A 1,153,433-nucleotide genomic window follows, 5' to 3' on the forward strand; every position below is an offset into this window, starting at 1 on the left:
CCTGTCTCGAAAAAACTAACTAACTAACTAACTAACTAAATAACTAAATAAATAAATAAGTGCGGATTCTGGAACCAGACTCTCCGGGTTTGAGTCCTGCCTCCGACATAACAATCTCCTTACGATGGACATGAAGCTCTCAGAGCAGCACCAACAGGGGACAGAGCTAAAGAGATGTTGGCTGCTGTTGTTCCTTGTTACCTTTGGTATTTACACACAAAGAAGAATTTGCCTCAAGTTACATGAAAAATAAAGATAGAATGTAACATTTTTAAGACTTTATTTTTTAATCATGTATGTGTGTGTGTTGCTCCCAGAGACAGGAGGTGTTGTGTACCTAGAACTGGACTTCCAGGCGGCTGTGAGCTGGTTGGTATAGGTGCTAGGAGCCTAACTCAAGTCTTTACTGCTGAGTCATTCCTCTCTCCGACCCCTGGATATAATCTTGGTTCTCCCATGTTACTTTCTTTGGCAGAAATGTTGCATTCGTAGGGTATGTTACTTCCTCATAATTCCATAATGAATTTTATTTCCTTTCACCGCTAACCTTTTATTCTCTAGTACCAAATGGAAACCCTTTTCTCAAAACCCACCTTTGTAAAGATCTACTGCGAAACCTTCTAGATAGCCTCTTCTGTTAGGCCCTCAGTTATGCCAGGCATGCGCATTTGCATCTGTAAGCAGAGGATGTGAACTTTTATCTCCTCTTATTCTCTAAGCACACTAGAGACAAACCGCTTAAACGTTGGATTTCCTTTTAGTTTTTGTTGATTTAGCCAATAACAGGGTGGAACTAGATCTGCTATAGAAGATCTATAGAAGATCTGGACTCCTCCGGAGTAAATTACTGAGCAGTAGGCTTCCTCTTCTATCTTCTTCCCCCCCCTCCTTTCCTCTCTCCCTCCCTCCCTTTCTTCCTTCTGTCTTTCCTTTTTCATTCTTGGCTATTGGTTAACTATTCTGGTCCGGAGCCGTCAGACCCCGCACCTCTCAGGGTTACTAAAAATGGTCTAGTTAATTTCCGTCCTCTAAGTGTGAGGGTTTGGTTGTGAATTCTTTCATTGTAAGGAACTATAAACTAAGGTTCAGGTTCTTCTCTACCAGCTCCGGAGAGTGCTTTAAACCTGGAAAAGAAACAGGACCCTAGGCAGTGGGTGTGGAACGGGGAGGAGTCTTCAGAAGATAATTGCAGCAGAGAAGAAAAAGGTAGCGCGTCCCAAAGTGTCTTGTTTTTGTTCTGTTCTCTCAGGATGGTGGTGACAAATGATCAGACACAAAAGCTGGCAGTGCTCTGCCAAAAAGAGGATCAAAATGCCCCTCAACAGCATCACCGGGAGGACAGAGACCGGGAGAAGGGGTGTGCATAAGAGGAGGAGAGGACTACAGTGACAAGGCGCCAAGTGCTGCGGTTGCAGCTAGGTGCTCCTCCAAGGATCAGAGTTGGTGAGCCACCTCCCAAGAAGGGGTGGGGGTGGAAAGGGGAGGCTGAGGGGCGGGGCAGAAGGCCCGAGCCGGTAGCCTCTGATTGGCTCACATTCTCTCACAGCGTCCCCGGATTGGGCGGTTTGCAGCGGGAGATGTTGTGAGACGCAGCAGGGCGGAGCTAGCCGTTGGGGTCTGAGTGCTGGCCCGGGAGTGCAGTGTAGAGCAGCTGCTGCCGGCTGGGTCCCTGGGACGGGGACTATGGGGACGGCCCAGCCGCTGCCGCTGCTCGGTTCCGCTAGCCGCGCCTATTCGTTCTGCTGCTCCGCTGGCTAAAAAAGAATAGAAAAGAAAAAAAAGCAACCACAAAAAATCTGAACGACACGTAGACGCCACCACCGGGTCCCTGCTTACCGCAGGAAGCTACCTTGCAGTGGGGCGGGCAGGGACACTCCCTTATCTGGAAGCCCCACATCCCGTAGCCTCTAGCCCCACCCGCTGCAGAAAAGGGGCCGCCGGCGCCCAAGACCTGTGTCCCCGCGGTCCCGGGCCCTCGGTCCCGCAGGCAGCTGCAGGGCTGTGCCTGCTCTTGGAGCTGCGCTCGGGAAGCATCTGGGGTTGTGAGCCCGAATCGGGGCGCGGGGACGAGAGGGACCGCGCGCGTCCAAGTTTCGGGGGGCCTGGCGAGTATCACCCCGTCCTGGCCCATCTTCCTTCTCCAGCTTGACTTCCCGGGCCGGGTGACTGCAGACTGAAAACTCCTCGTTCCCGAGCGTCCCCCGGGAGGGGAGGGGAAGGAGGTGGGGTGGAAGGAGGTGGATCCAGAAGGAAGGCGCGAGCAGTCCGCCCCCGGGAAGCAGCTCGCGTGCCCGCCGGCCGGGACAGTCTCGCGCTCGGCGATCGCGGGAGCGGGGGCCCCGGCCGGCCCGGCCAGGCGAGGGGAGAGTCCGGCGGCCACCGCCCCGCCCCACGCCCTCCCGCGGCGCCGAGAGCCCGGGGCCGGCCGGGGCAGGTCGTGGCGCTGCCTGCGAGCGGACCCCCTCGCCCGCGTCCTCCGTTGCGTGGCCGTCTCTCTCACCGCCCGGGGCTCAAGCGCGGGCCCGCGGAGGCCGCGCCCGCGTGTGAGCAGCGAGCGAACGAGGCCGGGGCACAAAGGCGGGCGGCGGGCGCCGGGGTCCGGCGGGCCGCGGAGGAGGGGCGGCGCCTCATGAATATTAACCGAGCCGCGGCCTAGCGCGCCCAGCCGCGGGCCGAGCCGCCGAGCGGCCGAGCGGAGCCCTCGCTACCCGCACGCGCCCGGGCCGCGCTTCCCGGGAGCCCGCGCCGGCGACCCGCCTCAGGAAGGGGCGGAGGAAATAGTGGTAGGTGGGTGGTTTGCTTTGCGCTTTTCCCTCTTTTTCAGGTGGCCACCCGGTAGGGCGAGCCGGGGTCGGGGTGGGGGTGGGGGCGCAGCGGCGACCTACGAGTTGCCGGGGCCACGGCTCTCCCGAAGCATGCCCGGGAGCCCGAGCGGGAGCGGGAGCGGCGCCGCGTCTCAGCCGCGGCCGCACGCCTCCCCACCCAGCCCCGCCGCGGGCCAAGGAAAACAGCCGCCTCCTCGGGGGCGCGGGCCGGGGCGCAGGGCAGGCTGCCACGGGCGGCCCGAGTCACCCGCGGCCCCGGCGGCCGCCGCAGACGCCGCCGAGCCCACGCCCGCCCGGCTCGGAGCTGGCTTTTTGTTTGTTTGTTGGGGAGTTGGAGGGCGTCTGCGAGTCTAACCCGGTGCGGAGCAAACTTCGTTTAAGAGTAGGTATCCGGGTGCTGCAGAACGCTCACACTGCCTCGACACTGCCCAGGAAATGCAGCAATTAAAATACACTTGAACCGGGAATTTTTTTCTTTTTAATTCATGAAGGCTTCATAGCAGCCGGGTGTGCTTGACACAGCCACAAGGGCAGTTCTGAGGTCTCGCTCTCTCGTTCTCTTCCCGGTGTTCAGGCTTCTCTCTCTCTTTTTAATTTGTGGCATGCGAGAACTGTTTCTTTCCTTTGCGTGGTTCACCTTCGTGGACTGAGTAATCCATCGGATCCGGGAGATGGGGAACTTGGTCTGGACTTGTGGCAAGGCTAAAGATCGGCGCCTGGGGAAAGTTCACGTCCTTCATTAACTTCTCCCTGTTCTAGGAAGGATCCCCGAAAGCCGACGCCAGAGCAGCCCACTAGGATTTTTGTCTGCCTTCGAGTAGCACCGCTTGGAAGTAGACCTCTTCTCTCTGCCCTTGGCGTCCACCCGCCCTGCCAAGGAAACCTGTCGCCCCTGGACTCTGTCTGGAGCAATGAAGAGGGCGAATTCTCTTGAAGAGGGCGTTTGAAGGGGCTTCCTGCAAATCTTTCTTATCTCGTTCGTTGTTGGACCAGTCCCTTCCCTGCTTCGCCTCAGAAACCTGCTGTGGAATTGGTCCCCTTTTGGTGTGTGGTGGCTCCTCTTCAATGTGGACTCCAAAGGATTTGTCCTTTTACAGTTTGAAATGAAATGATGGCCACACATTGGACTGGTCTGCCTGAGGGAGATGGTGACAAACTCAAGGCCTGTGGGGCCGCCTCTGCCTGTGAGGTAAGCCAGCTAGCTGGGCGGTGGCTCGCCTGTGAGCGTCCTAAGAGAGTGGGGTCGCCTGCCGCTGGGCCTCCCGAGGGGGATTCTTGGGGGCGTTCAGCTGCTTGGTGCCAGTGTCCCAGTTGACCAGGAGGGACGTGAAACCTGGCCTATTTTTGTTTCTAGCGACTTCAGTGATTAATTAGCAGGAACGAGTCTCTGTTTTAAATGCCCACATCTTGGTTACCCATTGGGCCAGAGGCATTCTTCCATCCACGAAGGCTGAGAAGCCTGAGAACAGACGGTTCAGCATCCATGTTCCCTTCAGTGTTTGGAGATGGAACTCCTTGGGGACGGCTTTATGTAACTCTTGTGTGTGTGCTACAGCCCCAGCGGAGAGGGCAGCTGCTGGGCTTTGCTGCACCTGGAAGCCAATGTTTTTGACTGATGGGAGGGGATCCTGCCTGCTAGCGGTGGGTGGGAATCGAGTCTTCCCAGCGACAGTTTGAGCTCAGCCCTGGAAAACGCCTGTAGTGTTGAAATTCCAAGCTCCTGAAAAACCTGGCTTTGCTGTTGATTTGTTTCTGCTCTCTGAGCCCTTATACTGCTCCGTAGTTCTCAGGGCTGCTCCGGGTGTCAGGTGGCTTGACCTGAAGTTCAGAGAACAGCTGGCTGGGAAGCACTGACACCAGCTTTCCCAATTTTTCCTTTCTCTCTCTCTTTTCTTTTCTGTTTTTTCAGCCGGCCGCACAGAATTTGTAGGATATCTATTCATTTATGGCATCTGCATGACCTCCCGTCTTCACCTGCCTTTTCCTCCTTGTATTTGAGTTGGTGTATGTGGAGTTTATTTCTATCATGGCTCTATTGTGCTTCGTTTTGTATAGTTTCTGTAATTTGTTTGTTACTCTTTACACCTGATTTTTGAGGTGCCTGTGTCTTTATTGAGATGTCAGTGGTGACAATAGCAACGTCTGCAGTGATTCCTCACTGGCTCACTGTTTCTTTTGCCTCTATTGTCAGCTTCCACGTCTTGGTCTTCGGGATGCGACTCCTAAGCATTTAGTCAGTTGAATTTTGATTCAGAAAGCATGCAGAAGGCATGCTTCAAACACATTACTTCGTGTGGGAATAGAAAGTTTGTGCAAAGGGTACATTCTGTGTGTTAGCACGCAGTTTATTGGGCACAGTCTCAGGTTTACATCTAGAACAGGTATTCTGCTTTTTGATATCGGTAAACACCTGCTTGCAGGTTAAGCATGATTAAGTCCGACAACACAATCCTCTGATCGCAGTAAACCATAATGACACCTTTTGGAAGACCTACCTACAACCTGGTGATTGCTTAATGGGCATTGTAGTTACATAATGATATATGCTGTGGTCCTAAAGCCTTATTTGTCATTGTCTTGTGAACACTTGAATTAGCATGCTCTTGCATTGTGTTTTCTAGAACTAACGTTTATTTGATAATATACATATGTGTGTGTTGTTGTTATTGTTTAAGGGTTGCTCTCAAACCAAGAATTTAGACACACCTTGTACTTGTCTGTAAAGCAGTATGCACTTCAGTTAGTTGCATACTGGCTTTTATTGACAGTGGCAGTGTGTGTGTGTGTGTTTGTGTGTGTGTGTGTATATATGTATTTTTGAGGGCTGCAAAATTCGTTTTCATTTGGGCATTTTTTTGGTTGTGTGGCTATATTGTTTCTAACTGGGAATAATGACACAACATTGTCTGTATTTGCTCATTTAAAGAGTACTTGAATTTGGTATTAAATTAATTTATTTGGTTTTTTTAAGAATAGTCTTAGGTTCTTTGTGCTTCAGAAAGTGTTTTCAAACCGGCAGGTAGGAGGTGAGGGAAGTGTGGTTTTACTGCTGGCAGTTAGCTGGGTGTGGGTTTCTCTCAGATGCTGGTTACAGCTTGGGAATATTTCTGAATACTAGAAAGGGAGTTGTCATAGTTTGGTTTGATAAATATTCGTCATTGAACACTGCACTTAATACTTGTTTTTAGTTTTATTGGCAGTACTCTATTCTGTAATACCATAGTTCTTCAACTAAAAAGGAAAAAGAAGAAAAAGGAGAAACAGCAACTATATTCCTGAATGTGTTTGAATAGTAAATTGATGTATATTTTTAACTAATCAGGAAACAATGCATATGTCTTGGTAGTAATGCTGTTTGTTAAATTACCAAAATGTCTAACACTGTGAGACAGAAGAAACCAATTTGGTAATTTAATTGGCATTTCTTTCATGCCATATCTAATTATAATGTTCCATGTTCAGTGGATAAGGTCAGTTGCTTTGCATAAAACAGAGATTTCATGTTCCTGTTAAACAATATAATCCACTTGTGTTGATAAGTATATTAATTTAGGCACCCTTTCTCAAGAATATATTGGAAGACCAAAAAGCAGATAACCAATAGTTCCCATAACTTAAGGAATTCTGACAGTTCCAAAAGTGTCTTGGTGTTACAGTGAGGACCGTATAGATAGTGTTCTTTACCATCGTACACAAGCTTCCCCTTTGCCTCCCCTTCCCTCCCTTCTTATAGGCTCTGCCGTATAGATAGTGTTCTTTACCATCGTACACAAGCTTCCCCTTTGCCTCTCCTTCCCTCCCTTCTTATAGGCTCTGCCATGTAGCCCTGGCTGGTCTCAAACTCAAAGCAATCTTACATCAACTTTCCAAGCAATGGGATTATAGGCAAGAGCCAGCAGAATGGGCTTTAAAGATAAGTTTTTTAGTAATGGTTTTAATCAACTTGAACTATATGGTGTGTATGTGTATGTGTAAGTTTGGCTTGCTATTTTGTTTTATATAGACACCTTTAAATATTGTGATAAGATCATTCCCTTTTCAAATTACTTAGTTTTAGTCTTCAAGGTTTAGTTTGCTTTTTAGCCAGAAAACTGAAAAGTTGCATTGATTTTTTCCCCCTTTCCTCTATTTTAAACACTAATTTCACCTTTTAGTCTGTAATACCTAGTATTCTATAGTAATGAAAATTTTAGCAACTTCATTGTTAAAAACTTAATTGTTATTACTAATTTCATTAGTTCACACTGTGTTTTGCTTTTATTTTTTAAACCGGCTGAGATTTTCCTGTAACTGTAATGTATTTGTGGCTGATGAAAATTATTTGCTTGTTGATAATGCAGTAGTGTAAACACTATGATAGTGAGTTTTTTCTGAGTGGGAGATTGTGTGAAGTCTTGCTTTGGCTGTCTTTTATAGTAGTGCTTGTTTTGTTTTTATCCCAGGTTCCCTTGCTCCATCTTGGGTTCGTTATGTTTTTTCTTTTTCTTCCTCTTCCTCCTCCTCCTTTTTCCATAAGATCCTTTTACTCTTTGCCCATTTCATATTGGATTAAGCCCTAGCTAGTCGGTTTCTAGTCTTTTATCTTCTGCTTTCTTTCCCAGGCTTCATGTTTTCTTGTAGCTTTAATCTATATATAAGTGATTCCAGTATATAACCCCATTCCAGATTTTATGGTTGCCCTGGTTGCCCTGTAGACCTCCATAACCATTTTGTTGAGTTCTGAGCAGTGTTTCGGGAACTCCACAGGTTTAGCCTGGCCTCCCGCCTTGTGTCTGCCTGCTGCTTGCTCTCTTAGTCTATTTACTTGTCTCAGTTAAAAACTCTGTGGTTAGTCTTGATTATCTTCTCTAAAGTTCTGTCCAGTCTCCACTCTAGATAGCTACCGCCACTGGGGTCACTTTCTCTCTGAACCACAGAAACTGGTTTCTCCAGGAGTTCCCAGTATCCCAGCTGTTCCTTTCTTCCCCCAAAACTTAGCTTCAGCGACTTCAGTAGTCGAGGCCACCCCTCTCATTTCTCACCTCTTTCTGTAGTTCCTGTAATTGAACTTGTGGATCGTGGGGCAGGCAAGGCCTTTCCTTCAGGTCCTCACAGGTGTCTTTCACCTTGCCTGCTCCCCAAGGTTCGTCATTGCCACCTTTATCTGGTTTCCACTTAGCCCTTCAGGCTTTTATTTTACATGATTCCTAGGAACGTTTGCCCTGACTCTCCAAGACCGATTAGTTGCCCCTAGAGAATTAGTCCAAAACATGCTGTACTTTATTGGGAGCAAGTGCTTACCGCTCTGGCCATCTCTGTCTTCTTTGGACTGCAGCCTCCATAAGAGCACAGATCATGTTTATTTCCACAGTGTCTGGCACGTAATAAATGCTCAGTGTCTGTTGACTAGGTGAATGAATACATTGGAAGGGCTTTACATTTCATTGACTGTTCCTTGGGAGTCTAGTACACTGGTTATTATCTTGATTATTCTACCTCCTCTTTCCTTCCTCCACTGTCAATTTCCAGTTTTTCAATTTTCTTACCTATGTATCTCTCAGGACTCAGTTTGGCCCTCTTTTCCTCCTGTGTTTTATGGTTTTGACCCAGGGTAGTCTCAAACTGGATGTGGAGCTGAGAATGACCTTGGATTTATCATCTTCCTGATTCCACTTTCCAACTAGTGGGATTACAAGCACGTGCCAGGAAGCCTGCTTTTCTCTATTGTTTTTGTTTTTGAGACAAGATCTCACTATAGAGCCAGGATGGTCTTGACTTTACCATCTTCCTGCCCCCCCCCCCACGCCTCCCCAGTCTGGGATTACAGGTAGATGCTACCCCGTCAGGCTTCCCTTTATTTGAATTTGGATGCCCACATCCTACTGACCTGAGCACTTGGAATTCATCTGCTCTTGGAGAGTGAGTAATCAGGCAACTCCAGAGCCAAGCCAGAGATTCCCTGCCTTCTGCTGCCCACCTTCCCCATTTGCTCCTATGGGCATGCTCATCACAGGCAATAGCAGCCCTGCTCTGCAGACTCTGGAATGACTCTTTTAGTGCATGCATGGTATGTATATTTCTTGCTTGATTTTTTTGGCTTGCTGAGCTTCTGTTTCTCCCTGTTGTAAGCAGAGCAGACCATTTATAAATCAAATCATGTCATTCTTTCACTCATATTCCTTTAATGGCCTTTCGTTTCCTTAAAAATTAAAGGGCAGAGTTCTTTTGGTGACTGTCAGGGCTTTCCCCTTTGCCTTCCTGCCCTCACTTCCTGTTACTCTTCCCCTCATTATGTACTGGCTTTCGCAGACTTTTGCTCTTCTGCACACAGAGATGGAGCCTGGCGACCTCGAGCCTCCCGCTTGCTGTTCCCCCTTTTGCAATGCTCTTCCCCATCTCTTCAAGGCCTGCTCTCCTGTCTCCAGCTTGTGCTCAGAGGCCACCCTCTGAATGCAGCATTGCCACCCTCCCAGATGAGTGAACACGATCCTTCTCCTGCTCCCCTCCGCTTTACCTATGTCCAATGGACATGCTTAGATTATTTTACTTTTTTGGGGGACACAGATAATGTATATAGAATATAAATGTTCTAGCCGGGCGGTGGTGGCGCACGCCTTTAATCCCAGCACTCGGGAGGCAGAGGCAGGCAGATCTCTGTGAGTTTGAGACCAGCCTGGTCTACAAGAGCTAGTTCCAGGACAGGCTCCAAAACCACAGAGAAAAAAACAAAAAAAAAAAAAAAGAAAAAAAATAAAGAAAAAAAATATAAATGTTCTGAGTGCAGAATGTGACTGTTTTGTTTGTGTGCTCTTTGTGTCGTAATATATTTTTTAGATGGATGGAGACGAGAAATTTCACAGTGTTGTGCAGTTTGTTCTTAGGCGTGTAATATGTAAATACAGTGTGTTAGCCATGAAGTAGGAAGTGCTTGTTCTTCAGGAGGCCTCCTCACTCCTTCCCTTCCCTTCTCTTTCCCTTAAGGATTGCATTTTCATTAAGGATTGCAGCTGAGAGTTTGAGTCTTTTTTTTTTCTTTTTGTATCTTTCTTACCTTTGGGAAGTTGGTTACCAAGTTACAGTAACCAGGACAATATGTAGTGCAAATGAAGGAAATCATTTGCAGCACTGGGTTGGATGATAATCAGGGTGGTGGATGCTAAGAGCATATTGAAAGGTAATAGGCCAAGAGCTAGAGTGCTTTACCGGGCATGCATGGGGCTCTGAGTTTGAACCTAGCTCTTAAAAAAAGCAGTATGTCTATATTAACAATATTTCTTTAGTCAAATGATTGTCTATCATAGGACTGATACTTATTTTATATTTTTGTTTTTAATATAATGAGAAGGCAAATTTAACAGCTGTTAATTTTGATGAGAATATAGAAATAAGTTTTAATCCTTTTCAATTCTGAACTGCTATTTACTGATTTTATTTTAAATAAGTTACATGTTACCAGTCTTATAAAATTCTGATTTCTAGCAAACCCATACTCAAAGCAATACATGAGCAAGCTTTCAGAGGCATATGCTTTGTTCTGAGACGTCCTGGGGTTGATTCTAGCTAGTTATTGTACAAGACAGCACCATTCCTTCATCTTAAGTGTTCCTCCATATAAATAGATCCAAAGCCAGAATACCACTCTGCCAAACATCTCTATGTAGACTTAGGACTGAGAGTGAAGCCTGCCAGGACTGAGAATAGCGTAGTCGCCGAAGCGCCCGTCACTCGGGCATCATATGTGAGTCTGGAATTGAATGTGTTAAACAAGATCTTTCACTAGATAAGAGCCACCAACAAAGAAAATTTCTCCATAAATTATTAGTGTTCCTTAACATTCATTTCTCTTAACATATTTTGAAGTCGGTTGTGCTTTGATTTCATGTTTTAATTTGAGCAACTGCGGGTCAGGTAATGTACGAGAAAGGTAATACTCTCTTTTGTTCTTTACACTATGAGGAGCTTTGTCTTATTATATTAACAATATGCTTGCTGATTTAAGGATGGGCAGGGCTAGGGCTGTTAGATGCACAGATGCTGTTATTGAATGCAGCTATTTTCTGCCACAGAAGGACCATATGGTAGGCACTTGTTTTTCTTTCTGGTTGATGTGATTAGATTACTAAATGAAAGGTTACAGTATTTAAAGACTGTCCTAGTATTTATCTGCTTTTAATCGACCTTAAGGAATTAAATGTGTGAAATTAGTATAACCAGCCTTCTGAATAGCTTAGGAGGAGAAAGACTTTGTGTAAGCTACCTTTATGGTTTCTGTGACAAAGCACCTGACATGAAGTGGCCTCAGGAAAGACAGGTTTATTTTGGCTTAGAGCTCTCCAGGATATAGTCCATCGCGGGAGGGAAAGCGCTGTGCAGAGAGAGAAGGTGCTGGCCACATTGTGTCTGCAGTCAGGAACTGAGGCTGATGGCTGCCAGTGCTCAGCCTGTCTCAGTTCTGTCCTCTCTAGGACTCCAGCGCATGAAGTGGTAACACTCACAGTCTTCAGGTCTTCCTCAATTACAGTTTTCTGGGAACATCCTCATGAGCATACCTAGCGGTATGTTTCCATGGTGATTCTAAGTCCAGTCAAGTTGGCCATGGAGATGAACCGTTGTACACATCTTCATGCAGAAACTGCATTTTGGATTATTTTTATGAAAACAGTTTTTTTTTTTAATATTTATTTATTATGTATACAATATTCTGTCTGTGTGTATGTCCGCAGGCCAGAAGAGGGCACCAGACTTCATTACAGATGGTTGTGAGCCACCATGTGGTTGCTGGGAATTGAACTCAGGACCTTTGGAAGAGCAGGCAATGCTCTTAACCACTGAGCCATCTCTCCAGCCCTTTTTTTTTTTTTTTTTTGGTTTTTTTCGAGACAGGGTTTCTCTGTGGTTTTGGAGCCTGTCCTGGAACTAGCTCTTGTAGTCCAGGCTGGTCTCGAACTCACAGAGATCCGCCTGCCTCTGCCTCCCAAGTGCTGGGATTAAAGGGGTGCGCCACCACCGCCCGGAAAACAGTTTTTAAATTTGAAGTAGTCAAACTACAAACCATAGTCTCATCAAACCGAATAGTAGACAGAATAGTTTATTTCTTTAATAATGGAATAACGGAGGACAGCATTTTATGCTTTTAAAGTCATCTGAAAGTGGGCTTGAAAGATGTCTCTGGGGTACAGGCTCTTGCCGTGTAAGCCTGGCAGCCTGAACTCAAAGCCTGTAAGCCATGGTGGAAGGAGAGGACTGATTCTCCAGGGCTGTTCTCTCACCTCCATGTGTGCACCACTGCACGTGCACCCCCACCCCTCTCTCTCTCTCTCTATTCCACACACACACATTATAAATTTTTTAAAATCTGAAAGAGAAATGAATATACTGTACTATAGATTTAAAAACTTTACACGATAGATTTTTTTTTTTTTAGTTAATACAAAAAATTCCATTCTCATATTAGGATTAAAACAATATGTTTAAAACTTAAATGCGGTATTTCTTGAATATTTGCCTATTTAAGAGAACACGGTTAGACAGACCAGAGCAAACTGTAGTCCATTACTATAAAGAAGGCTATGTTAAAGACTTTGTTGACTTTCCCCAGTGTCTGGCTGCTCTCCGGCCTTCTGTTTGATATTGGGTATGTTTGGATTCTGACTGGGTTACTTGCTGCCTTTTGCCCTGTTGCTTATCTCAGCCCTGGATGGACATCTGGTGCAGCTGTGGGCCAGGCCAGGCATGCTCTGTCCTTCTCATAACCTAGTGAGCAATAGTGTCTTGGCTTCTGGCTCTCTTTTCACTGCCTTCCTCACTAGGATAGCTTAGAGGGGCTTACATTCTTAACAACATGCTGATTATCAGATAGCAGATGGGCTTAGTATGCTGGAAAGTTTCTTCTGGATATAGTTTCACTAGTATGCTCTTGGACTTTAAAAAGTGCCTTCAGGTCAGGTGTCTGGATACACCAGTGTCTTCTGCTCTCTCAGGGTTCTGTATTGGAGGAAATCCGTGTGAGCTTGGTCAGTGAGGCCTACTTTCTCTTCTGGCCTCTGAATATTGGCTTCTGGACATGGTCGGGATTGGTGTGTGAGGTGAGGGAAGGAAGTGCCTGGGGCACCCAGTTTTAAATGGGTCTTTATTAAAAAGCTTTTAGGAAATTGCGTTTGCTTCATTCATTCATTCCCTACACTCGTGCTTCTCAACAAGTTTGAAGACAAAGAGAAAAATAGAGACAGAATAAGGAAAAGCCTAGAATTGTCCCAGGTGCACACTTAACAAATTCTGGTGAGCACTGCTAAAGTTATGGGCTGAGCTCATGGCCTGGATTTCTTCCTTGACATTCCAGTTTGTTCGTTATTCCTTGACGTGAGAGAAACCCAGTACAGAAACAAAGGTAGGAACCACTGACGTGCTGGAGACTCATCTCCCAGAATGCTCTCTAGTCAAGTGCCAGCAGTTTCTTACAGGATTCTTTCCACTGTGGTGCATGGCCAGAATTTTAGTTTAGTGAAATGTAGAGGATCATGATTAGAAATTTGTTTTTACCTTTTTTAATTAAAAAAATTTATATTTGTACTGTATTTTTAAAAAAGTGACTTAATAATATATCATAGGCATACATCTTTGTCCATAGGTTTATGGATGGATCATACCCTATTGTATGTGGAGGACAAGAAACCTAAATAGGCTAGGCCAAAGGGAATCTCAAAGTCTGTAATATAGAACTAAGATTAGATTCATTTTCTATGTCTGTGAAGGTAAAACTAGGTAGATGGGCCTATTCTAATTAGAAGTTAACAGAAATTAAATTTGTTTTCTTAGCAGAGGTAGAGATGTTATAGTGGATACTTCTGCCTTGGTAGGATTTTCAGTCAGGTGTGTTGGGGTGATCTTTTTAGTAACTTTTTGAACTACAGATTTCTAGTAATGTAATGAATAGATAACCCTGGAATTCACCCCAAACCTTTAACTATTGAATGGGCTTGTGGTATCCCAGTGATCACCCAATTTTGAGAACAGCAGAACTCAAGATCATATTCACAGACCCTTCCAGGAAGTTGTAAACGGCCATAAACTTAATCTTCAAGATCGAAATTGTATTGGAGCCTCTTCTCTTGTAGTGAAGCATTATATCCACGTTGCTGATCTGCTGAAGTGATATCTTTTCAGACACAGAAAACTGACAGAGAATCAGACATGGTGGTGCACACCTCTAGCTGCAGCTAGCTCAGAAGTTGAGACATGAGTAGAAGTTGAACCAAGGGGTTCAAGGCAGCAGAACAAAACACACTTTAAAATCCAACAGGTGTAAGTGATAGCTAATGTGCTTTTGAAAGATGTTGGCTATCCCTTAGTCAAAAGTTAAAACATTTTAAAGTGATAGAATTCTCCTTTTTGGCTTAGTGCACATACAGCTGTTAGTTTCTTGCTTTATTACAAAACTAATATATTTGGTTTCATTTGCACAAGGTTGTATTTAAAAATTATTGCTAGGATAAATTGCAAGCAGTTGTTTTTACTATTTTTTTTTAGCAAGAACAGAAAAAGTTACAGTAGAAGAATATATGTGCACACCCACATGCACACATACACATGCATGCACGTGCACGCGGTTCTGTACCTTAATACACACTGAGTACACATTGTGAGGGACAGAAATCATTACAGCATAAATCTCCAACAATGAAGTGTTCATTAGTGAGATAATTTCTCTGTAAATCTGTCCCCATTTACCTCCAGCCCGCAGCTCTTCTGAGTCTGTCCTTTGAATCTGTCTGGTCTTTTAGGCTGACTCAGAGTGGCCGGCATTGGATAATACGATGCAAACACAATGCAAACTAATTGCAGTGTCCAGTTGCAATTCTGAAAAAGAAGTGGGGTTTCTCGAAGACAGTGAATGTGAAGGAGAAGGCGCACAGCCACTGACAAAGAGGATCTGGCAGAGTGAGACCCAGTTCCCAAATGAAGGAAATGTAATCAGGGTTGATAGGCATCTCAAAGGGGAACAGTGGAGAGCATGTTTAAGGATTAAGAGCTTTTGAGAAATTGATGTCTTTGACTGTGATTGCATCTGGGAGGGTGCAGTTCTTCTCAGAAGCAAAGTTTAACTTAGACCTAGTCTTTCAGCAGCTCTGTTTGCCGAGAGACAAGAAAAAGCAGGTATGAATGAATTGATGGATGGGTGGAAGTAGTGGACAAATTTCTCCTACTACTGAGCATTAGCAGAAAACCCTAGCTTTTCTGGTTGGCTTTTAAATGAATCTGTTTAAAAATAGCTCTCAGGGATAGCCTCATACAAGGTTGTAGTTCTTAGATGCCCAAGTAGTTCAGGATTGTGACGATTTTAGCTGCTACCGTTTATGACTCTCACAGGTCTTTGCTGTCTAGAGTACCATTGATGTCTTAGCCAAGAGTTCAGGTGATTAAAATCAAGACTGGTAGGCACAATTACATTGTACGTCTCATAAAAATCTTCCTTAGGATATGATTCAAATGATCTCTAGGTGATGATATTAACAGAATCATAGTTTGTGGCTGCCAGAAGTGTGTCTGCTCCAGCCATAGAGGAATACAGATTCTAATCCAGCTAAGGGAGAAACCAAGAATCGTTTGTTTCTGTTGGGCCTTTGCTGCTGTTACTCTTGACAGCCTTTGGCCTCTGTGATTATCATTTCTAATTTTGACGTTTAAGCAGATTATTCAAACAATATTTTTGGAGTAACAGGTATTTTGAGAAGAAGGTAGACAGTTATTTAATGGCTTAAAATATGTGTGTCCATTTGAAGAACACAATAATTCCTCCAAACACTGGGCTTAGAAAGGGCATGCCTCACACTGTGCTGAAGTGTTAGGTATTAATGACAGGAAAATGGTATGTCTTTCCTAGCTGACTCTTAATTGACCACAGACTAAATAGAACTCTTTCTTAGTCTCTTAATAGGATTTGAACTTTAGAAGTTATTTTGTATATTCACTAAGAGGGATAGAATACCAATATTATGAATAAAGTGGGGTCATTGGTCATAACCTATATATAGATAATAAAAAGGAGAATTTCATGGATTAATTTATGCCAGTGAACTTGGCAAATGAAATGGTCAAGTTCCTTAAGAGGGCAAATTACTGAAATGGACACAAGGAGAAATTAAGGAATCGTAACAGTGCCATGTGTTAAAGCATGTGAAACCACAAGCCTTTCCAAACAGAGGGTTTGAAACCCTTTTGATACACTGGTGTGTTTAAGGCATACATCTATCTAACTATATATCTTCTGTATTAAACACGGCACCTATTTAAGGAAGAAAAGATTCTATAAGCCAATTTTTTTACAAACTCAAAAAATAGAGGTAGAGAGAATTTTTCTGACCTCCAGTTTATGAGGCCATTTTAGGCCTGTCCAGATAAATACATAAGAAAAGGAATTCATATTAACAGTTGTCATGTTTAAATTCTACAAGGATATTAGCAAATCAGATCTAGCAATAAAGTGAAAAGGGTAATATGCCATAAGTAATTTTGAGTTATTTTAGAATTGAACGTTTATTATCAAAAACGAATTAGCAACAAAGCAAGGGAGTTCATATGATCATCTCAGTAGATGCAAAGTATTTGACACAGTGTAAGTCAGAAAGCTGGGAATATAATGACACTTGCTGAATTTGATGGGAGCACAGCTGTCAGACTTGGGGTCTGGTCCCTGCAGGCTTACAGTGTATGTCAGCAGAGGAGCTAGAAGGGAGGAAGAAGAGGAGTGAACCACTGCTCAGAATGCATTTTTACATGTAGAAAACCATAAGGGATGCACCCCAAATGCCTACTAGAACTAACTAGTAATAGTTTCAAACTTAGCGATGCAAGGTGGTTATGTAGTAAGCTTTGTATTTCTGTGTGCTGACAACAGCTAGCGAATGAGACTAAAAGTGAGCTTTCTTTTAATGTTTGAAGGGGAACTAAACGGAGAGTTAGCCACAAACTGCTCTGTTAGATTCAAGTCAGTTACAGTTAAACCTCTAGCAGGCGGGCTGGGCGGTGGTGGCGCACGCCTTTAATCCCAGCACTCGGGAGGCAGAGGCAGGCGGCTCTCTGTGAGTTCGAGACCAGCCTGGTCTACAAGAGCTAGTTCCAGGACAGGCTCCAAAACCACAGAGAAACCCTGTCTCGAAAAAACAAACAAACAAAAACCTCTAGCAGGCTTTTTGCTGTTGTTTGCTGGTTTTTTGTTTTTCTTTTTTTGCTTTTGTTTGTGAGACAAGGTCTCTATACGTGGCCCTCTCTGACTTAGCTCTGACTCTGGCTGGCCTCTAACTCACAGAGATCCACTTGCCTCTGCTGGGACTGTGTATTTTACCACACCCAGCTTTTAAGGAGAGAACTACCTAAATAAGGTGATTCTAAAAGGTATGTGGGTATGCAAAGGACAAACTGTGGCTAAAGCTGTACTGAAAAAATAGAATTTTGGAAGGCTTACAGTATCATACTGACTTAAAGCCATGGAAATCCAGACAGTACAGACTTAACATATAGATTAATATAATCTTGATGTCTGCAGGAATGAAGATGACTTGAGAGTGGGAGACCTGTTCATCCTTCCATCCTCCGTCCATTCAGATACACTGAGGAAAGGATAGTGTTCTCAACAAATGGAGATACATACAGAAAAGGAGCATCCTTTTTAATGTCTCATTGGACAGAAAAGCTAATACAACATTGATCACTGGTGTGAATATGCAAGCTGATTATAAAGCTCCAATAAAGCAGCAGAATGGGCAGAGGTTTCTGAGAAATGACCCAAAAATATTTGCTAGAAGAGAAAAACAATGATTATTTCTATTTTATCAAAATGAAAACTTCTATTTTTGCAAAATGCAACTATGTTTTCCGGCTGCACAAGGTGGTGCACGCCTTTAATCCCAGCACTCAGGAGGCAGAGGCTGGTGGATCTCTGTGATTTTGAGGCCAGCCTGGTCTACAAAGTGAGTTCCAGGAGAGCCAGGGCTACACAGAGAAATCCTGCCTTGAAAAACCAAAATAAATAAACAAACAAAGAAGAAAACAAATAAATAAATGCTTTTTGAAACCAGAGATGGGGAGGAGAGCTTCGCGGAATCTGTTTTGAATGAAGGGATTGCTTCTAGAATCTGTATGGAGAATTCTTAGGACACAACTGTGAGACAGTCTACTCTAAAAATGGGCAAAAACTGAAGCACAAGGCAAGATAAATGGAAAACACACGCAGACTTGTTCATCATCATTAGTAATGGGGACATTGGTTTGTAGCATTAGCTGTTTGTTCTCTGTCGCAGTGGAGTTTGCTGCTGTGATCTGCCTTCACTCAGTCAACTCTGAGAGAGCAGTTTGTGGGGACTTCTCTTTTTAGGTTTTCTCTGAAGCACTAAAATAATATTTCTGTTACTTTTTTATCTTTATTTTATGTTAATTGGTATTTTACCAGCATATATGTCTGTTGTGAGGGTGTCAGAAGCCCTGGAACTGGAATTACAGACAGTTGTGAGCTGCCTTGTGGGTGGGAATTGAACCCTTATCCTCTAGAAGAACGGCCAGTGTTCTTAACCACTGAGCCGTTTCTCCAGCCCTGTTGCTGTTACTTTTCAATTTCGTTTTCCAGTTATTCATTGCTACCACATAGGAAGGAAGGATTTTGTGTAGCAACTTTGCATACTGAAAATGTAAAAATTTCACTTTTTGGCTGCTACCCATTAGAATATCAGAATTATAAGTCAGAATACCAGGAATTGTTGGGGAGGAGTAACTGCCCATTAGAATATCAGATTCTAAGTCAGACTACCAAGTATTGTTTGGGGAGGAGCAATTGTCCATTAGAATATCAGAATTATGAGTCAGAATACCAAGTGTTGTTTGGGGAGGAGCAACTGCCCTTTCACATATTGTAGCTGACATGATGACACAACCATGGAGGAAGACCTTTTGCCACCTGTCAGAAATTCAGGCACTCATTCACTATGCAGCCCACTCTAGCTAATAATTTTTATTATTTTGAGACAGAGTCTTGCTGCGTAATAGCCCTGACTAGCCTATTGCTTGCTACATTGCCCAGAATAGCCTTGAACCTAAGAAAATCTTTCTGCCTCAGCTTCTCAAATTCTGAGTTTACAGGCATGTAGCATGTGTCTCTTTTTACCTGTTTATAGTCTTAATATCTAGCATCTTCAAATTTGAAACAGCCCATGTGTTTACCAACAGATGAACCAGAAAGTATTTAATGTATTATATAGTAGAGTACTACTCAGAGTTAGAATGAACTGATACTTGCAACCACATAGATGTATCTCACAAAGTAAGAGAAACTAGACGTGAAAGAGTGGATATATAGACACATATATGTGTACACACACACACATACACAGTTCCACTTATAGGAAATCCTAGAACTAGGGAAAATAATCTCTAGTGCTGTCGAGTGGACTATTGGTCACAAGGGGGAAGACTGACTGCAGAGGTCCAGAGGTACCTGGGGTAACCAGGTCTTGTGTGGTGCTGGTGTTTATGTGTGTACATACATTTGTGAAGATCAATTGTGCATTCAATGGGTGCATTTTGTTCTGTGAATTAGACTTCAGCAAAATGTATTTGAAAGGAAAAATGTTTGACAACATGAAAGTGTGGTAAGGTTGTGCAGTAGCAAGCCCTGCTACAGTGCCGAGTGCCGTCTACAGCAGCACACTTAGACCAAAGCCTTGGTGGCTTCCCATAAACGCCAGCAGATACCCACCTTATGAGCCACAATTTCTATCCCCAGAAAACAAATGTCCACAGGAGTGTTCAAAAGGGCTTGCTCCTGCCAGACTGGAAGCAACTCACCTGTCCGTCTGTAGGAAAACAGATAAAGTGTGTGGTGTGGTTGTACGGCAGCAGGATGTATGGATATGAAAATATCCTCAACAGAAGAAGTGGACAGAAAACAGGGCCCAGCACTATGATTGCAGAACTATTACATGGTGATAGAAAGGAGAACTGAGTTTGCTTTTTGTGTGAAGGCCAGGGCATCACTAGGAGGCACACAGGAAACTTGCAGGGTAATAGGAACATTTTGTATCTTCATGTATGTGTGAATGGCATAGGTGCATGAACTTGGAAAATCAAATAAATATGGGTTCAAGAACTGCGTGAAGCTGTATATACCCAAGTAAAAGACTAAATATTTGCCCGGGAGATGGGTCAGTGTGTAACGCACTTGCCATGCAAGTCTTAGGAGTATTAGGACAAGGTTTTGGACCCCTCCACACACACTCATGTAAATGCCGGATGGGCATACTGGCCTCTAACTGTATTCACAGTTCTCAGGAGGTGGCAGAGACTTGTGGTTCTGGGAGCAAGCTGACTAGCTAAACAAGCCCAAGGAGGTAGCTCTGAGACGAGAGACCCTGAATATCTCAAGTGTCTTAACTTCTGGCCCCCACATGCACAGACATAGGGGCACGAGCCCTCTTCCCATGCATTCACATAGATCTGAACACGTACATGCATGTACACATGTGCATGCACAAAAAGGAAAAAGCTGTGCTAAGTATGACAGTAAAATGCAAACTGGTGAAAAAGGAGGCTGTGCAGAAACTGAAGAATTCACCAGAACTGTTGTATAAGCACCAGGTTCCCACCTAGTACTTAACTGTGCCTCCTGGATATAAAAATAAATATTTTTAAAAGGGAGAAAATGTAAATAACTTAGTTTCTATTATTCTTAAGTTCTAAACTTAAGAAGTATTTTCTTTTTAGAGAAAGGATAGTTAAGGTAGTTACTGTAGCTCTCAGGAACCTGAAGCTAAACCTTACACTTAATTTGTATCTCCTACATATCAGCCAGCTTCTTATATACTAATAGTGTGACAAAATTTATCAAGTTTTGGTTTCTCTAGAACAAATATTTTTAAGAATTTCTTTTATTTTCTTAACTGCAGTCATTAAGAAATCATAATGAGCTGGTCGGTGGTGGCGCACACCTTTAATCCCAGCACTCAGGAAGCAGAGGCAGGCGGCTCTCTGTGAATTCGAGGCCAGCCTGGTCTACAAGAGCTAGTTCTAATTAGAACAGGCTCCAAAGCTACAGAGAAACCCTAACTAGAAAAACCAAAAAGAAAAAAAAAAAAAAAGGAAAGAAATCATAGTGAAACTATACGAAAATTGAAAAATTACATATACTGATACTTACATAAACTGATACTTGACATTGAGACTGGAGCTCCGCTGTCAGGCAGCTTATTTTGTATGAACCTTGACTGTTTTGGAGGTGGAAATAAGTAAGTAAACTCTGAATATCATTTTTAAAATGTGAGATTAAATTGTTAGCTATTCCACTTAAATGCTGTGAGTTAGATTCTTTGCAGGAAACTGTATTTTATAATGTTTTCTTTGGTTATACCCAATAATTGTTTTATCTTTTTAGTGGCTCAGGGACTTAAGATTTAAGATGTAATTTTTTTATTTTTAAAAATATTTAATATTCATACATACATATAATGTGCTTTGATCAAATGCATTCTTCTTTCCCTCCTTTTCAGTTTCTCTCATCCCCCACCCCCAACTCTGTCCGCTCGACTTCATGTGCAGCTTGGCTGGGGAAGGGGCTCATGAAGTCCCACTCCTGTCTGAGGGACTATTGCCAGTTGATGGCTGTTGATAGAAGAGTCAGTTTTCTTCAGGGTTGCTTGTAATAGGCGTCCTCCACGCATACATATATGCAGTACTAAATGGACTCAGTGGTATTCAGTTTAAAAATATCACACTTGAACTATTTTTAAGGGCATAACTTGGTACAGTATGTACATTCATAATTTTCTGTAATCATCCCTATTTCTGGGGTCTTCTCATCACACCAAAGTGAAACCCTAGCCTCTGGTCACTTCTGTTCTACTTCAGGGTTACCGATGTGCCAATCCTGGGTAGTCTGTGCTGTCAGCAGCATTTGTCCATTGCTGTGTGGCCACTTCCCTTAGCACAGCGCTTCTGTGCCTCACCCACACTGTGGGTGTTAGAATTCCATGTCCTTCTGTGGTGAGCGGCATCCTGCTGAGGAACATGCCATAGCTTTTATGCATTTGGTTGTTTATGGTTTCTTAGATGTGAATAACGCCATTGTGAACGTACCACACACATATCTGTTTGAATTCCTGTCTTCTTCCGAGAATAGAACTGGTGACAGTTGCGGGCGGGTAGGACAGTGTGGCAGAGGCAAGTGTGAGAGAATGGCTGAAGTTCAGAGCAAACCAAAGCGTATGGAGGAGAACGCTTGTTAAGTACACGGTAGCACAGAACTGAATTTCCAGATGAGGTTTTCATGTCATGTTGTCCAGTGATGATGCAGGGAACAGGCTCCAGTGTTTGAACAAGTCTTTGCTGCGTTCCATTCCAGCTCAGACCTGTTTTTGGCTCACGAGGGCACTGTGCAAGGAATCTCTGTTATAGTCTCCATCCAGTATCTGACTTTTTCAAAACCCTCAGCGTCTAGTAACAGGAAGCCAGTGGTGTTTGTTTTGTCAGCCTGGGTCATCTGTTAGTTCTCACAGAGAGAGCGTTTGAGGACGGAGAAAGTTTAATATTAATGATAGTATTTTTCAGTTCTTCCTTTCTAGTGAGTAAAATCAGAGTGTCTCCATTTTAATTATTTTAATAAATTTGGTTTTGTTGTCTTCTTTTACTTAACCTTTTTTCTTTCTTTTTTTTATTAATTAATTTATTTAATTATTAAAGACTTAACCTTTTTTCTACCTATCTCTTTTACTGCTAGTTTATAACCTACAATCCGCTGGGGACTTATGGGTGACTGTTTGACTTTTCTGTAAATGGGACAGGCACAGTCATTAAAAATAAATTTACTTCTGTTTGATTAGTTTTGTACAGTTTTAGACACTTGCTAGTCAAGTTACTTAAGCAGGATGGGATACTAGTTATATTGTTTTGTCTTCAGGTAAAAGTACAGACTATGAGAACAGATCTAAATAGTTGGGGTAATTACATTAAAGACTTTAAACAATCTGTGTGTATGCGTTCTCCACATGTGTGCAGGTGTTGAGAAAGCCAGAAGAGGGTGTTGGATCCCCTGGAGCTGGAGTTAGGCTGTTGTGAGCTGTCCACCACTGTTTCTTGTCCTCTGGAAGAGCAGGAAGAACTCTTAACCAATAAACTCTCTTTCCAGCGCCCAGGGAGTTAAGTCTTTGCAAAGGGTGATTTGAGCTGTTGTTAACTCGCCGTATAGCATATGCCTTGTGTTTGTTGTTGTTTGTTTGCCTCTAAATGTGGACATCAGAAAAACGTAACTGTTGGTCTGCTTTCTAGCATGGAACATGGAATTGCATCGGTTTTCAGTTTTATTTCACCACCTTTTAATACTCGTTCCTACTGTACTGTAGACGTGGGTGCTGTTGACATTCGTTAGCTGTAATGTTTGTTCAGTCTCAGAGCACTGGTTCGTTCTTTGTGAGTTCTAGACTGGAATAGCTGTTTCCTAGAAATATGCTACGAGACAAAGAGCATCTTAGACAGTTTTATAGCTCTGAAGAGAGCGTTAACACTCACAGCACTTAGCCCCACAGCATTCCGGGAAGGCATGTATGACTGTATGCATTTTCAAGGTGGAAACAGGTTCAGAGAGCGTAATTAACAAGGCCAAGGCCACTCAGATCTATAGCTATCTTATTCCCGCTCAGAGTGGTGAATTGCAAATGGTGTTTCCCCGAGGAAAGCCCATTTGAGTTTGAACCTAACCTTGGTGGGACTAAATGTCCTTAGAGCTCTCCACCTTGTTTTTGCAGCAGGCAGCATAGTGTGGTTCCTTGAACACAGAAGACGGCCAAAGTCCGTCATGTCTGTTCACGTTCACTGTGCTGAAACACCTTTCTCACGTCTCACATCCCTGTAAGTCCTACGTTTCCTTCAAGCCTGCGGCAGCGCACAATGCCTAAGAAGCTTTATTCTGACCTCACTGACCTCAGGTAGAAAACAGTGGATAGTCTTGCTTTTGGTGGCTTTTCTTCCTTGACTCTTTCTCTCTCTCTGGACTCCTACTGTCATTTTCCTTATTTTTAGTATTGAGTAGATCTGAAACTTAATTCTTTCAGAGTTCAGAAGGTCTTAGATCTTAGAAGTGGTGCAGATTCTGGCTGTGAACTGTGTTGTGCGAGTGTTTGCATTCATGGAATAAACACAGACTTAGAGCCTAAGGTCAGCTCAAGTCAGGCTTTGTTTACTACCAATGTGAAAAAAAATGTTTTCACTTTCAGGGCTGTTTGAAATTTAGGATAGTCAATATATAATTATAAATACAGACCGACTGCTATTTTAGAAAACCTATCTAGTAGTCACATGATAATTTATGACTTTTTTTTACCTTAGAGCTGATGTGAGTGTGTGGGTATTGACTGCCAGTTGATCCATCATTAACAGGTAGATGTGACCTTATCTTTCAAAGCTTTGATTTTTTGGTCACTGGTGACCTTTTCAGTTTTTTCCTAAATTCTTTAGACACAAACCCAATTATCACTCATGGTTTTCTTATTTTCTAGTTCAATTTTATGTGCTATTTTAGCCCAAGAGCTGGAATCAACCATTGTTTCAAGATGTTCTAGTATCTTTTACTAGACACAGTATTTCAAGACCTCACTTTCTCTTAGAGATAGATGTTCATTCCTAAAGAGTTGACGTTGAGGCTTTTTTCATAACCATACACACTTATGTTCTATAACCTTCTATACTTATCCAGACCAGGATAGCAGCAACAATTTTGCTGTAGTATTTATTCTTATTAAAGTATAGGCCCATTTGCCCCCTTTTGGGGGGGGGGTAATGAGACTATAAGTCACACTATTTCCTTTCAAATTCAGGGTTTTGAGAGTGTTGTTGTTTGAGACGAGGCCTCATTGTGTAACCCTGGCTGACTTGGAACTCACTATATAGATGAGGCTGGTCTAGAACTCAGAGAGATTCTCCTGCCTCTGCCTCTTGAGTGCTGGGATTAAAGGTGTGCATCACATCTGGTAGGCCTAGGCATTTTTGTTTAACCTCTTTGGTATTTCATTCCATTCCTCTTTACCCCCCAGAGAACTCATTTAATTTTATCCCAAACAGCATATATAACAATCTGGGGAAAAATAGTGCCTGATGAGTGTAATTACTGAGAAATTACATTTTTTCCAGTTCTTTCTCATTTTTAAATGTCCCTTCCCATTTTTTAAAGAAGTTGTATTGTATCTGCCTTGTCAAACTAACAGGGATTAGAGATCCACTTTCCCCTTTTAAACTGTCATTTAGTGTTGATTCTAAACTAGCTCAATGTTAAATATTCATCTCTGTTTCCCATGCCCTGCTTCTTCTTTTGTTTTGACACGGAATCCTTCTTGTAGTCAACACAGGCCTGTGATTTCCTTTGTAGCCCAGGCTGGCCAGGTTACTGAGTCACCATATCTAGTTGTTTTAGTCGTTTTGATTGTCTAGAGTTTGTTTTCTGATAGGTTCTGTGGGAAAGTCTAGGACACAGAATTCCTAGAGTTCTCACAAATTTGTGGATATTACAGTGGAAAGCTCTACCCTGGGCAGTTTCTGGATTCATTTTCTTTCTGGAAATGTCTTAAAACTGATGCTGCAGGTAGTTTTTGTTGTGGAAAAGTCAAATGGCTATTTAATTTTATTTCCATAAGCACTTTGCTCTTTCTGCCTCAGTTAGTTGGTTATTTTTTATTGCTGTGATGAAACACCGTGACCAAAAGTGACTTACGGAAGACTTTATCTCAGTTTCCGGTTCACAGCGGAGTCCATGATGGCGATGGAGGCGGAGTAGCAGACCGCCAGAGCCAGATGCCGACAATTTCATATTCCACTGTAAACCCTAACCAGAAAGCAAGCTGGAAGTGGTGCATGGGTTTAAACTTTCAAAGCTTCCCCCCAGTGATGCATTCTTCATCAAAGATCCAATGCAAAGGTTTTACTATCTCCCAAACAGCACCACCAGATGTGGCCCAAGAATTCAGATACAAGAGCTCATTCAGATCACCACAGTGGCTCCCATCTCATTAATGCAGTGATGGCATTCCTTTCAATTTCAAATGTTTTGTTTCAGGAAAGCATTTATGAATTGACTCCTGTACATACTCTTCTGCTTCTCTGGGATTCTTAACAGACTGTGCTGTATGCACATTGAAACTCCCCTCCTGTTTTCAGTGATTACCACATTCTCTTATGTCTCCTCTAGCTTACTGTTTACTTCTGATTTTCTTTTTATTCTTTTGAGTTTTATCATCTCATTTCTGAGTTTGTGTAGTTTGAAAGGAAGTTTATTTGACCAGCTGATAATTGGTGTAAACCAATTCTAATTCGCCTTCCTTGTCCTATAGAACTAGTGGGAACATACTTTGAGAAATGGTGCTGTATCCTGACAGAAAGCAACGGTTGGAAGTGATGTAGCCTGTGTAATCTATGTTTAACTTTGGTTTAAAATAATTCTTTTGTTAATCTTGTGGAGCAAGATTTCAGAAAGGTGTGACAGAATGGTTGAGAGACCAGCCTAGGAGAAAGTTTATGGGAGTCTAACTCAGCAGGAGGCAGTGGAATAAGAAGCGGACAGTATTTTAGAAGTGACAGATTTAGTAACTGGGCAGAGAGAGAAGGGACTCTAGGATGACTGTTTTCTGTTGTAACCAAGGGCTTGAATTGAGCTGTCGTTATGTAGATTTGGAGATTCTTGATGCTGGCAGTTGGGAGAGGGAAGATAATGAGCTCTGTTCAGGGCATGTAGTGCAAGGCATCTAGGTACCCAGGCTTAGCAAGGGCTCAGTCATGCAAATGGGGGCTTGGGAGAAAGAGTGGCATTGGAGAGGGTTGAAAGTAATTCATAGTCATGAGCCTGGAGGATGACATCATCTAGGGAGAGCATAAGAAAGGAGAAAGTGGGTCAAGGAGAGAATTCTAACTTAGATAAGAAGGGAAACCAGCCTTAGAATGATTAGGTGCTATTTAATCTTGTTGCGGTTGTTCATGCTAAAAGGTCCATGCAGGTGTTACTCATTTTACAAACGAATGATTTGGAGTTCAAAGGTTAAAGCATTTGCTCCTTGTACTTCTAGCAGTCTGTGTGGCTTGAACCCTTGCTTCTCACTTCTACCTGGCCTCTTGCTAGGCAAGGAGTTTCGGAAACATTGCACAAGTGGCGGTGTGCTGCCTAGGGTGAGAGATGTGGAAGGTGTTAGCAGTGTGGGGTCCTGCTGAGAGATAAGGAGGATTCTTGTTTTGGAGTTGGTTTGCTGTGGGGTGTAGCTAATATGGTTAGTTTATTGCACCGCTTTGTTATGCCGTGCTTTTATTACTAAGTAAATGCCAGCTCAGGATTCTCCAAAAGAAGAAAACAACAATTGTTAGAAAAACGAAGTGATGCTAAATTCAGACTAAGACTGTTATGAGACAGCCCTCCTGCATGATGTAATACAGCATTCTAGTGCTTCGGAGGGTGACGCAGCTCGGACAGGAAGGGAGGGGAACGCCTCTGAGCGCTCCACTGCAGAGGGAGCGCTGCTTGCTGACAAAAGCTGAGTCAGAGGATGGAGACTGCGCTATAGGCAGACATGGCCCAGTTCAGGCTGCTGGATTGCATGATCAACCACAACTGGAGTTTACTCTGCAACCTGTACTGTGCGTGGAGTGGCCAGGTTTGTCTGATGGGTACATACTTTTGCTTTTTAATTTGAGGTGGCTGTGGCTGTAGAGCAGAGTGGAAATGCTTGATATGAGAACATAGTCTTGTTACAGTCAGCTTTTGTTACTTTTGGATGAATTAGTTTTGTTCACATAGCATATGGTAAATCTGATGATCTGAATTACTCTAAAATTGGAGTTCACTGAAGGAAAACACAAATGATGCTGTTTGTAGAGCATTCCGTAGTGGGGGAGGGGAAGTGGCAATGAATTACTTAACACAAAACTAATAAATATGAAAACAATACGGTTGTAAAAGAAGGCAAGCATCACAGCTTTTCCAAGAAGTTTAGGATTGTGTTAATAAGGTGGTAGGAGTTCAGAATGAACTGCCTTTTATTAGCAAGCTTTTTATTTACAAAAAATATGGTTCTGGATTTCTTTCACAGTGCTATTGAATGAAGCTCCTTTCTGAACTTTTCATGTTATGAGCCAGACTTTTATGAAAACTATTGTTTTGCTTGGTGGGCATGTTTCTTGGAATAGCTTCCCGCTCTTGAGTGTTCTCTAGGAAGCAAACCGTTCTCAGTGCAGCCCCACCAGCACTCTTAGCAGGTAAAGACTGCTTTAGTAAGTCGTAAATCATGTTGTACACGCTCAGCCTAATGGCTTTTAAAACACAGAAGACCCAGCCACACCCCAGCCATGTCTCAGTTCTTCCACAGGCCAGACACAAACTTCCTAGGTTGGAAGATTTGAAATTAGTTCCAAGCAGGACATTTGGGTCTCAATCCTTTTCTGTGTATCTTATTTTTTCTGGCCTGGAAAATAGTTTCATAGTTTACCATAGACACAGTAGACCAATAAATAGATCAGAGAAATTAGAGATAGAGAAGGCCATTTAGTGTCTGTTTCTTTCAGGCTAAGATTGATCCCTCAATGCACTTTCTAGTACTTTTCCTAATGGATTTACATTACCATAAAAATATGGGTTTTTACATGGCTACTAAGAGAATAAACGAAGATAGATACTGCAATTATCTTAACATTTAAAATTCATGATATCAGGAGCCTAGAAGCTGAAACCGGAGCTCTGTGCTTTATACTTGCTCTATAACTATTACTAAGCCTGTAGTCTCACCAGCAAACTGTCTTGTTTGAAGTCTGAAGCTACTTGGTCCTAACTAACCCCAAAGGAGTTTTAACTGTACTATAGATGTCCTGGGAGGAGTTGATGCAGCTGCTGACCCCAAGTGCTTTGTGTGTGCCTTGGCCTGTGTGTTGTTGGAGTTGCTGTTGCCATAGTCGTGGCTTTGATCTGACGTTGGCCATTTAGCTAGAGTATCTCTCAGGGAGTTTGCAGAATGTAGCGTAAGGAAAATGGCACAGGGCACCCATCTCCTGTGAATATTGATGCCACTACTTAAAAATATTCTGTTTGTTTTCCAGACAGGGTTTCTTTTTGTAGCCTTGTTGTCCACGATCTCACTCTGTAGACCAGGCTGGCCTTGAACTCAGAGATCTGTCTGCCTCTGCCTCTGGAATGCTGGGATTTAAAGCGTGCACCACCACTGCCTGGCTACTTAAAAGTGGCACACTTTTTTTTTTTTTTTTTTTTTAATATTTATTTATTATGTGTACAGTATTCTGCTTGCAGCACCAGAAGAGGGCCCCAGATCTCACTACAAATGTTTGGGAGTGCCCATGTGGTTGCTGGGATTTGAACTCAGGACCTTTAGAAGAGCAGTCAGAGTGGCACACTTTTTTAAAAAAAAATATTTAAAGAAAGTCACAGATGCAGCATATTTATTTATTTATTTATTTATTTATTTATTTATTTGGTTTTTCAAGACAGGGTTTCTCTATAGCTTTGGAGCCTGTCCTGTAACTTGCTCTGTAGACCAAGCTGGTCTTGAACTCATAGAAATCTGCCTGCTGCTGCCTCCTGAGTGCTGGGATTAAAGGTACATGCCACCACCACCCGGCACTAATGTAGTACCTTTGAGACAGACAACTGAAGTATGAAAGGAGTCGAAAAAGAGTGAAGAGGCTGGTTGGGTGTGATCACTCAGCACTTGGGTGCAGAGGCAGGGGAGGATCAGGAGTTCAAGGCTATCCAGAGCTTAAAGGAGTGAAGAGACCCGCATAGAGGCAGGTATTAGAGACTGCAGATAACAGGAGAGCGAAAGCTCTCGGTCACAGCTCCGTGCTGGACCTGATGTTGCCAGATGCTGCCTGCATGTGTGTATGTGTATAACATACACAGCTGGTGCTGGCAGAGCTCAGAAGAGGGGATTGTGTAGCAGGCTGTCTTGGCTCACCAACCCCAAATCATTGCATGGAGACTCATTATTAATCATGAATGCCTGGCCTTAGTTTAGGCTTGTCCCACGAGCTCTTATAACTTATTTTAACCTGCTTCTCTTCATCTATGATTTGCCTCAGGGTTTTTTTTTTAAACCTTTCTTTTATTCTGTATTTCCCACTTTCCTGCTTTCTCTGTGTTTGTCTGGTAGCTGCCTCCCTGTCTGGCCTCAGGGGCTCTCTCTCTTTCTCCTTTGTCCTTCCTTCCTTCCTTCCTTCCTTCCTTCCTTCCTTCCTTCCTTCCTTCCTTCCTTCCTTCCTTCCTCCCTCCTTTCCCTCCCTCCCTCCCTCCCTCCCTCCCTCCCTCCCTCCCTCCCTCCCTCCCTCCCTCCCTCCCTCCCTCCCTCCCTCCCTTTCTCCTTAGTATTTTACTAACTTAGGAAGGTGTTTCATTATTACTGCTTTAGTCAGCTAGGGGCTCCCAGAGGGACTTTAGGCAAAGATCCTGAAGGTTTTGTTTCATAATGGACACAGTGCTATATATGGGCTGTACTCCTTAGCCTGACCTCCAGGACAGCCCGGTGTATTGCTGTGTGGATATGCATCTGGAGTCTTTTGTCTGCTGCTCACTTCCAAACAAAAGGTCTTTCCATGAGTAGTCAACATCAGCCGGAAGTGACATATGGAAAGCACACCAGTGAGTGGGACAGATATAGGATGAACACAGGTGAGAACAGGCGACATGGGGATGGGAGAGCAGAGTTTTCTTCCTCATGATTGAGAAGTCCAAGCTGAGCAACTATGTGTCTAAGCAGTAGTGTTTAAGGACTGTTGGCCTCAGTCTCAGAACTGAAGCTCTTACAACCATTGGTTTCAGGAGGAGGAGAAAACACTGTTCTGCCATTAGCTCTAAGATAAGCCCTGTATAGCAAACTTGCACAATGATGGAAAAGGCCATGAGGAATTTTTGTTCAGTATTTTCGGAGTGATTAAAAATAGATGCCAGGCATTTTAGATATTTAACCTCCTTGGTACTTCTGATAACCCCACAGTGTTGGTGCAGCCGTCACATGCCTGTCTTTGCATGTGAGGAAGCTAGTGCAGTGGGAGGGAGGCTTAGTCCCTGGTCCAGTTCCCAGCACTGGGGTGATGCAAAGCAGGGTACGCTGAGACTCATATGCAGCTGAGTGTTGCGGTTACAGGTTGTACCACCTGTTAAACTAATTTGGTAATTTCCAGGGCTTCTGAATTCTAATTCTAACAAAATAAGATATGATTTACATACTGCTGCATGTTTGAGAAATTTTAATTCTGCTTTGTTACCATGATTAATAGTTAAGTCATAATTGATGAGGTTGCTTCTCCCAGTGACCTTGGGTTCAGAGAATGAATGGGAAAGTTTTTAGAAAGAACTTCACTTGTTGCATTAAAGAACTCAGTTCCTGATTTTCCTGCCATTGTACAAACACAAGCAAATGTAGCAGCCAGGGACTCTATCACTTTACCGGCAAAAGACCTGAGAATGTTTCTGCCCAAGTGTAGTCCGGGTTCGTCTTATTCTGTGCTTCCTCCTAGTTGAAGAAAATTGGGCTCAACAACGCATTAGGCTTATGTTTAAAAACTGATGAACAGTTGGTGGAGTCTGAGCAAGGTTTGGCCTAGGTCAGTGATCAGAACAGGGGAAGATGGGACACAAAGGCATCTATCTGCTCATCCTCACTTCGCTCCATCTTCCTGCATGCTCCCTTTATTTCCCGTTCCTCACACCCACCCATCTCCCTGTGGCTGATCCCTCTAACCATCCCCGCTCACAGCCTTCCTTTCACTTAGATTTCCTCTCCTACGACATTTCCCCCATTCTTTGGAGGCAGGTGGCGCTAAGGTTGAGTCACGTTTAGGAACAATGTTCTATTACCCTTGTCTCGCATTTCTGACTCAGGCCCTTTGGTACCTTCTCACTGGGACACTCATTCCTGACTTTCGCCTTGTAATGAAGGTTAAAAGTTCTGCTGGGCCCCTGCTGTTTTCTGTGCTGTTGCCATCCCCTTTGCTCCATCACCAGACTGTATTCTCAGTGTTGACTTGAGAGCATGTAGCACCTCGCAGATTGGCACTGCCTTGGTAACTGGAGTGTCCTCTGCCCTCTGCAGATGCCTTGGCCTGGTCCTGAATGCCCGGTTCCTGAGCATCATGGTCAGCCACAGCAGCTCTAGTACCTCTGCTTAATATGCAGTCTCATTTTGTCCAAGCTTCGTAGGCCCTGCCCAGTGGTATGTGTGAGCCTCCCGTTTGCTCTGCAGTTCTCGGGGGAACAAGAACCCTTTCCCCTTCATCTTTGTTGGTCCTGTTTCTAACCTTTATTAGGTATGCTGATCCCTTTCAGTCATGAGCAGATTCGCCCTGATGGTAGGCAGTACTCTTAAGTATTTTACTTGGTGTACCATTGCTGACTGCATCTTCCCTCTCTCACTGGTGGGAACAGCTGTGTTCCTGGTCCTGTGTGCTTTTCAGGGGCTGGCTACCCATCCTTTTAAGAAGTCCTTCCTTCAGGCAGACTAACCCTGCTTGTTAGAACTGGGCCTCTGGGTCAGATCCGTCTGTTACTTAGCCCTCTGCCCTGTGAACTCAAGTCTTCCCTGCCTGGATTCCCTTTCCCTGTGCCGAGGTCTTACACACTGTGTGTATAAGCTTGGGTGGTCATAGGCCTCTCAGGGCTCACTGCTCTTTGTCATCCGCTGATCCCTGACTGTAAGCCGTTACTTCATAGACGCTATCTTGAGTTTGGGTTTTTTACCGGTAGAATGTCAGTTATCTGCTACTGAGTAGCAGATTACCCCTGCAACTTCATGGCTGGGAGAACACATCTCGGTTTCTTCTGGGGTAGAAGGAGAAGCATACTTTCTTAGAGTTGTCTGTAGCATTGGCCACAGCACATCCTGGCTCTTGGTTTGCCTGGGGAAGGATCCTGTTGATGGTTGACTTCAGTTCTTCAGGGGCTATGCAGCTGAGAGGGCATGAGTTCTTTCTTTTTTAAAAGAGGTGATTTCATTTTATTTAAGTACATCTTTTACAAAGAAATACATTTTCTTTTTAATGTGGATGTTTGCCTGCATGTATGTATGTGAATCTCATGCACGTCTGGTGCCCATGGAGCCTCCTGCGCACGCTTTGCTTTTTAAGCTGGCTGAGTGGATGGCACCTTCAATTTTGTGTTTTGTGCCAAGTGACCCTTTCCAGAGAGTGCGGTGTACAACCTGGCAACTTGTGTCATGAGAGGATGCAAGGGGAAGAGGCAGAGAGTGGACAAGACAATGGTTGCTGTGTTTTGGAATCTAACCTGGGAAGGGACATTCCATCACTTTTATGGAATCTCGTTCTTCAGGAGCTAATCACTAGCTCCAGCCCACACTCAAGGGAGGGGTTTGCACATGGACAGGAAGGTGGGGAGATTGATTAGAACCATTGCAGAGCTGGGGGATGTGTTGGTTTGTGAGGCAGCTCTGGTTTGTGAGGCAGCTCGCAGACCTGAGTCTGCAGTATCAGCTCCAGTAGCTATGTCACAGTGAAAGGACACAAAGCAAGTCAGCAGAGAAAAGGAAAAGGCAGCTGGGACAAAGGTCAGTGGAAACCACACAGGCTTCCATGAGTCCTCCCTTGGTGGAGTCACACAGGATGTGCTTAACTGCTTCAGCCACAGACTGTTAACACGCTTGTGAGAGTTTCTTTTTTTATTAAACTGCAGGCCAGTCACCTACCTAGAATATACCACAATTCTAGACTCTTAAGAAGAAAGCAAGTAAGTACTTAGGCGAAGTGAGCCTCTTTCATCAGCTAGGAATTGTTGGGAACATTCTTAAAACCTAAACACATGATGCCAGTCTGTGGACTCCTTACAGGCCGGTGTGCCAACTCTTCTGAATAAGTTGGAGTTGGAGTTTGTGTTTGTCTTACTACAAATCATAGTAACCAGTCAAAACATTGTATTAAAGCCAGGTGTGGCAGTGCATAGCTGTGATTCTAACATTCAAGAGACTGAACCAAGAAAATAGCCAGTCTGTGCCCTCCAGGACTATACAGTGAGATCATGGCTTAAAATAAATTACCTGATTTATTGGAATATGATGTTAAGTACTCCTATAGTGGAATAATATTATCTTTTCCTTCCTTTTAATAGTCTCTTTTTGAGTAAATAAAACAGGTTAATATGAAGTTTAAGGCTTTTTCAGCAGTTTATAAGAACTGAAGAATTAAACATCAACTAATATTAACTGTTTTCTACATAGACGATGTCTATTTTGGATATAAAGAGTTTTCAAGAGACTAGATCTTAAGTGTGAATTAGTATTGTAAAAAAATCAACTAGGGCTGGGAGCTGGATCATTTGGTAAAGTACCTGTTTTGCAAGCATGAAGACCTGGGTTTGATTTCCCAGAACTCATGTGAAAATGGGCATGGTGGTGGTGCACACTTGTACTGTGGAGGCAGGAACAGACAGACCTCCAAGGTTCACTGGCCAGACCCTCCCCAAAGAGGTACATAGAAGTTTTTTTTTAACAATGGCCTACACATACACATATATACATACACACACCTCAAATGAATGAAAATCAACTTTCAAAATATAAGATTAGTTATAGGTGAGTTGGTAGAATGCCAGTCTAACATGCTGGAGGCCCTGGTTTCAGCCCTAGTACTCTGAAACTGGGATGGTGGCACCCTGGCCTGTTATCCAGTACTCTAGAGGCAAAGCAGGAGGATCAGGAGTTCTAGGTCATTCTCAGTCCCAGCCTGTTCCTGGCCAACTTGGATTACATAATATCCTGTCTAAAATACAACAATAACAACAAAAAATACATTATAAGAAGACTCCTGTTCTTCTTTCACAAGAAGAAACATTTTTTAAAAAAATTATCTAAGCCCAGTTTATCTGTAGGTTACTCTTCTGAACACAAGTTCATTTTTATATCTAACTGCAAAGCCTCTCTACATGTACCTGACAAGTGCTTCAGGACTAGCATCTCCCTGTCTCCCAAACTTTGACAGGACTAGCATAGCAGCATCTACAAAAACCTTTCGTTTGGTTTTGCAGGTGCCCTGACTGACCAGTATTTCCAGCCATGGCCCATGACTTTGAGCACACCCAGGAGCATCTGCTCTGTTAGCAGAGTGGAGCGGTGCTGCCCATCCTTGTCTATTTATTTTGCATGATGCATGCTTCTTTTAGCTTCTGAATTTGTATACAGTAGAATTCTTCGTTTGCTGCATTTGTATTTTCATGAGTTTGACATACATTTTAAGACACCTGAAGATATTCATTGTATAGTATGTAACTTTCTTAAAAGGTTGTAGTTCGGTGTTGGAGCACTTGCTCAGCATGCACAAGGCCCCTAGTTTGGTTTTAACATCTTCACCTTATAGATGGTTTCTGAGTTTCCAGTTTCTATAGCTTTGCTTCTTGATAATTGTTGGGCTATTTCTGGGTTTTGGAAGTATTTTTCTTTGTAATCTATTGAAACAATCTGTTCTGTAATGTTGTTTCTATTGTATTGTAGATTTACTGAAATTCTTAAGTGCTTTCTAAAAGATTTACACCAATGTTCTCTTAAATATCAAGTATCTCCACAGTGCTCAAATGTGTTTAAAATACTTTTCGATATTTAATTATAGCTTTTCATGACCCAGCTGTAAAATAAATACCTCCTGCATTTGGAACGTTTTACTTGGCTGGGTTTTTAGCGAGTTTGACCCTAAACTTTTGAAAGTGCAGGAAGGAATCGTGTATTTCTACAGTGGAAGTGGGACAGCAGGAATCAGTGGCTGAGGCTCTCCTCACGAAGCATGAGGGCCAGGATTTATGTCCCTAGAGCACATCGAAAGCCAGGTGGAGCATAGCAGCCCATCTCTAACCCCAGTGCCCTAGAGGAGATAGGCAGATTGGTGATGGTCATGTTTAGATGAGACATCTTGCCTCAGTGTATGAAGGTGCAGAATAGTTGATGACATCATTTTTAGGCCTCCATACACATGTTCACACATGATACATACCTCCCTCACATGTGATATGAATGCACACACACACAAAGATGAAAGAAAGGAAGGAAGAGAAGGGAAGGAACAGAGAGAGGGGGAAAGAAGGAAGAAAGGGAAAGAAAGGAAGAAAGGGAACTGCAGCCTCCTGGAGCTCTGTCTGCAAGGTGTGTTTCCCCCAGGGAATCTTGTCTTCCTAGTTAACTGCTCCAAGGTCAACCCACTCTGCCAGTTTAGGGCACAACCCTGCTGTGACTAATCAGATTATAAAGCAGGTCCAGCCTACCTTGGTTAGGGCATTATCTCCTCTGTGAACCCAAAGGTCTGCTCTCTTTGGTGATAACCTCTGCGTACAGGGAGCTCTCTCCAGCCTCAGGGATTTTGTTTTGTTTTCTGCTACTAGGATTTAAGACCTTCCTGCCAAAGGGACTGCTTTCTGTGTCAGTGATGCCTCGTGCTTTCCTTTAAAGGGACTGTGCATTCTTTTCTGCTATTTATATTATCATTATTTATATCTAGGAAGAGTTTAAGGTGCTTAGCTTTGCTGATAATGAAAGAAACAAAGATTAAGTCAGCGAAAACCATTTTCATTTTATCATATTTGTAACTTAAGAAAATCCCAGCGCTAATTAGAACACAGCAATGTCCTGCTGTGGATGGGTTTTTCCCTTTATTTTATTCTTGATACTTTGAAACTTTGAAATGAAAAACAAATAAAATGTTAGTATATTAACAAGTCTGTTTTCAGGAATTTACCCTAATGTGATTCTCATGGTTTTTCATAGACACTGACCTACAAAGAGGCAGTAGTATGATAGTGAGAGAAGTTCACTGATAGTATAAAAGTGCCCAGGCTTGAGACATGGCTTACTACTCTTGCAGAGAACAGTATTCAATTCCCAGCACCCAAATAGGGCAGCTCCAGTTTGAGGGGATCCTCCACCCTCTTCTGAACTGTGCACATACCAGCACTAACATGTGCACAAAGTCACATACACAGACATACTCACACATACTCAGATACATATATATATATATATGTATATATATACTTAATTAAAACTAAAAAAAAAATCTTTAAAATGTTAGTGAATGTACCCCATTGTGGTGGTGTGTACATTTAACCCAACATTTGAGAAGTAGAGGCAGATTGCTCTCTGATTTTGAGGCCAGCCTGGTCTTCAGAGTAAGTTCTAGGACAGCCAGGGTGACACAGAAACTTGTCCCAAAAAGCTTAAAAAAAAAAAAAGATAGTGAACAGTTACATATACTTGATTTAAAAAGAAGTTGAAATGAACAAAGTGTGTTTTATTTATGTGATGAAATAATAAAGTTTTAAAGATAATGTAGACATATATGTTTATATGAAAAGAGACGTATAAGTAAAAAAAGTTAGAAGAGAAATTTCTTTAAAGTGTATATTTTTATATGAAAAATATTGGGGAGTATACATATATACCAAAATTTTGACTTAGTTTTCTCTAAAGAGGTTAGTTTTTCTTTAGTGTGAAAGAAACCTGTGAAGATAGAACCTCAAGTGAGGAATTGCCTCCATCAGATTGGCCTGTGGACATGTCTTTAGAATATTTTCTTACCAATTCTTGATTAATGATTGATATAGGAGGGCCCAGCTCACTGTGTGTGGTACCCTGGGCAGGTGATCCTAGGTTCTATAAGAAAGCACTATCAGCAAGCCATTAAGCAGCATTCGTTCATGGCTTCTGCTTCTGTTCCTGCCTCCTCCTGCCCTGAATTCCCACAGTGATGCATTGACCTGGCTGTTGTAAGATGAAATAAAGCCTTTCCTTTCCAAGTTGCTTTTAGTGCTAGTGTTTATCATAGCAACAGCAAACAAAACAGGATTAGAGAGAATGGGAGATAAATTTAGTTATTTTCCCTTTTGCTTATTTTTATCTTTAATGAACATTTATTATGTGTCTTGAAAGAAGAATGGTATTATGACCCATAAGCTGTCTCCTCATATTGTTGAGATATCTTGTTAATGATGTGGCTTACCGGGAAGGTTCCGTTCAGGAGACTGGAAACTTCAGCTACAGTTCAAGCTGTGCAGCTAGTTATGAGAGCATCAGCGAGTCTGAGCCCAGTCTCTGTGTGCAAAGTAAGTTGGTTTAAATAGGTCTCTGATTTTGAGGGTTTTAGCATCTGTGAAATTATATATAACCTTTACAGTATTAGTTAATGAGTCCACTGTTAAATTGATAATACAGTGTGAATGTATATTTTACTCTTTTTGCAGCAAGGTTTCTCTAGGTAGCCTTGGCTAGCCTGGAACTCATAGTATAGACCAGGCTGGCCTAGAATTCATAGAGCTCCACCTGCCTGTGCCTCCTGAGTACTGGGGCTAAAGGCACACACTGCCACACCCAGTTGATAATACAGTGTCTTAATACTATATTTGGGGTTAATTTATATTTTGGAAAACTTATGTAAACATTTATGAAAATGAGTCTTTGTTCTAGAGCAGCACGGTGCTTCCAGTAAAATAGGTAACTTTTGTAATGACTGTATCTACCATGTCTTTTCTAGCTTGTACATATATGTGTCCTTCTGTATATGTCTGCTCAGAGGGGACTGCATTATTTCTTTGGTAGCTATGATGAAATGAAAATTAAGCTTTGATTACCTAAAAGGTAAGGAGGTAACTGTTTTTAATCTGAAAAAAAAAAAATCTATTCTCAGCTTGAGAAGAGCCAACATTTTATACACAAAATAAGAACACATCGAAACTATCTAATAGTATTACTTCTTTAACAGAATATATGTAAAAATACACATATCTACATGTTTTGGTTTTTAGTTTTGGTCTTCTTTGTTGCATTTCATTCATGTTTGTGTGTATGCATTTGAGCACACATGTAGAGGTCAGAAGACAACATTTAGGAGTCTGTTCTCTCCTTCTGTCATATGGGTCTGGGGACCTGCATGTAGGCTGGCTGACTTTGTGACAGGTCCCTTCACTGGCTGAGGTGTTTCTTACGCCCAGTTGTTGTCTTCTTCATGTAATATGCTATCTGCACTCATCATTGGTCATGAGAAAAATAGGAACTATGTAAAGGGAGCAGTTCCCAGACAAAGTCTTAAAGTAGTTGGTTTTTTTACATCACCCTTGCTTTATGGAAACTTTAATTGAGCCATCTAACTTAATTCAGTTTTTCGACTGTAATTTTGTTTGGGGCATGGAATCTCTTGAGGGAGTGGTTCTGGCTGGCGGTGGCTTGTGGTACAGCGCTCTGCAGTGAAGAACTGGGGAGGTAGGAGTATTGGACTTTCCCACTGGAAATTTGTGGTGAGGATAGTCTTGAAAAAGGTTTCAAACCTGGTGCAACTTAGCTGGGATACACTGCGTGGCACTCCAGCCTGAGATGCGGTGCCAGGCTGTGCTCATGTCCATTTTCTAGAGCCATAAAGGCGTGTGTGTGTGTGTGTGCGCGTGTGTGTGCATGTGTGCGCGTGTGCGTGTGTGCGTGTGTGTGTGTGCGTGTGTGTGCGTGTGTGTGTGCGCGTGTGTGTGTGGGGGGTTAAGAATTATTTTTTTATATTGTGAAGTTTTATATCTTATTTTCTTTAGCATTTCATATTGGGCATCTTCCCATACCCTGAAAATGTTTCACAGTCATGACTTTAGTAGCTCGGTCATAATAATTCTCTTTTGTTGCAGTTGGACACGGGTTTGTTTGTTTGTTATTGTAAGGATAGAACTCAGGACTTGACCCTTGCTTGGAAAAGTGCTCCACTACTGAGTTGCACATCTATAGCTCCTGACAATTTCACTAGTTTCCAGTTTCAGTTTGTTATTGTGATTAGGATCAAGAAGAGATGGGGGATGTAGACCGATCGGGAGAGGGAAAGCTTTGCTTTTGAAGAACATTTTTGATAAGTGAGGATTAGCTGAACTTTACTGAGGTAACTTCTTCAGAAGTCCTTAGCAAAGTGATTAGCAGAGCGATACTTCAGACATTGAATGTTTTTTCTTTATAATTTGAAAGTCTTATAGAAAGATACTTTAGGAAGAGACTAACTTCCTAATGGAGAGGATAGTGTATCACAGTGTTGTAGTTAGAAAAGAATAGGGTTGTTGGTTGAACTACCCTTGTGGACAAAACTATTTCTGCAGAGAAACAACACAGCTTTATTCTCCTGATAGTGAACCCATGACAGACCAAAATCAGGATACCACCCATGTCCAACTTGGTGAACCAATGAGTTTTATTGAGGTTACTTACAGGAGAAGAAATGACTCAAAGGTAGCTGAATCACCAAGGCCCACCCCAGTATAGCGACAGCTCACAAAAGTTGGGAACTTGGAGCACAATGCACAGCCTGCAGGCAGCTCAACAGGTTGGAGTGTCCTTTCCAAGTGACTCTGGTCCAGGCAGCTGGGCTGATCTCAGAGTCTTTGCACCTTTTCTGAGAGTCTGCATTGCAGCTCAGCTTCTCTGGGTCTTCTTGGCAGCTTGGTTCCCATATGAGAGTCTTCTTTGCATCATAGCTTCCTTTAGTCAGAGAAGGACTCTCAGCTTTTATTACTCTGGCAAGGAGGGGCCTAGTAATCTGAACTGTTTCGCTGACTCCCTAAAGTTAGTTTGAACTGTATACTTTCCTGTTTAAAAAGCTTTCCTGCATGATAGAATGTTTCAATTTGTTATTACTTGACATTATTATGCTGTTATTGTATCTTATGTTTAGGAAATGATTAGGAAAGTTAGAATTAAATAAAGAATGAAAGTAAAATTATGCTGCCTAATTTTGGTAGCATGATTGATGGCGATGGACTATAAATGCTGAGTGTAGTTGGTGAGGCTTTGTCAAAAGGTAGGAAAGGAAAAGCAATAGAGCAGGAAAGCTAGTGCTGATTGATACAGTACCACATGATTTGTTGAGGAGGAAGTCCATGACTGCCTAAAATTGTGTTACCAGATTGTTTTTTCCTGTTTTAATCATGCATTAGATTTGGTCACTCTAGTTGGTGCTCCTTAACAGCTAAAGAAGTCTTTATTCATGATAAGCCTATTCCTAGTATACCTAGAGGATAACAGTCAAACCGATAGATTCTTAGAATTGAAAATAGTTTGTTCTATGACAATTTTGTACATGTATACAGCATATTTTAGTAACATTCTTGTTGCCAGCTCTTCTGCTCTTCCTCCTCCACCTCCTCCTCCTCCTCCTCCTTTTCTTCTTCCTCTTTTGTTTTTTCTTATAGCCCACTTGAATCCAGTTATTGATACTTGTATATATGTTGGACCTGGAACCAAAATTTCTAGAACATTTTTATTTCTGATATTTAGTTTGAAATTTTTGTTTCTTTTACTTGATCTTTTTTAAAAATAAAATACCTGAAGTATACATTTCAATGAAAATCATTTTTTTCAAATGTGCTAGCATGTCTTAACAATGCTCTAGTAATACAGTAATATAGGAGTTCATAGACCTTCTGTCTTAACAATGCTCTAGTAATACAGTAATATAGGAGTTCATAGACCTTCTCTTAACAATGCTCTAGTAATACAGTAATATAGGAGTTCATAGACCTTCTGTCTTAACAATGCTCTAGTAATACAGTAATATAGGAGTTCATAGACCTGGGCTCCCACGTCCTTGTGTTTCATCATGATTAATGTTTGATTTTTTTTATTGCAGTAACATGTCTTCAAGTAGAAGCACTTTGTCTTTTGTAAGTAGACTTAGGGCCTTTGGTTTCTTAGGAGACAGCCCCTTAGTAAGCTTACATTATTCAAATTACATTCTTTTGTTTTGTTAAAAGTTTAAGCCATAAACCATTATTAAAACAATAGCGGACAATTTCAACTTCTTCTCATGCAGTACTAAGGAGAGTTTGAGTAAATCTTTGAATAAATTTCTAAGCAAATCCCACACGTGTCCAGAGAGATGTGACATCTTCTCTTGGGGCTGTCTGGGCGGAAGGTGTCAGGACAGACCATGCTGTAGTAGCTCTTGGTGGCCGTGACCCACCTCACTTCATGTTAGTATTATACTGTGAAAACATTCTATACCAGCCAAATCCATTAAAAAGATATAAATACTATTAAGCATCTGTTAAGTATGTTAAAAAATTCATAAAAATACTGTGTAAATACCATGAAGAAACCACAGCACAGTGCATTTCCCTACAGACAGATGTTCTGAGGGACATGTAAAAATTTTGTTAGTGAAATAACTGGACACCCCCATCCCATTTACTGGAGAATGGATAAATACAATGTGGGGTTTTCACAGGGGAACAGTGCATACTGATAGAAGTTATAGAACGGTGTAGGCGTTGGTTGGCTAGCTGCCGATAAGACACCCCCCTCCCTTTTTGTGATGAGCACCGCAATCTCGTGTCCTTGCATTCTTACTTTAATGAGTATTTTTAATCATAGGAACAGTGCCAGAGGATATTAAAGAAGTGGTTGCAGACATATTTCAGATATGCTAAATAATGGCTGGTGTATCATACATAGTTCATCTTTGTTTCAAAACCTTTGAGATATTTTTCAGTTTATAAAAAATGAAACTGCTGTGAACAGTTCTGTGTAAGTTTTTATATTGACATAAAAACCTGAGTTTCCTATTGAGCAGTTATTTGTGTTTTGGAGAAGGAGGGAGAGAGGCCACCCCCCACCCCCGCCCACCCAACAGGGTTTCTCTGTGTAGTCCTGGCCTTGCTGGAACCCACTCTGTAGACCAGGCTGCCTCTAAGTCAGATATGCCTGCCTCTGCCTCTTAAGTGCTGGGATTAGAGGTGTGTGCCACCACTGCCTGGTGAGAAAAATTCTTTTAAATTATAAGAATAGTTATACAAATGCCAGAGGACAGGTGAACTTTGTTGTTTCAGGCACAATTTTGAAAACTTTATCTCTTTTATTTTGTAAATTTATGCACTTTTCATTATGTATTTGTAATTGAAGGAAGAAGGGGAGCACACATGCATATTGAGGTCAGAAGATGATTTTGTGGAGTTAGTTCTTTCTGTCTCCATTTACTTGGGTTTCTGGACTTGAACTCAGCGTACAGGGCTGTTGCATGATACCATGGGAGTCTGTTAAAGGATATCAAGAATTTATTTAGGTATAGGGTAGGGACCAGCACTCACTGATACAGACCCCATTAGATGCCACGGCTGATCCAGCTGCCTTCGTCCAGCCGTTCTGGCCAGGGGTGAAGAACACCAACCACAAGCCATCTCTCTGCTGCCTGCTCTGCTGGGCCACCAAGAGAGCGCTAGGGCAAGAGCTCTCTCGACCCTCTTTCTCAGCTTTTAAGCGGTATTGTAGGCAAACAAGACCATGTCTTAGGGCTTGCTGCCCCCAAAGTCCTTGGCTAACTGGATCAAAATCCCTCTACATATGACTTTTTTGGGAACAGTGCCTGCTGAGTGTCCAACTGAACTTTCTCTTTTAGAAAAGCATATCAAATTGTCCCTGTTATCATGAAGATATGTTTTGTTTGTCACAAGAACCAAGGAAGATAGAAACACATAATTGGAGTATGTCATTACTACTAGTAAAAGAACTCAGAGAATGTGTCTAGAAAATGGACTGTTTGTAGACATACTGGATGATGTGACACCTCCTTGTCATTCTGTGAGGTGGCAATGTTGCTATTGTATGTCTGTAAATTAATGAGATGATTCTCACCATCTGCTGGTATTCAGAGCTAACCTACTTGTGAAGCATTCCTGGATTTTCCGTAACCTTGCCGCAGTTTTGGTTTCTTTGGCTCTTATATAAATATGAAGTTTTAAAGTGGTGTTTTAAATATCTCTTTAAAAAATTGGGATCTAAAAACAGAGAAAGAGGGAGCAGGGACACACGGGGAAGGCGAGAGAAAGGGGAACCGCTTAGGTTATAAGTGCAGTAAAAAGCAGAAGCTGGATAGGCGGGCGGTGCGAGCGGGACAGCACCAGCGAGCAGAGCTGCGGGAATGGACGCAGAAATTCAGCTTCCCAGTGAGGCGCATGAGTGGTGTCAGTGCTAATCCTGAGATTCGCCCAGAAAAACCAGCTCTACCGTGTTGACCAAGTTAAGCAAGCTTTTTATTAAAATGTTAAATACTACCAAGGTGGGATTTGGTCAGGGTCATTCCTGGAAACTTTGTTGCTGAGTGGCCCTGAGGCACAAGTTGTTGGAGATTATATTAACAAAACCTGACCTATATGCCACCATACTTTCCCATGAGACTTTGTTGTAATTTTCAACTCAAGAACTACAACTCCCAGCATCACAGGAAGTTAACCTAGTCTTGGGGCAAGTGGGGCTTACAGGTTACCTTAGTGTCTAACATTACAAACAAATGTCTGGTGTCATGATAAACTGAAGATTAAGCTGTGTGTAAAAATACTGTCAGGGGTTTCCTTTGCTGTATCACGCATGGCAGTTACCTGAGTCTCCCAGCTATGAGTTCATTCTTTGGTTATATTAACTGTGTTGAGCTAGAGTCACAGCTTAGAACAATATGTGCAGATACAACAAGATACGCAGTGTCAAACAGCCTCTCTTGTTTTCAACATGGATTGGCAAAAATGTCTTTAGGGCCGGAGAAAGCTCCATGGTAAAGCGCAAGGATGAAGATCGGAGTTTGACCCCAGAACCCATGTGAAAAAGCAGCAGTGACCATCTATAATCCCAGCTCTGGGGAGGCAGAGACCGGTGGGGTCCCCTGGGATTCTCTGGCTAGCCTGCCTTGCCTAGTGAGTTCCAGACCAATGAAAGGATCCTGTCTCAAAAACAGTGGATGGCATCTAAAGAATGACACCCAAGGCTGTCCACTAACCTGACTCATCTCTGTGCCCGCTCTCTCCCTCCCTCTCCTTCTGCCTCTCCCTCCACCCCTCTCTCTGTCTCTCTGTCTCTGTCTCTGTCTCTCTCTCATAAACACATACGAAACTCTTTCTCCCCCCATATAAACTAATAATCAAACAAGAACGATTTTAAATTAGGAAAAAAAAAAGAATCTATCAGCAAGCCATGTGGTAAGACTTTCAAGGATACTTGGCATATGCAGATTATATTTAAGAACCTTTTAACTAACTTAGAATCTAAACCAATAGACCAAAAACAAACAAAAACTAAACTTCAATTCAAAACAGATTATTTCTCTGGCGTAACTCTGGAGAAATTAGTTTAGAGATGAAGCAATATCTAATTTATCAGCACTATTATTTTTCCATTTCTGCTAATGGTGTGTTTCAGAGAAAGTGGGTTAGCTCATTACTTAGTAGCTGTCTGGTTTTGAGAAATGACTCAATCACTGTAAATCCACTTCTCTGTTATGCTCCTGATATGCAGGATTTTGCCTGGCAGTGATTCAACCTTCGAGTGCTTGCCATGCCATACATGTTTGAAGCTGTGAGGATCAATCTCTAATACTGAAAAAAAAATCAATAAATGTTTAGAGATATTCAGGTTTTGTTCTTAGACAAAAACCAAGATTTTACACTTGATCTCAGTGTCTGAGCAGTGGTCCTTCAGTACATTTTTACAATAAGTTTTTTCTGTGTTTAGTGACACTTATAATTTTATTTTATGAAACATGTTTATTGTTTACTTTGCAAGGTGGTATTTTAAGTATTATGTACTTTTAACTCATTAAAAAATTAGGGATGGTAATAGTTGCCTATATAGTCTCAGGACTCAGGGGATCAGGAGTTTAAAGTCAGTCTTCAGGCACAGCAAATTCAAGGCCAGCTTGGGCTACTTGAGACTCTGTCTAAAAAAAAATAATATTTAAAAATATCTCTGGAATAATAGATAATAATGACACAAATAGCCATATGACGTAGTTGTTTATGTTGTTTGACTATTACTTATCCAGAATGCTTGGGCTAGAGTATATTTAGTTAATCTGTTTGTTTGTGAATGAGCTCTTACACTGTGTACACACACCTGGCACAGTGTCTTAAGTGTAGTGTTCTAGGCTCTCTCTGGTTTTCCTGAATCCTATGACGTGAAGTAGGGCATTTCCTACTTCTGCTGTCATAAAAGTACTCATAAAGTGTTAGGTAGTGGGAGACGTTGGGGTTTTGAATTAGTGCTGTAACTTCCATTATCATCCTCAGAGCCAAGGCACAGACATGCTTCAAGCAGTTTGCCAACCACAGCCTAAAGCTGTAACCCAAGGATCCTGTTCAAAGAGTTTAGTTCTGAGTGCATGTCCCCTGTGCCGTATGCTCGAAACATCAACAAAATAGCATTGAGCCAGATGAAAGGTGCAACCAGAAAGTTAATAGTTCAAGGACATAAAAAGAAGATCACTGTTTTGTGTTTTCTCAGCAAGTAAAATCACCAGAAGAGGTTGGATGGTCATGAAAAGATCTGGCTCTGTAAGCAGACACTGCCTTTAAGTCGCTGTGTGACCTGTGGTAAGGGTTACAAGAGGACAAGTCTTTGTCAGTAGGACTGGCTGTAGGCACACTGACCGACCGACTGTAGGCACGTTGACTGACTGTAGGCACGTTGACTGACTGTAGGCACACTGGCCGACCGACTGTAGGCACGTTGACTGACTTAGGTACACTGTAGGATTTCTGTGAGGGCCTTTCACGAAAAATAGAATACAGAATGGTTTCTCAGGAATGCATCCTAGGATGCACCAGGAAACTAACTTCATTATGTGTTAAGTGTAAATAACTATAAAAGGAGACGTCTGTATACTTGTTATGTATATAAACATTCTGTCCAGTTATATTCACCTGTAAGACAACCCTATCTCCTCTTCCTCCCACCTTTCCTTTTCTTCTCTCATTCATTCAGAGCTTTCCATGTTCTAGGCAAACACTTTACCCTAAGAAGTTACCACAGTGGTGGCGCACGCCTTTAATCCCAGCACTTGGGAGGCAGAGGCAGGCGGATGGATCTCTGTGAGTTCGAGGCCAGCCTGGTCTACAAAGGGAGTTCCAGGACAGGCTCCAAAGCTACAGAGAAACCCTGTCTCGAAAAACCAAAAAAAAAAAAGAAAGAAAGAAACTCACCCACTGTTAGTGTGCATTTCATTGATTTGTGGCAAATTTATTTGTGTAAAATGTTTACCACACTCCTTTAGAAATTTTACATTATTCTAGAAAGTTCCATCGTGCCATTACCTCCTTTTTTTTAAAACAATTACTTTTATATTTTTTTGATTGGTGTTTCCCCCTTATACTCTTATCTCAGCCTTCTTTTACTTTGCTTTGTCTAGTTATTCTAATTTTTATAGAAGTGTTTGTTACCTTTTAGTTTCTTTGAATGTTGAGGTATTGTTCAATCAAATGACCTTGTTATAAAGTCTCTTAAGGGAATGAGATGGCAGTTCTTAGTGGACAGAAATTTAGTCTCTGATATCCAGTCATTTCTTACCTTTGTTCACTCTCAGGTAGTTAGCAGTCAGTGGTGGTTGGGAAGTGAGATGTCCCGGGAGATGCCGACCAAAGTCTCTTAACTGGGGGGATCTGTGAGTGCTGACTTCTTTACTCACAGCCCACCGTTTGCCCTTGTTACTAAATCCGAAGATCAAAGGCACTGTGGGTATGTAGGAGTGAAAGAGGCACTCATGTATGTTTCTTTTTATCTCCTCTTTGTATACAGGCCAATGAAAATGTAACCTTCTCTTCTTTCCTACAGGGGAAAGGTCAGAGACTGAAAGGGCTTGGATGTGTTGTTCTGGGTTGATGGAATAATTGAGACAACTGAGCTATGTGCTGTTAAAAAAAAAACTAGTTCGTGGAGGGCAAAGTGAAATTGCTTACACTTATCCATCTTCTTTTATGGAAAGAATGTAGTAAATTAAGATATAACAAGGCCAGTCAGAGACTTGAGAGGAGGAACCATGATGTGTAGAGGTTCCTGTGTGATTGAAAAGAAAGCTTGAATATATCTGAGGTTGTGAGGCTATCAAAAGAATATTCTAGACATGAATTTAATGTACAGGTCAGTTTTAGAGTGTTAAAAAAAAACTGAGTCCAAAAGGATCTTTAAAAATCCCAATTTAGACTGAAAAACAAGATTCTGAGATTACAGGCTAGAAAAGATGAGACATGGACGCAGAACATACTCTAACTGGGACTCAGGAATCCATTGTTCGGTTGAAGATTTCGTGAGGTAAGGTCTTGCTGTATCCCAGGTTGGACTCAGACTTAGTGCAATTAATAGATACTTACATATACAGGAGTTCATTTCATTGCTAAGTAGTGATTGATGTATCATAGTTTATCTTTGTTTCAAAATCTTTGAAATATTTTTCAGTTTATAAAAGATGAAAACTGCTGTGAACAGTTCTGTGTAAGTTTTTATATTGACATAAAAAACTGAGCTTCCTCTTGAGCTGTGCCATACAAAAAACACATATTTAACTCTTTATGAATCCATATAGTTGTATAAAATATAAGTACCATTTTATTTTTTTTTTCAGTTTTGAATTTCAAGGAGTTTTTTTTATTCTTTTGTAATTAAAATTTCCACCTGCTCCCCGTTTCCCATTTCCCTCCCCTCCTCCCAAATATTGCCCCTCCCCCCACTTCCCTCCCCCTATCCCCACTCCTCTTCTCCTCCCCCCACTCCATTCCCCCTCCCTCTCAATACTGAAGAGCAGTCCAAATTCCCTGCCCTGCGGGAAGACCAAGGTCCTTCTATCTACGTCCAGAAAGGTGAGCGTCCAAACAGGCTAAGCTCCCACAAAGCCAGTTCATGTATTAGGATCGAAACCTAGTGCCATTGTCCTTGGCTTCTCATCAGCCTTCATTGACCGCCATGCTCAGAGAGTCCGGAATCAACCCATGCTTATTCAGTCCCAGACCAGCTGGCCTTGGTGGGCTCCCAATAGATCAGTTCCACTGTCACAGTGGGTGGGTGCATCCCTCGTGGTCCTGATTTTTTGCTCATGTTCTCCCTCCTTCTGCTCCTCATTTGGACCTTAAGAGCTCAGACCGTTGCTCCAAATTGAGACTCTGTCTCTACCTCGATCCATCGCCAGATGAAGGTTCTAAGGTGATATGCAAGATATTCATCAGTATAGGATAGGGTCATTTCAGGTTCCCTCTCCTTAGTTGCCCAAGGTACCAGCTGGGGACATATTCCTGGACACCTGCGAACCCCTCAAGAGTCAAGTCTCTTGCCAACCCTAAGATGGTTCCCTTAGATAGGATATATACTTCGCTGCTCCCGTATCCATCCTTCCTATATCCCAACCATCCCAGTCCCCCGAGCTCCTCCCATCCTCCCCTTCTCATGTTTCTCATCCCATTTCCCCTTTGCCCCATGCCACCTCACCCGCAAGTTCCCAGTTTTTGCCCTGCAATCTTGTCTACTTCCCCCTCTCCATGCTGATGACTATATGATTTTCTTTGGGTTCACTTTCTTATTTAAGTTCTATAGTATCACACATTATATGCTTAATGTCTTTTATTTATGGCTAGAAACCGATTATGAGTGAGTACATCCCATGTTCCTCTTTTTGGGTCTGGGATACCTCACTCAGGATAGTGTTTTCTATTTCCATCCATTTGCACGCAAAATTCGAGAAGTCATTGTTTTTTACTGCTGAGTAGTACTCTAATATGTATATATTCCACACTTTCTTCATCCATTCCTCCATTGAAGGGCATCTAGGTTGTTTCCAGGTTTTGGCTATTACAAACAATGCTGCTATGAACATAGTTGAACAGATACTTTTGTCATTTGATGTGGCATCTCTTGGGTATATTCCCAATAGTGGTATTACTGGATCTTGGGGTAGGTTGATCCCAAATTTCCTGAGAAATCGCCACACTGATTTCCAAAGTGGTTGCACAAGTTTGCATTCCCACCAGCAATGAATGAGTGTGCCTCTTTCTCCACAACCTCGCCAGCAAAGGCTATCATTGGTGTTTTTGATTTTAGCCATTCTGACAGGTGTAAGATGGTATCTCAAAGTTGTTTTAATTTGCATTTCCCTTATCGCTAAGGAGGTTGAGCATGACCTTAAGTGTCTTTTGGCCATTTGAATTTCTTCTGTTGAGAATCCTCTGTTCAGATCAGTGCCCCATTTTTTTATTGGGTTCATTAGCATTTTAAAGTTTAGTGTCTTGAGTTCTTTATATATTTTGGTGATCAGACCTTTGTCTGTTGCAGGGTTGGTGAAGATCTTCTCCCAGTCAGTGGGTTGCCTTTTTGTCTTAGTGACAGTGTCCTTTGCTTTACAGAAGCTACTCAGTTTCAGGAGGTCCCATTTATTCAATGTTGTCCTTAATGTCTGTGCTGCTGGGGATAAACATAGGAAGTGATCTCCTGTACCCATATGTTGTAGAGTACTTCCAACTTTTTCTTCTATCAGGTTCAGTGTGTTCAGACTAATATTGAGGTCTTTAATCCATTTGGACTTGAGTTTTGTGCATGGTGATAGATATGGATCTATTTTCATTCTTCTACAGGTTGACAACCAGTTCTGCCAGCACCATTTGTTGAAGATGCTCTCTTTTTTCCATTGAATACTTTTAGCTCCTTTATCAAAAATTAGGTGTTCATAAGTTTGTGGGTTAAAATCAGGGTCTTCTACTCGGTTCCATTGATCGACTTCTCTGTTTTTATGCCAATACCAAGCTGTTTTCAATACTGAGGCTCTGTAATAGAGTTTGAGGTCAGGGATGGTAATGCCTCCAGACGATCCTTTATTATATAAGATTGTTTTGGCTATCCTGGGTTTTTTGTTTCTCCATATAAAGTTTATTATTGTCCTCTCAAGATCTGTGAAGAATTTTGATGGGATTTTAATGGGGATTGCATTGAATCTATAAATTGCCCTTGGTAGAATTGCCATTTTTACTATGTTGATCCTCCCTATCCAAAAGCAAGGGAGATCCTTCCATTTTCTGGTATCCTCCTCAATTTCTTTCTTCATTGACTTAAAGTTCTTGTCAAATAGATCCTTTACTTCCTTGGTTAGGGTTACCCCAAGATATTTTATGCTATTTGTGGCTATCGTGAAGGGTGATGCTTCTCTGATTTCCATCTCTGCTTCCTTATCCTTTGTGTATAGGAGGGCAACTGATTTTTTGGAATTGATCTTGTATCCTGCAACGCTACTAAAGGTGTTTATCAGCTGAAGGAGTTCTTTGCTGGAGTTTTTGGGGTCGCTTATGTACACTATCATATCGTCTGCAAATAATGAAAGTTTAACTTCTTCCTTTCCGATTTGAATCCCTTTGATCCCCTTATGTTGTCTTATTGCTATTGCTAGAATTTCAAGCACTATATTAAAGAGGTATGGAGAGAGTGGACAACCTTGTCGTGTTCCTGATTTTAGTGGAATAGCTTTGAGTTTCTCTCCATTTAATTTGATGTTAGCTGACGGCTTGCTATAAATAGCTTTTATTATAGTTAGGAACGACCCTTGTATTCCTAATCTCTCCAAGACCTTTATCATAAAGGGATGTTGAATTTTGTCAAATGCTTTTTCAGCATCTAATGAAATGATCATATGGTTTTTTACTTTCAGTTTATTTATATGATGGATTACATTGATAGATTTTCGTATGTTGAACCAGCCCTGCATCTCTGGGATGAAGCCTACTTGATCATAATGGATAATTTTTCTAATGTGTTCTTGGATTCGGTTTGCCAGTATTTTATTGAGTATTTTTGCGTCGATGTTCATGAGTGAGATTGGCCTGTAGTTCTCTTTCTTGGTTGTGTCTTTCTGTGGTTTTGGTATCAGAGTAACTTCAGCTTCATAAAAGGAATTTGGCAATGACTTCTCTGTTTCAATATTGTGAAATACATTAAGGAGTATAGGTATTAGGTCTTCTTGGAAGTTCTGGTAGAATTCTGCATTGAAGCCGTCTGGACCTGGGCTTTTTTTGGTGGGGAGGTTTTTTATAACAACTTCTAATTCTTCGCGACTAACAGGTCTATTTAGATTGTTCACCTGGTCCTGGTTTAACTTTGGTATATGGTACTTATCTAAAAAAGTGTCCATTTCTTTTGCATTTTCCAATTTTGTGGCATACAGGTTTTTGTAGTAAGATCTAATGATTCTCTGAATTTCCTCTGAGTCTGTGGTTATGTCTCCCTTTTCGTTTCTGATTTTGTTAATTTGCGTATTCTCTCTCCGCCGTTTGATTAGTTTGGATAGGGGTTTATCAATCTTATTGATTTTCTCCATGAACCAGCTTTTTGTTTCATTGATTCTTTGGATTGTTTTCTGTGTTTCTATTTTGTTGATTTCAGCCCTCAATTTGATTATTTCCAGTCTTCTACTTCTCCTAGGTGAGTCTGCTTCTTTTTTTTCTAAAGCTTTCAGGTGGGCTATTAAGTCTCCAATGTGTGCTTTCTCCGTTTTCTTTAAGTGGGCACTTAATGCTATGAACTTTCCTCTTAGCACTGCTTTCATAGTGTCCCATAGGTTTGAGTATGTTGAGTCTTCGTTTTCATTGAATTCAAGAAAGACTTTAATTTCTTTCTTTATTTCTTCCTTGATCCAGGTGTGGTTCAGTAGTTGACTGTCCAGTTTCCATGATTTCATAGGCTTTCTGGGGATAGCATTGTTGTTGAATTCTAACTTTAATCCATGGTGATCTGATAAGACACAGGTGGTTACCGATATTTTTTTGTAACTGTGTAAGTTTGCTTTGTTACCGAGTATGTGGTCTATTTTCGAGAAGGTTCCATGAGCTGCAGAGAAGAAGGTATATTCTTTCCTATTTGGGTGGAATGTTCTATAGATGTCTGTTAAGTCCATTTGATTCATTACCTCCCTTAATCCTCTTATTTCTCTGTTAGGTTTCTGTCTGATTGACCTGTCCATTGGTGAGAGAGGAGTGTTGAAATCTCCTACTATTAGTGTGTGTGGTTTGATGACTGCCTTGAGTTTTAGTAACGTTTCTTTTACATAAGTGGGTGCTTTTATATTAGGGGCATATATATTCAGGATTGAGATTTCATCCTGGTGAATTGTTCCTGTTATGAGTAAAAAATGTCCATCTCCATCTCTTTTGATTGATTTTAGTTTGAAGTCAACTTTCTTAGAAATTAGTATGGCCACACCTGCTTGTTTCTTAGGTCCGTTTGCTTGATAAACCTTTTCCCAGCCCTTTACTCTGAGTAGATGTCTGTCTTTGTGGTTGAGGTGTGTTTCTTGTAAGCAGCAGAATGTTGGATCCAGTTTTCGTATCCAATCTCTTAGCCTGTGCCTCTTTATAGGTGAGTTGAGTCCATTGATATTAAGTGATATTAATGACCACTGGTTGTTAACTCCGGTCATTTTTCCTTTCTTTCTTTCTTTCCTTTGGTAGTAGAGTTTGTGTGTTTCCCTTCTTCAAGTTGTGCTGGTGAAGGGTCATTAGATGTCTGAGTTATTGTGGGCATTGTTGGACTCCTTGGTTTGTGATTTTCCTTCAATTACTTTCTGAAGGGCTGGATTTGTGGCTACGTATTGTTTAAATTTGTTTTTATCCTGGAAAACTTTGTTTTCTCCATTTATAGTGAACGAAAGCTTGGCTGGGTATAGTAGTCTGGGCTTGCATCCATGGTCTCGTAGTTTCTGCAGTATATCTATCCAGGACCTTCTGGCTTTCATGGTTTCCATAGAGAAATCAGGTGTAAGTCTGATAGGTTTACCTTTATAGGTAACTTGACCTTTTTCCTTTGCAGCTCTTAATATTCTTTCTTTATTCTGTATGTTTTGTGTTTTGATTATTATATGACGAGGAGATGTTTTTTTTTTGATCCAGTCGATTTGGTGTTCTGTATGCTTCTTGGACCTTCAAAGGAATATCTTTCTTAAGGTTGGGAAAGTTTTCTTCTATAATTTTATTAAATATATTTTCTGGACCATTGAGCTGTACTTCTTCTCCTTCTTCTATCCCTATTATTCTTAGGTTTGGTCTTTTTATTGTGTCCCAGATTTCCTGAATGTTTTGTGATGAGAATTTGTTGGTTATGCTGTTTTCTTTGATGAGAGTGTTTATTTTCTCTATGGTATCTTCAGTGTCTGAGATTCTTTCTTCTATCTCTTGTAATCTGTTGGTGGTACTTGTCTCTGTAGTTCCTGTTCGTTTATTCAAATTTTCCATCTCCATCCTTCCCTCGGTTTGTGTTTTCTTTATTACTTCCACTTCATTCTTCAAGTCTTGAACCGTTTCCCTTACCTGTTTGATTACTTTTTCTTGTTTCTCTTGGTTTTCTTGGGTATCTTTGAGATATTTATTCTTTTCCTCTACCTTTTTGTTTGTAATCTCTAATTGGTTGTGGCAGTTTTTCACCTCCTGTTTAAGGTCCTCTATTATTTTCATAAAATTCACTTTTGAGTCGAATTCTTCTAATTCTTCTGGATTAGGGTGTAGACTTCTCATTTCGGGATTCCTGGATCCTGGTGATGTCACGTTGCCTTTCAAGTTGTTGGGGGAATTCTTGCATTGGCGCCTGCCTATCTTTTCCTTCAAATGGAGCCAGGAGAGGCCTGATGTCTTGGAACAGTCTTTGCTGTGACTAACTCTCTAGGTGTATCTCCTCAGTGTAGGGGCAGGAACCATTCCCTTCCAGATGAACTCCTCAACACCAAAACAGGGATGCGTGGTATTCCAATGACCCGCGTAAAGAAGGCCGAATGCAAGGGGTCGGGCGGGGTCCAGTAGAACACAGGTGACACTGCAGTACAAGCTGGAGGTGCCTGCGCTCCCTTTCGGGGGTTGCTGAGGCCTGCCCGCTAGGCAGGCACTCACTGCTCTGGTTGGGTAGCCTTAGTGTAGGGGCATTTGTGCTCTCTACCGGGACCGTCCGCCCCAGGATAGTACACACTCACCCATCCCGATGAAACTTCTCGGCACCTACACAGGAACTCCTGGATGCCCCAATGAGCCAGGGACTAAGGGAAGTAGGGCGCAGGCAGAGCAGGTCCAGCAGATCACAGCAGAGACTGCAGCCCCAGCAGCGGGGGCCCGCTTTCCCTGGCGGGGTCCTTGAGGCCTGCCCTCTAGTCAGGGACTCACTGCTCTGGGTTGGTAGCTTTAGTGAAATGGCAGGAAACTGTTCCACAGCTAAGGACCTTGCAGACAAGGCAGGCTTGGGGGTGGGGGTGGGGGCGGGTGTGTAGGAGAGAAAGCCCTGCAGCAGGAGCTGGGGGAGGGGTGTTTGTGCTCTCTACCGGGACAGTCCGCCCCAGGATAGCACACACTCACCCATCCCGATGAAACTTCTCGGCACCTACACAGGAACTCCTGGATGCCCCAATGAGCCAGGGACTAAGGGAAGTAGGGCGCAGGCAGAGCAGGTCCAGCAGATCACAGCAGAGACTGCAGCCCCAGCAGCGGGGGCCCGCTTTCCCTGGCGGGGACCTTGAGGCCTGCCCTCTAGTCAGGGACTCCCTGCTCTGGGTTGGTAGCCTTAGTGAAATGGCCTATAAGTACCATTTTAGATTTGCAATAGCATTGTGTGAGAGGTCCAGGTGACTCATAGCCAACACGGGCTGGTCTTTACAGGAAATGGTCCAGTCACAATGTTGAGGTATACTTTGATATTCTGCTCATTTATTAATTATTGAATTTCTTTTTTTTAGATTTATTTATTTATTATGTATACAATATTCTGCCTTCATGTATGCCAGCAGGCCAGAAGAGGGCGCCAGATCTCATTACAGATGGTTGTGTGTTGTAATATGAGCGGCGGGGCTGCGTCCCCAGCACCCGGCCGCCCGCAAGGCTTATGCCCCAAAATAATTACACGGAAACTGTATTCTTTTGAACACTGCCTAGCCCATTAGTTCCAGCCTCTTATTGGCTAGCTCTTACATATTGATCTAACCCATGTCTAATATTCTGTGTAGCACCATGAGCTGGCTTACCAGGAAAGATCTTAGCCTGCGTCTATCTGGAGTGAGAGAATCATGGCGACTCCCTGACTCAGCTTCTTTCTCCCAGCATTCTGTTCTGTTTACTCCACCCACCTAAGGGTTGGCCTATCAAATGGGCCGAGGCAGTTTCTTTATTAATTAACCAATGAAAGCAACAGATTAATACAAGACCCACCTCCATCAGTTGTGAACCACCATGTGGTTGCTGGGAATTGAACTCATGACCTCTGGAAGAGCAGCCAGTGCTCTTAACCACTGAGCCATCTCTCCAGCCGCCAATCATTGAATTTCTAAAGTCATTTTTATGCTCCATACATTACTTTTTGATGAGATCCCATTTATAGAGATACAATTTTAACAAATTGTCCTTTCATTCTCACGTTTCAAATGACAGATTTTGATGAAATCTTTTTTTTAAAAAAAAAAATAGAAGATAAGTGTAGGAAATTTCTTCAGAGCATGATCCGGTGAACTTTAGAAACAGTATGTCTTCATACAAAAGTGTCCTGAGATCTTAATTGAAATTGCTTTGAATCAATATACAAATCTAAGTCTATAAATATATCTAGAGTTAATAGGGTAACATTGCCAAATCTCCTAAGAAGAATGTTCTTCACCTAGTAGATGGTCTGTCAGTGTCTCAGTAGTAATGTTTTAGACTTGTACCTTCAGTTTTAGGTCTTGGGAATGTTTTGTCATCTCAAAGCTCAGAGCCATTTTAGTTGATATGTCTTTTTTTTTTGTGCATATATGTTTGTGTGTGGGTGTATGCAAATGATCATACACCCTCTTTAGAGGTGTAGGATCCCCTGAGCTGGAATTATAGGCAGTTGTGAGCTGGCCAACATGGATGATGGAAACCAAATGCAGGTCTTCTGCGAGGTGCTCTTAACCACCAAGCCATCTCTCTAGCATGGTTGATACATCTTTTTAATTATCAAGTTGCAGTTGTTTATTGCCAATATGTAAACATACCATTTTATACATTACATATTACCGTCACATTCCGGTTACTTAGTTACATTGCCTTGCTGCTATCTTACCTTCTCACATTCTTATGAAACAAATTGTTGTGGAATAGACTTGTTAATAGAAGATAAAAGAAAAGGAGAGGCACCATTTGTAAGTATTTGCTATTTGATAAAGGTTACATTTTTTAAATTGCTGGAGTAAGCTTAGAGTTATAATCTAAAGCAAAATCTTATCAACAACTCAGACATATAAAGTTACCAATTGGATTGGAGGTATGCTCGAACAATAGATACCTATTTGGTATTGAGCACATGATACTAAATGAAGTTACCCAAAGAAAAGAGTTTAAAGAAGTCAATGGATTTACTGTGGGGGTGGGGTTGTTGGTACCTCAGCCTACAAGGAGTCTTCTGGGAGCGCTGCACTTTTCTGGGACATGAGCCTGTTGGTTGTCAGTTGTCCCTCACATGCTGCAGCCAACCTCTTCAGCCAGCCAGATCGCCCACATTCTTTCCCGGTGTCCGACCTGCTCTACACCAGGTTCCACTAGTTCAACCACTCCTGCCTGCACTGCAGCCAACCTCTAGTCTTCTTCCAGGACCCTTCCTGCCCGCCATCTACCCCTAGTCTCTCTGGCACCGCATTCTAAACTTTCAGTCCATCCACAATTCAGATCACCCAGTTCTTATACAGGGCCTAGCCTGGTCTTCCCCACAGAACCTCTCTTCCGCCACAACCTACTTTGTCTATATAAGATTTAGGACTAACAAAAGAAATCCACGTGCCCAGTTCTCATTGAAAAATGAAATATGAAAGATCAAACTGATATCTTCTTTCCAGAACTACCAGTCCAGTCCTAAAGAAGTGTTTGCCAATGAGAATCACCTAGAAAAATCCCAGGACACAAAATTTAAAAGAACAACCATAAACTTCTTCAAAGAATTCAAGGAATTTAAATATGGCAGAAAGAAGCAGCTCAATGAAATTAAGTAGAAAGAACTTAAGGAAAATAAATGTCCAAGTGATATCCAAGAAGACACAGACAAGGCTGATGGACATGATGAAGACAATCCAGGATCTGAGAACAAAATTCAAGAAGGAGATAAAAACACTGAAGAAGATTCAAACTGAAATGAAGGTGGAATTGAAAAACTCAATAACTCAACTAGAAAATTCAAAAGGAAAACCTTACAAGTCGAAAGAATCAAGCACAAGATAGATTAGCAGGACTCTTAGATAAAGTAAAGGATCTAAACCAAATAAACAAGGAATATGAAGCAAAAAATTTAAAAAAGGAAAATTAAAAAACACCATGAAGAAAACCAAACTTTTGAATTATAGGCAGAGATGAGGGATAAGAATCTGAAATGAATGGCATAGAGCAGATCTTCAATAAGATCATAGAAGAAAACTTTCCACCAATACAAATGCAAGAAGTACACAGAACATCAAGTAGACAAGACCAGAAAAGAAAATCCCCATGACATATCATAGTTAAAACAATAAGTATGTAGAACCAAGAAAGTATACTTAAAACTTCAAGAGAAACACACATAAATACACACACACACTCATTCCATTTAGGAAATTTGAAAGCCAGAAGAGCCTGGAACAATGCATTCTAAATCCTAAAAGACCACAACAGCTAGCCTGGACTAATAAACCTAGCAAAACTATCTTCCTTAATTAAAGGAGAAAGGAAACTTTCCATTGCATAAATAGCCTAAAAAGATTTTTATATTAAAAAAAAAAACAGTAAGAAAATACAGGAAGCATTATTTTGGGCTGGAAAGAGAAATGAGCATAGCAGAGACCGGGGAGAGAAGTACAAAGCTGTAATTACTCTAACACAAAGTACCAGTGAGAGCACAAACAGTCCCAAAAGTCAGCAACATGATGACCATGATGAACACACATTACAATCATAGCAGTTTTAAATATTAATGCCCTCAGTTCTCCAATCAAAAGACACAAACTGGATGAATCAAGAAGCAGAATTTAATTATCTGTTGTTTACAAGAAACATCTTGGTTTTTAAGATGGGCACCACCTTAGCAAAAGGATGGACAAAAATACTCCAATCAAATCTGGTAGGAAGCAAGCAAGTCTTCCTATCCTAATATCTGATAGACTAGACTTCAAACTTAAACTAAAACGTCATTCTAATGAAGGAAATTGTTACATTAAATATGTAATATAATTTGGTACATATGTACCAAACTCTTGTGCAATCAGTGTCGTTAAAAAACTGTACTACCGATTGAAAGACAAAGATTAGTATCAATCCATTAATAGTAGGTGATTTGAATACCTCAGTTTCTCTGAAATACAGGTCATATGGACAAAAAATAGAAGCATCAGGATTAGTTGACATCATATATCAAATGGATTTGTCAGACCCACAGAATATTCCACCCAAACATCAAAGAATACACATTCTACCCAGCCGTACATGGAAGCTTTTCTAAAATAGATCATATCCAGGGGCACAAAACAAATCTTTACAAAGTAAAAGACAAACAAAACTACTATATCCTGTCTGGTCAGGATATAGTGCAATAAAACTTAAGATCGACAGCAAACAAATCTCTAATAAATATACAAACTCATGGAGAGTAATCTAAATGATGGATGGGTCCAAGAAAGAAATAAAAATGAACTTGTAATTAAATGAAAAACAATAATATAACACAGCAAAACCTCTGGGACTCATTGATAACTGGGAGGAAAATTGATAACTTTTTAAGTACCTACATTAAAGAATCACAAATAAGCTACTTAGTGATGCAATTCAGAAATTTAGAAATCAAGAACAAACTACATCTAAACCTAGTCAGTGTCAAAAAAACAATAAAAGTCAGTGCAAGAATTCAATGAAATAGGAACAAAGAAAAAATATGCAAAGAATCAACCAGTCTAAGAGCTGGTTCTTTGAGAAGATAAGATTGACAGACCCTTGGCCCACTAAGAGAAAGAAAAAGGATCCAAATTAATAGAATCACAATTAATAAAAGGAAACATTACAGTAGGCACCAAAGAAATTGAGAATATTATAAGGGAAAAAGGAATATTATGAGAAAAGGAGAACTCAAAATCCTTCTGTGAAGCTTGCATCATCCTCATACCAAAACTAGGTAAAGATACAACAGAAAAAGAAAACAACAGGCCCATATCTCTGATGACTATAGACTGAAAAAATGCTCAATAGAATAGCTTACAAACAGAAAACAGACATATATCACAAAGGTTATACACTATGACCAAGTTGACTTTATTACTAAAATGTAGGGTTGGTTCAACATATTCAAGACAATAAATGTCATAAAGTACACAAATGGACTTAAAGACAATAATCTCATAGTCATCTCAATAGATGAAGAAACAGAATCCAACATGCTTTCATGATAGAAGTCTTAGAGAATGTAGGATATGGGGCCATTACAAAGCTATAAGGCATTAGGAGAACAGAGACTTCAGTCATTATCATTACGAGAGAGGACGGGAAAACATGGGGGAAGTGGGTAGGTAAATGCCAGGGGATTATGTTCTCTTTATAGCTCTGTTTTCTCACTGTGAGACCCTGGTAGGGTCATTGTCTTCCAGTGAGGGTGAGGGAGAAGGGATGAAATAGCCGCTTAGGATGAGGAGACAAGATGTCAGGTATCTCTGAGTGACAGCACTGCAGGGTCTGACATTAAAGTGAACGCCACCAGCTCGGCTTTGTTTCTCTCCACCTGTGTTCACCTGGAAAGGCTAAAGCTTCGAGCGGGCAATGCCGATTCCTCCTGGGCCACTCAGGTGACAGTGAGGAGTTCTGAAGAATCTAAGGTTAAGGGAGTAAGTAAATCGAAGCCTCTTTAAGAGAAGCGTGAAGACTTGTGGTTGGTGAGGCACAGTGTAAGAGTTCAGACTTAGGGAACAACAGGAATTAAGAGGTACTGAGTGAGGTTTTTGGTTTAATCTGTAAAGGATTTTTAGTCTTGGTCAGGAAAAGGCTGAAGAGCAGAGGTCAAGGGACCTCAAAAGCCAGAATCTTGGAAGGGTTGTGATCTCCGTGCATACGTGATTCTGGCTTAGAGCTGAGGGCTTTGCTAGTTTTCTAGTATTTGTTGCATTGGACCATATGGCTTACTCTCCTTCAGTGCTGAGAGTTCTGCCTCTCTTTCATTGTTTCTCCTTTGGCCCTTTTTGTGTTGTGGGATTTCCTTAGTGTCATTTTCCATGCTGTCTGTGACATTTTTAGTTTTACTTATTGTGCCAGTAATTTTCAGGAATTCTCTCTTGCTTATTAATTTTCCACAATTATTTTTTTTTTGTAGTTTTAGTTTGAGGGTGGTGGTGGAGAGATGGCTCAGAGGTAAGAGTGTTGCTGTTCAAGATAAAGAACCAGAGTTTAGGGCTGGAGAGATGGCTCAGTGGTTAAGAGCACTGCCTGCTCTTCCAGAGGTCCTGAGTTCAATTCCCAGCAACCACATGGTGGCTCACAACCATCTGTAATGAGATCTGGTGTCCTCCTCTGGCGTGTTGGCATACATGGAGGCAGAATGTTGTATACATAATAAATAAATAAATAAATAAATAAATAAATAAATAAATAAATCTAAAAAGAAAAAAAAAAAAAAAGAACCAGAGTTTAGGTCCCAGCACTCACTTGACAAGCTGGGAGAGGCTCTGCATGCACCTTTAACATCATCAATGAGCAGGACATCCCCTGTGAGGATACTGGGCATTGCTGCCTGCCATCCTAACCTTGCCGAACACTGTAAACTCCAGGTTCAACGAGAGACCCTGTCTCAAAGGATATATGGCAGAGAATGGTAGAGGACACAAGACACCCTCTGGCCCCAGCATGCATGTAGAGGTGCTCATCCATGTATATACATTATACGCATGCTCACACACGTGCACGTATGCACATCTTTGTGATTTTGGTGATTGTGATTCACTTAACTCTAGCAGCAAATATATGACCTCTCCATAAAGTTCATATTTATACTCAGGTATTGTGTTTGTACTTAAAATCTTTTCTAAATTAAGTATGTTGTCTTCTGTAGTTAAGTGTTACATATCTTTGCACTTTAGGTGTCAAAAAATAAAGATGGAAAAGAACAAAGTGAAACCGTGTCACCATCTGAAGATGAGCCGTTCTCCTGGCCAGGTCCAAAAACAGTTATGTTGAAGAGAACGTCGCAAGGGTTTGGCTTTACCTTGAGACACTTCATCGTTTATCCCCCAGAGTCTGCCATTCAGTTTTCATATAAGGTAAGAGAATCCCATCCCCTCTGGGCTCTTCCCCTTCTCACCTCCCCCTTCCCCTCTTTTCTATCTTAAAATGAGTGACATATTTGTATTTTAAAATCTTTTTAATGTATTTTTAAACCTATAACAAACTTTAATTTCTGAAATATACTGATTCTGAACTCTAGATCTATTTTTTGGTGACTTCTAAGCTTCATTTTTACTCTTCGTAATGTGTGACTTCCCTAGATCTAGAAAAATTCTGTAGGCTCTGGGCAGACTATGGCAATTGTTGGTTAAAATATGCTGGTGATTTCAGAAAATTAATAAGAATAGAAATTGCTAACTGTCCAATGGATCATATGATGGTAAGTCAGAATTTTGAAATACAGAGTAAGCCGCAAGAATATGCTTCAGTCGAGAGCACTCCTGTCTGAAAGCGTCAGCGTGTAATGATTTTAGCTGTAGTTGACGTGTTTGTGATCATTACTCTTCCCTACCATGACTAGTGCTAGCTTACAAGTATATTAGCCCCATGTCACAGACATGGGAACTGGATTAAGTCCTATAGGTAGAGTGGGTCTGGAATTTGAACTTGGCTAATGTATTGATTAAAGACATATAAAGATAATATCCAGTTGTATCTAGAGATCACACTGTTTTTCAGTTGTTCAGTTTTTGAGATGGAGCTCTGGCTAGCCTCAAACTCACAGGTCTCTGCCTCCTCCTGTCTACAGAGAGCGGGATTAAAGCTGAGCAAGCACACCTGGGCCCTCACTTCATTCCCTGAATACCTCTTTCCAAGAGAACGAATTACAGGATAGTCTTTTAAAGGCACTGAATATCTCAAAGGTTATGAATAATTACTGCCATTGGACTTAAAATTTATCAGTCATGTTTCCTAAAATGTCTGTACAGCGACTGTCTAGCTGCTTTAAGAAGTTATTGATCTTAAAAGCTCTAATAATATTACTTACATATTCACTAGATAGAGCTGTGTGATTTTTGTTTGTTTCATTTAGATCACAAGGAGCATATAGGTAATATAATTTTCATAAAATAATTAACACCGGTTAAAAATATATCTGATTGGAAAGTATTTGTGGAGTTGAAAGAATCTGGTCTGATCCCCATCTCTGTCCCACATGAGCTCTGTGACCTTGAGCATTGCACTTGTGAGATCCCAGCAATGCCTTGCTCACGGCGGGCATGGTGATGTTGCAGCATGAAACAATGGGAATGGAACTGGTAGACAGTAATGCTTGGTAGAGCCATGTAACGCTGGGGTTTGCTGCAGACATTCATGTACGTAGGTCTGTTTTTATATTCCTTCCCTGGGAAATATATATTAGAGTATTTTTCACTTTCATATTGAAATTTTACCAATTCACTCAAAGACTGTGTGCACGTGCATACGTATGTGTCTGTGTGTGTGCATGTGTGTCTGTGTGTGCACTTGTGCGTTTGTGTGTGCATGTGTGTGTGTCTGAGGAGGTAGACCTAGGGCCTTATACATGACACTTGCTAGGCGAGCAGTGTATCACTGAGTTATACTCCCAGCCTTAAAAGAATTTAAAATAATTTTTAGTGTTATATAGTTTTTAGAAAGTGTCTGTTTGATTAAAAAACAACGTCTCTATTATGTGACTTAGCTGGCAACCGATTAGTCTCAGAACAGAGCTTATAACAAGAAGAAGAAAAACAACATTTGGGCAGCCAAAATAAAGGTCAAGAGTTATGTAATAAATCGCTAGCCTTCAGCCAGAGCTCCACTTTCCTTTCTACAATGCATGATAGCTTTGATTCTGTCAAGGCTCAGCAAGTACTCGTCTTGATGTGTTTTTTTCATACGAGCTTTTTAAAGTTGCTTGCTAATTTCTTAGCTAGAAGGCAGCATGGCAGCAAGAGCCTAAAGACACCAAACAGATGAACTTTCAAATTGCGTACAGGAACTTAACCATGCAGTGGTTAGTTCCGTGTCCTCTTGTAGCCCATGAGTGCTCACTGAAGGTCCCTGTAGTACAGTAGCTTCTCATCTCTCCGACTGCTGTGTGATATTTCCGCCTGAGTGTCTCCGTGATGCACCCCGCCCCCACACATTTCAGAGCTAGTTGATTTTTTGCTCCTAACCTGGCTTCACCCACAGCCTTTTTTCTTGTGAAAACTCCAGTCTTCTGACAAAGGTGCTTAGTAAGATTCTAATTGGTATTAATTATATACCAATAATTTGCTTTAAGTTTGGCTGTGATCAGATAACAGTTCACTATTGGGTTCATATGTGTATTTGTTTTATTTTGTAGGATGAAGAGAATGGAAACAGAGGAGGTAAGCTGTAAAATCTTTACTTTTTCTCTAAATATACACGTTCCTCTGTGTATTCTTGCTGTTCTGGGGATGGTGTTAATTAAAGTGATTTCAAATGTAGGCTGGCTTTTAGGTGTGGGAATCATGGGAGTTGACTATCCTTTGCTCTCATTCCAGGGCTTTGTGAATTCAATCACTTGGTCGTTAGAATTTGAACACTTAACGCTTTCATTATTTATGCAGCACAATTCTAAGGATATTATGTAGGGTTTTTATTTTGGTCTGAGGACCTTTGTAAACTTAGTGGTCCTTTCAGGGCAGGAGGATCATGTTGTGTTTCATCAGAGTAGCTTCGGGTTCTTCTATTCTTACTCTTTTTTTTTTAAATATTTTATTTATTATGTATACAATATTCTGTCTGTGTGTCTGCCTGCAGGCCAGAAGAGGGCATCAGATCTCATTTGAGTTAAAGTTTACATACAATATAATAGATTCGTAAAAACTTTATTTTTGAGGCTGGAGAGATGGCTCCCCAGGTAAAAGTAGTTACTGCTCTTCTGGAGACCCTGAGTTCGATTCCCAGGACACACATCCAGTGGCTCAGAGCTGCACGTCTCTAACTCCATGGGACCTGAGGCTTGGACCAGAGGCTTGCTTCTTTTTTTTAAATATTTATTTATTATTTATACAATATTCTGTCTGTGTGTATGCCTGCAGGCCAGAAGAGGGCACCAGATCCCATTACAGATGGTTGTGAGCCACCATGTGGTTACTGGGAATTGAACTCAGGACCTTTGGAAGGCAGCTATGCTCACCACTATACCACCAACGCAGATACTCAGGACCTTTGGAAGAGCAGGCAGTGCTCTTAACCTCTGAGCCATCTCTCCAGCCCCGAGGCTTGCTTCTTAGAAGTATACATAACTGTGATACAGTGAGCATAACTAGGAAATTAACATTGATAAGTATTAGTATATTAGCTACAGGCGTTCAGTGTTGCTGAGTTTTCCACTGTCATGTTGGTTTAGTTTTTTGTTATTCTAGAATCCCACTTTGCATTCAGTTATGATCCTTCCTTAAAATCCCATAGTCTTTATTTCTCTCTTTTGTTCTTTTTGTAACTTGTGACCTCAACATTGTTGAGACTCTGCTAGCTTTTGTCTTGAAGGATGTTTATTCACTTGGTTTGTCTGTTTTCTTACCACCAGTTCAAGTTTAATGTGCTTTTTTACCAATAATACCACATTTGCACCAATATAAGTATATGTTGTATGAGAGTTAATAAATATATAACCCATGAACCTTCCTTTCCCATCAAGATATGACTTAAAAATATGCATTCCATCAGTTTGGAAAGTTTCTGTGTATTCTATGTATTTCTGTGTATTTGTAACTCGTTTGGTTTCTCGTCAATAGAGAATTTTGCATTTTCTGGAATTTCTTGTCAAGTAGAAAATACAGAATATTCTTTCTGTGTCTTTTGCCTGACTTTTTTTTTTAATGTATGGGTACTAACAGTGCTATCTCCCTTCCCCGCCAGCTGAGTAATTTCATTTGAATCTACTCCACATAGCCTTGTTGGATCTTCGTCATGTCTGTGTCTCAACAGCCTGCTTTGTCATGTTTAGGGTTAACATGGAAAGGAAATAATTTCTTTCATTATTGTCCAAAATAATCCGAGGGTGTAGGCCAGGTAACAGGAATCATAGATGTCACCTGTACAGGATGGGGCTCTCCTGTCACCATCTGTTATGCACTAGGGTTTAGGACGAGTTCCAAACGCTCCTGCTGTGACAGGGGCAGGGACAGTGGACGGAACAAGCACCGGTGCGAGCAAAGGGCATTTGAGTGCTCTGTCATCTTCCCACCACGTCCCAGGCCGATGTGCTGGGGCAGATATGGCAACATAGTGTCCTGCTTGTTACGGGGAAAATGCATGCCTAATAAGTCTAGAAAAATATAACCAGGAAGTCGTGTGTGGACGTTGATGGATCTGCTACAGCCTGTTGAGCTAATTGGATGTAGTTAGTGCTTTGAATGGGAAGAATTAATGGAAACACCTGCAGGGGCCAGGTCTCAGAGAAAGAAACTTGGAGAGGAATAGTAACATGTAGATAAAGGATAATCCACCCATTTTATACATACTCTTATTCAAAATGGAGTTGTCCACATACAGAAATACCATGTTGCCATTTAATCGTAAGAAATAAGTTAATTTAAAAAAAGGTACAGAGTTGGACGGGTGGGAAAAGGGGAGTGGCTGTGAGAAGAGTATGGGGAGGGGTGAATACGGCCCAAACACTTGAGATTCTCAAAGAAACTGATAGGTTTTGAGTAAAAACATTAATTTGATTGACAGGAGATTCAGTGTACATAAATATGTTCTGTGTGTCATTATTAAAAGAAAAGCTGAGTTTGATTTTAAGCTTCCTAACAGCCAAAGAATCTGTTAAAAACACTGTATTGTTTGCATTCAGTAGGAGGACATGGTATTGTATATGTCCCTGTTCTGGAAAACAGAGAATGCTTCAGCAGTGTTGCTCCACGTGGCTGTTTTTACAATGAATTTACATCCCTAGCATACAGTTCCTTTAAAGCAGTGGTTCTTAGTCTTCCTAATGCTGCACCTCCAGTACAGTTCTTCCTAATGTTACACCCCCCCAGTACAGTTCTTCCTAATGCTGCAACCCCCCCAGTACAGTTCTTCCTAATGCTGCACCCCCCCAGTACAGTTCTTCCTAATGCTGCACCCCCCCAGTACAGTTCTTCCTAATGCTGCACCCCCAGTACAGTTCTTCCTAATGCTGCACCCTCAGTACAGTTCTTCCTAATGCTGCACCCCTCAGTACAGTTCTTCCTAATGCTGCATCCCCAGTACAGTTCTTCCTAATGCTGCATCCCCAGTACAGTTCTTCCTAATGCTGCATCCCCAGTACAGTTCTTCCTAATGCTGCACCTCCAGTGCAGTTCTTCCTAATGCTGCATCCCCAGTACAGTTCTTCCTAATGCTGCACCTCCAGTGCAGTTCTTCCTAATGCTGCACCCCCCCAGTACAGTTCTTCCTAATGCTGCATCCCCAGTACAGTTCTTCCTAATGCTGCATCCCCAGTACAGTTCTTCCTAATGCTGCACCTCCAGTGCAGTTCTTCCTAATGCTGCACCCCCCAGTACAGTTCTTCCTAATGCTGCACCTCCAGTACAGTTCTTCCTAATGCTGCACCTCCAGTACAGTTCTTCCTAATGCTGCACTCCCCATTACAGTTCTTCCTAATGCTGCATCCCCAGTACAGTTCTTCCTAATGCTGCACCTCCAGTACAGTTCTTCCTAATGCTGCATCCCCAGTACAGTTCTTCCTAATGCTGCACCTCCAGTACAGTTCTTCCTAATGCTGCACCTCCAGTACAGTTCTTCCTAATGCTGCACCTCCAGTACAGTTCTTCCTAATGCTGCACTCCCCATTACAAGAAAAGACCCTATAAGTGGGGACTATTTTGGAGAGAATAGCTGTTTTGAACAATTGGTATCGTCTTGATGCCCCATTGTCCTTTCAAATTGTGGAGTAATACTCATAATCACATGAGAATAAGGTTGACTGTTGCTGTCATTTCCTTTTCTTAGTTCCATTGTATTTCCATTGTTCTAGCCTGTTAATAATAGTGTGGAGTACCTGGGAGTTGTGTGCATAGTATCAGTTGTGACATTTGTGATTTGATTTTTTTTCTTATGGAATAGCTCTATAGTATGTACTGGTGTGTTCCAACAGTGACAAGACCCAGGACAGGCAGGATGCAAAGGATGGTGTGCACTGGCCCTAGGCATGCCAGAGTGACGCAGCAGCAGCTGGGCAGTGCGACCCATGGAAGAGTCTGTCCGGGAAAGCTAGACTCTGTGTCCATGAGCTTATGCTCTGTGGCAGGTCCAGCCCTCGCCATGCCCTCTTTCTTGTGGCACTCCTAAATCTCCAGGGAGGGAACTGAAGCGGACCAGTCAGTCGTTGAGTCCAGAGCACCTCAGAGCTGGGTGTGGAAACAAGTGTGCTTCAATGAAACACAGTTTGAGTGATGAAAAGAGGCTTAGAAAGCTGAGAAAATGGGGTGTACTGTATGCTAGCATTTCTATTAACATGCTGAAAACACATTCTTTCAGAATAATGTAGCTAAAATATGGACCTGAAATTGTGTTGCAAGAGGTTTTTCTTTCTGGGCAGTCAGTAGCCAGAGATTTGGTGGTGAGTGTGAAAAATACATTTGCATTTCTTTTCAAATGCAGCTGTTCTGACTGAGCTCTGTGGAGTCCTTAGCTGAACCCTATAGGATACATGTTTAATTGAGTTGTTTTTAATTAACTTAACTGGATAGGTATTAATTAGTTGTATATTTTCTGTTAATTTTTAGTGCTCCTTAGTAGAATAGCTGTAGGCGTCTTAGTCTTATTTTAGGAAGTAGGAGAGAGAGATGGTCATGATGGTGGCCCCAGGGCTAGAGCAGGCAACAGTACTGATGACAACACAGTAGTTAATCCTTAGCAGCACAGCTTTGCAAGGGTGGATGCAGTTACTGCCTCTAGTTTTAGGTGATGTAATTGAAGCATGCCACTTAAGTAATTAGCAAGAGATAGAGAATCCGGATTCTGAAGTTCCTCTCAGTTTCTGCTATGGCCTCTCAGAGTTTAGCTTTTATGGAATTCAGGCTTGAAAGTGTAGAAGAAAGAAGACTATGTTCTCTGGATTGTACACACTGGTAACAGCGTGTTCTCTGGATTGTACACACTGGTAACAGCGTGTTCTCTGGATTGTACACATTGCTAACAGTGCGTGTTCTCTGGATTGTACACACTGCTAACAGCATGTTCTCTGGATTGTACACACTGCTAACAGCGTGTTCTCTGGATTGTACACACTGCTAACAGCGTGTGTTCTCTGGATTGTACACACTGCTAACAGCGTGTTCTCTGGATTGTACTCACTGGTAACAGCACGTGTTCTCTGGATTGTACACACTCCTAACAGCTTGTTCTCTGGATTGTACACACTGCTAACAGCGTGTTCTCTGGATTGTACTCACTGGTAACAGCGTGTTCTCTGGATTGTACATACTGCTAACAGTGTGTTCTCTGGATTGTACACCCTAGTAACAGCACGTGTTCTCTGGATTGTACACACTGCTAATAGCATGTTCTCTGGATTGTACTCACTGCTAACAGTGCGTGTTCTCTGGATTGTACACACTGCTAACAGCGTGTTCTCTGGATTGTACACACTGCTAACAGCGTGTTCTCTGGATTGTACTCACTGGTAACAGCGTGTTCTCTGGATTGTACACACTGGTAACAGCACGTGTTCTCTGGATTGTACACACTGCTAACAGTGTGTTCTCTGGATTGTACTCACTGGTAACAGCATGTGTTCTCTGGATTGTACACACTAGTAACAGCATGTGTTATCTGGATTGTACTCACTGGTAACAGCGTGTTCTCTGGATTGTATACACTGCTAACAGCGTGTTCTCTGGATTATACACACTGCTAACAGCGCGTGTTCTCTGGATTGTACACACTGCTAACAGCGTGTTCTCTGGATTGTACACAGTGCTAACAGCGTGTTCTCTGGATTGTACACACTGCTAACAGCGTGTACTCTGGATTGTACACACTGCTAACAGCACATGTTCTCTGGATTGTACACACTGCTAACAGCGTGTTCTCTGGATTGTACACACTGCTAACAGCATGTTCTCTGGATTAGTCACACTGCTAACAGCGTGTTCTCTGGATTAGTCACACTGCTAACAGCGTGTTCTCTGGATTAGTCACACTGCTAACAGTGTGTTTGGCTTCAGGTGCAGTTTTGACTAGCACAGCAGAGCATTTCACACATGTTCTCTATCTTTCCTCAATTTTACAAGCTCGCATGTTACTGGCTTTTTAAAAATTGAGCCTCAGCTTAACAAGGCGTATTTATTTTTTAAAATTTATTTGTTTTACATCCTGACTATAGTTTCCTCTCCCTTCTCACATCCCAGTCCTCCCTCCCCATATTTATTATCTTTTTTTTTAATTTTTCTTATTGTTTATTTACTTTATTTTATGTGCACTGGTGTGAAGGTGTCAGATCCCCTGGAACTGGATCTTCAGACAGTTGTGAGCTGCCATGTGGGTGCTGGGAACTGAACCCCGGTCCTCTGGAAGAGCAGTCAGTGCTCTTAACCGCTGAGCCATCTCTCCAGCCCCATATTTATTATCTTAATGTCTGAATTTGCTTTTCATTTCGGTTCAGTTATATTTTTGATATGTGGAATGCTCTTGTCATTTATTTTTATGAGATGATAAGAGAAATCCTAGGTTTGGACCTAAAATAAATTAAATGTTAGCAAAAAGTATTTCTATAGAAATATTTATAACTGTCCTTTCAAAATAAACACTAAATTTGACCAAAATAGTCATTAATGTATAAATAGGTAAATAATTGTGATATATAGTGGAATACACAGCGAAGTGGACGAATTTTGTAAACTTTTCTTTTTAAGCAATTCTCCTTATATAGCTTGAACGTATAGAACTTGCCTCTGCTTCCTGAGTGGTACAGTTAAAGGCATAAGCTACCACACCTCGCTTGAAAACATTTTTTGTCATGAATGACAATAAAATTTACCACTTTCAAGTTAACAACTAAGTGGCATATCTGTATCTTTCTCTCTCTCTACACACACACACACATGTGCGTGTGCAAACACACACATTTGCGCACGCACACACATGCACACATACACGCACACCACTGTTTATCCATTTACCTGTTGTTGGACAGTTAGACTTAATAGTCCTTATGGCTATTGTTTGTGCCACTGTGAACATATATGTGCTGATATTTGGGTCCACGTTCTCCGTTCTTTGGACGGATACCCAAGAGTGTGGTTGCTGGTCACACTCTTTCCCACAATGGCCTCACCATTTCCATACTCCCATGCACTGCAGGAGGTCTCCATTTCTCTGCATTCTCTCTGACAAGTTTCTGTTTCTATATTAGAGCCAACCTCATAGGTATGAAGTGAAATTTCTTTGTGGTTTTGATTTGCATTTAACTTATTAATACTTTTAGATAATATCTTTCTGTGTGTTTATTGGCCATTTGTGTAACCTACTTGTAGAAATATCTGTTGATGTCCATTGCTCATTATTTATTTTTAAAATTATTATTTTGTTATTGTATGTATATGGGTGTTTTGTCTGCATGTATGTCTTTGCCCCATGCTTGCTTCTTCCTGGCACTTGAGGAAGTCAGAACAGGGTGTTAGATTCCTGAACTAGAGCTACAGGTTGTGGGCCACCACACGGTGCTGGGAACCAAACTCAAGTCCATTTTAGTTACCGACTTGTAGGCGTTAGTATTTCAGTCGACGCTTTAGTTAGCCGCATTATGTTGTAGTTGGATGTCCATTGATCTTGCTTTTCAGATTCTTACTAATTCTAATACGTTTCTTATTTTAATACAGTCTGAATTGGTGTTACTTGTTTTTGACACTTTGAGTTCTCTTTGAGAACTTTGTATCCCTTGGACATGAAGATACTCACTGTGGTTTCCTAAGGTGCTGTTGTTTCACCATCCACGATCAGAACTTGTTTGCCCATCATTATTGCTTTGGTGTGTGGTTTGAGACCAAGAGAAGTTTTTTCTATAATTTTTATTTTCATTTCCACAGTGTTTAGTGTAAAGTCTGTACCTTCAATTACCGTGTAGCGAAAATTGCCTTGCTCATAAAGTTGTCCGTCTCGGCGTTGGTCTGTCCTGGACTTTGCTCTGGGAGTTGGCCGGTGGCTTGTTATTATGTAGTTTCCAAACCAGGAATTGTTTACAGACACACATCATTCGTGTTGTTCTGTTTCCCTGGTCATTTTATTTGCATCAGGACAGCACTGCTTTTGATTGTTGTGGCTTGAGAAGAGGCTTTATCCTGCAGCATATTCTTCCATTTGTTCACGATACCTTGCTTGGACTGAGGTGTAACTAACTTGGTGCTTTGTCACCAACTCAGGATTAAACCCACCAACAGGAAAAAAGAAAAAGAAAAAAATTCAGGCTATTTTCATTTATTATGTAGTATCATAAAAGTTTTAGAATTAGGCTTCAGTTGCTAGAATTTTTATTGTGTCTGCATTACTTAGAAAATGTAAATGAATATTTGCCTTCAGGAGGCAGAGGCAGGTGTATCTGAGTTGTTCTGGGACAGCCAGGAATACACAATGAGTCCCAGCCTCAAAAAAGAAAGCAAGCAAGCAAGTGCGTGCACGCATACACACACACACACACACACACACACACACACACACACCTAAAACCAAACAAAATCCTTGGCTTGTTGAAGAGTATAGATTAGTTGGTCTGCATTTTTTGCTTTTTCTCTGTCCATCTTTTGATATAGTGAATGTGTGTATATTGGTTGGATTTTTAGGTGTTAAACCAACTTTGTATTGCTGACCGAACCAAGCTTGTTCCTACTGTCATGCTTATTATCATCAACTTTGGCTTTTCTACTTGAAGATTCTGGCTTCTCTGCTCAGTGACTGTATTGAGATTAGCAGTCACCGAGCAGCAGCAGCTCCTGCAAGAGCATTGGTAGGGGAAACGATTATGATGGACAAATAATCCGATACAGATCTGGCCCTGAGGGAGAAAAGTGAAGGGACAGTTTATTAGGAGAAGCCTCAGACTTCAGTCTGCTTTTAAGGAAGGCGCGGCTAGGCCAGCAAGCGGTAGATAGGTTGGGAGCAATCTTCTTAAAGAACTCTGCTTTGGGCAGCAGTTAGGACATGCTGGCTCAGTTTGGACAGTGGATCTGATGGTTGGAGAACTCCTTCCTTCAGAAGGTTCTAGAGGGAAATGTGAGCATGGCATCTTCATGCTTGATAGCCTGGCCTTCTTCCTCCTCTCCATCCCAGCTGAAGGCATTTGATCCTTTCCAGGCTGGCCCTGCACACCTTGCTTCCCTCCCAGCCTTTGGAGACTGTGAGGCTCCTTGCCTTGTCTAGCTTTCCTGTGGTCCATGAGAGGAAGTTGACCATGAAGCCAGTTAGCAAGCTATATGTATTTAGAAACTTAGATACTGATAACTAATGAAAATTTTCATTTGTTTAATCTTTTACATTTATTTATGTATATATGTATTTATTTATTATGTGTATAAGTGTTTGTTTTGCCTGCATGTCTGTTTGTGCACTACTTTCATGCCTGATATCTTCAGAGGACAAAAGAGGTCATCAAATCACCTGAAACTAGAGTTACAGATGGTGTGATCTGCTGTGTAGTTGCTGAGAATCGAGCTCCTGTCCTCTCGAAGAACAGCCAGTGTTCTTAACCACTGAGCTCTCTCTCCAGCCCTTTGTTTAATCTTTGTTGTAAGAATCTGTTGATTCAGGCTTACTTATAAATTCCTTTTTGAGACTAAAAAAGCCATTTTTCCTTCATACTTTCTACTTGGTATGTTAAGTGATAAATTCTCATTCTTTTAATAGTTGGCTTGGTAACTCTACTTAGGCTCTCCTGCCTGCATATCATTGTTGTGCTGTATTGAAGTTCAGTTTTTATTTAATGGAATTCCTTTGTTTTGCCCCCATTTTTGCTTTGTACATCCTTCAGTAATCTTGGAGATGCAATTCTAGTCTTACTTGGCTTCTGCTGTTGCTAAGACATTGTAATTTGGTCATACCTTTTTGGAGGTAAACACACAGACATGCACACATACCACAGATATATGCACAAAACACAGACACACACACACAAAACACAGACACACATACACAAAACAGACACATGCACACAGAACACACAACACAGACACGCACACAAAACACACACACATGTACACACATAGCGTGCTTAAGTTTTTTCCTCTGTTCTTTTAATGCTCAGCCATTTCTAACAGTGTAGCAGAGGGAGGATCTGAGTCAGGTGGGGCCAGTGGAGCTTCTCGGAAGGACTGTGACGTCCTTTCTCCTCATATTCTGTCACTGTCTGCTTCTTTCCAAGGCCTCAGTTAAATATTTTCTTTTGTTTGTTTGCTTTGTTTTTGAGACAGGGTTTTTCTGTAGCTTTGGAGCCTGTCCTGGAACTAGCTCTTTTCCATCAGGCTGGTCTTGAACTCACAGAGATCCTCCTGCCTCTGCCTCCTGAGTGCTGGGATTAAAGGTGTGTGCCACCGCTGCCCAGCTATTTTCATTTTTTAAATATGACTAGATTTTCATGGTTTTGCTAGAAATAAGCTAATAGAAAAGTGATAGCCAGTTTCAATATTTTGAAGGTCTATTTTGTAGGAAATGTTTCACAATTAGTAGAAGATTGAAGATATGTTCATTAATAATACACTGGAAAAATCCCTGCTCATGGAGACAGCTGTTGATCGTTCGTGTTTGTGGTAAATTTGGTGAGAATCCCTGCCTCTTGGATTGCCCGTTCAGGCTGTGGCGCTAGCACAGGTTTGGTGCAAGTATGAAGCCAAGGCTGGTCATGAGATCGTGCAAAGGAGACACTTAGTTGTCCAGGGCTGCCTTCCCTCCTCTCCCCCTGTGCTGGTCTCCGTCCCTCTTTCCTCCCCTTCTTTCCTTGTGTAAAGAATCAGGATCTCTTTGTGTTGACTTGGCACTCTTGAACTCCCGGGCTCAAGTAATCTTCTTTCCTTAGCCTCCCAAGTCAGGGACAGATCCACTTTAAGATCCACTCCACTTAGCTATCAATGTATTTTTGAAATGATTCCTCTGTATTCTTCTCAGAGCAAAAGTTATAAAGGACAGGAAATGCCTCAGATGGCTGAATTTTCAGTGAGTAGGTCCCTGGCACATAGTAGGAGCTTATGTGCACCAGTGACCATTGAATAAAGGGAAGGATGGTGACAGCTGTGGTGATGGCTACTGTGGTGCTGTTCCTGAGTGACTGCTGTCCGCGCTGCAGGGCTTTGCTTGTTACTCTGTGTCTGCTCTGCGTGAGAAAACTAGTTCTGTCTCTCCTTCTTACTCCCCATAGTCTCTGCAACTCAAGGGTTGATTTAGAAACCACATTTTAAATAACTAAATGTGTGTATGAGAAAATAATGAAAATAGAACAATCTTGAACTTACATAGAAACTCAGACTCTGTAGGTGAGAAATTTAAAAGTAAGTCTTGATATTACTTAAAGGTAAAGAATGGTAATCTGTGATGAAGGGAATTCAGCTGGATTAAAGTAAATGTCAGAAATCTGCTTTTTAGGAGTAAACTTTTAAAAGTTGAAAAAACTAATACATGAAATTAACTTGGTGGTCAATAAATCAGATGTGATTTCAGAATATCTTTAAGAATTCTAAGCCCTTTTTTAAATATGAAAGAGCTTCAGAGAGCTAATCGGAGGCACTGGAGAGGGATATAGTTGTAAAAGGATGAGCAAAGTTCACACAGTCTGCCCAGTCTCTGCAGCATGACCGTCTGCTCTGCAGATATTCTCTCTCAGGACCGTCGCCTTGGGCAGCCCTGGAATTGGGGGGTGGGGGTTGAGCTGTGTTTTCCTAGCTGTTCGGTAACTTATGACCTGGCTCGCAGACACCACTCGGCTGGATTACCCTGCTCTTGTTTCAGATTACTTTCCAGCCAGCCTGTACAGAAAGTATGGGATTCCTAACTTCATAAAAGTTAATTGTGGAATTTACAGTCCCTGCTTTTGATGTTTAGCACATAATTTCTCATCATTGGCATGAAAACAAAACAGACGTGCGCAGCTAAAGCTGAGCACAATAAACTAAGAAATCCATTTCTTGTTTTTTCATTCACTTAGCAAACATCTGTTCAGTCTGTACCATGAGCCAGACACTAAACTGATTGCGTGGAAGGAAGCATTGTGGCCTCTAACCTCACTTCCCTCAGAGTGTTGATCAAATGCCACCTGATACAGTGGACTTCCTCAGCCATCAGTAAAAACAGCCCTGCCTTTCATGTTCTCTTTCCTTCTCCTCCTGTGTGGTGTTCTCCATAACATCACCTCACACTAATTTCTTCATACTTTCCCCCTCTCAGTTGAAATATAGGCCAAGGAGTTTTGGTTTTTCTTTTTTTGTTTTCTTCCTTCAAACTCAGAATAGTTTCTGCCATGCATTTATTGGAAATATACAGACCCACACATATGACACTCTGATTTCAAGAAACTTGTAATCTGTTGGAAGGTAGAAATATAAAATAACTCTTTTAAAGTACTGAAAGAAAGTGTACAGTTGTTATAGGATTGTGGTGGAATGAATTATTTTTACACCAGGGAAGAGTGCTTAGGAGAACGTTGGTTAGATTGTTGATGGACTTAATGCGGAGGAAGGAAAAACAGCACATGCTGAAGTAATATTTGCCCAGCTTTGGGGAAGAGCGGGGTGGGGTGGATTGTGTGTATTCGTTGTGGGTGACTGATACATGGAGAGTCATACTTAGCTTTTCTAGGTTGATAGGTTGACCGAATGGAAACTCCGTGAATCAAAGGATGCCAGAAGGAAGCATCTTCCTGTCCCCAGGGAGTGGGGTTCAGTTTGGGATCAGGAGCTTTTCTGATGATCACTAGGGCACAGAGTCTGGAGTTCTTGAGGAGGACCAGCCATTTACGAATGAGCAGTCGATATACTAGAGTTAGGTCCTGAACATAATGAAATCATCCAGAGAGCATGGGACCCAGAGTAAAGATGGGGCCAGGGAAGATAATGTCTAATGATGGTCAGAGCAAGAAAAATCAGAAAAAAGATGTAGTGACATTACAATTGCATTTTAATAAATAAAACTTGCCTGAAGTTCAGAAAAGTAAAACAGCCACCCACTGACTCTTATTTTTACCTTAGTCCAAAATGGCGATCCTGCTTCCAGGAATCTCAGAATGAGGCTGGGTCTGAGAGCTGTCTACACTCCTCTACAGTGCTGGGATTTAAGGGCGTGCGTGCTCCACTACTGCCTGGTTTCTGTGGCAAACTAGTGTGGCTACTGGGATTAAAGGTGTGTGTCACCACTGCCTGGTCTATAAGGCTGATCAATGCAGCTGTTTTGTCTCTGAACTTCAGGCAAGCTTTATTTATTAAAATACAAATGAAATATCATTACAGAAAGATCTGAGGACAACCAAAGTTGGCGCTTTGCTAATTAAGAGGTGGTAATTTTGAGGTGTCAGTGAAAAGCTTGTCATTGTGGCAGAAATGCATTAGGTCAGTGGCCAGAAGGATACTCTCTGACAAGTAGCACATTAGTGAAGTTGCAGAGGACAATGGAGTTGACAGAGGTTGAATTAGGATGTTTGTTAGAACATCAACCCGTGCCCAGACAGCAGTGTCACCTTGCTGAGTTTGTATGCCTGTCCTGGGGATGTTTGTTCATATCAGAAAACCCTGAAGTACAAGTGACTGGAGACGAGTGAGTGCATCAGCACTGGCAGAAACACAACACCAGGCACAGCCGCATGGGAAAAGTGTGCAGTAGGACAGAGGCACACAACACCAGTCACAGCCGCATGGACGAGAGAAAGGGCGCTTCGGGGAGATGATGTTGAGCTGATTGAAGTACATGCTCAAGAACTGGTACCTGTGGACCAAGACTCTGAAGAAGGCTGTGAGGGCTAAGTTCTTGCTTGAGAACAGGACACAGGAGAAATGAAAACTTAGCATTTAAAAAATAAAATGAGGCCAGAGCAGCAGAAGTGCAGGAAATAGGAGACAGATCCAGTGTGACGTGTGCTGCAGGGAGAGCAGGTTAAAATGGCAGAAGTTTGGAAGAGCAGCCTCGAGGGAACAGGAGTTGAACAGCAAGAGCCTTTCCTGAGCAGAAACCTGACTGTGTGGCTCAGCTTCATCAGCTGTATTGCGGGGCCGAGAACTGGAGGAACTGGAGGCAGAGCTGGTGTGTAGTTGGTCTTCTCTCTAGTCACATGGGCATACTGCATACTTTGAAAGGTCAGGGGAGAAGAGGTTGAAGTTGCTAAGTTTTGTTGAGATGTGCGTCATGTAGACAGACGATCTTAGAAAGATTCCTGAGGGAGGCTGGTAGTCTTGACCAGTAGAGAACACACAAAGGAAGTTGTTGACAAGACTGAGGAGAATTGAGAGATGGAAAGTTGTTGCTTATGATTAAGAGTGCTGTAACAATTTGGTTGGTCAGAGAAATCACAACCTATCATAGCAAAAAAAACCAAAAAAACAAAACGGGTCTGTGACTCTAGGCATGATACATGACTTTTGAAACTGCTAAAACTTAGAGAAAAATCTGACATCTTGTGAACTTGAAATACTCTGAAAGGTAATTGTGGGGCTATTTTGTTCATAATAAGAAAATCACTATGAAACGGTAAATTTTTGTTGGGTGATAACATGCTCCCTGTGTTTCTGCCTAGCTAGAACACTAACATTTTTTTGACTCATGCCTGACACCTAGTGGTGTTGTACTTACATTACTCTCATTGCCTGCCCTGGCTCTGAACTGACCAGGACAGGAGACAAAAGCTCTTTTACTGTGTCACATCTTCCAGTGTGACAATTGTTGCAGAGGGTGTTTATGGAGCATCTTACATGCCAGGTACCATTCTGTGCACTTGAGATATTCAAGTGACATGTTTTCTCTTCTATAAACTCAGAGAATTTGAAAATATAGCTGAGTAAATTGGCAATAAACTCACTGTATTTTAACATATAGCTGAGCAGGTCCACTGTACGCTCACAGAACTTGAATATATAGCTAAGCAGATCTACTATTAACTCAATCGATTTTGAATCTATAACTTAGCAGATCTACTATTACCCCATGAAATTGGAATATGTAACTGAGCAGATCCACAGGATGGGTAACTTGTTTATAAACTTAACATAGGTTGTCTTCTGATTTTCACATGTGAGACCTTTTTGTGTTTGTCTCATGGTTTTGGGGGCCGTGTCAGTCATTCATGTTCAGTAGCTGTTTAAGAAGATAAAACTTGGTTTGTGCTCAGTGTATGTGAGAAACCATGCAGAGTACTCCTTATCGTGGAGACTCCCTGCAGTGGTTCTCTGATTTGCCTGTACGTTAACACTGAACTTATCTTTCAGCTATCCTTGCCGAAGTATTTACAGTATTTATGAATGAATCAACATCTGGGGTATAATATAAAATGTTTTATAAGTGCATGAGTGTGCTTAAATGGAACAGGATTTTCATAGCTCTTTAGATAGGCTCCTGGGGTTCGTGGTATTAGCCTGTCTGGTTCTGAGTATATGACATACATTACCATGGCAAAAAGTCTTAAAGATCTGTATGTATCTGATTTGTAAGAGTTTCAACATAAGTAAGTTCAAATATAGTCTTCTTTTTAAGGTTTTAAAAGATTTTTTAACTCCATTATTTAAAGGTCAGGTTGTATAAAGGAAGTATGTATTTGATGAAGTATATGCAATTGTGATTGAAACATGACAGATCTCATCCCAGTTCCATTCCGACATAATTATAACTTGAGGTCAGGTTCTCTTAAATTGCAGACTGGGAGATAAAACTTGAATGTACTAGCTAGCATTCTGAAAATGAGCATGTCAAATAGAATTTGGAGAACACGTTGATTTAATAAATTACTTTTTCCCATTTGCTTTTGCCCTTACCACAAAAGAAGAAAAGGATAACAAATCAGCTGTAGCATTTTAGTGTTTGATTATATGATACATGCATTTTTAAACATGAAGTAGTGTGTTTATTTTAGGATATTAAGATGACTTTTATAACTGGATGTGGTGACTCGTGCCTGTAATCACAGCCTTGAGAGTCTGAGACAGAAGGGTTGCTGTGAGTTCAAGATCAGCCTGGTGACAAGAGCTACTGCCGGTGGTACGGTGGCGCGAAGTGTGGGCTGTATGGCCGGCAATGGGACTTCTGGGTCTTACGGATTTTTTCCCATTTATTTATTTGACAGTACTTTATACTGTTTTCCATAATGGTTGTTGTGTTGGTTAGTTTTATGTCAACTTGACATATGCTAGAATAGAGCCATTTGGCCATTTGGGAAGAGGGTCTTTTTGTTTTTTGTTTGTTTTTTGTCAATGTGATTTTTACTCATTGACTAATAGCCCACTACAATTTATTGGTCCCAGTTAATTTGCATTTATGTATATAATGGTTATTTATTATTTGTATTGATATTAGTTTTGAAAAACAACCTAATAAAGAAATTCATATTTCAGTGGATTTGGACAATGCCAAAGGCTCCACGGTTCCCTTGAAAGAACTACCAGTGAGCTCTTTTCCAAATCTCAGTGTTAAATGTTTTTGATAGTTAAAAGCCATGTGAAGAAAAATGAGTACATAAAAGGAATTTAGAAATATTTTACAGGTTAAACCTTACAAATATTTTTATTTTTTAAATTTTTTTGAGATTATACTATAATTGCAGCACTTTTTCCTTTCTCTTTTCCCCCTCCAGCTTCTCCTATATACCCACCTCCCTACTCTAAAATTCATGGGTTCTTTTCTTTGGTAGTTTTTACTATTTTTGATTTTGTGTGTGTGTGTGTATTTCTTCCTAAATCTACGAATACAACCTGTTCAGTCCGTACTACATTACTCGTGTATGTTTCCAAGACTGACCACTTGATATTGATTAACCAGCTGGGGCACTCTTTGTTGTGGAAAGCTGGTTCTCCCATTTTGAGCATTCCTTAGTGGCCTGGGAGTCTTCATCTATGATTGAGGACACATTAGTTTCCCCTCGGTGTCAGCATGTTTATTGGCATTGTCTTTGTTCAACTCATGTTTGGGCTTTTCTGCCAATGTGACTTCATGGGTATAGCTTCTCTGACATTTCTAGGAGACACAATTTTATAGCAAACATCCTGTTCTCTGGCTTTTACAATCTTTCTGCCCCTCTTTGGCAATGATCCCTGAGCTTTAGATGTAGGAGTAACTCTTTCATATGTACCTTTGGAGCTGAGCTTCACAGCTCTGCATTTTGATCAACTGTCATTTTATATAATGATCTCCATCTGTTGCAAAGAGAAGTTCCCTTGATGAAGGGAGAGGACTGCACTTAAATGTGGGTATGAAGATAAATATCTAATAGGTGGTTGGAGGTTATGCCAACTTAGGAAAGAAGCAATTACAGGTTCTGCAAGATCTATGACCTCACTAGCCCCAGGTAACTGGCTAGATTTCCAAGACCAGGCATTACTTTCCTCTTGTTGAGCAATTAGATTGCTGTTGGTTACTGCCAAGGTATGCATGCCACTATTGCACTCTTGGGGTTATCATGCCATGCTGATTGTTGTGGTTTGTAGGCATCATACATAGTTGGATAAAACTATTGGCTGCTTCCTCCCCTTTGGAGGCTTCTGTGACGTGTTTTGGTATCATGAGAGCTAGTTCTCAGGAAGGAGACATTCAGGTCAGGTCCAACTCAGATCCTCTGGGTAGAAAATGATCTGCCCATATATATTCAACTTCATGAATTAATAGCGGATCTACTCAACGTTGTATTCAGTTTCATGAGTTAATAGTGAATCAGTTCAGCCATATATTCAAACTTCATGAGTTAATTGCAGATCTGCTCAGCTATATATTCAAATTTAGTGCATGATGACTTAGCAATAGTGACTTAACTTCCACTTCTTGGAAGCAACCAGAGACTACAGCAGTATCCTACAATGTTCTGGGACTCTCTTTGACAACCTTGACCAATAAGAGGACTTCCCATGCCTGGTGTTATGGTGTTATGGTTTTTGCTAAATAGTCTATGGCTCTTGAGAGGAACCTTCTTAGCCCAGATGGGATAATTTCATTTAAACAGTGTATGTTTATGTATATTCAAACTTAGGTGTATTATATTTTTAGGTTAATAGATTACTAGTATGATTTCTCCCTTATGATATTTTTTCTGACATCCTCTTACCTCCTTCTGTATTTATCTCCCACCCTCCTTTGGTAATTAACACCTCCCCTAGTTTTCCACTCCCCTCTTTAGATCAGTCAATCAGTCCCTGCCAAGGTATGCATTCCACTATTGATCAATCAGTCAATCCCTGTTGCAAGAGGACTGTTCATTGAGAAAATGCCTCCATAATGTCAGTTCTGCCTGCATTTTCTTTAGTAATGATTGATGGAAGACCCAGCTCACTGTGGACCGTGACACCTTTGGACAGGGGGTCCTGAGTTGTGTATGGAAACAGCCATTGAAGCCATAGTGATCAAGCCAGTTAAATGGTGCTTCTTCTTGGCCTGTGCTCCAGTTCTTGCCTTGCCTTTCCTCAGTCAGAGGAGTACGACCTGTAAGAGAAATAAACCTTTTCCAGTCCCAAGTTGCTTTTGGCCATGGTGTTTTATCACAGCAGTAGAAACTCTTAAGACATCTGTACAACTTTAAGTTGCCACCAGTGAAAAGGGCTTCCCTTTTTCTGGTCCTTGCCAGCACTTGTTACTTTTGTCTTCTAGTGCACTGTGGTTTTGGCTTGTATTTTTTTGCTACTTAGTAATGTGGAACGCTTGCTTTCACTATGTGTTGACCACCTAATAATATGCCTGCTGAGAAGTGTCTGCTTACATCTGTTGCCTATTTTTTATCTGGTTGATTTTTTTTTTTTTGCTATTGAATTTTTGTAGTTTCTTAATATTTTGGTTATTGACTTTTCAGAGGTGTAATTTGCAGTATCTTATCTTATTCTGTGTGATATCTTTTGACTGTGATGATTATTTCTATTTCTATGCAGAATCATTTTAGTTTAATATAATCTCATTTATTTATCAGCTATTATTTGCTGTATTTCTGGGCAATGTGAATATAAGTGTGTATACATATTTGTGTACACATGACAATACTGTTTTTTCAGTCAATCATAGGTACGTTACTTTGTTCTAGAACTGTAGAATTCCATGGTTGTCATGATCTCTTTATGAATTTTTCAGGGTTGTTTTTGTAACTGGCCATCTTAGTTTGGGCTTCTGTTGCTGTGAAGAAACCCCATAACCACAGCAAGTCTTAAGAGGAAAACATTTAATTGGTATAGCTCGCTTACTGTTTCAGAGGTTCAGTTCATTATCATCATGGCAAGGGCACATGAGGTCTTGCAGGCAGGCATGGTGCTGGCTACATCTTATCAGAAGGCAATAGAAAGTGGACTCGTAAAAAAAAAAAAAAGAAAGAAAGTGAACTCGTGTGTGATACTAAGTGAAGCTTGAGCAAAGGAGACCTCAAAACCCACCCCCAGAGTGCCACACTTCTTCCAACAAAGCCACACCTACTTCAAGGCCATACCTCCTAATAGTGACACTCCCTTTGCCATTTTCTTTCAAACTACCACACTGGCATAGGTCAAAGATTGTTTCTTTACGATTTGTCTACTCTGTGTACCTTCGTACTAAAAATTTTCAGGTAAAATAAATGCTGCAGCTGATTTCAATTTGAGCATTCTCTAAAGAAGTTTGTTATAGATTGAAATTATCTCTCTTGACTTTAGAGATGTCATATTCAGTGTGAGCCACCAATCTTTTTGGAGTTGGGAATCTAGTTCACAACAGGGATATTGGAACATTTTGTGCTTGTACCTTTATGTCCTCTTCCCTTTCGTTTCTGTTTTCTTTGGACTGTGCTCTTCAGCTTCCTTCTAATATGACTGTTGAGTTTAATGGATAATTTCTCAGCCAGTGTTTTCTGATTACCTGCAGAAATACAAGGTTGATGTCTTCTCACAGGGCTTGTCTTCATCTGTGTAAACCTTGTCTGTGAACCTGGTTTAGAATAAAATGAGCATAGTCATATATATTTAATATCTTAACGTTAATGCTCACAACTTTGTCAGGTAGGCGTAACTACTGTTGTTACTGCATTGCAGATGAGCAAACTGGCACATGTAAGCAAGTCATGTAAAAAAATACTTGCCAGGTTAAAAAAGAGCTCTCAGTTAAATTTGACGCTCATATCAATAACTAATAATTAATTAGTGAGAACTTATATCAAATATTACAAATTTTGGTAGCTGGATTGGAAAGTAAATGGTAAAGGTGGGGTTTTAAACCATATGTCGTGGTATAGGGCCTAAGTTTTTCTGAAGTACTCCATTATCCTGGGCACAGAATATGACTTCCCTGGACATTCAGAATTGGATGGCTCCCCCTACCTGTATATTACTAATTCTTTTTACTTAAGCACAGCTGATCACATTATTGTAAAGTTTATGTGCTCTCTGATTTTAAATGTTGTCCTGAGCTTTCAGTCAGTTCATGTGTGCTTTCCATGCCAACTTAATCAAGCGTGGTCACTTCATTTAGCCTTTTGCACCCATGTAGACCCTTTGATTTGCTTATTTTCTGCAAAGATAAAGATTTAGTTAGTTATACAGATATGCTAGTATAAATACTTAGAGAAGGTCAATAAAAAGACACCAGAGTAAGATACTTGACCTTTTAAACATGTTCTGTGTCTTCAAAAAGTCAAGAAATGGAGAAAGAAGTAAAGGAAGGAAAATGGAAGAATCACCAAGGCAGCTGTCTGGAAACAGCAATAAGTCTCCCTGTTGGATTATTAAAACTCAGTATTGGGCTTTTCATTTTATATGTCCAGAAACTGATCTGCAAAACCTAATGACTGATGAGATTGAATGACACACATTTTATTTACTTACCCTGTTTTTGTTTGCTTGGTGTATATGTGGCATATACATGTTTGTACATGTGTGGATGTGGGTATACATACTTATGCAGAAATGCAAATAATTTTGGGTGTCATCTTCTATCACTTTCCACTCTGTGTTTTGAGTCATACTGCACTGAACCTGGAACTCATGGTTACAGCTGGCTGGCTGGCCAGTGCATCCCCGAAATCAGCCCGTGTAGGGCTGGTTATAACGGTGCGCTGCCATGGTTGCTTTTTATGTGGGTGCTGGAGATACAAACTCAGCAAGAAGCACTCTACCTGCTGAGCAGTCTCTTTAACATTCATTCTTTCGTTGGTTCGTTAGTTTGTCCATTCATCTAAGACAAGGCTTGCTCTCTAGCTAGGCTGGCCTCAAACTCATGATTCTAATACCTCCACCTTCTGAATGTTTAAATTATAGGGATGCACCGCATATGAGCTCAAGATGAAACAGAATTTCATCTCCCCTGCCCCGTCTGTGTGTGTGTGTACTGTTAAAATTAATGAGCCAAATGTCTTAACTCAAAATATAAAATCTGACTATAGAAATCGAAGACATAAATTTCTACTGAGGCTTGCTTATATTTAAGGGATATATGAAGAACAGTTTTCATTTTTTATAAGAGGGATTATATTAAACCCTGGTAGAATTTAGAAGAGAGTTCATTCTCAGCATATGTTATGGCTTATTGATATTGTTGACCTCTTTTTTAATCGATTCTACCTCCATAGGCATAGTGTGATGATAGACTTATCAATAGTAAATTGATTTGGCTTCACAAAAGAAGCCACTGCAAAAGTAGTATTTCTTTTGTAAACATTAGGCCCAAATTATTTTGGTCAGCTCTCCTCTGGATAAGTAAACTTCGCTACCAGAATTTTTAGATGTTAACACATTGCTACCCAACTAACTTTTTATTATTTTGTAGAATGTATCAATAATCATTTGTATTTAATAAATATTTGTAGCAAGCTCTTATTTTTATTTTAATATTTCATTATTTTATGTGTATGGGTGTTTGCCTGCATGTATGTCTGTGTACCACATGTGTGCCTGGTGCCCAAGGAGGCCAGAAGAAAGTATCAGATCTCCTGGAACTGGACTTGCAGATGGTTATGAGCTGCCATGTGGGTGCTGGGAATCGAACTTGGGTCCTCTGTAAGAGCAGCTGGGGCTCTTAACTTCTGAGCCATCTCTATAGCCTCTATGTTTTATATTTTTAAATGAGACAGATGAGAGACATCAATAGAAAACAAATGTCTTTTATTTTACAAACCTTCCTATGAAAGCAATGTCTTGATAAAACATTAAATCCTCAGATCTTTAGCCAAAAAGACAAGTGGTTTTCTTTTAATGTGAGCTGTTGTAATGTTGGGTTGGTCACAAAGGGATCTAGCCAGACTAGCTTCTTTCTGGATTAGAATTCAGTGTTTGCATTTTGAATGACTTAAATTGAAATACATTTTTTTTTTCATAGAAATTGCATCTCTGCATCGGCTAAAATGGCAGTACATTATGGGAAGATGTCCCTAGGTGATTTTTGTCACTGAGTTTGTGTTGTAGTGTCTGTTTGCACATATCTAGATGGGATGTAACTCATTGGCAAAGCTCTCACCTAAAGTGCAAGCCCTAGGTTCCATCCCAGCACTACAAAGAAAAACAGCTAGAAATGCAGATAGACAGCATGGCCTTTACACACCTAGTGCTGTTTGGTATAGCCACTGCTGTATATGCTAGGCTCATGACTGTAGTTGTAAGTGGGCTTGTATAAATAAAGCTGGACACCTGGATTAATGTCAGTTACTGAGATGCCATGTCATTCTGCCTCTGCCGAATGCTTCGTTTCTCATTCCTGCTCAGTCATGACAGTCACGATGCCTATCTCCAAAGCCTGAGAGAGTTAGACTAATGTGTTTATTCATCAACTCTGTAAGTGCTTGTTAGATGCCAGCTCTGTACCAACCATTCTTTAGGTGCTGTGGATGTCAGGAAGAATGATACATTTCCCACCATTAGCTTTATTAGCCACACATACAGCAAATAAAGAAGCAGATATACAGTTTTTGTAGTGATACTTTCAGTGAACACAAGTTAAGAACAGACATTTTCACGTGACAAAGGGGTCTGTGACCGTACCACCTGAATGCTCCCAGCCATGCCTACTGGCTTCTGAAACATAAGCAGTTGCTACTATAGTAAGATGGCGTAGGTGGTTGAGTTACTGCTTTAGAGGGCGTCTTTTGGATTACAAAGCTAGGTATGAACAGGAGTGACCGATTGATGGTCTGTTACTGAGAGATGTCTTTCGAGCCTCCTTTGTGCAGACATGAAGACAGTTTCATGTGGCTATAATGAAGCATTCTCATATGTGGCATCCTCTTCTCCCCAGTGCTGCTACTTAGTAAGTAGCATTAGATTACCATATGCATGCATATGCCTTGTTACTCAGTTACATTCTTCTTTAAAGGTCTGTGTCTTCTACTTCAGTGGTTCTCGCTAACCTCAGACTATCTGGAGCCAATCTACAGACCATCCTTTTTCTTTTTCTTTTTTTCTTTTCTTTTCTTTTCTTTCTTTCTTTTTTCTTTTCTTTTTTTTTTTTTTTTTTTTTTTTTTTTAAGACAGGGTTTCCTTGTGTAACAGTTCTAGCTGCTCTGGAACTAGCTCTTGTAGACCAGGCTGGCCTCGAACTCACAGGGATTCACCTGCCTCTGCCTCCCGAGTGCTGGGATTAAAGGCGTGCACCACCACCACCCAGCATTTTTAACTCAGCCCCAGGTGGTGCAGGCCACAATGGTCTTAACCTTGAAAACTGTGGGCTCATCATGGTGTTTATCGGTCAGCTGGCCTGTTCTCTCTTCTTTGACTCTTTCCTTGACATCTGTTTCTTGGAAACGTTCTTCTCACATTGTAGTATTAAGGTCGCATTGGAAACTTGTAAACAAAATGAAATTCTGTTTGAACCCTATGCAATTTATATTCCATAAATGCTGGGGTATTTATATATCTATAGGAGGGGCTGTGGACGACAGCTTGTGAAATACTGACTCCCTTAATTAGGCTTTTTTTATTGCTGTGAAGAGACACCATGGCCATGGCAACTGTTATAAGCAAATTGGCAGCTTACAGTTTCAGAGGTTCAGTTCATTATCATCATGTCAGGGAGCATGGCAACATGCAGGCAGACATGATGCTGAAGCTGAGAGTCCCACATCTTGCTGGCAGTTGGAAGTCAACTGTCACACTGGACAAAACTTGAGCAAAAGAGACCTCAAAGCCTGCCCCCAAAGTGCCACACTTCCTCTAAGTAGGCCGTACCTACATTAACAAGGCCACAGCTCTAGTAGTGCCTGTCCCTTTGGGGGCATTTTCTTTCAAACCACTACACTGGCTGTATTCATGTCGACCGTGTTCTTGCTGTCACCACTACATTCCGTATCTGTCTTTAACCAAGTTTTACACTGTCTTCTCCTATTTATGTCCTGTTTTCCCATCAGCTCTTAGAAGAAAGGAATGTCTTCAGTGTTAGCACAATTTAGTTTTAGAAAGCAGTACTCTGGGTGTTGCTGTGTAACAATTTTGGCATTTGTTAGCTCTGTGACCTTTGAAGATCTTTTACCCCTTCAAGACTTGGTCCTCTTTGTGCTCTAGTGGTCGTTATATTTATTAGCTATGGAAATTAGGAGCTGTACTGTAGGATATCATGGCATATAATTTAGTCATAAATATACAGAATATGCTCAATAAATGGAAACCATCAACTGTGTTATGGCAGAAGCAAATAAATGCTCATTTAAGGAAAATCCCTACAGTCTCGCATTAGCATCCAGATTCAGGTTGTGTTTAATACTCTGAAAAATCTCTACCCCTGTTTTAATTAACTCTCATTTTATGTTTGGGAGTTTTATTAAAACACTGTGAAGTAAAACCTTGACTTGGGATTTTTTTTCTTTCATAGGAAAGCAGAGAAACCGATTGGAGCCGATGGATACCATATTTGTTAAACAAGTGAAGGAAGGCGGGCCTGCCTCTGAGGCTGGATTATGCACAGGTACTAGTCATCAGTGTCTCATACATTCATTTCACTTTTCCTTACACATCTTTTCCTGTAGTTTTTTCCCTTTTCTATTCCTCTATGTATCTCTCTCTCTCTCTCTCTCTCTCTCTCTCTCTCTCTCTCTCTCTCCACATTTTTTGTTGTTGCTGAGATTGAGTTTTGTCTTTCTTGAAACTCAGTGGATGTAGCTGAACGGACAGAACAATGAAACTTGATAAAATCTGGGCACTTTTAGTTAAGACACAGACTTGCAGTCTCTTTGAAATCTATAGTTGAAGTTTGACAAAAGGATCTCTAAGTCCGGAAGTGCCTGATCAGGCAGGAAACCTACAGAATGACTTAGCTTCCCTGAATACCTGCAAGTTCCTTCATTTCCAAGTATCAGTGGGAGTGGTCTACTGAGGGAGATTTAATAGCTGCTTGATACTATATCTTTCTAATTTAATTTGAGACATTAATAAAATAACTCAAAATCAAAGCTTAGCAAATACTTTAGAATATTTTTGTTGTTTGTAATGCATAAAGCAATTCAAAATAGAAATTGACATCCTCTATATGCTTCTTTTAGTTCCCTTTGAATAAAGATATTTTCAGCTACAAAAAGTAGTGAGTACCACTACTGAGATTTATTAGACTGCATTGTAATTATCCTTATCATATTTAAAGTAACCCTTATATTAATATCATTAATATGTATAACATGCATATTAGTATCTACACATGCAGAATTTCACTAGTGTATCACCTGTCATTCCAGGTGTCACAGTTTTGAGACAGTAAGTAGGAGATAATGTGATAAGCACACAAAAATACTTTTTTTCTATTTCCCATTATTCTGTCCTTTGTTCCTTTTTTTGCCTTTTTATTCCTTTTTTTGAGTAATCTAATATTTTCTCCATTAAAATGAAGAGTAAATTAATAGATTCAAAGTACAAAAATTGCATATATTCGTATTTAAGTTTCTTAGCACATTTATCAGTTATCCAGATATGTAGATTGGAAGAACACTGTAAAAAATGAGGAGATAAAATCAGATGGCCCTGTTGAACCATTAGCATCATCTGAAGCCTGATGGGAAGGGGAGGAGTAGCTGGAGACAGGGCAACAGGACAGGAGCAGCACCTGGGGCCATTGCAGTTTAAGTTCATCAGTATCCAAATTCTTACCTGGACCATTGCTGTACTTCATGGGAAGTTGGAGGCATCAGCAGATAGATTTATTTTTGTAACAGGCACTTAAAAATATGCAAGTGTGTTTTAAAAATAAGGGCACATTGGGTGTGGGGTGTAGTTCAGGTAGCAAGCAATTTGACCCCAGCCCACTAGAACAGCAAAGAGATGGAGCAGTCTCGAGAGCTACTTTGCAGTTACCCAAAGCGAATTCTTTCCGGAGTTCCTAATGTGTTAGTTTGTTTATTTTTTTTCTTTCTATTTAATTATTCTTTGTAATTATTCTTTGAAGGTGACCGGATTATAAAAGTCAATGGAGAAAGTGTCATAGGAAAGACCTATTCCCAAGTAATTGCTCTCATTCAGAACAGGTAGGATTCTTGAAAACTGATTAATTTTGGTTAAAACCTTATAGAGCAAGTAGGTTTCATGCAGTGCTGTGCTCCTGTAAGGGACTGGGGTGACATGGAACTTTCTCCTTCAGTGGATAATGTGTCTGGTGTTTCCAGGCATTAGCCCACTCATTGCCTAGTGGGCTTGCCAATTTGTAATGTTCACAATGTAAAATCCTTTGGGGTTGGAGAGCACATAGTATAGATAATATAAGTTTTCCACTTTGATTTGAAAGGACAAATACGTAATTTGCTTAAAATAAATCTGAAAATAAATGGACACTTGGTTTTCTAAAAAAAAATCAGTGAGATGCATATTTTAATGTATTTTAATATTTACTAACAGTCTTATTGAATAAAATCATTAGCTTGTATTCCTTTATTTGTTTTAACAATCTCAACAAGCTATTCTTTTTACATTCACTTGCCTGTAATCTACAGAAGGATAGAATTTTGAACCTTAAAGGTAAATACATACTTACAGAATAAGTGTCTATAAGACCACAAAGACAATTTAGTCTTTCTTTCTCTCTCATACTTAAAAAATTTTAAATAACTTTTAAAAAAAAAAAATCCAAAGTCAAAGAGGTCATGATATTGAGTTTCTATCGAGCATTACCATGACTGGCTCTGACTTCCAGTCCGATCTCTTTTCTAAGAGGTTCTTCCCCAGTTCAAATCCATAACTTTTGGATTATTAAATGGTTCCTCTTTTCTTTCTTCACCTGTTTAAAGCTCAATTGAAATTCTTTATTTTCTAAAAGGTAAGATTGTGTGGGTATGTCTCAGTCAAAGACAACTTGAAGCATCTTCTTCTTCAGGAACACTGTCCACCCCGTTGAGACAGAGTCTCGTTCCTGGAGCTCAGCAGGCTCTTAGTGCCATATCTCCCCCATCCTCAGGTTTTTATCCAGGGTTCTAGCTGTGTCTACAGCAGTTTGTGCCATAGTTTGAATTATTTATACTAATGTCCTAATGCATTGTGTTGTTTTTACAATGAAATGATATGATCATGATTAATTGATCTCAGAGTATTCTATTTGATGTTTTAATATTTAATGAAATTCCTAGAGAAGCCAAGTCTTTAATGTAGAAATTGGAGGCAAAGCCTCTGCAGAGGCAGCAGGAGAGATGCACACATTCTTCCTTTCCAGTAACCAAGGTCATCACACCTACACCAGCATGCCAGTATATAACCTAATTTCTGGTTTCCCCAAATCCACATAATTCCTCTATTATTGGTACACATCTTTGAGAGTAACACGAGAATAGTAGTCTTAAAATTTCTGCCACAAGCAATTTGATACTGAGAGAAAAGCCTTTTATGATGTTAGTTTATTTCAGAAAGTTGCATAGCAGGGGTAGAGCAGCTGAAAGCTGCGGGGCTGCAGTGACTGTCGCTGCGGGGGACATCTGTGTACATTGTGTGTGTTCCCGACATCCTGAAATGCAGGGATGCAGGGGCTGTTAGATGTGTTTGCACCCGTGGCTCCGCTGCGGGGGACATCTGTGTACATTGTGTGTGTTCCCGACATCCTGAAATGCAGGGATGCAGGGGCTGTTAGATGTGTTTGCACCCGTGGCTCCGCTGCGGGGGACATCTCTGTACATTGTGTGTGTTTCCGACATCCTGAAATGCAGGGATGCAGGGGCTGTTAGATGTGTTTGCACCCGTGGCTCGTTGGTTTACCAACCTCCTGAAATTATCAGCCTGAACAGATACGGACAAAGTACTGAATTCTGAACTTTTTTCCATTTTCCGTTGGGATTATTTATTAGTCTTTGAGAGTATCAAAGGGAAGCTGTAATAATAGGTTGAGATAGTCCCACGATCCTTAATATATCTAAATATGAATGCGGGCCATGTCACAGGGCTCATTTCAGCTCCTCTTGAGTTCTCTTTCCTCCCCTTTTCTTTCCTGTGCTGCAGATCAAACCAGGCTCTGGCAAATGGTCTCCCACTGCCCTGTGCAAACTCAGGGAGCCGTCCCCAACAGAAACCTGCAATGCCAGCATGAAAACGCTTTAAGCTGTACCTAAGGTTCTGAGATTAAATCCTAGTGATAAAACAAATAGTTGAGGTGATGCTGAAAACTGAAATTATGTTCACCACGTCTGAGGCTAAGATGGAATTTTCAAAATTAGGAAGTTTAAATCTGCTTACAATGTTAAATTTGAGGGGCTGGGATATAGTTCAATCCCCAGAACTTAAAAGCATCATAAGCAATAAAGACTCATACTCTGATATTTTTACAAATTTTGTCCTAAAACTGTTTATTATGGAACACTTTATTTCTGAGTTAGCGGCATGTCATAAAGACGGCTCAGTTGATTATGAATTATGGAAACTTATGTGGGGTGCCCTCTTTTGTATGCCACCTACCTCTGTGCGAACAGCTTTTTTCATATGGTTTGTTTTGAAAGTGATGATTTAAAAGTGCTCCTAAACAAAGCGTTCTGAGTTAGAGTTCTTGTCAGCCTCCTGCCTCCTGACCGTGTTGTGCTCCTTTTCAGTGACACCACACTGGAGCTCAGTGTCATGCCAAAGGATGAAGATATCCTCCAAGTGGTAAGCTTTCTCCAAATAGGAATTGTTTCGTAGACATGAATATTAAGATGATTTTTAAAAGAAGGGGATTGCATCAAAAGAGGTTGCAGACCAAAACCACCCCCTGATTGACCCTCTCAGCAATGTGTGGCTGTGTGCTTTATAACAGAACGAGAGACTGTTGTCCATTATTGGAATTAAGTGTCTTCATGGGACTGTTTTATAATTCTTCAGTGAGCTCCCCTGAAGCTGAGGCCTGAACCCAGGGCCTTGGGCTTGCTAAGGAAGCTCTCTGCCTATGAACTAATCCCCCAGCCTCCAGTTTCACAGGAGACTATTAATGTTACCATTTAGGATGAAATTCCTGAACAGTCAAGCCAAGTTGTGTTGTGGGTGTCCTTTGACGCCAAGTGTGTATGCACATCCTTAGGAATTAGAATTTTTGTTTTTTGATGTGTAAATAAGAATTTTTAGAAAGTAGATGCTAACTTTTCTTATAACTGTTACTGTTTTGTTAGTCCTTTAGAAGAGTTCATTGTGAACGGACTCTGTAGCTTAGTGGGAAATGCGTTTGAGTAAGTGAAACAGTGTGGGCACGAAATGGGTGTGTAGTCTAAACACTTTCCTGAGTGCAAGAAGGGGTAGAGGATATCGGAAATAAAACTTTCGCTTGAAATGTTTTCAGTGGACTTGGCAAGTCATTAGCGTACAGAAAGTGGTGATGATCTCTTCTCAGTGACTTGTTTTTTACTCACAGCTAAATTCAATAAAACAGGGATGTAGCATGATTAATTAAAAACTCAGAGACAGATATTGGGGTTCAACCTGAAGGTCAGAAAAGCAAAACAGCCAGCCACTGGCTCTTAAGCCTCTGCCTTAGTCGGAAATGGCAATCCTGCGTTCAGGAGTCCTCAGAATGGGACTGTGTCTGAGAGCTGTCTCCTCCCATCTTGTATTCTTGTCTTGGACTGGGATTAAAGGTGTGCACCACTACCACTCGGTTTCAGTGTGGCTACTGGGATTAAAGGTGTGTGTCACCACTGCCTGGTCTGCATGGCTGACCAGTGGGACTGTTTTACTCTCTGATCTTCAGGCAAGCTTTATTTATTAAAACACAAATGAAATATCACTACAGAGGGGCAGTAGTTTGAATGTAACCCAATAAGATCCTAAACAGTTTTTTCTTAAGCAAAAGCATCAGTAAGAAGACCCTGAGGACTCATCTTATTTGCTGACATATAATAGATGAATTAGCTGATTCGTGGAGATGAACCCAAGTGTCCTCAAGGCATACTGGCTTTCTTTAGGAATGGCTCACTATTGGTCACAGAATATTCTTCCTAAGTATGTGGACTAGGGCTTGGGAGACTCAGCCAGAAAGGTGTAGGTACAAGTAGTGACAGAATAGCATTAGTAAGTGAGACTGATGCTTCCGGTAACTAGACTAGAGGTGGAGGACTTTTCTCTAATGCTCTGTTGGCTCCAGTGCCACAGGGTGCTCTGTGATTTCGGTAAACCTGCAGTCGGAAGACTTGAAGATAGACCACCTTCAAAGCTAAGTTGTCATGAGCTTTAGTTACTTTTCCTTGCCAACAGCAGGTACTGCTGGAACAGTGTGGCTAGTATTGTCCTAAATTTCTTTTTTTTTTTTTTTAAGTATTTATTTATTATGTATACAATATTCTGTCTGTGTGTATGCCTGCAGACCAGAAGAGGGCACCAGACCCCATTACAGATGGTTGTGAGCCACCATGTGGTTGCTGGGAATTGAACTCATGACCTTTGGAAGAGCAGGCAATGCTCTTAACCACTGAGCCATCTCTCCAGCCCCTGTCCTAAATTTCTAAGTTCGTAATTGAGTGCAGAATTCTGTGATGGATGAAGGATGGCAAACAACTTCATACAGCTGGCAAAATAGCTTCCTAATAAGATCAGGAAGTGGTGTGGTGGTGCACGCCTTTAATACCAGCATTTGGAGGCAGAGGCAGGTGGATCTCTGTAAGTTCCAGGCCCCCTTGGTCTACAGAGTGAGTTCCAGGACAGCCAGGACTGTTACACAGAGAAACCTTGTCTCAAACAAACAAACAAAAATACAAAGAAAAATCATTAGAAGAAAACTAGGTCATTTTGCTGTATAATTCTTTACAGCAAGTATACAATAAAGTATAGTGCAAAGCGTTATAAACATAGGGTGGCATGGCATACAGGTCTAGGCCCAGAACAAAGATTATGGTAGACTAAAAATCTAAAATTTACTCTTAAAAATATTTTATAAATTACTTCAATCATAAATTTAAAAACATGTACCCTCAATGATAAAATATCCACCTTTATTCTTAGTCTTAACTCTGATTTTAAATTGTTTAGAAATTAAAAGAGTGCGTATATAAAATATAATTGATGCATAATATGCATTGTTCTGTGAAGGACAATAGACTATGGCTACTTTTCTCAAGCATAATTTTTATGGGATTATAGACAAGCTTTGCCTTAGTTAGGGTTTCTATTGCCATGAAGACACTCACTCCATGACCATGGCAACACTATAAAGGAAAATATTTAATTGGGACTGCCTTACCGTTCAGAGGTTGGTTTAGTCCATTATGGCAGAAAGCATGGCAGCATGCAGGCAGTACTGGAGAAGTAGCTGAGAGTTCGACGTCTGGATCTAGGTGAGAGAGTGAAAAGGCAGGGGAAGAGAGAGTGACATTGGGCCTGACTTGGGCTTTTGAAACTGCAAAGCCCACCCCCGGTGACAAACTTCCTCCGGCAAGGGCACAACTCCTAATAGTGCAACTCCCGATGGGTCTGTGGTGGCCATTTTCATTCAGACCAAAACAAGCATCATTATTGGAGTTACCATACATATGCAAAGAGAATCAGAGGGTTTTGCTGTTGTTGTTGTTTGGTTGCTTGATTGGTTTTTAACCTTATATAGATCCTGGGGCTTAACTATTTCACAGGGGACCTTGAGGCCTTACATAGTACTTACATTGAATTTAAATTTGTTTTTAATTTTGAAGTATCCATTTGGGTTTAAAAAGAAAAACAACGTTAAGAGTAGCTACATAAGCAATTCTTAATGATACTGAAATAATATAATTTCAGGTAAATGGTTTCTTTTTCATACAGGATGACTTAATATTATCATAAAAGAATACAAATAGATACCATTGCATAAGGACATAATTGCTTTGTTTTGCTTACGGGGTATTTTGTGCCATTTAATTGGTGCCCATTGATAATTTAAAGGTTCCCTGATGGGTACGTAAAGCACTGGTGTGTTGGACCATGATTACTTGTTGAAAGAGTTGATGCTGTGTAACCAAGCACATGAGAGGAAGCACAACATCGTTACGGATGTGAGCAAGTTGGAATTATCAATTCTCTTCTCAGAACATAAAGTCATAACTTTATACTCAGTGTTCATTTGCCTTAAAAGATTGCATATTCTGATTCCATCCAAGTGACCTGTTCTTATGACTATATGTCTTTCTTTATGGAGCCTAGAGCAATCTTCAGATGTCATGGGAGAAAACGCATTTTGTAGTTGTGAGTTCTCTGTACCTAACTTGTTTCCCCGGTATTCCTTGGGACTAGTTTGGGCCATATATTTATGCTTTTTGGATTGCCATGTACAGCCCTGGGTTATTCTCCAGTACAACCTTAGGAATAAAATACTTGTTAATTCATCCATGGGTGGTTAACTGGTGAGACCATTTGTTCCCAAATTTAGTGTCCAGAATTTCTGTGTAGAAATTTTGGCTATATCTAAAGAAAATAAACATTTAAAGTATTTTATAGATAACGTTCCTCTTCAAATTTGACTAAATGAGTTACCTTTGAATTATTGCAGAATGACATTTTCAAGCATGTATAAAACCTGTGGGGGTAAAAATGGGCTTTTATGGGGAGTAAGTATGTGTATGTTCTCTTCAAGTACAATGTGTTCTATCTAGTGCAGGAGAGGTTTGCCAAAGCTTCCCAGCTTCCCTGACATTGCCGGCTGTAAGGACACAAACCCATTGCAGGAAATACTGCAAGAGTCCATGAAGCTCTCTTAGGTCATTTTGTGTGTGTGTGTGTGTGTGTGTGTGTGTGTGTGTGTGTGGCGTGCACATGTGTCACAGAAAAGCAGTGACATAGACTTAATGTGAAAAAACTAGGCTTGTTATGTCCAGGTCCATAGCCAAGATGCACTCTTCATGTTCACATTTACAGTGTTTATGCTATAAAAATATTACGGGGTGTGTGTGTGTGTTTATAAATTTAGCTTCGATTTCTCAACTGCACTCAAGACTGTGTTCTGTAATACTTATTAGCACTACAAGTTATACTCTGGAAGTGACTTTTTATGTCTAGTTGATAATTATTTAATAAATGAATAAAACACTATAAAAGACATTGTGTTGAAAGATCTTAAGTTTTGAATGAATAATCCATTTAAACCAAAGAGTTGTTTCCTCCCGTCATATGGTGACGTTGTCTGTAGTCAGCTGACAGCCTGTGGTTATGCTCTGATCTACCAGGAAGGAGGAGGGTGCACTATTTTAAATGCATAATAGAGGCATTCATTTAGTCTGGAAGCAGGGATGAAGGAGCTCAGGGGAAGAGAGAGGCAGCGATACTGCTTGTGTTGAAGGGAAGCTTGCACATTATCAGGTAGCTGTGAATATTGGAGAAAATGCCTGTCAGGTCTATGTATCACTAGATGTATTCTGCTTCCAAGAGTCGACGACAAATCCAATAAGAACCAGATAAGAGCTTGAGAATAAGATGTTCAGTGGATACTGAAGTTATTCTTACGCTCCACTGCCCTTTCTCTCTTGGTACCTTCCGGAGAAATCATTAGAGGTGTATGTTTAGCTTGCTGTTTCCAGCATCAATATGACAACATGACTGTCTTTATATCAGTAAGCAGCTTCTACTATGTTTTCCCATTTTCTGCTAGCTACAATTTACAAAGGATGTCACAGCACTGGTAAGAGATGCACAGTAGCCATTTCCTTGTTTTTTAAGTTATGTTCCATAGCAATTTGTCACAAGCCAATCTGTTACAATTGTAAGTTTGCTTACTCATACTAATTTGCAGAGCGTGTATGTAACACGTGGTTTTCCTTCCTCCTCCACCGTTATGTTTTGTTTGTACTTTATAACTAGTGTTAAAGCATATTTATCTGCATTTGTATTTTTTAAGTATCTCACCCTCTCCTTAATCCTTTGCCGTGATGTGGTAGCTGCACGTGAGCTTCGCAGGCTGTGTAGTGTGAGGGCGGATGTGCTGCCAGCCAGGAGTTACTCATTTGATCAGGGGTGACAGTCGCCACACCTACTGCCTAGCTGTGCATAACCCTGTGGGGTGTCCGTGAGCTCTGTTTGTGTAGAGCTTTTCTAATTAAATTTCAGTTCTTAAAATTTCGAAAGTATTGCTAGATAAATTTATAATAAAAAATCAGAGCTGCATGCATGCTTCTTAGTAATTGAAATGCATTGAGAAAGACCAGTTTATCAAGTAATGTTTGCTGAGCTTAAAATAAAAAGTTTATATTTAGAAAGATGAATTATCTTTTTCATATTTTTTGTTTTAATATATGCTATCTAATTTCTCAAATATACACATTCAGTGACTTTAAATATGAAAATATTTAGCATGACTGTTTAGGGACTTAATTTTCCAAGGTGATTTTTTAAAAAATTCTTTATAGTTAATTGACAAGCCATTTCAGTAAATGTTAAATTTGTTATAGTATTACCACCTTAAACAACAATGTATTTGGGTAAGACTTTTAATATTTTGACTTTCTTCCCTTGCAAACATTAAGAATCTTCTTTTGCTGGGATTTCTTAGACAGTCATTTAACCTGTTGACTGCTCAAAAATCTTAAAGCTTAAATGGAGAGATTCTAGAAATGGCGTGTTATCTCTGGTTGGTTAGGAGCAATATTATAGGTCTCATGAACCTCTCGGAATAATTAATGATTGCAGTTTGTATGTGTGGCATGTTCTACAGTTTATTCAGTTTCTTTAAGGATAATTTCTGAGGATGTGCAGTGCTGTGCTGTGCTTTGCATGCATGTCATAGTAAGCATCATTCAGGGTTAAGGTAGGGCTTACTTAGTCAAATAGTGAACTACAAACATGAAAATTATTCGTGATACTTTTCTCTGATTTCCATACAGGCATATTCTCAAGATGCCTACCTAAAAGGCAATGAAGCTTACAGTGGCAATGCCCGTAACATACCTGAACCTCCACCAGTTTGCTATCCCTGGTTGCCATCCACTCCTTTAGCCACGGCACAGCCAGTTGAAATATCTCCTCCAGACTCCTTATCGAACAAACAGCAGACCAGTACACCGGTCCTGACACAGCCTGGCCGGGCGTATAGAATGGAAATACAAGTGCCTCCATCACCAACGGATGTTGCAAAGTCAAACACAGCAGTGTGTGTTTGCAGTGAAAGTGTGAGGACTGTCATTGTGCCTTCTGAGAAGGTGGTAGACTTGTTATCCAATAGAAACAACCATTCAGGTCCTTCGCATAGAACTGAAGAAGTAAGGTATGGTGTAAGTGAGCAGACCTCTTCAAAAGCAGCATCAAGAACCACATCACCGTCATCAGTTCCCACTGCCCACCTGAGTCATCAGACCACAGGCTCCAGATCGTTGGAACCTTCTGGAATTTTACTTAAATCTGGAAATTACAGTGGACATTTAGAAGGAGTCTCAAGTAGTAGACCTCAAGCTGTGGATTCTCCTTCTGTGTCTGTCAATCACTATTCCCCAAACTCCCATCAGCACATAGACTGGAAAAATTATAAGACTTATAAAGAATACATTGATAATAGGAGATTGCACATGGGTTGTCGGACAATTCAAGAAAGGTTGGACAGCTTAAGAGCTGCATCTCAGAGTGCAGCGGACTATAACCAGGTGGTACCCACCCGCACTACTTTGCAGGTACGACGTCGAAGCACCTCTCATGATCGAGTGCCCCAGTCGGTTCAGATCCGGCAGCGCAGTGTGTCTCAGGAAAGACTGGAAGATTCTGTGCTGATGAAGTATTGCCCAAGGAGCGCGTCTCAAGGAGCGCTGACCGCGCCACCTGTTAGTTTTAGTAATCATAGAACTCGTTCATGGGATTACATCGAGGGGCAGGGTGAAGCCACAGCCAGCGTCAATTCTGAAAGTCAGGTGCCTGACTCAAATGGGGAACGAAAACAGACATATAAGTGGAGTGGATTCACCGAGCAAGATGATAGGCGAGGTATTTGTGAACGACCCAGGCAGCAAGAAACTCACAAACCTTTCCGAGGTTCAAATTTGACTGTGGCCCCTGTTGTTAACTCTGATAACAGGCGACTGAGTGGTAGAGGAGTGGGGCCTGTTTCACAGTTTAAAAAAATCCCACCAGACCTAAGACCACCACATTCCAACAGAACTTTTTCAGGTACGAGTGGGATATCACTGCCACGGGGTATTTCACAAGACAGGTCCCCACTCGTGAAAGTCCGAAGCAATTCTCTGAAAGCGCCTTCTGCACCTGTCTCAAAACCATCCTTCAGCCAGCACTCACTGGGGTCCACGAAAGACCAAAGGCCCGTCAATCATCTGCATCAGCATAGTCCCCTGAATCAGCAGACATGGTTCAGACCTGAAAACACTCTCGAGCACCAGCTGGGGACTGAGATATCCCCATGTTTACCTGGAACTTCTGCTAAGACAGGGCCTCAGCTCAGTGAAAACTTAGGAACTTCAGATTTAGAATTATCTACCAGTCCAAGGAATGGAGATTTAAACTTACAGGAGGCTGAAATTCAGCAGCCAGATGTGCTAGATAATAAAGAATCTGTCATCCTAAGAGAAAAACCTCCATCTGGTCGCCAGACGCCACAGCCTTTAAGACATCAGTCTTACATCTTGGCAGTGAATGATCAGGAAACGGGGTCAGACACCACCTGCTGGCTGCCAAACGATGCCCGCAGAGAGGTTCATATAAGAAGGATGGAGGAAAGGAAGGCTTCAAACACCAGTCCGCCTGGTGATTCCCTGGCTTCCATCCCATTTATAGGTGAGCTCATTCAGAGACACTCCATAGTGTTGACTATGTAAAAATGTTTTCAGAAAAGTGGGATTTATATTCCGTAAGCACAGACATTTTAAACTGTGCTTTCAAAGCATTTTAATGTTGTTTACTTGTTTGTTTTCAGTGCTGGGGATCAGACCCAGTGCCTTATGCGTACTAGGCAAGCACTTCCCCAATGAGCCACAGCACCCCTCTCTAAATATTAAGTTGTGCTTTGGTCAGAGCCGTTGCTTCTCCTCCTTAAAATTGTTTCCATTAGATATTTTCCTTTAGAAGTAAACTTGCATCTCATGTGTTTTTGGAGACAGGGTCTCAGTAGGTAGCCCAGGCTGGCTTTGAACATATGGTTCTGTCCCTCCACTGGCCAAGTGGGCTTACAGGTTCTCATAATCTCTTCTTAGTTTTCGTTAAATCAGTTTCTACCATCTGTAGTCAAGAGACTCAATGGCCAGTTATACCTAGTTGTCGATCCAGGCATGCCCTTCCCTGCTACATCAGTAGTAAACAGCTGCTGGGTCAGAAAGGTGGGTGCAGGATGGGACAGACTCCTGGGCAGGAGCTCCTGTGTTGTCGGCCTTTTATGATGCAGCTGCCTTTGAGTCACTCGTGCTTCTGTAGGTAACCCCCCGCCCATTTTCCTGTAAGTGAGCACTGGGGACTCTAGTAGTTCATTGAGGTCTAAAAAAAAAACAAAAAATAAGAGATAAGAAAGCTTTGAACATTAGTAATGAGCCCTGCATCCGAGCAGTGTGAAGCATGCTGTAAAGAGGGACCGTGCGTCGGTGTGTAGAGGCCTTGCTTTGACACCAAGGCTTGGTCTTACAAGTTTATGAAAGGCTCTCCGTAGCTTTGTAATGTAATATTTGTCAATTTCTTACATTTTTCTCTCTAGAGACACACTAAACTGTTGAACAATTGAACTGTCAGGTGGCAGTATCCAAATCAGCTTAAAAGAGTCAAGAATAGTGTCAAGTTTTTATAAATCGGTTATTTTCATTGTGAGGAGAGTTTCAGCCAAAATTATACCCACATTCGAGTTTGTATCCTTACTGCCAAGCCTGCTGAATAGTTCTTGTTGTACATAGAATATAATAGCTCGCGTACATGGGTAACTGAGGACTAATGGTTTGTATGTGTGTGTTCTACAACCTGAAGCTACATTTCTCAGGTCACTGAGACCCTACCAGAGTGACAGCATTACATTTTTTCCTGCATTGTGAGATGTTAGAATAAGATGACATGGAATATATTTAGTTTTTAAGTGCTGAGAGATAAAATGAGATCAACTGTTTATTAAAACGCTTCCATTAACTAAAATACAGAGTAGTTGTCTCTATAATTCTGTGTATACGCATATTAATGAGAACAGAGCGTCTTACTGGATTATTCAGTAAGAACAAAATGCTCAGGGCTGGAGTGGCGGGCGGTTCAGCAGCTAAAAGTGCTTCCTGCTTTCCCAGAGGACCTGAGTTCGGTTCCCAGTTCGCCCACACCAGATGGCACACAACTGCCTGTAACTGCAGCTTCAGGGATCCATCTGATGGCCTCCATGGTACCTGTACACATGATATATACTCACATGGATGCATATACAAAATAAAAATTAAGCCAGGTGTGGGCAGTGCAAGCCTTTAATCCCTCAGTTGAGGCCAGCCTTGTCTACAGAGTGAGTTCCAGGATAGCCAGGTCTACACAGAGAAACCCTGTCTTGAAAAACAAAAAACAAAACAACAAAATCAGACTTTGTAAAGAGAATAAAAGTGCTCACTGACTCTCTTCGTTGTTTTGAGTACTTACTGAAGCCTTTCTCCTAATTCCTACCGAATACATCTGCTTTAGCACTTCTAAAGTTACACAGTGTAACAGCCCTCTTAAAGCCTGCTCACATGTAGCCTGTGGTCATGTGTCACTAGTTACACAGCACCAGGAGTAGAGGCCGAGCGAGACCTAAGTAAGGTTCTTTGGCTGTTCTCCCACTGTGGAAAACTGTCCATCCCCTAATCAGCCTCCCAGAAGTTCCAAACCCTGAGGTAGGCAGCCCGGCACCTTCTGAGTTCTTACAGCATAGTCCAGCATTTACAATACTTCTGCTTTCAGTAAAGACACTGAAAGGAATATAATTTTAGTATTCATCTGATTTTTAGAAAATAAGCTTTCTTTTTACTTAACATATTTACCCTTTTTCTTTGATGCTTTCAGCTTTTTGATTAAAAAATCCATTCTTGAAACATTAGATTCCAAAGACCTTGTCATGTTAAGTAGAGACTGGAGAACTTTTATGTTCATTTTTTAATTCATAAAACCTCAGTGCTTATTACTGGGCTTTAAATTTTATCCTACATGTTTTTCATTACCCATTGGTTATATAAATACACATTCTAGGGGTAGTTAGGATAGATAACAAGATCCAAGTGGAGAGAAGAGAATGTATGCAACGCTCCCCAAAAAGCTTTTGGAGAACACAGATTCCATTAGACTGTGTTACTGAGAAACAATTCAGCAGCCAAAGAAAGCAAAAAATGTTAGCTTACATGGGAAAACAAGTTTTTGTCTTTTTATTGTAGCAGTCTCCAAGTTATATTTAATATATTACTAGATGCTGGGAATTTCCTAGGGTTAGTAGATCTTAAAAATATTTGGTAGTCCCCTCTGTATGCTATGAATATGTTTTATTAGCATTGGTTAATAAAGAAGCTGCTTTGGCCTAAAAAAAAAAATTTGGTAGTACATTCTTTTGTTTAGATTATCTAATGGGGTCAGTGTACTATAAGACAAATTTTGGTATATGTTGACCTGTTTTGTGGTACTTTATTCAAATGTTAAGTAACAAGGAAAAAAAATAAGGCTTGCTTTTGTGCCATCAAGCCTAGAGGTCCTGTTATTTTAATAGTGTTTTTTGTTACTTGAAAACATTATAGATTAATGTCCTCACATATCAAATGCCTTGTCTTTTCTCCCGAAATACCAATGTAGAGCCAGTTCACTTATTTAGCTGTCTGTCAGGCAGAAGGAAGGTCTTCAGCAGGGGTTTCAGCCTGTGCATCATGACCGCTTTCGGGGTCAAATGACCCTTTCACAGGGATCACGTATCAGATGTATTTACACTGATAACAGTAGCAGAATCACAGGTATGTAGCACCAATGAAGTAAACTGAAGATAATTTTATGGTTGGGTGACCACGACATGAGGAACTACCTTAAAGGGCCACAATGTGAGGAAGGCTGAGAACCACTGACTTATAGGAAGAAAATTCTCCATACATTTTATTACACATTTATTTAACTTGTAACATTAATCTTTTACTACACAATGTGGGAAAAAATGCCAACATTTAATTTTTATTTTATTTATTTATTTATTTATTTATTTATTTATTTATTTTTTGGTTTTTCGAGACAGGGTTTCTCTGTGGCTTTGGAGCCTGTCCTGGAACTAGCTCTGTAGACCAGGCTGGTCTCGAACTCACAGAGATCCGCCTGCCTCTGCCTCCCGAGTGCTGGGATTAAAGGCGTGCGCCACCATCGCCTGGCTTATTTATTTTTTTTAAAAAAGAAAACAATCTTTTTTCATTTTACATACCGAATCCAGTTCCCACTCCCTCCCCTCGTCCCATTCCTTCTACCTTCCCTCCCCCCACCTCCCATCCACTTCTCAGAGAGAGTAAGGCACATTGCTTTGAGGAAGGACCAAGGCCCTTCCTACTATATCTAGACTGAACAAGGTATCCATCCAAACAGAATAGGTTCCCTTAAAGCCAGTACAAACAATAGGGATAAATCCTGGTGCCACTGCCAGTGTCCCCACAGTCTGCCCCAGCCATACAACTGTTACCCACATTCAGACGGACTAGTTTGGACCTATGCTGTTTCCTTCCCTGTCCGGCTAGAGTTGGTGAGCTCCCATTAGCTCAGGTAGACTGTTTCAGTGGGTGTCCCCATCATGGTCTTGATCTCCTTGCTCATATCCTCACTCCTCCCACTCTTCAGCTGGACTTTGGGAGCTCAGTCCAGTGCTCCAATGCAGGTCTCAGCCTCTGTTTCCATCACTTGTTGGGTGAAGGTTCTATGATGACATTTAAGATATTCATCAATTTGACTCCAAGGCAAGGCCAGTTTGGGCACCCTCTCCTCTATGGCTTAGGGTCTTTGCTGAGGTCATCCTTGTGGATTCCTGGGAATTTCTCTAGTGTCAGATTTCTTGCTAACCTGTAATGGCTCCCCTCCATCAAAGTATCTCTTTCCTTGCTCTCATCTCTGTTCTTCCTCCATCTTGACTCTCCTGTTCCCTCAAGTTCTTCCCCTTCTGCCTTTCTCTACCCACCCCCATGCTCCCAATTTTGTCAGGTGATCTTGTCTCCTCCTTTCCAGGTGGATCTATATATGTTTTTCTTAGGATTCACCTTGTTACTTAGCTTCTCTAGGGTCGTGACTATAGGCTCCTTTGCTTTACAGCTGTATCCACTTATGAATGAGTACATACCATGTTCATCTTGGGCATAACCCAAAGTACGATCAATCATACTATATAGATATTTGTTCAGTTATCTTCATAGCAGCATTTTTTATAATAGCCAGAACCTGGAAACAACCTAGATACCCCTCAACTGAAGAGTGGATAAAGAAAATGTGGCACATTTACACATAAGAGTACTATTCAGTGGTAAAAAACAATGACATCTTGAAATTTGCATGCAAATGAATGGAAGTAGAAAAAACATCCTGAGTGAGATAACCCAGACCCAACATTTCCTTTTTAAATCAGAAACTCTGGACTGAGAGCGAGGAGAGCCTGCATAGGACCAAAAACTAGGCCCACTGAGTACAGGTGACAGTTGTGTGTCTTGGGCAGTCTGTGGGGCCACTGACAACTGGACCAGAATGTATCCCTTGCTTGAACTGGCGTCTTGGAACCCATTCTCTTTGGAGGGATACCTTGCTCAGCCTAGATATAGTGGGGAGGGCCTCAGTCCTGCCTCAAAAAGATATGACAGATTTTGTTGACTCCACATGGAAAGCCTTACGCTCTCTGAGAAGTAGTTGGGGGGGTGCTGGCAGGGAAGATAGGGAGAGCAGGAGGAGGGAAGGGAGTGGAAACTGGGATAGATATGTAAAATGAGGAAAATTGTTTTAAAAAATAAATTTAATAAAAATATTAGTTATTAGTATAGTTTGCAAGTCTGTTACACACATATATATATACTTTAAAAGGCTACATTAGTCTTGAGTAAATCTTTAGATTCTTCTATAGGCAAATAGAAAATACAAAGTGATTAACTGAGTAACCTGTAGCCTCAGGTATTCAGGAGACAGGATGGCTGCTTGAACCAAGAAGCGAAGGCCAGCCTGGGCAACACAGACCTCTCAGTAAAAATGAGAAATGGAGCTTTATATCGCTTCTTACCTCTGATGATTTAAATAAAAAGAACTGGTATTTGCCATATTTGAGTAGCTTTTTAAATGGCTGTGTCACAACTAGGTTTGTTTTAGGAGGCTGAAGGCCCACTGCCCCAACCACCCGTCCTACTGAAGCAGGTACTAAAAGGAGAGGTACATTTGCTAAGGATGTAGGAAACCTCCAATTCTTTACAATTTCATTTTTAAAAAACATTTATTACGTATATAGGTATTTTGCCTCCATGTGTGTCTGTGTAGCACATTTGTGCAGTGCCAGAAGCCAGAGAAAGGCATCAGAGGCTCTGGAACTGGTTGCAGATGGCTGTGATCTGCCGTGTGCTAGGAATGGAAACCGGTTCCATTTCACCTTTTCCCTCTTTCTTCCTCCCTCCCTCCTTCCTGTCTTTCTTTTCATTGGTTTTCGAGACAGGGTCTCACTAGGTAACCCTGACTGTCCTGGAACTTACTGTGTAGGCCAGGCTGGCCTCAGAATTACAACGTCCTTCTGCCTTTGTCTCCCAAGTTCTGGGATTGAATACTACATGTGCCATGATGCCCAGTTCCCTTGATTCATTGATAGTTGTAAATGCTTATGGGATATAAAGGTGATATTTGTTCATATACATTGCACAATGACCAGATGAGATAATTAGCATTTTCATCTCCTACATTTATTATTTCTTTATGGTATATGTATTCAAAAACCTCTAAGTATTAATTTTGAGTACATAATTTGTTGTTAATTAATGCTTTCTCAGTGATACTGTAAAGTTCCAGAATTTATTCCTCCTGTGTAACTCAAACTTTGTACCTGTTAGCCAACCTTTTAACCCTTTGCCTCTTCTCTATCCTCTGGGAATCACATGCATGCGATATCATACAGCAGTTGGCTTTCCCCTCCTGACGTACTTCACTTAGCAAAGCACCCCCCCACCCCACCCCAGATTTACTCATGTCACAAATGGTCTTTTTAAAAAATATATCATTGCATGATATTTTGATATATATATATATATATATATACATACATACACACACATACATACAGAATATATATATATATATTCATTCATTCATTCTACATTTCATTTTTATCTTGATCCCAACCGTGGACACTTCAGTTGATTCCATGTTGGCTTTTGTGAATAGCTCTGTGGTGTATCTGGGAATTCAGATGTCACTCTAACTTACTGATGTCACTTCTCTTGGATATAGACTGACACTGCTCATTGATTTGTTCCCGGCTGCGCAGATCCAAAATAATCACACAGAAACTATATTAATTAAAACATTGCTTGGCCTATAACTCAGGCTTCTTATTAACTAACTCTTACATCTTAAATTAACCCATTCCTATTATTTTATATTTTACCATGAGGCTCGTGGTTTACCAGTAGAGTTCTGGGGCATCTGTCTCCTTTGGCAGCTATATGCATCTTCTCAACTCCGCTTACTCTCTCTCTTCATCTCTGTTCAGATTTTCTGCCTGGCTTTACTCTGTTAAGCCATTGGCCAAAAGCAGCTTCTTTATTACCCAATGCCAATAAAACATACCATACAGAGGGGAGTCCCACATCACCTCCCCTTTTCTGCCTAATTAAAAAGAAAGGTCTTAACTTTAACAGTGTGCTGCCCACAAAGGCGGGTCTTCTTTCTTTAGTTATGCCTTCTGGAGATACCACCATAGACAAACCCAGAGAGTTTGTTTCCATGACGATTCCAAGTCTAATCAAGTTGACAGTGGAATATTAATCATCATAATAATCATGCTACCTGCATTTTAAAATTTTTAAAAAAATAAAAAAAAATTTTTTTTTTTTTTTTGGTTGTAATGGTGTTGTCATCTCTTAATTGGGCCTTCTCTTGTTTTCTTTAGTGTGACTAAAGGTTTGTCAATCTTGCTTATCTTTGCAGAGAATTAACCTTTTGTTTCATTGCCTCTTTGTATTTATTAAAGGATTTATTGCTTTTGGTTATATAATAGAAAAGTTACAGTTTTTCAAACATTAGTTCTTTTTGCTAAAATACTGATCATTAAAATGATAGAAGATTGTTAGAATTTGCTCAGAATTAGTGTTTAACCTTCTGAACCAAGTGATTAAAATTCTGTTTTATATCACTGTAGTTTATTTGTAAAGGATTCTATTATGGGACATCTAATCTTATGCCTTATAGTTCTGCCCTCCTATTAAATTTTGTTTAGCCTAAAATACTAGAATGTAAATCGTTGATGTCTTTACAAGAGTAAGAATTTAGAATGAAGTTATGGCTCACTAATTGGAAGACAGGTGCCAAGCAGGCAGGGCCAGTGAGCCTTGGTTTAGATGACACGATTGAATTCTGCTGTCTTGCTCTCTTAGTCTGTAAAATCATGTTTCAGGATCTCGTTTGTTTTACAGGAAGTAGGATATGTAAACCATTTGCACGTATTAGCACATAATAAGCACCATTAATGTTAGCTGTCATGCATGTATACAGATTTGTTTGACAGAAGGTGACAGACTTAGAGATGGTGAGAACTCACAGCAGAGTTTCCCATTTCTATAAGTCCATCTGCACACAGCTATGGGAAAATCATGACTGACACCTGTCCTGGAGAGAAGGGACCTTTTATGATTTACATAAAAATGCTAAATAGATTAGAATGTCCTCATATACTCCTTCTGGATGTTACATACTGGACTTCGTTATCTTGCTACAAAAGTTAAAGACTTTTGTTGGGGGGAGTTGACAGTCAGACTTGAAAAAATCAATTTTTACATATGGCTGATTATTTGCTTTGGTCCATTTAGGGTCTTATACCTACATGCTTTGCTGTGCTTGTTTTCATTATACATTGTTGGGGGAAATTATTCATTTTTATATTTTCAGAGTTATTGGCAGCACCACAGTAGTGGTTGTGTAAAGTGAATTTTAATAGAGAGCTGTGTCATTTTATTGGTGGTTTGATGACTGCTAAAACCTTCATTTGGCCTTTTTAGGCACAACAGTCGACTATGATGTTTTTAAGGTTCAGTAATTGTTTTCCTTCCTTACAGACGAGCCAACCAGCCCTAGCATTGATCATGATATCGCACATATCCCTGCATCTGCTGTAATCTCAGCCTCTCCCTCCCAGGTCCCCTCCATAGCAACCGTTCCTCCCAGCCTCACGACTTCTGCTCCTTTGATTCGACGTCAGCTCTCCCATGACCAAGGTACGTTTGAAGTGATTCTGCACTGTACCTCACAAATACCTGGCAAACGGATCTTTTTACCGTTGAAAGAATCTGAAAGATCACTTAAAAAGTATGAATGCTGGGTCTGAATTGCAGAATCTGTTGGACCTCCCAGCTTAGATGGCCAGCACAACTCAAAGACAGAAAGATCAAAATCCTATGATGAAGGGCTGGATGATTACAGAGAAGACGCAAAACTGTGAGTCTCAGATGTGTTGTTTCAAATGTTTTTATGTAAATAGTATTCATTATGAGTTTAGCTTTTAAGGTTGTCTTATTTTTAACTTTGACATTAGAAATACAAATTTGAATAGTATCAAAGTAGCATCCAATTTATTTTAGAAGTAATATTTTTATTTATTTATAGCAACATGCTTTTATATGTTATAAATATAAGATGCTATTCCTCCCCCAGACTTGTAGCTATTTATAGTGGTTTTCTATAATGAGGTAGGGCTATTACTCATCGTTATGATGTGTTCTTTCAAAATTCTGCTGATTATTTTTATTTTATTACTTGAACCTTCAAACATGATTTTCTAGTTCCTTTTCATGTGGATATTTTTATTGACACATTGTTTGGTTCATAGATTAGTTTAGGAAATGTTGACAGCGTTTATCAGTGAGCAATTCTTACGTCAGTTTGTTTAATGTCCTCTTACGCTTTTATCAGATTGTCATTGTATTCTAATACAATTAGTTCTTCTAGGGCTAGTCGCATAAGAGCGGTTCCTCTGAGATACGGCCAGGGCACAAGGTTCCAGCTCACTAGGAGTTTTCCTCATGATGCCAGGTTGGATATGTGAGCCATTGCCACGCAGTTCAGGCTTCTCTCTACACGGGCTGTGTACAGCTTTCTTCAAAGATGGCAGCACGGCAATATTAACTCCCCATTGCCTTCTCTTGTCTCCTCCATCTCCTGCTAAACTCCCTCTCAACTAGACTACACTCCACTGTCTATGTCCATGTGTCCCACTGAGTTCAGTTAGGGAAGCATGCCTCAGCATGTGTGGAGTTATTTACCATAGCACGAACAGCTTACCAGTGGCCACACTCATGAACAAAATGTGTTGTGTCCGTGTTCCCCCCTCCCTCCACCTGCTTGCAAATAGTGGCTCCTCCTTACTCCCCTCCCCTCACTGGTGCTAGGTGGTGACTCTGAGTTTGTCACAGCTCCACCTTGTGTCCCATGTGTGAATGGGAGGAGTGAGACCGTGAACTGCGATGTTATTTGAATTCCGCAGCTAATGGTGTGCTCTCTATTGGCCTTTAACTGCTCTTCTTCATTCACGGACATTTTTACCTTTTCTTGAGAGTAGTTAGTAATTCCAACGTCCAGCTTATGTCTGTGTCTGGTTTTATAATCTTCCATATCTTAAAACTGGGTTCCTTTTTCTTTTGAATTGTCTTTTTTTTTATTACCTTTTTTATTGAAAGCTAGATGCTACAGATAGACAAAAATTTGGGTTAATTTTACAGTATTTGTTCCCAGGGGTGGGCATAAACTGAGATAGGCTCTCTCCAGGAGACTAACCCTTTCTTTCTAGCCTATGGTAAACAGTTTCAGAGTCTCCTGGTACTTTTCAGGAAGGAGTTTGTATTCCTGTTTCTCATTGCCTTCTTGGTTGAGGTGTTTTTTGAGAGAACAATGATATATTTAGTCACATCTTAAAAGTTTAATTATTTTGAAGAATTAATACTGAGTTGTCTTCTGAAGCCTTTTCATTGACAGCATTTGTTTCTCCCATTCTTGAAAGCACTCAGAGTCTGGGTGGATGAGTGTATGCAATGGGGTGGGTTCAGAGAGGGGATGTCTCTGGCCTTCATGGGCCTGCAGAGAGTTGACCATAGGCAAGAAGTCTGGTTCACCATTAACTCAGTAGCCAGTATTGGTTCAAACTTTGGAGTCCGACTCTGAGTGGTTTATTTTAGACATGTTTAAGCAAAACACAGTTGAGTGAAAACTTCTGGTGATAAACAGCTCAATCCTGCATGCACAACAAAACATACATAAACCTTTTTAAAATGAAAATTGGGTGTAACTACATTGAAACTCTTCACTAAAGTTCAATGGGACACCTTCCATAAGGATAGCGTCTATAGATTGACTGAGAAAAACCAGTTTTCAGTGTTCTGTGGGTGGGGAGTCCATTGTCAGAAAGTCTCAGACTACGCAAAGAGTCACCAGGCTAAGAAGCACATCTGCTTCTGCCTTCTGGGCAGAAAACAGGTTTTGCATTCCCTCTCCAGGTCCCCCCCCCCCACCTGTGAATACCACGACCTGCCTCCTGCTGGTAGAGGGCGCAAGGTGTGGCTGGCACTATCTGACAGCTTGCTGACAGCTGCAGTCAAGGCCCAGGGTTTTCATTAGCTGCATAGGGCAGGTGAGCTGTAGTAGACTGCCCGCTGTAGGTAGCAAGCCCAGTGGTTAGCCCAGAGGTAGCTTTTCCTTTGATATAAAGAAATATGTTTTAAAAAGTTGCACACTTAAAGCAGAAAAGGCAAAAACAGCTGACCTGGCAAATTAAAGCTAAGAAAGCTGTTATCAAAGAATTGAAAATGTACATGTTTATAACTTAGCTTTTCTCACTTATATTGAACAATGAACATATCAATAGAATGATTAGGATGAAATGTCAAGTCATTAATTAATGAAAATTTAGTTGTAGTAGTCAGTTCTTACATAAAGAGTTTTTAATACTTACTACACTTATTTATATACTTCTCCAACAGATCCTTTAAGCACGTGTCTAGCCTGAAGGGAATCAAGGTCAGTATTTAATATTTTTAAGATACCAAGTAAATGATCAATGTTTTATTTACCTTAGTTTACTTTAGTCCATCAAAGAAAAGTATGAATTTTCTCTTTGGGGTATTTTGTATTTAAATTACATAACTTTTTAACCCATGTCCACTGGATTTGAAAGATATGTGAATAAGTGTTTTTAATTTCTAAACATTTTCATCAAGTATATAATGCCTTACAAACATTGGACTGATTTTTTTCATTAACAACTCAAGGCCCAAATCAAAATGCCAAGCAGCCCTTCTGCATTTTATTTTCTGTCCTCAAAATCTACCTGCTGCTTCTAACCACATCTGTACCGTCTTTACCCTTCCTCATCCTTCATTGAAACATTAGGAATGACTAGACAGGAAACTTTTAATTTGCTGCCCCTGGAGATGGCTGGGACTGCATAGTTATTTCCTTTCTTGCCCTTTCCTTAAAGTCTTTGTGCTTGGAACATGGTCTTGCTGAAAGCTAGCAAGCACCCAAACTTCTGTGGTACCCATCCACACTTGCTTCCCCAAGCCCCATCCTCTTCTGCAAGGGTAGTCTTCCCGGTCATTGTCTACCGCAGCCATCATCTACTGTCTCTGTTACACAGAAAACTCCTGGAATCTGTGTACCTCTCTACCACTCCCATTTTGTACTTTTTATATAAACCTTGAAAAACACGTACATGGTCTCTTCCCCTCAGTTCACATACGTGAGAATCATAAGTGTGCCAAGGTTGCCAGTGATGCTCAGCTTCACAGATGATGGTTACCTGGGTTTTTAACTTGATACAACTTGTCAAGAATAGTTCCACAATTCCATCTGCTGCTTCTACTTCGTCATCTCTTCCTTTGAGTTCTAAGAGTACATCTGAGTCTTCTTTGCTGGCTCTTCTGCACAGTTAAAATTTTGGAATGCCTAAAGCTAGTTTCAATCTGTTTCTGTACACTGATTTCCTTGTTGATTAATTCAGAGGCCTCACAGAATCTGTTTGCTACCTTGGCTTCCTCCCAGAACAGCAGCTCATGTAAGCCACTACGTAACCTGACGTCTTCATCCACATATTTAGTAAGCAGCTCCAGGTTTGCATAGCTCTTAATTACCCTTAGATGGTTTATCCCTTCTCTCCGTCTCATTAATTCCACTTTTATTCTCCCATTTGCTCAAGACAAACTGTTTCTTCTGTTTCCCTCCTTGATGTCAGACTTGTCTACTCTGTGTCTAAGCTGTAGCCTCAGTGGTTCATCCCTCCTCATCTTCTCTCCAGTCGCTCATCTCTGCGTGGTTGTCCCTTGAAGAGAAACTACTCTCTGTGCAACAAGATGGTCTTACTCTCAGGCTTCCTTCCCTTTCTACCACAGACAAAAGACCAGACCAACTTTTCGTTAGCTCTCTACATATTGAAGTGATAAGTATGTGTTCATCAGCCATGCATTCTTCCTGAACTTTCCATCTCTGGCCTGTTATGGTGCTGCTGTGGCCCCACCAGCTCAGTCATCCAGTTCCCAGTTCCTCCATGCCCATTCTCCAGAAGCACCGATCACGAATGGCTAATTTCCTCACTTCTGTCTCCAAGTTTTTGTGTCATTTTGTTTTAATGCAGGATCTCATTGTATAGAATAGGCTGGCTTTGAACTTACTTTGTACCTCAGGCTGGCCCCAAACTTTGTAGACTAGACATAGATTCGTTATTTGTACACCTTAAGCTCCTCCCATTGCGGCCTCTTGAGTGCTGAGATTACAGGTGTCCCACTAGAGTTGGCTTCTTGTTTGTCGCCAGTCTGTCTGTCCGTCTGTCTGTCTTTCTGTCCATCCGCCTTTGTGTGTGTGTGTGTGTGTGTGGTATGTCTAGCCCATTATCTTTTTCTGCCAAAATGTGACTCCATGAGACTAACGAAGTCACACTGTTCTGTAGATGGCTTTTAAAAAACAATGGAAGCCAATTCACCTTTTACAAAAAGGGCTAGAAGTGTTTCTGGTATGGTTTCTAACCCCAGAACTTTCCACAGTGTTTTACTTAGAACATTAAATATGACATTTTGCCAGCACAGTTTCTGTGTCTAACTATTTATATTTAGTGTTCTCTTTGCTCTCTCTGTAGATCACGGACAGCCAGAAGTCCTCAGAGGACTCTGGATCCAGGAAGGATTCTTCCTCTGAGGTCTTCAGTGATGCTGCCAAAGAAGGGTGGCTCCAATTCCGACCTCTCATCACCGATAAGGGCAAAGTAAGTGCACTTTCTTAGCTCCTGTGATATCGGAAATGAGACCTGATGAAACCTCTTACACATATGAGGTTGTGAGGCCCCCAGGCATTCCTAAAAAGGGAAATCTCATCAATGGGGTCGTTTTCTGCTTCTCATCTTGAGCACCAGCTCTATGTGGAGTATACTGCCTTGTAGTGTGCCAGTGTGAACAGGAAATCGGGGTCTAAGGAGGAACTCTCGTCTCTTTTACCAGGATGGGTTATCAGAGAGTCCTCTAAGTCACTAGATAGCAATTCTCCTTACTGGCATCTAAAAATATTTAGCCTAGTTCTTTTTAATTTTCATTTCATTTTATTTTATAAACACTGAATTATATGAATGTGTTTAGTGGTATCAACATGGTGCTTCAGTAAATAGAATCCAACCCAATAAAATCTTTGCATAAGAATTATTTTAGTGTTGTGAAAGAATTTAAATTTGCAAACATCCTTGGATATGGATGTTCCTGCTTTACCCTGCAAAGCTGATAATTTTGGTGATGTCATTTTTTGTCATTATGTGTTGTTTCAGGAACATTCCTTCTGGGGTGTTGATCATGCCCCTGTTTTAAAACTTGGGTTTTACTTGTATTATGGTTTTTGTTTTTCCTTTGTTTGTTTGTTTTTTTCTGGTCAGAGATACAGCTTAATGGTAGAGCACTTGAACACTGCTCTGGATTCAGTCCCCTAGCACCAAAAGGAAAAAAGTATGTTATTGGATTTCTTTCTTTTAGTCATGAAAATTTCTTTGCTACTTTTGTGTTCCTATAATCGTTATTAAAAAAATAAAAGCAAACAGTTAATGGCCACTTTTAATACATTTCTGTAGCATGTATTTGGGTTTAGTTGTTCATTTTGCCTTCCCATCTGAAGTTGATGCAAATATATTCCCTAATTGGTATATATGTGACATTTTAAAAAAGTGCTACCTTTTGTTTTTTAGCTTTTTATTGATTCTTTGTGGATTTCACATCATGTAGCCCATTCCCATTCATCTCCCTGTACCTTTGTGTCCACCCTCTACCCTGCTACTCTTCCTATCCCCCTCCACAAATAAATTTTAAAAAATAGGAAAGAAAAAGAAAAATCTCAGTGTGGAAGCTGTCATGTCACACAGCGAGTCACAGTTACCCCGTGGTCCAGACTTTACTTGGACGTGTTTGCTGCACAGTCATTGGTCAGGTTCAGGGCCTCTGGTTTCTGCTGCCCTATCGATACCGGGACTCCTCTTGGATACCCTGATGTTGTCCTGCTCCATGGAGATCCTGCAGCTTTGGATCTGCAGGTCCGCCCGGGTTAGTTCATAGATGAGGTGGATGTTGGGGTGAGCCAAGTCATACCTCTCATTCTGGGCCTGGGTGATACCTGGCTTGATCAGCTGCCAACTTTCCCTCAACATTACCCCTGGGGTGAGCTCCCCAGCACTGCCTTGGCCAGCTCACCTTGCGGCAGGCAACAAGGGAAGGGATCGGTTTTCCTACTCTCATGCCCTTGGGCCAACTCATGCACATCTGACCCACCACAGCCACCTCTACTGTTTTGAAAAAGTACTACGTTTAAAATTTTTATGTGTTTATTTAGATGGGATCTCACTGTATAGCTTGGAACCTGCTAAGTAGACTAGGCTGTCCTCACACTCAGAGTCTTTGGCTCCTGTGTGCTCAGACATGAGTCACCATGTCTAGCTACACTTTTATTGTATGTGTAAGTGTATCATGTGATTGTTCTTGTGCCATGGCAAGCATGTGAAGGTCAGAACACAGCGTGTGGGAGTCAAGTTCCCTTGGATGTGGGTCTCCGGATAGAACTCATATCAAGTTTAGTAGCAGGCAACTTTTCCCACTGAGCAATCTGACATTTTTTTTATCCTTCCTCTCTTCATTATGTCTTCAGTAAATGAGACATTGCTAACCCATGTACATAACCGCATCTGAAAGGCACTGCTTAGTCCCGATCCTGTCTCAGAGCTCTAGCCTTGTATTTATTGCATATTCATAGACATGGACCACTTGGCTATTTTCCAGCGTGTTGGTGGCAGCATTAGGCCTTGGAAACAGATGTATGTTGTACTTCGGGGCCATTCCCTTTACTTGTACAAAGACAGAAGAGAGCAGACAACGCCATCCGAAGAAGAACAGCCCATCAGTGTCAATGCTTGCCTGATAGACATCTCGTACAGTGAGACGAAGAGGAGGAACGTGTTCCGACTCACCACATCTGACTGTGAGTGCCTGTTCCAGGCTGAAGACAGAGACGACATGTTAGCGTGGATCAAGACTATCCAGGAAAGTAGCAACCTAAATGAAGAGGTATGATTTTCAAAGGATGTGGATGAAATTTGACACTTATTAAAGCATTGAATAGATTTTTTTTTTTTTTTTTTTTTTTGGTTTTTCGAGACAGGGTTTCTCTGTGGTTTTGGAGCCTGTCCTGGAACTAGCTCTTGTAGACCAGGCTGGTCTTGAACTCACAGAGATCCGCCTGCCTCTGCCTCCCGAGTGCTGGGATTAAAGGTGTGCGCCACCACCGCCCGGCTGAATAGATTATTTTTATAAAAAAATAAGATACACTATTTTCAGTTGTTAAAGCAGAAAATTCAAGTATACCTGCATTATTTGTATTTATTGAAAAAGTACTATTGCTAAACAAGAAAAATAGGATATTCATATTCTTCATATCTTTTCAGACACAGCAAACTGCAGGCAGGAGCCCCATGTCACCTTCTGATTAGTGTTGTCCCTGGTACCTGTGAGGGGGGTCAGGACACCTCCGTGGATACCAGTGTCTGTGGGTGCTGCAGCTTCTTACATGGCACAGAAACCTGCAGGAACCCTTTTGACCAAATTACTACCCACTTATCCTAGATGCTGAAATTAGTATGGTTGTGGGCTAGGCTACAGCAAAAACATTTACAAAGACAAGTTACTATGTAAAGGCAAAGAAATGATTTTTTAAAATGGAATTGTGTAGGTAAAAATATACTATATCCTGGTATGCTCATGGGTTTCTAAAGAAGCGTGTGTTATGGAAAATCATGCTATAAGGCATTTTTTTAAAATTAAGGAATAATGCCTTACATTTTTGAGAGTCTCTGGCTTATACCATCAAGGAGTTGCTTTTGCAGTAAGAATTTTAATAGTCAAAGTATTTTTCAATACAATGGAAGTCAAGCTTCTCCTTACCCCACCATATCGTCAGCACGGTTTTTTTTGCACATTCGTCATGCTCCTTGTGCCTGGTACTCAGTGCTCGTAGTCAGCCGCACATTCGATTTTCCTCTGTTCATTCCCATCGTTCAGCGCACATGAAAACTGAAAGGCTCGCACCGCGAGGACAGCCTCCCTGGGCTGCTGTGCCTCCTGCCTTGCCTTTGCTCTGTCGCTGCTCACTGCAGTCAGCTGAATTGTGTGTCAGGAAACTGAAGGGTAGATTTCAGCTTAAAACAGTTGCTTGAGCTTTTTAATCAGCCTGCACAGTATTAGGATACATTATGGCATTTTCTTCTTTTATTTTTGTCTGTGTTTTTTTGTTTTGTTTTGTTTTTTGAGACAGTATTTATCTGTATAGCCATGGTTGTCCTGGAACTCTCTCTGTAGACCAGGCTGGCCTTGAACTCAAAAGATCCCTCTGCCTCTGCCTTCTGAGTGATGGGATTAAAGGCGTGCGCCACCACTGCCCAACTACGTTGTGGCATTTTCATATAAACTCTTTGTTGTTCCCTCTCCCTCACCCCCTTTCCTTCTGGTCCCCTTCTTTCTTCAGGTAGCCTACATTCCACTTTCATGCCACGTAACATTTTGTTGCCTTTTTCTTTCTTTTTCCCTACTCATGGTCCTATTTGTAATTCCATGATCTGTACCCACCCTCATACATGCACACATATGAAAATGAAAGTCTAGTGTCTGCATAGGAAAGAAAACATGTGCAATTTGTCTTCCTAAGCCTAGGCAACATAATAGTGAAAAGCAGAGAAGAGAGTCATTCAGTATGGGTGTTGGCAAGAGGAACGAAGAGCTCTAGTGGCCTCCAGTCCATCCTTGAGAATCCTGCATGAGGGTTAGGTTTAGAGGGCAGAAAGGCATGCATAGCTAAGCAGTCCTGGTCAAGGTGTGGTCCTGTCCATCATCATTGCTCAGCCTTGACAAGTCACAAAATTGAGTGAAATCTCTTTCTGGGAGACAAGCCCCCTCTTACTGACATGGAGTATGATGTTAGCCTTTGCTTCATTTAGCATGAGAGCCCCGGGACATGGTTAACTTTTTAAGAACCATTGTTTCAATAATCTGATAGCCAAAAAGAGCGCAGTCTTTTCAAGAATCTTTTTTCCTGCCTATGTGCCTACATGTATTTCATGACATTCAAAATAAGAGGTATTTTAAAAAATGTTTGCAGACACGTGACAGTGTGTAACCACAGTAACTACAAATAGTTACTCCTGTTTGCTCACCTTTGAGCAGAAAATAGGACAAAGCAGGTTCTTGAAGACCTGCCCCTCTTGATGCCACTTAACTCTTAATTCACTATTCCTACAAGTTAAGCATTAATAAATTCTGGTGTATTTTTCCATTTTGACTCAGTAGTATTATTATTGAATGCTGATCATTCATTCTGGTATTAGAGATAAGCTGGCTTTGTGCTCCTCAATTATGCATTTTGCATAGCATATTAATTCAGTATCTACTGAATCAGTGTTACCTAAAAACTGTACTGATATTGCATATATACAGAAAATACACAGCAAACTCATTTGCAGGGGAGGAGGCACTTGAACCATTTGCCACATGGTGACAGCTCCACCGAGAATAAGTCATGGCATTTGTATTAATAAAGTGATGTCATAGCAAGCTTCAGACCCAGGAGTTACCCTCTGCCTCTAATAGTCTGCTAGCATACTTTCTAATGTTGCCTTCTGCTCATTCTGTAGGACACGGGAGTTACCAACAGAGATCTAATTAGTCGAAGAATCAAAGAATATAACAGTCTGATGAGGTGAGAATCCCAACATGCCTATGGTTAATTTAGATGTCAAATATGCAGTTGTTAAGAAATGTTCATTTCTTTCAGCAGCAAAACAGAACAGTTGCCGAAAACACCTCGCCAGAGTCTTAGCATCAGGCAGACTTTGCTTGGTGCTAAATCAGAGCCAAAAACTCAAAGCCCACATTCTCCAAAGGAGGAGTCAGAGCGGAAGCTTCTCAGCAGAGGTAACTAAGTGTAACCAGCTTAAGCTGGGTTGTGTGTGTATGCTCTCTCTTCACGGTGCTGTTTTTACAGCAGACCCAGGGTTAGCTAGCTCGAAACTCATGGTAAACATGGAACAAGCTTATTGGACTTTTTCCTTTAAGGTGAGGCCCAAGGCATCCTTCCCTGTAATCAAGAGAAAGGGAAGGAGAGCAGATAGTCACATCTTTACCGATGTGAATGGCCAGGCGTCACTGTCAGACAAAGGCAAGGACATGCCGGTTCTGGTTCTTTCTGAGAGGGTAAAGAAGTCGAGTGTGTCTGACAGTCAGGTGGGGGTGGAGGCATGACAGCGTCGGAGGAGAATTCTGTGCTAAGCGTAGACTGTTATAAGACTGCAGTCAATGCAAGCATCGGTGAAGTAGGCTTTTAAAGTGATTCAAAGAGTCTTGTTTCCATTTTTTATAATGTCAATTTATTTTCAATAACAATCAAAAGACGATACCAGTCCACCCAAAGACAAAGGCACTTGGAGAAGAGGCATTCCAAGCATTGTGAGGAAGACATTTGAGAAAAAGCCAGCCGCCACAGGGACCTTCGGAGTTAGACTGGATGACTGCCCGCCTGCCCACACCAACCGGGTAGGAGACCCCAACCATTCAGACCAGTCAGTGACCATCATAGCAGGGCCTGAGTTTACAGTTCTTTGGATAAAGGGGGTGCATGCTCATCTGGTCAGCGCTTTTCTCCCTTAGTATAACTGGGTTGGACAGTTTTTATCTTTAAGCTTTTTATCTTAACTCTGAACTAGAGTAGTAATTTAATCAGAAATGGTCAGTAGGAATTCATTTTCAAACTTTTGTACTGTGTTAAATAAAATGCTGGTTCCTTGTTTTGCAGTATATTCCATTGATTGTTGACATATGTTGCAAATTAGTTGAAGAAAGAGGTCTTGAATATACAGGTATTTACAGAGTTCCTGGGAACAACGCAGCCATTTCAAGCATGCAGGAAGAACTCAACAAGGGGATGACTGACATTGATATACAAGATGATGTAAGCTCATTTCTGTTTGAATAACTGATCCATTTTTTCTTCTATAATATTAACCACAAAAATGCTTTGTTTCTGTTTTGTATATCCAGAAATGGCGAGATCTGAATGTGATAAGCAGTTTACTAAAATCCTTCTTCCGAAAGCTGCCTGAGCCTCTCTTCACGAATGGTGAGTTAGTTCCCTCAGACCATGCCAGAGGAGAAGGCTCACCGTCTGCGGGAAACCAGGGCATAATAAATCTAACCAGGAAAGCAATATGAGGGATGAAGAAATGGCATTTATCTCAGGTCTAAATTTAATGAAAAGCATAATTGAGAACTGACTTTGTTCATTTGTAGTCTTGATAAATTTTGCTAAAAAATCATTTGCAAAAAGTTGATCCACTTCAGTAAAATGAGAATAAGATGTATATTCACCTATGTTTGTCATCAAGCTAAGTATGTCATTGTTTCAGTCCGACCCCATGCTAGATACTGGTGTGAGGTGGGGATAATGGACAGGTTGAATGGATGCTAGACAGTAGCTTTGAAGAACATTGAGAGAACTCTTCTCTGTTTTCTGGAAAGGCTTGGAGATCATTAAAAACCGTATCTAGCATGTAAATTTCAGAGATTTATATTTTAAAGATAGACAAGATCTTACACATTTTAAATTGTGGTTTAAAATTAAACTCTGAGAAAGGGGACTGCAGTTGACCTAAGCAGTTTAATTTGTTCTCTTGTTCCTACCACTGCCAGATAAATATGCTGACTTCATTGAGGCCAATCGTAAGGAAGACCCTCTAGATCGGCTGAGGACATTAAAAAGACTAGTAGGTATTTCTTTTTATTTGGGGAGGTGCAATTCAAATACAGCATTTAAATCCATTCTGAAAATAATATGTTTCAGATTCATGACCTGCCTGAACATCATTACGAAACACTCAAGTTTCTTTCGGCTCATCTGAAGACAGTGGCAGAAAATTCAGAAAAAAATAAGGTATGCAAGGTACAGCCTATGGAAATACACTCTCAGCAGCCTCAGTTAGAGGGTTGGCCTTCATCAATCACTCTGTGCTGAGAACTCAGAGGAAGCCTAAGAGGCATCAGACTGGACTGGCTGGGTCCTTCTGAAGATCGCGCAGAAGCAAAGGCCCCACGAACAGCCGCTGTCACTCTTGTGAAGAGCACTTCATTGGAGATGTGTCACTTGACATCCATCCAGCAAGAAAAATGGGAGAGTCAGAATTTTACTGTTTTCAGCTTTCAGTCACTACCTTAAATAGGTGCCATATGTGCGTGCTAAGCCAGCCAAAGGGCAGCAGATGATCCTCGCTGAAGAGTAGTGTTTTCTTTAGTTTCCAGTTAAACAGTATGAGGTTTTTTTTCCTTTAACACCGCGTCAAGCACACACCCACAGTTACCTAAGTATTCTCAGATATTCAGTTCATGTTCGGTTTTTCTCAAGCAGTTTTTTTTTTTTTTTAAATGTCTTTCCAGTTCTTTGTTTAAATAGCTGGGTAAGATCCACATTGTACTTCACTGATCCATTTTAGTCTTCATTTTTCATTTTTTTGCTTAATCAGTGAGTGATTGTTACCCAAGTCCATTATATCAGGAGGTTGCAAATGATTCTTCTTCTAACTTGGGTCATTATTTACAGTTTTGTGATGATCCTGTTGAGTTACGAAGGAAAAAAAGCGAATTCTAGCTGGAGTATTTTCTAGTTGATTATCCCTGACAGATGGCGTGGTCCAAATTTCAGTAGCCTTCCTATGTACCAGTGTCAGACATACTGAGGAAGAAATCGGGGAGCAGTTCCACTCACCATAGCCTCAGAACTGAATCAGTTAGCGGGTGTCTAGGCTGCACAATGCCTTTTTGCTGTTGCTGTTGTTCTGTTTGTTAGGTTTGTTAGGGTTTCTATGCAGTATAACTGTCCCGGAATTTGCTAGGTAAACTCAGGCTAGCCTCAAACTTAGAAATCCTATCTCTGCCTCCTTAGTGCTGGAATTAAAAGCATGAGCCTCCACACCTGGCTCAGGTTTGTTTTTTGTTTTGGGAGAAGGATCTCAGGTAGCTCAGGCTGACCTTGAACTCAGCTTTGGTGCCTCTCTGTCCTTATCCTCTTGCATCCTCCTGCCTCCACTGGAGCCATAGGCAAAGGCCACCACACTGGCTTCTTAAGAGTTTTTTTCTGGATTAATAGTGAATGTTGAAGACAATATGGTACTTTATTTCCTTGACATTTTCTTTTTTTTCTTTTTTTTCTTTTTTTTTTTGGATTTTTGAGACAGGGTTTCTCTGTAGTTCCTGTCCTGGAACTAGCTCTTGTAGACCAGGCTGGCCTCGAACTCCCAGAGACCCGCCTGCCTCTGCCTCCCGAGTGCTGGGATTAAAGGCATGCGCCACCACCGCCCGGCTCCTTGACATTTTCTTGACCTAATTTTTTGGATCTAAAGACTTAAATGAAGCCATAGGCAGGAATCTACTAAATGTCTGACATTAAGCATTTGATGTGGTAGATTTTTTTGGCTTTGGGCCATTCTTGCCGTACCAGCACAGGGGTTGGAACAAAATAACTGAATATTCCAAGAGGAGACACAAACATGGCCATGCCCAAATCCTTTCTAATAGTCCAGGAAAATCCTAAATCTAGTAAGAGTTTATTTTTTGTTTTTCTTCCATATGTTATGATAACACTGGTTAAAAGATGAGTGACATTTAGGCTCCTTGTCTGTAAATTACATACACATGTTGGTGCCTCCCAAATAATCTAGTAATATGGGATCCTGATGATTAATTTTTTTCATACCCTGATGAGTTCTAAGATTGGCTAAAGTTTTAACACTTTAATCAAACCTTAAGCTCAACATAATATAGACACAACAGAACTCGTGACCATCATGATTAAACAAATTGGGAAGAGTCTGTCAGTGAGTATGCAAACTGATAAGAATCTCAGGCTAAGAAGGCAGGGAGCCAAAGCCCAGAACTTGAGGAGATTTGGATGAGGTCAAAGTTCATCAGAAAAGATATTTCTGACTTGTTTTCCTTTGTTAAAGATTTTGATGTATGACACAAAAGAATCTGGAACCTTGCATTTATTCCCAAGTCCTTTGTCCCTTCCTTCCAATTCCTAAGAGGAATTCCTTATTCTATTTTTTCCATTCAAAAATTTACACTTCCTCCCCTACTCCCATTCATTCCCCTCTTGCTTCCCCACTCTCCCTCCTCTCTCCCCCTCCCTCCTTAAGAGAGGGCAGGGAACCCTGCCCTGTGGGAAGTCCAAGGTCCTCCCCCCTCTCCATCCAGGCCTAGGAAGCTTTGCATCCAAATAGACTAGGGTCCCAAAAAGCCAGTACGCGCAGTAGAAACAGTCCCAGTGCCTTTATCAATGGCTTCTCAGTCAACCCCCATTGTCAGCCACATTCAGATTCTTTAATTTCACTTTTTTCTTTTTTGTCCCCAACCAATCCAGATATCTGTTAACTAAAACCAGTTGATTTGGTTTCATACTAGTCAAAGATACCTTGGAGAAACACAAATAATCAATTACCATCATCCGTTATCATTTTAGGATTTGCTCAGAAAAACCCTAACTAGGAAGAATTTGTTTTTCTTTATCCATTCTTTGTGGTTTTCATAAAAAGAACTTTCCAGAAATAAATTTCAGCTACTCAGTGCCAGACCTGCAGTAGAGGTTTAATCTAATTTTTCACTTTCCTTTCCTTCAGATGGAACCAAGAAACCTAGCGATCGTTTTTGGTCCAACTCTAGTGAGAACGTCAGAAGACAACATGACCCACATGGTGACACACATGCCTGACCAGTACAGAATCGTAGAGACCCTCATCCAGCATGTGAGTTGGCACTGCCTCACTTCCATCGCAGCTGACGGCTGGTAGGACGAAGGCTGCACCTACTTTCCCCTCTGACATTTCCCTTATTCCTGTTCTGTTCCCCGAGATAGAAATACACTTAGAGGGTTATTTAATTATTCTCACTTTTTTATTTTAAATTTTAGCATGACTGGTTTTTCACAGAAGAGGGCGCTGAAGAACCTCTCGTAAGTATTGTCAGTGCGTGTGCTCTGCTCTTTTCCTGTGGGACACAGGCTCCTTCTTGATGCCACGACAGTCTTGATCTTCTGCCTTGTGTACTCTTGTCAGCCTTGTGCCCAGGAAGCAGGTCTCTAGTGCCCAGTCGCTGATCTGATGAGTGTGTAACTGGTACCTACTTCACCATTAGTGGTGTCTAACCAATGTGAAGTTAAGCCCCTGCTCCATATAGCAATGCGTATCTTCTACTAAGTGTTGTTTGGAGAGACGGTGAAGAGGTCTTTGTTTGTTAACCACAGACGACAGTGCAGGAGGAGAGCACAGTAGACTCCCAGCCAGTACCCAACATAGATCACTTACTCACCAACATCGGAAGGACAGGCGTGCTCCCCGGAGATGTACCAGGTAACTCTTGTGTGGGCAGTACTGACGTCTAGGTTATTTGACATTCCTGTAACATGAAACAGTGACTCAGCCATGAGTAACAATCCACTATGAGTTCTTTTCTTTCCCTTCCTCTATTTCCTTTCTACTAATAAAAGCTGCGATCTGCCTTTTCTGATTGACCTCACTTACCTTCCAGTGACTATAATGCCATTGACAGTGCATGGAGTTGTGATGTTTGTCAGAACGGGAAGATGAGAGCAATGAGCATGCAAACCACTGTTTTGTTTTGTTTTGTTTTTTTAATTCACAGTTTCCATGTAATAGTCATCACAAGGTAAAACAGATATATGCTGCTGGATATGTGGTTGCTGTGACGGCAGAAAGTATGGTTAGACTGAATGCATAGTTCTTGGTTGGGGCCAGTTCTGTGAGAGCAGCATGCTATATAGTCTGAGCTGCCCCTCGCAATCCAGTGTCATCTGTCACTAGAGACGTCGCAGTCTAAGTCGCTCTACTGACCTTGATTTTCTTCTTTCTCCTACTGCCACCCTAATGCTTGGTTAAGTATTAGAGTTTAATAGGCTCTTGATGGAAACGTCTCCTGCCAAACTGTTGCACTAATCTGGCATGCTATTTCACACAATGTTCTCCCTTTGTCTCTAGTTCTTGTTTTGGCTCTAAAGGGCTTTTTCAGCACTTACTGACACAGGCAAATCTATACTGATGTTGCACAGGCGAAGTGGGAGGAGTCTATCACACGGTAATGTCACTAGTGGATTCTGTGATGTCCCTGATGGACAGCTGGAACTGTAGGAAGAAGGAGGACTGCTGTCCACACTGTAGCTGCCTTGTCTGCAGAAACCCCCGGTTCTTGTAAATGCAAACATAGCTGATCTGTGGTGTAAAGTCTCTTAAGAATATTGTAAACAGATCACTGCTACTCTCTTAAAAGTTTTTCTGCTGTCTCTTGTTATTTCTGAAGCGGACCCTGAGGAGAAATAGCATGGTATGGTCCACCGGTTCTTAAAGTCATAAAGCATTTAGCCATGTGTTGAAAGGGGCGTGGCATGGGCCCAGCTCATTAATTTTGAAAATAATTTTCCCAATATTTCAAAGATAAAATTCTAAAATTGATATTTATTCTTCATCATGCTGGCCCCTTCCTACCCTCTTTATAATTGTATAATCTGAGTTTTTGCCAGACAGCAAAATTATGGTCTCCATTTTTCCATTTCCATAATAGCATTTGTTAATAGATACTTACAAACCTGGTAGCAATTTAACCAAACTAACCAAAAGGATCCCTGACTGCACAGATGTGAAACTGGGAGCGAGCACAAAAATAAGCATCATCTAATAAAACCAAAAGTGACCTGGGGGCAAGGCCACCCTGATGCCTCTGTCATGTCCATTCACATCTGGGTGTGTTTATACAAATTCCAGTCTGACAAAAATCAACATGCACACTGGTGTGAGTGTTTCTATTTGTAGCTAGGGCAGCCGGCAGTCTGGAAAGTCCTTCATTGTGTATTAGTTTCAGATGCAAGATGTGGGACATGATTTTAAGTGGTGTTCAAGCTTCCTCATTGCTAGATTCACTATTTAGAAAGATAGACACTAGTATTCCGTTTCTGTTTAGCACAGGGCTCCTTTGCCATTCCTCTCATTGAGCTGGTTCTGCCTACAATTCACAGCATCCTTTCATGGCGGTGGCTTTCTGTGGTGCAGCTTGCATCTTTGTGAGCTCTGACTATCCACTGTGCTCTGTTGTTTTGAGTTTTGCTTTCACATTTTGTTCTGTGCCTGTCCTCTTCATAAGTTTTGCATTGTTTGTTGAAAGTGGTGAGGCTTGGCTCCCACTAACTGCATTTTATTTACTTCCCACAGATTCAGCTACTAGTGACTCAACAAAATCTAAGGTGAGTTGTGTGTACAGTTTGAAAACACTTCATCGTGTCTTTGTATGAGAGCTTTTATCACTAACATACAATTGTAGATCAGACTGGAGCCAGAGTAGTGAAGTCCAGTGTGAGGAGAAGTTAATTTGGAATAGAAGAAGGCTGGAGAGTACAAGATCTTGAGCTGGAAGATTGCAGTTGTGGGAACAGTTTAGCATGATGCAGACAGCAGTGGCTTGTTTACACTGTCAAAAATATACTAACATGAAGTTGGGTGGGGGTGGTGCACGCCTTTAATCCCAGCACTCGGGAGGCAGAGGCAGGTGGATCTCTGTGACTTCGAGGCCAGCCTGGTCTGCAAGAGCTATTCCAGGACAGGCTCCAAAGCTGCAGTGAAAACACAGAGAATGGGATAAAGAATCTGCATAAACCAGGATGATGGCGCAGGTCCAAGGCAGGAAGATAACCCAGTCTAGCCTGGCGTTGCTATTATAGTGAGATTCTGTCTCAAAACACACACACACACATATATAAAAAGATCCTTCTAGCACAAATTGGACTCAATGGGTCGTTTAAAAAGAAAAAAGATAGTATGAAGTGAATCTGTGAGTCTACGAGGAATGAGGGATCAAAGTACCTATAAAAAAGGATTTCCATGCATGGAAAGGTGCTGGAATAATAGTTTTCAAGCATGTGTGCATGCATGCTCTAGTGCACGCATAGAGGTCAGAGGACAGTGAACTGAATCGGTTCTCTCAGCTTGGTGAGTCCAAGGGATTGGAGGCAGGTTGGCAGGTGATTTTACCCACCAAGTCACTTCTCATCTTTCTGTTGCTGTGACAGATACCGTGACCTAAAGCAGCTAAGGGGAAGTCAGGGCAGGAACATGAAGCAGAAACCACAGAGCATACTGCTTGCTGGCTTACTCAAGGGCTTATGCTTTTAGCTAGCTTTCTTGCCCAGCCAGGACCATGTGCCTAGAGATGGTGTTGCCCACAGTGTCAGAGCCATCGCAACTCAGTTAGCAATCAGAACAGTTCCCGCACATGCTTGCCCATAGTACAGTCTGACCTGCGCAACCCCTCAACTGAGACTGCCTTTTCAGGAGACTCCACAGTTGGCCGAGTTCACAGTTAAAGCTGATTAGCACATCCACTGGGGCTTTTGTTTGTTTAAACACATATTTACAATCCTTTTACCTTAGATTCATTGCTTGCTAAATTTGTGTGTGTGTGTGTGTGTGTGTGTGTGTGTGTGTGTGTGTGTGTATCACTCGGGCCACGGACACACAGACTTACTTAGCTAATTATAATATGGATGACACCAACCCTAAATAGTGCAGCCCTGTCTCCCACAAACCAGAACATTCTCCTACATAAGTCTGATCATCATTGGCTTGGCATGTAACACAAGCATGATACATCATTGTATAATGTATTTTTTATGCAACTTTTCCTGATGACCTGAATATTCTTTTAACCCCGTTCAGGAATAATCAGAAATCATCACTTACATTCGATTGTCATGTCCCTGGTCTCTCTAGAGCTAGAATACGTCCCAAACCTCTTTTGCCAAATTTCTATTTGGAACAGGGTCTCACAATATAGTCCAAACTAGCCTGGGCACATACTCTTCCAGCCTCAGCTTCCCAAGTGTTTCACTGTACCCAACTTCAGGCGATAAACTTTGAAATCAGAAAGACATGTTTGAAATCCCTACTCCCCCTCACTAGACATACACCTCTTTCCCTGTATGTTCATCTTGCATTGTTTTGTACTAAGCCTATAACATATTTGAATTTTCACTGTTTCCAACTTGTAAAAGTCTTTTTCCCCAACACACAGAATTAGAGAATTTAAAGATGATATAATCCAGGTGCTTCTTCTGTGACTGGTAAAATTGAGGTGTGAAAATGAATACATCCTTTGTGTCCTGCAGAGCAAGCTGGAGACAGGAGGCCAGTTCCCCCCTCAGCTCAGGTTCAGCCACGGTCCAGTGTTAAAGAGAACATGGAGGAAACAGGAGTGGCCCATAGTAAGGCACTGTGGCTGAGAAGTCCTTTACTGTGTAGAAAAGCACAAGCACAAGCCTACTGATCTGTGATTTGCCCTTTTTCATAGAGCAGCAGCCTTTCAAAAGACATCAGGATAGCAGGCTAGCTTGTTTTGTTTTGTTTTGTTTTGTTTTTGTACTAGGCATGTATTTTCTGATCCATTACTCTACATGCCTTCTGCTAGGCTCTCTTTGCTGAAGATTGTGTTCTAAAAAGAAGGGCTAATTTACCTGCCCACCAACCTCTTACTTGGCAGGCAGACATCCCAAACAAACTATTTAAATAGCTGTCATCAAGAACTTCTGATACGTAGCATGTGACTCTTACATTAGCAGTGCGCTGCAGTGTTTTGGGGTAAGAATTTACAACTTTTTGGGTAACTATGTCCTTTGAGTTTTTTACTTTGCTGTTACATGAGATGGATGAAGCTTTTAATAACTTGATTTACCCAAGGCAAATCCCTGAAGATCCAGTCTTGGGGAGCTAATGGGAACCAGACTCCCCTCAGCTGAATGAGTACCTTAGGTACAGTACCTGTACCATATACTGTCCACAGTTAGTCATGCAAACCTAATCATGTCTGGATAGTAAGTGTCAGAATGCTGTTTACCTGTTTCCCTTCTGGGTGTTTGAGACAGGATCCCACTCTGTAGTTGGGGCAACCTTGGGACTTGTCTTCTTTCTGGCAGCCTCCTGAGTGGTGTGATTACAGGTGTGCACCATCACACCTGGCAGAATACCTCTTAACTTCTCTACTTGTAGACCAGATAAAGGAAGTAGGACTATTTGAGTGTTATGGGTGGGAAAAACCAATGAGGAAATTAATAGGAATTGGGAAGCCTTAATATCCCTAAGCATGAACTAATTCCCTGAAAGAGAAATGTATCTATTATGATGTGATTAAATAAAAAAAAAACTAACATTGATACAAGTTTAAAAGTGAGTATTAAAAAATAAGCAGACTATGTTGTGGATGCATCTGGCGCTTTGGTAGACTTTAACTTTAAGCCAGCCCTGCCAAGACTCTGGACAGTGTTCATGATCTCATTTTTCTGCTTGCTTCGTAGGGCTCTTGGGGATCAGGGAAGGATCAGTACAGCAGGGAACTGCTTGTGTCCTCCATCTTCGCAGCTGCTAGTCGTAAGAGGAAAAAGCCCAAAGAGAAAGCCCAACCCAGCAGCTCTGAAGATGAGTTGGACAGTGTGTTTTTTAAGAAGGAGAATATGGAACAGAGTCACAATGAGATTAAAGAAGAGTCCAGAAAAGAAAATGAGGTATCAGGAAGAAAGCAGAGGGCTGTCATTGCCAAAGACAGTAATGCCAAGAAAGACACTGGTGTATCGAAGGAGGAGAAGAAAATGCCATCCGAAGAGCCCTCCCCACCACACAGCTCCAAACGCAACAGGTCACCAACTCTCAGCAGTCGCCTGGCCGTGCTGAAGGAGAGCCCCAGATCTCTTCTGACACAGAAGCCCCCCTGCGAAGAAACAGGGTCTGACTCGGGCACTCTGCTTAGCATGTCTTCCCAGGCTTCGCTGGCGAGGTCCTCCACCAAAAAATCAACCAGTCCAGAAACCAAGCACAGTGAGTTTTTGGCCAATGCCGGCACCATCACCTCAGATTATTCTACTACATCATCAGCTACCTACTTGACCAGCCTGGACTCCAGCCGCCTGAGCCCTGAGGTGCAGTCAGTGGCAGAGAGCAAAGGGGATGAGGCTGATGACGAAAGGAGCGAGCTGGTGAGTGAAGGGCGGCCGGTGGAGACAGACAGCGAGAGCGAGTTCCCCGTGTTCCCCACCGCGCTGACTTCGGACAGGCTATTCCGAGGGAAGCTACAGGAGGTTGCCAGGGTGAGCCGCAGGAACTCAGAAGGCAGCGAAGCCAGCTGCACCGAGGGAAGCCTTACACCAAGTTTAGACAGCCGTAGGCAGCAGTTCAGTTCCCACAGGCTGATCGAATGTGACACGCTGTCTAGGAAGAAGTCTGCTCGCTTCAAGTCAGATAGTGGGAGCCCTGGAGACACCAGGACCGAGAAAGAAACTCCTGCCCTGGCCAAAGTGTTTGACGTCATGAAGAAGGGCAAGTCGACAGGAAGCCTCCTGACACCCAGCAGAAGTGAATCCGAAAAGCAGGAGGCCACTTGGAAAACAAAAATAGCAGATCGCTTAAAACTGAGACCCAGGGCACCGGCCGATGACATGTTCGGAGTTGGGAATCAAAAACCTACTGCCGAGACAGCGAAAAGGAAAAACATCAAACGCAGACACACGCTCGGAGGCCACAGAGATGCTACTGAAATCAGCGTCCTGAGTTTCTGGAAAGCACACGAGCAGAATGCAGACAAAGAGTCCGAGCTTTCAGCTGTGAATCGGTTAAAACCCAAGTGCTCTGCCCAGGACCTCTCCATCTCAGACTGGCTCGCCAGGGAGCGCATCCGCACCAGCGCCTCCGACCTGAGCCGAGGAGAAGGCCGCGAGTCACAGGCCGAGAACTCCAGCATGCCGGGCACACCGGCCAACACCCAAGTACCCCTCTCTCAGCAGTCCGAAGCCAGGGGCGCTGCTAGCACCTTGACATCAGCTGGTGGGCCCCCTCTTTCCACACCACCACAGTCACCTGACCAAATAAATGGAGAAAGCTTCCAGAACATAAGCCAAAATGCTAGTTCTGCAGCCAACACCCACCCTCACAAACTGTCTGAAAGTCCCAGTACTAAGGTGGAATCTCCTCCCTGTCTTTAAGCTGGGTATGTCCACTCTAGAAAGAAAAAGCTACTGTTACACAGTTCGGTAACTCTGTAAATATTTTTATTGTACCAGAATTGTTATTATGCAGCCTTGGTTTGGGCTGGATTCACCATTTTGCACTGTGAAATAGCTTTACAGTGCATTACTGCAGCCAGAAGAACACACACACACATGTAAAGGTATATCAGATAGTTGTATACAAATAAGCAGGGTGTTTGTTGCAACTTACTACATAGTAGATTCCCCAAATTACTGAAGAAAAATTGCTGGCTCATGCCACAGAATTGTCCTTTTGGTTCCTCACTAACAAAAGTGCCTATGATAAAAGTACATTTGATTTTTAGGGTGCCATATTGTTGAAATTAGATAACTTACATTGAATAAATGAATGCGTTTTACCAGTAACAAATTTCATTACCTTTACCGGTTTTAACACAGGTGGACACAGAACCTCCATTCTTTAGTCATTCCATGTGGATCTCGTTTTATATCAAACTTTTAATACAGTTCTGAGTTTTGTGTGACTTGAATTTTTAATCTTTCTGTAAAATACGTAATAACTTAAATGAACATATTCTATGTGTATCTTTTCTTCAGATACCAGATTTGATATAAATGTTGTAACATAGATGTGTAGATAGTGGATCCTGGATGGAACTGGCTTCTTCCTGAGAAGAATATAATTCTGCATGAGGACTTAAATCCAAACCTGTGTCATGCCTGTGTGCATACCCAATTAAACACTGGAAATAAAAATTGTTTTGGTGAAGTTTGCCCTGTTGGGAGCTGTCTCTGTTTTAACTGTTGCCCACTTCTATACTATTTAACCCATTTTATCCTATCTAGCCCTATCTTTTAAAAGTTAGCCTCTGTGTTTGCACAGTCCTTCCTCCTCTCCTCTCTTGCCGCGGCTGGGAATGATCACTGAGGAACGCTATGGCGGCCTCACTTTTGTGGGTAATAGTGGTCCTTAGGGACTGGAGCTGCAGCACTGGGCGCTGCTCGCCTTTCCTGGAGAAGCATTGAGTAAAGGACTGTACTTCCCAGACATGTGGCAAGTTAGACTGTAACTTCTGAGTCCACCTGTATGAGCAGTGACAGAAATGTAGCGAGTTAGACTGTGTAACTTCTGAGTTCACCTGTATGAGCAGTGACAGAAATGTAGCGAGTTAGACTGTGAACTTCTGAGTTCACCTGTATGAACAGTGACAGAAACACTTCCCAGTGTAGCATAGTATAAATAATGCAGCCATAAAATCTAAACGTGTGAAGATTTGATGAGCACAGAAGTCACTGGAGCCAAAGATTCTCAAAAAACTTTTTATAAAAAGTTTCTAATTGTTCCATTTCACAAAATGAAATTGTGTATATGTATGTATGTATGTATTTGTGTATATATAAAATATGTCACAGGCCACATTCCCTTGTTATCGGGAAGGAAAGGAATCTGTAATAACGCACGCTCAGCTTGCAGTTACTTCGACACAGCTGCATTATAGAAATTGACATCAGCCATCAGGCACTGTTGCTGTAGCTGTGGGCACAGAAGGCACAGTGAAGGCTATGCCGTGTGTGGCTGCGCCAGCAGTAATGTGATTTTCTTTCTTATTTTAGACATGGTCTTATTGTGCAGCCCTGACTGCCCTAGAACTTGCTGTGTAAACCAGACTGACCGGGAACACAGATCCACCTGCCTCTGCCTTCCAAGTGCTGAGACTATAGGTATTTGTCACCGTGCCAGCTGGATGTGATTTTTCTTAAACAGATATGCTGTCAGTAAAGGTCTGAAGAAAATACACTTTTTGTGTAGTTTACACAACAAAAGTAAAAGTATATTATTGAAACTGTCAAAATCATCTTTTAGGCATTTTGAAAGGCTGGTTCAAGGCTCAAATGATTGTATTTCAATCTGCCCTTGAATTAATTATGTTTTTGGATTTAGTTGGTTGTGTATTTTTAAAATCCCTAATATTGTTGATTTTTTTCCCAAGATTTTGTTCTTTCATTTTCTAATATATGCATTTTAGGCCTTTGGACTCTATTTTTGTTATTAACTTAAAAATATTGGCGAGAAAGGTGGGGAGTGGGTAGGGTGTCTGCCCAAGCCCCACAACCTGAGTTCTATCCCTGAAACCTACATGGTAGAAGGAAAGGAATGAGCCCCACATGTGTGTGCACTTGTACACACAGTATAGTGTAAGAAAGAAAACCTTAAATGCTTCTTGGTTTCTCTCCTGGGTTTGTTTCTTCCAGGCCTGTGTGTTATTTCCATGTGGATCGGGTTTATTTCCAGACAGCTGAAGGCTTTGCTTACTGATTGCTGCCAGCCATTTGAATATTCACTAAGCTGAGCTCAGCTTCGAACCACTCAAGAATGAGACCTAAATTTTGAATTCATATATTGCTGCTTTAAAATGTAGTGTGTGTGTGTGTGTGTGTGTGTGTGTGTGTGTGTGTGTAAATATGCAGGCATGCAGATACCATGGCCCACATGCCACTGGTGCTCGTGGAGGTCAAAGGACAACACTCAGGAGTCACTCTTGCCTCCCTATAGGATCTAGGTTGAACTCAGGATATCAGGTCTATGTGCAAACATCTCTACCCTCCAAGCCATCCCATCAACCCTATTTTGTCATTTTCTTAAAAAATTCCTTTGCTACTTGGGAAGAATATTTATGTCATCACTGGGCTTTTATTGGACATATTAGGTCAACTTCATTACTTTTTTTTTTCTTTTTTGGTTTTTCAGGACAGGGTTTCACTTGTGTATCCCTGGCTGTCCTGGAACTCACTCTAGACCAGTCTGGCCTTGATTCAGCCTCTGTCTCCCTACTGGGATTAAAGATGCACGACCACACCTGACTCATTACTTTCTTTTTGGATCTACTTTCTGTCTGGTTATTCAGAACCTGGCTGGGAAGTGTTAAGAGTTTACGACTGCAGATCTGTGTCTATCAACTATATGTTCTGAGATTTGGTTACTAAATACATATAAGAACTGGTTTGTTGTGGAATAAGCTTTTCCTCCTAATAGAAAGTCCGATCTCTACCCAACTCTTTGCTTTCAATTATTTCCATTATATCAATATAGTTGCGTGTATCTAACACATCTTTTTCATCCCTTTGCTTCCAGTCTTTTTGGGTTTGGTGCTTATTATATCTTAGACTGGATAGTTCTTCAAGTGTAATCTGTAGTTGGAATATCCAACCTGGTTACATTTAGTGCAATTACTAGTGTAGAATGATTGAAGACCTGAATATGCCCATACACACACAAGTTTTTAGCCTTGGCTAGCCTGAATTTCCCATGTAGATCAGGCTAGTCTCCAACTCAGAGATCTGCCTCTCAAGTGCTAGGATTAAAGAAATATGACACTATGTTCAGCCATCAATTTTTTTGAAAGTGGAATCACTATATAATTTATTATCTATTGATATTATTTGTATTGCCACAGAAAAATGCCTGAGGCCAAATACTTAATAAAGATGTCTATTTAACTTAGAATTTGGAGGACTAAGAGCATGTTTCCAGCATACTAGGAAGGCTTACTCCACATGCTGTATTATGTCATGCCAGAGAAGTGGGAAGGACATTGACCATATGCAGAAGGGGCCAAGCATGAGGGCTGACCTTACTTTACAGCAAACAGCTTGAAGAAGTCACTCCTTAGACCCTCATTATTGTCTTCTGAGGGTGATGCCCCTTGACCTAGTTAACTTTCTATTAGATACGTCTGGTGCGTGTAATGGCACAGTGGGTAAAAACACTTGTTGAAAATATAGCTACTAGAACAATGCCACACCAAGGGCCATGCCTCCAAGGCATGAACACGGACAAGATTTTCAAACCACACCCTAACCATAGCACTGGCTATAACAAGGTTTTTCTCTCTAAATGTTTTAAAGGTTTATTTATTATTGTGTGAGCATGTGTACAAATGTACCATAGCACAGGTATAAGGTCAGCAGAAGGCACGTTCAGAAGTGTGGATGCAGAGAACAAACAGCTCAGGCCCTCAGGATTGGTCGCAGCAAGCCCCTTTCCTTGCTAAGCTGTGTTGCTGGCCCGTGACACATTTTCATTGGATTTTGATGTCAGTTGTATGTGTTTGAAGAACACATGATGGGACTGATGGTTTTTGTCCTGGGTGCAGTTTTCCCACTGATCTGCAGTGTCATCTTCTGCCTTCTGGCACTCCCAGATGCATGTGCAAGACTGTCTGGGGCTCAGTATCTTCTCTATCGCTCTGCTTGAGTCCCTGTTCATAATACATACTTTATAAATCTTGATGAAGAAGTTTTTCTTCCCATTGCTTCTAAGCCAGTCCACTGCAGCTGCTATAGACTTGCATGCGAGTTTTCTACTTCAATAGTTATCTTTAACTTGTTCCCTTCTATTGGAGGAATAGGTTTTGTTTTTTAATTTCTCAAGTTGGATGATTAAGTTCACTTATAGTCGTTTCAAATTTCAATAAAGTTTCTAATTTCCTTATGTTTATAAGCTGTATCAACTAAGTTTTAACTCCAGGTGTTTTTATAGTTTCATGATTTCTTTGACAGATGGGTTTAGAACTGCCTTTAAATGTCCAAATATGTGACATTTTTATAGTGTATCATTTTGAGAAATTTTTCTGAATTCATTATGGTAGTATACATAGTCTGCATGGTCCTAGTTCTTAGCATTCGGTTGGAGTCAGTTATAACAATGTTCTGTCTTCATTCACAGCAAGCATGCCACTCGGAGCAAGCCTGCTGTCATGATGGTTACGGTCTCCAGTTCTTTCTTTTCTAGAGGAGGCAATGAAGTCCTTTGTGACGGCATGAGCTGTTGACATTGGGTGCAGCCATGCCAAGGATGCTAATGTGTCGCACCTCATGGGGGTGGCAAAGCCTTCCCCAAGTCTGAGTGTGAATGTTAACTGTCTGGAAAATGTCTATTTGGCCCCGCCCCCCCAGTTGTTTCCAACCTGAAGACCATCCCTATAGAAACTAATCCTACTGAGATTAGCTAAACCTGCCTCTGTTCAGTTTTGTATAACCCCACCTCCTCATTCAGCTGTATGTAGCCCTGCCTCCCTATTCAGTTGTATATAACCCTGCCTCCTTGTTCAACTGCACATAATAGTGGCCTATATTATATCAGTTCCTGGAGCCATGCAGGACATGGCACTTTTCTTCTTGCTGTTTTTTTTATTTGTTTTTTATAAGTTTCAAATTGCTGTGGACCTTCTGTCTAGCTAAGGATAGTGGGGTTGCATGAGTAAACTCTAATCTTTTTCTACTGAGTTAAAGTCTATTTTGTACTTGTATTTGTTTAGTGAAATTAGCTTTTTTCTGTTTTGTATATTTTCCCATTTGAGTCTATTTCTCCATTCTTTAATCTTTAACCTTTCTCTATAGCTTTCTCTAATAGCTTTCTCTGTTATCCTTATAAATATAAAACCCCCATGTTCTGTTTTTTTAAGTAGTCAGATAAAATATCTTTCAACCTCAATGATAAGTCTTTATCTGTTGTACTTTCTGATTGTTCAATCATCTGTCTGCTGGCTCTTGGTTTTTATTATGTTTTCCTCACCTTTTATTTTACTTGGATTGAGATTTTCTCTTTCCATCCTTCTACTATTTCTGTCCTTTTAGTGAGTCTAGAAATTCAGTATTTGGAACTGGAGATATTGCTCGATGATTGTGTACTGCTCTTGCAAAGGACCTGGGTTTGGTTCTCAGCACTCAGTTCTGTAACTTCAGTTCCAGGGGGATCTGATGCCCTCCTCTGGTCTCTTTGGGCACTTACACTCACATGTACATCACACACTTAAAAATTATAAAGTAAATTTTAAAAGGAAAAAATGTAATATGCATACTACAAGAAATTTCTTTAATAGTTTATGTAGAGACTGCTTGTTTGTTTCCCAGACACCCAGACCCAAATAATCACACAGAAATTATATTATAACACTGTTTGGCCAGTGACTCAAGCATGTTTCTAGCTAGCTCTTACATCTTAAATTAACCCATTTCTGTTAATCTGTATTACCACAAGGCTGTGGCCTACCAGTAAGGTTCTGGCGTTCCAGAGTCTCCTTTGGCAGCTACATGGTGTCTCCTTGACTCTACCTATTCTGTCTGTATCTCTGTTCAAATTTCTACCTGGGTTTACTCTGCTAAGCTACTGGCTAAAACAGCTTTATTCATTATCCAATAAAAGCAACACATATTCAGAAGGACATCCCACATCATCTCCCCTTTTCTGCCTAATTAAAAAGGAAGGTTTAACTTTAACATAGTAAAATTACATATAACAAAATGTATCAAGCGAGAATTACACTTAAAATATTTAGTCTATTTGTATCTGGAAAGTTTCATATCTAATATCTTTTATCATAACTAAGGAAAACCATAACTATATCTGATTTCAACTCCATCAAAGATTCCAGAAGTATATATTACCTAAGTAAACAAGAAGTGCATTGTAAGGATCTTCCAGAACTCTAGAATTGATAGAGACGTTTTACTGCCTGGACAGTTACCCAAAGTACATTAACATTGGGGCATCTGTCTTCACCCTACAGGCCCATAGTACTTGGCAAACTTTTCAATGAAGCAGGAAATTTGAAAGGCTGTTTTGCCTGTATTGGCAGTTTGTCAGTCACTTTCTTCTATATCCTGCAGAATGTCTAACAGACTCACGAAGCAGGAACCCTGAAGGACTGCCTCACCTTCTTTAGGCAACTTCAGCAGTCATTTTTCTGTGGGTCCTGTATGTCTAGTTTATACAGCCAACCATCAAGCAGACCAGGCAAGAGCAGTTTCTTGCCTAAATGGCTAGCCTTCTCAATTGAAAGCAAATTCCATAATGTGTTTCTTCAATTCCCTTCAACCTCTCTGAAGTAATTGGTGCTGCCAGAAGCAGACATGTCTCACTGTCAATAAAATTTTTAAGTTCTTAAAACATTTTAAATGCCATATTCTGTAGGTCTTTGAAAGATTTGATGAATAACTATCCATCTTGGATTCTGAGGGCAGTAATAATTCCTCTCAGAGTTCATGTGTGTTGTTATCATTGACATAATTCAGCTGTAGTGCGTCTGGTTGTTTTATCTGACTCTTGCTGAGGGAGACCATTTTTCCTGAAGTACATACCCAGTTTCCACTTTTACTGTAATCAACATTTGTCATACAATATTGAGTTCAATGTACCCAAATGATGTTTGTCCTTTCCTATGTTTGAAGGTACCCAGAGGCTGCTTCTCAAGACCAACAGGAAGGAGGGTTTATGCAGGCATTTTAATGAACAATTTATCTTGTGACCGAGGAAGTCAGCACGAGGGTCACAGTATCTCAGAATCATACAGGAATCCCAGGAAAGATTTTTTTAAAGGAACATATACATTAAGAACCAAAGAGTTTATCAATAACTGCTGCTGGGAAGCCAGGCAACTTTAACATTGCCTTTTTTTGCAGTCGATTTGTTACAAGAAACTATAACCTTTGCTATAAATATCCGTATATTTAGGCTAAATATTGTTGCCTCCTCCAAAATCCAGCCTCTCTTTGGTCTCAAGAAGCCAGAGAGCACCTTAATTTATAAATTGTTCATTAGCTGTTCATTTTGGCCAAGATGTTTTGAAGCCTGCATTAAAATTTTCTTTAAGATATGTTGACATATTTACAACGTTCTAATTTATTATGCTCAATAACTCTTAGGAGAACTATCTCATCGTCTCCTCTCCATTTTCCATAAGGAATTTACTCTGAAGACCTAATGTAGCCCCAGAGGACGCTTTAGCTGCAGAATGATAAGGAAAGCCATGGCTTTGCTTACAGACCCCAGCGTCCTTCTGGGTTGATTATTTACTGGTAGACATTTCACAGCACCACTTTGGGGAAGTATCACTTAAAGGGATTTGTCCCCAGTCAAAGCAGAGATGAAGAAAGTAATCTTCATGCTGGTGGGTTTCATGAAATGAGTGGAGGAGTTTAGTAGTGAGAGGGGGGAGGGAAAAAACAAACAAACAAAAAAACCAGACTTTTCCTGTAAGCCAACCTCAGTGTAGTATGACTGTTGTTTTTGAGTCAGGATCTCACATAACCCAGGTTGGCCTCCAGCTCACTCAGTAGCTGAGGATAGTCGGCTGTCCTAGAACTTGGTCTGTACACCAGGCTAGTTTCAAACTCACAGAGATCTGTCCGCCTCTGCTTCCTGAGTACTGGGATTAAGTGTGAGACACCACCACCCAGCTTCTAGTATAGCTTCTAAACATTGGGAACCAGTAATCTTTCCATCCCTCTAGCACACTTTAGTAGACACTATGCAAACAAAACCTCTTAAGTCACAAAGTTTAGCCTATTTCCTTGCCTGGGCTCCCTGTCCAGCTGAGAGGGCAGCAGGCTGGGGACCACTCCAGGCCAGCCTTAGTAGGTCCCGCCCCGATGTCTTCCCCCCATAATGCTTTGCAGTCCTGCCTCCAGCCGCAGCTGATTGCTTTTCCAACCCAGTCCCAGTGTCATTATTTTCCATCTCGTGTGGTCTCAGCAGACTGCTCGCCTGTGGCCATAAGACAGTGTTCAGAGTGAAAAGAAAGATGTCGCATTAAAGTCAGCCCAAACTGTTCTGAGTCCCCACCCCTTAGAGAGCATGTATGTGCTTGCTTCCCGTTCACTCAGCCCCTCCAGCCTGTGCCTGGCTGTCACTGTTGCAACGATTGATCCCCAGAGCACCACCCTAAACCTTGGCTTGACTAAAATCTCTTCCAGTGGAGAGGGCCGACGACTTTTGGCCTCTCAGCCCCACACCACGTCTTTAAGGATAGATATGGGAGAAGTCCTATATTCTAAGGGGAGCTATAGGAAGGGCCAACCTGTGCTTCAGCAGCAGGTTCTCTCACTTTGGGAGAATCTTATTTCTAAGAAGTATAGCATTGAAAATCTTCAGGTGACTAGATTTTATTCAGACGACTAATACCTAGTCAATTTGACAAACTTTCATGCATGCCTCAGCCCCCGGAAAACTAGCTGTGGCCACAGACAGGGCTCTTGCTTGCTATTTACAGGAGGGGACCTTCCCACCAGTTCCTGGAAAAGCACCTTTCCCTTGGTATAGACTGACGACAGTCCAAGACTCTTGAACTTGAAGCTACCTCACAATGAAAGTCTCGCATAGTGGACCCCAAGTTCATGTGCCATGAACTGCCACTCAAAAATCCCTATTTCTCAACAGAATGTGCACAGGAGAGGAATAGATATCTCTCCTTTTCTGCCATTCCTACTTTAGGCCTCATCGTGTGCAGGTGCCCATAGTCCTGGGTGAGACATATGTATGGTGCTTTAGATGGGAAAAGGGTCAGTTGTTTTTCCAAGTCCATGTGACTTGAAACAAAAAAAACTCTGAACTTTAGAGCTTAGAAAATGTAGAAATACCTACCCCCTATAAGATATGCTAAGAGCACAAAGGAATATAGGAACATCGGCTTAGTATTAGCTGAACAAAATCTAGTCACTTGAGTATTTAAGACATATGTTCTTACTTAGAAATAAGATTCTTTTCCAAAATGAGAGAATTTACTAGAGAAAAAAACCTGAGAACATATAGAACTAAGATTATTTCAACACTTTTTCTTACTGTGTAATTTAACTCTGCTTTTAATTGCTGACTTGGGCCATTTTCATAAGCTGTCTCGGTTTCTCATAGGATAGTAGTCCTTAGAATAAGAGTTCAGAGATGCTAACCTCCCTCGGGGAAAAATGTGTTGATTTACACACAATTTCATTTTCTGGTAATTAAAGTCCTAGACATTTAAAACATACTTGTCAGGGTTTCTCCAAAACATAGTGTACACTTCGGTTCCTATCTGAAATTCAAACAATTGTTTGATTCATGCTAATTATTTTCTTAAAACAGTCAGTGAGGCAGCTCAATAGGTAGAGGTACTTGCTGACAAGCCTGACAACCTAAGTTCAATCCCTAGGGCTCACCTAGTCCCACAGGTTGTTTTCTGATCTTCATTCATGCTTGTGTACATGTGTGTGCGTGCACACGCACACCCGCGCGCACACACACACAATTCATTTTTCTGAATAGCAACCAAAAAATTGTGTGTTGATAAAAACGCCTAAGAGGAGCAACTTACATGAGGAAAGGTTTACTTTGGCTTGTGGTTCCAGGACTTTTCGTCTTGACTTGGCTCCATTTTTGCAGAAGCCTCTGGTGAGATGGTATAATATTATGGCAGAAGGGCACAGCAGAATAACTGCTCACTTCCGAGCAGAAAGCTCAGCCCTAGTGACCTTCCTGCAGCTAAACCCCACCTCCTTCTGATCCTTCCAGCTATGCCTTATCAATGGATCAATACACTGATAATGTCAGAAGTCTCCTGATCCAGTCACCTCTCAAAAGATCAGCTGATGACCAAGCCTTTAGCACAGGAATCTTTTCAGGCTACTTTTAGAGTCATCCTATAATTTCCCAGGTCTGTCAATAGCAGAAGGCTGTCCAGCAATAGCAGAAGGGTGTCCAGCAATAGCAGAAGGGTGTCCAGCAATAGCAGAAGGGTGTCCAGCAATAGCAGAAGGAAGGGTATTGCCACTTCCAGTGCTACCACTGAGTTGTTGCATCCTGGAACTCCCAACACTGGCTTTGTAGATGTGGGCTAGATTCCACTTAACCCAGCCTGGCAAGCATTTTTGGTGACTAAACATTTGTAAGCTTCTCACTGACATTAGTGACACCCTATTGTGACTCTCACAGTCGCTCAGCTTCTGTCCTCCACACTATTGTTAGGGTTGTAACTGCCGCTTCTCCAGTACCATTCGTTTCCCATTGTGAAGACATGAGGTGAGGCTGGGGTGAAGAAACACCTCTTCAAGGCAATGCTTGCTCTTTTCTATGCTAACTCATCAGCCGAAGATGGCCTAGCAGAAAGCCATTTTCATCCCATGGGCTTTGGAAGCCAATCCTGAAGCAAAATAACATGCGCACTGTGAGATCCAGAGTGACCTCATAAGGCACAGGCTCACTCATCAGCTGGACAACTCAGGTCTTTTCCCTGAGGTGACGGAGTTCTCAAAAGAAACTTTATGGGTGGCATTTCTTCCAAAACAGTGGTTCTCAACCTCCTAATGGTCTGACTCTTTAATACAGTTCCTCATATTGTAATGACCCCCAACCATAAAATTATTTCAATCCTACTTCATTGAAGGCGAAGGCGTAAGTCACAAACACCAGTTTGGAATTATGATTAATAAAATGGTTATTTATTTAAAAGGGAAAAAACTTACAGATCACCGTCACAGACAACAGCCCTCTGTGCAATCAGGAAGGGAATCTAGTTGCCGGAAGCAGAGCAGAAAGTAAGAGAGAACAAGGAGGGAAGTGGCCGCTTTTTTAAAGGGAGAGAGACCACGCCCCCAATGGGCTGGTATCTCAGTGGCTATTGGCTGGAGGAGCAGAAGGACCTCCCACAACACTTCATAACTGTAATTTTGCTTCTGTTATAAATTGTGGTGTAATTTCTGTGATATGCAGGCTCTCTGGTAAAAAGAAATCCCTTTGAAAGGGTTGTTTGATCACCAAAGGGGTCACGACCCACAGGTTGAGAAGCACTGCTCTAGTCGCTGACAAAGTAGGGTAGTCTAGTCTTGACAGAGTGGGGGACAAGGGAAGCCGAAGGTGAAAGCTGCTCAGAGGACAGGTGCATTTGTCAGATGTCTGACTTTGGTGTGACTGATGTTGAGATGGCCACTGAACTCATTTTTCAGAATCTTGATTTAAAAAAATAAAGAGGCTTGTGTCTGACATCCATAATGCCAGCACTCAGGAGGCTGAGAGTCATGGGGAAGTTTGAGTCTAGCTTGGGATATAGTGAGAGCCTCTCTCAAAACAAAACAGAAACTATCAGAAGTGTGAAGCCGAGCCTGTCACCTTTCCTCAATGGCTCTGCTTCCCCAGAGGCACCTGATAGTGGCCAGGATGCCGTGTGAGGGGTGAAACGCTTGTCCAGCATGTGGAAGAGCCTGGGCTCAAGCCCTAGCACCAGCAACAAAAGAGGAATGCAGTGTTCCAGGGGCAGAGGAGTGAGCTGGACACAGCCACGGGAAGGGTGCCTAATGTCACACAGACACTCCCTCTGCTGATGAGCCTCATGCATCAGCCGGCGGTGTACTTAGATTTTGCTCAAGGTGGTAGTGAAAACAATGGGCATAAAATGTGAGGCTGTGTGCGGGTGGAAGTACAGCCACTCCACACACTGGACCAAATCACAGATGGGACCACCTCTTCCTTTGCAACTTCGGCCCACCCGTAATTCAGACCTCTGACAGATTCAGGATTTCCTGAGCAAAGAGATTGACTAATCGGTTGCTTTATATGAAAAGCATTTATATTATTAGCTCCAACTACACCTTTCCTAAAATGCATCACCCTATACCAGTAGCTCTCAACCTTCCTAATACTGCAACTTTTTAATACAGTTCCTCATGTGTGGTGACCCCCAACTATAAAATTATTTCATTGCTACTTCATAACCATAATTTTGCTACTGTTATAAACCAAATTATGAATATCTAATATGCAGGATATTTGATATGCAACTCCTAAAAGGGTCGTGACCCACAGGTCTTTGACTTGCCTTGTTTTCCCGGTAGCTTTCCTAGGTCTCTCCTCTCTGATCCTGCCACTGAGGTGTAAGCATTCTGCCAGAATACTGAGCATGTGTCTAGATGCTGGTCAACCTTTCCTGCTGCCTTTAAAAGTCTTTTAGGGCAGGAATTGAGTTCCACAGCGGACTGTACACAATTGTTGAGCAGCAACAGAAATAACCCAATAAAAAATTCATGACCACAGCTTTTGAGAACTCTGCATAATCAAGAGGCAAAATCCAAGAATCTATGATGTAGAAGAAGAAGCTGAGATAAAAACCAAAATCTATTCAATGAAATTGTAACAGAAGCCAGGCCATGGTGGTCCATGCCTTTAATTCCAGCAATGGGAGGCAGAGAAAACTTCAAGACCAGCCTGGTCTACAGAGCAAGTTCCAGGACAGGCTCCAAAGCTACGGAGAAACCCTGTCTTGAAAAAACAAAAAACAAAACAGAAACAAAAAAAAAAAAAAAAAAAAAAAACAGAAACAAAAACAACAACAAAGAAAACTGTAACAGAACATTTAGTACAAGAAGCACTTAGAGCCCCAAATGGACATGACCAGAAAAGAACCTTCTCCAGTACACATTATAGTTCAAATGCTCGGGCTGCAAAGAAACAGGATTAAATTCTGTAAGAGAAAAGCTCCATTTCACTTACAGGAGCTACCCCACCAGAATATCTTAGCAAAGACCCTCAAAGCCGGGGAATCGTGTATAACATATTTTAAGACTTGAAAGTAGAAAAACTGCCAACTAAGATTACTATATCCAGCAAAATTATCTTTTAATATCCTTGGCAAAATAAAGACATTTCCAAACATGCATAAACTAAAGCAATTCATGACTTCTGAGCCAGCACACCAGAAGATGCTTAGAATTCTGTTCGTCTGCTTTCTGTTGCTGACATAAAACACTCTGACCAAAGCAGCTGTCACAGTTTATCTCTGAGGGAAGCCAAGCAGGAACTTTAGGCAGGAACCTAGAGCCAAGATCCATGGAAGAAACTTGCTGGCTGACTCTCAGGCTCAAACATACCTAGCCTTCTTATACAGTTCAAGACTTGCTTAGGGATGGTACCACCCACCGTGGATTGGGCTCTTCTGTATTAAATAACCAAGAAAATCTCCTATAGACATGCTCATAAGCCAATTTTACCTAGGCAATTCCTCAATCAAGATTTCCCTCTCAGGGGATGACTCTAGGCTGTGTCAAGTTGACAAAGCCAACTAGAATAAATCCTATAAAGAGAGAAGGGGCAGGGGGAACACACATAATCACATGATCATTTTGTATTGTTTGGCAGTATGGAGATTGAACCTAGGAATTCATGCATGAGAGGCAAGTGCTCTACTACTTTGATATAATTCAGTAGCTATTTATGAATGAGAAAGAAAAAAGACTATACTAGGAATTTAGTATTTTTTATAATAATGTAATTGTATGAAGATTATTTCATGAAATTTTGAACTTAATGTCAAAAGCTTGAGAAGGTTCACCAGTGATGACAGGAACAAAGAAGGAATCATTGGTAATACCAATTCTAATCAGGGAATAAAAATGAATCTATAAAAAATGAATCTGCAATGATTAATTATTAAAAGTAAGCAAGTTAGACTTGTTAGTCAGCTCAGCATGACCCTTCATGATCAAACCATCAATGAATTAATATCTTAATATAATAAGTGTACAACAGATCTACAGCCAATGTCATACTAAATGTGGGAAAGTGAAAGGTTTTCCCAAAGGAGCAAGACCAGAGGGTCTGTCTACTATTCCCTACTCTTCTTAATACAGTGCTTGAAGACTTAGCCAGAGCAGTCACAGAAATAATAGGGATAGGAAATAGGAAAGGAATAGCCAAATTAAATAAATTAATATCAGCACTCAGTTTAGTCTTCCCACCTAGTTATATTCTGTCCTGTCATAGGCCAAAAAAGCTTCTGTATTAACCAATGGTAATAAAACATATTCACAGCATACAGAGAGGAAGCCCATATTAAGAAACCAAACACAAACCACTGAAAACAGGCACTGGAGTGATGGCTCAGCAGTTAAAAGCACTGACTGCTCTTCTGGAAGACCCAGGTTCAACCCCAGCACCTACATGGTAGCTCACAACCATCTGTAACTCCAGTTCCAGGGGATCCAATGCCCTCTTCTGGCCTCTGCTGGTACCACACTCACATAGGGCATAGACGCACATGAAGCAAAATACCCATACACAGTAAAATAAATCAGAACTACTACATGACCCAGTTTTACCTATCCGGAGTGTGCGCAAGGGAATCAAACCAGCATATGAAAGAGATGACTCCATACTATGTTAATCATGGCATTGTTTATGATGTGTTAGAGATCTGGCCAGCCTAAGTGTCCTGTAATGGACAAACAGGTAAAACTATTGTATATACTCACAATGGAGTGTTATTCAGCCACAAAGAACAAAATCAACCAATTTTTTAAGAAAAGTGGTTGTAACCAAAGGCCACCTAACAGGAAATAAGCCAGACTCAGACAAATCCTGTGCCTTGTGTTCTCTCGTGAGAGAACTAGAAGAGGAAAAAAGATGGCTTGGAAGTAGCAGAGGGAGAGCTGGGAAAATACACAGGATGGAAGGGTGAGTGACAGTAAGACAGTGGAAGGGAGGGCAGATAGGACCAAGCATGACACTCAAGGTGCCATGGTTTGTTCTGTGCACTGTGCATCCATGGTTGCGGTAGGAAAGACCCCATGAAAGGTACAGTCAGGGAGCTGTGCTTTGCCGAGTCACTGAGTGCCCTTCGTGTCTAGAAAGGGGAGACAGCACTTTTTGAGTAAAATTTCTACATGCAGAAAAGATATATGGGCTGCAAATAAGCACACGAGAAATTCTATCTTCATTGGTAACTACTGACCTAGTTATTTTTCTGTCAATTTGACACAGGCTAGAATCATCTGGTAAGAGGAACTTCCATTGAGCAAAGGCATCAGACTGGCCTGTAAACAAGTCTGCGGGGTGTTTTATTGATTAATCATTTGTGGAGATATTTTGTTTATGATCTAACAAACATGGCTTGCCTGAAGACCAGAGTGCAGAACTAGCAACACTAGTTAGCCATAGAGGTCAGACAGTGGTGGCACACACTTTTTTTTTTAAAGATTTATTTATTTATTTATCTATTTATTTATTTATTTATTTATTACATATACAGTGTTCTGCTTGCGTGTATACTTTCAGGCCAGAAGAGGGCACCAGATCTCATTACAGATAGTTGTGAGCCGCCATGTGGTTGCTGGGAATTGAAGTCAGGACCTCTGAAAGAGCAGCCAGTGCTCTTAACCTCTGAGCCATCTCTCCAGCCCTAGTGGCACACACTTTTAATACCAGGAGACAGAGTCAGATGGATCTCTGTGAGTTCAAGGACACCGTAGGCTCCATGAAATTGATTCAGTCTGACACCCTAGGCTCCAGGAAATTGACTCAATCTAAAAGAGAGCTCACACAAAGATAATCCTAGCATTGGGGATCACACACCTTTAATCCTAGCATTAGGGAGGTGGAGACAAAAGTGATATGGCTGGGTGGAGAGAGGAATATAAGGCAGGAGGAGACAGGAGCTCAGTGCAGTCAGTCTGAGAATGTAGTCTAAGGACAGCATCACCTCTTTGGTCTGAGCATTGGTAGCGGTAAGAACTCTAGTGACTGGCCGCTCTGCTTCTCTGATCCTTCAACTTTCATCCTGATAGCTGACTCCGAGTATTTATTATTTAGAACAATTAGAATTCGTGTGACAGTCAGTGATCCCTGGTCAGGTGGTCCTGGGATGTTAAGAAAGGAAGCTGAGCAAGTCATGGAGGACAAGTCAGAATGCAGCACTCCTCCGTGGCCTCTGCTTCAGTTCCTGCCTCCAGCTCATGATGGATGACAACTGCAAGCTGTATAAACTTTCTTTCCAACTTGCTTTTGGTCGTGGTGTTTATTGCAGCAATAGAAAGCGAACTAAGACCCAAACAAAATGAAATGAAGTGAGATCCACCTCTCTCTATACTCAAAGCATGGCTAAATTTAGATGCTGGGTGGTGTGAACTATCGGTGAGGCTGTGGAGGGACAGGGGCGACAGTCCTCCTGGTGGGAACACAATGCACACTTTTGAAAAGATGTCTGGAACCTCCTCCAAATATTAAATATGCCATTCCTGAATGACACAGGCAGGGCACACCTCAGTATTTGTCCAGGAGGAATGAAAAGCTATGTCCGTGAAAAGACTTCTCTACACATGTCCACAGTAACCTTGTTTGTCAAACTCAAACCAGGAAGCATATTCCTGCAATGAGATACTGTTTGGTCATATGAAGAACTGAACTACTGATGGACTCAATAACAAGCTGAAGCCCAGAACAGTTAGAGGGAAAGAGGCCAGACTAGAAATCACAGTCTATAATTCCATTTCCTTGAAAAGTTGAGATGACTCAAAACTTAGTAGCAGTGACTTCAGAAGACTAGAGTTTGGAGAGGAAGGGGCGGGGAGGGGTGGGAAGGAAAGACAGTAAAACAGAGTCTTATAGTGGCGTAATTTAGAGTGACCCCCATAGCCCCCACATAATAGCATTCACTCCTCACTCCTGGAGAAATTTGTCAGTAAGCAACACACCACCTCAAGGGGATGGGGAGGATTTTGTCTCTATTAGACTAGGTAAGATTTTATCTTCTGTGATGCTAGCCCACACTATCCCTTGTGGATTGTTTTCTTCAGCTTTCTATTTTGGTGGGCTGGCGGTCAGTCCCAGAGATGGCAGTACATTGCACACATGCTCCAGTCCCAGGAACTGAAGTGTGCTACACACATGCTCGGCCACGTGGACATGTCCCTACTCTTGCTTGCTAGCTTTGATGAGGCCCTGGCTATGCTGGGAAGACCACGTGCCGAGGAAGTGAAGGCAGTCATGGCCCACAGCCTGCAAAGAACAGAATCCCGAAGCAACCAACTGAACTCAGAAGCAGAGCAGAATCCCCAGGTCCAGATTTTAGGACAGTTCTAGTCCAATTGATACCTTCAGTCCCCCAAATCCTGATCCAATGTCCCTGCTAAACCACACCTGGACTTCAGGTTCTTAAACGCTTTGTGGTTTTATTTTATTTTTTTAAGATTTATTTATCTATTTATTTTGTATACAACATTCTGCCTCCATGTATGCCCGCACGCCAGAAGAGGGCACCAGATCTCATTACAGATGGTTGTGAGCCACCATGTGGCTGCTGGGAATTGAACTCAGGACCTCTGGAAAAGCAGCCAGTGCTCTTAACCTCTGAACCATCTCTCCAGCCCCCGTTTTGTGGTTTTAAACCATAGTCTGTGACTATTTGTTTCACAGCCACAGATAACAAACACAAGACATACACACTAAAAAGAACAAACAAGTGAACTGTGTGCCTATGATGACGGGCACCACAGCCACCAGTGGGACCAAAGTTAAATACAGGAAATACTCAAGGCTCACATGCAGAGGAACTGGACCCTTCCATGCTGGAGTGTGAATTGGTACTGCCTCTTAGAAAATTCTATGGACAGACAATTCCCCTAACTTAGACCCCAAAACGTAGCCACATGTACACCAGAAGTATATGTGAAACATATACCTCGGTGTCCAAAGAGTCATGTCAACGTGACCAAGTGCCAGTCAACACGGTCAAGCTTTGGATTCCAACACAATGTTGACTTAACCTCAGAGCCACAACTGAGAGAAAAGCAGAACACAGATCCCGTTGTCTACAGAAAAAAAGAAGCAGGTCATCCTAACAGGATCACGTGTGGGGAACGGTGTGAAGGGACCTTGATGACTTCCTGTTTCTTCAGTTCTTCTGGGAGTCACTTCTGACTTTGCAGACAATGAACTTGGGCTTTGTATGCTCGTGTGTGTCACACTCGGGCTTTGTGTGCTCATGTGTGTCACACTCGGGCTTTGTGTGCTCATGTGTGTTACACTCAGGCTTTGTGTGCTCATGTATGTCACACTTGGGCTTTGTGTGCTTGTGTGTGTCACACTTGGGCTTTGTATGCTTGTGCATGTCACACTTGGGCCTTATGTGCTTGTTCATGTTACACTTGGGCCTTGTGTGCTCATGCATATATACACTTCCTAAATACTTGACTCAGAGCCTCATTTATGTCAAGTAGGGCCAGTTTTTTTTTTTTTTTTTTTTTTTTTTTTTTTTTTTTGTTTTTCGAGACAGGGTTTCTCTGTGGCTTTGGAGCCTGTCCTGGAACTAGCTCTTGTAGACCAGGCTGGTCTCGAACTCACAGAGATCGGCCTACCTCTGCCTCCCAAGTGCTGGGATTAAAGGCGTGCGCCACCACCGCCCAGCAAGTAGGGCCAGTTTTAAAGTCCCGACATCCTATGACCGCATGGATTTTGCCATGGCACTCTGTTGTCCTTGGCCACAGCGACTATTAAGATGAACGGCCGTAGACTGGGTGGCTTATAAACCGCACGAGTTCATTTTTCACAGTGTTGGATGGAGGAGGTTCTGGATAAAATTTTTGGCAAATTTAAGAGTGAGGGCTTGCTCACTTAATCTACACTGAGGTCATCTTGTTGGGAGTCTGTTGTATATGGGTGGTAATTCCACTCAGGAGAACTCTGTGTTCATGATCTAATCACTTTGTTTTGTACCATTTCATTGGGGTTATGTTTCCTTTTCTTAAGTTTTCTTATTTTTATTTGTCTTGTCTCTGTTTACAGGAATGCCAGTGCCGGCAGAGGCCAGAGGCTTCAGAGCCCCACCCCCAGCTCAAAGGACACGTGCTTGGGGGCCAACCCTGGTGAGGGCTGGGAGCCAAACTCAAGCCCTCCGCACAAGCAGAACCTGCTTTTAACAGCTATGCAGTCTCTCCGGCCCCCAGAATTAGGATTTTAAAACAGATTTTGGGTAGCAGGGAGAATGCAAAGACAAAAAGATAAAGATAAATAATTTTATCCCTGTTAAAAATTCATTTTAAGGCGCTGGAGAGATGGCTCAGTGGTTAAGAGCATTGCTTGCTCTTCCAAAGGCCCAGTGTTCAATTCCCAGCAACCACATGGTGGCTCACAACTATCTGTAATGAGATCTGGTGCCCTCTTCTGGCCTGTAGGCATACACACAGACAGAATACTGTATACAAAATAAATAAATATTTTTTAAAAATTCATTTTAAAAATTAAAAAAATAAGCAGTTTATTTCTATCCTTTGTTAAAAATAGGAACAAGAAGCTGTCCATGGTAATGCTCGCCTTTAATTCCTGTACTCAGGAGGCAGATGCAGGTGGATTTCTGTGAGTCTGAGGCCAGCCAAATCTGCATAGGAAGGTCCAGGGCAGCCAGGGCTATGGAGAAAGACACTGTATCAGCAAACAAACCAACACAAGGTACACGAGGAAATGGAGACAGGTGGACATTAAGAGATGGGAGGGGCCCTGGGATACAGTTAAGATGTTCTTTCTAGCCCAACATATAAAATACTGTGAAGACTGAAACTGAGCAGTGCAGAACCCGATCAAGTGCACAGGCATCGATTTTCAGAGTAAGACAGGCCGTTTGATAGCAATCCTGAACAGGTTCAGATGAGCAGTCTGCTTTGAAGTCAGTGGATGTTCAGGGCCAGCAAACTGTAGCAGTCTGTGGGGACAAAAGACTGCAGTCTAGCCTCAGCTATCATGTCTGTGGGAGCTTCTAGGGACACGAGAGGGGCACTGCTCTTCACTGCCCCCTAGGGACAGGGACACTCGGAAATCAACATCAAGGATTCTCAGTTTGTGAACACTTGGACAGACCTGGGGAGAACCATGTTCACATTCCTTCCAATGGATGTGCCAAGCCCAAGTGGCACTGATCCTGTTAAGAGGGGCCTTTCTCAGGCACCTGGTATAGCAGGTTAGGGGATGCACACTCTGATGGTCAGGACAGCTGCACACATCCAGCTGTTACTGACTGGCTCAGTTTCTAAAGTGCAGAGTTATTCTCACTCAGAGCCACTATTGAAAATCCTGCCTTTGCCATGCTCTTACCATTCTGAGCTGGCTGAGAGGCCAGACCTTATATGCCGTGACATCTGAATTTGTATATCTTTATTTCCTATCACAACCCAAAATGAAACAGGGCAACTCATATTGAGGAAAACAGGGCTGCCCCTCAGATAGATAGATAGATAGATGATAGATAGATAGATAGATAGATAGATAGATAGATAGATGATAGATAGATAGATAGATAGATGATAGATAGATAGATAGATAGATAGATGATAGATAGATAGATAGATAGATGGATGATAGATAGATAGATGATAGATAGATAGATAGATGATAGATAGATAGATAGATAGATGATAGATAGATAGATAGATAGATAGATAGATGATAGATAGATAGATAGATAGATAGATGGATGATAGATAGATAGATGATAGATAGATAGATAGATAGATGATAGATAGATAGATAGATAGATAGATAGATAGATAGATAGATAGATACCTAGTAGCCTCTAGGTACCATGCAGTAGTATCTTCTGTGGACCAGTATCAGTCATCCCTCCCCTCAAAACAACAACAACAAAACTAACAAACAAAACAAAAATGACAAGGTCTCTCAGAATCAGGTAGACATAATTGCCCAACACATTTTCAAGTAAATCATAACATCTCAGGGCCCCCCAATCCTCCCTCGTGACGCTACATCACATTCTGTGTCCTGAGTAGTGCAGGGTGTTCAGTAAATCAGAAAATCCTGCTAAGCAGAGGCAGCCAAAGGACCCACAGAGGCTCCAGGAATCATTAAATATCTCCTAGGGGGCTGGGCTGGTGAAACGGGAGGATTATCAGTCAGTGAAGACAATTTCTCTAGTTTTAGTAACATGCACCCTTTGTTACAGATGGCTTCTGGGGACAGTAAGGGCCACCCCCAAGCTATAACACTCAGAAGGCAATGTGCTGGAACAGTCAGAGTCAGAACAGAAGGGACAGACAGACAGCAAAGAGCAGCAAGCCTTAGTTTCCTGATGAGTTCATATTTACCACAAATGGCATGACCTGCTGAACCTGGCAGGTAGAGGTGTGACAGGGATACACTTAAACGTGTCCCCAGACCCCAAATACCAACTGCACAAATGCTATTAGAGAAGGACTTTTCACTGCATATCCAGGGAAATCTCAGGGCTTCTGAATGATCTGCCAGTCCGGGCGCCTCTCAGGATCTGATGTCATGATGCTGTGGTAAAGAAATGAAGGGTCCCCCAGAGGTTGTTTTGAACACTTGGATCCCATCTGGTGACACTGTTTTGGGAGGTTAGGGAGGCTTTAGGAGGCTTTAGGAGTTCAGATGTTCTCCCCAGATCTCTGTCTCTTCTTTCTTGCTGCCTCCTGACAGACCTCTGCATGCTCCTGCTGACAAGATGGTCTGTGTCATCTTGGACCAGAAGCAGAGGTGCCAGGGACCGTGAGACCTCTGATACTGTCAGCCCTTATTGTTATTCCCGTAGGTTATGTTAGGTGTGGATGGAAGCCACAGCAATCTAATAGACTCCAATGCTCAGGTGAAAACACAGTATTCAGGCTAAGTGAGTCAGCTGGGCTCTGCCGAGGCTTAGCTCCAAATGTAGATAAAATAAATAGGTAGTGATGTAATCTATTTCTGTATTTTTTCTAATTTTTTTATCTTGATTTTTTTTAAGACAGCATTCCTGTGTGTTTATCCCTGGCAGTCCTGGAATTCACTATACCAGACTGGTCTTGAACTTACAGAGATCCACCTGCTTCTGCTTCCCAAATGCTGGAATTAACGTGTGTTGCCACCACCTGGTTGACTGCTTATTGACTAGCTTTTCTGAGTAAAGTCATTGCTTGGCTTAGCTCTCCTGAGCCATGGCCTCTCAGTCCCTGTGGCGTATTTGCAGGTGTGTGCACTCCCACACGGATGGGTGTGCGTGTGTGATACTTAAGCTTAAGCCCAGGGCGTTGGCCATGCATGGCAAGTGCTCTGCTGCTGAGTTTTGTCTCTAACTTTTGTTATTGTTTTTAAACATAGGAGTTTACAATTTCTAGTTGTTCCCTGCAGCAGGCAGCAAGACGTCTGGAAAATTCAAGCGATGTGTAAAAGAGCAGCAAATTCATGAAGAAACAGGGTGGGCAGAGGTCCTGGGTCACGTTTCCTGCACAGTTCCTGCCCGTGAAGGAATTGCCTTTCATGGGGTTCCACCTTGCAGCTGACCCCTTAGGATGTCATTGTCAGGGACGTTGCCCTGTACGTGTGGCCTGCAGGGAGCATTTCTGTCCTACTTGACCTCACCCTCTCCACTAGGAATGATAGATGGCAGTGAGCGTCACCTGCCTCCCACTTTGGTCCAGCGTCCCGGCTGCATGAGCTGCTCAGTTAAACACTTTTGTAACTATATCAAAAGTTGCAAGTGAGAATCCAAACAGCAAGGTGCTCGAAGTTCCAGAGATGAGCACCAGGGGGCAGCAATAAGCAATCTTTGCCTAATAGTATAGCTTCTGAGCTTTGAATGGCAGGAAACAGGAAAGCTGACCAGCAGCAGAGCGTTATGGTGCCAAAGGATTTGCAGTAGGCTATGCGCTCGGCTCCTCTGCTGTCTGTTGCATGTAGACTTCCTTCCTGCACTTGGAAAATGTTTACTGACTATCTCATACATGCCTATCTGGCTGGTATGGAAGGGGGTGCTTCCAGCAGGGACCCAAATCCAAATTTCCTGGAGGGGGAAGCATCTGAGCCCAGGCCAGAGTGATCACTAGAACACAGAGGAGGGTCTAGATGAAGAGAACATTGCAGGCAGAGGAAGCTGCTTGTGGTGTGGGCTTGTCTTAGGAGAATGGTTGGCACAGAGACTGAAGGGTGAGCCAAAGCCAGATTGCATCCTTGGGGCAGGAAGTCCTAATCTGCATTAGAAGTGTCTCCTTTGAGGCATTTTAGACAAAGAGGGAAGTTAATGCCATCTCTCCTTGAGGTGTCTGTGACAGGGCATTCCTTATCCTTGCAGAACTGTAGGCCTGGTGATAACCTTCTCCTCTGGGCCTATTCAGTTGCCAAGACAAAGACAGTCTGATGACAACTATAGCAGATGATGTGTCTGTCCCAGAACCATGTCCTCCTTGCTCCCTGTCCAGGTAAGAGAAGGCCTTCTTGTGGTTTGGCTTCCTCAAGCTGACATCAGGTGCAACCATGGACTTTTCAGAAAGAGACAAGCCTGGAAGGAAGACTACCATCATGGAGAGAAGAGATGCTGGAGCCCCAGGACTAGCCTGGGTACCCATGTGAAAGGGTAGAAACCCCAGAAGGCATGCTGGCCAAGAGTGGAGACTGGCCTATCAAAAGTGCACTTTGCTTCTTTGTAGCTCTAAAAAAGCTTTTCGCTCTAATCCATCTGTCACAATTCAATCCAGTGCACACCCTTAGATCCAGTCTGTTGAAAAGACAGCACCGGATGGTGCTTTAAATGCTGGCTCAAAACAAAAATCAAAATCAAAACCAAGCAAATCCAAGCAAGAATAATCAACTAAGTAGATGGTACTCCCAAAAAATATACAGTGTCTTCTGCAGACAGATGGCATGCCCTGCGCTGAACCATTAGTATCTGTTGATCATGCAGCCATGTTCTGACTGCTAAGCCCGGAAGACTAAGGTTGCCACTCCTCTGTGTCAGTACAGAAAGGGCTTCTGTTCTGTTAAGTCCAGAACAGTCACTGGCAATGGCTTTACATGAAGCCAAAGACAGTGATGGAAGAAACAGAGACTTCTGTAACTTCTGAGGTAGCGGCGTCTGCAGAAGCCCGGTGAGTGTGGCTGAGGAGCTGGGGGTGGGGGCTGAGTGTGCAGACAGAATCCCAAGGAGAATGGAGGGCTGGAAAAATGGGCTGAAGCCACCAGGCCAAACATTGTTGGGCCCAGTCTGCATTAGGTGGTGTTAAAGAGGGGCTTGTGGAAAGAGCCAACCCCTTCTGAGCAAGGGACAGACTGAGGATTTGGCTTTTGGCCTTGTGTCACATACACTGATGTGACCTGGTGACCAGAGAAACAGTGTCATCCTCCTGACAGGAACCACACAGTTGCCGCTAAGACAGTTCCCCCAGCTTTCTCCCATAACCTGCACCACATCTGCCGGGGCCCCTCCCCATTGGGTTAGGACCATGTTATACAGAAGCAGGGAGGCACCCAGCGAGCCACATCATTATGATACTGCTGACCGCAAGTGAAGTCTTTGGTAGCAACACAGTTAAAGTGCCTCACTTAAGTAGTAGGAACATCTGGAGACCAAGAAAGACCCAGATCTGAGCTTTCATAAGGCCAGGTCTTAATTTCGCCGGCAAAGGCACCTGAATACTATGAACTGGCATCACAAAGAAAGCACCATGTATAGCCAAACCCAAGGCAATTCCCAAAGGCACCAAGAATATAACAGATAAGGTGGCTATAAATTGACTTTATAAAGCCAGGCAGGACATGGTGGCACTCCAGCTGCAACCGAAGCACTCTGGAGTCTGGAAGATAAAAGTTTGACAACAGCCTAGGCTATATATGGAATCCCTGCTTCTAAGTAAATAAGTGGGTAAAATAACAGCTGAGAAGCTGGAGGTGGGGTGCACACATTTACCCCCAATTGATGGCTGAACCAAGTTCTTCCTGTGGAAACCAGCATGGCAGCAGTGATATCTGTATTTGCCTCTGGCTTTTCTGGGAGGAGAGGGTACCTTCCAGTCCTGTTGTCCCGCTAAGAGTGACCTGGGAGGTTGAGAAAACACTTTCTCTTCATTCTTCTTGAGTGCCCAAGCCTTGGCACCTTCAGGTGGCACATTCCACAGCCCTCCAGGAGGGCAATGCCCTCAACTTCAAGAAGCTGCCCCCTGAGCCTCCAATACCTTATACCAGGCTTTCTTGGGTTCTGCCACTTCTGGGGTACCTCTCATTGTTCTCTGTCTTTTGCTATCCCGGCAACCTGGCAATGGTTCCAACTTGCCTTTCCTCAGCGTCTCAGCCCCCTCACAGGTGCCCAGAGGCTGGATTGCCTTGGCTAACAACTTTATCAGGCTTTATGAGAGATCATACAAGGATAAAGGATTAGGAAGAAGTAGAGGAGGGAAAGCAGGACTGGTCCACGGGGCAACCTGAAGGACCTGTGGAGAGTGTTTTCTCCTCAGCACTGAAGGTAAAAGTGGTATTTAGTGAGTCAGGGATGCTAGAAGCTTGCTTAAGGATGGTCCCTGCCTGGTAGGACTATGCTGCCATCTGCTGGGCATTTAAGAAATGAAAACCGTGTTTGTAATTACCAGATACCAGAGGCCAAATTCATGTCACCTTTAAGCAATCTAGTCTCCGGTGATAAGTGGAACCCGGGGGACTGGCATTTGTTTTGTTTGACCCTTCCAACAGTGGTCCACTCTTTGCAAAAAGTCACAGCTCATGGCATTCACAGCGTCTGAGTCTGGGGCCTGGTCTGAATGCGCTTTCACTTGAGGCTGAGTTCTGCGAGGATGCATGCCTGTGACAGCCATCAGGCCAGGTGAGGACTGTGCTACACTGGTGGATGGGTAGAAACGCCCTGAAGGATTTCTCCTCATACAAAACTGTTTACAAGGGGGACTTACATGCAACAAAACTAAGATTCCTTCTCTCATCTTAAAGACTCTCAGTGGGCCCCTTTACAAATTTATACCTGGCAAGTTTCAAAGCCAAGACACCAGAATCCCTTTCAGGAGGCACTTCCCAACAGCTCTTCACCAGATGAGCGCCATCAGCCCGAGGACTCCCATGTCGGATAGGGCCCGGAGATGTGGGCTATAGCAGGGAGAACCAGCCCTGGCAAGAGGTCCCCATCCAGCACCTTGGAATTTCAGATACCAACATGGGGCTTTGGGAGAATTGTGTTGTGAGCCCACATTTGTACCCAGCTCATTCCCCTCCCAACAATTAACAGCTGATGACAATGTCAGCCTGGTGAGCGGAGAATCTTGCTACCTGCCGTTCTTCTGAAGGGGAAGATGCCAGAATTTGAAGTCTAATAACCCCTACAGCGACTGCTTCTACAGCCTGCTTGTTTGTTTGATCAAGGAATGGAAAACGCCTGCCAACAGTACTGCCTTCCAAAGAGGCGCCATGAGAACTCCCACCCCCGTGCAAAACATTCAAGCTCTGCCCCACTCGGTCTGCCCCTTACAGGCCTCTGCCTGGGCACAGAGAGTTGGCGAGAGAGGACAGTGTGTGTTGGAGAATTCATGGCTAAGGTTGGAGAGGCAGTGGATCTAAGCCCCTGAAGCATCATGCCTGGCTCATAATAGACGACAGATGGCCATTACTCTGGCTATGTCCACAGACTCATGGTTTAAGGAATCCCTGAAAATCTCAGGCAATTAAACATGGAGCCTTTTGTGTGAATTTAAGGTATGCAGCATAGGGTCGCTGCCTTTTGGGGCAGACTCGATGGAACACATCTTAGCCCTCTTGATTTCAGGCTGTCGAGTGAGCCTCTGCTACTAAGCTGGGCAGCATGAACTGTTGTTGGGGCAGGACCTAAGAGTGTGGTCCAACACATAATTGTCAACTTACTCAAAGCCTTATGAGAGTTTTATGTATTTTTTACTCAATTGCACAGCTCTTGAATGTGTACGTTGTGGATGACAATGCCATACTTCGAAGTCAGTAGCTTGGATATCTGTCTTCTGTTCTGCAGGGCAGATTAGGGACTGGATGGTGGACCTGGCTCGAGGTCTTTCCCTGGCTGGTGTTACTGACACATGTACAGAAACTAGCTTCCATGCTATTAACTGATACTGTTTCCCCAATTTCTGTGTCCTCCCGAAGGTTGTGGGGCTGCTCCCGTGTATTAGCACTTCTGGAGCTCCAAGGAAGCTGTTTGTGCTATAAGGACATCCAGGATATGGTTGATTACCTACAAACCTGGTTCAAGGAAGAGTATGCAACTTTTGTTGATTCAGTCCATTCCTCCCGTCTTCATGCCTGTACTTGGTCTTGAACTCAGGGCATTAGGTTTTCAAGGCACCTTTACCAGATGAAGCATCTCGCTGGGCCCATTTAGCTTATTTAAGAATCTTTGTCAGATTGCAGAGACTTATTAGATTAATGGCAACCATAGATGATTCTTAAGCAAATATATATTTGTAATTTAACAAAACCTGAGAAGCCAGCTGTTTTTGCTGCCACTCCTCACCCAATTCAGATGTTAAAATAGCCCAGGTGCAGCTGTGAGCCTGATTGTATGCATTCTGTTTTCACTTTGAGATCTCTATACTGGAGCGTCCTTCAACCAAACAGCCCCTGTTGAGGATACCCTGTAGGTCTGGGTGATAGGCATATGCAATGCAGCAAGAACTTAAACACAAACTACAGCAAAGTTAAGCAATTTATTAAAGGATCTTTGAGTGCTGATGGGGGTGGGGCCAAGAGGATGGTGAGTAGGTACAGAACAAAGCTCAGGCAGCAGGTTGGTGGGAAGGACAAGAGGACCCAAGGGCCATGCCTTTATTAGGTCCTCATGCCTGCTTCCTGGCCTTCAGAGAGATTGGCTGGTGTAAAGAAGACTCATGTGAAGTAGAAAGCATTTGGTTTTGGGTGTTAACCATTAGGTTCGATTGTGGTTAGCAGCTGAAGGGTTTGTGGCCAGTGAGGTGAGGAACCAACTAAAAGCGGAGATCTTAACTCAGCTAAGGCTGACAGGGTAAAACCGGGTCTCAAGTTATGTCAGACTTAGAAATGAGTGTTGAGTCAACTCATTTCTGCCTGCTGCCATTTTGCTAAGTGTGGTTGTGGGCAGCCTGCTTATACCTGGGCTCTGTTCCTCACAGCAAGAGAGAAGGCACTGCGTCACCCCTCCCCCACCCGATGGAAGAGGCAGGCAGAGAGTTCTGGGTCAGTCCTGAGAGGTCTCTCTCTAGTCCAGGGAATCTGCTCCTGCCTGTCTGACACTGGCTCAAAGGGACCATGAGTCACAGGACTCTGCCAGAGCTCTGGGAAGTCTGATGTCAAACTGAACCCCAACCTGCTAGTTAGTGCTTTAGCAAAAATTCCCAGCATGGCCATAAACAGGAGCGAGCACACCAGCATGAATTAGGTAGCTACTAGTCACAGAGCACAGTTGTAATTCTAGGAGCGGGTAATGTCTATGAAGTCCCACTGAGACTGCGACACTGCTGGGCCGGATAGGAGTGCTGGAATCACGTACGCCGAAAACCTTCCCTAACTGCTACTGATCTTGTGGCTGCCACGACTGCTCTGAGCAGAGGTCTCTGAAGGTATTTCTTATGAAGGCATGATGTTCAGGAAACCTGAAGCTTGGGACACACAGCAGGGTGCTGTAAAGTGTGACAGTATTAGCTCTTTACATCTAACCAACAAGTTAAATTTTTTTTTTTTTGATTTTTTTTTTCCGAGACAGGGTTTCTCCACAGCTTTTGGTTCCTGTCCTAGAACTAGCTCTTGTAGACCAGGCTGGCCTCGAACTCACAGAGATCCACCTGCCTCTGCCTCCTGAGTGCTGGGATTAAAGGCGTGCGCCACCACCGCCCGGCATTAAATATTTTTTGATGTGAAAAATGATGAACAGGTCCCTAAGGTTGTTGTGGAATCTGGGAATTTTTATTATTAATAACTCTTTACCAGCTTGTGTGTGCATATCTGTCTATATTTATGTATGTGCATGCATGCATATCACAGCTGGAGGTTAGTCTCAGGTGCTGTTCCTCAGGGTATCTTACTGGCCTGGAACTGGCTAGGCTGGACTGGCTAGCCAGCCAGTCTCTGAGGATCTGCCTGTCTCGCCTCCAGAGCTGGAATATAAGGGCATGCCACTCTGCTCAGCTGTTTTTGTGGGTTCTGGGGACCAAACTCAGGATCCCCATGCTTACAGGGCAAGCACTTTCCTGACTGATCCCTCTCCTCCATCTTCTTTCCAGTCTTTGTAAATGAAAACGTGCTGTGTTGCGTGTCCATTTCCTTTAGATTCCTAGCACCCACATGGAGGCTTCCAACCAGATAGAACTCCAATTCCAGGGATCCGACACAACTCTTCTGACCACAGGCACCAAGAATGAATGTATGTCCATATACATAAAATAACAATTTAAAAAATTCAAAATTGGGAACTGAAGAAAAAACAACAAAAAAACTACACACACACACACAAACCCCGCTTGAACCAAGTGATAAAGGCATCTTCTTTTTACTTTTACTAGAAATTAAGAGAAAAAAAAAATCAAGAAAGCAGCAAAAAACCCCTCTGATGAATGAGTACACAAACTTGTGTCGAGGTTTATGGTCTGTTTGCCAAACCCCAAGCAGCCCTGGAGAAAAGTGAAGTTCAGACAACCACACTGTCAATTAGTTTATTAGGAACTCGTCCTTAGCTGCTCCGAGCTTTCGGAGAAGCACCACTGTATACGTGGACGTGGCTACATGTTACTCAGAATGCCCTCAAAGCCGAGACCCTGAGGCAATACTTACATGCACTTTGACTAGGAAGTAGTTAGTTACAATAACAAGGTACAAAAAATACTAAGCATGCAGCCCTTTATTTAGTTTTGCAAGGTCTCTGCTTACAGTTCTGTATGTTACATGGCTGTGTTATACAAATACAGTTATTTACAAAACCACTCGAGCTGTGCAAACTTGTAGCTTTTTAAAAATGGATGGGTAGTGCCATTTCCGCCCATCCCAACATAGACCCTCAAGCATGCATAAAAATTAACTTTGGTGTGGGAAAACTACTCCATGTGTGATCACATACAGTATTTTGATGTCTGTTTATATTTATATATTTACAAAATCTCCTCAGTGTACAGAACCGTACAGAAGTGTACGTTTTAAAATCCACAATGTAATAGTGTGGGTTACCAGGTCTAGGGAAACATAAAAGGGGTTAAGATACTGCAACAAAAAATACTAAAGAATAATAATATATTTTTTTTAAAGAAAAAAAGGAAGAAAAAAATAAAAATAAGGCAAAGGAAAAGAAAGCACACCTGCTTGGGCTAGCAAGCTGCCGTCCATCTTCCGATGGCAGTGCACGAGGTTGCTGACTGTCGTCCTACGGGCTGTGCAGAAGCGCACTGGCTTAGAGTCTAGCATGCTACTTTCAAATGTACAATGTTGTAGTATCAAAAATGTTTTTTGGCAAAAAAGATCTTGAAAGGAACCATGAAGCTTTCGACAAAAATAGAAATCTGTAATAAAGCTAAATGACACTAAAATAAAAGAAAATATCATAATATATGCTTTACAATTTATATAGTCACACTTGTGTATCTCTCTGTTCACTTCTAGTCTCCGTAATGAAAAATATTTTTATACAAAACATACTAAAACTCTGGAATCATACATGTTTTACATGCGTAGTACAGCTCGTCTCACGGTCTCCTGGCTCGCGCCGTACTCTCTTGGTTAATAGCACATGCTTTCTTCATCGAATAGGTACTGAATCTAGACAGTCGTCACTATGAAATTACAACAGCAACAGAGTGGAAAAGCAGGCTTGACTGCAACCTAGGAACTAACTTAGTGTTTAGCACACACTTTGCATGAAGCCTTGGACAGTACAGCAATATGGTACATTCTCCTGTGGAAACAGTTGTTCCAGACTGGCTAAAAATTAGAAACAAGGATGTGATTCCACCTCGTGCCTAATAGGATCTGGCCTTTAAGAAGTTTCCTTTGATGTGGACGGGGTGGCTTTGCTTGAACTTCCGTTCTGTGCTTTGTAGCTGGCGAGGCTAGGAGTATGGATGGTCCTGACGCCCCTGGCACCTTGATTCAGGGAGGTGGGGGAGGCAGGGGAGGGAGGGGATGAGGAGGAGGAAGTAGGGGCGGCTCGGCCATTTTGAGTCTGCAGTGCAAATGAAAGGTGATGGCCTTTACCTGCGTGAGGCGGGCTCTGAAACTTTAAGGAGCCATTAGAGACAGAGGGGATGAGGGAGGTGGAGTGAGTGGGCCGTCCTGCTTGGGGGCTGAGAGGGGTAGAAGCAATCGATGGTTTAGTAGCAGGTGCACTGGGGAGGTTAGAGCTGTCACCGCTAGCGGAGGGTAGAGAACTGCTTTTCCCAGAGCTGGGAGAAAGGGCTGGGATCTTAGAAGCAGGGAGGGAGGGGGAAGTAGGCTTACAATCCCCACCAGCTTTCTTAGCACTTCCATTAGCCTGCAAACAAAGATGGCAGGAGACACGCGGTCAGAAAGCTGGCAACACCATCAACACACAGGGCCTGGCAACACAGCCCTTCAGAGAACCATTCAGCACAAGAAAAACAAGGTTCAGTCACGGCCTGAGCTACGCTTTGTGCTTATCTGGACCTGGCAGAAACCACCCCATGCACAGAGCGGAGAAGTAATGGAAGCGGCAGAAAGGGAGACCACACGTCACGGTTTGGCCATGCATGGGGATTGGTATTGGGGTGGGGAGCATGAATGTGCTTTTAATGTGGGGGTGTTAATGTGACTTTAAAGCCGTCAACACAGATGTTAGTAGCAGTGACTTAAGAGCAGACCGATGACAGGCTGGTTTGTCTCTGCTTCCCAAGAGGTTTTGATAAGCACTACATTCACCAAAGAAACCGCCACTGGCCTGGCACCATGTGTTAACAGTTAAGGTCTGGAGTCACAAAGGAAAAGACATTTTATTGTAGGCATGCAAGAGTGTGGTGAAAAGTTTAACACAGTTCTTTTTAGATTTTTTTTTCCTCATGCCCCCAGACCCAGATCCAGAATGTCTACGTAAATGATATCTCACAAAGAAAACACGGTATTTGGTATAAACTAAGTCAGCGACTGGCTTCTTAATTGCAACAGCGTCCATCCAAAATTTGGTTTAAGGTAAAACTACCTGACGATATTGGCGGGGATCCTGCAGTTTGGACTGTTTGCTGGTTTTATCCAGGTTTCCGGGTCTGTTCTTAGAACTCATGGGTACTGGCATCCGGCTTGTCTGTGGGGTGGCACTGGAGCCCTGTGGAAGGACCGGTGAGGGAGGAGAGACAAAGAGAAGAAGGTGAGCAGATTGTTCCTGAGACTGCCCCTCTAGGTGCAGAGAAAATCAAGGGAAAAGCTAGCGCCCTACATGCAGGACAGACCCAGAAGACACCAACTGGGTTAATCAGAAGAATCAAACAGAATCAACAGCTCACTACCGATCAATTGGATTTTAATGTGAGTACCAACAGCACATGGCTGACCCAGCTTCCTGATACAGACCCACACCAATCAGCAACAGAGGCACAAACAGAATTGATTAGCTGTTAGACACCTAGTTGCCGGTTGTTTTTGGAAGGCGACGGAGAAGGGAGAAAAGACGGGTACATGACAAATAGACAAAAAAACGCGAGCCACCTGAAAGGAAGCGATTAAATCACAAGACACCGTTTGCTACTGTGATTATGACAGGCTTAAGAAGCAGCTGGAGTTTTCCACTTTCCACAGACCAATATACCTTACGTGAAGCTGAAGATATGGACGTGGGGGGTTCTGGGGCAGGGGGTACTTCATCCAGAACTAGCAAGGTCCGGGGAGAGACCTCTTGGGCTATGTGGGGCGAGCTTGCACCACAATCTCTGTTGGAAGAACATGGGGTATCAACTAGGGCCCTGGGGCTCATTTCGCTGATTGTGTTTTCAAGCTGCCTTATGGTCTGCTCCAGGCTGTCCAGCGTTCTGTACGTATTTTTCCTAATTTCATCCGTCCTTGAAGTCGGAGATGTGCCTTCAAAACTGAGCTGCTCTTGTCTCCTGGTCATGGTTTTCAGGGCATCTTCGGGCTGTGACCTGTTGATTTCAAACCTCTTGGCCTCTTTGTGCTGTTTCAAGGTACCATCCTCTTCCTCTTCCTCATAGACCACCACCTGCAGGGTCTTCTTTCCCGTCTTAGTTCCTGTGCGGATTGCCTGAGTAAGAGCAGCAAGCTGCTTTTTAGGGAATTTGAATTTAAATTTTTTCTTGGGGCTCTCGAACTGGTCATCAGTCACGTCACACTTGCGTCCCGAGTTTGGAGAATCTTCTGCGCTAAGTTTTCTCTGCTCAGCTTTATGAACTTCCTGCCCTCCTGGAGTCTGTGTCTCTGCTGCCGCGGAGTGGGGTTGTGATTGTGTCTCTGCCTTCTGTCCCCTCCTTCCACTTCCTGAGTCAATCTGCTCAGGAGACGTGTGGGAGGAAGGTGGGACTCCAATGTCTCCGTTTTCTTCCTCTTCTTCCTCCTCTATCTTTTCCTCTGTCATCATTCTCTCTAATTCCTCATCACATTCCTCAAAAATAGTGGAAAGTCTCTTATATGCAGATCGGATGTCCATGGGTTCATCAAAAATGATGATAACTGGCTTCTTGTCTAGGCACACGACTGGCTCTTCGCCTTCAGTCCCTTCTTGCTGAGAGGTAGCCTCTTTTCTTGCATCAATATTGACCGTCTGCACATCTTGTCCTTTTTGACTCACAATGTCATGGACCTCCCCACTGGACAGAACCTGGACAGCAGTTTTGGTGATCATGAAGGCGATGTTATCAGTGGTTGGGTGTTCCTCACTGGGAGAACTGGGAGTCGATTCTCCGTCTTCATTAGTGTTCGGATTAGTGTGCCTACCCACCTTGGATCTCAGGACAACTTGTCCAAGATCTGTCATGAGAACGTCATGATCTTGTGCTTTGACATCATGAATACTTAATTCTGTTGATCTAGTCAGTGGAGGAATGTGACCCTTATCTGTATTTTCCTGTCCTGGTTGGCCTGTCTCTTTTGCCTTTCCATAATTCGCCTTCTGATTCTCGGTGTCAGGAACAGCACACAGTAGTCCCGAGACCTTAGGCCCTTTGTGGATTTCACCTTCTAATGAATTCATGCCAGTGAAATTAAAATTGACCTTAGCCACATTTTTCTGGGAATACTCTCTACTGTCTCTGAATACATTCTTATTGGGTGTGTAATTTTCCTCCATGAAGGTGTCACCTCTACTTGCCGGTGTTTTCGATGTGTCGGGCATACTAGTTACCATTGCTCTTTCCCACTGGGAAGGGCCACTAGGTCTCAGAGCCCCTGCAGTAACCTGAGAGGCAAAGTGGAGAAAGGAAACCACACACATTAATCAGAAAAGGATCTGCAAGGGCAGGTAATTAAATTGCATGGCATGAGTTGGAACCCAGATGCGGCAAACTCACCTTTTGAGATTCCACTTGGGGGCCATTTTCACATTCAACATCAGATTTTCGTACATCTTCATGGAAAAATTCCAAATTCTGGTAGAATAGTGTAGGACATGTTACTCCACAAAACCACATGCGCCCACAGTGGACTATCACTATCCTTTAGTTACCTTTCCAAACATGCGTGTGGCCCAAGCACATGTGTTACACACCAACCCACACCCTACACTCTGTTTACCTGGGACTGCTTTGCTCTCCAACCTTCAAAACTGCCCTGTGCTCGCACAAGATCAAAGTCTCCATTAGTGGAACATTCCAGGGTTTCCAGTTTTGTGGGGGAGCAGGTAAGAGAATAAATGCAGCCATTACCAACTCTCTTTTTAACTCCTCACTGTCTGTGATCTTAGCAGAATCTAGTACCAGAATTGTATGAAGCACACTGGGGGGTATGGGCCAAGCAGAGACTAGGATTCTGAGATACAACTGCCTCTTAATGACGTGACTTTGGATACACCCTCTATTTCACGCCTCCATACTTCAGGTTTTGGTTTTGCTATACCTATAAACTGAGGAACAAGAGCAGAGTTTTAAAAATGTCCCTTCCAACTCTTTTATGGAAATCATCCCATAAGGAGTTCTGTTTGGGTTGGTTGTCATACTCTGGGATAAAAAAAAAAAAATTTTTTTCTTCCATGCTCCAGTGACAGATTGAAAATGTCTTTGTAGCTTATTAGTGTATTCAGATAACCTTCAAATTAATAACAGCCACCATGATTACATCTAAATTTGTAGTGCTAATACTCCACAGTTTGCAGCCATGTAGTCCTCAATGACAGGGACATGTCCTGACAATTGAGTCATGGAGTGATTATGTTGTGCAAACATTTTAGTGTATCCTTACACTCACCAGATGTGTAGGCTACCATTGTTTGTGGCCTCAGGATGCTCTTGACAGATTCAACAAACCAGCACATAAAGGTGCTGCCCATGGAGCACAGGTAATTGTGCTACGGTGACTTCTGGCTTTCACGTAACTAGAAGTCTACTCTGAGACACTGATAAAGAGTATAGAATATTACATACACCAGTGACAGCTTTTATTATCCTTATCCCATCAGGCAGCAGAGGCAACTGTCTCTTTCATACATCAGCATCAAGTAGACCTGTTTAGACCACCATAAACCACCTCAGCACAACTGTGTGATGCAGATGACCGACACCAGTTATGACTTCATTGGGTCACCACTGTAGACATGTCCATTGCTCGCCAAAATGTTATGCTACATGGTGCATGGCCATAATCAGGGAGAAAAAACTAGTGCAGGCATCTGAGGCCAAGATGGTAGCTGTGATATCACAGTCAGTTTTTATTCTCTGCATTTTATGATCTCCATTTGAAGATGTAAAGATGCTCATGGGGGTCTCAGTCCCACTAAGATTCAGGATTGAAGGACCCAACAGCGTGAGAGCCCAGGTAATCAGAGCATTTCATCTCAGGGCATTGTGTTCTTCTAGCCTGACTGGAAGAATAGCCCCAGACCCTGTGCATCCCTAATAGTAGGATCTGTTCTCCTCTCAGGGTGCTGCTGCTGGCCCTTCTAGTTGTAGAATACCAAGAGGCAGTGATGTCTGTCACAAGGTGAAATACAATCCCAGTGATGGCCATTTGTTTAAAGTGCTGACAATATCACAAAGCACAGTAACCCAGGCTGTGCCACAGTTAACACCACTGCTCTGGTTCCGAGAGGAAGGAACACACGCGTTCAAGGGATAGCATGAACAACACAAACAACAAAGTCAGCATTAACCACATGGAACACCATTAAAGACAAGGAACGAGGTGCACCCGCCGCCAGTCACCGCCAGTTTACGTGCCTGCTCCCCATGGGGGTCCCCAGACGGGGCATTACTGCTGCTGCAATAGAATGTATGTTTTTCTGTGGGATTTTAAATTCAGATTATAAAGCAACTAACATAGCACATAAAAGATTTTAAGAAGAATATTAAATGACGATCCAGCCCAACCTTTCAGTTCCAAACATGGAGTTAGTATATTTCACTAGCATCCAGGTAAAAGTTTACTCCCAATAGGACAGGACTAGGTGTGTGTAAGCTCAAATCCCCTGCCACGCCCATTTACTGGGGGTGGGAGAGGAGGGCAGAGGGGCGGGGCTGGCATCGGCCATGTCTACTGCTAAATATTTCCAGTCTCGCTCTGTAATGTGTATATTTGAATACAATTTACCAGTGGGACTACCCCAGCAGAAGGTAGCTAAGTTGAAGAGTAATTCAGATTTCACACAGATAATTGCGTTTTATTAATGGGCTAGAAAAAAAAGAATAGATTCATCAGAGCAAGCACATGGACTTCAGGGAAACTTGGTCACAGCTGTCCTGGAAACTGACAGTGACTTCTCAGGCATGGATGGTCACGATTTTGCATGAACGGCAACCACCCTCTTTAGTATTTGCTTATAAGCCCCAGGACTTGCACGGCAGGGATGGCTGGGGAAGCAAGCCCCACGTGTATGGATAATAAGCAGAAGAGAGACCCAGTCACAAGGAAGCCGTGTGAAGGACCAGGCTGGAGCTTCATGAGAGCGGGAGGAAAACAACGAAGACATTTAAGTTATGGAAGGGCAGGTGAGTGGGCCACAAAGAGGTTAATAATGACAGAAACTCTGGGGGGGGGGTACGAAGTGATTCACCTATTGAGTTTCATGATCCAAAATGAGTGTCTGACCTACAAACAAACCCAGTGTTGGGCACTCAACAGTGACCACTGGGGTTCCCATAGCAACTTGCTTCCAATCAGAGCTATCATCAGGTATGGACTTCAAACTTCAAGCAAGAACTGCAGGCAATATCAGAGCCAATTAGAAAAGTCTGCAATGACACTGTGGTTATCGGGGGACCTTTGGGAGGTATGAAGTTTCCAGTTAGTGTTCTAGAATGTTCACATTGGTCCAAACACAACATACCAGGCCCTGCCAGGGGCCTTCTACAAGTTAGTGGTAATAAAGCCAAATAGGAAAATTCCTCACACAGAATGAACAAGCAACCTATTTCTGGGGTGATATCATGAGTTTAGTTTTCTGTGTGAGACAGCTTTGCCTGTCATTGTCTAACAACCTCCAGGCATGTAAGACATCCTCTGCCTGCTGACGGTTTCATCTGTCTACTGGCAGATCACTTCACACTCGGGCTCTGTGACGGCGGCAGGCCAGAGCTGAGCAGGTTCCTTGAAGACTTAGATTTTCCCCTCTGTGGTCTGATACTTTACCTCACTGAGTCTGCCTACACAGGAACTAAGGAATCCATGTGGGGTAGGTAGTAGGCCACCTTGCAGCTTTTCTCTTACTATTGTTTCTCTTTATTGAGAATTAAGTGGTGTCCCTGGTTCCTGAAATATAAGTTTTCTGGTGGGAAATGTTAGGACTCGGGTTGGTTCAACTTTTTATCCTTAATTAACATGAGTCTCTGAACCCCCAAACCACAGGTGCTCTGGATTCAGCTTCACTGTAGCTCTGACCTCGATGCCACCAGTGTTCTCTTCAGCATGGATCATGCTTTGCTACACACCCTGGACATCTCTTCGAAGTCACTAGTATATTATTTTAGCATTAAAACTACACTTACTCATTTTTAAAAAATATACCTCAAAATTGGCCATAATTTGTAAGGATCCTGTTTGGCATTCTTCAGTGTGTATACAGGTATGCTTCTATGAGTCTAAACTTTCATGAGATAGGTTGAAAATGAGAAAAAAATTGCATTTACTTAGTTATTATTTCTGGTTTTTATTGTTGCTGTTGTTTCTAATGAGCTGGACCGAAGCACTTGGAAGGTTTACATTCTCTATTTGGGGACGCTATTGTCTTGCTTTTGCAAACACTACTGTGTGGTGCTCACAGGGAACAATTCTGACTTTGGAAACAAGTCAGATATTTCTAATCTCACTGTAAACCTGTTTCTCTGTTAGTTTCAAAAGACAAGGGAGAGAGCAAAACAGGAAGGCCACGTGCGAGAGGTCAAGGGCAAGAGTGCGTGTTAGTAGCAGAGCAGGGCAGGGCTGTCTGACTGTGTGGAAAGTCCACAGCTGCCTCACGTTACCTTCTTCTCCTTGGGTGGGACTGTGGCGCCTGGCCTAGTGTCTTTAAGGTGGCTGTCAGCTCGGGACTGCTCAGCATGACTGTTTGGATTTACATCCATAAAGGAACACTTCTGGAATGCCTAAGGAATTAAAATACTGAGGTTAACAGGGATCCAGGTGTATGGAGCAGAAAAGAGGCAGGAATCCAAAGACACGGGGTCCCCAACCCTGGTCCTGCATGCAGGTTCCTGCTAGGAGGTAGTATCCTGAAATCCTGTATTGCAGAAGTTCTCAAGTTGGCCCCTGGATGAGCTCTAAACAAAAAAAATTTCCTTATAAAGATGAAATGGACAGAGCCCTAGAAACTGTTAATACTCTTGGGCTGGAGGTGCGGCTCAGTGAGAGGTGCATGCTTGCAGGCATGAAACTCGGCTCAGGATCTCGCATCAAGGGGGGGAAAAGGCTCTCAGGTGCACTTGAGTTGACTTAGTGTTGCTTTTTGTCTTGACCTTTTTATGTTGGCAAATACATGAACAAATCAAGAAAAGATGAAAAGATCTTTATGGTCCTCATTTCTTATCAGTTTTATTGACATGATAGGAAGAAAACCTCACGAGACATTTTAAACTTAGAAAGAAAGAATGCACGCCTGTTCATCTCTGAAACAGTCGCAGATCCCATGCTCACTGTGGCTCCTTTCCAAGCAGCGAACGCCTTTAGCACCATGTGGTCCTGAATGGTCAAGGAGCTGCCAAGCTCTGGACATATGAGTGGGGCCTGCAGCTGGCTCATGTGAGCAGGGTCAGGGAGACTAGTTCATAGAGAGAGTGTAGGGATATAGCCCCACCCATTGGGGGCGTGTTCGCCTCGGGCTAATGTTTACGGATAAATCTGCCGGGCATGAGCCCAGCAGCCCTTTTTTTTCTTTTGCTCCGCTGTGCTCCGCGGGAACCTGTGGTCCTGTAAGTCTATTTCCTTATTAAAGCTGTATATATCTATATAATCTGTCTGCTTCATTTGCGCCGCCACATTTTGGCGCCCACTCCCCCTTTTGTCTAAATAAGATAGAACTAAACCAAATACAACTATATACAATAATAACAAATAATAAATATAACAAACAATATTGAGAACAAAACTTTTGCTAAACATTCTATCTCAAGGAGTCTAAATAACATAGAGAGTAACTACAATTATATAATCTTCAACTCCGTCAAAGATCTGAGAAGGGAATAAATATTACTTAACAATCGAGAGATATCCAAAATGTGCAACAATTGACAGAGACAACTGACTACCTGGGCAATCACCCAAAGTCTCGTTTGCAATGTTGAGTCAACCAACTTTGGCTAAGGCCTAACATAACTGGCATACCATGACACTCTGTTGTAATAAGAGCGGCGGACTAAGTTCCTAGCACCCGGCCGCCCACATGGCTAGCTTATGAACCAAAATAATTACACGGAAACTGTATTATTTTAATCACTGCCTGGCCCATTAGTTCCAGCCTCTTATTGGCTAGCTCTTACATATTGATCTAGCCCATTTCTAATATTCTGTGTAGTACCACGAGCTGGCTTACCAGGAAAGATCTTAACCTGCGTCTGTCTGGAGTGGGAGAATCATGGCGACTCCTGACTCGGCTTCTTTCTCCCAGTATTCTGTTCTGTCTACTCCGCCTACCTAATTTTCTGTCCTATTAAAGGGGCCAAGGCAGTTTCTTTATTACTTAACCAATGAAACAACAGATAGAAAGATGACCCACCTCCATCATTTCTCCTTTTTTTGTTTAAACAAAAAAAGGGCTGCTGGGCTCACGCCCGGCAGATTTATCCATAAACATTAGCCCGAGGCGAACACGCCCCCAATGGGTGGGGCTATATCCCTACAAGAGAGCAGAAGTACTGCTTCTCTCTGTCAGGTGACAGGGTTGGGGACATTGGGAGAGTCTCTTGGCATCGTGACTGTGGAGTTTACTGCTGCTTGGCCTGAGATAAGCATGGCTGTGCAGCAAGCAGCCAGCATAACTGAGCGCCAGTGCTGCCGGCTCACTCAAGAGAACTAGTAAATAAGAGTCTGGGTGTAGGGCATTCTCCACACAAATGCTGTAGTCATTCACAAGTGCAGTTTGCATGAAAAAGAACTTACTGAAGTGAATAATCTTAAATAATTGCCTAGTATTCTCTCTATGTCAAATGTTGACATCTGGAAACACCTCAGTAGGCAGAAAGAAGAATTTGTGACTCTGTCAAGTGAACATTCTAGCATCTGTCCTAACATCAGGACATAGCTGACTGACAACGAGGACCATCTTCTGCCTTCAATGCTTGATGTCTCTCTGTTTTGGTCATCTTTGCCCTCCATGCTGTCTGTTCCTTAGACAGTGAGTCCTGGTTTGTCTGAGATATGCCTGATTTATCTACAGGCTGCCAATTGAGACCGTGTCCTTTAAGCTGTTAGAAGTTATATTTCCAAGCCTGGATTTTCTTCTGATGCCGGGTCACCTGAACATAGGGCTCTATTTAATGGAAACTACCCTTAGAGGGGACTGAAGAGTCTCCTTGTCATGCCGGGGGTCTGACTCAAGAGCACACATGAGCAAACTAACTGGACCGACAGAGCTAGAGAATTTCAGTCTCTATTATTACTAGCCACTTACAGAGCAAGAAGCCAGATATCAGATACCCTACTCCTGGAAAGGGATTGGCACAGAAGACACTGAAGACATAGGACTCTAAATGTGGGGGAGGTCATCTCAAATGGTAGCTAGAAGTAGCTATGACAAATATATGATTTCTATTGGAGTGTTAACATTGGAACATTCAAAAGTCTAATGGTTACTAACTATAAATCTGTTTCCTGTCAGGAAGTTTCTGACCACTGTAAGAACTCATGGAGTCTGCTTGGTGGAGAGCTTGACAATCTGTGAGCTTGGGTGAGTAGTCAAAGGGTTCACCAGCCAATGGAACACTCTGGAGACATACTTTCCTTATAAGGAGCTCAATTTTGGCAGCTATTACCATGAATGTGATGAAAACCAGAGCAGACGCAGTATCACAAAACTGACCTGGTATAAAGTTTCCCCCATTCCACATGAAGGAGTTAGATTCCCTGGGCTGCACCAACCACATGGGTGGTAAGAAGATGACATGTTTTGGAGTCCCACACAGGATCCAGTCTCGCAGAAGCAAAAATGTCCGTAAAAAGTGCGAGTCAAAAAAAAATCCAGAATTTGGTCTAGGAATTATGTATGTATCTAATGAGGTGAGTTCCCAGGACATGTTTGTAGGGAAGAGTCACATTTATGACAGGGACATGGGGTGGCCTTGGGTATAGACCCTGCAATCTATTCTCAGTCCTGGCAGAGCGCTGTGCCAGTAAAAAAGAAAAGAAAAACAGAAACAAAACCAAAAACCCTAATAATATACTCCGAAAAGGCAAGGAAAATAGGAAAAAATAGAATATTCCTATCACTTAGAGCTAGGGAGGTCTGCAACTGATTTTTCTATGTAAACTTTACAGAATTGCTTTGAAAATGGTCTCTACCTACACATCTTCCAGGTGCTTAGAGAGGTGGCTGGCTCTCCGCTTGGAAAAACGGAGGCCAGGACTAAAAGACACAATTAGCATATGCTAGCTCCAACGCCCTTTACCAGCCCCGTCAGGTAACAAACCTGTGGGCTCCAAGGCTTGGGAAGCCCAGATGAGAACTCAGACAGACAATACCAGGAGTCGCCTCAGCTACATACCTGGAGTTCTGCCATGATTTTGTCTCCTTCTTCTTCTTCCTCCTCTTCATCCTTGGCGGAAGAGGTCGGGACTGGTGGTGGGGACGGGGCCCAGGCTGAGGCTGGCTCCTCTGGGGGACATTTTGTAGCTCTAGTCTGTGGGGCTGGCCCAGGGTCTTCACTGCTCACCTATAGGGGATTCAAACCACAGACCCTGGTGTAAGACCCTCAGGTCAGACTACGTGGAGTCTCAATGCCTCTTTAGCTCTGTCTCTTCCAGCCAAAAAGCTCTTTGATTTCCTTGCATTTATCTTGGGTTTGTTTACGTAAGTTGTCACATTGGTGAATGGTTTGAAGAATTATAAAATTGCAAATTCCCCATATTTATAAAAGGCCCTCCCCACATTGCATTTCCGATTGGAAATTGTCCTTTTTCATTTAATACAGGGGACAACGCTTTCCGAGTATAAGCTATGCTCGCTCACTCAACACCTTTCTATGCTGATACTGGCAGCTACGACGTCTGATCTGTTACCTAGGTAAGACTGTGTCTCTTCCCACCCCCACTTTAGGTTAATGATGCCCCACCAGGGAAAGTAGCTGGTGATATGCATTCATATTGTCCCACTAAAGTCACATAAGACTAGCACCCACGGTGCCCAGGCTTGGCCAATAGCACTGGCCGACAGTCTCCATCTGGGGCACTTTCTGGGGATCTAGGTGAGCTGAATCACTACTCATTGATTTTCAATGTTTGGCCAGCTAGAACTGTCTGCACCTAGAAACCAGTTTGCCAGGATTCGACCCATCAGACCTTAGACACGGTCTCCTTTCTGCTGGTGTACACCACATCGCCGGACCTTGTGGTGGTAAGTCCTGACCCAGGAAGGTAACTTCTTCGCGGGGGTGGGGGCGGAGGAGGGGGTGACTTTCCCCCTAGCTTGTCCAATTCCTGCTCCGAATTTGGAGAATCTTCTGGAAAAGAGTATGCCATTTCAAAGATAATCTCTTTTGAAGATGCATCTGGTGTATACAAACACAATAATAATAACTTAAAACTCTCTATTCTCATCATAGACCAGTGATTAAGGGGACAGCCTTCACAACAAACTGAAATGAACTCACAGAAAACCCCGGCATGTGTGACCTCCCTTTTTGCTAACTCAGTTCTCTCATCTCTTACATACTACATACAACATACTACTACAACAGACCTTCCATTGGGGTGTTCTGGGGGTGAAATGATATATAAACATGTATACAATCATTGGCTTATTGTGAATGCAATGCAAACTAGTAGATTTATTATTAAGTGAATTTCTTGGTACATATAAAAACTGATGGACACTGGAAAAGTGAAAAAATTGGAAAACTAAAGTTAAGTCCCAAACCCTTTGCCAGGCTTCCAAAGCCTCCAGGCCCAGCCTGAAACAGTAATAATAAGAATTCACATAGCTATGGGGACAGACCCTAGCTAAAGAGGGGAGAGGTACAGAGGAAATGGGGACAAAGAATAAAGACAAAGAAAACGTGGAACTTTGGGGAGAAGGGTCATGGTGAAGGGTTAGGAAAGATGCCTTCCCTTGCTGGCAATGTGGGGGACACAGTATTAGAAATCAGAGTTAACAGCACTGTTGGGGGACATGGATATCTCTCAGTTCTACCTCCTGTTCAGGAAAGCCATTTCTCACTCAAAGGTTAATTTAACAGCCTGGCTTCTGCCCTTTCTCTACCCGAGACCCACAGACTCACCAAACCAAAACCCGTAACTGGTTTCTGGAGTTTTCTCTTATTCTCTCTATGGACTTGGCTTGGACTCCAAGGGGCATATTTTGCTTTTATGGGAAACTGAGACTTGTTTTGAGGAGATTCTTCAGTTTCTACTTTGAGTTGTAATGAAAACCTGAGTAAGTCATGAGTCTTCCTAAAGGGGTGTGGCTTCAAGGCTGCCTTGACTTAGAGCATCCATCCAGAGTTTGCCAAGGCTGAAAATAGAGGTCTGTCTTCTCAGTGTCCTGAGGGTAGACTCCTTCCTTGACCAAATTAAAGTTTGGTCAAGTTCCTTTAGCCTCCTTGACTGGACCCTGGCCTGGCTACGGAGCCTAGCTTTAGCAGACAATCTTCCTGTCAGCGTAGCAAGGATCTCTCCAGGACTGATACTTCTCTCTCGTCTACTTCAAGAATAAAATTAAAATGAAATTTTTGCCCTGGCAATGTTGAAGCATGTGTGGGCAGCCCATATATGGCAATTGTGTTGAACTTGTCCATAGGTTTCATGGTTTAAGTTGATGAGGACAATTGACCAAGTCTCTTCCTCAAGAGGGCACCAGATCTCATTATAGATGGTTGAGAGCCACCATGTGGTTGCAGGGAATTGAACTCAGGACCTTTGGAAGAGTAGGCAGTAAGTGTTCTTAACCACTGAGCCATCTCTCCAGCCCAGTTTACTGCAAGACTCTTGAACAAATCTTTCCCTGTTATTTTAAAGAAACATCTACTGAATAATTTTTATTTAACAATGACTGTGGCTGTGGTGTTCAAATTTTCCATCAAATTTTTCCTATCTATCCGGTTACCTGTGTAGTTTAACAATACGCCCATGAAGGTTTTTATAAGACCTTATAATGGAAACTTTTGTTTCACTAGTATAAATGCATAAAAATCTCTCTCTCTCTCTCTCTCTCTCTCTCTCTCTCTCTCTCTCTCTCTCTCATACATAGATACACAGAGAGACAGACACACACATACACAGAGACACACACACAGACACACTCACACACACACTGAGAGAAATCAGCATTTACAGCTACAGGTGACTGCTACATATTCTGGGTGACCTGTGTATTAGTGAACTATTTCTGATATTTTTGTTTTGTTTTGTTTTCTTAAGTGGGAAATAGCAATGTACTGAATAATAATATTTATGCCGGTAACTGAATAATTTATGCAGGAATTTTACATATTTATTTACTTTTGGTTTCTGGAGACAGGGTTTCTCTGTGTAGCCCTGGCTATCCTCAAATCAGAGATTCACCTGCCTCTACCTCCCAAGTGCTGGGATTAAAGACATGCGCTATCACTGCCCACTGGGAATTTTTAATCTGAAGGTAAAAGGTGAAAATGAGACATATCTTTACAAAATGTTTGCTATATTTGTGGTGCATAAATAACAAAAATATGAGAATTATATGAGACACCAACAGACTGTGAAAAGATTAATAATAGGGAAGACAATTATATAAGGTAGAAATGTAATGAAATTCTCTCAGAAATTCTCTTCACGGACCTGAGGAGAAAAGCCAGCTTTGGAAAACCATGGCCCCTGCAGCATCTTGACCTCCTCCAGAAATTTCTTTTGTGGAGAGATTGCATTGTGCATGTGTGTGGTGGTGTTATCTGTGGCCTGCACATAGAGATCAGAAGACAGGAGCTCATTCTCCCTTCTCCTGCTACATGAACTCAGGTTGTCAGACTTGGTGGCAAGTGACCACCTGCTGAGCCATGGAGATTCTAGAAAGAGAGGCATGGTCCTGCCATTGCACAGGAGCTTATATGTGTGATAAACTCTGATCTGAGGCCAGGGAGCTCGCACATCTCTGCAAGGCCTGCTGTAGGCTGGTCCTTACCGGACAGCTCCTGCTTGTCACCAGCGGCGTCAGCCTTCAGCCCTGGGGTGGAAGCTGGAGGCATCTCCAGGTTAGGAATGGATTTCATGATGTTGGCTTGAGCTTCTTCCAGCAGCTTCTCAAACTCTTTCCCATTATATTGTTCAAGATTTTGCCTTTTTTCTTCCCATTTCCTTTCTGCTTTCTGCAGGAAAATAACAACTGCAGCTAGTTTAAAAACTAGAGAGAAGACTTAGGTTATAGATTTTATGCTGATGCATGTGCCAAAGGGGTTTCACACAGTTAAAGTGTTGATAATCCCTGGTCCATCTGAGGCTGCCTGCCATCTTATATCGCCACACTGCCCAGATCCATCGAGCTGCTTTAGTCCTTGTGACACTCACCCACAGAAAAGCTATCTTGGAAGCTCAAATCTACCTCTTGACAATCACTCGGCACTTACCACATACTCTGTCAATGCTAAATTAAAATGGGTAGGGATGTTGCTTCCAAAGGTGTTTTCTACTACTCAACTTTGTTTTCTAAATTCAACTTTCATTGCAAAAGGAATGTTTAAACAAATAGAAACCCAGACTCAAACACTCCCTAAGAACCACAGTAAGAACCGAAGTCCCGGTTTTACAGTGCACTCATGTATTGAAATATGATAAGGCACTCTATTCATACGTACAATTTTATGTTTTTATGCATTAGCTGCAAAAATAATTAAGGTTAAAAAAATCCTTTGCTGCAATTCTAATTCTGCTCAAGACACTATATGACTTCTGGGTCATCCTTTCTTTCTTATAAAATGGGAAGGGTGTTGTTTAGATTCTCTGCTAGCTTGTGGTCAAGTGTCATGGTGGAGATGCAGTCAAGTACTTTTAAACAAACAGAAGCCCTCCTGCTACCACTGTCAGTCTCCTGTGCTTTCCCTCCCCAGTGCCGAGCACCTGGCATGCACTGAGCCTGGCTCACTGCTGACCCAAAGGCTATGAGATAGGAAGGATCAGTGAAAGAATAAAGCTTGCCTGATTTGTCAATGGCCCAGGAGACAGAAAGGCCCTGGGCCTCCCTACCCATGTTCAGGGCGTTTTCAGACACAGCGCCTAAGGGTCCTTTTACATCATGAAATACACACATCTTACGGACAACTGTGTCTTCCAGGCTTTTAGTAGGTATTTATAAAATAAAAGTGTTGTCACAGTGACATCCTTTAAGTAAGGAAATGCACACACCCCCCACCCCTGCCCCCCGTGCTGGGGATAGAGCGAAACTCCACCCACAGCCTCCCATCCCTTCCTCCATAAGCAGTTTTTATATAGGTGACATGGATCTGGCACAGACATTGCATGTGGAATGGAAACTACCCCTGTCTAGAGGCCACGTGACTGTGGCTATGGAAGTTTTAAGAGGTCATCCCAACACCTGGAGTTATCAGCTGGTGACATGTAAGCCAGGTGAGGGTGGGTATGACCAGGTTGCTGGGGACACAGCTGGGGAAAGGCTCTGGGATTAGGGGAAAGTGAGAGCTGGGGAAGCAAAATGTATTTAAAATAATGTGTTTTTTTTTTTTTTTGTATGTCCTTTGTTTTTCCAGTGATGGGAACCCAGGAAGCAGCAGATGCTCAGCTTTGTTGTCCTGTCCCCAGCATCTTCCTGTGTAACCCAGGCTGCCCTCCAACTCCCAGCCTCCCTGCTTTAGCCTTTCCACCGCCACAGCACCGGTGCTGCCTGCCATGGCCACTGCTCTGTCTCCATCCTTAGACTACGAAAACTTCCCATTTGGCTCCTGCCATTCCAGACCCCTCTCATCAACTGACTCTGTATTGTCCCTGGATTTCCTGGAGATAGTATTTTGAAAACTCACTGCTGTCAGACCTTCTGTGTTCTCAAACATCTCTACATCGCACCCCAGGGAACTTGAACCGGCTTCCAACATACAGATCAACATTCCCAGATCAACATAGAACCAGCTAAACTGGTTTCACTCCCCGCCTTCCTTCTTTTTTAGGAATGCTCTAGCCCAGAATGCCTTCCTCCACATCTTGTCCTGGCTAGTTTTCTGTCAACATGATACAAGCTGGAGTTATCTGGGAAGAGGAACCTCAGTTGAGAAAGTGTCTCCATGCTCCATACAATGGCCTGTAGACAAGTCTGCAGACACTTGCTTGATGAACGATTGACGTGGAAAGGCTCAGCCCACTGGAGGGTCGGGGTATATAAGAAAGCAGATTGAGCAAACCACGGGGAACAAGCCAGTAAGCCGTGCTCCTCCACGGTGTCTGCTTCAGTTCCTGCTCTGGGTTTTGGCTTTGAGTTCCTTCCTTAGCTTCCCTCAGTGGATTGTGACCCAGGATATGTAAGTCAAATAAAACCTTCCCTAAACAAGTCACTTTTGGTCAAGGTGTTTATCACACCAGCAGAAAGCAAGCTAAGACAGTGCCTTTTGCTTACCCAGATTCTAGTGACTTCTCCAAAGCTCCGTTAGCATGGAGGCTCTGTGTGTATTGGCTCAGAAAACGCACAGGCCTCATTTCCCTAGAAGCTTGCACTTAGCCACGTCAAGTGGACATACCAGATCCTAGATCAGCTCCCATGGGAGCTGGCGGATGCTTCTTAGCCGGTCTTTCCCCATGAGAGCTCGCTGCTCACATTTACCAACATATCCCTGACCCATCTTTCTCCAAGTTAGGGGGCATCCTTACACCCGATGACCTTCTCTCAACCCTACTCCCAGAAAAATCTAAAAACAAGCAGCAACAACAAAACCCCTAAATATCTACAAAAACCTATTTTTAGTCACGTATATCTTTGATCCATATTATAATCATATGAATACAGTCCTATTCATATATGTGCATAGTACATATCCATACATTGGAATTTAAATATACAGCAGTCAGAATATAAACCCTCTGCCTGCAGGGAGGCCATGGGTGTGAGAAATGGAAATCAGACTCTACCTCAATGGACACTGCCCTGTTCTTGGCACTCACACTGTGGATTTCTTCAATGAACAAGCTCTGCATGGAGGAACCATTCATTGGGGTTTGAGGAGACTGGGGGGCTGGAGCTGACTGTGGTGCCGAGGTTGCTTCCTGTGTGATCGCTATGGAACTGGCTGTATGGGAGCCAGTCCCTCCAGACAAGTTCTGGGCCGCATTCAGCAAGGCTGAGGAGTGTTGGGAGGGCTGCATGACCACAGGGGAGCTCTGTACATGGTGAACCGTCATGGTGGACACGGGCACCACTTCTGACTTCACATCGCCGGGGCCTCCGATGCTGCTGTGGACGGACTGTCCCGGCACGTGGACTGTCTCCTCCTGATGCTTCAGGACCTCTGCAGCCGTGGCCTTCTCCATGGCAACGTACTGTGCAGCTTGGGCTGCATCTGTGCCTTTCAGGAGCCCATCAGTGACATGCCTAGAAGAGACCATGTACAGTAGTGTTAAATGGTGACCAGTGTCCCTCTGTGATCTCATGTCCCTCTGTGATGCCACGCATCAGTACCAGTTTAGGTGAAAATATTAAAGAACTCAACGGTGAAGGTTATCTTAGTAACGTTCCAAAGCCATATGGGCTTTTGCAGTTCTTTCTTCAAAAGACAGTTTCATGTGTGTGTGTCGTCATTGATGTGTGTGTGTTTGAGTGTCAATTCAGACACACACGAACCATCTTCACACAGAGAGCAGAGGATATAACCTGTGGAGTCTCAGTCCTTACTTTCCACCTTGTCCGAGGCTGGACTTCATTGCTGCCATTGATGCCAGTGTGGTCATCAATGCCAGCACAGCCTGTGAGCTTTTGAAGACTTGCCTGTCTCTGCCTCCCATCTGGTCATAGGTGTATTCATGCTACGGCACCGGGTACTACCTGGGTTCTAAGGATTTGAACACAGGTCCTCAGGCTTTGTGGCAAGTGCCCTTACCCATTGAGCCCTGCTATCAGCCCCAGGAGATAGTCTCTTCCTCTTATGGTAGCACTATTGTGCCCAGACTGTTTGGTGGTGATAAGTGAAAGTGAACACACATTTATTAATACTCACTCCTCCACCTGATTTTGGCCTGTGAAGCCCTTAAATACACTCAATTCTCAGACAGAAGCTCCTAGAAGCCTTCAAATTCTTGGACTGTGAGCCATGTTAGCCTGTGTCTTACCTTATTGCTGTCTTTACCTGTATTTGGACTCAACCAAGCCTTTGAAATTCAAGGCCTACTGTGACTGCGAACTGAGGTGTGTTTTGTTCCCCATCTTCCTGAACATGCTGTGCAAATGTTCTACAACTGATTTATATCCATGTGCTTGGGTTCTGAGACAAAGTCTATGTGTAGCTCAGGCTGACCTTGAACTTGTGATCATCCTGAGGGCTGGGATTATGAGCGTGTGCCACCTTCCCTGGTTCTTTGGGAGTCATTCAAAGTTCTATGTCTATTTTCACACAGGCTGCAGTTGAAAAGACAAGAATCTTTGGAAGCACACACATGTGTTTGAGTGTCAGTTCTCACATGTTCTAGAATGTCAGGGACATTGCCACTTTGAGTCTCAGGTACTTCTGTAGAATGTTAGGACGGCAATAAAGACAGTGCCTTCTTATAGCCAGGAGGTGATGGCACAGTGACTTTAATCCCAGCACTCACGAGGCAGAAGCAGGTGGATCTCTGAGTTTGAGGTCAGTCTGGTCTACAGAGTGACTTCCAGGACAGCCAGGGCTAAACAGAGAAATCCTGTCTTGAAAAATAAACAAACAAAGATAGTGCCTCCTATGAGGAGTGTGTGTGTTTGGGTTAATACTGTAAAGTTATGTACCGAGAACTGTAGCAAGTAAACAAGGGACTTGGTCCCCACGTTTTAATTAGTCTGGCATTCTCTTCTTACTAGAATGCTTTCTCTTTTCTCTGATTTGAACAAAAGACACTGGGTTCTATGACTTTCTTCTGCACATCTGTGCATCTTTTGCCTTTTACTTTACCTATTATAGGCTTCTTAAGTCTCCAAGTCACTAAGTATTCAAAGCACATGATCCCATCTTTTTCAAGACCTGTATTCTCTGGTGCTAAGACAAATACTCAGCTTAGTCACCCTGTGCTGGGTATAAGAACATTTTTAACTGGTTTCCAGAGAGAAGAGAGAAGGACACTGCTTCCTGCCAGCCACGGTTTTCATTTAATGGGGTTGGCTTAGTTTAGACTTCATGTCTGTCGCATTGGGTAACAGCTTACTGAAGATATAATTTAACTGATTTTTAGTGTAGTGGAGGAGAGAGTTCACTTGGTAAGAGGAAATGAATGTCTAACAGTACAGCTCCTTCCTGGACGGTCTATGTGGACTTAGAATTCCTTTGGCATCTGGCATTTCTGAAGTTGACTCTACCCTTGCTTTGGAGCATTATCTTGTTGAGGTTAGTTATTGTTAGAAAAATCGAATCTGCTTCTTATGACTAGTTATCCATCCTAAAGTTAACTGCATATCCAATATAATTTTCTTCTAAAGCTGATAGAGTGATTATAGTCAGGGAAGAAACTTTTTACAAAGTTTCTGACATTACTTCCACCTGGGAATTATTCTTTCTTTTTTCCTTCCTCATATATATATATAGTGTGTGTGTGTGTGGTGGTGTTCATGGCTGAACACATCCTAGGCAAGTGTTCTACCACTGAGTTACACTCCTGCCTCTGTAAGCACGTTTTCAATGGGTTTGATGATTCTAGAACTTTTTCATTCAGGCGGTGATTCCTCTGGATCTTTCTTCACAGTAGTGATCTTTGATGAGCAGGTCCACTCAAGCATGCATTTCTTTCCTTGGTGGTACCATCAGATTCCCAGATACTCTTTCAGTAGGTAAACACTTGGCTCGGTTTTTCTAACTGGAGTCTACTGCACCCCCCAAGGCGAAGGAAGCTAATAGAGTATTTTAATTTGTTCTTTGCCTACAAATTGTTACATTTAATTTTTGAAACTATTTGATTTTTGAAACTACTTACCTAATTTTATTTCTAAATTCATTAATTTCATAGTAGTGGGAATCAAGCCCAGCACATGACTAACAATTTAAAAGCCTATGATGGGTCCAGTGCAAAAGTCTGCACTGAAGGAATTATGCCCTCAAGCCATATTGTAACAGATGTTGAGATTGTGAGCTGGATGCCATAAATAAGGGGTGATGAGTCATGATGTTAGTAGAAGTAGGTCCCTGGAGAAGGGCAGGAACCTAGAGCCCATGAACTGTACGGCAGCCTTTGAGCCTCCTCCTCACCCACCCCAGTAGAGCCACGGCAGTCACCTCCGCAACATCGTCAGGACATCCGTCATGCTTCTCACTCGCTTCAGGAGGCTGTCCAGCTTGTGCGGTTCTTCCTTCAAGAACCTCACGGCCTCCACTTCTATGCGCAGGACGGCACGCATCTTATTTTGCAAGGTTGGAAATTCTCCTACAGGCCAAACCAGCAGTGAATTATGGGATAGGAAGGCAGAATAACCACACCCATCCCATGCCTAGGGTAGCACAGAGAAGTACCATGCCTACACGTCGGGAGACAGTGGCCAAGAGCACAGATGGTGACGTTGGACAAGGTCACAACCCCTCTAGATCCATCCCCTGTATATTATGGTTACGGTCAACTGAAAGTTAGGGTCGTTTTCAAGATTTGGTATGTTTGTCAGGTGCAGTAAAAGTGAACAGACATTGTTAATTGTTTACTCAGTTTCCATCTTGAGTTCCCTCTCGGAGAGTCCTCTAAGAAGTCCCAAATGAATCTTTCCCTATCTGAAAGATTATTTATTAAATATTTATTTGAAACAAGGTTTCACTATTTCCCTGTACTGTTCTCAATTAAGCGCAAGGTATCCTCCTGCCTCAACCTCCTGAATAGCTGGGATGACAGGCTCATATTTGAAGATTCTTACACATTCCAGGAAACACACTTCTAACCTCCCTTCCTGCAGAAGCCTCACCTTTGAGGGTGGCCACAGCTTCTCCCACTTGGCGCAGGAGGAACGCTCCGTCCTCCACATCTTTCAGCGTCACCACGCGGCCAGCGGATGAAGAGTCTTTCTTCAAGTCCTCAACGAAGTCCTCCAGTTCGCTGTGGGGGAGAGGGTCAGATAGCAGAGGAACTGAACATGGAGGGTCTCAGGAAGGACAGGTGAAGGAGCAGGGCATGCCCTGCCGTGTCCCAGCTCCACCTTGGGTTCCATGGAGGTGGTGGGAGCGCAGTAGATGGTACTTTGTTTTGGAACCGTGCATAGAGATGCAAGGCAGCTTCAGGAAGGTTCTCCTCTGCCTGTCATTTGAGGCCCAGTTTGGCCAGGGATGTGTGTGTGTGTGTGGGGGGGGGGGGGGAAGTGGCATGTGGCTTGTGGAAGATATTCTTAATTTTCAAGGGTATGAATGTCAGCCAAGGGAGCAATGAGTACACTTGGTGACAGGAAGGGAGGGAGAGAAAAACAGAGGGAAGAAAGTGGTGACAGACTAGAAATGGAAGCAGGCAGTGTGCAGGGGTGGCATGAGCCAGTTACTCCAACAGAAGGAAATCAGACAATCAGGTTTCTCAACTTTGACATTTTGGACCAGATAATTTCTTTTAGTGCAGGACTATCTTGTGCGCAAATGATGTTACACTGTGTTCCCGGCCTTTACCCACTGAGTGCTAATAACAAATGACCCCAAATTCCAGTCATTTTGGACACACGTGAATGTCCCTTGACATTGTCAAATGTCCTTTGGAGAAAGCAAAACTGACCTCAAAACTCCCTAATAGATAACCTCTGGTATGCCTGATAGTCCCACCAGTGATGATCGCCTCTCTTCTTATGGCTTAGCACGCACATAAGATCTGATTTCTGGGGTGTGTGTGTGTGTGTGTGTGTGTGTGTACACAGGTACTAACTCCAACAGAGCTAAGTTACGTTCTTCCACTTGAAGCAACAAAAACAATCTGTCCAGGCATCTTTACTCATTCCCCCATGTGTTTGTATCCTTTCAGTTTGCCTGCAAAATTAAGAAAAAGCTGTTTTTGTTTTTTTTTAAAAAAAAAAAAAAGATTAGTGAGGATAGAGTGCTGAGAAACACAGGACCACTAGGTGGCAGCAAGTGATTAGCGACTGTGCCTCCTGGTGCCTTTCCTAGTGGAGCAGGCAGAGGATGGTCATTGAGGAGGTGATAGGACTCCTTTCCTCTAGGTAAAGTGGAGGGAGCTAGGGTAGCTGCAGGAGGGAGTCCAGAGCTCAGAGTATACATTCATTAAGGATGAAGTCACACACAACCAATTTGACCTCTTCTGACTCTTACTAGAAGTCCATCAGAGGACACTTTGCTGGAGTGGCTTCTCTTGTTCTACTGTGGGTTTTACTTGTTATGCACAGCCCAGACAGACATGCAGCAAGTGTCCAGAGCAGGAGTATGGTCTATAGAAGGTACCGTGCAGATAGGAACGGCATGATTCAAACATGAGATGCCATTATCACCTTGTCCCCAATTCTCCTGCCAATCCCACCCCTCCTCTCTACATATGTCCCACACTTTCCTGGTCAAGAGACATGTTGCCATGGGGACAGTAGAGTTTCCCAGGCCTTGATAGAGGGACACTTGGAACCACAGATACCAGGCCCAGCAGATCTCTGATGTACACAGAGATAGAGAGGAGGACAGTACCAACTAAGAAGAGCACCCTGTAAACAGTTTTTCTTCCCAGGTGGCCAGCACTTACCGTAACTTTTTGACAATCCTCTCCTCTTCGTGGAGGTACTTCTGTCTCTCCTGCTCCACCAGGGTGCGCTGGCGTTGCACCGGGTCCTCCAATCTCTGCATTGTCTCCTTCACTTTGCTACTGATTTCCAGCTCAGCCTTCTTCATCATCGCCCTCAGAATCTCCTGGTTCTGCAGCTGCCGAACAAAAGAAATCAGCTTTCATTGGCTTTGCCTGTCTGCCATCATGAAGCCTGAATGCCTTGCAGTCTTCAGAAATGGGCTCAGAGAAAAACTACAGCTGAATCTTTATTTTGGTAAGAAAGACAAGAAAGCAAGGACTTGGCTACAGCATCGCTTCCTCGAGGAACCGTTGAGCTTCAGCAGGCAAATGACAGCTGAACTTCAATTTGTGTCTATAAAAAAGGTAGGATCTTTTCTACTCTTCCACTACTGTTACACACACACCACACACACACCACACACACCACACACACACACCACACACACACACACACCACACACACCACACACACACACCACACACACACACACCACACACACACACACCACACACACACACACCACACACACCACACACACACACACACCACACCACACACACACACACACACCACACACACCACACACACACACACACACACACCACACACACCACACACACACACACACACACACACACACACACCACACGGTGCAAACTCTGATGGACATGGTTTTATAGAGAGGTGCCAAGTAGACCAATCAACCCCAATCCTTAGCCCCCTAGAGACCAGGGCAGCCACCCAGACTTTCATGCCCTCTGTTTTACTTTTCTCTGATGATTTTGGATTTGCTTTTCTTGGCAGGATCACGTGAGGCTCTCGTGTATACTCAACAACCACTGGCTTGACAGGAATTTTTCAGAATGCGTTTTAAAAGTGAATCTGTACTCTCTGGTTTGTTTGGCTCCGTGTCTCAATACCATGAGTCATAGTTCCTTGCCATGTGGCTCTCAGTATTGATGGTGACAGTGATAATGAGTCCAGAGGAGACCAAGGCTCTTGGAAATTTACTAATTTCACTGGATTTGACAAAGACCGCATGTGATCTAAGCCCATAATTCCCATACAATTTTCAGAACTCACTGGTTTTTCATCTTATGGAGCAGACAGCATGTATGTTTGCAGTCAGATTTCATAAGACCCTTGTCATCACTTGCATCCTTGGGGCACAGTAACGAGTCTTTCATACGTCTGGGAAGTGAGCACCTTCCCTCAGCCTCAGCAGCCGTGATTCCATTATAGTCATTCCATTAACCCTAAGTCCCTCCAGAAACACCAGAGAGTCCTTCCATTGTTTGAATTGTTTTCTGGACCCTTCTCCACTACAAGCTATCACCTCACAGGGTGGGGATGCTGTTGTCATCGGCCCCATTATATCTTCACACTGAAGGGGAGGACAGTTCGACCATGGTACCATGGTACCATTTGTTCAGGGCCTCATTGTGGTCTCCATTACCCAAGTAAAGAATAAGCTGGGTCACAGGTATAGGCACCACTGGGTCCCAACGTCAGTGCAAGATTCTGTGTGGCATTTACTGGCTAAAGAGTCTATGGCTGTGGATGCTACAAGTTCCCATGACTGTTAGAAAGGAAGTGTGGTAACAGGACAGTGCCTTTGCTTGATTGTGGGGATTTAGTCAGACAATTTAAAAACATGTTTAGGGGAGACTCTGGTACAAACCTAACTCTGAGAACACACCAGCTATTGTTATCAGAGAGCAGGAGCCTGGGGTTGGAGCCTGTGGTCGTATCTGGGAGGGAGCCAGTAAAAGTGGGTCACTCTTGGTGACCTTTGTGACCCAGTCATGCTCACACAGCTTTGTTAGCTAACGTCCTTTCCGTGGGCTTCTGAAATCAGTCAGTGCACAGCAGTCATGAGCCTCCTTTGCTGTGTATAGCTCTGGCCCGTCCTTCCTTGAGACAGCCCTTCCCTAGTGTCTCGTCTCTTCTCAGGTCCTCACATCAACATCCTCTGGTCTTTCTGACTCACCAAGGTCCTTTCTGCCACAGTGACCTTGTACCTACATATCTCCACCTCTTGAAATGGTCTTCCCGCCTCCTAGTTAATTTCTGCTCTAGAAAGAGGATCTGATAAAATCTTTTAAACAAATGAACGTAAGCAGCCATCTTGATAACTAACAAAGAGCAGTGGAAAACCCAGAATGTTCTCTAAGTGGTTGAGTTAGGGAGTGACCCCGGCCAGCTCAGATGAGCCTTAGGCTCAGCCTGTGCTACAGACGCTGTGGTCAACACCGTATAGGTCAATGAAACATAAACAGTAACAGGGCCTTCTATGAAAAGCTTGGCTCAAATTTAGGGCTATGGCGCAAGCTCTGCAGAGCTCTGCCTGGGAGGGGGAGGCACAGTGAGTGGAGATGGCCGTGTAAGACACAAAGATGTACACTATTAAAGAGTTGTCAAGGTTATGAATGCCTGAAGGATTGTGAGAGAAGTGGCTAATTTAACTGGGATGCAAACTGAGCATTGGGAATTTTTTGACTACCTGAGTGACTGTGTTTTGCCACCAAGGACAGTGTCATGGTCTAAGAAAGGGGCTCATGAAAGAAGAGACAGTATCACTGTGTCATGAGCTAGGGTCCAGCCCTCTACCATTACCCTCCTGGCCACACCAGAAGAAACAAGCTCAAGTAACACCATAATCTCATTAGCAGCAGACATTAAAATGGCTATCAAAATAGGAATTATTGCTGGGAGGGCCTTCCCACTGAAATTGGAAGGTAGGAAATAGGTCCCTCACAGAGGTCACATGACTTGTTCAGGCTCATTTGTCGGTTATAGGCCCAATCAGGGTTAGAACCAGGTCATTTTATCCCGTCTCCCGAACTGCTCTTCTATCTAGACATGAGTCTTGTTCTAGGCACACACAGCATTTCTGACACACGATGGACACCCTGGAGGACACCCTGGAGGAAGACAATTCCGCATAACGCGTCAGTGAGTTCCCGAGCCACCAGAGCAGAGGAGGAACTGCTGTTCCTCAGTGCTGGGCTCTGTGAGTCTCCTTGCAGCAGGAGGCTCCCTGGGAGTCAGGGGAGAGAACAGACAGGGAGCTTATTACGACACTGTGTGTGTGTGGGGGGGGGCACTTCCTGAAGGGAGGAACGCCGAACTAGCTAGTTTCTCAGTCCACTTCCCTCCTCTGTCCTCCTCTCTCCTGCCTTGCTGCTGTCATCACCTCCTGGCCACAAAAATGCCCTGGTTCATTCCAGCAGAGAGCAAAAAGAAAAGCAGAGGGCAAGCTTTTGATCCACAGTTGTGCTCTTAGTCTTTCTCCATGCCAGAGAGCACGGTAAGGTTTGTAGGTTTTCCCTTCAGTAACGAAGGAGCATCAGTTCTGAGAAGGGACAGCATTCAAACAGTAAGAAATGTACTCTCGCACCAAGACAGCTCCTCAGGCTCACACATACGCCCACCAGGAAACACCACTAAAGAGAGAGACGTTTTGGGGTCACTCTAAAAGTCCCCTTCACAATCCCTCACATTTGCGACCTCTAGCTGGAGAAAACCACCCGCACTTCTGCTATCACAGAACAGCTTCCCCGTCCTGGAACATCATGCAAACGGAATCACATGTTGTCCATTGTAACTGGCTTCTTTCATCCAGATCTCCCAGCCCCAGTGCTGAGATGTGGGCCTTGCGTGTGCTAGGCAACTGATCTACCCATGAGTCACACCCCAGCCCAGAGCTGCCGAGGTTGCAGCAATGTTATTTCAGCCGTCTGTTCTCTTTACGGCCAAAGTGACATTCCCTTGTATAGACGCACTAAATGTTTTATAGTTTGACTTGATTCTGGTGATATTGTTCAAGTCACTTATTTCAAAAGGTACTCTTGTCACTCCCTTTCACGTGCAACTGTATCATCTGTGAGGAGAGACAAGTACACTTTGTGTTCTGCTGTCATATACCTGCATTTCCTTTGCTAGCCTTGTTCTGCTCGGTAAGATATTCAGTGCTAAACAGAGGAGAAAGGCGATTTCTGTCTACTTGGTTCTTGCGTTTTCCTAGGATCATGAGTGGGGTTTCACTAGCAATAGCGTTTCCTATGGGCTGAGGAAGGTTCTTTCTCTCTAGAGACTCCTGGGTGTTGGTGTCACTGACAGTGAGTTCCAGCATGCTTGTCTTGTATTTACTGAGAGGTTATGCATTTTTTATTCTGTTGATAGGGTTGAACACAATTTCTATCTCTATGCTAAAGAACTCTAGTATACTTGAGGTAATTATTTTTTAATACATTACTGAAATTCATTGCTACTATTTTGTTGAGGGTTTGATACCTTTGTCTTCGCAAGGGCCACTGGCCTGTGACTTTCCTACTGCTTTCAGGGCATGTGCTGGTTAGTTTTTGTGAGCTTGACACAAGGTAGAGTCATCTGGGAAGAGTGGAATTCAATGGAAGAGCTGCCTCCATTAGGTTGGCCTGTGGGCATGTCTTTGGGACTTTCTCTTGATTAATGATTGATGTTGGAGGTCCCAGCCCACTGTGAGCAACGTCACTACTGGGCTGGTGGTCCTTGATTTGTATAAGAAAGCAGGCTGAGCAAGCCATGGAGAGCAAGCCAATAAGCAGCACCCCTCCACTGCCTCTGCTTCAGTGCTGCCTTGACTTCCCTTCATGATGGACTGGGATTAAGACATGTAAGCCCTCTCCTCTCCCAGTTGTTGCTTTTAGACAGTGTTTATCACAACAGTAAAAAGCTAACTAGGACAGGGTAACACTGACTTCATAAGAGGAGTTGGGCACTAAATTTCCTTCCCTTTTGATTTTTTTCCCCTTTTGGGACTTTGAAGATGTCCTTAAACTTTCCTGTCTGTTCTTAGTTCTGATTAGAAGTGTCTATTAATCCTGATTTATGCTTCCATGTATGAAATGCTTATCCCCATTCTACCTGTCTTTTCTATTGATCCTTGTTTTCTAGCAAGCTGTTTACAGCATCCCTTGTTGTGGTTTTCCCTCCAATGACCAGTCTGGGTGTTTACTGGGCTCCTTAGTCTGTGGTTTCATAACCTTCGTCAAGTTTGGAAAAATTGCCCCCACTCTTTCTTCCCACATTGACCCTTGAATACTGCTCCACGGGTCACTAAATTTTAGTGTAATTTCTTCTTTACTCTTGGATGGTTTCTATTGCTGTTTTCTATTGCTTTCTTTGGCCAGTGCTTCATCATTTAAGTCTATCTAGATACTGTGTGTCTTTTCTTTAACTACCAAAAGCTCTATCTTTAAGTGCTTAAAGCATTGGTTCACATTTTCTTCTAAATCTGTGAGAATAATTTGAATAGCCTTTTGCAGTCTTTGTTACTGATGTAAGCGATCTTCATCACGTCTGGTTGGCTTCTATTGGCTGAGTTTTCATAGATCATTTTTTTTTTTATAACCATCATTCATTGTCTAGTAGCTACTGGTTGGATGTCAGGCATGGAGTATTCGTTTTTATTGTTTTCCTTAAAGATTTTGGGTATTCTCTGACAGGCCAGTTGTGTGTGGCTCATTTTGTTACTGAGAGGGTTATTTGTAATCTTTTGCAGGGAGAATCTAGGGTGATCTTTATGCTAGGGCTACTTTGGTTCAATGACTGGGATATAGCTTTTTTTCTAGTCTGTACTTAATTCTGAGGTATCCAATACGGCCTCTTCATTCTTTCTTGTGAAAACTTGAACGGCTCCAAGCCTGGGTGGTCTCTAGGGAGATTTTGACTTGCTGGTTTATCTAGTCTTTACTTGGTCCAGAGGTCTGGTCATTCTACACATACTTAGTTTATTACCCAATAGCTGGCCCACAGATTAACATAGTCCTTTCTATACAGAGGCTTCTTCTATTTGGCAGTCCATTTCATAAATGCAAGCTGCTTCAGCTTTCTGAACCTTGATTTTTATCTCCTTAGCTGAACAAGATGATCCCAAGACTGCTGGAGTTTCTGCATTCCATCTGAAAAAAATTGCTTCCAGGCAGATGCACGGTTCAACCATGGGATTGATTCATCTGCCTTGTCTCTATCCTTCTAAGCAACCCAGGCCCAAGATCTCTGTTGTCCAGTGTCTACAAGTCACGTTCAACAAGTTTCCAGTTCTCTAGATGTCAGCAATGGGATGGTGAGTGGGGCCGCAACTACTCCCTCTTAGCTGAAAACACAACTTATTAAAAATGCCTTTGATGGTTTTATAAGCACACTTAGCATGTTCTTGGCCACTAAATCTTTAATTAGTCCAAGTGAGTTATCCATGTCAGCTTCATGAATAATGTAGGAATGTAAAGTGCTTAAACCTAACTACCTCAAGATAGCCCTGTCCCTCCTAAGCTCACACGTGACAAGGTAGCCCTGCCTCTCCTAAGCTCACCCATGACAAGATAGCCCTGTACCTCCTAAGCTCATCCGTGACAAGATAGCCCTGTACCTCCTAAGCTCATCCGTGACAAGATAGCCCTGTACCTCCTAAGCTCACCCGTGACAAGATAGCCCTGTCCCTCCTAAGCTCATCCGTGACAAGGTAGGTGAAGCCAGCCTTGACAACATGGTCAGCTGACAGAAAGCACCAGATGCTGCAATCTCCTGGTGACACTAAGCAGTGGGTATGCCACAAACTCGGGGGTCTGGGACTAAAAACAAGACACCAGAATGACTCCTAACCACCTTCATAAAACAAGCAATGCCTAGTCACGAACACATGGTATCTGGATGTTGTCTCATCCTCTTAGATAGTCTCTTGTCTGTAGATCTGACTGGACCTTGGTAAATTGTTTAGTAACTTAACTGTCAACTTCTATATCGGTTCTATTTATCATTTCTGCCTGGGTGGAGAAACAGTCTGTCCTACAAGGGCCAAACTTTGGTGTACTTTCCTCTGGGATACACATTATCCTGACTATAATTCTGGACATCAGAAAATAAAAAACTCTAGCACAAGAGATACATTAAGATAACTGTTGAATTATGTCAGGCCAGATTCTAGGGCTCTGTGAACAGCAGTCTGTTCTTTAGTGTTGATCCTCCCTCACCAGAGGAAAACCCGCAGATTCCCAGAAACCTTAAACATGTAACACTAAGCTCAGAATAACACGATTTTTTTTTTAACTTATCAGAAAGCTGGATAAAGAGATGGACAGATAAGGAAAAAAAAGTGATGTGTGACTTGGAACTGTAGAATATATCCATTCTTTTGATTTCAGCAAAGTTCTGATTGTGGTCTCCACAGAACTTGTTTTCTTCCAGGAATACATTTCTCTCCTCATCTCAGAGAAGGGCAGGGATACAGTCACCTCTGTGGTCTGGAATTCTTGTGGAAAGAGAAAAGAAATCTACGCACTGGGACATTCTGCAGGGAAGGAATTATCTGCCATTAGAAAAAAGCGGGTTTTCATCTATAAATTATATCAGGAAAAGTAATGGATAAAGAGCATCCCCTGTTGAAGAGAATATTTGTTACCATCTTTGTGGACCCAGTGGTTACTTGGGAGGGAGATCACAGAGTGTAAACATGCCATGAGCTTGCGGCCTAGCAGATCTGATGAAGCCGAGGAGGCGCAGCTGATGAGCGTGGCTGGAGCGGTTAAGGTGCCATCTCCTTCTGGGCTTACAGAGTGGTACTCATCAGCATCCGCTCAGCATCTGTGAGAAGTGACTGATCCCAGCATGTCTACGAGGCCTCTCACTGGACTGAGCAGTCTTAATAACCTGAAAGCAGTAATTCTATCCCTGGAACATTCTAGAACCACTAGCCTACCTGCCAGCCCATACCAGTGAAGTAAGACTCCGGCAGGGTGACTCAATATATGCACTTTTGTGAAGGACCGGAGGTGACTCTAGTGGGCAGCATGGGTGGCACATGTCTTGTCCAGCTCGTATGACGTTGGAAGCCAACGCATCATACGCTGAGGGAGCTGGTTGTCTCAATGGCCTCACTGGCATCATTTTCTCCCATCTGATCACTCTGGTGTCTGCTTCATATTTTATTCCTGAGAAGAATCTATCACTTCTGGAAATGAAATGTTCACATGTGAGAATCTGCTACAGTCTAAGACATTCCAATGATTTAATTATCTAATTACTGGAGCAGGCTGCCAAACACGAGAGTTCATTCAGTTACACTATTTTATAACACAGCTCAAAGAACATTGGAATTTCTAATTCCATTTTTGTTCTTTTGAGACTCTTCTAGCAGGTTCTGCATGTCCCTAATGATAGCTCTGTACTGGACTCATAACCACACTGGGGTTGCACTCATATTAGGTGTAGGGTATTGCAGGTGCTGAAGGAGAATCGGGGCTACCACAGCTTATGACTCTCAATTGTTCTTGTGTTAAATACACTCCCTTGGCTGAAAAGACAGAAGTTCCTGGAGGAGGGAAGCCTGGGACACAGAGAATACAAAGATTGGGTGAAGATGAGGCGGTGAAGGCAGTCAGGTTACTAAACAAAGTACGTATCTTCCCCCTTGTGTCTGCTCTGGAAACTGCTAACACTTCTGTGCCCAACAGCACATTGCTTGTGTCCATTTGCTCCCAGAGAGAACCAATGAAGTGGAGCAGTTCTCCAGGGATAAAGAAACCCATAGGGCTAGGATAGTATTGCTAAAGCCTTGGTCAAGAACTTTCCTGTTGAGAAACCGACAGTTTTACACTGTGGGTTCGAGGGTAAACGGGGCGGTAGGTGGTAGGAGATCTCTTCCAACCGTCCCAGAACCAAATAATGCCATGTACCCAAGGTGTTAATATTAATACCCACAGTAACAACTGCATCTCAAATGCTTAGGAAATAGCTAAAACGTGTTGCTCTCATTGTTAATAAAAAGCTGATTGGCTGATAGCTAGTCAGGATTTAAGGGGCAGAGAGAATGTGGGAAGAAGGGCAGAGTCTGAGGAGTCTCAAGCCAGATGCAGAAGAAGCAACATGGGAAGTTCACAGGTAGGGTAGCACATAGATTAATAGAAATGAGTTAATTTAAGTTGTAAGACTGACCAGAGATAAGCCTAAGCTATCGGCTAAGCATTTAAAATTAATATTTTAAATAACTTGTGGTTATTTGGGAGCAACTGTCAGGACACAGGAAGTCTCTGCCTAAAGGAGCAGACTCCAGACAGACTGGTAAAGAAACAGGGAGGTGACAGGTATGTCTGACCTACAGACCTGTTCTGCCCTTTGGCCTTGGGAACACCAAACAACTGAGTCTTAATGACTCTCTAACACTTGAAAATGGAAGTGTTTTATATCAGACTTGAATTTGCAGATTTTCTGGGAGTACTGAAAACATTCAGAACAGGGAGTCTAAGTCCACAGGGTTAGGGATGGCTGGCATTGAAGGGCAACTGCTTTCTAAAGGGGCTGAGTCCTTTGTCCCTCCTTGCTTCCTTTGTCACTTCATTGTTAGGACACTGAGGACTGAAAACATTCTAGTTGCCATTCCAACCACCCACAGAAACACTTCATTTCATGGCGAAATCAAATCATTCTTATTATTCTCCCCTCCCCTACATTTCTGACCCCCCTTTCCCTTCTTTGCGGAGGGAGGGCTCAATGCATGAGAATACTTTCTGTATAAGCATGAGGACCTAAGCCGGAATCTCTGGCACTCAAAAACCAAGCATGGCTGCACTGGCCTGGGATCTCAGCCTGGAGGACAGGGACAGGGGGATCCTAAAGGTTAAATGGCTTCTGGTTCACTGAGAGACCTTGTCTCAAAGCAATAGGAAGAACTCCAAGGTCCTCTTTTGCCTTCTGCTTGCACAGGTGCATGGGCACACGCCTGCATACTCACATGCATACACCACATACACAGGTCTGCCCCTCCCCACATGTACATAAAATGAAAATAAATTTGCAAGGCAAAGAGAAGTTCATCTAAGATGGACTTTCACAGATGTAATGACTCAGAGGGGATTTAAATAAATACACAGCAAATGTCCCAGGTGTCTAGGACAGAGAGAAAGTGAGTGGCTGTCTGAGCACTAAGGAATTTGCTGTGTTTTGTCAACCCTCACCACGTACTCCGGGACTTCAGGTCTTCCAAACCAGCTGCCCTTATTTTACATTTTAATTTTAATTAAAATTAGAAGAGGTGATTTTGAGACAGGATCTCATTTTGCAGTATAGGCTGGCCTCGAACTCATGATCTTACTGCCTCAGCCTCCCAGTGCTGGGAATAGAGACTTGGGTATGACTCAGAGCCTGGTTCTAGCTGCCACTCCCCCTTTTCCACTGCTAGACACTGGTGGTGGGAACACACATTCTTAGCTTTAATTAGGTGGTGGAACATGTTGGGTTTATGGCACTGGGGTGCAGAAGAGCTTTCTTCCCTGAACCTCACCACTTGGGAATTGCTTCCACTAGCTGTAGAGGAGGCCCGCCCATGTGAGTGCCCCAGCTACTGGGTGAGTTCAACTCCAATAATATTTGGATTGTGAGCTTCTTAAAGGAGGTCAAAGAAATGTCTCCATAAAGCCCAAGCTAGGACTTTGTCCTCCACGTCCAAGTCCTTGCCAAAGACAGGGAGGGCGAGGCTGCACTGGAGGCAAACATGTGACCTCAGGCAGTGTTGTGCCACCCAACTCCTTAGGACTTGAGGCAGGAGCTGGAATAGCTTAGTTTATCAGGTTGACAGTGCTTGCTGGCTGAGATCTGGGATGGAAAGGGTTATTTTTGCCTTCACTTTGATTCCCTATAGCTCAGGGATGAGAAGGACACAGGAGACCTGGAACACAGCACCCGAACAAAACGCAGATGCTCTAGGCTCAACAAGTCACCCACTGGAGCTTTCCTCACCCTTACTAATTCATCTTCTGTGCTAAACTCACAGTGGTAAAGATGAGGAGGAGTCTATGCTGAACTCATATTTCTTGAGGAGCAGGGACGGGCTTCCACCACACTGAGAACTGGCAACCTTGACTGGTAGCATGCCCCATGGGGCAATTCTCCTCTCGCTCTCTTCTAAAAAAGCAAGTGCTGGAAGGTTCTTTTTCTCATGTAAAGCACTTACTGCCAAAGGAAGCTGTCATGCACTGGCTATAGTTACAGTGGAAGGTTCTAGACCAGGCTTACGGGTAAACAAGGGAGCTGTGTCATTATGATCATATGTGTGGGACCTTCAATTAGCTCCTAGAGAGAGTAGGTAAAGGGGCCCAGAGAAGTCGCAGCAGAGCTGGGGCTATGGGTGTGGGGGCAGAAAGTCAGATCCCAAGCCATTAAGACACAGGGACAGATCTGTGAGAGGTACCTGGAGCTGCCTCATCTGCTGGAGCTGGAGTCTGAGTTCAACCACGTTCCGCCTCATGTCAAGCAGACTCATGTGGATGGATGAGGTACCAGCAATCAGGGCTTGGCTGGGAGGCAGTGGGGCCTCCAATGTGCCCAGACTCTTCCCAGCTGAAACATGGACCGTTCCTGTGAGAGGGGAAAAAACCCAACAAAATCAAAAACCAGCAAAGGCCTTAGAATGCAGACAGCACCTGAGCTGTGAGGCCTATCTCCACACAGAGGACTAAAAAATTAATTAAGAAAAACACCAGGAAAACAACAGGTCACAGAAGGCTAATAGTTTCAGTGTGGAATCACCATGTTCTAGAAGCTTCGCTGTCGTGGGATGGCAGAACAGGTTACAGCATGAAGCCATGTCAAGGAGGCTAAGTATCTTGGCTGCTGCCAGCCCCTCTGTATCCATTTATTCCCCCTCCCTTTTTATCCCCTTATGCTGTGATTCCTCCACTTTCCCTTTTCTTTTTCTCTAAATGCACAGAGTTTCATAGAGAAAAGTTGAAAAGTATATAGGACAAAATATTAACAACATTTCTGGCTGCTGGTATTCCAATAATCTTATGACTAAATTTTAGATTTTTAAAATCTGTAATATATATATATATATATATATATATATATATATATATATTTCCAGAGTAGGGGAGGATTTAATTTCTGGGTCTTCATAGAGCATGCTGAGTGACCATCTCCTGCTGGTAGGTGGACACGGGACATGCTGGAGATAGAGACCGGAAAGTAATCAGCACAAGGTAAACTTGGCTGAGTCCTCACAGGCTTCTAAAACCTCTTTGGTTTTAGTAAGATTTCCGTGCATTATCACCCTCTGTAAGAAAACACGATTTTTCTTTAAAATTCTTTAGGAAAGAAATTAAAACCAAAGGCAATGGAAAGAGTCGTCTAGGCTGGGGCTAGGAGCACAGCTCAACGGTGGAGCATTCTGAGGGCCTGGGCCTGGGACGGGGGTAGGAGCACAGCTCAGCAGTGGAGCACTCTGAGGGCCTGGGCCTGGGCCGGGGGTAGGAGCACAGCTCAGCGGTGGAGCACTCTGAGGGCCTGGGCCTGGGCCGGGGGTAGGAGCACAGCTCAGCAGTGGAGTACTCTGAGGGCCTGGGCACAGCTCCTCACTTATTCCCTAGCTGCCACTTATTCTCCATCTTTGGTTCAATTTATGTACGACTCATACATTTTGTGAGCCCATTGGGGAGGGTCAGCAGATTTAAAGGAACTTTGCTAGATGGTTTGGCCTTTTAAAGAGAATGCAAAACTATGGAACAGGCCCTCAGAGTAAATGCTGAATGTGTATCACACACACACACACACGTACACACACATACTCACTCACACACAGACACATAAACGCAGAAACACACATAGATACTTATACACATGTACACAGACACACAGACACACACACATAGACAAACACACAGACACATACTCATGTACACACACAGCACTTCTGGCTATTCTTAGGGAACAGGTCCCCAGAGTAAATGCTGAATCTGTATCACACATACATAGACACACGCGCACACTCTCACACATACAGATACACACATAGACTGTACACACACAGATACATACACACCTATATACACACAGAAGTTTGGGCTATTCTTATGAACCTCAGTGGTCATTCACACTATCACCGGGCAGGTCTTGAGAAACTTTTACACGTATCCCTCACACACAGATCATCATCACCCTCAGACAAGTCAGTATCTGCCATCTGCGCAGCTGTTGAAAAGACTGCCTTCCACTGCGAGGACAAAGCAAGAGAACATCCAGTGACATCTCTTGCTCCAGCAGTGTGTCATAATTAACTCGGTGTCTTCCAAGGTCAGGTATCCTGACAGGGGACAACTACCAGCTCCAAGTTGTCGCTTTTGAATTAGACAGCCTGTGCCTTGTGTGTAGGCAAAGATACATGTGTACGGGCATGAGAACTCCCGATATCACACCATACGTTATCTGCAGAGTAAATGGAACCACCCTGGTTCCACTTCAGTAAAAATGACACTGTGAAAACCAATCTGTCCTGCCAGCTCCTCAGCCAAATGAAGGCCCATTCCTTCTGCATACCTTGTGATCCTAGCTTATGCTGGGGTACCAGTTTATCTCACCAATCTTATCTATCTATCTATCTATCTATCTATCTATCTATCTATCTATCTATTTAGTGTGTGTGTGTGTGGACATGTCTATTCCCACCTTCCAACTGTCAGTGGTTCTGGGATCACACTTGAGTTGCTAGGTTTGCACAACAAGCACCTTTACCCACAGAGCCAACTCATAAAGAGAACACACTCCAGCCTGCATATTTTTGTTATAGCTGAATGATTATATCAGGCTTCAAAAACATTTTCAAAAACCAGCTTCTTTATGGAATGCATATTATTTAAGAATACGTCTTTTTCAATAACAGCTAGTTCTACTGCATGTGGTTTTTGGTCCCACCAATTCCCTGAAATGGCTGCTCATAAAGTGGCCAGGATTGGCTCCTCTCCAGGGACCATGACTTCGTCCAGCACATCACTGGTCTTTGTTGTCTGTCAGTCACTTCTTTCCTTTGTTGTCACATTGAGATGTCTCTTCCCTGCCTTCTTCCCTCTCTGCTGCTCCATCTTCATCAGTCTCTTCTCTAAATCCTCCCTCCATTAACCTTTGAGACCCGGGCGTCTGCTGTCCTAGGTCCGCTCTTCTCTCTGGCCATGTTCTGAGGGACAAGTCCATCCTCTTCCACCACCTGTCCAGCTCACTGCCCCCCTCAGCCTACAGTTATCTTCAGAGTCACATACCAGTGGCTTCAAGTCACCCCCAGTCTTTCCTAAAGCAAATCCAATTCATTATTTCCTCTCACATCTCCACAAACTGCTTTCTGTGTCTATCTATTTGACTTCAGCTGAGGTCACTATTATCTACTTCAATATTTTGGCCAGAACCTGGAAGCTGTTCTCACTCTCCATTTTTCCATGTGTAAGCTTGAGCAAACAACTCTCAGTACTTGGTTTAATGGGTATTGGTGCTACCCTGTGGGCTAAGGAAGTCAACAGTTGTAACTGCTTAGCCCAATGTCTGACCAAGAGTGAACCTTACTGGCCTTGGCTGAATGGGAGAAGGGACCATTTTCTCTATCTCCGTCTAGAGTCTCAGCAAGTATGGAGCACTGGGGGTGACCCAATGGCTAGCAAGGACCTACAGCAAAGCCCTGAAATGCAGACTCAGGATGGAGAGGACCTAGTACTGGGGACTCCAAGTAAGCCCCACTCATGCTGGAATCACAAGACTTGGAGTTGGTATGCCACACCCACAGATGGGTAGTCATGTTCAGTTTCTTGCCAAGTCTAGTAAGAAGACACAACATACAGTTTGTCCCCAGAATCTTACTCCTAGGGGTAATTGGTCTTGGTTAGTATACATCTTAAAGTCATCATCGTCATCACTACCATCACTATCATCACTATCATCACTATCATCATCATCACCATCATCATCATCACCATCACCATCATCACCGTCATCATTACCATCATCATCACCATCATCACCGTCATCATCAATGTGGGGGGGAGTGATGTACATGACATAGCATGTAGTTGCAGGTCAGGGTACAACTCTGGAGTCCATTCTCCCCCACCTCTCTGTGGGTCCTGGGGATTGAGATCACCAGACTTGCACAGTGAGATGAGCCACGGAGACATCTCACTGGCCCTTGGTTAGTTAGGTACAAGTGTACATGTGATGTGAACTTAGTGTGCCTCGCTGTGACAGAACTAACACTGGAGCAGGTTTAGAAAGACTGCCACCAGCTGGGGGACGCAGAGCATCTTAACTTACTATGTGGGAGTCTGTTTCTCTCCGCAAGATACAGAAGGCAACACCTCCCTCACAGGTTAAGTGTGCTAACTGAGACAACAAACAACGTAATATACATGGTACGCCTCAGAAGGGCCTTCTGCTCCTTTGTGTCTACAGTAAATTACACATTTCTAATGTAACCAGGAAGTCTGGACTTCATTTGTGTTGACCTTTGATCAAATGAGTTCCTCGCCTTCTATATAAGTCTGTCATTTGTCCATACACAGGGATATGTATTATAGTCAACTGCTTATAGTTGACTTCCTAGGAGTATGGAAGAATTAATCCATTTTGGGCACTGTACTGGCTGCTATGGCAACTAAACCCCTGTGGGCAGTATGTAGCCTCGGTACATTCATTAGAAAGAGAAAGATCAAACTGGGCAGAGACACAGGAGGGAAAATCACTCGCACTGCCAATGGCATTGCCGATGCTTTGCATATACCACGTGACCACTATGACCATCTGTCCCCCACAGTTACTAATCAATAACACGTGATCACTATGACCGTCTGTCCCCCACAATAACTAATCACGCTTGGAAACATGGCCAAAGAAACTACACTCATTTCTTCTGCCTTGCCCAATAGAGACATTTACAAAAACTTCAGACTGAAGAAAGCAAACGACCTCCGTATCTTTCAAGGGACTTGTGCATCATAACATGAAAGGGTGAGATTAAATGGGAGGTATATGGACTGTGTGTCACATGTGCGGATGTGTGTTTCACTTCCTTATGTGGAACAAGAAAACACAAATGGTACCTAGCCCATGGGGACAGACATTAATGGGTTAATGCACGGACACACAGGAAGCACTCCCTCAATATTCCCTTATTATTACTCTACATAAGTTGAGAGGCATCGAAGCCTACAAGTCAGCTTGTACACATTGAGCAGAATGATGTTCAGGATGCTCGCCATTTCCAGAATGGGTTCCGGAGGCACCGAAGGCTTTAGCGATAGTAGTTTCATTCTATCCTCTGAGGCTCATAATAAATAAGAAAATGAGTGAATAAATATCCCCAGAGCCAACTGGCAAGTGTTCTGAAGTCAAGTTTAGTGATTTCCATGAAATAACTGTCTGGGTTCAGCTCAGGCCACTGACTGATTTCTAAGTTGAACGCGGGAGAAACCTCCCTCAGAACTGAGTGCTAGGCTCTGCTCCACGGGAGAGGAGCCAGGGGCAGGGGTGTTAACCTATGGCCCTAATCCTATTCACATTCCTATGCTGCATGAGACCAGAAGATGTGGTTTCCCCAAATTAGGGGCTCATTTCTGTAGAGCCTCGGCATGTGAGCGTGCTCCTGCTGTGATCTGTTTCTAACCCAGCAGGCAGGAAGACAGCACCTTGCGCAGGGAGGCCTGCCTGGGGACTGCAGGATCAGGCTGTCACCAAACAGATGTGGTGACATCAGGAAGTTATGCTGGCGACAGAGCCAGTCCTCCTTCAGGAAAGTCGGGAATCCCGCTCATTCCCTTCTCCTATCTAGACTTATGTAAGTGGTTACTTCAGACTTACCCATTCCCCTACTACACCCAGGCTAACATCCATCCTCAGTGGAATCTACCAATGGCTTCACTCTGTACTTAGGGGACTGCTGAGAACCTGGAAGGATCCTCTCCCCTTTCCCTTCCCTAAGTCCTAGGTCCACTATTGCCTTTCCAGGGAACACTTTCAATCCAGGCAAGCCTTTTGTGCAGCTTTATCCCGTAATTATTGATACTCAACCCACATATACTTTCAACTTTTCTGTGGATTTGAAGTTCTAGGCAGGCAGCAGCATGTTTTATACCAGTGCCTGGAACCAAGGTAAGGGCATACGAGTGACCGAGTGAATGAGCAATGAAGGCAGTAATTTCTGCACCGCAGGAAGTTATAGTAGTAATGGAGCTCTTTTGGACACTTCTGCATCGTAGCAACTGACTTGGAGAAACACTGAGTACATGTGAAGCCAGCCAGAGCTGACTGAAACTCACGGCCTTCCAGAGCTCCTGGGAACACTCACCTGCACCATCTGTTTGGTTCCTGCTGGCCGTGGCTTTCATCATTTTCTCACTGAATAAAACAAAAAAGAGAGTCAACTCTACAGTTTTCAAAGTCCCATCATCTTTCCCCGACACTTCCATTCCTAAGAATTAGCGGTGATGGATTAAGCAATGAAAGTGTTTGACATTGGCTCCATGCTGCCCGAGATGGAAAAGGCTTCCCAGGTGTGTGCTGACACAGGTGGATGCAGCTGGGCACACAGTGGTTCTCAGATGGTGGTGGATGTGGACACATGTGGATGGTAGGAACAGGCACTGCGAGGCAAGTGGTCCATGAAGCCACATGCACTGGGAAGCTCTCTGACCTTTCTTGGGCCAAAGTATTACCTTTGTCCAAGAATTCCTGGAAGAAACAAACAAACAAACAAAAAAACAAAAGAACAACCCCCACACCGTAATTTATAAAGATGTAAACATGTCAGCCCTAAAATGATCACAGAGAAACGAACTTCAGTGAATGAATGGCTGTAGTGGTTAAGGAGAAGCGAGCTGAATTATGTTTTGCGCTGCACGGCTGGCTTCTTTTTACCTAGACGTCTCTTTGCTACTACTCGTAATGGGCCCTTTAAAAAGTGCAGACTGAACAAGGCCAGTTAGACTGGCAATCTGCTTTTCCATGGCTTGCATCCTCTCTCTGCAAAACAAGAGAATTGTCTGTTAAAGCCGTTGACTTTAAGATGGGTTCTGCTAGGTGAAAGATCCACCTGCGGGCTATAAAAGGTACCAGCTAACAGGCTGCCAAAGTCTACCCAAACCTGAAGTACTGAAGATTCTTGACTGAGGCCAAGATTTATTGACAAGAATGGAGTGAGGAGACTGTGATCTCACAAAAAAGACAATGCCCAGGCCAGCAGAGGCCTCCCAGAAAACAGCATCTCCCTGGGGTGCTCACACAGCATGCGTTTTCCCGCCTTCTTGCCCTGTGAGAGGAGACCTCAATGGGACTGGCTATCCGCAGGGCCAGGCCCTGCATTTATACATGCCTCTAGGCTGCTCTTCCCAGCTGGGACGCTGCAGGCTGGTTTCAGTGTAAGAGATGGGGGTGTTTGTTGCATGTGTAGTTCTACTTGTTTTGTAGCCCAAGGGCAGACAAACAAGCGCCTCTTGTCAACACCGTGGAGAATACAACTGAAATCAATATGAGTTTGAGAGTAGATGATGCTCAGTTTAATGGTGTAGAAGACTTAGCCTGGAAGATTTTGCAGGATCAAGAAAGAAAAATATACTCAACAACTCAATCATGAATACACTACCACCACCCCCCCCCCCAGTTACTGCCTCTGGACAGGAGCTGTACCTTTCTCTTCAGGGCTCTGGAGTGCTCCAGTCAGGTATCTGAAACAGGCTCACCTGTCTACATGCTCCAATCAGGTATTTGAAACAGGCTCACCTGTCTACATGCTCCAATCAGGTATCTGAAACAGGCTCACCTGTCTACATGCTCCAATCAGGTATCTGAAACAGGCTCACCTGTCTACATCGCAAACAATGGATGTAAGATAGGACCACGTGTATAACAGACTTCCTAGTCTACAAACAGCACACTCATACACACGCTGTGGCTCTTCAGAGCAAGCCAACTTCTTTATCTGATACTCCATGGAGAGAGAGCAGCAGGGTGGCAATCCAGCCTTTCACTGCAGAAACAACTGGCGAGGCTGGGCCCACGGACAGACAGGGCCTGAACTTTGCGGCAATCAAGAGCATCCTTGAGCTTTGAGGCTTTGCGTCTTGCCTTTGGACTAAAATCTTGACCTCCTTATCAGTTCCTAAGTGTACCTTTGCAGTTACCAGCTTTCTGGCTTGATGAGTCCACATGCTTTCTTTAGTTGAAACAGACAGGGCAGTTATGACATGAGGTTTCTTTCTCGTATGTCATGTGGGGTGGTTAGCTAATGGTTGCAAAGGCAAGCAGCCCCAGCGAGTGATGTATGTCTGAACGGCATGATCTTTGTTCTACAAGGGTAGAGATAATCGCAAATGCCAAGGATGGACGCACATCTGCACGGACTGACTGTTGATATACCCAGGCACAGCAGAGGATGTGTCTCTGAACTGAGGCATTTGCAGGCACCCCTGTGTACTTGGCCTCCTCTTTCCCATAAAAGGATCAACAAGTCAAGGGAAAAAGTTAGTAAAAAAAATTCTAACAAGAGAGAAAATGCCAGTGCAGAGTGAACGGTATTTATTCCTATCATTCATTGCGCAGAAGATGGAGAAAAATGCAATGAATAGACAAGTGCATATCTACAAGGAATAACCAAGACTCTGCTTAGAGGAAAGAGCAAGAAGAAATCTTGGCATCATAACACTGGCTGTGAGGGCAGAATAGATCCACGGACTCTGTAACACTGGCTGTGGAGGCAGCGCAGGTCCACAGGCACTGCAGCACTGGCTATGGAGGCAGCACAGATCCACTGCCACTGCAGCACTGGCTATGGAAGCAGTGCAGGTCCACTGGCTCTGCAACACTCACTATGGAAGCAGTGCAGGTCCACTGGCTCTGCAACACTCACTATGGAGGCAGAGCAGATCCACTGGCTCTGTAACACTGGCTATGGAGGCAGTGCAGGTCCACTGGCTCTGCAACACTCACTATGGAGGCAGAGCAGATCCACTGGCTCTGTAACACTGGCTATGGAGGCAGGGCAGGTCCACTGGCTCTGTAACACTGGCTGTGGAGGCAGTGCAGAGGGGCCACAGGGTTTCCTACCATTTTCTTTCTCTCAGGGGAGATAGGCTTCTCCACTAAGCTTCCCCTCCATAGTTAGTGGTTTGGGGTGGCAGAGAGAAAATGATAATTCCTCACTTGCACCCCACTGCCTGATTCTTCAGGGCTCACAACAACACAAGTGTAGAACAACTTGAGATGGCAATTTAGATGTTTGGAGCAAAAGGCCTACATGTGATCCAGGTATCAACATGCTTGGTTCTGTACTTAGTAACCATGAGTTGGGGCATGAATACTCCCTGGGTGGCCTCTTCCTAGCTATGGCATCAACAGGGCCACCAAGGAGGAGACACCAAGTTAGATGCTCTTTGACATCCTCCCTGTGGTTTATAGACACTTGAACCAACTGTAGAGGGGCCACAGTTCTCTTCCACTCCCAGGTGGGGTCAGCGCACTGACCCCAAATGTGTGCGCCAATGTCTCAGCCAAAACCACTTCGTGAAAATACAATTCTTCTGACACATGGTAATAAGAAAACTTTCCTTCATATTTAATCATCGAAGTGTTTCTGGTTTCAGGATTCATTTGAGGGAGATTACCTGATTTATAAATTCATAAATAAGATTGTCTTTCCATTTCATGGTTGGTAATCTGGAAACAATTTTATGGTTTAACTAAATTACAGCAAGTGGAATGTGTGCAACCTTCTCCTGTGATGAAATGTTATGAGGAATGTTTAATACGAAAAGGGAAAAAATAGAAGAAACGCAGCGGAAGAAGAGAAATTAGGCACGACCCTGCCATTTACTGCAGTGGCAATTCTGTGTGATAACCGTCGGAATATTAAGGACACTTAGGCTAATTCTTACCAGTTTCACTTGGTTTAAGGTATTATGGGCTGGTATAATTACTGTAGAAAAGACAGCTCAAAAGTGATTTTATAAGCCATTTTATATCATTCCATAAACCATATTTATATGATTAGTAGCGGACGGTTAACTAGTCATTTAGTGCTGTAAATCAGCTGCTTGGCTGCACAAATCTTTTTTGAGGCCCAACAACATGAGTAAAAAATACAAGGCAAATTCAGGGAAGGTGTTATACCGAGCATCAACAGGCCCCTGATTCTGTTTGCATTCCTCCCTGCCCAGAATCTGTGTGTGCAGGTGAAGGGGAGACCATAGGGCTCGAGGGCCGCCCTTGCTGCCTCCCGAGCAGAGGGAAGAAAATGTTCTGTGCTCGAGGAAGTATTTTTAGCCAGTGGGTTTATTCACGTGACTTTTGATTCAAGTTTCACCTTTAATCACTTTTGATTATGGGTATGTCTGTGTTCTGAAGGAGGCCTCCTTGAGCCTGGATTAGTTTCTTATCTTTGACTTGTTAAGAAAATTAATACCAATTAGGAATCAAGTTGACACCATACTAAGTGAAGACCAGAAATTTTTAATGATGAATTCCAAAGGATGCGTGCAAGCATGCATGAGTGTGTACATGCAAACACGTGTGTGCGTGTATGTGGAAGCAGACACTGATGCTGAGTATCTTCTGGAGTCAATCCCCACCCTATATTTTGAGTCTCTCAATGACATAGGAGCTCATTCATTCAGTCAGGCTGGTGGCTGATGAGCTTCAAGCACCCACCTATCTCCATGTGCTGGGGATCTGAACTCAGGCCTGCACTCTATCTCCCCAGTCCACAAAGAATATGTTTCCAAAGATACAAGAAAGATACAAAGCAGCTGGCTGAAACCAGTCAAGCACACTAATGTGCGTTAGAAATTCAGCCCTCCTTAGTCAGTTCCCCCGTCACTAAAATTAGCTGCGTAAGGCAGTAAGTCACAACTACCGGAGCTGAGACCGCTATTCTAAGAGTACTAAGTGGTCCCTAAATTCACTTCTGACCATAATCTTTTATGACTTGTTGTTCTTCCTTCTTGCTACCATTGGGGAACTAATAATTTAACTTCCCATTTCTGGACTAAGTTATCCAATTGGGGGCTAAATAACCAAGAGACCATTCCCGACTCTCTGAACAATCTTCTCATTGAGGCATCTGGACTTATTGAGGGGATATGGATGGAATTAACAGCTGGAGTCTATTACCCATCTGCCCTCTGCTTCTGGAGTGAGCAGAAAGACTAGGCATGCTTTGTCCCCCCTACCGTGGCTTCAGTCATTGCAGTGTGCCCCCTGTTTCTGAATTTAGAATTATTTGGAAGGATCTGGAAGGCATTGGGAGAGGGACAACCATAATTGGAATACAGTTTATGAAAAAAAACATTTCAATTAAAAAAATAATAAAAAGAAAAAAAGTAAAATAAAAAGAATTACTTGTCTAAGTTGTCTTCCAAAGTCAGGAGCCCCTGCAATTTGTGGGTATTTGAGCACAGCAAGTTGCCTTCTGTTACACACTCATGTTAGTTTTCACACTGCTGTCACCTGACAAGAAGCAGTTTACAAGAGAGGTGATTTATTGTGTCTCATGACTTGAGAAGAACCTACAAGAGCTCATGGTGGCAGGAGCACATCTCTGGGACGCCACACCTATTGATAGACAGCGTGGAACAGACAGGAGGCCAACAAGCCAGGTTGCCTGGGATACAAGTCTTCATCCTTGGCAATCTGTTTCCTCCAGCCTGGTCTGGATATTCAAACATATGAAGGGGGAGGGGGGCTTCAATTCATATTAAAAACATAGCCTTATTCCAATCTGCCATCTTTTGAAGCATTAAGATCCATACCAACAACCCTTCTAGAAGCCTGATATTACAGATTCTTAAACACATCTGCTGTTACGTTCTGGCTTCAGGTTCCAACCTAGAACGTTTTTACTGTCTAGGCCTGAACTCCAAACTCCTCTTGAAGTCACACACTCTCACTGTCTTCAGTTCCCTTGTTCATAGACTAGCCCCTTCTCTGTATCCTGGCCTTGCCTTCTTTCTTCCAGCCATCAGTAGTGTCTAGACAGTCCCTGGGGGTTTTCTTGTTCCTTACATTTTCTAAAGTTCAGCCTGAAGACGCTGGCCCTGTTGCTCTGGCCTGCGGTGGGACAACATACCATGGTGGGACATGTGTGCTGGAGGAGCCCTCTTCAGTGGCATGATGGCCAGGAAGATGGGGTCAGGGCGAGGTGGAGAGGAAGGGGAGGGGCAAGGATCCTGATATTCCCTTCAAGGGTGTGCCAGGTCCTAAATAAGCTAACTTCTTTCCCTACGCCCCAACTCCTTAATGTTCCATCACTTCCAACAACACTACAAAACCAAATCTTCAACAATTGTCTTTAGGGAACTGTTTAGATCCAAACTATAATAATAGTGCCTAGCATAAGTACTACCACACTCCCCTCCCTGCATCCTGTCAAGACCCTCTTACTTCTAGGCTCTTTTCCAGCCTTCCAGATCCCATGTGAGCCTGGCTTTGCTTCCTGACTATCTGAGGAGGGCAACAAATGAGAAGAACTGGCCCCCGTGACACTTAATCTTATAACGACATCTTACAATACCATTTTCTGTTGGTTTCAAGGAGACTGGGTGAGGTATCACTTCACTAGGCAGCCATGTTTCCCTAAGCCAGATAAAACACAGCGGCCAAGCCAAAGGCGCTTACCTAAGACGCATTGCATTTGACATTATTACTAGTGTTGCCGTCACAGTGCTCAGATTGAACCCAGGGCCCGCATACTGTCTCCAGGTGCTCTACCATCAAGCTGCACGCGAACCCTGCACTTACACTGGGATTCACAAAAATACAAACATATGTCTGACTTGATAGCAAGCCTGGAGCCCACTCGTGGATGAGCGTAAAAGGCTGTTTGTACATGCGCTGAGGCCCCGAGAGAACAAAAGTCTACAGTGGGACGTGAGGAGGAAAAGCCAACGTTGGGCCATCCCCTTCAGTACTCAGCTCTTCACAGACTAGAAACCAAAGCAGCTTGTTTTCCTCGGCGCTATGGAAGATGGTTGATTATCAACTTTAAGTTCACCTTGGCCATGACTTTGGGTGTAGGCACCATGACAGGAAATGGGGAATCATGGCACATGAATGCTCTTCCCTTTGTCTCAGGCTTAAGAGGCCCTGAAGGTGACATGGGGTAGTTACACCCAAGCTAGGATTCCGTGGTGTGCATACGTCCTTGGCACCGTCCACCAAAAGCTCCCGGATAATCAGCCAGAAATGCAACCCTTCCTAAGAGCTGGCACATGAAGCAAAGGCGGAAGCTGGGAGGAGTGGGTGGGGCCCATAGACTAACAGCACCGATGTGGGTGCACAGCAAGTGCAGCAGCAGGGAGCCAACCAAAACAATCCCAGCGAAAGCGCGGACCAGGAGCTGGTTTGTGTTCTGACTGACAGTGGTGACTCCTCTACAAATTCAACCAGCACTTATTGTGCTAGGCAGTGTTCGAGGGACTGAAGACACAGAAGTAAGGCTTTACACATACACACACACAAAGAGAGAGAGAGAGAGACAGACAGACAGAGACAGAGAGACACACACAGAGAGAGAATGCCTGGCAGGACTGAGTAGTCAAGGAGCTACTGTGTCTACAGTAGTGAAGGAGGGAAGGGCAATAGGAACCAATGCAGGGTCCCACAGGGAAGGCAAAACCCATAATTTATTTGCAAACCAGTAACCTTTTCAGAATGAAAGGAAGTCACTGGTTACTATGGAAGGCCAGAGGTAAATCTGACTGGCCCCAGACTAGCTGCAAAGTGTGTCCTTCCAGATGTGGGCCATTTTTAAGGCCGTTGGCCAGACTGTGAATGTGATGGTAGCTGAGATGAGGACATTTGAGGACTCAAATTTTAACTGGATCCTATGACTTCTCTGCTGAAAACAGCCCGGAGTAGATGGACTTGGAGTGGGGAGCCAGCTTAGAAAACCACGTGAGAGTCAAGAACAGCCTCTCTTAGCTGATGACATTTGGGTAAAGCCCTGAGGTTGGAGAGGAGCCAGTCCGGCGGCTGTTCAGTGGCAGTAAGCACCAAGCAGGCACAACCACAATTGCACAGTCTTCAAAGCAGGCGAGTCCCTGCCAAGTTTAGACCCAGGGGCCGGCACACATGCATTGGCGTCCATGGGAGGGAATGCTGAAGGTCTGCGGGAGTTTGCATCTTCAATGTCTTCCAAAGGCTGATGTGTTAAAGGATTCGTCCCTAGCCTGTGGTACGACAGGGCAGTAGACATTCTGCAAAGTGGTTTCAATGGAAGGAGGCCAGGTCATAGCGGGTATGCACGCCTATGATGGGGATACATGACCTTGGTCCCTTTTGCTTCCTGGCTGTCATGAAATGCAGAGGGCTCTTCTGCCACACACTCCCACCTTGATAAAAGTGCAGCCACAGGTTCAAGGTGAGAGGGCCAAGTAAATGTGGACTGAAATCCTTGAACCATGATCTGTGAGCCCTTCCCCTTAGTAAGCTACATGTCTTGAGTGTTTTGTTACAGTGACGGAAAGGGCACAGAAAGCAGAACTCTCAACACCCAGTGGTCATAGAACCAAAAGGTTTGGCATTGTTAAGAGAGTTGCCCTTGGTCTCATCTACTACCTGCAAAGATCATATCTGAAATATAGCTGGAGTCAGGATCCTAGAATGAATGGTTTCCCAGGAGGAACTTATTCAGCCTTCATAATTCTCTCCATTCTGGTTCAGTGATCTTGACGTCAGGAGAGAGAGAGAAAATAGAAAGGTGTGTCAAATCAGACAAGTGGGTCAAAGCTCAGACACACCCTGGACAGGGCTCCCAAGGTGCACCGCTTCTGAAGCCCGATGGGTTCTTCCCAGAACAGTAAATGCGAACGGGAAGCACTCCCAGTAGTTAATCTATTTCAGTTTACTCTCTGTGAGGGCTGTATTAGTTGGGACCTGAAAATAGCCCCAGGCCAGTGACAAGACACATTTTTCTCTTGGATCTGGATGGGCATAGAACTAGATAGCTTCATGTTATTATGCTCATAAGACTCTTTCTTGATCAGACAACTTTCAGGTCTTTGCACCTCTTTTCATCAGAACTGAGGGGTGCGACCTTTCTAGATTACAGCAGGCACTGAGTTTCAGCAAGGGAGCCTTTCTCGTTCTTCAGGGAACGTGGCTAACTGCCCGGCAGAGTGCAGTAGCCACGGCTGTCCTGCAATGGTGACGCACAGCCTGGGGTCAAGTGTTTCATTTCCTGTTGGCTCTGTCAGTGACTCCAGCTACCACACCCCAGAGCCAGCCAACATGAAATCATCAATTTTGGATTTTCTTTCTCTTCCCTGAGGGTGCTCTTCAGTATTCATGCTCTGGAGTGGCTCCCCATTTTTTTTTTTAAATTCAGGTCCAAACTGGTAGGAACAGCTATTTATTTCTGTTACAGACTGTAACTTATTTCCAACTGACAGTGTTGGAAGCTAGGAAGGGCTGGTGCTGAGGTGGTTGTGAATATAAGGTCCACGGTTTCTGTAACAGAATCGTATGACATTGTCTACCTGGATCTCAACTCCTGATCTCCCACCCCCAGCCTCCTGAGATGCTGGGATTACAGGAGTGGCTCCCATGCCTACCTCCTGTTTACTTTAGCTGTAAAACCCTAGTGTGGACTCCAAACAAATACAATGACTCAGGACTGGGTCGAGGTGTCGCACATCTTTTATCCTAGCGCTTGGGAGGCAGAGGCAGGTGGATCTCTGAGATTGTGGCCAGCCTGGTCTACAGAGTAAGTACCAAGAGAGTCAGGGTTACACAGGAAAATCCATCTCTAAAACTCAAACAAAGACAAATGAAAAACAAAACAAAAACAATGACTCAGAAAAAGAAGAAAGATGTTTCCTATCCGTGCCATTTCTAATGTTCTTACTGATATATCATCTTTCCAGTCACTGGTGGGGGATGGAGGAGGAAGAGACCTACCACCTCTATTATAAGGCAAACAGTATGGAGGCAGTATGGTGCTGAGACCCCATTTTACTGGAATGGCTCTGGTTATCACACTCTGAACTGTGTCTCCTTATATCTTTTTTAAAGTCAGGCTACAGGGCAGAGGCCTCCAAATTCCCTTTAGCTCCAAGGTTGGACAAGGAGGACATGATTTGACTCACAGCAGTACAGTAAAAAAAAAAAAAAAAAAAAAAAAAAAAAAAAGTGTGGATTTTTAAAAAAGACCTACCATTTTTAGAACTTTGGAATTAATGATTATACTTAACTGTAGTTTTGAATCACAACATTCATGAAAAAATAAAGCCTAGAGTTCCAATAAGCATGAATGGTTATCTACTTGGCCATCAGTCGGGGAGCCAAAGAGTCACAGCGGAAGCCGAGATGCGGTGTGAGCATCACGAGAGCCTGAGCTGCTTAGATGAGCCTTGTTTTCAGGCTGGGGGCAGTCATGCTCATTTCTACACTTCAAGGAGGCTGGATCTGCCCCTAAGCCTTGATTCTGGGAAGGTTCTGGCTCACAAGGAAAAGGAACTAACTGACTGTCAAATTGTTTAGGCAACTCTGATTTCTTTCCATGTGTCAGAATCAAGACTTCTGATTGACAGCACCTCTTGAATATTCAAAAGAAATGCAGTCATGTTTTAATTGGGTCTAATTAGTGACAGGTGACGGCTTTTCCTTTGGAAAAGTTGGTTTGTTTAAAGTATCTCAGACTTCATGGCAGTCATTTTGTGCAGAGTATTTCTGGTGCAATTATGGGGAGGGCTATCTTCATAAATCAGTCAAGTGTGTTTGTTAGGTATCTGATGCCTGAGTTCAGTCTACTGTGTGGCTACCACATATTCCTTATCCATGGGGTTATATCCCAGGGAGTGAGTAACAATTCAACATATCAGCTCTTATTTGAGTTCTTAGACTGGCAAAACATCCTATCATGATGTCATTTTATAGGTACTGTAATGGTAGAAACATAGCCAGTTTTGGATAAAGACCAGTTGGCCTTCTTTTTATTTCATTATATGCAGGCCATAAATTCCAGACCATCTGAGGATTATCATGGAGCTCCCAGATGGGCCTGACCCAGGAAAGTGCTCCCGTTTCTGAATTCTTCGCAATTACAGTCTGTATCACTGCTTTAGAATTAATTATGTACAACCATTCCCCTCAATTATGGTAGGGTTGTAATTGAAAAGTTTACTTGTTCTTTCATTGTTTAGGACTTGGAATAAGTGGCGGTTGGATTTCCAGCTGGCCCCCAGAAGCTTCTTCATCTAAGCATATTATTAGTCCCATTGCTCCACAATGTTTTCAAGGAAAAACGTGTCCTAACTTCCCAGCTGGACTCTAAAGCACTGGAAAGAGATCTCCCCTGTGGAGCTCAGGACTCAGCACTGGGCTTGGCGTGTCTTCCCGCTCCCTACTTTGCTAGGAGACTCTCTCACTCTCAGGAAGACAAGAAAACATGTCCCAAGCATCCCCAAAGCCAAAATGAACCCCAAATCCCATGGCAGGTGTCCTTCCCAGATGGATGTTGAGTCGTTTTCGGAGTCAGAGCACTGCTGCCCTACCACAGCGTAGCTTAGATGTGTACATTAAGCTCCGAGCGTTTTATGATTGTCTTCAAAGTTTATGTGTGTGAGAACCACATCCAAGCTCCTCTCTGTGTCCGACAAAGCGTCAGTTCACAGCCAAAAACGTAAGAGGACCTCAATAAACACCTATTGATCCACAGTTAGAGCCCTGTGGGAAAGCAGACCAGACAAGTCCCCAGTTTGTCAGGTACCAGCAAGCGTCCCAGCAGATGGCAACACAGCCACACCAGTGGAGGGAGGGACCTCTGCCATCAAGGCCACTGCTCGGGTTCAGGGGACCCCTCAAAGGATGCCCTCAGCCTCCCTTGTCTTTCGCCCCCAGACTTGATGACTCCTGAAACAGACTTGCTAGTGGCCCTGCTACTCTGTACACTCCGAGTCGATTCCATTTGGGCTCACACTTGGTTTTACTGTCTCACCCCCTCATTCTACCTCATGATGTTTTGTGCTATTACATTAAAAAATATGTCTGCCTGCCCCTTTAAGCAGCTGCTCCTCTCTCCCCCTTTATTTCTCTACACCCCTCCCCACCCCTGCCCCGGGGCAGAGCGGTTTGCTCAGAGAAGAACTCTTAGAAACCTATATGGAGTTATTTTCTCCATTTTATAAATGAGCAAACGAGGGAGAGTAAGATTCCACGAAGTCATTTCAGTGAGCCAACTGAAATGTGGTTGGTAAGTGTGGGAATTAATCTGAACCCAGGCAGACTTTAAAGTATAGACTTTAATGCCTCACCATAAGCAGTCGGTGGGCAAAAACCGAAACCAAACAAACAGAACTTGAACGGATGGGAGTGCCCGCGAGTTCTGTTATAACGCCCATTAGCCAGCCACGGCAGCACAAGTTTATAAAGTTGGTATCTGGAAGCCTGCGGCAAGATGGTCTGGAATTCAAGACCAGTCTGGGTATAAAGAGAGATCCTGTTTTGGAAATGTATATCCCAAACCAAACCAACCGAATAAACTACAGTGTTGCTTTGCTCCTCTTAGTGAAGGTGAGGAAGGCACCTGGACAGTCGTCCTTATCAACTTAGACCGTGAAACCCAACATGGACAACTCCAGCAGAACCGCCATATATGGGCTGCCCAGGAAAGCTTCAGCACTGCCGGGGCAGAAATTTCAAAATTTTTCAATTTCAAGAGGTAAAGAGCAGAACTGAAGTGCTAATGGTTATAATCTGTATTTTATGTCTGTCACTTAGCTGTTGTCAGCTCCGGTAGGTTTCAGAAAAGGACTGTATTTTCCTGAGAGCAGAGGTCCTGATGGAGGCGGCTATCTTGGGGGTGGGGTGGCCACTCCACAGTGTTTGGAGACAGCTTGGCTGCCCTCACAGGGCAGCATTGGAGTGTACAGTTTCTGAGGTGGCTCACCTTGACTACCCCAGGGAGAAGGAAAAGAATAATCCTACATTTTTCTTTTTTAAAAAAGTCATGGTTCACTGTGCTCTGTCAGAAGATAGCACTATTTAGAGGCTCTTCAAAAGACTGTCAGTCAAATGGATACTTTTAAATGCCACCAATCCAGATTTAAACTTTCATCCTATCAGCTCCCAGGGCAACAAGCCATGCCATCCCTCAAAGCTAACAACAGACCAACATTTAGTCCTCATAGATTGAGAAAGTAATGAGAAGCCATTAGAAACAGACCCAGGCGATCAGCGAGCATGCAGGCTTCCTTTGGCACGCCTATCTGGCCAAAGACCAGGGTTTTTGTTCTTCAAGCCTAGGATGCCTAAAAAGTCCTAACCAGGTGCCATGTGGCTTCTCTTTCTCTAGACTCAGCTACAGTCAGGGCTAGACTTTGTTCCTCAGTGCGACTCTGAGGAGCTTACCTGCTCTGGCTGAAAAACTCTGTTAACATGGAATCTTAGCTCCAGTTTCCTGAGCATGAAGAATCATGTTCATTTTCAAGGATTCTGTTATGCATTTGGGGCGATGGCCATTAGTGACTCTGCAATGAGCACCTTTGAATTTTGAGTGTTATTTCTATAAAGATACTTTTCATTATCTGATCCAAGCTACAAACAGAAAATGGTAAAAACACAAACGCCCTCAAGCTTTACAGTTCTTCCGGTCAGGGGTAATGGCACTGTTTCATGGAGTGATTTTATAACCAAGGACAGGCAGAGCCCCTCGCTCTGTCTGTCCCACATAATCCGCTCTGTCTGTCCCACATAATCTCCTCACAAGTCTCTTACAGCTGCTCGAACCCATTTTTCCTTTTTGGAATCCCAGCAGAAGGGGTTGTCTGGGCACAGCCATCAAAATATGCAAGGTGATCCTTCTCCTAGGAGCTTGGACACAAGAAGGGTGTTAGGAGAAAACTTATTACCCATCAGATCCATGGAAGGAGAGCACCACAATGAGATACATTACACCGTTTATGCTGACCTTTCGCAGATATTCACCAAAGTGTCGTCAAAAAGCAAAGAGAAGCTGCCTCCCGGAGAACGAGGCACATGACCGAGCGTAAGCCTAAGGCTAAAGGACTCTGTTGGGTGCTTCATTTCCTTGTCAACAGAGCTGTATACGATCATGTTCCTTCAAACAAGCTGTCGGGGGACTCTCCATCAGACATGTGAAAGAAAGGATTCTTCTCTCTGATTTCCAGTGTCCTGCAGCTATTTGGACTATTACACTGGACTGCTCTTAGGAACCACACAGCAGCGACCAGGAGAAAGAGTGGCTTCCTGCAGCTCTGGCCCCTAGGTTTTGTCAGCTCACTTAGATGTAAAAATCTCACTTGGAGATTCTCAAAGAAAAAGCGCTCTCATTTATTTACCCTTAATATTATGAAATGGCAGCAGAAATTGGCTTGGCATTTTATACACCATGCTCATGATGTCAGACTTCAAGGGAGCTGCACATGCTTTAAAAATACTATCCAGATCAAATATTTCTAAAATAACGTCATGAGCTCAGTGAGCCGATAGCATGTAATTTTGTGCTTTGGTTATTGTTCCTGGTGTTTGTCTTTGGCATTTTTTTCCCCTTTGACATAGTACTCAGATGCATTTTTTTTTTTTAAAATAAATTCTACCAAGAATGTTCTCTCCTTTTCCCATTTCTATGTAATTGAGCTAATATACCAGCTAGGGCAGTTATACTTTAAATGGCATGCATATATTTAGCAGAATAATTATGCAAATTCTGCCGTGTTTATGATTGTGAATGTCCTTTGGGAGCAGTTACTTAGCATCCAGTCCTAAAATGATTTTTGAAGCATTCTGGTTGCAATATTCAGAACTCACTTCTGTCTACTCCTCCACTGTGGGAAGGTGGGTGACTTGATACCATTTACCCATGGCTGCTCTAGTAGACTATGCACCCCATGAATACAGGATTTCTTCCTTCGTCTTTCTTCCTCTTAGGATGTGGATGGAACCTAGAGCCTTGCACACGCTAAGCGAGGGCTTTACTGAGCTGTATCCTCATTATTTAAGATAGGGTTTCACTATGTAGACGGGGTCGGTCTTGAACTCGAATCCTCCTGTCTTAGACTCTCAGGTTACAGATGTTTGTCAACATGCCTGGCAAGAAGCACAGCCCCTTTACTAGACGGAGCCATTGCATAGCACTGGTGATTCTACAGAATCAACTTAGCACCCTGTTTCTCAGTTTCTGTATCTGTGAAATGGGATGGAGCAAAGTGCTTATCTGAGCAGTTGTTCTGACAGTTCTATCCCATGCTATCTGGAGGACTCTTATCTCAGTGATCACTTACAAAGGCCCTGGACAAGACAGATGTGGACAGGCTGCGTTTTAGCCGAGTCATCACTATCTATGGCTGTATTGTGTCCAGGCTCAATCAGTGAGGACTGGAAAACTGCCTTTCATTAGCGGAGGCTCCAAACATAGATGGAGCATGTGCCCTAGGTCTGTGGTGTGTGTGGTGTGTACACGCGCACCTGTGTGGTGTTTGTATAGTGTGGGTGTACATGCCTGCGCACTACCTGTGTGTGCTTATCAGTTCTGGGCTTGTCCCTGTTGTTTTTAAACTTGACCTGAGCCAGGGTCATCTGGGTAGAGAGGACTTCGATTGAGAAAATGTCTCCAGGGCAGCAGAGATAGCTCAGCCATTAAAGGCTAGGCTCACAACCAAAAATGTAAGAGAGAATGTCTCTATTATAGTGACCTGTATGCAAGCTTGTGGGACATTTTCTTGATTAGTGACTGGTGTGGGATGACTCAGCCCACTGGGGTCAGTAAGACCCCTGGACAGTTAGCTGTCTGCGCAGTGAGCACGCCAGAAGCAGCATTCCTCCATGGCCTCTGCTGTAGTTTCGCCTGCCTTGAGTTTCTGCTCTGACTTCCCTCAGTGACAGGCTGTGACCTGGGAGTGTAAGATGAAGAACCCTTTCCTCCCCAAGTTGCTTTTGGTCATGGTGCTTGTCACAGAAATAGAAAGTTAATTAGGGCAGGTACGAATGTATGTGTTCAGAGCACGTATGTCTGTGGTGTTTTCTGTGTGTCTGTCTGTGTGCGTGTTCAGAACACGCATGTCTGTGGTGTTTTCTGTGTGTCTGTGTCTGTATATGTTTATGCGGTATATGTGAACAGGCGCCGCCCCTGTGGGGTTCCTGTGTTTATATCTATCTCTGTTATATATGTATGGTTTATATTTATCTCTGTTACATATGTATATATGTCTGTAGTGTGCATAAGAGTGCATGTATGTATTTACAGGTCTGACAGGTATTATGTATGTATGTGCATAAAGTAAGATTTGTGGAAAAATGTGTGTGTGTGGTACTAACCCGTCCACAAACACATAAACACGCCAGCATAATTATCTGTGAAGACAAGTTACTTAACCAATCAGGATTCACCTAGGCAGGATATGCAAAGTAAAACTTTTCCTTTGTTATTTCACATCGGGCGAAGGGAGGGACGTGAAAATGTCAAATTACACCATCACAGTCATCTGTCAGAACACAGTGGTGACGATGATACTGTGTTCTAGGTGAGCACTTACTTTTTCTGACTAACTTTTTTAATATTTTCGATTCTAGATATAGCATAACTTAATTTTATAAAAATGTTTTATAACATGTAAAGAAGAAATCTATAGACTTTTTTTGAGATTTGAAGAAATGAAGTCACTGAGGCTGGCAAATCCGTCTACGTAAGGGAGTGAAAATCAGATAAGCGACACTGGCAAATGGAGTACGAATCTCCTTTAAGATGCTGGTGAGGAACCCACACATGGAACACTCTGCACATGCTCGAAGGCTGTGCTTTTGACTGTTGTTTGCTTGGTTGGATTTTTAATACAAGGTTTCATAGGCTGACTTTGACACTGCAGCCATGTCTCCCCCATTGTCATTCCTCTGTGTCTTGAGCACTGGGATTACAGAGTGCCCCAACATACCTATTACTAAGAGGCTCTGTGGGCTGGGTGCCTGTGGCATCTGCATCAATGACACCACACTAGGCGCTGGGAACAAAGATGTGGTGGTTTATGAGAAATGCCCTATGTATTTGAATATGGGTTTCCAGCTGGCAGCACTGTCTGAGGATGTTAGGGATCCTGTAGGAAGTGGAACGGGACGTGGAGGTGGAGGGACGGAATTTGAGAGTTTATAGACTCGCCCCACTTCTGGTTCTCACACTGCCTCCTGTGTGGGGTTAAGATGTGATCTTTCAGTCTCCTGCTCAAGATTCCTGCTACCACATCTCCCTAACATTAGGGACATCTAGCCCTCGTTAGCCATGAGCTAAAATAAGCTCTTTCTTTCATAAGTTGCTTTGCTTTCCGTCATGGTATTTTATCATAGCAACAGAAAAATAGCCAATATAGAGGTTGTCCCCAGAACCTAGCATGGGAACAATGTCATGTAATGCTGGTCCTCTGCTCCCCTCAAGGCACCCATGGAGTAGTGGTAGCATGGTGGAAAGAGAAAGGTAAGAGAGGGTGGATTCTGGTTCCCCATGACACACCTCCCCATGACCCACCATTTCCCAGCTGCACCTCACAGACCATTTCAGGGGACGCCTCTGTCACCATATCTGCTGAGAACTCAGCATTCGCATCAAGCTCTGCCTTTTTTCTTAGCTCGACATTCTCAAGTCAGTTAGCTAGTTGCTACTCTACCCATGGTGAGAGTTGGATTTTGTTCTTGCGTTAATGATCCCAAAACGTTCATGCTCATTCCTGTTCCACTCCCCTGAAATTTTTGTGCTGTGAGATTCCTTATGCCTGAACAAATAGGGACAGCCTCACATGGTAACGTTCTGCTAGAGGCGGCAGGGCTTGGGACTGATTTCAGTGTGAAAACAGTGAGTTAGGAAGACAGTTCACATTCCATTCACAAGCCTGGACTTCTCGTAAGGTTATGTAACCGTGTGCAATGGAACCATTTTTATTCAGAAGCAGTAGTTCTGAGCAGGTCCTGAGCAACTTAGTATCTGATTCTTGTATTTTATCCTTTCTGAACCTACATGAAACAGGTAAGTTGCCCTTTTTACTTTAAGTTATCTGCTAAATTGTATGATTATAATTAATTTATTCAGTTCAATTAATTCAGGCTGGGGAACTTTCTTCTATGAAATTTTGTTTTCAATTACTACTTTGCAGATTTTGGAGGATTTTCAAGATATAAATATGCATATGTGTATATATGTAAACTATGAACATTCAGAGTGTTTTATTCACTAGAAAACTACCCATTCCAGCTCCACTCCAGGATGAGTATTAAATTCAAACATTCCATGTTCATGCAGACTTGTTCTTTCCATTTTCCAAAGCAAGATGAGAAAATGACATTGCATTCTATGGATGTAACACAAATATCTGTGACCAACAGTTAGTTAAGCTTCTATTCATTTTCTATGACAGACAATTATTATGATCCCTCCATCTGTCATCTGCATGGTTTCTGTTAATTACCATTTTCCTCCCAGTTCTTCCAAATTACCTTTATTTAATGGCAATGCTGTGAGGACCAGTCACGGGACAAGAAGCCTAATGGTGGCTGTGGTACCTCTGTCTCCTTTCTCACGGTCACGGGTGGACCTCATTGACCTAACCCTACAGAGAAGGGTCACCTCCTTTGACGCTCAGAATCTTGTTCTCTACTTGTATCTAGAAAGTAGTTTCAGCAACACACAGGCACAGACCACCCTCGGCCACCCCTATGCCTTACCTGGTTTCTCTGTCTTTGGGGATCGTAGCAGTGCTGTAAGCAAAAACTTGCTTCTCGACTAGAGGAGGCCCCAGGTCTACAAGGCTGGATAATCCTGGAGTGTTTCGTGGCTTTTCGATATACACCAGGGTGCCGGGCTCCTTTTTGAAGGACTGACGACTGGGCGAGGCCCGGTCGTGCTGCAGAGTGTGAGGGGGCCCGTGTGCGTTAAGATGTGGGTGCATGTCTATCATTCTCAGGTCACCCACCCGGTGCGGAGAAGCTGGGGGCGTTTTGGAGCCCAAGGTAGGCAAATGGCTGTCGGGGTATTTCCTTGACTTCTGTCTGTATAATGACTGCTCCATATGCATTTCTGCTTGCAAGGAAGGGTTACAGTAAGCACTTGCTGACCGGATCGCAGTGCGGTGATACGCGATGACATGATCTGGGACATCCAATGGGTGGCCACCGTGGGACGAGGCTATGCTCATGCGTCCCTCGTGGTAGACGTAAGGGTCGGCATAGAAGCCCTCATTTCTGAACATAACCAGGTTTTTGTTGCTCATATCCTCGTCGGGCTTCACATCTCTTCTTTCCAAAATGGCGCTGGGGCTTGGGGAGATGGATCTAGAGACTGGCAGGCTGGAGAGTCTGTCCCTGGGGATGGTGGCATTGCCAGGAATAGCCATGGGACGGCTGCCCCCGTAAGGAATTCTTGATGGCGAGGGAGGCAAAGAATGGGGCACTGGAGTGGATGGTGGGGAGTTTGGAATTGCATGAGGTGGGTGAGCTGTGGATCCTGGTCTGGGGGCTACAAGGCCATCTCCTCTTGCATAAACAATTTCTCTCTGCATCTGGAAATAAAGCAAGGAATCAGAAAACATATGTAGATAACCATGGTGTGGGAGGAGCCCCAATGTGACAAGGTGAATTCCTTAATAGGGAAAACCTGGCCACTCACACCAGATGGATGGAACCTGAGCATTTTCCTTCTTACTGGCAACAAAGTCATGGATCCTGAGGTGGCAGACACTATCCAGGTTGACTCATTGCAATCACAAAGGATAAGCTGTCTACTTTGGAGGTGAGCGAGAGCCAAAAGCCAAGGACTGCAATGGCACAAGACAAGGAAATGGATTCTCCCTCAGCCCACCAACCAGTCTGGTACTGCCTACAGGTTGATAAACGCCCATGAAACTTATTTTACTCCACAATGGTTGGAGAGCTGGCTGAGAGGATTGGAGCGCCGCCCGAGGAGCCAGAGGTCGTCGGTTCGAGTCCCAGGTAAGGTAAGTCTGTCTATACTGTACTGTGCTGTCCTGTGTCAGAGTGTCTCTGTGCTCTGTCTACGTGAATGATGTCAGCATGCATAATTAATCAGAAAAAAAGAAACTTATTTTAGAGATCCAACCCAACCTCTATATAAGAATAAATTCATCTCATTTAAAGCCTAAAATATTTTGTTTGTTTTGTAATGTTGGAGTTCAAACCCAAAGCCTCATAGGCAAAGGCGCCCCACCCCACAGCTCCAAGTCTCTAATAATTTGTGGTAGCAACCTCAAAAAACATCTACCCAGTGACGACAACACAGTGCCGTGGTCTGAATATTGAGGCCATAGCTTCTTGCAGTCACTTAACAAATGTAAAGTTAATGTATACATAAGTCTAAAATTGTGTTTTCCAAAACCTGTGTTTGGGCACATTTTCCTACAGTTAGCCCTGGAAAATAACTAATAAGTACTTCTCCAGGCTAATGTTAGGTAGGACCACGACTAGAAAGACAAAATGTATCCTTGGGAGAAGTGTGGAAGGAGGTTGAAGTCACTCATCAGCTCTTGACTTGGGGCCTATGTGAAGACAGCACAACAGGCTAAGGGAAGTAAGGAGGTAACAGTGAGGTGATAGAAGTGAAAGAACCCGAAGCATGGTGTAGGCACCAAGGAAAGTCTTAATGACACAGCCTGTGGGGCCACAGGGTTGCGATGAGTGATGCCCCATCACTTAAGTGACAATGGGACTGGGGTAGCAGGCTACTATAAGCTGGAGCTTAGGGCCAGGTAGCTTAGGTATCCAGGCTGTGGCATTGCTTGGTCTAGGAGAGGTAAGGATGCCTGTGGCTCTGACAAATGCATCTTCAAAGAGAAGCAGTGACAGGAGAATAAAGCTAATGACGAAATGGGGAGGGGGAACTAAATTTGTGCTTTGCAACCACATTATTGTGTTATCAAGGACAGAATCAAAACAACAAATAAATCCAGGACATGATTATTTGATACACTGGTGCTCTGGTCAAGGCCCAGGAGGAAAATACCTATTGGGATTTTCCATGTCCCATGAGGGAGAGGAAACGGAAACCACAGTCCCTTATCCGGACTTCCGAGAGATGACAGAAGGGTGTCAAGGTTGGAGGGTAGCTGTGATAGGGTCATGGGAAAAAGGAGGTGGCTCAGACAGAGAAGAACCAGAATGCGCACCCAGAAAAGAAACTGATGCATTACCTCATAAATTTGTCTAGTGAACAACTTTTACCAAGACACTCCTAAGAGTCAGGCATTGGGGTATACCTCCAAACACTTTCTAGTTCCCACCACTGAGGAGGAAACAGCTTTCCCTCTGTGGGAATCCAGAGCAAGAGCCAATCGCTCTTTCACAGCTTCTTATCTTGTGCCTGGCACCCAACAATGCAGAATCCATAATAGGATCAGGGACTTTTAGGTATTATAATGGATTCTACATAAAATGTGAGCAATTAAAACTAAACTGAAACATAGTTACAAAGAGTCAACAACCAAATGGAACCCGTGGAGGGTGTTTCCTGAACTGGCCTCGATTCCCTATGGACCTGAGTGATGCTGGAGACCCAGAGGGAGCAGGCGCCTGACTAACAATCACAGTTTATCTCACTACCCTCTTTCCTCTCCAACACACACATGGAATTCATGCCTTCCCAGGGTGGTCGCTTCCCCCTTCTCCATAACTGACTGTGCTATCTTGAAACTGCCTTTTGTGTCCTTACTTTTATGTTCCATACTTAGTCCTGGATTCCAGGTATCCTAATATTCCTGTGCATATGACCGTTCTCTTCTCACCTGGCACATGTATGACTCAGGTGTGCAGTTCAGTAGACCGGAAGGGACCCACCCAAAGTCATGGTGGGGTAATATACCTGATTAGTTCTCCAGAATGGTTAGAACAATCAACCATGGAATGGAAGGTTTGAAAACCATCACAAATCCTTACAAATTCCTTTCCCACTGTCTTGTACAGTTCAGGGCTCGATAAAAACAAAGGTAGGCTCAGCGCATGGCTTTATAGATCATAAGACCTGAGAGGGTCTGGTTCAGCTGGCAGTGAGTATCTGACGAAATGCCGCCAACAATCATAACACACAATACAATAGCCACTCCCCCCAAAAAAACTCAAGATAAACTCATCACATGGCATTGATTCAACCAGGTCATTGCGTGAAGAGCATCACACATTGCCCAAGACAAATTATCACATAGAAAGTTTTGTTGCCATTACTGTTGAGAATTACATAGGTAAACAAGATGAAAAATGTCTAGAAGCCACTTGGGATCAGCAACTGCTTTAACCATCTCTGCTTTCCTTTCTTTCTTATCTCTAGATAGCATTTAGTCTTTGGAGATTCCAGCCCAGCTGGGCACAGTAGAAATATCTGTCTTTCTGTTTAGAGAGTAAAAAGAGAGAACAAGATTCTAAACAGTAGAGAACTGCTAAGATAATTAAGTAATATTAATGAAAAAAATGTAAAATTAACTTAATTAATAAAAATAAAGACATGCATCTTTTAACACAGCAGAGGTGTTTGAATAGGTATTTAAAAATGTTTCATGATATGAAAAGACATAGTTAAGAGTTATGAGTATCTTTTAAAATGAAATACCAAAAGATTCATTAGGAAAAAATTCTTTAGTTTCAAGTGACATCAATAGATACATCCTGAAAAAAAAATCAATTAAGAATAATTCTGACACACTGTACTGTGCATTCATGTGAGGAATGTGGGTGTCAGTCAAAATACCGAATAGCCTACCTCTCTCTTGGTCCAGGGGCCAATCAGCCCAGAACCTCCATGAGTGCGGATGGATCCTAGTTATAGCCATGAGCATCTTATTCTTGCTGACCATGTGGGTATCATCCCTGACCTTCCCATTTCAAAATAATCTTGCCATGGTCCAATGGGGTCACAGAATGAACCACTGAGTTAGCCACTGGGCATTCAATGTTAACAGAACAGCTAATCTGAGGTGAATATCTCCATCAATATCAGTGGCATAGCCAAAGCCTCTGCCAAAATGTTCATGTCGCTTTGCCAGGCTGTGTCTGCTTTTCCAAGACTGAACTTTAAAAAGCACCCTGATCATTTATTTCAACCCCTGCTCTAAATAGAGCCCCAGAAGAGGACATGATAATCCTATTAAACTGTGGGAAAACATGGCTTTCAGATCCAAGAGAAGAAACTCTTAACATGAGATGACTTCAGTCCATACAGTCAACGCCTGACAGCACCTCACCCAGGACCTGGTAGAAGGACTCGGAGATGAGGAAGGAACTTGATGCTGAGTTTTAAAACCTAGACTTTAGCTGGACAGTGGTGGCGCACACCGTTAATCCCAGCACTTGGGAGGCAGAGGCAGTCGGATCTCTGTGAGTTCGAGGCCAGCCTGGTCTAGAAGAGCTAGTTCCAGGACAGGAACCAAAAGCTACGGAGAAACCCTGTCTCGAAAATCCAAATAAATAAATAAATAAATCAATAAATAAATCAATAAATAAATAAATAAAAATAAAACCTAGACTTTATTGACTTCACAAGATACTTGTCTGACTGGCTGTGGGGCAGGTAAGTTTTACAGTTAGTCATTTACAATAACCTTTGGTGCTCAAGCTAGTGTCCTTATGACTGTAATGTCCTTGTTTCAGGTGTCTAACCCTTTACTTTGCTGTGGTGTTTAAAGTACCTTGCTGACAAAAAACCCAACATTAACTATGAATGAGCTTCTCTTATACTAACACCCATGATCGGGTCTAGGAGCAGATTAGCTGACTGGGCACGGTGAGATAAACAAGGCACATATGTACGCAGGACCGCAGCTGTCTCCCGCCCATCTCTGACTCTGCTGCACCTCACTCCTCTTGGCAAGTTAAAAGTAGCTGTGCCCATCACTGATGCTTTCTCTACAGGGAATTTCACGTTGAAGTCTGTATATAAACTGCAGAGTTTCGTTTTACAGAAATAAAAAGAGGGCCTACATATGTCTTTCTATGCCCTTCTCAGAATTCAAGTCAAGTATTTGGCTGCATAGTCTCCAGCAGAGAAATGGTCAAGCATTCAGCAATGTATGAACCAGGCTGTTCTTTCTCCGTCCTTTGCTCGGTATGGTGTTGCCTTTCTTTTCCTCTCCTCACTGCTACCCAAATCCCTACTGTGTGGTTGTTGGAGTCCTTCTGGCGGGGGTAAACAAGGAGGTGTTTTACACGGTCTCATCACCAAGGTGGCTCTGAGTAGCATGCTGCTATTTCCACTCACAACACCCAGTTCACTAACCCACCCATTCTTCCATCAACCAGGAAACACTGGGGACCGGTTCAAATTATGTTTGAGTTAGGCAGCTGTACATATAGCTGCATTTCATTTCCCCCAAGCATTCTAAGACAAGGCAAGAATCACTCAGTTGGGAGTTTGTCGAAAGTAAGACAAGAAGGAACATTTTAAAATGGTTTCTGGAAAAGAAAATCTAGCACGTGCAAACAACGTCTCACTTACCATCTTCTGCGGCAATGTTCCCAGAATCGTGTCTCTTTCCGATGCATTTACAGCAATACAGATACTCTTTGTGGGGAGGGCATAATATGCTCCGCTTACTCTGTTTCAAGCCCCACCCTTCCAAGTCTAGAATCTGTACGTGGCCTCCTCCATCAGACCACATAATAAAGTGCGGGGGAAAACAGAAATGCACCCTTAGAAATGTTTTCACCCTCAAAGAACAAAAGCCACTTACTGTTTGTCTGACGGAACCACCTGTGTAACTGACGCCCTGAAAAGGCCCATTGGCTCTGTGCCGGGTTACGGTGCTCCTTTGTTTGAGATCCTCATCCTAGTCCTCAGGCCCTCGCTTGGGTGATCCAGACAACTTCCCTTCAGCGTCCAAATCACCACAAGGGCGCTCGGATACTAAAATGCTCCCCAATGAAGACCGGCTTGTTTTGCCCGGTTTTCAGAGCGAAGCTGCCACAGGCATGGATAAAAAGTAGCTCGCCCCACGATAAGCCAATTTCTCCTCCCCTTGGAAATTAGTCACTGAATAACCTCAGCTCACATCCAACCACAGGCTACTGCGTGGGTGACTCAATCCTTCAACAATTGCTTACAGGGAAACCCATAGCAAGGAAGGCTCAGCGCTGAGAGCCCTTGGTAAACGGGTTAACAAGAAAAGCTATATTACCAAACAGAATCTACAGAAACAAAGATGATCCTTAAAGCCGACTAAGAGCCAGCCACCAAGAAGCAAAACCAACAGAGAAGCGGGTACGCTAATTATCCCTCAGGACCAATTCTCGCAGCAGCTTCCTGTTATGGGTGCTGAAAAAAAAATCTGGCCCAGCACCAAAACTTCCTGCTAGACTTTTGAAGTCTGGTTACTGGCAAGTAAAGGCAACCTATCTCTTCCCTAGGTTTGTGGTACCTGAGGGAAGACAAGAAGGAGGGAAAAGAGGCTGTCTACTAATTAACCAGCCCGTTTAACCAGGCTGAGTTCTCAGTCCTCTGTAGCACAGGGCTAGCAATGGTTATGGGACTAGAAAACCCAGTTGAGATGAGGGGAAAGAGAGGGCAAGCTGCAGCTGCAGAAAGAGGCGCTCTGAGAAAGGCAAGCAGCTCCTGGCAGCCCCACCCTAGGCAACAAGGAAGAGAGAAGCCAGGGGTTCTCCAGAGGCGTCCCCGGGGAAGGCGCTGTACAGCCTGCTCTTCCAGGGAGACGGGGACAAGGAGGGGCGTGCGTGTCTACCAGAAATGGCTCGCTGGCGGACAGGTGTCAGCACCTGGCTACAAAAGGTCAGTGAGGCAGAAGTTAAGGCGTCCCTTGGCTCCCAGAAGCACTCTGTTTAGCCACTCCCCTGTTCTCTGAGCCCTCGGGGACAGTACAACACCCAGCTGGGAAGCCTGCAACAGGGAACCTCAGACCTTGGGCTGGCTTTAAGCCACACCTCACTACCGCACTCATGGCTGCCTGAGCATTTCTAAAAACATTTTTAGGCTGTCAGAGGTTGTTCTTGCGACCAAAAGAATTTTGTGACGTCGCTGAAGTTCAAATGCAGTCAGCACTGCGAACTCACCAAAGGAACCGTTTCCTACCACCAAATCGCTTGCGGTTATTAAGGGAGGGGACGTTGGTGCCCACCACACCACCACCCTCCTAAGATGGCCCATTAGAAACAATATTTTGATGAAGTGGTTGTAACAGATGCCACCTAAGAGGTTGGGAAAGTGGAGAAGGGATCTGAAAACCTTTATTTTGATTTTTTAATCTAATCAGCAAGGATTTGTTATTTCTCACCGGGCTACGGGAAGCACTCGCTCTCGGCTCCCAGGCATCTGGCATACATTTGGCGGGTTTTGTTGGGTCACAGAGGGTTTTCCAGGAAGGGGAACGTAGAGGCTGACCTTCATTGTCTGTGGAAGCCACATCCAGGCCCACTGCACCCCCAATGTCTTTGTTTAATGGCATAGGACGCAACATGGCTCTTTGAATGATTTCCCCGGTGTCTTCCTGTGCAGGACCACTTGTTCTAAAGGGTTATATTTGGAATGACAGGGGCCATGCCCTTCACACCCCAAATCAGAAGCGACAGACCCCCAGTGCTCTTTTGCTGAGTGAATCATGGCATAATCAACATATTCTTTCATGACAGCCACCTTAAAGGGTGGTGGCTTCTGTTGACCCTGCTACCATGTGAGTCTGTGGTACCATGGGAGGCAGTCTGGCTTACCTCTCCCATCTCTTCCTTTCTGCTGCTTCAGAACCATATCCTTTCACTTTCGAAGTGCTCCAGGGCACTCTGCACAGTGCCCTGGCTTCATCCTTACACAGGTAGTAATTCACTGTCAGGGGTTTGAAAGGCAGCCCGATCCTGTGGTGAATTCGGATGAACTAAATGCTCTACAGTAAGCAGGGAGCTGATCCCAGAAAAGAGAGATGCTTTGCTATCCAAGACTTGGAAAGAAGAGGCTAATGAAGCATCCATTTCTGAAAAAAATGTCCTGGTGCTGAACATAGACCCACGGAGCGGCTCACACTCTACAGAGGACCCCTTAACCCTTTCCCACTGGTCCAAGTGCTGCCAGCTCCTGGCATCTCAAACTCTAGCTTGACCATCAGGTTGCTCTCAGTCTTGCCTACCTTTCTGTAAGGCTGCTACTCATTTCCCATCTTCTCTTGTTGGACTACGGCTGCAAGTGAAGTGGAAGCAATTCATCTCTTTCAGGTTAGCACTAAGAAAGGACTTGCCCGTAAATAGGCAGGGTTAGCTCAGTAGGACACAATGCTTATTCTCTGGGAAGACCGATGGCATCGTAAAATTTGTTCCTAATTCTTTCTCATTCATTATCAACTTTAGAAATACATACGTAAAAAGAAACTCCAATGTGCCTATAGACATAAACATGGCATCATAAAAGGAAATAATTATGCTGGAAATACTTCAAGCTCATCTTGTTTATAATGTTAAAATTGCAAGGATGGTCATTTGTAAGGTTTTATTAATCTATTAATATTTCATTTGCTCATAAATGGATCATCTCCCAGACATGAGACAGACAGATTGTTGCCAAAATTATTGGATTCTCAGTAAAGAGATGGTCCAGTCAGCGGTTAGCTTATGGCTATATTTAAGCATATATTCCCAGAAATAGTTTGACATGGAGAGTCTAGTTGGGTCCACAGCCAGTAGATCTGGTGGACCAGCCTGTGCCCAACAGTGACTAAGGATGCTTGGATTGGGGCAGAATAAAGAAAAAATATTAAGTACATTATCTAACTTCCAAGTCACAAACAGTGACAAGGCAGAGCTGCAGGGTAGATAAAAGAAAAACTCCCCTCTCCCATGGATACTTGTCTTCCACAGGGCTGGCTACTCCCTCTGTCATGGGCCAAGGACAACTCCTTCTGTTGTGTGGTCACAGTTAGTAAAATCATATCTTCTTACAAACATTTCCAACAAACGGAACAAACAGCTCCCTGTCTGCTCTTCGCGTCCACCCATGCTTCAGCAGGGACAAAGGTCTTTTGTGCTCGGATCCCTTTCAGAACTTCTAGATTTGCTGTTGGCATATTATCTAGGCGCTCAACTCAGTGGCTTACATGGTTCTCTTTGAGTAACAGCTATTGAAATGCCTACTTAATTATTAACATGTACCTTAAATGTATAATATATTGCATTATCAACTTATAATGTTTCTTACTGTGAAAGGAATTTTAAATGTACCCTCGAGCAAATACATATGATAATCACTTCATAGTTTTGTACTACACAAAGTGCTTCCAGTTATGATTTTATTTTATGGACTCCAGAAGTCAGTGAGATACATAGGGCAGGTACTACTGTCCTGAATGGCTAGGGCATGATATGTAGGAAGTTAAGAACCTCGCTTAGCATCATGCATCATGCAGCAAGTACATACATGTAGTAGCCTTAGTCATATTCATCTGTAGGAGATAAGTTCCAACACATAACTAGATGCCTGAAACTGCAGATAGCACAGAATATTTTATATATATATTTCCCCCTACACATATCCCAAAGAGATCAATAGCAATAATGCATTTGGGTTAATTATAATAGTAAAATTTAAAAAAATTGTAATAAAAGCTACTTAAAACTTATAAACTGGTTATTCTTGAATATCTATTGGTTAGTTTTAGATAAATCAAGATTGATCTTGGAGAGCTGAAATCATGGGAAGGGAAATTAAATACAAATATTATATATCATATATATACACACACACACAGATATCAATTATTTATGCACTAAAATGTCTGATGTATTTGATTAAAATCTCTCTCTGAGCATTATGATAGTGGTGTCATAATCTACCCCATTTATGCTCCTGGGGACCATAGCTCTCAAAGTTAACTCCTGCATATCTCTCAGGAACGCATTACCCAGTGACCCAGGCACAGGTCCCTTCTCTTGACCCTATGTCCAGCCTTTCTTTCAATACCGAAACTGACCGTGTTATGACTGAAGAAACTTAGATACCATAGCAAAGAGCTTTAGGATGACTGCAACAATGTGAGAATGAAGACGACTGCTTATTTTGGCTTGATGACATAGCAAGTCTAAACTTACCAAATGAGTTCATAAGGATTTATATAGAATTGTAATCACGACAACTGTAGATTAGTGACACAGAGTTTCAGGGCTCAGTAGAGAAAAACGATGGCGGATACCTGAATGAATGACAGAACTTGGAAAGCAAATGGTCACTTAGCATCCTCACCTCTTACCCTTGGGAGATGCATGAAGGTTCTATTACTGCTGAACAGAACAAACACAACACAAGACGAGCTGCCCAGCAGAGCCTATTTTAAACAGTCTGCTGCGGCTGGTGATAGGTGCTTTGCTGAGCCATCATTTTTATCCACAGCTAATGTGTCAAGAGAAGAAAGGATTGTAAAAGAAACAAGTCCCAGTGGATAACTCTGGAGGACATAATTTACAAACCCAAATTCTCGGCCAATAAATGTCAAACAACAGTGGGGTTTCAGAGCAAAACAGTCTTGTGGCAATTTACCTTTGATTCAAAAGGGTCTTCTGCTCTGCCCTTAAAAATAGCTTCCAGTGTCATTCACTTCCATGGGCATCCAAGAAAGGAGGATGCTTACGGGTAAGGCTGCCAATAGATGCTGTGGTACAGGGAAAAAGTGGCATCTGCTCAGTCCTTTCAAAGACACCCCAACTTTGTATTTGTAATGAAGACGCCCTTGAAACCCAATCTGTGTTCCTGGGCTTTAGTTGGAGCCTGAGACAAAGAATACAAAACCACTGGCGAGTATTTGGACCAGATTATTATTCCTGAATGACCTCCAAGGGTGTCTCTCAAAAATCAGTGCAGACAGACTGGCAAGATGTCTCAGTAGGTAGAAACACGTGACCCATAAGCCTGATAACCTGAGTTCAGTCCCCAGAACTCACGGTAGAAGGAGAGAACCAACTCTTAGAAGTTATCCTCCCATTGCCAGCCATGGGCCATGACATGTGAATGCCTATATGCAGGTGGACCCCACACACGTGCACAATACGCCAATAACAACAACAACAACAATAATAATAATTTTTAAAAATAAAAATATCCATGTAGAATGATGGATATTCCAACACCAGTCTGGAATGAATCACTGAAACTGCCTTCAAGTTCAGGAATTAACACGAGCATCTTAACCTTTAACTTCCTGTAATACCCACTCCAAGATGCTGCGAATTCATGGAGTGACTGAGTAGCTACCGTCTGTGGTAAATCTGGGGCTACAACTGATGAGGAAGAAGGGATCTGGTGAGACACAGTCCTTACCAGGCATAGTGGCACCAGTCTTTGGTCCCGGTACTCAGGAGCAGAATCAGGCAGATCGCTGAGTTCAAGGAGAGCCTGGCCTGCATACTGAATGAGCTCCAGGACAGACAGAGACAGAGTCACATAGTGAGGCCCTGCCTCAAAATAAACCAATAAATAAATAACCACACAATCCCCTACCTTTGAGGAAGGCACTTAAGCATGCACATATATATTCAAAATAGATCCAGAAAGAACCATTGAAATGAGTGCACTAGACAACACTCCTGGGACCGGAAGGGTGAGAGCATTCTGATATTATAAAAATCACAATTGCCTACGATTTTCCAGTAGTAAATACTTAAATCTGTTCAACTAAATTTGCCAGGAAAAGTTGGATATAGGAAAGGAAAGCAATGGTTCTAGAGATTTCCTATTTATCAATTGCTTTCTAGACTTAGCCCCTGGCTCCCTAATATTTCCTATCATGTAACTCTCACCTCCTTTTCCAGATGGACAAACTGACCAAGAACTTCAAGAGTCTCATCCAAGACAAAATCCAGACCCAGAATCTACAAGATGCCGGAGCAATCTTACAGTTCAGTATCTAGAGACCAGTGTTTGGGTCTGACCTTGGGAGGGTCTGAGGTTGAGTATTATTTTGGTACAAAATCAAGTGCAGAGATATCTGAACAAAGGCATCTCTGCTGCTTGTTCCAGAAGAGGGTCAAACAAACCAAACATATCCACATTCTCCAAAACTGCAGGAGAAAGTCTTTGAAACAGTGACTCTGGGATCCCTGAGAAAAGCGCCCCATTCCAAAGGAATACCTTTGTGTTTGCAGTTCAAATACCAAGTGAGACAGCCGGTGAGCGTGGCTTAGAAATCTGAGCCGGTCAGCAGAGCCACTGCCTTGCCTTATTTGGATAAATAACAGCCTCAAAGACAACCAGTTTGGGAGTCATACATGCCCTGTGGCTAAGCTTGGCAGCGTCTCTGCCCATGCCTTGCCCTGCCCTGCTCCAGCAGCAGATGGAGGAACGGAACCAACTATCACCATCCCTTTGCCACCAGGCTGATCCTGATACAAAATGTCTCCACCTCAGACACTAGACCTGCTTCTCCAAGTTTCAAGAACATACACCCAGAATCATGGGCATCCCCACTCTCAGGTGAAGCCCTGAATTCGAAAACCAAGTAGTCCTAAGAAACCAAATGCTTAGTTAGCAGCACAGAGACTTCCTGGAGAGACGTCATGTCCCATGTGACAAAATGAAAAACGCACACATCGTGGAAGGAGGCTGATACAATCTAGTTGTTCTTGCCAGTGCTGTCCCCTGAAAAGAGAATCCTTGTCCCACATGGCACAGTAAGAAAAAGTGCTGGGATCTGTGGAGCATTTTCAAAGACCCGAACTTGCACCTAGAGCTTTGTATTCACTTTAAAGACAAGCTCCAGCTTGAACAACTTTCTCCCACTGCTCAACGCAACATTCAGCCTTTCCTCCTTTTCAGTGTGTGTGTGTTCACTTAAATTTCTTCCCTTTTCTGAAAAACAACATGGGGTAAATTTCTCCCAGGAAGGCTAGAAAGATAAATGTCAACAAATAGATGGCCTGTCTTCTGGTCTATCGACATATATAATTAGCCCCTACCCCTTCCAAAGTTTGAAAGAATTTAATCAACCTCAGCAAGTGTTGCCCCTCCCCATCACGGTGCTAAAGGAAGGAAGCACAGTGTGGCACAAGCACACTGAGTTATAGCTAAACAGGCTTGACTTCTAGAAATCTCGTCTCCATCATGGATTCCCAAACATCACTGTGGCCCCGGCCATGAGTTTCACTGAGCTTCTAACTGCAGCTGTATTGTTCCAGAAATGCCTCCTGTGCTTGCCCTTCTCAGGCCATGAATAGTAAATGACTTAAATCATTGCTCCATTAGCTGAGATGTAGAAATGCATGAAAAACTTGCATTATTTTTAATATCACCAACAAATATTCATGGGCTCCTCACTGAGTTGTGAGGCAAAACAAAGTGTATAAAATGGATAATATTCACTTGAATATATTCACAGGAGGATGAAGAAAATAATACCTTCTGTTGGTAAAACAGAAGAACTCATGAATGAATGGCAATTCGGAATGTAGGCAATGTATACCTTGTTGTAATATTTCTCAAAGACTGCATCCCTGAGGAGAAAAGTCCGAGTATAAGGAGTATAAGGCATGGACTTACATTTAAGAAGATATAGGAAAATATTCTTGCTGATCCAGTAAGATGACTTATGAGGTAAAGGTGCCCACAGACAGGCCTGATAACCGGAGTTCAATCCTGGGGATCCATGAGGTAGAAAGAAAAGAAGCAACTGTTGTAGAACATTATTCTAAGGTGTGTTACGTTTGTTTATGGTGTGGAGCATTTGTTTAATGATGCAAAGATGTGTTGCATTCTTCAATATTACATTTGTTTAACTCTGTGAAGCTGTGTTACTTTACCTGACTAAAACACTGATTAGTCTAATAATGAGCTGACCAGCCAACAGCAAGGCAGGAAAAAGGGCAGGCGGGGCTGCCAGGCAGAGAGAAATAACTAGGAGAAATCTGGGAGGAGATCAAGGAACAAGAAAAAAGGGGATATCTGCCAAGCTACACAGCCAGTCATGGAGTAAGAAGGAAACACACATCTGGGTACCTTAAGACAGTCCATGGGGAAAAAAATTATATTTTACTCTTGTCCAAAATTGGACATTTCTTTTGAGACAGGGTTTTTCTGGGTATTCCTGACTGTCCTGGAACTAGCTCTGTAGACCAGGCTGGCCTCAAACTCACAGAGTTCTGCCTGCCTCTGCCTCCTGTACTGGGATTAAAGGCGTGCGCCACCACCTGGCAAGTGCATATTGTTCAATAAAAATTGTGACTCAAAGTTCCACCTTTGCCTTATTTTTATGCCTTAATCTCAAGGTGATACAGAATAGAAACTAACTAGCATTTTCCTAAGTTTCTTCAGATATTGCTATAAATAATAAAAATACAGAAACATTTTAGAACAACATATTTCAGTCTTAAAATGGCTACATTAACATAATTACAGCCTTGGATGCCAATACGGCCACATTTCTCATTTTTATGAGAATACAGAGGTTCTCTTAGATCACAAGCTAATAGGCCCCTTGGTCTAAATATACACAGAGAAATCTGCCACAGATTTCTGAAGTGATGAGGTCTGACCCTGTAGATATCGGGCTGGGTACATTAGTCTGCAGCAGGGAGGGTCCTTTCTCCTTTGTCTTCTGCCTTTAAACAGCTGCTAGCAAATATATTTTTAGATTCGCTTTTAAAGGAAAGCAAAAATGCAATCTACTTTTGGAGATGCATCTAGAATGTTCCTTCACTCACAACCACATGGTGCCAAGCATCTCCAGAAAGTTGTAATCAACATCTGTCCTTGGAGGTCAGCACAAAACACAGTCCTACACGTTCATCTTAAATGAAGTATCTGACTCTGATCATGTAGTGGAGAGCCTCCTGAGAAACACACAGCAGTGTGCAGGTTCACGAAGAAAATTTCCACTGTGGGTGTGCTTTGGTTTTTCTGCGGTGTACAGCTGTGTTCGGCAGTTCTTGCTACTCCATTAAGGGCGAATGAGAAGTGATGGGTTCAAAGGGGTGAAATGACAAGGTAAACCATGACCTTTGATGTTCCAGGAAAAGGAGAGAGAGAGAGAGAGAGAGAGAGAGAGAGAGAGAGAGAGAGAGAGAAGAAAAGGATGAAATCAGTGCATGTGTGAACCTGGACTAGCGAATGAGCCAAGCATAGTGTTCATGCTTCAGGAATGTGGCGTGGCTTGGTGCTGCCATACAATGGCTTAAGTTAAGTCCCGGATGTTCACACCTCTGATTAGGAGAGGCCTCGAGGAAATATATCTGCACAAAATGACTTCATGAATGCCGCCTCTTTTGTGGGGAATAACAAGACGCTGGAGTCCTGAGAACTCTTCAAGTGGAATTAGATGGGATTTTGACAACAAAATGATGCTTTCTTTTCAGTTATACACAATCCGTAATAATTACATCTTCCATGACCCCCAGCTTAGACTTCATCCTAAAGTTTCAATCCATGGGATTAACTCTTCATTCACAAGACAGGATTGCCATTTAGGCTCTAACCCTATTCTAGCTAAACTATATCACTCATTTAATAATTTTCTTTAAGTCAGTTTTAAACTGACTTTTAACTGCTTAACTGTGAGCAAAACAACAATACTCATTAGTTCCTAGGCCCTTGATCTCACAAATCTTTTTTAAAACCATTAAAGGCTATATTATACAATGACTAAAATTTAGGCCGGTGTAGTAGCATACACCTGTAATGCTAGCCATTCCGGCATGGGATACATAGTGAGACCCCCAGAAATAACAGAAATGAAAGGACGCAAAACTTCTTTTCCATGCATCACCTAAAAACCAGTGGTGCAAAGGGAGTTTGCAAACTACTTTGCAAGTAGTTTGGCCACAGCACATTAAACCTACACACAAAATGATGGCAGGCAAGACCTGCTGCAACGAAGAATCAGACAACTAAGGATCCTGCTGCAACACTGCGCGACTTCGTGGAAGCCAATAGTTTTTGATTTATTCAATGTATCACATAATTTGAAGCAGCTGCTATTTTTCAATTGACTTGATGACCTATTCCCTTTCCATAAAAATACAGGATAGTCTAAATTTGGTTAGTTCAACATCTATTTTTGGTGCCGGCCCATGCATTTCCAATTAATGAACCCTAGCTCTGACAGGCTCTCTGGTTCGTTTTTAGTAAGATAATCAAGAAGAGAGATGTGGGCTGCTTTCTGGAGAGTAAATGAAGCAAGCTGTACCAGCTACAGCCATGGAGGCTGGGAGGTGGATAGTCTTCCCAGACCTGCCAAGAAAACTGCTGGGAAGCTGGGCATGGAGGCTTAGTGTCCTCATGAAGACCTGTAAAGAATAAGCAAGTTGGAGGACAACCTTGGCTTCATAGTAACTTCAAGGCCAGCTTACTTTACACAGTGAGTCTGTGTCTCTTCTGTGTCTCTCTGCCTCTCTGTCTCTGACTGTCTCTCTGTCTCTGTCTCTCTCTCTCTCACACACACACACCACACACACACACACACACGCACAGATCCCAGATGAGACCCAGAGGAACGAGAACAGTAGCAAAGGTCCACACAGCATGGCAAGGGGTGAGGATAATGACTGGTCTGGGGCGGGCAGTTTGGGCTCCTTCACCATTTTTTATCCCTTCTTTGGTTTGTAAACCTGACTAAATCTCTCCCACCACGCTAAGCCTCTTGGATCTGAACTTCCAGGTGAATGGTTTACAAACGGGGATGCCTAAGTCCCTCTTTCTAGCTGTTGGGCCCGAAGGCTTCAAATTGGTCAGGCTTAGCCACTGCGGGAAGGAACACCAACTGCGCAGGTCGTGCGTGTTTCCTGAGTCATGAATCTAAAGGAGTATTTCCTCAAAAGCAGAGGAAACACTTCTCGCTCCTGCACATCACAGTCGAGCAAAGACGCTGCTAACCCCGTGGGGGAAGCACCCTGGAGAGAAATGTCACTGCGCATCGTTAACACATTACTCTCTCCACACTCAAATGTATATGAAAACAGCCCACTCACCTGAGATACTTTGGGAAAGGCACAAAAATGGTCAGCCTGCCTCGGAGCAGGACGCCAGACCTAGGAAGCCTGGGCTGATAAAGCCCGGAACAGTCTGGCAGAGTCTTGGCGGCCTTGGCGGAAATCCACAAGCAGTATGGAATAGTGAAAGTGCGGCCAGAGAACCTGAGAGGAGGTTCACAGCTGGGAGACAAGGAAGCAGGCTCCCAGTCAAAGGCCACTTCTGCTAACATCAAAGAAAGGGGGCGTGGCTTGCATAGGAGAGGCAGGGGGTGTGGCAAAACTTTCCCTGCACTGAGGCTTCGGATGGGTGGGGGCTGGGAGCATCAGAGGAGCGAAACTACTTCAAGTGATGTTTAGGTAGGTTGGTTGTGTGGCCAACCTTGGATTTCAGATCAACGACAGCATAGTCATTAGTGTATATTAATTTACAAAAGGAGTTTTGTTTTGAAATTTTTATAATTTGCTGTAATGGGATTGGAGGCAGGCGGCCTTGATCCTGAAACCCAATCCTGTGTGGTGCTAGCAGCTGCATCCCTGGTGAGAACTTTGCATAACAAACCACCAGGATGGACATTTTCTGCTGTCAGGCTGTTGTCTGGATCTTCAGGAGGTGCTAAGGAGAGCGGGGAAGGCTAAGCAAGCCTGCAGCCCTAACTCTAGAACCTCCCCCTAAAATATACTTCAGATTTTCTCTTGCCTCTTTCGGAAAGGGCAGTGGGGAGGCACCTGGAGCAGCCTCCCCTAAAGACTCTCAGGTCCATTTCTGAGCTCACAAACACACTCCCTGCTCTGTGCCACAAACCCAGTTCTTGATTGTTGTGCCCCTACTGCCCCCAGCAACTTAGCATTTGTGGAAAGGAAAAGGCAAAATCCTGCAGCAGAGACAGTCGTTCATGCCAGGGGTTTTCATTTTCTCCACTGCATCTGGTGCTGACTGCCTTCCCGTCACTTTGACTTGTAATCCCCATCCAGGGGCAAACATAAACATCAGCCAGTGTTAGGCTTTGAAAGGTCCCAATTTACAAAAACCAAACAAACAAGAGACTCCCAAACAACAACAAAACCCACTACAGTACAAAACAGTACCTTGACACTGAGTAAATATGACTTTTTAACTACTCCCAAGGTAAATTATCTGCATTGGCTCTAGGCCTGAAACTCAGCTCTTGACGGGGCTGTGAGTCTAAGACATAGACACAGAGGCTCTGGAGAGAAAGCCTGGGTTTCAGTCCCAACTCTGCTACTTACTAGTGTGTGATCTTGTTGCTTCATCACTCTCAGCCTCAGTTTTCCAATCTTAAAATGGGTACCACAGTACTTATGTCATAGGGTTACCATGACGACGATAGGAAATGATAATGGACTGCAGATCACATTGGCTAACAATGTCCTACATTTTAAAATCATCTACAAACAGGGATTTAAACACTACAGGTTGGATAAGCAGATCCATGCTTGTGTTCCTTTAACAGGAAGCTGACAGATTTAAAAGGGCATGCCCCTCATTAAATTCATTTAAATGTACTTTATAATGTGATTTTACACAGACCTATTGTGACAAATAACCAGGATTTCTTTCAAAGATGTTCAGGCAATCACTAAGTTTCACATAACAGGCTGTTTCAAAACTAGACCCTTGTTCAGCATTCCTTCCTCAAGGTTAAATTGATATCTTCCTAATTTTCTTTCTAAACTAAAATAATTGAACAATTTAAGAAGAATTTCACTGGAAAAAGAATTTAGTAACCTCCCAGAATACTACAAGCCACAGACAGTTTTCTCTTATTTCTCTTTAATTTTCTCTACTGATCTCAGAGCTGAATGAAAGATATCTTTATGAAGATACTGCCGATTGCCACAAACCCATAAATGAATGAGCCCCGTTTAGGCAAACTGTACTAACTTCCCAAAGCCTTTCCTAAGATACAAGGTTAAACAGAAACAGGCTCACGGCTCTGTAGTTCAGAGACAGCCCAGTGGAATCAAAGGGGGGACCTTTAAAAAACAGACTAATTCCAGCAACAACGGGATGGCTTTCAAAGCAGCATGCAAGGAGTTCAAACAAAACCTCCAACTCCAGCTCCTCACTGGAGAGAACACAGGAGATGTACAGCGAGGAAGGGAGGGTACAGCCCATGCTGGAGCCGGACAGAACAGTCTCGAGGGACTGCATTCTGTTTTAAAGGCAGATCTTACCTTTCATCTTCCGTGGCCCGTTCTTTTCTAGAGGAAACTTTCTGGACTCATGGGGACCTCAGGGCCACCCATCCATCTGTCGAATGCTTCCAGCCCCGTCTCTTCATGGTGACTAAATGCGCGGCTTTGCTTTCTTACAGAAGGAAGCTTTTAGTCAAAACATGTGGTTTAAAGGAGCAATATCCACCCTTGTTAAAACTATTTCACGGACATTCAGAGGTATGACTTCTACTCTGTGGAAGTTAAAGCTGCGCAGGCATGCGTTTCTCCTGTTCCGGAAATCAGCATAACGAAAACCAATGCTGAGCCAACGAGAAATGTTTCTTCCCTGTGTGCTGTCTGGCAGAAACTGCAGCCAGATCAAGGAAACACGTGATGTTTATAAATACAATATGGCTCATGTTGTCATAACCTCTCAATGACAAAAAGACGTGTAAGGGAAAACAAGCGGCCACGCAGCAGGAAAAAGGAGATTTGCATCCGTTGGAAGCAGGTTTGCTTCTGAGAAAGCGAAGACCTGAGAACACGGAGGGAAGGCGTGCCAGGCAGACTCCGCATTAAAATGCGCTGGCTGGTTAGTCACCACAGCAAGAGAAACTCATCACTGTGACACAGCCGTCCTAAAGACACAGGTGAAGGGGGCAGCTCGTTGCTCATAACCAGGACCCACAGTCTCAATGATGCTAACAATGAGAAGGGCAAGCTTCATACAGCTTGGAGCTGATAAGAAAAATGACAGATGTGGATATTGGCATTGATCATTGGCTATTCTGATTCCTCGTCAGTCAGATATTTGGAAGCAGGGGTTTCAACATCTGTCTTGTTTACTATTACAGCGTCAGGATCTGGAGGAAGCATGACTGGTAGCAAGAGCTGGCTCAGCAGGCTGCAGGGGGTGGGGGGATTTCTCTGGCATTTTGTAGTTATGGGGTGACGCTCACTATTGTAAAATCATAATGCTTAGTTTAGGCGTCTGAAGATATTTGAAATGATAACAACCCACTCCACCTAAAGGCAGTTTTTGTCGTCAGGAATTGTGCATACAGCAACACACGGTATCTTACTTAGGTTTTTTAACGGGAGAGCTAGATTTCTACTGCAGGTGAGTGCAATCCCTGGGGCTCACGGGAGTGCGGTGGGGGAGGCTGACAGATGTGCATTTCCCACAGTCACTGTATCTGAGAAAGCCAGGCTTTCCCCATCACTGTGATTCTCATCTGAATCTCCAGGGAAAACAACCACTGTCCTGTTGCAGAGATGGAAAGGAGAATACGGGAAGACAAGTAGGCATTCTTGTTCCTCACTGGGAATGGGCTGCAAACCACCAGCAACCTGTTTACAAACCGTTGTATTGACATTAGTAAATAAAGCTTTAAAAGTTCGATAGGAAAATGTTGACCTAAGTAATATTTTCCGTGACTGCATTTAGTCAGGGCTACTGAGAGAGTCACAGGGATTGTGAAGATGAGAGAAAAGGGGACATGCGGCTCAGAAGAGTGTATCTGTGACTACAAAGTAAGAAGAGAGAAGAACATACCAGGAGAATACAGGGGCTGAAGGGGTATGCATGGAAGTCCCGAAAAAAGACAGTGATGAAGAAAAGGTCTGATGAAGCCTGGCTCCTGCGTTAGGTCTTCAGGAAGTGGGAGCACCTAGGCGTGGGGGTGACCCATGGACACTGATGATGGAGACTAAGAAGATGGTATGACCACAAAAGTGATCATTACCATCTTACTGAGTTCTGCCGAGCTCTGCATCCAGTTCCACATCTCACTACATGTGTGGTACTAGATGGGTTGACTAACTCTGCTCAACCTCATCTCTTCCTTCTGAGGGAATCACAGGAATTCCTCTCATTGTGTTATGGAAATCGAATAAGAACTAATACAATAGTAATATTGAACAAGGTGCCAGGCATAGAGTAAGTGAATCATGAACATGGGTTTCTAATACCACTGCCACTGAACAGGTAGAGGGGCCTGGCTAAAACAGAGAGCACAAACAAGTGAACAAAGTCAGGGAGTGTTTTCTGATATTCCATCTCTGTGGTAGACTTCCATTCCTACAGTGTTATTTGGTTCCTCCCAAATCCAAAACTTTCATCTTAGCCAGAACGCAAGAGACACAAGAGTTCTGCAGCCTGGTCACCTCCTCCATCTCCCCCTCTTCCTCTTTGTGTAACTCCCTCTTCCCTTCCCTCCTTGTTTCTTTATGCTGTTGTTATCTTTTAGGTCGTCATCAAAAAACTGGATGGGACAAAGTAAAAGAAGAGGCCACCATAGAGTGGATATCCAACCGTGTCAAGAAACAGAGCAAACCATAAAGTAAATAAAAAAAAACTAGAATAAATAAAAAATATTTTGTACATTGTACTAGGAAGAGTAACTTCTTTTATATAACTTTTTATAAATTATAAAACATATATGTAAATATCAAGAGAGAAAAGCTGGGGCTGAATACAAAGAAGCTAAAAGAAGCGGGCTCCGATCTGGTGGGTAGGGGTTGTCAGCTGTGTGAGCTGAAGGGAGGCTTCTGAGCCTCAGTTTTATCATCTGGATTCAGCACACCTATTTTGCAGAGACTTTAATTTAGTTAAAATCTGAAGGGCTTTCCCAGGCTGCTTCCACCACAGACACAGGAGGGTCTATGATCTGACATCAGGAACAATGGCACACAGAAAATACTATTTATGTCTGGACAGATTCTGCAAAGAAACTAATACAGCTCACATGAATTATTATAATCCTGTAAGGAGAAAAATGAAAGCCAATAGGAATACATGACAAGAGGAAGAAGAAAAGCAAGGAAATTAAAGGGGGAGGCCAGGAACCAAGCCAACACACAAACTACAGCCTGCAAGTGCCTGCACTCTTGCTGTGGGTGGGCCACAAATCTAATTCTAAGCTTGAGAGTAGCAACACAAAGAAGGAAAATGATCACGTACAAGACTCCAAGTGTCCACATGATAAAAATAAACCAGGAGAAGGGAACTATTCTTGGGAGGGAGACTGGGGATATTTTTACAGCGGGTCCTCACTAGGAACATCACAACATCTGTAGCAACACAGTAACCATTGTTTTGGGCTGTGACCGCACCCCACATCTACCGCCCCACTGCACCCCACATCGACTGACCCACCGCACCCCACATCTACAACCCCTCGGGATACCACACTGGCTTCAGGGAGATGTGGAGGTGAACATAGTATGATCTGAACCTTTAAAGGGCACACCATCTTCGGGATAAGATGAGCAGGACTTAAGGGGTTAGAATAAGAGACAATGTGTGTTCTTGCTCCTCAGAGGGAAGCCGGGATTACACTGAACACTCAGAAGCCTTCTGCAGCAGGCCATCTTTCATGTAGGCCTGAAAAACAGTTTTTAATTTTAATTACTTTTTAAACATTTTACTGTGGAAATTTTAAAACATAAAAAAAATAGAGAAAAAAACAAGGAGCCCCTATTACCTTTCAATGTTTTGCAAAGTTGTTTCCTCTACTACTTTTTTTCCGTTGCTGGAGTATTTTAATTTTTTTTTTAAATATTTATTTATTATGTATACAATATTCTGTCTGTGTGTATGCCTGCAGGCCAGAAGAGGGCACCAGACCTCATTACAGATGGTTGTGAGCCACCATGTGGTTGCCGGGAATTGAACTCAGGACCTTTGGAAGAGCAGGCGGTGCTCTTAACCACTGAGCCATCTCTCCAGCCCCCTGCTGGAGTATTTTAAAGAAAACTTCATTCAGCATGTTGTTTAACGTGTAAATACTTTAGTATGTTTCATTTTTTAAAAAGTACCAACCTGTTATTCTAACCAATATAGCTCCAGTTATCCCTTAATATCTTCTGATGCCTAACACATGTTAAAACTTTCCAAAGAGTTTGAAAGCTGTCTTTTACAGTTGACCCATTCTCTTCAGGATCTACCGACAGCCCTGGAGCTCAGCCTTAGAGCGGGCAGCACGTCCTCCTGTGTTTTTATATGCTAGTAGTTTGTCGGAGAGAGGAATGAGATGACTGTCCGTTAGTATGTTAAAAGAGAAGACTTAGTCTGCTTTGTGTTGCTATAACAAAATATCCAAGGGGTTGGGCATTTTCGGTTGCTGTTGCGTCCCCCTCCCCCTTTCAGTTGGATAGGAAACCCAGATCCAGGTCCAGGTGAATAGTAAGGGCGAGTCTATTCAACAATACGGCAAAGGAATGGAAAGGAAAAAGGTCATGTGAGTAGCCTCCTTCACTTTGTGAGAACCAGGGCTGCCATAATCAAGTTTGGGGAACTAAATTAATCCCCTTTGAGTTGGTTCCCTCAGGACCTGATCACTTTTGGCTAGACCACTGAAAATGAACCTCTCACTACCATGACATTGCAGGCCACACGAGGGACACCTTGAGTGTTCCATATGTCCCTAGCAGGCTGAAATATGAGGAGACACAGGGCACTCTGGACACCAAGAACAAGAAGAAATTGGCATGGGAATAAGAAATGAGCAGGTGCAAAAGCGGCGAGCACTGTGGTTAAAGCAGTGGAGGTGAGCTGTGCACCTTGACCAGGAAGCAGCCTCCTTGGGTGCAGGCAGCCCCCTTAGCTAAGCAACTGCTTAACATAAACAAGTGCTCATCGCTTAAATATGCAAACCAACGTCTGCCTCAAAGCTTTGTCTTGGGGACTAAATACTTGCCAGTGCCTAATAAAAGCTCACGAGTTAGCCCTGGCGGAGTATTAGTACAGACACCAGAGAGCTGTCTGCGAGACACTTCATGAGAGACATGAACAAGGGCTGGAGAATGGTTGAATATTTTGAAGGACAGTTATCAGGGAGGTTAGTAACCTAATTTTAAAAATGTTTTTATTTTTAATTAGGTGTAGGTATGTATGTCTGTGTATGGATTTGTGTACCAGAGTGCAGAGCCTGAGGAGGCCAGAAGAGGGGGTCTGATCCCTAGGAGTTGGAGTTATATCTGGTTATAATCTACCAAATATGGGTTCTGGGGACTGAATTCACATCTTCTGTGAGAGCAGGACTTGCTCTAAACCACTGAACCCTTTCCTCTAGCCGCAAATTCAATGTTTTCAGATCTCTCCAGCTCCATTCCCTGGACATGTATGGGCGAGTGTGTGGTGTGAGGACACACAACACAGGCACTCCATCCTGCAGAGCGTGTGGTGTGAGGACACACAACACAGGCACTCCACCCTTCAGAGTGTGGTGTGAGGACACACAACACAGGCACTCCATCCTTCACAGTGTGTGGTGTGAGGACACACAACACAGGCACTACATCCTACAGAGGTAGAGAATCAAGGGAGTTCTTCAGTAGTAGAATTAGAAGTACTGGAAAAAAATTCAATGTGAAGGTAACAGCTTAGAGCAGTGGTTTGCAACCTGTGGGACTCAAGCTCTTTGGAGAGGGTCGGATGGCCCTCTCACAGGGTTGCATGTCAGATAGTTACATTATGACCTAAAACAATAGCAAAGAAGCGGTTATGAAGTAGCAACGAAAATAATTTTATGGCTGAGGGTCACCCCAACATGAAGAACTATATTAAAAGGTCACAGCTTTAGGAAGGGTGAGAACCACTGGCTTAGAGGTTACACACTTGGGTTTGGAATTAAAGAACGAGGACCTAGAAATACATTTCTGTGTTCATTCACAGAGTTATAGTTTTTAAACAGTAGCTAAAGCAGTGATAAGATGAAAAAAATCACAAGTCCAAGGTCAAACTAAAAAAAAAGAGGAGAGAGAGAGATAGAGAGAAGCTTTAAACTACATAAATCCTGACTGAACACACTGAAGCCATTGGGGGTGAGGGAAGGAAAGGTCTATGGAACAAAGGAAGCTGGCGTGTGCTGCAGGTAGGCAAAGAATTTAGCTGTGCTGTGGAATGGAAGCCATTGGCTTCTAAGTAGACCATTCCTCATCGTCAACGCAAGGCTCAAATAAAAAACAACCAGGAAGCAGCAGCTGACTTAGGTATTGGTAGTTAATTTAAGACGCAAGGTTAATTCTGGGGAGGGTGTCCTAAATGTAAATCCAGCGGTTGTCTGCATTCAAGTAAAAAATTAGAGACATATGAATAAGATCCACAGTAGGTTGAAAGCATTTCACAATGACAGCAGAGAATCTTGGGTAATAATATTAATTACACAAGAAATAGGGAAGCCCCAAAAGATCAGATAACAACCAGGTTTAGCGAACAGGAAGCCAAAAGTTCCCTTTGAGAGCCACAAAACAGAATTGATGACCTTCGAGGTATGTATAATTTGTGAATAAGCACACATAATGTATTCAGAAGGGCCTGCTCCATGTGGTGGTGCCAGTTCTCTGGGAATTGAATGATCAAACCTACCTGATGTAAGGAACAAAAGCCATGTGACTAAATTAGATTGGGGCGCTTTACACCCACGTGGAAAGCATCAGCAGACTCAGGAGTCCAGTTAGGTATGTTCAGTTCTAGCCAAGAACAAGTCTCATTAGACACAGAGGCCTCAGCAAGGCTCAGCTAGATGTTAAATGAAAAATTAGATGCCTGCTTCCCCACAAAAATTCCATGCACACTCAGAGGACCGTAACCTTGGAGTTAATACTTTGGTCTAACTTGCTTCCTGGGCCACACCATTCTTATCATAAAACCGCTCTGGGAGAACGGCCTGTAAATTGTAGATCCGCAGTCTCCCATTTCCTCTGACTCAAAGGCAAGGTATTAAAGTCCTTGTTTAAGGAAAATCTCAGAGGTCATTGCAGACTCTAGGCATTGCTGCTAAGGCTCCTCAGCTTGTTCCAATTCATGTCTTTTTCATATGCTTGTTTATTGGGAAGGAGTGGACGGCCCAAAGTTCTGGCCCAGGCTGTCTCTGGGAGGCTGGTGAGTGACGTCTAATGACATCAGGTGCAGGTGAAGGGTTGTCATGACATTCCTTCATGGCCATGCTCACAGTGCCCACACCCAGGAGGACGCAGTGTGCTCTGGCCCACCATGGAGCTTGGTTTAGTCTAAGTCTATGATAATAACTGTTCCGTTCTGTTCACACTAGCAGGGACGTTTTACAGCTGGACTGTATACAGGCAAGGCTTAGCAAAATTCCTTGCCTTTTCCCAGCAATACAGCTGTACTCACTGGGCGAGAGGAGACAGCTCCAATTCCCAGAGCCCAAACAGAGGCTGGAAGATTACCACATCTTAGTTTTTGGAATCTAGGGAAAGGTTCTAAGTTATGATGATCAGACACGATCATATGTAGATGGTTCTGACAGAGCTCTTTGTGTTTCTCATTTCTGAGTAATCTTTACTAAAATACAAGGACTTTTGACTAACTACATTATGAACAGTTGTTGTCCCTCATTTGAGGGCAATGACTGAGTTTCTCTCTCACACACACACGTAACTGTTATCTGAAGTGAGCTCTGAACAATCCAGAAAGGAAGCACTCATGTTTTACCCGAGCAAATGCTGAAGGGCTTTGCGGGAGTCCAGAGCAAAGTCTGTGCATCTTAATAGCTTACACACACATGGTTAATATTGGATGTTCCTGGTCCCCACCTCAAGTCCTGCCTGTGTAGGGACCACATGTGCTTGAGAGTTAAAACACGTGTCTTCCGCAGCCACATGCAGGGCTCCCAGAAACAACTGGGGGGCGCCTGTCTGAAGAAGGGCTCTGTGTAACAAAAACAGAGTATGGCAGAAGGGCAGATGGAAGGAAGGCACATCCGAACTAAAGATGCGCAAAGGGCAAAACTTAGGTGTTTCCCAGAAAGAGCACAGCAGACTCATGCCACCCAGGGTCTTGTAATGTCCACATAGGCTCCTTTAAAGGAATGGCCCATTGTCTTCACATGGTTCTGGATTGCAGTTACATTTAACTGACTAAGAACAAATGTTAAAATTCTAGATTTTTCTGAAGTAGCACTGCAGCCTTTTAGTTTGAATCACATAGTATTTTACACACGGGGAAAAGAAAAATAAAAAAGAAAAAGAAAAGCAGTTGAAGACATAATAGGCCTTGCCCTTTGAAACGGTGGGTCCTGGTCCCACTGGGCCTTGGCTCACAATGTGATCCAGAATTTCATGGACATACTTCTGGAGCCCTTAGCTGGATCTCCTGACCTTTCCTGCATTTAAATTCACACATTCCAGGAGGAAGGAAGAGCTCGGGTCCCCATAGATTCTGCAGCCTAATGTGCTGCACATGTGATGCTGGGTATAAGAGACAGGGACGTGAAGACTGCTGTGCAGCCTCCCTGAGAGCAGGGGGTCCCTCCAGACCATGAGCAGATCCACGGTAACGCCGAGTGTCTTAAAAGTGGACAACGAAAGATGGGAGATTTGCGGAGGGAAGCAGGGCCAAAGGATTGAAAATGGGGCTGTAAATTAACATAGGAGACTTCCAGAAAACACACACACCGACTCTCGAGCAAGAGTCTGGCTTGACTGGCCAGTCCTTATTTAGACTGTTAAGACTCTCTAGACACACAGGGCTGTAAATAGGTGTTGTTTTAGCACACCAAACTGGCCATCATTTGTTACAGCAGCAAGAAGATACACATGGACATCAGGAGGAAGCAGAGTACAGCTAACTCACGGAAAGACCTAGATTTCATTAACAATAAGAAGTATTTTTTTAAAGTTGAATTCCAGTGTCCTTGTAGGTGTTTGCATGCACTCTGTGTATGTGTTAGGGAAATGATGCCCTTCAAGAAATTGATTCGTTTTTTTTTTGGTTGTTTGTTTGTTTTGTTTTTTCGAGGTAGGGTTTTTCTGTGTAATAGCCCTAGCTACCCTGGAACTAGCTGTTGTAGACCAGGCTGGCCTCGAACTCACAGAGATCCACCTGCTTCTGCCTCCCGAGGGCTAGGATTAAGGGCGTGCGCCACCACCGCCCAACCGAGAAATTGACACTTTTATTCCCCACTTTTATTTACATTGGACACAGCCCCTCCCAGTGGACTTGTATTAATGTGATTCTCAGACTCTTCTCATACAGTTTTCCCGTATTTTTCCTTCCAGACATCCCTGAGTGTTATAAATATTGGGGCAATCTCCTAAAATGACCTAAATCTGGAGAGTTCAGCTTCTGAATCATGTAGGTATTTATGTTCTGCCCTCAGCATGGTTCAGAGAAGACGTGATGATGCTGACCATTAAGAGAAAACAGCCCCGAGTTAGCAGGTGAGCAATCACATGAGGATGCTGGGAGCAGCTATAGTGAGAAGAAGAACTGCTTTCCCATGCAGCTCATGCACTTTTTTTGTTTGTTTTTACTGAGTGGAAGCACTGCAACAGATACTCTAGTAAGCTAATGCGTTACGAACCAAGGATACTGAGACAGAAGGCTTTCGAAAAGCCGTTGATATCTTCAGAGTGAAGAGTTATCTAAACTCTGTGCTTGAGGTAGAGGATACAGAACAGCTCAGAGAAAGGGGGACCCTGCATTCCATCCTGAGTACCACTAAAATAAGTGACTAAATGAGTAAAGATGAGAACTGAGATCCATGCTAAGGGAACGAAGGTAGAGCCAACCCCATTATAATTTCCATCCTTCAAGTGACCAGGACATCTTATTGTTTTATCAGTAAATAAATGAGTTCCAGACAAGACAAGCAACACGATACCAGGAAATGTGGTAGTGGCAGTGGTTGGCTGTGAGAGGAAGGGACAGTGCAAGCTGGGAACACAGTCCGCACTACAACAGTGGTACTCACCCTCACGTCTCCGTTCACAGCTTTCGCCATGTGGTTAAATGCATGTGAAGGATCCTTGTTGTACACCTTGAGAAGGGATCTGTCTTGGATATTCCTGGAATCAAACACATCCATCACTATGGCAGAGGAAAGGAGCCTGATTCTGGCCATTTCCTCTCCCTGTCCTTAAGCATCAGGCAAAAGACAGAGACAGACACTCTGGCGGTTGTCTACCATGAACCAGACAAAAAGTCCTTTCACCATGAAATGGGCAAAGATAAATAAGGGCGAGAAGAAGAAAAATGACTCTGGCTTTTCTTCCCTCGTCTTGTTCCTAGGGAACGTGTTATTCTTGCAGTATAACGTCGACCCATAAATATCAGGTAACAAGAACTTGCTTTCAAGCTTCAGAGTGTGGAAAACTAACACTCCCGAAGGCAGTAAAATGCCAATATTTACAATACCTTCAAAGAACTTTGGTTAATATTTAAATATTTAATTGTTTACTTTGCCAAAACACCTGGTTTTCTTCTTATCTAATTAATGTACACATAACAATGATTTTTTTTTCTTTCTGACATGCTCAGCAAGGGAAACAAAACACATACAGAATGTAGAAAAAAATATCAAAAGAGATCAAATTCAGTATATTTAACAATGCATTTCTGTCCCCCCAGAGGGCATTTTTAGATACTTTTCTCCATACAAACTGAAGCACAAAGGGAAAACAGCAGAGTCTTCACTGCTTTTGATCCCAGTTGTAGAGCCAAGAACTCCAACCACTCCTGCACAGAGCCTACCTTCAAATCACACAGGGGTGGCCCTCCTTTCTCCTTATGTTGGTCTGTGGGCCTCTAGCCCATCTACACTGCGGCTCCATGCAATGCTGGCTGAAGCTAAGGGGCAGTGGGCAGGCAGATGGCATCTTTCTTGTATGTATACTTGCATTGAGTGGGTTGACCACAACCACTGGGATCTTTAGGTCTTGTTTGTGTTTCAAATGAAGTGGAGGACTCTAGGAGGAGTCTTGTTTCTCTCTAAATACCTGCCAGCTATTGCTTTGAAGCATCAACTAGTCCTAGCTTGCATGGCTGCTTCGTGTTTCAAGTAGCTCATTAGAAGTGAGTTTAGGGGAGCAGGCAGTTGTTATCAACAGGGGCTAGGTTAATGCAGAGAAGAGAGGCAGGAGTAAGGATGTGGCGGTTCATGAAAGGAACCCAGCCTCTGGCTAGCAGATGTCACATGTGACATGTGCTGAAACTGGAAATCTCACTAGCCATGAGAGAGGCTTACTGTGATTGTAAATGTATTTAAAATAGATGAGTTTGGTTTATGATTAATTTAGAAACTTATTCATCTGAGATGAGCCAACTGCAAAAGGTCAGACTGCATTGTGGAGACATTTACCGTACAGCATCCTGGCCTGACCTCTCTTCAGTATCTCCCTGAGGAAAATACGTAAAGCCAGCACAATAACAAACTAGTCAAATGGTTAGCAAATGGGCTCTGACATCTAGAACACCGAAAGAAATAAAATTATGACTTCAGAAGATTAAAGCCACTGTCTTTATTTACACCTACCTGTATTCTTTTTTTAATGTATTACATAATGTTTGTGGCAAAAATTTCCATCACTGAACTTAAAACATCTGTGTACAAAAGCTAAAAAGAGTAAATGGTATTACAGAGAGGATATACAACGGTCATTTCAGGTAAACATGGTATTTGCCAAATACAAGTATTTTATCCTGAACACTTTTAGGCCCATTTTTCACATTTAAATTAAAGAAACAAAAAGCAACTTAAGGAGAGAGAATGGTAGGCTAAGTGCCAACAAGTTATCATTATTGCACTAAGAAACAAAAAACTCAGTAATATATCTGAGAATTATTAGCTTGTGTGTATGCTTATGTGCACGTGTTCATATGTGCATGTGTGTCCATGTGCATCTGGAAGTGGGGCATGGACTAAAACCCAGGCCTTATCCCTGATAACTTGCGCTATATCCTCACATTACCAGTGTTTAAAAAGTGTCTCTGACAAGCATTGCTTTCAGTTGTTTTAGCGGATGGATTTCCACTGAGGAGGACCATGGTCTTTTTCTTCCTTGGCTCTTCCCAAGTCCCCTCCTGACATTTCCAAAGAATGCAAGACCAAGTCCAAGGAACCGTACCTTAGAACTTGGAGAGGCTTTAGAAAATGGCACCTCATGGCAATATGTAAATGTTTCAATAGGCTGAAAGTGAGAGGAGTCCCAGTGCTCCCAATCACCTCCTGACAGCTTTAGGGTCTGCAGTCTAGCACTTAGTCACTGCTATTGTCCCTCAGGCCCTCTCTACCCATGAGTGTGGAAATAGAAGGTGATCGCCGTGAAGTGGTCTGTCCATGGAAAAAATAACACATGGCTTTATATTATTAGAGATATATGTTTCAATATAACGCGATTACCTCCGGTTTAAGTTTATGTTTTGTAAATTAAAAAATGGTGCCAGCTTGATTAATAATTTATCTAAAAAATAAGCATGACTTTTCAGTTGTCATAAATATTTAAACCTGTTTTCCAAAAGCAGGATGTTGCACAACAGTTGTAGTACCACCTATAGCTTGGGGCATGTGTCAAGTTCTGCAAGCCCTAAATTACACCCTGCACCGCCTTAGTAGTCATCCGGGGTTGCTGCTAGATATGGATCAGCTTGCAATAATGCTCTGCGGGCACATTTTACAAAGTGCGACTTGCTATATCCATGATGAAGAAGCAGGGGAGCCTGCTCTTCCCAGAGTAGCGACCAAAACATCTGTCTTGTGCTCCTCATGATTTGGGCTGAACATTTGGACATCCTGGATGTGTGTGTGTGTGTTTGTGTGTGTGTGTTTGTGTGTGTCTTAATTGGCTGTGTGCTCTTGAATAAGCCCCTTAACTTTGATACACCTAATTTCCTGGTTCCATAAAATGCAAAGGCTAGATTAAGCATTTGACTTCTAAAATGTTTAGGGACTATACTAGCAACTGCTTGTTTATACGAATTTAAATCCTGTTTCTACAGCTGATTTGTGGGGACAGATCAGAAGAAGCCCTCATTCTATGGACACCACCACTGCAATTAATGGCAAGGCTTTTGTTTCCTGCTAATCTGTCCAACCACGCTTCCCAGAGAAAGTCCCTTCAGCAGGTGACACCCTTGGGTAAAGGATGACTTTTTTCAGAACCGGCATGTGGGACTGCTTCTCAGTGTAGTTGGCAGACACTGAGTTTAGTTTCATTTTGAACTTGTGAGGCACAAACGAAGACCCAGGAGGATCATTACTTAAAACATCTGTAAGTTCTGTCACGGGAAAAAGGGCAGTTTGTGAGGGAGTTTGAAATTTTCAGTCTAAAGTATGACTTTAGCTCTTGGCATTTTTTTTACCACCTCCCTGGGCTTTAGTTTCCTTGACCTTCAGATGAAATGCAGGGCTGGGTCTTTTCTTAAGCTCCTGTCAGCTATCACCAGGGCAGAGCTGGCTACACACACTTCAAAGGTCTACGTGGAAGATGTCCGTTCACATCATTGTACTCAACTGTAGGCAGCCAGAGGCTGGATCCCCTCCTGTCTGTGGCAGCAGTCAAATGGAATGACTGGGTTTTCTCAATCAGGCTGGGGGGAATATGGACTGAGTACAAACTCTAGACACCCAATGGGTGGTCAAAGACCCACAAAATAAAATAAACAAACACCCCCAAACTACTACCTACAACAACGCCCCCAAACTACTTACCTCACATCATTTAACTCGTAATAGACGTTTCTGCTTTCGTCTTTGATGTAGATGGCAACGCTGGGCGACTCCAGCATTTTCATGGTGAGCTGCTGTGGGAAGGCACTTACGAAGAGGGCACGGATCGTGTCCGCGCTTGTGATTTCATTCGGCATCCGCAGCTGTTTGGTTTCATCTCCATACTGGAGGTAGAGAACACCTGCACGCAAAAGTATATACAGTCATCAGCCCATGGATCAGGAACCGTGGGTGTGGAACATAAGCTGAGCCACTCCTACCACACCACAGTTACAGATGTCCAGAATAAACCTGGAGAGCAAGCAACGCGGGCTGCTCATTTGGAGCTTCCACAGAACACATTGTCTGGTTATCATGTAAGCACCCGGTTATACTCTTTGGGCAGGTGTTAACCAGGCCATTTGCCCCCCCGTTCTAGAATCAAAAGGACAAAGTTCTAACCTTGTTGCCTATAGCAAAAGGCAATACATACCATCCTCAGAAGGTATATTTAGGACTCTGACCTTGTAGGTTTATTTTTAGCATTAGTTCATTGACTGGAGACCTAATCATTATAGCAAGGCATGAGATAAGATTCAGAGCTTGTCTCAGAGGTTCATTCGGAAATACTTCAAGTGGAAACAGCATATCTCTGTGGTTTTACTATAGCTATTGAATGCTTACATCATATTAAACTCCCCTCAAGAGGCTGGCACCTTGACATTCCAAATAAAGATGGGACAAATTGGTTACCACAGATACCATCACTGAATGTCAGAGTTCCAAGCGGAGTGGCATATGTCTTATTTTGGCCAATGAGACATTAACCAATATGGCGCAAAGTGAAGACCAGACACCTGCTGGCACACTGGGTTTGCCTTCTTGATGAGCAAGGTTTGACAATGTTCCCTTTCAGAACCCAAATTTGAGGAGTCCAACCTAAGCCCCCAAAGAGGTCAAATATAGAAGAATGGCAGCTGCGTCTGACTGCTCCAGCAATACACCCTCATGCAGCGAGGAACACGGGATGAACATGAACTCGCTAGTCATGTGACAGAAAGGACATGTCCCCACCAAGTACTGCTCTGACTGGAGAGTCCTAGCCAGCAGACAGTAGGAGCAGTCTCAAGCTACGGCACTTGCTACTGTGGTTTGAGTATCAGTGTCCACAAGTTTGAACACTTGTTCCACAGCCAGGGGTAGTGTTTGGTTAAGTGAAACCTTTAGCAAATGGAGCCTTGCTGGAGGAAGCACACCACTGGAGACGGACTTTGAAGGTTTACAGCCGGGCCCCATCTACTCTTCTCTTCTGTTATGTGCAGATGAAATGTGATCTCCCAGCTTCCACTCTTGCTGTTGCGCCTTCCTTGCCTGCTGCCATGTTTTCTCCCACCACGCTGGACTCTATCCCTCTGGAACTGTGAGACAAATGAGCCATTTCTCCCCTAGTTGGTGTTGTTAGGCCAGGGTATTTCACCATAGAAATAGCAGAAAAGAAACGAACACATTTGCCTTCGCCTGCTATCTGGTCATGGATAACTGAAGTGTTAAATCAAAGATGCTGAGGTTTCATCTGAATCCTGGTGTTTGTGTATTTGTGAGAAACCATGGGAGTGGGGGCGTAGACTAGCACCACTAGGTAAATATTAATGAGAAGAGACTGAAAAGGGAAGAGATGGCTTTTAGTTAAATATGGCATCTCACCTAACAAACATAGCCTCCAGAAACACCACTGAAATGGCAAAGAGGAAAAAAAACACACATCAAAGAATTAGAAGAAGGAGAGAAGCTTAAGGACAGATGAGAGAAAGCTAACACTGAAATCTTCAAGGGGAGAATTCATTACAAACCAAAGAGACTCATAAGTGCCAGGCTCCTTTTGAGCATGCGCAAACAGAGCTGAAAGGGTGGAGCCTGGCTCAACCTCATGCTTCCCAGTTTAACCAAGGCTGGATTACAGCTGGTCAGGTTTACAGGCCTATGCTGGGGGATGGCATCCTACTGTAGAAACCAGAGGAACTTCCTTAGAGCTGAGTGACCTGAGGAAGGGACTCTCAGGTTCAGAGGAAGAGCAATGTCCGTCACTGTGTATGAACATCTGCCACCAGGACTGGGTGGCTGTACCTCCCCTTCTCATGCTAACAGACTTTCAAGTATTTCAGACACTTTATGAAAGCTTTTAACATGTAAGAAGAGAACATTTGAGACTTTTATCATGTATCTACCTTTCTAGAAAAAAAAATGGTTGGGTAAAAAAATGGCTGGGAAAAACAGTTTTATAAAAAATAGACCATAAGTTGTCTTTTTCCCAAACTAAGATTCACGAGACTCCAGAGTGAAAGGGGACATGACATTCCCAACATACTCAGACTAGTCATTGATACTTGGAAAACGACAGGCCCTGAAGGCTCCCGGAGGTGGGGACAGTCACAGAGGAAGGACCAGACATCAGAAAGAAGTTATCCTTTTCAATATCTACCAGGAACAGCACTTAAGAAACTCCGGTAGAATAAACTTCCCATATAGGTTTATGCCCCTCCACAACACCAGCCAGGTTTCCATTAAAGCTGTCTTCTCAGTGAGGGCTTCCCTGGATACTCCACCTAGAGTTCCAATACCCATGTCCCCCATTATTTTATATTCTACCCTTGTTTTCTTTCTGTTCTTTTTCTCACCCTGAGCTACACATTTGTATCTTAATGCTTGACCTCGGGTCTGGCTGGTGCAGCTGCCGACTGGGTACACATGTCCATGACACTCTCGAGAGGATGGGGATGGTGCCTTTGCAAACAGAGGGGATGGTGTTTTCATACTTGGTTCCAGAAAAGTATTTACCCTTAGCTTTTTAGCTAGAATAAATTTTAAGAGAAGAGATATGTTCTGCAGGGTGGTGGTAGCGCACACCTTTAATCCCAGCACTGGGGAGGCAGGTCGGTGGATCTCTGTGAGTTCGAGGCCAGCTTGGTCTACAAAGGGAGTCCCAGGACAGTTGGACTACATAGAGAGACCCTATCTTGAAAAACAGGAGAAAGAGATAGATAGATAGATAGATAGATAGATAGATAGATAGATAGATAGATAGACAGACAGACAGACAGATAGATAGATAGGAGGTCAAAAGAAGACACAGAGTACCTGGAACTGGAGATACCAGTGACTGTGAGCAGCCACAGGGTGAAGGGAACCGAAACCGAACCTGGGTCCTCTGGAAAAGCAGCAAGCTCCAAGAGGGAGGAGTTTTTAAAGTATTTTTTCCCTTGGTTCTTCCTATCTATCAAAGTCCCTGTCATAGGTCCTTTTCTTTTTCCACCTGTCCTGTGTGTATATGTGAGTGGTATGTGCATGTGTGTGTACAGATAGATGTGTATGTGGGTGTATGCATGTGGGAACCCAAGGCTGATGTGGGGAGTCATCCTTGGCTGCTCTTCTACCTTAGTAGGACCTCAGACTCACCCCAGAGCTCACTGATATGACTAGTCTTCATAGCCACCTTGCTCTATGGGTTTCCTGTCTCTCTTCTGGGGCACTCAACAATCAACTGCTGAGCCATCTCTATTGCAGGCTCTTAATAAACAGATACTGAATGAATTAATGCATATTCATTAGTCATCTAAAAGGGACTTTGGGGTAAGGGACTTATCTGAGCTGGGAATTTTTTTTCTAGATGATGTACTTAGCCTCATAGGATCTAGCTTATAAATTAATGTCCCCTTGCCCAAAGTCATCTTTGTGTGTTAGACACCAGCAGTTCCATTACTCCCGTCTGCCCATCCCATGTCAGATCCTCAGGGAGCGAGCTCTCCTGTGTGCCTATGAACTCACAAGCTCCTTAGACTGCAGAGAAAATCTTTCAGCCCTGTCTGGTCACAGACTGTGAAACGTTTCACTCCAAACGAGAATTTCGGTGACTGTCCCATGGGTTAGCTTATTATACTATATGAAAAGGCTACAACCATTCCTGAAGGCTGGGCCTGAAATAATCCCCAGGTGAGGCCTCTCCAGAACTGCCTGGCAGCAGTTCAATATCATAGCCTTGCCACCCGGACGGGCCTGGTTTTCATCCCCACATCTGTATTCTGTATATGTATGCGTGCTTGAAATAGAACTTAAAGACTCTGGGGTGGAAACAAATTGGGACTCCACTCCAATTACCTCAGGTCTGCTGGTGCAGCTGCCAGCTGGGCACACATGTCCAGGGAGAACGCGACAGTCCAGAGGGGATGGGAATGGTGCCTTTGCAAACAGAGGGGAATGGTGTTTTCACACATGATTCCGGAAAGGTTTTTAAAGATTCTTAAATTCAGAAGGAATTTTTCTTAATTTATGATGGCATTTTAACAGCACAGTGATAAACTAAAACCCACATGGCTTCAGCCAAGTCAGTGATGGTTGCTCCAGGCGCATGAGGGATGTCTGTGGGTTATAATCTCATTCTGCATGAAGATGAGAACAACCGAAACACATGTATGGGATGGCCACTGCATCCCAGACATGGGGCCAGGATTCCATCCTATCAGACAGCATCCTTGTCCAGGTGTATGGGATGGCCACTGCATCCCAGACACGGGGCCAGGATTCCATCCTGTTAGACAGCATCCTTGGAAACACATGTATGGGATGGCCACTGCATCCCAGACACGGGGCCAGGATTCCATCCTGTTAGACAGCATCCTCGTGCAGGTGTTACTATGACCCAATTTCAAGGTATGGAAATATTAATAGAAGCTCACAAGGTCCAAGTGACTTGCCTTGAAGTTACAGCCAATAGCAAAGACTCAGACACAATTCCATTCTGAAGACCGTGCAGTCTTTGAAGCATACTGCTTCTGAAATTCTGCACTCAGTCTGTTCATCCAGTCTTCCGTCATCCAGTGATTTCAGCTGGCATTACATTTTCCCAATGACATGCGGCTTGAAGATCAAGTTGAGGACAGTCAGGGAAGAAATTCCATCTTTAACCCAACTGAAGAGAATGAGGGCACATGGAAGGAAATTCCTCAAGTCAAGGCTGGCCTGAGAGGTTACAGGGAAGTAGGGAGCTCAGAAAGTCACCCCAGGGTTCGGAAATGAACCTCAGAACATTTGGAGTCCTTCTTAAAAAACAAACAAACAAGCAAACAAAAACACAAACCAAAACCGAGACAACTCAGATTGCTTCCACCTTAATGGCTTTGCGAAAGCATTGTAGATTTTATCTAAGAATCTTAGTCACAATGAAACAAAGGTATTTGGCAGGTCATTCCTGTGTTGTTACCACCTTCTAAATCTCTGTACTGATCCCAGAATAAGGGACCGGACCGCTTACATTTTCTTTATTGTAATAAAGTATCTTATTATACCGTGTAACCTTAGCCTCCAAGACCTACTCAAGTCATCCCACCTTCCCAGGCACTGGGACATATTGCCATACACCTTCAGTCCACTGGGCCACCAGCCTATTATGGCCTTCTTGCCCATAGTTTGCTACACACACACACACACACACACCACACACCTCCTTTGAACATGCTTCCTTCTCTATGTCAATCAGAATTGCTGCCATGGTAATAAATATCTGAGCAAAACAACTTAAGAGACGAAAAATCTATTTTGGTTCACAACTTCTGAGGTTTCAGACCATTGTAGTGAGAAAAGCATGAAGGAGCCAGCAGCTCACCTTGTGACAGTCCAGAAGCAGAGAGAATATGTGTGGCAGGCTCTTTCTTTCTTCCTTTTATTCCTGCCCCACCCCCAGTCTATGCACACAATAGCGTTTCTCACATTCATCAGTCCTCTGGAGACACCCTCTGAGACACAATGTGCTTTACTAGTCTCCCAGGCACCTTCAACCTAAGGAAACTGACCCTCAAGATCAATCACGACAGTTCCTAAGCATACCTCCAGAAACAGAGCTTGATCATGTGCTAAGGAATCAGCTTTCTTCACATGCAAGCTTACATCGTGTTTTCCTGAAATTGTAGGCATGGCTCTTACTTGTTTACTACAGTTGCTGGTATACAAACCAGCTTGTCTCACCAGATGGTATTACACAATACAGTGAGAAGTATAGATGCTCACATATATTTACTTTAAATGAATTCAGTTCTCCCTGTACAGTGCTTGTGTTGCTCTGATACATGCTTGCTTCCGGGAAGGACAACACAGTCCTCCAGGAAGGCATTCTCCACAGGCAGGTGACACAGCAATTTAAGTTGCCCAGTTTCTCCAAATCCACTTTGAGATTATGCAAACCACAATCATTATTGTGCATCGACACTGGCAAACGACCAATGTCTCTGAATATATGAAGAGCTGCGGTAGTAATTTCTGAAGGAAAAACATGCTTTCAAATCATGAAAGTTATTAAAAATAAAACCAGAAAGATCCATTTTTAACATCTATAAAATTGGCAAAGGGGTTTACAATAAAATCATCAGTACTGAGAAAAATTAGAAAGATATTCTCATCCATCTCTTGGAAAAGCTCTTTGTAAATATACATTCAAAATGCCCAAAATATACAGTTTCAATGAATAATTCCAACTCTGCACATTTAGGCACAAATACGTCTTTACCAGAGAATTCAAATGATCAGAACAATATGGACTAGGGAAATGTCCAACCATGGCGGGTTGATTAGATGGATTGACACAATCAATCAATCTACTCACAGGGACACTGATGATTCATGAGATTTCTAGCAGCATATGGCAATGAACAAGACATTATATTTTTGTTAAGTGACAGAGTATGAAACAAAATGAAATGGAATCTAATTTATAAAAAGTTAATTACCTTGACAAGGGAGTTGTACAAATTTTTAAACTTACAAAAATTGCGGGGGGGGGCTTCTTTAAGAGTAAAATCATAAAGTTAGCTATGAACGTCAACGTTCAGTTGGGGTTTCATTAGTTCTTGTTAAGTTTATCTATTTTATTGCTATATACCAAAATACTAGAAGTGCCTGAAGGGTCCACTCAAACTCTTTCATACTCTTCTGTCTATCCTTTATAAAACAAGGTTTGGTTTAATCATCTTTCAGGACAGCTTGCTCACATCCAAAGAGAATGACCAAGAGAATAACACCTTCTTGGTTAAGTGGTCATTTCTTAAGTCAGAAGAGATCGACCACGGTTGAACGATTATGTAAAGTCTCTCAGTAGAGTTGGTAAAATGCAAGGTGACATCAGCATGGGGGAAAAACTGGAATTTAATACAAGTGAGACTTAACTATAGTTAATATGTCTGAGCATCCTTAAGAAGTGCCTTATTATTACAAACTTACAAAAAACGTATGTACTTAGAGGGACATCATAGACACTGAGTTATCAGCTTTATTCACTAGATAAGCTCCTACCATATTCCAGGTCCCTTGTACAATACTGAGTATATGAAATAATACAACCCTAGTCATAATCATATTAGAAATAGATAAAGGCTAAGAGAAATAGAGTACACTCACAACTTTAAAAATAGTTTAATATTTAAGTTGATTTTCTTAAGTATATCTGCCAAAAAGAAACTTTCAAATAAGCTTAAAATGTGAAAAAATGATCTTTAAATTTGGGTTATTTTGTGTGTGTGATTTCTATAGTGGAAGCGCTACCTATAACAGTTAATGCAAGAAAAAGAAACCAAAATTCACAGTGCTGAAAGGGGCACCAAAGGGATGCAGGAGATGTTAGAGAGAGCCCGAAGGAGTGAGAATGAAGGAAGCATATTGCAGGAATTCATGAGGATTCCATGTGGATGAAGGAGGCTAGTTCAAAAACAAACAGCAACCCAGAGGCTTGGAAAATGGAGAATAAATATTGTTAAATAGAACTTGTCATTTATAATAACACTGGCAATTCTGAGGAACACTGATAAGCAGAAGGGCTCACTCCACCCCGCATCGTCACTATTAAAACACTGTGGTCTTTGGCACAGAACAAATAGGATTATGGAGCGAAGCAAAGCCTAGGGAGAGACAGGTTTTATGAAGGCCTGAAATATGATAGGCGTGGTTCTAAAATTCATGGAGGAATGTCGATTCAATAAATAGTCCCAGAAAAATTAGTTTTCCATACAGCAGAAGTAAAATATATCCCTTTCTTACGCCATAAGCAGAAAAGATTCCTGTTAGACTACTCGCGAGCAATATGTGAGGAAAAACCATGAAACTTTTAAAGGCCAGTAACATAGGGAGGTGTTATCCCATATTAAAATAAGTATTTCATACTGTAGAAGGCACTGTAAACAAAACAAACCACATCCCGAAAGATGATATTTATAAATCAAACAAGAAGATAGCAAAATAGAAAACAAATAGCAATAGACATCCAAAATGAAAATAAACAAGCAAGTCAATGAAGAAGAAATTCCCCAGTGAATAAACACGAAAATGCTTCCTATAATTGAAGGTGCGATTTGAACAGAAAACACTGACATACTATTTTATCCCCATCACGCAGGGAAAGCCAGGAAACCTAATGGCCTCAAGTGACAGCAAGAGTATGAGAAAATGACCAGAGAGAGCCAAATTTAAACCTTTAAAACTACATTGATGGGGCTGGAGCAGTGGCTCAACGGTATAGAGCACTGGTTGCTCTTCCAGAGGACCCAGCTTCAATTCCCAGCACCCACATGGTAGCTAACTACTGTCTGTAACTCTAGGATCTGACAGCCTCACACAGACACATGCAGGCAAAACACCAAGGTACACAAAACAAACCAACAGATTGAAGCTACCCTGTCAAAAGGTACATGTACACTACTCAGTGAGCATATTGGTGTCAGCACTAGGACCTGGGTGCTCAGAAATGTCAGCAGAGCTAAGAACAGCCAGGTCTTCACCTTCTGGCCAGCACGTAGCTGTGGACTTAGGCCATCAACAGTTCATTTTCAAGTGTTCCTGGTGGAGCCGGGTACCACAGCACATTCAGTGCCGTCTGATTGTATTTGGCTTTTGGGCTAGAAACAAAGGTGAACCCAATGACCTGGTAACAGTGCATCACCTCCTATATGTCACTGACTTTGTTACTATTTTATAATTTATTCCCCACGGCTCTTCTCTGGTAATCATTCCGTCACTTGTTCACTTGCTGACTCCCCTGGGCTTCTCTGGGGCTATTATTAAAGTTCCCAGCTGTCTTGTGGGCACTCCCAGCCAGACCCAGTCAGACTCCAGCCTGAAGTGGACAGGACAGTGACAGCGCTCTGGCCTCCAGAGCGGTCCATTCTGTTCCTGGCCCTCCACCCACCTCCCAACCTTGCGGTCCTGCCTGCTGCTCCCAGCATGGCTCCTCCTGTGTCCTCCAGCCACCAGAGGATCTGCTGGCAGCCTCCTCCGAGTCTTCTGTCTCTGCCCCATCCACACCCTGACCCAGCAGGAGAACGGGAATGTCCTCTTGGTCTTGGCCTGAAGAGCCAGGTGGCTTCAGAAGAGCTAATGCTAGGCTCATGGAGGCCTGGGACGGGCACCCGAGATCCTATTGTGAGGACCTGTGTGTGCCCCTCTTGCTCAAGAGCATGAGAGACGGGAAGGAGTCACTGCTACTGTGGTCCGGGTGAAAAAGGGTAAAACAGCCTCTCTCACAAACGACTAGCTTTTAGTACGTGGGGATTCTAAGGAAGGTTGGCTTGATAGAGCTTGTTCTTGTGACATAAACCTCCAGGACTGAGCTCAAGAAATCTCACTTCCAATCTGCTTTCTCAACACCCCACCTCATCCTGCCACCCAAGATTTTTGCCATTTTTTTTAACATTTTAAGCCTCCCCCCCACCCCATTGATACTTTCTAAGCGGCATTTAAGAGACCCACACATGACTATTTCTCCTCCGCGCCTCCCTTTGAAGCCTCACAATGCCTTTGAAGAGAAGCTTCTGATGTCAACCACAGGATCACAATAAAGAATGAGTATCTGAGGGCAGCTGAGTCATGTGGACCCCACTGGAGCAGCCCCAGAGGTGGTGGACCAGGAGGAGGACCCTGAGACTGACCAAACTTTAGGATTTCTGTCCTGAAGCCCTTCCTGATCTACCTGAAAAAACACACAACACTTGCTTCCGGATTCACTGTAAATCACCGTTCAGAAATACGAGTCCCTTTGAAATGCCTCAGTATCAAAGTGACCTTTGTGCACATTCCTCATTTAATGAAAGCTCTAAAAAGACAGATCAGGCCCATAGGCACCTCAGGCTGTTCTGCTGTCTAAGGAATTTATCAGGCGAAGTCACTGTATTGTGCTGTTCTGAACATAACATGCGTTCGACAAGTTGACTGCCCACCCTGGGCTCCAGCAAAAATGACTCCAAGCTTGTCACTTTTGGGCTCTGTGCATCCCCTAGTCTTATCACTTACCCTAGCCATTCTGCTCCGGCAAAAACACTCTGTTTATGTGACAGAACCAAAGGGAGAATAATAGCTTACGTCCGTGTTCCCCAGAACAGGGTAACTCAACTACACAGGGCACTGACATGATCGAAAACAACCAAAGGCAAGCTGGCTGAGCTACGCTTTTAGCTGTCCTTAAATAAATTCTTTAGCAATCGAGAATCGTGGATGAAACCCAGAGCTGCTTCTGATCTACGGAGTGGCACTGCATTTGTTTCACCCCAGTGTATGCCATCACAGATGGACTGAACTCATTCTAGGGAGACGGAGTGCCTACACTGCACACACAGTGTTCTCGGGGCTGGTAATAAAGTAGTCAGCTTGGAGATATGAACGTGTGCTGCCACACAAGAGATAATAAACTCATAAAGGAGTGCGGAGCGTGTCAACTAATAGGGAAAAAGTAAAATGGGTGTGGGGGGGAGGGAGAGGGAAGACAGCAGGCAGGGTGGGTGGATTGCTATTTTACTCACAGGAGGTGGATGTCCTACAGAGACGAAGATGTTTGGGGAAAGTGGGAGCAGGCTTCCAGGTATCTGGAGGACTAACAGTTCCGCGCCAAAGTACAGAAAGTCTTAAGGAGAAGCGTGTCTGATGAGTGCCAGGAGCAGCAGGGAGCTACAGTGTTTGGAGGCAGAGGAGAAACGGCGAGGACCCTGACATGAGGTCAGAAAAGCAACAGATTGCAGGATCATAGAGACTCTAGTACTGTGAATGAGCTGGGAGGCTGACGGGATTGTAGGGAGAGGATTGTGGGCCTGCTTACTAGAACTGCTTAGGTAAATGCTCACTTAGAGGGGTGAGGGCTAACAGTAAGGAACCGCAGGAAGCTAAAGCAAAAACCTAGAGAGAGATTAAGAAGGGTGAGAACATTTCTGGCTAGTCAGTGGTCTAGTAGTGTCATGAGAAGCAGTTCCAGGACCCCTTCCCCTAATGGATGCCAAAATATAGAGATGTTCAAATCCCTTATACAAAATAGTTCATGCGGGCTGGAGAGATGCCTCAGTGGTTAAGAGCACTGACTGCTCTTCCAGAGTTCCTGAGTTCAATTCCCAGCAACCACATGGTGGCTCACAGCCATCTGTAATGAGATCTGGTGCCCTCGTACATGGAAGGAATGATGTGTGCATAATAAATAAATAAACTCCAGGGCTATACAGAGAAACCCTGTCTCAAAAAACCAAAACCAACCAACCAACCAAACAAACAAACAAACAAAATAGTGCATACAATATTTGCCTATCACTTATGCATACCTTCCTGTATTCTGTAAGTCATCTTTAGACAACTTTTAATACATAATCTAGTAGCATTACTATGGAAGTAGTTGACATACTACATTGTTTAGGAAATAGTGACAAGAAGAGCTTATATGTGTTCAGTAAACATGCTGATTGAGCAGGGAGTGGTGGCAGCACTTGGGAGGCAGAGGCAGGGGGTTGCTGTGAGTTTGAGGCCAGCCTGGTCTATAAAGCAAGTTCCAGGACAGCCAGAACTGTTACAAAGAGAAACCCTGTCTCAAAAATACAAAACAACAAAAAAAAACCCCTGCTGATAAGCTATATCTTGAAGGTAGATTGAACAGAACTTCCTCTAGACTGAATAAAAATGAGATCAAAAGAGAATTCAAGAATAATAGTGAGCCGGGCGGTGGTGGCGCAGGCCTTTAATCCCAGCACTTGGGAGGCTGAGGCAGGCGGATCTCTGAATTCGAGGCTAGACTGGTCTACGAGAGCTAGTTCCAGGACAGGCTCCAAAGCTATACAGAAAGCCTGTCTTGAAAAATAAAATGGTGAAGGTTCTATATGAAAAATTGCAAAGGATAATACCATCTACCCAGTTCAGGGCAGATCCCATACCGAGAGGCATGGATTTGATGGATGGAATCAGAAGTTCATTTTGGATTTTTCAACTTTAAAACTCAAGTAAACGACTTCAAATACTAATCTCAGTCTCAAGGGAGATACACAGACCAGAGAGGGCTCTGTCGTATCTTTGGCACTTGGCCCCAAAGAGCTCGATCAGATCACATATGGCACTAGGAGGGAAAAGCCATGAAGTCTGGGCAGAAGCCATTTTCTGTGAGACTCTGAGAGGAAACTAGCACAGAGACTGACAAGGAACAGCCAGGGAATCATTAGGAAAGCGGGAGGTGACCAGAGTTAAGAGAAACACTTGTCTTAAGAGTGGGGCGTGGTCTTGTCTGTAAAGAGATGTTATGTCATAGCACCAGTTAACACATGAACGTCACCCAGGACCTTGACTGCAGCTGCGTCTGGACAATGGTGACAGGGAAAGTCTGAATGCCCATGTTTAAGGGGAAATGACAGGAGATCTGGAGCCAGTACCGTCACCTTCCGACCTGTCACCATGGCACAGGAGTTGGAAGGGGATGTGGTAAGTCACTTGGAGCCAAAGCTACAACCTTGGGTAATCCAGACTCAAAACAGTCACACATGATTCCTGAGGACAAAGGACTTAAATGTATCAGCAACAATCAAGAGATATTTTAGGTTACTCAGATTTCTTTCTCTCTCTGGAAGATATTTTTTGTGGAATTGGGACAATCAAACTGGGAAGTTATAGCCAACGTAACAGCTACACAGACTTTCGTCTTGGGATTATGCAGACACAAGTTTAGGCACAGTGTTGCATCTGGCCACGCAGCTACAGCGCTACAGCTTTTCCTGTACAGACTTGACAAACGCCCCCTTGGTGATGCCACTCTTGTTTTACCAAGCAAGTTACTTTGGTGAGCTTTGTGGTAAGTTTGACCTCAATCAAGTGTCCATTTCCTTGGGCAACTTCTGGCTAATAGTATGTAGCCTTCAAAATTCAAACAAAAACAAAAAGAACAAAATCAAACTAGTGTCCATAGTTAGAGTCAAAGTCACATGCTAGTGGTCATTTTATATATAATGAAATAATGAGAAAAGAAATCACACTGGGTCTTAGTTTCATGTTTTCTGTCTGCCCGAATAGGCTATACTTCCCATGGGGTATCAATTCCAGTAATCCTATGGATAATGAAATCCTTGGATGCTCAAATCCCTTTTGTAAAATGTTGAAATAATCTCCAATGGCTTGCATATCCTCCAGTATACATTAAATCATCTTGAGATTCACTGTGATGCCTCATACAATGTAAATACTACATAAATAGTTAATGACAAGAAAAGTCTATAGCATTTGTTCAATATGTTGGGTCTCAAACTCAGGATAAATACCTGAGATTCCATTAACATAGCAAAGGGGAAGCTGGCCACCAGGTTCTCTGGCATCCCTCAGTCCCTATCTGTTACAGGGTCTCCTGCCTAGCATGCCATGCTTCCTACCCTAAACTTCTTCAGCCTGAGGGCTGGTTGCCCCTCCTCTAGTTGCTCTTCCCTGTAGAACCCAACCATTTTGGTTGTGTACCCCACTTTGCTCTTTAGCCTCTTATTCTCTTGGCTACTGTTCCTGGTTCCCTTTTCCCCAATCCCTCCCCCCATATCCTGACAGGGTCCAGTTTAGTCCTTCATGTTTAGTCTAGACCCTTCCAGACGTCTCTGGCTATGCTCTCCCTCATATTTACAATAAACCTTGTCTTCCATCATACCTAGGAATAGTCATGTCTCCGCAATGTCTCTGCCTGTATTCTCCTTTATATCTACCATGGACCGTCTCCTCCACAAATTTTACTTTTAATTTCTTTTTTTTAAATTCACAATACAAACTTCATTATTTTTCTAAATAGTTGTGACTTTTGATTGAGTGAAATCATAGATGCAAAACCTATAGATACGGAGGAACAATTATGTGTGCATGTATATGTGTACATAGTGGTACACAGATTTGTAAACATAAACATAAATGTACACAAAAATTTGCACATACAATTTCTCATAATAGGTAACCTAGGAGTAATATCAATATTATAAAAGAATGTACTAAGGATATTCCTTTAATAGCAATTAGCATCAAAATTTAAGCACACTTAAATCCCAGTGATGAGTGAACATGCCAAAGAACTTGGGAACACATGTGCAACAGAGAGGAAGAGTTGTTGCCTTGAAAGTTAGAACATAAAGAGCTGTTTAATTAAAAAGGAGAGGTGTATGGGAGGGTTTAGAGGGAGGAAAGAGGGGTGAGAAATTATGAATTTACATTATAATCTCAAGAATAAAATTTAAAAATGACCTCAAGCATCTCAGAAAGTCCGTTTTTCATTGAGGGTGCATTTGTTTCATTTGATCTACCCAAGAATCGGCTGCCTCATTGAAATGCCTTGTGTCAACGACCATTAGGTAGATATCAGTACCACATGGCAACAGACTTTTTAAGGTTGCCACTTAATGGTAAAACAACTGGCTGAAGAATGGTTGTGTTATAAGGAACATGCATACTAAGTAAAGTGTGGCCTACTAAAAGGGTTGAGATTCCAGCCATAATCTGACATTCAGTTTACTATGACTCTTAGATGTATGAAATTCTGCTGATATGGGTTTAGTAGCCAGTGCCTCTTTTTCAAGGAGAATTGGGGGAGAGATTAACAATGAGTCCTATGCACCAGGAAGCACCTAGAAGGCCTCCCTCACAGGACAGAAAAGGGAAGATAGGCACAAAAATCTGTGAGAAAGAGATATTTTAGAAACTATAGGGGAGGGAAAGTTATAATCTGCCAGGAAAGAATGGGAGAAGTGGGGCTGACTGTGTGGAGGCTTTGTGGAAGAGTATCTACTAGGGTAAGGGAGCCCTGGGCTTGATCTCAAGCATAAGATAAAAAAGGAGAGAAAAAAGCAAGAAAGAACATCGTGCCTTTCATGCTGAAAGACAAAGGCCGGCTGTTCCGCTCTGGCTCCAAGCCAGAGCCGATGTTCTCAATGACCCTAGCCAAGATGTTTAATCCTCTCTGTGTGCACATCTAAACTTCTGTGCAGCAGTAATGCCGTTGCCATCCCACAGGTACACCTGATGACTTCTGTCTGCTTGGCTTTGATTTGAACCCAAGGAACCAATTTTAGAAAATGGGTCAGTACACTTCCCCACCACAAACACAGAGTTTCCCCTCCACACCAAGGATGCATAAATAAATGCTATCGCAAATGGGAAGTCATTAATGTTAAAAAAACCAAGTTTCATTAATCACCTAGCAGGCAATGGAGGAAATGGAAGGACACATCGGAAATAGCCAGTGTGACCGTGGGCAATTTATTTCCCTCTTTTTTTCTTTCAAAACAGCTTTATTGAGCAAAATAATACATATATATACATACATATATATATATAATAAATGAAATATACTTAAGAAGTAGGATTTGACAAGTTAATTTCATTGCTGTTGTTTGGTGGGAGGTTTTAATACGTGGCCTAGCTTGGCCTTGAACTCACAATCCTCCTGCCTCAGTCTCTCGAATGTTGAGATCACAGGTGTGTGACATCACATCTAACTTCAGTTTGGGAAGTTTGGACCTACTGATAAATCCATGAAACTATCCCCCCAAACAAAGGATGATCACCAGCCCTGTCCCCAAACGCCCCTCAGACCCTCTGCAATGCTGCTGTCAGCTCCCCGAGCAAACATTAGTTTCTTACTGTCTCCATGGACTTGGTCTCATTTCCTTGATTTACAAAGGAAATCATACAAGACATACTCCCAGTCTGGGATCTTTCACTAAACATAATACCATGCCAGGCAGTGGCAGTGTACGCCTTTAATCCCAGCATTCAGGAGGTAGAGACAGGCAGATCTCTGAGTTCAAGGCTAGCCTGGACTACAGAGTGAGTTCTAGGACAGCCAGGCCTACACAGAGAAACCCTGTCTCGAAAAACCAAAAGAGAAAGAAAAAGAAAAAAACTATCCTGAGATTTATCTGCATTGTTCCTCTTTTCACGCTGGAAAAGACTCAGCAGTTATGAGCATGGGCTGCTCTCCTAGGGGACCCAGGTTCAATTCCCAGCACCCACACTGTGACTCACAACTGTCTGTAACTCTAATTTCTGGGAATCCAGTGCACATGAGATGCACAGACATACACATAGAAAGAACACATTATGTAATTTTAAAGGACACATCATGTAAACAAGCATGGTGACATACATTTGCAATCTCAGCACTCAGAAGGCCGACAGGAGGGTAACTGGAAGTTTGAAGCTAGCCTGTTCTACATAGAAAGTTCCGGACAAGCCTGGGCTACATAGGAAGACTCTATTTAGAAATCAATTACTCAATCAACCAATCAATGAAAATTGAATACATGAAGCCGGCTATCATACCGAGCTTCCCTAGTCAACAGAGCAGTAACAGCGGACACAGGCATAAAAGCAGATGGGGTGGACTGGGCGGGACTGAGAGCTGTCCTCCTGGGGACGATAGAAGCAAGAGAATAAATGTCCTCCTGAGACTCTTACTCCCTGGAATTAATTAAGATAGGGCAGGCATATAAAGTCCAGTAGAAACCGCTCTACCACACACTGGAACTCATTAGTTTATGTAACACAATTTTTTGAGTGGGCACCCCACCCGGACCTCGTAAAACAGCACTGAGTAAAATAAGGTGGCTGTTCTCCTGGACTTCCCTGCTTGCCAGAGGGAAACGGCCATCGTGTTAACAGACAAATATGAGAGTGTGCCCGGCTCTCACCAGCGCTCAGTAGGTAAATCAGGCTGGTTAAGAGAAGTCTACCTGAGAGGGTATTTCCCAGAGTGCTCAGAGAAGCGTTCTTCCGATAAAATCACATGAATAAAGATCAGATGAGGAAAGCTGATCTTCTCTCCAGTGTTTCCAAGACTATCTCAGGTAAAGGAAACCAAGTTCAAAGTCCCCGAGACTGCTAGCAATAAGCTTGGGCTGGTGAGAGGACCGCGGAGACATCAAGGGCTGGGGCTGCGGGAGGGGCAGTGTTGTCACATTCCAAAGCCGTGTACAAGGCCTTGTACCCTGACCTGGCTGTAATGCCCTGATGATGGGCCGTTGCCATGTTTGGAGCAGAAGATTCCTGTGAAGTGACCTAGGAGTTCGAATATGCACCTTGGCCTCTTTCTGAAGATTCCTGGTACTGAGATAAGAAGCAAGGACTTGAGCTAGTAGATTACTGAATAGTCCTGGCCATGTGAGTGGAGAGAAGGAAAAAATACCAGGTTTAGGTGCAGTTTAATGCCATTCATCCATTGTGTCTCTCTGTGAGGCTCAATAATAAGATCACTCCCTTCCTGCAGCAGTTACTGTAGTTCAGACACTATACTGCAGAATAAATTCACTAATTTAATCCTTACAGTAGCACTGTGAAGTAAGTTCTACCTACACATTGCTTTACGGATGAGGAGTTAGGCAAGAATAGCTAGATAACAGGTGGGCAGGAACATACAGTGGGAGATTATGTGGGGAGGTGATGCTGGTAGCCTGACCTCAGAGTCTATGCTGTTAGTTCCACACATTATCGTTCCTTCAAGTTGATGTAGGGAAGAAATAATAAGTCAGGCATCATGGTACACACCCTGCAATCCCAATATTTGGGAGACTGAGGAAGACTGTAGCTCCAACGTTGGTCAAGTCAAAACTGAGGGAGAGAAGAAACACGACTAAAATATATTGTTTGAAAAAAATTTGAACAGAAAAGTGGAAAAAAAAACCTGAGGGGGGCGAGTATGAAAAGGAAAGGGAAAAAAAGGGTGGGGGCAGGCAAAAGGAGGAGAGCTGAGGGTATAACCACTTTGTTCAAAGTAAGTCTGTAAAACTGAGAAATGTGTCATATAGTGACAGTTCATTTAAAACTTTTGGGCCAAGCAAACTTGCAGAAACAATCTTGCTACCTCTTGTTATGAACACAATCAATCGCTTTTCAATGGAGCCACATTGATGGGTTTGCTGGGATAAAGCAGTGACTGATATCCACAGCCTAGATGTTCTAGTTTCCCTTCTGTGGCTGTAAAAACACTGCCACTAAAGGCAATCTGGGGAGGAGAGGATCTATTTGGTCACGATCCATCAGTGAGGAAAGTCAAGGCAGGACTCAAGCAGGAGCTGAAGCAGAAGCCTTTGGAGGAACATTGCTTACTGGCTTGCTCTCTTCTAAAGCTGAGGAAAACCTGCCTGGGATGGTACTGCCCATGATGAGCTGGGCTCTCTTACATCAGTTAGCAATGAAGATAATGTCTGCAGACATGCTCCAGGCCAGTCTGACAGAGCAATGCTTCAAAGGAGGCTTCCTTATCCCAGGTGGCTTTAGCTTGGGCCAGGTTGGCAAGAGAAACCAACCAATAGTCATGGCCATGTCAGTGGGGAGTTAAGGTGTTGAGGACAGTCCTTGTGTTACTTTCCTTGCTGCTGTGACAAAATACTTCACAGAAGTGACCTAAGTAAGAAGTTTACTTTGACTCATGGTTTAGAGAGCACAGTTTCCTATGGTGGGAGAAGGCACAGCAGGTAGGGCAGCTCCATGGTTGCAGTGACAGGACAGCCCTGCTCAGGAAACAGAGGGCTGAACAGGAAGTGGTGTGGAGTGCTACACAGGAAACAAAGGGCTGGACAGGAAGTGGTTTGGAGTGACAGGAAGTAGTGTGGAGTGACAGGAAGTGGTGTGGAGTGACAGGACAGCTTGCACAGGAAACAGAGGGCTGGACAGGAAGTGGTGTGGAGTGACAGGACAGCCCCTGCACAGGAAATAGCTGAACAGGAAGCAGAAGTTTGGTATAACCCCCTCAAAGACTAGTTCTTAATGGCCTTCACTTATGCTGCTTGTCTCAAAGGTTCCATAGATTTCCAGAAGAGAACTACCAGCTGGAGACCAAGTATTCAACCCAGGAGCCTGTGGCGAACACTTCAGACCCTGTAGACCAGTGGTTCTCAACCTGTGGGGCGCTATCCCTTTGGGGAGGGTCAAGCAACCCTTTCACAGGGATGGCGTATTAGATATCAAGCATACCAGATGTTTACATACAGCAATAACATTCCAGTTATGAAGTAGAAACAAAATAATTTCATGGTTGAGGGTCACCACAACATGGAGAACTGTGTTAAAGGGTCACAGCATAGGAAGACTGAGGACCGTTGCTGTAAAGCTAAATGTTCTTTATCCTGACACAAAATAAGCAGGCCCCGTGCTATCATCAGTATCCATAAAATATTGCTGGGAGACCCTGGGACTCATTGTCTTATCTATCAGGCCAAGATTCCTCTCAGACTCTCCTGGGCCGGAATTTTATGGATCATGAAACCGAAGATTAGCAAGGATGAGAGAGTTACCAAGGCTCTCTGACCAGCTTCTAAACAGCTTGGCAGAGCCAGGACCAGAACGTTCCTGATGTTTTTATAGCCGGCTGTGAGCTCATCCTGCAACAGGTGCTTTTGTTGTTTGAGGAGATGAAGCTATTGTGTAAGAACTGGGCAAACTCCCTCTTCAGGCTGCCGCAGAGGCTGGCAGCACTCAGTTGTTCTGAGGGTCCAGCTGCACTGGGTTTAATGCTGTTTGGACTTTAGCCTTGCCTGCCAGTGCTGAAATCTGGGCACATCCAGAGAAGTGAGGCTTTCAACAAAACACTTGATTTAGAACTCGAGCGTCCGAAAGTAACACAGCTTAAGTATTTTCCTAGTGCGTTCTCTACAGTCTTCGTAGGCACAACGGATGGGGCAGGCAATCTTTTATGAGTGTGGAAATAGAAGGTTTGGTTGCACAATGTTGCAGGCAGGACAAAGAGCTCTCTCTTCCCAATACTGTTCACAGTTTTAGCTGGTTAGCCTAGGCTAAATGATACTTGAGGCTGTATCTAAGCATGCACCTAGGCATAGTCAGGGCTCCAGGTCATCTTAACATCAAAAGAAACAAAAACAAGATTACAAATGGGGAATCAATAAACTGGTGGTTTTCTCTGATTTTCAAAAAGCACACCTCCACTGAGTACAGAATAAGATGCTTTTAAAATGTGATTTTGTGTTCATAACTATAGGCACACATAAAGTTTGCGTGTGGATGTCTATCAATTTCCCAGGTAAAACAGTAGCCAAAGGCTGGGCTCCTGGGATGAACAGCTTCATGACAGCTGTTTAGAGTGTTGTATTACAAGGCCAGGTATACAAGCTTTGCTTTGTGGTCCTTTGCTCACACTGTGGTCAGTGAAGTTCATTGAATGCAAAGGGAGATGTAGATGCTACAGGTTCTACCTGTACTTTAAAAAAGACTCCCATTGCAACCAGGTATGGTGGTACACGCCTTTAATCCTAGCACTTGGGAGGCAGAGACAGGTGGATCTCTGTGAGTTTGAGGCCAGTGCATGACTCTGACTTGTACTAATTCTCTGCTACTTATCCATGAGCAAAGGAAAAGCCTATGTCCTGGAAGAATTATGAAGGAACTGCGAGGACAGTAAGTTTCCATACCTGAACCAGTGCCCAGTAAATGACTTTGGCTGGTTTTAGTGTTCCTCTGTTTATTATAAAAACATTTCCTCAAGTGCATGGATGTCAATGTTGTTTATGATAGGCTCTCACGATGCAGCCCTGGCTGGCCTGGAATTCTGTATGTAGTCAAGGCTCTCCTCAAGCTTAGACTCCACCTACCTCTGCTTACTGAACTATGTGCTGAAGATGTGCGCCAGCACGCCTGGGAGGAGGGCTGTCATTGTGCTCTGCCCCTTAACTTCTCATTGCTCCTCTCAGACACATTTGTCTTACTCTTAACGTCAGCATATGATTTGTTGAAAGTCCATTCTCTTTTCAATTTTCCAGAAACATCTTGGCCATTCCATTCTCTCATCATCACTTCATTCATTCGAGTCCTTCCTTCCAGTTAGCTCTCTTCAGAATGAAGAATCTACTTTTCAATATTTTATTTTAAAATGTTCATAAGAAAAAAGTTGTGGGAGGGTACGGGGACCAATATCTTCTTTATTGTTGTTCTCTCAATTGTAAAATTATGGAAAAATAACCAAACCAATTTATTCTGGCTTGATCCACAGAGAATATTCAGATTTTTAGAGTTCCTATTCTGTGACTGTGTGTAATAATGAGCAAATCAAGATAATTAACTGCACCATCATAACGAGGCTCCTTCATGCCACCCTTTCAATTCAGATTCCCCTCTCTCACCCAATCCCTAACCGCTGGTCAGGAGTAAGGTTTCCTATCTCCTTGGTTTTTCTTTTTAGGTACAATGATTCCTCAAAGGGGTTACTAAGGGCTTTGGTTGATTCCTCCCCTGAAGACCAAGTATAACAACTAAATGACATGATGACTTCAGCGTGGTGCAGTCATCACTGAGCAAACAGTGAAGCTTAGCAAGGACCCTCAGCAATCCCTCCTGTCTCTCCTTCCAGCCTCAAAGGCTCATCTCCCGACAGCCAGCAACCTCCAGATCCTGGATGGCTCAACACATTCAATCCCAGCACATCCTCATCAGAGTTTTACCCTTTCTCCAGAATCTTGGCATAGTCTGCCTCACACTTTTCTTCTTGTGCCACTTTCCCTGGGCACGCACAGCATCCTTGCCCTTCCTGTTGCTCACCATTGTGTCAGTGGCACTGCTATTGCTGTGGAAAGGGCTTGAGCAAGGAAACTTAAACAAAGGAGGGAGGGAGAAGAAAGAAGAAGAAGGGAGAGGACAGACTGGGTTCATGAGTCCAGAGATTTCAGTACATCACGGTGAGAAGAACATGATGGAGAACAGCAGGGCTGCCATCACGGCAACCAGGAAGCGGTGGGGTCAGGCTTGCTCTTTCTACTTTTCTTCCATCAGAACCCCTAGCTCTTAGGATGGTGCTGCCCACATTCGAGCATGCTTTCCGCTATGGTTAATCCTTTCTGGAAATCTCTTCACAAGCACATGTCAGGTATGCATTGTGGGTTTAGACACGTGTTGATTCAGTCAAGTTAGCAATGAAGGTTAATCCGTATGGTCACTGAGATCAGCACTTGCCACACTTCTTGCAGATAATCCAGAGGATTTTAGGAACACTGGTACTTGTCATTTTTGTAAGAGGCCATCCACATGGAAAGGAACTCCTCTATGTAGTTTGCAGAAGGCTACATATAAATAAAATGGTGTAGCTGGCAATCTTTTGAGATTGGCTTTAATTCAAAAGGACAGATCTCTTGAGGCAAACCCAAGGTGTTACATAAATCAGTATTTCTCTATTGCTGAGTGGTATTGTGTGGTACAGGGGTAGCATCCTCCATCCATTCACCCACTGAGGGGCATGTGGGTAGGGAGCTTTTACCTTTCAGCTACTTCAAGCGAAGCTGGTCTACATATGCTTCCACGCAGGATTCTGGGTGAACGGCGGTCTCCCTTTTCTGAGATGAATGCTAAGGACTACAGTTAATGGGTCTACTTTCTGTTACTCTCTTTGTTTGTTTGTTTTGGTTTTGGTTTTTTTTCCCTCCAAGACAGGATAGCTCTGGCTGTCCTGGAACTCACTCTGTAGACCAGGCTGGCCTTAAACTCACAGTGATCTGTCTGCCTCTGCCTCCTGAGTGATGAGATTAAAGGCGTGTGCCATCACTGCCTGGCTTTTTGTTTGATTGTTTGTTTCTACTTTCAGCTTTAAAAGGAATTATAAAATTATTCACAGACTGGCTGTGTCATCTTACATTCCTATCAGCAATGGGTGAGTGAGTGGTTTCAGTTCTCTGCATCTTTACCATAATTTTTCAGCACCCGTATTTTTGATTTAACTGTTCAATAGTGACATCACATTGGATCTTAATTTGTATTTTCTAAAATCTAATGATACTGGCCATCACAGTGAAATTCTCTATATTTCATCCAGTTTCCTACTGGATTCTTTTAAGTAATAAGAGTATTCTTTTGTTTCTTGGGATTTTTGTTTGCCTATTTGTTTGTCTGTTTTGCGATGGGATCTTTTCTGTAGCCCAAACTAGCCTGGAACTCACTATATATTCCACTCTGGCCTCAGACTCAGGACAATTCTCCTGCCTCAGCTTTGTGAGCAGTAGGATTACAGGCATGTGCTAGTACCAAATTTTCAGAGTTCTTTATATAGTCTGACTGCTGGTCCTTTGTTATATATGCGGCTAACAAAAAACTCTCAGTCTGCAGCTTGTTTACTCATTTTTTAAGAGGGCTTTTAAAAAAAAAAATCACTAGATTTTCTTGTTATTGCTCCTATTGGTGTCACAGCTGAGAAACCTTAGTAATAGCAACATAGTGTATAACTCTGTAGTATAACAAAATGCTTAGGCAATTACCTTCAAGGGGAAAGTCTTACTTTAGCTCTCAGTGTTGGAGGTATCTATCTACCTATGGCTATCCCTAGGCCAGCAGCTCATCGCTCCTGGGCCTGTGGTGAAGCAGAACATTACAAACACAGTGGGAGCATGAGGCAGACGAAGAGCAAGAAACAGCAAGAGAAGACTAGGGTCCCTCAGTCCCCTTCCAAGGGTATTTGTTCCCTTTAAGAGCACAGCATCAATGCACAGGCACGGACTCTTTACATTTCCAGGATTTGCTGATAGCACATAGGTTTGGGGCTAAGCATTTAACATAAATATCTGATGTGTTCTGTGGCCTGCGGACAGGCCAGGTCAGATCCAAAGGACAGTAGAGGTGCACCAACATTCAGCTTAGGTTCTGAATAGTATCTACTGCTCCTCTTTTTCAGCATGTATATGCTATGTGTCTGTGTGAGCGCATCAGTATCTGTGTTTAGTGCACGTTCCTCTGCGTGTGCGTGGAGGCTGGAAGAAAGCATCGGGTTTCCTTCTCTGTCCTCTCCGCCTACTCCTTTGAGGCAGAGGCTCTCTCTGACCCTGAAGTACATGTTTTCTCAGCCAGGCTTGAGGTCTGCAAGCCCCGGTGTTCCTCTTGTTTCTGCCCCTGACAATGCTGGAATTACAGGCATGCACATGATGCCTGGCTTATTCTGTTAGTGCCAGGATCCGAATTCCAGTTAGTCCTCAATGCTTCGGGACATCTCTCCAGATCCTATCTACTACTTTTCTAAAGTGTTATAATTTTAACTGTTAAGTCTATGACCTCTTTTTACAGTTAGTTTAACATAAAAAGTAAGAGACCTAAGTTGGGACACTTTCTTTCAGAGCTATGGATACTCCATTGTTCTCCTACCATATGTTGGAAAAAATCTTTTTCCTCTCTTTGTTGAAATACCTTTGCAACTTTTAAAAATTTAGATGAACACCCTTCTGCCCTGTGCATGTGTGCATGCATGTGTGTGTGTGCATAAGTGTGTGTGCATGCATGAGTGTATGTATTTGACTACATGTGTTTATGTGTGCATGCATGAGTGTGTGTGTGTGTGCACATGAGGGTATGTGTTTGACTACATGTGTTTATGTGTGTGTACATGAGTGTGTGTGCATGAGTGTATGTGCTTATGTTTGTGTATATGAGTGTGTGTGTTTTTGTGTGTGTGCTCGAGTGTGAGTGTTGCCAGGTTCTCTGCTCTGTTTCGCCGATACCTATATATGCACCACCACCACCACCTAAGCTCTACAGAAAGGGTGATTCTTTCCACTTCATCCTTTATGACAATAGTCTCAGCTCGTGTATATCTACAGAGACCCTGACTGTGATTTTAATGGTAACTGTTTGAAGCCTGGAAAGCTTTATTTTGCTGAGTCTTCCAATTCATGAATAAAATGTTTTGTCAGTTATTACGTCTGCTCTCCTTCGCGCGCATCATTTTCAGCCTACAGATCCTGTGTGCCTTTTGAGTGTCTCTGCTTAAGCATCTCCTCTTCCTTCGGGAGATGGCAAATAGCGGTGGCTTCCATCTGGCCTCCTGTCGTTTGTTGTCAGCAGGCAGCGTGGCTGATTCTGGGTCTGCTCTGTTGACCGTACCTTCGGAACTCCCAAAACTCCTCCGAGGGTTTGGTTTGCCTTTGGCTTTTTTACATTCTTGGGAATTTTCTGGTAGACAATGTTTCTGAAACCAGAGACAGTTTTGTTTCTTCCTTTCTGAGCTACATGCCTTTATTCGATATATTGGCTAGCATGTTGAAATTACACTAACGAGAGGGAGGCCAGACATTGTTGGTGGGTCCCCTCACAGCAGTGACATTGGAACAGTTGACCTCAGGGGGCTTATATAAACTGTTGCTGGGGTTCACCTCCATTCCTACCGTGCTGGGAGCTTTTTGTTGCTAGTATTTGTTTGTTTATTTGAAAGCTTTCAGTGCTGAAGATCAAACCAAAGCCTTGTATATATGCTCAACAAGATTTTTTTTTTATGTCATAAAGTGGTATTGGATTTTTTTGTGGCCATTCATAGAATCACATGGTTTTCCTTGTTTGCCTGTTGAGATGAGAGATTACATAAATTGATTTACTATTGAACCAGCCTTCCGTTCCTGGACTAACTCCATCTGGTTTTACTGTGTTACTAGTTTAAAGCATTGATGTGTTTGGCTTGCTAATTTTTCATTAATGATTTCATGTAGCGTGCATGTTACTAGCTCCTCCAGCAAATCTATGGACACAAATACTCTGAACCTTTACCTGAAAGTGGCTTATGCTTCCACATTCAAAAGAAACAAAAAACCAAAACCCAGACTGGCTGATAGTGATTTTCCCTCTGAATGTTGAAGGTGTCACTGCACAGCTTCTGGCTTCACACCCTATCTATGTGGGCGCCCACCATTTCTCTCAACCTTTCATCTCTGATGCTCTTCCTTTTGTCCTTAGTGAACCTAGAGTGGATTCTCTCTCTCTCTGTCTCTCTCTCCCTCCCTCCCTCTCTTTAAAATCTTGCTTATGACTTTATGACTTTGTGTCCCTTTTCATCTTAATTCTTAAAAAAGAAATCCTCATCTATGTTCTTTTCCACTCCAGGTATCTCCACCCACCCCATCCAGAATTCTTACTAAACTTAAATGACCTTAATTATTTTATCCTGCCTTGGAACTATTCCTTCATTTCTTTCTCTTTCTCCTTGAATTGTAAGTTGTCCTTAAGTTTATATTCTTCTTGAATATATTTTTTCTCTCTAATTAAGTAATCTTGATAATATTTACATTGGTTTATAAGACTAGTGTAGTTGTCACTAGTATTGTTCATAAATATGCTAGAGCTTTATCCCTTTGAAGTTAGTGTGACATTGTGACTTCTTTAAACCTAAGTGTCACTGCTGCAGAAGGTTTAAAAGCTAGTCAAGTTTCACTGGGATTCCTTAGCTCATGTCACTGCTGTGTTGAGCTGGAGCTGTCGTCAGTACAGACCCCTGAGTGGCTATGACAGGCAAAAACTCCAGCCGATCTGCCTTGCACATGCAACTTGAACGGGAAATAAACATTAGCCATGGTAGGTGCCACTGAAGTCTGTGGGTTGTTACTGCAGCATTACCGAGTTTAGCCTGACTTATAATGTGGATAGCGTGAATTTAGGCTGCACCCCTCTGTGTATCTCCTACTATGTGGGGAGCAGATGAAGGCCTTAGTGAGCACACCTTGTTGAAATGGGCAGAGCCATATGCAGGACCTCAAGGCCTCAGACACAGAGAAGTAAAAGAGCCATTCCAGGCAGTGGGGCAGGGAGGTCTGCTGGAGAGCGTGGTGGTGAGGCTCAGCTCAGAGCTATGGCACAGTCTTCCTCTGGTCCAAATGTGAAATGTTGAACAATGTAGAAATGGTCCTCTACAGTTTCGTCCTGTGTGCTCTGCAGTGGGAGACTGCTCCACTACAGAGGCCTCCCGCTGAGATTAGCTAAGGCTGCCCCTTTGGTCAGCTGTGTACGACAAACCTGCCTCCTCTATTCGGATGTCTGACAGAAATGCACTGGGGTACTGGGGCACAGCTGGAGCCTCCACCAGAGTACGCAGAGCCCACCCGCCCCATTCCCTCATCACTGCACTTGGTCAGTCCATGAAGCTGAGCAGAGGACAGAGGACAGCGTAGCTAGAGGCGTCATTCCTCTCAGACAATTTTCTCTCTTTTGTCCCAGTGTTCAAGGCCTGGGCCTTTGCTGTCTCCGCAGCTGTGTCCACAGCCCGCCACTACTCCTACCCCATTCTATTAGATAATCAGCTCCTTTAGTTGATCTTTCTCTTCCTTTTCTTGCTGTTATGTAAGCATGAGTGTCCTGTCCAGGAAGCCCAGTATTCCTTTCTAAAATACTTATACCCAATAGTAATTCTCACCTTGGCATTCTTTTTTAAATTTTTTTTTATTATGTATACAACATTCTGTCTGCGTGTATCCCTGCAGGCCAGAAGAGGGCACCAGACCTCATTGCAGATGGTTGTGAGCATATGGTTGCTGGGAATTGAACTCAGGACCTTTGGAAGAGCAGGCAATGCTCTTAATCACTGAGCCATTACTCCAGGCCTCTTTTTCACTTCTAAAAGCTGGAAATTTTCTTTCCTTCCTTTTAAAACTGATGTGTTTTAACTTTTGCTTATTATATTTCGTCCTGTATTCCTACTTGTTTGTAGCAGCCAAAGGTATTATTTCTATAACTATATTTGTGGTAAAAATCACCTTAAGACCACTCTGCTCTGCCAGCATAACTGTACTTTCTGAAGCATCATCTATATTCAAATTGACATCAACTCTCTCCTTGCTGAAATATCTGAGTCATACTTTTCAAGCCGATAAATTTAAAAGACAGGGTAGCCCAGAAACCAAGAGAACACTGGCGTTCGGAGACGGAATCTAACACTCAAGGCGAGAAGAGCAATATGTGTTGGGAACTTGCAAAAACAATGTAGCCTACAACTTAGGGCTGTGCTTCTGGTGAGAGTAAAGACTGAAAAACCAACCAACATAAAATGTGAATTATCACAAAACAACTTAAATCTTTGTAAAGAAAATACAATGTGAAAGTCAAATGGCAGACCATGGATTTGGAAGGCAGAAAGGTACCCTATCCAACTTTGAAGGCAAAAGGAGTTAACAAGGCGGAAATCTTAAACAGTAATTGATGCAAAGTCAATGTTTCTAAATGGAATGTCTAAGGTCCTAGCTTAGAAAGCAGAATGCAATGGACACTGTGTCCTTCTGTATGACTTGGGTGACCAAGTAACCATCTACTGACAGATAAACTGCTCACTATGTACCTACTCTGGATTGAGACCATTACAAATAGGGACTCAACTGATCTTTACAACTTTACAATCTTTATGAGGTACGTTTTTATAAAAGCCCAGAGATAGAACAAGGTACGCAAGTGATGTGGGATGTCCTCTGTGTGCTGTGAATATGTTTTATTACCATTGGCTAATAAAGATGCCGCATTGGCCTATGGCAGGCCAGAATATAGGTAGGCAGAAAAGCCAAACTGAATACAGGGAGAAAAGAAGCAGAGTCAAGCGAGATGTCAGCAGCCGCTGGAGGAATAAAATGTCAGAACATTACTGGTAAGCCACGGGGCATGTGGTGATACACAGATTATTAGAAATGGGTTAATTTATATGTAAGACTAGCCAGTATAAAGCCTGAGCTATTGGCCAAGCAATTACAATCAATATTCAACCTTGGAATGATTTTTTGGGAACTGGCAGGTGGAAGAGAAACCTCTAGTTGTAGTGATATTTCATTTGTATTTTGATAAATAAAGCTCGCCTGAAGATCAGAGAGTAAAACAGTCCCACCGGTCAGTCTTACAGACCAGGCAGTGGTAACACACACCTTTAATCCACACTAGTTTGCCATAGAAACCAGACGGTATTGGTGCACGCCTTTAATCCCAGTCCTAGAGAGGAATATAAGATGGGAGGAGACAGCGCTCAGACACAATCTCATTCTGAGATTCCTGGAGGCAGGATCTCATTTCAGACTGAGGTAGAGGTAAGAGTCGGTGGCTGATTGCTTTGCTTTGCTGACCTTCAGGTTAAGCCCCAATATCTGTCTCTGCGTTTTTACTAGTCACGCCACATCTAGTTACACCCACCATCACACGCCAGGTAAATGCTGGAACCTGGAACAGCTGCCTTTGACATTCATTACACAGCCTGCTTCACTGACACTGTGCAGTATCTGTTGGGCCAGTAGAGAGGAAGCTGTGCTGCAGGGAGAAGGGCAGAGGACGGGGTTGAATAACCGCTGTAGACAGACATATCCTGGTGCATCCCAGCTCAGCTCTGGAACATCAAGTCATCCACCAGCAGGTGCCTATTCATGTATTGTTTAAGGCAGCTTTTCAGTACAGCTACTGTTCTAAAGAGACCCCACCCCTTTCAAACGATCAGATTCTATCGATTCCCGAAAGACTCAGACATAATGTTTCTTTTCATTAAAACTCTCTAAGTCATCCAAACTGGAATCTACCTTTTTTTTCTCTTTTGTGCTTTCCATACAATGACTAAGAGTGGGGCTTGTGCTGGCTGGACAGATGGCTCAGCATGTAAGGCGCTTGCCCTATCAATCCCCAGAACCCACAGGAAGGTGGAAGGAAAAATCAGCTCCACAGTTGTCCTCTAAATTCTACATGTGTGCCATGGCATGTTCATGCCCTGCTACATAATATAGACACACAATAATAATAATAATAATAATAATAAATAATAATAATAATAATAATAAAATAAGACATAAAATAAAGAGATGGGCAGTGGAGACTGAACACTTAGGTTGCCATCCCAGCATTCCTGTTGAACATATTAGACACCGCCAGCAGTGCCAGTGGTAAGTATTTGTCAATCACTAAGGTGCCATCTGCATGCATGTCTTGGGTTAGAACGTTTTACATATCTGTTATGTTCCAGCGCAAAGTCCTACATAGCAGGAACACATTTCAAAATGCATACATCATTCAACCTATTCTTCCCATTTCCACAGCTAACACCTTCATCTCTCTAGAGAATTCTGAGACTCCTTGTTCCCCCACCTTGTCTCCGTACTCTTCGGTCTATTACAAACCTAGTGGTTAGCCGGGTGGTGGTGGTGCACACCTTTAATCCCAGCACTTGGGAGGCAGAGGCAGGCGGATCTCTGTGAGTTCGAGACCAGCCTGGTCTATAAGAGCTAGTTCCAGGACAGGCTCCAAAACCACAGAGAAACCCTGTCTCGAAAATCAAAAAAAAAAAAAAAAAAAAAAAAAAAAAAAAACCACCAAGCAAACCTAGTGGTTAAAACAGCCTTGAAACTGAAGGGAAGAAAGTGATGTAGTCATTCTCCTGCCAGTGTGGCCAGTGTGGCTGTCTTGGCTGCCATCTGTTCTTTTGCTTCTCCTATCACATTCCCACCTCTCTTGTTCTTACTGTACACTCCAGCCAACGGTCCTCCACCGTTCCTTCCTGCTTAGGGCCTCGGCACTGTCTTCCCTCTACATGGAGCTTTCTCTCCAGGTCTCTGTGTGGCTTATATCTTCATATGCTCCATGTCATGAGTCAAACGGTGCTTTCCACCATCTCTCCAGCAGTCTCCGAAATGTTTACCTTCTATGTCTTTCACAGATTTACACATCTATTATTTATATATCCCCTGCTTAATCTAACAAAAGTTCCAGAAAATCAGATGGTTTGGGCTCTTATGTTGAGTGTTGCCAAAGGTACCTGGTACCTAGCCTTCTGAGTGCCACAGAATTACCTACCTCTCTAGAGCGCTGTGCATATCACAGGGACTTGGTGTGTGTGTGTGTAGTCATGTGTGATTTTGTGATGTGTGTGGAAGCCAGAGATCAAATGCAGGTATCTTAGTTCTCATCAGTTCTCAGATTCTATCCACCTTTGTGTGTGTGGGGTGGGGGGTGGGATTTGGCTCCTGCATTCCAGTGACTCCCATGAGGCAGGTGAAAGGAGGAGGAGGAGGAGGAAGTACTAAACCTTGAAGAGATTGTTTGTCACATCAAAGCATGGGCCCTTGTGCCACACAGATGGCTCACTTCACCTGCTTGTCTTCTGCCTCATCTATATCATGAATAGTAGCAGGGGCTAGGTGAGAAGTGACCAGAACTGGGCCAATCTAGGCTTTCCCTGGGGCAGAGCAAAGACAGGATACTGACATGGGAAATCCTTGAATTAAACTGGGTGGGTATGTGCAGCCCTAAGAGGAAGTCAGCCACCTAGGGTACAAAGAACTTATAGATGCTGAGTTGAGCAAACTTCTAAATCTATCTATCAGGAGGCTGAAAGTAGCAGAAAAAAGGTGGTTCTGAGGTCAGGCAGGGATCAAAAATAGGCACAGCAAAGAGAGACGGAGAGAGAGTCAAGCAGGATGTCTTCTAAACTCTAACAGGATACAGAGCCCTCAGCCTCACAAGGGCTACACTAGCCATGGGTGCTAGAGTTACTTCCAATCGTGATCCAAGCTGGGCCTTTGTATTCCTCCATAGCAGTCCTTACTATTGTCTCACTCAAGTAGAATAATAATTCCTCATCCTCCATAGGGACAGACCAATGGGCCCCCATGTGGGATTACGTTGTAAGAACAGTTTTCACAAGGGCATGCTCACGCCTTGGAGCTGTGTTGGGACCCTGGGCCAAGCAATGAACAAATACTCAGATTCAACAAGATCCCTGACTGGGTAACTAAGAAGAACCAGTCACAGTGGCGCACCCTTGTAGCACCATGACTTGGGGGGCTGAAGCAGGAGGATTTGTGAATTTAAGGGTGGCCCAAGGTAGACAGCAAGACCCTATTTCTAGGAAGGAAGGAGGAGGAAGGGAGGAAAGAAGGAAGGAAGGAAGGAAGGAAGGAAGGAAGGAAGGAAGGAAGGAAGGAAGGAAAAAGAAACAAAGGAAGAAAGAAAGGAAAGGATGGGAAAGAATTCCAGGAGACCAGGTCAAAAATCTGTTTTCACAACTGGCCTGCTGAAGTTGGGAGTGAGTGCTGTAAGCCCATCCCCAGAGCATGGCTACCTGGAGTGAGCTCTTTAGAGCAGGATAGGGTAAGGAAATGCTGAGGTGTGGGCTCTGATGACTAGAGGTCTGAATAGTCAGTCTGTTCAGGTCCACTGTTGATGGGAGTGGGGGAGGGACGGGGGGGTGGAGACGGGGACTCAGGCAGGCGTTGGCGGCCTGAGCAGCAGGGAGGCCCGTATGGCTGAGTGTAAGCAGAACATCATCCGCACAGTCTTTGCTCTGTGTATATTTTAAAGTAGGTCCTTACATGTGTCTTCAGTTATGCCAAACATTCTTTAAATACAAGAACCAGATTTCATATATATTTTTTTAAATAACTCACCATGGCACCTTTCACGGTGCCAGAAAGCAGGCAGACTCTTGATATAAAAGACACGAATTGAGAGGGAAAATTAAGAGTGGGCAGAACTCGGGAGGGACATGGAGAGAAAAGCGTGTTTTTGCTATTACTTTATATTACTGGAAGACACTTAGCCAGAGATGTCTTAAAGCCAATTAACACCTTCGGAAAGTCTGAAAATGAAAAAGTTGGAGGGAAAGTAATTTTAAATGACATTTTCAAACTATTGAGAACTCAAAACCTGACAGGATGAAAACAGGGGCTTGTCCTGATGGGATACAGTTGAGTCACGTGGATGCCAGTGTTTGTTTGCTGAACTTGAATGGAGCCTGGGAACTGCCAAAAGCAAAGAGGAAATGGAGGAGTCTGTAGCCGAGGTTTGTGCTTTTCTCTGGCGGAATTACAACACCAGGCCGAGACATTGTACAAGTGTAGAAGAAGCTGGTTGGAAACAAAGGGAATGCTTGAAAAACAATCTTAGCATCTGGAAGAAAGACACACTCTGCTTACGGCAACTCTGTGCTGTTGAGGAGAGAAGGAGGCAGGAGAGCTGTTCTGAGCCCCTTCTGCTCAAAATATCAAACTGTAGGGCTTGAATTGCAGAAATAAATCTTCTCATGATTCAAGGTCAGCTCAGGTTCCCTTTATTTTTGAATCGGAGATGGCTGCCTTCTAACTCTTTCTTCATATAACCTCACCTCTGCATCCTGTTTTGCTCTTCTTAGGCGGATGCCAGTCATACCGGAATAGGACCACCTTTATAACCTCATTCTAACCCATCCACCTCTTTATAGATCTTGACTCCAAAGACAGTTATATTTTGAAGTTCTGGGAAATAGGACTTAAATAAGCAACACTAAAAGGGAGAGATCTAATCCCACCTATAACAGCCCCTAAGAGTCTCAAGAAAGTAAAATTGCCACATGATGCCTGGGGGATCACCTGCTGCTGTGTTCAAAAGCAGCTGTGCTAGATGGAAATCTCACCCCCTAAAATCTCTAGGCGGGACCTTGGCTCCAGACCCAAGGCCTGCTTCATCTCAGTTCCACATCACGATGCTCACTGGAGAAATCTGAATGGAAAGTAGACCAGAGAGGCCTTTAGCAGATCCTTTGCTTACAGAGACACACACGGACCCCGTGGCCGTGCAGAATGCGTGCCTTCCTGTGTTCTTAGCACACCACCTGATATATGAGAACCTGCCAACACGCTGTTTCCTGATGCCACCTGGCAGCCTGCTGGATGCCTCTGCCAGGAGGAGAGCATCAGGAGGATCTGCGTGGGTGTGTGACATAAGGCGGGCTTGCACTGCAGTGCGAGTTCTGGTACTGCACAGAATAAATCGTCTTTAAGCGAGTGTGAAAACACACGTGGAAACTCTTACGGTGCCTGAAGAACATAAATGGTCCCATTTGAAAACCAGAAAACAAATTAGCTTGTAAAAGAACTTTCCATTAAAAGAAAAAATGTGTGCACTATTGATACCACCAGGGCCCAATGTATAGTTACAGTCTGACGGTCTCACACACAGCCTGGCTCTGGTTGAATTGAATGGATCACAAAACCAGATTAAAAATCATGAATCTGCGAAAGAGACTAGTATGGGGATGGGAGGATAGAGTAACCAGAGTGCATTAAATACGTGTGTGAAATTGACAAGGACAAACTAAGTTAATTCTTTAATGTAAAAAGGGGAGGTATAATTAGTCCTGCATTCATGAAGGTAACAAATGGTGAATGGATTTCAGATAGAGCTGCCCTGGTGAAGGAAAGTGAAGGGAACTAAAGAGCTTGCTCTTTCTCTGAGAGGAATTTAAGAACATTTGCTCACATATCCTGTTCTAGCAAAACCCTTGCGGAGCAGCCGAGAATGCTACATCTTTTGGGGGGAGAGTCAAGCAGGGTTTCTCTGTGCAGCCCTGGCTATCCCAGAACTCTCTCTATAGACCAGGCTGGCCTTGTCTATAGACATCCGGCTGCCTCTGCCTCCTGAGTGCTGGGATTAACGGCATGAACCGACGTGCCTTAATATAATAACATCTTAACCCAGATACTTCCAATGTCATTAGTGAAGAGAACTGAGGTTTGCATTGGTATTCTTAGAGCAAACTCAAGAGCCTGGAGAGATAGCTCTATGGTTAAGAGCACTGGTTGCTTTTCCAGAGAACTGGGCTTCAATTCCCAGCACCCACATAGTGGCTCACAGCCCTCTGTAACTGCTGTCCCATTAAACCCAACACCTTCTTCTGGTCTCCTAAGGCACCGTACATACATGGGGGCACAGATACACATGCAGGCAAATGCCATACACATTTAAAGACCAAAACGAAAAGAGATGTAGTCAGAATGTATGGTGGCACTAATCTCAGGACCTGCTATTCAAGGTTTTCTTTGATTGCCTAGTGAGTTCAGGTCAGACTGAGATACAGGAGACCCTGTCTCAACAAAACAGAACATGGGTATTTTGTCCCTACAGGAGAGGTTCCATTTTTCACTTTCTTTTGACACCCTGGAAATAAATGGGGACACATTCCTTTCCAACTACAATGTCTTTTTCTGAACAGCAATTCATACTGAGAATCATCTGAGGCATGGCTCTTCACAGATCAGGTCAGATCCCCAGAAGCCCACAGTCCTCAAGTTACCCCTTTGGACAGTGAGCGGTTTGAGGCATCTTGTCACTGGGTTTCCAACTTTCAGCATGAAGCCCCTTCTAAGAACAGCAAAGAAATCATTGACATGCAACTGCCTCGTACGGGGGTCAAGAGAACCAACCTACCATTGTTTTTATCACAGTGCTTTAGAACGCTTTTACCCTGATGAACTGGTATAAAACTTTTCTAAAATAATAAAGTCTGTTTAGCTCACCACATTTCTCCTTTTGTCTGCTTTTTATCTTGGTTGAAGTTACAGCAATTATCCTTATCTTAATTTCCTGGCACACACATGACATTCAACTGCTACTTGTAAAAATACTTGTTTAAATGGTTCTTATAATTTTATTAATTTTATTGTTTCTTATTAAGTCAAGCCAAATCTATTTTGGATATAGAAGTATAAATAACAAAAATTTTGCCTTGCTGGGCTTCCATGTTGTCTTTGAAACTTGAAATTTCTGTTTTAAGTGAATATTTTTCACATCAGGAAAAAAACCCAACATGGGCAGGAATCTGGGTTAGAATGGGGCTTCCTGGCTGTGATTCAGAGTAAGGGATATTTCACATTGACCTCCTGGAAGACTGATTTTTTTCCCCCCTAAAAAGCTTTGGCTATCTGTCACCTTTGATTTATTTCAATCCCATGCCTCCATCTTCAACACTGAAAAGTTTTATGTAAACCTGTTAAATGGTGACCTATAATCCAGGCTTACCAACACCTTGGCTGCAAAAGCAAAAAATAGCACAGGTGACCTGAGGCTTCCCCAGGAGCCTTTCCAATGCTCATGACTAACATGTCCCTCATTTGTGGCCCACCAACATGCCAAAGCAGGCTCGTACCCTTGGCATCAATCCCGCAGTCGCTACCTTTCCCAGCATGCCCTGCCTAAAAAGCTATCGTGGAAACCATGGTTTCTTTCTGTGGGTCTGATAAAATACCCAACAAAGGCGACTTCAGGGTGACGGTTTATAGTTCCTGGAGGACACCATCCATCCTGGTGGGAAGAGCATGGCCGCAGAGCAGAAGCAGGTCAGTCACACGAATTCACACACACACAGGAGGCAGTGTGTGTGTGTGTGTGTGTATGTGTGTGTGTGTGTATTAGAAAGCTGGTCAGTCACACAGATTCACACACACAGGAGGCAGTGTGTGTATGTGTGTGTGTGTGTCAGAAAGCTGGTCAGTCACACAGATTCACACACACAGGAGGCAGTGTGTGTGTGTGAGAAAGCTGGTCAGTCGCATGGAATCACAGACACAGGAGGCAGTGTGTGTGTGTGTGTGTGTGTGTGTATTAGAAAGCTGGTCGGTCACATGGAATCACACACACAGGAGACAGAATGCTGTGATGGGGCGGGACTACGAAGCTTCAGCTGTACCCGCAGGGACCCGCTTCTTCCACCAGTCTCCATCTCCCAAAGACTTCACACTTTTACTAATTAGCAGCAACGGCAGAGGGTCAGATGTTCAAACACAGGAGTTTCTGTGGGGATGTTTCCCATTCAAACTGCAAAAGGCACAGAACGAGGTCTGTGCCGACGGAATAATCGCCGTGACATCTGAGACATCAAGTCTAGAGTCACAGCCAAGACTTTTGACAGCACAAGACTCCTAATGATATCTAATTGTGTTTTCTTCCAGACAAAGCCTCACTGTGTAGCCATGACTGGCTTGGAACTCACAAAAGAGACACCTCTGCCTCCACCTCCCAGGGCTGGGATCACAGGTGCGCACCGCCATGGCTGGCTAACTGTTCAAGGACAGATGCAGTTTCTTATAAGCATTCCTAGAGCTGAGCTGGATGCCAGCGGGTCAGTTTGCAGCAACTTTCCCACGCTTCATTCACCTCATATGTAAAAAATATTAAGTCACGAGGCACAGACAGGGTGACCCTCTCGTATCATCATGGATGGGAGTTCTGAAGCAGTCCCGTTGGAAGTTAACTGCTGTCCCCAAATCCAACTTTTACTAAAGATCAACTCAGCTTATAAAAGCCTCTCAGGGTATTCATTTTACCAACTGTAAGAAAACCAAGAGTGAAGATAACATTTCTCTTTTATTTTATTTGAAATTCTTTCATACAATGTATTTTGATCATATTCTTTCCCCTCCCCCAACTTCTTCCAGGTTCTCTTCACCTAGCTAGTCACCCTTCATGTTTCTCTCTCTTTCTCCAAAACAAAAAATAAAAACCAACTAACCAAACAACATAAAACAATAAGACAAAACAAAAAACTCACAAAAAAAAAATCAGAGTTTATTTTGTGTTAGCCAACTGCTCCTGGGCATGGGACCTGCCCCAGAGTGTGGTTTATATGCCCAGTGACACTTGGAGAAAACCAATTTTCCCTTCCCCAGCAGTAAATCACAGAGATTCTTGGAGAGGGTGGGACTCTGTGACTATCTACCACCTCTCCTCTGTGCTGGAATTATGTCTAGACTGCACTTATGTAATCTTGGGCATGATGCTACAGTCTCTGCGTTCAAGTGGGCAGTAACTCTGCTGTGTCCAGAAGATGGTGCTTCCTTGGAGTCATCACCATGCCTGGTTCTTACAGTCTTTCTGCCTCCTCGTCTGCATAGATCCCTGGGTCACAAAGGGAAGGTTTTGATAAAGATAGCCCATTTAGGACTGGGTAGGAGCCCTATTTTTGTTTTTTTAAGAAAGCTTGCTTTACTGAGGAAATTTGTTTCTAACTTTATAAATTCTCTTCCTTTATCTTTGGTATGTATCTCAGTCTATTTGATGTGTGTAGAGTTTTACTTTATTTTGATTATTTTATTCATCATCAGCTCATTTCATGAAACTACTCTCAGAACACCCCTTAGTCAGACTGCTAGCGAATTCTCTTGCAGTTCACTAACCTGCCTCTAGATGGCATCAGTCTGTACCTTACAGGGCTTTCACCTTCCCGGCAACAAAGTTGCTATGGCAACACAATATGTAAATAGAGAAAAATCAGTCAGCATGCAAGTGCAAACAACTGAATCTGTTGCTAGTTAAGGTCAGTACAGCCGTATTAATGGCTTAGAGAAACACGGAATTGGATTTTCCCTGTAGGACCAGGCTACAGCACAATCTGCCCAACAACCTGTCACCCCAGGCAGGTGCTCAAGTCCTGGTTCTGTCAGGAACCGCAAGAGTGTCACAGTACCTGGGCACGCCAGATCCTCAGAGCTACAAAGATGGCAGCCCTCTACCTGGACTCTCGACCATGCCAGTATCATGTATGGGTGCTAACCTGAAACCATGCTCAGCTACTTTACCGGCTACCCACCAATCAGATCCGAGCATGCTCGGTGGGCTAGGACAGCCCATTTTCCAGCCTCAGTAACAGAGCAGGTGCACATTAGGAAGATGGGAATGTGTGACTCATACCCTCACCACAGCCACTGGCCAAGGACCCTGAACCTGACGCTGTAGGAAACACACCAACACTTGCTTTCACAGTACCCTAAAACAATTAACCTATTGATCTGCCGCATGACCATCTTTTTAAATTTTCTGTTTTTATAACATTACATTTCTTTTGAACTTTTATTATTTTTAATTACGTGAATTCATATGTTTCCGTGTGAGGGTATGCAAACAAGAACACGGGTGCCCATCCATGCTGGGAACTGAAGACAGTCTTCTGAAAAGAGCAGCGTGTTCTCTTGACTGCTGAGCCAGCATCTCTCCACCCCAGTACGACACTGCATGGCAAGCATGGGCAACACTTGGAAAAACAAATGTCAAAAACGTTTTAGCTATCAGGCTCCACGGTGACAGTTCAGCGGGCAAATCAGCCGTACAAGTATGAGGACCTAAATTCAAATCCCGGGGCTCATATAAAGGCTGTGGGCAGAGTATGCACCTCTAATTCCAGTGCTCTCACGGGGAAATGGGAAGCAGAGAAGAATCCCCCAAAGACTGAAGGCTAGCTGGCGTGATGTAGACAGCAGTGAGCAACGAAGAATGGACCCTGCGTCAAACAAAGCAGAAGACGAGAACCAACGCGAACCAATGGAGGAGCGCGTTTCTCCGCCCTCTGCTCTGCTATCACCTCCTACGCAGTGCAGTCGCAGATGCAGATTTGGTCCTCCATCCAGCCTTAACCCTTCTATGCCCTTTAACATTGCTTTTGCCTTTTTAGTCTATGTTTACAGGCACGGCAGACCCTCTGCTGGGTTGCTTAGCCAGGCTTGCTCTCTAAGGCTGTGCCTTTGGAGTATGGTCAGCCCTCCAAAGCATGGTTGCTTCAGAAGGAAGTCGCTGCTGCTGCTCTTGTTTTCATGAGTATCATTTGCAAATTCCTGAGGGCACACCGAGGGGTGGGGACAGCTTGTGGCTACCCTTCCCCGAAGGCCAACTAAGGAGCAGCCAGACACCAACCCTACAGATGGCTGCATTCCAGACAGGCCCCATGATTAAAGGACACTGCTCCATCATTAAGACTGCAGACCTAATATCAGTGGGCTGATTTTTCACGGAAATTATTTCAAAAACCAAACTCTACTGGAAAGTGGTTTTCTCATTGGGGGAGACTAGCTTTCTCTTAACCCTTTCTATTTCCACTGACAAGAGGGTGAAGGAGAAATGGCTTTAGTCGTGTCGGGAAGGTCCGTGAGTGTTTACTCAAATGGTAGGAGCGGGTCGGGAACACACTGACCGATGGAAGTGAAGCAGGCTGGGGTCTTTGGAACCCGGCTGTGCGATAAACCAGAGCTACCAAGTACATTTCTTTCCTGTTGCTGCCACTTTGCCAGCCTTCTGCATTAGAAAGGACCTGGCTTAGACATCATCTGACTGTGCCTCGCTCTCTCAAATGAGAAGTTCCCATCTTTCATTGCAGTAGCTGCCCCTCAGCATCCACAGGGGAGTATAGCCTGGATCTCACAAGACACCACAGTCTAGGACTGCTCAAGTACCTTATATATAATCTGATAAAATCTGTTTATAATGCACACACATCCCTTGACTTCCAAACATCTCCAGATTGGTCCGAATACCTAACACAACCTAAAATCTACCTAAATAATTATTGCATTGTTTAGAGACTGGTGCACAATTAGAATAGATACAATTTTTTTCAGAGGATCTTATTTTAAGAATGGGATTGAGCCTAGGGCCTTGGACATACTAGACAAGTACTATACTACAGAGCTATACCCACAGTCTCGGGAGAATTCTGGTCTGCAGATGGTTATATCAGAGGACTCAGAACTAGCGAATACAGAGAACAGCTTACATTTACGGCTATGTGAACACATGTAGTTAATACATACACATGCATTTTATGTCTTATTGCTTTCAATTCCTCTCCAAATACATGTGCTAGAAGCCCCTTGCAGAATGAATCATGCTTAGCCCCTCAAAATTCTTCCCACTCTAAAAAACAGAGAAGCAATAGAAACAATAGATTATTCACATAGAATAATTAAAAACCTGGAAGTCTTATCTCCAAGCAAATGTGTGAAGGTTTCTTCTTCTCCAGGGAGAAAGAAGTTTGAGGGCTATCAAGTTCAGACTCCACCATCATGGTGCCAAGCCTCCATATAGCCTAAGAAGGACTAGGATGACAACTTTGGCTACATATAGAAGTGTAAGCCAGAACAGGTTTCTCCACTTAGCCTGCTGAAGCTTGGAGGAAACCCTCAAGGGCGCCTGCATTTGATCACTTAGTCCCCAGTTGGTGTCTCCAGCTGTTGAGGGAGGTCGTGGAACTCCGAGAACTAGAGTGTGGAGCTTTGCTGAAGGAAGTGCGTGCCTGTGGGCAGGCTCTGGAAGTTTATAGTCTAGGCCACTTCCGGGTCACTCTCTGCTTCCTGTGTGCAGCCGAGAAGTGCGTGAGCTCGGATTCCCTGCCGCCACACCCCTCTGCCATTGTGGGCTCTCCCTCTGGAACACAAGCCAGAATAAACTCTTCCTTATATAAGCTGCTCTGGGTCATGGCGTTTTGTCACAGCAACAGGGAAGTAACCAGGACAGGGTCCCATTCCAGGCTCTGTGGCCAGAGTCAGGCAGCAATGGTAGCTCACACTGGGGGTGACACCGGGGGAGGTAATGGTATAAAATCCCTGAGGTACCGCCCCTAGTGCACAGGTCAAGGTCTCTACAAATACCTCAGCAATCACTAGAAGTGATACCTTGATCTAACGATAGAAACTCAAAGTTAATTCAGACTCCACAGTGGGAGCTGAAGAGATGGCTCAGCAGTTGAGAGAGCATCCTGCTTCCACAGAGAACCTGAATTTGGTTCCCAGTAACCACACTGGGTGACTCACAAGAGTATCCAACATCCTCTACTGGTTTTTGCAGGCAGCTGCGCTCATGTGCATGTGTGTGTACATACAGACATAAAAACAAATCTTGTAAGAGTTATCCCTGCCCCTTAAAGGTACCCACAACAAAATTGAATTAAAACAAAGCAATACAAAACAAAAACCTTCCCATATAATCCATAATCCCGCTATCTGGAATTTACTCAAAGAAACCGACACATAGATTTTTCTCAGCTGCTCTATTCATAACCATCCACACTTGAACTCAGCCAAGAGCTTTCCAGAGGATGGATGGATAAACTGGCAGACCTAGATGATGGGATATTATTCAGTGCTAAAAGGACATGAACTATCAGCCACAAGAAAACATGGAAGCTCACTTGAGGCCAGAAGTTAGTGGGAAGCAAAGGGGAAGTGGGCAGAATGCAGGAGATCTTTGGGCAAAGAAAATACTTTCTATTATAGCCGATGATTCCTTAGCCTTGCATGCCCAGCCCCGCAGCAGAATAAAAACAAGAAGCACGTCTCACACCCACTAGGGGCTGCGGGTGACAGCGATGCAGCAGGGTAAGCCTGTAGGTTGGGTCAGGAATCCTGGCCTAAAAGTTTTTGATTTTGAGGCAGGGCAGAAAGTCTTTGACGATCGAGGTAATTGGATACAACCAGAACCGTGTTTCTCAACCTCCCTAAGGCCGCGACCCTCAGCCATAAAATCATTCCGTTGCTACTCCATAACTGTAAGTTTGATACTTAGTGGCATCTCGGTTTCTAAGGCCATCGGAAATGCGTGTTTTCTGATGGCTGCAACTCACAGGTTGAAAACTACTCATCTATATGGTGATGATGTATTAAAATTCTCAATATGACAACACAGAGACACCCAAAGACACATGGCTTCTAGTGGGCTTACAAAGTCATGCCTCTGGGGCTTGGTGGGTTCACAGCTGCATGTCTAGCTGTTTGTGACATGGGGGAGGGGTGTCATGACTGCTTGCTGGGACTCTGGGGACCATTCCTCTGCCTGTCTGAATTAAATAAGACCAGGCACAAGGGGATTTCCTTAAAGGCAAGGCCAGGAAAGAGCCTTGAAAAGGAGATCGTGTTTTCAGATTCCTGGTGACTCACACTTCCCCCCTCATTTCACCGCCTTATCAACCTCAGGAAGCTCCCTGGACACCAGGTGAATCCCAGAGAAATTCCCAAGTTGGCCACAAGGAGGCATTCAAGGGCAGCAGTAACATTGCTGGCCCAATGCCCTCCTCGTTTTCTGAGGCCACAGGTAGCCTCCCTTTGGGCAAATTTTTCGTGTCTCTCATCTCCGGTCCTCTCCTCCCCCTGTGTCCCTTTGTTTCTCTCCGAAAGTTAAAAATTTCACAAGTTAAGTGCCCCTTATTGAAGTGACTGAACTGAACTTGAATATCGAATATCCCTAATTTGCTGTGACCATGTGTTTATAGGCACTTTACAGCAAGATTGGCTTTAAATTCAGGCTGAGCATTTTGCAGAAGCACAGCCAACCAGAAATGTCCCCTCAGTAATTTGGTGGGTATCACTGCTTCATAGCTCTTGTCTCTCTGCTGGAGGCCGGGTTCCTGTGCTGGGCAGGTATGCACCTGCAAGGCTAGCTGCTGTGGCCAGAGGAAATTCCTCCCTTGAAGACAAAGGGTCTATTATCGAGCAGGCTCAGGTTCCCAGGGATGGGGGAAGGCACACAGGAGCTTCTTATCTTTACTTTATTTGGCAAAGCAGGGGCAATCTTCACAGAGACCTGACCCCCCCACCCCGCCACCCCTCCCCTCCCCATTTCCGGCAAAGCACAAAGGAGAAATTCCACTGCCAGTCTCTTTTCTGCCTCAAGGGTGACTGTGGCTAAGAAAGCAGAAGGCTTTTTGATCCTGGTGGAAGCTGCAGCTTGGTGGCCACAGGAAGGTCTTGCCATCTCGCTAGCCTGAATTGTGTGCCTCCAAGTTGCATGCCAGCCCCTGGCGTCCTAGAGATGTCACTGTAAGATGGAGCTAATGGGATGTAGAACTTGGATTTCCTGACTCTGTGATTTAACTATCAGGCCATACACACACACACACACACACACACACACACAGTATTCCCTGCAATCTTGTCTTATCTGCCAAACAAGGACCCTTGTATATAAAAATAAAAGCAGAAAAAGAAAGTTTTTTTGTTCGTTTTTGAGGCAGTTTGAGCTGGCTTCAAATTCACTATGTAAGCCACACTCAAAGTGTGGAATTTACTCAAACTCTTCCTGCCTTAGCCTCCCAAGGACTGAGATTTCCGGTGTGCAGGATCACACCCAGCTTGAAGTGGAATGTTAACTGTGATACTGAGCACTTGCTGCAGCAGCACACACTCTAAGACTGGACCGATGTGGAAATCAGCAGGGCCTCTCACTAGCTTGGAGTGCAAAGTCGCCAACAGCCCGATCTCACAATAACAATTTTGTTTTATGAATAATAGGAAGGAAAGAACTCAAAAGCAAAAAACTGAAAATGGCGATAAGGAGACAATAGAAATATTAATTACCCTGACGCAATCAGGACCCATTGTGTACTGGTGACAAAGCATCACAGTGCACCCCCAAAGTACACAGAATTATCACATCTGGATTTAAGATTTAATTAGAGACAAAATGATAAAATGGTAGGTGTTGTTACTCGATCATAGCGCACCATTTCCATGTATGAGCACACTCCATACTGTGCTTTGTATATGTGAACAATTAAAATAAACAACAGAGGGCTAGAGAGATGACTCCGCAGGTAGAGAAAAGCACTTGACAGGGATCTGTAATCCCACCACCCCTCCAGACATTCATGAGCCTGCCAGCCCGGAGCAGCCAATTCAGCAAAAACAGTAGGAAAGACTCTGCCTTTAAAACAAGGTAGGGAGAGAGAATGGACTCGGGAAAGTTATCTTCTGATCTCCCCAATGCATGCCACAGCATGTGGCACCAGCACAGACACATATATCCTACACCCACAAACACGTAATACACAAACAACAACAACAATACAAATGACTGGGTGAAAGTAAAGAATATTAATATAAACTTTAATGTATCTTTTAAGGTAGCTAGGACAGTGACTGAAACCACACATTCACACTAGCCTTGTTTTGTTTTGCCTGTGATGGAATGGCTAGAATACCATCTGAATCCAGTTTCTCTGGCTGCTCTCTGCAACAAGGAAACAAAGTCAAGGTACTGACTTACACCTATCTTCTCCAATCTTCCTGCAACAATTTGCTAGGTTTTACGTGGCGGAACGCAGTTGTCTTATATATTGGCCCCTTTGCTGTCCCCTTTATCCGCAATTTCACATGCCTGAAACCCTTAAAGATGGCAGGTGAGACACATGGAATACCAGCGCAGTGAGCAAAGTAGTCTAAACCAATAACCCCGACACTGAATGGTGCTAAGAAGGGGCATAAAGGCAGAGGAAAATAAAAGTGAATTTCTAATCCGGGGGGAGAGGGGAGTTTACCAGTGGTAAAGGCATAAAGAGATCTTCTGCCTCTTGGGAAAATCTGTTAAAATGAGAGCGGCACACCTGAGAAGCCCTTGTCCTTGTCAAGAAACCAGGAGGGAAGAGCAGGCTGTATTTTCTGCTTTTAGTACTCCTCACACTGCCTGAGCCATGCTGAGAGTCTACATCAACCACTGTGCCCTCTGGTACTGCGGTGTGGTCTGGGAGGTGAGAAGAAGCTCACCTGGAAGTTCATCCCTTGGTGTTCCCTGGTCTAAGAACACTGGCAGGTACTAGTGATGTGGTGGCTAAAGCTGCTAATCCTAGACGATTCAGAATGCGCCCAGCCCGAGAAACAGTCTAGACTTCAGAGAGTTCCTCAGCACATGGATAACACTTGTGTTCGGGGTAGGTTACTGTTATGATTGTTCAAGCCACGCCCACTCCCTGCAGCCCCTCCCCTCGGTTCCCTCTGTTCCCTTTCCCACTACCCCCTTCTCTGTCCTCTTTTCTCTCTTCTCTCCTCTCTCTCTCTCTCTCTCTCTCTCTCTCTCTCTCTCTCTCTCTCTCTCTCTCTCTCCCCTCTTTTCCCTGCTTCCCTTTTTCTTCCCATTCCAATACTCAACTAATAATTATCCAATTCTATTCTGTACTATGTGTCTATCCAGGTGTCTCCCATCTGCTTGCCGCTGGGAACCTGCACCTTCCAGGGACTCACTGTCATCGGGACCAGCCCACCGCTGCATGGCTGGGCCCTTTTGGGACCCGCTGCCCTGCCCCCGCTGCTTGGGACCAGGCACCGGGACTCCGCTGCAAGCTGCTCGGGACCCGCAGGCAAAAATCATAGCAGTTACTATTGCTGTGATGAAATATGACCAAAAGCAATAGCCTGAACTTCAGCCAGTTCCTTAGCACATGGATAACACTTGTGTTCTAGTTAGGTTGCTATTGCTGTGTTGAAATATTATGACCAAAAGCCACTTGGGAAGGAAAAGGTTTATTTGGCTCACACATCCGCTGTTCATCAGTGAAGGAAGTCAGAACAGGAACTCAAACAGGGCAGGAACCTGGAGGCAGGAGCTGGTGCAGAGGCCATGGAGCAGTGCTACTTACTGGCTCGCTCCACAAGACTTTCTCAGCTTGCTTTCTTATAGAAACCAGGACCGCCAGGCCAGGGTTGGCACCACCCACAATGTCACTCTCCCACATCAACCACTAATTAAGAACATGTCCCACAGTCTTGCCTTCAACCTGATTTTATGGAGGCTTTTAAGTTTCTTAACTGCATCTTCCTCCTTACTGATCACTCAGGCTCTTGTTAGGTTGACAGAAAACAAATCAGCTCATCTTGAGGCTCACTTTGGTTTGGCTCTTCAATGTCCCCACAAAAGCTTATATATCAGCAAAGGACTTCTTCACCAGCCTGCAGCATTCCTAGGAGGTGATAACACCTCAAGACAGTGTGGCCAAGTAGAAGAATGAGCACTGGAGACCCTTGGCCCTTCATTTCCCTATCTGCACCCCAGCCATAGCTCTGTTCTACCCCACGTCCCACCAATGACGTCTGTTCTCCCCACAGGAATAAAGCAATAGACTAGGGCTATGCAGGCTTCCTTCTTGCTTCCTGGCAGCCATGAGGTAAGCAACTTTGCTGCTCTGTAAACACCGACGTCCCAAAGGCCCCAAAGCAAGCAACTGAGCCAGTCAAATGTGGACTAAAGCAATGGTTCTCAACGGTGGGTAACGACACTACTGGGGTAACATTTTAGATATCCTGCATATCAAATACTTACATTGTGATTCATAATAGCAAAATTACAGTTATGAAGTAGCAACAAAAATAATTTTATGGTTGGGGGTGACCACAACATGAGGAATTATATTAATGGGTCACAGCATTAGGAAGGTTGAGAACCATTGGACTCTCTAAAACAGTAAAACAAAATAAATCTTTCTTCTTTATGCACCAATTATCTCCAGAAATTATCATCGATGGGAAACTATCACAATAATCAACCAGCAAAGTTTCCCAGAGTCAGCGTTTGTATAACCGAGTCCAGGGGCAAATGGTCGGAAGTATAAAAACATTCACATGCAGCAAGAGCGGAACACTTGAAACTGTCTTTTGAAGCTTACCCAGGGATCGTTCTTTTGTTTGGTTGGTCGACCTCACCACAGGAAGACTCGCTCGAGTCCGACTTCCTCTAGCAAAAGGACTTGGGACATCTCCCTCAGACATGGCTTCCAAAGAGTCACCAGATGTCTCTGACAAATGCTCAACTGGATCTCCCAAACTGGGAGGCTGTGGACTGTGGGACAGCTTGGGGCTTTTTGTCTGCAAAAGACATTTTAAAGAAAGCGTTATTAGCATCATCATCGTCGTCGTCATCATCATCATCATCATCATTATTAATTTATTTATCATTGCCATGTATTTCCAATGCCAGCTGTGGCCAGGAAGAAAGCCATCAGAAGGATTACTCTGGGAGTCAGTGGTGTCAGTTCCCAGAAAACAAAATGTCCTCAAGGAGCTTACTAAGAACTGTGGTCACTGGACACCTACCCTATAAATGCCATTTCAAGCAGGTTGGGGACAAACCTGCACGGTGGGAAAGGATAATGGAGAACTGTTACCTTCGTCAAACAGATTCGCATTGTTATCGCACAAAAGTCGGGACTGTGCACAGTTCTAGGTGTCCAGTGTGGATATTAGACTCGCACCAGGGTAAACTGGACACAATCTGTTCTTCACGGTATTCTCTAAAGAACTCTCCAGGGGCTGGAGAGATGGCTCAAGGGTTAATAATCTTCACTGACTGCTATTCCAAAGGACCTAGGTTCAAGTCTCAGGATCCACACAGCAGCACACAACCACCTGTAACTCCAGTTTCAGGGGACTCCTCTTCTGGCCTCTACAAGTATCAGGTATGTAAATGGTGCATGCACAGACACACATGCAGGCACAGACTCACACACATGGATTGAATTAAATTAATCTTTCCTAGGCATGGTGATTTAATCCCAGCCCTCAGAAAGCAGAGGCAGGCAGAGCACTGAGTTTAAGGCAAGTCTGAGCAATGGAGTGTGTTCGACAACAGTTAGGACTACACAGAGAACCCCTGTCTTGAAAAATGAAAGAAATAAACAAACAAGCAAATCAAAACAATGAACAAAGCAAGCAAAAATGTGCTTAAAAATTCAGTAAGCTAGCACTGTGAGGACGGCGTTAATAACACTGTTGATTATTTCTCTTCTGAGGGAGGAGACTCTTAGTAAGTTGTCCAGCTTTTTTTTTTTTAATCTCCCTTGCTAATTCACAGTCGATACCCCCATCCACACACTGCCTAATTGAATTTCGCTGTGAATTACCTGTTTAGACTGCTATGCTAGGGAGTATGCAAAATATTCCCTGAACATAAAAGATGGGGGGAGTATTGTTCAGAGATCAGAAGAATGTCAGCACTAGGAGATGCCAAACAGCACCTGATTTAATTTGTGAAGTAAATAACCCAAGAGAATTATGATAGAAGTACACATATGAATCATGCGGTATATATTCATGCACAGTTCAGTGAATACCCATGAGACCCCCACTATGCTCCAGGCATTCCTGCTTGGGACAAAGGACAGAATGAGACAGCGGACAGACATGACTTCCTTCCTCATGGTGTTTATAACCCAGAAGGAAACATACACTAAGGAGAAGGGAGGAGGCTGCATGTTGTGGTACACGCCTTTAATCCCAGCACTTGGGAGACAGAGACAGTCAGATCTCTTGAGTTTGAGGCCAGCCTGGTCTATATAATGTGATCCAGGTCAGCCAGGATTACATAGAGGAACCCTGTCTTGAAAACACAACAGAGAAGGAGAAACAATAGGAGGAAGTATGCCATCAAGATTGGTGGTAGTAGCGGAGTCATGGGGGTCAAAGAAGGATAAAGATGCTTTTCTAGATCACTGTGGCTGCTGTGCAGATGGGGGATGATATAGACTGTAGGGCAGAAAAGAGGAGCTGGGAACTTGGGGAACTGTGAGAAGTGGGCACATGACCTCAACTTTCTCAGACCTCTGGCCAATGCTGACCTGCACCACATGACCCCAGGCACCTTCTGGAAAGCAAACTGATCTAGAAGAACCAGGCAGGTGCCTTTTCCCTAACTAAGATGCCAAAGGAGCTGGTGGGGTGGCAGAGTGGTATAGGCGGTCCCCAGAAGCCAGGCTTGTTGCTTTGTTCCATTCCTTGACTTCTTTTGGGCTGCCTAAGAATGTCAGTCTACTAGGCATTGATGTGCCCTAGGTGTGTGACCTGCGCAGCTTCTGGAACCCCACTATCCCATGATCTGCGCTTGTTTCATATTCTTCTTGTGAGAACTAGAAACTATTTTTTTAAATCAAGAGATAATTTATGTGTCTCTTTACTTCTCTTTAAAATCAAGAGAAAATTCCATGTCTTTCCCACTTTAATGATTTAGCTATGGATTCTTGAGTGATGTCACAACTGTGTGTGACACCACTAGGGTACCCTTGTAAAGACGGCACTCTCTCTCTCCTATTGCACTACCCAGACAGCTGCTCTTTCCAGTACCTCATGGAAGGCCACAGAGGGAAACACAAAGTCAGTTCTTCCCCTCCCGTGACCCCCAAGAATGTGTCTTCTAGAGATGCCTGCATATCCAAAATAAAACTCAGCCGCAAGAGAATGAGATTGTGAACCGAGATTCCAGCCAGAAACAACGCTATTAATAGGCAAATTACCCCCTTTAAGTTCATTTTATACGCAAGTTTCCAAAGCAGATTATTTCCCAATTTACATTTTATGAAGTTGGCTTCTACTAGGGGGAACTGATACTCTTCATGACAGATGGAGCATATTATTCAACTAAGGAAATAGGACTAAACCTCTCTTACCTACCTCACTAAGACATGGAGCAATGGCTATGGTCACCAATAGCAGAGCCTCCGTGTTACGCTAAGCAGAATCTCATGCTAGATGTGTCCTAACGGGAGAGGCAGGGAGGTGAAGAGGAGAGATCCACTTAGCCTAGCAAAATAGCAGAAACCGAGATTCCTTCAGGTGAAGCAGCTGCATTCATCACCTCTGCTGTGGCCATCCTAGCTGCTCGTGGCTGGCATGCCGAGTGCGTGTGATGGGTTGCTATTTCCCATTGCAATAGGCAATAATCCTTGAAGAAAATGAAACATCAAATCTCTATTTCTTGTTCAGGGTCATCACAGCAGTAAGTGAATATAAAAACAGAGATGAAAAGGCTGGTATTTTTTTTTCTAACTTCCTATATATAGACTATTTGGTTCTAAAGGGGTGCTTCTCTTGATGTTTATGTCATCAGGTTCTTGTTGAAAACCTTCCCTGCCCACTAGCAATCTCCTCGGACAATGCACCCTCCCCTCAGACACATGCTCACTGCTGAAAAGGCAATGGAAATTGTAATTGTTGGCACTGGTATTAGATACCCCATGATCTGATGTATTAAACACAATGTGCTTGAACTACTCAACCTGTGTCTAGCATACAGGGTATATCTTAGGGGCCAAGAACTGCATATCCAGAAGCTGGGGACAGGGCTTGCCTATAGCATACAAAGTTATGGGTCCATTCCCAACTCTGCATGAATTGGGCTTGGTCACATTACTTAGCACTTGAGGTGTGGAGTTAGAAGGCTCAGGAGTTCAAAGTCATCTTCAGCTACACAGTAAATTCAAGTGCAAGGCCAACATAGGCCTGTCTCAAAAACAAACAATCAAAAAGCATCACATACACGTAACACACAAGAAGAGCCACGTGGGCATACCACTGTGAGGGCAGGAGAGAACTGTGGCTTTAAGAGATGGCACTGTTTAGGACAGATCAGTGGGCTCGGGGATTTATCCCCAATACTGCAACATTAAAAAAAAAAATACAAACTAAAGTGGAGCTTGAGTATGTCAGGTGCTGGGTTGATGTGAGTTCTCTCTCCCAACTGGATCAATCATGACCAAACCGATCAAATTCTTTTCCTCAGAAGCCACCCTGGGTCAGAGAACTTCCCCTGAGGGTATGGAACAGACCAGGAAAATGATGCAGAAGGCACAGAGAGAAGACAACACAGCCTTGTGGTGGGGTCACAGATGAGAGGCTCAGGCCTAGGCAAGCAGCCCTGGGGCTTTCTGCTTCCACTCACCAGTGGGAGTGGGAGAGGGAGGCTTACAACTAGTTTGACCCTTAGTTCCAGTTTTATTCTTTCACGGTTTCCAGAAGAGTCTATGCCTCATTAGCAAACGAGTACTGCCCAACACCAATTCTAGTAGTCACCCCCACACCCTCCCCATTCAGGCTGCTGTGTTACTCAGACATGAGCAACAGCCACTTTCTCTCTGGAGACCAGCAAAGAGCATCAAGCAGCTAGAGGAGGTTAGAATACAGAGGGATGCTGCTTAGGTTTGCAAAGTCCGAGGCAATGAAAACAAGTCAAAAGAGCTTCTGGCCTATGGCTCAGCGTAGCACGCAACATCTAAACATAGTTTAAAGCCCAGAACTAAACAAAACAAACTCAAGCCCCATCCCTCCCATAATATCATACCTATAGGAAAGGAATAGGGAACGGGGAGATGGTTCAGGTGGAACGTGCTCACTGCACAAACACTTGGACCTGAGTCCAGTTTCCCAGAGTTCATGCGAAAGCTGGCACCATGGCTCACACCTTTCATCTTAGCACTGGAGAGGTAGACAGGGAGATCCTGGTGGCTTGCCTTACCAACTAGCTGGCAAGCTTCAGGTTCAATGAGAGACCTCATCTCAAGAAAAACCAAGGTAGAGCCGGGCGGTGGTGGCGCACGCCTTTAATCCCAGCACTCGGGAGGCAGAGGCAGGCGGATCTCTGTGAGTTCGAGACCAGCCTGGTCTACAAGAGCTAGTTACAGGACAGACTCCAAAACCACAGAGAAACCCTGTCTCGAAAAACCAAAAAAAAAAAAAAAAAAAAAAAAAAACCAAGGTAGACAGACACTGAAGAAAACACCTGATGCTGACATCTGACCTGATGCTGTATACGAACTCATGTGAACACTCATAAACAGGTACATGTACACTGTGTGTGTGTGTGTGTGTGTGTGTGTGTGTGGTTGGTTGGTTTATCAAGAAGGATTTCTTTGGATAACAATCCTAACTGTCTTAGAAATTGCTTTGTAGACAAGTCTGGCCTCAAACTTACAGAGACCTGCCTGCCTCTTCCTCCCAAATGCTGGAATTAAAGGTGTCACCTATCTCTTTTGTGTGTGTGTGTGTGTGTGTTTAATGTTCCCTAAAAGGGAAGCAGGCAACTCACAAGATTTCAGATTTTGGCCTCATTTTGCATAAGATGAAGCCTTTTCTGAACCCTGGGTGGCCCAGCATGTGCTCTGCAGCCTCTGTGGTAGAACTGAGAGCTAGGCTCAGCTGGAAAAGGAGCAGGGGATGATGGAGTACTCTTTGGGTCACTTGAGCAATGGTCAAGAGTCCCTAACCCTGGATTTCCCTTGTAATTCCATGGTGACCCAGGACAAAACTCTCCCTGCATGTCCATTTCAGTAAGACCTCTCTCTCTCTCTCTCTCTTTTTTTTTTCTTTTTTTTTTTTTTTTTTTTTTTTTGATTTTTCGAGACAGGGTTTCTCTGTAGCTTTTGGTTCCTGTCCTGGAACTAGCTCTTGTAGACCAGGCTGGCCTCGACTCACAGAGATCCGCCTGCCTCTGCCTCCTGAGTGCTGGGATTAAAGGCGTGCGCCACCACCGCCTGGCAGTAAGACCTCTCTTAAACGAGCTTCTGCCTGCTACCAGCAAACAGCAAGAAGCTGTGTTAAACTCTGTATTTTGTTATCTAGAATTCCTTTTCGACCTCTTATGTTTTTAAGTGGATTTAGTCGGCCACATTGGATGCCAATTGTTGCAGCTGCTTGTTCATCCCAGCCACCCAGAACCAAAATAACCACATAGAAACTATATTATTTAAATCACTGCTTGGCTCATTAGCTCTAGCTTCTTTTTGGCTAATTCTTATATCTTAATTTAAACTATTTATATTAATCTCTACATCACCACAAGGTTGTAGCCTACCAGCAAAGTTCCAGCACATCTATCTCTGGTGGTAGCTCCATAGCATCTCCTGTGTCCATCCTTCTTCCTCCCAGCATTCAGTCCAGTCCTCTCTGCCTACCTAAGTTCTGCTTTATCAACAGGGCCACTGCAGTTTTTTTTTTTTAATTCATTAATGGTAATCACAACACCAAGAAGGGACTCCCGCATCACTCCTCAGTTCACCAAGTGCCTCAACCATACAAACACAAATGAGAACAGGGTGGTCTGTGTAGCCAAGTCACCCAACCCACTCACCCTTTCTAAAGTGTTCTCTTCCTTAAAGAGAACTTGATCTCACTGAGCAGCGATGGTGTAAGAGGATCCATATGGCTCTCTCCCATGCTTTCTTTTTCTTTTTTTCTTTTTTTTTTTTTTTTTTTTTGGTTTTTCGAGACAGGGTTTCGCTGTGGTTTTGGAGCCTGTCCTGGACCTAGCTCTTGTAGACCAGGCTGGTCTCGAACTCACAGAGATCCGCCTGCCTCTGCCTCCCAAGTGCTGGGATTAAAGGCGTGCGCCACCACCGCCCGGCTCTCCCATGCTTTCATCTTAGACTAAATATCCAGGCATCTTCTCTTCCTAATGACAGGGAAGGAGGAAAGGAAAGAACTAACATTGCAGATTCCATCAGCCCTGGACCAGATGGCTCGTACCTGGTAATCTTTTTTAACCATCACTGTAGCTTTGTAACAGTGCTTGCCACTGAGGAACCAGTATCTGAACCATGCACACTGAACTGCTAGCAGTGGAAGGAACCCAGACTCAGTGTGTAGGTTTACAGATCTGAATCTCATTGTTGAGTTAATTAACCAGGACTCTAGAGATGCTGGATCCAGATCACCTTCTACCAAGAACTGGTCAACATATAACCTTCATTGGGCAACAGTTGGCTCATGTGTTGCTATTTAAAATCATTTTTCTGGCCAAAAAAGAAAAAAAAAAGTCATAACTGTAAGGTATACATACTACAAAGAAGAATCATATCACCCAGGGGGGAAAATTAGCTTACTGAGACATCCTATACACTGTTGACTCCACAGTACCTGCTCTATATAAACATGTTGCTAGGCCATGTGAAGATCTCCTTTCTGGCACAGCACTAACCCAGGAGACTGCTGTGCCTGCCTCCTGTCAGCATGAATGCACTTGAAACATCCGCCACCAGCAGCATGCTTTACTAGGATATCAGATTTGTGCTTAGTGTGCATGCGTATGTGTGTGTGTGCGTGTGTGTGTGTGTGTGTGTGTGTGAGAGAGAGAGAGAGAGAGAGAGAGAGCGAGCACATGTGCATGTGTGTGATGCTGCTGCATTTGAACACTCTAGTCAAAGAGGAAAGGCTATCAAAGATATAATTATCAATGTTTTTTCATTCTTATTTTCAGACTTTTTAAACTCTAAAGTGAAATGCTGAGGTCCAGAAAAATAAACCTGAAACAAAGCTTTATTTAACATGCTAATTGTCAGGAACAGTGGAATGTCTGGTGAGCCAAAGTATTCAGATCACAGTCTGTTTTGAAAAGAAAAATCAACACTGCCTTAATGAACTTTTCCTTCATCCTAATGGATGCCCAATTTGCCACAGAGAACTCGGAAACACGATGCGAATGTATTCAGAATGACTCATTCCTGGCCCTGGTTAATTGCCTCCTTTTTTTGAATCACGACACTTGAGAAACTTTCAACTCATGCTAGTCAAAATTCTCACTTGTACTGAAAAGAACCATCTAGTTGCTAGGAACAAAGTCAGAGATTATCACATAATGAATCAAGCATGAGCTTTAGTTTTTCTCTCCCATCCTTGCTCTAGCAATACTTCATCTTTGAAGAAAGTTCAGTTACTAGGGACAGCCTTTCCAAGACTCTGTGTTAGCTTAGAGTCCTTTCCATGGTCCACAGTATGCTCAGCTGCCTCTCACTCTCATCCTTTCTTCTCATTAAGACTTTGAGTGTCTGACTGGAGATGGGAAGGAAGACATGGAGCTCTGTGAAGCACACCAGACTTCCAGGGCTACTGTCCTTACAGATATCCACACTGGAGGCAGCATCCACTGAGGTCTTTGCCCTCTGGGCCAGGTACCTGCCACTCTCAGTTGAGTTCTGGGACCCAGAACTAGTTACCCTTTGAGAGCAGCCAGACCAGAATAACCAAAGCCTGGAGCACGAGGATCCCTCAGCACCATCGCTGTGATGATGGCCAAGGCAGGAAACGCACTGAACATGTCAATGGACGTGAGAACTGTAATATAAATGCAAGAAAGAAGTGAGGTTCTAGAACAATCTTGAAATTGTCAGATGGTCTCAGCTCTAAAGACTCAGAGAAATGGAGGTGGAGGCTAATGAACCAACTTTTGTTTCCATGACAAAAGATGGGCATAGGCACTAAAGAGCTGTGCTGTCAATCAAGAACAAGGCATAAACCCACTCCAGATGTGTTGTCTTCCTGGGTGTTTCATACTGGGAATGAGAACACACGACAGGTCTCAGCAATGCAGAACTTCCAGGCCCCGTAGAAAGACGGGAATTTAAGTTCAAGCCCTTATTTGATGCCAACTTTTAACTTTCCTGACATTCTTCAACTACCTTTACTTGAGCTTGGAAAATCAACATTTCCATTCTTTTGTTTGGACAAAGGTTAATGGTTTTCTTTCCACGATTTATTTTGATGAATTTTTCCTGATAAACTCTGCCCGTACCCTGTTTCTTCAAGGCTAGTATATCAATACTTTCCCCCCTCTTCTACCCAGAGTGCCCAGACATTATTCATGTGTTTCACCTGTGAAAACATCCATGTTTGGTCTGGAGTGAAATCCGACCATTCAGCAGTAGAGCAAAGTACAACAGCATCTTCTCTTTCAAGTCTCCCCTCTCGTGTGCACAATTTCATTGTTGGATCAGGGGGGGATATGTGGGCTGGAGTGCCCACTGCTCACTGCCAGAGCCACCACAGACATCTCTGTGTGCAACAAGTTGGCTATGGTCTTGAACAAGGGTGGGACCTTGTGCTCTGACCATGCAAGTTCCTGCCTGCAGAAGCCAGGAAGCAGATGACAAGGACAGCTCCAGCATAAAAAGAGGGATGCCCCTGTCCTTTAAACAGACATGTGCAATCTTTTGAAAATATACTATGACACTGTCATTTCTAAATGTGTTGAGTCGCCTACCTCCTGCAGCAGGGTTGACGGGGCCTATAAAGAACACCAGGCTACAACATGATCTCCACAGAGCATCCTTCGTAGGCTAGTTTCATCTTTTGAGAGGTCTGACAATGAGTCCGGGGAACATGGAAGTCACTAACAGGGTTTGAAAAGGAGAATGCGTGACCTTACAGGAACAATGAGAGAATGACAGTCAGGAGTCACTGATGGTGACACTGCTGTGTTCTTTAAACTGGGGAGACCTTGCTTGTATTTGCAAAAACGACTTCTGATTGGAAGACGGGTGTGTGGTATTCTCAGGCACTCAGTCTGGAAGCTTAGCAAATATGCCCCTTGTAGCTGTCTGCAATCACATGGTACAAAACCCTCATCCAGCTTTGACAGACTAACTGGGCTTCCAAGATTTCTTTATGATCCCAACCAAGGGCACAATGTTTCACCTGAATATCATGAGAATGTTTCTCAATAGGTGGAAGCCAAACCAAGATTAGCTTGATTTAGAAAGATTAAGAAAAATGTGGAGCCCGCAAGACGGCTTAGTGCGGTGGTTCAACCTTCCTAATACTGCAACCCCTCATGTCGTGGTGATGCCCAATCATAAAATTATTTGTGTTGCTACTTCATAACTGTAATTTTATTACTGTTATGAATCATAATGTAAATATCTGATATGAGGGGTATCTGATATTTGACCTCTAAAGGGGTCGCCACCCACAGTTGAGAACCACTGCCTTAGTAGGTGAAGGTACTTGATTGCCACAAATGATGACATGAGTCCAACCCTCAGGTGCTCGTGATGGAAAGGAACAGACTTCCGCAAGTTGTCCTCTGACCTTCATACATGAGTCAACATGTGCTTGAACACACAGACACACAAACATACACACACACGAAATAGTTGTCATTTTAAAAAGTTTTTTGTTGTTGTTTAAAGGAAGAAAATGTGGAATTGTGGGTACAGAAGTATACACATTCCAACCCTAACCGAATCAGTGAGTCTAGGAACAATTTACAAGGCGATTACCAAACTCCAATGTGTTCAGTCTGGAATACTAAGCATAACAGAGGTGTTTACAGGGAACATTTCTCGTACAGTGTAGGAAAGAGAAGTCACATACCTAAACATTAACATTGGTTTTCTTCCAATGTTGGCATTATGGGTAACATGCGTTCTCCATTTCTCCAAATCAGAATGATTGTGTTCATACATCAGAGGAATAACGAACCAGGAAGACAGGAGTGTAATGCGGGAAAGAGGAGACTTTCCTCGGGCATTGGGCATCCAGAAGGACTGGTGACCATCTGGGTCCTGCTCATACCCACTTCCCGCTTCCCCACCTGGATTTCAAACTGAGGTGGCTCCTAATGAAGGCACATTTCATGAGGGAAAGCACAGGAAGGGAAATACATTCTGATTTTCATGGCATGCAAAATTGGCAGGAACCAGAACAGCAATGGCTTTTCAACTCCAAACTAGATACAGCCAGGAGAGAGGAACCACAGCCAACAAGACAGACTTCCCAGGCTGTAGTTCTGATGTGGCTGCCTTAACTGGGCCTCTAAAACTGGACTCCAGGTAAATCAGAATTTTAGCAATGATTTTTTTTTTAAAAAAAAAATAGTTTCTGGACTATAAAACCATTTGCTGTGTATAGCTGCTGTTATTCTGGTTTTTGTTTGCTTTGTTTTTCCTTTAAGTGGTTCAGAGCTTCCTTGGTTGCTGCTCAAATTGACTGCACTGCAGACTGGACATAACACAGACCCCTCACCTGGAGAGAATGCCAGGTAGCTATCTCGCTGCCAGGACTAGACATCAACCTGTCTACTGCCCTTCTGTTTGCACACTTAGGCCAAGGCACAGACCCTTCACAGTTACCACAGAGCCACCCTGAGGTCGGAGCTACTTAAAGCTCCTAAGGCCCAGCCTTCTCCATCCTCACGAAGCATCAACCATCCGCCACGCAGGGAAGTAAGGTCATCAGCAAGTTCCACATCAGGATTCGCCAGTTCAGACCGCTGTTCTGTACTGCTGCCCTTCCCCTTTTATTTCAGATACAAAATAAAAGACCAGATGAACCAGGTTGTCTGATTGCTATGATATCCAACCCTGTCTGTTTTAGGACGAAGGGAAACAACACTGTTTCTTTTAGATTTTAAAACAAGAAAAACTCTTTTGCCTCCTAAAGCATGGGTTGGGGTATTTCCTTGTCATATAAGAAGAATTTTATAAAATACAACGTGTTAGGAAGGGAGCAGCTGAACTCCATTTCCAGACAATCACAGGGCGGACATTTGTGACTCTGCTTCCTCCTCTGGTGAGGCTTCCGTTATTGCATGGTGCCTGTAATCAATTACTGTTTCCCTTCCTCCCTTGAAGGGAAACAAACAAGCTAGGGCTGGAACAGGCCACCAGGCTCCAAGGTCCTCACTGGCTGATGCTGAAACACAGCAGCAGGTGCCACTGGAATTCAGGGACAGGAATGAGCTTTAAAAGGCTCTGAGATAAAAGGTGTCTGTGGGGATTGCTGTTACTGCTGAGATGAAAAGGAAGGGGCCCGCATGCAGCCTTTGAGATTCACCTTAGAAGCCTCCCAGCAAAGGCGTCTTTAGACACCCCCATCTCCCACCCAGCTGCCTAGGTACCCCCACCTCCCACCCTGCTGCCTAGGGGAGGGTGTGAGGCCCTAGGCCAGGGGTGCAATTCTGAACGACGAATTGTATTATTGTGGAGCCAACCAGGCTTTTTTTCCCTAGTAGCAATGGTCCAGCTGCAGTGAGGGCATACACAGTGACAGTGTCCTGGGAACTCTAACCTGCTCCTAACATCGCCCCAGTGGACATGGCCTCAGGGAGTTGCTGGAAGGCACCAAGCCATTAGCACTTGTGGCCAGATCCTCTTCAAATATCCCAGAAGAGCTTTGCTGTTCCTTATAAACTTCAACAGCACAGCCACCCACACTGAAGCCCACCCTCAGACTCTCCCATCCCTACCACCACCACCGTGACCACCACATGCTCAACTTCACTGCAGTGAGTTTCACTTAAGACAAAACTCCCCCAGGCGGTGGTGGCGCACGCCTTTAATCCCAGCACTCGGGAGGCAGAGGCAGGCGGATCTCTGTGAGTTCGAGACCAGCCTGATCTACAAGACCTAGTTCCAGGACAGGCTCCAAAACCACAGAGAAACCCTGTCTCGAAAAAACCAAAAAAACAAAAACAAACAAACAACAACAACAAAAACTCCCCCAAACAAAAAATATCTTAAAAAAAAAAAAAACAGAAACAAACAATCACTAAAATCACTTTCTGGGAGTTTCAACTACCTTTCTAGGATCCTGTTCCTTTTGTTTGTTTGTTCCTAGCTCCGTTATGTTATTAAATAGCAGGGTTTGGAGAACCAGGCAAAAGACAAGTTTAGGAATATGAAAGCCCTGTGTTTTGCTCGCACTGTTTTGCGGAACACAGACTAATTCCAGCAATGCTATACTTGTGAAACATCAGAAACCTTCCTGAGTATCAATTCTCAGTTAAGCGATGTCACTAGAGGAGCTGCCAGGGGTCTGTCCCGGTGGGGGAGGATTTTTTTTTTTGCATAGTGTGGATATGGCCTTGGATTCCATTCCCCAGACCACACAAAGTAAACAATTAATATAACCAGAATATTTACCTGATGTTGTTAGGGTAACTCACAGGACAGCATTTGTGAACTATGAACCCCACAAAGCATTGAGCTTCCCTTTCCTTGTACTGCTCTCTCAGTTTCAGGGAGGCTCAGCTCAGCTTCCTACCATGAGGGGTGACCCATAACTCATGGGATCCCACAGCGATTTGAAGGACACACCAATGACTCACTGTGCCCATGCTGCTAGACTGGAGAATGGATACTTCCAATTTCCAAACAGACTTTCTTGTCACAGAGGACCTGCACTGGTCACCAAAGAGAACAACTACCTTCCATTTTCAACCCTAATGCTCTTGCCACTCCAGTGGGGATTTTCCCAAACTCACTGCTGCAATTGGACCTTATCTAGAATGCAATGATTTGTTGATAAGCTTAGAAGAAAGAAAAGAGTTAGGGGTGGCATCTTTAATCCTAGCCGTGGGGAGGGGCCGGGAAGCTCAGAGACAAGTCGATGGATCTGTTTGAGTCTGAGGCTCACTGAGTCTACAAAGTAGGTTCCAAGTCAGCCAAGGCACAGAATAAGACTGTATCTGAAATAAAACAAACAACAGAGAGAGAGATAGAGAGAGATGAGAGAGAGAGAGAGAGAGAGAGAGAGAGAGAGAGAGAGAGAGAGAAGAGAGAGAAGAGAGAGAGAGGGAGAACAGAGGGTTTCTTTCTTTTAAACTTAAGATAAACAGAAAGAAAAACGGACACTGTACAGAGTTAGCAGGATCCTGGGCTCCCATCCCCACTCCCCTCTTCCCCAAAAAAGAATGGGATTCCAGAGTCTGCACTGTTTATGATGGGAGAAAAGAAATCCCACACTACAGCATCAAATCTAAATCCTGAAAATCTGAAACACAGTTCAGGGCAGTGTGCGAGCGGCAGGGAGGAGCTTGCTTTAGCATCTTTCCCCTTTGCGCTTCGACTCAGTGTGCAGCGCACATGCCAGGAAGTGGAAGAGGCCTCTCTTCTGCATGAATTATAAAATTCATTATGGAAATATAAAACAGTTAAGAACTCATGGGAAGAAATTAAGGATAAACACCTGTCAGAACTGGGCAACTGTGGGATATGGCAGTGGTGCTTTTTGGTCTGTGAAGCCCAAATTTAACTTTTTAAGGACAGGGTCTTACTGAGTACCTCAAAGATCTGGCTGGCCCCAAACTCACAGAAATCTACCTGCCTCTGCCCCTAGAGTGCTGGGATTAAAGGGTTGTGCCACGAGTCCTGGCCGGCCCCAAATTTAGTTTTTAAGTCTATCCATTGGAGCTGGAACATTCTAATTTGAGCTTGTTGTTCCCAACAGAAGATCAAAGGAGCCACTATCTAAAAAGGGAAGATGAAAAGGTCAGTGCTGTCCTTGACTCTAGACAAGAAGGAGACAGGCAGACAGTTAGACAGCCTGCTTCCAGAGTCTCTTTGCATTTGGGGCCTCACAGCAGAGGGCTGCGGTTCTGATGTGTGCACATTCAGGAGACAATGGGGAAATAAATAATCCCATGTTTGTGTGGGGGACAGAGAGGATGTGAATGGCTATGTGGCACAGCTTCAGTTGGCACCGCTACCCCACACTGAGCCAGATGACTGGGGATGTTCCCATCTCTGGGAGCCTGAATGATCCAAACTAAGACAGTCTGAAGTGGAGGGCCTTGATGTTTAAAGGCAACAGTAATAAGTCAAGGACTGATGGCTGGGGCTAGACAGCCTGGAGGCAAGCCACAGCCTTGCCACTAACTAGCAGCGTGGCCTCGCACAAATTATGTAATCTCTCTGTGCCTTGATTTCCTCATTTGCAAAACGGGGAATCCTTTTGGGGGACAGCATTTAGAACAGCACATGGACTCAGGAAGTTCTAGAACAGCAGCCGTGTTCTCATCATTGCTGTATGGAAACGTGGGCCAGTCAAGTGACCCAGATCCATTACTGAGGTACTCAATCTGAATCAAGTCAGTCGTGTGCATCCAGAACTTCAGAGGAGTGGAAGACTCTGGTTTACTTCCAAGAGGACTCTGACTTGTCTGTCAGCTGGGGGTGAGGGGTCTCCCTGGGGAAGATCATCATTTAACAACCATGCAAAGACTCCAGCCTTCTGCATCACCACTCATTCTACAAACCCACAAACCAATTTATAAAAAATACATTATTTTGAGGCAAGCATGCAGTTAATGCTCATTCTAACGATACCCGTTCCTAGCACTGCAAACAATGCGCATGGTTCCCAAGGCTGCAGGCACTTGGTCGCGGTAGTTGTGGATCAGTGGGGTAAACGGGAAAATACAGGCAATCTGGTTTAGTCGGTCACGGCAATCAGGGCACCACAAGCTGTTGCGTGGGAAGGGCACAAATGAGGGGCAGCTCAGTGCAGAGAAAGGGAAGGCAGAGTACTAACTCGCTGGGACGACTCGATTTTCATCAAGTACCTTTGAATGTCAAGTTCTGCCTGCAGAGACACCAGCATACACTGCAAAGCCTGTGACCAGGAGAAAAAGAAACAGTGAAACAGGAGGAGAAAAGGGGTAGGCTGCCCAAAGAGACCTGCTAATCCTTCATACTCTTCTTAATAATAATAATAATAGTGGAGCATAATTATCCCTCCCGAGGGAACGAAGTGGCAAATCCAGCCATTTATTTGTCAAAACAACGTTGAAAGCAAGTCCTAACTACCAGAGGTCTCCTCAGATCTCCTGACACAGGAGTGATTGACTCCACCTCACGCTACTTGAGAATGTGTCACACTGACCCACAGTCACGGGGTATGGAGGACTTGACAGAGCCAACCCAACCGATGGGACACCTTGCTGAGTCAGAGTGCAGGCTAGTGGGCAGCATGGAAGCTACCATGAAGATTAGCACTGGCCCCTGGGTATATAGCCTCTGGGGTGTCTTTATAACACAGTTCTGTGTGCAGTGTCCTCTGTCTGTACCCTGCCACCCAGGACGCTACAGTCACTGTGATGATCAGCAGGAAAAGATGATCAGCATCTAATCCAGAACCGGAGTGCTGATACTTGAACCCAGCGGCCATCGAGCAGGGTTTTGTGTGCCAGCACTTAATTCTCTTTGATAATACTGATCTACTTTTGGACTCCTTTGTTTTTTAAAAACCTGAACTAGAGGGATTGGAGGGATAGCTCAGCAGTAAGAGTGAGCGTTGCTCTCGCAGAGAACCTGAGTTCAGTTCCCAGTACAGATCACAACCTCCTGTCATGCTAGCCAGTCAGCTTCAGTATTCTCTTCTGGACTCCATGGGTACCTGCATTCGCATGTCACCTGCCCTCAATCCATGAGTGCACATGCACACACAAACACACACACACACGCACACACAAAGAAAACAAATCTTTATAAATGATCTAAGGTAGAAAATAATGGGTGTGTTTTTAAACAGGAAATCTGCATATTCCTAAAACAAGAATGATCATTTTTTGTACCTCACATCACCCATTGACATGCGCTCCGGGTGTATAGGACTGGTCATCAATTCAGACATATCCATGTAGACTACCAACAAACAAGGCCTCTAAAATCAATTGTAATCTGGTGTGGTGACGAACACCTATAATCCCAGCATATGCAAGTCTGAGGCAGGGGGACCATGAGTTCAAAGCTAGGCTGAGCTATACAAAGACCTTGTCTCAAAAATCAGAGGAATAAATAGCTTCTTAGAAATTCACTTTGGCTAAGATTGAGTGTGCTGACTACACACAGCTAGGAGGTAGCACACGTCTTTAATCCTAGCACTCGCGAGACAGAGACAGCCAGATTTCGGGAGGCCAGCCTGGTCTACAAAGAGAGTTCCAGGACAGTCAGGGATATACAGAGAAACAAACAAACAAACAAACAAAAAACAAAACAAAAGCAAAAGCAAACAAAACTAAACACATAACATTGTAATAAGTTTACACAATCTATATGATCCAAGTTACCTCTATACATACAATATGTGCATCACTATATATGTCTGAGTGCTTCTATGTTATTTAGGACCACACACATTAGCTATAGGTCATAAGAAGAAAAAGGGCCTTAGAATATAAACGTTAGTCTTAAAAGCTGAGACAAATCTCCTGATAATAATCGTGCTAAAATATTCTACCCAGAATGCTCTGAGGGGTTACAACCTGTAAAAGAACATTTTGGGGCCTTCACAGGAACAAAGCGACGCCATTTGAAGAAACTACCTGCTAGTCTGCCTTCATAAAAGCCCCCTTCCCAGTGGATATACTCTTCCCAGAACTAAGAAGGCTGCTGTGCCTTAGGCTCCCTGAATCTCTGCTGCAGAGTTTACAGGCTTCATCAACTGGGCAAGAAACACCTTGAGGCAGGCCACAAATAATAAAGCCCTAGATGGGCGAGGTAAAAACATGTGTGAGACAGAAATAGGTTGACAGGTCTGAAGAGCCTCTGGAGTTAGAAGGAGGCAAAAGGCTACATAAAATCGCAGGGTGCTTGCCACAGAGTGCGATGACTTGAATTTTAGTTCAGGAACCCACATGATGGAAGTAGAGAACCGACTCCTATAAGTTGTCCTCTGACCTCCAGACACAGCTATGCATGTGTGTGCCCTTTATTTACCCTGGCCCGCCGAGCCATCTTGGTGGCCTCAAAAGATGCTAGTTTGATTAAACTTCTTGAGTATCAAAGATCCATTCAACACTTCAAGGAAATAACTGGAGTGGCAAAACAATGCTGCTGTAAAATTAATCAGGAGTATAATTCTTTTTCAAACACTACTAACAAAAAATTGAACAGCTATCAGAATGAAATCGCAAAAACAGTCAATGGGTGTTTCTGTTGTACTGAAAGAGTCAGATTCCTGAGATCTTTTTCCAGAAATGAACAAAACAGAGTGGTGCCATTAGCACAAGCGATGGGTGATATGAAATCTTCTTCTTTAGCTCTCCCCATCTCTGATTTTTCAATAGGAAGTCTAAGTACCCTGTAGTGTGCGTGCAGCAGAAGCAACACACAGGTGTCTAGGGTAGCAGTGAGAAATGGCAGACGGTTAGAACTCAAAGGTTAACATTTAACTTAAAGGTTAAGTTCTTGATTTTCTTCAGAAGTTAAAGATTTTCTGATATGACTTGGGAGCTACCTAGCAAACTGTGGTTCAATAAAATGCATGCATTAAAAAAACCTGTTATGATCCAGGGAAGACCCAGCTGTGTTGAGTGCTCCATGAACACCGTCCCCATTGGCCAGAGCCTCGTGGAAGCTCTTACCAAGCGTATCTTACCGAGCGTAGATGGCAGAATCAGGTTCTCTCTTCCCCTCTCTGTGGCTCACATACTTGTTCTTGAATTTACAGTGGAAATTTTTACTACTGCTCCCCAACTAGTTTAGCTTTCAAAGAATGGAAAATGCTGTTTTCACTGCTTTCCTAAATGTCTCCCTGGCTTTGAAGACACAGAATAGCTATTTAATTTTCTCCCAACTTAACTTTCCTCATCTGCAAACTGGGAGCGCACAGACAGTGGTGGGTACTGAAAGGGTTAGAAGAGGCTGAGGCATATAAGACTCCACGCTCGCCGGGCGGAGGTGGCGCACACTTTTAATCCCAGCACTCGGGAGGCAGAGGCAGGCGGATCTCTGTGAGTTTGAGACCAGCCTGGTCTACAAGAGCTAGTTCCAGGACAGGCTCCAAAACCACAGAGAAACCCTGTCTCGAAAAAACCAAAAAAAAAAAAAAAAAAAAAAAAAGACTCCACGCTCAAGGGCTCGAGAGATGACTCAGCGGTTAAGAGCATTGCCTGCTCTTCCAAAGGTCCTGAGTTCAATTCCCAGCAACCACATGGCGTCTCACAACCATCTGTAATGAGGTCTGGTGCCCTCTTCTGGCCTTCAGGCATACACGCAGAAAGAATATTGTATACATAATAAGTAAATAAATATTTAAAAAAAAAAAAAAGACTCCACGCTCAATCCTCCCTCCTGTGACCCTAGCTCCAGGTTATCTCATGCCCTCCCTGGTCTCTGCGTGTAATCACATACAAATGGCAGTCACACACACAAATATATGACTATAAAATAAAAACAAATCTTTAAATAATGTATTGCCAACAGGCTGGAGAGATGGCTCAGGAGTTAAGAGGACTGATTGCTCTTCCAACACCTACATGGCCAACAACTGCCAGTACCTCCAGTTCCAGGGTATCTGACACTGTCTTCTAGCCACATCAGTCACGCAGACTTGTGGTGACAGATTTACGCTGGTGAAATACTCATACACACACAATAAAAATAGATAATTCAAATTATGTTATTGACAAATGATTTAATGACAGATGATGAATATTAGAAGTCTTAAAATCCAGCAAGTCTGTTTTCAGTGGTAAACTGTAAGGAAATAACCATAACCTCAGGGAGTCTGTACATTGTCCTGTGAACATGGGGGTACTCATGCTCGGGCCAAGGAAAACAGACGCCAACAAAGGTACTCACACACAGCTGGGCATGGCAACATATACCCATGAGCTCAGCACTCTGAAGCTGATGCAGGAGGATCACAGGTTCGAGGAAACTCAGTCTACACAGCAAATCTGTGTCTCCAGACAAAACAAGAAGTTTGCACATAAAATTGAGCAGAAAAAAACCATGCCAGAGAAAAAGACAACTCCTTTCAGCTCTGAATCTCTCTGCCTATCAAAGAAGAGCAGAGGACACGCCAAATGTTAACAGGGATATCCTGTGAGTTGTGGGACTATACTAACTCTTAACTTTATTCTTTATAGATTACACAATTACGACCGTGATTTAAAAAGACATTAATTTTAAATTTCTTGGGACTGGGCATCAAATTATTGTGCTTGTTTTTCTGATTTGTTTCTGCCCGCCCCCCCCCCAAATTCCTTAGCATTGAATATGATATTAATAGAAAAGAGAATAGAAATATTCTCCTTTAATAGAGAGAGAATATGAGGGTTCATTTGTTTGGGAGCTTTGAAGGAGGGGAAAACGGGAAGAACACAGTTAATTGTGCAGCCTTTCATGACCTCTAAGCTGCCTGCTGGCTTCTCTCATGGAACAAGGACCTTACACCACAAGGGGGTGCCCTGAGCTTGGCAAGTTCAGCAGCATCCAGCCTGATGGAAGGACACAGCTGACACCCCGGGCACTGGAGGAAACAGGACACCCTCGCCACTGGTGGCTCTGCGTCAAACTTTGTCCTCCCCAACATGCTTCAGAGTCTCCTGCTCACCCCCACTCTGGCTGTGTCTGGCCAGTTTGTGGGGACAGTGCAGTCAGCTGCGACAGGACGGAGCGAGGATGACTACGGGTCTCATCTCTGTTTAGCAGATCTGCCAAGGACGACGCGGTTTTGTCACCGTGACGCAAACTAAAGGGCACAACACAAGCAGATGCTGGGGAAATCACCTTAGAAACCAGTCTACCCCGAAGACACACAGACCATCCGTAATGGGTCATCAATGCCAATTCAGGTTCTTTGATGTTAAAAAAAAAATATTACTTCAAGGAAGAATCCAATCGTATAATAAAATCACCTTAAATGTTTAAAACAGTGAGAGTGGAACAAAATCATTTCCTCCATGGCATTCAATAAGTCAGGCTAATATTTATAATTGATGTCAAAATTGTTGTTTATCTCTAAAGGGCAAGTGGGGGCAGCGCCCAACAAAATGAAGAAGGCCATAGAGCAGAAGTCCTTAGAAACTGCTGTCCTGAGAATTTCTCCTTTCCCGAGGAACCAAGAGTGAAGTAATCCTACAGTGACCATGGATGGGCTGCATCTACCGTCTCCAGAAAGAGGCAGGAGCGGATCAGCTCAGGCCTCAGCTCCAGCACAAAGTTTAAGTACCGTGTGCACTGCGTGGGATGTCTTTCGTGTGCAGTTTTCTCACCAGAAGACACAGGGATGTATTTATGTTAGAGTGTTATACGATATGAGATCCCATCACTTATGAAAACCCCGGAGCACAGCACGTGAGGCTCAGTAGAAGCCTGACTGAGACCTGCAGGAAGACATGGCCGGGACCTCCGAACCAGGAGTCAAAGTAGGGAGCCCGCTTGGCTGTTTTCAAAACAAATGAATCCCATATATATCATCTGCATGGCAGTCTCCTCTGAACTGAAAGAGGAGACTCACGGGGTAAATAAAAGGTCACACTCTGGCAAAGCTGGAGCCTGGAAGATTCTGGAAGGCCCCTCCTGAGTTTTAGAGGAACAAGCATCTCTGAGAGCTCTTGGACCTGACCTGCTGTCTACAAATTGGGCAGAGAGCCCCAGAGATTCAGCTTTCCTGAGTCCTCATCCGTGCCAGGGAGGACTTTCTGGGATACAGCTTTTAAGTTATTGCTGTTTCTGTAAATAGCCGCTCCCTCACCCCTGTCAGTAACCCCAGTACAAACTCAGGGATTCACCAGGCTGGACTTTGGTCTGCCTGGGTTTCCTTAGAGGAGGTGCAGATGTGTGTTTGTGTCTCTGTGTGTGTTGTGCTGTCCTAGGAAAACGTTGTCCTAAAACAACGCCTTAGTTTATAATACATCGCTGGCTTGCCATGCAGTGGATTTGAAGGGTAATACAATGATTTCTATTAATTACTGTAGGTTGGAGGGGGAAAAGTTATTGTACCACAAAGTAAATACACAGAACATAGCCTAGAGCCAAGCCAGTTTTTGTGGTGTCCAACACACACACACACACACACACACAGAGACATGGACGGACACACACACAGCCATTGTTCTGATGGGCGGGCAGTGCTGCAGAAGTGGCTCAGAATTGTTCTGTTCACCCGCCACACACTTCCCATTCTGATTCCCAATGTACACTCTCTCCATCTAGAAGAATCAGACTATATTTAGGAGAGAACTGAAACAGTTAAGATTCTCATGCCAAGGAAAGACGACAGTATGAGGATCAACCAGTGCACCGTCAGAGGAACTCTTTCCTCAGTTCCCACATTCCCCACTCACAGCGGAGGAAGAGAAGCCGGCAGAGGTGGAAATGTTCTCGCCCAGTGTTTACCGTGTCTGGGAGACGGCTGCTCGGGTCATTTCTGCCAAGGAGACAGATATTCCTAGAACCGTACCCAAAGGAATGCCTCACACGGTTATAGCCTCTCGCCACGGGGTGTCCAGCTCAACCATTTCCTGTCACACATATAGAAGCTGTGGTTTGGGTGTGGACGGTCAGTGGAGGATCCATTGTGATTGAAAACTTGGTCATTAGGATGGTACCATGGGAGACGGTGGAACCAGTGGGAGGTGGCACCTCCTGGGAGATCAGGGTGACATTAGGAAGGTGCTTCCAAAAGGGAGACCTCTGGAAGGGAGTTCTCATGGGACACATGGGCGGTCCTCCCATGGAGACTGCTATGGAGGCCTGTTTCTGTCTATGGACAGACTCAAGATGTAACCACTTCTGTCAACACTGGCTCCCATCACCTGCTATGGGCCTACTCCAGCACTGAGCTGATATAGGCACCATTCCCTTGACCCTCCAAACCGAACAAATTCAATCTTTTCTCTTCATAGAGTAGCTTGTCTGAGACATTTTTTTTTCCAGTGTCACGGAGATGACTAGTGATATAATAAATGCATTTGTGTGCTTGCTTCCCTGTCTCCTCCCCAACTTTGCATTGTCTACACTGTGAGCATCACTAAGCAGAGTCATCTTCAGCACTTCCTTGTCACTTGCAGAACGAATGAATGCAAAGCCGGAAGGACGCAGTGGGCCTTAGGACTTGTGGTTAATGTAGTGCGGTGGTTTGACTAACCCCCCCCCATAGTGGCGCACACCTTTAATCCCAGCACTCCTAGAGACAGTTAGATGGATCTCTGTGAGTTCGAGGCCAGCCTGATCTACAAAGCAAGTTTTAGGACACCCAGGGCTATTACACAGAGAAACCCTGTCTCAAAAAAAAAAAAAAAAAAACCAACAAAACCAATCAAACAACAACAAAAAGCCCCCCATAGACTCATAGGAAGTGACCTTGTTAGAGTAGGTGTGACTTTGCTGGAAGAAGTGTGTCACTTATGGGTGAGCTTTGAGGTCTCGGAAGCTTAAACCAGGATTAGTGGCTCCCAGCTTTTTCTGGCTGCCTGCAGATCCAGATGTAGAACTCTCAGCTACCTTTCCAGTACCATGTTTGCCTGCAAGCCTCCATGTTTCCTGCCATGACGCTAATAGATTAAACCTCTGAACTGGAAGCCAGCCCCGGTGACATGTTTTCCTTTATAAGATTTGTGGTCATGGTGTCTCTTCACAGAAATAAAACCCTATGACATGTGGCTTGCTTGATTTAGAGGCCTACTTCTTGATAGTAGGCTACCTAGTAGGTCTTGGAACTTCCGATGTGTGTCTTGGGCAACAGTTCCCACAGCCCGAGCAGGACTACAAGATCCAGAGACCTGGACCCAGCACAACACTGCATGAACCTCGCCATTAATACTCCAAGAATGCTCTGATCTATCTCTTCCCCGCCTCTGCCAGTCTGCCAGTCTTTCACTGTCTTGGGTGCTCTTGTACCTTCTCAAAAGGAGGGAAATTCCATGTGATGGAATTTCTGCTTGGCAAGGCTCCTTTTCAGTTTTCACCAAAACCTCCTCCCACAGAACATGAAACTTAAATAAAAAGACTCAGAGCCCCTGAAGGGGGCAGGAAGTGGGAAAAGCTTCCAAACCCCTTTCATTATTTCAAAGGCTTTGGAGTACATTCCAGCTTTTGGTTCAATAGCAGCTATTTCTGAGGATGTAAGCATTGTAGAAGGGATGACAAGAGCTTGCACCAGCTGGGGCCATTTTCCCAGAAGGCTTTGCTTCAGGAACTGCCTCTCACACTGAATGCTTGGGTAAGGTGGCCTTTTAATAGGGAGGAGAGGTGGGCTAATACCTGGATTCTGATATCTCCTTTCTTCTCTTGGAAAACAGATCCAAACTCCAGAGCCTCGCAGATCCTCAGCAGGCTGTATGGAAATGTTAGGACCTCAGACAGAGCTACCAGCAGGAAAGCTGAGCTTCATCTGGGGTCTGCTGTGCAAACTCTCATTGGCTGGCATTTGTACACATGGGACTGAGGGACAGGCAAGGGCACAGCAGTCCATAGACCACCAGGGTAGGGATCAGAAACCCGGGCTTCCTGTGTCTCAAGCTTGGTTCTGGCTCCAGAGTTGTATTCTGATGAAGAGATGGATGAAATCTTTAAGGGAATTTTAGCTTTGCATTATTAGTTGTCTCCCAAAATGGGAGTTCCCGGGTGTTCCAGGAATCCCACATCACAACATCATCCTCAGAGGAGAAGGCCTGAGTTGGATCTGTTCTCAGCAAAACTCCATTTCCTGTATCCAGGAAGACTCTTGTGCTGATTGGCTTGGCCAACTCAGCATAAGCCTAGACATACCTGAGAAGAGGGAGTCTTAATTGAGAAAATACCTCCAGAAGACTGGCCTGTAGGCAGGTCTGTGGGGTAGTGTCTTGATTCGTGATTAATGTGGAGGACCAGCTCACAGTGGACTATGTGGTTCCTGGGCAGAAGTCCTGGGTTGTACAGGAAAGCAAGCTGAGCAAGCCATGAGGAAGTGCAGTATGCAACATTTTTTTCAACTTCTGTGCCAGTTCCTGCCTTGATTTACCTCCATGATGGAGTGTGACCAGAGAGTTGTAAGAAGAACCTTTTCCTTCCCATGCTGCTTTCGGTCATGGTGTCCTATCACAGTAATAATGTAAGACAAACCTGAACACAGGACATGAGTCCTCGCCCAGGCTCAGCATCATCAGCTTCTCACTTTGAACAAGTTATTCCATCCAACAATGGATTTTACACTAGGGCCATTAAAGCACCGGGGCTCACTTTGTAAACTGGCAAAGAAAACCACTGTCCTGTCTTCACAGGGTCAGCAAGAATCACAAGGGACATCAACTCTATGAAACTTCTTTACTGTAAAGCTCTTATGTGGGACGCTTGTGCGGCTCTTTAGAAGGCATGTCAGACACTCACAGAAAGAGTTCCCGAGAGGATGATTGTCTCTATAGCCCCACACCTCATCACGGTACCTGGCCCCAGTTCCTGAGTTAATACTCAATGTCTGAATGTTTCTTAAATTCCTGGTTTGAACCCCTGGTCTCCAATGTGATGGTATTTGAAGGCGGGACCTTTCACAAGTGACTTGTTAATATGGACAGAGTTTCTATGACAGGGTTAGTGTCCTAATAAAGACAATGGGAGAGACCAACCCCTGATGCTCATGGATACAGGAAGAAAAAGTTCCCTGTAAATCCACAAGATGCTGACACTTTGGCCTTGGGTTTATTTTACTTGAACAATGAAAAGATTTATTTCTATCATTTAAGTCATGTAGTCTACTTATTACAGAAGCTAAACTTTATCAAGATGACAAACCAGTGACAATCATAGTGGCAGATGTTGGCAGCTACATCATCCCCTGATATCACCTGCCCATGCGACTGCTCCCCTGATCCCATGTTTCATGGACTCAGTCCACCCAGCGTGCTCATCTTTGCCAGTCTGTGTCTCCTGAAATCTAGAGAACTCCATGTTGGACTCAGCCTACCTTTCTATATTCTGGCTTATTAAACTTCAGAGCCAGCTAAATGACTCTAGCAAAAAGTAGTTCTATGAAATCTATTAAATTTGGGTGAGGAAAAAAAATGCCTTCCTCTAAAACTGTGATTCTAGAAAGTTCCATATCACTGCTAATAGCAATGCAGGAAGAGCGACGGTTTCTTCTACCAACACGTGGGCTGGCTGCAAACTTCTAGTTTGGACCACCGAGCACCATTCCTGTTATAAACACCACACAACAGAGGCCAGAGTTATAAACTGCTATCGTCATTTTGCATGGAAGCCAGGGCTCTGTACATGGTAGGCAGGCAGTCTACACTGAACTACATCTGTAGCCCACGAGCTATTTTCTGAATGTTTGGGTGTGTACATGTGCGGGTAGGTGAGTGCACTCGTGTGTGCATGTGTGTGTGTGTGTTGTGTTTATATGGATTCTTGCATGTGGTGGTGTGGGTGCTGGGACAGAAGGTCAATCTAAAGAATCATTTCTTAAGAGCCTCACACTTCTCTTTGAGGCAGGATCTCTCATTGGCCTCCAGCCCATCAATCTGGCTAGACCGGCTAGCCATCAAGCCCTAGGGATGTCTAAGATGAGTCTAATTCTATCTCTCCAGTTCCGGGATTCCAAATGGGCAACACTTTGTCCTGCTTTTTAAAACACGAGTTCTGGGGATAGAACTCATGTCTTGTATTTTTTGAGAAAGGGTTTCTCTGTAGCTTTGGAGCTTGCCCTAGAATTCACTCTGTAGACCAGGCTGGCCTTGAACTCAAGGAGATCTGACTTTCTCTACTCCATCCCCCGTACCCTAAGTGCTAGGATTAAAGGTTTGTGCCACCACTCTACCAACTGAGCTAGCTTCCTAGTCCACAAATCATTTTCAACACTATATTTTAGAATGATAATATGAGCATGAAAAACAACAAAACAACTATAAAATTGGACATTGAAATCACAGCGTGGAATTAGTGTATTCTGCTAGCTATGTGAACTCCAGTCACTTACAGTACAGGGTTCAATCCTTTTCAATCAGAAGACTGGATTCTTGAAGAAGTTGAGAGCTTATCCTTCTAATTACAGGGCATTGCAGTGGAATGAGCCTCTATAACAGCTCAACTCTAAACATTCTTTGCTAATTGCTTGCAAAAACCAAGAGCAGAAGGGCCGAAAACCTTGTCTCTAAGTAGCCACAGCTTACCAGCGATGAGGAGGACACTGTGCAGGGCGAACAAAAGGCACTGAAAAAACGTTTAGGAAGATTACCAAGAAACCTTTCAGGAGAAGGGGAAAAGAAATTACAGAAAAACTTTGTGAACATCAAAAATCACAGAATCACAGAAACTGAAAACAGAAGAGAACAAACCTAGAGGGAAATGTATCTGAATGCGGTTATTCTACAGGCATGTCCGCCGGGCTTGGAGCAACAAGCAAGCAGGGTTCTGGAAGGTATAAGAGGGAAAGAGAAATGGTTCACAGTTTTGGGGTACAATGAGGCTGAGGGAAGACTAAGTTCAGAGGGCAAAGGAAGAGTCATGTCCAGATGAGTCCCCTGGATGGTGTGAACCCACCCTGGATAGTGTGAACCCACTCTGCACACAGATCCCTATCTCATTTTCTTATGCAAGTCCCAGGAGACAGGTATGGAGGGAGATGGAGTTACTTCAGGGATTTTGGGGGAGACCACAACACTCTTGTGATCCTCCAACATTGTCTTAGGGATCCCCTCAAGTACCTAGACAACTGCTGGCTATTAGTCCCCAAATTTCTACAAAGTCACATTCCCCACTTGGGTAGTACTGCCGGGCATGGGAGTGTAGGGCAAAGCTGAGGAGGTCACTCACAATCCTTGCTGCACAATAATTTAACTCTTAGAGGAGACATCTGGTGTGCAGGCTCTTTCCTTTTGGTGCCTGGTTTCTCTAATTTACCAAGTAGCATGATGACCTCCTACCTCTCTCCCTAAGCTAACAAATCGCCCTTGTATATTATCAGATAAAGCACAGCACAGTTCCTGTGTCTTTGGGAACGGTAACTCTCTCTTCTTTCAAGGCAAGACTGTTGAGCAAGAATAACCTTGACTTTATCCATTCCTAGTCTGACAAACTTTTTTATGCGAGATTGACCTTTAGATGCAAATGAAGAGCTTTGAAATCCAGAGTGGAGAGTAAGGTTTGAACCGGGCATTTGATTAGTGGACAGAAAAAAATAAAATAAAATGGCAGCACCCTATGCACTATAATCTATAATAGGCAAATCAGTATATTCATTTATAAAAAGGATAAGGAAAATGTTTTCAGGCTTACACTGAAAGTAAATATATGCCCTGAAATTAACTAATTTCATGTAGATGAAAGGATATTATGTAACCTATGATTCTTCCATGCAGAAAGCAGATGTTTGACGGGCAGCAGATGTCACAGCCTCGGACTTAGTGGCGGACCCTCATACATCTTTCTCAGTGCAGCCCTTTGTCAGCTAAAACAATCAATGGTGAACCTGTAATCCAATGTGGTTCTATTGTGGATTAATTCATTGACAGACTCTTACTTCCTATTCCTGGAGAGACAGGAATGTGACAGACAGAAAAGAAGGTCTCACCCAGGTGCAAGGACCAAGGCCAGTGTGGCCATTCAAGGATAGGGAGATAGGGATATAGGAGAACAATCTAGATGGGCAAGTAGCCCTTTATGAGAGCCTGTACGGAAGAGGCTAGGAACTGACCCCTGGCCAGTTCCCCATGGTGCTACCTAGCAGGCATGGTAGTGGCCCGTGAGTAAGCGCTAGGGAGGGAAGTCATCAGGACAAACACACTCTGTTACTCAGCAACCTGCGTGCCACACCTAGAGACTCTGTCATTGAAAGCTGGAGATGCATCTGGGCTGGAGAGCTCGGTGGATGGGTAGAATACGGGAGAGTCCGGGTTAGACAACCCCTCCCCAGTACCATACAAAATGTGAAAGACATGAAAGAGCACAGCACCCTGAGTAAGTGGATGCCACTCCTAACAAGTGTAGTGACAGTATCTTCTAAAGGAACATTAATAAGAAACAGAAAAAGAGTCTAGAAGAGAAATAACTGACAAAATGCAACAACTTCATTCCCCTGAGTTTTCTCCAGCCCCAGAGGGAGAGCAGACCTGTGCTCTCCCTGGCTCTCTAGCTCCACTTCCCCAAGATGTGAACTTCCTGACTCTACAGTGAATAGGAGGATCAGACTGGCCACACTCCACACACCACCTCACACTCACACCGTGGAGGCCAGTGTAGACACGCCTGCATGCCCACTTTGGACTGGCTGGAAAGGGTGTGGTCACAAAGATCAGCAGCTTCTCTGGAAATTAAAAACAGCCGATTGCAAGGAAGAAAATACACTTGGGAGTGTGGGTGTTTGTGTGTGGGGGGGTAGGGAAACCGATGGGAATTTTCTAGAATGTTAAATGCCAAAAGTCAATTTATAAATCACATAGTCATTCTCCCCAAAACTGAGTGTTAAGATGCAATGGCCTATTAGGTATGACCAACCATGAAGAGAACCTGCGTGATCAAGATGTGACCTCTTTTCTTCCCTGCCCCCACTTCACTTCTCAGCCCACCTGCTTTGAAGACACCTCCTACAGGTAGGAAGAGGATCATTGGGCCAGTCTGTTTAAAGCAAATGTCTTCGGTTCTGTCACTTAATCTCATGCTAGCAGGAACAATCCCCAAGGTTCTGAACTACAGGGAAAATACATTCTATTTCAAAGTCAACTACTGACACATAAAGAAGCTTGTTGCATCCTTCCAAGGACGTCTTCTCTAAAAGGATAGCTTTATACAATTATTTTTATGGTTTAAGTACTTTGAACTAATCATGAAGACACATTTCCCTTCCCCCACCCCAAAAAGACAAGGAACACAAGAGTTTTTTAAAGACTCAAACAGAAAAAGATAGAGCTCCTATAATATTGTCTAAGCGGGGAGAGGGCACTAAAAGCTATCTTATAGTAAAAGCCACAGCAGTCTACCCGCTTGGTTAGCTCAGTGTGAACCACCTCACTCTTCCCACTCCTCCCACTCTTCCCTCTCTGGACACTCATGGAACTGCATGACACAGATGGTGCCGTCCTTTGCTGCCCTCGTCAGTGCTCGGCAGCCAGGTCATCTGGGCCATAGAAACACAGTATTTTTTTTTTTTAAGATTTATTTATTTATTATGTATACAGTATTCTTAGTATTCTGTATGCATGTATGCCTGCAGGCCAGAAGAGGGCACCAGATCTCATTACAGATGGTTGTGAGACACCATGTGGTTGCTGGGAACTGAACTCAGGACCCGTGGAAGAGCAGGCAGTGCTCTTAACCACTGAGCCATCTCTCCAGGCCCGAAATGCATTATTTTTAGTTTGGGAGGTTCTGGGGCCTAACCTCAAAAGGTATCATCTTTTCTTTCTTTAAAAAAATTATTTAGGGTGCAGAGAATAAAACAAGCAATTTTAAGCACCTTTCCCAGGGGTGAAGAAGAGTCACACACCATGCCTGCTTTAACTCCTGCTTCCCCTCTGGACTGGATATTCTATTCATATCCCAAGCCTTTCTCCTCTCTTCTTTCTGCCCTTTGAGCTCTAGGCGTTCTGAGTACAGAGCATTTCCTTAGAGTTTGAATATCTTTTGTGAAGACCAGGGCTGCCCATGAACCCACCAGCCACTTCCACTTAGGAGACGTGCCTTCCTGGAAGATAAGCCACTCTGTCCCTTGATCCTCTACGATGTTCTCTTGGTGGACACCCAGCATGAGGTTGGCTTTCCTTACTGGCTGTTTGTTGTTGGCACACACACATCCCAGTGTCCAGCAGACCTCCACCATAACTGTGTACACGCTAAGACCTCTTTCCTCTATGAGAAGGAGGCCTGGCACAGGTATATTGGGAAGGGAAACACAGTTGTAAAAGTACGACCTGCCAAATACCTTAGCCTGCCTGAGCCTGGAGATCTTCTTATCTGCACAATGGGAGGCTGGCACTTAGTTTACCCCAAGCTGCTGTCTGGAAGGCATGGAATAAATGAGGGTGTGGCGCATGGTGAGCACTCAGCTCATTCCTCCACCTCCACTCAAATGTTTTCCCAGAGAACACGGGCTAAGAGGGGATGACAGCTGGAGGCGGAGGTTATATTTCATGCTGGCTACATCTGGCCTTCACAAGTTTTCCTCCAAACGATAAAGGTCATATGTTAACAGGAACACTAGGCTGCAATGCATGTATTATAATCAATGCAGCAGCTGAGAGACTTCAGCTCTTTCAGAATGCATGGGTCCACACTACAGGAGCAGTGACAAGCTCAGAGAGCACCAGCCACTTTTTGGTGGGACACCACATTTGTCCCCCAAGCCAGCAGGACTTTTTCCTGAAATCACCACTTGGAGAATGAGCGTGAAAATTGCTTCTTCTTGAGATCCACTCTGAACTTGGATTTCTGGTTTCCATTACCTAGGGGATTTCAGGAGACATGATTTCCTAATGTGTACAATGTATCTCCTAACATCTCGCAAAAAGCCCAAAACAAACAAAAACAAACAAACTAAAAACTAAAAAGATTTCTTAACCTGAGATAAGGTAAAAGGAACATAATGTCTGCTGTAGCTATATAACTGGAGCCAATGAATGGTGCCCACTTGCTACACTATGCTAGGCACGCTGAGTTAAAACTGTCTATATCTCCCAGTCATGACTATGGACACCTAGCTATATGTATGTATCTGGTTTCACATTGGGACTGCTCCTAAAAGAACACAGAAGTCAAGCAAGCTTTAATGGAATTATATTCTTCATTTCTTAATTAATCATGCTAGGCTTACACTGATGCTCTTATATTTGTTTCTAGTTAACCATCAACTAAATTTTTACCATCGAATGCACAGTTGTAAAACAGGTTGAGTCTATTGTGTGCATACCGAAATAAACTAGAGCGCTTTGTATTTCAGAAGCAAGTTTCCTGGTAGTCCTTTTAAGTTCCCCAGGCCAGTAATACTTTTCAGTAATTTTCAACAGTTTTCTTAAAGAAAGAAATGGTTTACAATGGCGTTTGGATGTGGATGCCATCTTGTTTCTTCAGGTCGAAACTCAAAGCATGGTCATGGTGAAAGTGAAGGATTTGTTAATAACTTGACTGTGGCAACCATTTCACATATTCGCATGTTGATTTGATATTTACATATCAAATCTCATGTTTTACACTCAGAATGTACTGCATACAGTTTTCACTTATCAATTATTTACTTCACTAAATCTGGAAAAGAACTTCCCAAAGCATTTCTTTAAAAAAAAAACAAAAACAAAAAACACAGCTGGGCTGTGCTGGTACACACCTTTAATTCTAGAAGAGGCGGGCAGATCCCTGTGAGTTTCAGGACAGCCAGGACTGTTACACAGAGAAACCGAGTCTCGAAAAATACACAGACAAAACTAAGCCTGACAAGGAAAGTGCCGTGTTTTCTAATGTATGTGTATTGTTTTAATTACGATTCTGAACTTTATCTTAGTATATTTTCTCATTCTATTCTCTAGGGCCAACAAAGCAATCCCTAAGTATGAAAATGAAATAATTTAAAAAGTTAAACCGGTGATGTGTTATGGGTACTCCCCCCATGGCAAAATCCCAGTTAAATGCTTATTTATCTATACACCCACATCTAAGCATGGGCAGAGCCAGCATTTGTAAAACAAATGCGCCAAGGTTTTATGGCCCCCCCCAATCCTCCTTGACCCTGAGAAATGTACTGTAGACGGAAAGTCCAGCAGGAGAAAGGGATGTCGGAAGTTTAAATGGCCCCTTCACTCCTATTTTCCAATCTCTGAGTGTTTTCTAGAAAAGCCCTTAAGCAGGGCTAGTGAGGGCGATGGCACCCTATGCTTAAAGAAACAAGCCCAGGGCTGGGGTTGGGGTAAGGGGCATCCTTCCCTCAGGAGGTCACTGCCACCTTGGTCCTTTGGCTTCCTTCACGGCTGCTGCACCTGTCTAAACTGAAGTGAGAAGGTGGAGGGGCTTGCCATCAATCACTGCGATGTACTTCGAAGACAATCGTTTACACTCCCGCTATGAGCCCTCAGCCTCAGTGAGCCAACTCTGTAGTTATTCATAGTCTGGGAAGTTCGTTGTCTAGTGGACAAAGACAGTGTCCAAATGCTCATAAAGATCAGTAAGCAAAATATTCATAAGCTGTGGTTTGCATCTGAAATGTCCCCAAGAGCTCATATTTTGAATGCTAGGTCCCCAGCTGTTGACCTATTTTGAGTGGTTGTGGAAAGACTGAGAAGTGGGGCTTCACTGGAGGAAGTGGGTTGCCGGTGGAGAGCTATCCCTGGCCCCTCCCACTGTGGCCTGCTTCCAGATGAATCACGAAGTGAAGGGATTTCCACCAATTCACCCCCAACCACGATGTTCTATCCAAGCACGTGAGGCCAAGAGACTATGGACTCAACCCACTTAAACCCTGAGCCAAAAATAAATCCTTTTTACTTGTTTCTGTCACACATTTTGTCACAGCAATGCAAAAGTAACTAGTACAACATACAGTGGAGAGTTATTGTGCCTTCAAAGGGAACGAATTTGATACGTTCCACGAAGCGGATGAGACTTAAGGGCACTGCGCTAAGAGAAAGTAACAGTCACACGCACAAAATCCAACACCTTATTATTTTTCTTACATGAATTGCCTAAAGTAGTCAAACACAGAGTTCATAGAAAATTAAATGTTGATTGACAGGTTTGGGGACAGGGCTATGATTAAATAGAGTTCCCATATTGCGGTGTTTTAAGGCTGGGGAGATGGTTCAGCTGGTAAAGTGCTTACTGTACAAGCAGGAGGATCTGAGTTCAAACCCCAAGTAGAAACCCAGGTGTGGTGGCTCACACCTGGAGCTTCAGTGATGGGGGCAGACACAGGCAGATCTGGGGCTCTAGGCCAGTCTAGCCAAAATGGTGAACCCTGGGCTCAATGAGAGACTTTGTCTTAAAATAAGACAGACAGTAACAGAAGGGGAGATCCTGACGTCAATCTCTAGCCCAGCATAAGAAAGTATGTGTCCCCCCATATACACATACACTCACACCACATGCACACATACACACAATGTGAGCATTATTAAAACCACGAAAGCATGAACTTTAAATACTTGAGATGGTAATTTTCATGCCATGTACTTTTTACCTCCATTGAAAAGCATTCTGCGGGCCACCAATAAGATGGCAGAGCAAAGGGAAAGGGCACAGAAGAGAACACACGCAGCTGGAGTTTCTCTACAAAGAATCTCAATAAATAGGAAGAGCTGGAAGGGAAAAATGTTCCCAGAATTTCTTTTGTGTGCAGGGGCAATTCCTCGCTTGCACAGTTAGACAACGCTAAGCCTTATGCTAACATCTCTCTCTAGAGAGGAACGACTTTGGGCTCGATCAAGTTTGAATAAAGATCCTCGGCACATTTCATTTAGCTGTGGTCCTCTGGTCCCTTCATTCTTCTTTGGGATACCCGTGCCCTTACCTTGAACACAGGTACAGTGCCCTTTGTGAGCCTGCAGTCCCGGTATCTCTTTCTATTGTAAACAGCACTTAGCCCAGACACGTGTTATCATATTGCTGTGAAGTGGTCGGTTCTTTGCCAGAATCTACAGCTGTCCCCAAGTGCCCTCTGCCACTCTCCTCATAACCATGCATCGTGGGATGGGAGAAAGACGTTCATTTTCAATATTAATTGTTCTGGTCACTACACTTGCTATCTCAAGTTAATAGGATTAAGCATTTTTCTTAAATATTTGACTAAGGTAATAGAATGTATGGTATATACCTTTCTAAAAAGATTGAATTTTAATTATGTATATGCATGTGTCTGCATATACAGATATGCTATGTGAGTACAGATGGATGTCATATGACTTTAGGTGTCTGCAGGGCCAAAAGAGGACATCGGATCCCCTGGAGCTGGAGTCATAGGTGGTCGTGAGCTACCTGATTTGGATGTTGGGGTCTGAACTCAGATCCTCTGAAAGAGCAGGAAATATTCGTAACCACTGGACAATCCCTCCAGTTCCCAGTATGCACCTTTTTGTTAACGATGCCACAGTGCTTCTCTGGGTGGAGTCTGAGACAGTTACCCATGCTGTTCGTTAAGTGAAAAGAAACAGGCATACTGCCCCATGAGTTGAGGGTAGTTTTGCCACCTCGATAGCTGATAGTGGATTCTTGCAGAGAGATTGCAGACTACTGAGATAAATCGGATGTGAATCGTACCAGCTCTCTGACTTCATACTCAGTTTAAAATTAGAAGCTAGGACAATCCTCCCATTAAACATATGGAAGGTGGAGAGGAATCTCATTTATTTTCTCTCCATATAAGCAGCAGAGCCTTCCTTTGCACTCTAGCATGTACAAATAAGGAGATTTCACAGCGGGGCTGTGCTCAGACCCTGTTGAAGTACAGATCTGTGTTAAATAAAAAGATACATTTCTGTTATTAAAAGCTCATCTTCTGTTGGAAAATGTCCAACAAGCTCAAGGAAGATCCTTTCACTTTTAATATTATTAGCTAAAGGAAGGTCTTATTTTCTACATTCTCCAACTAGGTCAGAATTGCCTCTTGGAATCTACTGCCAAACTTCAGCTTCCTGCTCAGCAAGATTTACCTCAGAGAATGACCAGGTGTCTAACTGCCACCAGACCTCAGCCGTTTCTATGAAATCAGCCAGACTGGAGCCAACCCAAACTCCATAATGAGCCATGAACTCCAAGGCAGAGCACAAGCAAATACTAACGTTTTCTGGTTGACTGCCTACAAATACGTGTGTCAAGAGACGCAGCGATGCCTTATTTATAGAACGTTACCACAGAAATGAGAGTTCAAGAGAAGACATTTAAAATATCATTCGAGATGATATTTTTAAGTCCTATTTATTTTTAGTTTTGTGCATACCCAATATAATGGGAAAAGTCGATTCTTTTTGGGTGATCATTGCCAGTAGTTGTGAGGTGAGAGGAGAAAATGGAAACAGATGTGCATTCATAAAGAGTTCCCACGGCGAAGCGAGCAGAAGTCGGTGCTTCTTCCCATCTTGCTCCACACCTAAAATCACAGCAGCACTGGCGTTGAGTGCTGCTGGGAGAAGGACGATGGGCAGCGTTCTTTGAGGATGTGACACATGGTAGAGGAACAGACTCTAATGGATAGACACATCCAAGAGCACGGAAACAGCTTGAAGCTGGATGGGTTGAAAAGAAAAAGAGGGAGCAAAGTTGACTGGTACAGAATGGAGAGGTGGGCCTGGGAGGAGTTGGGGGATGGGTGACTGATCAAAATCCAATGGATGAAATTCTCCAAGGATTACAAAAGTAGGTAACTTCGTTCTAAAACTTATCCTTGCGCCCGCAGTATGCACTGCTCCAATCTCCTCATCAATGCAGCTTCTTTTCACAACTGAAACAGTACAGAAAGCCCCAGCAGGCCACAATACAGAGACACATGGGCTACTGTGTGTGTGGACCCTAGCCCAGTGGGTACACCAACCACAGAACTCCTATACCTAGGCTCAGGAAATATCACAGAAGAGGGAGCAGGAAGACTGTAATGGCCAGAGGGCCAGCAAGTGGGCTGTGAGATTATGTCTCCTAGAAAAGACAGGAAAGCTCTAACACCCATGGCACTTCAACAATTCAGCTGCCTAACCCTGACCTGAGCAGACTTGCTAATGCGGAAGAAGGAAATCTCACAGGGTCCCAGCCCTAGACAAAGGGCTATAAGCAACTATTGAGAACTAATTGCTGAGAGAGGGAGAATTATCCTCTCCCCGGGAAGAGCTCCCTAACTGGTTATCCAATACATGTGGTCAGTCCTGACATCATATACACATAAACCATACTAAACTGTCTCATTGGGCTTCCGTACTTATGTAACAACAATAATAATCAAAAAAACGACATCAATTTGTAAGGGGATAAATGAGGAGATATGAGGGACAGGGAAAGGAGAAAAAATGTAATTACTTTTTAAGTAAATTCTTTGGTATATGAAATGGTTTTGTTATCAAATTAAAACTGGGCAAAAACACAAATGGAAACTTTCCACATCCACAAACTGACTACATGGACTAAGAGGCATGAAGGAAGCATGACTCAACGTCAATGACTTTAAACACGTAAGTGATAACAATGAGACAGTTTCTTCCTTCCTTAAGTGAGAAAAGCTGAAGATTTGGGGCTGGAGAGATGGCTCATCAGCTCAGAGCACTGGCTGCTATAGTAGAGGACCCCATCCACGTGGGGCTGATAACCACCCCTAACTCCAACTCCAGGAGAACCAGTGCCCTCTTCTGGCTTCTGTGTGTAACACACACACACACACACACACACACACACAGGTGAAACCCTCTACACATAAAATAAATCTTAAAAAACATACTACAACTTTGACAGCCCTGGGTAGGCAATAATGAGCTAACACCATATGGTATGCAGATGTCCATGCTGATACAACTGTCCTGGTGAATATCTTTAAACGTTCAATCGATTCTCCATTTAGCAATTTACCCTATACATAGACGAGCTGGGGAGAAGACCCACTGAGATACATAAACAGACCATCACATAAAGCACATTGCCTTTCTGAGAATAAAGACAGAATACAGGATCACAGGTTAAGAAAGGTAGGGATGAGAAAAGCGATCACTTATTTTGTAATCTACATATCGATAAACAATGCAGTCATTAAGAACTGTGTTTGTGTTAGTTGATATGGAATAACTTGAAGATTCAAAAGCAGAGCACAAAGTGCACATAATTTATATCAATCTATTCTATCTATTCAAATGTACATACACCATTTGGGGAGAAGCTAGCCAAAGAAAATATTAATCACAGCTAAGTTTATAAAAAACCGAGACCTGAGGTAAAAGCTTAACTTTGGAAGTGGATGTACACACAGTTTGTTTTCATGTATGAAGATGTTTTTCCCATGGATGGTATATTTAATTTAATTTTAAAACTTTAATGATTCCAGATTTGCTGACAGCTGCTGTTGTTTCTGCTGTCTTCTAGAAATTGGTCAGGCATGTGCGGCAAAGCCCTGTGACTAGGGTAATGCTTGGGTTTATTTATTTATTTATTTTTAGTTTTGTTTTGTTTTGTTTTGTTTTTGTTTTTGTTTTTCGAGATAGGGTTTCTCTGTAGCTTTGGTCTCTGTCCCAGAACTAGCTCTTGTAGACCAGGCTGGCCTCGAACTCCCAGAGATCCGCCTGCCTCTGCCTCCCGAGTGCTGGGATTAAAGGCATGCGCCACCACCGCCCGGCTAATGCTTGGGTTTAATGGCAACCATTTGGCTTTCAGTTAGCTTTCCCACCTTCGAGTGTGCTCTGAGCTAGGTGTGGAGGCATATGCCTCTAATCCCAGCACTCGGGAGGCAGAGACAGGTGGATCTATGTGAGTTTGAGGCCAGCCTGGTCTACAGAGTGAGTGCCAGGACAGCCAGAGATACACAGAGAAATCCAAACCCAAAACCAAACCCAAACGAAACAAATGAAAAACTCATGTGTCTGCTGTGTCATGTGATTGTGGCCCTGCGATATATTTGTACACAATGTTCACCAGCTACTACAGAATGAAGACAACTGTCCTCCAAATCAAGCTACCAGATGAAAAGGCCACAACATTCTGCCTTCTGGAGTAACTCCATGCTAGCAAGGACAATATGCTGGACTTTCCTAAGTCATAATCATTTGTTCAAGGTCTGTATATCAGCACTTCTTTCTAACAATTTGTGTAACGGATGGCACTCTAGGAACCAATAAAGATATTCCCAGTCTATACATCTGTTTCTTTCATTCAGTTCCACAACGTTGAAGCTAATGGAACTTGGAGATCACCCACTTCAACCCTCAACTCAAGTTTATGAAAATGGAATTAGGCAAGATTAAATGCCTTGTCTGAGACCACCAGTTTGCAGCCAGTAAAGCTAGTGGGAAATTACAGATTTCCTAAAAGTCATTTGCATGACTGAGACCGTGAACCACATTGAGGCAATTACACTACAAGCTCAATTCATGAAAATAAACATCAAAGGAACTATAGAACAGGATAGCCAGTATAAAAGGAGATGCATCCCCCAGACTTTATGAAACTTCCCAGGAAAGCACGCTCAGAAAGGAGAGATGTTTCCATATGGTCGAGTCCTCTATACCCACAGACGATCAGCAGATGGAAGATACTTGGAAAGGAAAAAGAATGACTTACTACAGACTGTATTCTTCCCACAGTTTGTAAACACTCCAATACAATGATTGCTTGCAAAATCTGCATTGAATGAGTTTCCTTAGCAATCCAGAGAGGATTTGAACTGTGCAGAAGGAAGTACAAAGGCAACTGGAAAGACCTGTGACAGCTTATATAAGGGACTTGTAAAAGTAATTAAACATTCTGACTCCATTGGAAGGAGAGTAGGAGATCTCGGTTTCAGATGGAGATGAACAGCACGTCTGACTTATCTGAAAAATTTACAGAGTTGTCTTTTGTTGCATGGCCAGGATGAGTGACGTTAACGTGACAGTTCTCCTGTGACCTCCTAGACAGCCACACCAAAGCTGGGCTTAATGCAGGGTAAGCACCTTTTCCTGAAATTCCTGGCCACAGAAATGTTTTGGATTTTTGAAAAATATTGGCATACACATGAGACTGCTTAGGAGTTCCATAAAATCTACTTAGCTTCATTTATGCCTTATATAGGAAACCTGCAGGTAACTCTTTTATTCGATTTGACTTTCATTTTGCTTGTGAACCACCATGAGATGAGGTGTGGAATTCCCCACCAGTGCTGTCATGTCAAGCATGCAAAAAGTCTCAGATTTCAGAGCATTTTAAATCTTGGATTGCTAGATTCTAGACGCTAGCCTGTACAGATCTTGCTGACATGCAGAGGCACGGGAAAGGGAATCCTATTACAGTCACCTGAGGAATGCTTCTCAGAAGACATTTTTAGAAAAAGTCCCTTGCAAGCTGGGGCATTGAGTCCCACTTCATCCTGGGAGAATGCATGTTTGGTTTTCCTTTTCTATAGTGATGACTATTTTGACAGGAGGCAGATAGGGATAAGTAGAGTTTAAATCCCCATGGACTTGACAGCTTATTGAGTATGATTCAATATTCCTGAGGAAGAAAGAGCAGAAAGAATGAAGGAATCAGAACAGTCAGGATGAGTTCTGCATGGCTTAGGACTGGAAGCACAGAGTTAACACACACGCCTTGCTCCCTCCCTCCTCTACCACTACCTACCCTCCCCCCAACAACCAAAGAATATTCTGATTCGCTAGAAAATTCCCTCAAACACCGGTGGATTTCTGTTCATCTGAAAACCATTTCCAGCTGAACTCAGTGGTTCCTTATGAGAAGGAAGCCACCACATCCCACTAAGTGTGACGTTGCTGGCGCCATAAAGGAGCCATCTAATAATTTTTTTTGTGGGGGGGGTGGTTCAGTGCAATGAAACAAACAGCAGTACATAAGTATGTGTGCTCTCTCTCTCTCTCTCACACACACACAGTCCTCTCTCTCTCTCTCTCTCTCTCTCTCTCTCTCTCTCTCTCACACACACACACACACACACAGAGTCCTCTCTCTCTCTCTCTCTCTCTCTCTCTCTCTCTCTCTCTCTCACACACACACACAGTCCTCTCTCTCTCTCTCTCTCTCTCACACACACACACACACACACACACATACAGTCCTCTCTCTCTCTCTGTCTCTCTCTCTCTCTCACACACACACACACACACACACACACAATCCTCTCAGCAGTGAGTATCACAGAGAATCACGTTGCTTGGCTCAGGGGAGCTTCTCTGACTTCAGCTCTGTAGTGGATGCTTCAGTGGCAGCTGGGAGGGCAGGAGGGTTGAGGTAGGAGAGGGAGAGGGAGTTTTAGCAGTACCACCTGGAACATAGAAATCATGGCAGCATCTGATTCAGTCTCTAAGGAAAAGGACCATATCAGATAGTTCTTCCAGCTGTCTCCTGCCTGATTTCAACGACATGGAGCCCAGAGTCACACAGATCTACCTTTTCTCCAGCACAGCACCACACAGCCTTGCCCGGCCTCACAGCAGTCCTTGGAATTAGGTGTAGCTATGACCAATCGCTAAGTCAGTGGTTCTCAGCTTTCCCAATGTTTCGACCATTTAATAGTTTCATGTTGTTGGGATCCCATTTATTTTCGTTGCTACTTCATAACTATAATTTTGCTATTGTTATGAATCATAATGTAAATATCTTTGTTTTCTGATGGTCTTAGGCTAACCCTGTAAAAAGGTCATTTGACTCCCCAAAAGGGGTCTTAACCCACAGGTTGAGTACCATTGCTCTAAGCAATGCACATATTGTTCTGATAAGCAAGGAAGAATATGAGCGAAGACATATTTGAGGAAAATAGGAGTACAGGCTGCAGTCTGGCTTATAAGGGGAACCAAAACTGCATATGTTGAAAGGCAGAATCTCAGTGATCACGGATCCTAAAGAAGTTAAAGAAAATACTAGAAGTCTCAGAAGGTCTGGGAGCAGCTGTGACTCTCAGCTCTCTCAGCTTGCCTCATTAAGTGACTTAACAAAGCTCTCCATTCGTGCTCACATCAAACCGTGACAGCTCTCTGATGGCGTCATCAAACAGGAGACTAAGGAACTGTAACCGCTCTCTGATGGCGTCATCAAAGAGGAGACTAAGGAACTGTAACCGCTCTCTGATGGCGTCATCAAAGAGGAGACTAAGGAACTGTAACCGCTCTCTGATGGCGTCATCAAAGAGGAGACTAAGGCTTGCAGAGGTCAGTTACGCAATTCACTGGTGCTTGTTGGCTTCCAGCCTCTTTGAAAAAACTAGAGCCCCAGGTTCAGGGAGACCCTTCCTCAAAGGAATGGTTGAGAATGACAGACGAAGATACCAGATGCCCCCTGGCTTCTGCACATGCATGAAAAGAATTTTTTTTCAAAAATGAAAATTAAATATGCCACATAAAACTGAGCACTTTAAGCATTTCTAAGCACACAATTCCATGGCCTTACCACATTCAGTCTGATGAATGGACACAACCAACCTTCTCCCTGCAGAACTTTTCATCCTGCAAACCCTAAATGCGGTGTCCACATCTCTCCCATTGCTGCTCCCTCTACCCTGGTAACTTGCATTCAACTTCCTGTGTCCTCAAATTATTTGAATACTTTAGGAACCTCATCGAAAATGAAATTATTAAGTATTAATCCTCTTGTTATTGGCTCATTTCACTTGTCGCATGTCCTTAAGGTTCATCCATACTGTATCACGTGTCAAAATCATCTTCCTTATTAAAGGCTGTCTAATATGCTATTATATGCATATATAACATTTTATTCCTTCATTTATTAGTTCGTGCTTGGGTTGCTTCTTCCTGGGAGCTATTGTGGTTGACTGGGCTATGTGTATAGACAGCTTTTCAAGCCTCTGGTTTGATTTCTTTTGAGTACACAGCAGGCATCATCTCTGTGTTTTCCACTGCAGCTGCAGTGCTTGACTTCCACGAGCCATGCGATCCCACAGTGATCAGCAGCACCCTTGTTCCTCACGTATCCACCCGCAGGGTGATGTCTCTGTGTCACTGGGGTGGTGTCAGGCTTTCATGAGCTTTGTGGTTGTTGGAATAGATTCGATAGAGAAAAGTCTATTCTCTATCTGTTGGCCCTTTACCAATTTTCTTTCTTTTTTTTTTTTTTAAGATTTATTTATTATGTATACAACAGTCTGCCTCCATGTATGCCCGCATGCCAGAAGAGGGCACCAGATCTCATTACAGATGGTTGTGAGTCACCATGTGGTTGCTGGGAATTGAATTTAGGACCTCTGGAAGAGCAGCCAGTACTCTTAACCACTGAGCCATCTCTCCAGCCCCCCCTTTACCAACTTTCAAATGTGCTTTTAAATTTATTATTGCAGGATTTGCAGTTCTGTATATACTTTTAGAAATCAATGATTTGGAAATACTTCCCCATTGCACAGGCTGCCTTCTCATTCTGCTGACCTTTGAAACAAGAGTCCTCTTGTCTCCACTGTGTGGTCTCCATCTTCACTGAAAAATTAATTTGAATATTTTTTAAACTTAAATTTAAAACCTCTTTTTTTTTTTTTTTTTTTAAGTAAGCCATCTCTGATGAGCTCATAACAGATAGTAGGCTCCCTTTCTGTAAAGACAATCTTCTGGACATGTGTGTCTAGATATAAATAGCTCAGTGCACATCTGTGGCCCTCACATAGACTGAGTATGGAGTAAGCCAACCAGACACTGGATTGAGCTCACAGCTCTCAGATTCACATTGTGAAGGGCAAGACTCCGAATCTACTCGGGACCTTGGCGTAGGAACTGTGCACTGGTCCAAGGAGAAAGAGCAAAGCTCTAAGAGGCTTCCTTTGTGGAAAGCGTGTTTGTCTTAAGCACCAGCAGACAAATGCAAAAACGGCAAGGAGAATTTTTTTTTTCAGATTTTATTATTTTTTAAAGATTTATTTATTAGGTATACAGTGTCTTGTCTGCTTGTATGCCTACAGGCCAGAAGAGGGCACCAGATTTCATTAGAGATGGTTGTGAGTCACCAAGTAGTTGCTGGGAATTGAACTCAGGACCTCTAGAAGAGCAGCCAGCACTCTTAACTCTGAGTCATCTCTCCAGCCGCTATGGTTTTGTTTTTTAGATTATGTATGTATGTATGTATGTATGTATGTATGTATGTATGTATCCCTCTGTGTGCATCACTGGTATGTGAGTGCAGTGCCTGCTGAGGCCAGAAGAGGGCATCTGACTCCCTGAAGCTGGAACTATAAGCAGCTATCAGCCACCCCGCCTGTGTGCTGGAAACCAAACTCGGGTCCTCTTCAAGAGCAGCGACTGTACTAAACCACCGAGCCATTTCTCCATCCTCAGCAGGAATAAGCTTGCAGTGTTTGAACTCCATACCCTTTGGTCTTTTTCTTGCTTGCCACTTAGCAGGTGCCTCAAGAGTGAAGCCATTTACAGCCCACAGTCCAACATTTTCAGTCTGGCCTGAGACCAAGCCATGTCGACAGTCTACTTTAGAGCATGTTTATCAAAACACAGTGAAACCACCTCCACCTGCGGTTACTCCTCCTTCCGCCTCACCTCTGCAGCCATTGGCAAAACCTGCTCTACTTCCTGTCTTTATGGATTTGCCTTCTCGGGACATATCGTGTGAATTAAAGTTTCAGTGAGGGGTCTGCTGTGACTGAACTGCTGTTTACAGCAGGGTTTTCAGAATTCGCCCATATGATGCACAGGATTCCACGCTCTGTTAATCAAACTCAGTATCTCTTTGGCATTTGTTTTTCTGTCGTGAAGCTGTCATGAGCACCCATAGCCAAGCTGTTGTGTGGACACCATTTGCATCTTAAAAGAACGTGGTTGAAGATGAAGTTTCTTGGTTCAAATTACACAGATTTCCAACAGTCATAAGACTTAGCTAACAAAGGCTGGGAAATACATCTTAGTGACATTGTAGCCTCCATGATCTCCATAAAATTATATTCTTCTAAGCCCGCAGTTTAACATCCGTCATTTATTCCCCAAATAATAAATCTCTGATTTGGGGTTCTAAAGTTACAGTGGAGAACAGGATCCATTTACAAAGTTTAGAGGCATCAAGGAGAGAGCTAATTAAGCAAAAACATAGAATGAAACCTACAAACACAAGCGTGAGGGAGACAAACAGTAATTAGAAGAGAGCTGAACACAGTCGCGGAGAAAGAGGAAACGCTTATTAAAACTGTCTTACAAAAGCCTACATCCCTCAAACAAATTTGGGTTCGTAGTATTACATACATGTTAACATGTGTATGAGTAGACATGTGTGTGTCAGATTGCTTGCACATATATGCACACCAGAGAACAGAGGTTGACATTGGGCAGCTTTCTTCACCAATCTTTACCTTGTGCTTTGAGACAGTCTTTCCCTGGAGCTCACTGATTCTGCTGGGATGGTCAACCAAAGAGTTCAAGAGGTCCACTGCCCTTTAGCACTGGGGTTACAGAGGCTTAGCGCTTTACCCAACTTATATGTAGGTGCTGTGGATTAGAATTCACGTCCTCCAACTGGGGCAAACAAGGGGCCACTGACAGTGACACTGGGATGTGTCTCTACTGGCATATACCGGCTTCATGGGATCCTATTCTTTTTGGATGTAAACCTTGCTCAGCCTAGAGGTAGTAGGGAGGGCCTTGGACTTTCCACAGGGTGGGGTGCATGGTACTCCTTTAGGGTTGGAGCGGTGGGGGGGAGGGTCTGTGGAGGGAGAGGGAGGGTACTGGGAGGAGGGGAGGGAGTGGGAAATTGGGATTGGTATTTTTTAAGTAATAAAAATAAAGGAAAAAAAAAGAACTCAGGTCCTCATGTTTGTGTGGCAGATCCTTAACATCTAAGTCATCCCCTAGGTTCGCATATTTTGATATATGGTTGCCAGGACTAAGAAGGCTCCTCCTCATTTTATGTTTGAGGGCAACTTCAGTCATTTGATAAATGTAGAATATGAATTTCTTCTATACACACAACTGGTCATAATTTCAAAGATTCTTGCAAGGAGGAACACTCGACCCCTGACTTATCTCAGTATTTAGTATCAGTTACACTATCATCTTTCCAATCTATTCCTCATTCCACTAAGCTCTGGCCCTCTTCATTTGTCATCAAAAGAAATACAGAGCAGCTGTGGCCAATATGCGTTCATTATTAACAATAATAACTTATCACTCAACATTTTTCCACACTGAGTTCAAGTTTTGCTTGGCCTGAAAGCCTTGTTTTTCCTAACTTTTAAACCACCTCACAGCCTTCTCCCATTCTCCTCTGCTTGCGGAGCTAAGGTGGGTTCTTACCCTCCTACGGCTAGAATAGGAACTCGGTACAGCGTTTCTTACTTGGCCTTTCTACTGACAAGGTCTACACTCAAGCACTGGAGCCAGTCCAAAAAGGACCAACTTGATAGGCTACAAAATTCACCCAGGACTGCATTTGGTGGTGGGGCATGGGGTGGAGATGGTGCTGGTATCCGCTAAACCCCAAATGTGTATCTCCTGAGCATGTGCTTGTCATTACTGCCCGCAGGAAGATGAGGAATTGCTGTCTTGGTGTCCCTACCCTCTGCTTCGGACATCATTTTCTACTTGGCTTTCAGTCCCATCTCTAAATGACCAGTTGTCGGACCTTGATCTAAAGATCCTCCCACTCTTGCCTCCAACAGAGGCATCTACCCTTCCACACCTTGCTGATCAGACATAATTAAACAAGTCTTCTGTCTAGTCGTGGTCCCTTCAGAACACTTACGAATATAACTCTTTTTACACACTCCACTGCGACTGCAGATCCCTAGTCAAACATGCTACCAGTGTGCTCCAATAGGGCGTGCTCCTCAGGGAGTTGCAGCGTGAAAGGTAATCATTCCTTCAAAGTCTGACGAGCAGCCCTCAAATCAAACTATTTGGCATTTTCACCATTTTTCACTCCCTTTCAGCCTATGGTCGCTATTCCATCATGCGGAGGCCGCATTAGTCAGGCAGGGTTTGCTCTCTCAGACCACCACCTGCCACCTCCCAGCCCGCGAGGTACTTCCAGATTAATTCTGTGCTGTCCACTGGATATCTGCCTCCCTTCCTCCACTACCATCAATTTTTCTTCCCGGCCATAAAATGTTTTGCTCTGAGCTGTGAAGGCCATCCTTCATTCATGTTCTATCCAAACGGCAAACTTCTCTCTTCTAGGCTGTACGTCCTCTCTGCAGCTTGTGCACTCTGAGGCCACCATTCAAAACCAGTATCCGCTTTCTGGTAGATACGCCATCCGTGTCTATGGATTCCAAGAAGAGTTCTTTAAAACACCCTTCAGCCAGCTCTTCCGACCATTTCTTTCACTCTTCCGGCACCCACTCAGGCTTATCAGACCCCTTTAAAACTAGAAATTTTGCCTTAGGGTTAAAAATAGACAATGTGACCTACTGACAGCATCTAAAAGCCAACCTCCTCCTCTACTCAACAGAGAAAGGAGATTTCCCCGGGCCACGTTGCTGATGTGTGCAGAGTGCTGGCCTTGATGTGTGCTGAAGACTGTTCTCATTGTCTGGTCGAGCTGCTGTGTAGTCCTACTTGACTTCCCGGCACTCCTCTGCCCTGCAGCACCCTTCTTGTTCCATGTAAGCTCTTTGTTCAGGCTGCTGCTGGCTTTCCTCCTACCTTCCCGTCCTTAATTAGAATCGCCTTTTCTTCTTTCCTGAGCTGGAATTTCATTAAGGTGCCCCCTGTACTGCTGGATCCCCATATCTTTTTCTATCCAGTTTCTGCATCGATGGCTTCCTCTTAAAACACTTACGAGCCACGTTCATCAGTTCACCTGGTGAATACTGCTGATGCGGAGGCTTCGGAGAGCCCAGGAAACACTAATACATCCCACAATAAAATACTCGCCCAACCGCTACCTTTCGAATATTGAATTTGGGACACGGCAACATCCTAGCTACTGTTTTTGTTTTCTCCTTTAAAAGGATTCTATTAGGGCAGGAGGTGTTGCTCAATGTGCAATATGCACATTTGCTCAGCATGCAAGAGGTCCTCAGTTCAATTCTCAGCACTAGAAATAAAAACTCCAAGGGTATCTGATTCTGTAAGGCATTAGAAGACACCAGGATCCCGACACCATCCGTCTTGACAGCTTGATCACATGCTCAAGAAGCCTGCTCAACAAACAGCGTCTCATAGATGAGCGATTGCTCAGAAGTCCTTGGAAAGCTTCCCTTTGCTTTATCTAAAATTTTATTCCGATACCTGCAAACTCTCTGCCTAGTGACTTCCTGGCATGTCCTCTGGAAGGAGAAAATAGACTGTAACGGAGGCTTTTGAAGTTTCTACCAGGCCAGAGCTGTCAATCTTTAGGTAAGCTCCGCATTGATAAGCCACAAATGAGACTTCTTAGCCCTCCTTTCACCCTTATTTACTGTAGACCAGGCGACACCCCAAACAGTGTTTTTCCTTATACCCTTCTCATTATGATCTATTTGCTAAACCTATTCTTGTTCCTTAGGACGACCTCTTCATATTCAATAGTAACTAACACCTATAGAGTGTCTATATTAGGAGGCTAGCACAATATCAGGAATAGAGATGATTTTATCTAAACATTAAACCTGGTAAGAGCCGGGCAGTGGTGGCGCACGCCTTTAATCCCAGCACTTGGGAGGCAGAGGCAGGCGGATCTCTGGGAGTTCGAGGCGTTCGAGGCCAGCCTGGTCTACAAGAGCTAGTTCCGGGAGAGGCACCAAAGCTACAGAGAAACCCTGTCTCGAAAAACCAAAAAAAAAAAAAAAAAAAAAAAAACTGGTAAGATATTTATTCTTATCCCTGCCCAACAGACAACAACATCCAGACTCAAGGCAGCTCCACAACATTGGGATTGCTAACTACTGGCCTTTCAATTTCCCAGGGGTACCACAGCCCCCTAGGTCTATAAAGGAAAAGCTGGTGAGAGATGCTAGCATGAAGGGCAACTTACTTTTCCCCTTTGGTTCTGGGGCAAAGGGAATTATGCTCACAGGAAAATATGATTTTTTAATTAAATATGTGTTAATAACTCATATTTTCCCCCAAGCACCAAGTGTAACAGGAAATACTTATTCATTATTCCTCACTCTCAATGGAGGGTTAAGTTTCCAGACCCACACACCCTGCAGGAACCAAAGACTGAGGATGCTCGAGTCCCTTGTAGCAAATGCTATAACTGCAAATGACTAGGAACTCCTCGTCCACACAAGCATGCATCCTGTCTTTATAGTAGTTAGTGCAATGTAAACGCCAAGTTACTAGCTACTGCTCTGTTTTATTTAGGGAATAATGACAAGGGGGGGGGCTGCATATTTTCAACACAATTTTTTTCTAAATTTTTAAAAATATTTATTTATTTATTATGTATACAATATTCTGTCTGTGTGTATGTCTGCAGGTCAGAAGAGGGCATCAGACCCCATTACAGATGGTTGTGAGCCACCATGTGGTTGCTGGGAATTGAACTCAGGAAGAGCAGGCAATGCTCTTAACCTCTGAGCCATCTCTCCAGCCCCTCTAAATATTTTTAATGAGTCTCAGGCTGGTTAAATGTACAGATCAGGGATTTATAGATATGGAAGATCAACTCTCTCTCTCTCTCCCATCTACTTATCTTTTCTCTAATGATGATTATGAAGATAGATAGATAAATATATAGATAGATATAAACAGATAACTGATAGATAATTGAAAGATTATGATGTAATACAGTATGGTATAATTAAGAAATCTACCAGTGGGATACATAAAATAACGACATCAGATTTGAAAACTAGAACAATACTTTCAGTTGAACAGGGATTCCTATCCCATGGAAGAAAACCAGTTAATAAATAGGGAATTCCAGCTAACATGGCAATACACTGGTACCCAGTTCAGTAGATAGAATCGCATGGGTCCTAAAAGATGCTATGAATAGGAAAAATAAGTGTGAGTTTCAAAAATTCTGAGATAAAGATTTACATGAGTTATATTTCTTGGAAGAGCACTCTAAGTCAGAAGGGAACACTGTTCAGATAATTTGAAAACTTTATATATCAGTGACTCATTTATTGGGGAATTGAAAAGCAAACACACCCATAACTTCAGTAGCGAACAGCCTGGATCCCAGTCTAGATGTCACATGGTCACACACAGAGCTTCTTTAGTCTCCTTCAACCTCTGAAAGAGGGAACTCATGATTGAAGGAGTGAGAAAGGACCACGTTCCCAGAAGGGCCATATTAAAGATCACACACTATCCTGGTTGGATTTTTGTCAATTTGACGTCAGCTTAGAGTCATCTTGGGAAAGGGGATCTTAATTGAGAAGACGCTGCCGTCAGATTGACTGTAGGCAAATCTGTGGGCCATTTTCCTGAGCAATAATTTATATGGGAAGAGACATGGGCTATGTGTCACACCTGGGGTGGTGGGCCTGGGTGCTATAAGAAAGTAGGCTGAAAGCTGAGTACATAGAGAAAGTCGGTCTTGAAAAACAAAACAAAACAAACAAACAAACAAAAACAAAAAAGAAAAACAAATAAAACAAAAACCAAACCAAACCAAACCAAGCAGCCTGAGCAATCCATGGACAAGTGAAGAAGCAGTGTTCATCAAAGGCCTCTGTTTCAGTTTCCACCTCAGGTCTTGTCTTGTGTTCCTGTCCTGAGCTGCTGTGGACTTTGCTGCAGAAGTGTAAGCTGAAATAAACCCTTTCCTCTCCAAGTGGCTCTTGGTCATGGTGTTTATCACAGCAATAGAAACTCTAAGATACATCTTCTCTAGATTCAGTCTGAGTCCAGGCTCTGCCATTTGTTACCTGCAGTCCTGGGCGAGTAATATAATCCTTCCTTCTCTATTCCCTTGATCATAAATGGAAGTAAAAACAAACTACATCTCTGTGAGTTTGAGACCAGCCTCGTCTGCAGAGCAAGTTCCAAGACAGCAGGACTACACAGAGATACTCTGTCTCAAAAATAGAAAAGAGTATTAAACAGGTATCACCAGTGTAAGCAGTAGGACTCAGTGAATTGCTCCCTTAAATGAACATCAAAAGAGTACTCTCAGACAATTAATGAAATAGCGAAACTTCATTAACATCTAATAGGGGACTGAAGTATAGCCCGGGAGTACAGTGCTTGCCTAGTATGTGTAAGCCCAAGGGTTCAAATCCTAAGAGTAATAATAATAATTATGAACAATAATAATAACTAACAATAGTAAAAGAAGAAAATGTAATCTGTGACAATGTTTGAATGAACACTGTCCTTCAAAACCCTAGGCACAGATAAAGCATGGCCGGTAGCACGGTGTCTAGGTGGTGTCTAGGGAACAGAGAGATGTGACCTGGATGATGGTTTGTAGACGATGCTCAATGATTCCAGCAGAGAAAGAAGACAAATTGTCACCTGTATTGGAAATGTTTTCTGCATTCCATTTTGGCTTTGCTCCCACTGAGTTATTGCTTCTTGGTGTTTCCAAATGACAGCATAAAACACTCAGTTTTGACTTCCTTTCTGGCTGACCAGCTGTGTTTGAGCCACTCTAGTCACTGTTTTGATGCTACAGGACAGACACCATGACAAAGGCAACTCATCACAAAAAAAAAAAAAAAGTCTAATGGGACTTTCTGTTTGTCATTGCAAGCAGAAGAAAGTGGCAAGCCTCTAGCAGATAGCCTGCTTAGAAAATATATTTCTGTTTGTGATAGATAGCACGATTGCAATGGCTGATCTTGGCTGTCAATTTGAAAACTGGGGAGACGGAACCTTGACTGAGGAATTATCTCATAAGAATGTTCTGTGGGCAGGTCTGTGGGATCTTTTTCTGATTGCTAATTGTTGTCCGAGGGCCCACCCCATGGACGACACCACCTCTAAGCGGGCGGTCTTGGCTAAAGCAGAAATCTATAATGCAGCTAGTCAGAAAGGACAAGTGACAATCAGTATATACTCTACTTTCCATCACCTCAAATCACCCTACGGACTCTAGATTTGAGCAGGAAGGACCCCAGGGCTAGTACAGTAGAATCCAATGCAAAGAACTCAAAATTAACAACAAAATGGCCCTGGGCAGAAAGAATATAAAACACTGAACCTGAATTTATGACAGAAACAGGCCAATGCAATTTCTTCGTTTTTGGCCCCGTCTGTCCTCTCTGACACAGACACAGCAACCCATCCATACACACTCCTGTGCAAAGTGCATGGCCTTGAAGGGCACTTGCTTAAAACTTTTCCAATGCATAGCCATCCCTCTGTTTTCTACAGCCTGCCCCCTGGAGCACAACATTCCCAAATAATACAACTAGACCAGACAATTCGTCCACGAAGTATAAGGTCAGCTGGCTGCTTTTCCTTAGGCGTGTATGAGACGTAGAGGAGATCCCACTCTATAAGGTGTCAAAAGGCAGCTGAGAGGAGACTAAAGCCTATCCACTCCTGTGAACTATCTGAAGGTGGGGAGAAAGGCCCAAGACACCTTCTGTTGAAGGAGTACATACTCAGGTAGAGACCATACACAAACACCTTTCTCATCTCTTGTTTCTCTAGATGAGTCTGAAGATAACTGTAACTGCCGTCACCGAGACAGCTGATTGTTGCGACTTGCCTCTGCTATCCTCCTTGAAATCAGAGCCAAGTTCCATACCTGCAAGGTCAAAGTAACCTCGAACACAAAACATTGCCACCGAAGGACTTGCAAAACATTGCCCCTGGTGCCTATGATGAAGAAGGATTAACTGAAGACAAGTCAGGATCCCTAGCTTCAATTTAAACTTCCTGCTTATTTCCAGGTAGCCTTGGTATTGTTCCTAAGTAGAAAGTTGAAGATGGTGAAACCAACCAATGTCCCCTGACAGCCACATGCTTAGACCTCTTCAGAGTCAGGTTCTGTACATGCAGTGTCTAAAAAGTCGGGTTCAAGAGCAACCCAAGGCAGCAAGGCTCTTCCAGAAGCACGTATAAACAGTGTTGTAAAAACATGACAGTCTTGGGCTCCTAGCCAAGAATCAAGCCAAGAGGAGTACAGATTTGCAAGACTTAACATGATGGCGTACAGCAAGTAGCAACACTGCCTTTCTAAAGGACAGGGTCCGTGAGACTGCAGAGAGATAACTGGAGAAGCAGGATCCCAAAGCCACTAATGAAGCGTACAGGAGATAAACATCTAAGCGTCCTTAATAAAGTTCCCACCCTAGGCTCAACTTTTATGCCCATCTCCTCTGTATATTTGCAGCCAGTTCTTAGTCTAAAATCTAACACTAACTACAGATTTTAATTGTGATAACTATTGTTGCTCCTTTAATATTTAGAAACCTTTGTTCATTATTTCAAGATTAACTAGAGTACACCAAGTTTCAGACACTCAAAGAAATACAAAAACTCTTTGAACTTAAACTATACTCACACACAACATCACAGCCGTGTCATTTCCTTCAAATTCCACCTGAGTTGAGGACAATATCAATGCTACACAAATTTTTCTTCCAAAGACAAACATTCTATCAATACCTTTTTCCTTCCCAGCCCAGCTGTTTATCACAGTGACATCCCAAAGCAGATGAGATGCTAGCAGCCAAAAGTCAGACAGCGGATTGGCTGTTTATGCTGTGCACTTCCCAGGTGAAGGACTGCTACCGAAGAGCAGAGGTCATTCAGACAGACTGCAGTCGGTAGCGGATGTGAGCAGGAATGCACTGAGTTCCCTGTGGATTCCCATCACCCTTGCCAATGGAGAACGGAGACCTGGGGAGATGACTCGGTGGGTAATGTCCTGAGGACCTGAGTCTGAATGTCCAAAACTCACACAAAACTGGGCGTGGTTGAGCAGCACCAATGCTCCGAGAGTTGAGAGGAGAGGTAGAGTCAGGAGAATTCCAAGGAACTGGCAGCCAGCTAGCCTGCCAAATACAGGACCAAAACCCAAGAAACTGTCTTGAACAAACTGGAAGGCCAGGGCCATCATCCAATGTCCTCTGTTGTTGTCCTATACATATGCCATGGCACTAGGAGGCCCATATTTATTTTATAGACATGAGTGTGTACACACACACACACACACACACACACACACAAAAGGAATGGTACCTTTGGGGGGATGGCTTATGGCATAAGAAGGTGTCTTCAAATATTATGAATTTTCCCTTTACCATGTGAGTTGCTGAGGTATGCAGCAAAACATCTATACAGAAGTATATGTTAGACTGGTATCTAGATAACTTTTTAGTTCATTGTTCAATAAGGGACCCTTGGACCAGCATAGCCAGGCCTTTGAAAACACAGGAGGGATGAAGACAAGTCCACATCTCCTCAGATTAAAAAGGGTAAAGTCCCTTAGGCACATCATTGCTGAACTGCTCCCCTCATCTTCCATTACATTCAGCCACGGAAGGATGGGCCATGGTCTCCCTGAGCCTGCCCCTATCTCCTCAGAACTGTAAGCAGATGGTATCTACTCCCCTTAGAATTCCTAGGAGCTGACTGTCAGGCAATACCTGGAAGGTATATGAGACGCCTGAGTACTTTGAAGGACAGCCAGCCAAAGGTGATTTGAGGACAGCTCTGGGCTGTGTGCTCCAGTCACTGATGATGTCTGAAATGTCTGTCTCCAGAACAATCACTTGGCCCTATTTGGCAGGGCCTGCTGCCTTGCTAGTGTCTGCAACACTGCTCTATGCATTGTCCTTCTCTACCCGGCACTCAGGTGCCCTCATGACCACTTGGGTCTAGTCAAACATCACACTCCATACTTGAGGCCAGAATTGGTCCAGCTTGGGCTGGGCTGCTAATCAACTGGAGTGGAACTTCTGTGATACAGTTCTTTCTTCTTCTGTAGTACTTAAAAAAAGAAAAAAAAAGCAGTAAAACATATAAACTATCAAATTTGCTGTGTCAACCATTTTTCAGTTCATCGCAATGTCACTCGGGACAGTCATGTTGCTATGTATGTGACATCAGCCACTAACACAGTCAGAACCTTTCATATCCCAAAATTGAAAGACTTCTCTGTCAAACAGCTCCTCATTTTGCTTCCTCAATGCCTTGCACCAGCCGCTTACTCCCAGTCTCTGTAGATCTATTACTGGCTCTAAATGGAACACTACACTGTCTTTTCCATGACTGACTTATTTCACTTAGCCTACTGTCCTCACAGCTGATCTGTGTTGAGCATATGCCAAGCTCCCCCTTCCACAGCTACTCATCCATTTTCACACCTGTGAACTCACATGTGGCTTCCAGCACTTGACTCTCTTGAATACTACTTCTCTGAACATGGGTATATGACCGTCTCTTCCAGTCCTGTTTGCGACTCTTGTATATTTATGCAAAGTGGAAAAGCAGAATCATGGGGTACAACTGTTTTTACTTTCTTCTGCTAGACTAGACGCTGTCTGTACTACTACAGGTGTTCCTAACCAATGAGACCAAGAAGGCAGAGAACCAGTGCTGGGGCTGGCAGGGCTCTTCATGTCAATACATGGTGACCAGTGCTCAAAGGTGCTGTGTCTCCCTCCCTATGGAAAAAATGACTATGCCCCTGCCACCATCAGGCAGAAATAGTGTCCAATAAAAGGGCAGGTGCTGTGGCACTAACAAGGCTGCCTTGAGATATTATTTACAGTTTAATATGCACCTCCTGAAGATAACAGTTTAGCCGAACAAGAATGGAATACTCAAGCCGGGATAGTGACTTTGGGTCACCCTTCAAAAACAGCCTAGCCAGTCTGAGATCTAAATTCTTAATTGTTCACAACAGACCTAAAAGAAAGCAATCAGCATCAAGCATACAATTTTTATGTGTGATTAGTCATTCTAGGACTGATTTGTGGCTGTGGGGTAGATAGGTAGCAATTTATTTTTCCTCTACAGATCTCCACGCATGAAGTGTAATTACAGATTTGTTTGCCTTTTCGGTGGTGTGGAATTAAAAACATAACCTTCCTGGAGACTTAAAGTAGCATGCTTTCCTTCTCTATTTTCAGCTCCCAAAAAAAGTGTTATAGGTGCCGAACAGTGTTTTGTATGAGATACAAGCTCGCTGATTCCAGCCACAGGATGTGCTGGGAATTGCTGCTTTTACCTGATGAAACCACCAGTTACAAGCTACAGGGTAATGGCAAACACCCTAGGGCTTGATAAGAGTGATTATGCCACCTCTGCAGTTTGCCACACGCTTGTATCATTAACCTGGGCTTCTCTTATCTCCTGGAAACACTCTATTCAAATGTTCGGGAAACAAAGCTGGATACGTGAATTTTCTTGCAGGAAAATTAATTTCAATAAGTGCCAAGAGATTTACAGTGCTTCGGCAAAGTCTCACAACCTTGATCTTGGCTTCTTGAAACTATGGTTCTGGCCACACACCACACAGGTCCCTTTTGTGTCCAGTTGCTGGATTGTTAAGGTACTAAGTTCACCTGTTCTTCAATGAGAGACCTCTACAGTTCTCATGCCTTCCACTAGGGTCCACTCCACTCCCTGAGTTTTTTCTATCCCTTGTTCTGGGCATATGTGGCCTTAGAATATTCTGCATCTTTCCTCAAATGGTCTATACAAACCTACTTTATGTTCCCCAACTCTAAAACAAGTTCTCCATGAAGCAAAGCAAGCAGGGCTTGGGAGACACTCAATGGCGAAATACACTTGCCACCAATCCTGATGACCAGAGCTGCAACCCAGAAACCCGCACGTGATTCCGCATTTCTGCAATCCCCGCACTCCTGTTCTGAAGATGTGAGGAGACAAGACAGTCGCTCAAGAGCTTGGGGGCCAGCTAGCTTGAAGTCCACAGTGCAGCAGAAACAAGAAAGACCATGACTTAACAGGGGAGAAGGAGAGAACCCCGTCCCACTCCTGAAAGTTGGCCTCAGACCTCCACACACATGTAGCAAGGGCGGGTAGATTTCCACAGAAACAAGCATGAGCTGCCTTGGCCTGGAGTCCACATTACCTACATAGCCGGGTCTGCGGATGGCTTCCAACACAATGTAACACTATATCCCAGAAGACAAAAATGAGAAGTATTAGGGAGAAACAACCCCAGTGTATATCTTTTCTGGGAAAATATGTGCTTGTTTTAGTCAAAGACATCACCACATCACTGTGAAAAACATCAATTTTGATGTAACTTTCTGAGTTTTGCTCCTTTCTCATAATTAAAGCTGGAAAGCTACTGGAAGCTATGGCTTCCATTACTTCATCGTTGTGAGCAGTGTCAGCTCTGCTGCCTAGAGACACTCTTCTGTGACATATAACGTTCAAGTAGCTGCACTCCTGAGACACCAAGGCGATGTGATTTTCCATTCTCAAGGAGGGGCCCTTTTCATTCAAAAAAACGTGGCTGGTCTGTCATTTCATCTAATTAAGTCCCCAGTCCCAGCCCAGTCCCCAGTCAGACATCCATGCATCAGAGGACAGGGTAGTCCCGAGGAAAATAGAAAATTTTATATAGAATTCTATAGAAAATATAAGGCAAACTGTGTGTACTGTCACACGCCTTTAATCCCGCACTTGGGAAGCAGAGGCAGGCACAGCTCTGTGCATTTGAGGACAGCCTGATCTGCATACTGAATTTCAGAACTATTAAGAGAGATCTTGCCTCAAAAACAAACAAAGAAACAAAAAATCAAGTCTAAAATATAAGTGAAATCTCAGCAGGGATAATCAGAATTTGGTTAGTACTAGAAGCTAGAAGGTACCAAAATTTGAGTGTGTTAACCAGAAAAGAATCTACACTATGATTTACAGTGAATGCCACAAAAGATGCATGAACTTATCAAAGGGGTGGGCGTGCTAGGACAGGCAAGAAATCTCACATCAAAACACATCTGATAAGAGAATAGCAGTTCAATGCATTTCTACTTCTTTGAGACACACTTTCCTAGCTTATTCTCCTCAGCCAATGTATATACTTTGGGCCAATGAACTAGCGAAAATCTGTAGGTCAGCTTACATATGGTAGCATTTCTGGCATATAAATTTCCCCAACCAGCAGGCATGTATAATAATTTATAAATCCACCATTTTCCAGACTACACAATCTCACTGGCCCCTTAGAAGCTCATAATAAACATAACCTGATTTTTCCAACACGTTTACTAAAAATAAAAGGACCACACAGTAAGTCTCTCTCTCTCTCTCTCTCTCTCTCTCTCTCTCTCTCTCTCTCTCTCTCTCTCTCACACACACACACACACACACACACACACACGACCCACTTGAGCAAACAGTTTTCTTTAGACTTTGTCCCTTCACAGGCTTTGGAGAATTAGAGATTCTCAACAGAAGACCACAGAATGCTGGAACAGAAAAGGATGTAGACCTCCAACCTTTGGCTTGGAAATATATTATTATTTTTAAGTTTTAGCTTGACGGAATTTCTTCTGTTGATAAAAACATTATGCCTCTTTGTCGAAGAAAAGGATAGGAGGCCCAGGATGGTCATGAGTAGAAAGTGTCCTATCATGTACCCCTGAAGCATTTCACCAAGTCCTAAACATCAAAGTGCAAGGCTGTTGACAGCAGACTGTGCTATTCTATCGCCATTTCTGTGTTTGTTCCTAGCAGGAGCATGCCAAGAGCTATCAAGGGCTGACAGTGTAGATGAATCATGGATGAGAGTTATTAGATAACAAGTCAATGTGTCTGGGAACAATCAATCAAAATGGGGACCGTTGAACATATTGAAATATAATACTGAATTGTATGGGCAGGCCCACAGTCCCATACAGGGTGACAGCTCACCCAGGTTTGCCAGGACTTTCCCAGCTTCAAAACAAAAAGACTCACCTCCTGTGACTTCCACCCCTCGCAGTGTCTGTATTAGGTACCTTTTGGTTGCTGTGATTAAAATACCAAGACTGAGGCAACCTAGAGAAGGAAGTTTATTAATGCTCATGGTTACCAAGAGGGGGAGTCCTTAATGGCAGGGGACTCCTGTCCTTGTTCCTGCCTGCATCTGTATGCAGGAAGCAAGAAGAGAAAACTGCTGCAAGTCAGGTGAGATTGCAAACTCTAAACACACACACACACACAGACACACACACACACATGCTTCTGTTGTAAACTGTTCATTTGGACCACATGATTGAGTAATGGATGACCAGCCTAGATTGTGGTGTGTCTGTTGTCTGTACGGGAACATTCATCACCTGAACCAGAGCATAGAATCCTGGTGCTTGCTGCTTGCTGCCCTGTCTACACACACACACACACACACACACACACACACACACACACACTAATGGAAAGCACTTTAGGCTGGGCTCCAACCAAATCATTTAGGTAGGCAGAAGAAAGGGTTTTTGACTCAATAATTAACAATATTCCTTATGATCTTCATTATATTAGATACCTTTTATATCTGATATATCAGATGCCTTTGATGTTCCATTATACATAACATTAAGATAAATATCTATTACGATAATACCCCAATTAAGTGATTTAAAGTTAACACTATCATATCTAAGAAAATTTTCTAGGTGTGAACTAATACATATTTTACTGTTCCTGAATTTTAGAAAAGATTTTTTTATTTTTATTTAATGTGTGGTTTTCTGGCCTGTATGTATGTGCGCCATATGTGTTCAGTGCAGAGGAGAGTGTCGGGTCATCTGGAACTGGTGTTACATGTGGTCAGAAGCTGCTACGTGGTTGCTGAGGACTGAACTCGGGTCCTCTGTAAGAGCAGCAACTGCACTTAACCACTGAACCATCTCTCCAGTCAGATTGTAAACTAGATGACTATTCTGGCAACAGGTCAAATGAGAATCCTTTCCATCAGCAGGTACAGCTTGTGGAAAAATCATAAAGCTACTGCCCATTGGCAGGTTTCCTGGCAGATGGATGGGGTAAAGCCAACTCCTCCTGGACAGGCTTCTTGGGCACAAGGGAGGCCTCCTAGACCAGGCAATAAACAAGCGCCGTTTGTATGAGACTTTTGCCTCTTTCCTTTCAGAGTTCCCAGGGTTCAACATCCTCCTCCGGAAAACAGAAAGCATCAGTTTTTCTGTCTGCTCTGAAGCAGGCCCTCTGGGAGCAGCAGGGAGGATTTTTATTTGTCACGGTATTAGTAGGAAACGGGCTTATTTTCACCTTAAAAAAAAAATCCCTCCAGCCCTCAAGGTGCACCTTCTCGTCTTCTCAATACCACAGCATTGATCTTCTATATTTGCATTGAGAATCGGCAGCAGAAGCAGTGGCGATGGTCTTGTGATATTTATTCTACCCTATTTCCTGACATTTCTGGATATTATTCCAGGACACAACACCTTCCCCACGCTCCTTCCACCCTCTGTTTCAGCCTTCTTGATATGCTGCTGGGAACTCTGAGTTCCATGGAAGACTTAAACCAACACAAGATAGAGAACCACCAAAGACATGGGTAGGCTCTTAGGTGAACAATGGTTTTAAGTTGGGTGTGGTGGTTTGAATGAAAATGGTCCCCATAGGCCCATGAGGAGTGGTGCTATCAGGAGTTGTGGCCTTATTGGGGTAGGTACAGCATCGTTGGAGAAGGTGTGTCACTGGGGGTTGGCTTTGAGGTTTTAGGAACTCAAGCCAGGTCCTTTGTCACTCTCTCTTCTGCTGCCTATGGATCCAGATGCAGAACTCTCAGCTACCTCTTCATCATCATGTCTACCTGGGTACCACCCTGCTTCCCACCATGATGATAATGGACCAAGACTCTGAACTGTAAGTCAGTCCCAATTAAATGTTTTCCTTTATAAGAAAGAGTTGCTGTGGTCATGGTGTCTTTAACAACAACAGAAATTCTAACTAAAACATTGGGATAGCAAGACCGTTAAGTTTCATATCTGGTCCTCCATCATCAACTACGGGCACTAACCAGAGCCACGGGGAGGCTTCTTACAGTACGCTGGGATGTGGCACACACACTTGTTTTGGGAACTATTAAAGCACCACCCCAGATGGACTACATAGCCTTGCTCAGGCAAATGGTCATTCTCCTGAGAAACTACCCTCAGCCCTCCTCAGTCTCTGTTGTCAAGATGCTCCAATCAGAGGCAGAAATGTTATCAAGGACTAATGAAGACATGGAATCGGTTCTGTTTTATAAAGACACACACACAGCAGCAACTGGGTGGAAGCTAAAGAAAAACAGCAAGAACTCATTTTCTAGATCTATTGATGTATGCGTGCGCACGCATGCACGTGCGTGCATGTATGTGAATCTTTTGAGTGCATGTATGTATATGCACCATGCCTGGTGCTTCTAGATGTCAGAAGAGGGCTTTGGACGTCCTATCTCTGGAGTTACCATGTTTGTGAGCCGCCATGTGGGTGTGGGGAACTGAACTCAGTTCAGTTTCTCTGCAAGAGCACCAAGTGCTATAAACCAGTGAGCTATATCTCCATCCCCAGAACTTGGTTTTTTAATTGTGGCAAAAATAATTTTTGAAGCTCTCTTGCCGAAGATTAAGTTGTCTTTTTCAGAACTAAATAAAGCTGGGTTCAGAAAGGACATCATCAAAAACCACAGCCATAGTTACAAACTAACAGCCGTAGTAACAAGCTAGTTAGCTCTTCTAACAAGGTCTATGACCTGTGACTGGGAGATAGTTAGTTGCAAGACTGACTTGCCTGAGGATCTAAGAATGGAATCCATCAAAAAAAACATCATTTCTTTCAAGGCAGCTCTGCAGGCTTTGTGCAGGCTATAAGCAGTCCAAATCAACACATTCATGCAGGTGGCATTCCAAAGCAGCAAAAAGTCTTTATCTGAAAGCACCCTCCTCTGTAGGAGGGCATCCCACAGGAAAACACACAAGGGCTTCAGAGCGGCTGCATCCCGAGAAGCCCCATTTGGCTCTAAACCCAGACAGCTTTAACACCACAGCCCACTGATATTTTCACAGCCGCACTCGCTCTCCTCCTAATTGGGATGTTGATGCGCCTCATGTTCAACATAATGGGCTCCTCTGATCACAGCCTCGCTGCTCACTCTGAAGTAAGAGCATTTAATCATCGGCCACTCTTCCCTGAGCCTGCCAGCGGGAGCATTTGTCAGGTGTTATGTCAATGTTCGCCAACAAATAAAAATACAGCTTCATCTTACCTCTGCTGACAACCAGGACTTCAGAGAGACATTGCGCAGTCTTCTTTCCCAGCTCCCTAAAGACACCAGAAAATCTACACAGCTTGCCCTACCTTCATGTGGATTTTCACCAAGAGGTTAAGCAGGAGAAGTGGTTAGAAGTCGTCTCTTCATGGTTATGATACCTAAGTATCTTTTATTAATTTTGACCCTACAGAATTATGTTTTTAACATTTTTTAAACTGTGAGTTGGATAAAGTGGTGTACACAGGGAGTCCTAGTTACTGAGGTGGAGGCAGGGGGATTACTTGAGCCTAGTAATTTGAAATCACCCTGGGCAATGTGAAAAGACCTGTGTTTTTAAAAAAGTGTGAGTTATAGTTCCCTATTAATCTTCCCACAGCAGAAAAACACATTCAGCCTTCCGGCCATTTCTATTTATATCTATTTTCCTGAATGACACTCAGCTGGACTCCTCTCCTTGCTTTTGGGCCTTGACTCAGAGAATGAGCAAGCATCTTGAGAGAACAATGTGCCCCTCTGGACAGCACCGTCCTTGCAGGAGGAGGAAGGGTGAGGGGAGAAGGACCAGGAAGAAATTAAGTACACTGTGGTGCAACTGCTTTTCTCCATCTCATCTCACGCCTCCAGACACTCACTCTGACATGAGGAAGAGAGTCGGGGTCAAGCTCAAGCAGAGTCCCGGGTCACCAGGCCTTGGTGATGCATATCTTTAATCCTAGCACTCAGAAGGCAGAGACAGGTGGATCTCTGTGAGTTCAAGTCCAGTCTCGTCTATAAAGTGAGTTCCAGGACATCCAAGGATACATTGTGAGAATCTTGTCTCATTAAAAACAAAACAAACAAAACAACAATAACTACAATAACAAAGAACCTGCAGGGTTGTGAGGTGTGTGTTTTTTGTTGTATGTGTGTATACATATTTTGAGGGGTACAAATGTGGGGGCCAGAAGTAAACAATGGTTGTCTTCCTCAATTTTTCTCCACCTCGTTTTTGAGATATGGTCACGCAGCAAACCTGGAGCTCATTGATGGTAGATAGGCTGGCTGGTTACCTCCAGAGACCCACTGTTCTCAGTGCCCCCTACCCCAGTACACTGGAGTTACACGTGATTGACATGGTACCTGACTGTTACATGGGTGCTGGGGGTCCAAACTCAGGCCCGCATGCTTGCATGGCAAGCACTTTACCAGCTGAGCCATCTGCCTGGCACCACGGGTTAGTGAATCTTAGAAACAAAACAAAACAAAAATGGCAACTCCACTCTTTCTTCTGTCTCCTTTCTAAACAAGGTTCAGGTGCCACCTGCCAAGTTCCAAGTTCTTCTAGTTAAGGGAAAGCGCCCAGTCATCCTGTCTGTGTTGCCTTTTCCACCTCAGAATAGAAGAGAGCTTCTTGTTTGTCCTACAGGAGTTCCTGCCAGATAAAAATACCCCGCTTCCATACCTGCAGGCAAGTACTTATGGAATACTGGAGCCCTTGAAATAAACAGAAAGTTAAGCACCCAGTACTGCCAAGAGGGGACCCACCATTGGGATATGAAGGCGATGGTACTAAGACAGAGAGAGTTACCATAGCTAAGACCATTGGCTAAGGAGATTCTGGATAGCATCATTGCCTCGCTCAGAGAGATCAGTTGTTCCAGCACCTGCCCCTCTGTATCACCGTATCCCTAGCAATTATCCTATTTAAAGTAAAAGTAACTGACATTTGAATATTTGTCAAATTCAGTTCTATGTACCCCTTTTTATCAAAGGGGTTGACTTTTTATTTAATTTTTTTTTAAATTAATATACAAGGCACTAGATACCATCCTGGAATTTTGATTTTGAACACTGTATGATTTAATAGAATCCCTATCTCTTCCACGCCCCATCATCCCTGGGCCCTCCTGTCGCTGCTTCTCCAGTCTTTCTTCCCCTTTCTGGTCACAGGTATCTTTTGGTCCATTCCCTGCCCTTCCTCATCTCCTGTGTTCACCCTCTCCTGGGGTATGTTTTACCCACATTTACACACACGTGTTACATTGCAAGCTAGGATTTGTATGTGGAGTAGAACATGTGGTTTTTGTCTCTCTGAGTTTGGGTCACTTTGCCTAATATTACACTTTTTAGTCCCACCCATTTTTCTCAAAATGTCACTTCCCTTCACAGCTTAGCAAAAAAAAAATTCTGGAAAAGCTTTTTGAGTGATGTCTCTGAAAGTGGAACTCTACCTGTTTCTGCTGATCTCCCTCCAAAACAAGGCAGCAGGAGAGGAGAGGGCTAACTGAAGAAATACAACTTTGCAACACATTCCTTTCAACCTCTGAAAACAGAGCAATGCTCACCTTAATTTGATAAGAAAATGGAAACATCAAGGTTCCCCACCAGGTGGCTTTCCTATGATCAGCTCATCCTCGCCCCTGTTTACTGGCACAAGCCTTGCAGCTGCATTATAACCACCTTGACTAGCCTAGGGCCTCAGACACCTCCCTCCTGACGCCTTTTATTCCTCATCTGCTAGTTGAGATAGCAGTACACACTACGATGGGCCTCTGTGTGGACTAAATGAGTAATACCTGGTATACAGGAAGAGCAGAATGAATCCTAGCAGCCATGATTCTGGATATACCATGCTGTTAGGCGGTCACTTGTCTGTTAAAGGACAAGTCACAGTTCGGATGTCAAATGACCTCCAGAGGTCCCCAGGATGATGCTACCGGGAAGCAAGCGAGGAGGCTGTGAGAGGTAGGCCTTAGCTGTAAGTCCTTCAGTCCCTGACGGCTTGCACCCTCCTTTCTCCTCTTTGCTCCATGGCTCAGGATACAAGCAGGTTTGCTCCATCACTCCTTACCACAGACCCAAACAACGGGGAGAGGAGTGTCACTAGACTGTACCTTCGCAACTCAGAGCCAAAACAGACTTTTTCCTATTAGAAAGTTAATCATCCCAGATATTTTGTTCCCGGGTATACTGTGAAAAGTTTAACTGACACACATTTCCTAAAAGACTTCACTCTGTTAATATCCAGTTTAGAAGAACCCAGGAGACTCAAGGAAAATGGAGAAACGACAGTGACAGAATATAAGAGGTAGTAGCATCGACAAATGAAAAAGCCTTTCTTCCTAGAAAAGAAAGTCCTGAAATAAGTTCTTTGTACTTGGTAAATGCCAGCTAATGTCCATGACTTCTTTGTCCCCTATATCTGACACAATGTCCAGCATGACACACATTTTGGATAAATTTTAGTGGTGTCAAGGAAACATGTGGTGGCATGTAAGGGGAATACTGAGTGCAATAGATTCTAGTTCTAAGAGAAAGGGGCGAGCATGGTCAAAAGTGGATTCCATAGACGTGTAGAGCATTGCAAATTATATGCATACAGACACACACATGCATGCACACACATGCTCCTGTGGTCTGGAAAATGCTGATCACTGGATGTGCCTGTGGGACCCATTCCAGGATGCAAATGTGTGCGCTCTCTGGCTTGCATTTCTTTTGAGGAAGCAGGGTGTTTGAATTTTAAAGATTAGTCAGTTTACAAGTGCAAATAAAAGGCGTCTTTGCTGACCAGGAACATTAGGGTCACAAGGTTGTGCCCTACAGAACCTCCCTTGTGGCAGGCAGTGTGGGGCTAACAAATGCAAAGAGAGAAGGTAAAGGGAGCAAAGAGGTGAAGCTCACCTGGTCCTGGCACAGAGAAATGGTTTACCTTCCTCATCCACTGTAAGCCCCACCTTTTGGAGATAACATTGTCCTCATCTTGCAGGCAAAGAAAGAAGGGATCAGAATCGTTCAATTGGAATCAGGATTTCACACTACATGACAAGCCATGATTCAGGCTCAGGTCACCTGTACTCAAGCATTTGATGACTGTAAATCTCTACTGGGGTTGCCACAAAGCTGTTCTGGAGCATATGGGATATAACTGGGTGCAATGTACAGTATTCTCCCATCAAAGACAGTGGAGAAATACAAGTCAGCAGCCTCATCTTCATGGTAGATCTTTGCAGAGACTTCAGTATGCAAACGTGTATTGTGGCTCTCACAGCCACACTGAGTGACTGCCATTTGCTAGATTGCAGAAACATGCACGTAATTTGCAATATTCTACCGCTTTTGAAATCCCCATGTTCGTACCATGGCACTTTTTCTTCACACTAGAATTTGCTACACTCAGTATTTGCTCTGCTCACTAACATCCCATGTTTCCCTGACACCACTGGAATTCATCCAAAGTGGATGTCACGCTGGACATTGTGTCAGATATAGGGGACAGAGAAGTGACGGAGTCATCGATATCAGCTGACGTTTACAGAAGGCAATGCAGAACTTATTTCAGAATCTTCTTTTCTAAGTAAAAAGGACAAAGTGGAAGGAAGAAGTGTGACTGTTGATGATAGTAAACCCAAGGTTTCCTGGCTGTGCCTTTCAGAAAACAGAAGACAAAGCTTGTTGAGATGATACTTCAGGAAAGTGAATGGCTCACTCTCCTCTCCAACCAACTGCAACTCATTCTTAACGGGCAGGGGATTGCTGGGGAGCTTGAACCTGGCCTCCATCCAGTTGTCCAGACTACCTATTACTGCTTAACTGTAGTCGAATCTAGTAGCTTCACAATTTCTTTGATTCTTTTCCAATCCAAATTCCCCTTACTGGGGTGACTTCTGATGGTCTAGCCAGTGTATTATCTCACGGCATATGGAATTTGGAATGGTATTTCCATATGACGGCCATACACATTCCTCTTCCAGGTTCCATTCAGAAACACATGTGCTCTCAGTTAGCAGAGCAGGCCGAGAAGGGGTCGGACTGGGAAAATGATGGGGAAGCTGAGCTCAGAGAATCAAAAGGAAAAAAAAGGAAGGCTCCTTATACTGCTTAGCAGTAAAGATCATGGAAGTCAAACAGTTTTTATATAAGAAAAATCAATGTATTGTATCTGGGCTCTGGGGCTTTATTTTCCATTTGAAATTTTATGTGTCAGATAAATGTGGCTTCAGAAATCACAAGCCTTCTACAGCTTAGGCAATGACATCATGACTCAGCCAGTGACTTAAGACCGCACTTTCCCCAGGGAACAAACTTTAGTGTTAGCTGCGCTCAGGAGTTTGCTCCCAAGTAGGCAGCCTGACAGCTCTTGCGTGCCGGCAGACGTGTTCCACTCCGTCTCAACAGAAGGAGGGGATCCTCAAGGCGAGGGCGGTTTCCACAGCCCTGCATTACTTCAGCACTCTGCCAGCTCTGTCAGTGGGAGGCTTGACGGGAAATAACACCAGCAGCAGCCACATCTTTCCGTAATTAATAACGCCCACCCTCGGGTTCTTCCCTGTTTATTAACACAAGCTTTGTAACAGAAAGTTCCCCGGAGAGGGGCTTAGTCTCACCTGTCATCCCAGCAACAATAGACAGCAAGAAGGCTGCTGCAAATTCAAAGTCAGCCCAGGCGACACAGTGAGTGTGTGTGGCTTGCCTGCTTACATGGTAGAACCTTGTCTCAAAACAATAAGGTTAAAACAATAGAGGAAGTGGAGGGTGAGGAGGCAAAGCAACAGCTCCACTTACGGCTGTAGTAAAAGGAGAAATTCCATTCAAGCTGATGAAGTTCCAACAGGAAATGCGTGAAGAACTTAAAAACCTGAAAGTTGACCCCAATATTATCGAGAAAATATGCCCATGATCAGAGCTTAAGACCCATGATGGGGGAACAAACACATGAAGATCTTTAAGAATGTTAATTGAGAATGAAAGTTGGTAGCTGGTAATTGAGTAAAGTCTAAAAACTGAGCAAACTGGGGAAATCAGCATTTGAGCATCACAGTGAGCTGTGACACTTTGGCTGTCCAAGTAAACAAAGGATATAAGGCATTTGAGAACACGTGATCATGCGGCAGGTGAGAACCCATGATCATGAGGCAGGGACCCTTGAAGCAAATGGCAAGGTGAAAGCAGACAGACACTAAATACTTAAATTGGCAAGAACAGAAACCTCACATTCCAATTCTGGAAGACAGGATGTCCCTTTGCAGAATACCAACAGAACAGGAAGTGAAAGGGGACACCTGGCTTCAGGGTTAGGGACTAAAGCCCAGTTATCTTTGTCACTTGGAAGACACTGCCACTGCAAGCACAATTTCCCATGCAGGTAGGACCTGCGCTCACAGCCTTGCCTGTGGCTTCAAAGAACGAACAGTTCCCATTAAAAGACTGTCACTGGGATACATTGAATGGCCAGAGAGGCAGCTTAGAAGGCTGCGCTGAAGGCCCTCAAAATTTAGAGAGTAAAATTTGTTAGTGTTCTGAGATATCAAAGGAAGAAAAGGCAGATATTTGGGTTTTAGATTGTGTGGTCTAGCTTTGGGATAAAATAGTATGTGAATTTATCTCTTAAAGATGCCCCAAGTCTCAAATGCCACTAGCTGTTGCTTGTTCAATGATGAAACAGGGGTGCCCAAAGTTGAAGTTACTTGTGATTTGAGGGAGTCAGAACACAGTCATCCTTCACCCTGAGTGACTTCAAAAGCTGGGTGTGGTATGTGTATGGAGAATGTGCACCTTGTTAGAATAGGTTCATGCACAGTTTGGTATCACCTAAAGAATGACCTAAAGAGGGCAGTTATCCTCTCTTCAATAATAAAATGTAATATTTACCTTTAGGACAGCCAAGAAATGTCAATAAGATCCTAAGTCAACCAGACCTGGACTTCTCTCTCTGCTTTTAATTCTAACGTTCCCAGTCAGGGCACTGGTACCAGAGGGTTGATCTTGCATCTTCCATGCTTTGTTTGTTGCTGCTTAGTTGGTTTGTTTTGTTTTGAGACAGGGTTTCATGTAGGCTGACCTCAAACTTGCTCTGAAGCTAAGCATGACTTTGAACTTCCGATCCCCGTTTCCACTGGTTTCTATCTTTGACCATTTTCCTTTCCTTGCTTTATTTCCTTTGGTGGATGACTCTTACATTCTCATCTAGACACTTATGAAGCCAAACTCTCTGCTAAGCCCGAGAGTCGTAATTCCAGCTGCCTAGGGATAACCCTCGGGCCCCACAAAGACGACGTGTGCAGGCAGAGCAGCGGCCCTGTTCCGACCTTCACCTCAGCACACCTGGCTCCTCTGCTGATGTCACCTCTCATCCAAGCAGATGTTGTAACTGTCCTGTAAGAGCCTTTCCAAGTTCACGGTCTCCTCCCTGTGGTAAAGGCTTCTCCTCACTCACTGACTTTTGTTTTAAACAGCCACACTACACTGAATGCATGCCAATCATTGCTCTAGGAACTTTACAAGACTGTCATCATGTTTTTTTGTCTGTAACATCAAAAATCTTGCCAACTTCCCATCCATTTTCCATATGATAGTTCAAAAACTCACTTTTCCTCCAAATCCAAGTATCTATAGCATTCCAAGGTCCTGAAATGTCAACGTTCCCCACATCTATTCTCCCTAGCTTACTGCACAAGGACGTTGATTTCTCCTTCTCAACCCTTTTCTACGGTGCCTTTGCTCCCTTCCCCTCTGCAGGAAGACAAGTTCCAGCAACACCAAACTACGCATTTGCCCCTTCGGAAGCTACAGGACTTCATTCTGCCAGGAGCCTTCATCTCACAGGCTGCATTACAGCAAATTCTTGGAGAAGCCTTCTTAAGTAGAACTGATGGGAGGACCTTCAAGGCCAATTGTTCCAGTCCCCGCTGGATCTCAAGCAAACTCAAGATGGAGGGGACTGCTGAGGCTTTTCTGCACCATCCGTGGGGTACACATGGGGAATGAGAAAGCAACGACAGAATGGAACGCCGTTTCCACAATAAAAGATGATTCAGGAGAAGTCCCAGAGCTGAAGCCACAGAAGCAGCTGCTCAGACAACCAAGTAAGGTGTGAGAGACACGGGAACTGAGGATGAGATTTATGCTAATTTGTTTATATATGGTCTGAACCTCCCATCAGCATCTTTTCTAAAACGCTCCGTACAACATTTCTTTCCAGTTATCGCTACTCGGCTTTAGAGATGGCATTATGACGACACAATTGAACATGTAGACCCCATCAGAAAACCCCACACAGTGAATCTGAATGCCATATACTCAAACCCTTGTGGGCCAGGCTCTCTGCAAACTAACGCGAGAGCATGGAGATGGTCAAGGCATGGCCTTAAGTCTAGGAGCTCACATTTAGCAAGAGCAACTTACAGCTTTGAATATCCAATAACAAATAACCAAAGCCAAAACCCAGTCGGAGTCTATCCCTCAACTTGGCTCATGCTCAACACCATCCCTCATCGCAGTAAAGAGCAAAGGGGAATCCTCCAGCAGCCAACAAGCAATGCTGACAGCCATTTTTACTTCTTATGGCCTGAATTTGAGGTTTCCCACAGGCTGCTAATCCGCATGCTTGTTCCTCAGCTGGTGGCACTGTTTTCAGAGGCCACTGTGTAGACCCATTAGCAGGAGGGCCTGGCTGACAAAGCAAGTCACTACTGATTATATCCCATCCTGGTTCCTGGCATCATTCCCTACTTCCTGGTCCTCTAGGACATAACAAGCCTCTCACTACACGCTCCCATAACCAGGAACTGGAATGCTGTGCTATGCCTTACACACTATGATGGATGGAAATTCCCAAAAATTTTTAGTAGAAATGAATCCTACTTCCCGTCAGCTGTCTTGGTCAGGCTTTGTGATCAAAATGTGCAAAAGCTAACTAATAAAACTTACTTTCTGCTGGCTGTGTTGTTACAGCACCTTTAATCTTAGCTCCTGGGAGGCAAAGGCAAGGGGGATCCTTGCGAGTTTGAGGTCCACCTGATCTACATAGTGCAGTCCAGCCCAGCTGGGGCTAATAGAGACCCATCTGGAACAAAACAAAACAAATAAAACAAAACACAAAATCCACCTAGATTCTTTCACAGGCCTGCTGCCATCCACCTGAATCCACAAAACTGCAAGCCAAAATTAACCTTGTCCCGTCTCAAGTTGATTATCTCCGGCGGCATTTGATCCAGGAACGGGAAGCTGCCTGGCACGCAGGAGCTGCAGGGTAAGTAAGGAATTTGGGTGTTTGGGTACGGCTAAAGAATAGAGAGAGCTGGAGAAACTTCTTTTCCCATCTTTTCTTCATAAAATTGTAGTTTTCAGTAAGTCAAAAGTGACTTTTGAGTGGAGAAAACCATAAATGTCTAAGGTACTTCAGTTGACCTGGGAAAGACAAAGATCAACTTAAGAAGCATTAGGATGCCAGTGTCCGTCAACGGAAGGGTCCCACACAGGCAAAACAAGACATCAGGGGATTTTAGCAAGTGGTTTGTACAAGAAATTCCATCTACAGGTGCTGTGAATGTCATCATTATCCACTAAATACAGGACTAGGGTCTAGTATGGTGGAAGAGGGATCCCCAGTACACCCGAGGCTCTGGGTTTGATTCCTAGCAAAAAAAGTGCTTGGTTTTGGGCCAGCAAGATGGCCCAAAGAGTACAGTTGCTTGCCAACTGTAATGATTGGAGGTAATGATTGGAGTTTGAATCTAAGCACAGTAGAAAAACAAAATCAATTCCTAGAAAATTTCCTCTGGCCTCTACTCATGCACTGTGGCCAGAACATGCCTATGACAACCATACACATCCCTCCCCTACATATCCCTACAGCCCCAAATACATGTGAAGATAAAAACAAGTGCCTAGATCCAGGAACCTACATCTAAAACCTCAAGGAAAACTCCACCAATGTCTGTAATAGCCAGTGAGATAGTGCCTTCATTTTTCATTTCCAAGGAGCTACACAACATTAGGTTATTATATAATTTTCGGTCTAGCATTTTTGCATCTCTATGCCTGGTGCTTCAGAAACTCCATCTCTAATATCCATTGATACCATGACAGGACACAGGGGTGAGAATCAGGACCCTTACGAAGCCCGCACGGTAGACAGTGGCTGGAGGAACACCTGACGCAGGTGTGTTGACCCCCAAGACCGAGCACCACCTGTTACTGTGACTTCCCTGGGCAGCCAGCTGCACCAAGCTTCCCTGTCATAGTACGTCTGTACACTGTGTGAAGGCGCACTGCTGTGAGTGTGCAATAGAACGCTGAACAGTCAACAGCTAATAGGAGTCACAGCCGGGACTTCCAGGCAGAGAGAGAAACCGGGAGAAGGAATCAAGGCACATGGGAGATGACAGGAGACACAGAGAGGAAACAGGAGAGGCACGTGATAGAACGTAGATCATATAAGTGGGTTAATCTAAGTTATAAGAGATAGTTAGGAACAAGTCTAAGCCATAGGCCAAGCGTCCATAATTAATAAGTCTCACTGTCATTATTTGGGAATGGGCTGAATAATGGAAAATTCAGCTATACTTCCCCCTCAGCTTCTTGCCGCACGGACTATGATTCCTCCTAATTCTTACATTCATTAAGCCGAAGTCTTTACCCCGTAGCTTTTGACAAGAACTAATGAGGCTGTCTAGACAGATCGCTCGCAAACCTTAGGCCCCGGTGCCTCTCTACGTCCTGAGACATAGTTAATTAAAAGAAAAATAAAATTGCCTCATCACACTTGAATGTTTAAAAAAAATCATATAATCCCCTGTTAAATAAAGAAGAAAACAGGCATATGGTAGCACCTGGAATCTTAGCACCCAGGAAGTGGGAGGCGGGATCAGGAGCTGAAGGTCACCCTTCTGAGTTTGAGAACCTGCCTCAAAATTAAGAAAAAATAAAAGCCAACAATTTATCCACACTCAGATATGTTTTAGTATGTAACTTCTCAGGTTTAAATGCATCATCCAAGAGAAGACACAAGAAGACAAGCTGATCTTGCGGCAAACACTCACATCTTAGCACCTGAGAGACAGGCCAGGGGTTCTTAAGTTTGAGGTCAGTCTGGGCTACATAAGTAAGTTTCCCCACCAGCCAACTCCATAGTAAGACCCTGTCTCAGAACAGACAAGGAGAAACATTTTCAGATGTCAGAGTCTTACACCTATAAATAGAATCAGTGTGAATTCTGTCGATACACATACAGACTGATATGAGCAGAGACATGTTTATTTTGAAATAAAAGTTAACATATGAAGTTAAAAAAAGACAAAACCCACAAACACACATGTTCTGAGGAAGTTCAGCAATATTTAACATGCTTTTTGCTTCATAAAGATATATTGAAGGTACACTAGGTCTCTTTGTCCCTTGTCACAATGTGAACATATTCATGCTTCCTTTTTGACTTTTCACTAGTATGTATCTATGTGTTTGTATACACACACACACACACACACACACACACACACACACACACACACACTCACTCATATTAATAATAGAGTTTTCTGTCTCCCAAATGCCTGGCCAAACACTCTGCAGTCAGGGCCTCATGGACAGTTCAGATCTTTTTTTTTTTTTTTTTTCTTCTTTTTCGAGACAGGGTTTCTCTGTGGTTTTGGAGCCTGTCCTGGACCTAGCACTTGTAGACCAGGCTGGTCTCGAACTCACAGAGATCTGCCTGTCTCTGCCTCCCGAGTGCTGGGATTAAAGGCGTGCGCCACCACCGCCCGGCTAGTTCAGATCTCTACAATGTGAATAACTACTCTATGTCTTGCAGAACCTTTTGTGTCTCTGACCTGCACACACAAATGTCACCAATACAATTACCGTTACAAGTAAAGTGACCCTACACATTCCCACAATGCAATGCAGTGGCTGGCACTTTCCTCCAGCATCATCTAGGCTGAGGCAGGTCACCTCTGTACATTCCGGACTCCTCCCGCTCCTGTTTCATTCCCAGACAGTTAAGAAGACTTCGCTGTCAAATCCTCTCCTGTTTTCAAAATCTCAGCATGCTCCACTGTCATCTCCTTCTGCGGTTATTAGCAAGGATGTGTGAGCTGGAAAACCCAGCTTTTGATATGCTGACAGAGAACATCCTCCTAACCTTTACACCTGCTTTGCCACTTAATCCCAAACACCACAGCTGAGATAGTAATACAATGAAACACACACGAGTGTTTACTCTCAGATGAGATGGGGGGGGGGAGACTAAGCTCATAATCTATAACTAGAAACAATTAACAGGTTTCTCTTTATACTTGTTCATGTCCAAAGGACTTGCATGAAAACACCTACGAATGCTAAAGGTGACCGGAAAGTAACAAGCCTATTAAAGGAAAAGAAGGAACTATGGTTTTTCTAAAACTGAAAATGGTCGCAGGAAAACGATCTGCTCTGGGAGACATTTTCTGTCTGAGTGATCATGAGATCTGAGATGTTCTAACTCAGAGAACAACCTCAATTCATTCTCTAGCAATTGATTACTCGTCATTGAGTAGACATTCAGAGCCCCTACTACACAGGAGGCCCGTGTGATGTGCACATACACTCCAGCTCCTATGAACTGCAATCACCTGGGAGCTCTGCGGAGCCTGAATTCTGCTCAGAGAGTCTCCCGCAGAGGCTGGGAGCATGCAGTTCTAATGCGGGAGCTCAGAGAAACGAGATCCCCCAACTTCAGCAAAGCCTTTCCTGTCGTCGGAACCGGAGATGTTCTGACCTGTTTCGACACAGGCAGGGTGGACCTCTCTCTGAAGTTCCCTTTTCCAGGAGTCCTCCAAAGGGAACACAGTGACCGTCACTCCCTTCCAGAGAATTTCATAGCAGTTAAGACTAAGTTCCCCTTAAGGAATGGAGATTAAGGGACACCACCGAACCCAGACAGACGTCATAGCCTGTTATTGTCTGTTTGTCAGGCCCACGTAATTTTGGCCCCTTTACAAGTTATATTGTCTACTCTTTGAGGGCTTATATTCAGCTTCTGAAAGATGTCCTTTATTAACATTTGAAATCACCTATAACCCCCCTCCACTCCCCGCTTCCCTGTGAAGAGGATATCAAGTTTCATATTTTGGAAAGATGTTCATTGCTCAAGGGCACATTACTTTGTTTCGACAGTTAATCTGCCTGCTGTTAGTGATGTCGGCAGACTAAACAGGGATCTCCCACCTTCGTGAAGCTCAGGTGACAGCATCTTGAATAACAAAAATACTTTAAGGAGCAAAATAAGTAAGCTTGGACCCTGATTTCATAGAACTTAGTAATTCATAATAAGGCAGTTCATTCCCTCCGAACCAAATAGAGGAGGTATAAGCTCGATTGTAGCCCCATAGAAAAGAGCTTGTTTAATGTGTGCAGGGCCCTGAGTTCAATCACCAGCACTGTAAAAATAATGAATACACACCAAAATATAGAATAATACCAGAGGGAAAATGCTATTACAGAACCAAAGAACTGTACAGCCAGGAGATGGTTATCTATCTGGGAAGATAGGGTGACAAAGGTGGCACCTAAGACTTCTTAGCCTCCAGGGTTAGGTATATAGCAAGACAGAGAGAAGGACAGAGGATGTACCTGGCAGAGGGATCAGTGACAAAGAACAGCTGGTACATTAATTAAAAGTTACCATGCTCTTGGAAGGCTCACCTGAAAGACACGCTTGGTTTTCTTTTCAGACACTCGAGATTTTATTTATTGTTGACATGTGTATGTACGAGTGTAAGCGTATACATGCCACGGAGTGCCACTGTTCCAGGACAAAACCCAGGTTACAAGGTTACCCGCTGAGCTCTCACAAGCCCCAGGCACTTAAAATTTTAGTTGCTCTTAATGAGTAAAGCCGACACAAATGGTGACCCTTCCTTCTTGGAAGAGATGGTCTTAGTGCGTTAACCTTCACTCCAGTCACAACAGCATACTTGGCTTGGTTCACTCCAGAGATACAGTTCCAGGCAAAAGAATCTGGCTTTGAAATACAGTGAGACGGAAACTGCAAAAAATTCGTTTACAGAAACAAGAACGCAACATTTGTGAGGTCCCTTCCCTCCTTCCATCCCTCGGGCTAGGATCTCTCAGCACCATCTGCCTGAAGCACACCTTAGTATCTTCCCTAATGCAAAGAGCAGTGCATTTCTGGGGTCACCACACTAACTATAAATGCAATTATGTGGTAAATTTAAAGTGTATCATAAATAACCCAAGCCAATTATGTCAGGCTTTAAAAAATGTATGTAATATTTTTATTAATTATTTCCGAATTCCATAATGCATTCAATATATTTTGGTCATATTAACCTCCCACTTTCCCCCCCTAACTCCTCCCAGGTCCAGCACGCTTTTAAAACTGTGTGAGGAAATCACATAGATGGAGTGTAGGGATGCCCACTTCCTCCCTCCCCTTTTTCCCCCCTGCTATGATTCCAGGGAATAAATCATTCTTCTGAGTAGGTTTCCTTTAGCTCTAGAACCACGAGCATCTTTAGGAAGGATCAAATGACCACTAACCAGGGTAACTGGATGGGCAGAGTGTGAGAACAGAGGAAAATAATGGTGATACTAAGTCTCGAGTTATGGGCTCAAACCAATCCACTTCAGTTCTGGGCTCATCTTTTAAAGCTGTCAACCATCAAAATAACTTCCACAGTGAACTGTAACGACAATTTAACTCTCACTCCAATGACATCAACTTTACATCAGCCCAATTTTATACCATCTTCACTACATTTTATTGCCTTAACCATGTCTCCTATAATAATATGGCAAACCTTTGCTGATTAGAAAACCCTGGGACAGGCCTGGTGGTGGTGGTGCAAGCCTTTAATCCCAGCACTCAGGAGGCAGAGGCAAGCAGATCTCTGTGAGGTCAAGGACAGCCTGGTCTACAGAGTGAGTTCCAGAACAGCCCAGGCTACACAGAGAAACCCTGTCTCGAGAAAAAGAAAAAAGCTGGAGAACTCGTGACTAGCGTTATTTAACTTTTGAATACTAAACGAAAACCTGCCTGTGTTAGTTCATTTTATTTGAGGGTCTAGTCTTTTCTTTGCATACTCAGGGTGTTCATATCAAACAATAGGTTTCTAAAATATCCTTTCCACTTAAACAAAGACTAATTTGTAAAGTGTTCAAGAGAAACTCATCGTTGAACCCTGTGGTGGGACATAGTAACAGAGCAGTCTGACCCAAACCAGTTCTGATGAAAGTCTTTAAGGACAATCCTAAATGTTACTGTTTTCAGAAGTAAATCGGTATATTTGACTCTCACTGACCACACTGCCTAGGGGTTTGCAGCAAGGCAATACATAGAGGTGAGGAGTTAGTAGCGGATCAAGAGACGCATCTCATTGTGGCAGGAAGAGAGTAGGAGGGCCCACTGTCGTGAGGACAGGTGTCTGCTGACCTAACTTCTTTCTTTTTGGCCATACCTCTTAGAGATTCCATTCACTCCCAAGAACTGGGAGTCAAGTCTTCAACTCATGGCCTTTGGAAGCCATCCAAGATCCAAATTACAGTGACCACATCTAGAACAGCTCAATTACAGGAGACAGATGGAAAGCTCTCTCCAGAACAAGAGGATAATTGGCCAACCCTATTAGACTTATCTTAATGACACCCACCTGAAAAGTCTTCAGAGGGATCTATTCATTTTAGACTTTGATAAAGTTGTTTCTAGTGTTGGAATTACTGTGGGAAGAAGACACTCAGAAGTGAAGCAGGGAAAAGTTCTTGGTTTAGAACCTGTAGGAACTCATCTGGAGATGGGTTCCAGGAATAATAGACCAAAAATTCTAAACTCTGCTGAAAGCAATTCTAATTAAAATCCGATTTTCAGAGTTCCTGGTAACGTTCTGGATGTGGCTAAGGAGCTTTCTTCTGTAAGGAGCAATCCCTTGCCCTAATCCTTACCCTTGTTCCAACAATGACCCTTTGTTCACTATTGATTTAGGATTCATATGACTTTCCGAGGGGATTTAATGCCCTTGAGACCTTTGTTTCTAGTTTCAGGCCTCCTCCCATACCCAGGGAGCCTTGGAACCGCTGCTCAGTGTCTGAGATTTTTTTACACCTGGCTTCTGACCTATCTAACCTTTCGGCTGTATCTTAGCCAGTCTTCACTCGGTCTCCTCCAGGTTACAGGTCTGTTATCTGCAAACCATTCAAAGTCCTTCTGACACTTTACCCTCCTGCCCTGCTCACTGGTCAGCTCTCCACCCCCATCAGGCCAGCGCTGTGCTGAGTGAGGACCAGTGCTTTGCTATACAGCACTTCTGCATACTCTCGTCCCTCCCGTCATCGGGACATAGGGTGCACATACGGTCCAGGTGACATCCCTTCCCTTCTTCTACAGTCACATTAGCTTTACTGTTCTCTTCCAGCCTTGCTCCTCACCAGCCCCTTCTGCCATTCCTAGTGAAAGATCTTCATTGGAAAATGCACAGACAGGCAAAGGCTTCTCTGGTTTCCTCGCCCTCCGTGAGCATCCTTACCCCAGGCTCCTGTCACTAATGGTGGAAACTGTGTTTCCATCCCACCTCCTCCTAGGTCTTGTCCTGACAGCAAATCCACCCACCAACTCTCTCCATTCCCCAAGGTCTTCCAATCTTCTAGAGTTAGCACCTTCCTTTCGCAGTGAAGTTTCCAGAAGGAGGATCCATAGTCTCGCTTGCCTTCCAGACCTGCAAATCAATCTCTGCCTCACTGCCCCTGCCCCTCCACTGAGCTGGGTTGCATGACCTCCTGGCTGTTGAACCCAACAGTGATGGCAATAAGTTCACTTTAAAGACTTAGCATTACTTTATTGACAGTACGTAAGTGAGAAGTAATGTCTAACTGCAGCTTACTCTGAACTAGATCACGGACCTTTCCCCTGGACTTGTCTAAAATGAAACCTGATCATGTCACCTTCCTGTTTGGAATATTTCAGTTGCTTCTTCTGAGGTTTAGATACAAAAGGTCCTTCTCAGAGATGCATGTATTGAACCCTCAGTCCCCAGATGATGGCACTATTTGGGGGAGGGTCTAGAAACTTTAGAATGCAGATCTAGCTAGAGGAAGCAGGCTGTTGGGGGAGGGCTTCTCAGAGTTGTGCATGAGGTTTGGCTCCCTCCTTGTTTGCTGTTTCCTGTCAACCATGAGGGACTGGAGTTCCTTTGTCATGCATCCCTATGATGTTCTGCCAAAGCACAAGGAGTCAAACAACCATGAAAGAAACCACCTAAAACCATGAGCTGAAAGAAACCCTTCTCTCCTTTAGGTAGCCTTTCTTAGGTATTTATTACACGGACAAGAAAACTAACTGCATCATTTGTGAATATCCATGGGATTAGGTTGAAATTTCCTAACCAGAGAAGTCCTGGCTCGCTGACTTCCCAGCATGCTGCTTCCAACAATACCACATACCTTAGTCTACAAATCTATCAAACTGGAATATGTTAGCCAGGCATGGTGGCATAGCCTTTAAGCCCAGCACTTGTGAGGCGGAGGCAAGCAGATCTTTGTGAATTAGAGGCCAGCCTGGTTTGCAAAGCAAGTTCTAGGATAGCCAGGGCTGTTACACAGAGAAACCCTGTCTCAACGCTCCCCATCTCCACGAAAAATAAAAAAAGTAATTACTTGATAAACTTTGATATTTTCAAATTAAAATAATATTCAGGAAGAAAGACAATTGTATTTTTAGCTCAACTCACATCATATTTTTTAAGAGAACAAGTTATCATTAAAAATGAGTAATTAGAGGAACTTATGAAATAGGATCCTAAGTATCATGTCTAACTATGTTATTAATTAATAATTTTTAAAACCACTTTACTTTTCAGTTGAAAATAAAATTTTCATGGTCCTGGCTGGTAATTTTAATTACTCAAGAGGAGTAATTAACTCAGGAAAATCTAAAGTTCAGATCTACCTGGACAACAGGCAGTGAGTTCAAGGCCCACCTGGGCAATTTAGTGAAACCCAACTTCAAAATAAAACATTAAAACAGGGCTGGGATAGAGCTGGTGCCTAGCATTCACGAGGCTCTGGGTTCAATCCCCAGCACTGAAAGAGTAGGAAAAACCAAGTACAGCTTGCTCAGTTTCAGCTGCGGGACCATGCTATGGCATCTCAAGTCTTCTGCAGACTTTTTAGGTTAGGACTGGCCTAAAATGTCCTTCCAAAACTACAGGTTTCCCATACCCCTATGGGGGTGGGGGAAAGATTTGAATAAACAATGTTTAAAAAGAAAAACAAAACCTTTTCGTCTCATTAAGTAACATTATTTTGTTCACTTGAGTTCAGAATATTTTGGAAAATTGAGTTACGACTTTATTTTATTAATCCCCAACTAGTAAAATTTAAGGAAAGTCATGGGTTGCAGATAGGTATGTATGGAATGGGATAAATCAGAGCTCAGTGATCCAGTCCAGTCAAATCACAAGCAAATATTAAGTTGCTTCTATTGGCAGGATACAGAAATCCTATTAACTAATTTCTTTGACTCCATGAAAATTGATTTTGATATTCACAGCAGGAAGTCATAGAGTCAGAATGAAAGAAAGTATGAAATAACATGGTATTTTTTATAAATGAACAAAGGCAATCTTCCTCCAACAGGAATAAGAAAAACACTTTTAATTGAATCTCCAAGTAGTTCGTGATTATTTCCTGTAATTAAAAACTTGAATTGTTGGTCTAAATCTTCTCACATATGAATGTGGCTGGTTTTGACTCACAAAAGTTCTGACTGACCTTAACATCCTAACACAAAAGAAATAAGCAAATCTCCTGAGAGTCCAGGGGAGGCTGCTTTAAACTCAGTTCCAGAAAGCACAGATCAGGGAGTTTCACATTATTTAGTTGAATTCAACTTAATTACAATCTCCATCTTGTAATTTGAAGTGAAATAAATAGGCTGACCAGGTGGCCTTTCCAATTACCGCCAGCCAGCAAAGGTGAGAGAGCACGGGTATTTTTGTTTGTCAAGTGTCTCTTCCTGAAAAGAACAGAAAGCTGTGGGGAACACGTAAAAAACGAAGTCTGAGCACCGAAGGTCTGGAGTAAAATGAAATTACGTAAAGCTAAGCTTTTGTACCTCTTTGGTAGAAAATGAAAAATTACAAGAAGTCTTGGGAAGACTCCAGTACTCAGGAAAGCCAGGGCCAGGGAAGAATGAAGATGTTAAGGGGATAAAGTCCTTGGAACTTTCTGCTTGGTTTTGTAAAATTAAATTGATGGCAGTACCTCCCCCTGGAGCTGCCTGACTTTGAAAAGTTGAGTGCTTGGCTAAAAGGAAAAAAATCTGTAAAATTAAGAAGACAACAACATTTAAGATCTTTTAAAATTTAAATTATTTTGGTTGTGAGAAAAGGGTGAGGTTCTAGAGAGAAGGTGTACGACAAAATAAGACAAACCCAGCTTTACAAATAAATGGCCAAGAGATGGAAAGTGACACCTCGGCAAAGGGTGCTGAAGACAGTGAACCTGGGTGGTGATCAGCACAGTTTGTCATTGAGCTCATCTGCAGTTTAAAAATGAGGTACCACAGGGCATTTACTGGAGTTGCTAAAACCTGAGCAGGCACGCGAAAGAAGAACTGACTGATGGCCAGAAACCCCATTCGTTGTTGCTGTGAAGGTCAGCTGGGACGGCAGCCGATCTGTCTGGTTCTTAGGAAACAACACAAAGATGAGCATAAGCAACTTTTCTAATAGGAATGCAACACTCCACTCCTTCAGTTGGTGTGGGCTATTCTCAACAGTGACACACCACGCTGACAACAGTGACACACCACATTAATTTTGTACCTTTAACATCATTGGGATGGATTTTTCTGGAGTCTTCTACCCTTAAAAAACATTAGTTCAGGTGGATGAAACAGTTCAGAGGGTTAAAGTGCTTGCTACATAAACCTGACAGCCTGAGGTGGGTCCCCAAACTCACTTCACAAAGAGAAAACCACCCCAAAGATGTCCTCTGATCTCCACATGTGTGCTGTGGCATGCCATCATTGGGCCATTGTCACACACATTACACACACACACACACACACACACACACTAATAAGAAGAAATAAAATTTAAATAAAACAAAACACGGACCCGTTTCAGATAGGGTACATTTTAATAGCATGTACCCAAATTGTCAAGACAATTGAAATGTCTGAGAAGCTACCACAACCAAGAGGAATGAATGTAAGGAGATAATGATGACCAAGCACAACACGGGAAAGGATATGGAATAGCTCCCTACAAGGTAAAAACGGTGGACTAAATGATTAGAACATGTCAACATTAGTTTACTAACTACAAGAAGGCTAATGTAAGATGTGACTGATAGAGAACATGTTACAGGTGTCCAGACCTTAATAGGCCCCCAGAACTTAGCACAACAGACGCCATGATGGAGTTCCATCCAGGCCAGCAACACCTGCCAAGTGAGAACAAAGACCTGATCCATCAAAGGTCATAGTGTTGGGAAAGTCCTTAAATCTACTAACCTAGCCTTCTGACTTCTGTAGTTCTGCTTCTGGCTAATTGTTCCTGCTAACTGGGGTGTGTCAATCCAGGATGTGACATTTTTGCTTAAAAGCACACTCTGAGAAGGTCTCAGGACTGCACTGGGGTCCTGAACACCCCATGTACTTTCCACTGGTTAATAAAGACTTTCTATTGGCTTGGACCCATGCCCAAGTCACCTTCTGTGGTGAATATCTCCCAACAAACAAAAACTTTAGTAGGCACAAGGGAATTCTAAATTATCTTCACAGTTTATCTGCAAATCTAAAGTTGCTCTAGTTCTTTTAAACATTTATGTCTTGAGACAGGTAGCTGACCCTCGCTTAAACCAGGTGACCTCAAATTGATCATGATTCTGCCTTTGGCCCCACAAGAACTAAGATTATAGTTGCCTACCACCATATCTAGCTAAAAAGTGTTTTTTAAGTGAAATCTTGAAAATCACATTATTTCCTACCATGAAGGCTAGAATGCCTTCTGGTATTCTAGCTCTCTCTTAAGTAAGGTTATCAGTACATTAACCAAAGGAATGCTAATTTTTACATATATTGAGGTTATATCATTTGAATATAAATCCAAAATATTCTAAGCATTTGATGATTTTATTTTTATACAGAAAAAAAAATACCTATCTTAAGTTGAAGAATTAAAAGTGGATGTACTGTTTCACTGAAATATTTTGTTTGCTTGTGGATAAGGCCCTTCCCCCACCTAATATCTAAGAAGAGTTTAAGTTAATGGAGACTGTTTACCTTATTTTAGAACACTTTTCCCTCTTCCTCACTGACATAATTCACCTTCCTGCAATGCCAGAAACCCCAAACAGCCCCAGAGGCAGCCATTATTTTGCTTTGCTTTTTTGCTGCAGTTCTGTCCAGCACTTGATGCTCAAGAAAATGATAAAGAGATCACAGTTCATCTTATTTCAAGGATACATGTTCAACAAACAAGCCCTCACTGAGTCCTGAATACTGTGATTTCACAAATATTTGAAAAGAAAAAGCACTGAAGATGGAGATTAAATGGCAAGAGATCTTAGAACATTTGGGCGAAGCCACAGATGGTCAGGGCATTCCCAGCATCTCTTGCCATTTTTATTCTGCTCACTAGCAATGGTATTTTCACTTTTAGAACAGCAAGAACACTCCTAGGATGCACTTTTCTCTGTTTGCCAATGTAAAAAGAAGAAAAAAAGTGTTAGCTTGAGTTAATTGGCAATTTTTTTTCTATTTTGTATTTACTACTTTTAGCTACAAAGGTTTCCACATAAATCACAGATTCTTAATGGTGTGTTTTAATTTCATTACTTTTTATAATTGTGATAAAATAAATATTTTAATTGCTGGTTATATTTAATATGCAGACTCCATCAACCTTTGGCTTATAATATCTTTCTCAGATGCTCACTTCAAAACAAAAATCCACAGGCCTTTTAATGAAAGCATTTTACTACACAAAGAAAATTTTCCATGTGGTCATTAATCAGTAACATGGGAATCTCTTCACGAGTGATACTGTAAATTTTACAGTAATATATTAAAGACAATTATGAGTGAGATGCCATTAGTGTTAGCCTTTGAAGTGAAGGATGCTACATGGTTCTACCATTGCCCCAAACCTATGTTTTCTTCTAGGGATCGAGTAACATGTACTAAATATATGACACATGACACCCACAGGAGAAAGCACAAATATAATAAATCCCTGCCCTGTTTTTCAGCGTCCCCACTAATTGAAGCAACTCAAAACACATTCATCTAACTGGGCTCTGCCTCAGTGGGGCCTTCACAGTTGGCAATATTCTACCAATTCCTATCTCAAAACAGGATATGGGTGGCCACTGATGGAGGGAACTTTTATGCACAGAACACTGTAAAGCAAGCTTTGTGGTAACAGTCAGATCACCTTGTAAGAAACACCTAGCTGATTGAACTAGTTGGCTGAAAAATCTTCATACTTTGAGTCAATCCTGGCTTTCCAGCACAAAGCTCTTAGTTTGAGCTAGACTCATGCCTTACAGTAGCCAACCAGCATGCGCTAAGCTAAGAACCGTCTTGTCTCCTGTTATGCCACAATCATATCTGAGGGAGTGAAACCAGGGGACCAGTTACCAGCAGTAGCAAAAACTTAAAAGGCAGAGATTACTTAACACAGAATTTCCATTGGCTAGAAGGTGCTCTAAAAATGAAGAGTTTAGTTAATGCTTTCTGGAATAAATGGACATAATCATTGCATGCTACCTAGCCAACTGGGACATTGTATAAATGGATAAAATAAATAATAGTGTCTAGCTGACCATAGCCTACTGCAACTGATGGCTCAGGTGCGAGAGTGTAGAATCATAAGGATTCCCAAAGGTGTTTTGAAAAGGTAAGTTGGCATTCACTGCTGAAGCCAGCCTCTGAGGTGGGGGCTTGTTGAGTAGCACTAAAGAAGAGGTGAGATACCACATACAACTCTATACCCAGCTACATCTTTCTCCGGGCCCTAACCAGGTAAATGAATAGAACTAGGAAAGATCATATTGAGTGAGGTGACTGAGACCCAGAAGAACAAATTGTGCAAATTCTTTCGAGGCTTTGAGCTACAAATCTTTGGATATGAGTACATATCCTCAAGTAAAACAGACCACGAAAGGAGGGTAGAATAACAAAGATGTCTGAAAAGTCATAAGGATTCACACCATTAACTATCTACCTAGAAATACCTGTAATATATACAAGCCAGTATGTAAATATACATATATAATTAAAATAATTTTCCCATCTTGGCTGACAATATTCCTTCCAAAAGTTAAAGACCAACTAAGAAAAACACTAACACCAGGTATGAAAAGCCCTCTTTTGAGCTATTGATCATGGTTATCCAAGAGACTCCCCAAACATTATAGACCATTGCTATTGCCTTGGTTGCCTCCAGAGTTGGAAGGTAAGACCCCATTGCTTCAGACACAAGCCCCAGGAGCCTGTGATCTAGAACTGACCCGAAAGCTTCTTCCCTGGGGATTAACTTTCATGGTACTAGACATGCAAGCTTCTGAAGGAAACAACCCAGTCTTACCCAGCTATGACTCTGATGAGCTACAACAGGGACCAGCATGGCATGATAATCCTAAGGGTACAGTAGTGACATGCATACCAACATTTCTCTAATTGGACACAATATCTTCTTAACAAGAAGGAACTCAGCCCTGGCACTGGAAATCTAGCACACTCCCCAGACCTAGTGACATCATGGATCTTGGAGGAGAACCTATAGTAGCCACTTTACTAAAGCAGCGCAGTGCTGTACTAGATTTTAAATGTTTGTTCTTATACTCACAGTAAGTGCAGTCCTCACCCCTCGTCAAAGAGACTTCTCTTTATAATAGATGGAGACCATTACAGAAAACCACAGCCAATTAAAATGCACCGTTGTGAAGCCCAGTCCCAAAGGATACATTTAAAAGACAATTCTCACACCTAAAGCTCAGGGGTCATTGCAGAAGAGGGAACAGAAAGATGGTTAAAGGCCAAAGAACTGGGGAATTTGTTGAGATTGTGCCTGCGAGGAATGTCAGAAGATACCCACATGAAATCTCACTAACATGGCTGCCTAAAAGGTACCCTAAACAATGCTAATGTGGACAGCGGAACACCCACGAGCCCTCACCAGTACATAAAGAACTACAGGCAACCAAGGAATCTCGAGAACAGGAGAAATAGTACTCTCTAAGAAGAAGACACCTATCGGCTACCCAATCACAAACGGTCAGTCCTACAAAACATATCCATGCAGGTGGCATTATACAAACTGAGCAGGGTGCAGCTACGTATTTAGGACATACATACTTTTGTATGTACGTGTGTAACAACAATTAGTGAAAAAAGAGGCTATGGATTTGAAAGAGGGCAAGAAAGGGCACCTAGGAGGGTCTGGAGGGAGGACAGAAAAGGAGGAGATTATATAACTATATTAGAATTTCAAAAATAATTTTTAAAAATAAAATAAATACATGGACCCTTAAAGGGGAGGGGGTGATGTGAATGGAGTTTGTGGTTCTAAAGGATATGAGTAAAGACAAAACTTCTATTACTTGATGACGTGAGAACATGTTCAGGAAATGCCGACAAACTCAAAACATTAGACTGTTCGCAGAGATGCTGGTTTCAAAATATCTACCCAGATAAAATACTGAAAACTGTAAAAAAAAAAATGTTCACATGGTTTATTTCTTGAAGATGACAAATTTTTCCAACTCTTTGACCCAGAATAAATAAAAACTTAAAAATAATTATTGAGAATACTTCATAAAACCTGACAATGTCAACTACAATGAAAGTGACTCTCGGAATCAGAACACATTCTTCTGAACCTCCAGTATTTCCCTCAAATAACATAACATAAAAGTTCCTCCTGCTAGTGACAAAAATAAATAATGAATATAATGACAAAAAGAATTTTTTTTTTCAGAAAATGCTAAGAAGCTTGCAGTTTCATTTAAGTGGGGATGAGGGAGTGACTGAGTCACTTAAAGTTAAAAAATTTGCACCTGGGGCTGGAGAGGTGACTTAATGGTTAGAAGCGCCTAACAAATTGCTCTTCCAGAGGACCAGAGTTCAGTTCCTAGCACCCAGGTCAGGCAGCTCACAACCGGCTGTAACTTCAGGTTCTCCAAAGTCTTTGGCTGCCTCAGGCACCTGTACTCCTGTGTACACACTCACTTACACAACCCACACACACACAAAAAAAAACACTTAAGTGAAAATAAAGTAACATTTAAAAGAAAGAAAGAAAGAGAAAGAGAGAGAAAGCAAGCAAACAAGAAAGCAAAGAAAGAAAGAAAGAAAGAGAGAGAGAGAGAGAGAGAGAGAGAAGGAAGGAAGGAAGGAAGGAAGGAAGGAAGGAAGAAAGAAAGAAAGAAAGAAAGAAAGAAAGAAAGAAAGAAAGAAAGAAAGAAAGAAAGAAAGAAAGAAAGAAAGAAAGTGGGCAGAGCCTTTCCAGTCCTGGAACTAATAAATGCAGCACTAGGCAATTCCTAGCTTCTTTATTAATCTCCAATACCACAGTCACAGCACTTGATATAAAATAGCAAGAATTTTAAGCCTATTTATGCTGACAGACCATGAACTTGACAGTTGAGGCACAGCTGGGACTTTGAGCTCCTGGTAAGGCAGGCCCTCCCAGCCTGACTTACCTTGCTTAGAAGTTACAGTGTGTTGGACCCGACGTTCAATTTCTATGCTTTCCATAAGATATAGACCATTAAGTCTGAACCAATTTCCTCTGCAGAAACTGCTTTAAATAAAGTGTCTCAAAGAGCAATGCAATTTAAAAATAATGAGTATATTTTTTGAAGACAGACTCTAGTTCCCCTGTGCATTTTAGATCATGTTTGTTCTGCCTTTCTGGATGTGGAGACTGGAGCACAGGTTAAACAAGCATCAGTAGAAGGCTCCTGGGCATATACAGAGGGCCTGTTCTCCCTGCATCTGTGGGGAAAGCACCAGCAAGATGGAGAGCTGGACACACTGCCAGGCTTTATAAATGTTAATTGTGATTGCTGCATGTTTTCTGATAACCCACAGGAGTTTAAATTAAAGTAACTTCTATGCCACTGAAGGGAACTGTTTGTTATTCAAGATGGCTGTATTCATCAGCAGAACAGAACTCTTCTTGTTCAACTGTAGAAAAGCAAGAGACGTATGAGACATGTCAAGGTCTCCAACCCTATAGCTTGAGAGACCAAGTTCAGATTCTCAGAGGAATGTCCCAGTGCATAGATGCTATAGGGGTACACCTTCCTTGTCCACATGGCGGATTCAGAATCACCTGGGAAACTGGGAAGACACATTCCTGGCTGTGCTTGTGAGCATGTATCCAGAGAGGACTGATTAAATACACATCAGGAATGTGGATGGCAAAAGGCTGGTAACTTTAACAGATTTATTTCTTTTAAAACAAGCACAACTCAAGCATCCTTTTTTGCCTTCTACCTTGAGGTGAACGGTTGAAGGAGCTGCGGGCTGCGTTCCCGCCACCCAGCTCCCGGCCGCCTGGCTAGCTTATGCCCCAAAATAACAACACACAAATTGTATTTATTTAAACACTGTTTGGCCCATTAGCTCTAGCCTTTTACTGGCTAATTCTTACATCTAGGTTAACCCATTTCTCTTAATGTGTGTAGTACCAGTCTTACCGGGAAGGGTTCAGCATGTCTGACCTGGCGGCTGGCTTCATCGCGTCTGCCCTGGAGAGTGGAGGCATGGCGTCTGCCTCATTTCCTCTTCCTCCCAGCATTCTGTTCTGTTTACTCCACCCGCCTATGTTCTAACCTATCAGGCCAAGCAGTTTCTTTATTGATTAACCAATGAAATCAACAGATTGATATGACACTCCCACATTAGTGAACCACCTCTTTTACCTCAGATTCTGGCCACCATGACACTCTGCCCAAGTGCCTGGGACCAATCAAGAACAGACTATACCTGTTCAAACAAAATAAATAAATGAAGCAAAATAAACCCCTCCTTTGTTTGCTCAGATATCTTGTCACAGCAATGAGGTAACTAAATGGTACAGGTCTCTCGAGCTTTAGTCACTTCTACTGGAGATCCATGACTTCTTCTCCTTCAAGTCTTTATGTATGCTTTGCTGTCTGTACGCCTCGTCTGTTGAACTAACGGGTCTGCCGTGACTCCGTGTAGACATTTCCTTCATGTGGAAAAGTTCCCTGGCCCCAGAGTGTGGCTCTGGAGCCACTTCTGTCTGTTCACATGTCCCAGGTTCTTCCTGTATCACAGAACTTCTGGCCTCTTTGAACAGCCTGTTTATTTGCAGTCCTCACTCGACCTGAAACTTCTCCTGCTCCTTTCATCCTCCCAACCCCACTGCCCAGCTTAATATCCAGAGCGTACTCCCCACATGTCCATGAATGCAGTAATGACAGTGACTCTAAGAGAGCCCCACTAGTCTGATGTCTGCTGAGTGGCTGCAACCTGCCAGATGCTTTGAACAGATCCCCTCTTATCCACACAACACTGCAAGCTGTGTGCTATTTTTGGACATTTCGCAGACAAAGGTCAGTGGGATTAAATAGCTTTCTCCAAGCCACCGAGCTCATAGTGAATTCAAGACCAGAGTTGTGTGACTTCAAAATTCCTGCTCATCACACTACAGTCTCTCCCTCTCCCTGGAGCAAGCTAGCACACACACACAAGAGAGCTGTGTGTTAGACTTTGGAGAGTACTCTTATTCATCTTCCAAAAAAAATGGAGACTTTCTGGAACACCTCAGTTAGCTTGACTTTTTGCATCTTTGCTCTCATGAAACACTCTTCTTCATGGAGGTTACAGTCCATCTCAGAGGCCTTATCAAAACTCTGCTTCTCCTCCTCACCATTCCTCCACAGAGGTTAAGAGACGGCATCGCTAATAGCCTGAAGCATCTTACCCAAGACAGTGTCTCAGAGCAGTGAGGACCACTCATCAACAGACTTACAGAACAAAAAGGATGCATTCACAGCGTCAACACACTGTAGTGTCCCAAGGAGAAGCCAGTGGGTCTGCTTTCTGATGCAAGAGGCAGACTTCCCTAGGCAGCTGCCAGAAGTTTTACTGGTGTCCTGTGGATGTGCCATTTGCCTCTGATGCTTGTTCAGGCAAATCAGAGAAGAGACATGGAAAGATCTGGCTGGCAGTTGGCCTGCCTTCCTTCTCACAAGTTCCCCAGGGCAGCATCTCCTGGACTGTATTTATGAGATTTCCCATTCAGAGGGCACCTGCCACCAACCCCCTGATTCCTAGAGCTGTGGCAGGGTCCACCCCAGAGACAAGAGTGAGCTGATCGGTGACACAGAAAATGCCTTTATCTGGACCGACATATTCAGGCTAAGAACTGACAGGGCTGCATCGCTGAAAAGGTACTATCTCTCCATCGGGTTAGAGTTAAGACCTAGTTGGAAAAAAGCAAGACTTTCACCTGCATGAGCTCCCATGGAAGCACATATCTATAATCCTAGGTAGAAGATCTCAGGTCGTATGCTAGGTCATATAGTAGGTTCAAGGTCAGCCTAAGCAACACAGTGAGAATTTACTTTTTTTTTTTTTAAATCAACCTACAAAGCTCGAGATGAGAGTCTAGAAGCATAGAACACTTTAATGTTATCTTAAAAGTTTGAGAGATGGGGCTGGGCTAGACAGATAGACAGGTAGCTTAGCACTGGCTGATCTTTCAGAGGAGCCAGATTTAACCCCCTAGCACCCATGTGGCAACTCACAACTGTCTGTAACCCAAAGGAGTTATGGCATCGTCTTTTGGGCCTTCATGGGTAACAGGAATGTACTTGGTGCACAGATATACATGCAGACAAAACACCATAAACATAAAGTAAAAATAAAAAAAAAAGTTAAAGTTATGGGAGCTAGGTAAATGGTTCTGCAAGTAAAAGCACAGACCTAACTACCTAAATTTGAATCCCACAACCCACATAAAAAAGCCTGATGCTGTGGCAAGCAGTTGTTATCCCAGCTTTCCTTTTCTGAGTTGGAGAGACAAGATGATCAACAGGAAGCTCTCAGGCCAATATACATCACAATGGCAAAAAGAAGAGAGACTTTGCCTCAAAACAACATGGAAGGAGAGAACCAACTTCCACAAAGCTGTCCTCTGATCTCCATATTTATGTAGAAACACACACACACACAAAATTGAAAACATAGTTTATGAAAACTCCAACTCAGATTACTTCAGGAATCCCTTTGGTAACTCTTGAAAGAGCAGAACAAGATAGGATGCTTTGTCTTTTGCATTTCTGAAAAGTCCCTCCTTTCATAAAGGAGAGTGAATCTTCGCCACCACCTAAGTCCTTCCTTGCTTCCTGGTTACATTCTACATCAATATAACAGCTGATCAGCAAGTACAGTAAAACCCCACTTGATTGATATTGATTCTAATGATCTTGTACCCCACTTCCACATACTTCTCTAGACAATAGCAAAACCAACAGCATCAAGCATTGAAATTTACAAATTAAATCGAACTCCTCTTCCATGTTCTGAGTGACTCTGGGCAGAAAGAGAAACGGCCAGACCTGGGCAGCAATAGGACCCTTAGCCATTACTCATCTCAACTCTGTAACAACAATGAGAGACCTGAATAAGAAGATTCTGCTTTAAAAGGATTTTTTTTTAAGCAGACAATGTAGCTGGATATGGTGGCACACACCTCTAATCTTAGTAATCAGGAGACAAAGGCAGATGGATCACTGAGTTGGAGCCAAACCAGGTCTATAGAGTGAATTATAGGCCAACCAGGACTACACCGTGAAACCCTGTCTCAAAACAATGACAAAAACCCAACTAAAAGCAGAAAAGTACCTGTAAGAACCCTACCATAGCCTACTCATAAAAAAAAAATGGTATTAATACTTGGAAATTTTCTGTCTTTAATAAAAGTGCAGACAGGATGGAAGTCAACACAACTAGGAGCATCAATCTCACCTGCAGAAATCTCATAAGAAAAAAAAAAGAGAGAGAGAAAACAGCCAGTTACTGTAGTTACAGATTCTCTAAGTTTCTCTACTTGCTAAACTGTATATGCAGTCCCTACATCAACATCCGTGGACCTGAACAGAACAGTGAACAATCTGGGTTACCCCACAAGCATGTCCGAGGTGAAGTTCAACTCAACAGCACTCTGCTTTCCCATTTCATTCTGAGCAAACATTCTTTTCACGGTCTGTTTAGTGCCTCCTGTTTGTCTTTTGTGTTTTCTTTTTGATGATGTTGCTGTTTACACTGGCCCTTGAGCAGAGTGTGGAAGGGCTGTCTATTGTTCTTAAGTGCAGGATACTGTGATGAGCCTTACAGAGAAAACATAAGTGTTGGATAAACGTCATTCAAGCACGAGTTACGGTAGAGTTGGTTGCTGAGCTCAGTACAGATGAATGGATGATATTTTTTACAGAAGGTGCCTTTAAATAAACACGCATGCACATGTCCAAAAGCAATGTTTTTGATAATTAGCTGGCAAGAATGCTGTGAGCAGAAATCTAATAGTGGAGAAAATTAATGCTTACTAAACATCAATATTCCCTAACTCAGCATGACGATTAATATTCCCAGCTTGAGAGGATCTAGAATCTGTTAGAAGTCAAACTCTAAGCATATGGTGGTGTTTCTAGACTAGAATGAATGTAGTGGGAAGACCCACTCTAAATGTGGACAGCATCCTCCCATGAGCATGAGCCCTAAATTCAATGAAAAAGAGAAGGCAAACAGCAGCCACATTCTTCTTTCTCTGCTTCTAGAGTCTGGACCACTCATGGTCCTGCCACCATGACCCCCTCCCCCACCATGATAGAGACTAAGTCCTTGAATCGTGAGCCAAACTAAAACTTTTATAACTTGCTATTGCCACGTATTTGATCACAGCAATGAGAAAAGTAATTGATATGTTATGCAAAATCAAATGTAACTGCTGCTTATAATGAGAATGGTCTATACTTCTACGTTATAATAAAGATGTATGAATATGTGAGACAGGATTAATACTTGAACAGCAGAGGATAGTTAATGTAGTCAGCTCATCTCTTCTTATGACTTTATAAAACCCAATAATTTGGGCTTATGCTGTAAGCACAGCCAGATAGAACTTCTGTGTTCTCTATAAACTGCCAATTTTCACTTGAGATTCTATAGACTGTATTAATTAGGGTTCTCTAGAGAAACAGAACTCGTAGAATAAATATATATAAATGGGATTTATTAAAGAAGCTTATAGGCTGTGGTCTAGCTGGTTCAACAATGGCTGTCTAACAAAGGAAGGTCAAGAATACAGCAGTTCTTTTTAGGTCACAAGGCTGGATGTCTCAGTTGATCTTCAGTATACACCGGAATCCAGAAGGAGTAGGCTCCAATGCCAGTGAAGGAATGCACCCACCGCGCTGTGGGATAATGCTCTTGTACACTATAGAGATTTGTCACTTGTAGTTTAATAAAATGCTGATTGGCCAGTACTCAGGCAGGAAGTATAGGTGGGGCAACCAGATTAGAAGAATTCTGGGAAGAGGAAAGGCAGAGAGAGCCAGTCACCAGCCAGAGGCAGAGGAAACAAGAAGAGAATGCCTTACTGCGAAAGGGTACCAAGACACATGGCTCATAGACAAGAGTTATGGGTTAATTTAAGTTGTAAGGGCTGGTTACTAATAAGCCTGAGTTAATAGGCCTAACAGTTGATAATTAATATAAGCCTCTGTGTGTTTATTAGGGACTGAATGGTTGCAGGACCGGGTAGCACAGAAACTTCGATCTACACTGCAGAAAAATGGGAGCAAGCAAGCAAAGAGTAGCTGTTTCACTCTTTCTTGTTCTTTATATGGCCTACTATGAGGTATGGGCCAGATTTAGGGTGAATAGTTCCACCTCAAGTGATCTGTGTTTAACGTGGATCTTCCTACCTCAGAGGGTTTGATTAACTAAAAATCCCTCACAAGTGTGTCAGTGAGTTGAGTTTTCAGTTAATTTCAGATATAGCCAAGTTGTCAACCAAAATAGCCACCATACAGACAAAATCATTATGTATTCTTTAAAAAAATTTCATTTCATCTTTTAAAAAAGAAATCATATATTTTTGTCATTTAAAAAATAGATTTTGATGACATGATGACTTCCCTGGGGACCATAACCACTGGAGTACTATATCCTCAAATTCAGACTTACCTACACACACCCTAAGATTCCAGGATACTCATACTGAAGATTGACCTTCACCTAAACTATATGAAATGTTAATCTTAATTAATTTTAGAAGCAAGACAGCTTTCCTGCCTGAGGCATAATTCTTCAAGTCCTATTTTTTAGAAAGGTAAAAGAGAAAGACAATAGAAAAGACACAAGAAAGTTAATAGAATTTAGAAATTCAGATTCAAGTTAAGACAAAAAAAATGAATAGTTCTTACTGACAAAAAACATTCATTGTTCTCTGAAGTTATCCAACAATACTGGGTCTATCTGAAAATATGCATCAGACAGTTTTCAAGTCATTCCTGTGTGTATACACTTAGTAATTAGCCTAGTAATATATAGAATGTGACTCATTAGCATATGGTTTACTGGGTTTGAGTTGTATTTGGGGTTGACAGATGTATTTCTAATTCATTGTGTAGGGCCAAGCCATGACAAGTTCAATAGAGGCCTGAGTTTCAGATTACCTATTCCAGAAAAGACCACAAACTTAGACCACCCAGACACCACCAAGGAATGGATCATCTAAGGGGAAAGTACATAACCTTCCAAAGGAAATTCCTAACACTCCAACCACTGTAGATAGGATCACCTGATATCCAGCATACAGCCATCCCCTTTCACCAAGACACACCTAGACAAATGTCAGCCAATCAGGGATCCTGAACCTTAGAAATCCCTCGCCCCAACCTCTAACATGATAAAAAAAAAAAAAAAAACTCCACCCCTACAGAGCTTGAGGCTCTCCAATTGTGCCAGTGCATTAGACAAATGGAGAGACCAAGTTCGAGCTTGAATAAAGGCTTTTTGCTTTTACATACAGGATTTGGTCTCTGTGGTGGTCTTTTGGAGGTCCCTGCAATTGGACATAACACATTGTTAGTGTGGTGGTTAATTCTGATGAGAACCTGATTGGATTAACAGATGCCTTAGAATAGTGGAATACATATCTGGATGTGTCCATTAAGATGTTTCCAGAGACCACAAGGGCTCTGACTTAATGAATTTATCTCTTGATGGCTCATAGTAATGTGACGTTAATAGGAGGTGGTTAAAGTCAAAAGCAATGAGGTGAAATATAGGATGTTGAGCCCAGCCGGAGGGGTGTGTTCTTGAGATTGTATCCTGCCCTATTCTCTCTCTGCATTGCCACTTCTCTTGACTTCCAGTCCAGTAAGAAGAAAAAAAGCCTGTTTCCCCACACTCTCCTGCCACCATGATGCTCTGCAACCCTGGCCTGATCCCTCTGAAACTATGATCCAGAACAATTTTTCCCCTTATTATTCTACCAGGTGATTTGGTCATTGCTATGTAAAAGTAACCAATACAGACACTAAACTGGAAAATTCATCACCCTAGACATCTGCCCTGGCTGGGTCCCAGATCTTACATTTCTATGCTTGGGAATCCTCTTCATGATCTCAAATTGAGATAGGCAATGGGATGTCCCAGTTCCTTTAATAATAAGCTGCACACAGAGCGTAGCAAAGAGCCTTGTCTATGGAAGCATCATCATTGGGCGGAGAAAAGAATAAGACAGGACAGATTCTGCTGTGTCTTCTGGCCCAGTACCCCATGAAGGAGGCCTGAAATGTCACAATGGAAGATCTATTTTACCTCTTAAAAGACTCCTTTAGTTGATGCTCTTTATTTAAAGATCCTTCGTACTCACACTCTGCAAATATTAATAAAGAATCTGGTTCCCTGAGTAGTCACAGGGAACTTGGTAAGTCTCTGAACAAATGCTTCCCCTTTGAGAGTCTACACCAAGTTGAACAAACACAAGAGGCATTTCATGTATAGAACTCCAGCTTCTCCTGCATAGACTTAGTGCTGTTAAAACAACTCCTAGAGCATTAATTAGTTCCTTAATATCTTTTTATTCTCCATGCCTGCTCTCCATAAATAGCCGGCGGGAAGAGTGTCTGTGGAGCATGAGGGCGTTGACTTTTATGCAGTGGAGTCCTTTGACATTGTGCTAACAGTCTTGAGTCTTCCTGCTCAGACAGCAGACACCAGAGAAAGAACAAGAAAGAACAGGGTGGATGCTGTCTTCATGTTTGCTCTTTTCATTAAGACTTTTCAAAGAACACTTTATTCTAGCCTGCATTTAGAAGAAAAAGGAAGAATCTTGCCTCCAGGCAAATAACTCGTAAGGGTGAAAAAGAACTCTGTGATATGACTTATTTTGTGGGGACCACTACTGTGTGTGACAGCGGCCCTCTGCAGACACTCAACAAGGGCTGCTAACACCATCTCAAAAAGCAATTTGTAATAGTTGACAGAAACAATCATTAAACAAACCTGCTGCTTTTGTTTGTTTATTTGTTTGTTTTTTAAAACAGGGTTTCTCTGTGTGGCCTGGATGCCCTGGAACTAGTTCTGTAGACCAGGCTGGCCTCGAACTCAGAGATCTCCCAGCCTCGGTCTCTTCAGGGCCACCACGGCCCAGCTTCAAACTCGCTACTTCTTAACAGCTTAGTTTGGTTGGAATGCATCTAGAATTGCAGTATCCATTTTGGATAAAATGTGATCTCCATATTTTATTCCCATCAGTGACAAGGTAGTTTGTTTGGTACAGTTACAGCTCCTTAGATGGTGTAGATAATAATACAATCAAGTATGTGTGCGTGTGTGTGTGCATGCATGTTTTGTCTGCATGTCTGTGCATGTCTGGTACTGAAGAGACCAGAAAGCATCAGATCCCCTGGAACTGAAGTTAAAGATAGTTGTGAGCCATCTAGGTTCCGGAATTGAACCCGGGTCCTCTGGAAGAGCAATCAGTGCTCTAGCTGCTAAGACACCTCTCCAGACCAGAACACATTGTTTTTACAACTGATTGCTTGGAAGGGACATTTTAGAGTCAAAAGGAAATTCAGACATTACTCAGGTACATATGCAATGTGAACGGTTCTGCAGTAGACCACAATGAGTTAGACGCTTCACCAGCCTAGTTCTAAGCTCTCCTGGCTCCTAGTCTGGGCACTGGCATTACTAAGTGCTTTTCCTGGTAATGACCCTCATCTGATTTCATTCTCTAAACACATTGCCATCTGCAGAAAAGGGATGCTGATCATGTGGAGGGAAGTGAGAGGAAGGAGACACCCTTCACTCCCGCAGTAAGATGGGTAGTAGGTCAGTTTGTCTAGGCAGCTCAGTGTGCTCTCTGTGACCAGCTTAAAATAGAGTAAGTGCATGTACCTCTCAATAGGGGCTAGTTCATCTTATAGAAGGCTGGGTCAGACCAGAATGAAACAATCTTCATTTGAACATGCTGAAACCCAAACAACACACTGAGCTAGAACAAATTGGGCACAGGGGAAGATATTATAAGACCCATGAGTGCAATCTCACCATTTCTGTTCTTCATTCTCTTAGTGAAAAGTGATAAGAACTGAAATTAGCACTCATGATTCAAAATCTCAAAATTCCCATAGTGTATTGGTTATATGGAGTGGTTTCCCTTGTATTTAAAACCACTAACCTTCACTTCTAGGTAAGTGATTACAAAACTAGTATTATTGTCTGTTATTTAAATATGTGTTGATATTTTCCCTTCTGGAATAATATACTTTGTGTCAATCAAAAGAGAGAATAATCCTAAAATTAAAGGCATTTAAAGAAATAATTTTGATTCCAAATTGGGAAAGAAAGCTTTGAGTGTGCTTTGAAAATGGAGCCAAAGTACCCATTAAAGGAAAAATTACAGGCAAATTAAGAATATGCCTTTTCTCAATGATATTGAATCTCAGTCATTTTCTCCATGATGATCTGAAAACCCTGTAATTCTCACAGAAATCTGGCAATCTCACCCATTTCCCTTCGGCAGAACAAACACAATGGCACAGGGTGTGGGGTGTATTACAAAGAAATATTGTCTTACACTTGGGTTTGGAACACACGCCAGGATTACTCTTGAGGATCATCAAAGGGAAGATGTATAAGCTACACTTCAAATATAAACTATGTGAAATGGCATAAGCCATCACATTTATTTTTCGTGCTTGTTAATTAGCCAAAAGTTGAAAATAAGATGTCATTATTTGTGCAGTTTAGTGATCTGTTTTAGTGGGATGTATTCAGAGAAATTGCCAGTAGAGGGATGGTATGTAAGTAAGTATTTGAGCTAATAGCCTACAAGATCAATGTTCTTGGGACCAGATAACAGGGTAAGTATTGGGAACCTATGTCAGAATTCATGTGACTGTCCTGTGTTCAATGGCTAAAACAGTTTCTTTACATCAACAACCTTGAGTTTTAGTCTTGAGTTCACAATGTGATTTATTAACCGGGAGATTATAAATCTGTACTCTATTGGACATCAAGGAATGTATTCAGAATTTTGAATCTCTAGCACCTTTACTTCATAGTCAGAGAAAAAAATCAGCCTGGTGACTTGGGTGGGCTTCCAACCAGAATCAGCATCCTGTCCTGAGTTCTGGTTCCACAACCCACTGCCCACTCTCATGATGTGGGAATGCTTTTCCATATTCATGTAAGCATTGATCTCCTACAGCTGATGGGATGAGGCAAAAGAGATGAAATATGAAGATCTTTCACTATCTTTTCTAAACACAGGCATGGAAGGTTAAAGGATTTTACATAGTACAATCCCCCATCTTCAGGCATGGAAAAGGCATGATACACGATACCAATTATCTGTGTGGTATCATGAACATGTGGACATACTGCAGCTCTCTTTTTCCTCCCTCCATTCTTTCTTAAAGGCAGAGCCCCGGTGTGCAGCCAAGGCTGATCTGGAACTCTGTGTTGCCTAAGCTAGCTGTGAACTTATAACACGCTTGCCTCTGACCCCCAGGGGCTGGATACATGCACCATTATACTCAAGCTTTCCTGAGAAAAATCCGAACTATTCTATCATAAAGTCTGCACGTAAGAGAGACCAAGGACACCTGGTCTCAGAGAAAAGCCAGCACTACCCTGCTCTCTGAGTGATAAGCCCTAAGCGAATGGGTGCTTGGATTCAAACATTAGCCTTCATGCCTCTGCCAAAGTATTCACTTGCTATATGCTTTTTAATGAATGTTTAAGGCAATCTATTTTAAAGCGGACAAACCTTAGCACGAGGTCAGCAAGTTAATTGGCTGGGAGAAAATAAAGCACAGCTCTATGCCCATCTCAAAGACTCATTTCGAATGCAACATAAAGTGCATGGGGAATCATTATTGTGCCCAGTATTTTGAAAATCCAACGTAAGTAAGTACGACTGTACTACCCAAATAAAACCTGGAGTGATGATTTACCCACAGTCCTTTCCTGCTCAACCACAATTTTCTTGTTCCTCGGGGTGGGGTGCTGCTGAGTGTCACAGCACCTGCCTAGCACGCAAAAGTCTTGGGTTTGATCCCTATCACTACAATCAATAAGTAGCAAGTCGTGAGGCAAGTGTGAGCCCGAGTGCCCAGATGATTAACTGACTGCAGTAGATGGGAGCTGTAGGGCAGGAACTCGGAGTTAAAGGCTTGGTTACCACTGTCAATTACAGGGTAACCAGAGAGCACATCATCTCTTTAATTAAACCTAAGGTAATAGGAAATGTCATTTATGAAAAATCCAGGGCTATGTACAGCATGGTGGCAGGCAGCCAGGCAGCAATGCATCCAGAATGGCAAGTCTCTTCTCAAGCAACAGCATGCCTGCATGAGAAGAGAGTATGCACACTTGAACAAACACCTTTTCTCTTCGAGAGAAGTGGCATGAGTCTTACTGGGCATCGACTACAAAAATAAAGAGACTCCTTAGGAAAGCCAGCACAGTGTTCTTAGCATCCTAACACTCTTTTAAGATCGATTCAAACACCCGCATTGCTCTAGAAGCCTTTGCACCTTGGGAGAACTCTGATCCTCTGGGTTCAGACAATGCTCACCGCATGTACCCTGCAGAACATTCATCTTACTGCTTCTGCGCGTGCCGGCAACTCTGGGTAAACTGGAGCTTGTTGAGAGCATAAATGGCCCTTATTAATCTGTACCCTCCCAACAGCTGCGTGACTGTCTGGCTCTTTGTGGGTTTTTAATAACAACCATTTAATTTTTCCAGAGAAGAGCAAAGGCCCAAAGTTATGAATAATTCAGCCCCGTATTACCAACCCTGACAAATTTCCACTCCAACTTGTTCACCTTTGATTACAGCTGGTAAGATGATCAAGATGCCATCCTGGCAGGTGTCTTTTGATTCCTGTCATCAACCTACAGAGAGAGTCGCTGGGGAGTCATAATCAAAACTAACGAGAAGATAGCAAAATGGACAAAAGATGAAGCATTTTGAAAAACAAAGAAAATGATCAGTCTTGGGGGAGGGGAATGAGTACGACCAAAATATACTGTGAAAAAAAATTGAACAAATTAAAACATGTCAGTCTTCACTGGGTAAGGTGGTGCATGCCTTCTATCCCAGCACTCGGAAAGCAGAAGCAGCAGGTTGGAAACTCTGAGGGTAACCTGGGATGTTTAGGGAGACTCTTTCTCAGAAACAAAGAAAACCATGTGAGGGCTTGGGCTGGCTGCCCAGTTTCTTACTCTACTAACTCAGAGCTGCCTTAGGGAAATAAAGAGTACTCTTTCAAGAACTTGTCTGGAATAAAGGCAAGATCTGAAAAAGGAAGCCATGGAAGCAACGGGATATCTCTACGGGCAACAGAGCATACCAATATCATGGGATTAAACAATGGGACCTAATATGAGGACGAGGGTCACAAGGTTGTCAGCTACAAAAGATGTGGTGGCACTCTTTAAAGGCCTAGACATGCACAGTGCCATCATCCATGGGATTCTCATTTCACCTGAAGTAAACATTAGTGCGCTTGAAGCCGAGTGTAAAGTCAATACAACCATCTCATATATTTCAAAGTATAAACCCCTCAAGTAAGGTCATGACCAATGGACTTGAAAACTATCATAACCAATATGGGAGTAAGTATCTGCCTAATTAATGCAAGAAAAGTGTTAATTGGGTCAGTGAGATGGCTGAGTGGGTAAAGGTGCTTGCTGACAAACCTGAAGACATGAGTTCAATCTGGCCTACACACACACACACACACACACACACACACACACACGGTAGATGGATGGATGGATGGATGGTTGGATGGATGGATGGATGGATGGATGGAAAGACAGATAGATGCAAAAAGAAAAAAGAAGCTGGGCAGTAGTGACACATGCCTTTAATGTCAGCACTCGGGAGGCAGAAGCAGTGGAAACTTGTTGAGTTTGAAGCCAGCCTGGTTTATAGAGTGAGTTCCAGGACAGCCAGGACTGTTTCTCAGAGAAACCCTATCTCAAAAAAAAAAAAAAAAAAAAAAAAAAAAAAAAAGTAAGAAAGGTAAAAAGAAAAGAAAAGAAAGAGAAAAAAAGAATATTGGTAGAATATTATTATCAGAGAAAGCTAGCCATCTTGAGGGGCTGAAGAAATGAATCAGTGGTTGGGGGAGTTTATTGTTCTTAGCGAGGACCCAGATTTAATTCCCAGCACCAACATTAAGGCTCACAACAGTGTAACTCTGGATTAAGGGAATCCTACATCCTCTTCTAGCCTTCTGCATGCAGGTAGTACACATAAACTCATACAGGCAAACACTGCACATAAAAAAAAGGAACATTTAAAAAATTGTTTCAGGTGGTTTGTGGGTGTTCATACTTTTAATTCCACCACTCGGAAGTGAGTTCCAGAGGCAGTGCTACATAGTGAGGGCCTGACTCAAGCGAGAAAAAAGTGTCTCAGGTCTTTCCTTTCCTGTTCTCTACTAATCTCCATGCTGTTTTTACAATCAGGTTCTACTGTAGCTATGCTCTGCAATGACCCTCAGAAGGAAACATGCCATCTCTTGCAGCTCAGTGGCTTCTTGGAATGTCTGTGACAGTCCCTTTGTGCATAAGCTTGGCTTTGTTTCTTTCCTTGCATAATTTTGTAAACGCTGAAGCTGGTCCTACCAGTTCGACAGATTTCACCATTCCTCTGTTTGCATAGCACTGTCAGCTGGTTCAATCTGAAGCTGTCCCCTGCTTCCTCTGCTCAACAATGGGTGTGCACTCATGATACATTATCACGAGATCCTCTACGCATTGCAGATACATTACAAAACTATGAAAAGGTCAGATTTTGAAGGTCTTGACTTTTACTGTATATACTCTGCTCTCAGACGCCTCAGAGCAGAGAAAGAAAGATGTCAGTGCACTTGCATGGATTTGGGGTTCGTAACTGACAAAGTACAGCAGGCCCTCTACAACCATGGGTTCTAAATCTGTGGGTTCCACACTCATGAATTTAACCAATGGCATGTCAGAAATACTTTTTTAAAAAAGTTTTGTGTCTGTACTGAACATGCAAAAACTAATTTTGTCTGATGATTAACTCAAATAAAACAGCAAAAGAATCCTATTTACACAGAATTTACCTTGCATAATGTATTGAGTAATTTGGAGATGAATCAAAGTAGATGAGATGGTGGGTGTTGGTCCCAAGCAAATGCTATACCTTTTAAAAATCAATGACTTGAGCATCTTCGTATTTCAGAATATATGGGGCCCTAGAACCAGACTCTCATGGATTCCAGGGAATAATTTTGTAATATCCAGTACCAAATCTATACCTGCCTTAACAAAGCTTAAATTTTCTTCCTAAACCATTAAAAATATTTTTGTTCACATGTATTTGTTTTCCATAATTAAAAATGTTAGAAGCTAGCCATAATATTGAAAGAAACTAAGTCCAGCTCCTGAGTGAGGCCCTTCTGTAACAGTAGCAGTAGCAGGAAAGCCTTCCAACTCCAACAACCAAAGTGCATCATTGGTTAACATCATAGCACACACCAGAGGCAAGCAGTCAGCTGAGCACTGAGAGGTTAAAGAAGGACAGAGGAGTAGTGATTTTAGGCACCCAAAAGACCACTGTCTCTTCTGGAAGACACTCAGGATACAGGCTCTCCTGTGGCAGGGTTAAACCCCAGGTAGATGAAAACCAAGTGGACTGGTGTAGAAAACAGTTCCCACATTGCTCACAACCATTGCGCCCAATGGTCTACAAAAGTACTCTTTCAAATCTGAGCCACCATCACAGACTGTTCTTTGTGAAGTCCGAAAACAGAGCTGCCGACTCACAATTGCCGAGGTACAATTAAGAAGTTCATGAGGAGATGCTAATCTCCTGAGTGTATTTATATCCACAAGCTCTAGGAAGCAGCCCAAGTCTGGAACAGAGAAGCAACAAGATTGCAGCGGATGATCTCAGAGGCAGCACAGAGTCGCATCTGAGACAGACACCAGATCTTCCTATTCGGGGTACTTTCTTAGGAGCATGGACCTTGTCTCTCTGCTGTGATAATGAAACGATGTATGCATTTTCTCAGGCCTGTAGTCTCCCACTTCATCTAGCCTATAAATTGGGACCCTGAAAACTTACCACTTGATTGGCAACACATGTCCATACCCATGTTTGATTACCCACACTCTCTTGAACACCTTGCTCCCTGTGTGGGTCCCAGTGGACAGGTGGAAAGATCTCTGAATGCTCAACACAACTGTAAACTTCTGCCCAACAAATCCAGACCCCAGTTTGTCTCTCTCTCTCTATTTCTTTCTTACTTGCTCTGTCTTCCTCCCCAAATCCTTTGTAAAGATGATGGGACTGAATACTGAGACACAGACATATTGGTGCTGTGTGTGTGTGTGTGTTCTTCATTGCATGTTTTGTAATTGGGTAATATAGCATAGTGGTAGAGGAAATTTCTTTTCCTCTATTCATAAGCATAGAGAAAGGTCTTTCTTCTTGCTTGTGCCAATAACTGGGTCCCAAAAGGCAAGCATTCTGTCATCATGTCTTGGCTCAGTTGCTGCAAAGAGTTGCTCGAGTATCTAAATTTAGTTTTCCCATGCTTAGCTCATGCAAATATCTTTTCCATGCAGCACCAGCTTTCCAGAGCTTTCTGTAGAGGATATCACCACCAAAGCATTACAGCCTGGGGAAAAGTACTCCACCAGTCCTAACTAAACCTAGAATTAGAATTCAGGGCCCACTTTTCATAAGAGCAATGGAAAAAATCAGTACAGTAGGTTAGTTCAATTACGCACTCAATGTGTGCTTGCCAGACAGCCAAGCTGGAAGGCTGATGTGAAATTCCACACGCCCATCCCAGAAGGCAAAGTGCCGATTCCTGTTAGGATAATGCATACTAGCACAGTGGTGCTGGCACATACAACATCTGTGGCCTCAGCATTCAGCGCCTCCTGCAACTATGAAACTAGCTCCCTCCGACAAAGAGGTCTTTGACCCTCCACCTCCAACACACTGTGAGTCCATCGTTATCCACCCCTGCCTCTTTGAGGTAAAGAACAGACATTTTCAATCACGAACAGAACAGGTACGCAGGGTCAGTAACTTAACATTCCAGAATTAGAACTTTTTGTCAAATGTACAAAGTCACTTACCATCCAGGTAAAGTTGCTAGACTATGTAATAGTTCAAGGCTGTCTTCTAGAATATGCTTTCTGAGGCATAACTACTCCACAATAGAAGCGCTGACTTCAGCACATTCTTGCTTTAACTAGTTAACAGAGTCCATTGGGTTTTCAGGGTCTCTGTCCCATCGCTCTGAGAGTCTTTCTAGGGAACAAGCCTGAGCCAGTCTGCCTGAAGCACCTGCTCATTTGTGTCCCCTTCTTAGTCCTTCAAAGAGATACAACTCCGGACTTGGTGTTCCTAGCTGTCAGTGCTCTCTCTGTCTCTCTGTCTGTCTCTGTCTCTCTGTCTCTGTCTCTCTCTGTCTCTGTCTCTCTCTCTCTCTCTCTCACACACACACACACACACAGGCTATGGATTTCACAGTGAGAACACTTCCATTTAAATTGTCTTTCTTTCCTCCTTACACCCTCACAACTGAAGACTAAGGCCTCCTGCTTTCTTTACAAGGTGAGAAAAGCAAACACAGGGGAGCCCACAGCAGGGAAAGCAGCAGGGCTGGAATTTTAAGCCATGGGAAAATCCTTAATGGAGACACTTGAGCCCTTTGGAGCATCTGAGCCAAAGCACAGTGGATGGCATGGTCTTGTTGTGTGTGTGCGTGTGCGTCCTGAAAGGAGGTGGTAACTTCTCCTTTATTCCCTCCCTTTCTCCATCTGAGAGCAGCAGGCCAGGGAAGGGCGCAGTCCTCCAACACCTTTGTCATCTTTAAGCCCATTCAGGCTCCCAGAGAGCGCATGTGGTGGAAACAGAGTTCAGTTCCAAGTTCTACATCAGCAGTTCTCAACCTTGCTAATGCTGCAAGTTGTGGTGACCCCAATCATAAAATTATTTTTGTTGGTAATTCATAACCGCATTTCTGCCACTGTTATAAACCATAATGTAAACATCTGATATACAGGATATCTGATATTTGACCCCTGTGAAAGGGTTGTTTGATGCCCCCAAAGGGGTCTCGACCCATAGGTTGAGAACCACTGCTCTAGAACCTTACAGAAAGGACCCCTGAGCAGAGCCCATAGTTGGTTACAAGTATTCTGAAGAAATTTCTGCCTGGGTAATTTCTAGTGATGTGGAACACCTCTAACAAGCCCTGAGAGTGTGACTTGGGGACACTCTACTCTGTACCTAGGAGAATTCTCTCACACAGACAGACACCTCTCTCTCCTCTCTCTCTCTCTTTCTCTCTCTCTCTTTCTCTCTCTCTCTCTCCCTCCTCTTCTCTCTCTCTCTCTTTAATTTCCTGGTCACTTTAAGCAAGTTTATCTGCGGCCCCAGTCTGTGAGCCCTGGGCTGGCAGTCAGGACAGCTTGCTGGGCAAAGGCATCAGGTGACACGGAGCTGATAGGCATCTTCAGTCCACTGACACAGTGACAGCTAAGTCAAGGAATGCCAGGAATTGCACCTCACTGTAACACAGGCGCCGTACACAGCTCCAGACACCTGGGCCCTGAGTCTCAGCCTGGAACTTTTACAAATTCGCCTTTTCAATCTCTTCTCTTACTTCATACTGCCGTTAGCCCCAGATTTCGAAAGCCAATCACAACTTCAAAGATCCTGTGTCACTCGGAGAGCATGAGCACGTGCCTCCAGCCCTTCATGGGCATCTCTGCTTTTAGGGTTTGGAGGCCACACTAACTAGTCAAATACAATACTATCTCTTTTACTGGATATGGTGAGGCATTCCTGTCGACTCAGCACCTGGGAGGCAGGAGGTCTGCATACTCAAGACCAGACTGTGCTATGGAGTAAAACCTTGTCTCAAAAGACCAAGGATGGGGTGAAGCTTGGGAAAATAATGTTTACCTAGCATATCCAAAGCCAGTGATTAAAATATGCAAATAAAGTTTTAATTGTTGAGCATTACTTTTCTGAGAATCTGTCTCTATGTAATACTTGCAGTAGATAACACTGTTCATCAGAGACCTTACATAGTGCATAGGGCCAGAGAGATGGCTCCCTCACGAAAATCATGGATTAGTGGCATAAGGTGTCCCTTGGAAGCCAGACCCCCAATTCTATATCTCTCACTTCTTCTGAGTCCCTGGAGAAGACCCTTGAGCTACTGGGCCTTAGGAACCTCATCTAGCCTTTGGGGCTGACTTGGTGTTGGTAATATTATTTTAAGGCTTGTTACTTCTGTTTAACTGCATTTATTTAACTCTGTGAAGTTGTGATACTTTGCCTGTCTCGAACACCTGATTGCGGGTTCAGAGAAGTAGCTGAGAAGGAGGAGGACATCAGGGGCCAGACATCCAGTTACACAGCAGTCCATGGAGGAAGAATAAGATTTACAGAAGTAAGAGACAGAGAAAAATCCCAGAGCCAAAAGGGTAGATGGGATAATATACCAAGCCAAGCCAGGCTGGACCGTCCTAACTAAGAATAAGACTCCATGAGTAATTCATTTGGGAGCTGGGTGGCAGGCTCCCAAAAGAGTCCAAAGAGCTTAACACCATACTACTACACCTGGCTAACCTTTAGATCACTGAGCGACCTGGCCTTAGGAATCCCCTCTAGTGTTCGCGGCTGACGTGGTTAACCTTTAGTCTCCCGAGTCCTGTGAGTCTCTGAGATATGTTTGACTTGAGTTGATAATCAGATTAAGACTCACAAGAATTAACTAGGTAGCACACAGGGTAAGAGAATTTGTTTTGGTTTATGTTCTTGAAGACGAAAAGAGTCAGAACAGGGCCAGGGAGGGCCTTGCGCTGCTCCGACACAGTGGAAGACAGAGGAGCAAGTGTGTACGTGTTAGGGGAAAGGAAGGGAGGGGAGAGACGGAGCTTCACAATGACCTGCTTCCCCAGTAACTACCCCAGGCCCAGGGTAAGCCCTCCTCACCACACAGTCACAAGGGAGTCAGATGGCAGCATAGCATGCACTTCAAGAAGGCAGGAGGTCCCGGTGCCATGACGACACTTCTTTACATCGCTCCGTCCATCCTAGTGCAAGCCATTCATTTATATGCTCTTAAATTCCGTGTGTTCCCCCCTCCCCACCGCCCAGGTTAAAAAAATATCTTTATAGCCTTTCCGAGTCCCTGGGTCTTTTGCCTCCTTTCCATACAAATAAGTAACTGCTACTTCCTTACTTAAGGTCACCTGTCTTGTTCAGTTCCTCTTCACAGACTCAACACTCTTCATTTTGTCCTACTTCCTTATGCTTGGGACCATCTTGGCCAAAAAATAAATAAATAAAATAAAAAAATGTCTGAACAAAGTATACTGGGCCAAGAAATTGACTTCAATACTGCCAGCATCAGCGTGTAGTCTGAACCGAACATTTGAGTGTTATAACGTGTACATATACATGAACCCAGCTTGTGGGAACTACAATTGGTCTGTTCCTTCAGAAAACATTTTCCCTCCTCGCTTTGTTTCCATATCAGCCCTGGCAACTCTCTCTATTTTATGATGTTTCTTCCCAGAGCATAATTCTGACAGGTCCATGAACTCAGACACACATCAGATGAGCCCCATCTTCGGGCTTTCTTGTTTCGTAGTTGTACTTTTCCCCTACGTGGGCTTTTACAAAGTCTCTCCCCTGCCTCCACTGTGTCAAAACATTTCCTCACAGGACAGCTGATCACCTTCCCCAGTACCGTGGAACCTTGTGGCTTTTCTTGCCCGGTCTCTCTGGATTGCAAAACTCCTGCCCAAATCAATGAGGGTTCTAAGTCAGGCAGGAACAAGACAGAACACGCTGCCATTTCATCTTCCCGTTGCAGAAGTGAGGCAAGCCTAGTTGAGAAGCAGCTGCGTAAGCTTTGAGAAACTCACAAGTTGGGGTGCAGCACAGTGGTAGAGCTCTTTGCCTTGCCCGCACGAGGCTGTGGGTTCCATCCTAACCCCTCCAAAAACAACAGAGCTGGCAGGCATACAGTCAGAACAGAACCAAGGCAAGAGGAGGAAGAGATGTGTATCTCTTGACTCCCAGAAAACTGGTTTGGCAGTGGGTTTTTGGGTTGTTTGTTTCTTTGTTTTTCATTTTTTTCTTTTTCAAGGCAGGGTCAGTCAGTATCGCAGGGAGGCCTTGAACTCTCTTGTCTCAGCCTAAACACCAGGATTTGTAGACAAGAGCTACCCAGAGTTAAGCACCCAGTGTCCAACTAGTACTTGGCATTTCTAAACCAGCTAGCTGCCTACAGACATGAATTTAGAGTTCATCAAGGTGAGCAGCAATAATTACACTTCAGTTAGAAGAAACACTTCAATATAATCAAGAGAAAGGCTTCCTACCTTTGCATAGAAAGTAAGTCTTTTTTCAGAATAAAGAAAAAGATAAGTTATCATTAAATAAGATTTAACAGCTGAGAAGAAGCAACGTGAGCCCGAGAATTACAATTTAGTTTAAAAGTGACCATGTGACCTCTGGCAATTCCTGGCTCACCCTCAGGACAGAGTGACCAGGAGTAAGAAACATGACACAGCAGTTTACAGACACCTGGGAAGGGAGACAACCCCTAGAACCCCGCGACTTCTGTACCTGTCTCTTGCCTGCTTCTCCATGGGGTCTCCGACAGCAGAAATAAGCAAGCCCTGTTTCCCTCCTTGGCCTCTCCGGTGGAGAGCAGGCTGAAGGCTCCATGTCCAGGTCCAGCTGTGGCCATCAGCCAGACTTTAGGGTTCTCTGAGCAGAAAGGGGCCTGGCCCATGAGTGACAAGTCCTGCCCTCTCCAAGTGCAGCTGGACTGTACTCTAGTCCATTCTTCCAGCCAGCTGGCCTGCCACAACTCACACACAGACAGACAGACGGACAGACTCAGGACTGGGAGGAGTGTGATTCACTCACAGAAAATCCTGGTTCTCTCACTGCTATGCAAATGCACGGTGGGTGGAGTTTTACTAAATGCGGATGTGGACACCAAAAATCCCAGCAAGAATGTGTCTCTCAACATACATTTCACTTGGCCGGATAAGCTCCACCCACATACCAGTCATTAAAGAAAACTGGAGCTAACTGCGTGGGAAGGAGCCATTTCTAGCTCCCCAGTAGATGCTGGGGCAGTTCATGCATGCAGGCTGTGGGACTGGAGGCAGAGCTTTGTATAGATCAGCATCAAATGACAGAGCCTGACTTGCCAACTGTTTCTGTGCTGGTGTTTAGGTCAACTGCCTCATCAATTCGGAGCTTCATATAAAGAGCTGATCAAACTCTGACATCCAACTGTTTGAAGACCACCCAGGGACTTCCCTATCCCAACGCTAGGCTTCTGATGGGAGGACATATATCATCCCCTCACCCAGCTACTGTCCTGGTCTCTGAAGAGCTGAATAAACCCACGTTCAGAGTCATCTCAGGCTCCTACAGGTAAGACTAATCCAGGCCGCATCACCTCTCCAAAGCCCACTTCCTTGCCTGTTAAGTGCAGGAATTGAATGCTACCTCATGAGCACAAACAAGTCTGAACTGAACAAGCCCCAGAGCTGAAGGTGTCAGTGGGACTTCACAGAGTTGACAGCCCAGGGCTAGGGGCAAAGCCAATGCTTAGCATGTTGAGGTCTAGCATTTGACGGCAGAACAAAACAAAAACAAATTAAAAAAAAAAAACCCAAACCAGTCTACACTCCAGTTTTTGTTGTTGCTCCTGTTTTCTTTTGTGTTTTTGCCAACCTTCCCAGAGTGCATGAGGTGCCTGGCCTGAGCCAGGTTGCAGGAGAAGCTTCAGCAAACTCTCTGAAATGTGTATTCTTGTTTCTCGTTTGCAGTTGAGAGCAGATGACAAGTCAAAGGCGACCCAAACCAGGAACCTAAGGGACATGTGTCTTGTTTCAGACATCATCACATCCTTGTGCACTTTGCATGCTGGGTACCTTGCTTTCCTGGGTACCTTGTTTTGTGATCAAAAGGAAATACTTTAGAAACCCCAGTGCACTTTCTGAATGTGTTTCAATGCAGGAAAAACAGAACAGAAATAACACTTGCCCTTTGGGGTTAAGGGCAGAATATGGAATTGTGCTTTTGAATATCAGGCATGGGACCCGGAGGCACCAATCACAGACAGAGCCCCAGAACTCTGTGAAGTGCTGGCTTAGGGGCTCTCCGGTATGTTTTAGACTTCTACAGTATTCCTTTGAGGATGGCTGCACTGATGGAGAAGGACATAAGGTCAATCAGTATTCCCTGCCTAGGCAACTCTCTATACAATAATGTTTGTACAAATGCTAAAAAGACTTTACGACTCTCACTCCCTGGCTATACCACTTTTGCGTTTCAGGAAGAAAACACTCCAAAGCCCTAAGTGCTGCTCAGGAACTGCAGCCACCTTGCCCAGATCACCTGAGTTATTCAACAGTGAAGTCCCTCTGTGCCTGGGGATTCTCTGCCCTGGATGTTCTTCCTCCTGAAGAATCCAAGCTTTGTAATTTTCTAGGATAGCTTTTTCCCATCTAGCTCCGTCTATTTCCTTCACGGCATTTATATAGATCTGAAATTCTCTACATAATAGACCCTCTTCTTTAAGTCACATGTTTCTGGTCCTCGGTGTGTGACCAGAGTGATGGACAGTACGCAAGCATGGCAAACGTGACTTTCTATGCGTGAGAATAGGCCACTGTGGTTAGCAAAAAGATGGCGAGGTAGTGCACACCTTTCATATCAGTGCTTGGGAGGCAAAAGCAGGCAGATCTCTATGAGTTCAAGACCAGCCTGGTCTACAGAGTGAGTTCCAGGTGAGCCAAGGTTACATAGTGAGACTCTGTTTCTAAAGCAGACAACAAAAAGAAAATACCTCACAACACCCAAACCAATTACCAAGACCCTTCTTTGTTGTTGGTGGTGGTTAAGAAAAAGCTACTGATTTTGGACCGACCTGCAAGAAACTGAACAATTTTGGACTGGTGAATTCCCCAAGCTTCAGGTTCCTTCTCCACGAAGCTAGGGCGAGTCCTATAGCAGCTCAAAGGCCCCTCCTACCCTGAACAACCTCAGAATAATTGAGACGTTGGGTAAAAAGCCATTGTCCTCATAAAATGTCATAGGATGTTTCCAGCAGAGCCACTGCCAGGTACCAAGTACCCACCACATGCCGGGTACTGGGCTAAGTCCTCCTAACACCTTGAATTTAGATGGTCTCGCCCAGCAGAAGAAAACGAAGCTCATGCAGAGCTTGACCTGCTCAAGACCAAGTGGTAGAACCAGAACTCAAACTAAGTCTGTCTGACAACAGGGTTGAGAGTCCTTCCAGCCCAGCACGGTGCCTCCAGGAAAAATGTGGCACAAATCTCTGTGACAGTCAGGGGTCAGGCAGGTGAGCAAGACAACTGTAGAGCATAAAGTGGAGTTCTGTGTGAACCCCAAAACCTGTCCCTTGTCTTAACGACTCCAGAACATTTTCCAAAGAAAAAGTTAAGTCCCAGCTTTCTTCATTATATATGTATATGTTTTTGGTTTGGTTTTTTTTTCTGTTGGTTTTGGGGGTTTTGTTGTTGTTGTTGTTGTTGATGATGATGATCTTTGAGGTATAAGAAATTTTATTTTTAGGTCAAAACCACCTTATTCTACAAAGTTTTAGTGATCTTAATTTTGACTTGTGTTTGTTTTCTGTTTCTCCAGGACCTCATGCCCGCAGGCTCCACGCTGTCCCTCCTTGCTCGGCCACTGTTCTACAGGCCCCACCAGGTTTTAGTATTTTATGAGCACTTGCAGAGATCATTGCATAGGCTTTCTTAGAGACCCTGTCCCAGGCCAGCCTGGTCCCATCCAGCCTGTTTTCTGGCCAGGAAAGCTGTCTAGTTCATCTTTCATTCCAGTGAGCACTTCTGAAATCCTACTGAAAGCAGGAAAGGTGAGTGGGGAAGGGGCACGGGGGCACTGAGTGAGGAGCAGCGCTCCTTGAGTTCTGAGGGCCTGTCCAGAGAGGACACGTAAGCTGGGAAGAAAGTTGCTTCATCTTTGCTTCTGACATTCCTCACAAGCCGTCCCCAGGCCTGACCTCAGGGCAGACGAGTGTCTCTTCCCACCCCTTCAGTTCTCCAGTCCTTGGTTGTTGAAATGGGAGAAGAAACAAAAAAAAACCCAGGGCTTGGGAGGCCAGAGGTCGATCTTTCTAGCTGACTACAGCATCTGAAATCTGACCTCCTCAACAAAACCACTTCTCATCACACAGGCCTTAGGGAACCCCAGAATGACGCCAAAGGCTGGAGTCAAAACTCAGGTTCAAATCCCCACTCCTGTCAGGTGCTGGCAGCGCACACCTTTAATCCCTGCGTTGGGAGGCAAAGGCAGCTGGATCTCTGCGAGTTTGAGGCAGCCTGGTCTACAAAGTGAGTTCCAGGACAACCAGAGCTGTTACACAGAGAAGCCCTGTCTTGAAAAATCAAGATCAATTCCTTTCCTTTAGAATCAAGACCCTCCCTTATTCTCAGTCTTGGTACCATTTTTACACATGTTCCTGTTTAAAATGTTTACTAATTTAGTTAATTGCGTGTGCTGCATGTAAGCATGTGTCTGGGGTAGGGCAAAGGGCTACAGTGCTCATGTGGAGGTCGGGACAACCGTCAGATTGTGCTCTCATTCGACCATATAGGTGCCGGGAGTGAGCTCAGGTCAGCAGGCCTGGTGGCAAGAGCCTCCATCTGCTCTGCCATCTCAAGGGCCCTATATGGATCTACTCACACACATGGATGTTTATTTAAAATAACAATTATAATAAACATAACTGAGTGATGTTGCTGAAATGCAGTGATGTGCTGCAGTGACCCCTAGACATTTACCAGGGAAAGTTTAATTGGATTGGATTAGACTGAATTGAAATGCATAAAGAAACTTGATTGCGGTGTGTCTCTGTGCGATATAAACACTGTGGTGGGATGGCGAAGTGACCCATCAAGCGACAGCGCTTGTGAACAAGACTGAAGACCCAAGTTCGATCTCTGGAATTTACATGGTGGAAGATAAACAACTCCCCAAAAGCTGTCCTTTGAATCCTATAAGTCCACCATGTCACATATGTGCCCACCTCCATAAAATAAAAGATTTTAAATTATTTTTACACTTAGGATATTTAATCCTAAATAAATAAAGGAAGAAAACAACATTATTTATCCCACAATATGGGAAGCTTGGCCCATCTTTCTAACGATTTATAAAAGCTGTATCTGTCTTAGAAATCACCTAACTCCTCCCAGGGCAACAGTAATTATATTCTCTTTAATGAAATTGCTTCAATTATGGCTTTCCCTTGATTTGCACATCACAGTCATGACCCTCCTCTTTTTCCTCTAAACTGAGCTATTTCTCATGATTCTTTCCGGGTTATCTGACTACAAGCCTGTGCACAATTGCCAAATACGGCATTGAGATGCGTTTGGACAATGGAGTTTCATGAATGGTTACTGAGAAGGGAGAAAGTGCAGAGTTACTGCGAAGACATCCTTTGTTTTGAAAACACTACTACACACAAATCAATCCCACTGAGGGCTGGACAGATTCTGCACAACTGGATTAAAAAGAGTTAGAGCTTCAAATCAGGTCCAAAGCTTTCTTCAGCGCGATGGGGCTACACAACATAGTGCCTCCTTTGAGTTTCTCTGAATAGGACACTCTCTGAGGACATGCCTTTTATCATTGGCTTCTCCTGCTCTCTGAATGGAAAATTCTAGTACAGTTTGCAAATTGCAATATGCATGTTTTAAGATGGAATTTCAGTCAGGTGGTGGTGGCACACGCCTTTAATCCCAGCACTCGAGAAGCAGAGGCAGGCGATGTCTGTGAGTTCAAGATCAGTCTGAGAACAGCTAAAGCTACATAGAGAAACCCTGTCTGAGAAAAAGTTTGGAGCTTCATTTAGGACCCTGAGTATTTGTTGCATAACTGTAGACTTCCTATGCAAACTTAAATAAAAACCAACCGGTTGTGGAGGGTGCACTCCTATAATCTCAGTACTTGGGAGGCTGTGACAGAAAGATCAACCATGAAATTCAAAGCTCGAACACCTTATCCACACAATGAGACCCACACACACCTCAAAACCAAACCCAAACAAGAAAACACCTACATTCTGTGTATCCATCTTGCTAAGGTACCGGAGTGGTAACGGAGCGAGCACCTTGTGTGAAGGCTGGAAGATGCTCCACTCTCCAAAGACACCTCGGCTGCTTTCGCTGAACAGTTCCGACAGCCTAAAACGGTGTCAGCCAAACACACCTGTTCCTCAGGACTCAAACTAGCATTTGTTGAAAAATGAGGGATCAAGACTGAGTAAATTTGACAGACTGCTCCTGAGGTAAAAAGTGATTGTTCCCACGAAGAAAAAAGCAAAAGAGCACTCCTTCCTTCCAATAGCAACAGGGGTTGCCTGGAGCCAAGACGAAGCCATCGTCTTAGCTCATCTGGTTTGCTGTCCTTCTTCATGAGACCACAGGCTGGAGTCCAGGACAACTATTCCTTTTTTCTGTTTTTCGAGACAGGGTTTCTCTGTGGTTTTGGAGCCTGTCCTGGAACTAGCTCTTGTAGACCAGGCTGGTCTCGAAATCACAGAGATCCGCCTGCCTCTGCCTCCTGAGTGCTGGGATTAAAGGCGTGCACCACCATCGCCCGGCGAGGACAACTATTCTTATTTTAAACTTGCTTTTGTCTTGTCTTTTAAAGTCAGTGTTGCCTGCATGTGACAAAAATCTAAATAGTAAAGAAATCAAAAAATAAAACTTCCATTTTTGCTATCCTGCTGGTCCCTCTTTTTGATTTGTTGGATATTAGTCTAGATATTTGTAGATGAGTACACAGAAATTGCACATGCTTTTTTGTTTTTTGAGACGGGGTTTCTCTTTGTTGCCCTGGCTGTCCTCAAACTTGTCTTGAACTCACAGAGATCCGCCTGGTTCTGCCTCCCAAGTGCTGGGATTAAAGGCATGCAAAACTACCACCTGGTTACATGCTTTTTCAATAAACATGTGGCCCACTCTTTCTAATATAATTCTAGCACTGTGTGCTGCTTATTTCTCCATGGGCTTGGCCATGCGTTCATATCTGCATGTAGGGTTTCTGTCATTTGCTATGGACCAGCACCTGGATCCTATGAAAGTGATGGAACATTTCCTGTCACATTCCTGTCCACAGTACCAACCAGTGTTTCTTAAGTGTCTTTCGGTGACATCCTTCAACACCAGCAATCTGATTTGACTCCCAGAAATTTGTCCTTTAGATGTGATGTTATATTTATAGATACGAGGAGGGTTACTGCAGTAGTTCTCACAACGGGGACACAAAAAGGCAGAAACCTAAACATGATTTTAAAAAGGCCACCTCAAGATATGGGACCACTCCCATAATTGCTGTTAAAACAGAATTGTTCTAAGACACTTTATGCTATACACCACATACATGTGTACTCACTCAATGCAACATACACATTCATGCATACACAGTCATTGACACATGGATACATACACGCAAACACACCTGGACACATACACACGCATGCACACACATACATGGACACACATACACTGCACAAAGAAGAGACTGAAAATTGTCTTTCATCAGGCAGTCAGCTGAGGCAGTTTCTTTTTTTTTTTTTTTTTTTTTTTTGGTTTTTCGAGACAGGGTTTCTCTGTGGCTTTGGAGCCTGCTGTCCTGGAACTAGCTCTGTAGACCAGGCTGGTCTCGAACTCACAGAGATCCACCTGCCTCTGCCTCCCAAGTGCTGGGATTGAGGCAGTTTCTTCAACAGTCATAAAACTTAATATAAGAAAGGAATTAAACACTAATGCCACCAGAGAAGGGAATCCATGCAACTTCCTTCATGCAAAATTCAAAGAGACAATTACACGACCAATTTTCTCCCATAGAATGGAAACCCAAACCACAGCTATGCCGAGTTTACTAACGACTAGACAGAAAATGGGATGTGATGGCCCTGAGTGTATTCACAACAGTTCAGCATCAAAAAGAAAAGAAGACCATGGTACTATCCCAGGCGGCTTTCTGGCTACTCCAGATTCAGCTAAGGAAGCAGCCTGTTTCACTGCTGAGCAGCAAGAGAATGGTCAAAGCGAGTCTTCTCTGAAGGATCCACAGTTCCACACGGATGCCCAGTACAGACATCCCCAATGAGATCTTTGCTTTTTCTATCCTGTGTGATCTAAGCAGGAAACGGCAGCGCCAAAAGTCTGGGGAGCAGTGCTCACAATCCTAAGGAAGCCTGTTGCTGTCAGCTTAATGGAGTCAATGTGACTACCTGCATTTGTTAACTTTAAAGGAACTGAGGGTGAGAGGTACAGTATCACATTGTCCCTTAATTAGGTCCAACCAGGAATGGGAGGTACAATAACTATGCAATGGTAAAGTCAGGCAGTGTGCCACCACGATGGGCATAGAAAAGAGTCTCAGATCCTAACAGCCGCTGGGCGCTGGGCTAACAGAACTCAAGGGTCCCGTAGACTGAGCGGATTTCTCTACGTGGTAACATTTTACATTTGTTTTTCCTGGTCAGACAGTCAGGAACATCATCTCTCATTCTCTTGTGTATTTAGTCTCTTTTCAGAAGCAAACACAGCAGAGATACCAGAAAAAAGCTGGTCCAGGATTCTTGCTTAGTTACTGCTAGGGCTGCCTTGATTTTATTCCCTACCACAGCCCACAGTTCCAAAGGTCTCCAGTTTTCTGAGGCCACAGTTGTCATAAACCAAAAAGAATTTATGCCACTAGTTATAAACATCAAGGGAAGAGATTAAATATTTCATAGCACTTGCCTGGGTAAACTTGCTTAGGATGTTTGAGGCCTAGGTCCCATCTACAGAATGCCCCCCCCCACAAAAAAAAAACAGGAAAAAGAGAAAGAGGGGAGCAGCAGAGGAGAAAAGAAGAAAAATACGCTTGCTTCAATTTTACATCTCTATCAAGGAGAAAAATGAAAATCCAGTCCTCCATATTTCCTCTCCTCCAATGTTATAGGTTAAATGTAAAAGTCAGGAGGTTTATGAAGAAGGCAGTTGATTTTGTAAAGACCTATGGGGAAATTCCCATTAAAACAAGAAGTGGTCCAAAATTCACAGGCCTTATGCTTAACAATGTACAATAACAATAGACCCCAACTTTGGTCCCCTCTGGAAGGTTTGCATCCTGTACAACAGTTGAAGAAACTAAGAGCAGTTTGGTGATGCTCTGGTGAGTACATCTTTCTACTTCCTCTACCCTGTCTGTATTGTCAGTGGCCACCCGCCAGATGAACAAGTCACAGCCAAGTCACCTGTCATGAGAGGGCTTTCTCGTGATGAGTGTCTCTGAAACAAAGAGGTTTTGGAGAAATCAGGCATGGTGCTATGTGCCTCTAATGCCAACATGTAAGAAGATCATGAGTGTGAGACCAGCCTGGACTACAGAGATGGACCCTGTCTCAAAAATAAACAAGACAGTTTTTAAACATTTAGAAATCACTCTTCAATAGCTTCAGAACACAGATGTTTGGGACTGGCTGGGCCGCACAGTGGTAGACAGCTTGCCCAGCACAAATGAGGCCCAGGGTCAACAGCAGACAATTGCGTGCACATGGGTGTGCACACCCACATGCTGTAAAGCGGGGTGCTTCTGATGAAGTTCAGCAGTAAATAACATCCGTAATCAGCATCTAGAATAGCTTTGTCCTCCCACACAGAACAGGCTCTTCCACCTCCTCCAGTCAGCTGCGAAGAACTCCCTGATACGCTTTTTTTTAGGACATTCTAGTACATTCCTTTTTAAATAAATAAACAAAAGATTTGTATGGCAATAATGCAATATGTAAGACTACTAACTCCTTTACTAAGAGGCTTAAAAAACTTAAGACCTCAGGCTGGAGACATCAGTCAGTGATGTGGGAGGGCGTGAGTTCCATCCATAAGATGGTAAAGGAAGGTGAAATTCAGTTGCTCTATCTGAATGCCCTCCAACCGAAAGCTTGTGCTACAGGTAAGTGACGGGGGGGGGGGGGGGGGGGCAGGATTTGGTCCCAAGTGCCTAGACTCTACCCTCTCTGACTTTGAACCTTCCACCGACTGCCACATTCCAGTCTGCAGTACGTAACCTCTGTTTACTTACCCAACACAACTTCAGTCTCAACAATAACAGAGAGCAGAGCGACTGTGAGGTTTGCCAGGTAAAAAGAAAACGGATATTCATTAGGGATTCTAAATCTAGCTGATGCTTTGGCTCCCTGTTGCTGGTAGATTTCATGCTAGGCGAACTCTCTACCCTGGGTGAAACCTCCCAGCTGGCATAACTCTCTTATGAAATGAAGATTTACTTTTGGACTTGTAGATTGTCTCTTGAGATAAAAAACCAGAGAGAGATTTTCCTCAGGTCCCCACATGGGACTGGAAGCTGGAGTCTGCCAGCAAGCAGTTTTCACCTGACCACTAGCATTACTCTACAGTGACTATTCAGGGCTGTAGCAGCTCAGGTGTCAAAGCCAGCGACTCTAGAATCAACTCTCAGAGCCCACCCAAGCTCCTGCTCAGAGCCTATCCCACAGCATCAGATCTCGGCAGCTCTGAAAACCGGGAACTTTGAAGGTGCTTAGGAAACCCAGAACTACCAGAGTTTTTCCCTGGACTACAGATGCTGTTGTTACTCAAGAGCCAGATGCTGCACACACCTGTAATCGTAGGTTCATGAGATGGAGACCAGCTAAGAAAGCTACGGGGGGAGGGGGGGGACACGGGACACGGGGACGGGACGGGGACTACGTGCAAGGTCGTGCCTCAAACAAACAACAACAAACAATAAAAAGTCCCACTGCTAAAAGTAACGCAATAAAAACCAGATTGTCTCTTGCACTCAAACAACGCAGAATAATTATGAGCTGCTCAGACATGTGGAATAGAGACAAGAGAGGGGGTGGCAGAGTCTAGAATAAAAAGCTAGCAAAGAGTCACTGCCTGGAACTCCTGGACCCTGTGGAACCCACAGTTACATAATAATTCTTGTGGGTCTGAAAAGTGTGAGGTGGATGCAATTTCAAAATACGAGTGTTTACAGTAACCTGAGCTCCAGTGAGCATGTTATCGGTAAAAAGTAAATTTGTATGACTGCAGTCAGTTCTCTACAAGTAGCACAAGCATTATTAATATATATATACATATATATATATCCTTGTTCCTTTGACAAACATGTTCTCTATATTTGTAACACAAGACCAATACTGGATCTACAGAAATGCATCATATTCTCTTCCTTCATTTCCTGAGTCATAGATCGCTCATCTACAAGTCTTTACTTGGCTGTTGTAATAACAAGAAGAGAAGTACAGAAAAGAGGAGGGAGAAACAACTTTGCAATCACACTCTTTGTAACCTCATGTCTCTAAGTAAAAACGACCCATCATGTGTGAGGCATCGAAGCTTGGAGTTGCTCCACAGCACCGTGACCGCCACCCTCGCCACCCTCACTGTATGAGGTGAAAATGGAGGCTTAAGGATATGAATTTACATTGCCCAAGTCAGAGAGCTAGCGAGTGAGGAAACCAGGACTCCTTTGTCACCGTCCGCACCAACTGAAAACAACATTTCACTGAATGCCATTCCGGTGCTAATCCACATTCTCAGACTGCAGGATTTCAGATTCCGGGCTTACATATTCCAAACATTTTAAAGCCTACTGCTAGCTTTTAAGTAGTTTTTGTCTCAAAAGTTTTAAGTTCCCATGTCCCAGGTAGCTTGAGCCCGGGCTTTGATCCATGCTTTACAGGAAAGAGACAAATGAGTTTTCTCTGTGTTCCCTTAAAGACACAAAACAGTTAACAAACACCCGGGGGAGAGCTGCTTTTGGTTGACTCCTGATTCTGACCACCTGAGGGGCTTACAGGCAAGGGCTTACGGGGCTGTCCACCTGCCCCCACCACCGAAGTGATGGCCCAGAAGCAAGCTTTTGAAGCCCCATCATTTCTCTCTTCTCCCACGGAGCCTTCATCTGTCCTTTTGCTGTTCACAACTATTTTCTTAAACGTCTACAAACTAAGAACTGCAGCATGGTTATGCTTTTCTAGTCCTAGAAAATGTGTTTATGAAAAATCATGCAGGCGCACCCGCAAACAAAACGGCCGTTTGTAAATGATTCCCGTAGTATTCTGGGGTGTTCCAAGAATTTTATTTTTCATATTTTACAAAATTAAAATCCGGAACTACGTGAGTCTTAGCTTGAGATGCACACACACGTGCACGCACGCCCCTGCCCCCCCCCACACACACAGGGCATCTGGAAATGGTCAACAAATGCACGTAATGTCTCCGTTCTCAGCCACCCTCCTCTAAGTCCTTACCTGTGGTTCTTACAGCATTGTGCATTGGTGCAATTAGCATAATGTATAATACATCACTTGTTTTTCAGCTCTATTCAAAAATCTCAGTTCATTCAATAACAACAACAAAAAGCCCTTAAAACAGGCCTGGAGCTGAAACACCCTGTGTGGGAAAGCCATACTATAGACTCCATTCTTCCTGCCAAGAGAACAATGCTTAGAGCAGACCACAGTGTTCCCAAATAATCTTTTAGTAATAACCGGGAGAAAGAACAAACAGAGAAAAAGCTATGCATTTACCTGTCCCAAGCACTCCACAGGTGAGGTGATAGGAAAAGAGGAATTCTAGCTCATCTTCTGGAACTTTCCGTTTCCAATGGACTGTCGGGTCATCCTCCTTCGGAGCTGCCAGGTAAGCCCCCCTCCATGTCTCTGCTGTTTTCTTTTGCAGTTTTTCCCAGTGAAACTCTCCTCATTTGCATAAAGCCTACTTGTAGCCTATAGGGCTTTCTGAGCAACTACTTGTTAAACTGGCTGTCTTGACATGCTCTTTCAAGCATGACATCATAAATCTCCATGGAAACCCTAACCCCACCTGCCTACATGCCAACGTTACCTGTCAAGTAAAGACTTAAACAATCATCCGAAATTGTTCATTAATGAAACCTTTTCAGAGGGGCTTGGGATCTTTGCACGCTGTAATTTGTGCTGTTGGCAGCAACCAAGCCGAGAATGGCGGCTTCATTTTCAAAGCCTGAGCTGTTTTGCAGAAAACAATGATCAAAATTATAGGCATTCGTTAATCTGCCCCTCCCTGTCTAACAATGCACTTAATCAGTAAAGGGGGGGGGGAGTCACAGTGGCACATGTGCCCCTCTCCCTTCCCTGCCGGGCAAAGTTACTTTGAAAACTCAGGCTCTTTAAAATCTTCAATCCACACTTCTAAGGCTTTCCCGGCTCGGCTCTCCCACCAACCCCCTACCTACTTTTAACCAGGAAAACTTGCAAAACAGGTTCCTTACCTGAGTGCCTGTGTCTGTGTGTGCCTGTGCAGCTGCCTGAATTTCCAGTGGCCTGTGGCTACAGAAGGGGTAGGAGGAGGTGCAGGGAAAAAGTTTAACCCTTTCCTGGCATGCACGCGCATGTCCCCCAGGTTTACGGAGGTAACCGGATTAGCGTTGAGCATCTATTTGGGGACTTGGAGGCACGCTCTGCTCTAAAAGACACACAGCTTTTATGCATCTCTGCAGTTTTCACTACCTCACACTTGAAAAAGATTTAAGTTATTTTTAATCTGTGTATAAGTTCTTTGCTAGCTTCTCTGCCTGTATGTGTCCCGTGTGTGTGGTCATAGCCTGCAGAAGCCAGAAACCAGCATCAGATCCCTTGGAACTGGAGATAAAGACAGCTGTGAGCCACCATGTTGGTGCTAGGAACTGGTGCTGGGTCCTAAGATCACAAAATGCTTCTGACCACTAAGACATCTCTCCACCATCTCAATTTCTTTAATGGAATCTTTTCCGACTACCAAAAGATTTGGACACATTTTTGGTCAATTTGTCCCCAAACCCTCTTTGTTATAATGCTGAATTCATCATTCTTTCTTCCCACTACCAAATGTGGTGCAGAAACCTTGTGCTTTCCAGTTTTAAAACTGGTGAGCTCTCGGAACTGGAGAGGTTTGCGTGGACTTGGTTCAAACCCACAGGAGTTCACGAACCATTGGCTGTCAGGAGCCACAGGTTAAAGGCCTTCCGTGAGACTGATGGGATCAGACACAATACCACGGTGCCGGATGCAGCAGTGCCTGCCCTAACTCCCTAGCATCCTGCGGCGAACTGCACCAGGCTCAGCAGCAGCTGCCCTCAGAGGCCAGAGAGCAAGCGTTAGCCTTTACAGCGGGCCACACTCATGCTGTCTTCTGCAGAGAGCAGAGCACTGGCTCCAAAAACTCAGTACGGCCCTTCCTGTTAGGGAACAGAAAGGGTTTTGGATCCCATCCACTGAAAATTCTGAGTTCTGCATTGCCCCAGTGCACAGTCAACAGATGGGACATTGCCTTTGAAGGGAACCACGGACTAGCCGGGTTTACTATGACAGCTTGGGTTGGAATACTCCTGGGAGGCAAGCCTATTGTCAGAGAGTCAATTACTGCCTCTGTGCGGTGAAAATGCATCCAGATGAAACCCACGCCTGTGCTTTACCCAATGGGGCACAAACACAACATGAGACAAACAAAATCAGGAAAGAACCAGATCTGGGTTTGATTTGGTGGAATCTACAGATGGAGTGGAGGCACTATTCAATTACAGTGATTCCTCGAGGTTCCATTAGAGAGGAACATGCGAACGGAGATTCAGCAGGCAGGGTGCCTATAATGGACCAACTCTTCCCTTTGGCTTATTTAGGAAATGACAGTATCTCAGCTTTTGCTTACTCATGTCAAGCTTGGAAAAGAGATTCAAAAAAAAAAATCAGCATGTGAAAGGCACAAGGGATAATTACAGAAATAAGTCGGAGGCAAAAGCCAGGATTAACCCATTCACAGGCAGGCAAGCAGAGGTAAATGCTAGAGATGACATCATTACTGGATGTGGGAACCTTGGCGGATTTAGTTTCATGCGCCAGCAATCTTAGCAATAAGGTCAACGCATGAAGGCTGGCACAGATGCCAAGACTTGATTAGAGGTAGCCCGACCAATAAGGACCTCTCTTAGAGTTCCCAGATGAGAGAAGCCCAGAGCTTCCTACCACTTTAAAAGTATCCTGATCTCACTAAACCAATAACCAAGTTTAGGCACACACACAAAAAAATAATATAAAGGTTTGTAGTAAAATGTCCCCTACAAGCTCGTGTGTCTGAATGGTTAGTCTCCAGCAGGTGGCGCTGTTTTGAGAGGCCCAGGCACCTTCAGGAGGTAGGGCCAAGCTGGGGGAAGTTGGTAACTGGTGGGGCCTGGAGATCCCCCGCCCTAAGGGCTGCTCTTCAGCCGCTCTCCGTACTCCTTACCCTTCCTTCCTCCTTGCTCGGCCAGAACACCAGGAAGCAGCCTCGAGTTTCTACACCATAGCTGCCCCAGCATGCATGCCTTCTCTGCCACGTTAAAGTTTGCTTCAAACCACGAACCCAAATAAATTTCTACGTGGGTTCTTATACCAGGTCCTCCGTTGTGATCAGAAGAAAAATAACTAATGCAATAGACTGTTTTGTTTCTAAATTTAGCGACAGCACAGTCATCTATAATTGATTCAGGAGAGCAAATCATACTCTTGAGTTTGTTTCAACAAGTCTATGCTGTAACCGAAGTGCTCTCAGAAATAAAGCCTCTGAAAAATCAGGGTGCGCGTGGCCTGCTACAAGAGGTTTCTTACCTACACCTTAGAAACTGTCACTCAGCAAAGGTACTTCAGTGGATACTCCCTCTGTTAAATAAAGTACCCTTACTTCCTGTAAGCTTCCCAGCTCCAGTGAGATGCAAGAACGACCATTCCCACTGTAAGTGTAGAAGGCTCAAAGGGATTGGGTTGGGTGGGTCTGCCCAGAAACAAGGTGTTGGAGTCTCAATATAAATCTGGGAGGGCCCCAGATTTGACCCCAGAATACCTGTGTTTAACTACAGGTAGCATTACCCTTAGCTTAGTAAGCTCACTCCAGACAGGGAATGTGAAAATCCTTAGTAAATTCACCCAGGCCAAGTGGGGTTCTTCCGTAGCTAACTTCAAAATCCTTATTAGAGTGCAAAGGGAAAACAGACTTATTGTGGATTCTCCTGATATCCCAAGTGAAGAGCTGCCTGGGGTTCTGGGATTGTCCGTCCATGGACAGTCTAAGATGGAAGTAGCATTGGCAACAGGGGCTGCTCAGAGGGAAGGCATCGCTCTAGCTCCGCGTTGTACGCAAGTCAGCAAGGACAGCAGAGCGCGTTGATACATCCTAACTCAGGGCTCAGCCCTCATAACCTCAGATACCCGGCAGATAGCAAGGATGAAGATGAGGTCTCAGGAAACAAACCCGCTCTCTCTAATGAAGATGAGGTCTCAGGAAACAAACCCGCTCTCTCTAGAAATCACTGCAACCTCATCCAAAGTACAACTGATGGCCACTGAAAGAGGCAAGGACATATTCTGTAGTTGGAAATCATACTTTGGTGTCATTAGAAGAAAACAGCATTTGAACTTCTGAGGGTGATGGTAGAGGCCAACCCTGGTAATCCGTCACCCCAGCTGACCACGATGCTCTGGTTGTGGCAGCATGCCGTTGATTTCTCTTCGAAATCACACATTCTCATTTTACTATTACTTAAAGGTACCGGGGAACAGTTAATTCTGTGTTGCCACTTGGCTAAGCGGAGGTGCCCAGGTGTTCCCTGAAACACCCGCCTCGGTTTTGCCGTGAAGGAATGTCTGAGATGGGACGCCCATCAGTCATTAGGGTGTGAAGAAAGCAGACTGCCCTCCATAATAAAATCAGCAGAAGGCTTAAAGTGCAATGGCAGAGCTCTCCCGACGAGAGAGCATTTTTCTATTTCTCCTCTGGCTCCGCAGAACCCTGGCTGACGAATCTGATAACTGCAGGCTGCATGTGTGCAGTCTGGTTTTCTGCGCATAGGATCCAGTTCCCACGGTCCTCTAGGCGTGTAAGTCATCTCACCTAGAGTCACTTGCTGCCGTGTCAAACACACTTGCCAACAGCACTAAACTCAAGTGCCTGTCAGGCTTTACCTAGCCTGAGCCATATGTGATCAGAGATGAGTAGACAGATCTGAGATAAGTTAAAATGAAGTGATGATGGTATGCTTAATGTTAACATGTAAACTTTACTGTGAAGATCCAGACTGACTCTGGGAATGGCAGGGCATGCCTGTCGTCTTAGCACGCAGCAGGCGGCAGCATAAGGATCGCTACAAGTTTGAGGTAAGCCTGGGCTACAAAGCAAATCCCAGGCTAGCCAGGGCTACACAGAAAAATACTAAATTTAAACTCATTTGGGGCTGGTGAGAAGGATCGGTGGGAAAAGGTGCCTGATGCCAAGACTGACCACCTGAGTTTGATCCAGAGGACACAAGGCAGAAGGAGAAAAACTGACTTGTGCAGTTTGCTTTCTGACTTCTGCATGTTACACCACAGTGCATGTACACATGCATATGATAAAAAAAATAAACAACTGAAAATTTCATTGAAAATTAAACTTGGGCCTGGGAAGATGGCTCAGTGGATAAGAGCATTTGTGGCTCGTGTAGAGGATCTGGAGTTCTGAGCACCCACATACTGGTTCACAACCACTTGTAGTTCCAGTTCCAGGGGATCCAATATCCTCTTCGTGTCTCCATTGGAACCGGGCAAACACATGTTCCAAATATATATATGCAGCAAAACCAGTCATATATGCGAAATTAAAGCTTTTTAAAAATTAAACTCATTTATTTATTTATTTATTTATTTTTTCTTTTATTTATTTATTTATTTTTTGGTTTTTCGAGACAGAGTTTCTCTGTAGCTTTGGAGCCTGTCCTGGAACTAGCTCTTGTAGACCAGGCTGGTCTCGAACTCACAGAGATCCGCCTGCCTCTGCCTCCCAAGTGCTGGGATTAAAGGCGTGCGCCACCACCGCGCGGCTAAAAATTAAACTCATTTAAAGAAATTATAAAAGACAAGATAATTTTTAAAACCTAGGAAAGGGTATTATTTAAGATAGAAGCTAAAAACAATGAGAAAGATTACCTGAAAAGAGAAATGCGAGCTGATTCTTGATAAAATAATGGGAAAAACAGACCCGAGAGAAACTACTTGCTCTCTACTAGCTTACAGGACATGAAAATGCTGTTACTAACAACAAGGAAACATGGATGTTTCGTGGAGTAGTGGGGGAAAGGACTGGGTCTTTAAACAGTAACGCTTCTCACACATTTTATATTTAGCGTGCTTTTGCACAGGGGAGAGTTCCGGTTCCATTGAAGAATCTGAAAACAGAAAAAGGAAGGAGCAAAGAAACAGAGTAGAAGAAAAACAAAGGGGACATAAAATACAGGCTTGCTCACCCCTCTCCCAGCATATTTGGGATATGGTTTCACTCCATTTCCTGTCCTTCCCACACCTGCTCAGCCTTCAGCATCTTGATGCCGGCTGAGCAGCATCGCTGACCTAGGAGCAATGCCAATAAAGGTTCAGGAAACCAAGCCATTGCACATGCCATTTGTGCAAAAATACTTCTTTGGAGTAAGAATTGGCAGGGCAATGCCTGCTATTTACCCCACACTCTCAAAAATCTGCCCTAGTTCAAAGGTCCATTCCATAGACCCAGAACAAGCAAGGCTCAGGTTTACCCTTCCACAAAGACATGCTTGTGGGTGCCCCTGGAAAACCACAGATAAGGGAACTGGGAGGACAGAGAAAGAGCAGCTCGGCTAAGCCAAAGACTCTGAGATGAGAATGCGAAGTGGGGTTGCAGTAAGGCTGTGGAAGTGCCAGCCTGAGAGGCTCCAAAGAGATGCTTCCAAACGCTATCCAACAGGCAGGCTCCAGACCCGATGCGTCCCCACCCAAGTCATCCCCATCAACAAGACCGCAAGCGCTGACACCATGGCGTCAGTTCTGTCCTCTCCTTATTACCACTAATGGTACTTTCACATTCCCCCTTTTCCCTTTCATTTTTATGAGTGTGACTGTGTGTGTAGTGTCTATGAATATGTTTGTGTGTGTATGTTGGGGGTGTGCACGTACATGTGTGTGTGTGTGCGCACACGCATGTGTGAAGGTAGGGGGTTGGTGTTGCGTATCTCCCCTCTATGTTGAGACACAGTCACTCACTGAGCTCACTGAATAGAATGACTGGATCTTCTGTCTCTGCCACTGCTCCCCACCTCCCCCTTGTTACAGACAATGCTTGGCTGTCTGTGTGTCTGCAGGGGATCCGAACTCAGGTCCTCATGCTTGCACAGCCAGTAGAGCATCACCAACTCAGCCATCTCCCAGCCCCTACTTCCCAACTCTCTAGTTTCTAAATGTTTCCAAGCACCATGGACTACTGGGTGACTTGCTGAAGGACCTTGCACAGGCTGAAAAATAGAATGAAACCTGAAACCAGGTCTTTTCGTTTCTTGAGTGGGTGGATGGATGGTGGAGGCAGGGGCCCTGTGTAGCCCTGCGTGTCCTGGAACTCATCATGTAGACCAGGCTAGCCTTGAGTTCACTGAGATCTGTCTGCCTCTGCCTCCCAAGTGCTGGGATTAAAGGTGTGTGCCACCATTCCAGCTTCTGAAATCAAGGTTTACATCTATTCCGCTGAACCTGTGACTGCCCTTCCTGTACCTTTGTTCTCCTCCAGTCTATTACTGTCCTCGTCTTCCTTCCTAATGACTTGTACGTCCGTATGTACTGCTGGTTAGGTTCCAGACCATAGCTGCCACCCTGGACCTTATCACTGCAGATCTGTCTGGACACCAAGGCTGCTACCAACCAGTTTCATCAACCCTCCCACATATCACTGAAAGCTGATTCTGAAACTTTGCCGTTAGTATGATTCCATACCATGACTCAGATCATGGATCCACACTTTCTGCTGGTGTTCAAGGTTCTGTTAGCACAACCTGGCTTCCCCCTCCTTATATCCATTGACGTTCTTCTTCTCCAAAGTCCACTTCCGCCTTTCCTAGGCTGCTCCATTCTTGTCTGGCATCGTCTCTCTGACCCTCCCTACTCCAGAAGGATGCCATCTATCAGGATCCCTGCCATAGGTGAGACATCGAGGACACGGAGGTTAACCAGGAAAACAGGGCTCCCTAGTCTTTCTGAGACTGCAGCAACTTCTGATCTCAGTGTGAAATTCTTCCCTGCTAACAGTTCCCTCCATGCACTGATCTTCGTGCTTTGAGGTACACGGAATCATTTCTTAACACAGCTCTCATAAAGCACGAGACCCTAACTGCTAAATGTGTGGTTCAAATCGACTTTGCAAACAACAAGTATTTCTTTTGTCTTTTCTTCTTTCTCATTTTTTGCACATTGCTAGTTATTAAATCTCATTCAGACTAGGAAACCACTGTCACTGAGAAACAACCCTGTCCCAACACTGAAAGCTTGTTCCAAAGCTACTTGCCTCAAATTTCCCACTTATGGTGGTTTGAATAAGAATAGCACTCAACTCATAGAATTGAGTGCTTGGTTACCAGAGAGTGGCATTATTTGAAAGGATTAGGAGCCATCGCTTTGGAGAAAGTGTGTCACTTTGTGGATTTCAAAAGCCCAAGTCAGGCCCTGTGGCTTTCTCTCTCCCTGCTGCCTGTGAATCCAGGTGTAGAACTCTCAGCTGTTCTCCAGTACCAAGCCTGCCTGTGTGCTGCCATCCTCCCCACCATGGTGACAATGGACTAAACCTCTGGAACCGCAAGCCAGCCCCAATTCAATGTTTTTCTTTATAAGAGTTGCTATCTCACTAAGCCATGACTGTGAAAAATAAGTCATCAGTGCCAAATTCCACAATTAGCCTATAGTGAAGGCTGCACTCCAACTCTACCTTCCACAGCCAGGCAACGGGGCCCCCTGTCTGATGGCCCTGGCCAATTAAAAAGCCCAAGAGGGCCTAGAGATGGCTCAGGGGGTCAAAGTGCAAGTGACTCCTGCAACCTACATAAAAAGTCTGACATGGTGACAAGTGTCTATAATCACAGGTCTCCGAGACAAGTAGGGACAGTGCTCAGAAGAAGATCTCAATGAGGTGGAGGTGGGAACCAGCTCCTCCAAGCTGTCCTGGTACCCTCACACATATGCTCGCTCACCCACAAACCTTCATACACATGTATGCACACATAAGAACAAAGTAGCTGAATAGCTGTTTGAAAAGACCTAAGAATGTGGAGGGAGACAGAAAGGTGCAGTCACTCTTCTGCAAATACGCATTATACTGCAAAAGTGGAGACGGGAATGGGTGAAGTCACTCTTCCGCAAATGTGCATTAGGCTGCAAAGTGCGCACCTGCGTAGTTTAAGGACTTGGATGGACCTTAAGGCAATCTCTCGGCTTTTCAAGAATTGAGAATCAAGAAAATGCATTCATAGTTTTAAAAACTCAAATGCGGGGCTGGAGAGATGGCTCAGTGGCTAAGAGCACTGACTGTTCTTCCAGAGGACCTGGGTTCAATTCTCAGCATCCACACGGTGGCTCACAACTGTCTGTAGCTCCAGTTCTTGGGAATGTGACAATCTCAAACAGACATACATGCCGGCAAAACACCAACACACATAAATAAATAAATAGGAAACTCAAATGCAGGGCCTAAACAAACAAACAAATAGGAAACCCAAATGCACAGCCTAAATAAATAAATAAATAAATAAATAAATAAATAAATAAATAAGAAGCTCAAATGCAGGGCCAAGGAGATGGCTCATACAAGCGTGGCAACCTACAAGCGTGGCAACCTACATTCTCTACAGGGAACCCAGAGAGAGGTCGTAGGAAATGACTAACTCTACAAAGTTAACCTCTGACCTCCATACTTGAGTGTGTACACAAAAACATGAGATAATAAATTTTTAAAAGTTAAACCGGAGTTTTAAATTCTCTACTAGGAATATTTCAGTACTTAAACTAAGATTCTGAAGCAGGGGCACATTCTTCTTTCCATTGTGTTTGATAGCAAGGAATCAGAAGATTCCTAGATTCCTACTACCAGGCTAGCATCTAAAATGCCAGATCCATCATTTTTTATTTCCCTCAACCATGCTGGGGAGGCAGCCAGGATTACAATCCACAAAGGAGTAGCTGGTATTTAGAGGCTCAGAGTCTGGAGATGGGCATCAGATGGTGTTATTTGACTTCCTCCACAGGAAAAGCTACAGTCAGAAGGTTTGTGGACACAGCGAGGCAGGAAGAGGACTCAGGGGCGGTGAGAGACAAGGAAAGAGAAGTCAGGAGAAACGTCCCAAGTCCCCCAAGGCTCCTCTGCTGTTGCGATGGACACACAGGACCTCAGCAGCAGGCGAGTGCACAGAGATGTGGCCTTCAAAGTCTCCCCCTTTTAGATAATCAGCACAGAACACAAAAAAGGTGGAGATGGGACTTGGCCTCTGTTCTCACCAGGAAAGAAGAGCTGCGAGGTCACCTCATAGCTCAGCGGAGGTGGAGGTGTTGTTGGGGACAGTAGGTCAGTGTCAGAGGCCACTAACCCAATTCCCTTCCCATTTAATATAGATTTTTATCTTTTCTACCCTTATCTCCATCCCCTTCATGTGTACTGTCCCTTGTGTCCCTTGTGTGTGACAAGATTTACTCTAAACTTACAAGCCCTGGGCCTGGCATGTGGCTCAGGAAACAGACAGATCCCTGTGAGTTCAGGACCATCCTGGTTAGATAAGGGGTTCCAGAATAGCCAGGACTGCATAGTGACACTCTGTCTAAGAAAGAAACGAACAAACAATAATAACAAAAAACAAACTTACAGGCCACGACGTATATCGTTTAGAGTAGTGGAATAAACAAACAAGGATTCCCAGTTCACACTTCTTTTCAAAGAGGAAAAAAAAAAAAAACACGTATCTTATTGCTCAAATGCACATCGGTGCTTCTGAGCCTCCTTCAAAGGAAAGGCAGCCCTCCTTCCTTACACGGGAGTGGGTTATCGGCCCATCTCTAGGTCAGTGAGGTTTCCCATTTCCTCTTCAGTCCACTGTCTGCCTTTTTGCAATACAAAGGAGAAGGAAATTGAATGTGAAAAAGAAAGTGCATTTCACAGATTTAGGAGTCTGATAGAGTCCTTAGAGAACGGTCCATTCAGGGAGAAATGGAACTAAGGACAAACTGTGGACTGAAATTGCACCAGATGATGCTCATACCGATCTCTATGAATAATCAAAAGCTGAATGACTTAGACAGAACTGTGGCATCTAACTGTCCAGACAGAAGACTAAAAACATTGAGCTTGCCTCAGCCCCTGGAAGCCTGTAATGCCCTCCCCCTACCTGCTCCCCTCCCACTGGAATACTGGTAGAGGGCTCTGGGTTTGCTCCCCTCCAGGCAGTCTCCAGCCCCAAAGGTCAATCTGATAAGAGGCCAGTGAGGGCCCCAGAGGAAGCCACACATCTCCTGTGACCCTAAACCCTTTCAGTCTGCTAAAAAGTAATTGCACGCAGCCCAGGAACAGTAAAACCCTGTGCCACGCAGCTGGGTGATATCTCTGTGGCTGTCAAGACAACCAGAGAAAACAGGTAGCTGAAGCATCTGTGATTTCTACCAAAGAAGTAAAAAGAACAGCAGCAAAACGTCTGACGTCAGCTTGAAGAGGCTCGTCACAAGTCTATTCGTAGATGCTCTATTTACCTTGACGTCCTCAGAGATTTCTGCCTTCGTTCGTTCGTTCGTTCGTTCGTTCGTTCGTTCGTTCATTCATTCGTTCGTTCACCAAGCACTTAAGTGTTGTCAGGATGGAGTGCAGCTGCACGATGTCTCACTCAGAAAACAAAATCCTTCGTGCCCCGTGCATTTGAAGCATTTGTGGTTGAAAAGAAAGCTCATTTTGGGAGAACTGCTTGGTATGTGAGCCTTCCTCTTGGGTCAGAAGACCCCTCTGTTCTCTTGATATGCTGCTTAGAAGGACAATAACTAAGACAGAAATCAGGAACAACTCCAGGACAGGAACACCAATCCACCTTCTCACTTTGAACCCCAAGGTCATCTTGCTAGTTAAAGAAATGAGCTGTGAGGGGCTGGAAAGAAGGCTCAAGGGCTAAGAACATTAGACAGCTCTTGTACAGGACCTGGGTTTGGTTCCCAGTACCCACACAGCAGCTCACAAGTGTTCTCTCTGGCCTCTGTAGGCACATACATGCAGGGAGTACACATAACCTCAGACACACACACAAGCACACAAATAAAAACATTAATAACATATCAGGCTGGGCATGGTGGTGCATGCCTTTAATCCCTGCTCTTGTGAGGCAGAGGCAGGCAGAACTCCGTAAGTTTTAGGTCAGCCTGACCTACGTAGAGAGTTCAAAGTCAGCTAGGACTTCAGAGTGAAACCCATCTCAAACAAAGAAAAATCATCATCATCATCATCATCATCATCATCATCATCATCATCATCAATAGTAGTAGTTATAATAATAATAGTACTAATAATGAACAAATCTCTTTTTAAGAAAACAATGAATGAGCTATGTAAGAATGCTTTCCTAACATAAGGCAAGGCCCTGGGTTCTAATTTCAACACTGCAACAGCAACAACAAAGCAGACTGAGTGAGCTGAAGGAATGGCTCAGTGTCTTGCCTGTAACCCCAGCTCCAAGGGGGGCACAGACTGGAAGATCACTTGGGCTTGCTGACTGCCAGTCTATGAGAAAATGTCAGCCCCAGGTTCAGCAGGAGACTGTTCCTGGAAATATGTGCAAAATGACAGCAGAGGGCACCTGAGAACACCTCCTAGTCTCCGTGCCCATGTGTAGGCTTGCATCTGCACATACGACTGAGCTGCATACCCTCACACAGACACTTATATGTACACACAGGTGAATAAGTGCTTCAAGTTTTAAAAATATTTTTAAATGAATGAGCAAGACCAGGATGACTGACAGTGTGTTCCTACCTGGTCCCTCAGCCTCTCCTGGTGACCCATGATTGCTGTGGCATGGTGGGGGTACTTCTGTTTCAGATGCTCCAGGAACGCCTCTCTCTTTCTATCCATTTCAGACGTTTGCATCCCCAGGATCTCTTTGGAACTTCGGGGACCACCTAGCGTGTGTCTCCTGGGGATATTTCGGGCAGGCTTGGAAACCTGAGCCCGGCTATGTCCATTAGACAGGCGTTCCTTGGGCCGGCGGCATGCTGCATCTTCCAGGGACGTTACATGAAGATTGCTTTTCCCTTGCTCTGTAAGAACAAAAGTACAATTCACAATTAAGGATTTCACAGGAGTCTCGGGTTTGTGGCAGTTGCTAATGAATCAATGTAACTTAACAGATTTTTTTTTTTTGCAAGATAGAAAAAAATTCTACAATCAGGAGTGATTTTAAAAATGTACTTCATATGCTGTAGCAAGTGTTTTTTTTTTTGTTTGTTTTGTTATTTATTTATGCCATTGAGTTTGTTACAAATGGGTAAGTGTGGCCTGACCAGGTGTTTGCCGGTAACTGCTCCTGTGTCTATAATCACAGCAGAGGTAACCCCAGGAATTCTGACTATTTGAACACTTTCCATTATAGTTTCAACCTACTAACAGGATTTTATAATTTTTATAATCTGAAGATGGTTCTGACACGTGTGGGTCAGCATCAAGAGGAAAGGAAGCTATATAATCTTCCGAAGATCACTGGCACCAGCGAAGAACTGGAGAGTTCCATTTCTCCATTATCATCAAAAGCCAGGCAAGGGGACTATCATGGAAGGTAATCAGGGAGCCATACAGTGAAGGTTCGGTCATATTTTCCCCCAAACGACTTCATCTGAAACACACGTAGAAAGAGAAGAGCCATGGATATGTTTTGATGGTTCTGACCTAAGTAGATGACTTCCAACATAGAGCTGGCCTTTCAGAGTCCTGTCAGCTTATCCTTAGAACAGATCAAAGAGGGCTTACGAGGTTAATGCTTAGGGTTCAAAGCAAATTAAAGATCCTTCTGACCCTGTTTTTCTTTGTTCTGTTGTTTTCGGTTTTTTAGGATGGGGATGAAAGTAACAAACATCGAGAAGCTGCAAGAATTCAAGAACACGGTTCTTCATAGTCTTTTATTTCTTTGATTTTGTTCTGTTTCCTTTTGAGAAGGGGTCTCACTATGTAACCTTGACTGGCCTGGAGCTTGTTATGTTGACCATGCTGTCCTTGAACTCAGAGATTCTCCTGCCTCAGCCTCCCAAGTACTGGGACTAAAAGTGTGTGTCACCATTACCCAGTTCTCACAGCCTTTCTAGAAAAAGTAGGCTCACTTGGTTAAGGAATTTCCCACTAAGACCAAAGGTGTGAGCTCAAGCCCAAGCGCCCACACAGTAGAATAAAAAAACTGACTTCTGCCTGCTGTCTCCTGACTGCTACAGGCACATGTGCATCCCCTCCAACATTATAATAATTTTTTTTTCAAAACAGGGTTTCTCTGTGTAGCCTTGGCATCCTGGAACTCACAGAGATCCACCTGTCTCTGCCTCCCAGGTGGAGGGTGGATATTAAAGGCGTATGCCACTACCACGAGGCTTTGTAATTTTTATTTATTTATTTATTTGGTTGGTTGGTTTAGCAATTTTTTTTTTAAAGCAACAGCTATCCATAGTTTAGACATAAACCAGTTCCCTAGAAGCAAGGGCACTGACACCTTAACACTGTTACCCTCTCTTTTTCTGGAGGCTTCTGCATATAGAAGATCTCCAAGTGCAGAGTCCAGCTAGCAGGAAATGGAAACTATTTCATCTCTGGCTAGTTTTCCTGTTCTAGTCTTCCCAAGCTCAATGTGCGCAAAGAACAATTCTTCTGCATGCACCCATTCTTCATTATTTTGCTCATTACAGCATCTCCATCAGACACTGAGGAAGAACAGCCCAATTAGTTACTATTAGCTTTTACTAGTTTCAGCAGTAAGCTTAGAGAGGGAGAAGGCAAATGTTTTGGTTAAGAAGGTATTCAGGGATTAGTATAATTTTATTTAGTTAGTAAGAATAATCTTTATTAAGTAATATCTTTAATTTTCTCTCTTTTTTTTAGCTTCTCTTCCCTAATAACTAGAAGTCATGGAGTCTATTACACAGAGCAGAACACAGGACAGAAGATGGAACTTAGAGGTGAAACTCTTGCCTGGGATATGCAAGGCTCTGGGTCAGAGCCACAAGACCACCCCAAAAAAACAAAGCTAAGAGCAGAAAGATCATATTTCAGGCCGAGAAAGGCATGTGCCACGAAGATGCTCAGCTTCTTCTTTTGTACGGTGTATGTTGCACATGTATTTTTGTATTAGCCAAAACCATCGCATGAGTGATAGAGCCCTGTGGCTTTTCAAGACTATTTTCGACAACATTAAAATAATCCACGTGAAAGTTATCCAAGACAGTTAGCTTAATAAACAAATCTGTATCTCTGGCAAGGCTATTTCTTCAGACATATGGATAAAGAGTCACACACGGGGCTGGAGAGATGGCTCAGTGGTTAAGAGCACTTCCTGCTCTTCCGAAGGTCCTGAGTTCAATTCCCAGCAACCACATGGTGGCTCACATCCACCTGTAATGAGATCTGATACCCTCTTCTGGCCTGCAGGCACACATGCAGGCAGAACACTGTACACTTAATAAATAAATATAAAAAAAAGAGTCACACATAACCAGTCAGACAGACAGGTGGAAGACACGTTGTTGAACTCATAGGCCTTCAGCAACACAGCTGCTCCATCCAGGGATCAGCAGGGTCAGCCGAGAGAACAAGAACAGTTAGCCCCACAGACTATGGAGTCTCCCACTTTTTTTCTTGAAGTAAACTGAGAGACCACATAGAAGTAGGGTCCTGAGGTCACTGTCAACCTACAGTGCACATTATCCTCTTCGCCATCCCACTGCCTGGACTTCAACCTCTCAGCCTTACCTGATGCTTGTCATGGGGGAAGTTGCATCAACTTTACACTGCTTTTCTATATCTTTCACATTCCTGTGGATTTCTAAATAATTTTCCAGTTGGCTAACAAGGTTGAACTTGTCTTGGATTAAAGGAGTGGAAACAGCACCCACAGTTAGCAAGAAAGAAGGCTTATGCAGGCTGCCTGGCGGACAGAGTCCACCTTTGTCTTATCACCCTCATCCATTGCTCCACCGGTCCCCTCTGCCTCTGTTCCAGCCACAGGAATCAGTGCCCGAACAAGCCAACACTGTCCATAGGAAACCACTTCACACTCCTCATCGTCACATAGGCCCTTTCCTCTGCTCTTGGAAGCTGCCAGACTCTTGAAGGAGAACTGGCATCTGGACCATTGTAGTCATGTGGGGAGAATGCGACCTTTTAGCTGAGTGTAACATCAGGCGGGGCATGATAACCAAGAGAAGGAACGGGCACAGTGCATTTTGTCCAGTTCCACAGTCACGGTGTCAGACTCAAGCGGGTCAATTCCTCATTATCCGTATGAATAAAGAAAAGCACAAGTGTGGGCTCTCAAGCTGCCAAACAGAAGGGCAGTTCTATTTCTTGTTTGGAAAGAACTTTAGTGCTAAGATGTAAATATGGGTGTGCCTGACTCTTTGCTATTCTGGGACTCCTTGTCTAACAAAGTAGTGAAGCTGTAGCCTGAAGACAAGGCCTGGGCAAAGCTGAAAGGCAGCCCTGTTTCCTCTTCCTGCCCCTCCCAAGCTCTTCCAGGGAGCCCACTTCCAGCAGGGCAAAGAGCAAGCAAGAGCTTCCAATGGAAAACCAGCCCTTAAAGATTCTCCAGTGCAGAAGTGGGGAGGAGGAGGGCAGGTGGACCAAAGAGCTGCTCCTCAGAGACCTGAGGACTCCAGCTGGGATGAATCCACTTCCTGGACATGAAAAGCAGAGAGGGTCTGGGGAGGCTGAATGCAAAAATGCGGAGGTTATAGGAAGGCGAGCATCCCAAAGGAGCCGTCCACATAGAAGCTCTGCAGACAGGCAACTGCCGGACTGCGGGAGCCAGTTTCTTTGCCATGCTCGGGTTACTCTGGCTGAGTCGGATGACACGGTGGGGGATTTGGGACTTTGCATCATTTGGCCACTCCACAACCTGCTGGGAACCAGCACAAGTGCAGCTATCTTCCTGGGATAATTATTTTGTTTTATCTTATTTGCTTTTAATTTTGTTTTTTTGTACTGAAGATTATACTTAGAGTCTTGTACATGCTAAATATGCACTCTACCATTGAATTAAATTTCTCTGAGAATTTCTTCCTCAGTCAAGGTCAGGGAGTCCAGTGGCTCACGCTTACCATTTCAGCGCTCAGAGGGCTGAGGTAGGGGTTTAAAGCTAGACTAGGTTACATAGTGAATTCCAGGTCAGCTGGGGCTGCTGTGTAATAGAGCATGAACTCTTGTCTTAGATCGTTATCTAAGACTCACACACACAAACACACACACACACACATCCTGCTATATATTCTGTAGTTCACATACTCCTTTGTGTGTGTGTGTGTTTGCATATGGTGTATGCACACTTGTATTTGTGAATGCTAGTGTCTGTACACACCTATGTGGAAGGCAGAGATGGAGGGTAGGTATTTTACTCTACCATGCCCCACCTTGTGTTTCGTGAGGTAGAAAAACAGGAGCTCATCAAATTCTGTTAGTCTGGCTGTCAGCAAACCTGGAGACCCTCTTGTCTCCAGCTCCAGGGCTGGGACCATGGGCAAGTGCCCCACACTTAGCTCTTTACACGAGTTCTGCAGATCCAAAGTCAGGTCCTTCTGCTTGTGAGTCAGGCACTTTGCCTACTACTTCACATCTCTAGCTCCTCCTTACTTCATAGCTGCAGTGCTGTGGTTGGTTTTTGTTTTGTTTCTTTAAAGACAGTCTCTGCAGCCCAGGTCAGACTCGCGCTTCCTAACCTCTGGAGTCAGCTGTCCAAATGCTAGGATTACAGCCAGTGGGTCTCACACTAGGAAAGACGGACCTTTCCAACCTTGCCAAAGAGCACTGGTCTTCAAGGGGAGGCTGCCTGGCTGTGAAGCCTTTGGGTGACAACTTACTGTGACAACCACTGCACTCTGTATTGGAATGGACACGTCCCCTGGGCTGCTCACACAGGCAGAGGCCACTTTCTGCACTCTCCGTCTATCTGGAACCCTGTACTAATTCCAGTGAGTGTAACGTGGGCAGATGTAACAAGAATCCCTTCGTTCCTGACCCCTGGGTCTCCTAAATAATTTTGCAGGGTATCTGTCTTTACTCTTTGGCCAGTTGAATGCGAAGGAGACACCTCCAAAGGGATAGTGTGCTGATGGGGCAGAGGGGCACCCAAGGGTTAGTTCAAGGGCAACACACTCTAGTATGTGGGACCAGGAAATTGACCCTGACCATATAAAGCCACCAAGAACACTGGGCCTGAATAATGGCCATGTTTACTGGACACCCAGTTCAGTGTCCCTTGGTTTTCCAGTCCTCTTGTCATTATTACGGAGATATCACCATATACAAACTTGTACAGGAATTACGGTTAAAACGAAGACACTGAATCCCTATAAAAGACCTTAAAAATTGAGGTCAGTGGGTTGGCAAGATGGCTCAAAAGAGGAGTGCTAGCAAGCCTGGCCACCTGAGTTCATTTCCTGGAAGCTGTAGAATGGTGGAAGGGGAAAACTAACTCCACAACGCAGTCCTCAGGCCTCTACACAGGGAGCAAGGCATATCTGCACTTGCATCACACATATTCATGATGATGATGATGATGATGATGATGATAATTGTGGGGGAGCTGAAGAGAGAGCTCAGGAGCTAAGAACATTGGCTGCTCTCCCAGAGGACCCAGGTTCAATTCCCAGCACCCACGTGGCAGCTCACAACTGTCTGTAACTCCAGTTCCAGGAGGTCCTTGCCCTCTTCTGGCATCTGTGGGCACCAGGTAGGCATGCAGTGCACAGACACACATGCAGACAAACACTCCTACACATAAATACATTTCTTAAAAAAATAATGTCAAGGGGACTGGAGAGATGGCTCAGTGGTTAAGAGCATTGCCTGCTCTTCCAAAGGTCCTGAGTTCAATTCCCAGCAAGCACATGGTGACTCACAACCATCTGTAATGAAGTCTGGTGCACTCTTCTGGCCTGCAGGCATACACTCAGAATATTGTATACATAGTAAATAAATAAATAGAAAATAATAATGTCAAGGATAAAATACAATTCCTGGTATAGATTTTATACAAAATAGGAACAGCTTGCTCCCTAATCCAGAAAAGCATTCTTGTGAGGATTCAAGTTAATTGACAGAGTGAACTGTTCATTCACACAAATATTGATGAAATGCCTGTTCCAAACGCTGAGGGAGTAGGAGGGTGGTGGAGCAGTGATCAAGATAGACTGTATCTCTCCCTGAATAGGAGCATCCATGTGATGATTAGAGAGACAGTCAGCAAGCAAACTAATATACGATCTGAGTGTCAGGCAGTGCTTTGAAGAGTGAAAGAAGATACGGGGTAGAGACTGGTTAAGCTATTTCAGAGCTCAGACTGAATGCTTCTCATTCCCTAGACTGGTACTCCACAGGAGGCTGCCAGTCACTGACCAGGAGGCAAGCAGGTGGATGGACTCCGGCATAGGGTTTTCAAAATGCTCTTACAAGCCAGAACAGGAACTCATGTTGTGGGAAACATCCTAAGGATCACACTAAGAGACCATGGCCTCCAAAGAAAACAAGACACAGATTCAAATTCCACCAACAGCCAGGCATGATGAAACACATCATACTCCAGTGCTTGACAGGAGGCAGGAAGATCAGGAGTTCAAGTCCAGCCTCACCCACATTTGTTCAAAGCCAGCCTGAGTTACATGAGACTCTATCTCAAACAAATGACACCAATAGCTACCAAATGCCTTCTCTGCCAAAAACACAGAGCTTTTTACACTCTGCACCTATTGTAATGGTCTGTCCTGTCCCTTTAAGAGATAATCCCTACCCACTCCCTTCCTCCCCCACCTTCATGTTTTCCTTTCCACCTCTAGTCTCTCTCCCAAAGAGGCAGCTTCTGCCTTTCTCCCTTCTCCCCACTCCTCCCCCTGGTTCTCTGCCTCTCTCTGCTCTTCCCCCTTCTCTCTTCTCCCCTTCCTTTCCGTAACCCACTAAATACATATCCAATCTCACTCTGCATGGCGTGCCTATCTGTCTCAGTCTCTCACGCGCCAAGTGGCTCCCTGCCTGGCTGTCTTCATGGCCAGCTGTAGCCTCGTGCCTGCTGCCCACTGCCGCCACTCAGGAATCTGCAGCATCTTATTTTTACCATAACATCTATGGGGGTCACAGAACTAAATATGGAGCTGTGAAAGAAGTTAGCAACAGTGAAGGGTTTTGAAGCCTACAACAAACAACAATTAATTCAGAATCATAGATGGATAATCAGGGGCTGAAGATAGAGCTTAGACGTTAAGAGCATTCACTTCTCACAGAGGCCAGATTTGATTCTCAGCACCCACATGGCTGCTCACAAATTTGTAACTCCAGTTCCAGGGGATTCCACACCCTGTTTTGACCTCCACAGGTAGCAGGCACACATGTGGTGCATAGACTCAGGCGCACGCGCGCACACACACACAAATAAATAAATAAATAAATAAATAAATAAATAAGCCAGCAACACACATAAAACCAGGTATGGTGGTATGTGCCTGTAATTATAGCATTTGGGGGGTAGAAGCAAGAGGATTAAGAGCTCAGGGTTATCCTCAGCCATGTACAGAGTTCAAGCTAGCCTGAGCTACGTGAGACTATCTTTAAAACAAAACAAACCAAGTTCTAATGAATCTGAGAGGTTTCTGGCAGCGCTTGCTCACATTGCATTCTCTTTCCTAGGATCCTGGGTTCTGAACACACACCATGCATGCTTAGTTCTGAACACACACCATGCATGCATGCTTGGTTCTGAACACACACCATGCATGCTTGGTTCTGAACACACACCATGCATGCTTCACACGGCATCTGCCACCATGCCACAACTTGCCAGCAAATGCTTCTGGAAACACTGTGGCTCAGATTCAATTACTGTATGTTTTGAATTTCAGTGCTTTCACTATTTATGCAAAGCTTTATGCTCTTATAGAAAAAGAATGGTTTAATTATAAAAAATAGGGACTTTAAATAGCTTCCTACTGTCATCCTTCAGCTTGTATCAAATTAGTGTGTCTTCAACATGTATTATCTTAGGATGTGTGATTTTTATCTTAGAATGTTTGGGATGCGAACTTGAGATTCATTTATTTAAAAAAAATCATTCAGCAAATATTGACTTGGAATTGGAACAGAATTTCCACAGTTTCTGAAATGGCTTTAAACATATTTTTGACATTGGTGCTACATGTTTGTATCATGATGCTCTCAGCACTATTATAAAATCAAACTATCAACACTGAAAAGTTTTAATGATGTTCTGTATCTTGCCGTATCAAATATTCAGCCAAGATTTAAATCCTTATATAAAAATAAACAAGCACATTCATGTTGGTGTGCAAATTTGTTTTCATCTTTAATAAATGATCATATTTTATATACCACACATAGACATGTGCGCACATACACACACACACACACAACCATGGTAGCACATACATTTAATCCCAGTTCCAACACTGAGGAGGCAGAGGCAAGAAGATTCCTGTGAGTTCTAGGCCAACTTGGTCAGTATAAGGAATTCCAACCTAGCCAGAGCTAACTAGTGACACTCTGTCTCAAAAAAAGAAAAATGGGGAGAGAGGGGGAAGAACTTTCTTTTACAGTTAATTGATGTTTATGATATCTATTTAAAGGTTTTATTTTTAATTATAACTGTGCATTTGTGCATATGAATACAGTTGCCAAGAGTCCAGAGGAAGACATTGGATTCCTTGGAGCAGGAGTTATGAGGGGTTGTAAGCTCCTCAGCATGGGACCTTGAGTCCTCTGGACAGCAGTGCATGCCCTTAACCACTGGGCTATCTCTCCAGTTCCAAAGGGGTGGTTTTAAAATAAGCTTCTTTATGATTTAGCTCCAGTAAATGTTTGATTTATATGCCTTTCTTACAATTGTATATATCCAGAGTCATACAAATCTTCCCAGATGAAAGACTCCAGAGGCAAAAAAAGTTTAGGAAGTCCGTAACCCACGGTGCTATCACTGTTCCCCAGATTCTTGAGATGACCATATGCCTGCCACCTTTCTTAAACAGCTCTGAGTTACACCTGTTGCCCAGCAAAATTATTTATAGAGTTCTCTTTTATTATCAAAGGTGTGAGTTACATGCTCACTCAAGGTTTCCCTGTGGACAGCTGCCTGATAACACAACGTCTCCGAGGTAGTGTCGTCGGCCTTCTGTCACTCCGTGAGACACAGTCCTGGCCCAGGAACCCCACACTGTAACCGCGGAAAACAATACACAGGCAGAGATACAGAGCAGAGCACGTGACAGATAAGCACATGCGGCGCAGGTGATGTTGGCCTCAGAGATGCTACTCCTTCAGCTCACCCTAAGAAAGCCGTGCACATCCCAATGGAGCACGCTCAGAGAAGCACTTGCTGTGAAGCACACTCAAGAGAAGCACACGCAGTGAAACACACTTGGTGAAGCACATACAGTGAAGCACACGTGGTGAAGCACACGCGGTGAAGCACATGCAGTGAAGCACACACGGTGAAGCACACTCAGAGAAGCACACAAGGTAAAGCACACTCAGAGAAGCACACAAGGTAAAGCACACTCAGAGAAGCATAGTCAGAGAAGCACACATGATGAAACACACTCGGTGAAGTACACGCAGTGAAACACACTCAGAAGTACACTCGGTGAGGCACACTCAGGAAAACACACTCGGTGAAGCACATGCAGTGAAGCACACACGGTAAAACACACTCGGTGAAACACACTCAGTGAAGCACACTTGAAGCACACTCGGTGAAGCACACTCAGAGAAGCACACACGACGACACACACGCAATGACGTACACGCAATGATGTACACACAATGAAGCTCGCGTGGAGCAGCCAGAATCAAACCTTGAGATTCTAACTGGGACTCTCTCTCCTCTTGCTGTTTTCCCACCCCCTTCCAATGTCCCTAACCTGTCATTTCTTGAAGGCCCAGGTGCAATCTTAGTTCTTGGGCGCCCGGGGCCATCAATCAGCACAGAGGTATTCAGGGCGAGAGCTCAGTCTCCAGTCCTCCTGGCAACCCACTGACCAACACCTGTACACTTTTCTTAGTCCTCACACACACTAAGGAAATGCTGTTCCCCTAAACCCCCAGCTATTTCTCTTAAATGCTTTCCCCCATAGGTAAATGCAGCTCCATCCTTCCAGCTACCTGGATCAAATATTTGAAGGTGTTTCTGACCTCTCTTTTCTACTCAACACTACATCTGATCTTAGCAAATTCCTTTGGCTTTGCATCCAGTGTACGTCAGGAATCTGCTTGCTTCTTATCGCCTGCTGCTTATCACCATCTAGCCTGAAGCAGCACGCATTTTCTTGCCTGCTTTACTTCAGGATCCTCCTTAACAGACCTTGCTGCCCCTCCCCCAATCCCCTTGTGTTAAGCTCCACACAACACCTCAGCCACTAAGTGCCTTGAGATGCCTGGTAGAGTTCTGGAGTTCTTACCTACGAGGCTTACGGCTCTAGGTTCTCTACCAGGGTTCCAAATTAATTAATTAAAATCAATTTCTTTAAATAAAAGGCAAGTCATATTTGCTAGAAGTGCCCCACCTCCCCACAGTTCCACAAGCCCTGGGCGACCTCTCAACCCCTTTCCCTCTTCTCCTCCTCCCAAGTTCCTGCTCTTCCCTCTTGTGCTGTGAATTTGGTTTATTGTCATCTCTGCTAGAGTGTCACCTCAGTGACATGCTCTCTGATAATCCTTGATTTTACCCCCACTTCCTTGCTCTTCCCTTATTTTTCCCTATAGCCTTATTTTTAGCCAACAGAATCACCAGATAAAACAAAGGATCTCCAGGAAAATAGGAAGCTTAGGAGCATAAAAAATATTTTTGGTCTAAGTCTATCCCACACAATCTTTAAGAAATACGTATGCTTTAAAATGACTCATTGTTTCTCCGCTTTATTTACTAAGTCCAGCAACCCAGCCATCTGACAGGCTCCTCATTTGGCTTATTTTTTTCATTGTTTGTTTCTGCCCCACCCTTAGGCCTTAGAACATCATCAGCCCAACGAAGGGGACTATTTTTCAGTCTGGGTTCTGCATCGCTGGATCCCCAGCGTCTGGTACAATAACTACTACACAACAGAAGTTCAATATTCATGGAGTGGACGAATAAGCGAAGCGAGGATCTGACCACCCCAACCTCGGAAACATCAATGAATTCCTCCGCTTGTTTAAGAATTGGTTCTTGAATTGGTCCTGGTTAATTGCCCCCTCTAGAATCGGGGTCTTTTCTTTCAGGACAGTCCCAGAGGTTGAATTCCTGTAGGAAGATCGGCCCTATCAAAAGAGTGGGGAGGAGGGCTTAGCCTGGATGCCACCAACCCCGGGACCCTCAAACCGAGCTTAAATGCTGGGACGTTCAGACGAGCGGACTGACTCCCCCAGGCTCAGGGATTCATTGAGCATTTAAGAGACAGGCTTCCTTTTCAGTTGGCTGGGGGATTTCTCTCTCTTGATTGTATTTTCTTCTGTCTGGCTCGGTTTTGCATTTTCAATGTGGATGAGTCATGCGCCACTTCCTTTTTATTTTAAAAAATACACCTTTTCCCTTGTGCATAATCCCCACTCCCACGCGCTGCCGTGCACAGCTCTACACTCCTGCACATCTTTGTGTTACTAACTGGCCCCTGCATGAACCTGGACCGGTAGGGAAGGGGCGGTTCAAGATTGTGTGGTAGGTGCCCCGACAACCTACTCAGTGAGAGGGGCCGATGGGCGCCAGCATCACTGCCTGCAGCTACCCACCCTCCCGGCAAGATTTATTTGGAACTATATAAGGTTCTGGAAATTCCCTACGGAAAAGACAAGTCTGTTATAAACACAATGTAAAAAAGAAACTGCCTGGAGAGAATACAGGAAAGCTGTTTTAAGAACTCCCAACTTTTACATTTAAACAGAAAGCCCCAGAGTTCTATCTATCATCCAGATGCTCAAGTACTCCCCTGCCGTTCGGATCTGCAAAATAAAAACATTCTTAAGCTCCAATTTAACTCTAAAGCACTGCAAAACTTTGTATCTTGCAAGAAGTCCGCCCCCCCCCCCCCATGAAAACTCCTAACCAATGAATGGAACCGCAGCGCCCTGAAGGTAGGCGCAAAATTGCCTTTCAGAGCCTCCTGAAGCACCGGGAAATTACCAAAACGCTGTCGGGTGATTCATTTGTCATTGCTTAGGGATCCCGCACAAATTGCTTGTTCACTGTTCAACCAATTTGACACCATGCACCGCCTCATCCCCGACATAGGAAGATCTCGCCACAAATAAAGTAGAGTCAAGAAACCATAGCTCTGGGCTTAGTTTGAAAGCGCACCCCCACTCCCAAACACCCACCCCTCCCCGCGCAACAAAATAGACTTTTCGTGGCCCCAGGCTCTGGGTCTCCAGTTCTAAGCAGCGTGCGTGTAACTCCATCTTTGAGGACTGTTACTTACGGGGCATCTGCCTGCTGTCTGCCGAGGGAGGCAGGTTCGGCTCACATTTCTGGCCTTCGCTTTCTTCCATTGTCCCTGCCGGCCGCCCAGGCTCCTCACTCTGGAAACTTCAGAGCGCAGTTCGGAAAGCTCGCAGAAAGCGCTTGGAAGGGGGCCCGGGGGTGGGGCGGACAAGACCGGCGAAACCCCACCCCAACTAGTCTCCACTCCGGTGCAAAGTCTCCCTCGCCAGGGAAGACCGCATTCCAGGGCCCGGCCTCTCTCGGCCCGGGTCCCAGAGCGTCCGCCACCCGCCTGCTGTCGCCAGGACTGGGGGTTGTGCCCTGGAGGCGGCCGCTGTCCCCGCCTCTGCCGCTCAACAGGTGACCGCTCTGCTGACCCAGGACGCAGCCTGCCGGCTTTCCCCGGACGAGGCAAACACTTCACTCAGGAGTAGGGACAGGAACTGCTGTTGCAAGTCAGGCCCAGCCCCCTTGAATCCCAGGAGCCCAATAGGCCCCCCAGATAGGCGAGTAATAAGCAGCGAACCGCTGAATCCTCCAAAGTTATGAGAAACCTCTTCAAAAGTTTTTTTTCTTTCTTTTTAAAGATAGGTATATGCTAAATGTTGTGAAATAAACACTAATTAGCATCTATGAAGAAGTATTGCAATTTTCTCTGGTCGGCTTCAATCACTTCCTTACCAGGACTTTAACCCCCGGATTTTAAACCCTTTGCTTTGGTTCTTTTCTCTCTCTCTCCCTCCCTCCCTTCCTTCTTTCTTTCCTCCCTTTCTCCCTTCCTTCCTCCCTTCTCTGTCTTTCTTTCTCACCTTCACTTTCTAAGACACCTTTCCTTCCCCCAACACAGACACACACCATACACACAAACACAACTCTTGATCACAAATCTGAAAAGCCACCTAGCAAATTGACCTTCCGAGTTGCTCAAGTTAATTACTTAAAAACATCTGAAAGGCAATTAAAATGCTTTCCTTTGGATGGGCAGGATTACATCCGACAGACTTGTTCTCCTTTTAAACCACCTACAAATATTTATTTTGTTCACTACCCAGTCCTTGGAAAGCTGGCGAATTTCCCAGAAAGTGAAAATAGGAGGCACAATGTCCACACAAAAAGGATGGGAAAATAATCCAAGCAACATTTGCCCCGGCTCTTATGAAGATTTGAAAAGAACCCAACAGCTAACAGGGAAGATGCGACCTTTTAATCCGCTGCCCCATATCATCTCAGAGGGAGAGGACAATGGTCATCCTGCCCGTCATACCTTCACCCAATTTACCGTCCTTTCAAGCAGGATTGGGCACTCATTTAGAACAGGAATGTGCACAGAACAATGGCTGGCCTCTGGACTGGGCTGTGGCCTTGAATTACCTGTGTGTCTTGGCAGCAGAAAGGACATAGTTTGGCCACTTCAAACATAAAAATGCAGAAGTCTGTAAAAGACAAAAGAGTGTGCCACCAGTTAAGGCATGGGTGACACCCACGCTGGGAGGAGAAGAGTCCCTCAATCCCAGCCAGGGTTTTTCTGGAAATCTAAGAGGATGTGGAGGTTTTGTAGAAAACTCAAGCAGTGCCCTAGCAGGGGGAATATAGACAGTGGAGTCATTTTATATTTAAAGATTTATTTTCATTTTATGTGTTTTGTGTACGCATACATGTGTGTATGTTTTTGGTGCAGTGCCCACAAAGGCCAGAAGAGGGCATTGGTCCTCTCTAACTGGTGTTAGATGGTTTTGAGCCACCATGTGGATGCTGAGAGCAAAATCTGGGTCCCCTGAAAGAGCTACAATACAAGTGCTCTTAACAGTTGAGCCATCTTTTGAGTGCCAAAGAGTGGGCTTATTCAGCAAATAGCTAGAAATCTCCAAGGCCTTGCAACAGCAGCATCCCATGATCTTACTTACTGGGAAATCATCAAGACAGCTGTTCCCATAATCATAAAGAAGGACTCTCCTGGTAATATAGGACTATAATCTCAGTTACTGAGGCAGGAGGATGGCAAATTGAAGGCTTGCCCAGGCTACAGAGTAAGTTTAAGGCCTTCCTGAATAGCTTAGTGAAACCTTGTTTTAAAGAGCATAACAAGTCTGAGGGTAGCTCAGTGGTGGAACATTCGCCCGCACTGTTCAAGGCCAGGGTTTGAGTGGCATCATCACCAAAAAAAGAAAGAAAGAAAGAAAGAAAGAAAGAAAGAAAGAAAGAAAGAAAGAAAGAAAGAAAAATGTTCATCAATTAGGAAGAGTCTCCTGCGTTCAGGCCTTGGGTGGTTCTGGTTGTCTTTCTGTGTGCATATATGTGCTTGGATATGTGAGTGTACAGGCCTGTGTGTTCCTGGAGGCCAGAAGAGGGCATTTGCTGTCTTTTCTATCACTTTCTCCTTAGTCCCAAGGTCTCTCTCTCCCTAAACCAAGAGCTCATGGTTTTGACTAGGCTGCCAGCCAACTGGCCCCGGGGAGCCTCCTGTGTCTGCCCTGCTGGAAGCTGGGCTTTCCAGACAAGCACAGGAGGCCCACCTTGGTATGTGGCGCTGGGACACAAGCTGCAGTCCTCATGGCTGTTCAGCAAGTACTCCTAAATGCTGAACCATCTCTCCATCCCTCAAGTCTTACATGACTGCTGTAAGATTTCAAGTTATCAGAGTCAATGGAGCAGGGGGCATTGAAATACGAGGCCAAGGGCTTTGATACCACCCAACCTGTTGCCCTGTGGGAACAGTCCACTCTCAGCGGCTCCTGCCTGTCGCTTGACACAGTACAGGAACACGCCTCCATAGTGAAGGAAATACAACAGAGCAATGTAGCCGGCAGCCAGCAGGAGCCTTCCCTTAATCCCATGCAGGTAGGAAAGGTGGATTTCTGGACAGGAGCGGCGCCATCCTGTGCAGCAGCAAACAAAGCAACGGAGCAGTGTTTGGGCCTCTGTGGGCACCCGGATAGGCCAGAGCATGCTCCTCCACCCTCTCTGCACCCTTGAGACTCTAAGCAGCCCATGTGCCGAAGTGGCTTTGACTTCTCCGTCATAGGAAAAGCAGGCTGCTGCTACCTCTGCAGATACTACAGATATGCTGTAGAATGCAGGAAACAAACAAGCAAACGAGAAAGTCAGTGGGCCTACATCATCAAGGACTGTGATCTACATACGTTCTGATGGTGAAATATTCTCTCCTCTGCATGATCAGAGTCTGGTAATTACAGACAGAGCCTCTGTGCATCACTGGACTTCAGTTCTTTAAGAACAGGAACTGAAAATATTTTGCCAAGACCCCGTTCGTGCCATTGTGCGAGCTATTCACATATCTCTCTCCAGGCACACTGACCTTATTAAGAACTCTCCACTTACTGTCAAGTTTCTCAGAAGAAACAGTAGCTGTATTCTGTAATCTACACAAACTTGGCACTCAAATATTTATGAAAAATACCGCTATTGCCACCCCAGGTACTAGAGAGATGTCCTTGGTTCTAGAAACATCTCTGAACTAGAAGTATACCATACTTTTAGAATTTGATTTCTCACTTTAAACTTTGCTATCATCATCTATCTGCCTGTTACTGTACTTCAAAAACTTGCTGGGAAAGCAAGAACTTAAATTTGATTTTCTTCCAGTCGACTAGACAGCCACAATAATGATTGTGGGGGTTCAACTTCCAGCTCCATTTCTGTACCCCAGCGAAGGTGCAAGCCTTTCTCATCTGTTGGGATTCAGACTTAAAATAAAGCTTCCATACACACAAAGAAGTGTCATTCTAAATGAAGTGTAGGAGGACAAAGGTGATTTTTCGGTCATAGCCAATCCATTGCAGAACTGGAATGTTGGCTTTCAAAACGGCGTCTGCATGAAGTCGGCTAAGATGCGGATCCATCACAAACAATTGTGGATGATTTGTTACAAGCCCATTTAATTACAGGGCAGTGGGAAAACACATCAACTTCTTTTATGCAAATTTCTCAAGAAAGAAATCATGGCCAGAGCCAGGCCTAAGTGGAGTTACCTTGATATATGTTTAGCTTTTTTTTTCCTTCTTTAACTCTTGCTAAAAGCAAGATAGTTTAAAGTAATTTCACATCTGGACACAAAAGAAATAATTAATGCTTGCTTAAAATCCTTAAATAGACCTTTTAGAAGCATTGATAACTGAGTCAAAACAAAGTGGAAAACCAATCAACAGAAATGTTTAAAAGGGAGTCTCCCTGTTGGGTAAGTGTCTAGCTTCCCAGTTCTGATGGCACGTGTCATCTGTATGTCATAGGGAACAGACATGTAACAACTGGGGAAACTTTCAAGTGATAATTGCAGCGTGTATGGTTTACAGCTTTTATCCCGGAGCAAGCCAAGCTGTGCACCACGTCCCTGAGTTTCTGGACTTGCAGGGCGGAATTCACCAGAACAGGTAAACTTGCACAGACCCAAGCAATCAGTGCTGCTATCAGCCTTACAGTGTCTGGAGGAAATGGCTTTTCCAGGTTCATTTTCTGCCCCTAATCCTCCCTAAAGGTCCTCACTCCAGATTGCCTTAGAAAGGGCAAGAACCAAGGGGAAACCCAGCACACAGCCATGACACGGAGTCACAGATGGTTCACGTCTCTGTTGCCGCAGCCTACCACTGGGCAAATAAGACTTAATAAATGCTGAGTCCGGCTCCCACTCTCCTCTCTTTGGGCTCTTACTCAACCACAGGTCTGGGCAGCATTGTCCTCCTTCTTATCCACCACTCCAAGTGGCCCCTCAGTTGCTCTAATTCTTTGTGCTACATCAACACGGAGAATAAAGTCATGAATGAAGTGCCAGAGAGCTTGCTCATCCATTGCTGGAAATAAAGGGAGCCAGCCTTCAGAAGAGGTGGGAGGGGCCCAGAAGAGGTCACACAGAGCAAAGAGCCCTTGAGCAGGCTGTGGGGACTCAGCTTTTGGGCAAGTGAGGCAGTTAATGCTGCAGAGAGGGGTTGCCTGATAAGATTGGAGTATCAGAGCAAAGGCTCTGGATGTTGCCCTGAAGTCCTGGTGAAGCCCAGAGACAAGTCCCTTATACCACCCTCAGCAACCTTTGTACTCCTCTGTCCCCACCTCAGGAATTCCAGCTCCTTCATTCCATTTCCTGCAAGGCGGGAGATCCAAGTGGTTTTGGGTGAATCACTTCCAGGCCGAGAAACTGAAACACACAAGTCTCCCTACTAGATCAACCCTTCCAGTCTCTGCATCAGCTTCAGGGAGTCATCTCTCTGGCTTGGTTCTTGAGGGGCTGGGCTAGAACTCAGCACAGGGTGCAAGTCTTGCTGCTTGGAGTCCTGTCAGGGGGGAACACTCTGCCCAACATTCTCCAACCTTAAGGGAGCCTTGGACTACAGAACATGAAAGAAGCCCCACAAAGGAATCAGCCTTTCCTCTTCAGCCCCTGATGTCTGGAGAAGTAGAGCTCTCATTAAGACAGCAAACAGGTTTTGCTGTCTACTGTTTCTTCTGAGATTAAAACATTCCATTCTGCAGGGAAGCTCCTTAAGCAGGAAGATGAACAATTCCAAAGAGCTTCAGGAAGTCCCTGAAGCTGACCAGATTCTCTAGACTCCCCACCCCCCTGCCCTGCCAGAGTAAGTTATGAAGGCTGAGAGTCCCTCTCAGAAGAGCAGAGTCAAGCTTCAAAGAAGACACTAGACAAGCCAAGCTACAAAGAGACTTTGGAATCAGAGCAGCTGCCTGGAAGAAGCAGAAACCAGGTGAGCTGAAGAGGTTTAGACCAACCGAGTCACCTGGAAAGGACATTCTCCAACCTTCTGGGCTACCTGCAGGCTGTGCAGTGTGCTCCAGCTTCCCAGCTTTTGTGAGCTGTCACCTATGCTGGGGTGGGCCTTGGTGATATAACTGCCTTTGAGTCATTTCTATTTCTGTAAGTAACCCCTCACCCATACTCCTGCAAATAACCCCAGTAAAACTCATAGTTTACCAAGCTGGACTTTAGAGTTTTCCATACCTTGGTCTGTCATGGGTTCCCTATTTAGGGTGAGTGTATGTGAGTGTTGTGTCTCCCCAGGAAATGTTTCTCACATAATGGGCCTGCAGCTGGGCTGAGCACTGAAGAGCTCATAGGCTTCTGTGCTCAAAGGGTTTGGGTGTTTGAGCACCTGGAGTCACCCAGGGCTCAGGAACTCAAACTCTGTATCCTCAAGGTCCTTAGACCTTGTGAAACAGTCATGTGTCTCAGAAGTTAGCATCGACAGTTACTAGCATTCAGCACAAGACACCCCAAGACCAAATGCTCACACAAAGGAGATTTACTTTCCCCAGAGGGACAAAGATCTGGTAATAAGAGACATAGACAAGAGATAGAGGACTGGGGAGAAGGGAAAAGGAACAAGGGAAAGGGGTCGGGGTCAGGGATATTTGTCCTGGAGAGACAAAAAACTGCCTCTGGATAGAGAGGAGCCAAACATGGTCATAGGCAAATGGAAGTTTATAAAGGTAAAAGGGGAAACCCTGAGTTAGGATAAGGTGTTTACTTTTAACTGGGCATGCTAATTTGGTGAGCCAAAAGGGACTTTTGATTGCTGAACTTCAATACCTTGGTAATCAGCCTCAGGAGGAGGTAGTCAAATAAGGGAATAGACTTTGCTGACCAGCTTTAGGAATGTAATCTCACGGGTTTTAGCAAGGCAGGAGGACTAGGGGAAGGACAAAGCCTTCCAGAGCCCTGTTTGCTCTGCTCAGGCTAGCTAGAGTCCCTTCAACTGTAATTTTAATATTTTCAGCATCTCAGCCCACAGCACCAAGAAGGAGTTCCACTGCCCAGAGAGAAACAGTCTTTGTTAGGAAGGACTTCTTTAACTCTTGTTAAAGAAGACAGGTAGGGCAGTATCCCCCATTGCATACAAATCTTGCAGCCACTCAGCTTTACAGATTTAGGACAAGGTGTTAAGGGAATTTATCAGAGTCACTGTATCTGGGGTAAGTATTAGATCGGACAATCACGTTTTAGAAGTCCTTTGACCTTGGGCTTGAATCCTGTGGAAAACAGTGCTTGTTCTGCTGAAGGGGCATCTTAGCTTTCCCACAACTTTGGTCACAGATGCCTCAGGCACACCTGAGGCTCTTGTGTTATTGTATATTGCAAACAATACATAATAAAGGATTGGAGTCCTGGGGGCATGAGATGCTCTCCTTTAGTAAGACTTATAAATTAGATTAAGGACCCTGGTTGAGGAAATAGTTTGTGTAATTTTCAGTAAGGACGCCTTTGTATGGTTGTTCAGGGTTCTGTCCAGCAGAAGAGGCTGGACCTTCCTGCTGCCACACAGGCCTGAAAATTTCATCTTGGACTGCCTTCTTTTTTCAACTGACTCGTGCTACATGGTGCAGCCTGACAGCAAGGTGAAGTTCAGGTTCCTATATGATGCTAGAACTTAAAATTCTTCATTTTCCTGCTTTTGCTGTTTTGTTTTTTAAATATGCCCCTCCAAACTTGATCAAGTTCCAGCTGCACCAAAATGAGTGGAATAAAATACTTAAATAGAGGGTGAGCCCCAGTGTGAATAACACTGTTGTAGGAGCTTCCATAACTCTGCAAGATTAAATTCCACAAGTGAAAAGAATGAAATGAGAAAAATCAAAGGTCAGGTGGTTAGGGTGGCTCAGTGAGTAATAACACTTGCTGTCAGGTTGGACCTGAGTTTACTCTCTGGAACCCATGGTGACAAGAGGCATTGTCCTTCATGAAGCAATAGCCTTTCCTGGTCCAATCAGCAGGGTTGCTATGCCAACCAACCCTGCCTGACCCTGGTCCTGCTCTTCCCCCTTCTCTCTTATAGAATCTGAACATGAATGTCAAGGGACAGGATGTAGACAGAGTAGTTGGTCCCCAACTCTGGAATTCTGAGTGTTTCCAGGATGTGAAGATTTCAGTACTAAGCTAGAAAAAGTCCCAATAAAGTAGACAGAATTGATGTCTCTTCCTCAGCCTTGAATCCCCAGAGGTAAAAAGACAGGTACATGTTACACAGAAGTAGGTCTGGAGGACCGAGAGATCAACAGAGCACTGCGTAGGAAGTTGCAGGTAGAGAGAGCTGGGATGGAGAAGTCAAACAGGACATGGAATTGCCTTGTGTCATTCAGAACTGCCAGCAGCCTCTGCAGCTACCCGAAAGCCACAGGCAGTGCATCTACTCAAGGCTTAGGAGGGCATTCCCTGTCTTTTTTTTTTTGCACACACACACACCACACACGCACATGCACACACATGCACACACACATACACAACCCCAGCTGTGGGCATATCTATCCCGTACTACCTAAACAGATCATATCTGAATAAAATGGGAAATTCAAGGGCAGACTTCATTGACTGCTTATAAAATATTTGCTTAGACACAAATACACACATACACACACACACACACATGCACACACACACACACACTATTCATTAACCTGACTGTAATGGTTTAAGTAAAATGCTGCAGGTCACTGAGTGGCAGCAGGCAGCGGGGCCTGAGATCATGGCAGGCCATGAAAGTAGCTGGGTCCCAGGCAGAAGACCGAGATGGATAGGCATGCCACGCAGAGGGAAGTTGGATATTTATTTAGTGGGTTATGGAAAGGAAGGGAAGAAAGGGGAAGAACAGAGAGAGGGACACACACACACACACACAGAGAGAGAGAGAGAGAGAGAGAGAGAGAGAGAAAGGGAAGAGCTTGGGCTGCAGGCAGGAAGGAAGATCTGCCTGCCTCTGCAGCAATGTGAGGGGAGGGTGTGGATGGGGCTTGTCTCTTAAAGGGACAGGACACTGACTACCCAAAGATTTGTATTAAGTAGCTTAAAGTTACATTTGAGGGTAGATTTTTAAGAGTCAAATAGCGACTTCAAGAAGCTTGCAAATGCTATAGGTAAGTGAATATATGCAGACTAAACTCAGGAAAAGAGCAAAGTTTAAATGAGAAAGAGTGAAAATTATTTTCCTAGGTTATTATTCCCCAAACTGCAGCCTACTGACTCCTCTCATCAGATTGCTGGCATTTAGATCATTAATGACCTTATATCAACTCACCAAAAACATTAAGGTTTTGTTTTAATACTGTCAAATTATGGTTATCAGATCACAATTAGATATTTTTACTCAGAATTGGAAAATATGTAAGTTTCTAAAAAGTAGCTGTGTGTGATGGCTCATACCTATAATCCTAGCCTTAGGAAGCTAAGGCAGGAAAACTGTCATGAGTTCAAGGACAGCCTAAACTACATACAGTGAATTCCAAGTCAGCCTGGGATACAGAACAAGATTGTCTCAAAAACAATTAATGAAACAATATTGAAAAATAATAAAAAATGTTGAGTTGGGGTGTAGCTCACTGGTAGAATATGAGATTGGTGTCAATGAGATCTGACATTTATTCCTCATAACAAAAAGGAAAGGAAAAAGTAAAACATTTTGTTCTATAATTCTTAAAATTGCTTAAGATATCACAATCTGGAATATATTGATTTAAGCCAAAGGTGAGCAACTTAACTGCTTTAGTTAGGGTTTCTATTGCTATTTACCATGACCATGGCAAGTCTTATAAAGCAAACATTTAGTTGTGGTGACTCACTTATAGTTCAGAGGTTCAGTATATTATCATCATGGTTAGAAGCAAGGCAGTACAGGCAGACATGGTGCAGGCAGACATGATGCTGAAGAAGGAGTTGAGAGTTTGTACATCTTGACTCACAGGCAGCAGAAAGTGATCTGCCTGACTGGGCATGGCTTGAGCATATATGAGCCTTCAGAGCTCACCTCCACAGCAACACACTTCCTCCAACAAGACCAAACCTACTCCAAGAAGGCCATACCTCTTAATAGTGCTGCTGTGGGCAATCCTGTTGTATGCTGTGAATATGTGTTGCTCTCATTGGTTAATAAAGAAACTGCTTTGGCCTATAGCAAGGCAGAATAAAGACAGGTGGGGAAGTCAAGCAGAGATACAAGGGGAAAGAACGGCCAAGTCAGGGAAAGATGGGAGTCATCTGTCCAAGAAGGAAGGTGCCAGAGGACCAGTAAAGCCATGGCAATATGATAATATATAGATTAATAGAAATTGGTTAATTTAAGTTATGAGAACTAGTTAGTAATGAGCCTGAAGTATAGGCCAATTATTCTGTAATTAATATTAAGCCTCTGAGTGATTATTAAGAAGTGATTGAGGGATGGGGCCAGACAGAGAAACCACCATTTACACAGTGCCACTCCCTCTGGGCACCATTTTCTTTCACACTCCTGCATTACCCTACTCATTCACACATACCTACTATCTTGGTCCCTTTTCTGTTTCTATAACAGTATATTCAAGACTGAGTCTTTATAAATAAAGAGGTTAATTTTTGCTCAGAGTTTTGCAAATCTAATAGAACAGGCATGACATCTGTTGAGCATGTGGGGAAGGCTGTGTGCTGCTCCATTCGGGGCAGAAGAGCAGATGGGACAGAGGATGTGTGGGCAAGAGAAGTCTGCTCGTGAGAGGGCAATGAGGGAGAGCCAAGGACACTGGGGAGAGTCAGCACCTCCCTCCCAGGAACATGCATCAGCGAATGCACGATGTCCCCATTTGTATATCCGAAGGCCTCCAAAGATTCCTACCACCTCTCAAAATCATGATCTTGGGAACCAAGCCGCAACAAGAGATTGGATGGGGACAAAACATTCAAGGCATGGCAGCTTCGGTGTTCAAAAGTGTAGTGAACACTAGTTAACCAGTGGTGGGTACGAAGATGTCAGTAGACAACATTGGTAAGGGAAGGTGTGGATTTGTGGATATTTTTCAAGCTTAGCTTGGTGAATGAATGTGTTTCTTAGGGCCATTTACAAGAGCATAGATGTCTCAAAGGCAGCTATATCACCAAAAAACCCACCCTAACCTCGATGACAGCTCATTGGAGTTGTGCCCCAGAACCTCCTGGCCAATCTGTATCTGGCTGTAGAGGAACACTGCTGCCCCTGCAGTTGGTACCGAGTTTACAACTTGGGGAGGAGACTTGTATGTCTTGTAACTTTCTGAGTTTCTGAGCCTTTGAAGTTTCATTGGCTTCTTAAGTTGTAGGAGCCTCCCTTAAGGAGTTAATGTTTCAGTGCATGCCAATAGTTGTGGTCAGAGCTGCGATTAAAGGTGGCTAAAGCTGTTACCTCATGTACACTTCAGAGCGCCACAAGAAAGGGTCAGATATAAGGAAGGAGCACATGGTGTGAGAAATATCCACTAGAGAGACCTTTTTATCTTTTCTAATGCTCTGAATGAAAGGACAATCCTGTCCTCAGACTTGGTCCTCTGGCTGACTGCTTCAGACTCCATCCTCAGACTGCATTTAGCTCCTGTCTCCTCCCATATTATATTCCTCTGTCTGCCCAGTCTGTCTCCACCTCCCTAGTGTCAAAATTAAAAGCAAGGGATCTCAAGTTCTGGGACCTTTGTGTGAGCTATGTTTCTTTTTTATACAGACCCAATCTTGAGTAGCCCAGGGTGGTCTTGAACTCACAGAGATCCCTCTGCCTCTGTCTCCAGGTCCTGGGATTTAAAAAGGTGTGTGCCACCACTCCCTGGCTTCTAGAGGCTTAGCTCTACACTCTTATCTTCAGGCAAGCTTTCAAACATAAACAAAATCATGGTTTCATGCTGATATTTTTCAGACAAGACTGGGCATGTTCAGGTGTGTGGTCACAGACCATCCTGTTTCATGACACATGTAACTGTTTTAGCCACACTCAACCCCGTCTCATCAACCTCTCTTGCTCCCATCCCCAGGTGGCTCTGGCCCCTCTCCACTCCTCAAAACAGTCCCCTTTCTACCTCCATGTTTTTGTTTTTATTTTAAATCTAGATTCTGCCTGTAAGAGAAGACCTACTCTATCTGTCCTGTGTATCTTTGTGTGTATGCTGGTACATGTGCTTGTGTGTGTGTGGGGGGGGGGGTAGAGGTCCACAATGAGTTTCTCCACCCTATATCACTTTAAGTTTTGAGACAGGGTCTCTCCTTGAACCTGGAGCTTGCTAATGTTCCTACAGTGGCTGGTGAGCAAGCCCCAACAAGTCCTCGGGTCTCGGGCTCCTCAGTGTTAGAATAATAGACATGTATTGCTATGTACCTCACATGGGTGTTTGGGATCAAACCCAGGTCCTCATTTGTGCGGCAAGTACTTCACCCACTGATCCTCTCCCCGGCCCTTCACTTGTCTTTCTGAATCGGACATATTTTATTCAAGAGTTCACTTATTTTCCAGTAAATGACATGCCTGTGTTCTCTATGGCTGGACAGTACTCCACGTGAACATATACCACATTTTCTTTAACAGTTCATCTGCTGGTGGCTGCTGGGCACATAGGTTAACTCCATGAGTTCTGTAGATACCTCTGTGGTATGCTGATTTCGGTCTTTAACGTATATATTTGGAGTTAAACTGGTTCCTGAGGTTCTGCAGATCTTAAGTGCAGCCTGCTCTGAGTGCTGAGGAGCCACACACTCAGCCATCATGAGCTGCTGTTTCTCCATAAGTGAACACATGCAAAGACTGATCATTTCAGAGCTCCTTCCCCAGTGGTAAGTCAGACCCTCCAGTTCTCCTGTCTCTAGAGCAGCAATAGCAGTCATGCCTAACTCAGAGGGTACTGTGAGGAGCAAAGTACAGCTGGGCCTGGCACAGTGCCATTGATGTGTGTGGAATGAATTAATAGAACAAGGCAAACTGACATGTCAGTCATGTGTGGCTGTAAGAAACGGACGTGATCATCCGAACGTGGGTCAAATCCTTAAGAAAGACCTGTGACTAAAGCTATTGTCAAGAGCCTGTGGCATGTATAGATGGACAGCAAGTCCCTAACATTCTTCTACACAATGCTGTGGGCAGCTCCTCCTTCTCTACTTCATTGGGAATCAACATTGGCTCTCTTCATTGTCAGAAGCTCTCTGAAAATAAAATGCGGTGACCTTGGTAATCTGAGCATAAGAGAAATATCCAGAATAGATCTGGATGAGGCATGCCTGGCCTCGTTATGTCAGTGAGGCCAGTTAGGACAGTTGGAATATTTACTTAGTCCTGGCATGGAAACATCTGCCTGCTAAGACAGACTGGAGATCCCCCACCCTTACCCCTTTAGTAATCTTTCCAAAGCTGGAACAATGGGCCTTTGTAACTAAGACATTTCTTTTCTGTGTTGAGGTCAAAGTTCAATTAAGTCAACCCTGAGCACCCAAGGAGAATTAGCCAGAGAAAGCTAAACAATTGAGAGATGGGGGAGGGAAGGGCAGGAAGACTCTGGCATCTGATAAACACATTATTCACTGGCTACAAGGTTGTTAAAACACGGTCAATGCTACCTGGTACACCAAGGGGAAACCTTACAAGGAATGAAGCAAAGGAGTGGATTTATGCATTCGAGTATTTATTTCATAACCCATAAAGCTATTCAGAGTACCTGCAAGATCCGGGGATTGGGGGTATGGGGAGGCGGAATGGTGGAAGGGGTGATGGGTGAAAAGATCCTTCAGTCAACCTGCAAAGACCCTGCCTGTCCTGTAAGCATGATGAAGTCAGAACCGGAAGCAAACAAAGGCAGTTGTGTGACCAAGTTAGTTTAGGGTGGCGTGTATGGAGACCGGATTGGAGGGATGCTGACAAGGTGACATGTGAGAACACAGCCTGAGCCACCATCTCCAGGAACGAAGGAAACTCAAGTTCCGAAAGTCAGAAAGATGGCCCGACTCCTCTGAACAGTGTCTGGTTGTGGGTCAGCATTCCACCTGAGCTCTGTGAATGCCTCCGGGCTTGCGATCAGATCACCAGTGTGTGAATATGGAGATTGCAGGTCACTCTCGGGGTCTTCCTTTATTGCTCTCTACCTTACTTGTTGGCGACAAGGTCTCTCATTGACCTGGAGCTCCCTGTTTTGGTAGACTCACTGGCTAGTCTGACCCCAGACCCGGCTTCTCTCTGCCCCCAGAACTGGGCTTATGGGCACAGCACTAACCCAGTCTTTTACAGGAGTGCTGGGGATTCAAACTTAGGTCTTTATGCTTGTAGAAGGTACTTTACCCAATGAGTTACCTGCCCAGTCTGCCATGTGAGGTTTTTATGTTTGTTTTGTTTGGCTTGGTTTGGTTTTTTGAGACAGTGTTTTTCTGTGTCACCCTGGCTGTCCTGTAACTCACTCTATAGACCAGGCTGGCCTCCTACTCACAAGTCTGTCCCTGCCTCCCAAGTGCTGGGATCAAAGGCATGTGTTACCACTGCCCAGTTCACCTTGTGAGTTTTGATGCGTTTAGTGTGGTTAGTCTCATCACACACAGGCATAGTTATTCTCCAAGAGCTTCATTGTTCTAATGTGTTTCTGCCGGTTCCCTCAAGATCAGCGACTCACCATCTCAAATACCAGAAAAAAAGTGGAAATTCAACATCTGCAATGAGTTGAATTGCATAAGTCAGGAATGGCTCTAAGCATATCATATAATATTAGCCTTGTAATGTATGCAGTTTTGAATGATTATTGTCAAGAAGTTCAATGGCATTTATCAAAAATATGCTAAAACCTTATATGGTCAAGTTATAAAGTAAGTACATGGCCAGGAAGTCAGCGCTCAACGGGAGGGGGGGGGAAGGGACGGTGGGACAGGGGGGGTAGTGGTGGTGGTGGTGGGGTGGCTTTCCATCCAATTGGTTCTAACAATTCTCATGTCTAGACATGGCTTCCATTTGCCTTTGGTGCAACCTTGATCTACCTCTCAGTCACAGGGAAGTGTCCTGCTTCCTGCACAGTGCCTGGCATGTTGTAGGCACTCCAGAAATACTTGCTGCATACATTGATAAAAACAAACCATGGGCAGATTTAATCCTCGGGGTCTCAAGCCTGAGCCCTCAGCTAAGTCCCAGAGTCTCATAAAGCAGCAGGAGGCAGGAGGGACTCAGTGCAGCAGTTACACCTCACTCCTGAACCTCCACACTCTTAGCCTTCTAGATTTAGGGTCGGCCTGCACCTCCACGTTTTGTATCCTTAATTACCTTCACTTATAGCAGTTACATCAATGGAGAGTCAAAGGCCACAAAGCTCTGTAAAGGAGCCGGCATTCAGATAGACGTATTGGCATTTGGCCGCTAGAGGGCGGGAGAGTCGGGAGCCGTTCTCTGGAACAAGGTAATAAATGCCCTTTTGGGTAGGAACTTGTGCTGGTGAGGAGGCCTCAGCTTCTTTTTATAAATAATTCACAATTCTTGTCAGGGAATGGGAGTATGATTTCTCCCTTGGGCAATCTGAAATACTCATGTTATAATTTAAAGCAAACCAGAGGATATTCAGAAGAATTCTCCAGATGCTGAACACTGCTGAGCAGCCTCCTGTAATACCAGGATGCTGTGAATTTCCAACTCCTGGTTTGGCATTTTGAGCAACACATGCATTCATTTATGCCCAGGTATTTTGACCATATATATGTACCCTGTGACCAGGCATTTTGACCAGATGCATGCACCCAGTGGCCAGGCATTTTGACTACATGTATGCACCCTGTGGCCAGGCATTTTGACCACATGCATGTACCCTGTGGCCAGGAATTTTGATCAGATGCATGCACCAGTGGCCAGGCATTTTGATCAGATGCATACACCTGTAGCCATGCATTTTGACCAGATGCATGCACCTGTAGCCATACATTTTGACCAGATACATGCACCCATGCCTAGGAATTTTAATCAGATGCATGCACCTGTGGCCAGGCAATTTTGATCATATGCATGCACTTGTGATCAGGCATTTTGATCAGCTGTATGCACATTTGTCGAGTAGGGTTGCCAGAGTTTAAAATTTAAGAGTTTAAGTAAAATTTTCAATAAAAATAGTAAATACATTTTAATATATAAATATACCAATTTGGGGACAATTTGTCTTTTGTTTGTTGGTCTAGCTTGGTTTCTTGAGACCCAGGCTGACTTGAGCTCCTTATGTATCAAAACTTTAGAGTCTCCTGCCTCCACCTCCGTGTTGTTGGGAATACAGGTAATGCCACTACACCCAGTCTGAAACTTATCATTTTTACTGTTGGTCTGAACATCTGACTGGCATGTGACACAAGGACACTTGCTCTTCAAGGGGACCACTCTTTTGCAGTGGCTTTCTCCATCTTCCCTGCCTGGGCTATTTTCTCTTTACCAATTATTCACTCAGTTCCCCTACTCATTATCTAAGGTCTGACTTGGGAGCTTCTTCCTTGCCAGTTCACTAATGTTCTCAGTGGTTGTGTGATATCGTATATGTCACAGCCATCTTGGCATTCCAGGGATGTATGTATGGGCTGTGAGGCTGCTGATTTCCCCCAGGAGCAGAAGGAAGGGGATTGTGGTGGCCTGAGTAAGAATGGCCCCTAGACTCAGATTTGAATGCTTTGGGAGCAGCCTTAGGAGGTGCGGTCTTGTTAGAGGAAGTATGTCACTGTGGTAGGCTTTGGGGTTTCAGATACTCAAGTGAGGCCCTGTGTCTCTCTCTTCCTGCTGCCCGTGAATCTGGATATAGAATTCTCAGTTACCTGTCTAACACCATGTTTCCCACCATGACAATAATGGAGACTAAACCTCTGAACCGTAAGCCAGCTCCAATTAGATGTTTTCCTTTATAAGAGTTTCTGTGGTCATAATGTCTCTTCACAGCAATGGAAAACCTAAGACAGGGATGGATGAGAAGCACTCATGAGAAGGGACCATTCTATGTGTCCAGACATACTGGGGAAAAATAAAGTTGAAAACTCTCATACTAGACCATGATGCCTAGGAAGACAGAACCTAGATTACTTTGTTAGCCCGACCGTGTTGTCTATACCTACACAGACATACATACACTCCTAGAAGAGATGCAACAGATGCAATACTATAACCAAGTTCTTTGGTCTGGGTTTGGGAGCAGAGTGCTGCGGCATTGTAGCTCTGGGTAGAGAACACGTATGCAGGAGGCCCTGAGTCCGTCAGCTCTTCTGGCTAAGGGCTCTTCTATGAGCACATTCTTCTTTTGCCTTCTGAGCTCTGCCATGTCTTCTGACCTGAATCTCCTTTCTGTTTTTGCCAATGTTCTGGAGGAAGGTACCCTGACAGACAGGCTTGATCTCAACTGTTAGCACCCAGAGAGCCCTAGGCAGGGCAGTTGTGCTTCTGCCTCATCCAGAAAAGCCTCAGGTTCTGGATTTCTTGGTGGTTCACGGGGGCAAAGGCATCCAAGAAGGAATTGGTATTGGGTTGGGGTTCCATGGAAGCAGGGTAATCCTCTTGAGCTGGCTACCTAATAGCTCCTGCAAGCAGAGTCCAGTGTAGCAAAACATGGTGCCTTTACCTGGTGACAGGGATTCTTTCGTCTCCCGAGCTTGTGGTAGAAAGAGGCAGGAGCACCCAGGTCAGCATGAGGAGAGAGATCTGGGAGAGGGGACCTGGCTTTCCCTAGGAAAGCTCAACCTACTCATGGGGTCTAGCAAGAGGTAGAACAGAGAGGAGAAGAACCATGCTTGTTCACTGTCTTTCAATTTAAGACCTATGCTTGCCCAGATATTGCTTAATTGAATGAATGGGACATTTACTGGTTTGGGGGATGGAGAAACATGGACCATGTGGGGAACAGAGCTAAGAAAGGCACATAAGTTGGTTGCCAGTTAATCTCTAGTTTTCCTAAGAGGCATCTAGTGTCTTCCTGTGCCTTCTGCAGTGGCTGAAAGTACTACAAAAAAAATAGTGTGATATCCATGATGTGTGAGATACAGCAGCTTAGGAGGGATCATCCCCCTGGGGAGAAAGGACAGGTATAAGAAACAGAGCAAACAGCATGGGCTGCCCATGCCAAGGACCCAGGGAGCAGAAAGAGACCTGGTTTGAAAGTGTGTGTGTGGGGGGGCTGGAGAGATGGCTCAGTGGTTAAGAGCATTGCCTGCTCTTCCAAAGGTCTTGAGTTCAATTCCCAGCAACCACATGGTGGCTCACAACTATCTATAATGAGGTCTGCTGCCCTCTTCTGGCCCGCAGGCATACACACAGACAGAATATTGTATATATAATAAATAAATATTTAGAAAAAAAAAAGAAACTGTAGAAGGCCAAGGCTGGGAAGGTATTCACAGGAGGTCTGAGAAATTATTTATCACCTCCTAAAGGTGATTTATTTTACTAATTTTGTTTATTATTATCTTTATGTGTGTGTGTGCGGGGTATACAAGCATGTAGAGGTCATAAGACCTACATTCAATTCTCTCTTTCTACCATGTGGGTTCCAGGGACTGAACTCAGGCCATCGGAGTGGTAGCAAATGCCTTTATCTACTGAGCCACCTTGCTCAGTAATCAGCCCATGGTGGTGGCTCATGTCTTTAATCTGAGTACTTGGGAGTCAGATACAGGTAAATCTCTAATGAGTTTGAGACCAGCCTGAGATACATAGTAAGTCCTTGTCTCCAAAACCAACCAAACAACCAACCCCCAAACAACAACAACAACAATGAAACATCAGAGCAGGGTTCCTTCCTAAGCCTTTGCTGAAGTCACACTGTGACCCACATCAAGTACACAGATATGAAATAGTCACAGTTTAATAATCATGAATTGATCCATCTCCTTGGCAGGAGCACATTTCCCCTTCCTTGACTTTCCAGAGGGACAGACTTCCTTCAGCCATCTGAATATTCTTTCCCACCCCTAGTCTTTCCTAGAGAACAACAGGACGTGCCCTTCCCCTTCACTCCTCTTCTATCCTCTTTGGGCACACAGGTTGGGAGGACTGTAGCGATCTAACTCTAATTGGAATTAATCGAGGTGGAGACCTAATTCTGGGAACACCCCTGCTAGGGATGTCCCTTACACATGCTACAGAGGCCCATGTGCTAAAGCCTTGATCAGCAACCCATGGTTCTGTTGGGAGGTGCGAGGATCTTTTGGATGAGCTTTTGGAGGAGCTTAGAAGGAGGTTAGGTGGTTGGTACATCCTGTGATGTTGGGGCCTTGGCCCCTTCCATTGTCCTCCCTCTTCCTTCCCTCTCTCTGTCTTTCTCACTTTCTCTCTACTGTGTATCTGCTGCAAGGTGAGCAGCTTGGTCCAATGTACCTTCTTTGTCATGGTATTTGCCTTCCATAGGCTCATAGTGACCTCTGAAAATGTGAACCGTAGTAAGACCTTTATTGGAGACAGGGTCTCACCACGTGATCCAGGCTGGCCTCTGCCTCCTTAAAAGGCACACCCAGCCAAACTGTCTTTTTAAGCTGATTTTTTTCATATATTATTTCATAGAGATGGAAAATTGATTCTTATAAACCCATGGCCGCCTTAACTCTAACAATGTTATCTGTGTCTCGTTCTGCTTTCCTCTCTCATTTGCATCTTGGGAAAGAAAAGCTGTGTTACAACTATGTGCTCTCTTGACCCACAGACTCCTCCATGGTATGTGCAGAACACTACACAGAAGTTCTCAGTCCTATGATAGCGCTATGAAGAAGACGCAAGTGTCATTATTCCTTCCTGAGAGAGGTCGCACAGGGAGGGAGACTAGGAGAAGGCTGGTCACAGACTCAGTGGGTAAAAGAGTTGTGCAAACCTGGTGACCTGAGTTCACCCTCGTGGATGTGCAATGAAAGGAGAGGAGCAACTTCTGGAAGTTGTCTTGTGACTACCACATATGTGCTGTGACACATGCATGCCTTCATGTGCATACACACATACATCACACACAATAATAAATAAAATATCAGCAAAATGGAAGCACAGGCGCTAGAGTAGAATCTAAATTCATAATCTGGCTGTGGAGCATAGAAACTACTGTCCTGACTATTTTAAATTGTCATTACTATTATTAATATTGCCATGCTGGGATAGAACCCAGAGGTTTTTGCATGCTTAGCAAACACTGTATCACTGAGCCACTGCTAGCTCTAAATTATTTTAAAATCAATAAAAAAGATATATGGTAGTGTTATTTTGTATTTTAAAAGGATACAAATGAAGATTAATCACTATAATATAATTATTTCATTATAATAATAAATATAAAAAAATTGAAAGGAAAAATATTCCTAGAAAACTAAGCTCTGAATCTGCCCCCACCTGTCAAATGTTCGGAGCTGAGAGTCTTGTGCCTGCCTTGCTGGGCACAGATAGAACTGTCTCGATGAGCACTGGGGGTTGCATATGGCAGCGTACTTCCTTCCCCAGGGAAAAGCATCTGAAGCTATCTCTCCTGTTCAGGTGAGATAGTGACAATTTTGAGGGTTCTTTCCTGCAGATAGAGGAAAATGAGCATTATCTGGTCTGACCACCAGGAAGATGCAGCAGCCACGGATGTTGTATTGATAAGGAGGCAAGACAGATGGCCACATCTACTACAGTGTGGGCCCTATTGTCTTCACGGTGCTCCAGCATTTACATCATGGAGTGATGCTCTGCCTAGTGGGTATTTAAGGTGGACATTTACATAAGACTTTTGCATTAGACACCTACGTCTTCGTGATATGTTGTTTCTCCAGCTGAGTCTGCAGTAGGCTTTGTTGGAGAGAGAATTTGCCACGGGTGCTTCTGCGTCATTCCCACTGAACATGTCCTGTAGTCACTCTAAACGTGACTCGGGTCATAAGCATGGAATGAGCCCACTGGCCTATTCTTGTCTCCAATCTCTTAGGGACTTTGCTACTCATCATCTGTATGTGACCTTTAGCTCAGGTTAGAAGGCTCTCCCTGTTCCCTGTTACCTATCGCAGATGTTCTCTTATAACCCTGCTCCTGAATGGACAGGAAGCATTACCCTGTGAGGACAATATTGGAAAGCCAATTCATAGAGATCATGTTAGGGTTCAAGACCTACTGCAAGTGTAGTCTTTGGCTCTGAGGACGAAGAAGAGGCAAGAAGGGAGCTCACCCTTCTCACACCTTTCTCTCATGAAACAAGACAGAATACCCTCATGTAAGAGATGCCTCCACAATTCCCAGAAACAAGGAATGCCCTTCAATCTGATGACACAGGGACAGAGAGAAGAAAGAAGAAACACCAGGACCCAAGTTCATTTCCATCAGACCAGATGCCATTTGTCTTCCACTCAGACTTCTGCCAACTTTAGGAGGATAAAGGTCCACCTAAAACATAAAATTCCACCAGGTCACCCCTGCCCTTAGGTCTTCATTTCTACAGGTGCCTGTATCTCATGAATTCTGTATTATATCAGTCTGTATGACACACTCTTTTTAATGTGTCTTTTGTTATGGGGCCCAGCCATGAGAAAAGGAAATCTTTTTCTTCTACAGTACTACCATCTCCATCGCTGATGCTCATCTGGATCTCTCTCTCTCTCTCTCCTTCAATTGTTTCTTGTCCTAAGGAAGTAACCAAGGGTTTCACACAGTGTTGTATGTCAATCTGTACCTCTGACCCTGCAAGTTTTCCAAACCCAGGGCCAGTTGAGATGGCTCATTTCAAAGAGTAGCCTGACAAACTGAATTCAACCCAAAAAGTTGTCTTCTGACTTCCACACATGCCACAGCACACACATATTCATGCTCGCACGCATCACATACCATGCAATAATAAATAAACGTTTAAAATACTTTCAAGAATTTAACCACCATAACTAATTCTCTGGAAAGTAGATCTTTTTCATTCTGCCCACGAATGTTTCTCCTCCTGACCAGATTAACAGGGTAAAATGCAGTTCTTTAAATCACAAGGTTCTGTGGCATGAGGTGATGGCATCTTGAGAGGACAGCATGTCAAGTCTGTGTCCTTGCTATCTCTATGTCTCCATGAAGTCATCTGCTCATCAGAGTACTTGGCTGTTGTATTCTTCACTGACTTCCTATAGAGTCTCTCCATATGGGGGCTAACCAGAACATTCTGGCTGGCATTTCCTGGAAAAGGTGCCAAAGGATAGAAGGGTGCTAAGAAAATAATTGGCCAGCAGCCTGTCTACCTCAGATGTGATATCTTCAATGGTGTGTTCTAATTCTGGAATTCCTAGATCGCTCTGGGCTCTCCCAGGACATATGGGGGAATATGTGGGCGGGCGAACCTTCTGGATGCCCTGTGTTTGCTGCTCTGTGAGTGAAAAAAAAAAAAAAAACCTTGCAGTTAGTATCTAAAGTCTAGTAAGTGTACAAAACTGTGTCTTACAGGACAGCTCCCAGCCCTGGAGGACCCAGGGTAGTTCCTCATGCATGTTAAACCATTCAGAGAAGTTCTTGGAGTAGATAGAAGTCAGGAGGAGAAATGGCTGCAATGTGGGAGCTTCAGCAAACTTGTCTCTGTATTCTGCTTTACTATTTGGGGGTGCTAAAACCCAGAACATGATACCCCCAAATATGGCTCCTTAAGAGATACAGATTATCCCTAGTCTTTCTGTGAGAGTTTGCCATAAAGAGTTCTCTGCCCTGCCTTTCTGGTAAGAGCCCAGAGATCTTCATGTGAGAAGAGTCTTGTCCTACACATAGGAGAAGAATGTTGTACAGAGAGCCAAGGAGAATCTGAACAGTCCAGTTTTACTGGTTTCCTTGCATGTTGCAATCAGATCACACACACTCTCTCCAGTCATGCTTCTACCCAACTGTTTACCTTTCATCAAACCCAAACTTTACAACACCCATTTTTCTCTGAGTCTCTGGGTTCCCATTTCTAAAAGCCCCATGTTATGTAGCAATTTCCTCTAAGGAATTTGTTATGCTTTATCCGTGCATAGAGCTATCAGCTAGGACTCTTGTAGTAGGTGAGGCAAAGAAACTGCTTTCTCTCCGCTATACAGGTGGGAGCATATGTGTGTATGGAGAAGGAGAGGGAGGAAGAAAATATTTTATTGTATTAATTATGGAAATTATGGGGCTTTATACCAATATAGCTAATTACTACCTAAATCAGTTACCCAGTCTCTGGGTTATATTTTCAAAGAATATTTACTTTTAAATATTGGCTTCTTAACTACATGTATGCAGTGTGTTTGTGTGTCTGGCACATATGTGTGGGTGCCCATGGAGGTCAGAAAAGGAAGCTGGATTCTTTGAAGCTGGAGTTTCAGGTGGTTGTGAGCCACTGATGTGGGTGCTGAAAACTGAACTCAGGCCTTCTACAGGAGGAACAGTAACCTTTAACCTCTTAGCCATCTCGTCAGCACCTGAAAGCATTTTTAAATAAATCATGTGGACTTGTTCTGAGCTTTCTCTACCCTTTCAGCCAACATTTTATTAGCAAGAACAGCTGTCCATTCCGGAGTGTGCCCTTTCTGGCAGGTGGCATGCTGAGTCTTTTCCTGGGTGGCATCATTGGCTTCCTCTGTTCCTCTCGACACACCATTAAGGTGGTTATTAGCATCTCCATGTGACAGAGGAGTCAATGAAACTGATTAAAGGTGGGTGCTATGACAATGCACCAGAGAATGCCACTTACAGAACTACCTCTTGATAAGGAGTAAACACTTGCTCCGTATACAGCTGGTCTTTCAGAGTCACGAGTTCTACTTCTTCCGCTTTCCTAGTTGTTGACTGAAAATATTCAGGGGGGAAAATATGCACAGACTTTAAAATTTGTCTTTAGTCCCTAAACCCCAAAGCATAATAGCTATTTACAAAGCGCTGAAATTGTATCGAGTGTGATAAGAAATCTACAGATGATTATGAAGGAACACAGAGGGTTTATGCAAATATTAGGCCATTTTAGATAAGGGACTGGAGCCTCTGTGGGTTTTAGAATCCACAGGAGTCTTGCAACCAAACAAACCCAGGGATATGGAGGGATGACTCTATGCGATTTGGTTTTTTATTTTTAAAATTTTTATTTTGTGAATTATATGTGAATGCATGATGTGTACATGAGTATGGGCATGCATGCAGAGGTCAGAGGACAGTTTGGTGGAGTGGGTCTTCTTGTTCTTCCTTTAGGTGGATTCTGGTGACTACACTCATTTGGCTGGCTTGCATAGTAAACAACTTGACCGCCTAGGCCATCTTGTTAGCCCTCTGTTAGAGTCTTTGAGGTCCAACCTGCATCTTTCTTCACGTACAGTGAACAATTCTGCAGTAGTTAGAATGGCACCAATATAAGATAAAATAAAAAGTGGCCTGTAGAACGCACGAAGAACGAAAGCTTACAACTTGGGTTACACTTAATTAGCACACAATCAGTTCATGCCAAGTATGCAATGACTGTGGTACCAGAGGCCAGAGATTCACAGATGCAAATGAGGGGCCCTTGGTAACTCAAGATTTATTCATGGCTCAGATCCCGATTCTCCTGAGGATCTCCAATGGCATGCTGGAGAGTACCAGAAACCCCCTTACTATTATTACTGCTCATCCTTTTGGGGCCTCAAATTTATTATGCAAAGATTAGAAGTGGAATGAAAGAATTGAGTAACTGAACAGCGAAGTTGTGTAAAGCACATTAAACATATTCAAAACAAATGTGTATGTTACATAATTGAATTAAAATATTGCCTCTTTTTTTTTTTAAGATAAAGTGTTGAACTTCAAACAAATTGCATACATGAGGTCAACTCCTTTGGGATTGTGTTCATGAATATGCAATTTTTTTCTTTTTTTCCCCTTGCAGAGCTATGGTAGTTTATAACTAGATGAAAATGGTTTATAAACACAGAGCTTATTAAATCCTGAAGGGAAGAGGAAAGAGAACCCAGGGAGCCTCCTGAAGCTAAACTCTACAGACTTAATGGCGTGATGACCTGGAAGTTAGGAATAAGGAGAAATCATGAGAAGACATCAGCTCAGTCAGCCGCAAGATGGGTGTGAGCAAATACCAAAAAGAAAAGGGTAAGTCGGAGTCTTGGGGAGCCTGTGATGAGGTAAAAAGTGAACCTCAAAACTCAGGTTAGGGAAACCAAATCAAATTCTGGACCCAGAATCAGGTTTCAGATATTTCTCATGAACAGATCCTAAGGATAATGGGTAGCCGACCAGGGAGATAAGGAGAATCTCAAAGGTCCTGAACAAAGCCTTTCTAAAAAGGGGAGACCCTGGAAGACCAGCAGAGCAGAAGCGATGATGCTGAGTACACAGACCAAGGCATGGGGTGCACAGGTGAGGAAGCGGACTGAAATGAGGGAGCCGGTTGAGATGATGCAGCAACCATTAAAGCACTTGGCATCGAGTCTGGGAACCTGAGCCGAGGTCTCCAGGACCCTCAGGAAGCCAGACATAGTGGCATACACCCATAGTTCCAGTACTCCTGCAGGAGATGGGAGGCAAAGCCAGGAGCATCTCTGGAAACTAGCAGGCCACCTGGCCTGGTGTATGCAACAGTGAACTACAAAGAATCTACATCTTAAGGTAGAGGATGAGAACTCACATCCGGTTGTCACACACACGCGTGCGCGCACACACACACACCCACCCACACACATAGAGAGAGAGAGAGAGAGAGAGAGAGAGAGAGAGAGAGAGAGAGATGGAGGGAGGGAGGAGGGAGGGAGAGAGAGGAGGAAGGGAGAGAGATATTATATTAACAAATAAACTGGGGTAAGAAGAATAATTAGCTGCAAATATTGGCAAAGAAAACAAGAGTGACCCAACATTTAAGCAGAGAAATCTCTGGAGAAAACGAAGTAAATTGAAGAGAATTATATGCAAAAATAATCCAAGAAGTTCCGAGAAGACTCAAATAAAAGACTCACATCTGTGCATCGGGATAGAGACGGAGAAGGACCGTGTGTGAAGCACACGGTCCCCAGTCTACTGAGATCCAGAAATGAGGAGATATTCTGGAGATAAGGCACGGAGGGGCTGTTGTGGGAGAACCCTTGAAGGGATGGTGGACCTTGACTCTTCAACGTCCTGTGGCCTCCTGGATTCTCTGAGATGACTAGCTTTCTCTGTCACGTGTCTTACCACAGCCCCCAAATAATGAGACCATGGACAAAAAGACTTTTGAAATTATGAGAGAAAAAATCTTTTAGAATGATAGGGTGGTATATCACTATAGTATCAGCACTTGGGAGGCTGAGACAGGAGTACCATAAATTCAAGGCCAGTAGCAATCCTTTTTTTTTTTAAAGATTTATTTATTTATTATGTACATAGTGTTCAGCCTCCATGCCTGCAGGCCAGAAGAGGGCACCAGACCTCATTACAGATGGTTGTGAGCCACCATGTGGTTGCTGGGAATTGAACTCAGGACCTCTGGAAGAGCAGCCCGTGCTCTTAACCTCTGAGCCATCTCTCCAGTCCCAGCTAGTAGCAATTTTTTAGGCTAACCTGAGCTATATAGAAAGAAACTTTCTCTTAAACAAATAAGAGGGTCTGGGAAGATGGTTCATCGGGTAAAAGTGTTAAAAAACTCTGAGTTCAATTCCTGGCACTCCGGATTGAAGGAAGGAACTGACTCCTGAAAGCCGTCCTCTGACTTCCACATGTGTGCTGTGGCTCACCCACCTGCATGTGCGTCCGTGCGCGTGCACACTTACATATAAAATAAAAATTAGATACCCGAAAATGCTTTTCCTCTTTTAAAATTGTTTAGTGTTTGCACAATGGTGGAGAGCTGAGTAACATAGATGGTTTGTTGCATTAAAAATAGTAAAATAATAGCTACAACAAAGGAAGGGTCTAAGGCCTGGTGAGGAGTACGCATGTGTGTGGGGAATGTCTTGAGTGCTGACTGAACCCTGATCAGCTGAGCACAAGACCTGAGTGGTGTGTCTCCATGTGCACTTACAACTCAGCTGAAATGCCTCAGTCTTGGGGCTAGTTGAGAGCAGTTCTCCTTGGAGAATCAGTATTATTCACATTTGGGGCAAGTTGCATTTGTCTGTGTTTCTACTGTTAGGTAAGTGTGGATTTTAAGAGTTCACCTTAAGGGCTGGAGAGATGGCTCAGAGGTTAAGAGCATTGCCTGTTCTTCCAAAGGTCCTGAGTTCAAATCCCAGCAACCACATGGTGGCTCACAACCATCTATAATGAGGTCTGAATAAATAAATAAATAAATATTAAATTTAAAAAAAAAAGAGTTCACCTTAAGCAAGGAGATCACAGACACACGAGGAAGAGGAGCTGGCACACAGAGCTTCATCCCCAGATGTTCTGCTTGATTTCAAGTTGAGATTTTACAAGTAATGCAACATAGATATTTTAGTCTAGCACGTCTTCCTCCTTAAGTACAGAAACTAGCCAGGTGTGGTGCACATCTGTGATCCCAGCACCGAGGAAACATAGGGTCTATGAGTGCAGTGTCAGCTCGGACAATATAGTGAATTCCAGTGGAAGTCCTTGGCTCCGTAGCGAGCCACTGCCATAACAAACAAACAACAAAACAACAGCCGAACATCAAAACTGCAAACATATTAGTGGCAGGTATTGCTATCATATCCTGTGGGTTGTATTCCACAACCAGGAGTGGGATTCACCAGCATGTTTGTGATGTCCTTGTGGTTTTAATGACTGTTTATAGGGCCAAAATGGAACAAAACAAAACAAAACAATCTTGCAATGAAGATAGAGAAAAATCCTAATCTTATGTGTTTGGTCATAATAACTCCAGGGACAGGACTAACTCTCCCACATCTCAGAGCCCCGCTCTGTGGACCAATGGCCTCTCCACCCTATCAGAAAGCCTGTTGCTGGACAGCAAGTGGTGGTGGGCATTTTTTGAGGTAGGATTTGAATTCATGAAAAGCCTTCCCCAACATGTGATAGAGGACCGTTGCCTTGGAAGGGCGCTTAGGCAATGTAGTCAGCCTGAAAGCAGTGTGAAAATGCTCATTCATTTGCATTAGAAAAGTGTTCTGGGCTTTCAGAACACCTTTTCATGTAAGGGATTTTGCTAAGTGCACTAAAAGATTTTTTTTAAAAAAAAAAAAAGAAAGAAAGAAAGAAGAAGAAGAAGAAGAAAAACCCCACGATATCATCTAAAGGGAACATCTGTTACAACAGCTGGTCCTAAAAGCAGATTAAGGTATTACTACCATATAATGAACAAAAAAGAGAAAAATTTTCCCATTTTATTTTATTCATACCCTTCTAGAATTGAAAACCCTTCCTATTTATTACCCCGCAATTTCACTGGGATTTAGCACACTTCAAGTTCCATACGTGGCGAACCAATTGCATTATAAACCTTACGTAAATACCCCACCTACCTAGGAATGACTCAGAGCCGTGACAGAACCCAAATCTTCAAGTCTACTCTCTCTGCTCTTTACTGAAAAGTAAGTGTTATTAAAACAACATGCAGGAGACCAGAGGCAGCTGTCCAGCACACACAGCACTGGTTAGAACTGGTCAGCACTGGTACCACTCAGTGAGGAATGTCTGCTCATGGGGGCCCAGAGGAGATGATGAAGTCTGCCCAAGACTATGGGGAATATTCAAACAACAGAGTCTAAGGCAGGGGTGTTAGAGATTTGAAGCTAGTCTGGACTACATAGAAAATTCAAGGCCAGCTTGGGCTACAATGTGAGACCTTGTCTTGAAGTAACATTAGAAAAAAAAAAGACACAGGGTGCTGGAGAGATGGTGCAGTTGTTAAGGTCACTGGCTGCTCTTCCAGAGGACCTTGGTTTGATTCCAAGCACCCAGTTCCAGGGGATCTGACACCCTCTTCTAGCCAGGCATAAACAGATACATACATACAAACAAAATACTCATATACATAAAATAAATAAGTAAAATTTTAAAAAGATACAGAATAATTTAATCTTACATAAAAAATGCATTGCTCTATTCTGAAGAGGAATGAGAAGCTGATGTTAAAGAGAAGGCGGGGAACGAGCTTCAGAGTCAGGGAAGTTGGTTGAGTCTCCCTGGTTTTCTATGATCCCCTCATTCTTGGAAGGGCGCTGTGAAGAGTAAACTTCGTACAACCAGCATAACAACTCATCAGAGACTGGCTGGGTCTCCAAAACCAACCACAAACCCCTCAGCAGACGCACATTTTACCAGGAATGCTGTAACACTAAAGATCCACCAAATGCTCTTGTCTTCTTGGCTTTCCTTTTCTCTTAAGGACCTTTGTGTGTATCTGAGCTCACCCACGCTTTACAGTGTAGTACATTAAAATGCAAGCTGTTTATAGAACACAGAACTACGAGCCTACAGTACACCCAAAGAGCAAACAGACATGTATGCAGAAGGGCCACACAGACCTGATCTGCTCAAACAAATCGAGAGCAAAGCTAAAGGAACCATCAGAACCTCCTTGTGGAACACAGACGGCTGTGAGGATGGATTAAAAAACAAGAAAACTGGGGTCTGAGAAGATGTCTCAGTTGGTAGAGTGCTTGTCTTGCAAGCATGAATACCTGAGTTTGATGCCTGGAACCCACCTAAAAGATGGGTTCCTGATGCACAGCTGGAGAGATGGCTCAGTGGTTAAGAGCATTTGTTGCTCTCACAGAGGACCTAGATTTGGTTCTCAGAACTCTTACGATGGCACAAAACTATATCTTAACTCCAGGTCCAGGTGATCCAGTTTTCTCTTCTGGCCTCTGAGGGTACCGGACACGCATGTAGTACACATGTTTACATGCAGGCAAGTTCACACAAGTTCTTTACACATGCACGCGTTTCAGGCCATCTTGGGGTACACTGTGAGGTCCCAATTTAAGATATAAACTAAAAACAAAGTAAACACACACATACACACACACACACACACACAGAGAGAGAGAGAGAGAGAGAGAGAGAGAGAGAGAGAGAGAGAGAGAGATGGTGACAGGGCAATCCTTGGGTTTCCTGTCCAGTTAGCAGATCCACATTGACAATCCCATGCTTCCCAAGTCCTAAATTCTGCTTCTTTCATGAGAAATACAAAAGATCACATGCCGTGTTCCACTTGGATGTTTCGTAGTACTTGAAAATCTGTGCATTAGAGGTTGAACTCCATTTTGTCTTTATACCATAATATATAGCAGTGATTCATGGCTCTGCCCACTGTCATCAAGACAGAAATCAAGGACTGATGACATCATTTAGTATGTAAAAGCACTGCCACACAAGTCTGATGATCAGAGTTTGTGTGGCGAAAGAGGACTGATTTCCCAAAGTTATCGTGCACATATGCCATGGCACCTTCACACCAGAGTATGCACACACCACACACACAATAATAATAATGATGATGACAAATACAATTAAAAACCAGCAATAGAAGACATCCTTCTCTCTCACCCTAACTTACGACAAAATCCCACACCTCTCTTCTCTTCCAAATACTACTCTACTCCAATCCATCCTGCCACCATTAACCTGGACCACACCATCCTTTTCTTCTTGGAAAGGCTTCAAAGCCTCCCAGGTAGTCAGTCTCTCTGGGTTCAGCTTCACTCTTGCTCCCTTCTGGGGCTGACATAATCTGACATACAAAACTGACCATGCTGTTCCCCAGGGATGGCTTCCTATCAACAATAGGAAGTTCCTTAATTCAGCCCTAAGGTCCGGCTTGATCAGGCTGTGAGTTCCCTGCTAGCTTCCTCCGGATCAGACTCCTTTCACCCTGTAGGCTGGAGTCATGAGGAACTGACTTGTTCTCTGTCCACTGTGAGTTGACTGTACACCCCACAGGCTCATATGCTGGGAACATAACTCCCAAGTTCTTATGTGGGAGGTATTTGAGGGTAGTTATTCTTAGATGAGATTGGGCCCCATGACTGCAATGGCAGTGCTATGAGAGACCCGAGTTAGCACATTTTCTGTCTAGCCATGTGATCCCCTCTTCCATACTCAGATGAGACAAGAAGGGCCTCACCAGATGGCGAGCAAATGCCAATGCTCTTGGACAACCCAGCTTCTAGAGCCAAATAACCAAATCTTTTCTTCTGCGATAATAATCTCACTGTTTAGCTGAGGCTGACCTCAAACTAATGATCCTTGTGCTCAGCTAGGGGATGGTGTTTCCTGCATGGGCTGGTACTACCATATCTGTCTTAAGCCACTATTCTTTTTAAATTATTTGGCTCAGGTATTTTGTTACAATAACAGCAAATAGACTTTAAGAAACATGGGGGCTGGGCCAGGAAATGACTCAGTGGGTAATGTACTTGCTGTACTTGCTGCATTTGAATACCCAGAATCCACACAAAGCAGACATCACAATCCATGTCTGCAATCGTAGTCTTCCTACTCTGGTATGTGAGGCAAAGACAGGTGAATCCCCAGAACCTGGAGAACCAGTTAGTCTGCAAGCAACAAGAGAGACCCTACTTCAGAGTGAAAGGCATGGACCAATGCTTGAGGATCTCCTTTGATCTTTACATGCATGCTGTGACATGTTCATGCCAGTGTGCACATGTACACACACATCATACATATACACATCATGTACATATATACATATACATATCACACACACACACATACCCTCTCTCATAAACACAGAGAAAGATTAAAACAAAACACTGAACAGGCCGCATTCTTTCCAACTTTAGAGTCTTTATGCCTTTTGCAGCCTCTCATTCCTTCCTCCTTCCCATCTCCTAGTCAGGATTTCCTCTTCCCTTGTGTCCTGTTTTAGTTTCTTTTTTATTTTTTTGAGACAGTGTATGTATAACCCTGGCTGTCCTGGAACTCATTGTTCAGACCAAGCTGGCCTCAAACTCAGAGATCCACCTGCCTCTGCCTCTCTGAGTGCTGGGATTAAACGTGTGCTCCACCATACCTGGCACACCTTAGTGTTGAGTTGATAGTATACTCTGAGAGAAGCAACTCAAGGGAGAAACAGCTTGTTTAGCTCACAGTTCAAGGTAAAGTCCATCATAGTGGGGAGGTCAAGGCAGCAGGATGTTGGTCACCTTATACCCACAATCAAGAAGCAGAGAGTGGTGATGGTGCAAGCCTTTAATCCCAGCTTTGGAAGGCAGAGGCAGGTGGATCTCTGTGAGTCTAAGACCAGCCTAGTCTACAAAGTGAGTTCCAGCACAGTCAGGGAGACATAGAGAAACCCTGTCTCAAAAATCAAATTTCTGAGCATACAAAACAGACTGTATGCTGCTGCTCAGTCCTTTCCATGATCTCACCCAGAGAAATGGCACCACTCATAGCAGACAGATCTTCCAACATCAGTGAACACAATGATGTTAACACCCCACAGATATGCCAAGGGTTCTATCTCTAAGAAGATTCTAGACTCTGTCAGGTTATTAACCATCACTGGTTCCGAATCCACATCTTCAGGAATGTTCTTACTCATGCAGGTCCTTAACACATGAGTTGTTCTCTGAGATATTCCCATGACTCTTCACTTTGTAATACACATCAGACTCCGAAGTGTACATTGTCCATTTTCAAACTGCATTAGGATTTCCAAGACATGAGGGGATGTTAGTTCTCTTGCACTATTCATGCTGCCGTGTGAATGAATGAATGAATGAATGAATGACCTATGCTACCTGTGTCACTGTCCACAACCATAACTGTGCACAGAGGTCACCGAGGAAGCCAAGTTAGCAGATCCATGGTCATAGGCATCTGCTTACCTTTTCAACTGCAACTCTGGGTGGGGTGATTGTACTTGCCTTGGGTTTTATGAGGCAATATTCCAGGATATAGAGGTAGATACAAGGAGAGAAGCAGAAAACAAGTTCAAGAGACAAAAGGGAGCAAGTTGTGAGGCATTAACCACCACAATAGCCCTGCAATGCTGTTAAAACAACTACAGAAAAATCTGAAGGGCAAAATGATAGGTTGTCAAGGGAATTTCTTGGTGAGAACCTGATCCATTTAGGAGGAGCTGTCAGAGGGAGCTGGAAGGGAAACGCTCAAACAGGAAAGTCAAGTTGGGCTGGTGTTAAAGGCTGGGCATTATTGGAAAGAAGATGAGAAGTGGGGAATAGACACAAAGACACATAGGAAGATGAGTTCACAGGAAGGGAAGAGGAGAGGAAGAAGGGAGCCCTGTGGAAAAGGCTCAGAATGCATTGCTTTGAGGATGAAGATGGAAAATCAGAAAAGGGTCTGGCTGCAGAGATCCTCAGAATTTCTGCAGAGAATCATAGACGCCACTCCCAAAGGGACAGAGATGCCACTCCCACAGGGACACTGTAGTGCAATGGCTATTTTGAGGTAAAGACAGAGAAATGGTAGATCCAGAAAAGTCTCCCCCGCCAAATGCAAGGTATGACCTTCCCTTTGTGCAAGTGCCCTTGTCTGTTCTCTCTCGCCAGGTGGAGGAGGTGGTGTCGGGTTGATGCTAACTTCAGTCTGTAGAGCATCCTTCCTAAACAACCCTGATCTCCCATTAGCTCCCTCCAGGTGTCAGTCATCTCACGCCTCAGAGCCCTCTGAAGCCCCAATCCCTTTACTTTGTCTTGACAAATGTTCAAAGAATTCATGCTCTTCAAGGCCTGGCTGCTTTTGAAGGTTTTTACTTCTTTTGAGAGCCATTCTACTTGCATAAGAAATAAATCTTTTCTCTTTTATCAGTTTAATTCACTCACCACAGATAATAGATGTAAGAGGGTAAAAGGAAAGATTCCCAGCCCTCTGCATTAAACAAAGAGGAATAAAGAGAGGAGACACTCAAACATAATACCTGAGTTGTGCTTTAAGTGTAGGCCTAAGATTTGGAATACTGAAAAGGAAACATCCTATCTTTCCTAGTATGTTCCATGTCTCCAAGACATAAAAAGATTTCTTCACAACACAACCTTCTTCTATGTTGGACTCTACCTTTTAAATTTCTTTATTATGTATACAGTATTCTGTCTGCAGGCCAGAAGAGGGAACCTGATCAAATTACTGATGGTTGTGAGCCACCATGTGGTTGCTGGGAATTGAACTGAGGATCTTTGGAAGAGTAAGCAGTGCTCTTAACCTCTGAGTCATCTCTCCAGCACCTATGTTGTAAACATAAAGGACAATAACGAAAGGGGGAAAAAAAAGAAAAAAATGAAAACTGATGCGTTTTGCAGATGTACTTAATTCTAAAATCATGAGTATTGAGAAACTTCAAACAAAACGGAGAAGTGAAATGGAAATCTGTTTTGAATTTAAATAACCCAAGAAGAGTGGGTCCCTTTCCCTCCTGCTGATTTCATGTATGTGTTGCTGAGCTGTGGGAAGGGATAAGCTCACTGAAGTGAGAAAAGCACAGCTTCATGGGAGTCAGACAGACAGTGAGAAGGTGTCTTTGGAGGCTGTGTTCCTGGTCCATACTGTCTTGATATCTGTTCATGGGCCACCATGGTGTGAACCACTCCACCCTGCCACGTGATCCCAGTTGACCAAATGGTTGAGATAGTGGCAAGGCCTTTCCTCCCTTCCAGATAGTTTCCTCTGGTATCTGGTCACAGTGGTGATACAATGAACACAAATGGTGTGGCATTATAAAAGAATCCCCAGACTTTCTCCTTATGGCTTCACATCACCCTTACATTTCTATTAAAGTCATCTGCAGGTAGCCAAGGGATAGAGCTGAGAAGTCCTGGCTTTGCGGCCTCATTCTGTTAAAGTCAGATGGGTTTTTCTCAACTCACTTGAGCCCTCTCCCCACCTCTCATTTTTTGGGCTGGTCAAAACCCAGGGGCTTTCACGTGGTAAGCAGGACTCTATCAATCACCGAGCTCCCCAGCCCCTTCTCCAGTCTTTATTTGTGAGATGGACTTAGGATTCCTTGTCATTTTTATAAGATTGTGAGATTCCAACGTGAAGGCATTTGTACCTGCAAGTGTCTTTAGAAATCCCCAGCACTATTAGATATTAGCAGTAGATAAAGAATATCTAGTTCTACAAAGCATTTTCCCCTCTCCTTAGGTGTTATCTAAGTAAACACTGGGCATAGAAGATAGAGACAGTCACACCGGCTAAGCAGTTTGTGATGATACAAAGACTCTAAAGTGTGCACACTCAATTTTCTTTACCCACCTTCACCTTTGTTTTTCTCAGAACAAATATCCTGCACTCCAGCAACACAACAGCATCCCCCTCTGAAGGCTAAAACTGCAGGAATCTTTATCTGGTACTTAGGAACCAAGCCAAACCTGGCAGTGTCTGTGCACACATCAGATAAAGGATTCAGCTAACAGATGCTCCTTCTTGTAATCAGCCAAGAACTTCTAATATTCTGACAACTTGTTAATCAACCAACATATGGTATCACTTTGGTAAACACAACTCTCAGATTTTGCTTTTTACAGAATATTTTCTGAGAGATATAATAGTCCTGACTCATCAGCACTATTCACTGGAAATCAAGGGGAGCCAGGCCCCCCCACCACTTCGAGTTTGTTTAATTACTAGGCAGAAAAGAAATATAGGCATTGATTTTCATTTGGGTATTTCTCTGAGTTAAGATTTTTTCAAATGCCATCTTTGTAGACATTTGTATATTTTTGAATACCTTCTTGCACAGACTTACATAAAGCACAGGTCAAAATATCTGCAGTCCCTACATTAATCTCTAAGAGCAGCTGTAACAACGCTTTATAAATTGGGCAGCTCGAAACAAGAGGGATTTATTATTCCACTGCTCCTGAGAAAAGTCAAGTCACACAGGGCTATCAGCCTTTGACATTTCCCTAGGACCTTGCCATCTACAAATGTCTCATTCATGGCTATCCTGAGATGCATGTGGCCTGTGGGCTTCATGTTGGATGTTCCTATGGTAGAACCAAGCTCGCTCTCAAGTGTCCATGTCTAGGAAAAGGATTTTCCCTTACTACTTCTAGCTTTCATGGCTTGTGGCCATATAACCCCACTCTTTGTCTCGTTTCCATGTAGCCATCTTTCCTCTGTGTTTATCTGTGTCAAATTTTCTTATTATACAAAACCAAACAACATTTGAGTAGAGTCCACCCTGGGCCAGTGTGACCTCACCTTAATCTTTGGAAGGTTGTATTGTGAATTCTAATTGGTCTTAGTAATAAAAACCCCAAGTCAGATATCAGTGTAAATGTTGAAAGATAGAGAGATAAAGGAGCAAGTCACAGCCAACTCTCACCTCACCGTCTCAGCCTAAAAAGGACCAAGCTCCTATCTCTGCCCTGCCTTATCACTTCTCTCTGCCCAGCCCCATCACCTCTGGTTCCTCCTCCCAGGTGCTGGGATTAAAGGTGTATGGCACCACGCCTGGTACTGTGGTTAGCTAGTGGCTAGCTCTACACTCTGATCTCCAGACAAGCTTTATTTGTTAGAGCACAAACAAAATATGGCCACAGGAGGCACCATCACAGAGCAGGTAAACTTGGGCTGTGTGAGTAAACTTAGAAGAAACAAGCTTGGCAGCATAATTCCTCCACAACTTCCTACTCAGTTTCCACCTAGAGGAAGGCTACTGCCTGGAGTTCCTGCCCTGACATCCCTAGATGATGAGCTGTCACACAGAAATGTAAAATGAAATGACCCTTTTCACCTCCAATATGCTTTTGGTTAGAGGACACAGACCAAGCTCTGGGATTTGGATACTCAGAAGGCAGCATGGGCTGGGGATGTGGCCCAGCAGGAGAATACTTGCCCAGCATGAGCTGGGGATGTAGCCCAACAGGAGAATACTTGCCCAGCATGGGTGTCCTCTCAGTGTGGCTTTCTTTCCTACAGTCTCTGACCAAAGAGACAGGAGAGCAGAGTATCGGGTCACTCAACTAAAATTGACACTGACATTAATGAATCAATGCTAATAACAAGTGGATATTTATTGTTTTCTATAGGTCAAGCAACATTCTGAATTTTTCAAATTCTAGAATTATCTAGAGAAAATTTCAGTTTGCATAACCAGTTGTCTGTTTTGAGTGCCCATAAAAGACTCCACTGTGGTCTAGTTGAACCATCCTCCAGATGGCAGATCGAACCAATTACCTGGGAGTCCTAGGTTGTTTTGGTAACCTTCAAATGGAAAGCTTCTGTCAATCACCTTGTGACTTTATTGAAACTCACTATTTGGGGCGTAGATCAAAGGAAAGAGCCACAGTTTAAGAAGGAGCCGGGAAGGCAATGGTGCTATCCATGGGATGTGATATTGTCAAAGGTAGGGAGGGAACAGAAGCAAATAAATAACGGCTGGGTTGGTTGGCCTTCTGTGCCTGGATAGCAAATACCAGAGACAGTCGATTTATTTGGGGAAAAGCTTTGTTTTGGCTCATGGCGCTGGGGCTTTCAATCTGTCACTGATTGGCCCCGTTGCTTCAGGGACAGAACTTCACAGTAGGAGTATGTAGCTGAACAAAGACCACCTCCTAGAGCCCAGTAAGTAAACGCAGAGGAAGGAAGGACACACACATTCATGGACACGTGGCCTGAGACCACTCTGTAGACGCTGTAGCTTAAAGCAGCTACCACCTCTCCATGGTGGCGTGCTGGGGTGGAGCCTTTAACGTGTAGATCACCTAAGTAAGATACAAACCATAGTAGATCCCAGACACCTAGAAGAATAAACTATCTACTTATTTTCATGGAATCATGAGTTTGGATATATGAACTGGCAAAGTCATGAGCAGCATGGGCCTCAGGTCTTAAATAAGGTCTATTTTCATGTAGGCGTTAGCACTAGACAACTACAGTAATATCTACTGTGTGCTGATCATATTTTAACCACAACCACTGGAAACTATGAACTCCTTTAATCTGCACAATGGCTCAGTAGAGGCCTGGAGAGGCGAATCCATCTCGCAAAGTCATCTACTCATATGCACAGGGGCATTCCATTTTAAAGACTTTCTCCTTGTTCACCACTTTAGGGCAGGATGGAAGAAACCATTAGATCACACTCACAGGATTGCTATCTTAGTGGACACTCGGGGTCTTGCCAAGTGTGGTGGCAGAAGCCTGTCATCCCAGCACCTAGGGCACTGAGGTGGAAGGATCACAAGCTAAGGTCAGCCTGTGTGAGGCAGTGAGGCACCATCTCAAAACAAATGAATGGACCAACACCCACCAAGGCTTTGAATTTATTCAGTTCTTTTCTCCAGAACCTTCTGTGAACTACCTGCTTCAAGCAGTCTGTGGTCTAGGGGTTTCCATTTTGGCTCTTCCAGCAAGCAATTTACTAACTCTCTGAGCCTCAGTTTCCTCCTTGGTAATATGGAGATAAATAATTATCCCCATCTTGGCAAGACAAACAAACAAAAAACACCAGCTGTAGAAGATATCATGGTATTGACCCTGAAATAATGCCGAGATCCACTCCACTGTTCCCAGCTTGTAGGAGGCTTTCAGAATGCTTAGCTCTGGGTCATTTTAATTATGATGCTGATTATCAGCAACATGGAAGGAAAATGGTATTTTACTTTAAATGTTTTCAGTAATTTGTTACCAAGCTCATTTTTGATATATGTTGAGAGCCTTTTTTTTTTTTTAACAAATATAACAATAAAAATTACTTGCTTAAAAAAAACTCATGAGGTCCTTGGGAGAAAGTAGAATATTGGTTTCCCTGATATCTTATGTATGACCCTGATTGTCAAATAATTTTGATAAAAGTATTTCCCGCATCTTTTCTGGCTATTGAGAAGTTACTTGATGTCAAAGTTCACTTCATGAATGACAGTGAAGGGGATGACGGTGATGAAAAGGATGGTGGAACTCTGGGAAATTCCTATTTGGCGTCTCTGAGTGTTCATGTGACTGATGTTTGTTTGCTCTTGGCAGACTGATCCAGCCAGTCTAAGCCAGTCTAAGCATTTAACTCTCCCGAATGAGTTGGTAAAGCCCAATTTTGCTGATGCCATTCAGAGAAAAAGGCTGTGTTTAGAAAGCTACCCTGCAGCCATTCTGTCCAGCAGGTGCCGGGGGCAGAACGATGCCCATCCGGGGCCTCTTCCAGGGGATTCCACAGTCAGCACAGCCAGCAGACACGGGCTCTCTTTACCTAGGAGTCAGTCCTGGGGACATCTGACAGCTACAAGGTATGCTGTTTTGTTGGTTTCCCACTTCCAATGCATGGCAAGTTTTTCTCAGGTTTATGGGGTATCTATCTGTTTAGTTATGTAAAACCCTCATCCACCAGGAACAGAGACAGATGACATTTGTTTATCACCAGTCAGAGAAGTGGTTCATGTAGAACCCTGAGCCTGGCACAATGGTACAAGCATGTGACCCCAGCACTCCAGAAGCAAAGGGTGGGGGAGGGCAACTTCCTGGACTCTGTAGTGACACTCTGTCTCAAGAGGACAGTCAACTATGAAAATGACTTTTGACCACCCTAGCCATTCACCACTGCTTTTGTTCTCTGAACATGGAACTTAGACTTATAGAAATGCCCAGGGTTTCCCTTGGGAGCAGTTCCAGGCAGCAGATTTCCGCAAAACCTACTGGCTCTGTTGTTCACAGACAACAATATAGTGCAGTCACCAAATGAGGCAAATTTTGCACAATCAACTTGGGGACAATTAGGAAGGGGTCTGCTTGTTTAACATGAGATTCAGAGATACCCCCTAAAAAAGATTCATTCCCTAAACACAAAGGCCCATTTCCTCCTGGAATGCCACTTTTTCTTCCTTTCAGGAGTTAGTCTGCTTGTTTATTTGTCCTCTGTGTTTGCAAGAAATGCTGCAAAATATTGACTAGAAGATTGAGTTTCTTGTATTGCTGTATTTTGGAAGAAAAAAGTCAGTGTTGGAAAATGTGATTCTTAATTTAGTCTAAATTTTTGCATAAAGCATAGGTAACCACACTCAAGCAATCACACCTGGCCACAATAAAAATCTACATTTCGACAGTTAGTAGAGAGATACATACACATTATATTCAAATATTGTTTTTAAATACAGCTTGTCCTAGAGAAATTCCTTACAGCTTTCTGAGTACTAACAATCTCCAAAAGGAGTAATTTAGAGAAGTTAGGTTTCTTTTGGTTTTTAGATCTATTTTATGATCATGTTAGTGGGTGCGTTCCTGTGTACAGATGCTCAGTGCCCACGGGCGTGCATGTGCAGACTTTCAGTCAGTACCACTTGTCTTCCACATCACTTTCCACAGCATTTTTTGAGGCTGGGGATCTCACTGAATCCAAAGACCAGCAGTTTAGATAGATTGACAAATCAGAAAACCTCTCATCCTAGGATCCACCTGTCTTTGCACCCCTAGTTCTGAGGTTACTGAAGCCTGGTGGTATACCCAACATTTTAAACATGGATTCCAGAAACCCAAACTGAGGTCCTTAAGCTTAAACAAGAGGCACTCTTCTCAGTGAGCTCTCTCCCCTGCTACATGAGACTTTAAAGTACTTAATTTCCTATAAATTCCTCACATTGAGAAGCAGCAGGAGTGCCATGGAAACAAAGTGGTGACCAAGATTAGACCAGACCCATCTATATCTTGGAAATGTTCTTTTTGGTCTCAGAAACCTAAGCTGCCTACTTGCCATGCAGATGCTACCACAGTGAATCAAGAACAGGTTGAACAGTGCAATCTGGCAGATGTGTTAAAGGAATCTGACCAGCTTTTCTGAACTTATAATTTATTCATTGATCATGATTGCTAGGGTTTTGCTATGTCCCTCTCCCAAAGTTGACATGTAAGAAAATTAAGGCATAATTAGATTAGATGTCATCATGAAGACGGATCCCTAAGAGGGCATTAATGGCTTTACAAGAAGAGGAAGAGGGGGCTTGAGCTAGCATCCAGCTCTGCCTCATCCTCCAATGTTCTCCATCATTTTATGATGCAGTGAAAAGCCCCTCCCCAGATGCTGGTACCATGGTTGTGGGCTTCCCAGATCCCAGCAGTGTGAGCTAAACAGATTTCTTACCCTTAAAAATTAACCCCCAACAGGTTTTTGTTATAATTATAGAAAGATGACTTTAGTACTGACGAACTCCTAGAAATTTTCAATGGTGCTAATTATCATTACAGCCTTCTGGTGGCATAGTAAACAATGAATTTCCAAGAGAAAGCCAAAGATAGATGAGGGCTAAAGAGTGAAGGCATACTACTTCAAATGTTGGGACGCATGGGGTAGTGGACAGGAACCTATGTGGAACTGCTCAGTCCCCAGTTTGACACTTTTAAGAGGAAGCGGGCTTAGTGGGAGATGGAGATTGTAAGTCACTTGTGTCTATCAGCAAAGGGGATTGTGGGGCTCTCTTGTTTTCTGTTCTCTACTTTCCTTCTGTGAAGTGAACAGCCTCCTCTGCTCTGCGCTTTCACCATTGTGTGTCGTCATAGGCCCAAAGAGACAGAGACAATTGATCAAGGACTCTGGTACCAGAGTCATCATAAACCTTTGCTCTTTTAAAGCTTTTTTTTTTTTTTAATCCCAGGTATCTGTTATGGTGACGAGAAGTAATCTAACACAAGCACGTTGTCCCTGGTGGTGTAACACTGATGATGTTCTGGGTCCCTCAGAGAGGTGTAACTACCGAAAGGAACATGTTCCAGGTTGAAGGAAGACTGTCTTGAAACCGAATGTGTTTGGGGAAAATGCAGGACTAGCCTAGGGAATAAGAGGACAGTAGTAGAGCTTCAGTTAGAAGGGCAAGCATCGGTCAAACTATGGTGATCTGGAAAATAGGTGGGCCAGTAATTATCACTACAAGTGATACATATTTTCTAAAGCTGAATCTCTAGTTTTGATGGACTTGGTAATGTCAACGCTAAAGCTAAATAGAAAAGAATACTTCAGAACTTAGAAATACAGTGTGCTGAAGGCTCTTGAAGATGTGGCTGTCTCTCTTCTTGGAGAAGTCAGCTCAGCTCACCAGAGCAGCCATCCTGACCAGAGCCCAGACTAAGCTGGCAGCCAGAACCAGAATTATTCATGCTTGTGAGCCATGCTGCCAACACTGGATCATGGACTGGCATCCCAGAGAGAATGTGCAGCACACCTTCAGAGGAACTGATAACCTGGACGAAAAATGGCCTCTTCAGGCTGTGGGGTCCTCCTTTTCCTAAAAGAAGGAAATAATTTCTCCAGGAACAGAGAGGTGAGTGATGAACACCAGCAACCACCAAGGTTAACTCATGTGAACATTGATAATCCAGCATCCCCCGAGGTTAACTCATGTGAACACTGATAATGTCAGCCCGTGGCCACTGAGGCCTGGTGTCTGTGAGTGGAGGAAACAGGGTAGTCCCTTTGTCTCTTTCAGGGAATGCCAGGAAATCCCATGATAAATTGGGTAGGTCACTTTTTCTTCCCTCCTCACTTTATCAGGCAGACACTGCAGTGTTTTCTTTCCTCACCAGCTGGGTCTTTGGACAACTTGGTGCTTTTCGTGAGACTCATTATTTTCATCTGAAAATTGATGTTTCCTTTCTTGGAAGTAAGCTCTAAGATTGGCCGGTGGTTCTCTATCTCTTCATGTTTCCCTGAGTCTGGAAGGCACTTAAGTTATGGCCTTGAATTTTATTATCATCATGAATAGTAATTCCAGGTGTATAATTTCACATGTCTATGTTATACAACCCTAGTAATACCAGGGTTCAAGTACAGCAGCAGTCTGAGAATGAAGTCTTCCAGAGTAGGAAATTTGACTACTAAGCATGTAAATAGGCAGCCAGCTGTTGTGTCAACACACAGCGACTGTGGGTTTCAGGACTTTGTTGATCCAGTCCTAACCACACTGCAACTTAGAATCCTCCGGACACAGGACCCTCCCACCCTCGGAGATAGCACTGAAGTCCTGTACTTGCTTTAAACAGTGGCAAGACATTATTACTAGGGAGGGAGGAAGGCAGTTCAGCAAGGGAAAGGCTCTGCTGTAGGCTAGTAACAGGGCCCCGTGAACTTCACATTTTGTTATATTGAAACTGGTGTGCACCCGCATATGCACACACTCTTATCTTTCTATTTTCTGTAAGTGGAATTTTTCTGTTCTTAATTACTCTTTATTGGCATGATATGAGAGACTGCAAGACCAAAAATAAAGATTCAGGGAGTGCATGCAAGACTATCCTTAGATAGATTAAAAAACAAAAATGGAAAATAAAATAAATGAAATTCTCTGCTTGTTTCCATCTTCTGTAGCTATTCAAGAAAGGTGTAAGGGCTGCAGAGATGGCTCAATGGTTAAAAGCACCTTCTGCTCTTCCAGAGGACCTGGGTTCAATTCCCAGCACCTATGTGGCCTACATGGCAGCTCACAGCTGTTTGTAACTCCAGCTCCAGGGTATGTAATGCCCTTTCTGGCCGCCTTGAGCATCAGGTATATTTACAGACATACATGGAAGCAAAGCACCCATATACATGAAGTAATTTTAAAAGAAATGTATACAAGCAGATTATTAGAAACCCAAAGTTCTGTGTGTACCTTACCCAGCCAGCATTAATTTCTAAGCATCTTCTATTTATCAACAACTAAAACGTCTTTCTTCTGACTGGGATTGTTATTTTCGTTCTTTTCTGAGTGTCAGACTCAAACCCAGGGTGTAGTATAGGTAGGCAAGGCCTCTATCACTAAAGCCACATTATCTGCTCAGCATAGATTTTAGTCAGAATTTCTCGGAACTTGCTTTGACAGTCATGGGAGATACCTTTCTGGGGCCAGGACATATACTTGCTGTGGGAAGTCAGGCAGAGGTTTTTCTGATGATCCTTGGTCAAGAAAAGAAAGAACGAGTAACAATATTTTTCTGTCTAGATAGTAAAAAGGTGTCTTTATTATTTTAAAAATGATTTGGTCTAAAAAGAGCCTTCAAAACTTTAGGAAAGTGATTTTACAAAAAAAAAAAAAAGTTAATAAGTTTTAGTTTTCTTCTTTCTGAACTCCTTGGGGGCAAGATAGGGATTGCCAGAGTAGCAATTGCTTGAAGGTTGGGACAAGGAGCCTTTGGTACTTTGAGTCTTGGATTTTTATAACTTGCTCTGTTAACATGCTCCTCACAAAACCAGCAGCAGTTGAATCCCCTCCCCCAACCCCAAATATCTGAGAACTCACTAACTACAAGTCTTCCAAACTGCCCGTCCAAGTTTTTAGATAGCTCCAACTTAGTGACAGAAAGAGGAAATGGGTATGGTTTTTGTGCCCAATATTGCTTTTATGTCCGCTCACATGGCTTTCTCCTGTCTCTTAATAACATGTGGACTTGACCTTACAAATTCTGGTTATCTTCATTTGTAAAAATTGCATGATGGCTTAAAACTTCAAACCCATGGAGCCAGGTAGGACACACCTGTAATCTCATCATGTAACACCTGGGGCAGGAAGAGACCAGGACACCAACTCACCAACCCACCCACTCAAACTTTAATCTAACTTCATCTCCTTGCCTCTCCTGGTACACATGGGCATGACTCAAGGGCTATGTTATGCGAATGGGCACCTCTCCTATGAGATCTGCCTTTTCCATGGTTTGGGACAGAGAGAAAGAATTAGCTATGTTTTCTCTGACTGATTTCCTAGGCATCGTATGCTAACTCAGATTAGCTCTTAGCATCTACTTTGTGACAGGAGACAAAATGTGGCTCTTGGAAGTTGACTCAGAGTTTTGTCTGACCGTGTACAGTCCATCCAATCCCCAGATGCTATAGTTTGAGTGTGTATCCCAAAGTTTATGTTTAGAATGTAAGCCACAGATTAGTATATTGATGGTATTTGAAGATGGTGAAATGGGAGGTAAGGTCATTTGAATGTATTGCCCCCCATCATCTCATAGCGAGTGGACTTATTAGGAAACATGACTTTATTGAAGTGGGTATGGCCCTGTTGGAGGAAATGTATTACTATGGGATGGGGGGCAGGTTTTGAGATTTCCTATGCTTAAGATACCATCCAGTGTATCAGTTGACTTCCTGTTCTTTGCAAGTCAAGATGTAGCCAGCACCATGTCTGCCTGCACACTGCCATGAACACTGCCATGATGATAAGAGGCGGAACCTCTGAAACTGTAAGCGAGCTACCCCAGTGAAATGCTTTTCCTTTATAAGAGTTGCTGTGGTTATGGTGACTTCACAGAAATAGAAACCCTAACTAAGACAGGAGGCAACAGAGATAGATGTGGTGATGAAGATGGGGTCTCCATGACAGCTTTGGTGGCTCTATCAGCTGACAGAGACTAGAGTTTGCAGTCCAGCCTTCTACTCTCTTATCATTCCACATTATAGGCAGCAAAAAAGCCCCCACCACCTGTAATCCTGTGGTCTTGGACTCCCAGTGAGAGAAACAGATTTCTTCTTTTTATAAATTATCCCAATTCAGGAGCACAAGTGGGCCAGACGACTGAGATCGAGACCAGGTACCTGCTCACCCTCCCCAGTTCCACACAGTCCACACTACAGGCAGTGGTTTCTCATACTCACATATGAATGCATGCATCTTCTCACTTTAGAGCCCTGTCTGCTGGTAGAGAACGCTCCAGAAGGCACTCGCCTGCCTATGGTCCAGCAGGAATCACTTCGTCTTTTCCACCCCATGCAGTAGTAGCACGTTTGACTTTAAAGACAGTTCTCTCTGCTTAGTTCTGCCATCCTTCTCCTATTTCCTTTACCCCAGGCTAATAGAACGGAGGACTAGTGCTGGGCTGCTCCCTAAGAAGACCTCCTGCTGGAGAGTGAGGCACTGCTCCCCCATTTGTCTTCTCTTCCTTAAAGGTGCCCCATCACAGTAAGCAGAGCAACATACAGTGGCTCCCAACATTCCAGAAAGGCCTCCTTGTCCTTTTCTTCCCATCCTGGGCACAGTTTTGGTTCTTGCAGCAGGATCTGTTCCTTTGACATCCCCAAGAGAAGGTCTGCTTCCAATTGCTGGTATTATATCCATTATGGGGAAAGACAGAGAGCCTCTTTGTTCTTGGACTTAGTCCCTAGTTGCTGATTCAAGGGAACAGGAAACAGGCCCATTTGATATCCCTTTATACTGCTACTCAGTGTCTCCTGAAACTCATCTCCATTAAACCATTTCCGGCTGATCATTCAGCCAGACATTCAATAGATATTAAGCGATCCCTCCACCTAGGGACTAATTCAGGTATTGGGAATGTGGCAGCAACCAGGATAGATAGGGCTTCCTTTCCCAGACAGCTTGCACTACCTAGAAGGTGAGCACTTTAAACAGGTATACTAGAAAGAGATTGCATGAGGGTGTGATAGAGACACCGTGTTTGTGTGTGTGTCTGTGTGTGTGTTTCAAGATTGGTAACTGGAAAAGACTTATTAGAAGGGGTGATCACTGGCTTGAATCTGAATGACGCCTTGGAAGGAAAGAGGCAAAGGCATGAGATGGGAGCCCATGTGACTTGCTGAAGAAACCAAACGGTAAATAAATGGATGGAGCCAGGCAGTGGTGGCGCACACCTTTAATCCCAGCATTTGGGAGGCAGTGGCAGGCGCATCTCAAGATTTGAGAACAGCCTGGTTTACAAATCAAGTTTCAGGACAACTAGGATTGTTACACAGAAAAACTCTGCCTTGAAATAAATAAAGAAATCATAAATAAATGGATGGTTTTTAATTTGCCATATTGCAGTAATTCATTTTTATTTTAATGAATAAACCTTGCCTGAAGATCAGAGAGTAAACAATTCCATTGGTCAGCCTTATAGACCAGGCAGTGGTGACACACAATTTAATTCTAGTAGCCACACTAGTTTGCCATAGAAACCAGGTGGTATTGGTGTACACCTTTAATCCCAGCCCTAGAGAGGAATATAAAACAGGAGGAGACAGCTCTCAGACGCAGTCTCATTCTGAGGATTCCTGGAGGCAGGATTGTTATTTTGGTCTGAGGTAGAGGAAAGAGCCAGTGGGTGACTGTTTTGCTTTTCTGACCTTCAGGTTGAACCTCAATATCTGTCTCTGAGTTTTTATTAATCATGTTACACTATATTAACCATTAAAACTTCCAGGATATCTCCTCATGTTCTCTTGCTCCCATGAATTAGAGCGCTTCGTTCTGTTGTGAGTCTACCCTCATTTGTTAGGCTGTTATAGCTACTTATTCAGGGTTAAGGCTTTAAAAAGCATTTCACTCATTTTTTTTGAGTCATGTGACAGGAAGAGTCTTTATCAGAAGGCTACCATATAGAAATCAGTCTCTAACAATGGGAGAACAGAGCCAGTTGGCTTCCCCTGTCAGGTACTTTCTTAATGAGGCTCATAGATGAATTCACTTGCACGTGCAAATTTGTTTATTACACCTTAAAGCATTAAACAAAAATATGTGTTATTTTCAGGCTTACTAGAATAAAGCACAGATAATGAAGAGAAATAAAATAAGGTTCGAGAACACTCTAGGGTACTATTTCTTTAGTTCGCATTACTTTGAAACGGGAAATGGCATTGGAAGATTACTTATTTTGTTAAACAAAATTGCTTTCATAACACTCACGCCTGAAATAACAATTTTCTTTGTGGCACAGCATTTCAGATCTCAATAATATCTGTGAGATCGTTTATATCCAAACTCTCATTTTACAGAGATAATGGATGTCAAAAAGGCAAGGCAACATTCTAGGTCATGGAGCATTCTCAATTGCCAGAGGTGAATTTGAATCTAAATGTCTTTGCTCTCAATCCATAGATTTTGCCAAGCTGTTGTGGTGCCTCTCAGTGAAGAACTGTTCTCTGGCATATATTATATCGCCCCACGCTGGCACTGTGGGACGGGAGATGCTGTGAGAGGGAGCACCAAGATGGCTGCAAAAACACTGTCTCCTCATATTCCAGTCTCACATGGTTGCTCTGTGTTATGGCTTTGGATCCTTGGTCCCCTGTTGGTGGTCCTGTTTTGGAAGGTTCTGGAGGGAGGCTGTAGGAAGAAAGTTACTGGAGCTAGATTCTTAGAAGTATGTTTTCTCTGCCCACTTCCAGTCTGTCTATGCTTCCTGGTCCTCAGCTACATGAATAGCTTTTTTTTTTCACATGCTTCTGTTGCCATGGTGATGTGCTTCATCATGCCCTCCCTGCCATGATAACAAAACCCCCTGAAACTATGGGACAAAATGTATCTTTTTCCTCTTTTGAATTGTTATGGTCGGTACTTTGTTATGCTAGTGAGAAGATAATATGGTCTGCATGAATATGATGGTATATTACAGGTTATGAATAACTGTGGGTACTGGGTACTGTCTTGATCTCCTTCTCTTAGACCATGCTTGCTGAGCAAACTCAGCTGCCATGTTGAGAGGTTATTTAAATAGACTATGGAAAGAGCTGAGGAGCAGAGATACTTAACCAGGAGCCAGCAAAATCTCAGGCTTGCCAACATTCATTCATATGTGAACTTGGAAGCAGATTCTGCTCTGTCTTGTAACCAGAATTCTAGCCAATAGAAACCCTACAGAAGACCCTGCCCTAACCACTCAGCTAAGTCACTGCAAAGATGCATTGTCCCAACGAACTTAGGAGATAATAAGCATTTATAGTTTAAAATATTGGTGGGGGGAAATATTTTGTATAGGAATAGAAAACAAATATGAGCATCACATTCCCTCCAAACAATGGTGAGTCCTATGTAACAGACAGTATCACTCATGGTAATTCCTTAAGTATTGGGCAAATAGATGCCTTGCCTGCTCAAGGACCTATTTAAGGACAGCCGTTGCCATAGAGATGAGGAATGTAGATGGTGACTCTGCCTGATGCTAATGTCTCCTTGTAACTTTCCCTGGGCATTAAGTATGGGTGTCAAGCTTCTGGATGAACCAAGACGAAAAGCATGGCAGTAGTGTGACATTCACAGAAAAAGAGTGAAAACAGGACATGACTCCAGGTGGTCTTCAGGCATGCACAACCTCTTGCTTCAATCTCGCATGCTTTTAGAAAACTAGAAATTACCTGAGGTTGCTTCCCCCACCTTGTTACAAGTGTGCTCTGGATTTGATAGAAAAGATTATTAGAGATGTCAGTGAATCTAAATTTAATATTTACTTAAGCCGGTTCTGGAGCTATGTGCACTCTGAAATGCTCAAGTTATGGTATGCCTTGTGTGTTAAGGAAATCCTAGCCCTGGAGATACTTTCTCTCCTAGATAATGTTTCTTTCCCTTCCCCCGCTCAGTTCCAGCTCACTGGCCTGACAAAGCCTGTCTGAAGTTACTGTTGGTTTAGTGTTTCCTCTTCCTCTGTCACGATTCACACAGTAGCAGAGCTGAGCCCCGTTCTGTGCTCTCTGTCTCTGTGGGTCTCCTTAGACCACAGCTTAGTCTCCGAGATGAGGAACCAACATTCAAGGTTGGGAACAGTGTGGGCTTAATAAATAATATTAAATATTATCCAATCATGCCCATGCCTGAGAGGATGACATGGGAGGAAGGGATTGAACAATGGTAACAATGTCAACCTAACCTGGACATGAACTTTCTGTTACTCACCCTGGCATGTTCTCTTCTGAACTAGCACTGTAGAGAACATTAAGACAGAATCCCATGTTTCACTGTTACCCAGTTGAGAACAGGAGCCAGAAAAGTCTTCTGTGGATCAGTGACATATTTCAGGAGCTGGAGGGCTCAGCCTACACACAGTCAGAGGTGAGGGTCAGAGCAGATCTAGGCATGATTGATGATGAGATTAAAGGGGGTGATGGGAGGCATTTTGCTCCTCTGTGTCTTTTCCTCCTACGACGCCTGAAATTCACTGTTAACGATCAATGTCTGCATTAGAGTTATGTTCTTCTGAAATGCAAACATTCTTAGCAGTCTTAATTTGTTCACTTAAAAACTGTCTTATGCCAGGGGAATTTACCAGAACAAGTTTCCTCAGGGCTCCTAGACAATAAGAGTTTTATAGAACACAGTGGGGTGTGACCCAGCTAAATTTAGACGAGGACACTTCTCCAGACAACAGCTACTTCTCTGGAAAGGCAGAAACACTCACTTACTGCTTATTAGAACTCCAGGTGGGGTGGTTTGCTCTCGGAAATGTTTGCCCATAGACAACTAAAAAAGCACTCCCGGAGAGAATAATGGCAGAGCTGGTTTTAAATAAGAATCTGTAGACTGGGGAAGGGGTTGATAACTAATGCTATTAAATCCAAACCTTTGGGGAATATCACTTTAACATTTCAGTTTTAGTCAGAGCAAAGAAAGGAAGTGCAGAAGTTGACTTCTCCTAATTTATTCCCATTACACATTCTCGCAGATTCCTTGTAAGCTGCAGAAATTTGTGTCTCTCATATGCCAGGTTTGCTGAGCTGTCCTGCAAAGGACAGAGCGGCTAGTTCCGAGAGCTGGAAATCCATTCTCAGCTTCATTACAGGACTGGGGACATTTGGTTTGAAAACTCATTTGTAGAGGTTCTTCAGAGAGATAGGGGCCAAAATAGATGAGGGGAAACTTGTTTCTGTGTTCTCAATGAAAATAGGGCACGCAAGTGAAAAGCAACAAGGTTTCTTCTGCAATTGAAAATTAGTGAAGAAAAGAATCCCATTTCAAGAATTTCAAACACCAGGGGTAGGAGGATGGCTCAGCCAGCAAAGTGCTTGACTTGCAAGTATGAGGACCCAAGTCAGCCAGAACCCATGAAGAAATTTTGGGTGTGGTGGGGGGCTCTAGCCACTCCAGTTGCTGGAGAGGCAGAGGCAGAGGCAGGTTGTCTACATCTGAGTGGGCAGCAGTGAGAGAGCACCTAAGGCACAACACCTAATGTTGACCTCTGGTCTCTACAAACCTATTAACATACGTATGTACACACTCGCACACAAGCACACACAAAAGAGTTTTTGAAACTCTTGAGGGTGTGCTTCATTTCTTACACAGGTGTACTGAAAACTTCAAAAGCTGCAGAAGGCTTAAAATTTCTAGAGCTATATAACAAGTTCTGAGGGTGGAAGAGTCCGTATTGATAAGATATCACCTTTCCCATCACGCTGCATCCCTGTCAGCATCCCACAAGGTGTCTCTGGAGAAAATGATGGTTTTTAATGGAGAGGACCTACAGAATCAAAACAGCTTTGACAGATAACAAGGCTGGGAATCAACACTACCTGATTCCACGACTTATTATAAATCAATAGTTACATAGATTTCTAGTTATATAGTTAACACAGTGTGGAATTAAGAGAAAAGCAAACAAATAGATCAATGGTATTGAAGGAGTCTAGAAAGAGATCCTATATTGAACTTTAACAAAAAACAAATGGTTCTGTAACAATTGGATATACACATGTGAAAAGGAAAAAAACGAATAAATTCCAATTTTTATTGTGTACCAGATTTAAAAACAATAAACAACCCTATAAGCATCATAGGCTAAGTATAAAATTTAATATCATAAAGCCTTCACCAGAAAACAGAGTAGAAAATTTTCATGACCCTGGGTCAGGCAAAGATATCTTTCTTAAATATGATGGGAAAACTAGATCTATAAGAGAACAAACTGACAAAATTGGCTATATTAAAAACAAAAATATTGGGTCTTGAGAGATGCCTCATTGGTTAAGAGCACATCTTGCTCTTGCAGAAGACCCGAGTTCTATTTCCAGCACCCAAGTCAGCCAGCTCACCACTGTAACCCTAGCTCCAGGGCACCTAATGCTTCTAGTTGCTTCTAGGACCTGTAGCCATGCACATATGCCACCAGCCCCTGACATATAAATGTTTAAAAAACTTACACTCTCCAAAAGACATTTTTAAAAAAATGTATTTTGTATAATGTTCTGTCTGTATGTTTGCCTACAGGTTAGAAGAGGGCATCAGATCTCATTACAGATGGTTGTGAGCCATCATGTGGTTTTTGGGAATTGAACTCATGACCTCTGGAAGAGCAACAAGAGCTCTTAACAGCTGAGTTATCTCTCCAATCCCTAAAAGACACTTTTAAGAGATCAAAAAGAATAGCTGTCATCTTTGCACTTGGGTGGCTACATCAGGAAGGTCAGGAGTTCAAAGTCAGCCTCAACCGCATAGTGAATTTGAGGATTTGGCTACAGGAGACATTGCCTAAAACAAATAGATGAAAACAACAATAAATAAAGTAAAAAACAATAAAAGGGAGAGGAAGAAAACAGAGAGAGACAGAGAGAGAGAGAGAGACCCAGAGACAGAGAGACCCAGAGAGAGAGAGCCAGACAGAGATAGAGACCCAGAGACAGAGAGATCCAGAGAGAGAGAGAGCCAGAGCCAGAGAGACCCAGAGAGAGAGAGAGACCCAGAGAGAGAGACCCAGAGAGAGAGAGACCCAGAGAGAGAGAGAGAGAGACCCAGAGAGAGAGAGACCCAGAGAGAGAGTCCCAGAGAGAGAGAGAGCCAGAGAGAGAGAGAGAGAGAGAACCAGAGAGAGAGAGAGCCAGAGAGACAGACCCAGAGACAGAGAGAGAGAAAGACCCAGAGAGAGAGAGACCCAGAGAGAGAGAGAGAGACCCACAGAGAGAGATAGAGAGCCAGAGAGAGAGAGAGCGAGCCAGAGAGAGAAAGAGAGAGAGTGAGCCAGAAACTGGAGCAAGAATTTTTGTAAACCATATGCCTGCTAACAGACATATTCAGAATAAATAAAAAAGTTCTCAATATTTAACAAGAAGAAAACCAACATCCCTGCTTTTCAGAAAATATGTAAACTATTTACACAGATATAAAAGAGAAGCAAGTATACAAAATTAAAACACAAAGACTGGAACGTAATTGTTTGTTAGGTGTATGCAGAGAGCACTACAACCGACCATAACCTAGAAGAGATGAATTTAAATGGATGGCAAACAGGCACAGTGCACTGGGTTCGGATCTGTTTTGACTGAGGCTGGAGATTCTGTAAGTGCTTTGGACAACAGTTTGGTAGTTTCTCAAAAACTTAAACATGATCCTACCATTTGATGCACCAATTGCAAGGCTAGGATTTGCCCAGAAAGAAGGAACATTTTAAAATGTTCTTGGAATTCATTTTAACCCCAAATGAAAGGCATGTAGATTCAGAATGACTACCACAAAAGAAGAAGTTTTATTAATGGTTTCCTGGCAACAGGAGGCACAGTACGCCATGTAGAAGGGTCATACGGAGAAGCATCAGGGACCATCAGATGACAAAGAAACAGAGAAGACGATGTGGTCAAGTGGCTTCTGGGAATAACAAGCAGGCTAAGCAGGCGTAGGGGTGGCTGATTCGGGTAGAATAATTGTATTCTGAGGTAGGGACTTGCCCACGGACGCCTGCTTTCCGGACCTGATTCAAGTTGGTGGATAAGGGAATCATAAGAGCCAGATAAAAGAAGCATTAGGAGGCTTAGGCTTGGTTAGCATTCTGCATGAAAACTCTGCTTGCAGAAGAGTCTCTTAATATATCTGAATACTGGCTAGCTTTGAGAGAAGCAGTCTCTTCAAGGATGATAAAACTGCAGTGTCATTTTGTTGGTATGGAAATCCCATGTCCATACAGAAACTTCGCATGGCGACCCATATAGAATTTATTTGTAAGAGACTATTGAAAACAACCCAAATACAAATCGACAGCAAGACAGATGACATAGAATGTGGTAAATTGTCCCTGATCTATGGGATATTGGTTCCCAGTTTCCAGCTGACACCCAAATTTTCAGATGCTCAAGCCCCTTATGGAAAATGGCATATTGTATTGGTCAGACCTTTGGTTGCTGAGACAAACACCAGAGAAAGTAGTTTAAAGTAGAGAAGACTTGATTTGGCTTACAGTTCCAGAGGCTGTTTTGTAACCAGACCCTGAAGTTACTTTATCAGAGTAGAGAAGTCCTACTGCTCAGGGTGCTGTGGATCTGCATGAGCAGCCTACCTCCTAGAGAGATGGATGAACTCTGATCAGTCTTTAATAACTGCCAAGGGCAAGAAGGTCGATGAGAAACAGAGGCCGAGTGGTTGGCAGAGCACTATGTATTGTGGTTTTATCATTATTAAAATAGTAAAATACATATATCAGAAAACTTACCATTGTAACCAGCATTTATTTATTTTTATTGAAAATAGTTTTTTTCCCATACAATATATTCTGATTATGGTTTCCCTTTCCCCTACTTCTCCCAGTTTCTCCCATCTCATTGCCCATGCAGATCCACAACCTTTCTGTCTCTCCTTAAAAAAAAAACAGACATCTAAGGAGTAACAATAAAACAGAATATAAAAAGATAAAACAAAACCAAACAACTTTGAATAGGACTAAACAAATGTAACAAAAAAAGAACCAAAGAAAAAGTTCAAGAGACACATACAGACACAGAGACATGCATGTTTGCACACATAGGAATCCCATAAAAACACATAACCAGAAGCCAATATATATATATATATATATATATATATATATATATATATATATATATATATATATATACACACACACAAATGGCTTGTAAGGTTTTAAAAAAAAAGGATGCCCTGACTTGACATTATGAGACAAAGAATCTCAAGAGATGCCCTTGAATTTGTTTTGTTTTGGCCGCCTATTTCCAAGCATGTGGTTCAGTGGCTCTGAATGCATTCCTGTTGTTGTGCATCTACCTTTGTCCTCCAGTGGCAGAGTCTTTCCCTGCCATATGAAATTGAAACTCCAGATATGTTAAACATGAACCTTCTACTCCATCCTCCCGAGCCCATGACCACCACCCTTCTGCTTTCTCTCTAGGAATCTGAGTACTTTAGGTACTTCTTGCAAATTCCATCATCGGGCAACATATTAAGCAATTTAACAGTATCTCATTTAATCCTGCCGGGAAGCCAGGAAGCAGGGAATATCTTCAGGGCAAAACTGATCCACCAAGCCCAAGCAGGAAGCATCACTCCATTATTAAAGGCACAACTGACACATAGCTTAGCTGCTTCCATAGCCTGGTCCTTCCGTTCCTGTGCGCAGACAGAAATGCATTTAATGAGAGATGGCTGAGGAGATATGTAGCTCAGTGTAGAGGGCTTCCTTACCATGCAGGGAGCCCTGGGCTTGATCCCTAGCACTGAAAACTTAAATAAATTGGGAGAAGTCAGAGGATTATATACAGGACAGTGTGGTCCATCCAACTCTTAACGTTCTTGATCATGTTATAAGGAGCCACTTAAACCTGAACCTCTGAGTCTCTATAAATTCTGTATGTGTGCACACATACATGTTGGATGACATGATTTTAGTCCTAAAACCAAGCTGAAATAAAACTGAGTTAGAGATAATGAGAAAACTCTAAGTATGGAATGGCGACCCATGGAAACATGAAATATGTTTTCATTGCTTCCAGTGTTTAGGGCTATGTGTATCTAGAAAAATGAGCAATGAGATTCTTGATACATAAGTTCCCTTGTTACCTCCAAATCATAAATGGCCTCCTTTCCAACTGCTGTTTCAGCTGTTGGTGGATCCTAGGGGGTAGGAATTTGCAACTCTCAATGTTGTATGAAGGGAAACTGGCTTCCAGAACAGCTGTAGCCAATCTACCCGAGTGAACCAGACAGCCCCACAGCCAGACTTCATGGTAGAAAGAATAAACGACCCTGGAGGGGCAGACTGACTTATGACTAACAGTTCACGAATCAACAGTAGGCCTTGAAGCTCGAGAACCATGGATTTATGCCCAGCAGATTCTTCCGAATAAGCCTGCTTTGTGGACATTCAAAGGGGTTTTCCCCCTTATTGCTGTTTTTTTTCTGTCACAACTGTCATTAGATTTATTCTAAACTCCAAAATGAGTGAATTTTGATCCCTTTCTCCATTAGTCACTTGAGATTTATTTATACATTATTAAAGAATTTTGCTAGCATTCCACAATTACTAAGAACAGTTTGCTTTTAATGAGAACTAAAATCTAAGACCTCCAAGTCACCTTCCCTTGTTAAAAGATTTAATGCTGGTTTGAAAATAAATCAATACCATCTTCCTTTACAAAGGGAACTTTGGATTTTTCTTAGGGAACATAAAGGACAAAACAGTAAAGTTTGCTTAGGTGTTGGACACTAGATGAAAGGGTACAACATGTTTGGCCTTAGAGAGGATCTGTGCAGGATGTAAAGGGGATTAGATATCTCACAACAGCGACAATCTTCACCACTCTTGAAGCTTTCTTTGCCTCTGTGAGCTTCATGCCGGACAGACAGAAAATGTTGTTTCATGAAAGACAGTGTTTTTTTGTAATTCATTAACCCAAATTGAACATATGGCAAATATTTTACATACAGATTCACATGGACACATTTTTACAAGGCTGAGTACTTAGACAGTAAATGAAGAGGAAAGGAAACAGGCTGGGATGGGCACCCGCTCCCTATCTGGATACTCACAATAAGGATGTCGTACTTTTATTGCACCCACTACTATTTTCAACCCAAACATTTATAGAAAGCATACACCAATTAAAGCAGAGCTTTAATACACGGCATCAGGATAAAACCATATACTAAACGCTTAGAAACAGACAGACAGACAGACAGATAGATAGACAGACAGGCAGATAGATATTATTGCTCACATTAAGAACCAAAAGGTTCTTGCAATGGTAGGAAACAAAGAGAGAGAGAGAGAGAGAGAGAGAGAGAGAGAGAGAGAGAGAGAGAAATGGAGAAAAAGGAAGACAATTTTTTTAACCAAAATGTTAAGTCTATGGCCATAAACAGTTGTTTTGGTAATAGTAAAGAATGTCTATTTAGACATTTGAACATGATTTAACCATTCAAGTTAGTATGGAATTAAGACGGGATTTGGAATTAGGTCAAATTCAAGTCTTAACATCGTCACTGTCAGTTGTATAACTGGGTTCACACACATCTCTTCTGGTCTGTTCTGTAACCTATACATTAGAGGAAAGGGTTAAATCCTTTTCCTGGATCTGTGTAGTTTTTCAACGGTATGTTTTTTTGTTTTTGACTTTGGTTTTTGATGTTGTTGTTTGGTAGATTAATACACAGAGCCGGGAATAAATAGCTTACACTCAGCACAACTGGTGAAGGAAGGCAGACATTTTTGGTCATTAGATAAAGACAGTCAGCCTCTCCTAAATCTCTCTAAATTCTTATGCATCAATTCACACACACACACACACACACACACACACACCCTTTGACTCTGTGCTACTCTATGTATGTCCTTTCAGTGTGTCCTTGGGACATGTTTCCAGCATCAGTCATGGGACATGACTGAAGAAGTATGCCTGGAACATACTAGCGACCCGATGTACTCGATGAAGAAACTCCACGAAAATGCCTTCTCTGAGTTTGAGTGTAGATGCTTTTTCCTTCCTCCCTTCTTTTCTTTCTCTCCTCCCCTTCCTTTAACCAGGGTCTCATTTTCTTCCAGCACAGATGGGCCTAGAACTTCCTATCTTCCTGCCTTCCTCCCAACTCTTCTCATCTTCAAGGCCCAGTCTTGTTATCCTTGATACAGATACAGTAGCTTCTAGTTCTAAGGTTTGATAGAAAGTCAGTGAATACCATTTAATTGCCTGGGGGAAGTACAGTTTCTTCATTCATTTATCACTGGACATCTTCATTGTTTACAAGTTTGAATCTTGACAAGAGCTCTGTGAACATTTGTACACAGGAATCTCCTCCTTTGAGTACACACCCAGGATCATGAGTCTTTAAACAAAATCTATGAAAAAGACCAATACCTGTTTGGCATTTTTACTAGCATCAACTGTTAGATCCTGCTGAGACACATTGTCACCAGCATTTGGTACTGGTACCCAACATTGACCTTATTAATTCATATCTAATTTTAATTAATCAATAGATTTTTGAGATAGAAATATTCTTTTTTACAAATTAATTTCTTTAGTCAGCCATTAACTATAACTTTTTGTTTTTTGTAGTTTTTCTTTTTTTTATTAATTAATTAATTTATTTAATTATTAAAGATTTCTGCCTCTTCCCCGCCACCACCTCCCATTCCCCCCTCCCCCAATCCTTCCTCCCTCCTCAGTCCAAAGGGCAAGCAGGTTTCCCTGCCCTGTGGGAGGTCCAAGGACCACCCACCTCCATCCAGGTCTATTAAGGTGAGCATCCAAACTACCTAGGCTCCCACAAAGCCATTACGTGCAATAGGATCAAGAACCCATTGCCATTGTTCTTCAGTTCTCAGTAGTCCTCATTGTCCGTTATGTTCAGCGAGACCGGTTTTGTCCCATGCTTTTTCAGACCCCGACCAGCTGGCCTTGGCGGGCAACTAAATGGTATTTAGTATTAAATGCAAGTTTAAAAAAGCTAAATAAATGGAAGATTATTTTGAGAAAAAAAAAAGAAATCCAGATTAAATCAAAACATGTTTTCCTTTATAAACTGTGCAAGGATAGGCACACTGTTGCCTTTAGTAATAAAAGGGTAGCTCACAGCTCATATGAAGTTGGTATCAGAGCTGCAGAACTACAGTCTGGTTCCTGCAATGTAACAGTGCTGGCATAAGATTTTTAACAACTTGCATTTGATCAGCTTCTAGATTAGTATAAGAAGATGATAAGAAAAGTACGAAATAAATTGTGCAAATATTTTCATAAAGAACTATTTGAATAAATGAGAATTTTAATGAAAATCCTCTAAACATGTAGAATATCAAGAACTAATGTGTTATGTATATTACCTAATGTGTATTTATCTATATATGTCTTGACAGGCATTTTGACTTATGTATCTAGTGCAGCAATAAACATATTTAAGGGGAAAAAAAAAGAAAAAAAAAGAAAGTCAGTGAAACAAAATATGTAAAACTCAACCAGTCCAGAGTGGCCAGGACTGCTGTGACATTATTGCCGTCTGTTTGGTGAGCTCCTCCTAACACCCTCTGCCACCATTTTTGGTAACCAACCAGTGACTCAGATGTACCTCCCTGTTTGGGTCATGGTCATCCTCTGTACTCAGCTCCTGACACATGTGCCTGCCCCCTTAGCCTTCTCTTCTTGCAGCCCAGGCTGAGCCCCTCGTCTCATTCCTTCTAAGTCTCAGCCTCAGGCTGATCTCACTTCTGGTTGCTTTGGAGAGCATAGCTTTTCAACTCAGGGATGAACTGGGATTTGCCAGGACTGCCTATTTCAGCTCTATCCAGTCATCCAGCAGCTGAGGATGAGATTACACAAATAGAAAGATACCTCGAGCCAGATGTGAAAGCAGAAAAACCTCCAGGACCCAATGAGTAGGGCCCCCTTCAGCCATGCCTGATACTGATATATACAACTGGCATTTTCTTGTGTAACTAATTGGTTGTCTTTAGCTCCACTTCCTGTAAGCTACTAATTTTTTTCCCAACCCTAGGAAGCTAGAGCCCAATACTGAAGGAGCAGAAGAAAGAGAGGAATAATTTCTAAAAGCAATGAGACTAAAAGATGACTTTGAAATAGTCTTTCCTCCTCCTGGCTCCCTGGGGTAACCAACTTTCTTCAGAACAACTAGAATATCACCAATCCCTGCAGATATGAAAGTAAGCCTGGACCACCCTTACACCAATCCTTCATGTTTGCGCTTTTCAAGAAAGAGATGCATTGAATAACAAAACCTTACTGCTGTCTACAAAATGCTTAGAGATATTTGAGAAAAATCCAGAGTTTCTTTTGCATCTATTAAAAAATAAAAATTTGCCCATAATTTTTCTGCTATCTTTAGATGCTCCGAATGAACTTCTAAATTCAGTACCTGCTTTCTAAACAAACTGCTTCAATTATCTGAAGTTAAAAAAACAAAACAAAACACCCTAGTGCTTTTGAGGAAGAACGATGCCCTTCCCAAGCTACCAGTGCCACCCTACATGCAAGCATTTCTGTAGATCCCAGCAAGCTCTAGCTATGATTCCACAGGGAAGAAGAGGCGAGACATTAAGAAGAGCCTGTGCAAAGCTCTGGGATTCTCACTTAATACAGGACTAAGTTATCTGTCTATAAAAACAAAAATCTTGCTGGAGTTTCTATTAAACTATTTTAAAATAGTTAAAGCTATTTTAAGATACTCAGAATGGAGTAAAGTCTGAAGGCCAGGAATTATTATGTTATGGAAATAAAGAAATCCAGATAAAAAATAGCTGATACTGTTTCTCAGAATGTCTAAATATAAGCAATTGAGAAAATACTTTTAACTTCCCCCCCTCTTTTTTTTTAGCTAAAACAACAAAAAAGCTAGCCTTTCTATTTGAATGCGAGGGCTCAGCAGCAGAGGCGGCATTTCTGCACAGCACTGCACATGTATTCTGTAAATCCTGGTTCAAACTTCTGTGAGGAAAAAAATGTGAAATCTATTCATAGGAATGAATGCTGTCATTAAGAATGCAAAATAGTTTTAGAAATTTAAAGCCAAGAAGCAAAAGAAAAATCTCCTTGAGGGATAAATATTCCATATATGGTTTTGATGCAAAGGCAACTTATTTTTAGTAAATATGGAAAAAATTCTTCAATTCTTCAGCTCTTTTGGAAAAGTGACTGCTAATATTTGAAATAATATAATATTCTTTATTGAGGCAGAGTTTCACTTTGTAGCCCAAATTATATATGTATGTATGTATGTGTGTATGGATTATCCTCCTCTCTTCTTTCCTTCTTTTTGAGACAGGGTCTCACTATGGAGAACTGTCATCTGAAACTTACTATGTAGACCAGGCTGACCTTGAACTCACAGGGATAAGTACTGGGATTAAAGGTATGTTCCACCACTTCTGGCCTACATATCTCTTTTTTGTGGCCTTTTACAGTGCTGGGGATAGAATTTAGAGTCTTGTATCTTCTGGTCTAGCCAGCACTCCACTGTTGCTGCAACATGTATTTTAAAACCAGAATTTGTCAGTCCACATATTAAGTTTAATAGCTTTAATTTTTTTTTGTTTTTGAAAATACACAATTGAAAAACTTAAGTACAGAGCAGAAAGCTCTTTTTCAAATGACTAAATAGTTTTGCTCACCACAGACCTCTGACATATTGATAGCCATTTTCCTGCTGTTTAGACACAGCCCATCTGCAGGACAATGTCATCAATAAAACTTAAACATATTAAATACAATGTTCCAAGAATTCCCAGGGTGCTTATTTCACAACTAGAAAATACTGTCTATGCACTGTCAGAACAATACAAAACATGTTTTGAGAAACAGTGACAATGTGCTCTTCAGCTTTCCTCAGCTTCAGGAAACTGCAAAAAGTATGAAAATTTCAAACTGTCAAAAGAAAGCAGGTGTGCTTCTCGGATCTCCGGTACAAAGGAGGAGCGTGTTCCACACTCATCAGCGGGAGAAGCTGCTGCCCCAGCCCAGAACTACACGGAGAGTAATGAACACTGAAAATCCTGGGGACTCACCAAGACCAAGTCACCCAAATTTTGATGGAACCAGAATTTCTGAGAGTGTCTATACATTTCTCTTTTCTTTTCTAAAATAAGCGCCCTTTGATTACAGGTGAGATGGTTGAGCAAGTAGAGGCTTACAGCATGCAAGTCTGGGCCCCAGGTCAAGGCTGAAGGAACTGACTCTGAGCTGTGCCCTGACTTCCAAGTGTGCACTGTTGTACATAGGCTCTTAGCATCATGAAGCAACAACAACAAATAGAAGCCGAAGTGGTTTTTAGATAAACTGAAATTAGCAAGCAATGGCATGTAATCTCAAGAAGATCTAGCCACATCTAGAGTATGAGATACACCAAACCTTCCTCTTTGGCGTATTTCATTCTGAAACGGGGTCTTACTATGTAGTAATGCTTGGTTTAGACCTCATCGAGATCCTCCTGCCTCTGCCTCTTGAGAGCCCAACTACATATTTGTTTTGAGATTTTTTTCCTTTCACTTTTGGCACCTGGAGTTGGGGCCATTTGGGAGGCAGAAAGTGGCTGATTGTGGACTATCCCCTCCCGCCAGTGTTCAGCAGGCAAAGGTTGAGCCTGTTGAGTTTTCCTTGCTGGGCGTGCTAATCAGGGGTTGAATAATGGTCAGATTGCATCTAGTTAGGAATTCAGTTCCCCAAGGACTGATGGTTCCTGGGGTGGGAAAAGGAGTCAAGTTATTGCTTTGTTTGTTTGTTTTTCAAGACGGTATTTCCCTGTGTAGCCCTGACTATCCTGGAATTCCATCTGTGGACAGTCTGTCCTTGAACTCAGAGATCTGCCTGCCTCTGCCTCCCAAGTGCTGAGATTAAAGGTGTGAACAGTCACACCTAGCTCATTTTTTTAAATGAAGACTTTAAGTCAGATTTTCTTTACAGACTTTTATGTAAATTATAGTTGGTTCATAAAAAAAAAATGGGAAACTTCCGGATTTTCTTTTAACTACCAAATATTTGGTGAGGGCCTGAAAAATACAGTCATTCTAACAGAGGCCCCAGCTTCTTGTCTCTTTCTGCTTTATGACCATTGGACAAGCCGTGAACCATCTGTAACTTGAAAGCAGGTCCTCTGTAGAAACCCACCATGCTGCCATCCCAACTTTGGACTCTGCACCCTCCAGAATTCTAGAACAAGAGAAAGAAACTCCTATTGCTTAAAAGCTAAAAATATAAATACAAATAAGTAAAAAGAAATAATATTACAGGGGTTATTGACTTAACCCCTGGACAGTACCTCTTTCCTAACTGAACACTTCAAGTGTGAGCCCTGGTAACCACTCCTTCCTGTGAGCAGACTCTCCTTTGATAGTGAAATGTTGGCAGGAAGCAAGCAAAGCCATATGCTTGATGCCTTAGTTAACAGCTAATTTTTTTATTTAGGTTTTGCTTTTCTCAGCTTGTTTTTGTGATTACACTTTTATTTTAACTTTTTACTTGTTGTTGTTTTGTGTTCTTCAACTTTTAACTTTTGTATCAATAGCACTATTTAGTCGGTTTCCCCTGACTTTGTACATGTATGTATGTATGTATACAAGATGTCAAGCAACCAATGGATTATGGGTAGATCACGCATCATAGTCTACTTTTGCTTTTTAAATCACTTTCTATTGATGAGGACTTTCTTGTTGCTGTTGCTTTTGAGATAAGCTGCCCTCCTGCATGCTATTAGCAAGGAATGACCTTGAATCAGTGAATCTCCTTCCTCCACGCCTCATCCTCATGAGAGAGATGTGTTTATGCTGTGGTAATACTTGTTACCAAATTCAGTAACAGACTTCATTCAGGCAGATGTCCCAGCATTAGCTTTACTTTGCAGCTAGACGGCAGAGACAAATAAGGGTGATTGCCTATAGGGGGCGCTCTCAAATGACTGGGTGATCATTTGACCTGAAGCCAGCTACATTCCAAAGTGTTGATTTTAATGTCTTATATGAAGATAACAAGAAACCACAGGCATTTTTTTTTCTAGCATGGCTAATTTTATCTGGTGATAAATATGTTAAACCACTAGTATTGTAATAAATAATAAAACACAAAACAGCTTTTATAGAAAACGAATGTTTCTTTTATAAAGACTGACTGCCAGACTAACTCTTATGAAAGAGATATGTGTGCTCACTTAATTGTATAATGTAAGCATCTGAATACAGTTACACATTCGGTGTCTGGATGAACAGGGTAAATCACAACGATGGACTAGAAAGATCACACCGCATTATCCTTGATCAAACTGCTTACACTTGTAATTCTAATTTCTGAGCAATCCAGACTTGTTGGTATAAACTGCTGCAGATGAATTGGAGGTGTAAGAAGCAGAAGGTTCAGCCAAAAGGTGGTGGAACATATCTTTAATTCCAGCACTTGGGAGGCAGGAGCAGGCATAACTCTGTGAGTTCAAGGCCAGCCTGGTCCACAGAGCAAGTTCCAGGATAATTGGGACTACACAGAAAAACCCTGTCTCCATCCCCACCCCCAAAGAAGAAGAAAAGAAACAGGAGGCATAGGCTCTTGGAATCAGATTGAGTATGTGTGGAGCCTTGCTCACCTTTCTCTGCGCAACTGCAAATGGAGCAATCTTTAGAAAGTTTCAGTCTCTGACTACATCAAATTCCAAGGCATCCTTTGATCTCTAATGAAAGCTCAAAGATGATAATCATTAACTCAAATAAAGTCCCCTGCTTCCAAACCCCCATTGCATCTGCTGGAAGTGACTCTGACTAGACTCTGAAAACTGGCAAGAGAAGCCGGACATAGAAATTACAAAGAATGTGAGAAAGGAAAGAGAGCTGTGGGGCTGACAGAAACAGCAGATGCACGGAGGACTTGGCCCCCTAAAAGGCAGGCTAGGAGAACCCCAGGAAGGAGCAATCATAAAGCACCTAAAAATAGGAGTGCCATAGGAAACTGTCCTGAAGATACTGGACCTGCTATTGTGTTCCAAATCCTGCATTTCAGCTGGCGTCTATAAAAAGGCATTGTTTTTAAAATACACCACGTCCTTCCTATCTGTTCACCAAGGGCACTGGTGAACATCCCGCTCTAAGCTGGTGGTCCTTCGCCAACATTTCTTCATTTCTTACTATAAAAAGCCGTACTTGCATCGCTTTCTCTGTGGGAATTTGCACCCACATGTTATGTTCATAACTATTGTTTCTGTTCTCTTTGCAGCCAATCATGGGAGCATGGTGGCAGAGTGGCTGTGTGCATTGTAAGCACATTAAAGTGGACACCCTAGCCTGGTGAGGTGGCTCAGCAGGTACTTGCTGGAAAGCCTAATGAGCTGAGTTTGGTCCCCGAAACCCACACGGTACAAGGAGACGACTGATTTCTACAAAGCTGTCCCCTGCCCGATTTCCGCATGTTTGCTGTGATACTTATGTGCCTTCACATATACACACGCGTGCACAATGTGTACCTATGTGTTTTCACGTATACACGCGCATGCACAATGAGCACCTATGTCTTCACATATACATGCTCACACAATGAACAAACTGCAAGAAAGGATTTTAAAACTAAAAGAAACACACACCCTTTTGCCTCTTAGTGGGACTCGTCCGTATTAATTTTTCCTTAGTATCTTTCGCTTTAAAAATATTAAGTAAATATTTTCTTGATCAGTTTTTCTAATATTAATCCATTGAAGTCTTCTGAATTACTAACTTGTCTTAGATGATTGGCAAAATGAGAATAAAGTTTGGAAAACTGAGTTGCTGACATTGAAAAAAACACTTCAAAACTGGAGTTGGATGAACACAAGCAAAAATCCTTTCAAAACTAATTTAATTCTATTTATCTTCTTTACTGCTGGGGCCATTTTATCCTCACACTTCTACCTGGATCATTTGGATTTTAAATCCAATTCCATGGCTAATGAACATGTGTTTAGTTTTCATAATGCCATGTGAACCTTAAATTGACTGAGAATCACTTGACTGGTAGAAGGCTTGTGCTTCCCAGCACTCTCCCTAAGACCAGCCATTCTCTAAATTAGATGTTTGGCAGCACAGGATCATGCTGTCCTCACAGAGACATTTTGTCAGGAGTAAGCTCCAGCCTGCACGATTTGGATTTGCTGCCAGCACCCCTAGCGGGCAGGCATATCAACAGGCCACCCTTCTCAGACGTGATGGCAAAGCCTGGTTCTTAGTGAGATGAAATTGGGGCACTTTGGGAAGGTTGGTGGATTACTATGTTAAGAGTTGCAGAGTTAGCAGAAACAGAAGGCAGCCAAGTCTCCCAAATGGTGAATCACAAGTCTGGGAGAAAAAGACAGGGGTTGGAGAGCTGGCAGATCCACAGCTTCCGGCAGCTGCATCCGGAAAGGCTCTGCTGCTCCGTGTGAGCGTGACTCCCAAGCTGCCACTGCTGTCCCCTCCTGTTGCTGGACTTCAAACTTCCTTCAGTGGGGCAGTTCTTCTCGGTGTCTACCAGAGGGAACTGGAGACTGCTCATCGCGAGTTGTTCTTTCTGACCTACTTCTTAATGGTTTAAGAAATCTAAGAAAACTGTCTCAGAACTATGAGGATTAATGTTTTCCCTGCTACGGATCACTGCAATTCTGGCCTTTGGCACCGCTGACAAATTTCTTTTCTCTTTCTGATATATATTATGGCTTTTTAGTATCTAGAACAGCGCTCAGACTTTTTGTTTTTAAAGTAACTGGTATAAAGTCCAAAGGACAACAGTGATATTCCTCAATAACAATCCTTGCTCGAAGGACAATGGTGATATTCCTCAGTAACAATCCTCGCTCAGAGGTCAATGGTGATATTCCTCAGTAACAATCCTTGCTCAGAGGAAAATGGTGATATTCCTCAGTAACAATTCTTGCCCAAGTATTGGTGATATTCCTCAGTAACAATTCTTGCCCAAGTATTCCTCAGTAACAATTCAGCCCTGGCACTCCAAGCTGGCTTCTTGTCAAATTCTCAAGTTTTAACATTGACAGTCCCTTTCTGCGCTGCGGTCTGTATGAGAACAGCCTTGCCTTTGTCCATTTCATTCCTTGTCTGGCTCTCCTGTGGGACCTCTCTTCCTGCTCTGTTTCTAGACTGGGTCACCCACATCTCAATACCACCCTAAGAACTCTATGTCATCTAGTTCCACCTAAAAAGTCACAGTAATAGTGACTTATGAAACGTCTCTTCTTATGAAACGTCTCCCAGTTTATAAACAAAGCTTAAAACTCCATACATCATTAACTCACTAAGGTAAAACTCTGTTAAATAAAGCTTTGCATAAAACAAGAAGTTTGGACTGGCCACCCAGCTCTGGACCCAACAGTTTGAAGTAATGAAGAGTTTAACCACTGACAGGGCACTTTCGTTGGCTGCTGCAGACTGTGTAGCCAATGACCTGATGAAGCTATAGTCAGCTCACTAGTTAAGAGTTGTTCTTCTGGCCCTACGTTGACTAGACTGGAGTCTGGTGGTTTTTCAAACTGTGTCCCTGTTTTCCTATTGATGTTGTCTGCTCTGAGGGTTGGTTGCATTTCTCAGAACTTAGTTTGGTTTGTGGACCTGCCCAGTTTTTAAGCTGTGGTTTTCGTTTTTTTGCTCTTAAATTTTCTTTGCTCAAATAAACTCTACTAAACGTAACTGATGTAAAGACTTTTCCCCTTTCTAATAACCTTTGGGTAGGCTCAGAACAGCTTGAGAATGTGCATTTAGCTTTCCAATTATCAATTTTATGACCTCTAAGTATATATTTAGTATCATTGCTGAAAACTTTAAAACAAAGTTTTCTTTTTAAAACAATTTTTTAAAAGCTTTAAAAAAGATTTAAAACATTCTAAATTTTTGTGTATAGGTGTTTTTCCTGCATATATATCTTTGTACAAGATGCATGCCTGATGCCCAGAGGCCAGAAGAGGGCATTACACTCTTTGGGGCTGTAGTTACCGACTGCCGTGAGCAACCATGTGGGTGCTGGGAATTGAACCTGAAACCTCTGGAAGAGCACCCAGTGCTTTTAACCATTGAGCCATCTCTCCAGCCCCCTTTTATTAATTATTTATGTGTATGTGTAGGTGCCTGCATGAGTTTACATATGCCACATGTATGCAGGAAACTAAAGAGGACAGAAGAAGGCATTAGGTAGCCTGGAACTAGAGTAACAGATGGTTGTGAGTGCAATATGGTGCTGGGAACTGAACTTAGGTCCTCTACAAGAGCAAAAAATACTCTTAACTGCTGAACCTTCTTTCCAAAGTCTCTTTGCTGAAAACTTAATGCTCAGATTGAACAGCCTGTAAGTATAAAGCAATTTTTAAAAGTGATTTCGAAACTTTAGTAAAAGGAAAGGAGAAGAGACTGTTTCTTTAACATTCTTTATGTTAATTACATGTGGTTGAGCTAATGTTTTTGGATAGTAGTGCCTGGTTTGTTTGGGATCAGGTGGCCTATAAAGAACTGGTTCCTTGTCCTTGGGAGACTAGAGTCTACTGGTGTTCAGTGATAGCTTGTTTCCCTGACTTATAGATGTCATCCTTTTGTTGGCTCCTTACACAGCAGAGGGACAAGGCAGATCTTGGGGATCTCTTGTATAAAGAGCACAAATCCCATCCATGAGGGTATTCTCATAACTTAATCATCCTGCAAAGGTCATATATCCCAATAATTTTATATTAGTGATTAAATTTTAAATCAAGTCATTCAGTCCAGAGCAACTGAGTCAAAGAAATGTTATTAAAATTAGTTTCAACTGTTTCTCCTTACATTTACTTTCATTTTATTTTTATTTACATGTCTATGTCTATATGCCACTTGGATGTAGGTACCCATAGATACCAGAAGAAGGTGTTGGATCCCCTGGAGCTGAAGCTACAGGCAGGTCTGAGCCATCTTATGTGGTTACTTTGAAATCCCGAAAGAGGTATTGTGTGTGTGTTTAAATCAAGTTCTGCTATACTAATATCTGTATATGGACAAAATGTGAAGTCTGCCTACTGGGTCCTCTCTCTAGCTCTCTGGCTGATGAGATATGTGCCTACTATTTTGCATATGAAGCTGTAATTCATTAGCAAATTTATTTGCATCGGTATAGAATGTAGGGGCTCCAGTTATTAGTGTGTCTTGTACAATGTGAAGAAGAATCCAATCAGTTCTCTTTATAAGTTGAATTTTCTTGCTTTTAGAATAATTGTTGTTAATCTCTCCCAAAAAATTAGCACAAACTCTTTGCCAGGGTTGACTTTCTTTCCATAATTTGTCAATTACATCATTATTAAAAGGTACTATAATTTCTGTTGGGTCTATTCCTGCTAATTGACAAAGTCTCAGTTTTCCTTTTAGAATTAACTCAGAGACATTTCCCACATAAATTTTTAATTTTTTACTTGGTTTATGTGGTAAAAAGATCCATTATAAGATAATATCTTCCCTCTGCATTAAAATTCCTGTAGAAAAATGTTTGGAGAGTAATATGACCAGAATGCAGTTAAGATTCAGATCTACATAATCCACATGTGCCTTCTGTAATTTCAGAGAGAGTCAATTCTCTCTCAAATTGAGCTGATAATTCCCTGGGATTATTTAAGTCCTTGTCACCATTTAAGATTTTGTTTAAATTAACCAGGTCATCAGGTTTTACCTAATAGTGCACCATAGATTGGAAATGTCTCCTCGCAATCTTTGGAAGACAGAGTCTGCAATCAGTTTCTCATAATTGCATCTTTTGGTGCCTAAATTTTTGTAAACCTATTTTATAACCTAAATAATTAATAGAATATCCTCTTTGTATTTTTTAGGAGCAATTTGTAATTGTCAAAAATTGTCAAAATTTTCTTTACTTCTTCAAACATTCTGTCTGAAGTGTCTACATTTGAATCAGATAGTAAAATGTCATCCATGTAACAGTAAATTATAGATTCAGGAAATTGCTTATGTATCATTTCCAATGGCTGACTTGCAAAATATTGGCACAGGGTGGGGCTATTTAGCATCCTCTGTGGGAGAATCTTCCATTCATATCTCTCAGCAGGCTGAGAATTATTATAAGTAGGCACTGTGAAGGCAATTTTTTTCTGTCCTTTTCTTGTAAAGGTATAGTGAAAAAACAACCTTTTAAATCAGTAACTATAAGAAGCCATCCTTTAGGCAATAAAAGACTATAAAGATCCCATTGACTAAATCACAGTATTAACAGTTAATCTGTTACCATTCTCTGTTTTCCATATTTCTTTTTAACAACAAATACAGAATTCCAAGAGTTGGTTGATTCTTCAGTATGCTAAGCATTTAGTTACTCCTATACCTGTTGTTCTAAAACCTGTAGTTTCTCTGTTGTTAAAGGCCATTATGTAACCCACACATGTTTGTCTGTTAACCATTTTAAACGTAGGGCTGTTGGTGCCTTAGAAATATTGACAGCTATTGTGCACTGTTCTTGATCAGTGACTGTGCTTTATAATATCTTATAATATGTTTCCCAGAAACATATGTTAACTTATGGTTCGTTTCTAAGTTTGGGAGAATGTTAATCTGAGTATTGCATTGCTATAACAAATCATGTCCCCACAAAATCATTGCTATGTTAGCCACATGTGGTTTTAATATTCCTTTCTATCCATCTGGCCCTATATATTCAACCCGTCTAGTGCTTTGCTTCACCTGATGTTGTAAGAGGTCGCAGTTCTTAACCACTGAGCTATCACTCTAGCTCCATATAAATAACTTCTGAGTCCTAGCTTTGTCTTCTGCAGTCTTTCTAAGCTTAGTACTAGAGTGGTTGTGTAGAATCTTTGGGATTTTCTTTGTCAATCATGTTGCCTGTGAATAGGGACATTTTTATTTCTATTTTTTGTAAAGTATCTGTTGTGTCTGTGTCCTTGTCTATGTTCGTGTGTATGTGTGTGTGTGTGTGTGTGTGTTTGTGTGTGTGCATGTGCATCTGTGAATGAGGGATTATGAATGTCTTGGTCATGTGTGGAAGTCAGTGGATGACTTTTGGAGTCAGTTCTTGTCTACTTTCTCTTGTTTCTGTGCAGGTACATATTCTGGGTGAGCCGACCTATGAGCTTCCAATCATTCTCCTGTCAGTTTCCCATGTCATCACTGAAGTGCTGGGATTAAAGATGAGCACCACAGCATCTGGTATTTTATGTGCATTCTGGGCATAGAACTCAAGTCATCAGGTTTGTGTGACAAGTGATCTACTGAGTTATCTCTTTGGCTCTGTTTCTTCATTTTCATTTGAGCTTCTGTAATTTCTTTTCTTAGCCTGTTGCACCACTCGGGACTCAGTATTATACAGAATGTAGGTGATGAGAGAGGACAACATTGTCTCATTTAGGATCCCAGGTGAAATGTCCAGTCATTCGTGATTAAGTTAGTTAAGGATGCTGGTAAATGCTGTTTACCAGTGTGAGGAGGTCTCCTCATATTCCTCAATTGTGAGGAATGAAAACTGAATTTTGTCAAAATTTTCTCTGTATTATGCTTTGTGACCATGTGATTTTCCTTTTATAGACTGCTATTGTAGAATAACCTGATTTTAAAACACTGATCAATACCGGAATTTCCAGGATAAAAATTACCATGTTGTATGGAATTTGTCTTTTAAAATACATTGCTATATTAGATTTGCTATTATTTTATTGATAATTCTGATGCCTGTGTTTATGAAAGATATCACTTTTTCTTTCATTAAACTATCTTTGTTTTTTAATGAATATTTATTTTTATTTTATGTATTTCTTTTAAAATTTTATTTATTTAATGTGTATATGCATTTTGTCTACAAGTATGTCTGTGTATCATATGTGTCTGGTGCCTGTGCTGGTCAAAGACAACATCAGATCATCTGGAACCTGAGATGACGGTGAGCCATTATGTAGACTCAAGCCTGGGTCCTCTGGAAGAGCAATCAGTGCTCTGAACCTCTAAGCCATCTCTCCAGTCTCCATAGTACTTTTTTAGTATCTATGATTCATGTTCTCTGGTGAGGCACTGTATAACTGGGTGCTTACAGGCACTGACTGAACGGTATGAATAGTTAGGAATAAACACATTGCCTTGTTGGGCCTCACAAAAGCTTTTGTTTCCACTGTATTGGTTCAGGTATATCTTTACTAATAATAGTATAATCATCTCAAATTTGGAAAAAGATCCCAAATGTATTAAACAGTAGCTTCACAAATTAGTGATCCATCAAAGAATAATGGCATGAGATCTACCTCCTCTCCAAATGGCCTACCTGTCTTTTGTAGCACTGCTACTTTATATGCTTCTTTTGCAGGCTACGTGTACTTATTCCTCTGACAGTATCAAGTCTTCTTCCTGTGGGGTCCAAAAGCTGGGAGCTAAAAAGTTTCATTGCATTTGGATAATCAGAAGATTGGACTAGCTTCAGGCTGAGGAGCAAACAGGCTTGGTGGAACCAATGACAGAGGCTGCTGCTAGATTTGTCTTCGATATCATCAATGGACACATTAGCATGTGTCACATCTTTCACATCAAAGGCAATCTATATTTTCTCTTCTGGAACTTTCAGTCAGTGGTTAAATATTTGCCTGTGAAAGGTTGGTTGTATGCCAGCAAACTGGCATACAAGTGTGTGCCACACTGTGGGAGACTGAGGCAAGGGGATTTTTTGTATGCATGCATGTGTTGTATGTGTGGGTAGGTGTGCCTGCACATTTGTGCTGAAGTCAAGAGAGGGTGAATTTCTTCTTTTGAGGCAGGGTCTCTCCATGAACCTGGAACCCATACTTTCTCAGGTAAGTTGGAAGCCAGCAGGCTCACCCCTTCCTTCTATTTACGTGTGTCTCTGAACTGAGGTTACAAATGCTCATAAGACAGTTGGCTTCTTATGTGAGTCCTGGGATCCAAACGCCAGACCTAAGACAGAGCAGCAAGTTAACTATGGAGCCATCCCTCCAGTTTGCTTTGTAGTTTCTTGAAGCAGAAAATTAGATTAGTAATTTGAGACCTTGTTTCCTTTTTTGGACATATGCATATCATGCCAAGAACTTTACTTTCCAGCATTCCTTTAAGTATACTATCAGAAATTTGAGGGGTTTCTTTTTTTTTTCAATTCAAAATATTTAAACATTCTCTTGAGTCTTCTTTGATTTTATAAACATTACATCCATGTTTGGAGATTTTTCCTCTTCTTACATTTCCATTTGTTTCAAGAACTTGAGCTTATGTGGGATATTTGCAAAATAAACTTAAATTCTCCCAATCTGTCCGCACAGTGTTATTGTTTGTTGATTGTCGTTTGCTGGTGAGTGAAGATTTTCTTAGTATTTTGTGTACCAAGTAACTCTGTACAGATTGGATTCGGATGTTTTGAATGTTGTTATGAGAACTTAGTCCTTTAAAACTGATGTTTGTTGTTTGTCAGGCAAAGGCCTGATTGGTTATAAGCTGTGCATCCTGACAAACCTTAGGGTTGTTAGTCTATTGCAATCTGAATTTTCTGAGACTTTACAGATCTAGGTCAATCTGTATTTCTTCTACCTCCAAATGTCTTCTATGGTCCTGTTGTGGTTATCTCTAATATAGTTCAATTTTTAATGGCTGGTGCATGTTATATATGGTCAGAACTCTGTACGTATATTAGGGAGTGATCCCAGAGTTCATGAACTCTGAGTGGTTATTTTTCTAAGTTCCTTTCTCTGCATCATCTCTGGGACATAGCACTTTTTAGTTCCCTAAGGTTTCCCAAGAAGTCTAGGATATTGTCCTGCTACAGAGTACTTTCTGAGATGATCATGTTTAGGGATAAGTAATGAGAAGACAGACAGAGTGAGGAAAACTGACAGACAGACAGGTGTCTGTGCCTGAGTTCTATAAGCATGGTTCTTTCCCCTAGGCAGAAGAATTCTGTCTTCAGTTTTAGACTCCTTTTGTCCCCATTGCTATTAATTTTACCATGAGATTATTTGGTGGTTTAAAATCCCAAAATACAAAGAGAAGGAAAGGAAAAGAGAATTGTTTCTCCTGAGCATTAAGAAACATTCAGTTTGGATATGGTGGAACAGGCCTGTGATTTCAATAAGTGGAAAGTTTTTAAAAAATGCAAAGGAATACTATGACTTATGGGCTAACCTGAGCTATGTGATAAGATTAAAATAAATAAATAAATCAATTAATTAAACAAACAAACACAGACTCAGCACTTCTCTTGTTGTTTGACCAGAAATAGGGGAATTCCGATGTCAGTAACCTTCGTGCATTAATGTTCACTCCCAATTACAAGTTATGCTGAGCTCCAACAAAGAGATGCTGGAGCTAACAAACTAAATAAACTCACTGCCATTTCGATGGGCACATTTGGATCCTGATGTTCCATTCCAGAGGGCCTTTTAGACTTTAAAAGTTGCTGTATTCATTCTGTCTGGGGGCTGTACATTATTATTATTTAAAGTTGTTTTAGAAGTTCTGATTTGTGCATAAGACATGCCATGGAAGTGAGATGTTATAGGAATGGAGACAATGTGATTGTCACTTGTGAGTTAGAAGAGCTTGCATTCATTAGCTACTTACTGGATGTCAAACATTATCCTTAGTGACTTGTATACACATCACTTTCTATGAACTTCTTACTAAACCTATAAGGCAAAAATAAATCATATAGGTTTCTCAAGATCCTATAGTCAGTCAATGAATAAGTCAATTTATTAGCTCAGGTAGCTTAGAGCCCATATGACCTGTGGTGAACATTTTTATGTGTGTGCTGGTGGCCGAACTCAGAAACCCACAGCAGGTATGCAAGGTAGGCGCTAGCAATTGGACTATAGCCCCAACCCCAAGGCCTATGCTCTTATATAAGATAACTATTGAAAAAAACATTGAAAGAGAATAAAGATGGAATGCTCAAATTGTAGTAAGGCATACTGTCAAGGTATAATAATTAAAATATTTCAGCATTGCTACAGAATGATACATAAATGAATATGACAGCAAAGAGAATTCCAAAATAGGATGTAAGATATGATAAATAATATATAATTAAGAAAATGTTGTGCTATAACAAGGACAAAACAGATTGCTTGGGGATAACTGCTTGACCCAAATTCCAAAGAAATGTCTGTTAAAAACAGAAGTAGTCACTGAACTTGACAAGTATAAGTAAACGATATAAATTGTTTATTCTACGGTCATTATTTCTCTTTTTGTTTTGTTTTCTTTTGAAAGAAGTTCTCTCTATATAGCTCTGACTGTCCTGGAACTCACTATGTAGACCAGGCTCACTGCCTGCTCCTGCCTCCTAATGCTAGAATTAAAGGCCTGTACCTTGTTACCTAGCTAATAATATGCGCTCTTTAAAGAAGAGATTTTTCCATGCAAAAGAGATGACTCAGTAGGTAAAGGTAGTAGCAGTGAAAGCCTGATGACTTGACTTCAATCCATGTGTCCCCTGTAAAAAGCTAAATATACTGGCAAACATCTGGAATTCCAGAAATGTTCATAGAATTATCAGGGGAGATGCACTTCTGAAGTCCAGCCCAGGAAGCTGGCTGAAGCGCGCGTGCGTGCACACACACACACACACACACACACACGTATGCACGCACACACGCATGCATGCACGCACGCATGCACACGCGTGCGCGCGTAAAAAACAAATGGGAGAATTTCCTAAGCTTAAAAGTGATCATTTGGTAGTAAAACACAGATAAATGAAGTGAAAACATAAGTAATATGTTGAAAATGTCTACCAATGGGACAAAGATGAGATAGTAGTGACAAAGTGGCCATACAGACTTTAGAGAAACATTTAGTCCTTGTGTAAATAAACAGATGAAGGACATAAACCAGTGTTTCCTTCCTCACGAGCAACTAAGGAAAAGTTGTTACTAACCACTTAGTAACAGTGTACATTCAAATCAGACCAGAATATTGCATATCGTCTTTAAAAGAATAAAAATATTATGGCATTGGGGCTTGTGGCATAAAACTACGACAGTTTAAAATACCTTTAGATTCTGAATTAATATGTGTAAAGTTTCTTAGAAATAGAATCCCACTTTAATTCACAACTATTCTAGAAATATATTCAAAGAACTATTTCCCAAATGTGGCAAGAGGGCAAAATGAACTGTGCTTTATGTAAATTGAAAAGATGTAGGAACCAGAGTCCTCTGTGGGGGACCTCCACGGGAGCAGGCTCAGGCCAGGGACAGCTACCAAAACAGGCCTGAGCCAGTGACCTCTGCAGGAGCAGATGTGAGACAGTGAACTCCACAGGAGCAGGTATAAGGGAGCTATCGCTGAGAGAGTAGGCCAGAGCCAGAGACCTCTGTGGGACCAGGCCCAAGCCAGGGACCTCTGCAAAAGCAAGTCCAGGCCAGTGGCATCTACAGAAACAGGCCTGAACCAGCAACCTCTGCTGGAGCAAGCCTGAGGCAGCAAACTCCACAGAAGCAGGTACAAGGAAGTGAGCACCGAGGGAGCAGGCCTGAGTAAGAGACCTCTGCAGGATCAGGTGCCAGTCAGGGGCCTCCAAGGGAACAGGCTCAAGCCAGGGACATCTGGGACAGGCCCAAAGCAATGAACTCCACAGGAGCAGGCTTGAGCCAGTGACACCCACCCCCCCACACACACACCATAGGAGCATTATAAGGGAGCCACTGCTGAGGTAGCAGGCCTGATCCAGCAACCTCGGACCTCAGCTGGAACAGGCCCAAGGCAGCAACCTCATCAGAAACAGCCCCAAGCAAGCAATTTCTGTGAGAGCAGGCCTGAATGACCCCTGGGAGTGCTGAGCGACCTTGAGGAACACAGAGTGACCAACAAGGTGACTGGAACCTTTGCACTGACTGCACCAGGAGGAGCAATCATCTGAGCCTTGGATCCACTGGCACCTAGAAGATTGATTACCAGAGTCACAGACAGCTCCAACTACATCAATCAGAGTAAAAGGTAAGTAGAAAAGTTAAGAACACATGCAACACAACAAAGAGCAACATGGCACCAATAAAAATTAGAGGCCCTACAACAGCAAGACTTGAACAACCAAATATAGATTAAACAGAAGAAAATAACCTAATAGATGTTATGACTCAAATGGACTGAACAGACATCTATAGAACATTCCATCCAAACATAAAAGAATATACCTTCTTCTCAGCACCTCATGGAACCTTCTCAAAAATTGAACACATACTAGGTAACAAAACAAACCTCAACAGATACAAAAAGATCTTATTGGATCACCATGGCTTAAAATTAAAATCCAATAGCAATACTAATTCCAAAAGCCCACAAACACATGGAAATTAAATAATGCTCACCTGAATCATCAATGGGTCAAGGAAGAAATAAAGGAAGAAATTAAAGACTTCCTAAAATTTAATAAAAATGACTACACAGCATATCCAAATTTATGGGACACAATGAAAGCAGTGTTAAGAGGAAAGTTCATAGCACTAAATGCCTACATAAAGAATCAGGAAAAATCCCACACTAGTGAATTATCAGAACAGTTGAAAACTCTAGAACAAAAAGAAGCAAACATCTAGGAGGACTAAATGGCAGAAAATAATCAAATTAAGAGCTAAAATCAACAAAATAGAAACAAGGAAAACAATACAAAGAATCAATGAGACAAAGAAGTAGTTCTTCAATAAAATCAACAAAATAGACAAACCTTTATCCAAACTAACCAAAAGGCAGAGAGAGGATATCCAAATTAACAAAATCAGAAAAGAAAGGGGGGACATCATAACAGACACAGAGGAATTCCAGAGAATCATTAGGTCATATTTTGAAAACCTATACTCCACAAAATTGGAAAACTTAAAGGAAATGGACAACTTTCTGGATAAATATCACTTACCAAAATTAAATCAAGACCAGACAAGCAAATTAAATAGATTAATAACTGCTAAAGAAGTAGAAACAGTCATCAAAACTCTCCCAACCCCCCCCCCAAAAAAACAAAAAAAAACCCCAGGACCAGATAGTTTCAGCTCAGAATTCTACAAGATTTTCAAAAAAGAACTAATACCAATACTCTGCAAATTGTTCCACACAATAGAAACAGGAGGAACATTGCCAAATTCTTTTTATGAGGTTACAATTACCCTGATACCCAAACCACATAAAGACATTACTAAGAAAGAGAATTACAGATCAGTCTCACTCATGAACATTGATGCAAAAATATTCAATAAAATACTGGCAAATCGAATTCAAGAACACATCAGAAAAATCATTCACTATGATCAAGTCAGCTTCATGACAGAGATGCAGGGATGATTCAATATACAAAAATCTGTCAATATAATCCATATTATAAACAAACTGTAAAATAAAAACCACATGATCATCTCATTAGATGCTGAAAAAGCCTTCAACAAAATACAACATCCCTTCATGATAAAGGTTTGGAGAAGCAGGGATACAAGGAACATACCTAAACATAATAAAGGCAGTATACAGCAAGCCAACAGCCAACATCAAACTAAATGGAGAGAAACTCACAGTGATCCCACTAAAATCAGGAACAAGACAAGGTTGTCCACTTTCTCCATATCTATTCAATATAGTTTTGAGGTTCTAACTAGAACAGTAAGACAACAAAAGGAGATCAAGGGGATACAAACCAGAAAAGAAGAAATCAAATTCTCACTATTTGCTGATAATATGATAGTTTAGATAAGCGACCTCAAAAATTCTACCAAGGAACTTCTACGACTCATAAACACTTTCAGTAATGTAACAGGATAAAAGATTAACTCAAAATTATTGGCCCTCCTTACACAGATAATAAATGGGCTGAGAAAAAAAAATCATAGAAATGTCACCCTTCACAATAGCTAGAAATAGCATAAAATAACTCGTAGTAACTAAGACCTGTATGACAAGAACTTTAAATCTTTGAAGAAAAAAAAAAAATTGAAGAAGACACCAGAAAACGGAAAGATCTCCCATGCTCTTGGGTAGGTAGAATTAACATAGTAAAAATGGCAATCTTACCAAAAGCAATCTACAGACTCAATGCAATGCCCATCAAAATTCCAGTAAAATTCTTCACAGACCTCAAAAGAACAGTACTCAACTCCATATGAAAAAGTAAAAAAGACAAGATAACCAAAACCATCCCGTACAATAAAGAAACTTCTGGAGGCACCACAATCCCTGACTTCAAACTCTACTACAGAGCTACAGTACTGAAAATAGCCTGATATTGGCATAAAAACAGACAAGAGGACCAATAGAACCAAATAGAAGACCCAGATATTAATTCACACACCTACAAACACCTGATTTTTGACAAAGAAGCAAAAAATATAAGATGGAAACAAGAAAGCATATTCAACAAATGGTGCTTGCATAACTGGATATCAACATGTAGAAGAATGAAAATAGATCCATATCTATCACCATACACAAAACTCAAGTCCAAATAGATCAAAGACCTTAAAATCAAGCCAACCACACTGATCCTCATAGAAGAGAAAGTGGGAAGTATACTTGGATGCATTGGCACAGGAGACCACTTCCTAAATATAGCCACAGTAGCACAGACACGGAGAGAAAAAAAAATTAATAAATGGGATCTCCTAAAACTGAGAAGATTCTGTAAAGCAAAGGACACGGTCAACAAGACAAAGTGACAGCCTACAGGATGGGAAAAGATCTTCACCAACCCCACATCAGGCAGAGGTCTTATCTCTAAAATATACAAAGAACTCAAGAAATTGGTCATCAAAACAACAAATAATCCAATTAAAAAAATGGAGTACAGACCTAAACAGAGAACTCTCAACAGAGGAATCTAAAATGGCTGAAAGACACTTAAGGAAATGTTCAACATCCTTAGTCATCAGAGAAATGCAAATCAAAACAACTCTGAGATTCCATCTTACATCTATAAGAATGGCCAAGATCAAAAACAATGATGACAATTTGTGCTGGATAGGATGTGGGGTAAAAGGAACATTCCTGCATTGCTGGTGGGAGTGCAAATTGGTACAGCTTCTTTGGATATCAGTGTGGCGATTTCTCAGAAAATTAGGAAACAACCTTCCTCAAGACCCAGCAATACCAGTTTTGGGTATATACCCAAAGGATGCTTAATTGTACCACAAGGACATGTGCCCAACTATGTTTATTGCAACATTATTTATCATAACCAGAATCTGGAAACAACCTAAATGTCCCTCTACTGAACAATGGATAGGGAAAATGTGGTACATTTACACAATGGAGTACTACACAGCAGAAAAAAATGACATCTTGAAATTTGCAGGAAAATGGATGGAGCTAGAAAACATCATATTGAGTGATGCAACCCAGACACAGAAAGACAAATATCCTACGTACTCACTTCTGAGTGACTTTTAGACATAAAGAAAAAAAAAACCAGTCTACAATTCACAATCCCAGAGAACCTAGACAACGAGGACCGTAAGAGAGACATACGTGAATGTGGATGTAATCTACATGAGAAGCAGAAAAAGACACGCTCTCCTGAGTAAATTGGGAGCACGGGGTCCATAGGAGAGGGAAGAAAAGACAGGGGAAGAGAGAAAAATGTATAGCTCAAGAAAATCAATAAAAAATTTTTCAAAAAAAATAAAAGATTGAAAAAATTAAAATGTTTATCTAATTTAAAGAATTTAATCTAAAAAAGAGATGTAATCATAAAACCATAGGAAATTAGTTTAGTAATTATAGAACACTCACTTTTATGGAAACCTATACAGCCACTAACATTGTGTCTATAAATAGTTTATAATAACATGAAGGTATTTCATTTAAAAAAGTAGTATGATAATATATACAGTACAAGTACGTTAGAGAAACAAGCCCTGGGGCATATGTGCTTATAACCTCAGCATGTGAGAGGTGAAGGTTAGAGGACCACAAATTTAGGGCCAGTCTGGGCTACACAATGAGTCGTTGTCTCAGAAAACTAAAGCGGAAAAGCAAAATACAAAGCAAACAGAGTGCAGCTAAAAGCAATGCATGACTGAGGGGGAGCCAAGGCTTTCTTCTATTTTCTATTTACAGCATCTGCCGGGTTCCTCTAAATTACTTTCTACTTTTCAATACATTTCTTTTTGTTTTTAATGGCTTTTCATTTATACTTTGAACATTTATATATTGTGTGTTACATATTTCATAATAACTTAAACCAAAAGCAACATCCCTCACCTTGACATTAATTCCAACCATCGGTTTTTAAGACTGTGTAGGAGAGGAAGGTTTTATAAAATGACATCAGTTGAAAAGAGAATGAGCAAATAATCAGGTCTTTTTGTTTGTTTGTTTGTTTTTCTGAGATTTTATATAGCAGTCCTGGCTATCCTGGAATTCACTCTGTAGATCAGGCTGGCCTCAAAGATAATCAGTTCCTAATACTTAGTGTTTAGGATGAATGGGATATTTCTGGTTCTGGAATCTTCCAAATACAACCTCATTTTTTACTGTCATCAAGTTTGGGCTTGGAATAATCTACTTGAGTTATAAATGGCTTGTAATGGTTTATTTAATAATACAATTTGGCTCCGCTTTTAAAATGCAGGCAAAAAGATAAACTCAGGTCACAACAGTTTAAAAACAAAGTTTGGGCAAGAATCTCTGGCTCTTTGCCCCCTTAATGAGGCCAGGAGTCTCAAGAAAAGTAGCATTGCTCAAATATTGTTGTTATCTTTCAGAGAAGATGCAGTGAGGCACAAGAAGATGCTGTTTGTAAAGTGTCAAGTCTCTGCTTAGAATCATCAGGGGAGATGGTCTCCTGTGGCCTGGCCCAGGCAGCTGGCGGTTTGCGGCCTGGGGATGCTCCGTCACAGCCCAGGCAGCTGGGGAGTTTTATACGAGTGAAAACACACAGACATGCAGGCATTTGGTCTCTGTGGAATTCAGTCATTGCCATGCCTGGGTGCCTGCAGCAGAGAGAGCTGTGTTTCCTGCTGGTATCAGTGAAGGCAGTCTGAGACTCTGCAGTCTGTAGGCACTTGGTACCTGCACTATAGTGGTGATGATGCCTGGGATATTTTTACTCTTGAAAATGAATTAATGATTATAAATGCTCTCACAAATGTGATTTCACACTGTGAGTGTTTAAAATAAATATGTCAAAATTTACATGTTATATAAATACTCTCCCCTTCAAAGAAATGTCTTTTTGCCGTTTTATTATTCTGTTTTATTTTCCTGGTTTAGTATTTTTGAGACAGCACCTTGCTATGTGGTTCGGGATGACCCCAAACTCGTGATGGTCCTACCTCTGCCTCTTGAGTATTGGGATTACAGGTGTGTATTACCATAGCCAATTTGGAGCTATCTTATTTTTAGTGTCTCCATCACTCAAGGTATGCTTGGTGTTCTACTTTGCACATTTATGTTAGAGATTACGGAACATGGGAAAATCTTTTTAGTGTTTCTGATGTTTTGACTTTTGTGGGTAGGCTTACTATTTTCATGGGTATCCAAAAAGAATAATCTTTGTGAACAATACAAGCAATTTAGCTACACTCTGACCCAGTTCCAAAGACCACACATTCATTTCATCCCTGATGTGATGTAGGGCTAGTTAAACTTTCAGCCACCGTTTGTGGGAGGACAGTATATGCTATTATTGGTGCTGGGAGTTTTCTTTGCAAACAATCAGATGAGACTGTACAGTAAGGAAGCTAATTCTTTGTATTATAATCACTACAAAGGCTACAAAGACCAGTAGTACTAGTAAAAAATACACTCTACAAAGGTGGGACAATCGGTGTGGTTTATAGTCTCCTAAGATGTCCATTCATTTTGTCCCAATTAGGGTTTCTATTGTTGCGACAAAACACCATGACCATAAAGCAAGTTGGAGAGGAAAGGGTTTATTAGGCTTACACTTCATCACTGTTGTCCATCACTGAAGGAAGTCAGGACAGCAACTGAAAACAGGGTGGGATCTCAGAAGCAGGAGCTGATGCAGAGGTTATGGAAGGGAGCTGCTTACTGCCTTGCTTCCTCTGGCTTGTTCAGTCCATCTACTTATAGAACTCAGGACCAGCAGTCCAGGGATGGTCTTACCCACTATGGACTGGGTCCTCCCCTATTCATCACTAAATGAGAAAATGCTTTCCAGCTGGATCTCTAAGAGGCGTTTCCTCCACTGAGGCTCCTTCCTCTGATGACTCTAGCTTGTGTCATATTGACACACAAAACCCCCAGTACACATTTGCTTATATTTTTGTTTATATGTTCCTTTGAAACATTCTTCATATTTTATAGTCCTGTTACTATAGTAAGAATACCGTTGTGGGATATTTCTACACTGTGTGAAGATGTGTCACTGGTGGATGGTGTAATAAAAAGCTGAACGACCAATAGCTAGGTGGGAGAGCATAGGCGGGACTTCCAGGCAGAAAGAGAACTCTGGGAAGTAGGAGAAAGGCAGAATCACCAGCAAGACCGAAAGGAAGCAGAATAGGCTGTATGGAGATGAGGTAACAAGCTTGGTGGAAGAATGTAGACTTAAAAATATGGGTTAATTTAAATTGTAAAAACTAGTTGGGAACAACCCTTAGCTAAGGCCATGCTTTTATAATTAATAATAAGTCTCTGTGTGGTTATTTGTGAGTTGGAGTCTGAAAAGTCAAACAACAGAATACTTTGACAGGCAAAAGGCACATAGGGAAATGAATGTTTATACGATAAATTCTCACATCCTTTGCTTGTCCCTGTTTAAAGGAGATTTAGTGTATGTGTGTTTGGATGTATGCTCCTTGGGCGTGTGTGCCCATGGAGATGAGAAGAGCACATCAGGTGCCTTGGAGCGAGAGCTACAGGTGACTGTAAGCCACCTCATGTGCGTGCTAAGAATCAAATTTGGGTTCTTTGGAAAAGAAGCAAGTGCTTCTGAGCCTTGAGTCATCTTTCCAGGCCCTCAACCCCCATTTTACAATGCAGTCCTGAACAGAACTTTCAAATGTTTGTCTCCCTGCCTCTTTTAAAATAAAGGCTTCTGGACAGAATTTATTCATGTCTTGATGACTCAGAACTGATCCTCCAAACATGAATTACTCATTGTGTTTTGAGACTTGAGCAACTACAACAAAAATAAAAAAAAAAAGACATGCTTGCTTTATTGCACACAAACTCATATTGCTATTTGGAAAAAAAAACTCTTTTCTTACATTTTACTCTTCTCTTGTAATGTGCTCTACACTCCTGTGTGTTCTTACACACATGTATGAATCTCATACTCTACCCCTCCTCCCTATTTGCAACTTCAGTTTCCTGGCAAGAGTTACCAACATGTCTCACGTACAATAATTGTGTCCAGAACAAATGCAGAAGCTACTGGATTTACACCGGGACTGTTGTGTTATGTTTTAGGAAGCCTAACAGAAACTACAAATATCTAATAGAAAAATCACCGAATTCCTCTAGTCTAGCAAGTAAGTCATCATGAAACAGTTGAATCTTAGCAGGGCAGTGCACTGCAGAATACGAATGGCTTCTCTCTGTGATCTCATTGCCGGTTGGGAGATGCAGTTCTCGGCCACTAACAATAACTAGCATTGAGACTGGTTCAGGTGGGACTGGAGTTGCAGTTCCATGGTGCAGCGGGCTGGGGTTTCCATTCTCAGTGCAAAAACTCCAACCAGAAAGCCAGCAGGACAGATTCTGCTGGGTGAGCATGGCTTTGCATCATCACGAGGTTGAGACATTCTAGGCCAGGGACTGTCTATGCAGCATGTGTAGGAAGCTGGAGAGGGTTACCACCTCATTTTTTTTACCACAAGGATGCTAAAATATCTCTGTACTGTTTGCTTGAAGACTGTACACACACACACACACACACACACAGACACACACACACAGAGGCACGCACACAGGCATGCACGCACGTACACACACATACACATATTTACATACACACTTTTGAATCTAGCTGAATTTTTAACAGATCACATCTTATTTATACATGAGGTGTCACTTGAAGCCCACTTGATGGATGGAGAGACTGGAGCATAGGAAAGGTCTCAGCAGAACTGGGAACGCAGCCTGCCTCCCGTCTCTTGGGATTCCTGCTGTTGTGCTGTCTAAGCTGTCACTATACGAGCTCTCCAACTGTGTGGCTGTGTGAGGCATTAGGTTTGTCCCCTCTTAGGGGCGCTGTTTTTTCCTTGAAGCTGGTGATTGCATTGGAAGGACATGGAAGTCTTGGGCTTGTACATCTCTTTCCTGCTTTCTGTTTGGTCTCTGCTTCCTGGATCTCTTTCCGTACAGTTGACCTGTGACCTGCAAACAACCCCATCCTGTCCCAGACTCAATCCTGCCAGGCCAGCACACTTAAATACCACACAGGGTGGATGTTTACTCCCAAAGCCTTCCCCTGGCTCCTACTGATGGCAGTCTAACAACCTCTGCTCCGTCTTCCCCACTTCCCTCTAGAATGCGTCCCTGAGACAGGGATCACAATTCAAGCTTCAGTCGCCATAGACTGTCCGTCTCTCATCCACCACAGTGGACTTCTCAGCTCTCTACACATTTGATTCCCAAACATTCTCCAGGCTAAACATGGCACCTGCAATTGTCCCCGCTGAGTTTGCCGTCAGCGGCCTCCTGCTCGCTACTCTCACTTTGTCACGCTCACCCCCTCCTTGGGTACCAACCTGCTCGAGATAAAAAGCAATGCCCCACACCTCACCAGGTACTGTAAAGCATTTACCCGCCTTCCATGAAGGTCAGCCGAGCTCCAAGAGTTTTATTCTTGCCCTGGTTATCTGTCGGCCCCTGACCCGGCCATAACTGCAGAAACCCTGCTGAGGTTTCAAGGGGTCCTTCTGTCACTTGCCCAAGCCGGAAGCCCACACTTTCCCACCTTGTTTTCCAGCATAGCTCTAAGTGTGGCTTCAGCCAGATGGAACTAATTGCTATTCTTTGTGCATATGCTGTGTTTTCTTAGCTCCTTGATGTTTGTTCTGTGAGAAATGCCTGGAACAGCACTCCATCCGCCACCTGTGCTCCCCAGCCCATCCACTGCAGATCTCTGCAGTTCAAGTCTCCTTATCCTTCAGGTTTTCACTTCTGCTTTCCTTGTGCCCTTCCCCGCTCCATTTTTCTTTACTTCTTTTTTTTTCTTTTTTTTTATCAATTAATTTATTTAATTATTAAAGATTTCTGCCTCTTCCCCGCCACCACCTCCCATTCCCTCCCCCTCCCCCAATCAAGTCTTCCTTCCTCCTCAGCCCAAAGAGCAAGCAGGTTTCTCTGCCCTGTGGGAGGTCCAAGGACCACCCACCTCCATCCAGGTCTATTAAGGTGAGCATCCAAACTACCTGGGCTCCCACAAAGCCATTACATGCAATAGGATCAAGAACCCATTGCCATTGTTCTTCAGTTCTCAGTAGTCCTCATTGTCCATTATGTTCAGCGATACCGGTTTTGTCCCATGCTTTTTCAGTCCCCGGCCAGCTGGCCTTGGTGAGTTCCCGATAGAACATCCCCATTGCCTCAGAGTGTGGGTGCACCCCTCGCAGTCCTGAGTTCCTTGCTCGTGCTCACTCTCCTTCTGCTCCTCCTTTGGATTGTGAGACTTCAGTCCAGTGCTCCAGTGTTGGTCTCTGTCTCTGTCTTCTTTCATCGCCTGATGAAGGTTAATATTCAGGAGGATGCTTATATGTTTTTCTTTGGGTTCACCTTCTTATTTAGCTTCTCTAGAATCACGAATTATAGTCTCAATGTCCTTTATTTATGGCTAGAAACCAAATATGAGTGAGTAAAGCATTTTATTTGTACTTTCTTCTGGGAGAACTTTGCCAGATTCAAATGTAAGCAGCACATCGAACAATGTTATAACATTATAATCAGTAATGTTAGATTATAATGGTAAAAGTTTTTTTTTACAGATTGACATCCAGTTTTGCCGGCACAATTTGTTGAAGATGGTCTCTTTTTTCCATTGTATACTTTTAGCTCCTTTATCGAAAATCAGGTGTTCATAGGTTTGTGGGTTAAAGTCCAGGCCTTCTATTAGATTCCATTGGGCGACTTCTCTGTTTTTATGCCAATACCAAGCTGTTTCAATACTGTAGCTCTGTAATAGAGTTTGAAGTCAGGGATGGTAATGCCTCCAGACAATCCTTTATTGTATAAGATTGTTTTGGCTATCCTGGGTTTTTTGTTTTTCCATATAAAGTTGATTACTTTCTTCTCCAGATCTGTGAAGAATTTTGATGGGATTTTGATGGGGATTGCATTGAATCTATAGATTGCTTTTGGTAGAATTGCCATTTTTACTATGTTGATCCTCCCAATCCAAGAGCAAGGGAGACCCTTCCATTTTCTGGTGTCTTCTTCAATTTCTTTCTTCAAAGACTTAAAATTCTTGTCAAATAGATCTTTCACTTCCTTGGTCAGAGTTACCCCAAGATATTTTATGCTATTTGTGGCTATCGTGAAAGGTGATGCTTCTCTGATTTCCCTCCCTGCTTCCTTATCCTTAGTGTATAGGAGGGCAACTGATTTTTTGGAGTTGATCTTGTATCCTGCCACATTACGAAAGGTGTTTATCAGCTGTAGGAGTTCATTGGTAGAGTTTTTGGGGTCGCTTATGTATACTATCATATCATCTGCAAATAACGAAAGCTTAACTTCTTCCTTTCCAATACGAACCCCCTTGATCCCCTTATATTGTCTTATTGCTATTGCTAGAATTTCAAGCACTATATTGAAGAGGTATGGAGAGAGTGGACATCCTTGTCTTGTTCCTGATTTTAGTGGGATGGCTTTGAGTTTTTCTCCATTTAATTTAATGTTAGCTGTCGGCTTGCTGTAAATAGCTTTTATTATATTTAGGTATGACCCTTGTATCCCTAATCTCTCCAAGACCTTTATCATAAAGGGGTGTTGAATTTTGTCGAATGCTTTTTCAGCATCTAATGAAATGATCATATGTTTTTTTTCTTTCATTTTATTTATATGGTGGATTACATAGATAGATTTGCGTATGTTGAACCATCCCTGCATCTCTGGGATGAAGCCTACTTGATCATAATGGATAATTTTTCTAATGTGTTCTTGGATTCGGTTTGCCAGTATTTTATTGGGAATTTTTGCATCGATGTTCATAAGTGATATAGGCCTGTAATTCTCTTTCTTGGTTGGGTCTTTGTGTGGTTTTGGTATCAAGGTAACTGTAGCTTCATAAAAGGAATTTGGGAATGACCCTTCTGTTTCTATATTTGAAATACATTAAGGAGTATAGGTATTAGCTCTTCTTGGAAGTTCTGGTAGAATTCTGCATTGAAACCATCTGGTCCTGGGGTTTTTTTGGAAGGGAGATTTTTGATAACAGTTTCTAACAGGCAGTTTGGATGCTCACCTTACTAGACCGGGATGGAGGTGGATGGTCCTTGGACTTCCCACAGGGCAGGGAACCCTGATTGCTCTTTGGGCTGATGATGGAGGGGGACTTGATTGGGGGAGGGGGAGGGAAATGGGAGGTGGTGGCGGGGAGGAGGCAGAAATCTTTAAAAATAAATAAATAAAAAAATAAAAGAAAAATCTAGTATAGCCACAAATGTTGTTTTAAAATTAACCTTGAAAATAAAAATATACCAAGGTTTCCAAAAAAAAAAGTTTTTTTTTTAAAAAGTAACTGTCACTGTCCCCCACTGTCCCTCTAAAGGTTCAGCTCTGCTTTTGCTCTGAATGGAAATCCAGGCAAAGTCATGATTTTTCTCATAGTTCCTAAGGAAAGTTCCTTATTCACACTAAGCTACGAAATAATCTCAGTCTAGAAATTAGTAGCTTGACCCAATCTTCATCACTCAAAGCTAACATGTCCCCACTATCTTCAGCAGGTGAGCGGATGACTTTGGTGTGACACCCTGCTTGGCTTCTATCTTTCATTCACTGACTGGGGCCTCTGGCCAACCTCCACTCCCAGGTTGTCAGGAAGAAAGAGTGGAAGGCCCAGGAGTCTTTTGAGGCTAACAGAATCCAAAATTTACAGCTCCCTCCCTCCCTCTGGAGCCCTTTCTGTAAATCCTTTGCAAGTTTTGCTCTTTTCACTTGGGAACTCAGTGGCACAGCTGGCTGCTCTTCTCTCATCGCCCAGTGACGGGGGCTACCGCCAGCCTTTCTCTGCTGGGGTGTCGTTAAGCCTCTGGGCATCTAGGTAGATGCACCTTCATCTTTGTGGGAACAAGCTGTTGAGGGGCAGGTTGAGTTGATATCAGCAACAATGCCCCTTCACTGTGGCTGTCTAGATGAATGGCTGGTCATTTCTACACTTCACATACTTAAACATCAGTCCACATCGTCCAAAACCAGGCTTGGTGTCCAGTTCTTCAAGGACTGCCGGCCTGCATCACGCTAGCTTTTAAAGGGGTTGGTAGGCAGGCTACCGGGCCCTCCTCCACAGGGATGACAACGGAGAACAGTACAGTAAAGAGGTAGAGATTCACACAAAGCTCTCTTGGTGCTCCCGTAGGGTCCTTTTATGCTTTCTTTGTGGCTGAGCAAGTTTTTAAGTTGATAGAACCCATTCTCCATTTTTCTTTGAAACTGGCACCTTGATCTGCATTGCCTCATTTTGGAATTTCCTATCTGTTAGAACTGAGAGACTCAGTTAAAAATTCCAGTTTAATACCTTGTTACCCAGCCACAGAGCGGTTATGAAAGAGCGTGCTCCTTTTGTAGACTGTATACTGCCTGAGGCTGCAGAGGGTGGTAGGCCCATCTCGCATTCCCCATAGCATCCAGAACTAGACATGCTTCCCAATAGGCAATACAGAGTTAGAGCTCCCTGTAATGGACCAACCATGGAGCTACTGCCTCACACTCTTTATTATCCTCCATTCAAAACTATGGACAATGTGATGGACCTCTCTATGCTTGTCATATCCTAGAGTCTAGGACCCAGGCTATGTGATGGACCTCTCTATGCTTGTCATATCCTAGAGTCTAGGACCCAGGCTATGTGATGGACCTCTCTATGCTTGTCATACGCTAGACTCTAGGACCTAGGCTACGTGATGGGCCTCTCTATGCTTGTCATATCCTAGACTCTAGGACCTAGGCTATGTGATGGACCTCTCTATGTCTGTCATATCCTAGACTCTAGGTCCTAGACTATGTGATGGACCTCTTTATGTCTGTCATATCCTAGACTCTAGGACCTAGGCTATATGATGGACCTCTCTATGTCTGTCATATCCTGGAATCTAGGACCTAGGTTATGTGATGGACCTGTCTATGTTTGTCATATCCTGGAGTCTAGGACCTAGGCTATGTGATGGACCTGTCTATGTTTGTCATATTCTAGAGTCTAGGACCTAGGCTATGTGATGGATCTCTGTCTATTCATTACATCCTCCTTCCTTTCTATTTTACAGGAAGCTAGATTTCATTTCCCAGCATCTCTTGGTGTTAGGTGGGACCATTACTTGAGTTCCAGTCCACAGATTGAGGGAAGAAGTTACTACACCAGTTCCAAATGTGATTCCGAGAGACGTCCTGGGGCATCCTCCATGGCTTTCCATGGATATGCAGAGGGGCGGTGGTCCTAAGAAATCACACTGTAATTGGATGAGCACTCATCCTCACACACTAGACTGTGCTGACAGTCATACATCTTTATAGTGAGAAGCCACTGTGACATAGATATTGTCATTACAGCGGTGTCTAGAAATACAGAGGGCTGGGGTCTGATAATGCACTTTTGAAAGCAAACCAAACAAATTTTTCATGATCCTTTTTTCAACTCCTATGGGAAAGCACCTGTGGTCTATGTTCTCAAGGCAAGAAATATGGTCTACTCTTTCCTGTGGTGGTTCACACGCTTGCTGAAAAGCTCAGGCACATCCCTTAGGTTAAGTGATTTTATTTTAGCTTAAAAAACAAAAAACATGCAGAAGTTTTTTCCCCTCAGCTCCATAAGCTCAAAATTCATTTTAATTAAAAAATATCATTGGCATGAAGATAGGGAGTGGGCACAGTTGTGGAATGCCAGTGCGGGGACTTGGCTGCTTTTCTGTAGGACTGTAGTTCCGGATGTTGTAGGCTGTATTTCTGGAGTAGGAGCAAGACGAGTTCATTCAACCATGCAAATTCAATTAGAAGCCTTGGACTTATTTCCTGTGAAAATGTGTTCTCTATACTATGCTTGCTCCGGCATTCTTTCCAGGTTTTCACCATGATAGTTCCATTTGCCCTTTAAATAATACATGATCAGTAAATGTCTCTGGTGAAGGAGATGGAATTTGCACATCTTTCTTTCAGTGTTCTAAAGATAAAAACATCTTTTTTAAAAAAAAGACCTGATGAGGTGATAAAAAACAGACAAACTGTCACTGGAGAATAGAAAATCCTAGGTTCATAGACCTTAAAACAGACTCCAAGTGCGTCTTGAACCTTGGATGTTAATCCTACTTTTAATAAAATATAAGAAAGCAATTTTATATTTTCTTCTTTTATCTGTTCCATTATTCAATAACACTGAACTATGTATAAGAAAAATAGCATTTTCCTTTATATTCAAACTGCATCGTTCATGCTGTTACTGAACACATATATTCTGTTCCTCCATGAACTATTATGGCGTCTCATCATTCTTGGCCATCTTTAACTTTTATCTTTTAGGCAAGGGAAGATGGAGGCTTTATCCCTAGATTAAAAGGTCATGTCCATCAATTGCTGTATTGATTTATGGTATCTTTTGGAATTTTGAGGTAACCACAAAACTGCTAGAGATTCTACACAGCTGCAGAAGTTGATGATGGTGATCAATCATGTGCGATTGAAAACATTTTCCAGCTATGTGAAGTTTGATACTATGGAGAATTTACTGGGTGCTAGTCCCCAGGTACAGGAGAAGGCGACTTTAAAAGATGCTGTTCTTATTTGCATAAACAGCTGGATGACTTATCTGTGATTGGTTGATTGCTCAGGTACTAATTTCTTCATAGTTTTCTGTTGTTAGGGACTCCAGAGTATTCTGCCAACTCTATGCGCCAGACCATTTTCTGGAACTTCATTTTATGTAGGGAAATTGGGTGCCACCACTTCCATTAACTGCTATGCAAATTAAAAATCTATGGATCTACATAAGATGTATAGGGCACAAAACCTCAACACTGACTCAAAATAGGCTCTAATTTGGTTTCAGGAAAATAATGAAACATTGCCTTTCTAGTATTCGGCAGTTACACGTTTTTATTTAGGAAATGAGAATTGGTCATATTTTTGAAGCTAAAAAGCTTCAAATCACCCCATAACTTAATTCAGTTAGTTTTCATGAAAAGGTTGACTTATAACTTATATACAGAGGAAGGGAGCAATGTGGTAAGAAAGATATGGCAGGAAAGAATGATTAACAAGCTCCTAACGCTCTGCAGAATCTGAAGATCATTGCTCTTAAGAAAGAGGAGGAGGGGGGAGTGGGAGGCACAGGGAAGATAAGACAGGACAGGTGGGCAGAGACACACAAGGCCTTTGATTCCAAGGGACGCATGACGCCCAAGATTGTGACTGTTCATCAGAATAAGAATGAGCCAATGAAAGGAGAAAGAATAAAGCTCATGGGACATTGAGTTCCGTGGCCCATCTAGGATGGGATGAGAGCAGTCCAAATTAACTTTCCAGGAATGGATAAAGGAAGTTGTTAAGACAATGAGAGAGATAAGAGCAACAAAATGTCAGGATGCAGGTGCACCCAGGACTGGATGGTAGAGTCACCAGTACATGCGGGGACAATTAAAATCAAGACTAACAATGCAAGTGAAGGAAAGCCTTGTGGACTCAGTTTCAGAATGAGAAACTGATCACATATGTTAAAGACATTTAAATTATTTTTACTAAAGACATATTCACACACCATTCAGAATTATGAAATCTATAAAGCACCAATGACTGTAGGGCCCTTTAAAACATTAATGCTAAAATCTTAGACCCTTCCCCCGAATCCCAGTAAGGTGCTGATTTCAATAACATTATTTAGCTAACAACCCTGACTAAATAAAGCATATAAGAAGCAAAGACTGCCAGTTCTTTGTCCTGTATCTCCTTTATTATCCCTACTTACTCCTTTGCCACACTGCAGCAAGGCCTCTAATTGAAAACATAAATTAAGCCCCAAACAAAAAACTCTCTGCGGAACTGTGTGCCTCAGCATTTTCTGTGTATGGAAGGAGCTGTGTGTTTCTCACCAGCTCACTATGGACCACCTCGAGCATTTACTTCATCCCCCATGACCTAGCGAACACCAGGATAGCTACCCCACAAAAAGAGGGAATGATTTCTCTGCTTGAAGAAAGAGACTGCACTTTAGTTAAAGCAGGGTTAACTGGGATTCTTGAGAAACAGTTGTCCTTTAGTAGTCAAGGTCAGTGGGGGTCTTGGTAATGGTGGCATAGTTGTCATCACTAACAATGGAGGATAAAACAGCTAGGAATTATTAGCATAGTTTATGAAGGTGAAAAATGAGACTGTTACTGTTCGCCTTGAGTCTCTGGCCTTGGCTTTTGGTCTAAGGGTGAACCCTTCAACCGTTATGCTTGCCGCTCATCAGAATGGGCAGTGGAAGCTCATGCCCTGTTTCTCCTAGGACTTCATGCTCATTAGTCAAAGTCACCAATTAAAAACTTTGTTAGAGAACTGAGGGCTGTGCTGCAGCACATGTAGAGGCCTGAAGCCACTTTCCAGTATCACGTGGATGAATGAGTCTCTAGGACATGCCAAACCACACATCAGTGGGCTGTGAACATCCAGACAGAAGCAACAAAAGCAGCCAGAGAAGTCTGAAGTCAGCACTCTTTGGAAGCCCCTCCTTTTCATTCCAAAGGATAAGGATTTGAACTTTTTCATTATCCTTGCTGATCCTGAGTATTTTAAATGACAAACATTATAATTATTTTTATAGCAAGTGACACAATCCAGGATGCAGCCCAGACTCGATAATTTTCTAGAAATGGTTACTGACCTATGTAGACCCCTCCTTGCAACGATGAGGGGTCAAGTTGAGGTTAACATTCTGGCAAACCACTTAGGATCTAGAGTAACAACTGTTTGGTGAGGGATTATTGCCATTGTAAACCACTGACAAGGGCTGGAAACGGTAATTCTTAATTAAGAAAATCACAAGATCAGCGTCTGGTCTCTCTTCATGCAGCTGACAACTGGCCCCACCTCAATTCCAACACACACAGAGGAATTCAGCAAAGGAATGGGTTTGTTTTTGTAATGATTTGTTTTAGATATTTAATCTAAAATAACAGGCTGGGACTTTGGAAATAACTTTGGATACTCTATGCGAAAAGAATATTTGTTATTTTTACATAGATCTTGTGTTTTGATTTCAATTGTGTCTCACAACTGACTTATTACTAACTTGTTCCTCCCAGAGAGATTTTTAGGAGATAGAGGCTTAAAATCTTGCATGTCCATTGGAGGTAATAAAACTTGTCATGGTGTACATTGTAAAACATATCATGTTTAGACAGTTTTCAATAACTTTTAAACCCAACAATTATTTTAATTAAAAACCATTTGACTATTTATGTGCATGCATGTTTTGCCTGCATAAATGTCTGTGCTCCACATGCATGCCTGATACCCGTGCAGACCAGAAGAAGGTATCAGATCCCCTAGAACTGGAGTTACAGGCAGTTGTGAGCTGCTATGTAGGTGTTGGGAATCGAACCCAGGTCTTCTGAAAAAACAGTCCCTCTCTAGCCCTGCAAATATTATTTTGTTTGCCTGTGACACACAAGTTGTATTTTACAGATTAAAAGATTTGAAATAAGCTGGGGAGGTAGCTCTGTTGATAGATAACTTGTCTAGACGCGCAAAACTCTGGGTTTAATCCCTGGTACCAACTAAGACAGAACATGATGGTATACACCTGTAACCCTAGCACTAGGGAGGTAAGGCAGGAGTTTCAGAAGTTTGAGGTCATTTTCAATTACATAGATAGTTTGAGGTAGCCTGGGATACATGAGATTCTATCTTTAAAACAAATGAATGAATCGAAAATTCAACATAATTGGTGATTAATAATTTTGAGATGTCATAAAAATTATATGCAGAATGTCAGATTAGAGACATATCAACAATAACCAAAGGTTGGGTACAGCTGTCTGGATTTCTTGGGAGCTATGATGAATGGGAAGGATGGAATGTATTAATGACAGACAGCCTTGTTGCTCAAGACTTGTCTTTAAACTGTACACAGTCTGGAAGATTTGTTAGTAAAATGTTTCAAGGTAGTAGAAAAATCATAAAATTCTAGCGCTAGAAAGAAATCTGGAGCTTTTGTTAAAACCCTTCAGTTTTGGGGTAGTGCTGAGAACTGAACTCAGGGACACGTGCAGACCAGCCAAGTACCTTACTGCTAAGCCAGCTTAACAGCCCCGTTAAGACTAGGTCAAGTCTTCTAAGGAAAAGCTAATGCCATTTGCCTTGTTTCAGAAAATATCACCTGTGTCTCTCCTATCCACTCCATGAAACTTTTCTCTTCGGAGGGCACAGCCCCTCCCTAAGCCCCACCCCACAATTCCCGGTGCAGCAGACTGTGTCGGGTTTATTGGAGAGGTTCAAAGGAATGCACCTCCTCGGAGCTTATATAGCAGCCCTTCAGGGTGATATTAGCGTGGTAATTTTCAAGCTGGTTTATGGAAAGTCTGCATTTCTACAGAAGTTAGCCAGAAAAGTGCACAGAAAATATGATTTGTGAAATTCTTAGATTCTTCAAAAACATTCATGTCAAAAATGTCAAAAGCTCAAGTTCTTGTTCTACATTTTTTCCCTCAAGAAAGCCTGAAAAATTTCCCACTATAAACACTTAGAAATAATGGATAAAAAAGACACTGTTCTTTCAAATCCATTGCTAAGCTTGCATCTCTGAGCAGGAGAGAGATCAGGTGTGAGACACAGAGATTAAAAAAGGAACAATGGGGCTTGGCGCTTATGAGCTCTTGCTCTTCTTCAGGAGGCATAGAATTGGTTCCAGCACCAGCATGGGGCAGCTCACAACTGTCTGTAACTCCAGCTCCAGGGAATCTGACATCCTCCTCTGGAATCTGTGGGTCTCTGCACTCATATGGCATAATACAAACACAAGAATAAAAATAAAATAAAGATAAATCTACATCAATTAAAAAACCAACAACATTGATTTGCAGTTAGGTACTTTAATCTGAATGTCACACAGGCTGAGTGTGGTGACTCATGCCTGTATCCCAGTCATTGGGAGGTTGAGGCACGAGGATGGCTGTGCGTTTGAGGCTAGGGCTACAGGGTGAGATCCTGTCTATGAAAGAAAAATGAAAAATGAAAACAAAAAAAGGGGAGGGGGGAGATTCAGGTCTGGGGACATGGCTTAGTTGGCAAAGTCCTGCCACTGATGCACAAGAACAGGAGTGAACCATGTAAAGAGTTAGGAATGGAAGCACACTTCTGATCCAGACACTGGGGAGGTGGACACAAGCAGACTCCTGGATCTGCTGGAGCCAGGCTAGTTGAATTAGGGAGACCCAGTGAGAGACACTGACTCAGAAAATGAAGGATGGCTCCTGCCGTAAACACCCGAGGTTGTTCTCCGCCTTCCACATGCGTGCACAGGCAAATGCACACACACACACACACGCGCGCACACACACACACACACACACACACACCCTTCTAATAAAAAATGGAAAAGAATTTCAGTAAATGGATATGCTAGCAGCACTCTTGTCTCTGTGAAGCTGCCTAGAGAAGAGAAAGAGTGTACTCAGAGTTATTGAACAGACTGTGTGTGGTCCAGGAAACACAAGTTAAAAAATAAACCAAGGGGGCTGGAGAGATGGCTCAGTGGTTAAGAGCATTGCCTGCTCTTCCAAAGGTCCTGAGTTCAATTCCCAGCAACCACATGGTGGCTCACAACCATCTGTAAAGAGGTCTGGCGCCCTCTTCTGGCCTTCAGGCATAAAGAAAGAATATTGTATACATAATAAATAAATATTTAAAAAAAATAACCCAAGGATTCATCATGATGTAAATAAAAAATTAAAAAAAGGAAGGAAACTATCTCTGAGGATCTGGCTGTACAGCCTATCTAGTTTTACACATGGTCCTGCTGAAGATGAGTTTAGAATCCCACATTGTTAATCACACGGAGAACACAATCAGACAGAAATAGTATATAGCACTTGAATCCTGAAAGATTACTTAGCCTACATTTAAGAAGACTAAGGCAAAAAAGAAAAATACAGTGTTAAAATAATATGTGGAAAGGCTAGAAATAGAAGGAGCAACTGAGTGAAGATGTTGATGGATAGAGGACACGGCTGTTAAGACAGAGCCAAAAAATAATTAATAGAATGCAAGGCGGAGTTAGGGAAATAACTGAAAAGCAGCTCAGTGAGGAAAGTGGACAAATGCATCTAAGAGTTGGGCCTGGTGGCACGTAGCCCCAGCACTCAGGGAACACAGGCAGGAAGATCCCAAGCTTTGAGGTGAGCCGCAGTACACAGTGATACGCTGGATTAACAGTCAAGTGATGATGTACGTGTACACACACACACACATACACACACACACGGAGGGGGGGAGGGAGAGGACACAGAAAGTATAAAGCAAACAAAAATTAGTGTCTAATACAAATTTCTGAGCAATAATTGAATTTTGAAGTGGAAATATTTTATATGCCTTAGAGTTGCTTAGTGATATAACCCTAGAGGTAGAAAGGGCAAATCCTCAAAGAGTTACATGGTAGTGACAGGGATGAAGAGCACAGATAACGTGCTCTGAAAAGCAAAAGAGACAAGAGGCAAGGACTCACAGAAGCAACAGACCATGCTACAGCCTTCAGAGGCAGTGCAAGTGACAAAAATAAGCGGGGTATCTTACGACATACAAGAAAATGCCTGCTGGTCGAGAACAACACACTCAGTTGAAAATCTGCTCATGTCGTGTGGGCATTTGCCACCCATTGATGGGCTTAGAGAAAACCAAGTCCTTCCAAAAGTAATAAAAACCAATAAGGTTCTTGTAAGACTGACTTCAAAAGAGAAAAGGGAAGCGGCACTATGTTGGTATGAAGAAAGGTGACAGGTATAGAGGAGAAAGGTTTTTAAAAGACGAATATCAAGAAAGCTTTGTGTCTTTGAAAAGTCCAGGCAAAATGATCAATTCACTGCAAAGATAATGTGCAATTATTCAAGAAGAAATAGAAAACTTGAACTGGCCAAGAGAAACGTGGGATCATTGGCTAAAATCCATTCAGACCCATAGATTGACCAGACCTGGAGCTTTCAGACAAGTTAATTCAGTTTTCAAAGTTAAGGTAATTCTAACTGTAAGAAAAAAAAATTCCACAGAGCAGAATGAACTGATTATATTTTCCAAATCACTTTCATGAGGTAAGAGAAATGATGCAAAATGAGCAATAAAAATTATATGCCAGTTTCATTTATGAATATAAAAAGTCTAAGGAAGATGCCAGGAAGCCAAATTTAGAATGAGCATTTTTAAAAAACTATAATTAAGTTAGAGTTATTGCAGAATAGAATGGTTTAGCTTGTAAAAATTTTATCAGTATAACTCACCAAAGAATCCACCAAGAGACAATCTATCTCAATAAATTAGAAGAAGGGATATGACAAAATTCAAAATAGCTCCTTGATAAAACATTTTAATGAGCAGGTAATATAAGGAAGCTTTCCTAACAAAGTAAGAATAAACCCCATGGAAATACCAATCCTGGCTGTGAAAAGCCAGGGGTACATTATATAAAACCTGGAATAAGACAGTACTGCTATCTAATGTTGGTTCAGAGGGTCTTGTCATAAAATGAGAAAAATAGAAAAACATAAATATTACAAAAGAATGAACAGAACTCACATTATCTATACATCAAGATTATTTATGTAAAATATTAAATAATCTACAAAGCAATAAGGAGTGAGCATATTTGGAAATGGGGCAGACCAGTGAATGAATTGTAGCGGGGCAACCGGCCACATGAAAGAGTATAAACACATCACACAATGCAGAAATATGGATTACAGGATCAACTTGATCAAAAAGTAATTGTATAACTTTTGAAAGAAAACATAGAATGGTAATTTATTAAATCACACACAGCATATACATATTAATATTTCCTGAATCACATATCATAAAAGGAAGGAGATACTGATTGGCTTCTTCCAAACCTTTAAAGTTCCATGTGACAAAAAAACATCACTAATAAACCAAAATGATGTCATTTATTAGGGGTAGATTTTTGCAAATCATATACTGGCTCCTTCAGAATTAACCTCTAGAATATTAAAAAGAACATCTACAAACAACACTGACACAATTTAAAATAAGTAAAACAGTACCACAATTATATGCATATATATATATATATATTTACAGTTTTTAAACATGGTTTCATCTATCCCAAAGCTGGCACTAAACTCTGATTCTTCTGCTTTACCTCCCACATGCTCGAGTTTGTCATCTTCTAAACACCTTTTGTGGCTTTTTGTCACCTCTGATATAAACTTAATGGAAGACTTGAGATGTTTCATAGCATTCTAAGAGCATTGGCTTACTAGTGATCAGAAAGCCCTTACATCTATGCGATTAGCAAAACGGAGTATCTGATAACACTCAGAAGCTGGGAGGAGAAATGGCAAACCAACTATACATTAGAACCACCTAAGAAACCTAAACAGTATTCTCAGGTTCCATCCCCAAAGATCATCAATTGGTCTGGGGCCAAACTCGAGCATTAGTGATTTTTATATTTGTCTTGCTTGGTTGATTCTTCTCTGCCATTAGGTTTTGGAGTTACTGCTCAACCTTGGTCATAGCTAATACACCATTACAGACCACAGGACAGTGTCCCTAGGAAGCTAAAGATGCATATTCTTTATACGTCAATCATTCCATCTCAGGAATAACTCAAGTGATTCTCTCAAGAGACTTTGGAACATGAAGATGTAGTCCAGTTGGCACATCTGTTTGTCCATCATACATGGAATCCTGCATCTGAATCATCAACACTAGATAAACCAAGCATGGAAGTACACACCTGTCGGCCCAGTACTCAGGAGGCAGCCGCAGGCTAACAGGTACTCAAAGCCATCCTGCCCTACATAGCAAGTCTGAGGGGAACCTAGGCTACATGAGACCCCGCCCCCAAACAGAACACAACAACAAGAAATTTCAGCACTTGCATAAAAAGATACACATACAGATCTTCACAGAAGAACTTTAGATCCAAACAGAGTCCTTTCAGGAGGAAAATGAATAAATCAACCCTGAGTTATTTACACAACATGATTTTATCCTGCTGTTATAATAAACAACTAGACACCTATGCATGAGCATGGATCATGCCTAACACAGTGCTGAGTTTGAAAAAGTTACAGGAGGATATGAATGATGTTTTTTTGTATTTTAAAATGTTAGCATGAAACAAGACTATAACCACAAATGGATCTCCCCTGTCTGCATCTAACACACACACACACACACACACACACACACACACACGTGCACACACAGCTATATCAGGGCAATAATGCATTAGGAGAGGGCAAAGAGAAAAGGGCAGTGCTTTAGCTGAACTTGTAATGAGCTTCATTTTAATTTATATGTGATATGAACTAGAGATGGAAAAATAAGTGTATTTAAACTGGATGGTTGATTTGTAAATAACTATGATATGATATTAGAAACATTAAAATATTTTTTGTCAAAAGATAAAGGACGAATGAGATTGGTATGATTATGGGACACATCCTCATTTTTTAAAATTCATTGCAAAAACAGTAATATTTCTAAAATATAAAAAGTAAAAATAATTCTTGTGCTTGCTTTAGCTCTGCAGCTAGTCCCTGATTTGTAAATCACTTTACTGTCCTGGTTTCAGTATTATCCTACACAAAGTAAGGCTGTGAGGGAAAGTATCCTGCTTCTAGATGCTGATGAATCTAAAGTTGAGAAAGGTTAGGATTTTTTGTGGTTATCCATTCTCTCTCCTTGGAGATCATCTGCCAAATTTGTACTTCACCCTGACATAGTAAATTTGTCCTCTGATGTAGTAATGAGCCAATTGGAAAGTAGTGCCCTATGGGTGGCCAGTAAGTCACCTTTGAAATGGCAACAGGAAATCCAGATCAGAAGAAAGCTGCCACCTCTGTCAGTGACGCTCGGTGAATGCCAGCTCCAAGTCCGTAAACTATTTCTTTATAATATGCTTGTTGGCTGCCTTTTTTCTTGAGTGCTTGCTCATCAGTATTTGTCATATGGCAATAAAATTTATATAAGTGATATTATAGTAAAATTTCCTTAATACATCTTACGAAAGAAAACATGAAAATCTGCCCCCCCCCATTAGTTTGAACAATTTCTTTCCATTCTCTAAACATCTTGTTTGCTCATAATGAAAACCCGGCCCAACACAAACAACTAAACACATTTGCTCACTAATGTGCTGTTTTCTTCCAAGAATTATGGTGCTTTTAGCCAACAAGGGCTAATTATCCACAGAACCCTGCAGAAAATGCAGCAGAGAAACACATGGCATAGGGTGAAGCCATACTTCCCATAAATACGGATGCGGGGCTGAGATGACTGAAACCCACTTCCTACACACGGGACAAAACTTCACCCAAGTCTCAATTCTCCTATCTCCACCCTATCCCTGGCTGGTACCTGTTCTATGATGCACATTTTATGAAATACTATCTGTGATCTGAAATAATACAGGAAGGAGAAGGGATAGTGTGCAGCCTTTGTGGCTAGACTGAATAGCAGGAACCACGGTCCCAAATGCAGAAAGAATGCAGGATAGTCAAGAGGAATATTCTAATATGATAGTTTGTTCTTCTTCTGTTGAGATAGGTAATGGAGGCTACCTCCATCATGACTGGGTGAAAGGCAGACGTGCCATGAGCATTGTTGAATATCAGCATTTCACCTGACAGCTGATGGCAGTCAGTCATCGCTTGGTGTGATCATTTCATTGTCTCCTGCGGCATAGGATACAGCTGCTTCACTGACTGTTTTCACAGGAGCTATTCAGAGCAAAGCACTTGCTTTATGAAGGCAAGTTGCATGGGATGGTTTAGTGTCTTTTGAAATCCGGCCATATAATTTTCACTGTATTCTATACATAATAGTATTCTCATTCAGCAAGTAGCTAACAGGATGCTGAGTGGAGGGGGAATATCTAGTGGGCAAAGGCTGGCGAGATGGGCTCAGAGGGCAGTGTTTTCGGGGTAAGACTGAGGATGAGTTTGCACCCCAAGCACTTAAGGTGAAAGCTGGGTGGGCTTGGGGTACTCAAATCCAAGGCTTGCCTGCCACTAATGCGGTCTTCATTTCCCATTTCTTTATCTCATTGGGATCCTGGCCCAGAGTCTGGGCACACCTTTCCTGACACCCTAGGCTAGGCTTTCTGACTTCTGTTCTGGAGCCCTTCCCCCATCCTTTGCCATGTAGCAACTTCCCGACTTCCAATTCAGAACATTTCCGCTTTCTCCGACTCTAAGAGAGGCACTCTTCCATGCAACTGCTGAGATCCACGAGTTGCCTGCTCTGGAGTTTTTCCTCTCAAAGTCAAATAAAGTTGTCTTTGACATTCCTTTTGAGGCCATTTTTTTAAAAATTCTTTTTCAGTGAGAGGTAACACCAACCCCAGATTCCCTGGTAAACATGATGGGGAAAAACCATCCAGTGAAGTTTTCCCCCCTGCTGACCAAGGAGCGCAGTAAGTAGAGAATAATTTATATTTTTTCTTGGGGCTGCTTGGACTGAGAGCGGTGGGCTGGCATATGCTAGACAACTGCTCTACACCTAAGCCACAGCCCCCTCCACCCTTCCACCCACGCTGCCCGGTCAATGCGCGCCTGACATCTGTAAGGAGGGGCTGCCGGCCATCGCTGCATCTCATAAAAGCCAGTGCAAACCCTTTAGCACGAGTAAACCAGGAAGCAGGTAATTTGTCTGAAAGTAGCAACCACCTGGCATGGCAAAGCGCACATTCGCTCTGTGTCACTTCTCAACAGCTCCTCTAAGCGTGGGTTTGTGGCCATCCACGATTGTACTGTTGGCACACAAAAGTGGGCCACAGGTGCCTATTGTTCACAGCAGGCCTTTGACCTGGACCACACGGAGCTGCTACCACACAAGGGAGCCGGCTGCTGTAAAATGGAAAGAACTACTGAGCAGAAACAGCAGATGGCCTGCCAGATAGTGATCTCTAGCTAAAGGGCTTAAACAGTAACCAGGCTGGTTTTGAGAGCATTTGGTTCAGAGGAAGCAGGAAGAATAGGAACTGTTTCTTAGAGGGGGAGGCAGAGGCCATTCAAATGCTGGCAGAGGGTGAAAGGGAGGGTAACAGGGAACTGTAGTTCGACTATCATGGCTTCCTTTTAAAAATGCTTTCTTCTTCTTGGGGCTGGAGAGATGGCTCAGTGGTTAAGAGCATTGTCTGCTCTTCCAAAGGTCCTGAGTTCAATTCCCAGCAACCACATGGTGGCTCACAATCATCTGTAATGATGTCTGGCGCCCTCTTCTGGCCTGCAGACATACACACAGACAGAATATTGTATACATAATAAATAAATAAATAAATAAATAAATAAATAAATAAATAAATAAATAATGCTTTCTTCTAAGCCAGTTGGTTTGTAAAAAAACGGGGGTGTTGATGAGGGCTTGGCGGTAGAAAAAGGAACATGGGAAGTAGGGGAAACAACAGCCCATCCCTTGCCCAGATATCCACCAGCTAGTACAAGCAGCCATCTCCTTCCCCAAAGGACACTGGGAAATTTGACAGCTGCACAGAGCAGAAGGATGGGGTGGGTGGTTAGAAGGCAGGAGTCTGGGAGGGAATAGGACATCTCAGCCATGCCTACATCCCACGATGGTCTATGCACCATCTCACCGCATCCAGCTAAAGGAGAGTCACAGCTCTAGATGTTTGAAGTCTCAAGAGGCTGCCTAGTTACCGTTAACCCCCCAAACACCCATACCCACCCGCCTCACACCCCCCCACACTTAATACTGTAAGCACAGGACAGTACGGAAGGCTGAAATCTTCCAATATTTCCATTTCCTGTTGCTTGTTATATGCTAGAGCGGCTTCCTCCAGCACCTGCCAAGTGACTGCATGGCATTTTCAAGAGGGGTTCACTCCCAGCTTCAGATGTCACTCCCTATCCTTCGCAAATCTGTCTAAATCTTCCAGGAAAATCAACAGTTCGATATGCTTGCTAGGGCAACAATGCAGTCTTCAGGAAAGTCCCCTCCCTACACCCACTTCCTTATTTTCTAATTTAAAATATATTTTATATTACTGGAGGAAATGAGCCAAAAGATATTCACTTACAACGTTAACGAAATTGGATAACTCCCGACATGAAAACACAAGCATGCCTATACACATTACCTGCTAAATGGGACCAAGAGTAGAAAATTCTGTGGTGAATCTTGTAATTAATTTATGGACTGGCAAATCGCTTTACTTATATTTATAGTTCAACTGATAGCTTCATTGAGATTACAATATGCAAAAGATGCTTCATATTAAGGGATTAGAGGAAGAGAAAGAAAAAAACAAAGTACTTACTTGCAGTGGTAATTTTAAAGTAATCTTGAATTTCAAATTAGGCTCTTTTGTTCATAAAGGAAGACTAAGCTAGCTATAATCCTTTGGGCCACAAGGTATACACTGGAAATCCACAGGACAAGTCTTTGAGAAATCTTCCTTTTGTATTTATTTCTCCAAACAGCCAAAACATTAGGAAGCAATAAAAAAATAAGAATGTCCTTGAGATGGAGGAATAGAAAAAATGAAAGGGAGCAAAATCAGAACGTAAGCCTGCAACAGAAGAATACTCCCTGTCTAAAACTCAGACTCGGGAGTGTAACTGCCCCGGCTGTCTGCGTTTGAAGTGTCCTCTTGTTCTGCTGGTGACACTCAGCCTTCTCAGTTACAGCAACACAAGGATGTTTGAGGAGAAATGAACTCATCGTCAGAAGTTCCTCTGGTAAAGGAAAACAGATGGAGGGTTTCCTGCTGAGGACTCCCTGCCGAGGCACAAATTCAGGGGGTGTGGAGTTGACTCGGGAAGCTCTTGTTTCCTGGGCTCAGCACCGAAACCACATGTGCCTCCTCACGCTAAAACCGAACCTTGCCTTCTGAGGTAACTCCCTCAACACTGATGGCATGCAGGAGCAGGTCAGCACTATGTGAACACCCTGCTTGCCAGTACCCCTGTTTCAGCTTCGTTTCTTCACTAGAACCAGATAAATGATGTAAGGGCTTTTGCTGGGAGAGTCCTCCCTTCCCGTGTCTGACCTCCCCACCTCTTCACCTTCACCTCCAGATTTCTTTCCTGGTATCAACGTCCAGGTACATGCAGGTTGAAATTATATTAGATGTCACCCAGTTTTCCTTTCTTCCTATGTAAGTAGATTCTAAAAGCAGCACATTTGAAAATGCGTTCTGAAGACAGTGGTTGGCCCTAGAGTATCCAATGAGAAGCAAGAATGGCGCTACTGCTCACAGCTCTGAGGTCCTGCCGCAGACTGGTGCTTGTTAGACTGAAAAACAAGACCAAGTTTACCTTAAAACCATTGCTTTTGGTTTCTTCCTTCTCCATTACCAAGAATAAGGACATCAGTGCCCATCACAGGAGGTCTTGCTTTGCTAAGTTAGCAAACCTTTTAACAAAGCATTGGCAATGTATCAATTTCCTTTCTTCCTTCCTTCCTTCCTTCCTTCCTTCCTTCCTTCCTTCCTTCCTTCCTTCCTTCCTTTCTTTCTTTCTTTCTTTTTAAAAGATTATATTTAGTTACAGACAGTTGTGAGCTGCCATGTGGGTGCTGGGAATTAAACTCAGGTCCTCTGGAACAGCAGCCAGTGCTCTTAACTGCGGAGCCATCTCTCCATCAATGTATTAATTTCAACTCTCCTAACCCTTAAATTCATACCTACCTTTTGTACTGAAAACCGTGTTAAAACGTCCTCTGGAAGTAAGTGTCATGGCCGGGGAAGGTGGGACAGTGGGTGAGAGTGATTGCCACGCAAGCCTGATGCCCTGAGCTTAAATCTCCACAATTTATGTAGAAGCCAGATGCTGTTGGATATTTCCGTAATCCTGGTTCTCCTACAGAGTCACATGGGAGGTAGAGACAGAATCCTGGGAGTAATTGGGCAAGACTGCGGGAGTATGCAGGACAGTGACAAACAATACAGCAATTCTGCCTCAAACAAAATGAAGGGTGAGGAACAATACTAGGTTCTCCTCCAGTGTTCACACACAGACAGACAATTTTGCAAAAGTTCTTTAAAAAGATATCAGTACTATGTGCTCTTTCTTTTCTGGCCAACATCTTTGTTGAGTAGTTTGTTGTTGTGAGGTCCAGTTTTCTAGTCTAGTTGATGTAAGAGGTGGAGATGGATGGGATGAAGGAAGGGTGTATGTTATCTGTACAATTATGGTCTATCTCCATGATGAGTTCAGTTCTACAGAAACCTTTTTTATTTTGTTTTTCTTTCAAAAGAAAGAAAACTCGTTTTCTTTGTTTTATGTTTAAAAACCATTTATGAGTGAATACATATCATAACTGTCTTTCTGGGTTTGGGTTAATGAAAAAATTGATCATCAAAAGCACACATAATCTAATAAAAAAATGGAGTACAGACCTAAACAGAGAACTCTCAAAAAAGGAATCTAAAATGGCTGAAAGACATTTAAGGAAATGTTCAACCTCCTTATTCATCAGAGAAATGCAAATCAAAACAACTCTGAGATTCCGTGTTATACCTGTAAGAATGGCCAAGATCAAAAACACTGATGACAACTTATGCTGGAGAGGTTGTGGGGAAAAGGGAACACTTCTGAATTGCTGGTGGGAATGCAAGCTGGTACAGCCCTGTTGGATGTCAGTGTGGCGATTTCTCAGAAAATTAGGATACAACCTTCCTCAAGACCCAGCAATACCACTTTTGGGTATATATCCAAAGAATGATCAATTGTACTACAAGGACGTGTGCTCAACTATGGAAACCTTTGTAGCCTGAATAAAGATTGTCTGGAAAGGCAGAGTTAGACGGCTCAGAAAGCAAAGTGTCTAAGAGACCTCTCTCTATTTCTCTCTCTCTCTCTCTCTCTCTCTCTCTCTCTCTCTCTCTCTCACACACACACACACACACACACACATGAGGAACAAAGATCATCTAGTAGAATGTTTTATATCAGACATTCACAAATGAAGATCCTAGACCACATGAGGCCCACTATGCTACATTTATAAATAAAGTTTTATTAGAACACATGCATACCCATTTCTTCTGTATTATCTTTAGCTGCTTTTTATACTACAGTAGCAGAGCTGTCTGGTTACATCAGAGACAGCATGATTCATACAGTCCCAATATTTTTCTGTCTCGTTCTATTCAGAAAAATCTTACAGATTTCTCCTTATGTCAGAGAGTCACTAGAAAACTATTGAAATAGTTGACATTTTTTTTTCTAAACTATATTTTCAGAAGTGTGGTATATTCCTATTTAATAACAATGGTGAGTTGGGAGTTGATTTCCGCTAGTCCCAGGTAAATGCTACAAGAGTGTTTTCTGGGACTTTGGTCAAAGGATTGCGGAATCTCAAATTCCCAGGAGATAAAATCTATTAGACCATGGGGTGGTGGTGTAGGCTGACAGAAGAATTCAGATGTCCTGGAGGGGAGCCAACGTAGCAGGGTTGAGAAAGGCATCAATGGAGGTAGTGTTAGGATGAGTACAAAATGAGTTCATGAACATGGAAGGGACCACTCAGTGGGAGACCTGGAATTAGAGTACTGGGAACCTTCTTTCAATGGCTCCATGGAAAGGTTACACTATTACCCTAATTGGACACTGAGTTCTCCTAATTGTGAAGCTAAGTAATAAGATGAACCATAACAAAAACATATATAGATCCACCTGGAAAATGGAAATAGACAAGATTGTCTCACAAAAGTGGGAGCAAAGAGAAGGTGGAAGAAGAGGAGAGGAGAAAGGGAGGGGTGACGAGAACTTGAGGGAATGGGATAGTCGAGAAAGACAGATATGAGAGCAAGGAAAGAGATATCTTCATTGAGGAAGCCATTATAGGGTTACCAAGAAACCTGGCTCTAGAGAAATTCCCAGGAATCCACAAGGATGACCCCACCTAGGATCCTAAGCAATAGAGGAGAGGGGGCCCGATCTTGACTTGTCCTGTAGTCAGACTGATGAACATCTTAAATATCACCATAGAACCTTCATTCAGCAACTGATGGAAACAGAGGCAGAGACCTGCATCAGAGCTCCCAAAGTCCAGTCCAAGAGTGGGATGAGTGAGAATATGAGCAAAGAGGTCAAGACCATGATGGGTACACCCACTGAAACAGTCTACCTGAGCTAATGGGAGCTCACCAACTCCAGCTGGACTGGGAAGGAGCAAGCATAGGATCAAACTAGTTACTCTGAATGTGGTTGACAGTTGCATGGCTGGGGCAGACTGATGGGGCCACTGGCCTTGGCACCAGGATTTATCCCTACTGCATGTCCTGGCTTTTTGGGAGCCTATTCTCTTTGAATAATACCTTGCTCAGCCTAGATATAGTAGGGAGGGCCTTGAACCTTTCCTAAAGCAATGTGCCTTACTGTCTCTGAGGAGTGGATGGGGGTGGGGTAGGAGGGTGTGTGGAGGGAACAGGAGGAGAGGAGGGACTGGGAACTTGGATTGGTATGTATAATGAAAAAAAGATAGTTTGTTTTCTTTTTTTAAAAATAAGTAAATAAAAGGGGGAAAAGCTCAAGACCCCACCTCTGGACAAACCTGAAGAGTCTAGGTGGTTGATCACTGCACCCCCACCTAAAGTCAGGCTGGAAGATGAACCGGAAGTCCAGTACCTTGTCAATACCCAGTCCCTTCATGCCTAGGACACTCAGAGAAAAAGCAGGGAGCCATCCCGGCACTACCAGGGCTGCTGGAGAAAGACAGGGTTACTGCTCTCAGCGATGTGGGCTCTGAGAACACACAGTATGTGGGCAGGAGGAGTGTGGCCCCAGAAGAACCGGAAAGCAAGCCTGGGGTTATCTGTGCAGCTGGACAGTGTCCGGCTTAACCTTTTCACCCGAAAGCCAGTTTGCATTTTTTCCAGTAGAGTTGACTTGCTTGATTTGATGACTGCCTTGAATTCTGTGCTTCAATTTCCCCAAACTTCACAGCTATCTAAACAGTGCTTAGTTTTCAATGATGAACGCTGACTTAACTTCCTGGACCCCATGAATGTAGCTGTCTTTGCCTCCATTGATCTATAGTGGATAGTTCATCAGTAAATATTTGAGATGCGACTACATGCTGGCACTGTACTGAACCTGGTGCAAAAGATCCAGTTAAATAGGCAAAATTTCTGACCTCTTGAGTACTAGAACATGGACATGTACAGAGAGTTTTAGACTGTGACAAGTCCCCGGAAGAAATAAGCCAACTGCTAAGAAGCAGAGAAGCTGGGCAGTGATGTGGGTGTTAGGTAGGGTTAGAAGATCACTCTTGAAGCAGTTTAGAAGAATTTTGGAGGCTGAAACAGAGCTGGCTGTGCAGTGAGCTAGGAGGTTCAGTTCAAAATCAAAGACAAAGAGCACCACAGCCCATTCCCCAAAGCAGGATCCTCTCGTGTGGCTCGGGTGTGTTTTCCTAAAGGGATTTCTCTAGTTCTGTTGTTGAGAATGGAATGTTGAGAGAGGGCATGAGATCAAATCCAGGGACGGGTGTTCGGAGGGACTTTATGGCTCTCAGGGGACAGAATGCTTGAGATAGACGTTGCAGAGATGGGAGCTGTGCCCACTGCAGTCTGCAGTGGTATAGGGACTGACCCCACCGTAGCATTGCTTTTGACAGGTTTTAGTTTCACCTATGTAAGGTAAATACAGAGGATGGGCCTTATCTTCCTTGCATCTTGCACATGCCTAGTGTAGACAAGAGATACATGATTCAAGGACTGACTGTATGTCAGGCGCAGTGACCACGTGGTTGTGGCAAGTCTTTGTATGAGGAGAGAACAGGTAGTTTGGGGGAAAAAACCCTCTTTTTTTTTTTTTGGATTTTTGAGACAGGGTTTCTCCGTAGCTTTTGGTTGCCTCTTTTTAAATGGAATTTGAATACTTTCATAGGTCCAGCTGATTATCTAAAAGGACACTTATAATCCCAGTACTTTGGAGGCTGAAACAGGAGGATTGCCATGAGTTCAAGGTCAGTCTGAGCTATACAGGGAGAAACCCTATTTTTTTTTAAAAGGTGCCTTAGGCAGTGTCCTTTTGCTATGGAGAGATACTATGACCATGATAACTCTTATAAAAGATAGCATTTAATTGGGGTTGGCTTACACTTCGGACGTGTATATTATCATGATGGGGAACATGGCAGCATGGAGACAGACCTGGTGCTGGGGAGTAGCTGTGAGTTCTACATCAGAATCCATAGGCTAAGAGACACACTGTGTCTGTCTTGGTTTCTGAAACCCCAGAGCCTACCTTCAGTGACACATTTTCTCCAATTAGGCCACACCTGCTTCAACAAGGCCATACCTCCTAATCCCTGTCAAGTAGTACCATCCCTAATGACCAAACATTTCAGTATATGAGCCTATAGGGGCCACCTGTATTCAAAACAACACAAAACTGAGCAAGAAAACATGGATTTGAGATGAAAGACAGATGTGTTGACCTTGCATCTGTCTGTACCCTGTCATCAGGACTCACCAAGCACAAGTCAGAGAGACTTAACAGTCACCCGACTCAGAGCTACGGTTTGTTTTCCATTCGGCCATCCTCTGTCATTCATGATATCATAACATACATGTGACATTTTAATCTTTTCCAAAGCTTTATTGTCCACAAGTCTTCAACTCACAGGAAAATATCCATAACTGACTCAGGTCAAACATCTTTTGGAAAAGCCTTCTCACTAAAAATGTGTCCCATAAACACACCAGTGAAGGACGCTTCTCTGTACAGACACAAAAAGCCAGGAAAAGTCCTTGAAACCAACACGCTTCGCTCATCCCTGCAGGATATTTTATGTTTCACAAATCAAAAAAATGATTTAAGCTCTTTTTAGTACATTTTTTTCATAGTTCAATAAGATCTGGTTTCTCAAATCTGAAGGAACAGGCATTTTTCTCCAAAACACGAATACTTCAAGTGACCCTACAAAATACAGCCTTAGGGCAGAGATCTTTGCTTGAGTAGAAGAGATTGCTGCATTTCACTAGATAAAAAGCCCCATTCCCAGAAATATTTTTATTTAATTTTACGTGTATATTTTGCCACAAGAAAATCCCAACGTTCAAATACTAGTCCCTTTTTTCACACTAATGATACTGTACACGATCAGCTGGGTTACCCATAGCCCATCTTTGGGAGATGTATACAGCAATACAGGGCGCTGTGCTCCAGCTCATATTTGGCTTTGGTGAGGTAATGAGACAGCAATAAAGTTTATGTTCTTATAACACACAGGAAGGGTATTTTGTACTCATCAGTGAACATCAAAAATAACTATCGGTAGAAACTATACAACACATTACTCTTGGTATGCGTTAATGTGTCACTGAAAATTAGAGCAAAGTCTACTGCAGATGGAATTTGAATATTTACGTTAAAGGAACTCACACAGAAATCATTACTAAAATGTATCATATCTGAAATGATGGTAAAATAGATATTGGTGGTTAGCTATTAGACCACTTAATTTTTAATCTGTGTGCAGAGAGGGATTACACCTCTGCATTTCTCCAACCAGAATTTTCCCCATCCAACTTAAAAATTCAAAATTATAATGAAGAAACAGTACTGCACAGTGGGCACTTAAAACTTATGCTATTTTTCTATTTGACAGTATTTCATATTTACTAATAAAATATTTCTCACAACACACCACAAGGACATATAATCCATTTGCTTTAGATATAAAGACTAAGACAAAAATATTTTGAAAAAAAATTTTGTAGGTACACAGAAAGAACAAGATCCATAGGTTTGCAGGAAAAGTTATTGGTAACGATGTGCATAAGAATATTTCCATCTATATATACTTTTCTTCTCTGGCCACATAATTGTAAAAATTTATTATACCATGAAAGGAATGTCAAGTAACTTAAACTGCTATGTTTTCATTGTTCAACTATAGTAGTTATTAATAGTTCACATAAACTCTTTTGAAAGATAGATTTAAAAAATTTTTGGCTTTGATCACCACCCAAAACACTAAATATAAAATCACAGGCCAGGGCTGAAGAGGCAGCTCAGAGGTTTTGAGTACATACTGTTCTTATAGAGGACCCAAGTTCAGTTCCCAGCCCCCATGTATGGATCAGCCTCCTGTAACTCCAGCTGCAGGCTTCTGGCCTCTGGGAGCTCTGTGCACAACATGCACCTACCCCCAAAATTAAAAAAAAAAAAATTAAAAAAACTCTGCCAAAAGGAAATTTAAGCAAAATAAAATTTTTAATATAGAAACTCAGAATTCTTTCTCTGAGCATCTGCAGCAATCATGGACAACAGAACAGCTGACATGTCAATATCACACAGCTGAGTTAGGATCCATAGCTTTATATAAACTGATAAAATCTGTCCCGAACGAGGCCCAGAGCTCATCGACCTAGGACTTGATGGCTATGTAAAAATTTGTGAATGAAAGCAGCCCACCCAAATCAAGACAAACTGACTGATCAGCAACATTCAAACAGAATTTTATTTCCACTTTCATCAATTCCAAATATTTCTCCAGCCAAGTCCTTTAGCCAGTATCTGGGATCACTTTGATGGTTGCTCAGTCCTTCCTGCACCTTTTATGTGACATGTTTTATTGTGTTTCTGGTGAGTTGTTTTGCTTTCTTTATTTATGGATCATTTTCCTTTGACCATCTTTCTTTCACACCTAAACGTTTTTTCCTCTTTTTCTTCTGAGAGCCCACCTGGGATTCCTGTTGGTCCCAGATCCCCACAGGTTCATTCATACCTCACTCTCCAGTTTCTATCTATTTGCCATGTCCTTTCTTTTTCTAGCACACGTAATCCATAGAGAATTATGGCAAACGGTGGGAACGATACAAAAACCACAAAGCAGAGGATAATGTAAACTTCTCATTAGTACATTTAGTGAAGTCAAATATACAAATGAAAATTGAGTCCTCAAGGCAACTGAAAAGTTAGTAAAGTCAATTAAACATATAGGACAAGATAATTATCCCAACTGAAGTTAGATAAAAGAGTTAATGACTTTCCGTCTGTGATAATAAATAATTAAAACACCATTATGGCAGTGTTGGGCTTGTTTTGGCTGTCACTCACTGTACTCTGCCGTCTCTTAGACTGTCAGTTAAAAGGGATGATGGCTCAGATGATAAAGTACTTGTCCTCATATATGAGGATGATCCTCATGACCAGGTATGTATGGCTGGCCCCTCACTAGGTACCAGAAGAACATCCCTAGGAAGAGCAGACAAGCCGGATTAACCATGTTGGGGAACTCTGGGTTCAAATGAGAGACACGACTTCAGCGAATACAGAGGAGCGTGATTGAGGAAGACACCTGATACCAGCCTCAAGCCTCCACATCATGTGCACTCACGTGCACACACACTTGCTTACACCCATGCACACCCCATGCCTAGGAGCAGGGAGTTAAATGCAACCTTTAGCCTCCCTCATCATTATTCTTAGACATTATCTAGGGCTCCATCTAACCTTTTATTCTAGGGGTCATATTTAGATAGAAGGAAGTTTGTATCAACTAAAACTTGGTAACATGGAAAAAATCGTTTCTGGAGAATTCAATATATCTATTTTGTTCTTTTTGTTCATTAACTTTATTATCCACAGAAAACAGGGGAGAGACTGCAGAGATAGTCCAGTTGGTAAGGTACTTGCCATGCAAGTGAGAGGACTTGAGCTCAAACCCCAGAGCCCATGAATAAAAGTTGGGCATAGTGATACTTGCTTGTAATCCTAGTGTTGGGGAGATAGAGAAAGATCCCAGCTAACAGCATGGCCTACTCGGTGAGCTCTAGGCCAGTAAGAGATCCTGTCCTCCCTCCCCCAAAAAAGGAAAACAAAACAAAAAACAAACAAACAATTACAAAAAAACAAAAAACCCACAGAAACCAAAGATAGGTGATGGAGAGATAGCTTTAGGAGTTAAAAAGGCATGCTGTACAAGCATGAGGACCATATCTGAGCATCATGTGCCCATCTGTAACCCTAGCAACCAAAGCTGACACTGGGCTTAGATAGCTCTGACCCTCCACAAGCCTTTTTGTCTGAAACCCAAGTTTTTCTCTTGGGCTGTTTCCACTCCCTATATGAAGGTCTCCTGGCAGATATCTCACGGCACTGGCAATTCTGGTATCTTTGTTTCACCTTTGCAATCAAGACTTCACTTTCCCGATCTGTACAAGGGTCTCTTTACCTCTCAGGGCCTGCTCACTGGCTGTAGCACAGTCCCACTTCGCCTGCCTCCGCAGCTCTCTGAAAAGGTGGGGGAAGAATCCATGGCCCCTTCATGCTTGCATCTTTCATGGATGCAAATGCTAAGTATGGCTGCCAGACTGGGATGGACACTGACCCTCCAGAATCATGTTGTTGTTGTTGTTTGGGGGACAGAAACCACCTTAGGCCTTTGTCTTTCACAGGTTGAAAGCTTAGCTGGTTGGAGTCTTTTCCTGAGAACACACATCCATTATTTCAGTATTTAATGGCACTAATCTTAACTATTTATCACAGCCTCTCTTCCAGCACATGCCTTGACTGTAAGCTTCCCAGTTCCTTTATCCTCTTCAAATTGTCCATTATATATGTATTTTTCCTCTCTGAACTTCCATTATATATGTATTTTTCCTCTCTGAACTGTCCATTATATATGTATTTTCTTCTCCAAACTGTACATTATATATATTTTTCCTCTACAAACTGTACATTATGTTTGTATTTTTTCCTCTCTGAACTGTACATTATGTATGTATTTTTTCTGCCCCATAAGCTTGCTTTCACTGTAAATCTGCAAAAGGAAAATCAGCAACAACCATGTTGCAGATTCAATGTTATGTTTTGGCATTTCCTCTACCAAAGAAATTAGTCTATTGTGTTTCAATTTAGCCTCAAAAAAAGTTCTCAGAACATTGACAAAATGTAGCCAGATTCTTTGCCAAAATATCCCACAAATAGCTTCTGGCCAGGCTGATGCTGAAGTTCCTGTTTGCCTCTGAGACCTAATGAGCCGCACACAGCTCCACAGTCTGCACCACTCTCAGTGCTACGCATCGCCAGCTTCTTACTAGAACAGCCCAGTAAGCTCTGATTATGGTACCTAACCTCCCAAGGAAAAATTCTAGGCTAAGCATCATGGGATTGTTCTAGACAAAATTGTTTAATAATGGCAGTGTTGCCATATGGTCTAGCATAACATTGGTACCAGATATTTGAATCACTAAACTTCTTCAGAATGTTTTTAAGACTATAGCTTTCAATTGAACTTATAAACAACTCCAAGTGTAGTAACCCCAATTGTAGAAACAAAGCGTGGATAAATGAAACTCAGAAAGATTTAAGAGGTCACATTCAAATTCTTGACTTAAACATTTAGCTAAGTAAAGATCTTCACAAGCAGGGGTGCTGTCCTGGATATTTTCTAAGCAGGTACAAACACCTTAAAACTAATTTTAAAAATTTAATTTACATTATTTAAGCTTGCTAATAATTTCATGAATAATTTATCGACATATTATAAGACCTCAGTAATAACCATTAAATAAAAAAAGAATCCATGTGCTTAAGCCAATGTCAGGTGCCCTCTCGTGATGTACCTTGTATTGGTAAGTAGTCATTCCTGCTTGAGCTCCCCGAGGCCTGTGTAAGCAGGGCTCCCTCCACCCAATTTTCTCAAAGTATCCTTTAAGGTCACCACTGGTCTGGGGATGGGCTGTTTCCAACTGTGACACAGAGGGAAGCGAATTGTAAACCAGCCCAAGAGTGAAAACACTGTGTCTTGAGAACAAGCAGAAAGTGAAGCATTTCCAAGAGATGTTAGCATTGCTTATTCCATGGTAGACCAGAGGCTACAGTGGGAATGGAGCCAGCAGTTTAGCCATTGGAAGTTCATTTACAAAGAGAGCTCAACCAGTCAGTCCAGCTGATTGCTCAACTTTCCCAGTCAGGTTCACAGGGATGACATCAGAGCCAGTGTGGTGATGTTATTTCTATCTGTGGCTACGTGTTCTCTTCTGTGGAGGTCTCTCCAGAAGGGTCGTTTTGCTCCACCTGCACATCTGTAGACACTCCAGCTGACTGCCTTCACGGGGCTTCTCCAGATGGTTTCTAATAGCTATCGATAAGCCTCCAATGTGATGCTATTACCTGCTTGGTGTTATTTATTCTTTTACTCGAAAGCTTCCCCCAGGAGGAAATTGCTCTGCCTGGGATTCTCGGTCCTAACCTCTGTTGATGCTACAGTGGGACTTACCCAGTGTATTCTTGCTGGACTTTCATGAGCACCCAGTTTGATGAAGCCTTTGCTATCTCTCTAACCACGCATGCATACATCCATCCCTTATTATTTATTGTTTCACTTGGCCTTGCGATGTAATTAATAAGCTCACTTGTTCACGACCACAAGCGTGCCTGTTGTAGATCGTAGTCAAGGCGACACAGAAGGAGCAGTCTTCACAAATGTCTCAGGTGGCCCCGCCTCTGGTGCTCTGCACAACGCTTGTGACCTCAGAGGCTGTTTCCACCAAGCCAGCACTGTAGTCCACCTGTGACTATTACTGTCATTTGGTTTGCTGGGACAAACCACACATCCTTATTTCAGTTTATTTAAGCAACAGTCACATGTAGAATATTACTATTAAAAGAAAAATGGGGCTGGTAGGACGGCTCAGGGAGTAGAGGGACTCCTTGTGCAAACCTGGTGACCTGAGTTCAAATTCAGAGTCTACAAAGGGGTAGAAAGAAAGAACAAATTCCACAGAATTGTCCTCTACCCATCACATGTGTGCCGTGGCATGCAATGCCCACCCTCTGCCATGTATACAGACTCAATAATAACAACTACTTTTAGTTAAACAAGAAAGGGAATCATAAAAAGCTTCAGGAATACTTGTGAATAAAAATTCACAAGTTTGTGAAGACTGCGCTTCTGTGTCGCCTTGAGGTTGATCTACAGCAGGCATGCTTGTGGTTGGTTGTGAATGAGTGAGCTTATCAAGTTACATAGCAAGCCCAAGTGAAATAATAAATAATAAGGGATGGATGGATGCATGCATGCATGGTTAGAGAGATAGGAAAGTATCGTCAAATTGGGTGCTCAGGAATAAAAAATCCAGTGAAGTGTCTGTGTTGTTCCCATTTCTGAGCATCCAATCTTGGGTTGCTTAAACCAGCCTGACCTTCACCTGCATCTAAAAGTCATTTAATGACTGGACTTATATCATTGAGCTTTTTAATTTTCATTTTTAGCCCATAATATGAGTAAATAGTAAAACAATAAAGTGCTTTCTCCTAAAACCAAGATGAAAGCCTGCAGAAGCAAAATATACATGGTAATTTAGAATCCAATAATAAAGATCCCATCAGTGCTGGAACCAGATCCTTTCTTATGAGAACTGATACCCTTGCAAAATGGCCAGGAAAGGGAAGAGTTACTCTTTCTTGCCTTGAAGGCAGCTCTCTAAACTGGGCCAGCACACAAAGTGAAATGACAACCTCGCTAAAAGCAATATGCACTTCGTGTATTAAGTGCCTGTCTTACATAAGGCAGCAGGGAGAAACTCAGCCCACTTATAGGGGTGATTGGGGGTCAGCAGACAGACCTGAGAGTCTTGTGATTCCAGAAATGATTGGTTGTGTTGATCTTGCCATTGTTCATAATAATGTCACCCCAAGTATATTTGTGGTCCCACAGACTGAGCTCTAAGAGTTAGGAGCGGCTTCTCTGGGTGCCACTAGAACATACACCCACGGGGCCTCCAAAGGCAGGGAAACCCTTTTCTTCTTCATCAGTGAAGCAGATGTGCAGCCTGCTGTGCTCAGAGCTATTGACTAAGTTAAATAACTCCAGGTTTGCTACCATTTTAACCATTCACAATAAACAGCCTCAGATCCCTGTTTCACGGAGAGGTGAAAGGAAAAAAATCCTGAAGGGTATAAAGATCACTGACACAAGAAAGGAAGACTTACAGGTTGAAAGCAGTTTTGATACCAGGAAAGGGAGACCAAGGAGATAAACGAAAGCGTTGCCTTAAGGCCACAGGGATCAGCAGCAGTTGTTGGCATACCCTTGGCAGGTAGCATGAAATGCCAGGCAAAGCACAGGAAAACCAAATCAAGACTCCTTCTGTGGGCAGATGATGGAGGTGGTGTTTGACACAATGGCTACACCATCCACCTCTGAGGGATGACGCAAGACCCGTTGCCTTCCTGCCGAGCAGTGGCTGGATTTACTTACCCCATCGTAAGCCTTGGGAGCAGGATTAGAGGGGGGCTTCCAGAGTCATTCTCAATACCAGGAGTGGGCTAAAGGGGTCACAGTCTCCCCTGGAGTTCTGTCTGACATGGAGCTGGCAAAGTCCAGTACCTCCCGTAGAAACCTCTTTCTCTCTCTTCCTTTTTTCTCTGCCTCCCTCCATTCTCCCTTCTCTCTCAGATGCGAATTGCAACTTATCTTTCCTATAGTCTAGTAGTACGGGTCTGGACAAAGAGCACCCTTTAAAACCACCCTGCATCTGCTCTCAGAGCGTGGAGAAACCACCATGCTGCCGGGGTAGCTGGGAAGTGGCTGGCAAAGGTCCTGCTGTGCAGTGTCTGGGCTTGGCTTTTGACGGCCCCATGTCTGTCTAGATAAAGCTGGACAGACCCTTCTGTATTCCCAGACCAGAAACAGTCTGTCTACAGTCTTACTGGCTCCTGCCATTAAATAGTCCTGGTGCATTCCCTATGCAGCTTTTGTTGTTATGTTGGTGGTGGTCTTTCAATGGTGCTGGTGGTGGTGGTACTGAGGATCAAACTGAGGGATTTATACATGGTAGGCAAGTGTTCTATCACTGTACTATATGCCCAGTTTCACTTTGCAAACCTCGTGTGGAGGTTTGAAGAAGTATGGCCCCCATGGACTCATGCGTTTGAAGGACTGGCCCATAGGGAGTGGCATTATTAGGAGTGTGTCACTGTCAAAGCGGGCTTTGAGGTCTCATGTATGCTCAAGCCGTACCTAGTGGGGCAGTTTACTTCCTGTTGCCTATGGATCAAGATGTAGAACTCTCAGCCCCTTCTCCAGCACCATGTCTGCCAATATGCCACCATACTCCCTGCCGTGATGATAACGGACTAAACCTCTGAAACTGTAAACTGCCCCCAATTAAATGTTTTCCTTTAGAAGAGTTGCTGTGGTCATGGTGTCTCTTCACAGCAGTAGAAACCCTAACACACCTCAGCTCTGTATTTCTAACATGTTTCACTCCTGTAATCTAAAACCATTTTTATTTCTCCTTTCAGATTATGAGATGTCAAGCACTTGTATCCCCTCTATGTGCTGGTTAAGTTTTTTTTTTTTTTTTGTGTGTGTGTGTGTGTGTACTTCTGTGTGTCTGTATGTGAGTATGTGCGTGTGAGAGCAGGTGCTCACGGAGGACAAAGGCAGCTGATGCCCTGGAGCTGGAGTTACAGGGAGTTTACCCAACATCGGCGCCTGAGGAGCACTACTGTTGAGCCCCCTACACGAGAGTCTTAGCTGCTAAGAAGCCACAGCTTTTGAATCTCTGTTCGAGTCCACCTTGTGAGGCGTCCCCAACCTGTGTGTTTCCACAGCAGCCCTGTGACTTATAAAGACATCTGCTCTTTCCTTTTACTTCAGAAACACAGGTGTGATCATGAAAACAATCTTGCCTTACAGTGTGAAGGCTAATTGTCCCCCTTCTTAGGTCACCTTGCCAAAGACTGGTGGCAATTGGGGGGAATGCAAGCAGAGGGGAGAGAGTGCCTCTCCTGGGGGGCAGGGGCCTGTAGCTTCCAGGTCCAGGCAGTTTCTGAAGTAGTCTGGGGAACCTCGCAGATGCAACATGATCGGGGCTGCATATAGACTGTAAGTCTGGCTTCAGCACAATTCTGCCTGAGAAAGAGGAGACCACCTGCAGGGCAAATGAGCCCCAGGAATCACCATCCCACCAGAGTTCTTGCAGATGGTCCTGATTTGGAAAAGGTATGCAGAAAATCTTTGAAAGACAGCTGCTGTTCTGTACAGCATTTGGAAGTCTGTGTGTGCCTCACCATCCTGTGCTGGTTTTGTTAAAGCAGCATCATTCGCTACCCTCAAAGTCCAGCTCTCCTTTCATTACTTCTCATTAAAACAATTATTAGATTCTAATTTCAGATTATTCATTTCCCTTTCATGCTTCTCAAGTACAGTTGGATATCAAGTCCTGGAATACCCTCTTTCCCTTTCTCGTGTTACTATTTAATGTAAACCTTATTGCTCCTTACATCATGTCTGATATATTACGTTATAATCCCTATATTTAATGGGTTCCTTGACGTCTACTGTGCATGAGTGCCGAGTCCATGCATGTCCCCTTTATTTGCACGCAGGTGCCTTTCCTGGCTCACCATGTTCTTCACCTGGTACCAAACTGCATAATTAACTCATTACCTTAATTTGTATTTCCTTCCATTAGAGATTAATTTAGTGTCTGTGGTGCACTGTGTATCATCCTTGGCTCAAGAGAGACAGAAACAAACACCAGACCTATTTTCTCCATGCCTTTTAGAGGAGAGTTAACGTTAGAGATCAATGTTCAGAAAGATCTATCTATAGAAGTGTGTTATAAATTGGGGTGAACGCGCAGTCAGTAAAGTGCATCGGATACAGAATGGTCCCACACTCTCGTAAAAGCCAGGCAAAGCAGAGTCCCAGCACTGTGAGGGCAGAGACACGACAGTTCCTGGGGATTGGTGGCCAGTCAGTCTAGTTGAGTCAGTGAGCTCTAGGCCCAGTGAGAGATCCTGCCTCAGAAAATAAGGTGGAGGATAAGGTGGTGGTGCACACCCTTAATCCCAGAACTTTGCAGGCAGAGTCAGGCTGATCTCTGTGAGTTTGAGACCAGCTTTGTCAGTCAGGGCTACATAGAGAAATCCTGTTTCACCACCCCCACAAAATAACAGAAAAAGAAAGAAAGAGAAAAGATGAGGTAAATTGAATAAGACACCTGACATTGACCTCTGGCTTCTTTCATGCACACACACACTTCGCATAAGAAACAAACTTAATGCCTAGGTTCCTAGGAGGGTTCCCCCCAAATACATTTCAGCTGAGATGACAAAGGAGTGTGAATAAAGGGGCTGCACCCTTAAGGAGCATGGTGTGGAAAAGATTCACACATAGCGGGGAAGAAGACTGACATGCCTGGATGCAGGGGGAGACGGTGAAGCACAGGAGAGGGGAAAGGCAGGAAGGTCACCGGGGCCAGACTGTGCTGAGTCTTGTAAGAAGTGCTGAGGAATTTGGGTTTTATTATAAAAGCAATGGGGAATCACAGCAGGTCTGGAGCACAGGAATGCAATAATCTATTATGTTTCAAAAACTGCAAAATGTGGGACTGAAGAAAAGCTCGCTGGGTGAAAAATAGGAGAGCTGTGTAGGTAAGAGCCAGTGGTGACTGTGACCATGGTGGGCTCCGTGACAGGGACAGAAAAGGAAAAGAGACCCAGATCCAAGAGAAGGGGGTTGAGGTTTAGAGGTCTTCACCAGAGGAGCGAGGCAGAGGGAAGGGGCACACAGGAGTATTCGGATGCCCAGGCTTGCATCACTAACAACAGGGGAGACTGATGTGGACTTCAGAAATCAAAGGACAGAAGAGGGACTGAAACTCAGAGCTTAGTGAGGATGCTGGGGTCTAACACAGCTCTTTCTGAGAGGGCGAAGTGAAGATGAGCAGTACAGCAGTTTTGTCTCATTCCTGTGAATTTGGAAGTCAGTGAGAAGGCTCTGAGCTCTGCTCTCTCTAGCCTGTCCATTGTGTGGTTTGTAACTTCACGTGGGCAAACTGACCAGTACCAAGAACAGCCCAAAGAAATAAGGTCCTTTGTTTTTGAGCTCTGCAGAACAGAAAAGCATCTCCTGACCAAGAGATTAGTGTCAAATACATAACATCTGGCCCACCTGCTGTGAGACAGCACCAGTTATTCTGGGAAAGGCCATTTTTGCCTCCCTTAAATTAATTCCTGGCAAGGTGGGCTTCTCATTGAGCTGGCTTTTGGGGTAAAGGTCCCTTGCTACAGAACCTTGTCACAAATTAGTTGGCCTGCTGTGTGACAAGCGGGCAGAGTTGGGTCCCACAACAACAGCACTTGTCCTGGAATTCCTGAGAGGTGCCAGTGTGAGGCATAAACGTGGCATTGACTGACCCATTTGGTAACTGAGACCATGGAGGTGGAGGTGGAGAAGGAAGAGACAGTGGTCATGGCCTGGGCCCGAGCCTCAAGGAACAGCAATGTGGAAAGTTGAGTAGAGAAGAAAGATCTCGCAGAGGAAAGGCCAACATGGTATTGAGAAAGCTAAGGGGAGAATGTGCACTAAGTAGGGCAGGATGGGTGAGTGGGGGCGGGGGATGGCCCTGCATTGGGTGAAGGAAGGCAAGCTGTGGATTATTGAATCACTGACGGCCATTATAATAATTTGTTATCTTAGGGTTACTATTGCTGTGATGAAACACCATGACCAAGAGCAACTTGGGGAGGAAAGGGTTTATTTCCCTCACAGTTCCATGTAATAGTTCATTGTCAAAAGCAGCAAGGGTAGTGACTCAAGCAGGGTAAGAACCTGGAGTCAGGAGCTTATGCATGGCCAGTGAGGGGTGATGTTTCTTAGCTTGCTCCTGATGGCTTGCTCAATCTGCTTTCTTAGAGACCGTGGGACGACCAGCCCAGGGATGGTACTGCCCACAATGTTCTGGGCCCTTCCCCACCAATCACTAATAAGAAAACACTCTACAGGCTTGTCTGCAGCCTGATCTTCTGGAGACATTTTCTCAGTTGAGGTTCCCACCTCCCAGATGACTTTAGCCTGTGTCAAGTTGACATGAAGCTAGCCAGCACATTCATCAGAAGTCTCTTAGTTGGTACTTTGTTCTGAGGCCTCCTCACATGCTGGCTTATTTTCATTTTGTAGTGCTGAGGGTTGACCCCAGGGCTTTCCACGCTAGGTAAGTACTCTAACAGCCTCAGCTGACATTTGAAGACATTGTATATAAATAGCTTCACTCTTCACTACAGAATATTCCAGGCTCTGACAAAGAGTCATACATTTTCTACTACATTCTATCACCCCAGATTTCTTCATGCTAGCCCACTGTAATTCTGTCTGGTGCTGTTTTCCACAGCTAGCACCCTTTACCTCCCCACTAAAATGTTATAATTTAAGTCACGCAGTATGTAACATCTTGGACCAGACTCTTCCACTTCAAGAAAAATATTTGAAAATCATTCTTGCTATTGCATAAGTCACCAGCTCATTGCCTTTTGTGATTGAGTGGTGTTTCATTGTGTGGTCATAGCCAAAATTTGTCCATCGGGAGACTGATGATCAAGTTGGCTATTATTTATTTCTGTTGATCATGAAGGGAACTATTTAGAAGATTTGCATGTAGGTTTAGCCTACATATAAGGTCCTTTCCCTTGGGGGTGGGAAGCAGCTTTTGGAATTCAATGGGTGAACCTTCCCAAGGCTGCATCTGACCTTCATTTGGCTTCTCCTGGTACAGGGGATCTTTCAGACTCCTTGGCTCCTCTAGACTGCCTCACGATGCTGTCATGCACAAACTGATTTTACATATCCAGTGATGGTGAGGCATCTGCTAGGAAGTAGTAAAACTGTACGTTTAGCAGCTTGTTCATTTTTATACCAGAAGGATGTTTTGCTTCATTTTCCACAAAAACACCCTTGTAATGTTCAAATTTGATCTTACGTGATACTCACCACTTGGGGCACCCAAGAGTCTCTAGGCCATAAGCTTGGTGGCCAGTGATGTGGTCATGAAAATTCCCTTAATATTGAGAATTTGGGGGATTTTTAAACTAGCTTGATAGCATAAACATGTTTCCTTGGTAGTGATCCTGACATTGACCCCTAATAATTAGAGGCACTTGTGAATTTCCTCTGACTTATTAATGAGTAAAACAGACTATTTTCTTTGTATATTAGAAAAATGTTTATGAAAATAGTGACATAAAATAAACCAGCATTTATCTTAATCATAATGATGAGGCTGTAAGTTGGTGGGCATCTTATTTAGGAAGTTATGTATGGTTTTAAGGCTTTCAGTAAAATACCTGAAATGACTGTAGGCAGTCATTCAGTTCCATAAAACCTCATACTGACACCTTGCAGAGCAATCTGTACCAGGACAGTTAGCTATGGGATTTCAGAGCTAGTACTGTAAAAATGTGTAGAACACATAAATGCTTCGTGGAATGGCTCTGTACAGAGGAGCATACTGCAGCAATCTTAGTACCCATACAAACACTAGGGATTTTAAGTCAGAAACATAATTTTTCAGTTTTGGAAAGGACTTTAAGAAGGTCTTAATCTGACAGAAAAAGAAAAGAATTCTGTAGGCAGAAACCTGGGCTGTGAATACTGAAATAGCCTAAAAGTTTTAATGACCTTTGCCTCTTATTCCCTCATTTGTGATGCATACAATAAGCCAGATGCCCCTTTGAGAAGGTCTTATTATCTCAAGGCCTAAGATTGTTGTCAGCAGGTCTGTGATTAGAAAGCTACTCCTGGATTTTGGCTTTGATCAACTTCTTCAGGGAAAGCACTCTACTAGGGCCTGGAATCCCCTGTGGACTGGACCAGTCCTCCCAGGCAACATGCTCATGACCTACCCCCACACATGTTGTTGGGAAGGAGCCTCAAAGAGAAAACTGAGCCACTGTCTTGTGAGTCATTGATAATCCAGGGAAGGGAAGGTTAGTCATTTGGAGAGTTGAATGATGTACATGGAAAAGCTTCTAAGCTCCCGGGCCCCAGCAAATGAGCGGCATCTCTCTAGGGAGGCAGAGGAGAGAGCAAGGTGAAGGTAGAGTGGTTGGGATGTGCTAAACTAAAGAAGTAGAGAAACGTGGGAGTGGAAATGGCTCCCAGAGAAGGACAGAAAGACAGCCCTACATGTACCAACATCACTGACTTTCTGGCCATCATCCTTGCTCTAGTTGGCTTCCTTTACTGTATCAAACACTTGAGATACTCATCTTACTCAGGGAAGATTTTGATTCCTATCTGTAGAAGTTTGGTTTGAATTCATGACTGGATAGTTCTGTTGCTTTGAGGGCTGCAGGAAGAAACTCTCACAGAAAAAAATCATTCAGTGACCATGATAAGGGACTCACTTCATGGCTTAGAAGTTGCCAGGCAAAAGTTGGGAGCATGTAGGTGGGGGTGGGGTGAGGGGAAGAGGAGAGGGGGAGAGAGAAGGAAGAAGGGGAGGATTGGGGAGAGCTGTGGGGAGTGGGATGGTTGAGATGGAGGAAGGACGGATATGGGAGCAGGAAAGAAGATATCTTAATTAAGGGAGCCATTTTGGGGTTGGCAAGAGGCTTGGCTCTAGAGGGGTTCTTAGATGTCCATGGGGATGTCCACAGCTAGGACCCTGGGCAGTGGAGGAGAGGGTGCCTGAACTGGCCTTGTCCTGTATCAGACCGATGACTATCTTGAATATCACCATAGAACCTTCATCCAGCGACAGATAGAGACAGAGACACATATCGGAACACTGGACTGAGCTCCCAAGGTCCAGTTGAAGAACAGAAGGAGGGAGAATATGAGCAAGGAAGTCAGGATTGCGAGGGGTTGGTCCACCCACTGAGACAGTGTGCCTGATCTAATGGGAGCTCACCAAAGCCAGCTGTACTGGAACTGGATGAGCATGGGATCAAACTGGACCCTCTGAATGTGGCTGACATTTGGGGCAGACTGAGAAGCCAATGATAATGGCACTAGGATTTGTCTCTGCTGCATGTGGCTTTTTGGGATCTAGTCTATTTGGATGCTCACCTTCCTAAGCCTTGATGGAGGGGAGAAGGCCTTGGACTTCCCACAGGGCAGGGTACCCTGCCCTCTCTTAGGAATGGAGGGGGACTTGGGGAACAGGAGGGAGATGGGAGGAAGAGAGGAAGTGGAAATTTTGAATGGTATTATTTATAAAGCAATAAACATTAAAAACAAAGAAGTGAAGGTGAACAGAGAAGAGGCTGGGCCTCCATGATCTCTTTAGTGGGCACAATTTTAGTGAGCTAAAATCTCCTACTGTTCCTAAAGATTCCACCACCTCCCAATAGTGACAAGCTGGGGACCTAGCCTTGAGCAAATGTGTTTGGATGAGAATAGTTCTCTCTTCAGGGAAAAGTCATACTTGACCCAATCTTTAGAGTTTATCCTATATAGTCTAGGGGCTGGGTTGCTGTACTATATGGCATGGGTGTGGACAAGTGACCAAGAGAAAGACTACTTTGAAATGATAAGACTTAGAACTACGTGTGGTATTAGGTGTCCACTCTGAGATGAACATTTGCACTGTGGATAGTGGATTACTGTCTTCACAACATACTCTTAATAATTATTCTGCATCCAAGAATAATATACAACACCGAACTTCATGATGTGAATGTGTAAATGGGAAAAGTGCAGAAATCTGTTACCATGAGCAAGAAGACTACTGTGACAGAATGAGCTCATGGATGACCTAGGTTATGCAAATACTTTCTGTAAATAAAATTCTATGAGTAAATGAATGTCAGGAATAAGGATTTGTATCTCCTATGGAATAAAGTAGGAGCAAATAATGGGAATGACTGTGGGAAATACACCTTTTGCTATACTATTCTGACACTAATTTAGATACTAAAATATTATATTTTCCAAGAACTGTTCATGCAGAGAAAACCTGGGGTAACCAAAGAGGATCATGATGCAAGAAGCTTATGAATTTGCATGCCTTTAGTTAAAAAAATTGGGAAGTATATAAAACTCAACCCAAATTCTTAGAGAGCCAATGAATGTAAAACTGTTTAGAAGAATCCTTACATTCTGTTGTTCTGATCAAATGCCTAAGAGAAAATTTTTTCTTTTATTGAAAATAGGTGTTTTTTCATACAATATATTCTGATTATTGTTTCCCCTTTCCCAACTCCTCTCCAGTCTTTGCTACCTCCACTTCTATCCAGATCCACATCCTTCATTCCCTCTCTTGCTAGAAAACAAATAGGCACCGAAAAATAGTAAAATAAAATAAAACAACATAAAAAAAAAAACTGGAACAGGACAAAACAAACAGAAGAAAAAGAGCCAAAGACTCAGAGATGGATTGTGACCTGAAAGTGTAAGTTAAATAAACCCTCCCCCCCCCCAAAAAAAAGCCAAAGAAAAAGCACAAAACCCACATACAGATGCACACACAGAAATACCATAAAAATCCAAATCCAGAAACCATAGTATATACACAAAAGACCTGTAGGAAAAAAAGCCTGGAAAAAGGATTATGAGACAAAGAACCTCCAAAAATGCCAGTGAGATAGGTTTTTGTTGACCATCTACTGCTGGGCATAGTGCTTGCCCTTAAGAGCTTTGAACACCCCGGGAGACAGTGCTGGAGAAGACTCATTTCTCACTTGGGAGTGGTTATCAGTTGGAGATCACTTCTGGGTCAGGATGGGAGCTTGTGTCCACCTCCCCTCTTAGCTCTTAGTGCTGGGCCCCAGCTTTGAAAGGTGAAAAGATTGGCTGCAGTTCATGGAATCAGAAGTTTAGGTTCGTGGACATCTGCTCCATTGCTCCAAAGCTGTGGTGAAGCAAGTGATGGAGCAAAGCTTCCGGGCTCACAAAGCTGACAGGTGGCAGAGCAAGAGAAGGGAGAAGGGTCTGAGGACAAGATGCAGCTCCCAAGTCCGTGTTTCCAAGGACCTACTCCCTTCAGCTAGGTTCCACCTACCACATTTTCATCACCATCAAATAGTGAACCCATGCCTGCAAAAATCCACGGACGAGCTCAGAGCTTACACTCCAATCACTTCCCTAAAATCCCACCTCTGTAGTCTGCTGCACCGGGGGACAAGCTTTCAACACACGAACTGTTGGGAGGACACTTCGTAAGCAAACTATACCAAGAAGCTTTGGCCAACTCTCGCTACTGGAGCAGCACAAGCAAATCTCCTAGAAACAGACCATTCTCATAGACGTGTCAAGAAAGATTCAGAAACAGCTTTCATCAGGCCAGTATGTAACATGATTTTCATACTAAAAGCTTTCAATGTCATGAAATTCTAATTTTCTTAGAAAAAATAGACTTATTTACTTTAATTTTATACATATAAATGTTTAGCCTGCATGTGTATGTATACCATGTGTATGCCTGGTGCTTCATGAGGCCCAAACACGATTTTGGGTCCCCAGGAATTGGAGTTACAGATGGTTGTGAGCCACCATGTGAGTGTAAGAACCAAACCCGGGTACCCAGTAAGAACAGCAAATGCTCTTGGCCACTGAGCTATCTATCTAGTCCCCAAAGTACATCTCATTACTGATTTAAGGTTTCCAACTCATTCAGACTCTTCCTTACACCCTGGCTGCTATTAAACCTTTCTTTCCCTGCAGGGGAAGTGTCACTTGAATAAATTTGCTGAATTTGGAAAACACAAATATCATACACAAGTCTTCAAGCTGGATGGAGGCATTTCCCCCAGTCTCACTGGACGATTAGGGCAATGAAGATGAATAAGGCAAGGAGCTGTTATACTGTCCTATACCAAGTCAACTCTCAGTGTCTCCTGGACAGATGATACCACAGTTTATACTGAAGCCACGAAGGAAGCCCAGGCTTGAGGAGTCGGAACTCTTGGGTCTTGTAACTCTTGGGCCTGTAAATCCATCCTGGGAAACTTGGAGCAAAGACAAAACTGCATTTTTAAAAATGTCTCTTTCTGTCTTCCTTCAGTCCTGCTGATAAAACTTCTATTTTTAGCACTAGTTGGTATATTTGAGCTTGCAAAGGCATTCCTAATTCTCTCTTCTTCCCTTCATTAACATTTGGCATATCTATTTTAAAAACATACACTCCCTAGTAAAGCCAATTACGACATGCACGAAAGATTAGTCAGAAAATATGAAATTTAGGATTTGTTCCAAGTTTACTTGGTCTACATCATTGATGAAATTCAGGACTCTTCTAAGAATGACAACAGAAATCAATCTAGAATTACTCCTTTGTTAAAATCTGCTGCACATGGCATTTTCCAAAAGGAATATAGGAAATAATTAGACCAACAGCGACTTAAAGGCCTTTGCTGACATGAAAATATTCAGGCTAATATCAGTCTGATAACGAATGCATGTCTGTATTCTCAAAACAGGGGGGAAGCTACCCAAGTTGAAACACTGTCAGAAGCAATAGGAATTGCTCAGTTTGTTCCACTGCCAAAGGCAGAGTCAGCCCTGATAAAAACTCCCCTTTGCTGAATCTCCTTTCAGGGCCACTCTACTGGGTTTTAGTGACTTGCATTAAGTACTTACTGCTACCAATCACCATTGTGGCTGCTGGGGATACAGAGGAAAATAAAATTGAACAAAATCCATGGGTGGTGGGGTATATATTGGAGTAAGGAGTACATTATAACAAAATGTATTATTACCAAAGTAAGTCAGGCAGTGGTGGTGCAAGCCTTTAATTCTAGCACTTGGGAGGCAGAGGCAGGGGGATCTCTGTGAGTTTCAGGCCAGACTAGTGTATAAAGTGAGTTCCAGGACAGCCAAGGCTGGGGAAACCCTGTCTCAATAAAAACCAAACCAAAACTAAAACAAGCAAACAAAAATCCAAAGTAAAAGCAACACACACTTAAGGTCAAATAATGCTATGTCCTGTAGAAGATCACAATGCAGAGGAAACAGACAGGAAGTGCGTGCGTAGAGACATTTGCTATTTAAGACCAGATGGCAAGGGAAGGTCGGCTGCAAAGATGACATCTTGGGCAAAGACCCAAAGGGCATGGGAAAAATAGTTAGAGATGTGTTCACATATCCCAACATGTAATTTGACAATTTTCTTTTGCAAAACAGCACTCTGTACATAAAAATAGATTAATTTTGTGATATAGAGATTGATACTCATTGCCAACTTATTAGCCTTAGAATCAGCTAGGAGATTGGTGAAGGTTCAGCAGTCTGGGTATGTTCAGTAGGGCATTTCTAGAGAGGATTACTGGGGAAGGAGACCGCACCCTGAGTGTGTGTGGCACTCCTAGGCAGGGGCCTTAGAGTAAAAGGGGGAAAAGAGAAAGCAAGGCAAGGGCATTAGGTCCTCTCTGCTTCTCCATCTGACACATGTCCCCACTGCTGGGATGCTCTTCCCAAGTGCATGGGGCAAACACCTGTGGGCTGAGTACTCTGAAACCGTGAGCCAGAATAAGCCCCCTTTCCTTAAGTTGTTCTGCAGGAAATTAACCATGGCAGTGAGAAAATAACACAATCGTTTTCCCAGGGTCTACGAACATTAACATCATTCAAAAGCTTAAGTCAGGACATGAACTAAAAATTATTAAGTGTTTTCTCTTGTTTTATTTAATTGTATTTTTTTTTCATAAAGTCAGGGCCTAGAGAGTTGAAGCAATCAGCCAGAAGTTAGAAAAATAGTGACTCATAAGGCTTGTATTTGAATTGGGTGCAAGGTGACGGTCAGGTCCAAGAGAAACTCAGGACGAATGGCTAACTGTATTGCCCATTAACAGACCAAAGCCCACACTGACTTCCAGGCTCACTCAGTACCTGTGGCTCCCCTCAACTCTTTTCACTCCACCCCTATTCTAAACTTCTCCAGCTTGTGGGCTTCCCTTCCCCCAACTTTTCATTTCTGTATAACCCTGCCATTTTGTTCAAGTGCTCTCTTGTGACTCTCTCTTGCTCTCTTCTCTCGTGGCTCCCTCTCTCTAGCCCCTCTCTCTCTCGGTCCTCCTCACCCCATGTCCCAGTTAAGTCTACTGGGTGCGCATAGTCCATCACTTTCTCTCCCTGCTCTGGACTCTTCCAGATCCTCTGGCTGTACTCTCCCTCATAGCTACAATAGAAACCCTCTACTCAACCACACCTCGGTGTGTCATGTCCTTACTTTAACCAGAGGTTGTGGTTGGAGTGAGGCTTACTATGGACATCTGTGGAGTTAGAATCACAGCAGTTAGACGAAGGCGGGGGTGGGGGGGAAGTGGGGGGTGGGGCTCTCTGCTCCTAACGCCCCTCTCTTCTACAGAACTTGGGCTTCTCATGTATCTTTTAATTCTGTGGAAGATGAAAAGTTACAAAAAGGCAGCAAAGATGCCAAACAAATAGCAGACACTAGAAGTTTCTGCAGCTCAAGGAGCATTAGTCCAAAGGCCCAGCTGGTGCCCGGAGCAAGCAGATTGAATTCCTTAGCAGTGAGGTTACCCACAGTTCCATTAGTCATCTGCACCAGAGTACGAAGGGCAAGTGGATTAAAGACCCATGGCCCTCAACAATAGAAACCTTCTTTTCATCTTCCTTTGTCAACTCTGGTCACCTGTGCCACATACTGGCTAGTATGTCTGCTGTATGCCAAAGCCAGGTCTACTGTAGACTTGACTTTGTGAAGTCAAAGTGTCCCCTGGAGCCAGTAGGGTGAGGTTTCAGTTTTCACAGGAAGCAAAAGTGAAAGTGAAGTATTTCCCACATGCTCCAAAAAACTTTCATGATTATAACTGAATGTACAAAAACATTCAAATGGCTAAGCTTAAATATGAGGGACGAGCTGGGTGTGGTGGTGCAAGCCTGTAATCCCAGTGTGTGGAGGCAGAGGCAAGAAGATTTCTGTGAGTATGAGGGCAACCTGGTCTACATGGCGAGTTACAGTCAGGGCTACATGACATTGTCAAAATCAATATATGAAAATAAAAGGCGGGGCTTTGCCATCTTTCCTCCAGCTGGGCTATAGCTCTCACCATGAATGAGGAGCTGTGTGGTTTCAGTGGGTACCAGGTCTACCCCAGACACAGGCTGCACTACGCCAGGACTGACGGGAAGGTTTTCCAGTTCCTTAATTTAAAATGCATGTTCACATTCCTTTCCAAAACGAAATTCTTGGCAGATAAACTAGACTATCCTCTACAGAAGAAAACACAAAAAAGGACAGTCAGAAGAAATTCAAAAGAAAAGAACCTGCCACCCTGTCATATTCCAGCCGGCCATCACTAGTGCATCTCTTGCTGATATAATGGCCAAGAGGAATGGGCAACCTGAAGTTAGGAAAGCCCAGCGAGAGCAGGCCATCAGAACCACCAAGGAAGCAAAAGGCTAAGCAGGCATCCAAGAAGACAGCAATGGCTTCTGCCAAGGTCCCTACAGAAGCAGCACCTAAACAAGTGGTTGTGAAGCCTGAGAAGGTCTCTGCTCCCCGAGCTGGTGGAAAACACTGACTTGGTATATTAGAGTTTGAATAAAGACTTATTTCTAACTCTTAAAAAAATTGGCATAAAGTGAAAGCACTGGTCTAGAGAAGCACAGGAAGTGAAAGCACTGGTCTACAGGAAGTGAAAGCACTGGTCTACAGGAAGTGAGAGCACTGGTCTACAGGAAGTGAGAGCACTGGTCTACAGGAAGTGAGAGCACTGGTCTACAGGAAGTGAGAGCACTGGTCTACAGGAAGTGAGAGCACTGGTCTACAGGAAGTGAGAGCACTGGTCTACAGAAGCACGGGAAAACACCAGGAAGGAGTTCCCTTAGGACGCAATGTCTGGCTGAGTCAGGCTGTCTCAAGGTTCTCAGAAGGAGCTAGCCCCAATGTTGTGCCTAGCCTCTCACCCCAGTTTTAATGTCTGTCTTTTACAGAACATGAACAAAATTTCTTTCTTGGTTGTTTACTGACACTCACATGCCACATCCTCATTAGACATTCTTACAAACCTGACATTACAGTAGCTGTCTAAGGTCTCTATTTAAAATACTAGCCTGGGCTCTCCATCCTTGTCCTTAGCCTTTATTAACAGCAAATAAATAATCAGGAGGGATGATCTGGGACTGAACATCCTGTCACAGTGTATTTGTTTTAACCGTTGTTTGCTTTTGAATTAAAAACATGGAATAAATTTCATAGCATTATCAAACATTCAGGAGAAATGTCAGCTCATTCATAACACAGTTATTTTCCCAGTCTCTTAAAAAATAGCTTCATATTCAGCTGAAAAATGAAACCCCAAGAAATATGTAGAAAACTGTAAGACAGAATTTTCTCCCTAATCACTGTCATATTGATCCCCAATACTATAATCTCTGTAATTCAGGCTCCACTTGCTAAAGAACAATGGACAGACCTTAAGATAAAGGCAACCACTGTGTTCTCCATGAGAAGAATGAATTTGCTAAGCTATTAGTGCCCTAAGATTGTAGGAATGTTTAGTTTGCTTGCCTCAAAGAACAAGCTGCTCCTTGAAGACCCTGTCCATATCCCAAATATACAGACCAGGCTAATGTGCTGTTTAGAAATAATTTTTATTTACACATCAAGTCAAATATCCTCAGCTTCATTGAAATCACTGTGCAAAGTTGAAGGAAGTTCAATTGTTTTTTCTTTTAGAATCTTAAATTTGAGATGAGCCTTTCTTCTTAATGGTAATTAGTGATGTTTCATTGAAATAATAAATCACAGGGGGTGTATCTAGTTTCATGGATGATTGAGGCAGATTCTAATCAGGACTGCTGACCTAATGTTTGAGAAAGGACTATTTCTGGGAGAATCCATTAATGACTTGTGAAAACAGATGTACCTCTAAACAATACTAGTCATGCAAGGACACTATGTCCTTTCTTTTCCTTCCATCCCTCAAATAAACCAAAGACAGGCATTGGCTTAGTGTTGCATAAATAAACAAAGTGAAGTGATTTTGGCATCACCGGGCTCTCTGATGACCTGCTCTTCTCCCTCATTTTACTGAGATTTCTCTAGACCAGACACACCTATTAGACACCATCCCCCACTCCCAAAAATGAGGAGGGAGGTCAGCAAGATGGCTCAGCGGATCAAAGCACCGATGACCAGAGGATGAGTCCCAGAACCCACACGAGAAAGCCAGATGCAGTAGCAAGCACCTGTGAACCCATCATTCTTAGAGTGGGAGTCAGACACTGGAGAACTGTCCGGAAGCCTTCAGGCTAGCTAGGCCAGACTATGCAGTACAGCAGCAGAAATGAGAGACTCTACTATATCTCAGCAAGACTGAAGGAGTAAACCCAGGAGTGGCCCTCTGACTTCCACAGGCACACCTGAGCATGCGTGGGCAAGCACACACAAATGCATTGCATAGCTAAGTAAATCAATATTGAAAAAAATGGCAGAGGGAAAATAAAGCCTTGGAAATCAGGACGTTTTGATTAGGAGTATTTTGTTAGGGACAGGAGCTCATCTGAAGTAGCTCAGATATGATCAGTCATGCACTTCGATAAACCTGGATACACAGAACATTCTGGCTGAAAGCCGTATGCACTCAGCTCCAAGTCCCAGTTTTCAGAGCGACTGTTGCTGTTTTAGTATTGCAGTTTACTTGGGCTTTGGCGTTAGGGATACAAATATTTCTACAGGAGCCATGGTTGCAAGTCACAGAGATTCAGACTAAGTCTGTGCCCTGATGCCAAACGCTATCTGTAACTATCATGAGGGCTGCCTCTCTCTATTTGCAATGGCCAATTTTCTAGATACATAAAAACGTTGTTTCATAAAATGGGTAATTTCTTAGCCAGGATTGACCAAAGAGCTTTTACAGGCCGCGTGCTTCAATATTTCAAAGGAATGAGAATAATCAGACCTTATTTATATTTAAATTGGCTTATTTTAGTGCCTTTTCCTGACACTATAATACCATTAAGGGATCTATAGCATCACACCACTTATTTTCTACAGTAAGTAGAGATTATTATTCTGCAGAGAGAGGAGAGAGAGAGAGAGAGAGAGAGAGAGAGAGAGAGAGAGAGAGAGAGAGAGAATGACAAGAAGTCGCTGTTGAATAAGCAGTGCATTATGGGAGGTTTGTGGTACGGACAGAATTTGGGTAAGGCCTTGGCTTTCCTGCATGCCAATTTCCTTGTGGTAAACCACTTGTCTGGTCATTTGAAAGAAAGAAATCTGTGCATATGGAAATGGATGTGATTCCTGGGATGTCCATGGGGCAGGCTCAGGGAGTATCAGGAAATACAGAGCCACCTACCATCACCTTGAGATCTTGAATTCCAAGCGCTAGAGAGATGGAAAAGAGCTAGCTGGGCTTCCAGGAACAACCCCAAGAGGAAGTAAATTTTCTTCATAGCTACCCACACAGAATGTAAGCTACACTCTCGGGGTCTGAGGTGGTTCTTACATCTTATGGTAGGTCACACCTTCTGGGGGACCCCCATCTCCCAAATGATTCCTTGTGGACAACTTTATCTGCTTTAAATCACAGGAAAAAAAAATTCAAGATTTCTTTTAAAGGTTAGACTATCTTTAGTAGTGACCTCTCAGAATTAAAACAAGCAAAACAAACTGGGGTTAGTTAACAAACATCATAATAAGAAAAGATGAAGTGATTTTAGATTTGAGAAAGAACCAACATTTTTTAGGCATTAGGAAAACCACAGAGGGAGGTTATCATAAACACCAAGTAATCAATCAATCCTCAATGTGCCACTGAGTGAAACGGAGAGGAGGAAAACACTGGGAACATAAACTAAAAATATACGCTGGAAATATTGGTAATATGTCTTTTTACCAGACGTGAAAATATTATAAGACAGACTACATTTGAACACCAGATGGGAAGTGCAGAGACCACTTGACAATCCTTGTATTCAACCCTTCCTCAGCTAGAGTGTGACATCTTAGTATCAACTCCCACTCAAAATACCTCTTAAAGAGTTGTAAAATTGACTCACACTGTTTAGAAAGCATCCTGATTTAGAATAATGTCCTCCAGGAGAGTTTGTTCTTACAGGGAGGTCTGCTATGATGCAGGGAATGAAGTGCCTCTGTTGGAATTTGGGACTGCACTGGACATACAAGGAAGATGTATGCATGTGTGTCTGTGAGTGCGAACGTGTGTGTGTGTCTGAGAGAGGATGATGCAGTGAATTTCCTGAACCCACACCAGAGTCAGAGAGGGAGGAAAAAACAGACAGGAAGGCTCAGGACACTGAGGGACAGATGAGGAATGAGACAAAAATCTAGACAGTAGAAGGAAAAGAAAAGGAAGCCATCGACTCTCAGAGAAATGTCATGTACCGTCCCCTGGCCTTTCTTTTTCTGTTTGATTTTTTTTTGGCATTTTTATGACAAAAAATAATTTTTCACCAATAGATTGTTATGGAGAAAACTGTATGGTCAGAAAAGGGAACTGTCTACAAGACAGAAAACAATTTTTAAGTTACGTTTTTAAAAACCTTCATATGGAGAGCCTGACGGAGAGACGTTAATGTGGATTACCTTCACTGGTGTTGGCGGTTTTGTCTGCTGTTTATAGTACGCACTTCATCCTCAACTTCAGAACAAAAACAAACAGTGGAATCTGCCAAAGTCAGCTTCTACCTAGAGCAGCCCCCTCGCTTACCTCGGGGTAGAAACCTTGCTGATTCCTACGGCAACTATGGCTTCCAGTTACTCACCAGAAAGCAATAATACCGTATTTATTTCTCCTTCTCTTATTAACTGGCCAGTCTTAGAAGTTGGGCATCTGTACAAATTGGGGCTCATCAAGACATTCTTCTCCCCTGAATACGATTTTCATTTTCAAAATAGGATATACACCTTTTTTTTTTTTTAAAAAAAAGATTTATTATTTATTATGTACGTAGTGTTCTGCTGCCTATATTCTGCCTGCAGGTCAGAAGAGGGCATCAGGTCTTATTACAGATGTGAGCCACCATGTGGTTGCTGGGAATTGAACTCAGGACCTCTGGAAGAGCAGCCAGTGCTCTTAACCTCTGAGCCATCTCTCCAGCCCTACACCTTTCTTTTTTGTTTTCAGTAAGAGTCATAAAAATAATTTTAATAGATTATTTCTTATTGAACAATTATATATTTTGAATTCTAAGGTTACAGTAAAATAAAAAAAATCAGTATTCTACTTTTCTTGTTATTTTCCAAATACATTTTAAAATTGTTCCCTCTCTTTCCCTTGGTGCTATGCTTCCTCAGTCCACCTGCAACACTGTCTTTCTTCTTGCTGCTGACAATGATGGGCAGTGGTGTCCTTTAGGGTCACCGCTGCAGTCACAGCTTGTGTTATTGTCATCTGGTCACTGATGACCACGTTAGCTTAGGTTTCCTCTTTGACTCACCAACTCACTGCCTGACTTAGGAGACTGCAGGAGAAAGGATGAGACTTTGCCGCAATGTGTTTCAGAACCAGCAGTCATTAGCACGGTGATGATTAACAAATACTCAGTTGGAAAGAATGAGCTAAATACCATTTCTTTCCTGATTGCAGGGAGAACAGCTGAGAACCAAGGTCAAGAAAAAGCCGGTGTCAAGTGCATTGACTGCGCAGTCTTCCTAGCGAAGGGCAAAAGAAAACACAACCAACTGTCCAAAGAAGGCTTGCCGTTGCAGTGCTTTCTCCATTTCTGGTTGTGCTCACAGAGAAGGATATCACATAACCATCTGTACAGTTTTAGGGTTTTAGCTACTTAAGTGGACAGGTAAAAATAAGCAGGCTTTACTTTCTTCCAGTAGTTGGGAATTATCTATAGGGGAGGATTTAATTCCCTTTAATTATTTAGTAATGAATAATGAAGCTGAAGTGTTTCCTTTAATTGGTATCATTAAGAATGCTAACAGATATGGTGATTTATTCAGTATATACACTTTTATGAATATTAAAAAATAATGAATATATAAACACCCTTAAAAATGTTAGCACAAATATGGTGTAATCCAAGAAACCTGAACACTCAGAATCCCAGTCAAAAGCTCTCAGCGATACACTCTGACTATAAAACAGGGGGTGTCCAGAACTCGTTTTTCTTTCGTCCATTTACATATTGTTCTGAGTGGTTTTACCCCTTTTCAACCTTTCTTTGAACTGACAGTAGGCTAAAGAAGTGATTTAAAGACACTTTTGCACAACTGATTGAATTAGCAATAATATTCCTTCCCTGAACCCACAATATAAAAATCAATCATAGCTATTCAAACTGGCTTTGAGAGTTTTTTATTTTTCTCCTTGAGAAAGTGTAGCACACTGTAGTCCATGCTACACACACAGCTCTTCTGTCTCATCCTCCTAAGAGCTGGGATTACAGACTGAATCACCATGTCTGGCTGTGAGTTTTGATTAGAAAAAAAAGCAAAACAAGAAAACTAAACTCTTCTCAGATATATTTGGGTCAATTATCACAGAATCAATAACTAACTTAAATATTAATGGATTATACATAGGGATGTCCAAAGGCAAAACAATTTATTAAAAATAACTAATAGTTAAAAAACTATTAACTATTGTTTGATAGCTCTTCATATTGACATAAAAATTAATCATATATTATCATTATATATTAAAGTATGGATTTTTTTATTCATTTTTTTAGTGTATCTTTCTTAGGAACTATTGAGTTTTCTACTATCTACAGGATTTTAATACCTTTTAAAAATCAATTCTGTAACACATTCATTATCTTTCAAATTATCTTTCATAGTTTCTGCATTGTCTCCTTTCTGACATCCAATTAGACATGTATTGGGCTTTTTTCCTTGGTCTTCTGCTGTGCACACCTTATTTATGAAGACTCAGAGAAGTGGTAGGTTTTCTGAATGTGCATACACTCTGGAGTCAAAAAAAAAAAAAGGAGACATGATCCAAACAAATGAACAATAAATATAAAACTCCAGAATCAACCCTAATAAAATGGGGCTGTATATATTGTCTGATATAGAATTCAAAGTAATCATCAAATGGTCAGTGACTAAATGTGGCAGTTTGAATGAGAATGGCCTCTATAGACTACTATATTTGAATGTTTGATTCCGAGTGGGTGGAGTTGTTTGGGAAGGATTACGAGTTATGGCTTTGATGGAAGAGGTGTGCCACTGGGTGTAGGTCTTGGGGTTTTAAAAGCCTATGATATCCATTCTCACTAAGCTGTTTCTCTCTCTGCCTCATGGTTGTTTTCTCAACATGTAGCTCTCAGCTGCTGCTCTAGCACCATGCTTGCTTATTTGCTTCCATGTTCCCTGTCATGAGGCCTTGGACTCACCGTCTGAAAATGTATATAAGCCCCAATCAAATGCTTTCTTTTGTAAATTGCCTTGGTCATGGTGTCTCTTCAGAGCAATAGAAAAGAAACTAAACAGACCTCAAGAGAGTAGTCCACATAGTGAGAATTTCAACAAAGACATTGGACGTTTAAGAGAGAATTAAAAACAAATTTTAGAACTAAGTGATGTAATGATGGGGCTGAAATATTTAAAAGAGCTGCCAACAGCAGATGAGAGTAAGCAAAAGAGAGCCAGGGGGCTCTAGTGAGAAATTCGAAATATTCTAGTCAAGAGGCTCATAATAGACATTATGGGCATGTTGCCATACAGAGAAGAAAACGTATGAGAAAGCCTACAAAGAACCAATGTCAAGATGCTTAAATTTGGGGAAGTAAATCATATCTGTATCCAGGAAATCCAAAGACTTAAAGTAATATAAACCTAAAGAAGTAGATAACAGGACACAGTATAGTCAAATGACCCAAAGTCAAGGGAAAAAGAATTTTGAAAGCAAGATAGGAAAATAGCTTTTCATATACATAACAACTTTCATAAGATTATCAGTGGAGTTTTAATAGAAACATCAGAAGCTAGTGAAAGGATTGGCATTGTATTCTGAAAGAATGACAGAGAAAACAATGATTAACCAAAGTTACTGTTCCTGACAAAAATAATTTTCTTTAAAACCTGGGAGAGGGGAAGACTTTGCAGGCTACTCAAGAGCTCAGAGAATTCAGTCCTAGATTTGCATGAAGAGAAATAGCAAAGTGCGGTCTTCAACTTGAAATGAAAGGACACCAAACAGCAGCATTACTACAAGAAAGGGGACTCATTTGTAAAGGTCGGATGGCACAGCACTTACAGCTGTCTGTCATATCATGTGCCGTTCATATCATGGGTTCTCAATGACCCACGAACTTAAAACAAAACAAACCCCGCTGATTTAAAATTTAAAATACTGATCATGCATACATTTTTGTAATTCCCTAATATACACATTGAATTCATAGAGATCCACCTACCTCTGCTTCCCAAGTGCTGGGATTTAAAGGTATGAGCCACCATGCCTGCCTTCAAAATATTTTTAATATGTCTGCTCTGATCGTGCATAAGTTTTTTTTTTTTTATTATTCCCTAAACAATGCAGTATAACTACTGTTTATACAGCATTCACATTGCATTTGGCCTTATAGGTAACCTGTAGAAAGTTTAACTTTTATCTACAAAGGCTATGTGATTTTACATAAAAGAAGAGAATCTACACATTTTGGTATCCTCAAGGAAAATTTGGAACTGATATTTTGTATACACAGAGGAATAACTATATCACTGTAACCTTAGTGCCTAAATCACTTTTATTCTGACTATTTTTATGTCAACTTGTCACAAGCTAGAGCTATCTGAAAGGAGAAAGCTACAATGGAGAAAATGTCTCTATAAGACCCAGGTATAAGATATTTTCTTAGTGATTAAGTAGAGGGCCCAGGCTATGGTGGCTGGTGTTATCCTTGGGCTGGTGGTCCTGGGCTCTATAAGAAAGTTGTCTGAGAAAGCCACGGGAAGCAAGCCAGTAAGGAGCACTCCTCCATGGTCTGTGAACAACTCCTTCCTCCAGGTTCCTGTCCTGCTTGAGTTCCTGTCCTCACTGCTTTTGATGATGAACTGTTACATACTATGAGTGAAACAAATCCCTTTCTTCTCAAATTGTTTCTGGCCATGTTATTTTATCACAGCAATAGTAACCTTAATTAAGACAACTTGGTACCAGAAGTGGGATGTTGCTGTGATAGACCTAACAGTGTTGTTTTGGGGAGGACTGTGGAAAAACTTTGGAATTTGGGGCTGGAAAAGCCATCAAGTGTTGAGAGCTCATTGAGCTATTGTGTGGGAGGTTAGAAAATAAGATTTTCATAGCACTGCAGACGATGGAGGCCTGGATTGTGACATTTCTGAGGGAAGTTTAAAGATTCTACCAGGTCTTTGAATCTTCAGGGTGTGGTCAGCTGGAAGTAAAGAATCGGCTGTGATTAACAAGATACTGGAACTCCTAAAGCAAAAGTACAAAGAGGGTCCATGCAGACAGGAGTAGTCAAAGATGATGAAAATGCTCAGAGACACAAAACAGATTTCAATAAAAAATGTCATTTGAGGGCCCAGAAGATGACTCAGCAGGAATAGAGCTTGCTGGCCAACTTGATTGAGTTTGATTCCCAGAACCCACTGAGTGCAAAGAGAAAACTGACTCCCATGTTCTGTCCTCTGATCTCCACATGTACATCATGGCGTATGTGCCCCTACTAAATAAAACATTAAAACATCAAACAAACACACCTCACTCAAGACAAACATTATATAATCACAAAAGAGGTAATTCCCCAGGACAACGTGACAATTTTAAGTATGGTATCTCGATTTTTGAGAGCAGTGACAAAGCTGAAGGAAGGGACCACTCATGTTCAATAATGGGTGGAACAGACCATCAGAAAATCAACAGGTAGAGTGCATTGAACAGCATTACAGGTCTCAAATGGCTCTACCACACACAGAGAACAAAGCCGAAAGACACAGATCATTCTCCATAAATTCAAGATGACCGAATCACATCAAATATCAAACACAATGAAATAAAAATAGATGTCAATAGTACAGGAAAAGCAACAAAAGTCACAAACACGTGGAAACTAAACTATATATTTTTGAACAACCAGGAGACCAAAGAAGTCAGAGGGGCATTAGAACATATGTTGCCAGGAGCACCATTTCCCCGACCCTGCAAGAGACCAATGTAACAAAGCTGGGAATATAGGACAGGCAGCAAGCACTAAGAGTGATGTTTATGGCATTAAGTTTCTAAACTAAAAAATGATATCTCAAATATATTCTAATTTTGTATTTCAAGGAACATAGAAATAATTAAAAACTAAGGCCAAAAATAACAGCATGAAAGAAATAATAAAGAACAAAGCAGGGATAAATGAAAGAGATAATAACAAATTGCTTGAAAAAGTCAGTGAAAGAGTTGATTTTTAAATAACTTTTACTGAATTCGTCCTCTGGCGATGTCATACATGTATGAAACCCTTATCCTCTGTAATCTTTCTTCCTCCTTCAGACCCTATCCCACCTACAAGTCCCTTCTCATCTTCATAAACACTTTGTTTGGGTTTTAAACAATGAAGCTGACAAACCATTAGTTAGACTAAGAAGAAGTCAGAAAATGAGGGGAACATGAAAGGAATTGGAGGGAGGAAAGGGAAGGGGAGATATGATATAATTATACTTTAATTTTAAAATAAACAAAATAAAGGAGGAAAAGTAAGTGATGTCATGGGAGAATAGGAAGGATAAAGACTATTATAAATAATTATAGGCCTGCCAGAAAACCAGGTAGGCTGCCCATAGACCTCTGTCTCTGTTTCCCCAGACCCAATCCCTCACTCTTGTCCCTAAAGCTCTAACAGAACAACAAACACAGCCTTCCTTCTCCACTGCCCACTCGCTTGTGGATTCCACAGACCAGTGGTTCTCAACCTTCTTAATGCTGTAATCCTCAACAGTTCCTCATGTTGTGATTACCCTGAACCAGAAAATTATTTTGGGCTACTACATAACTACTTTTACAACTGCTATAAATCATAATGTAAACATCTGATTTGGGACCCCCAAAGGGGTCATGACCCACATGCTGAGAGCCACCACCACAGACCATCCTCTCCTAATCTCCCTCCTGCCTTTGTTGCTTTTTCCCACACCCCAACTCCAGCTGGCATACCCTGTTAAGCCCCAGCCCATGTCTGCTTGAAAACCAGGTAGGTTGCCCACAGACCTTCTTTCTGTTCCCCCAGACCCACTCCTCCAGTCTCACCCCCAAATCTGTGGCACAACACCTGGGGCAGCCTTCCCTGCCCACTGCTCATATCTCCTGTGGATCTCACAGATCCTCTCTTTCTAACCTTCCTCCCCCCACTGTTGCTTTGTCTAGACCCCAACTCCAACAGGCACCCCTTGCTGAACCAAGGGCTGTTCCTCCCCGGTGAACAAATAGGCTGAAGGCAGCCCCATTCCTCTCCTTCTGCCTAAGACCCAATCCCCTCCCACTAACTGTGCTCTTACTTCCTGCTCTGTAGCAGGAAACCTGGGGTGGTTTCTCCTTCTCTGAGCCCATGTATGGGTCTCAAATATCTCCACCAATTCATCCTGTATCCCAGCTTCCAGCACCGGCAGGCATTCCCTGAGAGCATACCAGCTGAGCAGGCCAGGGAAAGAGGCAATACACAGCCATCCCACTCTCCAAAAATCCAGAGAAAAAACACAACCAAGTAACAAAACACCCATCCAGCAAGGACAAATCTGGAAATCAGCACCTATATAATCATATAGACTTTAGTGTAAAGACACCATCAATAACAGTCAGTGCGGCTGGGTGATGGTGACTCACGCCTTTAATTCCAGCACTCGGGAAACTGAGGCAGGTAGATCTCTTTGAGTTCGAGGCCAGCCTGGTCTACAAAGTGAGTTCCAGGATAGCCAAGGCTGTTACACAGAGAAACCCTATCTTGAAAAAGAAAAAAAAAAAAACCCAAACCAACCAACCAACCAGACAAAAACCCCTAAAACTAGAGCCTAACTATCCCAACATGGCAGGCCCTAAATATTCCAAAATAGCTGAAACACAGAAAAAGACCTTAAAACCAAGTGAATAAAGACAGTAGAAGTTCTTCAAAAAAAAATGAATAAATTCCTTTAAAAAAAATCTATTAAAAAAATACTGGAGAAAATGAAATCCAAGAAATCACAAAGAAACTGTTTGTTCATGACCTGATAATGGAACTAGAATCAATAAAGAAACACAACCTGAGGGATTTCTGGAAGTAAAAAATTTAGGAATGTGAACAGGGACTACAGAGGCAAGCTTCACCAACAGAATACAGGAGATGGAAGAGGGAATCTGAGGCTTTGAAGATATGATACAAGAAATGGATACATTAGTAAAAGAAAAGTTTAAGTCCAAAAAATTTCTGACACAAAATACCCAGGAAACTTGGGACACTATGAAAAGACCAAACCTAAGAATAGTGGAAGGAGAAGAAACCCAGCTCAAAAGCCAAGAAAAAGTCTTCAACAAAATCATAGAAGAAAATTTTCCTAATCTAACAAAAGAAATGCCTAAAACAGTACAAGAAGCATGCAGAAAATCAAACACATTATGACAGAAAAGAAAGACTCCTCATCACATAATATCCAAAACACTAAACATACAGAATGAAGAAAGAATAGGGTGATGGTGGCAAATGTCTTTAATCCCAGCACTCTGGAGGCAGAGACAGCTGGGTCTCTGTAAGTTCGAGGACTGCCTGGTCTACAGAAAATGTTCCAGAACAGCCAAGGCTGCAAAGAGAGACCCTGTGTATTAAAAACTGTAAAAGGAAAAGACCAAGTAACATAAAAGGCATATCTATTAGAGCTACACTTGACTTCTCAATGAAGATTCTAAAAGTCAGAAGAATGTGAACAGATTTGCTGTTGACTCTATGAGACTACAGATGCCAGCCTAGACTACTATATCCAGCAAAACTTTCAGTCACAATAGACTGAGAAAATAAGATATTATATGATAAATCAAATTCAAACAACATCTAGCTACAAATCCAGTCCTATGGAAGGTGCTAGAAGAAAAATGCCAACCTAAAGAGATTAACTACACTCACAAAAACATAGTGAATAGATAATCTCATACCAGCAAAACCAAATGAAGGGAAAAACGCAGTGCGCGTACACTTGCACGCGCGTGCGCACACACACACACAGTCACTCACATGCATCGCCACCACCATCAACCATAACAACAACAAAATAACAGAAATCAATAATCATTGGTCATTGATATTTCTCAATATCAATGGTCTCAATTCCCCAATACAAAGAAACAACCTTAACAGAATGGATGTGAAAGTAGGATCCATTCTCCTGCTGCATATAAGAAACATACCTCAACATCAAGGGTAGACATTACCTTAGGGTAAAGGGCTGAGAAGCATATTCCTAGTAAATGGACTTAAGAAGAAACTAGGTGTAGCCATTTTAACAGGTAAAAAAGTAGACTTCAAACCAAAACTAAATAAAAGAGATGGGGAAGGATATGATACACACCTAAGAGGAAAAATCCACCAAGATGAAATTTCAATTCTTAACATATATGTCCCAATACAAGGACACACAAGGTTGTAAAACAACAACAACAACAACACACACACACACACACACTAGCACTTTGGCTTAAACCACATATTGACCCTTACTCATGATACTGGGAGACTTCAACAATCCTCTCTCACCAACAGACAGGATATCTAGACAAAATCTAGATAGAGAAATTATAGTAGTAGAAGATAGATAGTAGTAGATAGAGCTAGTAGAAATTATAAACTAAATGGACCTAGCAGATATTTTCAGAACATTTTACCCAAACACAAAAGAATATATCTTCTTCTTGGCACCTTATGGAATTTTATCCACAACTGTCCACATACTCGGATGCAAAGCAAATCTCAACAGATACAAGCAAAGTAAAATAACTCCCTGTATCCTGTCAGACCACCACAGATTAAAGCTGGATATCATTAATACTAGAAACAAAACAAAGTTGTTAAACTCATGGAAACTGAACAACTCTCTACTGAATGAAAAATGGGTCAAGACAGAAATAAAAAAAGAAAAGTGGACACCGACTCTGCCACAAAACCTTTGACCTACAATCTGTGCTGCCTGCAAAGTGTGCTAGGGCAATGGTCGCACAGAACCTGTGAGATTGGCCAAACAATGTCTGATTTGACTTAAGACTCACTCCACAAAAAGGAATCCATATCCAACACTGCTTAGGTAACCAAGAACCAGAGACTGTATAGCCCAGGACCTATGTTAAAACCAAACACTACAGGTCTTAAAAAATCAATAAAATGATTCCTAATGATATTATGCTATAATTATAGATCAGTGCCTTATGCAGTCATCATCAGAGAGGTTTCTGAGCTCTGAGGGAAGAAATTTCACGGAACAGATGCAGAGGCCCATAACTAGACATCATACACACACAGAGAATCTAAGTTGGAATTTTCCATCAAATCCCTCAGAGCTCAGAGAATCCCTTGGAAAAGAAGGTGGACAGATTTTAAGAGCCAGAGGGGATGTAGGACACCAGGAGAACAAGGCTTCTGAATCAACTAAGCAAGGCACATAGGACCTCACAGAGGATGAAGCAGAAAGCACAGGGCCTAAAAGGGTCTAAGTCCTTGATTCATATATTTTTATGAGACTCCTTACTGTGAGAACAAGTGGAAAGTGGAAGTCTTTTTCCTACTTTTGGTTTGCCATGCCCAACTTCAATATGACAATTTTTGCTTCCTTGTATTATATTTCATTTTGTCATGTTTGGTTGTTATCTTTTAAAAGCCTGTTCTTTTCTAGCAAAAGACAGAAAGGGAGTGGATCCAGAAGGGAAAAGAGGTAGGGATATATTGTATGAGAAAAGCATCTATTTTCAATAAAAGAAAAAATAAAATTATTATATATAGAAATAAAAATAAATAAATAATTATATGTCAACAAATATAGATAATATAGAAGGAATGGATAAACTCCCAGAAGTACACAACCTACTAGGACTAGTGATACAGAGATGAAAGTATTTAAGTGTTTTGAATTGTAATCAAAATATTCCTGACATCATGACAAAGTGGCTTCATGGTAAATTAGATTGAATATTTAAAGAATTATCAATAACCACACAAACTCTTCTGAATAACAGGATGCTGGGGAAACTCCTTCAGTCAATGGCCTTTGAGATGTTGACCAGGTTGAACGTGGGTACCCAAAGTGTGCACTCTTGCGCTCTCTCTCTCTCTCTCTCTCTCTCTCTCTCTCTCTCTCTCTCCCTCCCTCTCTTGGCTTGTTCACTTGGGGCATGAGTCTACACCTACGGGGACCAGATAAAAAGGTCCATACATGCTTCCTCCCCAATCCCACACCCCCACCAGGAATGCTTTTTGCCCATGGCTGCAGCCTCTCTAGCTTACACCCTGATCATGTGGCCCATCCTGCACACAGCATGCTGCTGCAACTTCTCCAGCCAGCACTCAAGACACACTTTTCCCCCACCATGATCCCTACTATCTCATCTACTGTCTGCACCCAGGATCCATGCTGCCTCATTTACTGGCCACGCTCAGGCTCTGTTCATAGTTCACAACTGGTGGCAAGTTTTGGGCTCCTTGATATTCTGGCCAACTCAGTCCTACATATACAAATGCACTGCTCCTAATTAATTAATTAAGTCCCAAGTAATTCGGGTGTTGTAGCTTGTCTTGCCACTGCGGGTTTCTCATACCTGCAACTGTGACACGTGCTGGCTAATAAAGATCATTACACCTGCAACAATTTACCAAAGACTCATAACAAGGTACATTCATTTACATAAATAAATCAGTAAATTTGAAAGTTATATAATGACAGACAATATCACCACCCAGGAATTTCATAACCTTTCTGCTTATACTATGGATGATATTCTGGAAGGCTTGTGTGATTTTTCTGATACATCAATTTATTTGATCTTGGGACTTAGCTTTGTTTTTTAGGTTATATCCTTAAGAAAGTGGTTTGATAACAGAGCCAAGAATGAGGCACTTTGAGAAATAATGCAGTCTTTACAGACTAATAATGAACAACTAGCTGACAGGATTAATAGCATCAAAAATCAAAATTTAGCTGAAAAATTAATACAGTTGAAAGGAATAACATTAATTTGACAGACAAAATTCAATTCATGTCAAAGGGTGATGAGAAATTATCTGAAAGAATTCATACTGTTGAATTTAACCATCAAAATCTGTTTAAAAGTTATGATAAGTTAACAGATAGAGTACCTCTCCATGAAGGCAATCTACACACCATCCAAATAATATCCAAGGAAGATAAGTTATCATTAATGGAAAAACTTCATACCTTGGAAAATATGTGCAGAATAAGGACCAGAGGTTATATGAGTGGTGTAGGAGTTCCTTTTGTTTGTGTATTGCTTTCATTGGTTAATGAATAAAGAAATTGCCTTGGACTGGACTGAGCTCCCAAGGTCCAAATGAGGAGCAGAAGGATGGAGAACATGAGAAAGGAAGTCAGGACCGCGAGGGGTACATCCACCCACTGAGACAATGGTACTGATCTAATGGGAGCTCACCAAGGCCAGCTGGACTGGGACTGATGAAACATGTGATCAAAATGGACTCTCTAAATGTGGCTGACAATGAGGGCTGACTGAGAAGCCAAGGAAAATAGCACTGAGTTTTGATTCTACTGAATGGACTGGCCTTGTGGAAGACTAGTCTGTTTGGATGCTCACCTTTCTAGACCTGGATGGAGGGGGGGAGGACCTTGGACTTCCCACATGGCAGGAAAGCCTGACTGCTCTTTGGACTGGAGAGGGAGGGAGAGAGGGAGTGGGGGAGTGGGAGGAGGGGAGGAGGTGGAAATTTTTAAGAAAGAAAGAAAGAAAGAAAGAAAGAAAGAAAGAAAGAAAGAAAAAAGAAACTACCTTGGCTTAGTTGATAGGGCAGAACTTAGGTAGGCAGGAAAGACAGAACTGAATGCTGGGAGGAAGAAAGACAGAGAAAGAGAGGAACACCATGGAGCCGCTAGAGACAGAAATGCTGAATCTTTTATGGTAAGCCACTGCCATGTGGTGATACACAGATGAATAGAAATAGATTAAATTAAGATGTAAGAATTACCCAAGAAGAAACCAGAGGAAATGGGCCAAGCAGTGTTTTAATTAATACAGTTTCTGTGTGGTTATTTTGGGGCTAAGCTACCCAGGCAGCCAGGACAAACAAGCAGCTCCCTCCTCCAACATGTGAGTCAATGAAATTCTTAGAATTATAACAGGTCAAGAGATTCAGGCTTTACAAAAGGCATTGGTAAAAAGATTTGAAAGGATCGAGGTAGGGTTAGGATTAGCCGTTAGGGGTTAGGTTTTAGTTAGAGGTTAGGTTCGGGTTAAGTTTAAGACTAGAGATATGGTTGGGGTTAGATTTAGGGATAGAGTTTAGGGTTATGGTAGAAGCTAGGGGTTAAAGTTAGAGGTTAGGATTTAGGGTTGAAACAATTACTGAAGGTGGTAGAGTCAGACATTTTGTCACAGTCATGAGAAGAAACTAATAAACTATGTATCTGATAAAGAGTTAATTTTTAAATATATAGAGCTCCTATAATAACACTAGTAACCTAAACCAAAATAATCAATAATCCAAACCAAAAACCTGTCATCAATAACTTTAGTAGACATAATTCCAATGAAAATATACAAATGGCCAATAAATACGTAATATAATGCCTATTGTTACCAATTATTAAAAACATACAAATCAAAGTCCTATGGAATATGATCTTTAATATGTGATTACATAAGTAAACTTGCAAGACCCTGGGCTTAATAAGCCAAGCCAGTTATGAAATGCAAATATTGGCCGGGCGGTGGTGGCGCATGCCTTTAATCCCAGCACTTGGGAGGCAGAGGCAGGCGGATCTCTGTGAGTTTGAGACCAGCCTGGTCTACAAGAGCTAGTTCCAGGACAGGCTCCAAAACCACAGAGAAACCCTGTCTCGAAAAAACAAAACCAAAAATGCAAATATTAAATCATTCAACTTCTCTGAGTTGTCTAAAATGGTTAAACTTGGGGCTGGAGATATGTGTCAGTAGTTAAGAGCACTTGCTGCTCTTACAGAGAACTGGGTTAAGCTGACATCAATCGTAATGTGCTCACAACTGTCTGCAATTACAGTTCCAGGATCTGGCCTCTGTGGACACCAGGTATACACAGTATACACACACACATTCAGGCAAACAAACGTACATATGAAATAAAATAAAGAAGCTTTAAAATTATTCTATTCATAGGAACACAGAGTGGGATGGTAGCTGTCTTGGGTTGAATGGGGAGAGAAATGACAAATAGCTAAATAATAACTAAAACATTTCAGATATACAAGATTAAGAGATCTGAGAGCTGTGTGGTACAACATCTCATGTTCAACAATCTGCAGCACACACAGTTGTGGTCAGGCTTAGTCTCATATACACAGGTAGGCTTTGTGTTATATCACAATAGCAATAACAATTTTTAAAACAATAATTTACCAAATTTTTTTTATTATATTTGGTATGGCACTTAACAAATCTATGGAGTTTCTACTTTTAATTATTAATTATAGTTTTTTTCATTATTATAAAATACATATTAAAAACACAACAAGTCAACGTTGCTAGAATCTGTTACTTCAATGCATACCTCATATGCTCTAACATCACTAATGTATTCAGATCTGATAAAGGAGTGTTTCTCCCTTTCAGGGCCCTGCACATGGTCACTGATGTCTTTCTGTGCTTATCAAATGCTTCCTGTCTGTGCATGTCTACGGACTTCCATCTGTTGGAATTCTCAGATGCCACCTAAAGTAAATTATCTCAGAGATGATTTATATTTCTGCTTCTAAGCTATTTTGGACAGTGCCAACTGGGAGTGATTATGCAGAATTTTTGGCACTTGACTTTTGGTTTTTATCCACCCAACTTTTAATAATACAGTTTTAATCCCTGGGGCAGCACACATGGCCTGCTGTTTCATTATTGTGACAAAATACTTGATAAGGTGCAACTTAACAAGGGGAAGCATTTCTTTTGTCCGTAGTGTGCTCAGCTCATCATGACAGGGTCAGAGCAGCAGGCCTCACACTGCAGTCGGAGAGTAGAGAGAGGTGACTGCTGGAGCTGTTTGCCTTCCTTCCAGTTTTTATTTGTCTGTGTGCATTTTCACAGTTGTGTTCTGGTGCACACATGCGTGTCCTTCTGACGGCCAGAGTGAAACTCAGATGTCACTCCTTAGGGACCTGAGTTTGTGATTAGGACTCTCATTAGGACATGGGACTTCTGAATTAGGCTAGGCTGGCTGGCCAGTGAGTCCTGGGAATCTGTCTATCTCTGCCACCTAGATCTGGGATTGCAAGCATGTACCACCATGCCCGACTTCTTATGAAATTCTGGTGTCACTCAGAATCTTAGTCTTGAACAGCAACTACTTCACCCACTGAGTCATCTCTTTAGCCTCTCTTCTTTTTATTCAGTCTGGGACCATAGTCCCTGGAATGAATGACACCACATTCAGGGTGGATCATCCATCTTGAATCAAACCTCTCTGGAGGGGCTGGAGAGATGGCTCAGAGGCAATGAAATGGCTCATTGCCTGCTCTTCCAAAGGTCCTGAGTTCAATTCCCAGCAACCACATGGTGGCTCACAACCATCTGTAGTGAGGTCTGGTGCCCTCTTCTGGCCTGCAGGCATACACACAGACAGAATATTGTATACATAACAAATAAATAATTTTTTTTTGAAAAAAAAACCCTCTCTGGAAACACCCTCAGGACATACACAGAGGTATGTTTCCATGGGATATCAAATGGTTTTCCTGACCTTGAAGATGCCATCATGCTGTGAGGAAAAGCAGATGGTTGGCCATTTTCCATATATTCCCTTCTTTTACTCTTCTGAACTTAGAGCTGAGGTGAAATCAACATTTTCTTCAAAGTCTACCTCTGCAGGGCAGGTGTTTTATTCTTTCTCTGATTGTGCTACAGCTCCTGTTATGCCTCAGTAGATCATTCTTGTCCTCCAAATGTACCTATTAAAATTCCCCGGGCCTCAAGGCTTGACAGAGACCACTACCAAGGTGCGTAACAATTCTGGGTTTTGCTTAATATCCCCACATTGAAGTTTTCTTGGGTTTGCCTCAGAGGAATTTGTCTCTTTCCTGCCAGAACAAGCAGGCATCACAAAAGTATTTGTGGTATTTTTAAGAAATTTAGTGTTTTTAACTTTGTCCTCTGGGAAGGCATTCTCTATTATGTATAATTTCCATTATGATTTGTTGATGATTCTTCTGGTTATAGCTATTCAAAAAACCTTTGCAAAATAACTCTACTAAGTAGGGCATAAATAGAACAGAGATTTTCCTAGTGTAGCATCTTTAAATATTCACGATTCCTCTTCACAAATCACTACAATGTAAACAGAGGGCTCATCATAAAAAAAGATGGCATTGCATTGTGCTGGAAACTGAAATAGCAAATCAGTCCTCACCTTAGAAACAAGTTCAGAATCAAAATCAGAAACTCTTAGGAACAGATGAAGGTAAATAAGGACTAACAAATGAAAATATAATTATGTGGGGGCAATTAGGAAATCACAAAGGAGATTAGAAGGAAGAGAATGTTCCGTAATTCCTCTACTTTGCTGGGTCTCTGAGTGTAGAAAGGGTACCTCTGGCAATAAACAATGGTTTTTGTTGTTGTTGTTACCTGAAGCCATACTTTGACCATGGTAGGAGACATTTCAATTGTGATTAATTCAGTTAAAATTTTTCAAATTAAATTAAACAAAACGTCGTAGGCCAGATGACAAGACTGACACCACCTAAAATTAAAATATGTATATTGGGGCTGGAGAGATGGCTTAGCAGTTAAGAGTGAGAATTGCTCACCAGAGGACTCAGGTTCCGTTCCCAGCACCCATGTGGAGCAGCTCACAGCCACCTGCAACTCCAGTTCCAGGCTATCTGCCTCCCTCTTCTGGCTTCCATGAGCATTACAGGCAGGTGGCAGATATATAGAAACATGTAACATACACATAACATACACATAATTTGAATTTTTTTTCAAAGAAAATCCTCTGTGGGGCGTTTGTTTGCAACAACTGAGGGGTATGAATGCATCTACTTGTAATGGCCTTAGTTTTGAATGAAAATTCTTAGGTTTGTATACATGATGCTTCATATTTGAGTTTTATCTCTGCTTTGACCCTTTTATGGGAATACTCCGGAGTCTAAGGTCACTTAATCTTCTCAACCATGGGTCACATTCTTTTTTTTATGTTCTCTGTACCTCTAGATGTCCATCCAATTGCATAATTTAAGTGTGAACCATGTATTTCTCACCACAAACCCTGCTCTGATCTTTGGATTTCACCTCATATCTGACACTTCCTATGAACCCTTATGAGACACACCTCATGAAGTTTACAAACAGAATTTTTTTATCTCTTCAGTTCCCCTATCATTTTTTATCATTCAGTTTTTGTCGTTGAGCATGGCGGTGGGAGTTAATTTTCACGATCCACTTGACTGGATTTAGAGTTACCATGGAAACATGCCTCTGGGTGTGTCTATGAGGCTGAGTCCAGAAAAAAATGTAAACAAGGAGGAAGGATTCATCTTGAATATGGGCAGTATCATCCACGGGGCCAGCCCTTGGCTGAATAAAAAGACGATGAGCCGAGCACCACCGTTCATCTCCCTCTGATTCTTGACTGCTGATTTGACAGTTCCTTTATCCACTGTGCAGGCCACTTCCGGCCCCGGTAGGTTATATCCCTCCTTAAACTGTAAGTCCAAACAAACCCCTTCTTCCTTAAGGTGTTTCTTGTCAGGTCATGGCTATGCCCCGTGGGACCCCAGCCTCAATATGTTACGGCCTGCATCTTAAAGCCTAGAAGGGCCCGTGGTCCACAGAAGCGAGACAGTACATAGCCACTGATGCAGTGAAAGGCTCAACACAGATTCCATTCAGAAAATCCTGCCCTCCCTCCATTGTTCTTCACTTCACTTCCTTCCCTCTGGCTTCTGCCACCCTGGGGCCCTTTGCCCTTTCCAAAATGCAGCATCGTCTTTGATGATTGTTCCTCTCCTCCAACCTGGCAGATTCAACCTGGGAAAACAGTCTGCTCTACTTCTTTCCTACATTCATTATTTTGTACATCAATTATTGCAAGGTTTCATTTCAATATTTGGATAATTCGGGCATTGTTTGGACTCAATGTGAAATGCCCTATAGGCTCATGTATCGGTTCATGGTTAACTCCGTGTGGGAAAGCTTTTTTTTTTTTTTTTAAAAAAGATTTATTTATTTATTATGTGTACAGTGTTCTGCCTGCATGTATGGCTGCAGGCCAGAGGTGGGCACCAGATCTCATTGTAGATAGTTGTGAGTCACCATGTGGTTGCTGGGAATTGAACTCAGGTCCTCTAGAAGAGCAGCCTATGCTCTCAACCCCTGAGCCATCTCTCCAGCCCTGGGAAAGCTTTTTTTAAGGAGGCGTGTCCATGTGGTGTATGCACGTGGACAGTCCCACCACCACAGCTGAGAACTGCCAAACAGCCATGTTCTCCTTACCACGACCAACTGTAGCTCACCAAACCACAATACAAATAAACTTTCTTCCTGTGTTGCTTTTGTCAGGGATGCTGTCCCACCAAGGGGAAAAGCATCGAATCCAACCTTTCAGAGCAAAACAATGCTTTACTTTCTTTAAGCTTCCAGAATTCTGGATAATACCAGACATAAAGTAAATGATCAGTTGTGGATTTGATCTTGATTGGGTAAAGGCCTTACAGGGATCATATTTTTAAAAAGCAACTACTATTAAATATTTTTAAATTGGCTTGAGAAATGTCTAGCAAGTATGTGTCTAGCATATATTAAAATGGAAAAATTTAAGTATATTTCCATGCAATGGATATATCAAATACCATATGTCTGTATATTATTTATTCATAATGCATGTAAGCTATCCGTCAGTTACAAGCATCTTTATAATTTGAATGTCTCCATAATTCACTTCCTTTAAAATCTAACTTGTGCCGGGTGGTGGTGGCGCACGCCTTTAATCCCAGCACTCGGGAGGCAGAGGCAGGTGGATCTCTGGGAGTTCGAGGCCAGCCTGGTCTACAAGAGCTAGTTCCAGGACAGGCTCCAAAGCTACAGAGAAACCCTGTCTCGAAAAACCAAAAAAAAAAAAAAATCTAACTTGTTTACTATATTTGTAATATAAGTTATCAATAAATATAAAATGTAAATATATATATATTTCTAACATATACATTTAACCAAATTTCTTCCATAAGAGAATCCATGTTTATTTATAGTTACTTGTAATTCATTTTGCTAATATAAGTTTACATTTTGGAAACATGAAAAATTAAATAACCTGAACACCTGTGACACTTCTGTTGCCTTCTCATTAAAAAAGGGTAAGAGAACCCCACAGGTGGACCTCTGGCTAGATTTAAGACTAGAGATTATTAACTCAGGAAGCCCAATAGTTAGCCAGGAGGACCAGCATCACTAAGGAGAAAACTGTTGTTTTCCCCATCCTTGTATATTCCCAGACACTGCCTTTGCCCATACCTGGCAATGAGTTAAGACTGGCCTTGTGCAGTTCCAGAAAAGAGGGATCTGCTAGGCAGACAGACAGGCCAAGGCCCAATCATCTGCTCCTGAGTCACCAAGTGAGATAAAGTGTTTTCAAGAACACAGGCAGTGCTTGATGCTAGAAGGATATCATCTCTTCATTTAAGGAACTTTTATAAATATGTTCCCCAAAAGTGACAATATATTTTCTGTCCTTTAATTTATATTAATTCTGGTCATTTTTCAGCTATCCACATTGTAGTTGCTTAAATGAATAATAAAAGGAAAGTATTTTGAATGTAAAGTGGTCCATCAGAACTGAAGATGTAAGAGTGAATGAATATATAAAACATGCAGAGTTAAAACAGTACAAGGAATGAAGATGAAAATGTAGTTTGGGTAATAAAACATTTTATTAGAATTGAAAAAGAAATCTATTTATGTTCCTATACAGTCTCTTAAGGTCACATAGAGGAAAAATCACTAGACTACTAACCCCTGTTTTAGGGTTAGTGAATAATATAAACATTCAAAAATGTAATTTCTTACATGTGTATGGATGATTTGGCTGCGTGTGTATATATGAACCGCTTGTGTGCCTGGTGCTTGAGGAGGTCAGAAAAAGGTGTCAGATCCCCTGGAACTACAGATGATCTGAACCCTACTGGGCAATGAACCCAGATCCTCTGGAAGAACAGCCCATGCTTTGAACTGCTGAGCTCTCTTTCCAGCCCTCAATAATAAAGATTTTGGAAAAGAGTGTCTTTTAAGGTTTTTAGTTTCTTGCTTTTGTTCAAAATTTTAGTTAAAACAGAAACATAAAGTCATATTTCCTTTTTAGTTTTTTTTTTTAAGGGAGAAACACATTTATTTAGTCCCCTGGGAGTAACCAGGAACAAAGCTTTGTTTAAGAACCCAATAGGAGACACTGGTCGCAATTTTCCAGCATTAATTTGGTCAAGGATTGGCACAGTGATAATCTGATCAATACCCATTCTTCTTGGCCTTGAAATAAGCAAGTAAAGACAGAGAGCTAGTAAGTCACATAGCACAAGAAATAGTATATATCTATCCAAGGTCAAGTGGACTTCTCAGGAAAGAAGAGAAGATTTGTGAGTTAACCCGGAGGCATCTATCAGGTCTTGTCTTTCTCACTCAGGATGTATGGACAGATGGAAGTACTGACCTAAAAGACAAAAAGAAGTAACTCTAGCTTGTGTGTGTGTGTGTGTGCATGCGTTTGTGTTATTTCTAAAGGGAAAGATAAATTGTGAAGGTATTACACCTGTGAGTTATTGATCTCTGTACACAACGTAGACTAATCTACATTAAACAAAAGCAATCTCAGATTAACTTTAAGATGTGATATATATATATATCTCAGAACAAAACCACTCTTGCTTTTCACGGGTCCTAGAAGCATATGTATGGTTGGTTGAGGAAAATAAAGAGAACTCCAGATGTAAGAGTTATTTTAAATATTCACACAGTCATATCTCATGCTATATTTAGTTAGAGAAAAGTTGGCTTGAAGTAACCGGGAAGAAGCATTCAAAAGGTTGAATTTTCTTTTGTAAAACAGCCATGCAAAGGAAGTCATGCACATTTTAATAGGATAAAGGGGAATTTATTGGCCAGCACAGATGCTGGATGCAGGAATCTGAACTCACTGGCATTGATGATGAGCCAAAACTATGAATGAATGGGTTGGAGGGGGGTTACCAATGCTTTGCTGAATTAGAAACAGTCCTCTAGCTATCAGCTCTTCTCAAATATTGGGTGAAATTGATCCCAAAGGCAATCAGAGAAAGAAATGGACATGCTGCGTAGTAGCACAAATGTATCACTTCTAGACAATACTAGACCAAGTAACCAAGTACAGGGCCTACCAGCGGAAAAACTGCTTGCCGTTATTATTAGCGTGTTATCAGAAAACACAGTTCAGCCAGTACACCCAACTGAGGGTCTGCCTCCCTGAAGCAAAGACCCCCTTCTCCATTATTCCACTGTTCCTGGGTCTAACACCATCACAAACAGTAGTAGAATTCAGAATGAATTCGTACCCCCCCCTAGAGAAAATGAAGACATTTTTGTGCTCTGGTAATTAATATTTTTGACTAATAGAGGTAGACAACATTAGGCTCCAGGCTTCCACAGGCAATTAAAATCAGCAGGTTCTCTGGTAAACAAGAGCCTGTGAGGTTTCCTCTTGGTCATAAATAACAGTATAGGGCATGTGACCCGGGAATCATAATGGTGTTTTTCTGGCATGGTTACGTGCCTGATACTGTGAGAGTGTGAGCCTTTACCTTCTTCTGCATTCAGAGATAAACAGAGACCTCATTGTACTTGACTACAATCACTTATGTAGGGCATGGACTCTTGAAAACACCAGACACACATTAACTAAGCCATTAATCCACACCAATCCTTTTCCCAGAAACCACATATTATTATTCTTTAATGGCCAACCAAACTCAGTCAGAAAGGATAATTGCCTTGCTCAAGGCCACAGAGGGAGTCTTGTGTCAGAACAGAATTAGAGTTGAGTGATTTGGGGCCTACAGGCTTGCATTTGGCCCATTAGGTCATGTGTGATGGGAAAAGACTTTTTTTTTTTTTTGACTTGTTTGAGGAGAGAGAGAGAGAGAGGGAACTTGTGTGTTCCTCTGTAATCATGAATGTAGGCATTAATTAGGATAGTGGTATTCATGTATACAACAGCTTTTTCCATATTAGAATAGCATTCACAGACTGTGACACACTTAGTAACTCTGAAACTTGTTTGTTCATTTGCTGTTTCTTGGTTTTGTCTAAGAAAGAGACATGCTAGATAAGAAGCGAGAATGGCTCAGCTCAGAAGCCCATCTCCTTTCATTCCTACTTTTCTGTCTCCCAGGCTGACCCCAGAGTTACAGTTCTCCCTCCTTGGCCTCTGGCATAGATGTCTAAGGGGAGTGCACCTCCACTCCTGCCTCCAAAGGGCTTGTGTTGAGCTACAGAATGTCACCAAACGGTTTTCTTTTTCAGGGACCAGACCAAATAGTTGCTAAGTTTGGCTAGCGTTATTCATTTCTTCCATGAGCAGATGTTTGCTCTGTATAGAAAGGTGCCTTAGAATAGAGGTCGGCTGTAAAAGGTCAGGAGGTAAAACTTACGGAATTAGTTCCTACCCACATTCTGAGTACATATCCTTATGTCTACAGATGAATGCATCTCTCACCCTTCATTAAAAGGTCTTATCTTTGCTGTAGACAGACACCATCACCAAAAGTCACAACTGATCAAAATACAGAGGACAACTGGCTGTGACCAGGCCCCAGTTGATATGCCTACAAGACAACCTTCACACCAAAGGCTCAGGGAACAGTTCAGAAAAAGGGGGTAGAAACACTTTAAGAGCTAGAGGTCCATGAAGCCTGCTGGGAAATTATGTCATTTCTTCCTAGAAATCACAGGAAAGTTGTACCCATAACACCTCAACAATATAGCTGCCTAAACAAGACCTGAACAATGGCAGCACCAATAAACATGCTGTTGTATAAAAAAGAAATCTTATGGGGTCCCATCCCTAAATAAAGAACTATAGGCAACTAATGACTGATGAGAGAGGGAGAATTAGTCAGTCACAAGAGTGAGCCCCCTAATTGCTTATCCAAAACCAATGGGATTGACCTGAAATCATACATACACAAGCAACAGTAAATGAACTCAGCAGGTTCATTTACTAGTCATATATAGGTATAGGTATATGTCCATATCTAGTCATATATAGGTATATTTGTAACAATAACAACTAAAGAAAAGGGGGTCATGAATTTGAGGGTAGTGAAGGGTGATACATAGAAGAGTTGGAGGAAGGAGAGGGAGAGAAAAAGGTTGTAATTATATTTTAATTAAAAAAAATCATGGAATTAGATTTCTGGCTCTATGACTTCCTGGTTAATAGTCTGGGGGGACTGTCTCAGACTTTATGTTTCAATTTCTCAATCTGTGCAGGAATAAGTGCAGGAATAGCGTTAAGTCATAAGACTCCACAAGGCCGCTTCCGATTGCAATGACCACACTGGTAGAACTCAAGAGACTAAATGTCACCATGACCATCTTTTTTTTTGTTACAGCAAATGCATAAAAAGAGGGAGACTGTTTCTTCAAACACCTTGTTGGAAGCCATGTCAACTTTTAAGAATAAGTATCTTTATTTTAAGTAGCTTAAGGAAAAACAATTTTAAAAGTTAAGCGCTAAGCCTAATGAGATGACCCAATGGGCAAAGTGTTTGTTGCAGGAATCTGGTGACAATGAGTTTGATTCTTGGAACCCATGTAGAGGTTGATGGGAGAACTGGCTCCGCATTGTAGTCCTCTCACCTCCACACATGTGCCATAGCAAACATATTCATTAATAAATGGTTGTTATAATAAAATAATAAATCAAGGGTTGAAATGCAACTCAATGACAGAACACTTACTTAGCAGTATCTGGCCCTAGGCTCGAATGCAAGGACCATCCAAGTAAATAGGAATCAATTAATTAATGAAGCCAGAACAGTGCCATCATGTTGTAGGATGAGGGGCGGGCTGTGTCCCGCTACCCAGCTAGCTTAGCCCTAAAATAATTACACAGAAACTCTATTCATTTAAACACTGCCTGGCCCATTAGCTCTAGCCTTTATTGGCTAACTCTCACATCTTGATCTAATCCATTTCTAATAATCTGCGTAGGACCACGAGGTCATGGCTTACCGGGAATGATTCTAACCTATGTCTGTTCTGTCTCAGGCCGGAGCTTCATGGCGTTTGCCTGACTCTGCTCTTCTTCCCAGCATCCAGTTCTGTCTTTCCCACCTACCTAAGTTTCTGCCCTATCAAAAGGCCAAGGCAGTCTCTTTATTCAACCAATGAAAGCAGCACATCCTACACCACCATAAAGAGGAATATATCTGAGCAGAAGAAGGGAAGAGTCTCCACAGTCCTCCGATACTAACTCATACCCTGAACTGGAAAGACCTAGCCTGTATCAGAGCACACTAATACTAATCTTCCATTTGGTGGGTTCCCATCACGGCAGAAGCTCTTTAAGGGAGACAGTTATGAATGCTATGATCCGGATCACTGGCGGCCTGGATCTTATTTTCCGGGATCCACATGGATCACTGATTATTAATGAAAAGTGTAGCAGCATCCCAGCGATGAGGTTAATCATTTCACAGTACCCTCAAAGCAGCAGAGGCAATGATAACTATGTTAATTGACTACCTTGTACACATAAAGTAATGCCATGTATTGTGGTCTCAAAATTAGAGTGACAAACACTCTTGAGGCATTCACAGCACAACGATCATAATTATATAGTAGAGGGAGGAGTTGGAAAATAAAATTAAGAAGATCCAAAAGATAAAATGTGAATTAAAAATATAAGTAAAGATAAACATCACAGAACACCAGTCAACTACTAGAGGTTCATACATACAGACAGATAAGTCATCTAAGAATTATCAGGATAGTCTAGGCTAAGGGCACCCTTGGACTTGAAAGAGCCCATTAAAGATCCAGTCAAAGTGGACAAAAACCCCAGCACTTTCAAAGACTTGAGAGAAGTTCTGAAATATCAAAGATCAAGAGCAGATCATGAAAGCTTTGAAAGAAAGAGGAAAAACTTTACCTACAAAGAAAGCATGAATGCGCGAGTGGCCCAGGGCTACTGATTCAATCTAGAAAACCATATCCACTCAGAATACCATGAGGACTTTAACAGAGAAGAAAGGTATTTGGGACATGCAAACACGCAGAATGTCTTCTTCCCATTCGGCCTTATCTCTGTTTCTGGGGATTGTGATTTCAGCAAAATGGAGCAAAGAGTTTGTGTTCTAGAAACTGGGCAGGAAAAGCAGGCAATGTGGCCGAAGGGAACAGAAACACATTTGGGACGGAAAGGTGTTTCTTTCCTTGGAGAAATTGGAAATGCCCCACAGAGAAGAAGACTAAGATGTTAAAACCACTAGAGGCAATGACAACATTAGGTGTCTTGAGATGATGCAAGTCACAAAACAATCCCACACCAGTTCAGAATTATGAATATTAAAAGGGTTACTTATTTAAGGAGAAAACTTACAGATAACTGTCCTAGACAACAGTACTCTACGTGAACAGGAACAGAGTCTAGAAGGTGGAAGCCGGAACCCGGAAGCAAGAGAGTGGGTGTTCGGTTACCGGGCGCACAGTTACCGCTGCTTTTATAGCATAAGAGACCATGCCCCAAGTGGGCTGGTATCTTAAAAGCTATTGGCTGAAGGAGCAGAATATGCTCCCACAGCAGTCATGCATTAGCCATGAAAAATATTTATGAGGTCATCTTTGTTATGTGCTTTGCTAATTTTCAACGTTTAGAACTGGCCACCAGATAAACTATGAAAGACCTAGTTATGGTAACAGCACATGACATTAATATTTTAATGTGAAATAAAAACATAGATTATAACACTAAAGAGTAGAGGACGGGACCTTTGAAGCAGATGAAGGTGAAGTCTTGCTGTAATTTGTGAAATAGACTAGATGAGACTCAGACTTTAAACAAAATTAAAAATGCACTTGGGTAACAAGAAACCAGACATGTAACAAAGACCAAGGCACACTCATGGCACAAATGCAATTAACTCTCTAAACTGTAAAGCCAAGATCTCTGTGAGGACAACAAGGCCATAGTGCAACTCAAATGCAAACGCAATGGCATGTTTGATTGTTGAACTTGTCTGAACATTGGGATTGTTCTTTATTTTGAGAAAGGGTCTTGCTAGATTGCTTCAAAATTTCTACAATCCTTCTGCCTCCCAATACTGGAATCATAGGCATGGACCACTATGTCTGACTTGGGTTTGTTTGTTTGTTTGTTTGTTTGTTCTAGGGTCTCATATGCCAGGCCAGTGTTTAATCACTGAACCGTGTTTCCATCCCCAGGATTTCTTTTTCTTTTTTACATCTATCTATCTATCTATCTATCTATCTATCTATCTATCTATCTATCTATCTATCTATCTATCTATCTATCATCTATCTATCTATGTATCTATCATCTATCTATGTATCTATCATCTATCTATGTATCTATGTATCTATCTATGTATCTATGTATCTATGTATCTATCTATGTATCTATGTATCTATCTATCTATCTATCTATCTATCTATCTATCTATCTATCTATCATCTATTCATCCTCACATCCATTTATCTATTTATGGTGTGTGTGTGTGTGTGCATGCGTACGTGCACACATGTGTGTTGTGTATCGGGGCAGAAGTGGGGAGGTCAGAGGAAAGCTTGTGTGAGTTAGTTTTCTCTTTCTACCATGTGGGTCCTTGGCAGGGATTAGATAGAACTGAAGACAGTAGGCATGATATGAAGCAACTTTACCCATGAGTCATCTCTCTGGTTCTGGCCTTGGAGTCTTTCTATGTATTTAATTACTTATTATTCATCTTCTATCTATCTATCTATCTATCTATCTATCTATCTATCTATCTACCTACCTATCTATCTATCTATCATCTATCTATCTATCTATCTATCTATCTATCTATCTATCTATCTATCTATCTATCTACATTCTGACCAAAGTTTCCCTTTTCTCTTCCAGTACCTCCCAACCTCCTTTTTGCCTTGGATTTCTTAATCACATGACACCACTTCAATGAAACCCTAACATAATCCTGTTACAGAATTTCTATTGCTCTTCAACAACTAGACATTCCTATGGATACTATATGATATGAAGGTATGATGGCTAATTTTATATCAACATGATACAAGGTATAGTCAATGGAGAGAAGGGGGCCTCAACTGAGCAGATGCAAAGTCCCTAAACAACTGCTATCAAACATTATTTTCACCTACAAATTCTTTTCAGACGCATCCTCAAATTGGCCAGAAGAGGGTCAGCATGATCAATAATCTTTGGACTAAGAACTTGTTTAGACTCGTGTAAAGGTCCTCCTGATATATCAAATAGACACAGCTGTGTGCACTATAAACATGTGAACATCCTATAGGTGGGGAAAGGTTGACATTCTTTTTCATTGAATACTTATGGATATTACCATAGCACAATTTCCTTTTCAGGCAGCCAAAATTCAGTCTCTTCAACAACTTCTCTCAATACTTCTAAAGATTTTCCGTGTTTGTTTTATGCACGACTTTTTACAAAATCTTTTGGCTCCAGCTTCTATATACAAACACTTTATTGCTCAAATGGACAAAACAAAAACAAAGGTAATGAAGAAAAATTATTCCCAGAAAGATATTTGCATTTTTGAAATAGCATACAGCACAAGAATATACCATTATATATTTCTCTTAATAGTTTTTAAACAGAAGAGGCCAGGACTGAAATTACAAAATGAATTTGTTCTTCTGCATAAAATAAAAACTTTTTCTTCAGGACAAAGTTATTATATTGTTAGACAAGAGCTCAAAACGTATAAAATCAGCACTGTAAAAATACTTCTTAGAAATTTAATGTGGGAGAAATTGGTATTAGAATTTTAAAATACTATTTAATTGCCCTCTGTGATTATCTACACTAAAATAGAAGTTCTCAGTAGGTCAACATTTTTCAATTCCAGGTCAAATAGTTAACAGTACTCTTGCTGAGCGACACATCCTAACACACTTCGGAGAGACTTATCCAGGTAACAAGGTTAGCAGGAAGTTTTGCCTCACTTGGCAAAGAAATTCATTGTTAGATTAGCATTTCAGAGAAGCATCATTTTAAACAGAGACTGCCAATAATTAAACATGCAAGATTTTCTCCGCTAATTAATGACATGGCTTTAGGAGACTTTTCTATTTCTTTCCATGTAGATAAAGCAACGGTAAGAAACTTTATGCAGACATGATCAGATTATCAAAGGGTATAGAATGCAAACACAAACCCTCATCTGCAAGGAAACCACAACCCCCAGCTTTGCTCTCATCGTTCTTCAATTAAACCACCTACTCTTCCACAACTATAAAGACTGGTTATTTTACAGTGTACTGGGAAAGGGTGCATGGCCACGAATATAGCTGAGCACCGACGCTGGGTCCCTGCCGTACCTGTATCTATGCCAGTTACCGGTCAGGGTTAATAAGCAGAAAGTTTCTAGGCAGACTGGAGGCCAGTCGCTACCTGCAGACTTACCTTTGTGAGCCGCTGCCTTCCGCGGAGCTGGAGTCGCCACAGCCTGCACCTGCTTCTCCAAGTTTCCTTCACTTCCAGTCCTCTCCGTCTTCTCACCTAGGCTGGTTTTCTTCGACTTGCTGCTTAAATCATCCTTCTTTGAGGACGGCAGCTTAGAAGACGCGCTAGTAAAGAAGGATTTAGCCAAGCGGGAGGATTTGGACATTTTAAACGGCAGGGAAGACACCCCACCCCCGAATAAAAAGAAAACAAGAAAGATCAGCTCCAGAATGGTACCTATTGGGGCAGCAAATTCTAAAATTTATCCTACGAGTTACACTTCTCAACAACCAGTGACAGTGCGGAGTTTAGCTGGATAGAAAGTGCTGGGCTGGGCTGGGCTGTGCAGGGGGGGTGGGGGGGCACTTGTTTTTCGTTTGTTTTTGTTTTTTAAACAAAGGCATCCTGCTGCCCCATCGCCCATTCACTCCTGTGGAATGGAAAGGTGTTTCAAAGACAATGGTAAATGCTCTAACGCCAGGGACCTGCAGATTCTGGAACCAGGAATGTGAAATATGCATACAGGCAAGCTCACCCAGAGACGTCCCCAGCACGTTCAGACTAGATGCTGGAGGACTAGAAAAGGAAAACGAATGTAAATACAGCCCCATCCACTCAGGTACAGGACGTGAAAATAAGCCAGATGTGAGATTTACAGGACTATGGAGCTCGTGCCATGTAAGGCTTCCAGGCATTTGTACAAGCAAATATTTCCTTGCCTTAGCACATTCCTAGATTATAGTCTAAGATTGGCCCGTGCAATGAATGTCCACCTACAGAAACACTTCTACTGTTTACAGAACACAAATAGCACTGTGGAAAGAGAGAAAAGCCAGAAGACTGCATTTTCCATACCTCTTGGGGCTGCTGTGTGGCACCCAATAATAGATGAGCTCTATGCCTGTATAAGGGAGTGTGGGGTATATGTGTATGCGTGTTCCCTCTCTCCGTGTTTGTGTGTGTGTGTGTGCACGTGTGCGCATGCACGTACACGCATGCATGTACCTGTGTGTTGAGAATCTGGGATTGTGTTATTTTAACTTTAAAGGAGCCTGGCATTCCTTCTGAGTAGTTGTAATTACTCGGTGTTCTGAAAGGCTGACAGTAACATGTAAAACTCAGGTGTGTTCACGGGGCAGGTTTTCCTTAGGCTGAAAACAGTCCGTTAGCCAACTGAACACACAGGAGCCCACTAGAAGCATGCAGCCCCTTCTGCACTAAGGGTGACCCCTTTCCCTCTTCATTTCCCATGTCAGTGATTTTTACTACTTGGGGGTTAAGCTGTTTCCAACCTCAATTATTCTACGTTCCCTCAGGGAGAAACTGTACAAACACTCGAGGAACTAGAAAAGCGTTCTGGGAATCTGTGATCATATAATGGCCTTAGCACGCAAATGCCCTGATAAATGTGCAGCTACTTAGCCCTGCATCAAGAGAGAATGAGAGGCCAGGAAGAGTATAAATTTTGGAATCAACTGAACTATGCCTTCCCCAGAGGAAGAACCATTCCCGTCATTTAACTGATAAAGTTGGGATAATTTTGATCAACCAGAAGGCAATACAGACGGCCTCAGATAACACACCTGCCCTTCCCTTCATCTGGTAAATGGTAATTTCTCTCTCTCTCTCTCTCTCTCTCTCTCTCTCTCTCTCTCTCACACACACACACACACACACACAAACACCTACCTCCTCACCTCATCTGCCCCAAATTTCCCCGGCTTTAACACTACCTAGCAAACCTGGCACAGTCCTAAAAGCCACCAGAGTCGGCAGCTTAAGTCCTGACTTGGAACTGAAGGTCCCCAGTGGGATCCCACTTGTGGTTTTAGACCACTAAACCCCAGAGAACCTGGGAGTAACCCTTAATGAGAACAGGAACCTGTGGGGATGAGAGGCCAGTGCCTTCCCGAATTTCACTGCCTCATTGAACTAGAAAGCATGAAACTTAAGTGACCCCTTCACTCTTTAAAATCCTGTCCAAATCAGACATGCCAGGCGTCTGATGGAGAAGCATAAGGCTTCTCCATCTCATCCAAAGTCATGTCTCCTCAAGCTGCCCCAAGCTCCTTTCTCTCCGGAATCTTCCTTGCAGTCTCTTTCAGGAATAAGATTAACAAAAAAGCTAACTCTGGCTTCTTTGTAGACTGCCGAGCACAGTGTGTCAGAGCCTAGCAGCCCTGTAGCTGCTGAGTGAAGGCTCATCATCCAGGTTTCCCTATCGAAGAGATGGGCACCAGCAATACAGCCTGGTCCCAAGTGGGTACTGACACCATGGCTGCTGAGCCTGTGGCACTTGGCCATGCACTGGAGCCTGGCAAGCCAGGAAAGAAACGCCACTGAATCCTGAAGCTGTCTAGAGCAGGTGCTTTTCCTACCCAGTGGGTGAAGCATTTAGCAGGGATCACACTGTATATAGGTGTAGCATGCCTGTCTCTTCCAACAGGGCCTGGATAACCAGAGCAGCTTATGAAAGACAGAAAAAAATCAGCAATGATTGTGAAACAGGCTACGGGAAGAGGTGGAGCCTATACCAATGTCTTCCAGAGAAACAACCAATGAGAGACTTTTGTATTTATATAAATGTATGTGTGCGTATGTATATATGTATATATATTAGATACACACACAACTATGCATGTGCATACATATCTGTATACAGACTATGTCTGTGTCTATGAATGCACATATAAAATATATGTCACTTATATGCATTTATATACATGCATGTACAGAATATATTATGCAAGCCAATAATTAAGTATCCATAAGATATACATAATATGTTTAGTAATTATGTATTATGGATCCATATAGTCAACTATATAATATGCATTCATGTAGACTAAACAATACATATATGTACAGTTATATAAAATACATACAGGCCGGGTGGTGGTGGCGCACGCCTTTAATCCCAGCACTTGGGAGGCAGAGGTAGGCGGATCTCTGTGAGTTTGAGACCAGCCTGGTCTACAAGAGCTAGTTCCAGGACAGGCTCCAAAACCACAGAGAAACCCTGTCTCGAAAAAGCAAAAAAAATAAAAATAAAAATAAAAATAAAAAAAAAATAAAAAACAAAAAAACCCCCATACATACAATATATAAAACAGGAACTGAATGTTGGGATACCTGGGGTGGTTGTTGCTGGTACAACTGTCTCTAGGCTCTAAGAGATTATAGAGTTATATGGAAACCTCTCAAATGGAATGTTTCTGAGCTTTACCTTAGAGCAATGGCTCAAAATTTCAGGCAAGGCCAAAACTAGACCCTCACAAAAGCAATTTGCAGGCATATGTCTTACTCACTGGGCCCTGGGAGATGCTCTAGCCTGCATCCCAGTGTGAAGGTCCCTGGAGGACCACTCCTGCCCACTGCTGCTGTACCTTAGGTGCTCCATTTGTTTCTTCTGTTTTGCGGACATTATCTGCGCTTCACACGCTGTGTGGTGAATCTGTCTGAGAACATCAAACCCATGTCACTCATCACTTTGGCCATTTGTGTCTTGGCCATGCTTGGTTTGAGCTGTGATACTTGAGGTAAACACATTCCCCCGTCACTCCCAACACAGACTGGCTTGGCTGTGCTAACATTTGTTCATCTCTATGAAGGAAGCTGGATTATGTAAGGGGGAGGCCTGAAACACCATGTGGCTCGTTAATTGTCTTCTCCACTCACTGGAAGTTTCCTGAGACCCTTTGTCACTCAGTGCATAGCAAACCCTTAGGCCACATACAGCCAGAGTCCATGTGGTATGGGATATTTTTGTTTTAGATAGACAAAAGAGAGCTGACCTAGAAGCATTTGCTTGGACAGCTAGCACCAAATGTGCCTGGAACCATCACTCAGAAGAAAGACAGAATACAAGAGGTTTGACACACTTAAAAAAAAAAACAAAACAACTTTATTCCTAAAAGTACCTAAATTGGTTGGCAAAATAATACTCTGTTAGGATTAATTGTGTGAGGTTAAAATAAAAAATAATTAATAATAAGACCAGAGACAAAGGAGCTTATTTCTGAGTTTCCTAGCATTTGAACAAAAAGCAAAAGGGGGGTTTGCAGTGTCTGTGCTATTTTATCAGTAGCTTGAGTCTAAAGAAAACAAAGCTGCTGCCGCTGGATCCCAAAGAATCTCTTGGGTTGTGAGTGACCCATTAAGAAGAACACCTTTATAGGACAAACGTGGCCACATCCCAGGAGCCCCACACCCGTGTGAATATTTTCTGCAAACACTACTTTATTCCACATGGCCAATTTCTCTTCTGCGTCCAACAAGTAACCTGCCTTCTAGTCTGGATCCGAACCACCACAAGTGGTATCTGCTTCCCAGCCAACCAGGCGTAGACGCACCTTCCTTTCAACTCGCTGGCTTTCCTTTGCCCTGTGGTGGTATAGTATCTCCCCACAAGAGTCCAGTCTCACCGGCCTTTCCTTTAAGACTACGTCTAGTCTGCATGTGCTGGGCCAACCTCTGTCCTCCGGGGCTCTCTGATCTCCACATCTCACTGTCATGAGCTCTGCTCAGCAAAGTAGGAAAAGCAGGCAAAGGTTTCTCCTCTTTCGAAATGCCAAGTTTACCAAAACTCATCACTGCTACTTCTGCCGGCATGAAGACATTGTCCCAAGCTACTTTTGTCGTTGCTGCTATTGAAGTTTAGTTATTTGGAGACAGAGTCTTAATAATATAGCAAGCTGATATGAACTCCCAAGCTTCCTGCCTGCCACCTCTCCTGAGTTCAAGAATAACAGGTGTGTGCCACCATACCCAGCTCCTCCCGAATGGCTCATTGTGTTTCCTTCCCTCGCTCCTCCTCAGACCAATGTGCCCCCAGAGCCTTTTACAACTAGATGTCCAAACCTCACATACTAAAAGCTTGGGAATTTCAGTATTTTGATAGGATTCATAAAGAAAAGAGTGAACATGATATTCAAAACTGTCGCTTGAGTAAACCCGCTAACTGCTCCCCTAACTCTCTTCCTGGTCTCCTCTGACCTCTGACCTCTGTGACAGCTCCTGGATTTGGTCTGTAGAACACTGTACATGATGGCTTCTGGCATTTGGCTCTCAGGGGATCCTGTGTGTTTGGGCTCACTCAAGCCATGCTCAGAGCTGCTCTTTGCCTGTCTGGTCTTGTCTATTTCCTGACGGCACAAGTTGCTTTGTTTGTTTGTTTGTTTGGTTGGTTGGTTGGTTTGGTTGGTTCTGTGTGTTTACTGGCTTGTTTACCTCGCTAACTTAAACAGGCCAACTTTCTCATCTTCTAAACACGGAAGATCATTTATAAATGGATATTTCCTCTTATTTTTTCAAGGAAACAGCACATGACGAGGGTTCTCCAACTAGGCTTTTCCCCAGCCTTGCGACTGACTGAACAGGCTGAGAGCCACCTTTCCAGGATATTACCATGTTTCTCTAAAGCTGAGACCATCAGTATCTTCCAAGTTGTATGTGCTGTTCAGGTCTATGGTGTCAACTTTCCTGAATTCTACCTTCTTCCCTAGCCTGAAGAGGTCCTCTGGGTGAGAAATGGCAGGCAACAACTCATATCTACTCTTGGATGTGAGGACATCAGAATCCCTGTGCAAGTCCATAAAGGTGCCTCCCAGCATGCAAATGCCACCAGTCACGGTAGGTGTGGACAGTGGTGATCTCCAGTGCTGACACCAATGCTGTTCTATGTCATCCCTAGCCTGCGAGGTAGTACTATTATTAGACTCGTTTTATAGCTGAGTATATTGAAGCACTCAGAGGTCTAGAAACTCACAAAGAATTCACAGATAATACATGCTAGAACTGGTATTTGAACTCAGGCCATCTGGTCCAAGAACCCGACTTCTGTGTAAGACAAAATATCTGTCTTTAACTAATGTGTGTACCTGTTCAGTCACAGCAGTGACCTGGAAAGTGTCTTCCATTTTGAATCCTGTGTGACAGACCCCATAGATGAGTCCCCAGATAAGATAGGGGTTGTGACCAATGAACCCAGCAGTCCCTGTATTGAAGAAAACCTCCTGTGTACAGGAGCAGATGGCAGAACAGCCACATGGGAGGCAGCTTCCTATGATGGCTGCCACGCTACCCAAGCAGTACAAGAAATGCACATGGACCTCTCTGGAGCTTCCTGACCTTTGCCCTTCCCTGGCCTCCTGATCTTGTTTGCTGAGCAGCTGTCAAGAGAAACAAGTAGGCAGTGTGTGTCTAAGCTCACCCTGCCAGAAGAACATGCAGACTTGTCATTACAACCTTGAGAAATCATTTCAGCTCTCAGAGCTGGATCACCTAGAAGAAGGCTCCATAGTGTTTCCCCTCATGCATCACGGGATTGTTTCAACATTCAAATGAGATCATGAATATGAAGGCACCTTTATGATTATAAAATGTCAATTTTACAATGAATCAAAGGGCATAATTATAATGGTTATAAAATACCAATTTCCTATTTTGTCTTAGTTTAATATCAGTTTTTCCATTAGCAGAACATACTGTAGCAAGCTTCAGCAAATCTTTTCTATATAGGAACATAGAGTAGATATTTTAATCCTTCTGAGCAGAATGACCTCTTCTCAACAACTGAGTTTTGCTATTGGCACATGGAAATATTCACAGACAAAATGTAAACCAACAAGCAAGGCTGTGTGCCAGTAAAACTTTATTTACAAAACCATAGCTGGACAGATACATCTGTTGTTTGCTAAGGTCCAGTCTGTAAGTCATTTAAAACTATCTGTGAATTTCATTCAGATTCCTGCCTTTATGAACACCGTCTGCAATATGGATTCTTTGACCAACTCTTTGGATGTTTGAGTTCCGACTCCCAGGCTAGCTTTGAACAATTTCTCAAATTTATATCATCCTAAAATTTGAACATTGTATCATTCAATTGCTTGAGGTGAGACTCAGTTTCTCAAACAGCCAGTGCCAAGTCTAACTTAACTACATAAAATGGTGGCAATGAGGGCAGTCTGCAGCTCTTTGACTACCTGGATTACAACAGGCTTTGGTAATTTATTAATATACAATTATTTGGTTCTGTAGGGAGACCTTTTGGAGTGCTGTTTATCAATCTATGGGCTGAACTTACCTTGTAGCATTTCTTGTGTCTTAGCTAAAGGACAAAGGCTAGCAAGTTCAGATTCCTCAACTTCTAAGTTAAATGTGGCATGAAGATTTCTTGATTTAGCCAGTCCAATTTCTAAGGATTCTTTCAAAAACACTTTTAATGGTTTCAGGAAAAGTCGCTTTACACTACGATATCACCCATCTGTGCCTCTATATTGTAAAGGAATCTGAAAATGACTTGGGATTTGCTTCATTATGCTATAAAGTTGCCAATGCCAAGAAGGATTTTTTCTTCTTTTTATTGCAAAACCCTCCTACATATAGAAGGCTGACTTATCTGAACCAACAAGTAGAACTGCAAGCCATCTAGAAAGTTAAACACAAACGTGTCAGACGGCCAGGTTGTAATGGGGGCTGAAACTCTGTAATCACAGCCAGCTTCTGCTGTGTCACTTTAGGAATCCCGTTAGTTTGGAGCATAAAGAAAAATTCTATGCTTTCAGAGGAGGATCCTGAGGTACACTTTTTCTTCTTAGGCTGGCGTATACAGGTATAATTGACGGTATAAATTAAATACAGTCACCTGAAAACAATGCCTTGAGTCACCATTATTTCTTAGTAGTGATACTGTAGGGGTGACCTTTAAATAAATCTTTGAGCCTAACCAAGCAGTATGACCGTTTACCCATTTTAAAATGCAAAAGAGGCAAAGGTTCTGAAATTCTGCCCTTGCTTTAAATCCTCCTAATAAGAAATACAATGTGGGGATTTAAACCAAGTAAGTATCTCTCCAGCCCTCCAATGGCGAGCTTGCTTCTTCTCTCACTGTAGTGTAGAGAGGTGACAGTAACTTGCTTTTAACTATAATGCATCAAATACGTTGAAACTTCCAGGTCAGTAAGAACCAAATCTTAAAATAGAAGAGGCCGCTCCCTAACTCGCAGACACTTGTTGAAATGCGGGGTGACATTTAATTCAATGGCATGTCACAAGAGAGCAAATAATCTGCTGCTTTCTGTAGCTTCAGCAGGATTTCTTTCTGGTTCCCACAGGTTTTTAGATGCTCTAATTTAATGATGGTGGGAAGAACAGTAAATTAAGGAGTGAGTGAGGAAAATTGAATAAAACCGGGGACGTGCTAAGCTTTTGAGGCTAGCTTGTGTGGTTAACCACTGAGAGCATGGGAGAAGTGTGCCTGCCAAACACCCTGAAAGTTGTGTGCCTGTTCCGTCATCAAGCTCAGTGTGAGTGTTTGAAACAGGGCTAAGGGTCACACTTTCCCTGTGTCCCATGGACACTACACACACTGTATGTAAGTAAAGCCAAACACCCAGGGACAGTAGGGAACTAAGAAATGGCTCCATTCTTGGAATGTGAGATCATGAATTCTCACACTTGTTCAAGGCTCATAAACACATAAACAGTCACTCGGCATCATCATTAGTGAGGGACAGCAGCTTGGCATTGCCGTGAGTACCACTTCACACTCACCAGGATTGGTGGCTTGAGAAAACAAAAGCAATGAGATTTGGGAGGAAGTATAGAAACTGGAATCCTTGTATGTTGATGGGAGAAATGTGAAATGCACAGCCACCAAGAAAAGAAACGTGGCAGTTACCCAACTAATTAAGCAGAAACTGCTGTCATTTAGGAGTTCCATTTCTGGGTCTATGCTAAAGAAAAAGCAGGGACTAGAATACACAGTAATGTTATTAAAATAGCCAAAATGAATGTGGATTCCAAAAATTTAAAGAGAGATGATTCGATAAAGAGAATGTGAATGTATTATTGTATGTATATAATGAAATATTATTTGCCTTAAAGAGATAGCAGTTCTGACATATGTTAAAATTTGAATTATTTTGAGGGTATTATTTCAAATGGGATTATTTAGCCACCAAAAAAAAAAAAAAAAAAAAAACCAAACAAACCCAAATACTATGTGGTTCTATGTAATTTAAGGTAACGAAACCAGTCAGATTCACAGGGAAGACAGTACAGTGGGTCTCTAGGGACAGGAGGGGAAATATGGGGAGTTTTAGTTGAAGAAAATGAGACATTCTAGAGATAGATGGATGATAGAGGTTGTTGTCCAATCTAAAGTGATGTGGGAATCCTCTCTGTGTGTTACTTTTCTTGGTTAATGAATAAAGAAACTACCTTGGCCTGTTAATAGGGCAGAACTTAGGTAGGCAGGGAAGACAGAACTGAATGATGGGAGAAGGAAAGACTCAGAGAGATGCCATGGATCCACAGTCTGAGACAGATACTGGTTAGAATCTTTGCCAGTAAGCCACTGCCATGTGGTGATATACAAATTAATAGAAATGGGTTAAATTAATATGAGTTAGCCAATAAGAAGCTAATGCTAATGAGCCAAGCAGTGATTTAATTAATACAGTTTCTGTGTGGTTATTTTGGGGCTAAACTAGCTGGGTGGCCGGGACAAACAAGCAGCTTGGCTCTCCTTGAAACACTAAAAACGTAATGCCACAAAACTGTGTACTTTAGAATGAACAAAACAACGGGTTTAATATTATGTATATTTTATCACAATAAGAAGTTTGTGCAACGGCCGAAGAGATGGCTCTGTGGACAAAGGCTCATGTTGCCATACTTGATGATGTTGCTTTCATCCCTGGGACCCAGTTGATGGAAAGATAGAATGAACTCCTCCATGTTGTCTCCCAGCCATTCATATGTCTATGTGCACATATGTACACACAGATACAGGAGCAGACACAGATACACAGACACACATACATGAAGGGAAAGCATTTTCAGACCTGGAATATAGCTCAGTGGCAGAGCATTTGTGTAGTTAACTGTGGTTATTTTATTGGAATATCTATCCTTCCTCATGAGAGTTCTGGGGATTGAACTCAGATCACTGGGCTTGGCTACCAGAACCATATCACCACCACACCAGAACTTGTCTGTCACTCTGCTACCAGAGGTGTGATGTGGATCTCTCTCTTGCCTTGCAACAGCTGCTGGGACATCTCAGCATAGCTTCTTGTTTTGTCATCCTTACACAATGCTAACTGACTTCCTCTTCTCCCTAACTTTAACAAGCATCACACACACTAACCCTCTAATGGTCATAGGTTAGCTAAAGATCAAACAGCCTCATGAAGAATTTGAAAACAATTTTTTTGGGCCCGTGGCTTGACGTTATACTTAGGAATGTTCATTAATAGTCATATCCCCCTCTATGCCACAAGGGACAAAGCCCCTGAAATCATGATCCAAAATACATGTCTTCCTTTAAATTACTTCGATCACTTATTCTGTCTGCTGTGCTGGTCGTGGCCTTCTTGTGGGACATGGTTTCTGGGGGAGAGGTCTTAAGAAAGAAAGATTTATTTATGTTCACAGCTTCAGAGGTTTCTGTCCTTCATGTCAGGAAGCATGTGGTAGAGGAGGGTGGCTCACATGTGGAGGTCAAGAAATAAAGAGAGGCAAGTGTATAGTAATGAACTCTTTCCTTTTATCTGGACAGGTCCTCATCCTACAGGATGGTGCCACACTGCTTAGAGATGTCCTTCCTTTCTTAGTTATAACTCCTGGAAATAGCCTCACAGACACACCAGAAGCATGCTCTTGTGATCTTCCAGGTGGCTCCTAATTCAGTCAAGCTAGCTGTCAAAGTTACCACCATGCATACTCTATAGCTGAGCTGGGCTAAACCCCACCTTGAAAATGATTTTCCAGAACTCATTTCCTAGTCCCTTAATTTTCTGGCCCCGGCATGGCACTCTTTGGAGAAATCTGTCTCTTGGGAAATTGTCAGAGATAGCTTTGACAAGTATGCCATTTACCATGCTAGGGGCATGGGGATTAGAAAAGTTAGCAAAGAGAACCAAGACACAAGTAAAAATAATACAACAGAAACATAGGATAGTGCCGGGAGGAAGTTCCAGTGAATACTGAAAATCACATATGTTTAATTTTTCATACAATTTTATATTCAATATAAAGGGGAAAGCAAAAGACTGCATTAACATGATACAAAGGACAACTTGAACAGTTGCTTGTTCAATACTCGAGACACTAAGTCATTAATCTTGAGAAAAGCATTCCGTTGTGTAGGTAGTGAAGCCACTTTAGACCGAGTATCCTGAAGGCAGCCACTCCCTAGGTCAAACCTCCTGTTTCAAAAGAAGGAGTAGAAGCATACTTGAATTCTCTGACCTTTGGTTAGGGTGGAGTGGATCTACCAGGAAGAGGCATCTTAATGTCCAAAACACCAACTAACCACTCCCTAGGTCAGGGTGTGTAGCTACACTTGTCAACAATGTTGAATGAGCTCAAACTCTCTGACCTTTAGACAAGGTGGAAATACGCTCACATTTTTGGGCCTCCACAGTCTTTTTGAATCACCTCAGAATCCGTGGCAGCAGATCCTTCGGACTCCAAAATTTCTCCTAAATTTATGTTCTAGAAACTCCTGAACTGTGGTGTTTCGTTTTTCCTAATGGAGAAGATGAAGCTCCAATGAGTGTCCTGCACTTGTCTCTGTGAATGAAAACAAGTTCATTCCAGCTCTGAATGTTTCTCAGGGGCAATGGAAGAGTTCACCCCACATGCTAGTCTTATCTAACACAGACTTCTTATCTCTGCAGGCTCATGTTCACAAACAAGGTGATGCAGGTATTTATGTAAGGAACAATCTGTGCACACTTTTAGTTTGACATTCCCCTTCCTACACATTTATAAGCTGCAAACATAGCTGAGGACCTGAAGATCTTCCTATGAGAGGCCTGCATCTTTGGTCACAGGTGATATGATCTGGATGATTAGATTCTTTGTTTCCTTACAATAATTTACAGACCCAAACAAAAAGTGACCATTGAGAGCGGCTAGGAAAACTCCAAAGTAGAAGTTTACTCTCTATTATAGCTTCCATTTCCCACCCTCAGCTCCCTATGCCTTCCTGTTTCCTGGGCACATCTTTCTGTCCTCTGGAGACCCCTAATTCCCCAGAGACCAAAAGTATAACACAATTAATTAATAGTTCTGTTTTTTGAAATATTTCCTAGGTTCTCTTCATTTATCTATTTCTCTACCTGTACCGTATATCTTGTTATGTTAATAAGGTAGGGCAAATGAAGAAAAATGTAGCTAATATGTGTTCACACATATGAGATGCCAACTGTGTTAGTTACTTTGATCGTTACTGTGACATTGTATCTGACAGAAGCAACTTAAGGGGAAAAGGCATATTTGGCTCAGGGTTTCAGGGGATTACAGCCCATAACATAAAAGGAATGCCCTGGGGGGAGTGGGAACCTGTGGTGAGATTCCTCAGAAGACAGACTGTTCACACAACACAGAGTAAAAGACAGGAAGGAACAAGGGACACTGGCCTTCAAAAACTCATACCCTGTGAACAACCCTGCTCCTGAAGTTAGACGTTTCCAGGTTCCCCAAACACAGACACCAGCTGAGGACTAAATGTTCAAACACTTGAGCCTGTGGGGAGAGGGGACCATCTCACAGCCAGATCTGTGCCCCAGCCACTGTCCTGGGTACTTTTTACACAGTCGATCATTTCCTGTATGAAGTGAGCCCTGTTATACAGATAAGGAATCTGATCACAGAAATCAATATGACCAAGTAGCTGCTATTAGATACTCAGGTAACCAAGTCACAGAGATTTGACACATCACACTCCTGTAATGTGTGATGATATTTTGTGATACATCAAGGCTCATTCAGATGTGTATCAGGGGCCAGCATGATGGCTGAGTGGCTAAAATGACTTGTGACACAAGCCTTGGGGCTTGAGATCACTCCTCCAAACACATATAAATGTAGGAGAACAGACTCCAACTTGAGTCCTCTGACCCTTACACATGTGCCATGGAGTGTGTCCTACTCCAATAAAAATTTCTTTTTTTATATTTCTTTATAGTGAATATCCTTAGACCCTTACTGTCATAAGCAAATATTATACCTATTTTTAAGTTCTGTGAACAACCAACCATTAAAAATTTCATTAGATCTTCAAATAAATTTACATTATTGAGTTTCAAATCTATTAACATCATATTTTTTCCAGTTTTTATATTAAATGGTTTATTTTTTAAAATCATATTTTATGATATCCCTTTTACTGTACATCTTTTATAAAATATATTTATGGGTGTCTTATTTTACTTCCACTACAGAAAATGGCACATTTTAATGTTCTTTCTGCTCCTCGCTATTTGAGGCAACACAATTGACTTAGACAGTTCTCTTGCTTGCGGGCAATGGCTGTGTAAAAGGGAGGGCAATTACTCTTCCTTCTTATGTAACAGGAAAAGTATTTGAAACAATTGTCTTCAGACATTGTATGATATGCAGTACAATGATTGCTCGGAGGATAAAAAATATGAATTAAGCTCAATGATAGCTCCAGGTCACTGTTTGGAGTTTTCAGGTCACAGTGCAGGGGACACCACTGGAGCTTGGTGGCCACCTGGAAGTGAAAGAACAGAGTTCACAGTTCTAGGAGGCCAATATGAAACTTACAGGACAAAATGTCAAAAGGAACAACTGCCTAGAGAAAAAAAGACACATGGAGAATTTTCTCTGGTTAATGAAATTACATTAGAAATGGTAACAGAAAGACGCTTGAACAATGTACAAATATTTGAAAGTTAAGCAGCAATTGCCTAAGTACTACCCTTCCCAGCCCAGCCCTGGCAAAGGAGAAATGCACAAAATCAGGAACTGTTTTGAGTAAATGAATAATAAAAATACGGTATACAGAAATCAGACAGATGTTTCTGAAACTTAAGGGTAAGGGCCAGCAGGATGAAGTGGCATTTTATAAATCTCCAGTTTAGATAGCATATCGTAGGTCTCACATCATAATGTTTAAAAAGAATTAAGTCTGCATTATATGATGCCACATATGTTTAATTCCAACAACTTGAGGGACTGAGGCAAAAGGACTGAAAATCTGAGGTCCACCTAGGCTCAAAATAAAACAGGAAAGGGCTGAGGACTCAGTTCAGAGATAAAGTATTTGCTGGTCACATGCGAGGCCTGGGATTTGTTCCCCAGTGCTACAGGGAACAGTGGAAGCCCTGAGTGAGTGGAGACCTCAATGAGTGTGTGTTTTGAAATAGGCATGGCCTGTTGAGGATTCCAAGACTAATAGACTCATGGTAAGTTGGCAAAGCCATTAGCTGTATGGGCCAGGCTCAAGAGGGATGGCAAAGTTTTCCTTAGGAGTCCAAGGATGAGTGCTTATGGATAATTGACCAGTGTGTGCAAAGACTAGCAAGTGTGACTTTTTCCTCTCAGATGTTTACTTCCTGAGAGACAGCTCACCTACAGAGATCTCCTCCCCAGACTAACTAGCTGCACCTCTCCCAGCACATCCTTCGATGGACTTGTTAAAAATGCTGAGGTTCCAGGTTGTGAACGTGGTATGGGTTAGAGAACCTCACTCAATCCCAGCTTCATTGTATATGCGTATGTGTGTCTGTCTTTTCTTCATTTCCTTGCTGCCCCTAACTAGGGTTTTGGAACCTAGGCCATACAGGAATCTGTGCAGTACCAACAAACAAAGAAGTAAATAAACATAAAGTAATACAGAACAGACACCAATAAATTGATAAGAGAAATCATTGGGGAAAAACATCAGTGCAAGCTAAAGCTAGTTGCATGGAAGGATCAATAAAATGCACAAGACTCAAGTAAGATAACTGAGTAAAAAGAATAACAGCAGTTTACTAAAACTGGGGGTGAACAAAGATACCGCACAGGAAGGAACCATTATGAACAGCTGTATATTAATAATCCTAACAACACAGTAGAAATAAACAAATTGCTTAAAAATATAAACAGCCAACTTGCTATTGAAGGTACAGGCAATAGCTGGAAAATGAGCTGAGTCTTCTTTCTGACAGGGAGTGAGGCTGCATACCTGTGATCTTGGCACTTGTGAGGCAGATGCAGAAGAATCACAAGTTCCAAGCCAGCCTGAGCTACATCTTATGGAGGCAATAGCTTAAAAGTTCCCTCTTCCTAAGTGATTATGGGTTGTGTCAAGTTGACAATTGAAGCTGACCATAACACATGGTGAGAGAATATCTAAAAATAATAAAGTGGAAAGATTGAATTATAATGAAAAGCCTCCAGGCTGAAGTATCTCCATTGGTGAATCCATCTCCTGATCTCAATCTGGGAAATGACACACAAATCCTACCAATGTTCTTTCAGGACAGAAGGAGGGGGCCATTTTAACTCATTCTATGAAGTCAGATTATATAAGAATGAAACCCCATGAGTTGAGCAGCATGGAATCAGACAATATTATAGTTAGTGTAGTATGCAGGAAAAAAAGGTAAGTAAATAGTTGATTCCATGAAGTAGAAAGTAGGATAGGGCTCACTGGTATAAAAGGGCAGCTGAAAGCCAGAAGATATGCATCAGAATAACAAGAAGGAGTAAATTCCAGTGTGCCATAGCATAGCAGAGAGACTGTGGTACAATTACAAACCTATTTACATGAATTTTATTAGAACACAGGAGTTCAGTTTCTCAACAAAAACAAATGACAAATGGATAAGGGGATGCTAATTACCTCAATTTGATTATTACACACTGTGTATACATTTAAAATTGTAACATGGAACCCTATAAATGTAGAAGGAGACTGCTCATTTGTTTTACAGCTGCCCAGACCTGAATAATCATACAGAAACTATATTAATTACAACACTGTTTGGCAAATGGTGTAGTCGTGTTCCTAGCTAGCTCTTACATCTTAAATTAACCCATTTCTATTAATCTGTGTATCACCACGAGGTTGTAGCCTACCAGTAAGATTCTGGTATCTTTCTTCTTCAACAGTTAAATGGCGTCTCTTTGAATCTGCCTTCTTTCTCCCAGCATTCAGTTTAGTCTTCCCACCTAGCTCTATTCTGCCCTGTCTTAGGCCAAAGCAGCTTCTTTATTAACTACTAGTAATAAAACATATTCATAGTACACAGAGGGAAATCCCATATCATCTAAATATATGTTTTTTGGGGAAAAAAGAGAAACTGTTGTAGATTTAGTTCAGTTGGTAGCATGTTTGCCTCCCATGCATGTGCCCTGATTTGGATGGCCAGAACCACATAAGCTGGGCAGGGTGCAATATGCTTGTATTCCCAATACCCAGGAAATAGAGACAGGAGGATCAGAAGTTCCTTGGATATACAGTGAGTTTGAGGCTAGCCTGTGACATATGAGACCCTGGCAAAGAAAGAAAATGATATTGTCTTAGTAGGGGAAGATAAAAATTTTACTAAATTCAACACTCATTCACAATTAAATCTCCCAGTCATCTAGGAATAAAAGGGAACTTATAAATATGATAAAAGCCCTTGATTGCACAACCAAAACAACCACCTTCCAGCTACCACCTTAAGGACAGACTTAGTTTTTGGGCTGCAAAGAGACAGGGTTGCTTGCTTTTACTGTTCCTACTATTAGAACAGTAAGGCAAGAAAAAGAGACAAAAGATTCTCAAACAGAAAAGGGTAAAACCACTTTTACTTATGGACAACAGGATTATTCATGAAGAAATCCTGTAAAGAATCTATAATAGAGCATATGAGCCTAGGAAGAAAGCTTAACACGTTCACAGGAGAGGAAATCAAATCTGAAAACAATTACTTGTCATATTTTAAGAGAGGATACTTGAAAATAAAATTCAGAATTATTACCATAAAATCAAAAATGTAAAATATGTAGAGGTAAAACCCACAAAACACACCCAAGGCTTGCACAGCATGAAAACCTCACTTAGGGAAACTGAGGAAGACTCCAGTACATGAGTGCAGACTCGCATGCTCATAGTCTGGAAACACAACTGTTGGCTTTCTTTCAATATTCTTCAACTCTGGAGATTCACTGTGCTCCCAACTATAATACCACTCAGCTGTGTATAGAAACTAGAAAGAGAATTCTAAAATGTAAAACATCTAGAATGGTCAGTTGTTGCTTTTTGCCAGTCTCCATGGTTTTAAGTCTTACCATGGTGTTATTGCCATCTAGAAATGTGTTTGAATGAGAATAGTGAAAATGTGATAAATCACAGTACGGATTCCATATATTAGCCCGGACTCTTACCTGACAGCAAGCACAAATACCTGTTCAGAACAGTTTAAAAACAAGAAAGCAGCACCTGAAGCTTAAAACATCTGTGGGAAACTTCACAACTCGGGTTAAACCAGTATTTCTTAGGATATTCCAGGAATGGGGGCATGTGACTTCAGGTGGAGTTTTGTGAGTTTGAGGTCAGCCTGGTTTACATAATGAGTTCCAGTGCAGCTAGTGATATACGGAGAGACTCTGACTCAAAAAAAAATATTTCTTATGCTGTAAAATTATGAACCAAGATATTTTTAAAATTGTACTTCACTTAAAATGTATATTCTTTCTTCAAATGTCACAATTCTGAAAATGCATATATAAGGCACAGATTTAAACATATTTTCTAAAACATATAACTCATCATGGACTTAAACTACAATATATTGTGATATTTTTATTGCATTCTGACAATAAAGTTTGATTTGAATCAGAGGATAGAGCTAGCCACCAGTTGACCAAAATTAACCATAGAGGTTTTAGAGGACTGAGGACAGATAGAGAGACAGGAAGTTGTAAGGTGGATGGGGGAATGGAAGAGACAGGTGGTCACTGGTCTCCACTGCTTGTCTGTTCATGCAGGTTCTTATTCCATATCTGTAATTTCTGATTTTTTGTAGTGGAAGCGGCGGGCTGCGTTCCTGCCTCCCGGTCGCCTGGCTAGCTTATGCCCCGAAATAATTATACGGAAACTGTATTCTTTTAAACACTGCTTGGCCCATTAGTTTTAGCCTCTTATTGGCTAATTCTCACCTCTTGATTAACCCATTTCTAATAATCTGTGTTGTACCACAAGCTGGTGGCTTACCAAGGAGATTCTTAACCTGCATCTGTGTCGGATGGGAGAATCATGGCGACAATCTGACTCCGCTTCTTTTTCCCAGCATTTTGTTCTGTCTACTCCACCCACCTAATGGCTGGCCTATCAAATGGGCCAAGGCAGTTTCTTTATTAACCAATGAAATTAATACATAGACACATGACCCTCTTCCATCATTTCCCCTTTTTCTGTTTAAACAAAAAAAGAAAGGTTTTACTTTAACATAGTAAAATTACATATAACAAAACAGTTATAAAGCAAGAATTACAGTCACAATATTTATATCTAATTTATCTTTTATCATAACTAAGGAAAACTATAACTATCTATTTATTCTTTAGCTTTATCAAAAACTCCAGAAGTATATAATATTACCTAAGCAAACAAGAATAAGTAACTTCTAAAATTCTAGAAATGACAGAGACATATTGCTGCCTGTACAGCACCCAAAATTCTTTTGTACCGTTGGGGCATCCATCTTTAGCCTACAGGCCCATAGTATCCAGTAGACATTTTTATGAAGCAGGAAATTTTAAAGACAGTTTAGTCACTTTTTGTTGTGTCCTGCAGAATGTCTCACAGACTCTTTTATGAATCAGGAACCCTGAAAGACCATCTCACCTTTAGGCAAGTTTAGCAGTCCTTTCTTTGTGGGTTTTCTGTGTCCAGTTTATGCATCAGTCTAGGCAAGAACAGTTTCTTGCCCAAATGGCTAACCAACTCAATAAGGATCCTCTTTGATGCCCATCTTTCTCTCAAAGTAGATTGGTGCTGCCAGGAGCAGACGTGTCTCATTGTCATGAAAAGCCCTAAGTTATTAAAACATCTTAAACGTCATGTTCTGTAGTCTTTGAAAAATATGAAGAATGTCTATCTAATTGAAATATATCTCTATATATCTAGAAAATCTAACTAACATGACTAAAAGTTTGACTATTATTTATGATTATCCATCAACAAACTATATTTTTAATTATACATTACATTTTAAAAATGAACTACATAATCATAATACCTTAATCAAGATCAGAAATATGCATATACATAAAACAAAATTGACCTTAAAATCCATATTAATGTAAATTATTTATATCTATATCATATTCCCCTTTAAATGTAAAAGAACATTTATAAACAATATTTGGGAACATGGGTGCAGTTTTTTCTCTCCAAACTGCTTTCTACTGAATGGGGGCACTGTTATTTAGGTCTTTTATGGTATAACCTGTGTGCTAGTTTTATCTCAGTTGGCAGTTGAGTGAAGTAATTTTTTGAAGGTGTTCACAGCAACCTTTTAGGAGGGCGTGGTCTATCATACCATATTGGGATAGAAGCAATCCATAGGGTCTCATCCTCTGTGAAAACAAAAGAAGACCCTCTCCAAAGCATCATATCCTTAGACCCAAATTCTGAAATCATAATACCCTCGTGATATCCATTCTGGTTCCATTTGGCAGCCCATATAATGAAATATTTCTCTGTATTTAGCTCCGTTACAGTCAAAAATTTTAAAGAAAACACAATATTACAAAGAATCCAGACTCTCTGTGAATTTTTTATTTTTATGTGGTTTATTTTTACTCTATCAGTTTACTTTATTCTATCTCTTTAAAGACTTTACCCTTTTAAATATATATATATATATATATATATTTTTTTTTTTTTTCTTAAGCCTAAGTACAGTCATCCAACATTGTGATTTATTTAGTGGTCTTTTATGTCTGAATCTGTTTTATTGTGAATCTGTAATTTTTTTACTATTCAGGAGCATTTTTTAAAATTTTAAGCACTTCTTAAAAACTTAAGTTGCCTCAGGTCGAAGTAATACAGTACTGCCTGTTTACTGCCAGTCTAAACCTTAATTGTACTGTTATTATGGTAATTATGATCCTTTCTGCCTGAGGTCAGCACAGTTCAGCATGGAGCAGCTGCTCCTACCTTAGATCCATTTGGTGCCTCTGAGCTGCACACAGTTTCAGGCACACAGCAAGTCCACATTGGAGCCACAGTCAGCAGTTTAATTCTGAGACTGAGCATGCAGCACAGAAACTCTTTTCATCCAAGTTACAGCCAAATCTGACACACAGAGCATTGCACAGCCTGCAAACATCTCTCTGTATGGTGTCAGAAATCCACCATGCTTTCCCGCCTGCCTAAGCCTGATCTCACAGTCTGCCCAGGCTGGGAGCGCAGGCGTGGTCTCAGAGTACTCTTTCCGATCCCAAGCGGGTACACAAACATCCAGGCCCAAAAATGCACCATAGCCGGAGTTTGTACTGGTGACAGGGCCCAGGAAGCCGCGTTTTAAAACCAAGCGGGGCTTTTTCTTTTCTTTTAAATAAGGCTGCTGAGTCAGGAAATTCTCTCTGCGGCATGCCACCCATGAACAGCAAAAAGCTGCATTAAACTCTGTTTTTTTTTGTGTGTGTGTTTAAAATTAAGCTCTCTCGCTGGGCGGTGGTGGCGCACACCTTTAATCCCAGCACTTGGGAGGCAGAGGCAGGCGGATCTCTGTGAGTTTGAGGCCAGCCTGGTCTACAGAGCTAGTTCCAGGACAGGCTCCAAAGCCACAGAGAAACCCTGTCTCGAAAAACCAAAAAAAAAAAAAAATAAAAAAATAAAAAAATAAAAAAATTAAGCTCTCTCAGGTTTTATATGGATCCAGTTTAGCACGTTGGAGAGCCACTCTGTTGTAAGGAGCAGCGGGCTGTGTTTCTGCCACCCCAGCTCCTGGCCGCCTACCTAATTTTCTGCCCCACGTTGGGCGCCACTGTGTAGTGGGAGCAGCGGGCTGCGTTCCTGCCGCCTGGCTGCCTGGCTAGCTCATACCCCGAAATAATTATACGGAAACTGTATTCTTTTAAACACTGCTTGACCCATTAGTTCTAGCCTCTTATTGGCTAATTCTCACCTCTTGATTAACCCATTTCTAATAATCTGTGTTGCACCACGAGCTGGTGGCTTACCAGGGAGATTCTTAACCTGCATCTGTGTCGGATGGAAGAATCATGGCAACTGTCTGACTCTGCTTCTTTTTCCCAGCATTCTGTTCTGTCTACTCTACCCACCTAATGGCTGGCCTATCAAATGGGCCAAGGCAGTTTCTTTATTAACCAATGAAATTAATACATAGACACATGACCCTCTTCCATCAATTTTTTTATTGATAAAGAATAATTAGAAAATAAATCAATATATAAGTAATCCTTATGAAGCTTTATAAACAGGTAAAATATTTGACAGCCAATTCATTAAATGAGTCTTAGAAATTCAAATAAATATTGGCTATTCTACTCTCTCTTCATTAAGGGAATGCAAATTAAAGTCCCATGAGAATGGCTGAAGTTGAAAATGTAGTGCAAATAGATTGCTCATGTATTACTGATGAAAGGTGACATGACCACCTTGGAAGAACTGCCACATTCTCTTGTACAATTTTATGTAGTTACCTTAGGATGCAGCAATTTTACTTCTGAATTTTATTTAAGAGATTAAAAACTACCTCCTCATTCAGATGCACCCAAATATTCAGCTGTATTAATTCACTTTAGTTTATACGTGTTTAGTACATTCATTAGTAGACTTATATTCATACCTGTCATTATTTGTTTTTTAAATATTTGATGTTTTTCTATTTTTCTTTATGATCTTATTAAATATTAATAAATATATGTGTACCACTATTAGTTCCTTTATTATGTTTTAATCATTTCCTTACAGCTTATTCTGGGGCCTGAATTATTTGCTTTTTTGTTAATGCTGTTTTGATTGTTCCAGATAGGTTTTTGTTGTGTAGCCTTGGCTGCTCTGAAACCATCTCTGTAGACCAGGCTGGCCTTGAACTCACAGAGATCCATCTGCCTCTGCCTTTCAAGTACTGGGATTAAAGGTGCGCACCACTACCACTTGTCCCAGGGTTTGCACTATTAAACTTAGCTTTTTATTTTATTTTATTTTCCTCTTTTTATTTATTTATTTATTAAAAATTTCCACCTCTTCCCCTCCTCCCATTTCCCTCCCCCTCCCCCGTCTTCCTCCCTTTTCAGTCCTAAGAGAAAACAGGGTGCCCTGCTCTGTGGGAAGTCCAAGGCCCTCCCCCTTCCATCCAGGTCTAGGAAGGTGTGCATCCAAACAGACTAGGCTCCCACAAAGCCAGTACATGCAGTAGAATCAAAACCCAGTGCCATTGTCCTTGGCTTCTCAGTCAGCCCCCATTGTCAGCCACATTCAGAGTCTGGTCTGATCACATGCTCATTCAGTCCCATTCTAGCTGGCCTTGGTGAGCTCCCATTAGATCAGTCACACCGTCTCAGTGGGTGGAAGCATCCCTTGCAGTCCTGACTTCCTTGCTCATGTTCTCCCACCTTCTGCTCTTCATCAAGCTTTTTATACAATCTACTTAGTTTTAATACTGATTAAATTCCACTTTTACATCAATACATCTTTGTTTGCTCCTACTCTGTGTTAATATTCTTATATCTCTCCATAAAATATATCAAAGCATTTTATATAAACACACAAACATATACATATATGACAATATGTAAACAAATGTAGAAATATAAACAACACTATAATGTTCAATTAATATTTTCTGTATTTTTATAAAAATTAAGAAAAATTCTAAAGTCTTAAATTTCTGTATGTATTTGTGTTAAAATTTTTCTCTGGGCAGTAGTGATGCGTGCCTTTAATCCCAGTACTTGGGAGGCAGAGACTGGTGGATCTCTGTGAGTTCGAGGCCAGGCTGGTCTACAGAGCAGGTTTCAGGACAGGCTCCAAAGCTACAGAGAAACCCTGTCTCTGAAAAAAGAAAAAAGAACCCACAATAATAACAAAATAAAACCCAAACCCAAAACTTTTCATTTCCTCGTTTGAATGCACATTTCAGCTGATGCCAATTATTTTAGAACAAAATATTTTTTTTATTGATGTTAGTTACTTTCTTGACTTGGCACACAAAGTTTTCATTACAGCATTTTCATACATACTTTGTATGTTCATTTTCTCATCTTCCTTCCCCCATTCCCCTACCTCTTCCTGCTGGGTCTTTCTCTTCCTGCAACAGAACCTTCTGCTTTCATGTCATGTGTGTTCTTCTGCCGCTCCACATTCTGCTTTCAGAATGCTATCTGCTATCATGCCCACACATAAACATTAAAGTCTATAATCTGCATGAGAGACAGTACAATGTGCCATATCTGTCTCTCTGTGTCTGGCCTATTTTACTTAACATAATTACTTTCAGGTCTATCAGTGTTCCTACAGATGCCATTTCATATTTCTTTAACTCTGAACAAAATCCCACTGTGTATATCTAACACATTTTGTTTACCATTCTTCTGTTGATGGACATCTTAGGCTGGCTGATTCCATATCTTAGCTGTTCTGAATAGTGCAGGAAAAAAGTTATGGCCATGCAGCATTGTGTGGTCGGACACAATTCTCTGAGTACATTCTTAGGAGTAATGTATCTCCATCTTATATTAGGTTTACTTTTGGCTTAATGAGACATCTCCACAGTGATGCTTATAAGGGCCGCATCTGTTTACATCTCACCAGCAGTGACTATGTTTTCCTCTTGCTCGGCACCCTGGACAGTAGATGCGTCCTTTTTTTCTCTTGATGCTGTTCATTCTGACAGGTGACATGGAATCCCAAAGTAGTTATAATTTGCAATTTTATGATGGTTAAGGCTGTTGAACACTTTTCAACTATTTATTGGTCATTTGCTTTTTTCTTCCGAGAACCGTTTATTCAGTTCAATAGCCCATTTATTGATCAGAAGATCTGGAGTTTCTTTGTTGTGAGAGCTCTATTTGAATAGGTCTTTATTTACTCTAGATATTAGCTATCAAGCACAGCTGACAAAGGGTTTTTTTCTCCCATTCCATAGGCTTTCTCTTTATCATGCTGACAATTTCTTTTACCATGCAGAAGCTTTTCTGGTATTATTTTGTTTTTAATATCGTGTAATCTCATTTGTCAAATCTTGGAGTTATTTCCTGATCTGCTGGAGTCACTTTCAGAAAATTCTTACCTATGTCTGTATCTTCAAATATTTTTATTAACAGGTTCATCATTTTAGGCCTGATATTAAGGCCCCTTTAGAATTGATTTTTGTTCAAAGGTGAGAGTAAAGGATCGAATTTCAAACCTCTGAATGTAAAGATCCTGTTTTCCCAGTGTTTGTTTTTCAAACCCACAGTTGTCCATTCTCATTGCACCTGGGCTGCATTTGGAAACACCTTGGAAACAAGCCCCTCCCCCAAGGGGGGTGTCTGTGAGGGTGTTTCCAAAGGGGTCTAACTGAAGAGGATGACTTCCTTTGGATGTGGGCAGTACCAGCTCATGGGCTGGGCTCCCAGACTGAAAGGAAGGGCTCCTGATTCTGGACACAGTGTGGCACACGTGACCAGCTGCCTCATGCTTCTGTCGAGGATTCTCAGATAACATGGACTGTATTCTCAAACTGAGAACCAAAATAATTACTAATTTCTTAAAGTGCCCTTGTCAAGCATTTTGTTAAAGTTATGAGAGAAGTAACTAAGAAAACACCTGTTTTGAAAATGACGTGACTCTTGTTGTGGGGGTTTAGTTCCAGGCCCCCTGCTCCATTCCATTGTTCTGTATGTGTTTCCATGGCAACACCAAACTCTGTCACTACAGCCTCACGGTACAGTTGGAGGGCTACTGTGACCCCTTGAGCACTGTTCTTTCTGCTCAGGATTGCCTTGGCTATTCAAGGTCTTTTATGTTTTCACATGAATTTAGGGCTTGACTTTAGTTTTCATAAGAATTTTATTGGAACTTTGTGGGGATTACGTGGAAGGTGCAGACCACTCTCAGTAATATGTTGTTTTCCTTACATTTGGTCTTCTAATCAACTAGCAAGGAGTAGACCAGAATACTTTCTCCTATTGTTGTTTTCTATTTTCTAATTTGTGTTTTTTGTCTGCTTGTCTGTGTACCACAGGCACGCCTGGTTCCCATGGAGGCCTGAAGAGGGCATTATTGAATCCACTGGTACTGGAGTTACAGACAGTTGTGAATTGCGTGTTGGTGCTGGGAATCAAGCCTGGGCCCTCTACAAAAGTAGCCAGTGCTCTCAACTACTGAGCCGCCTTTCCAGTCCCACAAACACTTTCTTACTGCTTCTTACGAAAAGTATCTGTGAAAATATTTTAACAGAGTTTCCTTTTTAGAACAGTTTCTGGGTTAGAGAAAAACTGTGCCAAAAATGCAGACTTTCACATGTATCCTGTCCTTCCTCAAATGCCCTTCACATTAATATTGTGAGTTAGAATGACCTGCTTATTAAAATCCATGAACCAATACTGACACATGACTCTTAGTATCAGTTGAAACCCATAGTCCATGCCTAGGTTTACTCTCTGTGTTGTTCAGGTCTGTGCATTTTAACACTGCATAGTTATGGATCTACACCAGAGTGCAGAGCAAAACATCGTCACTGTTCTAAAAGCCTCCATGTCAGACCTACTCATTTTTCTCCCCCTTTCTCTTACCTGGAAACCACTGAACTTGTTAGCATGCTCCTGCTTTATACAGTATAGAGCGATATTTACTCTGTATGCTACATAGCCTTTTCACACTGTCTTCTTCTGCTGGGCATTGTAGCATATGCCTATAATTACAGCACTTGGGAGCCTGTAGCAGGAGGACTGCCATGAGTTCGAAGACAGCCTGGACTATAAAGTGAGATCCTGTCTCAAAGTAACTGAAACAAACCCAACACACACACTCACATGCACACACACATACTCACTCATATGCACACACACTCACATGCACACACATGCGTTCACATGCACACACACATGCACACACACACTCACTCACATGTACACACACTCACATGCACACACATTCATTCACATACACACACACATGCACACACACTCACTCACATGTACACACATTCACATGCACACACACTCACATGCACATACATGCATTCACATGCACACACTCACATGCACACACACTCACATGCACACACACTCACTCTCATGCACACACACACATTCACATACACACACATGCCTACAGACTCACATGCACACACACACCCTTACCCCTTTCATCTTTCACACTGCAATATGCACTTAGGTTTCCTTCATGTCTTTATATGTCTTGACAGTTATTTTTTTTTTAACTTTGAATAATATCTCAGTATATGGACACAATATATTTTTAAAATTGCTTTTATTGAGCTGTATATAAAATGTAGTTTAAAAAAATCTGTTTAACTATTGAAGGACATATTGCTTCTTCCTGGTTTTTGACAGCTTTGAAGAAAACTCTATAAACCCATAGGTTTTTATGTGGACACGCATCACCAGTCTGGTTGGGAAAGCACTGTGGAGTGTGAGTGCCACCCTGCACAGTGTTTAACATTGTGAAGAATAGCTGAGCCACCTTAAGAAGTGGCTTGCTCTTTGTGTTTCCTCCAACAGTGAATGAATTTCTGCCATATCCTCTTTCTGCTATCAATTATTCTTGTTAGTGCACTGGATCTGAGGCATTTTAGTAGGTCTAGAATAATTTCTCGTCTTGATCTGCAATTTCCTAATGAGAAATGTGAGCTTCATATGTTTATTTTACCATTCATGTATCCTCTTTGAAGAGGTGTTGGCTTAGATCTTTTTAACTCACTTTTGTGACAATTGGCTCAGTGGTCAACCAATGCCTGGGCAGAGTGTTTTCTCAAATACCTCAAGCAGCAGTGCTTCCGTCTTCTGTGTGCTTGCTGGGGAGCATGGCCAAGCCTTTTCATTCACAGCTTGGTTTGGAGTTTCCTACCCTAGGTCATTCTGGTACAGACAGACAGTTTTCTAGAAGTCTCTCCCTTCAAAGCTTTCTTCTTGTCCTTCTTGCTTGCCCAGTGCTTATGGAAACAGGACCCTGCCTCCAGCTGCAGAATAGCTTGCTTCCCTAGGCCCTTTTGTTGCTTTACTGACTCTTTGTGTGGTTTTCACCTCTCATCCCTCGTCAAGCTAGCTGCTCCTGACTGCTAAGCAGTTCCTTGAAACAGCTCCACTCTTGTGGGAAACGGTGGGAACCAAACTGCTGCTCACTGCAAGGCAATGGGATTAACCCCAGGGATGAAAGTGACGATCCCACGATCACACAGATGGCCCTAGTTAAACCCAGTGAGCAGACATGAGTTTGAGAATGGATTTCATAGGAGAGAAGTCAGCGACAGAAGGGATGTGGGAGTGGCTGGCAGGCAAGAGTGGCCAGTACCCATTATGTACATGTGGTGAAAGTGTCAACAGCAAATTTAATTAAAATAGTAAGAATTGATAGAGCATCCTGAGAAGTTCAAGCCTTTATCTTTGAAAATTAAAAAGGCATACAGTTTTTGTTTTTGTTTTTCCAAGCAAACAGGTAGAAAACATTTTCTAACACTCCACAATAGCGTGACTTCAGTGTAGGCTCTGGGCTGAAGATGGGAGTGGAAGTTGTGTTGCTGTTTTCAGACCACAAATGTCCCTGATTGCCATACAAGCTCTTCAGCCATGAAAACGACACAAGTCATAAGATTGAAAAAACTATAAAGAACCCCAAAGGACTGTCCAACCATGATCCAACTTTCATATCGGCAGTAAATTCCTCTTTCCTGTTCTACATTGGTTATTAGAGCAGTTAACTTTCATTCCTGACTAATGACAGGAAAGTCTAAGCAGACACCCTCACTTAGGAATACAGTTCGGAGAACCGAGAAAATTATACTCTCACCCCTAAAACGTTTCATTCTGTATCACTTTTTTGACTTTTACTTTGCTGGCTTTAAGAATTTCAAAACTGGGACTGGAGAGATGGCTTAGTGGTTAAGAGCACTGGCTGCTCATCCAGAGGACCTGCATCTGCTCTCCAGTATCCACATGGTGGCTCACAACTGTCTAAAAGTCCAGAAGAGCCGCTGACCTTTATTGGCTTCTGCAGGGGCTATATGTAGATGGTGCACAGATACACGTGCAGAAAATCACCCATAGAAAAAGAAATAAACCAGCAAACAACAAGAAGCTTCTAAGTATAAAATAAATGAAGATACTTGGTTCATTACGACTTTGATAAGTGCTAATATGTTGTAATAGGAGCGGCGGGCTAAGTTCCTGGCACCCGGCCATCCACACGGCTAGCTTTATACCCAAAATAATTACACTGAAACTGTATTCTTTTAAACACTGCCTGGCCCATTAGTTATAACCTCTTATTGGCTAGCTCTTGTATATTGATCTAACCCATTTCTAATATTTTGTGTAGCACCATGAGCTGGCTTACCAGGAAAGATTTTAACCTGCGTCTGTCTGAAGTGGGAGAATCATGGCTTCTCACTGACTCGGCTTCTTTCTCCCAGCATTTTGTTTTGTCTATGGGCCTAGGCAGTTTCTTTATTAATTATTAATTAATGAAAGCAACAGATTAGAAAGAAATCACTCCCACATCATTTCCCCCTTTTCTGTTTAAACAAAAAAGAAGGCTTTTATTTTAACATAGTAAAATTACATATAACAAAACAGTTATCAATCAAGAATTACAGTTACAATATTTATATCTATTTTATCTTTTATCATAACTAAGGAAAACTATAACTATGTATCCATTTTTTAACTCCATCAAAGACTCCAGAAGGATATAATATTACCTAAGCAAACAAGAAATCCAAAACTCTAGAAATGACAGAGACATCTCACTGCCTGGACAGTCACCCAAAGTTCTTTTGTACCATTGGGGCATCCACCTTTAGCCTACAGGCCCATAGTATCCAGCAGACATTTTCATCAAGCAGGAAATTCCAAAGACAGTTCAGTCACTATCTGCTGTGTCCTACAGAATGTCTCGCAGACTCTTTCATGAGTCAGGAACCCCGAAAGACCATCTCACCTTTAGGCAAGTTTAGCAGTCCACTTTTTGTGGGTTCTTTGTGTCCAGTTTATGCATCAGTCCAGCATGTGTGTGTGTATGTGTGTGTGTGCGTGCGCGCATGTGATTTTATATACATGATCTTCAACGGGAAACCCTTGCATGTACTTAGGTCAGTAGAATTTCCCAATTTATTTAGTATGCTATGCATAGGGAGATTTTTACTGGCCAATGTGTAGAGAATCTATGTGTTCTCATATTCATGCATAAAGTAATTTGCCTTATAGGTAGAAAATAGAATTTGAAGCTTGAAATAAACAAATCATTGCTTTAAACAGCATAGGGAAAAGGATGCAACTTCAGAAATGATTGCTCGTTTCTATGCAGTTGCTTATTGGAAACAATAACCTGAAAAGGAAGCTCCTCTGTCATTAGCCTGTGATGTGAGGAAATTAGAAAGGATAAACAGAGAATCCAAGCAGCGGGGAGAATTTCCCACAATGCCATGTGGACATGATAAATTGTACCATTTTGCCACTTAATGGTATATGAGATCAATATAGACTCTAACTCATGAGCTTCATTTAGAAACCTCAAATCTGGGGGAAAGTGTTTTTAGTATCTCAGGAAAGATTCTGAAAACTTTACAAAAATAAGTGTTTGTGAAATATGGCCAAGTTATCTCTTCACACGTGAAAAATGATCTGTATCCTCCTAGGAGTTAAATTCATTTTGTGAAGTCGAGATTTCTAAGAGCAACGTTAAAACCATGTTGAATCGCTGCTGAAAATTAACAACCTGTGCCACCTCGTGCGGGATTTTTAATTAAGCAAAAATAGTTATTTGGTGTTATTTTTAGCTACCTATGAAGGTGGCGCACAGGTGAGGGCACCTCCGGTGACGTAAGGAGAGTGGCAACCCCTGGAGCGATGTGGGCGCCCCAAACTGAACACTGGTCTCTGGAGGAGCAGCAAAGCCATTAACCACTGACTGCCCCCTCCAGCCCCACAAAATAAAGCACATATGGAGCATGAAACTAAAGTTCATAGACTGTATTAGTATTAGCTATTGTAATAATAATGCTGTTGCAATGAATAGTGACCCTGAAATAGCATATATTAGTTATGTGGGAGTGATTTTTTTTAATCTGTTGTTTTTATTGGTTAATTAATAAAGAAACTGTCTAGGCCCATTCAATAGTCCAACCCTTAGGTGGGTAGAGTAGACAAAACAAAATGTTGGGAGAAAGAAGCCGAGTCAGGGAGTCGCCATGATTCTCCCACTCCAGACAGACGTAGGTTAAAATCTTTCCTGGTAAGCCAGCTCGTGGTGCTACACAAAATATTAGAAATGGGTTAGATCAATATACAAGAGCTAGCCAATAAGAGGCTGGAACTAATGGACCAGGCAGTGTTTAAAAGAATACAGTTTCCGTGTAATTATTTTGGGTATAAAGCTAACCGTGCGGGCAGTTTACGTAGAAAGGATGCCACTCAACTCAGAGGAATATATTGTTATCTTTTCTGCCAGTTCTCTAGAAATCACAACTCCTGGTATTTTGTATTTATCAGTCAGTATCATATCCCATTGTCTCGACTCCTGACGTTGTTAACATAAACACTCATTTCCCTCCACTTCTGGCTTCCTTTCCCCAGCTTCTTCCCATGGCTCCATCTTCCATCCCACACGGCAGCTTCCCCAGAGTTTATGGTCAAGGGTCTTTCCTCTTTCTTCCTTCCAGGTCATCTTCCTTTCTCTGTCTTTTGTGTAAGACCCCTGTGATCCATATTCAGGCCACCTAAAATGTCATTATTTAAAACCTGGTCCTCTGCATATCAAATTGTTTTTGAGTTGCATGCCAGAGGATGGGTGGAAGCTACATATAATGTCCTCGAAAGAACCAGGCTGCACAGAGCTGTCGGACATGTGCAGTCCATTGTCATTAGCCCCACAGTTACATTTCCTAGCAGAGCAGGAAGACTGAGTCAGTGACTCTTGAATGCTTGCCTTCTGAGGAGATACACTTCCTAAAAGTTCTGGGTGATATGGTTGACGTTGTGTCCATTTCTTTTTAAAGATCCCTTACTTACCATGTGTAGTTGATTCGTTAACACTGAACTCAGAGCTGAAAGCACTGTAATTTATGCCTCAACCACCACATGCGTTTTCCCCACAGAACTTGTCACTGCTGGCTTTCACAGAGGCGCACCACTGAGGCCTGCTGAGCAGTGCTTCAGTGCTGAAATCGGGCTCCATTTTTATAACATGAAAATATAAAAAAGTAGAAAAATGCAGGAAAAGAACAAAAGAAAAATCATGGGACTACATGGACCGTATAAAGAACACGTGTTTATAGTGTGCTTTGTGTAATTCAAATTTATTGCAGTTCTGTGTTAGCTTTTGAATGTCTGCAGAAGCACCATTACCACTGACTTTGAGACTGAAAATATATTTTAATGAGAATGTGAATTTGTAAATGGAGAATCCAAAGATAATGAAGAACAATATTATTTAAATAATCAAAACATTATGAGGCCGGGCGGTGGTGGCGCACGCCTTTAATCCCAGCACTTGGGAGGCAGAGGCAGGCGGATCTCTGTGAGTTCGAGACCAGCCTGGTCTACAAGAGCTAGTTCCAGGACAGGCTCCAAAACCACAGAGAAACCCTGTCTCAAAAAACCAAAAAAAAAAAAAAACAAAAAAAAAACAAAAACAAAAAAAAAAACATTATGGGGTAAGGATGTAACTGGTAATCAAAAAATTTCTTCCATTTTTTTTAAAGCATGTTCCATCTTAATCCAGATGACATTGAACTTTTGTTAAAGCTCTGTTTAAAACTTTGACTTTTCTTGTCTCTTCAGGATGCTTCTGAATTCCAGTTTATCATAATAGGCATTATAGCCCAGCTTCCCTTGAAAGCCCTGGCTTTTCTTTAATCACTGGTCTCCAGGGCTGTAACTAAACTTAGGTCATCAGCATTACGTTCAGGGGAAATCCCTCATTGAAAAGCACAAGGGAGAGTTTAGCCCAGTAATCTCAGAGGAAGAGACTTCTATCTTACCATCAAACAGTGTGGTTTTCTGGGACTGGGGAATTCTTCCTGCCCCCACATCCCACACTCCCCCTTCCTGCCTCCCCTTTATTCTGTACCATAGTTTTCTGCAAAAAAAAAAAAAAAAAAAAAAAAAAAAAAAAAAAAAAAAAAAAAAAAAAAAAAGGAAGGCACTTGTTTGACATTTGCTTCTGGGATATTCTAGCAAGATCAGGGCAGGGCTTGTGGTTCACATGAACAGGATTGGAGATATGGATGTCAGGGGCCTCTGAAGGAACAACCTGGGATTTCAACTTGTGAGGTTTAACATGGAGCCACAATCTGAGGTTTAATTGGGCTTGTTTTTTTCTCTGGGCTTTGTATATATTGACGTGTGTGTGTGTGTGTGTGTGTGTGTGAGAGAGAGAGAGAGAGAGAGAGGGGTGGGGGGAGGAAGAGGTCCTCCATGATAGACACAACTCATTGACAAGGACTTGCGGCAGAGTATAAGCAGCACAGCTGTCTGTAGACACACCTTAGGTCTTTGTGAGATCATGAAACAGAAATCAACTTTCAAAGTGGTTTTCAGGTTGACTTTTGGTTCTGTTAAATGTTAAATCTTCCTTTTTTTTTTTTTTAAACAACAACAACAAAACAAACGAACAAACTTCTTGGACAAATTAAACTTCACCATCAAATCCCCGAGTGTCGAAATACACCGTCAGAAAGAGATGCTATTGGGTGGCTGGGTAGGGAATAATGGGTTAGAAAAGCTTTCGTTTTGTAGCTGAGTTACCATCGCTATTCTATCACGGCAGCTTTATTTACAATGAACAAAATGAACAAAATCATCCAAAACGGCGATCCAATGCAGCAGCCACACAGTAAGCACCAAAGAGCAGAGCTGCATCATCAGGAGGCAAAGAAGCCCACAGCATCCTGGATTGAGCTGAACACTCAATCCTCAGCTCAACACCAAGTTGAGTTGCATTTTCCCCACAATGTAATTGATTTCCTTTGCTTCAAGAGAGACCCATGCCTTATTGGAATCTTGTTTCCACAGCATCAATGTGGAGAAAACAGTACTTCCCAGCAGCCCATCCTTTTAGGACACTCGGTGACTCTATGCTTTGCTGAAGACAGTTTTCCACATGAGAACACCCTTCTAACATTCCAGACATCTCATATATTGCATGAAGATATATATGTATATATATGTATATATACACATATATAAATACATACATATATGAGCAACACTATAATTTCTGGCTCTATTATTCTTTTCTACATGGCTTCTTTGTCTTCATACCTTTGCCAAATAGCTTACTCTACTAGAGACCATGTCTCCACGCTTGCACACCAGTTTCTAATTGCATTGGAAATTACAGGCCTTCACGAAGCAAATGGAGCTATAACCTCTGGGCTTTACCTTTAAGAAGTGGTTGCTTAATGCTTCATTATTCCCGAATCACAATCCCGCCTCTTGGTCAGTTGGCACTTCCCATGCATCCATCCCCACTTGGAGTTGCTACCCCTGGGGGAGTTCTCATCCAAGGCCAGGAAAATCCTCCAGGCGCCAGAGAAGAGAAGAAGTTAGCAAAGTGCAACTGGTTTTGAGAGCTTCCTTGCTTTTCAGCAAACGTGTTTTCTTCCTGTCACGGAGCTGAGAACATATGCAGCACCTGGCAGATGATTTCTTCGAAGCTTAAAGTTAGGAGAGGGGAAGGCTGACTCACAGCTTCTTCCACTGCATGTGTTAAACCTTTTGAGAAAATTCAGAGGCGGAAGAGCCACAGGATTTTGATGATGATCTCTACTGCTATTTAATCAGCAGTAAAAGCAGAGAGAACCTCCTGCCTCTCGCCTTCTGTTCCTGATCTTTACAGACTTAAAAAGAAAGCAGCATGGATGGGTGTTAAGTGCCAAAAGAAGGTGGCAGTTTTAGGTAGCTGTGGTCTGATCACCTTAAACATCTGATCTCTTGGCGTCCTTTGGATTCACGTTTTATCTACAACAAGGACAAAGGTTCTGGGGGACCACACAGTCATCAATGGGATACTGACTCTAATCCCTGGGTTCCTTACACTATTCTTGTAGCTTTCTTTGAAAGTCTCATGCCATTCAGAATTTTTACTAAAATGGAGATACTGTAAGGAATGGGGAGCTAAAACGTGATACTCATTATCATAGTTTATTTCAGGAAATGGTTCTTTTGTCTGTCATTGCCAAGTATGTGAAGGTGTCACCCACAGACATTGGTTTCTAACCCCACGCAAAGAACACCAGATGAAGCACTTACTTATGTACTTTTCTGTACCGGATATGAGTGATTAGGTCTGACTGCCCAAGATGGTCACAGCAACAGGCCACCCACACAGACATACAGGTTCAGTGTTTTGAGAGTTCAGAGAAAGGATTTTACATGCTGCATAAAACTCCACAGTATCCCACAAGGGTTCTTTCAGATATAATAGTCTTATCAAATATTTACCTTAACATGCTTTCTTTTTTTATATTTAAAGTTTATTTTATGTGCATGAATGTTTGCCTTCATGTATGTCTGTGTACCATGTGCATACCTGGTGCCCATCGAAGCCAGAAGAGGGCATCAGATCCTCGAGGAACAGAGTAATAGATGGTTATGAGCTGCCATGTGGGTGCTAGGAACTGAACTTGAGCTTTCTGGAATAATAGCCAGTACTTTTAACCATGGAGTCTTCTCTCCAGCTTCTCTGTCGTGGTTTCTTTATCACAGAGTTTAGGACACATTTTCCACAGGAAAACCCACCTGCAGTATGATGCAGTTTTACCAGCCACGGCATGCCCAGATGAGCCAGTGCAGTGAGAAACCCACTGGCAGTATGATGCAGTTTTACCAGTCGCAGCATGCCCAGATGAGCCAGTGCAGTGAGAAACCAGGCACACTGGACTTGGGACCATCTAGTCCAGCCTGAACCATAGCAATCCCAGACTTCTGTAAAGCTCCCACACTCAGAAGGCAAAGAGCTCCATCAACTTCCACAACGCAGGCCAGAAACTGCAGCAGAAGCCGGAAGGACTAAACTAGGCTAAGCGACAGCCACATCCACTCCATTCCAGAGCTCTGTCCAGTACTGGACTTTCTACTAAATCACAGTGTGACCTTAAGTCAAGCATTTCCACTGTGTGGAGCCCATTATCCTATGTGTAAGGCAGGGCGACAAGGCCCCCTGTGCACAGCTGTGAGGACTAAAGATATTGTGTGTCTGCACCTCACGTGACACACAGCCAGACAGGGACTAGAGAGCAGCTGTTATCTTCTGTGTCGTGATTATTCATCATCCTGAGATTTGAAACATACTTTTTTTTTATACCCCAGCAAACAATTTCAAAGTCTTTTTTTCAAGTACATTATCTAGTTAGGGGTTAAAAATCCAAATCCCTGTATATGTTCCGCTCTGCTTATCAAAGGCTCTCTCTAATGCCTGCTCACCGATAAGTAAATTACATGGGTTATTCTTCTACGTCCGGTTAGTCTTGAACCACATTCCATGCGGTAATGGGTCAGTTTTTTTACTCTCTTCTCCCTCCTACCACATTCCATACCCCAAATGATTCCAGTTTTCACTTGCCTTGAAAGTGAATTTTCATCTGTATTTTACAAAAAGTCCTTTAGCTGTGGGTTCTTTGAGCACCCACCAGCCCCAACCGTCGGTAAGGAGAAGGTCTGCTGCCTTCGCCAGAATCCTCCCACAGAGAACAGTGGCTTTGCAATGAACAGCACATCCAGAAATGGTCGACTCTTTGATCTTTGATACTTGTACAGCTCTGAAGAAAAAGGCATTCCAGCCTCAACCACACACAGAGAGGGATACGGGTTATTTATGGAAGCCCCCTGACTCTGAGCTTAGCCTGGCTCTGTAAAGACTCAAATACACACATCACTTTGACTGGCCAAATTGCTCCAGCCCCTTGCAGTTGTGTCTAATAGGACGGGAGTGGGAGGTGGGGTGTGTGTGTGTGTCTGGTCTTTGGCTTCTCCCTGGGGTGAGAAAGGTAGCTTGGCAGAGGCAGTCACAACAATATTTATAAAGACAGGAGAAAATAGAGTCCATATGTGTACAAAGGGAAACCGGAGTAAATCACGGGGGTGAAGAAGCCTCTTGACTCCGTTTCTGAGGTCTGGCAGCTTCTGGTGGAGTGAAGGGAACCAGCCACTCTAGGCTTCAGTACGCAGAGGCCAATGTTCCCGTGTGGCCGCCTTCTAATCAAGTCAGCCAGCCCTGCAGCTTCTCAGACGAGCTGAAGCGGACTCTGTTTCCCTCGGTTCAGACACTGTTTTGTAAGTCTAACCACCCAGGGAACTTCCTATCCCAGAGCTGAAACTGACCTGGAAGCTGACATTTTGGCTCCTGCAGATGCTATAGGACATGTTAATAGCTTCCTCCCCGTGGTTCGCAAAACTTCATAGCTAGGTCCTGCCTACTATCAGGTGTGCTGGCTCTATGGTGTGTCTGACTTTTGATCAGGATTCAACATGGAACACCACAGGCTATTGTTTAGAATTCTTGGTTCCCCACAGGCAGTACTGTCTGGGGAGGTTTGGGAAGCCTTAGGAGGGGGGCTTGCCTAGGGAAATAGGTCACTGGGGCCAGGTTGCTGGGGAGTCTTGCTTGTCCCTGGCTCTTTGGCATTTTCCTGTTTCTGAGCACTGTGAAGTGAACACGTGCCTTCTGTCATGCATCCTGCTGCCATGCTGCTCTCTCTGCACAAGTCCACAAAGCTAAGCTGAGTGGCCAGGAAATAAACCTCGTGGAACTGTGACCCACCCAAAACTTCTCTCCCTTCAAGTTGCTCTTTTAGCGATTTGAGGTCATTATGCAAAAGTAACTAAGATAAACACTAAATCAAGAACAAAGTTAAATAAAAATGGTAGCATGGTAAGATCTAGTCTCTTTACTACCTTTCTCTGGGTCCAATATTTAGAACTGATAGATTTATAGTGAAAACAGGCTGAATAAATATGATGGGAATGTCGCTAGGGCAATTTCTTATCTAGATACCCAAGGCCATCCATGCAGATAACTTTGGACAAAGAAAGCATGTTTTTTGAGTATTTTCTTATTCTGTAGTGGTTATGATAGCTTCAAGGTAGAGTCTAAACAAGACAGACTTAGCAATGTCAGTGAACATGATACGCATCTTGGAAAACAGCACATCTGCTCCTACCACTGGGAACACAACCACTAAATAAGAGATGAAGCAGTATACAGCCGCATTTCAGAAGAAGTATGTATGGAAAAGCTGCATGGTTTATCACACAGGCTCAACATTGTGTTCCCTGGACTCAGGGAAGAACTCCGGAAGTAATATTCTACAAAAATAACTTTGTCTCATAATTAATTCAATCATGTCATGATTAAGTTAAAAAAACAACAAAAACAACAACACAGGACTTACCTAAGAAGAAAACAGGGTAGGGGAGGAGTCACCAGATGAGTAGTATAATCCTTTGAGGGCAACTTTTATGATCTCTGGGCTGTGGTCCCACTTTCGTCTCTGGGATACAGTATAGTCAGCTACACACTCAGGATTCCAGCATTTCCATCTGTTGAATACAAATAATAGTGTAATTGTTTACCCAATAACTGCTTCGTGAATTTTAGGGTCCCAGTGTGACAGAAAAAAGGAAGAACAAAGACTAGAAGAATGCTGATCTGTAGAGCAGGACACACTGACGTCACACAGACCTCCACACAGCTATTGAGACTTAGGGCTCTTAACTGGCAGTTTCCACCACTTGCTTTTTAACCAAAACATGAGTTAGATACCACAAGGCAAGGCAAATCCACTGAACTAGACCAACCAGGAAAACAACAGCACGCTTCTATAGTTGAGGGCAACAGAAACGGGGAAGGCTGACTGGGAGTCAGACAGTACAGAGAGAAGCCCATTCCCCCGTGCCTTAGTGCCATGCACTGTCCCTCAGGGAGCCCAGCACACAGAGATACTATATCCTGTGATCATCCTATCATCCAGGCTAAGTGGGAAATGACATGGGACTGTGGACAGATGCAGTGACTAGACCACTAGGGACATGACTTGCCCAGCACAAAGAATGCAGCCTAAACAGGCTTGCCCAGGTTCAAAAATTTAAAATTTATGGCCAAGGATGACAGGCACATTTGTGTAGGGAGGCTGCAGGATCATTGAGAAGCCCCAGAAACTGAAGCTGACGTTCTGTTCTTTCCCAACCATTGGTAAATTCCCAGCGACTAGAAGCTGTGGCGATTTGGCTGATGGCAGCAGGCTTGGTGCACACGGATCAGGCCGGTTGTTTAGAAGCCGTGTTTTCCCCATGGACATTTTCCTGCTATAAAATCCCTCTCAGGGCCCAGAAAAACACATTTCAAGTGGAAAGAAATGGTGAATGAGAATATGAAAGATGCCACTGATCGTAATTTAAAATATATTGCAAAATACCATTGCATTTTGACTCAAGTTTCTAAAACATGGAATTCAGATTAGTTATTGTACTGACTTCAACTAATTATTAAATTAAACATTAAATTAATATTTAGTTACTTTTAAAAAAGTATGACTTTGGAATCAAAATGGTCCTCTATATACTATGTCTAAACCAGGAGAGGTAAATGATCCAGGTGCCAGAAAGCCTGAGGTCTGTGTCTCTGAGCCACTAACCCCTAGTCATAGCTTCATTATCAATGAAATAAAGCACAGAGATGCTGGAGGGTCAGGAATAAATCCCTCAGCTTTGCCAGTCTACATTATGGCTTCTACTATGGCTTCTATGACCGCTTCATTTTGAGATTATGTGCAAATGCAAATTTTTGCTTGTTTTTTCTTTTTAAGATGTGTTAACTTAACCTTTACAACTTTCCTATGTGTAGACAATATATCTTGATCAAATCCACTCCTAACACATTGCTTTGCATATTCTTACCTAATTTGATTCTCTCTTTGGCTTGACTGAGACAGTTTCCTATTGGTGTGAGAAAATACCCGAGATAATCAGCTTACAAAGAGGAAAGGTTTATATGAGCTGATGGTTTTAGTTTGTGGCTGCTTGCTTTGGCCTTGTCGTAGCATTGTGTGGTATAGTGAAAGAGTACGGTAGAGGATGTCTCTTAACTTCATGGCAGCCAGAAAGTAAGAGAGAGAGATGGGAAAGAGCCGGGCTTGCAATATTTCCTTCAAGGAAACCCACTCCCATAAATATTTAACTTCCCACCACCTCCCAATAAGATCGTTGGGTGGGAACCAACCTTTAACATATGATCCTTTGGAGGACATGCCAGAACCAAGCGACACTAGAGTACCCAGATTCAACAAACTATGTTCTCAGTGAGACATGGACCTAGGTTATGAAGTTGATTTGGTTTCAAATTCTGGTGTCTTTGCATTTATATATCAGTGTAATCACTGATTATGTCAATGAGTGATGCTTAATAAAATATTTAAAATATACCTCTTTGTTTCAAGTTAGTATTGGAATAACACCAATCTATTTCTTGGGTATCTTTGTAGGAAAATTGGTGAGGTGAAATCTGGTGACTCCTGACTGACTCGGGGTGGGTGGGTAATTTAAAATTACTTATCAAGGTCTAGAGGGGTGGCTCAATGTGCAGGGCACTTGCTTTGCAATCACGAGGACCTGAGTTCGGATCCACAGACCCTACATAAATAAAGCACATCTCTAATCCTAGTGCTCCTATAATAAGACAGGAGTCAAGAGACAGAGGAATCTCTGGAGGCTTATGGGCCAATTCATCTGTAATATGCAGCAGTGAGCATTACAGACTGTCTCAGACAAGGGGAGGGCAAGGATGAACATCTGATGCCGTCTCATGACTTCCACATGTGCATCGCATCACACTCAAACACTTGGGTATTTATTCACAAATGAAAACACAGACATGTACACACATATAGACTTAACAGGAAAAACACACATCAATTATAAGATTTTCCAGTAAGTATATGATTTCCCAGGCCTTGCTTCCTACCCACTGCATTATACAATCCTGGATGTAGCCACCCTGGCTAAGCAATGTTAGGGCCACTTTGCAACTGAGCGCACGAAACTCATGAAGATTAAACATGTTGTTCAAAGTCACACGGTACATGCAGAGCCTGATCTCAAACCCACATCTCTCAGAAGCTACTGTGTGTCAGTGTTGGCAACAGTTAGAGAGTATATGCAAGTCTATTGCTTGAGACAAGTTATTCCTAAGCTGCTCCTATTTCTTTTTTCTTTCTTTCTTTTTTTTTTTCGTTCTCCCTCTGAAGCATTGTCATCAGCTTTGTTCACTCAGGCTCTAGATGTGCCAGTTCTACAGTTCACGGCTCTACCTGCACCCCCACTGACCCCATTTTGTTCCAAAGACTGGTGTAAGTGTCATTTGTTCTCCCTTGATGTTATATTCCCCTTTCCCTCGCTTGCTTAATACGAAATTGTAACAGGTGAGAAAGTAGATGAACTGCACACAGCAGGTACTGTGGAGCAGGACAGGGAAATACATGCTTTAATTATTTTCTTGTTACTGGGACTTATTGGAAAGTAATTAATAATAATAATCTATTGCTTAATTATATTTATAATACAATTCTGTAGGTTAATTCTGGAGAATTCAGACTCATTGGAGCACGGAATTGAAGAGCACAATTATTTCCCAATATTGTTTTTTCCTTTTACACAAATGGGTAACTTCAGTTAGGTTAATGAAAATGGCCAAGCAGAAGCCCACAAAAGGTTGTGTTATAATGAATGAATAAGAACATGTGCAGTCTACAGCTGAAAAAAAAAACTGAATTCATACAATGTACTTGGTTTAAATTGAAAAATCTTTTCTCTTAATAAAATTAAAGGGCTCTGAGGTAGTTTAGATACTGTTACTTAGCTTATAACACTGAGGAGGAGAATGTTTACTTGATACATATTAACAAGTCATCTGAACTCCAATTATTACTGACAAACCAAACAACCTTGAAACAAAAGGACTATGCAATGGCCAGGTATAAATGAGTGAATATTTTATTGCAATTTACTGTGTTGGCAGGATTATTGAAATATCCCGTGATTCAGAGTCACAAGCTGGCCCTCAGAGGGTTGTCCCATGACAGCAAAATCTTAACGGGATAAGCAATTGTAAAATTCACCTTCATAAAGACTGGATTAGTGTGTGTTAATTATATAACTAATGGGCTTCATAATATACTCATTCAAGCATCTGCATACTTCAGCCATCCATACCTCTTCTTTTTCCTCCTTCCTCTACTCCCTTCTCTTCTCAAAGATTCCCATTTCTACCTTCATGTCATACACTTACTTCCCTGATGGTCACCAGTTTTATCCTTTGTCTTGAAACTGACATAATTTCACTCGTCTGTACAGATGAATAAAATTCTATCATGAATGTCGGAAATATTTTCTGAATTCTATTCATCTATTGGTGGACATCTAAGTTCATCTATTTTAAAAATGTAATCTTTCCTGACCCATTGACTGTTGATGCAATTTTCTCCTTTGAGGAGTATAACTTTGTTCCACAAAATGGATAGAAATACAAGAACAAAACACAAGAGTTTTCTCAAGTGTGAAATAGTGAATAATATTCAGAGTAAAAGAAATGCTATTTAAGATTTGGATGTGGCAATAATCCCAAGATCTTCAAGATCATCCTCAACTACATAGCGAGTTTGAGGCCAGTCTTGAGCTCATGAGACACTATTTCAGAAAAACAAACCAACCAAATACCACCAACCACCCTAACTGTTTAAAGAGAATAAAAATGAGAGGATTTTAAAACATAGTTATACTAAATAAATCATTTTATGCTTTTGCTAGGCATTGTTGGTTTGATGGAGTCAAGGAAGGAGTTCAAAACTGGCAGTGTTGGAGGTCCCCATCTCTAGATAGATCATCAAGTTGGTCCACTAGGGAGGGCTGGAGCAGCAAGAACACTCAAACATGGCAGATGGGGAGGCTCTCTTCCTTGGTTGGATAGTATGCCTCCATGGTCAGGGGTGGTGCAGTCTAGAAAAGCATGTGACCTCAAGCTGATCTGTGCTGAGTTCCAGGGACAAGTGAGATTAAGAATGACGTGGTGAAAATGCGAGCAACGTTGGGACTGACTCAAAGTCACTGGGAGAGGCACCAAGGACCATAGTCAGAAGGGCTAAAATCCCGAATCTGCTCACCTCTGTGTCCTCCACCATGTAGAAATTAATCTCTACTCCCTTGAAAGGACTATTCAAACCCCCTTCATTTCCAGTTTTGGCTTGCTTAGCAGGCCCCTCATCTTCAATGTCTAGTGTCTGAAAAATCTCTATATAGCTTTGAGAGACTCGGAGCAGCAGGTTTTCCTCTGCAGAGCCTAACTAATTCCCCTTTGCTAAAGAACAGTGAATGTAGTGGCTATGCTGAGACAACCAGATCTGAATTCAGACATCATCTGTCTGGGCTAACTTTAGCTGTCAACTTGATACAGCACAGAGTCAACAAAGGGAGTCTCAACTGGGGAATTTCCCAAGTCATATTGGCCTGTGGCCATGCCTATAAGAGACTGTCTTGATTGATGATTGATGTGAGAGGTCCCAGCCCACTGTGGGCAGCAACATCTTTCCATACAGGACTCTAGGCTATGGAAGAAAGCTAACCGAGCATGAGTCAATGGGCAAGCCAGAAAGCAGGCAAGGAGGCAGCTATCCTTCATGGTTCTTGCTCAGACTTCCTCCAGTCATAGACTGTTGCCTAGAAACACAGGCTGAACTGAATACTTTCCTCCATGAAATTACTGTTGGTCAGAGTGGTTTATCACAGCAACAATGAAATTAGAACATCGTCCTGGCATCAATCAACTTGTATTTCTTCCATCTAGGAGCTCTGCTCCAGGACAAACAGCCTTCACCCTGTCCTTGGGATCCTTGTATTTAGACTACTGCTTTATCCAGGTCTGGGCAAGCCAGTTGACTGATCAAAGAATCAGTTTCATCATCTGCAACGTGGAACAGGTAATGAAGACCATGACAATGCACCCTGCCATTTAGTCGTCTTTCTCACTAAATAAATATTTGTGACCCACATGGTAAACTAAATGAGTCTAAACGACAGAATCTACTCATGTCACTTACAACATACCCTGCATTACCAAAGCACCCACTTCCTGCCTTCTCTACTAGAATATGAGCTCTTTTGGTGGGATCTGATTGTAGTTACTTTTTTTTTCCATACCAAAAGCAAAACTTGTTATATAGTTAAATCATCCATTCAACAAGACTTCATTGAATGACTTCTCTCTGACAGACGTTATTATGCTAAGCATACCAAACATATAAGTGAACAGGGGCTCAAGAAAATAAGAACAGTTTAAAAGGGTTGTAAGTAACTCCATTTTTTATACAGAGACGAATGGTAACAATTATATTCTATAAACAGACCTATATTACTTAAATTATAAATAAGGTAAGGTTTTAATTCAAATACTTTAGCAATGTCATACTCTAGTCTTCTGGTGTATGAGAGTTACCTGAGCCCCAGAATACCACATCGCATATGTATAACCATTCAGATTGGTTGTTATTGTCAACTAGACACAACCTAGAGTCACCTGCGAAGAAGGAACCTAAGTTGAGAAATTGCCCAGATAAGATTGGCCTGAGACCAACTCTGCGAGAGAGCGTCTTCACTGATAATTGACCTGGAAAGACCCAACCCACTGTAGGCAGCACCATTCCTAGATGGTACTGGGCTGAGCATGAGCCAGACACTAAGCCAGCAGGCAGTGTTCCTCTCAATAGCACCGTTCTTCAGTGATGGACTGTGACCAGGAAATGTAAGCCAAATAAACTCTGTTCTCTTCAAGTGGCTTTTGGTTAGAGAAGTGGTCCTCAACTAGTGGGGCATGACCCCCTTGGGGGTCAAATGATCCTTTCACGGGAGATATCCTGCATATCAGATATTTACATTATGATTTGTTTTTTTTTCTAATATTTTTTGTTACTTTATAAATAATACCATTCAAAATTTCCACTTCCTCCCCTCCTCCCACTTCCCTCCGGCTCTCCCATTCCCCTTCCCTACATTATGATTTGTAACAGTAACAATATTGCAGTTATGAAGTAGCAATGAAAATAATCTTATGGTTGGGGTCCCCACAGCATGAGGAACTGTGTTAAGGGTCGCAGCGTCCGGAAGGCTGAGAACCACTGGGTTAGAGTACTGTATCACAGCAGCAGAAAGTAAACTAGAACAGACTCCAACCTGCATGCTGCACCCCTTGACGCTTGCCATTAAATGTACAATGTAATAGTGCTAGTTGCCAACTAGACAGACCCTAGAATCAACTGGGAAAACTGCCTCTGAGCACTCCTGTGGGGGGTTTGTTGATTCTGTAATTAAGGTTGGGAGACCCCCCACTGTGGAAGGCACCATTCCTTGACTGGGTCCTGGAGTGTAAAGGAGAAAGTTAACTGGACGGCAGGCAGCATGCTTTTCTTGCTCCTTTCTTCTGACTGTGGCCAGAATGGGGCCAGCCACTTGAAGCTCTTGCTGCCCTGACTTGGCCTGCGTGGGGGACAGTGTCCTGAACTGTGAGCCAAGTAAACCCCTTCTCCGTGAAGTTCCTGAACTGTGAACCAAGTAAACCCCTTCTCCGTGAAGTTCCTGAACTGTGAACCAAGTAAACCCCTTCTCCATGAAGTTCTTTTCCTCGGATAATCTCATCACAGAGACAGGCAAAATGACTAGGACTTGCGCTTTTACTGAGCTGAGTTTTAAAAATGCAAAACACTAGAGATTATTAGAAGATATTAACCACGCTTACAGCAATGCTGTGAGCTCTGCAGTAATCTTAATAAGTCAACAGAGAGCACATGAATTTTCATTACAGGGTGTTCTAATATTTCCCCCTCTATAGTGAAGATGGGGGTGGATCCATCATTCAAAATTACTTTCCGTTAGTGGGAAATTCTCTCCGTGGTTAGAGAGAGACCTACAACAGCCTCCCCCAGTCAGAGGAAGCTGAGAGGGTGCAACCCTGTGTCCCTCCCTGTCCCAGACATGGCTCAGGGTGGGCAGCGTCCAGAGAGCTAACCTGGCTCTACTCTAAATACCAAGGGAATGATGCAAAGACTTGGGGACTGGAGGGGTGGCAATGATGTGAGAATGTCTTGTAGTGATGGGCAGCCGAGGAAAGTGCTCCGCCTGCCTTCTACCTGCTCCTTCACTGTCACAGTCAGTTCTGATGGTCACCGAGGTTAAGCTCAGTTATGGGCAGTCTGTGAGTCCACAGCCTCCTAGGCCAAAACAGCTTCTTTTTCTCAAAATTAGGAGCACTACCTGCAGCACGCACAGCCTTCACCCTGTTCTCTGCGTCTTCCCATAGAAATCAAAGCGTGGATTGCACGCTTTTACATCAATTACCATAAAGGACACGTGCCAGCAGGCATTCCACTCCTCCTGCACCCTCATTATAAGATGCGTTGCAGTATTTCTTTCTCAGTTGCTCAGCATTTGTGGGCAGGAGGGATAGATGGTTATTTTAGTGAGGGAGCTAGTCTCAGAAATATGAATCTAAACCTATCCTAAGGAAAGAAGAAGTTCAGTTTGGAATCTTAGAAAAAAAGTATCTAAATATACTGGTATACTGTGACTTCATCATCTTTTCCCTGTCTTCTTGGAAACATTTTCAGTGTTTAAACAAAGAACCGTAGCCAAACAGTAACTCTGGAACTCACATTCAGCTTCCAGTTGCTTAAAGAAAATGGTTAACCTTTCTTCCTCAGATCTTCCTAACCATCTTTCTATGCTTCTGTCTTTGCTCACATAATAAAAGTATATTTTCAATGCAACGCAAAGCTCTCTGCTTATAGCTAGCTCTTGGTTGGTTTGCATGTAGAAGGTGAAACCATCAGCAAGACGTGTTAACTAATTCTCCCTTGTAATTTGGAATGAAATCCTGAGCAGAGTCTTAGGAAGCTAATTGGGTAGCTACCGGATGGAGTTGGAGGTCCAGGAATGCGAGGAAATTCCTGCAGATTAACCCAAGGCACGGCTTCCTCTTTCTGAGGCCTCATACCTGTCTAGCATGCAGAGAATCATTCCAGGAACAAATAATACTGTCAGCCTCTACCAACCTTCCAAGTGTTTACATGGGTACTGGGCTCCAGGAAAAGGCAGGGAGGAAGGGGGCTCTCAAAACAGGTTCTTTGGAGAAAACACACATGGCCACAGACACTAAAAGTTTTAAAGGCTGGATAATTTCCTGGATTTCTTTTCCGTACCAACATTTGATTTTATTGAATTACATTTTGAGAAGTAAAGATAATTCAAGAATAGGGTCAGACCATAAGGTATATGAGAGCCAGATAGAACACAGGAGATAAAGAGTCCAGGTAAAGAATGTATTTGGAGACTCTGTTATACAGAACTCCTTCCTCTTTCTGGACTGTCCCTGCTTTCTTCTGAAATGTAAATGAATTTACTCATGTTTGAAAGAGAAAAAAGGAAAATGGAAGATAAACTAGAAATCATTAAAATCACCTTCCATGCTTCTGCCTCCTTCCTTCTTTGGGCACATAACACCACCTAGCTCAGCCTGTCTGGGCACTGGGGGCGAATCCTCAGGGCGGGCGGGAGTTACTTTGTTTCACTGGCCTGCCTGCAGCAAGCAAGGTGGGCGCTTTGTTTACGACACGGAGATCTGAGCTCCGTACCAGCAGAGACATCACTGGGGTGAGTTTGTGACGCAGCAGCAGCCCCAGACAGGGAACTCAGAAGTTCCTCACACCCCCACCCCCACCCCTCCCTGGCTCCCTGCAGAGACTCTACTCCCTGCAGACTGCCTCTCTGTTCCTATCCCACCCAGCTTGCATCCAGAACCCTTCTTCCTTCTGCCCCCTTCCCTTCTTTGGGCACATAACACCACCTAGCTCAGCCTGTCTGGGCGCTGGGGGCGAATCCTCAGGGCAAACAGGCAGACAGGAGTTCCTTTGTTTCACTGGCCTGCCTGCACCAAGCAAGGTAGGCACTTTGTTTACGAACTACCCAACCAGCAAGGAGAGCTGATCTTGGCACCAGGAGAGCCATCATTGGGCACGGAGATCTGATATTGTCACCAGGAGAGACATCACTGGAGCACCAGGAGAACCATCACTGGGAAGGTACAACAGTAGGCAAGGAGACCTGATCCTGTAAAAGAAGATCCATAGGAGAGCATTCGGAGGAAGAGATGGCCAGGCGCCAATGCAAGAATTCACCCAACAATCTGAAAAATAATATGAAACCACCAGAACCCAGCGACCTCACAACAGGAGGACATGAACACCTTAATCATGAAGAAGTAGAAAAAATTGACTTTATGAAAGTGATTGACGCCCTTAAACAGCATGTAAAAAATGCCCTTACAGAAATGGATGAGAAGTATAACAGAAAGTTTGAAGAATTGAGTAAATCAGTGAATGATACCCTAGGAAACCAAGGAAAAACAATCAAACAGATAATGGAAACAGTTCAAGTCTTGAAAACTGAATTGGAGGCAAAGAAGAAAACACAAACAGAAGGCTGGCTGGACATGGAAAATCTAGGTAAATGAATAGAGTCTACAGAAACAAGCATAACCAACAGAATACAAGAGATAGAAGAAAGAATCTCAGATTCTGAAGATACCATAGAGAAAATAAACACGCTGATCAAAGAAAACAAAGGCCAACAAACTCTCATCACAAAACATTCAGGAAATATGGGACACAATAAAAATACCAAACCTAAGAATAATAGGAGTAGAAGAAGGGGAAGAAGCACAGCTCAACAGTCCAGAAAATATACTTAATAAAATTATAGAAGAAAACTTTCCCAACCTAAAGAAAGATATACCTACGAAGGTTCAAGAAGCATACAGAACACCGAATAGTCTGGATCAAAAAAAAAACATCCCCTCGCCATATAATAATCAAAATACAAAACATACAGAACAAAGAAAGAATATTAAGAGCTGCAAAGGAAAAAGGCCAAGTTACTTATAAAGGTAAACCTATCAGACTTACACCTGACTTCTCTATGGAAACAATGAAAGCCAGAAGGTCCTGGATAGATGTACTGCAGAAACTAAGAGACTGTGGATGCAAGCCCAGACTACTATACCCAGCCAAACTTTCGTTCACTATAAATGGAGAAAACAAAATTTTCCAGGATAAAAACAAATTTAAACAATACGTAGCCACAAATCCAGCCTTACAGAAAGTAATAGAAGGAAAATCACTAACCAAGGAGTCCAACAATGACCACAATATCTCAGACAACTAGAGACCCTTCACCAGCACAACACAAAGAAGGGAAACACACAAAATTTACTACTAAAAAAAAATGACCGGAGTTAACAACCACTGGTCATTAATATCACTTAATGTCAATGGACTCAACTCACCTATAAAAAGGCACAGACTAAGAGATTGGATACGAAAACAGGATCCAACATTCTGCTGTTTACAAGAAACACACCTTAACTACAAAGACAGACACCTACTCAGAGTAAAGGGTTGGGATAAGGCGTATCAAGTTAACGGACATAAGAAACAAGCAGGTGTGGCCATACTAATTTCTAACAAAGTTGACTTCAAACTTAAATCAATCAGAAGAGATGGAGAGGGACATTTTCTACTCATAACAGGAACAATAAATCAGGATGAAGTCTCAATCCTGAATATCTATGCCCCTAATACAAAAGCACCCACGTACGTAAAATCACCTTCCATGGCTCTTGGCATGGACAGATTCCAGAAGAAATGGGAGAGGCTGGCTTTAGAAAAGAAAGTGATCTGTCCCCTTCTCTTCTGGCTTCAGGGAACAATAAACACCAGCAGCAAAGAGTCCCAACTGAGGGACCACTCCAGGTAGGAGCCTGCTGATGCTCTTCCCACACTCCTCCCTACTGGGAATATAGAACAAGGTTGGAAGAAAACCTGGGCCCCCAAATATAGCCCTTGGAGGAAGACATGGCTGTGAATGACCAAAGCTTTACCTCCTTCCATATGTAGAATGCCACCAAAACGCCATCAGCAAAGAACTTGAAACTGCTAAGTTTGTGTATCTGGAATTCACTGTATAAAGTATTTCTATCTGGATTGCACTGGGGAAAAGCGATGATATGGCAGAGGCGGTCTCAGTTAGAAGATGTCTCCCTGCAGCCAACCAGACTGTGCCTCTCCTTGTGACTACCTCCCACAAATGGTTTTTGCAATAAAAATAAACTCCCACAACAAATTAATTACATGGGAAAGCAATTTACATTTCACCCCAGATTTCACAGTTGTTATTTTTTTCATCAGATATGAGTTAGCCAAAGTAATTAGAAGAAATGATTAGTGACGTTCTGTATTGAATATGGGTCCAAACCAACAAACAAAGCGAGTGGAAACAGCTTTCATTCTCTGTTTCCTTCTGAGTGGTAATAGTTTTTGTTCTCACAATGGTTTCGGGGGGACTTATAGTAATTCTGGAGAATACACTTTCTGCAAAAATAGCCTTGGGCTCTTTTTGTTTTTGAAGTAGAACTTTATAATTCAGTAGGATCTTACAACATGGCTGCTTCATCCCGAAAAGACAAACTGCTAAAAATCCAGCATTGGATCATCTGTGGGCAAGTCTTGGGTCACCCCTGAAAAATTTAGCCCAGTAAGACCTCCTGCTTTTCATTTCTCGGGTGGCACTGTGCTTCCGAGGGGTAGCTGGGGCTTTTAGGCATTTGCATCAGTTCTTGCTGTCTTCACATTTTAAAACAACCTTCCAATGGATGGATACAGTGCATCCAATGGGAATGGCCTGTTCCCAATGTGAGCTACTTCCGTTAAGCTGACTGCCGTAGCTCACTTCCTTTACTGTCTGGATACTCAGGTGTGGGGAAAACCTGATGGCTAGACACAAATACCAAAGGTAAAATTCATGTTTACAGAGTCTCATTCTTAAAAAAATATATATTTTGTTGGCATGAGTGCACATGTGTGGTATCTGTGCATGGATGTGTGTCCATTTGCAAGTGTGTCAGCACATGCCTGTGTGTGGAAGTTGCCACTGGTGTCTCCTTAATTGCTCTGCACCTTACAGTGGAACCCAGAGCTTGCCAACTCATCCAGCCTTGCTAGACAGCTTGCTCTGGGGATCCCATTGCTACCTCCCACAGACTGGGACTCCAGGCAGGCTGCCAAACCCATCTGACATTTACATTGGTGCTGGGGAGTCAAACTGGTCCTCATGTCTGCGTGGTAGATGCTTTATCTGCTAATTCATTTCCCCAGTTCACAAGGGTTTGCTCAAACTTGCCTCAGACTGGTAATTCTCCTGCCTCTGTTTCTTCAGTTCATTCTACCATAATCAGCCCTACTCTTGAAGACATTAAAATGTTGCCATAAATTGAGATTTGAAATAAGTTAGTATCAATTTCTCTATTTAGGGGTTATTTTATGATACAACTTTATAGTAAATGTAGTCTTCAAGGACTATTGGTTTTATGATTAGCAGTTTCAAGCAAACCACCTGATACACCTCCACCATGATTCTAACAAATATTTGCTTTGTGGCCACTCTGCTAGGCACTATGACATTGTTAGCATGCATTACAAAGTAACTTAGCTGGCCAGGGTTGCTGGTGCATGACTTTAACGCCAGCACTTAGCAGAGAGGTAGATGTAGAGAGAGGCAGAGGCAGAGGCAGACAGGCAGAAGCAGGAGTATCTCCATGAATTCAAGACCAGCCTGGTCTTCATAGCAAACTCCAGACTGGCCAGGGCTACACAGCAAGAACTTATGTCAATAAATAAATGTACAAGCAGACTGATTTCTGTTTTCATGTTACAGTGACCACAGAGAAAGAGCGGTGACGGTGTTCTCCTTTACACCAGAACGCTGTCTTTTCCCTGTGCAATGAATCCAGGTTGCCCCTTTCTCCCTTAAACCAAAGCATCGACATTTCAATTCTAATCTGCATTTGTGAAATGCATTTCTATTTCTTTCATTCGTGACATTAATCACAGCATCCCAGGGAGACATTCCATTTTATGGTTTCTATTTTACTCAAGAGAACTAAAAAAGCAAGAGCTTCAACGACTTTCTCAAAGTCAATAGCAAACCAGGGATCAGGATTCCAAGTTTGCAAATGCCTACCTTGTGCCGACCTTCAACACATTTTTAACCTCTCCAACAACCTAAGGGCTCTATTTTTCTGTTTCACTAACTATAATAAATTAGAATAAAGACACACTAGCTGAGGAGGAAGCATCTGGTTTTTAACACAATATCATTACTGTATTGCTGCTTCAATCTAAGCACTTAACATTCTTCTAACCTATTCAACCTGTCTATTGGACAACCATCAATTGCTCTTTTGAGTTGGGTCTACCCTCATGTAACATCCATTTGTGAAATTACCTGGAGAAAATATTACTAAGAAATATTTTCTTAGTAATTCCAGCACAGGGGAAATGCTCTATTAATGACGGGTATCATTTACCGGAATTGCCCCACTGTGGTCATGTGCAGACAACATGCAAATATTGGCTGTGATGGAACTGACAAAGCAGAAAACTCCTGTGGAAGATTTACCCCAAATCCAGAGACCACAAGCACATCAGCTTCCTAGGGCTGTGCTTGCTCACAAAATTTTCTTTCCTATTTTTGAAACTGGGTAGGCATTTACTATGTGGGCCTTCAAGGGCCTGGCCACTGATCTCCCTCTTGTGACCTAGGGTCCCTGGAGGATTGTAAGCACAGGGAATTCCAGAGCTGTCTCTGTACCCCTGTTTCCAGGGGCAGGAACTGAGGGAAAGTCATGTGGATGTCACTTTGTCTCTCTTGCAGCCATTACTCTATGTGCTTTTAAAAATTAATAATACAGATTAGAGGCAAAATTCTGAAAGAAAATAAGTTTTTAAAAGCTTTACAGCTTAGGACAGGGACATTACGTAATTATGAATAATAATTATCATTTCAGATCTTGAGATCCCTGGGTTATAGCCATCCTAAGACAATAAATAAATGAATGAAAACGAACTTGGTAAAAAGGAACTTGGTCATGGTTGAGGAGGAAATCCAAGCTATAATGGAGAGTGTAGTGCTTCCAGGTTTTCTAGCTGGTTCTACGGCATGAAAGTGTAGATGGTGTCTCTGGACTTTAATAAGGCTCTTTTGCAAGACCAAAAGGGTCGTGAGGCTTGGATTTTACCTTGGTCAAAACTGAAATGATTAGTGGATACAGCTCCACACTGCCCCCTGGTGCTATCATGTTTAACCGTTCTTGGGAATGCCTCAACCTGAGTGTAAGCTTGGTTTATACTGTGGCTTGTGAATATAGAACTATGAAAACTTATTTTACTCAACATTCAAGTGTCCTATTGGTACCATTTCTCCAGGGCTTGACCTGAGTATCAGGGAAGAATGCAAATTACTTATAAAAGGGATGTCAAGGTTCTATTGTAGTTATCTCCACAAGGAGGTGGTGCTGGGCATGGAGTTGTCCTAGGAACAAATGTCAGTACAAGAAAAGTGCACAATGCACCAGATACCACTGACCCTCAGTCATCCAATCCCATCTCAAACTCACACATAGAGATCATATGAGAAGACAAAGGTCATTGAGGTCATGTTTAGCTTTAATGGCAATGAGCTTGTGGCTTAGATGTCAAGATATGACTTTAAGATGAAGGTTTTCCTCAGCTCTGACAGATCAGGAATGCAGTAGTCAGCGCCAGGTTCGACCAAGGGTAACTTACAGTGCCGATACCCTATTCTTTCCCTCACCAATGAACTGGAGCTTGGTGAGGCTCTCTGGAACCTTCCTGTGCACTGTGCACAGGCAGGGTGCACCACCGGACTGTGCCACAAATCAGACAGTCCTAGTCTATTTCCAGGAGCTGATAAAGAGCCCCTAGCTTCACCGTTGTAGGCAATGGTGATCTTGTATCACTGAAGGCTTTTCCTCCATATTTTGATAGCAAAGGGTCCCTTCATATCCGTGTTGGGTGTGTTTCCTCCTGCTGTGCCATGTAGACTTCCATCAACAAGGGGATTTGTGCTTGGCTTTGCATTATGCTAAACACATCCTGGTAGATTCTTAACCTTAGTCAGGATACAGCTGATGGAAAACCTTCAGTGACTTCGTCTGCTCACCCTCCCCTCACTTTCCTGTTTCTCTCAGGCCACATCTGTGAGCTTTCAAGGTGTATTCTATGAGACAGGTAGGATACCAGTCATGTGGCACATTTGTACACTGTCTGGAGGCTCAAACCTTGACATTTTTATTTTTCAGTGACTCTGTAAGGTTCATTTTCAGATCCTTCATCTAGACAGCATTTCCTTCCTTCCTTTACTGAGAGCACATTTCCTTTGTCAAGTCTATTTCTGAGTCCATATTTGCCAAAGCAATTTTCACAATGAGAGAAGAATAAAGGGAAAGCTTATAAATCACATGGGGACCAAAACTGTTTCTGTATTGCTGTTTAGAGTATACTTTTTCATACTGCAAAGTTAGGAAAGCAATGTAAGCTGGGCAGGGATCTTTGTAGTAACTTGACTCCATGTCATCTGAATGGGTCCAGAAGCAATATGTCTTCTCTACTTTCTGCCATGAAGAGTTTGCTTAGTCACAAGATGGTGTCTGAGTTACTTCTCTGTTGCCATGACCAAACACCGTGACTAAGGAAACTTATTAAAGAAAGCATTAAATTTAAGGTTCCTAGTACCAAAGGGCTAAAGTTCATGACCATCACAGTGGAGAACAAAGCAAGGGGCAGGCAGGCATGGTGCTGGAATAGTAGCTGAGAGCTTATATCTGATTCACAAGCACAAGGCAAAGAGAGAAGAGTAAGTGGCAGTAGTGTGGGCTTTTGAAACCTCAAAGCCCACACCCAGTGACATACCATTTTTAAAAAGGCCTCCTAATCCTTCCCAAACAGTTCTGCCAATTGGGAATCAAACATTCAAATATATGAGCCTATGGGGGCCTTTATCACTCAGACTACCACAGATGGTACCAGTTAGATTGTTCTAGTAAATGAGAAAGTATAAAGGGCTTAGCCTGGTATTTATCTACAGAAGGTCACCTAAAATATACCCAACCAGCCATTCCCTGCTGTGAATCCCCCTACTCTCAGCAGATTCTCTTCTTATCTGATGCTAGAGTGTGTGGAGGTTATCACCAATGTCAAGTGTATATGTATGCTATTCCCTTCCATAGAATGCAGCTTTCTCTCTCCTTTATATAGCTGTCATATTAGAATACTCCATATTAATAAGTATACACATATTCAGATACATATGAATCTACCCATATATTTAGAATCCACCACATTTTACACATATAACATATAGAAAATATGAAGACATGTCTAGGTTCTATATCAGACTTGCCTGTATATGACTCCCCATCTTTCCCATCTCTGAGATATGTGTCCCAACTATATGCAAGATCCTTAGAAGTCTTAGTTTTCACTTTTCTATTTCCCCTACACACTAGGCTCAGAGTTACGGAAATCTTTGATGCTTACTCAACAGATGACAGATGACTTAGTCCACAGATCATGGGCTCCATGAAAGAACAGAGAAGCGGGCACAGACCAGACTGTAGGGAGACAGGTTTCTCAGCACAAAACCGAGCGGCAATTATATTCAAAGCAGCCCACTGGCCCAAAGGAACAGGGTCTGGTCTTTACTTCCCTGTGGACACGAACTGGGTTTCCAAAGTACAGCTTTGGGGTAGAGATCAGAAAAACACAAGTCAGTGTGATGACCCACCCGACTGAGACGGAAGATCTGACAGTTTGGCTTCTCCACCCAAGTCAGCAGAGAAAGAGAAGGAAGTCATTTTACACTGGGCAATCTTCATTTTCCTGGGGCAAAATCCAGGGTTTGATTTTGTTTATTTGTCATTTTTCTCACCTGCCTGCTAATACCTCATTTATAAAATGAGATATTTGGAATGGTAGTGCTATGGGTTGTTTCACGAACAAACTCCATGTATTGAATACCTGGTTCCCAGCATTGCTGTAAACCTCAAGGAAGTTGGAGCTTAGTGAAAGGAAGTTAGATGTCCCTGGAAGGTGATTGAGACCCCAGTCTGTCCCCTCCCTCTGTGCTTCATCAATGCCATAAGGTAAACAGCATTCTTGTCATGTGTTCCCACAGCAATGTCCTATCTCATCAAAGACCCTAAGCATAAGGAAGAAAATGAGGGCTGAAGTCTCTGAAGCTGTAATCAAAATGAACTTTCCCTTAATGAGTTAATTCTCTCTTGTGTTTAGTTGCTGTAACAGATCCACATGATTAAATTATTCTCCAAGGTTCTTCTACGGTCTAAGTTGGGATTGCTATTATTTTGAGAAGACACCACAAGCAAGGAAGTTCTCATAGAAGAAAGCATTTAATTGAGTGCTTGTTTACAATTTTAGAGGGTTAGTCCATGATTATCATGGTAGGAAGCGGGCAGGTGAGGCACTGGAGCAGTAACTGAGAGATTTACATCATGATCAGAAGGCAGCAGACACACATGGAGAGACAGTAGGCCTGGCATGGCTTTTGAAACCTCAATGCCCACCCTCAGTGACATATCTCCTGCAAGACCACACCTTCCCATCCTTCCTAAACAGTTCCACTAACTGGAGCCTAAGCATTCAAATATATGAGCCTGTGAGGTTCATTATCATTCAAACCATTACGTATACCTCTAGCAGCCTATGCCTAAAAATAGACTCCTTCCTCTTGAACACTGACTTTCATTCTAAACATTAGTTTTTCACCCAACAACACACTCTACTAAGAGAAAAAGAAGACAGGTAATTTATTTGTTGATTAGGGCCTCTTATAAGAAACTCAGAGTGGTGATCTAAATATTATTAAAATATATTTGCTTATGTTTTTACTTAACTATAGCTCTGCCAGTCTTTCTATAGTAAATGGGCTTTAAAAGGAGTTGTATTCTAAACCAAAGCTCCTCCTTTGATTAAAAAAAAAATTTGGAAATTTTGAAGGGCTTGACATTCTACGTTTTAGGCAGTTTCTCTTGTTTTCAACATTAAATATGATTAAAATCAGAACATGGGAAAGGCACTCCAAGAAATTAAATGAGGAGAAGAAAGTGGATTTTTTCTGATCAAACATAAATCAAAACTTCATTCAAAATTATTAATTTTAATAATTTAATGGTAAAGGGTATTATGTTATTTACTGGGAAGAGAGAAAATGATGTTAAGGCTTCAGTGTGGGAAGAGGAGAAAGATGATGATTTAAACCAAAATGACAGGTAGAAAGGTAACCATGCAATCCCCTAGCTGGTGCTTCTTACAGCACTTGCTTGTTTTGAAATGTCCTTTGAGCATAGGAGACAATACATTTAATCAAATGATTTTCATTCTTTTCCCTACAGCTTCTAACTAATGAATTTATTTCAGTGAAAACACTTTCTCAGCATGCTCAGCCCCTGAGGGTTTTGGAAAGTCATTTTACACTCAACACAATAAAAGAGGAGACGCAATCTCCATTAAAATCCCATCAAAATTCTTCACAGATCTGGAGAAGACAATAATCAACTTTATATGGAAAAACAAAAAACCCAGGATAGCCAAAACAATCTTATACAATAAAGGATTGTCTGGAGGCATTACCATCTCTGACTTCAAACTCTATTACAGAGCTACAGTATTGAAAACAGCTTGGTATTGGCATAAAAACAGAGAAGTCGACCAATGGAATCGAATAGAAGACCCGGACTTTAACCCACAAACCTATGAACACCTGATTTTCGATAAAGGAGCTAAAAGTACACAATGAAAAAAAGAGAGCATCTTCAACAAATTGTGCTGGCAAAACTGGTTGTCAATCTGTAGAAGAATGAAAATAGATCCATATCTATCACCATGCACAAAACTCAAGTCCAAATGGATTAAAGACCTCAATATCAGTCCGAACACACTGAACCTGATAGAAGAGAAAGTGGGAAATACTCTACAACACATGGGCACAGGAGACCACTTCCTACGTATAACCCCAGCAGCACAGACATTAAGGGCATCATTGAATAAATGGGACCTCCTGAGACTGAGAAGCTTCTGTAAAGCAAAGGACACTGTCACTAAGACAAAAAGGGAACCCACTGACTGGGAGAAGATGTTCACCAACCCCGCAACAGACAAAGGTCTGATCTCCAAAATATATAAAGAACTCAAGAAACTAGACCATAAAAAGTTAATCAACCCAATTATAAAATGGGGCACTGAGCTGAACAGAGAATTCTCAACAGAAGAAGTTCAAATGGCCAAAAGACACTTAAGGTCATGCTCAACTTCCTTAGCGATCAGGGAAATGCAAATCAAGACAACTTTAAGATACCATCTTACATCTGTCAGAATGGCTAAAATAAAAAACACCAATGATAGCCTTTACTGGAGAGGTTGTGGAGAAAGGGGTATACTCATCCATTGCTGGTGGGAATGCAAACTTGTGCAACCACTTTGGAAATCAGTGTGGAGGTTTCTCAGGAAATTCGGGATCAACCTACCTCTGGACCCAGCAATACCACTCTTGGGAATATACCCAAGAGATGCCCTATCATACAACAAAAGTATATGCTCAACTATGTTCATAGCAGCATTGTTTGTAATAGCCAGAACCTGGAAACAACCTAGATGCCCTTCAATGGAAGAATGGATGAAGAAAGTATGGAATATATACATATTAGAGTACTACTCAGAAGTAAAAAACAGTAACTTCTTGAATTTTGCATGTAAATGGACGGAAATAGAAAACACTATCCTGAGTGAGGTAAGCCAGACCCAAAAAGAGGAACATGGGATGTACTCACTCTTATTTGGTTTCTAGCCATAAATAAAGGACATTGAGCCTATAATTCGTGATCCTAGAAAAGTTAAATAAGAAGGTGAACCCAAAGAAAAACATATAAGCATCCTCCTAAATATTAAACTTCATCAGGCAATGAAAGGAGACAGAGACCCACATTGGAGCACCGGACTGAAATCTCAAGGTCCAAATCAGGAGCAGAAGGAGAGAGAGCACAAGCAAGAAACTCAGGACCGCGAGGGGTGTACCCACACACTGAGACAATGGGGATGTTCTATCGGGAATTCACCAAGGCCAGCTGACCTGGGTCTGAAAAAGCATGGGATAAAACCGGACTTGCTGAACATAGCGGAGAATGAGGACTACTGAGAACTCAAGAACAATGGCAATGGGTTTTTGATCCTACTTCACGTACTGGTTTTGTGGGAGCCTAGGCAGTTTGGATGCTCACCTTACTAGACCTGAATGGAGGTGGGTGGTCCTTGGACTTCCCACAGGGCAGGGAACCCTGATTGCTCTTAGGGCTGACGATGGAGGGGGACTTGATTGGGGGAAGGGGAGGGAAATGGGAGGTGGTGGCGGGGAGGAGGCAGAAATCTTTAATAAAAAAAAGTTTTTTTTTTTTGGTTTTTCGAGACAGGGTTTCTCTGTGGTTTTGGAGCCTGTCCTGGAACTAGCTCTTGTAGACCAGGCTGGTCTCGAACTCACAGCGATCCGCCTGCCTCTGCCTCCCGAGTGCTAGGATTAAAGGCGTGCGCCACCACCGCCCGGCGTAAAAAAAAGTTTTAAAAAAAATAAAAGAGGAGACACAAGATCAACTTGTTCTCACAACTTTGTCCTCTGTCCTCTAGGTAGGTGTGTGGGAGAATTACCACTTTTACTATTCGCTTTGCCTCTCTATTGGCCAGTCAATAATGGGCCCTTGCTATCATCTTGGCAGGTAGATGTGAACACCCCTTTCCCTGACTAGGAAATAGAGCTTCAAGAAGGCTAAGCTACTTGTAGTAAGCTGATATGTTCACGAGAATTAGGTTTCGCCAAGTTCTAATTCAGTTTCCTCAGATCTGCAGAACAAAGGATATAAATGCTTAAGCAACTGACAGTGATTTGAAGGTAATTCTGACATCCAATTCTTGCCATTCTAGGATGGTGTTTGCCTGAGCTGCAACCTCTAGAGTTATGGGGCACAAGAAAGGCTACAGGACCTTTACCTACAGAAGAAAATCAAGAAAACTGCAGCTCTTCCAGATCTCTCTTAAAAACCCTCAAGAGGCAGGTGTCCTGCCCTATATACAAAAGGGATGAGTGTTGGAAAAATGTCAAGAAGTATCAGAATAGAGAATGCCCACCCCATCCCAATTCATAACTGGGTCCTTTCCCTTCTTTGTCTAGATACACTTCCACACAACTGCCCAATCTTCGTTAGATGTAACCATGGAATATTTACCCCCACCCTGAACTTTAGATGTACATTTCTGAAGACTACCTTGTCATGTAATACCCTACATTTGTTTTGTTTTTCTCTTCAGAAACTGTCCTGTGTTATAGAAGCATCATCACCCAAGAAATAGAATCCAAGGGAAGGATTTTATGTTTTCCTCTCCCACAAAAGTGTAAAAAGTACACCTTCAAATGGATTAATCTTTGCTCTGTCTCAGCTAAGATAGAAGGGTGAGTCTAGAGAGATGGGATGATCTGTAATCATCCCCTGGAAGGCAGTCTACTCTATAGTCAAGAAATGTCTGAAGGACTACTGTTTTTATGATACACGTTTCAGAAAGTTGAGCTCTGGAAATTTCACAGCTGGTGCATTTTCATTTCCACTAAGTGCTCAGGACCCCAGGTTATGACTGTATTGTGGGTGCAGCTCTTGGACAAACCACTAGTCCAGAGTTTGAAGTCTGCAAAATGAATGGACTCCTTTGACTTCAAAGATGTTTCTTATACAATTTCCTGTCTTGATTTGTGAAAAAAGATTTAAATTTAAGGGAAATCTCTCTCTCTCTCTCTCTCTCTCTCTCTCTCTCTCTCTCTCTCTCTCACACACACACACACACACACACACACCTTATTTTATATGATGAATGCAACACTGGTGTCTTCCCTACAAGTTTGGTAAGGTATTTTAATCATCATCACTGATGGTTATGTGTTTAGGTTACTCTATATCAAGATACCATGGCATATTAAACATTTTAAGCTGAAGGAATCTGAGAGCACAACAGAAGAACAAAGCCTGCTCTCACACTTTTTCCTTTGTCCACTGAGCAGTCACAGACTTGTCACTTGAAAGATTCCCTCCCCAAGGCGGTAGGGAAGGCCTTTCTTCCTGAAGACTCACAGAGAAAAGAATTGGAACAAAGGACCTTGTTGCTTCTCTCAGCTTAGCACCATCGAATCCCATCCCTTATCAATCATATTTCTCGATCACTGTCCCTTTCCTTATCAAATAGGACATGAAAATTAGATGAGCTTATCTCTTTCTTTGGGTCTTCGTTTTCTTATACAGTCTCCAGTGTCACATAACATTTATATCAAGTAAATTTGTTTGCTTCCTTCTTGCTATTGACAGGAGCCTTAGCTATGAACCTAGGAGGTATAAAGAAAAGACATATGATAACATAGTAAATAATGGTAAACACCATTCATTTACACAAAGCTGAGGCTTAACCTACTTTGCTGTTGTAGTCTAAGGGTTCTACTGCAACCCTAGAAATACCAAAGATTGTGATAACTTTTTTCCATACAAGTTAATGAAATACATAAAAGTTCAGAAATTAAAAATAAAACAATGAGGAATTTTCTTTTTATCAGACATATTGTTAAACCGGTATTTTATAGTCAAGAGAAGTATTATGCAATGAGTTACTAAGTCATGTTCCCAAGAATCTGCAAGACATTTCCATATGGTACCAGTCTGCAAAGCTTTATAGCACATTCACAAATCTCGGTGACAAGGAACTCATGTTAATTTCTTAAGAGTCAATGTCATTTTTCCAATACAATTTTATTTCCTTATACATTGTAATTTAAAAAACTACATTTCTTCTTAAAAAAACAAAGGTAACCACATAATCAATAAACACATGAACAAACTACGTATGTCTCATGTATTTAAGGTGTGTCTTGATATTACTAAATATAAAGCAAAGCCTACATTCTGAATGTATTCTATTATTTTATTTCTTTTGTGGTACTTACTATAGTTCATGTAGCTTGCATATATATTTGTTATTTTTTCCTTTGATTCTAATGTACAAAGAAAGTCATTTTCATCTTATTCCAATCAGAATGGCTAAGACCAAAAAAGTGAGTGATACCCAGGCCCAACAAATATATCTATACCACAACCCCCATACTTAAGGCTCAGAGATACTGAGGAAGAAGAGGTGGAAAGACTTTAAGAACCAGAAGAACAGGGAATTACTATGAGATTGTGTCTGTTATCAATGTCAGGAGCTATAACCATAGTTTTGCCCACATGACTTCCTAAACATGAGTTTAACAAGGACAAGAACAGATACACCAGTGTGGATGGGGGAAAGCCCATAAGGCTTCAACCCGACACAGGCCTACAGTCAGCTAAGAAGTGCCAAGAGCAGTAGAAAAAGGAAAGAGGTAAGAGCACACCAGTTGACGATCCAATACCAAATGGTCATACCTGAAACTATCCATAAAAGTGACATTATACAAACTAAGCAAGTTGTATTTGTGTATGTGGGAATATACATGTATGTACATTAACATAAATGTATGTAAGGGGAATTAATTAATAAAAGAGGCCATGAATTTGAAAGAGAGCAAGGAGAGGTGTATGGGAGGTTTTGGAAGGATGAAAGGGAAGAAGAAAATGATGTAACTTTAATAAAAAAATAAAATAAAAAAGCAAATGGCAACAAATGCTGGAGAGAATGTGGGGAAAGGAACACACTTATTCACCGCTGGTGAAAGTACAAACTGGTATAGGCACTCTGGAAATCAGTATGGAGGGTCCAGCTGTTCCACTTCTAGGCATATACCCAAAGGACTCTATATTCTATGACAGAGATACCTGCTTCTCTGTGTTCATTGCTGCTTTAGTCATAATAGCCAGGAAATAGAGAGAGCCTAGGTGTCCCTCAATGATGGATGAGCAATGACAATGGGGTTCTCACACACAATGGACTATTATGAAGCGGTAAAAAAATGGAATGTGAAGGTAAATGAAAGGAGTTGGAAATAATCATTGTGAGTAGGTAACCCATACCCGCAAAGACGAACACCGCATCTTCTCCCCTGTGTGAATGCTAGCTTTGAATCTCTAGATACATGGGATACAACAAGAGCTTGATATCTCCATTTTTCTCATTATAGTTTTAGAAAATCCATATTAGAAGAGATCTACCAGGTCATCACACCTTCCAACAGTCCAGCACAGCTTTATGAATCTGGCTTTTATACTTGAAAACATTTATCCCCGAGGGACATCAAATAGATGGTCCAGAGTGTTCACAGTGGCGGAATAATCCTTGAGTATCAGTTTTAAAGACTTCAGCGAAAAGAATAGATTCAGTGATCATGTGAACAATCCCTGTGAGGTACTTGACAGACTTTCTGATTTGTCCTAATTCTTTCTGGGGCAAACAAAATATTTCTATTTTTGAAATATAATTTATCCCCTCCCTTTTTTGTTTTCTCAAGACAGGGTTTCTCTGTAGCTTTGGAATCTATCCTGGAACCAGCTCTTGTAGACCAGGCTGGCCTCGAACTGACAGAGATCCACCTGCCTCTGCCTCTCAAATGTTGGAATTAAAAGCATGTGTCACCACTGCCCGGCCTATAATTTATTCTTAACAGACATAAATATGAGATTCTTTATATTGATAGGGCAGCAGGTGGTATTTTCATATATGCATGTATAGAATTTGCTTTTTTATTCTTTTACAATTTAATATACACATCTAAAAAGCATTTTCATCATTTTTATCTAAAATTTTCCTTTCTCTTTCTTCCAAGTAATGTGCACAGCTGTGGAAATGGGAGACTTGGTGCTGTAGGAACACCTTCAGCCAATAGCCTTTAAGGTACCAGCCCACTTGGGTGTGGTCTCTTTTGCTACAAATGCAGGCATAAAACATGTGCTCATTCTCTCTTTTGGCTGCTGGATTCGGTTCCTGTTCCACCGCTCAAGCAGAGGACTGTGATCTGTGAGTCTACCCTTAAATAAAGAACCCTTTATTATACTCAGTCTGGAGCTAGTGTGGGACTACTTTATCATGTTCATCGACAACTTGGCATCTTCCATGTGGCTTTCTGCCTGTCTGATCACCCCTTTGTGACCCTCCATGAGAACAAATATGACCTACACGTCACACTGATGCAAAGAGTTTGAGGAAACAGGAGAAATCTGAGTTCAGCTGAAAGCCCAGGTCAGCGCCAAATAGATCTAAAGCAGGGAAATGCTTCCACACTGAGCATTAGTGTGCTTTAGTCACTGAGAGTTAGATTCTGGTTGTTATGCATCCAGCATTGACTAATACAGAAACTGGTACTTGTAAGTAGAAGGCTTCTGTAATAGGGATTTCGTGAGAAGCACTGACCCTGAGATCACCTGGCAGGCAATAAGGAAGCCCTGGAGATGAAAGAAAAAACAAAACAAAACAGAGATCTACTCACATAATGGACAAGCCATTTGGCAATATTGTCCTCCGTGGGAACTCACAATACGGAAAATGTCAATAATAAATTGTGTTTGACAAGAAGTCTCTGAGACAAACTGTTGATAGAATGACGTGCTCCTCTGTGGACTCTTAAAAAAAAAAAGACCATTAAAAATGGTAGTGTGCAAGTGGAAGGAAGCCCAAAAACTTGGCAACTTGTAGGCCAGACAAATGAAACTGTTTAGTACCCAGTGAAAAATCTCACCACTGAGGGACAGCCTCAAACTCTTCATCCAGGGCCATCATTACAACACAGTCTCAAGACAAACACTACAACAAGACCGGAGTAGCCAGACCCTGTTGTGGGAGCTCCTTCCGCTCCTTCAGACAATAGAACCATTCTATTCATCATAATTCCAAACTGGCGTGGGATTGTTTGTGACTTACGCCTTCAAGACCCTGTGAGAGCCCAAATGTCCCAAGTGGGGAATTTTAGTTGGAGAAGTTTCTGCACAGGCTGTGGGTTTGGTTCCCAGGCGACCACTAGACTCTGAGGATTTCTCTCAGTCCTTGGAGTACCATGTTTAAAAGAGTGGTGGCTGGCATGTGGGCACACAGAATTGGTTCGAATCAAGTGCACGGAAAGCTTTCAGAAATTTTGAGATATTCGTCCTGGGACAAACACCGACAGTCTTATTTGAAAGAACTTTAAGGACTATTAACAGTCTTCAGAAAGATGAACAGCAGCCTTCATCTTCCTGGAAAGAGGTGCTCCCCAGAGCCCTCTCAGGTGGCTATGACAGAGAAGGAAGTGTGTCCTGGTGGGTGTAGGAAAGGACAATAAGAACAATGTGCTAGAGACTGCTCCCACAGAACACACCTGGGCTCAGCAGAAGAGCATGCCCTCATCTGTGACCCGGCAGCGCATGCAGTGTGGGATTGCAGACTCGCTGTGGACAAGTGATTGCTGTGTGCTTCCCACTCTTGAACTCCCTAAATTGCATTGCCTTCTGAGCTTAACTTCAGTTTATGTCAGGCCGGCAATGGGGTTGGGTACGTGGGAGATAGGAAGGCAGCATATGGGTTTTGTTGATAAGTTCCCATATCAGAAGGAAGCCTGAAGGTGACTGTTCTCACCTTCACTGTCTATGTAATTGGAATATGTAGTTTGTTCCCCTTGAGCTAGTTTAGCAGTATGGCATGCAATGGAAGGAGGGTGGAGGTGAGGGCTGCCTTAGGAGATATTCCCAGCCTGCTCTTGCTCCTCTTGTGTGCCTCTGATCACCCATGAATGGAAAAGGCTCCAGGTCACCACTTGTCCAAGGGGAATGAGGAGACTTGGGTAAGCTAGGACTCACAAGGTTCAGAAAGTCTCTAGAGATCTCACAGACCATTAATCACTATCTAGAGAAGTATCCTAGACTGCCTTTGGGAAACCTAACTGCTGAGTCCCCTACTTATTTTCAGCACTTAGATCCAGGGAATGTCACACCTTGTACCCAATTTCCTTCTTGTCCTCGACCTCTGAGAACCCATGGGGTTACTGAGAATGAAGGAAAGAAAGACAAGAGAAAGCAAAACTGTTTTAAGATGGTACTGTGCCGCATAGCTGGGGGGCACGGTTGTTATTATAGGTCTCTGTTAGCTTTCATGCAATATCCGTGTCAGATATTCAAGGACATGGCACACTCCCATTCCAGACAGGCAGTTAGACCCCTGCTCTAAGGGCTCCCTGTCTCTAGCATTCCTTCCAACAGTCATGCACCTTGAGAAGCAGGTGGCAACTAGTGTTCAGATGTCTGGATGGAGGATTAATCCTGTCCAGATAAGGTCTGCAGGACCATCAACTCTGAAAGCTGTTGCTAACTTTTGCTGAAGCACCTTGATGTTTCCCCTACACCTGTATTGTAGTGTGTAATCTCATCTGCTGTGGGTATGTAATCTCAGGACTGCATCTCAATCTTATGGGCACATGTATCTGTGGATGGTCAGGTAGGAGACTTTTCATTTAGCTGTGTAGTTCTGATATACAGAATATATATTAGGACATGCTTCATAACTGGATCTTTTTGTTCCACAAGGACTGTGGACATTTAAAAGCCTGTCTTCTTCTTTTGCTTACTGGATGACTTCCTCCACCCTGTGAGACTTCTAATAAGAGAATTTAGTCACATAGCCAGAAACCTTGGTGCCCATAGCCATGTTTCCATTCTGTTCCCTGAGATACATTAGAAGCTATTTCCCTGCGACTATCTTCTATTTGGCAGGACACCCAGTCAGGAAAGGAGTCTTTCATATAGATCACATTTGTGACCTTCAAAGATAAAGGGACGTCCAAGCTCAGGGAATTGCCTTTGTTTGTGTATGTATAAACTGGGAACTTTACAGAACAGAAGAACAGCGGGGGAAGAATAAAGAACATGATGCAGAAAGTACACAGTGGAGAGTTCATTTTGTCCTAAGATCCTTCTGTGCTGTGTTTGCTGTGATTCTTCTTCTGGACCCTGAGGGGACACTGAGGCTGGCACTCAGAGGTCCCCTATAATGCACCACTTCTCTCTTGGGTTTGGTTCTTGTATCATTTTATCTACCCTTGTTTCTTCAGGCTCAGCTGAACTCAGCAAATTGAATTTTCCTAGAGAAGATATAACTGATGATGTGGCTGCTATGTTTGTATTCTTAACTGAAATTTTCATGGTCAAACACAATGGTGACTATCTGAGAGCCAGGTACAACTCTCTGTAATGTTCTCTTCAGAGTAGATGATATTCACAAGCACGGATATGCTTCATTTGCCTAGAGGAAGGTACACAGGTCCAATGGGAAAACAAAAGAGCTTCAACATGAATAACAAGCTTGTTGTTCTGACTGTAGAAAATGAATGTCAAAGTTCTTATAGGGTAAAAAAAAATAAGAGTTTTAAACTTAATAAGTTATTATCTGTTCTGAAAAAATGGCCTCTGTGTCCTTAGAGCTGTGACAAAATCTTGCAGAATCAAAATTAATCTTTGATTTAAAGGTCACTGATAGCTTTTTTAATTTGCAGAAAAACACAAGGAGGTTTTATAATCTGTCTGTACTGAGCATGGCCAGGAGATAAAATTCTTCTAAGTTTAGAAGATTCTTTCTAAAAAAATAAGCTATGGTTCAAGATTGGATGAATTTATTATATCTTCAAAGAAACTCTTCCAGGAAATAGTCTCTAAAATGAAGATACTCTAAAAAATATAATTTTAGATTGGTGTTTGAATTGAACAAAACTCCTTGAAATTTTAAAAGGTGTCCAAGCAAATCTCACAGAGATAGGGTTGGTAAATGTCTTTGGTAGTTTAAAACTATTTCTATCTGAACATGCAGTTGTGTTTCTTTTCCCAGGCTCCCTGGACACATTACCTAAAGTTTCTCTCTACTTTGGTTTAAATATGGATTTATTTTTATAACACAAAAACTTTGAACAGTTGCCCTATAACTAAAGTTACTGGGTAGAGATACAGGCTACTAATGGGAGTGGAATTAACTGTATAGATGTCTCAGTCAAAAGAGACAACTGACCACACCCATTGTCTCAAGATAAAAGGTCTTTAGGGAGGCAGGCACACTCAGGAGGCTGAGGTAGAAGGACTCCCAGCTTGGGAAGGGGAGAGTGAGGAGAGAGAGTGAGAGAGAGGGTAGTGGGATATGAATGGGAAGAGAGGCCAGCAGAAGAAAAGTTTTAACTACCATTTGAAAACAAGCAAAGGAAAGGTGGACTGGTAGCGGATTGAGTGGCGCAGAGGTACAAACGCCTAACACGGGGTGTGTCAACCAGGTGTAGCCAGTTTCCGTGTAGATCCAATGATGCTGAGGTTCTTAGAAACAAGGTGTTGAGATGGTGGGAGAAAGCACAAAGAAAGAATAGTTACCTTTGGTGATGCCTTGCAAATGCCTCACCCCTGCATTGTACCTTTCGCACAGGAAACTAGAGGTGAACTCGTCGAGGGGCTCAAGACAATAAGCATGGAGAGGTATGCTCACAGAAGCTGGGCTCCACACAGGGAAGAAGACAAAACTTCAGGCATCAAACAGTGGTCTCTGTAGGCAATTTCCATACTCTTGCTTCCTGAATTCTGGAGACAGCTAAGTGGGATGATGCCGCTCTTGGGCACACTAACAGATGCCATTTGACCGTAGTCACCTGAGAGTGAAGTTTAATGGTTAGAGCTAATAGCGCCTCATGGTGATACACAGATGAAAAGAAATGCATTAATTTAAGATATAAGATCTAGCTAGAAAGATGCCTAAGCTATTGGCCAAACAGTTTCATAATTAATATATTACATATATAATAATATGTAATTAGTATAGTGTCTGTGTGATTATTCGGGATTGGGCAGCTAGGAACAACCAATTGGTCTTTGACTACCTTACCTGTTTTAAAGGGATATATATATTGCAATAGATTTATGTGTGTATTCATTCATCCTTTTATAAATCTGTTTACCTATGACTCTTCTATCTTTGCCTCCCACTGTCAAGTATAACTGACAGGCAAGGTCACTGCATACTACTGCCTAAAAGAGAAGGACCTTAGCACAAAACAGGAAGGACAGCATTACAGGGACAGTGGGCCTCTGTGAGGATCAGAGAACTTGGAATGTACATGCTACTGTCATCAGGGAGAAGAAGGAAGGTGGTAAAACCAGTAAGAAAAAGAGGATGCTAGAAAGAAGAAAAGACCAACAAATAAGAAAAGTTTTGGAAAACAAAACCAGTCAGACTTCTAAAAACTAAGGACTGTCTGAAGTTGGGAGCTTTTGTTGCTTTATCATTATGACCCAGGATTTCATGTAGCCCAGTCTAGTCTCAGACTTGTTATATAGCAAGACTGGATTCTAATTCCTGATCTTTATGCTTCAGCCTCTCAAGTGCTGGGATTAAAGGTGTGATTTACCGTAGTGTGTAGAAGTTGGAGGCTTTTGTGTAGCTGATCTAGGAACAGTGGAATGGGTAGAGCCTGGAGGGAGAAGTTGGGAAACTTAGATTCTATACTAAGGTCTCCTTTAGGACAAGGCAGGAGAAGCCTGGGGAGTGGCAGGGCAAAGATGACCCCTGAGGGATAGAAAAGGAAAGAGAACAAAATTCTTTCATGGTTTTATGTATCTATATTTTAGAATAAAATTATTGTGAAGTACATTAAAGCCAGACGTGGTGGACGAACCTATAATCCCAGCACATAAGTAGAGCCAGTACATTTGTGGGCCCATTTGAGTCTATACGCCCATCAGTTCTTCAGAATGTGATTGAAAAGCACATCCAGTATGCATTCCTTCCTGAGTGTCCAGGTGTCGATCTAAAGGGTAAGGGCTTGCTCAGTCTGAAGGCAGGAATCCTTGCAGAAGGGTACCAGATTCACACATTCAGCAGCAGCTAATGTTGCTTAAGCTTCTTGGTCTTTCGACGTTTCATTTCTTCTTCTTCACGTCTCATTTCCTCTAAGTCCTCTTGCATACCTAGTCTTAAACTCTTGGCTTCCTCCTTCTGCTGCTCCATCCAGCTGCTCTCCATGTAATGTAAGGCATAGTCACTTTCATCTTTATATTTTTTTCGGTCATAGCCACAACCTAGATGCCCTTCAATGGAAGAATGGATTAAGAAAGTATGGAATATATACATATTAGAGTACTACTCAGCAGTGAAAAACAGTGACTTCTTGAATTTTGCATGCAAAGTGGCGGAAATAGAAAACACTATCCTGAGTGAGGTAAGCCAGACCCAAAAGAGGAACATGGGATGTACTCACTCATAATTGGTTTCTAGCCATAAATAAAGGACATTGAGCCTATAATTCATGATCCTAGAGGAGTTAAATAAGAAGGTGAACCCAAAGAAAAACATATAGGCATCCTCCTGGATATTAACCTTCATCAGGCGATTAAAGGAGACAGAGACAGAGATCCACATCGGAGCAACGGACTGAAATCTCAAGGTCCAAATCAGGAGCAGAAGGAGAGAGAACACAAGCAAGGAACTCAGGACCGCGAGGGGTGCACCCACACACTGAGACAATGGGGATGATCTTTCAGGAACTCACCAAGGCCAGCTGGCCTGGGACTGAAAAAGCATGGGATAAAACCGGACTCACTGAACATAGCGGACAATGAGGGCTGCTGAGAAGTCAAGAACAATGGCACTGGGTTTTGATTCTACTGCACATACTGGCTTTGTGGGAGCCTAGGCAGTTTGGATGCTCACCTTACTAGACCTGGAAGGAGGTGGGAGGTCCTTGGACTTCCCACATGGCAGGGAACCCTGACTGCTCTTCGGGCTGATGAGGTAGGGGGACTTGATTGGGGGAGGGGGAGGGAAATGGGAGGTAGTGGCTGGGAGGAGGCAGAAATCTTTAATAAATAAATAAAAAATATCTAAGACAAAAATAAAATAATAAATACAAAAATTATATATAAAAAAAGAAAAGCACATCCAGTTATGTGCTGGCTGGTTTTATGTCAGTTTGGCACAAGCCAGAGCCATTTGGGAACAGAGAGTCTCACTTCAGAAACCAACTTCCTGAGAGTGGCCTGCAAGCCTGTGTGTGGGGTATTTACCATAGGAGGAGCCATGCCTAGGCATGTGGCCCTAGGTGGTACAAGAAAACAGGCAGAAGAAGCTTTGGAGAGCAAGTCAACAGGCTGTGTTCCTCCATGCTTTCTGCTTCAGGTCCTGTCTCCAGGTTCCTGCCCTGATTTTCCTGGATGATGAACTGCAAGCAGTAAGAGGAAAGAAAGCCTTTCCTCTCTGAGATGCTTTTGGTCATGGTGCTTTATCATGGCACTAGAAATCCTAACCAAAATAAGACAGTGGCAGGAAAGGCCTGTCAGGAACTCCACATGAAATAGTCCATGCACTGAGGAATTCCTCTTTAATGTAGGTCACTTATCAGAATGACCAAACCAGCATCATAAGGACACTGATTTCCTTTGTTTCCTGTTTGTTGAAATTACATCTCTAATTAGAAGAGTTAAAAAAAAATCACCCACGAACCCAGGATTCTGGAGGAGGTTTGTTGTGATTGAGGGAGGTCAGGCTGAGACTCTAAAACAGCATTTCTCAACCCATGGGCTGTGACCCCTGAGGGTTCAAACGACACGTTCCCAGGGGTTTCCTAAGACCACTGAAAAGCACACAGATATTTGCATTATTATTTATAACAGCAGCAAAATTGCAGTTATGTAATAGCAACAAAAATAATTTTATGTTTGGGGGTTACAGAACATGAGGAACTGTATTAAAAGGTCACAGAGTTAGGAAAGTTGAGAACCATCACTCTAGGAGGTGGTGGTGGGGTCAGCCTCATCTCTTGAATAATAAAGATGCCACTTGGAGAAGGGGTGAGATCTTGAGGTGGTCCCCAAATGCTAAGCTTTGTTATTAGATGAGAGAAGTTTCCATCCTCCCCAAATCATCACGATGATCACCACTGGGCTTTTACAAGCAGAATGTGCTGTCTATTTCCCACACAACAAACAGCCATGCTCACAGAAACTGTTTTGAAGAGTGGGCAATGGAGGAGAAACTCTGACAGGAGAATCTTAGCCTGCAATTATCAGGAGCGGTGAGATTTTCTGAAGGCTACGAAATTGGGGCTGTTATCTTAAACAGAAGTAGCTGGTGCACATCTAAATAACCCTAAGTGAGGCCACAATGCTTGTAACCATCCCCAAACCTCTCTTTTCAAATTACAGGTCTGCTGAATGAGCAGCCAGAGCTATCCCTCCTGGTCTGTTTGGCTTCTTCCAAATTGCCTGGCATCTGCATTCATTTAAAAAGGAAACATCATTGGGAACAGCTATTAATAGAGAAAGAAACATTACCTTTAAATTGTGGCCCCGGAGTGCTGGGCAATGAAATCTTTTACAGGTGTTCATTTATTTTTCATTTCATACAACACCGGTGAGAGCCTTAAAGCATAAAGACAAGCCGTCTCTTCTTGTCTGGTTTTAAAAGGCTGGGGTGTTCCACCGAGCACACATCCACACTTACTGTTTCCTTCATCTTTCCTTCCTTTGTCCTTTCTTCTCTCTAACTCGAGGACATTGCAGCATGGCAGAAAGAGCAGCCGATGAAGTCAGTGAGGATTTAGCCTCTCAGCTAACTCTGCCTTTTATTAGCTGCGCGACCTTCTGCAAGTTGCCCCGCCTCTCTGAAGCTGCGTCTCTTCATGTGTGACATGAAAGCAATGTTTGCCCTCTCTGGCTCTAAGTGTGGAGATGAAAGTGCTTTATAAACTTCACTGTTAAATAAATTTATAACATTCCAAAATCTCCAAGGACAGAGGCTGGCACTGGACTCATTAGAGAGTTTGACAAAGTTTGAAAGCATTTCCAGTAGGCTCTTCTTCCAACTACATTGAAGTCCTTGCCACATCTCAGCCCACAAGCCTTGCTTAGAAGACTAAGAAGGGGCTACATGTAAAAACAACATATTTTCCAAAAATACTCATTGCTCATATCCTTATAACACACAAATGAGAAGGATCTTCAGCAGAGAAAGGCTCATGGACTAAAAATTATAATTATTGTTGACTTTCAATAACTACTCTCCTGGGAGGAGAGCAGGTACTGTATGAGGCTTTATCATTCCTCTGACAGCAAATGACCTTACACCATATTCTTGTAGTGCAAATTAAATATGTATCCAAGAAATGAAAGTAGATATCATTTTGAGCCACCAGAAGACTTCCCTTAACCTCCTATGATGGCTAATCTTGACTGCCAGTCTGACTGGCTTGAGAAATGCCTTGGGGATTAGTAAAGCACACCTCAGTAGTTTCTAGAGACAATTTGATAATGCGGACTTTGACTTAATGAATGAATCCCTTGATGGATTCAGTGTGTGATGGTACAATTAGGAAAGGTGAAAGGTGGTGGTGGGGTCTAGTTGGAAGCAGTAGAAAACTGGGTTGTGTTTTGGGGGTTGTATCCTGTCATGCCCCCTTCCTGTAGTCTGTTTTCTCCCTGGAAAATTATGAGGTGAACAATCTCTTTTTCCTCCTCATGTTCTCACCACCATGATGCCCTGCCTTTGTATTCCTTGAAACACAGAGCCAAGTGGCCACAAATGGAGCTCCCTCAACTATGAACTAAAATACATCCCCCACCCTCTTTTAAGTTGTTTTTTTTAAATTGATTTATTCTTTCATTACTTCCCTTTTTCCTTTTAAATTTGTTATGTATGTATTTGTGTATGTTGCACGTGGATACATGTTTGCATGTGTGCTGGTGCATGGGTGTGCTCAGGAGTGTAGAGTTCAAAGACTGATATCTGGTGTTTTCCTTAGTTGCTCTCCATCTTATATATTGAGGAAGGGTCTCTAACACGTGATCAGAGATCACTGATTTGTCTAGTCAGGCCAGTCAGCTTGCTTCCTGGTTCTGTCTGTCTCCATCTCCTGAATGCGGGGATTATAGGACTGATGAGCATTTATATAGGTGCCTATTTATACAGATCCAAACTCTGTCTTTCATGCTTTTGGAACGAGTGTTGAATCCACTGAACCATCTCCCAGCCCCTCAAAGTATTTTAGCTAGTGATGCAAAGTCCAATCCATCTAGCTAGTGTGACACACTGTCTTTTGTAGGACTTTGCTTTTCCTTTGTTTTGTCTTGTTTTTTAGTGTTGCTGATAAAACCCATGACCTCATACAGGATACACTGATCTGTATCCCTAGGCCATCAGAAGAACTTAAGAGAAAATATCTACTTCTTTCTCCTGTCTCCTTATAATAACCATTGACTATTCAGGATCTAGACTGTTTTGGAATTCAGAAATTTGAGTTCCTTTCTATATTGGTGTTGTGATTACCCAGACCATAAATATGACAAAAGGAACATAAGGAAGCATAAGAATTTATTTTGGCTCACAGTTTTAGGGGAAACATTACCAGAGATGGGAAAACATAGCAGGAGAAAGCTGGCCTCATGTGTCTGTACCTAGGATGCTGGGGTTCTGTTTGTTTTCCATTTTCTTCTCTTTATTATCAGTCTAGGACTTCAATCTATAGAATGATATCACTTACATTCAGAGAGAGGGCTTTACTTAATTTTCCTGGAAATGTCCTAAAGTCACACTCAGAGGAGTGCCTCCTGTGTGATGAGAAATCCAGTCAAACCGACAGTGAACACTAACCATTCTGTTCTTCCAAATTCCCCCCATAGCTTCATTCTTTTAAATATGTATTAACAGTTTCTTATTTTTCTGATCTCTATTGCACCTACTAGAGCAATGAGCACACAGGAGGGACTCATTGCCATTTGCACTGATTGAGTATTTAGGATTTTTTTCTTGTATACAGAATATTATGAGAACTTGAGTCCCTAGGAAGAATGTTGGCATAGGTGTGGATTTGCCATCTGCCTAGAAATAGAACGTGTACATGTTGGCACAAATTATATTTTAATAAACCCAAATCACCTCTAACATGTTAATTTTTGCAACTCATTTGAGAATAGATCATTTCTAATCTTGTAAGAGAATGTCTGTGTCCAGTTAAGCTGCTGCTCAGTAAATTTCCATAGCTTAGCTATATGAAGAAGGGGCATCTGGAATGATGAAGAACTTTTCTAGCCCTGATTTTGCCATAGCTATTTGTAGATAACATGCTTTATCTCCCCAAGATTCATTTCAGTTTTTCATCTAAAAGTGAAATCAGTTGATTCATAGGACTCTGTTTAACTCTGATGGTTAACTGCAGTTGTTGTTGCTGCTGCTGCTGGTGATAGTGATGGTGATGATGGTGGGGTGATGGTGGTGATGGTGGTAGTGGTGGTGGTGGTGGTGGTGGTGATGGTGATGATGGTGGTGGTGGAGATGGTGGTGGTGGTGGTGGTGGTGGTGATGGTCTTGATGGTGATGATGGTGGTGATGGTAGTGAGGGTGATGGTGGTGATGATGGTGATGGTGGTGGGGGTGATGGTGGTGATGGTGGTGGGGGTGGTGATGGTGGTTGGGGGGTGATGGTGGTGATGGTGGTGGGGGTGATGGTGGTGATGGTGGTGATGGTGGTAGGGGTGATGGTGGTAGTGGTGATGATGGTGGTGGTGGTGATGGTGGTGGTGGTGGTAGTGATGGTAGTGGTAGTGATAGTAGTCATGGTGATGGTAGTGGTGGTGGGTTCTCAGCATTCATTATAGACTGGATAGATTGACTCCTTGACTTGGAGTGATTACTGAGGCAGCCTCTTCATGGATTGGTGAGTTCCTAGAGCTCACGAGGAGCAGTTAGCAGTTACCCCTGATAAATTTTGGGGAACATGGGTACAATGGGCCAAAGTGTCTTAGATCACAGACCCCATAGAAGCCTCCTCTCTCTTTCTCAGTGTTGGAGAGACTAGAAGACATTGTGTGGCGAAATGGAGGTGGACATGATTATAACACGTTGCACATATGTATGAAATTTTCCCCAAATTACAAAATCAAGCTGTGCATTTCCTGCAGTTCAGAGCTCTACCAGCTGTGGATACAGCAGAGACAGGCAAACACATGTTTTCCTTATATTTGGTGCTCGGGGAAAAGACTGATATTTTTGAGCTATGGACAGGCTCTCTACTTTCTGGGGAAATGTCACAAAAATAAGAGATTTCTCCGAAGATGCTCTCTTGTTCATGTAGTTTTGCTCTGACACACTCTCTTCCAATTTCAGGTCTCTTGCTCATGTTGTCCCCAGTGACTCTTACTTTAACTTATCATCACTCTTAGTGAAGCTCCTCTCCAGATTTTAAAAGGACACTTTTGCTTCACTGTTTAAAGTCATATTGTCTTGTCTTTGATACAATCCCCTCTCTACCCCTTCTAGTGTCTCTTTCACTCGATGACCTTAGCATGACCGCCATAGTTGGGAGTCTCTCTCTCATAATACAGCTAATTTTGGAAGGTAATTAGTCTCAGCTCCTTCTCCACGAACCAACTGAACCTGCATTTTTCTTTGGATACAACAAAGGGACTTTGGCATGAAAGTGGAACAATCACCATGGTCCTATTGCAATTACCTACTAATAATTCTCATCACTGGGGTTTGTTGTCATGCTTAAAGTAGAGGGAAAGCAGAAAGAATGACAGCTCCTTACTTAAAGAACCCAGATGTAGTGCAAGGTGTCTTGTTTACTGTCACTGTAGGGGTTTGTAGCTCTTAGTCTCAAGCTTATTCAGATAGCTTGGAAAAACTGACTTTCATATTTCCTTAGCCTAACAGCATCTGACCTAGGAAGTCCCTTCTATCCCTGAAAGCCATTTAAGCCATTCTTGTTGGGTTCCTTTTTACTCATACAAGGGAGTTTAAGATACACTGCCCTGTGCTCTTTAATCAGAGCTGAGAAGTGATTAATTTTTTTTACCTTTTATTTGCAGAGGAACTTCTGGTGTTTCTAATTTAATTTCAGAGTAGAAAGTAAAAATTGGAAGAAACGGGTGCTGGAACAGCAGGTTAACATCTTCATTTCAGATCCTTGCTTTTTATAAAATGCATACCGCTGCCAGCCTGCCAGCCAGCCAGCCAGCCAGCCAAGCATTTCCCTGAAACTAGATCTCACTTCCAGTCTGAGAGGAGTGTGGGGAGCCAGACATGAGGAGCTGGGATGCTGTAAAATCAGCTGGCAGAGAAAGTCTGAGGGGACAGTTTCTCCTGATAAAAACAGTCTCTTCTTCTGTTTTCCAAGATGTTTCTAAATTGAAACTGTACATTTTTTCAAGCAATGAGTCTGGAACTTGAGTTCTACTTCCTGACCATCAGAGTCAGTGTGCATCTGCTCTGGGAACCCCTGACCTAGGGGGAGGTGTACTGTCTGTGGTATGATTTGAGGAATGGGAGTCAAACTTCCATGTTAACTGCCAAGGGGAAGGAAATAACACAGTTGCACCAAAAGTCACAAAAATGAGTCAAAGGTTTTTCCCTGTTTATATTCTGGCTATCACAGATAGCTCCTCTCAACTTATAAAATGGGAGAAGAATGGAATGAATCCCCAGTTTATTTTTTTATGGCAGGAATTATATTACATGAGTTATTTAATATAGTGTCAGCAATAGTACTGGCAATAAAAATTTATATATGTATGTGTTTTCTTTAAAGTGGCTCACGTAGCAGTTAGCATGCAATAGAAGGCAGGTTCAATTTTGATAAACTTCCTACATGTGATTTTACTTAATACAAATGCTTTGTAGTAGGGCTAATTTGTTGAAGAAAAAGCTGAGGTTTAGAGAGATCAAATACCTGCTCAAAATGACAAAGCGAGGAGAGTTTGAAGCCTGGCATGAGAAATTCTGAAGCCCTTAGACCCCACATGACACTTCATATCTCCAACAGCATCTTCCTTTTAATGACAAGAAGATTGGCATTTGAAGTGTTGACTTTGCTCCGAGGCTGCATCTCAGGAGTTTTGGGCACTGGTCAAACCCAGTCCTTCTACACATGCCTTTGTGCCTCCACTGACAACAAAACCTCCACCATGCCACGTGCTTCTTAAAGGAATGCCTTAAATATAAGAGCTAGGTATTTCACCTTTTCATCAGTCGAGGAGACACACACACCACACAAAGTCAACACAATGCCTCTTCCATTGAGTGAAGGAATTAACCCACATTTTTACCGACACCAGTCAAGTTCACTGTCTTTCTTTTCAGTGCTTTAACCATTGTTCATGTACTTTGCAGGCTGACTGACATCTGATTTTAGGATTGGTCCAGATGGCTGAACAAATAACACAGGTGGGGCTGCAGCTGCAGCTCTTTCCAGAGGCAAAGCAAAGGGTTTCTTTTATTCCTCAAGTTATATTTCTGTCTTGGATCGGCAGTGGCCCTATAGGAAAGAGAATAGCTGCCTGAGACTTACGTGAAACCCACGACAGGACAGAAGCAAGCAGGCTCTCAGTGTGAGCCATGGTTTCCCACCATTACCTCTGATAGCCTGTGGTGACTGATCACAGCCTTGCAGAAGTGAGCAGGCTGCTGGTTTGAAGTACACCCAGCAAGCTAAGAATGTGCTAACCGGCTTCCCTTGATCTGAGGAAAATAATTGTTATCTATTTGCAAAATTACACACGCTTGTTTCCTTAATACATCATTTTACAGAATTCCACTATAACCCTCCTGTGACAAGGGAACTGTGTCAGTGCTGTAAGCTGTCCTTGGATGTTGCACACAGCTAGACCTGGCTTTGGATGCCACAGCTGCCATTGGCAAACAGCATGTGTTGGGGACATAACTAATCATTCTAGTCTCAGTTTTCTAATTGTGAAGATAGGTTGTTGTTAAGGATGGGATCATCTACACGGTGCAGAGCAAACACACCGTAAATGACAGTTACAGCTAAAACAATTGAGATATAAACTCTTCAACAATTCATTCCTTTCTCTCATGCTGTTTTTCTACCACACTTTGTTGCCAGTGTATCTAAATAATAAGTGTAGGGAAAAATGCTTTAATTTATTGACATCAGCTATCAAAATGACAACAAAATTTTAAAGGGAAAAGGGGTAAAACATATAGACTTCAAGTCGAACTTTTTTAATTCAAATAGAATCTTTCCCCCAGGATTACTAAGCTTTAATTAATAAAAGTTGAATAGTACTCCAGTATGTACCTGCGTGTGTGTGTGTGTGTGTATTTATGTGTGTGTGTATGTGTAATGTGAAATATATGCATTATGTGATATGGAAGAAACACACACATGTATATTTATATAGCATATAAATGGATCCAGACTTAGCAAAGCAAAGAAGACAACAGAGAAGTAAAGTCTGGTTAGTTTGGATCACATCTTTGCTACAACACCAAAAGCACAGAAAAAAAAGATAAGTAAAATTGGATTTCAACAAAATTGAAAACCTTTGTGCTGCAAATTAGTTCATTAAAAAAGTGAAAATGTAAACTTCCAGAATGAGAGAATATTTGAAAATTATGAATTTGAAAAGAGATATTTGCCTACCATATGCAAAACATTCGCACACTTCGATAGTAAGAAGATAAATAACCCATTTATTAAAAACAAGCTAAAGATCCAAAAGCAGCCAATAAACACCAAGCATGTGGAGATGCAAATTAGAACTGCAATGAGGTAACGCTGCACAGACGTGCTGAATGAAGGACAGATGCTCACTAATATTGGTGAGGGGTGGAGAAATCAAACCCTCGTGCACTGTGGTAGCTCTGTGAAATGCTTCAGCCACTTTAGAAAACACCTCAGCAACTACTCAAAAACACTGAGCTTATCATGTCCACCTAAAATTTCCACTCACAGATATGCACTTGAAAGAAATGGAAGGCAGATCCACCCAAAGGCATGCGCATAAATATTCACAACATCATGATAGTCAAAATGTCAAAAGATGAAATTTCCATGAACTAATATGCAAGTACATAAGATACGGTATACCCTCAACGATGGAATGTTATTTGGCAATATAAAAGAATAGTCTTGATGATACCTACTACATCTTGAGTGAACTTGAAAACATTACATTAAGCCAAAGAAACTAGTTGTAAAATATCTCATGTCGTATGATGTAATTTATAGGGATCAGGCAGAATATGGTAATTCGTAGAAACAAAAACTAGGATGGGAGGTAGGGTGATCATGAGAAACAACTGTTAATGGGTACAAGATTTATTTTGAGAAACAGAGATGAATTGTGGTGAGAGTTGCTGACTCTGAGAGGGTCTCAAAGCCCCTGAATCACACAGTTGACATGCATGAACTGTATGTACACTGAGTAAGCTGCACCTCAATGAAGCGGCTAAAAACAAGAATGAAGATGGTGTACTGTGCTTTGTATGAGTCAGATTACACCAAGCCCTCTACCTGTGCCAGCAAATGCAAAGGAAACGAGCCATTCCTCCCAGAGCGCCCTCCCTACTGAGCAGACCAACTCTGCACACAGGTAAACTTTGCTGTTATCACAACACTGTGTATTTAACTGTTGCTCTCATTAGACATTTGGACTGCTTTGAGCCTGCCATTTGATGTTGCAGAATTTTACACACACGCACGCACACATATACATGCACAAAACTGAACAAAACAAAATAAACAAAAAACATGTTATGCTTGGGTAGTCCTTTGGGACGATGACTACGGGGAATTACAGTGGCCCCACCATCCTTGAAAGTCATCTAACATCCCTAACCTTACTGCAGAAGGAAGCCTACCTTCCCGTATCTTTGACAATGCTCATTAGAATTCTGATAGTAAATTTAACATGTTTTATGCTTGAATAGTTTTTTTTTTTTTTTTTTTTTTTTTTTTTTTTTTTTTATGAAAACACTATCCTGAGTGAGGTAAGCCAGACCCAAAAAAGAGGAACATGGGATGTACTCACTCATATTTGGTTTCTAGCCATAAATAAAGGACATTGAGCCTATAATTCGTGATCCTAGAGGAGTTAAATAAGAAGGTGAACCCAAAGAAAAACATATAGGCATCCTCCTGGATATTAACCTTCATCAGGCGATTAAAGGAGAGACAGAGATCCACATCGGAGCAACGGACTGAAATCCCAAGGTCCAAATCAGGAGCAGAAGGAGAGAGAACACAAGCAAGGAACTCAGGACCGCGAGGGGTGCACCCACACACTGAGACAATGGGGATGATCTTTCAGGAACTCACCAAGGCCAGCTGGCCTGGGACTGAAAAAGCATGGGATAAAACCGGACTCACTGAACATAGCGGACAATGAGGGCTGCTGAGAAGTCAAGAACAATGGCAATGGGTTTTTCATCCTATTGCACGTACTGGCTTTGTGGGAGCCTAGGCAGTTTGGATGCTCACCTTACTAGACCTGAATGGAGGTGGGTGGTCCTTGGACTTCCCACAGGCAGGGAACCCTGATTGCTCTTAGGGCTGACGAGGGAGGGGGACTTAATTGGGGGAGGGGGAGGGAAATGGGAGTGGTGGCGGGAAGGAGGCAGAAATCTTTAATAAAGAAATAAAAAAATAAAAATAAAAAAACATAAAAAAACTTGTTACTGCATTTATATACTGGTCATTATATTTCTTTTTCTTTGGACTTCTTATATTTTAATTGATTTACCTAATGATATATATGTCACAAATGCATCTTTTGTTTTCCTTTAAGAAATGCTATTTAGCCAGTTCTGATGGTATATGCCTGGAATCGTAGTATTTGAGAGATGAGGGGCAAAGAGTTCAATACCACCTTGGTGACATATTGAGTTTGAATTTAGCCTAGGATACATGAGAACCTGTCTCAAAAAGTGTGTGTGTGTGTGTGTGTGTGTGTGTGTATCAACTCAAGGCCTTACATATTCTAGGCAAGTGCTATAGTACTGAACTCAAACTTCAGACCCTATATTTAAAACTTCATGTATGTGGACTTCCATTTTGGCTTTTCTTGCTATTTGCAGCCTAGGAATGGAACCCAGGACTTGCTGAGCAAGGATGCTATTACTAAGCTGCATCCCCAGGCCTGGAGTTCATATGGATTGACACACGGGACAAAAACTCATCTATATTTGTTTGTTAAAATGTGTCCCAACTGTGCCAGCATCTCTCTACTATTTGAAACTCCACTTGAAGCACACACAACCTTTCACAAATGCTATAAATTCAGATCAATTTCAGACTATTTTATTCTGCTGATCTATCATTTTGGTTTCATGTGTTTGAATTTACTATAATCTCAGAATGTCTTAATATTTAATAATTCTAATTACTCTTCTTTTCCAGAAATATTCTGGTCAAGATCATGTGTCTACTTATTTTGTTAAGGTAATAGAAATAAATATTTTCTGGTTGTGATATTTCAGAATTAGTATCTCAGTAATGACTTATCCTAAGTAGAAGACATTTTTCCTCCAGCAGACCTCTGACAGAGTTGGCAAGGTTCCCTTCACACAAGTCTGCAGGTTTCTTTTATTTGCTGCAAATATTCTTTGTCATGTAAGTGGCATCTCTTCACTTCTCCATTGTGTTTCTCCTCTTATGACCGTTCTGTAAAAATGATGATTATACTTTAAATGTTCAATTTCTAACCAGCCACTTTCTCAAGGTACCTTAGTGATGTTAGCATGTCTCACCTCTGTTCTGTGTAACTGAATTCTACCGTCATGTATTTACACATCTGGAAATACCTAAAATTATTCTCCTTCATCATAAATATTGCACATAGAAACATGTCTATACATTTCCCATTGGTTGTCTTGCCATTTTTCCATGATGAAGTTTAATGGAAGTGGAAAAAATGGGGCATCTCTAAAGCCATTCTGTCCCAACTGAAAATCCCACCCTATTCGTCAGTAGACACCGTCCTGGAGGATTTCTAGCTGGCTGCCATAGTGAGACTGGAAACCCACACCATTACTCCACAGAGAATTCTCTCTGCTTCTCACGTGAGGCATAATTTTCTTGTGAGAAATTATTCTTCCTCTCAGATCTTTGAGTTGGTGAGAGGCATATTTCTGAAGGTCTCATTTGCTTTTACAACTACTTGGAAGGTGCTTGTCATTTCCTTCGGGTAGATTTCTGGAGCCGTCTAACTTACATCTGTCATGCCATCCCAAGTAGTCTCTTAATTTTAGTAGATATCAATAGCCTTTGCATGAATGTGACAAAAAGGCAAACTGAATTTTGTTTTAATATTGAACCATACTAGTACTGCATGCCAACTCCACCGACCCATTCAGGGATCCACCTGAGTTTCATAATCAGCATCACCGCAAGTGCTCTTTCTCTTTAGATTTTACAGGGACAGTGTATGTGAGCTTTCCTGACAATCTGATGAGCAGATCCCACTAGGAAAGTGGCGCAGGGTTCAGTGAGAAGACACAGGCCACATATCCAGGAATTCTCTCTGCCACTGCCACCACCTCTAGAGATCCACTGACAACTCAGTGGTAAAATACACCATGATGACTGGTGGTTGGGATGAGAATGACCTCTACAGACTAATGTATTTAAATAACTGACTTCCAATTGTTGGAACCCTTTGGGAAGAATTAGGTATGACTGCGTTGGAGGAGGCATGTCACTCACGGTGAGAACTGAAGTTTCCAGAGCCCACACCATTCCCAGTCAGCTCCTTCTTTTTCCCTCCTGCTTGTTGATCAGATCTCAGCTATGGCTCTAGTGCCATGCCTGCCTGCTTGCAGCTACGCTCCCCACTATGATGGTCATGGGCTCATTCTTTGACACCTCAGCCTCCATTAAATGCTTTCTTTTATAAGTTGCCTTGGTCATAGCGTTTTGTTGACTGTACAAATAGCAACTAAGACAATGTTACAGACAGGACATCAGTGTCAAGTACGGGAGCACTGTTCCCCAAAGACATTGTCATGACAGGACGGCCAAATCTTCAGAGGCCCCATACACACTTCAGGGTGCTAGCTCCTAGGCATCCTTAGCTTCTATGGATAAAAATCACATCATCTATAACTTTAGGTCCCCTTGAAGGCAGCAACCACTCTGCACTAGAGATGTGTATATTGGGCTTTATGTATGCTGTTGCTTTTCACTACCCGCACCCCAACAGGTATAATCACCTCAAGATAGTGATACTGTGAGCTTTGGTTATAGGCCTAGGAAATAAGGCCATGTGGGATGTCCAGCCCCTGCCACACCTAGTTGTTAACTGGTACCCAAGTCAGAGCCTAGTTGTGGTACAGGACAATTCTCTATATTCTGTCAATTATGTTTTAAATAAACGCTGATTGGCCAGTAGCCAGGCAGGAAGTATAGGTGGGACAACCAGATAGGAAGTAGAGGTGGGTTAATGAGAACAGGAGAATTCTGGGAAGAAGGAAGCCCATGCCTCCCTAGTCCTTTCCAGACACCAAAGAAGCAAAATGTGACCTGTCCCGCTGAAAATGGTACCGAGCCATGTGGCTAACATAGATAAGAATAATGGATTAATATAAGTTATAAGAGTTAATAAGAAGCCTGAACTAATGAGCCAACCAGTTTATCATTAATATAGACCTCTGTGTGAATTTTTGGGAGCTAAATGGCTGTGGGACCTGGTAGGAGGACAGGAATCGGACAGGACAGAACCTCAGTCAACATAGGTGGAACACAGGGAAAGATATCCAAAATACAAAGAATATGTACAAGCACCATGCAACCCTGAATTCTGCTACCTGTGGCTGATCAAGGAGTTGAAGGATGGATGATAGCACCACATTTTAGTTACAAGATATTCAGTGGTAACGAACCCTCAGGATCTGTAGGTCACACTCATACCTAGACACATGCAGGAGGTATTTCCTGGACGGACATGGAGCTTTCTCAAGCAGATAGGCATGGATTGACATCTCTTTGAAAAATATTGTAAAATTATAAATATATATATATATTTTTTTTTTCATCACTGGTAATTCAGGCTGTACTGCTGTACTTGCTCTATGGTTTGTTCTAATCACAGATGTATTTACACAATATTTACATATCTCCATTTCACACAGACTCTGAAATAAGATTGATAAATTGTGACTTTATTTTCCCTTCAGTAAATGAGCAAAGGGGAAGCTTTTGTTCACCTACTGCCGGTAAAAATAAGCCCACTATACCTTGTTGTCAAGTTGGAATTCCTTCTTTCCTTTAGTTAAATTGAATAACAAGAGATTACTATTTTTATATTTCAATTAAGACTGAATGTTGTGAGATTCATTGCGGCTCAATCTAATACCTGAATGAAGTTTATTCGCTGTAACCTGAATGATTTTTTTCTTTCACTTTCAGATATTGTATATTTCCTGAGTTTTTTCCTATTAAAAATGATTAGTATAAATAAGCAAGCTCTAAGTCTCGGTACCTACCTATTCCTCTGCTCTCATGGTCACAGGAACCAGTGACTCGGCTGAGGGGGTACTGATCTGATTCCATTGCAAGAATAACAAAGTCTGCCCACTGGCCCGTCACTGTCGTGCAGAAGGGAACATCAGAGCGATTGTTATAGGCCTCAGACTAGATTCTCTAGTCTGATTAACTCATGACCCAATCATGGGCATGACAAACAAAATTTTAAGGCATACATGAAGTCAGATTAGTTATATTCCTTGGAGCTAGGAAGGAACCATCCCTCTGTCTCTAGTTTTCAATTATAATCAGGTCACAGGCTGTGTACATAGTACTTTCCATTGAGAGCTTCTTGAGGAGCACAAGCTCTATACAGTTGATAGTCTATATGCAAGTCTATGCTCTTAAGTTCTCTTAAGTTCTACCAGACAAGGATGAAGATTAGTCAGGAAGATATTGTATAGATCCTGAACTTGTGAAGAGATTTTTTTTCTTGTTCTTTTCTTTTCTTTTTTCTTTTTTTTTTTTTTTTTGGTTTTTCTCTATAGCTTTGGTGCCTGTCCCGGAGCTAGCTCTTGTAGACCAGGCTGGCCTCAAACTCCCAGAGATCCGCCTGCCTTTGCCTCCAGAGTGCTGGGATTAAAGGCGTGCACCACCACTGCCTGGCTTTTTGCTGTTATTTTCTAAGCAGCTAAAAGCAGCAACTATTTAAATAGCATTTATATCCTGTTACAAGTTATTCATTTAAAGATAACGTGTATAGATGGGTATGTACAACTTCTATGCAATACTATGATGTTTTGTGTAAGGGTCTTAAGTGTGTATGGATTTGGTATTCATAGGAGTCCTGGGATGACCCACTGTAGATAATAATGAGGGATGATGACGTGGAATCTGAGAAACAGAACTCATCTTATGTAACTACCATGAGTATAATAGGCATTATTATGGAAAGTTATGATGAAGCAAGCTAAAAATAATGTGTTTGTGTTTGAGTGTACATCTATTTTAGTGACTACAATTATCCATGGCACATATTATTTAAGCTTTAGATGCTTTAGGTTAACATATGTGGGCACTGACATTACATGAGGTAAATGTTAGCTTAAATCAGAAAAGTGTCAAAAGCAACACTCTAACCTCAGGGCCTTCCCTCTTCCCTCTTCCCAATGAGAGTTGTGTTTAAAAACAACCTCAATCAGTTACATCAACGTATTCATTATAGGTAAATTAGCTGCCCAAAATTCACGATTCTCCTAACTTCCAGTCTCTCAGAATATGACTTTGAAGACAAGATCTACAGTTAAAATGAGATCAGCAGGATTAACACTAACATAATTCACACAATAATAATAATAATAATAATTAAAAAAATACAATGTCATCTTTATAAAAGAGACATTTGAACACAGAAACAACTCGATATGGAGAGAAAACTGTTCAGAGGCAGACAGAGAAGACAGTGCTATAGTTTGAAACTATGGAGCCTATGTGGTGCTAAGAGACTGTGCGATCTTTGGGAGGTGAGGCCTTACCAGGAGTCTAGGTCATTGCGGATGTGTACTTGTGAGCTGTAGATTCCCTTTCTCCCTCTCTCTCTGCTTCCAGATTTGTGATGTAAATGTGTTTCTGTGGCACATTCCTCGTATGGTATGTTGTACCAAGGGTTCCAACACAGTGGGGACAAATGATCTTGAGCTTGAAACCACCATGAACTGTGAGCAGAAAGTTTGATAGATCGTTATGTTAATTATCTCCTAGATTTGTATAGTGACAGTATGGTGTAGGAGATCCTTCTGTTTTTGTGTTGCTTTCATTGGTTAATAAAGAAACTTCTTTGGGCCTATTGATAGGGCAGAACTTAGGTAGGCAGGGAAGACAGAACTGAATGCTTGAAGGAAGAAAGCAGAGTCAGGGAGAAGCCATGCATGCGCCAGAGACAGATGCTGGGAATTTTACCTGGTAAGCCACTTCCACGTGTCGATACACAGATTAGTAGAAATGGGCTAAATTAAGATGTAAGAGTTAGCCAATAAAAAATTAGAGCTAATGGGCCAAGCAGTGTTTTAATGGGTACAGTTTCTGTGTGGTTATTTTGGGGCTGAGATAGCCAGGAGGCCAGGATGAACAAGCATCCCCTCCTTACAACAACAGTAAACTGACCAACTACCTGCAAGCCAAAGACAGTGACTTGGAACATCTTTCTTCACAGCCTTCAGAAGGAAACAACCCTGCGACTTCAGCACTTGCCCTCCAGCCTCCTGTTAGCACACTCAATCCATTCTGTTGGTGATTCTCTGTCATGACAACTTTAGCCACCCCATACACCATCATCTGTCACTGATTACCAAGAACAGCTTTCCTACGCTTAATCACATCTGTTTAATTTTTTTTGTCACACAAAAAAAGTCCTGGAGGTCAGTCCAAAAATATTGTATAGGCATGAAAATACAGGAGAAACTAGACTTCTGTGGGCTAACAACATCGAGGTGTACCCAGGAGAGAAGCAGAAACAGAGACGGATATGGGTAACCACTGAGCAATCTGCCTGAAATTATAGAGGTTGTACATTCTTTTTATTTTAGGAATATCTGAAAGTCTACTTTGTTCTGCTCCCAACAAATGGCTGTGTTGGCTGAGAGCTTCATCAGCTTGTGACTTGGTGCCATTTCAAATATTATTTTTGGATTGTAGGGTTCTCAAAGGGGCAAATGAAATGCCACGGACCCACAGATCTGCATTTGGCTAAACCTACAACAGTAACATAAACAGTAAAGGGTAGTGTGATTGCTGCATTACAGCTGGAGGAAAAGCACAAAGATAAATAAGCTGGAAATGTATTAACACGATAGTTTATGGAAATTGAACTTTTATGGGGCTCTACAGAAGTCCTTAGTGACCCATAAAAATTTCTACCTTTGAAGTGTTTTATGGAATACACAAAATGTCTTCCAATACAAATTCTGAAATTCTCAGGAGGGTTTGTACATATCTTTCAATTCTTAATCCATAAAAATATAATTTGAACATTCTCAACACTGTAATTTCCTCTCTTACTGACTTTGATTTCTGAGAAATATCAAGATTCTAGTTGTAAGTATAATTTTTCAATTATTTGCTTTTAGATAAACTTCTTAAAGCCCCCGCTGCCAACTCTTATTTTGCCTTTATAAACAAAAGATATAATAACAATATGTACAATTTCATGAAATAAAAGATAAACTTCTAATCTTATTTATTTGTTTAAGCTTTATTTTATAAGATTGTGTTGAACTTATATGGGGAATTAAGCCTTAATGAATCAGCTACGGTGTGTCAAACTGGGTTAAATTTCTGAAACTTTAATAAATATTTGTTCACATTCTTCCAGTGGAATAATAGTTCTCATTGTCACCTTCTGATTGTCTAGAGCATTATTCAATAACAAAGCAAGGCAAATCCGAAAGAGACAGAAATACTGTATTTAGCTATTTCCATTTCTATACAGTAACCTCCAACTTCATTAAAGAAAGAATATGATCTTTTATTTAACCAAAGTCAAGATAGGGTATGAAAAAGAGGGGGGAGAGGGAGAGAATGAGGGGGTAGGATGGGGAGAGAGACCAACTTTATTACTTCAAATTATACATACAAGATACTGGAAAAGATGGTTTGGGTTATGATAAGAAGGGAATGCATGCCTGGAAGATATTTCTGAGTAGCTTGAAGGGGTTCAGGGTGGGTCATCCCCAGATAGGAGATCTTGATTTTGGAGAAAATAGCAGGGGTAGGAAGGTCCCCGTGACCTTCTCATCTCCCTCTTACCTGAAGCTGGATATTGAGAAAAATTGCTAACTTCCTGCTTGAACTGTCTCAAGGGAATGTGAACCCACAATGCCCCTCAGTTTATCCCCATTAGATCATCATGACCTGGTATGGGAACTCCTTCTGTCTATGTGTAACTTTTATTGGTTAATGAATAAAGAAGCTGCTTTCAGCCAATGGCTTAACAGAATATAGCCAGGCTGGAAAAAATAGAAAGAGAGTAGGTGGAGTCGGAGAGAAGCTATGTAGCCTCCGCAGGGGACAGACAAAATTTTGCCAGTAAACCACGACCTTGTTGTAATGCACAGATTAATGGAGATGGCTTAGTTTAGGATATAAGAGTAAGCCAGAAATATGCTGAAGCTATTGGACAAACAGTATTGCAAATAATATAGTTTCTGTGTGATTATTTTGGGTTTGAGTGGCCGGGAACAAACAAACAGTCTTTCCCCAACAATGTCCCTAATGTCCAGTCACATTTCACCCACTCCTCATTAAACTTAGCATAGAAACAGAAGTTTGAGTGTTTCTTGAGTCTTCATTTCTGAAGGCTCCGGTGCCATGTAAAACTTATGTTACTCAAAGAATGTATGTTCTTTTTCTTGTTGACCTGTCTCTTGCCATGAGCCCAGGGGAGGGATGTGTTCTCCCCTCATACTGTACTGGTCTAATGTTCTTAACTATACAGTAATGCTTAGCATTCTGTAGCTGAAGGTCTTCTATAGGAAATGGAAATTGCTAATTTGCTGCATCAATGCATTTTTCTTCCACAGCAGAACTCTTCCTTCTAGAGTGCCAGTCCATGGACAGCCGCGGGTCTTTGAGTGGCTGGGATAGAACCCTCTGTCAGATCTCAGCAGCTCCATAGGTTGGACAGCTCACCAGAGCAATTTCTTGGAGTTTGTTATATGAAACTCCAAATACTTTTCATATACATAAAGCGTTATTTCAGGTTGGGGTTTCAAGCCTAAACAAGCACTTTGTTATGTTTAATAGACATCTCAAATACGTAATCTGAGAATAAATTTTACACAATGCTGTTAGTAGTACATCTGTGTTTGACTGTTTGACACTCTTGCTGGGGGGATGCAAACAAATGCCTACTCACCCCAGAGAGGGAACTAACAACAGAACAAAGTAAGGGACCGCCAAATTTCTGAAGCAATATTACAAACCAATGAGTTTTTGGGAGTCACTTAGGAGAATACTGGTGACAGCCTACTTCCAGGAGCAGAACTGACTCAGAGACAGCTGTGTCACCAGAGCCCACTCCAGCATGAGCAACAGCTCACAAACACTGGAGATCTAAAGCACACTGTGCAGCCTGCAGACAGCTCAACAGGCTGGAGGGTGTCCTTCCAGATAGCTCATACACCAGAGCCTCTCCCAGGAGGCTCAGCAGGTCTCTGCTTCTCTCAAGCTTCTTGGCTACTCTGAGCCTCTTCTAGGCAGCTCAGCTAGAAAAGGGTCCCTCAGCAATCCTTATAACTTATATGTGCTTAGAGGTAGAGGCTTAGTGAATCTGGTCAGTTTTACTTCCTGGGTTGCTTACTTGCTGAGGTTCCCTTCAGGATGGAATATTTCCAGACTGGCTCTTCTACCAACTGACTTCCCCTGCAAAATTTTGTGTCTTAACAAGATGGAACAAGATAGAAGGTTTAGAAGAAACTGCTGGACCGCATGACCTGTCATATGAGTCAAGTGTAGAATGTGCTACTGGTATTGTCAAGTGAGTGTTCAAACATTCTGCGGCTTGGGAAGACCTAAATTTTCAGATTTTTAGATTTGAAATGTCCAGTCTGAAAGGGGGGAAGTACATGAAAGGAGCAGCAGGAAATGGGGGGCACCCAGCTACACTGCAGAGGAGAGACAGCAGGAAATGGGGGGCACCCAGCAGCACTGCAGAGAGACAGCAGGAAATGGGGGGCACCCAGCAGCACTGCAGAGAGACAGCAGGAAATGGGGGACACCCAGCAGCACTGCAGAGAGACAGCAGGAAATGGGGGGCACCCAGAAGCACTGCAGAGAGACAGCAGGAAATGGGGGGCACCCAGCTACACTGTAGAGGAGAGACAGCAGGAAATGGGGGGCACCCAGCTACACTGTAGAGGAGAGACAGCAGGAAATGGGGGGCACCCAGCAGCACTGCAGAGAGACAGCAGGAAATGGGGGGCACCCAGCAGCACTGCAGAGGAGAGATAGCAGGAAATGGGGGCATCCAGCAGCACTGCAGAGAGACAGCAGGAAATGGGGGTACCCAGCTACACTGTAGAGGAGAGACAACAGGAAATGGGGGGCACCCAGCTACACTGCAGAGGAGAGACAGCAGGAAATGGGGGGCACCCAGCTACACTGCAGAGGAGAGACAGCAGGAAATGGGGGGCACCCAGAAGCACTGCAGAGAGACAGCAGGAAATGGGGGGCACCCAGAAGCACCGCAGAGAGACAGCAGGAAATGGGGGCACCCAGCTGCACTGCAGAGAGACAGCAGGAAATGGGGGGGGGGGCACCCAGCAGCACTCCCAGTCTGGCCAGCGCACCATGGCTAGTAAATTCCTCATGCTGTCTGAACACGTCTTAACTCCTCACTAACAACTGAGTTAATTAAGGTTAGACTTTCTAGTTTTTTTTTTCTTATGCTTCCCCAAGAAATAAGAATAAGTTATTTCAAAAGGGGCCATGTCAGAGCTGCTCTTTTAAAGTTCTGTTAAATGTCTATTTGACCCAGCCTACATTCCACTGAGCCTGTATCCCACCCAGCCTACACTCCAGTGAGCCTGTATCCCACCCAGCCTACATCCCATCTTGGTCTTCTGGTCTGAGGTCAAGAGAACTGCAGTAAACAAATGTGGCACTGTCTTTTTTCTGTTTTCATCCTGTCTACATAGGAAAAGCTATTCGGTTCAACCAGGTGGCTATGATGTGGATGTGGGTATGTGGTAGAGTGCAGATCTGGGATGTGATGGTTAGGTGCAGTCCATTTTAAATGATGTCCAATGAGGCCTTTACATCCCACACACTCCCATGGGAAGCTTCTGTGTAGGCAAATGTACAGAGAATAGGGTTCTGAGATGCCAACTCCAGCACTTCCCCAATTTTAATGAGCTGCTCTACTCATCTGTCTGTGCAGTCTGATTTTAAATGGCCTTTTGTTGCAGGAAAAACCTCTTTTGTATTTTTGTTTTAATTAACTAATTTGGAGACAGGGTTTCACTTTGTAGCTGTGGCTGGCTTGGAACTCACTGTGTAAACTTGGCTGACCTTAAATTCACAGCGATCCTCCTGCCTCTGCAGCCAGTGCTGGCATAAAAGGCATCTGCCACAGTGCCTGGCTCCTGTTATATTTTTGAAGGTCAAGGATACTGATTAAAAAAGAGAACCTTTTTAAAAATGTTTTCACTTGTAAACAGTTTTACTGAGCTACTACTATACATAAAGCAACATCTTACACACGGTTGACCAACATTTGTCCCTGGGTCCTTCATGTTTTAAAGAGAAGGTCAATGCAAACTGAAATCATCAAGTATTAGATGACTACCTAGTCCATTTTTATCCATCAAAACATACTGAAAATTTTGTTTGGCTTGGGGAGTCCTCATGCCACTGTTTCTCTGGCTGAAGTACAGTAACTATTGTAGTTTGGATGAAAATGTCCCCCACAGGCCTAGATAACTGAACCCTTGGTTCCCAGTTGGTGGAGCTCTTTGGGGGGCTTGTGAGGCGGTGCAGCCATCCTGGAGGAAGCACATTCCTGAGCGTGGGCTTTGGGAGGTTCTAGCCTCGCACCATTCTTAACCCACTTTCTATTTCCTGCCTGCAGTTGAGGATGCAATTTCTTAGTTGTTCCTGCTACTCTGTCCAAACCTAAGACCAAATCAAGTCTGTTCTCTGTTACTTTTGGTCATGGTTTTGTTTGTTTGTTAGTTAGTTTGTTTGTAATCACAGCAACAGAAAAATAACTAATACAAAGAGCAATTCTGATTTTATGTTTTGGTTCCTAGGGTGCTCAGAATAATTGAAACAGGCAGGCTCAATGCATTAACATATGAAAATTCTTTATTATGCAGAAAACAAGCAAGCAGACAAAACACTTGTAGAAAATTTTAATGAAGAAGCAGCCTCATTATCTGCCCTGGCTCTTGAATCTGTTGTTTTCATTTCTTTTTTGGTTTTTCGAGACAGGGTTTCTCTGTAGCTTTGGAGCCTGTCCTGGGGCTAGCTCTTGTAGACCAGGCTGGTCTCGAACTTCATTTCTTACTATTAGTCCAGGTCAGGCTTTCAGCTTCTTTTACCTGTATTGTTCTCCCCTATCCATAAGATTCTGCTACAACCCTGTGTGACTGTGACATTCACTCTCACCAGGACATTGAACATTGCTTTTTTATCTGTAAGCAGGCTTCAACTTTTGGGGCTTTCTGAGATTTTTCCCAATTCTTCAGTCTCTCCATGGACTTGTCCAAGTGCGCACCTTTGATTGGGCAGGATTCCTCCTCCATTCTGCACCCCTTATGTAGTCCTACAATCTATGGGTATTTCCTTGCTTTTACTGCAGGAGCTAACAGCTCTCTTATCTGTGCACACAGTATTCTTTTTAATTAATTAATTTTACATCCCAGCCACAGTGGGCTCTCCCTCCTCTCCTCTCAGCCTTCCCTACCCTCTCTGTTCCCACTTTTCCAATTCAAACTTTCTCTGTTTCTATTAAAGAAATGGCAGGCATCCCAGTGATACCAACAAAACATGACATATCATGTTCCAGTAAGTCTAATGCACCCCACCTGTACATGTATTCAGGCTGGGCAAGGTGACCCAGAATACAAGAGATGGAAAAGAGAACCTCAGGTGTTGAAGATATGATAGAGGAAATAGATTTATCTGTCAAAGAAAATGTTAACTCTAAAAGAATTCCTAACACAAAACATCCAGGCGACTATGAAAAGAACAACCCCAAGAATAATAGGAACAGAAGAAGAATTCCAGCTCAAAAACCCAGAGAATATATTTAACCAAATCATAGAAGAAAAATTTCCCAACCTAAAGGAAGACAAACCTACAAAAGGGATAAGAAGTTTACAGAAGAATCTGTCAACAATGAAAAAATACAAAGACATAAAATATCATTTTTGCCCTTAATCCCTGCTTTTCATTTTGAAATCCAGTGTTAGGAAAGCAGATTAAGAGACCAGTTAGGTTAGTGAGAGTTCAAAAGTTGTAGCTCCTTCATGGATTCACCCAGCAAAAGGTTTTGGAGAGTTATACATCTTCCTCGAGTCTGTGCTTTTGCCTGGGGGCTTGAGAAATATTTCCATAAAAATTCACAATGTCTGGTCTTGGGGATCAAGGTAGTTCATAATCTTTTTTTTTTCTGTTCAGATAGCAAGCTGTTCTCTCTCTGTGTTTCCTCCCAATTCACCAGACTCTAGATCTAATCTAAGGACTCCAAGACTCTCACATGTCCTCTGATTGCTTCTGCTCATTTAGCTGCTCCTGGGAAAGCAGGACTTTCCCTCATCTCTTAGATTTCTGTGATAAAACAAGCTGAGAAATTATTCTTAATCACTTGGCCCAACAAAAGAAATAATGGCTAATCAATGTAAGAGGATTATGACTAAGCTCTCCATTAGCAAAGGCCAAGTACATAATAAAATCTGGAAGTAATTACACTATGCCCTCACTCACCATTTGATGGATGAATTCATTTGATGGAATTCTTCTTCTTCTTCTTACTAGGATGTCAGCTCTCCTGTGATACAAATATATTTTATTCCACGTCCAGATGAAGGCACATTTACAGAGTGAGATCTCAGCTCCTGTAACATGTCACTCACTGAATGAGACAGTAGTCTGATCTTTTCTCAAGCAACTCTAGTTTGCATTTGAAACCATCTGGAGTTTTCTTGCTGTAGTAACTCAATAGTTACTATAAGTAAGATAAAGCAGGTGCACCTGAAAGGCAGGGAAACCCTCAGCTCTGACCACTGATTCGAGACCTTCAGTGAAAGGGAGAGGAGACCAACTGATAAACGTGAGAGGATGTTTATTTTTTAGTCGTTGTTGGGAAAATCCTCAAAGCTTTCGATAAATGAGATTGGTTTTATGCTGAGGGACGTCCAAAGGGAATTATGGAGTGTTGTCATCATCCCCTAATGTAACTAGCTATCAGGCCAAGCTCTTAATCAACAACAAAGCAATATCACACAGCACTGACTATGCACTTATTCGGCACCAGAGAATACACTCATTGTTTCCTGTTCACTGTTTGAAATGTAAAATGCCCACATAGGGGAGAAACTTTTACTTTTTTTTATACACAAAGAAACTTAAGTTTGTGTATAAGTGATAGGTGGGGCCAGTGAGGCTCACGATCCTTATTGCTGCTCAGTAGCATACTGGCAACACAAGAAAGTGATACCACCGAGACACCGGAAGGATGCGAGTCACACTACACTGCTAGCCAGTAGAATGTGAGTGGGGTAGGAGTGCTACCTTGACATTCAAAAGCTGATGTGTGCCTTCTTCACACAAACGTTCCCCCTTGGGGTGACAAGTCTGACAGCCATATGCTGAGATATCAACAGCTCGGGAGAGAAGGCGGCTGGATTCCTGAGACACTGGATGAAAAGGAATTTATTGACCTGCATTAGTTTTCAGATAAAAGAGAAACTTAGATTGTGTTAGTTATCAAGGTGAATTGCTTCTGCAGCTCCAGCTGTTATAATTCCAACAAAAACTGTTTTAACTTTGGGTTGATGCCAATAGCTAAAACCCCTTTCCCTACTGATTTTCCTTCTGAATCACTTATACCTGTTAGTTTTAAATCATCAAATTAACCTTTGTGATATTTAAGACATCATTGGGTAGAAGGATAGACTATCTCCGCTGTCTTTACACGAACGAGAAAGGACGGTGCCAGGCTCCCTAGGTGAATTCTCTGTATGCCGTGCTGCTGCCATTCTGCACTCGCTCTTTCAAATAAGGACAGTCCTGAGGGTGTGAGAGTGTGGTTGATCTCAGTACCATGCTTCTATGTCATCTGCGATATGTCCTCATGCTCGCTTGAAGGACAGATAGGTAAAATGAAAACTCCCATATATAGCCCGATCTATGCTTAACAGCAGACCTACTTCCTTAAATGTATTATGCTTTGTAGCTCACAGGAGAGTCACACGTATTATGTATTTGTTCCTCATGATAATGAGGGCTGGTAATATGGCTCAGTGGCTCAATGAGCAAAGAACTTCCTGCACAAGCATGAAGACCTGAGCTTGGACCCTAGATCCCACATAAAAATTGGGTATAGTGGTACATGCCTGTAACCCCAGTGTTGGGGTGTGGAAACAGGCAGAATTTAGGGGTTTGCTGGCCGGTAAATCTAGAGGAAATGGTGAGCTCCAGGTTAATTGAAAGAGTTGTCTCAAAGTGATCAAGTAAAATACATGAGGTTGACGTCTGACTCCAAATGCGTGCACACACACACACATTTGCACGCATGCATACACACACACAAACAAATTATGAAATAGGCAGTTTCACTATTGTTATTTCTATTTCACACATTAGGAAACTAAGACTCAAAATGTCAAATGACTAAGGGCTTCTACATAGCATGGCCAAAGCTGGGCTCCAAATTCTCCAGATCCTGGTGCTTTGCTACTACACAAAGAGTTTACTGAAGACTCATGGTAATGTTACCATTGTAGAAAAGCATCATGAGGTCCCAGTTGATGGCAAGAATTTAAATTGTTTAATGAGACAATCTGTTAGAGGCCATTTCCTTGGCAATGGACGTTATTAGCTTGCAGAACAGATTGGGAGAGTGTTTCTCTTCTCCGCTGTGCAGACTGTTATGTCCCATTTATATGAGATACCTGCTGAGAACACAGAGGTGAAGGGCAGGCAGAAAAATCTAGAGCACAGGAAGATGTGATTAAATAAAAATGCTAAATAGAGAGGTGGAAAAACACCGACAACTTAGGCAATTATAGTTTGTTTAGCTGGAAAAGACACAGATGCAGTCTACACAAGATAGCCAAGGTGGCTAAGAGGTAAATGTAAGTTACATGCTATCTCAGTAGACAGTACTGGAGAGCCAGACGCTGATCCTCTGCCCCAGAATATTTGCAGATAATGGAGGGGAGTGCTTGGTATGCTGGGAGATTCTAGTCTGAGTCACATAGACAGCATGATAAAAAGGATGAGACATTTGAGGCCGTCAAATTTGAATTTCAATCTTGATTTTGTGTGTCCCTAGATCATACACTTTTCTGAGTTCCCATCTTCTTAAAACTAAATTGTAGATATTGCGAGTCTCCTCTGTGCTACCTGAGCCATTTATGCATCTTCTTCCCTTCCCTCTTGTCTTGCTTTCCTTCACCTGGAACATCCTCCCTACCTATCTAGCTATGCTATCTTTCTCAGGTATCCGTTGAGGTGTTCCTTCACCTTCCAGGGTGGACTGTCTGTGTAGCTCTGTGAAGATGGTAGCACCCCAAAGGCACTCCAACTTTCACACTAAGCGACTTTCTCTTTCCTTATTGTCTCATATACTAGATGGGCTGCATGATTGTGAAAAAAGAATGACAGTATCTTTTATTATCCACACATACCTGGAATAGCGTAATATATACAAAATATTTACTTCCTCATTGATTCATGTACCCAGCTAGGACTTATGCCCACTTAATATTAGGTCATTATCTAGAACCTAATGATGTAAGAGTAAAGAAAAAAAATTATCAGAATCTTCATGTAAATTTTATTTTAGGAAGGTAAAATAGGCCATAAACAAGTAAAACATTATCAAATGGGGATAAAACTATTCATAACAGTGGTTCTAAACATGTGGTTATGACCCCTTTGGGGTCACCTAAGACCATCACAAAACACAGATATTTACATCACAATTCATAGTGGCAGCAAAATTACAGTTATGAAGTAGTAACAAAATGTTATGGTTGAGGCTCACCACAACATGAGGAACTGTATTCAATGGTCTCACCGCTAGGAAGGTTGAGAAGCACTGATTTATTGTGTTGTTCCTCCTCATCTCCATCCCTGTCTCCATTTCTATCTTTATCCATCCCCATATTTATATCTATCCCTATTCCAATCTCATATCTATCTCAATCACCTTCTTCCATTCTCATGGCCACCTCTATCTTGATAGTAGTTACATTTGTTGATGTGATAAAGCGTTATGATCAAAGGCAGTCTAGGAATGAAAGCATTTATTTGGGATTCCAGTTCCAGAGGGGATAATCCATAAAGGTTGAGGAGGAATGGCAGCAGCCAGCCAGAGGAGAAACAAAGAGGTCATATCACAGCTGTGCAAGGGAAGCAGAGTGAGTGACCTGGAAGTGGGGCAAGGGGATAGACTCCCTAAGCTCTTCCCCATTGACATACCTCTTCCAGCAAGGCTCCACCTTCCCCCAAAGATTCCACAACCTCCCCAAACAGCATCATAAACTTGGGATCAAGTGTTTAAACAAATGAGCCCATGGTGGACGTCTTTCATTCAAAATGCCACAGTGGAGAACTAGAACTATCTCCATCTCTAGCCTTGTCCTCATTTTCATCCCCATCCCTTATCCATACTCATTTTCACCTCTGTTTTTATCTCTTTTGTTGTCACCCAAGTATCTTTATCCCCATCCCCTATGCCCATCTCCAGGCCTACTTCATTAGTACATATTAATCTCTAACTTAAAATCATCATTCTAGCTCCATCCCCAGTGAATAAATGATTAATACCAATGAATGAATGATTAATAAAATTGCTTAATTCCAGTAAAACTCAAGTGCTCAATAAATGCTTATCTTCCATTATGCCTTTTCTGATTTAGTCTTATCCTTTATACCTTTGTAGTCACAGAAGACCAGAAATGAGATGTGCTATTAACATTGATAATATGTAAGGAAAATACACCACCTTCAGCATTTGAACTGTGTCTATGGCTGTGTTTCTCATTAAGCATTTAGCGAATCTTCAAATCTTTCTAGTGTAATGGTCACCCCCACGCCAAAATAGCCTGGTTATGTTATGAATGAGAATTAGAACGAGTATCAGCCTGCACTTGCAAAGCTGTGGTTATATGAGGAAGGGAGTGTTCTGTCTGCCTGGCCACGCTAAGCTGAATGTGAATGGTAGAGATTAGATTGTGGTCAGCGTAGCTACTACTTGTCAGGTGGGTCAGCACAGTGTCCAAAGGGCAGTCAAGGCAGTTGCAGGTTCAAATCTCTTCATTGCCACTTACTGGCGTTGAAAACCACGATCCCTATGCATCTCTCCTTCAGTGGATTAGTCTGAGAGTGAGATAACAAAACCCACCTCATAACGAGATAGCGCCATATGGCCGGAGAAGAACTTCTGACAGAGGGGACGTGCACACCGTTAGCTGCTGTGATGGGATTCACAGATGTAATGCTACCCCACAGCATTCACTCACAGCACAGTGGAAGATGCTAAGCCAAACATTCAAGACTTCAATTCTGAAGAAGCTATGATTTCTTTCATCTCAATTTTTCTCAGTTACTTCATATGCATAAAACTGAATACATTTCTTTTTTTTAAAAAAATAAGGATTTCATTGCTAGCATTGAACTATCATCCGCATAAACGACTTCCAGCATGCCTGCTTTAACAACAGACAATATTTTCTTCAATATCATAAAGATTCAATATTTCAAAAAGGTAAAAAAAATGCTGCTGTCTGTCTTTTCCTCTGGCAGATGAAATTTATAGTTGTGATTTCTCTGGGTTATCTGAATTTAATGCATTTGTAATGTTAGTGTGTACAAAGCAAGAAACCATTGTCAAAGCTACAGTTCTCTGTATGCACATGTCCGCAGTCTTGTGTGTAGCCACAGATTAAATGTGTACATGTCTGCAGTCTCGTACACATCCACAGGTTAAATAACAGAAATAACTCTCAGAACTATCAATATGCACATGTCCACAGTCTTGTGTGCATCTACAGACTAAATGTGCACATGTCCGCAGTCTTGTGTGCACCCACGGATTAAATAACATAACTCTGAGAAGTGACAAAAGCTAGAAATGTAACTATACAGAAATTAACTGAAAATAATCAGTCTTGCGAAGTTTCTTCAGAATTTCTCAGAAAACAAGTCTCTCCATTGCTTTTTCTGTTCATAGATTATCTTGTTTTACCAGAACTCAATATGTATTTTCTATCATTGGCACATGTAACTTGTAAAATTGGACAAATATCTTAATTTGCAGAAGAGCTAGTCAAGAAAACTTTATGAGAAAATAGTAAGTATTCACAAACCTCAGAAAGAAACTTTCTCGGATGCACTCTTCCTAACTTACATTATTTATGTATGTTCCTCTTATATCTGCTCTATCAACTCTGAACATCCAGCAGACTATATGTACAGATTTGAAAAACTCTAAAATATATGATTAATAGATGAGCCACAGAGCCCTAGTGGGATGTTACTAAGCCAGGATTAAGATTGTCCCCCTGGACAATTTGTAGCCTTAACAAATCCCCTCATTCACTCACTCTCTTCATGTTTTACTCACTAACTCAACATGTGTAACATGGACCACATGGCAAGCACTGTCCAGCTACTTGGGATGCATCTGCAATACTGCACACCTGCAATTACAGCACTTTAAGGCTGAGACAGGAAGACACTGACTTTAAAGCTAATCTGGGTTACATAGGAAAACCCTGTCTCAAGAAAAGCAAATAGAAGCAAAGTAAAAGAACTGTAAAAATTTCTCAGCCAATAAAGTGTTCACTTCCTAAGTATGAAGACCTGGGCTCAGATCTGTGGAACACCTCTAAAAAGTCATGCAGAAGCCGGGCGTGGTGGTGCACGCCTTTAATCCCAGCACTCGGGAGGCAGAGGCAGGCGGATCTCTGTGAGTTCGAGACCAGCCTGGTCTACAAGAGCTAGTTCCAGGACAGGCTGCAAAACCACAGAGAAACCCTGTCTCAAAAATCAAAAAAAAAAAAAAAAAAAAAAAAAAAAAAAAAAAAAAAAAGTCATGCAGGCAATACTCACCTGTAATTCCAGCACCAGTGTGGGAACCCAAACATGTGAACTGATTCCACCTTGTCTGAAGGTAAGAGAGTTTGAGATTGTTTTTGCTTTTTCAAAGTTGTTAACAATAGGTGTGGCTACAAAATAAGATATCCTAACCTAGGGTGTGGTTACTTGGTGGTTTGGACATCAAGATGGCCCATACAGATAGATCTACTCCACCCTGACTAAAGGTTAGAGAATTCAAGCATGCTTCTGCTCCTTCTTTGGAAACAGGAGGTTTGACCTAGGGAGTGGCTGCCTGCTGGATGCTTATAGAGTGAGCTCACTGTCCCAGACATCAAAAACTTTTACTCAGGAATTAATGGCTTGTCTAAAGCATTGAAACAAGTAAATGTTCTGGTTGTCTTTTGAGTTGTGTTAAGGAGGTCTTTTATCTTCTTCCCCCCTTTTGTATTGGGGTGTAAAAGTGTATGAAAAACAAACACGGGCGAATGCAGAACTCAGGATTCAGCATTCAGGATCCACGGAGTTGCCCTCTCAGTACTATCCCACGTCTCTGTGCTTCTTTCTTATCTCTGTTCCTCCTACCTAACATTTCTAATCCTCATACCCCTACCTTGGAACGCACAAACCCGATCACGACAGAAGTCACTCTCAAAAGGTGACTCCTGACACATCAGGGAAGTACAATGGTTAACTAGTCATGACATCGATGTTAATCTCTAGCCTCCATATCTACCTGTTTACAGAAGCGTGCACATGTGTGTGCGCGTGGGCACACACATATATACACACACACACTCACTCAAAAATATAATGAAAAAAGAGAAAATAATTAAAAGGAAAAAGCAGGAAGAGGAAAAAAGATTATGAAATACACAGACGGTCTTTTGGCTGCTCTAACTGGGTGAAAGGCTTCGACACAGTGAGATAAACAGAACTGGCTGGAAGAGAAGCATGGACTGTTGTTCATCTGGGATGGTACCTAATGCGATGATGCCAATGGTAAGTCACAGAAACGAAGAACTGGTTAATGAGATTAATACTCATTGCTGGGGAATCATGGTCTCAATTTTCAGCTCTTCTGAAACACCTTAACTACATCTTTTTTCTAGGTATACATGAGATTCATTAGAGGAGAATAGCCTTAATCTTCATACTGTACACATTTAATCTTTAAATCCCATGGGGGAATAAATACAATGACCTTGCCAATGTTCTTCCTTTCAAACTAGAGTATTGTGAAAAAGATCTGTTTCTATTAGACCGAGTTTCATAGGTTTGTGAAGACCTGTACAGGCTGTTTAGGGAGATGGTCATATGGCTGTTTAGGGAGATGGTCATATGGATGTTTAGGGAGATGGTCATATGGATGTTTCATAAGTTTGGGAAGACCTGTACAGGCTGTTTAGGGAGATGGTCATATGGATGTTTAGGGAGATGGTCATATGGATGTTTAGGGAGTAGGTAACAGACTAACAAACAAGGGGGAAAGATTAAAATGCCCCAGGAAATGATCATTTCTATTTTTATTCATCTGGAAGGTGAAGATGTCATTTTATTTGTTAAAACTTTCTTGTATTGGACAGATGATTTTCAACTCAATAGCTCTGTGTGACATTTGGATGAGCAAATACATAATCACAGTGTCACAGTCCAAGACCCTGAAGAATAAGGGAACGCTAAACATATTTAAGTTGAGCTGCTTTTTTCTGTGTGATAGATTTTAATTATAACACACCAAATAGCTCCCATAAACTTTATTTTTGGTAAAATACACATCAGAGCCACACAGCATACAAACTATTTTTTTCCATTGTTATAAAGTTTTTATTGAAAGTTAACATGATGCAAGGTTGCTAATGGCTGTATATAATGATATGATAACATTGATAACTGAGTAGTACATGCATACCAAACCATCAGATTGAAGACTTTATTCACACAGCTTTAGCAAATGTAGTTTTCTAAGAGAAAGAACATTTTAATAATGAAGCACCCAAAGATATTGGTTTGAGAGGTAGAACTATAAAAGTGTATTGTACTAGATATAAAAATCTCAGCAAAATGGAAACTGCTTATCATTCACCTACATACAGAACAATGTACAGCCCTGTTAGAAAGGAGTGATCTCAGATTTTTCTCTTATACATGTGCATGTTTTCATACAAATTTGATCAAATTATTAATAAGACAAAAATATTGCTAGTTTGCAGAAGTGAAAATAACAATAATACTGTGTGTGATACATGCTTATTTTTTATTTTCCATAATTGTTATTACTAAATTTCATTCAAACAATGCTTGAAATAATTTTGATGAATTTCAATGACTTTTAAACATTTATAGTAATACTAAAAATATATTGGGACATTCATTATATATTTTTTTTTTTGGTAGAAGCCAGTTCATAAGGTTAGCAACCAAGTGTGGCCAACATATAGTCAGTGAGTGGTTGGGATCACTGTTACCCAGCAAACTGTAGAAACCAGTAGGCTGAACTCTATAGTAAGATGTTCCAGGAACTGAAATACTGGTTTGCAGGTTATTCAAGATCTGAAAATAGGTGCAGGGATTTATAGACTCAACATTCATTTGTAACTGGCCTTCATGAACCAAAATTATCTTTTCCTTGTGAATAGACCTCTCATTTTTCACGTGTTGAATCTTCTTTTGAAATACTAATTATAACCTATAATTGTGAGATCAGTACTGCCAAGGTCTACTAATACAATATCTATTTTATACTATGATATACCTGATTTTTCAAATTTCTTCTGAATAATAAAATGATTTATAGAATTCCTATACTTCTCCAAGATAAAATTTTGATCACACCAATCCTAGATATAAAATCTGTAGGGGGAGGTGTTGGTGCATGGGAGACAAGGGAAGGTGGAGGAGAAGAGAAGGGAAGGGGTGAGGAAAACAGGATGGCTGAGATGGAGAGCAAGGAAGGATATATCTTGATTGAGGGAGCCATAATGGGGCTAGTGAGAAACCTGACCTAGGGAAATTCCCAGGAATCCGCAAGGATGATCCCAGCTAAGACCCTAAGTAAGAAATAGCGGACAGTCAGATTGATGACTACCAATCGTCATCATAGAAGCTTCATCAGCAGCTGATGAAAGCAGATGCAGAGATCCACAGCTAGCACTGGGCTGAGCTCCCAGAGTCCAGTATAAGAGGGCAAGGAATGAAAGGATCAAGACCACAATGGTGATACCCACAGTAATAGCTGACCTGAGCTAGTGGGAGCTCACTGACTCTGGACTAACAGTGGGGGAACCTGCATAGGATCAAACTATACCCTTTGAATGTGGGAGACAGTTGTGTGGCTGGGGCAGTCTGTGGGATCACTGGCATTGGGACTGGTATCTATCCCTAGTGCTTGAACTGGACTTTTGGAGCCAGTTTTCTTTGAAGGGATACCTTGCTTAGCCTAGATACAATGGGAGGGCCTTGGTCCTGTCTCAAAGTGATGTGACAGGCTTTGTTGACTCCCCATGGGAAGCCTTACCCTCTCTGAGAAGCAGATGAAGGGTGGGGTGGGTATAAGGTGAGGGGAGTGAGAGGAGGGGAAGGAGAGCAAATTGGAATTAGTATGTAAAATGAGTAAAGATGATTTTAAAGAATAAACAAACCTCTGGAACTGTGCTACATTTACCCATCCCTGTAAGCATCTCTCAGCTGAAATGTACAAAATATCCGCCAAGATCAGACTCAATTCCCACCTCCTCCATAGGCAACTATTCCGGTTTCTGTCACTAACATTATGTTTAGCTGCCTGACTTTTATACTAATGGACAAATACTGTATTCTGTGTGTGTCCTGGCTTCTTTTTCTTAGTGGTTTACAAACCATGCATGTAACTTCTGGTATTAATATTTCATCTTTATTCCTGTATTTTCTGTCAATGACTATATCACAATTTGTTTATCCGTTTTAGGGACATGGTGGATAGAGTTCATGTGGACTCCCTCCTGCGGGTGATTTCTGTGGGTAAGTGTGTGTGTACTCTCATGTAGGTGGACATAGATATTGTGCCTCAGAGGAGCTGTGTGCTACTCTTTATGGAAACTCACAGTCTTTGCTAACATGCGTTGCTGCTTTCCTCACCAGCAGCAGGGTAGACAATGAACCCCTATTCTTACCAGGACTTGTCACCTCTCATTTTCTTTGCCACTCTAGTTGGCGTGAACGGGGGACTCTCTTCAGAATGACTCGGGTGTCTCCATGGTCTGTCCTGAAGAACACCTTTTAGACGTGTTTGCCAGCCATTTATGTGCTTTAGAGGAAGTATCTATTCAAATCTTTCCTCAGCTTTGCTTTTTCCTACAAGGCACACACACTCTTTGAGTCTCATTATAGGAGATTTTTATGGACGTTTCCATCGGAAGGAAGAGACTTGTATGAATAAGTTGACACACTTATAAACAGGCCAGGAACAAAGCGTCCCCTCGTTTATGGGATTACTAAAGATTCATCTGAACATTTTCTGTGCTTTGTTTTGTAACTGAATGATGGCCTGACATGGCGTTTCATTTCTTAGCGTCTATTACCTGCTGCTAGATAGAACTTGGATTTTAATTTATTCTCATTTGTAAGGATTCTTCTTTTGCTTTACACCTCTCATAGCCGTCCTTCCTGAGAACAAATCTTTGCCAGGGTTGGAAGGATGCTGACCTGTGTTTACTTACAGGTGCATTCAAGATTTAGCTTTGATTTTTAGCTCCATCTAATATTAATTTCTCATTATAACATGAAATGGGAACCAAAATTTAACTTTTCATTGTATAGCAAGATTTAGACCTTTGGTAAAGAATGAATATATATGTCTATCCATAAATAGATAAATATAAAATATTGACCTATTTCTGAATCATTCTGTTCTATTTTCTCTTTTATTTATTTTTACCTTTTAACATTAATTACTATTTTAGTAATTTTGTTTTTATGGAAGTCTTCATGTTAAGTGTAAATATCACAGCTTTGTTCTTCCAAGTGCTCTAAAGTAATTTTAGAGCCTTTGGCTTTTTTGAATATAAATTTTGAATCAATTTGTCAAGTTGTATTTTTTTTTAAAAAAATGTCTACCTATTATAGTTTTGCTCAGAATTGCACTGAATCTTTGGATAACTTTTGGAGAAACAATATACTTCAATGTTAATCACAATCATGGTATATTTCTTAATTTATTTGGATGTTCATATTTACATATTATATTAATTATCTCAGCAGTAGTCTACAATTTATAGTGTGCACACATTAATAACTTTTAATAAATTTATTCTTGCTGGGTGGTGATGACTTATATCTTTAATTTCAACACTCGGGAGACAGAAGCAGGTGGATGGATCTCTGTGAGTTTGGGGCTAGCCTGGTCTACATAGTGAGTTTCAGGACGGTCAAAGTTACACAGAGAAATCTTGTCTTTGGAATTCTTTTTCTTATGCATTCTAATCTAAAACGTTATGCTATAGTGTGTGCTGCCAGTGTTTAGATATATGACTGGTTTCCTATATTGTCTTTGCATCTTGAGGATATTGTTCTAAGAGCTATTTTATACATATCTTGGGATTTGGTAAACAACTGAGTAATCTGAAGATATATTTATGTTTAAGACCATTCCCTTTTCATGTTTTTCTTCTGTTAGCTTTGTAATATATATGGACTTAATTTCTTAGTTCTAACATACTACTTGGCTGTGGTCACTACTGTAGTATAGACAGGTATGGGGAAAGTTGGCAAGTGTGCTCTTACTGTTTGTATCTCATGTCTTCTCTTCCCTCAGATTCTCTCAGAATTCTATGTCTGATATTTAGCAGTGCAGCTATAAGGTACCAAAGTGTGTGTGTGTACTTGACTCATTAGAATTTAGTTTACTCAAACTTGTTTATTGTTGAGTTAATGTTCTTTCAAATGTGTTTTTGATTCTTCCTCTCTCTCTCTCATCTCAATTATCTATAACATGTAATTTTTGGCAACCTTAAATCAAATTTATAGATCCTATCTTGTCTTGAATCTACTGGGTTTCTTTTTTGTTTTTGTTTTTGTTTTTCGAGACAGGGTTTCTCTGTAGCTTTGGTGCTTGTCCCGGAACTAGCTCTTGTAGACCAGGCTGGCCTCGAACTCCCAGAGATCCGCCTGTCTCTGCCTCCCGAGTGCTGGGATTAAAGGCGTGCCACCACCACCCAGCCTTGAATCTACTGTTAAGACTAGTCAGTGGAGATAAAACTGTCAGCCATTCTCATTTATATGTCTAAATTTCTATGTAGTTTTTTTTGTTGTTTTGTTTTGTTTTGTTTTTGTTTTTGTTTTTTTTTTTGTGGAGAAGGTAGACTTTATTACAGACTGTAGTACAGAAAATAGGATTTCATAGAGTAGGGCATTCCTGAGATCGAATACTGCTCAGATTTACATTTTAAAAAAAGAACTTCAGCCAGGCAGTGGTGGCGCACGCCTTTAATCCCAGCACTCGGGAGGCAGAGGCAGGCGGATCTCTGGGAGTTCGAGACCAGCCTGGTCTACAAGAGCTAGTTCCAGGATAGGCTCCAAAACCACAGAGAAACCCTGTCTCGAAAAAAACCAAAAAAGAAAAAAGAAGAAAAAAAAAAAAAAAAGAACTTCATATGGGTCTTGAAATTTCTGGGGCAGTTTCCTGAGGGACTGTTTTTAAAGGTGATTGACAGGACTAGCTGCATTAATTCTTAAGGAAAGGAACAATGCACATTATACTTTAATGATAGGAGAAGATTGGAATTTTTCTTTTTTGAAGTTTTATTTCTCTTCTGATATTCCTTGTTTCTCAGTATCACTTTTCCTTTATATCACTAAATGCATGTACAGTAACTGTGTAAAAGCCTTTGTCTGTTAATTCCCAAATGTGTGACATCTCATTAATTATTTCTGTTGACTATATTTTACCTTAGTTTTTTCATAGGCCTTTACTTTGATTATACTTGACATTGTAAATGACATATTTAGAATGTGCCAGACTCTTTTCTGATATATGCCTTTATCTAACATCAATAGGTTTTGAATTTTGTACCTGTAAACAGTCAGATTATTGGCTGACTGTCTTAGTATCCTAGAAGAGGGTCTTTTATTGTGTTAGGACAGGTTTGTCACTTTTACACTTGTTTGTAGGATACATCCTTAGTCTTAGCTGCTAGAGTGATGGAATGCTTTGATTTATACTTTGTTCAGATACCTGTCATTGTCCTGGATATGATTGCAGCAACTTATTCTGTTTCAGCCCTTGTGCCCACAAGTTTTCTCTATAATAAGAACATCTTTCCCCTTTTGTCTTATTTGTATATTACTGAGCAATTAGAGACAGGCAAGTTAAACTTCTTTGAGATTTCAACCTCCTCAGTCAGAATGGTCAAGGTCAACAAACAAACAAACAAACACCCAGTTGACAAACAGTGTTGGAGAGGATGCGGGGAAAGGGGATCCCTTCTTAATTGTTGGGATTCACACTTCTTCATCCATTATTGAAATCAGAGAACTTCCCAAAAGCTAAAAGTAGATCTACCATATGACCCACCTGTACCACTCCTTGGCATATGTCCAGATGACTTGACAACCTACTCCACAGATACGTGCTCAGCCTTGTATATTACTGCTCTACTGACAATGGCTAGAAAATGGAAACAACCTAAATGTCCTTCAACTGATGACTAAATAACAAAAATATGCTAAACATATATAACATACTGTTTAGCTGTAAAGAAAAATGATATTAAGAAATCTGCAAATAATGAATGGGATTAGGGAATAATAGTGAGTGAGGTAGCCTAGATTCAGACAGACAAATTTTGCAAGTTCTTTCTTATTTGTGGATCCTGTCTCTGAATCTTTAGATATACATACATAACCTGGAGCAACTACAGAAATCAAGTTAAATCAAAAGAGACTCTGAGAGAAAGTACTCTAGAGGGGAGAGAGTAGGTCATAGATGCTTTAAGGGGGAAATAAGAATAAATAGGTGTGTAGGGCTTTTTCTGGAGAGAGACAGAAAGGGAATAGACATGGGGAGAGAGAAGAAGCAGGATAAATAATGATAAACATATTTGAAAAAACCATAGATAAATATTAATTTATGTTTACCTAAGATGTATGCATAATATGTTTATATATACATGCATGCATATACAATATAAATATATATGAATTATACATATATTTTAATGAAAGTACAGTACTTGGGGAAATAATGTTTCCCTCAAGAACTATAGACCATCTAAAAAAACCCCAGTGTCAGGCATGGGAAATCTCCCTCTGAGTTGTTGGGGAAAGGAGTCTGAGACTCCCAAACAATATATGCTACTGCTATTGCCCATGGTTTCCTTCCCAAACCTGGTCTGAAGGTAAGACCCTATTATTTAAGAAACCACATACTTGAAACACAGAACTTGGAGGAACTGAGCTGAAATTGACCCCAAAGTCTTCTCCCCAAGAAATAACTCTCATAGTAACCAACAATGCCATCCAAGCTATCTAGCAAGAAAGCAACTTATAGTCTTACCCTGATGTAAAGCTTAGGAAATGCAACAATGTCCCAGTGCTGTGGGACCATGGTCTTTTATCCTGTCACTTGTATTATTTTTAATAGAATGCTAATTGGCCAGTAGCCAGGCAGGAAGTATAAGTGGGGTGATGGCGACCAGGCAGGAAGTAGAGGCATGGCAACAAGAATTATGGGAAAAGGAATGTTTCAGTCTGTAGTCATCACCCAGATGCAGAGGATGCAATATGTGATTTCCTCACTGAAAAAAGGTACCAAGCCACGTGACTAACACAGATAAGAATTATGGGCTAATATAAATTATAAGAGTTAAGAAGCTTGAGCTAATAGGCCAATCAGTTTATAATTAATGTAGATCTCTGTGTATTTCTTTGGGACTGAACGACTACAGGACCTGGTGGGACAGAAACCCTGGTCAACATAACAGGTATACAAGAAATTCAGTAGTGGCTCTTTTATCTCAGACATAATCAAATGCTGTCTAATTGGACTTACTGGCTAGGAGGGAATTCATGCCTTCTACTGCAAGCCTAGTTGACTACAAGCAGCGGGTAAGGTCACAGACCCTTGAGGAGAGCCTACTATTGCCCCTTTCCCATACTAGTATAATTTCTAACTCCATTCTAAAAACTCATTTCTACAGCCACAGACAAGTGTAGCTTTCATACTTCATCAAGGAAACTTCTTTTTCCAGAAGATGGAGACTATTACAAAAACTCCTAAAATGCAGAGAACTGACCGTGGGATACCCAATGCCAGCAGATACATCTACTGTAAAACTTAGAGCTAAGGCCCAGGAAACACCATGGAAGAGGGGGTGGAAAGATTGTAATAGCCAGAAAACCAGGATATCTGTCGTGAGAAAATGTCTTTTATATATGATGTATAAGTAGTACTCATAAAATCAAAACAGTATGGTTACCTAAAAACTTCTGCACAATAACAACACCAGTTGACATGCAAGTGTGGATGGGGGAAATCTCACAAGGACCCATCCCTAGATAAAGAGCTACAGGAAAGGAATGACTGTTGAGAGAGGGAGAATCATTTAAATGTGAAATGGGCATGGAAGTCTATCTATAGTTGCAGTGTGTGGATGGTAAAGATAAGGGATCCCTGGAACAAGCTAACTGGACCATCTCAAATGGCAAGCTCTGGGTTCAAGTGAGAAGACTCTGCTTTTATATATCAGGCAGAAAGAAATGAGAAAGAAATAAAAAAATTGTTTGATCATGGTTTTACAGAATCGCTATTTTGATTGCTTTGTTTTGATTGGTACAGTCATAAAAACAGAAGAAGTTGGAATATTATGGGGATCAGAAAGAATTTATAAAACATATTCCTATACAAATGTGATCACTTCCTTTACTCACGAGTGCTCAGAAATGTGTTGTCTAATTTCCAAGCAGTTGGATGAGTTTTCACAGTCATTGCTGTAATTGATTTATACCTAATCAATGATTATTATAAAGCACAATGCACTGTATAATGGTGTAAACGAAGACTGCTTGTTTGTTTTCTGGCTGCCCAGACCTAAATAATCACACAAAACTATATTAATTACAACACTGTTTGGTAAATAGCTTATGTGTATTCCTATATCTTAAATGAACCCATTTCTATTAATCTATGTATTGTCACGAGGCTGTGGCTTACCAGTGTCTCTCTGCTTTGGCAACTACATGGTGTCTTCTTGACTCCGCCTACACTCTGTCTATATTTCTCTTCAGATTTTCCACCTAGCTATATCCTGCCCCACCACAGGCCAAAGCAGTTTCTTTATTAACCAATGGTAATAAAACATTCACAGTATGTGGAGGGGAAACCTATATCATAATGGGATCTTTAAAAATTTATCAAGACTTTTTAAAAAATGAAATGGGGGTCTTTATACAGAGTTTGGTGTGTGGCTTTAAACTCACAATCCTCCTGCCTCAGCATCCTTATAATATGGTGAACTCTTTTGTAATCTATTCCTCTACCTTGCAAGTCGCACACAAGCTATTTTTGTCTTTTTGAAAGCAGCATATGAACCTTGTGATACTGGGCTTGATGGAGCTCAGATTCTAGTTAACCACACTGAGGTGGCATTTTCTTATGTATAGGGTAACAATTGGAAGGACAAATAAAAGCCAGGCCCAGGGACCATACAGTTATGTAGCCTAGGGGTCTTTGAACACCATTTTTCAAGTCCTCTCTCATAACATCTACACCCCCATGGTTACATTGGATGGGATCTACATTGGGAGCTATGATTGCTTAAACCAGAAGATCTGATGGAAGGAATTCAACAGTGTGACAGTGGTGCTGGATGACATGTTTCATGTGTTAGTTTCCAAGGATTACTACAACAAATCACCAAGAATTGGGTTGTTTCAAACAACAGAAATATGTTCCTTTATAGTTTCAGAAGCTAGAGGCCTCAAATTTGACTGTCAGCAGGACCATGCTGCCCTTAAACCTCCCAGGGAAGAATCATCTCCTGCTTTTGGTAGGTCCCTGTGGTGGTTTCTGACACCCTCTATCTGGCTTACAGGTAGATTGCTGTATTTATGCCGATGATCATATAGCTCACTGACTGCATTTTTCATTTCTGTGCCTAGAATTACCCCTACTTACAAAGAGATGGTGAGTCAATGAACTTGGGGCCCACCACAATCTACCATGACTTCATTTTTACTTGCTTGCATTCATGAAGACGGTATTTCTAAATGAGGTCACATTTATAGCCACCATGGTTAGGGTTTACACAACTCCAGGGAGAAGCGAATTCAATCCATCCAGATTAGTGTACCTAATACCCGCCTCTGTCTCCATGCTGCATTCATTCCTATAGCTTCTAGTTGGATTCAGCAAATGTGGCGCCCTGGAGAAGGTGGGCAGGGCTGAGAAGGGAATAGTCAAGAGTTTATTTATCTGATACCTACTGCTTGATACCTTGTGCCTTGTCAGAAGGCCACATGGCTACCTGTTTTATTGTACCATCTTGTTCCTGATTCCAATAAACTTAATCCTACTGCCCTTTGGACAAAGGACTAGGGATATCATGGTCTCAGTTCTGCCCTAAAATCTATGCTACACACTCCCTTGTAAACAATTTCTTTACTAACCATCTAGTTCTGTTTTAATTTATATGTGTCACCTGTCTCCTGTTGGGACCCTGGCACTGACTGACCCTCAGTTGGGCTTCAGTTCTTCTAAACAATGAATGTTTAAAAACAAAAGTATCTATGTATGTCTCTCTTAGGGTCCTCATTGTTGTCTAAGTTCTCTGGAACTGTGAGTTGGTTTTCTTTGCTTTATGAGATCTAATCTACATGGGAAATAGAAAAAGAGAAGATCTCCTGAGTAAATTGGGAGCATGCGGACTTCGGAGGAGGGTTGAAGGGGAGGGGAGAGGCAGGGAGGGGAGCAGAGAAAAATGTAGAGCTTAATAAAAAATCAATTAAAAACCAAAAAACAAAAAACCCCAAAAGTTTGTCATTCACTTACAAAGTACCAAAACTTTAAGCAAAAATGAACCATTTGAAGAAAATTTTCAGATACAATATTATGTAATTCTCAAATACACAGTAGTATAAGTAACTTAATATACAATTAATAATATAGAACTATTATTATAAATATGATTTAAAAATTTCTTCTTCTTTTGCTTTATGTTACTCAGAAACATGTTCTGAAACCTGCTTTCCTTTGCTGTTACCATGTATATATCCAACTGATTTTCCCTGACACCCAGCTTGTTGCTAAGATCCTTTGTTCTAAGACCTAGAGCATGTGGTAAACTGTCCACGAAACCTGCAGGTTCATGTTAGAACACAGGATACACTGAGGAGTGCAGATGAACGGAAGAATATATCTTGGCAGATGTCCTCCAGCAATGCTTAAAGTGCTTACTTTTTTATCCCCCGGTGGTCTTAGGGTATATAATTCTGACATATAGATGTAAATTTATATTGACCTGAGTCAGTATAATAATTTGCAATAAACTCATGGAGTTTTTTTTTTTTTTAACAATTGTCAATCTTTTTCTCTTACCTTTAGAACTGGCCAAAAATTTCACATATGAAAAGTATCCTTGCTCTCTCTGCTCTTTCCCTCATTTCATTAAGAACTTACTTAGCTAAAAGTACTACCAAGAGGTGGAGGGGAACTAAGGTTACAGAGAGCTGGGATCATCGGCTCTGCCCTTGGTCAGTAGTTACATCAGACTTTAACATTAGAAACTAGAAGAACTGTATGCATTTGCTTTGACTGTCTTATCCCAGAGAACAAAGACTATACAATACTTTGATTAGCAGAAAATCATGGAAATTCAGAGCTGGAATAAAACCTGGTGAACATTAAAAACGAGAGCAATGATTTTCCAATGAAAATGAAGGCCTAGAGACGAGAGAACTTTGCCCTGTGTGCAGGTGTAGTCACTTAGCAGGACATATGCTGGGTCCACACAGAAGCCACTTTGGGTTCCTAGAAGCATAACCCAAAGCAGCACACTCACATCAGAAACTTATTCCCCCTTCCCACAGTGACAGGCTTGTCCTCCGAGGCTGTTCAAATGATACCCTTTAATATCCTGAAATTTGATCTATTTTTAGCATCGGCATCATTACACAGCTTGCCGGGAAAATGTGAAGATGGGATGTATGTAAACAGACGGGCTCTTCAGTGCTCAGCAGAGAATATGCTGATTCTATTACAAAAGAAGTGAAGTGGGCAACATAATGGTAATCATAAGCAATGCTGGAATACTAATGCAATGCCTGTGTGCTCATACATTAGAAGCACCCACAGCTCCAGCTAATCAGCTAACTAATTGCTTATAACAGGTTCTGAGGGTATTTAATTTGCCTATCATTATAACAACTCACAAACAAGGCCAGGACTTACAAATGGCTCTAATTTTACCTTCATATTTATTAATTTTTCTAAGCAATTTTATGTATTTATTTCTTTCTGCTTCATCATTATCTCAAGTATTAATTTAGGCCAAAACACTTTGGAGAAACACACATAGTTATGCAAACGCCACTTTTATGTCTTTAAAGCGAGAGATTATACAATCTAAAGAGGTTTTCTTTGTCCATGGAGGCCATATCCCAGCACTCCAGTGGGTGCCTCAACCTGCAGCTGGAACTCAGTCGTGTATGAACTCATAGGGCCCCCATGCATGCATACCACAGTAGAGCTTAATGTATCTGCCACGCACAGAGACGAAATTATAAAACTAGCCTGTAATGAACAATGAGGGAATCTTTTTCCTCTCTCTTTGTCAATCCCTCCCAGTCCTTGTGTGTTTAGTCTCTGTCTCTCAAAAGAGTTGTACCATAACCAATAATTTCCGATTTTAACCATGGTGAACTATGAGGATTGAAACCGAGGAACACAAAAGCATGAATAAAAGCATATACTTACTTGATTAAAGACAGGTGACAAAATACCTGAGGCAGATAAACTTAGAAGAGCTTTTAGTACGTATCAGAGTTTGAGAGACAGATCATTATTCCATGCTCATCTGTTTTGTGGTTTGAGACCCAAGAACATCGTGGCGAGAGGATGGGGGAAAGTTTTTCACCTCACTATGTCTTAGCAGAGGCACAGGGAATAAGAGGAAAGGAATAGTATCAGTGTATGTTCTTTCAAGGCACACCCTCAGTGACCTACTTCCTCACAAGACTCCACCTAACAGCTCATTATGCTAGAAGCTCTTTAATGGATCATCACACTGATGACATCAGCACCCTGATGAGTCAATCATTTCTCAGTAATACTATAAGCTGGGAACTGTGTTTTCAACACACGAGCTATTAGGGGTCTACTTCATTTCTAAGGCATAACAATATCTACTAACATTGGAACTAGATCATAAGAGGGAAAAGCAAATATGTTAATGGTATGAAGCAAAATGTTAAAAATGTCACAATCTGCATAAATACTATACAGATAATTTTTCATCCTAAGACTCAAAAGCCTTCAAAAAAGCTTTCTCTGTGTCAAGTTTTATTAACTACTCAATATTCTCCATGAATAAATTTCTTCGAAGATGTGAGCTTAGCCTCATGGCTTGACCGTATTGCTGCTGTCCTTTAAGAGTTAATGTCTCTAAGAGTTTGTAAAGTTGTACTTCTTTAAATACTTGGAGAATCTGGCTCAATTCATAGACTTTTCCTGGCACATCTGAGCCCTTCAACAGATACTTGATGAATGAATGAGAACTGCTTTGAGTAAGTGTGAGCTGTGCTATTTTCATCCATTACATTTTTTGAGTTACATAGGCTCCACTCTTGGCTTATCACACAAGCTGTGATGAATATCATCTGCTTCCTACTCCAGATGCCTTCTCCATCCTTCTCCACTTTGTATGTACCCAGGAGATGGAAGTTGTGTCAAGAAATCCATTTCCTGGTGACCTTCAACCAAGACCAGGTCCTACAGGGATGGAGAACACAAAAGCCAAGGTGCCTGTTCTGCTGCTTTCTCCCAGGTGGCTTTTGTGTTTTTGTTTTCTTTTGTTTTGTTTTTGTTTTTTGCCAGTGACCACAGCTCTTGCCAGCTGTTTTTCTTCATTCATGCATGCTCCAAAGTACAGTAGCTGACATTCCCAATTCCTCCAGGCCAAGGGTTGGAACAGCTCTTGCATCCAACAACCCTGGACCACTGTACTATCCCTTAATGGCCCCTATTTTACAAAAGCTGACTTTGGTAGCTGCTTCTCAAGTCCTCAGCTTAAGTGAACCATCTGCTTCCTGCTAGGACTTTGACTGATATATGAGAGCTCTAAGCAGTTGCATTTATGCATATGTGGAACATTTCTTATTTTATGTGAAAATAAAAATGAAGAAAAACCACCACTTCACAAATGGTTGTGTCATGTCATCCAGAAGACAAGAACTGAAGAAAACTATAAAAAATATTTAAATTGTCTGTTTCTGTGCCTAAGATAATCATGACTTTCTCACTAGATATAAGACATGCTATATGTCCTGTACTTTTACAAAAGACAATGAGCTAAATGTTCCAAAAATGGCTGGTTCGTTCAGCAGGAGGCACCCCCATGAGAAACGTAAGACTTCATGTCATGGCTATCTGTGGTAAGAAATGTACAAGATCTAGTATCCAGGAGCTAATTGAGCAAAAGGAAGAATATTCTCAGATGTCTAACACCTTGCCAAGGAAGCACACAACTGCATCAAAGCATCTATTTATTGACTCCAGTTCAGCGAAGATTATAAATAGACTTATTCTCATACTGCCCTTTCTCAGCAAGATGCAGAAACGAAGCGGTAACTTCTGAAAGTCCCTGGTATTTTTGGTAGAATGTACATGGACATTTTGATTGACAGGTGCAAACCAATTTCAGAAACACTGAAACAGGAGAAAGCCTTTATTGCAAGAGCAGGAGGCCAAATACAAAAGAAACGCAGGTGTTGCTGCTGTAAATCACCACTATCCCACACAAGGGCTTCTAGCCATCTTTGATTTAAAAACTTAGAGTGTAACTTCTAAGACGACATCGAAGATGCTTAAGATCCTGGGGTTGATTTCCAAATCATTTATTTTAGTGTATCCATTTTGTTTTCTGTTTTTATGGTACAAATATTATGAAGAATCATATAAACAAAGGATGACGAGACACTTCTGTATTTTACAATGCATTTTGGTTTTGAACAACAATATTAAAATTAGTGATAAATATTCAAACCCCAGTTCTGTTTTTCCAAAGTCATACTTGGCTTAACTTCACCTTGTACATTGTTCCTTCAGACAATACTTTCCTACCGGTCATGTTAGTACTTTGTTGTATTCTTAAGATAGTGTCTCACCACATAGCCCAGGTGGGCTTTGAACTTCTGATTGATCCTCTTGTCTTTGGAGTGAGCACTAAGATTATAGGTGTGTGCCCCCATGTCTGACTCCACATGGGTCTTCCTTGTTATTTTCATTTGTGCCTTGAAAACTTAGTCCTTAGTGTCCCTTTCATATTCTTTGTCTTTGCATGTTTGGTGTCTTCTTCTTGTCATTCAGACATAAACTGCAAGAAATCTCGGAAATCCTTTCCAAGACTCTTTCCTCTCCACTTAACTTCATCACTGAGTTTCTCTATCAACCCATAATACTCAAATCTTTAATGCGGAAGTTCATTATACAGCCACATTTCAAGTATTCAAGTTCTTCATGAATTGTGCAGCCACATTTCAAGAATTCAAGTTCTTCATGAATTGTGCGACTCCATGAGCTTCAAGCATCTCAGCTTCTCTTTGCAAACTTCACAGAGAACTACTCACCTCCCAGGGCTGTTAAGAACAGGACACGTGGTGAGACCGGTCCAAGTATATCTTGGTGATCTTTCATTCCTTTACTGCTTTGCTCATCCAAAGGCTTCAAGCTCCACAAGGACAAAGAGCTTGCTATTTTCTATTTAATATACAATCTTGAGTTCGAGTAATGTTTGTATAGCAGGTGTTCCGCAACTACTTATGAAGTGAATGGCTGCATGGACTTAAACAAACAAGCAACAAATGCAAGGCAATCAGAAAGGAGAAAGCGTTACCATAGTAGGAAAAACTAGAATTCACTGCTGTTCTGGGAAGCTACTTTCTCAAAAAGCTAGTCTTAAAAGCAATGTTTTCCACTAGATTATACTATTTGCTTACAACACGAAGAGCCAGAAATAATTTTCTCTTCAATGGTAGGTCTGGAATATAGCCTAACAAAACTTAAGCACCTCCCAGGGGTCCTCATCGGGCTTTACAGGAGCTCCAAATGTGGCTTGCTTATAAAACCAAAAGCACACGGTCTCAAAGAGGGACAGAATTGCTCGATGACAAGGAAAAAGTCAGCCAACACAAAGAAGTAGTTTAACCATTTTTATCCTTTAAGCAATGTTTTTAGCAAGAGAACAGATCCTGTGGCAGCAGCTCTCACTGGGGGTTTACTGCGAGGACAATGTGTCCCTTCTGACCTAGAGCTCGGAGGAACCACTCTGGAATGATGGCACTATGTGAGTTTACACTTCTCCATTGAGTCAACTGCTTTATATATGGATTTCCTCCCAAGTCTTATGTTCAATGTGACATTTGCTTCATCACACACTGTTCTTAGAACAAAGAGAAAGAATCTCACTGTCTCTGGAGGGCTGAACAGCACATCTGTTTATATATAAATCTGCTACAGAATGCCAATGCCCAAACCAGGTGGCAACCCTGAAAACAAGAAAAATTTTTGAAAACATTAATTTGGGGGAAAATATAGGGGACTTATAAAACTATCCTAAAGATATCTGGGCAATAGTCCAACGCATGATCATTTTACCTTCTTTATGATGTCATGAACTTTTACTTCCTATCACAATGAATGGATGATGGCACGATATCATCCTTCCTTAATAGTCTAATAAATTTTGATTTTGATTTTTTGAAATTATATCTCCAATTTACTGAGAGATTTACATAGCATTCTCAGATTATGTCATTTTACATCTTAAAAAGAATGTTTCGATAGTATTATAAAAGGAAATCATTTACAATCATTACACACACACACACACACACACTCCTTATTACCTGATAGAGGAATGACAGGTAAGACAAAGAGGTAGTATTTTGAGAATAGAAAGACATTTATAGCAAAAATATCTAGGTAATTAAAGTATATTAAGATAAATTGTTGCCTCTAAAAACACAGGGTGAGCTATAGGCATTGACGGAGAGAGAGGAAGAATTGAGAGGGGTTAACAAGTAGTAGCTAATGACTGGGGCTGTGTTTTGAAATGTAGGATTCTCTTCATACTCTTCATGTGGAATGAGGATTAACCCAATGACAAGGACGAGAAATCACTGTCAGACTTTCTTGCCTTCACTTCTGATGTTTCCTTCCATGGCAGGAAGAGCTTTGATGGTTACATTCTGCTACAGGGGGTTGGAAATACTTCCATGCTTGTCAGTTTTCATCATCTTGACACAAACCCAGACACACTATGGGAGACAGAATTTTAGCTAAAGAGCTGTCTCTGTTGGATTGACCTGTGGTCATATCTGTGGGCCATTTTCTTGATTAATGATTCACATGGAAGGGCTGGGCACTACCACCCCTGGAAACCTCCCAAAGTCCCAGGTGTTAAAGATTTAGTTACCAACTTCTAATGCTATTAGGGGACAGTAGGATGCTGGGAAGATGAGACCTAAAACAACAAGTTGGTGACATTGGAGACACGTCTTTGAAGAGGATTCGATCACTCTTTCTTTTTCTCTCCATCTCCCTACCCCCTTCCTCCCATCCTCCCTGTCTCTGCTTCTATGAGGTGCAAAGGCCTCTTCTTTGTGCTCTCACCATGATGTGTCGTGTCAGCAGAGACCCAAAGACTAGATACCAAACAGCTATGACCTTAACCCTTGGATTCGATGAGCTCAAAATTACCCTTTCCTCTTCATAAGCTGATTTATTTCAGGTATTTTAGTACAGCAGAGGAATATGACACAGGCTCCTTGTTCTTTCCAGATCTTCAACTCCAAGTTCCTCCTGAGGGGGAAATCACTCAATCTGAATACGGGGCAGAAAGGAGATAGTGGGATGTGTTGATTGGCTCCTTCTCTTTCCTAGGAATCCACATGCATGAGCTGATTTTGACCCTCTCTTCTCCATAAGAAGCTCCTCCTTAGTAGGGAGTTCACTCACAAGGACGGGGTGTGGGTATGCGTATCTAAGATTGACCATGGGAGAGTTTCTTGGTTGGCATGTGTACAGCATGCTTTCCTTTATCCGCAGCCCAGTTGTTCCTTTAACTATTCCTTTGACTACTATGTCTCAATTCTCAATTTAGTTAGGTGCTGCAGAAAAAGAGGTAGTGTTTTATTAGGTCCCCTTGAATCTCAAACATCAAGTTTACAGACAGTAACCTGTCCAAAGTAACATAGCAGAAAGAGATGAGAATGAATTTACTTTTCATCCTGAAACCTCCTGGAGTTACCTCAGGCTTTACAGGTTAATGGCACAACTCACAATACTGCCCCCACTTCAGTTCCTAACATTGGTTCCAAAGGCTGCCCACATTTGTTTCTGATTTGATTACAACATGCTGGTTCTGACAACTTCCGTCTAAGGCTTAGTATGTATAACATCTCACTGAATTCAGGCCAGGGCTCCTCTTGCTACCATTGGTTTATATAATACAAACTGTAAAGAGAACACAGATGAAGATTTGGGGTAGACTGCTCAGTAGGTAGAATGTTTGTTGCTCAAGCCTAAGGACCCAAGTTCAGATACCCAGAACACCTTTAAATGCTGGGTGGGGTATTGAGTGCCTATGATTCCAGTGTTGGTTACCAGAGAAGTAAATCCTGGGGTGGGGTGGTTTTTACTGTCCAGTCACTCTAGACAAAACTGTGAACTCCAGGCTCAGTGAGAGACCCTATCAAAAAATAAGTTGAAGAAGTGATTGAGGAAGATATCTGATGTGGGAAGTTCTTCTGTATATATGCTGCTTTATTGGTTGATGAAGAAAGCTTTTTGGTCAATGGCTTAGCAGAGTAAAGCCAGGTGGGAAATCCAAGTAGAGATAAAAAGATAGAGTAGGCGGAGACAGGGAGACGCCATGTAGCTGCTGAAGGAGAAGGACACTGGAAACTTACAGGTAACCCATAAGCCTCATGGTAAAATATAAATGAATAGAAATGGGTTAATTGAAGATGTAAGAGCTAACTAGAAATATGCCTGAGTCAACAGCCAAGTAGTGCTGTAATTAATACAGTTTTTGTGTGATCTTTCAGGTCTGGGTGACTGGGAAATGCAAGAGCAGTCTCCATTTACAGATATCTTGACAAACTTTGGCCTTTGCATACATCTAATGGGCAAGTATACTTCAACCCACACATATGTTCATGCAAGGCAAACCTGCATGCACATACGAAAAAAATAAATTCTAAAAAAGAATATTGATGAATAGTGACATGAAGGTACAATTGGAAGGCAGGAGGTGGTGCAGATCTTCCATCTCTCTCAGGGTGCTCTTCATCTCAACACTCCAGAGTTGTCACTATTTACGGTTTTTTTGGAGACCCTCTAACCTGAAATGATTGATGAAATCATTGGCCATTGGCAATTGAAGTCAATTTCCAACTCATCTTCCCTCCCCAGTGTTGGGTGTGTGTCAAAGTTCTAATAGTCTGGTCATCAGTTGATACTTTGGCAATCTCAAACTCCATCTTGAAGTTATCCAAGAAGACACCAGCCATCTTCCTCTGCATATGGAAGTCACCCATTGTAGTGAGGGGACTTGAAGGGTTTTACAAGCTCTTGTGCCAGGAAACAGAAGAGAAGGCTAAATATGTATTTATGTTTTCAAAAAAGATTTATTTATGTGTGTGAAAGAGTATGTATACTTGTATGGGTGCCTATAGAGGACAGAGAGGACATCAGATTCCTGAATTTGGAGTTTTCAGGCAGCTGTGGCCCCAAACAGCGGTTCTGGGAACAGAACTTCAGTAATCCAAAAGAACAAAAGGTATTAGCTACTTATGCATTCTCTAATCCTCCAAATATGTATTTCTTATTATGTTACTCAGAACCTGGCAAGTAGCAACATTCTGCTAATTACAAATCTGAAATACTGTTATGAGCCAAGCTCAGGGGTCTTGTGCTCTGAAGAGGCTGCGGGCATTTCATTGCAGTCTCAGGACCTATTTGGTACCCCTGCACACCCTTCTAGAAAAAAAAATCCCCGACTGCATAGGGAATAGCATGTTAAGTTATCATCTCCAGGTATAGCACTGCTCTACCTTAACAGCAGCCGTCTGAACCTTGGGAGACTGTATCCTTATTTTTCTTGCAAAGTTTAAGTGATATCTTTGCACTATCCATGAACCATCTATATAAGAGCAGAAAGGAAACACCTTCACCATGGTGTGAAAAGGGAGCAACTAAAGCTATCAAGCAGATGGATGCAGTGACATTGCTGATAGAATCTGCTCACTGGGCCACAGGAGGCTATACTGTCCACTTTAAACTCCAGTATTAGTGAAGGGGCCTTCTGTCCCAAAGCCTTAAAAAAACCTGTTTAATTCTTCTTGGATACAAGCATCCCAAATATACAAACTTCACCAAAAACAGATTTCCCAGCTGTTGAAATAGTCAAACATAAAGAACATGCTACTTTGGTTTGAAGGTAGAAGCAAGTTAACCATAACCTGAAACCTAGTTCACATTAAGATGAACGTTCTTTCGCTATGTTTGGTTGTTAGCTCCTAGAAGGCTGACATTTTTCAATGACAGACAAAAAGGGAGTAGATCTGGAGGGGAGGGCATGTGGGGAGGATCTGAGAAAAGTAGAGGGGGAGGAAACTATAATCCAGATACACTGTATGAGAAAAATAATTATTTTCAATGAAAGAAAAAATGAAAAATATTAAAAACCCTATGAGTCATCTAAAACATTTTAAAAAGCAAATAATGTAATAATAATTTTAAAAAGAAAAGGGTTCTCTGTCATTTTATTATCATTAGGCTGAGCCATTGTTGCAGTTTAAATATATTCCCCAAATTTGTGAATTGGAAACATTATGCTAAAATTATGTGTTAATGATATTTGAAGTTGGCCTTGAGGAGGTAATTAGCGCTTTAGGAGTCACAAGGGTGGACCCCATGTCAGCACTAGTAGCCTCCTAAGAAGAGTGTGAGAGGACTCTTGGGTCAAACTCATTTCTTCTCTCTAGACTCACGCTCATCTGGCTGCAGCCCATCTGCAGGAATGCCCCTCCCATGCTACTCTGCTTCCCTGGGACTCTGTCTCTTGGTGTAGACCCAGCTTAGTTCTTTCCCACTGACCTTCCCAGCCTTCCCTTCTAGCCCATCTCCATTTCTTTGTGTCAGCACTGATCCACAAGACTTTTCATCAGGGGTCCCCCATGACCACACTAGGCTGGGAAGGAGCTAGACAATTTTCCTTATTCTTTTTGTCTCTCATGATGCTCTCTCCAAACCCAATGCTTGTCCTGTAGCAGCCTGTCTGCAGGAGCTTTTCTTTATACCCCACTTCCACTCCCTGGGGACTCTGCCTCTTCATCAGAACTGATCCACTAGATGTTTCCCACAACTCCGTCAGCCTTCCCTCTAGGCCCATCTCCATTCCTCCATGCTATGCCCTGATGCACAGAAGCACTCACACTACCAGGGATCCTAGAGCTACCACATATGCATAAGATTCAGAACGGGCAACAGAAACCATGGAGCACAGCACCTACCCAACAAAGACAAGACCACATATCTACACTAAAAAACAACTCAAATAGCATAACTCCAGATGCCTAGATTACAGCACAAAAATACCAACATGAACAATCAGAGCAGTATGCCTCCTCGAGAAGTCAGTAAGTTAATTGTAATAGGACCTGAGAAATGCAAGTTAGTTAGCTGAATCACAAGACAGGGACTGCAAAATAGCAATAGCAATTATGAATGTGCTCAAGGACCTTAGGGAGGAAATGCCTTAATGAAGACAGTGAAAACACTAAATAAATAATAAAACAGTGAAATAAAAGAAAGAAAACTGTTCAAGACATGAAGTAGAAATAAAATCGTTCAAGAACACATGAACTGAATAAAACTGGAACTGAAAACTTTAGAATGTCAAACAATAACTTCATAGGGAGGCCTCACCAGTAAATTACAAGACATGGAAAAGAGAATCTCGGGTGTTTAAGATAAGGTAGAAGAAATGAATATCACAGTTAAAGAAACTTAACCTGAAAAAGGAGTCCAGGTACAAAAAACATCTAGGAAATCTGGGTTACAAAGAAAAGTCAAAATCTAAAATAATGGGGAGAAAGGAAAGGCAAACAACAACAACAGCAGCAAAATAGCAACAAAAGAAAACAGAAGAAGGTCCAGAAAATATTTCAACAAAATAGTAGAACATTTCCCCAATTTAAATATGGAGGGAGCTATCAAGGTGCAAGAAGCATGCAGAACACCAAACAGAGAGGAACATACAAGAAAATCTACATGACACAACATTGTAGCATGAGCAGGGGGGCTGGCTTGTTTGTTGTTGTTTTTGTCCTCCCACCAGGTACCCCACAACTGTTTAGCCCCAAAGAAAATCACACATAGGTCTCCATAAAGTATAAGCTGATTGGCCCATTAGCTCTAGTCTCTCACTGGCTAACTCTCACATCCTGATTAACCCATTTTTCTGATCTATGTTAGCCATGTGGCTCAGTACCTTTTTTCAGTGGGGCAGATCACATCCTGCTGCTTCAGTGGTCTGGGCAGGAGTGGGAGGAATCAACTTCCTCCTTCCCAGAATTCTCCTGTTCTCATTACATCATTTCTACTTCCTGTCTGGTTTTCCTGCCTGGCCAATTAGTGTTTATTTATAACATGATTGACAGAATACAGACAATTCTCCTGCACCACAAAATAGTCAAAACACTAAATGCATAGAACAAAGAAAGAATATTAAAAATTACAAGGAAAAAGTCCAAATCAAGTAAAAAGGCAAACACATTATAATAATGCCTGAGTTTTCAATAGAGATTGAAAGCCCGAAGGGCCTGGATACATTTTCTGCAAATTCGAAGAGACCAGAGATGCCAGCACAGACTATTATTCCAAGAAAAATGACCAATCATAATCAATGGAGAAAGAAAAACATTCCTCTGAAAAATCAAATTAAAGCAATTTCTATCTGCCAACCAACTCTACAGAAGACACCAGAAGGAAAACTTACATCTAAAGAGATTAACCAGACCCAAGAAAACACAAGTAATAAACAATCCCAAACCAGCAAGTCAGAAGAGGGGAAAAGCCCTACAACATAACAACAAAATAACATTAATTACTAAACATCTCTCATTGATAGTTCTTAATATTGATGGTCTCTGTTTCTTCATCAAAAACACACAGACTAACAGATTCGATTATAAAACAAGATCTATTTTCTCCTGCTACATCCAAGAAACACACATCAATAAATCAATGATAGACATCACCTCAGGGAAAAAGGATAGAAAAGGGTATTTTAAGCAAAGAGACAAAATAGCAAAAAGGTGTAGCTACTTAATATCTGACAAAAAAGATTTAAAATCAAAATTAATTAGAAGAGATAGGGAATGCGATTGTAACTCATTAAAGAAAAGAAAATCTACCAAGAGACATTGAAATTCTAAACTTTTATGCACCAAATACAATGGCTCCCAAGTTCAGAAAAGAAGCACTTTCCTTGAGAAAATCAACAAGATTGACAAATCCTTATCCAAATTCACTAAAAGATGGATAGAAGACTCAAATTAATAAAATTAGAGATGAAAGCATTACATTACAACAGGCATTACAACAGACACCTATAGAATTCACAGAATTATAAAAGCACTTTAAAAAAATCTGTACTCTACTGAACTGAAAAGTGTAAAAGAAATGGGTAAATTTTTTGATATATACAATTTACCAAAGTTTAAATTAATATCCAGATAACCAAACAGGTATAGTCACTTTGTAAATCAGTGTGGCAATTTCTTAGAAGGTTAGGAAACAACCTTCCTCAAGACCCAACAATACCACTTTTGGGTATTCCCAAAGGATGCTCAATAATGCCACAAGAACATGTGCTCAGCTATGTTGATAAAGGTATTGTCATAGTCAGTGACTGGAAACAACATAAATCCTCCTTGACTGAAGAATGGGTAAAGAAGATATGGTACACTCACACAATAGAGTACTACACAAGGCAAAAAAAATAATGAGATCTTGAAATTTGCGGACAAATGGATGGATCTGGAAAACATCATATTGAGTGAGTTAACCCAGACCCAGAAAACAAATATCATATTACTCACTCATAAGTGGCTTTTAGACATAAAGCAAAGAAAATCCAGCCTACAATTCACAATCTCAGAAACCTAGACAACAAAGAGGACCCTAAGAGAGACACACATGGATCTAATCTACATGGGAAGTAGAAAATGACAAGATCTCCTGAGTAAATTGAGAGCATGGGGATCATGGAAGAAGATAGAAGGAGAGAAGGAAGAAGGGAGGGGAGCAGAGAAAAATGTATAGCTTAATAAAAACAATAAAAAGACAAAAAACCAAAAGACAAACAAACAAAAAGCAAAAAGCAGACTGAGAAAGAAACCAGGGAGATAGAGGCTTTCATAATAACCTTCAAAACATAGCTTGAGATAAATGCTAACCAAGCAAGTAAAAGACTTGCATAATAAAAACTTTATGGTTCTGAAAAAATTGGATGAAGACATCAGTAGATGCAAAAGTTTCCTATGTTTATACATTAGTAAGTTTAAAAATTGTCATCCTACCAAAAGCAATCTATTGATTTATTGAAATTCCCATCAAAATCAAATACAATTCTTCACATAAATTGAAAAAAATTTTCAATTTCATATGAAAACATATATACAAAAAAACCTTAGTATAGCTAAAACAATTACGAATAATAAAAGAACTGCAGGAGATACCACCATCCCCGCCCTCAAACTGTACTACAGAGCTACAGCTATAAAAACAAAACGTTACTGATACAAACCCAAGCTGATCAATGGAACTGAATTTAAGATTCACACATAAATCCACGCTCCTAGGGACACCTGATTTTTGATAAAGAAGCCAGAAGTATACACTGGAGAAAGGACAACATTTTCAATAACTGGTGCTGGTCAAATTGGATTTCTGCATGTAGAAGAATGAAAACCCATCCATACCTATCATCTTGCACAAAATTCAACAGCAATTTTATCAAAGACCTCAACATAAAACCTGATTCCCTGAATCTGCTAGAAAAGAAAGTCAATGGCTTTGAACTCCTTGACACAGGGGAAGGCTTTCTGAACAAGACACTAGTAGTATAGACACCAAGACCAACAATTAATAGATGGGATCTCATAAAGATTAAACACTTCTGCATGGCACAGGACACCATTGTTTGGGCATTGTGAAAGCCTATGGAATGATAAGGGATTTTTACCAATTATACATCTGATAGAGGGTTAGTATCTAAAATATATAAAGAACTCAAAAAACAAAAACCAAAACCTGGATATAAAAAATCAGTAGTCCAATTAAAGAAGCAGTACAAAACTAAACAACACAAATGGCTTCAAAACATCTAAAGAAAAGTCCAACATCTTAGGCCATCAGAGATACACAAATCAAAACCACTTAGCGATTTTTATCTTACATCAGTCAGAATGGTCAAATGACAGCATATACTGGCAAGGATGCAGAGAAAGGGGACCACTTATTCTTTGCTAGTAGCAGCACAGTCACTATGGAAATCTGTGTGGTGGTTCTTCAGAAGATGGGTGACCCTAAGAAACAAGTGTTTTCCACACACAACACATGAATTCTTAGAGACTACAGCAACACACACAAACATAAATGAGTTTATGCCAGCAGGGTTCCATCACTAAGAGGAGAAAGGGACTTAGGGTTCTACCACTAAGAAGCTGTCTGTGATGGGCAAAGGGAAAATCAGTTTTCTTCAGTGAAATCTTCACCGGGCATAGCAACCATGTTTCAGGGCAGGTCCCATACCCAGGAGCAGCTGACCAACAGAAAATATACTCAGAGGTATTTCTGTTTCATTTTGTGTTTTGTTGGCATGTTCTGTCTTATTGGACTTTTTCTTGTTTATTTTCATTTTTATTTTTCCTGTGTTTTTTGTGTGTTTCTTGATATTTTTGTTTTGGAAATGGGGGACATAGCGTTGGGTGGATAGTGAGGTGGGGAGATCTGGTAACAACTGGGGAAGGTGAAAAACACGATCAGAACACATTGTGTGAAAAAAGCTTTTCAATTAAAAAAGACTGAGTGTCCTGAGCTAGCACGCCTCCTCTCACCCTGTAAGGCGGATACTGCCTACTAGGGAGATACCCTTTACCATGGGCAGCACCTGACTTCCAGAACTGGAGATGGATCACGAGCTGGCTAATAGAAAACAGAGTCAGCCATCTCCATCTTGAGTGAGGGAAGTCTGTGATCCTAGCGGCTGCAAAGGAGGACAGCCAGCTTTCCCTGTGACAGAGAGGCTGCAAGTGACAAAGAGGCAGATGAAAGAGTGGATAGCATCTTCGGGGACCCTTCACAGTTGATGCTCTTTTTTATGGTCTGCTCTGCGGTGGCCTGATGCCTCATCTTAATGACTCAACCTGAAAGACCTCCCGGGAAAACTTACTGTGGTCACCCCATAAGGCCAGGCTGCCTGAAAAATGAAATTTCATTATTTCAGAAATTAATTTCATGGTAACCAATTCAACCAGTCAGAAGTCTTCGCAAAGGAGATGACAGGTTGGAAAAGGTTGACCAAGATAAAAATAAAATATTAATTGCTTGTTTACACATGTCCATTCCCACAGCCAGTTCAAAATGGAACTCTGGAGAAGAGTGCCTAGCCCCTCCCTGAGCTGTGTGGTTGGAAAGGGTTGGGAGTCATTGCTCACACAAGTACTGGGAAGAGCAAGGGTTAAAATCAAGAGCATTCTGCCTAGAGTTGTTAGGTCTGGAATTTGGGGTTTAATGACATTTGTATCCACACGGCAAAGCCTCTTTCAGGACTCCTGTTTTTTACTATTCTTGAATTCTTGAATTTTTTTTTTTTTTTTTTTTTTTTTTTTTTTGTCTTTCAAGACAGGGTTTCTCTGGAGCCTGTCCTGTAACTTGTTCTTGTAGACCAAGCTGGCCTCGAACTCACAGAGATCCGCCTGCCTCTGCCTCCTGAGTGCTAGGATTAAAAGCATGAGCCGGTGCATTCCATATAACTTTCTTCTTCAGAGATAAGAGAAATCTAACCATCTAACCCTTTTTTCTATAGATACTATTTAGAAACAACATGACCAAGAAGAAGGTGGCATAACATAGAATTTTGAGAGCCCTTCTAGGCAAAAAGGCCCCCTTAAAGATTTATTTAGTTTTTATTTTTATTTTATTCTCTCTCTCTCTCTCTCTCTCTCTCTCTCTCTCTCTCTCTCTGTGTGTGTGTGTGTGTGTGTGTGTGTGTGTGTGTGTGTGTGTGTGTGCAGGTGCCATAGAGGACAGAAGAGGGCCTTGGGTGCCCTGGCATTGAAGTTATAGGTAGTTGTAAGCTGCCCAGTATGGGGTGCCAGGAACTGAGTCCAAATCTTCTGCAAGAACATTGTGTTCTTAATTACTGAACCATCTCTGCAGCTCCAAAGAGGATCCATTACATTCAGGATGATTGTCTTTAATTAATACCCCCAGGACAGAACTTAAACAAAGACTTGGGTTAATTAACACTGACATTTGTTCCCAGAGGCTACGAATGCTTGAGCAAATACTTCTTAAATGAGTGGCGGAATCAAGTATTCCACATAATCTATTAAGGGTTGAGTACAACATGACTATCAGCGATTTTCGTGGGGAGTAGCTGTAGTCAAGAGAAATAACTTTTACAAAGATCGTGACCTTAGCTTCCAATACTCATAGCTGACAAACAGTGTTGACTGTCACCTTCCTTGATAGGGGCTTCTGGATTCCTATTCAGTGAGATAACCCTTTTTCTCAACAGATTCCAACCAATAACAATAATCACTGATGCTTTTTTCCCCATTCTTTCGACACCACGGACTGGCAGTGGCAGGTGCATCTGTGCCTCATGCCTGTCATCTGGACCCTGATGTCATCTGTGTTTCCTTATCTGACTTCTCAGAAACCTGGTTCCCACATGGGGGCTTGAGAGCTTTGTGGATAGTTTCTCATCAGGCCCTGGGACACACAGCTCTACATATGCCACGACAATCATCCTATCATGTGCTTTCAGTAAACTTGCTTACTGGGAAGAGGAAAAGTCCTGTTACCCACATGGAGTACATGTTTTTCTTTAGTTGTTACAGGTGAAACACTGTCACTGCTCAAGAGACACAAAACCTTTGTCTTCTAGCTGGCACTGAGTGCAGGACGAACTGAGGTTTTTCTGAGCAGCATTATCAGCTTGGGATAGGTAACAAGTCTTCAACACAGCATGACCCTGTATCAGCCTTCCTGTTGAAGCAACCGTGGGAACAGGACATTTCCTACAGACCTCAGCCATGACCTAGCAGTGGCACAGAACTCACTGGGTCATAACCACTGAAAACAGCTTCCTGAAAGGACAGAGCATGGGTCAGCCATGTGACATTAATTAGAAAAGACCCATTATGACCAGATATTTTTCCTTATCTCATGGACATTTTTTATGTGCATGAGATAAGCTTACTTCTCATTAGTTTCATCTTTTCTCCAACTCTAAAACCTATGGGATGAAAACTGTGCTGTTTCGCACAATATGAGTCCTGTTTAAATGCATTTGAGACACAGATGACCTAGCTTAGGGCTGTATACATTATCACCAATCTGAAAGCAAAGAACTAGAGTGATGAAATCACTCCTGCAGCCAGCGAGAGTCACACCTAGAGTCAAGGAATGGAACTCATTCCTCTTCTTTCCTTGTTGGTGGGTCAGGACGTGGGATGTGGAGCAAGAGATCTGGATGCCACCTGTCAGCCACAGCTGTTTGTGCAGCTGGGGAGAGCTGTGCGTTCCTACCAGCTCCTTGGCTGTATCTCTTTCGCTGATCTTTCCTGTTGCCTGGGGTAGAAGAGCTCTGGCAAGCGGCATCTCCACACTCAAACTCCAGTCACCTTATCCTCACAGAGATTTTACTCCCCCCTCTTTCTCTGCAGTTTTCAAACATACCTGCTCATTTACAAACCCGACACCAGCCCAATCCTCCACCTCCAACTTCTACTACCCATTTTTACCAGGTGGTAGGCTGGCTGCCATCTAGTCATGGAATAAGCATGGTGAGAATTCCACCATGAGAATTTCCACCATGAGAAATAAGGAACAGAGGTCTTTGTTCTGGGTGCCCTGCTGTCCTGGCAGTTCACTGAGCAGAAGTAACAGCAGTCACGTTTTACATTACTAACTGTGTTTGGAAACTGTAATTCAGCCAGACTTCCGTTCAGCACGTGGAATTTACATCTGTATACAATGTTGTCTTTATCTGAGTTTTCTTTCTCCATTTTCTGCTTAGTTTGGGCAGGATAGCCAGTATACAGTTATCAACACAATGAAATAAATAACTAAAAACATAAAAAATTGGGCTCCAACTGGCATGTAAATATTCTGCAAGAAGAGAAAAACAATGAAGGTCTGCAGATGAGGCCAAGTGTCTCCGAACACAGCTCTCCTGGGTGCCAGATAGAGTTCAAGATACATAAGCAAGAAACTCTGATCATCACTTCTTTAAAACCTAAAAAATTCTTTCATATTAATAAAGTAAAAGGCAGACATGAAAAGAATACAAACAGGAAAGAGAGAAGTTGGATAACTCCCATTTACAGATAATATAATTTTATACTTATGAAACCCTAAATCTGTCATTAAATTCATGGAATTTATAAACACTTTCAGCAAAGTAGCAGAATATGAAATCCACATACAAAAATCAGTAGCTTTTCTATGTATCAACAAAGAACATGCTGAGAAAGAAATCAGGAAAACTATCCTGTTCAACACAGTCTCAGAAATACTTAGGTATATAATAGGTGTGTTTACATTTGAAAATTATTATGTATTTATTCTACTCTGACACCAATGCATTAAATAAACAAGAATTATACTGTAGTGCAATGAGATAAACATTGTGGTAAAAGGCAAAACACAGTCGTGTGTTAGCTTACCATAGAAGAAGGGATGCTGAGGAAGGCAGAGAAGGGACCAACTGTGTGTGGCTTGGAAAGATGAGAGAATTGCTCAGATGAAAAGGAAAAGGCAAGTCAACAATAAAGAAGAAAATCTATCCCTGACCATTGATTGCATATAAACAGCCACCTTGTCTCCTAAAACCCTAGCTGGCAGTCTCTCATGGTACCGTTCTTTCCCCACCATGATGGACTTCAACCTCTCACAAACCTTTCCCCCTCTTTAGAGCCTTGTCAAGGGATAAGAAGTTGTTTTGTTTTTGTTTTAATTGGTTCACAGAAGTACAGTAATTGCTGCCACAAACTTGACCATGTGGTTATCAGGCCATTGGGACTTGTTTGGGGAAGATGTGAGAGAGTTGGTACATGTGGACCGAAGAGACCCTGGGATCTATACAAAGCTTAACAGGCTGTTCTGTAGGGACTGTGAAAAGTCAGCACCACAATGAAAGTGCTGACAGTAAAGGCTGTGTTTAAGAGGCTTCAGGGGGAAGCAAGGACTTGGACTAGAAAGCAGCGAAGCTCTATTCTGTCCATGGCTTGAGATTTTCAGTGTGGCTGAATTTAAGTTTTGGACAGATTTTCTTGGAGAACACTGTAAGACAGCATAGCATCCAGGTGTGGTATGGGTGGTTATTGCATGCTGCTCTCCACCAGGTTTATTATAAGAGAACAGAAGGATATAAAAGTGCAGTTTGGTGATCTGGTATTGGAACACTTGATCCCCAGTTGGTGCAAGAGCTGTGGCCTTGCTGGAAGAAGTATGTTACCTGAGTCAGGCTTTGAACACTTGAAGTCTTCCAGTTCACACTCTGCTTTATCCTCATGGTTGAGGACGTGAGCTCTCAGTTTCCTGCTCCAGCCATGCCAGCTCTTTGTTGCCATAGCTCCCCATCACGATAGACTCTTGTAAGCCAAAAGCACCTCTTTCTGCTCTAAGCTGCTTTGTTCATGGTGTTCTATCACAGCAACAGAAAAGTTAGTACCACGAGGAAGGAAGGGGTCATGGACAACGTTAAGGATGCAAACAGTAGACAAAATGGGCAAGGCCAGAGCAGCTACAGTTGCTAAAGAAATTATCACAGTTAAGAGAAATCTATGTATTTTGTACTAGGTTGGTAAAAATGACAAACTAAGGGCAGTATTTCACCAACTGAAGTGTCTAGTCTCCTGGAAAATGATTTGAAAAATACTTATTTTGAAAGGACAGTAGTCTAGAAAACACTGGTTGAACAGAGCATGCCTTTTCAGGGATTCCTTGCTCACAGTCAACAACAAAACCCACCATGTGGCATAAAGGACTGTTTCCACAGGTTTGGCCATGCAGGACCTTGGATATACAGCCATGGTCCAGGAGACCAACTTGGTAGTACCATCCACATAGTATTGATTTGGTAAGTATACATAAACCCCATATAGGTCACGGAGGTTTTCATTAAAGTTCCAGAAAGACACAGAGGCCAGGCAATGTGTAACATGTCAGGGTACCTGTCAGGTGTTCCTCAAAGCTTTGCTTCAGGAAAGTATGGGAATTTGATAGATTATCTGTCAAATATTTGAGATCAGACAAGTAAAAGTTTAGTCACAGGGAACATTAGTCAATTCATCAGGATCGGCTTATCACCTTCTTCATTAGAATGGAGGAAGCAATCTGCCATTAACCTAGATGGTGGCATTTGCAAGCAGAGTCTGAATATTCTAAAGTGACAAGTAGAATATTGATAACAAGCTCACAAGAAAGTGCCTGAAAACTCATCTACGGTGCTCATGTATTCTACTCTGTTCTGTTATATACCAGGGCTCTTAAAAAGATTTGTACCCTTTAGATCTGCATTTCCCTTCTTCCCCATGTTAACCAATGGTTGCAGCCCCCCTCTTTGACAGACAAAGCAGAGGACATGGTGAGATAACGTTGAACTTCACACTAGTGTAAGTGCAAGGGCTCACTCTCTATCCAAGCCTTCCTGCAAGGTCAATAGCTTAGCCTTCCACGAGTCTCATTCTTCTCCTTTAAGAATTCCATTCTCACCCTATTAGATATCAAGACTGAGTAGAGAGCTCCCATGTGGCCGGAGCTCCTGGGGGCTGAGGAGAGGGAAACAAAGGAGCTACAGCATGGTCTAGTGACTATCCATGTGCGTATGTGTGACTTTGCCCTGCTCCCCCATGTAACCCTCTTCCTCCCCCTCCTACCACACCACAGCCATTTTTAGTATCAAAACCTTAAAGTTTTAAAATAGCCAATCAGATAAGATGTTACCAAGTACTGGAGACAGAGAAGTGAAGTGGCACAAATGATACCCTAGTTGTACTCAGGGTTTTGGATAATAATCCACAAAGACCAAGTGGCGTTGGAAGTCCTTCTGTATATGTGTTGCTTTTGTTGATTAATGAATAAATAAGCTGCCTTAACCTGTGATAGAGCAGAATAGAGCTAGGTGGGAAAATTAGACTGGATGCTGGGAGAAAGTAGGCAGAGTCTGAGAAGCCATGTAGCCGCTTGCAGGAGACAGATGGATTGGAAACTTGCTGGTAGGTCACGAACCTTGTAGTAAAATATAAAGTAATAGAAATGGATTAATTTAAGATGTAAGAGCTTGCTAGGAATATGCTAGAGTCATTGGTCAAGCAGTGTTGTAAATAATATAATTTCTGACTGATTATTTCGGGTCTGGACAGCCAGGAAGTAACAAGAAGCTCTCCCAACAACCAAGAAGTTGCACAACACACTGAGTCCTGGCAGAAAGAGCCATGGTATCATTTCTCTGTGCACGAATCCTGTAATCCTAGCAATTTAAGCTGTGTACATTATCAACAGACAAGACTAGCAGCGTGAAACTGGGAACTTAGAAACAGGCCCACTCACAGACCCAAGTGTTACTATATGTTAGAAGTAGATTCAAAGTCAGTAGTAGAAGAATGTACTTTTAAGTTTTAAAGTTTATTTGATGATTTTCTGCACATAGGTATTTTGTCTGCATGAATGTCTATGCAGCACATATGCTCAAGTGCCCACAGAAGTCACAAAAGGTATCAGATCTTCTGGAACTGGAGTGGCAGGTGCTTGTGCATGACTGTGAGGGTGGTCAGAATAGAATGTGGTTCTTGTGGAGTTGCAGTCAGAACTCTTTATCGCTGAGCCATCTCTCCAGCCCAGGAATGGACATTTTAAAAATGACTATTGATTTGCAAGGTGATAAAGTCAGATTCTTTAACATGTATCCCAGATAAAAATATGTTCTAGATGGTTTGACGACAAATCTGAAGGGGAAATTTTTGAAACAAAATTAACAAATTCATTCACCATCATGGGATAGAGGATTCAATTTTCAGAGAAAACCACAAACCTATAAGGACAATGTTGATACAATTTCTACATTAATATATTTCATATAAAAGTTACTGTGAAATAAACAAAATGTCAGATAAATTGGTATTTTTACATCAAAATAACTTTCAAAATAAAGCTTACACACTGTAAGAAAAAGGAGCAACAACAACAGCACCAAGCCCAAAGTCTCATACTTTTCTCGTGGATGTATATAGCATTACTTTGGAAGTAATTTTGGCACAAAGTCTACTGAAAATGAAGAGCATGTACTTCATAACCCAGAGGTTTTCTTTTGAGAAAAGGACCTAAGCATGAAGTCAAGTCCCAAGTGAATGTGTATTGTTTGACATAGGCAAGGTCGTGTTGAGGTCTAATGCCTCAGTCTTATGAGACCGGCAAAGCTTTCCTGGGCTGAGGTTCAGAGGGATGGATGTCAAAGGCTTCCTCTGATCCAAATGTGAATGCGGCGAGTGCATGCAGGATATTCCCATCACAGCTTACTCCCCCAGGATATTTGTGACCTGACTATTTTCCCACAGAGACAGTGCCTACGAGAGACCAACTAAACCTTCTTCAGCCCTGTATAATAACCTGGCCTCCACCAGGTGGTGGTGGCTCATGCCTTTAATCCCAGCCCTTGGGTGGCAGAGGCAGGCAGATCTCTGTGAGTTCAAGGCCAGCCTGGTCTGCCAGAGCTAGTACCAGGACAGGCTCCAAAGCTACAGGGAAACCCTGTCTCAAAAAAAAAAAAAACCCAAAAATAATTTGGTCTCTTTGTTTATCTGTATTCAATAACACCCTCTCCTTCTTCAGCTGTAAGCAACAATTCCATCTTCCCTGTCCAATAGTATATAAAAACATGCTGAACTTTCTGAGTACTGTAGCTCCTTCATCCAAAAGCCCACACAACTAAATCCCAGCTTTTCTGTGTTTGAATTTTTTTCATTCCCTACCACTTCTGTCAGTGAATCCCTGGAGTCATACAAAGATGTGGCAGACCTAGAAAACCTTGTGTACGCGTGTGTACACACACACAGACACACACACACACAGAGGAGAAGATGGGCACAATGCTGGTCTTATCAGCACTCAGAATGTTTAAAAAAATATAAACAGCTCACAAGGAGTTGGTCAACAGAGATGACCAAAGTTCCATGCAGAAACTCCGATGTACTGACCAGATCTGTGTATACCAATGGGACCACCAGCTACCAGGAGAGAGGCTGAAGAGAAGTTTCCCTCAAGAATGATCAGGGTGTATGGATATTTTCTTATGACTGTTTCCAAGTCTCTAGACTGAAGTCAGAAATGAGAGTCCTTATTGGCCAATGGTTAGTGTGAACTCTACCTTCACCAATATACTAAAGTACATCTGGGACTTATGGAGACTTATTGTTAGTCTCATTCAATCTCCAAAGCCTGGGACCTTCTCTTCAATCACATGTCTCACTGAAGAGTCAACAGGCAATTGAGACTCATATAGAGTGAATACTTGTGGTGACCGAGGCTGTTCTTCCAAGCGTGCTTAGACACTGGAGCCAGAGAGAGATAATGAAGCTTCATGAATGGGATCTTTGTTCTTAGGAGAATCAACAAAAAGATAGCATTTCTACAGTGTGTAAGGACACAATGAAAAGCCCCTTATAAATCAAGAAGAGGTCTTTCACCTAACCTGATCCAGCACCCTGATCATGAAGTTCTAGTCTTGAGAACTGTGAAAAATAAATGTTGCTGTTTATGGAAAAGTATCATCCTGTCCCTACAGGCATCTTCCTAAGAACCAATTTAAAAGGAATGCAGTTATTTTAGATTTCCAGAAAAATTGCAAAAATAGTACAGAGTAGTTCTCACTCGTTGTCACCCAGCTTCCAGGAGCAGCATTCTATACTGGGAACGAAGGTCCCCGAAAAGAAGCATCACCTCCTCCGAACCTCCCTCAAGGCTGGGTAGCCCAGCAGAAGTTCAATGATTATGGAAAGTTTGAAATGTTGCAAAGTCTAAAGCCAAGTACTCTCGAGCATCTTTAACTTTCTGAACGGCTGTTTACTACCCTCCTCTCTATGTAAGCTAATATCTCTGCGAATACTGACTAAGTCCTTCGGAATGTATAAACAGACAGCCCACTCTATAACCAAAGGGCTAAGAATAGCATCAGATGGTATCTGAGGCAGAGGTTTTCTCACTGTGCTCTAACAACCCTGCCTCTTGTTAATACCAATGTACTTGAAAAGTGCCTGGATTCGCAGCTTTCTTCATTGTGTTACTGTAAAAACTCCATCAAACTTCATCAATTTTGCTAAAGACCAGTCTGATAGTTAATGTTAATTGTTATCTTAAAAAGACTGGGGATGCCCTGGGAGAGGGGCCTCTGGGCACACCCACGGAACATTACCTTGACTTTGCTCAAGATGGGGAAGACCCATCTTAATTGTTGGTGGGACCATTCCCTGGACAGCAGACTTGGAATGTCACAGAGAAAATAGACTGAGCATTAATCTGCCTCTGTTCTTCAGAATGAAGGGTGAACAGCCTCCACATGCAGTGACTGCCTTAACTTCTTTATAGGAGCTAAAAGAAGCCCCTCCCTTATTATTTAGCTTCTCTAGGATCATGAACTATAGGCTCAATGTCCTTTGTTTATAGCTAGACTTCACTAATGAGTGAGTACATACCATATTCATATTTTTGGATCTTGGTTATCTCATTCAGGATAGTGTTTTCTACTTCCATCCATTTGCATATAAAATTCAAGATTTCTTTTTTTTTAAATGCTGAGTAGTACTCTAATATGTAGATATGCCACACTTTCTTTATCCATTCTTCCATTGAGGGACATCTAGGTTGTGTCCAGTTTCTGGCTATTACAAATAACGCTGCTATGAACATAGTTGAGCAAATTCTTCTGTAGTATCATTGGGCATCTTTTGCGTATATTCCCAAGAGTAGTATTGCTGGATCCTGAGGTAGGTTGATGCCCAATTTTCTGAGAAACCGCCAGACTGATTTCCAAGTGGTTGTACAAGTTTGCATTCCCACCAGCAATGGATGAGTGTTCCCCTTACTCCACATCTTCTCCAGCAAAGGCTATCATTGATGTTTTTGATTTTAGCTATTCTGACATGTGTAAGATGGTATCTCAAAGTTGTTTTGATTTGCATTTCCCTAATAGCTAAGGAAGTTGAACATGTCCTTAAGTATCTTTTGGCCATTTGAAATTCTTCTGTTGAGAATTCTCCGTTTAGTTCAGTACCCTATTTTTTAATTGGGTTAGTTAGAATTTTAATGTCTAGTTTCTTGAATTCTTTATATATTTTGGAGATCAGTCCTTTGTCTGATGTGGGGTTGGTGAAGATCTTTTCCCAGTCAGTAGTTTTCCTTTTTTGTCTTATTGACTGTGTCCTTTGCTTTTCAGAAGCTTCTTCTCAGTTTCAGGAGGTCCCATTTATTCATTGTTGCTCTTATTGTCTGTGCTACTGGGGTTATACATAGGAAGTGGTCTTAATGGGGGAGAGTCTTCTGTTTTGTGTTGATTTCATTGGTTAAATAAACAAACTGCCTTGGCCCTTTAATAGGACAGAAAATTAGGTAGGTGGAGTAAACAGAAAAGAATGCTGGGAGAAAGAAGCCGAGTCAGGCAGTCACCATGATTCTCCCACTCCAGACAGACGCAGGTTAAGATCTCCCTGGTAAGCTACCGCCTCATGGTGGTACACAGACTATTAGAAATGGGTTAGATCAATATGTAAGAGCTAGCCAATAAGAGGCTGGAACTAATGGGCCAGGCAGTGTTCAAAAGAATACAGTTTCCGTGTAATTATTCCGTGTAAATATTTTGGGGAAAGCTAGAAAGCTAACCGGGTGGCGGGAAGCGGCTCCGCCGCTCCCACTTCAACATGATCTCCTGTGCTCCTGTATTGCAGGCTACTTCCCACTTTCTCCTCTATCAGGTTCAGTGCGGTCGGATTTATATTGAGGTCTTTAATCCATTTGGACTTGAGTTTTGTGCATGGTGATAGATATGGATCTATTTTCATTCTTCTACAGGTTGACCTCCAGTTATACCAGCACCATTTATTGAAGGTGCTTCTTTTTTTTTAACCAAGATAAACAATTACTCCTGGGAATTGGAAGCAAACAAGATTGCCTGGCAAAAATTGGAAGCATGGGGTTAAGGAGTAGAGGGAAGGGGAGAGGTGGAGGGAGACGGGAGAAGGGGAGGGTTGGGAAGAGCTTGTGGGAGTAGGATGGTTGAGATGGAGGAAGGACAGATATGGGAGCAGGGAAGGAGATACCTTAATTGAGCTAGCCATTTTGGGGTTAGCAAGAGGCTTGGTTTTGGAGGGGTTCCCATGAGTCCATGGGGATGACCCCAGCTAGGACCCTGGGCAGTGGAGGAGAGGGTGCCTGAACTGAACTTGTTCAGTAGTCAAACTGATGACTATCTTGAATATCAGCACAGAACCTTCATCTGGTGATAGATGGAGACAAAAACAGAGACCCACATTGGAGCACTGGACTGAGCTCCCAAGGTCCAGTTGAAGAGCAGAAGAAGGGAGTATATGAGCAAGGAAGTCAGGACCACGAGGGGTTGGTCCACCCACTGAGACAGTGTGCGTGAGCTAGTGGGAGCTCACCAACTCCAACTGGAATTAGAATGAACGAGAATGGGATCAAACTGGTCCCTCTGAATGTGGTTGACAGTTGGGGCAGACTGAGGGGCCAATGATGATGGCACTGGGATTTGTCTCTACTGCATGCACTGGCTTTTTGGGATCCTATCTCTTTGGATGTAAACCTTGCTCGGCCTGGATGTAATACGGAGGACCTTGGACTTCCCATAGGGCAGGGTGCCTTGCCCTCTCTTAGGACTGGAGGGGAGTGGGGGAGGAGGGTGTAGAGGGAGTGGGAGGGAAGTGGGAGGAGGGGAGGAAGTGGGAATTTTGATTGGTATTATTATTAAAGCAATTTTTAAAAAGTAAAAAAAAAGAGAAGCCCCTCCCCTCTTGCTTTTGTTTGATTACTTGATCACAAAGCAGGAAAAGAAACCAAGGGATTCCATTTATTTCCAAGTCCATATAGCTCTCCTTTCTCCTTAGTGCCACCGCCTTCTTGAACACAGACCCTGCTGACTTCTGAGTAATCTCACAGCGAGGCATTCCAGCCTCCACTTCAGCTATTCCTTTTCCTTCGCTTTCAGTCTCCCGTTTTTCTCTTTTCTTTTTCTTATGAAATTCTCTTCCTGCCTCAAGTCTGATCAATTTTAAAAAACATTTATTATTTTTAATTATGGTTATAAGTATGTATCTGGTTCGGGGTGTGTGTGCATTGTTAAGGCAGATGCTCTCAGACTCTAAAAGAACCAGACTTTCAGGCAGTTGTGGGCTGCCCAGTATGGGTTCTGGGAACAGAACTTGGGTCCTCCGGAGGAGAAGGAAGTGCTCTTAGCTGCAGAGTCATATCTTCAGTCCCATGTTGTTGTTGCTGTGGTTGGTTTATTTGTTTGTTTTTGTCTTTGGGGGATTGTTTTGTTTGTCTTATTTTCTGAATTTTCTTGTTAAAAGATGTCACTTTTCAACTAGTAAGTGGAACAAATGACAATCCAACCTACATCCAGCCCTCAAATATCCCTGTAGAATCCATAGCCTCAGGCCATGTATGTGAGTACACCCTGGCCTGGATCATAGGCAGCTTGAGCCTGGCACTTCAACCCCCTCTTCCAGCTCCATTCCTGGCCCAAGAGCCTATCATCTATTACCTTGAGGACATTATTTCTGGACTGCACAGTACTGGCTTGGAAATTTGGACTGTTCCTAAATTGAAAATGTTGTAACTAACACTCATTTACCAGACGGGTAATGATTTTCTCCTTCTTTGAATGGATTTAAGGAGAAGAAGATTCACCACGTTTGTAAGCAGAAAGGATGGTGCAGCTATTTATGCCTCCAGATCTGGGGTATGGGCTGCGGTTGCTCTCGCCATAGCTTTCTCGTATGTGAACTTAAAAGCAGTGTTCTTAGCACCTACGAGGGTGGGACCTCCTTTCATGGAAGGGTGATATAGGTCCACGTGTCCTGGTCTAAGTGACCTTTTCCTTGGATAGACTTCACCTAAGCCTTCTTGCTAAGCTGCATCACATTTTCCCCAGTTTAGTATCATTGGGTTATCAGATAGTCCTGGCCCTCCAGGGCTGCAGGTCATGTGTCTGCATTGCTGGAGTATCCCCAGCACCCAGAAGTATCTGCTCCAAGGAGTGTCCGATAAACACCGGTTAAAGGGACAAAAGGACTTGTATGAAAAACTTCACAGGTGTAAGAAAAAAGGTCAAAAAAGAGAGAAACAGAATCTTTTCTCCAGATCTAGAGAGGCCTCCCTACGAGACTGTCTACCTTCCAATGGACAAACCCTATTAAAAATGGGAGTGAGGCCATGTTTTTATTACTCTAATAAAAGAGTCAGCTGATACTTTTTTTTCTCTCAGTGTGCTCACCAACCCAGAGTGCCAACACTATTTTAGCACCAGGAATTTCCCTGGCAGCCTGTCTATACTGCACCAGCCAGAAACTCTCCAGTTGCTCTGGGGGAGCCCCTCACTTATCCATCTCTTTCCAGCTCTCCCTTCCAATCCAATCAGTCTCACCACACTCTTTCGACTCTTCATCAAGTTTACCCCTAAAGAACCACAGACCCCAGAGAATATTGATATGACAGGTGGTGGGGCAGGATTGCCTAATAGCAGGGAAAAGGTTACCTTCCTTTGTTTGCCTTTTTTTTAAGGATCAGAAAGGTACTTGGCTACGAAAGCACAAACAATACTTGACAGCCTGTGATAGACTTCCTTGCCAATATAAACTCATGTGCTTCATAGGATGTCTTTTCCCTGACATTGATTCGGTACGACAACTTCTTTATTGCCAACCCAAGAAAATCTCTAAGAAATGCCAGTGCCCTGCAGTCGGGGAGGCTAATGCTCAGCCTTGGGGAATTCTTAACAGTACAAGGAAGGTCTGCATTAAGACTTTGGCTGGCTATCATAAGTCACTGTGAACTCACAGACTGTCAATTAAAGGACAGTGAAAGTGGTAGGGGTGGAGGGTTAGGGGGTGACCTTTCACCTAAAGATAAATGAATGAACACAGCCTTGTTTTAGTTTTCTATGGCTAGGAGTTCTATGCCAACAACACAGGAGAAAAACTAACATTCCAAAGAAAACATCCTTGGCACACAGGCTCAGACTGTGCCACTGTATTTACAGAGGACAGTGAAGTGGAACGAAGATGCTTGGCATCCCAGCTGGCATCGCTGCTGGGCTTGAATGACTGCGCTCTCTCCTTGCTACTCTTGGCATCATTATCATCCTTCCTGCTAGAACTGAATTCTCTCCTGCTAGAATAGAATTCTCTCTATTCTACCCTTGAGGTCTTGGGGTGGGAGAGTACCTCTTTAGCACACACAAGGCTCTGTACTGGAGTCCTGGCACTATAAAAACATTACCTTTGACCTTCATCTGTTTATTTTTATTTAAGATTTATTTTATGTGTGGGACTGGTTTGCTTGCGTGTATGTCTGTGCACCACTTACATGCCTGATGCCCGCAAAGGACAGAAGAGGTCACTGGATTCCCCGGAACTGGAGTTACATACAACATCTGTGAGCCAACATGTGGGTGCTGGGAATTGAACTCCAGTCTTCTACAAACGAAGCAGGTGTTCTTACCCATTGAGCCATCTCCCCAACCTTCTGATGTACCTATTCTTTCTGGCCCTTATACTTGGCCCTTATACTTGTTCTTCATTGGATGGTATCAAATGCTTCTTTAAATCTGAGTGAAGAAGTCAGACAGCATCTCTGAGAAGTTTAGAACCCTCAGCCTAAGCTGTGAGTCTTTCCAGGTGGATGTACTGTTTCCCCCACTGTACTGAACACTTTCCTCAGAGGGAAAAGCTTTAGGGCTTTGATGTTAAAGAAGAGGGCAGTGCTGTAGTTTGGCTGTGACATGTACTTCATAGATTCATTTGATTGAGCATCCGCAGGTGGCGGAGCTGTTTGGGAAGGTTCGGGAATCCTTAGGAGGTACAGTTTCCCTGAAGGAAGTGAGTCATTGAGATTGGGGTGGGAAAGGCTGAAGTTTTATAATCTAGCCCTGCTTCTTATTTACTCCTTGGTACCTGAGTGTGGATACCACCATGCTTTTGCTGCTGCTGCTATGCCTTCTATGCCTCTATGTACTGTACCCCTCTAGAACTGTAAGCCAGAAACTGTCTCCTGTAAGTTGCTTTTGTCCGATTATTTTAACATCAGAACAATGGCACAGAAACTAGGACAGACTACCATGGAGCAGGTGGGAAGAGGAAACGATGGGGAGGGAAGCTTGCCAAGGACCCATACCTCCTACCGGGTGAATGACTGCCCCAAGGAAACTGTGACAGGCCTGGGCTGAGGGTTTTCTTTGTGCTGTTCCTGCCTCTGATTCATTGTCACCTGAAGCAACTTCAGTGAGCATATCTCATCCTCCCTGTCCAGAGTCAGATAGATTACCGACAAGGACGTCATTATGCCACAGCTCCCAATAACACAGGCAACTCAACACAGAAGAGTGACATCTAGTGTCCTGAGCTGTTATCAACTGGACACTCCTACGGTGGAGAAGAGCCAGTCTCCATCAAATGCTTTGCTGTGACACTGGCTGATGTCTCTCTTTTCTATAAATAAATAGTTCCTCTCAGGCTTTTCATTTAGTGTCAGTTTGGGAGTCAGAAAAGCAAAATCTTTGTGTCCATGCGCACGCATGCATACATATGCATACTTGCTCAGGCATACATGCAGAACACACATCCTTTGCTTCCATGCCTGTTCCAATGTGCGGCAGTGACAGAAGGCAGGTCATTTGCATTTTGATGGCAGAAGCTGTAAAGCTGCTGCTGCTGCTGACTGAACACTTCCAATTTGAAGGATTCAGTGGGGCAATGGGGGGACCGAGGGTCTAGGTGGCATCTCTCATTTCAAACAGATGGAAAGTCTAGCAGCAGGAATGAACAAGGTCAGCTTCAGTCCTTTGGAGACAGTTAAAGGTCTAAAGAAATGAGGCAGGATAGAAAGACAGGAAATATTAAAGAGGCTTGAAAAAAGAAACGAGTCCCTCGTTCCTTAGGGTCTGGTTTATGTTTCCTGCTGGCAGGAAGTCAAGAATTTTGACTGGCCATTGAAAAGATGCCCACACAGTGGCCGTCCTCCCTTTCTGAGAGATAGCTCAAACAGGAGAGCTGAAACTGCTAATCAATTATGCCTCAGGCCGCAATTTATTCCTAAATCCTTGTGTCATTGATTTTAATCCTAGCAACACCTCTTCCTCGCCTGTCAGTTTCTATAATGTAACACAGAAAACACTTTCTAATCTCATTTACAAAAGAACATTCTTAAGGATTAAAGGAATGGGTTATTGAGTTCATGTATTTTCCTTGGTTCTTAAACTGTGCTTTATCTGTGAGCCGCTCTTGACTTGTGCCCTTTGACCATGGTTACTCCAGAAGACACATCACACACGCATCTCTACTGTTAAGGATCTCTCTCTCTCTCCATGCCTGGACTCCGACACCCTTGATTGTATTCTTTCTTTTCTTAATACCTCGCAAATTTGCTTCAGAATGAATTGTCCAGAAATACTTTTCTGTGTACGAGTGAAGATCGTCTCTACACCTGAAGGGAGACCCAACAGAACTCCTTCAGCAGCACAGCTAACAATGCACACTGACAGGAATACCTCTGAAGCCAGTGCTAGAAAATCTTGTTCCACATAGAAGACATGTGATCTTGAGATGGTCACTTCTAACTTAAATATTCTCACTTTTAAAACTGGTATTCATGGAGACAAAGTGATACACTGAAGTGCTTGATGGAACACCTAGCACATTGTAGCTACTAGGGTTGAGTAAGTGCTGTTTGACTATAAATTTGCCTTGGACCAGGGATAGTCAGCCATCTCCTTGTAGTTCCTGGTCCATTCCTTGTTTAAGTACTGAGAAGATACACATCAGTAATCTTTGGCAGATCTTTGATACCCATAGTTTTCAAATCTCCAAGCTTGATCATTTTCTGCTCAAAACTGAGCCAGGGATTGAATTATTTCTTCATGAGCTTCTCTGTGTTGCTCAGGGCCATAAGTCATCCTAGGATCCCAGCAACACTCAGGTCTGTGGAGACCACAGCACTGATGTGGATGAACTGGGCTATCCTTCTCCTTCTGAATGGAAACACTGTGGGCTGTTTGATATGTGTTATCACTTATCATACCTTCAGTTTGATTCTGTTTTCAAGCTAATTTCTTCCTTTTCAGTGAACAGTGTTCTGTTTTTAGGAGTGGCCTCCCCTTGTTTAGGGAACATCACTTTCCTTCACCTGGTAAATGTGACATTGTAGCAGGCTTGTACCTGGACCATTTGTCCATGTGTGCTCAGGGCTATATAGAGGTTTCATTGGAGGTCCTCCTCTTTTCACTTTCTGTATCAATTACTTTTGTTTTGTGTTTTTGTGATCATAGTATTGGACACAAATAACTGAAAAGGGAGATGATCCATTTTGGTTCATGGTTTCTGAGGGTTTCAGTTCGTCGTGACCAGGAAGGCATAACCAAGGAGCTTAGGTCATTGCAGGAGAAATGTGTGTCAGAGGCTCCACACATCACCAGGAGACCTGGAGAGAGTGAGATAGGGACTAGGGACTAGACTATAAACTTAATTTTCAGAAGCTTGCCCATGGATCCATTGCCTCCGGCTAGGACTCACCATCTGTGATGGTCAGTCTTGGCCGTCAAATTTATGAGATCTGGGATGAAGTAAGAGGCACACCTCTGAGTGAATCTGTGAGTATGTTTCCTAGAAGTCTTAACTGAGGGGAGAAGACTCACTCGGAATGGCCAGCACCTTCCAGTAATGGCCCAGAAGGTCTTCGGAGAAAGCAGTACTGCTTCTTAATTTACCCAGGTTTGCCTTTTGCTGGTATGTTCATATGTATTATTGCCGTCGCTGAAACTGCTACCCTTTGTTGACAGTAGAACCAAGAGCCTTTGTTTTCCTGGTGTGAATTGAAGACCAGGAACTCCAAGAATCCTCTAGGTCCTAGAGCGGTTCTCAACTTGTAGAGCACAACCCCTTTGGGAGTTGAAGGATCCTTTTACAGAGATCACATATTCCGCATATCAGTTATTTACATTACAATTCATAACAGTAGCAACACTACAGAAAGTAAATAGCAATGAAATAATTTTATGGTTGGAGTTCACCTCAACACAAGGAGTTGTATTATTAAAAGGTCACAGCATTAGAAGGTTGAGATCCACTGATCTAGGACTTCAATGCCAGATTGTGAGTGCTGAATCAGGCCGCCTTGTGGACTGAGGAGCCACTGGGTTCTCAGCCTCTCCTGTGTGTGGATAGTCAGTGTTGAACTACCCAGCTCATATCAATAAGCCAATCTAAAAATCCCCTTTACAGTAGATATTCAGTCAATAAGTTCTTTTTTCTATATTCATACATATAGTTGGTTAGTTATAAATGAATATATAGGGAGAAGGGAGGGAAAGTGGGGACAGATTAGTTCTGTTTAATTGGTTTAATTGGTTCATTTTCCCTATAAGACTGACACAGTCCAATAATTACTTGTTAAAGAAAAAAGGAAGGAGGAACAGAGGACAGAGATAAGACATAAAAAGGAAAATCTAGATGTAGTCTATTTGCTGAATAATTCCATCCAAGCTCCAGCCCAATGAAGGCCTTTAGAACTTTGCTTTAATACTCATAAAAGAATGGTAAACAATTTCCATGCCAATTGTGTGTAGATAGACATCTAAAGGGCTATAAATGGACTCAGACTGCTTCATGTAGACTAAAGCATACATGATACCACAGTGAATGAACACCTGTGAGATGGTTTTAATGGAAATGGTTCCTATAAACTCATAGGGAGTGGCACTATTAAGAGGTATAGCCCTGTTGGAGTAGGTGTGGTCTTATTGGAGGAAGTGTGTCACTGGGCGTGGGCTTTGAGGTTTCAGATGCTCAAGCCAGGACCAGTGTCATCCTCTCTTTCTGCTGCCTTCTGATCTGGATGTAGAACTCTCAGCCTCGTTTCCAGTACTGTGTCTTTCTGCATGTCAGCATACTTCCCATCATGATGATAATGGACTGAACCTCTGAACTGTAAGCCAGATCCAATTAAATGTTTTCCTTTATAAGAGTTGCTGTGGTCATAGTTGTCTCTTCACAGCAATAGAAACAACAATTAAAACCACTTGAGTCATTGAAAAAAGACATTTTTTTCATAAACAATCTAAGATAAGACTTTAGCCCAGTAAACTGCAAATAGCATCAAAAGCATTTAGAGAATGTCAGGGAATTGTATTCTAGTGGCCATTGTCAGTAAAAATCGTTTATTACAAACATATCTAGCCAGGATCAGTGGTGGGGAATGCCTTCTACATTAGACCTACAACATGACCTCCCTTCTCTGCTGTCCACAAGGTTGTGGGAGCTCCAGGGAGCACACCTGAAGTGAACTGTCTTGCATCATAAAAACAGATGCATTCTGTGGGCAGAGTCTTGCAGATTCTAGGCTTTCCAAAGTAGCACATGCAACCATTTTCCTAAAGACAATTCTATAAGAAGCTACAACATGGGGCTTTGTGAAATACTTTTGGTAATTGGAATTACCTTGTATAAACCAAAGTAAAAATTTGGCTTTATTCCAAGCAATGTGCTAGAAATCACATATAATAGCCCAAAATAAAGCTGGGTATAGTGGTTATCACCTATGATGCCAGCAGGTAGGAGGCTGAGGCAGGAGGACAGCTGTGAGCTCAAAGCCATCTCAGAGTACTTAGTGAATTCTAAGTCAACCTGAGGCAATGCAGGACTGGTGTCTCACAAGACAATATGTTCTTCTCTCAAGCCCCTAAAGATCTATAAAATAAACTTCTCACTTGTTGTTTAGGCAAGTTTCATTTCACACCTCATTAATTCAAACAAACATTGAATAATGGAGAGATTAGGAACATAGAATGATGAGTATATGTTTGATTATGTTTGGTATGAGTATGTGTATGATGTGGGATTTCCCTCTGTATTCTGTGATTACTATCAATGAATAAAGAAACTGATTTGGATCTATAGCAGGGCAGAATTTAGCTAGGCTGGGAAAACTAAGCTGAATGCTGGGATAAAGAAGGGTGGAGTCAGAGAGAAGCCATGGAGCTGCTGGAGACAAACGCTCGAACTTTAGCTGGTAAGCCACAGCCATGTGGCCATACACAGACTAATAGAAATGGGTTAAATTAATATGTAAGAGTTAGCCAATAAGAAGCTAGAGCTAATGGGGCAAGCAGTGATTTAATTAATACAGTTTCTGTGTGATTATTTTGGGGCTAAGAGGCCAGGAACCAACAAGAGGCTCTCTTCCTTCTACATGAGTATTCAAGTTCATTTAATATACTTTGAGAGTTCATGTTTCCTTTCAAAATACATATTGAAACTTAATTCTCAATGCAACAATAGTAGCATAACAGGTGGGACCTTTAAGAGGTCAGGCCATGAGGTCTTGAGAATACCATCTAGATGCTTTTCTCTTCTGCCTTCTGCTATAGGTTGCAGCAATATGGCGCTGCCATGAGTCACAGACATTACTGATGCTAGACTTTCCAACCTCCAGAGCTATGAGAAAGGATATCTCTGATAAATGAGGGCCCACTGTAGGTGGTATCATCTCTAGGAAGTAGTCTTGGGCTATATAAGAAACTAGCTAAGTATGAGAGTGGGTAAGTGATTGAATCAAGCAAGTCTTGTTCATCAGTGGTTTCGGATTCATGTTCATGTTTGAGTTCCTGCCCTGAGTTAAGGTGGACAAAGACCTGGGAATGGAAGCCAAATAAATTCTTTCCTCCACTAAGGTGCTTTTGACTAGAGTGTCTCGTAAGAGGCAAGTTTATAGTACTAAGTACCTACAATAAAAAAAGTTGTAGAGATCTCATATTAGCAACTTAACAGCACACCTGAAAGCTCTAGAACAATACAAAAAAAATCATACCCAAAAAGAGTACATGGCAAGAAATAATAAAACTCAGGACTGTTATCAATAAAGTATATATAAAACACAATAAAAATAAGAATCAATGAAACAAAAACATAGTTCTTTGTGAAAATCAGTTGGACTGACACACCCTAATCCAAATTAACTGGAGTGGACAGAGAATATCTAAATTAAAATTAGAGATGAAAGAAAAGATATAACAGCATATATTGAAGAAATTCGGAGAATACTAAGGACATACTTTAAAAACTTGTGCTCCACCAAATTGGAATATCTGAAAGAATTAGATAATTTTCTTGATAATATCACTTACCAAAGTTAAATCAAGATAATAAGCAATTTAAACAAATCTATAACTCCTAGTGAAATAGAGTGGTAACCAAAAGGCTACCAATAAAATCAACCAAATAAGAAAACAAACAAAAAAAATCCAGGCTCAGGTGGTTTTAGTTCATAGTTCTAGTAGACTTTCAAAGAAGAGTTAAGGCCAATACTCCTCAAATTATTCTACAAAAATAGAAACAAAAGGAAAATTGCCCCATTTGTTTTATGAGGCTACAATTACCCTGATACCCAAACCACATAAAGACAAGCAAAGAAAGAATATTACAGATAAATTTCCCTTATGAACATAGATGCAAACATTCTCAATGAAATTCTTGTGAACAAAACACAAGAGCACATCAAATATTTTACCTGTGCTCAAGTGGGTTTCATCCTAATGATGAAGGAATGGTTCTACATATGAAAATCAATAAACACAATACACTACAAAACAAACTGAGAGACAAAAACAACATGATCATCTTACTAGGTGGAGAAAAGGCCTTTGACAAAATCCAACACAATTTCATGATAAAAGTCCTGGAGGGATATAAGGGATGTACCTTAACATACAGTTTACAGTTCCATGTAGTTTACAGTAAGCCTCGAGATGGAAAGCCTAAATGGAGAGAAATTCAAAGCAATTTTACTAGAACCAAGAGCAAGACAAGGTTTTGCGCTCTCTCCATGCTATTCAACATGGTACTGGAAGTCTTAGCTAGAGCATAAGACAACTGGAGGAGTTCAAGGGAAGCAAATTAGAAAAGAAGAAGTCAAAGTATCTTTATTTGTAGATGATACGTTAGTGTATAAAAGTGATCCTAAAAAATCCACTGGGAAACCCCTACACCTGATAAACACTTTAAGCAAAGTAGCTGGATACAAAATTAACTCATAAAATCAGTTACCCTCTTATGTACAAATGACAAACAGATTAAGAAAAAAATTATTGAAATAGCACCTTTCACATTATCTTCAAATAATATAAAATATCTTGAGTTAACTCTAACCAAGCAAGTGAAAAATTTAAGACATTGAAGAAAGAACCTGAGAGGTCATCAGAAGATGGAAAGATTGCCCATGTGCATACATCAGTAGGATTAATACAATAAAAGTTGTCATCCTACCAAAAGCAATCTATGGATTCAACGTGACCGTTATCAAACTTCCAATACAGTTTTGACAGATTGTGAAATAACTATTTTTCAGTTTAACATGGAAGCACAAAGAACCCAGGTTAGCTAAAACAATCCTGAATAATAAGAGAACTGATGGAGGTATCACCATCCCCACCCTCAAAATATAATACAGAGCTACAGTAATAAAAATAATGGGATTGACACAAAAACATACAAGTTGATCAGTGGAATTGAATTCAAGACCCAAACATAAATCCACACATTTGGACATCTGATTTTTGATGAAGAAGCCAGAAATGCATGGTGGAAAAACTTCAGTATCTTTAACAACTGGTGCTAATCACACTGGACAGCGGCATATAGAAAAAAGTGTGTGAATAGATCCATGCTTATCACCCTGCAGAAAACTCAAGCCCAAATGGATCAAAGATCTCAACATAAAACTAGGCATACTGAACCTGATAGAAGTGAAAGTGGGGAATAGCCTTGAATTCATTGGCACACGAGAAGACTTTCTCAACAGAACACAGCATAGAAACTAAGATCAACAATTAATGAATGGAGCCTCATGAAATGGAAAAGCTTCTATAAGGTTGTAAGGCAAAGGACACTTTAATTCAGACAGAGTGAGAGCCTACAGAGTTGGAAAAGATTTTTTACCAACTCCACATCTCATAGAGGATTAGTATCCAAAATATATAAAGAACTCAAGAAACCGAATATCAATAAAACAAATAACACATTTTAAAATGGCATACAGATCTAAATAGAGAATTCTCAAAAGAGGAAACTGAAATGCCTGAGAAACACTGAAAGAAATGTTCAACATCCTTAGCCAACAGAGCAATGTAAATCAAAACTTATTTTGAGATTTTATCTCATACCCACTAGAAAGGCTAAGATCAATGAAACAAAAGACAGCTCATGCTGGCAAGGATGTGGAGTAAGGAGAACACTCACCCATTGCTAATGAGAATGCCAATGAGTACAGCCACTATGAAAATCACTGTGGAGGTTCCTAAAGAAGATGGGAATCTAACTCAAGACCTAGCTACATCACTCTTAGTCATATAAACAAAAGATGCTTCATCACACCACAGAAATACCTGCTTAGTCATGTTCATTGCTGCTCTATTCATAATAGCAAAAATAGAAACAACTCCAATTTCCTTCAACAGATGAATGGATAAAAAATGTAGTAGTACATTTATATAATGAAATATTACTCAGTGATTTAAAAAATGACATGAAATTTCAGGTAAATGGGTGGAACTAGAAAAAAAATTCATCCTGAGTAAGGCAACCCATATTGAGAAAGATATGTGTGATATGTGTTTACTTTAAAGTGGATATCAGCTGTAAAGTCAATGGTAACCAAGCTACAATCCATAGACCCACAGAGGTTAGATGAAGTAAGGGACTAGGGAGGAAGATAGATCTCATTAGAAAAGGCTGGGCGGTGGTGGCACACGCCTCTAATCCCAGCACTAGGAAGGCAGATCTCTATGAGTTCAAGGCCAACCTGGCCTACAAACACACACACACACACACACACACACACACACACACACACACACAGAGAGACAGAGAGAGAGAGAGACAAACAGACAGACAGACAGACAGAGGGAGGAAGGGGAGAAGTAGTAAGGAGAGGCATAAGTTGCCTCTTCGAAAGGAAGACAGTGTGCAAGCAGGAAGGAAGATCTGCCTGCCTCAGCAAAAAGGGGGAGAGAATAGGTGGGGCTTCAGATTATTACACCTGCCCCTTTCCTCTTTTCTCTCTCTCTGCCCTCCTCTCTCATTCTTCCCTCCATGCCCCCTTACCCTTATGCCCTCCCAATACCCACTGAATAAACTCTCTACACCCAAGCTCTCTTATGCATGGCATATCTATCTGCTGTCTCCCACCAGACGTGGGACCTGCCAGGGTCACCTACCCCATAAATCTTTCACCTAGCCCATGGCCTCATTACAGCCTTCTGGGCATAACTTTCTTGAGATTTCAGCTTAGAGTCATGCAGTCATTCTTGATCATCTGCATTAGAACGTGGGGATTTTTACAATAAAATCATGCTTTCTATAAGTTTCAAGTGTCACATAGATTTACTGTACTCTTAAAGGTAAAAATTAATTCTGTTAAAAGAAAAAAAATCATGTGACTATAAGAAGTAGAGAGCTATGACACCATCTTCCTAGAAACATGTGTTCATTTTTATTTTTAAAGTTAATTTACTTGTTTATTCGTGTGTGTGTGTGTGTGTGTGTGTGTGTATGTCAGGAGCCATTTCCCCCCCCCCCAAATTATTATAGGGATCATCGCCCTGAGGAGTTTGCAGAGGGCTCCACTTCCCAATTGTATTGAGAATTGTTTTATTGACAAAGCCTATCCCACACCCAAGTTAACTGTTAATAGAGAGCTATCTGTTAGTGAAACCTGCCTCACACTCTAATTATCCAGAGAACTAGGTGTGTCAACCTGTGAACTCCTGGCCAACGACCTCATGACTGACGTGGACCACGTGGCAAGATCCCGTGCCCCAGCCCCCCAAGCTCCTCATCCAGGGGCTATATAAGCTGCAACCATGACTCTAATAAATGGAGGCTTTGACAAGAACTCTGCTTGGCCTCCTTCTTCTCTCTTGCCCATGTTTTTCAGATAGTGCCTCTCCGGGACCCTGGAATAACTGACCAGCCAGGTGGGTTACAATCCCTAGACTAATGACTCACCAAGGTGGTCGACAGTTATTTTAATTAAAATATTAATCCCTCTTCACTTAAGAAGGGGGAAGATTGGGGTTTTGACTGTTGCTCAGAGACTGGAACTGGTGGTATTTGATAACAACAATGTCTGTCATTGTACTCTCACTGGAATTGACCTAATGATATTTGTAACTGCTTATAGATGTTGGAAAAAGTTTGACACATGCTGTAAAGTGTTTGAGTTTAATGCATATGTTACACTGCCCTAATTGTTGGCAGGCAGCACTCATAATCTTATTGTGGAGTAGGCATTTAGGAAGGAGGATATACCTTAGGCCAGACTAAAAGGTGAATACTGGGTTTGGAAAACGCCCTTTCTTCTTGTCTGGAAGATGGAGCTATTGGTGCCCAAATTATATCATTATACCTTTTATTTGAGGAGCTCCTCACAGTCTTTTCATTAATGATTCACACAGAGACCCAATGACGGGAGTATTGTGGAGTCCTCCCCTGAACAGCACATCATACAGAGGCTATACAGGCCGACTCAACATGGCATGATGCCAGGCGAGGATCGCCCTCCACATAGCCTGAGACAGGGAACCCTGTGGTCAAAGACCTGCTTACATTAGGTCTTGCTAGATACCTTTTATTTGAGGAGCTCCAAGGACGGGCGACTTGTGGCAGGACATCCCCCAACCTAAGACAGCGTCCTGGGAACCCGAGGACGGGTAAGGGGGAAAAAGACCATGTCCCCACTCGACCTAAGATTCATAAGGCACCCCTCTGTTCCCAGGAGAGGTAAATTGCTCCACCATTCAAGAGGAGGGTCCCTCCTTTTCCCAGTCCCTTCTCATTTAGATCTGACACCAGGGTTCGACTCTGACCTGGTGCCCTCCACTTGATAGATGCCTGCCTTTATAAAAGGAAGGGGGATATGTCAGGAGCCATTCCCCCCCCCCCCAAATTATTATAGGGATCATTGCTCTGAGGAGTTTGCAGAGGGCTCCACTTCCCAATTGTATTGAGAATTATTTTATTGACAAAGCCTATCCCACACCCAAATTAACTGTTAATAGAGAGCTATCTGTTAGCGGAACCCGCCTCACATTCCAAACTATCTAGAGAACTAGGTGTGTCAACTCGTGAACTCCTGGCAGAGGAATTGCCACCTGGCCGATCATGATCTCTTGGCCTATGTGACCGATGTGGACCACGCGGCAAGATCCCGTGTCCCAGCCCCCCAAGCTCCTCATCCAGGGGCTATATAAGCTGCAACCATGTTGCTAATAAAACGGAGGCTTTGACAAGAACTCTGCTTGGCCTCCTTCCTCTCTCTTACCCATGTTTTTCAGATAGTACCTCTCCGGGACCCTGGAATAACTGACCAGCCAGGCGGGTTACAAACCCTAGACTAATGACCCACCAAGGCGGTCGACATGTGTATGTGTAGGTCAGACAATAAAGCTGTGTGAGTTGGTTCTGTCCTTTTGATTATATGGGTCCTAAGGATTGAGCCCAGAATGTCAGGCTTGTGGGCAAGCACCTTTACCCACTGAGCCACCTCACTGGCACAAGGCACATATGTTCTTTTAAAATTGTGCAAAGGAGTTGAAAGGAGTTTTAGTTGATTTTGCCTCAGAATTAAAGTTCCACCATGCCTTAAGTTCGCTCTGGTCCTTAACAACCTCTAGTGGTCCCAAGGCTTCTCTTTCTTAGAGAGGTGATTCTATTTGTCCTCAGTAGGTCTGTTGCCCTCGCATTTGCCTCCTACAGCATGATCTAACCTATGTGCTACTTGTTCCTGATGACAGCTGAGCTTATAGACCCCTTTGGCAGACAACGGGGACCACTGAGTCACTGCACCCGGACTGCAGCTTTCCTAGGGTTTTCTCTTCTCTTGTCTTAGTCTTACTGTGCTGTAACCTGATGGAGCCCACAGACCAATAGGCAGATCCACAGGAAGTGTCTATGCACCTGTCCACATGGAACAACCCATTTTCTAGAGCTATGGGAGCACTTGTCTTTTGGAAAATTCACTGTTATATCTGTAAAAACCTTGTGAAGCCATGTTTTCCATTCAAAATGAGACTCATTCCCAGAACACCTCAGCAGTGTAACCTCTGCACAGGCAGTGGAATGACTTTGCTCCATTCCCCCAACACCAGAAGGCCTTGGAGCAATGGCATTCATTCTTTGTTCTGGCAGTCAAATTTACATAGAGTCAATACCACAAAATTACCTGCTAACAGACCACATAGAAATTTCTATACTAAACAAGCACCAAGCAATAAGGCAGCATGCTCTACCTTTGCTAACAAACAAATCTGGGCATCCCCAAAGCTGGTTATCACCAAAGAAATTAGAGGAGGAGAATGGGTGAATCCAGGATTCAGGGACGTTGAGTAACTTTATCTAGTGGTTTGGAATGTCAAATACTTCCCCTTGAACGCTGGCTCTTTCCTGGGTTGGGTCACCTGTTCCAGATTATTGCTTTGTCAGGTTCTACCTGCCCTTTTTGCGATTTTTGATATGCATATTGTCATTGTCCTTGACTATGGAATTTTCCAACTGTGTCTGTAAAAACTAAAACCTCAGGGAGATCAGCCCTTACTTATTCTTCTCTTTGCTATGTCTGCTTCTTCCCCTTGCTCTCCTTTCTTTTTCTTATTCTTTCCTTCCTCTTCTTATTTTTCCTCTCCTCTGCATCCTCTTCACTTCTTTTTTTCCCCTTGCATGAAAAGTAAAGATGCAGAGGTAACCTATTTGAGTTAATTTTTTACCCTAAGATCCTTGCCTGCCATAGACATCCAGTTCTGAGTCCTGGGGGGTACTGAGGCTGGTACTCAAGGCCCCCAATTGTAACACCCCAGCACATGCTGGCCCCAGCAAAATGAAACTGTAATAAGCACAATGTGATTTGCTGGTCTGGTTAGTGCTGCTTTGCAATGTGCACAGCCTTGCTACCATCTGATGCTATATTTAAAGTACTGCTCAGAACTGGCTATGGCACTCAGCATGGCATGACATCTACACTCTACTTCTTGCATATGCATAAGCTCATGATACATAAAGACTTTATCTCAAACAGGCAGCTTCATCTGGGCCCTCAGGAGGTGAGGTATATTGTGTGGTGTTTCCAGCAGTGGTGGAGGCTTGACAACCAGCCAGCTTCTTGCTCCTTCTCTGGGAAATTTCATGGCCACAGGTGAGGCTGTTGTTATCAACACACATGAGAGAGAGAGAAAAGAAGGGGGGTGAAAGACCCGGATAAATTCAGAAACCTCTAGCAGAAAGAGTAGAGCCAAAAAAAATCTAGCAAGGGGAGAAGAACCAAAAATCTAGGTTAGCAGGTTCAGTGACTATTCCAGGAACTAGCTGACCATAAAGTTAGATTATAATCTTGAGAAATAGGGAGCTACCCCCTTTGTGATTATTACTGGTATTTTCGGAATTTTTCAATGACACCCTCCCTACCCCCTTTGGATTACTAGGTTGTGGTTTCTTCCCTTAAATACCCCTTCTCTCAGCTACTCGGGGTCAAACTCTACACCTGCATGGGAAATGAGTTTTGGCCCCAGTGCACTGGTTCCTGTCCTGTCAATAAACCTTGTGTGGTTGCAGCAAGGATCTCTCATGAGTTCCTGGGGGGTCGTGTTATACCGAGACTTGAGTGAGAGTCTTCCCACTCCGGGGGTCTTTCGGGGGGGGGGAGAGAGAGAGAGAGAGAGAGAGAGCTGAGAAAAGTAATGCTAGCAGAGACCACACATCATTTGCCTCAAAACTTTATACATTTATCTAAAGTTGTATTTTCACGCTTGGTTTTGCCTTCTGGATTCTGAGGAAAAACACATCAGCTCCTTCATAACTCTGTGTAGTTGATTAACGGTAAGTCACTATTGGAGAAGGGAGATCCCTTAGAGATTCAGTCCTAAGAGGCAAATTAAATCTTGGATGTGGATGTCTCTGAACGTTGCAGCCTTTGTACACGAGTGTGTGCTTGAGCTCTCGGGCTTAGGCTTCAGCTCCCTTCACGTCAGTGTATTTTGTTGTCTAGACGAGAGCAGTGAAGATGTGTTAGACGTAAAGCCAGTCGAGTTGAACATGGTGGTGAAGAACTTTGGCCTGTTTATTGCGACATATAACACAGCAAAAACCATTAGGACAGAGGTGACAATGAAACTCAGCCCCAGCACTGCTTCCCTGCTTACTAACTATGGGATCTTGAACTGGCTACTCAGCATTTTTGCTCCTAAACATTATCAGTTGGAAGGTAATTATAACTGCTTTATAAATGTGTGGCAAATATCAATTGGAGGCAATAATCTGTGGGAAGCTTTTCTAGCCAATATGAAGTAAGTATTCAATCCTTTTAACAAAACAAAACATGATGGCCCAAAGCCAAGTGAACTATGATTTTTGAAAATAAACTTAACAATCGCCAAAGTAGTTTTGAAAATTTAAACACCTTCTATGTAATTCCCACAGAAACTTTGTGACTTTTTTTCTTTTTCCTCCTCATAGAAAGTGGTTATGTGCATAAATAACTTCTTTTGCCGCTGAGCAAATAGAATAGAAGAGCTCAGAACATATCAACACATGGTCTTTAGAACATATCAGCACATGGCCATTAGAACATACCAATTCATGGCCATTAGAGCATACCAATACATGGCCATTAGAACATATCAATACATGGCCATTAGACATAGCATCACTGAGATTTAAATCAAGCCCTGATCTAACCAGGGTCTTCATCCATAGTATCTCCCAGTCATGCCTTTCCACGAGGCTGCTGCCATCTAAAAAAAACACCAGAGTTTTCCTAAAGGCAAGGCATGGTCACTTAGAGAAGGGTGGCCATAAAAGCACAGGTCAAGTGCACACTGTCCATGAGAACTCAGTGAATCACACTTTTCTCCACCACCATTTCTAAGAGGGAGATGCAATTTCCATCTTTGATGGGCAGGTTTGGGGTTACAAGTATGTCTCCTTATCTCACTGTAGTGCTCTAAGCATGGTGGGGCAAGAGTCTTTTCACAGAGTGTTACAAACACACTTTTAAAGGGGAGTTCTCAGTGTTTGTTTCTCACCTACTTGAACATCCAGTTATCACTTGTGCCAATGCTCTGTGTTCTGTGATATGGCAAAGAATTCATTATTGACTGAAACTATGTTACATTTTATCCCTGGTTTGAGAGTAGTAAAATCCAGATGCTCCATTACCAATACCCCAAACAGTAGCAGGATGCAGTGCTTTTCCCTGGGGAGATTGTCACACTTCAGGAAACTCTTGCAAAGGTACATACATTATGAAGAAGACAGCATGAACAAGGTTGTTTCAGCAACATTACCAACGAGTTGCCCATGCCACAATGAAAAAAGTCCAGCCAGAAACCCGAATGGAGAGATAAGTTAGAGAATGACGATATAATGGAATGATTGGCAACAGCAAGAAATAATCAGCAATAGCTACACTCATTAGCCTGTTGTAGACCTCGAGCAGACCACTGACTCCATCAAAAGAAGGCTGCACACAGCCCACAATGAGAAGGCAGTATGACGTATGCTCTGACAGAGATTAGTCTGAGGACATGATGCTGTGCATAAAACAATGACAGAAAGGCAAATCTCCTGTGGTTCTAGTTGTACAAAGTATTTAGAGTAATAATGGATATGACATCATTTTGTAAGAAGGAAAAAAATACAATATTTGGAGAAGGGTGATGTAACAAGGCATATGTTTGATACTAAACATTAAAAAATATTTGAAATGGGAAATTATATCATGTGCATTTTGTTACAATTAAAAATATCTTAAATTAAAAATTATAGGAGAATTGACATGCATAATGAGATATTTATAAATCACAAGCATCTGCGATGTTCCATATGAAACACTTTTTTTTTTTTTTTTCCGAGACAGGGTTTCTCTGTAGCTTTGGTGCCCGTCCTGGAACTAGCTCTTGTAGACCAGGCTGGCCTCGAACTCCCAGAGATCCACCTGCCTCTGCCTCCCGAGTGCTGGGATTAAAGGCGTGCGCCACCACCGCCCGGCCATATGAAACATTAAAGAAACCAATGGGACAATGTGACAGTAGAAAAAGTGATGTCCGAGCCGCAGGGCATACATAGGGGTCTTCAGCTACGTTCTGACTATCAAATTGCTACAAAAACTGTCAACAATGTGGAACTGGACTTTTGGCACCTCTTGTTTGTTGGGAAACCCTCTGAGCATGCGGGGTTTGGAGAAAGACAGGAATGGGGCTTCCTGGACCATGCAGGGGTAAGCCAGAAGCCCCTGTTGAACACCTCTTACAACAGTGAGCATCAACAACCTCAGGAGATAATAGTTCAACATAGAGCCATCACCAGAGAGTGAGGCAGAGGCTAACCAAAGGGAAAACTGAAAGCAACATTTGGCAATGAGATTATTATTTTTTAAACTGGAAGCATATGTAGTGGTACACAGATGAAGGTCTGAGGACACCTCACAAGTGTCTAATATTGCTAGTCCAAGAGGGAAATTCAAATGATGACACCAAACAGGACTATCAGATAAAGAATAAATGGATTTCCATCTTGATTTACAACACAAAGTTATTACTAAAGACATTGATGGGGACCTCAAGATCACCTGCCTTACTTGGTGAGCTGCTAAAGCCTCTGCCAAACTTGTTTCTGTTGCTAGGGTGCAGCATCGGATCAGTACTCACCTCTACCAAGAGAGCAGTCCCAATACCCTCGGAGACGGATTTACCTGCATAAACATCTGGGAGCTTTGCAAGTTGGGCCTTTCAGAAGGATATTATTTACTTCAAAAGTATTATTAAGCAAATGTAGTAATATTTCTTTCTAGCATTTCACTTAGAGCTGTCTCCAAGCAGACCGAGGCCAGCCACCAGCTTAAATCTAAGAGTTCCAAAGTGTGTACTAAGAGCTTCTAATATCCAGAACTCAAGTGTGTGAATAAATCACCATTATCCTTAATTATATTATCGCCATAAAAGATCTCTTTTCACATGGCCCAACTTTTAAAATCAAACAAAAAGTAAATCTGGGAAAAATGTGTAGAATTTTAAAGTAACACTGATAAGAGAACATAGTTCAATCTTAAAAAAGTCAAAAACCACTGTAGTTGGTCACCCATGGATTCCATCAGACTCCAAAGAGAATCTTTTTCCTGAATCTCTTAGGAGTGAAATCTGAGTTGTAAAATTCTTCCTGTAATGTCCCCACTATGACAAATCCCCCAACGGTAACTTTTGCCACAGACATTAAGAAGTCAAAGTGAAATTTCAGCTATGACCCTAGAACAGTCAGAAGTAAGATCATCATCCACAGCCTGCAGCTAAGACACTGCAAGGTGATGACTCCACCGACGTGAGGCTAGAGGAAGAAAGGGGAGAAAAGAGCAGGAGGAATTCGGTACAGCAGCTAGAATGTGCTCTAATAGTCTCGGTGAGAGAAGATGGGCAAACTCTCTGCAGTTCACTTTACCAACTGGAGTAAAATCTAGAGATGTATCTAGTGCTGATTGAGCTTTGTGGGTAGTGATTATGAATGATCAGAAACCATAAAAGCCATTTGGAAAACAGATAAAAATGATCCTGTAGATGGAAGAGAGAAATATGAAGCCACTTGCAGCTGGCTCTTCTTTTACTTCTTCAAGAGTAACTTCAAGAGTAACTTGAAGAAGTTTACTTTAACTTTAACGCCATGCTATGTTTTCTGCTCTGTAAATCAGCCAGGAGGAAGAGGGAAGGCTATCATTTCATTTGTTACAAGTTCATGTTTTTTTAATGATGCCATAGTATATTGTAAGTTCTTTTTTCAATTCTATCAAGATTCTCAACCAAAACTTCATTTCTTTTATTTATTATAGAGAACAATGAGCCTCTCCAATGTGTGACTCTTCAATAAAATTTACAAGTAAGCTATGCTATGAAAAGCCATGCTATTTCCACAACAAATAAGGCACATTGTGCAAATTGTCTGTGAGATTTCTCTTCCCTGGAGGAAGCCATAGCTGATGCTAATGGCTGTCATTAATAACTCTTAATTCAAAGGCTGCTCCTGTCACTCGAGAGGCCAAAGTTAGTCAGCTTACTTACAAACATACACTGAGCATATTACAAAATACAACTCACTTGGTTATCAGAGACATCCCATAAACTCAACCAAAATGTTTTCTGGCACATGTCTCTGGGATCTAGACACAGCTCTCCAGCTTCCTGTAATAATTTCATTCCCATTAATTAGAAGAAAGAGGCTAAGGAAAGTCTCATGAAAGTATTGCTTGCTTAACTACTACCTGTGCTTTCACAAAAGGAACCTCTTCATATATTACCTGAAAGGCAACGGTTATCTAATTAAAGAACGTTTTAAATTAGATTTTCTTTAATTAGGATTTTCTCTTTAGAGTTTGATTAATAGTTCATTGAGGTGAATAAAATATACTTTCAAGACATTAAACACCAAAGGGCTAGAAAATATGTATAGTATAAAGTTTGGGGCTTAGCAGCCTTGGATGCCATTGAACATAGATGCTTCTTTTATGATTGTCTTTGGAATCCACCTCCTGTTTCCCAGGAAACACAAGAAAGGGAAACATCTCAACTGCCCCTTAGGATTTAAACTACTACATGAAGAGGTGGAGGTATCATAGCCTTGTTGAAGCACATTAAGGAAAGTTACCTCCTCCTGGTCAAAATAATTAAAACTGAGTACCACCTCTGGCCTGGGTAGAGACATGACATTCTGATCTGCTCCAATGATAAGAACATTATGTAGAATCGTTTTCTCACTTAAGAGTTAATCCAGCCATGGCTGTTATTCACCTGGTCAGGTGATTACACTTCAGGAAATTCAGTCACCTGAAAACACACCAAGGAGATGGGAGGGATAATTATTTCCATAATGAGACAATGCATTCATCCTGCCCAGAAGCCCCTCCTCCCAGCCTACCCACTTACAGCGCTGTCCATGCAGCACTGCTGAGACTGCCTATGTTTCCGAGTTATAAATCAGAATGTGTAATGCTTTTCCTCTTTCTTTCTCTTTTTCCAGACAGTAGCCAAAAGCTTTCCCTGGCAGACACAATGGGCTTTCCCAGAAGTGCCCCTATTTTCTCCATGCAGCTGCTAGCCAGCCTCTATTGCTGAACTTGCTTGACTTTCTTAGATCCTACCTCCAAAAGTCATGTTTTGTTCCTCTATCTCTTCCCCTTCTCCTCCTTCCCTTTCTCTCTCCCCCTCCCTCTTCTCCATCTCCATCCTCTTGGAAACTGCTGAGATTTACTCCTTCCTGTCTTGTTGTTCTTATCTCAAATCCTACCAAAATGATCCTAGAGTTTCCTTCTGAGTCTGTTCTTAAATTATTTTATCAATGAGACTGAGACTCAGAAAAGGGAACCTGTTTGTTTCCCTGAATGTAATAACATATAAAGCAATGGTATTTGTTATTTTTGTTTTTGTCATTAGAGGAATAAATTCATGAGTATACAACTATGTGAAGATTATATAAATTAATACTAATTATACATCTGAGATATATAGTTAGATAAAATTTTATAAATACTTCATATAAATGACTTAGAGTTTTATGAGCTGAAACACTGATGTTCTTAAAAACTTCACAAATATTTATCTTGACAAAACATACATTTTAAGTGGGTATTTTCTGTGGTTTTCATCTTTAAAGTGAAACAAAAATTCAGAGAGAAATACATTTTCTCATTCCTGAGCATAAAATTCAAGAGTCCTGAGAATTAAAAAAAATTAAAGTAACAAGAAGATGAATACATGAGAATTAATAAAATAAAAGGATTAAAGGAATATATGAAAATAAATTAGGGAACTTAACTGGACCTTGTAACATAGCAACTGGACAAAAAAAGGTGAGAAAATAATTTCTAGGAAATGGACAGCAGGAAGCGTAAGGTTGCAATGCTGGGGCTGGAGAGATGGCTCAGCAGCTGAGAGCATTGGGTGCTCTTTGAGAGGAAAGACGCTAATTCCCAGCACCCACAGGTGGCTTCTAACCAGCTGTCACTCCAGTACCAAGGTATTTAATGCCCCCCCCCGGTCTCTGTGGGCACTACACACCCATAGTACACAGACATACACACAGGTAAAACACAATAAAATACATTTTAAAGACAAACTTTACAGAAAAGAATGTGGTACTCAGAGAAGAGAATCTCAGAAGCTGAGACCCACAGTTCTCTGGGAATTCTGTCTAGAGACTGTGTCCTGACTCTGGCAAAGGGGTCACAATCCAAGCTAAGCCCAGCAGTTCTTCTGACCTAAGCAGACAAAGCAAACCAACAAATTTGAGGTAGCTGAAGCCTTGGGAACCTTAGTTGGATTGATCCTAGGGAGCAGAGAGTTGCCCGAGCCTGGGAAAGCAGTCAGAAGTTTAAGCACACGCTCCCTCCAAGATTTTTGCTCAGGCTCCCAGTGTGTGTGTGTGCAGAACAATACATAGGTGACCGAGGATAGGAGCATGCTGATTTCAGTCTCCGCATTCATTCTGGTTGTTACTGGTTAAAAACAAATCAGTTATGTTTATATCCCCTCTTCCCTGCAACTTAATATTTTATTAATTGTTTGGAAATTTTGTACAATTGTACTCCATCATATTCCCCCAAAACAAACAAACAAAATGAAATTTCCAAAGTCCAATTGGTATTGCTCATATATTCACTGGAGCAAGGTCAAACTTCCAGTGACTAGTCGCTTCAAGAAAACTGAGTACAGCCGGGCGGTGGTGGCACACGCCTTTAATCCCAGCACTCGGGAGGCAGAAGCAGGCAGAGCTCTGTGAGTTCGAGGCCAGCCTGGTCTACAAGAGCTAGTTCCAGGACAGGAACCAAAAGCTACGGAGAAACCCTGTCTGGAAAAATCAAAAAAAAAAAAAAAAAAAAAAAAAAAAAAAAAAAAAAAAAAAAGAAAGAAAGAAAACTGAGTACACCCCCGCCCCCTTCCAAAAGTATCCGTTGTGAAGAGCTGTATGTCAGCATCTTTATTATAGTTTTTTGTTTGTTTGTTTACTTGCTTGCTTGTTGTTTTGGTTTTTCAAGACAGGGTGTCTCTGTGTAGCCTTGGCTCTCCTAGAACTCACTCTGTAAGCCAAATGAACTCACAGGCACCCTCCAGCCTCTGTCTTTCTAGTGTTGAGATCAAAGGCATGTGCCACCACTGCCAAGCTTTGTCATGGTTTTTAAGGACTCTCTTCAACAGCTTCCTCTCTCTCTCTCTCTCTCTCTCTCTCTCTCTCTCTCTCTCTCTTTCTGTCTGTCTTCTCTCTCTCTTCCTTCATTCCTTTCTTTTTGTTTCTTTCTTCTATTTCTTTTTTTTTAGAGAAGGGGTATAAATTCTTAAAGCTTGTCCCAAGGTTCAATGTCAGGCAGCTAGGCAGCTGTCAGCCTTGGAAAATGCCTCAGAGTTTAGAGGAAGCTCCCTGTATCTAGCCTGGCTATCCCATAGGTGGAAATGTTTGGGAAGCTTCTCCAAACAATCGCAAACCTGGGTTACATTCTGGTTTTTTATCCTGTTTTATTTTCCTGATAAAAAAAATAGTATTTATGAATTGTTTTCCATATGCAGATAATGTTCCTTTTATGAAGAAAATTCCCCAAGTTGTACTAAAATTGTATAAAACTTGTATTAGTCACTTGTTTCTTGCTGGGATAAAACACTATGACCAAAAGTAACTTGCAGAAGACAGAATTTATTTTGGCTTATGGCTCCAGAGGGAGAGTCCATAACGCTGAGAGAGACATGGCAACAGGCAGCCTGAGAGGAAGCTCAGGCACAAACATAAAACAGTGCGAGGAAACTGAAAGTGGAATGCGGCTGCAAACCCTCAAAGGCCACGCTAGTGTCATGAGTCCTTCAGGCAAGCTGTGCCGCAAAGATCCATGACCACCCAAGTAGGGCCACCAAGTGAGACAGGGTTTAAATACCTTACCTTATGGAGGACATTTCACATGCGCGTCACCACAAAATCTGATGACATGAAATCACAGAGGAAACTATCAAGTAAGAAAGCGATAGCTCACCCTGGTCAATAACTGAGCATTTTTTTAAAATATGTTCTAAAGGTGAAATATGTCTAAGTCACAGACAATATTTCTTGGTTAGTTTTAGCTTCGGTTTCTTTCACAGGACAACTGAATCCAATGCCCCAAAGTTAGAGTTTTATTGGAAAAAAAAAAACCAAGCAAGAACAACTAAGAAAATAGAGGATCAAAAAGACAAATGCAGATAAATAGCATTTATAACCTGATTCTTGCCCATAAAAGCATTTCAGAATTGGTTTAGTATTCCCAGATGGACTTTAGCTTTTCTCCTCTGTGCCTGTGGGTCTGACTCCCCAGGACACACAGGGGAGCACTTACACTCAGTCCACACACATTCTAACTCACCCTAATGGTTGCCGGCAGCTGTGCCTATTTCTTTCCCTTGCTCCTGCCTCTTATATTTTTATAACTCTTTGCTGTAAAAACATCAGAATAGAACATTTTCCAAAGAGTGTGATTTAGAGATTAGAAACAAACGCCATGGCTCCTCTAGCATTTCTAGAACATATTTTCCTGCAGTTAGGTTTTGTCCTAAACATAAAACACTTATGGGATACTTTAAATCTTTTGGAAATACTTTGACATACTTTATTGCACGCATTCACCAAGAAAAACTGTCATATACTGTTATTATTTCAGTTTTTTTGCTTGTTTGTTTTTTTTTTTTTACAGTTACCCAAACTGAAGTTCAAGGGGTCAAGTTAAGAAAACCAGATAGCAGCAATTTCAAATATAAAATTTAGGGTTCCCAACTCAGTCAATATTCCTGCCCAATGCAGTTGATTCTTTTTATCTGCATGTTCTCTATCAGTGAATTATAACAACTACCAATCAAAAATACTTTAAAAACCACCTTGAGTCTGTACTGAACACATTAAGTTTTTTTTTTCTTGACTGTTTTCTAAACAGTGCTGTGCATTTGCATAGCATGTCTATTTGTACCAGGTAGTGTGGAGATCTGAGGATTCTTTCAGGGGATGGGGGTGGGGCGGGAATCAGTATGGAAATACTGGTGTATGTTATATAAGGGACTCTAACTGAGACTGCAGCTAAAAGTATTTATATTTTTTTAAATTATTTGTATGTGTGCGCATGTATGTCTTTGTGTGGATACACCCATATGAGTGCAGGTGGACTCAAAGGCCAGGAAAGACAGTTGGATTCCCCTGAGCTGGAGTTCCAGGTGGCTGTGAGCGGCCTGAAACGGGTATTGGAAGCTGAACTGGGCTCGCTGAAAGATTAGCATGTGTTCTTAACCACTGAGCTTTCCATGTAGATACTAGAAGCAATTTAATTTTAGTTCCTCAAATATTTTACTCTGTGACTAGATACACAAAATAAGGCTTGGGGAAAGGTATCCTCTACAGTTGTAATCACTGGAGAATTTGATTTCAAAGGTCAACATGACATAAATATTAGCTATACATCTTTTGAAGAATTTAAAACATTTAAAAAGATCCCAGTTCCTAGCACCTTAGTAACTACTGATATTTTATCAAGTCATATTTTTATGGACAAGAAATACAAAATAATCCATCTACACCACTCGTGTGTACGTATACTCATAGGAATCTAGTCAGCACACCACAGAGATGCAAAATGCTCATGCTGCCTGAAGCATACTACTCACAGCGATCAAGACGCAGAGTTAGCCTGGGTGCCTGATGACTGATTACAGCAGTAGCTAGCTGGATGCAGGATGTGTCTACGTATATTGTATATGCACAGTGGATCTTATTAGGCCACGAAGAAGAATGGATTTATAACAGTTTCAATGCAATGGCTGGAAACAGAGATTAGTATGCTGACTGAAATAACCCAGACATTTAGACAAGTATCACATATTTTGTGTAATATTTAGTGTGTATCTATTATCTAGTGTGTTTTACATATTAACATTGACAAAGGTCAATGCTGGAAAAGAGTTGGAGAAAAGAGCACTTGTTCCCTGGATTGCAGTCTCCAGAGACTCTCCCTAAATGGGTTCTCCCAACTTCAAACCCACTCTCTACCACTGGCCCCATGTGGAAGTTCTGCTTAGCTGCTGCCCTATGGGAGAGGGATTGGCCAAGGGTAATTTCAGGTAGTAGCAGAAATAGATTCTAGAGGGCGCAACACTGCTTGCTTGCTAGCTTCTGAGGCCAGGAACCGAGGAGCAAGGGAGCGACTTGTCTCAGTGGCTTGGAACTATGACTCAAACAGAGTTTTCCCGTGACTTTCTTCCCTCCTATCTCATCACACTGTTCTCTGATTCCTATCATTAATGATGCTCTACTGTATGTTGCTAGGAAAGTAGGACCAAAAGTGTTCTTATCACATGTGTACAGAGAGACTGTGAAGAGATGCAAGACCACAGTGGTTATCTCACTAAAAGTAGCAAGCTTAAATCTTCTACATCTTGAATTTTTGTTAAAAAAAAAAAAAGTGTACTGTGATCTATAAATCTCAAAGGACACTTAGTTTCTTTGATGGGAGTGATCATCAATGTTTCTTTCTAGAAAGAGCTATTGAAACCATGGCCAGGAGAGAACTGGGTGGAGTGGACAGGAGAGGAGAGCAGTTGTCCTGCCTATTACACATCCAGGCCAGGAGGTGAAACGTATGTACTTGTGATAATGACCAGCTGCAGAGAGAGACCAGCGACTGCTCTGTGAGTGGCATGAGCTGGGGAACCTGCCAGGCTGTGCCATTCCCAGAGCAGGATGCACATACTCCAGGCTTGAAGAACTGCCTGGATCCATAGTGAAGCGTGAGCCCACGAGGACAGCTACACTAATTCCACCATTGGCAATGCCTGTGACTGGATAATTAGTGAGACAATTCGAGAAACAAAAGATTATGTTTTACAGTGGCTGAATTTTGTTTTTCTTTGGATATTGGCTGGCTACTGGTAAGAAACAGGCCACCTTCAAAAATAATTGTGCTCTTGAGATTATTGATTTGACAGTAGATTATTGGCTAAGTTGGTTGAAAAAACAAGAAAGACATGAACTAAGTCTGTGACTTGCTGGCTTGCTGTGCTGAGAAAGGCCAAACAACAGTCACAAAACTAACAATAAACTTCTCATGACCATTGGGGGCATGCTTGAATCCCTTCAAGATGTACAAGATTTAAGATTGCTACTTTTAGTGAGATGACCACTGTGGTCATGCATCTGTTCACAGTCTCTCTGTACACATGTGATAAGAACACATTTGTGGGCTTCAGAATAATGTTCTGAAAGAGAGCTGGGTTTGCAAGAATGGGTAAAAGGAATACCAACCACATTACATTGGGAAACACAAATTAACCAAGGAGACAGCACCATACACCTGTAAGAGTAGACAAAGTCCAGGGTACAGGCAGCAATATTGCTAGCATCTGTGAAGACAGAGAGAATTAAGGACCGTTGCTCATGACTGGTGGGAGCTCAAAACAGCAGCCATTTTGGAAGACAACAGTCTGGTTGTTTATTACAAAAGTCAGTATACTCTCATCATGTGATCTAGGCTTCACACTCCTTGCTATGTAAAAAAGAGCTGAGAAACCATGGCCATATAAAAACCTGCATGAGGTGTTGATAATAGCCCTATTTATAACTGTCATCTCAGAAGCAACTAAGATGTCCATCAATGGGTAAATGGGCAAACTATGATACATTCAGACATGGAAATACTATTCTGCACTAAAAGGAAATTGCTATCCAGTTATAAAAAGACATGAGATGATTTGTTTGCTAAGTGATAACATCCAGTAATAAGACTGTATAATATCAGTGCTATGCATTCTAGAAAAGGCTAAAGTCAGTGGTCACCAGCAACTATTAGGGAGGGAGGGAAGGAGGGAGGGAGGGAGGGAGGGAGAGAGGGAGAAAAGAGCAGGTCAAGTATAAGACTTACATGGCATTAAAATTATTCTGTATGGAATGGCAATGATGGATGATGTAAGTACACACTCTTAAAACCCACAAAAAGAGTAATATTGAGAACAAACCTATGATGAACTGTGAACTCCAGGCTATGATGATGTACTAACACAGGTCATTGATGTTAAGATACCACTTTCATCAGGGATGCTAATAATTGAGAAAAATAAATGGATGTGGAGGCTAAAAGAATTTTAATCTACAAAAATGAGCTTTAGTCCATCAGAAAAGTCAATGGACATTTCTAATTTGCATACGTGAACCAACAATTAAGTGCAAGAGATTTTTTTAAATTAAACTTAATTTTCAAGGTATGTGGCAAAAATAAATCCCTTGCAGTCTATCTTTCGTGTAAAACAATGCAAACTTTGCAAGCTAGTAATCTGAGCAATTATCTAGTCTCATGCCCTCCCCTTAAGTTGTATGGTCTCAGACCAAGAATGTTTGGGACCCTGACTAGATCTAGAACTCAGCTCTTAAGCCTCTGAGCAATGTCTTAGCACAGTGTTTCCCCTGTCCCCAAAGACCGTAATTGAGTACACAGTCAAGCACTACTTACCAGTCAAGCTATATCCTGAGAGGTGGGTCATGAGTAGCATGTCACTGGCCAAAGATTCTAGAATATACTTCCACAATCATGATGTCTTAGGTCAAGCTACCAGACAGTTTCTTGACTGTATCAAGAGACTTTGTAAACATGCCATGTATAAGCTTGCTGCTGACGTATGTTCTGTTTTATCACAGTGAATACTTCAACAAGAGGGATACACTTACTGTAGATGCTGAACTTTGAAACTACAGGAGGCATGACATGTTTGTTTACACAAGCGTCATCAGACGCATGTGTAAAGCACTGCCCTGTGACGTTAAGCTGTCTGCTACATGCCTGGGAAATGGTGACTTTTCAGTACCCTTAGACTCCTGTAGACTACTGTCGTCCACCAGATCCATCATATATGGAAATGCCAGCTTGTGGTGCACGCTAGGATGATTTGGTTAGCTCTTGAAGCGATCATTCTTCAGGAAATGTATCCACACCTGACTTTGGTCCTTTTATTTGTGATTTTAAAGACTGGAATGTGAACTAAAGCAGCCAGTGCTGCAATGCAAGCCATTGGAAGGGAAAGGGACATAACTTATCCCTGGAGAAATCTGTTCTAAAAATATCAGCACTCCCAACACAGTGAACAGTCGCTCTGTCTCCTCGCTTCTGCCAAGGTTTCATGGAGTGTTTTCCAATTAATTGGAAAATTATGGCATTGGCCACATTTTCATCCTTTAATTTATTTACATATGGAGGGGAAGATATTTCCCATCCCTATGATGCTTCACAAAGAACAGGCTATATCAACATGCTTAAATTTGATGTGAGGTAACAGACATCCAAGCACTGAGATTTAGTAGATTTAGTCTTCAGAGCCTGGATGACTCTTTGGAGAAGGCCATTTGCTGCCTTGAGTGAGAATGCAGTTTTTCAAATTTTATTTTAAATTATCATGACAATTGATTTCTCAATTGATAATCAATCACTAGATGGGCATATGTCAATAAAATTGTTACAAACTAGGATGCCAAGAGGACATTAGGATCTTCACCTACATGAAACAGTAGATGCGAACATGTTAAAATGGCATTGTAGTTCATGATTACTTAATAGCAATACAGGGAGAATGAAGCTGTGATACTATGGATGAGGATGATGATGTCACATACATCACGCCTCTAGCCTACACTGAACACACATCAATACTAAGGTATTTAATAAGAAAAGAACAAAGTTGAGGGACACACCCCAAATGCTGAAACTTAATGAAAGGACCTTTGGGATTTAATTTTGTTCTCTGTAGAAATAGGAGCCTATTGTAATATATATTTGTTTTAATTTTCCCATGTTTGATTTTCATGTTTTCAGGAGTGCACTATATTGAAAATTGAGGATTGCTGGTAGCTCTGTTTCGCCATAGTTTGAACAGGAAACCACGCTGCTTAGCTGTTAGGATGCTCAGTTCCTAGGCCTGTCACTAAGCCCCAGAGCAGGACAGAAGGCAGGGGTTAAATGCAGTCTCTCTGGGATTAGCTTTGTAATTACACCCAGGCCAAAAGAAGGCTCCTTTGGGCTTGAGACTAATCACATCTGAAAGTAAAATAATTGGGCTCCTCTTGGCCTCAGAACTTTAGGAAGGAAAGTGAAGGCTTTTAATTTAATCTGAAACATGTGCTGGTCACACAGATGAGGAAATGGAGCTGCAAAAACACAGAAGCTGCAGATTTCTAACTGAGAACCAGACACAAACACAGACATTTTGCCCGGGGAATTAAGTCCACCTAAAAACCAGAGCCTTTTCAACTCTGCTTTCTTCTGTCTTGAAATTTATTCTAAAACTTAACCTCAATGGTGTTGCTAAAATGAAAGTTCCTTAGACAAATTACAATCAGTAGAATTTGTCTGAGCAAAAAAACCAACCAAAACAAACAGTGACTCCGATAGCCTCTGGAACTGCAGTAGACTCTGAGAACTTCAGTCAGTAATGCTATCAGACAGAATTTAGAGACAGGTAGACGCGAGGCACGGAGAACAGATTAATCAACTACAGTTTAATCAATTAGCCAGGCAGTTGCCTATGGCTCAGTTAACTGGCTACAAGGCCTTCTAAAGCCAGCCATGCAGTCACTATGACTAGACTCCTCACCGCTATGGTCTGTCGGTATCCAGTGTGCACTCATGACCTCCTACAACTATTGGTTAACTATGCCAAAAATAATGGGAAAATAGAGAAAAAAGATGAGCACAGAGGGAGGAAAACAAATGAAACATTCCCTCCCGCACACAAACTAAAGCTTAGCATGTCGGCATGGAAGGTCATTATGTCCGGTCCTGGGCAGCAACTCCCCGTTCACTTCTTGCAGGTCTGAGGCAGACTAGACAGAATTGTATCAGAGCCAAGTACTTTGTAGCTTTGGCGTCTGTCTTAGGTAATGTAATTTGATCAATTAGATTTTGAAAAGTTCCTTAACTGCAGCAAATCCCTTTCCAGCAATTCAGGGAAATGAAAGTGATTTCCAGGATAGGCAGCGATACGAATTATGTTGTCTGTCACTATTTCCTCAGATCACTGGGATGACAAAAAAGAGGGATGGTTTAATTCTGTCTCTCACCATTTATTACTTTAGATGAGAAGAAGGATTACTGAGATGTAGTCTAGCAATCACTAATTGTTTTTAGATTATTCACTAATATATTCATTTCATGATTGTAAGTGAAAGAATGCATAGCGATGCTCAAAGCTGTGGTCGTTTTGTACAGCTTAACTAATTTTAATGGGTGAAAACTTAATTAAATAGATTCAAAGTGTGATCAGCCTTTGGTAATGAATATGCTTACTTTTTATCCAGATAGACAGTTGTTCCATGCCACAAGGAAGACTAGAGCTGCAACCTCAGCATCATGGTCTTCTGCAGACCTCCTCTGAGTTAACACTGCCCCCTCTCACTATGCATGGTCCTCGCTCTCTCATTCCCCTTGGCTAACATCTCTGGTTAGGCTCATCACTAAAATGACTTGGTTGCCATTGCTTTTAGCTTCAGGTCTAGGGTTCACTTTTCTTCATTCTGTTTACTTGGCAGAAAAGTCACAAACCTGCGTCTGGCAATGCTTACTCTTCGGTTCTTCAGTTCTAGGAAAGCAGTCGAATGTAGCTGGCACACATTCGTAGGACTGCTGACCTCATGCCAGAGCTGTGACCTCTGACCTCTCAACTGTACAAACTTTCTATACCCATTTAATCTTTCATTTTTCTTCCTTGTGTGTATTAGTCAGTCATATTTCATTAATGTGAGAAACTCAAAGAACTGACTTACAAAAAGTGCTATTTACCTCATGACTGCAGAGATTCCAGTCTAAGGTCTGGTGGTTTTCAGGACTTTGGATCTCTGGTGAGCATACCAAGGGAAGTGAAGGGATGTGGGTCAAAGAAAACTGACCCATCGGAAAGCAGGAAGCAGAGAGAGAAATGGAGAGATCAGGATCCCATAGACACCATTTAAGGCACATGTCTTAAATGAACTAAGAACTTTTAATAAGTCCTACCCCCTAAAGATTCCACTGGGCTTTATTAGTACTGTTTAGAGACCATCCCTTTAACCTATAGGCTTCTGGAGGCCATTTACCATCCAGACAATAGCAGTGGGTTTCATACTTTGCTGATTAGCTACATTCCTACTTCATATCTCCTATTTTATCTGAAGATGTGCTTCCCAGAGACACTTTCCAGAGAAAATGGAAGGAGTTCCAAGACAGTGTCTTCTAGCTCCTCTATGCTGACATCTGCCTGCTTACAAATGGCCTATGTCAAGTCTTCACTACCTCATTCTCCCACCTAGAGTCACACCAGGTTCCTTTTTCTGCTCAGTACAATCATTAGCCAATTCTTCCTTCTTCCTCCGTCATTTATGCCCCTGCTGTACTGGATTACCTACAAAAGCATGCACATGTACCAGTGTTTCTCACCTTGAAAAATACAGCCTCTGGTCCTGGCCACAACTCCTGATAAACCTCTCTTCTCCATTTTCAGTGGTGTGGGACCATGGTCTGTATTCTATCAGTTATATTCTAAATAAATGCTGATTGGCCAGTAGCTAGGCAGGAAGTATAGGTGGGACAACCAGACAGGAAGTAGAGGTGGGTCAAGGAGAACAGGAGAATTCTGGGAAGGAGGAAGCCCATTCCTCGGCAGTCGTGACCAGCCACAGAAGGAGAAAGATGTGACTGCCTCGCTGAAAAAGGTATCAAGCCATGTGGCTAACATATACTGGAACAATGGGCTAATATAAGTTATAAGAGTTAATAAGAAGCCTGAGCTAATGGGTCAAACAGGTTATAGTTAATGTAGACCTCTGTGTGATTTCTTTGGGAGTTAACAATTGTGGAAACTGGGCAGGACAGAAAACTCAGTCAACATATTTCCTTTCACTGAGAACTTCACCAGATGAACTGAAACAACAGGGTTCCTACTGATCTCTCTTCTCCCATTCTTTCTTGAGTCTACCCCATCAAGCTGCCAGGTTATTAAAGCACTGATACTGCTATTGCAAATTCACAGTGGACATCACTTGACTAAGTAAAGTGGCAGATTCCCAGTTCCCATTGATAGGATCTGCTTGTGACATTTGATACAATTAATCACTTCATTGTCTCTAACAGGCTGCATCTAGATTTCAGAACTTTTACCCCCATTATTTTCTTCTTGCCTCATTGTAGCTTTTCCTCTCAACTGGTTCTCACTCATTCCTGTACCCCTTAGGATGCCCTGCCATCTGGCTTATGATTTCTGTTGTCTCCAGCCACATTCACTGTCTAAGGGAGAAGGTAGGCAGTAGAGAATTGCTGCCTTCTTGCTCTTACCTAGCCTCAGCTGTGAATGCTTCCCAAGAGCCTGCACCCTCCACTGTGTGTCTTCGTTAAAGACCCTCCCCCTGAGCACCCACCTCCTGATTGATTTCTGAATTTGGATGTCTAGTAAATATTTCCACCTTCATAGCTCTAGTACAGAACCCCTAGTTCTCCCCTCTCTACTCTTGGTCTTGAGGTCTTCTTTGTTTCAGTATGTGAGAACTCCTCTTGTCAGATGTGAGCTTCAAAGACTCTGGGATCATCTCCGCCATTTCCCCACTAATATCCCATTTTCAACATGAGAGAAATCCTCACTGCTTCTATCTCCAAAATAGTCCAAGTACCTCTTGCTGCTCCTCGCTTCTGCTAGATTCAAACCACATCACTTTCTCTGAGAGAGATGACCCTCTTGCTCTTAGTTTTGTATATCCACTGCCTGATACTGTACACCCAGTGAAATTTTCTCTGAATACCCTGCTCAAACAATTCCTTATCACTGTGGGACTTGTCCATGCTCTTGGATTTATTTGACTCTAATACATTTATCATCACTTGACACACTGTTCAGATTTTTGTTTGGAAGTGCTAGGCCCTGAGCCCATGCTAGGTAAGCACTCTATTACTGCTATAATATACCAGAACCACTTACATGTTCCTTGACTGTGTCCCTCCATTAGGATATATACTCAAGAGAGTCTCAATTCTGAAAGAGAACCCATCACATGAACTGAGTAGATGCTCACTCAAAATTTACTCATCCAATGATCCACTCTTGTATATGCTAGCCTACAATCCCTCTGGAAATAAAATTGTGAGCCAGGCAGTGGTGGTGCACGCCTTTAATCTCAGCACTCGGGAGGCAGAGGCAGGAGGATCTTTGTGAGTTCGAGGCCAGCCTGGTCTATAAGAGCTAGTTCCAGGACAGGCTCCAAAGCTACAGAGAAACCCTGTCTTAACACCCCCCCCCCAATAAATAAATAAAATAAAAAAAATAAAATTGTGGTTGCCGGGTGGTGGTGGCGCACACCTTTAATCCAAGCACTCAGGAGGCAGAGGCAGGCGGATCTCTGTGAGTTCGAGACCAGCCTGGTCTACAAGAGCTAGTTCCAGGACAGATTCCAAAACCACAGAGAAACACTGTCTCGAAAAACCAAAAAAATTGTGTAAATGAGCCTAGAAAAGTGGCCTGGCTGTTTTAAGCAAAAAGAAAGGACTGACCAAACCTGAAGTTGGAATACCTCTGTTTGATGCTATCCACTGCTTTGACAGTAGTCTAAATGGCATTATGGTGCCCAGGTAAACTTCCCTGCATGAAGGGCAGGGTGAAAAGCAGATCCGTTTGATACACTTCACTCTCTCTTGCCTTGGTGCACTTTAATGTCATGTGCTAAGTGGGTCTTTTTGTTTCAATTAGAGACTTCCTGTGAGAGTAGAAAAAGCACAGGGCATTGGCACACCTTCTCTGTGACAACGTGCATCTGTGCCACCTGGAGGCTTCTCTGTACCAGCTATTGGGCTGGTGAACTGTGTGCCTCAGGCAGTCTGGCTCCTGTGGTGCCTCTGTAGGAATTTGACAAGAAACAGCAGAAAACCAATGTCTTGATGTGGCTGAAAGTCAGGATTTTCTCTGTGTCCGCAAATGCTTCGCTGTGAGCATCCACATCACAGGATGAATCTTTTATGAACCTCAGTTTATTCCTCATATAACAAACCAGATGCCAGCCAACTAAGACAAGAGATCTGAAAAGCCTCTTTGATATTTGAGTGTCAGTTTGTATCTCATACAATTTGTATCTCTTACAGTCTATGACATGGTAGATTTATTCCAAAGCTATCAAAGAGAATTAACTTCTTGATTTAAAGAGACAATTGTGTAGATCTGACACAGCAAAAGAAATATGGCTTATTAAATCTATCAATACAATTATAAAAAACTTACAAGAAAATCTATCAAGGTCTCAAGGCAGATGCTCTGGTAATACAAGCATCTTCATTACCAAGTTGTTCACTTACCCCATAGTCAGTAGTCCGTGCTGGAGAAAGAGTTTTGCTCATGGATGGAAGAAGTCAAACCCAGGGCCGAAAGGAGGAAACCTAGAGAAATTAGAAATAATAAATGAATGCATAGTACCAGGACACAGAGAATAAGGTTTTTCCTGCCGATTGAAAAGCCTGCATGAGATTAAAGCCAACAGTGAGGTGGAGCATGGGTTCTAGGTACTTTGATCTAATCCTGCTGGGAGAGGGGCAGTGGGCACTCTGTCTTGCCAGTGAACACTCTCAAGGTCTCAGAAAGTAGAGTCTCACTTAAAGAGGAAAATGGGGCATCAGTTCTTTGTAAGCTGAAGAGAGCAGCCCGTGACACATGAGCTGAAAACAGCAGAAGCCGAGAGGCCACTGTACCATATTTCCTCGCTCGGTTTTTAAAATGGCAGTGAACTTTAAAGGTTAAGAGAAGCTGACAGGATCAAACCACTTGGCAGCAGTGTGACGCTTGTTTCCAGATTGAGGACCCAGAAACCAGTTCCTCGGCACTGGCTACCTCTCACCCCAAACCTACCCCATCATAAGTCATCCTTCATGACTGTTGTCAAATCAAGCCGGAGCATTTCATTGCATCTCTGTCTCAAGCCTGTGTTACTTTAAGTCACAATCTTTTCCTTTCCTTTGGAATAAAGGTAAAACTTTTAAAGTCAAAGCAAAAGACCTAACCTGTAGGTTTCAACTCCATGCTACAAGATGCTTTCTGAAGAAGCAGATTGCGGGAGACGAAGAGAAGATGAGCGTGATAGACTCTAGACAAAATTTCTAACAGATGTGTGTGCCCCAAGTTTCATAGAGAGCTCCACCGAGCAATACTGACTCCAAAGCAAACTTTTTAACTTTTCACTATGACATTGGAGGTACATTTTCAAGGCTGGATTTGTAGAAGAAATTGAAACACCTGTTCAACTGGAAAGCAACCAGCCTTTCTCTTTAGTAATATTGAATTCAACCAGCATAGCTTGGAAAGACAGCATCCTGTACTTTGCTTATAATAGTGTGTGTGTGTGTGTGTGCATGTCTGCATGCACATGTATGTGTGTGTGCATGTGTGTGTGATATGTATATGTGTGTGCACGCACACGTGTGTGTGTTTTTCTAGGGTTGGAACCCAGGGCTTAATGCATGCTCTCTTCCATTGAGCAATATTTCAATTCTCTTTTTTATTTTCAGTTTTGAGACATGGTCTCACTAGGCTACCCAGATTGACCTTGAACTAGCTTTGTAGCTCAGGAAGGATTTGAACTTGTGATCTTCAGGCCTGCTGATTTTCATAATGTGATAATGTGCTCTCAAAGCAATGCTGCCACTTTCCCTTTTGATTATTTACCTCTTACCAGGCCCTTGCCCTCTTGTTCCCTACAAAGATAGATGATAGATAGATAGATAGATAGATAGATAGATAGATAGATAGATGAATGAATAAATAATAAGTGTGTGTGTGTGTGTGTGTGTGTGTGTGTGATTTCACCATTTCTTCTGCTGGATTATTTGAAGTATCAACTGGTAGAGGCACCAAAACAAAATCCAAAAACCCGCGAAGAGAAATATTGCTTCCTTCTGGCTTCATACTGGAATCCGCTCCAGAGCATTTTAGAATCTGATATTTGTCCTCCACCCAAACTCTTACCAGGTTGTAGTTGGGTCCTAGTACCTGGTGTTTTAAAACAAAACATTTCAAATGCTTGCACACTAGGGATAAACGTAGAATGAGGGAAATTCCCAAGAAAAATGAATGGGCAAACTAAAGTTCTAGAGTAGGCTAACGGCAGAGACAGGCTTGAAGTGCTGTCCCCAGTCCCTGAGAGAGAATTTGAAATATAAGTAAATAAAATGATATCTTTGCTCTGAAAATATAAAATATTTAATAAGAAAAGGAAAATTCAAGGATGGATTATCAGACAAACCCGTGGTGGCTCATAGCAGAATGTGGTAGAAGGGAGGGCCTTAAGGCATCCAAGTCTATCAGGATGAGGCAGGGTCAGAGTGGAAGCACAGAAGGATCTGACTCGTGTCAACAGCATCCAGGACAACTGAACTATAGAAACTGCGCATGACGTATCGTGTAAGTTTTTACCATGTAAGCAAAGTGCATATTAGGTGCTTTACCTAGTACCATAAGTGCTTGGTCTAGACCAGTTCTACCAGTGATAGGAGCTCTCTCATTCTGCCATGATCATGATCAAAATCTAACCACAAGAAGGTGACTCTTTCATTTCTCCTCAAGTATGTAGATCTGTTTCTTATCCAGTTTCATCCTGGGCCCATTCATGTCCTCTCATCCGACCCCATGAGATTTTTGCTCTTTGTAAGGTTGCATAGTTCATTTTCCTATGCTCATTTTGTGCTTTCCAAGCCCCCACTCCCGTTACTCTTCTACTTCAATAGTTCATGACCACAGAAGCTTATAGTAATTCTTCCAAGTTGGGGAGTTGCATGCTTTGTTGATTTCCTCAAACAAGCAGATGCAACCTATGACAAGATTATCATTTGGTAATCTACCTATCTCAGGAAAGCTGAGTAAATCTGGAGAAGCTGCGCCCATATGGGTAAGAGGGAGGCTATTAGTACTGGGGACACCACTCAAGAGTCACTGTTTGTACGCCTGATACTTAGTACAGAGTCTGGGACACTGGTGATGCGTAGCACTTGCTATTTTCAACAGAAAATGTAAAACAACACACTGCTTATGCACTTCCCATTACTTAGTTCCTGGGGCTACTAGTAATGGCTACTAATTGCTGAGATTTCAAAGGAGTTGGTGAACCCTGAAACAGGCTGAGGCTATGGTTAAATCTTGAACAGTCCTATGGATGGAGTGGTGATTGGCATGCCAATCCCCACACTCAGAAAGCCATCAATGCATTAACTCCAGAGGTGGCAATAGAGAGGAAGATGTTTGACTTGTACCTAGCCAGTGACGAAGGATAAATGACAGTCCCAGTCCAAGGAGGGAAACTGACCTCTCCTAAGGGTTGTTCAGTGGTCAAAGAACAAAGTGGCAGTTCCGTCAGAGGCTTTGGTAGCAACCAAGCACTAGGGCAGGATTGCTGTCTTTTGCAGGACCATGGATGGGGCCGGAAGGGATCTGTAGCTTCATGAAGCTGCCTTAGGTTAGCAGTTTTGCTACTGCACAACTCACTTGAAAGGTGGGCAAAGAGACAGGCTCCCCTGTAAAGCTTGGTTCTGATTGGCTGCAGACTGAAGGGTCAGAGCCTGAGAGCTAGTGACCATTAGCTGAAAGGCCAAGGAAGCTAGACATGTATAGTCTCTTATTTGGAATATGTGTTCCAAACTGTAGAGCAAATGCACTATAGGTGTTCAAATCCTAGCACTGGAGGAAATAACCAAGATAGTAAGTGAAAAGATGAAAACACTTTGGTAGTTTCCATCAGATTCCCCCACTTTAAAGAAAATACTACGTGACAGAGTTAACTATGTGGTTCGATGGCCTGAAAGACCTAGGTTCAAATCCTTGAATCTTCACTGCACATTTTTGGTCAGACACTTCGTCTCATGGATTCTCAAATCTACCCCTGGGATAAAGAGAGTGGGTTCTAAGGTCAGTTTTGTGAAAATAACCACCACAAGCTCTTTTACCCAAAGGCATTGATGACATGGCAGAGGAGAGTGGTCAGGCCTTGCTGTAGAGCCAAGCTGCCCCAGTCTATGTCACCCAGTTGTCCCTGAGTTATTACATCTATCTGAGCTCAGGCATACTCACTTATAAAGTGTGGACATTAATGACATTAATCTTACCTCAGAGTATAATAAAAACTAAGTGAACAAACACGCATGAAATGGAGCCCTTGGGTGGTGCTCAGGAAGCAGTAAACAGGCCCTGCTTTTGTCAACTGCCTTGCTTGTTCACCACGGGTTTTCTTTAAGTGGGTCTGTTTGGTGGTATCACCAGGAGGCCATCCTTTAAGGTATAACTCAATATTTTGTACCTTATTTTGTACCTTTGTTAATGTATTTTGAAGCTGGGACAATTTAGACTATAAAATCATAAAATTTGAAATTCAGTCCCCAATCCTCAGGAGATTGCAATCTCCACACAAAGCAGGGAGCAGCAAAATCAGAATGAGAAGAGCAGGAACATTCTGGAGATGCCTCTACCTCCAGACACCCTTTTATCCCGAGATGTAGTCATTAACTGTCTCCTTGTCCACCTCTCCCTGCTTGTAAGAGGGAGCAGAGAAGGTAGAGGGCCACAGGGAATAGGAGGGAGAGATCAGGCCAAGAATAATTCCTTAAACTTGAGACCAGGTGTCAATAAAATATCATCAAATATTTGCGGACTAGTCAAACAAACTGTCAGAACCTCACTAGAGACAGCACCTCTGAAAATATTTCATGGGCATTTAAATAATGCAATCATCCATTGGAGATTCTTGGTGTCAGCAGCATGTCCTGTTCATAGAGCATTAACTGTGACCCTCAGGGTTATCTTTTTGTACATACTAATTATTATTTGATGTTGCAACCATAACTCACACTTTTTTCCTTCCTCTGTAAAAGTTGGCCTCAGAAGGTGAGCTGGTATAAATGGCCTCTCAGGGTGAAGTTTCCCCGTGTTGCAGCCATGGCTCATTTACAAACATCGGACTTCATTTCTTGTAGCAGTAAGGATTTCCCTCTCAGCCAAGTGCGACACACCAATGTGAATGATGCTAGAGTTTAGAACTTCTGTCTAGTATGGTTCCTTCCTTTAGTGGTCAATCAAAGTGAAGCTCAGAGAGTATAAATAAATTGGTGGGAGACACATATCCAACAAGAGCCATTGGGGTCATCCACTCAAAACCATATCAGTTGACTGGAATCTAAAGAGCCCATCTTACAGGATACATCATCCTTCTCCTCGTGCAGGCCTAATGTTATTCAAGTGAATAACAATTTAGTGCCAAATGTGACTCAACTTTTCAACCAAGACATATGCTACCTTCCCACAGGGAAGAGTCATCTAATCCCCATTTAGCTACTGGACCGCTTTTAACAGGTAGGTGGCTGCACTGCATTTTCAAAATATCTAAGACTCATCCTAAAACCAACATTCACGATCACACATTATACTGACAATGTATGTATCAGGGACTGGAAATACATCTATAAAAATAAAAACCAAACCAAAACAAAGAAAGAAACAAATAAAACAAAAAAGTCAACTCAGACTACCATTGTTTAGATACATTTGTGAATACATTTGTGATTTTATGAAATTATTTATTACAGCGGAGAATATTTAATTCTAATGACAAGAGTGCCTGCAGCGCTTTTTGTCAGGCAGAAAATTGACATTAGAACAAGGCTATTTTTATAAAAGATAGTCTCATTTTTCTACGGGGACAATAATTTTTCAAATATTATTTTAAAATACATGCAGAAAGTATAGCCTCAACATAGGGTATTAAATGATAATTTATTAACTTTTTTCCAAATTAACCATTATATTCAATGAAGAACTTTTGCAAGCGCTCTGGTAGTACAGCGGGCATGGGAGCTGGGAGACTGCCAGTGAGACAGATTGGCAACTTTTATGAGAGAGGTCATAATAGAAATGAGAAATACTCTTCTTGAATGAATTGACATCTATTCATTTGCTCAGTAGCTAGACTACAGATATTAGAATGTGCCAACCTTTAAATGGAACAAGGAACTCACTGCTGCTTCTTGACCCAGGCTGACTGCCAGGAGAGTCTTGGTTTGGTAACAGATGGAGAAAATTAAAAAAAAAAAACTATACAGATAAGCCAGAGATTCAGGCAAATCCATTTCTTGCTCATTCTTTCTATAGCCCCAGGCCCAGTGCCAACACGAATGGAGGGTCACCATGTCCTTGGAGCAAGACAAGATTTTCAGAGGTTCTGTTCAGCCTGTTTTCAGTTGCTCTTCCAGTCCATCATGCCAAACCTGGTCTAACCAAGTAGCCACACATTTGGGCTGTTTCCCAGCCACAGAAAAAAGCATGTGGCCAGGAGATATGGCCAGAAAGGGTAACAGCAGCACATGGGCCAGAGCCAGAAGGAAAGATGTGGAAATGTGTCTTGGGATTGTGCCAGGGACAAGAATGTGTAGTAGCACAAGGCTTTTTGGATATGCAGAATTCAAGGGCCTGAAAATAGTTCTCCTGGGCCAAGAATACCAGATGAGTAGGCAAACAAAGGAGAGAGGCATTAGAGAACTCCAAGTTACCTTTATTCCAAATCCAAGAAGACTGCAAAGTAAGGTTAAACCAGTGCCAAAGGTCCTTAGAAGACAAGAAAGTCTCAAGGGTAAATGGCACTCTTGATCCTCTGGGCTTGCATGAAGGCAGGAAGTTCTCACTCTCTCAAATAACAGGATACAACAAACAGGCTTTAAGTCCAACTAGATAGCTCTTGATTATCCCTAAGATATGCGTCCCTACTACTGTGATGTGAAATGCAGAAACACTTTATAAGTAACTGTGCAGAATTCTAGCCAAGCCTAGTATAGAAATAATAGGAAACTTTATAAAGCATTAAAGTCTCAATGTTGAATCAGTTTCATTTTAACTCTGGAGTTAATTTCTTTGGGCACCATTTGGGCTAGTTTCTGTGTAAGTGTAAATACTACAAAACTTATTTATATTGTTCCTATTTGTTATATTCATAGATTTATATGACATCTGGCTAAAAGCAAATTATTGAAAAACTAACCAAACCACTATACTTTTTTATATACTGTATGAAAAAAAGAATAAAATGTTTATATTTAGTTCTGACAAAAATTAAAGGAGCTAGTACTAATAAAGGAATATCATGACTTAGAAAAAAAGATATGCATCCCCATTTGAACCTCTAGGCGTATCTTTCTGTGATGGTCATTGTTTTGCGGTCATCACAGTGGATAGATATGTTGATTCTTTTCTCCCATATGCACCCTTTCTGGCCCTATGAGAGCTAATTCTCAAGGAAGAGGCTTCTAGGTCAGTTCCTGCTCAATTCTTCCAAGGTCTCTGCCCATTCATTAGTTGGAGAACATTTAAATTGCACTTCTACATTGGGGATAACCAACAGTTAGACTTAAGGCCCACTTAGTAGCGGGGAATTTATGCCAAGTGCTGTAAACCTAGCTAACTCCCACAACTAGGGAGACCATAGGACCTAAAAGAGATCTCCCTACTGCCTCTTTCTTAAACCATCTCAAGTCCTAACAGTGTTCTAAATACTGATACTTGTGCCTGCGAAGGTAGTACAGCTCTCACCCCTGATCTACAGTTTAGCAGATGGAGACCATGCAGAAAGCTACAAACTGGTCAAAATGCAGAGAACCCAACTCCAGCTGGTACTTCTATAATATAACCCGACATCTGCATTTCAGAGAACAGCATGGAACAAGGGTTTGGAAGATTATAAGAGCCAGAGGACCAGGAAATCTGCTGTGAGACTGTGGCTTCTATGGGGAAGCTACACTCAGGAAATCTCAATAATTTGGTCTCCTAGATAAGACCTGAACAATGACACCACTGACTGACATGCCAGTGTGGATGGGGGAAACCTCACAAAGTCCGGCCTTTAGAATGACTGCTCAGAAAGGGAGAACCAGTTTTCTCTAGGGACGATGTCCTTAATTGGTTATTTAATACCAAGTGGTCAGCCCTAAAAAGATACATATGAACTGCAATAAACCAACTTGGCAGATTACATTTCTATTTATATGTACATATAGATGTAACAATCATAATTAGAGAAAAGTGGAAAAAGCAGGGGGTGGGGGTAAAGAGATAGGGGGTAGATCTGGGAAGAGTTAGGAGGAGGTACTGAATAGGGGATTAAATATGATCTAAAATACATTTTGTGAAAAGTCTCAAAGAATTAATAAAAAAACATTGAAAAGAAAAAAGGTACAATGAGAAGCAATTTGTTTACCTACAAAAGAAAATTTTACTATAATATCAAAATTACTAAATTTTCACTAACTTTTTTCATTAGTTTTTAATCAATGTGCTGAAATTACCCATATCAAACAGGCTTGATGAACTTGAAACACGTAGGCACATAATGACATTTGTTTAGCAAATAAGCAATTTCTATTACGATGAGAAGATCCAATATCAAGAAAGCACAGCAATGTGTCTCCCCTAAATAACAAAGAAATTTAACAGGGGAAGCGACTGGTAAGCATTGTAGTCCACAAAGCTCACAACATTTCCTTAATCAGGCCAGCCAGCTGATTAAGATAAACAAGATAAACAGAGGACCCAGACAACAGCCTAAGTACTACAGTGACCTGCAAGATCAAGAGAGAATCCAGGTAACAGCCTAAGTACTACAGCGACCTGCAAGATCAAGAGAGAATCCAGATAACAGCCTAAGTACTACAGCGACCTGGCAAGTGACGAAGTAGTGCAATTTATAGGATGATGGATGGCTTAGTCTTTTCTAAATTAAAATTTGATAAAGTTTAATAAACTTTTCTGCCACCAGTGAGGAAAAAAATGGTCCTCATCTCCTGCATCAAATACAAGAATAAATTCTAAATGAATTAAAGATTTAAATGTTTAAGAAATTAAAAACAAACTAAACAAGAGTCCTTAAGCAAAACAGGAAGCTCTGAAGATATGCAGGAGAAAGCATTTTTTACTAGAAAATGTAGTTTAAGAAAAATTTAGAGTGCTAAATAATTCTAAAATAAGGACAAAAGACAAATGACAGAACAAAAAAAGTACAAACCACATGCGAGACTGAGAGTTAAATCCCATAATTTATAAATCATGGAACAAAAGCCAAAGGAGTGTTTTTGATTGGGTGGGGAGTATAATTCAGTGCTTAAGATGTAATTCACAAAAGACAGTTCTATAGGTAAAACAGATGAAGAGATGCTCAAATTCACAAGTATGTAAATTCACGAAATATAAATTAAGGTATAAAATGTCCTATCTCGGCCGTCGGATCAGTAGTAATTAGAAAGGGCTCTAACAGAGTATAAAGTGGGCTGCTTCTCTCGCACACTGCTAGCAGACAGCAAGGAGGATGTTGAGGTTCTGACGTGGTCAAGGGATACCCAGTGAACAGTGAAGCTGTGGCATCATTAATGGAACTCTGACCCCCACAAAGAGTACTGGTGAAGTATCTGAATACTCATAAAGACTGATTAAGTTACAGGATGTGGTGTTATGTAAACTAGGAAATAGACAGCTTTTAAGAATGAGTTTTATTAGCCAGTTGTGGTGGTATATGCCTTTAATCCCAGCACTTGAGAGGCAGAGGCAGGTGGATCTCTGTGAGTCTGTGGCCAGTTTAGTCTAAAAATCAACTTCTAGGACAGTCAGGGCTGTTACACAGAGAAGCTTCCATCCCCAAAAACAAACTAACAAATGGGAGAATGAGCTGTGTTTGTAGCCATTGATATATATGAACACCAAGAGTACCTTCTATTATTTGTTTTCTTTTGTCTCTATACAAGGTCTCCCTATATAACCTAGTTCCAGATCCTTCTGCCTCAGGCTCCAGAGTGTGGGGATTATAGGCCTGTGTCAACATGGCCAACTTCCTACATTATTTATATCCTCTGAGTTCCAACTGTCATATTTAGAAAGTAATACCTACTTCAGGTTCTTCGAGATCATATGGGAAGCACTTATGCTTCCCCTATGCTGGTGTAGAGCAGACATTTGTATTTATCACTAGTGTTTCTGTGCTATAGAGACCAGAGACAAGTGAGATTCTCAAAGGACAGTTAAAAGGCTCTATGAAAAATGTGCGAAAAGCCATTTGTGGCTGGTTGAGGACTTTAGCACAGAGTGTGAGTGAAGGACAGTCCCAAGTGAACTGCTGTGCCCACGCTTCAGGGGAAGAAGGATGGGCAGGAGGAGCAAAATGGGGGAGGTTCAGAGAAGAAAGTTTGAAATTTCCTTTTCACGGCTGACTCTGGTACTGTAGGCTACAGTGTCTCAGTACTTCTGTGAAGCAGTCACAGAATCGGAGCTGTGAGTAATTCATAGACTTCTTTATGGTCCTTAAGCCATTAGCATCCTCATATGTCTTGTGTCTTCTGCTTCAAATTCCCAAATTCCTCTACTACTGCTTCTTGTGTTCTAGCTGTGGAAGGCTGGGGACTTGCTTAGTATGGGTGAGGACTTAGATTCAATCTTCAGTGCTGTAAAAAATGAATAGTCATAATTGAAGATACATAGCTTTAATAATACCTATTAAATTGTGTTTTCCATATAATATACTTAATTCCAGTGATTAAGGCATGAACACCCTTGAGAGTCCATATCTACCTCACTGCTTAGAGATTAAAAAATAGCACCAGAAAACAGTAGCTTCTATGTTTCATTATTTAATCCAAGTGGAAAGTTTCCAAAGTCTAACTTTGTTCTTCCAGGTGTTATGACTGTGTTATTAAACCAGATGTGTTATACCATGATGTTTGATGACCTAGATTTCTTGTGGCACACAGGGTCAGTGCACTTTCCCATATGAAAAAGTACAAAAGAACATTTTAAAAATGCAATATTTTGGCCGGGTGGTGGTGGTGTATGCCTTTAATCCCTGCAATCGGAAGGCAGAGGAAGGTGAATCCCTGTGAGTTCAAGGCCAGCCTGGTCTACAGTAGCTAGTTCCAGAACAGCTAGGACTGTTACACAGGGAAACTCTGTCTCAAAAACCAAAGCAAAACAAAAAATATTTCTAGATGTATATTTTTTCCAAAGAAAATTGAAAGCAAACTGTAATAATACCTAACTTTTTCTGTTTCTATAAAAATTCCTTATTATGAATATTGAAGAAATGTACAGTTTCAAAGAGTAGATGCTTAAGTTATCTGCCAATCAAGGATTAAAGGAAATATGTAGCATAACCATCCTTAACTCCAAAGCTCTATTTGATTGACCTATTTATTCCTGTTTGGTCTTCTTGCAAGTACTCTGGTAATGTTTCATGCTGCCATTACATGATGTGCTTTTTGCAAATGACAGGGGAGTCCTTTGCAAACTTCTCGGGGAGTTAGAGTGTGGAAGTCAGATTAAAGGGGGCAGACAAAAGTCACGTGGAGTGGCTTCTATGTAGGTTGGAGACAAGAAGCAATGACTTTAAATTATCACCTAGGAAATCAGAGGTATAATTTAAAAGATATTTCATCACCAAGGTCAGTTAGAGCTTAGTACTAAGATTCAGAAGAATTCCTTTACCTTGGAGACATTAAGGAAGTGACCGAGAACAGAGCGAATAGAGCAGCAGGCAAGGCAGGGCCTGCTGGTTTCCAGAGTGCAGAGGAGGCCAAGGAAGAGGCCAGTTCATGGGGGAAGTAAGACTGCTGGGGCACATCCATCCTGCTCACCCTGCCACACACAAGTGACAACATGCATATGGCTGCAAATGCCCTTCTCCATTGAGTACAGACTGCAAATACATATGTCTTTGAAGGTCTGTGTGATTTCCTAACTCACAAGAGAAGGCCTACTAAGTTTGATTCTTGGGAGATGCTTTTGTCACCAACTGTTAAGTTACAAACAGTTCCAGTCAAGTTATTTTAGACACTTCAGGATAAACACAGTGATATGTCCACAAGCCTAATCAATCTGTCTCTGTAAAAATTTTGTATAGTCAGAAATACTGTGGGAAGCACAGAACCTTTCCATGTGTCGACTTTGACTTGTTCTTTTATTAAATGCATCATAACACGATGGACTACAAACTGAGGTGAAGTTCAGATCTGAACTTGAACAACTGTTTGCATGTGGAAAACCCCATGTTGCTGCTGCCACAGTGTCACGGCTGTCCTCCAGCCAGTGACCCTATGGCACATGGTTGGTGGAAGGTGACAGCGCTATTATTTCTCCAGATACAACACCAACTATTGGTGCGGGAGAATTGTATGTATTCTGTCAATCATGTATTTTAATAAAACGCTGATTGGCTAGGCAGGAAGTATAGGCAGGTTAACCAGACAGGATGTAGAGGTGGTGTGATAAGAACAGGAGAATGCTAGGAAGGAGGAAGCCCATTCCTCCCAGTCCAGCCCAGACCACGGAAGAAGCAACATGTCAGCTGCCATGCTGGAAAAGATACTGATCCATGTGGCTAACATAGATAAGAATAATGGATTAATATAAGCTACAAGAGCTAATAAGTAGACTGAGCTAATGGGCCAATCAGTTTTATAACTTATGGAGATCTCTGTGTGATTTTCTTTGGGGCTTGCAGGCTGTGGGGTACTGGGCGGGGCAGAAACCCCAACAAAGCCGGCCTCTCATGTTACAAACTATGTTCATTTCACTCTGGGTTAGAGAAATAGTCAACCTACAATGACAATTCCATTTAGAGGTGCTCTTCTTAATTGTCTGTAAGCTCTAGAGAGTTCTGGAACTATTGTTGGAAGACAGAGTTTGCAGCAGCTATCTTTCAAGACCAATGGCAAAGACATAGCAGTACCATAAACACTTAACGTTAGGATGGGGAAGAGCACAGAGTACCTGTAGTCTGGGCACACCTACCCACAGATGCCAGGCTGCTGTTCTAACAAAGGGGTTGTGAACCTGGGATACAGTCAGCCTTGGTGCTTTATGCTCTTCCCTTTCTGTCTCCTTGTTCAGAATGCGCAACCAAGAGGTGCCAAGATTAAGTCACAGCTGGGACAGAAGCCAGGGCTCAGCCAAAAGAAGACAAGAAACTGGCCTTGGAAAGAAGATGCCTGTTCCCCATACGTCTGGATCCAATCCTACTGTCCACATGTGCCATCTCCCTCATGAGTTCCCCCAACTTCATTTAACAAGATAGAAATACTTAAGTTAGCTAGCCTTTCCTTTAGACTGGTTTCCAATCATACCTCCAGCTTTCTGTGTAAATACAGGCACACACATCATTTGTGATGATCTAGCGAAAAAGTCCTTATACCTTCCTCATGGTAGAGAGCAGTCCTACTAAATGTTACCAGAAACAGCCTAGTTTATAGTCAGCTATGCACCAGAAACATAAATTATAGGTTTCTAGGTCTTGGTCCTGAATTCTTATCTATGTGTTTGTATTTAAGTGGTGCTGGGGTTTGAACCCAAAACATCATGCATGCTAGACAAGCGCTCTATTATTGAACAGCAGCCCGAACACTAGTTTTAGTCTCTTTAATGTAGACTTCATATTCTCCAGGAAATGCAAGTGTTAAGACAGGCCAAGGGACCTCTGCTCTGAGGTACAAGGCAAGAAAAAAAATCCATAAACCCTTTTAATTACAGCTAAACATCATCATTATTAATGATAGAATCCTTCTTTTATCAAGTGCTCTGTTAATTGGCCATTTGATTCCCAATCCTGTCTATCTCTGGCTTCCTACTCGGTCTCATCTTCTTCCACTAATAAACAAAGTGACCTGATGAACTCTATTAGACGGGGTGATCAGAAGAGGGACGAGGGAGATTTTGCTCTCCTGAGAAATACAAGTGACTGACCTCTGAAATCCATTCTCAGTTAAAGCATGGGGCTATCTGAGCTGATAATTTATTAATAGAAAGTATTGTCCAGACTCAGGGAAGGCGGCCACGTGGCCTGAGACTGAGCCCATGAAGGGTATATAAACTACGTCTTCTTTCAAGAGATTGCAGTTGAGTAGCAAGGAGGAAAATTATCCTCTCCCTATTTACGTTTCTGCTTCTGGCTTTCCCCCTGTGGTGGCATTGTCAGCTGTCATTTTTTGGAAATTCATATTAAAATGACAGCATTAGAAAGAAATAAAAGAATTGAAGCCATGATTACTCTTTCCAACACTGTTCTGGGAGACTTAAAGAAATGAAACTGAGGAACTCCTAGCATTTTCAAACAAAATTGCCTGAGCCTCTAATGGCCAGCCCGCTCTTGTGCTAGGGTTAATTTTGTCTAGAGGATGTTAAGCATGGAGAGAACTATTTTGTTTCCTCCAAAGGCTGCTGAATGATCCAGCATGCTTGAACAATGAGGCACCTGTGGGTTGTTCTTTTTAATTAAAAACTCCTTAATGGGATGGACTTTCAGGCACTTATTTGTTGTAAATGCTAGAATTCGGTCCACCTCATTTTCCAAAGTCCAATTTGAAAATTATGTCTAAAAATAGCCTCCTGGTTTGAGAACACAATGAAACAGTCACAGCAATTTGTGAAGGATGGATTTATAGGTTGTTCACATTCGAGAGGAAGCAAGATTGCAATTTATCTGTCCTGCACATGATGTCTGTAAGCAGCTGGAGTTTAGAGAGAAATTCTGGGAAGGCAGAGGATGGTCAAACAAGGACTTTCATATCAGGAGACCTTTGGTTATCAGAGCTGAGAGTGAGTTAGAACAGAAAGACTCAGCTACGCAGGGGTGAGAGGAGAAGCAGCCAGGGAGGTGGACAGGAAAATGCAGCAACAGCGGCTGTTGATTAGTTAGTCAGGTGTGAAGCTCAGCTGTGGGATTTTGTGTGTTTGTTGTTTTAATTTTCATTTTTGTTTTTTGAGACTTTGAGCCTGCTACATTTCCAGAATGTTTCTTATGGGGCTAAACAAGGACTATGGAAGATTTTTAGCACACATGCCTCACATTCCCATCAACACAGATACAGGGTCTGGTGAACAGAGACCACGTCACCGGAAAGAGCTGCTATCCACTGAAGCATCCTCCACACCAGAATTTGCTGGTGTGTTTGCTACATCTGTGTCCCTGTGGGAAAAACAACCTAAGGGACAAAGGTTTATTTTGGCCCATGGTTCCAGAAACTCACTCAATTAAGGTTGAGGGAAGACACAGTGGGAATCCTGGCAGGGAGTATGCAGTAATGGATGCTTGCATGGTATAGAACAGTGAGTGGAAAATGCATGCTGGAACCAGGTGCAGGCACAATATGGTATTCAAAGTCCTGCTCCTAATAATATTCTTTCTCCAGCCAGGCCCTGCCTCAAAACATGAGCCAGTGGAATTAGATTGAAATCACAACATGGTAACATGTGCAAACAAGAGTAAAGATTGGTTCATAGAAAATACAACATCTACGTCATTTCCAATAGTAGTCACTATTACTACATTAAAGATGGTCTCATTTAGTTTCCTGTTGCTGTGATAAAATAACAAGACTAAAAGCAACTTGGAGAGGAAAGGGTTTATTTTATAGTTTGCAATCCGTTGTCCAGGTACATCAGATCAGGAACTCAAGGCAGGAACCAGAGTCCAGAACTGATACAGAGTCCATGGAGGAACATCGCTCACTGGCTTGCTCCTTATGGCTTGCTCAGCCTGTCTTCTTGTACCACCCAAGACCACCTGCCCAGGGCTGGCAATACCTATACTAAAATGGAGCCTTCTCATATCAATCATCAACCAAGAAAATGCAACTCTGGTTTGCCCAAGGGCACTCTAGTGGAGGCCTTTTCTCAGTTGAGTTTCCCTCCTCCAAGGTGCTAACATGTCAAATTGATACAGAAATAGCCATCATAAAGATGTGTGTGCATCTTCGACTTACAAAAATTTTACCAACTATATATAAAAAAGTGTCATTTACTCAATTATTCTACCATTATTTAAGCTATGAACGACTATAATCAATAATAATCAATTTACATTGTCTGCTTCATTTATTCATTCAACACATTTAATTTTAAGATTTTATTTTTAAAAATGTACACATTGTGTGTGTGTATCTGTCTGTCTGTCTGTCAGTCTGTCTATCTGTGTGCATGTATAAGCATAGGTGTCTGTGAAGCCCAAAAGAGAGCACCAGCTCCCTTGGAGCAGGGATTACATGTGGGTGTGCTGCACCTTCCCTGGGTTCTGGGAGCCTAACTTAAGTCCTTTACAAAAAGAGGAAATCCTTTTAACAGTTGAGCTATCTTTCTAGGCCTCCATCCAACATATAATTTTCTATTTTATTTCATTTATTATGTGTGGGGTTAAGAACGCTTGCACACCACGCTGTATGTACAGAAGTCAGAGGTCAATTTGCCAAAGGTGACTCTCTTCTTCTACCAGATGGGTCTTGGGTATTGAGCTTAGTTCATCAGACTTAGTACCAGGTGCATTTTTCACCATGCCATCCCTCTGACCCCATTCCACATGTTTAAAAAACATAAATTAGTTTCTATTCCTAAAATACTGTTGGATTATAAGGATACAGAAAAGGAAAACAATTTCTGTATTAATGGTACTAATAATTTAGTGATGGAAGATGACATTAAGTTAATAACAAAGAGAAATAAGTAATTTCAAATTATGACATTAGTCAGGATGAGCTAAATTATGCTATGACTACAATCTCAATATCTCATTGCTTTGTGACAGCGATATAGTACACAAGGTATAGTCATCTGACTCTCCAGGGAAGACAGTAATTGCTTTCCTAATGGCAACTCTATGTGTACATATTGGAAGGTCAAAGAAAAAGAAAACTAAGCGTTTGGTTCCATGTGGTAAAGAAGAGGGTGATTTAACAAGGTGAATAGAAGACGATCCATTCATTCAAATATGAAGTGGTATTTTGGGCAGATGGGATGTTATGGGTGTTACAGAAGAGTCTAGATCAGTTTTTAGAAGCATTGATTTTTGAGGTTTATTTAAGGCTGGTGAGTACACGATACACACACATGTCCATGTGGGTGACCCAGGCTAAAAAAAAAAATCAAGTAAACCAAAAATAAAACAAAAGACATGATAGTTGGAAGAGGACTTGCTGGGAGGAGCAGAGGCGGCTGTGGAGGTGTGGAGGGAGTAAGAGGATGAGAGGTGACAGAGACCGGAACATACTACAGGTGTGTGTGAGTATAGTGACAGACAGAGCTATGTATCGTGAGCGTGCTGAAGCAGAGTAACAGACTGTTATTTAAAGCTGGCAAATCAGTGTGGGGAAAGCGGTACAGAGGGTGAGAATGCTTTCTGTGCAAACCTGAAGACCTGAGCTTGATTGCCCAGAACCTATATTAAAAAGCGGAAAATGGTCCTGTGAGTGCCTGTAATTCCATGTTGTGGGGAGAGGAGGATTGATGCGGCTTGCTGGCTGCCAGCCTAGCCCCAGGTCAGGAAGAAACCCTTTCTCGAGAGAATGAGGTGGGGTGTGGCAGAGCAGCATGAGTGACAACTCCAATGGCTCCACGTGTGTCCAACCTACCTCCACTCTTTTTCTTGAACTAATGAGGTGATCCAAGGTGAGACTTGACTGAAGCTCAGTCAGTTAGGACTGCCACTGTGAATCCGCAGAGCAGTCCAGCAGTCTGCAGAACAGACATGACCCTGGGTGCTGTTAGCAGGTGTCCTTACTCCTGCCAAGTAGAATGCGTGAAATCTGGTCTACAGCAAGAGGGAGTAAATTGGTTATATGGAGAAGAGTAAAGAGGATTCCTAAACCATGGGTTAGATAGAAACACATTCTTGTCTTTTATGGAATATGCCATTAAAAAATAACATCCAAGCATTAACTTTTCATTAATTAAGGCTGCTTTCTGCTTTCTGCAATTAATCATAATACTGACTGGTACAAAATAAATGCAAGTTACTGTGTTTTGAGAAAGTGAATACACGGAGAGGTTGAGTTCCAAGGCACACAGATTGAGAGAGTTACTGCTGGACCTGACACGTGAGTACAGGCCATCTGAAGGCAGAGCATACGCCCTTGGACATCAGTCTACAATGTTATGGTTTGAATCTAGAAGATCCTCCATAGACACAGGTCTTGAATGCTCAAGCCCCAGTTTATGGCATGAATTTCAAGGCCATGGAACTTTCAGGAAGTGAACCTTGGCTGGCGGAAGTGCATCCCTAGAGGAGACCCTCTGAAGCTTATGTCTGATGGGGATCGGCTGCTCTGTTTCTCATGTGTTTCAATGATTGCTGCCCAAAGCTCCAGGGACCACAACTGAACTGTTCTTTAGACCCCTGTGGACTGAAACACCCTAAAGCAATGGATCTCAAACTGAAGGTGGTGACCCCTTTGGGGGTCACATGACCCTTTCACAGGGGTCACATATCAAATATCCTGCATATCAATTATTTACATCATGATCCATGACAGTAGCAAAATTATAACTATGAAGTAGCAATGAAAATAATTTTATGGTTTGGGGTCACCACAAGATGAGGAACTGTACTAAAGGGTTGCAGTATTAGGAAGGATGGGAAATCACGAAGCAACAGAGGTTGCCCCCTGCCCCCCATCAGGTATTCTGTCACAGCCACGCAGGGATAACTTATACAGAATCCTACCTATTCAAATGGAATCGGGAAAAAGTGTAGTCACCAGCTGGGTGATAGGAAGAATCAGCCTGTCAGTTCTATTTACTCTCTCTTGCACAGATACCCCGTATATTTTATAGTATCTTAATGATGATATCTGCTTCTATCTATTTTTAAAGATTGTAGGTGATCTATAACCATCAGACATTAGAGAGAGAATGACTCATACTAAATAATTCTTCATGATCTAAAATGCATTATAAAGAGATCAACAGTGCTGCTTCTTATATGAAAAACATTTCTTTATTCAATATTTTTTTCACTTGGCCAACATCATCACTTTTTAAACTATATTCCACTACAGAGAAAGCTACTGCTCTTGTGATTTGGAATAAAATGTCCCTTTAGACTCATGCACTGAAGCCCTGGTCCTCACTTGTGGTTCATTCCCCAGGTAAGAACCTTATCAATGAACCAATATGAAGAGTCTCTACACTGAATGGTCTCTTAGAAGCTGGAGACGGTTGGAGGAATTAGGTCACAGGTTATATTTTCAAAGGTATACCATGTCCCTGCCCTTCTTTTCCCTCCCTCTATCCTTCTGTCCATCTCTCACTCTCCCTATTTCTTGCCCACCATGAGGTGAGCCATTTTGCACTCACGCTGTCTGTCCAGAAGCAATGGAATCAATCAACCACCTCAGGTTTAGCCATATCAGGCTTCGTCACCTCAGGCTTAGGGATTTTCATTTGTCAAAATGGGGAAAGGCACCAATTAACGTGAGACTTGTATTTGCAGCAGCTGAGGTCCCTTCTTGCTCATTTGTATCAATAAAAAGTATGTTTTTCTTTTTAAATTCCCACTTGGACAGGTATGTTTTCAATAAAACTAGGCTGGAAGACAGATTTGTAATGTGGGATTGATCCTATATCTAATTTTCTCATTAAACTCAAATAAAAAGAAGGAGAAGGAAAACATGAAGGAGGAGGAGATAGTGGTGGAAGAGGAGGAGGAGGAGGAGGAGGAAGAGGAGGAGGAGGAGGAGGAGGAGGAGGAGGAGGAGGAGGAGGAGGAGGAAAGAAGAAAAAGAAAAGAGTCACGAGAGCCATACCCATCAGGGAGGCGATAACTTTGCTTTCACTATTTCTAGAAAGGGATGATCTATGGAGATTCTTCGGGGACTCTAAGAATAAATTCTTCCTCACATATAGATGATGGCAGAGCATAAGCTTCTTCCTCAATGCAGGTACCAGACTCAGAAAGAAGAGAAGGGTCTCTATGAAGTAGCCTGAGCTCTTGTGAAAGAGAGCAGTTAGAACTGTAGCCAAGAGGATCCTGAGAGACCACAAAGATAATTCAAGGTTAATGCATTGCTAGACTTGGTCTTCTAACATTAGTCTTAGCTTATTGGTGGTCATCTCACTGATTGTCACATGACTGAATTCTGTGTCTGTGTTCTAACTTCTTCCTTTTCTAAGGACACTAGCTAGATAGGACTCGGGGTAACCTAATGTCCTCATTAAATTGCCTTCTTTAAAACATCCTGTTTCCACATACTGAGGTCCTGGGTTGCATATCTAAGGAGTTTCAGCACATGAATTTTGGAGAGGCTTGACCCAGACTATAACAGAGGGTTACTGTGTTGGTTAACTTTTGTCAATTGGACACAAGCTGGAGGGAATCTTAACTGAGGGATTGCTTCCATCATGCTGGCCTGTAGGCTTGTCTATGTAGCACTTTCTTGCTTAATAATTGGTGTAGAATAACTCATCCCATCGTGGGGGGTGGCATTCCTGAGCTAGAGGTCCTGGGTTACAAATGAAAGCAGGCTGAGCAAGCCATGTGGAGCAAGTCAGTAAGTACTCCTCTGTGGTCTCTGCTTCAGTTCCTGCCCCCAGGTTCCTGCCTTGGCTTCCTTCAATGATAGACTATGAGCTGCAAGATGATTTCTTCCCAAGCTACCTTTTGGTGATGATGTTATCACAGCAACACAAAGCAAACTAAGACAGTGACCAAGGATGTGACATGTGACAAAACAGAAATATAGTGGAGGCACACCAAGTAAGATGATTACAAACAAAGGAAAGATGACTTTTTGTGAAAGGCCGATAGGCTGAGAGAGAACTGCACCACCCCCCTCAGCTGCATTTCGAGTTGGATAGAAGAGGGCTCACCATCGAGAATGTCACCACAAAAGCCACAACCTTGGAGTTTCATCATGGTAAGCCAGGGAAGGCCAGAGGATAAAAGAAGCATTTATTGAAGAAGATAAAGTTGTAGAAGAAAGAAATTTCAGTCAGACAGATAGAGCACATTCATACTCTCTCACTGCTAATACCAATGTAATCAAGCAAAAAAGAGGGGGAAAGTCTCTTTGGGATTTTAAAGAAATGAATATCACTTTGGGTCAGTAAAGTGAAGAAACACCAATGTCTAAGGCCACAGCCCTACTGGGTGCTAATGCAGCTACTGGTAGGTGGTGGAGTGATCATCTCCTGGGAGCAAATACATTCTAAATCATGGGAGATGCTCCCCATTCTCAAGGAACCTTAAGAAAACCCACTCAGTTTTAATGATGGTGACCAAGGACCATCATTATGTGTGATTCGTTATTTTCATAGCCATCTTTTTTAGCGTTAATATCTACTCTGGTTTACTTTTCTCCCCTCTTGAAATGCTTTCTTTGGTCAACTTTTTGGATGCCATTCCATTCTCTTTGTTCACTGACATCTGTTTCTCTGTCATTTCTGGTTCCTTTCCATATTTCTCATCACTGAGAAAAGTCAGGGCAGGAGCTCAAACGACAGGAATGTGGAGGCAGGAACTAAAACAGAGGCCATGGAGGAATGTTGCTGATTGGCTTGCTCTCATTGCTTGCTCTTCATATTTTCTTCTAGCACCAGGATCACCAGCTCAGGTGTAGAAACTCCTACAGTGACCTGGGCTCACTTATCTCCATCATTAAACAAGAAAATCCCCCACAGGTTTGTCCACAAGCCAATCTGGTGGGGGAATTTTCTCAACTGAGGTTCCCTCCTCTCGAATATGACTCTAGCTTGTATCAAGTAGACATAAAACTAGTCAGGGCGCCAGACTTTTAAAAAAGAGCTTGTTTGTATCTCCCCATGTCCCCCACTTAAATTATCATTAAAGAAAGAATTCAAAATACATAGTCAAAAATTAGAAAGCTAAAGAAAGGCAAACAAAGCCCAGGCCACTAGTATGGCAGGAGTGATCGAGGTCCAGTCTCTTCTGATCATGGGGATCTTGATATTGAGAGTGGGACCATGCTCTGGGCATGGTTTTCTATGATAGGATTTAATTCCTAAATCTTTCATCTAAAATTATGTCTTCTTTCCTGATGATTGACATTCTGGACCTTGAAATACAGCCCTTGTGCTTCAACCAGCTGCAATGATTCTGTAGATGAGCTCAATGATTTTATGGGGATAAAATTCAGGCATCAGGATGGACTTTTGAAATACTTAAGTAGCTTGGGAAAGATTCACTGCAGATTCTAAGAAAGTCAATTTCCATCCACTCCGTCCCGAATTCTAAAGCTCAAACTGTGCTTAAGAAACAATTTTTAATGTCCAAGGTATTGTACAAGTATTCTGGCATATTCCACATACAAATCACTGTGCTTTCCAGTGGTGTAGAGAGATTTGCTACTTAAGAATATTCTTCATTTCCTTCCTCCCTCCTTCCTTAGCCCATTCTTTCCTCCCATTCTATCTGCCTTCAAGTATTTTTTTCTTTCTTTTTTCTTTTGAGCAAGGGTCTTTGTGTACCTTAGGCTGTCCCTGAATTCAAAATACTCATGCCTCAGCCTCATCGGTGGTGGGTTAAGAACATAGGTGTGCATATGAATGACCCTACCAATTCTGTTTTGCTTTGGTCGAACTTAGTGTGTGTTCATCATCTATCAGTTGTTTGTGAGGATGTTTATTCTATATGAATATTGTTTCATGTTTATGTGGGAAATTGTAGCTAAGCATTTCATTGTCTCCAGTCTGCGAAAGAAGCACAATTCTATTGCTTTGTCTTGCTTATAGCCATTAAGTAATTACTTTTACATATATTGCTGTTACTTCTGTTTTCTTTAAAGATTCAGTAAATGATGTTTTATGAAGCCACAAAATACATATATTTTTATTTTGACAAAAAAAAGAACATAGGTGTGCACTATAATACCCTGCTTTTGTTTGTGTTTCAATCGAATGGTTTGGACCAAAACTGTTTTAATTCTCCTTTTATCATGGTGACAGCAGAGTTTGATTCATTGCAGCAATATCTACTGACATTTTCTAATAACAACACTTCTGCTACTAGAATTTAAAAACATATTTTAGTAGTTTATATACAGTTGAATTCTTGTAAGTGTCCAATGTCTCCAAACTTTTTGTTCTATATACCCACAGGCAAGGTATGTATGGGTTCCCTGGGGCCTGGTTTAAGAGCAGCTTTCCAAACACACACCCAACTTCTCTCTGCCCCTGGTAGTTCTTAGGAAACCCATGCTTACTTCTCATTATGACTACAAATAGTAATTAGGAATATATTTCAACTCTTGACAATATGACGTTCGACTTAATACAACCTCACTTGTTTCTTTCTAGCACCGAGGTCTGTTTGCAATGCTATGAACGATTGCGAAGCTTACACACAGCAGAAACTCAGTGACTAAAACATTGGCTCAGCAGTTAAGTGCAATGGTTGTTCTAGAAGATCCAGGTTCAGTTCCCAGCACCCACACTGTGGCTTATAACCACCTGTAATTCCAGTTCTAGGGGATCCATTACTTTCCTCTAACCTCTGTGGACATCAGGCACATATGTCACACAAACATCCATGCATATAAAATAAAAGCAAATACATTTTTAAAACAAAAGAGAAACCACTTCTGAACAGTTCTGGATGCTGGCTGTGACGTTCAAGCTCAAGGGAATACACAGATATTCTTGTTTTGTGGACAGTACCTTGTTGCTGTGCCCGATCATAGTGGATGGAGTGAAGGATTCCTTCAGTGACCTTGCCTTCAGTTTTTGGCAGACCCAGGCCTTTGCACATTCTAGGCAAGTCTTCTGCTACTAATTTGTATCTCCAACCCTCTTGTGTTTACAGGGTGCCTGATGTTATGACCTGCTCCACTATGGCCCCACCTCCTGGTCCTACTATTTAACGCTCAGGATTTCAGTACAGCCTTGAGGAGACATGGACACCAAGACCATAACAGTCAGAATTTACAAGGTGCAATTTTAAGTTATAATCATTTGTATCTTTAAAATATTATTTCAAAAATTAAGCTTGTATACTCCAGGAAATGTTTTCAGAAAGATAGTTTTTTAAAATTAATGGCTATAAATCATTTTTACATCTTTATTATGACATTTCTAAAACTGCTGGCTACATTGAAGCATTCATTTATCTTGACTTCCACGAAGTGATAAAGAAAGCAGTGTGTATATTGACTTCAGAGTTGTAAAGTCGATGGAAATAATGTGCCCTATCATATAAAATACATATCTGTAAGTTAATACAGAAAATGACTGAGTACATCTCCCAGTTTCTCATTCCACTCAGAAAAGAACATTTTAACATAACATTTACCTTTGCTGTCAGGGAAGCTGAGCCTCGTACAAAGAGAAGTGGCCTGCCACAGAACACTTTCTTCTCAAAATGCCTTTCACGGCCTTCTTACAGCTTGATATGATTGACAAACTGTTACTTACACTTCGCTGTGTAATAAAATGTTCTAAGGTGTTACAACAAATTTTCTTCCATGGAATTTTTAAAGTTCACTTAGAGATGAGCTCTCCAGTTCTGGCAAGCTGATAGCTACACTGGGTGAGGGAGAAGGTGAGGTGACAGCTCTGTGGGAATTCAGTCCTTCCCCCAGGCCTCCAGATTGTAAGGTTGGTGCCCCTGCAAAGTTTCTTAATCAGAAAAGCCATCCTCCAACCTGCTGTGGTCTCACAGGGGGAAGTTGGGCACCAAATCAGCAGCTAAGTCAATGGAAAGCACACCCTGTGCCAGGGTTAAACACTTTGAATGGTCTCATTTAATCCTCATAGCAACCTCATAAAACAGGTATGAAAATTATCCCAATTTTTCAATATACTGAAGAACCTATGCTTGCCTATGCTTGATAAGATAGACATACTTGAGTATATTAGTAAAATGTGTGTGTATGTGTGTGTGTGTGTGTATGTATACATGAGAAAGACAAAGATTGACAGACAGACATATGGGGGATATATGTGTGAGTGTGTGTGTGTGTGTGTCTGTGTATGCATGCGAGAGAGAAAAAGAGACAGAGAGAGATGTGTGTGTGTGTATGAGAGAGAGACAGAAAGAGAGACAGAGTGGGGAAATACTAGTGTGAGTGTGTCTGTACAGTTATTGCTCTGGCTTCTGCTCCTGGTTCACCCCACATAGCTCCTGGAACTCCCGCAATTGCTGGATGAACAAACCTCTTTTGCAAGCTAATGAGGCCTGGCAGCTGGTGGTCTCTGGATTTCTTCTGAGTGAGGGTTCTATTAAAAGGAAGACCTAGGCAAGGAGCAGAGCTTTAATATTGCCAGGAGTCCTCTCCAATCTCCAGGAAGGTCAGAGTATCACCAGTGGCCAACAATGAAACCATCACACCTATGATATGATAACTGCCCCCTCACACAAGCACAGGGTTTCAGAGATCATGCAGACTGGGCAACTATTGAAGATGCTGGGAGCACCCCCTACTCCATACCTTGATTCCATCACCTCTTAATCTGACTGTCCACTGAGATTCTTGGTAAAATCTTAAAAAAAAAAATAACAGATGTTAGCAAAAAATTCCCTTTGTTTTGTGTACTTTCCTGAAAACTAAAAGAGCACCAGAGGAGGGCACAATGACTATCATGGCTTTTGGGAAATAAATCCTTATCTCGAGCAAGTTCATGGAGATTCTCCATGAAATTTTCTTCTAGTAGCTTTACGCTTTCAATTTTAAAGTTTTAAATCCATTTTAAGCTTACGTTCACATCTGGAGACAAAGGTTCCATTTCTGCTGCTTAGGAGAAGTAACAAATCATCAAAAATCAGTCAAGAAAACAACTTCTAGAAACAGGTTAGCTTATCACATAGCTTTAGAGGTTCCTAGCCCCTCTTTACCCCCTCTTTATCTCCTCCATCAACTAGACACATTCCATGCCACGGACAGTTGAAGATGCTGTGAACGAGCCTGCACACCTGTCTGCGCTACTATCCGCCCCTCTTTAACCTATCACCTCTCCATTCATGAGTCACCTTGTCACCAGTTTCTAACTTCATACTTCATATGCCTGTGCAGGGGGAGATGTGACCACTGAAGTCAGGGGCTAGAGGCTGAGGCAGGTGATTCAAGTGGAGAAAGTTTTACAAAGAGCAGTCCTGGACTTGTTATCACTGCAGCAGGCAAGTATCCAGGCTGTTAGAAAGCTGAGTCCACCATGTTTTTCTGCGGCTGGATCATTTCGATTATTGCAACTTTAAGCACTCATGGAATTGTCGTGTGCTGCAACTCCCTCTAGAGAGAGTTGTCAATGAGAAGTGCATTTGTGCTCCAGCCCAGGGCTTGCTCGGCGAAATGTTGTACCCCCAAATGCACTGGAGTGTAGAGAACTCTTCTTTTTAAGGGAGCAAAGACACCTGCTGCTCTAAGATCTATAAATCGACAGTCTACCATACAAAGTCACCAAACAAGGGTGGGACATAGGAGATGGTGACTATTGAATCACTCTGTTGTTAAATCAATTACTGCATCTGATTAGCTTTTCAGTAACATTTGGGATAGAGATAATGTTGTTGGCAAAATAGTAAAAATCTGGCAGCCCTGAGAATTAAACATTAGCAGCCATTCAGAAACAGACAGAGGCAACTTAGTACAACAGAGAATTCTTTGATCTAATTGCTTCCGCTAGCAAACGCTACCATTTTTCTTCCCACTGATTTATTTAGCCCCACAGCATGAGCTCAATTAATTTCCTTTTACTAAGAGGTCATGTAATTCTGAGCCTTCGCTATAAATACACAGAAATGCCCAACGACTGTGCAATATTTTCTTAACCCCTTCGTATCTGAAAGTACCACATACAAAAGAACACAACGACAGCACCTAGTATACAAAGGACACGCAGCCCAGTCGTATTCAGATATGAAATGACTAAGTCACACCAAATGTACAAAAAATGGCTGAGGTTAGACATGAAATCAATCAGATGCTGAGCGAGCAAGCTTAAGACATCTGGGTTTTACATCAGGTCATGCACCAAGTTGTGAGAGCACAAATAGATATGTTGAATAAAAAGGAGAGAATATCCAATAACTAGTTATTAGTGGGATTCCAAATCACCGCTTCCACAGTTCTGCCTCTCTTACAGTGAGCTCACTCGTCACAAGAGTCTCTGTGTTGCTCTAAGGAGTTGACACCTGCAAATAGAATTCACAGAGCTGACAGGTCCCTGTCCCTCCAGGTTTGAGACTCCATTAAATGACTAGGTGCAGATGTGGACCAAACTCTGATAATAACCTAAGTGCCAGGAGAGGTTAGGTGATAAAAGAATCAATTCAGTGAGTCATAATTCATGTTTTCATAACTCAGTTGAATTCTTGTTCACCTTCCCAACTTTGTTTTAGAGTCAGCTTAGAGCCACCGGTCACATTTTGAGACAACTCTTCTGGGAGCAGAATAAGCAACAGTCAAGCCCAGTGCCTGCCAACTTGAATACTTTTTCACTTTCTTATGCCTGTATCTGAATTCTTGTGCCAAAAATGTTCATGTTTTATTCTTGGTATTTTATTTATTTTAAAAATGTTGTTTTTCTTCAACTCCTTCACAAAGCTCCAGGAGAAGCTGTGAGATGGACGTGTAAAGTGAGGACAGACAAAGGTATCAGTTTCCTTCCCCGAGCAGACTGGCATGGGTACCATACGCTCCATTCCTATAGCTACACACACCTTAGATCAGATCCCAACTCTGTCATCTACCAGCTCATGATCCATAAAAAGATGCGGTCATGTTGCCTATCTGAGGGGCAGGTGAGAGAGCAAATGAGTCATGAGAAGCAGAGTGAAGTTAGGCGCATGAGAGGCCAGGTCCCACTAAGCAGTAAGTAGTTATTCTCTCTCAAACAATTTTTATTTCGGTATATAGTTTATACTTTTCCTTAGACAAAAATCAGCATTCCTGGTTTCCTTCCTCACAAAAGGCGTAGGTAGGTTTATAGTATACTAACCGGTCATCAGCTAAATAAGACTAAGACCAGTGGCTGTGACGTGCTGGAGTATCACAGTCTCTTACAACCCCATCTTCGCAAACCCAGCTGTCTCCTTCTGAAGCTACCAGGGTCTTGAAACAGGATGTTCCCACCCTGCCTGCCAAGGCTGTGTCAAGGGATGTGCTTGTGATTCCTCAGCTGGATCACTGTGCCTTTTTCATGCAGGTGTGTAAATTGGGTGCGAAACAAGAAGGCCACTTTGTTCTTAGGAAACTTGTAGAGCTTGGCATCACTGCTGGAAAAAAAAAAAAAAAGTGCTCAGAGCCAGGCTCAGGAACATCTCGTTCCTTAGCAGTCCATCACCCTCTTTAAAAAAAATGAATCAAAGTTAGTGAGCTTAAAATTACCAAAGGTCGTTCACAAGCTGGCCTCAATTCTCTATCCCTGTGCTGTGGCATTGAGTCTTCGTTTTGCTTGATATGCTCTCTGCTTGCTCTCTCCTTGTGAGCAAATGATCATGGCTTATTATCTCCAGGGCTTTGTGCTCCCAGAACACCTCCTGGTTTCCCCGGGAAACAACTTTTCCAAAATGGCTCCCACCACGATTTCCTCCCGGCTCCACCCTGCCACTGTGGCTCTGTGTACTTTCACTTGTGGTTACAGACTTTATAGTCACAGCTGTCATCTAGGAGAAGTCGGACGACCAGAGAGCCTGGTAAGATGCTCTCCAGCACCCCCCTGCTTCTGGTGGAGGGAATACCGCAGTGACGGGGACACCGCGCAGACATGGCCTACCTCCTGCTCCAATCGCACTGCTCAGCTGGTGCTCAGTAGTATCGTTTTCACAATTCCAAGAGAAAAGATGCAGTTTGGATGAAAAAAAATCTTTTTTTAAAAGATGTATTATTTTTTTTATGTATATGAGTGCTCTATCTTCATGTACACCTTTATGCCAGAAGGGGGCATCAGATCCCCTTGTAGATGGTTGTGAACCACCCTGTGGTTGCTGGGAATTGGACTCAGAACCTCTGGAAGAGCAGCCTGTGCTCTTAACTGCTGAGCCATCTCTCCAGCCCCCCCCCCCCCAACTTACAACATGGGTACCACTGCAGGAATGTGAATCTCAATTACCCTGACAGAAACTCTAACCCACAATGTTACACATTACAGTCTTAAAAATGGTGTATAAAATAATAACCAGGCCCTTGGATTTGGAGTCATAGACCTGTAACCCTACCCACAGAGGCAGTTGAGGTGCCAGCATCAAAAGTACAGAGCCTGTCTGAGCTTGAGAGCAGGTTCAAGACCAGCTTAGTCAGTTTAGAGAGAATTTTTCTGATGCTTTATTTTAAAAAGCTAGAGAATGTAGTTCAGTAGTAGAGTGTCTGTCTAGCATGCTCAAAAACCTAAAATATACTTTTAGTAATGCATGGTGTGTGTGTGTGTGTGTGTGCGCGCACAGCACCACCTCATCACCACCACTGAACAACCCAAAGTAACCAGGAACATGATTACTTGTGGGGCAATTGGCAAGCCCAAGGTCTTTAAAAGCACTGCAGACTGAACAGAAGAACATCTACAAATAATAATAATAATAATAATAATAATAATAATAATATTCTTATGTACCCTGAATGAGGAATTGTTTTCCTCATATAACATATCCTGATTACAATTTCCCCTCTCTCTCTACTCATCCCAGTTCTTTCCCCACCTTTTCTCCAATCTGTATCCACCCAACATTTCTGTCTCTCATCAGAAAATAAACAGGCTTCTAAGGGATAATTATAAGATAAAATATAGTAAGATAAAATAAAAACCAAAACATCAGAAAAGGACAAAGCAAACAAACAGAAGGAAAAGAGCCCAAGAAAGGGCACAAGAAACAGGTACAGTTTTAGAGACCCACTCCTTTGCACACAGCACTAGTAGCCAGCGCCTTGGCCTGATTGTCAGCACCATGGACAAAAGCCTGGGGATGAGCCAGAAACCAGGCAGCAGGGATGCTTGAGAGTCTGCTCACCAATGCCAATCAAGGTGGGGAGCAAGGTGGTATTAAGACTTTATTGCAGGTTGAAGGGGGAGGGGAGAGGCAGAGAGGGGAGCAGAGAAAAATGTAGAGCTCAATAAAAAATCAATTTAAAAAAAGGGAGAAAAAATACTTTATTTAAGAAAAAAAGTAATATGAAAAAGATTTTACTGCCTTAAAGAGCAGTGACCAATGCCAAATTCTTCATGGTAAGAATTTTGAACTTGAAGATTTAGTATCAAAATGCCAATGTAACAGGGCTATTGTTTCTAGGTCTGTCATAAAATATAAAGTTTCTCATCTTTTAAGAAAGTATTTCATGTTATTGCTTTGGAAAACGATTGTATGAAATACTTAAATTTCCCTTAGTGAAGCTTATTACACCTGAAGGTATAATAGAAAAAATTTCAACTCTAATTAGAATGATTCAAGAGGATGTTAAATTTAGGCAAATTCCTCCAGCACAGAATGATATTTGAGGTTAAGGTTGGGTGAGGGGCAGAAGTGACATACTGACTGACATTTCCACACGGAAAGGCAATAACTCCATTTGCGACTCTGGGTACCAGAATGTCTGGTAGGTATTTCTCATTAAATCACACTTCCATCATCTTTGGGCTGCTAATAGTTTCATAGTTTTGTTCATAAAGAATCTAGTCATTAGAAAAAAAATGAGTATTTTCTGGGGTCACATGGCACCTCAGAACAAAGTTGGAGTTAAATCACAGTCTGCCTGACTGTGAAGGTGACATTTTCACCTCTCTGCCATGCCATTAGACCACAGGGCTACAGGCCATTTTTATCTCTGATAAATTGGTTAGCAACCTAGTTCACAATGTCCTAAATGCATTGTGGTCCAGAATAACACAAGCACTGTTTATTAATTATCTGTAGGGCACGAAAATTAGTTTTACTGAAACCAAAATTGAAAATATCTTATAATGAAATAAATATCCCTGCTGATATTATAGCTGTGACTCAAGTGCTTTATATGGAGCTGAATAACTTCAAGCCCAGATACACAGTTATTCAAAGCCAGAGGGAACCTTGTGTGAGTCAAGTGGTCTTTCGTTTATCAGGACTGCTTCTATATGTGCCCACCCATACGGAGTAATTAGCATGCAAATACAGATGAAATTTCTAAGAATCCAAGTATTTAAAGAGGGCCCAAATGACAAGGAAAAGCTGACGCTTCAATGTCGAAAACCCCAGAGCACATATTTTGAGCTAACACCTAGGAGATAAAGGGTTTTCATTTCCCTCCCTCTAAAAGCAAAGTGTCACATTTCAAATTATGTGTTATGTGATGATATATTAAGAATGGAGAAAGAAAGTTGTTTTAAAAAATAAACACAGGCATTTTCCAGTTCCACTAACAGAGCTTACAAACTGTGAATGTCAGAGATAAATAGAAACACGAGACAGATTCAGGAATTAGAAGCTTGATTTAGAGACCCAGGTCCATCCCTAATGAAGTTCACACATTTTGCAGGATTCTGAGACCAACTCATGAGGATTCGTACGTTCCTGACTACAGCTTAAATGTGAAAAAAAGCAGATAGTTAATCTACCTTCCAAACAGAATCCCATAAATGGAGGATTTGCCGTGTAATACGTTGTCCAAATCAAGATACTGATAATAACTTTGTTGGGCCAATTAGAATACAAGAGACAATTCTTAGACAAATTAGGAAATATGTCAGTGTAATAGCTGATATTCATCATAGATGTTCAGGGGGCATCAATCAACCTTCACTCCTGGGACTTTATTTGTATACCTGTTTTGTCTCTTTATACTATGTATATTATATTATATAATCTTTGTGACCCGTAGATAACCCCCATTCTTGTTTGTCTCCCTTCTTTCTCCCTAGTTCCTTCTCTCCTAGCTTGTGTATCACTTCCATCTCATCAAGTCCACGCCAGCTGCCACTTACTGGAAATTACATATTTATCTGTTTATTTTGTTTTCTTAAGGTTATTTTGTTGATGCAATAGTTTTGCCTTGTAATAGAATGTCAGAGTTTTACATTTGTTGTATTTTGACTTCAAAAAAGGTTAATCAAGGGTTTTGTATTTTATTTTTCTACAAAGTATTTTCATAGTCAGAAGGGCATAGAAAACATGGCTATGTCTTAGTCCATAAGACAAGAGTTTTTAAGATCACACAGTAAAAACACTCTGAGATGTGGTTTGTAAGAGGGTTTCCCTCTGTTAGCTCTGTGGGCCTACTCTACTTTCTTGAGCCCTTAAAAATGAAGAGATTTCTCTAGCCAAAGGCAGAAGAGAAGGTCAAAGAGATTATAAGGATTTGAACTTTTTCTGGCTCGGAGCTAGACAGGATTATGTGACCGAGAGGCTTTGGACAGAACTAGAGCGCATCAGGGAGCTGACGAGGGCTCCAGCCCAAGCCTGGAAAGGACTTGGACCTCGGCACAGCAACCTAAAGGAGCCGAATTCGAGGAAGAATCTCACAGATCCTGGGAGAGAAATCCTCTGAGAGTCCCTAGGAAGGAGCCCAGTCCTGTTAGCACCTAGATTTTAGTCTCCCAAGATTGTCAACAAAGGACCTGCATGAGACATGTAGTATTTAAAACTTTTGAACCACAAACTGAGAGAGGATAATGTTGTTAATCTGTCTGTCTGTGGTAATTTGTTACAGCAGTATATGTGTTATTCCTTTCAGTACCGTGACAAAGTGTTAGACCTAAATAATCATTAGAAGAAAATATGTATCTGGATTTCCATGTTTGGAAACTGCAGCCCATGGTCACTTGGCCCCGTGAATCTGGCTGAATATTTCTGCAACAGAACAAGCACACAGTGGAGATTCTTCATCTTACTGAAGACAAACATCAGAGAGAGGAAGACAGGAAGCGGTCAGAAAGCCTCAAGCCCTGTTTATAGCAACTCAACTCGTCTAAATAGGCCCCAACTCCTCCAGCTTCCAGAGCCTCCCAAGACAGGGGCAGCAGCAAGGATCTTGGTGCTAATACACTAGTTTGTGTGGGTGTTTTATATTTAAATCCTAACAAAGAACAGTGGAAAAATGATATAACTATTGATTCTATTTAATCTTGCTTAAATTTAGGGGACTATGAGTTTGAAGCTCCTTAAATCTCAAAGGAGAGGTCATCTTTCACCTTTTGGCTAATTGTCTACACATGGTATTTATGCTGATTTTTAAAACATGTTTTCAGATGAAAGAGTACATTTAGCAGTTCACATGGACTTGCGCCCAGGCACGTCCTTCCATTGTCAGCAGTTAGTTCATCCTCAGTCTTGGAAAACTAAGGCATCCAACGTCTTCATTTGGTTTTAAATATTACAGTTGCCTCCTGGGTATTCTCAAAGTGTCATGTGTTAAAACCTGGTCCCTAGCCAAGTGAAGGTGGCAAGGACTTTAAGAGTGAGGTGCTTCGGGAGGAAGTTAGGTTGTTGGGGGTATACTTGTGAGTGGGTTGTGGTATCTTGACACCTTCCAGTCTTCCTTTGCATCCTGGTCATGAGGTGCACGGTTTTGCTCTGCCATCCATCTCTGCCACATGTTGCCTGGCAACAGGTCAAATGGAAACTTCCATAACTGTGACACAAAAGATTTTTCTCTTCATTATCTATTGCCTCAGATATTTATTATAGTGGAAGAAAACTGTCCAACACACCCTCTGATCTTCTTGGACACTTGAGAGATAAATTTTGCATTTTCCAGCAATCAGAGGTTATACTGCTCTCTGCCTCGTTATCAAAATAGGACAAAAGTTAATGAAACTGTCAGTGGAACATGAAGTTGGTATGTCTGTGATTGAGAGAGAAGTTGATTCTGTCTATTGACTCAACTTATCAGTTGAATGGACCTGAAGAAAAGTGTCAGACCTTGTAACACAAAATGACAGCATCAACACAATTAAAAGACCCAAACATACAAGTAATCTTGAACAAACAGCAATGTGTTGGAAGTGTAACAATACCTGATCTCAAATGACACGACAGAGCCATAGTGATCAAAATAGTATGGTGCTATCATAAAATAGCACCAGCGAAGTAGAATAGAGGACCCAGAAACAAAAGCACAGAGCTGTGGTAATCAGCTTACTATTATTAATGATCATATCATTTGACAAAAATATCAAAATACATATTAAGAAAAATGCATCCCTTTTAACAAATGGTGCTAGGAATATTGGATGTCTGTATGCAGAACATTGAAATGAAGTAGATATCTTTCACTTATGCTGTAGAAAAGATAGTTTTTAAAAAATAATTAATTGACTAATTAATTAAAAAACTTTCCCAAGATATTGATATCAATTTCAGAAGATATTTGCTTATGTCAGTATTTTGAAGTGTTTTCCTTGGCAGTTTCAGTATTTCAGATCTCATATGAAGGCTTCGAACCATTTTGAATTGACTTTTAGGCAGAGTGAGAGATATCTATTTCATTTCAACGTTCTGCATACAGGGTCTGAAAAAGCATGGGATAAAACCAGACTCGCTGAACATAGCAGACAATGAGGGCTGCTGAGAAGTCAAGAACAATGGCACTGGGTTTTGATCCTACTGCATGTACTGGCTTTGTGGGAGCCCAGGCTGTTTGGATGCTCACCTTACTAGACCTGGAAGGAGGTGGGAGATCCTGATTGCTCTTCGGGCTGCTGAGGGAGGGGGAGTTGATTGGGGGAGGGGGGAAAATGGGAGGCGGTGGCGGGGAGGAGGCAGAAATCTTTATTAAATAAATAAACAAATAAATAAATTTAATAAAAAAACTATCTTTTCTCACTTTACATCCCAAATCCAGTTCCCACTTCCTCTCCTCCTCCTGCTCCCCTCCACCATCCTCTCCACCACCGCATCCACTCCTCAGAGAGGACAAGGCTCGCCAGAGGAATCAGCAAAGTCTAGCATATTGCTTTGAAACAGGACCGAGGCCCTCCCCACTAAATCTAGGCTGAGCAAGGTATCCCTCCAAAGAGAATGGGTTCCAAAAAGCCAGAACAAGCAGTAGGGATTATCTTGGGAAAGTTAACCACAAGAATTGAGAAATAGGATTATGCTAACTTAAAAGGCTTTGGCACAGGAAAAGAAACAATCAGCAGAGAAAAGAGACAGTCCACAGAGCAGGAAAAAACCTTTACCAACTATGCAAGAGACAGAGAACTAAACTAATAATATATAAATAAGGGGAAGTTTAAACACCCAAATCCAAAATCATCTAATCAATACATGGGCTACTGATGTGTATAGACAGTTCTCAAAAGAAAAAAATGCAAATGGCCAGTGAATTAGAGAACACATCCAATATCCTTAGTCGTTGGTGACATGCCAATCAAACTGCTTTGGGATGCCAGCTCACTCCGATCAGAAATCAAGAAATCAACTGACAACAAGTGCTGGCAGGGAGGCAGGGGAGATAGCAGCCTGTTTTTGTAGCTGGTAGGAATACAAAGCGGTGTAGGCCCCAAGTTAATAACTGTGGAAGTCACTAAAAAAATAAGTAAGATAGAACTGCATATGATCCATTTATACAACTCTTGGGTACATAGCCAAAGGACTCTGCCAGGGGGCTACCTGCACATCCATGTCTAACGCTGCACTATTCACCTTAGCCAGGACATGGAACCAGCCCCCATATCCATCAAAACATAAACTGATAAAGAAAATGTGACTCATGCACACAATAGAATTTTGTAGAACCATAAAGAACACTGAAATCCTGACATTTGCAGGAAAATGGATAGGACTGGAAATCATTATGTTAAATGAAACAAATTAGGCTCAGGAGGCATGTTTTTATCATACGAAAAACCTGAATTTAAATTTGTGATGTGTGAACATGTGTATGCACCATGAGTAGAAGTCTTAAGATAAGGGGTGGTTAGCGGAATACTTGTGGCATGGAAGCCGAATGGGGTCTGTGTGACAGGGAGCAAAGGGACGGTCATCAGCAGAGTGGCAGGGACACATGAGAAAGGAATGGGGCAGAGGATCAATAAGAACAAAGTACATAAGAAATACAGTGAAACTCATTTTTTGTATGCTTGTTTCAAAATACCAAAATAAGAGAACCCTTTACCTTGAAGTGAATTAAATATTAATAATAAATAAAAATAAAAATTTAAAATTTGACAATTTTCTACTGATCAAAAATTTACATTTGTTCCTATATCCACAAATTTCTCCATCTTCATTTTAATGCAGTTTCAAGATACTCTATTTAAATACAAATTCGTGTCTTTTATTCTGCAGTAGGAATGAGATAAAATGAGGAAAGCAGAGTTCTAATTTTCCCAGATAGCACTTTTGAAGGTCTGAGTTTCTCAGAAATTTTAGGTTAGTTTTTCAAAAATTTTAGTTTTTTAAAATTTTTTAAAAAAGAAAACAAATAATCTTTTTTCACTTTACATACCAATCCCAGTTCCCTCTCCCTCCCCTCCTCCCATTCTCTCCATCTTCTCCCTTATCCCAACCCCCATCCACTCCTCAGAGAGGGTAAGGCCCATTGCTTTGAGGAAGGACCAAGGCCCTCCTTACTACAACTATGCTGAGCAAGGTATCCATCAAAAGAGAATGGGTTCCAAAAAATCAGTACAAGCTGTAGGGATAAATACTGGTCTCACTGTCAGTGGCCCTTCAGTCTGCCCCAGCCATACACTTGTCACCCACATTCAGAGGGTCTAGTTTCAACCTATGCTGGTTTCTTTTCTGTCTGGCTGGACTGGTGAGCTCCCATTAGCTCAGGTAAACTGTGTCAGTGGTGTACCCATCATGGTCTTGACCTCTTTGCTCATATTCTCACTCCTCCCACTCTTTGACTGGACTTTGGGTGCTTAGCCCAGTTCTCCCCTGTGGGTCTCTGCCTCTGTTTCTATCAGCTGTTGGTTGAAGGTTCTATGGTGACATTTAAGATAGTCATCAATCTGACCACAGGACAAGGCCAGTTTGGGCACCCTCTCCACTATTGCTTAGGGCCTTAACTGGGGTCATCCTTGTGGATTCCTGGGAATTTCTCTAGTGTTAGTGTTTTTTTGCCAGTCTCATAATGACTCCCTCAATCAAAATGTCTCTTTTCCTTGCTCTCATCTCTGTTCTTCCTCCATCTCGACTATCCTGTTCCCTCAAGTTCTCCACCCATTTCCCCTTCTCCTCTCCTCTTTCCCTTTCACCATCCCTTCTTCCCCCACTCACATGCTCCCAATTTTGTCAGGAGATCTTGTCTATTTTCCCTTCCAGGGGGATCTATATATGTTTGTCTTAGGGTTCACCTTCTTACTTAGTCTCTCTATGGCCATGAACTATAGGCTTGTTATCCTTTGCTTTACAGCTAGTACCCACTTATACTCACCTGTCTGGGTCTGTGTTATCTCACTCAGGATTTTTTTTTCTAGTTCCATCCATTTTCATGCAAATAAAAATTGTAGGTTTTAGAATCAAAAAAGGGAAATGTCCAAAAACCTGAAAACTGTTTCCACTGAAGCTTTGAAGTCTTGTGACAAAGAGTGAATGTCCCTTTCTAGGCTAGAGAAGAGTAGTGTCCACAAATAAGTGATCTGAGAGTTGAGTGCTAAGTTCATTGAGCTACAAACCCTGTCCCCAACCGCTATTTATTGTCTAGGATATCTGATGGATGATCACAAATTCTGGAGCCTGAAGAGAAGCAGGAGTCTCAGGAGATGTGAAGAATGACATCCGTGTCACATTGATGACAGCAGGAGAAGGTCATGCTGCCATGGAAGAGTTACAAGGGTTTAAATAATCCCCAACTCAGCAGTAGCAACAATGACTTATAAAACTGAAGTTCTGTTCTCAAATTTTCTGAAGAGCAGAACAGCATGGGCCTTGGGGCTCTCTTAAGGTGAGGGGACATTCAGCAATGATTGATATGTATATCATAGGCTATACCTCACTAAAAGAAGTTAAAGCTGAACCCTGATAAACATCATAACATAAAGCATTGTGATGGTTTTGCATATGACTGCTGCAAAGCAAATCCATGCCAATTGCATGTATACATGTGGGTGGAGAGATGAAAGGGAGCAGATGAAAGAAATACAAGAAGTTAGCTCTTTAGAAGAGGTCCGGGGAACCTCTACTTCCTTCTACTTCTCAAGATACGCTCTGGAATTTCTTTTGTGCATGTTAACCCTGCATAGATAGTACACATTCATCAGCCACGCCCAAGATGTCAGAGCACCTGGGAGATGGCCCAGAAAGAAGACTGCACACCTCCTCCTGAAAGCAGCATAGCCTACTAGTAAATCTAATTTGTAGTTTGAAAATAGCCTTCTATATTTGTGGTTTTCTATAGATGCTTCAATCAAAACATATGGCTGTGTGTTTTGTTACTGTGACAACCTCCAAACTGGTTGTTAGGGACTACCCTGAGTCTGCAAGTGTGTGCTGTGTAAGTTGGAACTGGAGCTGATACTTAAAATATATTGACTTCTCCCCACTTCTCCCATGTCTGATCATTTTAGTGATGATCCACTCAGGTAAACACACTGCTTGCAGCAGATCAACTGCTTATTTATCTTCTTCCCAGGAACTCACATGTGTGCATGCATATGTGCACACAGACACAGCAGAAGGAAAATTAAACCCATGAAGATGTTTTATTAGTGGGAAGTCACAGCTGACTTAACTTTGAAGAGTCAGGCAATTCTAAGTTCCTCCTGCAACTTTATCTCACCCACACCATATAAATACACAATGAAGCATGAAACCCAAATATGCAAACGGAAATATCTCTTGCACAAAAAGGCATATTCTTGCAGTGATAATTCTGCTGTGCCTGCTCTGTATCTTTAAGATTACTTCCCCCAGAGTTATATTCTTATCCATCTCTTTTCTACATAACATCCTCTCATGCCTAACAAACACTGGTCTTAAGGGGACTGTTTCATATCAAGAAGTAAGTCACGGAGAAAATCAAATGGCAGGAAAGCGCTGGGGTTCCACCGCCTTCCAGCCCTACCGTTACAGTTTGAATATGATGAAGCACCTCAAAGAGTTTCTTTGTTGAAGACTTGGTTCCCAGATAGTGATGCTACTGAGGGGTGACTGGCTCATACAATGCTAATCTCATCAACAGATTAACCGTGGGTGTGTTCATACTGAATGGGCTACCAGAGGGTGTCTATCTGAAGGAAGTGTGTCACTTGGGAGTGTGTCTTGTAGCATATAACTTGTCCCTGGACCTTTTACTCACTGCTATCCAGCTACCATAGCATGATTACCTTTGTTTCCAGCATCTGTTCCTCCACAATGCCTCAGCCATGACACTGCCCACCATGGACTGAAATGTCTGAAATTTGAGCCAAAATAACATTTCCTTCTTTTTTTCAGAGATACTTTATTATAGCTGTTCACAAACGAATACACCCACATTCAACCCATTTCTAACACCCGCTCCTTGCTGCTTTGTGACTTGGTACCCAGTCCAGAGTCTTTGCAGACACCGATTTCCCCTTTAAGATACCCTCTGTATACTCATTTAGCTCCTTAAAGACACCCTGCCAAACTCTCTGACAACCAACTTTTATTGTCTTCTTAAATTTCTAAATCAAAAATCAGCCCCTCCAGAAAACCCTCTTCTGATTTAATTGTCCTGTAAACTCTTTCAGCACACAGGCATTCAGTAGACAGCAGTATCTGCTCTCCTGATATGTAGCCTTAAAAGAGAGATGGAGCTCAGTTAATGGGAGAGAAAGGATGCCTGGTTATTATAGCCAACAGATTAATCTAGGACGGAGAATAAAATGGGGTAGAACTGTATTTCATGGCATTAAATACAAATCATCGGAATTGAAAAAAAAAAGAGCTCTTACTGCAAGCCACAGAGCTAGCAGTCCTCTGTAACATTTAACCTGCAGCGCTCTAGGAGGGGAAGAACATCAAGTACAACAGACATGGTGAACCCAAGTGGGAGGCCACAGGTCGTTCAAAATTCTATGACTCAATGTTTGAACAATTTTTTACACAATTAAAATGTAGATTCCTTAAAAATGAGCTTAGTGGCCCTCAGCTCAGCAATATATGCATAGCCTATGTAATGCAATGCTGGACAATTGCCTACATACATCAAGCAACTGATAAGTGTCTGGGTATCTGAGAATGATTGGTTACATGATTGGTTTCCTCCTACTTCTAACAATACTCAGCTCCTTTATATAAAATGGGAGCAGCTTTGTATCTAACCTGTACACACACTCTTGACACTCTAAATCATCTCTAGACTACTTACTTACACCAAACAAAATGTAAACGTTGTTAAGGGAGTGATGACAAGAAAATAGCCGGCACATGTTCCGTGCAGATGCGGCTTTAAGAGAACTGCACTCAGTTGACTCTACAGATGCTCTATCCACGGATATGGAGAGCCAACTATATTTGCATAAGCCAGTAGGACCCAGAACCAGTTTTCAGAGGAAGCAGCCTTCAGTGCTTGCAAAATTACAGAGACTATTTAGCTCAGAATTCATATTTTACAGAGGAAGAAACACAGATTGGAATGCTAATAGGAGAACATCATACCAACTGAATGAGTCTGGTGGCACAGAATTCAGGCTTCTGAACTTCTTGTCCAGTATTCTTTTCAAGCCTCTAAACACTTTCTAAGGAGAAACTGATTCTATGAGTTTAATATAATGCCACAAAATCATTCTAAGTACTATGTATGGTGCATCAGAAAGGTACTTAGTAATGGTTATCTATTGGCAAGATTTATCGATTGAATTTCCTACATAGGTTGTGTTTTGAATATTGTTTATAGATGTCTTATTTATGGTTGTATTTAGAATGTATCTAGAAATTTAAAGGTAATAGTGACCTTTAAAAAAGACATTTATTTTCCTGTGACTAAAGATAACAGTACATAATGGGGTCTAGGGATGGCGTGGGGCATCCTGATGTCAACAGCCCATAGCCCTTCACACTTTGTCCCATCCCTTTCCCATATTACATAGGAATTCAAGTTGATCCTATAGCTTTATCTATCCCCTCTGAATCCAGCCAGCAAAAACAAGAGGCAAGGAAAGGCTACATCTCCTTTTGTTAGTGTTCTTAAGTCCCAGACAAAGGTTCTGATTGCATCACTCTCACCCGAATCCAGTCTGGTAGCTCCACCATGCTACAAAGGACCTGGACGTGCTGACTTTCATTATGGTGGTCACATACCTGGCTGCAGCAGGCTTCTGCTGCTGGGATAAGAGAGAATGGGGGTGAAATGCAACCAGCATTTGTTCTCACAGAATAGTTGTCCAATTGCTCTCCAATTGCTTTTTTTTTTTTTTAGTAAATTTAAAGATCTTTAATATTATGCAAGTAGTCCAAATTTTTAAGGAACTAGAATGATTCATATGAATAAGGTGACATACAGCAGTGCAATGATAAGGATTTAAAAGATTTTGTATATAAGTAATATTGTATTATGTCAGCATTTTAAGCTCACATCTGTTAGTGATATCCATGGTAGCAAGGCTATTCCAGGGCATTAGAAAATTCCTTACAAGCCGAGAAAAAAGTCACTAGATCATAACACTTGCCAATAGGGCCTATAGAATCACCAAATTCTTTGAGTATGACCAGTTTTCTAGCCATGTTTCCATATGCCAAATGCCAAGCCATTGCCAAGGCAACCGAGGCCATGCTCCTGAGCTCAATCAGATGCCCGGGCTGTGAGAAAACAAGGTCAAAGAAGCAGGAAGATTCTGTGGATGAAACAGATGGTATAACCAGTGCCAATGATACCCTTTCTCTTGGCAACTTGTCCCTTCTGTTCCTTCCACGCCCCAAGTCCTGTCTGTCACTTTCAAAGACTTCTGCAGGCTCCTTTTATTGATCTCTACAATTAAGTAAGTGACTGTGATCTTTTCGCTTTGTGGAGACGCTTTTTATCTCTGGTTTACTCGAGACATCTAAGTGCTCTGGATCTTTTATCTCATTTGAAAAGTAAGTGTTCTGGAAGAGACAATCCCTCCAGTACAACCGGCTCCAAATACCCCACGATTCTGTGATGGAACTACTGTGTGGCAATGTCACATCATCCAGCAAAGGCTTTAAACTTCTCTGGCAATGTTTCAATAAGAGCTACAACCATTTGAAAATAATTTGACAATTCTTCTGGATGAATTCTTCTGGAGAAGAAATCATTTGTATACATCATCCTGTCTTATCATGCCTTTACAGCTGCCGACAGGAAGCAATTCACGGTGCCATTTGAGCGAGCTGGTGAAATGAAAAGTGAGGTAGCCTCTCAGCTAAGTGCCAATTAAAACCATTCCAACTCATTTCAAATGACTGGTACTCAACAGCCTCCGAGCGGGGCTTTTGGAAGAATGAACTAGCCACTTTTGAAATTTTGCTTTTCCATTATGCAGGAGTGTCTGAAGAACAAGAGTTTTGCTATATGCATTCCTTGGAGCTCGTTCTTATGTTGAGTTCATGAATAGCCGTGGACGCTGTGGGCTGAGAATGACAAAGTCATCCAGGATTTCCAACTCCTTTTCCTTTGCTTCTTTTCTGGGGGTCTCTGTCTACCCTGTTTTGTTGCATAAAAATGTTCCTTGGGGCTCACTTTTACTGCTCTGCCTAGGTCTCCCCAGTAAGTGCTGAACACGACTCCAGTCTCCCAACCACCTAGCCATTTGCCCTTCAAATTGAAGCAGAGAAGCAGGTCTCTTTATAGAGCTCTTTACACTAATTTAGACAATTAGGACTGCTCAGTCACTCTAGGACTTCCTATTAAGATTAGATAAATAATTACGTTTTGGGGCTGCATTCAAAATATTATTCAAAACTTTACAGGGGCTGAAGATGCACCTTAGTGGGAGAAAGCTTACCTAGCATGTTCATGGCCCTTAATTTGATGGCAGTCACCCACAAGACACCCTGTATGCACACAGATATACACACACACACACACATGCACACACACACATACACACATCCATATAAGACCTATACAGCTCAAAGAAATGTGAATACTGGTGGCGAAGAAATAGCTTTCTTACAGTTTTGCTTAAGGAATGTAATTTAACTCCAAATATGGCTTTACACAGGAAAAAAAAAGCTCCTGATAGTCTTCATTAACTTTTATTAATTTCAGTGTAAATTAGCTTCTTGGGGAGACAGCACATTTTTTGTAAACAGTCACCCAAAGAAAAGGGACTCGGTGGTAAATTTAGAGCATGCTCATGGACTCAGGGTCTAAACTGTACCCTGCTTATGCAGCAAAACATTTCCAAAACAGCAAGATGATCAATTTCATTAAAGACTTTATAACTGAAACTTAGTTCAGATTTTACATACTCGCCTTTGGACAAGAACATTTAAAATGCAATCAAGGAATGGCTGCTTGGGTTAAAAATGCTGACGGAGAGTCTGGCAACCAAAGTTTTACCATGATGGAAGGAGAGAACTGATCCCTGAATGTTGTCCTCTGACCTACACACACGTGCCTTGGCATATGTCCATCTATACTGCTCTCTCTGTCTCATACATGCACACATACACACACAAAACAATAACAATAATATGTAATAAATAGCGATAACACACTCCATCTCACTATATGTGAAATACACAAGTACAGGTTTACATTTGCTTTGTTTTGAAGGTAATTAATACAATCTTTAATACTAAAGGGCTAATTTGGGGCATCTACAGTTTGTAACCTGAGCAACAGAATTTTCTTTTAATATAAGATGATTTGGATGAAGTGCCTTTATTCTTTTTTTCACATATGAAAGTGAGGAATTCAAAACACAAAACTCCTCAAAGAATAGTCTGTCTTACTTTAATACCTTATAAGAGGGGAACTGATATAAAATTGTGTCTCAGTGTTAGCCACTTTATGTCTAATTATGCTGATATAACCCAAATAATAATAATAATAATAGTAATAATAATAATGTCTTGAAATTATTCCCGGGGCATTTTCCAACCTATTATCTCATCTACTCACTATGATGACAAAGTTGGGGAGACTGGAGGAGTCTTCACTCCAGGTGCCTGCTGTCATGAACTCTGCCAAGCCTTCTCACTGAAACAGACTGGAACCGTGAGCCAACATCCACTTCTCCTCAAACTGTTATCTGGTCACACCAGTGAAGAGAGTGTCTGATGCAAACAGCAGCCGTAAATAACTTACATCTATGGAGGCCCCAACATGTGCTTAGCTGTGCTCAGTGTTTAGTGTACAACTGAGATAGAGCTGAGAGGTCTGCCTAAGATGAGAAAGCACCTAGGTTCCAACACTGAGCACTGAGCACGGAGAACTGTGCTTTCCACACTCCCCAGCAGAAGAATGAACTCAGGCGCTGCCCACAAGGAAGGCACCCCAGTAGAGAACAGGATGATGCATTCTTTCTGCCTCTGCTTTTGCAACTACTCCCATCTCACCCTAAAATAAAGCACCATTAGCTCAGAAGTCATGTCGGCGAGAGATTTTATTTTTGAGCTTCATTTGAAGAGTCTGGGAATGAGCCGGTCATTGTTTTATGACCTTTAAAGTGAAGTATGAAGTCACTGAGAAATCATAGAAAGGTGACAGCTTTTGGTGAATTTATGGCTTCCTAGGAGTCTGGAGCATCCTGAATCAGCAGCTGCTGATGGAATTGTCTGTGTACACAGAGAAGATGCAAGTATTCTCAAGTCCCTGCCTCCATGATGGACTAGGCCCCAGAATCTTTAGGTAGAATAAGCACGTTCTTCTTTAAGTTTCTCCTAAGTATCTCAACAGAGCAACATGAAAAGACACTGAGACAGGAAAAGAGTGTGAATTGAAACAACCTTATGGATAACAGTTTACATGAAGTCTAGAATGAAAGCCAAAGTTATTTGAACCACTTGTTTACCTCTTAACTAGCATCAGTTCTAGAGAAAGAGTGGATGTGTTGATATAAATGCTTGCCAGCCCTTACTAGTAATATCACAATACTGAAAACAGTTTATAAGCATGCAAGAATATGAAAAGGGACAAGTACATTATTGCACATGCTACATAAAGAGGTCCTACAGCCATTTTATATCATCATCTCCAAATATTTTTAAGGATGTGGGAGATATTCATTATAAACTTTCAAGTGAGAAAAACAGTAAAAGTCATTATTTTACTAGGATTTTACTGTTTTATTTTTTACTTTTAGACTTCTTTATATATTTTTAATGTGTATGAGTGTTTTGCTTGCATGTGTGTCTGTGTACCAGGTATATACAGTGACTGTATGGGCTAGGAAAGGATGTAAGATCCCCCAGAGCTGAGGCCACAGGCACTTGTAGGCCTCTTAACATGAGTGCTAGGAGCAATATCCACTCTTAACCCCTGAGTCAATGATGGTCTTATTTAGGTAATTAGAGGAAGGGAAAGAGACAGGACAAGTCTGTGTATGTATATAAGTATGTGTTATATGTGTGTATATACACACATATATGCATGTCTATATGTATGTATACATACATAGGTGTATATATATATATATAAATATGTATGTATCATGTATAGATGTACCCATTTATCTACATCTACTATCTAGTCAATTATCTATCTATCTATCTATCTATCTATCTATCTATCTATCTATCTATCTATCATCTATCTCTATCTATCTATCATCTATCTCTCTCTCTCCCTCTCTCCCTCTCTATCTATCTATCTATCTATCTATCTATCTATCTATCTATCATCTATCTATCTATCTATCTATCTATCTATCTATCTATCTATCTACCTGTCATCTATTCATCTACCCATCTATCTACCTAAAATAGGGAGTATAGCAAAAAACCCCACAGAAGATAGCAAAGCAGCAAATTTTAAAACAACTTTTCTTAAAATCAAGGAAGTGTTTTGTGATGGCACCTGTCTGCCATCATAGGACTTGGTAGACAGAGGCAAATGGGCCATAGAATCAAAGCTAGCTTGGTTTACAGAGTGAAACACTTTCTCAAATGGAGGACTAGAAAGAAAGAAAGAGAGAGGAAAGGAAAGGGAATGAAGGGAAAGAAAAAGTAAGCCCAGAAGGAAGGGAGGGATGGAGAGAATAAGGAAAGAAAGAAAGAAAGAAAGAAAGAAAGAAAGAAAGAAAGAAAGAAAGAAAGAAAGGAGGAGAAAAAGAAAACAAGAAAGGCAAATAAAACCCTCAAGGAGTATGATCCTGAATTTGGCAATTAAGTTTTTAAAACGATCATCATCGTCATCGTTGTCAACGTCATCATCATCATCATCAACAACAACAATAAAAAAAAAAGAGTTTCGTAACAACTTTGTGCTTTACAGGAAAGGAAAAGGAAACCAAGTAGGAAGGCATTGGTGCGAATCCTGAGAGGGTTGTGTAGCGATCAGGTAAAGGATCAATACAATCTAATAAGAAAACAAATGACCAAGTTATTTTAAATAGGTGAAGGAACTAATTGTCATTGAACGGAGATGCACAAATGTCCAAATACACAGAGAAGGATTCTTGATGTGGTAAGATACAGGCAAGATGCAAGCCCAAACCACAATGTGAAACCATATCTCTCACACACTCTGCTAAATTCAGAAAGTCAGAAAATAGCACACGTTGAACAGGACACAGAGAACCGGGAACCTTCTTATGCAGCAAAGTAAAATAGTATGGCCACTTTAGGAAACAACTCGGAAGCTGTTCACATTGCTTAACACAAAGTTACCATATGACCAGCAATTCCACGCCTATGTATATCCTCAAGGGAATTGAAAACATATGTCCACACAATGACTTACACATGAATATTCACAACAATACTATTTATAATATTTCCAAAGTAGGAACAACTCACCCATCAAAGACTGAATATATATACTAATATATATATATATAATACATTAATATACAAGCTGCAAAATGCATAATAACATTGTAACTTATACCATAGGACATTTTTGACACGAGAGAAATGAAGTATTGATGCATACCACGCAGTGGACAGACCTTGAATAGATTATGACAAGAGAAAGAAGCCAGATGCAAATACCCTCATTCTATGTAACTCTACCCAAAGTAACAAGAACTAGCAAGTATACAGAGATAGCAAGCCAATTATTTAATTACTGATGGGGTATATGGTTGATGGGGATAGTATTAGAGGTACCAGTGGACCTGGAACTTCTTTAGGGGTTAATGAAAATATCCTAAGATTTATTGTGGTGGTCAACTGAGTATATTTTTGAAATAAGTAAATTGTGTACTATAAGTGAATTGTATGGAATGTGAATCTCCTCTCATTAAAGTTGATGCATTAAAAATCCAGGATCAAAAATGAGTTTTTATGAGTTCATATATTAACTTTACACAAGCTCTTACTGTGGCCTGTGATATATATATATATATATATATATAATCAACTTTTTATATATTGTAATTGATTTAACTCTTAATGAGTATTTGGATTATTCCCATCTTGGAGATGAGGTATATGGTTTGTCAAATAAATATTATTACATATACCTTTTGATGCATATACACAATACACACATATATTTCTGAACTTGTATGTCACTAAGAATATACCATGCAGCACCAGCAGACACTTGGGGTTTCTACCTTTTCCCCTCAACCAGTAACATGTGAGATTGCCAGACATTCAACATTGCCTAGAGTAACTGTCAATCGCTTCTTTAAAAAGCAGTTCTGAAGGGCATCTCTCTCTTTAGCTTTCATTCTATTTCTTTGATGAATAATGTTGAGCAAGACTTTGAACACTAATTTGTCATATCGATCCTTGTTTTTGAAGTGCCCACTCAAGTCTTTTGACTGTTATTGGGTGGCCTCCTTTTTTTTTTTTTTTTTTTTTTTGGTTTTTCAAGACAGGTTTTCGAGCCTGTCCTGGAACTAGCTCTTGTAGACCAGGCTGGTCTGGAACTCACAGAGATTCGCCTGCCTCTGCCTCCCAAGTGCTGGGATTAAAGGCGTGCGCCACCACCGCCCAGCGGGTTGCCTTTGTCTTAGCTCGAATTTCTGTATAAATTTTATGTTACATATTGTATTACTTACTCTTCTCATTGCCATGCCAACGAGTGTTTTCATATCGCTTTGGCTTACAGTTTGAAGGTAAAGTCTATTATGATGGAGAGGTCATGGCAGTGGAAGTATGAGACTGGTGATCACACTGTGGTACAGTCAGACACAAAGAGAGATGAAGGCTGGTGTACAATTCATTTCCTACTTCTGGCTCAGTCTATGGGATGGTGCATTCACATTTAGGGTTGGTTTTCCTATCTCAGTTAACTGACTTTAGAAACTCCCTCACTGACATGCCCAGAAGTTGATCAACTAGATCAATATCAACCACCCTAAGTCCACCTCTTATCAATTTGTCACCCAAACACAGCACTTTAAAGCCATAACTTTCCACATCTTGTCTTTATAGGTTCACGGATATCTTATAAAAAATGTATTCTGTTTAACTTCAAAGTTTCCCATTATCACTAACAGTTTCTTTACTATTAAAAAAATCCAAAGTTCAAATTTTCTAAAAACAAAGCAATCTTGTAGCTATGAACTCTCACAAAATTAAAAAAGTTACATATAAAATAACATAGAATAAACATTCCTGTTCCAAACTGAAGGAATGTGGAAACAGAACTACAGATGAGACCAAACCTTCATCAGAGAGAACACAAAATCCATTCAGTTCCATATCTAGCTTTGAGCTTCGTGATGGAATAGTAGTCTCCAAAGGACTTGGGTAACCATGCCCTCTTGCCTCTCTGGCTGCATCACACATAACTTCTCTCTTGACCCAAATCTGCTATGTGCCCAAGGCTTTGCTTAAATGACTCCACATGGTCCTGACATCTCCTACATCCTGAAGTCTCCAGTCTTCCCAGGTGTCACCTTCCTAGCTCCATGCAATGACCTCAAAGGGTTTCCTTGCAGAAAATCTGTTTCTATCACACATTGCCCTACTGCAGCAGTTTTAAGATACCTAGGTGCAAGCCTCCTTGACTCACTCACCCTTGAACATTTTATGCTGTAAAACCAGTAACAATTGGATGGTGTCAACAAATTCAACCATCAGTTTGAGATGCAGCCTGTCAAGCCTGGACCACAGCTGCAGCAGCCTCTATGTGCTGACCTTGGGAAAACTTATCCCTAGATGGTTGTTCTGATCAAAGTATCCCTTCGGAGCCATTCTCAGTTTAGGAGCTCCCCTTCCAAATAGATGTGAAACCTCAAAACTTGGAGTGGTCAATGGATGGGGGTCTTTTCCTGAGAGCAGTTTTCTGTCTTCCTAGGCCACCACAGGATGTTCAGTTTTAAGGGTGCTAATTGTGTCTTGAGCAATTCAATTGCTTGCTTGGCATTCTTGTCTGAAACTTTAGCTTTGCTTACACTCTCTTCCCTGCCAAACTTCACATTTTTTGTGTCTTTCAACTTTATTTTTTTCTTTTATTGGAAACAGATTTTTTTCATACAATATATTCTGATTACAGTTTCCCCTCCCCATCCTCCTTCCAGGTCCTCCCTACCTCCCTCTCATCAGGATTCATATATTTTTCTGTATCTTCTTAGAAATAATAAAATAAGATAATATAATTAAAAAAAAAACAGAATATGTCAAAGTAACCAAAGAAGAAAAATGTTCTCCTCCTAAAGAGCATGAAAAGCACAACAGTCACAAAAATAGACAAATCTGTACACTCAGGAATCCTATGATATTATATACACAAAGGACTTATAAGCCAGAAAACGAAAACAAATAAACAAAACCCCCACATGTCCCAATTTAACATTAAGAGACAAAGAACCTCCAAAGATGCCATTGAATTTGCTTTGTATTGTTCGTCTACTGTTGGGCAGGCAGCTCACCCTTACTCACAGCCCCAGTGAGACTCCCTTAGAGAAAACTAATTTTTTATTTGCATGTGGCTATTAATCGAAGGTAGCTTCTGGGTTAGTGACGGGGACATGAATCCACTTCTCCTTTCAGCTCTAGGTCCCCATCTGAGACAGACTTGTGTAGCCCCATGGATGATACCATAGTGTCTATGAGTCCTGAGGGAAGGGATTTGATGGAGACATCTCTTTTAGGGCTGAATGTTCTGAGATATCTCACCCTTTGCATATTGTCTGGTGTGGGTCTCTATATTTTTTCCCTTCTGCTGCAGGAAGAAGCTTCTCTGCGGATGACTGAGCAAGACTGACTTATAAGTGCAGAAGAATGCTGTTGGGAGTCATTTATTGCTATATCCCTTTAGCAGAACAGTCGCCTTTGGTTTTCTCCAAGGTCCTTGCCCTATTTGGTCTTAGGCTCTTAGGTACTCAAGCAGCACTGGATATGGTTTACACTTTACAGAGTGAGCCTTAATTTAAATCACATATTGGTTGGCTACTCCCACAAGCTTTGCACCATGATTGCACCAGTGTTTCTTGCAGGCAGGCCATTATTGTAGATCAGAGGCTTTGGAACTGAGTTGGTATTTACCTTTCTTCTTCAGTTGGGTGGGGAGTACCTTCAGGCACCATGAACACTAGTGGTCAGGGATAAAACTTCTTGGTAGCCACCAGTTCAGCTCTCCGTGTTCAATGAGTTGTGTTGATGTTATCTTCAGCAATAGGCCCTTATTGACTGTGGAGAGCCACCAACGGTCTTAGCAATAGCCTGGGTTGTTATAGGGTTCCCCTGGAACCCCTTTGACCAAAACTCAATTAGATGTAGCCCATTTCTAGTTTTGAAAGCTTCATTTGGTGATGAGAGATGTCCGGTTAGGATTTCACCCTCCCTGTTATTTGGCATTTTATTTAGATTGCCTTCATATATGTATATATCTGAGGAAGTTTCTATAGTACCCCTCAAATGGCCCTTAGTCTTAGCTGTACCCTTCAATATTCCCTCCCTTATTCGTCCCTTTCCTCCCCCTCTCTATTTTATACTCTCATTATAGCCACTGCTACCCCCATTCATCCATAACTTTCTATTCTATTTCCCCTTCCTAGAGAGATTCCTCTTTAGCCCCGGTCCTTTATTCTCTACCTAACCTGTGTTGTTACGTAGATTGTAGAGTGCTTATCAACAACTTAACAGCTAATATTCACATATAAGCAAATACATACTGTATTTGCCTTTCTGGATCAGAGCTACCTCATTCAGGAAGACTATTTTTCTAGTTTCATCCGTTTTCCTGTGAATTTCATGATTTATTTATTTTATGTCTGAATAATATCCCGTTGAATAAATATACCACTCTTCTTTATCCCTTTAGTCCATTGAAAGACATCAAGATTATTTCCAACTTCTGGCTGTTATGAATAGAGCAACAATGAACATGATTGAGCAACTGTCCTTTGGGTATATACCCAAGAGTGGTATAGTTGGGTTATGAGATGGATCTATTTCCATCTCTCTGATTAACTTCCATGGGTACCAAATAGAGGCAAGAAGTGACATGAAGAACTTGACTACTATCGTGCCTTAACATTTTTTTTTCCAAACAAATTAACCCATTGCTTCTGAACTGGCTCTCAATTCAGTTCACTAGCAGGATGAAGCTAGATTCTTTGCCAGACTAAAACTCAAATATTTGGCCTGTAACCCAGTTTCAAATAGAGTCCTTGTTCCCCTCTGAAATCTAATGATGTAGGCCTTGGCTCTTTGCATTTCTTTCTAGGCATTTTGATGTAAATTTCCATGAGAATGGTGCATTAAGCTCTGCTCATGCAGCTGCTAGTTAGTTGAAAAATACAATGAATAACATGATCGGGTTTATCACAGCCACACCTCAGTTCCTAGTACCTGTTTCTTATATTAATTACTTTTCTCAACACTGATAAAATACTTGAAAAAAAAGTGACTTCAGGAAGGAAGGGTTCATTTTGGGTCATGAGTTTGGGGTACAGTCCATGGTGTCTAGGAAGTCACGGTAGCAGGAGAGTGAGCTCTTTGATCATGTTGCATTCATTATCAGGAAGCAGAGAGATAAAACCTGGGTGCCCCAATTACTTTCTTTCTGTCTTTTCTCCCTTGCAGTTACTTTGGGACCCCAGAATGTAGGGTGGACTGTACCATTTAAATGAACTTACCATTTAAATTAACTCAATCTAGAAACTCTTTTTCATACATACCCAGAAAGCTATCTGTCACCCAGGTAATTCTAGATCCAGTCAAGTTGACAGTAATAACTTTTGTACACATTCAAGGGATATATGTGTATAAGAATTTCACATTAATTGACTTACTCTCCCTAATGGTGAATGGGGGGTCTTAATTAATTTTAAGTATGTATAATCAATCAACCTTCTCTGAGAGCTTTAAAATGACTTTTGAAAGTTTCATTCATTTGTATATATTTGCATAGTTTCCTCCCTCCTTCTACCCCTTCTGTCTCTTCTTTTGCCTACTGACTCTCTCTCAAAGTCATGACCTCTTGTAAATATATACATGCATGCATATATTTATAAATGTGTATGTGTGTGCACATATGTGTATGTCATGGAATACCCCTTTACACTGTGTGAAAATGTGTTACTGTGATTGGTTTAATAAAAAACTAAGTGGTTAATAGGTAGGCAGGAGGTATAGGCAGGACTTCTGGACAGAGGCAGCTCTAGGAGGAAGAAAGGCAGAGTTGCCAGACAGATGTGAACTAACCAGGATGGTGAAAATGGAGATGAGGTAAGGAGTGCATGGAAGAATGTAGAATCAAAAATATGGGCTAATATAAGAGTTAATTAGAAACATGCCCAAGCTAGGCCTTGGTTTCATAATTAATAATTAGTCTCTGTGTAATTTTTTGTGAGCTTGTGGCCCCAAAAGAAAAGTCTGTCTACACACACACACACACACACACACACACATGTGCATATATATGTATGTGTATACATGTATGTGTCTGTGTGTTTGTGTGTATGTACATATACATATGTACCCTACTAAGTCCATTTAGTTTTGTTGACATGTATAGTGTTTAGGACTGAACACTTGGCATGGAATAACCAATCAGGAGCTTATCCATGGAGAAAACTGACAGCTTTTTCTGTTGTACTTCATATTGTTTAAGAATTTTTTGCATATATCATGTAGAAGATCCCTTCTATTGCTTTCAAGATTCTTCAAACTGAGTTTGATGAAACACACCTAGAATTGTTAAATGTGTCGGTCAAGGCAAGTAGATTGTGAGCTCAAGACCAGCCTGGACTGCAGAGCAAGGATCTATCTTTAAAAGAAACAAATATATATTTTGGTTATGCCATCTGGCCATTTGGGTGTATCAATGGATCAGAAATTATTTTGGTATACAGTAGGGTAGACGTTCATGTTTATTTTCTCAAAAAATGAAGTATGTCTTCCATGCACTTGATTGCAGAGGCACCTTTGTTCAAACCAGGCCATTGGCTGTGTAGAATCTGATTCTGAATTAGCCACTTTGCTCCTGTCTGTTTGTGCCTTCAGTGACCTGCCCCATATGATAACTATTGGAAAAATTTCCATCTTACAGGGCCTAAACTTGGCTGCTCTTCCTAACACTATCTCAGATATCCTTGTCTACTTCTGTTTTATTTGAGTGTGGGATTTAGTTTGTTAATCTCCCTAAAAGCACATGATGGGGTAACTATTTGGGATTTCATTGACTCCAGAGATATTATGGACAGATCTTATTTTTTTAAATAAAATTGAGTCTTCAAAATCACATTTTTGATACATCCTTTAGTTTAACTAGTTCTTTAATTTTTGCAAGTGACATTTAGCATTTTTTTCTGTGTAAATGTCTAGTATAAATCCTTACTAAAGTTAGTTCTTAGAACTCTAGTTTTGGTGCCATTTTAAATTGAATGTTTCATATTTATTTCCAAATATTTATATTACACAGAATATAAGTACAATCAGCTTTTGTATATCAAACTCTGATTTTGCAAACGTTTTGTTAAATTATTTCTAATTTATAGATCCCCGAGTAAGGTTCTGCCTTTCCAAGCACGTGTTTGAACTGTTTACAGTTCCTGTGATAATTTACCTCTCTAGGCTACTGCTGCTATGCTATTTGTTTTGAATTAGCCTTGATTTTTTTTTGGCTTCTTTTTATTGTGTTCAATTAATTTACTCCAACTTTTAAAAAAAATTCTAGGCTATGTTTGCTAAATTTTGCATTTTATTTATTTTCTTACAATGCATACCCTGACAAACTTTGTATGTGAGTTGAATTTTAGTAAGTGTAGACTTCATTGGTACTTCCAATTCTCCTGACAACAACAGAACTCAATTTTCCCTCCTTCTCTTGCCCGCATCCCATATTAATAGTGTTCAGTGTTTCCCTTTAGTTTTCGAAGACCCATCTCTGGTCATGCCTCCCTTGGCCTTTGTTGAGGCATGCTCTTGCAATGTATCCCAGCCTGGCCTAAGCCATGGTCCTCCTTCAGCCTTCTAAGAGCTGGAGTTTCAGATGCACGATACTATGCCTGGCTAGACATGCTTGAATGGTACGTTCACTTACCTGCCTTTGTACAAAATTCTTCATTCACCATTCTTGTCTGCACTGGTTTCCTTCTTTCTGGCGGACATCTTTCATCTGTGCAGTCAATGTAGTAAATGTTTGCCTTTGTGTCAGTCACAAATCATCTCCGTCCTTTATCTTACTCTGGCATATTGTTCTAGAATGGCAATTTCCCATCTGCACTTGGAAGCTGTTATTTCATCTTTCTCTGCCATGTCTCACTGCAGATTTAAAGAGTATTGTTGTCTAACTGTCCTTCTTTGATGTTTTCACTTGCTTTCCCCTCTGTAAGCATATAAAGTTTTCCTTATGCTGATGCAGTTCCACATCTCCATGGCTATGCGTTTTGAGCAGGTTTAAGGTTCCATCATCTGTTTACATTCGAAACCCACTATGCCCCCAACTCAAAGTCTCGAATTTTCTTACCACTATTCCTTTGAATATCACTTCTTTCTCCTTCTATTTTGTCACCCGAAACTTGCATTAAATATATATTGATTTCCTTTGACCAGCTGGCATTTCCCCGAAGTTTTCATATACTTTTCCTCTCTAGTTTTATATAATGAATTTACCATCAATTCCTCAGATTAATATTGTAATTATTGACTTGTCCCTTGGGGCTAGTGCTCAACCCATTTTCCTTGTTACTTAAATGATCTCGGTTGTGATTTTAGACAGTCTGTTGCTGACTTTCATCTAGTTTTATACTTTCCCAGGTTCCTTCTCGGCTTTAGCTCAGAGACCACCTTTGGAAAGCCCATATGGATGTTTGTGACTTTCTTTCATTTCTGGCTTTTACGACCCACACTACTGTTTGCTGAATCCTCTATTTCCAGCTCACTTGGTTTGCATGTCTCCACCTTGAGCTCATTTTCAGGAGAGGTAATTTTCCAATGTTTCTTAGAATATCAACATGATGGTTAGAAATGCCTCTGTGTGTGCAGTATCCCAATTTCAATGGCAATTTTTCAATATTGGTGTAAGGAAATCCAGACGTCACATTGGCTATGGTAAGAGCTTGGCAAGTTAACTTCTTTTTGGTGATACTATTCCCATTGGGCACAAAGATATGGAAAGTTTCATCTCAATTCTCTGAGCGTATTCCCTTCTTAATGGGCAAGCCAGTGTTTCTGAAATCCTGGTTCAAAGCAGGTTTATCTGAGAGGATAGTACAAACTGCCTCCCATGGGCTTTTTCGTCCCATTGCCTGCAGCTAAAACCTACATCTGCACTGCTTTCGTGGTCTATTTGAGCATCATTTCCTCTTTACTCTCCTGGTTTTGAGTTTCCTCTTCATTTTGGAGAGCTAAGGGTTTCCATTTCTTGCCTTTGAACTTAAAGTTTTCATTTTCATATTTTTGAATATTTCTATACATTGAAATGAAAGTCAAGGAAGTTGCTGCACACCAGTTATATTCATCCTATTTCCCTTTTCTTTTCTTTACCCATCCACCCATCCATTCATTCGTCCTTCCTTCCCCCATCTCTCCTTTCTTTCCGCCCTTTTTGATAAGGTACCATGTAGAACAGGCTGGCTTCAAACTCACTCAAATAGCCAAGGCTGACTTTGAACTTCTGCTCCCTCTGCTCTACTTTCTCAAGGTTGGAATCACCAAGATTAGAAACACGTGTTGTCATGTGTTTATGCAGTACTGTGGATCGAATGTAGGACTTTGTTCATGCTTCCTAAGCAGTCTATAAGATGAGTTACATCCCAGCCCCCCCCCATCCTCTTTTTCTAAATACAAATTTGATCACATTGTCTTCAAAAGGGTCCCACTGGTTTGAGGAATAAAACCAATGTTCTTATCCAGCCACTTTATAAACTTCATAATGAGGTGTAATTCTGGCTCCCCAAAGTCTCCTGGAGTCATGTCCCAAATTCCAGATGCCATATTAGACTAACAGTGGCACAAGTCTTCTGCCTCAAATGTTCCATGCCTATTCTCATCATTATTTTAATTTTAATAAACTTCAATTAGAGGCAGCTTCTAGATCATATTTCTATTTCTAATAATACTACTCTTTGACCTTCATCTAAGCTGTGAGCCCTTCAAAATCTGTAAGTTATAAATTTTTAAAAAATAAGTTTTTAAACACAGGTCACTTCATAATCCAGGCCACAAATCCATTAAATTAAACAGAAGTTAATAGGAAAATGAAAATTTCTATCCATCTAAGATGCCAAAAGGGTACCATGCAGACAGAAGTCACCGACCCGCCGCTAAGCTATCGAGCTTTATCGTAGCGACAGTCCTGTGCAGGCCAGTTCGTGACCTGGTTTCTGCTCAACTCCGCTCCAGGCACCATTTTTCGGGCCTCTTTAGGGAGAGTAGCCTTCTGTGGAGATAGCTGTTATAGTTTGGGTGCTTCATCAGAGCAAGGAAATACAGTTTGCTGTGCCTACACAAATCCTAGGTGCCAAGAGCCTGTGAATGCAAAGTTAGAATTGTAACGCCAGAGAACTGGAAGGATAAAGAGCAGCTCCGGGAGCAAAGGAATTGCACTCCGAAGTCTCATTTACAGGTACATTCCCAGTAAATCAATAACTCAGAGATGTACAGTGAAGGGCAAAAATGAGTTGATTGTAATCTTCAAAGAGTCGGCAAAAAGGAAAAGTAGTAGTGAAAATTAAACTCATTCAAAAGAGCAAAGACACTTGGCTCAAACTTGAGAAGATTCAACAAGGCTGGCAAAAGAATTTGTTATTTCCAAAGAGATGACAGAGGGAAGTAATAGCCTCTGAAATCTGGACATGAAAACTCTACCCAGATGTTTGTCTTCAGACCTTTTCCCCACTGGCTCGTTCTTGAGAATGCAGAGCTGTATCCTAAGGTAGGTTTATGAATAAACAAACAGGAGGCCCTCAGCCTCCAGTGGTTGAAAACAGTGAGAAAGTGCTGTCTGAATCCCTAGCTAGGCTACTATCCTCAAACAAATCCAATTTAAGGCAAAAATGTCATTCACATTTTAACATTCATTTCTTATCTATTATTCAATTTGAACACACTGCTTTTAATATACATCCATTCTGTCCCTGTAAATACTGGCACAGAACAACGCGATCAACTCAGCAAGGACAAAACCCTTTTAAAACAATTCTGTCCTTTCTAGTCATACATGGACGGACACACACATCACAACCAATTCTCAAACATCCCTGCCAGGGTTCAGTAGCTAAAAAATTCCCAAGACATAGCTCTAGGTGATTAGATGATCAAAGATATTTAAAAATATTTGCCTATACCGCCCTCTTGCAGGGACTTAAGTCTGGAGGTCAAATTGAGATTTCATTCACAATAAGATAACTGGATCAGCAGGCAAAAAGACTGGTTTACTATGAGAAGGTACATGGCCACGTAAGATGGCCATCTCATTAATATAATCCATAATACATACAGGTCATATATACCATACATGTGATATATCACATATATGTGTGTGTAGTCTATGTTCCATATGTATGACTGATATCTATGAAAATGAAGTGGTAACTTGAAAATGTGAAACAAATGTAGTCTATATTACATGTAGAGGAATTTGATTATATTTCATGTATGCACAGATAGAGGAAAGATGGATGATAGGTAGACAGAAGGACGGACTGACAGACAAACAGATGAATGATATAGGAAAAGCTTCAACCCTCTAATGAATAACTTGTATCAATATTCAGACTGTTAACGGCATTAAGCACAGACACATATTTATATTATCCATGTGCAACAATCTGTTTTGAACAAGCAGAAAAGTTTGCCCAAGTAAAAAGTCCTACATCTACTCACATATTTCAAAAGCCTGGCTGTTAGGCGTGATGTGAACAGAATGTAAAACACCTGAGTAAGTGGTTTCTCTTACCTCACTCACACAGAGAACAAAGGTTCAAAGGGATCTGTCATCCAACTCCCTATCATACCCTCCATAAAGAGCAAGCAAAATGACAGCTCAGAAAGATTCACTCAGTGCCCTGCAGGATTTTGCAGTGAATCTGCGGCATATAATTAGAACCTTCCCTGAAGAATCCCAGCGGTTGCTGTGAGCCTCACTCCAATGATTTCACTTTGCCTGTCCTAAAATAAAGGGGAGGGACTAGCGACAGAGAGTAAAGGAGGCATTGGTTCCCACAGAAGAGCTAAAATCCACATCTGTGTCCATGCTGTGTTCAGTCTTCCTTCCCATACTGATTATATTTTCATATTTAAAAGATGTCTTTGTTTAATTAATATTTTCTATGTTTAATCACTACCTTTATTAATCTATATATATAATCATTTTTATTTGATATAATCATATACATTCCTCCAGATCTATGCTATTGTATGGTCACTGCCTGTGTTGTGTGCCTACACAAACCCACTGCACAACAACAAAGCATGTTCATAGTTTTATTGACATAATTTAAGGTATTTCCCTCATACAGAGAAATAAGGAAAAACAAAGACAAATCTAAACATTAAGAGGCAATTTTAGACCTTCTTCATGAAGTAAGGACAGTCTTCTACTGACTGAAAACTGGAATGAAAACAGGTATCATGATCAGGTTCCTTGACAAGTAGACTCTATGGTAAAACATGTCTGTGTGATACTCTCTGTCTCAGGAGCAAGTCCCTGTGTAACACCTTTTATCTCAGTCCCCTGTGAGGGCAGTGCAATAGCAATAAGGCAGATACTGGCTGATTCTCAGACAATTTGTGAAATGCTGGAATCAGGTGGTCTTTGGAGACGGCCTAGACTGACAAGGGGGCTGTGTCCTTATACCCTTGCCTTGATCATTCATGGTTTGTGGGCTGCCTCTGCGAGTAAGCAACCTCAGCAGGGAATCTACTTTCATGAGGGCAGTGTCTCAGTCAGGGTGTGAAATCAACTTATCCATTGGATATTCCAACAGTTCAGAAAATACAGGCCCCAAGCTTATAAAGGAATCTGGTTCGTGCTAGGAAATCACTACCTGGGTTTTCTGAGTCCATCTCATGTTTTATGAGAACCATAGGTACCTCCAATTATGAACCCACTCTTCTGATAAGCATCTCTTGTAACCTCGGTGATTATTCCTTCATGCCCTCTGACTTCTTAGGTCAGTGACTTAACCATAGTCCATCTTACTATGCAAGAAGCACTCTAATTACTTGGTAGAGACTTTTGGAATAAAATGTGTGAAAAGAGAATGGACTCCTCTCTCTACAAAGTGAGAATGATAATATCACTGACCTCATGGGGTATGCAGTATAACTTATATGTGCAAAGATCGTCAAACTGCGTCTGCCACACCGTTAAGTTTTTACCAGTGTTATTACTTTTGGAAAATACTAGGGGTTCAGTACTCATTCATGGTTACTGTTGCTTATTCAGAATTTGCTTCAAAAACCAGATCAGTAGCTTGCCTTGTGTTCTAACATTTTCGAGTATTGTGATGGGTTTCCAACCAACATCGTTTCATTTGAGCCATACCCTCACACTGCCATTTGATTGACTTTCAGGCCATTAAGAAATTAATTTTTTTGTGTGAGCTTGTTTTCATTGTGAGAAGATTTCTAGATATTTTTGTTGTCATTATTTGTAATAGTTTATATTTTGTGTGTCTTGAGACAAAGTCTCATTTTATACTTTGGGCTGGCCTTAAGATTGTGTGCTGGGATTGAAGTTGTGCACACCCACCATGTCTACTTAGAATACAGGATTTAAATAGACAGCATTGCTTTTGAGAAGAGCAGAAATGGCACCTAAGGACAGTGTCCGTCGGAACCACCAGAGCTGTCAATTGTCTCTCAGCAATTAGTGACTTTGTGAATCAACTGGGCTCAGCATGGCAATCTAATCAGATATCCAGATTATGACTTGCCAAATTTGTGTCCCCAGAAAACTGGTTACCAACTATGTGAGTGTATTGTTTCAACATTACAATCCCACCACTCAGGAGGGTGAAGTGGAAGATCGGGAGTTCTCGGTCACTCTAGGCTACATAGTGAGACCTTGTCTCAAACAAACATAATATCTAACATAGATAACATTACGGCTGGGCATTAATGTTGTTGTGTAGGTCTAGAATAATATTTCTTGAGTAAGTGACTGTAGGTAAAAGCAAAGCTAAACAACAACGAAAACCAGGGCCCTCATCACTCATTTATATTTTGGAGCAGGAACAGAAATTTCTACAGACATTTGACTTGACTACTCCACAGTATGAGTATCGAGTGACCTCTACATTGTGAGAGCATCCTTAGGTTTCCTGAGAAGACACTAACCTTCCTTGAATGGTACGCAGGCTCATGGAATGTCTGTCATTACCTGCATCCTTCCAAGTCTATATCCAATCATCTGCTTTAAGCTAGGGCCTGTGGATTTCTTCTTCTTACAAAACCCTCCGGAGAGAACTATATCCAAAAAGTGTTTGAGTGACGTTGGCGTCTTCAGTCCTCACAGCTGGTGCTCTTCATTTATTAGGAAGAACTTCAGGGAATATGTGAACACTGTAATATTAGCAAGTGCATGTGGTGTTATGCCTGATTGCCTGTTTTTCTTGAGACACAGTTTAATAATTTTGTTAAGATTACTGAAGAGCTTTAACATGGGCAGGTCTTTAAGGTGGTTCAGGCCAATCCAAAGTTAGATTGTTAGAGCTACCACTTACTAACTGAGTGACCTTACTTATTTTCAGAAGCCTTAAGCTCTGGATTTGTAAATAGTATTAACAAGAGTCCCTACTTCTGCAGCTTTTTAATCAGATTGAATGCCACTGACCTTTATCAAGGGTTGATACAAAGTCCAACCACATGGGGAAGTGATGACAACATCTGTAATCATATATTGTCCTCTTTAGGGATTTCTATTGGAGAAATCTTAGCAGGTAAGGACTCAGAGAACATACCAGAGTGTCTCACAGAGACAGGGTGTCTCAGAAAGGATGTAGGCCCTGAGAAGTTCAGCACTGTATGATGATCAGCTTCAGCATCTCAAAATCTTCACCTGTCCCTTGTGTGATAATGTTGTCAGGTATGTTTTCTCCTTGCTGCTGTGTCTTTTTGTTTATTTAATCTTGATGTAATTTGTGATCTTTTGTGGAACACCTTGAATCCACTGAAGAATAAATTCATTTCATACATAAACAGAAGAACAAATCCATACAGTACGGATTAGTGTCCTGTTGCCTATTATGGTACTTGGTCTGTTTTACGGATGCTCTCCCCGTTGTTTAAATGAGTTTAGATCCTCTATTGTTGAGAAGATGTGAGCGAGTAGGGTGGGGATTTTCATGTGCCATAAATAGATAATGAAGCAATCAAGACATTTTGAAGAAGCCTGATGGTGATCTCAACACAAACAAAATTGCAGTCAAAAATACACTAAACAAAGAGAAAGAAATTACTTTAGAACCTGTCCTGTTTATATCCTAGGAAGCATTTCTTGGAGGGCTAACATATGCATAAAACTCTTCTGTAGTTTAAATCTGAGTTTTCAGAAAGGGTGGAGGGTCCTCAAATTCCCTGAAGCAAAATTCCAGCTGTGAGGAGTCTTTCAACAGATCCTTTCTCCTTCTTATGTTCACCCACTGGCCTTTTAAACACAACTGTGAGTCTTCATAAGTTGTAAGAATTCTACAGAAATTCCCTATGAAAATCAGAACCACAGTAGTTGGTCCTGAATCATAAAGGATCTGCTAAAGGTAGCCAGGATTTTTTTCTTTCCTCATAATCTGGTGATGGCAGAAACATTTAATATCTCTATGCTTCCTATGGCCATCAACCCGATCTGCAATACTCTCAGAGCAGAGGAATCCTGGAACAGACTGAGCCGTGATAAAATGCCTAGCAATAACAATAGGAACAGCTTCCATCTGTGTTGTCCTTCACAGTTTGTGATGTGTTTTCATAAATATTATTTTGCACGATCCTAATAAAAATCCCGATTTCAAAGCCTACACTCTATTGCTGGTTTATAAAGTTGTTGGGGATGAAATATTTTCTCTCAAAATCTTAAAAGTTGAAAGCTAACTGCCAGTACTTCAGAATTTGACATTGTTTAGAGATATGTCTTTAGAGGTAGTTGAGTTCAAATGAGGTCATTCAGGTGGACCCCAATCTAACAACTAGCACTCTTACAGAAGAAGAGTTAAACAGGGGCACAGGAAAACAACTGTAGGACTATGAAGGAAAACTAGAATGATCAAAGATGGTCAGAATACCAGAAGCTAAGAGAGACAATGGTACCCTGAGAGGCCATCTTGACTGTGTACCTATGAGAACTATGAGACAGTATGTCTCTACTCTCTACCCTACAGTGTGGTATATTATTAAATCAGTCCTAGGAAACTAATACAAAAGACCTTTGTGGTCTGGTACTCCTTCCTCTGGCATCTTCTCTTATTCCTCCTTCCAAGGGACTACACACTCCAGCCAAAAAGTACACAGGAGATTGTCTACTAAGAGTTTCTTGTTAGCTGTTGGGGTATAAAGAAATACAAAGGAGAGGCTTCTGTGACAATGTTCTTTGCACATTTCTGAGTCCAAAGGAGTCAAATGTTTTCACAAGATACCTAAGGCCTCTAGGTAGCCTTCACTAATGCCGCTTTCAAGATTTTTTATTTGGTTCCTAGAAGAAAAAAAGGTTGAAATAAAGTGGGATTTAATGTCTTTAGATCTATGTTTTTAGGACATATGTCTTGTTCCTTTCATTTTGTAAAGGAGAGGGGAAGTGAGAGAGAGGGAGATGGAGATAGGAGCATTTGGACACACATGTACTACATGTGGAGATCAGAAGAGAGTCGCTGGGAGCCACCTCTCCTGTGACTGTGTGGTTTCCTGTGACAGAATTCAAGTCTCCAGGCTTGCCTGAAAAGCACATTTACCTGCTCAACTATCACTATGTCTTGAATTGTCTTTAAAAATACCCTGAAGGATTATAGGCTCTAAGGGTTGATAGCTCCTTCCCCAATCAAATCTTATGGGTGATGAGAACAGGTGATGCTGGATAAGCACTCAGCACATGGCTGCTGTGATGTTTCCCCTGCCTTTATTTGTGTGTGTGTTTGTTTTCTTTTTTAAGTACTGTACCCCCTATAGGACTAGAAGCTAAAGGTTCTGTGCTATACTTCCCGCACAGCAGAGGTCTGTGATCTCCCTTGGTTTTGGCAGATGTTATTATCACCTGACATAAAGAATGTGGAATGCTGGTTCTCAGGCCTTAGGGGTCAAGCTCCTTCTCCTATTCAAATTCTGATTCCTTTCTTTGGTGAATTGTCTTTCATATCATACAGAGACCATTATTATAAGAAAAAGATCAAGCAGTTAATAAAGGAATCAATTGAAGAGCATCCTGTTTAACCTGTGGCTATAGGACTGAATTAAACTCTCAGAATTCTGCAAATAGCAGAAACTCTAAGGATCCTCTATCAGGTCACATTTGAGTCTGAATCTCCTTCAGCAATTCATGAGGCCAAGGACACATGATGTTCAAGCTTTTGTGTAATCTACACTTGTTTTCTGTCTCAGAAAACCAGAGACTAAATTTTGAAGTAAAGCATTCTTTGAAATTAGACAGATTAGCTATATGTATTTGAACAAGTTGTTTATTCTCTTAAAAGTGCAGCATTCTATTCTCTACATTAGCAATATCTTTAGGTGGCTGTAGTTAGATAATGGACAATAAAATAGTGTCCAGGGTGAATGAGGCATATCAGTTTTCAACAGAGACAGCTATAACATCATACCGAGGCACAGGTCCAATACCTCTATGACTGAATGCAATGGACTCGCCTCTTGGTGACCACAAAGCCAAAGTAAGCACAACCAGTAAGTAAGAATAGAGAAACTAGTGTTACCTGCAATAGGTGTGAGCTGTTTCCAAGGAAACCTAAGCATGTCCTTATATGAAAGTACTTTAGCAGTCTATTTCTGAGAATGTTCAGTTGAGGACATGGTTCAAGAAGAAAGATGATAGATGCATTTCAGGGCATGGAACACAGGGTAAAGTTAAGTGCTGAACCGGGTTGCCTCTGAACATGCTCAGTCTGTACCATGACGCTTTAACTGAAGAAAATAAAAGACACGTTGAAGTTTGTTAATGGGTGGAGATTGTCCAGGGTCTTCTGGAAAGGGCAGGATCCCTGTATTCATAAACTCATGCTAGCTGTGGTTGCCTGAGCAAGTTCCACAAAAGATCAAGTTAGCCAACATTCTAGCATGGAAGAGAAAAGAATTCATGAACCCCCCGCCCCCTCAGCTGAGGAGCTGTTGATAGTTGATGACTTCTGAAAGAGAGAGAGTCAGGTTTGTTTGTTTGTTTGTTTTTATGGGAGTACCCCTGGTACATGGACCACACTTCAATATATGGCTCTACAACCATGACACACTCCAGTACACAGGCAGCACAAAGTGGACTTGATGGGTTATTTAAAAACAGTTGAAAATAAAATAAAAACTATTAATAAATGAAGATAGAATTGGGATGTGTAGGTGGGGTTAGATCTTGAAGCAGTTGGGGGGAGAGTTGAAGGTAAATATTATCAAAATACATTTATGAAAATCTCAAGGAATTAGTAAATATTTTAAAAGTGAACAGAAATGAACAAGCAAAAAACCTAACCAAACAAAATATAAGTGTTTGTCTATAGAGATGCCTACCTAGCTTAGTGGTTAATATCTCATGCCTAAAATCCACTACCATGTCTGCTTGAATCCCTTAACAGCAAGGTGATATAGCCAGCCATTTCCCTAACATACAGAATGGAGTTGCTTCAGGAAACCTAAAATTTTGTTCTGAAATGTGACCAAATAAAACCCAAAGCTTGTATCCCACATGAAATTGGATGCAGGATTTCCCTTTGTATCCTGTGAATATGTTTTATTACCATTAGTTAATAAAGAAGCTATTTTGGCCTATGGCAGGGCAGAATAGAGCTAGGCGGGAAAATTAAATCAAATGCAGGAAGAAAGAGGCGGAGTCAGGTAGACGCTATGTAACTGCCGAAGGAGAAAGATGCTAGAAACTCTGGTAAGCCACACCCTTATGGCAATACACAGATTAATAGAACTGGGTTAATTTAAGAGATAAGAGCTAGGAGGGAATACACCTAAGCCATTGGCCAAGGTGTGTTGTAATTAACACAGAACAGTCTTCATTTACATGAAATGCTCACAGCTGTTAACAAATATAAAGTCTCTGAAAACGGATTATTGCAGTTTTGTCAGCTAAATGAAACCACAAGCAAACAGTGTTTTCTGCTTTTATAAGCAAAGGCCTGAGGACTGTTCTTCCTTAGTGAACATGAATGGTTTTAGAAGTCTTTGCTCTTAGAAGTAGGTGGAACGTTAAACAGCTGTATTGGCTTCCCTCCTAACCAACCCAGCTTATCAGTCCAGTCATTGCACCATGATTCTTAGACCCAAAGTAAACATACTCCATAAGCATAAAGGTATTTCCCCAAACACTGAATTCCTCTGAGCAGTGACAATGAAGTAAGCAATCACAATCAGCTCAGAAGGACAGCGGACAGATGAACACTTCAAGGAGGAATCTGGCAAGAGTTGAGGAGTTACAGCCTTGTTCTTGGCACTATTCTCTCTAAATGAACAGATTAAAAGCAACTTAGGAGTGAACTTTCAGAAGATCTAAAATGTCTGCTCTTTCGCTGTGTGAGGGTTCAGATTCAAGAGGACTTGAAAATCCACTCATATCATCTTACCCAGCTGTTACATACTTTGAAAAGCAATGATTTCAAAACAATAGTCAAAATACCCTTGGTGAATGACTATTAAAAATTCATTTCCCTTCATTTGAGCTATGGGATGGAAGGTCCAAACAAAACCATCTTCTCTGCTCTTAAAGTGCTTTTCCCAAGAGAAGCCTAAATTACCCCTGTTGGATTTGCATCAGCAACTCAAGGTACGGCTTGGTGTTGTCTGTTCCCTGCTTGGGAGGCAGGTCAAGGAGAGAAAACTGCAGTGGTGACCACAGCAGCACTGCACAGACAGTTTATGTGCAACACTGTACACAGTTAGCAACTTTCAGCATGTTTCACGCAGTAGAGTGATGGTCAAGGCATTGTTGCTAAGAACATGGTCAGTATGCCTGAATGTAGCTGATGGTTTCTTGTGTTTCCATACTGAAAACTATCCAGGAAGAATAAATGTCATAAATGGAAAAAAAGGAGGATGGAAAGATGAAGGAAGACACACACAGAAATATCGTTTCTGGGATCACATAGACACCCTTGGCCATTAAGTGTTGGAGTCATGGACATGGTGAGCCATAGGCAAATGTACCAGGCATGTTTGCTGCTACTTGGGGTCGCCTAACAATGCCATCTGCGAGCTGCTTGGGCATGAGTGGAACTGGGGTCTCCAGGTTCTCCTGACTTTGGTGCTGTTCTCCTGTGGCCACAGTGACCATGAGAATGAAGGAAATAAAGCACACAGCCAATAACTATAAGAAACTCTCCACACCTCTGCACTCACTCCTTCTATGAGATCAGGGGTATAACTGACCTTTCCTAGTCAATATTATCCTTCCTCCCACACAGGAAGTCAGACTTCCTGTAAAATAACTAAACCTAGACACAACTGTAAGTCCATATGAAAACCAGAATGACCCATGTCTCAGACACAAGACAAGTCACTCTCGAGAAAGGATTCTGTAGATCAAGAGTATGGTTACAAAGAGGAAAATAGGGCAATATTTTATTAATAATTGGCTAAATCTATTTATTGTTATAAGAATATATCCTTCACAGTGCAAAAGAACTCCCTATAAATCTGTTTCTTTTCTTTTTCTGGTATGTTTTGATTGTGAGCCTAGTCATTTTTCCAGTCCTCATTCTTCTCTCTCTCTCTCTCTCTCTCTCTCTCTCTCTCTCTCTCTCTCTCTCTCTCTCTCTCCTCACTGTGTAATTAGGTTGGCCTTGAACTCACAATCCTCTTGCCTCACCCTCCTGAGTACTGGATTAGAGTCCTGCATCAGCATGCTGAGGCACCACTGTAGTTTTAAATAGCAGTTTTCTGTAGGCATCTAAGGCACAGCTTAGTTATGGAAGCATGATGGACATGCAGTCGTTCTAGAACTGCTGCAGCCGAGAGTGAAAAGGTTCGTCCTTTTCCTGACCCCACTGGACAGTTCAGTGTTTGTTTGGTCCACCAGTGTCCTGCTTTGCAAAGATAAAACATATCATAAAATGATCACTTAAAGACAGACTCCATTTAATTAGTTTCTATGGCATTCATCCCTTTTAGAGAGGAAGGTAGTGAAGTCTTCCACAGACATCGATATTTTTCCCAGATAGAATGTGGTTTAGGTGAGGCTCAAATTACAAATCAAAGGAAAGTCTTGTAGCAGGCTTTCTCTATACAAGATTGGAAACATAAATTACCCTGCATTAGGTCAGTCTCTGGATAGCAAAAGTGAGAAATCAGCTTTGATTGTGTGAAAGAACAATACAGCATTGCTGAAGTTGGCCACTATAATTCTAATCCTCATTATGATATTCACCTTTGATAACACCATTGACATCTTGATATAACCATCAATCACCTTGTAAAACTCAACAACAAAAGATGTATTTTCCCATATTTCTGGTGATGTAGTTTTACATTTTGGCGGACAATTCCCAGAAATTCCTAGAGCACCCCATGGCAAAACTCTCTTTTACTCAAAAGTGGTGCTCACACTGTGAACCAGTGTTCACAAACCTGGAGGCCTCACTGGATAAACCGATGGCTAGGAATTTAACTCTTTATGGTTATGATAATGTTGGGTTTTGTTAGCATCAACTCCCGCCCCCATTTTTTAAAATTCTCTACATAATTCAGGACATCTGTAATTTGTTGCAAAAGAATAGAATGTAATACGACCAGAGGGAATTGGTAGAATTTGAAGGCAGGCCATATATTGTTGGTTGTCAAGGCTAAGAGATATGTATGTGGGGGATTATTATATTCTCTCCATTTTGTGTAGCATTGAGCTTTCTTCTACTTACTTCTTTCTTCATTTAAAAATATTCTAAGTTTCATCTTATTGTTTTCATACATGAGCTCATCATCACTCCTACCCTTTCCTCCTCCAAGTTCTCCTATCTCCAACTCCTCCCTCCCAAATCAGGATCTCCTTCTTCAAAGATGATGATAGAAAGTCAAAAGTTGTGGGTTGACAGGGTAGCTGAGTGGGCAGAGTGCTTGCCTAGCATGCACGAATGCTGAGAATGATTCCCTAAAACTGCATATACTGAATGTGGCAATCCACACGTGAAATTCCAGCACTTGAGAGGTAGAGAAGGGGGATCAGAAATTTAAGGTCCTCCTTGGCTACGTGGTGATTTCAAGGTCAGCACGGGACACATGAGATCCTGTCAGAAAGAAAATCAAAAGTTGCCAGTGCTGTAAGAACTAGCAGCCTCAGCTAATAACAACTAGTCATGCTCAGGCAAGCAACACTAATTAAATTCAGTGAGACATAAGAAAAGACATGAATGTAGGGGGGACCTCGGTTGGTGGGCAGGGAGAAAAGATAAGAGATAATAATGGGAAGATTATCATCAAAGTTCACTTAATATGTGCATGAAAATTGTGAGAGAATAAATAAATATTAAAGAAAAATAATCACAACCCTCTAATATTCATGACGTACCTTGGCCCATTGCGATAAGCATATAGAAACTAAAATAACCCACTCTCTTCTGCATGTGTTTAACAATCAGAGGAAAAGAGATAAGGAAAAAATTCCCATTTGTCCTCAAAGTTCTATTTAGAATCATAGAGGTGTGAAGAGGGATTTGCCTTACATTGATAATTGGGAGTACAGTGACCCTTTCACACAGCAGAGCGACTTATAAAAATGGTCCTTTGTGACCTGCAGCTCATCTTTGAAGGTCACTGAGCCCTAAGACCATCTGAAGCCTCAAATAAAATCTTGAGAATAGAAATAATCAGATAGCTATATCTAAAATGTGTCATTGAGAATTTTAATCATGAGAGGGCAAAATACGGGTGTTTTACCTTATGTCCTTTTGGGTTTCTCCATGGCCCTGTAGAAGCCCCACTCAACAGAGTTTGCTGACATGCACTGGCTGTAGCAAGCAGTCTGCAAATGAGCACTGTCAGGAAGCTGCTTTCCCAGAAATGTGCACACCTAATCACTCTCAATAACACATACCAAAATCCATCAGAGGGCAAATCGTCTGTCACAATCTATCACATGACCCTTCATTAATTAGCTGAAAGTTTTATATCAGGGAGGAGGGGAAGCAAAGGAGAATGTCACTGTGGACGCTGGCCTAAAGACATGCGGAGCCCTGCAGAGTTTCCCTTGGAAATGTAGGCCTGAACTAGGGAAGTGGATGGGGTTTAGAACTCAGACAGCAATGCTTCTCTTATCTCAACAGGCTGGGTGACCTTGCGGAGGGCACGGCCCCCACCAGGAACCGGTCAGTTTCTTTAGCAGTCCCAGGCTTGTCAGTTCTGGGGAGGGGGGCTCTTCAACAACACAGAAATCCTATGCTTCTCCCTTTGGACTTCCTACAAGTGGTAAGAAAGTGATCTTAATATTTTTCAAATAAAAAATATTTTAAAAGAAAAATTACTGGGGACAAAATGATAAACATTTAATAGCTGACACATAAACATCTGTCCTGAAGGGTGCCCTACCAAATGGATTACAATAGTTTAATGTCTTGACAATTATTTGTTTAAGCAATCAATTTAGAGAAGCAATGTCAGACAGGGAGGGCCAATAGCCACACACTATGCAAATGCAACCATGGATTTGGCACTTGGGTCATGTGAGAGATTTCTGCTAATCATGTCTCCTCACAGACACAAGTCCCCTTACAGTGCAGCTGGTAATCCTGGTGCCTTTCATCTGTGAGCCTCTTCACTCTTTCCTCCCAAGCATCACCCTTCACTCTCAAGTGTGGGTAAGAACTAGTCTGCATCACTCTATTTACTTGCATGGCCTGTCATTGTGAGGTCCTGCTTGGTCCTCCTGGCTGTCAGAATACTTATATGTTTTACGTCTCTAATGCACAGCCTAGTTTCAGACATAGATGATAACTCATATTTATTTAAAACCGCATGACACTAATCTTTTAGGATTTTATATCCCTCTATTTCAAAAAATGTCTTTCCTCTTATCAAACTCTATGTAGATAGTCTCTGATTTAAAATCACTCAACTTGAAACCTCGCAGTTTTATTACAGCACAGATGTAATATTCATCCAGTAAAAAACCCACTCTGATGTCTACATTTTGATAGTTTTTTCTTAGTAATGTGTAATGTGGTACCATGTTGTAATGCCTAACTGAAAATTTAAAGTAGCCTAGGTCAAGGTATGATTTCTGATATTTTAAATATACCGAATGATTTTATTTATTTAAGAGATTATGTTTATTTGTGTATAATGGGGGAGAAGGCATCATATGTGCTGCCCTACATTGGTGCTGGGAACCAAACTCAGAGCCTCTGGAAGAACAGACAGGTTCTTAGCCACTCTCCATCTCTCCAGTCTCGAATAAACTGTAGACTTATAATTTTTCACCTTATAATGCATTTATCAGGCTGTCACCCTAACCCCCACTTAAGTCAAGAGACACCTTCCTTTACATCACCCCAGAGAATAAAGGAGATTGGCAAGCACTCAGAATTATGAGATAATATATAAGGGGGAGAAAATATTGTCTCTCTACTGTGTTAGAAAAGTCATTCTATTTGAATTTCTGCAGGATTGCTTATGATGCAAAAACTGATTTGAGTATCTAATTAGAAAAATTAAATGCTACCTAAAGGAAAAGATCATGGTATTAAACTTTCACATTTGTAAATGCCTATAAAACAGAAAACATGGCTTCTGTTTCCCATCGCCACCTTCACCCTTCTCTGGAGAGGACCTGTGAGGCACACAGGGTGATTGCTGTCATGCTCGGTAAAGGTTAAGTTTTGATGACTGGAAAATACTCTTTCTCTACAGGAAATGAGCACTTGGAGATTCTCTTGTGAAACACAGCATCAGCCTGTGTCCTGTTGGGGTTTCAGAACGTGAAAGAGTCTGCTGATCGCAGCACTCCCTGCGGTCTCTGACCGAGCACGGTGAACAGTTTCTCAGTCCTTTACTGGGCTCTGTGAGCTCTCTGGCCAGACCTGCCTCCACTCCCATCTCCGCGTTAAATGGATAAAGCTGCAGTTATGAGAGTTAAATGTCACTGTTCTAACTAATATTGTCTTGAGTACTATGGAATACAACTTGGAAAAGTAGAAATGGTTATTTGGTGGTTGTCGAAACTGTGAGACAGGTAAGATAAACACAGTAAAATTAAAATAACATATGTCTAAATAATTGAAGTTTAAACTGACAGAGTCACGACAGTCCTCAGAGTGAGCTATCCAAACTGAATTGTTTACTTAATCAGCTTTGGGTTTTATTCTTTGATTTACATCCTTCCTCTATCTGGAATGTTCTTGTCTCCAACCTCCCTTCCTTCTAATCTTATGTTCTTTACCTATATTATATAAATTTTCCATTTCCTCAAGGCCTGTGGCAAGCATGGTTGATATTATTTTAGAATTGTACAGCTGCAGTAAACTTACTTCTTCCCATAACCCTAATAAGAAATTAACATAGTAAAAATGGCAATCTTACCAAAAGCAATCTACAGACTCAGTGCAATGCCCCTCAAAATCCCAGCAAAGTTTTTCAAAGACCGCAAAAGAACAGTACTCAGCTTCATATGAAAAAAGCAAAAAACCCAGGATAGCCAAAACAATCCTGTACAGTAAAAGAACTTCTGAAGGCATCACAATACCTGACTTCAAATTCTACTCTAGAGCCATTGTACTGAAAACAGGCTGGTATTGGCATAAGAACAGACAGGAGGACCAATAGAACCGAATAGAAGACCCCGATATTAATCCGCACTCCTTCGAACACCTGATTTTTGACAAAGAAGCAAAAAATATCAAATGGAAAAAAGAAAGCATATTTAACAAATGGTGTTGCCACAACTGGATATCAACATGTAGAAGAATGAAATAGACCCATATCTATCACCATTCACAAAACTGAAGTCCAAATGGATCAAAGACTTCAACATAAAGCCATCCACACTGAACCTTATAAAAGAGAAAGTGGGTAGTACATTTGAACGCATTGGCACAGGTGACCACTTCCTAAATATAACCCCAGCAGCACAGACACTGAGAGGAACAATTAATTAAAAAGACCAAAAGCTTCTATAAAGTGTAGGACATGTTCAACAGGACAAAATGACAGCCTACAGAATGGGAAAAGATCTTCACTAACCCCACGTCCGACAGAGGTCTGTTCTCCAAAATATACAAAGAACTCAAGAAATTGGTCATCAAAAGAACACATAATCTAATTTAAAAAAAATAGAGTGCAGACCTAAACAGAGAACTCTCAACAGAGGAATGTAAAATGGCTGAAAGACACTTAAAGATATGTTCAACATCCTTAGTCATCAGAGAAATGCGAATCAAAACAACTCTGAGATTCCATCTTACACCTGCAAGAATGACCAAGATCAAAAACACTGATGACAACTTATGCTGGAGAGGTTGTGGGGAAAGGGGAACACTTCTGCATTGCTGGTGGGAATGCAAGCTGGTACAACCCCTTTGGATGTCAGTGTGGCGATTTCTCAGAAAATTAGGAAACAACCTTCCTTAAGACCTAGTAATTCTACTTTTGGCTGTATATACAAAGGATGCTCAAGGACATGGACATGTGCTCAGCTATGTTCATAACAACATTGTTTGTCATTGCCAGAACCTGGAAATAACCTAAATGTCCCTTGACCAAAGAATGGATAAGGCAAGTGTGGTACATGTACACAATGGAGTACTACACAGAAAAACAAAACAAAAACAAAAACACCTGACATCTTGAATTTTGCAGGAAAATGGATAAAGCTAAAAACCATTATTTTGAGTGAGGTAACCCAGACACAGAAAGACAATTATCACATGTACTCACTCATAGGTGATTTTTAAACATAAAGCAAAGAAAACCAACCTACAAACCACATGTCCCAGAGAATATAGACAATGAGGATACTAAGAGAGAATTAAATAGATCTAATCTACATGGGAAGTAGAAAAAGACAAGATCTCCTGAGTAAATTGGGATGATTTCTGACTGGTTCAACTTCTGTGGTCCTATGTACCTCACCTTTGAACCCTGGGCAAGAACATTTTTGAGTTCCTGAAGGAGAACAACTTCCAGCCTTACCCCCTACCACAAGTCTGGCAACATGACCTACCAGCTCTGCCATGCCCTTCAATTTCTACATGAGAACCAGCTGACACACATGGACTTGAAGCCAGAGAACATCTTGTTTGTGAATTCTGAGTTTGAAGCCCTTGCAAAGAGCACAAGAGCTGTGAGGAGAAGTCAGTAAAGAACACCAGCATCTGAGTGGCAGACATTGGCAGTGCCACATTTGACTGTGAAAAGCACACCCCCATTGTGGATACCCATCGCTATTCCCTACGGAGGTGATCCTTGAGCTGGGTTGGGCACAGCCCTGTGATGTCTGGCTGCATTCTCTTCGAGTACCTACCAAGGCCAAGGCCTTACACTGTTCCAGACCCATGAAACCAGAGAGCGCTTGGTTATGATGAAGATCCTAGGGCCCATCCCATCACACATGATCCACCGTACCAGGAAGCAGAACTATTTCTACAAAGGGGGCCTGGTTTGGGATGAGAACAGCTCTAGTGGGTGGTGGGGATGTGAAGGAGAACTGCAAACCTCAGAAAAGTTACATGATCCAGGACTCCCTAAAGCATGTGCAGCTGTTTGACCTGATGAGGAGGATGTTAGAATTCGACCATGCTTAGTGCATCCCTTCTTTGCTGACCTGACCCCTGAGGAGCTGTTCTCCACAGCAGCTGTAACCCCATCAGATGGCAAGTGAAGACCAGCAAACAAGGAGTTGGAGAGCTGGACTGGGCTGCTGACCCCTTTTCTCCAGCCTCTTCCACTGGAGTCTGAGCTGGAGGCACTGATGAACAGTGCAATGTGAAGGAAGACAAGGAGCTTGCAAGGGATGGGGGAGGTGTGGTGCCCAGCTGCCAGAAAGCACAGATTGGACCCAAGTTATTTATATGTTGTAAAGTTATAATAAAGTGTTTTCTTACTGTTTGTAAAAAAAAAAGAAGAAATTTGACTTATATTTCTATTTGCTCATTTATTTACTCATTAAAAACACTTTAGAGAGACCTATGAACACTACCAATTCTTACTAGTTTCTTTGCAGTTTCATATAAATTTACTGTAATCTCTTTTGCAAGAAAGAAAATCTTTTCAAGGCAATTTTTGTGTCTGATTGATTTTTGCATTCCACAAAAAAATGTTTTTGGTATAATTATTGTTAGTTGTCTGCCTGACTTCAGTTTCCCTTTTTTCTTTTTTACTGATGGAATTTCAGTTTGGAATAGGCACTGTTTCCCTATGCAGATCTTTAACATATGAAGCACACATTAATGAATTTTAAAGGAGAAGTGAATAAACTGGGAGCATGGGGACCTTGGGGAATGGTTGAAGGTGGAAAAGGAGAGGCAGGGAGGGGAGCAGAGAAAAACGTAGAGCTCAATAAAAAATCAATAAAAAAGAAAGGAGAAGTGGCAAAATCATAATAGTGGGGACTTCAGTACCCCACTCTCAACAACAGGAAGCTTATTCAGATAGAAAGTTGAGAAGGAAACTTTGGACTTAATGGATACTTAACAAAATGAACCTAACAGAGATTGTGAGAACCTTCTATTCAATACCACAGATACCCATTCTTCTGGAGAACCACCTTCAGCTTTCATCATGTTTTAAGACAGAGTGTGCTTAACAAATTTAAATCTTAGCAAGTTCCTGATTTAACCACAATGGCATTAAACTAGAAATTGATCATAAGAGGAAAATTTACAGATTTGTATACAGCATGCTCCAAATAACCAACGAGTCAAAGAAATAATGAAACTAGAAACTATCTTTATATGTGCAAAACTGAAAGCATAATGACTCAAATAGAAGAAGAAGAACAAGTAGTTTTAAGAGCTTAAGAGACAAATTTATACTAACAGAAATCCCACTAAGGGAAAAAAACTTTCAAACCCATATTATACCTAAAAAAAAAAAACTATCAAGAGAAACACTAATTAAATCCAAATTAAAAGAAATAAAGTAATGACAGTCATAATAGAAATGAGTCAAACAGTTTCTGGAAAAATTATAAGAAACGATTAAGAAAAAGATCAATAGAAGAAAGAATTGTTCTTTTTTTTTTTTAAACAAATGTTTGTCTAGACTTAGTCTTCCATATCTATGTTGTAGTTGAATAGCTTGGTATTCTTGTGAGACTCCTAACAGTGGGAGCAAGGTTGTCATTGATTCTTCTGCCTGCTCTTAGGACCCCTTTCCTCCTAAATGGTTAACCTTGTGCAGCCCTGATATGAGGGTCTGTGCCTAGTGTTATTGTAGCTTGTTCAGTTGACATTTCTGGGAATCCTGTTCCTTATTGAAGAAAAATGGAGGAGGAGTGGATTTGGGAAAGAGGAGAAGCGGGGGGAAAGGACTGGGAGGAGTGGAGGGATGGAAAACTGCACTTGGGATGCAATATATGAGAAAAGAATATATAAATAAATAGACAGATAGAAAGCTCCAATAGAAATGTTATGCATATTGCTAAACCCCATGTGTAGACTATTATTATTCAAATTCAAAGTTAATTGAAACCCAACAATTAGAAAAGAAAAAATTAGAACAAACATACAAATAAATAAAATCAGAAATAAAAAGGAGACATTGCAACAGATGCTACAAAAATATAGAAGACCTCATTAGTAATTATAGGACCACAATTACTAATGAGAGAGAGTGCCAGGGAAAACAACAAAATTCATAGAAATGCACAGCCACCCAGGACTCATTAAGTCAGAAGCAGAAAGCCAGAGTGGACCTGGAACCATGAAGAGATCTAAACAACAACAATGATAATAATAGTAACAAACACTTCCAAAGATAAAACTAGTATCGGATAGCTTCATGACTGAATTCTACCCAATACTTAAAGTATTAATAGCAATCCTTCTTACTCATTTCCAAAAAAGAACTAAAGAGATTATTACAAAAGACATTTTTTATGAGTCTAGGGTCATTCTATAACAAAACTAGACAATGACAATCTCAAAAAGGAAAGCCAATGTCTCAAATACTGGATACAAATGACCAAATGGAAAGAAATGGGTTAGAAAACCCAGTAATGTTCAAAAACCAATAGGATCCAGAGCTGTGAACACATACATTGCAATCCCTATCACAATTCCCATGTCACCTTCACAGAGATAAAAATAGAAATCCTAAAATTGAAGTGGAACCACCAACACAAATAGCCACAAAAATGCAGACAGAAAAAAATTGAAGTTTTACTGATTATAATTAAACTGAAAAGCTTCAGCAATTAAAACAACTATGCATGATTTTGATGAAGGTGCTGAGTGGAGAAAGGATCATCTCTTCCAGGAGTGGTTCTACGAAAACTAGACATCTATATATATATGGTGAAATTTGGCTCATAGTGTACTCTAAGCACTGAACTGGGTTCTCTAGAAGATCAGTAAGCACATTTAGCCACTGAGCCATCTCTCCCACCTTTGATCACGATTTTTAAAGAACAACCATTTTAAAAAATCGACAATGGAGATTATGTTAAACTGAAAATATTTTGCACAGTAAAGAAGATAAACAAATGTAGAGCTGCCTTATCGATTGGGAGGAAACCTGTGAGAATCACGGTCTATCAGAAGAGCGAAGGTTCTGTCCTGCCTGCTCCCACAGCAATTCAGTCCCAAAGAAACACACATAGGCCTACATTAATTATAAACTGGTTGCCCTATTAACTCAGGCTTCTTAATAACTAATTCTTACATCTTAAATCAACCCATAATTATTTTCTGTTTTAGCCACGTGACTTGGTACCTTTTATCAGTGGGGCATTCTCATCTTGCTTCCTTTTGGTCTGGGTGATGACTGCAGACTGAGCCTTTCCTCTTCCCAGAATTCTCCTGTTCTAGTCTCCCACCTATACTTCCTGCCTAGCTATTGGCCAATCAGCATTTTATTAAACAATACAAGTGACAAATCTTTACAGGGCACAAGACCATTGACACTGAGAAAGGGATTTATAGGTGAGAGGGGGAGTTCACAGGGGTGGGTGGGAGAGAGCAAAAACACTTTAACCCATGACCTGTAGTGAACTTCACAAAAAAACTAATCTCTTTATCTCCTGTGTATGTTCTAAGAAGCCAGCCCACCTGAAACCAAATCTTCACAAAGACCTATCATTGTACCAAGGGCAGATCCAGAATTCAGAACCTCTGCAACAATCAGGCCCAAATAGCCAGGATTTAATTATTTAAACTGAGAACTTGCTTGTCTGTGCTTCCAGAGGAAGCCAATGTGATGTCTGCTTTGCTTCCCTTCTGTTTCCTAGTCCATGCTCCCCAAGCAGACATACTTCATCAGCAAAGGGGACAAAGCTGGACTGTGAGCTCCATTTTTACATTTTCCTTGCCTTCTTTTACTTGTGATAAGTATATGAGCACTCATATATATGGTCTTCATGAGACATATTGGGGTCTTGTAACTCATGTCCTCAAACACTCATTTCCTTTGTGTGTCTAAAATAAAGGTAACCATTTTCCAAATACAGGAATAATATGCTCATTGAAGAGTCTTCAAAAATAAATGCTATCTATAAAAAATACAAAGACTAAAAGTCATCCATTCAATATACTCATTCCACTGCATTTTTCTAGTAACTTTATCTATAAAATATATTTTTAAATTGTATCACTTTATTATGAATAATTTATTGATGTACAGTACCAGGTAATATGTATAGCCAATTATAGCTCTTACAGCATATACATTTGTCATCTCAAAAAAGAGCTTAACGTGAGGGAATTTTATGAAAACATGGAATGGATATGTGAACAAAACAGCAATGAATCAGGTATAGCAACATTACAACTGATAAAAATTCAAATAAATGCATTCTCAATTTTTTCCCAAAGTTCACTTACTTAGCATTGGCAAGTTCCTCAAGAAGAAATAAAATTAGAGATGCATTGTTAGCGTGTCCTATGGGGGAGCATTCAGGGCATGAGACTCACCCTTGCGCTGTCAGGAACACAATCTCGAGAGATCTGATTTGAGTTAATCTTTGAGGAAGATTGTTCAGTGTCACCAACAGTCTCATTAGAACTGGGACAGGGATCCAACATAATCTCTACGCTTAGTATTTGATTCTTTTCTGAACATGACCTGCCCTATAATTTAATAAATCATTTAGAAGAAAGAAACCATTAGAGCTCTTTATATGACTCAGTGAAAGTCATTTTGATTCAATGTTGCTTTCATAACATTATCTGACAAGCCTGTGGGATAATTATGCTTTATGGTTATAGAAGTTAACAAAGCTTCAACCTGAAATGGCTTAAATTAGGAATATATAAAACCCAGAGTGAAGGCACTGACCAGCAGAGGAGAATGTCTGTGATGGAAATGCCTGGCTGTACAAAAGAGCTACATCAAAGGATGAACATGTAGATTTATCCCATGTTTAATGTGATGCTTTCAGATGATGAATCTAATCACCCTGAAGCCTTGTTTAATGTGAGACCTTAAAAATCTTGAATGGAGAGTCTGGGATAAATTGCTTCAATTCTTGAATTAACATAATTATTTAGTCCATTTAGTTCAAGGGGTAATTACTGTTAATCATTGTTCTGGTTAGTTTTTATTCTCAACTTGATACAAGCTAGAATCCATATGGGCAGAGGAAACCTCAGTTGAAGAACTGCCTGGATTAGATTGGCCTGTTGGCATTTCTGTAGATCATAATTTATGCAGGAGAGCCCAGCCCACTGAGGGCAGTGCAATCCCTAGGCAAGTGGGTCAAGTCTGAATAAAACAGCAAGCCAGAAGCAAAGTATGCAGCCCTCTTCCATGGCTTCTACTTCCATTCCTGACTTGCCTTCCCTCACGATGGATAGTAGCCTGGAATTGTGAGCCAAACAAACCCTTTCCTCCAAAGCTGCTTTTGGTCATGGTGTCTGTCACAGCAGCAGAAAGAAAACCAGGGTAGCCACTCATTTTGTGTGCAATGGTAACCAGCATTCACATGCTTCAGTGCATGTGTACTTTGGGGAATCGGGGTGTGTGTGGAGGTTAGGGTACAGCTCTGGCTTCTTTTTCCATTTTCCACTGTGTACCTACGCCTGGATGTCCAAGTGACACCTTCAGCCTAGGGTACTGTAAACTGAACACTTCAGCTCTCTCCAAAGCCACTCTTTACCTTTCAGCCTGCATCAAAAGCATCATCGATACAACATGCCCTTCTCAAGTCCTCTGATGAATCCTGATTTTCTAACTCCTCATTTTCAAAGCTGTCATTCCACATATTAATGTTCCGTTATGGGTTGACTACGCAGGTCTCCTCTAAGGGCATATGTGTTGAAGACTTGGTCTTTACATTTATTGAGAGGTGCTCTTGAAAGGATGCTAATTTTATCAACAGGTTAATCCATGCATGGCTTTGTAGGTGAATAAGCCTTCTACCCAGAGTACTGCATTCCTAAAGTTATAAGATGGAAACCAAATGGTGCCTTCCCATCTGACTCCTGTCAAAATAGTTTAAGAGCTCACAGTAATACAATCCAAAATATAATAAAAGGGTCAGTACAAACCAAGTGCCTACACCAATGTCTGGCACTCTAAACAGCTGGTCTTTACTCCCAATGATTCTTGGTGGTTCCCCTGTTGCTGGTGTTGGCTTCTGAAGCATTGTCACCTGAGAGCACTCTTCAAGAACACCCAAGAGCATTGTTTATACTGAGGAAAGGAAACTAGGTGGCCGCGAAGACTAAGTCTGTAGCACATCACTCTGCAACTCACCAGAAGACATGTTTATATCCGGAAAGAATGCTGTGCTTCATGTCATTCAGACCAAGAATAAAGTCTAAGCTCAGAGGGTAAAGGCACGAATGCTTTAACAATCGCTTTCATAGTCTTCTTTGGAAGTATACAATTTAGATTATGTTTAAATCTGGAATATTTTATTTTTAATTTTTTTACACAACAACTGAGATCTACTAATATTTACCAACATTTAAGCCACACCTTTAAAAATACATCTGTGATTTAAAATTCACAGAACATGATGGAATGCAAACTTTCATATTCTTTCTTAAAGTTCCCACATTGAGCTCCACTGGCAAGCTTTACATCCAGAGGTTTAAAAAGAAAAGACAGTTTCAAAAAGGAACAGAGAGAATGTAAAAAAAAGAGAGAGAGAAAACAGATGCAGAAAAGGTGAGTTAGTGAAGAGCAGAACCTTATTCTCTTCTGTATGAGCACACTGTCTCAGTGCCCTGGCGTGTGGCTGATTTTGGTTGTAAGTGTGAGTCACTGCCACAGTTGACCTGTAAATTTGTGCAACACTTTACACCCTTTATCCATTTGTAGCATTCATGGAAAATTTGTCTCAAAAGTGGCAAAGTTGTGGGGTAAAAGAAACCAGTGCTGGGATGATTAACTACCTTTAGACGGTACCACCAGCTGATCAGGAACAAAGGTTGTATAAGAAACAAACTCCCAAAGTGCTCTGCCCTTGAGCTTTTCTATTGTGCCTGCTGTGCGGCAGCCAGACAGATTATCTAATATAAACTTTCCGAGATGTCACCCAGAGCACTACCATACTTCATGCCCAAATTAATACTTATATCAAAATAATAGGTCCTGGAGGACTGGGCATCAAAATTCTGTCTTATGCTAATATTTAAATTTTACTCGCTTTCCACAAATTAAACCATACAGTTCAGTATAGTGGAGAAGTGGTTCAGGAACAATGTATGAGATGTAACAACTGAGTTCTAGTATTCATTGCAGAAACTCTAATAATTGAGTAATTTATATTAGGAGACAGCCTTTCTCAATCTTATGGAAGCATTTTCTCAACTGAGGCTTTGTCCTCTAGGATAACTCTACCTCGTGCCATGTTGACATTAAATAAGCCAGCACACACATCTAAACAGGGTCCAGCTCCAGAGAAAAGCAGAGCCCAGTCCTCTGAGGCTAGAGGCTTCAGTGCCTGCCTTCCATCAGCCATGTCTAGCTGAGCAGGGAAAGGACAGCAGTCTGCTTCCATTTCCAGGCTTAACCCCTGAACCCTGTGCTCCCTTGGGTGCTATAGCTGCTTACTCAGTGATTTCTAAAGAAGTATTAACATCTCAATTGACTCCCTTACTTTTTTACTTTATTTTTCAAGAACACATATGAAATTATGGAGGGAAAAGCAAAGTAAAATCCTTCCCCTGACCCCAATGTCTACTCAAGGATTGTCACCCAACACACACACACACACACACACACACACACACACACCTGACCATTTGAATTCTCCTCTTCTCTTCCTTCCCTTACCCACACCCAATTACCTTGTCATTCAAAAGCTTCGCTAGTTAAATTTGAATGTTTGCTCCCCATTTCCCTATCCTTAGTTGGGGATCCAGCATAGTTTACATGGAATACTACTTCAGCTGCCTTCATCCAAACTAGACAGCCTCTAACCGTACCTCTGTATTGATGTCTACATTAGACCTGGGTGGATCATTTTTTTGCTCAAAATCCTTTCTTGATCATGCCAAAGTTTTCCAAGCAAATGCCCTCTGAGCCTTCCCGTCTCACACCCTCACACCACCAGCTGTAATGCTCGAAGGCATCTATAGTGGTTTAAGGAAAAATGTCCCCATAGGTGCCTATGAAACACTTGGTTTCCAGGTGGTGGTGCTGTTTGGAAATGTTTAGGAGGTGCAGCCTCACCTTCGGTTTGTTCTATCCACTTCAAGTGTGCTGCTAAAGATGTAAGGTCTCAGCTTCCTGCTCCCTCACCCTCACCACCAGGGTGCAAGCACGTAGTAGATTTGCTGAAGGAGGCAGGAACAGGAAGATGATGAGTTTGAGGCCAGTCAAGAGCCTACTTTTAAGACAGATGTATTTGATTATCCTGATTTAACACTTGTGAGAGAAAACAGATTTGGCAACGCTGTATATAAGACTTTTGACAATTTATGGAAAAAATCAGGAAAATAATGATGTTGATTGGTTACTCTTAGTATCTCTGATAAATTGGAAAAGGAAAAGAATGATCTGTATGATAAAATTAACCAACTTTTGGTATTTCAGAATATGGTGAAGTGATAAAACTGACCATCTCTAGATGCTTGTAAACAGTCTAAAAGTTTCTAAGTGTGCCCTGGAAGAGAGTCTTTTCTCCAGCATCTACAGAACTCCATTGTGGAAAATCAAACCTGAGTCATCATTATAAGATTGGCTGAATTACTGCAAAAAAAAAAAAATTCCAGCCTTAGGGGTTGTCAGCTGATAAAGTAAGGGCATTGATTGGTAAAGAATGGGATCTTTTAACTTGGAATGGAGATATGTGGGAGGACCCTATTGAAGTTGAGGACAAAGAGCCCTCAGAACCTCAAGTGTTTATCTAACCGGAAGAATTAGTCTTAGTGGAAACTAAACATTTAATAATGGGTCATCAAGTTACCATGTGACCTGAAGTACCATAGCATCATGAGTTTGGGTAATACTTGACCCACCAAGTAATGAAATAGGACATGCACAGCAACAGCAATCATTCACTGAATAGAAGATTATATATGTATATATAATTAATATATTAATAAATTTATATTCAACTGAGGGCACAAACAAGTTACATTAAGAATCTGCTCAAATGCATATAGTTTCTGCTCCCATGTCATCTGCTCCAGTCATGCACCTGTAGCCTCATGGGGTGTATGACATGATCAGTTGACTGAGGAAGAGAAGACTAAGGCATTCTTTATTGACGATTCTGCACACTGTGCAGGCACCACTAAGAGGTGCACAACTACAGCATTACACCACCTTTCCGGGAAAATCCTGAAAAACACAGGTAAAGAAAAATCTTCACAGTGGGCAGAACTTTGAGCAACACATGGTCATACATTTTGTTTGGAAGGAGAAATGACCAGATGTGTGACTGTTCATTGATTCCTGACTGTGTTGCATGGTCAGGGACTTAGAAAGAGCATAACTTGGAAATTTGTGAGAAAAACATCTGGGGAAGGTGTGGCTAGATCCCTCCAAATGGGAGAAAGTATGAAAGTACCTATGTCCGATGTAAATGCTCATCAAAGGATGACATCAATAGAGGAGTTCAATAATCAAGAAGATGGGGTGACCAAGTCAGCCTCTTTTCCCAGCCATCCCTGTAATTGCCCAATGGGCCCATGAACAAAGTGGCCATCATGGCAGAGATGGGGGTTATATATGAGCTTGACAATATGGACCCACACTCATCAAGGCTGGTCTGGCTACAGATCTGTCAACAGCAGAGACAAACACTGAGTTACAGGTATGGCACCATTCCCTCAGGTGACCAGATAGTCATCTGGTGGCAGGCTACCGATATCGGACAAATTCCTCCATGGAAAGGACCACCTCTTCGTCATTACTGGAGTAGATACTTATTCTGGTTGTGCATTTCCCTTTCCCTTATATAACACTTCTGCCAAAACCACCATTCATGGACTTACACAATGCCAGATTCATTGTCATGGTATTCTACACAGTGTTGCTTCTGACCTAGGAATTCATAATAAAGCCAGAGAATGTAACAGTCGGCCACAGTCATGGAGTCAACTGATCTTGCCTAGTTCCCCACCACCTTGAACAGATGGCTTGATAGAAAGATAAAATGGTCTTTTGAAGACACAGTTACAACACCAATTATGTGGCAGCAACCCGAAGGACTGTATTGCGGTTCTTCACAAAGTGAAGAATGCTTTGAATTAGTGTCCAATATATGGTACAGTTTCTCCCATAGCTGGGATCCATGGATTCAGCAACCAAAGGGTGGAAAAGGGAATGGTTACATTCACTATCACCCCTAGTGATCCACTAGGAACCTTTTTTACTTCCTGTTCTGCTGACCTTGAAGTTTGGGTTCCAGAATGAGGAGCATTCCTGGCAGGAGACACAAGAGACAGCTCATTGAATTGGAAGCTCAGACTTCCTCCTGGTCACTTTGGGCTTCTGATGCCCTTATGTCAATAGTCTAAGAAAGGAATGAGAGTGTAGGGAAATGTGATTGATTCAGATTACCAAAGGGAAACTATGTCTGCAGTGCAGGAGATTCTTTAGGGCATCTCTTGATGCTCCTGTGTCCTATAATTAAAGTAAATGGGAACCTACAACAGCCTAATCCAGGCAGAATGATAAAGGGCACAGACCCTTCAGGAATGAAGGTATGGCTCACTCCTCCAGAAAAAGAGTCAAGATCTGCTGAGGATGGAGGAAATACAGAATGGGTAGTAAAGGAAGGTAGTTATAAACACCACCTGTGGTAGTTTGAATGTAACTGGACCCCATAACCTTATAGGGAGTGACACTATTAGAGATGTGCCTTTGTTTGGTAGGTGTGGCATTGCTGGAGGAAGTGTGTCACCATGGGAGCAGACTTTGAGGTTCCCTATGTTTAAGATACCATCCAGTGTCTCAGTCAATTTCCTGTTCCCTACAATCCAAGATGTAGCTAGGACCACTTATGCCTGCATGATACTCCCCACCATGATGATAATGGACTGAACCCCTGAAACTGTAAGTGAGTCACCACAATTAAATGTTTTCATTTGTAAGAGTTGTCATGTTCATAGTGTCTCTCTTCACAGCAATAAAAACTCTAACTAAGACACGAGCTAAGGCTATGTGACCAAAAGCAAATATGAAGATTATGAATGTTTCTTTTATAGTTTGTTAAGAATGTGTTTGTACAGATATTTGTTTTCTTTCCTTAATTTCTTTATCATGTAATGCAATATCAATTAAGAGATTTTATCAGTGATTTTTTAATTTTAGTTTGCAATGCTAAAAGAATGTCCTTGTACTGGATAGTTTTATGTAAACTTGACATAAGCTAAAGTCATCTGAGAGGAGGGAACCTCAAATAAAAATATGTCTCCATAAGATTGGGCTGTAGACAAGCCAATAGGACATTTTCTTACTTCGTAATTGATGAGGGAGGCATCAGTCAATTGGGGGTGGTGCCATTTTTGAACTGCTGGTCCTGGTTCTATAAGAAAGCAGGTTGAACAAGCAATGAAGAACAAACTGATAAGAAGCATCCCTCCATGGCCGCTGCATCAGCTCCTGCTATCAGATTCCTTCCCTGCTTAATGTTTAAGTTCCTGTCCTGACTTTCTTCAATGATGAACAATGATATGGAAGTAAACCCCACGCCCCACTTTAAAAAAATTCCCTTTCCTCTCCAATTTTCTTTTGGTCATTGTGTTTCCTTATAACAATACTAACTAACTAAATCAGTCCCTTAAGGGACATTTTCACCTAATCTAAAATTTGTAACGTGTCTGGGGTTGTACAAGCGATGGTTATATCACATTAGGTGTAATTATTATGTGGTTATTGTTTTGATTTGGAAATTAAGCATGATATAAGAAGATACAATTGTGTGTCCCGCTGACAAAGGGTGCGGGTGATTTGCGATGGCTATTCTTGGTCATTAACTTGACTACATCTGGAATTGACTAAAACCCCAGTGGTTGGATACACCTGTGAGGGATTATTTTCTTAATATAACCATTTAGAGTAGGAAGATCTGATTTTAATCCAGATCTTTTGAGGTGGGAAGATCCATTTTTAATCTCAGCCACACTTTCTACTGTCTGTCTATATAAGAACATGGAAAAGGGAATCTTGCTCTAGCCTGCTTGTGGGCAAGTTCATTCTTTCACTAAAAATAGAGCCTGCTTCTTCTTGATTCTTCTGTATACTGGAGATTAGCTGAGGTGTGTGTTCATTCTATAAGTTCTCTTCTCTTAGAGAACACAGACTAGTATACCAACTTTAAATTATCCATTACTTGGATTATTTGAAAAAAATAAAATTATTGAGTAACTGACAAGACTTGGAAATTTGACAGCAGCAAATAATAGGTAGCACAGCTAGTAAGGGCATTGAAGTCGGTGTTTCACACCCACTTTGGGTGGCAAAGGGAAGAGAGGAACAGAAAGGAAGAGAAACAACTTTCTATTTCAGAGGCAAATATTTATCTTATCTGACATTGCAATATAGTCACAAGAAAGTATTATTAATGACTTTCCAATTAATCTTTGGAATCACCATTTAATATTTAATGGTTGAAGTTGAGATTAAGTCATCCTTGAAAGTGAAATTTTCCTTTAAATTAATTGGTAAACTGTCTCAACAGAAATATATGCTGAGATGTGATGTTGCTACTGTAATCTTTTTACTCATATTTCCCCTCTCCTTATGTTGTTACCTGCTTCACTGTTAGTATCATCTTTTACCATTCTCCATACTGCTAGCAGAAGATTAAAAAGGAATACAGAAGCACTACTGTGACTGGTATAACTCAGTCCCTTCCTCTTCCCATAGCTAAGCTCCTCCTGCTTCATCCCTCCCTGAGCTTTTCTCACCTATGTTTCTTTAACATAAGAAGTCATAAATCCCTTATTTGGTTGACCTTCTATCTATTTGAATGGTCTGGGAAACTAGAGCCTGCCTGAACCAAACTGGCATTGGGATAAAGGAGATGTTCTAATTTTACCCTGTTGCTATGATAAATACCATAACCAAAAGCAACTCACAAAAGGAATAGGTTTATTTCAGCTTATAGATTACAGTCCTTCATTGAAGAAAGTCAGGACATGAACTCAATCAGGAATTTGAAGGCAGGCCTACTTGCTATTTCACACAGTATTATGTCTGAACTAAGAACACAATCACAGTCAAGGAAGTCCAGCGGAAACCATGGAGAAACTCTGCTTGCTGGTACATGCAGTTTCATGCATAGTTGTCTTTCTTAAGAAGCCCAAGACCATCTCCTCCAGGGAATGATGCCACCCATAGTGGATTGTGTCTCTCTCCATCAATTAACAATTAAGATAGTTTCCCCAGAGTTCAATCTTAATGAATGATTCTTCCATTAAGAGTATCCTCTCTCATGACTCCAGGGCTGTCTCAAGTTGATTGTCAAACTAACTAGGACAGAGGACAGCTTCCATTGTTACATATGTGCACTACAGCAATCATTCTAGCAAGTTTTCTTGACCTCATATCCTTGATACCTACTTGAAAGGGAACCTGACCCACAAAGAACCAAACAATTCATAAAGTCACATAGAGTGTGTGGTACAGCACAACAATCTCTATCTTAAGTCAAGGAGCAAAAAAAGAAGAGACTAGGTCCCATAGTCTGTAACAAAGGCACAATCCCAGTCATCTAAGAACTTCCCAATAGGCACCAAGTTCTGAAGGATACCACCGCCCAAGGCCACCACCATGGAATCAAACTTTAATACAAGGCCTCGATGGCCACTCAAGATCCAAATTCTAGCAACAAGTATTGCATAACCACATAGAGTTAAATAAAACCAATTTTAAGGGGTTGCAATGGGAAGGGACAAACTCACAAATACAGAGAAAAGGCCCAAGCCACCAATGATCCCATGCTGTCTTCCTGCATCCTGTGTCTCGCCTCACACTAAGCAAGAGCCAGAGCAAGAGAGGGATCACACTTCTTGCAGCTTATAGTGCATACGTAGCCCCTCAGACCATGCCCAAAAGGCTGGTATTCCAAAAGCTAATTGACTGAATGAATTCCCACAACAAACAAGTTCATGCAAAACTTCAGTTTCTCACCCCTGTGGTTTGATCTGCAGATGCCTACCTCCTATTGGACACACATGAGAGTCTAGACAGTGAATTAAAATGTCTTTAATCCTGAAAAGAAAACAGTGCTCAGAATAAATCAAACTAGCTCATCCTCTATAAACTACACCCACGGAATATGGGACAAATAAAAGAAATAAACTAAATGAGTTCTGCCAAATCAGAAAAATGATTTCTGCTTCCTTTTTCCAAGAGGCACCGGAAAGTCATATTCTCTTCACATTTAGAACATGGTGTGAAGAGAGAAGCATCCTGCAGCTTTTAAAGCATATACAAATGCCACTTTTGAGGGCTTTTCTAGAGCCAGTCACAGACACTGGGCATTTTGTTTAAAGTCATCCGAAACCCCAGAAACAGAAGAGCTGTGAACGCGCTCAGTGAGTCGACAGCACTCTCACACTCTCACTCTCAGGTATAAAAAGTGCAGTCTTCATATATTGAGGTTCGCCAAAACAAATAGACACATGACAAACATGCAGCGAACATCATGCATTATGACGCAAGATGGGAAGCCTTTCCTCTATGTCGGGAAGAAGGCATCAAGGCCAACTTCACAGCTTCTCATCAGTACCACATCTGAGATCTTCCTCTGACTAGGTGGGCAAGAAAGGAAGTAAAAGCACCAAAATCAGAAGCAGAGAAGTAGAACGATCTGTGTTTAAATTTAATATTGTAGGTTGCTTCACACAAAAAATGTCAGGATACAGGAACTCCACAAATTCACAAGATACAAACGAAGCACACAATGTTAGCAGTATTTCTGCATGTTAAGAATGAACAACCCAAAAAGAAAATCAAGATGCAAATTCTACTTATAGTAGTATCAACAGGAACAAAGTAAGAAATTAAATTAACTAAAGAGGAATTATGCTTATACCATGAAAACTACAAAAATACAAAATACTTCTGAAAGCAATTGGAGCTGTGTAAATAAATTAAAAGACACTCATATTCACAGACTTGAAAACATAGTGTTAAATACCAACACTACCAAAGGTGATCTATAGATTTAATGTAATATTTATTAAAATATCAATGACATTTTCCAGAAATTTACCCTAAAATGTATGTGGAACCTCAAAAGAACCCAATTTGCCAAAATAATTTTTAAGAGAACTAAGCTAGAGGACTCATACTTCTGACTCCCAAAATTATAGGTACAGTAATCACAATAACACAATAGTAGGAAAATGTACAAGAAGAGAATTCAGAGATAAGCTCTTGCCAAGAGATCAAGAAGCAGCAGGTGGAAATGTCAGTTTCCCCAAGCAATGCTGATGGGAAACTGGAAAATATTGTTTTCCTTTCTGTGCAAATGAAGAAAACTGAAAATGTTACCCAGCACACACACACACACACACACACACACACACACGCACACACACAAAATGGCTCCGAGTAAGGAACGACCAAACAATAAAAGCTAAAACTATGAAAGTCTTAGAAAAAAGCATGAGGAAACGGATTTGTTAATGATTTCTTATACACATACCAGTAAAAGAAAGGAAATAGACAAATTGGATTTTATAAAAGTTTATAAATATGTACATCAAAAGATACCATCAACAGAGAAAAGGGCAACCCACAGAATGGGAGTAAATACTTGCAAATTGTGTTTCTCTTGAAGTAATTAGAATCCAGAAAAGATAGGAGAGAACTTTTTATACCACCAACAAAACCCTGCAACCAGACTCAGAAGTGGATAAAGGATTTGAATAGATACTTCTCTATACAAAGGGCTAACAAGATGTAAAGACACTTGGCATGGCTAACCATTGTGGGCATGCCAATCAAAACTAGAACGAGCAGTCACTGGGATGACTGCTATGATATTTTAATTTAAAAGTGTTGCCAAGGACCCGAAGAAGTTGAAATGTTTATGCAGTGTCTGTGAACTGCAAATTACAGCAGGCACCTTGGAAACCAGGATAGTGATTCCTCAAAGTACTATCACTAGATCAACAACTTGAAAGGATTTCCCACATCTTGAGATCAGCTTTTGTTAAATTGGTCTATGGCTCTGTCAGCCCAAGTGGTGTAACTTTATTAACTTCAGTTAAGACGTGTGTGTGTGAGTGTGTGTGTGTGTGTGCTTGTGTGTATGTGCATACATTTATATGTACTACATGTAAATTTATGCATATATAGAAAAATATGATTCCTTATGATTTTTCCAAGTTGCCTTAGCATTATTTGTTCCTCTCCCTCCCACTCCTTCTGTATTAACCTCTCTTTCTCCATCTCAGTTAAAGGCACTCCCTCCCCCATATCATCTGTACCCTGCTATTTACTTCTTTTGCACTCCCTCCTCCCTCACTCCAATGTGACCCATTTTTACTTTCCTGAATTCATAGGGTAACTCTAGAGATTAGACTCACATCTGAAAATTTGGAGCTGGTAACCACAGATAAGATAGAATATGCATGTTTGTCTTTCTGGGTCTAGGTTACCTCTCTTCATATATCAGGAGATTTCAAGAGACTTACAAAACCAAAGAGGTTTTTAATGTTGCCTTTGGTTACCTCCCAGTGGTTAAAGGTAAGTCCCTATTTTTTTTTTATTTTTTATTGAAAAAAAAAATTCCCCCCCTCCTCCCCTTCCTCTCCCCTCCACCCACTCCTTTCCCCCTCCCTCTCCAGTCCGAAGAGCAATCAGGGTTCCCTGCCCTGTGGAAAGTCCAAGGTCCTCCCCCCTCCATCCAGGTCTAGGAAGGTGAGCATCCAAACTGGCTAGGCTCCCACAAAGCCAGAACATGAAGTAGGATCAAAACCCAGTGCCATTGTCCTTGGCTTCTCAGCAGCCCTCATTGTCTGCCATGTTCAGAGAGTCCAGTTTTATCCCATGATTTTTTCAGTCCCAGTCCAGCTGGCCTTGGTGAGCTCCCAATAGATCAGTTCCACTGTCTCTGTGGGTGGGTGCACCCCTCGTGATCCTGACTTCGTTGCTCATGTTCTCCCTCCTTCTGCTCCTCATTTGGACCTTGGGAGCTCATAAGTCCCTAATTTTGAAGACACCATATACTTTAGACTTAGGACTCTAAAGATTCAAGCTCAATCTGACCTGAAAGTCTCCTTCCTGGTGACTAGTGTTCCTAGAACTGGAAGATGCTATGCAAGCTGCCAAGAAAAGAAAGAAATCAATAATCATACTTAGCTATGATACCTACAAACCACAACAATGACTAGCATGGCAAGATGTGCCTAAAGCTGCAGTTGTGACAATCGTATCTCAGTAGTAAGCAATAGCTATCTAATTTATAAGCACTTAAGCATTGAACAGGAAGGAAGTCATGTCTGGTACTGGAAGCCTAGACAACTATTTAGCTAGTGAGGTCATGGCTTAGGAGAGAACCCACTACTATCACTTCACCAGACCAGCGTATTTCCTAACTTCATTCTAAACATGTATTCTTATGCCCACATGTCTCATGCTTCATCAATGAAGCTTCTCCTTGCAGCAGATGGAGACCATTATGAAAAGTCACCACTGGTCAAAATGCAGCGAACAATTAGTCATGTGTTGCCCAGCCCCACAGGATAAATCTACAACATAATCCCTACATATAAAGTGCAGGTAACTTTGTAGAAGAGAGAGGGGAAAGTTTGTAAGACCGAGAAAACCTCCTGCTCCACCTTCTATGAGATGCATCTCCTAGAACTGACAAGAAAGCTACACCTATGATATCCCTCAACAATATGGCGGCCTAAACAAGATCTGAAAAATGGCAGTACTAGCAGATATGATAACATAGAAGGAGGAATCCCTATAGGGCCCCCACCCCTAGACAAAGAATTATAGGAAATTAAAGAATTATGAGAGAGGGAGAATTAGTCCTCCCCAGAGATGTGTCCCTAATTCACTATCTACTATCAAATAGTCAGCCCTGAAGTCATATACATAGAAGAAAAATGGACTCATAAGGTTTTATTTATATAGTTATGCTGTGTGTTTAACAACAATAATTAAAAAGAGACCATGCGTTTGTAAAGGGGTAGGGGTGTGTGGGAGGATTTGGAGGGAGAATAATTTTATTTTAATTAAAATATTAAAAGTAGAACTCCAAGGAGATATTTCTAAGGCCACATTACAGCAGCAGTAGTCACAATAATTAAAATCTAGAAGCCTCCCTCATCCATCAAGAGATGAAGTGATATGCAAAATGAAGCCTATGCACACACTGAAATGACATTCAGTTTTGAAATGGAAAAACCTCCTGACATAGTCTACAACAAAGATGAATCCAGAAAATGTTCTACTAAGTGTCACAGGACAGTCAAAAGATGAGAGATGCCATGTAATTATATTTATACAGGTATTTAGGGTCAACAGCAACACAGAGCACTTCCGATAGTCAGGAAGCAGAAATTAAGGCATTTGAAACAAAATATACCACCCTAGGGCATACTCCAGTCAGCTGCTTCCTCTATTAGACCCCACCTCTTAGTTTCTGCCACCTGCCAGTAATATAACAAATTCTGAAGCCATTAACCATATTGATCCATATATGAAGTCAAAGCCCTCATGATTCATTCCCCCAAAGTCCTGTCTCTGCACTTGAAACATTAGGAACCAAACCCTTAATAAATGACTCATTTTGGAGGATACTCCATTTCCAATGACTTTAACATATGACTCATTTTGGAGGGTACTTAATGCCTTCATGATCCACTCCCCCCAAATCCTACCTCTGAACTTGATGTCTTGGTACATAAAGGTACCAAGCCTTTGATAAAAGTCATTGGAAGAGTACTCAATTTCCAAACTGTAACCTTTACTATAATAAAACTTTAAAAATATGTGAAAGTGAGTATTAGTAATTTCAAGTGTCTACCAACACTTCAATAAACAAACACCAAGAGTACCAGGCACTTTTATACCAAATATGTCTTCAGTGTTCTTAATATTATTTCTAAAATGTTAGCATACATTAATTCCTATGTGTCAGTTTGCAAATCTTATATACTTCTTTAGAGAAACCTTGGAATCACAAAATGACCCAAGGTAATATAAACACACTAGAAATAAAAATGAAATGTCAGTTGGATGATGAACTGACTTGGAGCTGTGACCATTAGTCAGAAGGTTGCTTGGGTCTTACTGGGATCTTCCTTGTAATTCTGAGCGCAGGGTCTGCCCATAACCCTCTCAGGGTTACACAGCACAGTCGGAGTCCTTATTTTGAACATCGGCTTTTCTATTTCTTCTTACTACTCCTACAGTAACCTATTAATCTCCCTGTAGGCTTATTATTTTCTGTTTTGCTTCTTTTTCCTGTCTTCATTTTTGGGAGCTGATGCCTCGGTATTCACGTAATTACACACATTTTATCCTCCCTCAGATTCATGGGGAAAATTGCCTACATTCATCTCTAGAATGGACTTTTAGAACCTCTTATCAACAGGAGTTGAATTTTAGCGCTACTGTGGTTTTTATGATTACTAGAGATACCACAAGTTAAGAGATTTGGACAAGAGCTGGAGAAATGGCTCTGTGATTTAGAGTGAGCACTGGTCTTCCAGTGGACTGAAGTTCATTTCCTAGCATCCATGTCAGGTAGCTGATAGCTGACTGTAACTCCAGCTCCAGGAGATCTGATGCATTCTTTTGACTTCTGTATACATCTACACTCATGTGCACATAGCCCTTGACACTCATACATAGACACAAAATTTAAACAACAACATCAAAAGCACACAAAAAAAGAGATGGACAAAATTATGACCACTTGATGACTGAATTAGGACTAAACTATTTCCTTTAACTCCCTGTTTATGGCAAAAAAGGACTTGCCAAGCTCTCTCTCTCTCTCTCTCTCTCTCTCTCTCTCTCTCTCTCTCTCTCTCTCTCTTGTGTGTGTGTGTGTGTGTGTGTGTGTGTGAGAGAGAGAGAGAGAGAGAGAGAGAATTAGCTTCTCTCTCTACATATAGATTTGAGTTCTTAGGATACCTCTGGGATTTCAATTTTTCTTCCCAATGTTATCTAGTCTTCTACTTGTGCAAAACTTTCTCTATATCTCTGGAAGGAATCTGGGTCATGGCTAGAGGCAGCTGGGTGGGAGAAGAGTCTGCGTGGGGACCACAGCTGCAGATCTCTGGATCATGATGTCAGCCTTGATGACACCACAGTCTGTCATTTGTCTGTGTAGTTTTATAGAGATGATAAAGTTCACTTTGTATTTAATTATTGTTTTGATAATTTTGTGGTTTTAATCATTTTCCAATGGTATTTTAAAATTTCTTTTCCTTTGATTTCAACTGTCCTCTTAATGCAGCAATTAAATACAACTGATTAAAGCTTGTAAATGGAAAGAATTAGCAATAACCACAATAAAAAAGTACTTCAGCAAACTATGCAATGAACCTCTCAGTTCCTTCACTCAGAAGATGCCTGGAGATGAAATATTAATGATAAAGGAAGAAAAGAGCCCTTATAAATGCAACACGTTGAGTGCCAGCAGGCATCAGGCTACACACTGTGTCAAAAAATTAAAATTAAAATAATGCTGAGAGGTGGGATTAGGAGACTAGTCTGGAATCCCAAGGGTGTGAAGGGTGTAAGGGGTAGGAGATGGAGAAAGGCAGGAGACTTATGCATGAACAGCCTTGACACTCAGTACTTCTTGGCTTGCATTACACCCTGCTAAAGGCTGTAGGAGCAAAGTATCAAATAGGACTTCTTTGTCAATCACAAGAAGGAAGACCAAGCTGTCTACCTGCCAGACTGTATGGAAGAATGCCAGAGTGATGCCCAGGGAGAACAAGTTGGGCTTTGGGTTCTAGTAAAACTTCAGCACAAAGAGACTTTTTCTGTGGGGACACAATGCTAGGAAGGTCACTGTGGATACCCACTGTATTTCCTTTCACAACACAAATAATCACCAGTAAGATGCCTTTCTTTGGGGCACAGCTACCTGTGTGCAAACATGCTTTGCATATGCTGTTATATATGCATGTCTTTAATAAGTCTTGGGTGTCTCTTAAAGGCCACATATTATATTAGACCTCCATGATTCTGAGTTGAAAGACTGACAGCTTCTGCGCTCACAGGTAGAGATGATACATAGAACCCATCATTAGTAATGTATAGGAGATAATATGGAGGATTTAGGTCTAATGAGGACATGAAAGAGGGGACATTAGAAAGTAGTGGGGAACTCAGAGACAAGTCATTTTGGGGCTGAGTCATGCAGACAAATGGAATTTGTCAGAAAGACTTGGAAGGGGTTAGGGTTGTCGGGCTCCAAGGATAGAGTTAAAAGTAAGAATCTAAGCAGGTTAAACTTGTGGTTTCCTCTGTGTTCTAAAAATAGACACGTTTAGACATGGTAGATGTACTATTGCTATAACAGCTCTTAATTATTTTTGCTGATTAACTTTTCAGATTAGTTCAGATTTTGGACACAAGACATTCTCAATCTTTTAATGCTGCTGGAGGCCATGTGGATATCTGTGGTCCATGCTGCCACCAAAAACCAGTTGGAAGTTCAAGATCCATATTTCCACAGGCTGTATGGCAAGGAAGCTACTTTTGCAGTGGTACTGATGACTGCAGACTCATAATAGGGAATGCGAGACATTGAAAACTTCAATAGGAATATTATGTTGGGGAAAATAAAGACAAAATAATAAAATGATGAATTTCATATCTTTAAATAGTTGCCTATTCTGCTCTCCAGTACTCATCTAGAAGGTTGAAGCCTGGATAATTCTTGCTCAAAAATAGTGAGGGTACTGTTTGTAGATATTCAGTCCACCAAAAAACATAGGATGCAAAGCCCCAAAACATACTGCCTTGTTCACGTGCTTTGTTACTAAAACTGATGCTTTTATCAACCAAGAAGAAGATTGTTGAAGTGTGAGCAGCGGGGCTGCGTCCCCGGAACCCGGCCGCCTGCATTGCTAGCTTATGCCCCGAAATAATTACACAGAAACTGTATTCTTTTAATCACTGCCTGGCCCATTAGCTCCAGCCTCTTATTGGCTAGCTCTTACATATTGATCTAACCCATTTCTAATATTCTGTGTAGTACCACGAGCTGGCTTACCAGGAAAGATCTTAACCTGCGTCTGTCTGGAGTGGGAGAATCATGGCGACTCCTGACTCGGCTTCTTTCTCCCAGCATCCTGTTCTGTCTACTCCGCCTACCTAATTTTCTGTCCTATTAAAGGGGCCAAGGCAGTTTCTTTATTACTTAACCAATGAAACAACAGATAGAAAGATGACCCACCTCCATCAGAAGATAGACAGCTTTCAGTTTTCAATTGTATTAACAAGAAAATATTTGGATAAATTTGACCAAACAGATATGTGCAACATGTCATCGTGGGAAGCTCTCTGCTTATTTCTGTTACCAGCTAGCTTAGTAATTAGGAGATTCTTGAGATATAAAGAGTCCCCTGATGCATATCTGAGCTTGCTCCCACCTCTTCTTGTTCTTTTGTAGTACTGGGGAGTGAACCTAGGGCCTTATACTTGCCCACCACTGAGCTATTTGTCCTGAATCTAAAAAACAAAAAAACAAAAAAAACAACTTTCTGTTTTTGAGATTCTCAGGCTGTAACTTATGATGTTTCTGTCTCTTGAATAGCTAGAATTATAGGCCGAGAACAGCAGGCCCAGCAGGATGGTATCTTTCTGCACAGTTACTAGGTGATGACAAAGGACATTCTATTCTAACCAGGCCCACTGTAGTTCCTCTGTTTGAGTTTGGCACCTCTGTTGACACTATTCTTTAACAAATCTGCAATCCTTTCTTAAAGAGACACAGAACACTTCTTATACTAAGATTTGATCTCCCATTGAAAATAAGTGTCATTAATCAGGAGATTAGAATCCGGAGGAGTCCATAGAGATGCCACTGAAGCAGCAAGAGCTGCTGGACTCTCGGGGGTTCTGTGCCTTGTGAAGCAAGAATACATAGAGCAAGTGATCGCCAGAAAGCTGAGAAGGGAAATGTTCGTAATCACATGAATGGGACAGGTTGTCATCTTTCATCTTTGATTGTCTCTAATATATGAAATAATTATTGCTCTGTGCACAGAATACCACGCTAACATTATTTTAAACTTCAGTTCTTTCACTGATATTCTGATTGTTTCCATATAAATACAGTTTGAAACTAAAATAACAAACCCCAGAGAATCAAAGCCCAGAGCACCTGCTACTGATCTCAAAAGACTGAGATCCCAAACCTAGTAACTACTACTTTCATGGCCTTTCAGGTGCAGATTCAGCTGCTTTGGACCTTAGCTCCTCTCTAGGTAAACCAGGGATGAGAATTTTCCACTGATCTCTTGGTACTCAAATGAGATTACCCATATACAGCATGTAGCTCAGCACAGGACTGACTCTCAGAAGGCACTTGGTCAAGAGTCATTTACTTGGGCTTGTAATTAAATTATTTATAAAAAATTAATCTGAAGGTACTAAAAAATCCAACATGTTTAGGAATTGATAGTGTATCTCCTTTATGTTTATATTTACTAGTAACATATCATAACTAATGTTTTTATACAAGAGAAAATATTATTTCAAAATAAGCATATCAAAACACAACACCTAAGGGAAATTGAGAAAATCCAATATTTTATGATACCAGAAAATTATAACATGCTTCTTAACTCACACCTAATGGAAATAAAAAGAAATGTCACATGTGGTTATTTTAATTGAAGGATATGTTAATGTGTTTAAGAATAGTCAATGTTTCAGATATAATTATTCAATATCCAATTTTGTACACTTCAAAGTACAGGTTTTTTCATGCGATTTGAAGGAAAAAATTAACGTACCTTGGGATCTAACAAATACTTTATTTGTGACTTGTGCTCTAAAAAAAGTTATATTTAGAAAATATGTTGGCATTGCTAAGACATATTTTGTCATTGCTTTTGGTTGCCCACCAGAACTTCAGTGGTAAGACTCTATTGCTGAAGATGCCACATACGCTTTCACAGAATCTGAAGAGATCAAGTTGGTAGTGACCAGGAGGCTTCCTCTCTCCTGGTTAGATTTCATGGTATTAGGAGGTGTTAGCTGAGCTACTGGGGGCAGGGGGAATGTCAACAGTCTCACTCCGCTGTGAACTTCGTGAACTGCAATAATGCCTGGTGTGTTAACATATACCCCCAAATACAATTATGGCACAAATGTTGTGGGGTAAGAAATCACTTACTGATTAGACTTAAGACCAACTTTATGAAGGAACCACGTGAATGATTGTAAATATTGCCATGGTTAAAAAAAAGCACAGGCTCCCAGGGGTGATATTACTACTATTATGTTCTGCTAAATGAACATAACATCAGATTGCCTTATAAATTCATATTTCTATATCTGAAGTCTAATGTAGCTCTCAGACCTCATCAAAGAAGTTTTTTGTATAATGGATGGTGGTTAATGCAAAAACTCACAGATGGTTCCAATACAGAGAGTGTCAGCAGAGTGTTCAGCCACAAATGAGATATACCCACCCCAAACCTCAAATACCATTGCAGAAGAGAAGTCAGAAAGATTGCGAGAGTCAGAGGTCAGGGAAGACCACTGTAAAACAGTATCTTCTGGATATGACAGGACTGAGGTACTTACTCATGAACTCGTGGGAACTGCATGACATCTGGACAAGCTCAAACCAGTTACCACTAGCATGGGGGCAGAAATCATTCAGGAGCTCCCACAGATAACCCGAGGAGCTTTGAGCAGTTAACATTCTAGCATGGGGGCAGAAATCATTCATGAGCTCCCACAGATAACCCGAGGAGCTTTGAACAGTTAACATTCTAGTATGGGATGAGAAATCATTCATGAGCTCCCACAGATAACCCGAGGAGCTTTGAACAGTTAACATTCTAGCATGGGATCAGAAATCATTCATGAGCTCCCACAGATAACTGAGGAGCTTTGAGCAGTTAACATTCTAGCATGGGGTCAGAAATCATTCATGAGCTCCCACAGATAACCAAGGAACTTTGAACAGTTGATGACCTCTGAGGGAGGGGGAGTCAGCTTTCTTCAATAGTGTGGTTCTATTAGATGGCCACATGCCTCCAGATATAAGGGCAACACAAATTGAACTCCTTAAAAATGACAAAGCTGGGGGTGGGGAGTAGAGAGGTGGGCCTTAGAGGATTTAGGAGAAGGAGTTGGAGTGAATATGTTCAAAATCCATTGCATCAAATTCTTGAGGCATTCATAAAAAACAGTTTCTAAATTAAGAAAAATGAAAGTATAAGAGAGATTATTTGGAAAGAGGAAAGGACAAAGTGGGACGAGGGTGAGGAAGGAAACAGAGAATGAAAGGAGGGTGAATATGGTAAAAGTACATTGTAGACACGTGTGGAACTGCTATAATGAAACTCATTGCTTTGTATATTAATAAAGTCTAAAACACTTAAAGGGAGATAAAACAGAATCCAAAGAATAATGAAAATAAAATAAATAAATATATATATAAATAAATATAAAATCATAGGAAGCAAAATAAAGACAAAGATAATAGTATTTCAATTGAATACTCTTTCCATATAACAATAGTATTTCCAACTTACTAATAATGCTCTAGGATTCCTGGACTCAATGGAAATGTTTACAGTGAATTTACTTTGCTTTTTTATGAAACCTACTTTGGACTTGACATAAACCGTGAACCACAGGATAATTGAGCCAGTGTGAAAATTTACTCCCTGTACCAAGAGCTCACAAATGACCACACACTGCCCCAGTAAAGTATCTAGCCTGAGAAATGGATGGTTCCAGAGGGAGACATAGAATCCATTCTCAACAGGAACACAAAAAGCTGAGATGATATCTCAGTTGATAACCTGTTTGGTACTCAAGTATTAAGACCAAAAATTATACATTGAAAAAACAAAAGCATCTTCAGCAAATGGTGTGGGCATAACTGGATGTCAACATGTAGAAGATTGAAAATAAATTCATATCTATTGCCATGCACAAAACTCAAGTCCAAATGGATTAAAGACCATAGTATAAATCCGACCACACTGAACCTGATAGACGAGAAAGTGAGAAGTAGTCTTAAATGCATGGGTACAGGAAACCACTTCCTAAATATAACTCCAGTAGCACAGACACTGAGAGCAACAATAAATAAATGAGACCTCCTGAAACTGAGAAGCTTCTTTAAAGCAAAAAACACAGACAATAAGAAAAAAAAGGCAACATACTGAATAGGAGAAGATCTTTACCAACCCCACAACAGACAAAGGACTGATTTCCAAAATATATAAAGAATTCAAGAAACTAGACATTAAAATTCTCAACAGAAGAATCTCTTTTTTTATATATATTTATTTATTTATTATGTATACAATATTCTGTCTGCGTGTATGCCTGAAGGCCAGAAGAGGGCACCAGACCTCATTACAGATGGTTGTGAGCCACCATGTGGTTGCTGGGAATTGAACTCAGGACCTTTGGAAGAGCAGGCAATGCTCTTAACCTCTGAGCCATCTCTCCAGCCCCCAGAAGAATCTCAAATGGCCAAAAGATACTTAAGGAAATGTTCAGCATCCTTACCTATCAGGGAAATGCAAATCAAAATAACTCTGAGATACCATCTTATACCTATCAAAATGGCTAACCAAAAACACTAATGATAGCTCATGCTGGAGAGGATGTGGAATAAGGGAAAGACTCATCCATTGCTGGTGAGAATGCAAACTTGTACAACCACTTTGGAAATCAAAATGGCAGTTTCTCAGAAAATTGGGAATCAACTTACCTCAGGATCCACTCTTGGGCATATACCCAAAAGATGCTCAATCATACTACAAAAGTATTTGTTCAACTATGTTCATAGCAGCATTATTTGTAATAGCTAGAACCTAGAAGCAACCTAGATGCCCCTCAACTGAAGAATGGATAAAGAAAATGTAACACATTTACACATTAGAGTACTACTCAACAGTAAAAAAGCAATGACATCTTGAATTTTGCATGCGAATGGATGGAGTTAGAAAACATTATCCAAACCCGGATCAAAAAAAGATGAGTACGGTATGTGCTCACTCATAAGTGGATACTAGCTATAAACAAAGAAGATTGAGCCTAGAGAAGCTAAGTAATAAGGTGAACCCAAAGAAAAATATATAGAGACCCACCTGGAAATTTGAAACGGACAGGATTGACTGGCAGAGTAGGGAGCATGGGGATCGGGGGAGAAGGGAGCGTAGGAGGAGAAGAGGAGGGTAGATGGGGAGGAGAGAGGAGAACTTGAGGAAATGGGAAGGCTGAGATGGAGGAAGGACAGAGATGAGAGCAAGGAGAGAGATCTCTTGATTGAGGGAGCCATTATAGGGTTAGCAGAAACCTGGCTCTAAAGAATTTCCCAAGAACCCAAAAGAATGACTCCACTTAGGACCCTGGGCAATAGAGGAGAGGGTGCCCCGTAATCAGACCTAAATATTACCGTAGAACTTTCATCCAGCAACTGATGGAGGCAGAGACCCATATTGGAGCACTGGACTGGGCTCCCAAAGTCCAGATGAATAATAAAAGGAATGAGAATATGAGCAAGGAGGTCAAGACCATGATGAATTCACCCACTGAAATGGTTTGCCTGAGTTAATGGGAGTTCACCAACTCTAGCCGGACTGGGAAGGAACAAGAATAGGACCAAACTATTTCCTCTGAATGTGGTTGGCAGTTGCATGGCTGGGGCAGACTGGGGAGCCACTGACAGTGGTACCAGGATTTATCCCTACTGCATGTACTGACGTTCTGGGATTCTATTCTCTTTGGATGTATACCTTGCTCAGCCTAGATAAAATAGGGAGAGCCTTGGACCTTCCACAGGCAATGTGTCTTACCCTCTCTGAGGATTAAATGGGGCTGGGGTGGGAGGGTGTGGGGAAAGAATGGGAGGAGGTGAGGGAATGGGAACTTGGATTGGTATTTTTTTTTAAAAAAAAATCTAATAAATTAAAAAAAAAAGCCCAATGCTGAGGCTATAAAGCCAAGTGGATCCCTGAGGCTCACTAACTAGCTAAAGTAGCCGAATCAGCAAACCCTAAATTAATGTGGATGGTTCCTAAGGAACAACACTGGAGGTTGATCTATGACCTCATATACTACACACGCACACACACACACACACACCACAAAAAAAAAATAAATGGTAAGATAGCAGGCCTATAAGAAAAACTTTCCCCCAAATATTTTAAACCAATACATAGTCAATACATAATAAAAGATGTCTGACAGTGTCCCCTCATCTCAACCTTTTCCAGATTTGAACTTGAACAGTCTCTTTTCCAGGTCACATTACTCATAATTAGTCAGAGAAATCTTTAAGTCAGGTAACCCGACAAGAAGCCTCTGGGGATGTCTCAATATAGTTATAGACGCCAGCAGGATAAATTTATATCTTCACAGGTTCCTGCAACAAGACTTGCTGAACCACAGAAATTTTGATTTTCAAGACCACTTGCTACCATCTCAAATTAACCCCTTCACTCATGATCAAATAGTATAAAATTCAAGTATTTTTCATTCCAAGTTGAAGCTCAAGAGGCAGCAGAAGCAATCATTTCTTTGAAGCAAGAGAGAGAGAGAGCTCCTGAATGGACTTCATGCATCACAGGCAGGAAAGTCAAACTTCAGAAGATACATCCTCCGCCTACATTTTAAACTCACAATTGTGTACTATTCCCACTGTTATAAATTATAAATTGTGTATTGAATAAACATCCCAAACCATGTATCTGTTCTGGTGCATAAGATAACATGCACAGTATTACCGAGAAGACTTTATGGCCAACATAGCTTAAGAAAGAAGGGCCAGGGGCATGCCTGCTCATGAACTTTGCATTTCTTTGAGCTAAGAAAGCATTTGACCCCATCAAAGATAATACAAAGCAAGATAAACAGTCACATTTTTGATAAGATGCTACTAATTAAATACACCTATATTTGTGTTCAGTCAGTCACAACCTCTGTCAAGCCTTAGTTAGGCATTCATTAACTCAATGAGTATATTCTAAGCCAGGTAAGTTAAAGGTGAGCATAGAGAGGTGTAGTAAGAGTTGGAACAGAGAAGGTAAGCCTGAGATATGTGTCAAAGGATTCCATGTTCCAAGTCAATGAGTTTAGAATTGATTAACACACTGTAGAGAAATAGGATTTAAACAAAGAATTCTTTGATTAGATTTTCATTTTAAAAAGAAAACATTTGGGTTATTGAATTGGGTGGAAAGTGGGAGTAGATGCCTGGAAAACAACTCAATAAAAGATTCCCAGAACCCAGGAAATTAATGTTGCTAGCCAGAGTGTATCTGAAGGGTGGAAATGGAAAGAAGGAGGCCAAAGCAAGACAAAAGTTTTAAAGAAAGAAAGAAAATCAAACAAACAAACAAAAAAGATCACATGAGGAAAAGCATTTCCGGAGAAGAGGTTAGGATGTGATGGATTGAGTAAATACCATGTTGAGTGCAGGTCAGGGTGAGCTTTCGGGGAAACCCATGCATAGTAGGGAAATATCTGTCCAGCCCTCACAAAACTGACCAAAGCGAATCTCCATTAGAATGACATCTCTTTGCAGACGATTAATGAAGTTGTGAGAATACAAAGCAAAAACACAGATGGGAAGAAGAGCACCGAGAAAAGAGAAGAACTAAATACTGAGGGACACTAAGAGTTAAGAAGTACGCACCAGAGCAAGAGAACTGAGAGATGGAGAAGGGTGAGAGAGTAAGGACAAGGATGAAGAATTCAAGGTGCCAGTGGCCAAAACTGGCAAATAGTGCCAACTTATTACAGATATCAAGTCCAAAGGAATAAAGAAAGAAGTTCACAAAGGGGGGATGGCAGAAGAACTGGACTCCCATCACTTGATTGAGTTGAATTAGGATGTGCCTCTGAGATGAAGAACTGGAGAGAAGCTGTGAAGAACATTGCTACAAACACTAATTCTCCACTGCCTTAAATGCATCCTAACAGAAGTAGCAGTGTTAGAGGTGAGACCATGCCAAGAAGGGACAGGCATTTTGGTACAAGTGAATGGCTGTAGGAAGGGATAGTATAACTCACTGCAAGGGATCTAAAGCCCACAAAGCTTGGGTGCTTGACAGATCACCTTTCTGGATATGGAAGCCTGTCAAGATTTTGAGTAGAAGGGTGACAAAAATCAGAGATAGCAGCTCTATTGGCATGAAGAACAGAGGAGTCTGACATCTGCTGATAGTACTGCAGTAGTGATAATAAGACTCAGAGGGGCATCAGGAAGAGGAAAAGGAGTAGACATTATCTACAACATGCAAAGTACAAACAAAGAGCCCAAACACAACTCCAGACTCTGGGACCATGGGCAAATTAGTAAATTCTCCATCCATCCATCCATCCATCCATCCATCCATCCATCCATCCATTCAAAAACTGTTCTTTCAGTATCTGCTGGAGCTGCGCTAGCTACTGGAAAAAAATCTTTGAAATATTCACTTTTTTTTTTGCTAAAAAGTGAAAAGTCATGAATTTGGCAGGTAAGAGAGCCTTTACAGAAGAAAATAGCAAGAGTATAAATCTGAATTTACTAGAGAGTAGTCTTCAAAAGTCATATGCTGAGATTTTAGAGAGAGGACTTGGGTGGAGTCTGAATCAAAGGGAAGGAAGCTCAGGGTGTGCCTGGCTGCAGAAGGAAGCTACCACACTTTGGAGGGGTTTTCATGTTGAGAAGCAACTAAGAATGGCAAAGGTGCGCTGCATGTAGAAACTGGTTAAAGTGGCTTGGAGTTCTCAATGGAATTTACCTTAGCCATGATTAATTGGGTTCATTGGGGAATCAAGATATACAACAGGCATAACAATTACTCCTAAAGGAGGTGTCTCTCCTTGCAATACCAGCATAAGAGGGCTATTCTGGAGATATACCTTGCCTAGCATATACCAGACTCTGAGGTCAATCCCCATTACCTCAAAAAGAAGGGGAAATGAGTCTTTGTCTAGTTATACTGCAATGCAAGGAATGAGAGTGAAGAACAGCATGAGGCACGAGGGCAGACTGACCACATGCTAGTGGACCCAGCTATTAAAACGAGCCCTGGATGCTGAGAGACAGGACACAGCTATTGAAAAAGAGCTTAACAATTCTGTATTAAACTTTTGGGGAAATCCACTGGAGACTTAATGTTCCCCATGCTTTTGTAAGCTTCATACCTCCTTTGAATACACATACACCTTAGTTTTCCCCACTACTTGTGAGTAATCCTCTGAGATCTAGTCTCAGTTCCCTGACAAGGAGGAATGTGTTCTCCTAACTCCCGTCTCCATGGCCAGGATGATGAGCCCCATCCTGGCATATCTGGTCCTATCACAGATGTTTCTTTGCAACCATGTTGTCATGATATTCCCTTGAGCTGTTCTGTATTGACTGAACTTGTATTACTGGCCCCCATCTTTATCTTCAGCCTGAAATCCCCAGTCACCCTAGAACACATCAGGGAATAAAGACTGTTTTGCCATTCTTATCCAAATTCTAGAATAAAGCACCTGTGATCCTTCCATATTCATTACCTTCCTTGGTCTAGTATTCCTTAGGGCCAGTATCTAAAGTCTTGCTTCTAGCTACTTTTCTCTCCGAGATGCAGATGCTATTTTCTTGCCAACTCTACAGATGACATTCTGACCTGAGGAAATGAGAGTTCCACATGCTTTCGAGTGTTTTTCAAGTGAGATATTCTTAGGAGTCAAGATGGTCCTTGGGGCCCTGTACTGTTTCCATTTCCATGCTGTATTTTCAAAGCTTTCTGGCAACCTTCCAGATTGTTTCATCTTGCCCCACAGTCTTTCACTTTCTCTGCTCCAAATGAGCAGATTTTCCCTTAGCACACATTGATTTGCTTCCCCGTCATCGTATTCACAGCTCCAGTCCGACAGCAGCTGGGTGCAAACGATTCCCAACAGGCGTATGATGCAGCTGCATCAGGTAGAACAAGCACACATGGGGCTGGAGGGATGACAGACGGGGTAAAGGTCTTGCCCGGGCAAGTGTGAAGACCAGAGTTCGGATTTCCAGGGTATTTATAAACGCTCAGTGGGCATTGTGGCTGTCCTATAGGCTTCAGCTTCTGCTGTCAAGCTGACACAGACCATAGTCATCTAAGAGAGCCTTGACCGACCGAAGAACTGCTCAGATTAGGTTGGTCTGTGGTCATGTCTATAAAAGGTTGCCTTGATTGATGATTTATGTAAGAAGGCTCAGCCCGCAGGGCGGTGGTGGCGCACGCCTTTAATCCCAGCACTTGGGAGGCAGAGGCAGGCGGATCTCTGTGAGTTCAAGACCAGCCTGGTCTACAAGAGCTAGTTCTAGGACAGGCTCCAAAAAACCACAGAGAAACCCTGTCTCGAAAAACAAAAAAAAAAAAAAAAAAAAAAACAAAAAAAACAAAAAAAACAAAAAAAAAAACAAAAAAACAAAAAAAAAAAAAAAAAAGAAGGCTCAGCCCACCATAGACAGCACCATTCCTAGGCAGAGGGGGAGGGGAAATTATAAAACAGTTGGGCATGAGCCCATGGGTGAGTCAAAGAGCAGAGTGATCCAGCAAGCAAATTCCTTCATGGTTCTCTCCTTGACTTTCCTCGTTGATGTATTGTAACCTGGAAGTGTAAGACAAAAAGACCCTTTCCTTCCCTAAGCTGCTTTTCGGTCAGTGTATATCACAGCAACAGAAATTAAACTAGACCAATGTCTACCCCTAATTCCTATAAATTCAGCACTTAGGAGGGGAAAACATTCTCATTGCAAGATGGCTAGCCATGTTATCCAAATTGTCACGCTTTGAGTTCAAGGTAAAAACCCTGTCTCAATGTAGAAGGTAGAAGTCAAGAAAAGCAGAATCAAGAAAGATAACCTGTATCAACCTCTGTCTGCCATACATACACATATGCACATGAACATAACCCACATTTACATGGACCCATATACATGTGAACACGCATACACACATTCTCATAAAAGTAAATAAAAATTAAAAGTAATAAAAGTAAGGCACAGTGTGAACCCCAGAATTCTGCCTGGATTGCAGGTTGAAGGAAGACAAAGAAAACAGTGAATGGTGATCAGTGTGGTCCTTCATCAACATTCACACTCATACAAATAGTGAGAGGCCTAAGCAAAACACAAACTCAAGTGTGGCCTGGCTTGCCCTGCCATGCCTTACAGACAAAGTTAGAAGCAGACCTTCCTATCATTGCCCTGGGTATTCCTACCCACAGCCTGACAAGCATCCTCCCCTGCTTACCTCCCTGTGGCTGGTCATCTAGTTATAAGGATGCATTTTATCTCTTTTTTTAAACCACCGTGGGCTCCATGAGTACTCCAACACTTGCCACACTTGTCAATCTTGTTTTCCAGGACCACAAATTACCTGGAGGCCAGGTAGAGTTATGAATAACTCCACAAGCTTTGCCAGTCAGGAAAATATAGCATCTCCCTTTCTCTGAAAGTGCCTTAAATATACAAGGAGCAAGAAGAAGCTGAAATTTCTCAGATTGTTTACAAAGTCAGGAGTACCTCAATGGTCCATGGGAAACCACCATTCACTGAAGTTCACTGCCCCTGTCTCCATGGCAATCAGCAATCTGAAAACGTTATGGCCAATTTCTGAATCTGTCTAATTTCTGCCTGGGATGGTGCAGGGACTCGAGTTAGACATGCTGAGCAGCTCAATATGAGATTATGTTAGCACAAACCTCCTGGCTAAGATGGAAATACCTAGAGTGACAGATAATACACACTCAAGCAGTTGGCTTCATGTATTTACTATATCACTCCTTCATTTGCATAATTCTTCTTAAGTACCTGTTACTTATGCTCCTACCAGTAACAGTAGGTACTAACAATGCTAAAATATGGAGAAAATAATTAAAGTACTATGTTTTCCCCAGTTCAGTCTTTGGGGGTTGTAATGGTTAATTTTATGTGTCAAATGAGCTGTATGATGATGCAAGGATATTTGATCAGGCATTAGTCTAGAAATTTCTGTGAGAGTTTTTTTTTAATTTTTTAAATTAATTTATTTATTGTGTGAGACAATGGTTGGTACGAGTATGTGGGTCTGTGTGCAGAGACGTGAGAATAGCTTGCTGAAGTGAGTCTCTCAAGGATGTTTTCCGAATGATAGTAACATTTAAATCAATGACATTGAATAAAACACACAGCTTTCCACAAAGTGAATAAACCTCACATACTGAGTAGTTGCTGTAGGATAATGTTCTTGTGCACTGTAAAGATGTGTTGCTCATATTGGTTTAGTGAAACATTGATTGGCCAGTAGTCAGGCGGGGAAACCAGACCAGGAGAACTCTGGAAAGGGGAAAGGCAGAGATGCAGTCACAATCCAGAAGCAGAGGAAGAAAGATGATAACGCCTTACTGAGAAAAGGTATCAACCCACATGGATAAACATAGATAAGAATTATGGGTTATTTGAATTGTAAGAGGTAGTTAGTAATAAGACTGAGCAATAGACCAAACAATTTATAATTAATATAAAGTTAATTTGAATTGTACGAGGTAGTTAGTAATAAGACTGAGCAATAGGCCAAACAATTTATAATTAATATAAAATTTTGTGTGTTTCTTTGGGACTGAATGGTTGCGGGACCAGACAGGACAGAAACTTCTGCCCACAAATAGTAGCCCTTATTCCACAAAAGTCTGACTTTCCACAAGCAAGAATTTTCATGGCAGACAGTCTCTTCCTTCTGCTATAGGCTGGTGTCCAATGACAAAGCATTTGGATTGTTCTGCTTCTGTAATCATAGAACCCCAGTGGTTCTATATATTTGGAGAATTCTGAGCAATATAAGGTAAATTCTTAATAGTGGTTATTGATGGAAAATTACACAATACCACCACAGGCATCCATAATTACTTCTATCATAGCACTCGTCCCATATTTCTCATGCAATGGAGGAAAGGTGTTACATCTTCCTTTTTCTGAGACATTGTGGCTGTGACTCCATCTCAGTTAACAGTGAGCAAGGAAACCTTGTCTTTGAAAGTTCCATCTTCGCCACCTAACACTAGCACCCCCTTGACTTTCCTGGCCATAGGATGCCACTTTAAGAATCCCCTACTTCAATATATCCTATCTAAGGGAGCCATCTTAGGGTTGGCAAGAGACTTGACTCTTGAGGGGTTCGCAGGTGTCCAGGAATATGTCCCCAGCTGGTACCTTGGGCAACTAAGGAGAGGGAACCTGAAATGACCCTATCCTATACTGATGAATATCTTGCATATCACCTTAGAACCTTCATCTGGCGATGGATCGAGGTAGAGACAGAGTCTCAATTTGGAGCAACGGTCTGAGCTCTTAAGGTCCAAATGAGGAGCAGAAGGAGGGAGAACATGAGCAAAAAATCAGGACCACGAGGGATGCACCCACCCACTGTGACAGTGGAACTGATTTATTGGGAGCCCACCAAGGCCAGCTGGTCTGGGACTGAATAAGCATGGGTTGATTCCGGACTCTCTGAGCATGGCGGTCAATGAAGACTGATGAGAAGCCAAGGACAATGGCACTAGGTTTCGATCCTAATACATGAACTGGCTTTGTGGGAGCTTAGCCTGTTTGGACGCTCACCTTTCTGGACGTAGATAGAAGGACCTTGGTCTTCCCGCAGGGCAGGGAATTTGGACTGCTCTTCAGTATCGAGAGGGAGGGGGAATGGAGTGGGGGGAGGAGAAGAGGAGTGGGGATAGGGGGAGGGAAGTGGGGGGAGGGCAATATTTGGGAGGAGGGGAGGGAAATGGGAAATGGGGAGCAGGTGGAAATTTTAATTAAAAAAGAATAAAAATAAATAAATAAGTAAAAAAAAATAAAATATATAAAGAACTCAAAAAAAAAAAAAAAAAAAAGAATCCCCTACTTCAGTTCATCTTAAGATCACTTACGTATTGAACTCTAGTCCTGAGTGAACCCAGTGTGAGTATTCCCTTGAAGTTATGCAAACACTAAAAGCAACATGAAAGAACCACCATAGAAATAGCATCCAATTCTGCCTCAGGAGAGCTGGCCATTGGCAATCCATGTGCTTAGTAGTGGGAACCACTGACACACAGGCTTTCTGTCTTCAAAGCCCTAAATGCCAAGGCTGACATCTTCCAGTTTGGCCATGGCCTCCTCTGTAAGCATGCCAGGCATATCTACTTGACCTTGTTCTTGCCCACACATTTTCTTCTTCCAGATTCTTTGCTCCTATTTTTTTTTAAACAGAAAATAATCCATCCTCTGCCCTTATCTCAAATACTACCTCTTTTCCCCTGAAGTGTTTCTTGACATCTGCCAGGAAAAGGAAATAACTGTCTTAAGTAAGTTACCATTGACATTTTTATTTCTTCTGAGAATAAAATAAATTTACAAAACAAAGTTATACCAACAAAATATTCAAATATCATCCCAATGAAAATTGTCCTTAGAACACCAGCCTAAATATGAGAGATGGGAATTTTACTACTGATATTTATTTGGATGTCAGTATTGGCATTTACAAATATAGTTTTTCAAGCCGGGCGATGGTGGCGCACGCCTTTAATCCCAGCACTCGGGAGGCAGAGGCAGGCGGATCTCTGTGAGTTCGAGACCAGCCTGGTCTACAGAGCTAGTTCCAGGACAGGCTCCAAAGCCACAGAGAAACCCTGTCTCGAAAAACCAAAAAAAAAAACAAATATAGTTTTTCAACAGATGTTCACAACCATGGATAACTTAGAGAGATAATCTGAAATGTAGTAATTCTAAAGTATACCAACTATTTTATGGTGGTCGAGGTGACTACTGACCATGGCTCTCCACAAGGTAGTGTGTGCTCCGTGATCACAGTCTTTGAACTCTAGTCTCTGCTCTTTGTTCCTTCATTTCTAACAGCAAATGTAACTGGTTGGCATCTGACAGACTCAGCTCACCACAAGAGTGTCACAATGAAACACCCCTTTGCTCTGGGAATTTCTAGGCCTCACCATGTCAGACTCAAATGCCACAGAACTCTCTCCTTCAGATTGGTTTTCTCACATCCTGCGTGCTCTGCTTAGGGGCGGTCTACGAAAGAAGAAAGAAAACTGAGCTAATTGTGGAAACCGATGTTAGGTGGTTCTGAACCAGGGGGTGGTAAGTGCTACCATAAACATGATTTCCTCAAAGTTTATCTGTCAACTGGGACCCATGAGGAGATAGTTTCAATTTTGGACTTAACTCAACTTTCAGTCTTGTGCTGGTCGTAATGAACCACAGCATGAAGGTGATGCCAAATGGAACTCACTGGAAACTCCCAGCAATCTGTGCCTCTTTCCCGTGCCCTCCCCACAGTTTCAGGACTGCTAGTGTAGCCTTCTGTGAAAGACCATTTAGCTCCTCCTTTAACACTGCTGCAGAGGAGGGGATGGGTTGGGGCAGTTGCTCATTCTGCACCTTTAGTGACTGGCATGTTGTAGGAACAACTGACCAAGAGTGAGCCCTTCTTCAGAATGCCAGCCTGGAAGTCATTGCTGACAAGAGTCCCTGCTGCTCCCTCTGGCTCCTGGCTGCCCCCACAGTGCTTACATAGCTGATCCCCTGCTCCTGAAATTCCTGTGGCATGAGGTCACAAGCTGCTATATATGTTTCTAGAATTCTGCTTCCACTCTCCTGCTTAGCCCCTCTTAATGTCTCCTCCAGCTTTTCCTACACCCTGCCCTCCTTCTCATCTATAATCCTGGAACTTCTTCATACTGTTGCTTCCTCAACTCCTTCCCTAGACCATCTGAGATTCAGTACTGTCTTCATTTTTGTGTTATGTGAAAGTCACCCCTTATAGTGGCCTATCCTGCCTATAACAGAGCCCTAGACAATTCCACTGTATGCTGTACTTTGTATTATTAGTATTTAAGCATCCTCTTGTTCTTTTTCATTAGACTTTGACCCCCAAAGGGGTTGTGACCCACGGGTTGAGAATCACTGCTTTATGCTGTCAGGTGTGGCTGGATCTACTTGAGTCCCTAAAGAATGCTATTAGAATAAAATGCTGTCTCACTCTGGCCTTACTTTTCTGGTTTAGGAATTCTGAACCCTCTCTCCTCTTGCAATATGCTTCCTGTATGCAACAATGGAATGGTTACTGCCAATTCTAGGATTATAGTAATTAGTTGTTCTAATTGATAAAGGGTTTCTTGTCCAAGAAGCCTTGTATTAATCACAGGAATGACTCAGCTGACTTGGTCTGTCCCTTATGACCACGACTGAGCCAATTCTCAGGCAGCCAGATGGAAGAAAGCAGGTAGATCCATAACTAATTGAGCAAACTAGAACTTGATGGATGTCTCCGTTATCCAAATCCACAAAATGAGGTGGGTTTTGTCTCACTTGCACGTAATCTCTGGGCTCAAACAGCTTTGAGATTAAGACAGCATTGAGGTGGGGCTCCTCCATTTACCCTGTGGCCCTGTTCCAGACTAGTTAGACCTTCGCCATTTAAAAACAAAATACCCAATATGTGTCAATATCCACATATCCACGTGAGAAAGATCTAACATCGGTCTCACAACACATTTGGGGAGAATCAGGCTCAAATAAGACTCAGAGCCAAGTGAACTGGTGGAAAGAACAACATAGATAGGTATTCCTTTCTCTCCTTTTCCTCACCTGATGTCACCTCGAGCCATGGTATTTAAGGTCATTTATGTGCTGGTGTCTCTCAATTCACCCTCCATCTTATGGTAGCTGTTTATCCCATTGTTTAAACATTGGCTTTTCTGACATGATTCAGACACTTCTCTGGTCTGAGGTATAGTAATGGAACCTCTCATCTTCTCCAAATACAATTCCTTCTATAATCAGAAAGTGGCCACCTCATTTCAGTCTCAGGTAATAAACCTTGAAATTCTCCTCAACCACTTGCTCTCTTATCTGGCTTTCAGTGCTTCACTGAATTCATCAGTTCCAGATGATCCCTTGGCTCTTCAGGGAACCACTATCCTGTGGTACCAGCACCCTTTTATATGGATCACTGTGGCAGCCCCCGATGGGTCTCCTGATTTCACTGTGCCATTATTTTTTCTTTTTATCGCATCTGTATTTACTCTTCAAAGCAGAATGTGATTGGGCACTGTATTTCCATTCATAAGCTTTGCGAGTCGCAAGACCTAGGGAGGTTTGGGGTTTCAATCTCAGTACTTTAGAAACAAGCCACATGAGGAATTCCTTGTCAAACTGTTTCAACTTGTGTTCATACTGCTAAGACAGGCAGAATTACCTGAAGGGATGACATTTTCTTTAAGATAAAATTTAAACTATCTTAATTTTTTCATTTTAAGCATGAAGATATATCTCAGAATACCTCAGTGTCAAATGATTTGGTCTACTAAGGAATATAGCTTGATAGCTAAACACTTCAGTCCACGAAGTTAACAGGTTATTTATGTCTTACAATAAACATTCCACCAACCTGCTAAATCAAACCTATAGCATTACAGTATCACAAGCAGAAAGAAATGTTATCTTCTCCTTAGTTTTCATGTGATGCAGATGTTTTAAATGGTAACAAAAATAAACAAAAATCCTGGAAAATACAGAGAATGAAGGTAAGAGAGAGAATGAAGGTAGCATTGACCATGTGGTTCTCCTGAGGAAGCTTCGTCTACTTCCTCCGTAATGAGGAGTCATCATCCTCTTCTAGGGGTGGCATTTCTTCAGCTGCAGCAGCACTGGAATCATCCATAGTAGGGTCGCCCTCGTCAATATCTAGGACAAGCCTGATCACCCTGTAGATCCTGTTAGCACATGTATGGAGATTATCCAGCCTGAAGCCAGAAGCCAGGAGAGTATTGCATTCTTGTCAGCCTTTGCCTTTCGCTCTGAGGTTTCAGTACTGGAGTGATCAGGGTTTATCTCCAGGAGTCCTTTGCTGCCGTCGAGCTGTCTCTGAAGGCTTGGGCTTTCATAGTTTTCTCTGTGTTTGATGTCCATCCATATACACTGTCGCACACAATACTCATCAATGGGCTCAGTCATGTAGATCACTTAAAGCCACACACAAAGGCTGAGTTAGTGACTTGGTCCTTAGTCTCAGGTGTGATAAAATGGATGTGTCGTTTATTTTCTTCATTCTGAAACTGCAGTCCTTGAGAGAAACCATCTCACCCACAGAAGCTGTTGTGTAGTCTTGCAATGGCTTTGAAAGCTTCTTCCAGTTTTGAGAGTCTTCATGAATTCTGACCACTATATTTTTTGAGAACTGCTCATAAAAATTTTTGTAGTTCTCTTTATTTTCTGCCAGTTCAGTAAATAGCTCTAAGTATTTCTTGACTAAATTCTTTCTGATAACTTTCAAAATTTTGCTTTATTACAACATTTTATGGGAAATATTTAGAGGGAGATCCTCAGAACCCAGCACCCCTCTAATGAACTTCAGATACTCAGGGATTAACTCTTTACGGTTCTCCATATGTACAACTTGATGTTGTTCTTTTTCATTCTGCTTTTCAAAAGGATCAAAGGGAGCACAACTTGAGACAAAAAAGAAAGGCCCAGCATTCCAATTTTCTTCAACAGAAAAATGCTTTACTGCCTAATATTCTTCCCAAATGTTGGATAAACTACATCCCCGTACAATATGTTCTCCTTTCCCCTACTTCATCTTTCTCTTGAGTATATCACTTCATCTCATGCACAAATGTTATTTGTGTGTATATCCTATATTCCCAATACAATGAAACACCCTTGAGAGTAGAGGTGCTTTTGCCTATATTATTTGTTGCTGTACCTCTACTGCCAGAAATAGTTCTCAGTTCCCAGAAGATGCTCTGGTCAGCAGCATGTGTTGAAATAACCAACCATGTGTTTATACATTCCTTCTGCTCAAAATCCAAAATCAAAATATAATGCTTTTAAAATCTCCAATTGCTTCATTGCCGCTTTCCTCTTAGATTTAAAGAAATAGAAGAAAATTAATTGCTGTCATTTTTGAGCCCAATATGGTGAATTATTAGACAGGAAGTGGTTGAAATACAGGGTGATATAAGACAATTAAACATGTAGTGATTGGAATAAAATCAGCAGGCATGCAGAACATTTATAATAGTAGGCAATGAACTTGAGGAGTGTTCCTAAGACTAAGGTCAAAAGCATTATGTAAAATATGCACAAGGCTTTGAGGTATTTGGATGACAAAGCCAAAAAGAAAACACACCAATAAAATTACAAATGCACGGATGATAAGGCAATAATCAGAAATATAATGGAATGAAACATTCCAGACCTTATAAAATAAATGAGATCATAAATTAATAGGTTAATGTCTTCCAAGAAATTTAATGAACAGAAATAAATGTCCAATAGAGGTTCATAAAATTTTAAATCTAAAGAGTTTTTTAAATGAGTCCCAAAATTATCCACTAGAATAGTGATCACCCAAAGAACAAGAGAAGGCTGAGGATATATATATATATACAGATGTAGTTCAGTGGGAGAGCACATGCTGAGCACACACAGTGCCATGGAGTCTAGTCGCCACCAAAGTGGGGGTGGGGTGGAGACAACATTGGTGAGGGTAAAAAGAAAGGGAAACCTTAACTCAGAGCTTGTGGGAATACAGGCTGATGATACGGCAATTATGGAAAACAGCATATCAACTCCATACATACACATGCACAAAATGACTTTATCACTTCATAAATATGTCATCACAACCCATGTTCCATATAGTATTGCCTTTGTTAGGGTTTTATTGATATGAAGAGACATCATGACTACAGCAACTCTTATAAAATAAAACATTTGATTGGGGCTAGCTTACAGTTCTGAAGTTAGTTCATTATTGTCATAATTGGAAGCAGGGTGGCATGTAGGCTGGAGAGTTCTACATCTGGATCCACAGGCGGTAGAAGAGACAGTCAGCCACTAGCCCTGATCTGAGCATTTGAAATCTCAGAGCCCAACCCCAAGTGACATACTTTCTCCAACATGGCCACACTTCCTAGTAGTGCCACTCCCTATAGGCCTGTGGGTGCCATTTTTATTCAGACCACCACAAGAATTACTTACAATTGTCAAAATATAGACACACCTATACATTCATTAATGGATAAATGAAGAACTATTATCCAGGACATAAAATTAAATAAGGTAGGCAGGAAAGAGAAAAGGAGCACTTAAATACAGGATGTTTTATATGTCAAATATATAGAGATAGAGAATGAAACGATGATTACCAAGATTGGGGTATAGGGAGGAAATGAGCAGATGAGGGCCAAAGGATTTTAAGAAGCAAATATGTACAAACCATAATTGAAGAATGATGCATAAGATTACAGGTAATAATGGTGTGTGGTTTTGAGATTTTTTTTTGCTAAATGAAAAGCAAATGGAGTTTTAAAAACTACTATGGTGATAATCTGCTAAGCAAGATTTGTCCACTGGTGCAATAGTGGCAGGGCTGTGGGGTCTCTTGATTGAATTTAAGATCTTTTATTCAGATGGGAATTCATGCCAGGTATTGTAAACATGGTCAAAACAAGTGACTGCAGAAATAATTAGGGCAGAAACTATTGATGTTGCTTTGCTAAATGGCCGTGTTAGCAAACTTTCTTCTAAATATTTATCTTTATATCCATGGATATGCGATGCTCTCAGCCTTGGTCAAAGAAGCTTCTTATTTCAACCGGTAATGAATAATGAAAAGATCCTGACTGTCCAGAGTGCTGAGAATAAGTGACTGAGTTCTCAAACACAGATGGAACATCCATGTTGATCACTACTCCACAAGGCCCAGGGGGTTAGAAACAATGTAAGGGCTGGAGGACAGCGAGGACTGCTGGGAAGGGTGGCCTCTGGACAGGAGTGTTGCACACATCAGCCTCTGGACATGACTGTTGAACACATCGGGGCAGAGCTTCTGTGGCTATCTGTACAAGTCAGTTAAAAATTCCATCACAGAGGTGGGCTCTCAGGGCCCGGTCTCTACTGAAGGGCTATTGACAGTTGGTGGGAGGGTCACTTTTCTCTTGAAAGAGGGCACTGTTATGCTGGCCATGCCCTGCTGGATGGCCCTACCCTTCCACATATGGGCAGAGCGTCATTAGCTTTTTAAGGAGGACATAATGTTCAGAGAAAAATGTGTGGGAAAATGTTTTAGAAGGATTAGAAAGGAGGGAGTAGGAGAAAGATATGACCAAAATATATTGTATACATGTATGAAATTTTCAAAGAATTTTTTTATTTGTAGTATAGTATTTTTTATTGATTTTATTGAGCTATACAATTTTCTCTATCCCCCTACCTTCGTCTCCCCTCCCCTTCTACCCTCTCCCAAGGTCCCCATGCTCCCAATTTACTCAGGAGATCTTGTCTTTTTTCTACTTCCCATGTACATTAGATCCATGTATGTCTTGCTTAGGGTCCTCATTGTTGTCTAAGTTCTCTGGGATTGTGATTTGTACGTTGTTTTTTCTTTGCTTTATGTTTAAAAACCACTTATGAGTGAGTACATATGATATTTGTCTTTCTGGGTTTGGGTTACCTCACTCAAAATGATGTTTTCTAGCTCCATCCATTTGCCTGCAAATTTCAAGACATCATTACGTTTTTCTGCTGTGTAATACTCCATTGTGTAAATGTACCACATTTTCCTTATCCGTTCTTCAGTCGAGGGGCATTTAGGTTATTTCCAGGTTCTGGCTATGACAAACAGTGCTGCTATGAACATAGTTGAGCACATGTCCTTGTGGCACAATTGAGCATCCTTTGGATACATACCCAAAAGTGGTATTACTGGGTCTTGAGGAAGGTTGTTTCCTAAATTTCTGAGAAATCGCCGTACTGATATCCAAAAACACTGTACCAAATATATATGTATAGTCTTAAATTCTACTCTGGATCGAAGAAGCCACTCTTTGCAGTGAACAGTGATAAATGCAGGTGCTTATCTGACAAGGCATTGAGAATAAGTGATGACTAAATTCTCAACCCCAAACAAGACATTCCTACCACCTGAAACACAGGAAACTCTTCAAACTGAACTGTTATCTACTGATTGATCCTTGGGAGGGGCAATCATTGTCTTCTATTGTGTACCCATGAAGAATCCACCAGGTTCCAATGAATTGTTCCAGACTCATGGTCACACAGATGATCCTGTTAAATTTAGGTTGTCATAAACAAAGCAAAGTCATGAGGGAGAGGATAAGATTTGAGGGGGGTGGTTAACATGAATGTGTGGGAGGTAAGAGAGGGTGGGGCAAGAAGAATCAGGATGCATTCTGTACATGTATGAAATTATCAAAGGAAAAAATGCAAATTTAGAAAGTTTAATAGACTTTTAAAATCCCTAGTCTTGCCACTGAAGGAAAAATTGGTGACTTCGAGATGATGTATATATTAATCGCTTCTGCTATATTATCTATTTTACTCTGTCTTTTCACATTACCTTAAACATACACACATAAACATTAAAATTTAAATTTTAAATTAATAAGTAAAATTAAGCAAACTGGGATAAAAACAGTTTTTATCTTCTAGTATATTTTCTGTATTGGTAATTAATGATAAGGCAGTTCATAGTACTCTTGAGGACACAATTTATAATTCAAACAGTTTGCAAATATTTCTGAGCCATTCATCATATGCCGGGACAGCATATGTTAAATGACTATACCTGTAAAGTAGTAATATTATAAAAGTATAACTAGAAGATTAAAAAGGCTTATAAACATACCCAGTAGGGGTGTGTGTGTGTGTGTGTGTGTGTGTGTGTGTGTGCGTGTGTGCGTGTGTGTGTGTAATTTCACTCATTGTATATTCCAGGAAACCAAGAAATTGATAGAGCCCTGATTTCAGAATTTTGGAGAACTTCAGTAGACAACAGCTATCAGTAGATGCTGAGGCTATACAGCTACTTAGAAATAACACAATAAACACATTAATCATCGTGAGAAAAATAGTATTCTCACAAACAGTAGTAATTTTAATTTTTACAATTATAGAAACTAGAAAAGGATAAAATGTGCATGTATTAAAAGAAAGGGCATTTGTTTCAAAGTAATTGCAAAATTTCAGATTAAAACTATCAGAAGAATGATCAGCAGGGACAGGAGAGGCAGGAGAAGCAAGAAAACAAAAGACTAAATTCCTTTTAAATGCTAATGTAGCACTGGTAGAATTTTAAACACTATTTGCCTTCCATGCATAAAATCTAGTAATTAACATATCAAATTATATGCAAGACAAGTGTGGAAAATTGTAAAACTCATTGGGTCCACATCTAAGATTTAAATAAAGAGAAAAATGTCATGCTGGTGGGTCAGAATACTCAATTTTATAAAGATTTTCTCATAATAATCCTTGAATTCAAGAGAATTCATTGAAAATCTCAGAAGTACTTCTTACTGACCAGGACAAGCTGAATCTAAAGTGTATATGGAAAGATAAAGACTGAAAAAATGATGAAAACTAGAGGGGCCTTGCAGTGGCTAAACCATGGGGTGAGCAGAAGGCAGGAGCAGATACTGAGCAGGGCTCAGTGGGCTTTGGAGACAAGGAAGGGACTCTCTGATAGATGGTGCTGGGACAGTCGTGCGCATGGCAAAGAATTGAATTTGTATTTTCATCGTAATCACCAACCACATACTGCAAACGATAAGGAAGGATCAGAACCTAAAATATGGTGTCAGGAAGGAAGAAGTTTTCCATTTATTTTATTTTATAATAAATGGAAGTGGTAACAATATATGGCTAACACATTTGAGAACTTCAGTGCTTGTTTTTTAAAAGGGAGATGAAATTGGTGGGGGCACCAAGGAGAAGTTGGAGGGTAAAGACTGGGGGGTGGACTTGACAAAACACACTGTCTATATGTATGAAATTCTCAAGATATCAGTCCAAACACACTGAACCTGATAGAAGAGAAAGTGGGAAGTACTCTACAAAAAAGTTCTTTCTAAAAATAAATAAAATAAGTCTAGCAAAATATTGCTTAAGAATCGAATATATATGGGTTTGTTCTGAAGCTTGGTAGAGCATTTGCTTAACTCACATGAGGTTCTCTACTCAGTACCCAGTACTGAAGAAAAAGAAAAGTAGATGAATATGACAAAACTTTAAAACTAAATCAAATGTCAATGGTAAGTCCCAGAAAATAATGCTGCCAATGAAGGAAGGATGGGAGAACTCACAGATCATGGACTGGCTGAGTAAGACTTTTTTCTCAGTAAACTGAGATTGCAATAATGTTGATTTATCTTATTACTTATATGTCTATTTAAATATCTTTAAGTGCTACATGATAAAAGTATTTGAACCAAAGGCTATGTATACTTAGCATGACAAGCAGTGGTCAATAATATGCATAGCTGTGTGCTAAAAGTATTAGACACACTGGAGAGAAATTGTCCTCACAAACATTCACAGAAGAAAACGGCAGCCCATAGAGTGCCCGTGCCAGGCACTTGCCACTGCACATCTCTAAATCTGCACATCACACACACACAGAGTGAAAGCCAGCATGAGATACTGGACTCTTAGTGACAGTGTTGTGACAATGTGACTTCATCAGCTGTGGCCAGTCCACCGTTCTGGCCAGAGATACTGAGAACTGAGAGGCTGGGCATGCATCCTCACAAGAGGACACATGGGAAATCTGTACCTGCTCCTCCAATTTGCTGTAAGCCTAATAGTGCTATAAAATATAAAATACAAAACACAAATATAAGATAGAAAACACAAACGTATTCAAAGATGGATGTATATCATGATAACATCACATTCTTAAACCTCAAAACCATAACATGACTAATTCTTTCCTTGAATTTTCAGCATTTTATTTGCAATTACATTTCTTTTATGATTTAATACAGTGAATTAAAATGAAAAGAATAATGCTAAAATATTAGGTATGCCAGTTAAGGTGCTACATACCTGTAATCTCAGTGCTGGGAAGGCAGAATCAGGTGGATCATGAGTTTGATGCCATCTTGAACTATGTATCATTTGAATAAGAACAGCCCATATTTTCCTATGCTTGGTCCTCGCTTGGTGGAACTGTTTGGGAAGGATTAGGGAGAATGGTCTTGTTGAAGGAGGTATGTCACTGGGGGTAGGATTTGAGGTTTCAGAAGCCCAGATGTTCCCTCTTAGCTCTCTCTGCCCTATGCTTGTGGACCAAGATGTAAGCTCTCTGATATTGATCTAGCACCATACCTGTCAGCTTGCTGCCATGTCCCTTCCTTGATGGTGATGTACTCACCCTCTGAAACTGTTCAGGCACAAGAAAAATTTCTTTCTGCTGTAAGTTGCGTTGGTCATGGCATCTTGTCAATAGAAAAGTGTTGTGGAATATTAACTTAAGATGTGGTAATTTATTTATACTGTGGAATAATTGTTTAATGATGCAAAGATGTGTTACATTTGTTTGATTTAAATAAAATTAACCTGGGTCAGGAGGCTGAATCAGCAGCTAGCTGGCAGGAAGTGGTAGAGAGGAACCAAATGTAGCTAGGGTTCTTAAATGGGGGCTAAGCAGAATGATGCCCAATTTTTCGGGAGATACAAGATAGCATCCTGAGAAGGTTAGTTACTTGCTATTCAGCCTCTCTGAGTGAGCAGAATTTCACCTTAACCTTTGAATCCTGAGTTCTATAGAGGGTTAGAGATCTGGATAAAGTTTCCTTTAGCAGCCTTAATAGAACCATTTCCTGAGGGAGCAGAATTCCTGCCTGGTTATGGCCAGTGAAGCCATACCAGTTACTGGTAGCTGCAGAGTTGAAGTTGCTGATTAGGACAGCAGTTGCTTAAGAGACAGCTACTGAGTTTAAAGAAAAACATCAGAAAAGTAGCCAAGGAAGGTTATGTAGTAAGATCTTATTGCCAAAACAAACAAGCAAAAATTAAATAAAGTATCTGGGTGAGGGGGTACTGCATATCTTCAATCTCAATGCTTGGAAGCTAAAAGGGGGTACTGCATACCTGCAGTCTCAATGCTTAGGAGGTAAAAGGGGGCGCTGCATACCTGCAGTCTCAGTGCTTAGGAGGTAAAAGGGGGTGCTGCACACCTGCAGTCTCTGTGCTTAGGAACTAAAAGAGGGTGCTGCCTGCCTTCAATCTTATTGCTTAGACGGTAAAAGCAGGATGACTCAGAGCTCAAAACCAGGCTTGGTTACATAGTGAGTTGAGAATAAGCCTGGGCTACATGTGTTCCCAAATGCCTCTGTTCCTCTCTCTCTCTCTCTCTCTCTCTCTCTCTCTCTCTCTCTCTCTCTCTCTCTCGTGTGTGTGTATGTTAGGCTCATTTTTTACAAACAAATTAGTCTCATTGATCCCCAAACTCCTGGAAACTTTTCTCAAGTTGGTACTGAAGAACCGCAAACATCCAGAAAGATTTTCAACTGAAAGCTATGCTGTAGTGGGGAGACTGATACGGGGACACACACTGCAAAGGGGGAAATGTCCCACCACCCCATTCTTCCCAAGCCTAGAGGCTCATCTCTTCACTGGAGGAAGAGAGAACACAAAGGCCCGAAGCATAATTTTCCAGTTAAGAAGTGAACAGGACATGGCATCTGGGAGAAGCTGGGAAAGGCAGTGAATATAATAAAAAACATTGTATGAAATCCTCAAAGAACTAATTTTTTTAAAAAGTTTGCATCAATTTGAACCTTCTGTTTGAGGAAAGGCAACATTAGAAGCAGCAGGAAAGATAGGAGGGGAACCAGTGAATGGGTAAGGGGGAGCTGGTGCATGGGGAGGTGGGGAGCTGGTGCATGGGGAGGTGGGGATCTGGCGAGTAGACCCGTTAGCACATAGCTGCTTGTAATTTGAGTTTAAAGCTTGAGAATTATTTTTGGCAAAACCAATAGCATTCAATTTATAACAGATGTAACCAAGTATTTTTAACTTTAAAATGCTAAGTCAAAAGTTCAGTGAGTAAAGAAGCCATGAATGTAAGAAAAATAAGATTCACTGCTATGAGACAAAGAAACCACCCTGATCACTGGTGGACATTAATTATTCTATATCAATAGGTTTTGTGCTGTTTGTAAGGGTGGAAACACTAGCTTAATTGCTATGTTATATTTAATTATGACTTCACATAAATATGATGCATGAATGCAACCATAAACTAGGGAAATTACATATGAACCAACATTCACCCCCATAATCATCTTTAAATAAGGAGAAATAAATGTATGATTGAAGCATAGCCAAAGCAGTCCTTCAATAATAACGTCAAACCACCCAAGTGTTATTGCTTGCATTATTGCAGCTGGTATCCCTGCGCCTTCTTCCAGAGCAAGTACTTAGGACTATTCTGAACCAGTCACACCAGATGCATGGAACGGGGTGGGCAGCAGTGCAGGGTGCTACACGTAGGATAGCGAGAGTCCACATGGACAGAAGTTACCGTAAACAGACAAGTGGTTTTAAAAGAAGACAGGAGGAGGAATAAGCGTTTAAGCAAACATGGCATGTCCTCATAGTATATCAGTCAACTCAAAGACAAGCAATTATGTCATATCTTGTAAATTATAGACATCATACAATACATAATTTGCACTGATTTTTAAGGTGAAAACACAGGGGTTCAAAGAAATTTTGCTGATTTCTTTTAGAATTATTTGGAATTAATATCCTCAAATTAGGAGATTAAGCCTTCATTCTTTTCCACCTTTCCAGATAGTGAGGGGTAAAACTAGAGAGAACTGGAGAGACCCTGCAAAGTTATCTGGCTGCACACAAAATTTTGCCTGTTTATCTCCCACTGTTGATAAAACTAATACTATTGTCAAAATACCTTAGACAATATTTTTTTAAGAAAAGAAAAAAGGGGGCCTAAAAAGATGGCTCAACATTTAAGAGCAATACTGCAGCTGTAGAAGATTTCAGTTTAGTTCCTGGTACCTGAATCCGATGGTTCTCAACTGCCTGTTATTTCAGTTCACGGGTCTCTGACACACTCTTATATTCTCTTAAGGCAATTGTACTCAGGTGTACACACTCACACAGAGACACACATACATAATACACATATTTAAAAACAAAATATTTGAAAAAGACAAGAGTAGAGGGTGGATTATTTGAAAGTTAAGCATAGAAAATTCAGAAAATTTTTTGCTCATTAAATATAAGTAAACTATTCCATGAGGAAAAGTAAAAAGTCATAAAACCAGAACTGTATACAAGAAAAGCATAGCAAAGTTCAACATTTAAATAAGAGATTTTTCCTTTTTTAAAAGCACATAGGAATTTTCAATTTTTATATAAAATTTAATAGTCATCAAAGCTTAAGCTTGCCAATCTACTCATTTTGCATTTGAATTTGAATATTTTTTAAAGTTAGCAAACTGCAAAGCTGGCATATCTAAGAATAAGAATTTCTTAGCAAGGATCTCTTAAAAAAGCAATGTGAAAAACTCAAATTTAAATTCATAATAGCATCGAAATGCACAGATGCAGTGTATATTATTTTGCATAACTTCAAATATAACTAGAAGTGACTCATTCTAGACTTGCAGAAATTTGAGAATGAACCAATAAATGCGCAACAACAAAGGAGAGCAGTGCAGAGTGGAGCCGCCAGCTGCACACATTAGGACTCGGGATGCTCTTCTTCGTGGGACAGACCAATGCGCCATTACTATTAGACTAATTTTAATATTTCATGGGAGTCTCTAATAAGATAATGTTTTCCATGTTCCTAAGGCCCCCAAACTAACCAACAGATAATTAAATAATCGGAGAAGCAATGAATACACTGCTGACGGGAAGCACAGTAATAAAAACTGGAAAAAGCCGTTCACAGTGATGGCAAGAGCAGGACAATGGAGAAGCACGATGGCACAGGGCTACTGGGGGCAGAAACAGCTCAGTGCCTTGGGGCTTGGCACGCTTGGGGATAAGCATCCAGGAAGGCATGGTGAGCAGGGTGGACCCATTTTATTTCCAAGTGACCCCCAATAATAACTCAAGGTTAGCACCACATTGGTCAGAGACTACGTTAAGAATGGATGTATGAATTAGTCCTGACCATGTAGGTGCATGATGCCTGCTGGCTTTGAGAATTTCTCTTTCTTATTCTATAGCCAGGCTGAGGATGAGGCCTACACACAGAGCAGAATCAAGGGAGAAGGGAAAAGCTAGATTTAAGACTCAGGATTGGACATTCTGAAACCATTTGCTTCAAATTGTTATGTGTGGAAGCAAGTGTGTGCAGTGCATGCTGTGGAAATGAGCACTATCAGGAAAAAGGTATGGTGGAGTATGCTTGAACACTGATATCTCACTGGTGTTTCCACAGAGCAGGGACAGGAGGAGTACACATTTAGCCACAGAGACACATGGCTTCCCTGCATAGAGGAACACAACCACATTCTCATTCAGTGGGAGAAGCGATCCACACAGCTCAGGCGAAATTCCAGTCACTATTGAAGGATCACTTAGAGCAGAGCAGTTGCTAGTGGACTGGCAGCATGGTAGCCAAGATTCTTGCCATCATGTCAGAGGCTGCAAGATGCTGCAGTGGGTTCAGAGTCAGACTCTCACCAGCAACATCTGGATGCCTCTCTCAGGATGCAGCTGGACACCTGGAACCACCTGGGTACCAGATGACAGTGTCCATCTCTCTAGAATAACCTCAGGTTGATTCCTGAGAACTGTTTGTTTATTTGGGGTTCAATTGGAGTTCCCTCAGCCCATAATAAGACTGATCTCCCCTGAGAAATGAGAATGCCCTGTGAAGTTTTCCTCTGCTTATTGCTACCTCATAACTGTAATTTTGCTACTGGAATCATAATGCATATATCTGTGTTTTCTGGTTGTCTTAGGAAAGAATTGAAGCCAGAGCCTACTTTCATGAACTAAAATATATAGAGTACACTATCTCCTTGTGGAAGCTATATGAATCAAACATATAAAAGAAACTATCCAAGACTTGAAAACTGAAATAGAGACAATAAAGGAAACAGCAAGCCAAGGGAATTATAGAAACAGAAATCATGAGAAATAATCAGGAACCACAAACACAAGCTTGAACAGTAGAACATAACAAATGGAAGAGAGAATCTCAAGCACTAAAGATGCAATAGAGGAAATAGACTCATCAGTCAAAGAAAACATTAAATCTAACAAAAGCTTAACCCAAAATATTAAGGAAATATAGGACACCATGAAAAGACCAAATCTAAAAATAATAGGTATAGAAAAAGAAGAGGTTTAACTCAAAAGCATAGAAAATATATTTAACAAAATAATAGAAGAAAAATTTCCCAACCTAAAGAAAGATATGCCTATGAAGATACAGGAAGCTTACAGAACACCAAACAGACTGGATCAAAAAAAAGTCCCCTTGCCACATAATTATCAAAACACTAAACATACAGAATAAAGAAAGAATATTAAGAGCTACAAAGAAAGAAGGCCAAGTGACATATAAAGGTAGACCTATCAGAATTACACCTGACTTTTCATTGGAGACAATGAAAGCCAGAAGGTCATGGTCAAGCGTTATGCAGACATTAATAGACCACGGATGCCAACCCAGACTACTATACCCAGCAAAACTTTCAATCACCATAGAAGGACAAAGCAAGATAGTCCATGACAAAACCAGATTTAACCAATACCTAGCCACAAACCCAGCTCTATACAAAATACTAGAAGGAAAACTCCAACCCAAGGAAGTTGGCTACATCAACAAAAACACAAACAAGTGATGGTCTCATAGCAGCAAATCTCAAAGAAAGGAAAAAAGTACAAATTAACATCACCAACAATGAAAACTAAATTAACAGGAGATAGCAACCACTCGTAATTAATATCCCTTAATGTAAATGAACTCAACTCACCTATGAAAAGGCACAGGCTAACAGATTAGATACAAAAAGAGAATCCATCCTTCTTCTGCATACAAGAAACACACCTCAACCTCAAAGACAGACATCATCTCAGAGTAAAGGATTGGGAAAAAAATATTCCAATCAAATGGACCTAAGAAACAAGCTGGTGTAGCTATCCTAATATCTAACAACATAGACTTCAAACTAAAATCAATCAAAAGAGACAAAGAAGAACATTTCATATTAGTCACAGGAAAAGTCCATCAAGAGGAAACCTCAATACTGAACATCTATGTCCTAAATACAAGGGCACCCTCATATGTAAAAGAAACACTTCTAAAATTTAAATCGCACATTAAACGCCACACACTAATAGTAGGAGACTTCAGCTCTCCCCTCTCACCACTGGACAGGTCAGTCAGACAAAAAATAAACAGAAAAATAAGGGAACTAACAGATGTTATGATTCTTTCTTATTTATTAAGACAGAGTTACATACCACAGCATTGAAGACCAGGGGACTACTTACAGGAGTCAGTTTTTCTTTCTCATTGTGGGGGTTTCAGGGATCAAAATCAAGTCACCAGACACGAAAGCAAGTATATTTCCTAACTGAGTCATCTTGCAAGCCCTAATCTGAATTTCTCTTCTGTATTATCCAAGGCTTCTTGTTACAAAGAGTAAGCTCAAATCCTGGCTTTCACTCAATGAGACTAAGAGAAAAGCATTTAAATTCTTTGGTCCCTAGTTTTCTTTTTTTTTTTTTTTTTTTTTTTTTTTTTTACTTATTTGTTTATTTTTATTCTTTTTTAATTAAAATTTCCACCTGCTCCCCATTTCCCATTTCCCTCCCCTCCTCCCAAATATTGCCCTCCCCCCACTTCCCTCCCCCTATCCCCACTCCTCTTCTCCTCCCCCCACTCCATTCCCCCTCCCTCTCGATACTGAAGAGCAGTCCAAATTCCCTGCCCTGCGGGAAGACCAAGGTCCTTCTATCTACGTCCAGAAAGGTGAGCGTCCAAACAGGCTAAGCTCCCACAAAGCCAGTTCATGTATTAGGATCGAAACCTAGTGCCATTGTCCTTGGCTTCTCATCAGTCTTCATTGACCGCCATGCTCAGAGAGTCCGGAATCAACCCATGCTTATTCAGTCCCAGACCAGCTGGCCTTGGTGGGCTCCCAATAAATCAGTTCCACTGTCACAGTGGGTGGGTGCATCCCTCGTGGTCCTGATTTTTTGCTCATGTTCTCCCTCCTTCTGCTCCTCATTTGGACCTTAAGAGCTCAGACCGTTGCTCCAAATTGAGACTCTGTCTCTACCTCGATCCATCGCCAGATGAAGGTTCTAAGGTGATATGCAAGATATTCATCAGTATAGGATAGGGTCATTTCAGGTTCCCTCTCCTTAGTTGCCCAAGGTACCAGCTGGGGACATATTCCTGGACACCTGCGAACCCCTCAAGAGTCAAGTCTCTTGCCAACCCTATCCTGAGTGAGGTATCCCAGACTCAAAAAGAGGAACATGGGATGTACTCACTCATAATAGGTTTCTAGCCATAAAATAAAAGACATTAAGCATATAATGTGTGATCCTATAGAAGCTAAATAAGAAAGTGAACCCAAAGAAAATCATATAGTCATCCGCATGGAGAGGGGGAAGTAGACAAGATTCCAGGGCAAAAACTGGGAACTTGCGGGTGAGGTGGCATGGGGCAAAGGGGAAATGGGATGAGAAATATGAGAAGGGGAGGATGGGAGGAGCTCGGAGGATTGGGATGGTTGGGATATAGGAAGGATGGATACGGGAGCAGCGAAGTATATATCCTATCTAAGGGAGCCATCTTAGGGTTGGCAAGAGACTTGTCCCTAGTTTTCTTGTTTGTAAAGGTTTTTCATCATTGATGATTGCGAGACTTTAATTCACTACCACATTGTATCACATGTGGCCTATAACTCCAAAAGCTGACACATCCTTAAAATCAAGACTGTGAAGAGATTGTATTTAAATCACTAAATGCTTTTGGAAATATTTTTATCCAAATATTTGAATTTAAAAATAACAGCAAGCTTTCATGACACCAGATAGGGATCCTTCCTTTCTCTTCTCTAGAGGGCTGAAGATTGACTCTCCTTCCTCTGGACCCTGCAAATGCCGCCCTCAGAGAAGACTCTCTTTTCAGTGAAGAATGCATACTGACTCGTGGCTGCACAAGGGGTTGAAACTAAGTGACAGGTGAGTGTTCAGCCTGAAACCAAACATATATACCACCCTCTTTAAGGATCAAGAAACATTTTAGATGAGGGGACAGAAAAATGCAACAGCCAGAAGAAAAGAAAATGAGCTGCAAAGTGCCATCTCTGGGAAAAACCATGGCAATCATGAACTCATAGCAGACCCCAGCACTGGGTCTGCACAAGGATGTTCTGATTAACAGTCACATAGGAATGGGATTTGGGGAAGCCCTACCACATACTGCTGAACTGCTTGTATCTAATAGAGGAGAATTAAAAATTTCTACACACATTGAGTTTTGACATTTTAAATTTGGCAAAATCCACATTACATAAAAGGTGTCATGATGGTGCCTGTAAATGTTCAGTTCAGTAGCATCACATACATTTGGATCATCTTGTCAACACCATCAGCGTTTGTTACATCATTCACCCAGAAACTCTGTACCCATTGCCATAGCCACCCGATTTCCTCTCCCACAGGCCCTGGAGTCATTCTCCTACCTGCATCTATGAATCTAGTAGTTACCTCATAGAAGCGGGATCATGCAACATGTTATTTTGTGTCTGGTTTATTTCACTTAGCGTAGTGTTTTCAAGGTTTACCCATGCTGAAGCATATGTCCAAATACTATTCTTTTAAAAGTCTTAATAGTATTTATTGTGCAAATTCTCTTTGTCCATTCATTACCAATGGACACTTTAACTGGAATGGCAAAATACTTTTAGAAGCAAAAAATTAAGATGCCTCATTCTTATTCATATCATTGCATTGTTAACTCAGCCTGGTTCCAATCAACAAATGATAAAGAAAATGTACCACAGTCACATATTCTTTATTGCATTTTCATCCATAAAGAGAAATGAAGTCATTTCATTTTCAGTAAAATGGATGGAGCTGGAGACCATGATGTTAAAAAAATCAGCCAAATTGTGAAAATGGTACCATGAAGATTCTCTCACATGTGGACTCCAGAGGAGAAAGATGTATGAAGAGAAGGAGAGATGACAGAGGAAGGGGTCAGAGGCAGGAGTCAAAGAGTGGATGATGAAGAGGAAAATACGATCAAAGTACCATTTACAGGGGTGCATACAATTGTCTAACAAATTTACTTATATTTATATAAAATCTGTAAGTATATAGAAATTCCACATATGTAATTTAATGGATAGATACATTTTTAAACTTAGAAATTCCTATGTTAATGTATCATATTAATTTCTTTTTCCTTATTGTCTCAGAAGCAAAACAATGATTCCTAAGTGAAAGGAAACTTTCAGAATTTATTTGCTTTGAAGAGCAATATACACAGAGAACATTTTGAATTACTTTTATTGGTTTCATTTATGTATTCAATATGACAGTCACAAAAATATAAACCAAAAATATTTAATTTTTTATTCACATCTTAATAAGCACTGAAAAAGAATATATATGTATATATATTAACATATAAAATAGTATATCACAAAAGCAGTAGCAGATGCCAATGTGCCATAACTGAAGAAATGAAAGCTGTTCCTTTTAATTGTGGTCCTGACTTCAAAGGATGTGGTACTTTGATTAATGCTTTGCTCAAGTGCTATTCGAAGTTTGGGGTCTATCAGAGGAGCTCTGGGATGTTGACTTACAGTGATCGTGGGAGCAGAAAGCTCTAACCTGTCTCCCGTTTGGCCCAATGCTTATCTTTGTTGGACAGAGGCAAGCAGGCTGGGAAGTCAATGGTAAGTGGAAATTCCCAGAGTCACTTTGGGAACAGCACCTGACTTTTCAAGGACAGGAGCTCAGGGAAACTGGCTAATTTCCCAGATGTTTCACAAAGTCCTCAGATATCATATTCTAAAAATGATTTTAATGGGCATTAAAATATAGGACTTAGAGGCTATAAAAGCTTCTACAGAATCAGGTGGGCAGACACTTTTATTAACGTCACTAATGCAAAGGTATTCTTAGGGTCTTTGATGAGTTGAAAAGCTGCCAGTGGGATGCATACCTTTTCATTTTAATTTTGTCTAAGACAAACTTAAAATCACAGAATTTTTATCCCTTAGAGAACATGACCCATTTCCACATGGTTGACCTATGAATGTTACTGAATAGTTCAAAGTTAAAAGTAGTTAATGTGCTCAAAACTGGAATTTTGTCCAAGAGACTTAGGAGGATTTTCCTGCCCCAAGACAGATTCTTTTTGTAATCCTTTGTATGTCATGGGACCTTTTTCTTTTCTTTTTTTATTGATTTTTATTGAGTTCTATATTTTGCTCTGCTCCCCTTCCTGTCTCTCCCCTCCACTTCAACCCTCTCCCATGGTCCCATGCTTCCAATTTACTCAGGAGATCTTGTCTTTTTCTACATCCCATGTAGATTAGATCTATGTATGTCTCTCTTAGGGTCATCTTTGTTGTCTAGGTTCTCTGGGATTGTGATTTGTAGCCTGATTTTCTTTGCTTTCTGTTTAAAAACAACTTATGAGTGAGTACATGTGATAATTGTCTTTCTGAGTCTGGGTTATTTCACTCAAAATGATGTTTTCTAGCTCCATCCATTTTCCTGAAAAATTGAAGATGTTGTTAATTTTTTTCTGCTGTGTAGTACTCCATTATGTAAATGTACCACATTTGCCTTATCCATTCTTTGGCCTAGGGGTATTTAGGTTGTTTCCAGGTTCTGTCTATGGTAAACAATGCTGCTATGAACATAGTTGAGCACATGTCCTTATGACACAATTGAGCATCGTTTGGATATATACCCAAAAGTGGTATTCCGGGGTCTTTTTTTTTATTAATTAATTAATTTAATTATTAAAGATTTCTGCCTCTTCCCCGCCACCACCTCCCATTCCCTCCCCCTCCCCCAATCAAGTCTTCCTTCCTCCTCAGCCCAAAGAGCAAGCAGGTTTCTCTGCCCTGTGGGAGGTCCAAGGACCACCCACCTCCATCCAGGTCTATTAAGGTGAGCATCCAAACTACCTGGGCTCCCACAAAGCCATTACATGCAATAGGATCAAGAACCCATTGCCATTGTTCTTCAGTTCTCAGTAGTCCTCATTGTCCATTATGTTCAGCGAGACCGGTTTTGTCCCATGCTTTTTCAGACCCCGGCCAGCTGGCCTTGGTGAGTTCCCGATAGATCATCCCCATTGCCTCAGTGTGTGGGTGCACCCCTCGCCGTCCTGAGTTCCTTGCTCGTGCTCACTCTCCTTCTGCTCATCCATTGCTGGTGGGAATGCAAACTTGTGCAACCACTTTGGAAAGCAGTGTGGCGGTTTCTCAGGAAAATCGGGTTCAACCTACCTCTTGACCCAGCAATACCACTATTGGGAATATACCCAAGAGATGCCCAAACATACAACAAAAGTATATGTTCAACTATGTTCATAGCAGCATTGTTTGTAATTGCCAGAACCTGGAAACAACCTAGATGTCCTTCAATGGAAGAATGGATGAAGAAAGTATGGAATATATACATATTAGAGTACTACTCAGCAGTAAAAAACAATGACTTCTTGAATTTTGCATACAAATGGACGGAAATTGAAAACACTATCCTGAGTGAGGTAAGCCAGACCCAAAAAGAGGAACATGGGATGTACTCACTCTTATTTGGTTTCTAGCCATAAATAAAGGACATTGAGACTATAATTCCGGGGTCTTGAGGAGGGTTGTTTCCAAATTTTTTGAGAAATTGCCACATTGACATCCAAATGGGCTGTACCAGCTTGCATTCCCACTAGCAATGGAGGAGTGATCCCTTTACCCCACAACCTCTCCAGCATAAGTTGTCATCAGTGTTTTGAAACTTAGCCATTGTTACAGGTGTAAAATGGAATCTGAGTTGTTTTGATTCGCATTTCTCTGATGACTAAGGATGTTGAATATTTCCTTAAGTATCTTTCAACCATTTTAGATTCCTGTTGAGAGTTCTCTGTTTAGGTCTGTACTCCATTTTTTATTGGATTATTTGTTCTTTTGATGACCAATTTCATGTATATTTTGAAGTTCTTTGTATATTTTGAAGATAAGACCTCTGTCTGATGTGGGATTGGTGAAGATCTTTTCCCATCCTGTAGGCTGTCATTTGTCTTGACATGTATTAATTGTTCCTCTCAATGTCTGTGCTACTGGGGTTATATTTAGGAAGTAGTCTTTTGTGCCAATGTGTTCATGTTCAAGTGTACTTCCCACTTTCTCTTCTATGAAGTTCAGTGTGGCTTTTTTTTTGAGGTTTTTGATCCATTTGGACTTGAGTTTTGTGTATGGTGATATATATATATATATATTTGGTTTTTCAAGACAGGGTCTCTCTGTAGCTTTAGTGCCTATCCCGGAACTAGCTCTTGTAGACCAGGCTGGCCTCGAACTCCCAGAGATCCACCTGCCTCTGCCTCCCGAGTGCTGGGATTAAAGGCATGCGCCACCACTGCCCAGCTTGAGGTTTTTGATCCATTTGGACTTGAATTTTGTGTATGGTGATAGATATATTTTCATTCTTCTACATGTTGATATCCAGTTATGCCAGCACCATTTGTTAAATATGCTTTATTTTTTCCATTTAATACTTTTTGCTTCTTTGTCAAAAATCAGGTGTTTAAAGGTATGTGGATTAATAGCTGGGTCTTCAGTTAATTTCCATTGGTTCTCCTATCTGCTTTTATGCCAGTACCAGGCTGTTTTCAGTACTGTACCTCTATAGTAGAGTTTGAAGTCAGGGATCATGATGCCTCCAGAAAGTTCTTTTATTATACAGGATTGTTTTGGATATCCTGAGTTTTTTTGCTTTTCCATATGAAGTTGAGTACTGTTCTTTCGAGGTCTATAAAGAATTTTGCTTGGCATTGCCATTTTACTTTGTTAATTTTACCTAGCCAAGAGCATGGGAAATCTTTCCACTTTCTGGTGTCTTCTTCAATTTCTTTCTTCAAAGATTTAAAGTTCTTTTTATACAAGTCTTCCACTTGTTTGGTTAGAGTTACTCCACGATATTTTATGCCATTTGTGGCTATTGTGAAGGATGATGTTTCTCTGATTTCTTTCTCAGCCAATTTATCATCTGTGTACAAGCGGGCTACTAATTTTTTTGAGTTAATCTTATATCCTGCTACATTACTGAGAGTGTTTATGAGTTGTAGAAGATCCTTGGTAGAATTTTTGGGGTCACTAATATAAACTATCATATCATCAGCAAATAGTTTGATTTCTTCTTTTCCAATTTGTATCTCATTGATATCCTTTTGGTGTCTTATTGTTCTAGCTAGAACCTCAAGAACTATATTGAATAGATATGGAGAGAGTGGACAACCTTGTCTTGTTCCTGATTTCAGTGGGATTGCTGTGAGTTTCTCTCCATTTAGTTTGATATTGGGTGTTGGCTTGCTGTATATTGCCTTTATTATGTTTATGTATGTTCCTTGCATCCCTGCTCTCTCTAAGACCTTTATCATGAAGGGTTGTTGTATTTTGTCAAAAGCTTTTTCAGCATCTAGTGAGATGATCATGTGGTTTTTATTTTTCACTTTGTTTATATGGTGGATGAAATTGACAGATTTTCGCATATTGAACCATTCCTGCATCTCTGGGGTGAAGTGGACTTAATCATGGTGGATGATAGTTCTAATGTGTTCTTGGATTCAATTTGCCAGTTTTATTGAATATTTTTATATCAATGTTCATGAGTGAGACTGGTCTGTAATTCTCATTCTCAGTAATGTCTTTCTGTGGTTTGGGAATCAGGGTAATTGTAGCCTCATAAAAAGAGTTTGGCAATTTCTTTCTGTATCTATTTTGTGGAATAATTTGAGGAATATTGGTATTAGTTCTTGTTTAAAAATATTGCAGAATTCTAAGATGAACCCATCTTGTCCTGAGCTTTTTTTGGTTGGGAAAATTTTGATGACTGTATTTCTTCAGCAGTTATAGGTCTGTTTAATTTGCTTATTTGGTCTTGATTTAATTTGGTAAGTGATATTTATCCAAAAAGTTGTCCATTTCCTTTAAGTTTTCCAATCTTGTGGAGTACAGGTTGTTGAAAACTGACGTGATAATGATTCTCTGTATTTCCTCCATGTCTGTTGTTTATGTCCCCTTTTCATATCTGATTTTGTTAATTTAGATATTCTCTCTCTGTCTTTTTTTTTTTTTTTGGTTAGTTTGGATAAAGATTTGTCAATTTTGTTGATTTTCTCAAAGAACCAACTCTTTGTCCCATTGATTCTTTGTATTGTTTTCTTTGTTTCTAGTTTGTTGATTTCTTCTCTTAGTTTGATTATTTCCTGCCGTTCTTGGGTGAGTTTGCTTCTTTTTGTTGTAAAGTTTCCAAATGTTCTATTAATTCACTTGTGTGAAATTTTTCCAGCTTCTTTATGTAGGCATTTATTGCTATGAACTTTCCTCTTAACGCTGCTTTCATTGTGTCCCATAAATTTGTTGTGTGGTTATTTTCATTGAATTTTAGGAAGGCTTTAATTTCTCCCTTTATTTCTTTTTTAATCCATAAATGATTCAGGTGAGCATTGTTTAATTTTCATGTATTTGTGGACTTTCTGGAATTAGTATTGCTGTTGAATTCTAGTTTTAATCATGGTGATCCAATAAGGTTCATGGTATTATTCCAATTCTTTTGTATTTGTTGAGATTTATTTTGTTACCGAGTATGAGGTCAGCTTTTGAGAAGGTTCCATGAGGTGCTGAGAACAAGGTATATTCTTTTCTGTTTGGATAGAATATTCTATAGATGTCTGACAGGTCCATTTGAGTCATAACTTCTGTTAGTTCCTTTATTTCTTTGTTCATTTCTTTGTTTGACTGACCTGCCCAGTGGTGAGAGTGGAGTATTGAAGTCTCCCACTATTAGTGTGTGGGTTTAATGTATTATTTAAGCTTTAGAAGTGTTTCTTCTACATATGAGGGTGGCCTTGTATTTGGGGCATGGATGTTCAGTATTGAGATTTCCTCTTGATGGATTTTTCCCGTGACTAATATGAAATGTCCTTCTTTGTCTCTTTTGATTGATTTTAGTTTAAAGTCTAAGGTGTTAGATATTAGGATAACTACACCTGCTTGTTTCTTAGGTCCATTTGATTGGAATATTTTTTTCCCAATCCTTTACTCTGAGATGATGTCTGTCTTTGAGGTTGAGGTATATTTCTTGTGTGCAGAAGGATGGGTTCTGTTTTTGCATCCAATCTGTTAGTCTGTGCCTTTTCGTAGGTGAGTTGAGTCCATTTACATTAAGGGATATTAATGACGAGTGATTGCTATCTCCTCTTAATTTAGTTTTCATTGTGGGTGAGGTTAATTTGTGTGTTTTTCCTGCCTTTGGGATTTGCTGCTATGAGACCATCAATTGTCTGTGGTTTTTTTTTTTTTTGTTTGTTTTTTTGTTTGTTTTTTTTTTTTTTTTTGATGTAGCCAACTTCCTTGGGTTGGAATTTTCCTTCTAGTATTTTGTGTAGGGCTGGGTTTGTGGCTAGGTATTGGTTAAATCTGGTTTTGTCATGGACTATCTTGCTTTGTCCTTCTATGGTGATTGAAAGTTTTGCTGGGTATAGTAGTCTGGGCTGGCATCTGTGGTCTCTTAATGTCTTCATAATGCTTGACCATGACCTTCTGGCTTTCATTGTCTCCAATGAAAAGTCAGGTGTAATTCTGGTAGGACTACCTTTATATGTTACTTGGCCTTCTTCCTTTGCAGCTCTTAAGATTCTTTCTTTGCTCTGTATGCTTAGTGTTTTGATTATTAGTATTTGATTATTTTTTGATTCAGTCAGTTTGGTGTTCTGTAAGCTTCTTGTATCTTCATAGGCATATCTTTCTTTAGGTTGGGAAAGTTTTCTTCTATTATTTTGTTAAATATATTTTCTGTGCTTGTGAGTTGAACTTCTCCTTCTTCTATACCTATTATTCTTAGATTTGGCCTTTTCATGGTGTCCCATATTTCCTGGATGTTTTGGGTTAAGATTTTGTTAGATTTAATGTTTTCTTTGACTGATGAATCTATTTCCTCTATTGTCTATTCAGTGCTTGAGATTATCTCCTCCATTTCTTGTATTCTGCTGTTCAAGCTTGCGTTTGTGGTTCCTGATCATTTTCTCATGATTTTTGTTTCTATAATTTCCTCAGCTTGTGTTTTCTTTATTGTCTCTATTTTACTTATCAAGTCTTGAATATTTTCTTTCACATGTTTGATTGCTTTTTCTTGGTTTTCTCTAAGGGATTTGTTGATGTCTTCCAATTTTTTGTTTGTTTTTTTCCTTCATTTCTTTGAGGGAATTTCTCATTTCCTCTTTAAGAGTTTCAAACCTTCTCCTGAGGTTATTTTTTTAGGTCTTTCTTCTGCTTCATCTATATTTGGTTGTTAAAGTCTTGCTATTTTAGGGGCTTTAGGTTTTACGGGTGTCATGTTGCTCTTTGTGGTGTTGTGTGTGTTCTTACCTTTTCTACTCATCTTTTCCTCTAATAGGTGTGGTTGGGAAGGTCTGTGATTCTGCTGATTAATCTATTAGGTGCCAGTAAATCCAAGGCTCAGATGGTTGTTCCTCATGGTACAGTCAGTGTCACTGTTTTAGTTCCCTTGTTAGTCACTCCATGTTCCTGAAGGTCACTCAGCATTCCCAGGCTTTGTTCTGCTCCCTTGGAATTTGCTGCCTCAGGCCTGCTTTAGCCTAGATTATCAGCTCAGACCTGTTTCTGTAAATGTCCCTGTTCTGAATCAGTTCCTGCAGAGGTCCCTGGCTTGAGGTTGGTCCTGTAAAGGTCTCGCTCTGATCTACTCCCTCGAAGGTCCCAGGCTTGGGTTCGCCCAGACCTGTAGAGGGCCTGGCTCAGGCTTACTCCCTCAGATGTCCCAGACTCATACTCAGACTGGCAGAGGTTTCTGGTTCCTGCCTACTCCCTTTGATGTCCCAGACTGAAGCCTGGACCCACAGAGGTCCTGGCTCAGGCCTACTTCCTCAGAGGTCCCAGATTCATGCCTGGACCCACAGATATCTCTGGTTCCTGCAAACTCCCTCAGAGGTCCCAGATTCTTGCCCAGACTCACAGAAGTCCTGGCTCAGGCATAGTTCCTCGGAGGTCCTAGACTCACACCCAGACCCACAGGGGTCCTGGCTTAGGTCTACTCCCTTGAAGGTCCAAGATTCATGTCTGGACCTGCAGAAGTCTCTCTCTCTAGCCCACTCGCTCAGCACTTGCTCCCCTATACCTTCTCCTGTAGAGTTTGCTGTCTCAGGTCTGTTATGGTCTGGGTTGCTGGCTCAGTCCTGCATCCACAAATGTCCCTGGTCTGGATCTACTCCCCACTCCCATGGAGCTCACTTTCTCAGGCCTTCTCCAGCCTAGGTAGCAGGTTCAATCGGGACCTATTTCCTTAATCATGCATAATATTTAAGACCTGGGAGGGGGTAGCTTATGAATAGCACACTTGCTGTAAGGCACTTAATTCTAGCCCCCCCTGAACTCTCCCAACTCCCACAGAACAAAAGAAAAGAAAAGTAATGTGTTTGAAGAATATAAGAAAAAAACTGGGGTGGGGCCCACTAACTTTTGAAATCCTGCTACATCACTTTTGTCTCTGATGAAGCCTGTGACACAGCCCTTTGGTATTTGTGCACATTCTGGGTCACTCTATTGTCTATCAGCCCTAGATTCGAATGGTCTGTTCAACTTGGTCTCAAAAGTCTAACTTAACACTGAATTATTTGTTTTATTATAGGAAAAGAGATTTTGTTATACTCTAATGTTCTAGTGTTTTATTCAGTGTTCATCTAGGATGTATAGTTTTATTGTCATTTATCATACATTATTATAAAAGACTAGTAAGCTAGCATTTAATATTCTTAGATAATTTTGATCTATCAAATAATGCACTTATCTTTCTAAGTTAAATGCTATTTCAAGGTTTAAAATGAAAATATTATCCACTCTTTTACCTCAGTTACTCCTCAAACTTCTGTTCTGAAGAAATACAAATTTGAATCTTTAAGTTGCTTAATTGGGCATTTATGTGTTTATGTAACATAAAAGTGGTCACTCTTGCAATGCTATACAACTGCCAATCTATCTATTTGTAAATTGCCCCCATTATTCCTTGACAAACCTCTCCCCATTAAGCCTTTTCTCCTCCTTCTCATCTCCAGTGATCACAACTCTCTGTAGTGTTTATGAAATTATCAATTCTGAATTATTTCCATAAGCTCCTTTTAACAACACTTCAGCTATCCTTGAGTTTTGAGTGTCATCAGGGCACAGTATGCATCAGTACTTCATTCTGATTCATGACCTAATAAAATTCTATTATTTTAATGTATCATATTTGTCTAGCCATTCATTCTGAGGGACACTTAAGGGGTTTCTATCCTCTGGCCATTGTTACGAGTTCTGCTTTGGATTTGTGTACGTGTTTCTGTTGGGACAGATATGTTGAATTACTCTTTGAGGATTTATCCAGGAATGGAACATGGCGATTCTAAACTTAACTCATCAAAGACACAAATACTTGTCTTCTGTGTGCATTTTAAAAAGTGGAATGATAAATTTCCTGAAAGGATGCCCTTGCCTTTCAGTTTGCCTTTTGCTGGCTTTCAGTTCTTCTCTTGTTCTCTTTCCCAGCCATGTGACTTCTCATATGCTTCTGTGGATTGTCCAGAGCTATGCATTAGTTACTTACCTGCATGAATATTGAGGTTGCCATAAGAAAACCTTGTGAACATAGTCCATTTGAATAAAGAAAACCCTTACCATTTGTCTTATTTCACTAAACATATCCCTGGAGATTTTTTTTCACCTTGCTTTCTATCTCTATAATTTTTTTTATCTGGATGATCATAATATCTTTCAACTTGTATCCCCCTCTCTGCTGATAAAGGCTCTATCAGTTAATAAAAAAGAGGACAATTGTAAAACTGTTTCAAGTTTGTGGCATATAACAAAGAAAGTCAAGATAATTATTATTTGACCATGGAAAAGCAAATTGGTAAATCCCAAATAAGGTATTTCCTCTTAACAAAACTTTCTTATAAACAAATAGTTCCTGTGAATATTTCTGTTAACCTTATGGGCCACAGCTGGATGTTTTCAGAAGGAAAACTAAGGACAAAACTGTTCTCAGAAACACTGAGATGAAGGACTATGTAAAAAACCCTTGTTTTGATTGTCATGCCGACATTTTTTTTGTTGAAGACTTAAAGCCAAGAAGAAGAAAACAAACACCCTACATTTATTCTGTACCTGCTGAATCATTGACCAATAAGCAGATGATAATGGAAGTCAAGAAGACATGGGCTAACAAAAAGTAAAGTGTGATTATAATACTATTGACATTAAAACACAATCCCCCAAATAAAACACTAATGTGGAAATATTTTGAAAGGAGGTACACACTTCAGTGGCCATGGCAGGGAGTCATTTGTGATGACTGCTATGGGGCTCTGGGTCACCTTAGCCAGATCAGCTAACTTTCCTTAAACCAATGTTTGTTTTCAGATTTTAGACAAGTTGAATTATGACCTTGACAACATGGTGTTGTCGTCATGATGATGCTTCATATTTTCACCAGCTGTTAGTTGAGCTCAAGTCCAAATAACCAAAGTAAAGGACTGCTAGCATAGTGTTACATACTTATTAAAATTATTTTTGTGTGTGTATACATAGGTATATGCAAATGTTCATTTGTGTGTCTGTGTGTGAAAGTCAGTGGTCAACCTTGGATATCGTTCCTCACAAAATATCCACCATGGATGACAAATGTAATCTCATCTTAAGAAGGAGGCCAAAATGTAATAAAAACAGAAAATGGGACCTAAAATAGATAGTGACAAAGAAAAAAAAAACTATGTAGTAAATTGAATTCTACTCAATAAACTTATCATTCCAATTTCTTTTTATTTTAAGATGCCTTTAAATAATAAAGCTGCACAAGTGTGTCTTTGTTGGGTTTTGCACAAATTAAAAGTGTCATCTTTTAATATAAATCATGGATGCAGATCCAAGAGCCCGTCTAGTATACTGGCTCAACCTTCCTGCTGATGTTCAGAAGTTCAAGCAGCCCTCTATGAGTTCAGTTCTGAATGGAATTGGCAGAAGAGGAAGTTCCCAGATGGAGAAACCAGATATAAATATAATACTTAGTAATTCTAACAATCTTAATCTTATGTAGGAAACAGAGAAGTAGTTTATCCTACAAGTACAGGTAGAGTAAACATGTATAATGAACTTCTTAGTTGATTGGTATATTGAGCTCAATTTTTAAAACTTATTACATTTTCTTTTTATGAGAGACACCTAGGAAATATCTACTTTTTAATGACAGATATCTACTTAAAATTGCTACAAAATGTATGCATGAGAAATCAATGCAAAGAGAATTCAATGGTCTGAAAACTAAGGCCTGTATTGTAAAGTTAGGCTTCATTTTTGATGGATTTAAATGGAGGCATTGTTCATTTATTTCACAGAGAGAAACTTTCCAAATGCCCTGAGCATAGTTTCATTTCATTTTCTGTGCACCAAGTTTATTATGTTCATATATTTTAATGACATGTTCTCATCTAATGGAAGTGTGAGTATAAAATTCTTGTGTACAACATTAGTCAGAATGTTACCCGCAAAGCTTATTTAAGGAATAGAAGAATAAAAACACCCTTCAAGACTGATGCACAGTGTTTCTATCATTTGTACCTCAAAGTCTGCTTCATTATCACTGGGGAGGAAACTTTAGCCATCAGTTTACAATTGGAGCAAAATGTTCCCCTTGAAACTGAAGCCATCTTTTAAGAACCATGGCTTTTTGCCATTCATTTGATAAATGAAAAAAGACATCTATTTCAAATCAATGCAGTCAAAATTAAGGTATTTTCAACTTTGCTTTTCTTTCAAGGACAAGTTTGACTTTAAAATTTAGAACAACAATAATCACTTCCTTTAGATTCAATACTACCTCATTTTTTAAAGAATATATTTGTAGATGTGAGAAAAATGAATGTATTTTAACCACAAAATTATCAAGTTTGACATGTTAGTCATTGGCTTAATTCTCCTATTTAGTCTCTCTGTGATGCGTCTGCAACCACATGGTGAGTCATAAAATAATTGTAAAATCTTACAACCACATCAAAGAGATAGTAAAGTTGACACAACAGTTACCCTCTTGGTCGTATAACATTCAACAATAAGGAGGTGATGAACCAAGGCAACACTGGTTTAGAGCAGATATTCGAATGGTCTCTCAAGCTCCTCATACAGTATTTAGGACAACAATACAAGCAAACTCTGTGCTTCTAGAATCTGTTTTTACTACTGTTAACTGTCTCAATAAATACTGGATCAAGCCGGGCGGTGGTGGCGCACACCTTTAATCCCAGCACTCGGGAGGCAGAGGCAGGCGGATCTTTGGGAGTTCGAGGCCAGCCTGGTCTACAAGAGCTAGTTCCAGGACAGGCTCCAAAGCTACAGAGAAACCCTGTCTCGAAAAAACCAATAAATAAATAAATAAATAAATAAATACTGGATCAAACACCAAAGACATAAAAAGGAAAAGAGTCATTCTCGTTGCTCCACCATTGTGAGAAAAGGCAGTCACATCAACAGATGCAATGCAGTAAGGGATGTTACAGCAGGAGTTTGTGCACTTTGCTGTGGCGGCAGAAGAGAAACTACTCTCCTTAAAGCCTTTTTAGAGTTGCTGAAAAGTCATCACAAAGGGAGAGCTGGAATGGACCTTGTCTTCTTTCACCAAGAAGTCAAGAGAAGAGGAAAGAGGAGGGAAGGAGTACTTCCAACCAAGGCTCATTTGGGGGAAAGGTTACAGAGTCTTGAGAAAGCACACACAGCATGTGCAGGAAAGTGAACCTCTCTCTCTGTGTCATGTGTGTGTGTGCCTGAGTATGTTTATGTAAGAAGGATTCTATTAAATTCACAATAGAACCCCACCTGCAGGATAGATTTGAAGTACCCTTCTGCAGAAGCTTGCCTGAGTTCTCAAACTTTCTATCTTTCCTTGACCTACTTTCCTCATTCCTATTGAGTTTCCTCCAAGAAAAATTCCTTAATAAAATATTTGTACCCAAGTCCTTCTAGAGTCTCCTGAGAAGAGGCTGCTTTCAGGTGGCAGTTAGTAAGAAAACTATCATTGTAATACCTTCAGAGTAACCCTCACAAAACTGAAAGTATGTGTGTGGGAGGTTTTTCTTTCTATGCATTGCTTTTATTGGTTAATGAATAAAGAAACTGCTTTGGTCTATAGCAAGGCAGAACTTACTGAATGTTGGGAGAAAGAAGGTGGAGACAGATTCCAGAACTTTACCTGGTAAGCCACAGCCTCATGGTGAACACAGATTACTAGAAATGGTTAAATTAAGATATAAGAGTTAGCCAATAAGAAGCTATAGATAATGGGCCAAGTAGTGGTTTGATTAATATAGTTTCTGTGAGGTTATTTTGGGGCTGAGCAGCCAGAAACAAACAAGTGGCCTCTTACTACAAATTGGCATGCTAATATGGTCAACTAAAATCCACTTAAAACCTGAGAGAGTTTTGGAAGGAATTCCAACCCCCCCCCCCAACCAAAAAGTTAAGCATAATGCCATGGCTCCTTTAAGAGGAGTTTTCCTGATTCAGTGTTAGCAGAAAAAAATCTGCCCTGTTTTGAAATGGCAGTTTCCTGGGCTGTGCTACCAGTGTGAATTCTGGCTCTTTCAGGAGGCGAAGCATTTAAATGAAGTTTGTGGGCAGCATGCTGCAAGTTAGTTGGTGTCAATATGGGCCAACTGATTATCAGAGTTGAGACAGTGGGGATGGCTCCCACCCAGCAATCTCAGAGGCAGTGAATGGGCTTCTGCCATGATGGACTTGGTAGAGCCAAAAGGTAAAGTAGCCTTAGCCTTAGCTAAGCTGCTTTAGCATTTTAAGAAACTGCTCTTTCCTGGACTGCTTGATGGTATGTTGTATGAACTAGACATGGAGGACCCACAGAGAGATGACTGCCAAAGTTGCCTAAAGATGAGATGGTCCTTTGGGGTTCCTGCTTCATAAAAGACACTGCTAGACATTCTGCAGAACACAGAAGAAAGTGACTGACAAGCTATCATTATAGGTGGAACTGTCTTTGAAATTTTCTGCTTTGTGGAAAAGTCTGTTGGACACTATGGGCCTGTGGGCTGAAGATGGATGCTCCAGTGTCACAGGCAGCAAGATGTCTCTGTCAATTCTAGAGTTTTATAAGTTGCTGACAATGCACTTCCTGTTTATATCCTGTTTATATTATGTCCTTCTGGATTCTTTGATGGAGTTAAAGAACAGATAGTTATAATTATAGTTTTCCTTAGTTATGATAAAAGATAAAGTAGATATAAATATTATAATTCTTGCTTGATACTTGCCTTGTTATATATAATTTTACTATGTTAAAGTCAAAACCTTCCTTTTTATTTAAACAGAAAAGGGAAAATGTAGAAGGTCCTTCTTTCTGTATGTCACTTTTATTGGTTAATGAATAAAGAAACTACTTAGGCCTATAGCAAGGCAGAACTTAAGTAGGTGGAGAAAACTAAGCTGAATGATGAAAGAAAGAAGGCCAAGTCAAAAAGCCATGTACCCCTGCCAGAGACAGGCACCAGAACTTTACCCAGTAAGCCACAGCCTCATGGCAAACACAGATTACTAGAAATGAGTTAAATTAAGATGTAAGAGTTAGCCAATAAGAAGCTATAGCCAAGTAGTGACTTGATTAATACAGTTTCTGTGTGGTTATTTCGGGGCTGAGCAGTCAGAAACAAACAAGTGGCCTCTTACTACAGGTATGCAATTTAGAAAAAAAATAGCCAGGAAAGGAGAGGTGAATATACATTTAATAACAATTGATGGAAATGGAGAAAAATAGTAGAAATAAAAATCTGTAATAATTTCACATAACAGACAGCTAGATAGCATCTCTCTCCCATCCAGAAAACACAGAAGGTAAAGAGCAGGTCTGGAGGAGTGAGGGAATGTGGCAGAGTTAGGGAAGGGGACGTGATTCTGGACTTACAGACATAACGCATGAAGTCACTATGGAACATCTGCTCTGTATAGAGCATCTACTTCTATATGTAGATGAGCAAATGATAAGCTTTATTTCCCAATAGCACAAGAATTTGTGATAGTATTGACGTTGATAGGTTTGATAGGGAGTTGATTTATTCTGTGTTTATAGTTTTGGGGATGAAATCCAAGTCTTCCATGTACTAAGCAGGCACTGCTAGAGAGCTTGACTCTATTTTAGAACGCTTGACTTCTAGAGTCACAGCACATATTGCAGTATAAATTAAAGTTGAACTCCATTAGAGATACCAAAATATTTTAATGGATTATCAATTTGAGATAGCCTAGCATAGCTAGTAATGATATTCAAGTCAATACAGGCTCCTAGACACAGAACTTAAGCAGAATCCTTAAAGATTGGGTGACATGGAGACAGAATTTCCATACTAACTGAACACAGTACATGTAAAATGGTCACTGCTATAAAAATCATCATTCCTATGAGACTAGTGAATATGAAAAGGACAGTGGATATGCTCACTGATATGTGGTTTAGAGAAGAAACAAATTTGGGCCTCCCTCCTGGACCAGGTTAGTCAGCCTGGTCAGGAACTAGACTAATTCATTAGAGAGGTATATACAAAATCTCTTGTAGTTAAACTCAAATGGGTAGCAACTGGGAACCTAACCTAATAGCTATTGATTTTGGCATATGGTCTACAAAACATAAAAGCTCTGCACTAATTCTGAATGGTGCCGAGGCAAACGGGTGTGTAGGTGACTCCAAAGTAAGCTAGCTTTTGTTATTTGAGGTGTATACTAAAAAAACAACTAGCTGAATACATGTGGTAGAGCTATCTTTTTGAGACCTCCATACTGATTTCCATTGGGGCTGAATTAATTTACATCTCCATCAATAGTGGACAAGAGTTTGTTTTTTTTCCCAGCAGCCTCAGCAGCAGCATTCAGGCTAAATGCCTACTGACCTACTGCCTTCCTGTCATTATCTTTGGCGGTCCCTAACTCTGTTCTCAGAGGTCACATATTGACTGCAAGCTTCATTCCATACCAACTAACTCTCTCCCTTGGCTGATTTGAACAGAGAAAAGGAATTCTATGTTCTTATTGTAAAAGGCAGTTCCAATTTGAATTAATGGGTAATACATAATCTTCGGAAAATACTTTGTTGAGAACAATGAGAAAGTTGGCACAGTGGATTTATTCTTGTTCTGTTTAATTAGATGGTATTAACAGCTATAAATCACCAAGCAATGATGACTTGCATGCCTGATGTTTTAAAATGTAGACACAATAGCATAGCTGAGATTTTTCACAGTTGACACAGTAGTTCAAAGGCTCTGTAAAAAATAAAACCCAACAGTTCCTGATATTTGTAGTGAATATTAATTTGGCTTAAATTATTTGTTAAAAACTTTAAAGAAAAGTGTCCATGACATAGGTTGAACATTGATAGCTAGTGTGTTCTATGTAGACTGCCAACCAAGCACTTTAAACCCATCCACTAATATCCAGTTTCATATCTACCTGCTGTCTGTTCTGGACTGAGTTAATTATAGCACTCTGCAGGAACATAAGTAGTTCCCTAAGATGCACACAAATTAGGCAAGCAGTAGTGGGTGAGCCACTGTAAAGTCCTCATAAGTCCAGACAGCTCAGGGCCAAGGATAGCATAGCATAGAGAACAGCAATTCTCAACCTGGCATTCTCAACCCCTTTGCGGGCTGAACGAACCTTTCACAGGGGTTGAGCATCAGAAGTCCTGCTTATCAGATATTTACATTAGGATCCTTAACACTAGCAAAGTTAGAGTTGTAAAGTAGCAATGAAATAATTTTATGGTTGAGGTCACCAGAATATGAGAAACTCTATTAAAGGGTTGCAGCATTAGACAGTTGGGAACCACTGGCATAGAGGGATGGTTATGTTCCTTTGTCCACCTTCTCTCAAACTCTCTAGATAAAGAAGCAAACATCTGCCCAATACTGTGCCTGATACTGTCAGTACCCAATACTGTTTGCCCTTGACCTTCCAAGGGAGGATAGCCTACACACTCTTCCTTGATGATGAGGTTCCCCACTTGAGTCTGCCAAGAAATCCTCTCATCAGACATGATGAGAATAGAAGCTCTCCATGGCACCTGTAGACTTGTGTGTGTCAGTAGATGACAGAAACAAAGCTTGAAGAGTGGATTTTAGCACTCTAGGGCTCATCTAGTGAGCTACTCAAGATGGTCATAAACTTTGTCTTACTGGGATAGCTCACTGAACTTGTTCTCCTTGCTCACTCCATCCTAGGATTGGTTTGCTCTGTTGAAGCAAGGCATAAGTTGGGCCATGTTTTGTTGTTGGTTGTTTTTTTTTTTTAAACTCTTCTAGTCTTTTGGCTCTTTGCTCTTAAAGGGGCCCACCATCCAGTTCACAGATAAATCACACAGAGGCTTATTCTTTCCTATGAATGCTCAACCTTAGCTCTGGCTTGTTTCTTGCCAGCTTTTCTTAATTTAAACAAGCCCATCTATCTTTTGCCTCTGGGCTCTTATGTTACTCCTGTATACCTTTCTTTACTTCTTACTCTGTGGCTTGCTGTGTAGCTGTGTGCTGGTCCCTGGAGTCCTTATCCTACTCCTTGATCTTCTTCTTTCAGATTTCCCCTCCTATTTATTCACTCTGCTGCCAGCTCCATCTATTCTTTCTCCTGATTTGCTATTGGCTCTTCAGCTCTTCATTAGATCAATCAAATGTTTTAGACAGGCAAAGAAAGTAACACAGTTTCATAGAGTTAAACAAATGCAACATAAAAGAATACATCATTAAACAAATGTTTCAAGTCATAAACAAATACAACACATCTTAAAATAACATTCTACAAAATGTTTTCCAAAAGGCGCTGCTTCTCCTTTGCCCTTCTGTGTTCAGATTTTGAGGACTTTCCTTTGTTTCTTATTGTCTATACTAAGCACATGTGTTGGGGTCCTCAGGCCTTCTGTGTTTATTTTCTTTCAAAGCTACGACAAATTACCATTAACTTGGTAACAACACTTATGCATAGCTAGTGTTCATTTTTGTGTTGCTATGGCAAAATACATGAGTAACTTAAGGGAGGGGAGTTTATTTGGACTTCATAACTTTAGAGGGCTCGATCTATGATCACTAGTGATCACCATATGTGTAGAGAGAATATCACAGGTGTGGAAGAGGATGCTGTTCACCTCATTGCACAAGAAGGAGGCAGAGGAACAAGATAATTCCAAGAACCCAACCCAAGTGACCTCCCTCCACCCAGTAGGCCAACCTCCTAACATTCTGAGGGCCTCTGAACAAAGCACTGCCAATTGTGGACCTTGAGGCTTGTAGAGAATGTTTCATATTCAAACTAGAGCAGTTCTTAAAGTTAGAAGTCTCACTGGCCAAAAACCAAGGTTTCAGTAGTCTTGCCCTTCTTCTAAAGACTCAAAAGAGAATCTACTGCCTTATCTGTCTATCTTCGGGTATACTTCACATCCCTTGACTCATGGCTTTGGGTCACCTTGAACTCAGCTTCTATCTCCTGTTGGGATTATTTTGCCTCTCTCTTACATGGGCTCTCAGGTTTATACTGGGCTCAATTGCATCCTAAAGGCTAACCTTTCTGCCTCAGAACCCTTAATCTCACATACAAAGGTCTTTTTCTTCAGAAGGTAAACTCCCAGCTTTTAGGAGTTAGGCTACGAACATCTGCAGAGAACATTCATCCACCGACCATGTTTGCCTCTGAAACCAGCTTGCCAGTCTCATTTATATTCAAGCAAATGGTTAGGGATAGCGCTAAATATCTGCTTTTTCCTTCTTGTTCTATAGACACATCTGAGCTGTGAGGCTCACATATAGGTAAATAGCAGAAGTAAGAGTCCTACTTTGGATGGAGATTAAAGCAGATATTCTAATGTAGCTTTGACAAAGCTCTGTGCTGAAGATTATAGCAAACACACAAATCAGTGTATTTTCTCTCTTGTCAGCAATTCTGCCCGGTTTGTTTTCTTTACTGATCAGACAGCAGTAAAAGAAAAAGGCAACAGCGACCAAGTCCTTATTCCCACTTCATTAGACATGTGGCAAACCACTTAGAGATTAGTATGTGATAAAATATTTCGTTAGTTATCTGTTCTAAACTCAGATCTTGAGAAGACAGTTTTTCCCAAGTCGAGACACATCTGTATAAATCTGCATTTAAGTTCAAGTAGCTTGAACTATCTGCAAAAATATAATGAACTTCCAAAAATATTTTCACCATTTGACACTACAGTGCCGTAAAATCTCAGCTCCCGGTTGTTCTCAACACTCTATCAGCACTGGGCCAGAAACCTTGTGAGTGCTGATCAGCGAGTCTCTGTATTGATTCTCTTCAGCTAACAAGTGTGTGCTGTATTGTTCAAACTGTCACATGTCTGCAGCCAATAGAATCCTCATTAGCCATAAAGAGTTGTCTTCATGACATTCATAACTGAATATTTAAATCAATAAGCGCTGCAGAAATGTCCTGGGTGACAGCAGAGCAACTGTGTTAAAGAAGAAAATACTTGCCAGTGCGGGAGCTTCCTCATCTGTTTGACTGAGGACAGCATTATTCGATTAGAACACGCCAAAGGATTAATGGAAATTTTTAAATAATGTGATGGTTAAGCCTGAAATTACATTGGCCTGAATCGTGAAGCAGCTCAGGGATTCCATGGCCTAGAAATAGTGCAGCTTGCAGATGGTAACAGAAGGCCCCAGCCCACTCCTGCCATGTTCCTTTCTTAAGCCTTCCTCCCGCTCATTCATTTATTCTCTCATTCTGCATCTGTCATGTACCCAGCCGTGGGGATGTGAATGTAAGCAACACAACTGAAAGGGGAAGTCGGTAAATTTTCCCAGATAGCCCCTGGCTAAAGCCAACAGTGTAGCACCAAGCCTTTGCTTTGTGAAGCCAGGGAGCCTCTTTGTCCCCTTGAGTAAATTATTTTACCTGTCTATGGCTCATCTCTCTGGGTGTTAAGTAAGGATAATGATAACATGTAATGCATAGTATAGATGACTCAGGCACCCTAAAAATGCACTTTCCCAGTGTCCATGCCCGCCCCACCTCCTATTGGCTCTTGCTCAGACTCCCGTCTCTGCTCTGTCCTATTGTGTACACCCACCTCCACCTCCTTCAGGTTCAGACACTCATCTCTGCTCTGCCCCATCTCCTGCAGGCTCATGCTCAGACACCTCATTTTTGCCCTGATCTCAGTTAGTCCATCTCTGCTGGGCAGTAAGATCTGTCTTCTTTACATATGAATCATTCCACATTTCTCCCTCCTGAAAAACAAACCCTTCCTGTTGCCCTGGGACCCACTCCTTACCAACCTATAGGAAACATGTGCTTCTGACTTCTCACTCTGCCTTCTGAGCACTCAGTGTTCTGCAGCTGGACTCTAGGTGACCAGCTGTGGCTGCGGAGCACTTGCCTGCTCTGGCCTCCACTGCATAACCTGCTTGAAACCTTCCCTTCCCTTTTCTCAAGTGGGAGAGCACAGCCTGAGAAAGAGGGAGGAAGGGAGGGGTGTGTTTCAGCTTTGCACCTAAGGCATGACCAGGATGTCCCCTACCATTTCCGAATTTTGATATGTTGCCTATAAAATTATAGGACTGAACCAAATGTGCACTTGGGTTCCTTCTCACTCCTACCCTTCCTTTTCTATTGCCAAACAAAGCTGCTTTCCTTCCTGAATTCTTTCCAAGATCCCCCTAGAAGTATTTTTACATAACTTAATTTCCTTACATCTCCCTCCTGGCTCCATTTTGGGTCCTATAAAGGTAAAAATTAAAATAGAAAGAGAACTAGTGAGCGATATTTCCTTCTTTAAGGAAAACTTAAAACAAAATTGAGATGAATAAATCCATACAAAGAAATCTGGGAGAGAGAGAGCAGTGGTCTGAAGAGAACGATCCAGACCCTTACCCAGACATCCAGCCCAGCTGCTCTGGCTCTTCTTTCCCATCATTCCTCTCACTCCTGTCCTTTGTGCTCCACTGGCAGGGTTAACCCCTCTTCCCACAGCCTGATCTTTGAGAATGCTGCTCCGCCCACCAAAGCACATGACCAGATCGCCAAACTGCAAGCTCACAAAAGCAAGAGACTTCTCTCTACCCTACAGATCGCAGTTGTTATGTTAGTAACTGCAATTATTCTACTGCCATTGCCTATTCCTTCTTCGGTGATGTTCTTAAAGCAGGCATTTTCTTAATTTAAACATTTCAGTAATCAATGTACATAAATGTACTTCTTCCTAAACATTCTTAAATTTCTGAATAAATACATATATAAAACAAGCTGGATAGAACACACTCTTTACAGAGTCTACCTCAGTAATGGGCCCATGACTATGTGGCCAGGAGTCTTGTGTCTTCTATGGAAGGTCTTTGGGGTTTGCTCTCTTTTCACGCTGCTGTGAAGGATTCGGCAGGAATACTTTACTCCCCGCTCTCCAATCCCCCGTATAACTGTGCTAGTCTCTAAAGTGGCTGGAAAAGCAGTGCTTAGAATGAAGACTAGGAGAGAGGTCACCATCACCCTGGTACTCAAGTGTTGTGGTCCTGTATCCCCTGGGCATGACATGGCAGTAGCCTTGAAATCAGAGCAGCTGTGATGACCCATGAGATGGTCACAGATTATATGTATTGACACTCCCATAGATGAAAGGAGGGCCATCCGACCCTCACCCCCTTCTTCAGCCTCTTGCTCTATCAGCTCCCCTAGCCCACCCCAACAGCAAGCAGTCCTGCTCCAGGTATGCACTCTCTTGTAGAAATACAAAGGAGGCAGAAGGCTAAGTGAAGGTAAGGCTCCAGCTATGGAGCTTTAGGGAGCATGGACCCTATGCTGGGGTCTTTATGGCCACCCATACTCTTCTAAGTCTTCATTCATGCTCTTGTAAGTAACCCCCAACTACACTCCTTGCTTTGCCAACCTGGACTTGGAGAGAATTATTTCTTTAGCCCATCTTTGTGGCCCTATATGGGGTAGAGACATTTGTTCGCATGTCTTCAGGCAGAGCAATGCAACCCTGAGGCAGAAAATAAATTTGAAGAGCATTATCCTTCTGTGGATATCGACACAAACACCCTCAACAAATGCTAGCAAATTAAAGCCAGCAATATACATAAAGGATTGCAAACATACCCAAGTGAAATTTATACAGAGAACAGAAGTTTGATTTAACATCAGGAAATCAATTAATGTAATAAACTATATTAAAAAGATAAGGAACAAAGTCCATATGATCATCTCAATAAACACAGAAAATCATTGCACAAATTCCATTACCATTTTATGCTAAAACTACTGAACAAATCAGGAAGAGAAAAAAGTCCATTAAACTCAGGTTGGAGACCAGATGCTTTGTTCCATTAGAGACAAGAACAAGACAGGATGTCCTCTCTTGACATTTATATTTATTATAGCCCAGTTGTGGTTGGAGCAAATAGGCAAAAGAAGGAAAGAGAGGAATGAAAGATGGGAAGGAGAGAGGAAGGAAGGAAAAAGTAAAAGAAAAGAAAGAGAAAAAAGAACAGAGGAAGTGCTCAACACATAATCAATATGGTCTTGCATAGGAAATACCCATTAAAATCTAAAAAAAGCCATTAAAATTAAAAAAATTGTTTGGCAAAGTATAAGATCAATACATGTAAAATAATTATACATTTATATATTAGTGGTGGACAATTGAAAAGCAAAATTGAAAAATAATTAAATTTACAATGAAAATGTTAAAATACTTAAAATTAATGTAAGATTTACATTGTTATTATGAATATAATGTGGGAAAAATTAAAGAACATCATGATGAATGGAAGGTAATTTCTGTGCATTTTGGAAGAACTGGCTGTTAAAATTGCATGACTGCCTAATAGATTACTTTTTACAAAATAACACAAAGAGTTGTTCAGGTTGAGAGTGGGGTGGTTCTTTGAGGAATTAAGTAGAGCAGCTGGAGGTGAATATGGTAAGAATACATTGTATGAGATTCTCAAAGAATTAATAAAAATGGAAGTAAATAATTATATTAGTAGGATAGATCCCTACAGTAACTCATGAGGTCTTAAATCACCTCATTTCTGAAAGCCCATGAAGCTGGCACGCGTCTCTTCACGTAGTCACTGCCTTTTCTGGCTTATAGAAATAAGCCAGAAGGAAAGCTCTTTTTACACCTTTTCCTGTCTTTTTATCCAGAGACATGGATGTAATTTCCTACTTCTCTTCACTACCCTTCAATAAATATAATGATCTCTCCCAACACATACACACACACAAATGGCATGATTTTCAAAATTAATTTACAAATTCAACAACCAAAACCTTTGCTATTTTTCCAGGAATTGATAAACAGATTCTAAAATGTATACTCAAGATAGATTGTAGACCTAAATGAAGCAAGAGCTAAAATTACAAAACTCCTAGAAGAAAACATGGGAGTAAAACTTAACCAAATTGGATTTCTTGCACATACAAGAAAAGTAAAAATAGATATACTGTACTTCATTGAAATGTCAAAATTTCAGAGTTTCAAATTAAACCATCAGCAAAGACAAGGCAAAAGAGAGGAATAGATTATTTATGATTGATGAGGTATTCGTATGGGCAAAAGATAAAGAACACAACTAAAAAATAAAGTGGTTACCCAACTTAAAACTGAACAATGAATAAATAGTTCTCCAAAAACTTAAGCAAATATCCAATAAACATGAAAATATGTTTTACATTATTATCCATGTGTATTAAAACCACATGACACTACTTCACACCCTTTAAAATACCTATGATTAAAAATATAGAAAGAAGCATTGGCTGGGACATGGAGAAAATGAAACCTGAGCAGCTGTTTCAGAAAGCAATTTGGCAGCTCATCACAGCACCAAATATAGATTTGATATTATCCAAAACTCTAAGAAGTATGGAGTACTCAGAGAAACGAAAACATGCAGCCACGTGAAGGCTTGCATGTGCTTCATTGTAGCATTATTTAGTAGAGTCTTAACTGGAAACAACACAGAACACTAACTGAGCAATGGATAAATAAATTCTTCTATACACATACAAAACGCTACTACATGGTAATAAAATGAAACATAGTCATTCATACTATATTATTAATAAGTCTTTGCCACATATTATAAGACTTGAGTTATAAGCGTTGTCCTAAATAGGTTCATTTACGTACACAAAAATTGTATTACCAGGGACTAGAAAGCCGGATAACAAGGAAGTAGCAATTGGCTGCTAATGGGTGACTGATGGCTAATGGTGGTGGGAGTTTCTTCTCCGGGAGATGAAGTGGGATAGTTGTACAATGCTATGGGAACATCTAAATAATTAGGCTTCATCTTGGCATGGATGGAGTTTACGCTGTGTGAATAATATCCCCAGTAAACCCTTAAGAAGAGAAGTGAAAGAGAAGTTTAATGTGCTCATGTTCTTCACTAACTTGCCCTCTCTGCATCCTCCTTTCTTCCACAACAGCCCTCGCTCACACAGGCAGACCAAAGCTCTGCCAACGCTCAGGGTCATCGCGTTTGGTCTGGATATTCTCTCTGAATCATGTGCTCTCCTACACACACATGCACACACACACACCACATATGGACATACACAGACACACCACACACACAAAATGTAGATACACACAGACATACAGACACACCGCGCACCCAGAGACATACATACCCAGACACATCACATACAAACATACAGACACAGAGAGAAATATTCCCCCTCTCTCTTTCTATTCCTCTGAATCCTCTGGTATTCAGACTTTCCCTCTGCCAAACTATCCCATAAGTCAACAGATCCAGACCTACAGGTCATATGTCAGACTCAACCCAGGCTTTCTTGTTTGTCTTTGTACTGTTCTCTAGCTAAGAGGAACAGCTACATTCGCAAAGACTGAATTAGAGAAAAATAATGTGTGCCAGAGCCAAATGAGGGCTGCAAAGTCTAATGTGCTCACTTGCTCTCCAGCCTTCTACAGAACAAGCTTGTTGACTTGCCAGTCCGTCTCAGAGAAAGCTCCAGGGCAGGAGTCAGGCCAGGGGAAAGCCTCAGCCTCTCTTTCAAATCACCGTTAACAACAAAAACAGCAAAACCTCGGAGCCAGTTTGTGTAACTTTACAGGAATTACATTTTTAAGAGTTTTACAAGTCAACTAAAACCTCTATGACTTGTTGGGATTGGTTACCAGAGAAATCTCCACCCAGAAACCTACAAATGCTACAAAACAGGCCTTTTCTACTGTACTCAACACATTGCTAAAGACAGTCATGGAAATTTCGCCTTTGCACTTCCTGGAAACCAGAAGGCAGATTTGGGGATTTGCAGGTGGAATGGTGTGGGGCAAAGCTGAGATGCTTCCAGAGAGACGGGGGGTGGGGGGAGGATATGAAGTTTCCTGATCTAGCAGGACACAGGCGTTGGTCCCAGTCTCTCTGGTAGTTCTTCACCTTCATCGAGGACCTGGACCTTCTCTCTTGGACCATCCATCTTTATGAACATGAGTGCTGACCAGAAGACTCTACAATCCGCAGGAACTGATCCTTGCAGAGCCAGCGGGGAGCCGGATGGGGTGGAGATGGACAGGACACTGCCGCCAAGGCATGGAGGGAAAGCCTTAAAGCTTCAAGATCACCACTAGGGGGAAGACTGGTCACGCTTAGAAGGAAGGCATTCAGGGATCCAAAGGAATGAGGGTAGAAGGGAAGAGCAGCCATAAAGATGACAGGGAAGATGAAAGAAGAGGGAAGAAAAAGGAAATGGCTGGCTGTTATTTTCTCTCTTCTGCAAAGGGATATTAGACGCTGAGGAGACTGAGACTGGGATCAAAACTCTCAGCAGCTTTCCAGTAAGCTCAGCACTTGGTTCTGTTTCGTACAGAAGGGCATTCTGAGGCTAATATAAGGCACCACACTCCCTCTGCAAATCCCAGGGCACACTGATGGACATATATGGGGAGGCCTCGGCTTGCTTGGTTATTTTCTCCTCTCCTGTCTTCTCCCCTTCTCTTCTTCCTCCTCCTCTTCTTCCTCTCCTCTTCTTCCTCTCTCTTTCTCTCTCTCTCTCCCTTTCCCCTTCTCTCTCTTTTCCAGCTCACTTTACCCCTCTGTGTCAGCAAGGTTAGTCACAAATTCTTGATCATCCTGCCTTAGCATCCAAGTTGTGAGTTTACAGGCATTCACTACCCTGTCTGTCATCTTTTCAAGAATTCTAATTCTCAATTATGTCTAAATCTTTAATGTTCAATATATTTTATATTTATTTGCACTCTTAAAATATTGTTTGCTTGTTTTTAAGAGACGGCAAGTAAAGGTTATTCAAAGTGTCTGTCTATTAGAATACATGTATTTCAATTTATTTATGTGTATGTGTACTTGAATATGTATATGTTCTCCTGTGCTATTGAATTAATCAACAAGGAGACAATCAAGAGTCATAAAAATTCCAGCTGAAAGCTGGAGGATAGCTTACTGGTCAAACTATTTGTTGCACAAGAATAAGGGCCAGAGTCTAGACCTCCAGAACCCACGTGAGGTGGGCGTGGTGACCTATCTACAATTCCAGGGAAGGGTGAAACAGGCAATCCCCAGAACCAACAGGCTAAGGAAACTAGTCATGTTGGTGAACTCTGGGTTTTATTAAGAGACCCCGACTCATTGAATAAGGAGGAAAATGATTGAGGAAGATGTAGGACAGAAATCTCAGGTTTCACATGCAATTTTCACACACACGCACACAAGCCCCCCCCCCCAGGCCTGTATGCATACATACATGGGAAGAGAAAAAATGTCAATCTAGACATTAATGGAATAACATGGAGGGAAAGGGGGATTTTATTAAGTAAATATTAAGCTTATTTTCCCTATGATAAAATAAACTATGCTATTATAATGCCTAGCCGTGAATTGAATGGGCTTTTCTTAGGGCAACTGGGAACCTAAATTTCACATGGAATAGTGTTTTCATGAGGGACAAAAATCTAAACAACTCTTCATATGGAATGTTCAGAAAAAATGTTTTTACAAACTGGACAGAAGAAGTTGAATGGACCAGCTGTTTGGAAAGTTGTTACCCCTGCTTTTGTTTCCACGAAAATTTGTGTTTCCACCATAGAGTTATCCCTGCCTGTGACTGTGTCTTTGTCTCTGTCTGTCTCTGCCTCTGTTTCTATCACATCTAAATCTCCTCATCTTTTCTCTCCTTTCTTCCCTACTTTCTCTTTCCATCTCTACATCTCTCTTGCTCCCTCCTTTCTCTATTCCCCATGAAGACCTATTTCTTTCACAGTTGAACAATGAATTTCTAGTGAATATAGTTCAAGGTTGTTGTTGTAATTTGGCTGCTGTGGTAACGTTTTCTGGCTCCAGAAAAAGTGATGCTAAACTAATGCAAACTGGACACGGCCACAGAGCTTGCTAAGAACAGAACTGGCAACCTACACGTTCTACACCCAAGACTCTCATTCTATTTCTAGAATAAAAAACGGGCACAACAGAACATTTTTCTTTAATAAACAAACCCACCATAAATCTACATAGTTAAATCTGTTATGTCCATTTCTAATGTGGGACTGCCTGGAGCTAGTAGAAATAGGTTGTATATTTTGGTATGGTAATTTATATGGAAATGTACATGGTACCAAAATTTAACACATAAGGAAAATAAATACTGTTTGTAATATTCTGGCAGAACTATTAAAATGTTCTATCACCTGCATTTACACAGCTGGGGAATAGTACTTTACAATCAACAAGTTTTTCTTTAATTTTGCCTTTAAAATGGATTTTTATGGGTCATTTATTTTATTTTTATTTTTACATACTGTTCATTGCTTAGTTAATATTGCCTTATAACTATTAGTTAAAATTTGCCAGCATGTGGTGGTAATCATATTTTTAAAAAGGCAAAAATCTGGCCCAAAAGCAAGAGACAGGAAAATTATGTAAAACAAACTCATGTAGCCACCCAATTTATTTAAGAGCTCTCTCTCTCTCCCTCCCTTCTACCCTTCCTCCCTCCTTTTTCCATCATGTGCGTTCTTAGTCCAGACAACTACAACTTATGCTGCAGAAGTCACTTTGTCTACGACCCTCACCTCCAGCCTCCAGGAGACCAGTGCCATAGCCTTCCATTTCCACTGCTGTTAAAAACTAGGTTGTGAGCCGGGTGATGGTGGCTCACACCTTTAATCTCTGCACTCCGAAAACAGAGACAGGCAGATCTCTGTGAGTTCAAGGCCAGCCTGATCTACAAGAGCTAGTTCCAGTACAGGCTCCAATGCTACAGAGAAACCCTGTCTTGAAAAACAAAACACAAACAAAACAAAAAGAACTAGGTTGTGATTCTTAGGAGAAGAAAACCCTTGTTCTGCCCAAGGAGTACATGCATGGATATCGCAACAGAAGGTGATAGTTTCAATCCAGGGACAAAATATAGCTTCAACCTTCTTGAGACTTTACTAAACATTCTACATGCATTGTTTCATTTACTCTTAACAATACCTCATGACAGAGCTGCCATCGTATTCATGTTGATTACAGAAATATCTTCTGATCATCTGTTATTTATGCCACATCTAGGGATCAGAGATACATAATGGAACAAAATGGATTCATAACTTTACTTTCATAGAACATATGCTTTGCTAGAGGAGAGAAATGGAAATAAGTGAATAAAATACAGTTACAATAACTGAGAGACATGTGGGGGAAGTGTAAAAACTTAGAAGATGGAATTTTACGTAGAGAAGTCAAGAAAAACCTCACTGAGAAGTGTAACTGGAGAAAAGGTTGGAAGGGGTGAGACAAAAAGATATCTGGGGAAGAGCATGCCAGACAAAAATATCAAGTTCAAATTGCTAGCTAGGAGCTAGCTTTGCTATAGGAGCAGGATGAACGCCAGCGTAGGAGAGGTACAGCACTTGAAGCAGAAGTAGAAGTTGCAGGCATTGAAGGAAGTAAGGTGTAGAACCTGGAGTTCATGGGGAAGCTTGTTTTTTTCTTTTTCTGCAAGAACAAAATTGAATCAAAGAAGCCACCTGGCCTCTGTGTTGGTGGTGTTGTTCTGGCTATGAGACACCTAACTGGGAAGCAGTGAAAGGTTGGAGCAGAAAGAGAAGTGAGGGAGTAGCGCGGTAATGAGAACTGGCGGAAGCCTGAACCAGCCCGTTGACAAGGGGAGTGGGGACAATTGTTCAGGTTTGTGATGTATCGTGAAGGTTCGGATGAGGGATACATCAATAGATTGAAAGCTAGCCCAAAACAAAGGCAGAAGCAGGATGATTCCAGGAGTTTGGGGTGCAGGAGACCAGAACTAAAGGGAATACTGCTTACTGAGAGGGCTCAGTCAGAAACGTGAGTTTGAGGAAGAGGCCTTCTACTTTCTTGTCTATCCATAAAGTGATGGTGACAAAGTAAAGAGCAGAATTTCAGATTTGGAATTTGCATAAGTGTGTGGCTGTTGTGATCAGATTCCTTTTCTACCTAAGTGATGTCTCCTTATTCTTTAATCCATCCATCCAGTCATTCAAATGTTCTAGTGTCTATTATTGTCAAGCAGAATCTTGAGTAAACTGAGTAAGATGTTTGATTCCTTCCCTTGTAATTCATGATCTGGACTCTAGAGGGAGAAGAGTAAATAGCTGCTTTACAAATCATATCTGTATGGATATATTAATAACCTGCAAAAGTAAAGCAGACAATAACATACAGAAACAGGGGTGTTCGGAACTTAAGCAGCTTTCCCATGATTGCATAGCTAGGGAAAGAGGTTCTTACCATGAACAAGGTTGCCTCTACCAGAGGCCACAGGCCGGCATTATGTGAGAATTGAATGTCAGCTCCATTCTTCCCTGGGAATTCTATGTCTGCTCACAGAAAGACTGGCAGGAAGCCTTTTCTAGTCTTGGAGTTTCTGTCAGATGAAGGGTTTGGCCAGATGATTCAGAAAGTTTGGTGACTTGGATTCTTTAATATAGAAAAGATCTGTGGAAGCCCAACCCAAACATGATCCATGGTTCTCCAAACTGGGCTTGTGTTGAGACTTGGAGCCATAGAACTCTCACCAAGTCCTCTGTTACTTTAAAGAACTTGACGATGCAGTAGAAGCTTTGAGTGCGGGGCTGGAAGGTACCAGCCTTCGACTGGGGAGTCTGATCCGGAAAGAATGATGGAGAAATCCAAGAGTAGAAAAGCCTTTAGATGTTCCCTGAACCTAGATGTCCCTTGGGCCTGATATTTTCCTATACCTACAGTGGACAAAAAAAGGAACTCATGCATCAGAGTGTGAGCTGGGAGAGTGTAGATCCTCTTTCAAATTAGGCTTTAACCTTGGTAATCCACCATCCCATGAGAGTAGAAGCCTTCTTGCTCCAAATTAAATTTTCAAAATGCACTTCTTTTTCCCCAGAGCACAAACCTTGCCAAAACCGTAAAACATGCTTAAGTGGTCATTCTCTCTACAAACCAAGCTCCCAAGACAATGCATACTGGGTGCCCATGGCAGAAGGAACAGCTTAGGTTTGGCCAAAGAACCCAAATTTCAGCTACCATTTTTATCTACTTTCTTACATTTACTTTGAAAATATAACTTTTTGCATAAAATTCTTTAAACTCCCATAAATCATTCACAACCACAGTGTTCTCTCTGGAACTCTGATAATGGCATAAAATGCCTGCAAAATACTCAATAATGGAAAATACAGAGTGCTTTTCTGTTCACTAATTAAATTCTTTTCAGTGTTGGCACACTAAGTTGATAACATTACGTACCAAATATTAGGTACCAAAGTAAGAGGACTTCACATTGATATTCTAATTTTCAATGTCTGATTTAATCATAGATATAAAAACACTTCATTTTGTAATCATAGGACCTGAGTTCAGTTCCCAGCATCCACATCAGAAGCCTCATAAACATCTGTAATCCCAATCCCATAAAATCTGATGCCCTCTTCTGACCTCTGAGGTCAGATGCACTCATGTGTGCATACCCCCCCACACACATAATTAAAAATAAATTTTTAAAGCAAAAAAATACAGATTTAGTTGTCTGATAGAAATAATATAATTGAGGGTGTACTCACTGCTCACCTTGGAATTTACATTTCAGCAATAATAAATATGGGTTGAATTAATTAAATTGAAGAAAATCTTGTACATGCATGTTTATTTTTCATGCATAAAATTTTCATGGGCATAAATCTTGTAATCAAATTTAAATGAAACATGCTTAAAATACAAGCAATAGAAATGTGCATATTAAGTAGCCACATATTATTAGATACACAATGGAATTATTTTGATGATTGTACTCTCTCATAAATCTATCTCACTGCTCTAAGAACACCCAAATCATATTAGCAGCATAATCTATAAGTCTGGCCTTATGACCTCCACATGGTGACACCTTGCACTAAGAATGTTGTTTATAATTGACATATCCTCAGTGTTCAGCAAAGAGAGAGAGAGAGAGAGAGAGAGAGAGAGAGAGAGAGAGAGAGAGAAGTGAGCTGGATGCTGGTGATTTCCATTGGAAAAAAATGAAAAGCAAAACTTGTTTGTCAAGAAATGCACATGCATCTTGGACTGTGGAGATGGTTCAGTGAGTGGAAGTGCTTGCTCTGCAAACATGGGGACCTGAGTTCAAATCCTCCAAATCCACATAAAAAATCCAATAGCTGTGTGTTCCTGTAACTCAGCATTAGGGGGCAGAGATAAATAAACCCGGAGAGCTGGCTGGCCTGCTTCTGTGAGAGATCATGTCTTAAGGTAGGAAGGCAAAAAGTAAGAGAGGAAGGCATCCAGTATCCGGCCCCAGCCTCTGTATACATCTTCACACTTACCTGTACCTGTGCATTCACATGTACGCCCTCCGCCCACCCCCATGTGTGTATGCGTTAGTTATCTTCAAATGTTTAGTACCCCGCCTTCCTTTCCCCCTCCTCTCCTCTCCAGATGCCTTTTCTCTTTCCCCCCTCTGGCTCATTATCTTTCCTCTTCTTGTGTTGCCCAGTAAGTATTTCTCCTTTAGGATGCTTCTAACTACGAAGGGTCTATCCACGAATGCATTCATTTGTAGTACTTATTGATGACCCAATATGTCATTAGCCTTTGGGTATCAAAGATGATTGATTGATAGTGTCCCAGACGTCAAGAAGGAGACAATCCAGCTGACACTGGGCCACACTGCCAGTAAGCATGGTTGTCAGTCACTAGAGTTAAAATTCAGCACCTGCCCCTTACTATGAAAAATCTATTTTCCCCCAAGTTTTTCCTTTATCGCTTGTAAGCTGGGACCATAATCAATCGTGTCTGTTGCCCAGCATTCAAAGCAACGCAAAGAAAAGAATTGGTTCTGTAATGTGTTTTAGGTTAATGGATGGGTAGATGAGATTGTGCGCCTTAACAAATTAAAAAAAGAAAAAGAAAAGAAAAAGATCTCACTTAGATGAGATTTTCACTACCCTATTTCCCCTGAAAGGATCGTTCTCAATATCAAATCCAAGTGTGATTTTGGTTTCCTAGATAAAGATAGTCGTGTTCTTAGAGAACATGACTTCCTGAAATCATTTGGTCATATTTAATGTAATAGTCCCTCAGAAGAGGTGGGCAAACTCCCCTGCGCACGCCCCCTGCAGGCCTCTGATCGTTCTGAACTTTTTTTTTTTTTAACCCTTTGGAAGTTTGGTCTGTTAAAGAATTAAAACATCTTTGAGAGAATTCGGTCAGAGAAAAGAGCGCCAAAGGGAGATGATCCCTCTAGAAAGCAAGTGAGCAAAATGCCGAGGGTCTCTGTTTTTGAGCAAACCATGTAACATCCAGGTCTGTAGCAGCTCAGAACACTAGGGCAGAGGAACCAAGAACCTTGCAAAGAGCCTAAAGGGTTTGGAGTGAAGCCCAGAGGCATGCTGCTCCTGCGTATCAACCTCAGAGAAGCTGCCCAATTTCAGAATCTAGCAACTGCGTCTCCAGAAGCACTTATCATCAACTGTAGCGTCACACCCTGTTCCTCCTTCCATTTATGTTGCCTCGGTGGTGGCAGGAACGCCTCAGATGGCCCCAACCACACAGTTCGATCTAATAATCTCCGAGGTCCTGAATCTGGGCGTCCCATCCCTCTAACTGTTGTTTGGGGACCAGCTTTTCCTCTCTCAGTCCTCCAGGTATCACAGATTGCGTGCCCTTCAGCGCAGCCCGAGTGGAAAGCCAGGCAGACTCCTAGTCTGGGGCTTTCCAGGCTCCACTAATCCCTTGGCTCCGCACTCCAGGGGTGCACACCAAGGTCACTAGCATAGGTGTGACTGCATCCACCCTCCCTCTCCTGAAACCCTTCCCTTTCTGAGGTCTCCGGAGTCCAGCTCGTCTCTGCTAATTCACTCCGCCTACTTAGGGGTCTTCTTCCTTAACACCCAGCATCTGAACTCCATCCTGCTTTTGCCTTGCTGGTGCTTGCCCCCTATGCAAAGGATCGTTTTCCCATTCAGGGGCTCCTGGAAAGTCTCCCTTTGGGTTTCCGGGAGCCAGAGGGAGGAGACAAGCCTCCCACTCGCTCAGGGGGAGCGGCAAGGGAACCGACGCAAACTTCTGCTGCACTTACTTCGGGCCGAGGCTGCCGCCCCCGTGCCTCTGCTCGCTCTCCCACCAGCAGCTGCTTCTGGGCGACAGGGAGTCACCACCGTGCTCTCATTCCCCACGCCAGCGGCGGCTGCAAAATGCGCAAGAGGAGAAAACTGGTCTCTCAGTGACAAGCGTGCCCAAGGTCTGGGTCCAGAGCGGAGTTCTGGCTGCAAGCTTGAGTCTCAGCCACCTTCAGCAGCCCCGGGATGCTGTTTTGGGCACCGTATGCCCTACTCCTCGGCTGGGCTGTTTCTGTCCAAACTTGCAGTTTTAGTGCATGCCAGGACTGCAGCACTCTCTCCGTCCTCCCGGGGAGACGACTTTCAATTCACCTGGAGGCTGGCGAGGTTCCCTCGCGGGCGCGCATCGTGACCACGGGTGCAGAGGAGAGGGAGGTGCACGGGAGCCTTGGCTGCCCGAGTGCGCCTCCAGCATCCTCGGCGACGAGGAGCGCACAGCCGTCTCTAGCTGCTCTCCTCGGGACTGCAGTCCTGACGTCACCTGCCCTCCCTCCCGCCCCACAGAGGAGCGGCAGCGGCGGAGGGTGGGGTGCCGCGAGCGAGGACGAGGGAGTGTGAGTGTGCGTGTGTACACGCGAGCGTGTGCCCGGCAGGGCTGGGGACCGATAGGAACCGCAGCTGGATCCGAAATTCGAGCTCTAGGCAAAGCGGTGCCGAGGGGCCACTGTGAACAGCTGGGGGCGCTCGCTTCCCGGTTGGGGTTGAGTTTGGGTGAGACCAGGAGAAAGAGATTAAGGTAGCAGCGGTTAAGGCGGTGGGAGAGATGGGAGTTTAAAAGGATGCGCCCGAAGTTGGACCGTGCACAGGGCGCCTTTTTAAAAAGCTGCGCTGGAGGCAGAGAGGGTAAACATGGTGGGACAGTAGGTGCTTACTCCACTAAAAGTAACAGAATCTGGGTAGAGTTGGGAGCTCGCAGCCTTGTCTATCTCTGGCTGCTAGTTCACTCCAGGCTTAGGGTAGCTAGTTAATCCGTGCAGCTGTGTTCCTCAACTAATTTCCTTCTTTTTTTGTGAGCCTGGGGAAACTGTGGTTAGAAACCGGGAAAAAGTACCCTTGAGTGAAAAGGGTCAAGGGCAAAGAGTAAGCGAAGTCCATTCTCTGGGTCCTGTATCAAAGGCCACCGAGATGAGAATTCTGAGCCAGAATCCCGTGCATCATCAGGATGAAAATAGTTTGTCTTTGCAATCTACAAGACTTTACTCTCCAAGGGTAGTTCCCTAGTCACCTAACTTTCCTCCTTGTCTGAAATTGCCTTGGTGTTGGGATGGACAGAGATTATTCCCGGAGCATTTGCCCCCTTAGTGCTACCTTTGCAAGCCTGTCATGGACTCTGCACTCCTCTGGGCTGCAATGACCAACCAGGAGATGTCTGCTGACTGCCCGAGGACTCCCGGTGGGAGTGAAATGTGCAATGCGCTCCAGCTCAGGCCAGATCTGATTCCAGTATCTTGGCATCCAGCGCAGGAACGTTCTGCAGTGACTGCTCACGCAGCCAGCAATTTTGCCCTGGTGAGAGGCAGTGAATTTTAACTTCAAGCGTCTTCTTTCCTGAATTACACACCTTTTAATCTCTGCTGTGCTCATATTCATTAAAATAGTTTCAATAGAGAAGGTGGGAAGAGGAAATTAAAAGAGAGAAAAATGTCTTAGTTCAAAAGTATTTTTTAAATATTCGACTTTCTAAGGATTCTGAAGTAGAATCAGACGTCAACAAAACTGCTCCAATCCCAATCCTCCAATGGAAGTTTAATAAACAGAAGCAAGTCTAGTAACCTTGGCTATTGTGCTATGCTTAATAATTTTTAAAACTCGCACATTGAAACATTGGAAATGTAGCTAGTCAGGTAAAATTAAGGATATCCTTAATAACTGCAGGTTGAAGTCCACAAACAAGCAGCGTAATTAAAGTGGAAAGATACAGTACACTCCTAATGAGAACAAGGGAACTGCAGGAAAGGACACAGGGCCATCAGCCTCCAGGTTCTTCTGCAACTGCCCTATTTTTTAAGGTGTAATTTTGAAAGTACGCTGACACCGTGAAGGACTTATATAACCAGATCCCAGCTATGTTCATTTCAAAAGCATAATTTCTCAGTAGGAGTCACTGTTCCCTGAAAATGCTAATTCAGATTAATAGTGTGGGAATAAGCTAGCCACTGACAAATTAGTGATCTGAAAACAAATTTGAGAAGTGACAGCTGTGAACCTTCTAAGATGGGTTGTGACTTTTGTTTGCATGTATTCAATGCAGGAAGTTAGCGATGCTCTGTCGTCTACTATGACAGCCTGGTTGATATATCCCCCCAGTGAATTGTGGCCATCGGACACGAAGGACACAAACAGTTCCTTCCCTTATTTTCCTTGCATCCTGGGCACACCTTGAGGACAACCATCTGTGTACATTGATGCGATTGGTTCTTTGCATGTTCAGTTTCCTTCAAAGCTTACAAATCCCTCCCCTGTGGGCACTGGTTTGCTTTCCTTAGGATCTAGCGTGCTGTCTAGTAAAGTTTCTCTGGGTTGTTTTTAAAGAGCATAAAGTAGCTATGCTGAAGAATCTGTCTTTCAAACAGAAAGACAAGTGGAACAAAACCAAGGACCAGAAAGGAATCCGAACACAGATCATCAATTCGTGCTCCATAAACGCAGCAAGAGGACTGGCAAGAATTAGAATCAATAAATAGTTCATGGACCCTTAACACAACATACAACTGGATAAGGGCGGAAAGAAGATTTAAGGTGAGGACTGAAGCCCCAAGAAACATAGGGAAATGGGGCTACTTGATGTTGGCCATGATCAAGGATATGTTTTTTTCTGAATATCATACTGAAAACTTGAGTTTCAAGAGCAAAGATCAATAAATGTAATGATACCAGAATAAAAAGCTTCTGCACAATTAAAGAAGCATCATCAACAGAAATGATAACATACTGACTGGGGGAATATTTCCATATTGAATATGGCTTACTACCCAAGTTATGAAGAGCCTTTATAATTCAGCAGCAGATGAGCAAATGGCCCAATTTCAAAAACGGGCAAAGGACCTAAACAGACATTTCTCCTCCAAAGGAAACATGCTTTAAAGGGCCAGAAGGTATGTTGGAGAGATACCTCACAGCTAAGAATGTTCTGCTCTTCCAGAGGCTGAGAGTTGGGTTCCCAGCAACCACATTGTGCTACTTACAATGAAATGTAAGCCTAGCTGGAAGGGATTCAGCACCCTCTTCTGTCACCCATGGGTACCTGCACACATGGGGCATGCTTATACACCATACATATGATTAAAAAAATTAACAATAAATCTAAAATCAAGGCCAGAGAGTATGGGTCAAGATGCTTAATACTATTAGTTATCAATGAAATGCAAATTAACACTACTACAAGATAACACTTGATGTTTGTTAAGATGGCTATGATCGAAAAGATAGACAATAAGAACTGTAGGCAGGGATGTAGGAAAAGGAGACCGTTTTCCATGTTTGCAGGAATGTATTAGTGAAGCTATTATGAAAAACATTTTAAAAGTTAATAACAATACTACCATATAACCCACCAATTCATCCTCCTGTAAATAGCTGAAGGAGATGAACTCAGCATCTCATAAAGATGCCTGTATCTCCTCCATGCTCACTGCAGCATTTTTTTTTACACCAGGCATGGTTTAGAAATAACTTAAATGTGTGTTGAAAGATTAATGAGTAAAAAAATAATGGCATGTATATATTGGTATACAATTTAACCTTAAAAGGGAAATCCTATTACTTTCCACACTATGACTGTACCATGTAGGTGCATTACAGACATTTTTCATTGTGTTGCAGCATTTCCATTCAGCGGGATGTAGCTACTGCTGATGAGTCAGAAGACAAGGTCGGCTCAGCTTACCCTGAGCTTCTCCCTAACCAGTGTGAGAGGAACCACAGTCCAAGTCCAGCAGACCACAGTCTAGTGACTATGACTGTGTGCCCAGCACAGAGCACCTACATTCAAGCAGTTCAAGCATCAAGCACATTACAGGAACTGAATATGGAATGAATGCCCTAACCCAGACAAACACATGCAGCTATACTTATAAAGAAGCACGAATACTTAGAGAGTCAGAACTGGAGAAGCCTGGGTAGGAAATACAGCTTGAACCCACTGTCTTTCCATGGAATGTTCCACACTCATTAATGTTCCCGAACCAAACTGACAAATGCATACGGGAAAATCTATGCAGAATGTTGATCCTATTTTTCTAGAACCTGTCTCCTGGGAAGACTAAAATACTCTCCCTTGGTCTCTGATAAAGTTTCTCACCTTCCACAACAACAAAGAAAAGAAGAAGAAAAGGAAGGAGGAGAAAAGGCAAGAATGAAAAGAAATCTAGTCCTGGTGATACATGCCTACAATCCCAGCATTCAGGAGGTGGGAGAGGAAAAGCTCCCCCAAGTCAACACCAAGTTTTTAAGAGGAAGAAAAAGGTAGAATAAATATTTAGCTTGCAGTAATTCTCCTGAAACACAGTTAACCTGTAGTTTGTGCATATTGTTAACAGATGTGTTTGTGTAGAATATCTTAATATGTGTATGTACTTTCTATCTTAATAGGTAAAATACACCATATAGATTATAATCAAAATGATATAAACCCATCCAAGTAAAGCAGTTACATGAGTTTATGAGAAAAATCTGTTAAAATTTTTCTTTTTAGAACATAATGTATCAGACACAAAACACTAGCCTCATGAAATTTCTCTGAGGACTCTGGTTTGCCCTTAATATTTAGTTCCTTATGGTATATTAATAGCTTTATATTTGAACTACTTGTGTATGTGCCTCTAATCCTGACAGAGTTAACCTCTGAGAAAAACAGCTAAGAGACCATTTTTCATTTTAAGAAATGAAAGTCCTGCATCAGACAAAGGTCTGATCTCCAAAATATATAAAGAACTCAAGAAACTAGATTTTAAAATGCTAATTAATCCAATTAAAAAATGGGGCACTGAACTGAACAGAGAATTCTCAACAGAAAAAGTTCAAAAGGCCAAAAGACACTTAAGGTCATGCTCAACCTCCTTAGCAATCAGGGAAATGCAAATCAAAACAACTTTGAGATACCATCTTACACCTGTCAGAATGGCTAAAATCAAAAACACCAATGATAGCATTTGCTCGAAAGGATGTGGAGTAAGGGGAACACTCATCCTTTGCTGGTGGGAATGCAAACTTGTGCAACCACTTTGGAAATCAGTGTGGTGGTTTCTCAGGAAATTCGGGATCAACTTACCCCAGGATCCAGCAGTACCACTCTTGGGAATATACCCAAGAGATGCCCTATCATACTACAAAAGCATTTGTTCAACTATGTTCATAGAAACATTATTTGTAATAGCTGGAACCTGGAAACAACCTAGATGCTCCTCAATGGAAGAATGGATAAAGAAAGTGTGGAATATATACGCATTAGAGTACTACTCAGCAGTAAAAAACAATGACTTCTTGAATTTTGCATGCAAATGGATGGAAATAGAAAACACTATCCTGAGTGAAGTAACCCAGACCCAAAAAGATGAATATGGTATGTACTCACTCATAAGTGGATTCTAGCCATAAATAAAGGACATTGAGCCTATAATTCGGAATCCTAGAGAAGCTAAATAAGAAGATGAACCCAAAGAAAAACATATAGTTATCCTACTGGATATTGGAAGTAGACAAGATTGCCAGGCAAAAATTTGGAGCTTGGGGGTGGGGGTGGTTTGGGGGTAAGAGAAGACGGGGAGAGAGAAGAGAGAAAGGGAGGATGGGGAGAGCTTTTGGGAATGGGATGGTTGGGATGGAGGAAGGGTGGATATGGGAGCAGGGAAGTAGATATCTTAAGGGAGCCATTTTAGGGTTGGCAAGAGACTTGACTGTAGAGGGGTTCCCAGGTGTCCAAGGAGATGTCCCTAGCTTGTTCCTTGGGCAGCTGAGGAGAGGGCGCCTTAACTGGCCCTATCCCATAGCCACACTGATGAATATCTTGCATATCACCATAGAACCTTTATTTGGCGATGAATGGAGATAGAGACAGAGACCCACATTGGAGCACTAGACTGAGCTCCCAAGGTCCAAATGAGGAGCAGTATGAGGGAGAACATGAGCAAGGAAGTCAGGAACGCGAGGGGTGCACCCACCTACTGAGACGGTGGGGCTGATCTAATGGGAGCTCACCAAGGCCAGCTGGATTGGGACAGATAGAGCATGGGATCAAACTGGACTCTCTGAATGTGGCTGACAATGAGGGCTGACTGAGAAGTCAAGGACAGTGGCACTGGGTTTTGATCCTACTGGCTTTGTAGGAGCCTAGTCTGTTTGGATGCTCACCTTCCTAGACCTGGAGGGAGGGGGGAGGACCTTGGACTTCACACAGGACAGGGAACCCTAACTGCTCTTTGGATTGGAGAGGGAGGGAAAGGGGGGAGGGGAAGGAAAATGGGGGGAGAGGAGGAGGTGAAAATTTTTAATAAAAATAAAAAGAAAAAAGAAATGAAAGTACTAATTGAGGTATTGAAATTCCAAAGATATAATAACTTAAGCCAAAACTAAAAATTGGCATAATAACCCAATACATTTGAAGTAATTCAGTGAAATTTTATATTAAAATGGTAATTGTAGAGCTAAGGAGCTACAGTGAGCAAAAGTGCCTGCTGTGCAAGCTGGGGACTCAGTTTGACTCTGCAGTCCCACCTGATGCCAGCTGTGGGCAGAGCATAGCAGGGCTCGCCGTTAATCCCAGCACTTGAGAGGTAAAAGTAGGAGGATCTCTGTAAGTTTGAGGCTACCCTGGTCTACATGGTGAGTTCCAGGACAGTCAGAGCCTGTCTCACAAACAAGCAAAATGCCAGGCATGGACGCTCACTATAACTCCAGTGTTGTGGGCTGGAGACTGGTCAATCCCAGGACCTGAATATACAGCCAACCTAGATGAAATGGTGAGCTTCCAGATCAGTGAGAGACCCTGTCTCAATGGAATGAGGTGGAGAGTGACAAAGGAAGACACCTATGTCCTCCATGTGTGCAGGCACCTACACACACACATGCATATACGACATACATGAACATTCAAAGAGAGAGACAGGGAAAGAGTAACTAGGAGACAAATAGATAACCAGTACTCTATGTGTAATCACAGCCTGGCAATCAGTTTGGGATTAAAGTTGTATTTATCTGTACTGTTACAGTAAAAATCACAGCACTTTACATACACACTTGCTAACCAGTCTCTGGACCTGCCCTCTGTGACTTGTATGCCAGCCAACTTCAATAGACCACATTTGCAGTATGCATTCGGCAAGTAATATCTTTGCCACGTCATAAAATCTGAAGAACAACAGTAAAGAGACAACCACTGTTTTCTGCTGGACTCTGGCAGGGTTTCTTTAAAGGGAAAGTGGTTTTTTATAACATGTGCTCCATGGATAGATTTACCTATGTGTGAAGAAAATGCTGCAACCATAAAGCTTTTGCTTTTCCCATAAATTGGATGAAGACAAAAAGGTTCTAGCACATCGCTCAGTTCTTGCCTGAAAGAATGGACTAGTACCCTTTCCCTCCCTTCCCTATGAGTTATATCAAAACACAGTAGTCCTCCTGAGTAAGGTAGGGAGAGCAAAATTCATAGGAAGAAGGTAGAATTTCTTAGAAACTTTCAGGAAGTAGTTGAGTAGTGGTTTAGTTACACTGATTTGGTTCTTTTTACTTAGTACAAATCAACTTCAATCTAGATCTAAAGGAACGCTTTCTGGAAGCCAACCATGGGAACACATGCTTGCAATCCCAGCCCTTGGATGAGAGGTTTCAATGTCAAGCCAGCTTGGTCTACATAGGTCAACCTGAACTATTTAGCAAAACCCTGTCACCACCACTACCACCACCAAAAAGGAATGGGGGTAGAGGAAGAAAGATAGGAAGTCAGTAGCTTTCGCTTCTGTCCACCACTCATTTCCAAACACTTATTTCTTGAGCCCTCTTTGCAGGTAATGCCTTCCACTTCTGTACAGAGTAGGTGGGGCTTTTCCATTTCCATAGTCTAAATCATATGATTAGAGCCTGGGTACCTCCAGGCACAGCAGCTTCTCTGCCTACATGTTTATAAAGTATATATACACTTGCTGAACTCTATAAATAATAATAACAGTAATCACCCTCTATAGAAAATTAGAATGCTAGCATATTCGACCAGTTTAGTACGCTGATTTGCTTTAGTGCTTCATAATTATCTCATGAAACCTATGGTATAATGGGCACTACATTATACAGTCTTCCAAAAATATGCCACTGTAGATCCCGGCAAAGAGGAACACCTGCAGCTTCCCTCCACCCACCTCTGTAATACAGAAATGGCAGGGTGCTACTTAAGTTGTATTCACTGACAACTATTCTAAGCAGTCATCTTTCCAGTCTCTTCCACCCCAAACTCCTTCGTTAAGGGTCTTTAAAAATCTACGTGTCCACAAGGAGCAACTTGAGCAAGAAAGTGGAAATGTATAATTTCCCCTACATCCAGTACACTTTGTAGATTGCACACTGCCACTCAGTCCTACAGGAGACGCAGGGTGAAAGGCAGCAACCCAAGGCGTACCCAGTGGTAATTACCAATGGTCGCTGGTTCTAAGCAATCAAAAAATTAACCTTGTTTAGTTTTTTCAGACTGGATCTCACTGTGTAATCCAGGTGATCTCACCCCCCCAGTTCACTGGCCACCATGCTCCCAGCACGGAGCTGACAGGCCCACACCCTCACAGCCACTCCAGTCTTGGCTTCGCGGGAAAGGCAGTAGCCTCTCTCTCTCTCAGTGATTTGTCTTCCCAACTCAGAGAAAAGAACAAAGACATCACTGAAGACGCAGTGAATAAATGCATTCTGCTTTTCCCTGTGCAAGGCTGATCTCTCCCTGCAGTGAACTTGCCAGGTTGAGGTAATTAAGTTTGTGCTACAGCTTAGATCATTGAGGAGACAGGTGACATGGCCAAAATTCTCATGCCATTTGAAACCACGTGATGGAAAGCCGTGTACTACATAAAACAGAAACCCTCACACCCTCTGAGAAGAGGGAACTCCTAGCCTTCCCTGCTTTTTGCCTCAGGATTTTCTTCAATGCAGTCATGTTATTTTAATGTGCCAGAGTGCAAACGCTGGCCAGAGATTTCTGCAGTCAGAATTCCACTGTCTCAAGCAATGTGTTCGGTCTTCTGGGCTAATTGGAGAGAGCACCGGGTAATACAATTCTTTTGACATTGCTGCAGAAATACCTGAGGGAGTGCCCCGGAGGAATTGCTGCCCACAAAGGCAAACTCTGCCAAAGGAGGAGTCTGCACTCAGCAGCTTCCATCATGGTTCTCTCCAGCAGAGCAAGACCCATCCATTTTCACAGCTCACAGCTCACCTTGGAGGGTGCTATCCTCTGAAACATTGTCCAATCCACCGAAATAACCACCGTGTCTCTCTTCACCAGCAGCTACTTCTAAAGAAAAGCAGCTATCTTGAACTCATCCTCAGATTTGCATGTAAAAGGCATGGCAAATGAGAAGTGTGAGAACTTCCAGGAAGCACCCATTGAAAGGACGAAAGATGCTGGTCTTGGCAGTGCATGCTGGTATTTCAGCCTTGGGTTGGCGCAAGGCTAAGGCAGGAACATAGTGAGTTCAAGGTCAGCTTAAGCTATGTAGGGAGACCCTGTATCATTTACAATAAACAGGGCTAGGGAAATGGGTGAGAGTGTTTGCTCCACAAGTATGATGGTCTGAGTTCAAATCCTCACTGCCTACATAAAAATCCAGGTGTGGATAACCTCAGCCCAATGGGAGGTGGAGACAAGGCGCTCACTGGGTTTGTTGCTGTCAGCCTAGCTGTGGCTTCCTTGGGAGACCCTGTCTTATGGGAGTACAGTGGAGACTGATGGTGCAGAAACTTGAACCATTCTCTGGACTCTGCACATGACCGTGTATATTCACCCACATATGTGTGTGTGCCTGCATCACACACAGGCCATACACACTCACCCATACAAAACAGGAAAATGTTCAATAAGCATAAAATGATTTTTAAAGTATATAGTCAGTAACAACTTCTGAAGTTCTTAAACTGTTGGAAGACATATTCTGTTCATGGCTGATTAGGGAAAAGACAGAGCGGAGGAGAAACGTGTTTATAAGAAGTGGTGAGCCGGGCAGTGGTGGCGCACGCCTTTAATCCCAGCACTCGGGAGGCAGAGACAGGCGGATCTTTGTGAGTTCGAGGCCAGCCTGGTCTACAAGAGCTAGTTCCGGGATAGGCACCAAAGCTACAGAGAAACCCTGTCTCGAAAAACCAAAAAAAAAAAAAAAAAAAAAAAAAAAAAGAAGTGGTGAGGGTGGGGTTGTTTCTGGATACAATGTAGATTTGTTGCTTTCTCAAGATCTGCTGGCATGGTGGTCAGTCAGTCAAGGATCAGTAAAGAAACAGGATTCCCTCTATTTTAGGAATCAAGTGATTAAACGTCCATAATTAGATGCTTGTGAATCATTGGGAAAATTAAAGTGTTCTTAGCTAAGCTCCCAGTAAACAGAGAGCAGAACTCGCTGTTGAGGCTACCCTGGCAGCTTCAAGTTCAAGATCACCTTCCACTGTGGCTGAGCAGTTGCTACTGCTTCTCCAGGCCTGAGGGGCAGGATGGGGAGCTGATGCCTGGCAAGCTGGAGTTCTGGAGTTCGCTGACTTCCCCTGCAGCAGAGACAGCCGGGGGGTTGGCTGGAAGATGGCTGCTATCACAGTTCTGCCATACAAAGTGTGTGCGTGTACGTGTGTGTGTGTGTGTGTGGAGTGTTTAGTGAATCTTGCCCTGATTTTAGGTACAATGTGTAACATGAGGGGCTGGCCTGCTTGTTTTTTGTTTTTTTTTTTTCTTGTCCTGCCCAGTTTCCCACAGCGGGTTTGCCCCAAAGAAAATCACACATAGGTCTCCATAAATTATAAGCTGATTGGTCCATTAGCTCTAGCCTCTCACTGGCTAACTCTCACATCACGATTAACCCATTTTTCTGATCTATGTTAGCCATGTGGCTCAGTACCTTTTTTCAGTGGGGCAGATCACATCCTGCTGCTTCGGTGGTCTGGGCAGGAGTGGGAGGAGTCAACTTCCTCCTTCCCAGAATTCTCCTGTTCTCATTACATCATTTCTACTTCCTGTCTGGTTTTCCCACCTATATTTCCTGCTTGGCCAATCAGCGTTTATTTATAACATGATTGACAGAATACAGACAATTCTCCTGCAACAAGGCTCTTGGGAGATTGTCTTAACCCTTCTAAGGTCTCAAGAAGAGGCTGAGTAACCAATGAAGAGGACCAACCCCAAGTGGCCCCAAAAATATATTCACTCCATTCCCCCAAATCAGGGAGACTAAACTGTACCAAGAAATGGATGATTTTGAGAATAAATGTCTGTCATGGTAATAACCTTCTCAGCCTGCTTGCCTTGTGTCAGAATCCAGAAGAAGAAAGAGTCTAGGCAAAGCCAAGAGATCCATTTCATGGTCCCTAGCCTTGCTATTGTCTTTACTGGTGATAACTGTACATGGAGCAGGGAATTCCCTTCCATGAACACACAGGGAAACCAGACTAGGAAGACCTTCTGGGAAGTGCAGCCTTGGCAATGTCTGAGAGGGCCAGTGATGGATCTGGTGGGAGGGGCCTAAAAGGAGGATCACATGCTCTGGAGAGAGAGCATGGCCAGCAGCCAGTGATGTTAGGAAGGAACTTCCCATCCAGGTCCTCCAGGCCACAGAGGAAACCATAGAGTGAGAAAACGTGAGTTCCAGAAGGTAGCTGAGAACTCACGGGAGAAACTCTCACACACACTTCAAAAGACACTCAAGTATGTGGAAGATGAGCAGTACTGGCGGCCATTCAGGACAGGGAGTCAAAGCATAGCAAGCAAGGCTTTGAACAGGTTGAAGGCAGGGGGCAGGGGCAGGGGCAGGGAAATCAGCAGACTGGGGAAGAACCATACTGCCAAGGAACCTGGAGCAATGAGCTCCTTCTACCTCTCTATGAATCTGTGAACTAGAAGGAAGAAGAGGGAGGTGAGAAAGGGCTAGGGGAGGATGGTTCTGAATGCAGTGAAGTCCAGGATCTGAGTGGAGGCCACCTGCCTCCACAGAAAAACCGCTGTATGGCTTCCAAGATTCTTCAAGAGCAACTGCAATGTACTAAGATTCTAATATGTGCCCCCCCCAAAAAAATATCAGGTTGAAATTTAATCCTCTACATAATAGTGTTAACCCTGAAACCTTTAGTTCAGGATGGCTCTGGGGTAACCAATGGGATTGTGCATTTATGGAAGGCTTGAAGAACCTGTTAGATTCCTTTTGCCCTGTAGCACAGGAAGAAATCAGCAAGGTGTATCTTTGAAGGAAAGAGAAGCCCTCGACAGTCACGTGTCTAAAAAAGTTTTATTTTTTCTAAGTCGTTCACCAAGGGTGTTCTGTTTTACCAGCAGAAACAGACTAAGACAAATGCTCTGGAGGTGGAGGACTAAGTCCCTGAATAGAACATGGTGTAGTGTCATAAAACCACCAAGTACTGCTGGGTGTGGGGCCACAAGCCTTTACTCCTGCTACTCTGAAGGCAGAGACAGGAGGATCTCTGAGTTCAAAGTCACCCTGCTCTACAAAGGAAGTTTTAGGTCAATTAGGTTTATATGGTGAGACCCTGTCTAAAAAAAATGGAAATGCGCATGTTCACGTTGCTCAGGTACATGTGCATGAGACAGAAGGAAAGAAGCGGGGAGAGAGGGAGGTAGAGAGAGAGAGAGAGAGAGAGAGAGAGAGAGAATGATTTCTAAATCCCTGCTTTGTGGTAGCTTGGAGGAACTGGTTGCATATTTTTAGACTATATATCCACATAAAGCTACATGAAAGAAACATTCTTTTCAAAGCTCCAGGCACCTATGAAGAAATGTGCTGTTCCCATAAAACTTCCTTGCTCATTTGCTCCACAAGACCGCCTTCAATTATAGCAGCCGTGTTAACAATGCTGTTGGCGTCTGAATTTTCTCCCAGTACTCTGAAATCTTAAGAAATATACATTTAAAAAGAAAAGAATATTTCCGAGGAAAAGCCCCAAATGCAAGTACTAACTTCTTGAAAGACTTCCAAGGAGGGATCCTGCTGTCTGTGTTAGCCTTGGGTAGTCCGTGCTCCCTTTCTCTGTGACTCCCCAGGAACTCATGCCGGCAGGGCAAAGGGAAGTAAGTAATTTCTCTGTAGATGTTGAATGGAGGTTTTTCTTTTTTTATTTCTTAGGCTATCTGTTGGTTTGTTTGGTTCTAGTTTTCACATTTGCCTCCACAATTTTGAGTTGCATACACATTTCTAAAATGATTTTGCAAGAGAATCTGAAAGAAATGGAAATAGACATACAACGTGGATCAAAACACAGGACTTTCTTCTCTTGAGGAATGAGGAAAGAACCGCTATACCAGGATTTAGACAATTCTTTTAGCATGCAGGCTAAGTCTTACTGTTTCCATCAAAGATTTTTAACATTTGGCTTCTACAGGATGCATGTCATAATTTCTTGCTGCCCAGAATTTTGAATGTCATTTCATTTTTAGTAAGTTCCAGGTTTTCTTGCTTTTTATTTTTTTTAAAGAAAAAAATCTATTACTTACTCAGATTTGAGTCAGGTCCTTGTATATCATAGGCACATAGCTTACCAAGGAGCTAATTCTCATCCCTCATCCCTTTTTTTTTTGTTGTTCTTGTTGTTTTGAGATAGGGTCTTGATAGGAAAACCTGGCTGGCCTCACACTCAGGATTCTAATGCTTCCACCTCCTCAGGGCTGCAACAACCGGCATGCGCCCCCACATCCAGCCTCTGGACTCCTTCTGCAGCAGAGTACAGACAGGTAAATAAGAAATATATTCTCTTGTGGGGTATTTATATTACCGATGAATATGCTGTTTTTTTTTTTTTTTTTTTTTTTTTTTTGTCAACTTGACACAAACTGGAGTCACCTGGGGAGAGGGACCCTCAGTTGAGAAATTACCTCCATCAGATTTTCCTGCAGGTCTATTTTTCTAAGATTTACTTGCTTAATTATTGATACAAGAGAACCCAGCCCATGTGGGTAGCACCATCCCTAGGTAGGTGGACCTGGATTGTCTAAGAAAAGTAGCTGTGCAAGCCAGGAGAGGCCCCAGCTAGCGGTGTTCATCTGTGGTTTCGCTTCAAGTTCCTGCGTCGACGTTTTGCCTTGACTTTGACCTCAGTGATGAATCCTGATCATCATGGCATCCATCACAGCAACAGGGAAACAAACTAGGGCCACGGGAAAGACTTGATGCCTCTAAGAAAAGCTGTGATCGCCAGCAGTTTTCACAAATGGCAACAGTGCTGGCGACAGGAAGCAGCAGGAACAGCTGGAGGCAGGTTGAAGAGATGGCAGCTTTGCAAAGTCAAGCACCCAGCAACATCAAAAGAGGCACGCAGTGTGGAGACGACCATAGCTGTAAATCCTCCTCAATCAATTTCCTGCATGGTTTAGACGCATTAGAGGAATGTTAGCCTTGGGCTTATTTTTCCAACTGAAACTATGTTGAATATATAAATGGAGCTGGAGAGAAATGCTATCTTAATAACTTTGAGTCTTCTGACCATGAGCACAATGCGTCTGGAGAGAAATGCTATCATCTTAATAACTTTGAGTCTTCTGATCATGAGCACAATGCGTCTGGAGAGAAATGCTATCATCTTAATAACTTTGAGTCTTCTGACCATGAGCACAATGCGTCTCTTGTTCGATTTTAGACCTCTTCAAATGTTCCCACCATAGTTTTTGGCTTTTGAGTGTGTGGATATGGCAGGTTACAGCTTGGTTCTTGGCTTTTGAGTGTGTGGATATGGCAGGTTACAGCTTGGTTCTATCTCAGATATTTCATAATTTTTTTGCATTGTAAATGACATGAATTGTAATTTAGACTTTAGAACATCTGGCCTCTGTGAAGATAGTCTAAAAGATGATGCCTCATTGTTATATCAAAACACATTGACTTTTATACTTTGACGTTTTTATCTTGTGACATCTATAAACTTATTTATTAGTTTCAATGACTTTTTATAGTCCATCTGATATTGCTCTATGACAAATCTGTGAACAGAATTAGTTCTTAATGCTTTTTGACCCTGATGTTTTTTATTTCTCTCCCATGTCTGGTTGTATAGAAAAGAAATTACATATTTTGAGCAATAGATTTGGTAAGAATAGTTGACTCCGTCTATTCCTTATCTTGGAAGGATATGTTCAGTTTGCCACTAAGTGTGGTGTCATATATAGATGCTATGGATAGGTCATCTAGCAAACAGAAAAGAAAATCAGGAATGAATTTGGGTTTTTAAATACTCTTTTCTATACCTCCTAAATATATTCCAATGGGTTTTTAATAAGATGAACTGTGCTGATAAAGCTTCAAGTATTAAGTCAAAACAGCATCCATGACATCAACATCAATTGATCATACAATTTGCCTTTTTTAAAAAAAGAAAAATGTTTCAAGTAAGCTGTCATTAATACACAGTCAGGAACATAGACAAACAAGTGTGTATCCCCACAATGCCAGAATTTATTAAATAAAAATAAATTCACAAGGTATGTCAGTATCTCTAGCATCAACTTCTTGGTTAGTCCTAGTTTACTTGATAGTTAACTGAGGAAGATTTCTTTTTCTAATTCCAGTCTTAAGTACCAAGACACTCTCACACCACATATCCCACATTCTACAGTAAATCTGCCTAATATCTCTATGTACACCTAGATGTAGGCTGCAGAACAGCTACAAAGGGTTAGAGACGCCAGAGTAGAGTTCAAAGAGTTCCAAAGATTATGGAGAGAAGCAGAAATGCAAAGCTGACAAGAATGTCACAAAAGCTTCTGTGGGAATAAGAGAGCAAATTCTGATATTGTAGAGTCCGGTTGCTACTGGGTTTGAGCTGAGCCAAAGGTTGAATGAGGTACAAAAGTAAGGGGAGGAACTTGAGAGATCATTGAGTCAAATGGCAGGACAAATAAATGGCTGGAGAGCTAAACAGACTAATGGACAGCAATTCAAGCAGGGCTGCATCAAGAGTAGAGACAGCGCCAACTGAAGCCTCTAAGACATTCGGGAGTCCTCCGCCTGCAGGTCTCTCAATGCACATAGCGCACTGGGTACTCAGAAGACAATAGTTGAGTTAAGGTGCTCTCAGGTGAGCGTGTGGCCCCCATCCCACAGTCTTGTCTACCTGATAAGTTCCTGGGCCTGGTTTTGCTGGTATGATTTTAATATGCCCACATGCTTCTATCGCCCCAGTTTACTCTGACAAACATATAGGGTAATACCCTTCCTATTTTTAGCCATAGGTTATTTATCAGCCAATGCCTTGTGGGTGGTGCTGGACAGATGGCACTGTTTATGTGCCCACTGAGATGCAGAGTCATCCTCCATCCTCAAACTGGAGTCGAAAATTGCTTGTAAAATGGAGTCTCTTGGGGCAAAGCACAGCCTGTAAAACCACTGTGTTGCACACTCCAGTAACTTTGGGTAGGCCGTGGCCTGATCTCAGAAGAGGGCAGACTAGGAGCTGTCTTCATGTGAGCCGGTAAAGGAGAAGAGTCGGGATAAAAGAAATTGACTGGCCGGGCAGTGATGGCGCACGCCTTTAATCCCAGCACTCGGGAGGCAGAGGCAGGTGGATCTCTGGGAGTTCGAGGTCAGCTTGGTCTACAAGAGCTAGTTCCAGGACAGGAACCGAAAAGCTAAGGAGAAACCCTGTCTCGAAAATCAAAAAAAAAAAAAAAAAAAAAAAGGAAGGAAAGAAAGAAATTGACTCTATCTTTTTTTTTTTTTAACAGTTACAAAGGAATACCATTTATTTTAGTTTAAATAATAATGGAACCCATTGCTTATAAATTTGATAATTGGTGTGGTAATTTGAAAGAAAATGACCCCCATAGGCCCATAAGGAGTGGCACTATTAGGAGGCATGGCCCCCTTGGGGGAAGTGTGTCACTGTGGGGGCGTGCATCGAAGTTTCCTCTGCTCAAGCTACACCCAGTGTAGCCAGACTCCTGCTGCTGCCTGGGGATCAGGATGTAGAACTCTCACGTCCATCTCTAGCACTTTGTCTACGTGCGTGCTGCCATGCTTCCTGCCATTATAGCGATGATCCAAACCTCTGACACTGTAAGTCAGTCCCAATTAAATGTTTTCCTTTCGAAAAGTTGCTGTGGCCATGGTGTCTCTTCACAGCAATAAACAAGTGGTCTCTAGCTAGTGGAACTATTTGGGGATGATTTGGAGGTTTGGCCTTGTTAGAAGTAGACTCTATTCTGAAAAGATAGAAAAGAACAGGAACATTTGAGGATCATAAAGGTAGGGACAAGGTCCCTGAAAAGCAGAGGGAAAGACAGACAACAAACTGCAGAGAAATAAGGCAAGCCAAAAGCCACTCCAACTCTACCACTCCCCAGTGTGTGTGTGTGTGTGTGTGTGTGTGTGTGTGTGTGTGTGTGCGTGCGGGGGGGGGATGTGGTTCCCATTACATGGGATTAATCTTTTAGGATTTATTTTTATTATCTTAAAAATACATGTATGTGTGTATGGGTATTTGCATGTGAATGCAAGTGCCCCCTGAAGCTGGAGTTAGAGGTAGTTGTGAGCTATGTAACACATGTACTGGGAACCAAATTTGTTCCTTCTGCAAGAACAGTGTATGCTCTTAACCACTGAGTCATCTCTTCAGTCCCTGGAATGATGTGTTGTAAGCCCTGAAAGTATATAACTGCCAACACAGATTTCTATATACAGCACAACTATCTTTTGCATTGGACATACAAATAAGAACATTTCAAGATAAATTCAAACCAATGGAATTCAAGACCATCAAGCTGATACCGTAGAAGGCACTAAATGGCACTCTCTATTCTAAGAAAGAAAACAATACACTTGGATAAAAATTCAAATTCACAATCATGAGAGCACAGGAAAGAATAAATTTTTTGAAATGAATAGATAAACAAAGAAGATAAAAGGGAATCAATAATGTCCAGCAATGTAAACCATCAACCCCCAATATTAATGGGGAGAGGTAAAAAACAAACACTACAGCAATCTAACAACTAACAAACTTTCAGGAATCAGTAAAGATCTTTCTATAGTAACCCTAAGCATAAATGGCCTTGACTCACTAATAAAGAGGCAAAAACTGGATGATTGGATTAAATAACTAGACCAAAGTTATTGGTTGAATCCCCAGAACACAGCTCACTAGTAAAGACTCAGAATGAGAATCCAAGGGTAGAAAGTAATCTGCAAGGTGAGTAGAAGCCGAAAATAAGCCAGCGTGGCCAATATTGCTTTACCAATTTAGGGCATGGTTCATATTCCATTGTTTACTCCCATGATCATGTGGCTTCTAGGAACTGAAGCCTGTCATGGCTGCTACCCAGCATTACATCAAAGAATGTCATCAACTCAGAGTCAGGTTCTCTGGAGCTGGAATTACAGGTGGTTAGGAGCTACTCAGTCTTGGTTCTGGAAACTGAACTCAGGTTCCCTGCAGGAACAGGAAGTGCTCTGAATTGCTGAGCCATCTCTCTAACCTCACATGTATGGCTTTCACACTATTGTAAAATGGAAAAAGTGTGAGAGGGATGAAATCGGATAATTATTCTTATATTATTAGATCTGATATGCTCAAGTCTGCATGCAAATTTTACATGTACATTCATAAGGGATGTTGCAACCATTTTTCTTGTATACTATATTTGTTTATTTTAGTATAAGATTAATGTCCATATCAAACAAGTTTCAGTTTTCTGGAAGAGTTTATGAAAAATTGGTATTACTTCATTATAAACTGTCATTATAGACTTATCAATGAAATCACATGGTCTTGGGGTGCTCTTGGGAGAAGATTTGACTACATATTCAATTACTGCAACAGACAGACTATTTCTTGAGCAAGTGCTAGCATTTTGAGCTGTCAAGTCATTTATTCATTTTCCTCAGGATGCTTATTATACTGCCTTAAGTTGTTCATAACAGGACTCTGTCATTCATTTAGCATCTATAGAACTTGTACCTGCGTTGCCTGTTGTATACCTGATATTGGTCATTTGTGTCTTCCATTTTTGTTTCTGATAAATATGTGCAGAAGTTTATTAATTTTATTAGTATTTTCAAAGGAACAGACTCTGGGTCACTTATTATTCTTTCAGCTGTTTGTTTACCAACCTTTTACTGGTTTTCTGTCTACTCAGGATTTAATTGGCTCCAGTTTTATTAGTTTCTGAAGGTAGAATCTGAGGTCAAAAGTTTATAACCAATTTTATAATTTAATATTAATGCAGATATTCAGTGCTATATTTTTTTTCAGTTTTTGCAGTTAGAACTTTAATAGCATCCCACAACTTTTTATATCCTATTTTTTTCTTTTAGGAAAAATATTTTATAATTACTTTTTGATCTTTAAGTTGATCCAAAGCTTCTTTTTTTACTTTAAAATTTTAACTTTATTGAAATAATAAATAATTTTAATATGTAACTTGAATTTTTGTATAAATTTTATTTTTGAGATTCCAATATAATTGCCGCATTTCCTCCCTTTCCTTTCTTCCCTCCAGTCTCTTCCATGTAATCACCCTTGTTATCTTTCAAATGCATGGCCTCTTTTTCTTTATTGTTTGTGTGAATTCTTAAAACATAAAACACAAACAGCTCAGTCTGTGTAATGTTAATTGTTTGCATTTCTTATGGGTGGGTTCTGACCATTTGGTATTGTACAACCTATTGGTGAGCTCCTCCCAGGAAAGATTGTTTCTCCCTCTGTGAGCATTCCTTAGTGCCCAGAGTTCTTTGTGTAGGGTTGAGGCCTGCTGAGTTAGCCACCTTCCATGTTAGCATGTCTGTTAATGCGTTCCTTATTCAGGTCACATTTAGGCGTCATGTTGGTGAGACTTCACAGATGTAGCTTCTCTGATGTTTCTAGGAGACAGTATCTCATAACAAACTTCCTGTTTTCTTGTTCTTACTATCTCTCTGCACCCTTTTCCACAATGATTCCAAAACCTTCAGTACAAGAGTTGCTTTGTAGATGTATTAGTTGTAACTAGGCTCCACCACTCTATTTTAATCAGTTGTGGTTGTCTGTAAGGGTCTCCATATGCTGCAAAGAGAAGTTTCCTTGATGAGGGGTGAGAACTACACCACGTACCTGTGGTTATAAGGACAAATACTTACAATATAGTTAAGAATGATCGTGGAACTAATAATCATATCTGATGAATAATTTCATGTAATATTTTATCTTCATTTTAAAAAATATGGAGATTTCATTTATTCATTGTTGCTCTTACAGCATTTTGTGAACATCTGAGACATTGTTATAAAACTCTTTGTGCATAAAAACAGAGCAGTCGACCAATGGAATCGTATAGAAGACCCGGATTTTAACCCACAAACCTATGAACAACTAATTTTCGATAAAGGAGCTAAAAGTATACAATGGAAGAAAGAAAGCATCTTCAACAAATGGTGCTGGCACAAGTGGATGTCAACCTGTAGAAGAATGAAAATAGACCCATATCTATCACCATGCACAAAACTCAAGTCCAAATGGATCAAAGACCTCAATATCAATCTGAACACACTGAACCTGATAGAAGAGAAAATGGGAAGTACCCTACAACATATGGGCACAGGAGATCGCTTCCTATGTATAACCCCAGCAGCACAGACATTAAGGGCAACATTGAATAAATGGGACCTCCTGAAACTGAGAAGCTTCTGTAAAGCAAAGGACACTGTCATTAAGACAAAAAGGCAGCCTACTGACTGGGAGAAGATCTTCACCAACCCCGCTACAGACAAAGGTCTGATCTCCAAAATATATAAAGAACTCAAGAAACTAGACTTTAAAAAGATAATTAACCCAATTAAAAAATGGGGCACTGAGCTGAACAGAGAATTCTCATCAGAAGAAGTTAAAATGGCCAAAAGATACTTAAGGTCATGCTCAACCTCCTTAGCGATCAGAGAAATGCAAATCAAAACAACTCTGAGATATCATTTTACACCTGTCAGAATGGCTAAAATCAAAAACACCAAGGATAGCCTTTGCTGGAGAGGTTGTGGAGAAAGGGGTACCCTCATCCATTGCTGGTGGGACTGCAAACTTGGAAATCAGTGTGGCAGTTTCTCAGAAAAATTGGGATCAACCTACCCCTGGACCCAGCAATAGCACTCTTGGGAATATACCCAAGAGATGCCCTAGCATATGACAAAAGCATTTGTCCAACTATGTTCATAGCAGCATTATTTGTAATAGCCAGAACCTGGAAGCAACCTAGATGCCCTTCAATAGAAGAATGGATGAAGAAAGTGTGGAATATATATACATTAGAGTACTACTCTGCGGTAAAAAACAATGACTTCTCGAATTTTGCATGCAAATGGATGGAAATAGAAAATACGATCCTGAGTGAGGTAACCCAGACCCAAAAAGAAGATCATGGGATGTACTCACTCATAATTGGTTTCTAGCCATGGATAGGGGCCACTGAGTCTATAATTTGTGATCCTAAAGAAGCTAAACAAGAGGGTAAACCCAAGGAAAAACATATAGATATCCTCCCAGCTATGGGAAATAGACAAGATTGATGGGCAAAAAATGGGAATCTTGGGGGGTGGGGTGGGATGGGGATGAGGGGAGATGGGGAGAGAAAAGTGTGAAGGAGAGGATGAGGGGAACTGGGGGAATCGGGGTGATTGGGGGTAAAGGAAGGTTGGATGGGGGAGCAGGGAAACTCATACCTTAGTTAAGGGAGCCACCTAAGGGTTGGCAAGAGACTTGAACCTGGAATGGCTACCAGAAGCCCAGGGCAATGTCCCCAGTTAGTTCATTGGGGCACCTGAGGATAGGGAACCTGAAATGAACCTATCCTATAATCATACTGATGAATATCTTGCATATCGCCATAGAACCTTCATCTAGCGATGGATGGAGATAGAGACAGAGACCCACACTGGAGCACCGGACTGAGCTCCCAAGGTTATAATGAGGAGCAGAAGGAGAGAGAACATGAACAAGGAAGTCAGGACCATGAGGGGTGCACCCAACCACTGAGACAGGGGGGCCGATCTATTGGGAGCTCACCAAGGCCAGCTGGACTGCTACTGAAAAAAACATGGGATAAAACCGGACTCTCTTAATGTGGTGGACAATGAGAGCTGACGAGAGGCCAAGGAGAATGGCACAGGAACTTTCATCTGGCGATGGATCGAGAGAGAGACAGAGACCCAATTTGGATCAACCGTCTGAGCTCTTAAGGTCCAAATGAGGAGCAGAAGGAGGGAGAACATGAGCAAGGAAATCAGGACCACGAGGGGTGCACCCACCCACTGTGACAGTGGAACTGATCTATTGGGAGCTCTCCAAGGCCAGCTGGACTGGGACTGAATAAGCATGGGTTGAAACTGGACTCTCTGAACATGGCGGACAATGAAGGCTGATGAGAAGCCAAGGACAATGGCACTAGGTTTCGATCCTAATACATGAACTGGCTTTGTGGGAGCGTAGCCTGTTTGGATGCTCACCTTCCTGGACCTAGATAGAAGTGGGAGGACCTTGGTCTTCATGTAGAGCAGGGAATTTGGTCTGCTCTTCAGTATCGAGAGGGAGGGGGAGTGGACTAGGGGGAGGAGAAGTGGAGTGGGGATAGGGGGAGGGGAGCGGGGGGAGGGGGCAATATGTGGGAGGAGGGGGAGGGAAATGGGAAACGGGGAGCAGTTGGAAATTTTAAGTAAAAAAGAATAAAAAAAAAACTCTTTGTGTCTTCCTCGGCTAATTCCAACATCTGTTATAGTTCATGGTCCAATGTGATTGAATTTATAGCCTTATTATATAAGCATTTTACTTAATATAAGTAATATTTTGACTGGTGTCAGTAAGTACTCTTCGTGCTAATCTGTTCAAGTAGATTTTTTTTTCAGTTGTCTCAGTTTTCTTGGATGCATATGTGGTCCAGTACTCTGCAGAAAACTAAAAAATACTGCCAAGAGATTTCCAGTGTTCTGTTTGAGTGGGGTTCTCCTCTGGTGTTCTGTTCTTCACAGTCCAGATTGTCAGCTCCCTCACTCAATTCAGAAAAGCTTACAGCCCATCTCAAAGTTACTTTAGAGAAAGAAAAGCCCAACTAAGCGGCCTTTCTGAATTGCTGCCACATTGCCAAAATGGAAAATGTACTTTGGTAGTACCAGATAAAGAGTCTGCAATCCTTACATAAGGAGTGAAGACTACTATCCTTACCTGGAGATGTTCTGTTCCTTGAGATGATTGTGGTTTATGACTCTTTGCATTTGTGAGAATTCACAAAGCTATACACCAAGGAGGGTGCCCTACCATATGTAAATCCAAAACTAAAACAAAAACTAAAATTAAAATTTGAAACCTATGTACTAAATATTAAAACACCTACCCCTTTTCATGACTCAGTCCCATGGAAGCAAACAAGCAGTCATATTCCTTAGGCCAAAGAAATACTCTCTTGAGATATACAAGACCCCATGGAGGATGGAGAGGATTACATCCACTGACATTTGGGACAATTGTTCTGAAACAGCTGGACTTTGACTCTGAATCTAGCATGATGCCCATGCTCTTATGACCTGCGAGCCCATACACATCCAAGGTCCCGTCCTAGTTTCAAGTAAGAAGTCATACACTTTTAAGGAAAACACCACTCATGAAACATGAAGAGCAATAGAAACACTGAGAGGATTAAAATTCAATAACAATATGAGGGACTGTAGAAAGTTGAAGAAAACTTAAAAGACATTTATCTGATATTCTCAAAGGGCTGCAAGGATATATTAATTCCATTTTTTAAAATGCAATAAGGAATAAACAGGAAGGAATTAAGAACATCTGGAAATTAAATATAGCAAGGATGAAATAAAACATATCAGAAGGGCTAGAAGATAAAGTGAGGCTTATTATCTGGAAAGTAGAACTGAAGGCAAAAATAAAGAAAAATTCTAAAAAGTTGCATAATTCAAAACCCTACAACCAAATAAAGAATGCAACAGAAATCAAAAAAAAAGTAGAGAGATTCAGACTATAGAAGTACAAAGTAATTTCTAGAACTGAAATTATTTACCCAGAAAAAAAAATAAATGAGAAAGACTCAACAAATGTATCATTATGGGTAATTAAAATACCAGGGGTTGGGCCACCAAGATGGCTCAGTAAGGAAAGGAAATTGCCTCACAAACCTCATGACCTGAGTTCGAACTCTGGAACCTCCAGTGGAGGGGAAAAAACTGGTTTTGTCAAGCGAGTTTCCTCTGACCATTATATGCACACTGTGGCATAAGTGCACACACAAACACACACACACACACACATGCATGTACTTACACACACAATAATAAAAATAAAATATAACAGGAAATTAATTAAAGCCATAAGCTTTCAAAAAGAAAAGACTGTCTATTTAAATAATGAGAATGTCATCAAATGAAAGGCATTAGAAACCATAAGATGTTGTGGCATATTACTTTAGGTAAAGATGTGCTGCCTTTGTTCAATTATGTATAGATGTGTTAAATGTATTTGCTGTAGCCTTTAAGATACCAGTCCACTTGGGCGTGGCCTCTTGTACTATAAATACTGACAAAAGCAAGCACTTGCTCTCTCTCCTTGCTTCTGGATTCAGTTCCTGTCCCCCATTTGTGCAGAAGACTGTGATCTGTGAGTCTACCCCTAAATAAAAAACCCTTTATTATACTCAAATATGAGCTACTGTGGGATTATTTTATAGCTTCTGTCTTTTTTGTTTATGCTGCATTTGTTTAATGATGTAAAGATGTGTTCTTTTGCCTGCCTAAGGCAAAAGATTGATCTAATAAAGAGCTGAATGACCAATAGTTAGACAGTAGAGGGATAGGTAGGACTAGTGAGCAGAGAGAATAAATAGGAGGAGAAATCTAGGCTTGAGAGGAAAGGAGAAAATGAAAGAGGAGAGAACAAGGGAGAAAATGAGGGAGTTGCCCAGGGCCAGTCAGCCAGTCAGTTGCCAGCCAGCTAGACATGGAGTAGGATGTAGAGAATAAAAGAAAGGTAAAAGGCCCCAAAGCAAAACATAAAGAGAAACAGTTTAAGTCATAAAAACTATCAAGCAATGAGTGCTAACTTAAACCAAACATACATAACTAATATTAAGTCTCTGTGCCATAATTTAAGACCTGGTTGGTGGCCTAAGAGAAAGCCTGATACATTTGGTGTTCCAATAAGGGGCACAAAAATGGAAAATGGATATGGCTCCTTTAACTGACTCTCCTGTATAACAAACACTGGAGCAGCTGACACCCTAAATAGAAACAGTGTGCTAAGTAAAAATGTCTGCCACAGTGCAGGCACCAACTTCCTAAAGCTGAGGCAGTTGAATGCAGCACCCAGTTAAATGTAGCTCCCAGTTGAACACAGCTTTTGGCCAGGCCCATGGGGCTCTAACTGACCAGAGCAGGGTGGAGACAGTCACCAGAAAAAAGCCATGTATCAGTTTAAAGTTTGGCTCAAGCAGTCAGAGGGCACTACAGTGCACAGTAAAGTAGGTCCAGACCAAAAGAATATCTAAACAGGTTTTTAAAAATGTACATAAGTGCTTAAGAAAGAAAAAATGGGTTTCGACAGTAATAGGAAAAACAGTTTAAAAATAATAAAGTCTTTAAAGAAAGAATAAACTAATATAAAGGGGGAAAGCCATGCAAAGATGAGAAATACACAGGGAATCTGGATCCTGTATGGTTTTGTGTTAATTTTGAATGTTTTTGAAAGCTGATGAGTGACTGACAGCTGCTAGAAGAAATGGGGTTGTAAAAGGAGCTGCTGAACTAAATCAACTTTGATACTTTAGAGCCGTCTTAACTTTAAAATGGAAGTCAGAAAGTGTATTATGTTGGGGAAGGAATGGAAACAAAAGACTGCAGGTTCCTTCAAGGTTAATAAAGATCAGGTTTGATCAAGGGAAACCTCCTAAAATCTTGACTATAAACATAAAGAAACTAAGAAAAACTACAATACAGGTGATGTTTTTACTGATTCCTCTGCATGGGAACAGTTCTGAGCCTGGACAACAAATGTTACAACTAGTTTTCCCAGGACTTGTCAATTGTCTCAATTTTCTCAGGGTCTCCTAAAGATACTGTTGCCCTCAGACAACAGGAAGCAGTCTAGATAACAAAAATGTCCACATTCCCAAGTGGCTTTTGCTCATTTGGTAGGTAATGGATGTTTGCCATTGTTTCATGGAGATATATGGAGAAATATAAGATAAAAAGACAACTATTTAATTTCAAATACTTTACATTGGTGGACTTTGGTATATTGATAGAAATTTAAAGTTACTTTAGTTATACTGTATGCATGTTTCCACTCCTGTTTAGGATATTGCACTTATGCAGATCGTTTAAAAACATAATGTATAATTAAGAAATGCAGGTTAGTAGTTATATATAGTAAACAAACTTGTAGCAATATTAGGTATGTTTTTAAGGTTAAATGGATATATTTTAGATATGTAGGTAATATAACCTTCAAAAACCTACAAAATATTGCATTTAAAATGCTTTTTTAACCTAAGACTTTTCATGACAGTGAGACACATTTGCTTCTGGCAACACCAATATACTTCATAAAAGGACGATGGACATTGAAGAACCTCCATATGGAGTTTGCTTTTAATGTGACAAATCTAGTCATTTGAGCAAGAAACTGTCCTTGCCTTGACTTCTGACAGTATACTATTCAAACTGGACACACAAGACACAAAGGAAAATAACTGCCAAACTTTGCCTAAACAAGACAGGATAGTCCTTCAAGATTCCTGCTTCATGAAAATGTCTGCCAGGTATTTCAGGCCTGTAGGCCAAAAATGGATCCTCAACATCGTAGTTACATTTTCCTTAGTTATGATAAAAGGCAAATTAGACTCAAATCGTTATACTCACCAAGAAAGAATAAATAATGGAGTAATTTCTCTGAATTTGCCAAATGCAAATGGACTTGATATTGCAATGTAATCCTTACTTGATCATTTTTCTTGTTGTATATAGTCTTACTATGGTTAAGTAAAACCTTGTTTTATTTAGACGAAAGGGGAAAATCTTGTGGGATATTACCTTAACTAGGTAAAGATGTGTTACATTTGTTGATGCTGCTTTTGTTAATGTTATAAAGATGAGCTACTTTGCCTGCCTAAGACACCTGATTGGTCTAATAAAAAGCTGAACAAGCAATAGCTAGTCAGTAGAGGGATAAGTGGGACTAATAAGCAGAGAAAATAAATAGGAAGAGGAATCTAGGCTCAAGAGGAATGAACAAGCAACAGAGAAAGAGGGGAAGATGCCCAGGGCCAGCCAACCAGGCAGTTCCTAACTAACCAGACGTGGAACAAGCAGTAGAAATAACACATATAGAAGGAAGGGAAGATAAAAAGCCCCAAGGCAAAACATAGATGAAGAAAAACAAATTAAGTTGTAAGTGTAAGCTTAGACTGAGCGTTCATAACTAATGATAAGTCTCCATGTCTTTGTTTAGGAGCTGGTTGGTGGCTCAAAAGGTAGGATAATATCTGAAAACTGTGGGGACAAGTTCAAGCCATACTCAGAGAATCCATCAAAGCATACATGCATGAAAACATGGTTTTCAGCATTTGGGGTCTCAGAAGTGTTGCAAATTTCCAGTCACTACGTCTTGGGAAGCAACTATGCACCATCACACCAAGGAAAATGAACTGGAAGAAGCTGATTATCTGCTGTTTTGCAAGCAGAAAATGGCATAGTCCTGCAGGTTCTAGAGTTCTTGTGGAAAGACTGAGAAGAGTTCACGATGGGAACGTTTTTAAAAGAAGCAAATAAAAGCAAAACAAATACCAACCACAGGAAAATGTTTCTTTTAAGAAGAAAACTATAAATATGATTTTGCTCAGCAATAAGTAGCCAAAACCCTAACATTGCTCAATGAGTTTATCAAAAATTGTAAGTATATACAAAACTGTAACCCAAACTAATAATTGTATTGACATTTATACATACATTTGGAGGGTGGATGAAGGTGAACATTGAGAAGTGAGGCATTCTTAGGGGAATTTCACATGTTCATTTTTCATATCAGAAATTCAACCTTGTCTAAAACTGAGAAAACAATCAATATTTATACTGATGGAGGCACTTATCTCAAGGGGTTGCTGAAGGAAGAGTAGAAGCTGCCTCTGACAGGCCCAACATGGCGATGGGGCACAGAGAGCTGCTTCTCAGATGTCATAATTAAAGAAAAAGTTTTGTACAAGCTTTACTCTGATAAAAATATAATTAAAAATTTAATTGTTACGGGTGCTGTAAGAATGCCACTTTGACCCTAGAGCATGGATTGGTTTTTTAGAGCTCATTCCCTATGGAGGGAGACTTTGCTCAACTTAGATACAGGCCTTGGTGCTGCCTCAAGTGATGTGACAGACTTTGTTGACTCCCCATGGGAGGCCTCACCCTTTCTGAGGAGTGGATGGGGTGGGGTGTCGGGAAAGTGGCAGAAGAGGAGAGAGAGGGAACTGGGATTGGTATGTAAAATAAAAAAGATTTTTTTTAAAAAAAAATTAATTTAACAAAAGAATGCCACTGTGAATAGAAAGGTAAAGAACAACATGAAAAACCAAAACAAAACAAAGTCTTGTCTGTTTTTCACAGCTGCTAGACAAGAGAGCCAGCCCTGTTAGCACCCAGAGGAGGAGGAATATGCTGCAGGGCTCTGGAGCTCCGGGTAACTTCTAATATTCTCCTGGAAAGAAGACCGATATAAAAATGCCCAGAATTTGCTGTTTTCTTTTCATTTATTTTTTGTGGGTTTTTTAAAAGAAAATAGTCACATTAATGGGTGTAAACTTGTTTCTATAAACAGTTGAGTCTCAGCCTGTATCAGAAGGTTGGTTGTGACATTTTGAAATTGCTGAGTAAATGTCACCAACGACAGGGAGCTATGGAATCTGATTTCTGCAAAGTCATCTCCTTAGATGCTCTAATAAAGAGTGCAGTCCTTTGAAAAGGTCCCAGAATGGTACCCCATGGCCACAGCCCTAGGCAAAAGTTCATGATGCTCCATCCTTGAAATGCTTCATACGAGTGATTAGTGGGAAGTGACTTTTACAGGTCCTAGAGCTAGATTCTTAAGATCCTTGCAGGCAGAATATTTCTGACTTTCTAATGTCTGTTGCTTCATTCCAGCCTATGGTTTTATTGAATTCAGGCCTATTAAGTGCACAGGACTACGAGCTTGATTATGGTAGTTTAGTACATGTATGCCAAACGAAAAGAGGAGCCATAAAAGAACTGCGAAGACTGTGTAGAGGGATTCAAACGAACAACAGAGTTTTGGACCAGAAGATAAGGACATTGCCACCAATCCTGAGGACCCAAGGTCAACTCCCAGGACCCAAATGATGGAAGGTGAGGACTAAGCCTTACAAGTTCCTCTGACCTCCACACATGCGCGATGCAAACACACACACACACACATGAATTAATGAATCAAAACACTATTTTAAAAATTATTATTTTCCTATATTTTGGAATATTCATCATGAATTCACACTTACATATATTCCATTTTAATCTTTTATCCAATTCCTTTTTCTTCCTTATCTTTTGAATTTATATTTTCATCCGATTGTTCTCACTTATGCTGATTCAGAAGATAAATTTCAAAAATGCATTTCTAGTCTTTGACTGGTGACAGGTGTCCTGATGTCCTTCCCATATTCACACTAAGAATTTCAATATTAACCAAGGACATTGCCAGCCTGCTGAACAATATAAGGGCACAAGATGCTGTGACCCAACCTCTCGTTTCCTAGATCACGTGTTATCGCCACCCAGCCTTTCCATCATGACCTCCTTTTTGGTGCTTTATTTGTTCTGTTTCTTCCACACATAACTTTAAAATGTCAACCTTCCCAAATAAGCGTTAGAATAACCTATTACAGTTCTGCTGTACTTTTGTGTGACTTCTTTACCCATTTTGTCATATATGCATGCTTTATCCTCAGATATAGCTGTCATCCCAACTTTTATGCTAATCACCTTTTAAATCCATTTAAAATTTTGCTTTTCTCTGTAGTGAGGTGTATGTCTCTCCATGTGAGTATGTGTATGTGACTGTAAGTATCTGTGAAGGCAAGAGGCATCAGATACTCCTGGATCTGCAGTCACACATGGTTGTGAACTGCCTGGCTTTACTGCTCAGGATGAACTCAATCCTTAGCAAGAACAATATGAGTTTGTATGGCTTGAATGAGAATGGCCCCTGTAGGTTCATATACTTGAATATTTGGTTCCAGCTGGTGGACTATTCAGGAAGCTGTAACCTTGTTGGAGGAGGAACGCCAGTGGGGGTAGGCTTTGGGGTTTTAAAAGCCCAAACTAGGCCCCATCTCTCTCTCTCTCTCTCTCTCTCTCTCTCTCTCTCTCTCTCTCTCTCTCTCTCTCCACTTCCTACCTGAGTATCAGAATGTACCTCTCTGCCACGACTCCAGCAGCAGAGTTGCCTACCTGCCATTCCTCCCTCCACCATGATGATCATAGACTAATCCTCTGAAACTGTCAGCAAGTCCTTAATCAAATGCTTTCTTTTATAAGCAGCCTTGGTCATAGAATCTCTTCACGGCAATAAAACATTGACTTAGACAGTCACTGTTTAGCTGCTGAGTCATCTCTCCAGGACCTTATTTCCATGTGACAGAAAGGTTTATCACATATATATGTGTGCCTAAAATTATGTAACATCTACTTTTGTGTACTGTTGATATTATAAAAAATTTACTAGGAAGCATTCTGGAACTAGTTAACTTCATTCCTTTCATCCTTCCTTTCTTCCTTCCTTCCTTTCTTTCTTTCTTTCTTTCTTTCTTTCTTTCTTTCTTTCTTTCTTCCTTTTTTTTCTCCTTTCTTTCTTTCTTTCTTTCTTTCCTTTTGGTCATTGAGTCATCATTATGTTCTTGATTGCTTTTTGATAGTCTGCAGCACAGCATGGAATATAAAATACCCCACAGTTTGTTTTTCTAGTCTCCATTAACAAGACTAGACAAATGATTTGAGGCAGCCATAGAGGCACAGCATTCAGATCTCCCTTATGAGAGAACTTGCTGCAAGGAGTGAGGCTAGCCGGCATCTTTAGTATATGAAGATCATTACAGGATTTACACAGATGCCAGGCCTGCACTGCTTCAATCCAGTGATTGAACAGACAAGGGCATCTGAGCCTTGGAGAAACTGAACAGCCACACAGGCCTGACAAGGCCCATATCTCTCATACCTCTAGTGAACTAGTCCCTGGAGCTTTCATGGCCCTCTGTGTTTGACAGCAGAGAATAGTAGCAGCAGCAGGAAGAGGCAGCAACAGGTGGCCTCTTAATGTTAAAGCCCTTGTTCGGGATACAAATACCAGGGACACTTAGCTTTGTGGTAGCAAGTCTTACAGCTCTTGTGTAAGCCCTTTGCTCTAACTTCTGGGCCCTGACAGGGGCCAGTTTTACAGCTCTCAAGCATAGAGTATCTGAGATCCTTGGTTCTGAAGACAGGACAGCTCTCTGGAACTCTTCCAAGTGTATGTCCTCTGGCCTTATGCAGTCCCCCAAGCAGAACTCCCTCATCTCTTTCTTGCACTGCCATCCCTCGTCTTCCTGCTCTGGTCACTCTCACAAGCTGTCCTGCTGCATCTTGTTGTCATGGTGATTGTTACAGCCTCAGGAGGCAGCTACTAAATTTTTGCTGCTGCTTCAGCTGCTGTTGGTGTCTTGTCTGTTCATTCTACCTCTTCTGCAACTGTCAGAGCAGCTACTTCAGTGACCTGGCCTGATGTTAACTCCATCATCACCACCACTGCCATTCTGCAGCCTACATTGCAAAAGCAAATGATTGATGGATAGATAGATAGATAGATAGATAGATAGATAGATAGAGGTAGGTAGATGATAGATAGGTAGATAGATAGATAGATAGATAGATAGATAGATAGATAGATAGATAGACAGACAGAGGTAGGTAGATGATAGATAGATAGAGATGAGAGAGAGAGAGAGAGAGAGAGAGAGAGAGAGAGAGAGAGAGAGAGAGAGAAAGGAATGCCCAGCTCAGACAAGTATTGTATTGAATCTAAGGTTCACAGAGGGAGGTGGCAAAGAAGGGCGTCTCTTAGTTCAGTGCATGAGCTGCACAGCCTGCTTACGCAGCCAGAAAACAGTTCCTTGCAGGAATCACAGCAAACCTTCCTTTGCTGTGCACACTAGTCCTGGTATTTTTCCTTTAGTACCTGTCATAATACCTGGCTGCTAGGCCACCAGGGGGCATGTCCCATCTTGCCTAGGTAGACATGGTTGCAGGGAACATCAGGTACAATCTTCTTAAAACCCTATGGCTGGAACTGCACCCTCGGGAGCTGGAATAAAGCAGTTGTGGCAGGGGCCATATTCCTCTGGGAGCTGGAACAAACAATTCTAATCATTATGCAGCTTTCCAAGAGTACACATGCCATGTTCAAAACAGTGGATGTTGGCAAAAGAATGATTCAGCTGGCTGCTTGACTGACAGTCCTTATTTTAAATTTCTTATTATTTTATTTATTATTATTATGGCATTGTGTGTAATATGTGGGTGAGTATGCATGCATGCCTGTAAAGGGCAGAGGACAATTTTGCACAGCTGTTTCTTTCCTTCCTATATGGGTTTTGGAGATCAAACTTAGGTTGCCAGGCTGGGTAACCCAAGTGTCTTTACCTGCTGAGCCATCTTCGCTGGACCTTGTTGGTCATTTTGCTTAAGACAGCCAGGGCATCAAGAGAACATTCAAAGGCTTCCAATTAAGGAGTCAAAATGGAAGAGATGTGGACCAAAGTAGAGGAAGAGGTCAGATGGGGGTTACTGGAAGGAGTGGAGGGAAGAGGAACTATGATCAGGATGTACTAAAACAAAAAAATAAATAAAATCAAAAACTAAGAGAAAAATAAAAAGAAAATTAGCATTAGAAAGTGTGCTTCCAATAATAATGTACTAATATTAATATTGATTTTAATAGTATTGGACAGCATGTTTACCAGTGCTTAACTCTTGCCTAGTATACCAGGGAAAGGTGAGTTCCCTTTAGCTCTCTCCCTGGAAGTGATGGGTGCCCTACTGCTGATGTAGCCACTAAGAACAAGAAGTCACTTGATTGGAACTTATTGCTTTGGGCCATGCTCACAACAGGACTCACGGCTGCTTTGGCTCCTGCAGATACACCTGATGACACTTGCCTCAGAATGCTGGGAGCAAATCAAAAAGAGCCAGAGCCTGTGAAGTCGAATGTAAAAAGGTCTTGATAAATGCCATCCTCTGATGACATCTTTTCTGTGTTTGATTGCTGTGTTCTCAGTCTGACCTAATTCCAAGGGAAGGCAAATGTAACTGTAAAAAAAAAAAAATGTGATAAGGCTTGCCCAGAGCTGTTATCATCTGGCATGGACCCTCCCATCGGCATCAGGGTCTCATGCATTCAATAGGCAAGTTCCAGACAGATATGTATAGTGGCAGTATTTTGGCAGATCTGAGGATTTTCTAGGTCAAACAGAAAGATGTAAACTATTGGCAAGCAGAGCAGTTCTAAGGCCCAATTATGGGTAAAACACCTGTGCCAACATCTGTGGGTAGGGAGATGACATTTAAAAGAGTTCTGGCTGCTCTTTTGTCAACTTGACACAAGCTCGAGTCATCTGAAAGGAGGGACCTCAACCGAGAAAATGCCCCCATAAGACCCAGCTGTAAGGCATTTTATTAATTAGTGATTGGCGGGGGCTGGTCCAGCCCATGGGTGGGTGGTGCTATGCTTGGACTGATGGTCCTAGGTTCTATGAGAAGAAGCTTGAGCAAGCCAGTAAGCAGCACCCCCCCAAGGCCTCTGCATCCACTCTTGCCTCCTGGTTCCTACTGTGTTTGAGTTCCTATCCTGACATCCTTCAATAATGAATAGAAATATGGAAGTGTAAGCCAAATAAACCCTCTCCTCCCCAACTTGATTTTTTGGCTATGGTGTTTCATCACAGCAATAGAAATGAAGACAGCATCTGATCAGGATCAAATAGCAAGAAGGGGGTACAGGACTAAGGCCAGCTCCTGGAGAGGTTCATGCCAACTGAAGGTTTGGAGTAATAGGTGCTTCAGACAGGGACTTTAGGATTTTCTGTCAGTGCTTCTCCTAGGGCTTTTTTTTTTTTAATGTGGTCCTGGAGATAAGAGTGGGATCTAGTATCTCATAAAGGACTCTATCCATTCTATCTGAAGTTTTTGTTCTTGGATCATATAATGATCTTGTCTCTTTGAGATGAGAAGGGAATACAGGAAGAAGGTTGAAGCATGTGCCAAGTCCATCAGGGGCTGCCTCTGGACCCCCTAGGGAAGTTCCTCAGCTTCCCTTTTTCCTCTGGTGTTTACATAGATGATACTTATGACTAGGCATCTACCAAATCATCAACTGACTCAAGCCTTAGAGAAGACAGGTGGGAGAAAGTCACTCAACAAAGTCATCTGTGGTGTGTGTGTGTGTGTGTGTGTGTGTGTGTATGTGTGTGTGTGTGTGTTTGGTTTTTCAAGACAGAATTTCTCTGTAGCATTCGATCCTGTCCAGGAACTAGCTCTTATAGACCAGGCTGGGGTCTTGTACTCACAGAGATCTGCCTGCCCCTACCTCCTAGGTGCACCATCACTTTTTTTTTTTGAGGTCAAAGAGGATTCTGAAAATATTTTCTGAGTTGATGAGTTGGAAGTCAAGCACTAGATTCTCCAACTACATATTAAGTAAGATTCAGTTCCTTCTGGTGGGAAGACAAGGCTAGTCTTTCTAGCCACAAAAGTCAAAGCACTAGAAGCAAAAGTATGATGATAATATACAATGACATTGAAGCAGGGTGAGACCCCTCAAATACCCAGTCTCCCTTTACACCACATCTAACACAGAAAAATGAGCATTTCTCAAGACTTTGTGAAAAATCTAGAATCAGACTAAGTCAGGTGGGCAAAAAGAACTAAATTCATTGCTTAGCTGAAAAGTAGGAAAGATTAACATAGCCAGGTTGAGCCAGGGCGACCTTATGAAGCAGAAAGCCATGAATACTGGTTCACTGGGGCTAAAACAAAACTAGAACCCTTATTGGTTTAACATACTCAGAGCAGGAAGTAAAATTCCATAGGAAACCATAGTCAGCTGCTATTGGCTATGAACTTTTTGGCCAGTAGTATGAACCACATTTGGTAATGGAGAGCAATTAGTGGGGGTCATGGGTTTTAAATGCTGCTGACACAGGCATGGAGAGTATCAATTTAATGTGGAGGTTTGAAAGATAAAGACTAAATGCATACTTCCCATAAGCTTTTCAAAGACTCTGCCCAAAGCACTGACTGGCTACAAGACCAGAGCTTTGCGAAGAGTCCTGGCAGCCACCGAGCTTTCCTGCCAAGCCCCTGCCGAGATGATTGTCCCAAATGCCTGAAAGGTTCTTGGTAGACTTCTGGGAGGGCTCCCACCGAGGTCACCTAGGACTCTGATTTATAGTTGGAGTGTGTGTGTGTGTGTGTGTGTGTGTGTGTAACATGTATATGTGTACACTCCATGGGCATGTATATAGAGGTCATAGAGTGATATCACGTATATTCCTGCCGTAGGAAGCCGCTTGTTGGTTCACAGCTGCCCAGACTACAAAATAATCACTCAGAAACAATATTATTTAAACCACTCCTAGACCAATCACTTAAGCGTATTGCTAGCTATCTCTTATATCTTTGGTTAACCCATTTCTATTCTTTGATATTTTACCACGAGGTTTGTGGCCTACTGACAAGGCTGGTGGCTCACGTCTTCCTCCTCTGGTGGCTCCATGGTGTCCCTCTGATTCCACTTTCTTTCTCCCAGCATTCAGTTTAGTTTTCCCGGCCTACCTCTGTTCTTCCCTGTGCAGGCCCAAGACAGTTTCTTTATTAACTAATGGTATTCACAGCATACAGAGGGGAATCCCACATCATATTCCTCTATCACTCTAAGCTTTATTCTCTTGAGACAAGGTCTCACTAAACCTGAAGTTCATTGTGTGGGCTTGATTAGCTGTTGGGCATGCTCTTGGGATCTGCCTAACTACGAGCTCTCTCCTCAGTGTTGAGGGTACCAGCATGTGTGACCAGCCCAAATTTTATATTGGTGCTGGGGATTTGAATTCAGGTCTTCGTGGTTGCACAGCAAGCACTCTTCCTACCGAGCCATCTCTCCAGTCCCATTCTTTCTGAACTTTAAAGATGCCACTCCAGCTTTATGGTCTTTGTTCTCTCTCTTTCTCTCTCTCTCTCTCTCTCTCTCTCTCTCTCTCTCTCTCTCTCTCTCTCTTTCTCTCTCTCTCTCTCCTGAGATTTCTCCTTACTGACATCAAAACTCATACATATAATAAATACCTTCATGGAGAATTTATCAGTGTTTCTGAGGAAAATAGAAGATTAGAGTATCATTAACATGTGTTATTTGTATGGGTTCTGAGAATTTTATGTCTTCATGGTCAGGAAGCCTGGGCCATAGGCATACCTCTTAACTACTATTGAATTTCAGAAAACCCTGTCAAGAAGCTTCTGTGACATGGAGAGATCTTGGTCATATCTAGTAGATGACACCCACTATGGTGCCAGTTAAAAGAGCTTTCCCATGATCTCTTGACCTACAGTTCTTTACCATGAAATGTCTAAGAAATATCAAGATTTTTCTAGATTTTGTTTTACATCTATACAATAAACCTGAACTGAATTGTAAGATCCTCTTCTTACAAAAATAAACTGTCATGAATGAGGCAGAAGTTCCTGAAATATCCACAGGAATTTCAGAAAGAATAAGTGAAGATGTGGCAACTTGATTTGGTGATATTATTCTTACTTGGAGCCAGCATCTTCCTGATAAGCCCATAAGAGCATGCTGATTTCTATCTGGACAATGCTCTGATAGCTTCCTAATGTGCAGAATCACACAGCACTCACAGAAGCAGGATTAGCTGTACCCAAACCTGCTAAGAATTCCTTTTCACTTGGAGAATGAAAGACTACTTGAGTTACAGTGCTAGAAATAGAGGCAACTGATTCTCAATGGGTTTCTCATTTTAAGTAAGATAATGTGTTTCTAAACAGTTGGGTAAAAGAAGAAACTGCTGTAAAGACCGAAGAGTCTGAAAGTACAGAAGACAAGTCAAAATTACACAGTTAGAATTATGTCTTTCATTTCCTGGATTTGGATAACTCCACGGGACTTTCACTGGGCCTTTCTCTGCCCTAGATCAGAATATGTTTAATATATCAAAAAGACACAGTTACTGAAATACCCGCCTGACAAATTATCCCCACTTACAAGTACAGTGATCATATATCTTAGATTTTTCTGAGCCAATCCCATTTTAAATTTATTCCATCCTACTCTATGAAGGCAGTACAGTCGATGATTAATCAAGCACAATTCTCTATTATTCAATTTAGAAATTAGAAAACTTATGGCTGGACTACGTTCTCTGATTTAAGGTTTATAAAATATGTTACTCTGAATTCTCACAAAATGTTGTAATGACAGCCTGCCATGTTTATAATGCATGAGAATCTGAGCTGATTTAGCTTAGATTCACAGAAGCACTGAAATGTAAAAGGAGTTGTAAGACAGGGTAATTTATCCTCCTCTCTTAGGTAGACAGTCCCAGCTGATGAGAATTTATCCTGCTTCTAAAGATGGTCCAAAAAGCAGACCACAAACCTCTTTGAATAGTCATTTCTAAATGAGAAATATTTTCAGATCCAGTCACTCCACACTAGGGATACTTAACCCATCTAACTTGTAAGAGGGCCAAAAGGTCCAAACCTGGCTCCTTACTTAAGCCATTCCTAATGTCGCCAAAATGACTACACATTACATAAGTGAACTTGTCACCGTATAAAATCCCTGTTTGTGTTCCCACTTGGTCTTTTCTCTCTCTTGACTCTTACCCCCATAGCCATTTTCATTGCTGTATAATTTAGAGGATTTTGAATCTCAAACTCTATGGAAGAGCTCTGTGATATCATTAATGTTGTCACTGAATACCCCTTCCATATCCTTCCACTAACTTTGCAAGGCACTGCTTCTACACTGATCCACATATTATTACATGGTGAATCTCCCTCCAGTGTTATTCGGGATAAGAAGGTAGAGCTGACATTATTTCTGTCAAACCAACAAAACCACTACCAACAACAACAGAAACACTTCTGAGATCTAGACAGACAGATCACTAGGTAAAAGCACTTGCTGCACAAGCATGAGGATCTGAGTTCAAATCCTCTGCACCCACATTAAGAAGCAGGGCTTGACTACATGTGTACCACAACCCTAGTGCTGTGGAAGGGGGTTGGGCAGAGACAAGAAGATCTCTGGAGCTCATCAGCTTACCTCTAGCTTCAATGAGAGGTCATATCTCAAGGGAATAAAGCAAGGAACAATAGAAAGGACACCCAATAGCCTCCTCTGATATGTGTGTGTATACCATATACATATACCACACAAATACAACCACCCCAACACACAAACACACAAGTGTTCGTTTTAATATTTGTGCCTACTTACTATAACGCTCTTTCCTCTTCTTCGCCTTCCCTTTGAGATCCTCCTTGTTCCTTCCATTCATTGATAACATCTGGCTCATGGACCTGCTCCCTTTCCTAAATCTTGCCATCGTTCTTGTCATGAATATAGATGTTTTCTACAGTACCTTATTCTCATGACCATATGTTTGTTTATTTATTTGTTTATTTGTTTGTTTTTACCATGGTCTCTCTCTGGGTCTTGGGGTCACTTTTGTGCCTTTGGGGTCTTCAACTCCAGTTTATTCTATTCGTGAACATAATTTACTTCTCTGAGTCTTTGACTGAAGTTCATTGATTACCTGAGCTTCTCCCACACCAGTTCCCTGTTGACTTGGACCAGGCATTTATTGTGACTGCTTCGGACCCCCTCTCTGAACTTGCTAGGATTCACCTTCTCTGAAATTCACCTTTCATACTTAGACAAAGAAATTTCTAGATCTGTAGTTTAGCTCCTTTCCAGAGCCACAGCCTCCAATCCCAGCTCTAGTCTAAGTCTTGCCACTGTATTGGTCAGTCCCTAGACTGTCATTCCAAACCAATTCCACTCTCCTTTCCCATCTACCAAGCACCCTGCCTATCGTTCATTCTTTCTATTTGGTAGATACTCCATAAATTGCTACTTGAAGAAAATTAAAGCTGCCTGATATGGCATTTCTAAAATATCCATTCCCTTTATAAATGAATATTTATTTCACACGCATTCTGACCTCCTTCTCTTTAACCCCAGTCCAAGGCACCAGCTGTGTTTCTAACCTTTCCAGTGTCACCGCAGGACCTTAAGCCTTCTCCCATCCATTCTTTGTTTGCAGGCAGACAGTCTGTACTCTTTATTATGGCTGATTGCAACCTCACCTCTGTACAATGGTTCACGGTGTCATGTTCTAACAGGAACTTCCGACTTGTGACCCAGGGATAACAGGAACTTGCCACATTTGTAGATGACAAGGTCATATAGTAATGTCAAAAGTTTGGACCTTCCTGTGAGCTGTATACATCAATAAAAGATTGAGTCCTTGTGGAATTTTAACTCAAATTTGTGAAGATGAAAATCCAGTTAGTACTAGCCACTCTCCAGGCATCCTGTAGCAAAAACGTCTTCTGGATTGCATTTGCAGATGTCAAAGCAGTCCTGGTGATGAGAGAAATTCTCTTGGACAGTACTCCCCACTCTATGGAGTAAAGTATCTCTTTAAAAGACCAAAGTTCCTCATGTCTCTGGCTCCCAGCACAATGTGATTGTTTCTGCATGTCAGCACCAACTCTGGCCTCCTATGCCTATTAGTGTGTATGTGGAAATTTGTTCCCAGGCCCAGCTTTTGGTTTTGCTACAAACAAGCACAAAAGTCTTTAACACCAATATTTATCTTTATGTGGTAATTAGTGTACCAGTAAGGTACTGTTGTCATTTTCCTATGTAAGTACAATAGATGAACGTGGAGAGATACAGGTAAGGAAATGGGATAATAGACCTTCAAGAAAATGTTTTTACTTTCAACATCCTAATCATTCCAAACATAATACATAATACAAAATGATTTATCTTTTTTGGGGGGGTGGGTTTTGAGACAGGGTTTCTCCGTAGCTTTTGGTTCCTGTCCTGGAACTAGCTCTTGTAGACTAGTCTGGCCTCGAACTCACAGAGATCCGCCTGCCTCTGCCTCCCGAGTGCTGGGATTAAAGGCGTGCGCCACCATCGCCTGGCTACAAAATGATTTATCTTGCTTTCAATATTATTATAGATTCCAATTCTGTGTGTATTTGAATGTTTGTATATGTGTATGTATACATGTTTTGGATGCATATACATGTGTGTGGAGACTCAGGTGTTCTTCTTCAAGTGCTGCTCATCTTGGTTTTTTTTTTTGTTGTTGTTGTTTTGAGACAAAAATTCCCCTAGGTGTGGAGTTTATTAAATAGGTTGGACTTGTTGGCTCCAGGGATCCTGGTCCTACTCCTCCAGTACCAGGATAGGTATGGACCACCACACCTGGCTTTTTGCCATTAGGACAAAGGTCCTAATGCTTGTTACGAATTGAGCCATCTCCCCAGCCATTGTTTTTCAGAGAAACTATAGTAAACTATTTTGTTTATTTTTTTTTAAAAAAAGAAAGCAAACTATCTTTATTTTCATTGTACATACCAATTCAAGTTCCCACTCCCTCCCCTCCTCCCATTTCCTCCACATACCCCCCAACCCTCATCCAATCCTCAGAGAGGGTAAGACACATTGCTTTGGGGAAGGTTGAAGGCCCTCTTTACTATATATAGGCTGAGCAAGGTATCCGTCCAAAGAGAATAGGATCCCAAAAAGCCAGTACATGCAGCAGGGATAAATCCTGATGCCATTGCCAATGGCCCCTCAGTCTGCCTCATCCACGCAACTGTCAACCATAGTCAGAAGGACTAATTTGGTTCTATGCTTGTTCCTTCCAAGTCTGGCTGGAGTTTGTAAGCTCCCATTAGCTCAGGCAGACTGTTTCAGTGGGTGTACCCATCATAGTCTTGACCTCTTTGCTCATATTTTCATTCCTCCTACACTTCAACTAGAATTTGGGAGCTCAGTTCAGTGCTCCAATGTGGATCTCTGCCTCTGTTTCCATCAGTTGCCTCTCCCCTTCTTCCCTCTTCTTCTCTTCCACCCTCTCTTCTCAGCCTACCCCTATGCTCCCAATTTTGTCAGGCAATCTTATCTGTTTTGACTTTCCAGGTAGATCTATATATGTTTTTCTTAGGGTTCACCTTATTACTTAACTTCTCTAGGATCATGAACTATAGGCTCAATGTCCTTTGTTTATAACTAGTATCCACTTATGAGTGAGTACATACCATATTCATCCTTTTGGGTCTGGGTTACCTCACTCAGGATAGTGTCTTCTAATCCATCTACTTGCATGCAAAATTCAAGATGTCATTGGTTTTTTTTATTGCAATAATACTCTAATGTGTAAATGTGCCACATTTTCTTTATCTATTGTTTGGTTGAGTGGCATCTAGGTTGTTTCCAGGTTCTGGCTATTTCAAATAATGCTGCTATGAACATAGTTGAACAAATGCTTTTGTAGTATGATTGAGCATCTTTTGGGTATATTCCCAAGAATGGTTTGTTGGACCCTGAAGTAGGTTGATTCCCAATTTTCTGAGAAACTGCCATACTGATTTCCAAAGTGGTTGTACAAGTTTGCATTCCCATCAACAATGGATGAATGTTCCTTTTACTCCCCATCCTCTCCAGCATAAGCTATCATTGGTGTTTTTGACCTTAGTCATTTTAGTATTAAGATGGTATCTCAGAGTTGTTTTGATTTACATTTCTCTGTTCGCTAAAGAAGTTGAACATTTCCTTAAGTATCTTTTTGCCATTTGATATTCTTCTGTTGAGAATTCTCTGTTTAGTTCTGTACCCCATTTTTAATTGGGTTATTTAGAATTTTGATGTCAAATTTCTTGAGTTTTTATATATTTTGGAGATCAGTCCTTTGTCTGATGTGGGGTTGGTGAAGACACTAACCAAAAAAAAAATGAAAGACCTATTTGACATAAACTTTAAGTCTTTGAAGAAAGAAATTGAAGAAGATACCAGAAAATGGAAAGATCTCCCATGCTCTTGGATAGGTAGGATCAACATAGTAAAAATGGCAACTCTACCAAAACAATATATAGATTCAATGCAATCCCCATCAAAATCCCAACACAATTCTTCACAGACCTTTAAAGAAAAATATTCAGCTTCATATGGAAATACAAAAAACCAGAATAGCCAAAACAATCGTGTACAATAAAGCAACTTCTGGAGAGATCACCATTCCTGAAATCAAGCTCTATTACAGAGCTACAGTAATGAAAACAGCTTGGTAATGGCATAAAAACAGAGAAGTTGACCAATGAAATCAAATCAAAGACCCGGATATCAATCCACACACCTATGAACACCTGATTTTTGACAAAGAAGCTGAAATTATACAATGGTAAAAAAGTATCTTCAACAAATGGTGCTAGCATAAGTGGGTATCAACATGTAGAAGAATGAAAATAGATCCTTATCTATCCCCATGCACCAAACTCAAGTCCAAATGGATTAAAGACCTCAATATAAATCTGACCACACTGAACGTGATAGAAGAGAAAGTGGGAAGTAGAATTCAGTGCATGAGCACAGGAGACCACTTCCTAAATATGACCCCAGCAGCACAGACACTGCGAGCAACCATGAATAAATAGTACCTCCTGAAGCTGAGAAGTTTCTGTAAAGCAAAGGACACAGTCAATAAGACAAAAAGGCAGCCTATAGTAAACTCTTAAATGTTTTTGATGAAACATTTTTTTGTACCCAGAGAATCAGATTAGTATACAGTAGAGTAAACACTTGGATGTTTGACCTTACACTATTTTATAATATGTTACTGGGAAAAGCAAGAAAGCATTTTAAAAAGTGAATATATTCAACTCTACTCAAGTTTACGCTAGTTAAGACCTTTGCTATGTGACTTAATTGTTTTGTTCAAAGTGAATCCTTAGGAGGCCTGGAATGTGACTCTTAAATATAAATGTTTAGAAAGCATGTTCCAAACTCATGTATCATGTTTATGATCATTACTGATCATTTGGAATACACTTCATTAATGTCAGGGTTAAAGGAAGAGAGACTGGAGACTCTAGCCATGCCGTTGACTGACTGTGAGCCTGGGCACTTTGCTTAGCTCAGGAGCCTCTGTCTCTCCGGGGTCCCACCAGATCATCAGAACACATTCTCTCAGACTCTCTTTGTGCTCTAAGAACAATGCAGTGTGGGCCTTGGGGTAGAAGAAAGGAATTTTCTGACATCATCAATTATTCTATTTCGTGTTAAGAGTAAAATATTTCCAGCCACGAGTTTTCCACCTCTATAAAATGTCTACACTTTCACTCTTTATGCATAGATTTCTGGAATCTCCATCACTTAGAATTCAATAAATAAATATACGGATTCAGCCCATCTGCAGGAGTAATGTATGAATATGGAAGTGAAGGGATGTAGGAGGAACAGTCTGCAGGGAAGGATCCACAGGCTCCTTTGATCTCATGAAAACCAGTGGTGTCACCTACTGTCTGTAAGTGTGGTCCTTTAGTATCAAGCTTGTCTTGCCATTCACCTGACTTTACTGTTCTATTTACCTGTTTATATCCTGTTTATATGCAGACATGAATACATGACACCCTTTTACATTATTACAAATATGCAAACATTATTTGTAGGTGTAATCTTAAAAGCACTTATGTTAATTCAGTGTTCCCTTCTAAGAGCTGGACCCCAGGCACAAGAGCCTGCATATACTCCTAAGCTGCATCTTGGATGTCTAAGGCAAGCAGGTTAGATGTAAAATGCTGTCTGGCTTACTATTTTTCAGTATTAGGGTGATCAGTGAGTGTAGAAAAGGGCACAGTTCAAGGTGGAGGAAAGAGTATTTTTCTCTTGTAATATGAAATTTTTAATTATTTTAAATGTGTGACTTGGTGAGCTTGCAGCCAATCTACCTCCAAGTGAAATAAAAATAAATGAAAATTGATGATGCAATGGTTCAGTGACTAAGAAACTTAGACCTACTGCAAACTGAGTAAGTCCCTCTAGCCTCAACAGTGCAGCTTCTAGGGTGTGTGTGTGTGTGTGTGTGTGTGTGAGAGAGAGAGAGAGAGAGAGAGAGAGAGAGAGAGAGAAATGTGTGTGTGATGTGTGTGTGTGAGAGAGAGAATGTGTGTGAGAATGTGTGTGTGTGTGAGAGAGAGAGCAAAACTACACCCATGAACACTTTACGCTTCCACTTCCATTCCCTCCTCTAAATAAATAAATAAAATAAAAATCATTTTTAAAACAATTCAGCACTAATATGTGAAAGTGATTCTATTTTCCAACTCAGTTAGACACATAGATGTCCAATGCTCACATTAAGGGAACTCTCTGTTTTGCTTGCCTCTTGTGGATGAAGCTAAATCCTGCTGAATATCAAGGATCTGGAACTTCATCACTATTCCAAAGATGAGGATGATCTGACTGGAATAACTGAGCCAATGAATTGTTAAAGAAAAGGGGATAGTTGTTTTTTTCAATTCTTTTCCAATTGTCATAAAAATAGCCAACAAAAGCAATTCAGGAGAGAAAGGGTTTGTTTCCGTTCACAGTACAGCAGTATAGTCCATTATGGCCAGGAAATTAAGGCAGTAGGAGCTTGAAACTGTTGGCCACAATGTATACACCCTAAGGAGGGATGGGAAGAAGGAAGTAGTGAGGGAGGTGAGAGAAAGAGTGAGGGAGAAAAGAGGGAGAGAGAGGGGAGAGAGAGAAAGAGAGAGAGAGAGAGAGAGAAAGAGAGAGAGAGAGAGAGAGAGAGAGAGAGAGAGAGAGAGAGAGAGAGAGAGAGAGAGAGAGAGAGGAGAGAGAAACACCAGGCACTGGTGTACTCCTTTAGTTCTAGTACTTAAAAGGCAGAAAAAGGAGCATTTCTGTGATTTGAAACCAGCCTGGTTTATATAGCAAATTCTGAGTCAGTCAGGGCTGCATAAGACGACCCTGTTCTTCCGTTTCTAACCCCAAAAGAAGTAAGCAGAGGAAGACAAGTGCTGGTGTTCATCAGTTTTCTCCACTTTAAATAGGCCAGGATCTCCACTCAGGGAATGGTACTATACACTGTTAAGACTAATTCCCCCATCAATTAGACTAATCAAGAGATTCCTGGGGCTGTAGGGATGGCTCAACCATTAAAGGCTGGGCTTCTATCCGAAAGAACAAGAGAACTCCTCATAGACATTGTCAAAAGCTGACGTTAATCTAGAAATTCCCTCAAGGGTGCTTTTAGGGGCTCATCTCCTAGGTAATTCTAGATCCCATCAGGGCAAGAAACACAAACCATCACAAGTGTACATTAATGCCCCTATTAGTGCAAACACTAACAAAACACTATTGCAGAGAATATAGACCTGTGCACACGTGTGTGTGTGTCTGCTTTTGATGCAAAATGGGTCTGATGTTTGTTGCTGGAGGAGAAAGTGGGAACAATCACTTCATGTGCATTTTGTGTCTGCTTTTGTCATAATTCCTACTGCTGGGACAAAACACCTGAAAGGACAATTTAAAAGAGGGAGGGATTTAACTCAGCTCATGTTTTCAGAGGTCTACACCATGATCAGCCTGCAAAATATCACATCAGTGTGTGGAGTGAAGGCTCGGATCACTGCAACAGCAGAAGTCTGAGCATTTATTAGCTACTAAACAGGTCAGGCACCTTCTGGAACAAATAAAACATTATTGGACCTTCGAGATTTTCATTGCTTGGGGTCCAGCCTCCAGCAACACAGGCCTCTAAGGGAATCAGCAGGTCGGTGACCCTTCTGTCTCTCTTGATGTTTTCCTTCTAACTGTCATTCTTGATGTTTTTCTCCTAACTCATTCTTGATGTTTTCCTTCTAACTAATTCTTGATGTGTTCCTTCTAACTCATTTTAACTCTATCTTGATTCTTTCCCTTAAAACTTATACATCCCAGCAAAATCTTTCAGGCAGTATAAAAATTACGATGTGATCACACTGTGTTTTCCAAGTGAATGATTACAATAAATACAAGCAAAAACAAACTTTTACCTATATCCCTTAACAAATTTAAATATTTTATGTATTACAAGTGAAAACCATATTATCCCAAGAACCCATATACATTTATACCCAAACAACTTGTTACAGATTAACAGCGTATAAGTAAGCAAGGTATTCTTTTATTGGCAAGCTGGGTTTTGCAGTTACAAAGAAAGGACCATGTGAATACAATACTTAAGATAAAAGATGGCAACCCCTTTGTCCAAAAAGAAGGCAAGTCTGGTGTTCTTGAATAAAACTTTAGTTTTAGTTAACCATCTTTGATAAAATGTTTAAATATTTTTTAAATTTTAAATGCTTTTAGCAAAAGTCTTGATTTTTATTCATCTATTTTTAACATTTACAAAGAAAAAACTAAATTAGATTGATGTTATTCATGTTGTTGTTTAGCATTCTTGAGTCATACCTGCCCCTTCCCATGAAGTCTTTAGAAGTAAGAGCACCAACTTGGCACCTAGGGCATTACTGCCTTCTTTAGATTCTTAAAATACATTTTGTATATTCTTCTGGATCTCCAAAGTATTAAACTTAAAAATAATTTGTTAGTGGATTAAATAAAAATGAAAAACCTAATTGTCTTATTATCCATAAAAAGTTCTGAATATACGGAAATACTGATTGAATGCATAAAACAAGCAATTGTATCAAGGTTTATTTTAAGATGTGCTTGACTCTAAATTTCTTTTCCTGTAAAATTGATATCACATTTCATTTTCTTTTGAATAATCCACAAACTTGATTGATTCTTGTAACAAAAATATATAATATTGAAATTTTCACATATTGATGGAGGAAGGTCATTGGTTAATTAATAAAAAAACTGCTTGGCCTCATAGGTTAGAACATAGGTGGGTGGAGTAAACAGAACAGAATGCTGGGAGGAAGAGGAATTGAGCTCAGATGCAGGGCAGCTCCTCTTAGAGCCAGATGCGATGCAGCCAGCCGCCAGGTCAGACATGCTGAATCTTTCCCGGTAAGCGCACCTAGTGGTGCTTCACAGATTATTAGAAATGGGCTAAATTAATACATGAGAATTAGCCTATAAGAGGCTAGATATAATGGGCCAGACAGTGTTTAAAAGAATACAGTTTGTGTGTTGTTATTAGGGGCATAAGCTAGCCAGGCGGCTGGGAGCTGGGTGGCAGGAATGCAGCCCGCAGCTCCCCACAACAGAATGGCGCCCAGACATGGATGACTGCACTCCATGTAAAGCCTGAGAAAGCTTGGGAAAGAATAGAGTAAAGCATGTTTTCTTGGTAGCAGCAATTTCTCGGGTCTGCTCTGCTTGCTAGAGGCAAGCAAGCACTCTCAGCTAAGAGAGGCTTCCTGATTCAGCTTTAGCTGCAAAACCCTGCAGCTCTTAAAAGGTCCTGCCATGAAACACTTAAATGGTGTTGAGAAAAGCTGACTGCATGCTTGTTTGTTTTCAGCCATAGCAGGAAAAAAGTTGTGCTGTTTTATTTAAAATGTTGGCTTTCTGGGCCATCCTGCCAGGGCAAACTCTGATTCTTTGAGGCAGGAGGGCCAGCTACAGAGAGAGGACTTGAGTGTTGTCTGTGGATATACTGTTGCAGCTTGTTTGCTGGCAAGGACTTTGAAATGCCATAGAGTTGTGGCAATAAAAATGGCTACAGCCGGTACCTCCGCCATGAGGCTGGAAAGCTAAGGAATGGGCTAGATCTAGCTGGCAAAGCCACGGCTTTAATCCTACCCATATTGCTCAGTAATTTAAAGGCTCGTGTGGTCAGAAAAAGAGAGATATACAGTAAAGAGAGATTCAAAGACAAAGAAAACTTTTAAATGATTTACAGTGTGTTTAAAAATATATGCAGGCTAAAAGTTAAAGTTCTTAAAAGTAAAAAAAAAAGGAAGAAAGAAAGTAATTGGGTGTGGTAGTACACACATTTAATCCCAACACTTAGGAGGCAGAGGGAGATTGACCTCTGTGACTTCAAGGTGTGGCAGTACATGGCTTTAATCCTGATGCTTGGGAGGCAGAGACAGAGGGATCTCTGAGAGTTCAAGGACAGCCTGGTCTACAGAGTTATTCTAGGACAAAGATATACAGAGCATATAAAATAAAAGTAAAAATAAATGAAATAGAGGTTAAAATAAAGCCACACAAAGATGGAAAATACACAGAGAATCTTGATACTGTATGCTATTATGCTCTCTTTGAATTGTTTGAATGCTGAGGAAGGAGCAACAGCTGCTAAAAGATATTTATTTATAAATGCTGCTGAACTAATACAAGACAGATATTTTGAAAATACCTTGACTTCATAATTGGGATCTAAGGATATGATACTTTGGAAAAGAGATTCTTTTGTTTTCACAGAGGATGAGACCCTATGGATTACGTCTATCCCAATATGGTATGATAGACCACGCCCTCCTGAAAGGTTGCAGTGAACACCTTCAGAAAATTACTTCACTCAACTGCCAACTGAGATGAACCTAGCACACAGGTTATACCATGAAAGACCTAAATAATAGCACCCCGATACTGCAGGAAGCAGTTTGGAGAGAAAAATCTGCGCCCATGTTCCCAAATATTGTTTATAAATGTTCTTTTACATTTAAAGGGGGATATGATATAGATATGAATAATTTGCATCAGTATGGATATGACTTTATTGATATAAATTTAAGGTCAATTTTGTTATATGTATATATATTTCTGATATTGACTATTGATATTGATATTGTGATTGTGTAGTTCATGTAAAAATGTAATGTATATATGTTGTTAATGGATAATCATTAATAATAGTCAAGTTTGTAGTCATGTTAGATTTTCTAGATGTACATAGATATATTTTAGGTAGGCATTCTTCATATCTTTCAAAGATTATAGAATATGGCATTTTAAATGTTTTAATAACTTAGGGTTTTTCATGACATTGAGACACTCTGCTCCTGGAAGCATCAATCTACTTCAAGAAGAAGATGGGCATTGAAGAGGATCCTTATGGAGTTTGATAGCCATTTGGGCAAGAAACTGTTCTTGCCTGGACTATTGCATAAACTGGACACAGAGAACCCTCAGAGAGAGGACTGCTGAAATTGCCTAAAGGTGAGATGACCTTTTGGGGTTCCTGATTTATGAAGGAGTCTGCAAGACATTCTGCAGGACACAGCAGATAGTGACTGAACTGACTTTGAAATTTCCTGCTTCATGGAAATGTCTCTGGATACTATGGGCCTGTAGGCCAAAGATGGATGCCCCAATGGTACAGAGGAACTTTGGGTGACTGTCCAGGCAGCGAGATGTCTCTGTCATTTCTAGAGTTTTAGAAGTTGCTTATTTCTTGTTTACTTAGGTAGTATTATATCCTTCTGGAGTTTCTGGTGGAGTTGAAGAATAGATAGATATTTATAGTTATAGTTTTCCTTTGTTATGATAAAGGATAAAATAAATATAAATATTGTATCTGTAATTCTTACTTGATAACTGTTTTGTTATATGTAATTTTGCTATGTTAAAGTGCATGCCTTTCCTTTTTGTTTAAACAGAAAAAGGGGAAATGATGGAGGAAGGTCATTGGTTAATTAATAAAAAAACTGCTTGGCCTCATAGGTTAGAACATAGGTGGGTGGAGCAAACAGAACAGAATGCTGAGAGGAAGAGGAATTGAGCTCAGATGCAGGGAAGCTCCTCTCAGAGCCAGATGCGATGTAGCCAGCCGCCAAGTCAGACATGCTGAATCTTTCCCGATAAGCGCATCTAGTGGTGCTATGCAGATTATTAGAAATGGGCTAAATTAATACTTGAGAATTAGCCTAGAAGAGGCTAGATATAATGGGCCAGGCAGTGTTTAAAAGAATTCAGTTTGTGTATTGTTATTTCAGGCCATAAGCTAGCCAGGTGGCCGGGAGCTGGGTGGCAGGAATGCAGCCTGCAGCTCCCCACAACAACATATTCTCAAATTTGTATAAAATCAAGAAAATCCATGAGCCAGGTGTGGTGGCACACACTTTAATCCCAGTATTTGGGAGGCAGAGGCAGGTGGATCTCTATGAGTTGGAGGCCAACCAGGTCTACAGAGTGAGTTCTAGGATAGCCAGCGCTGTTACACAGAGAAAAACCTGTCTAGGAAAAAAAGAATTTAAAAACTTCATTTTAATTTACTTTTTATAGTTTTTACTGGGTCATTGTTTGTTACTTTCAGGCTTAAAATCTTAAGGCTAATATGTATTTTCATTGCTGGTTTTCATGTTATGTGAACTGTTCCACTTAAAGCCCAAAAGGAAAAGACTAGTTCTCTAAAATTATAAGGACTAACAGAAATAGTTAATATACTTATATATTGATTACAGTGAAGTCCAATAGCTCGCAAGTTCAGAATCAGAGGCAGTGGGAAGGTCTGAATGAGCGGTTAAGTGAGAATGGCAACTGGGAGTTAAATAAATGACTACCACATCTGCCACTGCAGATCTGCAGCCTTGACTGAAAAGTGGCAGGTGCGGCAGTCATTGATTTAATTCTATTTTGCTAAATGTGATACACAAAATCCCCAAAGTCTGTACTTCAACCATACAAGGTTGGAAATATTAACTCAAGCTACATACTGTTCATTTATTTTGTCATGTGTTTATTTGTATATTTGTTTAAAGCTCTATGTGTTTAAATAAAGTTAAGAATCATTTAAAAAAAAACAAAGAAAGGACCAATCACTTTATTACTTATCTCAAAATGTAACCTTATAAGAAATCTTAAAAGAATCATAAATCTAAACTTTTATATATGAAAACAATGAGTCAGCTCTACTTTAAATCTTTAGGGTGCATACCCACTCATCAATAGTTTTTCGTATCAGGGATTGAGGGCAAAAATGAGAAAAAGGAATTAATCATCACTTTTGATCATCAACTAGTCCTAGCAAGAAAAGCACCTCAGCTAATGATAACTGGGCTGCTTTGTTCTTGTTCCCTGATTTTAACGAGTTCCTCACTCAACCATGCTCCTTGGTGGAAACTCATGTGTTCTAGCTGTGTGACACTTCCTTGCTTATATACTTATAAATATCAAACATCATTATTATCATCATCATCATTATTATTAAACTAACATCATCATTATTATCATCAGTTTAAGAAAAAATCATCTTCATAATAATCCACAGGCAAAAATGTCCAGTAGAATGTGTAGATGGAGCAGCGGGCTGCGTTCCCGCCCAGCTCCCCCATGGCTAGCTTAGCCCCAGAAATAATAACACACAAATTGTATTCTTTTAAACACTGCCTGGCCCATAAACTCTAGCCTCTTACTGGCTAACTCTCACATCTTGCTTAACCCATTTCTATTAATGTGTGTAGCACCATAAGGTCGTGGCTTACTGGGAAGCATTCTAGCCTGCTTCCATCTCAGAGAGGAGAGCTGTGGTGACTGACCTCACTGCCTTCTTCCCAGCATCCTGTTCTGGTTACTCTGCCTACCTAATTTTCTGTCCTATTAAATGGCCAAGGTAGTTTCTTTATTTAACCAATGAAATCAACACAAAACAGAAGACTCTCCCATATCAAGAATGGGATAGCCGGGGGCGGTGGTGGTGCACGCCTTTAATCTCAGCACTTGGGAGGCAGAGGCAGGTGGATCTCTGTGAGTTCGAGACCAGCCTGGTCTACAAGAGCTAGTTCCAGGACAGACTCCAAAACCACAGAGAAACCCTGTCTTGAAAAACCAAAAAAAAAAAAAAAAAAAAAAAAAGAATGGGATATTTCCATGAGGTAAACATACTATATTACAGGCAGTGGGGATCTCCCCACACCCATTTACACCGTGCCAGATACCAGAGAAAGATGGCAGCAGCAAAACATGTAGAAGCAAAATACATTCTTAGCCTTGCCTATCCAAGAATGATCCATCAGGGATTCACCTCCTAGTGGATTGATACCCTGAAGTCAATTGCCATCAATTGCTCCTCTAACATAGTCACCAGCACAAGGTGCCCTTGCCTTGATTTTCTGCTAAAACTTTAGGATGTAAACTAAATATATCCTGAGGAATTCCTGTCTGTCATTTTAACCTTTTAAATATGAGCTCATGATTTTGAGGTAAGCATGTCCCCAGATATGTCTATTATCTTTTCTTCTTAAATTGACTTTAAACTGAGTGGGCTCACAAGTGTACTCCTTAACCTAGTACACTCAGGAATGGAGTGACTCCTATAGAAATACGTATAATCTCCCAGAATAAAATCCTTATGCTTTCCTTGTTTGAGCAGAATCTTGCTCTGGAAATAACTTCCATGCTGTCTTTACCTGCTGCAGATAATGAATCTTCATACTCTCTTTTTTTTTATTTCAGGTGAATTTTAATTTATTCTTTTAATTTATTTTTTAATTTCATTTTATATTGTATCCACAGTTCTTCCCCCAGCCCTTCTCCAACCCTCCCTGCCTCCCCACCCCTACACACTCCCCATTCACTCCTCCCAATGGGTAAGGGCTCCCATGGGAAGTCAACAAAGTCTGGCACATTGACTTGGAACAGACTGAAACCTTAGCCCCTTGTATTAAGGCTGAGCATGACATCCACCATAGGGAACGAGCTCCAAAGCTCCGCTCCCTTATGTCTCTGCTGTGCTTCCTTAGACGTTGCTTTTACCAAGATGTGAATCCATTGTGCTCAGCCACACAATGAATTGGGGAAAATGATTCACAAGACTGATGATGTGTAAAGGGAACTATGGTTTTATAGTCTTTAACAAGAGTAGGATTATGGTAGCAGCTACATTTATTTTTAAGCTCTACTTGGACATATTTGAATGGATGAATTTTCTCTTTCAAATTTCATTGTTTATATAAGGTGGCAGTTGTTTTATGTTATTTTACTTTTAGAGTTACAGGACATCAAGATAAGCTTGCAGCTAGATTAGAAAAGGAGTGAGTCTTGGCAGGTGTGGACACAGCATTTGAAGGGACTTAGGGCTTTTCTTTGGGAGATATTGGGGATGTTGCATAGCTTAGGTGGAAGTAAGTTGTTGCCTTGATTTTTTAGGAGGTTTTGTGTGCACAAAAGCGGGGCCGTGTACACTGAGTCCAGAAAGGTATTCTTTGATAGGTAATCTGACTCCCTGAACTTCAAGTTATTTATCTCCTTGAAAATATTAGGAAGTTAAAACTCCATTTCTCAGACTTTCTTGCTGCGAGGTGTCTGGACATAAATTTGGCTTTACAAAGTAGTTATTTTCACATGGCTTTTTCCGAAGGTGGAAAGGAAGATCACACCTCCCTTTGCAACAGTCCAGGAAAACGAGAAGCTTTCACCAGACAGGAAGTTTACAGGAGCCAAACATTGCTATGCACCATCCAGTCACCCGACCTCTAGAGAGGGGTAGTGGTATAGGCTGTAACTTTTCCAGCAGAGATTGTAGCAGCCACTCGCTCCTGGGTTAAAATAGAAGATGAAATTCCAGCAGAACATTCTGGCTTCCACATATCCAACACTTTTTATTTTATAAAAGTTTTATTTCTTTATTAAATTCTTTTATGTTTATAAAGCATATGCTACTAAATATACACTGAAATAAAGATATATAGCTAATATAGAGCCCAAAGAAACACTTGCCTGTGTACAAGAAAAGGGACATGAAATGTTTGTAATATTTTCAACAGTGATGACTTGCATGCATAAAAATAAGAACTTATTGAATAACTTATGATATATTTATACTATGGTATACATCTATTTAAAAGGATGAAGGCCAATTTATATTGCCATTAAAGTACTGTAACACATTAAAATTGGTCAGTCCCTTAAAGGGAAGTTATGTAATAATTTGTGCCAAACTCATATTAGTAATAGCCTCTTCAGAAGACATTAGGATGACAACTGATGATGACAAGAGAGGGCTTCAGTTTTATGTGTAACAATTAAACATTTATGATCAGAGTAATATTCCATATTACTGGATGACATCAAAGACAGTGAATCTTAACATAATGATTTATTCTGGCTGTAAAGAATAAAACAGTTATATACCCCGAGAAATGAGAAATAAGTAAAGAGAATTTCAAAAGTACTGGAGCTGCTAAAGACCACAGTTGCAAACTCCCATAAAAATCAGCTAAAGGAACAGGAGGAAAATGCTCCTTTTTTTCTTGAAAATGAAACAGATATTTAAGTTTAAACTGTTCGCTAAGGTAAAGAAAATCATCGATAAAAATGGAAATTGACTATGTAACTTTCAAATCACTAGAGAAAAAGATGAAATAAATGTGATTCATTAAACAAATCTACGAAGCAGAAGAAACAGTGCAAAGTAGAAAGTGTTTCTACCCCGTCTGAGTCCTGCTGGAGCTTGTGAAGGTGCTGGTCCTGCGTAAAATCAGTGTAAAAACACCACAATTGACTCGGAGGCCCAACAACTGCATTGTGATAAACAATTTAACAAGAAATAAACTAAATTACTAACAACAGTCACAAGGGAAAGAGAAAAGCTGTATATTTACATAGTCTGAAACAAAATCTCTCTCTAGTCGTAGAAGGTTTGAAAATTCACCCATTGCCTGTGTACTGAGAAAAGAAGGGACAATTAAAATGTACTCTAGTTAATTTAAAATTTTTATTGCTTTATTTATTAATTTTAATAAGTTAAAGTTAAGAACAAGAAGTACACTTGAACAAATAAAGAACTAATATTGCTCATAACTACAACTGTAAACTCCCTTATAAAAATTTATGCTAAACCCAATGTCACATCAATCCAAACTTCACTTCTTTCCAATATGAGTGAGGCTAACTTACAAATTCACTTACATAATTAACTATTCAGCTGTACTTAGTAAGAAAAACTCAAATGTATGGATGACCGCCACACTTTATTTGATAAAATTCAACATCCACACTTTACCACCACCAACAACATAAAATATCTCAGTAAACTAAGGAATAGGAAGTTATACTCTTGCTGTAATATAAAGAATCTAATAAAAAGAATAAAAACTGGCCAGCGAGAGACAAGTTCAGCTTTCCCAGGGCAGTGAAGGGTGCAACTGGCTCAATATAGCCTTCTAATTTCATCTCACATAATTCCTGAGGCCTCCTGAGGTGACACTCTCCACCCACAGATATCAATACAGACCCCATCTGCAGCTGAACCATGGACCCAGACTTGGACCTTGGCAAGGAGACATCCTGGCTCTGGGTGGAAGAACCACCATTCAGGTGGGAATGGTTCTGGCAGCCATGTGGTCCCAGGACAACACCAAGGCCTCAGGACAGACCCCCCAGACATGATAGCACCACGAACCCCAACATGGTCCTTAGCAGCTATTGGGTCTAGATGTCACCACTGCCCCCAGCAGCGGTCTGGCCCTGAGACACCAATTTGACCCTTGATCTTAATTGTCTTTGTGGTCTTTGATGGTAGCAAGGGCATCGGACATCAGCTCAGACCCTGGCTGCAGTAGGGCCAAGGACACTGACATGGACCTCAGCGGCACCTTGGGACCAGATGTCACCATGTCTGTAGCCACTACAGCACTTGTTGGCCACTACAGCAAGAGAGCTGGACCCTGCACTTGCGAGAGAGGACCCTCACCCCTCACCACAAGTGAGGATGAACCTACCCTGATGGCATGCATGTAGGGAAGCTGACTCTGCCACAGCACCCAAGGTGGGTAGTTCCAGCGGCTCGATCTGACCTGCCTGGCTAAACTGACTTTGGGTTGATCCATCTGGTAGCTTGAGCTTGTGAAGGGACTGCACAACAATACGTGCAAGATTTCCAAGACATAGGATACTCCAGTGAGGATGGTGTACCAAAAACCAGAGACCTTGAACCAGACCAATGACATTGCAATGAACAGTTGCCAGTCAAACTGATGGATAAAAGGGTACACTATATGACACACCAAACCCTCCAGAGTCATCAGGACTGATGAAGAGGTGATCAAGAGGCAAAAGAGGAGAAAGAGATTTTTCCGTTTCAGATGTTGTTTTGTTCTGTTTTGGTTTATTAGGTTTTTATTGTTGTTCTTGCTTTTGTTTGTTTGTTTGCTTGCTTGCATGCTTAGTTTTGTTTTCTTTCATGGGAGGATGCAACAGAAATGAGGGAACATATGGGGGGACTGGGAGGTGAACAGAATTGGGGTGCATGGTATGAAACCCCAAAAGATTCAATAAAAAAGGGTTTTTTAAAGAATAGAAACTAATATAGTCAACAAAAAGACATCAATGATAGCTTCCCTGGAATTCTCCACAAAGATTAAAACAATGATAAGCCTTTATGTTACATTATTCTGAAATTACCCCCCCCAAAAAAAATAGGCCAAAAAAGGTGGGAGGGGAGATAAAGGAAAATACAAAGGAAACATAAGACAGAGAATCAAAGGTAAGAGGTCGGCTGAATGCCAGAGACACAAGATGAACATATGCCTGTCCTGGCCTCTGCAGGCATTTGTACGCATATGACACAGATTCACACACACACACACACACACATGCACATATGCCATATACATATATATATATGCATATATATATATTTGGCATATAAATAATGAGACAGTTAAATAGTGGTTATTTTGTTTAAAAAGTATTAATTAGCATTCTGAATTATGACTTGCACAGAAATTAAAATATGAAAATCATAAAGTAATCCTGATGAATATTAAAATTTTGGACTCAGAAATTGTCTTATTGGTAATAAGACAATTTTATATAACAAAAGGAAAAAGTTGACGGTGTGTTTCTAAATTACACTTCTACAAAATAAAGAGACTTTTTCATGTGGAAAATGAGGCATTTTGGAGAAATCTTTAGGCTCTGTGACCATTGTTCCATATGTTCTCCGCATGCTTCTACTTGAGCTGTGTTCCAACTTTCACAGAACACAAGCCCTTTGAAAGCACAGCTTTTATTTCACTTTCATGAGCTTTTTATAAAGTTGTGCAAGCTATGTCCATTGTCTGTTCCATTATAATATATCCCCAAAACCATATCTATGCTTACCCTGGGCGCTGTGGAAAGTGTGAATGTGAGACAAGAAAATGACACCTGTGGGGACAGCTGAGCGACCAAGAGGCCACTCTGAATCGGGGGGACTGTGAGCAAAATGGCAACCCTCCCTCTAAGGAAAGAAGGATCTGAAACCAGAAGTCCTTGGGGAGGAGGAGTTCACATGAAGGCAGGACAGAGATGGGGGTGATGAGTGTGTAAGGCAAGAAAGGTGGCAAGGAAGGCTTCCTCCCACAGCCCGCAGGGGTGACACGGAACTGGGGACAGTTAGCATGCTTCTGTCTTTGGAGCTATGAGAGAGTGAATTTCTGTTTTACAACACACAATTTCTGGTACTTTATTATAGAAACACTAGGAAATGAATACAGTTATTTAAGTAGGTTATGCCATTGCTCCTTGTACTAGCACGTATAGCTACATACATGGGGCACTTCTATTCATCCATTAATATTTTGAGAAATGAAACTCAACCATTTCCTATTTTCAAGAACACTCTCCAAACTTTCGAATTTGATAGGCAGAGCTCCCTTCCTTTGAATTACAAAACAAACTCATTATCAGTCTTGTGCTATTTCCCAGTGTGTGTGTGTGTGTGTGTGTATGTGTGTGTGTATACATGCATCCGTGAATGCACATGTGGAAGCCAGAGGTTGAGACTGGGCATTTTTCTCAATAATTCTCCACGTTATTTTTGAGACAAGGTCTCTCACTGAACCTGGAGCTCACCAATTTGGCTAGACAGACTGACCATGAGCCCCAGAGACCTGCCTTCCCTGTTCCCCAGCACAGTGGTTAGAGGCGTACACCACCATGCCCAGATTTTACATGGTTTCTAGGGATACAAACTCAGGTCCTTATGTTTGCACAGCGAGCACTTTAACCACTGAGCCACGTTCCATGTTTTGCCTCATCTTTTAGGGCACATCTTCCTCAGCACCTACAACATTTACCCAACTGTATCCTTCCCCACCTTACTCCTAGCTGAATGCTGGAGTCAGAAGGTCCCCTCTATAGCTGTCCTGGAAATGGGGTCCTGCATAACTGTTTTCATTTAACAAATTGTACACGCTCATCATCCCCACAACATGCTGTAGAAAAGGTCTAATAGATTCAGTTTCTAAACCAAAAAGAAGTGGGATTCAGCTGTGTTCAGGGACTACACATTCACAAACTTCTCAGAGTCAGAGCCACTGGATCTGTCTATTCTCTAAGGCTCTTTCTGTGTGTTATTATCTTAAACATGTTTTATTATTCCTTGTTATTCATTATTCTACTTTCCAATAAGCATCTAAAGATGCATCATATTTTACTATCATTTTTCACAGAATAAAGACTACTAAATCCTCCACAAAAGACTAACTCTCAGACAAATGATTGCCTCTTAATTGAATGTCACCCTTACTGAACTAAAATTCTTACTATTGAATTAAATATATTGTTAGTGTGGCTAAGTAGCTAATAACAATGACATTTTGGGTGAGAATTCAAATCTGGAGACTGTTATACTTAATTAGAGACAAAAGAACAAGGAGAATATCACACATAGCCTGTAAAGTGGTGTGCAGGAGCGGGGGGAGGGAGGGAGACAGTCTGCAAAGGTTTGTTCATACGCTATGTACTGTTCAAACAAATTTGAAATAGGTGTAAGATCTAACCGAGATCAACACTTCTTTCTTTGTTTTGGAGGAAAAGCAGAAAAACTGTCTAGCTGTTCTGGACATACATTCTTTATGGCAGCAACTGGCTAGAGTGTGGTAAGAGCGGCTGCCCTTACAACAGTTCTTTCTCTTCATAGTCCCCACCATTCCCTAGCGTGACCCAGTACACTTTACCACTTCACTCCCCCAAAGTCCCTACCGGGTTATAGTGGGATCCAGTACACTTTACCAGTTCATTTCCCCAAAGTCCCTACCAGTTCATAGTGGGTCACACTTTACCAGTTCACTGCCCCAAAGTCCCTACCAGGTCATAGTGGGGTCCAGTACACTTTACCAGTTCACTGCCTCAAAGTCCCTACTGGGTCATAGTGGGGTCCAGTACACTTCATTCATTCCTTTCCCACAGTCTCCACCATTTCCTTGTGTAGACTAGGATTCTAAATTTACTCATACAACTGCCTCGCTGTTATAGACACCAGAGTGTTAAACTGTATGGCAGATTATGCAATGGTGTTCTCCATAAAACATCTTTAGACATCATGTTTAGTTTGTTAAACTGTTTCTGTAATCTCAAGGAAGAAAGAAATGGAGAGAAGTTAAGATGCAGTGGGAGAGTGCACAGTGCTGACTCTTCTCAGGAAGAACCCATTTTCCTGAATAAATTGGGAGAATGGGGACCATGGCAGAGGGTTGAAGGGGAGGGAAGAGGAAGGGATGAGAGCAGAAAAAAAAATGTGTGGTTCGATAAAATCAATTTAAAAAGAACCCACTTTGATTTTCTCCGTGATCGTATCTATGAGAGAAGAGGAAAGGGCAGATTTCTCCAGCCTCTTTCCAACTGAGGGATAGGTCATTTGCCTTGGCTATCAGTGCTAGCTGTCTGGCACTGCTCAGCTCTGAATTTATTAAGGATTCTGGCTTCTTTAGAATGATGGACTAGAGCAAAGACGTTAAATAACCCTCCTACTGACAACATCCAAAAACTGTCAATAAAATAAATGTTATATTAACAGCAGCTATGTGCAAGGTCTACAATTCTTCGTGAAAAGATTCTTACAGGTTAAAAGAGTGACGCAGCTTATGCTGGAGAGGATGTGGGGTAGAGGGAACACTCCTTCATTGCTGGTGGGGGGAGAGGATGTGGGGTAGGGGGAACACTCTTGCACTGCTGGTGGGGGGAGAGGATGTGGGGTAAAGGAAACACTCCTGCATTGCTGGTGGGGGGAGAGGATGTGGGGGTAGAGGGAACACTCCTTCATTGCTGGTGTGGAGAGAGGATGTGGGGGTAGAGGGAACACTCCTGCACTGCTGGTGGGGGGAGAGGATGTGGGGGTAGAGGGAACACTCCTGCATTACTTGTGGGACTGTAAACTTATACAGCTTCTTTGGAAATCAGTATGGTTATTTCTCAGAAAATTAGGAAACAATCTACCTCAAGACTAACAATACCACTTTTGGGTATATACCCAAAGGATGCTCAATCATACCACAAGGGCATGTGCCCAATTATGTTCATAGCAGCATTGTTTGTCATAGCCTGAATCCTCAACTGAAGAACAGACAAATAAAATGTGGTACATTTACACAATGGAATACCACACAGCATAAAATAATGACATCTTGAAATTTGCAGGAAACATCATATTGAGTGAGGTAACCCAGACCCAGAAAGACAAATATAACATGTACTCACTCATAAATTGGCTTTTAGACAAAAAACAAAGAAAAAACAGCCTACAATTCACAACCCCGGAGAACCTAGACAACAAAGAACCCTAAGAGACACACATGGATCTAATCTACATAGGAAGTAGAAAAAGACAGGATCTCCTGAGTAAGTTGGGAGCATGGTGATCATGGGAGAGGATAGAAGATGACGGGGGAGGAAAAGAGGGGAGTGGAGAAAAATATATAGCCCAATAAAAAAGGAAACAAATTAGATACACAACTTTGGACTCACCAAGATAGGATAGATAATTTGAGTATTTTCTCTGAATTTGCCAAATACAGATGGACTGAATGTTGTAAATGTAGTTCTTACTTGATAATTACTCTAATTGTATATAGTCTTACTATTTAAACTAAAACCTTTCTCTTCATTTAGACAAAAAGAGGGAAGCTCACAAACCATTTGTTTAACTATGCAAAGATATGTTGCATCTGTTCAATTATGTAAAGATATGTTGCTGTTTTACCTTGCCTGCCTAAGGCACCTGGATGGTTTAATTAAAAGCTCAACAGCCAATAGTGAGGTAGGAGGTATAGGAATTTGGGTTCCAGAGGAAAGATAAAGAGATGACAGAGGGATGCCAGGGCCAGCCAATACGACACAGAAAAAGCAGGAAAGTAGGACATACAGAATGAAAGGTAAAAAGTCCTGAGGCAAAAGAGCTAATGGGATAAGCCTAAGCGAAGGCTAAGCATTCCTCCTTTAAAAGAAAAAAAAAGTGAAGCACCAAGAAGGAGCATGACTCAGTTGTGAACCAGAGTCAGCACTTACACTCAGGAGATTCATTTGACCTTTAATTGTACCACGTCTCCTTAACTCAAAAATATAAAGCATGTACACGAGGCATAGCATCCTTACTGCATTGTATATGTCAGCATTCACCTAACACACCCTTTCTTCAGCCCTGTCACACATATTGGACTCCTACGGACAGAGCAGTCAAGGAGTCTGGGTTACTTTAACACACTGAGGTGCAGCATCCACACTTTCCAGTCTCTTACAGTATTCTAATCAGGAAGGCTGACACACATATCCCGTCATGCAGGTGGTGATTTTTCCAGGGCAAACACGTATACACCAGCTTCAGTGTTTATCTGCACTCCTTTTCTGCAGGCTTACATCAACCCACACCTGGTGTTAACTCTACCCACAAGTATATTGTCAATGTGTCAAACTCTGCTGTGAGCATTAATCTTGATTGTCAACTTGATTAGACTGAGCATTGCCTGAGAGATGAGCAAAATACCCCTGCAGAAATGTTGGGGATTTCCAAAGAATTTTAGATTACAGAGGCTTTGACCCAGGGAATGAACTAGTATTTGGTAACATGAGGTATCACTAGGAGGCGTTAAAGGCAAAGATTTCTTTGGGTAAAGTAAGTTGCTGGGGACATATACTTTGGGGAAAAGTAAGTCACTGTGTTCTTGCCCTGGGTGTTTTGTGTAACCCTCTTCACTGCACTTCCTGAACACCATAATGTTAACTACTGTGCTTCCTTATTCTCTCCCCACAGTGATGAGCTAAGTCCTCTGAACCCAAGAGTTCCTCCTTTAAGATGATCTTCTAGGGATTTCAATCACAGTGATGCAAAATTAACCACTACACATGGTTCTTGTCATTTTTATTTTCTAAGAAGACAAAACTGAGCTGTGGGTAAAGCTCAATAGATTTATGAGCACTTAACTTCCAAAGCTGTCATCTGGAGAAGGCAAGGAAGGAAAAGGAAGTATTTGGATAAAGCAGTCCAAGATTGGGCATGATGGTGCACGTCTTTAATACCAGTACTTGGGAGACAGAGGTGGGTGGATCTCTATGAGCTGAAGACCAGTTGGGGCTACACCATGAGAACCTAACTGTGTGGTGGTTGGGGGGAGAATTGAACAAAGAAAAAAATGAAACCTAATATAGAAGGGGTAAATAAAATGCTGTATATTAAAAAGCCTTAATGTGGGGTACTAGCTACACTTAAAGATAAACACTAGTCTAACCAAACTTTAGTGGAATTATACATATAAAGCAGGTATGACGGTCATGTCTGTAATCTCAGCAGTTAGGAGGACGCTAACGCAGGAGACTCAAGAATTTAAGATCAGCCTGGGCTTTGTAGCAAAAAAGAAAAAAAGATAAGAAAAAAAGGAAGGAAGGAAAAGAAAAGGAAATATAATAATTAAAAGTAAAAAGAAATCTGAATCTCTTCCCTTTTTTCCTGTATTCTTCCATTCTGCTTCCCTCTTTTCCAGAAAGGCACCCCACAGAGTGAAACAGAAAGAGGAGAGGGTAAAGGTGGATGTGGAGTCCTCCCAGGAGGACTCTGGGGAAGAGGTCATCAAAACCAATGTGCTATCTTTACAACTCTTTTGCAAATTTGAAATTGTCTTTCACACTCAATAAAGGGATAGGCCAATGAAGAAAATGAGTATTATTACATCAATATGAGCAATAAAACAACCATAGGATTCATGAGCATTACTTTGATGGAGGAATACTTGAGTGCAGCATACCAGCAGTACTTGAGTTCAAGTGAGAATTGGGGAACTCTAAGTATAAATTAATAAACCCATCATCACAGTGTCAGGTTCCAAGTATCTCTCAATCATACAGAGATCTGGCAAATGAACAACAATGAAGGATAAAAATATCAAAGCTCACATTTAACAAGCATGATCTCATGGACAAAGCACTACCTGCAAGAGTTATATAATTAATACTAGCTTTAAGCTCAGACAAATATTAATGAATAAAGACTGGTCACACTGATCCATAGACACATATACAACAGACTTATGCAAATAGATTCCACATGGACCATACTTTTAGACCCAAATGCAATTTAGTAAAAATTAATAATAAAATGATAGCTAGGCAAGCTGAAAATTAGAGAAGTCACAATTCAACATGAAATATGGTTTCCATAAGTGACCATAATGAGGTTTCATGAATATTTAGAATTGGATGATCATGAACTAATTTAATGATATTTTCTTGCATGGCTCCAGAGCAAACACAGGCTAGCAACATGTGATGGTCAGTTTTGTCAATTGAATACAAACTAGGAAGTTACATGGGAAGAAACCTCAACTGAGGAACTACCTCCTTTGGATTCGCTTGTGAGTATGTCTGAGTGGCATTTTCTTCATTGCTACTTGATTTAGGAGGGTCCAAACCCACTCTGAGGGGTACCATCCCAGGCAAGTGGGCCTGGGCTATGTCTTACAAAGGTAGCTGAGCAAGCAAGAGAAACCAAACCAGAAAGAAAAGTCCCTCTGTGGCCTCTGTTTCAGTTCTTTTCACCATGTTCCTATCAGGAGTTTCTGCCTTGTCTGCCCTTGTGAGTCAAATGAATTCTTTCCTTCTTAAGTTGGTTGTGGCCAGGTTTTTTTTGTTTGTTTGTTTTGTTTTGTTTTGTTTGGGTCAGTGTTTTATCAGAGCTTTCATTGCAAACTTGGATGTTTCCCATCAGCCTTTACTACTACTACCATCTCAATGTTAATACCCAGTCTTTTAACCAATATTTTTTTTCAAATTTTAGACATATGTCTATAGTAGATTAATCTTAAATATTTATCTTGAGAACCTTTTAAATATATTCACATTTCATAACTGAACTCAAGAGCATGAATATACTATATATATATTTTTTCCATTCTGTTGGTGGGAATAAGTTTTGAGTCTTGTTCTTACTGTTATTATTGAACCTATAATGATTATTTTTGCACACATAACTCATTCCTGTTGGATATATACTTTGGAGTGAAACTGCTGGATCTTGAGGCAAGAAACATTTTGGCTTTAGGATACATTGCTAACTTTTCTTCTGAGTGTCTGTACCATGTTACACTCCCACCAACCTCATATGAGTTGGTTCATGAAGTTACCGAAGTGGGTATTGTCAATCTTGTTAATTTTAGCCATCCTGGTGGGTGTATGGTGGTTTTCATTTTCTCATGACTAATGGCATACAGCATGTTTTCATAAGTGTATTGCCATTTATATGTGCTCTTTCATAAAGCACTTATGAAACTTTTTGCCCATTTCTTTTTTGAAGCACAGCTTTGTTGAGATATAACTCATGCACTGTAAACATCACCCCACTAAGGTGTAGATATGTTGGGTTTTAGTGTATTAGATGATGCATCTTTACCATTACCTAATTTCAGAATAGAAACCATGGTCAACAAATGGTGCCAACGTGGACAAATATATCCACATAAAATCTGAGAGAGTTTGGAAGAAATTCTAGATGTAAAAGTACAGAGTTAAGTACAACTTCTTGGTAGCAGCATTTTCTCAAGTGGGCTCTGTTTGCTAGAGACAAGCATGTCTCATTTAAGAGAGGCTTCCTGATTCATCTTTATCTGTGAAAACCTTGCAGCTCTTGGAAGAAGTAGCACCACCAAACACTTAAATGGTGTTTATGAATAGCCAATAACATGCTTCTTGGTCACTACCAGGAACCTTGAAACTTCATAGAGTTGTGGCTATAAACATGGCTCCAGCTGGTACCTCCACCATGAAGCTAGATTCTCAGAAAGCTAAGGAATGGCTGGATCCAGCCATCAACGCCACAGATTTAATCCTAGCCACATCACTTAGCAAATTAAAGATTCATGTGATCAGAAAAATAAAGAAATATACAGTAAAGATAGATTCAAAGATGAGGAAAACCTCTAAATGGTTTTCAGTGTGTTTAAAAATATATGTAGTCTTGAAAGAGAAAAGGAAAATGGCAAAGTCCTTAAAATAAAAAAGAAAGAAAGTAGTCGGGTGTGGTGGCACACACCTTTAATACCAAAACTTGGGAGGGAGAGGCAGGTAGATCTACAGAATGAGTTCTGGGACAGACAAAGATACACAGAGAAGCCTTGTCTCAAAAACAAATTAAAAATAAAAATAAAAAATAGAGTTTAAAATAAAGCCGCATAAAGATGGAAAACATACAGAGAGCCTGGGTACTGTATATTATTGTGTTGTCTTTGAATTATATGACTGCTGAGGAAGGAGCAACAGCTGCTAAAAGACATTTGATTACAAATGTTGCTGGAATAATACAACATATATATTTTAAAGATGCTTTGACTGCAAAATTTAAGTCAAAAGAAATGTTACATTAAAGAAGAGATTTTGCTTTTGTTTCTACAGGAAATGAGAGGCTGTAGAGTCATTCTGGATTAAGAAAAATCAGGTTAGATCAAGGAAGACTCCCTGAGACATCTCTGATAGGAGTAAATGATCCAGATGTCTCAGTTCTACATCCAGAACAGATTCAAGACTGCTTCCTGAGATAACCAAGCTTCACAGGATACTTCAGTCAACACTTGATCATAATTCTAAATTTTCTTTTGGTTCCCATAAGATTATCAGCACTCTCAATCAGCAGGAAGAAGCTTAGAAAACTATGCCCACATTCTCAAAAAATTGACCATGGATATTTTTCTTTGTTTAGAGTATTGATTACAAGTTGTTATGGAAAATGGTCAGGAAGAAAGCTAAACAAAAGAGATTAGATTCAGAAATCTTGTTTTAAAAAGGAGGGGAGGTACTGTGAGACAATGGTCTTGTACTTTGTAAAGATTTGTCGCTTGTATTTTAATAAAATTCTGATTGGCCAGTAGCCAGGCAGAAAGTATAGATAGGCAAGGTGGCCGGGCAAGAAGTAGAGGCAGGGCAATGAAAACAGTAAGTTTCTGGGAAGAAGAAAGCTCAATCTGCAATTGTCACCTAGATGCAGAGGAAATAAGATCAGAATGCCTCACTGATAAAAATACCAATCTACACAGCAAACATAGACAAGAATAATGGGCCAATTTAAGGTGTAAGAATTAGTTAAAAAGAAGCCTGAGCTAATAGGCCAACCAGTTTATAATTAATGTAGACTTCTGTGTGTTTCTTTGGGATTGAATGGCTGCAGGACTGGGAGGCAAAGAAATCTCAGTCAACAATTAGTATCTCATTCTTTTTATTAATGAATAGTATTCTATTATGAGGACATACTGCAGTCTTCTTTATTCATTATTGTGGCCATTTATGTTATTTTCTCTTTTGTGCATTCTCTACATTTGTACATAAGCTTTTTATGAACATGTTTCAGCTCCTTTGGGTGTTATGTACCTAGTAGAAAAATTGTTAGGTTATATGACAACTCTAGCTTATTATTATTGCTTTAATTTTGTTATTATTTTAGGGTTGTCTCTAAATATTGCAATTGATACCTTAAAAACTAGTTTTTATTGATATTAACTTATTTGAAAAGGACAAGAAAACCCAGCCGACACAGCTCCACTGCCTCACCTTTCATGTGACTGTCACGAAACAAATTGTGTTTCTATATATTGTAAGTCCATCAAAATGGACTTTGTTTGTTTTTTAGATATATTTCATCCTAGCTCTTTCCAACATCCTTCTGAGGCTGTATTGTATCTCATCCAAGCCTTGGTATGTCAATGTTTAGTTAGTACCTGTTAATTTGAGTTCATTCTGTTCTCTTCTTTTCATAAGACTGGATGATTCCAGTTGATTTGATTTTTGGCTCATTGATTTTCAGTTCATTTGAAAGCTCAGATTTTTCTGATGACCCAATCCACTGAATTATTAATTTTTTTTTACTTTTCAGTTCCAGACTTTCTATTATTAATTATAGTTTCTATCTAGTGATCTTATATATTTGCTATAATATCATTCTCATTCATTCCTTAAATTCTCCTCTTTCTTCTTCTTCTTTAATTGTTATACAGTAATTGCTCTAACCCAAGACCCTTGCCATGCTAGGCAAGTGTGATCTACCATGTAGCCACACCTGAGCCATTGGATTTTAGCTCTGTGAAAAGAACTCTGTATGTGACCCAGGCTGGTCTTAGACTTACTATATAGCCTGTTAGCCTCAAAGTTGTCATCCTCCTGCTTCTGCTTCTGAGTGCAGAAGGTTTGTGTGAGCATATTTAGCTCATTAAATTCTTTAGGCATGATTTCCTTTAATCTTGCGAACATATTTAATAGATGACTTTAAATTTTGCATATTATATATAACATCTGGGCTTTCTTAGCTACTGTCTTAGTTGGGATTTCTATTGCTGTGATAAAATGTCATGACCAAAAGCAATTTGGAGAGGAAAGGGTTTATTTCATCTTTCACATCCAGCTAGCCATCTATCACTCTTGGAAGTCAGGGTAGAAACTCAAACAGGGAAAGAATCTGAAAGTGGGAACTGAAGATGAAACCTTGGAGGAATGCTGCTTACTAGCTTGCTCCCCATAGATTGCTCAGCCTGCTTTCTTATAACACCTATAAACACCAGTCCATGGCACTACCCAAAGTGAGTTGAACCCTCCCATATCAATTATAAATGTAGAATATGCTTTACAGACTTACATATAGGTCAGTTTTATGGAGACATTTTCCTGATCGAGTTCCCTTCTTCCCAGATGACTCTAGCTTGAGGCAAGTTGACAAATAAACTATACAACAGTGTCCATTACTATTTTTTGCTCTTGTCCTCATGTACATAAGCCATACTTTTTTGTTTCTGTTTTCATTTATAGTTATTGCTGAAAATCTGATGCTTCAAACAATGTCATGGGACCATTCAGAAAAGCAAACCACCCCATCCCACACAGCTTGTACCTGTGCTATTGGTAACTGTTTACTTAGCAGCTTTGGGGCCTGGTTCTGTAAGGCTTGTGTATGTTATGATGCCATCACTAATGCCTGTGCTGAGTGTCCTAATGAGGGGATGGATATCTTAAGTAGTGGACCAACAAACCTCCCAGCCTTGCTGCAATGTATCTCCAGAACTTCAGAAGGGTATGCTGTGTCTTAGACCTCACTTCTCATTTGCACAGGGTCTCAGGGTAAATCAGAGGTGGTGGTATGAGATCTTCTCTGGTCTTCACTGAGCATTGCACAACTATGCTATACACACATGGCCTTCTGGGTGCTTGAGAATATATATAAGAGGTTTCCAAGCTGCCTGTGAGTTAATCTTGTGAATTTCCTTGAAGTCTTTTAACCAGCCTTCTGTGTGCTTCAACTTGTGTACCCACTCCAGGTAGCAACAGTGTTAAGCAAGTTCAACTGATCATTGTTGACAAACACCCTTGAGACAAGCTGAACACATGGAGCAGACTCCGAGTCAGGTCAAATAGAGACAATCCCTGAGAATGGAGCTTGGGCATGAGCGGTCAGACAGGTCAAATTATCTTGATTCCCTGGGGACAGAGGTTTGGGAGCTGCTCCAGCTTGGTTCTGCACCCTGTCTGGTAGATGCCAGGCTGCTGGTTCTCAGTTACCATGGTTACAAGACTGTTAGTTTTCAAGGCTACTGTGAAGCTGGGGTGAAGGGGTGGGGTAAGTTAAAATGTCACAAAGCTCACTGTTGTTTCCAAAACGCAGCTGCTTTTTGTGGGGAGATGGTTCCTTAGAGCCATAGAAACCGCTGGTGGATTTCCAGAGCTCTGAAAATGTTCAGTTTTGACAACACTTGTGGTTTCTTCTGAGAACTGGGTTGCACAGTCCTCTCCCTTCCCAGATGTGTTTCTGCTCTTTGTTTTGTGTTTCATTTTCTGACTTATTTTTTTATGAGTTTCTTATTTACCTTTTTGATACACTGCAGATACAAGTCTGCAGTGAAATTCGTGCTTGGTGAGCATCTTCTCCAGGCGGCCTCTGCCATTCCTCTCTGGGGTTTCCTGTACACCAGGGCTCAGCTGAACAGTATAACTGCAGAGGATGATGCTTGTCACTTCACCTCCCAGGTAGTCAGCAGTATTTTACTGACTAAAGTTAGAGAGGAGGAGGTGTCAGTCCATGGCCATTTGGGACTATTATGTGCTGTGGAATAACCCTCTGTACACTGTGAAGATTTGTCACTTGAATTGGTTTAATAAAGCGCTAATTGGTTAGTAGCCAGGCAGGAAGTATAGGCAGGCAACTAAACTAAGGATGACAGGAAGGAGACGGGTGGAAAAGCAAAACAGCCACTGAACAAGCAGGGCATGTAAAAAATGAGGTAACAAGCCATGAGCCACATAGCAAACATAACTATAAACATGAGTTAATTTAAGTGTAAGAGTTAGCTGATAACAAGCCTGAACTACCAGCTGAGCACTTATAATTTATTTTCAACCTCTCAGTCAGTTATTTGGTCCAGGAAGCATCTGATTACAATTATGTACAACTGAGATGCTCTATTCTGTGTGAGTTTATACAATAGGATAATGTGAGTTCATGCTCTTTGTAAAAAGTGAAATAAAATAAAAATGCTTTTAGAAAGTACCAGATCTCTTCTCTCATCTACTTATGACAGCCTCTATTGGCTATGCTTTTTGAATCCTGTAAATTCTTTCCTGTGAGTTTACATCTGTGTATGCACATAGCTATTTACATACATTTATGTGCGGAGAGGCTTACAAATGGAGTATTTTAGCTATGGGTTTTGTGGCTATGTGGTTTTCTATCACTGTTATTTTCAAGGCTACATTTTGTTGAAGATTTGCCTCACTTCCTCTTTCTGTGCTATGAAATATTGCTGGGATGGTTGGTTGTCGTTGTTGATGTGACACAATCTAGATATACCTGGAGACATGCCTTGATTAGGTTAACTGATGTGTGAAGATCCAGCCGAAAAGCAGGATGCACCAATCCCTGGGTTTGCATTCTGAAGCATCATCGTGGAGAAAGCATGCATGGGGCTAATCCACTGCTCTCTGCTCTTGACTATAGATGTGATGTGACCAGGTTTTCAAGCTCCACGGTGACTTCAGACTCATTCCATGCAAAAGCATGGAAAATTGCCCAGAAAACACTTACTTAATTGTGTATTCTTCGCCTCCAACAAGAAAGACCACCTATAGCAAATGCAGATTCCACTGTGAGAGGCAATGGCTGCAGGACTCCTTGAGTTTCATGGGCTCTTCTGTGCCAACATCACCTCCTTTTATTAGTATTTTATTGTAAACTCAATGTGTGTTTCTCTTCTTCTCTTCTTTCTCATGAATGTTTATACCATTATTGTTTATCTTCTATGCTCTTTCTAGCTAAAGTTCTGGTAGAAATTTTTATTAAGGTAGTAAAATTTTGCTTACAATAGTCTTAAAATGATCAATAAACTTGAGTTAAATTTAACATCTTAATCATATTGAATATGCCCATCCAGAGACACAGAAAACAGCACGCGCACACACACACACACGTACCTTAATATGTAGAGGGCTGATTCTTTTTTCTTAACCTTTTAAAAAATCTTTGTGTCTTTCACTCCATGCATTTCAATCCCATTCATTTCCTGTCCCTAAGTATCCACCCTCTGCCCTTGTAGCCCTGCCCAACAAAATTTAGGAGAGGAAAGAAAGAGAGAGAGAGAGAGAGAGAGAGAGAGAGAGAGAGAGAGAGAGAGAGAAGGGAGGGAGGGAGGGAGGGAGGGAGGGAGGGAGAGAAGGAAGGAAGGAAGGAAGGAAGGAAGGAAGGAAGGAAGGAAGGAAGGAAGGAAGGAAGGAGAAAATAAAACAATGTGAGGAGGGAGAATCTTGTTATGGAAGCTGTAGTGTGACACAGTGAGACACACAGTAAACCTTTTGTCCTATATCTGTACTTGAATGTGTTCATAATTTAAATGAAAGTGTTCAGTTCAGAGTCCTTGGTCTGGTTTGAGGCCTCTGATTTCTGCTACACTGTTAATGCTGGGCCTTCACTGGAACCCCTCTTGGTTATCCTGATGTTGCTCTGTGTTATGGAGATCCTGCAAGTTTGAGTCTGCAGTACCAGTTCCTTCACACGCTCCAGCGGATCACAGATGGGGTGGACCAACATATACCCCTGGTTCTGAGTCTGGGTAGTTGCAGGGTTGGTCAGCCCACAAGCTCTCCCTTGTCCTGCGTTGCCCTGGTGAGTTCACCCTTTGCAGGGATGAGCAAGGGTGGGGCCAGTTCTCCTGTTTTCACATCCTCAGGTCGGATCTCCCACAGGTACACATTCAGGGCCAGCTCTATTGTGTTGCCAGGGTGCTGTGGGCGTCGTGGTGTAGGGGCCACTCTCCTGAATGCTGCAGCAGATGAGGGACAGGACCAGCTCTCCCACTCTTACAACCTCAGGACCAGCTCTCCCACCTGCCTCAGGCATCGATGAAGCAGGGGGTCATCTCTCACTCACCCATGCCATCACATGACAAGTGAGTAATGCGGGAAGCTCTTCCATGCTCACAATATCAGAGCTGGCTCACCCACACCTCTGCCAATGGGCTTGACTCTATTGCGCTGCCCAGGAGAGGTACAGTGCCTGCTCTCCCAAGTGTTCCAGCTAGTGGCAGGCAGAAGTAGCTCTCCCACCTGCCTCAGTGATTCTAAGACCAAAATCTGTAGATGCTCAAGTCTATTAGATAATATTATCTATGCACATTATCACATCTACTGTAAATATACTTTAGATTATTTAAAATACCCACTACTACATAAATGTTACTTATATCACTATTTTGTATTGCTAGAAAACAAAGTGTGTATATATTCAGTATAAAGGTGGTTCTCTAAAAAAAATATTCTCAACCCACAGTTAGCTTAACCTATCTTAAATATGGCACCCACAGTTAAGGATAACTGATTGTATGTACACCCCAATCTCCCTCTCTCTCTCTCTCTCTCTCTCTCTCTCTCTCTCTCTCTCTCTCTCTCTCTCACACACACACACACACTCAGAGTCACACATGCATACATGTACACCACACACGCACATGCCTACTACCTACACACACCTTGATTTACATCCTGTAATCTTTTTAGTTTATCCATTATTCATTTAATATTAGTGTTTAAAGCATAGTTGCTAATTTCAAATAATGCCTTTTAATCTGCTTCCTCTCTAACTGGTAACCGTGATTGCTATCTGTTCTAAGTGATCAGGGACCCCATGACAGTTGTTAATTCCCTTGCAAGTTCTAATAGTTTTTCTGGTTATTTATGCAATGGTTTCTTGATTTGTTCCAATACTTTGAGCCATTTCCTAGTGACAGTGAGACGTCCTTCTTGCCTTTTGAGTAGTGACATTGGAAATGGTTTGATTGTCTCACATTCTCACAGATTGACTGGGAGGTTTCGAGTCAGTTCTCCTCTATTCTGGGTCTATAAAGAGTGTTTTAATGATTATGATGGAAGATTCAGCTTGATCTATCTTCTCATTTGTTAATGCAGTAAATTCCATCAATAAGAAGCAAAATGCCAAATCACCTTTCAGTTCATAAGATAAAGCTGATTTGCTTACCATGTATTTTTAATATATGACTAGGATTGATTTATTAATATTTTATTTATGTATTTGCATCTATACTTTCTAATAGAATTATAATTTTTCTTTCTTGCCATACCTATATTTAGGGTTCTCCTAGCTACATAAAGTAAATGAAAGAGTTCTATTTGGTTTAAATTCTCTTCAGTAACAGTAATCATCTACTACTAAGGGTTTTGCAGAACTTATCAGCCAGGCCTATTGCCTTGAGAAATGCTTGAATTTTACTCCTTTCACTATCAATTACTGATATTGTGCAAAAATAATTTAAAAAAAACTTTAACCCGATTGTTCTTAGGTTATCATTTATTTCATGTGAGTTTCTAAATTTGAGTCCTTTCAAATAGAATTGAATTGGTTTAGACCAAACAAACAAATATTAAAAATCCCAAATTTGTCCCTTACAATGAAAAAAGTCCCAGAAAAGATAAATGCTTAGAGTAGATGCTTCTGGCTTCCTGTTACTCTAACAAATACCTGAGAGAGTCAGCTCATGAAGGGATGGGCCATGGTTTATCTGGAGCATCAGCTCATGGAGGGATGGGCCATGGTTTATCTGGAGCATCAACTCCTGGAGGGATGGGTCATGGTTTATCTGGAGCATCAGCTCCTGAAGGGATGGGCCATGGTTTATCTGGAGCATCAGCTCACGGAGGGATGGGTCATGGTTCATCTGAAGGCATCAGCTCATGGAGGGATGAACCATGGTTTATTCGGGAGCATCAATTCGTGGAGGGGTGGGTCAGTCTATGGAAAGATGGGTCCTGACTTTGGAGGGTTCAGTCCTTGGCTGGTCAGCTCTATCACCTTGGCCTATGGAAAAATAGCACATCATGGTGGAGAATGTATGAAGCAGTCAAGTTGCTCACCTATGGCAGCTAAGATGTGAACAGAAAGAAGAAGAAAGCAAATAGACTCCCATAAGCCCCCATTGTGGTGCACCCCAGTGACATAAGATCTCCCATGAGGCCTCCACCTCGTAAAGGTTCTATCATTGTGCAATGGCATCTGAAGCTGAAGAGCAACCTTTAGCACACAGACTTGGGGAACACCTACCCCAAACCATAGCAAGAACTGTGATTTCAGTCAGCTTCTCTGCTGAGGACCTTTCAAACAAAAATTCCATTCTACGATGTGTCTTGCTCAATACTGAATTTTATTCAGATTATCATCTCATAAACCTGTATCCAATGATCCTCATCAAGGTCCTTGAATACTAGATTGAAAATTAAAACCTTCTCCCATGGTAAAGCAATAAAATGTGTTTACAAATAAGCACAGATATTGTTCTAGAAGCACGAGGGGCATTCCTTCACAGTTGCAGACATGCCAGTGAAGCCACAGGCTCCCTGAGTGTGGAGCTGGTCCTGTGGTTAACAGCACTGATCCTGGAGCTACTACAAGACAACCAGAGGAAACCTGGTCTGCAAATAAATGAGGGGTATGAGTCTTCTGATTCTGATGTGTGTTGACCTGCTTAGCCGTACCTCAGAGCCACATGGGAAACACATAAGCACACAAACCAGAATATACCCAAGTACATTGATATAAGTCCCTGAGTTGATACCTACCGGGTGGCATTTGTGTCTAAGTGACAAACCTCTCGTCAAGAGAACACAACAGACAGTTCCTTTCCTGCATTCAGCATTACAGCCACACACAAATAAGATGATGGTACATTAAGAGAAAAAGCCCTTCCTTCTGAGCAGACACTCAGATAATGTATATTTTAAGAGAAATATTACCTGGGGCATAATTAGTTGTAATGGAATTAAAATTCAGTGTTTAATGGCAGACAATAATGCTTCACCTGTCGGGGCTCTGAGAGACCATATTAGAAGCAGTCTTGATAATGTGCTTAAACAGCCTTCGGAAGCACCGGGTCGCTTCTTGCTGAGTCACCATCCTCACAGTCCTGCTGCAACCTAATCAATATTTAACTACTTGGAGCTTTTACCTCTTCCCCAAGAGGACCACATCCCACAGTAAAAAACTAAAACCCTTATTTTCTTGATATCCATCCGAATTTTTCACTAGGTCATCTCATGCCCCTACTCCTAATAAAAATTTTATATCTCATAACTGTTCCAACAAATACCCAAGTGACAGTTTGTTCCGGGGAGGATTCATTCAGAGGCAAACCGTTGACTTTTCTGATTATTGTTCTTTTCGCAGCCTCTGAAAAATTAGTGTGCGTAGGAGAACTCACCATTTAATTGTGATAAGTGATCTGCAAGGTGAGCTCAGAGATTCTGAAGATCCAAATTAGGGCATAGTCTGCACATGAGTCCCGTTAGGAAACTACTACAGTAAAATATTAAAATGGGTTTATTGCCTAGCTGTTTTTAGCATTTGTCTTAATTATTTAAAAACTTATTTTTACACACTAAGCAATGTTTCCTATAAGCACTCCCCTAGTTTTGCAGATGATAACAAAACCTCAAAATTAGCTGCTTCTGTTCCACGCTCTGCAACATTCTGCTGGCTCTTCACTATATTTCGTCGAGGTCTGGTTCTTTCTCATGAAATCCATCAAGTAGATACTGACTTTTGAAAATAATTAATTTTTGTTTGTTTTGCTAAGGGAGAAACCCAGGGTTTCTGTGCAGGCCAAACCAATACTCTGGCACTGTGTTAATCCCCAGCCCCTAAGAACATGCTCTTTAAAAAGAAGAGCAATAATATGAGTATATGGTAAGGTTTTTTAGCAAGTATTTAACTTTAGTTTAGTAATTTGCCTATTACTTCTTAGACAATTCAACAACTGAGCGACAATGGGTGACTTACGTGACATTTTAGAAAGCCTGGGGCTTCCAGTTTTCCAAGTGTCTCTCAGTATGCAAGGCCATAGGTCCCTGAAACACTGCTATTCCCTTCCTTCTCAGCTGTCTTCACTGCCTTGACAATAAATCTGCAGAAAAGGCTAACGTGGGGGCCCTGGAGTCTTGGTGGGAATCCCCTTATTGGTAACTACTACACTTGGGCCTCCAAGCAGGTCACAGCTGCTGTGAATCTCAGATTCTCAACCACAAAATGTAATTGCAGCTCCTATAAGGGTAAAAACCATAAATGGCACTTCCTCTAGAGTCTGAGTCTCGATCTACCAATTACTATGTGTTGTAGTTTGCTTCTGAAATACCACAAACAAGTTATGTGCCTCAGCTGATGATACGGTTTGGAGAGGCTGTGGATTTCGTAGGGCATAAGGACTGACTTGTGACCTATACAGTTAGGGGCAGGCCTTGAAAGACGATATTTGGCTCCAGGTTCTAACCTTGCTCTCTGCTTCCAGGTCTGTTGTGATGTGAACAATGTCTACCACATTCTTCCCCTGTCTTGAAAGGAGTTGCTCCATGCTGCCTTCTCTACCAAGGCAGTCTTGAACCCTCTCTGAAAAGGTGAGCCGATGTAAATTCTAACAGGCCTCAGGTAGCCTGATGGTAGAGCTTTGTTCTAACTGAGCAGCAGGGTTGGAGAGGCCAAAGCACAACTTTATCGTCTAAAGCATGCCAAGCAAGGTGTAACATGCTGGACAAAATACCTGGAGACTCTATAATGAAGGAACCTGGGACAATTCTCTTTTTTAAATTCCAGTTGAGTTGATTCTATAACTAAATTTTCCCAGGTGGGAAAATCATCACTAAGGCTTCTGAGAAGCATTTGACAAGAAGAGAGGACCCATTCAGATGTGACAATTAGTCCCAAAAGTTTTTTAATTAATTTATCTTTTTTTTTAAAAAAAAAACAATCTTTTCTTATTTTAATACCAATCCTAGTTCTTACTGCCTCCCTCCTCCTGCTCCCTCCACATTCCCCCCATCCACTCCTCAGAGGGGGCTAAGGCTTTCCATAGGGAGTCAACAAAGTCTAGCACAGTGCTATGAGGCAGGACCAAGGTCCTCCCCACTATATCTAGGCTGAGCAAGGTATCCCTCCTAAGAGAATGAATCCAAAAATTCAGTTCAAACAATAGGAATAGATGCTGGTCCGAATGCCATTGGCCCACAGGCTGCACCAAGCATATAACTGTTGCCCATATTCAAAGGGCCTAGTTTGCTCCTATACTGGTTCCCCCATCAGTCTGGAGTCAGTGAGCTCCCATTTGCTCAGGTAAGGTGTTTCAGTGGGTGTCCCCATCATGATCTTGACCCCTTTGGTCATATTATTGCTCCTCCCTCTCTTCAACTGGACTTTAGGAGCTTATCCCAGAAGAAAATGTGGTACATTTACACAATGGAGTACTAATCAGCAGAAAAAAAAAGACATCTTGAAATTTACATGTAAATGGATAGAACTAGAAAAAACCATCCTTAGTGAGGCAACCCAGACCCAGAAAGACAAAAATGGCATGTACTTACTCATAAGTGAATAATAGACCCAAAGGAAAGGATAACGAGCCTATAGTCCACAAATCCAGAGAAGCTAGCTAACAAGGAGAACCTTACATGAATGCCCCTAGAAAGGGGAAATAGACAAGAACTCCTGAGAAAATTGGGAGCATGGGGATAGCAGGGGAAGGGAGGGTAAAAGGAGAGGAGAAGGGGAGAGGGGAAGAGAACATGAAGGAACAAGAAGATCAAGATGGGGGAAGGACACGGAGGGAGCGCAAGGGAAAAGGTACCCTGATTGAGGGAGTCATTATTGGGCTAGCAAGAAACCTAGGACTAGGGAAATTCCCTGGATTCTACAAGGATGACACCAGCTAAGACCCTAAGCAAGAGTGGAGAGGGTGCCTGAACTGGCCTTGCCCTGCAGTCAAATTGATGACTACCTTAATTGTCATCATAGAACCTTCATCCAACAACTGATGGAAGCAGATGCAGAGATCCACAGTGAAGCACTGGGCTGAGTTCTCAAAGTTCAGTCAAAGACATGGAGAAGTGGAGCGGTAATAAGTCCTCAAATTCTATATTGCCTTCCTTTACTAAGAGTGGGCTAAATACCTGCTGTTTTCCTTGCAGCTGTAGTCAAGGCAGTGGGGACTCTTCGGCGTTTAGTGCATAAATTATCTCCCTGTAACTGAGGGAATGGAGAAGGCTTGAAATGGAGAGAAAACAAGATTTTCAATTAAAGCCTAGCAATGGCCCAAAGATGAATAGCTGTGCTGATAGAGCAAGTCAACTGTCATGCAAATTCCCTGGTGGTAGCTATTACACCACGGCCATTTCCATACCCAACCCTCTGCCCTTAGTTGTTGTCCTGGCCGTAGGTAGCTAAACCAGAGTCAAGCACTCAACTCCACAGAGCGTTCTTGACTGCACAGCAGTTCTCCTGGCCGGGGAGAGGTATTAAAGCGTCACATAAAACAATGACTCGTGGGCCCTTACTAGATTCCCTTCCTTAGAGATGTTGTTTGTGACACCTACACAGGGACCCAGCACCAACCCAGGCAAAGAGAAGCAAGAACACACATAGAAAACGGTGTTACCAGTAATAATGGCCAAGATCAAAACACTGATGACAACTTATGTTGGAGACGTTGTAGGGAAAAGGGAACACTTCTGCATTGCTGATGGGAATGCAAGCTGGTACAACCACTTTGGATATCAGTGTGGCGATTTCTCAGAAAATTAGGAAACAACCTTCCTCAAGACCCAGTAATACCACTTTTGGCTATATATCCAAAGGATGCTCAATCGTGCCATAAGGACATGTGCTCAACTATGTTCACAGCAGCTTTGTTTGTCATAGCCAGATCCTGGAAACAACCTAAATGCCCCTCAATCGAAGAATGGATAAGGAAAATGTGGTACATTTACACAATGGAGTACTACACAGCAGAAAAAAAATAACAGCATCTTGAATTTTGCAGGAAAATGGATGGAGCTAGAAAACATTATTTTGAGTGAGGTAACCCAGACACAGAAAGACAATTATCACATGTACTCACTCATAGGTAGTTTTTAAACATAAAGCAAAGAAAACCAGCCTACAAACTACAAACCCAGAGAACTTAGACAACAATGAGGACACTAAGAGAGACTTCTATAGATCTAATCTACATGGGAAGTAGAAAGTAGAAAAAGACAAGATCTCCTTAGTAAATTGGAAGCATGGGGACCTTGGGGGAGGGTTGAAGTGGGGAGGGGAGAGGCAGGAATGGGAGCAGAGGAAAATGTAGAGTTCAATAAAAATCAATAAAAAAGAGAAAAGGGTGTTAGATTCAGCAGCAGAGGAAGAAAGAAACAAGCATGCTGTGGCAGGGTCAACCTATGTAACAACTAGGTGGGGAGATTAATTACTTTTCTATCACTTGGCCTAGAATTCTAGGAAACATCCTTGAAGAAGAAAAACTTATTTTTGCTCTCTTGGAGGTCTGACTTGGGCTGCTTATCCTCACTACCTTAGCAGACAATCACAGCAAAGGAGTATATAAAAAAGGAATATGCCACTCTATGGTGAACCCACACTTGGGAAGGAGGCAGGAAAAGATATTGCCTCTAAGGACATTATCCCAGAGGCTTACTTCCTCCAGGGAAGTCCCAGATCCTTCTGTTCATCATCAACAACACTGCCATAATATGAATTCATTCAGCAATAAATCCTGTCACGAGATCAGCAGTCTTATGATCTAAGTGTCTTACAAACATGGCCAGCAATGTGTCTCACTAATCTAGGGATTCTCAACCAGCCAGTTTGACAGGCAAGATTAGCTGTCACAGTGGGGTTTTGCAAGATGATCCTCTGTGGTGTCAGAATAAAGGGGAAGTGGGGAAAGAAACCAATCTTAATGGTGCTGACTTTCTTAAATCGGTGCTCTTCTGTTATTACTTGTGGACATTTAAAAATAGATATATTAGAATGAGCAGGCTCAAAACATTTTTGTTGTTGGATCAAAGCAGCAGGAGCTGACAGTGGGGATGTGTACAAAGGATTAGACACTGCTTCTGCAAGGACAGTTACCAGAGTGAGGTTTCTGAAAACCTTTCTTGATCCATTTGTGGCCCAGAGCCTGGGACTGCAGAGACTGCACTCTGCTGTGGTCCTTCCCATGAACAAAGTATACCAGGTGTCTCCAGAGACAGCTTCAGCAGCAGCTTTAGAGATCAGGAGACTGAAGAGATGGGAAAATCAAAAACAAACCTGAGAGGAAACTCCAGTGGCCACAGGGAAAGTGTGTTAGCTGTCTTGGGCACCACAGAGGAAGGAGAGAATTTAGGGTAAAGCTAGTCTGCCATTGACCTCCATTAAAACCCCATCTTTTCTGTTTCCCACATGTGTGGATGTACACCTCAGAGGTGGTAAACTAGAGAATTTTAAATTAAGCTTCTGACTTGCTTCTGAGCTCCTTGGGGGTCATTTATTATTAACCTTTAAAGTAATAAAAAAATAAAATAATAAATAAGCAAAAAAAAGTACTTTCGAGGAGAGGTTTCTAAAAGTCATCAAACTTTCATATTTTCATTCAGTTTTCCACTCTTTTATAGTGGCTAGAAAATTTTCCAACCGAGAAAAGGCTGCCCTAAAGAAATACCAAGCCATCTATCAAGAAACCCAAACAAAGGAAATTGCCAATTGAAGATATTGGAAGAATTTTAATGATGTTCTTTAAGATCACTAAGAAAACATGAAATAATTGTGAGCATTAAGAACTAAGCTGCATTTTATCTATTGGGTTGTAAATGTCATAATACTGCTTGTTTTAAGGCTGCTTGCTTATTGCCTGACTGCCCAGCCCCAAAATAATCACACAGAAACTGTATTAATTAAATCACTGCTTGGCCCATTATCTCTAGCTTCTTATTTGCTAACTCTTAGATCTTAATTTAACCCATTTCCATTAATCTGTGTATTACCATGTGGCTGTGGCTTGCCAGATAAAATTCCCTCAGGCTCCAGTCAGGCTACATGGCTTCTCTCTGACTCCTCCTTCTTCCTCCCAGCATTCAGTTTAGTTTTCCCCACCTATCTCTATGCCCTGTGCAGGCCCAAGATAGTTTCTTTATTAATCAATGGCATTCACAGCATACAGAGGGGAATCCCACATCACCTCCCCTTTTCTGTTTAAATAAAAAGGAACATTTTTAAATTTAATGTAGTAAAATTTCATATAACAAAACAGGTATCAAGCTTACAATATTTATATCTACTTTATCTTTTATCATAACTAAGGATATCTATAACTATAAATTCTTCAACTCCATCAAAGACTCCAGAAGGTTATAATATTATCTAAGTAAACAGCAAGTACACTGTAAGTAACTTCCAAAACTCTAGAAGTGACAGAGACATCTTGTTGCCTAGACAGTCACGCAAAGTTCTTCTGTACCATTGGACATCCATCTTCAACCTACAGGACCATAGTATTAGCAGACTTTTCTATGAGGTAGGAAATTTCAAAGACAATTCTGCCTAAATTGGCAGTTTGTCAGTCATTTTCTTCTGTGTTCTGCAGAATGGATAGCAGACTCTTTCATGAAGTAGGAACCCCAAAGGATCATCTCACCTTCTTTAGGCAGCTTCAGCAGTCATTTCTTAGTGGGTCCTTCATGTCCAGTTCATACAACATAATATCAAACAGCCCAGGCAAGAGCAGTTTCTAGCCCTAATGGCTAACCAACTTTATAAGGAGCCTCTTCAATACCCATTCTCTTCTTGAAGTAGATTGGTGCTGCCTATTGCAAATGTATCTCGTTGTGAAAAGTTCTAAGTTAAATGCCATATTCTGAAGGTCTCTGAAAGATCTGAAAAATAACTAACTGAAACACATCTCTATATATCTAGAAAACCTAATTAACATGACTACAAGCCTGACTGTTATATATAACTATCTGCTAACTTATATTTCTTAATTATATATTGCATTTTAAATGAACTGCACAAACACAATACCTTAATCAAGAGTAGAAATACATATACACAGTATAACAAAATTGACCTTAAATTTCTATCAATAAAGCAAGATCCATACCAATGCAAATCTCTATAACATATCCCCCTTAAAATGTAAAGAAATATTTATAAAGAATATTTGAGAATACGGGCATAGTTCTTTCCAAACTGCTTCCTGCTGTTTATTGGGTGAAGTAATTTTTTTGAGGGGCATTCAAGGTGAGGGGCATTCAAGGTGACCTTTCAGGTGGGAGGTCTTGGTCCATCAAACCACATTAGTCTGGAAGAATTCCACAGGTTCTCATCCTTTGTGGAAACAAAAGAAGAATCTCTTTTCCAAAGCAATATATCTTTAGACCCAAATTCTGAAGTCAAGATACTTTTATAAATACACATGCTGGTTTAGCTTAGCAGCTCATAAAATGAAATATCTCTCTGTACTTAGCTCCTTCACAGTCAAAATGTTCAAAGAAAACACAATAATATACATAATCCAGACTCTCTGTGCATATTTTATTTTTATGTGGCTTGTTATTTTTTTTTACTCCTTTTAATCTATGACTGTCTGTAACTGTCTATATTCTTTTTCATTTTTCTCCCAAGCCTACATACATATAACCAATACTGTGGCCCATTTAGAGTTCTTTTTCATCTGGATTTGACTTTATGGCATTTCTATAATTATTTTCTGACCAGAAGTGCTTCTTAAAATGCTAAGCAATTTTTAAAAACTTAAGCTGCAGCATTGCTAGAGCAAATACAGCCTTTCCTGCTTGCTCTGTCCAGTCCAACATGGTGGAAATCCATTCACCACCTCTGCAAGCCACGCATATTGCCCCAGTTCCAAGTATACAGTGGGTCTATGTCACGCCATTAAGCAGGTTGTAGCACTCTGCTTTAAATCCCATTTAAATGTTCCATAGTCGGACCTAGTCAGTGTTTGCACTGGCAGCACAGCCCAGGAAATCACAGTTTTAAACAGTGAAGCTTTTTTTCTGCTTCTGCAGAACCAGGGAAACCTCTTTTAAAGGAGCCACAGTATGACACCAGCAAGAAAAACGCATTCAGGAAAATAAATGCGGCTAAGCTTAGTTTTTTTGTGTCTAATATTCCTTTCCAAGCTCGGTCAGGTTTTTATGTGGATATAGTTGCCCACGTTGGCACAGCAATTTGCTGTAATAGAACGCTTGTTGGTACCTGGTGGCTCAGCAGTGCAGACCCCAAAATCACTGCTTGGCCAATTAGCTCTAGCTTCTTATTTGCTAACTCTTAGATCTTAATTTAACCCATCCCTACTACTCTGTATATCACCATGTGGCTGTGGCTTACCAGGTAAAATTCCATCCAGCTCCAGTGGGGCTCATGGCTTCTCTCTGACTCTGCCTTCTTTCTCCCAGAATTCAGTTTAGTTTTCCATGCCTACCTCTATTCCCTGTGCAGGCCCAAGACAGTTTCCTTATTAACCAATGGTATTCACAACATACAGAGGGGAATCCCACATCAACTGCCAATGACAGATTTTAGAACATGTTAGACTAGATCAAGAGGCAACGATGCATTCTTTCCATATCAAAGTCTTTATCCGCACTATACTAATGTCATAAATGTTAAATGTTGTGAGCTATGAACTGTGCTGCATGAGTGTGTGCTAAGTTTACATGAGTGCACAGGATAGTGCACACAAGAGCAACACTACAGGTGTCTTTCTCTATTGCTTTCCATCATATTGTCTTGATAGTCAGAAGGTGATCGTTTTGGCTTGACTGGCTAGCTGGTAGATTCTTGGGATCCTGTCTTGGACACCTGATGCTGGAGTTACAGGCATATAAAGCCATGTTCTGCCTTTTTAAAAGCATGGATGCTACTGATTAGAACTCAGCTTCTCCCACCTGAAAAGCACATACATACCAAGTTGCCCTCCCATTTTATTCTTCTTGTTACAGAATTCAGGATGCCCTTGCTCTAAAGATTCATCCTATCACCAAAGGATTGGCAGGAAGCTTCCAAATACCTCTCAGTTCAGCCCATTTGCAGAGCTGTACTCAGCAGAGCGGTGTGCTCTGAGTGCATCCCTACCCTTTGTGATAAGGATAAACTGAATTCAATTATGGTCTTTGGGCTGGAAGAGTTTGCACTCTAACAGAGAAGATAAAGCAAGCACATAAATAATTATAACACAAGCCCAACTCTGCTATGGACTCAAAAAGAGACCTAAATACAATTTGTGAGGATATAAAAAAAGGTATGATTACTTCCTTGTGGAAGCATCTGTAGACATATAGCTGATATGCATGGACCAAGCACTAGAGGGTATGTTCTAGGTAGAGAGTCTGGAAGAAGTGGACAAAGATGGAGCAGAGAAGAAAAGAAGACGGAAGAGGGGTACCAAGAAGAATTATACCTTCCAGATAGCAATGGAAAAACTGGGATCCCGGTAGTTTGAGCACTAAGCCAGTTTCAAACCTCTGTCCTCTTCCTTTTGTGTGACACTCCTAAGCTACTTGTTGTGTTTGTCTATTTACCTCCTTCAGGTCAGATACCCCATGAGGGAAGGGCTTTTCTTTACCTTTTTGTAGTCAGAAAGCCCAATAGGACTTGGCCCATAAATATCTTAACAATAAATGAATTTCACACTATAGATACTCTTCTACATAGTAGCATATGGCATGTTCAACATCTTGCTGTTAGTGGCCATGTCTATTTATTAACCAAGGAGTAAAACTGGATTTTGCCAGGCAATCTTGTCTACTTCCCATATCCAGGCAGATGACAATATATTTTTCTTTGGGTTCACTTTCTTATTTAGCTTCCCTAGGATCACAAATTATAGGCTCAATGTCCTTTATGGCTAAATGACCCTATCCTATAGCCATACTAATGAATATTTTGCATATCACCATAGAACCTTCATCTGGCGATGGATGGAAATAGAGACAGAGACCCACATTGGAGCACTGAACTGAGCTCCCAAGGTCCAAATGTGGAGCAGAAGGAGGGAGAACATGAGCAAGGAAGTCAGGACCACGAGGGGTGTACCCACCCACTGTGACAGTGGGGCTGATCTATTGGGAGCTCACCAAGGCCAGCTGGACTGGGACTGAATAAGCATGGGATAAAACTGGACTCTCTGAACAAGGCGGACAATGAAGGCTGATGAGAAGCCAAGGACAATGGCACTAGGTTTCGATCCTACTGCATGAACTGGCCTTGTGGGAGCCTAGCCTATTTGGATGCTCACCTTCCTGGACCTGGATGGAGCAGGGAGGACCTTAGACTTCCCACAGGGCAGGGAATCCGGACTGCTTTTCAGAGGGAGGGGGAATGGAGTGAGGGGAGGGGGAGAGGAGTGGGGGGAGGGGGAGAGAAGTGGGGGGAGAAGGAGAGGAGTGAGGGAGGGGGAGGGAAATGGGAGGCGGGGAGGAGGCGGGGAGGAGGCGGAAATTTTTTCAACAAAAAAATAAATAAATAAATTAAAAAAGTAAAACTGGATGATGAAGCAGTGATCTGAATGGACAGGTCATCTGGGTCATGCTGGAATCTGCCTCTGCCTCTCACACAATCAAAGCAAGGTTTAACTTGGGATCACTCAGGAATGAATGCTGCCTTCCCTTACAAATGTATGTATGTACAATGATGCTTGCCCTATAGGGCTTGTACGGGGGTGGACTAAAATGCCTTGTGCCAGACCATGAGCACACTTTCTAGACTGTAGCAAGCACTTGGATAAGTTCCTGTGTTATTGAACATTAAATAGTGCTTGTCAATAGCACCTGGAAGGCTGTTAATATGTCAGCATGACATTGGCTTTATGTTCAAAGCACAGAGGCTGGGTAGTAATTCTCTGCTTTGTTTTGGAATCTGAAATCATACCAACATGAATCTTGTTCGGGTGGGTGTGTTTTTTTTTTTCTTTTTCAAAATTGGACAGTACAAACAGGAAAATGCAAACCACTCAAATGTACAGAGAAATGAATGTGTATAAGCAAATATGTTTGTAACAAATACTGACGTTATAATTGGAATATGGAGAACTCTTCTCTACCGAGCCACGACCCAGGGTTTCACCGTGGCTTTGCTCTACCTTGCTTAGTTTCTCTTCGAGGTGTCGTCACCTATGGAATACAGTCTCTCCAGTTTTTCATCTTAATTATAGTTAAAAGTACATTGTATGCATTCTTTTGTGCCTTACTTCATTTAACTCATTCCTCATTTCTGAGGCTCGTGAAAAGGACATCTTTCAATTACTATAAGAATCTCACCAAACTAACCTGCCACAATTTATCCATCCATTAATGTTATGGCTCTTTCACTATTGGTAGATGATGGTTTATTTGCTTCCAAATTAAGGCCGTTGTCAAATTTTCATTTAGAATGCTTTTATATTGGTCTCCAAATACACAAATGCTTCACTTCGTTAGGAGTATGCCTGGGGGCGGGATTTCTGCTTCGTTAGTTGTGTGAAGTTCTAATCTTATTGGACACTATTGTTTTCCAAAATGAATGCACTAATTTCTATTCCCTCCAACTATGAGTGTGACATCTCATATTTCACATCCCAGCCAATGCTTGCCATCAAGTTTTTTGTTGTTGTTGTTGTTGTTTTCTGTTTTGTTTTCACCAGTCCATACTGGGTTCTTAATACAATGTAAGCTTGAATTTCCTGATCCTTCATGACAATGAGCACTTTGCATATCCTTACTGGTTGTTTGGATTTCCATTCTGTGAAATTTATGTTAGGTTATCTTTTTAAAATCGATGTGTGGGTATAAGTTTTTAATTAATGTTGCAAATACCTTGTTTTGTGTCCTGCATTTTCATCCTCCTTCTTTAGAGACTCTTTTCCTAAGCTGACTCAACTTGAATCTGGGCATAGCATTTTCTGCCTTTGACTATGTGTTTTTGCATGTGTGTTCATATGAACATGTACATGGGTGTGGAAGATCGGGGTTAACAATGGCTCTCTTCCTCAATCACTCTCCATATTATTCACTGAGACATGATCTCTCACTGTGTCCAGATCTCACTGATTTGGCAAGGCTGGCTGCCGGATCCAAACTAATATCCATGCTTGTGAGGCAAAACCGTTGCCTGTTGGGCCATTTCCCTGGTCCCAGCTTTTTATATACCATATTTTAAAACCTGCTCACAGTTATTATATATGTAATAATATAAATTGTTTTGTTGCGTTTTGGGTTATAACTACCCTGGAATGTATTTTGCTTATGGAAAGAACAAGGGGTCACTTTTGTGGTTTTCCATTTAGCTACCTGCTTGTCTCAGAGTTATTTAATAAAGAGATTGTAATTTCCCTGACTGTTCCAGAATATCTTCTTTGCCATAAATTAGGTCAAAATACACATGAGTCTGGGGAGTTAATACTTCCTTTCTAGGGTCTAGTTATCAGTTGCAATGTCAGTTAATATAGTTTTTCAAAGTGAAGGCCTAATTTACAAAATAAAACTTCCTTCCCCTTTCTCCCCCTTTTGAAGGTACCGAATACTTTGGGGGTAATTGTATGCATGTATTTTAATATCTACTGGTCAATATGAGAATTAACCTATCAGAATTGACCTGCATAGACTGATAAAGATTTTAAATCTTCAGCATGTGAACTCTTTCAATATAAGATATTACTCCATTTCAATATATGTACATAAGATATTACTCCACTCACATACTTTAATTGATCCTAATAAAACTTAAATATTCCTTATGCTTAGACACTTTCATTAGATTTTCACTAATGTTAAAGGTACTTTTGTTTAGATCATTAAGTCAGTTTCAATGCAGTTCATTGATTAATTGCCTGTGCTTTTCAGACAGCATATTGGCCCCTTGAAACATATTATACTCCTTATTCTTAAAGCACTGTTATACTACAGGACTAAGTGCTCCTACTTAGTGCTTTTACTATTGCGCCCATTTTACACATGGACATATTGATGCTTAAAGGGGGTCAAACTTCACCAGCCTCTCACAGTTTATAAGCAGGTGCATCAGAATTTCAGCAGGGGCCTTTTGAAATCTCATACCGTACCAAGCTATGTCAGAGGAAGCATGCCATAAAAGAGATGAATGCCCATCTCAATACACGAGGGTAAGGGAGGAGGTGTCAGCACGTGGGTCATGGGCAAGCAGCCCATGAGGAAGGGAGGGACCTCACACTCTCAGGACACTGAATGTGTAATTAAGTGGGAATTATAAAGTAGAAGATGCTGAACACATCTCTGAAGTTACTATCTTTCTTAATGAAAAAAATATACCATTAACATAGCCTGGGAGCCCCTAGGGGCTGTGGCAGCCTCTTCAGACACAGAGGCCACATGGGCAGTTTCTCACTTGCTGTTTTAGAACTGAGTTTGATTATAAAATCATCCCCTTCCATCTTGCCTTCCACTCAGATTCTCACCATGGTATTTCCCTGTGACATTTATGGCTGTTTGATCTGTCAAATTAAGGGCTACTTTGACTCATCTACGTTGAACATGCAGGCTGTATCAGAAATGGTTTATAAGCAGAAATTACTAACAAAAGTGCTTTGATGGGTTTCTAACCATCATTCTCCATTTAAAACCTCATAGCTGAGAATCCAACTGACCAAGGACTCTAGGAATCTTGATGACAGGACAGATGGTCCAAGGCTCTTAATATCTGATGCTAGACTTCAGAGGGATGCTGTGTAAAGATGGCCGTCTACCTCAAATGGTCAGGGAATGCTTGTTGCATAGTCATTGACTCTGAAGAGAGATCTGTGCAAGGTGAAGTGTTAAATACAGCTCAGAATAACTGGCCGTCCTCCATTGTTCCTTTCATAATAGCTGCAATAGCTCATACTGCTAAAATAGATCCGAGTATGTAGAAAAATATTAAAGAGACAGCAAGCATTTCCTCAGCTAGCTTACCTTACCTAAAAAGTAAGCAAGGAATTTTTCCTTTTAGTTTATGACTACACATAATTTAAAGGCTTAATAAGATACAAACATTTAAATATGGAAAAATGTCACTTAGCACAAATTCTCATCTTATAGAAAGTTAAATGTAATGGAAAGATAAAAATCTGTGTGCTTTACTGTTTAACATAAGGACTATGTACCATCATACAGGTTTCTGTTGTAGGAAAATTGCAATAGATGTTACATGCATGTGTGTGGTGCTGACACAAGAAAGTGTGGCTACAAACTGGAAAACAGACACACATACTTAATAGACATTGTATCTCATGAGGAACGCTTGTTAATTGGTACCAAGGAGTAAGAAAAGCTGCAGTGTGTTCTAGCTTTAAGATTCTTTGTGAGCTAATTCATTGTTTCAAAGTACTCTGCCCCATTTTGTACAATCTCTGCATCTCTTTCATTATATCCTTATTTGGAAACATGTCTGAGATTCTTTTAATTATTTATTTCATGTTTCTTGAACCATAAGTTAAGCCCATCTTATGATATTTTCATTTATTCTTTCACAATTTTACATATATACATATATATATATGCGTTTTTTTAATTCATTGTTAGGAAGCTGGTGAGATACTTTCTTACACTAACTGTTTTCTGTGAGCTATTCTATGCATACACACAAAGAACTCTCTCTCTCTCAGAGACTGTTACTGGAGTATACTTTAAAAATAATTGAGAGTCTTTGTAGCACTTTTTACAATTAAATTATTGGGAATAAATTTAGAGATCAAAGCCTGTGAGATCAGAAATGTACATGCTTTAGGCACAGCATTGGGACCCAGCTTACTTCTGTACGTTCTCATTCTGGGCGCTAATGATGAGAACACCTCCGACTCTGTATCTCTGATGGCTCCTATAGACTAGAGTTGGAGTTTAAGCAGGGAGCACTGATTGTGGGACTAGAGGAATGAAGGAAGTGAGTCCATGAGTCAGGAAGAGGTGTGGAGGATCTGAGAGGCAGGGTTTGAGGTCAAACTATGACTTAGATCAGCATTGAGGTTTCTCTGGGATTCCATTCTTGATATTGTTCACTTGTACCCATCTCCAATTCTTTCTGCTCCTTGTTGCTTGACTCAAGTTAGTATTTCTCCCTTATTAAATATGAACAAGGCCAAACAACACACTGCCTCTAAAGGTTCTGACCACTAAGGGAAAATACAGGCAGTAAGTTGGTTCAGTCACTTCTGTTTGTCTTCTCCGTTCTCCACCCTCTGCACACACCAGAGCATACACAGGGAGATATGGTCTGCACACATATGTCCACAGAGTCTTTACACAAAAGAGCAATGAGTCTTTCTCATGCCTCATGGTGTCTAACGCAAAAACTTCCAGAGTCTTTACTAAGAGAACCAATAACCATCCCCATATAGAAAGGTACTGAGGATGAATTAAGCTAATGTGTGTTAAAAGGTCATGTCTCCTTCTCCTAATAGGTTTTCTGAGGTTTGCACAAATGAAAGAAACAGCTACTTCCACAAAGGCTATCATTATGGAGCAGGTTTAATTTGCAAATCAGCACACAAGTATGTATTCTGCAGATTCCATTAATGGAGGCTGTCAAACTGTGCGTCCATTGAATTAATTACACTTGACATCTTTAACAAACATGGACAGATGGCAATTTGTAGCTAAAGCTAATCTCTGACCAAACTATTTTACCATCCAAATTTGACTTATTATGAATTAACTTTCCCTATTTGGGACTTGCTTCTGCATAAAAATATTTGCTCATGAGTAACTTAAGCACAAATAACATCTGTAAAGAGTAATTTTTACAGTCAAGTCTATAACAAAAGCAGACTGATTTTCATTTTCTATAAAAGGTATTATTTTAGGAACAAAGTTCATATCCTGGAAAATTATCATGTAAATGATATTGTCTGCTCATTTTTTATGCTCTATTTTAGGTACTAGCAGAAATGAAATGAAGGTTTTCAGAGGGAAGTTCTCATGGAATTCTGATGTGTCTCACTTCTGAGAACATGAGTATTTTCTGTCTCATTGGAAAATGGAAAATCAGCATGCAACTTTGAGAGGAGATCACAGCAGCAGGGATGAGGATGGGAGTCAAACAGAAATGGAATGAAGACAGCAACCCCAAGCCGACTTGGATTTGGATGGCAGGCTGTGATGACAGGTAGCTCAAACTCTGCACACATCTACAGAGGAGCAGGAGCTGTGCATCGTGGGGCTTTGTGAAGATTTTGTTGTTTATTTGTTGTTTTAAAAACTGCCTTAGTTCAGCTTCTGCTTAACAGTGTGAGTTCCTTCCTCCAATGCCACTGCCATAAACGTAGATCCTGTGATAACTTTGCTATTTTTTGGGAAGGAAAAAATGTTTAAAAAGCTGGGCATAGTGGTGCATGTCTTTAACCCAAGCACTCAGGAGGCAAAGGCAGATGGATCTTGTGAGTTTGAGGCCAGCCTACTTAGCGAGTTCTGGGATTCTCAAAACAAACAAACAAATAAAAATGTTTACTTGATGCTTGACATTTTCCAAGTGTGGTTCTAAACATGTCATTAATAACTCTCATAACCACCCGAAGATTACTGCTTTTATTTGTCTTTACAGGTGAAGAAACTGATACAAAAGAGTTAACTGCTCACCCGGGTGGGCACATCAAGAAAGTCTCAGTCAAATCCAAATTCCAGGCCACATGATTTGTACCCAAGTCCAGCACTTGACAGCCTTTATAGGAATGAAGGGGAAACTCAACAGCATTCTCTGTTCTCAGAACTTGATTGGCAAGGGTAAAATGAAATACAGTAAATAAATTATGTTCCTATTCTAAAGTATTATTTAAAATAAAACAATGTTAGGTGTTTCTAAAGGATTGGTGGGGCAAAGGGAGAGATGGTGTGAGAGGCCGAGGTGGGGCTTTGTGGTCATGGAAGCAGGGGATGGTGCAGGATAGGAAGAGAGAGAATCCTACCGAGGAAGGGGTCCACTCTCAGTGCAGCAGAATGCTAAAGCCAAGTTGAAGCCCTAATGGCCAAATTCATCATTTTTGAAGCTTTCCTCTCTAACATTCCAGGCAAGTTAATATTAAAGCCGTGCCATGCTTGTCCCCACGTTGTGGAAAACAACACTTGTTACTGACATTTCTTCCTAAGTGGGATATGTTGTACTGACATGGCTGTGCCTCTGCGCATCCAATATATTAGCTTGCCAATGAAAAGCTCTATGGTGGGTTCTCAGTCATATGTTCTTGTCCCCTGCTGTGTGACACTCTGCTGACAGAAGACTCTCAGATCTCAAAACCTTCAGAATTGCCGCAGTTGTTGACCCTGACTCAAGGTCATTTATTTTCCAGCACTGACCAATCTGCTGTCTAGTCTATAGTCTATGGAGAACATGATAGTTGCAACCAGAATGCTATGACAGGACCATTCCAGCATCTGAGCTTATCCTGGAACAACTACTGAAACTATATTATATAGATATAGCAAACTATATCTTACCCAATGTTTCTATCTGTCCAACGGCTACTGTTCTTCCCTTCCACAGTGCTGATCTCAAGAACTCTAACAAATGTCCACAGACTAAGTTTCAGCCCTGCACCAGTGTATTTGTCATTGTTGTGACACCCTGACTTGTTGGAACAACTAAATTGCAGACATGATTTAGTTAAGAGCAATGGTCCCAGAGCAATGGGTCCAGAGTTACCTGGTTCTATGTGGTGTGTACACGTGACAACGCAGGTTTTGCACTTTTAGATGTTGGGAACAGGAGAAAGCAGGAGTATCAAAAAGAGCCAACGTGAAAAGACATGCCCTCGGTGCAGTACTTTACCCTGGTAGGCTTATCTGCTATCTTTGCCACTCCAAGAATGCCACTCTATTTCACTCATTCTCTAGGAAGAACTCTTGTGGTCTAATTATCCATAGAAGCATCTTTACATACACACCCACAGGGTGTTTCACACATCCCAAAATCAAACTAACAATCAAAATTTAGACTTAAGCAACAAGAAAGCCAGTGCTAACAAGTTCTCTCCTACACTGCCATGTAACACTACATGTTGATTGATTCCAAGTTTCAGTAACCTTGACATTGGCAAATTTATACTCTTCCAGTTACACAATCTAGGTGAACTTGGACTGACTAATAAACTTGACTATGTAAAAATGGCGGTAATCAGGCTCAGGCAAGGATAGCACTATGATAAGAATGTTAATGAGCAGGTAAGGATAGCACTATGATAAGAATGTTAACGAGTGTTTCACAAGACCTGCCTCTGATAAGCCAAGATAGCATGGCCATTACCGTCTCCTGATCAAGATCTACCTGAAAACTAAAATATTTTCACTAAAACAAAAATAATACTAGGGATTATAGAAGGGTCTTGTGAAGAAATATATTTTCTCTAGTTAATTTTTTATGCTTAATTTGTTCTATTTTAAATGGTAGCAGCTCTATAGACTACAAATGTATCAGATGATAGACCAAATGTCAGCTCCCCAACTTGTATGGGTTCGTTGATAAGATAGAGTGCTGCTATTTTAAGAAGTGATTAAAAGCAACTATTTTTAGACCCCCAATTTCATGAGGACTCTTCCTTCTGTTCCATTGTTCCCTGACAAGCAAATTCTTTCCCAAGTACATTAAGCTGAATGGGATCCCAAGAGGCCCCATGATAACCTCATCCCTATGCCAGCTCCACAGGGAGTCTGTGCGGTGCTCCAGACTGGAGAACACTCTTCAGAGGCAGCACAACACAGGCTGACTTCTACTGAGTACTGGGCAAAGTCCTAGAGGAAAGCTGGTGAGACGCGAAGATGAGAACGTCCACACATGGAATCCTGATCTACTTGAAGACTCTAGGCACATGGAAAGCTGTACACCCGCTTTTAAAATTCTGCCTGTACATCCGCTTTTAAAATTCTGCCTGTACACAAGTAGAAGCCCCTGTTCTCTGTTTTGTCACCTTTTCCATGTAGAAGCTTGCTACAGAAGTCAAAGTTCTAATGAAAACGGACATGGGTGCCTCTTAGAGTAGGTTTAAACATCGTAGTCTAATTGTGATGGTTCAAAGAACAATTCAGTGTGGGAAATCTATAAGGACATGAAATGCAATTGTCTTGTTTTTAAAAAAGTAATGTGTGCTGAGGAAATGGCTCATATGGTTAAGTAATTACCTGGCAAGCATGAAGACCCAAGTCCTAGCTTCAGAACCTGCATAAAAAAGCCCAGTGTGGTGCTATACACTTGTAATCTCAGCACTTGGAAGTGGGGACAGCCAGATTCCTGGAGCTTTCTGGTCAGATAGCCTACCATAATCAATGATCTCTGGGCTAGGATGTGAAGAGTGAGACCAAGAAGGATGGTGCCTGAGGTCTGACATCCAAGGTTGACCTCCGCTTTCCAAGCATATGCACATACATGTACCTTCACACACATGTGAAAACACACACACACACACAGAGAGAGAGAGAGAGAGAGAGAGAGAGAGAGAGAGAGAGAGAGAGAGAACTATAATAGGCTGCAACAAACACAAAGTTATTTCTTATTTAATAGACCTAAAGAAATCAAGACAAAGAAATTGACCATGTGAGCACAAAATTGTCACATTTAAGAAGAAAGTATAGATGTGACTTTTGTTAGAGAGAGAGAGAGAGAGAGAGAGAGAGAGAGAGAAATACTAAATTCCTTATGAATCCAGAAATGTTTGCTTATAATCCCAGCACTCAAGAGGCTGAGACAAAAGAGTTGTAAGATCAGCTCCAGCCTAGACTATGTAGAAAGTTCAGGCCAGTCTAAGCTACTTATCAAGACTCTGTCTACTCCTCCATCCCCACCCCCATCCCCCCACAGGGTCATTGTGTTTGATAAGAGGAAAGATAGTTTACCTAGGATCCCTCTCCTCAACTCCTCAGAGTGTAACAAATCAGTATTCTCCCTTTTATCTCTGCCGGAATCCAGTAGAAGTGTCTCAGGGGATTCCTGAAATGACAATAATACTAAATCCTGTAACTCAGTGTCTTTTCCACGAATACTTGGCCACGTACTGTGGCTGTAACTCAAACAGTCTAAGGTGTGACGGCGCAGGTGGCTATTTTTTTCTTTCTCCCTTTACACCATTTTACAGATAGAAAATTCATCCTCTCATAGACCTTAACAACCCCAGGGGGTGGGGGTTTTCTTGAGTCAAGAATTCTCACTTTTTCACTTCAAAGAAGCATTCTATGAGCTCTGTGTTGCATATCTGAATCTTCCCAGATCACTATTACTGCACCCTAGGGTTGCTATTAAATAGAATGAGAGTGATAAGAGCTAGGCCAGTAAGTAGCACTGAATGGCTGAAGGTGGGTGGTGCATCATGGACACCCTGGACATCCCTAGAGAGAGCCAATAAAGACCCAAATGCCACTCACAATGGCGCACATGTTAAGATATATGAATTGTTTGTTTCTGGGTTCTTCCACTGGATGACGTTAGACCACAGCTGATCAAAGGTAGCAAAAGTTTGAAAGCAGGAACCCTAGAAAAGGGGGACTAGCTTACACACTGAACTGGGAGAGGGTGAATACACGCAAACCGTCATAAACGTGTTTGCTAAAACTATAGATGTACACGATGAAAGTTCTGTCCTGCAGGAAAACCAACTGCAGGATCGGAATTCGCAGCCTCCAGCAGAAGGCTCCACATGAAAAGGAACTATTTTAACCACCCAGAGGGTCCTAAAGAAAAAGAAAAGTCAGCAAGTCCTCCTTGGTCAAGTATTTCTGAGAAACAGAGAACTGAAGGAAAACAGAGATTTCTTACTGCAGAGGTCTCAGATTCTGGAAAGCACTGGTGGTTGCTCTGACCTTCCAAAAAGAGAGAGAGGTTCCATGGTCTCTCACAGCTGCTAGCATCTATCTTACAGGGATAATTTGGAGGGCTAATCCCAAGGACTGTGTTGTAGGGAAACATAGGATCATTTTTGGAAATCTAAGCTTTTAAACGTTCTAATTGCTTTCTAAATTGTTGGTGTGCTCTCCCCATATTTTAAAATTCTTATTCCGTACACTTTGTACACATGTCCTTTTATTTGACAGTATTGTGGCAAACATTTTCAAAATTCAAATGATTGTTGACTAATTCCACATTAGAACAGTACAATTCTGTGTGTTGAAAGCTAACACACTTTGGGTGGCTCCTGGAAATTTCAGGACGCCAAAGGACGCCAGCTTGGATCCACATACCTTTCAGGCTTGGAAGCAAACAACTCTTCAGAACATGAATTAGTTAACTCTCACTATCATTCCTTCACAGTGGTGAAAAGGAAGCCCAAATCCCCGGTCCTCTGAAGCCGGAGCACACCCCATGCCATGAAGCAGCTTGACACAAAAGCCCTGGTGATGCCTGTCAACCAGTAGCGGCCCCCTCTGATGCGCTGTTGAGAACAGAACCAGCTTAGACTGAGAAGGACTAAAAGCAACTACAGATCAGGAGTGTGATGTCACTGCCGTGGCGGGAACACATTCAGTGTCAGGAGCGCGCACTAATCAGCTCCTGAAGCCAGCAGGAGACTCCCCGAGTTTCTGATATAAAACAGAAATAGAGCTTTAAGACAAGAAGCAGCTGGCATCCAGAACTTGTGTAACTAATACTGTTATCATAATCCTTAGACCGGGGGTAATAGCACCAAAGGGAAGATGGCTTACCAGAAAAAAAATTAAAGATAACACTCCTAGTATTATACTTGGCACACACTGGGTTTTCTACAAACAGCTTGTCATTGGATTAGGACATAAAGATGTAGGTAGATGGCATTTTATCAAAATGCTAGTAATTTAGCAGGGCATGGTAGTACACGCCTACCTCAACTCTCAGAGGTGAGGCAGGTGGATCTGAGTTCAAGACCATCCTGGTCTACAGAGCTGATCAGGGATACACAGAGAAACTTTGTCTTAATAAAAAAACAAAAAAAAAATTGTCAGTGGTCTTCAGACTTCCTTGGGTTGTTACTAAACAGCAAACACACAAACACTGGGAACTTGCCATCAAAATTCAGCACACTTCAAAGACAGGGAGAAAGGGAGAAAACAAGAAGGAAACTAGAGAAGGAATTCTAGTTCAAAAGGCTACAGGATCATTTTATTTTCCCAAAACGACTCAAAGGTTCTTGTTATCTCCATAAGGGCAGAGAATGTGTGTGTGTGTGCCTGTGTGTGTCTCTGTGTGTGGGTGCGTGTGTCTGTGTGTCCTACATCTTATCTCCATAAGGGCAGAAAATGGATGCAAAATCTTTCTAGGAGACTGACAGATGTGGTACAGGGACCCAACAAGTAGGAAAATAAAATGTGTGTGTTTATGTGTGTGTGTGTTTGTGTGTCTGTGTGTGCATGTGTGTCTGTGTGCATGTATCTCCGTGTCCCTATAAACGCAAATTGCCCATGAAGAAATCAACATGAAAATCTCAGCCTAGGGCCCTAGGCAAAAGATCTTGGCTTTACATTCAAAGTATAATGACATCTAAAGAATTCTCAGAGTGCTGAGTGACCACTTGACCTTAGTTTCTCTGAACTTCTCTGCATCTGTCACCACTCCCACATTAAGACACAACCTGTCCCCATCAAGGGAATATTCAGCTACCAAAAAAAAAAAAAAAAAAAAAAAGATTCACTCTGTTCCTGCTATGTGGAGTTCCGTATGTATTTCTCACCCTGAAGGCAGCTGTGGTATAGTTAGAAAGGAAAAAAAGGCTGTTTGCATCAAACTAAATCCCCTCTCATATCCTTAGGCTCCTCATTCATACCAAAGCACAATGCTTGCTGATTTCAGATGAGAATCATTTTCTTTCCATGGAACATTAATACTGATCCTAGTCTGTTCACGTGTGGCCCCATCCACGAGGACAGCACAGACCTGTGACTGTATAATATTCTGCCTCACCCCACCCCCAACCCTGGGACGTGAACTGTCTCCATACCAGAAGCCTTGACCTTCATTTCAGCAGAGAACTATAAGGAATGCTATTTCCTTTGGGAGCTGTTAGACAATAAGACATCTTGTCCTGCATTGGCCTCTGGCTCCAGCCTGTCCTGCATGCCTGTAAATCACACATGCTGCAAGACACCGCTGCAAACCCTTTTCTTTTCACTCCAAAACCAGTGGTGGATAACAATACTAGAGTGTTGTCATATCCCTTCTAGAAATGGTACGCTGGTTTCCGGCCATCGAAGAGGACTCTGTCCCTAACCCAGAAATCCTTCAGGATGAGAAAGTATCTCTGCAAAGGGAGTCTATCCATGTAGCCAAAGCCCCTCTCCGGGTTGCAACCACTCCAGCTCAGTCACAAGCGAGCACAGCAATAGAAGAATTTAACTGAAGTTGACACATTCTCATTAGAGAGTCTGAAACAAAAGCACATATGGATCTTTCTGAATCATTGAACACACACTGATAAATTATATTCTCATTTTCAGAGGCTGTGTCTCTGAGTGCCTGAGCAGGTCATAGCTGCTCCCGGCCCTGGAATGCTAGGGCTCCTCAAGACCCCAGAACACACTAGAACTCGGTCCAGGGAGTTGGTATCCATAAAAGATCAGGAAGACAACCAGTGCTGAAACCATTGGAAAGTATGACATGGCAAAAGAAGATTTTTGTTTCTTTCATTCTATTCTCCGAGGTATTAGCAATCCCATCACTTTCTTGGGTTTTATTTGAACAAAGGAAGTGAAATGAGAGGATCGGTGTGAAGGGGGCTGGGGGGGACACAGGAACCTCCCCGAATACAGACCTGCACTTTACACCCCCTCCATCTAAATATCAGGGATGGCCTTGTGAGGCCACTCTCCAGTCTCCAGTTCTGAACCACTTGGGATGGTGGAGGCATAAAAGAAGTGAGGTGAAAAGGACCTTGGGGGAGGCTCCTCTGCCGTTGCTATGCCTCTACCCAACTCTGTATATAGACAGCTGTCGCGAGGCCCTTTGCCCTGGGGAGCTGAGCTGCCATGCTGTTGTCTGTCACTCTAGATACATTATTGATCAAGCCAAATCCTTCCCATGCCTCACTGGTCGAGGTGGGGGTGAGAGGAGTTCCTGGCATGAGTCCCTAGGGAAGCAAGTAAGTACAGACACTCGGCAGCACATCTCCCTAGACTCCAGCACTTCCTACCAAAAAATAAAGAGGAAATGGAAAGTAAGATTCTGGGAGAAAATAATTACAACAGAACAGTAAGCAATTATGACAAAATGCAACGCCAACTGTTTTCTATAGGAAAGACCCTGCCTGTGTGTATTGCCAGGTTCTCTGGCAGAGAAAGCAGGGGCATAGCTGGACCGACCAGACTCTCCCTGGGGCTGAAGGGATGGTGAGTGTCACGATTCAACCCTCCCCACTGGGCACTGGGGAGAAACACACCCACTGAGCAGGAGTCTGTCAAAGCAGGAACTTGTTTAATGGTAACAAGCATGGACTTATATATAGGGTTGTGATGGGGCTAGAGAAGCCTAGGATGGGCAAAGGCAGAGCAAGGAACAAGGGCCAATAATATTCTGCCACATTAGTGGTATCTGGGCAAAGGCAGGCCTATGTTGGGTAGCCAGAGACAGGTCTCTAAACTCGAGCTAGGCTGAGGAAGTTACACTAGGCCTCACCAAACTCAAGTTAGGCTTAAGAAGTTACACTGGGCCTCAAGCCCAGGCCTCATGAGATCCAACAGTGTAGCTTCCTCAAATCCTGCCTCTCCCTTCCTAAGCAGCTAAACTGGGCAAAATTTAAAACCCTGCTAATTCTGATACCCTCCTCCTAGGTCCCAAGGAAACCTGCCTATGGCATTACCTAGATTCCTCTGCATATGAACTTTTACATGGCCTTTTATTGAAATGAAATTGTATAAAATGACTGAACTACTCCAAAAGAAGAGGGAGAAAGGAGGGCAAAGAAAAGTTAGTGGTGTTTTCCAAAGAACAATAAGGAAAGCAACCTCAAAACTCCTGATTTTCTACCCCCCACACACATGTACACACACACACACACACTGCCCATTTTTCAAGCTCCTAATTTTTGTTCTTCTATAGGCATACTTTAAAGGGAGCCCTGCAGAAAAAGACAACAGAAACAAATCTAAAAATCATCTTCAGAATCATGACACAGAAAATTGTATGGTTTTTAAATGGCAGCATGGATGCCTCAAGTAACACAAATATAGAAGGAACAACCACAGTGAAAATAAAATTCAAAGCATCTCCTTAGTCTGTTTTGAAGGATGCTCCATTGCCAGCCCCTAAGAAATGGAATTCCTACTGGTCTTGCTTCCAGACAGAACATAAACTACATGATCCCTGAAGTTCCTCTCAGTGAAGCTCAGGCATGAACTGTTAACTCCACACACAGCTGAGCCCCCGCACTGATGTAAGCAGAAAATTGGACAAATTTCAGAAGCTTTTGTCTAACCTTTTCAGCTTAAATTCCCACTATTTTAACAGCTACAGAGAGCTCACTTGTAGACTGGGAGTACAGCTAAGCGGTGAGGTGCTATGATGCCCAAGCCCCCGGGGCTGCTTCTCTATACTGTGGGGAACGGGAGCGGGGGGGGGGGGGCGGGGGTAGAGAGAAAGAACTGACTTAAATTATTTGCTATATGTGTTGGTGAAATGTATGTTTGACGTTTTTGCAAAAAGACAAAACTCACATAACAAAAATACAATCAGACCCTGCTTTGAAGATGACAGAAGTTCCAGTGGTAACGCTCTGTTTTTAGTGGTCAGGTAAGAAAGATATGTGTAAATCACATCGTTTATTGTGAGTTTGCCACTCAGGAATGTAGGGTCTTCAAGCCCACTGTTTATTGCAGCAGAGCAGTTCGTTCTTGCAAAACTGTTCTCCCTACCTGGGAGGTGGTTTGTGAGAAACATTAGCATCATCTCTGCTTCATTACAACACCCATAAGGTCTAGGCTATCTGTCTCAGAAGCTGACCGTCATAGTACCAGAATAGAAACTTCGGATTTAGAAATGTGTATAGGGACTGGAGAGATGGCTCGGTAGTTAAGAGCACATAAGACCATAGTTCAGTTCTCAGTATCCAATTTGTGGCAGTTCACAATTATTCCAGATTCAAGGGATCTGACACCCTCTTTTGGATATTGCAGGCACTGTTCTCACACACAGAAGTCCAGATCATAAACAAAATTAGAAATAAAATAAGTTATTTAAAATATTCTTTAAAAAATTGTATATAAATAAATTTGGCTGCGATCAGTTAGTCCTTATTACCAAAAACAGTCAGAAAATTCTAACTAATCAATTACTATATGTTACTACATGGTGGAAGTCCATTCTGGATTATTTACCCCACTTGTTCTCTCTATATATAATGATCTTGGTCAAGAGAACCATGTCCCCATGACACCTTCCTTGTTCCTACTCCTGTTTATACATATTCGTCTTTGCATTTTTCAGTCCTGGTGAGTGCTGGTTCCTCTGCTTTCTGGTGATGCCATTCATGTGTCACATAAAAAGCTCAGGCTCATTATAAACAATTGCATCAAGTTTAGACACCAAAATGACAGCATTTAGCTTGAGAAACCTTGCTGCAGGGTAGAAATTGCAGAGGTGGAGGCTTTCTGGCTTCTCGGGACCAAGAGATCATGTCTACGGACCATCGCTTCACAGATATTCTGACTACTGTGATCTTCAGACATTTATATCCTATGTGGAAGCCTGGGACTGGGCAGTCTGGAGCAATGGTTGGCACTAAGCAGCACTCAGAGAATGATTCCGTTATTACAATTTCTCACAATGCCCTCTCACAGAGGGGTAGAAAAGAGTCCGTGGAAATGTATAGACTTAATTAGAAAATATTGTCCAGCTTAATTTTTGCCAAAACCATTGTGTGTTATCTAAAATACTTTTTCTGAATAGTTTTCTGTCTCCCACCAAAACAGCTTCTGGGCAAAACACTCATTTGCACTTTAAAAATGGTATTTGGTGGGTTACATAAGAACATAAGATATTTGTCTCATAAAAAGGGGGCCTTTCAAGATGAAAATAAACCAAGTAGTAAATATTAAGGATTTATTAGCCACAAGGTTGTAGGTGTGTAACTATGTCACTGACCAATCAATGAAGTTGATCCAGATAACCTACTTTGTTCTTCAGGGCCATATAGAGAAAGGCACCAGAACCAGACAGATGGATGCTGCCAATTCCAAGTGCACAATGTTGCAGCAGGGAGTAATTTGAAATGTGTTCTGAACTTTACTACAGCTAAGACACGAAAAAGTCCACCTAGTAAACAAGAGAATAAAAGGGCTGTCCAAAAAAGCTGGTAGATCGTGTAAGAACACTGGGGGAAACAGTAAAGAACTCTTAAAAAGGTTATGAGAGCATGAGCTGTGAGCATAGCCAGTGATGAGGAGTAGCATGCAGTAGCACTTCTGGCATGCATGAGCCAAGAACTGTCAAGTCTGTTAGTCATGGAAAATAAGTCTTTTGCCAGTAACTAAGCATAAAGCAAAGGAACTCCCTTGAAAAAGATGGAAAGCAAACTTCAGAGTAGGGGCCTAAACTACCACAACCTGAACACACAGCCCAGTCTTCAAGTTTCACTCTCTGTGCAACTGTCATGAGATAGATATACCACCTGGGAACCGAGCTGGTCTGAAGCAGTTCAGCCAAAATCCAGGTAATCTTGTGAGAAAACTTACAGCTACAAAAATTATGGTGGACTTATAACCAGCCAGTCCACATCATATTGGCCGAGAGTGAAATGTGGCAGTCTGTAGATTAATGACCTAATTTACCTAATATACTAATGGCATGAATGACAAGAAGTGGGGGTTGGAGCAGGAATACATTTTTAATAATAAAAGACCTAACTTCTTAGTTAATCACAGCATGAAAACTTTGTGAAGCTGATTTAAAACACACACACATACACACACACATACACACACATACACACACACATACACACACACATACACAAACACATACACACATACACACACATACACACATACACACACACACCCTTAAAAAACATAATATGGGGAATTTAAATATTGTCTTGACTTAAATAAACTGTAAACATTATTAACTGAACTTGTGATATCAGCTGGTGCTTAACCTTCTATAAAAGAAAGAAGCATAGAACAGTTCTCTCTCTTGAGAGTTTTGCGCGGTCCTCTCCTTTCTAGCTCCATTAATGCCCATGAATAAATCTATATTAAAACCATTTCTTCAAAAACTTCATCTTCATTTTATAAAAAGATAAAATTATAAACAGTGGGAACTGTCGTGGCATGTTCAGAAGACTACACTTCGCAGCTCTCCACCCGTCTTCCAGCCTCACATTCTCTGTGTCCCCTGCTTTGCCATGACGTTTGAACCTTGCTGGGAAAGCTTTGGTAGAGATGTCTTGTTTAGGACTGAGAGTCCACACTCTTTGTTTTGTTTTGTTTTCTGTGATTGTCCTGGAGTTCACTCAGTAGACCAGACTGACTTTGAACTCAGAGATCTGCCTGCCTCTATCTCTTGAGTGCTGCGATTAAAGGCGGGCACCATCATGCCTGGCTGAGCACTCAGAATTTTATATTCAACATTGGGTCATTTACACCTTTCTATTTACTGCTACCCACTGGGTAAGGAAGCTACTCAGGTCAAGCTGAGAGACAGTCTGTCGATATAAGCATAAATATTTAGAAGGAAATTTGACAGCGTGACTACTTAGCAAAATCCTCCCCTAAAATCTAACAACAGCAGGCTCTACCCTAGAGCATACAACCTCTCCAGCTATCGCTTATGGCCATGAGTACAGTATCAGGCATGAGATTCCCTTTTGTGGAGGGAGGGCTCAGCTGCAGTTGGAAGGCAGCCAGCTCGCTCCAACAGTCATACCACTACTGCACAAGTACACACATTTTGCCAGCAGTGTGCAGGTTCACATCAGTAAGACCTCTGTTGTCTTTTCTCCTCTAGGCGTTCTCAAAACACCTTTTTGGCAGTTTCTCTAAAACTGCAGCCAAAGTGGGTAGTATCTTCAGCAATAGGGTCTTATCATGTAGTTATGCTTGGAAACCAAGGATAAGGGCTGATGCTTTTTTGTAGAGACCTCCAGCGCCTTCCTGACCAGTAACTCCTAGGAAGGTTTCCCAAGCCTTGTATGTGATTTCCACTTAATAAGCATGGCTTTGGGAAGCAATGCTGTCTATCAATGCAGGATAATTCTTCTCAAGTTATTTTTAAGTTATATTTTGAAATCAGCTTAATCATGACCTCATACTGGCTGTGGTTACCTACACAAGACCTGTATGTAATCAAGACAGCCAAATCCACCTAGATAGAAGTGGGAGGACCTTGGTCTTCCTGTAGGGCAGGGAATTTGGACTGCTCTTCAGTATCGAGAGGGAAGGGGAATGGACTGGGGGGAGGAGAAGAGGAGTGGGGATAGGGGGAGGGGAGCGGGGGGAGGGGGCAATATGTGGGAGGAGGGGGAGGGAAATGGGAAACGGGGAGCAGTTGGAAATTTTAATTAAAAAAGAATAAAAAAAAAGACAGCCAAATCCTCACCTAAAATCTAAAAATAAATAAATAAATAAGTTTAGGGGGTTGGAGAGATGTTTCAGAGGCTAAGAACATTAGCTTCTCTTCCATAGGTCCTGAGTTCAATTCCCAGCAACCACATAGTGGTTCACAGCCATCTATAATGAGATCTGATGCCCTCTTCTGGTGTGCATGCATACATGCAGGCAGAACACTATATATAATAAATTAATAAATATTTTAAAAAGTCAACAAAATCCTTGCCTAGATGGTACTCTTCAAGCCTTTACAACAGAGTTCTTGACAGTGCGTTCATTTGCTGGAAGAGGGTGATTCACTCCATTCGCTTGTGTTTTTTTTGTTTGTTTGTTTGTGGTTGTAGCTGTTCATAGACTCCCATGTCCCAGAGTTTGATCCCACATCTGTGTACATATCAACTGAACTAACTGGACTTAGTGACTTATTAAAAAAAAACAAAAAATATGACATTAGAAGAGAATACACTTGAGGAAATTTTGGGAAATTGGGACTAGATATGATATTTTATTATATACATGCTGAAATTCTCAAAAATGAAAAAAATTAAATACAGTGAAAGAAAGATCTTATTAATTAAAAGTACATCCTGAAGTATTAGGTATGAATCAATAAGTACTTTAAAATATTGTAGGAAAAAATTAGAGAAATGAGAATAATTAGCAAATTATTAATAACTGAAGAGGTCAAGTAAGTACAATTTTATTAGATTAAACTATTGATACATAGCTTTTAGAATGCTTCCATTTAAAATAAAACAATAGCAAAGTTTACTACTTTGTTCCCTATATAAAGAAATTGATCACAAAGCTTTTAAATTGTTTGTTTATAAAATATGATGAACAAAATTATAACTAAAATGTAAAAAAATAGTCTCTAATTTTCTGATTGTCCAACTTCAGAGATAGGAAAATACCATTTTTGTAGCTCCTTGTGCCTACCTGATCCATTCACTGATCTTCAGCGTCTCTAAGAAAGAATGCTTGTACACACCCTGTCTTGAAATGTCAATATGAACCTTTTTAATCACTCCGTGATGAATGTACTTATTGTGTCCTCGCGACTTCATGAAAAGATGAAGAGACTCTGGGAAAATGGACCAGTTCTGTCACTATCACGCTATAATAAATTTGGAGCACCTTATCAGATGGCATCTGAAAAGCTATGTCTTCACAAATGAGATATTGCCAGTACTATTTGTCTCCATATTATCCCTGAATACCAGTGGATAATCAGACTTGGCTGTTGTGTTCAGTTCAATGTGTTTGACACTAAAAGGCAAAGGAAATAGCTATCCCTGAAAAATATAAGAACACTTGCACCATCTGTATGGGTACCTGAAAAGGAAAAGGGTAGGGAATTTGGAAATGACTGTTGTGAGGATATTGAATTGGCCATATCTAGGATGTTAGGTTTATTGTTCTATTTCCTGTTACTGAAATAAAATTCCAGATGCTAGGTAACTTGTAAGGAAAATTGATTTAGTTCATAGTTTGTGAGCTGGAAGTCCAAACAATGAGATGCAGGTTCTAACAAGGACTCCCATTGGCTGTGTCTAGTCATAGCCAACGGCATCAAGGAAGGAATGGATGTGAGCTGGCGATCATGTGCCTGGACAAGAAGCAGAGAGAGATGAGAAGTTAGGATAGCTCTCTTATCAAAGTCACTAACTTTACAAAAGCTACTCTTACCCCTAGAAGAGTATCCCCAAAGACCCAGGGTTCTCTCCCTAAATCCATCCTCTTTTCTTAATATTAACACGTGTGCACTAAGCTTCTAACACGTGAATCCTTAACAAAGGCATTTTTATCCAAATCAGAGTACTGGGGACACATCTTCAGTAAAAAGCATTAAGACACAATGACAAGATGACAAGAGAAAGATATTCCTACTTGATGTAGACAAATAGTGGCTACTGAAACAAAGATAAAATGATGTGCTGACATTTCCAAGCTAAACAATGGAGAAAAAAGTACAGGAACCTTAGGTGCCTCAAAGGCGTCTTGAAACATGAATGTGTGAAGGGTGTTGGAGATAACCTAAATAAATGTTCCCAAAGACATTCTTCATGTCCTTGGAGATCCTATCCTCTAACTTAATCTAATGGAGTAAGCCTTATCATTGGTTCTGTGTTTAGCAAGATGTAATGACTGAATTTCTACAGGATTCTGCCAGTGTTAGACCTCCTATTGGGCCTCCATAGTTGATGAAAAAGAGATGGCACCACCAATAGCGTAAGCCACACAGGTGATAGAGAAGCTATCACAGGGTGGCTGAGAGCATCTGCTCTAATATTTTTCACCTACAAGGGACATAATGTTTTAGGGAGAAAGAATTAATTTCCAATTTTTCACTAAAAACTTGTATATTCTTAGAAGCATATCTAAGACTTGTTACTGTTTCTCATGACTTGTGTCAAATACTCCAAATTTTGCCTTCTGTCAATCAAAACAACCCCGTAAAAGCAGTGGGTCATGGTCACTGTGGTTTAGCGTGTCCTCAGAATCAAAGCATTCTGTCCCCGATGGCAGCTCATCAAGGACTTAGAAAGTAAACAATTCAAAAGTCTTAAGAAGTTCCTGAACTTTACAGGATTCATAAGATATTATCTCCCACCACAAGGTTATGTAAATAGTAGGGGTTGTTGGGAAGAAGGAGACTTTTTACAGTGGCTGAGCCTCCTGGAGGACAGTCTCCAACATACTGGGCTACCTGTGCGTCATGCAGGGAGCATTCAGCATGCAGTTGTCGTGAAGCATTACCCACACTGAGGAAGACTTTCTGGAGACGCAGCGCTAGCTCCTCACCTACACTTCCAGTAAAGAAACCAACCCAATACATTTACTGGTTTCCAAACTGAACCCTGGTGAGAGCGTTACTTTGATCTGTCATTGGGAAACTGTCTAAGTAGATACTTGTTTACACCTCCCCAGAAAACGTCTCACCACAGCCATTCTGAGCATCTCTTGAGCATTTATTAGGATCGAGCACTATCTTATGTTCAAAGAGGTTTGGATATGAAGTGAAAGGAAGTATATGTCCTGCTACCTGAGAAATTCTGTCTCTTCCTAAATGGCAAAAGTATCATGTCTTGTCAAATTTTAACAGGATTGGCTTTTCATTTATAATTACCCTACAATGGTGTATTTCAGAGCCATTTCTCCATTGCACTGGTGAGAATATTCATTGGTGACATCTGTCACTTGGAACTTCTCCCTTAATAAAATTTATTATAAACATATAAAACAAGGCTATTGCCTCAGGACATCTGGCATATGCAATCCATGCCTTTGCAAAGAACTGGGGAGAGGGTGAAAGCACAATACAAGTTGTGATAGAGTGAGATAAATTTCCCCTTCTTCATAACAAAGCCAGCTACATACAGTCCATAGGCCACCAATGTTTTGTGGGGAAATACATCTCTGAAGAGTAGCTGAATATTTATTCTGACACAGCTCCCACATATTGACCAGCAACCTCCTGAGAGGGAAATGTCTCAGTCTGGTCCATTAGGAATAATTGTGTTGGAACACTGCCCCTTGCTTTAAAGAGAGTGCATCCATTTACTGAGGCAAAGGAATCACTGAGATTGATCTGACCTAGTTGTTTTGTGGGTTCAGATGCTGCTGAGCAAACCAATGGCATTCCGAGTTGGTGCTGTTTTGGACAAAGTCAGAGCTTCGTGGGGTGCAGATTTTTCTGAGCAAGCCAATCATGACTACAAAAAACAAGATTAGTATCAGCTATGTGCAATGGTAACTTGTCTTGACTGCACCAACCTAATGAATATCTGTCATTAGATTGTTCAAACATCCTTCACAATTGAATATCTGACTTTAAAAGAAATGGCTGAACCATCTCCTGCCTTTCACTAGCATTCATTTGTAGCAATCTGTGATGTTTGTCTGTAGTTTAAATGCAAAAAGAAAAGAAAAATCACTTCGATGTTTCATGCAAGGCTGCTTGTAGAACAAAATTAATAATGACTACAATTTTCAGAACTGTGCTCTCATGCGGTACAGACTAAATCTGACTAATTTAATTCCCTTGCACTGATGGCTTGAAATATTGCAGGAGAAATACTCAAATTGCCTTGACTGTGGAAGAACCACCGGCTCTCTGATTACCACTCTCTTTTAAAGGATGCCCAGCAAGATAATTCTTGGCTCAACGATGTGTTTGCCTTCCTCCATAAATCTAATGCTGTTTTCCTAAATTCATCCTTTTTCATTTTTGGTAAATTCTCATTGGCTCCCACTGAGGCTTGACAGCCACCAATCTGATCATATGCCTGTTTAATTGACCCTAGGGATATTTAACAAAATGTTCACCACTTCACTGTGCACTGGAGGGTAGCTGTATCTATTCCTTTTTCCTGTCATAGCTGTTGGGCTATTATGACGATCTTCACTTGATTGATTTTGTAGCATAACTGTTTTGTGTGCTGGAAAGCAATACTGCTTCACCAACTTCATGTCTTCTGCTAATGAAAATATCATATGATCGAAGATAGACTCATGTTTATATACAGAAGTGAATGCTTGTCAGCCTGTCCATTTGTGGAGCAAATTGCTTATAACACTGGACACTTGTAGAGATATATTACAATGAGATTATTGTGTGATAATCCCTTCCATCCTTCCAAATGAGCTTTTAATCAGTTTTAAAAATCAGTAACAGAATGGACGGTGGTGGTTCATGCCTTTAATCCCAGCACTTGGGAGGCAGAGGCAGGCGTATCTCTGTGAGTTCGAGACCAGCCTGGTCTACAAGAGCTAGTTCCAGGACAGGCTCGAAACCACAAAGAAGTCCTGTTTCTAAAAACAACAAACAAAGGATCTTTTCTTCAGATGTTTAATAGGTAAGTTTTAAATAACTTGGATTCTCAGGAAACTTCAAGACATTTGAATACAACCTTTGTTTCTTTAAAAACAAATTCATTAGAGGAAAAAATGCACTCCATTGCACTGCTCACATGGCTACAAAGAACTAACCTCCTGGCAATAATTTGTAAAAAAGATGAAAATATACACTTTCAAAAAGCATTTAATCTAGAAGGTTTTCCTTGCTTAAAAATATTATCTCTTTAATCATGTCATTCAGAGTTAAGGTTGAGCACTGTGGCTTCTTCGCATTGTAACATGAGCCTGTGGATTCTAGAACTGGTTTGAGCAAATGCACAAACATGCAGGACAGATGGAAGAGCAGCATGGGTAGAGCCTCTGCTTAGACCAGAGGACGCCACAGGCAGATGGGAGGATATATCTTCAGCTGACCAAGGCCAACACAGCATACTGTGACCGTGACATTGTCAATGAGCCCAAAGGCCAAATGGAAGAAGGTTTCAATATTCTAATCTGCTTGCTCTGACAAGAGCATGGGTTATAAAGCAAGGGTGTCCTGCAGACAGCTTTCTAACCATCTCAGGACCATTTGTTTCTCTGGTCTTCTTTTTCTCTTCTTTTCCCTGCCATTTATCAACTTTCTACCACATCTCACAGTTCTCTCTTCAGTGTTCTAGCCGTTGGAGCCCTGGCTAACTGGCTGACTGGTGTAACTTATAGTAGAGCCAGTAGAACAGCCTGTGGGGTGTCTGCAGGAGTTCTATCCCTCACAAATGTGTCCTTCAATAGAAATAACAATGTAGGGAGAACCTACTTTCTATCAAAGTCTTTAGCTGGAAAGGCCTCACAAAGGTAAGGGGCAGCTACCATCTGCCCCACACAAGCCAATACAATGTGTTTTCTGGTGTCAGCTATTCTTGGGCACTCGAGTCCTCTCCTGGATAGACACGTTCTCCTACAGAGTTATATTCCTAGCCTAGGTTTCCAAACGGAAGTCTTTGCAGAGGAAGGAACCCTGGAGTGTGGATCTGGCACTCAGCCAATACCACCTTACTACACGAAGGGTGAGAGAGACTCAAAGTTTTCTCTAGTCTCACTCAGTGTTTAACTTAAGCGATCCGTTCTCTATAAAACTCAAAAAACTTTTGTTCACTGGTCTTTCAGCAGAGACAGAGTTGTCACCTTTGCTGATCTACCTGGCCCACCCTAATCCCCACCCCGCCACCAGGTACTCCTGGGAAATGAGGAGGTACAGCCTGCACATCTCCATCGTGTTGGTCTCCAGCTTATACTATTACAAAGGTGACAGGCCCAGTTGTTTATCTCATTGCCCTACCTGACCTGATACCTGGCACTTTTCTATGAGCCTTTCTGAAGCTTTGCAATTTGGGATAAAATTAAAAGTTGTTTAGGAGACTGGAGCAAGGTCTCAGTGGTTAAGAATGTGTGCTGCTCTTGCAGATGACATCCGTCCAATTCCTAGCACCCATGTTGGGCAGCTCACAGCTCCAGCTTCAGAGGGATGCAATACTTCTCTCCTCTACAGGCACTTGTCCTCACATACCCATACACAGAGACATGTGGACACACAATTAAGAGTTATCAAAGGCCGTTCAAAAGTAAACGTTATGGGTCTGGATGATCTACTCCAGAGAGGCAGTGTTTGACTGGCGTGTGCAATGCTCTGAGTTGAATCCTTAATTCACATAAATGAGTCCTTCTCAATAATTAGTAGTAGCCCAATTTGCTTTCTTTCAAGGATGGCCAGCAGGTAGAGAAGAAACACAATGTACGGCATTGGATAAGTTGTTCTAGATCACAGTGCTTGGCTGTCATGTGCTGAGGCCATAGGTCCCATATCCATCACCATGAATAAAAGACAAAGAAATATACCATTCTGCCTATGGGTTTGTATAATCATTTCTGCAAATATGTCTAGATAAGAGCAAAACTTTAATATAGGTATCTGATGTCTATCTTGGTTTAATTTTCTGTTTTATCTTTTTCTACCCAGCCTTTTTAACTTTGGAAATCATCTCCTCCAAGCCATCAGTGATCCAGGAACCGGACAAGCAAAGTTAAGAGCACAGTTCCCAGGACTGCCAGTCTTCTAATTCCAACTGAAAAGTCTAAGGGAGCAGTACCCACAAATCTGACCTCCTTTCAGGCTGAGTTTGCGGGGATGAGGATTCTAGGATCCCTCTCAAGTCAGACTTGTTGACTACAAATTCAGGGATTCTAATAACTACCCTCAAGTCAGAAACTGTGATTGAACACCTTGGGCAAGTGTCATAATATAACCCTCATAATGGTTCTGCTGTAGCAAAGTCTACAAATTAGAACCAGAGAATCATGGGGTGAGGACTGGGAGGTCTTTCATCATCTCTACATCCAAATGTGACAATATTCAGAGGACTCCCCACTAGAAAGCTTACTCTAACTTTGGTATCTAGGAGTTTATTAGATATTTCTTGCATATGAGTGACTTACTGTTCATATAGCTGAACCCAGTATCTAGAAACTCTTTAGTCCTCTTCCTGGAATCCAGGCTGATACCCTGTGGTCCAAAGTTCCAGCTTTCCAACCACATTGTTAACCTTTCTGAAATGACTTCCTACTGCCTTAAGTCACCTCATGGGCTCAGATGATCAGCGGAGGGTCTGAGGATTCATGGTGAACATCAAAGAGACTCTCATCACCTGGAAATCCACAGGTTTAGAGCCCTGCCCACCTCTACCTGCCTGGGAGCTGGGCAAGCATCCGATCTATTTGAGGGTAAAATCGAGGGTAGCTGGTAGTATTTGGATTAGCAGTGTCCCATAAAGCGTCGTGTGACTTGATCTCTGACCTGTCACTATTGACAAATAGTGAAATCTGTAAGGGGTAAAGCTAGTGGAAAAAAGCCATGGGCAAGTGGTTTTGCATCGAGTGAAGCCTTACATTTTTCCTCTTGTGTTTTCCTTCCTACTTACCCATGAGGTAAGTGTCTTTACTATCAGCCACTCCCCAATATTTCATGAGACCTCACCATAGGCCCTGAAACCTCTAAAACCATCAGCTCAAATAACCACTCCTCAGCTATCTTATCACAGGGCAAAATGCTAGCACAGCTGTTGGCCAGCAATATAAGCGGGTCACTTCCCTATCCTCTGACCATGTTCATGATTAGCTCAGAACTGGGCATTTCACCAACAGCCCATGAGGTTCTTCTCCCTGAGTCTTCTTCACTAGAGCTGCCAGGCAAGGCTGCTCTGATGTACAAGGGGCTCCTGTTTGGTGGAAGTGTGTGTGTGTGTGTGTGTGTGTGTGTGTGTGTGTGTGTGTGTGTGTGTAAGCTGAAGTTCTTTGCTGAGTGTCTTCCTCAAACAATCTCCACCTTTGTATCTTGAGGCACGGGTCTCTCACATGAATTCAGAGAGTCTTGGTAGCCAGCTTGCTCTAGAGCTCCTCTGTCCCCTGAGTTCTGAGATTACAGGCAGGTAGCCATGCCTGCTTCTACACAGATACTGGTGACCCAAGTCTGCCTCTCAGTGCTCTGCCGCTGCCTTACCCACTGAGCAGTACTCCAGGCCTGGAATCGTTTTCCACTCCAGACCATCTCCACTTCATCCTCTAATCCAAACATCAAGTTCCGTCCATTCTTTCTCATAAATACATCTCAAAACATTTCCCTTCATCTCATATGCCGTTACCCACTTTTGTTTGAAATCGCATGGTTCTTTACTTTTTATAATCCCTTTGTAACTCTCTTGAATCCCTTCTCCAAGTCAGCATGATCTTAGTGAACGGCAAACTAGTCATCAGCACTGGGGTGAAGCTCAGTAATACGTATAACCCGTGCTGAACATGTATAAATCCTTGGGCTCCAGCCCCAACACCATGAAAAATGAACAAAAAGCAAATCATTAGTTTAAAATCATCAAAATCTTCCCCATGTCTTTTAGGGAAGAGCCCAGTTTATCAAGTAGTCATGGTAAGAGCCTCCATGATCTGGTCCTTCCTCGCTAAGCTCACCAGCCATTATCACCTACACTTTCTATCAGGGCTCTCACCAAATCCTTCGGTGCCTTGAAGGCAGAGCCTGCTCTCTCCTCTGGGCTGTCACTCAGGAAGTTCCCAATACCAAGAATACCCTATTCGTGTCTACCCTTCCTTGCTCCCTCTTTCACATCTCAAATTTGCATCGCTGTCATCTGGAAGATCTCCTGGGCTAGAGATGATGTGGCCAGTGCTGCTTGCTCTTTTCACTCTGGAGTACTCTCACCTACTGCTGCACTTGCTGGTTTTAATGTGATTTCACCCCACAGACCCTGTATAACTTGTTTGTCTTATGGCTGCATGCTCCATGTAGGATTCAGAGCCTATCAAATGGAAGATGCACATAAATTATTGATGAATAATGATCATCATTTTAAAGAGATCGAATGGCTCCCAGGCCAGTTGAAATTCACCATGAAATGATTAAATGTATCGGCATGTCTAAGTAAAGGATGCACCGGTCATTAAAGAAACTGGCCAGTTTAAAAATTCAGAGCAAGATGAGGTCCTGAAGTCACTGGAATGACGCAGAGTGCCTAGTAAACATATCCAAATAATGTGGTCCCATTAGTGAGAACACTCCTTTACAAAATGGATACATTCACCTCGTCCAGACAAATGCCGTTAATTCCCATTTTTAACCCCATACTCATGTGGCAACTGTATAGTTCTCATTGAGCTCATCATGAAAATGTATGTGCAGAGAGAAAGACATGCAGACTCAGTAATCCCAGCTTTGGGGCAGTGATTCATTACAGTCAACTAAGAGATTGCTTGTGGGAGTGATGGAAGGCACTACCCGAACTGTCCACAAGTGGTTTAGACACTTTGACCACTTTGAAAAATACTTTGAGAGTACAATAACTTATTTATACATTTAATGTGTGAGAGTGTTTTGCCTGTATATATGTATAAGAATCACATGTGTGCGGTGTCCGTGGAGACAAGAGGAGGGTGTCAGATCCCTTGGAACTGGAGGTACAGACATTTATAAATCACCATGTGGATGCTAGAAACTAAACCTAGGTCCTCTGTAAGAGCAGCAAGCGCTCTTAACTTCTGAGTCATCTTGCAAGCCCCTCTTTAAAAAGGATTTTTATTAATAAGCAGTAATTATATATACTTGTGGGGTACAATATAATGTTCTAATCTCTGTAACATTATATAAAAATTCAATCAAGTTCATGAATTTATCCAGGTCATCAATTTATCTTTTTGTGTATATAGTGAAACAATTAAAAACATGTCAACAATTATTAAATCTGCGTTGTTATTCACAGTAGTACAACAGAGCACCACACTGCAATCCTACAGCAGAAATGAAACATTGCACCTTTAGGCAATGAGGTTCTTCACCTCAATCCTCTTTCCCCACTGATTCTCTTTCCATGGGACTGACATTTTGAGATTTACAAATATGAGTTCATACAGCATTTATCTTTTGATGCCCGGCCTGTCTCACATAGCATTATCTCTAATATTTCTATCTGTCATGGTGTGCAAGTCCTCCTCAGCCTGTGTCATGGTACTTCTGGTTCACACAGGTTTTCTCTTTCTTCCACCTTGCTTTGTTCCTTTGTTCCTTCCTTTCTTTTTCTTCCTTTCTGACCCTACTTCCTTTCCTACTTTCTTCTTCCCTTCCTTATCTTTTTGGGGTTTGTTTCAGTTTTGGTTTGTTTATTTTGACGCAAAGTTTCACTGGTCTTGAGCTACCCTTCAACTTGCTGTAGTCTTGCTTTATCTTCCTGGGGTCTGAGACTGAAGATGTGCACCAATGCGCCTGGCTTATACCATGGTTTCATGGTCTGTTTTTATTTTACTTCCAGGATCCATACACTAATGTTAACTCTGAAACCCCATACAACAGAAACTGAATGGAGCTCAGACTAGTGGGAGGACCATGTCTCATAACTAACTCTTGACTCTTTCACCCCCATGGGTTCATGGCTATTTCATAGCGCACATACAGCATTTTTGTAGCATTTTGCTCCAACTCTTGGTGAGAGCTATCATAACTTACTCAACAACTGTGGTAATTTCTAAGACACAGTAACAAAAGGAACATGAGAATGCAATATTTTTAAGAAACTAAATAAAGACCACTAGGAAGATAAACTCTTGAACCTGGTGCTATTAGGAAAGTTTTGGCTACATATAAACTCCCAGAAACAGACATTTCTATCTAAATAAAATAATGATCTTCCCCCATTAGTAAAATTAAAAGACAGCAGAAAATTCCAAGGGTTCTTAGTCACCATCCTTACAATATCCCAATATATAGTTTGATAGTAAAATACAGTTTAAAAGGTTTGCAGACATTCAAGAAAATGTTCATAATTTCATAATGCTTTTATAAAATAAGTAAAATGACCACCATCTATTTAATGTATTACTGATGCAAAGTAAAGATGGTACAATTCATGCAGGCATCTTGTAGAAGTGTGTATCATACCTCACAGAGACATTTCTGTAGCATGTAAAAATGGCAGCAATTAATGTTCTTATTTGTAATGAAGGTACCGTTCCTAATTTAGAGCTTTGTCCTTTAATACCAGAAAGGACATGAGCTAATTGGAAGCAGTCTTGGAATAGAGCTACTGATGAATTTTTCTAAGAGTAGGTGTTAGTCTATGGCCTTGTTTCTTTCTTTTATCAGAGAAGGGGGTCCACTTTAAATTTATGCAAAATTTGAGCATGTTCAGCTTTAGATGATACCTTTCATTTCTCCAGTGACTCAAGCAAACTATAAGTTTTTTGTTATTTGAAACGTACAGAAGGAATGATAATGAAAAATCTGTAAGGTTTGAACACATTTGATAGCAAACCATCACACTGAAGAAAAGAGAGGAAGGGGAAGGCAGCAGGGAAGAAGGGCTGGAGAGGTGCTCAGTGGTAGAGACTTGTCACTCTTGCAGGAGACCTGGACTTGGTGCTACCAACATGGAAGTAGTAACTCACAACCATCTGTGACTTCCATTCCATGGGATTCGATGCTCTTTCTGAACTCCGGCACCAGGCACAGATATGCAGACAAAACATCTCTACATAAGAAATATATTATTAAGAAGAAAGAACAAAAGGCGTAAGCATGAGAAAATGAAGCACAATTAATAAAAACTCAGAGAGAAAACTTGGGGTTCAACCTAACTATCTGAAAAGCAAAGAAAGATTCCAGCCACTGGCTCTTACCTCGACCTCAGTCCAAAATGGCGATCCTGCCTCCTGGTATCTCAGAATATGTGTGTGAGAACTGTCTCACCCCATTTTATATTCCTCTCTAAGGCTGAGATTAAAGGCATATACAACTGGGATCAAAGGCATGCACCACCCGATTTCCGTGTCATCTAGTGTGGCTACCAGGATTAAAGGTGCATGTCATTGTGGCTCCTGGGATTAAAGGTGTGTGTTACCATTACCTGGTCTGTAAGGCTGACCAGTGGGGCTGTTTTACTCTCAGATCTTCAGGTAGGCTTTATTTATTAAAATACAATTGAAATGCCACTATATTTCCCATTTTTGTTTAAAAAATGTTATAACTAATATAAGAAAAATATATACAATAATTACAGTGACTATATTCAATATATACAGGGAATAAATGCATCAATAATGTCTAGTTCACTTGCATTTGACAAATTCAGAGAAAATATTTCATATCTATCCTATCTTGGTGAGTTCAAAGTCTTATGCCTAATTTACTTTCTATCATAACTTGCTTTCTGTGTCTGGTAAACTATAACTATCTAATCTTTAATTCCTTCAAAGACCCAAGAAAAAATAATATTAACTGAGTAAGCAGGAAGGTGAAAGTAAGCAACTTCTAAAAATTGTGAGTAATGACAGAAACAGCTGACTGTATGGACAGTCACCCAAAGCTCCTCTGCAATGTTGGGGCATCCCATTTTGACCTATAGGCCCAGTGTATTTGGCAGAATTTTCTGTGAAGCAGGATATTTTATGTCCTGCTTATCTAACTAGGACAGTACAATGTCAGCAGTTGAGGCAGGGACATTTTCTTTTGCCACAAAGAAAATAAACTTTATGTGGAGTTTCTTCAATGTCTGTTATCTTTTCTGAAGTAGATTGATGCTGCCAGAAGCAGACATTAACCATTGTCATAAAAAAGATGAACCTGGGTTACTAAAATATCTAAAATGCCATATTCTATAGATCTCTGAAGGTGACCTATCTATCTAAATTATGTCTTTGTTTGACTTTGAAAACATACCTAATGTGACTACAAGTTCAATTACACTAGATGATTAACTACTAACATAGATTTCTTTATTATCCTAAACAGTTATAATAATAATTTTCAAGGACTAGAAATTTGCATTACATTGTTAAATGAGTTATATAGGTACAATACCTCGAACAAGGTTAAAAATGTATATACAATATGTTTTAACAAAATTAATCTCAAATTTATATCAGTATACAGACTTTGCATACAATATACAAAAGTAAAACCAATGTAAACATTTAAAACTAATAGTTGCTTTTAAGAAGTAGATTCAATAATCTACCTTTTTATCTTATCATATTTATATTCCCTTTTTTCTTTTCCTTTCTTTTCTCTTCTTTCTCTCTTTCTTTATTTTTTGTCAATATCTTGACATTTATTTAGTACCTGGAAACTGTAGCTCAACTCTTTGAAAGAAAACAATGATATAAAGATATTTTACTTGTTAATACATCTGTTAATAAAAACAGAATTAAAAATTATGCTACAAGAATCTGAGAAATCAAGCAAAACAATTAAACCTTTATGTTACTTTGTTTGTTTTTGAAGTAGAGTCTCACTGTGTGGTTCTGACTGGCTTCGAAGTTACAGTGTAGAACAGTCTGGCCTCAGGCTCAGAGAGATCTACCTGATTCTGCCTCCCAAGTGACAGGATAAAAGGCATACCACCATACCAGCCATTAATTCAGCTTTTAATCAAATGTGAGGAGATACTTACTTGAGCCAAATACAATGTTGCGAGTCCTTTTCACCTTCCATGTCATTTTTAACTAAATTTATTTTTTGACAACTTCATACATGTTCATAATTCATTCTTCACTATATTCACCCGACATTCTCTCCTATCTCCATTTCATTTCCCCCCTCCTCCTTCTAAAGCCTTTCTCCACTGTGCTGGTTTGAATTAGAACTGCTTCCATAGACTTATACATTTAAATGCTTGGTCCCCAGATAGTAGAACTGTTTTTGGAAAGATTAAGTATAGCTTAGTTGGAGGGAGTGTGACCTTGTTGGAGAAGGTGGTCACTGGGAATGGGCTTTTAGGTTTCAGGCTCACTCTGCCTCCTGTAACTTATAGATCAGATGTGAGCTCTCAGCGACTGCTCCGGTGCCTGCTGCCATGCTTCTACCATGGTGATTATGGACTAACCCTCTGAAACTGTAGGCAAGCACCCAGTTAAATGTTTCATTTCATAAATTTCCTTAGTCATGGTGTCCTATCACAACAACAGAAAACTAAGACACCCACATTCATGAATTTTCCCATTGTTTTGTGACTCACTGAGTTTAACAAGGGTCATCTGGGTAACCATGGGTTTGGAAGGGTCCATTGGTGACTGGTAGGCTTTTCGGTGGACCTGCAACTAAAGACATCAGCTCCCTTCTCCCTGAATCTACAAAGTAGCCACTAGTCCATCAGGGAAAGTAAAGTAGGGCCTCTTGAGTCCTTCCTCTATCCATGATTAACTTTTGATAAGCCCAATGCAGGTATCCACAGCTACTGTCCATTATGGTTACAAGAGCTGTGTCATGCCCAGAGAATGATGCTTCGCGATCTTTACTCTGTCTTTTGGCTCTTACATCCTAGTTGCTTCCTCCCCAATGTCTTTTGAACCTTGGTGGGAAGCTATAAATGTCTTATTAGAGTAAGCATTCAAATGTCTCCCATTCTCAGCACCTTGAGCTGCCCTGCATCTTCGGCAGCACTGCCCATTTGCTGCAAAGAGATGTTTCCTTCTTTGACTAAGACTGGAAGCAGCATTTGTCTGTGAATATAAACACACATATTTGCAGGATAATTTGATGCTATTAATTTAGCTAACAACAATCCTAAGTATACTCCAGGATCTAAGACCTCCTCAGCCATATGTTTTACAGTATCAAACAAGGATTCCCTCCTGCAGACTGGATCTCAAATACAATCAGAAGGTAGTTGTTTATATTTCCCAATAGTTTATGTCACTGTTGCACAGGTAGATACATCCTGGTTGGCAAATTGGTGTTGTAGTTCATAGACATAAATGCCTGGATAAGACCATTGATGCCTTTTGTACCCTAGCATCCTGCATACCCTGTTCTAGTTCTGTGAATGCTACCCAGCAAGAAGGAAGCATTCAATTCAGTTCAAACTTTATTTCTCTATATCTTAAAATCAAACTGTAACATGGTCTTATAATTTAGTTCTGGTGTAGAATGGGAAGAGCTCATATTATTTGGAAGGTGCTCTGGATCCCCCTTGATCAACAACTGATATGAACCTATTCCAACCTGGGATTGGCTATCTGTTTAATAAGCCACCGCTTCTGGCAGCAGCATTTTCTAGCCATGTTGACTATCTCTTAATCCTTTGTCTTTAACTCTTTTTTTAAAATCTGGTTACAAGATAACTTGAGGGATCCTGTATGGCTTTTTCATTTTTATTAGCCCTCCTGCCTCTGTCCCTCTCTTTCCCCATCCTCCCACTTTCATCACTGTTTAAAGAATTCTGCTCTCAATGTTTCCCTCTCTGCTTTCATTTTACCCATGTTTCACTGTCTGTCTTGCTTTAGGTGTCCTTCCCAATGTGCCCTTTCTAGTCCTTCCTGTCTTGTTCACTAGCGCTGCTAAAGTCAAATGTTTTAGATAATTATCTTATAAATAATATAAATTTATCCCTCAATTCTAGAGGCTACAAGGTCAAAGATCTAGGCACAAACAGGTTCAGTGTCTGGTGAAGATCTGATTTCTACTTCCTAGATAATCCCTTCAATGCATATCTTCACACTGGAGAAAGTCAAATGGCCAAGGTGCCTGGATATCTCCAGTCCTTTGCTATCTCCAAATCCCTGTTATTAGTGCTCCACCTCTTTTGAAGCAGTTACCTCTGTATTGGTTACCGTTTTCTATTGGTGCATTGAGGCATACAACAAAGGAGATGTGAAAAAGTGAGAGTTTATAGATCCAGATGGGTAAGAGTCCATCATGGTGGGAAGACAAAAGAGCAAGCTGTACGGATGACAGCAGGCAGCTATGAGGTCAAATCTCTACCATAAGTCAATTTAGACAGGGTGAACTGGAAGCAGTGCAAAACTAACCTCTCAAAGGCTATCCCCAGTGCTAAACTTACCCAGTGAGGCTGTGCATAACTTCTCTGAACAGCAGCAACAACTGGTAACTAACTGTTCAAATGCCTGAGCATATGGGGGACATTTCTCATCCCAGCCACCACCTCCTTTTATTGTTTTGCTTTGTTTTTGATTATTGACCTATATCTGTGTTTGAGTGAGTTTATAGGAACTATATGTATGCTGCAGCCTTCAGAGGCCAGAAAGGGGTGTTAGATGACCTGAAATAGAGTTTCCAGAAGTTGTGAGCCACCATGTAGGTGCTGAGAATCAAATCCAGGCTATGTACAAAAGCAGGAAGTGCCATTAACTGCTAAGCCTCTAAACTCCTAATAATAACTCTGGTCATTTGGATATTAAATGTCCTCCATAGGGTCATATGCTTGAATACTTGGCCCACAGCTGATCTTGGACTCCCATTTAGGAAGGTTGTAGAAACTTTAGGAGGATAATCCTCACTGGAGGAAGTGGATCCCTGGGTGTAGTCCTTGAGATTTTGCAGCCTAACTTCATTTCTTGTCCACTGTCTGCTTTCTGGCTGTGTTGGTTTGAATAAGAATAACTGCTTTAGGTATATTTGTTTGAATGTTTGGTTGCAGTTTGTGGAACTGTTTGAGAAGGATTAGGGGGCGTGGCCTTGTTGGAGTAAATGTGTCACTAAGGGTGGACTTTGAGGTTTCAAAAGCCCACATCATTACCAGGTATCTCTCTCTGCCGTATGCTTATAGATAAATGTATAAGCACTCCCTACTACTCTAGCACCATGCCTGCCTGCCTTCTGCCGTGTTCCCTGCTGTGATGGTCATTGACTCTACTTTCTGGAAATGTGATCCCCCTATGTGACCAGATGCCTTTGCCTCCTGTTGCCGTGCCTTCCCCATCATGACAGATTTCAGTCCCTTGAACTGCAAGGCAAAGTAAGACCTTCTCCCCTTAGCTTCTCAAAATAAACTGCTTCTTGTCAGGTATTTTGCCATGGCAACAAGAAAAGAAACAAATACAGATAATTAGAAGTTTTAGTGTGTGAATTTCAGAAAGGACTCAAGATAGTCAAACTAAGTGCTACCTGCTCCAATGCTCATCCTCATCCTTTGAACAACCCATGGCCCCACTGCCCATTTCTTTAGAATGCTAGATGTCTGCCAAACACATCTATGATCATCTATCAAGTCTACCTGTTTGAACATAGAGCTAGCAACTCCCACAAAATACAAGAAGCTGTTAAAGATGAAAGGATTAATGTTATACCACTTTCATTTTGCAGGTGAAACCTCATGAAACCAGGAAGGACATGAAGGGTAGTCCCTGTTGCCCAGGAGCTTGGTAGGTAGGAGCTGATGTTCCAAACTCCCAGATTCAAACCCGTGTACAAGAATTCCACCATCCCTCATGTATGGTGTGGAAATGCTACCTGGATCCAAGTCTCTGTTCCTTGACAACCTTTGCTAATTTTCAGGTGTATGGTTACAAAGAAAGCCAGATGGTCTTCACCAGCTAGTTTCCAACCTTTCAAACAAGGGCTGAACTTGTGTTCTTTAGGTTCACTTCCACTCCTAAGTTAATCTGAAATGATGGCTATCCTTCCAGCTGAGAGTAAGCATCCATTTCCTCCTTCCTTTAACTCCCTCTTAATGACATTTAAATTGGATTTATATGGTAGCAGCGGCTTATGGTTTGCTGAGTGACATAATCATTTCCACCACTGCTGCCCATCAGTAACTTGCACTCCTTGGGTGGGCCCTGCCATGAGCTGAGGAAGACTCGTGTCTAGCTGTGCCTCTGGACTTAATGAGACACAACGTTCCCCTAGGAAATCTATCCTAATACCCTTCAGAACAGCAAGAGCTGGACTCAGATGGTGAGCTGGGCAGACTTGAATGCCAAGGAAAAGTTGAGTGTTACCATTTTCCAGAGACCGTTCAGACCTTGCTACTTAAGCTTGTCTTCAACTGAAATTAATACTTAGTGGCTGGTGTCCTGGCTTTCAGAGGCTTCCAGAGGAGATCCTGTTGCAGGCTCTCCTGCAGAGGTTTCCCAAGGGGCTGAGTTTATCTTACCCAGGAGATCAGGAAAAGTCATATGGTTCCTTTATCAAATGGATCAAGACAGAAAAATGTCAGAAATAAGAAGTTTCCAATATGGGCTAAATTGTTAACTATAGAAAAAATTAAACCATGATTCATCCCTAGCTGAGCACTCACACTGGCTGATTTTTGACATTGTGATCAGACACGACTCTCTGTATTAACCACTGCATTAATTCACTGCAAAAAGAGGCGAGAAGAGCACAAATCTATACAACCCATCATTTCAATCATTCCCTCACTGAGAAATATTAAATTGTTTCCATTTTTGACACTATAAAATTCCATTCCTTGTAAATATATCCTTATGTCCTGTTTCCTCAAAAGAAATTTCTGGAAGGAGAATGATTAAATCAAATGTTTATTCTGAATGGTTTTACCAGTTCATACTCCCCAACAGAGATGAGTTGTCTAGCTTTTAATAATAATTATCACAGTTTTAACAGCAGGACGTTTGCTATGAGATAATAATATGTTCAAATTTTAGGATCATTATTTCACTTAATCCTCTTTTAACTCCTGGAAGGTGGTTACTAATATCTGCATTTTCAACTGAAAAATAATCTTAGTGAAATTAAGTGGTATGCCAAACCCCCTCATCAGAATGAAAGCCCTGAACGTGATCACTTGACCTACCAGGATCCCAGTAGAGGCGGATCACTAGGGGTGGGCCTTTGAGGGTTATAGCCCCGTCCTGATTCTGGTCCAGTTCTTTGATTGCTGGTCTGCCCATGTGTGGGGAGCTTCCACCTCATATGACCCCAATAACAGCAGGTGGAAAGGAGTTGGATGTGAGGAAAAGTGCCGATGCATCTTAGTAGCCATCTGTTCTGATGGTCAGAGTGTTGCTTTGTTATTAAACATGCCTGAGGCTGCAGCTAGGGCGGCCTCAACATATCAGAAGCTAAGTTACCAGGGCATTTTTCTGCCATACCTATTAACAGACTTGACCTCATTATACCACTTGTATTGTCGTCTTGGCCCCTCCCCACCTCTTATAAATGTTTTCTAGAGGCTCGTGGGTAGAAGTATCTGTTCAACTATGTTCATAGCAGCATTGTTTGTAATAGCCAGAACCTGGAAACAACCTAGATGCCCTTCAATGGAGGAATGGATGAAGAAAGTGTGGAATATATACATATTAGAGTACTACTCAGCAGTAAAAAACAATGACTTCTCGAATTTTGCATGCAAATGGATGGAAATAGAAAACACTATCCTGAGTTAGGTATCCCAGACCCAAAAAGAGGAACATGGGATGTACTCACTCATAATTGGTTTCTAGCCATAAATAAAGGACATTGAGCATATAATTTGTGATCCTAGAGAAGCTAAATAAGAAAGTGAACCCAAAGAAAATCGTATAGTCATCCGCCTGGAAAGGGGAAGTAGACAAGATGGCCGGGCAAAAACTGGGAACTTGCGGGTGAGGTGGCATGGGGCTAAGGGGAAATGGGGTGAGAAACGTGAGAAGAGGAGGATGGGAGGAGTTTGAGGGATTGGGATGGTTGGGACATAGGAAGGGTGGATATGGGAGCAGCGAAGTATATATCCTAACTAAGGGAGCCATCTTAGGGTTGGCAAGAGACTTGACTCTAGAGGGGCTTGCAGGTGTCCAGGGAGATGTCCCCAGCTGGTACCTTGGGCAACTGAGGAGAGGGAACCTGAAATGATCCTATCCTATACTGATGAATATCTTACATATCACTTTAGAACCTTCATCTGGCGATGGATTGAGATAGAGACAGAGACTCAATTTGGAGCAATGGTCTGAGCTCTTAAGCTCCAAATGAGGAGCAGAAGGAGGGAGAACATGAGCAAGGAAGTCAGGACCACGAGGGGTGCACCCACCCACTTGTGACAGTGGAACTGATTTTTTGGGAGCCCACCAAGGCCAGATGGACTGGGACTGAATAAGCATGGGTTGAAACTGGACTCTCTGAGCATGGCGGACAATGAAGGCTGATGAGAAGCCAAGGACAATGGCACTAGGTTTCGATCCTAATACATGAACTGGCTTTGTGGGAGCTTAGCCTGTTTGGACATCACCTTCCTGGACCTAGATAGAAGTGGGAGGACCTTGGTCTTCCCGCAGGGCAGGGAATTTGTACTGCTCTTCAGTATCGAGAGGGAGGGGGAATGGAGTGGGGGGAGGAGAAGAGGAGTGGGGATAGGGAAAGGGGAGTGGGGGGGAGGGGGCAATATGTGGGAGGAAGGGGAGGGAAATGGGAAACGGGGACAGGTGGAAATTTTATTTAAAAAACAATAAAAATAATTAAAAAAAATAAAAATAGTTGTTAAAACAAAAAAAAGGAAAGAAAAAAAAAAGAAAATCTAGTCTACCATGATTGGGGAGGGAAGTCCCCTTACTGCAAGAACATGCCACAGTCCTCATCGATATTGATGAAATCTTCTTTAAAATCTACAGCATAGACTCCACTGGGCTGACCTGTGCTTGGGTTCCACGCCAGTTCTTTGTAATATTTGCTTCCTTTAGTTTCACTAAATGAACTGCTGCTCAGACAATGTCTTTGGATTTAATTCTTGCCTTCAAAAAGATGAGAACCAAAAGATCCCCAAAAAACCAGGACAGAAGAATTGTTTGGCCAACACCTCTTCCCTGTCATGTGGCCTGAACCTAATGAAATTATGAGAAAGAAAAAAATAATGTCAATCAATCAATCAATTAAATAAATAAATAAATAAATCTCTTTCTCCCTTAAGTTGTGTCTGTCAGGTATTTTGCCACAAGGGTCAGAAAAAGTAGCCAATGCTCTAACCGATTTGTGGAAAGAAAGGAAAGGGAACAGGCAACAAATCTTTCCTCCGATTACCGTGACGGCTAAAAATGATGTATTGTGTCACCAAACTCCAAGAACAGAGCGCCAAGCAAGAATTCCCCATTTGTGTGGTGGTGACAGAGCAGGCACAGGAGGAGGAGGGTTTGTCTTTGTCCTGGGAATCAGCCATTTACCTGGCTTTGGTGTGTGGGAAGGATAATTCCGTGTTGAGAAGCTTAATTTAGGATAAAAGAAGCCACATATCCACACAGACACCACCGAGCAGGGCTCCTAGCTGAAGGCTCACAGAGCTCCACAGGACGGTGCGGCTGCTTGGTTTATCCCACTCTGGAGATGAAGTCATCAGAGACTCTGCTGAGCTGAAGTCTAAGGAGTAACTAAGAGCTGATTTCCTCTTTCAGTTTTTGAAGTTCAAATAAGGAAAAGTCCATTCACTTCCCCCAGCACCTGCTCTGCTTTTGCTTGTTTTGGCTAAGTAAATGAGAAAAGGAACATTCCCTGTTCTAGCGACTGAGACCCATTTGCCCCCACATACACACACACGTAAACACACACACGCACTCACGCACACACGCACAGGCACACACACATGCACACGGAGAGAAAGTGTTGAGACAGCAATTTTAGGGCTGACTTTGATGGGCCCCCTGGTGGCAGCTTCTTCTTCTGATTATAAAGGTGCCACTCACCAGAGCCAGGGGACAGATAAAACATACACCCTTGTAGGACTCCTGTGCGGTTCTCCCTCAGTCTCTCTGGCTCACAGTGAGGGTTTGTTTGGATAACTCAATATCTACTGTAAAACCATATAAAAATTTTAGTGTGGCCGCTTTAATCAAAGTCCAAAGGGAATGTCACTAATAGGCAAGTATGAGTAAAGGAATGTGTGGTTCAATTCTTTCAAAGGTTTTCCAACTAAAAGAAGGGCATAGCCAATTAGGGTGATCTTGAAGACGCTAGAGAAAACAGTTTATAGGACAATGTACGAAAAAACTCCGCTGACAGAATGTCAAAAGTTGTTTCTATCCATTGGCTTAATTGGTCCTGCAGGGAAGGAACCACACTTCCCACAAACCATCCTAGGCTCAGCACCTGGAGCTTCTGCCTTTCTGACGAGGACCTGGGAGTTCTGTGGCTGCTCGGAGACTCAAGGATGGGCCAGCTAAAGCCCTGGCTCTGCAGTTAACCTGAATAAATCCAGATAACCAGCTCATTTCCCCTACGGGGATAAAGGCGGCCTTCCCAGCCAGCCTCTGTCTGCTGTAGCTCAGAAATACAATGTTTTCTTGAGGACCATGAGCAGAGGCAGCTAAGGATAACCAGGCTCTTTTCTCCAGACACCAGATATGGTGTAACTGGGATTCAAAAATAAGTGAATCTAATAGAGTATTTCAAAAGGCCAGCCCATTCAAGTCTCTCTGAAGAAAAGGTTACTGTTCCAATATTAATATCCATTTTATCTTCTTGCAAATAATTTGTCAGAAAACATGATTTTTAAAAGCATAATCAATTTGTGTTATCAGTTACCATATATGAGCCACAGCTACTTCTGATTTTAAAACAAATCATTTTTCCTGTCAGAATACAGAATTGCTGTAGGTTTTGATAAATTGTTCTATAATTGCTTGGAAATTATAAATATATCTGAATTTAATTATGGAAATCTTTATCCAAAATTATATCAAGTATGAATACTGTGACTAAATTCTAATTACCGAGAGAAGATAATTACATGCAAAACAAATAGAGCTAATCAAAATCATTAACAGAACTTGTTAATCAATCACTTAAATCCCATTTTGTCATCTAGAAAGTCTAAGAGTATATGGAGCAGGGGAGAAGGGCGTGAATTCAAAGAACACCTCTGAGAGGCTGATAAAGGGGTGACAATTTCTATAGCAGAATATTTGCCAAAGAAAATTAGAGATGAAACTCTGTTGCTGGCATGCTAATTTCCAAAACACCATAAATAAAGCAGTCGTTTCCTGATGTTTCTCTAAGATGCTTCTAGCAAAGTTGACCTATTTATAGCTTCTAATGGCCATCATGCCAACCAAGTGGCTGAGACAGAGAAATAGGATCTAAACCCTTTTGCTTTTCCTTTCCTTGGAGGAAATAGATTTTAGTATTAAAAATCAGCTCTTCAGCTAGTTCCTTATTGACCCCTTCTCGGTAAACCTGAGACACACACATGCACCTGGGGGGACAGGGCAGGGGGCACAGGAAGAACCTTTAACTCAAGGTACACAGACCTGCTTTTCCGCACTGTGACCTACTCCTATTTAGGCTGTTTTTGAAAAGTGGAATTCTGTGAGGAAAGTAAACAAAATACAGGTGTCCAAGAGTAAAGACTGAGAATTAAGGCACACAGTAGGTGCCTGAGAATTGAGGCACACAGTAGGTGAATTCTGGTAAATAGTAGGCAGAACAGAAAAAAAAAAGAAGAAAGCTGGAAGAAAATATACTTTTAGCTGTGATAATTTGTCATGGAGGAAGAAAAGCATGGGAGAAATGTCTGCATGGGGGAATAATGAAATAATTCGTTCCCAGGGAAGAAGTTGTAAGTGCAAGACTAAGAACTTCACCAAGGAAGGCCAAGGATTTCAGTTTCCTACATATAAAGATGACTTTTCAGACGTGGCTTACAATTTTACCACTTGGTAGGCTGGGTCAAGAGGATTTTGATATCAAGACTATATAACAAGACTTTGTGTCAAAAAATTAAAAATCACACACACACACACACACACACACAAACACACACAAAAAAAACCGAATGCCCTGTGGTGAGCTAACAGTAACGTCAGAAGATGCCAAGGAAAGAGAGACTTAGGGATTTCACCAGGACTGGGTGGAAAAGAAGCTGACCTCACTGCACCATCACAGCTGCAACTTTCTCCTTGTCCTACTAGAACAAGGGGTGCCTTTTGCAGGTATCAACAGAAGCCAAAAAGGCAACTCCACCTGGCATTTTAGTCCAGCAAGCTCTCCCTCTCTGTCAGCACAGTGTCAAAAACAGCCAGTTAAAATGAAAGAGTTCAATCAAACACTCGGCTTTCTAACACAATCCAAACATCCAAAATCCGGCAAAAAATACTGCCTAGTTCACCAAATAGCAAGCAGGTCTCAAACTGAAAGCCAAATACAAACAATAAGAGCCAACACAGATGTCGGGATCACTAGAACTTATGCGTCACCACACCTGGCTATTGGCAGATGTTTAAAGCACCCAAAATAAAAGTGCCTCAAAGAACAGATTTTAAACACATAAATCCAATTAAAAATACAGAAAACTTTAACAAGAAAAACAAAGATTCCATAAGCAACATAGATGATGCAAGAAGTCAAATGAAAACTCTAAAGCTGAAAAATACAAGCAAACCAAAAGGCCTAAGTGGGGGCTGGCTCATCATCACAGGGAACGGACATACAATTAGCAAACGGGAAGACAGAACTGTAGATACTGCCCAGTCTGTAGAGCAGAGCCAATAAATGAAGCCCTGTGTAGTGAAATTGCATTTGTATTTTAATTAATAAGGCTTTCCTGAAGATCAGAGAGTAGAACAGCCCCACTGGTTAGCCTCACACACCAGGCAGTGGTGATGCACACCTTTAATCCAAGCCTTCAAGAGGAATATAACACGGGAGGAGACAGCTCTCAGACACAGTCTCATTCTGAGATTCCTGGAGGCAAGATCACCATTTTGGACTAAGGTAGAGGATAAAAGCCAGTGGTCAGCTGTTTTGCTTTTCTGACCTTCAGGTTGAACCCCAATTTCTGTCTCTGGGTGTTTTTGATTAATTATGCTATAGCCCCAGAAACCAGAAGGATAAATAAAAAAGCACAGATAATGACATCAGCATTTCAGAGGAAGAGGGGGAAGGTAAGGGCTAAAGAGTACTGGAAGAATTTGAAAGGCAACATAAACTTCAAATTTGAGAAGCTGAGTAGACAAGCATATAGCATGATTACCTGAAGAGTTCTGAAAATAAGTCTTGAAAACATCTCTGAAAAGAAAAAGATAGCAGAAAATAATTCAGATGATAGCAGACTTTCTATCAGATACCATGGAAACTTGGATGGCATGATAACATTTTGTTTTCAACAGCTTCAAGAGAAGAATTTGGGGATTTATGATCTTAGATTAAAAAAAAATTCCTCAGGAATGAAAGCAAGAACTTCTCAGATGAGAGAGAGAAAGAGAGAGAGAGAGAGAGAGAGAGAGAGAGAGAGAGAGAGAGAGAGAGAGAGAAACAAAGAAAGAAACAAAGAAATTCTCACCAAACTGATGGGAACATAGGCACTGTGTACTGGAAGTTCAAGCAGCTTTTTCATGCATCTGCGTTACCTGATTTTTCCTGAAGACCCTACAGCACAGGGACCATCACAGAAGAGAGGCCAGAAAGGTTGTAAGATTCAAGGGAGTAGATGTGCAGCCAAACAGAATTTGCTGCCATGAATAACAATATAGTGCACCAACTCACTGTAGCAGGGACTATAAGCACAAGACCTACACAAGATAAACAGTCAAAATCCCAGTATGTATGGGGAGAACTCATGAAGTTCCACTAGAAGCTGAGGGGCTTCTGGCAATGGACACTGCCCAATGGAAGACAGATTTCTTCAGGAATGTGGAGGCTTTGAATGTCTACTCATGCTCACAGTAGACTCAGGAGATTTGGGGATGGGGGAGGGAGGGGAACAGAAAGGGTAGAGGGGAAGGAAAGAAGCAGGGAGGGAGGGAAAGAGAGAAGGAATGGGGGAGAGGGAGATGGAGAGAAGGCAAGAGATGGGGTTAGGAGAAGAAATGAGTAGGTGAATTTGATCAAAACACATTATATGTGTGACTCCCCTCTGTACGCTGTGAATATGTTTTATTACCATTGGTTAATAAAGAAGCTGCTTTGGCTGGACTGAGCTCCCAAGGTCCAAATGAGGAGCAGAAGGAGGGAGAACATAAGCAAGAAAGTCAGGACCGTGAGGGGTGCGTCCACCCACTGAGACGGCAGGGCTGATCTAATGGGAGCTCACCAAGGCCAGGTGGACTGGGGCTGATGGAGCATGTGATCAGACCTGACTCTCTGAATGTGCCAGTCAATGAGGGCTGACTGAGAAGTCAAGGACAATGGCACTGGGTTTTGATTCTATTCCATGTACTGGCTTTGTGAGAACCTAGTCTGTTTAGATGCTCACCTTCTTAGACCTGGATGGAGGAGGGAGGACCTTGGACTTCTCATAGGGCAGGGAACCCTGACTGCTCTTTGGACTGGAGAGGGAGGGGGAGGGGTGGGGGGGAAGGGGAAGGAAATGGGAGGAGGTGGAAATTTTTAATAAAATTTTTAAAAAAAGAAGACAAAAATAGAAATAACAACAATTCTGATAATGTGAAGAACTGTAAGAAACACATTATAGTGGATCAATAGGGTAAATTACAATATAAGTTATTTAAAATATTAGTATTAAAATTAAGTTGCTGAATTTGTTTATGATATGACTATCAAAGTCATATCATTTTGTCAAAGTTCGTATACATACCTATAAACACATGCCTTGTCTTTGTAATTGTAAACATCAATACATATGTATATATTATATATGGTATATATAAGTTAATTTACAGTTCAGTAAATAGTCCATATTCTCAATATAAAAATTAGTAATTATAGAAAGACAAAAAAAAAGAAGAAGAAGCTGCTTTGGGCCTATGGCAGCGAAGAATAGAGCAAGGTGAGAATTCCAAGCAGAGAGGAGGAGAAAAGAAGGCGAAGTCAGAGAGATGCCATGTAGTTGCCAAAGGAGAAAGATGCAAGCCATCAGCTAAAATCTTACTATTAAGTCAGAGCCTTGTGGTGATACACAGGATAATATAAATGGTTTAATATAAAATGTAATAGCTGGTTAATAAGAAGTCTTAGCTAATAGTCTGAGCAGCATTTTAATTAATATAGTTTCTGTGTGATTATTTCAGGTCTGGGTGACTGGAAATGAACAAGTAGCCATATGTGTGTATGAATTAAGTCAAATATTTAAAAGACCCCTTTACGGGCTCCAATCTGACTCGTTCTTCCCTGGTACCATTCTCCTCAGGAGCCCAGGCCCAGCTAGGCAATTAGATAAGCAACTACCAGTCAAAGTAGTAATCCCTTACTCTGGCTTCATCGATGGTCCTCCCAGACACCTTAGAGTATCAGAAAGACCAATGAAAGCTCCAACAGAGGAGGGAGGAGGAGGAGCGTTTGAGAACTGGAAGGTGGCACAATCAACTGCCCCGAAGCTGCACCTCAAAGCTGGGTGCCCACAAAGCAATCACTCAGAGTTTGCCTCCAGGGAGAACAACCTTACTTACCCCTGAGAGGGAATTTCTGGGTAAAGTCCAATTTGCTGGAAGATACTTAGAATTTAATGTTGTTGTACAAATATTATTAAATCAGCTCGAGTTAAGAACCAGAACATTTTCATTTGACATTATCTTGAGCCATTTGTATAATGTGACTCATCTGTCTCTTTCACCAAAGTCAAATTAAGTTGCAAATAATCCCACCCCCTGAATCTCAGTACACCTGGATTGGAATTCAGGTTCTGCAGAATTTCTCCATTATCACAAATTCTTTTTTGGCTGATGTCACTGTCACCTGCCATAAAACCAGCAGTATTAATATAAAAAAATGACTCAGATTTGAGGAATTTGTGAAAATAACCCAAAGGGCAAGAAGAATTATTGAACATATAGGTATGTACCTATTATTTCATTTAATGCATAAAATACCGGGGGGACGAATAGGTCTTACAGTTCCAGTTCAGAAATGAAGGAAAAAGAATTCAGATTTGATAAGTAATAAAAGCAGGCTTTACATTCATGTCTTTCTGACACCATAAACTTTCCTTTTCATTCCAGTCCATGTGCAATCAGAGGCTAGAACTAAGAACATGAAAAGTGTTTCTCAAATAATAATGTCCAAGAGACAAAAACATGAAACCAAGAGACATCTTTGGGACATATCACAATGCCTTAGGTGTCTATGGGGGAGTCCTGTCTGGAAGTGGAGAACAGATTAGAGCAGCATGCTTCTGAGATCCACTTCTTCTTCTGCCTGCTATTGTATGCCCACTGGAAATCATTCACATGGGAAGAGCCACTCCTCCCTGTTCCCAATGTCTCATGCCCATCACACCCAAGAAATGCAATAAGATCAAAGCAGCACACCCAGAGATCTGGGCAGATTGAGGACACCAAATTCTTGATCATTTTTCTGTCCGAGACAACATGGGAAAATTGTTAGCAGCACTCTACTTGGTGGGAGAAAAATGACTAGCTGGGCATTTTTCCTGGACAACTTTCTGTTACTTCAAATCCAAAGAAAAAAGGAAAGAAGGAAGGAAGGAAGGAGGGAGGGAGAGAGAGAGGGAGGGAGAGAGGGAGGAAGGAAGGAAAAAGGAAGGAGAGAGAAAGAGGAGAAGAGAAGAGAAGGGAAGGGAAGGGAAGGGAAGGGAAGGGAAGGGAAGGGAAGGGAAGGGAAGGGAAGGGAAGGGAAGAGAAGAGAAGAGAAGAGAAGAGAAGAGAAGAGAAGAGAAGAGAAGAGAAGAGAAGAGAAGAGAAGAGAAGAGAAGAGAAGAGAAGAGAAGAGAAGAGAAGAGAAGAGATTAGCCCAGAAATAATTTGTGTTTTGTCTGTGGCCACAATTTTCTGCATGCACTGTATATTCTTCATCTTGTATCAGGCTCATTAGCTGGGCATCAAAGGAGAAATAAAGCTCCAGACAGTATTTCACTGTGTGTTCAGTTACATGGCATACATAACTCCTTAATCTTAAACAATGTGCCATTTCCATCATTAAGAAAAGACAATAAGGCTTAATAGCAAAAGCCATATGCCTGAAACCACAATTTGTGTCTTTCCTTACCAAATCTGAGCAGATGGCCACAGACCTACTGAGATGATTCAGATTGAGTGCGTGATTCTGAGTCACTTCCTAAGACAAGCAGAAGGGGTTACAGCTAGTCATCTTAGGATCCAGATATTCTCATGGGATCTGGAAGGCCCCAGGAATTGCGTTCTAGAGGCCTTTTACACACAGGAGCAAAGCCAGAGATCAGGATTCGGGTTCACTAGCTCTTTTTAAGGTTGTGACTCTTCTTCACTTGACAGTTGGCAAGGAAGGATAATATTTAACACACTGTCTCGTATATCCTTCTTACTAGTGTCCGTGAGCATGTGGTTGTTGAGAGCCCAAGTCAATGGTGTTCTGCCTACATGAGAGTGATGATGCGGAATGCAGGGTCACAGGGGAAAGATGATCCTCACCTTGGCAAAGGCCACATCAGGGCTTCTGTGTATCCATTATAGCTCCTTTGAAGTGTGAGAACCCCAGTAGTGTCCATGTGCCTTGACTGAAAGGTGGCATGTCTCTGTGCTAGAATAGAGTGGGACACGGGCACAGGTCACCTGTGTGATGCCTCCTGCATATCAGAGAGCAGTGTATCAGGTCACCAACTGGGAGGTTCAGCCGGTAAGGGGAGGTTTCTGTGAGGAACCTAGGAGGTGTGCGCTAGAATAGAAACCCACCGTGCTTCCACTGAGTGCCCCTGAGATATTTTAGGAGTATGTCAAACAGAGAAATTGGGGACCCTAGAAGAGTTTGTCTGAGCAGAGGAGAGAAATATCACTGGGTACTGTTGTCATCACTTTGATTTTAACTACTGAGGTTGCCTAGGAAACTCAGATTACAGCCTGCTGTGCTGAAACCTGAGATAATGGGAAGATTCAGCTACAAGCAGACCTTGGAGAAAGAGGAAGGGGGTAGACAGCATAGCCGGCTATGAAGTCCAGGGTTATTTATCCCAGTACCCTTTCAATGTGAGGTGACATAATTAAACAGCTCATTGTGGGTTTTTTCTCCTTAAGGAAAAAGAAATGTACCTCCCCAGAGGCTCTGATGTTTTCAAATCTAAAAATGTTACGTACTTTCTCCTTTAAAAGACACTATAAACTATCTACTTCCCTGCTGTCACTCCTAAAGGTCAACAAAATTAATAGCACAATATTAGGTATGCACACCTCCACCCTTCTCACTAACACCTTGGACACCACTTGTCCATTTCTTTCATTTCCCTTCTCTCTCTCCTCACCCACTCTTTCTTTCTCTGTGCTAGGATCAGATACCAGAGCCCTGCACATGGTATGCAAACACTGAACCACATCTCCAACCCTCTTTCTTTTTATACAGCTCTACTCCTGCCTCCACAGATTTCAGGGAACATCCACTTCTGTACATCAATAATAATCAAGAAGTTAGTTCTTGTGATGGGTAATCGTAAGGGATTTTATTGGTTAGATCATTTAAGGTATGGTGGCCCACCCTAAATCTGGGCCACACTCCATGGTGACCACCCACACAGAATGAGGTGGAAGAAAGAAGCTTTGGCTTTTTGCCTACTTGCCCTCATTCTTGCTGGCAAGTTCATCTCTGCTGTTGCTGAGGATTCCTGTGCTGGTGGTAAAATGACTTCTTTGAAATTCCAATGTAGACTGAAGACCAGCAGATCTCTGGGACTCCAGGACTGGATTGGGACTGCCAAGACATCTAGTCTGGGGGACTAAACAACCTGCTCCTTGGCCTTTCTGTAGGGAGGCAGTAACTGCTTGACTACTTGGACCACAGACTGTAAGTCCCTCTAAGAAACCTTATATACACACTTTTTTTTCATTTGATCAGTTCTGTTCCTGTAAAGAACCCAAATTGATACCATTCCCAATGGAATACACCCCTTCTTCTAGTGAACAACATGTGTAGCTGTCAATTCAATAAGGTACAAGAAAACTCAGCAGTGTAAAAAGAGCAGTGTTTTTATTGTTTTCATTGAGCTATACATTTTTCTCCACTCTCCTCCTTTCCACCCCTCTCCCCTAATACTCTCTCCCATGACTCCCACGCTCTTAATTTACTCAGGAGATCTTATCTTTTTCTCCTTCCTATGTAGACCCATGTATGTCTCCCTTAGGGTCCTCTTTGTTCTCTAGGTTCTCTGGATTGTGAATTGTAGGCTGATTTTTCTTTGCTTTGTGTCTAAAAGCCACTTATGAGTGAGTATGAATTATATTTGTCTTTCTGGATCTGGGTTACCTCACTCAATATTGTTTTTTTTTTCTAGATCCATCCATTTGCCTGCAAATTTTAAGATATCATTATTTTTTTCACTGTGTAGTATTGTGTGGTGTAAATGTACCACATTTTCTTTGGTTAAGGGGCATCTAGGTTGTTTCCAGGTTCTGGTTATTACAAATGTTGTTATAAACATGGTTGAGCACATGTCCTGTGGTATGATTGAGCATCCTTTGGGTATATACCCAAAAATGGTATTACTGGGTCTTGAAGTAGATTGCTTCCTAATTTTCTGAGAAATTGCCATATTGATTTCCAACGTGACTATACCAGTTTGCACTCCCTCCAGCAATGAATGACTGTTCTCCTTTACCCCACATCCTCTCCAGACATGTGTATGTGCTCATAGTTAAAAATGCCATGTCACCTGGTCCCACAATCGTTTTGTCCCAAATAAACACACAGAGGCTTATATTAATTAATAAACTGTTTGGCCTATTAGCTCAGGCTCATTATTAACTAGTTCTTAAAACTTAACTCATAATTCTTGTCTATCATTAGTCACATGACTTAGTAACTTTTCTCAGTAAAGCATTCTCATCTAGCTTCCTCTGTGTCTGGCTGGTGACTGACTCTCTGACTTTCTTCTTCCCAGAATACTCCTCGTCTAGTTGCCCTGCCTATACTTTCTATCTTGTTACTGAATCAGCATTTTATTAAACCAATATGAGTGACAAATCTTTACAGTGTGCAAGAGCATTGTCCCACAGCTTTTAGTCTCCTTTGTTTATCCTTTTTTCTGACCATTATCCTTTTCAACTTGTAACCAACACGCTAAACAAAGACAAACATCCATAATCCAATTTTGGGGAATATGACCATAATTTTCTAGGCTACTTCCTGCTGATTTGGGGTAATGATAATCTTATGGGGACCCACAGAAAATCTATGATTATAGTCAAGTCCTACCTAAAGTATTTTGTGAGGCTTGATCAACTCAACCAGTAGTCTTAAACCTGTTTTGGATGCAGAACTCAGAAGAAACTATAACAGAGATACTCTGAAATTTTGGATCATCTAGGTTATCTGTTTCCACTGGGAATTTTTCAAGAGGTCTATCTCAATCAAACCTTATTTATTTTAACAAAGAATGAATAGCATTTATAATTAAATGTCTTTTAGCAGCTGTTGCTCAGCAGACAAACAGTTCAAAGACAGCACAATAAGATACAGTATCCAAACTCTCTGTGTATGTTCTATCTTTATGTGGCTTTTTAAAAACTCTACTTCTTTTATTTTTATTTTTTAATTCTTGGTTTTTTGAGACGGGGTTTCTCTGTGTATCTTTAGCTATCATGGAACTCACTCTGGAGACCAGGCTGGCCTCAAACTCACAGAGATTCATTTGCCCCTGCCTCCCAAGTTCTAGGATTAAAAGTGTGTGCCACCACACCCAACTACTCTATTTTTTAAAAGTACTTTCTCTACTCTATTTATTTTTTCTCTCAAGTCTATGTATATTTTTCAACATGCTATAAACTGTTTAGAGGTTTTTTATGTCTGAATATGTCTTTACTGTATATCTTTATCTTTTTTGACTACATGAGTCTTTAATCTGCTAGAAGCATGACTAAGATTTAAGTTGTAAGAGCTGGTTAATAATAAGCCTGAGCTAATAGGCCAAACCGTTTATACTTAATATAAGCTTCTGTGTGTTTATTTGGGACTGAAAGGTTGTGGATCCGGAGGACAGAAACTTCCATCTACACTGGGCTCTCCTACATAATAAATCAAGAAAATGTCCCACAAGCTTGACCACAGGCCAATCTGATTGGACATTTTCTCAACTGAGGTTCCCTCTTCCAAAATGAGTTTAGTGGTGTCAAGTTGACATAAAATTAACTAGCACAATCTTTGTAAGAATTAGTGTCATTGTTACCCTCACAAAAATAAGTGAGCACCAGAAATCCAGAAAACCCAAAGCTTAAGATGAGAATGGCTTGGCAGATGGAGATGAGGCCCTTCCCTCTACTCTAATCCCCACGGTATCTGTGGTACTGCTGTTGTGGGTATGCCATTAGCAGTGGTTGGCAGTGGGCACACAGTCATTTCATTGATTGGTATACTGACTCTGCTGGCAAGGAGGGAAGGCAAATAAGGGCAGGGGAATGACAGAACAAGTGGGGTCCATGTTTTCCAAAGAGCTGCTGCTGGGAGAAGAAGAGCAGCTGATGGCAATCCTACGCTTCTAAGTAAGACTACTGGGAAATACATCTTTTGTTTTAAAGATAGAGTCATTTGTCTTATCTGCAATGGAAAAGCCTCTTTCAGAAAATATGATTCCAGCAGAATCTGATGTCAGAAAAAGACAAATGAAACAAGATTCACAGATGTCTTAATCAACAAGAAAGTCACTCAAAGGTACCACATTACAATAACATGCACTATGAGCCACTATGTAGATGCTGAGAGTTCAGTAAAACAGAAAAAAAAAACATATTAAGTCTTGTAAAATAGTATCCAAGAGAAAAAGAAAGACATTAAGATCCTAACATTGATCACCCTAAACACCACAGGGGAAATAATTTCACAGTAAAGCAAAAGTCTCTAAAATACATATACTTATAGAAACCACAGTTAGTATTCTAGCTTTATCATCTTAATCATGGGAAGGCAGCTGGGGCTACCAAAGGTATGATTCCCTCTGTGTGACAACTAAAATTCTGAACAAACAGAATGGAAGGAGAGCATGAATACTTTAAAAACCAACATTACAACCAGTATTTCTGAGGCACAAGAAAAGATCTATTCATGAAACAAGAACAGAATCCTCCTTAAGAGGTGCAGATAGAGAACAAACATTCTTCTTGACCATTAAAAGCATGGTGACTAAATTGAAAAACAACATAAGTGTCCAAAATCCCCCAAGATCTAGGCCAAAGCTAAACAGGACAACTGAAACAAAAAGGAAATAAAGAGCGAAAATCCAGGAAGTTCAATGTCATAGTTTTACGAATGTCAGAGTAACCATCTGCTGCATGACTTTTCTGAGAAAATGCCTCTATTCACCATAAGCAGATGACAAACCCAAAACAAAACGGCTCCATCCAGGTGTAGATCGATTAAGCTATGAGTTCGGTTTGGGTTACCAGGAGAACATGAGTGAGAAACTAGTTACAGGAATATGTCCAACTTATAGGCAGCTACAAGAGGAAACAGTTTCCCCACGAGCAATTCCGACAGCTTCCACAAGCTCAGGGAGGGGAGGGACCCCATGGGCCTTGAGAGCTCTGCTCTCCTTCAACAAGGGGATGTTAGAAGATCCAGCTTTTGGAGGGTCTAATACCAGTAACCACAACTCCTCTGACATCAGGATTGCAACAGCCATGCACATCATGCCTCAGGACATTTTCACACTATCATATCTATTTAACCAAAGTTGTCACCAGAACTGCAGGGATACTCAGTGGGTTGAGGGCTTGCTGTAAGAGCATGAGAAACTGAACTAGATCCCAAGCACCCATGTACATGTCAGTCACACCTAACCTCAGGGCTAGGGTATGAGGGTGGAGAGTGAGGCAGACAGATCCTAGGGTCTTGCTAAGCAGCCAATACAGGCAATAGCTCTGCATTTAGTGAGAACCCCTGTCTCAAAATGTAGATTGGAGAACCATAGAGGAAAATACCTTAAGTTGACCTCTAGCATCTAAATGTGCAAGCACTGGTAAGCGTCCCCCCCAACACATACATACATATACACACATACACACACAAACATATATATAAAATTTTAGATAAATAAAACTTGTAAGAGACCTACACTGGAAAGCTGAGAAAGGCGATATCCACTGGAAACAATGTAGAAAGCTAACTGCATGGTAAGCATCCAGCACTTATCGTCTACGATGGGAAGATCAAGAATGCGGCTGCACAGCTTTAGAATATTGGAGAGCTACAAATGCCAAAGGGAATTTGAGTGTTGAAAGTGGTTTTCTTGAAGCTTAGGGCAAGAGATGAGAAGAGACAAATCAGGAGAGTGCTACATTTTGTATTAAAAATTTACTAATATTTTCACTTTGTAAGCTACATGCGTGATAGTTTTTTATTTTAAATGTACTTTAGGAACCTGGGATATAGCTCCATGGTAGAGCACATGTGTACACAACTCTGGGTTACACCTACTGCTTTGCATACACACACACACACACACACACCACTATAATATAAAAACAAAAAAAAATGGACTTCTAAATAAAAGCAGATAAGGCCTTGGGCAATTAATTCCAATATTTAAAAAGACACTCAATTCTTGCCTTGCTGGCCAAGGCGAGGTATGGCACAGACAACAGCTGCACAAACTGGCCTTTCCCCCAAACATCTGGCCTTAACTTCTACAGTCAGTAGTCTTACCGTCAGTGCTCTAATCTCTAAGCTCCAGAATGTCATGTAGCAAGCCTGTAACTCACTCCCATTATTTCTCTGAATCAGAGTGCCAGCAGCCACCCTCCCCTGAGGAATAAGAAGATATTACATCATTTGAGAGAAGGCTCAGTGGGTAAGAACTCTTGATGAGCATTCATGAAGATCTGAGTTCAGATCTCCAACACCCATGTGTAGTTATACATATCCCTGTAACTCCAGCACTAAGACTGGGGAAGGCTGGCAGAGACAGCAGAATCTCTGTAGCTTGCTCCCTGTCAACCTGGACCTAGGTTGAGTGAGATAGCCTGACTCAAGGGAATGTGGCAGAGTGTCATAGGTTAGGACACCAACGTCATCCTTTGCCACCACAAGGGCACACCCCACACAGATATTATCAGTGTGTACATATAATATGTATACATATATAATATATGGATACATTATCACTGTGGATAATTTAAGAGAGCTGCAAGTGCATCATACTTAACATTTTCAGAATTTTTTTTCTTGGGATTTTACTTGGTCCTGCAACAGTGAGAAATGTGAGCCCCAGCAGAAGCCCAAGGAGCTTACATGACTTCCCAAAGGCCATCAAACAGAAGAGCAGAGCCGTGAGGAGAGTCACTATGACTCTCTTGCCACGCTGGGCAGCAAGCTTGTTTTCAAATTTCATGTAATCTCCATTTGCATAATAGCTCCAATTGTTGGCAGTGGAACAAACAGATGGTGGAGAAAGGATGAGAGTGTGTGGGAATGAACTTCTGTAAATTCCAGCCAGCCTGGGAGCAAGATGCCCTCTGCTCAGATCTGCCCAGAAGCCGGCACACAAACAGCCAAAATTAGGAGCCTTGTGACTTCTCCACTTTCAAGTGTTTCTTTCACAACTGGAAATACCCGTGGGAAATAGAGTATATTAACATGTATGAATTAATACCATAAGGGAGTTTGGTTGATTGATAGCTAAAAATAAGACTGAAATATTAGAAGATGTTTAAGGAAAGAGTAAAATGCCTATGATTTTCTAATTTGAATTTTTTCCTGAAATAATCCTAAAAATCCTGGTCAGAATCTTTAATTTTATTTTTTTTTAGAGTGTAAGTGTTTTCCTGCATGAACATATGTACCTTGTGTGTGTAGTGCCCACAGAGACCACAAGAGGGCATCAGATACCTGGAATGGGAGTTACAGACTGTTGTAAATGTCCATGTGGCTCCTAGAAATCCATCCCAGGTCTTCTGGAAGAGATGTCAGCACTCTTCTTAGCTCCTGAGCCATCTCCCCAACCCCTTGGCCAGATTTCTTTTTTTAAGAGATCCCTTTTACAAGAACATCTTAAGTGTCCAGTTCTCATTTTTGTCTATTGGCAGATATCTAGTAACTGGAAAAATGGCTGCCACCAAAACATAAATGGCTGCCCACCAAGTATAGGTCACTGAGTATTTCAGACAAATCCCAAGATATCCTGTCACTTCTGCATCCCTTCAAGAGCAGCTGGGCATTCATTCCATCATGTTCACTGGAATTTTCTCCCTGTTTTTAATCAAAGTTGCAAGTTGGGAATTTTAGAATCTGAAGGAACTTTTTTGGGGCTGCTCAGGGTGTGGGAGTGTGGCATAAGGCTCTAATAAGGGCGAGGCCAAAAATAAACTCTGATGATCCCTTTGAGGTAGCCAACAGTGTGTCCATTGCCACTACTGCTTCTTGACTCATTATTAGTATTCTCCTTTTCTGCTTTTAATGGCTATTACACATACATTTATATTCATGGCCTGTTCAAAGTCACTTGTGCTAGCTCTGTGTATAATGAATATTGAACTCTCTGCAGATTTAAATATAGAATAAAGGATAATTGTAAGATATCCCAATCAGGCTTTCTGCTAATCTCCACATATTTTAAAGGCATACCGCACAAAGGTCACATAAGTGCCTTCATGGGAAACCCTGCATTCAGGGCTGTTTCCGAAGCCTGTTTGCAGCTGAGTGTTGCTAAATCAAGCACTAAAAATGAGATTTACACTGGTTGTTTGAAGCTGAAAGCCAGCTGCAGCTGCCATTAAAGCAATTCAATTTCTTTTTTATAAAGCACAAGTAAGGCTCAATTTACTAAAGTTTTATTTCCTTTTTATGCATCCCATATGCTGGGGGGGGAATTAAGTTTATGAGATTAAAAATGAGTTTTATGCTAAATGTTTACAAAGTTTCAGCTGGCTTGCTCTTGCAGGTCCTTTAATCTACCAAGTTCAAGTTCTGGCTTTTTTTTCTCTCCCCTTTGCAATTTCTAGGAAAGAAAAGTTTTTGTTTTCAAAAGGACGTTACATAGCTCCAGGACTTCCTTGTTTGTATCATATGATTTTCCAGCAGTTGAGGCAGACAGATAAATTAGTTCCTTCATGGTATTACGATCTTCATAGAAGGTTCTCACAGGGGCTCAGGAACATTTTCCAGTGGTTATTTGTCCCCCATCCCTCAAATCTGGTTGAGTGCACCTCATCACTAATCACAAATGATAATAACTTATTTATTTATTTTTTTATTTATTTTTTTTCCCACTTGCACTGGAAACATTTTTATTGACAGTTTAGGACAGTTACACACAGACAACAAAGAAAAGACAATGAAGGGTAGACAATGCACCACGGGGCTAATATTCTTCACCCTCATCATCTCCTTCAGCACTATCGGCCCCAACCTCTTCATAATCCTTCTCCAGGGCAGCCATGTCTTCACGGGCCTCAGAGAACTCCCCCTCCTCCATACCCTCACCCACATACCAGTGCACAAAGGCACGCTTGGCATACATCAGATCAAACTTGTGATCTAGGCGGGCCCAGGCCTCAGCGATGGCTGTGGTGTTGCTCAGCATGCACACAGCTCTCTGGACCTTGGCCAGGTCTCCACCAGGTACCACAGTGGGAGGCTGGTAATTAATGCCAACCTTGAAGCCAGTGGGGCACCAGTCCACAAACTGGATGGTACGCTTGGTCTTGATGGTGGCAATGGCAGCATTGACATCTTTGGGAACCACGTCACCACGGTACAGCAGGCAGCAAGCCATGTATTTACCGTGGCGAGGGTCACATTTCACCATCTGGTTGGCTGGCTCAAAGCAGGCATTGGTGATCTCTGCTACTGTAAGCTGCTCATGGTAGGCTTTCTCAGCAGAGATGACAGGGGCATATGTGGCCAGAGGGAAGTGGATGCGAGGGTAGGGCACCAGGTTGGTCTGGAATTCTGTCAGGTCAACATTCAGGGCTCCATCAAATCTGAGGGAAGCAGTGATGGAGGACACAATCTGGCTAATGAGGCGGTTAAGGTTGGTGTAGGTGGGGCGCTCAATGTCGAGGTTTCTACGACAGATGTCATAGATGGCCTCGTTGTCCACCATGAAGGCACAATCAGAGTGCTCCAGGGTGGTGTGGGTGGTGAGGATGGAGTTGTAGGGCTCAACCACAGCGGTGGAAACCTGGGGGGCTGGGTAGATGGAGAACTCCAGCTTGGACTTCTTTCCATAATCAACAGAGAGCCTCTCCATCAGCAGGGAGGTGAACCCAGAGCCAGTTCCCCCGCCAAAGCTGTGGAAGACCAAGAAGCCCTGAAGACCTGTGCACTGGTCGGCCAGTTTGCGAATTCTGTCCAAGACGAGGTCGATGATCTCCTTGCCAATGGTGTAGTGGCCACGGGCATAGTTATTGGCAGCATCTTCCTTGCCTGTGATGAGCTGCTCAGGGTGGAAGAGCTGGCGGTAGGTACCAGTGCGAACTTCATCAATGACCGTGGGCTCCAGGTCTACGAACACCGCCCGGGGCACGTGCTTGCCAGCGCCCGTCTCACTGAAGAAGGTGTTGAAGGAGTCGTCCCCTCCCCCAATGGTCTTGTCACTTGGCATCTGGCCGTCAGGCTGGATGCCATGTTCCAGGCAGTAGAGTTCCCAGCAGGCATTGCCGATCTGGACACCAGCCTGGCCGACGTGGATGGAGATGCACTCACGCATATTTAGTCCTTGAAGTGGTCCGCAAAAACTGAGTCGGAGAGGGTGACTAGGACCTCCCGCTAGCAGACTACCAAGGAGTCCGGGGGAGCGGCAGTCGATAATAACTTTTTTAAAGTGACAATAGGAGCTGGAGAGATGACTCAGTGATCAAGAGTGTGCACTGCTCTTCCCAGCAACCGAAATTTAGTTCCCAGCATCCACATCAGCTCCAAGGTACATGATGCCATCTTCTGGCCTCCATGTGCAATACACACACACACACTCACATACATACACATACACTCACACATACACATACACTCATACACACATACATACACACACACACATACACACACGCACACACATACACACATGCACACACAAACACACACACAACACACACTCACACACACATATACACACACACACATACACTCACACATAGAAACACACACACATGCAAACACACATACACATACAATTTTTAAAATAAAAAATAAAAGTGAAATTGCATTTTCTGCTCTAAAACTCACAAAGACTAAGGATTATTTTTAAACTGGGTAGTATGGAAACTTTCTTGACATCCATTTTTAATGTAGTCACAAGCAAATTCCTTCTTTCTCTAGAACTCTTTGGCCTTTCTTATTTTTTTCAATGATTTATTATCTTTCTTCTTCTGACCTCAGTTTCCCCTCTCCTCCCTCCCCTCTACCTGCCCCATCCACTCCTCCTGCATTTCAGAAAAGGGCAGGCCTCCCATGGATATCAGTCAACAGGGTATAGAATGTTGCAGTTAGACTGAGCTCCTCCCCATATATTAAGGATAGGTAAGGTGACCCAGTATGAGTTGGATCCAAAAAGCCAACAAAAGAGTCAGAGACAGCCCTTGCTCCTACATTAGGAGTCTTATAAGAAGGGCCTAGGTCATTCCTATGCAGGCTCCCTGGTTGTCAGTTCAGTCCCTGTGAGCTCCTGTGAACTAAGTTAGTGGATTCTGCAGGCTTTCTTATGGTGTCCTTTACCCTTGTGGCTCCTCCAGTCCTTCCTCCCCCTCTTCCACAGGATTCTGCAAGCTCTACCTAATGTTTGGCTGTGGGTCTCTATATTTCCTTCCATTGGCTCCTTTGGCCTGTCTTAGTTTTTTTTTTTTCCCAATTCCTCTAGTTCCAACTAAATTATTAGAGAATTTATCATTCAAGGTGGGTTTGATTTTAGAAGGCGGGCTACAAGAGCACATGAAGATGAGAAAGTGACAAGGACAAAGAAGTCCTTCAGATGACCAATGGAAAAGAGGTGAGTGTCCACACCCCAGTGCTGTGGACAACTGAGTTGCTCTCTCTCGCTTCCTTGTCCCTGCCTCTGACTCCTTCCTGAACGGGTCATCTGTGCCTATGTGGATGGATACAGGCTGCCACAGATGCCAGAAACAATTCTAAAGAGAATAAGTTATGAATTGAACCAAAAGAAGCAAGAAAGTTGATGTATATCATTTTTGAGCTTGAGTAAATCAGAAAACAACATGTAGAAATACAGAGTATGGGCCAGGTGCAAAAGTTCTGCTGGTCACGATGACTGTTAGCCCCTCCACAGTGTAGTTTCTTCATTTGTTGAGTAAGGATATTAATTCATGTAAGGAAAAGTGAATCCATCTAGGCAAATTACTTAGAATAGTGACAAGCTGACTAAGTATTTCCTGCCATCCTCACCATCATCATCATCACAATCTATGTGGGAAATGTTAGCTCACTTTGAGTTTAATGGTGGCATTAAAAATTTGAAGTGGAGATTTCAAGGAAGTACTGGGGTTTTAAATAAATGCTGGCTGTCTTGTCTTTTTAAAAACTTTTGTAGCTTTCTCAAAATGGAGACAGGAAAGGGAAGGAACTAAAATAGAGGGTGGAAGGCTCTAAGTGGGAATGCAGAGCACAGAAATCGTGGAGAGCAGAGGGTGAGTGGGGTCAACCAGGCCAAGTAAGTCAGAAAACGCCTGCTCCTTTGTAAGTTAATTAAAATATAAAATGAAAAAATATGAAGTAAAATCAAAAGAGAAAGAGAAAAAATGAACAATAGCCAAAAACAAAACCAAATAAAAAATAGGAAGATTTATGGGGAGGGAGGCAAGCAAGAAAAGAGCCAGTGAGAATTGAAAATCAAATCACAATTCCTCATAAGTAACAAATCAAAATTCCAAGTGTCTCGCAGGGTTTCCTACCCTAATTGTATTCTTTTCATTTAAACTAAGTGAGTCATTAAGATTTTATTATTTCAGTCCAGCTGTGAATTTGAACTCATTTATAAACAAGATTTTCAAAGAATTGGTGACCCATACCCATTTATCTCCAAGTACCACATGGCTAAGGTCAGAAACCCTAGAAGGGGCTTGACTGAGTTCATGCCCCTAACTTCGCCACTTAGCAGCTACAGCTCCTGGGCTGATTCTCTTTCAATAACTGAAAGTGCATCTCTAACGAGGAGATTCAAGTAATAAAAGGCCCATCAGGCTGCCGTGAGAATTAAAGGAGGTCACCAACATGAATTGCTTCCAGAAGTGTGTGGTTACAGTAAATATTCCATTCAATAAACCTTAAATAACACAGATCTACCTGTACAATTAAATCTTAATTCTCTCTCTTCTGAGAAGAATTCTAAAATTACAGTCAAATCCCAAGGAATCTCAGCCTGCTATCAAATAAATGCGACTTTAACACAACCCTCATCCTCTCCTGCAGCCAACTGTCCTTCTCAGACGGAACAGGGCAGGCAATGATCGTATTTACTACAGGAGAGAGGCATGGGTGAGATGAGGTGGGGAGAAGGAACAGCAAGAAAATCCTGTAGAAAGCAACAAAGCAAAGAAAGCTGCATGAGACGGGGAAAGCCAAGGATTTCTGAAGGCTCTCTCTCTCTCTCTCTCTCTCTCTCTCTCTCTCTCTCTCTCTCTCTCTCTCTCTCTCTCTCTCTCCCCCCCTCCCTCCCTCCCTCCCTCTCTCTCTCTCTCTCCCCCCCCCCCTCTCTCTCTCTCTCACACACACACACACACACATGCACACACCTCAGAAGTCCATCTTGGATGATATTAGCCAGAAGACACAGTGGACATAAAGAAGTGTTGTGTTAGCCTATTCTCCCTCACTATAATAAAGCACTTGCGACAATAAACCTATAAAGAGAAAGGGTTGATTTGGTTCTCCATATTGAAAGACTCTGTTTATGATCAGCTGGCCTTATTACTGTGGGCTTATGGTGAGGGAAACACATTAGGGTAGACCAAAATCATACACCCATAGCTGGAGATGAAACTACCGACCAAATCTTGAACACATGGGCCTTTGACAGACATTCCAAATCCAAACTACAGCAAGTACAGATTATATCCTGGACCAGGAAGGATTCGAATAATGTAGTCAGACCTACAACGTGGGTCAATCAGCTCACTGTGGTTTTATTTATCCTGCAGTAATACTGACTATATTTACGGTATTGAAAAACTTTAGGCCTTCATTTATCAAGTTATAATAGGTGTTTCCTGTACTTCCCCTGTCATCAGCAAATGGCTCTAAGTTGATTAGCAACCTCTTAAACCTGTGCTGATGTGTTTCCCCCCTGACCCATCCAGCTGGACTCTAATTTCCCTGAGGGCAGATGTTATATAACTTTTCCTGGAAAGAAATGAACAAATACCTATTTACCCAAGATGGGCACCAAAAACAGACAAACAATTCCAGCCAAGTCTAGTAAACCAGTGAGGTTCAGGGAGCTGCTTACATGAGCATGGGTGACTCGGAGGCAGCTGCAGTCCCAGAGCTCCCTGCCTGAAGAGCAGGCAGCTGAGCTGGCCAGAGCTCCTCTCCGAACAATCGTCACTGCTGGTGTAAGTGGTGTGCTCATGCATGTGCATGTGTTTATGTGTGTGTGTGTGTGTGTGTGTGGTGTGGCTGTGTAGCATATATGCCATGTGTGTGGTGCATGTGTGTGGTGTGTGTGGCATGTGTGTATCTAGTGTATGATGTGTATGTATGTGTGTATGTGTTTTGTGGTGTATGTGGCATGTGTGTGGTGTGTGTGGCATGTGATTATGTGTGGTATGTGTGTGGTGTGTGTGGCATGTGTGTGTGTGTGGTAAGTGTGTGGCATGTGTGTCTGTGTGGTTTCTGTGGCATGTGTGTATTGTGGTATGTGTGTGATGTGTGTGTATTGTGGTATGTGTGTGGCATGTGTGTCTGTGTGGTATGTGTGTGGCATGTGTGTCTATGTGGTATGTGTGTGATGTGTGTGTCTGTGTGGTGTGTGTGGCATGTGTGTCTGTGTGGTATGTGTGTAATGTGTGTGTCTGTGTGGTATGTGTGTGGCATGTGTGTCTGTGTGGTGTGTGTGGCATGTGTGTGGTATATGTATGGCTTATATGTGTGGTGTATGTGTGTGGTGTCTGTGATTGTATATGTATGTATTGTATGTGTATGATGTGCATGATGTGTGTATTGTGTGGTGTGTGTGTGTGTGTGTTGACAGAGGCCACTGGTTAGTTCCCAGCTCCCCTGACCTGAAATAACCACATAAAAACTGTATTAATTGTAGTACTGTTTGGCCAATAGCTTAAGCATATTGATAGCTAGTTCTTACATCTAGAATTAACCCATTTCCATTGTTTTATATTTTATCATGAGGTTTGTGACCTACCAGCAAGGTTCCAACTGACAGCTCATGTCTTTCACCTCTGGCAGCTACATGGCATCTAACTTTCTCCTAGCATTCAGTTTAGTTTTCCCTGCCTACCTCTATTCTGCCCTGAGCAGATCCAAGACAGCTTCTTTATTAACCAGTGGTATTCACAGCATACAGAGGGAAATCCTACATCACCTCCCCTTTTCTGTTTAAATAAAAGGGAAGGTTTTAACTTTAACACACAAAAAAAATACATATAACAAAACAGGTATCAAGCAAGAGTTACAGTTGCAATATTTATGTCTACTTTATCTTTTATCATAACTAAGGAAAGCTATAATTATGACTATCTATTCTTCAACTCCATCAAAGACTCCAGAAGGATATAATATTACTTAAGTAAGCAGGAAGTGCATTGTAAGCAACTTCCAAAACTCTAGAATTGACAGAGACATCTCGCTACCTGTACAGTCACCTACAGTTCTTCTGTAACATGGTGGGCATTCATCTTTAGCCTATAGGTCCATAGTATTAGGCATACTTTTCCATGAAGCAGGAAATTTCAAAGATAGTTCTGCCTATATTGGCAGTTTGTCAGTCACTTTCTTCTGTGTCCTGCAGAATGTCCTCTCTCATGAAGCAGGAACCCCAAAGAACTGTCTCACCTTCTTTAGGCAGCTTCAGCAGTCATTTTCTGTATGGGTCCTGCATGTCCAGTTCATACAACACAATATCAAACAGTTAGGTAAGAACAGTTTCTTGCCAGATATATAACCAACTCCTTAAGGAGCCTCTTGGATGCCCATCATCCTCTTGAAGTAGATTGGTTCTTCCAGGAACATATATGTCTCACACTGTCATGAAAAGTCCTAAGAAATTTTATATTCAAAATTATGGAATAAATGTATAATAAAATTGCATTTCTTCCATTGGTGGTAAATCCTAATAACTTCTTTAAGGCTTTTTATCATCATCAGATAAGTCTTAAAAAGTGTTTTGTCAATACTTTTATATAGAACCTGATTGCAATTTTGAATTTGCTTTTAATTTCCAAGGTGTGAAAATTTTCTGGGCTGTTATTTGGTTTTATATGAATAAAAATATGACCTGCAAAAAAAAAAGAAAAGTCCTAAGCTCTTAAAACATTTTAAATGCCATATTTTGAAGGTTTCTGAAAGATTTGAAGAATACCAATCTAACATGACTACAAGCTTGACTATTATAGATGACTATTAATCTATATTTCTTAATTATACATTATATTTTTATTTTTTTTATTTTTTTTCTTTTTTTTCATTTTTTTATTCTTTTTTAATTAAAATTTCCAACTGCTCCCCGTTTCCCATTTCCCTCCCCTCCTCCCACATATTGCCCACTCCCCCCGCTCCCCTCCCCATATCCCCACTCCTCTTCTCCTCCCCCCACTCCATTCCCCCTCCCTCTCGATACTGAAGAGCAGTCCAAATTCCCTGCCCTACAGGAAGACCAAGGTCCTCCCACTTCTATCTAGGTCCAGGAAGGTGAGCATCCAAACAGGCTAAGCTCCCACAAAGCCAGTTCATGTATTAGGATCGAAACCTAGTGCCATTGTCCTTGGCTTCTCATCAGCCTTCATTGTCCGCCATGTTCAGAGAGTCCAGGTTCAACCCATGCTTATTCGGTCCCAGTCCAGCTGGCCTTGGAGAGCTCCCAATAGATCAGTTCCACTGTCACAGTGGGTGGGTGCACGCCTCGTGGTCCTGATTTCCTTGCTCACGTTCTCCCTCCTTCTGCTCCTCATTTGGACCTTAAGAGCTCAGACCGTTGCTCCAAATTAGGTCTCTGTCTCTCTCTCAATCCATCGCCAGATGAAAGTTCTCGTGCCATTCTCCTTGGCCTCTCATCAGCTCTCATTGTCCGCCACATTCAGAGAGTCCGGTTTTATCCCATGTTTTTTCAGTAGCAGTCCAGCTGGCCTTGGTGAGCTCCCAATAGATCGGCCCCACTGTCTCAGTGGTTGGGTGCACCCCTCATGGGTCCTGACTTCCTTGTTCATGTTCTCTCTCCTTTTGCTCCTCATTATAACCTTGGGAGCTCAGTCCGGTGCTCCAGTGTGGGTCTCTGTCTCTATCTCCATCCATCGCTAGATGAAGGTTCTATGGCGATATGCAAGATATTCATCAGTATGATTATAGGATAGGTTCATTTCAGGTTCCCTATCCTCAGGTGCCCCAATGAACTAACTGGGGACATTGCCCTGGGCATCTGGTAGCCATTTCAAGTTCGAGTCTCTTGCCAACCCTTAGGTGGCTCCCTTAACTAAGGTATGAGTTTCCCTGCTCCCCTATCCAACCTTCCTTTATCCCCAATCACCCCGATTCCCCAGTTCCCCTCCTCCTCTCCTTCACACTTTTCTCTCCCCATCACCCCTCATCCCCATCCCACCCCACCCCCAAGATTCCAATTTTTTGCCCATCAATCATGTCTATTTCCCATAGCTGGGAGGATATCTATATGTTTTTCCTTGGGTTTACCCTCTTATTTAGCTTCTTTAGGATCACAAATTATAGACTCAGTGGCCCCTATCCATGGCTAGAAACCAATTATGAGTGAGTACATCCCATGATCTTCTTTTTGGGTCTGGGTTACCTCACTCAGGATAGTATTTTCTATTTCCATCCATTTGCATGCAAAATTCGAGAAGTCATTGTTTTTTACCACAGAGTAGTACTCTAATGTGTATATATTCCACACTTTCTTCATCCATTCTTCCATTGAAGGGCATCTAGGTTGCTTCCAGGTTCTGGCTATTACAAATAATGCTGCTATGAACATAGTTGGACAAATGCTTTTGTCATATGATAGGGCATCTCTTGGGTATATTCCCAAGAGTGGTATTGCTGGGTCCAGGGGTAGGTTGATCCCAATTTTTTTGAGAAACCGCCACACTGATTTCCAAAGTGGTTGCACAAGTTTGCAGTCCCACCAGCAATGGATGAGGGTACCCCTTTCTCCACAACCTCTCCAGCAAAGGCTATCCTTGGTGTTTTTGATTTTAGCCATTCTGACAGGTGTAAGATGATATCTCAAAGTTGTTTTGATTTGCATTTCTCTGATCGCTAAGGAGGTTGAGCATGACCTTAAGTATCTTTTGGCCATTTTAACTTCTTCTGTTGAGAATTCTCTGTTCAGTTCAGTGCCCCATTTTTTAATTGGGTTAATTATCCTTTTAAAGTCTAGTTTCTTGAGTTCTTTATATATTTTGGAGATCAGACCTTTGTCTGTTGCGGGGTTGGTGAAGATCTTCTCCCAGTCAGTAGGCTGCCTTTTTGTCTTAATGACAGTGTCCTTTGCTTTACAGAAGCTTCTCAGTTTCAGGAGGTCCCATTTATTCAATGTTGCCCTTAATGTCTGTGCTGCTGGGGTTATACATAGGAAGCGATCTCCTGTGCCCATATGTTGTAGGGTACTTCCCATTTTCTCTTCTATCAGGTTCAGTGTGTTCAGATTGATATTGAGGTCTTTGATCCATTTGGACTTGAGTTTTGTGCATGGTGATAGATATGGGTCTATTTTCATTCTTCTACAGGTTGACATCCAATTGTGCCAGCACCATTTGTTGAAGATGCTTTCTTTCTTCCATTGTATACTTTTAGCTCCTTTATCGAAAATCAGTTGATCATAGGTTTGTGGGTCAAAATCCGGGTCTTCTATACGATTCCATTGGTCGACTGCTCTGTTTTTATGCCAGTACCACGCTGTTTTCATTACTGTAGCTCTGTAATAGAGTTTGAAGTCAGGGATGGTAATGCCTCCAGAAGTTCCTTTATTGTATAAGATTGTTTTGGCTATCCTGGGTTTTTTGTTTCTCCATATAAAGTTGATTATTGTCCTTTCAAGATCTGTGAAGAATTTTGATGGGATTTTAATGGGGATTGCATTGAATCTATAAATTGCCCTTGGTAGAATTGCCATTTTTACTATGTTGATCCTCCCAATCCAAGAGCAAGGGAGATCCTTCCATTTTCTGGTATCCTCTTCAATTTCTTTCTTCAATGCCTTAAAGTTCTTGTCAAATAGATCTTTCACTTCCTTGGTTAGAGTTACCCCAAGATATTTTATGCTTTTTGTGGCTATCGTGAAAGGTGATGATTCTCTTATTTCCCTCTCTGCTTCCATATCCTTTGTGTATAAGAGGGCGACTGATTTTTTGGAGTTGATCTTGTATCCTGCCACATTACTAAAGGCGTTTATCAGCTGTAGGAGTTCTTTGGTGGAGTTTTTGGGGTCGCTCATGTACACTATCATATCATCTGCAAATAATGCAAGTTTAACTTCTTCCTTTCCAATTTGAATCCCCTTTATCCCCTTATGTTGTCTTATTGCTATTGCTAAAACTTCGAGAACTATATTGAAGAGGTATGGAGAGAGTGGACAGCCTTGGCGTGTTCCTGATTTTAGTGGGATGGCTTTAAGTTTTTCTCCATTTAATTTGATATTAGCTGTCGGCTTGCTGTATATAGCTTTAATTAAATTTAGGTATGACCCCTGTATCCCTAATCTCTCCAAGACTTTTATCATAAAGGGATGTTGAATTTTGTCAAATGCTTTTTCAGCATCTAATGAAACGATCATATGGTTTTTTTCTTTCAGTTTATTTATATGATGGATTACATTGATAGATTTGCGTATGTTAAACCAGCCCTGCATCTCTGGGATGAAGCCTACTTGATCATAATGGATAATTTTTCTAATGTGTTCTTGGATTCGGTTTGCCAGAATTTTGTTGAGGATTTTTGCGTCGATGTTCATGAGTGAGATTGGCCTGTAATTCTCTTTCTTGGTTGGGTCTTTGTGTGGTTTTGGTATCAGAGTTACTGTAGCTTCATAAAAGGAATTTGGCAATGACTCTTCTGTTTCTATATTGTGAAATACATTAAGGAGTATAGGTATTAGGTCTTCTTGGAAGTTCTGGTAGAATTCCGCATTGAAACCATCTGGTCCTGGACTTTTTTTGGAAGGGAGGTTTTTGATAACAGCTTCTAATTCTTCACGACTAACAGGTCTATTTAGGTTGTTCACCTGGTCCTGGTTTAACTTTGGTATATGGTATTTATCTAAAAAAAGTGTCCATTTCTTTTACATTTTCCAGTTTTGTGGCATACAGGCTTTTGTAGTAAGATCTAATGATTCTCTGAATTTCCTCTGTGTCTGTGGTTATGTCTCCCTTTTCATTTCTGATCTTATTAATTTGCAAATTCTCTCTCTGCCGTTTGATTAGTTTGGATAGGGGTTTATCAATCTTGTTGATTTTCTCCAGGAACCAGCTTTTTGATTCATTGATTCTTTCAATTGTTTTCTGTGTTTCTATTTTGTTGATTTCAGCCCTCAGTTTGATTATTTCCAGTCTTCTACCCCTTCTAGGTGAGTCTGCTTCTTTTTTTTCTAGAGCTTTCAGATGGGCTGTTAAGTCTCCAATGTGTGCTTTCTCTGTTTTCTTTAAGTGGGCAGTTAGTGCTATGAACTTTCCTCTCAGGACTGCTTTCATAGTGTCCCATAGGTTTGAGTATGTTGTTTCTTTATTTTCATTGTCTTCAAGGAAGACTTTAATTTCTTTATTTCTTCCTTAATCCAGGTATGGTTCAGTAGTTGACTGTTCAGTTTCCATGAGTTTGTAGGCTTTCTGGAGGTAGCATTGTTGCTGAATTCTAGCTTTAATCCATGGTGATCTGATAAGATACAGGTGGTTATTAATATCTTTTTGTAACTGTGGATGTTTGCTTTGTTACCGAGTATGTGGTCGATTTTTGAGAAGGTTCCATGAGCTGCAGAGAAGAAGGTATATTCTTTCCTATTTGGATGGAATATTCTATAGATGTCTGTTAAGTCCATTTGATTCATTACCTCCATTAATTCTCTTATTTCTCTGTTAGGTTTCTGTCTAATTGACCTGTCCATTGGTGAGAGAGGAGTATTAAAGTCTCCTACTATTAATGTGTGCGGTTTGATGGCTGCCTTGAGTTTTAACAATGTTTCTTTTACGTACGTGGGTGCTTTTATATTAGGGGCATAGATATTCAGGATTGAGACTTCATCCTGATGAATTGTTCCTGTTATGAGTAGAAAATGTCCCTTTCCATCTCTTTTGATTGATTTAAGTTTGAAGTCAACTTTGTTAGAAATTAGTATGGCCACACCTGCTTGTTTCTTAGGTCCATTTACTTGATAAGCCTTATCCCAACCCTTTACTCTGAGTAGGTGCCTATCTTTGTGGTTGAGGTGTGTTTCTTGTAAACAGCAGAATGTTGGATCCTGTTTTCATATCCAATCTCTTAGTCTGTGCCTTTTTATAGGAGAGTTGAGTCCATTGACATTAAGTGATATTAATGACCAGTGGTTGTTAACTCCGGTCATTTTTTTAGTAGTAAATTTTGTGTGTTCCCTTCTTTGTGTTGCGCTGGTGAAGGGTCTCTAGTTGTCTGAGATATTGTGGTCATTGTTGGACTCCTTGGTTAGTGATTTTCCTTGTATTACTTTCTGTAAGGCTGGATTTGTGGCTACGTATTGTTTAAATTTGTTTTTATCCTGGAAAATTTTGTTTTCTCCATTTATAGTGAACGAAAGCTTGGCTGGGTATAGTAGTCTGGGCTTGCATCCATGGTCTCTTAGTTTCTGCAGTACATCTATCCAGGACCTTCTGGCTTTCATGGTTTCCATAGAGAAGTCAGGTGTAAGTCTGATAGGTTTAAAAATATGGAACGCTTCACGAATTTGCGTGTCATCCTTGCGCAGGGCCATGCTAATCTTCTCTGTATCGTTCCAATTTTAGTATATGTGCTGCCGAAGCGAGCACTACATTATATTTTTAAATGAGCTGCACAAACACAATACCTTAATCAAGAGCAGAATTATACATATAACAAGATTGACCTTAAATTTGTATCACCAAGATCCATACCAATGCAAATCTCTATAGCAAATCCCCCTTTAAATGTAAACAAACATTTATAAACATTATTTGAAAATATGGTCATAGTCCTTTCCAAACTACTTCCTGCTTTTTGTTGGAAGAACTATTTTTGGAGGTATTCACAGTGACCTTTTAGGGGGATCTTGGTCCATAAAACCACGTTACTCTGGAAGAATTCCACAGGTTCTCATCCTCTGTGGAAACAAAAGAAGAACACCTTTTCCAAAGCAACAAATCCTTAGACTCAAATTCTGAAGTCAAGATACCTTTAAAATATATAGGTTGGTTTAGCTTAGCAGCCCATACAATGAAATGTCTCTCTGTACTTGGCTCCTTCACATCAAAAAACTCAAAGAAAATACAATAATATACATAATTCAGATTCTCTCTATATATTCCATCTTTACATGGCTTATTTTTTTACTCTATTACTTTTTCTACAAGTTTAGTATTATTTTATTATCTTTACTCCTTTAATCTATGACTGTCTGTACTTTTTTATATTACATTTACTGTCTTTTTATTTTTTTTCTTCTCTCTCCCAAGCCTACATACATTTTTAAAACATACTGTGATCCATTTAGAGGTCTTTCTCATCTGAATCTATCTTTATTGTGTATCAATAATCCTTTTCTGACCAGGACTACTTCTTAAAATGCTAAGCAGGTATGGCTACGGCCAACAGGGCTCTGCCTGCTTGCTCAGCCCAGTCCAACATGGCAGAGATCCATTCAGCGCCTCTGAGACTGCGGGAGCCACACTCACTACCTCAATTTTGGTAACCAGTTGGCCCATGCTGCCACCAAGTGATTTGTAGCATGCTGCCCACAAACCCCATTCAAGTGCTTGGCCCCTTGAAAGAGCCAGAGTTTGTGCTGGCAGCACAGACCAGCAAGCCACAACTCACCTTTTTGAAACCATGTTTTTTTTTTTTTTTTTTTTTGCTATTGATGAATCAGGAATACCTCTCTTAAGGGACAATACTGTTTGGCCAATAGCTTAAGCATATTGCTAGCTAGCTCTTACATCTAGAATTAACCCATTTCCATTATTTTATATTTTACCATGAGGTTTGTGGCTTACTGGCAAGGTTCCAACTGACAGCTCACATCTTTCCCCTCTGGCAGCTACATGGTATCTAGCGACTCCGCCTTCTTTCTCCTAGCATTCAGTTTAGTTTTCCCTGCCTACCTCTATTCTGCCCTGGGCAGGCCCAAGAAAGCTTCTTTATTAACCAGTGGTATTCAGAGCATACAGAGGAGAATCCCGCATCATATGTGTGCATGTGTATGTGTGTGGCATGTGTATGGTGTACGTGTGTTGTGTGTATGTGTGGTATGTGTGGTGTGTGTGGTGATGTGTGGCATGTATATGTGTGGTGTGTGTGGTGTATGTGTGGCATGTATATGTGTGGTGTGTGGTATATGTGTGGCATGTATATGTGTGATGTGTGTGGCATGTGTGTGGTATATGTGTGGCATGTGTGGTATATGTGTGGCATGTGTTGTGTATGTGTAGTGTGTGTGGCATTGTGGTGTATGTGGTGTGTGTAGTGTATGTGTGGCATGTATATGTGTGGTGTGTGGTATATGTGTGGCATGTATATGTGTGATGTGTGTGGCGTGTGTGGTATATGTGTGGCATGTGTGGTATATGTGTGGCATGTGTTGTGTATGTGTGGTGTGTGTGGCATTGTGGTGTGTGTGGTGTGTGTGGCATTGTGGTGTGTGTGGTGTGTGTGGCATTGTGGTGTGTGTGGTGTGTGTGGCATGTGTGGTATGTGTGGCCTATGTGTGGCGTGTGTGGTGTATGTGTGGCATGTGTGTGTGGTGTGTGTGTGTGGTATATGTGTGGCATGTGTGGCGTGTGTGGTATATGTGTGGCATGTGTGGCATGTGTGGCGTATGTGTGTGGTGTGTGTGTGGTATATGTATGGCGTATGTGTGTGGTATGTGTGTGGTATATGTGTGGTGTGTGTGTATGGTGTGTGTGGTATATATGTGGCATGTGTATGTGTGGTACATGTGTTGTGTGTATGTGTGGTGTGTGTGGCATGTGTGGTGTGTGTGGTGTATGTATGGCATGTGTATGTGTGGTACGTGTGTGGTGTGTATGTGTACACATGTGCATGCTGGAGGCGCTTGCAAATCTTGGATATTTCAGAGTTCACTGAGCCTTACACATTTGATTTTCTTCCTGAAGTTTATGAATCTCCCCATCTTGCCTTCTGGAAGGAATATTTGATTTAGAGGAAACAGCTACACAACAGCAGGCCTCCTTATATTCCAGCTGAAGAAGAGCATCTTCCACTGTACCTAGCACAGTGCAGTAAGAGGCAGAAGAAGGGCTGCAGAGCGTGGGGTCCTGTGGCTTGACTCCCAGCACTCACGAGACAGAGGCAAGTGAGTGTCTGTGAGTTTGAGGCTAGCCTGGTCTACATAGTGAGTTCCAGACCAGTCAAGTCTACACAGTCTCAAAAAAGAAGAAAATGGAAGCCATGGCAATACAAGAAGGTGACTCAGTTGGAAGAGATTTGGTGTCACTACAGAATCTTCCTCACCTCCCTCAGTTCCTCACTCCTTCCCCTCTCAAATTAGGCATTGTACCCTTGATACCTTTTAATAGAATTTTTGTTTTAGCAACATCTGACTTGGTACCAAAGACATGTTGCTTTAAACTCCTGATCAGGACAGGATGACCTTTGCTTGTGCCCCCCGCACCTCTGTGGAGGATAAAACCAGGGTATCCCCAGTGGGTAGTTAAGTTAGGTAGGACGCTCCCAGAGAACAGGAACATATAGCCCTCCAGACTAACTTACTTGACCTACAAAAAGTCAAATGCTGTTTTGTTAGCTGACTGCTGTACGTTGAAGGATAAAGAGATTAAGCAGACAAAACTCAGGAAACGCCTAAAAGCAGCCACATTTCAGGTGAAATATAAACATCCAAACTGCATCCGCTGTCTGTTGGGTCCTCACCACACCCACGCCACTCTTCTCTTTTTCTCCTAGAGAGAGACCTTTTCCAGCTCTTTGACCATGAAAGCCTGTCAAGGTTATTCACACAGATACGTGCCAACCTTTGTTACAACTGAAGGAAATCTTCACCCAGGCTAGACGCCTTCAGAATGAAGTGGTTGCTTCCCTCCCTCCCACGGGAGCTTGTGCCAGGTCGCTGCGATGATGTTCCTTTCTCTCACCAAGCCATCTGCTGTGCCAGAGTGGACTGGGGATGGCAGGAGGCCCCTCCTCTGCCGCACCTTTTCTCCATGATGATCTCTTCATCTTTCTCGTTTGTTTCAGAATGGAGGCTGCCCAGGCTGGGAGCTCTGAGCCTTGTGATCAGTGGAGACTTGCTGTGGTTTAATTCATTCTTAAACTTAGCAGGGGTGGGGGTGGGGGTGTGCATTTGATTGTTTACTGAAAGCCCAGGTACTGCCTTTGAGCTACAAGGTGTCTACAGTGTTTGGGGAAGAGATGGAAATAAATACATAGTGGCAAAAACGGTGTAAGGCCTGTGGGGCAGTGGTTAAGCACAGAGCTGGGCTAAGGTGTGAGGCCAGCCTGAAAGATGCCAGTGCCACAGAAGACACCTGCCCCTGAGGCGAGGTGGAGGACAACTGACTTGTCCAGAGTGCAGGACAGCAGAAGGAGAAGCGCTAAAGATTCGGGAGTGAGGGGGTGACAAAAGGAGCATGTCTAAAAATCTCACAGGTCCTTCCCAATGGAGAAGTCAGGAAAGCTAAGCTGGGCAGTGGTGGCTCACGTCCTTAATCCCAGCACTTGGGAGGCAGAGGCAGGCAGATCTCTGTGACTTTGAGGCCAGCCTGGTCTATAGAGTGAGTTCCAGAACAACTTCAAAACCTACAAAGAAACTCTGCCTTGAAAAAATTTTTTTAAAAAAGTTTTAATAAAATAACTTTTAAAGGTACATTTGTTTTTATTTAGGTATGTGAGTGTTTTGCTTACATGTATGTCTGCACACCACATGCATGTCTGGTACCCACAGAGGCCAGAAGAGTATGTCAGATTCCCTGGAACTGGAGTTACAGTTGGTGATGCGCCACCGTACGAGTGTTGGGAACTGAGCACAGGTTCTCTACTAGAGCACCGTGTACTTAGCCACCTCTCCATCCCCTAAATTATATCATTTTAAAGGTAGCTTCTCAGGAGAGAAAGACGCAAAGGAGAGGCGACTAACTCGCGGCTGGGGAGGAACTAAGTAGCTGTTACAACAAGCCCCACAAAGAAACCATAAGGATCATAACAAATCGTGTAATCATGGGGAAGAAAGAGATGTGCTTCAGAAATAACAGTGACAATGTGGACAGAGCACAGTGACTAGGAAGACAGGAGATCAAAACGCAGCTGCCCGTGACTGACAGGCTGCAAGCCAAGCATGGTGAAGTCACTCTCTGACACAGGGATCCTGAGGAATTCAGGAAGAAGTTAGTTGTTGGGACAATGAGCTCAGGATTTCCACATGATGTTCCAAGGCTATCCAATACATAATTATACACACGGGCCTGAGTTCAAGGGAAAGTTAGATACATAAGTCTAGAAATCCCGAACACGCAACACAAGCTGAAAAGATGAGAGTATACAAGCGCTCAATCTCTCTCTCTCTCTCTCTCTCTCTCTCTCTCTCTCTCTCTCTCTCTCTCAGCTTGGGAATAGGAAATCAAAATCAGATTCAACCTAGCTCCAGCTGACATCTAACACTACAATATAACCCAACCAGAACAAGACGAACCCTGCTAATTTTTATTTTGAACTAATGACCTATGCCTATGGTGACGTTAAGGATGGGAATGGACAGGTCATTTTGGTACCAAATAGGCTGCAGAGGATTAAAAGCTCCAGGAGAGGGTATTTTCAGCAGTTTTGCCCAAACGGGGCCATTGGCTAGCAGGCACCACTGCTAACAGGGTTAGCACTCAACCCCACAGATGTTACTGGGCATCCCAGTTCTTCCTACTTCCCATAACACAGTCACGTAAATGCTCACAATGAAAAGGCCACTTAAAATTCACGTGTGATGTAAAATGAGCATTTCAGAGTTAATGGGAAGCCCAGATGGTTGCACCTTCTCTTGGGATCGTAGGATTTCATAAGGTCACTTTCCTCGGTTTGATCGAGGTGGAGTGTTGGTGGGTGTTCTTAGCCATTATCTTCCTGATGCTCATTTCCGGAGTCTTCCAGAGTGTTCAAGTCCCTTGGCCGTGTTCAAACAGCATCTACCTGGTATTAATCGGGACTCTTTAGGTTGCAAGGGATAGACTTCAATTCAAACCATCTGAGTTTAGTTCAAGACATTTGTGAGAGTCTCACTTGAGGCTCCTTCTGTCCGAGTCTCCACCTTGCTCTTCTCTTGGCTTCCATCTTGCATCTTTCGCATTGGTTGCCTCCACGGAGCCGTCTTGGTCACACCTCTCAGGTTTAACCTCAGACTTGTTTTCTCCCAAGTTCAAAATGCTGAAGAAATTGTCAGATTAGTTCAGCCTAGGAAGAAAGTGTCTTCTTCCCACAACCATGCATTCTGTGGAGGAAGCAATGGCGTTCCCACTCTGCGCCTTTTTAAAGAAGACAAACTAGACATGCATCCTGTGTCTACAGCAGTTTTCCCCTGATGCTTGGGTCCCCCAAGTCTGCAGGCTTGATATGAGAGGAACTTAGGTTTTAGAGCTTCATGCGTTGTTATTCTGCTCAGGTGAGCCTCCAGCTCAGCCAAGTGACTGAACACCGCTGGCTTCACTTCAAAGGTTAGAACGCACCATCACCCCCGCCTTGTTGAAGTGCTGTTTTTGTAAGGTTTTGCGTCTCTCGGGCTGGCACTGCCTGCAGCTTGTGGAGAACGCAGCTGCTTCAGGAACACCTGTGAAGGCTCCTTGACTGCTGTTGACCCAGCAAAGCCACAGACGAGCTAGAGAAAGGTCAGAGTTCAGGAGAGCTGCAGCATCAAGAAAAATAACCGTTTTCATGGCCAGCTAACAAAACTATAAGAAGCGTGGCTGGTGGATTCACAAGAGACAAATTCACCATATTTTTTTTGCTAATTCTGACTTCCAGAAAAACCAAATTTAGAGACATATGGCAATTTAAGGAGGCAGGAAACCACAGAACCTGACATTCTTGGAGCAACAAATAAAAGCTCCCTAAAAGTTAACAAGGCAGAGATGTGTGTGGATCCTGCTGACACGTGAAGTTCACAGTGCTTCGTGATTTAGCTCTGCTTGAGGTTACCGTGCCAGAACAGAGCTAGTCTGGTGCTCTGTTTCACCTACAGGTCCCTGTGAACAGAATCTAAAACAGCCACAGTATAATCTAGTTAGGGAGTATTTCTAATGGACCATTGAATGAATTGGTGGTTCCTTTTTGTCTCTTGAATAAGACATGGGACTGATAAAGGCAGATTTGGAAAATACAACCATTCCCAAGAGTATGTCAAAGACGGCATTTAGAAAGAACTATGTTGTAATATGTGGTACTTACTTCAGCTCATTCAAAGTTTTATAGCTGGCGATGGTGAGATGGTTCATGGGTAAAGGTGCCCATCACCAAACCTGAAGACCTGAGTTCGATTCCTGGATACACTTCATAGAAGGAGAGAACCAACTCCCTCGAGGTGTCCTCAGACCTCCATGTGGCACCCACCCCCAAACACCTCCTCAAAAAGAAGAAATGTCTTTTAAAAGAGTTGACAGCTATTTCTTCAGTGTGCACATTGAAAGCATCTCCTTCAATTATAATTTCTTTTTTATTTTGATTTTCTTGGTCATGTGACCTCTCTGCTGAAGGGAACAAAGAAACATGTTTTGTAACTTATTTCCTAATGCTGAACTTATACTAGCAAATAAATATTCATTCATAAATTGAACATACATAGTAGTTACGCTTCCTTTAAATTGGGAGCTATTAGATTCCTACTATTTTTCAGCATGAGAAATCATATTTCATGTATATACCACTAGGTGGCTCAAATGGCTAAAACACCAGTTCCATATAATAGTGAGGGGGAAAAATGTTGAAAGATTTATCTTTTTCTATCGTCATATACTTTATACTTTAATTTTCTACAAACTTTTGTATTATTTATAGATTATCGCTGTAATACTACACCCGGTGACAATTATTTTAATGTAGGTCATCATCATGTGTGCCATTTTTATGAAGGAGAGGAGATTAATGGAGAAAATGATTTATGTTACAATTTGTCATAAGAATGCAATAATAAAATAAATTAAAATTTTACCGGATGACTGCAAACAGTATTCAATGGAGTCTGAAGAGTCGGAGCCTTCCGCTGTTTTTCATCCTAATGTATCCAGGCATTTCTGGAGATTGCCTGCTTTATTTTCTGGCTGTTGTGATTATTTATGTCTCTTAGAGGCAAGCGTTGCCCAACTTATAGGGCAGGAACCTTGAGAGTCCCAGCATTCCTCCTTAGAGAAACTTGCTGGGAGGCGGGGCTCTCACCATACAATGTCAGTCACAGCAGAAGACTGGGGCCTCTACTCTTGGCACAAATTAAAAGCAAGAAATGACTTCTTAACTTGGACAAGTATCTTATAATTTGTTCAAGATAGTGTCAAGGGTTGAAATAAATAAAAGAAAGTAATAAGCCTTTAGATGCTGTTAAAATCAAGAACAAACAAGAAAATAAGAACATCTGAAGGTCTCAGACATTCGCAAAGCATGAAGAGCCAATACCCGATATTATGAAGTCATTTTGTTGAAGCTCTGCCCTTCTAGTGTAAAGTTTAGGGCTGTGAAGTCTCCAAGAAAATCCCCTTCAAGGTAATACTTTTATCCACTATTGTCTATCTTTGTCACCACCACCAACATGCTAACAGTTATTTTATTGGGTACAACCTGGAGAAAGAGTAAGAGCCTAAATAAGAAAGAACTTAAGGGGTGATTTTCCTACCATTATAATGGAGATTTAAATCACATATGTAGAATTTCCTTCCTTTTTATATTTTTTGAAATACATGTTTTGAAATTTCTTAAAATATTTTCTTTGTTACTATTTGCCACTGGAAAGCACATTCAGGAATCTGGGTTTGGCTTAAGAGAAAAGTATTGATTCTCCCTGAGGGAGCCATGATTTGATTAGAGCTGCAGTAGCTGCAGTGCTGATATTTTTATATTCGCGCTCAGGCCCCTGACATTTAGATTTCATTTGACTGCAGAGCTGTAAATACAGTGTGAACCAGCTATCACATGACCCTTAAAAGCTGGGACCTAATTAGTTCTCTGCGAGTCTAACAGATACACTTGGCCAATGCTCTAACCAATTATCTTTGAGAAAGGAATATGATCTGCTCATCCTAAACTCTTTCCATGAAAGTTTCCACTTAACAACCAGAAAACTTTAAAACTTTCAAAATGATTTACACAGTAAATAGCTCATCCCTCACTCTTGCCGGGGGGAAGGGGTTCAGGGCTGCTGTCAGCCAACAGCTTGCCAACTCATGCCTTAATGTGTCTACCTGCCTAATAACTAAGGTTATTAAACCGTAGTGGCAATCCCACTGCTCCTATTTTGGCAGTTCAACACTGCCTGGCTTCTACTTTGACTCATGTCAAAGAGTGAAGAAAGAAACTGGCTTCTCAATTTTGTCTGAGAGAGAGAGAGAGAGAGAGAGAGAGAGAGAGAGAGACTGCCTCACTTCCCAAAATCATGCAGCAAGCATACTCCTCAGGTTCACCGTTCTCCTTGTATAGTAACTCTTGCCAGGGAATGAGCATGCTGGCGCCTGCACCCTGTAAGCAAGCAGGAGTGGAACACTCATCACCAACAGCAACAGTCCTATGTAGAGGAGATAGAGAGGGCTGTGTAAAAATCAGACTGATTCTGCCAAGAAGTGGATGTCAGCTGTGGTGTTCGGATCTCTACACCAGATCCGATCAGAAGCCAGGTCCTGCCAGCTATTAGCTTCATGATCCTGAACAAGGTACTTGATCTCTTATCAAGCAGCAACAGAGTCAACAACTAGCTGAATTACTTCTATCACAGGACTTTTTCTAAAACTCCAGGGCATCAATTAAACATTTATAATACTCAAGTCAATGTAAATGACCACACAACATATCCAAATTTATGGGACACAATAAAAGCAGTGTTAAGAGGAAAGTTCATAGCACTAAATGCCTACATAAAGAAGCTGGAAAAATCCCACACTAGTGAATTAACAGAACAGTTGAAAACTTTAGAACAAAAAGAAGCAAACTCACCCAGGAGAACTAGATGGCAGGAAATAATCAAATTGAGAGCTGAAATCGGCAAAATAGAAACAAAGAAAACAATACAAAGAATCAATGAGACAAGAGTTGGTTCTTCGAGAAAATCAACAAAATAAACAAATTCTTATCCAATCAACCAAAAGGCAGCGAGAGAACATCCAAGTTAACAAAATCAGAAATGAAAAGGGGGACAAAACAACAGACATGGAGGAAACCCAGAGAATCATTAGGTCATATTTCGAAAACCTATACTCCACAAAATTGGAAAACTTAAAGAAAATGAACAACTTTCTGGATAAATATCACTTACCAAAATTAAATCAAGACCAGATAAGCAAATTAAATAGACCTATAACTGCTAAAGAAATAGAAACAGTCATCAAAATTTCCCAACCAAAAAAAAAAAGCCTATGACCAGATGGTTTCAGCTCAGAATTCTACAAGATTTTCAAAGAACTAATACCAATACCCCTCAAATTGTTCCACATAATAGAAACAGATGGAACACTATCAAACTTTTTGTAGGAGGCTACAGTTACCCTGGTACCCAAACCACAGAAAGACAATACTAAGAAAGAGAATTACAGACCAATCTCACTCATGAACATTGATGCAAAAATATTCAATAAAATACCTGCAAATGAAATCCAAGAACACATCAGAACCATCATTCACCATAATCAAGTTGGCTTCATCCCACAGATACAGGGATAGTTCAACATACAAAAATTTGTCAACATAGTCCTCCATATAAGCAAACTGAAAGTAAAAAAATTGCATGAGCATCTCATTAGATGCTAAAAAAGCCTTCAACAAAATACAACATCCCTTCATGATAAAGGTCTTGGAGAGAGCAGGATACAAAGAATATACCCAAACATAATAAAGGCAATATACAGCAAGGCAACCACCAACATCAAACTAAATGGAGAGAAACTCACAGCAATCCCACTGAAATCAGGAACAAGACAAGGTTGTCCACTCTCTCCTTATCTATTCAATATCGTTCTTGAGGTCCTAGCTAGAGCAATAAGACACCAAAAGGAGATCAATGGGATACAAATAGGAAAAGAAGTCAAACTCTCGCTATTTGCTGATGATATGATAGTTTACATAAGTGACCCCAAAAATTCTACCAAGGAACTTCTACAACTCATAAACACTTTCAGTAATGTAGAAGAATACAAGATTAACTAAAAAACAAATCAGTAGCCCTCCTGTACAAAGATGATAAGTGGGCTGAGAAAGAATCAGAGAAACATTACCCTTCACAATAGCCACAAATAGCATAAAATATCCTGGAGTAACTCTAATCAAACAAGTGGAAGACTTATATAACAAGAACTTTAAATCTTTGAAGAAAGAAATTGAAGAAGGCACCAGAAAGTGGAAAGATCTCTCATGCTTTGGGGTAGGTAGAATTAACATAGTAAAAATGTCAGTCTTACCCAGAACAATCCACAGATTCAATGCAATGCCCATCAAAATCCCAGCAAAATTTTTCACAGACCTCAAAAGAACAGTACTCAACTTTATATGGAAAAGCAAAAACCCAGGATAGCCAAAACAATCCTGTACAATAAAGGAACTTCTAGAAGTATCACAGTCCCTGACTTCTGTCAGGAGCCATCCCCCCCCCAAAAAAAAATTATTATAAGAATCATTGCCCTGAGAAATTTGCAGAGGGCTCCACTTCCCAATTGTATTGAGAATTGTTTTATTGACAAAGCCTATCCCACACCCAAATTAACTGTTTATAGAGAGCTGTTAGCGGAATCTGCCTCACATTCCAACTATCTAGACAACTAGGTGTGTCAACTCGTGACCTCCTGAGAGAGGAATCATGACCTGACCAATCGTAACCTCCTGGCCAACGACCTCATGACCGGCTTGGACCACGCGGCAAGATCCCGTGCCCCAGCCCCCCAAGCTCCTCATCCAGGGGCTATATAAGCTTCAACCATGACTCTAATAAATGGAGGCTTTGACAAGAACTCTGCTTGGCCTTCTTCCTGTCTCCCACCCATGTCTTTTAGGTAGTACCTCTCCGTGACCCTGGAATTACTGGACCTGCCAGGTGGGTTACAGACCCTAGACAGAGTGACCCGCCGAGGTGGTCGACAGACTTCAAACTCTACTACAGAGCTACAGTACTAAAAACAGCCTGGTATTGGCATAAAAACCATACAGGGGGACCAATGGAACTGAATCGAAGACCCAGATATTAATCCACACACCTTAGAACACCTGATTTTTGACAAAGAAGCAAAAAAATATAAAAAAGCATATTTAACAAATGGTGCTGGCATAACTGGATATCAACATGTAGAAGAATGAAAATAGACCCATATCTATCACCATGCACAAAATTCAAGTCCAAATGGATCAAAAACTTCAACATAAAGCCAGCCACACTGAACCTTATACAAGAGAAAGTGGGAAGTACACTTGAACACAATAGCATAGGAGATCACTTCCTAAATATAACACCAATAGCACAGACACTGGGGAAAAAATTACTAAATGCGATCTTTTGAAACTGAAATGCTTCTGTAAAGCAAAGGACATTATCAACAAGACAAAACGGCAGCCTACAGGGTGGGATAAGATCTTCACCAACCCCACATCATACAGGGGGCTGATCTCCAAAATATACAAAGAACTCAAGAAATTGGTCATTGAAAGAACAAATAATCAAATAGAAAAATTGTGTACAGACCTAAACAGAAAACTGTCAACAGAGGAATCTAAAATGACTGAAAGACACTTAAGAAAATGCTCAACATCCTTAGTCATCAGAGAAATGTAAATCAACGCTGAGATTCCATATTACACCTGTAAGAATGGCCTAGATCAAAAACACGGATGACAACTTATGCTGGAGAGGATGTAGAGTAAAGGGAACCCTCCTGCATTGCTGGTGGGAGTGCAAATTGGTACAGCACCTTTGGGTATCAGTATGGCGATTTCTCAGAAAATTAAGAATCAACATTCAAGACCCAGCAATGCCACTTTCGGGTATATACCCAAATGATGATCAATCATACCACAATGACATATGCTCAACTCTGTTCATAGAAACATTGTTTGTCATAGCCAGAACCTGGAAACAACCTAAATGCTTCTGAACCAAAGAATGAATAAGGAAAATGTGGTACATTTACACAATGGAGTACTACACAGTAGAAAAAAATAACGACATCTTTAATTTTGCAGGCAAATGGATGGAGCTTGAAAATATCATATTGAGTGAGGTAACCCAGACCCAGAAAGACAATTATCACATGTCTTCAGTCATAAGTGGCTTTTAGACATAAAGCAAAGAAAACCAGCCTACAAATCACAACCCCAGAGAACCTAGACAACAATGAGGACCCTAAGAGAGACTTACATAAATATAATCTACATAGGAAGTAGAAAAAGACAAGATCTCTTGAGTAAATTGGGAGCATGGGAAACTTGGGAGAGGGTTGGAGGGGAGGGGAGGGGCAGGGAGGGAAGCAGAGAAAAAAATGTATAACTTAATAAAATCAATTTAAAAAGACAATTTTTTTTTTTTGGTTTTTTGAGACAGGGTTTCTCTGTGGTTTTGGAGCCTGTCCTGGAACTAGCTCTGTAGACCAGGCTGGTCTCGAACTCACAGAGATCCGCCTGCCTCTGCCTCCCAAATGTTGGGATTAAAGGCGCGCGCCACCACCGCCCGGCCTAAAAAGACAATTTTTTAAAATAAATTATTATACTCTTCCCTGGCATGAAACATGTATAACAACTGAAGAGAACACAGAAGTGAGCAAACAGTGTCCTGCTTTGAAAGCCCAGAGAACTCAGAAGAGCAAATGAAATCTTGGTGGTAAGAGACAAACATGGTGAGAAATGTGTTTCAAAGAGTCCCACAACAGGGCCCCATTCACGAGACCACAAGGTCACCCTCCTACTGAAAAACTGCTGTGCTGATAGCAATGGCGGCTGGAAAATGGGGTGTCCCTTTCTTTAGTTGCTCAAGTTCTGATAAATAATGTCCCATTCACACTCATATAGCAACCCTAATTAAAGTCAGTGGAACACACACACATAGACACACACAGACACACACACATAGACACACACATGAAGACATGCACATAGATACACACATGAACACACACATAGACACACAGACACACAAACACATAGACATACACAAACACACACATAGATACACAGAGATGCACACATAGACACACACAAACACACATACACACAGACATGCACATAGATACACACACACGAACAGACACATAGATACACGCATGCATAGATACAGACACACAAACACACACATACACACAGACATGCACATGCACAGACATACAGTCAAACACACATACTCAATGAAAGTAGGACTGGGTCTTGATAAAAAAAAAAGGGGGGGGTTAGTGAGAGAGAGAACAAGAAAGGATAATGGTGGTGAAAATGACTAAATTCATTATAAACATGTATGAAACTCTCAAAGAATAAAAAATTAATTTTAAAAAAGACAGGCTGACTAAAATAATGATTTACCTAATTAAAATATTCTTTAATAATGAACACATTGTTGTAAGACTATTCACATCCAAATGAGGTTGCTTTAATTTTTTTCTGGATACTAACTCACTAATGATAGATGACAAAAGTAACACTATGAACAATAAAACTTCCTAGGAAAATAAAACAAACACAAACCACATCCTAACTACCAAGAGTGTGAAATCTGATATGATCCTGATGCACATCTGCTATAAGGAGCAAAACTCAGACCACGAACAGCACCGAATATCAAAGATGCTGGCTGTTTTAGTCAGGGTTTCTATGACTGCATGGAACACTATGACCAAACACAACCTGGGGAGGACAGGGTTTCTTTGGCTTACATATCCTGAACCATAGTGCATAGAGGGAAGGCAAGCAGGAACTCAAGCTGGGTACTAAGTGGGAAGTTGGAGGAAGGAGTTGATGCAGACTACTCCAGACATGCTTGCAATCTTGTTTGTCCATTTTGTGACCACAGTGGGGCCTTGGAGGAGTGCTGCTTACTGGCTTGCTCTTTATGGCTTGCTCCTCATAATTTTCTCAAGCTTCCCCATAGCACCCATGACTTCCAGGCTAGGGCTGGTACCACCTCAGTGGACTGGGCCATTCCACATCAATCACCAAATAAGAAAACACCCTTCTGGCTTGCCTACAGCAAGATTTTAGGAAGGTAATATCTCAGGTGAGATTCCCTCCCTTCAGTTAGCTAGAACTTATATCAAATTGACATAAAACCAAGCAACACATTGATGAAAAGCAAAGAAGAGCTCACCCCTGTGGCTGGTAGAGTGCAAATGTCAAGCGCCTTTGAAAGGCAGTTGGCAGTTTCGTACAAAACTAAAGCAGTCTGGTGGTAGTGGTGCACACGCCTTTAATCCCAGTACTTGGAAGGCAGAGGCAGGTGAATCTCTATGAGTTCAAAGACAGCCTGGTATATGAAGTGGGTTCCCAGGCAGCCAGGGATACACAAACCTTGCTTGAAAAAAATAAAAATAACAGTAACAATAAAAATCAAACAAACAAACAAACAAAAGCAAAGCAATTCTTAACAAATCCTCCAGCAAGCAAGCATCTTCCTTGGCATTTACCGAGAAAAGTAGAACAAATATCTACACAAAAGTTGCACAGAGAATTTTTTAATGTATAATCATTAAAACTTGAAAATAACCAGATGTTCTTCTGTGGGTGAGTGGACAGGCTATGGTATAACCAAGGAATAGAATAATATTCATCACTAAAGTGAAAGAAAAACCACCCTTGAAACCATTTTTAATATAAGAAGTATATGCATCTTGCTAAGTGAAATAAGTCAGTCCAAGAGGCTGACCACTTTTCTAACTGAAAAGTGGAGAGAGAAAACTGTGGAGCCAGGGAAAAGATCAGTGCCCACCAGAGATCAGGGGGAAACAGGGCAAAGATCAGTGCCCACCAGAGATCAGGGGGAAACAGGGCAGAGATCAGTGCCCACCAGAGATCAGGAGGAAACAGGGCAAAGACCGGTGCCTACCAGAGATCAGGGGGAAACAGGGCAAAGATCAGTGCCCACCAGAGATCAGGGGGAAACAGGGCAAAGACCGGTGCCTACCAGAGATCAGGGGGAAACAGGGCAAAGACCGGTGCCTACCAGAGATCAGGGGGAAACAGGGCAAAGACCGGTACCCACCAGAGATCAGGGGGAAACAGGGCAAAGATCAGTGCCCACCAGAGATCAGGAGGAAACAGAGCAAAGATCAGTACCTACCAGAGATCAGGGGGAAACAGGCAAAGATCAGTGCCCACCAGAGATCAGGGGGAAACAGGGCAAAGACCAGTGCCTACCAGAGATCAGGGGGAAACAGGCAAAGATCAGTGCCCACCAGAGATCAGGGGGAAACAGGCAAAGATCAGTACCTACCAGAGATCAGGGGGAAACAGGCAAAGATCAGTGCCCACCAGAGATCAGGGGGAAACAGGGCAAAGATCAGTGCCCACCAGAGATCATGGGGAAACAGGCAAAGATCAGTGCCCACCAGAGATCAGGGGGAAACAGGCAAAGATCAGTGCCCACCAGAGATAAGGGGTGGGAAATGAAGAGGCTGAGCACAGAGAGTTTTTAAGGAATTACTCAGTGCAGTACAGTAGCAATGGATATGTCACTAAGAACTTGTCCAAATATAATATAATATATGCAATATATTACATATTATATATTATATGTAATATACAATATGAAGAGGATCCTCCAGGGTCTAGAAGGATTGCTCAGCAGTTAAGAGTGATTGCTGTGCAATCACAAAGGCTAGAGTTCAAGTTCAGCATCCATATAACAAGCCAGGCATCTGGCAAACACCTATAGGAGCAGCTCCAGGGAATCTAGTGGCATCTACCTGTACATACATGTGTGATATACTCACAGAGATTTTCTTTCTGTCTGTTTATCTTTCTATCTATCTATCTATCTATCTATCTATCTATCTATCTATCTATCATCTATCTATCTATCTATCATCTATCTATCTATCATCTATCTATCTATCTATCTATCTATCTCTGTCTCTTTCTCTCTCAGCAAGCTCTATTGTAATCTACTGGTTTCAGGTGCAATAACATGTCAATATTTGTTCCTCAGTTGTAACAACACGCCCCCCCCCCCCGGCATAGGCTGCTAAAAGTGAAAGGACTATGAGATAAATTGGATATCTCAGTCTCTGCCACTCAGTTTTGCTGTGATCTTAAAATACTATTCAGAAAATATTTTTCAAAAAGAAAGTATTTCAGGTATGTGCATATATGTGTACACATAAGTTATTAGTATTTATGTGTATGCACACACACATGTGCGCACGCACACACACACACACACTCTCTAAGTGCTCCAAAGCTTAAAGAAATAGAAACAGAAATTAGAGTGCCCCAGACATCCCTGCGATTGGCCTGTCGGCTCTGAGATCACAGTGAGGACCCTGGAAACCTGGTGTCTAAAGTTCTTATCAGGTCACAAAACAAAAGTCATTGTGGAAACCTCGGAAATTTCCATTTCCCAGACCACACCCAGGATTCAGCTCTTTCCTGGAGAAAACATTTGCTTGTTTCCAATAATGTTTGTCCCCTTGAAGCGAAAGTAGAGTTAAAATTTTGCTCTGGGTAAATGAGGCAAGCAACCCACGCGCAAAGTGCTGCCATAGCTCTAGCCCCTAGAGGGAGCCATGGCACCTTGTGTGTGACCCAAGCTCTCACCACACCCTGCTCCACACCCGCTCTCTCAACTTGCTTGTTTTCCAAATCTGAGTACCAAGGTATTTCACACACCGTTATTTTCACTTAAATTTTCCGCATTGTTGAAACAGAATAGTCACAGAAAGACAGAAATTCTCCTGAAAAACCCAAAGACAGAATTACAGTAGGCAGAAGGTACAAATTATCTTTGCTCCAAAAAAAACCATGGGGTGGGTGGGGGAAAGGGAGCGCCATCATCAAATCTTTATAGATACTCATATTACCCTTACATCCGTTAAGAAATGGATTCATGGAGTCCAGGACATGCTAACCCAAATTACACCACACTGCCATGTTGAATATTTTCACCTGAAGGGGTGTGCCATAGAGCATATGGAGAAGGCTTTCTGGCCTTCCCTTGTCCTCCGCTGGTGCATACAGAAAATGTCCCGTGCGGGAGGTGCCCACTGTTCACACAGAAGGAATATCCTTATCTTTACAGACACAAAGAAAGAGAAGAATCTTCACAGGCAGACCATTGCTATTGGATCAGATGCTCTTTGCTCAATAACACATCTTTCTTTGCCAAACCTACCATACAAGACACGAAGCTTGATTGTTTCCTGCCTTTGTCACTTCCTTTAAAGGGTCCGGTGTTACAAAAAACTTCTATGGAATAAACGTATATGATCTTCCCTTCATAACCTGTCCTTTGTTCTGGGACCTGAGAGGTGAACATTGGGTTGGGAGGAGGACTATAGCTCCTCCTTCTGCAAAAAAAAAAAAAAAGAACAGATTTCCCATGGTGGAAGAGACACAACACATGAGCATCTGTAGCCTTTAACATGATGGTGTCACCTTAAGAAAATGTTCCACATCCTCAGCCATCAGGGAACTGCAAATCAAAACGACTCTGTGATACCATCTCACACCAGTCAGAATGGCTAAGATCAAAAACATCATTGACAGCTTGTGCTAGAGAGGATACAGAGTAAAGGGAACACTCCTCCATTGCTGGCGAGAGTACAAACTTGTACAACCACTCTGGAAACCAGTATGGCGGTCTCCCAGAAAACTGGGAATCAACCTACCTCAGGACCCAGCAATACCACTCTTGGGCATATACCCAAAGGATGCTCAATCATACTACAAGGACACTTGTTCAGCTATGTTCATAGCAGCATTATTTGTAATAACCAGAACCTGGAAACAACCTAGATGCCCCTCAGTCAAAGAATGGGTTAAAAAAAAATGTGGTATATTTACACAATGGAGTACTTATAAAAAAGAAAAAAAAAGCATCTTGAAATTTGCATGCAAATGGATGGAACTAGAAAAAAAAAACATTCTGAGTGAGGTAACCCAGACACAGAAAGATGAACATGGTATGTACTCACTCATAAGTGGATTCTAGCTGTAAAGCAAAGGATAATGAGCCTGTAGTTTACCACCCTAGAAAAGCTAAGTAACAAGGTGGACCTTAAGAGAATGATGGAGGAATTACTTTCATTTAATAAAGAAACTGCCTTGGCCCATTTATAGGCCAACCCTTAGGTGGGTGGAGTAAACAGACAGAATGCTGGGAGAAAGAAGCCGAGTCAGGAGTCGCCATGATTCTCCCACTCCAGACAGACGCTGGTTAAGATCTTTCCTGGTAAGCCAGCTCGTGGTACTACACAGAATATTAGAAATGGGTTAGATCAATATGTAAGAGCTAGCCAATAAGAGGCTGGAACTAATGGGCCAGGCAGTGATTAAAAGAATACAGTTTCCGTGTAATTATTTCGGGGCATAAGCTAGCCATGTGGGCGGCCGGGTGCCGGGGACGCAGCCCCGCCGCTCTTATTACAACAGAGTGGCGCCCAGCGTGGTAATGAACGCCACGTAAAACCTGAGAGGGCTTAAAAAGGACACAGAGATAATTTAAGACAGATTTTTGCTGTTTGTGGGTTGCATGCCGCAAAGAAATTGTCCTGACTCAGCAACAGGAAAAAACTGGCTGTTTTAAAATGCCGGCTTTCTGGGCTGTGCCGCCATTGCGATCTCTGTCTGGCTCCTGCGGGAGACAGAGCTTTTGAATGGAGCATTTGGAGTAAAGTGCTACGGCTTGCTTGATGGCAATGTGGACTGCTGTGTGCCTGGAACTGTGTGTGGCTCAGGGGCACCAAATGGTTCTGATGCAGGAGCAGCTCAGCTCCGCCATGTTGAACTGTGCTGGTCTCAGGCAGGAACTACCGTAATTACCATAACAACAGGGCAGTTAAGGTTTGGACTGAGCAGGACACAGGCGGTACCGTATTATCTGTACATGGTGCAACTTAAGTTTTTGAGAAATGCTTAACATTTTAAGAAATGCTCCTGGATAGTAAAAAATTACAGATTCACAATAGAACTGATTCAGACACTGTTGGATGAATGTACGTAGGCTTGAGAGAGAGAAAAATATATATATAAAGAATAAAGTTAATGTCTTAAAAAAAGGGTAAAGTCTTTAAAGAGACAGAGTACAGATAGTTATAGATTAAAAGAAATAAAGAAAAATAAGCCACGTAAAAATGGAAAATTCACAGAGAATCTGGATACTTTGTATTATTGTGTTTTCTTTAAAATTTTTGACTGTGAAGGAGCTAAGTGCAGAGAGACATTTCATTATATGGGCTGCCAAGCTAAACCAGAATGGATATAAGGGCATTATGATTTCAGAATATGGGTCTAAGGATATGATGCTTTGGAGAGGGTCTTCTTTTGTTTTCACAAAGGATGCGACCCTGTAGATTTCTTCTATCCCAATATGGTATGATAGACCACGCCCTCCTGAAAGGTTACTGTGAACACCCTCAAAAAATTACTTCACACAACTGCCAACCGAGATGACCCTGGCACACAGGTTATACCATGAAAGACCTAAATAACAGCGCCCCCATTCAGCAGGAAGCAGTTTGGAGAGAAAAAACTGCGCCCATATTCCCAAATATTGTTTATAAATGTTCTTTTACATTTAAAGGGGGAATATGATATAGATATGAATAATTTGCATTGGTGTGGATTTTAAGGTCAATTTTGTTATATGTTTATGTATTTCTGATCTTGATTAAGGTATTGTGATTATGTAGTTCATTTAAAAATGTAATGTAAAATAGGATATATAGGTTGTTAATGGATAATCATCGATAATTGTCAAGCTTTTAGTCATGTTAGTTAGATTTTCTAGATGTGCATAGATATATTTCAGCTAGATAGGCATTCTTCATATCTTTCAAAGACTGCAGAATATGGCATTTAATGTTTTAATAACTTAGGGCTTTTTATGACAATGAGACACATCTGCTCCTGTCAGCACCAATCTACTTCAAGAGGAAGATGGGCATCGAAGAGGATCCTTATGGAGTTTGATAGCCACTTGGGCAAGAAACTGTTCTTGCCTGGACTATTGCATAAACTGGACACAGAGAACCCGCAGAAAAAGGACTGCTGAACTTGCCTAAAGGTGAGATGGTCTTTCAGGGTTCCTGATTCATGAAAGAGTCTGTGAGACATTCTGCAGGACACAGCAAAAAATGACTGAACTGTCTTTGGAATTTCCTGCTTGATGAAAATGTCTGCTGGATACTATGGGCCTGTAGGCTGAAGATGGATGCCACAACAGTACAGAGGAACTTTGAGTGACGGTCCAGGCAACGAAATGTCTCTGTCATTTCTAGAGTTTTGGATTTCTTGTTTACTTAGGTAATATTATATCCTTCTGGAGTCTTTGATGGAGTTGAAGAATGGATAGATAGTTATAGTTTTCCTTAGTTATGATAAGAGATAAAATAGATATAAATATTGTAACTGTAATTCTTGCTTGATAACCATTTTGTTATATGTAATTTTACTATGTTAAAGTTAAAGCCTTTCTTTTTGTTTAAACAAAAAAAGGGGAAATGATGAAGGAATTACTTTCATTTAATAAAGAAACTGCCTTGGCCCATTTATAGGCCAACCCTTAGGTGGGTGGAGTAAACAGACAGAATGCTGGGAGAAAGAAGCCGAGTCAGGAGTCGCCATGATTCTCCCACTCCAGACAGACGCTGGTTAAGATCTTTCCTGGTAAGCCAGCTCGTGGTACTACACAGAATATTAGAAATGGGTTAGATCAATATGTAAGAGCTAGCCAATAAGAGGCTGGAACTAATGGGCCAGGCAGTGATTAAAAGAATACAGTTTCCGTGTAATTATTTCGGGGCATAAGCTAGCCATGTGGGTGGCCGGGTGCCGGGGACGCAGCCCCGCCGCTCCTATTACAACAAGAGAAACATATGTAGCTCTCCCTAGGAAGGGGAAATAGACAAGATCTCCCAACAAAATTGGGACCATGGGGGTGGGGGAGAGAAAGGACGGCGGTAGAGGAGAAGGAGAGAAGGGTAAGGGGGAGGAGAACTTGAGGGAATGGGTTAGTCGAGGTGGGGAAAGGACAGGGAGGGAGAGCAAGGAAAGAGTTATCTTGATTGAGGGAGCTATTATGGGGCTAGCAAAAAGAACTGCACTAGAAAAATTGCTAGGAATCCACAAGTATGAACCCAGCTAAGACCCTAAGCAAGAGTGGAGAGGGTGCCTGAACTGCCCTTGCCCTGTAGTCAGATTGATGACTATCTTAAATATTGCCAGAGAACCTTCATCCAGCAACTGATGGACACAGAAGAGCACTGAGCTGAGCTCCCAAAGTCCTGGCGAAGAGTGGGAAGAGTGAGAATATGAGCAGAGAGGTCAAGACCATGATGGAGACAGCCACTGAAGCAGTCGACCTGAGCTAATGGGAGCTCACCAACACTTGCCCGACAGGGAAGGAACCAGCATAGGACCAAACTAGACCCTCTGAATATGGGTGACAGTTGTATGGCTGGGGCACACTGTGGGGCCACTGGCAGTGGCACCAGGATTTATCCCTACTGCTTGTACTGGCTTTTTGGGACCCATCCTCTTTGGATGGATACTTTGCTCAGCCTAGATATAGTAAGGAGGGCCTCGGTCCTTCCTCAAAGCAATGTGCCTCACCCTCTCTGAGAAGTGGATGGGAGGTGGGGTGGGGGAAGGTGGAGATGGGACGAGGGGAGGGAATGGAGTGGGAACTAGGATTAGGATGTAAAATGGGAAAAGGATAGATTGTTTTCTTTTTAAAAAATTAAATTAAAAAATAAAAACAAAAACCATAATGCTGTCACCATGGTTCTGCCATTTATGCCAAGCTGTGTGATTCTGGGGTTCAGAATCCTTGTCCCTGGTATCAGATTAATAAATGAATAAGCATTTGCCAAGTTGATCTTGTTTTTCCAGAACACTTGTAAAATAACCTAGATTCGATATGAATAAGAAAACAATGATGAGAAAGATAAAAACTGTAGCGCAGAGGTGGGGACTGGGGAAGATTACAACCAAAACATTATTTCAAGACACAGGAGTGGCTGGGCAGGGCAGACTCTGCTGGAAGAACAAACTGTACTGGAATCCAGTGTTCGCCCTGAAAGGAAAAGTCCTCAGAGGTTAGCAACGTCAAGACTGGAAAAGACCCATAGGACCTTCTCAGATTCCCAGATGGGAGCAGAAGCCCCTGAAGAAGAGGAACAAGCCTGCATCCCTTCAGCCCCTACGAAGGAAACACATAAAAAGTGAGACCATGAATGACTTCAGCCCCAGAATAAGCTTCAGCCCTCCATGTGGTGACAGCTACTTTGCCCCTCTGACATCTAGAATAGCCTGGAATTGTCATAAGGAAGGCTTCTTGAAAAGCAAAACCACCCTCTGAATTTACACAAGAGGGCCATGGGATGAATTCAGAGCCAAACTGGCTGGTTCACTGTTACCTTCAGCTAGAGACAAGGAATTGACAAGGCCACACCACTTAAGCTGCCCAGACACACTATAGTCAGGTGGGAGACATACAGAAGTCCAGACCCCTAAAGGACAGCTTCTGAGTGGGCTCATTTGCTCATAATTCTTTTTAGAGTTTTGGAGCTTTGGAACCCATACTTCCCATAATGCCTAGGTACTAGGTCCACTAGCAGAAATGTTGCTGTGCAGGCCTAAGACAGAGGAGACTCACAGAGAAAGGATAGGATGGCGTTAGGGTTTTCGTTGCTTTGACAAACACAACATAAGCAACTTAAGAAGGAAGGATTTATTTTATCACATGATTTCAAAGTTCTCCATCCTTGTTCCTTGGCTTCACAGATTCTGGAGCCCTGGTGAGACAGAATGTCATGGAAATAGAAGCATGTCACAGAAGCTACTCAGTTCATGGTAGGGAGGAAGCATAGCAAGGACAGGAGACTCGGATATCTGAGCACATGCCTCGTGTGACCTGTTACTGCAGTTAGGCCCTGAATTCCCACGCCCCCACCATTTCCTACATTATCTTGCAGCTAAAGGACCACTCAACCTGTGGTGGACACTTCACACCCAACCCTAAAACTGTACTCGTTCATTTATCAGCTTCACATAGCCCAGAGTCATCCAAGAGACTCTGTTGGGCAATCTCCCAGATAAGATTGGGTGTGTACTTGAGATATTGCTTAATGGGCGATTGATGTGGGAGGGCCCAGCCCACTTTGGGTGGCAACACTGTTAGGTAGGCCATTCTAGGCTGTATAAGAAAGCTAGCTGAGGGGTTGGGGAAATGAATCAACAGTTAAGAGCAGTGGCTGCTCTTCCAGAGGACCTCGGCTCAATTCCCAGGACCTACAAGACAGCTCACAACTCTCAGTAACTCCAGTTCTGGGGGATCCAGTGCCCTCTTCTGGCCTCTCTGAGGACTTCACACATGGAATACAGTCCTACATACATGCAGACAAATACCAAATCCATAAAATAAAATGAAAAATAAAAAGAAGAATAAATGAAAGACTATATGCAACCAAATTAGCAACTGTTATATACAAGCGACAGTTTAATCCCTATTTCTTAAAAACAAAGAAAGCTGAAGCAAAGAGCCAGTAGGCAGCATTCCTTCATGTTATTTCTCTAAGTTTCCACCTTGAGTTCACGCCCTGACTGCCTTCAGTGATGGATTGTGACCTGCAGTGGAAGATCAAATAAACCCTGTCCTCTCTAAATTGCTGTTGGCCTTAGTATTTATTATAGAAACAGAAAGCCAACTAGAACAATAACAAATGACATTTGGCAGATAACAGTCACACTACCATACTGTGGCCATGTATGCAGTTCAAATGTCTGTATCAAACACCTGCAAATACCAAAACTGTACAGTAGCCACAAGCTACAAAGTGGTCATTGTAGCATTCTAGTAAATGCTTGAACAAATAAGCAAGCAGGTCCTGCATTCGTGTGTGTACCCACCACTCACTCCTACAGTGATTGGATATTTATGGTGTGAGTCTTAGATGAAGCACTTGCTTTGAAAATGGGTATAAAGCGAATAAGCACAGTCGTTCTTTCCTGGAGCTCCAGATAGGATGATAGAGTAGAAACCAAATTACCATGATACAATAAAAAAATGTTCTAGGAGAATGGTAGAAACCAAATTACCATGATACAATAAAAAAAATGTTCTAGGAGAATGGTTGCTGGGCCAAGGGAGAATTTAGAGGCAGGGAAACCCTCTCTTATCATAGGGGTATTTATTCAATTAGAGTAAAGTTCTGGCACCAAAGATGCCCCAGTGTCTCATTTCATAAACCAACAGTAACACAGTTTTCTCTCTCTGATGCTCAAAGTTCTAACAACATTAGTTCTGAAGTCCCTGGTTAGTACTTAATACACTTGTAAAACTCAGTCTTGCCTATTCCTCACTCATGGGACACCCCTTTTAGCCCAGAAAGGCCATTAGTCTATCCTGTTAGCTATAAAAAATATGCCCTTGAAAATTAGCAAGCTTATATATTACAACCTGAAACAGATTCCTTTGTATTCTCAGGGCACTGGAAATAACTCATTTGTTCTCCAGTTAACAGAAATAATTTTTTTTTGTTAACAGAAATATTTTAAAGATGCTAACTTATTCTTTCTATGTTTTTTTTTTCTTTTGTGTGTGTGTGTACATGCCTGCAATTGTAAATACGTGTGTGTGCATGAGGAGACTGGAGGGCAACATTGTCATCTTCAGAACATCATCTACCTCTCTCATTGACCTGGGATTCAACAATTAGGTTTGACTTGCAGGTGAGCAAGCCCCAGTGATCCTCCTGTTTCTACCTCTCCAGCATTGGATTTACAAGCAGCAACATGCCCATCGTTTTTATGCAAATTCTGGGAATGGAACTCAGATCCCCATGCTTGCAAGCCAAACCCTATCTCCTAGCACAATCTTGACAATTTTAGAACATATGGAGAACTTGAGGTAACGGGGTCATTTCCCTCTTTGTAGACAAAGAAACTGTGACCTGTGCTACCTGAAAGATCCATGCCTATATCGTTATGTCTAGGAGATGAATGCTATCCCTAATTAGTGTAGTCACCAAAGAGATTGAGTTACATTCGCTGAGGATTGTTGCCACAGCTCCTTCCTACACTACTCCTTGAGAACTTTGATATCCTCACTGGTAGCATCTTCAGTTTTGTAGTCTGCCAGTCTCTGTCTTTTTGCCACAATAGTCCCATCTTCTATGTCATCGCAGTCACTGATCACCATGATCATACCTAGCCCCATCATTTCCAACAAGGATATCTCATTCAAACTCCCAGATTCAAGAACCTTCTTACCACTGGTTGGCCTCTGCTTGCAGCCTCACTGTCTTGGGGATCAGCTCAAATCTCATGGCCAGCAATACAAACAAGTTCAATTCTAAGGTCACCTTTCCTTTAGTCATAATCACCTAACAAAACTCCAACTTCACCCAAATCTAATTTTCTCTGCCCACTTCCTCCTCAGTCATACCCAAGTATCTGAAGTGGTTCGATAGAACACCATCATTTGGGCTGGGTTCATTTAAAAACCAGACCACAAACTTCAAGCAGCCCCTGATGCTGCCGCCAGTCCCTGGGACTTGTATACCTCCCTTCTTCTAAAGAACTATGTCATGTTTGGTTTTTTTTTTTTCTTCAAACTTCCCAAATCCTGTCCCTTCTTCAATGTCATCCGATTGCTTTTAATAAAGAAACTGCTTTGGCCTGTTGATAGGGGAGAACTTAGGTAGGCAGGGAGGACTAGACTGAATGCTGGGAGAAAGGAGGCAGAGACAGAGATAAGCATGTAGCCTCACTGGAGCAAGACAGAACTTTACCCAGTTAGCCACTGCCATGTGGCGATACACAGATTAATGGAGATGGGTTAAATTAATATGTAAGAGTTAGCCAATAAGAAGCTAGAGTTAATGGACCAAGCAGGGTTTTAAATAATAGAGTTTCTGTGTGATTATTTCGGGGCTGAACATCTAGGAACATACAAGCAGCCTCTCCTACAACAGGATTTATTAACTTTTGTACCTATAGATATATACCTCATCTTCCATTTTATAACAGTGAACTTGTCTTTGTAGATTAGGCTCCACCTCCTAACTCAGGTACAATTTCAGTTTCCTGGATGTTCCCACTATCTCCTACATTATCAGCTTTTCTACATTAGCAACGTTTTCATCTCTACTGAATCATTTCCACCAGTGTTTCTTCATGCCTCCATCTTAAAAATGTCACTCTTGACCTCATGTCTTCCTCCAGATACAAACAGCCTTACTCTTTGCTTTCATTAAAATAACAATCAATGTTCAGTTCCTTTCTCCTGTCTTGGCATGGTCTTACTATCCCTTTTGTGTTAGTTACTTTGGGTAATACTGAGACAAAATACTCACAAAGAAACAAATGAGAGGTAGGAGGTTTAATTTGGCTTATGGCTCAAGGGGACTGGGCCCATCGTGCAGGTAAAGGCATGATGGCCGGCAGCCACATTGAATCTGCAGTGAGAAAGTGGGGACCAGATAGAAAGTGCACTACAAGGCATGCCCCCTTGAGCCACTTCCTTCAGGAGGTCTCCACTTCCTAAAAGGTCTACAACCTTCAGAATATCACTCCTAGATAGAGACCAACACCTGAGCCTCCAGGGTGTAAGTCACATGCAAACCACAATGCTCATTCTTGAACCGAGTCTCCTGATATCTGATACACCCTGGAGCTCTTCCCTTCATTCCCTGTCTATTTAGTTTGTTCTCTTTGGTGGATCCTCTTCCTTGGAAGTTTACAATACAGTGTCTTGGGGTCCAGTTCTTAGATATCTTCTCTACCTACCATTTCTTTGATGACCTCAGTCTATTGGCTTTGGGAGAGACTAGATAAACTCCTTCAAAATACACTTCTTTACTATTAGGACTGAAGATAATTAAGGAAAAGCAGGTACAGGAAAGCTCTCTGCACCTCCCCTTTTTCTAAAAGAAAAGATATAGATTTACAGAGACAGGTTTGTTTAGACTATGCCCAGGCTACATATGGCACAGACTCTCTCTCTTCCCCGCTTCCCTTCGTGTGTGTGTGTGTGTGTGTGTGTGTACCTGGAGACCAGACACAACCAGAGTGTTATTCTTCAGGAACTGTCTACCTTGTTTTATCAGACAGGGTCTCTCACTGGGACCTGTGGCTTGCCAATTAGACTAGAAGGTTGGCTGGCCAGTGAGCTCCAGAGATCCACTTCTCTCTACTTTCCTAACAATGCCAAGATGACTGGCTTTCTCAGTGGCTACAAGGGATCCAACTCTGGGCCTCATGCAAGTGCTTTTAGGGCCAACTGAGCCGTCTCCCTACTCCCAAACTCAAAGCATTCTAAATTCATTCCCTGTCCTTGCTGCTTTTCACATCCAATTATGTTTAATGACTCCCCATGCCAGTTTAGAACCCAGAGGCTTGTCCATGTTCACATTTCCCAAGGAGTGAGACTAAAGGTATGCAGCACCATGCCTGCCTTGCTGACTGTGCTTTAAGAGCATTCATAGAATTCTACGCTTCCCACGGCCTGTAACTCTACTCCATGATGTGAATTATCTCTTAACCACTGTTTCCACTCTGCCTCCCACCTTCTCGCTCTCCATGGAAGAAACAGTAGGCCATATAAAATGGTTGCATTATGTCACACCTGGAGTGAGACCCTTTCCACACTTCCCATATCCCTCAAAGTGGGACCGAACATCTGGTCTGCTCCTCTTAGACTCTGACTGCACCCTCTGATTCTTTACCAGACTCCTTTTTGTCCTTTGGGTCGAACAAGTACATTCCTATTTCATGGTCTTTGCTCTCGGGTTTTTTTTTTTTTCTGTTGCTTGAACAGTCTCCTTCCTCCAGACAACTGTGTGCACTGCCTTCTCATCTCACACAAGGCCTTGCTTCAAGTCATCTTTTCAAAGTAGCTTTCCCTGGGTACTCATCCCCTTCTGTAAAACAATCCATCCCCACACTGGTGATTTACACAGCAATTTGCTCACAGCTATTATGGTCCAGAAATGGGAAAGTCGGCCTGGAAGGCACTGGCTTTTGAACCCTTTGAATTGAAGTGAAATAGAGGCCCAAGTTAGAATCATCTGCTTCATTCAGATGTCTGGCATCTCCCCAGACACTAACTGGGGCTTGCTTGCAGTAGGGCGGTAGCAAGGCAGTCAAATATCCTGCATGGTGGCTTCTACCTGCAGAGCAAATGTTGCTTTCTAAGAGGCAGCAAGGGGAAGCTCCTAGTCCTGAGAACAAGGTCTATGTCATTTCTCTCACAATCAATTGGCCTAAAAAGGACACATAGAACCTAGTCCCCAAAACCAAAAAGATTCAAAATGAGAAAGCAGAACACATTTAATCAAGGAAGTGTGTGTGTGTGGGGGGGGGATGTTCAGTCCTGTGCAAGCGAGGCCCCCAAGTGGCTTGAGTGATCCTCAAGTCCAAGCTCTGTCCTCACCCAGTCTCCTCCTCAGAAACCTCAACTGCCCTGGGAAGGCAACAGATATCGAATACATACCAGTATACCATTTAGGAGCCAAGGCCGGAGAAGACCCGTGTTCCCTTGAGTCACCTTCTCTGAGGTAAGTAAGTTGCTATGTCATGAGGCCATTCGAGCTTCTCTCTGCAGTGGTCCCCACAGAGAGCCAGGCCCTGTGGCTTCCTGCCAACAGCCAGCACCAACTGAATCAGTCCAATTCACACATAATAAAGATTTGAGCTGTTTGGTGCCTCAGCCAATACTGCACACTTACAAGAGGCTCTGAGCCAGACCCATGCAGCCAAGGTGACCTGCAACTAATTCCTTCCCCACAGAGCTCATGTGAGATAATACATTTGTGTTGTTGCGAGTTTAAGAGATATTATCTTATGCAGCAATAATTTGCTAGCATGTCGTGCTATCTAAACTAGCCCGCTCACAATTACATATATCATCTGATAGGGTCTCTGTTTTATTTGTCTGTACCTTCTCTCCCCATAGAAACTAAAATTCAAGAGCCAAGAAGTTATGTGTGGTTTTTTTATAATGACAGCTGTGCCAGATATATATTCAAGACCTCACTAGTCTTTACTGAATACAATAACTATACCACCTATTGTCTTTACCATCAACATATGCACATTTGTGGTTACTCGCACCAGTATTTTATCACTCTAGTGATATAATGTTTGCTTTTCAACAAACGAATTGGATATCTACTCAATACAACTGTGATAACTGGGATTTCTTGAATGTGTACTATAATAGGCTGTCTAAAATACAGCCATTCATTTCTTCTCTTGGTTCAACCTTGTGGCAGCTGCTTTCTGGAGCACAGCGCTGCCTGTGGTGAGTCTGTACGGCCTACAAGAGAGGCTGAAGTAGAAGGGTGAAGTGGGCAACTGGTGGGCAGGGCAGGACAGAGGTCTTGAGGATGAGACTGGGGCTTTTTGAGGGTGTAGATGATAATTAAAGACATCGGGATACACTGCCCAGGAGGGAACAGAATTGGAGAAGAGCAAATGTCTGCTGGAATCCAGACACTGTCATATTCAGCAGCTTCAAGGATAAGCACTGAAAAACGAGTGCTGTGGGATAATCCTGTATTCTTTGAATATGTATTGCTCTCACTGGATAAATAATAAAGTTGATTTGGCTTATAGTCAGGCAGAATAAAGTTAGGCAGGAAAGCCAAGTAGAGATACAGGGAAAAGATGGGTGGAGTAGAGAGAAAGGTGTGAGCCAGCCACCAGAGGCTCAAGATACACTAGAGCATAGGTAAAGCCATAAAGTCACAAGCCTCATAGCAAAATGTAGATTAATAGAAATGGGTTAACTTAAATGTAAGAGATAATTAGTAATAATCATGAGCTGTAGGTCTTTTTTTTTTTAGTTAAAAGCAGCTGCAGGACAGGGAGGGACAAAGAAACTTCTGTTTACATATGGCATCCAACATGGAACAAAGATCCACATAAAACCTAAAAAATGTTTAAGAAGATTATAAGTGTGAAAAAATGGAGCCAAACTGGGCTACCTAGTCTCTCATGCCAGCCACAATACAGAGACGCATCTCAGGACCCACAAGATGGAGCTGGCCACCAACCATAATGAACTAAGCCATGTGGCAGGTTTCTGCATCCTCTTACATGGACCACAGTAAAGAGGCTTCTCCCAGCCACTGCAAGCACAGCCCCATGCTGCATGGCAACTTAGGGTTTTGCTCACACAGCCAAAAAGACTAGAAGATATATAGTAAAAGAGGTCCAGATAGAAAAAACTCTAAAACAGGAAGCTCCACTGTGCATAGGCTTAGAAAAGAAAGAAAAATAGAATGGACAGTCATCATATAAAGAAATAAATAGTTTAAAAGTCTTTGAAGAGAGAAGAAAAGTAATATCAAAGAAAATAAGCCAAGTAAAGATGAAAAATACAGAGTCTGGATACTGCATGTTACTACACTGTCCTTAAATTTTTTGACTTCTGAGAAAGGAGTAAAAGCTGCTAAGAGATATTGGATTATAAATGCTGCTGGATTAAACCAATTTATATATTTTTAAAATGTCTTGACTTAAAAGGGAAGTAAAAAGGTAAGTTATTTTGGAAAATTATGCTTTTGTTTCTGAATTCATTATAGGTTAAGAAAAATCAGGTTTGATTAAGGAAGACTCACTGAGAATTCTGACTACAGATTTGGGAAAATAAACAAAAAGTAATTACAAGACATGTGATATACATTTTACCTGCTCAAACATAAGGCAAAATATTCTCTTCAACTGGCTCATGCACAATGCACAGTCTATATTTGTATTAATACAGATAAGGGTGTTGCCTTTAATGATTGCATATTTTCAGAACAAGAGGACCAGACACCAATAAAAACATATGGACCAGGTGATCCAGCATTCATAACAGCTTCAATTCTGCTGACTGAGATGATCCAGCCTCATAGAATACTACAGTCAAGATTTAACAATTAGCTTAAATTTTTCTCAGGTTCCCTCAAAGATTACCAGTACACCCAATCAATAGGAATTAGTCTAGAGATATACCCACATTCCCAAAAAAATGGATTATGGATGTTTGTCTTTGTTTAGGCGGTTGGTTGGTTACAAATTATTATTGGTCATAGTCAATCTCTTTCTTAAAAAAGAAAGGGAGATATATAGAAATAATAAAATAAAAAGTATATTACATCTACTTTAATAGAAAAAACCTGTTAATCTCAAAATATTTTACGTTGGTATGGATTTTAATTAATATAAATTTAAGGTTAATTTTATTATACTGTATGCACATTTCTACTCTTGTTTAAAATATTGTGTTTATACAGTTCAATTAAAAGTGTAATGTATAATTAAGAAATACAGATTTACAAAAATACAGTTAGTCATCTATAATGGTCAAACTTATAATTATTTTAGTTAAGTTTTCTATATATATAAAGATATATTTAAGATAGGTATTCTTCAAACATTTCAAAGACCTACAACATATGGCATTTAAAATGTTTTGATAACTTAGACTTTTCAAGACAATGAGACATATCTGCTCCTGGCAGCATCAGCATACTCCAGAGAAGATTATGGGCATCAAAGAAACTCTGTATGAAATTTATTTTCTTTATGTCAAAAGCTAGCCATGTGGGCAAAGAAATTGTCCTTGCCTCAATTGATGACAGTTAATGCCCAAACTGGACCAGTAAGACACAAGAAAGTTGACTGCCGAGCTTTTCCAAGACAAGATAAAATGGCCCTTTAAAATTCCCTGGTTCACAAAAAAAAAAAAAAAAAAGTCTGTAGATATGCTAGTCTCGTAATCCAAAGATGGATGCTCCAATGTCATAGAGGAATACTGGGTGGCTGTCCAGACAGTCAGCTGCTTCTGTCATTTCTCACATTTTTCAGAACTCACTTGCCTGCACTTCCTGCTTACTCAGGTAATGTGGGATTCCCCTCTGTATGTTGTGATTACCATTAACGAACAACAACAAAAAAACTGTTTTGGACCTATAGAGGGCAGAACTTAACTAGGTGGGGAAAACTAAACTAAATGCTGGGAGAACAAAGGCAGAATCAGAAGAGAAGCCATGTAGCCCTGCCAAAGACAGATGCTGGGAACTTTACCCTATAAGCCACAGCCACATGGCAATACACAGATAACTAGAAATGAGTTAAATTAAGATATAATTGTTAGCCAATAAGAAGCTAGAGCTAATGGGCCAAGCAATGTTTTAAATAATATAATTTCTGTGTGATTATTTCAGGGCTGAGCAGCCAGGAACCAACAAGCGACTACTGTGGAGAACGAGGTGAATTTTTTACTAAGGGAATTCAGCTGGATAGAGGGTGGACATTGCAATTGATGTATGTGTAACAGATCACAAAGGTCAGAGGGAAGGCAGTCTTCAAGGCTTCAATGTTGTCAAAGAATTGTTGGAGGTAAAACCCAAGACAACTGAGTAACATGGTAAAGGATGACAGCTAAAGACCATTGTGAGATTAAGAAAGGGGAAGAGGACCACTCTCTAGCTCAATGCAAATGAGCTAGATGAGGATACCTGGGTGCCCTGAATACTGCACTTCCAGCATACCTGAAATAGGAAAGGCATTATAGATATTGGGGTGCTCAGCCCAGATCCCCCACCCTGGAACACTCTGTGAGTTGATAGTACTGACAGCTCTGAACTGAGGTCCTCTCCAGGGACTAACTGAAGGAGCCATCTTACTAATGCTTAATGGAAACCCCTTCTACCCCCAGCCTGACCAGTGGCTCATCACTATGATCACCTCTCTCCTCAGTCAAACTCCCTGGAAGCCACTTGGAAGCATCTTCAAAACCCAAAGGCTCTTCCTAGCATTGCAGGATCTATAGATACTCCTACTGGTACTGTACTTGCTCAACTGCATTCTCTTGCCTCAACCACTAGTGAAGTTGAAAGCACCCACCAATGGTCTGCCAACGCTCAACCCCCCCCCCCCAGGCACTCCATCTGTGAAATCAAGGACGCAGCAACAGGTGGGCTTGATTCTGAGGCTTTCAGAGCAATTGGTGAACTAGCACCCAGAGACTGTGTGGTGGGACAGGGATGGTGAAGGGGTGGCATCAGGGCAATTGGTGAATTGGAGACTGTATGGCAGGGCATGGATGGTGAAGGGGTGGTATCAGAGTAATTGGTGAACTGGAGCCTGTGTGGTGAGGCAGAGACGGTGAACGGGTGACAATCTCTCCAGGGTCCCTTTTCATCCTCAGAATTGCCACACTGAACTCGTGGTTGGGGCACATATTGTTCAACAAACTCTGGCGAGGAAAGAGGAAAATTAGCTGTTCTACCTTTTAGTGAATACTGTAGAAAAAAACTGCACAGGCACAGTAATGTAATATATTTCTTTTTGGTCTGTTTTCCTAAATCATTGTAGTCAGGCTCAACCCTCCCAGAAATCTCTGCATCTGTCCTTGCAGCTTACTTGCCCAATGAAACATGTTTAAAAAAGACATATACTACCTCAAAGGAAAGTTAGGGTTTTTTAAATGATTTATTTATTTTTATGTGCATGGGTGTTTTGCTTACATGTATATATGTACATCACATGTGTGCAGTCCCTGTGGAGGCCAGAAGAGGGCATCCGATTTCCCCTGGAGCGGAGTTATAGACAGTTATAAGCTATCATGTGGGTACTGGGAATCATACCTTTGTTCCCTGGAAGAGCAACCAGTGATCTTACCCACAAAGCCTTCTCTCCAACTCCAAATAAGAGTTTTAAAAGCCAGTGATGTGGTTGTTCCATTATCTCTTTTACTTCTTTCCTAAATTGACAACATTCCAGAGGGAGACTACTTGTGAAAACTGACTCTCAAAGATCATGTGATGAATGACCAATAACCCTTATGTAGTAGGGAGCTGCGGGCTGTGTTCCTGCCGCCCCAGCTTCTGGTCACCTGGCTAGCTTATGCCCCAAAATAACAACACACAAGCTGTATTCTTTTAAACACTGCTTGGCCCATTATATCTAGCCTCTTCTCGGCTAACTCTCGCACCTGGACTAGCCCATTTCTAATAATGTGTGTGTAGCACTCCAAAGTGCGCTTACCGGGAAGATTCTGGCCTACGTCCATCCTGGGTCAAAGCTTCATCGCATCTGCCCCAGAGAGGAGAGCTATCGAGTCTGAGCTCACTTCCTCTTCCTCCCAGCATTCTGTTCTGTTTACTCCACTCACCTATGTTCTAACCTATGAGGGGCCAAGCAGTTTCTTTATTTTTTAACCAATGACCTTCCTCCATCACCCTTAGAAGTAAGCCACTGAGGGATTTCAACTACTTAGTAGTGCAGAATAATTTGGCCTCTGCATAATTTGAATCAATCACCCAGGTACTCAAAGTGGCCCTTAAAGAACAAAAAGATGCTAACCAAAGTGTAAAGAATGACCATGGCTGTGTTCCAAGAAAAGCTTATTTTTTAAAAAAAAATGCATCAGGTAACTGGACAATTCCTATAAATAAGATATTAAAAAAAAGTCATTTGCAAAAAAAAATAATTTATCTGGGCATTGGTGGCAAACACCTTTAATCCTAGCACTTGGGAGGCAGAGGCAGGCAGATCTCTGTGAGTTCAAGGCCAGCCTGGTCTACAGAGCAAGGAGCAGGATAAGCTCCAAAACTAAACAGAGAAACTCTATCTTTAAAACCCAATAAATAAAATAGCCATTTGCTAAAAATTCTGTTAGCCATTATGTAAGATCACATCTTTGTTAATTTTGCTTATCTATTTCTATGAATTTTGTATTTAAAAAAATGACCAAGAGTGACCTTTCTTGAATTAGTTCTCAGATCCTATTTATTTGGGTAAAGCTTAAGTAGGTGAAATGGTGGCGTGGTTATTAGCTCTTAAAGGGGGAAAAACTAGAAATGACATCATGCTGCACAAAGCACTCGAGAGGAATTTAGATGATAAGAGAATCAGAGCGGGAAAACATCCAAGGCTGAGGTGCAAGGGGATAAAGAGAAGAACAAGCATAATAAACAGAAAATGTTGTGAGGGAAATTGACTGATGCCTGTTGGCAGCTCTTTACACCAAGACCAGCAAACAAGCTTGCTCCTCTACTGCCGCCTTCAGCCCTTCTAGCAGGCTGGCTCCCTTTGTACAGTGTGCAGTCAGGAGTTTAAACTGTCCAGGTTGCAACCCCTCTGAGAGCTATTTCTGCTTTTTATTTTAGCTACATCTTGCTGAAATCCACAGAAGTTTAAGAATAGCAGGACACTCATAAGTGATCGTGACAGATGAAAGAAAGATGAGATTAAAGACTGAGACTACTTTGGGGAGATGTGGATGCTGGCAGTGAGGAAACAGTGAGCAGAGCTGGGGTCGTGGTTCTGAGGACAGAGGTGTTTTACAGATGGAGCAGTGTGCTGTCAACTGCAGACTTCATTTGTGCTGCAAGCAGCTAGGCAATTCCACAAAGCATGAAGTGGATCCCCAGGCTTTACTGGTTATGACTGGAATCTGGAGGGGTGGCATACAAGAAGGGCAAAATCTCTGGGTAGATCTAAACTAGAGAAACAAGGTCTGACTGACCCTTTCATTTTCTCAGCATGGCCAGGGACTTGGCAATAAGATCCCAGAGCTATAACCGTGCATACATTACACAGATCCACTCTCTGAACTGCACACACCTATTGAGCAGTCCAGGTTCACTGAGAGCCAGAAATGTCTCTCATTTTTGTAAACTGAAAATTTATCCAACCGACTCCCAAGAATGCATACTCAATGGGTCCATGTTAAAATGGTCTGAATTCCTCTGCTCACCAGACTCCAAAGAAATGGTCAAAGATTTATGCTAATCATGAGGGTGGTGGGTACCTTTCATTACACACTGACTAGAAGCCTTCCCCAGTTGATGTGTGCTGCCTGGAACTGAATAGGAAAATTCATTGGCATCCCTCAAGGGCATCTATTCCTGGCAGGGCATCTCTGGTCCAGTGGTGGGTGATAGAGCAGTCATACTCTAGGTGTCAATTGTGATACATAACATCTAAATCATTCAGAAAATGAAATGCCTTTATTTGTGAACTGTATAAGTATAATGCTTGGTAAAAGTATAATACAACCAAGTCACTGAGAAGAAAAACCAGAAAAATCAGTAGTATAATGTACATCAAGAAATAGTCATGTTTTCCCTGTGTCTAAACAAGGGTACCTTGCTTGTTTCTGTCCCTAAGCAAGGGATACCTAAGTTTTTCTCTCAGGGTTAAAAAGATTCACTTATTAAACACATGTATAAATCTTTAATACTTGGATTAGAAGTCACCTCTTCCAGAAACCCCTGTTTGATCCTCTTCTCCCTGCTCCCTAGTTGGATGTGTACCTTTCATTGGCCACATCACCCTCATCATAGTGCAGTGAAAACACTGGCCCTTTGCCTCCTACACCAGCAGGTGATTTCCTCCAGAGAAGGACTGACTTCCTTTCTTCTCTCCTTCCTTTACTCTTTCCTTCCTTTTCTGGGGGTTTAACCTAACTGTTGTGAATTCTAGGATTCTACCACTGAACTACACTACCAAGCCTAAGGTTTTTGAGGCAGAGTGGCTCAACTTGACCTTCAACTCTTGATATTGATTCTCCTGCTTTGGCTTCCTGCAGGATGCCAGGCCTGTGTCACCATGCCTGGCAGGAACCACTTATTAATTGCTTTTTCATTCATGTTTATGTGACATTGTGTGTGTGAAAGTCAAAGAACAACTTCAAGAAGTTGGTTCTTCCTTCCAACGGGTGGACCAGAGAGATCAAATTCATTTCATCAGGCTTAAAAATGGCCTTTACTCATGGAGCCACTGCCATGGGCCCAGGAACAATTTCTTAATTGCCTGTCTCTTTAATCCAATCATTTAGGAGACTCTTAAGTAGTTTTGTGTGTTTTGTTTTGTTTTTGGTTGTTTGGTTGGTTGATTTTTAGGTTTTCTGAGACAGGATTTCACTGTGTAATTGTGAATAGTCCTGGTTATTCTGGAACTCACTCTGTAGACCAGGCTAGCCTCAAATTTACAGAAATCCCTCAGCTTCTGCCTCCAAAGTGCTGGGATTAAAGACGTACCATCACACCTGGCTTTTCTATGTTTTCATTTTTAGAAACTTTTTAAATGAATTGTTCATTCATTGATAGAGTTTAGAATTATAGAAATCACAAATTCAGCTCTAGGAAATATGGTAATGTCTCAACTCTTTTAGTCAATTCAACCATGCAGAAAAGTGTGACGTTTTCATTGCACTTGGCTATGGGCCCTGGTCACTGTGAGAAATGTCAAATGCTACAGAACATAGTGAAAGATGTCTGACTTTCTGTCTTTGTCTTGATCTGTGTTGTTATTACCGTAACGGCATAGCCCAATGAGGTGGTTAATATGGATTGTCAATTTAATGAGATTTATATTCACTAAGAAAACAAACCTCTGAACATGTCCAGGAGGGCGCGTCTAGACTGGATTAGTTAAGGAAGACCCACCCTAAATGTGGGTGGTACCAACCCGTGGGCTGAGGTCCTGGGCTGAATAGAAAGAAGAAAGGGAACTAAGCACTAACTTTCATCATGCCCTGCTGCCTGATTAAAGATACAACATGACTGCTACCTCAAGTTCCTGATGCCATGTCTTCCCTGTCATGGTAGACTATGTCAACTCAAACTGTGAGCCAAAATAAGCCCCTCCTACCTTAAGTTGCTTCTAGCTGGGTTTCAGTCACAGCAACAAGACAAGTAACTAAGACACCTAATTTTTGTTTGGATTTTGTTAACTTGATACAAGCTAGAGTCATTTGGGAAGAAGAACTCTCAATTGAGAAAATACACTCTACAAGATTGGCCTATAGGCAAACCTGTTGGAATTTCTCTTAATTAGTGATTGATGTGGGAAGGCCAGTCCCACTGGGGGCAGTGCCCTACTCCCCACCTGGGGCAGGCAGTTCTGGATAGTATAAAGAAGGTCTAAGCAAGTCATGAGGAACAAACCAACAGGCATCATTCCTCCATGGCCTCTGCTTCAGGTCCTGTCCCCAGGTTCCTGCCTTGAGTTCCTGTCCTGACTTCCTTCTGTGAAGAAGAATGACTTAGGAGCCAAGATGAAATAAGCCCTTTACTGCCCCCCCCCCCCACTGCAAGTTGCTTTTGGTCGTGGTGCTTTGTCACAGCAATGGAAACCCTAACAAGACACCTACACTAGGACATGTGTAAAGAAGGGATGTTCCTCTTACAGTTCTGGTCTGTGAGTGCCTATCCACTGGCACAGGAGAGCACAGCATGGCAAGTAGGTTTTGTTATTAGCCAGTTCTTTCATCACCATGACCAAGCACTAAACAAAAGCTAAAGAGGAAGGATTGACTTTGGATCATGGTCAACGAACTTTCGGTCCACCTGTCAGCTAGGATGTGGTACAACAGGTAGCCAAACAGTAGAGAAAGTCTTGTGTTGTATTCTGCCTTCTTTCTCCTTTTTCCCCCAGTCTCTAGGATGGTGTTACTCACACTACAGGCAACCCACCAGTTACTGTCACATGAGTTAATTAGCTATGGAGACATCCTCACAGCCATACCCCAAAGGGAAGTCACTAATCTCCTCAATGTTTCTCACTCTTGTCAAATTGGCTATCAAGACTGACCATCATATCCACAGAAGAAAAAACTATAAGGGGCTGCAATCAGTTTGTAACTAACTACCTGTTCTTGTGCTAGCTAGCTCACTCTTGTGAGGGCATCATTAATCTACCCTCAGACCTAAGTATCTCTTATCTGTGGAAACTATGTTACTATAACAGAATACCTGGGGGTGGGTAGTATGGAAACAGAGAAACCATCAACTTCAACTCGATCTCTGAGCAACACATCTAACAGCCTTGAGCATGGCAGAAAATGAAAGAGCAAGTGTGTGTATGCGGAAGACAGACCTGCCTTATACCTCCCATTCCGGTGGTAACCAATCAACCCCTTGAGTGGGAGGAGTCACTCCAGAAAGGCATTACTCCAGTCCCTAGAGCTCAGCCCAAGACCTAGATGCCTCTTCATGGACCCCACCTCCCAACACTGCTGCAACTAGGAGTCAAGCTTTCACTCTGCTGGAGAGAGGCCATGTTAAAGTCATAGCCCTTGCTCCTCACCTCTGCAAACTGTCACATCAAAAATTATGGCTCACGATGAGTTTGGGAGGGGACACTCATGCATAGCAGTCTTTCTTCTCCCAGTGGGTTCCTGAGCCACCTCCCAAAAGTTGGGGCTACAGAAAAGAAGTGGAGGGTCTGCTGTGTTCCCCCTTGCTTTAAGGTTAAAGTGACCTTGAAACAGGTCCCTTGTGATATCTAATGGTTCAAGGGATAATTTTTGCTATGTGCTCCTTATATCTAGAGAGTCTATCTTTGTGTCTTTCTGTTTCTGTGATAAAGTATCCTGGATAAGGCAGCTTAATGGGGAAGAATTAATTTTGGATCACAGCTCCAGGTCAGAGCCCATTACAGCAGAGAAGTTATAGTGGCAGGAACTTGAGGGAGCTGGTTGCATTGTTTCCATAATTAGAAACAGAGGGCAATAATGAGTGCACCCTAGTGCTCAGCTTGCTTTCTCCACTTTTCTCCAGTCAGGATTCCTGGTCCAGGAAATGATGCCACTGACAGTGAGTGGCTCTTTCTATTCATCCAACATAACCAATCCCCTACACAAGGCAGAGGCCAGTTTTTCAGGTAACTCTAGATTCTGCCAAGTTGACAGTCCCCATCGCAGGTCCCGTAGCCACTCAAAAGCACGCAGTCTTTGTATAATGGCAATAGGTTGGGGGTCCTTTGTCATCTTTGTTTATTTTCTTTCTCAAAAAAATAGTGGGATCAGATATAGTGTTACAAGCTTTTAATCACATAAATCAGAAGACAGAGATCACCGTGGTCTATATAGCAGATTTCAGGCCAGCAGGAAACAATGAAAACCTGTCTCGAAAACAATAAAATAAATAGTAATTCAAAGAATAGAAGATTTGAAACGTCATTCATCTCATCTTTTAGAAGAGGTGTGACTGCATAAAGGGTGTTGCCTAGTGTGTTCTTGCTTCATCTTTCTGCCAAACCAATAGATATGCTATCTGCATGCATCCTCTTGAAGTTAGACTAAGCCTGTGGAACTGGAAAAGCTAATCTTCTAGGTTGGTGTAAATAACATGATGCTGTTTCTAAAGAGGCAAAATGGATACTTGAATATGAATAAGGGTGGATACATCTACTGAATCTTCCCTTAACTCCTAAGTATCAATAAAAATGGTAACGGGGGGAGGGGCAGGAAAACGCTCAGTGAGTAAAGGCTCTCACTGTGGAGCCTGGTGCCCTGAGTTCCATCTCTAGGACCCATGTGCAGAAGGAGATAACTGGCTTCTGAAAATTGTCATCTGATATCCACATATGTACACACACATACACTATGATAAATTTCTAAAGAAAAATTGGGCTGTGTTCAGCTATATGTGGAATTATAAAGAACAGTGGGCCTACAGTTTTCTATGGGTAGAGGTTCCTTCCAACATGGTCAAAACTCCAGTGCTATTTTGTCTCTTTTTCATTCTGTTTTAAGGACAAATTAGTTCGTAAGAGAGAAACACAGCACTTGACTATTGTTTTTCTAGTTATGATTATCAGTTTGTCTTTTGGCCAAGTGGTAGCACTAGATCAATATCCTGAGGTCTAAAGTGTTTCACATGGCGATGTGTAGATGGAAGACAATTAGTAGCTACCTATTAAAAGTAGATGTGATCAGTGCGTTTATTTTCTCTACAGTGTCCTCAGAAAGTATGGAATATATACATATTAGAGTACTACTCAGCAGTAAAAAACAATGACTTCCTGAATTTTGCATGCAAATGGATGGAAATAGAAAACACTATCCTGAGTGAGGTAAGCCAGACCCAAAAAGAGGAACATGGGATGTACTCATTCATATTTGGTTTCTAGCCATAAATAAAGGACAGTGAGCCTATAATTCGTGATCCTAGAGAAACTAAATAAGAAGGTGAACCCAAAGAAAAACATATAGGCATCCTCCTGAATATTAACCTTCATCAGGCGATGAAAGGAGACAGAGGCAGAGACCCACATTGGAGCACCGGACAGAAATCTCAAGGTCCAAATCAGGAGCAGAAGGAGAGAGAGCACGAGCAAGGAACTCAGGACCACGAGAGGTGCACCCACACACTGAGACAATGGGGATATTCTATTGAGAACTCACCAAGGCCAGCTGGCCTGGGTCTGAAAAAGCATGGGATAAAACCGGACTCGCTGAACATAGTGGACAATGAGGACTACTGAGAACTCAAGAACAATGGCAATGGGTTTTTGATTCTACTGCGTGTACTGGCTTGGTGGGAGCCTAGGCAGTTTGGATGCTCACCTTACTAGACCTGGATGGAGGTGGGTGGTCCTTGGACTTCCCACAGGGCAGGGAACCCTGATTGCTCTTCGGGCTGATGAGGGAGGGGGACTTGACTGGGGGAGGGGGAGGGGAATGCGAGTTGGTGGTGGGGAGGAAGCAGAAATCTTTAATGAATAAATAAATAAATTTAAATTTTAAAAAGCTACTTAAGGTATGTAAAACAAACCTGTCATTAAAAAGTTGCCTACAAACGATGCCAACCCAAACAAAGCATACAGTCATGAGAGACAAAAAACAAAAAATAAATAAATAAATAAATAAAAGTAGATGTGTTCAGTCAAGAGTCTGAAAATAAATAAAGTTTAATACAAGCAAAAGCATAGAGCAATTTCAATGAGCATATATGACAGAATTAAAAAGTAAACTTGTTTTCTTATATATACTTGATGGTTGTTTTGGCTCTGTTACTGCCTAAATCATTTACTTTCTAACCCGGGACTCTTACTTGAATAGCTAAGCACGCAGAGGTAAGCAAATAGATTTCATTTTCCTGGAATCAGAGAGTTGAGAAACCTGAAGACCTATTATGTGTAACAGCACACTGAGGGGTGAGGATAGCTCAATAAATAAAACGCTTGAAAAGAAAGCGTGAGAACTTGAGTTTGAGCCCCATAACCTATGTAAAGAAAATGGAAGCGTGGTGCATGTGTTTTTGTAAGCCCAGGGCTGGAGAGGCAGAGCCGGGATGGTCCTTGGAGTTTGCTGGCCTACTTGGTCATTTATAGGTCACTAAGAGAACCTGCCTCAGAAAAAGTGATTAATGCCTGAGAAATGCCAGCAAAGGTTATCTTTTTGCCTTCATACAAATATGCACACATGTGCACCTGAACATACGAACATACATGAACACACACAAGAGAGCACAGAAAGTCTATTTGTAATGGTGCACACTTGTAATCTCAGTACTTTGGGAATTTTCTTTGCACATCCTCTCTCCACAGTTGCTAGGCAATGTGCTGTAAATTTCAAGAAACAATGTGGCCAGATGCCTAGAAAGCATTATCGTGGTCCTGTCTGCGGAGTGACCCGGCTCACAATGTTATGGAAAGTTATTGCATGGGAATTCTCAATAGCTAAAGAGCACTGGAACGTCCTGACCTAGTACAGTCTCTTCTTGTTCAGAGTAACCCTGCTCATGATGGAAGTAAACTCTTCCCATAACTATAAAGCATTAGGAAATTTTCTGGTAAAAAGGTTGAACTTTAGAAGCCTTTAGAAAGTAAATAACAGCAAAGACCACTTTGAGTCAAGAGTAAAAACAAGGGTTAAGACAACAGGGAATGAATTCCAGGGAGAGGAAGCTGTCACAGTGACTTCGGGTGTCTCAGAGCAAATCCATTTGAAAGTGTGTTTGGGTGGAAGTGCTTCTGTGAGGTGTGGCAGAGAAAAGCCTTTGGAGCCATGGAATCATCAACTCCTTCATGAGGGGTCACGTCAAGAGAAGGTAACATCGGGACCGGAAGTGGCTATGTAGGATGACTTGTTGCCCTCCCTTACCAAAGGCTCAGATGTACTCTCTGGAAGCACCGACAGAGTGAAATCCAAACAATACTGGTAGCACCGACGCGGCAGCTCTTTCAGCCACCTGGTTTGGATCCTTTGTGATGGTCCGGACCTGGCATGGTGAGGCTGATGGAATGTTCCCAGCACACTCTGCCAAGCTGCAGTGGCCAGATGACAGACACCCAAACGGAAAACAGTGGCCATGGCAACATTGCTAAATATATATCTGGAGGAGGCATAACGATGCTTTGATTAGAGAGACTGGTTTGAAAAGGGATCTGTCCCTGTATTTAAAGAGGTAAAAAGGGCATTTTTGCCACATGTGGATACGGATTGAGAGTGTGGCAAAAAAAGAGAGCACCCAGAGTCTTGAGTGGCAGAAAGTAGCACCCTCCTGAGCCTGCGCAAGCTTGGGCTTGGGCTTGAAGGCTTGCCAAGGAGGGGGTGACTTGCTGGAAAGAAATCTGTAGATTGTTCCTCCCTTTCCTGGCCTCACCCCAGGAGACCCCCTGCATCCTAGGAGATCCCCTGCATCAGCCACCCACCGCTTCCCAGCTTTTTCTTCCCTGCACCGATCAGCCTGCCTGTCCTGGCATTCATCCCACCGAACCCCAGCACTTGACTGCCACTCTTGGCTGATGATGTCATTGAAAATGACTCATTCCATTTTCCCCTCTAGGTAATAAATAATATTGCTTTAACTTTGGACCAAGTCTGGGCCAGGCATTGTTCTAATGTCTTTACTGTTATACATTAATAATAATAATATTCAGAAAAAGAAACTGAGGCATGCAGAAATTCTATATATATATATATGGTATAAAAATATATGCAGGTGGTGGCGCACGTCTTTAATCCCAGCACTTGGGAGGCAGAGGCAGGCGGATCTCTGTGAGTTTGAGACCAGCCTGGTCTACAAGAGCTAGTTCCAGGACAGGCTCCAAAACCACAGTGAAACCCTGTCTCGAAAAACCACAAAATATATATATATATATACATATATATATGTGTATGTAGAGGTAGAGGTTAAATTAATGTATATTTGACTTATCATGTTTATGTAATTTGCTATGGCAATGCATATGCTACTTAAATATTATTAGTACAGTGGCACTATATATAATTTATGCATATATACATATACATATACACACTCACAATACATACACACACATTATTGAGAACTGGGGTAATCCAAAAGAATGTTATAGCATTGGGGATAATTTTCACGTGACTTGAAAGAGGAGGATGGGGCTGTCGCTGACCTATAGATTACCTACAAGTAAAACTCTAATGTGGATAGCAGTTAATTCCACCTGCACATGCCACAGACTCTGAGGCAAGTCTGAGTGTCTGTCTGCTCCTAAGTTTTCCCGTTGGTGAAAGACAAATACATCACACAGGGCCTGGCGGTACATGCACATTATTAATTCCAGCACTCAGGAGGCAGAGACAGGAAGATCTCTGTAAGTCTGAGGCCAGCCTGGTCTACAGGGCAAGTTTCAGGACAACAGGGCTTCACAGAGAGACCCTGTCTCAAGGAAAGAAAACAACAACAAAGAAGTGCGTCTTCAAGTGCTTGCTTCATACTAGTTCCCAGGGAGGACGCTTAGCTGGTCACAAGCTTTAAATAACAATTCATAAATTGTTTCCCAAATCTATCTCAGTTCATAGAGGTCACAGAATGACAATGACGTCCTTTTCTATCACGTACTGATGGGTGTCTTTTTTTTTTTAAATTAAAAATTTCTGCCTCCTCCCCACCTCCCTTTTCCCTCCCCCTCCCCCCACTCCCCACACCCCACTCCCCTCGCCCTCCCTCTCCAGTCCAAAGAGCAGTCAGGGTTCCCTGCCCTGTGGGCAGTCCAAGGTCCTCCTCCCTCCATCCAGGTCTAGGAAGGTGAGCATCCAAACAGGCTAGGCTCCCACAAAGCCAGTACGTGCAGTAGGATCAAAACCCAGTGCCATTGTCCTTGAGTTCTCAGCAGCCCTCATTGTCCACCATATTCAGTGAGTCCGGTTTTATCCCATGCATTTTCAGTCCCAGTCCAGCTGGCCTTGGTGATCTCCTAATAGATCAGCCCCACCGTCTCAGTGGGTGGGTGCCCCCCTTGCAGTCTTGACTTCCTTGCTCATGTTCTCCCTCCTTCTGTTCCTCATTTGGACCTTGGGAGCTCAGTCCATTGATCCAATGTGGGTCTCTGTCTCTATCTCCATCCATCACCAATGAAGGTTCTATGGTGATATGCAAGATATTCGTTAGTATGGCTATAGGATCAGGCCATTTCAGGCTCTCTCTCCTCAGCTGCCCAAGGACCTAGTTGGGTACATCTCTCTGAACCCCTGGGAACCCCTGTAGAGTCAAGGCTCTTGCCAACCCTAAAATGGCTCCCTTAATTAAGATATATACTTCCCTGCTCCCATATCCATCCTTCCTTTATCCCAACCATCCCATTCCCTCAAGCTCTCCCTATTCTCCCCTTCTCACTTTTCTCTCCCCATCTCCCCTTTCCCTCATCCCACCCCACCCCCCACTTCCCAAATTTTTGCCCAGCAATCTTGACTACTTCCAATATCCAGGGAGATAACTATATGCTTTTCTTTGGGTTCACCTTCTTATTTAGCTTCTCTAGGATCGCGAATTATAGGCTCACTGTCCTATATTTATGGCTAAAAACCAATTATGAGTGAGTACATTCCATGTTCATCTTTTTGGGTCTGGGTTACCTCACTCAGGATAATGTTTTCTATTTCCATTCATTTGCAGGCAAAATTCGAGAAGTCATTGTTTTTTACCACTGAGTAGTACTCTAATGTGCATTATATTCCATACTTTCTTCATCCATTCTTCCGTGGAAGGGCATCTAGGTTGTTTCCAGGTTCTGGCTATTACAAATAATGCTGCTATGAACATAGTTGAACAAATACTTTTGTAGTATGATAGGGCATCTCTTGGGTATATTCCCAAGAGTGGTTTTACTGGATCTTGGGGTAGGTTGATCCCAAATTTCCTGAGAAACCACCACACTGCTTTCCATAGTGGTTGCACAAGTTTGCATTCCCACCAGCAATAGATGAGTGTACCCCTTTCTCTACAACCTCTCCAGCAAAGGCTATCATTGGTGTTTTTTATTTTAGCCATTCTGACAGGTGTAAGATGGTATCTCAAAGTTGTTTTGATTTGCATTTCCCTGATCGCTAAGGAGGTTGAGCATGACCTTAAGTGTCTTTTGGTCATTTGAACTTCTTCTGTTGAGAATTCTCTGTTCAGTTCAGTGCCCCATTTTTTAATTGGGTTAATTAGCATTTTAATGTCTAGTTTCTTGAGTTCTTTATATATGTTGGAGATTAGACTCTTGTCTGTTGCAGGGTTGGTGAAGATCTTTTCCCAGTCAGTGGGTTGCCTTTTTGTCTTAGTGACAGTGTCCTTTGCTTTACAGAAGCTTCTCAGTTTCAGGACATCCCATTTATTCAATGTTGCTCTTAATGTCTGTGCTGCTGGGGTTCTATGTAGGAAGTGGTCTCCTGTGCCCATATGTTGTAGAGTACTTCCCACTTTCTCCTCTTTTGGTGTGTTCAGACTGATATTGAGGTCTTTAATCCATTTGGACTTGAATTTTGTACATGGTGATAGATATGGATCTATTTTCATTCTTCTACAGGTTGACAACCAGTTCTGCCAGCACCATTTGTTGAAGATGCTCTCTTTCTTCCATTGTATACTTTTAGCTCCTTTATCAAAAATGAGGTGTTCATAGGTTTGTGGGTTAAAATCCAGGTCTTCTACTCGATTCCATTGATCTACTTCTCTGTTTTTATGCCAGTACCAAACTATTTTCAATACTGAAGCTCTGTAATAGAGTTTGAAGTCAGGGATGGTAATGCCTCCAGACATTCCTTTATTGTATAAGATTGTTTTGGCTATCCTGGGTTTTTTGTTTTTCCATATAAAATTGATTATTGTCCTCTCAAGGTCTGTGAAGAATTTTGATGGGACCTTGATGGCGATTGCATTGAATCTATAGATAGTTTTTGGGAGAATTGCCATTTTTACTATGTTGATCCTCCCAATCCA

The 1,153,433-nt window shown here is 41.9% G+C and overlaps 3 protein-coding genes, 1 non-coding gene and 2 pseudogenes across 26 annotated transcripts; 3 read left to right on the forward strand and 3 right to left on the reverse strand.

Annotated features, from left to right (window-relative positions):
• Positions 1 to 1,737: 1,737 nt before the first annotated feature.
• Positions 1,738 to 132,747, forward strand: Arhgap21 (Rho GTPase activating protein 21). 10 transcript variants are annotated; one of them, XM_057787947.1, is made up of 26 exons: positions 1,738 to 2,787; positions 3,585 to 4,014; positions 61,656 to 61,835; positions 64,112 to 64,136; positions 88,687 to 88,779; positions 90,247 to 90,325; positions 92,861 to 92,915; positions 97,846 to 97,875; positions 99,074 to 100,964; positions 109,412 to 109,570; positions 109,688 to 109,790; positions 112,325 to 112,361; positions 114,472 to 114,597; positions 116,639 to 116,923; positions 119,539 to 119,603; positions 119,682 to 119,818; positions 120,294 to 120,436; positions 120,696 to 120,851; positions 120,941 to 121,019; positions 121,589 to 121,662; positions 121,740 to 121,829; positions 124,567 to 124,692; positions 124,857 to 124,898; positions 125,190 to 125,295; positions 127,165 to 127,196; positions 130,296 to 132,747. In XM_057787947.1, the coding sequence occupies exons 2-26, from the start codon at positions 3,934 to 3,936 to the stop codon at positions 131,970 to 131,972; spliced, it is 5,871 nt and encodes a 1,956-aa protein (XP_057643930.1). In that variant the 5' UTR covers positions 1,738 to 2,787; positions 3,585 to 3,933; the 3' UTR covers positions 131,973 to 132,747. The 10 variants fall into 10 exon arrangements, with proteins under 10 accessions (XP_057643930.1, XP_057643933.1, XP_057643935.1 ...); XM_057787944.1 differs by having other exon boundaries at positions 1,739 to 2,787; positions 119,679 to 119,818; XM_057787945.1 differs by having other exon boundaries at positions 1,739 to 2,783; positions 119,679 to 119,818.
• A 29,214-nt stretch (positions 132,748 to 161,961) lies between these two features.
• On the reverse strand, positions 161,962 to 950,987 carry Kiaa1217 (KIAA1217 ortholog). 14 transcript variants are annotated; one of them, XM_057787133.1, is made up of 23 exons: positions 950,498 to 950,987; positions 787,110 to 787,190; positions 648,280 to 648,427; positions 434,546 to 434,829; positions 302,252 to 302,450; positions 255,274 to 255,472; positions 251,539 to 251,632; positions 222,431 to 223,263; positions 204,638 to 204,742; positions 204,069 to 204,118; positions 198,162 to 198,328; positions 186,895 to 187,070; positions 185,141 to 185,271; positions 184,470 to 184,617; positions 181,153 to 181,612; positions 178,208 to 178,391; positions 175,396 to 175,556; positions 174,603 to 174,770; positions 170,874 to 170,993; positions 166,776 to 166,853; positions 165,065 to 166,663; positions 164,462 to 164,584; positions 161,962 to 163,780 (listed from the first exon to the last, which is right to left on the reverse strand). In XM_057787133.1, the coding sequence occupies exons 4-23, from the start codon at positions 434,657 to 434,659 to the stop codon at positions 163,286 to 163,288; spliced, it is 5,604 nt and encodes a 1,867-aa protein (XP_057643116.1). In that variant the 5' UTR covers positions 434,660 to 434,829; positions 648,280 to 648,427; positions 787,110 to 787,190; positions 950,498 to 950,987; the 3' UTR covers positions 161,962 to 163,285. The 14 variants fall into 14 exon arrangements, with proteins under 14 accessions (XP_057643116.1, XP_057643119.1, XP_057643113.1 ...); XM_057787136.1 differs by lacking the exons at positions 648,280 to 648,427; positions 787,110 to 787,190; positions 950,498 to 950,987 and adding an exon at positions 610,859 to 610,964; XM_057787130.1 differs by lacking the exons at positions 648,280 to 648,427; positions 787,110 to 787,190; positions 950,498 to 950,987 and adding an exon at positions 447,208 to 447,404 and having other exon boundaries at positions 181,186 to 181,612.
• On the forward strand, positions 578,123 to 578,595 carry LOC130886101 (60S ribosomal protein L24-like; annotated as a pseudogene).
• Positions 860,094 to 860,808, forward strand: LOC130886102 (dual specificity protein kinase CLK3-like; annotated as a pseudogene).
• A 142,024-nt stretch (positions 950,988 to 1,093,011) lies between the features above and the next one.
• Positions 1,093,012 to 1,094,532, reverse strand: LOC130885721 (tubulin alpha-1C chain). The gene has a single exon (XM_057787432.1). It carries the CDS (start codon positions 1,094,450 to 1,094,452, stop codon positions 1,093,103 to 1,093,105), a length of 1,350 nt encoding a protein of 449 aa, XP_057643415.1. The 5' UTR covers positions 1,094,453 to 1,094,532; the 3' UTR covers positions 1,093,012 to 1,093,102.
• Positions 1,094,533 to 1,105,822: 11,290 nt separating this feature from the next.
• Positions 1,105,823 to 1,105,928, reverse strand: LOC130886289 (U6 spliceosomal RNA). The gene has a single exon (XR_009058262.1). It is a non-coding gene; the product is annotated as a U6 spliceosomal RNA (small nuclear RNA).
• Between the last annotated feature and the right edge of the window lie 47,505 nt (positions 1,105,929 to 1,153,433).

The sequence above is a fragment of the Chionomys nivalis genome, chromosome 13 (assembly GCF_950005125.1).
Source record: "Chionomys nivalis chromosome 13, mChiNiv1.1, whole genome shotgun sequence".
Lineage (NCBI taxonomy): Eukaryota > Metazoa > Chordata > Mammalia > Rodentia > Cricetidae > Chionomys > Chionomys nivalis.

Bases quoted from the DNA above. Each gene is read 5' to 3' on its own strand.
- LOC130885721 (XM_057787432.1), bottom strand. From the start codon at position 1,094,452: ATGCGTGAGTGCATCTCCATCCACGTCGGCCAGGCTGGTGTCCAGATC.
- Arhgap21 (XM_057787942.1), top strand. From the start codon at position 27,383: ATGGCCCAGTTCAGGCTGCTGGATTGCATGATCAACCACAACTGGAGT. The intron at 90,326-92,860 runs GTAGGATTCTTG...GCTCCTTTTCAG, and splicing joins ATTGCTCTCATTCAGAACAG to TGACACCACACTGGAGCTCA. The intron at 92,916-97,845 runs GTAAGCTTTCTC...ATTTTCTGCTAG, and splicing joins ATGAAGATATCCTCCAAGTG to CTACAATTTACAAAGGATGT.
- Kiaa1217 (XM_057787129.1), bottom strand. From the start codon at position 447,277: ATGGAAGAAAGCGAAGGCCAGAAATGTGAGCCGAACCTGCCTCCCTCG. The intron at 174,771-175,395 runs GTCTGATGGGTC...AATCCCCTATAG, and splicing joins GAAAGGAGACCGTGTCTAAG to GTGAGCAGTGAAGACCCTGG. The intron at 164,585-165,064 runs GTATATTGGTCT...GTCCTTCCACAG, and splicing joins TATCTTCAGCTTCACGTAAG to GGCTCCAGTGCCACCCCACA.